Raw genomic sequence first — 898000 nt, forward strand, 5'->3', positions numbered from 1 at the left:
ATATAAAAACCCACTTCTAATCAAGTAAACACTTCAGACCACCGGATAAGACTATTATGTTTTTATCTTGTTTCCCATGTGGTCTCTCCCAAACAATGCAACAGCTATTGTCATCTAATCTAAGCTCTTCCTCCAAGTCAATTTGTGCACTTCCCTTATGACTGGCCTACTGAGGGCATTTGAGACCAGTGCCCTGTAATTTTTTTATCCCAGTTGCATTCACGGCTCCCACAAGTCCAGAAAATATTTATTTAAATTCATGAGTGAATGTAATGCTGTCCAAAACAATATTAATATGAATTGGAAACTCATATATACTTGTGATGGAGGGGAATCCTGTTCTCCCTTGCAGGACTTTGACTCTCCCCTTTTGTTCCTCTCTCTCTGCTCTGACTCTGCTGCTCCCTTATATGCCTGTTCCCTCACCCCCTTCTCATCATTCAAGAGCCAGTTTAGTGTAGTGGTTAGGAGTGCAGACTTCTAAGCTGGCTCGCCAGATTTGATTCCACACTCCCCCACAAGTAACCAGCTGGGTGGCCTTGGGCTCACCACAGCACTGATAAAGCTGTTCAGACTGAGCAGTAATAACATGGCTTTTCCAGCCCCACCTATCTCACAGGGTATCTGTTGTGGAGAGAGGAAAGAGAAGGCGGATGTAAGCCACTTTGAGACTCCTTCGGGTAGAGAAAAGTGGCATATAATAACCAACTCTTCTATATATATTTTTTTCTTTTTCCCTGTGCTCTTTGCACCTTTCCCCACCTGGCCTCCTCACTTGCTTGATATGTTCTTCATTCCCTTCTATTGCAGCTCCTGTGGTGTCCCCTTCCTTCCACCATTCTCTCCCTACTCCTGCTTTCCCCTCCAAAACCTATCTTCTTCCCTTCCATGGCACGGGAAGCCCCCTTCCTCAGCACTCTCTGCACATGTGCAGACATTTCTGTTACTTTTTTGGGTAAAAGAAAATTTGCAAAACTTCTGATATTTTTTCCAAACTTTTGAGTTTTCCCCAGGTTTTCAGAAACAGATACCTTAGTCCCTGTGATACATATGGTTGAACAAAGTTGGAGTCCAATGGTACTTTTAAGACTAACAATGTTTATTCAATGTATAAGCTTTTGTGTGCAAGCACACTTCTGACCACCAGCAAATGTGCTTGATATGCTACTTCCTGCTGACCATACCTGCCAGGGATTATCTATTGTGCTTCTCCAATTTTTTTCCATCCTTAAAACTTATTTTAAATTATAGTAAATACAATATTAGAATGCCTATAAACATAAAAATACACATGTAGGAAAAAGTGAGCAGGCACGAAAATCAAAATCTTTATTGGCTTCCAGACCCACATAGCTACACACTTGAAAATCTCTACGGTTGTTAGATATATTTACATCTTTTAATTGGCTGTGTGAAGGGTGAAAGGTCAAGAAAAATATTACACAACAAATATTGCTGTAACACTAAAGTGAAAGTGGCCAGGAATGAATTGTATGCTATGATAGCATGTAAAGAAGTGGTTTTTATTTAGCAGCTGTTCCTCTCTCATTTGTGTGTTTCCATCTAAAGCTTGATTTAATTCTGTTTTTAAAAAATTAAGTGAATTTTTTAAAAATAACATTTAGTTCTATGAAAAGAAAAGATGCAGTCAAGGTTCTTAAGCAAAATGCAATGTGTGTTCATTATTTTGAGAAGGGGAGAAAAGATGAAAATTAAAGCATCGCCAAAAGAATCTTTCCTTGGATGTTGTATATTGTGTAACCAAGATACAGAGTGAAATTCAGAATAGCCACATTTGTTCGCTCATAACAATATATCTTTCTTATTCTTCAGTTTTACAGTCCAAGAATTGTGATTCTGTCAATTATATTAGTGGAATCCAGATTCCTCTTGGACTGTACCTTTCCAGGCTTTGTATTTTCAGTAGTCCCTGCTCAAACAACCCCCAAAAACCTCCCTGCAAGTAACAAATTAGCCTAACAATCTCCCTGAGATACTAATTTTCTATGTGCACAGAACTGGATTTTTTAAAATAGTAAATGTTTGAATGTCTCAGGTTCCTATCTATGATGATAGTTTTCCAAGTACCTTTCTCCTGAGCTGATGACAAAATTGCCCTCTACTTTCAGTATGGTCTAGAAGAAGAAGAAGAAGAAGAAGAAGAAGAAGAAGAAGAAGAGTTGGTTCTTATATGCCGCTTTTCCCTACCCGAAGGAGGCTCAAAGCAGCTTACAGTCGCCTTCCCATTCCTCTCCCCACAACAGACACCCTGTGGGGTGGGTGAGGCTGAGAGAGCGCTGATATCACTGCCCGGTCAGAACAGTTTTATCAGTGCCATGGTGAGCCCAAGGTCACCCAGCTGGTTGCATGTGGGGGAGCGCAGAATCGAACCTGGCATGCCAGATTAGAAGTCCGCACTTCTAACCACTACACCAAACTGGCTCTACCACTTGTTTCAGCTGATTGCATAAATTTATTTATTTATTTAATTTATAATTTGACTTATAGCCCACCATTCCCTTTGCTGGCTCGTGGCGGGTAACAAAATTCCAAACCTCACAATAAAACCCCACAAAAACTATAAAACCACACACACTCACGCCGGCAGCAGAATAAAATACCGTCCCCCAACTCCGCACAACAGAGGGCATGTAATCGCCTCAGGGAGCTAATAGAGAGCAGCAGATGACCTCATAGGCTCGGCTAGGGGCCCAGATCCTAACTGCCCTGCCCTAGCCTCAACCAATAGCTCTAAAGGTTATCTCTGTGTTACTTTTGTATGTAGAAACCACTAGAAATAGATTCTTACTGGTGATGTGTGCCTGTTGCAGCCGTATTGTGTAGTGGCAGGTTTTGTTCTTCCACAATAGGTGGAACAAATTCAGCTGGCTAACTTATCTTTAGTTGGTTAGCATAATCAGTTGTTGCTGTGTCTGTCCTTGAGAAAAGGGGCTGTAAAATAAGGAAGACAGCATCTTTTATCAGATGAACTTTTGAAAGCGTAAAACAAACCTGCAGATGTTTGGGTTATGTTGCTCAAAATATGTCGGGTTTTAGTTGCTTATGAATAATGAATAATTGTTCCTACAGCCTTCTATGGATTGTGTGTGTAAATTACTTTGGTACTAGGCAGCCGCAAGGATCCCTAAATAATCTTTGTACAGATTTCATTTGGTGAAAATGTGGAAGTTTGAGTTGAATAGAGTCAAAGGAGGTATGTTGTACTCCAAACACGAAGACAAGTAAAACCAATGGACTCAAGTAACATTCCAACACATACGTGCTTTATTATTGTGGACCAAATTCAAATTGGAGGTGGAGAGTGGTAATTTTCTGTAGGGGAGAAACAGTCCAAGGGGAGAAAATGTTCACTAGCCCTTTGCTACTATGCTGGTCTTCCCTTTTTATCAATCAGCCCCAGCAGTTAGCTACATGGTATACATTTTTTTCAAAGTTGACCAAACCGGATCACAGCACAGCTTCTTAGACTAAGCTGGCTTATGTACAGAATGGTGGGTACTTGTTAATAAAAATATGCCAAGATAAGCTAATTGTGTGCCAGGAAAAGCTTAAATTCTAAGATGCCTGGTGCTTATTTTGCACAATTTATACTACTTCTGCTAGCACAAAAAAGTATGTGTTGAATCCCTGCTTTCAAGCCGCTGGAGACCCTGGGGAGTTCTTTAAGACCTTTACAATCTTAAGGTCTAGAAATAAAGGCAAACTAGATGATAGCCCGTGATACCAAAACTTGAAGAGCACCTACGCCTGAGACAATGAGATGGTCCGGATTGTGCATTTTGTATAGGAGGTAAAAGGTTCCTGGTCAAGGTTCCTCTGGTGTGGCTGAAAGGACTTATTCTTGAATGTACAGAGGTAATTCCATTATAATCTTGTTTAGTTCTTTCCTATTTTTGGTATCCCACCTTTTGTATTTGTTCATATCTGTTTGTAAATGTTATGTTTTATGTTTTAGAAGAATTCGATTCAGAGAGCCACTCCAGAAACTCTGTCCTTTCACAAGTTTTTCAGAATAAGATAAGACATTTTACACAAGTTTCTCTGCATCACTGATAATATTGCTGGAGGAATTCTTGTTATTAAGATTAGCAGCCTGCGTTTTGGGGTTTTTTAAACTTTAGCAACTGAGAGCAGTAGACAGTCTGCCTGTCTTTTCTTGTGGAAATTCTGCCAAGCAGATTGATTCCTTGTAGAAATATCCAGTTCAGATCAACTTCTGTGAGACGTAGCCTCACCTTGATCACCTTCTGTGTGAGACATGGCCCCTTTGGTATAATTTCCAGGTTTAGCTGTAGCTGTCCTCTTCAGGCCGCCTCCCTCATGGCAGCCTGAATAAGGTGAAGCTCTTTGCCCTCCTATCTGGCTCCAAGCCCTTAAGCTAAAAATAGTTTCCAATTAAGAAACAATGGCAATGAGTCCCATGGCCCACACACAAAAAGAAAAGATTAACATCTGATTGTGAAGTGAACTTTCATCGGCTATGTTGGGTGGGTGTCCAGCTCGGCTTTAAGCATCTTGAGGTAACTTTTTTTTTTTTTATCATCTTGGATTATAAAGTCCTTCCTCTCAGGAAGGCCTCTTTCCATTCTGTTTGCCTCACTGGGGTCAGATTTAATTGTTCAGACAAGCCTACACACCCAGATAATAGAGGTTTAGCTAACCCTCTCCTTCCTCTTTGTCCTCTTGGTTAAGAAAGAAAAAGAGACGAGATAACACACTTCAGAGGCTTGGAAGTGCAGAGCGATTACTTGCCGATAGCTTTCCCTGTTCTCTAACTGAAGCCTAGAAAGAGAGAGTAGAAGTTCACAAGCATAAACAGGAAAACCTGACATCACGCTCTCTCTCTCTCTCTCTGCTTGTGTGTGAGAGAGAGAGTGAGTGAGAGTGGGAGGAGTCTGTCTGTCTCTGTCTCTCTGCTCACCACTCACAGCTCATTGTGGTCATGAATTGACTGCTGAGTGCGCCGCGCAGCTCAAGCCAGAGAGCGGTGCCTCTGGAGTTGAAGGAGTGCATGTGAGAGGATTTTTAAAGCCTTTTTTTTAGGGAACCCATCATGCCCTTTCGCTGTAGCGTGGAGAAATCTAAGGATGAAACTGCTTTGGAGAGCATTAATGGTACTGAAAGCTTTCTTTTCTGAAAAGGTTTCTCTCAGGCGGGGAATCCCTGTTTGAGGATGGGATTTACTTTTGTAAGGGAAATAGATGAGCTGTATGTTTCTTCCCCACCCCTGCAAATTCTGCCTGAGAGAATATGTGCTTCTCCCCCACCCCACCCTCGCCCGCTTAATTGGGCTTTTTCCTACTGAATTACTGCTTTTAAAAACAATGCTGATCGGGAAAGGGATTGAGTTCTGTGTGCAGGCATGGTGTGGGAAGAGACTCTGCGAATAGCTGGCTGGATAAACTTTTAGATAAACTGGGGGTATTTTTCTCCCTGGATGTTTTTTTTTTTAAATGTGTGCTTTATTTGCTTTAGGAAATACCGTCTTGGAAGGGGGGCGGGTGGATTGAGCACAGGATTCAAAGAAAATTGCATAAGAGATTAGGATGGCTGTTTCCATGCAAGACTTCTGGCATTTGTAACTTTAAGTGGGGGTGAAAAACTCTGATGGAAATCTATGCGATTTTTCATGCTTTCATATTCTGAACTCTTTTTTTAAAAAACACAGACCTGTCATCTCCTTACAAATGAAGAGCTAGTATAATTTAAATGCCTGTTTGAATGTCATCTGCCTGCCTGCTAAATTCTTCATACGAAAGTGCAACTGGCTTCTGCAATTGCAACAGTAGAGATAATACTTGGGGGCGAATTTAAAGAGGGGAGGATTTCCTAAGGGAAAATGAACATTGTAAATAAAAAATGTGAAATATGTGAAAGTCCGGGAAAAACAATAAACTCACTGGAAACTCAGGGTGTCCGGATGCCACAGGAAAGGGCAGCTTGCCAAGAGTCTCTGCTTTGCCTCCATTGAAAAAAAGTTTCTCTGCCTTTTAGTGCAATTGTTATATTTGTACAGATCATCCAACAGTTTGCCTAGAATTTTCTGGGGGTGAGGATATTGCTGTTGTTTTTGTCACAGTTAGATATTTGACCGGTAAAGGGTGTTCTGCAATTCAAGATCTAGCCAAGTTTGTGGGAAGAGCAAATATATCTTAGCTGGATTCTTGCTTTTGCAAGCAGCACTGTCTTCTGGAGTGGTGGTTATTCTTGTAGTTATTATTATTAATGTAGCGTTTGTTTTCTTCCTTCTCTGGCAGGTTTCCATTGAGGACTGTGGAGAAGAGGTAGAGGAAGGAGCTATTTATCATGTCACCTTGAAAAAGGTGCAGATTGTACAGGCTGCCAGTAAAGGAGCAAGATGGCTAGAGGTGAGTTTTTTTTAAAAAAAATGCCAGATTGGCATCTTGTGCAAATTGCTTGGTGGACTTTGGTTGAAAGAGCTGAATTCCAAGGAAGAAAGTGGCTGAACTGTAAACTGTGCCAAAGGCTGGTTTTAACATTAAAATTCTTGCAGATCTTTTGTGCTTAGTTTATTCATCTCTTGTTCAAGATGTGAGACTTAAGGGGTTTTGGTTGGCTGTAATTAGTCTCCATTCCCTCCCATCAGGCCTATTGTGGCATATTTAAGGGATTTCTGATGCTTTTGCCTGTCTCTTTACAAAGAAGTGATAGAACACAGTCTTTGCAAGCAGAAGGTCCCAGGTTTTTTCCCTGAGTCAGGAGACTCAGTGGAGACCTTGGACCATCCAGTTACTTTCTCTCAGTCTAACCTATTACATGAGGTTGTTGCGATGAAGGAGAAAGGGAGAACCATATAACCTGTGGAGGTAGGGTGGGATAAAAATGTGATAGCTGCAGCCTAGGATAGCAGGATTATGGGGGAAATCATGCCTGCACTTCTAGTTGCCATTCAAAATGTACAATAGAATACTTGGGAGAACAGTGGTTTTGTCTCCATGTAAAGCAAATTCTTATGTTCCCATGTGTTGTGTTTGGCCCTGGGTAAGGCCCTACGGATTGCCATAAATTGCCTGTGACTTGACAGCACTTTCCATCACCAAATCTAGAACAGTGCCATTCAGACTCTTCCTTCCTTAGAGTGTTCCTTGCACAGTAATTTGATGCCTAGGAACTTCCAAAGAACCTTGTATGCTCCATGGGGTTCATAGTAAAAAATAATATACTACTAAAGAAGACTGGTACAGGTGGGGAAAATGTCCTTTCCAGGGAAGCTTGTTTGACTTCATTGATACGCTTGTTGAGAAATCTTCAATTAATTTTAAAGAAAGTCCTGAATTCCATGGAGCAGGTTTTGAAAGCCGGTATTCTAAAGGTTGAAGCTAGTTTTAAAGTATGCAAATACAGAAGGGGTAGCAAACTGGATGCTCCAAAATCCAGAGTATTGTATTCTTAACTGCACACTGTTCTGTGTTATCTTGTTTACGCTTCATTTATTGAGATTACTATCCACGTTGGGGTAATTAATGCTGTTAGAAACTAGTACAAGGATCCGTTAACACATCATGCCAGTTTGATGACAATAAGAAAAATAGCCATGTCTCAGCAGATCAAACAAACTTAAAAGGCTTAAATTTAGAACTGTTTCCATGTTTCAACTGTAAAAATGTAATTTTTTTACGAACAGCTGTCAATGCCTTTTCTGGTTTCACAATAATAACAATCCTTTGGGACTTCACTACCAAATACTTCATTCTTATTAATTTTTCCGAGAATTATGAATAGACTTACCCCTCATGACCATGTTCCTGTTTTCTAAGAAAACATTTTGCCTACTTGGAGATCTAATGCTCTTCCCACTAAGGCAACCTTGCTCAACATTTTTGCCATTGAGAACCCCCTGAAACAATTCTTCAGGCTCCAAGAAACCCCAGAAGTGGATGTTCACGCAGAATATTGTGCAGAAACATAATTGCATACACACTCATGCAGGGCCTCTCCCCTTCCCACCCCCTCCAGGCCCATCATTTGCCATTTTGGGAGGGGGGCAGGTCAACCATGGTCATATCACCCAATAAATGCTTAACAAATTTAAAAATATATTTAAAAATTAACTCTCACCCACTTGGGGAAACCCTTCTGGGGTCATCAAGAAACTCCAGGGTTTCATGAAACCCTGGTTGAGAAAGCCTGCACTAAGGTAACAGCATAACAATTATCTTGATTTTACTTTGAGTCCCAAATTCTTTCTATTTTAGTCTTTAATTAAAAAGAAAAAAAAGTGTTGGTACAGAAAAGTTTGTATTTGTATTTGTTTTTGGATTGGATATTGTATTCCTCTAGAGAAGTGATGTAAGGGTGCATCCTAGGTAAAGCTAATTTATTTATTTATACTCTGCTTTTCTCCACCACTGGAGATTACAGTAGTGTTCTCTCCTCCTCTTGCTTATTCTCAGAACAACAGATTTGTAAGGCAGGTTGAGAGAGACAGTGACTGGCCCAAGGAGCTTCCATGGCAGGATGGGGATTTGAATCTGACTCTCCAAGATACTAGTTTAACCACTACACCATACTGGTTCTTAGACTGGTCATTAGTTGAATAGGAAGCTTCTCCCTGAGCCTCCGGGGAAGGCGGTATATAAATTAAAATAAATAAACAAACGAATGAATGAATGAATGAATGAATGAATGAATGAATGAATGAATGTAAGCTGCCATGAGGTCTCCTGAAAAAAAAAGAGAGTAGATTTATGTGTATTTTTCCTTTTGTTCTTTCTGTTTTATATATGCACATTTTTACTTTTTGTTGTTACACAGTGGTTGCATTTCATCCCAGCCACAGGAAACACCTGGGTTCATTCCATGCTGTGCAGGACTTGGTCAGCTCCTTGTATTAAACAACAGCAATTCCATTGATGGTAGCAAGATACAAAAAAGAGAAGGTGATACACCAACGAGAAGCAGGGCTATTTAAAAAAATAATAACTATTACTCAGGATCTTTCGGTTGTCCTGATTTAGAATCCTGAAGCATTCAGATTTAATTAAGAACTCTGGATCTTTCAAAAGCTTGCCGACGCTAATCTTTGTTCTGGGGGGAGGGGGGCAATCTTTATCTCTCTTACATAATAGAATTAACAAGGCGGTGCCAGCATCCTGTGCCTTTTTTCAGCGTCACTGATAATTTCAGAAAAAATGAGGATCCACCTTGATAGAGTTGGTTACTATGGAATGATTGCTGCAGCCTTATGAAGACTCGGCACTGTACATGGTGGAAGGATGGTGTTACATCTCAATTCTCTAGTGGTGCCTCACCGCCTGAAACATGTCTTTGCACTTAATCTTTCTCCCCCTCCTAATTTTGAGAGTTAACAACCCAAACTGGTATGGTGTCTGCACACATAGACCTGGATCTTAAGTCTTACTTGCAGTTGTGCCCTTCTAAATCTGTGGCAGGGCTGTTCCTCTGCTACCCTCTTATTCTAGTTGTTTTCAGTCCCCTTGGAAGGAGGCTGGTCATCCATAGATGGAATCTCCAAGTGCCAGAGGAACTCAGTCTGCAGCAGAGGACTGTCTCTGCTACGGTAAAGAGTGCAGTTTGAACCGAAGCCTAGTCTAGGACCCACCCCAATGGGTCCTGTTTGGAAAAGAGATGTAAGGAGTGATCATCAGTAGGGTCCGGAAATGGGGCTGGCACAGTCACGGATCCCCATGGTGTATGTGTTTTCTGCAGCGCTATGTCTGAACATGGCTGGCATTGTGCTTTAGGGTGGGGATTACATTCAGTTTATATATAGTTATGGTTTTGTAGATAATGTCTTGCATTGAAAAGATGTTCCTTGCTATCAGTGTCCTCATATGCCCATCAGGTGGAATGCAGGGTTTCAGATAAATGAATTATTAATGATGGTGATAAATATTTAATTGCTGATGAGCCACTTTGAGGACCATATGGCACAAAGTCAGCTTGGAAATCCTAAAAATAAGGTTTTAAGAAGGTGCTTTTAAATTATCTATGTATCTTGGTTTTTCGCAATTATAAAATGCCCTTCACATAGAACATGAATTTGTGAATTCTTGTTTAGGAAGACATCCCAAGAAAAAGAAGTCCATGCATAGTCTTTAAATTATTGAGATTTAATTTAAACAGAATCTTTGTTGGGAGCTGCAGTGTTGGGAAGCATCATCCTTGGATGAGATAAGTGAACTTTGCCCTTCGTATAAATAGTACTGAGGAATTCTCCCTTTTCATGTTCTCAAGAAGTACACAGTGTTCTTCTCAACAGCGCAGATGATTTTCAAAGCTGCTTCCCTTTATGGGTGGCAGATTTCCCATCAATGCCTCCTGTTCGTAGTAAGAATGAGTGATAAAAATATATATTTGAATATTTTTCACAGATGGCAGCTTCTGCTAGGGCACAAGGCCACTGAAAAGGAAACTAAGTCCAGTAACTGGAATTCTTTTTTTAAAATTCATAGTTTTGAAACCTATATTTGGCAGAGTGAAGTCAGTTCTCTATAAGGACTTGTTCAGCACCAAGATATCCTTGAGGCAAATGGTCAGAATTAATTTCCATTTCATAGCAGTTCATTAACATTGTGAATAAGAAGGCATTGGCAATAGATGAGTCTAGTCTCACTAGGACCGTTTATGCAATGGGAACTTCACTGCCCGAGCTCCCATGCAGGAGCACAAATCAGGGGCGGATGAGGTGCACCAGGCCAAATGCCTCCCCCATGTGGGTGCAGGAAGAGGTGGGGCAACCTGCCACGACTAAAACTCTAACCTACAGCCCGGCATGAAACATCCAGTGCATAAACGGTCTAGCTGAATCTTTTCTAGTTCAGAGTGTTCGAGTTTCCTGGGTAAATAGTCAAAATCGTAATTCAGATGTTTATGTTTGGCTGGGCTTTGTCTGTCACTTCTAAATGGTAGTACCATAAACCTATCTTACAGATACTGAAGTGGGAGGTGAATCAGAGCAGGTTGGGACTCTTAGTTGGTTCTGTACAGTCAAGATGAGATCAGTTGTACTCCTTCCATCATTGCAGTGTGGCCTGGATTTCTCATTTCCATAGAAGGGAGCCCTTAGTCATGGAGCTTGTGATTGTGCAAGGTTGTAATTATGTCAGAGATGGAATCCCAGTCAGCCTTTACAAACTGATTTTGCTTTCTGTGGAAGGAGCTGTTTTCCCCCCAAAGGAATCTCAAACAGACAGTAAACGTTGAGGTTTCCCGTCTACTCTTGGAACTACCTTTCCCATCATAACAATGGTATCATAATCAGAGAGGAACAAAAACATGCAAAAGGAAAGGATGAAAGCAGTCTGGGAGATGGGTAGATGCTGAAAGATGCAGACAGGTTGTCAGTGCAAATACCTTTGTTTGACTGAAAGCAGTTCTGGTGCTGAGAAAAGTTTAGCTTGCAAGAATCTTTCATGGTGGCTTGTCCTAACAAAAAAAAAAGCCTGGTGGCAGCAGGATTCTTACAGTATATTTTGTTTTTAAAAACACATCTCCTTCTTCTGCTGGACAAAATATGCTAACTCTGACAACACAGAGACTACTGAAGGAAGTGGGTTCTTACTCTCTCCCCCAATCTTCCTCCTTAGGGAAATGTAGAAAACATGAGCCCACATCCCAGCATTATCAGTTCAGAACCAGTGGAGAGGAACAGATTAGGATAGTAGTGATGGAGCTAATGGTTTTCTGTCTTTCTCTGATGAGAAGCTGTTCTTCTGCTAGCTTGTCCTGCACTGGAAGAGCAAACAGACTCTGAGGAACTGAGTCAAATTTAATTGATGACAGGTGAAGTTCTTGACATATTGGGGAAATTAAAAACCAGTAATTTTCTGCAAACCAGTCAGTCCTAGAGGAGATCAGCCCAGACTGCTCCTTAGAAGGCTAGATCCTGAAGATGAAACTTAAATACTTTGGCCACCTGATGAGAAGGAAGGACTCCCTGGAGAAGAGCCTAATGCTGGGAGCGATCGAGGGCAAAAGAAGAAGGGGACGACAGAGAATGAGGTGGCTGGATGGAGTCACTGAAGCAGTCAGTGCGAAATTAAATGGACTCCGGGGAATGGTAGAGTACAGGATCATTGTCCGTGGGGTTACAATGGGTCAGACACGACTTTGCATCTAACAACAGCAGTTTTCTGCAAGGTCTTGGACACAGGAGGTTTTTTAGGATACTCAAATGTGAGATTATCAAGTTATGTGATTTGTCACTAGTAACAAATGTTACTCTGATTTTTAAAAAGGGCTCAGGAGAGGAACCAGAAACTTTAAGGCCTTTTAGCCTAATGATTGTCCTAGGAAAATGAGTGGAAATCAAAGACAGATTTTTTAGGCACATAGAATAACAAAACCTGGTGAAGGAAAATCGGCATGGCTGAGCAGTACAATGCTCAAATTTGCAGATGACACAAAGTATTCAGGAGAGGTTGACTTGTGAAGAGCCCCAGGAGGATCTTCATAAACCGAGTGGGCAATAATGTAGCAAATGATATGAAAATTGCCAATACTAAATATATAAAACTGCTCTATATAGATCTGTGGTGCCACTTTATTTGAAATATACTGTGTGCAGGTCTGGTCATCATCATATCTCAAAAAGGACACTACAGTGCTGAAAAAAGTACAGAGTAGGGCACCCAAGATAGGTCTAGGGGCACCTTTCCTATGACAAAAGGCTGAAGAGTCTGGGAATTCTCAGTTAACAGAGAGTTGACTGGGGGATTGACATGACAGAGGTTTTTAATGTTTTGTACAGAGAAAGAGAGATGACAAACAGAATTTTCCCCCTCTCCTAAAACACTAGAACTCTAGGGTATCCATTTAAGTTGATGGGCAGGAGGTGCAGATAACACAAGATGCTTGAAAATCATCTTAAAAGTGGAATTTGCTGCCAGAAAATATAGTGATGGCCACACTCTTAAAAGGGGGGTTAGAGAGTTTTGTGGGAGATAAGGTCTATCAGTGGTTACTAGCCATGGTGATTTAAAGGGAACCTCCACATTCAGAGGGGGGAAACCCAAAACAAATTAAGTACCTGTTACCTAAAAACATAAACATGCAGGCTAAATAATACTGTTAGTCAATTTGAAAATTAACAGATATTAACAAGGTATGAAAATACATTTACTTATTTGACAATAGATTCAAAACTGATACTGGCCCTTCCAATTACTTCCGTTATCATGAACAATCTGTATGATATCCAAACGTGACATATATTGACCCTGACTAGACACACTTCAACCCAATTGGCCTTTCTCAGTGATCAAGCTAATAACATTGCAGCAAGGCTACTGACCTAATAACATGATATTCATTCATCATAAACCGACCAGGGTATTTTAGCAACTACTCTCTATGAAAAACTACTCTAAGAAAAAGAATATTGATCATATAAACCTCATTCTGAAGAACTTTTCTGACCAAGTAAGAAAGGTACAGAATTAAGTATACCCGACCATGGCTGTGCTTTCTTAAGAATGAGGTTTATGAGTGTTCCACCATCAAAGGGTACACTTTTTGTAGCATTTATTGAGATTTAGAGAATCATTGTTATAAGGAACACCTTAGATGGGAAGGTAGAGAGAATCCCTTATGGCTACAGCGAGAAGCTGAAGGCACTAAGAGTTAGAATGTTAGAGGAGACAAAGAAAATATTAGTCCTGTTTGGCAGCAAACGACTACATTTATTATTCCTGTGGTTTTGGAGGGTCGCTGTGTGGGTGTGCAATCGAATAGCTGGGTTCGATTCCAGGGGCACCTTGGAGATGAACAAAACTTTCAGGGTATGAGCTTCCAAGAGTCAGATGACCAAAGGAGCTTTGACCCTCGAAAACTCATGCATTGAAAATCTTGTTTGTGCTCCTGGAGTCAAATCTAGATATGCCTATGGTGTGTTGCTGATACAATTAAACTTGTAACTTGTCACACTGCCAGTATTTGACATAAGCAAAAGGAGTGCTCTGGTGTTGACGGAAATGCTCCCAACATTTCAGAAGGAGAGGAGTTGTTTTTTATACCCTGCCTTCCACTGCCTGAAGGGAGTCTCAAAGTGGTTTACAATTGCCTTCCCTTCCTCTTCCCACAACAGACACCCTGTGAGGTAGGTGAGGCTGAGAGAACTCTGACAGGACTGCTCAGCCAGAATTGCACTATCAGGGCTGTGACAAGAACCAAGGTCAGCCACCTGGCTGCATGTGGAGGAGCGGGGAATCAAACCCTGCTTGCCAGATTAGAAGGCGCTGCTCTTAACCACTACACTATGCTGGCATGAGAACCAGGGTAGTACACTGTTGGAAGACATATTTCCCAAAGTAGCCTCTCATGACCCCCTGCCCTGCTTAATTGCGGTGTTTGTACATGGCTGCCTCGATTCAGGCCAGTGAGAACAACAACAAGATTTATCCCTTAGCAAGATTTGTCCCTTAGTACATTTATTTATTTTTTGTTTATTTTTTTTTGTAGACTTCCTGGACACAATAATTAAAACCTGCTAGGAGTTGACTCAGCCTTGCTGTGTGCTGAGACATGCAGTTTCTTAGAGAATGAAATTGACTTTCGGTTCCTGGCAGCTTCCCTCTGTGGCTACAGGAACTTGGAGTGACTAGTGCAGCGTGACACTTTTCTTGAAAGTAGGGGAAAGCCCCAATCCACAGATCATTTGTTGATTATAGTTGCCTGAGTTACGTGATACGCCATCCAATCACAACCTCCCCCCCACACAATATTTTAAATTTATGTTAAAGGGGGACAAAACCCTTCCCTTAGGGCAGGGGTATTCAACCTGTGGTCCTCCAGATGTTCATGCTTGAAAATGATCTTAAATTCTGGAGCTGTCTCTGTCTCCCCTCCCAAAATTCCTCTTTCTCTTCTCCATGCTCTCCCACTCTCACTGCAGGGCTTTATTTTTCACTCCTAGTAAATGACAGTCATTCACATATGCAAAAGAAAATAATGGGAAACACGCTGAGGGAAGGGCCATTTGGTTGGGGGTTAGGTCTATTCACTGACTCTGATATTGCTTCAGCCTACCCCAGGTTTTATTATTCGCATGAGGTGGCAGAATGTCAGTGTATAATACTGTGCTCATTTTAAATGTAACGGGGTGTCTCCGTTGAGTAATGAAAATCTTGACATCCTGAACTCTGTTGCCTCTTGGGTGAGAGAATATCTATGTAATGCTGAAAACAAATCTGGCTTATTTTGGCTTTTTGACATAGATGTTTTCTGTCTGTTCAGCATACTCCTTTGGCTTCAGAAAGTGTGCACAGAGAGATCTGTTCAAGTGGTCTCATTATGGTGAAGTCCCCCCTCCCCAAAAATAAATAAATAAAAAGACAACAAAACACTTTTGCATTCATGAAGTAACCCGCCTATGCATCTCCCCCAACCAATTCGAAGAAGGCTTCTTGACTGAGGTCATGTAACTTTACAGCCTGCCAAAAGCAAAAATGCTTGCAAGTTATAGTGTTCTCCATCTCCCCTAATAAATAAGAGCTGATACATAAATGCCAAATTCTTGAACTGTTGTTTTAGCCAAAAAGAGTGTTCTTAGTCATATTCTTTGTAAATATGTTTTTTGCTGCTTGCGATAGCTTCTTGTTTAATGTTGTAGAGGTTTGTGGTTCTTTCTCAGGAAATGTGGAACTCATTTTCTCCCATCATATAAAATGATCAGTTACTTCTGAGAGCAAACTCCATACTTATCTTCAGTGCTGGAGAGCAGATGCAAGCTAATTTACTGAAGCAAAGATTTTAAAAGGTCCCCCCCCTTTCCCCCCAGTTTTGTCTTAATTAACGAGGCTGAAATTTAGCTTTGTAATCTAGACATGAAGATTACATTTATTTATTGTACCTGATCAGTTGTAAATAAGCATTCTTCATAATCCCAGTTTGTTGTGCTATACACACAAATATAGTGCTTGTTTTTAGGATCCACTAAACCTTTGGCTATGATATCCTGTGGTAGGTTGTCTCTTTGGGGGTGGGATCTGTTTGGTTCAAGTTCCTCTTTTGATGTGCATAAGTATTGCATTAATAGGGCATGGCTCAGTACACAGGTACAGTGTGCACCATAGGTCAAGGCTTTGATCTTCTTGCTCCACATTTTTCCTGCTGAGATTTCCAAAATCAAACTGGAAACTAAGGGGGGCATGTGTTAATTCTAGCATTTATGTCTCTATGCTTGTCCCAAACTCTGCATCTTACTCCCATCAAAGTTGTCTGTCACTGGTGGTAGCCTATCTAGTAGGCATTGACACCCCTACCACTTCCTAAAAAACTACATATCAATTTTTGTTTGTTTGTGTTTGAATCACAGTGCAGTAGAAAACAGTGCGCCATTCACTTAACCAGACATTCTGCACCTGGGTTGATACTTTTATCTTCTGCCCCATGATCTCTTTTAGGACAATCCGAGTGGTCTGTGCATAAACCAAAATGTGCTGACATTCACAGCTGTGCAATGTCTTGTACTGAGTTGCAGCTAAAAGGAGCCATAGGGATGCATGTCATTGAACTTACTGGAGGTGGGGCTCACCAAATTGCCAGCCCATGTTCTGTAGTCCCAGGATGGAGCTAGATTCATGTCCATGGATACCAAAATCAAGCAACTAATTCATGCTTGTATGACTCCAATGATCACTCTGCAGTCAGAGTTCCACTTCCCTCTTGGTCCCATGCATCCTGGTGAATCAGTGACCCACAGTAAATCCCACAACATATCCATTGCTCTGGCATTTGTTGTCTCTGCTTTTGGAAGGAATGAAAGCTAAAATGTTTTCTGCTCATACCTTGGTGGTAATTTTGTGTCTGGCAACCTCTGGAATATCGCATTTGACCCACTACTTTATATGATTAGGAGATTTTTGTTTTGTTTTTTAGAATTTTGCTATTTCGTTTTTCTTCTGGATTATGAAGAATTGCCTCGTTCATGGCATGCTGAGCATGACAGCGTTCTTGGCTGTTGCGTGCAGCTGGAGTCACATAAGTTGGCCATGGGTTTCTGCTGGGATATTCGTACGGAAAATACTGAACACATGAATTATACTTGTCACTTTAGGTGGTATTCTGTATCCAAAGCCCACACCGAAAGGCTTGGAAATAACATCCTCTTCAGGGGTCTTAAAAAAGGGAGGCAAACGGGAAATGGATTTAGGTCCTAGATAAGAGTTCAATTTATGGCTGGGGTTTTGTGAAGATAGATCAGGGCTGCATCTTTAAAGGGACACGAGCGATAGAGACATGAAGTACTGAATGTGTGAAGCCACCCAGGGAATTCTGCTCCTGGAAGCAGCTTTTCAAAGTCTTTTCAAGTCCCAATATCTGAGATCCTTTAAACTGGAGATGTCAGGGACTGAATTTTGTGCATTTTTACCTTTCCCAGCCTCCCTCCCCCCCTCCGCAGTACTTTGGTATTTTGCCCACGCATTAAATAAATTGCACTTCCTTTACTTATGACTTCTAATCTAACATGCCTGGTGTTTTCCTGATTTTTTTTTTTTGTCTGAAAAACCAAAACTCATATTCCAAGAATTTGCTCGGTTTCCTGAACTCTCTTAACCTTGTGCATATCTGCTGACAGCGGGGTTCTTTACTGAAGAGAATTTTCTGTGTCAGGCAGTTCAGCCAAAGTCTAACATATAGGTCTCCCTTATATTGAGTCAGACCTTTGGTGAATTTAGCCCAAGATTGGACCGATGGCAGCAACCACCACCCCTCCACAAGACCTCAGGCTATCCCATCCCTGATATTTGAGACCCATTAACTAGGGCTTGAACCTACATGCAAAGCATATGCTCTGCCACTGAGCTATGACCCTTCTGGTGTTCTGCTTATCTTTATAGCCATGGAAGGTGCCCTTTGCTTTACCTTAGCCCAACCTCTGAATAACCTTCATAAATGTCTTTAGACGTAGCAGCTGGGCTTGAGCAGAGTGTTCTCCATGGGGGGGGGGTCTTACCAGTCCCTTATGCAGCAAAAGAATAACTTTCTTTTGACTAGTGCTCACTGCCTTCTTTTTGCACACTGCTAGATTGTGTTTGCATTATTTGGCCTGTGTGCTTCCCTGTGAAGCATTGTGCTGCAAGATTTAAAGAGATGGCAGGTCTCTCTCCATTCCTTACTGAAGCATTCAGTATAGTGTGTGACCTTCTGAAGGTAGCACTTTGTGTGTGTGTGTTTGTGTGTGTGTGTGCTCCCCTCCCCCAAACACCCTTTGGGGATCTCAGCATTTAAGTGCAAAAACCCATCTGTTGCCTTTTCTCCCAACTCACCAAAATGTGGTTGCCCTTTTGACTTTGATGACAGTTTTCTCAAATCAAAGGGAAACGTGGGAAATTGGGTAGTCGCCACCATGGTGTGAAAACATGCAAGGGTCCCACCTCTGTGTGAACAATGCCTTAAGTATCGCACTGGCCTGGGATAGGATTGTTCTTCCAAGCCTGAGTTTGCCAAACCTTTTTTGGTTCCAGCATGGCCTTGTGTATAAAACAATGTTTTGTATTTAATCGAACTGCTCTTTTGGCAGCAGGGGAGGAGGGGGAGCGGAAGTCAGAGTGTAGCATAAATAAATCTTTGTTGGTCTTAAAGGTGCTCCTGGACTCTGATTTTGCATCATATACATTCTGTATTATCTTCATCAGGAATTGCACATGTTCAAATAAATGCTGGTAGAGCCCAAGAACCTGTGGGAAGGGGTATGAGGTATATTTTATCAGGGTCTAAGATTCTGGGGGGGGGGGCTGTTATTATATGCCCATTAATAAGATATGATCTATTTTTGTAATGACTCACAAGATTGGGTTGAGATTTAGGGGACCGGTCTTGCTACGTATGTACTTGACCCGGAAAAATTACTCCTAGCAAAAATAAACAGCTTGTTCCCTATATAACCATTTGTTTTGATTGGTGTTAATGACTAACAGATTGCATAAACACTTTATGAAAGTCATGAACTGTTAGCTAGAGAAGTTCATGCAAGCTGATAAATTCTCCTTTCTGTGCTCAAATATCCTGGCCTGCTACCACGTCCAGTTTCTTTTTCTTTTACAAGTACTTAGGAGATTCTCTGAAGAAAGCAGCTATGTATACCCCTGATACATGCTTACCTTGTTTTGTGAACTGTAGTAAGAGCCCAGAGAGGGTTTGATAGTACAGGATACAACAAAATAGATATCTTTAATATATAATCTAAGAAACAGATATAGAAGATCCATGTCCATGTTACTTTTTGCGGTTTAGCAATAGTATAGCATTTCTGTTTCTCTGCCTTCCTGCGCCCCCAGCAAGAGATCTGCCCAGGGGAACACTATAGTATATGTGAGCTGTGGAACACTCAAATTTCAGCCATGGCAATTTCTGTCAACAAGGGAAATCCCAAAATATATTTAATAGGTAATGGAAGCAGCAGCTGCTAGATTTTTGCAGTTTCCCAGCTTGTGCTTTACGTCAGACTAGTGTTTCCCAAAGGGATAGATTCAAGTGGATAACACATGCTTGGGTGGAGAGGGATGGGCTGGCAACAAGTCTCTTTTAATTACTTCTTTTAACAACTGGGAAAGTGTCTGCCATTAATCACTAACCTCAACAGTTTTATTCCCTCAATTTTTTGTGAACTACAATTGAAGCCAAAGGACTGATTTGCTTTTCTAGCAAGGAATTACCATACTGCATGTTTAAGATGTTGTGGTGCTGTTTACTAATTTGCTACTAATTTACTTTCTCCTTATATCTGTACTCTTATGCATATGAAAGCTCACACCTTAAAGGCACCATTGGACTCAAATTTTGTTGTAGTGCTTCCCAAATATCTGATACTCTTGATTTTTTCCCCCGAATTAAAATTCAAGTCACTCTTTGCTCTTACAGATGAACAGGTTACGTTTTAGGGCAGGGATAGTCAAACTGCGGCCCTCCAGATGTCCATGGGCTACAATTCCCATGAGCCCTTGCCAGTGTTTGCTTCTGGAATTGTAGTCCATGGACATCTGGAGGGCCGCAGTTTTGACTACCCCAGTTTTAGGGTATGCAAGAACAGGAACTAACAGTGTCCAACACTTTCCAATATATCAGACAGATGGAATCACATTCTAGCTGTATCTGAAGAAGGGAGCAGTGACTCACAGAAGCTCACATCCTGCCACAAATGTGGCTAGTTTTTAAGGTGCTACTGACTCTTGCTCTTTTTCACTACCAACAATATACACAGGATCCAACGCTTTGTGTGTCCATGTGAGTCACTGATCTAGGAGTATATCTGAGCTAGTAATACCTGAGCTAGCTTTTCCTGTCTGTCCAAAGGTGACTCTTGCAGGCATGGACACAACGGGCAGGTTCTTCGGAGAGTGGATAATGCCGCTGTGTTTTTTGATTGATAAGGATTAGAACAATCTAATAATGCACGATTCAGAATCACCACAGAATATCCTGCCAAACTGGAAAACGGTTTGGTTGTATAGAAAGTTGGAATAACAGTACAAATGGTAGTTTCGTCTTTGGGTGGGTACTTGGGACTCATAAGCCTTTTATGTAATTTAATTCTCATGGCAAAATTGCAGAATTCTCAAACTGTTTTGGAATTGCTATATTAGTGTTCATGCAAAGAGACCAATGGTGAAATGGGGGAATAAACTGTAGAAAATAATGTTTTAATTGGACTGAATCGGCCCCTAAAGAAGAAATAATGCAAGGAAGCATTGTTAAAGGCTATCCCTTTGAAGACATTGTTTTTGCACAGTGTATAGTGCACTTAAAAATTAGAAATTGTCATGTTGGTCATTATAGTAGAATGACCCTAGACTTCTTTGGTGGTTTCCCATCCAAGTAATAATCAGAGTTGACACTGCTTAGGTTTCGAGATCTGATGAGATCTGGCCATGCACATGGCACCAAATTCCAGCTTAACCATTTTTTTCACTGGGCAGCTCTGGGTCAGTGCCTAACTTGCCTCAGATAGGGATGCTAGCCTCCAGGTAGGACTCAGGAATGCCCCACAATTACAGCTCAACTCCTGACTACAGAGATCAATTCCCCTAAAGATAACAGTTGCTTTGGAGAGTACTCTCTATAGCACTGTGTTCCCCATTGAAGTCCTTGTCCTCCTCAGGCTCCATCCCAAACATTTCACAACTTGGATCGGGCAATCGTATCCCATCTCCCATCCCCAACTCGTGGCCAACTCGTGGCAACCCTAGCCTCAGAACCTTGGGATGGAAATAAAATTGAACACCTTCATGTGAGCTTTTCTTAGCTATCTGGAGGAAGAGTGTGATGAAGTCCCGATGTAATAAAATCACATGTAGTTTTAGACTGGACTACCCTTGCTGAATCCAAGATCTGCTTGTTGACAAGTGGCAGTTAACTCTCCAGCCTTTGTGGGTACTTCATTGATATCCACACCCCCAATTACTTTTAAACACAAAACATTCGCTTGTAGTTTAGATTGCGATTTTTCTACCAACACATGTCAGAAAGGAGGGGGTGGGGGAATGTGGTTTCTGATACAAAAACATACTTTCTGGGAAACAGGAGCTGCAGAGTCAGCAGCTGGGATGAGATCAAGGGGCTGGCAGAGAATTTGAATCCACAGCTTTGTGCTACAGTGCCAAGACTGCTACCTATTGAACTGTAGTTGCATAAATGAGGTGTGGGCATTTGAAGCACTTCGTTTGAAAAATGTTGTTAAGTCTCTGGTCTTTCATCCCTTTTCCTGGTATAGAGGGTAGCCTTGCCATTAAGTATCACCTTCTTCTTTCTCTTGTGTATAATACAGCTGATTTTCCTTCCTTCATTTCTTTAAGGTTCCTCTTCTGGTCCCATTCTTGATACGCTTTATTTATAGAGATATGTCCGGCAGCTACCCTTTCCTTTCAGCAGCATAGCCAAGTGGTATCCTAAGCAGAGGTATGCTCTTCTAAGCCTATTTGTTTAAATGGATTTAAAAGGGTGTGACTCTGCCTGGGATAGTAGTGATATTATTTGTTAAAATATCATAATAATATCATATGTAACGAATGTGTGTCGCTAAGTACTGCACAATTTCCCCCGAAGATACTGATATTCAGACACTGAGGGAAAGCACCTGTCATCTCTTGCCCATAGGCTGGGAATCCCCAATATTTTTCTACATATACGTTGCTGAACTGGATTGAATTGGAACACAGTGATGAGAGCATTAATAGGTTTGTTGTGGTCCAGGCAGAAGACTCATCAGCAAGAGTACTATGGCGTATAATGGCTAATAGATCTCATAGTAGTATTAACGTGGTGAGAAAGTTAGTCTGAGTAAGCAAGGCTGGTGCAAGCTAACTCATGATCATACAAAAACTAGCTGGGACAACAGCAATGGAAAGTAGCAGCAGCAAAGGAATGGTATGAAATAGGCATATGTTAGTGGTGACTGTGTAGCACCATAGAGTATCATATTCCTAGAAGCATCAGAGGACAAGTTGCAACATCATATGCCAATCAAGGGTGCATTAAAGGGGGCATCAAGGCTCAAAACTAGGTGGTTACTTTGTATTTGAGTCACACCGCTGGCATCATTGTCATCTTTTTGAGAACAAAAAAGTGAGTTAGAAAAGGAAGAAAGAAGACAAAGTATTATCAGAAGTTGGATTCACATGGATACATTTTTCTACAGAGGCACTTTTCTTCAGTGGGAGAAAGGTGTTGCCAAAGAAAAAGGCTCTTTTCATTGGAGGAAACAGTCTCTGCTAGTGGAATGTATCCATGGGATCCAACCCTAGATCAGGAAGGAGAAGCGGGGAGAGACTGTGTGTAAAGAATTTTTTAAAAATTATAATATGTATCTTCTATTGCATCTCAGATTATAGACCTGGGGAAGCTGAAGCCATTGATGTAGTAGCCCTAGAGCATTTGAAGTATATCAAGGTAACCTGGGTTCAAACTCTTGCTCAGCCATGCATTTCTATTTATCCAACTACCTCATGGGGGATATTATAAAATGTGCTAATCCCAAATCCATTGATTATGTCCTTGAAGGAAGGAACAAGTCTGATATATACATGGAAATTTTTTGGTGGGAGGGACTCTGCTACCTAGGTAGTCCTCTGTAGAGGGAAAACTTAGAACTGGTTTTCTATTAGTGTCCCTGTTGGTTGAACTGGTGTTGAAATCAGTGAAATTAAAGACATATGTGGTCACTGAATAATTAAAGCAAATAATGTACTAGTCTTATTAATAGCAGTGTGGATGCCACTGAAGTCCTTCGTTTTATATTGTCTTAAACTGTAAATTGCTAGATTTTATTTATGTACTATTTAATTGTTGTACACTATTGAAACATAAATGCCCTTCAATTGAAAATCAGATCTATAGTGTTTTGAAAACCAATGTTTTCTGTTGAGTGTTTTAGATAAACCTTGGGTCAGTCTTCACTTTTGTTGTACCACACCATATGGAAAAGAATTTCTGCACACTTAATCAAGTCATGAGAAGTGAATTCTTCTGGCTGGAATTATACCTCTTTATTTAGAAAAACTGCATTGGCAACAGGGAGCTAGAACTGAAAGAAAACAGACTTCGGGTTGGATCGAACTAGGTTTTTCATTCAGTGTTGCCCAATTCTCCTCCTTTCCGCAAACCCCATTCCACATGGCTTTTGTTGCTCCAGGTCCCATGATCCCCCATCAAAACTTTTTTAACTGGTTAGAGGGAACGCTTACTCCTTTTTCACTGATGGAAAAGCTGGTTAAATCTAACCCTTTTGTTCCCAGATTCTTTTTCTTTATTATTAGTAGTTACCAAATCATCTAGTTGTCTTAGTAATTAGCAGCCAACAATATCAGTCAGCATTCCTGAGTTGGTACCCTTTGCTGTCCTAGCTGACCCTTTAGGCAGTATTCTTCCTTGGGCTGGAGATTCCTTCGGCCAAAGATGCCTTCCTCTAGCCTAACACAGCCTTCCCCCACTTTAAATGGTGGTTCTGTTGGAAAAAGAACCACTGAAATTGGAGGTAAGCACATACGGTTGAATGCAAACTTTGAGCTTTGCTTAGTGGAGCAGTAGGATGCAGTTCACTGGTGTGTGTGTGTGTGTGTGTGTGTGGAATTAATGCCGTGTACCATGATGGAAGAGCGCAGAGTGGTAAGGCAGCCAACATGCTGTCTGAAGCTCTGCCCACGAGGCTGGGAGTTTGATCCCAGCAGCTGGCTCTAGGTTGCCTTCCATCCTTCCGAGGTCGGTAAAATGAGTACCCAGCTTGCTGGGGGGGGGGGACGGTAATGACTGGGGAAGGCATTGGCAAACCACCCCGTATTGAGTCTGCCATGAAAACGCTAGAGGGCGTCACCCCAAGGGTCAGACATGACCCGGCGCTTGCACAGGGGATAACTTTTACCTTTACCTTTTACCATGATGGAGAAACGATCCAGTTGGTCAAGGTCATAAGTAGCTAGAGTGCATGTTTGGTCCTCAATTTCTCCTCAAATGCCCTTTTTTCTTTTCTTTCCTATGAATAAACATTTGCCACTCATTCCAACGAGGACAGAATTTCAAGACCTGACCTCTACCTCTGACATTGGTTAGCCTGGCTCCACTGAATAGGGAACTCAACAGAGAAAAGTAATGATTTTCCCCTGGTTCTGAAGACTATAACAGAGGAAGGGCAATAAGTTTTGAATGTTCCATCTTTTCTGCACCAATGCTTTGCTAGCTATTTAGTGTGGATTAGCAGCTAGCTGCTATTTTCTTCTTCCGCAGTTCCCGTCCTCTGGAGCTGGACAGACCTTACCCAAACTTTACATCAAGCTTTTGATGTATTTTCTGTAGAGTATACAGGCCATTTCCCCCTTGCTTTAAATTCCCAGTCTGAGTTTAATCTTCATAATAATCATGACAGGGTCACAGTCACTCCCAGTATCAAACTCTGGGAAAATGTACTTAGAAGGTATTTATGTTGGATTAGAAATGAAAGTTGGGATTCTCAAGCTTTTAAGAGGAGCCTCTTGAGTGCGGACCACACAGAAGTGCCTCAGGAACTAGCTGGAGCTACCCAGCTCTGCCTCACAGGAACAAAATGCAGGAAATATTTCCCTCCGTTTTCTTGTCTGGTAGAACTGCTCCTGTCAAGAGGGCTGGTTGAGACAGCTGCCTCTGGTGGAAGTCTTGGGCAAGAAATAAGCTGTTATTTCATTTTTGACCCACAAAAGGGGGTGAGGAAAATTTGGCTTTACCGTCTCAAGTACTGAAATGTTTTCGGCTGGCTGGCCCAGTTGAATGCTGTATCTTAACTGCCTTTAAGGTGGGAGGGGGAATTGCACTTTAGGGAAAGAAGGGGGCCAGCTGGAAGGAATTTGTGGCCTGCATACAATCTCTTAATTATGGCCAGAAGGATTCTTCTGATGTCTGCATTGGCTCCATCCTCCAGCATGCATGCCAACAGTGACAGAGTGGACCATTTCTCTTGATGCTTAGGGCTGGGTCTCTGCCCAAGCAACTGAGGCAAATGCATGGTTGATGCCCATCACTGCCTTTCAAACCTACAGAACCCCTAAGTCACTGCATTCTTGGCCCCCGCCAGTTGCATTGACTATTTTTGAAGATACACGCAAATTTACCAGAGTGCCTAATTTGGCCCTTACTACAGTCTGAGATGATACAATCTCTTAGTTTTGACATAACACTTATGGACTATAACTGGTGACCTCATGGAGTTTTCAAGGCAAGAGTCAGCGGAAGTAATTTGTCATTGCCTTCCTCTGCATAGTGTCCTTGAACTGGCTTGGTGATCTCCCATCCAAATAAAGGTTGCCAATTTCCAGGTGGTGGGTGGAGGTAGCCTGGGATTGCAGCTGATCTCCAGGCGACAGTGATTAGTTCCCTTGATGATGATGTATTGTTCTTAAATTTAAAATAAATGTTTATAATGTAAACTCTGGCTGAAGAATATACAGAAAATCTGTTGCGTGGCATTTCACCAGTTAAATGCATTGAATTAATTGGTCATTGTAATGTCAACTATAAATGAACAATGGCCTTGCTGAATATTTATTTCTCTGCAACAAAATCTATTTTGTCTACCCCTCACTTCCCCATCTCCTAAACTCAGAAAATAAACCTTCTTATCTATCTTCGTTTGTTTTGGATACAGTAGGTGTTTCCTGCTTTCTTTAAAAAAATGAAGTGTTGGTCTTACATTGCTTTGGACTGAAATCTCAAACCAGAGCTGTTTCTCCAGTCTTGCTAACCAAAGCTATGTAGATTTATGTTTTGCGCTTCTGTGATGCAATGAAATTGATTTGGGCTGCATCTTTTAAAGTCCAGCTTAAGTTCAAAGGCATTGTTTACTCTTTCAAGCATTGCTTTTTCTTCTTTTGTGGTCTGAATGAGTTTAACAGCTGTATCAGGTTCTTGGAGAGGTTGGAGAAAATGTTACAGCTTTCCTCAAGGGGGATTTTCAAACATTCCCAGCTCAAATTAGTAGTTAGATTATATTGGAAGGCTCTTCATTGTATACGAGAGCACTGGAGGTTTCAGACTTAATGTTTTACACATTTAACTTGTAGTAAATATGCCATGTTGGGCAATGGATCCCCCCAGGCCATGGTGAGGATCCTTCTCAGTCTTTTTAATTCTAGTTATGACTGCAGACAGTTGAGTACAAAACTACTGGCCTGTTGGATAGATCCTGGTCAGCTTCTTAAATTTCTTGGGTTTTGAATTCCCATTACTGGCTAGGTGACAACTGACCCCGCAAAGGAGCCATAAGTGGCACCAGGGGCAACAGTACAATATCATTTCCAGGGGAAAGTTGGAAGTGACATTATGCCATTGGCTCAATGGTGATGGGGCAGGTATTTTTCTCCTACCAACACTTCAGGTGTTGGCTGGAAGAGTGGTCTGCTGAGAGGAGGTCTTTCACCATAGTAGGACCCAGGAGCCCTGTCTTCATCATACATGTATACTGTTATTATACCTGTTTAAATATCATGAGTTCCCACAGAGATTCATGGGAACTTGTATCATGTCTTCCACTGGCAGGTGAAGACTATTTTTTTGTCTGGCATTCCCTTAGTGATCCCTCTTTCCTGTTTGTTTTGATTTGCTCTATTTTGTTGAATAGATAATAGAAACAAAAGATCTGGGTTTTAGTTGGTTTTATGATTCTTTTAAAAATGATTTTTTAATTATGTTGAATAATTTTATTTTTGCTATATATTCCTCTGATGCTTCCAATAGGGTTCAAATGTTTACTCAACCATGAAGCTCACTTGAAACACTGGACAGAGGGAAAGTTAAGATACAGCTATTTTGATAGGCCTGAATCAGCTGAATAGAGTTTGAGTCCAGTGTCACCTCTAAGACCAGCAGAGTTTAATTCAAGGTATAAGCTTTTGTGCACAAGCACACTTCTGCCCATCAACAAATGGTTTGAACTCAAACTTTTGTTAACTTCTGTAAGATGGAGCTCTTCCACCAGGTCTATGGTTGAGGCTGGTGAAGGGAGAAGATCTGCTGCAACCCCCCCCCCTTAGGAAGACATGCCACCTGCATCATGGCTTAGTTTTCTAATATTTAATGGGGATTTTGGATTTTATTAATGTGGGGTTTTAAATGTTGTAACTGGCCACAAGTCAGTTCCTCAAGAATGGCAGGTAAGAAATTTAAATATTACTACTACTACTACCACTACTAACTGTTGTATTTGTATGCTGCTTGAGGGCCTTGCACAAGATTCTGATAACCTCCTCAATCCCATCTAAGCTGTAAGTGCTAAATTAATTACGCATTTGAATTCTAGCTAAAACTTCCTGGAAATTAACCTCCCCCCACAAACACACCCTTTTTCTACCTATATGTTTGCCTGAGGAAATTCTGTTCCATTATATCTGAAGAAGCATGCTTGCACACAGAAGTTTATAACTTGAATAAAACTTTGTTGGTCTTAAAGGTGCCACTGGACTCAGACTTTGTTCAAATATTTTGATAAAGATCCTGTCTTCCTCTTTCTTGCCCAATCTGTGACATGCTGTGAAGAGGAGAGAATGATGTTGGCTACTCTGAGTTCTTTGAAGAAAGCATGGAATAGAAACTTAATAAACCAGTTAACACTTATTGATGTTCTCAAAGACAGTATGTTTCCTGTTCTTCCCCCTACTTGAAGCTTCAGGCAGCTGAGAAGCAAAGAGGAAGCAAACCTGCAAATCACAGGATAATGACAGTGACAGAAAGGGGTATGTTGGAGCTGTCAGTACAATTTACAGCTCTTGAGAAAGCTTTCCTTGTCAATTTTCCTTGTCAACGTCTGTGGCCGTGTGCTCATCCATGCAGAAGCCCCATTGAGATTATAAAAGGCTTCAATGCCTAACATCTGCTTTAAGAAAAAATCTGTGAAATCAGTGGCTATCTTAAGTTGCCTTCATGCTCTTTGATATATATATATTCAAATTCATTAGGTTGCAAAAGGACCCATGAATGGTGGCAACTTTTCTTCCATCGGATCTGAAGAAAGCTTGAGTTGGTAAAACATCAAAAGAAAGTGGAGAAAATGTCCCGTATGTTAGTTGTCCTATTTTACATATGGCTTCTTTCAGGCCCCAGATATAAATCACTGTAGCTATAAAATTCCTTTAGACATGATTTAGAAAAGGCTGTAAGGATGTCTTTTCTGTAGTGTAAGTAGACTGAGGTATGGAGGGAAATCAAAAGGAAAGAGTCTTCAAAATGAGTGGAGAGTCCAGGTTTTGGTAGAATATAAATGAACTCATAAAGCTCCTTTTGTTCTTGTCTTGGGAAGAACCGGCCCTTGGAAGCCTTATTAGATTTGTTACCATAGCCAGAAATGTGGAAAACTGGAACAAGAGTCCAAGCAGACAAGATAATATTGAGACAGCAGCCTTCCTCAAACGTGGGCATCCTGGTTATTAGGAATCCCACCAAGGGGCACAGGAACTTTTCCCTGCAGGATATTATTTTCTGAATCAAAAGACTTCCCATCAAACTGTAGTTTACATGGAATAAAATTCCAGAGTATGAGCTGCCCTAATGGAGAACAGATGACAATTAGGGGTGTGCATTCTTTTCCAAATGAATGAAGGAAAGAGAAAAGAACTGAAAAAAAGATACATTCATTCCATTCGTTTGGACAACAAAACCAATGGGGAAAGCAGCCAAAGAATGAATGCTGTTTTTAGACTGGTCGTTGTCATGGATAGATGATAGATTCCCAGCCCTGCTTCTCTTCTCCTGCTCCTCTCATCCTGCATCTTGATTTTTCCCTGCTTTTCTGCACTTTCACTACCTCCTCTCTTGCTCTAACAGCTTACACATAAACTGTGCTGCTGCTGTTTGCACCACCAGGTTCGGGGTGGGGGCAGTCAGACAGCCATGAGGGAGAAGGAAGATGGGGAGCTGGCATCATTCCCCAAGGGAATTTGTGAGAATCAATGAATGCAATGATAAGTAAAATAGAATGTTTTTAAAAGAAAAAGAAGGGAAAAGGAAACAAACGCTATACAACTCTAATGACACCAGTGAGATGGGAAAATATGGTCTTGTATTTATGATGTTCCCCTTTAATGCTAAAGGGAGTGAAATGGAATAAGGAGGGAACAGCGTACCTTGGTTTTTAATAATTTAAAATCCCAGTGCTCCTGCATTTATTTTCATTAAAATAATGGCAACGTAGAAGTTTTACTCTGCCGGAGTGGCTGCTTAATAGTGGGTCACAAAATTCTAGTAATGATAGAATTAACAGCAGTCGTAAGGGGCTGACTCAAGATAAATGGCACCAATGTAGGTGGGACATGCGTACTTTCCTGTCTAGTCAGCATGATAAGCACACTTTGCCTGTGCTCTTCCCCAAAAGATAAGAGGGAATCAGGAGTGGGAAAAGCATACTGCGGGTGGAGAAAAGTTTGTATGATCACAACGAAACCATGTTTTTGTGTGAATGCTACAAAAAGGCAGTGAAGCAGAAGTGGAAAACCTCCATGTGGAAGCAGCCTGAATCTGTTAAGAATTTCAAAACAGCTTGATCCCTCAAGAGTGCACAGTGGGTGATAAGGCCTGCTAAGTTCTCGACTGAAATATTCTGTTTCTGTTTATGGAATGTCATTGATATATCTCAGTATTTTTAAAGTACTTTCATCTGGTGTTGGGAGTGCTGATCTAGCAGGGAAGCTATTCGCTCACACTTAATAAATAACATCACCTCAGGTTTGTTTGACTGGGAAATGCAGGGAGGAAATTCAGATAATCCTGGCAGACACATGTTGCCAAATCTATATTTGCTCAAATAATGTGTCATTGGGGGATAGATAAGTATTTGCGAGAGAATTCCTGCAGTTGGGTAGGAAGGGACCATGCGAGGAAATGTGCCTGCCCACCTTGGATGGTAAGCAGCTCTCAGTGGGTCATGCTGCCAGGAACTTGGGTATAATCCTGGATGCTTCCTTCTCAATGGAAGCTCAGGTCACAATGGTAGCACAGCTTGCATTTTACCACCTTTGCCAAGCTAAACTCCTAACGCCCTACTTGGCCCCGGAATACCTAGCCACAGTGACAGTCGCCTCTAGACTGGACTTCTGCAACTCGTTCTACGTAGGCCTGTCCTTAGCCTTGATCCGGAAACTACAGCTGGTCCAAAACACAGCAGCCAGGTTCCTCACAGTAACACAGTGGAGGTCCCACATGAGGCCCATCCTCCACCAGCTGCAATGGCTACCAGTCAAATTCCGGATCAGGCTAAAGATTTAGGTAATCACCTTCAAGGCCATACGCGGTCAGGGCCCAGTGTATCTGAGGGACCGTCTTTCTGCCTATGCCCCTTAAAGAGCCTTGTGCTCTGTCACTGCCAACTGGCTGGTGATCCCTGGCTCAAAAGAAGCTCACTTGACCTCAGCCAGGGCCTGAGCCTTCTCTGTCCTCACCCCCACATTGTGAAATGAGCTCCCAGAGGAGATCAGGGCACTGACAGGACTAAAACAGTTCCACAGGGCCTGCAAAAGGGAGCTCTTCTGCCAGGCATTTGCTTGAGGTCAGCCGGAATCAGCAACAGCCACTGGGCCCCTGAACCTCCCTCTCAGGAATCCAGGTACCTGCACCTAAACTATGGGCCTGTTTGATTACTATCCTGTTAAACTGTTACCTTCTGTTATTGTTCTTATTGTTACCATTGTTGTGTTCTAGTTTATTGACACAGAAACTGTGTTCCATGTATAGTTCCGTACGTTCCATGTGAACCACTCTGAGCATCAGGGGAAGATAAATGTAATCAATAAAAACAGGCACCCAAAGGAAAAAAACATTTCAGGGCAGCTGTAGTAACTAATTTATGAGAAAAGCATGCTGCACAGAGTATGTGCAAGGCAAGGGCTTTCCCCAGTGATACTTCAACTGTTGGAATATACAAGATATGTAATATGCATAATTCAAAAATACATAAAGAACCTCCTGCAGGGGGCATCGGAGGAGATATGTATTTAGAATAGTTAGTTTAGGAACTTTCTGATATTTTTCAAATAATCCCCTCCAGTGTCCTGATTGGCTCTTTGAAGACTTCCTGCTCCTTGGAGCTTACTTCCTCCCTGCTTGCCTCCTCCACAGACAGAATGCTAGACTGTAATTCTCTCTTTTTTTATACTAAGCTATATTATTTCTCTCTTCATAAAACTATTTTATTCTTTTAAGCAGCCTGGTGCTCTGCTCATATTTTTGTTTTGTCTTTAATTTCTATTGTATAATAATGCTATATTGACTTATATTGTTTTATGAATCTATCTGTACTGTAAATGATGAAATTTTGAGAATGTCCTGAGCTGGTAACCCGGGCGGGTGGTAGGGATGGTTTATAAACCACATCATAAGTAAAAACAGATAAAAAATATTTGCATATTCAAAGTCTGCCAACAGAAACTGCTACATGTTGTGCTAACTCAATCAGCTTGAAGTGGCACTGCAATCACTTACTTTGATGAATGGCACATCCCATAGTGATCTGTGTTTAAATAAGTTGCAAAATACAAAAATGGAAGATAATGTTTTTAAAAAACAAAAACTTGCAGAGTTCCTGATATGGCCTCTTATGACCTTCATTAATATCATGTGCCCTTTAATGAGCTACCTGTGGAAAATTTCCTGTCAGGTTTTCTTGTAGGCGGACAGCTGGCTAGAAAGCAGGCCCAGAACTTCTCGCTTTTCAGGGATCTTGATCATGTCAGAAAAGAGATGGTCTTTGATTGAATCCAGATTGAGCTGTTTCCTGTTAGCGTGCTAACTCAGCCCTCAATGACTTATTCTGTAAGTCAGTGCTATTGACTGGTGGCCTGCCAAGTCTCTTTAAAGACTTCAAGGCGCAGAATGGCTGAAATAACAAGCGAAAAAAGAATACCTCAGATGTTCCTTAAAACGATTCCTAGCATGTAAGGGTGAATGGCTGATCATTGTGTTTTCTTTTGTATGTACACGCAGATAGAAAGACATTCTGAGTGGTTGCTGAAGTATCATGGAGCTCCAGAGGTGGGCCTGAATATGTTCTGGAACAGTGTTTTCCAACCTGTGAGGTTCCCCCCCCCCAAAAAAAAAAAAGTGGGTCGAAGCCTCTACAACTGGGTCATGGACCAGCCTTCCCTAATGGGCAGCCCTACTCTTTCCATTTCTCTCTTTTGTACCTTTGAAGCAAAGACCTGTTCCTGGAAACTGCATCTTCCACTTTTTTCATTGCCATACATGCCGATCAACTGCAACGTGTCCTGAGGTTCACTAGAGTGGCTGAGGATCTTGCAGAGAGTAATGGAGGAGGAGCAGGTGGGCAAAGGCTGGGATATAACCTGCATATGTGTATGTCAGAATGCCACTGGCTTGGGGTTCAGAGTGGGGGCTCCTGCAGTCTTTGTGTGATGTTTGTTGGTTTCTCAAAAAACATCTAGTTAGCCACTATGGAACATGGATTGCTGAACCAGATGGGTGCCAAAGTCATAGCTTGTCGAGGGCATAAAAAAAACAAACCTTGGACCAGCCCTGGGTGGGTCACCATGGAAAGTATATTTGGACAAGTATACCACCATACTGAAACGGTTGGAAGCCACTGTTCTGGAGGAGCTGTTGAACTTTGGTTTGAATGTTTAGGGTTAAACAGGCATGGTGGTAATTTTAACTGAATCATGTATTTTGAGGGGTTTTTTTGTGTGTTTTTATTTCTAACTTTTGCTAGGTCGTGTTAGTGGCAATACCTGTGCATGACCAGATTTATAGCAGATAATGCCTTCATACTGCCAGAGCTGTAGGGAAGGGTGGTATAAAAATCTAAATAAATAAATAAATTTTCACACACCGCTGCTAGTAACAAAGCAGGCTTTTCAGGCAGAGTTGTGGATTTCTCAAATTTAACTCAGCATGAGTTACCTTAGTATTTCTCTCTTCTACATTTGTTCCCACATTCTACATCTAACCGTGAACCTTAAAGCAGTCTACGAGTGGCAGTAACCAAATCTGTATGCATCCTCCTAAGGAATCATATGTCCTTCTGAGGCATAATTTAGCAGAAAGCTTTCAGATACAGATACAACAGTGGTCCCCAACCTTTTTATCACCGGGGACCGGTCAACGCTTGACAATATTACTGAGGCCCGGGGGGGGGGTAGTCTTTTGCCAAGGGACGTCGCCACCGCCTGAGCCCCTGCTCCGCTTGCTTTCCTGCCGGCGCCCCAGACTTCCTGCTGCCCACTGGGGGGCGCTGCCAGAAGCAGCTGCACAGTGCCACGCCAAGGGGGAGCCCCAGCCATGGCGGCCACTAGAGAGCACCAAAGGTGAGCTGACGGCAGAATGGTAGGGCAACCCCCGAGGCAGCAGCCAGGGAGGATGAGAAGGAACCGCGGCCCAGGACCAACTGATCCACAGACTGGTACCGGTCCCCGGACCGGGGGTTGGGGACCACTGCTCTACCAGATTGAGCACGCTGGATTCTGTGTGTCCTTAAAAGGGGGGGGGGGGTAGACATGAAGCTAATAAACTATTCAGATATAAAGGGAAGTGCACTTTAAGAAGACTTTTGCTGGCTTTGATTTGTACAAAGTGCATTTTAAGATGACTTTTGCCTGTCAAAACCAAATTCTGGCTTTGATTTGCACCGAGAGATGAATTAGCTGGACATATGCATAACAAATTGGAAACAGGAACAATCTAGATACGGACTAAATATGGCCTGTACAACATGTGATGACCCACCCCCACCACAAACTGAACGGGGTCCAGCAGAGGCTTAATCTCCTATTTTTATTTCTTGCTTGAGACTGCCCACAAAATTGGAGTGTTGTTAAGCACCTGGCAGGGCATACAACAAAAGGGCTGGTGGGCTGCTTTTTGTTTGTTAGGTCGTATTGTGCAAGCCTGGATAAAGCATATTTTTGGAAACGCAGAAGGGCATGTCTTCTTAATATAGCTTTGGTTTAAAATTAGTCGCAGAGTTTTTAGCAAGAGGATGGCAACAGCATTGTCTCATTGTTCTGGCAGGAAATCTGTGGATTGTTCCAAGCAGTCACCTGCCTGGAAGTCAAGATGTCCAATATTTTTTCTTGGAAAACCTCTAAGGGGAAGGAAGTTTGACAACCTGGACTTCTGGTTCCACAGCAGAAGCTAGAACTCTCCCCAAATCTATATTTAATTTCCTGCAATGTAAACTAGCTGCCTTGTGATCCTGTCATCAATAGACATGGGTTATTTCCTCACTTATTTTATATGGAATTGCCATAATTTGTTCATAATAGTTATTAATGGTAACAGTTTGCTTGGATCAGTACCATAGATCAGAATCACAGTACTGCAGATCATAACCATTTCTACCCCCAGTGTGCAATTTGCTTGCCAACCCTATCCCCTTCAACCTGTTTTGAGTGGCATTTTGGGCTGCAGGGGTGAGGACAGGAAAGTTAAGCTCTGCAGGCCGGAATCCTTCTATTCACTGAAACACTCCAGAATATTCAAACCATATCTTTTAAAAACTTTGTGATAATTAATTTTACGTTTGAATACTAATAAATAATAATAGCCCAAGGTCACCCAGCTGGCTGCATATGGAGGAGTAGGGAATCAAACTGGCTCTCTTACCACTACACCAAGCTGGCGCTCCATTATACCCATTGATGTCAGTTCTTTACCCAGCTTAACCTTGTCTAAGGTTCAATAAAATCAGAGTCCAGTGGCACCTTTAAGACCAACAAAGACTCTGATTTTATTGTGCTACTTCAGACCAACGCAGCTACCCATTTGAATCTATCCTTATGGAAGACACCACATTTAGCTGCTTGGAATGGAATTTGATCAACCTTACGAAGAAACTTGCACAGGTACTAATCTTTGTTGGTCTTAAAGGTGCTAATGGACTCTGATTTTATTGAACCTTAGACAAGGTTAAGCTAGCCTGTGCTATCCAGGTCAGGGTCTGCAATTGCATAGAGCAGGCTTTCTCAACCTTGATTTCTTGATGGCCCAGGAAGGGTTTCTCAAATGGGAGGGAGTTAATCATGTTTAATATTTTTAATTTTAAAATGTGTTAAACATTTATTGGGTTATATATTGGGTTATATATGGCCATGTCAACCTACCCACCCCACATCCCAAAATGTCCAACGATGCGTCTAGAGGGGGTGGGATGGAGAGGGGCCCCAGGAAGACATGTACACAGCTATGCTTCCTAACCATATTCTGCATGATCGTGCCACTTTTGAGGTGTTTTGAAGCCTGGTGAATGATTCAGGGGTTTTTCAATGGTAAAAAAGTTGAGAAAAGCTGGCACAGAGGAAATGAAATCAGGAAGTACTTGGTTTAAAGGTTAATTATACAGGTTAGGGAAATGATACTAATAGCTGACAAATAAGTAAGAATTTAAAAAAATCAGTAGGGGATCGATAATTTATGGAGACCCTCCCACCATTTCTTTAATCTATTTGAAGGATTTCACTGCTTCATGCATTCAGAAATAATTAACATAGAAATATACCCCTTGCAAGTAAAAATAAACAAAATAACCATGCATTTATAAGCTCATATTTTTTCTAGTTCCTCATGATTCCGTCATCCATTCATTAGCAATGCTGTTTCGCTGTTGTTCATTTAGAGAACTGAACTTAAAAATTAAAAACAAGAAACTTTAGCACCTCTAACCCCCCCACCCCTCAAATTTAGGAGCTCATGTTTTCTTTTATGGCAAACTCATGGTACTTTTATGAGTTTTAAAAAAGAAGAATCAACTTAAAACACTCATCAAAGATTAATAATCTATCAAGAGCAATATGCCTCAAGTCTGCAGCAAGAATTTATGAGATGTAAAATCTAAATGAATTTTCTGAGATGAAAAATCTAAATGAAAACATCTTTCTTATAAAATACATATGTATCTCCCTCTCCTGAAGTACCTGTGTCTGTGTGTGCATGGATGTACATGCGTGCACACATAGTTCCCAGCATACATCACTAAAATATGGAGGTCATGACAGGATGGGATCACTGATCAATGATTTGTTCTTATATAAAAATGAGAGCCAACCATTCATTTATGCGTGTGTGGGAGGATTCAGTGCAGTGAGCAAACGTTTACCCTACACTTCTGGCAGAAACAGGCCAACCTTTACCAAAGAACCTTTGATGAGCTTTCATGCACAAAGAGGGGCAATGCTCCATGGAAGGCTTCCAAGTGTGTGTAATAAAAGCCCATAGTTGCCATGTCTCCTTGCAAACATCATTTTGTTTTTCTGATGTATGATTCTCTTAAAATTTGCTGCCATTGTACAGAACTTGGGTTTTATGAGACATTTTATAATGGTGGTGGTGGTTTTAACAAATTGTCTTTCATGATATATGAAAAGGTCTGTGACCTGTAGATACCCTGGGGCAGGCTTTCTCAACCAGGGTTTTGTGAAACCCTGGGGTTTCCTGATGGCCCTTGAAGGGTTTCTCAAATGGGTGGGAATTACCTTTTTATATATTTTTAAAACTTGTTAAACATTTATTTGGTGATATGAAACCCCTGAAACATTCTTCAGACTTTGAGAAACCCCAGAAGTAGTGCGATCGTGCAGAATATGGTTGGGAAGCAGAGCTGTGTACATACCCACCTGGGGCCCCTCCTCTTTCCACCCCCTCCAGGCCCATCATTGGCCTCTGGGGGGGAAGGTCAATATGAATTAAAAAATTAAAAAATATATATTAAAAAAAATAACTCCCACCCATTCAGGAAACCTTTCCCGGGACATCAAGAAACTCTGCTCGAGAAAGCCTGTTATAGAGTGACAGGCAAGTTCAAGGGCTGTGTCTTGGAACAGTCATCCCTTTTGCACTCAGTTGGGCAAAAAAGAGTGTAAGTGCAAAATCTTAGTAACAAGAGAAGAGAGTTGAGGAAGGAGGCACAGCGAGTAGCGGCAACTTTGTGCTATAATTGCTGTGGGTGTGTCGCAGTTAGTGAGACAGAAGTAGATAATGCCAGGGTGGGAACCTCCCTACCAGCGGCTGATGTGATGCGTGAAAGCTATGCTCTCTCGACAGAGAAAGATCTGTACAATGTCGATACTTCACAGCAGCAGACCAAAGAAAACACAAAAAAAAAAAAAACGCCTGAATATCTTTCATTCCATCTTGATAGCGTAACAGAAACGAGAGAAGTATAATGAGGTCATTGAGCCCATCCTCAATTGAATTACTTTCCCCAGTATATTCACTTAAACCGCCTCACAGTCTAAATGCAAGTGATGTAAGCAGCGGAGCTCCTCCTGGGAGATCACTGATATCATATAGACTTCATAGCTGGAAAATGTAGCTCGACATTGTTTTCCCTTTGCATAATCCCTTACCGATAAAAGAGATGGACATGGGTGTATCCTATTCCAAATGGTATATATCTTGTAATTAAGGGTAACTTGATATAGTCAGAAATGGAGACTGCAAAAAAAAAAAATCACAGATGGATCATACCTCCCATACACACACTTCTGAATTATTATTCTCTCCCTTTTTTAGTTTTCGGCTTCCCACTTTCACACTCTGGGCTCTTTATCTCTGTGGTAACCACACTGCTGGAAAACTAAATTACATGGAGAGCTACCTTACCGAGGCTGGCCATTTGTGTCAGTGGCTGCCCACATGGTTTGGCCCATTGGTGTTAATACAAGATCAGCTTCTCTGTGAATTGGCATTCATTTTGACACTTGTTTTCTTTGTCACAATCATATAAATGCATATAGCCACATTGTCTCCTCCTATCTCTCATTCAAGCAGACACATTCATTGGTCATGACTCTAGGCCTACTGATGAAGAGGCCACTGGAACTACACTTGCCATTGCTGTTATTTCTCTGGAAATGCTCTTGCTATTATTATTATCTTGCTTTTATTTCTCTGAGGAAGCCATAGCTTCTCCTCTTGCTTATGTGGTCAGACTAGCTCATGGCTCTTACAATCCTGTTCTCTTATGAGGAGGTGGACGTGTTTTGTGGGATGCATGGCTCTGGATAACACAATTATGTGTTCTATCTGTCTGCCTTTTGACCATGGAGGAACCCCTGAAATATTTTTCAGGTTTTGAAGAACCCTGGAAGTGGTGACATGCCCCTTCAGAAAAATGGATTCAGAAATAAGATGCAGGAAACAGTCAATCGAGCATTTTCATTGGGATAAAAAAGACCAGGCCTGTGTAGAGCAACAGGAGAAGTGAGCTCCTGTGACATCTAGTCATGTCAGTGGCCCTTTGAACTTCTGATAAGGCCACTTAAAACCTGGGGAGTTCTTGTGTAACCCCAAGGTTCCCTGGAATCCTGGTTGGGAATCCCTGCATATTTCACAGCCTAAATGGAAAGAAAGTGTGTGAGAGAAGAAAGGGGTAGGGCAAACATCAGGGAAGCTTTCATCACTCGTCACCTAGAGCAGTGGTCCCCAACCTGCGGGCCGCGGCCCGGTGCCGGGCCGCAAAGGCCATGGCACCGGGCCGCGGCTCCCTCTCCCCGCCCCCCCCCCCAGCAGTAAAAAACTTCCCAGGCCGCAAGCTTGCGGCCCGGGAAGCTACTTACTGCGGGAGGCGGGGAGAGGGAATCAGGGCCGGGCCGCGCCCGTGCGGGCCACGCCCGCTCGGCCCGATCCGCGGGCGCGGCTCGTGGGCGCGGCCCGCGGGCGCGGCGTGGGCGCGGCTCGCGGGCGCGGCTCGGGTGCGGCCCGGGCGCGGCGTGGGCGTGGCTCGCGGGCGCGGCTCGGGTGCGGCCCGATCCGCGGGCGCGGCGTGGGCGCGGCTCGGGTGCGGCCCGATCCGCGGGCGTGGCCCGCGGTCCGCGGGGGCGCGGCCCGATGCCCTGCCGGTCCCCAGCCTCGGAAAGGTTGGGGACCACTGACCTAGAGGAGATTCTTAGTAGCCTTGGGTGACTAAGCAATTAAGCCTTATGCCTTGGCAGGTCAGTGGCATCACTCCCTTGCACATACATTGACCAGTTTCTTCACAAGTGCTTGTATCTGCTGAAATAGATTCATTTCCTACCTCCATGATAAAATATCAGCTTTATAAGGGTCTGCCTCAAACCCACTGTCCAGCCTGCTCGTTCCAATGAGCACTGCAACTTTTGCATCAGCATCTATGCAGGTTGAAATGATAAAAACAAGGTTAAGTAAAATTCTGTCTGCTGTGAACTAGGGAGAATCCTCATCCATGGTTCCTCTATATATTTGTGAAACAGCCTCGGGGGTGGAACGTGACCGGCTGTCCAAGTTGGAATAGGGCTTAAACAGAGTCTCTTTGCTCTCAGATACACCTCAGTGCCTGGAGCCAGCAGCAGGTAAGGGGAGAGGGCCCTGGGCAAAGGGTTGTGGTGGAGGGCCTGCTAACGAGGGCCTCTGGGCCTGCTAGGTTAGGCCTGCTAACGAGGGCCTCTTGGCCTGCTAGCCTGGCCCTGCTAATGAAGGTCTCTTCGCCAGCCTGGGCCTGCTAACGAGGGCCTCCCGGCCTGCTGACTACCTGCTAAGGAGTTCTGTCCCGGGCCAGCTCCTGTCCGTCCCTGCTGCGAGCTGCGGCCCAAAGCCACTTTAAGCTGCCTGGCCGGGGGCCAGGGGAGGAGAACCTTTCAAGGCCCATTCTTCGGAATGGGCTTTGAAGCTAGTACAATTAATAAATGTGCACTGCAGGGGCATCTCCATGGAACATTAATATGTTCAAGAGGTCTCACAGCTGACTAATTATTAGTTACCTTGATGTCTCAGGCTTGCTGGTCCTGTCCAGGAACTGAACAGTTCGTATCTGCTTTGCTTTACAGATAAGGGCAATGTTCCCTGAGTACTTTCAAGATCATCCTGTTTTAGACATATTTTGTATTAAGCCTATGTTGCCTGTGTTGCTTTTGGCTTCATCTTTCATATTCAGGCTTCGTTTCACTTTTGGCGGATATGTGGAGGAAGGTTCCTGACAGTCCTTGCTGAAGTCAAATGTTTATACTAGACTTTGAGCAGAATTAGATTCTGTAATCACGGGATCACTGCCAAGAATGAGACTTCTAAGTTTAGTTTCCCCTCATCTCCCCTGTTATATGAAGTAATGATTTGTGTGCTCTGACATAATCACATCATGTATTTCCCTATCCCTGTTCCATGTTGTTTTCTGTGTGGTAGGATGATTTATGGAGTAATATCCATACGATGCTGCCTTAGATTGATTCAGACCCTTGGTATCTCAAGGACAGTATTGTCTACTCTTGACTGGCACTGGCTTTCCAGGGTCTCAGGGTGAAGTCTCTCCAATCACCTGCTACTTGATTCATTTAACAAGAGCAAACATTAAGAGCAGGGTTTTGTGGTATCTTGGCAGCCCTGGAAAGGTTTCCCAGATGAGTTGTTTAGAATCTATTAAATGTTTATTGAATAATATTACCATGTATGGTCGTCGATCTGCACCCCCCCCCCAGTGGCCAATGATGGACCTAGAGGGGGGTAGGAAGGGGAGGGACCCCAGGTGGGCATGTACACAGTTATACTTCCCAACCATATTCTGCACAATCGTGCCACTTCTGGGGTTTCTCGAAGCCTGAAGAATGTTTCAGTGGTTTCTCACCAGTAAAAAAGTTGAGCAAGGTTGAACTAGAGATTCTGGGGATTAAACCTGGAACCTACTGCATGTACACCTGATGGTTTGTCACGCTCTCATACTGGCTCCTGCCTTCTCCAAAGGAAATTCTGTTGGTGGAGGAGGAAAGAACAGTTTGAACTGAATTGCTCCCATCCTGTTCCTGTTGCCCTCCAGAAGCAGAATATTTCTCTGTCGGGAGGTGTTCAGTGGGCTTCAGCATGGGAAGGGTGGTGGAAAAGTCCAACCGAGCCAACTTAATTCTGTTGGCATTATTCTGGATCCAACCTATGCCATGACATCTTTAATTATTATGTGTTTTGGGGGAGAGGAGTTGGAAGTAGATATGAAACTTCTGTTTTTGATAATGTTTTGTCCTTTATTGAGAACATTCAGGGTATTGATATTGTATTACACTAAAGTGTAAAATGAACAGATCTTCCATAATTTAATGGAAATTAAAGCTAAATTGTGACAAATGTATTTAATACCTTTGATGAGCCTGGAGCTGCTTTGAGAGGGTTCTTGGGGGATCTTCCTTGTAGGCATCTTAAGAAGGAACACCTGCTTCTATTCATCAGTAAAGTTGTGCCATGTGTCTTAAAACTGTCCTGGGTTGCAGTGTAATCTCGCTCTTACTGTTTGGGGAAATTAACCTCCCTCCTGTTTTTATTGCTCCTTACACAGGTTGATGATGACATACTACCACCAGAGCATACAGTCAGCCAGTACGAGACAATAAAGATCCGGACAATAAAAGCTGGTACCCTGGAGAAACTTGTGGAGAACATGCTTACAGCTTTTGGGGACAATGACTTTACCTACATCAGCATCTTTCTATCAACTTACAGGGCATTTGCCTCTACAAAAGAGGTACTGGATCTTCTCATTGACAGGTAAGCTGGAAATGAAAAGAAAGGAATTTGATGAGAACTGGAGGATGGGCTTAAGGATATATATTTGCAAGTGTGGTTTAAGAGGGGAAATTGTTTTTCTGAATGACTGTACCCTGCCATTCTACTGCCATAATTAGCATGTGTATTATTTTTGGCTTTTGTAGGCTCACTGTGCAAAGAGAATAGCACCTAGTTAGGAATTTAATATCCTCAGGATATTGGTTTATATTTTTTTAATTGAGATTTTTTTTCTCCTCGTGGTGGTAAAGGGTAGCATGGAAAAATGGCTGTGCTTTTGGGGTGAAGCTTTTGTGTCTATAACCTATTCCACATTTCTTGTACCCATGTCCCTTCTTTCAAAGCTTTGTAAGCTTTGTGTCCTCATGTTCCAACTCTGTGTCAAATTTTTATGCTTGAGAGAGTTATAGACCATGGTAAGATAAGGCTTACCAAGATAGGTCATCACCACAAGAATTTCTTGGGTCTTTTGGAACAATAAAATTGATGTAGTATTTTAAATCTACTGGGGGCCCCAGAACCCCCCCACACACACCCAATATGCCCATTAGATATATCATAAGGCAATCTGCCAAGCAGTAATTTATGTTAACTGGTTATATGGTTAACAGTTTAAATGTTTAATAATGTTGATTCAATTTACTGAGTTCAGTTTTTGGAAGTACTGTACCTCATATTATAATGGGAGAGGGGTATAAAAATGTAATAAATAAATAAATAATAAACAAACAAATAAATAAATAAGATTTCCATCAAAGTTTAGGAGGAGAAGGAGAGTCCAAATAAAGGATAATCTTCCACATTTGGTTTCCTGTTGAGGCTTCACCATACCCCTGAAAGTAACTACCCTAAATCACAGTGGCTTGGATCCTACACTTATGAAGGTGGCCGTCTGGTGCACAGTATTTCCAGTGGCCACTTGGTGCTTTTCGGCTCATTGAAAGATGCTGGCCTTACATACCAAAGGGGCATGCTTCAGAGACAGACTGCCCCTGCAGTGCAATGAAAGTGGATCCAAAGCTGAGGATCTAAACCAGGGGTAGTCAAACTGGCAGGGGCTCATGGGAATTGTAGTCCATGGACATCTGGAGGGCCGCAGTTTGACTACCCCTGATCTAAACCCTTATCATTGCTAGGCAAGCAGCTGGGAGAACACTCAAAGTTGTTCAATGGAGAGCAGAACAATGTGGTTTTGTCCTTACAAGATAGTACAAGAAGAAGGTCTGGCAAGGTCAACCAGGCAACCAAAGTTGGAAAGGTCCAGGGTAATAGGACTGCAAACCACATGGAATACGTAAGCCTGGGAATGGAAGAACATGAGAAGGGTTAACTCCAGAGTCCTTTTTCTTGCCCAGAGGTCTTAGGTAGGGGGAAAGAAGAAAGGCGTGTTCAGAGAAGCTGTATGAGAACCAGTGTGGTGCCGTGGCTGAAGTGTCAAATTATGCCTGGGAACATAATCCTGGATCCAACATGGAACTCACTGGATAATATTGGGTCCATCGCTCTTGTTCGTAGCCAAACCTATCTGGATAAATAAATAAAACAGAGGAGGGCATATCTACTTACACAATTTGAAGAGAGGAATAAAAATCTGACAGAAAGATCATTATGTCTCAAGAAAGGAGGAGTCATTTGGGCAGGATTGCTGTACTTAGTTCTATAAAAAATATTAAAATAGTTCTATAAAAATATTAAAAGTACAGAAATGCTGTACTTCAAGCTGGCTTTTTGGAGCCTCTACCCATACCCTTCCCCTAAGGAAAAAGGTTTTAAACTGGAACATTAAACAGTCAATGCCCCCTTCCCTCCCCTGTGTTGTTTTCCCCAACAGCACTACTGTTTGACTGTGTGGTGTTTTTCTTCTCCATTCTCCTGAATTCCCATGTATTAAAAATGCTTTTAGGGCCGAAGGTTCCCTTTTGATATTTGAACAATAAGAAGCTACTAGTACACATGTTGATTTGCGTCCACTAAGCAAACAGTCCATGAACGTAAATGTCAGCTCTAGCTTTTTAAAACAAAATGTAACAAAGTTCATGTATTAAATTTAACAGTGTATGCGTTTCCATATTTAATGCTGCAGGCATTGTATTTTTTGTCCTCATCCTTTTCTCAGTTAGGAATGTTTTGGAGTTAATTAGCAATTACTTATCTATAAAAAGAAAGATTTGGAGGCAGTAAACATGAGTAAATCCAGCTAAATATTTGCAGAAATAATTCAAAGAAAACGGCAATTTAATCCTGATTCCAGATTATTTCTTTAAAAAAATAATCTCACAATCATTTCTAGATTCTCAGAGGTACCAGCCCTACTAACAGAACCTCCATGCATGTCTTACACTATATTCCTGGAATAAAATGAACAGTCACTGTCTCTTACTGTTGTAACGTGGTAACTGTTGTTGGAGAGGGGCTGCAAGAATTTAGACTGTGAGGGCTTTTTCAGCATCTTGCCATACTAGATTTCCCTGGATATTTTGCAGGTAGCTGTCTCAAATGAAATGTTATAAAACCACTACAACATTGGCCTATAGCTAGGGACTGGGGCTCCTGATAACAGTTAAGCAGGGAGTTGTTTGGAAGAACAGCCTACAAACTAGGATTGCCAACTCAGGGGTTGCCAGGCCAACCAGCAGGATAGGAAATTGGGGGGGGGGGGCACAGGCATGTAATGCCTGCTACAGGCATGTAATGCTACACAGGCATGTAATGTCTTTGAAGTGACAGTCAGTGGTCCCCAACCTTTTTATCATTGGGGACCGGTCAACACTTGACAATTTTACTGAGGCCGGGGGGGGGGTAGTCTTTTGCCGAGGGATGTCGCCGCCGCCTGTGCCCCTGCTCCGCTTGCTTTCCCACCGGCACCCCTGACTTCCCGCTGCCCACTGAGGGGTGCTGCCAGCAGCGACTGTGCAGTGCCACGCCAAGGGGCCCCAGTCATGGTGGCCGCTGGAGAGCACCAAAGGTGAGCTGGCGGCAGAGTCACAGGCCAGCCCCCGAGGCAGCAGCTGGGGAGGAGGACAAGAAGGAGCCGTGGCCCAGTATCGACTGATCCACGGACTGGTCCCGGTCTCCAGACCGGGGGTTGCGGATCGCTGGTGACAGTGAATGGCTCTAAGTATCACTGGAAACTTTATTGTAAAAACATAGAATTTCCAGTGATTGCTTGAACTATTGTAAATCACTTCTTTTTTTTCCCTAGAAGAGATGTAGTGATGTAGCTGAAATTGCTGTTTTTTTTTTAATTGTTCTGCACTGTCTGGAATGGCCAGCTGTAGGCAGAAGGTGAATGTTTTTTGACTGACTGCCCCACAATACTTTACAGAGCCGGTGGCCTATCTATATATATATAAATTGCTTGATAAGAGTATAAGGAATCAACCACTGAAGAAAAATTGTGAAAACGGAGTATATCTAGAAACCGTTTTGGTTGGTCCTTAAAAAATTATTGATATATAAAATTATTGTACCAATTGCCTTGGAAAGGTTCTGTTTTTCTCTGTAGGCAGAAGGCCTGGCAGGTCTATTACCAACTCTGGATTGGGAAATTCCTAGGTTTTGGGGTGAAGCCTAGGAAGGATTTGAGGAAGTCGGCATGAAGAAAGCTGTATTCTACCCTTTTTGGCTTTCGGTTGCAACTCTGCAGCTTCTTGCTGACAAAAAGGAAAACTAGTCTGTTCATACAGTCTCTTTCTTTGCATCACCCATGTGAGTTCCTGTACGGTACTGTAATTCTAGAGTCAAAAAATGTTCATTTAAGAAACAGAAACTAAACTACCAATGCTTTTTAAAAAATCTATTTTAAAAATAAATCTATAACAGGTCACTGTTAAGAAATTTAGTTGCAAGTTGTGGTTTTCAGTTCCTTTTTGACGGGGATGCTCTTAGTTGCAAAGCAAACGGGAGGGATTTGCATTGCTGTCCTGACCTCCTTAGGCTGGTGGTGGGGAGAGAGCTGCTTTAGTCATGGCTGAGGCCGAGCCCTGGGGATGGCGAAGTGGAGGTTGTTTTGCAGCTGTTCATTGTTGTTCCTGCTCTGTTCTTTCACAAAGAACATCAGTTTGCAACTGTCAGACCAGGTCCTTTGTAAAACACCAGGCTATATGTTGTTTCATTCTCTTTAGTCAGGGACTTCAGGACTGTCAGTGGGCAGATGAAAAATAAACGCACTTTTCCTGTGACTTTTCCAGCACTCACATCCATTCAAGGGCTGTGATTTTACTGCTTTGGGGGCAATAAAAGGAACATTCTCACGGAGCCATTCTGTGAAAAGTTGATCAGTGGGCTTGTTTGGAGGGACTTTTTTACTGATTACAGTGAAGTGGTCTATTTACAATTGGGCTAGAGAGAGAGAGAGAGAGAGAGAGAGAGAGAGAGAGAGAGAGAGAGAGAGAGAGAGAGAGTTATCAGGTTTCTCCGGCCATTGGCAGGGGAAGGGGGGGGAGGGTTGTTGTATCCAGGAGGAGAAACTCCAGGTGATTTGGGGATGGGGCCTGGGGAGGACAGGGATCACAGAAAGGTACAGTGTCGTAGAGTCCACCAAGCATCCATTTTCTCCAGGGGAACTGGTTTATGCATTCTATAGATGAACCTTAAACCCACTCCCACCTGGAAGCCGCCATCCTTAGCTGGAAATGTATGATTGTAAGTAAAGCAGGCAGAGCTAATATATGCTATTCTGGTGAGGAGGTCACAGAGTGGTAAACCTGCCTCCTTTGACAAATGTTGTGCCCACATGATCGGACTGCTTTTTCTGTATTAGGTGATTTTTGTCTTACTAACTGTGCCTAGCAGCAGCGCTCTAAAATCTCAGGTAGCTTCTTTTAACTGGAGATACTAGGAATTTAATCTGTCACTTTCTGCTTGTAAAGAAGATACCCCATCACTGAGCCATGGACATTTATTTAAGCAGCCTTATGCTATGTCACACTCTTTGTCTGTATGGGTTACTCTCAGCCTGGGGAAAAAATCCAGCAATGTTGTGGAAAATCGTAATATATGCCAGTGGTCCCCAACCCGCGGCCCGCGGCCCGAAGGCCTTGGCGCCGGGCCGCGGCTCCTTCCCTCCCCCCCGAAGCAAGAAGCTCGCCAGGCCGCGAGATAATCGGCCGCCAAAGCGGCCAATTAGCTTGCGGCCCGGCAAGCTTCTTGTTTCAGGAGGGGAGGGAAGAGAAGCTTGCTGATTTGCTGGCGGCCCGGAGGGGCCGGGAGGGGGAGCCACGGCCGCCGGCATGGCGGCGGTGCAAATGTGCATGCGCAGACTGCCGCGCACGTGCGTTTGCACCCGGCGTCCGTGCATGTGCGTTTGCGCTGCAGCTGCCGCGCGTGCACGGGCCCCCGGGCCGCTCTCTACCCCCACTCCGGAGCAGCGGTCCGCAGTGGCCGAAAGCTTGCGGAACGCTGATATATGCAATAGTTAATGTCTTACCAAATCTGAACTTATTTTGCTGCTCTAAAACATAAAGTACTCAATGCTGTATTTATGGAAATTACAAGTATAAATGCCTTAGTACTTTACAAGCAAAACTGCAAATGTACCAGATATTTGGGAAAGATGCAAACTCCAGATGGGACCTGGTGATACCCTGCAATTACAGCTCATCTCCATACTACAGATATTAGTTCCCCTGGAGAAAATAGATACTTTGGAGGGTGGAGGCTATGGCACCGCACCCCACTGAGATCCCTGCCCTCCCCAGGCTACATCCCAAGATCTCTAGGAGTTTCCCAACTTGCCCCTATATCCCACTGATGGCCGGGGGGAACGGGACCTGGCAACCCTAGAACTACTGCATTCTATACTACTTAGAATTTATATAGTAATTTTTGCCATCTGGGGTACAGGAAAAAATAAAAATACCAAACAAATTGTATTGTAATGATATAAAAGGACATTATTTGGGCCAAACCACAGTTGCAGAGAGTCACAGTAGGTAGGATTACCCACATTTATGGGTATTTGGATATCAAGTTAAACTTTATAGCATTGAAAAACCTGATCTCTCTCATAACTTATCATGAAACACGCAGCATATTTATTGTTGCCAGAATTATTCATATTTAAACAGTGACCATCCTGGAATGTGTGCTGTATGTAGGTCTACAGTAAATTTAGGAATTATTGTTAATTAATACTATATATTGTCTTACATAATATTTTTTTATGCTAAACATTTTGAGGGAATAAGATCTTGTCTTTAAAAGGAAAAAAAAATTAGTGGGAGGTCCCCCTCCAGTGCTTTCCAAAATGTTCTAGATTTTCATTAGATAAGGGGGGGGGGAGCGCACCTGTGTTTTTTTGCTTTTAAAAAAGGTGCCAGTACTCATATATAAGAATCTGCCAATTTCCTGCCTCCCTTTCAAAATCTCTCTGGACTGTTGCTGAGTGGAGCATGACAGCACAAAAGCATGACAGCACTTGGGAGAGTCCTGAAAAAAAGATGGTGCTGGTACTTGCATAAGGTGACCAGATTTTAACATTGATAAAGCGGGACACCATTGATTGGGGGGGGTCTTGATTAAAAATTTGGTCTATATGGAGTGACAAAAAGTATCATAGAAGGCATAGAACGCAAAAATAGTATTGTAATATATATTTTTTAATTTCAACATTACAATTTGCCAGGTACCCCCAGATGTCCCTCCAAAAGTGGGACAATCTGGTCACCTTATCAGGTACCTTGTCACAAAAAAAGGCCTTGGGGGGAAAAAATCCTTGGGAAAGGAGTTTAGAGCTTGGTTTTCTAGGTAAGGTCTTCTATATCACCTACTACATGATCCTTTAACTGGAATGCCAGAGTTCATAGACAAAACAATAAGGAGAAACAAAGACAAATCCAAATATGTTAAAGGAAGAAGCAGCCTAGATGGCTTAGTGCAGGGTAGTCAACCTGTGGTCCTCCAGATGTCCATGGACTACAATTCCCATGAGCCCCTGCCAGCGTTTGGGAATTGTAGTCCATGGACATCTGGAGGACCACAGGTTGACTGCCTCTGGTTTAGTGGTTATTGGTGGTGGACTGTAATCTTGAGAACAGAGATCGATTCTCCATTCCTCCATGTGAAGCTTGTTGGGTGATCTTAGGCCAGTCACAGAGTTCTCTCAGCCCCATCTGCCTCACAAAGTGCCTGTTGTAGGGGGAGGAAGGGAGGGGATTGTAAGCTGCTTTGAAACTCCTTAGGGTACTGAAGACCAACTCTTTTTCTTCTAAATGTTAATAATAGAATTAGTAGTATGATTAATAGATTCCAGTTATTGTCTGGGAACACCATATAGGTCAGCAGATGCTCTACCAGTGAGCCACGAACCCACCCCAAAATCTCAGGTGTGCCTTGAATCCTTTCTGGTCCATGTGCTGGAATTGAACCAGCAACTTGGGGTATATCATGCAGTGTCTGTCCACTACACCTGATTAACATAATAGTTTCTGAATATACAACAATGAGTGAACATAATCATCAAGGGAAACAGCTGCATTTGTGACCACATAATGTTGTGGCAAACAAAGCTACTGTTCTGGTGGTCCAGTGGTTTGTGGTTGTCGGGGTTTCCTCCCCAAAATTAACTCTAAAAATAATTTTGTCTTAAAACCTTGTCACTGTCATTTCAGAATACTTGGAAGTGTATTGTTGATTTCTTATTGGTTTCACTGACCTATTCTGACCCTGGAGCCATTTTATTTCACTCCTAGAAGCTTAGCAATGCAGAATTTGAGTCAAATCTAGACAAACGTGAATGTTATTTATGGTAACCCTAAGGCTTTTGAAACAAAAGAGTGTCAAGTTAAAGGTCCCCTGCCTGCAGGAATACCATTCAAAAGGGATATGCAGGAGATATAATGCCATTAGTCTAGGAAGAACAATTGTGCCTTGAAGTAAGGTTTAAAAACCAAACCAGTTGGAGTGTTCCAATCTCAAGAGACCTTAACAATCAGAGTAAAAGGGCAAAAAGGAGAGAGAACAGATGAGACCTGGGTTTGACAAGAAGTAAAATACCACTAGAACCACAGCACAAAGAGATAAGGAGCCAGATGATGAAGAAATATTTAAGCCACCAAAAGTTTAACCTGAATTATGAGGGAAGAGGAAGCCAAGCAGGAAAAACACAGACAAAGAAACAAGAAAAACCAAGTGAGCTGCAGAATTAAAGCAGAGGGGAATGGCTGAAGGTAAGAAATAGGGAGGAGTTCAGATAGAACAGGGATTTCCAACCTGTCCGAACGTGGGAACTATCTTTAACCTCCCCACTTTTCACCATGCAGTCCATCGAGCTGCAAACTCATGATATCAAAGTCACATGATAGGAAGAAAAGGAGTTATGAGTTATGACCTCACCAGGAGGTTCTTCATGTGTAGAACACTGGAGAACCAACTGGAAAAGTGGCGTTGATAAGTAAAATCTTTTAGTCAACTTGTTTTATATAGTCAACTTGTTTTATATAGTTACTAGTGACAAAGCCCATTTGTAAAAATGGGCATGTAGAGGGTTGGGGAGAAGGCAGCGGGGGCGAGTGTGGCACAGGAAGGTCGATGGGCCTGGCTGGCTCCAGACCGGGTCCGGAGCTTGCAGCCTATCAAAGGGACAGCCTCGCCGCGGCACTGAGGCGTCTGAGAAGGAGGAGGAGGAGGAGAGTAGTAGTAGTAGTAGTAGTAGTAGTAGTAGTAGTAGTAGTAGTTGGTTCTTATATGCCGCTTTTCCCTACCCGAAGGAGGCTCAAAGCGGCTTACAGTCGCCTTCTCTTTCCTCTCCCCACATCAGTCACCCTGTGAGGTGGGTGAGGCTCAGAGAGCACTGATATCACTGCTCGGTCAGAACAGTTTTATCAGTGCCATGGCGAGCCCAAGGTCACCCAGCTGGTTGCATGTGGGGGAGCGCAGAATTGAACCCGGCATGCCAGAGAGCAAAGAGGCTAGAGTTCAGAAACAGAGGGAGGGAGCTGCAGGGGCAGGACCAATCAGGGGAAAGCTGGCTGCTCCCTAATTGGCCCTATTCTAACTTGGACAGCCGGACACGTCCCACCCCCCAGGCTGTTTCATAAATATTTAGAGGAGCAACAATAGATAAGGATATGCATTGCTTTAAAAAATGAGGCACACATTGACTCCAATGCCTTATTCAGTCACTAATACTGACAAGGTTTTTTCTATTAATTCCTTAAGAGTGAGTGGTGAGATAATTCCAGTGGCAAAGTCTTTTAACGCGACACTTAACTGTTAAAACAGAGATTGCCAGCAGAATAGCCTTGCACCTAAATGTTAAGTAACATTTAGTTGCAAGGCTATTCTGCTGGCAATCTCTGTAAACCAAACACTCTCTGTCTACCCTACCTGTATTACAGTGTCCTTCAAACACTGCAAAACATTTCCATGCCAGACTTCTTTTCTGTTTTCCATAGAAATCAGTTACATTTTCCCCAAGTTGACAAGTACCGTACTCATGAAGTCTGCAAACCTTTTTTTTTAATTCTATAAAACTGACTATTACTATTTCTGCAGCAATTGCAGTAGTAAAGTTTCCTTGACACTGTTTTTGAAATTGGCAGGGAAATGTAGGGTAATATTTATCTAGAAGATTTATTTAACTGCCTTTCAACCAACAAAACAAGTCCCTGGGGTGGTTTACAAGATTAGATTTTTTTAAAAAAAGACCCTATAACATAAATAGCATAAAGTCAAAAAAGGGATAATAGCAATTCTAAAATATCAGGAGCAAAATCATGTACAAGGGATAATGATATGGGGTACTCGCCCCTGTTCTGTTTGACATACATACCAATTGTAGAGCAAGCTTTGCACACATCCTGTACAGGAAGGCCAGCTGACCTCATTATAATTTTCTCCAGCTTTTATAATAAACAGTAGAATCCACAGGAAATCCCAGCACGTCACCACTTCTTCCTATCTCACAAATGGTATGAAATCAAAGGTTGAAAAGCTGTGAGATGATCTTCTTTGAAATCTTTGATATATTATGCGTTGCCTAGAGTTTTATTACCTGGAACATAGGACAAATGCCATTTATGACTCAGAGTTACAGATGTGGTTTTAGAGTATAAATCAGGGAAATGTCACAAAAACATGATGGAGCCCAGGAAACTAGAATGAATAGCAGAATGGCACTTTACACCTGTGATCATCTCAATGATCTTATATCCTTCAGGTATATTTTGATATGTAAATTGATGCAGATTTGATTAGTCAGTCATTGCAGTGCAATTCTAAACACACTAACACTGCTCTGGGCCCAGTGACTTTGATGAATGTAGAAGGATGTAATTCTAGTTAGCACTGTAGTGTAAATCAGCTGTGACTGCCTTAACTGGGAGAATGCCCACATTTATGAGTAATTTGTACTGTTTACAAAAGATAGGACTATAGAAATGTAAGTGCTCTTTTTCCAGTTTTCCAAAAAAGGGCCAGTACTCATATAAAATGTTGTGCAAATTTCCACCAATTCCCACCCATATGCCCCTTCCCGGACTTAGGAAAACTCAGGAAAAAGATGCCATCCCTTCATCACTGAAAAAGCTCCAAAGAGTAAAGCATGAAATACAGAAGTACTAGCATATAAATTAATATATTTGCAACCTTAATTAAGGTTCTGCATTGACTGAAAAATGATGTCAAGTTGTACTTGAGTATGCAATTTAATTTCTAATCATGCTGGATTGTGTTGGTATTAAAATTCATTCTAATTACGTAGATCAAAGTTTCACCTTTCGCTTTGGTTGTTAGTTTTGAAGTGCTTAATATTTCTTTTAAATTGACCCTGCCTGGAACCTTTGGAACAGAGTGAGCTAGTTCTTGTAAATATATGAAGAGGCACAACAACAGGAACTTTAGAAAGCATATTCATATTCCATATTTGGATAAAATATGAAAAGGCATTTTTCATATTACTGAGATGAACCTTGCATGTTTATTTATTATGAGTATTATGTTATTTCTGTTTTGCGTATTCAAGTCATCGTAGCACTTTTTGCTATGCATTACCCACTTCATAGTGCCTCTTGTGGCGCAGGGTGGTAAAGCAGCCGACATGCTGTCTGAAGCTCTGACCATGAGGCTGGGAGTTCGATCCCAGCAGCTGGCTCAAGGTTGACTCAGCCTACCATCCTTCAGTAAAATGAGTACCCAGCTTGCTGGGGGGTAAAACGGTAATGACTGGGGAAGGGAATGGCAAACCACCCTGTAATGAGTCTGCCAAGAAAATGCTAGAGGGCGTTACCCCAAGGGTCAGACATGACTCAGTGCTTGCACAGGGGATACCTTTACCTTTAACCCGCTTCACTTAATGGCACAAACTGGTCATGAGAAAGAACTTTATGTACATACATTACATTTCCAGGTTTGGGTTCCATTTTCTTCTCCGGTGCAAGAACCGTTGACAGTGATCTGAGGTAAACTGCCCTTGTGACAGCGAAGGCTGTGCACTGATTGACTGAAAGTTTCTAGAACATTCCAACAGTTCAGGGAACAAATCAGCTGGAATAGTTGCCCTCGGAATAGTGAGAGAAGGGAACGTTGTTAGGGCAGCTGATATTAAAGCATCACATATAACCCTAGAGTACTTTTATGAGGCAAGTTGAGAATTTGCTGGTCATGCTTCTAGGAAGTAGAGCAGCCCGTGGCAAAGCACTGGACTGGGAATATGAAGAAGGACTAGGTGAAAAGGCAGCTTGAGAAAAAGGAGAGGAGTGGTAGAGAGGAAAGAAGAGACTAAAGAAGAAGAAGAAGAAGAGTTGGTTCTTATATGCCGCTTTTCCCTACCCGAAGGAGGCTCAAAGCGGCTTACAGTCGCCTTCACATTCCTCTCCCCACAACAGACACCCTGTGGGGTGGGTGAGGCTGAGAGAGCCCTGATATCACTGCTCGGTCAGAACAATTTTATCAGTGCCGTGGGGAGCCCAAGGTCACCCAGCTGGATGCATGTGGGGGAGCGCAGAATCGAACCCGGCTCGCCAGATTAGAAGTCCGCACTCCTAACCACTACACCAAACTGGCTCTCTACACCAAACTGGCTAAAGAAAGAAGGTTCTGAAGAAACCTCACAGTGTAGAAGATAAAGAAGGGCCCTGAGGTATGACAGGCTGAAGCAAGGCAAGTTTGTTTGGAAAGGCAGGGAGATAGGCCACAACACAGGATGATTAAAGGAAATAGATCAAGTTGAGTGCTGGGCTGAAAGGCAGGCAACTGAGGAAAGAAACATTGCAGGATGGAGAAGTGAAGGAGAAAGCAGAACTGGGAGGAAGCATTGCGTAACATCCCAAAATAGGAAGAAGCCTGCACTATTGGCTGGAAAGAGACTGTTAATGAAGTTTGGTAATTTTAGCCTCTGATCTTCCATGCCCTCCCCACAATCAGGATTCAGCCACTAAGAACTATAGCCTGCAAGCCAATGCATATTTACTTGGGAGTAAGCCCAACTGTACTTACAGGTAAACAGGCACAAGATAGCACTAGCTGAATCCGGAAATGGAGGGAAATATGAGTGATATATTGAAAAACAGAAATATTTGCTTTTCTAAAAAACTTTTTAAAGGCAATAAGTATATTTGGAGAGGTAAATTGGTAAGAGTGCAACCTCTTCTGGGCTGGAGACTGTGAATCGTGAGGCCTAGGGGGTATCGACTATCAAGGTGTTGGCTGCTGTGCCTGTTATGAGTTGCACTGAAGAAGAATTCTGTCTGTGACAATCTGGTGGAATAAATGAGGGAACTTTTGTACATTGATGCCTTGGCATTCGCTGGCAGGAGCTCATGGGAATTGTAGTCCATGGATATCTGGAGGGCCGCAGTTTGACTACCCACTAAGCCAAGACTCCCCCCCCCCTTACTTTTCACCACTGTCTGAGTTGTACATCTTCCTGTTCCGTTTAGATATGGAAACCTGGAAACCTCAAACTGTGAAGCAGATGGGAGTCAGAATTCTGCTGAGACCAAAACAGTACTCAGGAAGTAAGTGTCGCTTTTCTCTGAACAGCAAAAAAAACCCAAACATTTTTTAAATCACAGCCTGGATTCAGTACTAAGAAAAGGATGTGGTCAGTTTTTCCATAGAAAATTATGCGCCAATCTGCTTAAGGTACAAAAAAGAGGTAGCAGCTTTCTCATAGCTGTACCAAAGCTCAGAGGAAGGAGTTGAATTCCATACAGGAGGCCGTGCAGAGGGATCGGGCTGATTAGATGAAAGATCATGGATATGAGCCAGTCAAAGTAAAGCTCAGTGGGTTTCTTTAAAAAAAATCTTTCTAATTAAAATATATGAGCTTTAAAAGTGCCTAAGGTCGGTTGGGTTTTTTTTTAACTTGTCTTTGTCTTATAAGCATAAGACATAAGGAAGTATAACTTAATTTATTTTGTATATTGTTTGCCACCCCCACCCCCCAATTAGGGCACATCCTGTTTCCTTTCCTTGAAATCTGGGCCTACAGCTCTTTCCCCTGCTCATTTGACAGAAATATCTATTAAATCCAATGTAGATTAACTAGTCTGTCTTGTATCTCCCCTCTGCTTCAGCTAGGCTGTCAGGCATTTTGAACTTTTAAAAGCAGAGCATTGGTGTTCATTTACTTGAAAATTCATTTGTTGCCCTATCTTCTGTAAGAAATAAAATACAACTTTTGTGAGTTTTAATTTCTTCGGTAAAGGGGGGGGGGAGTGGCCTAGTATCATTACAGGGGTTAGCTAATCATCTGTTGCTGTTAGGGTTACCAGCTATGGGTTGGGAAATACTTGGAGATTTGGGGGTGGAGCCTGAGGAAGGCAGAGTCTGGAAAGAGGAGGGGCTTCAATAGGGTTATAATCCTTTAGAGCAGAGGCCCCCAACCTTTTCCAGGCTGGGGACCGGTCTGCGGGAGGGGAGGAGAGGGAGGCCTGGGCGCCGGCGCACAGGGGCAAACGTGCATGCACAGAGTTGCCGCATCGGCACGTTTGCACCTTCCTCTCCCTCCCCATCGCTCCGGAGAGGGACACACAAATGCGCAGGCACGGCAGCTCCGTGCCTGCCCATTTGCCGGATCCTCCGTCTCTTCCCCCCTTCACAGTGCAGCGCTCACTATGCAGCAGAAAAGCAGCAGAAAAGTCGGGAGCGATTGTCCGACAAATCCGTAGGATTTCTCCAGATAAGAACAATTTTTTAGACAGTAAATGCAACATCATGAACCTCATTTCCCTCCCTACTGCTCCGTTGGCAATCCTACCTGGAATGTAGTGGAGACCATGGATACTGTTAGCCACACTATTGCTATAGCAAATGTGGTAAAGCAAATTGATGTGGTAAAGACCCTCAAAAATATTCACCTTCCCATCTATGTGACATGCAAATAGTGAAGTAGGAAAGCTGTTTCTTTATGTAGAAAACTAGAATTAAAGCCCGTTGTAGCTATAAATACAACAGATGGAGGGAGGGGGGAGTGAAAGAGAGAGTTAGAAAAGAGAGAAAAGAGAGTGATAGAAAGAAATATAGAGATGGAAAGAGAGAGAAAGACAGAGATGACAGAGAAGTTGTGTGGCAGGGGGAGATGGATGGAACCATAAATCTGGGAACCACGGAATGCATGCCGACTGTCATTGGCAACATTTCTTAATACTGTGAAGTGGTTTTTGAGTAGGGTTGCCAGTTCAGGGTATGAAAAAGCTGGAGAGTTCAGAGGCAAATCCTGGGAAAGAGGCAGCTTGGGAGATGAGGAACCTAAGTGGGGTAGAAGACCATTGAGTCTACCCTGCAAATCAGCCAGATTTCCCTCCCCCCAAGCCTGTACTAGTTGGGAGGGGCAGGGTGCAAATTCAAATATAAATATATAAAAATAAATAAGAGAATGGAACCTTGCAACCTGAAGATCAGTTGTGATTCCAGGAGGTCTCCAGGCACCACTAGGAAAGTGGCAACCCTATTTGAGAAACTTTGAAAAGTTGTTGTATCCCTCCCTATATAGACCCCAGTAGGGCCCCGTAGAGGCATAGCCCATGGTCACCTGGGCATAGGCACCTCTCCTCGGGACAATGGTGGATATTGGGGACCAGTGTGTCCTGGCATTATAGACTGCAGCTGGAGTAAGGGGAGGGATAAAGTTTATTTTACCCACGAGGACTTTTGTTGTTTCTGTTTTATGGGGTTTTATCCTTTTATTGCAAGCTGCCACAAGCCAGACTGGCTTTGGAGGTGGCAGTGAATAAATCCAATAAATCCATAAATAAATGTTGATTGGAGGGACTCTTACTGCTTCTAGACAAGGCTGGGCTCGGAGAGATAGAAGCTGTTCATCCTAGGAATCACATAAGAGCAGCAACCCTGCCTTTCGGGGGGGGGGGGCGAGTAGCTTCTCCCTGCCATAGACACTGCCCCTTCCCTGGAACAACGAGAAGGAAGACTTGCAGTAAGCGGGACAACTCCTCCTTACTACCCATTATGGCTGAAAGAATAAAAACATGGCAATGAATGAAACCTAGTATTCTCTTCAACTGAAAAGGCTTACAATCTTATTTCCTTGTCTTTAAAAAATAGCATGGCCTCCAGCACATTAGTAACCTTTTGGGGTCTTGGGAAAAATACTGTCTTGGCATCCTCACCATGTTGGACAGTCATGTTGGGCCGATTTTATTCCACTGTTTGGAATAAAATAGAGCTCTCACTATATTTTCCCTCTGCCCTTTTGTCATGAAGCACTTGTAGTGCACAAGATAATTTCAGCTATGTCAGATATGCCAAGGAAGCTTTGGCATAACGTGACGTTTAGATAAACTGGCAGAGCGCCAGAGTGGCCCTGGGCATGACTCCAGCCCTGAGGCATTGATTCTCTTCTGACTTTGGGCAAGTCACTTGACCTTTGCACTTTTTGGTCAACCCAGCTATAAAACAGAGCTAAACTGTTTTAGAGCCAGGGCTTTTCTCTCAAAACCCAGAATGGATTTGTTTTGCTTATTTTCATGGGAAATTACTTATTTCCCATAGGAACAGGGTGGCATGTGAGGTTGTTTGTTTGTTTTTAAACTCCATGGTGTTTTAAGTGTCAGATATGGTCCCTTATCTAAAGTTGTGCACAAAGAGAACCCTGTCCACGCACATTGCATGGCTGCTCGTGCCAAGTATTAATTAATTATACAGAAAATGTTTTTGCCACCCTTGTGATCTGTTCAAAGCAGCTCACAAGTAAAATAGAATAATGCAAATAACAGTAAACACATTACTGCCAGAAATTCCTCTCAAACACAGGCCTGTGTAAAACAGTTTGGTAGCCTGCCTCCTCCTCCTGCCTAGAACTTAGGGTTGCCAACCTCCAGGTGGTAGCTGGAAGAGTTCTGCTGTTACAACTGATCGGCAAGTAAAAGAGATCAGTTCACCCAGAGAACATGTGTACTATGGCAGGAGGACTCTATGGCATTATACCTAACTGAAATTCCTCTCCTCCCTAAACTCTGCCCTCCTTAGGCTTCACCCCAAAAATCCCCACAAGGAATTCCCTCTCAGAACCACTGTATGATGCTTACCCTCATCCAACCTGAAGGCTGTGATAGAACTGGCTGTCATCCCTCACTGCTGCTAAAACTCAGTGCTTGCAACTAAAGTGACAGTATATCCTTCCCCAGTTTACTGTTGTCTCTTTTTTCCGCCACTCTTTCTCTTAACCTCTCTGTAAAATGTTGATTGTAAGCCCCTTGGAGCACTGTACTTGAATGTATGCTTTATACAGAGTCAGAGTTCAGTATGGTTTATTCTGACTAGTGGTGGCTCTCTGAGGGCTAAGTAGAGGTATTTCACACTGGCTACTTCTTGATTCCTTTAAGTGGAGGTGACAGGGCTGGATCTTCTGCATGTCTACACCCAAGCCACCTGTGTGACACTACAAAGTGGCAGGCATGCTGACGACAACACGGATCAGTAAATAATTATGCAAGTAGCAAGGAGACAAAACTCAAGAAACAAAGCTTCAGAAGCAGTAATAATTGTGCAGAGTATATTCAAACCTACAAGAACAAAATTGCAGACTGCAGGATAGTTTTATAGAACTCTGTGTTTAAAATACTATTAATAATGTATTCTCCAGATCATAACATTTTTTTGTGGTGAGGATTATTTATTATTTTGTCTTCTTGTCTCCTGTTGGTATTATTATTCCTTTGGTGAAGTCCGGTGTCCTGTTTCAGGGCTGTATAAATAACTGCACCAAAGGAACGAACTGAAGAGATATGACCACTGAATGAATCTGGAATGAAGACTGGCTGAAGTTCTTTAAAGCTGGGGGAAACCCACATTGGGATGCTTTTCAAGTTTTGTTTTCTCTGTACGCAATCAACTTTTCATTCCACTAAAGGCTAAAATAACAAAAGGAACCAATGTGGCTGAAGTGAGGAGACAAAAGGGCCAAATGGCGGTAATTAAGAGACCTAGAAGATTGGGAAAGGTTATAAAAACAAGCCAAATTAGTTACACAATGGAAAACCAGGAGGAAAAAGGGAGTAATGATAACAAAGGCTGAGGCATAGCCAACTTAAAAGAAAACATCATGAAACAGTTAAAAGCCTGGCACCACAGGGACATAAAGGGGCTTCCAAGCTCAGTCAACATCAAGCCAAGTCAAGCCTGTGGGGAAACCACATACTGTATGGAGCCTTAATGTGCATTCCTACTCATATTTTTGTGTGGTGATAGCTTGTACTATGCATGTATAAAGTCCTAGATTCAGGCCTTAGCATCTGCAGGGAAGGTAGGGAGTCACAATGAAAGGAGATGTGCCAATACCACAACATCACCTTCAGTGCAAACCCGGAAATGATAGCTCCACATAGGTATAACACTCTAGGATTCAGCCCAAAGGCTATGGTTTTAGTAGAGTATTCTAGAGCAGCTGTGCCCAACCCCCAGTCCGTGACCGGTACCGGTCCGTGGATCAGTCGGTACCTTGCCCTCCTCCCCAGCTGCTGCCTCAGGGGCTTCCCTGCCACTCTGCCGCCGGCTCACCTTTAGTGCTCTCCAGTGGCCGCCATGGCTGGGGCTCCCACTCGGTGTGGCACTGCGCAGCTGCTATTGGCAGCGCCTCCCAGCAAGCTGCGGGAAGTCAGGGATGCCGTCGGGAAAGCAAGCAGAGCAGGGGCTCAGGCAGCGACAGCGACATCCCTTGGCAAAAGACTACCCCCCCCCCGGGGCCTTAGTAAAATTGTCAAGCGTTGACCGGTCCCCAGTGATAAAAAGGTTGGGGACCACTGTTCTAGAGCATTACACTGACATGGTGCCAACAGTTCCAGGTTTGTGCCAGAAATGTTATTAGAACATTGGTGCACAGCTGACTTCCCCCACTTATTTTGCTCTTGCTGGTCAACCAAACAACAGTGGTGCCTGGGGTGGAGAGTCTCCCATTATAGATCTGACAAGCCATCCACTACTATAACTGTTGCTATTCAGAATAGACAATGCAAGACAAGAGGGACCTTTAGCTTGGATCTAATAAAGGGTTTGCACGTTTGCTTTCTGCCATCCCCTCCTCCTTGCAACCTCTGGCTTCCTTCCCATGCTACTCCTGGGAGTGTCCCACCTATCACTCACCATGGCTCTAAAACATAGCCTGCGTTATGGAATCCTAAGCTTTCTCAACCAGGGTTTCATGAAACCCTGGGGCTTCTTGACAGCCCTAGAAGGATTTCCCGAATGAGTGAAAGTTAATGCAATGACATCAGTTTTCTCTTTGAGATTGTGGAAACCTCGTGTTTCTGGCCTGCCTGGAACAGGGAGTTACTTCTCAGGGGCATCAGACTTTAAAGCTGCTCCAAAGACTTGGCGGATTGACCAGTCTTTTCCAGGAAACGTCCCTCCCTAACACATTGATTAAAGTCTGCTGATAGGAGGTGAGTGGGCTATAAGCATTGCCTGCATAGCATGTCTTTAAAAGTCCCTTTGGGCAGGCATTATTTTGCAGATTTGGGCAGCTCTGAACTTTTCAAGTGCCATGGATGTGTACGTCAGGCAGACCCGCACATTCTGTATCCAGTCTTGTGGGCAGAGTTCTCAGTGGGGAATCCCACATTTTCCTGGCAGCCAACCGTGTGTGCAGCCAATGCTGGTACAGCACAGCACAGGCACGCAACTTCCTCATTTGCATGTTTCCCTGCAGTCACTTAGATTGGACAATGATCTTTAAGAGAATCGAAAGTGGTTTGCAAGAGGTAGTGGGGGATCAGCTTAGCAGTTTCATTTCCCATGGTGTACAAACACCCCCCCTCCATGCCTTTGATATGCACAGGGACGGGCTTTGCAAGGGAGAACCAATAGGCAGGTAGGATACTTTAACCATTTCCTTTCATCCAGTGGGTTTCTTTTGCCGAAGATTTGGGTGAGCATTCAAGAGTAAGACACCCCAGTTCACACAGAGTGCAGACTAAGCAAGTTAGGTATCACCTTTGCCCCCTGTGACTTAAGAGGGGTGTCTGGGAACAGGGAAGCTTGTCTGCTCTTTTCACTGAGGAAATGTCCAGGTCCAAAAAGAACCTTCATGTTGCACAATTGGGAAGCTGCTGTCCTGGTAGGATCCTGTGCTGTTAAAACGTCCCAAAGCATCTGACTACGGCTGCTGCTAATGGGAGAAAAGTGAGCCTAATGGCTCTTCTGTTCGATTCGGCAAGCGACAAATGCTTAAATATCTGGATCCAGAATTGTTGTCCCCTCCCCACACACAGGAGGGCCATGTGAGAAAGCACTGCCAGTAAGCAGGATCCCACCCCAACTGCTTCTGCACTTTAGAGCTTACTCATTAGCTTTCTTGCACTCATTATTAAACAATGCAGTTATTCCTGCAGTTGTTTCCTTGTCTTTATAGTCAAAGCTCTTTATCACATTGCAATTTAAAGAGATATAGAGAGACAATCGGGGAAGGGGGGGCTGCAGGTTTTATGGATGGAGCCTAGGGTGGGTTGGATTTGGGAAGTGGAGGGACCTTCTGAAATAAAGCCACAGGGTTCAACCAAAGTGGCCATTTTCTCCAGTGGAACTGTGTTGCCTGGAGATTGGTTGTAATTCGGGGGATCTCCAGGTCATGCCTTGAGACTGGCAACCCAGGTCGGTGGAAGGGGAGTTTGTTAGGGATGTTTTAGAGGGCATCATCATAACTAAGTATAAAACAGCAAAAGCCTAAATAATTGTAGCTGAATGTGCTTACCTTCAAGCAATTTATTTTAAAAAAATAAAGTGGTGTTTCAAATGTTTATTAGGAGGTGCAGTGCCTTGGCACTCATTGACAAGAGCAGGCAAAATATACAGGTCACATTCTTTACAGTTGCTCTGAAAGAAAGAAACCTTGCTGAGAATGCTGCAGCTTGTTTTCCCTGTTGTTTCCATAAAAGGGCAGAAACTTTCTTATTTTTTCTTTTTTTCAATATGAAAACTGAAAAATTCAGGGGAGGGCTGTTGAGTAGCTAGGAGTATAGCCAGACCTCTACAGTCTTGCCCTTTTGCTGTGGTCAGGGCCCTACCGTGCATGATGTACAATCTGGAATTCTGAAGGGAAACTTTTCTCTTACCCCCATTTCTGGCAAAGGTAGTTAGAATGTGATAAGATGAGCTCTGGAGTTGAGTCAGAGAGCAAAAGTTAAGCCACTCCTTCCAACACGTTGCCACTTAGGAATGCACATTCCCCATCCTTTTGCTAGGAACACTTTATGTGCCTTTTATTTAACTAGCGCTTTTCTGCCATCCTTTATGATGCTTATATCTTCAGGAGGAGAACTGTTGAGTTTAAAATATTTACAGCTACTGTGTTTGTATAGCTCTTAAAAAAAAACATCTCCTGTTCTAAGAATAGCAAGAACAGGCAGTCTTTCAGATTCAGTTATGCTTGCCTATCGTAAATGTGTACCTGCCTTTATTATTTAGATTTTGTTTTGCACAAGAAGGGATTAAAGCTTGTTTAAGAAACATCTTAGTCAAGCCTGCAGTTTATATCTAACATGAGATTCAGCCCTTAGATTAAAGAGAATAACTATGTAGGAATAAAGTATGGCAATATATTGTTAAAAGGATGCATGCAGCATCAATTGTGGCTCCTGTTTTAACTTTTTACATTGGAAAGAACATTTAAGGGGCCCTATATATATCTTGTGGCGCAGAGTGGTAAAGCAGCCATCTGAAAGCTTTGCCCATGAGGCTGGGAGTTTGATCCCAGCAGCCGGCTCAAGGTTCCCTGTTCCCTTCCATCCTTCTGGGGTTGGTAAAATGAGTACCCAGCTTGTTGGGGGGTAAATGGTAATGACTGGGGAAGGCACTGGCAAACCACCCCGTATTGAGTCTGCCATGAAAACGCTAGAGGGCGTCACCCCAAGGGTCAGACATGACTCGGTGCTTGCACAGGGGATACCATTACCTTTTACCTTTTATCTATATTATAGACAATGTATAAATTTTATCATGGTTTAGCTGTCATAGCTTTCCTCAGAGAATCTTAGGAATTGGTACTGAGAATAGTCATGAACACAAACTGGTTAAGAGCCAGAATTCATCATGAATTTGCCCAGGTTCATTGTACCTTCTCTGACCATTTCTTGGACTTTTGTCCAGTTCAGTTTTGGAATTCAGGCCATTTAAACTTAGCAGCTGAGCAGTGTGGTCTGCCCATCAGCTGTTAGGTTTAAACGGCTATGAGCCATTTAAACTGTCCATTTTGTTCCCTTCTTTCCAGTAATGAATGGCTGCACCCGCTATGCTGTTAGGCTAAAATGTCTGTGAGCAATTTCTGTGATAGATTTCATTTCATGCCGCTTTGAATTGTTCAGCCAGCCATTTTGGTGCATCTGCCCATCAACTCCAACTTCCAGGTGTTCATGTCATTCCAGCTTCCAAGTGAGGAAATATGTAATGGACCACTGAAATGGCATGGCTGTCTGCTGGCAGCTATTTCAGCACGCCATTTCATCCCCTCCCCCCAGCACTGTTTGTAAGGGGTGTATTTGTGCGTGAAGTGGAACCTAACATCTGATGGCTGGACCTGCCAAGCTGTTAGGTTTAAATGGCTAACAGCCATTTCAGTAGTTCATTTCAGCAATCCAAACTGGCCTTGTTTCAGGACTTTTGGTTCAGGAATACCCTAAACAATTTCCTGGTTTGTGCCCATCCTTGAGAATGTTGCTCTTGTACCTGTTACAGAATTAAGTTCCTAATGTTCTCTGCAGAATGGAAATGACCATTGAACAAGTTCCAATATGTCTCTGAATCCAATAGATATATTCCAATAGATCCAGAGCACATTTGGTCTTCTGTGTGACATGAGATAATCCACACCTGTACATTGAATTTGCAGGTACACAGAATACACATATGATGAGAGATACAAGTGTCATAAAAATTGTCACAAACAAAAAACAATTAACCAAAACTTCATCCAAAAAAATTGTCACACATTTTCAGCCACAAATAGAAAACTACCTTTCCCAGTATATTCATTTATCTATTAGCTAATAGAAATGTGATTCCTTGCTGGATTAACTAGAAGATCTGTGGCATTCCAAATATTTAAATCTTAATTCTTTGTATATTTAGCATTGAAATACAAGTAACATGATCAACAACAACTGTACCTGTTGATGCATAATCTTAAATAATATGTTTTTATGTAATTGCCATATCAAACTACAGATGTTGTCTGTTGGAATCTCACAAGTCAGTATTCTCTTGTTCAGGGGTAGTCAAACTGCGGTAGTCAAACTCATGAGCCCTTGCCAGCAAACGCTCAAGGGAATTGTAGTCCATGGACATCTGGAGGGCCACAGTTTGACTACCCCTGAAATAGACATTAAGAATGTATTAAGAACTTGCTGAGTGATCAATTATTGGTTTAATTCCCATGCTAGCTGGAGGTTGAGGCTCGCTGGAATATAGTGTGAGACTTGGTGATATTTCTAACTTTTCACAGTGGTTGTATGTTTCCCCCCCACACCAGTGCAATAGCCTCTATCTTAAGAGCATGGCTAGACCAGTGCTCTGAAGACTTCCAGGAGCCACCTGACTATTTTTGTTTGCGGAAACTTTTGGATTATCTGACGCGGACCATGCCAGGATCAGATCCCGAAAGAAAGGCACAGCACCTGTTGGAGCAGTTTCAGAAACAAGACTTGGGGAACGACAGTAAGTCTAGTATCTCCAGTTAGGACAGAAGGCAAGAGCCCAGTTCTTGAACTCAGATGCTGCATAGAATTGGACTGTTGCTATCCATAATTGTCCAGGATTGATTGAGTTAAATGGCATACTCTGTCACAGCGGATTGTGTACTGAATCATATGCTTGGCAGAACCAACCAGTTGTCTTTTTCTGCTCTTTTTTAGTAGGGTGAAAACCCAAATTGGACTGCCAAGTAACATGCTTAGTACTCCTCACTGCAAATTATGAACGCTGACATTTCTAAAACTCTGCTGTGCTTTGAAGTTGTTAGAATGACTGTTACCTTAATTGTTGTTATTAGTGGCTGGCAACTTGCAAGTCTTCAAAATAAACTCTGCGGTCTTCCCTAATTTGATCCCCCCCCCCTCCACTTTCCTGAGACCAAACTCTTTTTGGAATTGAGGCATTTATGTCATGAAAATGGTTCCTTAGCTGCTGTTGTGACAAAGGGAAATGTCTGTAGCTGTTTTTTCCTATCTCAGTGGCTGAGCTGCTGATATACAAGGACATCAGGGAAATTTACGTTTACCGGGTCAAAGAGCCACTGAACCAATTGTGAACAGTAGTGACACTGGAATGCTGTGTGCGTTGACAAGTCTGATAAACAGCCCTCCCCCCACCCCCAAAGACAGAACGTGTTTCCTTTGGGAATAATTAGCATAGCTAAAGCCTATTGGAACTGGTGTGAAATGAATCTCACAATATCCCCAGCCAGCTTTCGTGGAAAAACAGTAGGAAATAGACAGGAAGCGATAATGCCAGAGAGCAGAAGAATGCAATGAAAATCAGTGATTTTTTTTCCTATGTTAAACGTCACCTCCTTGAACATTCCAGAAATGATGAATGAATCAAACTTGTTGCCAAATTAATTTACTTTTTTTTAAAGCCTTGCTGCATTAAATGGTTTCTTTCATTAAAAAAAATATCTCAAATGCACAAGGATTGCTAATTTCTATCTACGTTCCTTTCTGGAGTTGTTTCTAGGTGAAAATGTAGATACTGAGTTCTATAATTCAATCTTCACAGGATGTGGGGCCTTTTTCACAGAATCTCCTAGGTACAGGAGCCTGGCCAAGGCAGAATCTGTATTTATTCCCTGCTGTTACGGATTAAAACCTTGAAATGAAAGATAATTTTGTGCCTGTTTCTATATCTGTTGGCTCTGTTCATGATATATTCATATCCCCCCCCACACACACACACACACATACTGGTGTGGTTTAACTAATTAAATTAACTGGTTTAACTAATTTCAAACTTTTAATTAATTAAATCAACTGGTTTAACTAAATGATGCTGTCAGTTCGGGCAGCATCACTCCAGCAGAAGCAGGGTTCTAAAGAGCTGCGAATCCTGTTCAGAAAGCCAGAGGGGCAGGGGTGTGTGTATCCTAGTGATGCAAGATGTTTTGGTACAGGAATCCCCAGTCTTTCTTCCTCTCTCCACCTTCAAAGATTCAGGCTTTCCATGAACATGTGATGTAAAACAATGGGACCTTGGAATGTGCTAATGTAGTATGGTGTGGTAAGAAGATTGTGCCTGTGTTTAAGAAGGAGGCAGGTCACAGGGTCCTTCTCACCTCAAGCTGGGTACCTTGCTGGCCTCCAGCTCTTGCATCTTTCACAGGCTGCAATGGATGTTATGTTTCAGTTTAGTATTCAGCTCAGTAGGACTTTCTGGCATTACAGGAAATTGATAAATGCACAGATATTTATTATTATTATTATTATTATTATTATTATTATTATTATTATTATTATTATTATTATTATTATTATTATATTTATTTCCCACCATTTCTCGTAGGCTCATGGCGGGTAACAATAGTCTTCATTCCATTAAAATACCCATTAAAAGTCTTTAAAACAATCCCAACATGGTGGAAAAAACGCTCATTGTTCCCACCCCCTGCTATCAGAGCGGCAGGGAAGAATGGGGAGGAGATTTAATGAAATGTCAGAAGATATATTTTTATCTGTCCTCACAATAGTCTTCTGTTTTGGTAGCTGGGATCCTTGACATGCTTTCCCTTGAGGAGATTGGTGGATCAGAGGAGAAACTAGAGCTCAGTGGATTGGAGGAAAAACTAGAGATTGTTGAATCAGAGGAAGAGTTCTCTATTTTCTCACAAGAACTTGTTGCAGAACAACTAACATATATGGATGCTGTAAGTATAGAATGCAGCTCAGATCATGGCTGAAATGAAGGTAACCAAGGTGATTAGGGGATTGTAGCACCTTTCCTGGGAGGACAGGATGGAGAACCCTGGACCTTTCAGTCTAGTTAAAGATAGGAAAGGGGAGACATGATTGAGGTTTATAAAATAATGCATAGGGTAGAGAAAGAGTAGAACGCAGGGGCACCCAATGAAATTTTTGGGAAATAGATTCTGGACATGCAGAATATGGTTGGGAATCATAGCTGTGTACTCACCCATCTAGGGCCTCTCCCCTTCCCACCCCCTCCAGGCCCATCATTGGGCATTTGGGGGGGGGGGTCGACATAGCCATATATGGTCATATCACCCAGTAAATGTTTCCACACACTTTAGGCAACAAATGGGATCAAAACTTCTGCAAAAATATTCAAGAAAACAGCAGTTTTGTAAAAAAAGTATGCTCGGTTCAGAAACCATATCAAAGTGACAGTTTGCACTAATCATAATTCAGAACCCAAATCATGTTTTTGACATCCTAATACAGGGGTAGTCAAACTGCGGCCCTCCAGATGTCCATGGACTACAATTCCCAGGAGTCCCTGCCAGCGTTCGCTGGCAGGGGCTCCTGGGAATTGTAGTCCATGGACATCTGGAGGGCCGCAGTTTGACTACCCCTGTCCTAATATATAGGTGTACAATGATTCAGAGTTATTTGTCTGCTTTCATTCTATACTCAGCCCTCCCATTGAGTAATGGCTATAACCATGGCTTGTCAGTTCAGATATCAGGCCAAACCAAGGCTTGAAAACCCACTTCACACCATAGCTTCTGATTCTGATTTGCTGCCCTGTTGTAAACCATCGTTCATTATTGCAGATTTTACATTAAACCACAGTTTAAATTGCTTTATTCTGGGTGGAAAGGATGGATTCTCATTTCCTTCTCTTCAACTGTACTATCCAGATAACATAGCAACACTCAATGTATGAGCAAACTCCATTCATGGATGTCCAACTGGGAGCATTAAAAGGTTTATAAAAATTGGGCTGGGTTTTTAATGCAAGCACGCTGCCAGAAGTCTGGCCTGCTAATGCAGGTTGTAAATATTTATCTGATTCCATATAAAGACAATTTGGCTGCTCTCCTCTCTACACTAAAAAACTCAGAATTACTAATGGGATTCCAGCTGTTGGGTTGTTCTTCATCTGATATTATCATGCTTCAGAAAGGAACCAGCTTGCCAAGAGATTCCTGGTTCAATAAGTAAACCACTTACCCAAGAATAGTGTAAACAAGATAAAAAATAACACCAAGGGTAGCATGCCAATAAAAGAGATAGTGTGTGGGGACAGCCACTCAGGACTCAACCTGTAGTGGTTGGCATAACAATGTCAAGAGCCATGACTTATCTGGAGTAAACTACTAAATGATAAATCTGTCCTTGTGTCAAAATGAAGTAAACCCTTCAGTTGTATATCAGTGTGCCTCAGCTGGGAGAATTTTTGGAAATCCCTGCACTTGACACAATGACAACATTTTAAAGCTTGCCTTTGGTTTTGGGAAGGAAGAGCCATTTTCATCTGAGGGATGCTGAAAACTTTGCTGAGTGGAGGGATAGGATACAGGCTAGTGCTTTCAGCAGGAATTTAGGTTGCTCTTTTCTGATGGCTTTTTTTTTGTCGGTGTTCTTCTAGATACTGTTTAAGAAAATGGTGGCACACCAATGTTTGGGCTGCATCTGGGCTCAAAGAGAAAAAGATGGAAAGAAGAACTTGGCCTCCACTATCAAAGCCACAATCAAACAATTTAATGCGGTCACAAACTGTGTAATATGTACGATCCTAAAAACACCACAGAAAGCAAGAACTATAGAGAAATGGATAGAAATTGGACATGTAAGCAGTCATTTTTAGGGATGGACGTAAACCTAAAAAGGTAGTTCAGGATTCATGGCGACCCATGGAGTGAACCCCAAACTGAGCCATACTGGCACAACTAGTCCAGCAAGTTTGGTTCCCTTGTAATTTGACATGGCCAGGAGAAAGGGGCAGGGATTGCTCTGGAAGGGATTTCCTTTATCCTTTGTCCTGGCCACAGCTCACCTCAGCTGTTGGGTTTAAATGGCTGCCAGCCACTTAACCCTTTGGCTTTGTTACCCGCCATTTGAAGGGGCTACAAAACATAGCTTGAGACAGCTAAGTGAGTGGAGAAAGACCAAAGTCCTGAACAGCTGAACCGGCCCAAGTTGGGCTGAATTTGGACTCATGAGCTGGTATGTGCTCATCCCTAGCCATTTTGTCCCATTTGATGCCTTCAACTTCCAAAGAAAGAGGATAATTACAAAATGGTGGTGGGAACTGCAGTTAAACATCAGCCAACTTACAGTGATGCCTTTGGGTTTCAAGGCAAGAGACAAACGGAAGTGGTTTCCCATTGCCCATGTCTGCAGAGCAATCCTGAAATTCCTCAGTGGCCTTCCATCCCGAGCAGTAACCATACTTAGATCCTAAAACCTAACAAGATTGGACTAACCAGGGCTATCCAGGTCAGCATAATCATGAAACACATAGTGGCAGTGGCTCCAGCGTAATTATTGTTGGCAGCCATTCTTTCACTAACCCTGGTTTTTACTCCTGGAATTTATGGTAGCTTGTTGTTGTTAAATACATTTCTGCCCCACAAGAAGCCCACATAGCAGTATTTATCTTCATAACAACACTGAGCCAGAAGAAACTGAACAATGTTGACTGATTGGCTTAAGGATGCTCAAGGAGCTTCCTGGCTGAGTTCATGTCTTCTGGATCCACAGTCGGTGTTAACCACAGCATTACAAGTGTCCACAGGGGAATTCTCCTGCACAAGCCCACTGCAATGAGGGTGTTCTCGAGCCATTGTTTTAAGCACTGTCTTTCAGAGCTGTAGCTATTCCTTTTCTGTCACAGCTTTCCTGAGACATGAGATTGGATCCTAGAGAAAAATAGTACTTACAGAAAGGGTAGTGCTTTTCAGTTCATTCCCTGTCCTCCTATAGACCTCCAGCTCCTTCTCATGTTGTGATGTGGGAGGATATATGAGGGGGCCATTTGGGACTGCAGAAAGAGATACATGCATTGAGGTTGTCCCAAGCACCCTGGTAAGAGGAGCTACAAACTGTATTTATGTGCAGATGAACAAACCTGGCTCAGAATCAAGGTGTTTCAGTCCCTGAAGTGGAAAATTCAAATGGTACTTCTCTTTTAAATACTGAAAGGATCATGGTCCGGTGGTAGAGCATCTTCTTTGCTTGCAGATGGTCCCAGATTCAATCCATGTACTTCCAGTAAAAAGAGCCAAGCAGTAGCTGATGTTAACAACCTCTGCTTGAGACCCTGGTGAGCCACTGTCAATCTGAGTAGATAATACTGATCTTGATGGACCAACAGGCAGCTCAGTATATTAATGAGGAAGGCTCACACTGCTGAAAGAAATCCTTCCCAGCATCAGGGGTTTACTGTGGGATGTGAGCCAGGTTCCTGTTATTTTTCATAAACTAAACCTAGTAACCAGTAAATATTAGTAGTGCAATCAAGTTCTAATTAAACTGCCCTGTTCTGCCAACCTCCCTGCTACTAGGGTCAGCATCAAGAGTAATTTCCTGTTTACATGAGTTAACTGGTTTTTCTCTTTCTGAGGCTGACACTTCTCCAAGCAACTTGGAAGCTATCAGAGCTCCTTCCCTTGGAGTTGGTGGGGGCAGAGTTTAGATACAGCAGCAGTGACATGTGTTTAAGTACACAAGCTTTAAATCCCTTCCGTTTGGCTTGAGAGACCCACCTCCTCTGGAAGTAGAAAAACTGACTCAAGACCATCAGTGCGAAAAAACAAGTATAAAATGCCAAAAATGCCTATATAACATGTTTTCAGACACAGGGTACGATAAGACGGAATTTCCCCCCTTCTCAAGCTCAGTATTTGTTCAGGTGTTTTTGAGCAGTAAGAATTTTTAGCAGCTGAGATGGTTTGTTGAATATTCGTATTTAACCCAACTTCTGTCTCTTAATAATTCCTTTTTTCAGGAATGCAGAATCCTGAAGAATTTTTCCTCTTTGAGGGCCATTATTTCAGCTCTGCAGTCCAATTCCATATATCGGTTAAAGAAGACGTGGGCATCCGTTGCAAAGTAAGAGTTTCCCCCCACGGCTCCTTTAAATGGGGGTTCGCATTTGCTGTACTGATTCTCTGAGGACTGTGTTCTGGGCCTGGGATCATAAGACCCCTTGGAGGGGAATGCTCAGACTCAGTTCCTCTATAGCGTTCTTTATTTTAAAAATTACCTGTTAGCTTTCTGTGTAAGTGGAGCATTTGGGGTGTCTTACAATTAAGGCTGCCAATTCCAGGTGGGTAAATTCCTGAAGATTTTGGGGTGGAGCCTGTGTAGATTGGGGAGGGCTTGCGGAGGGGAGGGACAACAGTGGGATATAATGCTATAGAGGCTGCCCTCCAAAGCAGCCATTTTCTCCAGGAGAACAGATCTCTGTAGTCTGGAAATCAGTCATATTTCAGGAGATCTCTGGGCCCCGCATGGTGGTTGGCATCCATATTTACAATATGTTGAAATATGTATAAGAAATATAAAGTCATATTAACTAGCAGTAGCACTAAAATTACAACTTGTAAAAACCACAGTGAGACAGAGAGGAGGAAAGCCATAGACACACATTTACACACCAAGTAGACAGGCCAGCATGTGTTTGATGCCTGTTGATGACAATGGAGAGGGAAAGCAAAACATACAGTGTAGCTAGCAAAAGCAGATCTCATTGCTCAGGGTATCAAGGAAGCCTGGAACATGGAGTTTCCCTTCATCCATCTGTTCCTCTAACTCAACCTTTCTCAACTTTTTTTACCAGTGAGAAACCCCTGAAACATTCTTCAGGCTTTGAGAAACCCCAGAAGTGGCATGACCGTGCAGAATAGGGTTAGAAACATAACTGTGTACATGCCCAGCCAGGGCCCCTCCCCTTCTCACATCCTCCAGGCCCATCATTGGCCATTGGGGGGGGAGGGTTGACATGACTACATATGGTCATATCACCCAATAAATATTAACAAATTAAAATATATAAAAAATTAACTCCTGCCCATTTGGGAAACCCTTCAAAGGCTGTCAAGAAACCCCAGGGTTTCCCGAAACCCTGACTGAGAAAAGCCTGCTCTAACTCCTTCCAAACTCCTGGAAGATCATTCCCAGAGTCACTGAACTTTCAGGGTGTTGGGCACTGGAGGGACAAGGGATTAAATTGCTCCTTCCCCTCTTCTGCACACACAGCACTACTTTTGGAGGGGATTTAATTCATCCCCTTATCTGTTTTCTTCCTCCAGACCCCTGCCCCTACACTCACATTACTATTTCTCCACACAAGTCCCGTGGTCCTAGGAAACGGTCTTTTCAAGGGTCAGAAGGGGCTGCAGAAAGAGAAGCACGAGGGAAAACTCAATGTGCCTTCCACGCACAGATGGTTGGATACAGGACAATGAATACCCCTCCCTGGACCACCAGTTCAACACTAACAGTTGCCTTGAATCCTGACAAAGAGCAGTAAGACCAAGTCTCCAGCCAGACAAATTAGCTGGCAGATTGTTGTAGTATGTCAGAGAATCTTGAATTCACTCCACTTCTCCGCTGTACAGGGACAGTATATTGATGTTTGAAGAACTGTCAGAAATTTTCTCAGAGCGTGACAACTATTTGACAAGCCGGAACTTGCTAATGAAGGTGAGAAACAGAACAGGTATCCGTGTTGCGCTGGTTCTTTACTTTTTAAACCTTAAGAGAACAATGCCTTCAGCTTTGCCCGTAAACGGTCTCCTGCAAGTTGGTGTCCTTCCCTTGAATGGAGGAAGAAGAATGTTCCGTCGAGTTGCAAGGGACTCACGGTGATCTCACCCGTGGGGCATTCCAGGCAAGAGATGAGCAGAGGTGGTTTGCCATTGCCTTCCTTTGTGCAGCAGCCCCAGTCTTCCTTGGTGGCCAGCCCTGCCAATCTTCAAGATCTAAAGAGGTTGGCCTAGCTGAGCTGTTGCTCTCACAAGTAAATAATGGTAGAAAACTGTCGAAACTGTCCATAAAACTGTACCACAGTGGCCCATGCCTTGTGTGAGCTGTATGTTTTTAACCCATGGGCCTTTTTCTTCTATCTGAACTTTTTCTGCTATTCTATTCTATTCTATTCTATTCTATTCTATTCTATTCTATTCTATTCTATTCTATTCTATTCTATTCATTCATTCATTCATTCATTCATTCATTCATTTATTTATTTATACTTTGATTTATCCCTGCCACTCCCCAAACCAGTACGGCTCATGGCAGTTTACAGTAAAATAATAAAATACAATATGACATAATAAAAATACAATATGACCCCCAATAATAACAATAACCAAGATAACCGGAAAACAATCTAAAAACCTACCCCCACCGTAAGCCATGCCCACCATCATTCTCAGGAGAGAGACTATGCCCAGATATCAAAGGCAGTGTCCTGCAGGGCCTATATAGGGAGAGACCCGATCTTCCTGGTCTGGCCTCAACCAAATGCCTGGGAGAAGAACTCCATCTTACAGGCCCTGCAGAACGATGACAGCTCCGTCAGGGCTCTCAGCTCTTCTGGGAGCTCATTCCACCAGGTCGGGGCCAGGAGCGAAAAGGTTTCCACTGGGCCTCCTGCATTTCTGCCCTGTCACCTGGCATCAACTAGCTGCTGTTTAGTTGCAAATTGTAAGGGGAGGGTGGGCTCCCATCTTTCTCATATCTGCTCTAACTCAAAAAATGTTAGGGGCAAGAAAGTTGGGTTTTGGGGGCGGTTATTTCACCCACAAATACTTTGGCCACCTCATGAGAAGGAAGGACTCCCTGGAGAAGAGCCTAATGCTGGGAGCGATCGAGGGCAAAAGAAGCAGGGGACGGCAGAGAATGAGGCAGCTGGATGGAGTCACTGAAGCAGTAGGTGCAAACTTAAATGGACTCCGGGGAATGGTAGAAGACAGGATGGCCTGGAGGATCATTGCCCATGGGGTCGCAATGGGTCGGACACGACTTCGCACCTAACAACAACAACAAAATTTCACCCACAAAATATCAATGGACAGACAGAGCTTACGCCCCAGTATCCGTCCTCATTGCCATCTTGGTTCTGTCAGGAAAATCCTAGCAACTCACAGCTGCAAAAGCAGGCAGGCTGCTGTTTTTATTGCTCTTGTTCCTTCTATTTTTTTAGAGTGCAGTCTGCCAAATAAATCCACCTGGTTTGTTAGCAGAAGTATCAGAACGGGCATCTGTTGTAAGAATCTAGTCCTGTGAAGGAACAGGGTTTTGTTTTCAGCAGCTTGCATTGCTCCATGGTCAGTTTGAGAATGAAGAGTGGTTGTTGATGGGATGAGGCCTCCATATAGTACATCACAGCATGGTCTGCTGGTAGATTTGGTTTGATGCCACTTTCTCTTCCAAGATCGTAACTGAGGTGCCAGATGGCCCTTCTCAGGGGACCATTTTTGGTCCAGGAACTCAATTGAAAGAAATACCCACATTTAAATGATAGGAAGAAAAAAAGCCAACAGGACATTGGATGCTGTCCAGTATTTCACCCATGGTGCCATGGCATGGACAGAACTTCATGCACTGACCTCATTGGTTATGGTACAGGTTCATGCCCTGGAGGACTACAAATGCTGAGAGAGCCAGAGATGATCACAGAGCAGACCTTCAAGGAAACTTAAGAGAGGTTCCAGTTTTGTGGGATGGGAAATACCTCAGCTATTGTGAAAGAAGAACATATTCCGAGAAAGGAGAAACCAGTCCCTTACAATGATCTACCTATATTCCGTCACAGTTATTAGACACTTGTGAAGGTGCGAGGATGCAGAGTTCTTATAAAGGGAGATTCACTGGTTAGGAACATGAAGAGATGGGTTTGAGACATGCTTGGCCTACCTGATGTTTGTGGACATCCCATGCTGAAAATAACACAGTATATGGGGGAGGATGAATCCATGGCAGTTCCAGCATTGTTGAAATGTGTAATCATATTTTGAGGGAGAATCAAGAAGGTCAGATCGTTTCAGAAGTTTAGATGTTACTTAAAACCACTGGAACCACAGAATACGATACACGCTACAGGTAAGAAAGTGTAAAAGATTCAACAGAATACCTGTGTGTGTGGTTAACTAGCAATAACAGTGCATCTATAGAAAGCAAGGAGGCTTTTATTAAATAACAAGAGTTGCCAAAAGAATAAACAATCATTTTCTTAAAAAAAAATCCATCAGAAGCTAAAAACCTGCTGGGGAGGCCATAAGATCTTTAGACCACAAAGGTGTGAAAGGAATAAAGAAGAATATGGAAATTGCAGAGATGCTAAATGAATGCTTTCAGCCCGCCTTCATTGTGGGGGGAAATGAAGAGAGACCCACGTCCAAACCATTGTTTTTTGTGGGAGGGTGCTTGAGTAGCTATGTCAGATTGCTGACCCCTGCAATTGTGGCTAAAAGCAGCCCAGTGAATAATGGCAAGAAGTTCATTACCCTGTGCCCAGAAGACCCACGAGTGTTGTGAAATATGGCTCCCATTCACAAAGTTGTTGGAAAAAGCAGTCTCTGAGGCCTGGGCTGCTGGAATGTTGAAACAAGCATTCTCATTTCCTGACTTGTCTCCTTGTTAGTCAGCAAACCAAAGAGATTAGTCATAAAACCCACGATTCAAGTGAATTAGAAAAACACCAGATCATTACATAATGGACAGGGGAACTGTTTGTTCACAACATGTATTTTAAGAGTGGAGGACAAATAGTCCATTAAATTCTCCCTCAAAACGAGCAAGTTTTACTCAGACATGCTTGGCTTCAGGGAAGTTCAGAGGTCGGCTGTACTCTTTAACTGGACCAGAAGTATTTTGTAAGCACTCTTGGCTTATGGCATGTTGGCACAGGTGGTCTCCACAAAGCCAGCATACACAAACACTCAAGCCATTAGCCCCCTTAAACAGGAATATGAGCCACATGTTTTCTGGACTGGAGAGATGGGTGTAGTTTGCAGTTTGTAGAGAAATTGTTTGGCAGGATGTTTAGTAAGATATCTTCTATTATTTGACCCTTTTCCCCAACCCATAGGAAGGAACTTCTAAATTTGCAGATCTGGGCAGCAGTGTGAAAGAGAACCAGAAGAGAACTCAGAGACGGCTTCAACTGCAAAAAGATATGGTGAGTTCTTAACTTTATCACTAAGGTAATCAGGAGATGAAGGAATTACACTCCCTATCAGAAGCTGCTGTTCTCTTCAAGCAGTATGAAAACCTAACAGATATCTACCATATGTCATCTCACGGTTTTAGAACACATACCTTGACCCAATGTAGACAATGAGATCCTGTTCCATAAGGAAACCCCCCTTCTGCTCAAGGAAAACACTTCTGTTAGTGTAATGGATCCATGGGATCTAGCCTGTAATATGATTAGCATTAGCCATGGTTAGTTGTCCTAAACATGGATCCAAGACTAGATGTTTAGAGGTCATCTACAGAGAAACACTGGGGGAAGGTGTTGGTCACCTCACCACAAGACTAAGGCCAGCCTTCCATGCCACAGAAGCCAGCTGTATTCGACACTGAACCTTTGGCATGCAAAGCAGATGTTCTACCACTGAGCTGGGGAGTGCTAGGAGAAGGCTCTCTATAATGTATGCTGAGCTCTGGCCATCTAGGGCTTTCAATGACCTGCACTTGGAATTATGTCCGGAAGCCAATAGATGACCATTTCAGACACACTGGCAAACCACCCCGTATTGAGTCTGCCATGAAAATGCTGGAGGGCGTCACCCCAAGGGTCAGACATGACTCGGTGCTTGCACAGGGGATACCTTTACCTTTAAGATGTCTTACCTCTTTGCACTCTGTTCCTTTGCAGGGCATAATGCAGGGCACCATTCCTTACCTTGGTACTTTTCTGACTGACTTGATGATGATTGACACAGCTCGGAAGGACTATGTTGAGGTAGGAGTCTGTCTCCTGAAGGGGAGTAATAGTAGTCTGAGCAGAATTCAAATGGTGCCACTGGACTTTTGGTTTAGTATTCTAAGCAGTCCTTGAACTTTTATTATATTCTCCTATTGCATTTTTACAGCCATTGGTGACCTGCCACCTCCCCTGCAAAAGAATCTCATAAATAGAAGCGAATGGAATTTTTAGTGGGGAATAAGGATTGCTACCAAATGTAGCCTTGACATAGTTTTTTTTTGAAAGAATGCCTCCAACTAGATTGCTTTCCCCAAACAAATACATGCTGTGTTTTTAACACTGCTCACGGGAGAGAAAGGGATTTAATTCACACTACTGGTATTTGAATTGTAAACCAACTTTCCAACTATGAAGGAGAATCAAGGCCTCATAGTGCAGGTCTGTTTTCACACTGGGAACTTTGCTGCCCTGAATCCCATGCGGGAGCACAAATCCAGAGCAGATGAGGTACACTGGACCAAATGCTCCCCTGTGCGGGAGCAGGAACAGATGGGGCAACCTGCTCTGGCTCAAACTCTGGCCTGCAGCCCGGCGTGAAACCTCCAGTGCGGAAACGGTTGAAACTATCCAGCCAGAGGGGACTGAATCTTTTAGAAGTTCAGTGCCAGGGCTTCCTATGAAAAAATTAGCACACAATCCAGTAAGTTTTACATGGGATGATCTAAACATGGGCTTAATTTCCATATGAGAATTTAGGAAGGAGTTCTGAACTTTGGCTGGATGGTGCCTTCAGTTAAGCCTGAACTGTTTGTGTGTGTCTCTTCCACTAATTATCAAAATACAAATTCATATGAATTTCACCTTCAAGAAGGAAAGGGCAATTTTGAATAACAGTGGAGGATGAAAGTGAGATTTACGGGCAAATAAAAGGATGAATGAATGCTGTTGTAGAAATCTGGTCCTGAAAGATTCATCCTTTCAACAGGTAAAGACAGGTTCTGTCCCCTGTCATTGTTTTGAATGGAAGCATGTCTGCCTTCCCTGTTACAGTAATATAACTGGAGTTGTATAAACATGTGGATTTTGAAGCTAATTTCTGTACTCTATTTTTTTTTTAAACAGGGAGGGCTAATCAATTTTGAGAAGAGAAGAGAGGTAAGCTTGTTGTCCCCACCCTGGGCTCACTGGCGTTTTAATGATTCACTGTTCATATTCTAGAGGGATTAGTTGCTTGGCTTTAGAAGGAAGCACAACTGTAGGTTCTAAAGACTCCCTGCTCAAATTGCAAGGCAGGCCTCACAAGACATGAGCTGCACCTGCAGAGCCTGCAACTTTTCCTGACCTAATCTTTGAATGCAATATGGGTGGCCGGGTTTTTCTCCTTCCAAGTGCATAGTGGTGCCATTCAAGTTGGAAGTTCAGGAACCAGCAGCAGTGGGTGGGCAGAGACAGGCTGTCATCTGTCATTGGATGTGTACAAAATAATGTAAAGGTGTGGTCTGTAAGATCGGATATTTAACAGGACCATAGCATCCTTGTCATTTTTGATTGGGAACTTAGAGTAAAGCCTTTATTTTTGGATGATTCCTGTAGTAAGTTGTAAGTCAGTTTTCACGGCGATTTCCTAAGACATGCCTGATACTTTTGCAAACTTAGGGAAGGGGGAGTGTTCTGAAGCTACGAAGACTTCAGATTGCCCTATTGTATGGCCTGCTGATGTGGGAGTCAAATGAGGAGAAGGAATACCTGTCTGGTCCATTAATTAAGTGAGAATGAAGGGTTCTCAGCCCCATTCCAAACTGGGCTATGTGTAGGTACACAACTGTAGGCGAATCTGTAGCGCAGTTTTTAACATCTGTCTGACACTGTTTCTGTGAACAAATCAGCATTTGGTTTTGTTTCCTAATGGAAGTTCTCTTATTTACTTTCTCAGGAGTTTGAAATACTTGCCCAGTTAAAGCTTTTACAGTCTTCCTGTAACAGCTATCGCATGACTTCAGACAGACGATTCATCCAGTGGTTCAGGAGACTGCGGCATTTAACGGAGGAGGAGAGGTGAAGTAACACTTTCCTAAAGTTGGAGTAGATATGCTTTTCCCCCCAAAGCACAGTCAGATATTATCACACATTGTATGAGATAATAGCAGAGGGGAGAATGTTTTTAGGATTCACTGGCAAAAGGACATGGAGTACAGTAATATCAATATCACCCAACATATTCTTCTGCCCTCAGACTGCTGTATTTCCTTCCATAGTTGCAGAATTGTATTTAGCCTTGACCACGGAATGGCCTCTCTTTTACAGCTATGCCTTTTCCTTGGAGATTGAAGGAGCTGCGGACACAACAAACACATCGCCAAAACATCAGAAGAGCATGGTGAAGCGGCTGAGTCTGTGAGTGTCACGTGTGTGGGTGTGTGGGGGGGTGGCTTTTAGGTGAACTGGCATGAGGGCACTCTCCCAAAGGGCACTACCGATAGCTGCAACCCAGAGAGTAAGTTTATTTCCTTGCCAAAGCAGAAGGCACATACAGTTCAAATTCACAGTTCTCCCTGTAAAAAACAAGTACCTCAGCCATTGCTGTAAACCAGTACCAAATGGCAGACCACTGATGGGAAGGATAAACAATGCAATCTATGTCCCTTACTCAAATTCTTATTCATTAGCTACGTTTAAAATTTATTCAATCTGAAAAAACCTAGGGACCATGGTTGTCACTCCTTTGACAGGTCACAGATTAGGCAAGCATGTGCTATGTTCAATCTGAAGTAGACATGTGCATCCAACTTTGGAGTTATTAGCCGAACCATGAACCCCTAGTTTGATTCGGGACCTGAATCACAAAAACCAAATCTAAACGAACAGAACCTGAAATTTACTGGGTTTTTTGTTGTTGTTTTGCTCATCCCTAACAAGGGTTACAACAGGGCTCCCGAACCATTTTGAGCTTGTGGGAGCACTGCATTTGAAAAATGCAAGGATATCACAGAAAAGGAACATGCCTTGTGAAGAAGGAAGGTACCTATTGGATTGTGTGCGGTGCCATACCTGCCCCTTCATTTGTTTTTCATCTGTTTTTTTGCAGGCTGTTTCAGGGATCTGAGCTACTTGCCAATAGCACCCCTACCAAAGAACAGCCCAAGTCTACTCTGAACGGGAGCCCTGGGGAAAGCATGGATTCCATCAGCTTGTCCTCTTGTGAGTCAAACCACTCTGAGTCTAAGGAGGTCTGCACCACCCCCACGAACACTCCCGATGAGCCTGACACTCCCGATAAACCTCAGAAGGAGGTATGTCATGGGTGGGCCTCTGGGAATATGTTGCTCAGTTTCTAGGAACAGAACTTGGGTGCCTGGTGGGGTTGGTTTGTGAGGGGTTTTTTTCAGGGTGGATTCTTGTATTTTCAACAGTTTGAGGTTCTTGTGTTTTACACAGCTTAAGGTTCTTGAGGGTTACAAAGTTTCAAATTATCAGGAGCTGCACTGGTTGGATTAACAATACGAGGGGAGATTTTTTGGTTCTACATTGTTTGTTTTTGTTTGTTTCCCACGTAGAAAACAATGTCAGACAGTGGGGGCCTCTTGGACCCCTTGGTTCCATTCTATGGGCCCCTGAAACTTCTGTGCTTGAAAAAACAGATAACTTCATCTTCGTGGCTTCAGTGCAGTCCCACATGGGGACTGCGATGTAGCAGGCCTACCACGGAGAGGAGCTAGCGAGCTATTTACAGTCATTTGACTCCCAGGAGTGGTACCCCTCCCCTCTTGAAGGAGGAGGATGACTTTTCCCGCCCAAAAGTCACGTGATGTAGGAGGGGCTAACACTCCTCCCTCAGTTCTTTTCTTGCCGCCTGTGAGAAAAGAAGCTACAGTGAGCTGCTTCGTGGGTTTACCTCAGATATACTCTGAGGTAAATTTTAGTCTTCAGATTATAAAAGTTTGAGGGAGATATTTCAACCTCCCTTGAAATATGGCGGTTTAAGAAATGTGCTGAATGTGGGGCTAAAATGGCCCAGAATGATGACCATTCTAAATGCTTATTGTGTTTGGGAGAAGGCCATATAACTGGTGCCTGTATGGCATGTAAAAAAATGACTCCCAAATCGAGGGATGGGAGAGCACAAAGATTAAAAGCTGCATTATATGAGAAGGCCATGGCTGCCCCTTCGAAAATGCCTGAGAGATCCAGGGCGGGGTCTGTGCAACCCAACACGCCTTCGGTGTCTTCTTTACCCCCCCTCAGATGATTGATCAAGGAGGTAAACAAGTTGAGGAAAGCGGCGTCTGAACCCCCTCCAAAGAAAGCTAAAAAGAAGACTCTGTCGGGAAAAGAGATCAGAAGGAGGATCATGGAGACCGAGAACCTCCTCGACGTCGGCAATCTCCGTCCCCGGAGCCTCGAGGTAATGAACGATCAATGTCAAAGTCAATGCCAGCACCACTGAAAGATCGAGGCCACCCTAGGCATTGAGGCGCCCGTCAGGTCGAGCCAGCAGGTCCATTGACGTCGACACAGTTGTCTCCAGTGATGCCATAAAGAGCAGTGTCCAATTCGCCTGATGACGTAGTGGAAGTGCCAGAGGATCCACCAAGGAAGAGGCGCTCATCATCGTGGGAGTCAGATGGGCATTCATCATCCTGGATGTCGGTGCCATTGCTGATCCCCTCCAATGTCAAGGACTGGCGTCAGAAACGTCGATATCGATCATTGTCACAGCTATCCATGGAACCGATGACGTTCAAAGTGGATGACCCTCGTCATCGGTACGACGTCGAAGAGTTGGAAGTCCACTCGGAACCAAGCATTATAGACAGAGACTCTGAGGGGGATTCTGACGTCCCTGCTGTATCCATGGCTGAGGATGTGGTGGGGGAACCCACCATACCATCACCCACTGATGATTTGCGCTTATATTCAGAACAATTAATAAGAATGGCGAAAGCCCTTAAGCTAGAATATCTTACGGTTGACCCACAACTTGATGACCCTATAATGGATATTCTACATATGCCAGGTTCTGGTCCTGTTTCCCTTCCATTCATTAAGGGAATTCAAAATGTTGTTTTTCCTTTATGGGAAACACCCGCTTCTGTTCCAGCTACCTCGAGAAAGCTTGAGGCTATGTATAAGGTGCAGGAAAAGGAGTGCATATATTTGTTCCGCCATCCAAAAGCAAATTCAATTATCCCGGCAGTTCTCCCATCTAGGGGACGGAGACCGGTGCATTCAGCGCCCCAGGATAAGGAAGGGAGAAAAATAGATTTTATAGGTAAGAAAGTATACTCATCCACAGCTATGGGGCTCAGAGTAGCCAATTATGAGGCAATTATGAGTAGGTATCATACCTCTCTGTGGGAACGTATGACTCCTTTACTGGATACTTTACCTGCAACTCATAAGTTGCAAGCCATGGCTATTATCAATGGAGCTTTGAGATTAACAAAATAGCAGCTAAATGCTGCGCGCCATCAAGCAGATTGTCATGCCAGAGCAATATCTTCTGCCATAGTGTTACGCAGATATGCATGGCTTAGATCCTCTACCCTCCAGAATGATACAAGGGCGTGGGTGGAAGACTTACTCTTTGAGGGGAAAAAGTTGTTCAGTGCTGAGACAGATGACACTTTACACACAATGAGGAAGTATACCCTGATGGCTAAAACCTTGGGTATTAATGCCGGAACAACTCAAAAACCCACTTATAATAGATATGGCCAATCTCAGCGTAGATACTCTGGTTACAAGCCATATAGGTATTCAGACCGTAGGCAGCCCTTACAAGCAGGTCCCTCTAGATCTTTCTCCAATAGAGGGAGGAGGCAATCGGGTGGTAGGACCCATGTGGAAGGTCTCACTCACAGGGGTTCCCAAGGGAATTCCACCACACAATGACTAGTATATTGGTTAGTATATTGACTAGTATATTGGTTAGCATTTCAAACCATGCATTTCAAACCATGACCTGCGAGACCCAGATTCAAAGCCCCACTGTGCCATGAAGGTCACTGAGTAACCTTGGGCCAGACATACATATTCAGCCTAACCTACTTTCAGGGTTACGTAAAGATAAAATGGAAGAGAGAAAAATAACATGAGCTGAACCACTGCTTGGGGATAGGTTGTTTGTGCATTATGATGTTTGGTGTTCCATAACCTCTAGTTCTTGGATTCTAGATATAATAAAGGTTGGATATTATATTGAGTTTATTTCTGATCCAGGATTCAACACCCCTACAGGAATGGGAGTACTTCCCTCTGAATTCCTGGATAGGGAAATTGATTCCTTAATTAAGAAAGGAGCAGTGTCTGACTTGGGGTACACCCCCTCATCTGGAGGTTTTTACTCAAGATGTTTTGCCATTGACAAGAAGGATGGTGGAAAATGCCCTATTCTTGACCTACACATGGTGAACAATTCAGTTAAAACTTCTAAATTTAGAATGTTGTCTATTCAAGATTTGCTGCCAGTATTGGCAAAAGGGGCATGGTATGCAACCTAAAGGATGCATATTTTCATTTTTCCATTCACGCTGCATGTCGGAAGTTTTTACGCTTTATTCATGATTCCAAGCATTTTGAGTATAATGTGTTACCATTTGGCTTGGCATCTGCACCCAGAGTTTTCGTTAAATGCACAGGTGCTGTAATAGCGCACTTGAGAGCCAAAGGATGTATGGTTTATCCATATTTGGATGATTGGTTGTTCGTGGGGGATTCTCCAGCCCACTTACACGACAACCTATGTATGGCCATAAATCTCTTGGAGGATTTGGGCTTTATAATTAATGTACAAAAATCTCAATTGATCCCCATCCACAACAATTGAGTTTATTGGCACAATTCTGGATTCGCAGAAGGCGATGGCTTTTCTCCCTTCGGAGAGGGCACAAAAAGTGATCAGATTGGTCCACTCTGTACTCAAAAATAGATTTCGATCCATTAAACATCTTCAGAGGCTTTTAGGACATCTGGCGTCAACTACACAAGTTACCCCATTTGCACAGCTCCACATGAGGCCTTTGCAGATGTGGTTTATTAGAGCTCATGATCCATTGAGGGATAGTCCTTGGAGGGAGTTGTCTGTCCTGAGATCCATATTTAAGTCTTTAAATTGGTGGTCTTCCCAGTCCAACCTAGTGGCGGGAGTTCCCTTTGGGGTGAGAGACCATGATGTCACTATCTGCACTGATGCATCCCTCCTAGGATGGGGGCCCATGCAGCGGGTCACGTAGTACAGGGCCGCTGGTCAAAATATGAGGCAGATTTGCATATCAACAAATCTGTTGGAATTGAGGGCGATTAAAAAAGCTCTCATTTCCTTTACAGATTTTCTGGAAGGCCGTCGGGTCCTCATAATGATAGACAATACCACGGCAAAGTTTATGTGAACAAACAAGGCGGCACATCCTCCTTAAGACTGTGCCAGAAAGCTGCAGAGATATGGCAATACGCTATTTGACATCACATGCAACTTCATGCCATTCACATCGCAGGCACATCAAACATACTTGCAGACACGCTCAGTCGTCTCTCTTTAGGTGATGTGGAATGGTCGATCCAAAGCCACTACTTCACTCCGGTTTTTCAGTGGTGGGGCTGGCCGGTCGTAGATTTATTTGCCACATCCCAAAACGCAAAATGCGAGAGCATCTGTACCAGGGCAGGTATAGGTCACAAATCACTTGGAGATGCATTCCAACTAAAGTGGTTTGGATGCCTTTTTTAGACTTTTCCTCCAGTAGGACTTCTGCAAAGGGTCATAGTAAAGTTAAGGGACGACAAGTCAGAGTGAATTCTGATAGCTCCTTTCTGGCCTCAGAGGACATGGTTTCCTCTTCTGTGGTCCCTGAGACAAGGAGTTCTCCTGCTTCCAGATGTACCGGACCTCCTCTCCCTAGGCCCCCACTTCCACCCAGATGTGCACAGGTTGCATTTGAAGGTATGGATGATACGTCCGAAATTGAATTAGGAACAAGAGTTTCGGATGTGCTCTTGGCTGCGCACAAACTGTCTACCAGACGTTCATATGGTTCGAAATGGACCAGATTTAGGAACTGGGCTTTAGAACATCAATTGAATCCATGTACGTGTTCTGTATATAAAGTTTTTGAGTACCTGTTGACTTTAAAAGATGCAGGTTTATCGGTGACTTCCATTAAAGTATATTTGGCAGCTATCTCGTCCAAGCATGATGTTATTGAAGGGAAGTCTTTGTTTGCTTATACCAAAGTTAAAAGTTTTATGAAAGGTTTGTTTAACATTCCCTCTGGCCCCTCCAATAGTGCCGCAATGGAGCCTATCCTTGGTATTGGCACATCTGATGCAAAAACCTTTCGAGCCGCTAGCATCTACTGATGTTCAATTTCTCTCTTATAAAACTGCTTTTCTAGTGGCGATTACGTCAGCTAGGCGAGTTGGAGAATTGGGGGCCCTTTTATGTGACCCCCCTTTTCTTCAATTTCCATCTGAACAGGGTAGTTCTACGCCCATCACTCTTGTTTTGCCCCAAAGTATTACGAAATTCCATTTATCGCAGGACATCTCCCTGCCAGTATTTTTTCCTAAACCTGTTTCCACTCAAGAGCGGGTCCTTCATACTTTAGATGTTAGGAGGGCACTCCTTTTTTATCTGGACAGGGTCAAGTCCTTTAAAATTGATAGGAACCTCTTTATATGTTTCAAAGGTCCTAACAAAGGAAAACATGCATCACCACAGATTATATCCAGGTGGGTGGTAACAGCAATAACAACAGCTTACAAAATAGCTAAAAGGGAATGCCCGTCACACATCAAGGCTCATTCCACTAGGGCTCAAGCCACATCTGCAGCTTTCTCAGCCGGTCTTCCACTACGAGATGTCTGCAGAGCAGCAACCTGGTCAGTCCCTTTGACTTTCATCAAGCATTATTCAATGGATATCGATGCTGGATCAGATGCAGCAGTGGGCAAAGCAGTGCTTCAGTCACTCTTCTGTTGATGTCGCCCACTCCCTCCTCCTTGGTGAGTGATCTTGCTATTCTCCCATGTGGGACTGCACTGAAGCCACGAAGATGAAAACAGGGTTGCACTATCCTGTAACTCATTTTCATCGAGTGGCTACTGTGCAGGCACACATCCCTCCCTCCTTCCCCACAGTGGGCGGTCTTAATAGCATGGATTAGCTCACAGCGGCAATTCAGGAGAACTGAGGGAGGAGTGTTAGCCCCTCCTACATCACGTGATTTTTGGATGGGAAAAGTCATCCTCCTCCTTCAAGAGGGGAGGGGTAACACTCCTGGGAGTCGAATGACTGTAAATAGCTCGCTAGCTCCTTTCCGTGGTAGGCCTGCTACATCGCAGTTCCCATGTGTGCCTGCATAGAAGCCACTCAATGAACATTGAGTAAGTGCAACCCTGTTTTGCGCTTTCTGTGACCTGATGGATTTTACGTACTGATGCATTGCCTTAGGTTCTTAAAAGGAAAGGTAGGACATTGAAGACCATTTCTGCATGGAGGGGCAAGACACAAGTGGCTTCCTGCTTGCAAACGCACGTTGGTAAATCTCGCATTTGCAGCCCTCCTCATGGGGAGACCACTCCCTCATTTTCTCTCTGCCCCATCTGCCCTCTCTGCTCACGATGAGGCCGCAAGGGAAAACAAGCCAAACTTCTCCCTCTGTTTCTTGGCTTGTCAATCACAGCAAGCCACCAATCAGAGCACAGCAGTTCTCTCATGGACTGAAACTTTCTCTCCACCCCCTGAAAGTAATTTTTTTTAGAAAGTCATTTCCGCATGGCTATCCCGTAATGCCACAATATAGATGCATTTTAAAATAAAAATCAACACTGTCATGTTGCTATTGAGAAATGCCAGAACAATACAACACCCCCCCCCCTTTTGGGGCTTCATATTTTTTTGGACTTTATTTCTGTCTGAATGGATTTTTGAGATGCTAAACATGGTCCCTGGAGCCCATAAAGACATTTTGTGTTAATGGTTGGCTTAAAAACAAGGTGCTCAGACCCCTGTATAATCGGGAGAAGGATGCCTGATCATTTGCTCCCCCTTTTCCAGCTCATTCCCCACCTCCAGAAAACAGGAAAGGGCTGTGTTTGCCTGCCTGATCCCAAAAAGACCGTGAACAATTTAAAGATTTTATTTGACCTTTGACAATGCAGCTTTGCGGACTGCGCCATTTAAAAAGAAACTCAGCAGGAAATGGAGAAGGGAGGGCAGGTGCAAGGGTGGGACAAAGCTGCCAAGACTATCGTGCATTTCCCCTTCCATACGGACTTATTCCTGGTTGCTCACCGATGAGACACATGATTAGTGATGTAAATCCAGTTTTAGCGATTTGGCGATTCCCGAAATCACAAGTTAAAAATGGCCAAAACTCCATCAAGCTACTGGACAGCCTTGGGATGCAGGCGACATCATGTGGAGGAGGCTCAAAAACCCACCAACATTTGAAGGCTGTCCAAGAACAGATTCCCAATGCAGAAATTGTCAAAGTTTTCCAATAAAAAAGCAGGAGATGGTCAGCATTTTCTGAAGAGGCCTTCAAACTTGTCGAATTAATGTGCTGCCTTCAGAGTAAATGTTTTTCTTAATTTGCGTTCTCCCCATGTAGCTCTCAAAGTCCTCCTCCTCTCATTCCTCTGAATCAAGCCACCCTGAGCCTGAGGATCTCTGCATCACCCCGGTTGATGCTTCCAGTGAGCCTGAGAAGGTATGTCACTGGCTCCTAGGAGCAGATGCTGCGATACAGATGCCTGTCTCCCTGGCAACACTTCCCAGCACCTGGCAAGCTTCCCTTCCCCCACCTCCCACCCACAGGGGACACCCTCTGCAATTACTGTTTGGTGAAGAAACTGCTCAAGGGTGCTTTCTCGTGTTCATGTGTTCAAGGGTTAAACACCGTTTTTAACAAATCCTGTGGATGATGCCTGCTGCGATCCCTGACTCCTCATCCTTGCTGAAAGGCAGCTCAAGTGTGTCTTAACTGAACGGCATGCTTGTTCATTCCCATTCACTCTCCCTCTGTGGCTTTCCTTGTGCCAAATGTTAGTTTGTAAACGCTTTGTGGAAAAGAACTGGGAAAAGAATTGTATATGTATATATTGCCACTGATGAAGAAGAGGTGTTTGAGAGGGATCCACAGGGACTTTGGCATGCTGTCACAAAATAGCATCTGAACCTTGGTCTTGGAAACAACATGAGTCTGCTGCCCTCTGCTGGCCAGTTCATTCACATGCAGGGCAGAAGATAGTTGTGGCCTCCCATGGATTCAAGAACTACTTACTACGACTGCATTCACCTAAAAGTTAGACAACCCTGAATGTAAGATCCCCCCCCCCAATTCATAGAAAGGTTATATACAAAGCATGTTTTATTGCTGGATATAAGTGAAACATGTATAAAATTTGGGTTTTTTATGGCATAACGAGAGAAAATATGACATGATCTAAATCCTAACATGTTTTGCCAAGTATGCAGCTCTCCTTCAGGGGAATGTTCAGGGGAATAGTCGTTGTAATGTTGCCTGTAGCTAAAAGCTCAATGACTACATCTGCTATAGAAGCAGTGATCATCCATCCTTCTGATGGCAGAGATGGGGGATTTCACATACAAATCTGGATCTTCTCCCATTGAACTGCTCTCCACCTCAGACCTGAAACACTGCTGGGAGTGTGTTGCATTAAAATCCTATAGATAGGCATATCTACAACCCCAAGATTCAGTGGCCCTGGGGAAAATACATCTTTACATTTCAACATAATAGAGGCCCTACTGCTTTTTGACTTGAATTTAAAAAGAAACTTTACATTTTTCAGCAAGGAAAATAATTCTGAACAGGTTTCTGTGGTTTCTCTGCGGCACCAAAGAACAAAAATATATACTTAGTTCGAGAAAACTAAGACCCATTTCAAAATTTTGAAATAGCCCTTTGTAAAACTAATTTTTAAAAAATTCCCAGCAAAAAGGGCCAGTTTTGAAGATACTTCACTTAATTTTTTAATATGCACAAAATATTCCACATGGAGTACAAAAATGGGGAAAGGATTCCCTCCCAGTGCTGTTTTGAACCTTATTTTTAAAATCTTCTATATTTATTTATTTATTTTATTTATTATATTTATTTACCACCCTCCCCGGTTGATGGAATTCTGAGGGGGGGCAGGGGCCTTTCAGTCGCTGTTGATTGCGTCTGGTCTCAACCAAATGCTGTATGGTTGCAGAGAACCTGACTTGGATCTGGGGAATTTAGATCCAACATGTTAAAAATAAATGTACCTAGTTTAGCCCGAAGTGTGGTGAAATACACTTCTGTTTCACAGGAACAAGTGAACAATCTCAAAGAATTGAGAGATGGTGTAGTCCCCTAAAATGGAGCCATGTTCTGGGCCCAAATATGTTTGCATACAGAATGTAAAATACATATACCCATGTCCAGGATTTCATTCCTAACTAGAGATGTACAGGAGTTTTTGTGACACCAAAGAACAGATCCCAAGAAATCCCAGAAATATTTTGGATTAATTGAAAATTTCAGGAGCTGGGGCTTGCAGGCACCCCGGTCTGTTACTCCCCACACTACCCTATCCCACCCCACCCATGTTTCTGTGTCTCACAGAGCCTGGCATCCATTTGCCATGCTGCTTTAGGTAGGATTCTGTCACTTTCAAGTGTTTTGTGGGCTTTAAAAAAGTTTGTTCTCAGGTGGAGTTGGTCTGTATCGGGTTCGCAAGTTGGTAGATTCTTGCATTTTCAGCAGTGTGAGATTCTTGTGTTTTACATAGTTCAAGATTCTTGAGTGTTGTTTCAAATTCCCAGGCACTACATTGGTTAGACAAGCAATATTAGGGGATATTCTCTGGTTTTGCATTTTTTGCATTTGTTTGTTTCATCCATAGAACATAATGGAGCTATTTGGACCCCCTTGGTCCAATTCTATGGGAACCTGACATTTCTGTGTTTGAAAGGACAGATTCTAGGAGCTGCTGCTTGTGTGATCTGATGGGTTTTACGTACTTTTTTTCTTATCTGATACTTTGTTAGTTGCTTTAAGTTCTTAGAAGAAAAGGTGGGATGGGCAGTATTGTCTAAAGCAGTCTTTCATAACCTTCAGAGTAACTGTTTTCCTCAATTTGCGTTCTCTCCATGTAGCTCTCAGAGTCCTCCTCCTCTCATTCCTGTGAATCAAGCCACCCTGAGCCTGAGGATCTCTGTGTCATCCCTGCTGATGCTGCCAATGAGCCTGAGAAGGTATGTCACAGGCTCCTAGAAGCAGATGTTGCGACACAATTCTGTGGGAACCTGACATTTCTGTGTTTGAAAGGACAGATATCTAGGAGCTGCTGCTTGTGTGATCTGATGGGTTTTACGTACTTTTTTTTCTTATCTGATACTTTGTTAGTTGCTTTAGGTTCTTAGAAGGAAAGGTGGGATGGGCAGTATTGTCTGAAGCAGTCTTTCATGTCAACCTTCAGAGTAACTGTTTTCCTTCATTTGCATTCTCTCCATGTAGCTCTCAAAGTCCTCCTCCTCTCTTGCCTGTGAGTCAAGCCACCCTGAGCCTGAGGATCTCTGCGTCACCCCGGTTGATGCTTCCAGTGAGCCCGAGAAGGTATGTCACAAGGTCCTAGGAGCAGATGCTGCGACACAGATGCCTGTCTCCCTGGCAACAGAGTTCTTTAGGTTCTTAGAAGGAAAGGTGGGATGGGCAGTATTGTCTGAAGCAGTCTTTCATGTCAACCTTCAGAGTAACTGTTTTTCTTAATTTGTGTTCTCCCCACGTAGTTCTCAGAGTCCTCCTCGCCTTGTTTTGTCTTCCATTCCACGGACATGTCTTCCTCAGTGTCGTCCATCGCCAGTCTTCTCTCATCACTGCCTCCACCAGCCAACAGTCCCGACATTCATCAGGGCTCCATCATTGTCACCTCCATTACCTCCATGGTTCTCCCTCCCGCTTACAACCAGCAGAATGAAGACAACTGCATTATCCACGTCAGCGTCGAAGACAGCAATGGGAACATGTACAAGAGCATCATGGTATGAAGCAGAATATTAGGGGGAGGCTTTTCACCTGAGGGTATTTCAATAAGGGAAATCTCCAGTAGTTTTGATTCATTGCATTGCCATAAAACTGCAAGGTGTATTATTGGATGGGGGACAATTGTTAAAAGGGACAAATACGATCCCATTATGTGGATGCATGGCTTCATCAATGATGCAGTAAATACTAACCCCCCCCCCATTGGAAGAAGAGTCTCTGTGGACTTTTGTTGGAGGGGGATTGGGAAAGCCACACTCTAAAAAGTCCATAGTAAGATAACCACATTTTTTGTACATCACCTTGAATACCTTTTTGATGGAAAGGTGATTACATAGAAATGATAATAATTAAAGCAGAAGAAAATGCTTGGCTTACCATCAGCCAGAAATGCATGGAAACACAAACCAGACAAGACCATGGGGAATTGTGAGACAAAAATCCCTTGGGACTTCTGATTACAAGCATAATGCCCCAATATCATCGTTGTAGAAAAATGAGAGCTTGGTTCAATGATCTTGCAATCCTAGGAGACAACAGAATAGAAAAAAAAAGAACAGGAGAAGATCATAAATACCAAGACCTAGGTATAGAGTTAGAGCACCTCTGGGAGAAGGTTACCATCATGCCATTGTGCAAGTTATTTTTGAAGCCCTTGGAGTAGTGCCTGGAAGCCTCAAGGAACACCTGGACATTCTGAGCACTGAGGAAATAGCATCAGTTCAACTCCAGAAGATAGTGTTATTTGGAACAGCAAAAATTATGTGAAAATACATCTGCAACCCTCAAGACCTTGGCTAGATCTCAAATAGCAGAATCATATCTACCAGTCACATCATCAGAAATTTTAAGAACAGTAAAAATTATCATACCTGAACAATGTCCAAAAAGTATAACAGATAATTTGTACTACATGGAAAGATATAGTGTTGTGGTTTTTAAAGGGACACACCCCACCCCACCCTGTAGCCATAAAAGAAGGGGTCTTCTGTGGGATATAGCCATGACCTTGTCTTTGCTTAGTCCGCATCACTTCACCAGAACAGTTTGCAAACAAGGGAAATGCCAAAGCCATGTCCTCCAAGTTTTCTGTTTCACTGGAGCCCTAAATAAAGCTGAAGATAAACTCAACATGCTGTGTCCTCAAACATGGATGAAGTTAAACCAACAGCCTGCAACTTTGGTGTCTCTCATCTTTAAAGATGATCAGTGAGATCCACATTAGAAAAGTTGGGGATGTCAATGGATCTAGTTGATGTCGCTGTCAGCCATTCAGTTGTATCCAACTCTTGGCGATTCTATGGCACAGCCACGCCACGATCCACAATCCCGCACTGCCTTCCTTAGCCATGTAATGTTCTGGCCAGAGTCCACCTCGATTGTGTGCAACCTAAAGTTAGTGAACAGGAGTTTCGTGATTTTGCCTACCAATGATATATCAGACTTTATGTACTGTAATATTTCCTTGTTTGTGGATCTAGTACTTAAACTAAATCTACAACAGGCCAAAAACATCTTAAGGCAAAGGGTGACAGTAAATAAAGTGTTCATTGTTGTTAAAGGCAGGCTAGATGTTAAGTCCCAGTGGCCAGCCCTCTCTCCTCGCCTGCCATTTAGGTCGCAGAAGGCAACTATGTTTTCTGGGATTTCCCTAAATCTGTTCAAGCCGAACAGGGAAATCCCAGTTCTTCTCCCTCCCCTGGGTCAATGTCCTTGCTCCAGTATAATGCCAAAATCTTTCAGCCTTTCTTATTGTATAGTTTAGTCATTACTGGTATAAGTAATTCACTGCTTGACAGACATTTCATTATGGATGAACATTGGCCTAAGAGAAAGATATTTCTCTTCTTTTCCATTGAAGGTCTATCAAAGTTGGGCTGTTACCTTCCTAAACAAAGTGTTTATTATTAGTATTCCATCTGAGATTTAATATCAAAGGGACAGCCGTTCTGGAACTCTGTACACTGATGCAAGATAGTGGATAATTAAAGCTTGCATGAAATTCAGGTTCAGAGAGTGAGACGAACTCTACAAAATTGTCTTTCCAGTTGACCAACCAAGACAAGACTCCAACTGTCATCCAGAGAGCGATGCTGAAACACAACCTGGAGTCTGACTCTGTGAAGGATTATGAGCTTGTGCAGGTCATCTCAGAGGACAAAGGTATGACAGACGAGGCTTTGGGGCTTCTCACCAAGAATCTGACTTTGTCCCAGAGACAGAGGATTCAGCTGGACAGGGAGTTCAGCCAGGGTGAATCTTCTCTGCTCTTTGAAGGTAGTTCTATGTGTACACTGGTCCTGCATCTGTTTAAAAGGACAGATTAATTTTCCTTCATTATGGAGGCAACCCCAATGGTGATTTCTGAGAATCATATATCACAAGAACTGGAGCATTTGCCATCACCCCAACCTACAGTTTGTAACTACACTGGGGACAATTTTCACAAGACGAGTTTGCAGGGTGGGGATCGTGAACCCAGTTGGTGCATAGTTATACTTTATTTGCATGCTCTCCTTTATTTGCATGCTCTCCGCACCGTTTTCACACCAGATCGGGACTGTGGTGGGCATGCAAAGGAAGCTTTAACCCATACTATTATCCCAAACCAAAACTGGAGATGTTTGACCCACTGCAGAAGGCTTCACCATGTGAGCACCATCTCTTGGAAGTATTGTTAATTGCCCTGAGACTGTTCCCAGAGAGGGAAGATCTACAAATCAAATCAATTAATCTTTAAACCACTCTTGAGGAGCGGTAGTAATAAAAGGGTAAGGGCAATGTGGGAGGAGAAAGGGCGGGCTCTGTCCGGGATAAAAACTTGGAAGGCCCAATCAGGAGCCGCGAAGCAGGGAGCAGGGATGCCGCGTCTTTGATGCGGCGGCCCTTCTCCTTTCCCGTCCCGGGTCCCTTCACGCTGCGGGTCCCTTCACGCAGACGCAGCAAGGCTGTTCCTTGGCCCAGCTGAAGGCCCCAGGTTGCAGCCGGGTGGCCGGCTCGCACAGCTGGCGATCGCACTCCCGCTCGCCTGGGGGGGGAGGAGATAGTTCCCGGGGGGGGGGGGAACCCTTCCCAGATGTCCTGCCAGTGCTGCCAGGGCAGCTGGGAACGGCTAGCGCCCACTGTATTCTTTTTACAGCGGGCTTAATAACTACTAAATCAATAAAACCAGTTGTCAGAAACAACATGCTGGATAACCTCATGTTTTTTATGTTTCCCCTCTCCGCAGAATTAGTCTTCCCAGACAGCGCAAATGTCTTTTACGCCATGAACAGCCAGGTGAACTTTGATTTCATCCTACGGAAGAAAAACTTGCTCAGCAGTGAGGTGAAACTGAGAAGTCGCTCGAACTTGACTCTTCCCAGGATCACCAATTGGGGGTGCTGGAGGAGAAGAAACAGCAAAATCACCCAGTGTGATGGGCCAACCGACACAAAAGAGATGGGGGTTTAAAGACATCGGTTAAGCAAGCACGTGTACATTTAGACACAGACAACATGGGACCGAGCAGGACGAAAAGAATAATAATTTAACAACCCTTGTCAATCTTATGCACCTTCACCTGTAAATAACATTGTCTGGGCTCCAGGGAGCCTGGCTTCTTCAGAACTTCCCACACAGTCCTGAGGACATAGATGTCCCAGGCTGCTCACACACAGGATACCCACCTGGAGGTGAGGCCAACAAGGTCCAAAGACTGGAGTGGCAGCCAAGTACCAGTCAGCCTGGTGAGAAACACCCCAGGGCGAACACGGAGCCAGAGGCTGAGAAGAAGCAGGAGCAGCAGACCCTGTCCTAGCAACCACAGTTCCAGCAGCAGAACTCAGGCCCGAAGAGCAGCAGTGCCCAGAAGTGTGCCGTGTGTATATGTACATACACTCTGTATATAGTTGTAGCATTACTTATATTTTTTATATTGATAAGCTTGTATATAGTTGTAGAATTAGTTGTAGAATAAGTGTCTTTTGGGAAATATATGTGCATACACTCTGTATATAGTTGTAGAATTACTTAGATTTCTTATATTGATAAGCTTGTAATGATAAGTGTCTTTTGGGAAGTATATGTACATACACTCTGTATATAGTTGTAGTATTACTTAGATTTTTTAAATTGATAAGCTTGTAATGATAAGAGTGTATTTTTAAATAAAAATGAGAATTATTAACTTTTGGGTAAAAGGAGACTTAAGACCACTGTATTTCCACCACTCCAAGAAGAGGCTGATCTCCATTTATTGGCACCTTAACACTTGCTGACATCAAAACAATGAAGTTTTATAAACCATCCAGTAGTAAGTGCCGTCCAGTCTTGCCATAACACCATCTTATCTTTTCCCTCTTAATAAATCCGTAAGGTGTGTTGGGGTGGGCTCAGTCCGTGATGGGGAGGGCCAACAATTGGTCCCTTGGCCCTAGACCGTCAAGCGGAGGGGCTAATTGGAAGGCGCAAAGCGCCTTCCTATTGGCCCCTTACCAGGACAGACCAAAATTCCATCCAGCCAGGGGCAATCTGGAGAAATGGCTGCCAGTCTGCTCCTGACCACCAAAGGGAGAGGAGGTCAGTAGGGCTGCCAAGGGGAGTGAGGCTTGGACAGGCTGTGCCAGCCCTTTTCGCCCCAAGGCTGTCCTAACTGTCAAGTCCAACTGTAAATTGCCTCAGAACCCTGACAGAGCTGGCAGGAGGCTGCAGAGTGCTCTCCCTCCCTCCCCCGCCCTCTTCAGGCCTGCTGCGAAGGAGCCTCTGACAGGCCCTGACTGAGGGGAGGGAGGCATTTTCCTTCAGAGAGCAACACAGGGGAGCCTGAGAGCATTCGTTTTGAGGGGGGGGGGACTTTTCCCTTCTGCCAAACAGTTGGCTGGCAGGGAGGCCACAGAAAAGCCCCTTCTCACTTAAAATAGTGCTCTGTTTGGGGGTTAGACACAGCCAAACCATGTGCCTTTCTTCTTTGCAACTCTATGCAGATCTGAGGCCACTTATTTATTATTCTGCAGACAAAACTGGTTCGTTTGTCTCCTGTTTTATCTGCACAACAACCCTGTGCAGTAGGCCTCAAGTTTTTCAATTCAACAACAACAACCTGTGTGGGAGGCCTTAAATGTTTCTTCTCTACCACAACCCTCTCCAAAGTAGCCCTTTCTGCCTGGGGAGCTGATCTTTATACTCTGCAGGTGAGCTGTAATTCCAGGAGCACTCCAGGCTCCACCTGAAGGTTGGCTACCAGTGGGTTGGAAATATTCCTGGAGGTTAGGAGGTGGGACTTCAAAATCATATAATGCCTCAGAGTCTAGCCTTCAAAGGAGCCATTTTTGCCTGCAGTTGGGAGGGAGTGGTGCAGGTGTGCCCCTCCTGGGCTATGGCCAGCCCTTACCAGCAACTGTTTGTATTCTGGACAGGCAGACCAGCGTCAGTCCTGTGAGTCTGCAAAGTGCAGGAAGATCTAAATAAATACTTACAGCCTGAAACTGTAAATAGTGAGAGGGAGAGGAAGGGAAGATTATTGGAAAATGCTTTGAGACACCTTAGGCCTGCTGGGTCACTGCGGCCCATTCCCAGTTCTCTCAGTTCTCTCACAGCCCCACATACCTCAGGTTGACTATTGTGGAGAGACAAATGGAAAAGGTATTTGTTAACCACTTTGAGACTCCTTTGGGTAGTAAGCAATAGGGTACAAAAATCCATTCTTCTAAGGAGCAACCATGAAAGAAGCATGTGGGCACATAACATTTTATCAACAGTGAAAAAATGGAAAAGAAGGAACAGGGTAGACACCTGTGTACTGTGACTACCCCATGTGTATTAGGGCAGAGGGGCATTTCGGTGTCTGTGGCCTAATTCCCACAAGAAGGGAAATGACGCAGAACTGGGGGGAATTGGTTGCCATGTAATCTTCCCCTAAGAAGAGACTCCAGTCCGATTTTCCCTTCACATATCAGAAGACATCGCTCTGGAAAGCTCATCTGTTACCACTATGCCACAATTCCCAAAGGTCAGTCCTCTCCCACACTCAATGAACATTCCACACCACAGGTTCTTGACACCCATATCTCCACACCCATGCCCCCATTTGCCACTAAGCCACCACAACCTCCCACACACATTCAAACCCATGCCCTTAGACTGGACAACTCCTCCCCTTCCTCTTCACACTGCCAAGCTCTAGAGCCCGTTGTATTTCTTGGATACAACGGGCTCTGCCCCTAGTTAAGTATAAAATAGGTACTCTCTAAACCCACCACAACTCATTCAGCTCCCCAAAAGTGTCCCCCCTGCTCCCCTGATACAGCATTTCAGGAACTGACTGTGTTGCAGCAGGAAATGGAGGCAGAACAGTTATTGTGTGTTGGTGAAAGTGCCTCTTTTTAAGGAGATGCTTTGTCTGGAACTATTTATTTATTTACTTACTTGCTTACTTATATTTAGAGTTATCCACACCACTCCTGAAACCAGTCAGGTTAAGAATATCCCTCAGGACCTCCTATCCATCCGTTGCCTGATTTAAGCAGCCACAACAGACAGGGATCCAGGTGGCAAGTGGTTGCCCTCACTAACCCCAGCAACTTGTCCACTTCAGTCAAAGAGAGCCATCTGAAACCATCAAACCACATCCCATGATGGCCACGGAGCTTCCAGTTCATGTTTTGTATCAAATGTGGGAGGAATGTCCTGGGGGAGTGACAAGACTTCTCTGCAAAACAGCTTTCTAATACCTCACCGCTCAATTTACTTCTATTTTGGCACCCTCCTTCAAGGGCAGTAAGAGATGTAATTATCCTAAATAATTGTGCCAAGCGAGATCTAGTGGACATGATTTTGGAGGCAAAAATTTACATTTCGCTACTTTCACTGCCATCTCATGCACCTTCATAAGTGCGCCATGTAGGACCTGCTTATCTTAGGAACCGCCTCTCCGAGTCTACCCCTGAGGAGCACTCTGCTCTGCTAGTGCTAACTTGCTGGTGATCCCCGGCCCCAGAGAAGTTTGCCTGACCTCAAGCATAGCCAGGGCCTTCATAGCCCTTGCTCCAACCTGGTGAAATGAGCTGCCGGCCAAAATCAAAGTTCTGAAGGGCCTGTAAAATGGCATTCTTCCACCAGGCATATAGTTGTGGCCAAGGCTAACACTAATTGACATCTGGATGCCCCCCTCCCACGCTGATATCACTGTCACCTCTCTGATTTTCCATCTAGGCCTGAGTGAAATTCTGATGCTTCTGTCCCCAGGTCTTAACTGTTGTGAGCCACTCAGAGAGGGGCGGCCTGGAAATTGACAACAACGACAACAACAATAAAAAAATACTTGAGGCCAACGGAGGTGAGACAGAGGCCCATGAATGGACTGTCATTCTCCTTCCCAAGATTTTAAAAAAATCCTTCTTTCTCAAAGAAAAAGTGTTCTCTCTCCAGGCTGAAAGGAAACTTGTGGTATTTTCAAAATACGGAAGTAATCAAAAATATCACTGGTAAATGCAAACCATCTGCTCCTTATGTCTTGCTAATATCTTTTTCCTATATGTATATTTGAGTACTGCATGAAATATTCTCCCTAGGCACAATGATCCCTACATTGCTTCCTGACCTCGAATGAAAGTATAGCACAAGGCAATTTCATTTGCCAGAAAATGCTTGTTTTAATCTAAACTCAAAAGTATATATAGAGGAATGAAGAAAGCCTTTCCTTACCCCACACCGTGTCCACAATCCACCTCAGCAGGAGTTACAAGCAACCCTTAGTAGTAAGTGCCCTGTCTTTGCCTTAAAATGGAGCTTTCTGGGGTGAAAGAGGGCATTGATTTTACACCTGTTTCTTTAGGCCCCTTAGTTATGTGATCAACAAGGGCGGGAGGGGGGATGTTATCAGTCCAACCCATCTGACTTCAAATTAAATCCAGAAAGGAAAGTGCTGCTTTAAAAAAGCATAGAGGAGGCCCAGGGAGCTTGCCAGATCACCCCTTCCTAGTGGAGAAAAAGAGGCATGATTCATTGTAGCCAGGAGATCCGCACACACTAGATAATGTGCTTTCAACTCACTTTCAAAATAGATTTTCCTGTTCTGCACAGGAAAATCCAACTGCAAAAGCACACTGAAAATGCATTATCCAGTGTGTGCAGAATGGGCCTAAGATTGTCTGGCAACCAGGCAAGAGATGTTCAGAGGTGGTTTGCCATTGGCTGCCCCTGTGTCACGACCCTGGTATTCCTTGGAGGTCACCCTTCCGGCTGTTAGCTGGGCCATCCCTGCTCAGCTTCTGAGATCGGGCATGCCTGGGCTATCCAAGCAAAAGCTATCAATGGGACAACTTGGCTGTTTGCTGGCTCATTATGTCACCCCCAACCATCTTCTTATGAGGCTTCTATAAGCAACCCCCCCCCCCCCCGGTTATCCTTTTAAGTTACCAGGGACTAATCCACAACCCCTCATTGTCAACCTACAGGTGGTGGTTGGAGATTTCCAGTTATTATGACTGGCGTTCAGTTCACCTGGAGAAAATGGCTGCTTTGGAAGATGGACTCTGTGGCATTATGCCAGTTGAAGACCCTCCCTCAACAACCCTCTCCCTCCTCAGGCTCCATCCCCCAAATCTCCAGGGATTTCCCAATCCAAAACTAGCAACCCTGGTCCTCACTAAAGTGGGGGAGGGTCATCTCCTGTTACACGGCAAGTTCAAAATACCCCCAGGATCAGCCTTAATTTGGAGGGGAAATCACACCAGGACAGGTTTGCTACTGTGTATTTTAATTCTTCATTGTGCTGAGAAAATGGAAAAACTGCTTGTAAACATGAACGCTGGGTTTTTAAATATGATCCAGTGAGCAGGAGAAAAGGGCTTTCTGCAGGTGTCTAACCTGACTTACCTGCTCTTGAACTAACATTCCTGCTCTTGTTGTCTTCCTGACCACACCACGCGCAAATTCACACGGCAGAGAAAACCATCTATTCCACTCCCTCAGCCCCAACTCTTCCTTTGGATCACCTCCCATTTCTGAGCTTGTGGAAGAAGCTTCTGTGCTTGGAAATAGGCCTGGGTGGTCCTTGGCCACGGGAGGACATTTTCAATGGGATTTTTTGAAACACAAACTGTATATGCTGCTTCTGAACGAGAAGTGGGAGGGGGGGAGGGCAGAACCAGCAAGAAACTTCAAGATACATTTTGAAAGAAAGAACCACTTTTAGACAGGGTTCCTGTCAGGTCTGGAGAACAACATGCCATCCCTTTAGTAGAGGCTTAATGTGTGGAAATGGGCAGCTGAAGCTTTTCATGACATGGAGACAAATTATGCCCCATCAAGCCTCTGTTAAAGGGTAGGGACTTTTTTCTCCAGGCCTCCTGACAACCCTTACCCTCGTGTTGTGGATGCATCCAAAATCCTCTGATATCCTCTGCTTACAGAGCCAGCTTGGTATGTGATTAAGAGCAGGGTCCTCTAATCTAGAGAGCCTTCCTCCTTTACAGGCAGGCAGCTGGGTGACCTTGGTCTAGTCACAGTTCTGTTGAGAGCTGTTCTCACAGAGCAGTTCTCTCAGAGCTCTCTCAGTTCCACCTCCCTCACAGGGCATCTGTTGAGGGAGAGGAAGGGAAAAGTGTTGGTAAGCTGCTTTGAGACTCCTTCGGGTAGTGAAAAGTGGGGTATAAAAACCAACTCTTCTTCTTCTAGTATTGGACAGACAAGGGTAACATGAGAATATGAAAGGATACACCTAGGATATCCCTTGGTAAGCCTGAAATTTAACAAATGTGGATAAAAAGACACCAAATCAGGATAAAGTTTAGGATTTGGGCAGACAACTAGAACCTTAACCATCATTGTATTACTTTCCCCCACATAAATCAAGACCTGAAACTGGCCGCTGTCTGAAGTAGAACCTTCTTCTAAATTTATTGCCCTTGCTTTCAAAGTGACTCCAGGACTGGCTTTCAAAGTGACTCCATGGCTCTTTTCCCCTCATAAAACACAGGAATCTCACACCAGGGGTTTCCCCTCAGTTTGGTTGTCGCAGCAGTCCTTTTCCCCACTGAGTTCCTCACGTTCCCCACCTCATCTATTTCCTTCCTGTAGGTTCTTGGTTGTTTCTCTGCACTTTCTCAACTCAAAGTGAATCATAGGTGGCGCTAAAGGGCATGGAGAAATGATGAGGAAGCGTTATCAAGACAGTAAATGGAAAACTCAGAGGTGAGGCAGCTCAGAGAAAAAACACTGCAAAACCTGAACTTCTGTATGAAAGGATCTCATTTATTTTGATTATCTGTTTTATTTAGTTTATCTGTGCCTATCTTTTCTCCTCCATTTTATACTCTCAACAACCCTGCAAGGTAGGGTAGGCTAAGAGAGTATAGCTGGCCCAAGGTCACCCAGCAAGCTTCCATGGTACTTAACACTGAACAAGTTTATATTTTATTGTTCACATTTAGCATTGCTGCTTAACAGGCTGTCTTCCATGGCCGTTTCACACATTTTGCAGAGGCGAGCTGGAGACTGCCATCAAGCCTCTTCTCCGGATCACTGTTCTTCCTCCTCTACACTCCTTGTACTACTTTTCTCCACACAAACCAAGACCTCCAGATGAGTTCTCCAGGACTGGCAGGGACTCTCTCCTCTACACTCACAACCTGGCTGTGAGAGTCACTACCTAGTTTTGGATCCTGACCAACAGTTTGAGAGCCACTTGCTTGGACGCGGGAGCAAGATGGCACACACTTTATGAGGCTGCAGGTCACGTTTTGGAACTTTTCAAAATGAAAAATACCCGTCAGTCTTTCTGCCTGCTAGGCTACCTTTCTGTTGGCAGGGAGGTTTTCCTTTCAGAGCAGCACAATCCATTCTGCCTCCTCAGGATCCCATCACCTCATTCTCCTGCCTGCATATTCCGGCCTCAGGTTGGATCAAAGTCCCTGCCTTAAAAGTCAGCAGATGGAATGCATAATAAGGGTGGACGGGGAGTGGTCTGGCCCAAGTTTCTGGGCAGAGAAAGGGTTAAGTAATTCTCTGTGGCAGCAGACAGGGCCGGAGGCTCCCAAGGCCTCACTGCAGCCAAAACAGGGCTCCTGGCAGAATTCAGTGCTCAATCAGGAAGAACTTATAATGATGGGAACTTTAGGTATTCAAAGACGGAGCAAATGTCTGCTAGATCCGGAAATTGTCTCTAGGGGGTCCCTTCACAAACGAACTAGCCTTGCACATCAAGGGAACCTGTGGAGAGGGAAGGGGGGGGAGTCAAGCTTACAGCCTGGACTCTCCACACCAGAAGAGCGTTAGCCTAATAATAGTTTAAAGTAATTAACAAAAACGGACTTGTTTTGCCATCAATGAAAGGACTGAAAACGGAAACCATTCTGGAAGAGTCCATGTGTAAATGAAAGATAACAGAGACTCTTAAACTTTCGATCTTTAATTAAGCCATTGGACAGATTCATCTTCGTGGCTTCTGTGCAGTCCCACATGGGTTCTGCGGAATCGCAGGCCTGCCACGGAGAGGAACTCGCAAGCTTTTATACATATAAAATTCTAGAAGCTCCCAAGAGTGCTCACCCCTCCCCTACAGAGGGTGACTTTCCCGCCCAAAGTCACATGATATGGGAGGGGTTAGCACTCTCCCCTCAGTTCTTTTTCTGCCGCCTCTGAGAGAGGACTGTTCAGCAAGCTGAAGAGAAATTTCACCTCAGATTCAGAAGGAAGGCGAATGACTCAGAATTCCGATATTATGGGCCACTGTTTTAAATATTTGCGGCCTTGTTTAAATAAGTAATTAAAATAATTTAAATAATTAAATAATTTAAAAAAGAGAGAGAGAGAGAGAGAGAGAGAGAATAAAGTGGGGTGAAATAGCCCCAAATGAAAAGCTGAGTCCTTCGCCTCTGTTCTGACAGGGGACAGTGCCTCAGCCTTGCTGCCAAACCACCCCGGAAGTCGAGGGGAGGAAGAGCAGTTTGTCTGGAAGTTCTCTGAGAGACAGCCTCGGCGCCTCAGACCTGCGAGGAGAGAGAGCGCAGGCGGCTGATTTATGGCCAACAGCCACCTCAGGTGTGCCCAGTGCCAGTCCCAGTGGTGCCTAATCGAAGGAGGAGTCTGCCCTGTCTAGGGCTGCAGCTACCCCACTGGTGAAGGAGAGCCCCAGCGGCTGATTTACGGCCAGCAGCCACAGTCGGTGTGCTCAGTGCCAGTCCCAGTGGTGTCTAATCGAAGGAGGAATCTGCCCTGTCTAGGGCCACATCTTGCCCACTGGTGAAGGAGAGCCCCAGCGGCTGATTTACGGCCAGCAGCCACAGTCGGTGTGCTCAGTGCCAGTCCCAGTGGTGTCTAATCGAAGGAGGAATCTGCCCTGTCTAGGGCCACGTCTTGCCCACTGGAGAAGGAGAGCCCCAGCGGCTGATTTATGGCCAGCAGCCACTGTCGGTGTGCTCAGGGCCAGTCCCAGTGGTGCCTAATCGAAGGAGGAATCTGCCCTGTCTAGGGCCACATCTTGCCCACTGGTGAAGGAGAGCCCCAGCGGCTGATTTATGGCCAGCAGCCACTGTCGGTGTGCTCAGTGCCAGTCTCAGTGGTGCTTAATTGGAGGAGGAATCTGCCCTCTCTAGGGCCACATCTAGCCCACTGATGAAGGAGAGAGAGCCCCAGTGGCTGATTTATGGCCAGCAGCCACTGCAGGTGAGCTCAGTGCCAGTTTCGGTGGTGCCTAATCGAAGGAGGAATCTGCCCTCTCCAGGGCCTCTCGTAGCCCACCGATGAAGGAGACAGAAGAAGTTTGGCATCGGCCTGTTTATCGTTCGCATTTAGAGGCGATTTGTCTCCTTGATGCCAGCAGGCACCATTTCCTTGATGTCAAGATCTGCTGCTGCTGGCTGATTCCCAAGGGCTGCCTGGCACTGAGAGTCCTTGATCACGTAAGTCATGACTCCATGTGATGATAAATGTCATAATTTGGTGCCAAGGGGTGCTGTGTTGACACACAACTCACCAATTTGTCAGCTCTCTGACAATGAGACCCTGAGCATGCTTGCCTCCATAGTATTGCCACCAAGCGCTGCTGCCAAGCATCAGCACCAATCGTCGTTGCCCAGCAGTGCCACTGAGCATCACTGCCAAATGTCACCACAGACTGTGGAGAAATCCAAAGGACAGGCAATGGTGCTCTCCCCCTGTCCCCAACTTTGAGTGTCAGCTCTGCAAGTAAGCTCTGCCCACATTCCCAACACCCAGGAAAGATTGGGAAAGAGATTGGACATGTGGTCCTAGGCTATATAGACGCCATTACCTGCTGCCACCACAAGTGAATCTTTGACACAGTTGCTGGCAAAGGATCTGAGATCATCTCAGAACTGATTATTATAAAAGCAAGGGTATTATAGCCTTCTGTCTACAGAGGCCCTGAGTAAACTTGCATTCACACCTGCATTAGCAGAAAAACAGGATGTTTAGACTCAGGAGGAAAGGCTGTTCTTATTTTGGATTGTTTTAAATTAGAGCCACCTCCATCATTTGGATGTACAACCAGCAATGATTAGATCTGTTTGTCACCTTCCTCCCTCCCCGCTTTTTAAAACTGAGGGAAGGAAAATATATTTTATGATGCATAAGGGATCCACTGGCATAGTGGCAGTACAACTCAAATGTGGAGAGTGGCAATTGAATGCTTCAGGAAAGGGGGCAAAAAGCCACAATACGGTAATGCCAGCCTATATTGTAATGCATCATCATTCTTGGCTAATCATTCCCCGTGGTTCCCTGAATAAGGTCTAAACCTGGGTTTTTTTCCTTTTGATGGTAAACATTTAGTGCTCAGACATATGAGATGCTTGGGCACATAAAGAAATTCATATTGACAGCCAAAATATTGGCAATGGTAAGCATGCAGGTTCCCATAGTCAGGATCTTCTTTTATCCTGATCAGATCTACCAACCAATCCCGCCCACTCAAATGCAGCTGTGCACCCCTCAAAATAGAGGGTAAGGGGATGCTACGAATGGAAATTCTGCTTAATCCCCAGGGAATCTGCAGCCCCAGCATTGGGGGTCCTTTGTATATTTTCTGGAAACTTATCCTATTGTTCCCATGTTTGGGAAACAGTGATGATAATAATAATCTTGTTTTTGTATTTGTATATTTATGATACAGAGCACTTGGTGTAGCCTCCGTTTGGCATCCACCATTCCTGATCGATGAAGTGGCAGCCATCCTTAGAGACAGTATTGCTGTATACCTGTGTATTTGTGTATAAATGTAAATAGATATATATAGATGCTGATATATATAGTGTGTGTGTATCCATCCTTCCGAGGTTGGTAAAATGAGTACCCAGCTTGCTGTGTGGTAAAACAGTAATGACTGGGGAAGGGAGTGGCAAACCACCCTGTGTTGTCTGTTGGGGGAACGCTGGATGGCATCACCCCAGGGGTCAGACATGACTCGGTGCTTGCACAGGGGATACCTTTACCTTTATGTATATAATAGTCCTAAAGAGTGTAGGTGAAACAGCTATCCTGTATGTTGGGTGACATACTAAGTACAGAGAGATTGAGGAGTTCACATGTCATGAACAAGAGTCTCCCTCATTGGTCAAGAAGCTTATGGTTTGCCATGATCACTCTTAAGGGCACTGGCTTCTTACATCCATTCCTGCATTTCTACATAATGCTTTTTATTATGTTTATAATGTGCTGCTTTTTGGTCTAGTGTCTGCAACTTGGTTATTCCCACCTTATATTGCAGCTATAGTGGCTCACATCAGCCTATATAGTTGCTATGTGTATCCCTATTTCAGTGACTGGATGGTCAGGCAGGTTCCCTTTTGTATTTTGAATCCAGTCTTCAGTGAGCCTTGGGCATGCTGTCCAACTTGTGGGTCTGCAGCATCTGTGCTCATTCCCTATTGAAATGTGGCATTTATGGATTTATTCCACAAAGTTTTTCCATTGAAAGGACTACTGAGGCTATCCCTCTGGAAAACAGATTTCCACCCCCTGGGGGGGGTGAAGAAAAAAACAAAAACAAAAACAAAAAAGTAGAATCTTTAAGGAACACCTTCGGTTGAAACTCACTATTTCCTTGACTCTCCTGAGGGCTCTGATATAGTGATCTTCCACTTTCTCCTCACAGTGACCCTGTGAGGTAGGATACGTTGAGAAAGAGTCACTCTGCAAATTTCCATGGCAGAGTGGGGATTTGAAGCAGGATCTCTAAGATCATAATCTTACACTCATCACATTGTATCTCTAGTAGAGGATACCTTGATATTGTGACTTTGAAATCCTCACAGATGCCTTGTTATATTACTGTGGAAAGCGTTGTACTATTATTGTCTGAGTACTGGGTCAGAACATCAATTTAGACTATTAATAAGACTCAAAATTCAGAGCTATTAATGTGTCTTTGATTCTTTGTTGTGCAGGATTCAAGAACAGCAGGTCCTGTTTGCCTACAGATGACTCCATGGCATAAACCTATATAAATTACTATGGTGGAAACAGGATACCTGAGATTATGTTACAGTGCTCAGGTTCTGTACAACATGTCTCTGTCATCTACATGATGGGAAACCTCAGTGTGCTTTGGTGCTAGCCTCAGCACATATACTGAATTGGATTGATACAGAGAAGATTAAGCAATGATTGCGGTCACATATGAGTGTCAATAATGGACACTCCAAACATAGTTCCTTTTTTGCTGCAAGAAGCAGTACAGGGTACTCATTTGCTGCTGGAATCAATGCATGTTGTGCTCTGGAGTATCAGCGGGTTCACAACCCACTGGGGAAACCTTTCCATTCTTCATTAACCTTCTACTTCCCTTGCAGGGTTCCTAGATATGGTATTTGAAAGTTCTAACTAGACAGTGTACACTGCATTTCTGAAGCAACCTGTAGACCAAGTGGAGTGTGTTTCCTACTGCGAAGATACAGGTTCATTGCCTGTCTGACAGAACCAGAATTCCTGCATAGAGACCTCCACCATCACCTAGTGGTCAGGCAATTCCAACTGATTGTTTGTCTGCTATTCCTGGCTGGGGGTTAATATTTAGGGTCTTGAGGGCGTGGGTGGTAAACCACAAACCCTCCTCTACTTGTTCTGTTGGTGTAGATGGAAATGTTTCCAGATCAGGATAGCAAGATGTTAGCAACTCACCCGTTAAAAGTGCATTTGTGAATCTGCCCTTTTCTTTGATTCATTGATTGACAGATTTATGTATTACAGTACATCCTTTTTGGATGGCCATGGATTCGGGCTGAAGATTGGAGGAAACGTCTACCTTATCTGATGGCCCTCTCTTCTCTAAGATTTCATCGAGATGAGCAGTATTAAAACCGAACATGGTTTTTCTTCCCCAAGTGATTTCTAAGTTACTCCTGACTTGACACCTGGTTCTGAAGCAGAGAGGGCTCTGTGTATGGGTCTTCTTGCCTGAATTGCCTCTAATAGACATCCATAGTGGAGTGACCTGATCAATGATCCACATTTGTCCACTACTATGTTATAGATGTCAACTCCTGGAGAGAGGTTCTGTGGGTAGAGTGGATTCAATCCATTTTCTGCTGTGTAAGCCCACACCCACCTCCAGGGTGCGTGATCTTGCTAGTCTCCCATGTGGGACTGCACAGAAGCCACGAAGATGAAAACAGGGTTGCACTTACCTGTAACTGTTGTTCATCGAGTGGTCTTCTGTGCAGTCACACAACCCTCCCTCCTTCCCCGCTGTGGGCCGCTGATAATGGATTGACTTGCCTGTTCCGGCGGCAGGAAGGAGAACTGAGGGGAGAGTGCTAACCCCTCCCATATCATGTGACTTTGGGCGGGAAAGTCACCCTCTGTAGGGGAGGGGTGAGCACTCTTGGGAGCTTCTAGAATTTTATATGTATAAAAGCTTGCGAGTTCCTCTCCGTGGCAGGCCTGCGATTCCGCAGAACCCATGTGTGACTGCACAGAAGACCACTCGATGAACAACAGTTACAGGTAAGTGCAACCCTGTTTTCCTTTCCTTTATTAGGTTTCTGGAATCGTCCATCTTCTTCCTGTTGCCTGGAGACTGGCGACCAATCAGCAGGATAGCTATGCATGAAAGCCATGTCCACGTACATGCACCCTCCCTGTTTTGAGGGACGCTCCCTTCTGGGGGGGAAAGCGCATGTGTTGACATTGCCTCACACTTAGGTGTTCTGCTCATGAGCTGGGGGGTCACAAGGAGGCAGGAAAAGGGCTCTCTCTCTCTCTGCCCAGCTGATATGCGGAGGGTTCCTAATCAGACCCTCGGTCTATTGAGCTCAACATTGTCTCCCTGCCTGGCAGTGACTCTCTCCAGCGTCTCAGGCAAAGGTCCTTTGTATTACCTAGCTCCTGCTTTTGAACTGGAGATGCTAAGGAATTGAACCCGGAATCTTCTGCTGCAGAGGCTCACAGCATTGAGAGCCAGCTTGGAGCAGTGGTTAAGAAGATGGCCTCTAATCCGGAGAACCAGGATTGAATCCCCACTCCTCCTCCATAGGCAGCCAGTGGGGTGACCTTGGGCCCATCACAGTTCTCTTAGGGCTGTTCTTGCAGAGCAGTTCTCTCAGAGCTCTCAGCCCCATCTCCCTCACGGGATGTCTGTTGTGGGGAGAAGAAGATAACGATGTTTGTAAGCTGCTTTGGGAATACAAAAACCAGCTCTTCTTCTACCACTGGGACAGCCCTTTTCTGTGAACAGCTGGAAAATGGTAGCTGAGTTTTCTTCTCCAACCACATCTCTACCCTCATTATTTCCTCAAGAAGTAGCATTTCTATTTGAAAAGGGCCACTGCATACACTTGCCTGCTCTGTGTAGCCTGAGCCCAGGACGGTGAGTGGTGAAGGCCATGACATGTCCCTGAACAAGGTGCTGCCCTTCAGTACCCTCAAATTGTCATCACGGATCATCATACCAGTGCCCCTTACAGACTCACTGTAAAGAAATGGACATGAGTGCTCTGGACATTTAAAATCACTGCCCCAAGACACTTGCTCGAGAGGGGCAGCATAAAAATTGGAGAAATAAATAAATAGATGCTAAATAAAATGTGCTATATAAAGCCCTGTGATGATTAATAAATTCAACTTCGGTCCATGTTTTTTGGAGTTTCAGGGGCAGCAGAAAAGTGATGTCATCTTTTTTCCAGCTGCAGCACATCTGTACCAAGAAGGGGAGGGAGAAGCCTTGGAGCGCAAACCCTAGCAAACACCCCCAACACAGGTGCTATGAATGCTTTAAAATAAGATGGATGGGGAAAATCTGCTAAAAGACCTAGACGCCCTTACAAAATTAAGTACTATTTGGTATCTAGGGGACAATTATGGAGTCAAGAACAAGGCTAGCAAATTCCTTCTGCTTCAGTTACTTGTCCGCAAATACAACCACCTAGACTTAATGAGGAGGAGAGGACAGATTCTTGAACTGGTCCATGGTCTCTCTGATGTCCCATTTTTTATTGCAAAAAAATGCATTTCCAACATCTTGCCAGTTCTCAAGGATTTGTAAAGCAGATGTTAAACCCTAATGCACCTTTCCCCCATTCCCGTCTTTAACGAATGTTCAGACTGGCTGGGGCTCCCTCATCTCAAATGCCTCTTCCTTTTTTTCCTCCACTGTTTATGGTCCACGTCTTCCGTATCGTCAGGAGGGTCGGGCATGACAAAACCGTCCGTCAGCTTGTAGTAGACTATTGTTGAATCCGATTCAACTATTGCCAGTGTGATGGACGCTGGGGCATTGGACGCTGTGTGTGTTCTCTTCATGATCTGCCTCATCCTGAAAGAAAATAAAAGAAAGATTCAGCTTTCATGCAACGTTTGTTTAAATTTCACCCAAAATCAACCTAATAAAGAGAACAAATGTGCACAAATGGTCTATATTTGAGATTTTATTCTACTCTGAGGTTCCTATTTGGGTCAATATTTTCTTTGTTCTAATTTGTAACAAATACATGTATTTTTGTTATATTTGATAATATTTATGCATTAAGTTGAGATATATATTGGGTCCCCGCATTCCAACATATTTGACCTTTTGGTTCTGAATTTGGTTCTGATTATCAGTTAGGAGGCAGGCTTTACTGCATTAGATGAGTGAGAAACTGCCTAATTCAGTGGTTCTCAACCTTGGGGTCAGGACCCCATTTGGGGTCGCCTGGCCACTTTCCTGGGTATGGAAGCGGGTGGTGGTGGTGGTGGTGGCGGAGGCAGGCAGAGGTGGCGGCCGGTGGCCAGCGGAGGTGGGTAGAGCCGGCACAGCCATGGCGATGACTGCCTCCATGCCGCCTCAATGGTTGTGTGCATGCGCACGCATGTCACCCGCACACACATGTTTCCAGCTGGCTCCTTCTCCAGTTGCCCAGCCTACCTGGAGGGTTGTGCTGGTGCCTGCTGAGAAATGCGCTGAAACACTTCGCTCAGCTCTTTCAGAGCTGGCAGGAAAGCAACCCCCTCCCCCCACAGGTCCAAAGTTGCCCCATCCCGCCTGACTCCGTCCGGCAAGCCCCGTGTGCTCTGCAGCAGGGCCACCGTGGAACCCCCCCATGGTTAAAAGAGGGGAGAAAGGAGAGAAGCGGCAAGCCGAGGGAGCAAGACGTAAGTCCAAGCCTGGCATGGAGCGGGACAGCAACGTGGATGCGGTGGCAGCAGCAATCCCCACCCCCAGGCAGGGACCTTGCCCCCCTTCAGTCACCTCCTGCGGGGGGGTTGCCCATGGGGGGGCGGTGGAAGCGCCTCTGCAGTGCAAAACTGGCAGCTCCTCCAGCTGGGTCCCTACTGGGCTTCGGCACCGAAGTTGGGGTCGCGGCAAAGAAAAGGTTGAGAACCACTGGCCTAATTGATCTGCATTTCAATCACTGCATCTTAACGATGATCAATCATGTTCGGAACCTCTATAGGCCAACAAATTGGAGAAAGCAGATCAGATTTAATGGAAATATGTCCTATTGCCCGGTGCAACGATTCTCCCTCCACAATCCTCTTGTGCTCCAATGTACACAGATAGGAGAACCGGCGTTGGGTACAGACAGGGTATAGGCAGAGAATCCTTGCAAGAGTTAATTTTCCCAGTGGAGACCAATTTAGTGAATGTGGCCCAGGGCAACAAAGATACTTCCTTCAAAACACAAATATTTATTTATTATATTTATATACCGCCCTCCCCGAGGCTCAGGGCGGTTTACAGAAAACAGGGAGGATAAAATTAACACATGGTAACAGGTCACAGTAACAGCAGTAATATTATAACAATAATAATTTAACATGATAATAACAATGATATATAAAATAGAAATTGTAAGAGCCTCAGCTCAACAGATATGCCATCTGGTTGCCACGTGGTTGTGAGGCTGTTCTTTAAGGGCACGCATCTCTGGAATTAAGACAGATCTGAACGAGAGAGCATTGCTGGGGCAAGCCGGTGGAATTCCCAGTCGACTCTGCTTCTGCACAAGTTATTTGTGGAGGGAACTGAGAGGAGGATCCGACTGTGAAGCTCTTCTTCAGTGATCACACAGAAGGCTTTGTGTGCAGCACATCTGCCGTGAATGGGTATATTGATAAACCCTGCGTCAAGCTGGTCTTGCAACGTACACATGCCAAGAGGCTTTTCTGCTTCAAAGAGCACTCCGGGACCCAAGGAAGGAAGCACCAGGGGGGGGGAAGGACAGAGAGGCAGGTACTCCCCCTCCCTGGGACCTGCATTGTTCACCCTTCTCTCCCCAGGGCTTTTGAGAGCCACCACAAGCCACCACAGGAGCATGATCACCAGCAGCATCCGGTTATAGGAAGAGTCTGATTGAGATTCCATTTTTTCAGTCATTTGGGTTCTCACTGAAGTGTAGAAAACAGACGGCAGTGCAAGAGATATCCCCCTCTGGAAGACCGTCTTCCGTACCAGACACCAAAAACATGTGAATGTTGAAATTATTTGCTTCCATGCAAAGCTGTCATATGAACAGGTTTATAATCCCAGACTAGCCACTCTGTGTCTGTAGGTCCAATGTGTACCACCCTCTTCCACAGGCAAAAAATAGGGATGTGGAAGACTGGGCAAACAGGACCTATGCACACAGGAATGCACACTGTGCACCTGCCCACAACAGATTGCTGATGAAGCGGCAATGGTAGGGGAGTTCACCCTCTCAGGAACCACTGCTGATCCTTCCGATCCAAGCCTAGGTCTTGCAAGTGCTGCACTCCTTCCAGTGGCAGGGAGGAAGCTCACAATAAGACGGTTCTTCCAGAGAAAAGAAAGAACTACCTGAGAACGGTGGGATCCATCCATCATGACATATCTCTGCTTCCAGTGGGCAGAGACACAGCTTGCTGCCATACCTACACCCCCTGCCCCCCTCATCCTGGGGACATGGCTGGAGGCCCTGCTGGTGTGGGGTGCCCTGCAAAGGGCCAAGCATGTTGGGGGTGGTTTCCTCTCCAGAGATGGTGATTCTTAAGAGGGAGGAAACAAACTAGAGGAGAAACAGCTTGGAAAGCGCCATCTCTTGAAAACTGAAGATCCAGCCTTCCTTCAGCCACCAGAGCTTCAAACTTTGCCAACTAGAGTGATAGGAGAAGGGACAGGGCCCCACCCCATGGCTTACACTTTTCAACTTCACCCAGCCCTAGAAAGCCAAATGATAAAAGACTGGTCTGCATATTCAGGTTTATCACTTGGGGAACATCCTTCTGCAGAATGTACCATTTCACAAAATAAGGGGGGGGGCTGCATATTTCCCCCCTCCCCAATACATGCAGCTGAACTAAACTCCTGTGTGTTGCATGTGTGTCTAAAGTGCCATCAAGTTGCAGCCAATTCATGGTGACCCCATATCCTTTTCAAGGCAAGAAACTATCTTATCTTCTTACAGACAGACATACAGATCTTTAGTATGTCATAGACCAGCATAACTTATCTACTTATTATTATAACTCCTTTTCATGGGAGGATCTGCGGCTCACGATGACAGAGCACTGCTTTTGTGTCCAGAACGACTGAGGTTCAGTCCTGGAATCTGCAGCTCAAAAGATCGGGAAAGATCCTGCTCTGTCTGAGACCCAGGAGAGGCGCTGATTTAAAGGAAAATATTAGACTAAGGTAAATGGATCAGTGATTGGACTTAAAGTAAAGTACAATTGTCTGTTTTAATTCTGTGCTGCTTTGATGTTGGCAAACACAGCTTAAACATAGCAAACCAAATTAAAAGACCTTTAAATGCTCTGCCCTCACTCCAAAAAAATCCTGCCATGTAGAAAGCTAGCATGTCAAGGAGATGGTCATCAGGACAAATGGCAGCTTGCCACAGACAGGACCACTGATCTAAGGGACATTCAAGCTTCCACTTGTGCTGTAAAGTCACAAGAAGGCTGTGATTTCTCTCAGTTCTGAAGACGAATCCAAATTCTTCACTTAGGGACTGGATTCTGCTTCAGGGAAGCAGGGCTGATGGCCAGAGCCGTGTACTTCATGATACGCAGAGGCCTTTCCTCAGCCACACAAGAGAACTGGCACCAGCGCTTCACTGAAGTCACTTGGCAGCTAGGAACCAAACTCAGCCTTGACAGGAATCACACACGGCGTATTTGCTCAATAGGAAAGGCTGGTCACAAACCGGACTTTCCATCAATGTGATTCATTCACCCCTTCCAAGAATGCATCTCTTTCACTCGGATGCCAAGGACAGAGCAAACAGCATTCCCACCGTACAGATTTATGGAAACATGACGTGAGCAGAAGATGCATACAGTATATAAGAACTCCAGGAAGAAAACTGCTTTCTACACACATTTGCAGGAGCCTTCCCGATGCCTAAGGGGGCAGGACGCCACGGTGGCTCAAAGGCCACTGACTGGGACCAACACAGATCTGGAAAGTATTGGAGCAGAGGTGGCGAGTGCAAGGGCAGATCCCAGCATTGTGTCTATTTCATGCATTACATCAGTAGGAAATGGGGAAGATCTTGCTAGTTGGCCAACAAGAACTCAGTAGAATTTGGTCAAGTTTATTTCTTCTCTGCCACAGTTAACGTGAAACTTGGTGTGTGTATTAACTGAGCCAAACGTGTTATCTCCTTTTGCATAAGAGGGAGGGGCCAGAAACTATGCATAAGAGGGAGGGGCCAGGGTCACTGGGAGGGGCCAGAAACTATGCAGACTGCTGAAGCCAGGCCCACAGCCCCTGGAAATCCCATCCACAACCCTTCTGGCTTCTGTAACTCACTACAAATACAAACAACTCTGAACATTCACCATCCTTGGTTGTGTTTGACTGCAAATTCAAAAGGAAATGCTCCATGTATAATTACTCACTTTTCATGGCTGAATGTTGCATGGACAGGAGTTGGCACCACCACTTGTAAATCCTCGGCCTCTCTCTCACGCCCACGAAGACATACCAGCTGGAATTCTGCTAGCCCAAAATAGGAGACCTCATGCCAGTTTCTAGCTGAGCAATATGTCAGAGACCGGACAAATATAACATGAACAAAAACAAAGAGCAATTCAGATATGCCAATTATGGACCCTGCACACAACAAACGAACTCAAATCTGATGTTACATATCTTCAGGGTCTCTGTCTTTGCTAATATACTTTTCTTTTTCCTCCAGAAAAAGCTCAGGGGCTGCTGGATTCTGTGTGCACAAACCACACCCAACACTGCAGAGGTTAAGCGGACCTGAGGGCAGGATCTCAATCCTCAACAGTTTAGAGGCTCAAGACGCATGTGCCTTTCCTTAGGACACGAGAAGAGCATTCTCGGCATTTTTCTTATTCCAGAACAAAGCATCTTAGCAGCCTATCTTTATTCCACAGACTGCCCTGGAAAAGGACCTTCATTAACTTACCTTCTAAGAGATCCAAGTATACTAAGAATGCGGCATAAACACGGCCGCTGTCAGCGACGTCCAATGACATCATCCTCGTGAGCTGGAACGCAGAAAAAAAAAACAAGCAATGCGTCTCTTGGAGGAAGTGTGGGGGAAATCACATTGCGGGCAATAAAACGCAAGCAGAACTCTATCCACAGCATATGGGAGTGTTTCCCGCGGACTCCAGGGACTTCTGGCAGAAACCCAAACAAAGCACAACATGCACAAATTCTTCTGAACAAGCAAAATGAAATACCCAGCCTGTTAAAGGATTTACTGAGAGATACAGCCTGTTAAAAGACTGATAGGTTGTTGGTTTTTGAGTCAGTAAAACTGTCCTCCAAAAGAAGCATTTTAGAGTCCCTGCGTATGTGGGGGGAGAACCAGTCCATAAAATTCATTGTTCAAGAATTGTTGTCAGTCTTTTGGAAAGAGTCCATTTCATTTCTTTCTTTGGAAAGGACCTGACTATAGGATGGGGGCGTGGGAAGCCCTACCCAGATCCTGACCTGGAATGGATGATTTCCAGCCAAGCGCTGAAGTCCATGCTGGAACCAGAATGGCAATGGGAGCTGTGGGTGGAATTGTGGTTTGAGGAGAAAACAGCCCCAAATACCAGAGGCAAAGGATGCTGCTCTGTTAACCAGACAATGGGTGATGGGCAGGATTCTGCCAAGTCTCTCCAATGTACCGCTGGCCAATAGCAATGGCTGATATTGCTAGACCTCCCCCCCCCCAATCCCTTCTGTGCCTCAGGGGAGCTCCTGTGCTTGAGCACACACTGGCAGAGATCCATCACTATGGTAAGTCTCTTGTGAAAGGTCTAGTTTAAGCCCTGAAGACCCCCCCCCCCCGGCACAGAGCCAGAATGCTAGAAATGACAAACTGCAATACTGCTAGGAATGAATATTGAGTTTCTCTTATGCCTGGCACAGAATAATGTGTTAGCTGCTTTATAGAGTTGGATACGTTGTGTGAATTGAGAATTAATTGCCAGAAAAGTTAAACACTTGAGTGGCAAAGTTAGTCTTTTATAGGCTCCACAAGCTAATATTTTTCCAGACTCCTGAGTGTTCGAATTATGCAACTGGCAAAAGAATTCCTCCTTAAAAAGCTTATTACAGTAAAAAAAAGAATCACATCAGCTCATGGAGTGAATGCCACATCCTGATAAAGATACGGGCACACGGCCCTGGTGCAGACAGAGGACTATTGTGGAGAGCTCTGCAGAACTTAAAAAGCTCACGCCCACCTACTCTGATAAGACATCAATGCATTTACCAGCTCTTTATCTGTTGGACACTTTCCTGAGAATGTTCTGGTTCGGCCTCACTTGGAGTACTGTGTTCAATTTTGGGCACCCCAGTTGAAGAGGGATGTTGACAAACTGGAACGTGTCCAGAGGAGGGCAACAAAGATAGTGAGGGGTTTGGAGACCAAAACATATGAAGAAAGGTTGGGGGAGCTTGGTCTGTTTAGCCTAGAGAGGAGACGACTGAGAGGGGATGTGATAACCATCTTCAAGTATTTAAATGGCTGCCATATAGAGGATGGAGCAGAATTGTTCACTATTGCCCCAGAGGGACAGATCAGAACGAATGGGATGAAATTAATTCAAAAGAAATTCCATCTAAACATCAGGAAGAAGTTCCTGACAGTTAGAGCTGTTTCTCAGTGGAACAGGCTTCCTCGGGAGGTGGTGGGTTCTCCATATTTGGAAACTTTTAAACAGAGGCTGGATAGCCATCTGATGGAGAGGCTGATTCTGTGAAGGCTCAAGGGGGTGGCAGGTTACCGTAGATGAGCGATAGGATTGTGAGTGTCCTGCATAGTGCAGGGGGTTGGACTAGATGACCCATGAGGTCCCTTCCAACTCTATGATTCTATGATTCTATGATTTGTGTCCTAAGCCAAAATTTTGCGCCATACTCAGTTGGCACAATCTTGTAAGATTAAGTACATTGTACATTTAATTATCATTGTGATTATTATTAATTTTATTTGTAGTCAGTACCTCTCTGGCAACAGCCTTAAGAGAATAGTTCTATTCATATATCACACAAAAATTAGTCATATTATGGTATTCATTTAGGGTTGTCAGAATCCCCTGGCCACTGGTGGGGGATGGGGCATGGCCCAGCTACCTCCCTCATAGTCTTCCACTGGAAGCCCAGTGGGTCTTCCTGACATAGCTTCCTGCAAACCGATTTAAATGAAATATGCTTCTGAGTAGATCTGTGTACTACTGATTTCCTTTAATTGCTATCTATTTGTCTGTCTGACTATATGTTACACACACAAACACACAGAGTTCTTGTTGTCTTATATTATTTCATCAAACTTTAGTTAAGCCCAGAGAGATTGCAGGTTACTCTCATAACTTTGATGATTTGTTTTATTTCTATTCATTGGACATTTCTACTCTGCCTTGCATCCAAGGTGGTGAACATCCAGTCATTAAAATGTCCACTGAAATATTTAAATTGTCTAGGGTTGCCAAGGCCCCCAGGCTACAGTGGGGGATGGAGGGGTTGGATTGCCAAATCTAGGTTCAACCAAATGCCTGGTGGAACAAGCTCCTGGAAGAGGTGAGGACTCTGACGGAGCTTTCAGAGTTCCACAGGGCCTCCAAGACAGAGCTCTTCCACCAGGCATTCGGTTGAGGCCAGGGCAAGGGAAACCAGAGGCCCCTCTCTGGCTTAGTGATGACAGCAGGGCCCCTTGAACATCTCCTCTGAGAGCATTGGGAGGCTGTTGAAGGCAGGTGGGGATGAGAGATGTTCACAGCTTGGGAGGAAATGGTTTTATGGGAGATTGTTTTGCTTTTTTATTGTGGAGGTTTTTAGCACTGTAACTCACTGAGAGCCAGCTTGCTAGGAGTGGCAAGTAATAAATCAAATAATAAAGAAAGAACGAAAAAGAAAAATAGGTTAGGATACTCCTGGAAAACTGGGGATGGAGCCTGGGGAGTACAGGGACCTCAGTGGGGTATGATGCCATAAAGTCCATCCTCTAAAGCAGCCATTTTCTCCAGGGGAACTGATCTCTGTAATCCTGAGATGAGTTGTAATTCTGGGAGATCCTGAGGTCCCACCTGGAGGCTAGCACTCTTAATACAATTTCAAGGAAAATATATAAACCTAAAAACATAATCAGGATCTATTAAATCAGTAGTATATACTTTTGTTCATCCTGAACCTACTGTTCATCAGAGTCATTGGATGCCTTTGAGTTCTAGTGTTTAGAGAAACTTCTTTGTCAACTTAGCACCCCATGCATCATCATACCACATACAATGTGCATGGTCCTTCCAAGGACATGCCAGCCCTCTGATTGGCCCTCACTGTGAGACATAGGGTGATGGCCCTCCCCCGTGAGGGCCAATCAGAGGGCTCCTGCATCATCCAAAGGCTTTTCCCCACTTCCCATGCCTGAGAAGGACCGTTTATGCACTGGGAACTTCACTTCCCCAGCTCCCGGGCAGGAGCACAAATAGGAGGTGGATGAGGTGCACCAGGCCAAATGTTCCCCTGTGTGGGGGCATGAATAGGTGGGGCAACTTGCCTTGACTAAAACTCCAGTCTGCAGCACAGCATGAAACCTCCAGTGCATAAACGGTCAAGGATAAGCCACTAGTAGGTGAGGCCAAAAGCTATTCACCACGACCCCAAGATCTTTCCCCCTCTCAGTCTTAGCAAGTTCAAACTTCATTATTCTGTACTTGAAGATGGGATTTTTTGCCCCAATGTGCATCACTTTACAACTTGCCAGACCACAGAGATAGTACTGAACTGAAAGTGAGCCAAGATGAGCTTCCATTACCATAAAAGATCAGGTTTTCACTTTGGGGAAGAAGGAAGGAGAGTTAAAGTCCAGATTGCTTGCAGAAGGGCATGAGATTACGTAGTTCAGAATGCCTTTTACCAATTTAGATCAGTACGCCAGCTGTAGCCACTGTTATCTATGCTATAAGAACATTTCAGAGGACTTTATGCACGGACTCTCTCTGCAACATCTTCAGGATATCCAGCTGGCTCAGAATATGGCAGCAGTTTGTTCACAAGGACTTGGCACAGACAAAACAATTTGCTGGTGATCAAAAACTTAACTGGCTTTCAGTTTGTTTCTCAGCTCCACTGCTGATATGGTCTTTTAAAACTCTAATGATCTGGGATGAAGGTCTCTGAAGGTCTACCTTTTCTCTTAAGAGCATATCCATCAGTCAAAATTACCAGGGGCCATCTCTAGGCATCCTTGCCTTCAAAAGTCAAGATGGAATCCCTTCATCAAAGTTTCGCACTATAGCTCACTTCAGATGTACAGTTTTGGTACACCAATCACTTGTAATGCTCCTTCTATGTGCAGTAATTTCATGAAAATAGGGGAACACGTACCTTTTTTCATGCATGTACAACTTTGCTACATGCAAATGCACACTCTGCATTCATGGTTGGGGCACTAAAACTGAACATCTGTAAAGAGATCATCTAGGATGGGGGTAGTCAACCTATGGTCCTCCAGATGTTCATGGACTACAATTCCCATGAGCCCCTGCCAGCATTTGTCCATGAACATTTGGAGGACCACAGGTTGACTATCCCTGATCTAGGAGCCTTTGATGCTTTTGCAGCTGTGTCTCCCTGCCCCCTCTAACGCTCACTGGTTTCATTGATTGTGTTTTATGGCTACTCTACAAATGCTCAGTGCTATTTAGCCACTTGCATTATTGTTCTTAGGTATCTAGTCTAAGACTAAGTTCACTCCAGGGCAGTACAGAAGCTGAGGACATTTTAGGGCTGGAAAACTACCACAGTTGAACAGCTTAACTTTGACTGAAAGGTTTGTTTGTTTGTTTGTGAAAGTAGAACTTTTTGCCATGTTAAGAAGAAAAGCGATTTGGGAGACAGTTTGTCAGTGTTGAGTTTTCAAACCACAGAAATTTCTCAGCAGCAGGTACAGCCAGGTAAACATAGATCCAAAACAGCAGTTTATAGATGAGAATTAATTTGCCTTGCTGTATAGCTGTTAATTTTGGTTTGTCAGAGCTTAATGACAAGGCTATTAGTCTCATCTGGACCATTATATTAATTGTTCAAAATTGTCAACATCACAGATGACCTGCATACATATATGAACTGCTCATAACAGAGCCTTTTCTCCCACTCTTAAATCTCCGATACCAAAGAAGTCCTAAACTGATTTCAGACTATGTTTTTAAAAAGCATGTATTTTGGCAGCCAAATGTTACTAGCCCAGAACTGGAAACTTGCTGAAAATATAAGCATCAAGGACTGGATAAATAACATCTCGTTTATAGCCACATTTTGAGTTTGAGTTATCCATCTGAAAGATGGAAGGCAACTTAAGCCATCACTTCTGACAACTTGGAAACACTTCCTTGGTTTTGGGCAGCTTAAACTGAATTTAAAAGTGTTTAGCTGTTGCATTCTTAATATGTGCCCTGATTTAAGAATTTTCTCTTCTTCATAGTTGTACAAATGTAATCATCATCCTCGGGAACTTGCATCTCCCCTCTCTATTATTAAGTGCTTTCTGGTTGAACTCAGTTCATAAAGTTAGTTGCCAAATGTACAGAGCTCAAACAGAAAGAAAATCATAGATGTATTTAGATCCTGCTACCTCCCCCATCTCCACTTCTAAGAGCCAGCTTGGTATAGTGGTTAGGAGTGCGGACTTCTAATCTGGAGAGTTGGTTTGATTCCCCTCTCCTCCTTCACATGCAGCCAGCTGGGTGACCGTGGGCTCACCAAAGAACTGATAAGGCTGTTCTGATCAGGAGTAATATCAGGGCTCTCTCAGCCCCACCTCCCTCACAGGGTGTCTGTTATAGGGAGAGGAAAGGGAAGGCGACTGTAAGCCGCTTTGAAACTCCTTCAGGTAGATAAAAGCGGCATATAAGAACCAACTCTTCTTTTTCTTCTAAGTCTAAGCTAAACCACCCCCACCGGTTTCACGTCTCCTCCCCTTCTCTTGGGGCAGCAGGAGATGGACACAGGCCCCAGGTGCGGGGAGCTGGGCGGGAACCCTGTGCTGGCCGCGGGGGCGGCGATTCCGGTTGCCCTGTTCTCTCACAGCCAAGCACGCTGCAGCCGAGAGAAGACGGCCCTGCACCTGCCACGGAATAAAGGCCCTGTCGTGGCCGAAGACTCTCGGGTACATCTAGGAGCGCTTTTTAATATTACAAAAATAAGGAGAAAGGCCGTCACTTTGCTCTCTTGCTCCAAGAGCGGCATAAAGGCGGCGCTGCCCTCTGCACATGCTCAGAGAGAGCCACCAGTACATTCTCCCTCCAGTAAAGGTCGGAGCATCACTTTCAGAGTCCTGCCCAACACTAAAGACGTCTGCGACGAGCCTCCGCCTTTCAACCTTTCCGAGGCGGGATCCCACCCCCAACTCCTCACCCCCACCCCGCTTTGCCCGGGGGCAGCAGGGGGTCCCTCCCCAGCACGCCCCCCTCACACCCACACTCACCGTCGGGTGCGCAGCCAGCCAGTCCTCTCGGGACGCCCACCGCCCAGGGATCGGGGCTTCCTGCTCCCGAGCAGACCCCTGCGAAGAGCCCCCCGCGAAGAGCCCCCGGCTCTCGGCATCCCCTGCCATTCCGCAGTCGCGTGCTCCGCGGCTTCGATCCGGCCGGCGCCTCAGCGTTTCTGGCTCGGCTCGAAACATGCGAGCAGCCTCTAAGGTTCCGCTCTCCCGGAGAGGCGCAGAAGTTTATGAAAGAATTTGTCAAGCGCTTGTTTTTGCTGCTAGAAATCTATGCATTTACCCCACATCCATCCCCAGCACATATACGCAAAGTCTTTATTAATCAAAACCAGCACTGCATTATTTGCTAAATCAAGAGGGTACGTTATATGGTGGCAGTGGCAGAAAACGACATCACAGTTCACTGAGTGCTTGCACTGGAAAGCTCACGCCTTGAATAAATCTTTGTTGGTCTTAAAGTTGCTACTGGACTCTGATTTTATTATGGTGACCCGGCAGGGCTTTCAAGGCAAGAGATGTTCAGAGGCAGATATATACCTAAGAATAAAAAATAAATAAAAATAAGACTATTTATAGACATAGACTTTTATTTTGGGCTGATCCTGCGTTGAGCAGGATGGCCCCTTCCAACTCTATGATTCTATTATTTACACTGGGACATTATATTGTGACGTGTGTGTGTGTGTATAAAATTATAGTTTCAAAAATAAAATTTATAATAATCAGCAAACAGTTATATCTGAATATTTTTTTTAAGCTAAAACATATTTTATTTTTTCAGTATAGCAGGAGGGAAGGGGGGGTGAGAAACAACAATGAGTGCTTTCCTTACCAGTCCCACCAATATACAAACCAATGCCTGGATTCTCCTCTCCCCCCTCGCCTCCCCCTTGGTTTTGACAAATCTTTGTAATCTGGGTTTGGTCACCTGGGGGTTGGGCATGCTTTTTCACTGGTCATGATCTGTAGAAATCTGCTCTAGGGTTAGTAAACCAACTAGAACAAGACATCTTGGATTCCACACCCTCAAATCACACACAGAAAACAGTCTTTCAGATTAGGAAAGCACCTGTTCCCCTAAACCTTCTTCTTTGGACTAGCAGTAGCAACTAGCAAGTAGAGGGTGGTTTTCACTGGCGGGACATTCAAGGACATTTTTAACCCTCCTTATTTCCAAGGAGCTATGGGAAGCATATCTAGGTCTTCCATCCTACATTTTATCCTCATAACAACCCTGTGAGGTAACTTAGATGGAGGGAGAGGCCAAAGGATTCACTGAGCTTTGTGGCGCAGAGAACATAAAGAAGAGCCCTGCTGGATCAGACCAATGGCCCATCTACTCCAGGATTGGTTGTTGTGGAGAGCCAACAAATCTGGAGAAGATAATATCCCTCAATTAAAGTTTGTGGCCTTCCCCCTTTTTGATGATCAGTGTTCCTCTGGGCATGGAAGAGTGGCTGATTTTTATTTTGGCAGCTATTGGAATAAATAATAATACCTGCAAAATTCTGGAAACTAAGCTGTTGTTTTTGGCATGGGAAGCAGGCAGGAGAAGAGCGTCGAATCCCAATTGTGTGTTCTGCAAGAACGTCTGGTTTCCGTTCTGTCTTGCCTTCCCCTTTTTCCCCATCAATAAGTACACCATTGATTTGTATATTAATAATAATCTTAGTGTGATATAGTTATAACATAGACTTCTTGGAGTGTACAAAGCATTTCACAATTTTTAAATTATTATTAAAACAACCCTCCAAAGTAGGGTCTGCATTCTTATCCCCCTGTTGTAGGCAGGTTGCTGAGGGACAGATATTTCCCTACCTGATAGAAGCCACGGCCTGAGCAGGCTGTAAATTATAGGAGGTCATTAATTCATAGGGTTGACATAAGTCAGAAGAAACTGGATGGCACTTACGTGCGTGCACACACACACATACACACACACAATAGAGCTGTTGACTCAATTCACATCTGCTCTAGTCCTAAGATTGTAGCCCTTTCCACAAAAATAATCCTATGAATGGACAACTCTGAAAAAAGCTCTTTTGGTGGCATGTGAAGGGGATTTTAAACATTTTTCCCAAATGCAACTGTCTTAGATGAATTTAAATTTCCCATCCTGTCCCATGAGTAGCTGTACTTTAAAAAAGTATTTTCCGCAGGTATTTTCCGCAACACAGTTATACGACCAAACAGTCATGGAACTTGCTGTACTTCAAGGGTGGCTTTTAGAGCCATATTTACTTGCAAGAAAAGTATTTGAAAGCAATGGGATTTAATTTCAGGACGTTCACCAGATCAGGCCATAAACCTTGGACTAGGTACGTCTGGCCTCTTTGGTCCTGGCCCCTACCTGGTGGAATGAGCTCCCAGAAGAGCTGAGGGCCCTGCCAGAGCTCTTCTGCCAGGCATTTGATTGGGGCCAATGAATCCAGTGATAATAGCACCTAGAACATTGCCTGGGCTCCCCTTCACATGGATGTCTCCCCTCCAGCTGAAATTAAATCAGAACTACCTTGAAAACTCTATGGACATTTCCAAAAGGCAAAACCTGGACAGTACCAAAGACCAACAAGGGCCATCAGCTAATTAATTTCCAATAGGTTTTAGTGTTAGGTTGATGTTGAAGTTGTTTTATTTCTTGTAGACAGATGATAGATGGATGGATGGAGATTAATATTGAGCATTTAGGTAGATAGCCCTGCCTTCCAGTGAAGGGGGTTTCCCAGCTCAGTCCCACACTTGTAGAGCAGAGATCCACAGTATTTCTCTTTGTCAAGAGAGCATATAAGTTTGCAGTGTCCTCCTGATCGGTTTCTTGTGCTGGGTGGACTGGCTGGAGGGCCGGTCCTGTGAGATTCCCCCCCTCCACACACACACAGAGGTAAAAAAAAAAAAAGAAGGAACCAAAATGAATGCTAGCACTGAGTTTGCATGTCATATATATAGGCGAACCAGACAAGGCCATTTCATGTTTCACAGAAGAAGTTTTTGAAAAGAATGACTCTTGGGGTGTTCTAGAATCTCGAAGCCAAAAGCCCCAAATGCACGTGGCAAAGTCTCGCCTCTTGATTTTATAATCGGAATTTTTATGGCAAAGGAATATCCAGAAGTATTCCTCCGACGAAGAGAACGTTGGCTCTCAAAAGCCGACACCTTGAAAGGTGCCAGCGGGACTCAAAGCGACCGGTCCCAAAGTATTCCGTCCACCGCCTGATCCAGCATTTCACCGCCTGCCTGTTCACGCGTTACAATGAACGCACCTTCACGCCCCCGAAAGCATTTGTGACGCGCCGTGGCAGTTTCCAGGCGGCGAAAGAGCCAAGCAAGAGGCTACTTGCATTTCCCACCGCGCGTCAACAGACCTGCTGCACTCAGGCCACGGGGACACACGGGGCAATCGGCCGGAAAGAAAACGCCCACCCCCCACCCCCGGGCGTTGCGACTTCCAATTTGTGGGAACTTTTTAAAAATGACAAAGTTGCGTTGAGGGAAGGCTGCGAGGGGCAGAGCGAGAAAGCGCACTCTGCCGTCTTCGAAAGGGAAGGCGAAGCGATGGGCGGCCCCTCCGCCTTTTTCGCGCCCAAGGACCGGCCCCCGGCTCCTCCCGCCCAGACGCGTGCAGGCGAGCCGCGCCGCACCGCCTCTCCGCCCGCGCTCCTTCCCTCGCCCGCTCGGCAGGTACGGCCGGAGCTCTCGGCGCCCCGACGGGAGTGTGGCCGCTGTGCGCCGACGGCATCGGGCCGGGGCTGCGGGGGACCATGGCCGCGGCGACCCTCGAGCTCCCTTCGGCGCCCGCCTCGGTGCGGCTGCTCCTGCTGCTCCACGTTGCCTCGACTCTCCTCTGGCTGCCGCGGGGCCGCTGCGCGGAGGAGGCGCCGGAGGAGCCGCTGCCGGAATCCGCCCTGCAGAAGCCCACCGTCTTCTTGGCCGTCCTCGCCAGGAACGCCGCCCGCGCCCTGCCCCACTTCCTCGGCTGCCTGGAGAGGCTGCGCTACCCCAAGGCCAGGATCGCCGTCTGGTGAGGGAGGGAGGGAGACCCCGGGGACGGGGGAAGGGGCTGGCCTGGGAGGCTTCCCGCCGGGGGCTCAGGAAGGACGCCGGGATGGAGGGATCCGGGCCTCGAAGCAGCGGGGGTGGGGGGGACCTGACTGGGTTGCCAACTGCCCCGGAGAGAGGTCTGCCCGCCTGGTCTGCCTTTAAGGTGAGCCTGGCCCACAGATTTGCACCGAAGGCAACTGCCTGCCGTGAGAGAGGCACAGGAGTAAGAGAAATGTTGGCAACCCCCAGTGGGGGGGGGGGGGAGCTGCCGGGGATTATCCGGGACCATCTAGGAAAGGGATGGGGGCAGGAGGGGTATGGGCTGGGGGGAACTCCAGGGAGCAAGAGAGGGAGGGAAGGAATATTCCATTTGGATAAGTCCAGGTAAACTCAGATGCACTTTGAACACAGAACAGCATCTGGCAATGTGGCCAAGCGCAGAGCAGGGCTGAAGGGTAACAGAAATCGCAGACCGGGTGGTCAGGTTATGATGGTGGAGAGGGAAGGGTGATGTTTTGCATTTGGCTGTGTCTTGGCTGCAAGGACCTGAGACCTTCCACGGCAGGGTACGCTGGGGCAAAGAAATCCAGTTGCAAGTGGGTTGGCAAGCTGGGGCCAAATGCACATGTCCATCTTTCCTGGCTTACAATACCTGGCTGGCCCCTAAAACAGCTATCTCTCTTTATTGCTGCAGACCTTTCCAGCAGGTGCTCTGATGAATAATTTTTTGTGTCTCCTGCAGAGTTCCTTATCTCTGGTTGAGGGGAAGATGTATAATGTGTCTGTATGTGCCTACTACTGAATCTGCTTTGCTGAGACACAGTTTAATGATTCAGAATATATTAAGCCCAGAGGAGGCTCTGTTGACTTTTGACAGCAGGCTCCAGTGGCATTTTTCCTCCTCCTGACCCTGCTATAGCTGTGGCCTGATTTTAAACAGGATGCTGGCTGGGGCAAAGGAACTCACCCATGTGACTTCATGCTTGCATGGTATCTCCTTTAGATTAGGCTGGAAGCTGTGCCATCTAGCTGCTTAGTGCACATTGAAGCTCCCCCACAGGCAGCTTGGGCTCACCACAACACTGATAAAGCTGTTCTGACAGAGCAGTGATATCAGGGCTCTCTCAGCCCCACCTCCCTCACAGGGTGTCTGTTGTAGGGAGAGGAAAGGGAAGGCGAATGTAAGCCGCTTTGAGATTCCTTCAGGTAGAGAAAAGCGGCACCTAAGAACCAACTCTCCTTCTTCAGTAATAGCAGGGCTCTCTCAGCCTCACTACCCTCACAGGGTGCCTGCTATAGGGAGAGGAAAGGGAAGGCGCGAATGTGAGCCGCTTTGGGACTCATTCGGGTAGAGGACAATGGCATATAAGAACTACTACTATGTCTCCTTCTCCTCCTCCTCCTGAAATGAGTGGAATGTGCCATGTCTGGAGGCTAATATTCAGGATTTACTACTCCCTTATAAAATCATGAAAAATTGCCCTACCTTGAAGAGGTATAAACAATAATTGTAGGCAAAGTGTTAGAAAAGCTCAATAGGAGCTTAGGCTAGGAAGAAGTGCTAAACATAGCAAAAAAGGCTTCTTCAGTTATATTTCAAGTAAGAAAAAGAGTAGGGACATGGTAGGAACACTGCAAGAAAAGCAGCATATAAGAACCAACTCTTCTTCTTCTTCTGCGAGGACAAGAAAGTGAAATTACAACAGTTGATGAGGAAAGGGCTATACTGCTTAACTCATGTTTTTTCTCAGTCTTCTCTTGTGAGGGAAATAATGCTCATGTGGCAAAAACGTAACACAACACAGGGGGTGGGAATGGTGGCCTAGGATCACTGTTGGAGGAGTCCACAAACACCTAGTTTCTTTAAATGAAACAAAGTCTTCTGGGCCAGATGAATTGCATCCAAGGGTACTTAAAAGAACTTGCAGACGTAATCTCTGAACCTCTGGCCATTATTTTTGACACTTCTTGGAGAACGGGTGGAACGGTTTCTCAGTGGGACAGGCTTCCTTGGGAGCTGGTGGGTTCTCCCATCTTTGGAAATTTATAAACAGAGGCTGGATAGCCATCTGATGGAGAGGCTGATTCTGTGAAGGTTCAAGGGGGTGGCAGGTTACAGTGGATGAGCAATAGGGTTGTGAGTGTCCTGCATAGTGCAGGGGGTTGGACTAGATGACCCATGAGATCCCTTCCACCTCTATGATTCTATGGAGCCGTCTGTTGCTATATCTTCACTTTTGTATTGGGTACATTTCCACTCGGGTACGTATAAGCCGAGGAGGGCTTTTTCAGTGTGAAAAAGGTGCTGAAAAACTAGGCTTATACGTGAGTATATAGGGTAATTTGATTCTTCAAGATATGCCGATTTTTCATGATTTTGTAAAGTTGTGGTAGTGATGCTTTTTTCGATTCAGCAGGTGAATGTTTTACAGAAACATAAAAGGCTGAGGGAAGCACAAAAGCTCGTTCATTAGAAGAAGACGATGGTTCATTAGATAGCTTCTGTCAATCAAGTACTGTAAGGATTTTTGCCCAGGGATCCTGCCGAATGAATGAATAACTGAAAGGCAGGGAATAAATCATTTTAAAAATAAATCTTTTGGTTCGGAAATAGGGATGCCAGCCTCCAGATGGGGCCTGGGGAATCCCCTGGAATTATACCTAGTCTCCAGGCAGCAAAGATCAGTTCCCCTGCAGAAAATAATTGTTTAGGAGGTAGACTGCAGAGTATTAGACCCCACTGAAATTTCTCCCCTCCCCAAACCCGCATTCTGCAGGCTTACCCCTCCCCCAAGTCTCCAGGTTTCTCCCAACCCAGAGCTGGCAACCCCATTTGGAAAGACCTTGTGAAATGTGTTGCTCTTATACTGGCTGGATGCAGGATTGCTGCTCTGTCCAAATTTTACTAGCCTGCCGGAATTTTATTTCTTGCCTGCTTGTCAGAACTGGGACAGGCAAAACCAAGAGAAAATCCGTCCAAGCAATTTCTGTTGGCATACTCACACATGGTCTTGTCTAGATTCAAATCTGATATCTAATGAGCTTTGACCTTTGGAATCTTATACCTTGGACATTTTTTTTTAATTCTAAGGTGCTCCTGGACTGTAATGTCGCTGTTCTATGGCAGACCAACATGGCTATTCCCTTTTTAAAAAATTGTGTTATCATGTATTTTCTTCTTTTTTCTGCTGGAGAATAAGGAAGGAGGGGTCCACTATGACCTCCAAAAAGGCTGTGCCAGGATCATGGGACCGACATGTACCAAAGCTGTGGAATGGAGAATGTGGTAGGAAGGAGGGAAATGGGGTGAAGCTGAACGCCTGAAACTCAACCCTTTCAAGATGGATTCCAAAGGGTAGCCATGTTGGTCTGAAGTAGCACAATAAAATCAAAGTCCAGTGGCACCTTTAAGACCAACAAAGATTTATTCAAGGCGTGAGCTTTCGAGTGCAAGCACTTTTCCTCAGACTAAGAATTTCCCTTTAGTGTTATTTCATTGGGTCTTCAAAGGGTGGAATTTTGCTTTGGATCAATGCAACTAGCTAGGATCTTTCTCTTAATTCTTGTCCACCTTTGCCTGTATTGGACTGGATTTCTTTTGGACCATAAACTAAACGATCCGTTAGAACAGGTACATCTATTTATTCTACAACTCTCCCTCTCTTCCAGGCGTTGTGATCAATCTCCTTCCGCCAGTCGGCCGACCGCAACAACGACCGCCTGCCCCTTCTTCTTTCCCCCTTCAGGACAGCGTCCTCCGGGTTTCACCAGCATCCTGTGGTTGGGCAGGAGGGGGATAGATCAGGAAGTGCATTTACCCAGCCTCCTTATAGATGGAGTCCCAGGTCACAAAGGGGGCCCAACAGGCATTTTTTCCTATCTACATCAAGCAAGGCTATTAGCGCCCTACCTGTCCTCTGAGCACCTGGTCACAGTGACCATGCAATAGTCATCTCCAGGCTTGACTTCTGTAACTCACTCTACGCTGGCCTACCCTTGTTGTTGACCTGGAAATTACAGCTGGTGCAGACTGCAGCTGCTAGGGTCCTCACTGGGACACCTTGGAGGACCCATATCCGGCCAGTGCTGAGGCAGCTGCACTGGCTACTGATTGTGGTCCAGATTAGGTTCAAGGTTTTGCTGTACACCTTCAAGGCCATCCACGATTTGGCCCCCACATATCTGAGGGACCACCTATCACCTCATACTCCCCGCAGAGCCTTGTGCTCAGCGGGTATGAATCTCTGCTGGTGGTCCCTGGCCCACAAGAAGTACACCCAGCCTCGACCAGGACCTGGGCCTTTTTGGTCCTGGCTCCAACCTGGTAGAACGAGCTCCTGGAAGAACTGAGGGCCCTGACGGAGCTTGTGTAGTCTGCAGGGGCTGCAAGATGGAGCTCTTTCACCAGGCATTTGGTTGAGGCTGGGTGGCAATAAGATCGAGGGCCCCTCCTCAATTTGGCCAGGACATCAGGCTCTTTTCCCATTGCATCTTTTCCCCTGAGTCATTGGGCAGGGGTGTTGTCGAACAGAGGGGTGGGGAGAAGGTTAATTGGTCATTGAATTTAGAATGATTTTAGTTGGGGTGGTTATATTTCATTGTGAGGTTTTTAATGTTGTGATAAATCCAATAATAATAATAATAATAATAATAATAATAATAATAATAATAATAATATACAGGCTGGTTGAATCCAACCTAATGTTGGTCCCTCCTGTTATATGCAATCCATGTGTGACATAATCCCCAGATTCTTCTACACTTCTGCCTGGTCTTTAGATGGGCAAGGAAGCAGTTTACTGACACAGAAAAGGGCTTTTAGTCCAGGGATACCAGTCTCCAGATGGGAACTAGGGATCCCCTGGAATGGCTGCTCATCTCCATATTGCTTAGGAGGGTGAACTCTGTGACATTGCACCCCACTAAGGTCCACGCTCTCCCCAAGTCTCCAGAAGTTTCCAAACCTGAATCTAGCAACCTTACCCCCCCTTCCTTGCCAATGACCAGATGGAACCTGGAAACCCTACTTTAGCCTGAAGGTTCAGAACTTCTGTAAACAAAAGGTGGCAGCCATATGTGGTCAACGCACTGAAAAGTAACTGCTGTGTTAGCTTCCAAGTAATTGTGAGACTATCAGTGGCTAAGTGTAATTCACAATAAGCAAATCCCTGAGGTAACTTGTGAAATGTGAGCATGAGTAATAACCAGTACAGGGTCAGTCTAGTTTGTTTTGTTTCCCTCCCTCTTACATTTGAACTCTATATAGGTGTTTACGTTTTTGCAAATATTATTCCAATGAAAATAATAATTGCAATCTAAAGCTTTTAGTTTATTCAAATGTAACTTTTAAATCACACTTCCCCCCCCCTCCCCATCTAACATTTCAGTTCTGAATGATTATTGTTATTGGGATAGACAGTTAGCATGGCGTATTTTTCATTTTTCGCTTAATAAAGATAAGTCAAAATAAACATGGTGCATCAGAAGTTCTGTTTAGGGCGTCTGAAAGCTTTCCAATTCAAAATTTTCCAGAAAGCCCACATCCCTTGGCTATAGCTCTACCCCTCTTTGTGGTGGTCTCTGTCCCTGCAAAGCAGCCCAAAGAAAGGTGTGAATAAGCCCCTTTTGGGGATACTGAATAGGACCGTTGGCCTGTTGCCCTTTTGACTAAAATTGTTGGTTACTGGGCCTTAGATATACGCCAGTGAAGCTTGCAATAGCAAAATATTATTGGCTAGAAAGATATTCTACGGATATATGCAGAGGGGTGAACACACTTCCTTTCAGTTGAATATGAATTATACATGGTCACAGCAACAGAAGCTGGTTGATAGAGTCTAAACAGAAAGGGCATTTATTTACTTAGGACGTTTAGAAAATATATGTCTGTCTTTGGAGGGAAATCATACTCATTAATCTTAGCAAATTTCGGAATCAGAGTCATCTTTTTAAACCCGTGTCCGTTCCAGAGAAAACTGGCATGAAGGTATTTGCCCAAAGTATTCCTTTCCATGCTGCCTACGATTTATCTACCTATGTCAATTCTGTGGGTCTCTCAGAGATGAACTGTTCCCTTCATTTAGGACACTGGTATGCCAGTAACGGTGCTATTGTATTTTTATCTATTTCAATCAGATTCTTATCTGATTCCTTCTTATATCTTTAACTCTGCTGACTTCTCCTCCCCTGCCTCTTAGGCTCAGAGAAGAAAGTGATTACAAGCCCTGTGCTGGAGCAGCAGCCATTTTGAGTACAAGCTGGCATAGTGTACCTACTCGTGTGCTCAAGCTATGAATAGAACAGAGGGTAGCAATGGCTTTCTTTCTGACAGTGATTTGGAAGTCCTAATCTCAGCAGAGGCTATAGTGCTATCAAATTAAGCGGGGAAAAACCGTTGCAGGACTGTCTTGACCTTGATTGTTAAAGTGTCTTCAACATAGACCAAAAAGTGTGTGGAAAAATGCCACACAGGAAAGGCAGCATTGGAGGATCAGCCCCTCTCCAATCAGCCGATTTCAAGTGGCAGCCATCTTAGGAGCCCATCTAATGGTCATGGAGGGCAACCAGTAACCTCCACAAGCCAAATGGGCATACAGTCAGGAGCCAGTGATTGTATTTCCCCCAAAGTTCATCAAGCTGGTAATGTAAATGCCCCCAGCAGCATTAGATCATAAAGAGACCATAGCCGTTAGATGATCAAGCTTCAGCAGGCTTTCTCAACCAAAGATTCATGAAACTCTGAAGTTTCTTGACAGCCCAGAAGGGTTTCCCGAATGGGTGGGATTTAATTTATTTTATGCATATTTTAAAAAATTGTTAAGCATTGATCAGGTGATATGACTATATATGGTGATGTCAACCCACCCATCAGTGGTCAGTGATGGTCCTGGAGGGGGTGGGAAGAGGAGGAACCCTGGGTGGGCATGATTCTGCATAGTTGTGTCACTTCTGGGGTTTCTTGAAGCCTGAATAATGTTTCGGGGGGGGGGGGGGTTAACAGTAAAAAAAAGCTGAGAAAGGCTGGGCTACAGTGTCAGACACAAAGCACAGACCCAGGGAAAATAATTTCCCAGGTTAAATCCAAATCAAGCGATTTTGCCATGTCTTGGACTTTAAAAATAATAATAATTTGTTTTCATTTCATTAGCTCTGGTTTGGTAGGAGCATTACTTAGCATTGATGTTGCTCCCTATTCAGCAGTCAGCTAAAGGTTAAATTTCATATCAATAAATGTGCGTGGATCTTTAGCCTCCCCTTTCCCCTGGTCACATGGGTTCCAACCACTGGTACTTCATAAGCCTTGCCAGCTTGGTGTGTTGGTTGGGAGCGCCAGCTTCTAATGTGGTGAGCCGGGTTTGATTCCCCGCTCCTCTACATGCAGCCAGCTGGGTGACTTTGGGCTTGCTGCAGCACTGATAAAGCTGTTCTGACCCCCCTCACAGGGTGTCTGTTGTGGGGAGAGGAAAGGGAAGGCAATTGTAAGCTGTTTTGAGACACTTTCTGGTAGAGAAAAGTAACATATATGAAACACCTCTCCTTCTTCTGGTCAAGTCATAGTACGTCGCAGGCAACCTGCCAAAGTGCAGTTCTCTTTCTGTATATTTGGGTATTAGGTAGAGAGACAGACCGACTTGTCGCAGTTACCCATTTTCTCATCTAGAAGCTGTTTGAAAGGGCAACCAAAACCAAACAAAATTTCTTTGGGCGCCGCTAGCTGTCTGAAGGTTAGGCAAGTACAGGACTTTGATAACTGTCTAAGATCAATATTTCTGAAGCAGAGTCTCCTAGACAGTGATAACCATCTATAGTACAGACATCAGTCTACCGCTGTTCGGGCCTACTATATTATGAGATGGAGCTTGTACTCCCACTCCTTGTTGCTGAAAGATAAATTGGGCAGCCTCCTTTTGTGGGAGAATATTTCAGGTTCAGGAGGAAGGAGGCCTGATCACGCTAGATCTTGGAAGCGAAACAGGGTCAGAACTTGGATGGGAGACCACCAAGGAAGACCCTGCAGAGTTAGGCTATGGCAAATCGCTTCCACTTCTCACTTGCCTGGAGAGCTCTTTGCTAGACTTGTCATAAGTCAGTTGTGATTTGATTTTATTGCTGTAATCAGCCTCTCTTTCATTTGTCACAGCTTTTCATTTGCACGGTTTAGTGCGGAGTTTGATAGTAGGCGCTCCTCCTTGGTCTGGCATTTCATTTGTGGACACTTTTACAATGGACCGTGTGACTCTTGAGCAGGAAATTCTTTTGGATAGTGAGAGGTGTTTTTGAATGCCTTTTCAAAGCAGGATCAGGTTTCTGAAACAACTTGGCTGTGGTCACTCTGTAGCTCACAGGGGAGTAATAATTGCCCTAATGCACTTGCTGAACATTTTTCCTGGAACAGGCAGCCCTCAGTTACTCATCTTGGCTGTTTTAGGTACTTTACCTCAACTTTCAATAATTTTATGAAACAAATCAAGGCTCATCAGAGGATTGTATTGGTTAGAAAGCAAGGTGTCAGGGGACATTCCTTTGAGAGCACTGGCTGGGGCTTCCTTAGTAGCATAAATGCAAGTGGCAGCTCTATCCATAACAAGTGACTCTCCCAATTAGCTGTTGTTTCAGACCTGGTGAGGTCATGGCTGTCTCCTTGGCAGACTCCATTTTTAGAGTCCTCCATGCAAAATAAAAGTATTGGCAATAACTCCTCTTTGCATAACTGAGCCTTAAAGGAGAGCTGCTTGGACAGGTCAAGAGGTGTTTCCATTGGTTTATTGGCCTCTCGATACGGTGGCTCCTTTTAGTCACTATGACTAGTAGCTGTTGATGGGCTTTGTCCTCCATGGATCTGTCTAATTCCCTTTTAAAGCCACCTGTGCTAGCAGCCATCACCACATCCATTGTCAGTGAACCCCACAATTATTTGTCTCAGACAGCTTGGTGTAGTGGTGAGGAGTGTGGATTTCTAATCTGGTGAGCCGAGTTTGATTCTCTGCTCCTCCCCCACATGCAGCCAGCTGGGTGACCTTGGGCTCACCACTGCACTGATAAAATTGTTCTGACCGGGCAGTGATATCAGCGCTCTCTCAGCCTCACCCCCCTCACAGAGTGTCTGTTGTGGGGAGAGGGAAGGGAAGGCGACTGTAAGCCACTTTGAGACTCCTTCAGGGAGAGAAAAGCGGCATATAAGAACCAAATCTTCTTCTTCTTCAGTGATATCAGGGCTCTCTCAGCCTCACCTCCCTCAGAGGGTGTCTGTTGTGGGGGGAGGAAAGGGAAGGCAACTGTAAGCTGCTTTGAGACTCCTGGTAGAGAAAAGCGGCATATAAGAACCAAATCTTCTTCTTCAGTGATATCAGCGCTCTCTCAGCCTCACCCACCTCACAGGGTGTCTGTTGTGGGGGGAGGAAAGGGAAGGCGACTGTAAGCCACTTTGAGACTCCTTCAGGGAGAGAAAAGCGGCATATATTATTATTATTATTATTATTATTATTATTATTATTATTATTATTATTATTATTATTATTATTATTATTATTATTATTATTATTATTATTATTTCGATTTATTTCCCGCCACTCCCAAATGGCTCGCGGCGGGTTACAATGTCTTAAAAAACCCATTAAAACTCCCATTAAAAGACTTTAAAATGTCACAACATGGCAGCACAATAATAAGATCCCCTTCCTACCCCCATTCCTAAAAAAGGGGGGGTGGAGAAGAAGGAGGTCAATGATGTTCAAGAAGCCCGGGGGAGAGCAGTCGATGTACCCCAGCAGCCCCAGCCTCAACCATAGACCTGGCGGAAGAGCTCCGTCTTGCAGGCCCTGCGGAACGTTAAAGGGTCCCGCAGGGCCCGCAGCTCACCCGGGAGCTCATTCCACCAGGTGGGGGCCAGGACTGAAAAGGCCCTGGCCCTGGTCGAGGCTAGGCGTGCTTCCCTAGGGCCGGGAACGATATAAGAACCAAATCTTCTTCTTCTTCAGTAATATCAGGGCTCTCTCAGCCTCACCTCCTTCACAGGGTGTCTGTTATGTCGAGAGGAAAGGGAAGGGGATTCTTCTCCTCCTTCTGCTTCTCCTCCTCCTCCTCTATGGTTAGTGGGGAAATTGGCCGTTTCAAAATGTACTGGGTTCCTGGCTCACCTGATCACAATACTAGGATGATTAACATCCATTTGCCTTCCTATGCTTTTCAGTGCATGTATGTTTTTTGATCTCAGCTGGCACGGTGCCAGATGGAAGACCAGCCAAGTCAATGCTAGCTAGCTAACTGATAGAGCACTTTTTGAAACTGAAGAGGTCATAGTCATTGCAAAAACCCACAAGCAGATTGCAGCTTGTGTTATTGGGGCATGTATTTTTATCTGTCCAGTGCATTTTTTATTTGCCCTTCCTCTAAGGAGCGCTTTGGGCAGTGAAAGTCTAGGAATCCCAACAACATGAAGCAATAGTTTAGTAGAAACTGAAAAGAGGAGAAGCGGGGGTTTCTGGTACGTCCCAGGAAGCTTAGCTGAGATTTGACTGGTCCGACTATGAAGTTTAGCTATGACAAATCACAGGTAGTCCTGCAGGGTATAGTATGAGGGCCATTCCGCACCGGGATCCATGTAGCAAATTGTTTGCTGAATGAAAAATCGCCATTTTAAATAGTGGAATTCGTTGTTATGCATACCTGCCTTTGTAGTGGAATCCAGTTGTGTTTCTATCGTTTCCCACAGGGTTCCGGTCTCAGCAAAAATCGCTAAAAAGGAAGCGCTATTGCTGAGCTGTGTCCCGCCCCTGGCCGTCAAGCACCAATGGGTGGCCGTTATCATGCTCCCAAACAGCCCCTTTCCCTTTAAGGAAGGCTTAAAAAAAAAAACACCCGTTGCAACGAATATGCGTTGATTCGTTGCAACGGAGAGACCCATCTAGGTAGCAGGTGGTGTTTGAGCTGCCATTTCATCGTTGCCACGCTCCCCCCGAGTGAACCCCCCCCCTCACGGGCGCGATTTTCGGCCGAAAACAGTGTGAAAAATAAAGTGAAAATAAACCAGCAAACGGGCCTCTGTGATGCTTGTGCTTGGTGACTTTAAACAGAGGGACTGCAGCCGGGGAAGCCTCACTGGGTAAATGAAGGCTTGCCGGTGCGTTGATCTCCGCTCGCTCGGAGAAAAAAAAATGGCGATCGCTTCGCCGGAAGATCAGAGGAGAGAGCCAGGGGGAGGGACTTTGCAGAAACCGCAACAATGGTAACGCACAGAACTTTCCCGCTAGTGTTGCAGATTGGTTGCAGGAGTGTAGCGCTTTCCGGAGGATGAATCCACTTTTGGGGATTTCCCTGAAAGCGCTACAATGAAGCGCTTTTTGCGGATCGGTTTCAGGAGTGTTGCAGATTGTCAACGACGTTGTGCATAACGGCAAAACTGTAGCAATTTCAATTAGTAACCATTGTGCTATTTTGGACGAATGCGGAACGGCCCTGAGTATTCCTACTCTGTAACAGCAGCAGCCGTGGAAGTGAAAAACTCCAGTAATGTGTGCCTGCACACTTTTCAATATATAATTATAAACATAAGAGTCACAATTCTGTGACTCTTGATTCTGTGAAGGCTTAAGGGGGTGGCAGGTTACAGTGGATGAGCGATAGGGTTGTGAGTGTGCTGCATAGTGCAGGGGGTTGGACTAGATGACCCATGAGGTCCCTTCCAACTGTATTATTCTATGATTCTATGAATTCTTATGCAAATTAATGGAGAATCTAAGGAGTTAGATTCTGTACAAGATTCACTATGGATGAGGAAAGAGATAATTCTGAAGCTAGTTCTTAGAACTCTTTCAGCCACTAGCAAGAAGACCGAATGTTGGTCTCGCACTCACTCCTCCCCCCGTGCCCCCCACAGCCATACTTCAAATGGGCTGCCAGTCATTTACTTTTTTAAAAATTGCCTCGTCCACATATAGCCATTTGTTGCTTTACAGCTTGAACAAATGTATGTATTTGCTTTTTAAGTGCTCTGAGAATTGGAGGGAAAGGTTATTATTGGGATGGCACAACAAAATCAGAGTCCAGTGGCACCTTTATGACCAACAAAGATTTATTCAAGGCGTGAGCTTTTGAGTGCAAGCACTCTTCCTCAGACTAGAACTATCATCTTTGTTGGTCTTAAAGGTGCTACCCATTTGAATCCTATTGGGATGGCATTTGCTGACCCTTTGGCACAATCCGCAGCAGACTTGTGCTACAAATTCATGAAACTGTTTTTCTCGAACCGAGTTGCAGAAATGACAAATACGTTTGCGATGAACACAGTAAAGACGCTTCCAGCTCATCCCCTGGCTCTGTAAATCAAATGTAATTTTGAGAAAGTGAAATTGAAGGTCAGCCATGCAAGATATATGAAGAAAAATATTTAAAAGTACATGAGAGTAAAGGGAATTGTGCGCATTTACTATTATTTAATATGTCTCTTATGTACGTAGGTTCATACAATAGAATTCATGTGTCTGGGCTTGTGGTTCCTTGGTCCTCAATTGTGATTCACTAAATAGAATGTTTCAAGCAGCCAATCAGCAGGTTTTGTTAGTAGCCAATTGTAAGGGTGCGTTAACAACCAATAGTGTGTGTAAATGAGAGTTGCCTGTAGCAGCTATGTATATAAAGTCTGTATATTCTCCTTGTTACTATGCAGTTTTCCTTTTTGTTAATAAAAGTTCTCTTCGTGTTAGAGCTGGTGTTTGTGTTCTGACTGAACCCACAGATTTAATAATGTCCATCTTGTTGGTCCCTCACCCCTAGGGATAAATTTCAAAATGAAGTTATTTGCCACACAAGCACTGACAGAAATAAATTTCCCTGCCATGGCAACTGATGAGGAGAATGTACCAGAAGGCCACCACAAATATTTTTATGCTGCCTTCTCCAAAAAAATTTAGGTGGATATGAATAAAATTAACAAGAGGTTATGCATCACGCAGCCGTGTTCAGAAAGATATTTCTTCTATAGTTCAGAAATGCAGAAATACCTGCCTTCTTTCATAGCAACCTGTCTGGACTTTTAAGAGCTAAGAATGATGCCTTCTTGCAGGAACCTGCAGTGTCTGAAGATTCACTTACATTAGACTTATGGGATAGCCTTCACAGCTGCTGCCCTTGGGCTGTAGAACTTTTTCCCTCCATTTTTTTTTATTTTGGAAGGGCCTTTGCATCTGCTTGACAGGTGATGCCTATGTTCTCCTTCTTTATATCTCTGTAATTTTACTGTGCTTATGCCAGTTTTTTTTAAGAGTCTCTGTAATTTCCTTTGGGTGCCCCTGATTGGAGGGGTAAGGGGAAAATTCTGGATGGACAGGAACGCAGCACAGAACTGACCTAAATAAAAATCTAAATACTTCACTCTTCTTGACACAGAACATTTGGGCAAAAAGTAGACTTATTGTCAAGTTTAGAAACAAACTTAGAAACCCAAAAGATTCTGGTAGTCAGGGATAAGGGCTTCTGTACTCCCACCCAGTCCCATATTGCCGTTCCTTTATATACCTCCTTTTTGTGCCATGTATCTTTCCCTCTTTCATTTATACCACTAATACTTTCTAGGGCTTTTTTTAATACTTTCTTTTCACAAGATGGAAATACTGTACCGTCCAGAATTTAAGTAGCATTTCCAGATTCCTCTGTGTTTCTGCTGTTTTGTAGCTCTGGAATATGAAAGCTTCACTGTTTCTTGACCCCTGGCAATATTGATAGCAACTTCACCTGTGTAAATAGGATTTGGGCATTCCTTAGTATTTGGCATACTGGTGAAGAGTTTTTGGATTCCATGTGCTTGTGTGTGAGGAAGCATCTTGCTAGAATTGAGATGTAGCAAGGAGAAACATAATGATCAATAGTCAAAGGATGAAATTTCAAGAGTGCTTGCTGTGCCACAGCTGAGGGTCAGCGCTTATGATCTATTTGTGACAAGGGAGTTGTGTGTCAGAGTTCCTTCCTGGCTGCAAACAGTTCCTATGGTGTGACACTCCCTAAGCAGGTGTCTTCAGAATCATTCTGCTCACTACACAAATTGAGCTGGTAGATTGAGGCCCGCTACTCTCAATATACTTTAGTGATGGTATGAGCAGTACCCACATGGCAAGTATGTGCATTCATCATTCCAGCACTGGACACTTTTAACGCTGATGTTCACGTACACCTGCGTTTTTGTTTGAAGACACAAATACTCATACCAAGTCCTGTGTGTTTCATTATGATTAGTTAGAGCAGTATCATCCTATTGCACAGCCCTGTGGATTACCACCCACTGTTGACAGGTATGTGGCTTTCTTTCTTTCCTCCCCTGCTTCCATGCTGACAAGAACTACTGCTCAGTGTTCCCAGAGCTTTGAAAATAAAGAGATGTTAATCGAAAACACATGAGGCAGAAAGGATGTTGCTTTGAACCCTCCAGAAAGAGAAGGGAATGGAAGGTTGTATAAGTGAGTTGCTGAGGGACTTATGACCAACTTATTTTTCCTACAGGTGAAGAGTAGTTTTGTTCTTTTCTCTTTAAAAATGGTCATGTGTTAGAAAAATATACAAATCTATAATTTGCTAGAAATTACGGGACACATAGGATTCCCTCTCAGCAAAACCTTCTTCACAGTGCAGTTGAGACAGGGCCCCCACACGCTATCTAAAGGAGTAGCAAACCAGTTTGGTAATTCTTCCTCCTCCTTGCAGGCTTCCCCCTCCCTTTCAGCTTTAGGGATAAACTGCAGTTTGTGTTCCCTCAAGCTGTAGTTTGGTAGTAACATGCCCTCTTGATTTTGGCACAACAGCCACATACAACCGAACTGCAAGTTTTGTGTGGTCCTCCTGATAGGTATGGTTGCTGTTTTATTTGAACAGGGCAAATACCTGTACAAACGGAAACCTAACCACACTGGACGTGACCAAGAGCTTCTGGCAGGTTTCTCTCAGAGCCCAAGTTGAAGAGAAGATTACCTTTGCTACCCCATTGGGGCCTGTAGTAGGTTGTAACCATGCCCTCTGGATTGCATGGAGTGACATGTCTACCTTTTAAATAATAAACACACAGATATCATCCCAACCCTGGCCCTCCTCTTCTCCGGCTCTCTCAGCCATGAAGACATGGATTCCAGCCCCTCAGCCATCCTAGTCTCCCTTCTCTGAACATGTCACCCCAGCTTGGGGAATAGGATCTGTGATGACTTAATTCCTACATAGTCTCATAGGCAATAACTTATCATGTATTTCTTCCACCTCAAAAGCACCTGAAAACATGATTTTTTTTTAAAAAGCCACAAAATTAAATAGTCACTACACATCCTTTGACATATCAGCAAAGTAGCTATTTTAAAGCTCTGGTATCAGAAAACAAATACATCCCAATAAAAATAGGAATTACTAATACTGAATACATTCCACTGTGCTGCTTACAATTGATATGGATCAGCCTGTAATCCCACTTTGTGCTCAATTCAGTATCTATTGAGCTGTGTGAATGGTATACTTAATCCTTTTTACACGTTTATACACCCCCTCCACCTCCATGCTTCAGGGTGCCAGAGAGAAATTCAGGGCTTATAAAAATACTTGTCTAAATACTAATGAGATGGGAAAGGAAAAAGCCAATTTTTACACCCTGCTTTTTTGCTTGACGGAGTTTCAAAGCAGCTTACAATCCCCTCCCCTTCCCCACAACAGACACCCTATGAAGTAGGTGAGGCTGAGAGAGCTCTGAAAGAACTGTAACTGGCCCAAGGTCACCCATCTTCCTGCATGTGGAGAAGTAGGGAATCAAACCTGGTTCTCCGGATTAGAGGCCCCCTCTTTTAACCATTACACTAAACTGGCTCGCAAATACAATAATGCTGTCCTGTTTCAAGCTTTTTAAAGAAAGTGTAAGTGGTGAATTGAATCATGGCTGAGGCAAACTGTGTCACCACATTCTACGGTTGTTTTTGTGAGAACTGAAGAGTGCTTCCTGTATGTGGCATATGTTACATATGTGTTATTGTATTGCTGCTATTCTCAATATTATTTTGCATTGTGAGCCTATGTAGTGCAGTAGCTACATGCACAATTTTTATTTCCTTGATACCGTATTTTGATTTTTGCATCTATTTAGTGCTGCTTACTTCTAATCCCAACACACAAAAAATAATACATATGCACACTAGGCTGCAAATAATCTGGTTCTAACATCCCCCCCTTTTCCATTTTAAAATGGTTGATGAAAGAGATTTGCCTAATAGTGGTTAATAAAAGTACACAGCATTGATCAGCAGTAGAAAATAGAAACATGTATAGACCATTCTGTTTTCCCAAACTGGGTTTATGTGGTTTATTTCTCAGCATAAATTGTGTGCCTTAAATTATGCTGCTGCCTTTCTTGACCCAATCTGTTAGTACATGATAGATAGGAGGCAGATTGCAGAGCTCAAACAGTGCACAAACTCACAACTCAGTGCATGCCAAGGTTTACCATACTGAATTCCCTGCTATTGGCCCATTCAGCAACTTTCTATTTAAACTCCCAGTTGGCAACCTTCCCACAAGCAGAGAGCTCCACCCATGGGGCAAGTAGACATGCCTAATGGCACATGTCAGGGGTTGAGGGTCAATCGACACATAACAGACACCATGTGACAGACACATGAATTATTGACGGACTTGGCCTGGGCACTCTGTGCTCAGAACCCTAATCTACAGGCCTGCCTGGGCTTGATTCAGATCGGACCATGGCACACAAGGGGGCAGGACTCCCCCTCCAATGCGGTTTTCCCAACCTGAAATGCCTCCAGGTGGCCTGCTTCTGGCTTTGTTGGGGAAACTGTGCATAGCCCTTAATACACTCAGACCTTCCCAACAGGCCAGCGAGCAGCTTCCTGAAGCTGTATCAAGTCAGGCTTAGGTCTATTCTCCTTGTATACAGAGAGTCCCAATCCAAGCTGTGCCTGCACCTGCGGGATTTAAATTTCCAAGAGAACCCCCAAACTACATCTGTTGCCAGTCCACTTGGACTTCTGGGACTGGTATCAGACAATTGGAATGCCTCATGCACTGGCTTAATAATGATTTCATTGTATGGTTCTACAACCAGGTACTTCCTCTCCTATCTCACATGCTTTTAAAACAAAGTTGTTCCTGCCCTTCGCCAGCTGTACAGTTCCAGAAGATCAGGGGTAGTCAAACTGTGGCCCTCCAGACGTCCATGGACTACAATTTGCATTTGCTGGCAGGGGCTCATGGGAATTGTAGTCCATGGACATCTGGAGGGCTGCAGTTTGACTACCCCTGCAGAAGATCATTACAATTTATGGAAGCCCCTACCCATCACAGGCTCACAGTGGCTGCCATTGCACACTACAGATCTGCTTCTGGCTAAGTTTCCCATTAGCTGCTTGTTTCTGCCAACTCCATCCCAACCTGTTTTCTGGCCATCAGTTTAATCTCCTCAGTCTCCTTCTTCCAGGCTTCTTTTGTTCAGTTTCCTGTCTTGACAAAGGTCCAATGTGGAGGTAAATTTGATACATTTTAGAAATCTCTTTGGGTCGTTTTAAAAAATTGCTCTCAATTCAGTTGGGACAGCTGGTTGGGGAGTGCTGCCAATACAGACTTTGGTCTATTTAAATCATTGGCTGACTGGCTGTAGTATTTCTCAAGAAGTTATCAACCTTTGTTATGGAAAAACTAAGTTCCTTGTATTGTTCCGTGTTCTATGTAAACTGCCCTGAGCCTCAGGGGAGGGCGGTATAGATATAAATAAATAAAATAAAGCAAGGAAAGGTCCACTGCTCAAGGTCTAAAGCGGCTACTGTGTGCTTATTTCTTTCATTTCTGGTATCCTGCTACTTGCCCTGTTTCCCTTGCTGCAGTGTTCCTAGTGTTCCTAGGCAGGCCCACAAATACACATCAAATGAAGAAGAGGAAGTTGGCACATAAAGAATAAGACAGCCAGCCTCAAATGTCTTGAAAACAGGTGCAGATTAATTGACTGGGGTGGGGGATGGCACCTGATTTTCAAGTAGCTGCTTAATATGAGAACCAGGAAGAGGTCAGCTTGGATTAATTCCAGCAAACAGTACTGCTTCGTATCTTGGACACTTGAGAGCAGCTTTGCCTCAGCTTTTAATTTGGAGAGGTGCGTAGAAAGAGTCTGTGCAAGTAGATCTCTGGACTCTGTGGCCAGAAGTCTAATTTCATTGCAGGGCCACTCCTTCATGCATACCTGTTCATTGTCGATGCTGCCATTCCACCCTTTCTTGAGTTTCCTTGGTTTGATGCCACTGAGTGCATTCACCAGATATATATTTGCCTTGGTCCCTTTCCCTTCTATACTAACTCGGGGAATTACAAGAAGCTGTCTGCAGGTTAAAAAGTAAAATGCTTCCTCTTGGGATAACGGGGAAAGGTGAGGTTGGGACATGAATATATTTTCTGTGTATGCCCACTGAAGTTGAGACCTGGCCTGAGTCTGCACCCACGTTTTTTTTCTGGCTCGGTCCTGCTGATTTCTGTTCAATTCAGACTCGATTCTTGCCAGAGATCTACAACAATTATTACCCCTGAATGGAAAGAGCATGTATCTTGGACACTTGAGAGCAGCTTTGCCTCTGCTTTTAATTTGTAATCTGCTCTAATCTTCATTCAAATAGACTCTTCTCCCTGGAAACTGGAAACACCTGATAGCTGAGACTTTTTTCTCCCCCCTCCCTTTGTATGATTGGTCTGTTGATTGGTCAATGCTGATTGGCTGCTTTCCAGCAGGAGCAGCCCCTTTAACCTCTGGTGGTTTTATTGCAGTGCTTCCCCCTTAAGTGAACTGATAAGCATTAATATCAGAAGTAAAGACTGAGCTGTCTTTACCTGGAGCTGTTTATTCCTTCATGGGCTTTGTGAGGGGGGAGAGGTACTCCCCACGGCCGCCTCTTTCTGGTCTTTTTTTAAAAAGCGAAGGGGATGTTTTACACTGGGATTTCTTTGTTTAAAAAACAACTGTGTGGGGGCACTTTGTCCCTTCTCTGAGTGTGCTGCACATGTTTGAGGGGGAAATGCTTGCAAAAAGTTGATGAATGTTCTGAATAAGACCATAGGCAGCCAGCTTTAACATAGCCAAGTTAGCTCAGTTAGTAAGCTATTTGCCTTGCAGCCACAACTTTATGAGTTGAATGAAGGCTGGCTGTGGGTCTTTCTTCCCCATGCAGGAATTTTTTTCATTTATTTACGTTTGAAAATCACATGTTTTAAAAATGGTGAATTTTTCTAGCTCTTCTCAGGCAGAGAAGCTGGGCTTGGGCAGAGTTCTGTAGGGCAAGGAGCTGCTAAAGAGAACCATACAAGTAACAGTCTGGAGTTCTAAACTAGCAGTTTAAACTAGGAGTTCTAAACTTACTTGACGCTCTCAGATTCCAGAGGACTGGATTTCAACAGAGGTTTGCTAAATAACCTTAACAGCTAATCATTCAACTTACAGCTCAAACAGATGCGGGACCTAAGCAACACCGAGTCCATTCCGGGTTTCTCTCTCTCGCACGTCTGTTAACCCAAAGATACTGACATAATATGGGAGCTAAGGGCAGCCATCCTTCCATAGGCTCCTTATGTCCAAGCACTGGAACATTCTCCGTTCTTAGCCATGATAGAATTATGAAGTCTTGTTTTCAAAAAGTTACACTACAGACTTACTGGCCATATAAAAGAAGTTGTAAACAGCCATATTTGCCCGTGCAAGAAAAAAAATCCCATGCAATGTCTTTATTTATAGATTCAAGTGGGTAGCCGAGTTGGTCTGAAGCAGCACAACAAAACAAAACCAGAGTCCAGTGGCACCTTTAAGACACCTTGAATAAATCTTTGTTGGTCTTAAAGGTGCCAGTGGACTCTGATTTTTTATATTATGTTTTGATTTCTAGATTTCTATAACCACCCCTCCTAGCACTGCCTGCTTGGAGTGATTTACAACATACTTAAGAATAGTTCCATAAACTCAATTAAGAATATTACATTGATCAGTAATCATAACATGCCATGATAGTTGGCCATTGTTGCTTTGTCCTATATAACCTTATTTTGCATTTTTTTATCACTCCCCAACCAAACGCTTGATGGAAGAGCTCTGTTTTACAAGCCCTTCAGAACTGCAAGAGCTCCTGCAGGGCCCACAGCTGTTCTTGAAGCTCAGTCCATCAGGCTGGGGCCAGGACCAAAAAGGAACTGGCACTGGCACTGGCCCTGGCCCTGGTTGAGGCCAAGTGTATGTTTCTGGGGCATGGGATTTGTATTCCCATTTAGGAGAATAGTCAGCTTGGCGGTCCCTCATGTACACCGGGCCCTGACTACAAATAGCCTTGAAGGTCAATACCAGAACCTGATCCAGAATTCAACTGGGAGCCAGTGCAGTTGCCTGAGTACAGGCTGGTGAGGACCTGTCCCACTGAATTCTGGACCATCTGCAGTTTCTGCATCAAGATCAAGGATAGACCTGTGTAGAGCAAACACTAATCTAGTCTGGAAGTGACCATCACTGTGGCTAGATGTTCCAGGGCCAGGTAGGGCGCTAGTAGCTTCATTTGGCGGAGATGGTAGAATGCCAGCTGAGCTACTCTAAGCGAACTGAGCATCCGTAGATAGGGAAGCATCAAAGATCACACCCAGATTCCTAGCAAATGGTGCAACTGTCAACAGTATACCATCCAGGCAGGGCAAGTGTATTTCCTCTCCTGGTACTGTTCCTCCCCAGCTACAGGACCTCCTTCGTGGAAGGGCTGAGTTTTAAGTGACTCTGCTTAACCCAAACTCTCACTGTTTCCAGGCAGCTGGCAAATGTTTCCAGGGGAGAATCTGTATGGTTATCCATCAGGAGATAGAGCTGGGTGTTATCAGCATATTGATGATACCCAAATCCCCCAGTTGGGCAAGAGGGCACATACAGATGTTCAATAAAATAGGAGACAGAACTGCTCCCTGCAGAACTCCACATGGGAGTTTGCAGCAACGTGATTGTTTATCCCCCTCCATCTTTTATTAGGAGCAACCTAATTATTACACAGATTGTAATCTTGTTTCTGGACCGTTGGATTTATACTACCCTAGCTGTCACAGCTTTCTATAAGGACTCTTGAGAGCTGTAGTTTTATAATGAGCTTGAGAGAATTCTGCTGGAATTCCTTAGGATTCGTCTTGTTCCATCATTTTGTTTCTTCACAGAGGCTTAGCAGATGACCCCAGGAGGCTCACAGTGAGGGCAAGAAAGCCTGAATACATGAAACTGTTTAATACTGAGTGAAACACTTGGTCAATCAGGACCACTATTGTTTTCTATTGAGCTCCACTATTGAGCTCCCCCTCACTGGCAGTCTTCAAGCAAAGGTTGGATACACACTTTTCTTGGATGCTTTAGGATGCTTAGGGCTGATCCTGCGTAGAGCAGGGGGTTGGACTAGATGGCCTGTATGGCCCCTACCAACTCTATGATTCTATGATTCTCTGACTGGCCGCTGCTTTCCAAGGTCTCAGGGTCTTTCACATCACCTGCTACCTGATCATTTTAACTGGAGATGCCAGTTAACATTGAGCTATGGGGGTAGGGGGGTCCCTTTAACTGTCCATCCTTCCCCCTGAATAAATGGTATTCAGTGGAGCATGTATAAAAAGTAATGTTCCATTTAACCATCCTAGTCAATGGCATTGGAATGCCCATCCCTTGTGAATGTGCCTGATCCCATTAAAGCAATCTAAGGAGTTGGCCTCTGCAAATTCCATGTCTGTTTGTGTGGAAATGTACTTCCATTTGTCTGTCTGCCACCGCACAGAAACGCAGTTTACTGGATGAGAGGAAATGATTTTTGTATGCATTTAAGTCTGTAGTGCCAATACACCCCACAAATCTCTACCAATTCTTTTTGCCTTTTTCCACATTCCCAATTTCCAGGTCACTCCTAAATGAGGAGTCGTCTGATATCTTCCAGACTGTTTACTTCTCTTCTCAACAGATTTTCTTTCTTGAACACATGACTGACCACTACAAATCTCTCAAGATTCTGTTTTTAAAGACTGTTTTCCCTCCATTTTATGCTTCGTAGCAGTAGTAATATTTAACATTTCTGCTCTTCTGCTGTCTAACTGTACTCCCGCAGATCTTTCTCAGCCATTTCATTAACCAAACAGGAGCATCTTTCATGACGGGAAAATGCAGAGTCATGCTTTGGAATGCAGATGGGTAAGAGAACGTACTGTGCCTTCTCCAGTCCGTAGGTAATTTTCCAGCAGCTGCATCACAGGAATAGAACTGACATCAGAATAGGAAAGAAGACTGACTGAATTTACTAATGATTATTTTCTCAGGTCTGTTATGCAATGCCCCTGAAGTTTTGCCATCTGTGATTTTAGGCATATTTAAAAATGGGTGTGTCTGTGTTGAAGCAAATGTGGAGGGGATTCCTTTCTGCCCTAAGGTTGCCCAAATGCTGCAATTTGTTTAAATGATTTACATTTTTCTGCAATTCTGCAGCTTCTACTGCTTTCTCTAGTATCTTATCCCTCTGTTACTGGCCAAAGAACACTTGTTAGATATTGAAAATCTCATTCAGAAAATGCTCTCAGATTTTTCAGGGGCTTGCTCACCATTTCTCTGCAAGTATAAGGGCAGGGTGGTTGCTTTGTTTTGAAGTCAGGCAGCTGAGATCTGTGATCTCTGCACTCTCTACCTTTCCTGTGCTGCCATGAAATTTCACCATCCTGCATTTTAACTGATACATGCCTTGCCTTTTAGCCCCAAAGAACTGACCATTTCCTGGATATTTTGGGTATAATGCTCTGAATTGATACTCTGATTGAGATTACTGTCCCAAACCAAATTCTGTTGCAGACCTTAGAAACAGGTTAAGATACTTGTCAGCAATAGCCTTCCAGTTTATATGAGCCTTCTCATCATGCGGTTTGTGGATTCTTTTTGTTCTTATTTTGAAAAAGGTTTAGATCACTGATTCCAAACTTGGGACCTGTGGGTTGCCCACTAGGGTCTTTCCTGATGCACACATGGCCCCTCCCTAAAACCAACATCCAGTCCTGGTTTTCCTTCATTTCATTGTAGTAGGAGGTGTTTCAGAAGAGCCTAGGAAGTATTACCATTGTATCTGTAGAGATTTGGGAATAGCTGTTTCCATCATAGATGCCCTCATGGAAACCATCTTATGATTGTTCCAGCCCACCCATGGCAATCATTTTAGTGTGGTGTCTAGTACCTGATCTTCATATTCCAGAAGTGCCCACAAGTTCAACAAGGCTGAGCTTTCTCTTAGGCATTCAGGCAGGGAAGCTTATTAAAGTTTGCAAAAGCAAATGTAGATAGCTGTGTTGGTCCGTGGCAAAACCCAAAAGTCATGCAAAAATGTATAATAAGAACCGCCAAATGACACAATCTCATGGGCAGGTTTTTGAATCTTTTGCATTCTGCAAGACTGTCTTGAAGAAGAAGAGTTGGTTCTTATATGCCACTTTTCTCTACCTGATGGAGGCTCAAAGTGGCTTACAATCGCCCTTTCCTCTCCCCACAACAGTCACCCTGTGAGGTGGGTGAAGCTGAGAGACCCCTGATATTACTGCTTGGTCAGAACAGTTTTATCAGTGCCGTGGTGAGCCCAAGGTCACCCAGCTGGCTGCATGTGGGGGAGTGTAGAATCGAACGCGGAGTGCCAGATTAGAAGTCCGCACTCCTAACACTACACCAAACTGGCTCTTGCTAGGTGCTGAAACATGCAAAATACAGGAACAGATCTTTCAGGCCTGGATCTTAAGACCTCTTGGTTAGTACCTTGTGTAGAATGTTTTAGCTGATTGCAGTAGCATATCAGATTGCATCCTTGGCAACAAGGAACAAAAAAAAAAAGGGAGCCACCCAGATGAAAACTTAACTACCACTAGTTAACTAGATGTCTCTGTGAGCTAAATTATTTGCAACTGAAACTTTTGGGGTTTCATTAGTAAATGTTGGGCATTAGCAAAAAAGTTTTCACTGGCTTTTTATGTCGTGGAAAGATAGCCATGGACTTCAGGACACATTGAACTGGGTCTGTAATGATGAAGAAAAAATATGTATAAAGCGAGTCAAAACATTCTTTAATTTATTTTGACAGTGCTCATGGTGTTCTAAATTGCTCTGATTTCAGAGGATGGCCAGAAACATAGGGTAATTTGCTTTGAAAGAAAGAAGCTTGAGGCTGTGAACGTTCATTGCAAAGCTGACTCTAACGGTGCAGAAGGTTTTCTGAAGATTTCCTGAAGCATATTTGGATTTAATAGGATTTTGCTATCTAGTTTACTATCAGTTGGTGCTCAGCCCTGTCTCTTAGAGTGAAACTGCTATTTTAAGGAACATAGCCACACGGTAGTGAATGCATGCTCCTCACCTCATGCTCCAAAGGAGTTCTTTAAACTGGGTCCACACAAGCAGCAGAATGTGACAGGAATGAGGCAGCAGAATCATGGCAATGGTATGTCACTTAAGACTTAAGTGGGAACTTTTCAGTGGGAATTTGAAGGCTGTTCTATATCAAACTAGTAATCAAGCCCGCTGCAGGGGAATGCAGCGGGCGCTAGGGCCTTACCGAAGTGGTCGGGGGCGGCGGCGGGCTGGTCGGCGGCGGGCTGGTCGCGGCGGCGGGCTGGTCGGCGGCTGCAAGCTTCTGTTGGCTGCGGACTGACGCGGCGAGAGGCGCTTCGCGCCTAAATTCCTGGTAAAGAACCTCCCTTTTGCAGGCCCTGCGAAATTGTGGGAGTTCGGGCAGGAAATGAGGAAAAGTTAGCTTACTTTTTTTAAATGAACAAGAATTTACCCTGTTCAGAAGGAAATAAGCAACTGAGATAAATATTAACAGTGAACAAAGGAGTTGTGAAATGTTAGGTTTTAACAGTACATTCCCACAGGGAAAGCAGCACTCATTCAGGCAGGTTTTTAACATAACACCACACTGCTGCACCTAATGCACATAGACTCTCAAAAGACCATCAAAACCCTGCTGGCCTACTGTGACACCTTAGTATGAGTTCTCCAGAAGGGAAGAACGGATATCTTCACAGACTTTGAGGTGCTGCTTCAAAACTTAACTGACTAAACCACCTCTGTCAGATTTTAACCTTTTGCGGTACTCCAGTCCTCCTGGCTAGTTCAGAACACTGCCCTTATTGCTACCTGTGCACATTGTGGTGATCTACCTGTCACATTATCTGAAACCTTTAACTGGAGATGCCAGGGATTGAACCTGGTGCCATCAACATATGAAGCTTATGCTTTACCACTCTGTCACAGCCTCTTCCCATTGTCCCCCCCCCTTTTTTAAAAAACTGTACTGGATAGTTTGCTACACCTCACTGTTTTTTAAGATAGAAATTTCAAAAATCATCATTATGCAGCTGCCTTGAGTGAGACCTGAAACTTGATTTGCAGGTCTTTTGTGATCCTTATTGAAATTTCGCTAGTGGCAACTACGTAAAATATGTCTCCTCATCTGTTGTGCAGTTGATCTGTTGATCCCCATCAATGTTTTTTGCAAGCAGTCGTGACTGTAAAAAGACATTTTCCTCATCAGTATTCCTCTGAATCCCTACTAGATGGTATTTCCTGACAGTGCACATACCGGAAACCTGATTGGCCATTCTGGAAAATGCCCTGTAGGGATTCATCTTCTTTACTGAATACTCATTATGTGCTTTACTTTCAAAAGGAGCTGGCACACCTGGGTGGAAAGGCAAAGTAGCATGCTCATCTTTAGGGTTGTAGCCTTGAAACAGGATATATTTGGACAGAGCTTTTCCATTTGGATAGCTTGGCTGTTCACGGTTAGACTTGGCTTGTAAACAACTGCGATACCTCTTGCAGAATTCCTGTTGTTGGGCACATTATAACCCTGCTCACGTGTTACAGTGAATACATTGACTTCTTGCCTGTATGAGGTGGTTTATCCTAGTAGCGCATGCAGGACGTGCTACGGTCCCAGTGGTTCCAGGGGCCCTGCGGTGATGTGCAGCTAGAGGGCCTTCACGCTGTGATTGTTAGGGGGGGATTCATACAGATGGAGCCAGCTTGGTGTAGTGGTTAGGAGTGTGGACTACCCATCTGGCAAGCCAGGTTCGATTCTGCACTCCCCCACAGGCAGCCATCTGGGTGACCTTGGGCTCGCCACAGCACTGATAAAACTGTTCTGACCAAGCAGTGATATCAGGGTTCTCTCAGCCTCACCCCCCTCATAGGGTGTCTGTTGTGGGGAGAGGAAAGGGAAGGCGAATGTAAGCCTGTACACAGGAATAAAGAGCCTGACTTCTAGTCAAGATCTTTGACTTGTAACGAAAGGGACTGTTGTTTTCTTTTAAAATTGGGTTTCCATTTGTGGCAGAAGTTGCACATCCCAATGAATAAGAAGGAAGAAATGACTCGCCTGTTTTCACTGTTGGTTCCTGGGAAGCCAAAACCATGTTATTTGGTTTGTATTAGGTCTGTTCTACTTTTTCCCTCAGTGCTGGCGTTTTGGAGAGCTGCTTGCTTGCTCAAAGCTTCTCCTGTTAGGGTTTTAGCCATGTTGGTACACAGAAATTTCAAGCCAGAAGTTGTCTAAAACCAATAATACTATAGTGATTTTATAAAATTGTGCAAGATTTCAACTCCACCACAACTCTTAATCTCTTCCTCAGGCTGGATGGTCAGGACAAAATAAAAATGGCCTGGGGAGGGGGAATCTAGCCCATGATGAAGAGTTGCCGACTTTATATCATGACTCAGTCATCCCCTCTCACCTTTTAATTTTGTTGTTGTTTAAAATATCCAGTCACGCAGTTACCCCAGTTTTATTTATCTATTACAATCCTTTTGCCATAGGTTTAATGTAGCTTCCAAGAAACAGCAAGTAGTTCAGGATTCGTTTGTGTGGAAGCAATAGTTACGCAGTATGGTCATTTCAGTATAATCCCCAGCAGGTTGCAAAACGGGCTGTACCACTTCTGACTGCAGGTAGGGAATCGTCTATATTAGTTCCCCACAGCATACAAACCATTATGTAGGAAAGAAAGCACACCAGGAAGCAGGCAGGGCTAGAAGCATGCTCCCTGATAGGCTATTTTCCTTGCGGGGGAGCTTGTTGCTTTTGCTTTGTTTCACCCAGGGGAGTATTCAAAGATGCCACACCCAGCCCAAATTGATATCAGTCTTTTCTTCAACTTCATCCTTCTGCCACCACATTCTACTGTTTGTGTGAACCTGAGATTTTCCATCTAGAGCCTTTCCCACAAAGAGTTACTCTTTCCAAGGGACTATTTATGTCTGCCTCAATCCTGTTTTGCTTCCTGCATTGCCTCTCCAGTGTGGGGGGGGGGCACACCAAGAAATTCGCCGTTCCTCCCCTTATCCCTCCCAGTCTACCTGAATGATGAAGTAATGAGCATTATGATGGGGGGAAAGGGGGGTTGTTTTTCACCCACTTCGCAGACCACAATGAAGCATTTAACACTGCAAAGCCACAGGGCACGGAGTGTGTTTTCCATGGGCCAGTACTTTTCCAACACGAGGGAAGATTAGCAAAATAGTCTGTCCTTCGCTCCCGTGATACAAAGTTTGCAGTAAAGAGACAGAAGCTCAAAGTAAGAATATAGAGAAGACAGTGTATGGAACTCCGTCTATGAGGAATTAACATGTTTGTTGAATATGCAACAGCCTGCTGTTTCAAGCGGGAGAAAGTGACACAAGTTTGCCAAACTGGAAGGTTTTCGTTCCTGCCATCTGGCTGCCATTTCATGGCATGAAGTCCAGCGGGCCTGTGGCTAAATCGCAATTGTCAGAGTGGTAACAGAAAATAATATTTCCTTTAAAATAAAGTTGCTGTAAATCTTGGTAATATTTTGCAAAGGACAGAGATCGTGGTGTGCATGTGTGAGGAGCAGTATGGCATCTTATCTGGGCAGCAAAGTCTGGCTGGAGGTTGCAAGAGAGGAAGAGAGAATTTATGTGTTTTATATACTGACTTTCAACCAAAGGTCTCCTTAGTGGCTTGGGATTCTCTGCCATGCATGGCCCAAAAATACCAGCCTGTGAACACTTGACATTATATCAGTACATCCTACATAATTTTTATCCATATCTTCCTGGAAACATGAATTTAGAGATCGTTTCAGGTGGGCAGCTGTGTTGATTTGGAGTAGAAAAGCAAGATTCCAGTCTAGCAGCACCTTCATGACCAAGATTTTTCAGGGTATGAGCTTTCAAAAGTCAACACTCCCTTTGTCGGTTGACGTACTTTGACTCTTGGGAGCTTACTCCCTGGAGAATCTTGTTGCTTCCTGAGGTGCTACTGGATTCGAATGAGGAATTCAGAGAGAAAATAATGCCTGGTTTGCTCAAAAGTTAGAAGCCTGGGGCTGACCTAATTCTATATTTGCATGACATATTTGAATATTTCATCGACATCCTAATGAGTCCCAGCCTTCACTGGCAGAGAAGTAGGGAGGGTACTTACTACTTCTGGGTCTGGGTCTGTAAACCATCTGCTTGTAAAGATCTGAGATTCTAAAAATGTTGCCACCGTGTCTGAAAAGAAAGGAAAAAACTGCCAAGTGCTGCATTCTTTTCATGTTGCCCTCAGGAGGTTATTGTCTATGCACTGTGCACGGACTGCCTTGCAAATATTCAGCAGGGGGACTCTCCTTGTGGTTCCTTTTTTGCGTTTTCACACAACAGTCAGAAAAGGCTGTGGATTTAGATTTTATGCATTTGATTAAACAAGAGCTCTGACTCACGAAAGTGTTTGCTGCCATAGATTTGGTTCATCTTTACTGGACTTGTGGTTTGTTTTTCTGCCATTTATTCTTTCATTGTGGTCAGTTGAGTGTGGAAGTTTGCCCTATTTTTGGCTGTTTAACAGAAGCTCAGCAGGAGTTCCTGCATAATACTGGTTTCCTGTACAGAAGCCCCTTTTGTTGGTGAGCTAAACACCGACTTTTATGCCTCCTAAAGAGCAGGAGGACAACAGTGCACCTAGCTGAATTGCCTTATTTATTTGAATTGCTTTGCTGGTGGCTAAACGTTCTTGTCATTCCTCTCTAAAGCAAGCAATTAATTTTCATTAGAAGCTGCTGAATCTGCCCCTCCTTTCCATTGCCCCCACCAACTTTTTAGACCTGCAGCTGAAAAAAAATGCATGCAAAGGAGCTTAAAATGACTGTGCCACATGGCCATAAATCAGTGGCAGAACTGATGTAGGCTGGAACAGTTTACTTTATGAAGCTGCTACATTACAAGCATCTCAGAATTCTTAAATTCTTGAATGAAATAATCACTTTTTCTGTACATATAGTTACACAAAGTGAACAGTTTTGAGACAGGCGCACATGGAGCACAGATGATTACTGATAAACAGTCCCTCCACCTTTCATTTCCCAATAGTGAAAGGACAGCAAACTGTGAACTGCTTTTTAAAGATACGTTTTTCCTCTGAATATAACACGATTAGCATTGCTTAGATGTGGATTCAACCTTCCTTGGAATAGAGAATGCTATAAATTTCTACTTAATGTGGCTGTGAAATCTCTTGCTGTATTCTGCTCCGTGCGTCCCATCTTTCAATTGCATTATTGGAACATCTCATTTCATCTTTAAATTTTTAACAATCATACATAGTTACATTGTGCTGATTCCATGTATACTCGATCTGCCTCCCTGGTGTAGCCCCTTTTGGGCTATGAGAAGCTGTTCAAGCTACAGCCACGTTTAAAACATGAGCCTTTGGGGAAAAAAATTGGAATGAATTGTCATCAAGGCAATCTGCAGGTCATTTTTCTGCCCTGACTTTCAGTACCGTCAATAGCTCAGTTTGGAGGTCATTAGGCTGAAGATGCAATGTCTCTAGTTTGATCCTGGGTTTGGGCACTAATTTTTCCTTCCCCCTTTCTGAGTTCTGCATTTGCACAAGAAGAGTACAAGTAATAACTGAGCAAATGGGCCAACCTTTTCCTCCATGCCCAGTGTGAAACTGACTGATAAGGAGAGACCAACCATGCTATTCCCCCAAACCCCTCAGTGTTGTGAGACTTTTTCTCACTGGTATGCAGAACACATACTCTGCAGTCCCAAAGAGAAAAATGGATTTTGAGAAAAGGTGCAGAGTGCAGGCACAAAATTAGAATTAAAGCCATACTGATATGAATTCAGTGATAATTAGAAGTAAGCTGGGCTATGATGTCATGTTTGCAGAAAATGTGAAATATATCAAATACTGGGAGTAAAAACTCCAAGAACGTTTCAAGTGACATCTGTGCATGCCCAGATGTGGGGGAAAAGAATTCCAGCTGACATCTTTTATTTCCTAGCAACCCATGATTCTGCACAAAATGTTTAAAGTGGGATGGGGAAAAACCGCAGAGTGTTTGGCCAATTGAGTGTGCTAGGGAAGACAGAGGAAATAGGTTAGGTGGTTTGTGGAGGGAAGAGGAAACAGGGTTGGTTGAGGAAGGTGGAACAAAACAGGCAATTGGGCAGGTGAGTGATTGGGGGAAGGCTAAGCATGTGGTTGGTGAAGGAAGGGTTAAAAGGAGCTCGAGCAAGGGGAGAAGAGGTGGGAACTGGTAGGGCGGGATGGGATTTCCTTTTCCCCACAGGTCCCTTGCAGGTGTCCCGTCCCCCCCCCCCCACACACACACTCTTTTGGAACCTTCTTTTGTCTGGTAGAGCAGTTCCCAAACTTTTTGGTATGGTGACTCATAAGTCCAAATTTTCTTGGTATGGTAATCCCCTAGATCAGTGGTTCTCAACCTTCCTAATGCCACGACTCTTTATTACAGTTCCTCATGTTGTAGTGGCCCCTAACCATAAAATTATGCAAGTGTTCTTCCACAGAAATTAAACCAAAACTGACCAATGGCATGAAGATCCATTGTTCATGATTGTATATGAATTGGTTTTTTCCCAGGGTTTCTCAGTTCACTTCTGCCTCTTGTCCCACCATGCTGATCTCACTCTTTTCTGCTGCTCCAGACAGACGAATGCTGTATCTCGATCTACCCCGCAAGGCTGTTGTGTTGATGGCGCCCCCTCCCCCAGCCAAGCTGCTTGCCCTGCTGCGACCCCCATGAAAGGGTTGTTTGACCCCTAAAGGGGTTCTGACCCCCAGGTTGAGAACCACTGCCCTAGATAGTATTGTTAGAGGATGCACAAATCAATAAAACTGCAAAAACCCAGAGCCTTCTTTCACTGGGGAATGCTGCTCTGGAATATTTTTTCTCACCCTTCCTCCAAGTGGCGTAGAGTGACTTATATGGTTTTTCCTTCCCTATTTTATCTTCAGACAACCTTGTGAGGTATATTAGGTTGAGAGAGTGTGACTGGCTCAAGGTCACCTTGTAATCCTCAGGTAAGGGTGAGGTTTTGAACTCTGGACTCCCAGATCCTGGTCCAAGACTTCCCCCCTGCATCAAATGGGATCTCCACCAGCAATTTTGCATTCTCTGCTTAATTAAAACCTGACTTTTCGGCTGTGATTCTAAGTAATCTGGAAGTTTGCACTTACACCTAAAGGATATCCAGTGATTGATATTGCTGGTGCCTACTGAGTATCAGTTTAGGAGGTTGTTGGAGGGACATACGTGCATATTTGGGATTCCAGATTTAGTTCCTGTCCAACAACAATGTATAGTAGCAATGACAGAGCCACGGTTGCCAGTCTGCACTGCTCCCTTTTGAAATTACTTTGAATATGAAGATGGTAATGCTATGGAAATTAATTGTTTTGTATATTAACTATTAATATTTTAGGGTAGCCACAGATCACAATGTCGACAACACAACGGGTATCCTGAAAGAGTGGTTGAAGAATGTACAAAAGATGTATCACTATGTGGAGTGGAGGCCAATGGATGACCCGCAGTAAGTAATGGAGCATGTGATGGACAATACATTTGAGCTCCTTCTCTGTTGGGGAATTTATTCTGCGGTACTCTGTTGCATATAGAAGAGAAGTGGGAGGGATTCAGCAGAAGGATACCTTCCCACTGCCTTTCAATAAGAGACATGGGTTTTTTTGGGGGGGAAGGGATTTTTTTCCTCTCTCTGCTGTTCCCTTCACTGCTGTATAGTTTTATGGATTCTTACTTTGGTAGGACTGGATTTGTCGCACAACACGGGGCTACTACTCAAAATGGCAGCCCTGTATCTTATATGCCGCTTTTCTCTACCCGAAGGAGACTCAAAGCAGCTTACAGTCGCCTTCCCTTTCCTCTCCCCACAACAGACACCTTGTGGGGTGGGTGAGGCTGAGAGAGCCCTGATCTTGCTGCTTGGCCAGAACATCTTTATCAGTGCCGTGGTGAGCCCAAGGTCACCCAGCTGGCAGCATGTGGGGGAGTGCAGAATCGAACCCGGCTTGCAAGATTAGAAGTCCTCACTCCTAACCACTACACCAAACTGTGACTGGAGCCTGTCCGGCCTGCCGGAAGATGACCCCTAAAACGAGGGACGGTAGGGCCCAAAGACTGAAGGCAGTGCTTTATGAGAGAGCCTTATTATGAACTGTCACAATACTGCTGTTTTCAGCGGCCTGTGTCAACCACCTATTTTGACCTCTAAGACAAGTTGTTCTAATTCCAGCGTTAAGCCGTCAAAGCTAGATGCGGCTGTCACAACATCTTGTATTCATAAATTGCACACATTAATATCTGTTTTGTCTTATACCACCTACTTCATGCAAGCTGTTTTCCATCTTGGGCTGTTTATTCCCTTCAACAAAGTTCCTTTTAATGCATAGCCTGGGCAGGAAGTGCAATGATGCCGCATGTCCTGGATACACACTCCCAAAATAAATCTGCGAGCGTTTTCTTTGCTCAGAGACCTCCTGCTCTTACTTTTTGGAGCACTTGAGGTGACTGAGTATATTTGCTTTTTCTTCTCCCTTAAAAAAATGTTGAAGTCAAAAAGGAAATATTAGTGGGCTGTCCAGCATGAACTAGAGCGCATAACGCTGCAAGGCTGTATTTTCTCTCAGTTTCTGCCTGTTGTTTATAGGTCTTATCCTGATGAGATTGGGCCCAAGCACTGGCCGAACTCCAGGTTCACCCATGTGATGAAACTGCGGCAGGCAGCTCTACGAACTGCCAGGGAAAAATGGTCTGACTACATCATGGTAAGAGTTTCAGGCTGCTGGCAAAAGAGGAAAAGGAAAACCGTCAGACTGAATATGACAACAACAAAAAAAAGCCTCTTCCTCTGAGATTTAAAAGGGGAAAATTGTGTGTGTGTCACTTTTACTGACGTTTTTCTCCATTGCTAAATGCTTTTGTAGACAGCCTTGACAATTTGGATGGAGATACCTTTGTTTTCGCTATCTCCAGAAATCTTCTTTCTTATAAGTTTGTCACTCTGTCTACATCTTTCTAATATTGGAAGAGAATAAAGATTACCTTCAATCAATCCTTTAACAGGATGGGGTATTTTTCCCCCTTTTGTTGGGAAAGCTTAGCTTCCACATAACTTTACTTTTTAAATGCCACATATTTCCCAATCTCATGCTGATTTCTTCTTCCTTTTCATCCTTCTCCTTTTCTGCTTAAAAAATCCAGGAACCCAGGAAGTTCATTTACTAAAATGTTGGGCATCTTTCCTTTTAAAAATAGTTTTCTTTTACTTGGTCATCTGTTCTACGGGGGGGGGGGGGTAGGATTGTGATGGGTGGGTAGCCAACAGGAAGAGTAGGTTTCCTTGAACTTGTTACATGAGAGAAGGTTGAACATCTGACCTGAATTGATTGCATGTGAGGCAGCAGTTGGCTTACCGCATAAAATCTGTTTGGGACCTACCATTTAGATACCTGTGCTCTATAATCTCTCCTTGTTCAAATACCTATGTATGAAGGGAATGGATTCTTCACTAGTCAGCTATCCACCAGTAAAGCACTGTGCTGCAGTGTTTGTATAGAATCATAGAGTTGGAAGGTACCTCCAGGGTCATCTAGTCCAACCCCCTCCATAATGCAGACACTCACAACTATCTGCCCGCCAACAGTGACCCTAATTTCATGCTCAAGTGATCCCCCCCACCAAAAATATCCAGAATCCAGCCTGGTGTTCCTAACCTACTAAATAGTGTTGCTTGTTGGTATGCACCTAAATGCAGATATAAAGTTGACCAATGTTTGCCTTGGCTGGAGTTCAGTGTAAACTTTGGTTAGCTTAATGCTGATAGATTTGTGATGGAAGTCTCTACTTACTTTTTCATTTTGCTGTATCCCAAGAGCTCAGGATGGGTAAGGCTCTTTTTTAAAAAGAGAGTATTTTAGACAGCCATCCTACAGTGGCAGTCAGCAGTTCCCTGGGTATGCAAGGAAGGGCTACAAGAGACGGACACTGACACATCCCTTCCTGTTCATAATCTTGTATGTGACAAAACTAATGCCCACCCTTAAATGACTTGAAGCAAAGCTTGGATATTGCTGTTGCCAGGAGGCCCAAGGGAGTTCTAGGGGGCTGTCTGAGTATAAGCTACCACTCTCTTTTCACATCCAGTAGTTAAGATCAAAAGAGAAAAGTGTTAGGCCCTTAAGTTGCTGGAAAGGCCTCCTGCCTCTAAACCTAGATGCAGGCTGTCTGTCTGGAATCACCGTCTTCTGAGGAAAATGCACTCCGATTCCTCTGGGGTAAATCCTCTTGATACTACCACAGCTATTCCAAGCTAGGCCCAAGCAGGGTTCAGCCGTAGCTTATTTTAAGCCCTTGTTCTCCAATGGCTCTGGCTTTGGACTATTTCAGTAGGCCTGGCAGAAAACATTTGGAGGTTTCTGCTCTTGTTTACGGAGTTAATAAGTACAGGGGTTCTATTCCAGTCTGGTGTTCCTAACCTACTAAATAGTGTTGCTTGTTGGTATGCGCCTAAATGCAGATATAAAGTTGACCAATGTTTGCCTTGGCTGGAGTTCAGTGTAAACTTTGGTTAGCTTAATGCTGATAGATTTGTGATGGAAGTCTCTACTTACTTTTTCATTTTGCTGTATCCCAAGAGCTCAGGATGGGTAAGGCTCTTTTTTTAAAAGAGAGTATTTTAGACAGCTGATCCCCTTAACCTGATTTGTCAGAATCTCACTTTATTTGGTTGGTTCCACTGTGAACTTCCATTTGCATTTGAATTCCTGCACAAATGGAAATCCACAGTAGCTACTTGCCCTGTCACATGCACCGTATCCCCATTTGTATTTCTACTTGCAGAACCAATTACTGGACCTTATAGTATATAGTAAGGAAATAAATATTTGTTTTAAATGAAAGCTCTTGCACAAGTGGAATTGTGCTAAGGTTTTTGTGCATCACTGGATCCAAGCCCATGTCTTCATCTTTTTTTCTAGTTCATAGATGCTGATAACTTCTTGACAAACCCAGAAGTGCTGAATCTGTTGATCGCGGAGAACAAGACCATTGTGGCACCGATGCTCGAATCACGCGCACTCTACTCAAACTTCTGGTGTGGAATGACTCCTCAGGCAAGCAGTGTTACTGTGTCATTCTTACTTGTGTGTACAGCACTGTCAATGTACTTGGGGCTTTCTATGTGAAGAGACAAAGGTAGGAAGGGCCCTGCTTAGGTTTGCTAACTCCCAGCTGGGAAATGCTTGGAGATTTTGGGGATGTAGCAGGGTTTGGGTCCAACTTCCATTATCTCTATGAGAACTGATCTTCATTACCTGGAGCAAATCTCCATCCACCACCTGGAGCATGGCAACTCTGGCCCTGCCTCAAGGAAGAGAGAGAGAGACAGCACTGAGAAAGGATAAAACAGGGGTAGTCAAACTGCGGCCCTCCAGATGTCCATGGACTACAATTCCCAGGAGCCCTTGCCAGCATTCACCAGCGAATGCTGGCAAGGGCTCCTGGGAATTGTAGTCCATGGACATCTGGAGGGCCGCAGTTTGACTACCCCTGGGATAAAACAAGGGTCAGTATATGACATTAAGAATCTGTTTTCATGTTCCTTGATGCAGGCTTCAGAGAATGGCCTGTGAGCACCTCCGACATGCCCATTTTCTCAAGGAGAAGTGATCTCTTTAGTTTGGAGATTAGCTGTAATACTAGGGGATCCCCAGGTCCCACCTGGAGGCTGGCACCCCTTTGTCAGCAGATTGTATGTGTGTGTAAATATAAAGAAAATCTACATAAGGAATAACATATTGCAGGATATTCCCTCTGGCTGCTCCTACTTTTGTTTATAGATAATCCCAGTGCTGTTACTTCCTTCTGTCTCGCCAATTCTCCCTTTTGGGGATAAATTGCTGATGAAAAGCATGAGAGCCCCAGGCAGTCAGAGCAGCGATGCTGCAGTGGTTTTTAGAAACAGGCAGTCAAAACTCCTTTGTGTCCAGACGGACGCATTTTTCAGTTGGTTGTTCCTACAGAAACATCCAGGTGTACATTTCCAACAAATAGGATAACTTACCAACCAGCCCACAATTTATGGGAAGCCAAAAAGCACATCAGGGCAACACAGTGCATGCTGACCTTTATTGAGAAGGCTTCATTTTCATGTGACTATTTTGGGTGACTCAGTATTTGGAACAAACTTTGGTGCTGCCTTGATCTGTGTCAGGCTGTTCCCTCATTCTGGCAGCAGGCAGCAAAATTGTGCCTTTCCAGGGTGGACCTCTTAAGCAGTTGTTTCCATCACTGAATGTTCTGGTGCCATGACTTACACAAAAATATTTGCCAGCATATGAGCCACAGAGAAACCCACAGTAGCTGAATGTTCACCAGGCATGGGGAGATGTAGAGATTTGGGTCTGTCTTCCCTTGCCCATGCATCTTCAAAAAACGCCCTATTTCTGAATTGGGTCTCTGGAGCAGGAATACCCAAAATCTTAGATCCACATGGAGGAATCTCATCCTTGATTTTAAAAAGCCCTGTTGGTCAGTTCCGGTTTAAACTGATTGGATCCAGCAATGACCCATTGGTCAATTACACTGTAAGCCTCAATCATGCCTTGGACCTCCAAATTGGTCCTTGGCAGGTCAACAGAACGTTGATCAGCCAAGATCCGCTTCTTTTTTTACAAAGATAGTATTTCACCTTCCTTGTTGCTTATCAAGTGTAAGAGTTGTAAGGGTGTGTCTTGTGCATGAGAGGGAGAGATGATTTTGCATTCCGTGCCTACTTGCAGATTGGATACTTCAAATTCTGGAGGTTTGTTGCTCATAGAAATGGATTGCATCTGAAGTTTTTGGTAGACAGTCCCTTCCATTTTAATAAGCCGCAAGTTGTTTTTGTTCTAGGGATACTACAAGAGAACACCAGATTACGTCCTGATCAGGGAATGGAAGAGGGTTGGCTGTTTTGCTGTTCCCATGGTCCACTCCACGTTTCTGATAGATCTGAGAAAAGAGGCCTCAGACCAGCTGATGTTTTATCCCCCACATAAGGACTATACGTGGACCTTTGATGACATCATTGTCTTTGCCTTCTCCAGTCGCCAAGCAGGTAGGCTTTGTGAAAACATCCATCGCAGAAAAACGTGGTAGATTGTATGCAGTATGCAAAGGCATGGAAGCCATGGTGATAGATGCATATTGCCTCTAACACACATGCACATAAATGAATATCCATGAATACTAAGTTGCCATGTAGTATTTATCCTGCCCTTTCCTGTGCAAAATGTAGTCAGGATCTTCTTGAACTGCTACACCAATTACCCTTTTGTCTGCTTTAAATCTTTAAATTGACACAGGGCACTCTACTGCAGTGAAAGAGCCATTCTACCTGCAAGGTGGCTGGCAGAGGCAATAGAATTGTTATCTCCACCACATTAGACTCCAGGTGGAAGGCCAGTCTTTTAAAAATGCTCTCTGAAGTGTTTCTTTTTGTTTTGGAAAAGTTTATAGTGAACTAGCAGTTACAGAATCACAGAATCATAGAGTTGGAAGGGGCCATACAGGCCATCTAGTCCAACCCCCTGCTCCCAAAGCATCCTAAAGCATCCAAGAAATGCTTTCGTTGCCCTAATCTGTGTATCCAAAGCTAGCCCACTCTGAGCAGGGTGAGTCCTAGTTAGTACTTGACTGGGAAACCTCCCAAAAAGGCCAGGGTTGCTATGCAGAGGCAGGCAATGGCAATCCTCCTCCGAATGTCCCATGCCTTGAAAATCCCATGGAGTGACTGTAAGTCCTCTGCAACTGGACAGTTCTTTCCACTGCCAGACAAGCAGTTAAGGAGAAGGTTGTGCTAATCTTTTGCCTCTGACGTGCTATTAAATTAAGGAGGACCTTGCACAGATATCTTGTCTTCACCTGCTCTTCTAAGACGTAAGATTGAGGTACAACTATTCTCGGTTAATCACCTCATTTCATGTAACATAAAAAAAGCTCTACGTGAATTCAGTGTGTTGCATGTGGAGTCCTATTCCTAAAGTTCTACTATCAAGACTGCATCATGCACCATCAATCATGGCTGACCATAACCCACCATATTGTGTCACTTTTTTGTGTGTGGGGGGAGGTTGCTGGTGGGAAGAGGACTGGCCTCACCCCACACACAGAAACAGATTTTTAAAAATAATTTAATTTATATCTTGCCATTCCCAGAAATTCTGGCTCATGGCAGTTTACAACATATGCATTTCCTGAATCACAACAGGAAACCAAGAAGTGTGTTTCATTCTACCTGTATGTTCATTCCCACACTCTCCATCAGAGTTTGGCATCATTTTTAATGTTGAGAAACTCCTGGAACATTGTTCAGGCTTCAAGAAACCCCCAAAGTGGCACAATCATGCTGGATATGGTTGGGAAGCATAGCTGCGTACATGCCCACCTGGGGCCCCTCCCCTTCCCACCCGCTCCAGGCCCATCATTGGCCATTCAGGCGGTGTGGGGGGGGTGGTTTGACCATATATGGTCATATCACTCAATAAATGTTAAACACATTTAAAAAATATATTAAACATTAATTAACTCCCACCCATTCAGGTAATCCTTCCGGGGTCATCAAGAAACCTCAGGGATTCATGAAACCTGGCTGAGAAAGCCTGCTCTACATCCTGACCTGAACATCAAAGCCATCTCTCATTAATGGTAGTCGTAGCAGTAGGCATCAGTACTTGCACCGCTCCATAAGGAGCTCCATGTCCCCATGGCTGGTTTGTTTTGAGTCACAAAATGCAGCAGAAATCTTTCCACCAACCTAAGCAGTCACCCTGCACCCATGGGCAAAGAACTTTCTTCAGTATATGAAGGTTGCTCGTGGCAATACTTGGTATTGATTAGTACAAACATGGCCCTCTGTGAAATGTCGGAAGCCATGTCATTTATGTAGAACTGGGCATGGGGTAATGTCCTGGACCTCGTCTTAAATCATGGTTTTGAAGCACCTCTGAGGAAAGCTAATTACGATGGAAATAGGGGGGATAAAAACATTACCCAGCACTGTTGGAGCAACTGCTTCGAATTGGCCCTGACAATTTTTTTTTTACAAGGCAAAACAGGTCAAAGTCTGGAGAATGAGGGAGGCGGATGTACAAGTTGATTAAATCATTGCCAATTCCATTAATGTCAGAATATCTTTTCATCCATTTCCCATAATGACACCTGACAATTGAACTGTGGTTTGGCAAAGGATTATAGTTAGCTGGAGCAGACGCACAAATGCCCTTTCCATAGTCAACTAAAAATACCAGGAGTGGTCTGCTATTTATAATCTGGGGCCTCCAACTCAGCTGGTCATGTCTGACTGGAACTTAATTTTGAACATCCAAGCTTAGATCTTTAAAAAAAAAATTAAATTAAAAATTGTGCTTCATATCAGATGACACCTTTGGAGTTTCTGCAGCTTTTTAGGGCTGTTTTGAGTTAACTGTGAATCTGATTTATGGCCAATTGCTATTTTCCCCATTGGCTCTGGCAGCCTCTGACTCAGTAGCCAAGGCCGGGAAGCAGAAAAGGGACCCATGACTGCAGAAGATAATCACATTTGCAGTCAGACCTCTGTTTAATGTTTTCACAGAGGCAAGTCAAGCTCCATCAGTCTCCCCCAGATCTTAGCTCAAGTACCTAAGTCAAAAGACATGCATTGGGATGCACTGAGGTGTAGCTAGAGTTTATTGCAGAGTGAGCTGTTCAAATTGCATTTCCTATACCCAGGAACATTTTCCAGTAGCAAACCTAGTGCTGAATTCATTGAGCAAAGTTTATTGGCAGCTGTTCTCTACTGTCAAGGGTTAATGCCTAACAGAGTCTGAGAATCTTTGAGTGACAGGCTGTTCACATAGAACTCTGTTGAGGAAGTGGCTAAGGAACTGACATTGTTGAAGAAGAGAATTAATCATTGACTGTGGACTGGGAAGGAGGCTAAGAGAGTGTGTGGATCAAGGAGGATTCTCATTCAAGCCAAAAAAGGGAAATAGGCTCTATTAGAGAAGTGATCCTTCTAGCGAAGAGGAGTGATCCCTGGGTTTTGAATAAAGAAGGATTTGGGGAGCTTGGTTTTATGCTCCTGCCCTCTAAAATTTACCTGTCAGTGAAACTCAAAAACTTATGCTTGACTGTTTAAGCAGAAGCTAACAAGAAAGCCTCTCTCTTTGAAGCTTTAAAGACCTTGTTGAATAGCAGAAAATACTTATTTGTTAACAACAAATGATCTGGTATTTGTGTGAATACAAATCTACATCAGTTTTATTCTGTTTGCCTCATACAACCTACACCTGATTTCATCTGACCTTTTTCTCCTCCCAATTGAATACGTTTTATTTTGATGTTCCAATTATGTCTGATGTGCCATTTTAAAAGCAGAATATAAGAAGGTGATTTTAGTCAGAGAACAAAGTCTTGATGAATTGTCTGATTTCAGCATAGGCTGAAGGTAGTTCTACACAGTTGAAAAAACTGAAGAAGATATTTTAGGAAAGTGATTTGGGTAGTGGCTTTTAGACTCAGGCTAAAGAAAAGGGGAGAAATCTAAGGAGCAAAGAAGGACTCTTGCCCAGTTAAAATGAGAAATTAGTTGAGGATTTCCTTGGACTGATGTGGAAAGAAACTTGATTTAGACATCTCAGGAATTAAAGGGAAACAGATATTTCTAAGGAAGTAAATTTGGGGCACTAAGAAGACACCAACAAAACCACTGGAGTTCAAAGGAATGCAAAAAAATACAGACATATTTTCTTAAGCACAGAAACAAGAGCCTCTCAGTGGCCCGTTATGCACGGCCGCCGAAACGGCGATTTCGGGTCACATGGAAAACGCGGAGGGGGAAGACGCGACGCATACCGGTTATACACGGGGCGGGGCGCGACGGCGGCAAAACCCAGAGTAACCGATTATGCACGCGCCGATCCGGGCGCCGCTTCTGGTTGCGCCCCGCTCACCCGGAAGCTGCGCTTTCTTCCGCGTTTCACTGACGCGGCTTTTTCGGCGGCATGCACTGAAGCTGCAGCCGGTTGCAGCCGGCTCCGTGCGTTATCCGTGATTTTAGTCGCCGCCATTCCACCCCGAATGTGCGCTAAAACCCCAATGCGTAATGGGTCAGTGTGAAGAATTCTAAAACTAAGTAAAAGCTTATATACATTGCTAAAGCCTGCAATTAAGATCTGCAAACTGTAAACTGTTTTTTACAACAAACTTTTATCTCATTCCATCTACCCTTTCCCTTTATGTTAAATAAAATATTTTGTTTTGTTGGATTTATGATCATCTCAGTGTCATTCTGAGAAGGTTTAAATAAAATGGGCTCTTATGCCTTCCCTTAAGGTACCAAGGCTGAGTTAAAGACATATTAACTGTAAGTGACAAGGTGGGACAGTCAGCTTTATTATTTTATAACAAAAAAAAACATGCTACAAGGGCACCTCAGTGAGTGAGAGAAAAATGTTTTATTTTTGGAGGGAAAAATTTACCTCAGTGTGAGAAAATGTGTAAGGGGCCTGTCATACCCACACAAACACCAGCTCTTTTTACAAATCAAAATCATGTGTTAGAGTTCTAAGACTGGAATGAATGCCAGTGTCACATCAAGGGTTGCCAATCTCCAGGTGCTGCCTGGAGACCTGCTATTTCAACTGATAGACAGCAGAGATTGGTTTCCCTAGAGAAAATGGCTGCTTTAGAGGGTGGATTCTATGACATTATACTCCATTGAGGTCCCTCCCCAAACCCTGCCTTCCCCAGGCTCCACTCCAGGTATTTCCCATCCCAGAATTGGCAACCCTAGTCCCATCACATGTTGTTTGGTCCTCAGTCCCTTACTAGGACATACAAGACCTGTAGGGGGGGAAATGTTTCTTAGCAACATTCTCTGCTTGCTCTTTAAGACAGAATGAGTCAAATGTGAGAGGGAACCCTAAGAGAAAAATAATGCTTTAACAAAGCAGTAAAGGTCCTTGTCCTTTAAAACCTTGTGTCTGCCTTGCTTGTATGGCTCCCTCCTCAGTGATCCATTGTGATTTGTTTGATTCTCTGGTTTGCTTCCCTTTAGCGGCACCCAAAAATTTCCCTGGTGCGTCAGAATCCCTCTCCTTTCCTCTTGTTTTTAAAAATCTAGATTGGCAGTTTGTGGGTAAAAAGCTATAGAGTGCCTAGTATACAGTGAGCCTGGCCTTGCCCCATGACCTCCAGCCCTGATATAAGCTCGGTAGGAGGGGACCTGCTGTTTCTTGCGTTGTACCAATTAGGACGGATTAACTGGCAGCGGCTCTGCCTCCCAGACCCAGCCCAAAACCCCTTCTAAAAGAGGTCACAGCCCATCTCCATGGCGACCACCCTTGCCTCATTAAGAGAGCCCACCTCACATTTCTGTCCTTCCCTCTCTTTGTCCCCAGGCATTCAGATGTACATTTGCAACAGGGAACATTATGGGTATGTCCCTGTGCCCCTGAAACCTCACCAGATGCTGGAGGAGGACACCGACAACCTTGTTCATGTGCTGATTGAGGCAATGAGTAAGTAGACGAATTTTGGGTCTATGCTTCATAACTTTGGAAGAAAAAATAGGTTCCCTTCAGACCCAGTGCTTAAAACATTCTCTGCTGCTCCATTTTATCTTCACAACATTAGGGTTTTTTCAGTATTTTTTAAAAATAGGCATTCATTATAATAATGTTATAATAATTTGTATATCAGGCTCTCTGAAAAGTCTCTAACCTTTTTCATTGTGCCTTTCCCCTTCTATCTGTACAATGAAAGAAGTCAGAGAGTTATTTTTAAGAGAAAACTAAGAAGGTAGAGAGCCTGATAATGTTACATCTCACGTTTCCCATTTAGGTTTTAAAGACAATAGGCTGTTTGACCAGAAAAATACAGCAATATAACAAAAAGCTATTGCAGCTCAATATTAATGAAAAACAATATTTGCAGACACTATATATTTGCACACATCTATCTAAAGTTATATAAAAATCCAGGGCCACTGACAAAATCATTAAATGATAGAAGAGCAAAGAGGCTTCTTATTCATATGAGGATAGAGAAATTTTCTTCTCACATCCAAATTAATTACTCAGAAGAAAAGAAATGCTCAATGGTTTCTACTGAAGACCTATCACAAACTTGCTATCCCTTTTGTTGCCCTGTAAATCATCCATATAAGGCAGCAAGTAGGCATTAATTCATTCTTGCATGGTAGCATGATGATACAGAGATAGTATGGTAACTGCTTTGATTAAAGTATGAATACCCAAAGTACATGGGCAAACATACACACCACTTCCTTTCCTGAAAACCGTGCCATTCTCCAACAGAAGCTGGCTAATAAGCAAACTATAAGCACCAGTCTTCCCTAAGGCCAGAAGAGAGTCACAATCAAAGTCACTGGATTGAATAATAATATTCGATTGCTAATTTTAAAACTGCCTTCAAAGACCCAATGCAGGGACAGGAACATAGAAAATGGCTGCCATCTGGGTAGGATTGGGAGAATCCAAACATTCCATCTACATGGCAGCCATCCAGAGTTTGCTCTCCTAAAATCTTTTAGTAAACAAGTTTTGTTTGTCAGTCCTGGGAAACTCAAGGTGGTGACATGGTTGAGGGGAAGCAGGAATCTAGGGCAAATAAACTCTGGAAACAGCCATTGCCTGTTAATTGTCTAAATTGTTGTGGGCTTGTAATTTGATAGCTGGTTAATATTTTAAAATTAACTATGGGATTTTCTCATCTTTGTGCGCCCTTCTGAGTTTTGGCACACTGGAATACTAATCAAGGGCATTAAATAAATATTATGATAATGTAGTACCTAACCTGAGTTTTTTCCATAGGCAGACATAGGATTGTATACATTATTGACTGATTCATTTTAAACAGGTTTCTAATCGTGGCGTGGGGAAAATAGGCGATATTTTTCTACTCTTCCCCCATAAACTCCCCACCACTTTCAAAGTACCCTTTAAAAATGACGCAGTTTTAAACTTAACCTAGGAGCAAGATCTGTTGAACCAATTGAAACCAATTGAAATTTATTTCTTACTTGAGCATATGTAGGAATCAGTCTACCAGCAAGTTGCCCCTTTGTTCCAAGCTGAATAGCTTCAAGGTTTCCTTTGTTAACAACTTAGTACAGTGGTTTGTTGTCTCTTTCAGTTGACCGTCCAGTTATTGAACCTTCAGACTACATCACAGTTCCTCCAAAGCACCCAGGCAAGATGGGATTTGATGAGGTAATCAAAGGGCACATGGCTTTGTGGGCCAACTTGTGGAGGGGTGTTGCTTTGTGGGAAAGCATACACTTTGCATGCTGAAGGTCCCAGGTTCAGTCCTTGATATTGCCTGTTAAAAGAATCAGGTAGTGGGTGACCTGACTCCCCCCCCCCCCCCAGAATCCTTGGCCAGATGTCTGGAAGCACTGACAAAATGGATCAAGCAGAGTCGCCTGAAGCTCAACCCTACAAAGACGGAGGTCCTGCGGTTGGGTAGGAAGGGACCATGGGAGGAAGCGCGTCTGGCCACCCTGGACAGTGTGCAGCTCTCACCAACACACTCCGCCAGGAACCTGGGCATGATTCTGGAAGCTTCCCTTACAATGGAAGCCCAGGTCACAAAGATAGTGCGGCTGGCATTCTACCACCGCCGCCAAGCCAAGCTACTAGCACCCTACCTGGACCCAGAACACGTAGCCACAGTGATCCATGCAACAGTCACCTCTAGGCTGGACTTCTGCAACTCACTCTACGCAGGCCTACCCTCATCCTTGATCCAGAAACTACAACTGGTACAGAATGCTGTGGCCAGGATTCTCACTAAAACATCATGGAGATCCCACATCCGGCCGGCACTCCAACAACTTGGCTGGCTCCCAGTTGAATTCCGGATTAAGCTTAAGGTTCTGGTAATCACCTTTAAGGCCATACGCAGTTTGGGCCCAGTGTATCTGAGAGACCGCCTTCCTGCCTATACCCCCAAAAGAGTCTTACGCTCCACCACCTCCAACTGGCTGTGGATCCCTGGCCCCAGAGAAGCGCGTCAGACCTCAACAAGGGCCAGAGCCTTCTCGGTCCTGGCCCCTAAATTTCACTAATTTTTGCAAATCCATTTTCCTTGCAGCTCCTTCTTGCAGTCTATTTTCACTGGGTGCACTGAGAGTAGTGACTTTCAAGGCAATGTGTTTTGCTCCCCTCTGCCCCAAACAAGGGGAAACCTGAAAATTATCCGTCATCTTCTCACATGACACTCCCCATTGTTTATATTTATATTGTAAATTCTGGTTTCTTTCTTTCTTCCTCTAGATTTTCATGATAAATCTGAAACGTCGCAAGGACAGGCGAGACCGAATGTTACGAACACTGTATGAGCAGGAAATTGCGGTCAAGCTTGTTGAAGCTGTGGATGGAAAGTGAGTTTTGAGTTGCTGCCCCTTGTGCACATGGAAGGTTTACATGCTGCTTGGCACAAAGATTTGCACTATTTTGACAGTCTAAATGAATTATTTTCATCACAGTGAATACCACGCCGTAATGGATCATGTCTTTGAGGGGCAGTTTTCATTTGGCATGTTTGGAAATGCTGATTTGGATGCACCGGTGCTTTCCACAGACAGAAAGGAATATTATCTGCATAGGGCACCTTCCTTGCCTGCCTGCTCCTGCTGCACCCCAAAATGCCCCTGAAATGCTACTCCCAAGTTTCATGCCCAAAAACAGCATAAGAGAGGACCGAATGTATCTTGTTCTTGCTGGGAAAGTAGGAAGGACCTACAGAAAAATGATGTGTAAGGGGTAATTGCCACAAAGGGCTTTTGCAATGGGAGAAGTCACACTGAGAAGTCACATTGGGGTTAATCACTGTATTACAGGTTTTGCCAATATACAGCCCAAGGCTTTTTCTCCCATGAGAAATGTTCAATCAAATTCTACTTGGTCAAATTCTGTGGATTTTTTAAAAATTATAAATTATTTCTATTTAAAAGATTAAAAGTGCACTGCATATCACAGAACTATTATTTCCGGAAAACATTAGGCTACTGTTTTATAATACAAAACAGAGGGGGGGATTCCCCTCCCCTAGAAGACAGCTTTTAAGAAGTGACGAAAGAATAAAAGACCCATATTATTACAATTTACATTTTGTAACTCAGTTATTTCAGTCTCATTCTCCATCTCATTTTACTGATCCATATAATCAGTATAGTCTAAGATAGGGCTCCATTTTCTTCAGAAGTCTGATGTTTGTCTTTTATGCATTTTTTTGCCATTGTTGCATATTTAGCCATTTTGCTTAACTAGTCCATAACATCTTTTTTCCATCTTGATGCATATAGAATCCTTGTAGCTGTTACCATATACTTAATGTTCACTATACATTCTAATATTATTTGCTACTATATTTAATAACAAAAAATTAGATCTAATACAAATTTAATTGTCAATATCTTTTGCATCTCATGAATCATAATCCAATATTTCCTTGCTTTTTGTCAAGTCTATCACATAATGATTAAATGATCCTGACAACATCTTTAATAGCAAAAAAAAATCCATCTTGCTTCCATTTCTGGACAGAATCTTGTGTGTTATTCAGTATCTGACTTATTTCTGTCTCATTCCCTAAAATTCTGTGAATTTCAGACAAGGCAGAAGCTACAAGGGAGAACCTCATGCATGTTTGTTACCCCATCCTGAATGTTTCTAAAGGACTGCTTTTGAATGCTGCCATGCATTCAAGTAGCACAATGTTGGTTAAAAAAAAATGCAAGGAGTTTTTAATGCTGCAGAGCAGCATTAAATACCGTAAATGATGTAGGTCACTGTGCTGATCTTTGGTTAAACTGTTCCATTCTCATGGTCTTGCAGAGCTCTGAATACAAGCCAACTCAAAGCCCTCAACATAGACATGCTTCCTGGTTACCGGGACCCTTACTCCTCGAGGGTACTGACCAGAGGGGAGATTGGCTGCTTCCTTAGCCACTACCATATATGGAAGGAGGTGATGTAACTTTCTGATTTTCTTGGCTGTCATTATGAGGTGCTTTGCCCATTCTCAGTCTGCCTGGAAGGACTGGTAGATTGAACTTGCTGAGGCTAAGGCTGTTGATGAATGCATGGGACTCCCTCTCCTGGAATGTCCCCACGTGACACTGCGCACCTCTTACACTGGAAGGCTGCTTGTGCCTTCCTGTGGTTGAGTGTGAACAGATGTCATCCACACGAAAGCCACCTGCATTATGAAATAGCTTTCCTGAGCACATTTATTCATAGGGTCACCATGGGCTGGAAGTGACACATACACACAATAAAAGGCAGAATTAATGGGTGTGTATGTATGTGTGTGTGTGTGTGGGGGGGGAACAGAGAGTTTTAACATGTTTTTTATTGATTAGTAAATCTGCATGATTTCCATATGCAGCTGCTGATGCAACAGTCAAGTGGAGAGGTGGAATATGGTTGCTTGATGACAAAGGGAGCTTTACTGTCTTGTGGGTTTCTAGAGTCCCACTGGACTTGAATCCATCTGCTCTTCTGCCGACCAACACAGCTGCCTTCTGATGCTATCTTTATTGTTTCTATTTTCAGTCCCTGGGAAGCTTAGTACTTTCCTCGTTTCAGATATGTTCTGTTTGAACATTAGAGACCAAATTGGACTTGGGCTTGCTTAGCATCTGGCTTGAATAGTTGTATAGGTGCCTGTTGACTTTAACGGCTTACAAACAGAATGAGATAAACTCTTAGAAGGCTGGCGTAGGAAAGGTTAATGGCTGAAGGAGTTCAGTAGCATCTCAGAGACTGACTACATCTGAAGGCCATGTGTTGGAGAGGAGAACTAGAGGTGTTTGGTTGGCTACTCTGGAGGTCTGGCTAGTAACACCATCCAGTTTGGTGTAGCGATTAAGAGCGGCAATCTCTAATCTGGAGAACCAGGTTTGATTTCCCCCTCCTCCTCCACATGCAGCCAGCTGGATAAATTTGGTCTAGTCACAGTTCTCTCAGAGCTCTGTCAGCCTCACCACCTTACTAGGTGTCTGTTGTAGGGTGAGGAATGGTAGGCAATTATAAGGTGCTTTGAGACTCCTTTAGTTAGTGAAAAGCGGGATAGGAAAAAACTCCCTATTTTTCTTCTCCTCTCATTCCCATGACAAGCTTTCATAAGCTTTTCTTACTTTCTCTGGTCACTCATCCATCAGCAACATATCTTTGTTCCGCTTTTCTGCTGTCAACCAATTAGAAAATGTCCAGCTGAACTGCTTTTTAGTTGATTATGCATTGATTAAAAATATGCCCCAACCTTTTTCCACTTTAAAAAAGTGCTCAGTGACATTGGTCATCCTAAACAGCCTTCAATTACTTTAATCAGTTTTATATCATATGATTAACCTTGAAATAGACTGCTTTCGGCATGCTCTCTGCCAGCTTTGCAATGGGTTTTGGGTGCTGAAAGTTATAGAGTCTCTTCCAGTGACTTTTCAAAGTGTTCCTCAAAGGTGGTGGACAGAGAGATGGAGAAGACCCTGGTCATTGAAGATGACGTGCGCTTTGAACATCAGTTCAAGAAGAAGCTCACAAAGCTGATGGACGACATCGAGAAAGCCCAGCTAGACTGGGAACTCATGTAAGTATGTTTTAGTCCTCCTGGCTGCTTTCCATGGTGGTTAAGAGTTGTCCGTGGGAGGAGGCTGGAGAAGGGGCTGACCAAAAGGCCATTGAATAAGTGCTGCAAATGATCTAAGTAGGGAGGTTTTGTTTATGTATGTTTGTGGGGCTGTTTATATAGGTGCCCCTCATTGAGATGGTTCCAGCATAGCTTCTGAATTTATGTATTTAGATTATTGATTCTGTCTTTCCATTTAAAACTATGGTGGCTTACAACAGTTTAAATTCTCCAAGAAACTAATTTGCCTGTCTGTGTGTGAGAGAAATAGAGAACAGAGGTTAATGGAGACAAGGTGGGAAACCACTTTTAAAAGGCTTTCTGGAATAGTTAACAAAAATTAATTGGCACAGGGAAGCCATCACATAAAACTGAAGGGGGTGGTTCCAGAATCTTGGGGCAACTGCCGAGAAGAAGGCCTCTTTGGGTGGGTCAGGGGATAGGCACACAGTGCAGAAGCAGAGCATGTTACTGTTGTGGTGTAAGGAGTCACGCTTCTTAAGTGGCGGGCATTGTGCCGTGAAGATGGCAGGAGGACCTAGTTTCTGTGATTTGGCCTATCAGGTTGATTCCATACCAGCTGCGCCACTCCAGGCTATCACTGGTGTATTGCTGCAGAGCTGCATGCCAAATGTGTTCCCTTAGCGTGTGACTTCTGGGGCCAGATCTGTGCCAGCCCCGGGAGGGGGTTGTCATATGGACACAGGGATTAGCCCCAGGTCCATATAGACACCACCCCCGCGCCTTGCAGTATTGGCCTCAGAGTAGCAAACAAAGAGTTTAAAACTGCCTTGTGACAGATGGATGGTGAAAGAGACAACAATTAAAATCAGAGACATGCTTCTGTCTTGCCTCTGCAAAAGTTTGCTTTTGTAAGACTCGGAATTTCCTATTGGCTCGTGTTTGAGCACGTGTCAGGACCTGGGCTTGTCTCTTGACTCATGCAGAAGAAAGCAAACCAGAATGGTGATCTGTGAAGAGAGGCAACAGGCAACCTCCCCTACAAGCAGGTGATTTTTCTGCATTGGGAATTTTTGAATCAGATCTGATTTGGAGCAGAATCCCCTATCACCAGTAGACAGATTTGAAGAAGACTAGTCCAGAACAGTGACTCATGCAAAGACAGAACACCTGGGCTCCACTTAGAGCAAGTTATTCAGTTGAGGAATGATTGAGCCAATCACATGTAGTGCAGCAATGCAGCAGAATTACATCCCCGCTCTCCAGCAGCATCTAATTGGAAGGAGACAAGACTATGACTGTTGAAATGTGCAGAGACCGAAGTGATTTATTTATTGCATCACGTATTTAGAAAATGACTGCCCATGACTACTTACCTGCCTACGTGGAAATACAACTCCTGAACATTTTGGAAGGTGAATTTTCTTGAGTTTTGAGTTTTCATGGCTCAGACTTTGTTCTATATTTAGTAGCAGACTGTCTTTCTGTGCCTACCTGTACATTTAATACACTTTGCCCTTTTCTTTATCTGACAGAAGCTTGTGTGGGTCGCTCTTTGGTTCTCCGCTAAGACACTGCTGAGGTTCACCTTGCTTGGGTTCCACAAAAGCTACAACTTTTAATCATTGTGATGTACATATGCAGTGTACTATAGAAAAAGGACATCCCTTACAGGGCAGAAATCTGTCTTTTGTTCTAGTTACATTGGCCGGAAACGGATGCAAGTGGAGCGTCCCGAGAAGGCCGTTCCCGGCGTCATGAACCTTGTGGAAGCCGATTATTCATACTGGACACTCGGCTATGCCATCTCTCTGCAGGGGGCTCAGAAATTGATTGATGCTCAGCCATTTGGCAAGATGTTGCCGGTCGATGAATTCCTGCCGGTCATGTACAATAAGCACCCAGTGTAAGTTGTTGGTCCTGTCTAGCTTGCCCGGTCATTGTTAGTGAGATTTGTGCCATTCCACATGGTGATGTGCCTCACAACAGCTGTCCACTAGGCCAGGGGTAGTCAACCTGTGGTCCTCCAGATGTTCATGGACTACAATTCCCATGAGCCCCTGCCAGCAAACACTGGCATGGGGCTCATGGGAATTGTAGTCCATGAACATCTGGAGGACCACAGGTTGACTACCCCTGCACTAGGCAACCAGAGCCTGTGATTTTAGGGCAGGGTAGAATGCCACCCCATCTCTTGCTCCCTTTTTATGAGACTGTTGCTGTGACAACTTCAGAAATGGCCTGCCAAATGGAGGGGAGGAGATTTTTTCAGGAATAGGAAACTGGAGTTAGACGAAAAATAGCATTCCTATCAAGTGGAATTATGACCATCATTAAAGAAACTCTACAGAGCTTTAACAAAAAGGCCTAGAGATGCAGAGAGCAATAGATGCTAGACAAGATGGTGGGCGAGCAGTGTGATCTTCCAGATGCCAATATCCAGATTTCTTTAATTATAAAAAATAATAACCCTGTCTGTTCTCAGGCACAGAGGAAAGTAACAACTTAATTCTTAGCATTAGAATTAAGTTTCAACTTTTTGGTGATTACTTTTAAAGCCCTGAGCAGTCTGGGACCTTAGTACCTTCAGGACTGCCGCCTCCTCTATGTCCCCCAAAGGAAATTAATATCTAGTGAGCAAAAGTTACTCAAGGTCCCCAGTCCCAAAGATGGCGAACTGTCCTCAACCTGGGCCACAGACTTTTCTGCCCTAGCCTGATGGAACATTTTCCCGGTGAGATCAGGGCCCTGAGGGACCTCAGACAGTTCCGCAGGGCTTGTAAGACAGAGATGTTTCACCAGGCTTAGGTTGGAGAGAAAACTAGAAATCTGGCCTCCCTGCCCAAAGCATCAGTCTGCAGCTAACCCTCTTATCATCCCGCTCATCAGAAAGAGGAGGCAGCTCTAGAGCAGCCTATTTTAATCTAATTTGTGAATTATTGATTGTAATGTTTATGTTGGATTATTGTTTATATATGTGTTGTTTCCTGAGCCCTCAGGGAAGGTTGGATTATAATTTAAACAACAACAACAATAATTATTATTGTTGTTGATGTTGTTTAAATTATTAAATTATACAGTTAATTATTATTATTACTTCCCATCTTTACAATGCTGCTGCTCCCCTCAGCAGCCAAATGTTTAAATATTTGAAGCAGGCACAGGTCATATAACCTGCAAAGCACAAGCCAGTGGAGCTGTTCCCTGTGGCCAGTGGCCTACAGGGATTTTGGCCTGCAGGAGGAGGTGGGCTGCTTGATATCCTCTGGAGACCACCTTGCAGATAGTTTCATGGGGATTTGTGTTGGCCTGCAGTAGCAGACCAAGAATTGAATCTAGTAGCTGCTTAAAGATCAGATTTCCAGTACATAAGTGTTCTAGAGTCCATCTTTTACTCTTAAAAGTTTTTATACCCTAGAAATGTTGCTAGTCTTCAGGGTGCTACGGGACTTGAACTTTGCAGATAAAATTTCTCAACATTTGTATCAGCTTAGACTTTACATTAACAGCGATAGGATCAGATGGTGCCAGGCCAGGTGCTGACATCCAGTTGTTTGGGATAAAGCGGATGTTTATTGGGCATCTCCAGGATCTCCAGGATGAAGCACGCTATGTAGATCCTTTCCAGTCTGGCATCAGGCCTGAACATGGGAATATAACAGCCTTGGTTGCCCTGTTGGATGACCTGCCCTGGGAGATGGATAGTGCAGCCCTCCTCATCCTCCTTCAGTGTCTTTGGATACCATCATCCACGGTATCCTTCTCATCCACGGTATTTCTTCTCTTTAGTGCCAAGTACATGGAGTACTATGAACCAAGAGACCTAAAAGCCTTCTCTGCAGAGCCTCTGCTGATCTATCCAACCCATTACACTGGGCAGCCAGGATACCTCAGTGACACAGAGACCTCCACCATCTGGGACAACGAGACTGTGGCCACAGACTGGGACAGAACGCTGTCTCGGAAATCACGGCAGCAGGGCCAGATCCACACACAGGCCCAGAACAAGGATGCCTTGCCGCCTCAGCCATCTCTTGATGCGTCGTCTGCAAGGGACGAACTATGACTGCTCCCTTGGCTGAGGACCTTCACGACAGCTGGACCTGTCTCCCTTTTTCCCCCCTTTGCCTAGAAGCTTCCAGAGATCTTATGATGCTGTTTTGAGTGACAGACAAATCACTTTGATAGGATGCATCTTGCGTTTTTTGTGAGGGAGATGCTGAACCTGAGTGAGTCAAGCTAGCAGACATCTGAGAAGTGTTGTATCAACGATAGGCCATCTCTGGTTTACAAGAGTCGTACCATAGAAACATCTGTTGAGCTGCTGGAGGACTCAACCAGACAGTGAGTTTAATGCGTACATAGGAAGATGGTGCCTTGAATGAACTACAGTTCTTTGTGTAAAATTACTGTATTTATAAAGATTAATATATACAGAGGCTAGGAGAAGTGCACAGGCCTTCCTTTGCCACTCTGCTGCTGCAGAACATGAATCGTTGCTGGTTTTCATTTTATTAATCACATGCTCTGAGATAAATAAAAGGGGAGGGGAGGGGAGGGTCAAGGGATCATTTTCAGGAGTCATGTTGCTTTCTGCTGCAGGCCTTACTGGGTCTGTATCCCGGACCTTCTTCTCAGCCTTCAGTGGTTCTAGTAGCTTGGCTCTCCTCTAGTAGAGCCATAGAATATGAAAAGTTACAAAGAATTTCTAATAGTGTCCCATTTGCAAAATGCTGCATAGTCCTCCTGCTTAATCCTTGTTATATCCCTCTCTAATCTTCTCCTGTTTTTCATTTTTAAGTACATGTAAACTGGTTATCTCATACTACCAGTCTCTCCCCTAATTTCATACTAATATTCTTTGGACTCTTAACAAAAATTTCTAGTCCAAAAGGAGAATGTGTGTCTAAAAAGAAATAGACGTTCTTTTTGAGCCTCCAAGGAAAAGCACAAGTGATTTGATGAGAATTGTAGCCATGAGTACAAGTGGAATGCGTTTGAACCTTTGATGGCCTGCTTTGACCTGGCTTGTGGAAGTGAAGAGCATTTGGCTGTCCCTCTTCCACTGTCCACCCACCCACCACGCAGTTGATGAACAAGCTTGTCTGTTTTGGAGATGAGCTGAAATAGCAGGTACATCCTCTGCAAGCCTTGTATTTTTTTCAAGTGCACCATAAATCAGGTGGACAGGTATTTCTAGGATCAGGTTTAGCTCATAGAGGTTTCAGAGACTTGGATAGAGAGATAATTTCTGACGCAAAATGTTAAATGAAGCAAGAATCTGTGTGCATTTTCTAAAAGAAACACCTGATGTAAATGCTGTACATGGGAATGTTGCTGTTTATCAGCTGGTCTGGTAATATATAGCAATGGGTGCAAATCAACTCATCTGTTTTGGTGCTTTGCTATGCTTTCACTTGAGGTTGGGAAGCAATGCAGGGAACTTTGTGCCCTGGGAGGATTATTTCATGCAGTACTCAAATATACTTCTATGAAAGATATTACTAAGTCATAAGGAACAGATGGTTTGGATTTAAGCAGTAATGTTTTTGATTACTTACTTTGAAAATACTATGCTTGTTTTTAACCTTCTGAGAGAACACTTTGGATTTTTCTTTCATATCACCTCTTAGCCATCTTCTCTCCAGGCTAAACAGGCCAAGCTCCTTCAACCTTTCCTCATACATCTTCATCTCCAAACCCCTCACCATTTTTGTTGCTCTTCTCTGGACACGCTCCAGTTTGTCTATATCCTTCAACTGTGGTGCCCAAAAGTGAACACAGTACTCCAAGTGAGGTCTAACCAGAGCAGAGTAAAGCTGTACCGTCACCTCCCATGATCTGGACACTGTACTCCTTTTGACACAGCCTCAAATCCCATTTGCCTTTTTAGCCACCGAGTCACACTGCTGACTCATGTTCAGTGTATGGTATACTAAGACCCCTAGATCCTTTTCACACATACGACTGCCAAGACAAGTCTTCTCCATCCTATAATGATGCATTTGATTTTTCCTACATAAATGCAAAACTTTACATTTTATCACTATTGAAATTCATTTCAGCCCAGTTTTCCAGAGTTGACCTCCAGATTATAGAGTTCTCCTGGAAACACAGTGCCCTTGGATGGTGCACTCCATAGCTTTCTACCCTCCTGAGCTCCCTGTCCTCCCAAAACTCCACCTATCAGAGGTTCCATGAATTTCCAGCCCTAGCTATTGGAAACCAAACTTTGGATCTTACAAACTACACCTATTTTATATTTAACTAGATAAAAAGCCCATTTTATTTCGAAATAAAATGGATGCTAGATGGCTTGGGGCAGGTCTGCGAGGCCGCAGAAGCGCTTCTCCTGTCCCCCCCCCCCCCTGGACTGGGAAAGGGTTCGGCGGGGCCGGGGTTTGAGTCTGGAAAGTGGGCCTACAGTCTGTCTCGCCTTCTTGCTCTTGAGGTGCCCGTGGATCGTGGGCTGCTCTGAGGCGGCTGGCCACGTGGCTCGGTGCGGCGGCGGGCCAGGCGCGGCAGTGGCAACGGAGCGGCTCAGTGGGCGTGTCCTGGGCCTTTGGCCGGCGCGCGATAGCTCCGGAGCGGGCGGCCATGCTGCGGCGGCAGGTTGCGGGTGCGAGGCATCGGCAGCCTGGTGAGTGGCGAAGCGTGTGGGAAGCGGGGAATCGTCGGCAGAAGGTTGCGCGTTAGCGGCAGCCTATCCCGGCTGCTGGAGCGGCCTCGCCGCATCTGCGACGTGGCGCAGCCGTTCCAGCGGCCGGGAGAAGGCAGAGCTGAGCTGCTGTGCGGGTGGAAAGGAGCAGGGCCACCGCGTCTTTGACGCGGCAGCCCTGCTCCTTTCCCCACATTGAGGCGGAGGCAATGGCGGCCAAGGAGGCAATAGCGCGCCTCCCCATTGCCTCCTTGGTCCAGGATTGACACTCGGAGAAGCGAATCAGGAGCTGCTTCGCGGCTCCTGATTCGCTCCTCCGAGTTTTTATCCTGGACAGAGCCCGCCCAAACTCCTCCCCACCAGCCCTTACCGCTTTATTTAGTCCGCGGCGGCGGTTTAAAGATGATGACAAGAATGGATAACATTTACTACAGAACGGTTTATAAAGACTTCATTGGTTTGATTTTGGCAAGTGTTAAATCAAGGTGCCACTAATTGGTATTATGAGCCTCCTGTTGGAATGGTGGGAATATAGTGGTCTTAAAAGAATGAAACTCCTTTTACCCAACAGTTAATAATTCTCACTTTTATTTTAAAAGACAGTCTTATCATTACAAGTTTATCAATATAAAAATCTAGATAATTCTACAGCTATATACAGAGAAGGGGAGAATCTAGAATTTACAAGGCAAATGTAAACTTTGGGGAGTGCATTGTGAGAAGATGATGGGTAATTTTCAGTTTCTCTTTTGTTTGGAGCAAAGGCTGTCCATTCCCATTGACCAAATTAATTAAAACAAGAAATAAATGGCACAGAAAGAAAAGACCCTATAATAATTGAACAAACCCCTACACATTTCTAGTGCAGCTTCATCGGGGGGAATATACTGTATTAAAAAATCTTTTGGATCCTCAACCACGTCCTTAGACAAAAAGGCTTAATTTTGGTGTCCTGAGGTTTGGTGGCAAGCTCACCCAATCTCTCAGAGCTGCAGAACTTCTCAACACCAACTTCAACGTGATGGGCTGGTGGGGGGGGGGGTAGCTAAGCATCAAAGCTTCCAATGAGGAGGGTGACTAGCCAAGGATTCCTCCCAGGATGGCCTTAATACAATGTCAGGAAGTGGCTATCAGGCCTAAAGCACCAGCTGCTATGGGTGGAAGCCCCATAAGCAGGAAGCCATGGTGACCGCATTGTACAGCTTGTTGAGAAAACACAGGACTATTTCACAGAGCATGTACAGCAAGCAATTCATAATAAGTTGTTAAAATTTAGAAAATTGAACCAGCATGTCCAGAGCTAGTGGCTGCAGCCTCACAATTTCCATTGGGGGGACTCCTTCCCCTACAGTGGCAGGGACTTACCCAGGGAGCCCAGGAGTGGCACACCCCACAGCGACTTTAAGTATTGGGTCGGGTACTTTTCAACATTTTTTCAGTGATCTGGATGGGGGGGGGGTAGGGATACTCCTCATTAAATTTTCAGATTACACCAAATTGGGAGAAGTAGTGAACACCCCAGAAGATAGAGTTAAACGAGATCTGAGCATGTTGGAAAAGTGGACAAATTAGAATAAGATGTACATCTGGGTCACAAAAATGAGAAGCATGTATACTGGATACACTTCTGGGTAGCAATATGTGTGAATGTGATCTTAGGGTACTTGTGGACTGTAAGCTAAATATGAGCAGAAAGTGTGATGCAGTGGTAAAGAATGCATTAGAGGCATCACATCAGTCTTGGAATGCATTAGAGGCATCACATCAGAATTACAAGATGTCATAGTCCCACTATATACCGCATTGGTCAGACCTCACCTAGAGTACTGTGTAGTTCTGGAGGCCTCACTTCAAAAAGGATGTGGACAAAATTGAGAGGGTTCAGAGGAGAACAATGAGAATGATCCGTAGCCTTGGGATCAAGCCCTATGAGGAAGGGTTGAAGGACCTGGAGAAGAAGAGGCTGAGAGGGGTCATGATTGCTGAAAGGTTCCTATTGGCAGCAGATAGGACCTGCAGTAATGTGTTTAAACCACATGGAGAACTATATCGGCTAGATACCAGAGAAAAAATTTCACAGAGTAGTTCAGCTGTGGAATCAACTGCCTAAGGAGATGGTGAGCCACCCCCTCCCCGACAGTCTTTGAACAGCAGCTGGACAGATACTTATCCTGTATGCTTTAGGCTGATCCTGCATTGAGCAGGAGGAGGTTGACTAGATATATGTCCTCTTCCAACTCTATGATTCTGTAACTGGTGCATAGCTTCACTCTCCCTTAAAGCTGCAAATCAATCAGAGGTTAGCAGTGTCAAGGGGATTGCATTATAACGAACCAATAAGAGTGGTGAAGAGGAGGCCATCCTGAACAGCTTCAGGACATGGAGGGGCCTCACTGAGCAATCTAAGCCAAGTGGGTGAGATGGTTTGTGAGGAGGAGAGAGGCCCAGGAGGCCAGCAAGTTTGCGTGGTTTGGGAGCAGTCCTTCTGTGTACTTGTGGGAGGTAGGGATGTCCCATTCTATATGCAGCACCCTGGGCGGGCTCAAGGATCCATGGGACTGGCAGCTGGAGTTTAGGAAAGAAGAGAACACTCAGAATGCAGCACCCGATTTCAAATGTGGACCAATTTAAGGGATCCAATCAGGAGGGGAGTAAGAGAAGGTAAGGGAGTGCAGAAGGATGAAAAGATCACTGAGATGAATACCAGCTGTCAGAACAGGACATGATGGCAGGCTGGTAAGGGTGAAAGTAACCTTTTCACTCCTAAACTCTGAGGCTAGAAAAGGAGATCGTTCAGGGAAGCCATGCAAGTTGGCAGAAGAGAAAATAAGCTCAGATGGACAGAGAGATCTTGGCACAGCACTAACATATATTACAGTTTCATAGAGTGTATATAGTACAATTCATCATTAGTTCATTAGTTCATCATTAGTTGCTAATATTTAGACAACTGCCAGCAAGGCAGCCATGGAGGGCCCCGTGAAGGTAACGAAGCTGAGTGAGTGACCTGAAGTGGCTTCTCAGAATGCACTAGAGCCACATAGGAGCCACATTGGGCCTGCGCACCCAGGTCATGAGCAGACCCCTGCTATGGACAGGGCCTTTCGGGGCACCCCTGACTGAGGCCCGAAATCCCCCAAGGCACACGGAGAGGGGAAGGGGCAGTCTAACCCAGAGAGCATCCAGGTAATCTCTTCCTGGCCAGGCACCAAGGCTCCAACATGATTGCCAAGCTCCTTCTTCCCAGGAGCATACAACCGGGGTATAGCGCATACATGACCACTCAAGAGGGGTCCACGGTCTTTTCAGCCAATATGAGGAGTCCCATTTAATGGCCAGGAAGTATCCCACAGCTGCAACTCTAGCCATATCCCTTTGCATCATGACCCCAGGAGCCAGGCAGAGGAGAAAAGCAGCATCTGCCAGGAGAGAGAGTCCCTTCACCAACATGGCTCTCGGTACCCCTTAAAATGCAAGGAGCCACAGCAGCACACAGGCACACAGAAACTCACTCAGAAGGTTCTGAGGAGGTCAAAGCACAGAAAACAGAATGAAAAGTGTGCATTACAAGTTTAGAGCCCAAAGCTTAGCAAACCAAGCCAGAAGGCTCAAATGGGGAGGAAGTAGATCATGGCACTAACAACCAGTAAGCAAATAAGTCTTCGCCTTCCCCATAAAGAGAAAAGGAACCTTCTAGGGGTGAATACAGAAAATCATAGCCTACTATGGCTGCCCAGAAAAGATCTAGTGGCAGCCCTTCATGGTACTATTCTCCTTCTTCTGATAGAGAATCCATTAACAGGGAAGGTGGGTTTCTTTCTGATGAGCAGGAGATAGAAGAAATGGAACTGCCTGAACAGTCTAAGTGGTTCTTCAAGGCAGAAGACTACAAATGCCTTCTATCTAGATCACTAGCAGCCTTAGACCTGAAGCAGTCCTTGTGAAGGAAAAACAGGCTTCATCAAACTAAGGCATTTCCAGCTCTTCAGCCCAAGGAACTCCTGACATCCATAGATCTGACAGAAGCATATCTACATGTGCCAATCCTCCCAAGCCATTGGTGATTTCCACATTTTTGTGTACAGGACAATCACTACCAGTTCAGAGCACTTCCATTTGGACTATTGACTGCCCTGAGGGTGTTTGCAAAGATACTTATAGCACCAGTGGTGCTCATAAGAAATCAAGCTATTCACATTCACCCTTGCTTATGACCTTCTTATAAGGTCATCATTAGAGGCAAAGACCAGAACAGATACCCAGGCAACCATAGACATGCCGCAAAGGTTTAGCTTCATCATCAACAATCAAAAGAGTTATCTGGTCCCTGTGCAGCCACTCTAATATCTTGGAGTTTTGATAGAACATCACAGCTCTTCATGACAAAAAAGCAGAAAGAAACAAGAAAATGGCTCCATTAGTAATAAGAAGCAAGTCAACTCAACTAATGTTACTGGCCAATCTAATAGGGCTGATCATTTGAATTTAAATACAACAAGTGTGGTGCAGATTGCATTTGTGACCTCTTCAGAACTTAAGACCTTATCAAAATCAAATACTGCACAAGTAAGCCAGATCCCTTTGGAATCCTCTGGAAGTAAAAAAGAAGCCTCATGATAGATCAAGGAGAAGAACCTGAAAAAAGGCCAGCCATTTAGAGTGACCAACAAACTACTGCTGTGAATAGACACTGGTGTCACAGGCCAGGGGGCAACACTGAACAAGTAGCAAGTGGTCTACTCCCTATAAACATCTTGGAGATGAGAGCAGTGTTTCCAGCTATGCTACATTCCAGAAGAATGGTAGACAGAACCCATCTATTAATTCAAGCAGACAACATAGACACCAAAACATAACATCAACAAACTGGGGGGCTCAAAGTCATCAGCCTTCACATGGAAGCAATGAAATTATTATGATGGGTAGAAAGGAACCTATTATAAATTCAAGTGGAATGTATACAGGGAAAGGACAATGTATTAGCAGACTCGTTAAACTGCCAGACCATATCAGAAGCAGAATGGCAATTGAAGGAAATATTCATGTGGATGACAGAGTCCCTCAACAACCAAACTCCAAGGTTCCTATCCAGATTTTACCACCCAGTAGCAGAAAACACAGATGTGCTAATGGCTCCTTGGCCCAGACAATTATGCCTTCCTACTTCTTCCAGTTTTACCAAAAATTTTAGAAAAATTAAGTAATAGTCATGGCACCAGACTGGCCAAGGTGTCCATAGTCTCAACATTGATTCAACGACTGATGCAGGAGCTACTTCATCTTCCCAAACTGCAGGGCCTATCAAGACAAGGACCAGTGTGGCATCCAAGACTGGAATGGCTGAAATTAACTGCTTGAAGGTTGAAAGGGGACAGCTGAGAAATATGAGATACAGCCAGGTGGCCAGAACCATCCTATCCTATAGAATGGACTGGACCATGGTTGACACAGCTCTGAAGGTAGGAACCTGCCTACTGAATGGGAGTAATAGTATTCTGAGCACAATTTAAAGGACTTCTGTTTTGTTTACCATTCCAAGCAGACATTGAGCTTTTATTATATTTCTTGCTGCATCTTTAAAAGCCATTAAGGACAAGGAATGATTGTTCAATTAATTAAGTGGGAATGATGAGATCTCAGCAGTTTTTTAACATCTGTCTGACACTGTTTCTGTAAGCAAATCTATATTTGGCTTTGTGTCCTAATGGATGTTCTCTTATTTACTTTTTCAGGACTTTGAAATAATCACTCAAATTAAGTTCTTCCAATCCTTTTGTAACACCTATTGCATAACCATACAAAAAATTCATCCAGTGGTTCATAAGACAGGAGAGGTGAGTTAACACTTTTCTACAGTTGGTGTAGTGTCCTACCATGAAGCTCCACAGCTCAGTTGGGAACCGCCCCCCAAAACCAATTCCATGGAGGCCCCCCACAGTGGGGAGACAATGCTGGGGAACCACCGAGGCCTCAAAGACCCCAAGAGAATGGCACAAGAGCTGGCCACTCCAGGAAGCTGTCAAAGCACTGAGAACTCACACCAATGAAGCACAACACTCAATGAGCAAGTTCAGGAAGATAGTCACAAGGGATGGGGATGGGGATTAGTGGCAGGAGAATGAGTCACTGATGGAAAAGGGGTGTATCCCATTGGGAGGGAACATGCCACGAGCAACCACTTCATCATGCCCATACTTACAGCTGTTCCCACAGGTGAGGGGAAGTAGGAACGGTTGGGGAACAAGGCAAAACCAAGAAGGAGTCATGACAGCTCAGGAATGGGGAAGGGAATGGTGTAAAGCTGCACAGGATGGGGAGAAAATAAAAGAGGGGGCTTGATGATGGCCCAGGGAGGAAGTGACCAGAGCGATTTGGTGAGAGAGCATGCTACAAAAAGCTGGTCTGGAGAAGGAGGAATCAGGGGGGCAGCCAATTCCCTCCCCTCCATTTCTGAGGACCCTTCCACCAAGGAGGCATCTCCCCCAGTGGGCACAGGAGGCATAATTTGGTGAAGAATTCAGGCACGTGCCTGGTCTTAAGGTGACCCCTGCTCCGACTGTCTTCTGGAAGAGTGGTAGGACTTGGCTCTGACATCCCACATTCACTCTGCCCAACAAGGTCCAAGAGTTGGGCCCAATGCTGAGTGCTAGTGGAACCAATGATACCTCCCCAATGTTGGAAACCAGAGGCATTGGCATGGTCGTGGCCAAATTTGGGCAAGGAATAGTGGAACATCAGGTGCATCTTATACATATGATAACTCAGTGGCAGTATGAGGCTCAGACTGCTATGATACATGATTTTAACCAAGCCATCAAGGCTATACGTGCCATCCTGGGTCCTGGAGGAAGTCATGAAGCCATACCAGGTGCTTTTAGTGGTCCATGAGGACGTCCCGTCTGGCCCTAGTTTTGTTAACAGCAAAGAGGACGACAGTAGAAAGAACAGTGGATATGGCACAACGGGCAAGAGAACAATGGTTTTTATTTTGGGGAGAGGCTTAGGCTGTTGTAAAAGATTTAAAAAAAGAAAAGCCACAGATTATGGGAAACAAAGAAGCCGTCCTAGATAGATTTAATACATTTTTTCCTCACATGTGGGGCTACTTTGAGAGGTTCTTATGGACAGAGATATACCTTTCACAGCAGCCCTCATGCAACAAGTGTGCAAGGTGCTGTAGCTGTGACAGATTTTACATATGTTCATCACCCCCAAACAGACTATGGTTGAATGGTTAAACCAAACAGTGAAGGAGAAAAATGATGAAAGGGCATTTTTGGATTTCAAACGGCTAAGAGTATAAAGAAAAAGAATGAAAACCCTCAAGTCCATAATGTCAGTGTTGCAGAAAGGTGACCTGTTTTGTGGCTTCAACAGATCTCTCTGAGGCTTACGTATATTACAGTTCTTCCCTTCAGCCTCCAGTCTGCTCCTTAGGTACCAAAGTTTTGGTTTTCCCTCGTACAACTGAGAACCCAGGGACTGTCATTTATTCCCTTATCTCTATGACATTTGTTTCAGATCACCCTCTCTGCCTCAAAGGATGGAAGGATGTTCAGAGGCCTGTTCTTTGTCTACTGAAACATGGTTTTATGATCAAAAATGAGGGAAGAAATTATTATCACCTCTCAATAATGGGGTTTGCGCATTTTGTAATGTAGGGTAGAGTCAGTGTGAACGAGAGATTGGTGGATATGAGGGGAAAATGGAGATCGGTGGATCCGAGGAAAAAACAGAGTGGTGGATCAGGAGAGTTCTCTATGTTCCCAGAAGACCTTGTAGTTGAACAGCTAATCTACATGCATGCTATAAGTTTAGAATACACCTCAGATCATGGCTTAAAGGAGGACAACCAAGATGATAAGGGAATAGGAACATCTTTCTTGTGAGGACAGATGGAAGAGCATGGAACTTTTCAGCCAAGAAAAAAAAAATATGGCAATGGGGAAACTTGTTTGATCCAGACAATCTGGATAATATTCTATTCTCTAGTCTAATGAAATGTGTGCTGCTATTAGTGAGGCACAAGCCTGTGCCAGCCTTTCTGTGCTGTGCTTGTGTTATGCTATACTGAGAACGAGACAAGTTTATCTTTATGGGCTATATAGACAGTTTGGTTGAATGACTAAACCAAACAGTGAAGGGGATGATTTGTACATGAGAAGTTGACAACCTAGGATCTGTACAGAGGTCTCTTAACGTTTGCCTTAAAGGAAACTCCAAATGCTCCATAGGCATTGCCCCATTTGAACTAGTTTTCAGTCATAAACTTCAGGGAATTTTGAGTTTAATGGAGGACCAGTGGGTAGCCGAGCTGTCACCTCAAGGATCCCCCCCTAAATAAGTCCATGGCCTCCAGAACCAACTAAATTTGGTTAGGGAAGATGCCTGCTGGAACCTGGAGCAGGCTCAAGATGACTAAAAGACTCAATATGATTGGGGGATCTGAGAAAGTGTGTTCACACCTGGAGGATGAAAAGGGGCCAGAGCCAGTTGGGCACAAGCGAAACACTGGCAACTAATTCACCATGTCCATACGCACACCAGTCCCTTGGGTGAATTTAGAACAAGCTGAAGGGCAGTGGGGACAGCTGGGAACCAGGGAAATCCAAGAAAGCAGCTCAGCAACTGGGGAATCATCCAGTGGGGGATGGGGATGGGGATGGAGCTGCAGAGAGTGGGAGGAATAAAAGAGGTTGCTTGATGAAGGTCCAGGGAAGAAGTAATCAGGGTACAGCCAACCCCTTTCTCTCCATTTCTGAGGGCTCTCAAGAAGCCCTCCACCAGGAACTGCAACAGCAGAAGGTATCACCTCCTCCAGTGGGCAAGGGAGTCACAACAGGCTCCCCCAATGTTTCCCCCCCACACCCCCCCAAAAAAAAACACAGTGGGCAAGTCAAATGGTATGGACAAGGGATGCCTGTGTGTTCCATTAATTAAGTGGGAAAACTGCTTAACCCTACACATAGCCCAATTTGGAATGGGGCTGAGAACCCATCATTGCTTTCTCAGGAGTTTGAAATAATCACTCAGATTAAGCTGTTACAATCCATGCCTTTAGGCAGAAAATTCATCCAGTGCCTCAAAAAGCAGTCTCATTTAACTGCCACAACAGGTTTTGAAAAAAATGATTATTCAATGTGACTCCTTAATTTTTAAACAATTCTTCAACTGGAAGCCAAGTGCCTACTGTGTTTTCCAGTTGTCACCCCAAATGTTCTTCTTCCCACAGACTACTGTAGAGAGAGCTTATTCTCCATCTCATGTTAGAACTCAGGGACAATCCACTGAAATTGTTGGGAAACAAGCTCAGGATCAACTTCTTTGTGTTCTTCAATGGATACTATCAAGTTTCAGAAAGGAACCAGCTAGCCAAGAGTTTCCAGATTTAATAGTAAATGGCTTACTGAAGGATAATGTAAACAATATGAAAAATAAAAAGGGGAAATAAATAACACCACGGGTGGCTTGCCAAAGAGAGAGACAATATGACCGATTATGGATGGGCTGAAATGCCTGAGCTGACAGCGACAGGGCTTTGGGAAAAATACTCGATTATGCTCAACGTCACTGCAGTCCCAGGTGCCACCGAGCCCAGGCCCTTGGAAGACCCGCATTAAGGAAATGCGGATTCTTCCACGTTCCTGGGTCTCCTGAGGGCTAGGTCGGGCTAGCCCTATGCATAATCAGAGGAGCCGAGCCTTTGGGCCCGGCTCCTTCCCCAACCTACAGGGATGCCTCTTGCCCCTGACAGCTCCGTGCAGTGGGGGCCCCATGCCCCCAATCCACCCCCCCCCCCCCGTCATGGCTGCTTTGAAGCGCTCCTGGCGCTTTTGGCCCCGTGTTGCGTGCGTGGGGCCGTTGCGCCAGGGCAGCCAGCGTGCGCCAGGGGAGCTCCTTTCCTGTGCATACATGGGGGATGGCGGGGCTTTTTGCCCTGCTGCAACAGCCTGGCGGCAGCCCGGCATAACTGCCACCGTGCATAATGTGTCTGTGTGGGGCAGCCACCTTAAAATCAAACAGTAGTGTTTGGCATTGAAATTCCTACTACTGAGGATTCAAGCTTCTAGTAAGGATTTCTCTGACAGCTGTGCAGGCAGCACAAAAGAGTTCAGACTGCATGCCTGATTGCGCCATGTGTGCCTATATCCCTAGAGAGTCATGACAATGATATTCTGTGGCTCAGTTTGTAGGGGAAGCATCATGACTTATTTGTAGTAAAATACTAAATGGGAAATCTGGCCTTGTGTCAGAATAAAGTGTGCTTTTCAGTTTTACATTAGTGTGCTTCAGCTGGGAGCATTTTTGAAATTACTTAAGTTTGACATATTGGCAACTTTTAAGCTTTTTTTTCAGAAGGAAGTGGCTATTTTGTCAGGAAAGAGCCACTTTCATATGAGGGATGCTGAAAGATTTGGTGAGTGGAGGGATAGGATATGGGCTAGAGCTCTCAACAGGGATTTACAGTTCTCTTGCTTGGGGGCCTTTTTTGGATCAGTGTTCTTATAGAAACTGTAAGAGAATGGTGCCACATCACTGTTTGGGCTGCATCTGGTCTTACAGAGAGAAGGAAGGGAACTTGGCCCCCACCATCAGAGCCACCATCACGCAATTCAATGCCGTGACAAATTGTGTCATCATTACCGTGCTTCATGGCAAGGAAATAAAAACACCACAGCGAGCCAAGATCATAGAGAAGTGGATCGATATTGCACATGTAAGCAGCCATCTTTAGGGATGGGCATAAACTTATGACAACACATGGACCGAATCCTGAACCAAGCTGGTCCAGCAAGTAGAGTTCCACCTTTCTTCATCCAGGAAGGGGCTTCATTTAATCTTTTGGTTTTGCTCCACTCCTAAGTGGCAAGGCTTTTGCATGATGGCCTTTTTTGGATCGGTGTTTTTATAGAAACTGTTTAAGAGAATGGTACCACATCACTGTTTGGGCTGCATCTGGTCTCACAGAGAGAAGGAAGGAAACTTGGTCCCCACCATCAGAGCCACCATCACGCAATTCAGTGCCGTAACATATTGTGTCATCTGTACTATCCTTCATGGCAAGGAACTAAAAACACCACAGCAAGCCAAGATCGTAGAGGAGTGGATCGATATTGCACACGTAAGCAGCCATCTTTAGGGTTATAAGGGCATAAACTTATAAAAGGGCTTGTGACAACACATGGACCGAATCCTGAACCAAGCTGGTCCAGCAAGTAGAGTTCCACCTTTCTTCATCCAGGAAGGAGCTTCATTTAATCTTTTGGTTTTGCTCCACTCCTAAGTGGCAAGGAGCACATCTAAGGGTAAAATGGCTAGCAGCAAAGAGGTATAATGCCACAGAAGCCACACTCTAAAACAGCCATTTTCTCCAGCAAAACTGATCTCTTTAGTCTGGAAATAACTGAATTTCAGAAGATCTTTTATTTCTTACTCCCTCAAATTACCATGTACCATCTATATAGTCACATTACTGTGACTATATAAGCTCTGAGAGAAAGACAGAGGGAGACTGAATGGAGAATGAGCATGCACTTAGTTATGTACACCTGGGCTGCCTTTCAGTAGAGGATGAGGAGTAATGGATTATGGCGGGCAACACCCACAGGATCTGTTAAAACTGGGGTTTAACCCTTGAACACATAAACAGAGGAAGGCATCCTTGAGCAATTATTTCACCAATCAGTAATTGCAGAGGGTGCCCCATGTATCCCAACTTGGGGCGGGGGAGGGGGGGTTTCCAGAGTGTACAGAAACACAGGCATCAGTTCCTAGAAATTAAGAACCAAGTTCCCATGTCATACCTTCTTCTCAGGCTCATTGGAAGCATTGGCAGGGATGATACAGCCATCCTCTGACTCAGGGTGGTTTGACTCAAAGGAACAAGAGGAGGAGGACTTTGAAAGCTATGCAGGAAGAATCATAGAATCATAGAGTTGGAAGGGGCCATACAGGCCATCTAGTCCAACCCCCTGCTCTACGCAGGATCAGCCCTAAGCATCCTAAAGCATCCAAGAAAAGTGTGCATCCAACCTTTGCTTGAAGACTGCCAGTGAGGGGGAATTCACCACCTCCTTAGACAGCCTATTCCACTGCTGAACTATTCTGACTGTGAAAAAAATTTTCCTGAGCAAGTGATGGACAGAACACAAATTAACAGTTAATATGAAGGCATTGGACAAGTTTGACATCAAAGCTTCTTCAGAAGATGCTGTCCATCACTTGCTCTTGTACGTGTCCCCATTGTTGTCTTCAATGCAGATGATGCAGGTCTTCATTCTTGTGGCAAAACCATGGAGGTAATGGAGATGACAGTGATGGAGCCCTGATGAATTTTAGATCTGTTGGCCTGTGGGGACGGGGATGAGAGAGGTTTGGCGATGGACAATACCTCTGACGAATATATGTCCGAGGAATAGAGGGAAGAACAAGACGACTCTGAGAGCTACATGGGGAGAACACAAATTAAGAAAAACAGTTACCCTGAAGGCAGTGAAGCGGCTCCTGATTGGGCCCTCCGAGTTTTTATCCCAGACAGGGCCCGCCCTTTCTCCTCCCACATTGCCCTTACCCTTTTATTCCTACCACTCCGCAGGAGTGGTTTACAGATGTAATTTATATAGGGCTAAATATCAGTCAAACGGACTTCTGAAGCTGTTTAGTGCACTAAAAGACCCTTTCCTTATATTCCCCCCATATGCATTTGTTTATTATTAAACATGAATGTTCCCATTGTTACTCTCATTACAACAGCGGAAACAAATAGGAACACTAACAACATTTGTCAGGATTTGTTATTCTGATAACTGACTGTCTGCTTTAGAGGGTTCAAACTTCACTCATTCAGAGAGAAGAGGAGAGGGTCAGGAAATAATTAAAGGGACAGGAAATCTTTCAAACCATCACAATCCAAATAAGTTTCGCAACAGAAGACTTATTTCAATAGACTTCTTTCATTCTACAGTGTTTCCGCCAAGGGAGGATTGTTCTATTCCCAGAGAGGCTGCATTCCGGGCTCTGACATTAGGCACATTTTATAGCTATTATATGACCTATAGAAGAATGTGCTAAGATCTGGGAAAGTATTGCTATTTAAGTAGTATGACATTTTCTCCTACACTTTAGTGCTAGTTCTAGTGCAACCCTGCCTATAAGTATGATGTCACCATCTTACAGAACACACAATAATACAGATACTGGGGACTGAACCAGGGACTTGTGCCTATAAACAGATGCTTCACCACTGAACCATGGCCTTTGGACCCTTTTGGGTCTCCTTTAGTGAGGGGTAGAACTCTCAGTCATGCTCTGTTCCACAACTATTTCCCATAGGATGCTATTGTATTATACATGCTGACTTCCTTGATTAAGCCAGCTGCTTTCTAAGGGTTAGAAATAATTAGCCTTCTCAGATTACCCTTCTCAGTGGGTAATTTTAGATTTGACAAAAGAAAGTTAGCGTCCTAATGGCCTAGATGCCAGCCTTCAGTTGATGACTACCTACAAATCAATGTAGAGGAAGAGGTAAAAAGCTTGCAGTCACTTATGCAGTCTGAACTGGAGAGGAGGAACTAGGCATACAACCTTAAGGGGAAGCTGCACAAGCTGCTCTTCCATAATCTGCTGCTTGCTCATTTTGCTTCCAATGTATAAATTCACACCGACATAAAGTTCAATGAAGCTACTTCCACAGAAAACGAAACTCTGCAACATTGCCATTGTACATATGTAGTAGTAGCAGTAGCAGTAGTAGTAGTAGTAGTAATACATGTAAATAATTTTTTAAAAATGTGTGCATGTAGGCAGGGTTATGACAACATTTAATAAATAAACATAGGTACAAGAGCAAACAAAAAAGAACCAGAGTGGTTCATACATGCTGAATGCTGAAATACTACATATTGATATTGCTGTACTTCATGTCCCTTTGTCAGTGAATCCTAAAAACATATCTACCCCAACTGCAGAAAAGCATTACCTAGCCTCCTTTTTCATTAAAAGAGGCTGCCTCCTGAACCACTGCATGAATTTTCTGTCTGAAGTCATGCAATAGCTGTTTCAGGAAGATTCCAAGAGCTTATCCTGAGCAATTGCTTCAAGCTCCTGAGAAAGTAAATAAGAATATTTCCATTAGGAAAGAAAACCAAATGTGGATTTGCTCACAAAGTGCAAGATAGATGCTAAAAACGGCACTATGGATTCACCTACAATTGTTTACCTACACATAGGCCAGTTTGGAATGGGGCTGAGAATCCATCATTCCCATTTAATGGACCTTACCATTTGTCTCTCCCACAAGCAGGCAATAAGAGGGTTTTTTTCTCTTCAGAACACTCCCCCTTCTCTAACCCAAAGGCATGTCCTAGGAAACTGCTGTGAAAGCTGACGTAAAGGGAGTCACTTATTACAGGAATCACTCTAAGTTCCTGTGAGGCAGTTAAATAACTGATCTTCTAAATCAGGGATCTTCTAAATTTGCTGGCAAAGGCTCATGGGAATTGTAGTCCATGAACATCTGGAGGACCACAGGTTGACTACCCCTGCTTTAAAGGTTCTCAGATTCTGTTAGGCGGTAACCCCTGACAGTCCATCACAACTGCCAATAAACCTTGTTCAATGAATTCAGCACTAGGTTTGTCATTGGGAAATGTCATTTGGTATAGGACTTGATACAACTGGTGTAGACCATTCTGCAATAAACACTGAATATACCTCAATGAATTCCCAATTCATGTCTTTTGATTTAGGTACTTGGGCTAAGATTGGGGGGTGGGGAGAGACAGTTGGAGCTTGCCTTGCCTCTGTAAAAACATTGTACCAAGGTCTTGTGCAGTCACCGGTCCCTCCTCTGGTTCTGGGCCTTGGTCATTGAGTCTGAGTCTGCCAAAGTCAATGAGGCCATAAGTGAGACACTCAGTAAAATCAACAGCAGTCCTAAAAAGTTGCATCCAATACGAAGCACAATTTAAATTCTTTTTTAAATAGTTAAATTCAAAATTAAGCTCTGCTCAGACATCACCAGCTGAGCCGGAGGCCCCAGTTTATTAATAGCAGACCCCTCCTGGTATTTTTAGTTGACTACGGAAAAGGCTGTTGTGTGTCTGCTCCATTATGAATTTCTCTCCGCAGGCAAACCAGCTGACTAATCTTTTGCCAAACTACAGTTCAACTGTCAGGTGTCATTATGGGAAACGGATGAAATGATATCCTGACATTAATGGATTTGGCAATGATTTAATCATTTACACATCCGCTTCCCTTATTCCCCTGCTTTGCCTTGTAAAAATAAATAATTCAGGGCCATTTCAAAGCAGTTGCTCCAACAGTGCTGGGTAAGGTTTTTATCCTCCATATTTGCATCATAATTTCCTAAGAGGTGCTTCAAAACCATGATTTAAGTCGAGGTCAAGGACATTACCCAATGCCCAGTTCTACATATATTATTATTATTTTATTTGTTTGTTTGTTTATTTTCCGCTACTGTCAGTCAAGCTGTCTCGCAGGTTGCATAATATATAATATACCTGATAGAATTACATTAAAACCTTAATCCCCCATTAAAACAATATCCTGGCAGCGGAAATATTCCCCTCCTCAAAGCGACAATTCCCTTCCCTGTGCTTCGGGGGGCAAATTATGGATGCTGACTCCATTGCAGATGGTTTAATCTAGAGGGGCCCATCATAGAATCATAGAGTTGGAAGGGGCCATACAGGCCATCTAGTCCAACCCCCTGCTCAACGCAGGATTAGCCCTAAGCATCCTAAAGCATCCAAGAAAAGTGTGTATCCAACCTTTGCTTGAAGACTTCCAGTGAGGGGGAGCTCACCACCTCCTTAGGCAGCCTATTCCACTGCTGAACTACTCTGACTGTGAAAAACTTTTTCCTGATATCTAGCCTATATCGTTGTACTTGAAGTTTAAACCCATTACTGCGTGTCCTCTCCTCTGCAGCCAGCAGAAACAGCATCCTGCCCTCCTCCAAGTGACAACCCCTCAAATACTTAAAGAGGGCCACCATGTCCCCTCTCAACCTCCTTTTCTCCAGGCTGAACATTCCCAAGTCCCTCAACCTATCCTCATAGGGCTTGGTCCCTTGGCCCCAGATCATCTTTGTCGCTCTCCTCTGTACCCTTTCAATTTTATCTACGTCCTTCTTGAAGTGAGGCCTCCAGAACTGCACACAGTACTCCAGGTGTGGTCTGACCAGTGCCGTATACAATGGGACTATGACATCTTGTGATTTTGATGTGATGCCTCTGTTGATACAGCCCAAAATGGCATTTGCCTTTTTTACCGCTGCATCACACTGCCTGCTCATGTTTAGTTTACAATCCACAAGTACCCCAAGGTCTCGTTCACACACAGTGCTACCTAGAAGCGTATCCCCCATCCAGTAGGCATGCTTTTCATTTTTCTGACCCAGATGCAGAACTTTACACTTATCTTTATTGAATTGCATCTTGTTCTCATTTGCCCATTTTTCCATTGTGTTCAGATCTCGTTGAACTCTGTCTCTATCTTCCGGAGTATTTGCCAGTCCTCCCAATTTGGTGTCATCTGCAAACTTGATGAGTAGTCCCTCCACCCCCTCATCTAGATCATTAATAAATATGTTAAAAAGTACCGGGCCGAGCACCGAGCCCTGAGGTACCCCGCTACTCACCTCTCTCCAGTCTGATGAAACACTACTCACCTCTCTCCAGTCTGATGAAACATCCTATCTCATGTGCCCTGGCCTCATCCAAAGACCTGGCGGAAGAGCTCTGTCTTACCAGCCCTGCGGAACACAGAAAGTTCTTGCAAGGCCCTCAACTCTTCCGGAAGCTCATTCCAGCAGGTCGAGGCCAGGACAGAAAAGGCCCTAAAAGAATTTGGGGGATCCAATCTGCAGATCAGTTTAGACCACGCTTTCTCAACCAGTGCTTCATGAAGCTCTGCAGTTTTGTGACAGCCCTGGAAGGGTTCCACAGATTGGGTGGGAGTTAATTATTTATATATTTTTAAAAATTAAAAATTATCAGGTGACATGACCATATATTACTGCAACCTGCCTTCTGGTGACATCACTTCCAGAAGTGTGGCAGGAAGGTATGGCCTGTGGATCATACACCAGCACATATTTTTGTGCAAGTCATGGTACCAGAACATTCAGTGGTAAAAAGGCAAAACTTTGGCGCTTGCTGCCAGGATGAGGGAACAGCAGCATCACCAAAGATCATTCGAAATACTGAGTTACACAAAATCGTCACATGCATATGAAGCTTTCCCATTAAAGGTGTGTTGCCCTGAGGCAGTTTTTTGGCCTCCCAAAAGTGGACCTGCTTTTGGGGATTGTACGCCTAGATCTTTCTGTAGGAACAATCAACTGATACATTTGTCTGTCCAGACACCAAGGGGCTGGGGCTGCTCCTGTTTCCAAAAATCCCCAGAAGGGAGAATCGATGGGACAGAAGGAAGTAACAGCACTGGGATTATCTATAAACAAAGCAGAAGTAGAAGCAGTTGGAGGGAAAATACTACAAGATGTTATTCCTTCTGTAGATTCTCTTTTTCATATTTAAACACACACAAAATCTGCTGACAAAGGGAGGCCAGCCTTCAGCAGCCTTCCCCTGGAGAAGATAGATGTGTTGGAGGATGAACTGAGTTCCCAGAATTCACCAGACTCCGCTCCCAAATCTCAGAAATATCCTAATTGCCCAACCTGGATGTGGCAACTGTTCTTTCATCCTCCACCAGTGGCTGGGGGGTGGGCTTGGCAGCCCTATACTGATTCTAGGATATGGGAAAGTGATGTTGAACTTGATGGACTATGAATTTTCAGTCATAAAGGTCATAGACTGAGTTTTCTGGCTGTGCAACAGGAACAGAAACGCTATCCATTTCATGGGTGGCTAAGGTAAGGACCAGATGAGATGTTTGTTAAGTGCAAGGCATATGAAATGCATTATAAACACATTATACTGGCTCAGATAATCAAGTCAGGATGGCATCAAAATTATTGTACAATAGCAACTGAAGAAACTGCCACCAGCTGATGGAAAGAAAAGAACTGATGCTATAAATGCCTGGAGAATGCAATATTCACATGAGTTTTATTTTTTTTCCTTATTGTTTTGCGCTTGTTTTAACCATTTCCCATAATTACATGCAAATTAAGGCCTGTCAGCTGACAGATGAACATAATCAGTCACCATCCCTTGGCTGCAAATGCCACATAAGTATTTTGGGGAAATGTAATGCTCCCTGATAGCATACTGCCGTGCAGTAGATGCTACTTGTTTTTAGGTGGATGAGGTGAATAACTAATGAAATAGAAACTCAGCTAAATCAAAGAGGCCTCCTGGCTTCATGATTCAAGAATGAATCTAGCTATGCTTCGTATTGGAGGGCGTGTACAAGCCACTCTGTGTTCCTGTTATATTTTGTGTCCCTCCTTGAGAAAGGCTCCAAGTCACTGAGCAGCCAGAGACCCACTTGCTACCTCAGTTGCTCACAGGCCATTCTCTGAAGCCTCCGGATTTCGATATGTGCAGTACTATTCTATCATGAACTACAGGACTCATGTTGTGCCTTCTGTTTAAAAACCACCAAGCAGTCTGGTGAGGGATTACTAGTGCCCCTTCTTAGTACTATGGTCTCAATCCTTATCAAACCTGAACACCCCCAAAAGTGTACTTCCTCATTGCAGCTAAATTACTCATTAAGGCAGGGCCGCCCAGCATGGTTCCATGGGCACTATGGTACTCGTTGATACCTTTTCTGGTGCCCACAAAGTATTGTTTAAAACTGGCCATGGCCTGGCAGGCCCAGCAAGGGTTTTGACTGGCCATCGCAGATTTGCCCAACTGAGCAGATATTTTTAAATGCTGCTTTGGCAATACCTGCTTCCACATAAGCAGGTAAGATGTGGCAGCCATTTTGTGGCTGTCTCTGCCTCCTGCAACAGCCATTTTTGTGGCTGCCATTTTGTCCCTGTGCCCTGTGTCAGAATTCCAAAGGGGCCCATGGGCTCATAACAGTTGGGGACGTGAAAACAGGTTCTTAATGTCACATACAGTCCCTTGTTTCATCCTTTGCTAGCTCTGTCTCTTTGGCTAGGGTTACCAACCTCCAGGTGGGTGGAGATCTGATCCAGGTGACATAGATCAGTTCTCATGGAGAAAATGGACATTGGACACAAACCCTGCCCCCCTCATGCTCCACCCCCCAAATCTCCAAGCATTTCCGAACCAGGAGTTGGCAATCCTAAGCAGGGCCCTTCCTACCACTGCCTGTTCACACAGAAAGGCCCAAGTACATTGATAGTAAGACAATTAAGAATGACACAGTAAAACTGCTTGCCTGAGGAGTCATTCCACACCAGAAGTAATTGGTTGCGCAAGTGGAATACAAATGGGGTCACAATGCATGTGACCAGGCAGACAGCTGTTGTGGATTTCCATTTGTGCAAGAATTCAAGCAGAAATGGAAGTTTCACAGTGGAATCCACCCAATAAAGTGAATTTTTTTTCTAATTGCGTTCTGGAGTGTCGAGAAAATATGCTTTTAAAAAAGCCTTACCCATCCTGAGCTCTTGGAATACAGCAAAAAAACAAGTGAGTAGAGACTTCTACCACAAATCTATCAGCATTAAGCTAACCAAAGTTTACACTGAACTCCAGCCAAGGCAAACATTGGTCAACTTTATATCTGCTTTTAGGTACATACCAACAAGCAACACTATTTAGTAGGTTAGGAACACCAGACTGGAATGGAACCCCTGTACTTATTAACTCCGTAAACAAGAGCAGAAACCTCCAAACATTTTCTGCCAGGCCCACAGCAACAGTCCAAGGCCGGAGCCATTGGAGAACAAGGGCTTAAAATAAGCTAGGGCTGAACCCTGCTTGGGCCTAGCTTGGAATAACAGTGGTAGCATCAAGAGGATTTACCCCAGAGGAATCGGAGTGCATTTTCCTCAGCAGACGGTAATCCCAGCCAGCCAGCCTGAGGCAGTAGGCCTTTCCAGCAACTTATGGGCCTAACACTTTTCTCTTTGGATTTTAACTACTGGATGTGAAGAGAGTGTTAGCTTGTACTCAGACAGCCCCCTAGAGCTCCCTTGGGCCTCCTGGCAACAGCAATATCCAAGCTTTGCCTCAAGTTATTTGAGGTGTTGATACCACCCATGAATATGAGAATGTGAGAAGGCATGGTAAACAGGTTTTCAAGTAAAATAAAACTATTTTTATATATACAGAAAGATGGCCAATGTTTTAGTAAATGAACTTCCCAGGTACCTGGATTTTTGTAAACAGAGAAGCAAAAGGAGGAGGATGAGACAAGAAATTGGGAAATACGTGGCATTTAAAAAGTGAAGGGACGTGGCAGCTAAGCTTACCTAATAGAAGGGGGAACTAAAGCTCCATCCTGTTAAAAAACTGATTGGAGGCAATTTTTATTCTCTTTCAATATTATAACTATATTATTATTATTATTATATTATTAATGCAAATCATTGGTGCACTTATTGACTAAGTGATGGAAAAAAGGAGAAGGGAACAAAGAACAGAAACCAGACATTCTTACAGAACACAAAATTGGAGTTCTACACTGCTCTTCCTGTGCCAGGATCCAGCAGGGCTTTGGTCCTCTTTATGCTCTTAGGTCTTCTCTGCCACAAAGCTCAGTCAGGCCCATTCAGCCCGGCAGCAGCTTGGTGTCCCACTGGGAAACAAAGCAGTGACGCAATACTTCCACCACACAGGAGGGCTGTGGGCTGTGCATTCCACACACTCCCACCCTTCTACAAAATAAAAATTAATGCCCTGGTGTGCCCCGTGGCACAGTGAACCGCTGTGAAGCAGACTGGGGCATTCTTTGGGCCACCATAGGGCAGGGAGGAGGCTCGGCTCTTCCCTGTCCACAAGCTTGTTGCAGGACAGGCCCTGTTGGGCCCCGCAGCAGCTAACAGAATGCAGATTCTCCCACATACCCATATATACATAAGACACAATAAAAGTGTAAACAAAAGCCTATGTCGAGGAATATTAAATTTATATTTTATTCTCAGGCATGTATCTAACTCTGCACAACTCTTGCCTGACAGAGCTACCACAGTTTGGCCTGCAAAATGGAGCTCTTCTGTAGGCGTTTGGTTGAGGCCCCTCCCATCCAGATATCTCACTTTATGGGGGTGCAACTGTAATGTTATTGTCAGTGAACATTCTGTGAAATAAACACTGCCTATGTTACTAAACTAAAGAGCCTGTTGATGCGGGTGAAGGAGGAGAGTGCAAAAGTTGGCTTGAAACTCAACATCAAGAAAACAAAGATCATGGCATCCGGCCCTCTCAATTCCTGGCAAATAGATGGGGAAGAAATGGAGATAGTGACAGATTTTATTTTCCTGGGCTCCAAGATCACTGCAGATGGAGACTGCAGCAAAGAAATTAAAAGACGCTTGCTCCTGGGGAGGAAAGCTATGGCAAATCTAGACAGCATCCTAAAAAGCAGAGACATCACCCTGCCAACAAAAGTGCGTTTAGTCAAGGCTATGGTATTCCCAGTTGCAATGTATGGCTGCGAAAGTTGGACCATAAGGAAGGCCGAGCGTCAAAGAATTGAGGCTTTTGAACTCTGGTGCTGGAGAAGACTCTTGCGAGTCCCTTGGACTGCAAGGCGAACAAACCGGTCAGTCCTAGAGGAGATCAGCCCTGACTGCTCTTTAGAAGGCCAGATCTTGAAGATGAAACTCAAATACTTTGGCCACCTCATGAGAAGGAAGGACTCCCTGGAGAAGAGCCTAATGCTGGGAGCGATCGAGGGCAAAAGAAGAAGGGGACGACAGAGAATGAGGTGGCTGGATGGAGTCACTGAAGCAGTAGGTGCAAACTTAAATGGACTCCGGGGAATGGTAGAGGACAGGAAGGCCTGGAGGATCATTGTCCATGGGGTCGCGATGGGTCGGACACGACTTCGCACATAACAACAACAACAATGTTATGTTATGAGTGTATTGACAATACCTCATTAATAGCAGTGTTATCGTACTATGATGCATTGTTCATGAAACTTATGTTCTTTGTAAACTGTCGTGAGGGAGAGTGGTATATAATTAAAAAAAATAAACAAATACATTAATTAATTTAACCCTAAAAGATCACCACAAGTTGGCTGGGACTTGACGTTGCTTTCCACCACCGACACAGAAGTGGTTTAAGGATTTGCAGGCCGTAGCTACAGAGCCAGTTTAAGGATTCACAAGGTCCGAGCAGAGTACAATTGCAACAGGACCAACCAGACTGGCGGTAGGGGGGGATCTCTACAGTGAAAAGGGGTGTCAATCTGACATCTGACTGGTCAAAGAGGGAAAATGGGGGAGGAGAAAGACTACAGTTCTGATGGGGGGGGGGCAACATTAAGCAACAGGCAGGGCCCCTGGAAGAAAGGGCTCTAGCACGTGCTATGTGGAGAAACTGGCCCGGCACTGACACCATATAATGTTGCCTCTGGATTTAGCAGAAAATGGAACGATAGTTTTGATTAAGAAGGAAGATTCCGTGGATGTGGATGTGTGCTGGGGGTGGATGTGGGGTAAATGCATAGGTTTCTAGGAGCAAAAACAAGCGCTTGGCTGAAACGTTTTAACATACTTTCGCGCCTCTCAGGGACAGCGGAACCTTGAAGGCTGCTCGCATGTTTCCAGCCGACGCAGAAACGCTGAGGCGCCGGCCGGATCGAAGCCGCGGGGCACGCGACTGCGGAATGGCAGGAGCTGCCGAGAGCCGGGGGCTCCTTGTGGGTGTCTGCTCGGGAGCAGGAGGCCCCGATCCCTGGGTGGTGGGCGTCCCGGGAGGATTGGCTGACTGCGCACCCGACGGTGGGTGTGGGTGGGGGGCCGTGCTATGGAGGGAGCCCCTGCTAAGCGGCGTGGAAATGGGGATCTCACCTCGGAGAAGTTGAAAGGCGTAGCCTTGTCGCAGACATCTTTAGTGTTGGGCAGGACTCTGAAAGTGATGCTCTGACCTTTGCTGGCGGGGGAATGTATTGGTGGCTCTCTCTGAGCATGTGCAGAGGGCAGCGCCGCCTTTATGCCGCTCTTGGCCTTTCTCCTTATTTTTGTAATATTAAAAAGCGCTCCTAGACGTACACGGGAGTCTTTGGCCACGACGGGGCCTTTATTCCGTGGCAGGTGCAGGGCCGTCTTCCCTCGGCTGCAGCGTGCTTGGCTGTGAGAGAACAGGGCAACCGGAATCGCCGCCCCTGCTGCCAGCACAGGGTTCCCGCCCAGCTCCCCGCACCTGGGGCCTGTGTCCATCTCCTGCTGCCCCAAGAGAAGGGGAGGAGACGTGAAACGGGTGGGGCTGGTTTAGCTTCCCGCTTTCACCTGCTCCTGATGCTTAGTGTGACTTAAAGAAGGAAAAAGAAACACAATGTGACTTTCCCAAATTGTGTGCATAGAAAAGTAGGTATTTAAGAGACAATGCTTAAATCAGGACACATTTTAAGAGTTCAACATCTTTAAATCCAATTGAAGCCGCCCAAAACCAAGGAAGTGTTTCCAAGTTGTCAGAAGTGATGGCTTAACCTGCCTTCCATTTTTCAGATGGATAACTTCACTCAAACTCAAAATGTGGCTATAGACCAAATGCTGTTAATCCAGTCCTTGATACTTAAATTATCTGCAGGTTTTCAGTTCCGGTCTGTTAACATTTTGCTGCCAAAATAAGTCATACTTGCATGTTAAACACAGTCTGAAATAAGTTTACGACTTCTTTGGTATTGGAGATTTAAGTGTGTGTGTGTGGGGGGAAGTTCTGTTATGAGTGATTCCTACAGGCAAGGCATCCCTTGATGTTGCAGAGCCAAATGATTGCTATACATGTCCAATTGAGACTGCTGGCTTCATAATTAAGCTCAGACAAATCAAAACTGGATGCTATGCAGCAGGAGAAGTTAATTTAATGCACATGCATACATTGTTTTATTGGATTTCTTTTGGGATGCCAGCCTCCAGATGGGACCTAGGGATCCCCAGGAATTTAGCTGATCTTCACACTATATATAAAGATCAGTTCCCCTGTATAAAATGGATGATTTGGAGGGAGGACTCTGACATTGTATCCCTCTGAGGTCCCTGTCCTCTCCAGGTTCCATCCCCAAATCTCCAGGAGTTTCCCCACCTGCATATGGCAACCCAATCCCTCCATCCCCCGCTGGTGACTGGGAGGGGGAGCCCTGGCAACCCTAAACTATATAAATATTTCAAATGACATTTTAATGATTGGATTTTAATTATCTGGCCTTGGGGACTCTGTTTGGATGCTGGGCAGTGTAGAGGTGTTAAATAATAAAATAAATAAATAATCATAGTTAGGAGAGGAGCCTGCAGTCAGAAAGTCTCTCTGCAACTAACTGTTTAATTAGTTAATCAATCTTTATTTTTCTAGCCTGTCCTTCCAATGCAGCTCAGGACGGATAAGCAATATTATAAAAGCAACAATCTGATTTCCCCAACAAATGTATACATACATGCATACACACACACACATATGAGAAAAGAGCAATCTAGCAGATCTATTCAGCAATATGCTCAATTTTATTTAATTAGGTTTATAGGAAAATTTCTGTCAGGAAGACCCGTGGGTGAGGTAGCTGGGCTGTGCCCCACCGACCCCTAACCCCCATTAGTCGCCATGGAATTCCAGCAATGATTTTTCTGTGCTATCTGAATAGAACCATTCTCTTAAATGCATGATACAATTAATCTTACAAGAGTCTGCCGATTGTGTATGGCGCGTCATAGGATGCAATGTCCTATGAAGTCTCAGGAAACGATCCAATTCTATGATTATAACAGATCAAGAGCTGGTAAACACCAGCTTGGTGTAGTGGCTAGGAGCTGGGTTTGATTCCCCACTCCTCTACATGCAACCAGCTGGGTGACCATGGGCTTGCCACAGCCCTGATAGAGCTGTTCAGACTGAGCAGTAGTATCCAGGCATTCTCAGCCTCACCTCCCTCACAGGGTGTCTGTTGTGGGGAGAGGAAAGAGAAAGCGATTGTAAGCCACTTTGAGACTCCTGATAGAGAAAAGTGGCATATAAGAACCTGCTCTTCTTCTTCAGTAATATCAGGGCTCTCTAAGCCTCACCTCCCTCACAGAGTATCTGTTGTGGGGAGAGAAAATGGAAGGCGATTGTAAGCTACTTTGAGACTTTGGTACAGAAAAGTGGCATATAAGAACCAACTCTTCTTTTAAATGCACTGATGTCTTATCAGAGTAGGTGGGCGTGAGCTTTTTAAGTTCTGCAGAGCTCTCCACAATAGTCCTCTGTCTGCACCAGGGCCGTGTGCCCATATCTTTATCAGGATGTGGCATTCACTCCATGAGCTGATGTGATTCTTTTTTTACTGTAATAACCCTCTTGAGGGATTCTTTTGCCAGTTGCATAATTCGAACACTCAGGAGTCTGGAAAAATATTAGCTTGTTGGAGCCTATAAAAGGCTAACTTTGCCACTCAAGTGTTTAACTTTTCTGGCTCTTAATTCTCAATTCACAGAATGTATCTGCCTCTATAAAGCAGCTAACACATTGTTCTGTGCCAGGCATAAGAGAAACTCAATATTCATTCCTAGCAGTATTGCAGTTTGTCATTTCTAGCATGCTGGCTCTGTGCAGGGAGGGGTCTTCAGGGCTGAAACTAGACCCTCACCAGAGACTTATCATAGTGATGGATCTCTGCCAGTGTGTGCTCAAGCACAGGAGCTCCCCTGAGGCACAGAAGGGATTTGGGGGGGGGGGAGGTCTAGCAATATCAGCCATTGCTATTGTCCAGCGGTACATTGGAGAGACTTGGCAGAATTATTGGCAGAATCCTGCCCATCACCCATTGTCTGGTTAACAGAGCAGCATCCTTTGCCTCTGGTATTTGGGGCTGTTTTCTCCTCAAACCACGATTCCACCCACAGCTCCCATCGCCATTCTGGTTCCAGCATGGACTTCAGCGCTTGGCTGGAAAACATCCATTCCAGGTCAGGATCTGGGTAGGGCTTCCCACGCCCCCATCCTATAGTCAGGTCCTCTCCAAACAAAGAAATGAAATGGACTCTTTCCAAAAGTCTGACAATAATTCTTGAACAATGAATTTTATGGACCGGTTCCCTCCCCCCCCTTACATATGCAGGGACTCTCTAAAATGCTTCTTTTGGAGGACGGTTTTACTGATTCAAAACCCAACAACCTATCAGTCAGTAAATCCTTTAACAGGCTCGGTATTTCATTTTTCTTGTTCAGAAGAATTTGTGCATGTTGCGCTTTATTTGGGTTTCTGCCAGAAGTCCCTGGAGTCCGCGGGAAACACTCCCATATGCTGTGGATAGAGTTCTGCTTGCGTTTTATTGCCCATAATGTGATTTCTCCCACACTTCCTCCAAGAGACGCATTGCTTGTTTTTTTTTTCTGCGCTCCAGCTCACGAGGATGATGTCATTGGACGTCGCTGACAGTGGCCGTGTTTATACCGCATTCTTAGTATACTTGGACCTCTTAGAAGGTAAGTTAATGAAGGTCCTTTTCCAGGGCAGTCTGTGGAATAAAGATAGGCGGCTAAAATGCTTCGTTCTGGAATAAGAAAAATGCCGAGAATGCCCTTCTCGTGCCCTAAGGAAAGGCACATGTGTCTTGAGCCTCTAAACTGCTGAGGATTGGGATCCTTAACCTCTGCAGTGTTGGGTGTGATTTGTGCACACAGAACCCAGCAGGGGGTTACACCCTGTTTAGTCCCTTGTGTGTCTGATGGGCCCTGGAGAAGGGCTGGCAAAGTCCTGATCTCCTGTGGTCTCTGCAGGTTCAGCCACACCTGTGGCGTCTTCTTGTTGGTTCCACTGGAGTATTGCAGGACCTGCACATCATTGAGAATCAGAGAAATGGGCTGCTAAAGAGAACGCCTCACAAAAATAGCTGTCATTAACCGGGCCACTCCTGGCTTCCTCTTATGCCTTAGAATCTATTTTTTTCTTTCATAAATCGATGGGATTTCTCAGACATATGAGCCCATGAATCTATCATGGACTTGGTAAAGTCAGTATATTGTCTACTCAGACTATCAGCTGCTCTCCCAGTAGAGGTCTGTCACATCCCCTACTGCCTTTTAACTGGAAACGCTGGTGACTGAGCCTGGGAGCATCTGCACCCTATGTGGATGCTCTGCCGCTGTGCCACAGCCCCTCCCCGTACACCATCTATGCACAGACAGCCATTCCAGCATCCCCACCTGCAGCTGAGATGTGTCATAAGTGACAATACTGGACTGCGGCTGGTAGAATCTGGCTTGAGTCTCTACTCCTAAGACATTGCTAGAGTGATCATGGGCTGGCCATTGCCTGTCATCCTAACCTAGAATCATAAGAGTTGGAGGGGGCCATACACACCATCTAGTCCATCTCCCTGCTTAATCCAGGATCAGCCTAAAGCATCCACAATTCTAACCTACTTTAGAAAGTTGTGAAGATGGAAGGGGATAGTGCAGAGCAGCCCCTGAGCTTTTTCTGGAGGAAAGAGAAAAGTGTATTAGCAAAGACAGACCCTGAAGATATGTAACATCAGATTTGAGTTCATTTGTTAAGAAGTTGTGTGCGGGGAGCTAGATCCATAATTGGCATATCTGAATTGCTCTTTATTTTTGTTCATGTTATATTTGTCTGACATATTGCTCAGCTAGAAACTGGGGTCTCTTATTTTGGGCTATCAGAATTCCAGCTGGTATGTCTTCGTGGGCGCGAGAGAGAAGCCGAAGATTTACAAGTGATGGTGCCAACTCCTGTCCACGCAACGTTCAGCCATGAAAAGTGAGTAATTATACATGGAGCACTTCCTTTTGAATTTGCAGCCAAACACAACAAAGCCATACGTGGCCCTGGACACTTGTATTTGTGAGCCCACCATGATGGTGTCGCTGATTGTAGGAGGTCTTTGACAGGTGCCAGCCTGAAAATGGGCAAAATCAACATCTGGCCTTTTCTGTTGTGGAGCAGCATTCCCATGGAGACGAGGAAGGTTCCCACTTCTGTGGCTTTCTGCAAAACAGAATTATACTACTTTCTGAATCTAGTATCAGCTTCATATCTGTCTGTCAGTTTATTTAAATATTTACATTACTCTTTTCTCCTAACAGGGACCAAAAGCACACCTACAACAATAAAAACCCATAGTACAAAAAACACAATAAAAGCAATAAAAAGCAAACAAACATAGGAATAAGGGCCTCAGCAGAACAGGGCCTCCTTCTCCTTCTATTTCGACAGATTGCCCTTGAAGTTTAATTTCTCCAGGCTTTGGCCTTCAGGATAAGAGAAGAAGAAGAGTTGGTTCTTTTATGCCACTTTTCTCTATCCAAAGGAGTCTCAAAACGGCTTACAGTCCCCTTCCCTTTCCTCTCCCCACAACAGACACCCTGTGAGGTGGGTGAGGCTGAGAGAACCCCAATATTACTGCTCGATCAGAACAGCTTTATCAGTGCTGTGGCGAACCCAAGGTCACCCAGCTGCATGTGAGGGAGCACAGAATTGAAACCGGCTTGCCAGATTAGAAATCTGCACTCCTAACCACTACACCAAGAGCTATGAAGGATCAGAACTCTTTGGCTTTTGCCTTTCAGTTCATGCCTCTGGGCATACCAAGTTTCACGTTAACTGTGGCAAAGAAGAAATAAACTTGACCAAATTCTACTGAGTTCTTGTTGGCCAACTAGCAAGATCTTCCCCATTTCCTACTGATGTAATGCATGAAATAGACACAATGCTGGGATCTGCCCTTGCACTCCCCACCTCTGCTCCAATACTTTCCAGATCTGTGTTGGTCCCAGTCAGTGGCCTTTGAGCCACCGTGGCGTCCTGCCCCCTTAGGCATCGGGAAGGCTCCTGCAAATGTGTGTAGAAAGCAGTTTTCTTCCTGGAGTTCTTATATAATGTATGCATCTTCTGCTCACGTCATGTTTCCATAAATCTGTACGGTGGGAATGCTGTTTGCTCTGTCCTTGGCATCCGAGTGAAAGAGATGCATTCTTGGAAGGGGTGAATGAATCACATTGATGGAAAGTCCGGTTTGTGACCAGCCTTTCCTATTGAGCAAATACGCCGTGTGTGATTCCTGTCAAGGCTGAGTTTGGTTCCTAGCTGCCAAGTGACTTCAGTGAAGCGCTGGTGCCAGTTCTCTTGTGTGGCTGAGGAAGGGCCTCTGCGTATCATGAAGTACACGGCTCTGGCCATCACCCCTGCTTCCCTGAAGCAGAATCCAGTCCTTTAGTGAAGAATTTGGATTCGTCTTTGTCGAGAACGACTAGTTTGGGCAGCGCAGGGGGTCTGGAGAAGGAGCGTGCGGACAGGAGCGGAAACCTAAGAAAGGGAGATACAGAGGAAGAGATCCCGACAGACCCTCTTTGGATACGAAACTTACATAAAGGGATGTGGGGAATCAGTTCGCCAGGGGTGGGGGAAACGGTAGCACAGGGGCAGTCAGTACCAGCGGGGAGAGCAAGGGAGAAACCCAGGGCGGGGCGGTGGCGGAGAGACGCGGAGTCCCGGAAGGGCGAGGTCCGCCGGAGAAGCCCAGAGGGTGGAGACAGGGGCTAGAGAGGCTACTTAAGGAAGCGTCAATGAGGAGACGGGGTTGGAGGTGTAGTGAAGGAACTACCCTGAACCCAGGAGCGGGAGAGAGAATACCGACTCCATTCTGAGACGCTGTTTCCTAACGATAAAGCCGTCTAGTCCCGGGTCTCCCTCACCGAACAACGTGGCGGACCCGAAGCGTGGCAAAGACCCGGCGGACCCTGACAGTCTTCAAAACTGAGAGAAATCACAGCCCTCTTGTGACTTTACAGTACAAGCTTGAATGTCCCTTACGTGGTGAAATCTTGTAAGTTTTGAGTGCATCCAAGCTATCTCAGCGTACTCCTGTCTGTGGCAAGCTGCCATTTGTCCTGATGACCATCTCCTTGACATGCTAGCTCTCTACATGGCAGGGTTTTTTTAAATGAGGGCAGAGCATTTAAAGGTCTTTTAATTTGGTTTGCTATGTATAAGCTGTATTTGCCAACATCAAAGCAGCACAGAATTAAAACAGACAATTGTACTTTACTTTAAGTCCAATCACTGATCCATTTACCTTAGTCTAATCTTTTCCTTTAAATCAGCGCCTCTCCTGGGTCTCAGACCCGATCTTTTGAGCTGCAGATTTCAGGACTGAACCTCAGTTGTTCTGGACACAAAAGCAGTGCTCTGTCATTGTGAGCCGCAGATCCTCCCATAAAATAAAAAGGAGTTATAATAATAAGTAGATAAGTTATGCTGGTCTATGACCTTACTAAAGATCTGCCTGTCTGTCTGTAAGAAGATAAGAAAACTCTATGGAGTCACCATGAATTGGCTGCAACTTGATGGCACTTTAGACACACATGCAACACACAGGAGTTTAGTGCAGCTGCATGTATTGGAGAGGGGGGAAATATGAAGCCCCCCCTTATTTTGTGAAATGGTACAATCTGCAGAAGTATGTTCCCCAAGTGATAAACCTGAATATGTACACCAGTCTTTTATAATAATAATAATAATAATAATAATAATAATAATAATAATAATAATAATAATAATAATAATAATAATAATAATAATAAACCTTTATTGGTATAAAACAATAAGAGGCAAATACAGCCAAACAGGGTAATATAATACTGTAAAATAGGCTAATATAAACTAAAACAGGGTAAAATAGGCTGATTTAAAACATCTTAGTTCTGGCTCGACAAACAACCATTAAAAATACAACTACACACGATGTGGTCTCTACAGACCAGTCTTTTATTGTTTGGCTTTCTAGGGCTGGGTGCAATTGAAAAGTGTAAGCCATGGGGTGGGGCCCTGTCCCTTCTCCTATCACTCTAGTTGGCAAAGTTTGAAGCTCTGGTGGCTGAAGGAAGGCTGGATCTTCAGTTTTCAAGAGATGGCGCTTTCCCGGCTGTCTCTCCTCTAGTTTGTTTCCTCCCTCTTAAGAATCGCTGTCTCTGGAGAGGAAACCACCCCCAAGGTGCTTGGCCCTTTGCAAGGCACCCCACACCTGCAGGGCCTCCAGCCACGTCCCCAGGGTGAGGGGGGCAGGGGGTGTAAGTATGGCAGCAAGCTGTGTCTCTGCCCTTTGGAAGCAGAGGTTTGTCATGATGGATGGATCCCACATTTCTCAGGTAGTTCTTTCTTTTCTCTGGAAGAATCATCTTATTGTGAGCTTCCTCCCTGCCACTGGAAGGAGTGCAGCACTTGCAAGACCTAGGCTTGGATCGGAAGGATCAGCAGTGGTTCCTGAGAGGGTGAACCCCCCTGCCATTGCCGCTTCATCAGCAATCTGTTGTGGGCAGGTGCACAGCGTGCATTCCTGTGTGCATAGGTCCTGTTTGCCCAGTCTTCCACATCACTCTTTTTTGCCTGTGGAAGAGGGTGGTACACATTGGACCTACAGGCACAGAGTGGCTAGTCTGGGATTATAAACCTGTTCATGCGACAGCTTTGCATGGAAGCAAATAATTTCAACATTCACATGTTTTTGGTGTCTGGTACAGAAGACGGTCTTCCAGAGGGGGATATCTCTTGCACTGCCGTCCGTTTTCTATACTTCAGTGAGAGCCCAAATGACTGAAAAAATGGAATCTCAATCAGACTCTTCCTATAACCGGATGCTGCTGGTGATTATGTTGGCTTGTGGTGGCTCTCAAAAGCCCTGGGGAAAGAAGGGTGAACAATGCAGGTCCCAGGGAGGGGGAGTACCTGCCTCTCTGTCCTCCCCCCCCCTGGTGCTTCCTTCTTTAGGTCCCGGAGTGCTCTTTGAAGCAGAAAAGCCTCTTGGCATGTGTACGTTGTAAGACCAGCTTGACGCAGGGTTTATCAATATACCCATTCACGGCAGATGTGCTGCACACAAAGCTTTCTGTGTGATCACTGAAGAAGAGCTTCACAGTCGGATCCTCCTGTCAGTTCCCTCCACAAATAACTTGTGCAGAAGCAGAGTCGACTGAGAATTCCACCAGCTTGCCCCAGCAATGCTCTCGTTCAGATCTGTCTTAATTCCAGAGATGCGTGCCCTTAAAGAACAGCCTCAAAACCATGTCCTGCTTAGAGTGGGTACGTGGCAACCAGGTGGCATATTTGTGTTTTGAAGGAAGTACCTTTGTTGCCCAGCATTAGGCTCTTCTCCAGGGAGTCCTTCCTTCTCATGAGGTGGCCAAAGTATTTGAGCTTCATCTTCAGGATCTGGCCTTCTAAGGAGCTGTCCGGGCTGATCTCCTCTAGGACTGATCGGTTTGTTCACCTTGCAGTCCAAGGAACTCGCAAGAGTCTTATCCAGCACCAGAGTTCAAAAGCCTCAATTCTTTGACGCTCAGCCTTCCTTATGGTCCAACTTTCACATTCATACATTGCAACTTGGAAGACCATAGCCTTGACTAGACACGCTTTTGTTGGCAGGGTGATGTCTATGTTTTTTAGGATGCTGTCTAGATTTGCCATAGCTTTCCTCCCAGGAGCAAGCGTCTTTTAATTTCTTTGCTGCAGTTTCCATCTGCAGTGATCTTGGAGCCCAGGAAAATAAAATCTGTCACTACCTCCATTTCTTCCCCATCTATTTGCCAGGAATTGAGAGGGCCGGATGCCATGATCTTCGTTTTCTTTATGTTGAGTTTCTGTCTAAACTTAAAGCATAATTACCAAATACCAAAAATATATGGGTTTTTTTTTACGTTAGATTAAATATATTCTAATTTCAGGCTATTCCACATTTAGCCTGATATTTGCCAAATAGTAGCCTGAAATTAGAATAAAATCATAGAGTTATCTCTAACATAGAACCTTTGTGACTGATCAAATGCATTTCTGCCAACTGGCCTTCTTCAGTGGCCCATCTATGGTCACCCAACAAGCTTCAACAGTACCCTGGGGATTTTAACCAAGGTCTCCCAGATGGTACTTCAGCAGCATTATACCACAGTGGAGCCACCAAACCTCCGGGTAGGGATTCCCTGCCCCTAAGTCCCACTGCCTATTTCTGCTCAGAATGACTGGGAGAAAAGTAAAAAAACAAAAACAGCAAGTGTCCAAGGGTAGGCCTAGGAATCACCAAAAGGTTTTACCATAGAGCTTCCAGCAATTTTTAGAGCTACCCTATGTCACTTTTGGGTTTGTTTTTTCAATTTTTTTAATTAGAAGTGATACCTGAGGGGCCACCTGTTGCCCTATGCCCCCCGCAGAGCTTTGCACTCTGTGGGTACCAACTTGCTGGTCATTCCTGGGCCCAGAGAAACCCGCCTGGCCTTGACTAGTGCCAGGGCCTTTTTGGTCCTGGCCTCCACCTGGTGGAACAAGCTCCCAGAAGAGCTGCGGGCCTTGCGGGAGCTTTTGGTGCTTTGCAGCCCCTGCAAGACAGAGTTTATGGATGAGGCCAGGGCAGAGAGAAGATCAGTTGTGGCCCCTCCTTATTAAGAAGTTGATATGACCACTTGAGCATCTCATGGTGTTCAGTTATGGCTCCCTCTTACCTCCCCTGTTGGGAATTGCAATGGTGGGAAGGGTAATTGACTTATGTTGTATTTTATGTCTTTTGTATTTAATTTTTTTAATGGGGTTTTATTGTCTGTGGACTGATATTGTAGCCTGCCGTGAGATGGCTTCCTGGGAGTGGCAGGAAATCAATCAAAATAATGAGGATGAGGATGATGAGGATGTAGTGCTGTATGCCACACTGTGGCCCCCATGGCCTCACCCAGCCACATGCTGCTAGACACTACTTGGCAGAACTACACCACAGTGGGTCTACCATTCCTTACAGTAACAGAGCTTTTTAAGACACAATGGCTTTTCCAGCTAATGATGAAAACTTGGTAAAACTACACCCCCCCCCCAAGTTGACAGACCAATTTGCCTTTGTTTAATAGCAGCAGTGTACATCTATTCTCTTTATTAGGTGGATTTTGGGTGAAATTTAAACAAAAGTTGCATGAACCCCAAACACAATTGGTTTTCTTTCAGGATGAGGCAGATCATGAAGAGAACACACACAGCGTCCGATGCCCCAGCGTCCATCACACTAGTCTACTACAAGCTGACGGACGGTTTTGTCATGCCCGACCCTCCTGACGATACGGAAGACGTGGACCATAAACAGTGGAGGAAAAAAAGGAAGAGGCATTTGAGATGAGGGAGCCCCAGCCAGTCTGAACATTCGTTATAGACGGAAATGTGGGAAAGGTGCATTAGGGTTTAACATCTGCTTTACAAATCCTTGAGAACTGGCAAGATGTTGGAAATGCATATTTTTGCAATAAAAAATGGGACGTCAGAGAGATTGCGGACCAGTTCAAGAATCTGTCCACTCCTCCTCATTAAGTCTAGGTGGTTGTATTTGCGGACAAGTAACTGAAGCAGAAGGAATTTGCTAGCCTTGTTCTTGACTCCATAATTGTCCCCTAGATACCAAACAGTACTTAATTTTGTAAAGGCGTCTAGGTCTTTTAGCAGATTTTCCCAATCCATCTTATTTTAAAGCATTCATAGCACCTGTGTTGGGGGTGTTTGCTAGGGTTTGCACTCCAAGGCTTCTCCCTCCCCTTCTTGGTACAGATGTGCTGCAGCTGGAAAAAAGATGACATCACTCTTCTGCTGCCCCTGAAACTCCAAAAAACATGGACCGAAGTTGAATTTATTAATCATCACAGGGCTTTATATAGCACATTTTATTTAGCATCTATTTATTTATTTCTCCAATTTTTATGCTGCCCCTCTCGAGCAAGTGTCTTGGGACAGTGATTTTAATTGTCCAGAGCACTCATGTCCATTTCTTTACAGTGAGTCTGTAAGGGGCACTGGTATGATGATCCGTGATGACGACTTGAGGGTACTGAAGGGCAGCACCTTGTTCAGGGACATGTCATGGCCTTCACCACTCACCGTCCTGGGCTCAGGCTACACAAAGCAGGCAAGTGGATGCAGTGGCCCTTTTCAAATAGGAATGCTACTTCTTGAGGAAATAATGAGGGTAAAGATGTGGTTGGAGAAGAAAACTCAGCTACCATTTTCCAGCTGTTCACAGAAAAGGGCTGTCCCAGTGGTAGAAGAAGAGCTGTTTTTTGTATTCCGCTCTTTTCACTACCCGAAGGAGTCCCACAGCAACTTACAAACACCGTTATCTTCCTCTCCCCACAACAGACATCTCGTGAGGGAGATGGGGCTGAGAGCTCTGAGAGACCTGCTCTGCAAGAACAGCCCTAAGAGAACTTTGATGGGCCCAAGGTCACCCCACTGGCTGCCTGTGGAGGAGGAGTGGGGATTCAATCCTGGTTCTCCGGATTAGAGGCCATCTTCTTAATCACTGCTCCAAGCTGGCTCTCAATGCTGTGAGCCTCTGCGGCACATGCAGAAGATTCCGGGTTCAATTCCTTAGCATCTCTAGTTCAAAAGGATGAGGAGGTAGGTGATACAAAAAGACCTTTGCCTGAGACGCTGGAGAGAGTCACTGCCAGGCAGGGAGACAATGTTGAGCTCAATAGACCGAGGGTCTGATTAGGAACCCTCCGCATATCAGCTGGGCAGACAGAGAGAGCCCTTTTCCTGCCTCCTTGTGACCCCCCAGCTCATGAGCAGAACACCTAAGCATGAGGCAATGTTGACACATGCTCTCTTCCCCCAGCTCCCTCCAGCTCTCCTCATCACAGGGAGGGTGCATGTATGTGGACGTGGATTTCATGCATAGCTATCATGCTGATTGGTTGCCATTCTCCAGGCTACACCTGGAGATCTCTCGCTCTTATAATTGACTAGTAATCAAGCCCACTGTAATCTAAATACAGTGGGCCCTAGACCAGGGAGCCCCCGGCAGTCGCGCAGAGCACGGCTGCTGGGGGCTCCCTTTGTGGGCGGCCGTCGGGCAGGGAGCCCCCGGCAGCGGCGCTCCGAACAGCTGCCGGGGGTTCCCTTTGTGGGTGGCCTTACACGTCGGAGGCGCTTCGCGCCTCTCCCCGTGTCAGGCCGCCGGGCAGGGAGCCCCCGGCGGCCGCGCTCTGCGCGGCCGCCGGGGGCTCCCTTGCCGGCAGCCTGATGCATCAGGCCGCCATGAAGGGAGGCTTGATGGCAATTTCCAGCTCACCTCCGCAAAATGTGTGAAACGGCCATGGAAGACAGCCTGTTATACAGCAATGCTAAATGTGAACAATAAAATATAAACTAGTTCAGTGTTAAGTACCATGGAAGCTTGCTGGTTGACCTTGGGCCAGCCATACTCTCTTAGCCTACCCTACCTTGCAGGGTTGTTGATAGTATAAAATGGAGGAGAAAAAAAAAGTCAGGGTACAGATAAACAAAATAAAACATAACAAAAATATGTGAGATCCTTTCATACAGAAGTTCAAATTTTGCATTATTTTGTCTTGCTGACGCTTCCTCATCATTTCTTCATGCTCTTTAGAGCCACCTGTGATCCAGTTTGAGTTGAGAAAGTGCAAAGAAACAACCAAGAATCTACAGGAAGGAAACGGATGAGGTGGGGAACGTGAGGAAACTCAATGGGGAAAAGGACTGTTGCGACAACCAAACTGAGGGGAAACCCCTGGTGTGAGATTCCTGTGTTTTATGAGGGGGAAAGACCCATAAAGTCACTTTGAAAGTGAGTCCTGAAAAGGGCAATACATTTAGAAAAAGGTTCTACTTCAGACAGTTCAGGTGTCAGCCATTTTTAGATCTTGATTTATGTGGGGGAAGGTAGTACAATGATGGTTAAGGTTCTAGTTGTCTGTCCAAATCCTAAACTTTATCCTGATTTGGTGTCTTTTTATCCACATTGTTAAATTTCAGGCTTACCGAGGGATACCCTAGGGGTATCCTTACATATTCTCATGTTACCCGTGTCTGTCCAACACTAGAAGAAGAAGAGCTGGTTTTTATACCCCACTTTTCACTACCCGAAGGAGTCTCAAAACAGCTTACCAACACCTTTCCCTTCCTGTCCCACAACAGATGCCCTGTGAGGGAGGTGGAACTGAGAGAGCTCTGAGAGAACTGCTCTGTGAGAACAGCTCTCAACAGAACTGTGACTAGACCAAGGTAACCCAGCTGCTTGCCTGTAAAGAAGGAAGGCTCTCTAGATTAGAGGCCTCTGCTCTTAATCACATATCAAAGCTGGCTCTAGAGGATATCAGAGGGTTTTGGATGCATCCACAACTTATGAGGTTTAGGGTAAAGGTTGTCAGGAGGCCTGACAACCCTTCCCTTTAACAGAGGCTTGATGGGGCCTAATTGATCTCCATGCCATGAAAAGCTTCAGCTGCCAATTTCCACACATTAAGCATCTACTAAAGGGATGGCATGTTGTTCTTCAGGCCTGACAGGTACCCTGTCTAAAAGTGGTTTGTTCTTTCAAAACGTATCTTGAAGTTTCTTGCTGGTTCTGCCCTACCCCCCCCCCCCACCCACTTCTCGTTCAGACGCAGCATATACAATTTGCGTTTCAAAAAACCCCATTGAAAATGTCCTCCAGTGGCCAAGGACCACCCAGGCCTATTTCCAAGCACAGAAGCTTCTTCTACAAGCTCAGAAATGGGAGGTGATCCAAAGGAAGAGTTGGGGCTGAGGGAGTGGAATAGATGGGGTGTTTCCACACAAGGACCAATGTTGCCAATTGGTTCCACAAAGCGGAAACGCTATTTTAAATAGTGAAATCTCGGTGTTACGCATACCTGCATTTGTAGTGGAATCCAGTAGCATTTCACTCATTCCCCACAGGTTTCCGGTCTCGCAGGAATCACTAGAAAGGAAGCGATTTTTTCTGTGCTTGGTCCCGCCCCTGGCCATTAATCAAACGAACAGCCAATGGGCGGTTGTTATCATGCTCCAGAAAAGCCCCTTTCCCTTTATGCACAGGTTTTAAAAAAAAGAAAACAGACATTGCAACGAATATGCATTGATAGCTGGCGTGTGAGCTGGTGATTCATCGTTACCATGCCCCCCCCCCGCACGGGCGCGATTTTTGGCTGAAAATAAAGGGAACTTGCAAACGGGGCTGTGTTGTGCTTGGGGACTTAGGGGAGCTTTGAAGCACTTCTGTGGAGGGACTGTAGCCGGAGAAGCCTTGCTGGTTTGTTGCTTTCCCCGCTCGCTCCGAGGAAAAAGAGAGCCAGGGGGAGGGACTTTGTTGGAACCGCAACAATGAGAACGCACAGATCTTTTTTGCTAGTGTTGCAGATTGTTCGCAAGAGTGTAGCGCTTTTTGGAGGGTGAATCCACTTTTCCCGATTTCCCTAGAAGCGCTACAATGAATCGCTTTTTGCGGAATTGTTGCAGGAGTGTTGCAAATTGTGTGTGACATCTTGCGGAACTGCAAGTTAGTAACGTTTACAATATGAAAGCCTTCTGCTACATTAAACTTGTGCGGAAAGGCCCATGGTTTTCTCTGCCATGTGAATTTGCGCATGGTGTGGCCAGGAAGACAATAAGAGCAGGAAAGTTAGTTCAAGAGAAGGTAAGTCAGGTTAGATACCGGCAGAAAGCCCTTTTCTCCTGCTCACTGGATCATATTTTAAAACCCAGCGTTCATGTTTAAAAGCAGTTTTTTCCATTTTCTCAGCACAATGAAGAATTAAAATACACAGTAGCAAACCTGTCCTGGTGTGATTTCCCCTCCAAATTAAGGCTGATCCTGGGGGTATTTTGAACTTGCCATGTAACAGGAGATGACCCTCACCCACTTTAGTGAGGACCAGGGTTGCTAGTTTTGGATTGGGAAATCCCTGGAGATTTGTGGGATGGAGCCTGAGGAGGGAAGGGTTTGTTGAGGGAGGGTCTTCAACTGGCATAATGCCACAGAGTCCACCTTCCAAAGCAGCCGTTTTCTCCAGGTGAACTGAACACCAGTCATAATAGCTGGAAATCTCCAACCACCTGTAGGTTGACAATGAGGGGTTGGGGATTAGTCCCTGGAAACTTAAAATGGTAACGGGGGGGGGGGGGGGGGTTGCTTATACTAGCCGCATAAGGAGATGGTTGGGGGTGGTATAAAGAAAGGTGCCCCTCCCCCTGCAGGAAACAGGCATGCTGTTCCTTTGATAGCTTCTACCTGGATAGCCCAGGCACGCCCGATCTCAGAAGCTGAGCAGGGTTAGCCCTGGGTCACAGTCGGAAGGGTGACCTCCAAGGAATACCAGGGTCATGACACAGGGGCAGCCAATGGCAAACCATCTCCAAACATCTCTTCCTGGCTACGATGAATCATGCCTCTTTTTCTCCACCAGGGAGGGATGGTCTAGCCAGCTCCCTGGGACTCCTCTATGCTTTTTAAAGAAGCACTTTCCCTTCTGGATTGAGAAAAGCTGTCCCTTTAATTTGAAGTCAGATGGGTTGGACTGATAACATCCCCTCTCCTTGGTCACTAAGGGGCCTAAAGAAACAGGTGTAAAAGCAATGCCCTCTTTTACCCCACAAAGTTCCATTTTAAGGCAAAGGCAGGGTACTTACTTCTAAGGGTTGCTTGTAATGCCAGCCCACTCCTGCTGAGGAGGTTCGGGGAAGCCTGGAAGAGGTCTGGGGTAAGGTAAGGAAAGGCTTCTTTCAATCTTCTATACATGCTCTTGATTTTAGACTGATATGAGTGTTTTTTGACCAGTGAAATTGCTTTCTTTCACTCCTCTGTTGCTTTAAAAATACAGCTTTGTGTTATAGGTGGCTAGGAGCCTGTTATTCAGGGAGGGAGGGTCTGCCAGCTCAGGTTTGGGTATGGCCTGGAGCTTTTTTGGAGGGATTGCTGAGGTTTCAGTGAGAAGGGACCTGATCTGTAACTTATAAAAGACCTAATGACCTTTGGGCCTCTCAATGACCTCTTGGGCCTTACAATTTAAGGGCCAATGAATGCTCCTGCCAGCGTTGTCCTGCTGCCTGAGTGGCCAGCCACCCTATGGATCATTTTGGCAAAATTCAAGCAATCAGACTGTAGCTAGGGGTCTGCCATAGGGCTCCATTTTACTTTCTGCCTACTGCTGCTTTAAAGTCTTCTTTGGTACTGGGAATCCGGGTGGATAGAGTGGTAAGAAATGGAACTTCAGTGTAGGCCTTATGGTGTAGGTTTTCTAATATCCATTAGCTTGTTTGAGTATAAAGCCAGGGGCTTCCTTTCATGGCATAATTTCCCTGGTGTGAAAGCGTGTTTAATTTGTGCACATGGCACTGATAATGAATATACATAACTTTGTGGGGTTCAGGTTTAAATTATCTTTTCCCATGAGAGAGTGTTTAAATTATTGCTTTTTAAAAAAAAGAAACTCCCCTGTGTTTCATCCACCTGTAATCTGAGTATTATGGATTCAGCTGTTAAATCAATGAAATAACTCTTCCACTGCACTCAGCTATAGTTTAGTGGCAGCTAAACTGGCCTTGTATAAACTGGAGAAAAGAGACTTGTTTGCATCTTCTTTTTAAATGAAGAATGCAGCACAATCTTAAACAGTGCTGATTTTATGCTTTTGTTGCCTATCTACAAATTATTGCATTTTCCTTGCTTGTTGTTTGGGAAATACTTGCTCTCTCTAATTGGCTGCAGATCTGCCACCTTGCGTTGTGTCTTTCATTTCCCCTTCTAGTTTGTTGGTTGCACAGAAATAGGTGACTTGAGGTGGGTGGCTGCTTCTTAAAGCTCCTACGAATTGCAATTCCAAGCCACTAAGACTATTTTATGCATGAAACGCTGTCATGACAAAAACACAAGGCATCTGCGAAAGGGCTGTGGGTGAATGGCAGAACATCTGCTTTGCCTGGGCTCAACCCCCAGCATTTCCCAATCAAAAGGATCAGGTAGTAGTTAATGTAAAAGACCTCCTGAGATCCTGAGAGCTGCTGCTGCTGTCTCAGGCCAAGGCTGTGGCTTGAGTTTCATGCATTCCTGAAACAGCAGAGATCTAAATGTGGTTTGTCTTATTAAGCCCTCTGGATCATGCCACCAATCATCTTTCACTCTCCCACCAGCCTGTTTTCTGCTGCTTGCACCAAAGCCCCCGGAGGAAAATGTCTCGTGGCCACCCTGCCAATGACAATGTTTGTGCCTGCTGAAGTGGCACAGTGGAAATCAGACATTGCCACTGGCAGGGAGGGCATAAGGATCAAGGACCCCCCGCCCCTCCAGGGAAACAGCTAGCCATAAGTGTACATGTGTGGGAATTAGTGTTTGTGGGAATGGAAACAAACCCATGGAGCTTGGCATGCCAACAACCCCCTCCCCACACACACATACACACCATCTGCCTCCCCTGCAAAAAAGCAGAGACGACCCGTCAGCCTAAGATGAATAAACAGAAAGAAATTTCCAAGCTGGCGATGGCAAAAAGCTTTATTCAGTTCCTAGGTATAAAACCTCGTTTTCGTATTTTACTTCCTCGGTAAATGTATTTCTTAATTGGGTTTTTTTCAGGGATACAAACAAAGTCACCCACTACCTAATTCTTATATATCCCTGGGAAAAAGGCCAAGGTGAATAGATCAATGGAGGCAGGAAGATGCTAACCAGGAACTCAGCCATGGGTATGGGGAGGAAGTGCATGCCTTGACCTCAGATTCTGGTCTGATCAGAAGACTATCCTGAATGGCCCCCTTGCCCTGTTAAGCCTTGATGGCTCCCTGGACCCTCCAGGTGTATAAGCAGCGCTGAGCCCTCACAGGAATGTCAATGAGAGTTATAAAAGGAGGTACATTCATGGAGCAACTTGGCTGTTTTTACCTCTAGATCTTTTCATCCTTTCTCACTCATCTGCTCTAGGAAGCCATGAGGTAGACAAATACCTTCAACAGAATCCCATCACAGTTTGTTTATTGTTCCTCTCCCGAATTAATGGACTATGCAATTTGTAATTATCTGTGTGCAGCTTCATTGGTGTCCCTGATCACTTAATTGCTGTCATTTGCTGCCCCTTCTGATCTGTCACTTAATTAATCAGCCATTCTCCTGTTCCAGGGGCGCTCCTTCTTCTTTCATCTTATCCAGAGGTATGTTTAGTCTGCTGGCGTAGCAGAAAGACGCGTTTAGCAGCTTGAGACACTGGAATGGCCAGTACTGTAAAATCCTGGCACTCAGGAATATACAAGGAGTCTTCTTAGGTAAAGAAGAGGAATTGGTTTTTATAACCCAGAACAAAGTTTGAGTCCAGTGGCACCTTTAAGACTAACAAAGTTTTATTCAAGTTACTAGCTTCAAAGCCTATTCCTAAGAACAGGCCTTGAAAGGGTCCCCTCCCCAGATCAAGTGGGGCAGGTGAGGGCTGGGCAGCTCGTTAGCAGGGCCAGAACTCCTTAGCAGTCAGCTAGTCAGCGCCTTAGCAGTCCTTAATGAGCAGTCATCAGGCCGGGAGGCTCTAGTCATCAGGCCCAGCCTAACAGGCCAAGAGACCCTTGTTAGCAAGCCCTTTACCATGATCCTTTGCCTAGAGCCTCTCCCCTTACCTGCTGCTGGCTCCAGGCACTGAGGCGTCTGAGAGCAAAGAGGCTAGAGTCCAGGGATGGAGGGAGGGAGCTGCAGGGGCAGGGCCAATCAGGGCAAAGCTGGCTGCACCCTGATTGGCCCTATTCCAGCTTGGACAGCCGGACACGTCCCACCCCCTAGGCTGTTTCATAAATATATAGAGGTACAACAATGGATAAGGAAGAGGAACAACAATGGATAAGGATAAACTTTTGTGTGCAAGTGCATTTCTTCAGATATAATGGAACAGCCAAACATATAGGTAGAGATAAGGTGGCGGTGGGGTAATTGGCAGGAAGGTTGAGCTAGAGTTCAGGTGCATAACTAACTGGGCAATTATAACAATGAATACACCCACATGCTCTTTCTCTACTCAAGTCCAGCCTTACAGTTACATGTAGTTTGGCCACATCGGATATGATAATCCAGTGTATCATCTCGAGATCCTAACACTGAATTTTGCTGCATATCTCATTGACAGTAATATAGCTTGAATAACTGGGAACAATGTCAACTAGGGGTCTGTTACCTTGTGGAATGTTGATTACTGTGTGGGTGCTACAACAAAACAGCTGCCACAGGCTATGGATGCAAACACAAAACTCGGGAAGGTTTAACAAAAATCCTTTTCTGCTGAAGGAGTTCCCCCTTGGGCTTTTCTGAAACACCCTGTACTCCAAGGAAGTACGTGCCTCTGCCAGCAACCTCCAGGGGCTTCTGGGAGTGGGGCATGACCAGCATCCCATTATGCAACATATCGACATTGCTTTCTGGCAGAGACCAGGAAGTGATGTCACTGTTGTGGCCATGCTGTAGGAATCCTACAAAGGTTCCTAGAGTATTGTCTAACATAACCTTTCTCAACTTTTTTACTGTTGAGAAACCTGTGAGACATTCTTCAGGCTTTGAGAAACTCCAGAAGTGATGTAATTGTGCAGAATACAATTGGGAAGCATTGCTGTGTCCACACCTATCTGGGGCCAATTCCCACCCACCCCAGGCCTAGCTGTGGCCATTTTGGGAGGGGGAGGCAAGTCAACATGATCATATATTGTTATATCACCCGATAAATGTTTAACATAAAAAAAAAATAACTTCTACCCATTCAGGAAACCCTTCCATCAAGAAACCCCAGGGTTTCCCAAAACTGGTTTAAAAAGCCTGGTTGAAAAGACCCAGGGGCTTTTCGCACGCCTTCAAAATCGCACAATGGTTGCCAATTGAAAACGCTACTGATTTGCCATTATGCACAACGTCGTTGACAATCTGCCACACACCTGAAACCGATCCGCAAAAAGCGCTTCCTTGTAGCGCTTTCAGGGAAATCCCCAAAAGTGGATTCACCCGCCGGAAAGCGCTACACTCCTGTAACCAATCTGCAACACTAGCGGGAAAGTTCTGTGCGTTACCATTGTTGTGGTTTCTACAAAGTCCCTCCCCCTGGCTCTCTCCTCTGATCTTCCGGCGAAGCGATCGCCATTTTTTTTTCTCCGAGCGAGCAGAGTTCAACCCACCAGCGAGCCTGTTTAGAGGCTTCCCCGGCTTCAGTCCCTCCCCAGAGCTGTTTAGTCACTAAGCACAAACAACAGAGAAGCCCGTTTGCTGATGTATTTTCCCTTTATTTTTTACACTGTTTTCGGCCGAAAATCGGGCCCGTGAGGGGGGGGGGATTTTTTTTTTCACTTGGGGGAGCGTGGCAACGATGAAACGACAGCTCAAACACACCTACCAGCTGATGGGTCTCTCCATTGCAACGAATCAACACATATTCGTTGCAATGGGTGTTTTTTTTTTTTAACTTTCTTAAAGGGAAAGGGGCTGTTTGGGAGCATGCTAACGGCTGCCCATTGGCTGCTTGACGGCCAGGGGTGGGACGAGCTCGGCAATAGCGCTTCCTTTCTAGCGATTTTTGCTGAGACCGGAAGCTTGTGGGAAACGATAGAAACGCAACTGGATTCCACTACAAAGTCAGGTATGCATAATGACGAATTGCACTATTTTAAATGGCAATTTTTCGTTCAGCAAACAATTTGCTACAAGGATCCCGGTGCGGAAAGCCCCCCACTTTTGGGTCTTTGGCTGGAAATTACAATGATACATCATGCGATTTAATTTAATTGAACTTGCATTCAAGATAAAACCACTTTGGCAAAAGTTTAGATTAAGATCCAGTCTGACTGGGGCAGTGTTGCAGTCCCTGTAAAAAGTAAACATCTTCAGCTTCTTTTTTAAATACAAAAATATTAATCGGTGGAACAGGCTTCCTCGGGAGGTGGTGGGCTCTCCATCTTCGGACATTTTTAAAGAGAGGCTGGATAGCCATCTGATGGAGAGGCTGGTTCTGTGAAGGTTCGGGGGGGGGGGCAGGTTACAGTGGATGAGCGATAAGGTTGTGAGTGTCCTGCATAGCTCAGGGGGTTGGACTAGAGGTCCCTTCCAACTCTATGATTCTATGTTGTCCCCCCCACCCCGTTTCCCCATATTGCTCTATTGAGTGGTAGTAGGGGGGAGGAGCACCAACAGATCCCCTGCCAGCAGCAGTAAGTGGCTCTGACAATCCTAGGAGGAAAGCCAAGCCAAGCTGTTTGCTTTAAGGAATAGAAACTATGGGGTAGCGACATATACTATGGGGAAGAAACCTATTATGTGTGAAAAGGATCTGGGGGGGATCTTAGTAGACCAAACACTGAACATGAGTCAGCAGTGTGACTTGATAGCTAAAAAGGCAAATGGGATTTGGGGTTGTATTAAAAGAAGTCTAGTGTCCAGATCACGCGAGGTCATGTTAACACTTTGCTCTGGTTCAGCCTCACTTGGAGGACTGTGTTCAGTATTGGGCACCACAATTGAAGAGGGATGTAGACAAACTGGAGAGTGTCCTAAGGAGGGCTACAAAGATGGTGAGGGGTTTAGAGAGCAAGTCATATGAGGAAAGGTAGTGGGAGCTTGGTCTGTTTAGCCTGGAGAGAAGACAACTGAGAGGTGATATGATCATCTTCAGATACTTGAAGGGTTGTCATATAAAAGAAAGAGCAGAGTTGTTTTCTGTTGCCCCAGTTGGTTGGACCACAACTAATGGGTTTAAATTAATTCAAAAGAATTGTTGGATAAACATTCAAAAGAAGTTTCTTACCATTAGAGCGGTTCCTCAGTGCAACAGCTTCCTTGGAAGGCGGTGAGTTCTCCTTCTTTGGAAGTTTTAAAGCAGAGCCTAGATAGTCATCTGACAGAAATGCTGATTTCATGAACTTCGATTGTACGTGGGTGGGCAGGAAGGGATGTTCTAGTGTTTCTTGTGGCCCTTTCTTGCGTACCCAGGGAATTGCTAATTGCCACTGTGGGATGGGAGGTGGATTTCCTCCAGGCCAGGTTGGATTCTTGAGATTTTTGGTGTGTGTGGGGATCATTTGGGCATGAAATGGGGTCACTGTGGGTAGGCAGGTAGTAGTGAGTTCCTGCATTGTGCAGGGGGTTGGACTAGATGACCCTGGAGGTCCCTTCCATCTCTATAATTATATTCTATATGGATATGAGGAAACCCACCAGTGGGCCCTATGGTGCACAATGTTGGGGGATCCTGGATGTAGAATCTTCAGATAATGCTGTTTCTGAGTGCAAGTGTGAGCAGTGACATAATTCTTCAGCCAATTTCTCAACAAGTTATCACTCATGTCTCGATTCTTGTACATTTTGTTAACAGAGTTTTGAGGAGAGAGTTGGTTTTTAGGTGCTTATTGGCTGGTTGCTGACCTGCAGCCACACATGGCCCAATAGCAGAGGGGGTTTCTTTGGGGCAGGGGGAGGTACTCAGAGCTATGATCCCACACTTTCAAAGTGCAGGTCCTTATGCATGAAGAACAAATTTGTTCCAAAGCTCATCCCTGTATTTGAGGTCAGGGATTTCGATACAATACACTAAGAGCAGAATACCCTTTAACAGGTTTTTCCAGGTGGATGTCCTCCTGCTTGGGATTAGAAGAAGTATTTCCAGGTTCAAAGGAGTAATTTCAGGATGGAACTGAGTCTTGGGTTTCTCTTTTTGAGAACTGAACCAGAGACTGATGCATGATGCACACACCAGAGGGCGCTTTTGCATCAGAGCTGACCAGTGTGCTACTTACAGAAGCTGTCAAGCATGATTCTCTTTTATTATTATACAGAAGTTTGCAATATGTAAAAAGGGGGAAAACACAAAACAAACATTAATATATCCAAGAAACACTGAACTTTTGGATCCTCTGCTCTAGATGACAGACGTGTCACTCCCCAGGATATGTTCCCTCCCATCACAACTTTACCACTAGAGAATTGGTGCATGGTTAAGTAGCCCCTGAGATTTCCTGGTTCCCTCAGATAAACTAATGAGAGCCTTTCAGCAAATGGTTGGGGATGCCAATGCTGACTATTAAATTTGATCTTGGTGACTCCAAGCTGAGATTCTGGCTGTCTTACTTCAGAGTTTCAAACTAGTTGTGTGCTAGGGATGATTTATTCAGAGGGAAAACTGACCTAGCCTTCATGTATTTAGCTTCATCTTTAATGCACTTTCATAACTCCGTTTTCATATTTTTTGCGTGCTGGAGCTGTGGTAACTGACTTCAGTTTGTTGGGCTAGACGAGGGATCCCCAACCTTTTCAAGCCTGCATGCAGCTTCTGACACATGGTAGTGGGCATAGGGACAAAATGGCTGCCTCAGGAAGTGGAGCCAACAACAAAATGGCCACCATTGGCGGTGGAGCTGACCACAAAATGTCAGGGAGTGAGGTTTTGCCTGACTGTAACTCTTCAACTTTTGAGGCTGAATCTCTGTTTAACAGGATGCCTTCTAAAATGAACACACATACAGAGTAATGCAGTGATGAAAGCCCTACCCACTTTCTTAAAACACTTGGCAGGTGTCAGCAAATGGGTTGATAGGTGTTATGATACCAATGGGCACCATTTTGGGGGATCCTTGTATTAGACCATATTGAGGGAGGGTCTTTGTGACTGATTACAATGGTGTTTTCATCTGTATACTTCACCCCAAAAGTAAAACACTGAATAATTAAAATGAATTTAAAACATATTCAAAATTTTAAAAAGCAGACGCTAAATATGGCATTAAAAATCAACCCCTTAATTTAAATCCTGGCTTAAAAATTATGCTTCTGCCAGTGCCTGAAAGGGAACTGTGTATGTACCAAGCAAACCTCAAGAGAAGAGTGTTCCACAGACAAGTTGGCAACACCAAGAAGCTTGTTGTCTCTGGTTGTTACCTGCCAGACACCTGAAGGCCATGAGACAGAGGACCTGGCTTGTGAGAAAGATCCTACTCAGTGGACTCGACATAATTGGAAGATGGGGCCTTTCAAGGACTCTGGCTTGGCCCTATGACATTTAGGACTTTAACAATAACAACCAATGCTTTGAATTGTGGCTGGAAACAAGTCGGCAGCCAGTACAGATCTTTCAGCACAGGGCTGATACGGTCACAGGATCTAACTCTGCTGCCACGTTCTGGATCAACCAAAGTTTCTGAGCCATTTTCAAAGGCAGCCCCATGTAGAGCACAAAGCCGTAATCTAAACTGGATGTGATCAGGGCGTCTCTCTGTCAGTCACCATGATCGGATCACACATATCAGCCACAACTACCAAAAGGTACTGCCTACCACAGAGGAGACCTGACTCCAGCCGCACCCTCGGACTACAAGCTTCCCTCTTCAGAGGAGCGCACAGGATGCCTCCACAGTCCCTGAACAGCTTCTCTACTGACCAGCAGCTCTCCTCAGTCTTGTTTGGAAGGAGTTCCACCCCATTACCTTCTCCAGGCACTGGTTCAGAACTTCCACAGGCCCACCTGGCTCAGCTGTTAAGGGAAAACACAGCCATCCATCTAGCCAGCCAGCTTTATTCCCACAGCAATCCCGGGAGGAAGGTCAAGCAACAAGACAGTGACCGGCTCAGTGTCACCCAATACATTTTGTGATAGAGACAGTGGAGATTTGAACTCCTGTTTCTCAGCATTAGAATATGCAAGTGTACATGGTTTAACCATATATCAAGAACATCCTACAAGGGAACAAAGAGGGAGATATCTAGTTAGAGCAGTAGTCGGAACCTGGGGGTCAGGACCCCTTTGGGGGGGGTCGAACAACCCTTTCACAGGGGTCGTGGCATGGCAAGCAGCTTGACTGGGGGGGGGGGGGAAGCGCCATCTACACAACAGCCTTGTGGGGTAGATTGAGATAGAGTGTTCATCTGTCTGGACCAGTGGAAAAGACGGAGATCAGCATGGTGGGACAAGAGGCAGAACTGAACTGAGAAACCCTGAAAAAAACCAATTGATATACAATCATGAACAATCGATCTTCACGCCATTGGTCAGTTTCGGTTTAATTTCTGTGAAAGAACACTTGCATTATTTTATGGTTGGGGGTCACCACAACATGAGGAACTTTATTAAAGGGTTGTGGCATTAGGAAGGTTGAGAACCACTCATTTAGATCAGGAACTTCCTGGTGTTTTTCAAATAATCTCCTGATTGGCTCAATTGGAGACTTCCTGCTCTTTTGAGCTCACTTCTTCCCTGATTGCCTCCAGATGAAGAACAGCACTTAGACTGTTAGGTCTCTCTTTCTCCTAACTCTTTACAAAGTTGTTTGTCTTCTCAATGAAGTTATTGATTCTTTAAGCAGCCAGTGCTCAGATCCTTTGCATATTTAAACTCTGTCAAGGCCCAAGACCTAGGCCAACACACTAACTGCTATGCAGCCCTAGCTTTTACTTCACTCACAGAATATGCCAAACAAGCCTACCTATTCCTCCAGTATCGTGTGTGCTGGATTCATCTTCCCAAAGAGATTTTTATTTTCTAAAAACCAGTTATTATTCTGTGGCGGGCCACCACTGAGATACAATGTGAAGGGTTTAGGATACTTGCCAAGCCCTCTACGTCTTTGTCACAAAAGATCCTTTCTTCCAGGGCACGGAATACTTCTGGGCTGTTTGCCTAAGGCTGATAATGAGGTGTCCTCTGAACGAAAAGCAGGAGCTGTGATCGATTGCCCCCCCATTACTTCCGGTCTTGACTCCCCCCACCCCTGCTTTCTGCTCTCTGAACAATCAGTTTCTGTGCTGGTGCTGCTGCATTGAAGGTGAAGCCTTGCAGACAGAGTCTCAAGCAGGCGCAATTAAAATGCTGTTTTGGGGTGTGTGTGTGAATGAGGTTGCTAAGCTTAGTCATTCGATTACCTCTCTAAACCATCAAGGGCACCGGGAGGTACAGTTTCATTGGCTTTAATCAAAGGGAAAGCCCTACATTCCTTAATGGTGTAAACCACTTTTGAACTGGCTGCTGCAAAGTCTGTGTATATTAGAGGGATTTGTCTCGTGTAATTGACAGCTGCATACTGGGGAAGATATTTCAAAAATGGAATCCAGGATTCTATCTCATTAAAGTGCCTCTGGCCAGTCTTGCAGTTATGGCAGTGCTGGGGGAGGGGAGTCTCCATCTCCCCTCCCCAATCTTTCAATACAGCCTGCAAAGAAAGTCTGTCTCCAAGCTAGATTCAAGTAGGGAGCTGTGTTGGTCTGGGACACTTTTAAGACCAACAAAATTGTATTCATGGTATTAGCTTCCTCACGTACAATGAAATGAGAGTTACCATTCCACAGATACAGGTAGAAAATGGACAGTAAATTAGCATAAAGCATAATGGGGGATGTTTAAAAGATTCCAGGACCAAACAGAAATAACAAAGTTTATAAGGTTACAATTTGTTTGGGCTTAATTTTAGGGGAAACATAGTGAAGGAAATAAATATGTCAAAGTTGGAGATTAATGGGCAGATGTATCCTTAATTGTGGAACATAGAGAGTAATTAACTGAGACCCTGCCATTACGCTCCATCTCTTCAAGCATGAAGGTAACTTTACAGCATCTTCTTCTTGAAGTAGTGATAGGCTGTGTAGAGTTATCTCCCGTTCCCAGAGCAGAGAAATATGCACCAGTCTACCATTCCATATTACATTGCATTCTACTATTCAATTCTACTATTCCAAATAAGATAAGGAGGGTTATTAGGAATGCAAATGTAAGGGCTGGATAAGGTTAACATATGTAGTGAGATAAGAAACCAATAACCCTATTGAGTCTTAGGGATTCCATTGTTTTGAAGGCTGTAATAACTTGCAACACAGTAATTTCCCTTTCTAGTCTGTTCTTGAAGTTCCTTTGTCATAAAACAGCTACTTGGAGGGCACCCAGTGAATGTCCTGGATGGTTGAATTGTTCTCCCACAGGTTTCTCAGTCTTGGAGTCAGATTTGTGTCCATTTATCCTTTGGTGGAAGGCTTGACCTGTTTGCCCTATGTAGAGACCAGAAGGGCATTGTTGGCATTTAATGGCATATAAAACGTTACATGATCATGTGAATAAACTTGAGATGGTATAGTTGATATTGTTACGTCCAGTGATTGTGTTATTGGAGTGTATGTGACAGCAAAGTGGGTGTCTACATTTACTGCAGGTACCAACACCAATGTTCAAATTAGATGTTGCATTTATTGTGGGTGATGAGTTGTTTGAGATTGAGGGGCTGTCTGTGTGCAAGAAAAGGTTTGCCCCCCAATACTTGTGAAAGAGAACTGTCATTATCCAGTAGAGGTTGTAAGTCACTAATGATATGTTGAACTGTTTCAAGTTGAGAGCTGTCAGTGACTTCTAATGGCATTCTGTTATTGTCTCTTTTGGACCTAACTTGCAACAGATTTTCTCTGGGTACCATTCCATCTTTGATAATCTGTTTCTTGTCTTCATCAGGTGGGTTCCTTAGTTCCAAAAAAGGTTTGTTGGCGATCTCTCAGGGGATCATCTCTGTCTGTAGGACTGGAAAGATGCAGTCATAGAGCCTGGCTGTATAAAAGGGATGGAAGCTGGAGATATGTAGGTATATTTATGGGTCAGTAGGTTTCCAGTAGAGCCTCTTGTGGCGCAGAGTGGTAAAGCAGCGACATGCTGTCTGAAGCTGTCTGTCCATGAGGCTGGGAGTTTGATCCCAGCAGCCAACTTAAGGTTGACTCAGCCTTCCATCCTTCTGAGGTCAGTAAAAATGAGTACCCAGTTTGCTGGGGGGTAAACGGTAAAGACTGGGGAAGGCACTGGCAAACCACCCCGTATTGAGTCTGCCATGAAAACGCTAGAGGGCGTCACCCCAAGGGTCAGACATGACCCAGTGCTTGCACAAGGGATACCTTTACCTTTAGGTTTCCATTATAAAGTGTTGTCTATGCATCCATTTTGTATTTTTGCAGTTGTGTCCAGAAAATGTATTTCTAGCATGGATTGGCTCATTGTCTGAGGACAGGGGAGATAACTCTATACAGCCAGTAGGCCCATTTCAAAGAAGATGCTGTAAAAATGCCTCCACACCTGAGAAGAGACAGATGGAGTATAATGGCAGGGCCTCAGTTAATTAGTGTACTTGTAGGGACAAGAGAGTCATGGTGGTGTAGAACTGGCTCCTCCCCATGCCCTTACTTAAAGCAAATCTTATCCTGACCTTTATCTTTTCTTCTTGTGTTTAAGGAGGAGGTGTATGGAAAGGAGAAAGTGGTGTGGAAGAGATAAAAGGACAATTCAGCAAAGGAAATGTGGCCTCACTATCAACAGACACCCACAATCCAGTGCACACCCATTAAGTTTAGAGCAAATACCATTTTTGACTTGCTTGTTCTCACTTATATTTGTTGAAGTTTACAGATGTACACCTGAAAGAGAATTAAAACCAAAATAGTATATATTTTTCTTGGCACAATGCAGCAACATGCCAATTTTGGGCAGACATGGGTAACCTTCTAAAAATAATTCACAACACAATCTCTAAAAGCTTGAGCACCATCTGGAGACATTTAGCGAAGAAGCAACTTGCTAATGTAGGAGGCTTCAAAAGATCAGTGCCCATGCAAAAAACAAAACAAATCCCCAAAACAAAAAATAACCCACCAAACACCAGCCTGATAAGATTTCAAAAAGTCTCATGTAGATTGTGACCTCTTGTTTAATATAAAAATTAATGAAAGTGGCCTCAATTTCTGAGATCTGGGAAAGGATTGGGATGAATATATTAGCTAACCAAGAGAAGTACTTTGAAACCCTATTGATTTCTATAGGATAGGGGTCCTCAGCCTTTTTGACCTTGTAGGCACCTTTGAATTCTGATACAGGGTGGTAGGCAGACTCACAAAAGAGCTGCCAAAGGAGGTGAAGCCAATCACAAAATCCCTGATGCAGGAGGCGGCATCAACTACAAGATGCCAGGAAACAAACATGTCAATAACCCATTATAACAATGGGTAAACCAGCATGTAAATTCATTATAACAATGTCTGTGATAGAATTGCCAACCTTGGTTGGGAAATACCTGAAGATTTTGGGGATGGATCCTGGGGAGGCCAAGGTTTGAGGAGGTCCTCAGCAGTGCAATGCCACAAAGCCCACCCTTCAGAGCAACCATTTTCACGAAGGGAAATGATCTCTATCGTCTAGAGATCAGGTGTAATTCCCGAAGATCTCCAGGCCCCAACTGGAGGCTGGCAACCCTACTTTGAAAATTGCCAGCTTTGGTTTTTAAAGTCTCTAATCTAGTCTGTTGTGCAGATATGAAAGGAAAGGCATATCTCTATAGCAGAAGAAACCTGAGACTTAGGTGTCTTAGACCACTATACAAAGAATCCTAAAAAGAAATCTAAAGAAATGTATTGTGGCATGATCCTGTAGCAATGCAGAACTGTAAGTTTAAAAAAAAAAACTGTGTTACAGTTGTGTCATGTCGCTGTGGCAACGCAGAGGTGTATTTTAAAAATTATTTTCGGGACTTGGGGGGGGCGGAATTTTGAGTCCCTAAAACCATCGCTGTGAAGGGATTGATAACCCGAGGAGTTGGGGGGAAACTTCAGGTTGTCCACACTTCCGGCTTCTCTTGTCGGGAGGCAAAGAGCTGTGATGAGATGGTGGGATAACACGGGAGGGGTCTCCTGTCAGGAAGCATGCAAACATGCAGTTTACAATCCCACGTTTGCAAACAGGAGGCAGCGCAAGTTTTACGCCTCCATGAGGAAATGGCGTAAGATTTTTAATTAAAAATGGCAATTACTTTGCTCTTGTTTGACCTCACTTGGATACTGTGTTCAGTTGTGGGCACCCCAGAGGGATGTAGACAAACTGGAGTGTGTCCAGAGGAGGGCAACAAAGGTGGTGAGGGGTTTGGAGACCGGCATATGAAGAAAGGTAGGGGGAGCTTGGTTTGTCTAGCCTGAAGAGGAGATGACTGAGAGGGGATTTGATAACCATTTTCAAGTATTTAAAAGGGTGCTATATAGAGGATGGAGCAGAGTTGTTCTCTCTTGCCCCGGAGGGACGGACCAGAACCAATGGGATGAATTTAATTCAAAAGAAATTCCATCTAAACATCCGGAAGAAGTTCCTGACAGTTAGAGCGGTTTCTCAGTGGAACAGGCTTCCTCGAGAGGTGGTGGGTTCTCCATCTTTGGAAATTTTTTAACAGAGGCTAGATAGCCATCTGACGGAGAGGCTGATTCTGTGAAGTCTCAAGGGGGTGACAGGATACAGTGGATGAGCGATTGGGGTGTGAGTGTCCTGCATTGTACAGGGCGTTGGACTAGATGACCCATGAGGTGCCTTCCAACTCTATTATTCTATGATTCTATAGTTATTGCTAGGCTTCTGGGCTGAGCAAATATTTGTATTATCAACCAATATTGGCTTTTTAACTAATTAATTGATTCCTTTTATTGAGGAAAGTAAACATTACCATTGCCTCAATGAAGGTGCCTTTTTAAGGAGATGCAAAGAAGCAGGGCGTAAATTAAGAAAAAAAAGGTATTGCTCATTGATAGAAAGAAAGGTGTTCCTTAATTTGTCTGAGGGGCTTTACGTACCGGGATCTTTGTAGCAAATTGGTCACTGAATGAAAAATCGCCATTTAAACTAGTGGAATTCGTCGTTATGCATACCTGCCTTTGTAGTGGAATCCAGTTGCGTTTTGTAGCGTTTCCCACAGGCTTCCGGTCTCGGCAGAAATCGCTAGAAAGGAAGCGCTATTGCCAAGCTCGTCCCGCCCCTGGCCGTCAAGCAGCCAATGGGCAGCTGTTAGCATGCTCCCAAACAGCCCCTTTCCCTTTAAGAAAGTTTTTTTTTTAAAACAGACCCATTGCAACGAATCTGTGTTAATTTGTTGCAATGGAGAGACCCATCCAGCTGCCTAGTGTGTTTGAGCTGTCGTTTGATCGTTGCCACGCTCCCTCCGAGTGAGAAAAAAAAAATCCCCCCTCCTCTCACGGGCCCGATTTTCGGCTGAATGAATGTGTAAAAAATAAAGGGAAAATACATCAGCAAACGGGCTTCTCTGTGTTTGTGCTTTAGTGACTCTGGGGAGGGACTGAAGCCGGGGAAGCCTCTAAACTGAAAGAGGCTCACTGGTGCGTTTATCCCCGCTCGCTCGGAGAAAAAAAAAATGGCGATCGCTTCGCCGGAAGATCAGAGAAGAGAGCCAGGGGGAGGGACTTTGTAGAAACCGCAACAATGTTAACGCACAGGTCTTTTTCGCTAGTGTTGCAGATTGGTTGCAGGAGTGTATCACTTTCCGGAGGGTGAATCCACTTTTGGGGATTTCCCTGAAAGCGCTACAAGGAAGCGCTTTTTGCAGATTGGTTTCAGGTGTGTGGCAGATTGTCGACGACGTTGTGCATAACAGCAAATCAGTAGCGTTTTCAATTGGCAACCATTGTGCTATTTTGAAGGCGTGCAAAAAGCCCCTGAATGTTCTCCTTTTAGGATCATGTGCTGCCTTTTTGACACTGACCTGAATGGCCCAGGCTAGCCTGATGTCACAGGATACTGGAAAACTAAGCAGGGTCAGCTCTGGTCAGTATTTGGCTGGGAGACACCAAGGACATTCAGAGTTGCTAAGCAGAGGCAGGCAATGGCAAATCACCTCTGTCCATCTCTTGTCCTGAAGATCTTTGGCATTGTGCCCCACTGGGCTCTGTGGAAACTGATCCCTGCAGCCTAGAGATGAGCAGTAATTTCAGGGGGATCCCCAGGTCCCAGCTGGAGGCTGACATCCCTACTATTCATGCAGCAGAGGCTGTAGAGCCGAGGCATTCCTACTGTCCATAGACAAGAATCCTTCCCAGGCTCTATCCACAAATCTCCAGGTGTTCCCCAGCCTGAATCTGACATCTCTCTTACCCCCTCCCCTCTCCAGCTGGTGTTTAGGGGGGGGGCTGGCAACCCTAATGGACAGACTTCAACAGGAGGATCAGTGCAAGGGAAAAAATGTTTCTTGGGGTAATCAGTCAATCAGGCCACCAAAGGTTAGGGAATATTAAAAGAAAAGAGACACAAAGGAAGCTCAGGAAGCAAGCAAGCATGCCCTCCAGGGCAACAGAAGAGGGACATGAGGGCTTATTTCTTACACTTTTAATTTATAACCCGGTAGCTTATCCTAAGTGTTGTCTAGACCAGGGGTCCACAACCTTTTTGAGCCTGCAGGCATCTTTGGAATTCTGACACAGTGTAGAAGGCACCACTATGGAATGGCTGCCACAAAATGGCTGCTGCAGGAGACAGAGCCAGCCACAAAATGGTCGCCGCCTTCAGTCACACAGTGAAGATCCTTGGGCTGTGGAGAGATTGCTGCTGGCCAAACAACATTTTTCATAACCTACACAGCTGTCAATAGCTTTGCTGGGGGAAAGGCCCACCTGCCCTTGCTCACTTTCTAAAAAACAGGTGCAGGTGTCAGAAAAGGGGCTGACAGGTGCCATGGCAACCATGGCAACGCGTTGGGGACCTTGGGAGAGACAGACACGAGGGCTAAGGGATAACAAGAACTAGATATTTAGGGTGATGGTCTGAATATTGAATTAGGTATTTCTTATGCAGGGCACCTTTCATTGTTTTGCCTTGCTCTGATGTCTTCCTGAAGGTCAGGCTCTTCACTGGCTTGTTTGTATGTTGAATATCTAGGAAGCGTGTTTAATTTCCTTCTGTTCAGGACCACTCACTGAAGTGGCCGGAATGAGGACCCCACGGCAGTGCACCTGCCTCTTCCCTAGTTGTCCGTGTCAGGCCCCATTTCTTCCAGCCTCCATCTTCCTCTCAGTTCTTGACCAGAGATTTCTTTGACTCTTGGATCTGGCATCTAAACTTGGAGACTGTTCTTGCAAGTGGGCAAGTTCAAACATTATTATCTGATGATACACCCACCAGAATGTATTTCTGGCCTCTTCTCCCAGCGCTGCATGCACAAGAACAGAATATAATATTGGCAAGAAGTGACAGACAGGAAGATTAAGGGAGCTGAGGCTTGTCTCAGTGGGGTTACGACAGGCTTAGTGAGAACAGTGGAACTGCAGATATCTTGGAGCAGATGCTAAATTGCTAATACAGATCTGAGGGGAAAGTCCCAAACCTGCAATTACAGCCCAAGTGGAGGTGGCTTAACAACTCATTACCCGTATTAAAATAATGTCAATGGGAAATGTTGTTCCTAAAAGCAGTTCTGCATCAATGCGAGACAAACAATCTAAAGATGCAAGTGTTTTTTAAAACAAGTCTTTTCTCAGCGGGAAAGAAAAAACACAGCTTCCTCTCCTGTACGTAAGGAATTCACATGGGCATTAAAGCAGTAACAATATTTTTTTCTTTTTTCCAAACAGCACCCAAAACATCTCCTCAAATCCATAAACTGGGGCATTGACCTATCAGGGGCAGGTAACAGGTAATAGCTCCCATCCCTGGGATATGAGGTCAACTAGAACAACATGGAAATCTATCCCTGCCAGGCTGCAGCTCAAATAGATTTGACTAGTCCAGGATGCCAAGTGTCAATCTAATTTGGTCTAGGATTGCCATGTCCCCCCTGGCCACTGGTGGGGGACAGAGGTAAGGGTTGCCAGATTCAGGTTGGGAACCCCTTGGAGTTTTGGAGATGGAGTCTGTTAGGAAACCAACAGGTAAGGGGGAAGCCGAGAGTGAGTGGAGGGAAAGGCAAATCTCTCTCTCTCTGTATTTTTGAGGAAGGGAGGGGGCCCTGACAAATTCACTCCAGAGAAGGTGTGTGTCCCACATAACCTCTGAGAGTCGGACTGTGAGGACAATTTTTTAAAAATACGCAGTTCCGTTCAAATGTATTAGAAGGCTGCTTTGTTTTCCTATAGTGAGATTATCTTCTCGATCTTTCTTCAGGACTAGTTCAGAGTATTCTGTAATTCCAAGAAAGGTGTACACCAGTCAGGCAGGGCTTTGGTGTACAAGCCCAGAACCTTGGCATTGTGGGCAGAGCTGGAATATGCAGAGAGAGTAGAACAAAAGGCTAACATAGTTTTTATTCAGAAGAGAAACAACTGGGGGGGGGGGTGGAGGGAGAGAGACCTACAGACTAACCAACTGTTGTCTGCAGTCATTCTCCTGTTCTTCAACAGTTCTGGAGGCAAGCTGGGAGGAAGTGAGCTCAGAGAAGCAGGAAGTCTCCAGTTGAGCCAATCAGGACACTGGAGGAGATAATTTGAAAATCCTCAGGACGTTCTGTTCCTATCTATGTGGAATATGCATCTCCTCCCACGCACCATGCAGGGCACCCTTTCTATTCTGCTCAGTTATGCACACTGCAGGTCTTGTATACTCCAACAGGCAAGTGGGGATGCTGGTCACTTTCCATGCTGCTGATAGCAGAGTGTGGCTGCCCCAAGCAGCCATTTGGGGGTTGTGGCTGGAAAACCAGCCCTGTCTTTCTTCTCTTCCATTGATCCGGTCTTCTGCTTCAGGATAGTAAGTTCAGTGTCAGTTCCAGGGAAAAGACATTTCACCCATCTTTTCCAATGAATAATTCAAGGTGAGAATTTGGAGACCGAGCTCTGTTTCTCCTATTAAACCTTACAGAGCAGCAACTTAGCATTTTGCAACCACACTCCCATCTTAAAGTGAATTGCTTGAATAAGACTGATTCCAACCAAGTAACAGATTGGATCGCACCATCCTTGAGTGGATGGAGGAGACTGAAGATGGAGGAGAGGGCTATTTTATAGCCTTACCCCTTGCTGCTACAGCTCCCTGACCGATATGGGACCCATCCCTCTTGGAGTCCTGAAGCAACGACATGGAGACTGTAGTTTGGTGAAAGCAAGCCTCCCATTCCCTCGGGACCTGTTTATTTATACATTCCTGCAGACCACCTGGTGAAAGCTCAGTGGCTCATTCTTGCTGCAACAAGGTGGAGACCCTGTGACCTGGTCAAGCAGGTAGCTCGTGTCTGATAGATGCCTTTTCCTAATATGGTTAGTTTCACCGCATGCTCTAAGGTTGGGGTCATCAACCCCCGGTCCGCAGCCTGCTATCGGGCCGCGAAGGCCTCGGTGACGGGCCGCCACGCCTGCCTCTCCCCCCTCCACAGCGAGAAGCTCACCAGGCCGCGAGAGAAGCGGCCGCTTCGCTCGCGGCTCGGCTAGCTTTTTGCTGTGAGGGGTGGGGAAGAGGCAGGCGCGGTTGCCGGCATGCCGGCAGGCACAAACACACATGTGCGGAGCTGTCACGCATGTGCGTTAGTGCCCTCTGGTGGTAAAAAGGTGCGTGTGCAGCAGCTCCTCGCATGCACATTTTCACCACCAGGTGGCGCTAACGCGCATGCGCGGTGCCCGGGCCGCCGGCTCTTCCCCACCCCTGGAGGCGGTCCTCAACCCTAAAAAGGTTGGGGATTGCTACTCTAAGGCATGCGGGGTCCTTATATGGCCAGATTATTAGGTGGTCTGTCGAGGGCAAAAGTGCAGTGTGGGCTCATCATTTCCTGGTATGGTTTGCCAGTCCCAGATAATGAGTTCAAAGTGCACCTACAGAGTCTCCTTTCCCAAAGTCAGATGGGAGTGCTGGGAGGACGGGCACATGGGAAAGATTTGTGGTTGTCAGCACGTTCCACTGACTAATTGCAGGATCAGTCTCATTCCATTTATGCTGCTTAAATTAAAATTCTTGACATTTTATATGTTTAATTTAGTTGAAGCCTCTGTGGACTGTTACCAACGGCGGGTCGACAGAAATAGTATAGAAAGCTTTTGTGATTTATCTTATAGCAATAGGTCTTGTGTAGGTGGAAAAGTTTGACTTTCATAACTGTCTGACAGACATTCAACAAGGAAATCTTTTTTGGTGTATGATGATAGAGCAATGGAAAGTTTCATCTGTTACATTCCATCTTTGTTATAGTGGTTTTTTTTAAAGTACATCATCGGTGTTGTTGGTGTTGAGTAAAGAGTTGGTTACTTGCAAGTCATTACTGAACCCACTATTTAATAGTAAGCATGCAGCACATGTTTAGTTGATTATTGACTGATCATTGAAATCCAATTTTAACTGCAGAAGGCAAATCTGAACCTGGTAGAGTTGAGAATTAAAAGCACATGCTTATTATTTTATTATTTTAGTCAGTCATGGATTTAGTACAGGGGTCCTCAACTTTTTCAAGCCTTTGGAATTCTGACACAGGGTGTTGGGCACCACAACAAAAATGGCTGGAACAGGGGGGGGAGCCAACTATAAAATGGCTGCTGCAGGGGCTGGAGCCAACTACAAAGTGTCAGGGAATGAAGCTGTGGATAATTTTAATAGTAACTCAGGCTGAATGCCTTTTAAAATGAACACACACAATAATGCAGTGAGGATCCTTGTGCTTTGGTGGCAGCTGTAACTGAAGTGACTTCTCCAGAGCCAATCAGAAGGCCTGCTGGGCAAAAGACTCCCTGGCCCCTCCCACTTTCCAAAAACACTTGGCAGGCACCGAGAAATGTGTTGGTGGGTGCTACGGCGCCCATGTACTCAGGAATTGTAACTGGAAAGGAAAATATTAAAGATGGCCTCTCCTAACATTGTATCACATTTACATCATCACAAAAAGGGCAGCTGTATTCATAACTATATACTCAAGAGCCTTTTGTAAAAAGTGTAAAAAAATTCCGGAAGGTACAATAACAATCAAAGTTGAGCATAGTTTCCTCCCACAGATTTCAAAGGCAGCTATACATCCTGTGAGATGAAACCAGCAAGACTGGAATACACTTAACATTTAACATGTTTCATTTCTTGTCTAATTTGCATTTCTCATTTCTTTCCCCACCAAATTCTGCCCTTCAAAGATATCACAACTTCCCAACAATACGAAGTCTATGGCAAGATGATAAATCAGGGAAGAAAAGGAAGTTATGGTTGTGTTTTTATCACATGCCTCATGTTCAGCTAGCTCACTTCAAGGGATATTACCCTTTATTCTTCCAAACCTTTTGGGATGACTATCCTCTCACTTTGACTGTTACTCAAATCAGTGTGCTAATGGGTTGCTATGACCAAAAATCCACTCCTCGTGACATTTCTTTTCTCTCCCTCTCTATTTTGGAACAAGCTCTGCAACATTACTGGGCCAATCTGTCACTAGCTGCTATATATAGTTTGGCTCACTGGGAATAACAACCATGTCTGGTTTTGTAAGTGGCATTTCATGCTAATGAGATAAAGCTATAACCAGCTTATAACAACATAAAATGCACAAAAAAAATCTATGATGTGCCACAATTGGGGGGAGGGGGGAGGCCAGCTTACTGTTTTTGTCTGTGTAAATGTAGCCTTCCTCAGAAATCTTTCTGAGACTGCTGATATATATGCAGGGAAAGTATAATACAACAGCTTGGCGTAGTGGTTAAGAGTGTCAGCCACTAATCTGGAGAACCTGGTTTGATTCTCCACTCCTCCACATGCAGTCAGCTGGATGACCTTGAGCCAGTCACAGTTCTATTAGAGCTCTCTCGATGCCACTTACCTCACAGGGTGTCTGTTGTGGGGAAGAGGAAGGGTAGGTGACTGTAAGTTCCTTTGAGACTCCTTAGGATAGAGAAAAATAGTATACAAAGGCCAGCTCTTCTTCTTCAGTGCAAGTTGAAGCAGAGTTACACCCTTCAAAGCCCACTAAAGACAATGCAAATACCCTATTCTAGATAATGCAAGTGTGCCTGAGCCAATGGGACGGGGCATATTCAAAGGACTTTCCCAATTAATTTTAAAAATTAGTATTTGAGAAACTAAGCAGAAGAAGTTGAAGAAAAACAAGGTAAGGGAGATGAGTTTGCTATAAACACTTTATGATTTTGGATGTGTAGCTGGAATACCAGGCCAGGCACAAAGGATTTAATTTGCTGAAAAGCAGCAGCTGCTTTCTAGTTGCTGGTGGTTTATTTTGAATATTTAAATGATTTTCTGTCCTCCTGGCATTTTGCTGCCACAGCCAAACAGGAGAATTTGGTGAAAACTTGGGTGGCAATTCTATAGTTGCTCACTGGCGAGTTGTTGATTGAGGTTTTAGTCAAACTGGTTCGATAACTTGGTATCACCAACACTCCCAATTAAAGAAAACACCAAGGGTAAGAAACCAAAAGATATTGTATTCGTCAGCTGAAGAATAAGCTCCCTGCAGGACAAGCAGTGATCCAAAAGCAGAGAGCACACAGGCTCTCTAAAACAGGGGTAGTCAACCTGTGGTCCTCCAGATGTTCCTGGACTATAATTCCCATGAGCCCCTGCCAGCAAATGTTGGCAGGGGCTCATGGGAATTGTAGTCCGGGAACATCTGGAGGACCACAGGTTGACTACCCCTGCTCTAAAACAAAGCGTGTATACTTCTGATCACAGTACAGTTGCATAGTCAGTTGTAACTGTTACATGATCCCTGTCGGGATCCCCTGGTCATGTCATGAGCAGATCTTGTGTTAATGTGGGGGTGCCGTGGGGGAGTAAAAATGGTGCTGGAGGGCATTGCTTTTATTATGTAAATGATTAAAAAGCCTTCCATTCGGTTACCAGTGATCAGTTCATTTAGCCTGAAACACTATGTTAGAATTTAGGATTCCTTGTTCTTTGCTTACTTAGATACATTTGAATCAGTAAGTCACATAATTTTCTCTGAATACAATGGCTATAAGAATTGTGACTCAGAATGCATGAAGCAAATGGGAAAGTGTTCTTGTTCTATACTGTTCTCAGCTGTACTGATAGGCACTTCTTGAGTCTCAGCAGAAACGCAGACTGCGACTCTCATGTGAGTTTGATTTCTGTTCAAAAAAGAGGTGAATTATAAAGCATATACGCCCAGCCATTTTGTATACGTTATTGTCACCCCAACAAAGTTACAAAAAACTGAATGTAAGCAAGATTAAGGTTTACAGTATGTTCGATAAAGCATATCTTTATTCACAAAATACATAAAACACTAATCTCTTGGGTCTGTACAACAAGGTATCGTTTAAAGATGCCAGCCTCCTGGTGGAACCTGGGGATTCCCCTGGAATTACAGCTCGTATCCAGATTGCAGAGATAAATCCCCCTGGAAAAAAATGGATGATCTGGAGAGTGGTCCCTGTGGCATTGCACCCCACTGATTTCCCTGTCTTCCTTAAGAATTGGGCAGTCCTACCCACCCACCCCAACCCCCAATGGTGGCCTGGCAGCTCTAGAACTATTAAAAATCAAAAGGAAGTAAATTCAATTCAGTTAATGGCCAAATGATTTTTTTATGAGCCAAGTCCTGCTTCTCCAGAACCAATGTGCTTTCCCTGCAACTGGTCAGCAGCAGCAGGGAATTCGATTTAATTTAAAAACACTGCAGAAGCTCCTTTTGGTTTGGAGGGAAAGAGGGATTTCTCCCCTTCTCCTTGCCACTTCCCCAAGCCCCATTATGGGCAGCCCCACAAGGGCCCCATCTGTCTTCTCCTGTCTGCCTGTGGGATAAATCTGGTTTGCAAACCGATTTTATTAGACTCCACCAAGTATTATTTGATGTGTGGTAAATGATTTGCCTACATATGTACTTTGAAGGAATAGAAAATTGCTTTCCAAAGTTCTCTCTGTGTGAAAGAAACTTTGCAATTCTTATATTACAAGATCTGAAATGAGGAGGCTATAATGGTCTAGCTTATTCCCAAGAACATGCTCTTGGCAGCTATTCAGGTCCTACCTCTATGTTTAATATTGACTGGCTGTCCACACAAAACCGTAGCAGAATCAGTCTGAACTGCTGCCTTGAAAATACAAGGGGTTGGATCCTATAGGCTAGCAGTGGTGACTGTTCCTCTTGCATCAGGGAAAAGCTCCTTGGGCTAGGATTTATGGGATCCAACCCAATGGCCCCAGGAATGGAAAAGCTAGATTCAAGCCCAGTAGCAACTTAGCCACCAACAAGATTTTTGGTGTATAAACTAGGGTTCCCAGGTATTCCCCTTTGGCCCCTGGTGCTGAATGGGGATAGAGTTTCCAGATTCAGTCTGGGAAACTCCTGGAGATTTGGGGATGGAGCCCGGGAAGGACAGGGACCTCAGTAGGGTAGAACACCATGGACTCCACCCTCCAAAGCAGCCATTCTCTCAAGGGGAACTGATCTCTGAAGTCTGGAGACAAGCTGTATTTCTGGAGGATCCCCAGCTCAGGGCTGGCATCCCTCGTATGAACTTTTAAGAGTCAAAGCTCATTTGTGCCCCTCCCAAATCTTGTTGGTCTCTAAGATGCTACTGCTGGACTCGAATTTAATTGTTTGACTTCGGACCAACATGGCTACTCACTGGAAGAAAGGGAAAGCTGCCATTCCTAAAACAAAAGATCCAGAGAAAACCACCACCTCTGCATCAAAATTCTGAGGGAACCGAGAACAGTATTTCCTTGCTGTGTGTTGGTATTCCAAGGGCAAACTGTTTGTTAGTTGCAGTGACTTTACAAGCTAAAAAGAATTATAAATATTATTCCATACCAGAAGAGGGGGAAGGGTCTGAAGCATTGGCCACATTCCTTCACAACATCTGTCACAGCTGCCTCAGGCTCATCTTAAGGACACAGCACATTAATAAAAGATTTTCCCTTTATGGGCATAGCTGAATCAATATTCTGCTCTGCAAAATCTGTTTTGGAGTGCCCTGTCAGGGCATCTGTGCTCCTTCAAGGTATGTTCTCACTATGCACCAAAGCCTATTTTCCCTTTGGCAGGTCATTTATTTCCCCTCTCTGAACAGTAACTAAGGATATATGTAGCCAAAAAGAAAAAGGGAGCTTTTTCTTTTAAAAGTCATGCTGCCCATGTGGCTATAATTGCTCAGAACCTGTCTACATTAAGGAGTGGTACTCAGATTATTTCAGCCAGGCTGAAAATCAGAATCAAAACCCCCACTGCTGTTTTTAGGAGCAGTTAACTTTTTCTGTTCTTTCATAGAGGCTTGCCTGCAAAGGTACCCTTCCATGAGTAGAAAGAATCTATGGCCCCTCCTGTAATCTTTAGCTCAGCCTTTCTCAATTTTTTTACCATTGGGAAACCCCTGAAACTTTCTTCAGCCTCTGAGAAACTCCAGAAGTGGCATAATTCTACAGAATATGGTTGGGAGGCATTGCTATATACATGCCCACCTGGGGCCCCTCCCCTTCCCACCCCCTGCAGGCCCATCATGGGCCCTTTGGGGGAGGTAGGTCAACATGACCATCTCAATCTCAACACTAAATAAAGCAGTAAGGGGTTCTGGGGCGGGATGTGTCCGGGAAGAGGAAGGGTCCGGATTGGACCCTTCCTCTGGACAGACAATCGGAGAAACCAATCGGCAGGCGCAAAGCGCCTGCCGATTGGTCCCTCCGATTCCCAGCCCCGAGCAACTGTGAGCCGCGCACAGTGCGGCTCCCAGTTGCTCCTTTGCCGGCGGCCCGATGCGTCAGGCTGCCGGCTGAGGCAGCACCTGGCAGCCGCGCTCTGCGCGACTGCCGGGGGCTGCCTGCCCTAGCGCCCGCTGCATTAGTTGCAGCGGGCTTGATTACTAGTATGTTTAATAAATTTTAAAATATATTAAAAATTAATGAACTCCCACCCATTCAGGAAACCCTTCCATGGCCCTGAAGAAATCCCAGGGTTACATGAAACCCTGGTTGAGAAAGCCTGACCTAGCTTTTCATGGATGCCCTTAGGTCAGAGTTTTATAGTGATGGATAACTGTTAGGCCACTTGATGGGACCTGGGCATCCCTGAGAATTACAGAGCATCTCCGTACTACAGAGAGCAGCTCCCCTGGAGAAAATGGATGTTCTGGAGTGTGGACTGAGGCCCTCCTTTCCTCATGCTCTATCCCCCAAACCTCAAGGGGCTTCCCAACCTGGAGCTGGTAACCCTACCCCCTACCCTTCGCCAGTGACTGGAGAGGACCTGGCAAACCCAATAACTAAACAGGGCCATATCGTGGCCTAGCATGAAACAGGAGAGGCCTAGAATTTTATTCAGTGAAACTGGAACTGCGATTGCTAAGCACGGTAGTTTAAAATACCCATTGGACTGAATATTGTATATTTGTCTTTAGATGGTCATAAATAAAAGAGCGATAACATTTTGTGTAATTGGTAGAATGGCTTGGATCTGGTTAACTTTTCTCCCTCTCCCTGCCCGTCTTTCAGCTTTTCTTTCCTGATGTGGGGAAGAGCTGAGTCATCTTTATGTCCGTCCTTTATTGTTAGCGAACCCAATAGATTTTTTGTCCTGCCCTAGGGCATTCCTAACTAGACTTGAAGTACCTAGTCACAAGAGGGCCTTCACTTTAGCATGCTGTAACATCCTCTCCTCAGTGGTAATAGAAGTAAGATATAGGAAAATACCTTATCTCGTAAGAAAATGCCCCTTTGGCTATGGACATATAGAAACAGTGGAACATGCACTCCTTCAATGCCAATATTATAATGGCATCTGTACTAGCTTCATTCTGCCACAGCTATGTAGATTTCCAGGGCGTTCAGGACAATTGTACGCTTTTATGCTGCTTATAGATACAAATAATGACGCAACTTATAGTGTTGCCAGGTTTTGTGCAGCAGCAATGAAAATTCACAATAGGCTGGTCTGTGCCAGAAGGAACTGGGGAGCTGTGTTGTCTTAGAGTAGTTTATTGTCTGTATACATTCTTACTGCATGTTTTATTTTGTATGATATTGTATTTTAGGATGTCTTAAATTCTGGTTTAACAGATGTATCACATCCTCTAATGCTGGTCTATGGCCGTAATAAAGGTCTGAGTCATCTTTATGACCTTTTTTTCTTTTTGCTTCCTTTCTCTCTGTTTCAAATCATTAGTTACATTCCTCTGCTCCTCTCCTGTATCCTACATAGCTATCATTTCTTTATCAATCCAAAGATTTCATGACTTCCCTCTCTTTTATATGGAAAAGCCAGCTTGAAAGCCAGTTTAGTATAGCGGTTAAGAGTGGCAGCCCCACTCCTACTCCACATACAGTCGTCTGGGTGATCTTGGTTCCCAGTTCTCTCAGAGCTCTCTCAGTGTCACCTACCTCACAGGGTGTCTGTTGTGGGGAGAGGAAGGGTAGATAATTGTAAGCCGCTTTGAGTGTCCTTCAGCCATTAAATAGGGCACAAAAATAGCTCTTATTCTTCTAACTAATTTAGTCCAGGAATATGAAAAAGAATCCATACACCTAGAAAAATAGAAGTCAAAGTAAGAGGATCTTTCCTAGCATCCTGTTTGACATATTAGTTTTTCATGTACTCCCCTGTTTATTATTATTTTTCACCTGAGGGAGCATTTAAACATGCAACACTGCCACCGCAATCTGTGGGTACAGTCTGGGAACACTTTGTGATCTTTTTATTTGGGTAGACTTAAATTCTGCCCTCTCATATCTTCTTGGTGTACAAAGCAATTAATATAATTTATGATTTGCAGGCGCCATGATCTGGGTTGCCGTGTTCGTGAGGTAAAGTCTAGGCTGTCATCTCCGTGAGACATCATGTACAGCTGAAGCACTGGGTACAAATAACAATTAAGACAGCCATCGCCCCAAGGGTAACAGTTCACGTTGCGTGAGAGAGCTGCAAGACTTGATAGGTCTGTGGAAGGGGGAAAGTTGCAACTGAGAACTTATCCGAATGGAAATGCGACTGAGATAGGCTGCCTAAGGAGGTGGTGAGCTCCCCCTCACTGGCAGTCTTCAAACAAAGGCTGGATACACACTTTTCTGGGATGCTTTAGGATGCTTAGGGCTGATCGTGCATTGAGCAGGGGGTTGGACTAGATGGCCTGTATGGCCCCTTCCAACTCTATGATTCTATGGTCAGAATGAGGGGAGAGGGGACAAGACCTGCTGACGACTTGCTTCTTGTCTCCAAACATTACTGCCTAACCCTAGAAGAACAACAGAACTTATATAATAACTTGGCAATTGAAATGCCACTGAGGTGAGTAGTACAGGTGATGGGATTTAAAAGAAAGCAAAGCCTTTTTATGGCGAGACAAAATGGATTGAATTGGCAAAGCAGAAGCAGGTTGTGGGCAAGTAGGTTTTTCCCATCTGGACACACTGACTTAGGGATGCCAGCCTCCAGGTGGGGCCTGGGGATTCCCCAAAACTCCAGCTCACCCCTGGAGAAAATGGGTGTTTTGGAAGGTGCACTGTGTGAAGTCCTTGTTCTCCCTGCAGAGAGAGAGCAGAGCACCAGGCTGCTTAAAGAATAAAATAGTTTTTATTCAGAAGGGAAACAACTATGTATAGAAGGAGAGAGATGGACCTAACCATCTAGCTAGCTGTAGTCTGCAATCATTATTCTGTTCAACCGTTCTGGAGGCAAGCAGGGAGGAAGTGTGCTCAAAAACCAGGAAGCCTCCTGTTGAGCCAATCAGGACACTGAAGGAGATAATTTCAAAATCACTGGGAAAGTTCCTATCCTATCTGTGCTAAATGTGCAACTCCTCTGATGCTCAATGCAGGACACCCTTCATATTGTGCTCAGTTATGCACACAGCAGATCTCACTCCCCTGGATCCATCCCCAAATCTTCAGGAGTTTTCCAAACTGGATCTGGCAACTCTATCTCTCCATCTCCTCCAGTGTCCAGGGGTGGGGGAGAACCTGGTGCCCTACCCAGCCAGTGTTGCCATCTTTATTAAAAATATTTTCTCCTGCTGTAGCTCCAAGTGGTGGCAGGAAACAAGGATGCCACTGGAAAGCCCCTTGCTATAGCAGGAGGCCTGGCACTATTGCACTAATGAAGTCCACGCTCCACTTCATTGGCTGCTGGTGGTGGTGAGTGGGAGGGAGAATGGTCATGTGATAATGCCGCATCACAGGGTCCCCCCCCATTTGCTAAAGAGGAAACGTGTGTTGGAATATCCACGTGTGTGTGTCTTCCCATAATTTATGTATTCATTTATTATATTTATATACTGCCCTCCCCGAAGGCTCAGGGCAGTTCACATAAAACAGAATATAAACCATACAGATAACTCAGATTAACAATAATGAATGAAGTGAGACGACAAGCAACATGGAACAGTAGAAAAATGTGGAAAACATTAAATTAAGTCGTACTGATAGCCCAGTGGGTTGGGCGGAGCTATGGTGGGTGCCGTAGGAGGGGGATCAGGAGGGGGGCCCTTGGGAAGTGGTGGTACAGGTTGACCGTAACCAAATGCCTGGTGGAGGAACTATGTATATAATATGTACTATGTATTTGTACTATGTATGTAATATGTACTATGGGCCTATGGGGCTGTTCCAGTACAGGGGGGAAGACGCTGCTTGATAAAGAAATGAGGCAGACATGGAAATGAAAATGCAGCTAACACGCCCAGTTTGACCTTCAGACCTTTTCTGTATTGCCAAGAGGCCAAGCGGTTCGAAGGCAATAAGAACTCTCTATAATGATGAGATATCAACAAGTCCCATGAATAAACAGCAAATAAATCAGAGAACAAACCTGTGCTGCTTAGCAGGATAGCCACAGCACCACGGTGTTCCAGTCCAAGGTCAGAGACGCAGTCCAAGGTCGGGGCAAGCAGGCTCAGGGCTGGGTTATCAGGAAATGAACCTTCTGTACAGCCTTTCTCCAGAAACTGTGCTTCAGGGTGTTTCCTGGTTACATTTGGACCCGAAATGATCGAGCGAAATTCCATGTGCCAAGGCTGACTCATGATGATACCTATGTCCCTTCTGCCACAGGAACCCCCCCCCCAAAAAAATGACAGCAGGCAGACTCCAGGTGTTGGCAGATGTGTTCAGGGCAGCTTAGCATTTGATTGATGGATGATTGAATGTTTAATTTGTATCCCACCCCTCACAGAGTCTTGGGCAGCTAACAAAGTAGGGTTTACAATAAAATCTCTAAATTAGACCTCTCTTGCTAGCTAAAATCTCTCACTGTTTGTGTAACCTGTGCCTGGCCCCCATGCATTCCTTTAACTTTATCAATAAACAAAAGTCTTACTTCTAAGTCACCATTTTCTTCCTTTCCTTCAGTCTACTTTTCCCCCCTCCTCCTCACTGGAATCCAAAATAGCCCCATCCAAGGTTGCTGGATCCGAGTTCTGAGAAGCAATGAGTGTCTGAACATTGCAAGCGTCATGCAAATTTGCTTTCTGATGGGTAGCTGTGTTGGTCTGAAATAACAGAATAAAGTGTGAGTCCCGTGGCACCTTTAAGACCAGCAAAGTTTTATTCAAAGTATGAGCTTTCGTGTGCACAAATACTTCTTCAGACAATGAAATGTAAATTACCAGACTACATCTACAAGGAGAGAGTAAATGAGCATTAAATTAGTAAACAGCATCATGAAAATATGCAACAAATGTGCAGTATAATGAAGATTTTTAGCAGATTCAAGAGCCTTGACCGCAACTAAAAGAGATCTCTTGGGTAGATATGGATGGGGCTAGTAACAGGTCTCTTTTAATTACTTTGCTCTGCAACTGGAAATGCATCTGCCATTAGTCACTGATCTTGACATTTTTATTCCCTCTACTATGTTTTTCGAACTGCTTGTTCCCAAAGGACTGATAACCTTATAAACTCAGCTTGTTATTCTAGCGAGGCTCTTGAATCTGCTAAACATCATTATACTGCACACTTGGATATTTTCATGGCACTGTTTATTAATTTACTGCTCATTGACTTTCTCCATATATATATAGTCTGAAGAAATGTGCATGCACATGAAAGCTCACATCTTAAATGGAGCTTTGTTGGTCTTAAAGGTGCTATTAGATTCAAACTGAGTTTGCTTTCAGCTTGGCAGAACAAGCAGCCGTGCTTATAGTTCATCCCTCTGCCAGGTTTTGGCTCCCCTGTGCACCTTTCCAGTGCTTCCCACAAGGTTGCCTGCTGCTCTTTTAAGGTACTGACGTCATCTGCCTGCTGTTGCACCTGCTTCCAAGCAGCTTCAAATAATAATCATGGAAGGCAGTCACTGCCTTCTCACATCCCTCTCATCGCTGCCTTCTGTCCCCTTTTCTCCTCCCGTCTCCCAGCATCTGCAGACATTTAGTTGCAGCACTGGGCTCTCCTTTTCTTCTGGCTCAGAATCCCATGCAGCCAGTGGAGTCAACTGACTCAGTATTTGAGCTACCAAAGCCCAGTCACTTGTGCCAGTGCTCTACACATCATCTGCATGCTTCCTTCCCCATAGATAGGGGCATTGCCTTCAAATCCTGCCAACTACACCGATTGTATTACTAAGAGGCAAAGAGGTTCTTCTCCAGTAAGGAAATTGGGAGCCATAAGCACACAACTTGTGAAGGAAAACAACAATGAGATATCAATAAGTCTCAAGAACAAAACAGAGACTATCCCCATGCCCCTTCTGCTGCCAGAAGCCTGCAGAACAGCAGCAGAGGGACTCCAGGTGTGAACCTTAGCTCAGGTTAAACTGCAGAACAGCACGAAGTACAGCAGCCAATACCTGGGGCCATTCTGCACAACGGGCAATGTTGCTAAATCTCTGCGCTGTTGAAAAGCGCTGCAATCAAAAGCGGCAGGTCTCAGTAACTCACACAGCCGTTCCTGCCGCAAAAAGGGCTCTCCCACCAGCACTGTTTTCGTTACCCACAAGTTTCCGGTCTCGCCGGAATCGCAACAAAAGAGGCGATATTTTTCTGCGCTGCTTCCCACCCCCAGCCGTCAATCAAACAGAACAGCCAATGAAATGTTGTGTTTGTGCTCCTGAAAAGCCCCTTACCCTTTAAAAACTGTTTTTTAAAAACCCCAAAACACCAGTAGCAATGAATATTTGTTCATTCGATGTCTCAAGACCTTTTTTGCTGGCATAGGAGCTGGCGCTTAATCGTTTACACACCCTTGAAGTTAAAAAAATATCCCCCCTCCCCCCGTGCAATTTCTGGGTGAAATTAAGGGCATTGTCGAACAGGGGGCTGTATAGCGCTTGGAAACTTTACAGACAATTGCTTTGGAGGGATTTCAGCCAAAGAAGCATTGCTTATTCGTTGTTTTTGCCAGTTTAAGGGGGGGGAAATGGTGATCGTGATGCCGGAAGCTTAGGTGCGAGAGCTTAGGGAGGGACATGCTTACTGCTGCTACATTGAGAACGCACATGTCTTTTTCGGATGTGTTGCAGGTTGGTCTCAAACGACTAGCAGCCTTTTTAGGGGGAATCCACTTTTGTGGATTCCCCGAAAAGCACTACAATGAAGCGATTTTTGCAGGAATGTTGCAGGAGTGTTGCAGATTGTGTACAGCATCGTGTGTAACATAAAAACAATAGCGTTACACAATGGTAAGATTTCAGCAACATTTGCTCTGTGTGGAATGGCCCCTTTAGTCTGCCTGCTGTCATTCTTTGAGTTCCAGCAGCAGAGGTGGCAGCAGCAGGGTGTCTGTTGTGGGGAGAGGAATGGGAAGGCGACTGTAAGCCGCTTTGAGCCTCCTTCGGGTAGGGAAAAGCGGCATATAAGAACCAACTCTTCTTCTTCTTCATATTCACTTTTTAATTATCTTTTTTTATTTTTGTGATTTGGACCAGCCTTTCTTTTGTTTCATCCATATCTCCTGGCTTAAGTTAAATCAGCCTTTCTCAACTTTTTTTACCACTGAGAACCCCCTGAAACATTCATCAGGCTTAGAGAAACCCCAGAAGTGGCGATATGATGCAGAATATGGTTGGAAGCATAGCAGTGTACACACCCTCCTGAGGCCCCTCCCCTTGCCACCCCCTCCAGGCCCATCATTGGCCATTTGTGTGGGGGAAAGAGATCAATATGACCATATATGGTCCTATCAACCAATAAATGTGTAACAAATATATATACCTGCCCTGAGCGTCCAGGAAGGGCGGGTTATAAAAATAAAGACTTGTCTCTTTGAAATCTTAATAGGGTTATTCCCATTCATAGAACAGAACTTCTCTGCTCTCCTCCCTTGCTGAATCCCAGTAGGCCCCCCTAATTTGTTCCAGGGGATCAGTGTACCCTCAGGAATTGCATGGAGGGAAAGGGAAGGGGATCTGCAATGACAGAGGAAATCAGTGAAAGCCTCTGCTTCCTCTTCTGCCAGTGGAAATACCCTTTCATGAGAGGAATTGCAGTGTTGGCTTACGGTTGCCTAAGATTGCCAAAAACAAAAACAAAAAGCCCAGTGAAATGTGAGGGGCTTTCCGCACCGGGATCCTTGTAGCAAATTGTTTGCTGAACGAAAAATCGCCATTTAAAATAGTGGAATTCATCATTATGCATACCTGACTTTGTAGTGGAATCCTGTTGCGTTTCCATCATTTCCCACAAGCTTCCGGTCTCAGCAAAAATCGCTAGAAAGGAAGCGCTATTGCCGAGCTCGTCCCGCCCCTGGCCGTCAAGCAGCCAATGGGCAGCCGTTAGCATGCTCCCAAACAGCCCCTTTCCTTTTAAGAAAGGTTTTTTTTTTTTTAAACGCACCCATTGCAACGAATATGTGTTGATTCGTTGCAACGGAGAGACCCATCCAGCTGGCAGGTGTGTTTGAGCTGTCGTTTCATCGTTACCACGCTCCCCCCAAGTGAAAAAAAAAATCCCCCCCCTCACGGGCCCGATTTTCGGCCGAAAACAGTGTAAAAAATAAAGGGAAAATACATCAGCAAACGGGCTTCTCTGTTGTTTGTGCTTAGTGACTGTAAAGAGCTTTGGGGAGGGACTGCAGCCAGGGAAGCCTCACTGGGTAAACGAAGTCTTGCTGGTGATTTGATCTCCGCTTGCTCGGAGAAAAAAAAATGGCGATCGCTTCGCCGGAAGATCAGAGGAGAGAGCCAGGGGGAGGGACTTTGTAGAAACCACAACAATGGTAACGCACAGAACTTTCCCGCTAGTGTTGCAGATTGGTTGCAGGAGTGTAGCGCTTTCCGGAGGGTGAATCCACTTTTGGGGATTTCCCTGAAAGCGCTACAAGGAAGCGCTTTTTGCGGATCGGTTTCAGGTGTGTGGCAGATTATCAACGACGTTGTGCATAATGGCAAAACTGTAGTGATTTCAATTGGCAACCATTGTGCGATTTTGAAGGAGTGCGGAAAGCCCCTGAGGCTTCCCCATCCCTAAGCTCTGCCCCCCAGCCTCGAATCAGTTTGTTGGCAGGGGGACAGCTGGGGAAAGAGAAAGTCCCACAGGAAGTGATGTCCTCACAACAGCAACATCCCGGCAACCCTCTGGTATTTGGGCAACACATCTTTGATGCTGGTTTTACCACAGAGTTTTTGTCCAAATACCAGAGCATCACCTGGATGATTATGTCACTTCCTGTGCAGTGCCAGTGATGAGGCCTGAGCCTTTTTCTTTCTGCAGTTATCCCCAGTCCCCTACCCATTGCCAAGAGCGAACTGGCAACCCTACATATATCCCAGTATGATTATTCAGCAATGCATTTGCATGTTTCTTACCAACCCAGCCATTCCATACATTAAGTCAAGTGGATCTATGTCCTAGGTTTGCTTGCCAAACAGAAAGTATGCTGCAGAATATAACCATGAGGCACAGCTGAGAAAATAGCCATAATAAATCTGATGAAAACATGCTGCATTTTTTACCCATTCAATTTTGATTGTATTCACAAATGGGCCTTTAGACCTTGATGCATCATGCCCCTTCCCCCACTGTAATATCTTGTCCTTACACTGCTAATACCTGGAATATATAATCCCAATATATTTCCTGTCTCGATTGCCCCTTCTTACTGTTTGAAGCTGTTTTCCTCGAATAATCCTTTATTTCCAATTATTCAGTTCACTTCTTCGATAATCTTTGACCGTGTATGAACAACATATACCGTTCAATACTGTCCTGTCTGCTAATCAAATCAGGTTCATTTTGAAGGGTTAAATCCTGTAATTATTTATACAAACTGTATATTAAAAGAATCAGACCCGTCCTTGTATTCCCCTCCAGGCATTCCTTTGTTTGGCTTTTCCTTGATTGATGGTAGCTTCATTTACCTTGATCTACTTTCCCTGGATAGAGCTATTATCCCCCTCTTGGAGATTCTGGATTCACTTACCCGTGAGAAAAGCTGTTTCTTATATCCCTGTCCTTTCATTCATTCTTTTTGTCTTTATCCAATTTTCTCTTCGGAAAGAATGTTTGTAGTGTAATGTTCTAGCTGCAGTACAGAGATGAGCAGAGTCTTATACTGCGAGATTCACAATTTAACATTCTGGTCATATTCTTGGAAGGAAACTGGTTTCAGGCCTCTCTTTAACACAATGAACACATCCGAATGGAGTGTGCCAGGGAAATCTTCTGTTCTCCTGCTATTCCATTCCTAAGTAAAACATTTCCAAGTTTGCATGTGTGTCTGTGTTTTATAATGCAATCGCCCAGGCCCCTTAAAAGAGCTTGCTTGTCAGTTTTGTGTGACTGTATGCAGCCGATGATTTATTTGCTGTGTGTCCGTATGAGAATCAATGGGCCCATTATCCCAGAATGGTGCTCTCTTCAGATGATAATTAAAGCTCTGGGAAGCAAAGACTGCATTAGGCACATGGAAGCCAGCGCATGCCCCCCAGTGAAAGGCTTGTGTTGGCGGAGCTGTCAAGAGTTGATGCTGCTGATAGGCCTTCTGGGAAATTTGCTGTCATTTCTGTTCAGAAGAGCTTGCCAGATTCTTTCTGTCGGTGCAGGGGCGAATCAGACATACACACGCACACGCAGCAAATAGATACCACCATCTATTCCTGAGACAGGGATGCTAATGCTAATGGCCATGAATGCCTATTCAGATTAAAATCTATTGCCAGAGAACAAGAGAGAGTTTGTTACCTCTGGCAGCTGACTAAGCAGAAAGCAGAATGCAAACTTTTACAAGTAAAATGCATTTTGACCTTGCAATACGCTTTGGACTATTACAGTTATGTCCTACAAACACTTTCCTGGAAGCAAGCCCCATTGAATAGACTTGAATTCCGCGTAGACCCGCTTAGGGTCGTTCTCTGTTAATCTGTCCAAAGTTTGTTAAACTTCTTCTGCACCTCAGTGTTGCTCCTGTTACCAGTGAGTTGAATCCCCAGCTGATGCTCTGACTTTGCAGCTCCCCTTCTGCACAAGGGCATTTACTCTGGGGAATGTTTTCTTGAATTCAAATCTGACCCTCCCTATGTTTCCCTCACTTCCTTTGAAAGTGGGTTGTGTGGCCGTGTCCTCAAATGCTACATCAGCAATGAAACCATCTTCCTCTTTCTTTGGTGCATGTAAACGGCCCAGAGCCGTATGGAAGGGCTGTATAAAAATATAAATAAATAAATAAAAATAATCCTTATCCATTGTTGTTCCTCTATATATTTATAGAGGGGGTGGGACGTGTCTGGCTGTCCAAGTTGGAATAGGGCCAATCAGGGTGCAGCCAGCTTTGCCCTGATTGGCCCTGGCCCTGCAGCTCCCACCCTCCATCCCTGGACTCTAGCCTCTTTGCTCTCAGACGCCTCGGTGCCTGGAGCCAGCAGCAGTTAAGGGGAGAGGCCCCAGGCAAAGGATCGTGGTAGAGGGCCTCCTAACAAGGGCATCTCGGCCTACTAGGCTGGGCCTGCTGGTGAGGGCCTCCCGGCCTGCTGACTGCTCATTAAGGACTGCTAAGGAGCTGTCTAGCTGACTGCTAAGGAGCTCTGTCCCATCCCTGCTAACGAGCTGCCTGGCCCCCACCCGCCCCACTTGATCTGGCTGCGAGCTGCTGCCCAAGGCCACCTTAAGCTGCCTGGCCAGGGGCCAGGAGAGGGGACCCTTTCAAGGCCTGTTCTTAGTAAAGGGCTTTGAAGCTATTAATAAATAAATCATAATATTAAAAACAACCTTCCTATAGCAGTGGTCCCCAACCTTTTTATCACCGGGGACTGGTCAATGCTTGACAATTTTACTGAGGCCCGGGGGGGGTAGTTTTTTGCCAAGGGACGTTGCTGCTGCCTGAGCCCCGGCGCCCCTGACTTCCTGCCGCCTGCTAGGAGGCACTGCCAGCAGCAGCTGTGCAGTGCCATGCCTCGGGGGAGTCCCAGCCATGGCAGCCACCGGAGAACACCAAAGGTGAGTCGGCCGCAGAGTGGCAGGGCAGCCCCTGAGGCAGCAGCTGGGGAGGAGGATGAGGAGGAGCCGCGGCCCAGTACCAAATGATCTACGGACCGGTACCGGTCTCCAGACCGGGGGTTGGGGACCACTGTCCTATAGAATCGCCGAGGGTCAGACGGACACAACTGAACGGATAACATCATCATCATTAAAAACAAACACCGGATGTATCGTAGGTGACAGCATGACTGCTGCCATGTCAAAGGTCCCCTGCTCCTCCTCAATCTCCAACTAAGGAAAGGGTCAGCAAAGATTCCCATAAAATCCTAATGAAAATAGTATTCTGTTTGAATAATCAAACTGGGTACACCAATTCGTAATAGTCTTATTCAATAATTATGAAGAATGCTAACTGTGTCATCATGTACTTCAACAAAGACGGAAGCACATTTTTATGCATATGCAGTAGGGTTATGACATAACATTGTTTTTACAGGGACTGGATATATCATGGGGAACAGCATGGTTGCCACCATTTTAAAGGTCCCCTGTTCCTTCTTAGTCACCAACTAACCAAATGGCTGGTGACTGTTGAACTGGATAAACCAGTTCATAACAGGGTTGTTCAATAATTATGAAGCATGCTAAACTAAATGTGTCTTCGTGTACTTCATGAGCAATAGAACCTCTTTTATTTTTAGGGGAGCATATGCAGTAATATTATTCCATTATAACATTGTAAAACAGAAAAGGAAACACACCAGAAGCTAAAGGGGAAGGTGGGGGAGTATGAAGAAGCCAAACAAGCGCATGGCTTCAAAACCCACCCACTGATCCCTACAGAAAGGGAAAGGAAAGGAACTTCATGAGCTAGCCATTGCATGGAGAAGGCTACATGAAACCTTGCTGCCTGTTTTGTTCCACCATTATAATATTGCTGTATTATAATTTAAAAAAATTATCATGTAATTGTTGGAAGTGAAAGACTTTGTGCTGTCTCCAACTTCAGACTTGGGGGGAAGGACTATGAGAGAGTTAGAAAGATAGATGAAGAAGAAGAGGAGTGGTTTTTATATCCTGCTTTTCCCTACCCGAAGGAGCCTCAAAGCGACTTACAATCGCATTCCCTTCCTCTCCCCACAGCAGGTACCCTTTGAGGTAGGTGGGGCTGAAAGAGCACTGAGAGAACTGCTCTGTTAGAACAGCATTATCCAGATTGTGACTAGCCCAAGGTCACCCAGCTGGTTGTCTGTGGAGTAGTGGGGAATCAAGATAGGCTCCTCAGATTAGAAGCCACCGCTCTTAACCCCTACACCAGCTGGTCCAGGATACAGAACATCCTTAGAATGCTATTCTAAGGGAGCTTGTGGCGTTCCACAGGGCCTGTAAGATGGAGTTCTTCTGCTAGGGATATAGTTGAGGTCAGTGCAGTCAGAAGATCAGATGACCCCCCCCCCAAAAAAAAAGAAGTACCACCATACTGGTGACCAGTAGATGCTGTCCCCCTTGACTTCTAGCTGGCAGTCGGCCGTGGTGGGGTGTGGGCTGATTTTATATATTGTTGTTTTAATGGGATTTTATTGGGGGTTTTATTATAATTGGACATCAGTTTTGTAATCCACCATGAGCCGCATGTTGAGAGTGGCAGGAGGTGGATGGATGGATGGATGGATGGATGGATGGATGGATGGATTGATAGATGGATATAGATAGATTAGATAGATAGATAGATAGATAGATAGATAGATAGATAGATAGATAGATAGATAGATAGATAGATAGATAGATAGATAGATAGATAGATATTCTTTAGGAATCTTCCTTCCTCCTGGCCTGGTACTCCTCTCTCACACACACTGCCAGATTTCCCCATGAGGGCAGGACACGGATTCCTGCATCTCTCTCCAACCTTGTGAGACTGACTAGATTAGAACACTGTCTTTCCACTATCCTATCTAGAAAAGGATTTCTTATAGTAGTGCAGATTAGTTTGCAAAGATAAAAGGAGTCTCTATTTGTTATTGTTCTTGCCTGCACTCACACAGGCCATATGGCTTCTGCTGTGCTGTAAGCCACTGAGCACTCTGCTAATTACTAGAAATATAGTCCGGTATTTCCTACAATAATGCAATCAGCATTACACTTCACAAAAAAAGGGGGAGGCACAACCTGTAGGGCTGGGAGGTAATGGGGGAGGGGGTTTGAACACATAATAATGTGGCACAAAAGTTCAAAACCAGGAATTCTTCACTGGAAAACTGCGAGTTCAGATCTGAAGGGGCGGGGAGAGTGGATCTGGCAAACACATGGTAATGGGCCATTACATTTAGTTATATTCCTGGGGAGGCCAAAAAGTGTGCAGAATATTTTTACAAACTTGCATTTGTGCGGAAATGGTCTTACCTAACCGAACTAGAAAAATTAGGCGAGAGAGCACTCTGGATGTACTTACTCTTGTCTCCCAATGGCCTTCCTGGTGAGATCAGGAATAATTTATGGGAGTTGCACATGCCTCCAACCTCACGTGTCTGGTCTTGGTCAGTTGGAGCTTGTGGAGGCAAGAGGAAGCCACGAGGGCTGTGGGGATGTGATGGAAGCAGGCAGGGGCAAGCTAGAGGCAACAAGACAATGGTGAGTAGGTAGAGATGACGGGATGGTCCTCTGGGCCAAATTAGACATGACAGTCACGGTTGCCAGAGGGGACTGACGTTACACAATAGTGTCAGGATCTGCTAGTATAGCAGCATTCTGCCATAATTTCAATGTTGCTCCTGCCTGGGAAGGATACATCCCCCCACCACAGAATTGTATGTATTTTAGATCAATATAGAGGTAAGGAAAAGAAAAAAAAGTGTTAAAGCAACAATCTAAATATCTATTAAATTATGCATCAACATATTTTAAGAAAAAGTCGCAGCACTCATAGATTTCTTCAGGACCATTTCTGCACGGAGGCGGACAATGCTCGTCACCTCCTGCTTGCAAATGTGCAATAGGAAATCATGCGTTTGCACTCTTTTTGATGGGAGACTCCTCCCACATTATCCCTCTGTCTCATTGCAGCTTTTCTCTTCCCGACAAGGTGGTGGAGAAGCCAGTAGGGTGGACAACCCACAGGTTTCCCCCCTGCTCCTTGGGTTGTCAATCAACACAACTCACCAATCCCTTCACGGTGGTTGTTTTGGAGACTCAAACTTCCATCCCCCTGAGTCCTGAAATTAATTTTAAGAAATACACTTGTGTGTTGCTTACAGGGACATGCTACAACAGTAAAAGAAGTTTAATATATATATACACTTCAGCGTTGTTACGCAATGACGCCACAATAATAAAACGTTTCCTTAGATCTCTTCTCGGGATTCTTTGTATAATGGTTTCTCTTTATGTTTCGGTAGATTTCTGATAGGCTGTTGTCAAACAACATGGCTACCCTTCTAAAACAATGGAAAAGTTATACTTTGCTTCTAGCTCTGATGAATGTTTGGGATTTGGCTGCCTTAACTATCATAGCCAAAATGTACAGTTCTAAACACACAATTGTATTTCAGTGTACGGGAAACTGCTTATGCAGTAAATTAAAAATGTGTGTGTGTGTACGTGTATGCTACATGCAGCCAGGATGGTTGATATGCTGCTTCTGTTCTTTAAGGTCATAGCTAAGGGATCAATGAGGGTAGGAGAGTGGTAAATTCAGGCAGCTAGCATTTCATTTTTAATGGCAGTTCTGTCCAGAAAGATTACTATTGATTAGAAGCACTCGGAAAGAGCCAATAACTCAACGTAGGGAGGCCAACTCTTCCTCCCCTGCTATTTATTGTAAGTTGGAAGAGGTTAAAAAATCACCCCCGTGAGCTGCAGCTACGGAAGGTGGGTTGGGTTTTAAGTTCCCACAGTACATTTGGGAAGAAACCCGTCAATGAAAGGGAAGAGGTGATGTGGTGAATCCAGAGCAGTTTGCTACCTGGTGGAAAGAGAGACCTTGCAATGATTCTGGGAGGGGTGATTGATTTCCTGGCAAGAAAAGGCTTGAAGGTGGCCCTGCTCACCTTTTCTTGATTAGTTTTCTCATTAGGATTACTAGCTGCCGAGAAACAACTGAAAACTGCCCCATTATTTGTTGTTTCTTGCATCCTCTCTGGGCCAGCTGCCAAGATTTTTTTTAAAAAGTAGAGCTGTAATTTTAGAGTGAAAGTCAGCACTAGAAACTTGGACAGTGTAGTCCCTATAAATGCATTAAGCATCTAGATTGCTCACCATAGCCCTACCTGGCCATTTCTCATGCTCCTTTCATTAGGGTTACCAACCCCAGCGGTGGTTGGAAATCTCCTGGGATTACAATTAATTTCCAGGCAACAGAGATCAGTTCAACTGAAGAAAATGGCCACTTTGGAAGATGGACTGTATAACATTATACCCTGTTGAAATACATCCCCTCACCAAACCCCATCTTCCTCAGCCTACCCCCCCTTCAAATTTCCAGGTATTTCCCAACCCAGAACTGACAACCTTACAGAATATAGTGGTATGGGTGTGGGTGTGCTTCCTCCGTAGCTAATACTGATAATGGCTAGGGTGGAATGCAGCTGATTAATGTGGTAACCACAACACTTATCCTGAGAGATCTGGGTTCAAATTGTCTTTCTGACATGAAGCTCACTAGGTGACCTTGGGCTATTCAGACTCTCTCAGCCTAAACTACCTCCCAGGGTTGTTGTAAGGTTAAAGGGGATAGTGGGCATTAAATTAAGGGTGGGCAGGAGCTTTCATCATCATAAGGACTCCAGAATTTGATGAGCTGAGAGCCAAGGTGATAACCGATACGCCGTAACTTGAAGATATTGGAAGTCTCACAATCACTGAAGAAGACAGGGAAAATGGGGAATTCAGTAACCCGGGAATCCATTCTGATTGTGTTCAAATGGCTACTAGAAGAATAAATGAATATTTGATTTGCCTGTGGAATTCCATTTTGAATCGCTTTTGGCATGTAGCCAGTCCCCAGGAAGGCCACAGTGCAGGTATGCATCCTTGTGCCTGTTCTTTCCCTGGGTGCAACAAGCTTTGTCTGTAGTATTAATAGAAGAACACATCACATAGCCTGGATTAAGCCTAGCTACTGTTGAAAGAAACATTAATGATATCTTCATTGAGGAAGTAACATTGCTTGCTGGCTAGGGGTGGGCGGGAATGTCATCAGGTTTAATGAAGGGAAACAAGCAATTGAGGCTTTTCATTAATTTATCATCACCTAAAATGCTTGTAGATCAAATTAATATTAAAGGATCATCTAGAGGGACCAGTTGGCAGTCCTTTGAGGAAGTGATGCAAAAGGGCCTTAAATAATTTAATATTATTTGGAAGTCTGCTTTACTGATCGGTGCATAAAACTAAAGCTATATTCCCCTCTGCACGTTTTCTGGCATTTTTTCCAGTAAATATTCTTGGGGCTGAATCTAAACAGCCCTTTAATTGGCTGAGTGGTAGAATATCTGCTTTGCATGCAGAAGTTCCCAGATTCAATCTGCAGCATTTCCAGTTAAAAAGGGTCAAGTGGTAAGTGAGATAGGTTAGGTCACACCCTTTCATATCATTTACTACATGAGAACAGTTGCCAGTGCCGAGTTTTAATAGACTAAGCATCTCACACAGCATTAAGGCAGATTCATGTGTTCGCCTCCCTTAAAATATCCAAATATTTGTATTAAAATCTGTACCATCCTGAACATAGGACTGGAGAATTAAGCAGGGATCCTGCTTCAGTGCAACCAATGCACAATGTCTGCAGTCACTGTTTGCAGCCACTGGTATTTGTGGCAGGAGAAAAAGTGGGGGGGATGGTGTCTGACCCGGAAGGTTATGCTTTGGGAATCTGTATGGCTTTTATCATAGAGATTTGGAAGAAATCTTAGAGTGGCCAGAATCATAGAATCATAGAGTTGGAAGGGGCCATACAGGCCATCTAGTCCAACCCCCTGCTCAACGCAGGATCAGCCCAAAGCATCCTAAAGCATCCAAGAAAAGTGTGTATCCAACCTTTGCTTGAAGACTGCCAGTGAGGGGGAGCTCACCACCTCCTTAGGCAGCCTATTCCACTGCTGAACTACTCTGACTGTGAAATTTTTTTTCCAGAAGTAACACTACTTCCAGGTCAGATGCAACCCTTCCCAGAAATCTACCAGGGGTTGTAGGAAAAGGCCACACAGAAAGACTTAATTCTTTAGGAATCAACAGGAACTCTCTGGTAAATTTCTAGAGAGGCATGAAGTCCCCTCTGGGTTTTTCCTGGAAGTGGTGTAATGTGACAAGCCCAATAGCACCTCCCTATGGTCTACCTCCCCAACTCCCACCTGTTCTCACCCACCAGCAACCCCCCCTCCCCTTAGAGGTGGGATTTGTCAAATCAGTAAGCAAGTGTCTTGACAGGAATAGGTACAAGAAGAATCACATGACACAGCCTCACCCATACAAAAATACTCAGGACTCTGATTTGCTCCTTTCCTCTGCTCAATAGCAGATGTTTTGGACATTTATTAATTGCAGTGATGTTCATCCTTTTTTGAAAAAAGATAAAGATGGGATTCAGGAGGCAGAGACAGGCACGATTCAGAAGTGCTTGCCGTGATAAGAGACCCAAAGGGGACATTCTATTTAGCAGATCGTACGTGTTTAGGGCCATCATATTTTCTGGCAGGCTAATCTCTTCTGTCATTTGGTTGGATTTTGGGCAGCTGAGTGATACGGCCCAACAGGAAAAGTGTCATGAAGCAGAATGGCTAGCCCACGATCGTCAAACAGATCATCCCACCCTTAACACCATTGTCTACCTTCATTATTACATTTTGACATGTGACAGGTGAATTTCCACATTTGTAAGCATGAGACTAAATAAGATTCATAGAGTTCAGCGTTTGCGGGATAGTGTGAGTGTCCACAGGGTCAGGTCTATGGCTCAGAGAAGAAGCCCAACATGGATTTTAAGGGAGAGACAGAAGAAGAAAGATGATCTTTCCCACACTGATCTGTTCTGTCACCGTGATTCAAGCCAAGGAGATTAGAAATATGGGCAGTGATTTATAGGAGAAGGAAAGCAGTGATGTCTCAGTGATACATTGTGCGCTTTGTAGGCAAAGAGTTGGATAGTGTGCAAGATCTCCACTGACTTAAAGAACTTAAAGAGGGCAGCATCCCTCACTGAGAGCCTCCTCAGGCTCCATTCTCAAATCTCCAGATATCATTTGCCAGATCTCCCAGTCTGCATCTGGCAACCCTATCCCCCCATCACCCACCAGTGGCCAAGGGGACCTTAATGCTACCAGCCTCCAAGTAGTGGCTGGAGATCTCCTGGGATGTCAATTGATCTCCAGGCAACAGCTTGCCGAGGCCCAGGTGAGCTGAGAGTACCTGTGACTCTGTTCCTAGGCCTGCAGGCTGGGCGTCTTACTAGAGGGCTCTCAGGACCAGGCAGCAACACCGACAGGCAGACAACCTGCCTCTTCTCTTCTTTGCTTTCAACCACGCGTTAAGTGTTATAGAGCTACATTAAGCACCCTTCTTTAGACATGTGACTGGCCCAGATTCCAAAGAGTGGCACAAGAGAGTGGTGAAGAGCAGCAGACTCTAACCTGGAGAACCGGGTTTGATTCCCTGCTCCTCCACTGGGTGACCTTGGGACAGTCACAGTTCTCTTAGAGCTGTTCTCACGGAGCAGTCCTGTCAGTGCCCTCTCAGCACCAACTAGAAGAAGAAGAAGAGTTGGTTCTTATATGCCGCTTTTCCCTACCCGAAGGAGGCTCAAAGCAGCTTACAGTCGCCTTTCCATTCCTCTCCCCACAACAGACACCCTGTGGGGTGGGTGAGACTGAGAGAGCCCTGATATCACTTCCCGGCCAGAACAGTTTTATCAGTGCTGTGGCGAGCCCAAGGTCACCCAGCTGGCTGCATGTGGGGGAGCGCAGAATCGAACCTGGCATGCCAGATTAGAAGTCCGCACTCCTAACCACTACACCAAACCTACCTCACAGGGTGCCTGTTGTGGAGAGAGGAAGGGAAGGGTGTTTGCAAGCCACTTGGGGACTCCTTCGGGTAGTGAAAAGCAGGCTATAAAAACACAGCTCTTCTACTGATTCACAATTCCACAGTGCAAAAAGCAAAAATCACACTTTCTCTTTTTTTTAGCGGACATCTCAGTATAAAGGGCTAGTGCCTTGAAGTCTAGATTGATAATCCTCAGTGCAAGAGCACGGCTTCAAAGCCATCTGTTTAAAGTTGGTACAAGATACAAGATGTCAGCTTTTGCTCATTTAGCACCTGGAATCGCAAACCTTTCGACAAGTTAATTCTGGTTACAGTCTATTTTTGTTGCTCAATTCCTCAGAGATTTGAGCTGCAATCGTGCTCAAAATTAATGGTGTCTAAATTGCTTTAGAATCAATGAGGTTGAAGTTACTGACTTGTACACAGGATTACATCCTACGGCATTAAATCAGGTTGAAGAAACTTGGACTGGCATGCACGTCTAGAAATAAATGTTCTTTGCCATATACCAGCGATTGCAGTTCTTATTTAAGAGAGCCAGCTTGGTGTAGTGGTTAGGAGTGCCAACTTCTAATCTGGCAAGCCAGGTTTGATTCCCCACTCCCCCGCATGGAGCCAGCTGGGTGACCTTGGACTCACCAAAGCACTGATAAAGCTATAGTGACGGAGAAGTAGCATCAGAGCTCTGTCAGCCTCACCTACCTCACAGGGTGTCTGTTGTGGGGAGAGGAAAGGGAAGGTGATTGTAAGACACTTTGAGACTCCTCCTGGTAGAGAAAAGTGGCATATAAGACCAACACTTATTCTTCTTCAGTAATATTAATCATGCACACCTCATAAGGTTAAAAAGTTGAAAACACAGACAAAGCCCATAGGCTAACCATTGAAATAATATGCACCATACAATGCTAGACCTAATAACAGTCGTACTTGCGGGACCGCCTTTTTCATTCAGTCCCCCAAAGCAGGGGTAGTCAACCTGTGGTCCTCCAGATGTTCATGGACTACAATTCCCATGAGCCCCTGCCAGCATTTGCTGGCAGGGGCTCATGGGAATTGTAGTCCACAAACATCTGGAGGACCACAGGTTGACTTCCCCTGCCCCAAAGAACATTAAATCCAGTGAGCAGAATCGTCTCAGGATCCCTGACCCCAAGGAGATCAAATTGGCCTCAACCAGGGATTGATTGACCCTGGTCCCAATCTGGTGGAATGCGATCAGGGCCCTACAGACCTTCATCTGTCCTGCAGGACTTTCTAAACTGAGCTGTTCTATCAGGCCTATGGTTGAGGCCTGAAGTAACATGGGAAACATTTGGCCTCTCTGTCCGACTCCACCAAGCTAAAACCTTTACTGAGAGCTTTTTGTATGATCCCCTTCCTCATATTTGTCATATGAGACACAGCATTATGGGCCATTTTTATATTTAATTATCTGTTTTAATTGTTAAATTTAATATTAATTAATTTACATTCTGTTTCTGTCTTTGACGGTTTACATGGCTACTATTGTAATCTGCCCTGAGTTTCCAAAGAGAGGGAGGAATATAAATTCAAATATCTTTAAACATCCCGCGGCGCCACGGGCGCCGCGGACTAAATAAAAGAGTAAGGGGTTGTGGGGAGGAGTTAGGGCGGGACCTGTCCAGGATAAAAACTCGGAGGGGTCCAATCAGGAGCCGCGAAGCGGCTCCTGATTGGGCCCCTCCGAGTGCCACTCGAGGTACAAGTGGCCAATTGGGAGGCGCGCATAGCGGGCCTCCCTATTGGCCACTTGGCCCACCCTGGACTGGCCGCCCACATCCACCATTTCCCCACTTGCCGCCGAGCTGGACACATCTCCAGCAGGACCAGCGCCTCCTCCTGTCGCCAGCGGGCCGCCTACGGCCGCCAGCAGCCCGCCTTGCCGCCGTCCCAACCGGCTTCTTCTCGCCCGCCGACACACTCGGCCGCCGCCCACCCGCCGCCGCTTTCACCTGCCCCAGTGGCCCTGATGCCAGCCGCGCCGCCACTAGAGGCGTGAAGCGCCTCCCAACGCCTCAGCCCGCCGCACAAGCCGCCACCGGCGCCCGAGGCCCGGGAGCCGCCCGGCAGCATCGCTCCCATCACCAGGGCTGGAATTGCGACCAGAAGCCGCCGGCGCCGCCCGACGCCTGGGAGCCGCCCAGCAGCCTTGCTCCCTTCACCAGCGCGGGAATCACCCCCAACAGCTGCCGCCGCCCGAGGCCCAGGAGCCGCCCAGCAGCCTCGCTCCCTTCGCCAGGCCAGGAATCGGCCCCAAAAGCCGCCGCTGCCAGAGGCCCAGGAGACGCCCGGCAGCCTCGCTCCCTTCACCAGGCCGGGAATCGGCCCCAGAAGCCGCCGCCGCCTGAGGCCCAGGAGCCGCCCAGCAGCCTTGCTCCCTTTGCCAGGCCAGCAATTGGCCCCAAAAGCCGCCGCCGCCGCCGGAGGCCCGGGAGACGCCCGGCAGCCTTGCTCCCTTCACCAGGCCAGGAATCACCCCCAGAAGCCGCCGCTGCCCGAGGCCCAGGAGCTGCCCAGCAGCCTCGCTCCCTTCGCCAGGCCAGCAATCGGCCCCAGAAGCCGCCGCCGCCTGAGGCCCGGGAGACGCCCGGCAGCCTTGCTCCCTTCACCAGCGCGGGAATCACCCCCAACAGCCGCCGCCGCCCGAGGCCCAGGAGCCGCCCAGCAGCCTCGCTCCCTTCGCCAGGCCAGCAATCGGCCCCAAAAGCCGCCACCGCCGCCGGAGGCCTGAGAGATGCCCGGCAGCCGCGGGGAGAAGCCCAACCAGCGCCACACCCTGAAACGACTCATCACCGACCTGGAGCAGCACCAGCTTGACGCCAGGCGCCCGGTGAGTGAGCTGGGGCCAGTAGCACTCTGCGCGGCTGCCAGGGGCTCCCTGCAGCGAGAGGGTAGCGCCCATTGTATTTAGACATACGATGGGCTTTTTTACTAGTACATATATAATGTATTAGTGTCCCACATTATATATGAATTTGGGCCATTCGAGGCAAATGTGAATGTCTGAAAAAACAGAGATTCACTAGGGAATATTAACAGACACCCTGGGGACTGCTAGCATCCTCCTTTGTCTGTCTCAAACATGGTGAAATAGCTACCTCCAATCTGACGCCTTTCACTGTTCACAGCAATCTTCTTCATCAGCTCTCTGAACGCATCCTTGGAGTGAAGCTGCCCTAACCAGCCCCTGCCAGTAGATGTCGCTGTGCTTTCAGCTAAGTGGCTGCAGGAGAAATAAGGGCACCAGAGCATTACAGGTAGCAAATTAAACAGCCAACCATCTTAAATCCAATCTCTTCTCCAGCCAGACGTCTGCTGTTGCAGAACTGCATCAGTGACTACATTGGCTGGTTATTGGATGAGTCTCTCTCGACAGCTTCGACTGAACCATAGAGCGAGAGAATATAGAGTCAGTTTTCAAGGGGCAATCACTTTATCCCCTTCACGCTGCTATTCTTGGGCGTCTAGGCCCCTTTCCTGAATGCCAGCTCCTTATATTTTCTTTACAAAAGGAAGTCTCCAGTAACGTCATAGAGGATAAGTCTATCAGGGACCATTAGCTACAACAGCTAAATGGAATTTAGCATTCCTCCGAATAACCGTTGCCCTGCATTTTGGTTTCCTTGAAGCAGGATGCTGGCCACTGCAGGAAACAGGAAGCTCAACTAGACCGCTAGTCTGGAGGTTTCTTATGTTCTCAGGGGAGGAACGAAAGGCCACAGCCACGTGCAACCTAGCTAAGGCACATGGTGTTTATTTATTTAGCTATTTCTCCTCCGGAAGAGCCTCTTGTGGCGCAGAGTGGTAAGGCAGCGATATGCTGTCTGAATCTGTCTGCCCATGAGGTTGGGAGTTCAATCCCAGCAGCCGGCTCAAGGTTGACTCAGCCTTCCATCCTTCCGAGGTCGGTAAAATGAGTACCCAGCTTGCTGGGGGGTAAATGGTGATGACTGGGGAAGGCACTGGCAAACCACCCCGTATTGAGTCTGCCAAGAAAACGCTGGAGGGCGTCACCCCAAGGGTCAGACATGACTCGGTGCTTGCACAGGGGATACCTTTACCTTTACCTTTACCTATTTCTCCTCCAGTTTTCTCCCCAGTGAATCTTCCAACATTGTTCTCCCCTTCCTCATTTTATCCTCCCAAGATCAGCCATGTGAGCTAGATGAGATTGGCACCAGGGGTAAGGTGACCAGATTGTCCCACTTTGGGAGGGACTTCTGGGGGCACCTGGCAAATTGTACTTATGTTGAAATTAAAAATATTTATATATTACAATACTATTTTTGTGTTCTATGCATTCTATGAAAAATTTTGTTGCTCCATATAGACCAAATTTTTTATCAAGAACATCCCCCCCCCCCGGTCAATGGTGTCCCGCTTTACCAGTGTTAAAATCTGGTCCCCTTAACCAGGGGGCAAAACGTGTATCTGAATCTAGGCCAAGCTGTGGCTCTCCAGATGTTCGTCAACTACAATTCCCACGATCCCCTGGCAGCACATTCTGGAGAAAATGGCTGATTTGAAGGGTGGAATCTATGCCATCGTACCTGACTGAGGTCCCTCCCCTCCCCACCACAGTGATTCTTACTAGATATACCCCCCATGTGCTGTTAAAAGGAGTTCCCTGAAGGTAATTCACTCTACCCAATGGAGGCATGTCCCCAGCAGGCAAACTCAGGGTTGCAGTCTTGTCTAGCATGGCCTGAAAGCATATCTTGACACTGATAGCTGCTGGGAAAGAGGAGAAAAATGGGAACATGTGTCAGAAGCCAGCTGTGGATGACTAGACAATGGGGTCATCCTTTCTGAGCTGAATCATTGTGGAAGAACCAGTAGGGCAAGGATTGCTGGAGAAGTTCAGCAGCAGCAGCAGCATCCCCGGCCATTCTGAATCAGCTGATGCCTTCATACTTGTGCCAATTTAATGCTGTTCTAGTATTTTGTTGTTGTTAGGTGCGAAGTTGTGTCTGACCCATCGCGACCCCATGGACAATGATCCTCCAGGGCTTCCTGTCCTCTACCATTCCCCGGAGTCCATTTAAGCTCCCACTGACTGCTTCAGTGACTCCATCCAGCCACCTCATTCTCTGTCGTCCCCTTCTTCTTTTGCCCTTGATCGCTCCCAGCATTAGGCTCTTCTCCAGGGAGTCCTTCCTTCTCATGAGGTGGCCAAAGTATTTGAGTTTCATCTTCAGGATCTGGCCTTCTAAGGAGCAGGCAGGGTTGATCTCTTCTAGGACTGAGCGGTTTGTTCGCCTTGCAGTCCAAGGGACTCTCAAGAGTCTTCTCCAGCACCAGAGTTCAAAAGCCTCAATTCTTTGATGCTCGGCCTTCCTTATAGTCCAACTTTCACAGCCATACATTGCAACTGGGAATACCATAGTCTTGACTAGACGCACTTTTGTTGGCAGGGTGATGATGTCTCTGCTTTTTAGGATGCAGTCTAGATTTGCCATAGCTTTCCTCTATATTGTCATTTTTAAGGAAGTCTCTAATATATTCTACTATAGCCCATTCATGGAGCAGAACTTCTCTGTCTTCTCCCAGTGTAGTTCTCACCTCTCAAATGCTCTCTGGGGTCCAGGGGCCATCCCTTGTTACAGTGCATTGCTTTTGAAGGCGGTGAAGAACATTCTCCCTTCTTTGCCAGGGAATGGGCCTTTCTGTCCACATAAATAGAGTGTAGGATACAAAAGTCAAGTTTTTAAAGGGCAACTTTTGTTTCTTTCCCGTCAACAAGAAAATAAAAGAAAAACAAGAGCAACAGGTTTGTCTGAGTCCCTCGGAGTCTGAGAGCCAGGTTGGTTTAGTAGTTAAGAGTGCTCGCCTCTAATCTGGAGGACAGGGTTTTATTCCCTACTCCTCCACATGCAGCCAGCTGGGTGACCTTGGGCCATCCACAGTTCTCTCAGAGCTTTCTCAGCCTCATCTGTCTAACAGGGTGTCTGTTGTAGGGAGAGGAGGGGTAAGCGATCATCAGCTGCTTTGAGACTCCTTTGGGCAGTGAAAAATTGGGTATAAAAATTCCATCTCTTCCTCTTTCTCTCTCTCTTGCGGATCACCCAGCAATACGATCACATATGCTAGAAGTGCCAGGGAAAGAACGCAGGGGAAGAAGAGAGACTTCATATGTGCCTGACGATCTTTCCTCCACAGTGAGCTAACTGCTTCCGTAAAGGGAACTGAGATGGAATTTGTAACAGCTGGTGTACATGCAGGTGCTCAAAGCAGGCTGCCCAGAAAAACAATCTGCGTAGCAACCCTAATTTAACCAAGCCATGACGACACCAGTTTAGAGCACCTCTGTCCAAATGATTTTAGCTACTTCTTAGTGGGCTTAACTAGTCTAGAGCTCTACGAAGAAACTTGGGAGCTGTAGTTCAGTTTCCCTTTGACTTCATTGGTTGCTGATACAGGAGCAGAACAATGCTGAGCTTTTCCCAGGTGATGTAGACAGGAAACCACAGGTCGGGGCAACAGCACATTCCCAAGCATGTCTAATTTGGGGACTTGTACTCTGATCTAAAGGCTAATCCTGTTTGGCATCGGTCTTGTCAGAGCCAATGCATCACACCCTGGTGCTTCACACCCTGGAAAGGGAAGGCAATGGTATGCTGCTTTGAGACTCCTTCAGGTAGAGAAAAGCGGCATATAAGAAGCAACTCTTCTTCAGTAATATCAGGGTTCTCTCAGCCTCACCAACCTCACAGGGTGTCTGTTGTGGGGAGAGGAAAGGGAAGGTGATTGTAAGCCACTTTGAGCCTCCTTCGGGTAGAGAAAAGCGGCATATAAGAACCAACTCTTCTTTTTCTACATCCCTCTTCAACTGGGGTGCCCAAAACTGAACACAGTACTCCAAGTGAGGCCGAACCAGAACAGAATAAAGTGGTACCTTCACCTCCCGTGTTCTGGACACGATACTCCGTTTGATACAGCTCAAAATCCCATTTGCCTTTTTAGCCACTGAGTTACACTGCTGACTCATGTTCAATGTATGGTCTGCTAAGACTCCTAGATGCTTTTCGCACATGCTACTGCCAAGACAAGCCTCCCGCATCCTATATTGGTGTATTTGGGTTTTCCTACCTCAATGCAGAACTTTACTTTTGTCCCACCTGGTTGGATGGACCCTAATTAACTATATGTAATTTGTTTAATACAACCATTGTCTTATATCCTACCCCTTGTCTGCACCAGATCACTCTTGTTTTGAGAAATTACCATTCTCAAACCAAAATGAATAAACTTATGCTCACAACAGTTCTGCAATCCTGTAGGTGGAGGAAGGAGAAAAGAGGTGAAATAGGAAATAGTTGTCAGATATTTTTCTTTATTTTCCTCTCATATCTGCCAATATGCTATTTTCATTCCAGAACTGCTCAGTTTTTACATGCATACAAAAATAGACTTGCGTATGAGAAACTGGGGGCAGGGCACATTCATAGAGGAAAAGGTGATGAACATTAAAGCCATTTCCCCTCTCGAACTGCTGATGCGGCTGATTGTCATGCTTTAAATAGCCCACTGTAGAAAAGGCAGGACCCGGCATTAGACCATCATCAGAAAACACAGCTTCATTTTCTGGATGGTTCCTGTGTAAAACTTCAGTTTGCATCAGTAATATTAACACTGCAACACAGTTGTTGTTGTTGTTGTTGTTGTTGTTTTAATGGCTCCACTTACAAGCCATTCGTTCTGCAAGGTGGGTGACTATCTTACCTGTTCAGAAGGAAGGCTGGGGCTGGGGTTCAGAGCTCACGACTGAAGGACCTCTGGCCAGAATGAAGCTTGCCCCTGCTTTTCCAAAGATCACCTGTTGTATTTCTGCAATGGCAAAAGGCACACAGATTCTCTGTTGGGGAAAAAGACAGCGACCTCTATCAACATTTCTAAAATCTCACAGTACAGGATGCCAGGAAGTGTCTCCCTTATTGTCAACAAAGTCTGTTTCTTTTGGTTGTAAGTGGCTTAAAAACAGGAATGCATTTTCTTACCCTGTTGTTGGAAAGCTTGTTCCTGCTTTCTCAAGTGTGACGTCTGCAGAGGCATCGGCATAGTAATGAATTGTCAGTGCATTAGCTGTCTGTGGAGCGTGATGGGGGGGGGGGAGAAACCCTAAATATTTTTCTTGTCTCGGCCTTTGAAATACGCAGTAGCCAAGACAGAATAGTCAGCCAGACTGTGGCTCAAGTGTAGGGATTCTCTTAGGCAGCCCTTGTGGTACGAAAGGAAAAGAATTTTGCGTCATCGGAATTTTCTGCTCTGTGTACAGGAGCCTTAGATAAGGAACAATGGGACCCACGGTTCAAAACTTCAAGTGAACCCTAATCTCCATTTGCATGAGTAAAAGGCATTTGATGATTTTATGAGCACTCTTGTTGCTTGAACAGTGGGCATGGGCGCCACATGCTAACCTTGGCCTGACAGCGTCACACTTTACTACCACTGGCTCTAAGTTCCTTTCTGTTTTGACAGATTGGCTTTTGAGAGAGCAGATTGTTTACCAGCTAACAACAAAGAATCCACATGTGGATAAGTGGCCTATTGCTAAACAAAATGACGGTGTTTGCTGACCATGGGACAGGCTTTCTTACCCTCATAAAAGAAGGCTGAGAAGTTGCAGCTAGGTTCCTTTTTTTTTTTAAGCATTGGATTAAATCAGACTGGCAGATCCTCAAGGCAGCCTTTGAACTCTGCATGCACACATCAAATATAAGATGCAAGAGTTTCCCTGTGGAATATTGGCTGATCTAGACCAGGGATCTTCAAGTCCTTGGGCACTTTGATAAAGGGTAGTGGGCACCAACACAAAGTGACTGCCACGTGGGCAGGATCCTTCACAAAATATTAGATGATTGAAACGTTAGCAGATTCAAGCCTCAGGAAACCTATCGGCAGGCCCCAAAGTGCCCTGGGGCACCCGGTTGGGGATTGCAGATCAAGCCCAAAATTGCTTCTTCCCTGACTGGCCACAGCTCTCCATGGTTTCGCTATCAATCAATGTGCCTTTCTCAGTCCTGCTGCTTTCTGTGTCGCTGTCAACTTAGAGGCACCTGGGAGATCTTAGACCTTCAGCATGGAAAACATGTGTCCAACAACTGAGCCTGTGGCCCTTCCCTAATCGCAGTGGAGGCAATCAAGATCTCAGTGATGGATTATGAGCGATCAGTAGTAACCTGAGGTTTAGGAACACCCTTGCCTATTGCAGAGCACAATCTGGAGCAGCTACTGACCCCATATTACATTTTAATCACCCTGCTATACCAAGAATCAGGATAAACTCAGTTTAGGCTTCCCTTTTAAGAGACGCATGCAAGATCATATCTGACAATTTAATCTGTAACCGTTTGTTAATACCAAGCCTGACGATTAGCAAAGGGTCAATTTTCTCTACCTTTTAAATGGATTGTATGAATGGAATCCCATATTACGGAGATGTGTGATGCAATCTTTAATCTGATGACCGTCGAAAGACTAGGTTTGGGGAAATAAACAACTTCCTGACCCAAGTTCAATGGCAAGTGAACATCTGGGACATTTCTGCAGTAGGAAAGCTAATAGGCTATAATAGCTTGTATAACGGCAGCTCTGTGGTTTGATTTAATTCATGGAGACTGTCTTTACTACAAGATTCTGATATTAGATGATACACACCTTTGGATAGGTGTAGTTATTCGAAATCAAACCATGCAAAAGGGCAACGATCTGATTCCATGTATGTGCAGATGTATGTAAGTTATAATTTTTGGGTCTGCAAAAATCACCTGTTGGGAGACATATTTCTTCATCACAGGAAGAGTCTTGACTTGGTACTACCTAATCTTATATGGAATCTCTCAATGAAAAAGAAGAAGAAGAAGAAGAAGAGTTGGTTCTTATATGCCACTTTTCTCTACCTGAAGGAGTCTCAAAGCGGCTTACAGTCGCCTTCCCTTTACTCTCCCCACAACAGATACCCTGCGAGGTAGGTGAGGCTGAGAGAGCCCCGATATTACTGCTCAGTCAGAACAGCTTAATTAGTGCTGTGGCAAGCCCAAGGTCACCCAGCTGGTTGCATGTGGGGGAGCGCGGAATCAAACCCGGCTTGCCAGATTAGAAGTCCACACTCCTAACCACTACACCAAGCAGAGCCTCCATTTTGAGACTGACCCTACCACTTATGGTAGCCAATTTTGTTGTGACGACCATTCGCCTAAAAGTGCCTGTGGGTTCAACAGGTTGAAGACCCCTGAAATAGTCTGTGATGACCTATGGCTTTAAGCCAGGCTTTCTCAACCAGGGTTTCAGGAAACCCTGAGGTTTCTTAATGACCCTGGAAGGGTTTCCTGAATTTGTAGGAGTTAATTAATTTTAAAATATATTTTGTAAAATTTGTTACACATGTATTGGTTGATATGACCATGCATGGTCATGTTGCACCCCCCCCAGTGGCCAATGATGAGCCTGGAGGGGGTGGGAAGGGGAGGGGCCCTGGGTGGGTGTGTCCACAGCTATGCTTCCCAACCATATTCTGCACATTCACACCACTTCTGGGGTTTCTCAAAGCCTGAAGAATGTTTCAGGGGTTTCTCAGTGGTAAAAATATTGAGAAAGGCTCAGCAAATGAATCCACTGTGGTGTGCTTCAAGATAACGTTCCTTGAAGGGCCATTTCACATCCACATACTGTAGTCACAGGGTTGAGTTGATATTTAATCCAACGTATGTACTCACTTATACATTTATTGCCACACTTGAGGAGACATCAGGTGACATGGACATTCTTCTGCCTGTGATGATGGTTGATTCACATACGCAAGCTGTCACTTGATGGATGCTGCAGCCCACAAATAATAAGCATACATGTGAGAACTGGCCTTTAGACTGACAAAGATGGATGGGAAGGGACGATACGCAAGCAATTTGACTGGGGAAAAATGTAATTAATGGATTGCTATCGCAGTAGAGAGCTCTGCTGAGCAGAGTTCAGAAACAGCAATGGAAATAGTTGCCCATGGCAGGCAGAGAATGAAATCTTTCCATCTGGAAGCTTTTACAGAAGAGCCAAGACTAGGATATGTTGGGTAACTTGCCTTAGAAAGGAAGCTGAATGTGGTGTAAGAATTCTAGATGGCAGCAGTTCAGACTGCAGAGTGGCAAAGTTATATTTCTAAAAAATAAACCAGAATTAGGAAGTTAGGGGAAACGATCTAGCATAACTCTTTCCCTAATGCAGGACTTTTCTGTCTTTCTACTGTGAGCTCTTTCTATGAAAAAGGTAGAGCAGCATGGTTTAATAACACAGCATTTACTTAGTTTGCAGAAGGTCCTAGGTTCAGTCTCAGGGAGTAGAGCAGACCAAGCTCGCTCTCCAGATATCTATGGACTACAATTCCCATGAGCCCCTACCAATACACACTCACTGGGACTCATGGGAATTGTAGTTCATGAACAACTAGAGAGCTACAGTTTGCCTGCTCCTGGGGTGTAGAATATATAAAAGACCTTGAGACCCTGGAGAACCAAGTGGCCTTGATAGACCAATCTGGCTCATCGTAAGTCATCTTCATGTGTTTGTGAAGAGACACTGCTATTATGAAAAAATAACCCTGCACGCACATACACCCCCCCCTCTCTCATAGTGGTGCAAATCCAGAGTTTTTCCACCTCGGGAACTCAAGTTACTCATCCAGAATAGGAACTTTGCAGTATGACTCTTTCCTGTGGTCATATAAAAAAATTCTGGACTGTGGCTCCTCTCCTATGCCAAATATTGCTCACTTGGTGACTAATGTTTAGGTGCTGGACAGAGGTTTTCCAAAATTACAACTAGTCTCCCCTGGAGATTTGTTCCCCTGGAGATAATAATTGCTTTGGAGGATGGACACTATGTTTAGACCAGGGCCTATTCTGCACACAATAGATAATGCACTTTCAATGCACTTTAGGAGTAGATTTTCCTGTTCCGCACAGGAAAATCCCGCTGCCAAAGCACATTGAAAATGCATTATCCTATGTGTGTGGAATAGGCCCAGGTTCCACCACATTTAATATGTTGTATATATGTTTCCTCTTCCCCCCAGCTGGAATGAGAAGAAGCCACATTGTAGATTCCTCTGACATGACACCCAGGGCCTCTGTCAGGGTGATATAGAAAAGTTAGAAACCTTCATTGTGTGTATAAGAAGAAGAAGAAGAAGAGTTGGTTCTTATATGCCACTTTTCCCTACCCGAAGGAGGCTCAAAGCGGCTTACAGTCGCCTTCCCATTCATCTCCCCACAACAGACACCCTGTGGGGTGGGTGAGGCTGAGAGAGCACTGATATCACTGCCCGGTCAGAACAGTTTTATCAGCGCCATGGCGAGCCCAAGGTCACCCAGCTGGTTGCATGTGGGGGAGCGCAGAATCGAACCTGGCATGCCAGATTACAAGTCCGCACTCCTAACCACTACACCAAACTGGCAAAGCCTTAAAGGGATGCCAGCAGCATGAAGAAAAAAGTCCCTTTCCCTTAACAGGAAGTTATTTACCAGGTGATGTCCTTTACCTTCATGCCTGTTGGATTCCGCACATTAAGATGCTCTTAAAAGGGAGAGACATTTTTTTCCAAGTTGCTGGTAACTTTAGGGTTTTTTTTTCCAGTACCTCTCTGATGCTCCCACTCAGAACTTTCTCTAGAAAATTTTTTGGCATGTCTGGATGAATGATTTTAACATGCTGACGGAAGGGCAACTGCCTGGACACATTCAATTCTGGTAACTCTGGCTGTTTTAAGAGCTACTGTTTAATATTTTAAAATAATTCATTGACTTTATTGTTATTATCTGCCTTTCTGGGCTTAAAAGTGGTTTTGTGAAGGCTTTAAAGGAAGAAGTTATTTGGAACAGCTGATAAATTTACAGGCTGCTTGATAGTTCTGTGTTTGTATTGGAGCAATCCTAAGCAGGGCTACTCAGAAGTAAGTCCCATTTCAAGTCCATGGGGCTTACTCCCCAGACAGTATTCTCCGTGTTACAGCCCTTGCCTGGGAATTTCGCCCGCTACGTTTAAACAAATGGAAACTACGGATAAACACCCACTTGGCGAGAAGCCTCCATTTGCTAGCGCTGGCAAAGTCGGTGGTATTTACGCAACACATAACCATCCATACTGGGCTGATTTGCTCTAATGCAACACTTACTCAAATTGTTCACAAGAGGCAAGCACTGCCACTGAATTATAGATGTCACCGCAAAGGGTCACTGTGTAAAAGCCATATTCCTGCTTCAGCTATGGGAAGCATAAACAGGAACAGCTCTGCCAAGCTGTTGGTTCTCTTGACTGTTTCCCCCAACTACTCGTTGACTTGTAAAATACATCTGTCGTTCTCTCTGTGGAGAGGACTGCTGCCGTCCAGAAAGGCTGGCGTTTGTGTATCTTGCAGGGAAGCACGAATGAGGATCTGGTTTAGCTTCCAGGCTACAGTGATGCAGTTGCTACGCTGCCCCCGGCTTGGTCAAAACTGGATTGAGAAGCAGAATTTGTTCTCGGGAACACCAAATATACTGCGTGTCATTTTATTTTACTTTACTTTTCGGCTCTCCTGTGTTCAAATGATCTTGAGGCTAAAGGAATAATACATGATTTACAAAAGGAAAAGACGTTAGGCAGAATTTTGGCAACCAGGTTGGTTGTGTTTGTGTCACTGTCTAGCATCAGACAGGGAATATTATCCACTGAATTTTATTAAACAAAACTGTTGAAAACAGTGAGATCCAGAGGTTCCTAAATGCAGTCAGAAGTATCGGTTTTACCCTGACTATCTGAATATGGAATATGACAAAATCTGCCCTGTAATGCTTCAGAGAGGGATGGCATTAAGGTGTGTGCCCTAACAAGGAGGGGGGCCATTAGGTGTCTCAAGGATCACAACATTCTGAGGAGGTAAAATACCCCCATATTGACTCGAGCAGCTTCTGTGAGAGCAAATCACTGTACTGTTGCCATCCAACTCCGTAAGACGATGCTGGGCTAGTGAAAGGGCTTTTCCCTTACCTAGCAAGAAGATATCTTCAGCTATAAACTCTAGTGCCTTAATTTAGCGTCTACTGTCTTCAACTTTCAAGAATAGTAAGCATCTTGTTTAAGGAAGTGTTGTTTTATTGGGTGTTGGGTGGTTAGCACAAGATATTGATGAGTGTAAAATGTGACACAGAAACACACAGTCTGAAGTTTGAGGAACCTGCAGTTTTCCCTGTTCCTTTGGTGGTATGAGTAAAAAAGCAATTGTGTGCAAGCTTCCCTGCAAGTAGTCCTATTGAACAGAGTGAGTCTTTCTTGCCCTCTCTTTTTTCTGTCTCCCCCCCCCCCTTTTTTTTCTTTCTCTCTGGGCATTTCCGCACATCATTAACAATAGCATTATGTCAGCTGAGTGGCATAATGCTACCTATAATCATGCCTCCCAGCCCCTCCTCACCTTTTTTGCTGTTTCGCTCTTCTCTGCCGCTATTTCTTGCTTCTCCCCCTCCACAAGTGCTGCTGGAAATGGCAGAAGAGAGCAACATGATTTATACGTGACTCTGTTACATCTGTCAATCAAGCCAGGCAGCCAATCCCCTTTCTCCATGCTTTAAAGAGCCCGTAATACCCACTATTAAAAAAAATAGTTCTCTGTTGAAACGCCTATGCATCTAATCATAGATTAGTGCTTCTTTATTGCCACTGTTTATGGAATCACAAGTCTTGCTTATTTTAAAATTAAATTTTGTTCCTGATTGTGGGGGGGGGGGGTAGAGAGATATGCTTTGTGCTACAACTTTGGGGAAAAAATTTTTTTGCCTTTGCCTACACAATTGAATGCCTATTCGTTGCTCCAGACAGTTCACTTAAAAAAACAAACAACTCCCATCCCTGGGAGAAGGGAGAGGAAGGCAGGTGAGAGGGTGGAAATTGGAGGTGGAAATAGTGCTTTTTCACCTCCATACATTTTTTTCCTGGTGGCCTGCTGGTTGCTCTCCAGTAGGTAGCACTACATATGTTGGTGAATCCACTTTTTGGGATTCACCAACTAGCACTTTAAAATGGAGGATGTAGCTGGCTGTTTACTGCTCAGACGCTGCATGTGGGCGATGTATATATATAATGACAACTAAATGTATATATATAATGATAACTATAATGACAACTAATGACAGAATATAATGACAACTAAAGGTAAGTATCTCATTGTTTTTAAAGGGTGCAGAAATCCCCTCTGTCTCTTCCTTTTCTTCTTCTGTCTTACATGCCTTGAGAATTCATTATGAATCTCAGGTAGGAATAAAAGGAAGAATTCAAGCCAGAGAGTACAGGCTAGACCACATTACAGAAGATGTCACAAGCCATCTCATAGCCTCAACAAGGAACTCACAGTGAGACTTATTTTTGAGTAAACACACTTGAGAGAGCACTGAATGGAATTGCAGCCTGAAACTAGCATTTGAAATAGATCAACCTTTTTCTTGGCTTGTTTTAAGTACTCTTAAGACCAAGGCGTGGCATCCATCACCCTTCTGATTTGTCTGTTTAAAGGTCATCAACTAGGCAGCACCCAGTTAAGACTACTCAGTTCCACCAAAGCAAATATAGCTTAAGCATGCAGAAGTGCGGCTTCAAAAGATTAATGGTTATGTATTAAACACCATCACAAGATCCAGTTGCACCTATTCTCCAGCTTCATAATGCAATCACCGATCTCCTTCTGAGAGAAGGGAAATTCTTGTGGCAAACGAACAATTTCACTACAGTGGAAACAAATGGCGGGGGGGGGGGGCTCATGCAGTGGTTAAGAGGGGCTGCTTCTACTCTGGCGAGCCAGGTTTGATTCCCTGCTCCTCCATAGGCAGGCAGCTGGGTGACCTAGTGATCATCACAGCCCTGGTAGTGCTATTCTTACAGAGCAGTCCTGTCAGAGCTCTCCCAAAGTTGCTTTGAGATTCATTCTGGTAGTGAAAAGTGGGGTATGAAATCAACTGTTCTTCTTTTACTGCTTCTATTGTACACCAATTTGCCCAAGTATTTGCATTGGCCAAATATGCATCCAGTGACCGAAGTAAAACTCAGAACCAAGGCTGGTTCTTGCCAGGGGATGGCAGTTTTTATTTATTACATTTATGCTCTGCTTATAGTGGCTTACAACGTCATCCCCCCTGCTTTACCCTTATAGCAGCCTTTCTCAACCTTTGCACCATTGAGAAACCCCTGAAACATTCTTCAGGCTTTGAGAAACCCCAAAAGTGGTGCAATTGTGTAGAACATGGTTGGGAAGTATAGCTGTGTACAGGCCCACCTGGGGTCCATCCCCTTCCCACCCCCTCCAGGCCCATCATTGCCCATTTTGGGTGGCATGGGTGAGTTGACATAACAGGGCTGTTAAGAAAACCTGGTTGAGAAAGCCTGCCTTATAGAAAAAAATCTGTGAAGTTAGTTTGAGAGAGATTTACTATAACAGCAAGCTTCTTGACAGATTGAGGATACAACCTCAGTCTTCCAGACATTGGTCTAAACCCTGTTATCCCTACACCCCTCTGACTAGCAACGAGGAGGGTACCAATGCACTGCATGAGGTTTGGCTGGATCCTAGCTGTCAGAGGAATAAGGTGGTGGTTGCCCTCCACCCACCTGGGGATGTGCTACCTTTAGCTCGTCTACGCTGAATCCTTAAGGGTTTTGCTATAGGGCAAGGATGACCAAACTGTGGCTCTCCAGGTATTCATGGACTTCAATTCCCATGAGCTCCTGCCAGCTGGAGGACATGTGGAGAGCCACGGTTTGCCACCCTGCTATAGAGGGCTTGGCATGGATCTGGCAACCCAGGCAGAGATGGGAAAGACTGTCTTCAGTTACTCTATTATAAGCATTCCAGTGTATATAATTTGTGCTTACTACATAATAGCAAAATGCCCAAAACTGTGACATATGGTGGGAGGGGGATGTGTAGAGCAGTTGTGTCTTGCAAGGAATATACCTTATACTGCACACCTGTAGAAACCCTTCTCAACAGTGGCTGGGAAACCCATTGTCAGGATCAACTCCCAGCGCTTGACAGACTCCAATTCATAATTCTGTCAAGAGTCTTGGATGTTATCCTGGATGCCTCCTGATTGATGGAGGCCCTGGTCACAAATGTTGCTTGCCAGGCATACCATCTTCAACAGGCGTGACAACTAGTACCTTGCCTGCTGGCACCTGACCCTGCTACTGTGACCCATGCAATAGTCACCTCCAGGCTAGACTACTGTAACTTGCTCTATGCAAACTACCCTTGAAATTGCTCTGGAAACCAACTGGTCCAGCATGCGGTAGCACAGGTCCTTACTGGGACACACTGGAGAACGCACATTTAACCTGAGCTCTCCTGACTGTACTGGCACCAGGTTTTGGTTTTGACCTTCAAAGCCCCTAATAGTCTGGGAATGTTGTGTCTACAGGACCGCCTCTCCAATTATGTCCCCCAAAGAACATCCAGATCAAGCCAACAAAATCTGCTTAGCATTCCCAGCCCCAAGGAAATCAAATTGGCCTCAACTAGGGTCAGGAGTACTTTGGCTCTTGCCCCCTCCTGGTGGAATGCTCTGAGACCAAGTCCTTGCAGACTGCAAATGGTTCTGCAGGGCAGAGCTATTCTGCCAGGCCTATGGTTGAGGCCGTGGAACATAACAACATCAGAAAGTTCTCTATGCATATCCAGAGCCACCTAACAAACTAATTTTATCTAAGGAATATATTTTACTCCTATTTCCTCTTCTGGATGAGAGGTGGCCGCGTTTTATAACTGCATTTGTAACTCTAACTGTATTTTAATAACTAAGACCTAGTGACTTTTAAATCTTATATTTGTAACTTAATTTGTATATTTTAGATGACCTGTCCTGAGCCTCCGGGGAAGAGTGAGCTAGAAATATAGCAAATAATAGTACAAAATTCCAATTAGAGCATTTATTTATTATTTCCAAAATAGGAATGAACACCATTGCATTAAAGAGTAGAAGCATCATTGGGTTGAGGGCTGAATGTGCCTGTAATGATCTCAGAGGCTCTTCCATGGTTTTGTCCGTTCCTGGCTATCCATAGTCAACCGGTGGTCCTCCAGGTGTTCATGGACTACAATTCCCATGAGCCCCTGCCAGCAAACACTGGCAGGGGCTCATGGGAATTGTAGTTCATGGACATCTGGAGGACCACAGGTTGACTACTCCTGCTATAGAATCTAAGGCAGGGGTAGTCAAACTGCGGCCCTCCAGATATCCATGGACTACAATTCCCAGGAGCCCTTGCCAGCATTCGCTGGCGAATGCTGGCAAGGGCTCCTGGGAATTGTAGTCCATGGACATCTGGAGGGCCGCAGTTTGACTACCCCTGATCTAAGGAATGCTTCCAAGTCCTGCTTCTGACTGCAGCACCACTCTGAGCTCCCTATCTTCTTCTTATTCTGGTGTGACAGAGAGAGAGAGAGAATTGCTTCTTCCTGTATAAGTTTTTGTGTGTTCTACACCTCTAGTTAATGCCTGTTTTTCATGTCTTCTAACATCGGGGTTACCGTATGCCACCCTAGGGCCTTCTCAACAGTTGCTGTAATACTCTGGAATGGGACGTTCGCGGTGCTGTCAGGATTTATTACATCCTCGGTAGCCTTCAGAGGCGCCTATAAAGTGCTTCAGGTGTGTAGCCGTGTTGTTCTGAAGCATCCAGTGGCACCTTTATGACTAAGTTTATTCAAGAAATCAGCTTTTGTGTGCATGTGCACTTCTTCAAGAAAAAAAGTGCTATTTTATCAGGTATTAAGTGCTGTTGTTCTGAGGGAACTTTAGTTGAGTTGGATTTAGCTTCTGAAGGCTGTGTGGAGGAGGAGGAGGAGGATGAAGCAGAGGAGGAGGAGGATCTTATATGTCACTTTTCCTTACCAGAAAGAGACTCCAATTGGCTTACAATTGCCTTCCCTTTCCTCTCCCCACAACAGACACCTGTTAGGTAGGAGAGGCTGAGAGAGCCCTGAGATTACTGAAGAAGAAGAGTTGGTTCTTATATGCCTCTTTTCTCTACCTGAAGGAGTATCAAAGCAGCTTACAGTCACCTTCCCTTTCCTCCCCCCACAACAGACACTCTGTGAGGGGGGTGAGGCTGAGAGAGCCCTGATATCACTGCTCAGTCAGAAGAGCTTTATCAGTGCTGTGGGGAGTCCAAGGTCACCCAGCTGGATGCATGTGGGGGAGTGCAGAATCGAACCCGGCATGCCAGATTAGAAGTCTACACTCCTAACCACTACACCAAGCTGACTGGGGTTTTAATTGTTGATCTGTGAACAAGTTGGGGCTCTATAATTGTAATTCTGCTTTATTGTGTTGTGTGCCCTGTCTTGGGCCCAGTTCTCTGGGCCCAAGACAGTGCACACAACACAATAAAGCAGAGTATCTACATAAAGTATCTACATAGAACATAGAGATATGTTTCCATGAATAAATAACTTGCATCCTGATGCATAGGATGTATGTGGAGTTCTTCCCAGATCCAGAGAGCTGCTTTAAATCTCATAAAGGCAAAAGTCCTCATGCCCTTCCTAAGGAAAACAAATGCCGACAGGACCCGCTTTGCTACATTGCAAAATAAAGATGAGAAATGAAGCTGCCAAGCAACTCCGGCTGCCTTAAGGATTTGCGACGGGTTGAAGGAACCACAAATGTGCCATCCATCCTCAAAATGATTTCCATGAATGAGGACGTCTGGCTTCCCAGGGCTTTAATAAGGGGCAGCCTGCCTTTAAATGAAATCCTGGTGGGAAGGCAGAAGTGGAGCAAGCCTTTAATTTTCTCCGTGTAGAACATGTTATTAGAGAATTGGACATGAGTGGCGATAGCTTTCAGTTATGAAAATAAAGCAACACTGGTCATCAATATATATTTCTCCTTTGTTTGGCTACCGGAGTACAATTAAGTTGAAAACTGGGATTCTTGCTGAAGCATCTCTTTGGCACTGAAGAGAGAGGAGAAAATAAACAAGGCTTGCAGAGCTGGGAATAGAATTTAAGCAACTCTGGGCCTCTTTTTAGATTTTTGAAAAAGCAGGGATAGGATTTTTGGTACCTGGGGCATGGATCCTCACCGATTGTGATGTTACTGTTCCCCTGCCCCTGCTTGCAAACTGGAGGCAGGAGGACTGTTCCCACTGGAAATGTTGCTGTTCAAAGTCTGGTGTCAACCGTACCAGAATTACATTTTTCTGTGGCCAAACAAGAGCTTAACTTTGCTCAGGATGGAATGGCTAGTGAGGAAGGCCTGTAGAAACAAAGAAAGACTGGGCTTTACTGTGCTGCTATCTAGGGCCTCTTGTGGCGCAGAGTGGTAAGGCAGCAGACATGCGGTCTGAAAGCTATGCCCATGAGGCTGGGAGTTCAATCCCAACAGCCGGCTCAAGTTTGACTAACCCCGCCATCCTTCTGAGGTCGGTAAAATGAGTACCCAGCTTGCTGGGGGGTAAACGGTAATGACTGGGGAAGGCACTGGCAAACCATTGAGTCTGCCATGAAAACGCTACAGGGCGTCACCCCAAGGGTCAGACATGACCCGGTGCTTGCACAGGGGATACCTTTACCTTTATCTAGCCTCCATGTTTGTGAGCCACTTTTTGGTCTGCTAGTCAAGTAGCAGAGTTTCTGGTCATTAGCACCTTTGAAGACTAGCTGAAGGAGTAGGACTGTGCCTAATCAAATCCTCTTTACTTGGGAAAGAATAGTTCCAGAGCAAAGATGTGGCTCTCTTGTTCTGGGATTCTTATGGGCAGAGTTGAAATATGCAAAGAGGTCCAAAGTACTGGCTTTTAAAAAGAATAAAATAGTTTTATTTAGAAGAGAAACAACTTTGTAAAGAAAGGAGAGATAGATCTCACTAATTCTCTAACTCAGCCTTTCTCAACTTTTTAACCGTTGGGAACCCCCTGATACATTCTCCAGGCTTTGAGAAACTCCAGAAGTGACAGGATCATGCAGAATATGGTTAGGAAGCATAGCTGTGTACTCACCTACCTGGGGCTCCTCCCCCTTCCCATCCCTTCCAGGCAAATCATTGGCCATTATGGGATGGGGCAGTAGGACAACATGACCATATATGGTATATCACCCGATAAATGTTTAACAAATTGAAAAAATATACAAAAATAAATTAACTACCACCCATTCAGGAAACTGTTTCAAGGCCATCAAGAAACCCCAGGGTTTCACAAAACTCTGTTCTAACTGTTGCTTTGCATTCATTATGTCTGTTGTCTTCACTCTATTCTGGAAGAAAGCAGGAAGGAAGTGGCGTAGAAGGAGCAGGAAGTCTCCAAATGAGCAAATCAGAATCCTGGAGGAGATTATTTGCATAATATCAGGAAGTTCCTATTTTACATATGCTAAACACGTCTTCTCTGATGCCCCTGTAGAATATTCTTCATATGCTCTTCAATCATTCACACTACACATCTTACATATTTAACCATTTTACTATAAACTGGGACCTCGTGGGTAAGATTAGATCTTACTGCATTAGCATTCCTGCCTTTGATCTATCTGGAGAAAGGAAAGGAACTCTCTATCCCTTTTGCTTCTCACCCTCTGAAAACATCAGGCCATTAGCTACTTATCATAGCCTATAAAAAGCTTACTGAACTTCCAACGACATGCTAGGGCTCTGATTGTCCCTCAGTAAGATCAGGAAGAAAATCCTAACATGCTGACATCAGCCAAAAATGACGTTCGCATGGTGGGGTTGTCGGGGTAGGTGATGTTCTGAATTTTGGGGAAAGCTGGGGTTTTAGGCTGATTTTTTTTTACTGTAGAGCAGGGGTAGTCAACCTGTGGTCCTCCAGATGTTCATGGACTACAATTCCCATGAGCCCCTGCCAGCAAACGCTGGCAGGGGCTCATGGGAATTGTAGTCCGTGAACATCTGGAGGACCACAGGTTGACTACCCCTGCTGTAGAGTATTCCCAAAAGTCTGAGTGTCGCCCCAGTCATCTCCATCATGTCGACCTCAGCCTGCTGGATGCTCTTCTGGGGTTGGGTAACTCCTGGAGAGTGCCCCCTCCCCCATATAGTGCCACAGTACCTGGCAACCTTGAGTTTAGCCCTTATTGAGTTTTAATCACCTCTTTTTAATCACCTGTTTTAATTGAAAATTTTCCTGGAGGACTTTGGGTGAGACTGGGTTAAAATACAAGAAAAAAATTAATCTGAGAGGGTTCAGTGTCACTTTGGAATATGGCCTGAGTAATGGTTCAGAGATTATTCGACACCTCCACAGCACCACACAATTGCCCAGTTAGTTAGCTGTGTTCTTCTTTCCTCAAAGGGCAAAACCTTTCCTGGGAGAGACCAGGAACTGAGATTTGCTCAGCCTGACAAACAGGAACAGTTGCCAATGGAGGAGATTAGGTGTTGGGATAAAAGGGTTTGCTGAGCCACGCTGTACAAAATGTTTCCAGCGAAAGCTGAAACCACAACAAAATCCACCTGGTTTTAAGTTTCGTTGAAATGGAAAGGCACAATACGGCTTTTAAAGGATTCAGTGAAAGGTCAGCACTCTTTCTGACAAATTTTGGAAACAACTTCACTGCTACTAGATAATTTAGCTTTCAGATTTTCTCACTTTCATACTGAAGGTAACACAATGCAGTCGGTTGGCAGGAGTTTGTTGCCTGACAGAACAAGGCTGTTTTTCACACAAAAGTACATCATCCGTCTATGGGACTCACTCTCACAAGATCTGAGGGTGGCCACTATTTTAGGGGTTCTACAATACTGAGAAGTCCCTGTTGGCGTTGGGTTCCAAGTGCGGACTTGGGTGGCAAGATGCGATACTGTATTGCAGGGGTAGTCAAACTGCGGCCCTCCAGATGTCCGTGGACTACAATTCCCAGGAGCCCCTGCCAGCATTCTCTGGCAGGGGCTCATGGGAATTGTAGTCCACTGACATCTGGAGGGCCGCAGTTTGACTACCCCTGCTGTATTGTTTAGGTGGCATCTCTGTAGTGTTATTCACAATTAAATAGGGTAACGTGGCTAGCAATATTGTGGTTGTATTGGTACAGGATGAGCCAAGTTCAGGATGCGCAACCTGACCAGTGTGGAAGCAGAGTAGAGCAAGATCTGATCACATGCTTGCAGCGTTGCCATGGAGAGGAGGCCCATGGCCTGCCTACCAGAAAACAGACCTACCATCTTCCTGGGTTGCCTTACCTACTGGGAGACAGCCTACAAACTAAGTCACTCCATTCCAACTGTTGAAACCCCATCCTTTTTACACAAGAAACATCTGCCATTGTTAAAGAGCTGATCCTATCTGACTGGCAGGGCTTGGTGTCCAAAGTGTGGTGGGGCAGACAGGGGTTGAGACTCTTGGGGCAAGCATGACATTAAGGGCCAACAGCCATGTATACTAAACTCATAATACTTTGTGCATACATTTCAACATTGTCTTTTTTTTTTTTTGCTTGAGAATTCAGCAACTTTGTACCGGTGAAGCTATAAGTTCTATGTCTGTCTAGAACATGGGACATATTTGCAGCCCTGCTCAAATGAGTAATATGCACAGATGCAGCTGATGAAGCTACTTGTTTTATGAAGTTAATTCCGCATCTGTGCAAATAAGGCAAGCTGATTCTACTGGGTCTTGTAAATCTGCATAAAGATCTGAGAGGGAAAGGGTTAAGAGAATTCTCTCTGTGGGGAATACTTGGCCTCTCCTTGGTTAGAAATTCAGCCTCTTTGGCTGTTTCTTGCGTTTCGTTTCCTCTTATATAGGACCTTCACTCTCTTACCTGACCTTGTAGCTGTAGCAAGTTAGCCTTTTTGAAGTTCATAAGTTCACAATAAGTTAAATGTCGTGTAAGTAAGACATGCTTGTATTTTTGTAAGTAAAATTTCTTTCTCTTTCTTACCATCGGAATCAGATCATCTTTGTAATTTGTTTGAACAGCATTTGCCTCTTAACCTGGAAACGTGGAGAATCGGAGATACTGTGAAAGTAAAGCTTCTGTGCTTCCAAAGCAATTGATTTGTTTACATTTAACCCAATTGTTTTGTCTTCTGGAGACAGCTTTCCCATAAAGCTCTATAATGCATTTACATGACCAATCAAAATTCATCCTGTCTTTTCACTCTTTTTTAAAACCGGGCAGCTCACAGACATATTCTGTTAGTTTACATCATTTGCCATTTCTGGACTTGATCTGGCATTTGGCACCCATCTCAAAAGAATGACCTGGGCAGTCAGTCCAAGGTTCTGTGACTATTAATATGTGGTGACAATTTACATAACCCAGTTTGTTCCCTCCCCCCATCCTTGAAACAGCTAGCAATAATGGAAACCTGATTCCTATGCCACTATTGCTTACCCGTTTCCAGCCAGTATAAGGGAAGGCACGAAATGCATGCTAGACCAGCCTTTCTCAACTTTTTTACCATTGAGAAACCCCTGAAACATTCTTCAGGCTTGAAGAAACCTGGAAGTGGTGCGATTGTGCAGAATATGGTTGGGAAGCATAACTGTGTACATGCCCACCTGGGGCCGCTCCCCATCCCCTCCGAGCCCATCATTAGCTATTGGGGGGGGGGTCAACATGATCATATATGGTCATATCACCTAAGATATTAATTAGTGCCCAGCCGTCAAGAAACCCCAGGTTTGAGAAAGCCTGTGCTGGAGAATGGCATTTGAATACTGTAGAAGAGCAGTGGGAAAGACCACCCTTTTTTCTTGTGACTGAGCCTGTATGGGTAGCTTTATACCGGAACAAATGTGATGATGGGGAGCCATGCTGTGTCCGTGTGGGGTGGGGGGAAGATTGATAATTCCTGTGAAAAATCAAGATTTTCTACCAAGTCCATCAAGTGACTGGGTTTCTAGTATCAGCAGCTTATTCCTAAAGGGGGAAAGAGAACTCCTAAAGACTAACGATGGTGCTTTCCACATCAGGACAATCTTGTGCGGCTGCCAGTACAGCGCAGCCACAACGGAGCTTCTGTACGTCAGATTTCCCTACCCCAGGGCCCTGGCAATTCCTCCCCCCCCCACACACACACACACACCATCCAGGATTTCCCAGTTATTTTTAAATTGGCAATGGGATTTTGTTATATTAACACGATTCCATTGCCAATGGCAGCCAGACAGGCTTTGGTGTGGTCATTCCCAAAACATTGCAGCAAAACAGGCTTGGGAAAGACCAATGAGGAACTGAGGAAACCCTGGGTCAAGAGGTGCTTGAATGCACATGAAGCAGGGGGAAAAACCCTTCTTGACAGCATTGAACCTGGGGGCAAAGGATGTGGAAACAGCCAATATTTCTTCCAGCATCCTGCGGATGTTCCTGAAAACAGTTCTGCTGTGAGGAGGAAGCCCAGGTAAAGCCAAACGTCCACATGGAAACGACCCCACTGTCCCTGGGAGCACAAAACTGCAAATTTTCTAAGTCTGGTCAGTTCTCAGCTGACCTCTGTTCTTCCTACAGCCTGTCTGGCATCTCTGGTCGTGGCTGGAGGGGAACAGTGACTCAGAGCTGAATATGTGCATTGCTAACATCAGAGAGCTCTGAGTTGGATGAAGTTGTTCTACAACGGGTCATTTATACATGCAATTTGCCAAGATACTGCTGTGGTCATAAAGTGAATGAACCAGTACATGTGAATGCTGCTGTTGACATGTGGCTAAGCCAGTGAGATTTCTCTGTATGTCATTTTCCCCAGTTACACTTCCTGGTGCAATAAGCTACAGTGGGCAGGTTAAAGGGATAGTGCAGCTCTTCTTTAATGTGAAAACAGAATAATTCATGTCTGGTTGCTATGTGTTAGTTCTGTCTTTCCTCTCTTGACAACATTACTTTCTAATATGGTCAGAATTAATTATATCCCTTTGCTAAGCACACGTGCTGTTGGTAATTCTTCTGTTTAAAGCTGCAATCAAAGTTGCAATTGAAGAATCAAGCGGTAATAATATCAGAGGATGTAAGACTGGCTCTTCTGGGTCAGATCAATCACTCCTTTAGTTTTCATGTCCTATGGCCACATTGGACAATGTGCATAGGGGAGGTTGGAATTATGCCACTTCTTGTGCTCTTTGATATGGGGGGTGGGGGGGTTGATTGGGGAATCTAAATTGTTTTATGTGACCTGCCATGAGTCCATAGAGAGTGCGGAATATAAAATGCATGCATGCATGCATGCATGCATGCATGCATGAATGAATGAATGAATGAATGAATGAATGAATGAATGAATGAATGAATGAATGAATGAATGAATATTCTGGAGGGCCTACGAACAGGGCACAGAGACCTGGTACACTGGGGTTTGCTGCTTTGGAATATGGTGGGTTCCCTATAAGCACCTCCATGAACCTGTCTAATTTGCTTTTAAAGCCATCTGTGCTTGTGGCCATAACTACATTCCCTGACAGTGAATCCCACAATTTAATCACTTGGTGAGTGAAGAAATACTCTCCTTTATCTTTTATGGATCTGTTGCCCATTGACTTCATAGGGTAGTTCCCAAGTTCTAGTATTATGGGAGGGAGCTCTAACTTATTTACATAATGTGGGGCTCTAATGGGTGCGCACAGTCCCCAAGGCCTGGTGGTGCCTTGGAAAACCATGTGCAGTGTGAGGCAGGCTGGTCAAACAGGTTCTTTTTCCTTCCCTCCTTTAAGGGGGCCTGGGCAGGAAAGAACGCCCCTTTTCTAGGACTGTTTTTGATTCCAAAACTATCCCTGGATAAATCCTTGTAAGTCAATCCCCTGTCAGTGTGTTGAGGTTGATTCCAGTGCAGACATGGACCGTTTATGCACTGGGCACTTCACTGCCCCAGCTCTCATGCAAGAGCACAAATTGGGGGCAGATGAGGTGCACTGGGCCAAATGCTCCCCCATGTGGGTGCAGGAAGAGGTGGGGCCACCTGCTATGACTAAAACTCCAGCCTGCAGCCTGGCATGAAACCTCCAGTGCATAAACGGTCATGCAGACAACAGAACTGTGACCATCTGCTTTAAGTATGTTTTGTGGCTAGTTTTACGGTCACATAGGAACTCTAAGGAATCCAGTGTTATAATAGGCTAATTTCCCCTTCCTTTTAAAAATAAGTGTTTTTGGCATGTTGGAGCAATCAAAATTAAGTTCTTTGACATTACAATGGTTTAAAGACAAAAGTTAAGAATATGCTCAATCCCCATTCTGCACACATTAGATTAGCGGTCCCCAATCCCCGGTCCGGAGACTGGGACCGGTCCGTAGATCAGTTGGTACCGGGCCGCGGCTCCTCCTTGTCCTCCTCCCTGGCTGCTGCCTCAGAGGCTGCCCTGCTACTCTGCCGCCGGCTCACCTTTGGTGCTCTCCAGCAGCTGCCATAGCTGGGGCTCCCCCTTGGCCTGGCACTGCGCAGCTGCTGCTGGTAGCGCCCCCCCCCAGCGGGCGGCGGGAAAAGGCAAAAAGCGTGCTTCAACCCAGCTGTAGAAATAGTGAGGCACACTGAACCCACAAGCGAGCAAACTGAGTAAGAAACAGATGTCTTTGCAACAGAGAATGTTAGGACAGTGGTCGAGAGGAGAGGAGTACTCCCCCCCCCCAGGCCTCAGTAAAATTGTCAAGCGTTGACTGGTCCCCAGTGATAAAAAGGTTGGGGACCGCTGCATTAGATAATGCACTCTCAATGCCATTTAGAAGTAGATTTTCCTGTTCCGTTCAGCTGCGAAAGCACATTGAAAGTGCATTATCTGATATGTGCAGAATGGGCCCTGGTTAGACAGTCTACAGAGCTCACTGCATTGTTGATGTGCCTGTAAATAATTGCCAGGCTGGGTGCTTTTTTTCTTCATTTGTTTGGGCAGTGATTTCTGATTATGGGAACAAGCGTGGTGTTACAGTGTCTGCATGCTGTGGTGCTCTGGAGAGTTTCTCCACGTGTTATCTGAGACCCTTGAAGTGGAGATGCCAAGGTTTTGATCTGGGACCTTATGCCTGCAGAGTAGCTGTTCTAACAATGAGCAAACTATTATTAACAAAATGTAAAATATTTATGGCCTGCTTTTCCAAGATACACTGGGTTCCAGCAGAATTAATCACAAGCATGTAAAATATCCCAGGGAGTGGGGGGCGGGAGAGGGTAATCTTTGTCATTTTCAATGCTGGGAAGCAAAATTCGATATCCCCCTGAGGTTATAAGGCAGTTGGCTGTCTTCTAAGAAACCTCAAAGCCCTTAGCAAAGAGCCAGCTTGGTGTAGTGATTAAGAGGGGAGACTTCTAATCTGGAGAACCGGGTTTGATTCCCCTTTCCTCCACATGCAGCCAGCAGGATGGCTTTGAGGCAATCACAGTTCTCTCAGAGCTCTCAGCCTCACCTACCTCACAGAGCATCTGTTGTGGGGAGAGGAAGGGTAGGCATCGATTGTAAGCCACTTTGAGACACATGAGCCCTGCTGGGTGACCTTGCAATAGTCACAGTTCTCTCAGAGCTCTCCCAGTATCAGCTATCTCACAGGGTGTCTGTTGTGGGGAGAGGAAGGGTAGGCAATGGTAAGCCTCTTTGAGACTCCTTCAAACCAGTTTTTCTTCTTCTTGGTAGGTCTTGAACTGCAAACCTTTGCAGGGGCTGTTCCCTATGCCTTCAGAGTTTACCAGGTCTGTCTTCCCAAGCAGGCACATTAGGGGCAGGTATCCAACCATGTGACCAGGAAGATGCACTATCCTTCCTCTTCCCAAGTTATATTGTCATCTTTTGAGAGCCAGTGTGGTATAGTGGTTAGGAGTGCGGACTGGGTTCGATTCTGCACTCACCCACATGCAGCCAGCTGGGTGACCTTGGGTTTGCCTTGTTTTGACCAAGCAGTAATATTAGGGCTCTCTCAGCCTCACCCACCCCACAGGATGTCTGTTGTAGGGAGAAGAAAGGGAAGGCGACTGTAAGCCGCTTTGAGCCTCCTTCGGGTAGAGAAAAGCGGCATATGAGAACCATATGTATATTAATGTAAGCCGCTTTGAGACTCCTTCAGGTAGAGAAAAGTAGCGTATAAGAACCAACTCTTCTTCTTCCTCCTCATTTCCTCATGTGTTTTCAGCTTCAATGTATCATCTGTTGAAGCAGAAAACACATTTGAGGCACTATTTAGATAACAATGGCCGCTGTGCATATTGGGAGGCGTGTAGGTGGTTCATGCTCCCAGTATGGGAGGGGAGGTTTGGGGGTGGAGCCTGAGGAAGACAGGGACCTCCGTAGAGTACAATGCCTGGAGATGTGGAGATGGAGCCTGTGGAGGTGGGGATTTGCCACAGAGTCTGCCCTCTAAGCCAGCGGTCCCCAACCTTCATCTGGTCGGGGACCGCCTCCGGGGGTGGGGGAGAGCCAGTGGCCCGGCTGCCGCAGTTGCTCAAAAAGGCGCACGTGTGGAACTGCCGCGCATGTGCGTTTTGGCCACCAGGTGGCGCTAACACGCATGCGCAGAGTTGCCGCGCATGCACGTTTTGGCCACCAGGGGGCGCAAACGCGCACGCCGGCTGCTGCGCCGGCTTCTTTCCCCCCCTCTCGCTGCAGGGGGGGGGGAGGCAGGCGTGGCCGCTGGCGGCCCGGTACGATGGCCTTTGCGGCCCAGTATCGGGCCGCGGACCGGGGGTTGGGGACCCCTGCTGTAAGCATCCATTTTCTTCAGGGGAACTGGTCTATTTGTTTGTTTATTTGTTTATTTGTTTGTTATATTTCTATATCGCCCTCCCCGAAGGCTCAGGGCGGTTTACAGTATGTCGTCTGGAGATTCCCCAGGTCCCACCTGGAGTCTGACATTCCTCCCTGGTACACACGGATACCCCCAGGCTTAAAAAAGGAAAAGGACTAAGCTGAATTAGGGATGCCAGGCCTCTGCCTGATACCCTGGTAGGATTTGAGGTAGGGATACTAGACCCTCTGGTCTGGGCAAGGGTCTCCCACTTTCAGGCCACATCTTTACCCCCCCCCGCCTCAAAAAAATAGGGAAGAATGCTGGAGATTAACCCCATGAGCCTACAAAACCCGGAAGTAATGTAGGCACATTTTTGGGGGGCACTCTGAGTTCTCGGCAAAACAAAGCCAGAGCATTGCTCCCCAATGTGCTGATGTCACTTCCGGGTTACGTATGCATGTCAGGTTAACTTTCGGGGTTCCTGCTTGCTTTTGGTAAGAGCACCACCACCAGCTGTTCCAATTGACCTGGCCACCCTAATTTGAGCAACACAAAAACAATGCTGAGAGTACACATTCAGGTGCAGTAATCAAATTACAATGTATTGTCAGACACACAAACTCCACAATCATCATGTATACAAATACTGGAACAAACAGAATAAACATTCTCACTTAACAGTTGGTGAGCGTCCCATATAAGGAATCAGCAATGTAGACAAGGAGCAATCTAAACTCCACAAATGCACTGAAGCACTTTGAAAATATTATGCTGTTTAAATATGAATCCATGTTTGGCTCTGTGCTTCTGGGTTTAAAAAATAGCACTAAGGTGCTGCGTTAAATCTACACTTGGCTTTGCAGCTAATTTGAGGATGGGGTGGGGGGCAGGCACACTGGCTGAAGGATGTTGAAGGGTGTGCCTGGGAAGGGTGCAGTTTATGGATGATGCTCTGGTGTTTACCACACAGGCTCCCACCTGCTATCCAACCACTGTCCCTGCTGTTGCTTGGCACAGTGATGGAGGGAAAGTAAGCCGGAAAAGCATCATTTTGTCAATGGTGCAATGTTACTTCTGGTGCAAACCTGAAAGAGACATCACTGCATTGGTGCAATACTCTAGGGTTTACCCCAAACTCTTATAATAAAGGACAGGGCTTTGGGGCGGGGATAGAATTCCACACTGACATAGTGACATCACTTGTGAGCTTGTGTTAGAAATAACATTGCACCATTTCCCCCCTTCCTGCCCCCTCCCTCTCCTGATGACCCTTTCATAAAGTTATAAGGAAATCCCTACAGACCCCTTTTCATCCTGTTCCTCAGCTGTTTGAGGGTTGGGGTTCCTGTGCTATAAGCATGCAAATGGCAAGTCTATTGGTACGAGATTGTTCTACAACTTCAGAGCAACCACCAGGAAGACCTCGTTCAACTGATGGCTTTATCTTATAGTCTGGTGCATGGAGGATATTTTTATTAATCAGTGTTTGGAGTCATATTTCCTCATTTTGAGACAGACTTCTATAGCTATTGTCATCAGCTATCTTTTTCTTTTCTTTTTAAATAGGGCTCCCTTGCACTCAGACTGGAACATAAGGTCACGATTCGGGCAAGAACATGGGTTAGTTGTCCATATTAGCTGCTCTTCAATTCTAAGTACAGATAAGCATCATCTAGACACTGGCAGGAGCACGAACCACATTTTTGCAATTCAGTTTGGTTTACGGTTCATGGCTGAACATTGGTTTGTAAACCGAATCGGTTTCTATCAGCTCGTAACCCTGCTTTCTGCTCCCCACTGCAGAAAGCATGATTTAAATGGCTCTGAGTCATTTAAACCATGGGGTGGGGAGCAGAAAGCAGGAGTTTAATTGGATTGGAGCCATTTACCCCCCTGAAAATTTGTGGAAGTTTGTGATGATTCTTCAGTTCATGAGCATCACTTTGCAAAACCAAGAACTGCCCCCAATACATGACGAACTTTAGTTCATGAGTCAGTTCTTGCCCATCCCTAAGCAGAATTATGATTCCAAAACACTGGGCTGGGCAGACTATGTTCCTCAGACATCCCCTTCCTCATCGACAGCTTTCTTCTTCTATAAAGGTCAGTCTCTGTGTTTCAGGGAAGCTGAAAACATCAGGAAGAAGGAGAAAAACTCCAAAAATATTTGCTGAGGGAAAAACGCAACCAGGAAGTGAGTCAGAGATCCTTCTAGAGACCAACATTTGTCACATTTCCAAAATGTCTAATTTGGCACTGAATTAGTTTGGGCACGAGCTGTAATTTGTTTCACCTACAATGGGGACTACTCAGGGTATTGTCTATTTTTAAATATAATAGGTACTTTGTATTGGTTGAGGAAATTCTCCCTCTTGTTATTTTATTTAAAACATTTCTGGGCTGGGCTGTCATTCTACCCAGCTGGGGTCCCCAAGGCGGTGAACATCGGAACATTAAAAACAAGGCAGTATTTAAAACCTTGGGGTACTTGTGGATTGTAAACTAAACATGAGCAGGCAGTGTGATGCAGCGGTAAAAAAGGCAAATGCCATTTTGGGCTGTATCAACAGAGGCATCACATCAAAATCACAAGATGTCATAGTCCCATTGTATACGGCACTGGTCAGACCACACCTGGAGTACTGTGTGCAGTTCTGGAGGCCTCACTTCAAGAAGGACGTAAATAAAATTGAAAGGGTACAGAGGAGAGCGACGAAGTTGATCTGGGGCCAAGGGACCAAGCCCTATGAAGATAGGTTGAGGGACTTGGGAATGTTCAGCCTGGAGAAAAGGAGGTTGAGAGGGGACATGATAGCCCTCTTTAAGTAATTGAAAGGTTGTCACGTGGAGGAGGGCAGGATGCTGTTTCTGTTGTCTGCAGAGGAGAGGACACGCAGTAATGGGTTTAAACTTCAAGTACAACGATATAGGCTAGATATCAGGAAAAAAATTTTCACAGTCAGAGTAGTTCAGCAGTGGAATAGGCTGCCTAAGGAGGTGGTGAGCTCCCCCTCACTGGCAGTCTTCAAGCAAAGGTTGGATACACACTTTTCTTGGATGCTTTAAGATGCTAGGGCTAATCCTGTGTTGAGCAGGGGGTTGGACTAGATGGCCTGTATGGCCCCTTCCAACTCTATGATTCTATGATTCTATGATTCTAAAACAAGGTATAGATATAAAATGTTTAAATTATTCATTGAAAAACATACAGACATACAAACACACATGACAACATAACCAGGGTGGAGGGCCAATAAGAGTTGGCTGGGGGGGGGGGCGGTACGCCAATCCAAACAAAAAAGCCTTTACTTGCTGGTAAAAGGCAGTGGTAGAGGGAGACATCTCCCTGGAGAACAAGTTCCAAAAGTTACCATCTCTCTTATTTTACTGTGCCGTACCTGGATAGCCCAGGCAAACCTGATTCTGTCAGATCTTACAAGCTAACCAGGGTCAGCCCTGGCTAAGGCTTGGAAGGATGACCTTCAAAAAATACTAGGGTCATGATTTGGGGGTAGTCAATGGCAGACTACCTCCAAACATCTCTTGCCTGGTAGACAGACAATTTTAGATTCTCCTGCTGCATTACAGACATTCCATATAATACATCTCTTATTTTATTGATCTTACTGTAAAATTTACTGATTTTACAGGAAAATATGTTCTGGTAGGTAAAGCTTGGTAGGTAAAGCTTATACAGGTTTGAACTAATTCTAAAATCGACTATAAGGAATTAGGCTTATGCCTCCATCTCTCTATACACTATAGTCCTGATCCCAGTTGGGGTCCCAAGTACCTGGGAATTAATTTTCTATATGCTGATTCCAGGCAAGACTCCGGGGGACAGGACCTGGTGTGAACAAGCAAATCTCAGTTCACCAAGCCCCCTTCCAGTGTTATTTGGCTGCATCTGATAGGTGACTTGCAAGTGAATGTGAACATTTGACATGTCTTGATAAAGGAAATTAGCCAAACCTGGCAGTAAATTCAAACTGCAAATGCTGAACCTTCAGCAAACTTTGTGGAATATTTACAGATATTCAGTTCTGTCAGGACCTGTCTGGAGCTGTGGATTGCTATGCCTAAATCCGAAAGCTCACTATCTCCCAAATTAGGTGGGCAGCCTCTTGATCTCTGCCACTTGACAGATAGCTGGGGGAAATGGAGCGAGGACGGAAATGCCATTCTGTGGTGCTGCAACATCCCTTCTGGCTATATAACCAGAAGTGATGTCATTATGTAAGGGAATACTTTAAGATTCCCCTGAAACACTATGGGATTATTTTTTACCATAAAGGTTTGGGGAAATCCTAGAGCGTCCCACTACACAGTGAAGTAACTTCCTGTTGCCAAGCTGGAACTGACATCACAGCATCATGGGCTACAATTTGGGCAATGTGTTGCAGAGACTGGGAATGAAACTGTGATTGCTGCAACAGGCAGATGATACTGCTATGTTGACTGAAGGTACAAGGTGAGACGGCAGATATTTATATCTGGACTGGCCAATCAGAGGCTTCATACTGAAAACAGGAGCCAATTATACGTAACCCTGATATAATCAACTCTAGGACTGCCATAGTTTTTGCCGTGCTGTAAGCATTCAAACTTTTTTTTTTAGTTCAGCAAAATGTGCTTTGATCCACTGTAATAATACATGTTCCCTCTAATGAGGAGTAACCATGTTAGTCTGTGGGAGTAGCAGCAGCAGCAGAACTACTCAAAGCAGCTTACAATCTCCTACCTTTCTTCTTCGCACACCCTGTGAGGTAGGTGGGGCTGAGAGAGCTCTGAGAACTGCGACTGGCCCAAGGACACCGAGCTGGCTGCATGTGGAGGAAAATTGGGGAATCATACCCAGTTCCCCAAATTAGAAACCACTGCTCTTAACCACTGCACTAAGATACCTACTGGCACTTTAGAGATTGGCAACATGTATAGCATTCCTTCTGCACATTTAAAAAAATACCATTGCTAATAAAGATATGCATATAAATTGTGTTCCAGGCTTGCATTATTTGGGAGAAAAGAATTTTGGCTTTGAGGAAACGTATGTCACACTTACCATATCTAAACTGTCAGGGTAATCCCTCCGGCAGCTTGGGTTAGTGGAAAAACCCAACCGGCGTGGTTTGGGCATCTTGCTGAACTGTTCTAGGCCATAAATAGAAATAGGAATGTTATGCAGGCCCCAAAGGAGTTGCAGAGAGACAGACTCCTTCTCTCAAGTATCGTAGGGTTAAAGGGGACATGAGGATTGCCATAAACTGCTGTTTTCTCAGTGATTTGAGTGAACGCCTCACTCTGACTTCCCTGCATTGCAAGCATCTTGCCATTTGTTTGTAGGGTATAGCCTACCAGCAGCTTTTCCCCAGGAGGAAAGGCTGTGCACCAGATAAAGGCTCTGCAATTCACTCAGCAGAATACAAAATTTTGGAGTTCAGGGTTATCAATTCCAGGTTGGGAAATCCCTGGATTTTGGGGGCTGGAGACTGGGAAGTACATGGTTTGAGGGGAGGAAGCTCAGCAGAGCATGTTACCATAGAGTCTGTCTTGCAAAGCTGCCATTTGCTCCCAGGGAACTGATCTTTGTAGTCTAGATACCTGTGCCCATTCCGCACACATAGGATAATGCAATTTCCATGTGTTTTTGTAGCTGGATTTTCCTGTGAAGAACAAGAAAATCGACTTCTAAAGTGCATTGAAAGTGCATTATCTAGTGTGTGCAGACAGGTTTATTTCCATGAGATCTCTCAGTTTTCCCTGGAGCTTAGCAGCCCTATCTGTGTAGGCACGTAATATAAGGAAGCCATTTAAAAGCTATAATTCAGGCTGTAATTTAATGTTCAGGTGGTGTTCATGAAGATTTTCCTTACCAGCCTTGGACTCAAGGTCCAATCCAAGTCAAAGGTTGCCAGGTTCCCCATGGAACCACTGTGGGATGGGAGGAAGGGTTGCCAGTATGGTTGCCAGGTCCTTCCTAACAACCAGCAAGGGATGGGGGGGGGGGACTTCCCAGTAGAAAGAAGCTGGCCTAGGCCATGTCACTGGTATTGCACAGGAAGTGGTGTCATCCTGCCAAAACCACTGGCATTTGGGCAATATCCCTATGGGAATACCAGTTACCACCACAGAGTTTTTGCCTAAATCTCAGATCACTGCTCAGAAGTCACTGACATGATGGCAGCCTAGGCCTTCTTCTTTCTACTGGTAAATCCCTTCCCTGACCAGCTGAGCAGTATCTAGGGAGCAGGCATGGCCACAGGGGAGCCCCCACCCCCACCAGGACTCTGGCAACTATAGCTGGCTGATCCAGGTTGAGAAACTCCAGGAGATTTGGAGATGGGGCGTAGGGAGAGCAGGGACTTCAGTGGGGTACAATGCCATAGTGTCCATGCTCCGAGGATGGCATTTTCTCCACGGAAACTGACCAGGAGATGAGCAATAGTTCCCCAGATCCCACCTGGAGGCTGGCATCCATTTCCCCAGATCACATCTGGAGGCTGGCATCTGTATCCCCGGCTTTTATCCATTCCCAAGGCTGCACAGTGTCTTCCTTTGCAGGTCTAGCTTCTCTTTACAATTAATGTAGCTCCTCCATAGAATGGCATCTTTATATTGTTCTGTTTTCTTATTCTGAAATGTTGCGTTTCTCCTGATACTCAGTGGCTCTTGTTGTTGTTGTTTAGAAGTTTGTCCCTTTCTGGAAGCTGCTTCAGTGAAGGGACAACAAATAGGAAAGCAAGAAAAAATGGTGGAGGAAGAAGAGAGGAAGGGCTTGTGAGAGAGAATCAAACTTTTAAACCTTGGTGTAAACTGAACAGAGCTTTTATTCCAACCCCAGATTGGTTCAGTCCCTGCCCTCTACACAGAATGCAATTTCCGTTTGGATTTAGGGCAATTTAAAATTTCCTTCTGCAGCAAGAAGGCTTGATCCGGAGTGACCCTACCTTTATGGTGCAATATCTTGGAGTGCTTTTAATGCTCAATATTTAAAGCCTGTTTTGAATCTGGGCTCTCCTCTGTGGTAGAGGACCCGTGATTGGCCACAGGTGATCATGTGACAAAGTTGCCTTAAAGGAGAAGCCCCTAATTTCTGTCGGTCCTGGATTTTTTCTCCCTTCTCTGCCTTTTTCAATCCTCAAGCGGCTCCCTGCTTGTCTCCTCTCCCCCCCCCTTCAAGAAAAGAAAGAAAGAGGCTTGGCTCCCCTCCCCTTTCTGAACTACCCTAACCACGTGCAGAAGACTTTCCTGTTTCAATGGGGAGGGGGGGGGAAGAGGACGATCCGAGTTCAAAGCGATCTGAATTCAACAGGATTGACAATGGAATAAACAAAGTAAGTGCAGACTCTGCCCTTGTGTCCCAGCTCTCCTTATTATCCCATGCGTCCTCCTTCCGGGAGCAAACCATAAAATGAGCTGTTGGTGAAGAGACATAGACATAGAAAACAGTGGCAGAGCCATAGAACAACAGAGTTCCAAACAGTGGCAGAGCCATAGAACAACAGAGTTCCTTTCTCTGAATGCACCATCTTAGCCACAGATCACCCTCTTCAGAAATCAAAGCAAGCTTTCCTTGAACCACATACATTGGAGGTAGTTAGCTGCCTACAGAGATGTTGGCCGTGCTGGACAGCTCTTGCAATCAGAGATTGCTTCTCAACACGGAATGTAAAGCTACTTCCCTGTAGTCTAATGTAATTGTGTCTCTTTTTCTGTCTTCCGTGTCTTGAAGCTTTATTGTCCAGCTCTTACCTCAGCCACAAACCCATTGGGATTTGGGCAAATCCTCAGTTAGCGACAAGCCTCAGTGGGCAGCTCTCAGCAAATCACTGTTTCTCCTTCAGAGGCCTGTGGCAAAATGAAAACGGGAGAATGCCACGTCGGCCACCGTGCACGCCTCTGAAAGAGGGCAGGAGACATATGTGCTGAAATAAATATATTTGCTCCCGCTGACTGATGTGACGTCGAAAGGTGGAAAGCGGGTACATTGTTGAGGATGTACGTTTGGCTGAGAGGGCTATAAATAGCTCGCTGGAGGAAAGTCTTGTCGGTTCCGTAGACTGAGCTACGTTTTGTCCGAGCCAAAATGAATTTTGTGATCTCCTCTTAGCACAGATCCTTGTGGGCATTCTTGAATAATTCAGCACCTACACTTCAGTAATGAGGAAAGGCTCCTGAAGAAACTGATTTTATGGTCAGCCTACTATTTGGCCCTACGTTTTTTTGGGGGGTCTGAAGGTGACAGCCAAGCAGAACCCAAAAGCATCAATTGAGAATGTGATTGGATTATTATTAGATCATCATTCCTTCCACTTCAACTCCAGATATTTAAAAAGGATTTGAATGTTCTTTTTTTCCCCTAAACTGTCAAGCAGCAAGATAAATAGCAGGCTTTCTCAAACAGGGTTTTGTGAAGGGTTTCCTGAATGGGAGATTATTGTTATTATTTTTACTTGTTAAACATTTATCAGGTAACAGAACCATATGTGGTCATGCCGTGCCCCCAATGGCCAATGATGGGCCTGGATAGGGTAGGAAGGGGAGGGTCCCCCCAAATATTCTGCTTGATGGCACCACTTCTGGGGTTTCTCAAATCCTGAAGAATATTTCAGGGGGTTCTTGAGGGTAAAAAAGTATAGGTAGGAATTTTCTATAAGTGTTTTTAAAGAGCGTGAACATTGCTTAATGCTTATCTTAGCATTTATGCTTTCCCTGCATAGTAAAGACAAGTGGGAGAGTTAAAATTCCAATGGTCTCTTGAACTCAGAATTCTTAAGCAACGGGTTCACGGAAACCAGGAAGGGACCATGCACACACGGAGTGTGTCCAAACAATCTGCAGCTTTCATATCCTATGTTAGCATCCAACAGCAGCCCAGCTCTCTGAGGATTTTCCATCCTGTTGTGACATAATGTCCCAGCTGCAGGCAGCTGAAATGTCAAAACCTCAGAAAACCTTCAGGATTCCTTTGGGGGGAAAATGGTCCTCAGAGGGTGTGGAGCGCTTGGGGCTTTAAAAGAAAATGTCCTTTTGTTCCCATAGTTAAAAAGCATTGCAGCTTTAACATGCACAAGAAAGAAGTGGGTGTGGAGATTCCAGTAACCATTTAAAAATGGATTCAGTTATCGAGGGAAATAGCTGAAGAACTGTCTACGTGGAGATTACCCCCTCCTCCTGCTTGTGTAGCAGAGCTTTGAAGAAGAAGAGTTGGTTTTTATACCCCTCCTTTCACTGCCCAAAGGAGTCTCAAAGCAGCTTATAGTCACCTTCCCTTCCTCTCCCCACAAGAGACACCCTGGGAGGTAGGTGAGGCTGAGAAAACTCTGAGAAAAACTGCTCTGTGAAAACAGCTCTATGAGAACTGTGACTGGCCCAAAGTCACCCAGCTGGCTGCATGTGGAGGAGCGGAGAATCAAAACTGGCTCACCAGATTAGAAGCTGCCTCTCTTAACCACTACCCCACACTGACTCTCTCTATACTAAACTGACTCTCTTTGGTTGAGACAGCTTGAATGAACATTTCCAGAGCAATGTGTTCATCCTAGGCTGATTCCATTGTGGATCCTGCTGAATTCAGATCAATTTGAACTCGGGTGTTCCTCTATTCTCCCCCCCCCCCATTGAAACAGAAAACTGTCTGCACGTAGTTAGGGAAGCTCAGAAGGGGGGGGGGCAAGTGCAGCAGGAACTTCTTTCTTTCTTTTCTTGAAAAGGCGGGGGGAGAGGATTGGAGACAGCATAGGAGGGAGAGAAAAAACAAGAGGCAAATCTCTGCTGAGAGAAGTTAGGGCTTCTGGAGCCTCTGCAGAGAAAAGTTAGGGCTTCCCCTTTAAGAGAAACCTTGCAGCTTGGGAACGATGAAGCCTTTGAACTGGCCAATCAGGGCTTTTCTACAGCATTGGAGGCTCCAGGCAGCTAGTTAGTTCAGGACAAGCAGAAAGCTGTATTGAGGGTTATATCCACTCCAGGATATTGCGGGGAAAGGTAAGGTCAACTCCGGATCAACCCTGCTTGTTGCAGAAGGAAAATTTAAATCGCCCAAAATCAAAATGGAAATCGCATTCAGTGTAGACTGCAGGGACTGAATCAACCTGGGATTGGAATAAAAGCTCTGTGCAGATTGAGCCCTAGTTTGGATTCCTGCAGAGAAGAACAGAACACTACTTTTCTGTAGCTACAAGGAATGCAACTAACCAAGACCCATTCTGACCATGGCCAGGTAACCTTGGAAGTAATTTCTAACCTGGATGTAATTCCCTCCAATTTGGAGCAGGAAACTAAATGGGCCAGAGCAGATTTTGGTTTTGGAGGAGGGGAGGTGGCAGTATAACGCCTCCAGCTACATTCTTTTTTAAATTTCCATGTCCACGCCATATTTTTTATCTTTAACAATTAACCTCTTGCAGCATGGGGAGACTGTTACATATACCTGGCCAAGATCTTCTCCGGACACAATAACTAGCCCACAAGATTGTTTCAATGCTTGAATGAACATTGCCAGCCTCCAGGTAAGGACTGGAGATCTAGGGCCATTCCACACCTAGAAAATGTAGTGAAAGGGTTCCCTCTTGCAGATGCTTTTATTTTTGACATTTTACACAACATTGTCAGCATCCAGTGTTCCATCAGCAAACCGGCAGCAATTACTCTGGCTAGCTCGACCTCCTGCAAGCTGGCATGCAGCCATCTCCGCTGCTCATGGGGCTGAGGGGGTGAGTTTTCTGGTGCCAGGCCTCCTGCGACTGGCCTGGTGCCACGGAACTGGGGGACTCAGCACTTGTGCCTGGTTATGTCTCTGGGTCCAGTTTGAGTCTACCTGCACTTTCTCAGCCTCTGAGCCTGGTCCTGCAGAGACTTTCAGAGGCTCAGGTTCTCATCCTGCAAGTGCAGCTTCAGGTTCCAGGATGGGCCCTGCATATACTCCGACTCTGTACCCGAAGAGTCCTCAGCTGTACCCAGCTGGGCCAAGACGCCTTGATCCATACATTAGAGCCGAGAGGAACAAGTGAGACGTGACATCATCGATATTTTTAGACACAGGTCTGTTATCGTTCTGTCTGGTTCTCCTCTGAATAGGTAAGGTCCTCTCGGCTGGCAGCTCGTGAGGAAAAAAAACTTTGCCTTCCCCCCTTCCTTGAGGGAAAGGCCGTTTCAAGGCAGCCTCGAACAGCATGGGTGTCTTTGTGACGGGAGGGCTGAAATGAAGCTGGTCGTAGCAAGAGGGAGGGTGAATTCTACCAGGCAATCACACCTTCCTTTCCAGGGAAAACATCCAACTTGGCTCTAGAATGCCTCCCTGCGAGCTGAAGATTGCGCGGAAGAAGAGACTCCCGAGCTCTGACGTACATCGTCTCTCACCCTCACAATGGGCCTGCTGTCAGGCCAGAAGAGAAGAAGCTTTCATGGCCTCATGGCCAAGGGTGGCCAAGCAGGTTTTGCAAGCCTCCGCAGATCTCTGCCTTGTTCACCTTCAGCTCTCTGAGAACAGCTGTCTCCCATCTGAGATCGCAAAGTGTTTCTAGAACAAATGCAAATGGGGCTAAATTTGGTTCACCTTTCGAGAGATCCTCATCTGGAGGTGGAAAACAAGAGCAAGCGGACAGATGAGTCAGTTGTGATTCGATTTGGGAGGCTTCCCTGACTGGAAGCTCTATTAAGCTGAGCTTTAAAAGCTTTGTGCTGATATCTGGGAGCAGGAGACGGGGAATACATCATGGCCTTGACAGGTGTTTGTAGTCAGATTTAGAATAATAGTTTTGCAAGAAGCTTCATTGCAGCACCCACCATTAATATTGTCCTTGGACTTTTGAATATGCCTCTTAACGGAGTGTTAACCTTTGGTCAAAGAGAGGGTAAATTTCATTAGCAATTGAGACCTCTCATGTCTGTCTTTCTTGTTTCATGATGTTTTTCGTTTATGTAGTCTGAGGGCCATTCCGCACGACTTCAATGTAGCAGAAGGCTTGCAAATTGTAAACACTACTAATTTGCAGTTCCACAAGACTTCGCACACAATATGCCACACTCCTGAAACAGTTCCACGAAAAGTGCTTTGTTGTAAGCGCTTAAAGGGAAATCGGGAAAAGTGGATTTACCCTCCAAAAAGCGCTACACTCTTGCAAACAATCTAGCGAAAAAGACCTGTGCGTTCCCATTGTTGCGGTTCCAACAAAGTCCCTCCCCCTGGCTCTCTCCTCCGAACTTCCGGCGAAGCGGTCGCCATTTTTTTTTTCTCGGAGCGAGCAGAAAGCAACGAACCAGCGAGCCTTCATTCACCCAGTGAGACTTCTCCGGCTACAGTCCCTCCACAGAAGTGCTTTAAAGCTCCCCTAAGTCCCCAAGCACAACACAGCCCCGTTTGCAAGTTTTTTTTCACTCGGAGGAGCGTGGTAACGATGATTCGCCAGCTCACACGCCACCTGCCAGCTAGATGGGTCTCTCTGTTGCAACGAATCAAGGCATATTCGTTGCAATGTGTGTGTGGTTTTTTTTTTTTTTACTTTGCTTAAAGGGAAAGGGGCTTTTCAGGAGCATGATAACAACCGCCCATTGGCTGTTTGTTTGATTGACGGCCAGGGGCGGGACCAAGCACAGAAAAAATCGCTTCCTTTCTAGCGATTTTTGCCAGACCAGAAACCTGTGGGAAACGAATGAAATGCTACTGGATTGCACTAAAAAAGCAGGTATGCGTAACGCCGAGATTGCACTTTTAAAAATAGTGTTTCCGCTTTGTGGGACCAATTGGCAACATTTGTCCTTGTACGGAAACACCCTGATTTTTCCCCCCAGCCAGGTGAATGGCATATTGGAAGCTCAAGAACATGAATACAGATTATTGCATATGCATAGTACCACCTGTCTGCATTTTAGAAAATACTGTGTGGAGGTTGTAGGAGTAATAATAAGGGTACAAATTAGCGATTGAGCTTTAGATTATATTTTTCAGGATATTTATAAGGAACTGTCAGAAAGGAAACTATTTTTGATAGGATTGGCATCAGCATAGCTGAAGAAGAAGAGCTGGTTTTTATACCCCACTTTTCACTACCCAAAGGAGTCTCAAAGCATCTTACAATCGCCTTCGCTTCTTCTCCCTCCCCTGTGAGGCTGAGAGAGCTCTGAAAAAAACTGCTCTATCAGAACTATGACTAGCCCAAGGTTACCCAGCTGGCTGCATGTGGAGGAGTAGGGAATCAAACCCAGTTCAAACCCAGATTAGAAGCCACTGCTCTTAACCACTCCACCAAGCTAGTAGGGCACCTGCCAGGGCCCAAAGCTTCTCGTGGGGCCACTGCCACGGAGCCCCCCCCCCCAGGACCTCCTCTACCAGCTGTCTGTACCACTGTTCCCAATGCCCTGAGTCATTGAGAAAGGGCACGTAGGTGGCACAAGCTGGTGGAAACTACATAAGCACTCCCAGCTGTATATTCTGGTGGCCAGGGAAAAGTCAGGGGAGAGGTGAAAGAAATGGAGCATGGGTGAGTGGGAGGACTGGCAAGGGGGAGATGGATGCACAGGACTGGGGTGAAAAGGAAGGCATGGGAGGCCTTGGGTAGGTGGGTAGGTGAGGTCCCTGGGCACTTTCGGCCCAGGGCCCCACAAACTTGGAACCAGCCCTGATTTTTGCCATAGATTTATAGCAAAGACAATGCTGGGAATCAAGTGCATTGTCAACAGGAAATAAAGAAGTGCCTTTTTTTGTACTCGCTTTTTGTGCTCAATGTCAAAGCAGCTTATAATCACCTACCCTTCCTCTCCTTACAACAGACACCCAGTGAAGTAGGTGAGGCTAAAACAGCTCTGAGAGTCACCCAAGGTTGCTACATGTGACTACATGTGGAGGAGTGAGGAATCAAACCCTGCTCCAGATTAGAGAACGCCACTCTTAACCTCTACACCAATCTGTCTGCCTGGTTGTTTAAGCCATGGTCAGTGGCTGCAAATGACCAGCAAGTAAAAGGAAATCTGGACTGAGGGCTAAACACCGTTTAATTTAGGATTGCCAGCCACCTGTGGGGGATAGGGGGTAGGGCTGCCAAATCCAGCTTGGGAAATCCCTGGGGAATTGGGGATGGAACCTGGGGGACCTCAGTGGAGTACAATGCCCTAGAGTCCTCCCTCCAAAGCATCCATTTTCTCCTGGGGAACAGATCTCTGTAGTCTGCAGATGAGCTGGGGATACCCAGGTCCAACCTGAAGGCTGACATCTGTACCCTCTTTGCACCAACCACCAGTCAGAGTGCCAAACTAACGTTAAAGTCACACTGAAATAAGTCTAGATAGCCAATCTTGTCCAGGGATGTCTGGATCTGTCCTGTCCCTCACCCCAAAGCTCAAGCACCTTGCCCAAAGAGAAATGTAGTTGGAATATCCCAGTACGGAAAGTTTCTTTAAATCTTTCCCAAATCTTAGGCTGCAATAACTGATCAAGTCATGGTCTGATATGGCCTAGTATAGTATCAGGATCAGAACTAGGGTTGCCAGTTCCTCATTGGGAAATTCCTGGAGAATTGGGGGGAATGGAACCTGGGGAGGGGGGTGACTTGTGAGTTATAATTTCATTTATTCCGCTTTCCAAAGCAGCCATTTTCTCCAGCGGAACTGATCTTTGTCCTCTGTAATCCCAGATCTCCAGCTACTACCTAGAGCAGGGGTAGTCAACCTGTGGTCCTTCAGATGTTCATGGACTACAATTCCCATGAGCCCCTGCCAGCATTTGCTGGCAGGGGCTCATGGGAAATGTAGTCCATGTACATCTGGAGGACCACAGGTTGACTACCCCTGACCTAGAGGTTTACAACAAAGATTACAGCATCCTAGTAACTGCACCTCCTACACAGCAGACGCAAAAAAGCATTTTTGTAAATTTATGAAGATACGTGTATACTAGAAATTATTAATATCTGTTTTTAGCTAGAGTGAAGACTTGGCTTTATTCAAACAAACAAAAATTTACAAAAACAACCAGCAATACAGTGGTGTAATAAATACACTTTCCTTATCTTCTATTTTAGTTTTCATTTCTGATCCAGTCCAGTGACCCTTTCTCCAAACCACCCATGCTCCTGTGTACTATTCTTTCGACTGTATATAGCTATAATATTCTTTTATCGTTTCTCTTTTTCCTTGCAGCTCCCTTGCTCCTCTGACATTAAAGGTCTTACATTGATTTGCACAGAAACAACAACAAAGCCCCCCCCCCACATCCTACACCAGGTAAATTAGCTTTCGGCTTGTGCGGCATCTGGATCAGCTTTGTGCCACTTTCCATTCATGCATACCAAGATAGATTCCTTTATTGTTCTGGTCTTTCAAAGCATATTTAATGAGTCTCCCAAGCTCTTCCTCCAGACTATTAATAGTCAAATAACAGCTTCGGGGGGGGGGGAGGAGGGAGAAGAAGACAATCTGACCAAAGTAAAGCATGTTTAAGTCTCAATGATTTCGGCAGGAGCAGTCAAAATATTTATTAGGCTTTTATTCTTTACCAGCAGTAAGAGATGCCTGTTTGTAAGCATGGGAAATGCAATAGAAAAGTAGAAGTGGCAGAGGGGGTATGTTTGTTTTGGTGTGTGGTAGGAAAGCCCCAATTGGGGTCCATCGTACAATTTCAGTAATGTCGAAAATGAAACGTCAGAATTTAAACTGTATGAATGTATGGAATGGGATCGTGGCATGTGTGTTGAGGGAGGGGGAGCATGTTACAAGTTTATCGTGTGCTCCAAAAAGTGTTGCTCATACCCTGCCTGAGAGATCTGTGATCAGAAGAAGAAAGCTGGGTTTTTGTACCCCACTTTTCACTACCCAGAGGAGTCTCAAAGCAGCTTACCCTTCCTCTCCCCACAAAAGATACGCTGTGAGGTCGGCAAGGCGGAGAAAGCTCTGAAAGAACTGTGATTGGCCCAAGGTCACCCAGTTGGCTGCCTGTGGAGGAGGAGTGTGGAATCAAACCCAGTTCTCCAGATTAGAGGCCACTGCACTTAACCACGACACCACGCTGGCTCTTGATTAGGATCTCCTGATTTCTTTCTAAAAGCTAAACGCATCCTCAGCCCTCTGGCCTGCTTCTATCCAGGATGTGGACACGGAGTTTGCATATCTAAATGCCCTTCTATGTGTTATAGGGGTGCCAGTCTCCAGGTGGGACCGGGGGGAACAGAGATCAGTTCCCCTGGAGAAAATGCCTGCTTTGGAGGGTGGACTCCATAGCATTATACCCCACTGAAGTCCCTCCCGGCCCCAAATCCCACCCACTCCCACAGCCTGCAGGTATTTCCTAACCCAGAGCTGGCAACCTTATTTGTGTACAAAACCCGTGTATTAGAAAGGCTAGTCACACTCATTTCCCAGTGTGCGGGATGGCTCCAGGTGGGTGGGGGCATCCAACCCCTCTCTCCCAAAGACCCTCACAGTGTAAAATGAAGCAGCCCAGCAATGATTTGCTTCTTAATCCTGCTGGCTCTTGACAGGCACCCAAGCAGCTGATACGGTTACGGCTGGACATTCCAAAACCCAGACTTGTCGAGCAGCGTCAATCCTCCAGCTGGCAATCTGCCATTGGCAGGGGTGAGGACAAGTTCAGGATTTCCCGGGGTGTAAAACTGGGTGATTAACATTTCCCTTGTCTAAATTGGCCTGTCATGTGAAGTCTCTACCTGATTTTCCTTTGAGCGTGAGCGCCTATCTGTGTGCTTGTTTCCTATGCAGCTTACCCTTAATGAGAAGCTTGAACGAGTGTCCAGAGCAGATAAGGGCTAATGAAAAGTAATTCCTAGGGTGTAAAAAACCACAGCTAACTAATTTCTTTCTCTTTTTTAAAAATAATGTTTTTGAAGTACAAAACAGACATCGCTTAGGACTGTGGTGTCTTTGAGAGGATGCAGAGATGACACCTCAAAGCGTTGTAGCGGTTAAAGAGCAGCAGGGTATAATCTGGAAAACTTGGTTTGATTCCCCACTCCTTTACACGCAGCCAGCTGGGTGACCTTGGGCTAGCCACAGTTCTCTTAGAGCTGTTCTCAAAGAGCCATTCTCTCAGAATTCTCTGAGCCTCACCTGTGTCCCAGGGGGTCTGTTTCGAGGATAGGATGAGAAAGGTGTTTGTAAGTCACTTTCGGGTAGAGGAAAACAGGGTATAAAAATCAGCTCTTCTTAATAGAATCATGGAGTTGGAAGGGATCTTCAGGGTCATCTAGTCCAATCCCCTCCACAATGCAGGACCCCCCCCCCCCCCGACTACCTGCCCCACCCACAGTGACCCCAATTCCATACCCAGATTATTCCCCCCTTAGAAAACCAGAATCCCTGGCCAGTCTGAAAATTTACCTCCTGACCCATTTCCCTGGGCATGCAAGAAAGGACCACAAGATATGCTCTTCTTCTTCTTCTTCTTCTTCTTCTTCTTCTTCTTCTTCTTCGATGATGGTGACTGACTTTTTCAGTACTGGGAGCTTCATCAACCACAGTCTCCAGCCCCATTTCATTTTCTGTCTTTCTGTTCCATACATGGTTGTCCCAAGAGATCCAGACAGTGTCTGCATTTGAGAATTCGTAAGCAGTCATTGACTAGTCTAGCTAGAATGATGTCAGAGTGTTGGACCAGAGTCTGGGTGATCTGGGTTCAAATGATGTTGGGCCCCTCTTGCGTCTAACTTAATTGCAAGAGTGGACTGTAGAAATAAAATAAGGGAGAGGGGAAATGACCTTGGAAGCTGCTGCTGGGTCCCCGTTGTGCACAAACGCAGGAAATAAATAAGACAGGATCATTAGTGTTTGATCTCAGAGATTTTTTTTTGTAAGTCTAGGCATTCAAAAATGTTGTGAATGGTAAACAGAGTAAAAACAATCTTCTTCAGGACAACTGGATCTTGCAAGTGATCACTACAGTGCATTGAAAGTGTATAATTCAGTGTGTGATCTGTGCAGCTAAAAAATAGCCTTGTATATCAGATTGGAACTACTTCTTTCAAGGGCCAATGCAGAATCTGGTGGGGTCTCAACTGGAAGTCTTGTAATCTGATCCAAAATATGTTTATTCAGATATTGTCCAACTTATTTAAGATACTTTTGATCCTGATAGTACTTCAGTCTACATCCATTGAACCAATGGACGTAGGCTGGAGTACACATTTCCTGTGTACTTATTAGGAGATCATAACAATTTTTAAGACAGCTAAAAAGAAGCTTTTGTCCCACTATCATTTTAGATCAAGTAGATTTCTCTGGGTTTTGAAACAATACAAAACATTGACAGAATCAAAGTCTAGATACAATTTGTTCCCAACTGCCTGTTGCTCTCTGGGAAAAAAACTGTGTGTGCCTGAGGGAGAAACAGTGAGATTCTGTCTTCACATGCTTTACACCAACCCTTTTCAACCTTTTGACCGTGGAGGACCCTATGAAATATTTCTCAGGCTTCCAGGAACCCCTGAAGTGGTGGCATGCCCCTTCAAAGAAGTGGGAGTAGAAATAAGATGTGGGACCCGGACAATCAATCAATCAGTCAATCAGTTAATCAATCACCATTTTTCAAAGAGACTAGGCCTGTAGAGCAATGGAGAAAAGGGCTACAAAGACGTCTAGTGATGTCAGGGGCCATACAAACTTCTGTGGAAGGCTATGTAACCCTGGGAGCTCTTGAGTAACCACATGGTTATCCAGAACTCTGGTTGAGAATCCCAGTTCTAAGGGTTTGAACCTATCAGTTTCTCTCTCTTATCTCACTTTCCCTCTAAATAATATTCATTTTACCTCCACATGGTGTTTCCCAGAAGGCAAGAGTATGCTCAGAGTTCATCATTCCATTGGAGGTGGTTCACCTGAGACCAACACATTCAATTCCTGAGATTGATGGTATAGGGAATTCTCTAAAGGAGAAATCCTGACAGATTAGGATTGCTACTCCTCCTCCCCGCCCCATCATCCATGACTGAAGGAGGATGGAGAACCCGGCAGGGGCTAGCTCTTTATGGGCGACTGTTTCTCCCTCCCTGGCCCAGGTTTCCATCATGCATGCCAGGTCCACTCTGTGCTCTGCAAAGTAGGTTTGCAGAGTAGAGGCTTTGTTGTGGATGGACCAGGCATTGCACAGCATCAGTGTCAGAGGCAGGTTATTCACCTTTGCCTCCACCCTAGTGACCCAAGAGATGGGGTGGAGGTTAGAAGGGGTCCAAGCATTACCATATCTCAAATTCCTTCTCTTGTCCAGCCTGATGAAATGTAATTACATTTCCATATTGCTTGATGATGTAGATCAGTGGTCCCCAACCTGTGGCTGTGGTGGTTGCGAAGGCCTTGGCACCGGGCCAAGCGAGCGAGAAACCCGCCCCCCGCAGCGAGAAACCAGGCCATGAGCAAATCGGCTGCCACAGTGGCTGATTAGCTTGTGGCCTGGCAAGCTTCTTGTGGCGGGGGGGGGGGAGAGGGAAGCACGGCCACTGGCACGCTGGCGGTGAAAACGTGCATGTGCGGCATGTCCACGCATGCACACATGTGCAGCAGGTCCTCGCATGCACGCATGTGTGCTTGCAGCCCCACTGGGCGCAAATGCACATGTGCAACGGTCCGTGCATCCACGTTTGTGCGGGGTTGCCACGCAAGTGCGGGGCCCAGATCGCCCTCCCCCACCTGTCTGCAACCCAAAAAAGGTTGCAGACCACTGATGTAGCCGTGCGCCATGCGCCGTGCGCGGCCAAAATGCACGTGCGCGGCACTTCTGCGCATGTGCACACGTGCGGAAGTGCCACACATGCGTGTTTTTGTCGCGCGTGCACAGCATGCGCGGCTGGGCAATCGCCCTCCCTGCTGCCGCCAGTCCGCAGCCTGTAAAAGGTTGCAGACCACCGCTCTAAAGTTGAGCCATTCCTCTTTACTGTAACATATGCCAATTGTCCCTGTATTTAAGTACCCATAAAGAACACTATCCCTATATTATTCCTAGTCTGCCTTTGGAAATGCTCTATTCAAGTGGGTAGTCGTGTTGGTCTGAAGCAGCACAACAAAACAAAACCAGTGTCCACCTTTAAGGTGCCACTGGACTCTGATTTTGTTTCGGAAATGCTGTCAATCTACCACAATCCGGATTACTACAACGTGCCATGAACACAAAACAAGAGCTCGAAATACATTCAGAGAGAACAATTCCGTTGTCTTTTTAAAACTGTGAATGTGCGTATATAATCTCCTAATTAAAATAAACTGAAATTTAATTTCCCAAGCATTTCTATGGTTTCCTGATATCCTAACACATGCTAAAGTGAGACCCAAAGACATTGATAGGCCTGCATTGAATGCCTTTTAAAATGGTTCCCTGTAAACTATATCCCTTTTCTATTTCACCTGGGTCTCTAGAATACAGATCTATGAATGCTGGACCAAAATAATCTTGGGCGCAAACGTCATGCACATAGACACACTCTGGCCGTGTTCTTGCTTCTCTTTGCTTCCCTGGTTCACTCCATATTTGCCTTGTAAACATTAGTGAATGCACTTGAATTGCAGTTATTTTACAAGTAAAGACAGATCCCATTGTTTAGTTAAACTTTATGCTGTTTTCTTAAGCAAAAGTGTCATGTTATTAACACATTCTGAAGACAAGCCTATGGCAGAATGTCTAATTTGTTTGAACACACACACACAAGGAAATGAAACTGTTTTATACTGAGTCAGACAATATGTCGATCAAGATCAGCATTGCCTACCCTGACTGGCAGCAGCGCTCCAGGCTTGTAGGCTGTGAAAGAGAGCCAGCTTGGTGTAGTGGTTAGGAGTGCGGACTTCTGATCTGGAGAGCAGGGTTGATTACCCATTCCTCCTCCACATGCAGCCAGTTGGGTGACCTTGGGCTCACCACAGCACTGATAAAGCTGTTCTGACTGAGCAGGAATATCAGGGCTCTTCAGCCTCACCTACCTCGCAGGGTGTCTGTTGTGGGGAGAGGAAAGGGAAGGTGATTGTAAGCCACTTTGAGACTCCTTCTAGAAGAGAAAAGCAGCATATAAGAACCAACTCTTCTTCGTTCTCAGTACCTGCTACCTGAGATTCTAGAAATATCAGGAAATTTGTCTGGGGTTTTCTGTTTTGAGGCCTTTATCATCACCTATACTGGTGGTCCCCAACCACCAGGCCACGGCCCGGTGCTGGGCCGCGAAGGCCCTGGCACCGGGCCGCAGCTCCTTCTCCCCGCTCCCCGCCCCCCACCCCGCAGTGAAAAACTTCCCAGGCTGCAAGCAAATCGGCTGCCAAAGCGGCCCATTAGCTTGCGGCCTGGCAAGCTTCTTTTTGCGGGTGGGGGGAGAGGGAAGTGCGGCCGCCAGTACAAATGCACATGTGCGGCAGGCACGCGCATGCGCGTTTGCGCCACGCGTGGCTGGAAACCCACATGCGCGGCACTTTCACACAAGTGTGTTTGCGGCCGCGCATGGCGCAAACACGCATGTGTAGATCTGCTGCACACGCGTGCATGCACGAAAGTGCAGTGCACGCGCATTTGTGGCTGTGCATGCGCGCTTGCGCATTGGCTGCCGTGCTTGCGCTTTTGACTAGCTGTGTGGGGTTCAACCTGGTATATTTTACATACAAATCAGATGCCATGCTACAAAGTCATGACCCTAACCCAAAACAAATGAATACGCTGCATAATAGGTAAATAATAATTTACCGGGGTATAAGGTGACCAGATTTTAACATTGGTTAAGTGGGACACCATTGACCGGAGGGTTCTTGATTAAAAATTTGGTCTATATGGAGCAACAAAAAGTTTCATAGAATGCATAGAATGCAAAAATAGTATTGTAATATATATTTTTTAATTTCAATGTAAGAACAATTTGCCAGGTACCCCCAGATGTCCCTCCAGAAGTGGGACAATCTGGTCACCTTAGTATACTGTAGTAGGGATCAATCCAGGTAATGATCCTTGCTGTGGACTGGAGGGGGGAATTGGGTGTATCCAGTACATACAGGTGTTCTTATTTTCATGATCTGTGAAATGAAAGACAGTATGAATATATGGGGCTAAGAAGAGCCCTGTTGGATCAGACCACTGGTACAGGTAGGCCAGCATCCTGGCTCACACATAGAAGCTGAGACCTTCCCCCGATGTTGCCTCCTGGGATTCACAGGTTTAATGCCTAAGAATGGAGCCACTGATACTCCATGAATCTAGTTTGGTGTAGTGGTTAAGAGCAGCAGCTTCTAATCTGGTGAGCTGGATTTGATTCCCCACTCTTCCACAAACAGCCAGCTGGGTGACCTTGTGCTAATCACAGTCATAATAGTGCTGTTCTCACAGAACAGTCCTGTCAGAGCTTTCTCAGCTGTACCTACTTTACAGGGTATCTTTTGTGGGGAGAGGAAGGGAAGGTGATTGTTAGCTGCTTTTTTGGGTAATGAAAAGCAGGGTATAAAACCAACTCTTCTTTTTGCCCTTGGCTTCTGAAAAGGTTGGAAGCTGTCTTAAAATCTAAGGCGATCTGTAAAAATTGGTCCCCTCAGCCTTGTGGGCCCTCCAAGGGCCTCTTAGCTCCAGCCTTCCTGACCCCTGGTCTCAGCCAGGCATTCTGGCTTCATATGTTTGTATTGTGAGGAAGTAAGGTGTAGTGAGGGAGCCAGTTTGGTGTAGTGGTTAGGAGTGTGGACTTCCAATCTGGCATGCTGGGTTCGATTCTGCGCTCCCCCACATGCATCCAGCTGGGTGACCTTGGGCTCACCACGGCACTGATAAAACTGTTCTGACCGAGCAGCCTCACCCACCCCACAAGGTGTCTGTTGTGGGGAGAGGAAAGGGAAGGCGACTGTAAGCCGCTTTGAGCCTCCTTCGGGTAGAGAAAAGCGGCATATAAGAACCAACTCTACTTCTTTTTCTTCTTTTTCTTCTTTTTCTTCTTTTTCTTCTTTTTCTTCTTTTTCTTCTTTTTCTTTTTCTTCTTCTTCTTCTTCTTCTTCTTCTTCTTCTTCTAAAAGAGGACAGTCTTTGGGGCATCTAAATGAGAAGGAGAAGAAAACCCTCATGCACTGTGTAGCTCTAATGGGATCATTAAGAATTCTCACCGAGAAGCCCATTTGGATCCCTTGATGTTAACAGACTGTATTGACAATGGTGTCTGCTGACGCAACATTTAACATCTAAGTATTTATCCACAGTGATTTGTTAGAGGGGGGAAAATCTTCAGATTCCCCCCGAGACCAACCCCACTTTCATTTTGAAAGAGAAGTGAAATTAATTTACTTGTCCTGTTCCCAATTAGATGTTTTGGAAAAACAAATTGCCCACAGTTCTGTTTCAAGCACGTATTTCACATTTGGTTCACATTCTTGGACTGTAGGATATGTCTGCTGAATTTAGGTCCCTGGAATGGTGCACAAGCATACTTGGTAAAAATAAACGAGCAAATCTAAGACCATGATAATTGCCTCAGCGGATCAAATCCACCGTTCACCTAGGTCAATACTATATTTCCGGTATTACCTATAGGAAGGTTATCAATAGAATGGTTGGGGGGTTGGAATCTATGCCTTATGAGGAGAGGTCGACAGAGTTGGGTACATGAAGTTTGGAGAAGGGAAAGGGGGGATAAGATAGATATGTTTAACTACGTAAAAGGAAGACATGTTGAAGAGGGGGCCAGCTTGTTTACTGCAGCTTTAGAGACTAGGAGCAATGGTAGATTCAAATGGGTAGCCGTGTTGGTCTAAAGTAGAACAATAAAATCAGAGTCCAGTAGCAACTTTAAGACCAACAAAGGTTTATTCAAGGCGTGAGCTTTCGAGTGCTTGCACTCCTAAGCTCACGCCCTGAATAAATCTTCATTGGTGCTTGCACTCGTAAGCTCTCACCCTGAATAAATCTTTGTTGGTCTTAAAGTTGCTACTGGACTCTGATTTTAGGAGCAATGGATTCAAATTACAGGAAGGGAGATGCCACTTAAATATTAGAATACATTTTCTGACAGTTCCTACCACATTGCTTGTACCCAGTATTGACTGTACTCCCTCTGAGTTACATATGTGGCAATCCAGATGAATCCCCAGCATTATGTGACATTTGGGGTTGAAATGCTCCAATTCTTTAGTTTTTTTCTCATAGGGAAAATGCTCCAACCTTCTGACTGTTCTTATCTGTACCTTCCACAGCTCTATCATTTTTAAATTATTTATTTGAAATGTTTTTAAGCTATCTCTTCAAGAATCTGCCCAGGGCGACTTTTTAGATGGGTTTTTAAATGGGCTTACCAGAATCACTCGCAGCATTCTAAATGTGGTTGCGGCATAAATTGATAAAAAGGCATTGTGATTAATTGGCTATCCCCCCCCCCCTTTTCTGTTTAGCCCAAGGACATTCGCAGGGCCATCCTAAGTAGAGCGACATTCTCCCAAGTCAATAGATTTAAGAAAGGTGTACCTGTGGTGTTTTTGCATGCACTAAACAATGCACTTTCAATGCGCTCTGTAATTGGATTTTGCTGTGTGAAATGGCAAAAGCAATGGGCAAACAGTGGCTAAAGTGGATTGAAACTGCATTATTTGGCAGGTGTGGAAGTGCCCTCTGAATATGTATCTATATTTTAAACGGTGTTTTGATTGCTGTCCTTCCCAGCAATGACCCACCTCGGTGGTCATCAACCCCCAGGCTGCGGCCCGGTACCGGGCTGTGAAGGCCACGGTACCGGACCACTGGCAGCCGCGCCTGCCTGCCCCCCCCCACAGCGATAAGGAAGGGAAGAGGCAGGCGTGGCCACTGGCACCCAGTGAGGCAAACGTGCATGCGCACAGTTGCTGCACATGCACGTTTGCGCCCCCTGGTGGAGAAAACGTGTGTGCGCGGAAACTGCGCGTGCGCGTATGCACGCATGAGCGGCACCCGGGTCGTCGGCTCTCCCCTCACCCCCGGAGGCAGTCCCTGACCTCAGAAATGTTGGGGACTGCTGACCCACCTGACAGGCAGGCGACAGCTTTGGGCTCAGTAGCAAAGGTCACCTGCGTGGAACAGAGTGGGACCAGGGACAGAACGGTGTGGCCAGTGTAGCCTCAGCAAAAGGGCAGGTTTGGCTACAGGGAGGCACTCGAGAAGCCTGAATGGAAGAACAAGGGCTCTCTGGGCCTAAGGCTGACTATAGAGAGCTGGTTGAGGAACTCGAAACAGGAAACAGGAGGGTGGGGCTTAGGTCCTAGACCAGGTGTGGTGTGTGGAGAATAAAAAGGGAGGAAGGGAAATGGAAGGGGGAGGGAGAAGGCACAGGAATGGAATACACAAGCCAGGCAGGGGGAGAAGAAGCCAGCTTACAGCATTGTGGCTCTTTTTCTGGCCACGGTGGTGTAACCCAAAGGTGAGTGAAATGAATTGTGCCTTCAGGTGCAAAAATTAACAAAACTACTTGTGAGTAATGAATGGTGAATGGGCTGATATTTTCAAGGTTCCATGGACCCTAAATACGTCATTCTCCTGCTTCCAGAAGTAACTGCAAGAGCCTAAATTTGGAGGAAAGGTGGCATATAAATGTTTGATATTAGATAGATAACTTAATTTTCTTCCGAATGGGAACTCTAAGCAGCTTTCTTCATTCTCCTTTCCTCCTGTCTATCCTCACAACAATCCTGTGAGGCAGGTTAGGCTGAGAGTATGTGACTAGCCCAAAGTCACCCAGCAAGCTCCCATGGCAGAGTGAGGATTTGCACCTGGGTCTCCCAAACCTAGCTGAATATCCTCCTGTTGATGATCCCCTGCTTCAAAGCTCTGGATGTTCTCATTCAGCAGCATGCTGTAATACATACTGAAAGCATTGGGGACAAACTCAAAGGCCTCCACGTGTTGTAACTTTTACAGAATGCAGCAACACACTCTCTCATTGCCGTACTGAGTGTTATTTGCAATTAAATTTCTGTTAGCTGGATTGTTTTAATTGAAGCAGGTTTCCTTGTCTTGAACTGTTCTCTCTGAACCTTCCCCTGACTGCAAAGTATCTCTATTTTAGAAGTGCAAAGAGTAAACACAGGGAGAACTCTGTTCGATCTATGTTCTGGCAACTGTTGGAATGAGAGATTAACCCTTTCTGTGTCCCCCACCCCCAATGCTGTTTTCCCAGCCTCAGTCACCACCACTGACCTGTGATTTGTCTCAGGGGAAACATACAAGTGTTATCAGGCTACTTGCATGTTTTTCCCCCTACACAGGACAGCAGTTCTGTGAGAGGGGTGATTGAGATCACAGAAATGGATAGGGAAGAAGGATTAACTTCCCTCCACCACAGTACATTTCTTATTCAAGTCAGACCTTTCCATGAAAAATAACCCCAGTTGTTCATGGGACCTCTGACATCACATCTAGCTTGATTCTATTGGTATTTCCACTGCAACTCTTCAAAGTACTGAAAGAAGCTGACCAGGCCATGCTAAGTTTTGTTAGCATGTTATCTGGAAAACACATAGAGCCCTGCCAAACCTGATTACCTGCTATGGCTCCTGCTGCAAGGGGAAGAGAGAGACAGAGACACACTGCAAATGACCCTTGCTACCTGCCTGCTGCAAGAGAGAGATCTGCGCCTGCTGGTGTCCCTTGGGTCCTAGCACCCATTGCGTTCCTGGTTGCAATGGGCTTTCTTGCTAGTATATATAAAAAACAATTTATTGTTGTACCTTGATATCCTGCATAAGGTTGTCCAGCTGAGCTGTTCTGATTGGTGAGGGGCCTTATTCATTTATTTATTATATTTTATTATGTTTTTATTTACCGTATTTGCCGGCGTATAAGACGGCTTTTTTCCTCTGAAAAACATGCCTCCAAGTGGGTGCTCTTATACGCCGGGTGCTCTTCTGGCGAGCGGCGGTGGGCGGCGAGCGGCGAGCGGCTCCCCCCCACTGGGTGAGCTGCGCCGGCGGGCGGCGAGCGGCGAGCGGCGGCGGGTGGCGGGGAACGGCGAGCGGCGGTGAGCGGCTCCCCCCCACTGGGTGAGCTGCGCCGGCGAGCGGCGAGCAGCGGCGGGTGGCGGGGAGCGGGGAGCGGGGAGCGGCGGCGAGCGGCGGCGAGCGGCTCCCCCCCACTGGGTGAGCAGCGCCGCGGGCGGCGGGCGGCGAGCGGCGAGCGGCGGCGGGCGGCGGCGAGCGGCGAGCGGCAGGCGGCGAGCGGCTCCCCCCCCCCACTGGGCTCACTCAATATTTTGAGTTGAAATGTTGGGGGGTCGTCTTATACGCCCAGTCGCCTTGTACGCCGACAAATACGGTATTTTATTTATTTCAGCATGGCCCTTATGATAGCTGGCTGTGATGTGATTGTGAAGCCAGATGTAGTGATTAAGAGTGGCAGCCTCTAATCTTGAGAACTAGGTTTGATTCCCCAGTCCTCCTCGACATGCAGCCAGCTGGGTGACCTTGAGCCAGTCACAGATCTCTCAGAACTCTCTCAGCCTCACCTAGCTCACAAGGTGTCTGTTGTGGGGAGAAGAAGAGTAGGCGATTGTAAGCTGCTTTGAGACTCATTTGCGTAGTGAAAAGCAGGGTACAAAAAAACAGCTCTTTTTGTCATCTTCACTTTACAGATAGTCTTACTGCTACCTGTACTGATTAACGTTGCTGTTTTTTCTTCTGTTTGTTTTGCTGTTTTTAATGGCTCCAGTCATTCTAAAAGTATTTCTGTTGAGAATATGGGGTAAATACTAAAGACTGGCTATGGTTCTGTAGGAAGGAGGGTTAATCTCCCATGCCATTTCCTATATGTAAATCTCAGACATCCATCTGTTATTTTTCCCTCTGTAATACCCATAGTAGTTACCTCGAAAAAAATAACATGTGGACAGAGACAGATTAAGGCATGCTGAGGCCCTAAACTATGTCAAGTTTAAGAAGGCTCATAGTATTACTTTAAAAAATTAGTATTTTTTAGAATTGTGCATAAATCCAGCTTTGCCTTGGGGAAAGGGTTAACACCCCCCCCCCTTAGTGACATGAGCTACAGCTGTTTTTCAATGAGATTTAAAGAGAAGAGAGCTTTGCTAACACATCTTTAACATTTTGTATATGGATGGTGACTTCATAAAAGGACGGGCTTGTGGGGCCCCAATTCAGCTTATTGACAAAATGGTTCATATTTGCTTCTGATCAGCTATAGACATTTGACTATCGAGATGTTTGAAGCCTTTCAACACCTTTGGGTCACATGTTCTGCTACCCCTAAATTCCATGCAACATGTCTTTCAGCAGACATAAAATGCTCTGTGCTTTATACCACATTCTGAAAGTTGACAAGGTTTTTTAAAAAAATCAAATGCTATGCTACTGGAGATTTTGAGACTATTAACAAATAATAGACTCTAATCTTATCCTGGCACATCTTTAGAACTGCTATCAAAACATTAACCTAATGAAAGCAAATTGCCTGGTTTTTTTTTCCTATTGTACTGTGGATGCATAGAACAGTATTATACTGCTACAGGATTATCTCATTTGAGATGGCCCCTTTTATGTCTCCAGCTATTATTGTAAAACAATAATTTACAATTTCTATGGCATTTGAAAAACTAAGCACTGTATGAAAATTTGAAAAGAAGGAAAGTCTTAATAAACTGAAATAAAGAAAGAATAGAAAGGAAAAAAAAGAGAGGAAAACCAAAGTCTGAAGAATCAAAACTTCATTGGGGCAGCTGCAGCCCCTTTGCTATTCGTCAGGGTTGACAGAGCGTGTGGCTTAGAGGGGTCACATGGCGGTACCTGGGCATTCCCATTGGTGGTGACGCAGGAAGGCAAGTTGGCTTATGTATTTCACCTTCAATGGCGTCATGAGGTGGCATAAAAAGATGGCTGCATTTATGATGGTGTCATGGTCTGAGGGAATTGCTTCCTGGACAAGGAGCAGAGGGTGGTGCATGATACCATCACCTCCAGGAAGGAATGTTTGTGTGGCATAATGGTGGCACTTTGAGGGCAGAGTGAAGGGTCCAGAAGGCATGATGAAGTTGCTTCCAGTGATGTCAGGGATGTGTGGCATAAATTATTTATTTATTTTATGTATATACTGCCCTCCCTGAAGGCTCAGGGTGGTTTACATCAAACGGGAACAGTACAATCAACTCAGTTTATACTGATGTGGTAACAACAATAACAATGACAACAAGATAGTGATAGTAATAAACATTGTAGAGCAAGGGTCCCCAACCCCCTGGCCGTGGACTGGTATCGGGGTGTGAAACCCTCGGAACCGGGCTTCGGTGGGGGGAAGGGAGGTGCCTCCCTCTCCCCCCCCTGCAGTGCGGCGTTCTCTGCGCCGGGAATGATTGGCCGCTTTGTCACCGATCGCTCTCGGCGCAGCGAGCACCACGCTGCAGGGGTAGGGCGGCGCGGGTGCCAGCACACTGGCAGGCGCAAACGTGCGGCTGCACATTTGGGCCTTCCAGCGCCCGCAACTCCCTCTCCCTCCCCCCCTGCAGCGTGGTGCTCGCTGCGCTGGAAGCGATCTGCGACAAAGCGGCCGATTGTTCCCGATGCAGAGAATGTTGCGCTGTGGGGGGGGGGAGAGGAAGGCGCAGGAGATATGCCATATGAAAGAGGAACTCACCTGCTACTAGTAGAAGGCAATGCCAAAGTGAGACGGACACATCTCCTTGAAAGAGGGTTTTCCAAACTTTTGCTGTCAAGTTTTGGCCCTTTCTTAGGTTGCTCTCCATCTAGCATGGCTCCTGAAGATGACTAGAGTGGACTAGTAAATTCATATGGGAGAAAGTGCTCCTTTATCCTCTGTCCATTGCTTGACAAAATTTCTAGCAAATATTAACACAGGAAGACATACAAGCAGGTTAGGACCCATCCCGCTTTTAGGCACTTGCTTTCAAGCTCCCGGTCTTCCTACTGTGACCAGATTATGCTGCATGAGACCATAGCATCACTAATAGCTTAGATCATGTAATATGGTGTGATAAACATTTCCCAAGGAATATTTTAAATTGCAGATCAGCTATATTGTAATGCTTGTAATTACCAAGGGCATAGCATACACAAGGCCAGGACATACAAAGAGAGTGTGTCCCTGCTAATTTGAAATCATTTAAATATTAGAGAGCTAGGTGCTGAAGCAATTGTTCCAGGAAGAAGGAAACCTACCTGCTATTCTTGGATCAGTAGCTTGGTATACCAGCAATAACAGAGCTCTGATTATGCTTCAGCAATTTAACATAGAAAGGCCACCTGAGTAGCTTGTTATCGTAAAAATATAGGAACATGGCATCTTTAGTTATAACGATACAGAGAAAGACTGGGAGATGGAACCTGCTTGTGTGATCCACCTACAGTTTCAGATTCAAAGTGACGCTCACCACCACCCTCCACCTTGTGGGATTTGGTATTATATGGGGACAAGACTATTAGAAATCTGCAGGATTTGAGCATCTCTTCTAGCCTTTTTTGTACAACACATAGGCCTCATTATCTGGAAGATTTACCCAGGCATGTGAACATTGGCACATTTGTGAAACAAAGGCATCCTGTAGAGGGCAAATAGTTTTACATTAAAGGCAACAATGAAAGTTCACTTCCATCTATCCGAATTTGTTTCATAAGAGGTGCCTCTACCTATTTCAAGTCGCAGCGTTCTTCACTGAGGTAATGGAGACCTGTGCATTCCCAATTGAAATTATCCTTTGTAGAAGCAAGAGAAAACACTTAGAGTCCTTTAGCATGCATCTTTGACTCCCTTTCTCCCAGGCCTTTGCTATCTTTTTTAAACCAGAGAGGCTGAGACCCTGTTTACCTCAGAAAGCATATCTGAGGGTGATAGGAACTGGGCTCAAAAATACACTCTGTGGGTTCATAGCCATTTTCCTTCTCACTGGGACCCTTTGGTTGTTAAAAATATGCATCTTTGGGGTCAAGTTCTCCATTCCTCATGATTATTTGGGCAGCAGTGGGGGACCAAGTACCTTTAAAGGATTGCCAGGCAAATTGGAGTTCAACTGTGTACCCTCCAGCCTTTCAGAAACATCTAAACTAATTATTTGACGTTGTCCATTCAAAATTTACTTCGGTCTGAAGCAGAGTGGGGCAAAACCAGGACTTTTAAATAGCTTTGTAGCTGTTTAATGGAGATTACCTGAAGCTTCTCATTATTAATTAAGAATGTATTTGTAATTAAAGTGTCTCTTCCACTATCCTTACTGATGTGCCTCTTTCAATATTATACATGGAGAATGCCTGTATGCTAATCATAATATATGCCCCTAAGGTAAAATGACTGGAAAATAAAAATATGATTATTATTAGTATTATGCCATGTAACTCAGAGCCATCATCGGTGATATATTTGAACCATGCTTGGAGGAAGAATTGTAAAAAACCCTCACAGCAATAAAAGATGTCTCCAAGCTGTAGAACAGGATAAATAATATGTCATAATGTATTTAAGCTAATGCTAATGCAAACAGTAGAATACAATGCAAAAACAGGTCAGGGGTAATATACTCCCTCAGGGGGTGGGCTGTCAACAAACAGCTCTGGCCAGATGACGGAGAGTTCATGGGACTGGAAGAGGACTTATCTGTCCTTTCCCCACAAATCACAATTTCTTTTAAATGCAATCTTCTAATGAAAATACACTTCTGATGATAACGCTTTCTCAGTCTTTCGTTGACTGGGAATTATTTCATATTTTCTGTCTTTCCCCCTTTGTTTTTCTTTGCTAGGTGATGTGTTCATACTCCACATTCACCCCCACCCCCATCCCCCCAAAAAAGAGGAAGGCTTCATGTTTTTAGTGCCTGGGCCATGGCCAGAGGCAACTCCGGCAACACAGCTGTGCCTCTGCCATTCGCCCGTTATTCAGGTCAGATCTGGCTTGCCAAGCAGGCAGAAGGCCTTTGTCTCATATCCCCCCCCCCCCACACTCTGTGGTGACAGAATCCATGCCTTTACACAGTCTGTTGTTTCTTGTGTGCGAAAGGGGGCAGAAACAGTTGCCCATTTCCTTTTTAAAATGCATTTTATTTTCTATTCCCCTCCCAAGAAAAAATGGGGGTGGTAATAGCCAATCTCTAGAGGGGTGATATGTGAATTTACTACATGAATAAACAAACATCCCATTTTCTATCCTCCTTTTCTGTCTTCCTGTCTCCTCTGCCCTTCTGTGCCAGGCATTCAGTTAACAACACAGGAGCAGCCTCATTGGGGTTAGATCCCTGAGACTACAGCCGTCCCTGTTTAACAAGAACAAAGGTTATTTTCTGATACCAGCCCCCTGGCCAAAACATTGTTTTTGCCTTCTACACAGCTCTTAGGGATGCCTTTTAAAAATGTCATTAGCATGCACATGAGCACCCTGCAGTTTGGATTTCAGCCTCCTCTGATGAGGAGTTACATATGGAATCTTTGTTGTGTGTGTGGGGGGGGGGGGGAGAATGCATCTGGAAACGAAATCTACTTGCATGCCAGTGAAGCACAGAAGTACACATGGGGATGGGAGGGTAGGGTTGCCAGATCCAGGCTGGGAAGCTTCTGGAGATTTAGGGATGAAGTCTAGGGAGGACAAGGACCTCAGTGGGGTACAATGCTACTGAGTCCCTGCGCCAAAGCATCCATTTTCTCCAGGGGAACTGATCTGTGTAGTCTGGGGGCAATTCCGTACCCGATAAATATAGTGAAATGCTTACCTTATGAAGATGACACATTTTTGGCATTTGGCAACCTTCCATGTCCATCCAGCAAACCTCAAGCAACATCTTCCATTTTAAAGTGCTAGTTGGGGAATCGCATAAAGTGGGTTCCCCAATCTAAAAAGCGTGAGCTACAGGACAGCAACCAACAGGCCACACCATTAAAAAATGTATGGAGGCGAAGAAGTGCTATCTATGCCTCCAATGTCTCACTCTTGCGCCCACCTTCCTCTCCCTTCTCCTGGAGACAGGTTTTTTTTTTTTTAGAGCAAACTGCCTGGAGCAACAAATAGGCATTCAATCGTGCACGCAAAGCCTAAAACAATTTCCCCCCAAAGTTGTCACACAAAATATGCCTCTCTAAAGTCCCTCCCCAAATCAGGAACAAGATTAATTTTTTAAAGATTCAAGACTATGATTAGATGTATAGGCATTTCAATGGAGACATTTTATTTTTTTAAAAAATTAGTGGGCATTGCGGGCCCTTTAAAACATTGCAAAAGGGGATTGGCTGCCTGGCTTGATTGACAGGTGGAAGGGAATCATGTGTAAAGCGGGTTGCTCTCTTCCGCCATTTCAAGCAGCACTTGCAGAGTATAAGAAGCGTGAAAAGGCAGCAGATGAAAGCGAGAGAGCCAGAAGGTGAGGAATGGCTAGAGGCGCAATAATTTTTAGCGCTATGCTATTTCACTGGCATAACACTATTTTTTTCAATATGCAGAAATACCCTGGAGATTTGCTGTAATTCTGTAGGATTTTCCAGGACTCTCCGGGAGGATGGAAAACCTACTTCTGTTCCCTCTTCTCCTGTAAACACTAGTTTCTGTTTCTCAAGTGTTGATGTTTCAGTTATTCTATAATAAGTACAACCAAGTCTTTTGTGAAAGTCCATTGAATAATTCTTCAGAGTTCTTCCCTGCACCCAGGAAACTTGCCAGTTTACTACTATCTGGCTTAAGAATAAGCTATTGCAGAAGAAATCAACACATTGTACAGTGGTAGCATGGCTTTTATTAAAACAATAAAATACCAGTGTGTAAACAAAAACAAGACAAGCCCCTACAAACAGTGAAAATGTGTCTTACAACTTGTCCCCCTCCCCCACGACTCCCACATAGCATGATTTCCCATCTCTGATGGTGGCTGGATTTTGATGTTTCACAAGTGGCAAGAGACCACATTTCCTGCCATGTGTTCCAATGTTTTTTTAAAAAATAATATATCTCTGTGCAAAGTTACTCCATTCTAACCCAGCAGAAATCAGTTTGCTTAGACCTGCATAGAGTTGCACTGTAAGGACCCAATGAAGCTTCCCTCTCTTAAAGATATATTTATCACCTTAACTGGAGGAACATGCACTATTTCACAGCAAGATTTAACAAGCAAGGAGGGATAAGGATTTAACTTTCAGGGGGTGGCCTTCACAACCCAAAGAATGCTATTAACATCATTCTGAGAGATCAGTCTAAAACAATCCATACATTTTTGACAACTTCTAACACCTCTGGAAGAGAAGCTCTCGTTAACCTGGCTTCCAATTCAGAAATGGGGAAGAGCTTTTATCAGCTAAGAATCTTGCAAAAGTATCATAGCAAATTTGAACTGATCACCTGAATGGTAGTGCTGGTAATGATTTAGGTGTTAATATCTCATGAACCACCTTGAATAATGGTTGTTGTTGTTAGGTGCGAAGTTGTGTCCGACCCATCGTGACCCCATGGACAATGACCCACCATGAATAATGGCACTTGCCAAGATTCAGCCGATGGCTTTCCTCGTCACCACCTCCTAGGCCTGCAAATGGCACGTTGACTCAGCAGTCGCCAACAATACTTTGGTAGTCTCCCAACTTGCCAAACTGGGAAACCAGGAGCAGTGACTCTAGTTGAAAGCAGGACCAAATACCAGAAAGCAGCTCCATTAACAATCCTGGACAGCTCTGCAGTCCAAGTAACCCCTGGAGTTTCAACAGAATAGTCACTGAAACTCTCAAACTACCATCAAGACCCCAGCATTCCAGAAACCAACTAGATCCATTGCCCATTAAAGATAGGGAGGAGGACACAAAACCAGCTACCTATGGCACTTGCAAAGATAGGAAATATGCGGTTAAATGGTCTGGGATTGGTATATCTACAGGACCGCCTTTTCCTTTATATCTCCCAAAGAGCATTAAGAGCATCAGAACAACATCTGTTCAGGATCCCCAGCTGAAAGCAAGTGAAATTGGCCTTAGCTTTTCCAGCCCTGGCCCAAGCCTGGTGGAAGGTTCTGCCTAAAGACATCAGGGCCCTGCAGGACCTTAATCAGTTCTGCAAGGACTACAAGATAGAGTTGTTCCACCAGATGAGCCAGCTTGGTGTAGTGGTTAGGAGTGTGGACTGCTAATCTGGCGAGCCGATTTGATTCCCCACTCCCCCACTCCTCGTCCACATGCAATCAGCTGGGTGACCTTGGGCTCACCACAGCACTGAGAAAGCTGTTCTGACCGAGCAGTGATATCAGGGCTCTCTCAGCCTCATCTCCCTCACAGGGTGGCTGTTGCAGGGAGATGGAAGGGAAGGCAATTGTAAGCCACTTTGAGACTCCTTAGGGTAGAGAAAAGCGGCACAGAATAACCAACTCTTCTTATGGTCAGGGTATGAATTAAACATCAAGAGGTGCTGGCCTCACTAATGGAAATTGAGGTCCATTCCGCACGACTTCAATGTTGCAAAAGACTTCCTCCTCCTCCTATATTTAAAGTCCATTTAGGTGTGGCCAAACTGGCTCTCCAGATGTCCATGGACTACAAGCCCCATGAGGCCTCAGCTGGGACATTTGACCAACAATTAAGAGGCTTTGATAGGGGTCAGGGAGCATAATCTATCTTGCTGTGGCCTGTTTATCTATGGGCAAATTATTTCTCAGTTTTGAATAGGTCAACCCAATGTCTTGAAGTTGTCATACCATGCATGGAGATCCTCCAGAGGCCCTTCTTCAGAATCTTCCAACAGATATTCCATGACATTATGAAAAGAGCAGTGTCCTTTCTGTGGACGGGGCTGCCAGGCTCCTATAAGCACATTTTTTAAATTAAAAAAAATGGAAACCTATGAAAAAGTTTTTGTTCTGCCAAGTATTGAATTAGTACTGCAGGGTTTTAAAAAGAAACATTTGCTGTTGCTCCTGCAAATATTTTGTAACTGTGTTTTATTATAATGTGGTAGATTTTTCACTTGTGTTAGATATAAATTGTAGGTCTTATTAGGATGATGTTTTAAATTGTGGGCTGCCTAGAAGCCAAATGGGTGGAACACAAACTTAGAAAATAATAAAACAAGAAGGGCAAATTCCAGCCACATTTAAGCTCAATTGAATCTCATTAATTTTAACATGCAAGGGTGTTTCCTCATGAATTCAGTATTTTGTTGGATTGTGGCTCTAATGTTCTCCTTCCTCCTTCCAAAACATTAATGATTTTGCTGTATTATATTGACCAAATTCAAGTTAACCACATGCTTATTGACACTCAGCAAATGTTATGATAGATTTTTCAACATTACATGTCCTTGACCTTTAGCACTGAAGTTCATTTCTGGGATCTTTATAAAGAAAAGTAGAGTTAGCAGTCCTTGAACTCAGAGGCAACCGTTGGAGATAGGTGGTTTATTCCACAGTCTCTGGCCCTTGTATTTAATGTAAATAGCACGCAAAACTGTGATTCTCTTTGAGCGCAAAGGCATCTTGATTTACAGTTTTGGCTGGGAGAGGGGGAGACAACATTAAAACTGTAATTAATCTCTCAGTTCATAGGATCAGTGTTACGAGCATCACTTTTGTGTGAAAAAAGTAAAGTGCTTAATGCTGGTAAGACCATTCTTAAGTTAAGGAAACAGAACAGCATTAATTCGTCTCCTTGTAAGAATGCCACTACAAGTGAAAATTACCTGACTCATGTTTACATGGTGTTTTTAAAAAGCATTTCATATTCAGGATCTTGCAACAATCCTGTAAATTGACTTGTTAAGGGAGTGATTTGCTTGGAGGCTGAATGAGTACATGATTGAGATACAATAGGATTCCTGAGACACTCTAGACCAGTGATCTGCAACCTTTTCTAGGCTGCGGACCGGCGGCGGCGGGGAGCGCGATCGCCCGCCTGTGCATGCCATGCATGCATGGGACTCCCCATGTGCGCACATGCGTGCATGCACGGCTGGGTCGCGCACACATTTGCACCATGCGTGGCCGCAGATGCGCATGCGTGGCAATCCCATGAGTGCCTCACGTGTGTGTTGCGGCCGCGCATGGTGCAAACACGCATGCGCGGCCTGACCACGCATGCAGAGTGCCACGAATGCGCATTTGCTGCCCTGCATGGCGCCAGTGCCAGGGCCTTCGCGGCCCTAGACCAAATAGCCTCTAAAGAGGTTCTCGCAGGTACAATTGTGCCTGCCAATATTTTTTCTGGCATTTGCCGAGTGGTTTTAGAAAATGGCCATGGACAGGTAGGGCCAATGCACAGCAGGGCTTCCTATTAGTATTGGGGATTTGATTGACTGTGCAAATTAAATGCTTTCAGCACAAGCCCCCACCATAATGTTATTTTATTATCTTTCTCTTCTTTTCCACTGCGTTTTTAAAAATTATTCTTCTCATCTCCTGCATTTGAGTTTTTGTGTGTATGTGTGTGTGTGCATGCACGTATCTATCTCCTGCGGTGGCCATTTTGTGGTCGGTTCTTCCTCCCACAGCAGACATGTTCTGGTTGCATGCCAAACAGCCTTCTTCACCATGGCGGTACATCTGAAAAAAAAAAACCAGGCTTCGAGGTATACCAGAAGTGATGTCAAGTGGTCATGCCTCTCTGCCATGACCCTAGAAGTGACATGTCACCCAGAAGTGACATCACCCAGATGGACCCATTGCTTCATGAGCAAGTTTTCTGTCACAAACGAGACACAACAGAATAGGATACCTGGGGTAGCTTTCACTGTAAAGATGGGCATTTTTGGAGTCACAGAACGTCCCTCCCACCACCATCTAAGGCCCGGAGCATGTGGAAGGCCCCTCTGCCACCCCAAGTTAAAACAAAAACAACCCCCCCCAAGATATTACCCACCAACACCCCCTTCCCCCAAATACATTGCCCACTTACCAACCCCAAGGAAGCACTTACCTCACTCATTTCCAGTTGCCATCAATTGCACAGGTCGATGAAGTTGTAGGGCTGGCAAACGTTTGAATGACCAGACTTGCTCCTTTTCCCACCATCACTGGCCACTGGGGTGGGGGACAGATAGACCTGCCCATTTAAGGGAGTTTATTTTTTTTTTAATAAAATAAATCCCAACACACTGTTGTGTAGCTCTGTTATACCAATGGCACCAAAGTGCTGCAGCAAACTGAGAATCCCTGGCCCAAGATGTATTAGAACTCCCAATGTCCCAGCAAGCTCAAAAAGGTTGGGGACCCCTGCCTTAGACTAAAAACAGTAATACAATTTTATTCCAGCAAAACCTTTCATGACTGACAGTGTCACAGTTTTCTAAGTCTATTGAAATTGCTGTTCTTAGAAGAAAGTAACAGTCTGCATAGGATTCCATAGCAATTTACAGAAGTCGTGAGAATAAGATGTATGATGTCAATCACCATGTTGCACTATTTAGAACCAACCTTGTTATTGCGATGTGCCAAACAACTGTATTAATTCCTTTATTGTATTGTGTACCCTTACTAGGAGCAGTATTTCAGCAATAGAGGGTGTTTATTAAGATGCCCATATTGGCAGTTTCATGTTCATCAATGGCCTAGAAACTCATTACTGCACAACTACATTCAGAAGTAAAATGTTCCAGGTCAATTAGTTTCACTGGGGCTCCAGAAGGGAATGTTCATGTCCCCCCCCCCCCCCTAGGTGCTGAGTGGGTGAAAAACCCCGTTCTGTGGCAGCTAAATTCTTGCTAGCAAATTGCGTAGCCTGAGGTTACAAAAATGATAAATGATTTCATGACTTCCACAACTACATTTATCTGCAGGCAGAACACGATCCCAATAAGTTGTAGCCACACAACAGTATTTCTTTAAACAGCAGATGAGTCAGCTTGCCAAAATTCGGGTTAATAAAAATTACATCTATGAGTTACCTAATTTAGCTCAGTAGGAATACCGCTTGGAATTCACAACAGTTACTTTTTTGATGGGAGGTACAGCTCAGTTCTAAGTATGTCTATTGAAACGTAAATTTACCAAGGCTTTGGCCTAGGCCAGGGTTTCATGAAACCCTGGGGGTTTCACGATGGCCTGGAAGGATTGCACCAATTGCGCGGGAGTTAATTAATTTTATATAATATTTAAAAAAAAACAAATACGGAGTGATATCTTCATATTGACTTGCCCCCCCAATGGCCACTGATGGGACTGGAGGGGGTGGGAAGGGAGGGGCCCTTGCTGGCCAAGACTTGTGGATTCAAGAGGTAAGTATTCTGATTTTAAGTTAACTGTGGGGGTGGGATGGGACACAGTGGCAGAGGCCTGACCCTGGAATTTCTGGTATTGGGGTTGACATGAGGGCAACAGAGTAGCCATGGCCCTGTTTCTATAGGCCCCCACTGCAGGCTCTCTTTTGTGAAGAGCAAACTAATAGACAGCACAGAGTGCAAGTATGGTTCTGTTAACAGGTCCTCTGAAAATATTTCTGTGTTGTCACTTCCTGTGCTATGGGAGTGGCTTGGTGATGTCACATCTGCTGTGAGTGTCTGGGTGATGTTACTTCTGGTTACATGTGACTTCTGTGGCAGGAAGGTATGGCCTGCTGACATTGCTTCTGTGGTTTCTGAACAGTAAAAAGGTTGAGAAAGTCTGGCCTAGGTAATTCCAAATAGCTCACCGTGTTAGTCTGGAGCAGCAAAACATTGTAAAGACCAAGAATGAATGAATGAATGAATGAATGAATGAATAAAAAAACAAATACATACATACAAAGCCAACTATATTAAAGTATGTATTCATATATGTATGTATATATAAAACGTGGGCACTACACTATATATATAGTGTATATATAGTGTAGGGAGAACTGAGTATCAAATAAGGTTGCCAGCTGCAGGCTGGCAAATACCTGTAGAATTTGGGGGTGAAAGTTGAGGAGAATGGGGTTTGGAGAGTTGAGGGACTTACTTCAATGAGTCCACCGTCCAAATCAATTGTCAACAGGGAAACTGATCTTGGTCTCCTGAAAATAAATACATTGTAATAGTGGAAGATATGCAGATGCTATTCAGAAACTGGTAACCCTAAACATGAATGGGGCCAATTTCCCTGCCATGGGGGAAAGTGGCAGGGTCAAAATAGGTTCCTGCTGTGAGGATATTCTTCTTTGGTTGGTGTTCTGATTAATTCTGATTAGGGAAAGTCCCACAAAATAAATTAAAATGTGTATTCATCAGCATGCGTTATGTGTCATTAAATTGCTTCCAACTTATGTTGAACCTATGGATTAATGAGCTCTAAAACATCTTATCATTAACAGTCTTGGTCAGGTCTGTATTGATATATATACGCACACAGTAAATCTTGAAAACATCCTTGAGAGGTGATTCTGTATTATCTATATGGCTTTTATGGAAATACTTGTGAAGTTCTGAGGTAATGTTTATGTTAAACTATAGCAGTCTCCTTTTGAGGTTTAGGTACATGGTTGAACATTGCATTCAAACACACGCTGTTGATCAGTTTAGGATCCAGCTCAGATACTTTCCCATCTCTTAAATGTTTGTTGGATACTACAACTATAATCCATTGTGTTTGTGTTATCCAGTTACTGTAATGTTTGTGGATTCCAAAGTAGATTTCAGAAGAACAAAGCATGGTTAAAGTAGTTTTATATCTAAAGAACAACTCCAACAGGTTTACACAAGCATGCTCACCTAACCAAACCACCTACTTGAACATGTGACTTTAGGGAAGGTCTTCAAACTAACACACTAGACTAATGTAAGGGAATGTCATAAAACTATAAGTTCTATCACAACAGTTACAATGTTCTTTTTGTAAAAATTGGTTATTACACAATGCATTTATAACAACCACAGAAGCCCCACCTGAGTGTGAGGCTTTATTGATCAAAGGCTGTTTTATACATTCGGCAGAATGGAGAATTAATTTTTTTTGTCGCCCATACCATCTTGCCCACAAAAGAACTTCCTGCACAAAGAAAATTAGCATGTTTGGGAAGTGATCAGCCATGCTTTTCCCACTGCAGTCTGAAACAGAATGTTCTAGACAAAACTCTACCACTTGGCTGTCAACTGCATAAACTGGAAATAAATTTGCCAAGCCCCCACCTGCTTTTACAGAGGGGTTGGGAGCGTAAGAGTGCCACAGCAAAGGAGCAGCTTGCAAAATGGCTGACGGCAGACTTGCTGAACATGAATGTGGGATATTCCTCAGAAGTGACACTTGAGAGGGCTGTCTGCGTAAGAGGTCCCTGTTCCTCTGGTGACATGATAAGAGAACAATGAAGGATAAGAACTTTTGAGTGTCTCACTAAACCCTACTGGGATGATGTTCTGTAGCATAGCTAGCATATGCGTTAATCTAAGCCGACATTAAAAGCCGAGGCAGAACACTATTAGCTCAGTTTGTGCCATAGCATTTATAAGTCCCAGCATAGGAATGTGGGACATAGATTCCGTGTTTCCAAATACAAATATGCATTACTTCTATATATGTATAGCTCTCTAGGGTGCTTCTGGAAATTGGATTTGTCTCTTACACTGTCCACAAACGTAAAATAAAATAAAAATCTTTGCAAGAAACTCTATCAGTGCCTGCTCTTGCAACAGAGGGCTAGAGGTGAGGCGACTGGCTCCAAAACCTTATAAAACTCTGAGCCAACCTACGCATTACACTTAATGAGATGGACAAGGGCCCGTTCTGGAAACACAGGGCAGGTGAAGAGGCTGCTGCAGCTTTCTCCCACACTGCTGGCAGTTATGGCAGAAGCCCAGGCTGCGTAGGAGAAGTTGACTTGTAATCCTTTTCCACATCAGCATCACTGAAACGGAAGCAAGACTGGTGTGAAATACAGTGTCATCCATTAATGGCATCCCTCGTGTGGACTGAGGAAGGAAGGAAGGAAGGAAGGAAGGAAGGAAGGAAGGAAGGAAGGAAGGAAGGAAGGAAGGAAGGAAGGGCTGGGCTGGGCTGGGCTGGGCTGGGCTGGGCTGGGCTGGGCTGGGCTGGGCTGGGCTGGGCTGGGCTGTTCAGCTTATGTGCCCATGGCCAATATCAGAATGGTGCCCCGTCACCAAAGGGAGTACAATTTTGGACTATACTATTTCTGAACTGGAGAGGGAAGCTAGTTTTTCTGAATGCTCCCCCTACAACCCTCTCTCTTCATCTTTAGTGAATGAACACAGCAGAGTCTGGGATTGCTTAGCTTCTCCCTGATGGGCTAGTTTGCTATTTGTAGCAAGGATTTAAATGACAAAAATCTGGATCCCAAGAGTGGCATGTGACGCATGCAAACAGCATACTGCTGCAGCCCATCGGGGTCTATTCCCCTGTGTGTGTGCATCATCAATCATTCGCCTAACACACTGCTGATGTCATTCGTACAGGCAGCCTTGGAGATTGTGGGGTCTTGGGCAAAAGTCCAGAATGGGGCCACAGAACTATTACTATCCATAAGCCCCCCCCCCCCCGACAGAGTAAATAAGGGGCAGTCCTCACCCCATGGAATGCAGGCAGGAGTTACTACTGCCTGAAGCTGGCTGCCTAAGCTCTGAATAAGGCAGGCCCAGATGAACTAGCTGTGAACAAGCTGCCCAAATCCCAAAGAGGGAGGCCACAATAGGCTTTTGCGAATAATTGGCCTGAGCCTTGAACAGGGTGGGAGTGACAGTAGTAGCCGGTTCCTTTTCTTTCACCTCTGTATTTGGGGGGCAGGTCCATAGGTGCCCCCCTTAGTACGGGGTAGCTACCCCTGTTGCCCATTGGCTAAGAACACGCCTACTCTTGACTTGAAAACTCTATGAGTTTTTCATTAGTTGGTAGGATAGCCAGCTTTGGGCTGGGAATTACCTGAAGACCTTGGGGGTGGAGCCAGGAGTGGGTGGGATTTGGGGCGGTGTTGAATAATGTGACAGAGTCCACCCTCCAAAGCAGCCATTTTGTCCAAGGGAACTGACTGGGGGATTGTTGTGGTTCTGCCGAGGACCGAGCTTGAGGTTTGAGGCAGCGTCAAAGCAGGCAGTGTAACTGACCAATGCGCTGCTAGATCCCATCTGCAGCATCCAGTCAGTTTGAACCAAAACTGACCAATAGGGGTCACTAGTAGGAAGATCCATTGTTTGCAATTGTGCATAAGTTGGGATTTTCCAAGGGTTTCTCGGTTCGGCTTGCCTCTTGTAACACCATGCTGAGATCCTAATAAAGAGCCGATTGAACGTCTGGCTTCCTTCAAACCCATGGATTTAATAGGGATCCTCAGAGGACTTGTATCCTGTTAGTTGGCCTGGCAGGCAGAGATTTCAGTGGGTGGTAGCAGAGGAAGGAGAAAAGATGGGCACCCTTGATCAGAGTGTGGGGTTCTAGAAGACCTGCTCATGTTTTTCACATTATCAGTCACTGGTTTCATTAGCTAACAGAACACAATTTTTTGCCTGACTTCTAAAGCTCCCTTTGAAGTATACCCCCGCCATATCCTGGAACTGCACATTTTATGCCTAGTTGGACATTATTATTTTTATATATATCTCATAAGCTTTGACCCCAGCTCACTTTTCACATCATCTACCTTGTGCTATTCCCTGAAATTTGCTACTGATTTATTTTCTCCTTATATCTGTACTCGTGATCCCTGTTCCACTGTCTGAGGAACTGTGCATGCACAGGAAAGCTCACACCTTGAATAAATCTTTGTTGGCCTTAAAGGTGCCCCAGGACTCAAATTTTGTCGTGCTCCTTCAGATCAACGAGGCTACCCACTTGAATCTATTCCCTGAAAGAGTGGTATCACGGCCCAGTCCTCACCCGTTCCGCTTCTGCCTGCTGCGCACCTACTAAGGTGACCAGATTGTCCCACTTTTGGAGGGACATCTGGGGGTACCTGGCAAGTTGTACTTATGTTGAAATTAATATATATATATATATATATATATATATATATATATATATATATATATATATATATATATATATATATATATATATATATATATATATATATATATATATATATATATATATATAACAATACTGGCTCCATTACAATACAGTATTACAATACTTAGGAGCCTCTTGTGGCGCAGAGTGGTAAGGCAGCAGATATGCTGTCTGAAGCTCTGCCCATAAAGCTCAGAGTTCAATCCCAGCAGCCGGCTCAAGGTCAATTCAGCCTTCCATCCTTCCGAGGTCGGTAAAATGAGTACCCAGCTTGCTGGGGGGTAAACGGTCATGACTGGGGAAGGCACTGGCAAACCACCCCGTATTGAGTCTGCCATGAAAATGCTGGAGGGCATCACCCCAAGGGTCAGACATGACCTGGTGCTTGCACAGGGGATACCTTTACCTTTATGCGTTCTATGAAAATTTTTGTTGCTCCATATAGACCAAATTTTTAATCAAGAACCCCTACCCCCACACCCACCCCGGTCAATGGTGTCCCACTTTACCAATGTTAAAATCTGGTCACCTTAACCTAGCCAGCTTAACCTCCAGCGCTGTCCTAAACAAGAGCTATGGCCCTGGCACAGCCGCCGAAGCCCACGGGCTTAAGGCGGGCGTGACTGTCGGGAGCGCGGCCTTCCTCCCCCGGGTGTATCCTCGGCGCGGGTCTCCTGCAGGGTGTCGCCCGGGGAGAGCCCACGCAGGGGGGCGGGGTGTTCCTGTCGCGGCGATATTTTTCCTCCCGCGGAGCTTCCCGCGCAAGACGGAAGAAGAGGAGGAGTTTTGTCGGGAGGCTTTAGGGCGCCGTCCTGACCGCGCGGAACTGGAAATCCGCCTCCCGCCCTGAAGGCTCCCGGGCTCACTCCTGAGAAGACGCGCCTAACATTGCGCGGGAGACGCTTCCAAGGCGAGGATGCGGCGGCGACCAGCCCGAAAGGCTCTCCTCTCGCCTTGCCTCCCTCCCTCCTTCCTAGTGCCGGCAGGACTCGGCCGTCCAAACGCCAGAGCGCGTCCCGCCCCTTCCTCGTCTCAGGCCCGCCTCTGACTCCCCGGAGAGGCCGCCCAGCGCCCGCCCGCCCGCTTCGCCTGCTCGCTTGTTTGGGCTGCTGTGAGGCTTGCCAGCCAGCCAGCCAGGCAGGCAGAAGGGGCAGCGCGCCGTGCCTCCGGCCCCCGCTCGCTCCCGCGGCCAGGTAGACTTCAGACAACCTCTGCCCGTTCGCCCGCCCGCTTTTCCTGCCTGCCTGCCTGCCTCCCCGCGCCAGGAGCTGCCCGAAAGCGAGCGGGGCTCTCGGAGACGCAGCGCAGCCAGCCAGCCAGCCACCCGGAGGGGGGGGGGGGCAGGCCGGACGGCGGTGGCTCCGGAGGTGAGTGTGTAGCCGGGGGTGGCCGCGAGGCTCCCCCTCCCTCGAAGGCCTGGCGAGCGCAGATGGAGGAGGATGAAGGCGGGGGGGGGGGGGAGACGCTCTTGTGCTGCAACTGCAGCTGCAGCAGCTGATGCCCGGGCAGGGGAGGACGGGGCAGGGATGCTGTGTCCTCGAGCCTCACGGAGGCCTGCATTGGGCTCGGCTCTTTGCAGGGGCGTCCCCTCCCCCCCCCTTGGGGGCTAAGTTTCCCGGGCTCTCCTCTTCCCTGCGGGGGGGGGGGGAGTGTGCGTTTGGCGTGCTTGCAGGTGAGCAGGGCCCTCGCGGGTCGCGCTCCCGCTTTGCGTCTCTCCCTTTCCGCCGCGCGTTGGATGCCGCTGACCTTTTCCAGCAGGCCGGCTCTTCAGCCGTTTGGGGCCTCTCTGCCGCCCCCCTCCCCTTTCCTCCCTGCCCGGCGGTATTGATGGCTCTTGCTGGGTCAGCCACAAAGCGGGAGGGCTGGCGGATGCCGATTGGGCTCCTGCGGTTGGCGAGAGCGCAGCTGCCGGGCTTGGCCCAGGGGGGCAGCGGGATAGAGGGCTTGGAGAGACCGGGCTTTGCTTGTTTCCTCTCGCCCTCGGCGCAGCGTTGTGCCCCGAGTGTGATGATGGGGGGGGGGGGGCGATGTGCTCCTGCATTTGGCACCCTGTCCCGAAACCTGAAATGAATTGGCCTCAGCCCAGTCATGGCAGGCTTGGCTGCGGTGCCAGGGGAGCAGCCTGGAACCACCAGCTGGAAATGCATCGCCTGTGCCGTGCTGTTTTGTGAAAAAAAGTAGACAATGCCAAGCATTTGGCTGGAGGTTTCCCTTTGGGAACGATGAACTGGCTGGAAGGAACTTCTGTAATCTCGCAACCCCGGCCTCCCGCCGCCCTTTCTGCAACGGCGAGTGCGTTTCCACACGCAGTGTTGTGCCAGAGAGACGGCCCGCTGTATACACCGCCGCTGCCTTAACTGTAGATGTCAGGCTGGGCTTGGGCAGATGCAAGGCTGGATGCACACTGCAAGGCGCCGTTTGGACTCTCCCTCCCTCCCAGAGAGGAGGAGGGCTTCCTGTTTGTTTACAGAGGGCGTTCAGCATCACCAGAAGTCTGACTTTCTTCGCGTCTTCTGTATTAATGGAGCGAGCGGTTTGTGCCTGCAGGCGTCCTCAGGAATACCTGGCAGTGCGTTCCTAAGCTTGGGAAGAGCAGGTTTGGGTTGTGCTGATTCGTGGCGTTGGAGGAAAAGCTGACGTGGTGTGTCTCTCAGGCCAGCTGTTGGGTGTGCGGTTTGTTTTTTTTTAAATAATAGAAGATTGGCTGTATCCGAAGATGGATCTGTTCCCTTGAGGCTGGCTTTACAGGCCCTGGGCCAGATGTACTCCTTTTGCTCAGTGTGTGGAAAGCTGCACTCCTCCCTACTCACCTCTGTGTGCTGGGCCAGCTACGAGATTGTAGAACTAGTTTACGGATGTGTTGTCATTCTGGGGTGACCCTAGTGCAGGGGTAGTCAAACTGCGGCCCTCCAGATGTCCATGGACTACAATTCCCATGAACCCCTGCCATGGACATCTGGAGGGCCGCAGTTTGACTACCCTGCCCTAGCGCAGTGGTATAAACAAGCCCTTACCGATTGGATGCCAGAATGAGAATGTTTGCTATTGACTCCGATTTCCCTTGGAATGCTGCGCTTTTTAGTAGAATCGGGTCACAGAGGCCACGGCAAATCATTGTGTGAGATAGTTACAGGCATGTATGAGCCAGTTCTACAAAGTTGGGAAAAAGGGGTCGATCACTTTGCCCCTGAGGTTTAGGCTCAAATCTTCCTCTACAAATGTTTGTCCTACTGTTTTTGAAACCTCTTAGCGAGCTGATTCTTCAGCCCCCCTTTGACAATTTGGCCTGGTGCTTTGCAGCCAGTTCAGTCACCTTCTTGTAACTTAGAAAGCATTTTTTAATTCTTATCCTTAATGATGGCTTAGGGCTTTCTGGGATCCCTTTATTTATTTTAAAACAGGCCTCATTCTTTCCCCCAATTGCTTCCTTTTTGTTAAGGCTAGCCATATCTTTAGAAAACAAATAAGAATTTTCCAGATAAGTGAAGAATAAACCAAGCTGACTGCCAAAATGGGAATAATTAAGACACAGTTTAGCATTAAGCAAAGTATGCTTATAAAACAGTAAACAAAAGAATTAAAACTGTTGCTAAGTAAATAAAGCAAGAATTCAGCACTAAGCACGTAGGCATAATCTAAATTTAGAAGGGGGAGAGGGCTTGACATTTCCAGCTAACTAGCAGTATTATAAACACAACAAACTTTTGAAGGTCCAACAATAATCAGAATTTTCATTAACAGAGATAAAATATGCTGACCAGTTTTCACTGAATTCATCAGACGATGATCATAACACAAGCCAAATGAGAAGTTAACTCATCCATCAGTGTTTCAATCTCCGTTGTCCTGTGACAGAATTCATCATGAAGTCTTCTGGTTGTTTTCCATTTCCTAGCAATTTCTAATTTTGTAGCAGAGAAGGCAATAGAATTTTTTTTTTAATTTCGTTCCTAATAACGATATACAAAGGGTTCTCTGTGGTTATCTGACTGATCTCCTCTGGGCTCTGGATCCAAAAAAAGCTGCTCATATACATAATTATATAACCAGCTTGTTTGGTGATACGTTGCCTGCAATTGACAGCTGCTGGGAGTAGTGAGGGGAAAAAGAGATAGAGGTGAACCTGTCGGATGTCTGTGCAGCAGCAGCATTTTTGTTGCAGCATTATTTTCGAGACAACATTGACAGAAACTGCTACAAAAACACTAGAACTGGTTTGTTAGAAAAATGTAGCCCCAAAAGGGAGGGGGAACCCTCCACATTTCATTACAGAGATCTTACTTTGTCGCCTGGAAGGTGACTCTTACTTGCTTTTGGCAACTGACCAGGAGATGTTTACTAGCCTGCTTTTGTAGGCAGTCTCAGATTTCCTTGCAGCCCTGCGAGGTTGTCATGATTGATATTTCATTGTAAACAAACCAGCTCACGGTCTTCAGCAATACCGAATGCTGCAAGCAAGCATCTAGATGTCTCTTCCTGCATGCATAACAGAGCTAACCATTAATACAAGCACAGTGTATATCTAAGTATTCCCCCCCACATCCCTGTAGTCGTAGATCCTTCTGCCCTGTCCTTGCAGCTGCTTGCATCAGAACTCCTGTACCGGACTGCGTATCTTTTAAAAAATATTTAACATCAACTCAGTTTTATAATGGTCTTATCAATAAACTTGACTCGTTCTTTCTTGGACTCTGCCTGTTTGAGGGCGTGCACCTTGGGAGGTGTTGCTAATTACTGTGATTAGTTTTTCTGCAAAGGGTTCCAGGCCTGGCTGAGCTGTCGGGAGCTGCGCTTCTGCTGCCGGCCTGGTAAGGAGGAAGACTGAAGCCCTGATATTGTTAGAAGTTGTAATTTACAGGTATGTCACCCTGTGACATGAAGATTATGACTTTTTGTTTTTCTGCCTCGCCATGACTTATTTGAAAAATCCACGTTATGTTCCTGGCTTAATAGCTGCAACAAAGCACAGCAGGGTGTGTGTGCGTTTATTGCGCAATAATGTTCAGTGGCTGAAAGCCATCCTTCCTCAGTGTGTGTCTTGCAACATACTCTGGAGCTGGGTACTTATTAGATGGCATTTGTTGCTGCGTGCCATCTTGCAACATTCATGAGTGCTGCAACAGAAGCAATGGGCCAGATGTGCTGAAACTTTCTTCTTGCTTTAGGTTCTGCAGAAGGTCGAGTCTGGAGAGAGTGGGGCTTTGCTGCAAACAAGGCAGATTTGAAGAAACATCTTCAAATCCGCCTTTCAGGCGAGGAGGGCCAGTTGGCAATGGAAACATCATGTACATCAGCTTCAGAGAAATAAACTTGGGTAATAGGTAAAAGTAAGAGGTATACAAGAAGCCTTTGGGCTGGGTGACTGAATCTTCCATCTCTTTGCACTTGCTAGAGAAATATTTCCTTTTGGCCTGTTATCTTTTCCACCTTCCCTTCTACTGGTCTTCCCCTTCTGTTGTAGAACCTGACTTGTATTCCTTTGCCTAACCCGGGGCTTCTGTTGTTGTAAGGAGTAGGAAAGAAAGAAAAGTACACTGGAACAGGACATCCAAAATGAGGCTTCTCAAACAACAGGAATAGCTAACAATCACTGTCATATGTCACCGAGCTGCTGGAGGGAATGGCTGAGATAACTTAACATATTGTATCATAATTGTTTCTGACTGAAGTAGCGTTATAGCCCTTCTGTTGCAGTGACATTGTGCTGACATTTCACCTATTGTTTTGTATTCAAGGGAGGCTTTGCCATTGTGTGTCAGAAGTGGAATCTGCAATCTGTGGGAGAGGTGACGTTCTGTAATGTCGTATTGACTTTGTCTGGTTGTGTGCCAGTAGTGCTTCCCACCAATGGCTACTTTGCGTAATTAAAGGTTGGTTGTAAAATTGGGACAGGGTTACACCAGCTTGCAGAAAACCCGCCAAAGTTTCGCAAACATGGCTGGTGGCACCTTGGGTGAAGATGAAAGCTTTAGTCACTGCAGCTATGAAGGGACAAGGTGTTTGCTTCACCTGCGCTTCTGACATTGTGTGATTATGCCTGAAGAGGATCCCTTCTGGCCAGCTTTTTATCACTGGGGACCGGTCAACGCTTGACAATTTTACTAAGGCCAAGGGGGGTAGTCTTTTGCCAAGGGACGTCGCCGCCGCCTGAGCCCCTGCTCCACTTGCTTTCCTGCCGGTGCCCCTGACTTCCTGCCGCCTACTGAGGGGCTATTGCCAGTCGCAGCTGCACAGTGCCACGCTGAGGGGGAGCCCCAGCCGTGGTGGCCACTGGAGAGCATCAAAGGTGAGACGGTGGCAGAGCGGCAGGGCAGCCCCCGAGGCAGCAGCCGGGGAGGAGGACGAGGGGAAGCTGCGGCCCGGTACCGACTTATCCACGGACCGACACCGGTCCCCGTACCGGTGGTTGGGGACAACTGCTATACACTATTGCTATGGTTAGGGATGTGAACTATATATCAAAAGCAGAACTCACTTGGCTTAAGAAAATTTCATTCCATGCTGATAAGATGGATGCTGTTGAGATATTCAAAGGTAAAAGAGAGAATGTTCTTAAATTATTTTGCTCCCCTCTATTTTAAAAATTTACCTACGGCTATAGACGTAGGTGACAATTACTCTTCTTCTACCGACCAGTGTTCTGACAGTTTTTGCATGACTGTAATAAAACAGTGCATCAAAAGATCTGTGTGAAAAGTTTAAGGAACTCTCATTAATGAATTATTAAAAATTATTATTGTTATTTAGGTTTACAGGCTGCCCCTCTTAAACCTGTCATCTTGGGATGGCGTACAGCATTGTTGATATAAAATAAATAAAACACAGAGTGAATAAAAAATCAGCTGCCTTCTTGTAGGCATAGATCTTTTCTTAATGAATGTCATGACATTATTTGCTAAAGCAGCTGAGAACCTCCCAGTAACCTACTAACATATAAAGTTGTTCTTGTGCTGAAGACCAGCTGATGTAATGGCATTGTATTTTAATGAGTTTTTAAAATATAGTTTAAGATGCTCCCATCTCATAAAGGAATTTGTATGTGTTTAATACAAATAAATAAAACTGAGCAGAAATTATACTATATCATACCAAGCACCTCTTCTGAAATGTGAAATGGCCCCCTGGACACTATGACCGTTTACGCGCTGGGAATTTCACTGCCCCAGCTCCCGTGCAGGAGAACAAATTGGGGGTGGATGAGGCACACCGGGCCAAATGCTCGCCTGTGTGGGTGCAGGAAGAGGTGGGATAACCTGCCACTACTAAAGCTCCAGCCTGCAGCCCAGCATGAAATCTCCAGTGCTTAAACAGCCAATGGGTTGCAAGCAACGAGCTGCAAGTACAGCAAAGAAGAGATGATTGGCACAAATGGGCTTCTGCTGGAAGAAAGCAGGAGCTGCATACAACTCAGTACTACGATTTGTCTTCAGAGCACATGCTGGATCAATTAAATTCTGTGGCGGATGTGTCAAACACACACCCCAATTATATTTTGGATGTATTCACTCTCTAAGCCCAGTTCCAAATCACAGTTGTCGCTAAGCAAATCCATGTTGGAGAGTGTCTCATAATATCCAAACTTTGAACCAAAGATCTTAGACACCAACTTGAACTGTGAAGAAAAACCACTATGATGTTAATTACAAACTTTGTTGGTATTTTGGGTCCCCCCCCCCCCCATCTCTAAAATATATTGGTTTGGATCCAGCGGTAATTTTAACTGATGAAATGGGATTTCAGTTGGTGCAGCAGAACTTCCTCATTTCTCCCTTTCTTCTGCAGCCCTGTGGGCCCCCTCATTTTGCTCCTGTGGGGCAGGGGACCCCCCCCCCAGCAGCAGTGTGCAGGGGAAGTTGATCTGCGCAGGGGAACTGGTAAAAGTGGCCCCCACAGCATCCAGACCATTTTCTGCAGGGAGATAAATGTTCTCCAGGGAAACCTGTGGTTTGTGGCAACCTACAGGCAGCTGTAAAATTTCACTTCACTGCTTCTCTGGATTATTTATACTTGCTGAGACGTAAAAGCAATCCATTAGTTTTTTGGTGTGTGTGTGTGGGGGGGGGGAGTGTTGGATGTCTCTCTAGGATTTTTTTGGGTGCAGAGAGAAACCCATAAATAGTAAGTGTCCATACTTTGGAAAGGTGGTATTTACTCATATTGGAGTGGTAGTGTTCCTAAACATTGCAGAGCTACTTTTCTGTTCATTCTGCCAAAATAATTGTAACAGGGGAATTTTATCCCAGAATATTGTAAAAAAAAAAAAAGCTCTAAGTGGTTATGCAACTTGATTTTGTGAGTAAGGATATTTTTTCTCCCAAATCTTGCTTAATACTTGGAGTTCCATACCAGAGACAGGAACATTCAGCCAAAGCTATAAAGACCATAGATGGATTTCAACATGCCAAAGGGCAACCTCAACAACTGTAATTCTTATTTCTTCTAGATATATATAATCTGTGCCTGTTAGAGGGCTAATGCAACACCTTGGGGATGGGAAGAAGAAACCACATAAGAGGCTTTGCGTTAAGAACCAAGAAATCTGTTGTTGATAGATCCCCCTTAATATAATCAGCTATACAATTTCTGAAATGCGTGCTTCTGATTAAGATTTGGCCCATTCAGCTAGGAGAATGATGGATTTCATCAAGTTTCTTTCAGCAAATGTCTCTTGCTGCGCTTTAACTTGGAAACGTCTGCTTTAAAATCTGTGTTGTGTTACTAAAAGACTATTCAGGTCTTGGGATGCATTATGTAATATTCAAACCATTGCATCCTTAAGAGCTGTCTATCTTCTAGTTCTGTACGGGTGATCTGGGCAGATCTCTTGAGGCAAGGATAATGTTATGGAAATTCTTGATGGTACAGTTTAAAAGCATGATTTTTGTATAAAAAACCCAGGGTGTTGAGAAACAGAGGGCTTTTCTGCACACCATAAATTTAGCATCATACTTACCCTCTGAAGACGCTTTATTCTGGCCACTCCGCATGATGTCGTCAACCTCCCACATCCAGCCAGCAAGCTGCTCGCTATATCTGCCATTTTAAAGCACATGTTGGTGAATCCCCAAAAGTGGATTCAACAACTTAAAAAGCACTATCCCCCAGAGGACAACCAGCAGGCCACCAGCACAAGAAATGTATGGAGGTGAAGAAGCGCTACCTCTGCCTCCGATGTCCCGCTCTCGCACCCACCTTCCTCTCCCTTCTTCCGTGGGACAGAAGTGCTTTTTAAAAATGGAGAACAGACTGGAGCAACGAATAGGCAGACAACCGTTCGGACGATGCCAGAAATAAAAGTATTTTTTTCCAAAGTTGTGACACAAAGCATGCCTCTCTGAAGCTCTGAAGCTCTCTGAGATGAATGTTTTAAAGTATCTAAAGACTTGTGATTTCATAAGGGGTGGTGTTCAAAAAGCACTATGTATCTATGATTCTATGCATAGGAGTTTAAATGGAGAAGTATGAATTTAAAATATTAGTGGGCATCATAGGATCTTTAAAACATGGAGAAAGGGGATTGGCTACATGGATTGATTGACAGGCGGAAGAGAGTTGGGTATAAAGCATGTTGCCCTCTTCTGCCATTTCCAGCAGCAGTTGTGGAGGGAGAGAAGCCCCAAAAGGCGGCATACAAGAGGGAGACAGCAAAAAGGTGAAGAGTGGCTGGGAGGCATGATAATATTTAACTCAATGCCATTCAGCTGGCATAACACTATTTTTACCAATGTGCGGAAATGCCCGGATTATTGTTGTCCTTTGTTTTTTGGTGCTTTATGGTCAATCACCCCTAAACAAAAAATTGCTTTCTTTAGGGATGGACAGTTTTCCTGATCTTAGAGCAAGGTCATTATTCAGTTCTGTCAAGGTAATAATAGTAATAATATAAGATAAGCATTGTTGAACACCACTTCTCACATTTATCACATCGCCACTATAAATTGCACCTTCAAATCTTCCCCACTTTGTAGCTTTTGGGAAGACAGCGCATGCTGCTGTCTGTATTCTTGGGTCCTAAGTGCTAGGCTGTATTCTCTAAGTGGGCATCTTGTCAAGCTGGAACATCCATTGGAAATTGCTGAAGGGGAAATAGTTTCACAGTGCACTGCTGTATTAGGTGGTTTACAGAGCCGTAATGTGCAGTGAACATCGTAAGTTCAAGAGATGTTAAATGTTTTACTTTCTTGGGCAAGGAACATGCCACAGTAGGGGAAAAATAGAAGTGGATTAACTTGCTTGAGGAAAATTTAATCGTCCGCGTCAGTAAAACAAACATGGATTGTTCCAGGAAGTATCACCAATTCATCTTTTTCCAATGCTTTTTAATTTTGATCCTGCATCAATCTAGTAGGGTAGATACCAGTGCAATATGAAAACAGTGAATTTGCTTATGTTAAAGGGACCTTATGGGTCATCTAGTCCAACCCCCTGCACTATGTAGGACACTCACAACCCTATCGCTCATCCACTGTAACCTGCCACCCCTTGAGCCTTCACAGAATCAGCCTCTCTGTCAGATGGCTATCCAGCCTCTGTTTAAAAATTTCCAAAGATGGAGAACCCACATTCCTATAGGCTGCCTTTGCCAGACTCTTGTATCTCAGTTTCTCTCCAGAGTGGACTGGAAACTGATTCTGGTCCAGTCCATCTTCGTTACAACAGCTCTGCAAGGGAGTGATTAGCCAAAGTAGATTTCCATGGCTAAGTGGGGATTCAGACCCTTGTCTGATACTGTCTGACTACTATGCTGGCTCTCCTTTATACTAGAACCTTGTGGAATAGGGAATATGGTCTTTACAATTTTATTCTGAGAAATAAGGTGCATGTGTATTTCCATTTCTCTTATTGAGGGCAAAGTTTCACTTTACTGGTGGTGCTGCTCCTTTATCTGAGGCTTGGCCAATGTTTGAAGCTACAAAAACTGGCTTCCAGATTTAACAGTCAGAACCATTTTTCTATAAAGCATTTTAGAAAGCATTCTAGCTAAAGTTTGTTCTGTTCCTTCCCACCAGGCTGCAACTGAGATACTTCACTCTTCCATTCCTACATGTTCTGAGCAGTTTGCAATATACACGATGTCCTCCTAAACTTCTATGGGGCTGTCTCCTCCCATATATTTCCCAAAAGAACTTAAGATCCGGACAGCAAAACTTGCTCAAGATCGCGGGCCCCAAAGATATCAAATTGCCCTCAACCAGGGCCAGAGCCTTTTCAGCCCTGGCCCCAGCATGGTGGACCACTCTTCCTAGCATGATCAAGGTCCTGTGAGACCTTGGATAGTTCCACAGGGCCTGTAAGTCACAGCTGTTCAGTCAGGCCTAAGATGGACGCCTAAAAGAGAGCTGAAATCCTGGCCTCCCTGTTCGAAACACCAGCCAAATTATATTTGAGCCCTAGCAGAATTATTTTAAGGGATCCATTATGTTTTAAATATATACTAAAGTATTATAATGATTGTTCTATTGTTTTTTAAATTGTTGTTACCCACCCTGAGCCCTAGGGGAAGGGCAGGCTATAAAGAAAATATTATTATTGTTGTTATTATAAATGTAACATTTGGATTTCTTTCATTAAATACTTTGATTTAAGACTTGGTTTTGAAGTAATAATAGTATTCACTAAGATCAGCTTTAGGAGTGATCTTTGTCCTCTGGCTGCAGTCTAGTGGGGGTTTTTTTTTAAGGGTTCTAGAGACAAAGGATCCTCTCTTTTTCCCATTTCTGATGAACCTGTTATGTTTCCATGAGGAAACACTTCTCTACGTCAAAACAGGGCTTCAGGCCTAAACAAGGAGCTCTCAGACAAATTGATAGTATAGAAGGAAAAGGCTTTTTCTTCCCCTTCTTCAGCCTCACATTCCTGAGTCAAATGTTGCTGTGATTCATTTTGCAGGCAAAAAGAAAAGAAAAAAAGGTTCCTACTAAAGGGCTTTGGAAACAAAATTATTAGTCTCTTCCAGAGCTGACTGCTTGGAAGGCTGTGGCATCATCACGGCTGCTGATGTCAGCGGGAAGTGAATCGGTTGTGCCCACTGCTAACAGCCAAGCACTTTCATGGTGACGCGTGGTGAAGACTGGTCTGAGACTCAAGGGGTGTACTGTACCTGAACTGCTTTGAAACTTCAGAGTCCTGTAAACATCATCAGGACTTCCAACTGTGAAAGGTTGGCTTGTTGTATTACAGGCAAAAGTTGTCAAAAAGTTGAAAGTGGTACAAAATATCCAATGGAAATGGGTCTCCCTTGGGGTATGAGGTGGGATATAAAGTAAATGAAAAATTGTACTCTGCTCATATGCAAACCTCCAGTCGCCATCTGATTCCTAGTTGAAGTGGGGGGTAAATATTGTTCAGTCGGTTGGTGCTTCCTTGTGAGGAGGTGTTCTGAAGAAAATTGCAAAGACGGCAGATTTGAAACATAAGACTTTTTACTGGTTTAGCGTTTGATGTGCTTCCCAATGATCTTTCTGCTAATCCTTGTGTTTTCTCCGTTCCTTCGATGGATCCATTCCCATTTTCAAATCCCCCACCCACCCTCCAGGTATCATCAGGTTGCCTTAATAACGTTTTGGAGGCAGTGGATAAGATCTTTAACCCAGGATGTGATCGTACAGATTATATTGTAGAATTTGCTTTTCTGGTGCCAATTAAGTGAAGGGTGGCATGATATCATCGGTACAGAGAACATACATTCAAATCCACACTCAGCCCTGAAAACTCTTTGAGATTGGAGCAGGGGGGAATTGCTGAGCTCCCCCACCCCCAAGGGCAGTGACTTTTGCTTTTCAAAAGCGCTCTTGTGGATGCACCACTAGGTTTGCTTCTTAAACAAAGTGTTGATTGAAAGTAGGTTTGCTGAGAAGCAGGGGGCGGGAGGGGGGAAGCATTACTTCCAACCCCGAGGAAGTTCTTGCCTGCTATTAGTCAGTGTCGGGCTTTTCTCAGTTCTTGTGCCAGGGTTACCAACAGCAGCATTCCTGGTAGTTGGGCTTAGTAAATTGGTCAAGTGAGCCACACAGATAAACTGTACTCCCCCCTCCCGAAGCCAGCATTAAATTAGGAGTCCCTGTGCTACTGAGTTAACCATTGCTGTCCCATCCACTCATCCAAAACTGCAAGCCTAGTTTGGAGAGTCCTGAATTTGTAGAGTTGTTCTTTATTGCGGTGGAGTACTGAGTAGTAAAAATGCAGAGGGAAGCAATTCTCTAAAAGGGTTTTTAAAAAAACATGAAAATGCTGTGGCTTGAGTTCAAGGGAAGCTTTAACTCAACATGGCTACTTGCTGCATTTCTGGCTTGTATGGCAAATTCCCTGTAGAACAGGGGTAGTCAACCGGTGCTCCTCCAGATGTTCATGGACTACAATTCCCATGAGCCCCGGCCAGCATTTGCTGGCAGGGGCTCATAGGAATTGTAGTCCATGGGCATCTGGAGGACCACAGGTTGACTACCCCTGCTGTAGAACACTGGGGGTTTCTAAATGGCCCTGGGAGGGTTTTGTTGATTGGGATGGAGTTAATTCATTTATATTTTAATTAAAAAAAATAATTGGGTGATATAAACGTACATGGTTGTCGACCTGCCCCACCTCCCCAAATGGCGAGTGATGGGTTTGGAGGGAGTGGAAAAAAAGAGGAGCCCCGGTCATAAAAATCCTTGCTGGCCAAGGCTTTTTGCATGTGGCAACAACTGGAGTCCAGAGAAGCAAGTACTCTCATTTTAACTTAGCTTCATTAGTCAGGGGGAGGGGATCAGAAGGTGACAGAGTGGTGGATGCCTTTCCAAGCCCAGCAGAGTAGGCCACCGGGCCGTTTTTGGAATAGGGAAGGCAGGGGATGACGGAGTGTATTGTCACATCCGGTGAGGATGTCTGGGTGATGTCACTTCTGGTGACGTGTGATTTCCAGGGCATGGCAGTGAGGTGTGACCTGCTGACATCATTTCCAAGGTTTCTCGAAGCCTGAAGAATGTTTCAGGGGTTCCTCAAAAACAAAACGGTTGAGAACGGCTGCTGTAGCATCTGTATCCCTGAATCAGGTACAGTAATTTCTCTTAGTTGGAAACAAGTTATCGCAACTTTGCTAGTATATAATGAAGTTCATGATGTTAGCCACCTTGGGCGCCAAGTGAGTGGCAGGATATCAATCAAATAAATAATAGTGGTAATAATAAAAATTACCACCATCAGAATGCTTATGAATCTTGGAACTAAAGTGTGTCTGGTGGTGGTGTAAAAATTCTATATATGAAAATGCATTTTCAGAGTTACAAAGGAAAAAGTAATTTTAAAAGTTAACATTTTATTAAGTTGGAGAAATTGCCTACTGCTGTAAGTTGCTTTCATTGGAACAATGATATTTCATAAGGCAGGGAAACACTAGAAATGATTCCACAGGACAAGAGGTGCCTACTGGAATAGATTGGTGATCTATGAAGCGGCCAGCCTCTTTCACTGAAGGGCCCAGGCATAGGCCAAGATAGGCTAAGGCCTTCCACTCAAATTGCCTCCTTGGAGGTTTATTGTGTCTGGATGTGGAGGTTCCTTTATTTATTTGTTTAAAGCATTTGTAAGTAACTTTTGATCGGTTTGTAAAAAAACAGCACATAAAAGTAAACTAGGGGGATTGATAAAAGATATACTGGTCAAAACAGAAAAGTCGTCTCCTGCTGGTAGAAGACAGTGATTTAGGGTGGTAGATGAATCTTTATGGGAAGAGAATTGTGTAAATTTGGTGCCATGAACAAGAAGACCCTTTCTTAGCCCCCCCCTCCCAATATAGCATCCAAGGGTACCAAAAGTAGGTTCCCTGAGGATTATTGTAATGGTTGAGTCATAATAATGGTCATTGATAGATCTGTCTTCCCTGGATTGCTTTGAGTCCTATAGTCTGTATAATTAGACCACTGGGCTCATTCAGAGAAACAATCACTTCTATGTTGTTGTTGTTGTTAGATTTATTTCCCGCCACTCCCTTGTGGCTTGTGGCGGGTTACAGCATCCTAAAATCCCCATTAAAACCCCATTAAAAGACAATAGTAGCATTACCAACATTACCAGCATGGCGAAGATCGGCAACTCAACTTCCCCCCTCCCACTACTGGCGGGTGGAGAGGAGGTCCTGATGATGTTTACTTTAGGTCCCAAATCCCGGGGGGGGGGGCGTTTCCTCCTTGTTTCGGCTCCAACTACTCTCCTTAACCTACGTTTCCTGTACAAGCCTTAGCAAAGTTATACTTTTCTCCAAGCAACTTGCTGGACAATTTTTTTTGTTTGTTTGTTTCAGACTCTTGGTAAACCCCATTGCTAGTCACTGGGTTGGCAGGGAAGCTACTGAATATACTTTGTAGAATTATTTTATAGTCTGTGGTATTAGGCCCACTGGACTACTGAGAGTAGTAAGGATTTGCTGCCTTCCTGTCAGTAGCTGGGCAGTCAGTCCATCATGGCTCCTCCTGCCTTGGTGATATGGCTTCAGCACAAGAGCACCTTGGAACATTTGCAGCATTTCTCGTTGCAGACTGTGTTTGACACGGAAGACATTGGGCAGGAAGATTTCTTGAAAGGCTGCCAAGCCACCAAAGAACAGGGCCTGTCTTGCAAACAGTGCAGCCGTGGGGAAACCAGGGGATACTGGGTATGCTGAATTGGTTTGCTAAGCATTTTAGTGATTTTATTCTTTATCATGATAGCATCTGCACATGCATGCACATGCACATGAAATATATGTCCAGCCCAAAAAAGAGACAGTGGAGGAATTGTTGAGTTTTTATGCTTTTTAGAGGCATTTTGTGTGTGGTTGATAAAAGAATTTTTTGGTAAGCTTTTCTTTCAGATGCAAGCCTTTAAAACGCTTTCCCTCCATAATTTTGATAAAAAACACTATGTGACCACATGGCAAATTTACCTCCCAAGGTTTAATGCAGATACAACTAGTCTTGTAAATAATTCACAAAAGCTGGTAGTGCGCGAAGAATTTCTCCAGCCCTTCTGCCCACACATGTATTAGCTATTTTTGGTACATCAAAGGCTTAAAAGATGGAATCGACCCTCTTCCTGCTTACGAAAGCTTTCCTGGAAGCAACTCTGGCTTGCCACAAGCAGTCTGGTAAGTAGCTATTTATAAGCCTGATAATAACTTTTATATTAAAATGTGGGAACCTCTTTCCTTTTGGGGTTAGCTTAGGGTTCTTTCAGATATTATCTTAGAGTTGTAGTGGAATAAGAGCCTCTGTGCATTTCCTCCCTGGAAAAAGGGTGGAGAAGAGATACTTAGTTTGTTATTTTGAGCTTCTGACATGTCTGGAATTGGAAAGGCTGTGGACAGCAAGTCTCCCAAGTCACTCAGGAAACCTTCAAAGTGACCTGACTGCTGACTCATTTGTCTTGACTACTTTACTTGAGCCATCTACGTATTTGTATTTCACTATCTTCAGCCTTTGCTGTACTGATTCCGGCACTTTTGTGTGAGATGCCAGACACGGAGGATCCTGTTCCAAAGCACGAAGTTGCATTAGGTGTGTTTGAGAACTCTTCCAGTATCGTGGTCCGAAAAATCCCTGTGGCTAAGGAGGAACCAGCATTATTTTTTAATTTTTTAAAATTTACCTATACCTATATTTATTGACTGCCACTCCTGGCACAGCCGGCTCATGGCGGTTTGCATCCATTTAAAACCCCACAGAAAACAATACCCAACCAAATTTAAAAAGATCCCAGATGGTGGAAAAACACTATTTACAGGATACTCCTTCATCCCCCCCCCCCTTGCCCACCCCATGCACAATTGTTGGCCCTACAGGCGGTAGCTTCCGAGAGTATCCAGGCCAACAGCTTTTCCATAGGCCCGTCTGAGGAGGGAACCGATCTTCCTGAGCAGGCCTCAACCAAAAGCCTGGTGGAAGAGCTCCATTTTACATCCCTATGGAACATTGGTCATTAGCACTTCATCTGCAGTGACCCTGATATGAGGTCTGTATCGTTACTTTGGTCAGGTTTTGGAATTGTGGCTATGCTTTGCATTCTCACCAATGAAGCACTGTGCCCCAGCTGTTTTGGTCTGCCTATGGGAAATGTTTTGACAATGAGCCCCTTATGTACTGGGGCAGTTGTTCTTTTCGGCCCAAGGGCCAAGAAGCCCTGCAACATCTACCTGTGAAGGCGATGGTATTGCCGGCAAACAAAAGGGTTGGGGGGCAGAGATCAGGGTTTTACTTGGCCAGGCATATTGGGAGCAAGCTGAGCCCCACTGGCGCTGCCAGCACTTTAGCGGCTTGGTTCAGTCCCTTGGAGAATTGGTAGTTTGCCAAGCAAAATGGTCTGGCATGCTACAGTTTGGGATGTGTGCCCAGGGTTTCCTACCCCTACGTGTGGATGGATAAATAAACAAATGCTGTGAAATATATGTGAGATTCTGCAACCAGGTCTCCCCCCCCCAGCTTGAATTACAAAGGTCTTGTGTATGAGTTTTCTTGTCTTGAAAGGCAAAGCAAAATTGTGCTGCCGCCCCCCGCCTTTGACTGTATTGGACCCTGTTTCTGCGTGTTGGTTGTTCCTGTTATAAGCAATCTGGTATGAATGGTTCTAGTGTGAATAGCAACTTTTATATGTATACCTTCAGCATACGGTGTTTTTAGTGCAAATATTTATTTTTAGAAGGTGTTCTGCTTTGGAGGAAAAGAGCTCCTTAGTCAACTGCTTTGTTTTCATTCAAGGTTATATTTACATTATTTTTAAGAAACTCATTTTTTTACAAAACAGTTTTCCTGTTCTCTGTGTTTTCCTTCATAGAGTGTGGAGAATTGTGTGTTGAAAGTTCTGGGGTTCTATTCCAGAGTTTGAAGAGCATAATAATCTTCCTGTAATTTGAACTCTGACATTTATGCCTGCAAACTTTAATAAGCAGAGTAATTAACGAAAGCTTCAGTTGATTGTTTGGCTAGGTCAAATATGTTTATTCTTTTTAAAAACACGTTCCTTGTGTTTTATTTTTTTCCATTTATTGTTTTTCATTTATTATTGTTTTTCAAAAAATGCTTTTGTTTGTATTTTCCTTTTTTGAATATTTTATTAATAAAAAACAAGGTTAATACAGATTACAGAGCAACAAATGAAAGATATAATATATATATAAGTATAGAGGAAAAATAGTAAAAGAAAAAAAGAAAAGAAAAATATCATGATGGAAAATGACATCCAGTGCTACTTATTATTTATTTATTTATTTATTTATTTATTTATTTATTTGATTTGTATGACCGCCGCTCTCGGAAACCGGCTCGCGGCGGTTCACAACGTTTTAATACAAATACAATATATTAACCATTAAAATTCCCCATTAAAACCCCATTAAAATAATGACTGAGTCACAATGATGGCGATTAAAAACTATTCCCGTACAGGTCCACTGGGTGAGCAGAAGGGAACGGATGGATAATTGGGCATAGGGTGGAACAATCTGGGGAACCAGGTCAGTCTAGTACTGGCCTCCCCCCTCCGGGGAGAGGGGTCCGATCTTAGCCCCGGGCCATCACCCGGCCTTAGACAAACGCCTGGCGGAAGAGCTCCGTTTTGCAGGCTCTGCGGAACTCAGAGAGCTCCGACAGGGCCCGCAGCTCTTCAGGGAGCTCGTTCCACCAGGTAGGGGCCAGGACCGAAAAGGCCCTGGCCCTTGTCGAGGCCAGGCGTGCCTCCCGGGGTCCTGGGATCACTTACAAAGAAAAAAATTCTTAACCTTTTCCCCAGTATATAAACTTTTGCTATATCATAATCTCTAATATAACAGATATCCTATAATACATAGAGCCATCCTTAATATTTGTAATCATATCGGGTTTTTTTCAATATAAGTTTTTCATAGCTTCCATTCTGAGTCAAAGTCTGAATATAAATAGTTAGTTTTGCAGAGCTAGCTAGCTCCATAACTTTACATTGCCATTCATGAAGAGTAGATATGTCTTCCGACTTCCTTTTTTTTTTTACCATATTTGCTAATTGGTGGTAATCTGCTGGTTTTCTGAGTAGACATTTGTCTTTGTAGTTAAGGCAGGTACAAGTCTGCTCAGAAGTAGGTTTCTCAATTTAAAAGGTTTTGAAGGGTGTAACTTGCTTCATATAGTGGTGTAAATTTATGTTTCTAGGCAGTTTTTCCTGAACTTTTAAACTGTTGTAAATTTTGCATGCTTTAACGTCTCTGTGTTGGAAGCTACCTTGGGCTGAAATCAGAAAGGCGTTGTGTTGGATCCAAACTAAAACTTCCACTCACAAGAGGGCACATGTCAGGGGGACAGAACTTTCCTGAGTCTTGCACTCAGCCTAATAATCCCACCAAAATAAACTGCCCTGAGCCTTCGGGGAGGGTGGTATATAAATCTAAATAAATAAATAAATAAATAAATAAATAAATAAATAAATAAATAAATAAATAAATAAATAAATAAATAAATAAATAATTAATAAAAATGCGGCCTGGAAGTGGGGGAGGGGGTCAGGGGGGAAATGACGAGGACAGGGAACCCTCAAGAATGACACAAAGGGCAAATTGGGCCTCTGTAGTAAGAAGGTGGAATAAGTAGAGATTTTGCTTCCCCTTCTACCTGTAGAAAATTTAGTCTGGATTCAACATTGTGAACTTCCAATGAAAAGCAGGAGAGCGTCCAGTCCTTCCACTCAAAGTAGGCAGTACTGACCTTCATGGTTATATGCTCTGACACAGTATGAGATGAATTAATGTGTATTGGCCTGCGTTTCATGGGAAGTTATACATTCTAACGGCTCTACTCATTAGCAATCAAGTCTAACTCGTCATCTAGGGTTGTCTCCTGTTCATGTTAGAGGGCTGGGTGAAAGAAGGCCTTCCCTTGTGGTTGCTTTTGTTGCCAATTTCATTTTGTACTTCTCTACATATTTTGAGTTTTGATAATATGCAAATTCGTGTGAACTTAACTGGTCAACTAAAAATCTTTAATTACTGAATAGCTGTTTTCATAGACTGTTGTCCTAGGCCTGAAACTGATGTAGGAAAATGCGTTCCCAAACACACTGATGCTGAAATTAAGTGCTACAGAGAGTGGCTGGCTGCTGCCAAAAACAGCAGCTGTGACTCATCTTCCCTCTTCCCCCTCCCATTCCCTGTTGGTTTAGTAAACCCAAAATGCATGATGTGACATCTCCGTGTTCTGAATTTTCTAGCCCTCTGCTTTAATTTCATTGGCTGCAGATTGCACGGATGGGGAAGCTCACAATCTGATGACATCAGTTTATGAGATATTATTCAGGAGAGGGGGAGATAGGCAGGGTAGAACTGTGGCTTATGAGTAGAGCATCTGCTTTGCATGAAGAAGAACTCGGGCTCAGTTCCTCAGCCTTGCTAGTTAAAGGGACCAGATACTAGGCAGTATGAAAGACCTACTTTCATATCACCTGCTGAGTCCCTGGAGAGTAGCTGCCGCTCAAACTGGACAGTACTGACCTTCATAGTCGTGTGCTCTGACGCAGTATGAGGTCTATTCATGTGTGTTGGCCTAGTTTTCATTGGGAGTTACGCAGTCTGCGTAATCTAATGCCTGTTTTGTTCTCCAGTCCAGAAAAGTAAAAACTTTCAAAACCTTGACTCACTAATACATCCGGTGTTAGATAAGCCAGGTCAAAATTATTGCAGTTTGGTTTTCCCTGACCCAATTACTTCATCTCTCTCTCCCCCCCCCCCCCTTCCAAGTTGTATTTCATGCTATTACTTTGCTTTGAAATCTGCCATGTAAGCTTTGGCTGTACCTATGAATGTGAAAAATTATTAGTCTTTTACAAATGAAGCGTTTCATAAGAAACTGTGTACAATTGCACCACATTGGATCGTTTTCCGTAAATGGTGTTCTCAGTGATGGAATCTCCAGAAAAGAAGCTCTTAAAGCTAAATTTCGCTCAGGGATAGGCATTTCATTGAACTGATTGCCGACTTCTGTGCATATGTAAGAACAAAAGCAAACAAGGAGGCTGAGACTGCATATGGGATTATAACACACTGGGAGCAGAGGTTCATTTTTACTTTAATGGCTTTATTATATTTTTTTATCAGACATGGAGGAAATGATATGTCACTCATTTGGAAAGCAAAGGAAGGCAGTGGTCCTTAATGAATTTGCTTTTACTATAAATTAAGCACAGTACCATTAATGTGTGTGGGGCTTTACAGAATAATAAACTACCCTCAGGAGTTTACATATAAAATTCGATGTAGGGGGGAAACAGTTGAGGGAAAGGAGGCAGAAGGTACAGAGGAAATATTATTCAGTCAGTTCTAGCAGTTTAAGGACCAAAACAAAGTTTTGGTTCAGTGGTACCTTTTAAGACCAACAAAGTTTTATTCAAAGTATAAGCTTTCATGTGTGTGCACACTTTGTCCAATATCAGAATAATAAACCAAAGGACAGTGTGCTCCCCTCAGGAACTTAAGTATAAAATTCGATGTAGGGGGAAAGCAACCAAGGGAGAGTATCTGAGGAGTGTGCATGCATGTGAAAGCTTATATGTTGAATAAAGCTTTGCTGGTCTTAAAGGAGCCACTGGACTCAAACGTCATTCTGCTGCTTCAGAGCAATACGGCTACACACCTGAATCTATGTTTAAGGGCCAAGTAAGGAAAAAACGTAATGTCTGTTTAAATCAGGTATTGCTTGGGAGAATTTTATTTATTTGTTTGTTTGTTTGTTTGTTTGTTTGTTTGTTTATTTATTTATTTATTTATCATACTTCTATACCGCCCTCCCCGGAGGCTCGGGGCGGTTTACATTATAACAGAGAACCATACATAAAACAGTCTGTAGAACATGTACATCAGTAACCAATAATTGCAACCAAACACAACACATTATAACAATAAACAATCATAATACAAACAGGTCCAGGGCTTGTTGATGGGATTCTGAGGGGGGTGGCTTATTGATTGAATTCTGAGGGGGGGGGTGGGGGGAGCAGGGGCCCTTGGTCGCTGTAGATTACATCTGGTCTCGGCCAAATGCCTGGTGGAGGAGCTCCTTTTTGCAGGCCCTGCGGAACTGTTTAAGCTCCGTCAGGGCCCTGATCTCCTCTGGGAGCTCGTTCCACCAGGTAGGGGCCAGAACAGAGAATGCTCTGGCCCTGGTCGAGACCAGACGGACTTCTTTAGGGCCAGGGATCCTTAGCTGATTGGAGGCAGTAGAGCGTAGAGCTCTTTTGGGGGCATAGGCGGGGAGGCGGTCCCTCAGGTACACTGGGCCCTGACCGCGTATGGCCTTGAAGGTAATTGCCAGAACCTTTAGTCTGAGATGAAAGGAGTGGCAAGAGGCTACTAGCAAGGCTAGTAGCACCCTACCTGCCCTTGGACACAGTTAGTTGGTTGGTTGGTTGGTTGGTTGGTTAGTTAGTACAGTCATAGACCAGTATAAGATGATGTGATAATCTGTTAAAACCAGAAAGTGACATCAGCAGCCACATTAACAGGCAGGCTTGAGGAGGACTGAGGGGGGAGAGACAGGAGGTGGTTTAAGGCAGAAGTAGGTGTACCAGCTCCACTCCCTGAGAGATTTCACTCATTCTCAGAAGAGGGGAGAGGGAGCAATAGAAGTGATCAGTTGTAGCCATGTGCATTAAGGGAGGAGAGGAAAGGCTACGGACCCCTGGCTGGGAATCCCTGGTCTAACTGCTGCTTGAAGACTCTCACCTCCTTAGGCAGCCTATTCCACTGCTGAACTACTCTGACTGTGAATTTTTTTTCTCTTGATATCTAGCCAGTACTGTTCTCCATGTAGTTTAAACCCATTACTGCGGGCACTATCCTCTGAAAGTATAATGTAGCACAATCAAAAGTCTAGCTCATCTAAAGGGCCAATAAATACCCAGGGGGTCAAGAAATGGAACCTGATTCAGCATCTCTCAAACACTGCAATCCTAAACAGAGTTGTACCTTTAGATAGATTTAGAAGTTTAATCTGCCTCTGATATTTTGCTGCTATTTGCAACAGTCTTTATAGAAGGATATTAAAATATCACACTTAGATCTGTGTTCTCTGCCCACGATGGCACCGTCAACTTGTGCTCAGCTGAACTAATTAGACCGAAATCACATATGTACTGCAGGGCAAACAAAGTTTTGAATGTGAATGTAAATCAACCTTGCTGCTTGGCTATCAATAAAAACTTAACACTGTTCAAAACTGCATGGTTTCATATGGTTATACTATGAGATGAAATTTTGTTTCTAAACTGTTTGTAACCTTTTATAGTATGTTTTGTGGTCCTTTCTGATCTACCCCTGTTCCTTGCCTACTGATGTTTATGTTCTTCTGTTATTTATATAACTAAAGAACAATTTAAAAAAAGAACGCCTGCTGTACAAATATGTACAAGTCATTGGGGGCACATTGTTTCCTTTTATGTTTAAAAATGACTGTTCTTCCGCAAATTGGGATGCCAGCTTCCAGGTGTGCTGTGGGGGTCTCCCGGAATCACACCTCATCTCCAGTCTACTAAGATTAATTCCTCTGGAGAAAATGGATGGTTTGGTGGATGGACTTTATGGCATTCTACCCCACTGTCCTCCCTAGCTTCCATCCCTAAATCTCCAGAAATTTCTCAGGTTGAATCTGGCAATTCTACCTGCCCACCCCCACTAATGGCCATGGTGGGGGAATCTGGTAACACTGAACTCAGAAGATGACTACTTCTTCCAGCTTCCAGAACCAAAAGGTACATCTTTCTTACCATCCACTTGGCAAGTGACAGCTTATAAACGTGTGCTCTTTATTAATCCTTGCATTTGTTTTTATTTTGAGAATCTAGCTTGAAATGCTGAATCATCAAATTCTTCTGGATTTTTTTTAACTGACCTCCTTAAGCTGTTAAAAAACACTTACACTTTATAAAAAGAACCCTGAGGACAGGTGGCATAATTGTTAGCCATAATTTGGATTCTCATTAAGTGACGTTAAACTATGGAATTTAAACTGTATTACAGAAATGAGGAGTGTTGCCTGAACCAGTTTGTTCACATGTATACCAGTTAAGGAATTATCTGCCTGTCTTGGAAGGCTCTATTGCACAAAACTCATCTTGTTGCTCATCTCCCTCATTTGTCATTTTCAGTTTGTTCTTCTTATAAAATGGGGGAAAACTCTATAGACTAAACAAGATTGAATTGTTAAAACAACTGTGCATTAATGTTGTAATTGTAGGCAGCAGAATCCCTTTGCTGAAGTCATTCAGTAAATATTAAGACACTGTTTAGTCTGATATTCTAGAGCATCCTGTGATCCACACAGAGGGAATAAATATAACGCTTATTCAAATGGGTTGCCTCCTCGAAGAGGCAGGCAGGTTTGGATTTTGTGTTTATCTTCCCCATAGCCTGTAAGCTGCATACCAAACTCTTCACTTGGCTGAACAGCTCTTGTGCTGGTTTGGGTCCTGACAGCAGGAAAATTTCCTTTCTATTGGATGTTCAAATAGACATCGAAGTCCTGTGATCCCAAGCTTTCCTGCTCGTATTGATCATTTGGACTCTCTACTTGGAAAAGCCAAATTATATTTGATGTATCATTTGAAATCTCTTGCTGGAGACACATGCTTCAGCTGTATGAAAATCAGTCCCAGTGCTTTTGATACAGTTTTCTCTGCTGCTTTGTACATTGTCTCCCCCACTCCCTTGATACTGCTTCACAAATACAAACATTTCTATTTTTATCATCTATTCTACAATATAGGAGATATCAGTGCTGTGGTGTGCAGAGAGAACTTGGTTTGTTTTGGATGTGTCATAGAGTTGGATCCCAGCCAGCTTTTTTATTCAGTCTCATCTAATCACCCTCCTTAATGCAACGCATTTCACATACCACTTTTGACGAGGCAAGCCCTATGATCCCCTGCAAAGAGGTTCTTTTCCTGCCTATTTTACCAGCAGAAAAGCTGGTTGAATCCAACTGATAACTTCCCCAAACCATCTCTACGGAATGGTTTGTGAGATTTATATCACACTTCTTCCTTCCTTGTTTTGTCTGACATCTTCTCAGTGAAGGTTATTGGCCCTCCTTCTAGTGCTGTTTGTATTTTAAATTGAATTTTATCATTTTAACTGTATTTTTAATTGTTTAAATGTTTTAGTACTTGTGTGTTTGTTGCCTCGTGGATGCTGATTGGGTGGAGGGGCATTTTAAAAACGTTTTAAAATAAGTAAAGAGTTCAAAATATACATATGGCTAGCCTGTTTTTCTCCTCATGACAATTGTATGAAGTAAATTAGGGAGAGAGAGAGTAACTGGCTCAAGGTCACTGTAGCAGAAGCCTAACTGGTTCCTTTCTCATTGACTGTTTATGCACTGGAGGTTTCATGCAGGTTGCCTCACCTCTTCCTGCACCCATGTGGGGGAGCATTTGGCCTGGTGTGCCTCATCTGCCCCCGATTTGTGCTCCTGAACAGGAGCTGGGGCAGTGAAGTTCCCAGTGCATAAACGGTCATTGAGGTGATACAGGTGATGGTTGCTTGCTGGTATCAGTAAACTGGCCCTGACTTGGATGGCCCAGGCTAGTCAGATCTCGGAAGATAAGCTTTGGTTGGTGCTTGAGAACACCAAGGAAGTCCAGGGTTGCCATGCAGAGGCCAACAATGGCTGATCTCTGAATGACTCTTGCCTTGAAAACCTCACAGTGTTGCCATAAGTCAGCTGTAACTCAACTGCACTTTCCATTACCACCATCAATAAATTGATACAGTTGTGTCAATGTGGATTTGTCATGTCGAATGTGTTTTGGGTGGGTGATTCAATGGGGTCAATAAGATAAGAATCTTGAGTATTCACCAGTAATATCAATCCAAGCTCTAATAGCAAGCAAATAAATCAAAAATGAAATAATCCCATAGGGAGCAGTCTTAAGATGAAATGAGCCCCATTTTATTCAGCGGAGCTTGCTCTCAGGGAATGGCTCTTAGGACTGTGGCCATTGTTTTTTTGAAGAATGGAGGACAATTAAGATGCTGAAAGATTTTCATCTAAACATCCTATAGGCAACAAAATGGGAATTTAAGTTTTGGCAATGGAATTGAAAGGGCTAAGATTAAAATGCAGTATCTCCTTTTCAGACGTCATGGAGGATAAATCTATCAGTGGCTTCTAATCATCGTGACTGAGGGGAACCTCCACATTCAGAGGCAATAAACCTCTGAGCCAGGAGACAGGATCATGGAAAGGTTTTCGACTCTATGACTGTTTATGCACTGTAGGTTTCATGCCGGGCTGCTGGCTGGAGTTTAGTCATGGCAGGTTGCCCCACCTCTTCCTGCATCCACATGGGGGAGCATTTGGCCCGGTGTGCCTCATCCGTCCCCGATTTGTGCTCCTGCACAGGAGCTAGGGCAGTGAAGTTCCCAGTGCATAAACAGTCTATGTCTTGTTGTTGACCACTGACAGGTAGTGGTTGGCTGGAGTGCTGGGGACTCTGGAGGCTTCTCTGCAGTCTCTCGGTCCTGTGCCTAGCTGGGGCCACCAGTGGCCTCTGCGCCACCTGCCTGCATGCCTCCTCCTGAGACCAAGGTCTATACTGCCAGGATGGCGTCTCCCCCCCAAAGCACTCCCATCCGACCCACAAGGTACATGGAGAGGGGCCTGCGATGGCTGCTAGGATGGTGGCAGTCCTAACTCCGGTTCCTGCCTTGCCATGACAGGAGGTGGCTGGGGGGGGCTCCTTCCTGACCGCTTTTAAAGCAGACTGAGCTATTAGTTTTAAATATATTCTAGTACAGTTCCTTGGAAATGAGTTCCATCAGATTCAATGGAACCAACGGTAGTCAGTAAATGCTTCCTCGTAGCATTACTTGTACAGCTTATATGCAATAACTAGCTACATTTTCCTTGACATTGACAGCAAAGGAGCGCAGAAACCTGGAGATTTCTTCCGAATGGATTATTTATTCAGCTTTTCTGAAAACACACATTCTAATTTAAATGCTGGGTAATAGTGTTTTCCTGACAGTAAGAAATGCACAAATACACCTGAAAGCATTGGGATGTGTCTCAGTTGTACCATATCTGGTTTGCATACAAAAAGGTCAAAGGCATCTTCATATGCTCATGTCATTTTGGGGTAGAATGTTCTATATTATTATTTAAATATAATGATAATTTTTTTTACTAATTATTATTTATTTTCTAACTGCTGGAATATGTCATCTATTCATTAATTTCTAGTGGCAAAATCTATTCCTCCTGTTTATTCTTCACAAATAGTCCCAGTCTTTGTCCTCACACCACCCTTCAAGGTTATTGTGGGAGTTTTCAGTTGTGGCATTTTGGAATGTTCTCAATCGCTGTCTCCTCTCCAAATAGTAAACTCTGCCCTGTTTTTTGTACAAGAAACAAAAGGTCATGTAAAACAATGGCAGGAAGGTTTTTACTTTCAAAATAGGTCAATTAAGTGTTTTCCAAAGGGGAAAGCGTTCATTAAGATTCTGAATCTCTAAACTGAGAGGTTTGTTTTTCTGTGATAGGATATTAAAGCATAGATTAAAAAGACTTAAGTATATATCCTCAGATTCATTCATGCTTTCTTACATGCTGTTTTTTTTTTTGTTTGCTCTTTCAGTCATGCAATACATGAGAGGAAATGAAGATTATCCCTTTAATCGGTTGAGCTAAGTTACTGGGACTATTAGTTATAGGTCATACACAGCATTTATTTTATATCCCTTCCCCCCCTTTAGTTCTTCTTGTCAGTGTTGCCAGAGAAACATTCTGAAGAGCTAATAAAATGGATTATATTTCAGATTTTAATCCTGATTTCTGTGTTTTCTCATAACCTTTAGCATTGCAAGACAAATCTGTTTATGCAGATTTTTTGGGGTGCGGGGTTAGTGGGGTTGAAGACCGCCGTGATTTTTTAGGAGTCTCTTTTTACTGTATGTATATGTGTGTCCTCATTTGTTTTAATGGGGCATTACTGGGGTTTTATATGGACAGATTGTGACCCACCATGAGCTGGTTCGGGAATGGTGGGTAATACGTTTAAACAATAAAGAAATAAATAATAAATACATAAATAACGAGACTGACATTTTGCTGTGGGCATTTAGAACCCATGAGACAATATACCAAAAGTACTGAAATGATAACCAAGCTAGGAGAATTCATTTTTTGTTCACTTAACTTTCCTTCGCCTTTCTTTGCTGCCTGAAATGCTGGCTCTTCAGCTATCACCGACTTAGTTGTTATATGCCTTGACCAAAAAAGTACTTCTGAAGAATAAAGAATAAAAATTTGGGGGGCACTGCTCTGTGTGTGTGTGTGTGTGTGTGTGTGTGTGAGAGAGAGAGAGAGAGAGAGAGAGAGAGAGAGAGAGTAATGCCTGGGTTCAGGTTGTAAATAACCACTTGTCTAGTTGCCCTTGGCAAGTAAACATTATCTTGAGGCAAGTAGGTTGAGAAGCTCTTGTAAACTGTAAAGAAGCTGGTTACTGTTTGCTGCTGATGAGTCACAGTTATGAACATTAGTGAGCATAGTTACGCATGCCAATTTTTGTTTTTAAAAAATGGACAGGTAGAGGCTTGAATCCAATGAGATTTTCTTGAAGTGTGGGACTTTCCCACTTCTCACTCACTCCCACTGCTGTCTGCTGAACCTCCCTGATTTGTTGCTGGAATGTTAATGGAACCCTCAGAAATAGCAAGGGTGGGGTCTTCAGTGGGAGGGGAGAATCGACAGAAAACATCATAGATAATCTCAAATCTTCAGAACTCCACAGTTGGTAGTGAGCCAGTGCCCTTATCTGCCTAATGCATTATATCTTTTTTAGATTACATGTTTTTCAGAGTTGGCTTTAACAGCTGTACCTAAAACCACCCCTGTTTTTAATAATTTGGCATATATATACATCAAGAGACCCACTTAGCATTGTTTCCCCCTCCCTGTCAAGGGGAAAGTAAATATATGTGTTGCTGCCCTAACATGGTGCTTTCAGCCAGCTTGTTGTAGTGGTTAGGAGTGCAGACTTCTGATCTGGCAAGCCAGGTTTGAATCCACGCTCCTCCACATGCGGCCAGCTGGGTGACCTTGGGCTCACCACAGCACTGATAAAGCTGTTCTGACCAAACAGTGATATCAGGGCTCTCTCAGCCTCACCCACCTCACAGGATGTCTGTTGTGGGGAGAGGAAAGGGAAGGCAATTGTAAGCTGCTTTGAGTTTCCTTCGGATAGGGAAAAGCGGCATATAAGAACCTACTCTTCTTCTTCAATGGTGTGGTATTGAGTGTTTTTTGAGCCTTGTCCTTAGTTGGTGTCACGGAGGATAGTTTCCCCATTGTACTAATTCAGGATGGAGGACTTCTGGGAGTAGTTTTGCCTGCTTTGAGGCTCAGATGATACTTCAATTTTGCCTGCAGGAGAGGCAGCTGTACAGTAAGTTTCCTCCTCACCATTTGCTAAATTATCATATAATATTTTTATTTATGTTATTTACAGTCCAACTTTCTCACTGGGACTTTAGGCTGATTATGAATCTGAGAAATGTGAAGGCTTCATACCACACCCCTCGATCACTGGAGACTTGGGTAAATGATTTCTCTTTCAGAGTAAGTGTGTTTCAGGCCTTGTTTTCCCCTCTTCCCCAGCAGAGCACACATTTTGGACGAATCAGAGCCAGAGCTAAGATATATAACACATGTAAAGCATGGGCAATAATTGGAGATGAAAGAATGATGCAGCTTTTCCTCTTAGCTTCTTGGTTTCCTTCCTTCTTCCCTTGCCACAGAATATTCAATTCCACCTGATGGCAAGAAACCTCAGTGACCCAAAATACCCCCATTAAAGAAACAAGCTGTTAATTAGCAGTCCCCTGTCCTTTTCTGTTTGGCAAGTGTTTAAGGGACATAAATTGCCAAGTTGCTTCTGAAGGAGGAAAAGCCCCTTCTTCATGGGGCAATTCCATTGGTAGTTTGACTACCCCTGCATTACTCCATGGAATTCTCAAAGAATTCAAACAGTTGGATATTGACCGAAGAGTGAAAAACAGATTCTTAAAAATTGGAACTGCAGTTCTGTAGCCACTGAATGGTGTCACTGTTCTATAGTAGCTTTTGTAGCAGACAGTATATATAGGTTTTCCCAAGCAGGAGGGCTTTTTCTTGTTTCTAGACATATCTAGTTGAGTGTCAAGTATTCAGTAGTTCTCCTTTCCACTGCTTTATCATGGAAGAAAAAGCACATGGGCTTGTTTTCTTTCACAAAATTATTGACTTTAATAACAATTAGCCTGAATATGGGAACTTTCAAAATGGTACCAATGGTGAGGACTAGCACACATGCACTGGATCTCAGTGCTCAAGGCCCATGGTTCCTCGCAACTTGTGACTTTGAGAATACCAGAACAGATAACCTTGAAATTATCTTATTGAATTTGCTAGCACAAGCTGTGGTGAAGGGCACTAACTTTTTTCAAAAGCTTTAGACAGATTCTTGGAGGACATATCTGTTAATAGATGTAGGTCATGACATCCCAGGCTCTCCTGATCTTGGAAGCTAAGGAGGGTCAGCCCCGGCTAGTGTTGGGATAGGAGACCTCCAAAGAATGTCAGGGTTGTGACATGGAGGCAGGCAGTGACAAAATACCTGGCCTTGAAAACCCTGTGGAGTCACCATAAGTCAGCTGTAGCTTGACAGCAGAAAAAAAATATATAAATTGAACCTCTTGTAGAGGAACTATAAATATAAAGCCGCCTTGAGCCTTCGGGGCGAGGAGGGATATAAATATAATAATAATAATAATAATAATAATAATAATAATAATAATAATAATAATAATAATAATAATAGGAAATACCATCACTGTGTTGCACTGGTTATGTGAGTGCTTAGAAACACCTAGCTTATCATTGGGGGAAATGAAATATTGGAATCAGTTCTTATGGAATACCCTGGTAGCTGTTTTGTAAACACTGGTCAATTAGAAATGAATAACGGAAGCCTCTCCAAAAGTAAGACTGTGCTCCCTTTTATTTATCTCATTTGGACTAGCCTTCCACTGCTTAAAGGAATCCTTCTTGCCTTTTACTGCTTACCTTTTACTGCTTCATTAACTTTTTAAATACCTATCTGTACCTTTCCTAACCTGTGGGATACATTTTATTTGCACTTCCAGTATTGTAGTTTTAAATAGTCTCCAAGCTTCCCAAAGGGATTTAACCCTCTTGATCTTTCCTTTCAGTTTCTTCACAAGCCCCTTCGTTTGAGAGAAGTTACCCCTTCCAAAGTTAAATGTGGTTATGCTGGTCTTTTTGGACAATTCACTATTTACATAAATGCCAAACCTAATAACATTATGGTCACTGTTCCCAGCTGGTACTGTTATCTTTACACCTGGTCCTAAGCATTTCGTAGGACCCCAGTGCAAGACTGCATCCTCCCTGGTACAATCTGGGACCATCTGCTGCACGACACTGCCGTGTACTCACACGTCATTGGGAGTACCTAGAAACCCAATTTCTTTCTCCTGACTTGAACACTTCTTGACCCCAACCATTGTGTGGGTAGTTAAAATCACTGATTTAAGACAGTCATTTTGTCTAGCTGCCTTCCTTAATTTTTTTGCTGTTTTTAAATCATCTTCTACCCTTCTAACCTCCTAGCTTCCTTTTGGACCCACTGTTTCCACCCATGGCATTCCTGTAAGTGAATCAATTTCTCTTAGAGTCTCAATTTTATGGGACTGTATATCCTCTCTGACCTACAGAGCCACTCCCTCTCTGATCCTTCCCTCCCTATTCTTCTGATATAATTCTTATCTAGGAATCACTGTATCCCACTTATTATCCTCATCAGTTTTTGAAATTCCCACAATGTCTAAGTTCTCCTCTGGTCCTAAGCATTCCAGCTCCCCCATTTTACCTTGGACAGTTCTAGCACTTGCATATAAACATCTATAATTCCCTGGACAGATTAGGCCTGCAGCCTCCTGGGCCTCTAAACTTTGTCAGGCAATCAGTATTGTTTGTTACCTTCTCAGTGGCCAGCCCTAACCCACTGAGCCAACCGTCTCTTGTCAGCTTTCTCCCAGGACTTAATTTTAAAAATGTTCTGCTGCTTTTTAATATCAAGTGCCAGCAGCTTGGTTCCTTCTTGGGACAAATGGAGGCTGCCTCTTTTGTACAGGTCCTGTCTGTTCCCCAGAACATCTGAGAGCCTAACAGTGAGTCTGTATGAACCAGTAATTGTCTAAATCTGTGACTGAAAATGTGTGGGAAGCCTCCCCAAGCTTTCTTCTCTTCTCCTTCAAGATTTGATGCCACTGGTGTTCTTTTATGCTATGGTGTTAGTAAAGTAAAATTGATTTTTACCCAGTGGCCTCTTGCTCACGAGCTTTTTTGGAGCACTTCCCAGTAATCAATTGGTCACTAATAGCTGCTGAGTTGGCCAGCACAGTCTATGTTGATTGACTTCCAGTACAATTGTTTAGCTGTCAGAGATGGGAAAGGCCGGGCTAGATCATATTTAACTAGTTCCATCATAGTACTTTTGAGTTTTTCTTGCTTTATTATTATATTTATTACTGTTATTATTATTTCGATTTTTATTTCCCACCACTCCCGAGACCGGCTCATGGTGGTTTACAATCGCCCACAATAAAAACCCTTATAAAACCCCATTAAAATTAAAAAGGGACTTAAAATTACAACACATAAAGAACATGGTGGTATAAATCCACAACACTCCCTCCCCCATAGATATCATCCAATAGGGAAATGGCAAGAGGAGAGCCATAAACCTTGCTGTAGGTGACCCTGGCGTACTGCTGCTTGGCACCGGGGGGGGGGCTGGTCAGATCTTCTACTCAGACCCTGGGCTCAACCATAGCCCTTGCGAAGAGCTCCGTTTTGCAGGGCCTGAACACAGAAAGCTCCCTCAGGGTCCGCAGCTTCTCTGGGAGCTCATTCCACCAAGTAGGGGCCACCAAGTTAAGTCTTCTTCCTAGGCAATATGGCCAGTGGTTTGGGAAATCATGCAAGCTTGATTGTAGAAGGTATTCATGTAATGGGCTGAACCTGGGAAGGCTGTTTAGCTTTCTTTTGGGGAAATAGTATATATATATTTGTTAAAGTTAAAACCAGTTAAGGTAATATGCATAGGATATTCCCTGTAGTTACAGACAGACGATGGAGGTATAAAGCAAAAAATTAACAAATTTGTAGATTCATGGAGGGAAAGTGATGTGACATAAAAAACATAGATTATAAAATCAGATTGCCGAGAGCTTAAAATACCCTAAACTAAAGTACTGTTAAACAATTCACCTCTTAAATAAAAGTCTGGCGAAAAGAAGCATTTTAGCTTGGTGCCTGATAGAATGCTAAGCAGGTGCTAGGCAAGCTTCAAGGGCCAAAGGGCATTCCACAAGTGGGGTGCCAATACTGGAAAGACCCTGTCTCTGGTTGCCACCCACATCATTTCCGAAGGAAAGGGCACAGAGAGCAGGGCTTGTGGGGCAGATCGTAAGCAGTTGGCTGGGCAATCATTCAAGTACCCTCGCCCCTAGCCATTTAGGGCTTTAAAGGTTAGAACTACCACTTTGAATTGTGCCTAGAAACAAATGGCCAGGCAGTGCAGATATTTCAGCACTGGAGTTAAATGATCCTGTTGTAGCTAGTGTATCACCCAAAGCTGACAATAAGCACCATGTGCCGTGGAGGAGATTTGGGCCTCTAGCTGCAGTACCCCCCAGCTTTGAACCCTTTCATTCAGGGTAGTACAATCACCTCCAGAACAAGCTTGGCTCCTCAGTCCTGTAGCAGCTTGTCAACTGGCCAGCAGTGTCTCAGACTCATCTGACTGTCAGTTTATTGGCCCTGTTCCATCCCATTTCTGCCTCCAGGCACCAGTTCAGAATTTCCATACACCCACTGGACTCCTCTGTTAAGGCAAAGTAGAGCTGGGTATCATCACATCATGGTGGTATCTTGCTCCAAATTCCTTAACAATGTCTCACAGTAGTTTTGAACAACTTGAGGGACCAGATGGAACCCTGCAGCAGTCCTACAGCTTTTGGAATTGGGAAGTCAAGTAAGAACAGAACCACCGAAACAAGGAATCTACCAACTCTCAGCTCAGTTAGCCTCTCCAGAAGGATACCATAGTTGACTGTGTGTGAGAGAGAATACTACACAACATGCAAAAAACCCACATACGTGACTGTTCATAGGTCTTCATGTCATACTTTATTTCTACTTTATTTTATTGTAATTTAATTGTATTTTATGGTTTTTATTGTCTACAAACCGCCGGGAGCCTTGCTAGTCCGAGAGCGGCAGTGAACAAATCAAATTAATAAAAAAATTAATATTCAGGTGATTGTGCTGTGAAGATTAAAGATCATGTGCTCCAGGTATAAGACAGATGTTTCAAAAGGGTGCCAGGTTTGCAAAAAGGTGTGTGTGCCTGTGGAAGAACTACACAGACACACACCCAAAGTCTTTGGGTGGCATTTTGGGTTCTGTAGTCATCCAAAGTGGTTGCCTAGACATTGTTCTTCACCCAAAAAAACACAAACCAACACTAGAGGTAATAGAAGATGAAAAGATGTGAGATCTGGCAGTGGTAAGAGGCAGGAGGAGATGAAAAGATGTGAGATCTGGCAGTGGATGGGGTAAGGGAGCAGGAGAAAATGGGGGGAAATGGTGGTTAGAAGAACATGGGAATCTTTCTCCAATCTAGGGTCTTTCCTAGTCAGAGTGAGGGTGGGGCTTCTTTCTTGCAATTCCATTCCGTGGATAGGCAATAGCTCTGTTTTGTTTGGCTGTGGAGAACTTTTCTGAGGGTGTACAAGCTTAGTTTGGAACTGAAATGAAAATGCAGAAATCTACAAGTATCCCACTGTTGGCTAATAGTGGCACGGTATAGCCTATTCTTTAGCATGTTGAACTGTAATTTTGGTATCTCTGCAGATTATTTGCTGAACTTTTCAGGCCATGAGTGTTGGTCAGAATTCAAATAATTGCCTCAGGACAAAATGCCACATTCAGTGGCCGTGTTCTGCCTTGCAGAAGTAGGAACACACACAAACACCCCTCCAGCAGTTGGTATAGCCAGTGTGATGTCTTCATACTGCAGCATGGTGATGTGTGTTGTTTGGAAACTCTTTAGCTTCTCCTTAAAATGCTCTTGAGGGTACTACTTTGGCCACAAACACGTTTGCATGGGAAGGGGAGGGGCTGCTGAGTAAAAATAATAATGTGTTATTTTACAGTTGTGTACTATAAGCAGTGATGTGTGTGTATACTGGGTCTAGCCAAACTGCAGAACGTAGCTGAATTCACCGGGAATTTATACTTCTCTCTATGTTCTATTTTGCCTTTCTAGCCCTAATGGTTTCAAAGATATACTTGAAAATGTATGGGCAATAACTGGTTAAAACTCACTCAACCAGCCCATGGCTTCTAAAATTTCTGATGGTCAGCCAGGGCAGATCTTCAGTGTCCTGCTTCTCACTGAAAGCAAGTGTATTATGCCTATAATAGAAATTGTAGCATAGCAACTAGTGAAATTCATGTAACACGGGTCTAGACTAGGGGTGGCCAAACTGTGGCCCCTAGGGCTCATGGGAATTGTAGTCCATGGACCTCTGGAGAGCCAGTTTGGCCACCCCTGGTCTAGAATTAAGTGTTCCTAGTAAGAAAACTTGTTGGTGAATTCTTGATAGACACATAGGGATCCCAATTTTCCTCCAAGGATTTCTAGGCAGTGTTCTACCTTGATGGGTGTAGAAGAGATTGTTGTTCATTTCCTTTCCTCCCTCCCTTTATTTTAAAATTCTCGTGTTTAAACCGCTGCCAGTAGCTTATAGTTGCTAAGCAACAAGTCCCCTGTCTCTCTCTCTCTCCTTGTTGCTATGGTGCCTCTCCTCTTCCTTCTATGTTGAGGCTGGCACAAAGCTGATTTTGGCCGTAGCGCAAACTGCAAAGAGCCTGTTGGTTCTCCTTGCATAACGATGCTAGACAGTGATTTGACCCTGCTCACCGTTAATCATAATGGGGTGTGTGCAGAAAAGCAGTATGTCATGAACAGATTTGCTAATTAAATAGAAAATGTCCCTCCCCTGCCTTTTGAGAAGCTGTTTAAGCAAAGCTTTTCTTCTGTATTTAAACCAGGACTAAAAGCTGAGGACCAATGAGTAGCACATTTTGTATTTTATGTGGACATTTTGAAGGGTTCTCTCCGTTGGTTGATGCCGGCCTGGTGAAGAAAGCTGCTATTTAGTTTGTCAGAAGGTTCGAGGGAGAAAAAAATTGAACTCTGATGCCATTGCTTTAGACATGATTGCTGTTTTGTTGCTTCTTTCCTGTCTACATTGACATGATTGACTTTAGACATGATTGCTGTTTTGTTGCTTCTTTCCTGTCTACATTAAGATTGTAACTGGAACTGGCAGACTGTGAGGCCCATACAAGAAAGTTTGCCTTTATTTACATCTAGTCCAGCAACCTGCTTCTGCTAGTCAGATGCCACACAGAATACCAAAAGCAACACCCATTGGCAACAGCCCTCAAATGCTGCCTGCTCCTTAGCCTCGGACAATCAGGGGCATATTTTGCCTCTGAAGCTTCCATTCAGTTGCTAAGGTTAATAGCCATCTGAGCACCTAGCCTACCTAAATGGGTCCAACCCCTTTTTGAATCAACATAGGTTTGTTACTTTCACCTGGTTTCATGGAAGTGTGTTCCCCAAGTCAACTTTCTGTGATTTGAAGTAATACTTCCCTTTGGCTGTATTGAATCTGCAGCCAGTCAGTTTTGTAGGGTGGCTCTGAGTTCTGGTTCCGTAGAGTTCTAGTGCGGTGGTCCCCAACCACCGGGCCGCGGCCCGGTGCCAGGCCGCGAAGGCCCTGGCACTGGGCCGCGGCTCTCCCCCGCCCCCCCCCGCAGTAAGAAACTTACCAGGCCGCAAGCTTGCGGACCGGCAAGCTTCTTACTGTGGGAGGGGGGAGAGGGAAACCGAAAACACGCATGCATGGCACAATCGCCCTCCTTGCTGACGCCGGTCCCCAGCCTGAAAAAGGTTGGGGACCACTGTTCTAGTGTAAGGTGACCAGGTTGTTCCACTTTTGGAGGGACATCTGGGGGCACCTGGCAAATTGTAGGTATGTTGAAATTAAAATATATATATTACAATACTATTTTTGCGTTCTATGCATTCTATGAAAATTTTTGTTGCTCCATATAGACCAAAATTGTAATCAAGAACCCCTCCCCCCCAGTCAATGGTGTCCCGCTTTACCAGTGTTAAAATCTGGTCACCTTATTCTAGTGTCATGGGAGAAGGAGAAAAGTTTCTCTGTTTATTCTCTGCACTCCTCCACATGCAGCCAGCTGGGTGATCTTGGGCTTGCCACAGCATTGATAGAGCTGTTCTGACCGAGCAGTAATATCAGGGCTCTCTCAGCCTCAACTCCCTCACAGGGTGTCTGTTGTGGGGAGAGGAAAGGGAAGGCAACTGTAAGCTGCTTTGAGATTCCTTCAGGAAAAGTGGCATATAAGAACCAACTCTTCTTTTTCTACTTCCTCTTCTTCCTCCTCCTCTTCTTCTTTTTCCTCCTCCTCTGTTACATCACCTCTCTGTTGCCTTTTCCCCTAACCTAAAATGCTCCACCAACTTTAACTGTGCCTTATAGGAAAAGCACTCCAATCTTATGATAGTTTAGTCTGCCCTTTATCCAGAACTATGTAGTATTTCCGATGTGGCCACACCAGGGGCTAATGTAAGGACTATGTTTAAAGCTGCCATTTTGAGTGAAGCTATAACAAGGAAGGACTTTCCAGCAGCCGTTTCTCTGCTTAAAATAGACTCCTTCCTCTACTGTATTTTACTTCTTTAAAGCACAATATACAGTTATTATTAGCATACGGCTACAAAGGCACTGGTTAGAAGAATACAGTTTATTTCTTGTCTTATTCATATATAAGCCCTAATTGGTCAGTTTAGTAAGCCACAAATGAATTGTCATTAGCCAATAAGTTCAATAGGATTTAATGGTGGTCTTTCAAATAAATACTTCTATAACAGTGTTTGTATTTCATAGCCTTGAATGGCGATATACTGTTGTACCAGTAAAGCTATTTTTCCTGAGCTGAAGGGCTGACGTGATGGTGGTAACCTCTATGGGGCACTAGGAGCATCAGAGTCAGAGTACCTTTATTGGCATAAGAATGGCAAAGCATAGAAACAAAAAATTTAAACAATTAAAGATATTCAGTATTATTGTTGCTGAAACTGAGGGTGGGCAACATCTTGAAACATAGAAACTTGCTGACAGCTTCATAGTGGGCTTGTGACTGAAGAAGCAAGTCCATTTCTATCTGCAAGGAATGTTTTCATTTAATATTTTGATTTTGTTGTTAGGTTGGAACCAGGAAGGCCCAGATGGAAAAATGGCCTATTTTGCATAGTTTCAAAAGGGCTGGTACTGTCTTAGTTTGCTGCTTAGTTTGCCTCCCTTCTTAGTTTGCTTATATATGCAGCAACACACAAACTCACAACATTTTGTGCAACTGTCTCCTCCCTCTCCTATATTGTAACTCAGGGAGTCATTTTGAAAATGAAGAAGCTGTAAAGTTCACTTTCTGAAATCCCAGGATTGGTTGTTCTTACATAGTATCTTGTGGAAATATTAGTGGGGTTACAATCCGTGTAATTAGAGCAAGCAGTTACTGCAGTTTTTCTCTGTCTCATTTCTACTTGCTTAGAAAGTCCAGCATGAAATTGGGATCGCTGTGGGTAGGCAGGTAGTTGTGAGTTCCTGCATTGTGCATATTCTATAAAATATTGTGATCTATCCCACCCAATGTGCCCTACATCATATTTTAAAATATTTTCATATGCATTGTGTATATATTTTCCCGTCTCAAAGCTATCTACTTGAAACAAGGACTTAACGTTCTCCTTTTTGAGGGTAGGATAATGTGATACTATTTTGGGCTCTCAAAAGTATAACACTGAAGTGGAATTTTTTTATAGTCTGGGTTAAGCCCTTGCTATTTAAACTGGCTTTCAGTAGGCTGTGCTAAACAACTGTCAGAAATTGCATAACTTGAATATCATAAAATTGTGCCATTGTTTATTTTGGTGTCTGTCCTTCCCGGGAAACACCTGGTGTTGTTTAAATGGAAGGACAGGGAAGTCAATTGTATCTTGATCCTTATCGGTTAAGCAGTAGGTTGACTCCTCCTGACCTCAACTTTCTCCTAGGACTTGTTTATTTTGCAGCATAAAACAGGGGTTCTAATACTGATGCACTATATTAATATATTAAAGGCATAACAATATGAGAATTATTTATATGAAAGCAAAGCCAGTTTCAAGTGGCTTCAAGAGATTCTTAATAAGCTCCTTTGTTCAGCTGCATGCATGATTCTGGAAAAGAATGCCTCAACATATAAAAAGAGGTTCAGATTTAATTTTGCATGTGCATTAATTTATTTATATCGCAATTCACTCTGCAGTTTGGACTTAAGGCAGATTTTAAAATATTGTTCTGCCTGAAAAGGTGAGAAAAGGAAAGTTAACCAAAGACTTTGTGGGGCAAAGTGAGAGCCAGCTTGGTGTAGTGGTTAGGAGTGCGGACTTCTAATCTGTCGAGCCGGGTGTGAATCTGCACTCCTCCACATGCAGCCATCTGGGTGGCCTTGGGCTCGCCACAGCACTGAGAAAACGGCTCTGATCGAGCAGGAATATCAGGGCTCTCTCAATCTCACCTACTTCACAGGGTGTCTGTTGTGGGAAAGGAAAGGGAAGGTGACTGTAAGCCGCTTTGAGCCAGTTTGGTGTAGTGGTTAGGAGTGCGGACTTCTAATCTGGCATGCCAGGTTCGATACTGCGCTCCCCCACATGCAACCAGCTGGGTGACCTTGGGCTCGCCACGGCGCTGATAAAACTGTTCTGACCGGGCAGTGATATCAGGGCTCTCTCAGCCTCACCCACCCCACAGGGTGTCTGTTGTGGGGAGAGGAATGGGAAGGCGACTGTAAGCTGCTTTGAGCCTCCTTCGGGTAGGGAAAAGCGGCATATAAGAACCAACCTTCTTCTTCTGGTAGAGAAAAGCGGCATATAACAACCAACTCTTCTTCTTCTTCATTTGAAGAGGGAGTAATGTGGCACTACATAGGTGTTCTACAAGGAATGCCAGGCATACAGAGTGACAAGGATAGATTCAAGTGGGTAGCCAGAATCAGAGTTCAATAGCATCTTTAAGACTAAAGGTGTGAGCTTTTGAGTGTATGCACTCTTCCTCAGACTATGAACTACCATCATGACAGTGGGAATATTCTGAGGAGGAGTGCATGCACTCGAAAGCTCACACTTTTAATACATTTTTGTTGGTCTTAAAAGGTGCTAATGGACTCTGATTTTTGAGCGACAAGGGTTACTCTGCAAAATGCATGCATTTTCTGGGAAGCGGAAGATGATAGAGGAATGTCAGACTGAGTAAATGAATTGGCTGTCATGTGCTCTGGCAAAACAGAACAGGCAAAGACCTGAATAGGTTGTTCCTTGGTTGATTGTAAAGTGGAGTAGACTCGTGCCAGAGAAGAAGAAGAGTTGGTTCTTATATGCTGCTCTTCTCTACTCGGAGGAGTCTCAAAGAGGCTTACAATCACCTTCCCTTCCTCTCCCCACAACAGACACCCTGTGAGGAAGGTGAGGCTGAGAGAGCCCTGATATTACTGCTCAGTCAGAACAGCTTTATCAGTGCTGTGGCAAGCCCAAGGTCACCCAGATGGTTGCATGTGGAGGAGCGCGGCATCAAACCCGACTCGCCAGATTAGAAGTCTGCACTCTTAACCACTACACCAAGCTGGCAGAAGATCTATGGCTTACTGGTCCAAGAAAGGTCCATGGCTTACTGGTAGAATCTGTGCTTTACCTGTCAAAGGTCTCACATTAAATTCCCAGCATCTTCAGTTAAAAGGTAGTAGATGATTGAAAAGATTCCACTAATACATGATGAGCAACTTCCTGCCAGAATAAACAATATGGACCTCAGTAGACCAATGACACCTGATTCCATATAAGGCAGCTTCATGTTCATGTGTACATGTCTGACGGGAGGGATGGCATTGATGGCATCTGAGGAGGAGATGGTCAAAAGGGATTGTGGTGATGATGCTCAGCCTTCTCTATATTCTCCCACATTGGGCTTTACTTTACGTTGATTTCTAGCCTCATATTCCAGTCTTAGCAGATGCATCAGTAATGGGAGTGCTGACGCAGACAATCTGCCAGTTCCTTTGCAGCATCTAGACCCGCCTACTAGTGCTTGTGACATCTTTGCAGATTGCAGTCTCTAAAGCTGGCATCTTCTGCCTCTTGAATTTTTTTTTTAAATTTATTTAGGAAATGCCTGCCTGACGTGTTCAGCAGCCTGGACTGACATGATCAGCCGCTCCTGCATCTCCTACGCCTTCACCGCGTGTTTTACTTTATATTTCGTAATTATACACAGCAGGATTACTGAAATTAAATATAACTAAATTTAAGCACCTTGGAAAATTTCTTCACCACAGAAGCCTGTCATTTTTGAATTGTGGATAGCAAACAGCATGCTTGTTAATAATTTACTACTTTAAAGGTTGAAGAAGAGTAATTAATATAAATTCATCCCAGAAACCATGCATATTTTTTTAAATAGGGACTCTAGACTTCTGAATGCTTTCTTATGTTGAATAGCTCCTTCTTCAAGTACAAGTACTATTCTGTTAGCATCTGCTTTGATATATAGAGTCTTAATTTTCTTTGCCAGATATCTGATAGATGTTGTCAAGGTGTCTAAATGTTAAAAGATGTGTAACCATTCTTTCTCAGAGCTTGTTAAGGAGACTTGTGTACATGTTGGATAATGCTCTTTCAATTTTAGAAGCAGATTTTTCGGTTCTGCCCAGGAAAATCCAGCTGCAAAAGCACACTGAAAGTGCATTATCCAATGTGTGCGGAATGGGCCCAGTAGTGTCAGCATCTCAATTGTGTTTCTTCTTGTTCAGCTTGGCAGTGGCTACCCTTGTACTGTCCTTGTACCCCCAATGATTGTTGTTATTTTTTCTAATGGAGAAACCCTTATCAGCCAGTGTCACATAGGTTGAATTGTCTGTTTTTGATGTCTCCTGGGATCTTATCTTGGCAGTGCTTTGTACTGAAATGAGTCATCTCTAAGAATGCTAATTATGGTATGTTTTAATTTAGGCCAACCATCGCTTTTTTGAGGAATTTAGCCCTGTGTTTAGCAGTATCTTCAGATAAATGACCAGACAGTGTGGGATGTTGGTGTGCAAAGAGAACACCTCCTCCCACATTAGTCGTTATCCTCCTGAAATGTTCATTAATCAGAGCCACTCACTCAGCGTTGAGCATTTCCAATTAATGTAATGGCTGCATTCAGATTTTGTGTGTCATTTGTCACTACATCTGGTCTCCTGGCATTTGGGAGATAGGCTGGTCTGGTCAGCTGTGATTATTGATTTGTAACAGATGCGTAGCATCTCAGGATAAAATGACCATTTTCAATGGGTCTTGCCTTGTAAAAAAATAATTCTACCCATAGAGCTTTCATGTAGCTGAGGAGTGAAGAGCTTGGGTTTCTGGACTGGTAAAGGTGTGTTTATGTATGCTGTTTTCCATCCTGAGGAAGATCTGTTTACTTGCCTGACTGCAGAAGAACACAAGAGTTGCCTACTTAGATCAGAAATAGGTCCATCTACTCCATTGTTCTATCTGGAGCAGCATCCAGACAAAAACCTCCAGACACATACAGGTAGGGCATAAAGGTAATGGCAGTTTTCTGCTTTTGCCCTGAGCATCTGATGCTCAGAGTTATAGTGCAGTACAAAATATAGCGGTTCCATGTAGATATTTAGCTTGTTTTAAAATATTTTTATGCTACCTTTCCCCTCCCACAAAGGAAAATTACCAATTATCAACAATAATAATGCAATTTAACAGCCTGTGACCCAAACATCAAAGAATTGTCTTCTGCATGAGCAACTCGAGATGTCAATGAAATGTTTTTATAACAGATTTGCTTTATGTTCCTTTCTAAAAATTCTTGGTATCTGCCCCCAGCCTACTCAAGTCAGCCATTTCACAAAGTTTGAAGCCCAACTGAAAAGGCCAGAGCTCTGGTTGAAGAGGCTCAAAAGATCCTAGGCAGCAGAATAGAAAGCAGAGACTGCTGCAAGGAACACAGTTAGCCTACGTGTCCCTACAGAGAAAGACAGAGATGATCTTACAGACATGCAGGGCTCAGGTTAGTTAGAGCTTTAAAATCATCAGCACTTGAACTGACCCTGGAACCAAGTAGTCAAGACACTGAAGTTGCTTTAGAACAGTTTTGATAAGCTGTCATTGGCTTAGCCCAGTCAAGAGATTATTTTTTTGCTGTCAAGTCACAGATGACTTATGGTGACCTTGTAGGATTTTCAAGGCAAGAGACATTCAGAGGTGGGTTGCCATTAAAAAAGTTGACAAAAGCAGTAAAAGGTAATGAAAATAATTCATAGAGGTAGCAGGACAAAGATATTATAGAAAAAGAGGGAAGTTCCCTGTTTGGGTGATTGACTCAGTTGTTGGTGTGAGTTGCATTCTGTTGCTGTGCAGAAAACCCACAGAGGTTTCCAGACTGAAGGGAAGAAGAGAGGACTCTGGAACAATGAAGCTGGACTTTCTGTTGCCAAAAGTGGAGGGAAAGGAGTTCCCCACACATCCCGGTATCCTAGTTGGTTCCAAGGAGAATGGAAGTTCATGGCAAATACCACTGGGCCATCTGCAAGATGAAGAGTCGAATCCCTGCAAAGGTTATGAAAGTTCTTTGCATGACTGGTTCAGTCACGTTCTCTCAGGGTAACCTACCTCTCTTACAGTTGTAAGAAGAATGTTGTAAGCTGCTTTGGGTCCTTATCGGGGAGAAAGGCGGGGTATAAATTAATTAATTAAATATAAGCAACCAGATTTACAGTGCCCCCCCTAAGCAGAGTTACACTTCTCTGTCATTGAAATCATTGGGCTTTGAAAGATGCGACTCCATTTAGGATAGTGCTGTTAATTTCTCATTGTGAGAAGGAAGGAAGGCGCGATGAGGCATCCATGCAGAAACATCCTGGCTTAATGTCAGCCTGTTGTCACATCTGAAAGCAGCTGATAAACTAAAGAGAAAAGGGGAAAATCTTTGTCAGCTTCTTTGCTCTCCTAATTTTCTGAATGGTAGACTTGGTTCCTTTAATGAATTTTACTGTCTGGCTAAATCTCATTTAGTTAACAAGCCAAAACAAAACAAAAACAAGGGAAAGGGAAAGCTTAGTCATTGTGCGATTTACTTATAAAACATAAAATGCCCAGGAGGATGCATTAAAAGGAAAACACACACATTGCACTCTCCCTAGGATTATGGCTGGAAACCCATGTGGCTTGGATGGAAATAATTCTACGTCTATAATTATATTGCTTTTCTTACAGAACAAATCCAAACTAAATTCTTCTGTTTGGTATGTTTATTTTGGCTAACTTCTGAAAAGGTACAATAAGATTATGTAGAGTACTGATTTTTGCTGTTATCCTGTGGGTCTTGCATGTCCCTGTAGGAGGTGTTGTCCCCCCCCTCCCAAACCATATTAAGTAGTGTTACATTGCATGAAGAAATCCTCAAGCAATTCATGTGAACTTCCTTTTGGGAGGGCAACTGCAGTCTGGGGCGGGGGCCAGCTGCTGCTTCCTGGCCCATTGTTCAGGTCAGGATTAAGTAAGCAGCAGATGAGCAAGGTGAGCAAAATGCTGGGTTTCTTCTTTCAGTGGCTTTTCATTTCATTTACCTTAGAGAGAAAACAAATGTTTGTGTCAGTATATGAACCGCTCCAGACAGGAGAGTCGTCAGTAAGGCCCATTGTGCACAGCCGCCGAAACGGCGATTTCGGGTCATGTGGAAAACGATGCACACACTATGCACACCGATGCGATGCACACCGGTTATGCACGGGACAGGGTGCGACGGCGGCAAAACCCAGAGTAACCGATTATGCACACTGTGATCCAGGCGACGCTTCTGGTTGCGCCCCGGTCACCCGGAAGCTGCGCTTTCTTCCGCATTTTGCAAATGCGGCTTTTTTGGCGGCATGCACCAAAGCTGCGGCTGGTTGCAGCTGGCACTGTGCGTTATCGGTGATTTTAGTTGCTGCCATTTCACCCTGAATGTGCGTTATTCCCCCCGTGCATAATGGGTCTAAAAGGCAGGACTAAAGTTGGAGATAATAGTGATTTCAGATGCTTGTTTGTTGCTTCTGCCTGAAAGCAGAAAACCTTTAAGTGGTGAAGTTTTGTTTCTGCTTTCCCGCCAGCCAGGACCTTTTATTTTTTGCATTTTAAAGTGTATTTTATAAGAAGAAATTTAATACTATTACAGTATTTTGTGTGTATAGCTGGTGACTTCGTTGTGACCCTGTTGTGAAATTTATTTTAGTGCTTAATAACATAAGCATGCTACTTCCAGTAAACTTATTTCTTTGTTGTCAATGTTCAAACTCTAAGAGTCACAAAGCTTATGTTTTCTAAAATCAGAATAGCCGAAACCCTGCTTTAAAAGAAATATACAGCTATAGACTTTTCTTTTTGCAGCAGTTAAACTCAATATCTATCCTAAATCTCCTTTGGCAATGGTCCCTTGGCAATTTGCAGCATAATGTAATTTTAAAAAGAGACTTGCCCATAACTACTGGTGTTCCCCTGCAGTGAGCTACTTGTTGAGGAATGTTGGGTGTGTTTTAGGGCACCCTCACTGTTCACACATGGGGAAGATGAGTCCTAACAGGCCTCCGACAATGACCTCAATATATGCCCTAGAATAGTGCTAAAAACCTATGCAGTGCAGAGGGGTTCTATGACACACCCTTAGGGTGTTCCTCAGGACCAGTCAGTGTGGAAGGTGTCCAGTAAAGATGGGAAGTTTGAAAACCTGCCAGCATAAGGTCTGCTCATTGTGCAATTTTGTTCCTAGAGCAGGCTTTCTCAACCACAGTTTCTGGACAGCTCTGGAGGGGCTTTGTGAATAGGTGGGAGTTAACATTTTATATATATACTAGTAGGAAGGCCCATTGCATCCAGGAATGCAATGGGCTCTAGCGGCGTACCTGGAGGTGGGAGGTTGGGCACGAGGTGGCCAGGGAGTAGGTCGGTGGCTGGGTGGGCGCAGCTCGACAAAGGGAGGTTGTAGACGGGCCGGTGAGGGTGCAAAGCTCGCTTTGCTGGGCAGGTGGCTGCAGAAGAGCGAGGCTGCTGCTGAGCGCAACATGGCAGCACACCGGCGCAACATAGCAGAGAGGTGGGAGGAGGCCCAAGTGGGCAGCAAAGTCAGTGCAGACAGGTAGCTGGCGAGAGCCACCTGGACAACACCCATGAGAGTGGACTGGGGAGAGCGCGGAGCAAGCGTGCAGCGGTGACATACTGGAGGCACGGGTGGTAGCCAGCGGCAGGTGGTCTTGCCAGAGTGGCTCTCATTGGTGTGGCAGCCGGGTGGCATGGCAGCCGGTGGGAAAGGGCCTTGGTGAGGAGGAGCGGGCGCTGCAGGTGGCCACTCCAGGGGTCATCCCAATCTGGAAGCGCCCAGCTTTGTTGGGCGCATCTGGATTGGCCCACTCGGTCAGCTCCTGGAGGCGGGCGCTCCAGGGGCCGGCCCAATCTGGATTGGCCTGCTGACCCGGACACCAGCCGGACAGGGTGGCCCTTTGTGACCTGGCCAGGGTCGCCTACATGGCTCTTTCCATAAGAGGCACTAATGGTAAGGATTTTAAAAATTTGTTAAGCATTTATTGGGTAATATGACCATGTATGGTCAAGATGCTCCTCCCCACCATGGCCAATGACGGGCCTGGAAGGGATGGGAAGGGAGGGGGCCCCAGGTGGACATGTACACGGCTATGCTTCCCCACCATGTTCTGCATAATGGTGCCACTTCTGGGGTTTTTGAAGCTTGAAGAATGTTTCAGGGATTTCTCAATGATAAAAAAATTGAGAAAGGCTGACCTAAAGGCTGCATTGAACTACTGTCATTTTTATCCTTTCCTGTTTTTTTCCCTTGTCATGATTGATGATTTGTAGTTTCTGAATAAAGTCTGTTATGTCTGTAATTATTTCCCCCCTCTCCCTGAATCACTGTATGTTGCATTTGTACTTTATACAGCAACAATAGATAAGTAAGAGAAGTTAAATGCTACATTGTTGGACATTTTTGTTCCTGGAAATGAGTTTCCATTGATTTTTTTCGCCCTAGTTTCTCTGGGTAGGGTGACTGTCCTTCAGCGATCCTTTGTGGAACGATGCTGTCTGCTTATGAAAGACTTAAGTTGCCAGCCTAGGATTGACAGCTTCTTTAAACGTAATTTACCACTTGTGCTTTTTTTCCTTTGTGATGCTTTTATGCTGCTGTCAGAAGCAGACTCTGCAAGGTAGCAACTGTAGATCATCATGGGCTTCCAAAGGTCACTTGAATAAATTGGGCTTTGTTTTTCTAAAGGTTTGTTTACCAGTTGGTATTTCACCCAATAACAAGTGATTAATCTCTGAAGTGGGTGAGGGGAATAAATTTATGACAACAAGGAACCCCAACCCATGGTACCTCCATATTTGCAATCATATTCGGCATGATCATTCAACTTCTGAGGTTTCTTGAAGCTTAAAGAATGTTTCAGTGGTTTCTCAAATGTAAAAAAGTTGAGAAAAGTTGACATAAAGGCTGGATTGAACTACTGTCATTTTTTAAAATTTCTTGTTTTTCCGCCCTTGTTAGGAACTTGGGTATGGTCTTTGACACCTCCCTTTCCATGGAGGAACAAGAAGTAGCAAGGCTGGTGTTTTTCCACCTTCGCCATACTAAACCATACTAAACTACTAGCATTCTACCTAGCCACATGATCCATATGATGCTCACCTCTAGAATATATTTCTGCAACTCACTCTACGCAGGCCTAACCTTACCCCTGCTCTAGAAACTCCAATTTATACAGACTGCAGCAGCCAGGGGCCTTACAGAAACACCCTGGTGAGCCCACATTCGGTCCACGTTCCAACAGCTGCACTGTCTACTGATTGAATTCTGGATCAGGCTTAAGGTCTTGGTAATCACCTTCAAGGCCATATACAGTCTGGGCCCTGTGTACTTATGCCCCACTCCCTGGAGAACACTACACTCCTCAAATTCCAACAAATTGGTGATCCCTCATCCCAAGGAGGCACATTTAGCCTAAAACAGAGCCAAGACTTTCTCATCCTGGCCCCCACCTGGTGGAACGAGCTCCCAGAAGAGATCAGGGCCCTGCCAGAACTGGAAGACATCTGTAGGGCCTGCAAGATGGAGCTCTTCCGCCTAGCCTTTGGTTTGGGCCAACGGAACAATACCAACTACCGTCAATGCCCAACAGACGGAATCATAGGGCAGCTCCCAGCCCTGTGTTGTAAAACAAAAACAGCACTCACAGTTGAGTAGTTAATGGTTAAGTTATGCAGTTTATGATTCAAAAATGTTACTGTATTCTAAGTGCTAAGTTCAACTGTATTGATGTATTCCTATCTTGTTATGTTAAATGTTATAGATATAACATTTGTTGCTGTTATTCATGTTGTGTTGTGAATTGTTACTTGATAGATAGTTGTGATGTTCTATTGAAATTTGTATAATGTTATAGATTGTTATAATGTTCCATGTAAATTTATGCAATGTTCCATGTAAACCGCCCAGAGCCATAAAGAAGGGACGGTATAAAAACCGAAAGAAATAAATAATAAATAAATAATAAAATTGTGTTTTCTGTAATTGTACCAGCATCGCAACAAACTGTGAGCTACAAAATTTTATTGTAAACCGTCCTGAGCCATAAGGGAGGGTAGTCTAGAAATGTAACAAAATAAAATAATTTTTTTATGTTGATTTTCTCAGGGTTGTAGCAATCCTGCCATAGGAGTAAGGTAATGAATAGCTGCTTTTATTTTGGTGTATACTAAAGGCTCTACCACACTAGAGCATTTACTTGGTACTAGGCCAATAACATACCATGTGATTTCAGTAAACTTTAGATAAAATAGGTTTCTTCTGTATGTTATCTTTAGTAGGTCTGACTAGCCACTGGTGTATTTGATTTAAACAAGTGGTGTCTGCAAATAAATGAGGGACAATGTTAGGGTGTGCTACGGTGGCTGTTCATATCACCCTACCCAATCCTTAAATTTTCCTACGAAATTTTGATGGTAGAAAACTGTTCCCTGAAGACAGAAACTTTCAGAGCCCGACAGCATAATAAAGCTTGTTTAGTGTACTTTTTCATACCTAGACTGTGACTCGTACTACAGTCATCTTTACTATTTCCTGAAAGGAGATAAAAATAGAGACGATGGGGTTTATTCACAAGCCGTAACAATGCATCATTATGTACAGGGCGTTCTTTTCTCCATTTCTCTGACTTCGATAGTACATTGGCCTACTTTATTTTTCTTTTGATTGTTCCGCCTCATTTTGGCCCCTTAGAACAGGCTGGGGTTTCTTGAGGACTCTGGAAGGGTTTCCCGAATGGTTGGGAGTTGTCATTTTTAATAGATGTTTTAAACATTTATCAGGTGATATATGGTCATGTTGACCCATCCACCCCTCCCAAAATGGCCAATGCTGGGTCAGGGGGGAGGGGCCCCGGGCAGGCTTGTACACAGCTATCCTTCCAAACCATATTCTGCAATTCTGGGGTTTCTTGAAGCTTGAAGAATGTTTCAGGGGGTTTTGAACTGTAAAAAAGTTCAGAAAGGCTGCCTTAGAAATTAGCAGTGTCTCCAGACTTCTTGTTGTAGCTTCTTGTAGCAGATTATTTTTGTAAAGGTTTATAGGTGGCTGGGTGTGCCTGTGTATTTGTACTCAGGGGCTGTGCCCCTTTTGCAGCTTTTCTTGCACGTGAGTTGGATTCTGGCAAGAGTTGGATTCTGGCAGTGAACAATTCACATGTGACCCTTCCTCCTCCCTGGACTCTTTTACTCCATTGTCTCCTATTGTAGATATGTGATCTCATTAGAAGAAAAACTATTAGCACGCACCATCTTCAGTGAACTTGATATAAAGAAGGGGAGTATTTTTCTCCAAATAGCTGACGTGATTGAATAGGTCACATTCAGCAATTTGATAAATTTGCTGAAAATATGGGGGGGGGAATCAGAAATTAGGATGGATTGTTTTGTGGAGGAAGTGGCAGCTATGCCGGCTTTGTGGAAGAACTCTGATGCCAGGTTACTCATGGAATACACAGCCATGAACAGCAGCGTACTAATTACTGATGTTAAATCAAGCCAAAATCTGACAAGCATGCTAGTGTATTTTTCGTCAATTTATCTGAATTTCTTTTTAAGTTTCAAGGCTACAGTGTTCTAGGGGGGTGTATTAAATAATTCTCTATCACATAGACGAGCATGAAAATAATACAAGCATAATCTAGAAGCATGGAAAGATAATATTGTCGTGCGATTCTCACCTTTCTAGGTTTTTAAAGAAACCTAAATCATTACTAAATAGTAGAAACGGGTTATTTTGGTGATATTTTAAAGATGCGTGGTTTTTATATTGCATATGCTTCCATAGAGTCTGCATTGTGTTACTTCAAATAGTACTACCCTCGACAGATGTTGGGCTATGGAGATGGTAGGCCATCTAGGTGGCAGTAGAATGGTGAAGCGGCAGGCTGGCAGTGCTTGGTGCTGCCACCAAACAGGAACACTGCTTAAGCCCGCAGGGTTGTGTAGTGGCTAAGATCTAGAGCAGTGGTCCCCAACCTTTTTGAGGCTGGAGAGGGCAATCGCCTGGCCTCGCATGCGCAGCTGCGCATGCGCATCGCGCCATGTGCGGCCAAAATCGTGCACGTGCTGCACTTCCGCACATGTGCAAAAGTGTTGTACACGCGCAATTCCGCCCGCGCATGGCGCATAAGCACGTGTGTGGCCCGGCCGTGCATGCACAATGCACTTGTGCGGCCCTGCTTTCCTCTCCCTTCCTCCCACAGTAAGATTCTTCCTGGGCCGCAAGCTTGCGGCCCGGGAAGTTTTTTACTGCGGGGGGGCGGGGAGAGGGAGCTGCGGCCCGGTGGTTGGGGACCACTAATCTAGAGAACAGGATCTGATTCCCTGCTCCTCCACATGAAGTCTGCTGGGTGACCTTGGTCCAGTCATAATTCTCTCAGAACTTCCTCTGCCCTATCTATTTAACAAGGTACCTTCTTGTGAAGACAGAAAGGGAAAAGCAATTGTAAACTGCTTTGAGACCCTTTAAAATAGAGAAAAGTGGGGTATGAAAACCTACTCTTCTTGTACTGGATTGTAATTGAAACATACTTGGCTTCATACAGGGAGCGACACCCCCTCACGTATGTAGGTCCTAGGCAGTGCAGAGGATTAACGAGTCAAGTATGAATGAATGAATGAATGAATGAATGAATGAATGAATGAATGAATGAATGAATGAATGAATGAATGAATGAATGAATGAATGAATGAATGAAAACTACCACCTTAAATTGAGGCCAGAAACAAGTAACAACTGAAGTAATTTCAGAGCGGGGCTAATATGCTCAAAATCAGAACAAAAGATTAGCTTCTTTAAGATATAAGATTTTGTGTGCATGCACGCTTCTTCAGATACCTTCAGGTATTTGGTATCTTTGAAAGCATACATGCACATAAAAGCTTATACCTTGAATACAACTTTGCTAGTCTTAAAGGTGCTCCTGGCCTCAAACTTTGTTCTGTTGCTTCAGACCCACATGACTACCCATCTGAATCAGCTTACAACAATAAAAAAACAAGCATCCACGGTTTGAAGTCTATTTGAAGTTATCTTTAAGAGCAGCCCTTAAAATGGAGTGCATTATGGCAGTCCATCCAAAAGGTTGTTGTATTGTGGATTGATGCAGCTACATCAATGGAGTTCCAATGAGATGACTGATGATCCAGATAAATTTGGCATAAAATACTGTAAGCAGCAATGCCAGATTTCTTCCCAGTCAACAAGATAGCCAACTCTTATATAGCCTTTGCAGGATATCCATCCATTTCTCCATTTAGTAAACCATTGCTGAAACACTAGCTGTATCAGTGAGCATTAACTCTGTCTTGTATTGATCCAGTTGACTTTTTCCCCATATCCAGAATCTCTGTTTCCAAACACTGATTCAGGATGCTATACCCATTTCTTGAGGCATAGTTATAAAAATACAGAACTGGGTGTAATCTGTGTATTGATGACACCCCATTCCAGAGCTCTGGACTTTCATTTCGCAACCAGACATCAATATTTAAAAAACATAAATAAAAGTGTATAGAATCATAAAGTTGGAAGGGATCTCCTGGGTCATCTAGTCCAACCCCCTGCACTATGCAGGACACTTGCATCCCTATTGCTCATGCACTGTAACCTGCCACCCCCTTGAACCTTCACAGAATCAGCCTCTACGTCAGATGGCTATCCAGCCTCTGTTTAAAAATTTCCAAATATGGAGAACCCACCCCTCCCGAGGTCAGTTTCCTATTCCTTCCTTCTCAGCAGAAACTCTTTTGTTAGACAAATAAAGGCCAAAACCAATGGAGAGCCATCCCTTTAGTATTTCTCTTTTATTAAACCAAATAGTGATGCTGTGTTGGTGGCGAATGTGTTCAGACACATCCAAAACTACTCCGCTCAATTCATTTTGCAAGGTTGGAAAAGTCCTCTTTTTCCAAGGAAGGCTACTTGAATGATTACCATTTTTCTTTTCATAAGTTTTGAGGAAATTTCCTCCTCTGATGGCATGTTCACTATTCTGGCATGAGTAATTCTCAGTTTCTCTTGGTATGACTTAATTAGCCAAGAAGGGCAGGGATCCAACTTGTAGGTGCTAGCTGCTTTCCTAGTTTTAAGAACCCCGTCTGCATCTGTCAGGAAGATCAGGCGGAAGCTGATCGAGTTCCAACAAGCAGATGCCTCTGGTACGTGATCTACCTTTTAACTTGATGTCAGCATTGCATCACATGTCAACTCATGATCTTGCAAAAGCATCACGTCAAACTCCTGAATTATTTTCAGCAAGACGATCAGACCTAGGAGTCAGTAAATCCCCAAACCACCTTGAATAACTGCGGGATGAGATCCGGTTGATGCTGTGACAGTGGAGGAGGAAAAAAGTTCCACCCCTTCATAGCCTGTGAGATGAGCTCTGTGGGATATTTGGTCTTATTTTACTTTTTTTTGCTAGTGATACCTGCAGCATCTCATAGTCTCTTTAATTTCACTCAATTCTCTGATAAAGCATAGGGCAGAACATCACCTAGATCAGGCTTTCTCGATCAGGGTTTTGTGAACCCCTGGGGTTTCTTGAAAGTACTGGAGGAGTTTCCCAAATGGGTGGAAGTTAGTTATTTTTTATATATTTAAAAAAAATTGTTAAACATTTATCAGGAGATATGTCACAGATAATCAAAACCTGTCACTTGCCTGTACAGAGAGGAAAGTATTTAACAGAGAAGTATACCCAGTAGTGTAGACTTGGTAAAAACTGCATGTCCAGTTGAATAGTGCCAGGGAACTCATCAGGCCATGTTTTGGTCAACCAAGCTAGATCCATACACGCTTGGAGAACTGAATCTTGGATCAGAGAAATCTTTATTCTTTGATAATCTTGCATTGCACAACATCAGAGTTGAATGAGATGGGTTAGAGATTCGTGGGGGGGCAAGCACTCATGTCTCCCTCTTATCTTCCCAAATCAGCCCCTTCCAACCTCATGCACCACTTTAATACTTGTAGTTCTTTCAGTGACCTTTGACCAATACATAAAATGGTGCAACCAGAAGATAAAATGTACTTTCAGAACCCAGACAACCTTACTTCCCCTGGGTTATACACACATCTCCACAATTCAAGTCTGCCCCCACTCCCCAAGTACCAATCAGAAGTGTACCAAGAACATAATTCCTTTTGACATGATCCTCCCATGTGAAGCTATCCTCCAGCAGCACCTCAGGGTGCTTTCTTGGTGGTAAGGTTGCAGTGGAAAGGGCTTCTAATGCCCAATCCTGTGGACTAGTGGTCTTCATGTTTCCAGTACTAGGTTCTGTTTTCCCCTCTGCCAGTAACCTGGTGCCCATCAAATAGTCATGCCCAAATGAAGGCAGTAAACATGATAAGAAGAGGGGGAACAGATAAGGGGCATAAAATACCCTGTTGTCGTGGAAGGTGACTGGGTTTGCAGTGATCAGAGACAATGCTGCATGCTGGCAGGGGATCATGGGAACTGTAGTCCATGGACATCTGGAGAGCCATATCCCTGGGGCAAAATGTTTGTAAAGGGCCATATAAAAACAGTTATATTGCTCAAAAGTCCCATTTGCTGAGAAGTCCTGAGTTTAATAAGTCTTAATTGTAAATCCTAAACACAGCTTTAAACTTTAAAGGTTTAATCATTAAACATCTTTAAGCTTCTTTTTTCCTGCTACTGTTAGTCCTACTACCCCTCTGGAGTTTGTGTACTGAAGAGTGGCGTGTTCTGTGTTCTTCTATTACTAGCTCGAGTATTTCTATGTTATTACTTTACACCAGCCCACCATACCCTTTTTGCAATTTGTTATTATTATATTACTATTCGATTATCTGCCCAGCTTCATCCAGGCAAGCAATTAGAATAACATTGCAGTGTGGTGATAAGTACTAGAAATCAAGCCATGTAAATGAAGGCAGCAGATTTCATCGTGGAGAGACTCATCATTTCAGGGTTATTAACACAAGTGTGTTGACACAGACATAAATTTGCAGGAGTGAAAATGGAAAAATTGGTGCTGATATTGCTGTTTCTCTGCACGACAGTGTAATGAACTGTTGCTGCGGATCGTACTTAAATGATGCACACAGGATGCCTTTCATATCAGTAGTTTGTGATGCTGCATGTGTTGACGTTGCAAAGGGGCATAATAGTATTGTTATGTATTTGAGGCCGGGAACCAGAATAGATATCTGTCCTTTAATTGGTTTTGTTGTGTAATGGTTTTTCGTTTAGAAGCCGACTGGATTCATTTCACATTCAGTTTATGGTTCTGATTAGTGATGTTGATCTGAATAATTTGTGGGTGGAAGTGGGGGATAGAACCAAGGATCTATGTCTGCAAATGCCATGCAATCATTTAATTTGGGGAACATTTTTCTGTTATCTTGGAGTCACTGTTGAGTTGAGAGTATAGAAAATAATTCCTTTACACAGCATTTGTAAGAGAAAGAAAGATGAGATTTTTTTTAGAGGAAATCTACTTTCTTCACAAATATTCATATTCCTCCCACCTTTTATGAAAAGACAGGATGTTTTTTTCATTCAGACTTATCTTATTACTAAATTCAAATTAGGTGTGGTAACTGAACTACAGGGGCTTTGTCATGCTTAAGAGGGTTTTTCTGCTCTCTTGTGGGTTTCCTGAACACTTATCTGGGTTGAAAATATTAGTAACGGTATTGTAGCATTGTTACAGCTTTTAATTTTGCTTCTGCCAGTGATTCACTCATGACTTGAATAGGGCTGTATGGGTAGCTAAGATTATACAATATTATGAGGCAGAAAGATGGATTCTCTGATTCTAGGGCCATAGAGATGGATACTGGACTTGGATTGAGGACACAGAGTTCAAATCTCTGTTCAGCCCTGAAGTTTACTCAAGGAGTGCTTGGGCCTGTTATTTCTCAGGCTTCCGGGTTCAATTCCAGATGTTTCCAGATAAAAGGATCAGCTAGTAGGTGAAAAGAAAGACTTCTCCCTGTGACCTGAGAGAGCAGTTGCCAGTCTGTGTAAATACCGACCTTGATGGACCAATGGACTGGGTAGATGTAAGGCAACTTCATATGGAGGAAGAAGAAGAAGAAGAGTTGGTTCTTATATGCTGCTTTTCTCTACACAAAGGAGTCTCAAAGCAGCTTACAGTCGCCTTCCTTTTCCTCTCTCCACAACAGACACCCTGTGAGGTAGGTGAGGCTGAGAGAGCCTTGATATTACTGCTCGGTCAGAACAGCTCTACCAGTGCTGTGGCAAGGCCAAAGTCACCCAGTTGGCTGTATGTAGAGGAGGAGCGGGGAATCAAACCCAGTTTACCAGATTAGAAGTCCGCATTCCTAACTACTACACCAAGCTGGTTGTACTCTACTATGAGATGAAATTGTGTGTGTATGTGTGTCTGAGATCCTGAGAGGAAGGAAAATGTGATAAGATGAATACCTGCAGCTTTATAATACTCCCATTCGTCCAGTATGAAAACTTCCCTGTGTTTCTCATAGGGCAGTACCAGTGGTCTTTCAGTGTCATTACATACTATAGGCTGATTCAAGAAATATAGCAAATTCTACTATCCCAGTCAGAGAATTCCCTTTTTAAGTACAAAGAACTTGTCTTTTCTGCTTTTGAACTAGGCAGAAACCACCATTTTCATCTGCTCCCAGCTGTTTTCTGGTACTTAAAGAACACCATGTCCTAATGAGAATCTGGAGAGTGGAAAAGGTTAGTGATGAATGCCTTTTAATTCCCTTTAATTTTCACATCATAGCACTGACATTGGAGATCTCCATTGAGTTTCAGTCATACGGCAAATTAAAAACAAAAAAGCTGCAACGAAATAACTAATAGAAAAACCAATTGACCTGCCTGTTTAAAGCACCCACAATGTAGCTTAATGTCTTTTGGTTCAACTTGTGTGTGTGTGTGTGTCGTGGCCCAGGTTGAAAGGACTTTAAATTCCTTGCTTTTTCTGGAAGTCAAAATAGAAGGGAGGTGCAGCTGCTTCTGTCCTGACCAGGAAAGCCCAGATTAGTCTGCTGTCAGCTCTGAGAAGCTAAACTAGGTTAGCTCTAGTTAGTACTTGCAAGGGAACCCACCAAGAAAGTACAGGATCAAGGCAGGCAATGGCAGACCCTCTCTGTTTGTCTCTTGAAAATACAGTGGGCTGCGATTTGAGAGCAGTTGTTAGTTGAACCCTGACAAGGGCTGTAGTGCTCCACCTGGGGCTTCCTGACCTAACCAGAAGATCTCTGTCTTAGTGGGATTTAACTTCATTCCACTCTGCTTGAGCCAATCTGTCACCAGCTGGTCAGTGTTCCTGGGAGTGTCTATGGGTGGCCATCCATTAACAGGAATAGCTGGGCATCATCCGCGTATTAGTGGCACCCTAGCTGGAAACTCTGGATTAACGGGGTGAGGGGGGAGATGTAGATGTTAAACAACATCAGGGAGAGAATTGCTCTATGTGGAACCCCACAAGTTAGGGCATACCACTGGGAGATGCACTCCCCACTGCCACCCTCTGCCCTTGACCATTTAGGATGGCACAATGGGCCAGTTAAGGACTGTGAGCAGGGCTTGTGGGAAGGGGCACTGACTGCTGGACTGCTACTGGAAACTGATAACACTAGACTGTTGCTTACATAATGCATTATTTGGATCTTCCAAATTCAAGACGCTCTTCCTCCTTGCTGTGTCCTCATCATCCTGCATTGCAGTCGTGTTCGAATGTTCTGTGTTCAATAAGCACTTTCCATGTTGAAGTTTGCACATGGATCATGGAACTCTCACGTTGCAAAGCATTCTGGGAGCTGTGGTGGGATGCTCGCCTTCAGCAGTGGTGATTCCAGGAAGGGACCAAAACAAGTGAGAAGTAAAGGTAGCCTGCCATTGTTTTCTTCTGCAGAGTCTGCCTTCATGGTTTCTCATCTATGTCTCGACCCAAGGTCTGGCCAAACTGGGTCATACCTTGTCCTCTTCCCTCTTGCACTGACTGTTACTCCCCAGAAATGGAGACAATGCATTACAACACACCCAACATTCCTTTGTGTAAGTGCATTACAGGAAGGGATCACTGGTGGCAGGTGAATTGCCTTTTTGACATTGCAGTCATTCCCTCTCCCAAGGTAGTTATAGAATCATAGAATCTTAGAGTTGGAAGGGACCTCCTGGGTCATCTAGTCCAACCCCCTGAGCAATGCAGGAACTCACAACTACTGGCCTACCCACAGTGACCCTAATTTCATGCCCAAATGATCCCCAACACCACCAGAATTCTCCAGAATCTAGCCTGGCCTGGAGGAAATTCACCTACCATTCCACAGCAGCAATTAGCAATTTCCTGGGTATGCAAGGAAGCGCCACAAGAGATAAACACTGGCACATCCCTTCCTGCCCACCCACTCACAATCTGCCTTCCTTAAAATCAGCATCTCATCTGCCTAAGTTCATAAAATCAGCATTTCCTGGGTATTGTTCTATAATTGAGGATTCAGTAGCTAAAGAAAAACTACAAATCTCAGGATACTTTCAGTGAAACCCTGACATTCAAATGGGGATAAAAACAGATTCAATTAATAGTGTAAAGAAGCTCTCTGCCATTATCACCTTTTTCTGAGGACAGCCCGGATTCCCTGCCAACAGAAAGATTACTGCTCTACATCATGAGGCTCAAGGACTAAATCAAGTACTACATCTTCTAGTTATGTCATGAGTTGTTAGAGTGTCCAGCCAGTATATCCAGAAGTGTTTCGTGCATCTGGCATACCAGGTTTACATGCTGTTTTTCTGCTGATAGGATTTGAGGAGTTGCAGTTAATTGCAACTGAAGGCTCTTGCAATATGTTGTTCCGTGTGTTTTTTTGAGATGGTTGATGTGGATTAATGAATAGGTTGTGTTATTGTGCGGCACTCAAGGCATTTGTTATCCATCTATTATATATCTGGAGTTACTATTACTATTACTATTACTATTACTATTACTATTACTATTACTATTACTATTACTATTACTATTACTATTACTATTACTATTACTATTAAGCTTGCCTGTCGTTCTGGTTCTGAAGATGACAGTTTTCCTAAAATGAGTAAATAGGATACAGTCTTTGGATTAACAACATGTTTACTCCCCTTCCTTCCTTCCTTCCTTCCTTCCTTCCTTCCTTCCTTCCTTCCTTCCTTCCTTCCTTCCTTCCTTCCTTCCTTCCTTCCTTCCTTCCTCCTTCCTTCCTTCCTTCCTTCCTTCCTTCCTTCCTTCCTTCGAAAGTGAGAAAAGCAGGCCTGCCAATTCCACTCCCCCCCCCACACAGCTGGCAGTTATCTGTAATCAAAATTGAAAAGTCAACTTATATTAGCAGGTAATACTCTATAATCTTGTTTGTCCAAGTGAATTATCCTCACCTTCTGCCTTTGGTTAGGTTAACGGTTGTATGCCATAGCCAATCTCCTCGGGATTGCAGAGGAACTGGATGATTTCAGCAGTTTTTAAAACGCTGTCTGCAGCGCAGTGGCCTGAGATCTAAGTGACGGGTAACTTTAACAAAGCAGCTTTGTGCAGATCCACTTAGATCCGTTTAATCATGCCTTGAATCTCCTTACAATTGTCACTGAGACGAGGGATTTCTTTTCCCCTTTCTAATGCCATTGGTTTGTAAATCTTTTAAAGTTAAACACATGTATGAGGAAACAAACTGCTGGATATGTTAAAGTGAGCAACTTGTGCATAACCTTGTGAATAATGGTAGCTTTGTCTTCCTTGATAAAATTTATTTGTTTATATTTCAACTTCTGTACCGCCACTCTCGGCAATAGCCGTCTCGTGGCGGTTCACAATATAACAATAAAATCACAGTAAAACCCATAAAAGCCACAGCAAACAGTTACAATAAATGACAGCGTAAAACTTCTTAATCCCAGCTCTGCCTTTCCAGCCTTAGGGCCAATACGAGTGGACCGATACAAGGCCTTCTTCCCTAGCCTCCCATGCTTGAGGACACCAAGGAAATAGCTATATAGAAGGGCAATCTGGTAAACCTGCAAGTGTAATTGCTGCGTAGTTCAAAAGAACCAGAGTGGTTTTTTTTGGTTTTGCTTTGTTCTTTGAGAGTGTGACACCTTCATTGAAGTAGGATTTAAGGCCTACGGAATATAACCTCAACTTTTTTCTTTGCCGTCAAGTTGCAGCTGACTTACGGTGACCTCATAGGGTTTTCAAGGCAAGAGACTGACAGAGGTGGATTGTCACCGCCTGCCTCTGCGTAGCAACCCTGGTATTCCTTGGTGGTCACCCATCCAAAGACTGGCCAGGGCTGACCCATCTTAGGCCCTGAGATCAAGACTAGCCTGGGCTATCCAAGTGAGGGCAATTTCAACATAGATGTCTTTGTACCTTGATTCAGAATGGTATATGCCAAGAGTTGCGCCTCCATATCGTTTTTGCTCTATTGAGGCATCTTTGCAATTAGGGGAGTACGGTATGCAAATGTAATAAATAAATAAACAAATAAGCAAATACATTTTAAAAACTCCTCCTTCGGGAGGTCTTTGTCCTTTATGGAGATCTCAATGAGCCAACTTGTTTGTACACATCTTCATGTGCCAACATGTCACGGGACCAGGGCTCAGAACAGGGGAGTAGAGGGCCTGAGGCAAAGGTCATTCAGGTGGCAGTCTGGTTTTCCAAGAAAGGGGCAAATTCTCAGGCAGACAATACCCCGTATCCAGAGAAAGAGTCTGTAGTAGGATGTGGCTGGGCAGATTAAGCTCATTCTGGTTGAATTGTCCATACTGAAGACGACAAGCCTGTGAGCCTTTAAAAGGCTTGAGGTGTCTTGATTGCCTCCAGGAGTCAGCGCTGAGTCTCAGTCAGGCCATGCCTGAAACTTTCGTGAAGATTGAAGCCCAGGTAGTGGTGTTGGGTTGTATGGGCTCAGGATCATTCCTTGTAACCTGCCCTGTGGTGCTTGGTATAAGGCGCTGGAAGAAGAGCCAATTTGAATCTCATATGGGTGACTTAACTCACTGTCATTAGCACAGTATAGGTTCACCACAATTTGATGTTAGATGGACATCATCAGTTAAGTCTACCGGGGGTTGTGCCAAAGTTTAGTGATCTTAAAAGCCAAGGTTTAGGGATCTGTGAGGTTGATGGGATCTTTGGGAATCGGAACTTACTGTATAACTGTTTGCACAACCAGCTCTCCTAGTAGGCAATCTTACTCTCCAAAGCTGAGTGATACACATTAGAAACAGCAAGGAGCCTTGCCTTTAAGAAACTAACAAATCCATTATGGTGCATTAGAAGAGATCTTGGAAAGCTTGCTACTAAAGGCATTGCAGTTTTCTTGCTGTTGTTTATATATTTCCATCCCCTGCCATTCAAGCCCTCTAAATGTTATGTTGTGGCTTCAGTCTGTCTTCTGAGAGGCTGCTGTGGAAGAATTTAGTGTGACTGTCCAGAGGCTTAGCTTGTAATTAGCCAGCAGCAGTTGCTTTTGTAGGACCAAGACCAATCTCTAAAGGGCTACGAGTGTTGCAGGAGATGCTCAAAATTGTCCTGCCTGAAAATATCCTGAGCATATATGCTGTGTTAGATTTTTTTTGCCTGGAGTTGGGATTACAGCCCATGGTAACGTGCATGGAAGTCATAAAGGTTGAATTAAACTTGCGTTTATCTTTTGCGTGTAGTTACAATTCATTGATTTTTTCACCTCCTCCTCAAAATCTGAAGAAAAAAACATAGTGGCCAAAGTAAAATAATCAGTTCTCCAATAACAAGTAAATGTATGGAATATAAAAGGTAACAGGGGAAGCCAATGTCATTATTTTCACGTGCAGCTTTTTGGGAAGGTGAAATAAATGGTTTTGTAATGTAGGCAAGATGGTTCTTGGCTTCTTTCCTCAAGATATTCCTCGCTGGACAGGCATGGGTTAATCGCCATTTTGCTCTTAGACATGCTGATTTTTTTTTGCCTTGTTTCTTCCATCAACAGGTAAAATAAAGAGGCTTGACAACAAAGCCAGAAGGTGGATCATTTCTAAAAGAGACCATGCGGGCACATCCGTAGAAATGGTTTGCGGCTCAGTCAAGCTGGAGCTAACCAAATGAAGCTATGGGCTGTGCATCAGCCAAGCATGTTTCTGCTGTTCAAAATGAAGAGGAAGCTCAGAAGGGAAAGAACTACCAGAACGGAGATGTATTTGGTGGTGAGTACCGTCATTTTTAATTTGTTCATTGGGGGTTCTTGACCATTCTGCTGCAGTTCACTGCTGTGTTGTCCGGTTATTTCCCTGCTTTAACCTGTTCTGGTTACTTACTGTGCAGAATCAGAGGTACACCAGCTGGTCTTGATGCAGGAATTTGTTGATGCTGAACAACTGCATCAAGGGCTAGCAACGATATCAAGAAATTTTAAGTGGTTTCTTCAGTACTGAATGCACAACATTGTTTTTCTCTTTCTTAGAGAATTTTCAGGCCCTCACCTGAACTTTTTTTTCATGTAACTTTAAAATGAAGAAAAGTAGGAAACTATGGAATTGTTTGGGTGTTATGCTTCATCTCTCCCTGTAGCCCTCCATTCTGGCCTGCTTGCATATAGATGCTTTTGTTCACATCTATCTGGCATAACTTCTGAATACTACTTCAGAGAAAGTAGTAGAAAATGATGGATACACCTTGTTTGGATACTTATTTTCATCTTGGATTTAAAAGGTTTGTATCCCACCTTCCTCTTGTGGCGCAGAGTGGAAAGGCAGCAGACATGCAGTCTGAAAGCTCTGCCCATGAGGCTGGGAGTTCAATCCCAGCAGCTGGCTCAAGGTTGACTCAGCCTTCCATCCTTCCGAGGTCGGTAAAATGAGCACCCAGCTTGCTGGGGGGTAAAACGGTAATGACTGGGGAAGGCACTGGCAAACCACCCCGTATTGAGTCTGCCATGAAAATGCTAGAGGGTGTCACCCCAAGGGTCAGACATGACCCAGTGCTTGCATAGGGTATACCTTTACCTTTACCTTTATCCCACCTTCCTTCCAAAATCGGATGGTCGAGGTGGCTTAACAAAAGCTTATAAAATCAGAACAGGCTACTTCTAAAACCAGTGTGAAACCAGCAATAAAAAAGTTAAAATAAAAATGTGAAGCCCAGCAGACAAGAACTGGCTGCAATGAAACTGTCTAACTGCTGGATGATATAGCTTGGACCATCAGTATGAAAGTTCAGGAACAGTAACTTTTAAACCATTGTAAAAAAAAACCCAAAAGTTTATAACTCCATTACATGCTAACATGCTCTACTGATCAGGTGATGCCTCTGTAATTTGCCAAAGATGCGTTTTTATTGGTTTTAGTGCCTAGAATATATATTGCTGAGCATTGATGGCAGTATAGCATTGGATAACCCAACTTCACCGTATCTCGGGAGAGCCCCCCCTCCCAAGGAGGTCCAAGGCTACTCTACAGAGGCAGTAATGTCAAACCACCTCTCCTCCTCTCTTGCCTAATGGGTTGCCATAGGTTGGCTGCAACTTGACAGCAATTACACACAAAGATTGGTGGTTATCAGGAACTGAGCAAGGATACACCACACATGCTCCTGATAGGTGAGCCAAAGGGCTCAAGAAGTTGGAGTGGAAGTAGCTAACGAAACTAAAGTCTGAGTCTTGCAGCTGACTAAGAAGTGGAGCCTTTGAGACCACCTAATGGAAGCTGTTTGCTGGAGAGGGGGCTGATCTGCTATATTGACATGCAACATATGTCTTGGTGCTCATCTTCTCCCCCATGCACGGGTTCTGTGTAGATATCATAGAAGGCCCATAAGTCTTCCATGATATCTCTTATCATAGAATCATAGAGTTGGAAGGGATCTCCTGGGTCAACTAGTCCAACCCCCTGCACTATGCAGGACACTCACATCCCAATCGCTCATCCACTGTAACCTGCCACCCCCTTGAGCCTTCACAGAATCAGCCTCTCCATCAGATGGCTATCTAGCCTCTGTTAAAAAATTTCCAAAGATGGAGAACCCACCACATCCCGAGGAAGCCTGTTCCACTGAGAAACTGCTGTCAGGAACTTCTTCCGGATGTTTAGACGGAATTTCTTTTGAATTAATGAAAAACAGCTGTTTTTTAAACCTTCTACTGTCTAGGATAGTAGCATGTGCAACAATATTCATTGGATTGTTGGTCATCAGCCAGTGTCTTGAATTCATGGGGGCCCCATCACTGCTTTTGAGGGGGAGTGGCAACATCATATAGAGAGAAACCTAATGTGGAAACCATGTTAAAGATAGGCACAAGATCTCAAAAGCTTGGAAGTCTATTGCTTTGGCTCCAGGGGTGTGATGATAAGCCTCAGGGAATCCCTCCCAATCCTCTGCAGGTGTGATTACAGCTGCAACTGAGAAAAGAAATCCGTAAGTGGGAGAAGGGGAGGGTGTTGTAAAAGTGCTGGGCTTGCCATGTGGTGATAGTTGCCATGGAGACCGATTTTTTTTCTTAAAGGCCAGCAGTTTTGTGTGCACCAGCTCATAGCTATTCTGAATAATTGTGTTCCAGGCACAGTATGTTTTCAAAATGAGGTTGCCTGTCGTAAAGTGTTCATGCATTCCTAGCACATAATAAGCCCTCCTGCGAAGGAGAATAAAATAAAACTATTCATCAGCTACGTTTAAAATATCAGCCTCTATCATGCCTAAGCAGTATTGTGAATAGTTATGAAAAGAAAACTGCTGTTCTAGTCTTGAAGTTGGTTATGTTTCTTGTTGTGGCGTATTTCTTGTGTGGAGCAGTGGTTAAGAGAGTTTGATTCCCCACTCCTGCACATGAAGCCTGCTGGGTGACCTTAGACCAGTCACAGTTCTCTCAGAATTCTCTCAGCCCCACCTCCCTCACAAGATGCCAGTTGTGGGGAGAGGAAGGGAAGGCAATTATAAGCCAACTTGACTGATTATGTATGGTGACAGTCGCAACGGGCCACCACCAGTTTTTTACAGCAGGACAGCATGCCCCATCGCTTCCCATGAACACGTGGGGGACAACATCCCCTTGTGCACACAGTCTGCCCTGGAGTTGTGCATGTGCACGTACAACTCCAGGGCTGGATGGTCCCGCCACGTATCACAGTGGAGGCAGGTGGGGAGCGGGTGTGAGGGTCCCATCAATCCCACCATGGGGGGTATATAAACACCCCACTTAGCTTCACGACACTGTGAAGCCAGGCCTCTGATGGCCACTGTGGCAAGAAAGAGAATGCGGAAAAATCAGCGTTCCCTTGCCACAGGCCATCAGAGGGCCTAAAGTGGGCCCAGCTGGCACTGATGTCGTGCATAAACGAGGATTAGCCCCGTTGTCATGCAGGTGCCAGCCTGCCCTTCCCTGCCCATGCATAATCAGTCTTCGAGATTCTTTAAAGTAGAGACAAGGCCAGGTATAAAAATCTACTCTTCTTATTCCTGTTAGGTGAAAAAAGTAAGGTTTCTCTTTTCGACATACAGCCCCTGCTGCAGACAAGGGAGTGGCAATATGTCAGCATATAGTTACTACATTGCATCCATCCCCCACAGCATCCCTTGAGCTGCTCTGACCTCATCCTGCAACAACTCATCCTCACTTTCAGCAGGCTGTTGACATCTAGCCATAAGGCGAGCACTCCTCTTTTTAGCTTGCAGCTGTGCTCTAAGCCTTCACCTTTACCTCTCTAATGGTGCAAGTGATCCTGGAGGGCTAGAAACAGGCAGCCGGCTTTTATCTGCTGGATCAGAGCTGGGGGGTAGAAGTGACTCTGTGCAAACCTTGGGCTGTAAATCTTGGCATGCTGCCACCTCCTTCTCCTGTATGTCAGCTTCTGCAGCCTTTGGCCTAGCTATGCTGGCCCATTCCTCCTCTGAGGAGTCCTTGCTATCGCTGAGTCCTGGATGGCCAATGATAGCACCACATCCAGACCAATGTTGAGTTTTGTTGGCAGTTTGTGAATCTGGGATGACAGTTGTTGCCCTCCCTTTTTTTTCTTTTCTGGTCTATGGGAAAAAGGTAGTGAAACAAGGGTGCAATTGTTCCTTCTGATAGAAATAATGAATGATTAAAGATTGTCGTTACCGGTGTCTCTGTTGCTACACTTGATGCGCATTGAAAGAGGCATCTGATAGAGAACAAATTGGATTCCTTTCCCCTTCTCAGGCATTAGTACTTTGCCACATATAAATGTCTCCGCTGATTTTTCTCCTACCCTTAAACTAGGGACAAATTGTTAAATGTGAGAACAATTGGTTTGTTAATTTAAATAGATCACATTACTGCTTGTATAGTTATTGGATCAGATCAGGTTTGATTTAGTGTCAGCAGTCAGAAATTCAAGAAACTTGTTTGAAGATTTAAAATGAATTCGCTTGTTCTTCTAGAGGCGTTGGAACAAAAACACAAACGGAAAGATCTTTTTAAATTTCTCCTTTGAGGTGCGGAACAAAAATACCAGTCTTTGGATGGCAAAACTAATAAGATTTTTTGTTTCATTGTGGGAAAATGCGTGATAAATTATTCTCAGCTAGGGGAATTTATTATTATCTGTTCTCAAGACTATCTGAAACATAGAAAACCTGTCAACATAGAGTTCTTTAAAAAGACTGGGAATACATCTCAAAAAATAAGATTTATACTGCAAAATATTTCTTCTTAGAAGAATTTTTTTTTGCCTAGGAAAGCAAATATTATTAAACTTCAGTGTTTATTTTTAATCAAGGGCAAATTTTCCAGGTTTATCTCCCCTATTTTTGGATCCACAAATCTTAAGACTTTCATCTGGCTAGACGCATGCTTAATAACTTCAGACATTTTTGAAAACAAATATGTATAAAACAGAGCATGTCTCTGTAAGTAATCGGAATCCCATCAGAGGCAGCATTTATCCCAAAGGACCAGCTAATCATCCGTAGGGGTTGAAGCCTACATGTGGCGCCGCTGATAATTTAGATGAGCAAGAACTCAGAATTAATTCTGAAACAATTCAAATTAACTTAGGCATTTCATAATGTTATATGGAAACAGCCACCTAACTGGTTCCAGGAACTGAGCCCTCCTAAAATGGCAAAAAAAAAATTGTTCAAAGATTTTTAGATGAATTTGCCATTCCTGCTGCTTAAAAAGAATACATGTAGTAGGTTGGTTTGCGTGCTTGTTGAGTTGTCTGATTTGGTTAAAAAACAACAGCGTCATTACTTAATGATTAAGTATTTCATTAATTCATGCCTGGGACCCTGACCTGGATGGCCAAGGCTTGCCTGATCTTGTTATATCTCAGCAGTTAAGCAAGATTGATCCTGTTTAGTGCTTGGATGGGCGACCACGAGAGAAGTAAGTCCCCCATTGCTTTGAAGAAGCAGACAATGGCAACCCACCTTTGCTCGCTGCTTGCCTTGGTAACCCCACAGGGTTGCTTTAAACCAGCTGTGACTTGATGCCACTTTCCACCTCCAATTATTTAATCCATTTTTAGTTAACAATACCCTTATGGCAGCTAGCCGAGACATTCTTTTTTGTCCTGTTGTAGACCGCTTATGCACTGGGCTGCAGGCTGGAGTCATGGCAGGTTGCCCCACCTCTTCCTGCACCCACATGGGGGAGCATTTGGCCCGGTGTACCTCATCCGCTCCCGATTTGTGCTCCTGCATGGGAGCTGGGGCAGTGAACTTCTCAGTGCGTAAATGGTCATAGTAAGAATTTACAGAGGTGTTGTTTACTGTCCTTCATTTGGGTAGACACCCCGGAATAGAGTGTCACGGAAAGGCAAAGAGGATGAGTCAGAATTCTTGCACATTAGATCTAGCCTTTTTTGTGCTCAATCATTACAAATTCTCCTCCTTAATACCAAATATATACCACACAGCTTTTGTTTATGCACAACTACTAGTATATTTTTTTTGATGGTCAAAGGAGGCCTTCTTCCTTTTCCATCTGTGAAAAAGCTTGGTGCATCCAAATCAGTGTATGTGTGGATGGAACGTTCATAAGAATCGGAGCTTATTTGAAGGCAGTCATGCAGAAATGAGAAATGCAGGATACGGTTTAAAACAGATTGTGTTTATACCCTGCTAATGGTTGGTCGATTTGGAGTTCTATGTTGCTGTATGCACCATATATCAAGAGAGATGGGCCTCATGGGAAGGTCTGTTTGTGTTCTCAAAGACAGTTCTATTTTTTTGTATTCATTCCAGAGAACTGCCTGTCCAAAAGGGGCGCATCTCACAATTAATTGAAAATTCATTGTGGTTTTTTGTGACCCTTCATTATTTGGAATGCTTTTGTCTTGGGAAGAACAACTCAGAGCTGTCTTTGTGTAAGAGCCAATTTTGTTCAACCAGTGTAGCCCCATGCCGTTTTAATTTACGCTACCTTGTGGTATAGATCCAGATCCACATAATGCAGAACTTGTCCTTCATGTGCGTGTGAAAGGGATTGAGGAAGTAGATGTATTCGTATGACCCTTGCCCCATGAGAAGAATATGTGGCAGTAAGCAGTGTGGGCACAATTGAGTCAGATAATTGAAACTTGGCTCAAGTCTTTGCCCTGCGTAAGGTTGGCAGTAAGTCATTCCCCATCCTTTGCAGTCCAGGGATAGGCAGAATCAAGGAGAGAGCCATGTATTGTGTCAGAGGAAAAAGTTCCATAATACAGAAGACATATTTCTGGAAATATACTTGAAACTGCTTTGCATTCGTTTGAAGCAACCCCTTCTGCTCTGTGTTATTTTCGTTGGCAGTTTTGAGTTTGATTCTAAAAATAGCTTTCAAAATGAGTTGTGGAAAAGGTTGAGATGAGGGCAACGGCATAAGGCTCCAACTGTTATTTGGTAACTTTTGCCGGAGTTTTTAGAAGACCTTGACAGAACTTATTTGAGAGACTGCTTTGAAACCATGGCTGGATTGTGTTTTCATATGTTTTTTTAAAATGAAAATAACTCTGCATTCACAGCAAATCTTAGAGTGTGGCATGTGTAAAACATTTCAAGAAGTGTGTGAGTTATTGAACTGTAGCATGGATGGATGGGCCTCCAGTATCTCTTAAGCCAAGAGCTTTGTCTTGAGACTTTCACCAACATAGAGAGCCCTTCAGTCCATGTGGCCCATCTGATAAGTTTGGGATATCCTGAGTCAGGATCCTGTTTAGGTAGGAAGGGGCTGTGGCTCAATGGAAGAGCCTCTGCTTTGCATGCAGAAGGTCCCAGGTTCAGTTCTCAGCATCTTCAGTTAAAAGGACCAATCAGTAGGTGATGTGAAAGACCTCTGAAGAGCCAGTCTGAGTAGACAATATTGACCTTGATGGAGTATGGGTCGGATTCAGTATAAGGCAGCTTCACATCTGTTTGCATGTATATAAACAAGATTCATGGAGTGAAATAACCGTATTGGTCAGTGCATCATGAGGGTTAAAACGGGTAGTAATCCCCCCCCCCATTTTATTTATTGAGGAGAAGGGGGAGTGGTTGGCCATATGCAACCACCCTTCCCCGAAAACAAGGCTTCTGTACCTTTTATTGGCACAAGAGGGAATTTCTGTAGTCATGACTTCTATCACCATGCCACAGCAAACTTCAAACAAAGCTTACCTTCACTCTGTAGGAGTGAAAAGCTTATGGTGTAAGTAAAATTATTAGGTAGCTACTAGCTTTGTGTGCAGACTCCCTCCTCCTCAGCATACAGTATATTTCCATTTAGCCAGTGGAGGAGTTCTGTGTATCTGAAAAGATCCAGTGTCGCAGGCTTTCACTCACAGAAACCGGTTGCAGTATTGCTTACCTTTTCTGTGTGTGTCACTGGCTGCCACTGTATCACTAGTAGAAGCTTTTTTTTAAAGTCCTTGGGGGGGAAAAGTTATATCTATTGAAGAAAAGTATGCAGATATTTTAAAGGCTTGACTCCATTCAGTTTGCATTAAAGCTTCTCTGTTTTCCTTTGAGAAGTGGCATTTGAAGTATTCATAATCATAATCTCTTTTAGGGTAAGTTTGATGAAAATACGGTAGTTGGATAACACAGCTGAGCTACTACCACTTAGGCAAAGATCAAGTGTGTAGTAACTCCTACAATATGGAAGCTTGACACCTGCAGCATGCTGTCTTGGCTTCTAACCAGATAAACATCTAAGTCCCAGTTCCCTTGTGTGATCCATGCCTGCACTGTAGGCACAGTGTAGGCCCCCAAGCCTGGTTAGAACTTGGATGGGAAATGGCTTTGGGATTCACCAACCACTCTGAGCTCCAGAGAGTAGGAATTAGGTTTTCCTTACCTGCATGCCCATCTGCTCTATAGCGCCCCCTACGTTTCCACTTAAAATTTTCCAAGCACCATTCTTTACAAGCACATCACGTATTTAAAGGAAGGTGTGACTTGCCTTCAAGATGTGCTGCATTGCTGAAAACAAGGAAGGTTTAGTAATTAACCAAGTACTAGGCACTCCCTTTTTTTTAGAAGCTTCAAGTTTGTTTTTTATTTAATGATTTAATGATTTCAAAGCAAACATCAACCCAGTCAACTCATAACTGAATATAATATCAAAATCTCTTGGATGGTTCATATGGCAGATAGTTCATAATCACATGCATGAATTCACTATGATAAGGACTTGGAAGTTGTATATTAAAACAAGTTGTTTTACGTTATTGGTATGACAAACAACAAGAATGCAAGAGATAATAGGCAAGATTGGGGGAAATGGATCAGCGCAACAGGCAAGTAGGCCTTGGGGCAGAAAACTGGACCTAGGAATTGCAGGCTTTGATCCAGTAAAGTCCAAAGCACAGCTGGTTCTTTTTACCCCTCAAACAGGACCTTGTGACCACCAGAGCTCCACCTCTTGAATGAAATTGCAGATAATGCAGGTAAGGGAATTAAATGGGAATTCACTCTGGTCAGGATATAGGCCCCGTGTCACTGTTCAGCTGCTTAGGAATGTTCTCCCTGACTTTCCAGTTTGGATTTCTGGGGAACGTGATGTTCCTGATTTAGTGTATCACATTCTAAATCTGCTGACCTTTCCTGGCACTCCGAATGCCTTCTCTCCCTCTCCAGCATGTTGTACTCTAGGCAGCATGGACTGGCAGAGCAGCGGGGGGGGGGGAGCTGCAGATGGGATGGGGGTCTGTGGACTGAAGAGAACGGGAAGGCTGCATGGAGGTAGGAACAGCTAACAGGAGAATTACGCTGTTTCACATGACGGGGGGGGGGAGTCTTCCGCCTTTGCCATGCCCTCGGTTGGCGGACTGTGGTTTTGTGTGCACGTTTGCTACTTGCGCAGCATGTGGGGAAGGGAAGTACTGTACTGTACTGTGTGGAGGGGGTAAAAGCGTGATTCACTATCGTGCTATTGCAGGCGGGAGGTGTCCTGCCATTTTGGCCACTGTGCAGAAAGGCACATGAAATCTGTTGCTTTGTGTGTTCTTATATGAATGCCCAGGTTTCTCTTGGTCAAATGTTCTAGACATCCATCTCATATATATATGGTACATTGTGTATAGTTAGTTCAATCTTGGCATCAGCCTCTTTTAGTCTAGTTCATTGCACAAGCCCTGGGACCTGAGAAGAGTGCCCCAGTGGGCCATGGCCAATAAAAAGGTTGAGAATGGCTGCTCTAGATTAATAAACAACTTTACCTTTGATCACCAGAGTGTTCTTGTATTCAGCTGTAGAAATAATAACAGAGCGAGTTGTGTGGCCTGCATGTTACTAAGTCAGGATGTATGTCAGGGGGAATAAGAGGGAGTGTGGAATGATAAACTCTAGTAAGCATTGTTTGCCAGTGACATTTTTTGCTCGAGGCTTTTATGACTATTTAGTATAATTCAACTTCCTTTTGCTTTTGATAAGTTTTGCATGAAGCAAAGTTAATCCCGTGCCACATCCCTTTGATTTTTGTTGTTACCTACTCCGTGAACGTCTAGAACGGAAATGCATTTTAATATGTGTAGCAGCTTGCACTGGTCTTTATTGGTGTTTAATAAATAATGAAGTAGCCCCCAAAGTCACATTCATTCAGCACTAATAAAGAGCAGCGCAAGCTGTGACACATTCTCTGTTGTGTTTCCATTCTAGACATGTGCAGGATGGCAGATCTTCCCTGCAGGCTGCTTGGAATTGGAGGTCATTACCCTGGCTGTTCACTTTTTTGCATTCTGAATGTGTTTATAATATTGGAAAATGCATATGGCTGTTAGGGATTTTTGTCTGCCTTGAATGGAACTGTGGTCTTTAATGCATTGCTATCAAAGGGATGTTGAGGTTTTTTGCCTGATCAAATATTATCTATTAGCTGAAGCCAAATATCACAGTGGTTTTTATTGTAGTATGCTATCATCTGATAGCAATTGCAAAAAGGATGGGGGACCCTTTGATTGTGTGTGTGTGTAAAGTGCTGTCAAGTTGCACTTGCCTTGCAAGAGTTAAGGTCATATGGGTACCCCTACTTTCTTCCCAGATAAAGGCTATATTGAAGTGGGTTCTTGGAAACAGTGTTGGTTTTCATTGTTCTCATTCTTAATGTGATGCTGTTAGAACCAACATTGTGTCTCTGTTGCCATCCCCCCCTTTTCCCCCAGTAATTGTTTCAGTAGTATATGCTGATATGCTCATTTATCACTGTGACCATTATTAATGAACAGTGTACTTCTTCATTATGTTGCCATGGTAGCTTTGTGTGGTGGAATTATCTGTTTCCTGATGGGAATCTTTTATTTGTTGTATTGTTACTTGAATTTTCTCTGTACAGATTAAAAAGGAACACACACATGCCCATGTATACACAAAATACAAACATGTTCTTGGTTCTTTCTGTCCTTCTGCTCCTACATACTTGATAGGCTGTTTGTCATTCTTGTCTGTTTTATGCCATTTTGAGAGATGCACTCTGTGCATACTGATCATGAATCTGGCTTTTCTCGCTATTCCGTCCTTTTATCTGTTGCGCCTCTTTGCCACTGTTCTGGGTGAATGCCATCGCACAGTCCACAAACTCTCCTTCCTTCCTAAATTGCTCCATAGTGCTACTCCTTCTGTGTAAAATGTTTCAGTCGTGATAGCTATCCTGTATGCCACCCAGCACTCAGAAAATACCTTTTAAATATGTTCTTTTAAAATGGATGGGTTATTTTTTCTTAGGATATGTTCCCCAAACATCATAATGTTTTAGTGCTTTGTTTTGTATAGGTCTTTAGAGAATTGAAAAGGCTCCTCATGTATTACCTTCATAAGGGATACACCAGCCCTGTATGGTTGATCACTGTTGTTCTTTGGATATGACAGATGGGGAGGAGAGGGGCCAGATTGAAAGGGATCTGCTTCTCCAAGGCCATTATTATTATTATTATTATTATTATTATTATTATTATTATTATTATTATTATTATTATTATTATTATTATTATTAATAATAATAATAATAATAATAATAATAATAATAATAATAATAATAAATGATAATATTGCCCTCCCAGATGGATCAGGGTCATGAACATCAAAGTTAAATGGAAAATACAAAAATATAATTTCTACTAAAAATTAATCCCATTAAAATTCCAACATTTTACTGATCATTAAAACATTTAAACCATAATGAACAGTTTTTCAGTACTTAATACCGACTCATTCCAGGTGTTCCCAAGTGGGCATTTCTGATGGAGGTTCTGGAGGGCCCAATAGATGTTATCCGTTCACTGGCCCCAACCTAAAGCTTGGCAGAAGAGTTCTGTTTTACGGGCCCCGTGGAACTGTGCTAGCTCTGACAGGGCCTGGAATTTCTCTGGAAGCTCATTCCACCAAGTGGGGGCCAGGAAACAAAACATCCTGACCCTGGTTGAGGCCAGATGTATTTCTTTGGGGCCAGGGGTCTCTAGCTAGTTGGAATAGGCTGAGCATAATGCTCTTCAAAGAGCTTCATATATATGATCTTGATTATCTTTACATCAGAACTGTATTGCTGACGGAGAGCTTGAGGCTAAATGGCTTGCTGAAAGGCAGAGCTAGATGATAATGCCAAACATGTCGCTGTTGATAACTTAACCAGTATTAACACAACTGTACGTGCCCTCCCAGCTCATTTCCTGAGGCTGGCCATTTGTAAAGATGGGCTAAATTGATCCTTGGTTTGATTCAGCAAGGCATTTCGATTGGATACAACAAATTAAGATTTAAGTAGCCAGTTTTCCATTCATATTAAGCTGAGAAAGTAAAAATTGTAGTGGTTCCACTAAGCTTCTGAAATAAATAAGACTGTATGGGATTTGATGCTACTCAATTACTTTGTTCTGGAATATAGCTTTGGTTAGTCTGAATTGTGAATAATAAGTTAAGATTCAGTTATGAAGATGGATGGTGAACATTTGTCAGTTTCAATATTTCCACATTAGACATGGTCTGAATACAGTGTTAAGAATGTATGTGGCTTCAAACAATATTTGAATAATAGGGTGCAAGTCCAAAATTGAATCTGATATCCAGCATATTCCTCAAATTGACTGGAAATAGGAGAAATTATTTTATTTCGTAATGGTATGGAGTTGTAGGAAACTGCATTCAAGTTATTGCTGGAGGTAGAACTGGAGCAATCCCAAAAAGGTAATTTGTTTGACTTTACAGAAAAGAAACTTTTCCAAAAGTTGGATTAATGAATACACATGTTACATAACAGCCAGGGCCACAATAATATGAATAGAGTAGAAAATATAGATGTAAAAATATATAGGTTGGTAGGTTGGTACCCCATGGAAAACCCATTGACAAGTCTTCTAGAAATTAAAACTTAACCAATGGGACATATGTAACAAAAATAAAATTGATGTGTTTTATTGTTAGACAGGAGGATGCTTACTTGTGTATATGTGTGTGCATATCTAGACCAGGGGTAGTCAAACTGCGACCCTCCAGCTGACCATCATTTTCATTCAAAAACGTCATACAAAACTCAAAACCACCGCAAAAGGGCGGGGGGGGGAGGTTTAAGTGGCACTCTGTGTTAGCACAGGTGCTCCTATCCACTTTAAGCACAGGTTGGCATGCACCACTACAAAATGGCTGCTGAGGGAAGCAAAGCCAACCACAAAATGTCAGGGAATGAGGGTATGCCGAAATCTAATAGTAACTATTCAATATTTCAGTCAGAAGCACTAATTAAAAGGATGCTTTTAAAAAATGAACATCTTGTTTACAAGTATTTTCTAGCATGTCCACAGTTTTCTTTCAGTTTTACAGTGAAGATACTTGTGCTGTGGTGGCACAGCCAATCAAAAAGTCCTGCTGGTCCAAAGTCTGCTTTGCATCTTGACATTTCTGTTGAGAGCCAGTTTGGTGTAGTGGTTAGGAGTCCGGACTTCTAATCTGGCAAGCTGGGTTCGATTCCGCACTCCCCCACATGCAGCCAGCTGGGTGACCTTGGGTTTGCCACGGCATTGATAAAAATCTTCGGACCGAGCAGTGATATCGAGGCTCTCTCAGCCTTACCCACCTCACAGGGTGTCTGTTGTGGGGAGAGGACAGGGAAGGCGACTGTAAGCCATTTGGAAGACTCCTTTGGGTAGAGAAAAGCAGCATATAAGAACCAACTCTTCTTCTTCATTGCTTGATGAGTCATCCATTGAACTTGCACTTCATCAATGCTACCATTCAGACAGAAACAATAGTCTAGTAAATATGTGAGGGACCGTTCTTGATATTGAAAGGCCTGAGCTCCTTCCCAAATAGGCTTTTATCCATGCTGTGATCCTGTTTAGATTCTTGTGTGGGGAGAGGGATGTGTGTGTGCCATAATTAGTCAGATCTTTCTCTTAACGGTGACAGTCAAATTACCTGGAAGACACTTTTGTTCGCTCAACAGGGTGCTAACATCTTTCAGTCTACGTCTCGGGAGTAATTCCTCATATTGACAATCTCCATTTAAAATGTATTTGTCCCCTTTGGTGTGACAAACTAATTTGTGTTGCTATAACAGAAATCTCTTGAACTTGTGTGATGATAGCAGTTGTTTAACGTTTCGGAGAAGGGGAGAAGTGCAGATGTAATGTAATTCTGGTTGTTGAGGGATTTGCCTGCAGGAGTGAGGGCTTTCTCTCTTTATTTGCAGATAGCTATTGCAGCTGCCCCACCCCATAAGAATTTGCCTGTGCTGTCTCCTCCTTTCATGCTACAGAGACACAGCCCCCACCACCCATCATATAAAAATAAGTTGCATGGTTTTGCCTGGCTGCGTGGGCCTTCTGGGTTGAATAGGGACCTCAGAATTTTGGCTTTCTCATTTCTCTACTTCACCCCCTCATCAGTGCCCCCTCCTTTAAAGGTTACTGATAAGTATATGGGAAACCTTTTGAATAAAGTACTGTGCAAAGGTTAAGCATAGTTGTCTTCATCAGAGAAAGAGAGCTTAGATTAACATAACCTCATCATCTCCATCCTCCAAACTCTAGAAAGACATTTGATACATGCTTGTTTTTATTTAGCTCTTGTATTGCAGGTAAATTTCCTAAGGGTTGTCGTAGTTGTATTTAGCTACATGTTTAAATTCAGGAATCCAAATAGTTCTCCTTTACATATTATTGTGTAGGAGCTCATGTCACATTTAACTCACATTTTTCAGACAAGCATTTGAAGTGCACACTTGTAAGACAACAACTGTAGACTCTCAACAATTGGAAGGGATCAATTCCCAGGATCACTGTGAATGGCAGAATCCTTGAATATCGACAAGGGGTGGTCCATGAGACTATAGAGGCCCCACCCTCTGATGACATGAGGCCCAGGGAAGGTCATGATATGTGAGATGCCTGCCTTAGATAGATGAGGCATTGCCATTGGGCTGGCTGGAAAGGTGGGCTAGTCACTACCGGCCATTGAACTGTGTGTTGTTTAGTGACAGCTGTCACTCTTCAAACAACTTGCACAGTGGTGGACACCACTGGACCGTGCTGAGTCACTTGTCTGGACCCAGTAGCTGTGCCAACTCCGAGTCAACTCGGCTAGGCCCAGCAGTAGGCCTGTCCCATACCAATTGCTTTAGTTGCAGTTATACATAGCCAGTATACTCATGCCCATTTCCATTCTCCAAACATTGGCTGAACTTGCAGAGGGGGGAAGAATCAGCATCAGTCTGTGTCACAGCTCACCCTTTTCCAGATTACTCCCTTTGATAGTTCTAGATATCCCTAAACTAACCTTTCTCAACTTCTTTACTATTGAGAAGCTCCTGAGATATTCTTCAAGCTTCAAGAATCTCCAGAAGGGGTGCAGTTGTAAGAAGCATTGCTGTGTACATGTCCACCTGGTGCTCCTCCCCTTCCCACCCTCTCCAGGCTCATAATTGGCCATTTGGGGAGGGGGTGGGTCAACATGGTTATATTAGCCAATAAACGTTTAACAATTTTTAAAAAATATATTTAAAAATTCAGTCCCACCCATTTAGGAGACTCTTCCAGGGTTGTCAGGAAACACCAGGGTTTCACAAAACCATGGTTGAGAAATCCAGACCTAAACTGAGGAAACCACCTCAACTTGCCTTACAGTCAGCTTGCCTCAGTAACTTATATGGATCTTCCCCTCCCACCCTGCTGCTGGCTCCAGCTTTTTGGAGAGTGTTTTGGTGTTGCGCAGAAGAGGTTTTCATGTGTATGTCAAATGTTTCTGTTGATAACAATTTGGGTGTGTCATGTATCCATTAAAATTATACCTTGAGGAGGAGTTCTTAAGGTTTTTGTAACAAAGTTATTTTTGGATAATTGATTCTAACTGAGAGCCAGCATAGTGTAGTGGTTAAGTGCGTGGAGGATTTAAATCTGGAGAACTGGGTTTGATTCTCAACTCCTCCACATGAAGCCTGCTGGGTGGCCTTGGGCCGGTCACAGTTCTCTCAGAACTCTTATCAACCCCACTTACCTTGCAAAGGTAAGTAGGTCAGTTTCTCTTCCTATTCCCACTTACCTTGCAAAGGTAAGTAGGAATAGGAAGAGAAAGTGATTGTTAGGTATTTTGAGACACCTTATGGTAGAATAAAACAGGGTATAAAACCCAACTCTTCTTCCCGAGAACTGTGGGCGCTCCAGAAGATAATAGTTTCCTTAGACAGCTGCCTTTCCTTATGAGACCTTCATGGGAGGGGGTAGTTATTCCTTGCTGTATCATGTTTTCATTTGCTCATCTCTCTAGGTTCTGTAAGTGCTCTTAATGTATGTACTTTTTTATTGATCCTCAGATGAGTATAGGATCAAACCTGTGGAAGAGGTCAAATACATGAAAAACGGGGGAGAAGATGATCAGAAAATAGCTGCCAGAAACCAGGAAAACTTGGTAAGTGTTCAAAGTTATCACATATTTAACAACTTGGCTGTGATGCAGTGTCTGTAATGAAATATGTAGTGCATGGGACACGAGGGTGCTGGAGAAGAGTATTCTTGAAAATGCCACCACTATTTATAGCTCGCAGGGAAAGTGCCCGGCAGTCTCTTCCTCTACTTGTCTGGATGAATTATCCCTGTTCTTGATACGGTGAAGTGGGCTCTGGTGGACTGGGCATTTGTATTCAGTGCCTTTGCAAGTTGTAATACAGTTTGGCTCATGATGAATGTGTTTGTGAGCAAAGGAGTTGTTAGCCACACAGAAATTTGCTGCCTTTTGAGAAGGAAACTACCTGTATTTAAGGAGATGACTGCCACTGTTTACTTTCTGCATTCCCAACCTGTGTTTTAAAGAGTGCAAAGATAGATAGTGCAAGATGTATGATTTACTTACTGCAGAGAATCCGCAGAAACCAGTGTTTAGTCATTGGTTTATAAATAAAGGTTAATTTCTTGTTTTTAGCTTTTCAGGTTGGGTTATCCTCCAATTTTGTACTTGTATATTACTGTGTCCTGTGTGCACCATCCGTTTTCAGGAAAGCAGGACGGGAACAGAGTTTACCTTTAGTTCTTCTTTAAAAGCAAGTTTTTAGACTTTATACTTTCAAAAACATGATTGCAAGTGTCTCAGAGGCCAGAGACATGAGTTAAATAGATTTCCAGAGACTGGGAATAGTCCTTGGGTAGAGCTATATAGTTTCTACATAGTAATATCAGGACTCTCTCAGCCTCTCCTATCTCACAGGGTATCTGTTGTGGGGAGAGGAAAGGGAAGACTCCTTCTGGTAGAGAAAAGCGGCATATAAGAACCAACGTTAAATTAATTAATTACATTTGTATGCCATCCTCCCCTAAGGCTCAGAGTGGTTAACATGAACGCAAACAGACCAGTACATCAAACTCAGTGATTATAATGAATGAAAAGTAAAACTAACAATAAACAGAGAAAATAACATTCTAACATAATGAACAATCTAACAGACCCATGGTTGGTCAGATCTCCCACATGGATTCAAGGGAGGGAGGTTCAGGAGGCTCTTCTTGCCCCTTCTCCAAATACGGAAAATCAGAGAAATTGTGCAAGTGTATTATTAATATGCATAATTTACAAATTCCACTTGCATTGATTCAGAATCTGGATTGCATAGGTAGAAGACTTACCCCACTGTTAAACGTACTCCTGCATAGCAGGGTTTTCCTTTGGATTTGATTTTCCTGGGTATTACATCTCAGGATGGATTTACATTACTGCCTTATAATGGTTTTGTGTCCTTGTCATTGCCTACCCTGAAACAATCTTGGGAACTGTAATTTGATAAAGATACTTAAAAACGTTCATTTCCATCCCCTTCTTGCAATAATGCTGTTTTCTGTAGTGTGAGGAAATGACAGGCAGACCAGTTAGTCCATCTGTGTTGTGGATATGACATTGCTCAGATTCTCAAGCAACAAAGTATTGAGAAACCTCTTTCTCTACTGAGAATCTGGATAGCTTCCTCCATTGGAGGAGACCGTATAAAGCTGGACCAATGGCCTGATATGGTACTGGACAACTTTGTGAATTATGCATTTCTGTCTTCACTGAACCGGCTGTCTTCACTGAACCGGCTGCATTTCTGTCTTCACTGAACTTGTTGTCTCTGGGAGAATATTTGCATGTTGCTGAGGATCTGGAGCCATATTTGACACAGATGCTTGAAAGGCCTTGCTTTAAGGAATCAACATTGTGGTGCACATTTTCTTTTGTTACCGAAGAGGCCAAGAAGAGGCCAGGTGGTCATGTATACAGCTGTACTTCTTAACCATATTCTGCACACTGGGTTTTCTTGAAGCCTGAAGAATGTTTCAGGGTTTTCTCAATGGTTAAAACAATTGAGAAAGGCTGGTCTAGAGCAGTGGTCCCCAACCTTTTTATCACCGGGGACCACTCAATACCGGGGATCACTCAACGCCTTTTACTGAGGCCCGGTGGGGGGGGGGGGTAGTTTACTCCTCTACTCTCAACCACTGCCCTAACACTCTCTGATCGCTATGGTAATGTTTAAACATCCCTTCAAAATAAGATACAGACACGCCACAACAATTAACATAAGGAACATTTTATTTTCATGGAAATTTTAACTCATGACAATGACAAATCAATGGGAACCCTGAGCTTGTTTGGGAGTGATGGGAGACAATGACACCCGAAGTGTGTTGTAAAGTGCCGGGGGTGGTGGTGAAGTAAAGGGCCGGGGGGGGAGAAGGCATCCTTCGGGGCCCACCTCCAATTAGTCGAAGGACCACATGTGGTCCACGATCCACAGGTTGGGGATCGTTAGTCTAGAGAAAGTGCTGTCATAATACCCACATATCTTATGAGCAGACATATACCATATTGTGCACATTGAGTTCCTCCTTGTGTGCAAGACTTTCTTTGTATGCTTGCTTCTGTTTCCTGGGTCTGGTATGCCTAGAGTCAGAGGAACACAATGGCAAACCACCTTTCAATGTCTCTTGCCTTGCTTCCAGACAATCCTAGAATCTCCTGACTAGACTTCACACATACCTTACAATAGATAAATAAATACTTTAAACTGGAGATGCTGGGGATTGAACATAGGACCTTTTGTGTGCTAACTAGTTGCTCTACCACTGAGTCCCCTAAGCTCTTTGGTTTTCCACTCGGGAAAAAGGGGAGTATAAATATCTCAAGAAGTAGACTTGGGATAAGTTGGCCCTAGTATGACAATCTGATAACTGGTTTGCATATATGTCTCCTGCTTTTCTAGAGCTGAATTGTGCATGTCTCCTCCCCTCAATACAACTTTCCAGGGGATTTTCTGTGAAAAATAGGAGGGACTGTGCCTTGGATCCCGATTTCTGCATTGTGGTGCCACAAAGTCATAGAGATTGTGATTTTTTAATAGTGCCATTCCTGGGCATGCATGTGGTTTAATACTGAATTATGGGGCACCATGCAAAGAAACCATGCAAACTCAGGAGGTCCATGCCTTCCATATTTATTTTTGGAAAAATTACTATTATATAGTTTTCTACATGCATGGCTAACTCAAAGCAGTTTATGTAAATAATGACCAAAATCAAAAGGGCCAACCAAATAACCCAAGGCAGTGTCCAAGTTCTCCAGTCCTCTGCTGCTGTCTTGGGCAGAGTCAGTCTTAAAATGTAGCTTTGTTCAGGCAAAGTGTTTCCCCAGAGCATCTCCTCCCTGCAGATGCTGCAGATTGAACCACAGAAGTTTAGCCAAGCGCTGCCAAACGTTCTTCCTCTGAGCCATGACCCTTCTCCAGGCCCTGCCCCCACTCCGAGTTATTCTGCTCGGTCCCCATGCAAGGCATCATGGTGCTTTCAGTTTTGGGTGCCTTTCACAATCCTTTGACTCCAACCCCCTTCCTTGTCAACAGAGCGCTCCACATGCTTCACTGCTGCCTGCGCTCAGTTGCCCTGTTCCTCATGTCATGGGGAACTTCCTTTCCTGCAAGTGGGGGGGGGGGAGCCATTCCTAGGATTGGAGGAAAGACACGGGTTCTGAGAAATTGAGGCTGGAGCAGGAGTTGAACTCAGGGCGGATGAGGCACCCCGTGCTCTGTGCTGCTGCCTTGCTGCCCTGGCCTCCTTCACCCTCCTCCCTCCCTCTCCCTCCCTCCCTCCCTTGTGATAAAACCTCAGCTCTTGGACTGCATCCTGTGACTCGCATGAAAAAGCCTAATGTGCCAGGATCCTCATCAGGTATCAAGGGAATTACTGGGAACTCTCCCGCTATTGCAGGAGACTCGGCATCCCTAGATTAGAACCCCTGCTGAAGCTCCCCCAACATACAGGTAAGAGATTACCGTAAATATGGAGTGAAGTTATAAAAACCATTAATTTCCACTTGTGAAAGAACTCCTTGTTTTAGCTTGACAACCGTGCATCATAATATCCTTTTTAACATTCATAACAGGACCGTTGTAATTGCAGCACTAATGGCATTTTCGTGTACAATGTTGCCTCTGAGAAAGGTAAAACGAGATTGATAGTCTGTTCACATCATTTGGCATTTGTCTTACCCAATGAGGCCATATTGGCTTGTTGTTTTGAGACTCCTTTGTATTATCCATACGGATTTGAGTTTTTGAAGGCTAAAACAATCGTATAAACCATCTATTTGATCGCTTCAATCAATAATTGGGCTTTATTTGGGCAATGAGCTAAGGATTAGGTTTTACATTTGATTCATTGTCTCTTAAAATTGAGCCTCTCTTCAGGCTTGAGCAATTAGGAGCTCCACAGTGAATACTGACTTGATATGTAGGCCGGGCTCAGGCATTTGGCCCTGTGGTAGCATTGTTCACGTGGCTGGGACCAGGACTAGGCCTCGGAGGCACGTACACCTTGCACCACATTAATGACATAATATGTGAGCCAGATGGTCACACATATCCCCAATGGGGATGGGAAGGGATAATTCAAAATGGGCAAAATGCCCACACAAAACGCAGTTCACACATGATGCCATTTGCTTGGTGTTCAGTTGGCAGTACTTCCAAGGCCTCTGTCTTCACCACGGGGAGTCTATTACTACAGATCTGAATATTTGAATTTGGGTTTTCTGTAGAATTTGGAGTGCCTTAAATATGTTCCATGCAAACAAATCTGGGCTTTCTTTGATTAAATACTAAATCTATTTTTATAGTCTGGAAAGAAAAAAGTGCTAGGAAAGTAAACGGGGTGGGTCTGTATACTGGAGACATGGGATGCTATCCCCTGATTTCTAGAAATACCAGACTTTAGAAATCCCTTGTATTTCATGGCATATTGTGAATTTGGTGATGTTCCCTTATTGTACTGTATGCTTCATCTTCCAACTTCTCATGCAGCCTCATTTTGGGATGGTCCCTGTACAGGCTGACTAAGGGATATTCTCTTTCTAGCTTTAAAATTCCAAAGAGGTGGTGGCCCACCCCTTTTAGGACCAGTGCTTGCATGGCATTCTCCCCTAACATGTCACATGTTCTGATGGCAGGTACCACCTTCCCTCACTTCTTATTTTGCAAGGATAGGAAGCTTTCTAGAATATTCTATTATTTTTTGTTGTCGTTGTCCTGGATAAGGAAGACCTGTTTTTGACCACCGAAGATTAATTTGCACTCCTTTGGGAATCAGTTTCACAAGAGGCAAGTTTGATCATAAGCCAGGTTATCTCTGTTTTGTTGTGCTTGTGGTCCTTGTCCTGGTGTCCAAGGCATTGTTGAAAAAAATGTCTTAAATGTAGAACAAAATGACATGAGCATGATATCTGTCTCCTGTGCTTAGGAGAGGCCCACAGTATTGGAGCTTGTTCATTTTGCCAGCTCTTTACCCTGAAGACTCACTCAGTCTGAAAGCTGCACTTCTGGGAAGTCCTCTTCAGTCCTTTCCAGGGTGGTTCTGAGTTCAGGCTCTACTGTCTTGGGTACTCTTCCCTTGACTTCCAACTATTGAGCACCTGTTCCAGTTGCACCCTTGAAGGCAATGGGCACTAGCCAGTGGCCTAGTGTGGATCTTGCCAGGGGAACTTCACACACACAAACATACATTTCATGCCAAAGTGTTCATCCCCAGACTATAAAGATCACCTCTGTAAAGGAAAAAGCAGCTTTGGAGGTTGGACTGTGAGGCACCATTTTGAGGTGCCACTTCCAGACTGCAAGCAATATTCCCAACCCAGGGTAATCAACCTCCAGGCGAGGGGGATCAGGAGAGCTCCTAAAATTAGAGCTCATTTGTAGACTATAGAAATAGCTCTATGGGAGAAATGGCTGCTTCTGAGGGGAAATTCTGAGGCATTTCACCCCACTGAGGTTTAGGTATGCCAGGCTCCAAGCAGGATCTGGGGAACCCCTGGAATTACAGGTCATCTCCAGGTTACAGAGCTGAATCCCCTGAAGAAAAGGGCTGCTTTGGAGGTTGGATTCTGAGGCGTTGGTCACCAGATGTCAGGCAGGTTCCTCAGATTGCCTTTTTTCCTATTAGTGGGACACCTCCACACTGAAGGCCAATTGCCTCCAGTTTTGAGTACATCATCACAGCCACAAACTGGGTTTTCGGGGAGAGATTAGTGAAGCAGCAATATCAGGAGGAGAGAAAATATTATTGTTTTTATTGTATTTTGTGTATTACTCTCCATCTTGTGCCCAGGAAAAATCAGGAGGTAAATAGGGAGAGGTGGGTTGTGGGTGGAGGGATTTAAGAAATTGGATGGGACATTGGAAAGAGAATGAAGAGGACATCTATTTCTTAACAAAATTAAGAGGATATATTTTTTAAAGTGTGATGGACATCTGTTTGTGAGTGGAGGCATCAGCTGCTTTTGACATACTCCATGGCCCATATGTCTAGAATTTCCATCATTTTCCCCCATGATGTTTGTGACAATCAAACTGACAGTGTTACTAATTATATTTCCCCATTTATTTAGCAGAAGGAATTGCTTGGGGCTTGATATTAGGGGGCAACAGAAGGGATTCCTTCACACCAGCTGTTTGCTATTTTTTGGACAGCAATCTAGCACCTTTTTTCTTTTTCTTTTACTGGATGCTGCATTCATCCAGGACCTGAAACAGCACAACAATGGATAGAATTTTTCAGGGCGTGTTGTTTCTGCACCACACAGCTATCTAGCCGCACAGCCAAGTACTTCTGTGGGCAACTGCAGTGCTTGACACTGATGCACATGGTAGATTCAGGTTGCATTTCTGCATAGGATCGGCACAGTTCACATCTTCAGAGAGCTAGCAGATGGACAACTTAGGCCAGCGTCTTTGTTTATTTTGTGCTTGGTTTAAAAATGGTCAGTGCAGGGACTGAAATAAACTCTGTAGCTGAGAATTTTGCAGTCACTGGAGCAAAAAGATAAAAACAATTGTTTTGAAGTTCACGTTCTAAACTAGTGGTTCTTAAATCCGTGGGGCCGGATTTCCTTCCTTCTTCTGGAGTCCGGATTAGGTGGGTGCACACATAAAGCTGCTGACCTCCAAGTGATGCCTGTAAATCTCCCAGAATTACTCCTGATCTCCAGACTACAGGGATTACTTCCTCTGGAGAAAATGGCTGGTTTGATAAGTAGACCATGTGGCATTATATCCTGCTGAGGAAGACCCTGCCCTTCCCAGGCTCCACCCCCTGACTCCAAACATCCTATGGAAGCACTGAGAAAGAGAAAGAAGAAGGCCCTGTGGAAGACAGAGATAGACTTTTCTGCCAGCAGCAAAAACTGCACCTGGTGCCCATGCTGCTGTGCTAATCTCCATTTTCGGTCACTTTCCTGGCAGTATAAGAGGTTTTGGCTATCACAGCTTCCCTTCCTCCTGCCTCATTCCCTAGTTGACTGGTTTTAGGGGAAAGAGTCTGACATGCCTTCTTCTTATGCCAGTTCACAGAACCTGCATATTGAGGCTACTGTGCTCATTCACCGAAGATGCAATTGCCAATAGACTGAGTGTCTTGGATGGCAGAAAGAACTTAGGAGCCCCAGGTTCAAGAAGGCTTTAAAGCAGGGGTAGTCAACCTGTGGTCCTCCAGATGTTCATGGCAGGGGCTCATGGGAATTGTAGTCCATGCACATCTGGAGGACCACAAGTTGACTGCCCCTGCTGTAAAGCACTGCTTTAGCCATAGGAATCAGATGCTGAGCACTTGTTTGACGGTGTTCTTAAGGTGGCTGTGGAACTAAAACCCATTCTAAAGCTTGCTGATTTCTTTGGGGAGATGAGCTGCTGCTTTTCTGTCATGTACCAAATAAAATTGAGTGCATTACTGGGGAGGAGTCTCAAGGCACTGGAAAAAAAGTCGGATGAGAAGATGAAGCCATTAATATTGGAGAAATGCTTGCAGCTGCTCTAAATGGCTGTTGAATGTTTGAGGCACTTAAAGTCAGAGAACAATGGGTTGGGTCCAGCAGAGAATTCTGCATACTGACTGTGACTTCCCGACATCGTCCCACCCCTTTAGAGAGTAGCCAAAAATAGTCTGGAAATGCTGCTCCTGGAGGAAAGGTGAACAGTGTGGGGAGGGGGAATTGGAGGTATGTCATGGGCAGTGGTGGGGTGGGAGATCACCCCTACGGCTTGCTAGCAGATCTCTATTAGCTACGAGAAGGTGCCACTGGGCTCTCTCCCCCATTCCTTTTCCCCGCCCACCTGCAGCGTGCACGGGACGTGCTGGGCCCACTTGGCCATGGGGAGAGCTGAGAGGAGGGAGGCAGAGACTGGATCTATTTAGCCAGGAGCCTGGACCAGAAACCTCCCTTTGTCTCATGGCTCCCAGCCCCTTCAACAGTTGCAAAAATCTGTAATTGTAATGCTTTCTTCCATCTTCATTTAGTCTGGACAATGGCTCCTTACCTTGATAAGGACAATGGCTCCTTACCTTGAGCCTTCAAGACTTTCCTATTATAATGTGCTCTACATGGATTTGCCCTTGAAATCAACTTGGAAAGTTCAGTGGGTACATAATGCTGCAGCTTGATTGTTATCAGGAGCTATGCAGGCTATACCTCTTAACGCCCATTTTGATGTCTATGGCTACCTCTTAGTTTTGGGGTTCAACTCAAGATGCTGTCTATTGCATCCAAAAAGCCCTACATGTCCCTGGTCCCTCATACTTGCAGGAACAAGAAGGGATTGGGTACACACATATGGGATGGAAGTTCATCAACAGAGCACCATTTGGTGCAGTGATGGTCTGTATTCTTGGGGCCTTTTCGCACAGGGATCTTTGTTGCAAATTGTTTGCGGAATGAAAAATCGCCATTTAAAATAGTGGAATTCGTCGTTATGCATACCTGCCTTTGTAGTGGAATCAGTTGCGTTTTTTAGCGTTTCCCACAGGCTTCCGGTCTCGGCAGAAATCGCTAGAAAGGAAGCGCTATTGCCAAGCTCGTCCCGCCCCTGGCCGTCAAGCAGCCAATGGGCAGCCGTTAGCATGCTCCCAAACAGCCCCTTTCCCTTTAAGAAAGGTTTTAAAAAAAAAAAAACGACCCATAGCAACGAATCTAGGTAGATTCGTTGCTACGGAGAGACCCATCCAGCTGCCTAATGTGAGCTGTCGTTTGATTGTATGATCGTTTGCACGCTGCCTCGAGTGATAAAAAAAAAATCCCCCCCCCCTCTCACGGGCCCGATTTTCGGCTGAATTTATTTGTAAAAAATAAAGGGACTTTATTTCAGCAAACGGGCTTTTCAGTGGTTTGTGCTTAGTGACTAAAGGTGAAGGACTGAAGCCAGGGAAGCCTCTAAACAGAAAGAGGCTCGCTGGTGCGTTTATCCCCGCTCGCTCGGAGAAAAAAAAATGGCGATCGCTTCGCCGGAAGTTTGGAGGAGAGAGCCAGGGGGAGGGACTTTGAAGAACCAGCAACAATGGTAACGCACAGGTCTTTAGCGCTACTGTTGCAGATTGGTTGCAGGAGTGTATCGCTATCCGGAGGGTGAATCCACTTTTCTGGATTCCCCTGAAAGCGCCACAACGAAGCGCTTTTTGCTGATTGGTTTCAGGATTGTTGCAGATTGTCTACGACGTCGTGGGTTATGGCAAATTAGTAGCGTTTCCAAATAGCAACCATTGTGCTACTTTGAAGCCGTGCGAAATGGCCCTTGGTGTTTGGAGGACAACAGTCCTTCTGGAGTTATGACTACACTGGTGGACTTCCTGGTGGCACCTGGGTTTTGGTCACTATGTGTTGAACTGGATAGGCCATTGGCCAGATCCAGCATGGCTTCTTTTATGTTTGTGTGTTCTTAGGGATCCCCAAGTGAAAGATGAAGAGCTGGCCCTTGAAGTTACAGTAAGAACTTGCTCTTCAAGGTCTCCAGTCTTTCATTTTCATGCTGATATAAGCAACCTCCCCCCCCCCCAAAAGTCTTATAAACATGTTTTACCACCTCCATATATCACAGTTGCTTTCTCAAACAGAACTGGGTAATGGGAAAAAAACATCTATTTGCTGCCAAATTATAGGTGGTGACACTTACAGGGAATCATTTGTGCTGCGAATGACGAGAGGGAATTCAGACTTCTGAATTTGTATAGATCCATTGTACAAGAAGGCTTAGTTCAAGGTAAATATTTTAACTTGTTCATCTTGTTAAAAGCAGAATCAATGAAGAGTAATTTCTGTCCCTCTGTGCATGCAAAGCAAACATGAACCGTCTGATACTTGCTGATGAGATGACTAATATTTAATCATGTCCGGAAGTCAGTCTGACATTAGAGAGGACATGCCTGGGTCCTACATGGACTTATCGGGGGCATTTCATATAACCCTGTCTAGCCTTCCCTGGCAGCCCCCATAGCTGCTTCTTGTTTTCTGCTTCTTTCTTGCCTTGCGATCCACCAGGCAACCTACCTTTATCTACCTTTACCTACCTTTACCTACCTTTATCCTTGTGGGCAGACCTCACTTGCCTATGTACTTCCCACTCCATACTATTTCTGCAACTCTGGGGCTTTCCTTAGGTTTGTTGAAAGATGTCGTGTCTATTCATGGCTTCAGTTTCTGCATTTAAGTCTCCACAGATGAGGCCATGTTGAAGATGAAATGTATTGACAATCGGGGGACTTGCAAGAGCTTGCGAGTGCAGCTCATTTCTCCTGCTGTGAAATCCCTCATAGCCTCTCTGTTTTTCCTGCTTCTCTCTCTTCTTCTCCCCCACCAAACAAACCTACCCTTTTCTGATTCTTTCTGCAACTTTATGTCCTTCAAATTTGTAGAAAGATATTTTGTCAGTGCATGATCCCAGTCTCTGCATTTAAGTGTCCACAGGTGTGCCCATGTTCAAAATTAGACCTACTGATGTTCTTGTTGTCAGCCATTCAGTCGAGTCCAACTCATAGTGATCCCATGGCTCAGCTGTCGCCACAATCTCCAATCCTGCAATGTCTCCCTCAGCCATGCAGTGTTCTGGCCAGTGTCCATTTTGATCATGTCTAACCACCGTGTTCTTTGTCGACCTGGTTTCTTTTTTCCACTGACCAATCCTAGCATAATTGGTTTCTCCATTGAGTTGGTTCATATGATACAGTGAAAGTAAGTGAGCCGGAGTGTTGTGATTTTGCCTGTCAGTGATATATCAGACTTTGCATTGTAGTATTTCCTTATTTGTGATTTTTGCTGTCCATGGAATCAGCAGAAGCCTTCTCCAACACCAGAGTTCAAATGAAGCGATTCTTGTCTGATTATTTTCATCGTCCAACTTTCACAGCCATAAGTGGTTATTGGAAATATGATCGATCTAACTAATCTATGTTTGGTAGTCAGGTTTATATCCTTGCTTTTCCATGTTCGATTCAAGCTCATTGCTGAGCAACTCAGAGCAATCCAACATTTTATTTCCATACTGCAATCATCACTCTCATCAATTTGTGATTCAAGAAAAATTAATTTTTGAATGCATTTGATCTCTTCGCCATCAATTGTTATTGTGCCATGTCTGTTTTTTGCAGTGGTCATTATTTTTGTCTTTTTAGTATTTCAGAAAAGGCCATATTTCTTGCTTACTTCATTGACCTTTGTGATCAGTTGTTCTGGGCCCTCCTTAGTTTCTGACAGGAGGGTAGTGTCATCATCATACCAAAGATTATTTATATTCCTTCCTCCAATCTTAATTCTGGTGTTTGACTCTTTGAGTTCAATCACTCTCATAATGATCTCAGCATACAAGTTCAGCATACAAGTTCAACGGATAATGGATTTCTATTTTCCTGACAGAACACTAGTTTCCGTTCCCCACCCCCGTTTTTGGTCGTCTCAGATTTTGATCACAACCAGTAATTTCAGTCTTATGCAAATTTTTCTGTAATAGCAAAGAAGGGGGAGAATAGATGTTCTTCATCCTTAGGCCTGTTTGGTAGGTATGCTGATTTGATGCAAGTCAGTTCTTGGCCTTATTGTCTAATTAGGCTGTGAGGTAAACTTATGGAAGATCAAAATGATGGCTGTCACCTGTAGTTGAGTGTTGTATCTGAAGAGGGATAGCTCCCAACAGACCAGTCTGAAAACACATTATAGTAAAATCATAGGAATTCCAGGAGAAAAATAAACACAGCGAGATATCCAGTTAAAACTTCCTTAATTAAAGTATTTCAGCAACAAAGTCTTCAGGAGAGGCTTTCTGCAAAAATCTTTCAGCCAGTGACTAAAAAGCATAAGTGAAAAGCCTGCCATGTGGCAGTAGGGATAGCTTTCATGACTGCAGGCACAACAGTTTGGAAAAGATTTTCCTGAAGGAAAGGAAGCAGAGCAAGACAGGCGTGTACCTGCGGGAGTAGGGAGAAGTGTTGGGCAGGAGGAAGCTACATATACACCGATCCATTTATGACATTAAAAGTCAATCTCAGAAATACCATTGTGTATCCACTGTGAATATATGACATCGAAATTCTTAAGAGGAGAATTTTGGGTAGCAAATTTATTGATTCCCCACGCCTCCACATGCAGCCATCTGGGTGACCTTGGGCCAGTCACTGTTCTCTTGGGGCTACTCTCACAAAGCACTTCTGCTAGAGCTATCTTAGTGCTACCTACCTCACAGGGTGTCTGTAGTGGGGGGGGGGAGGGAAAGCTGTTTTTAAGCTGCTTTGGGACTCCTTTGAGTAGTGAAAAGCGGGGTATGAAAAACCCATCTCTCTCTCTCTCTCTCTCTCTCTCTCTCTCTCTCTCTCTCTCTCTCTCTCTCTCTCTCTCTCTCTCTCTCTCTCTCTCTTTCCATCTGAAACAGTAAACATGGCATCTTGCTTTCTTGGAAATAGAATTTGAAACACAACAGCGGCCCGCAGCAGGTGGCGGGAAGTCAGGGGCATCAGCGGGAAAGCAAGTGGAGCAGGGGCTCAGGTTGCAGCGATGTCCCTCGGCAAAAGACTACCCCCCCCCCGGGCCTCAGTAAAATTTTCAAGCGTTGACCGGTCCCTGGTGATAAAAAGGTTGGGGACCACTGTTCTAAACTATGAAGTAGAACGTCTTTAGCAATATTTTGTGAGCTGCTTAACATTGCTCATTGGAGACCCACAATGAAAGAACAGTATCATGGCTACATCAAGAATTCAGTGACTATATAACATACCATGCACATTTTTAAAAGTCCTTCATAAAATACAGGGTTGGATCTTGCAGAGGATTTTCCTCAATGGAACAGTGAGTAATCAATTTTTCCTTTTTCCTGCTGACTTCTGAATTCCCCTTCGTACTGTTCCTGTGGCCCCCTGTCTCCCAGGAGCAGCACTAGTGGGGCCATTTTAGGTTATAGTGCAAAGGGGAGAAAAATAAGTGTCAGTTCACTGGTGGAAATATCTTCAGGAAATGGCTTCCAGAAGATCCAAGCTATAATCTAGTTTTGAGTCTCTGCATTGTGGAGATTTTGCTGATTTTCCACATTCATTGACTCCTAGTTTTGGGTATTCTATTGGAAGTTGTTTGGTGGTTATCATTTGAACAATCTCTAATAATGTGTGCAAAGGTGTCTACAAGTATGCAATATAGGTTTGTTCTGGTTTTACATGCATCGGGCCGCACCCGTACCCGCGGGCCATGCCCGCGCATCGGGCTGCGCCCGTGGCCTGGCCCTGATTCCCTCTCCCCGCCCTCCCGCAGTAAGAAGCTTCCCGGGCCGCAAGCTTGCGGCCTGGGAAGTTTTTTACTGCGGGGAGAGGGAGCTGCGGCCCGGCGCCATGGCCTTCGCGGCCCGGCACCTGGCCGCGGCCCGCAGGTTGGGGACCACTGCTGTATGGTATCGTGGTTAAGAGCAGGGGACTCTAATCTGGAAAACAGTGTTTGATTCCCCATTCTTCCACATGCAGCCTGTTGGGAGTCCTTGGGCCAGTCACAGTTCTCTCAGAATTCCCTCAGCCCCACTTATTTCACAAGGTGCCTGTTGGGGGCAGGGGGGAGGCAATTATAAACTGCTTTGAGACACCATAAGGTAGAGGGTATAAAATCCAGTTCTGCTTATTGTGTGGAGCTGTGGAAGGCATTTAGTTGTTTTTGATGATTTCACCTCAGAAAACCTTGTGACTGAAGGAGTCATCTTCCCCTCTGTGTGTGGATAAAGTGAGGCTAAGGAGGGTCAATTTGGTGTTTTATACATGACTAGAGCTAGATTTTGCTGTCATTTTGCCCTAAGCCATCTGCTCTGTCCTGAGGCGGTTCATTCTTTTTGCTCTTTTGTACTGATTGGTGCTCATTCCCCCCTCCCCCATTTCATTTCTTTCGTGCAGCTGGACTACCATCTCTTAGGGTTTTCATTTATTGTATGACATGTGTAGTGTAGCCAGGAGATCTGAGGATTGGCTTGCAGGCAGGCAAGGGACTCTTGGAGGTGGGTTGCCATTTCCTGCCTCTGAGTCATGCCCCGTACTGCTTCTTGAAAGAACTACCACCCCAATCCTTGATAGACTCCCATCCAAATATTAGCCAAGGTCTGTTCTCCTTAGCTTCTGAGATCAGACAGGATCAGGCCTGCCTTGGCTATCTGTGTCAGTGTTCTCTGGGGATGATTCATGCTTTGACTGTGCCTTCTGGCCTCCTATGACTGAGGGTTCAGTGAAGGGCACAATATCTTCTTGGTGTGCACTGGAACTGAAATTTTATCATCTGACCCAAAGTTTCCCAAGCGGGGATTATTGCTCTGCAGGGGAATCGGCCAGTGTGAAGCAGATTGTGGTTGTAGCTATTTCAAGAGCTGTTTATTTCTTGCTGCGCCTGTTTGTAGGTTTTGAAAGCTCTGAAAAGGCCGGTTCATTCAGTGAAAGCATTTTGAGTGTTAGTTGCTTCTGTGAAAGGTGCATTTTCCCTTGCTCTGTTTTTTTCCTTATGGGCAGTATCGATGTAGCTGCTAGGAATGTATTGTGTGGTGAAGCATGACCTTGATTGATACTTAGAATGTATAATCTTACTGGAGTAGAGGTTATATATCCTTCCGAAGTTAATGGGAGAGTCCAGTGGAGCAAATGGAGCTATTTCTCTTAATATTGAAGGGTGAATTCATTCCTCCTGAACTTCGAGGGTTGAGCCTGTTGCTTTCGGATGGGAGGGTCACCTAAACTAAATGGGTAAATGATGTTGCTCACCAAGAATAGGGGACATATGGTGCTTGTGGGGACTGGAAGCTATGAGGAAGCATTTCATGTTCTCTGAGAACACTAAATTCTTGTTAGCTTGATTTTGCCATCAATAAGCAATAATCTCAGTCTACTGTATGAATCAGATGTGTGGCTTGATAAAGGAAAGGAAGAAGGAGCAGACCGGGAACTACTCGCTATCTGATCTGGTCAGTTTTACTATTTGTACCGAAGTGGAGAGAAAATTTCTGGCTGAACTGGTCTCCTTTTCCCTTTGATGTCCCTATAACTGCTGAGAAGCTCTCTGAATATTGTTTTAGTTTAAGAATAACTCACTGACCTTCCTCCTCCCCCAAAGCAGAATAAATGAAGCTGAGAGAAACAGGGAGATATTGTTTGATTTTCCTTCTGCGCCTTAAGAAATATCCACCATCGGATCAAACACCTCCTTCATTATGTGCCTAGATTTGTTTGATTGATTGAAATTAAGGATCCATTTCACTGATTGGGTTAGTTCCCCAATTAGTTCAAAATACAAATTGAAATTGCTGTTTGGGGAGAGTAAATGTGTTAATGACAGCAAGATTTTTTTGTATTCTTAAAAAGCAGCAGTGTTTTGATACTTATCAGGAGAGTGGATAAACCAGGGAATTCTTCACGCACCTTTATGCGACTTAGATTTATTTTGTTGGCAGAGTGGAGGTAAGCTAGCACTGCTTTATGTTAGCTCTTTCCAGTTGCTTCTTGCAGCAAAATGAGAGTCCATTTTGCACTGGCTCTTGAAACAAAGATTAACTGAAAATAATATTTCAGTTTAAGATTCACTACAAATCTTTGCCAATAAAATCTTGAGCAGAGAGACTTTCTCATATGAATGCAGACTGTTGCACACCAACTCTCAATGCCTGTTATTAATCTTATTTCTCGTAATGGGAATTATAGGATATGGGTTCTGCATGTTTAAACAAGTCATTTGAAGCCAGCATGGTGTTGGGGGTTAAATAATGGCAGACTCTAATCTGGAGAACCAGGTTTGATTCCCCTTTCCTCCACATGTAGCCACCTGGGTGACTGTAAACAAGCAGTAGGTGATGTAGCCCTACGTGGAAAGACTGAGCTCCTTGGAAATATTCAGCCTGAAGAAGAGGAGGAGAAAATGTTCAGCCTGGAGAAAAGGAGAAGCATGTATACTGGATGGGAGATATACTTCTGGATAGCAGTGTGTGAACGAGATCTTGGGATGCTTGTGTGTAAGGCCTCCAGACATGATTTTGCATACTTTTACAGTCCCCTAGAACAGTGGTCCCCAACCTTTTTATCACCGGGGACCATTCAACGCTTGACAATTTTACTGAGGCCCGGTGGGGGGGTAGTTTACTCCTCTATTCTCAACCACTGCCCTAACACACTCTGATCGCTATGGTAATGTTTAAACATCCCTTCAAAATAAGATACAGACACGCCACAACAATGAACATAAGGAACATTTTATTTTCATGGAAATTTTAACTCATGACAATGACAAATCAATGGGAACCCTGAGCTTGTTTCTCTGCAACAAGATAGTCCCATCTGGGAGTGATGGGAGACAATGACACCCGAAGTGTGTTGTAAAGGGCCGGGAGGGATGAAGTAAAGGGCCAGGGTGGGGAGGAGAAGGCGTCCTTCGCAGCCCACCTCCAATTAGTCGACGGACCACCTGTGTTCTGCGGCCCACAGGTTGGGGATCGCTACCCTGGAAGTCTTACGGTCTTTCCACCAGAGGAATTCACCCCAGAAGACTTGCATTTTGTTTTTATCACAAATGTACTTTCTGTTTCCACATAGCTGCGATTGTTAGTGGCATGCAGCAAATACACATAGTTGCTTCTTGCAGCAAAATAAACATGTCCATGGAAGGCAGGAATATGAATGTGTCGGAGACAGGTGGGCCAAATGAGGGCCTGCAGTGGATCTTTACACCTGGATCAAAGCCCTGGTATTTAAGGGTATGTGCTCTTGGATAAAAAAGCTGCACAGAAGGGGAAAAAGAAAATGGATTCGGAAGAGATGGAGTATTTTCTGATATTTAGCAACATGCCTGAGGCTAGCTTTAGCACTGCTGATTATCCCCTAATCCTTTGTGATTCATTCATATGGTGTTCCAGATGTAAGTTGAATTCTTTTCCAGTAAAGCCAGCCCTTTGCTTTGTCAGGTACTTTGTTTTCTGCACTGCCCTCGTAAATATGAATTTCCATTTCCCTTCCAGTAGCAGCGTGTTTATTTTATTTGGTGCTTTTTGTTAAGGTGGTACTGGGGGAAAGTCCCATCAAGTCACAGTTGACAGATGGCAACCCCATAGGGTTTTCAAGGCAAGAAACACTGAGAGGTGGTTTGCCATTGCTTCCCTCCGTGTCATGACCCTGATCTTTCTTGGTCTCCCATCCAAATATTAACCTGGGCTGACCCTGCTTAACTTCCAAGATCTGTAAGTTTAGGTGGCATGTATAGCCCCTCCTGCAGGTGGGATATGCAGATGAGAACCTGGAGATTCCAGTGGTGTTTGCTGTCATATTAGGTTACTACCCATAAGAGGTTCGTGCATACAAGTGCAAATACATTTTTTTTTCTCATTTCCTTCGCACAAACTGTTTTCCTTTTCTGGCATTTTCAAGCCAAATCCCCAAACTCTATTTCAGAACTTTAGAGAGAATCTTGTTGGCTCTGTGACACACATATCTGTTTCCTGTAAGGTTTTCCTTCACACTGATGGAATTACTAAAGCCAGCACACTGTAATGGTTAAAGAGCAGTGGACTCTAATCTGGAGAACCTGGTTTGACTCCCCACTCTTCCACATGCAGCCAGGTGGTGGAGCCTTGGGCTAGTCACCATTCTTTTGGGGCTGTTCTTGTAGAGAAGTTCTGTTAGAATTTTCTCAGCTCTACCTACCTCACAGGGTGTCTGTTGTAGTGAAAGGAAAGGAAAGGTGTTTGTAAGCCGCTTTGGGACTCCTTTACTTCAGGTAGTAAAAAGTAGTGTATTAAAAAAAGTTCTATTCCTTCTCCTCCACCAGCAGCAACAGTAGGAGCATCAAGAGTTGGCAGAGAAGGCTTCCTCTTCCTCTCATGAAATGTTAGAACTCAGGGGCACCCTGGGAAAGTTAATGGGCACTAGATTCCATATGGGCAAAAGGAAGTACTACCTTACTCAACAAGCGATTGGAAGATGTTATCATGTCCACAGACATGAATGGCTTTGAATGGGGATTAGACACAGTCATGAGAAGAGGTCTATCAGTGGCTACTAGCTATGGTGAATAAAGGGAGTGCCCACATTTTGAGACAGTAAATCTCTGAATGGCAGTGCTAGGAGGCAACATCATGCCTAGATGGGCCATCAGTCTGGCCCAGCAAGGTTCTTCCTATATTCTCTTTACCTCTGACAGATACCCTTTGATTCTCTATCTGTACCAAGCATTTGGTTGCATATTGAATAAAAGTAGCCTTGCTAAGACCCCTTTTACATACATTTACAGTGTTGTGGGAGCCTCTTTCCCTTCTTCTGATTCTGAAAGGTGTGAGAGTAGTCACAATAGCAGACCCTGTCCACTGTTGCAAGTACTGGGTTATCTTGACCCTCCTGGGTTATCTTGACCTTCCTTCCTCTGTGGGGGGCTGCTCTGTTGTATTGTCTGTTTTAATGTATTTTTGTGTTTATTTTAATGGGGTTTTAATTGGACGTCTTGTAACCTGCCACAAGCCAGCTTTGGGAGTGGTAGGTAATAAATTATTAATAATAATAATAATAACAACAATAATAATACTCCATGAACAGGGCCTTAGGGCAAACCCAGCCTTCACCTGGTTTGTTGTATCACCTCATGAGAAAATGGCGCCTACATGGCTATGTTATTTCTATCTCAGTTGTGTTTGATAGCCTTATCTTATTACCAACCTAATGTTTAAACATCCTTGATATTCGATAGGGTGAGGTTATAGAGTACCCTGATACCATCATCACTATGACAGTAATTCAGGTTAGAAGGTGATAATACTTTCTTTTGGCCTTAGAAGCTGGAAAAATCAGTCATACTCTCTCCACACTCCTATGAAATGAAAAGTTTCATTTACTATCTTTTTTACTGTCTTTTACTGTCATAATCAGCCTAATGCAAATAATATATTTAAAAAATCCATCACCACGCTGGGTCAGCATACTGGCCATGTAGCTAATAGTGACTTCAGCTTTCTAGTAAGAGGGATATGGAGCCCCAGTCTATGGATACCAAGTTATTATTTCATCTTCATAGTATATTATTTTTGGTGAGAAATGTATTGAATGGAGTTTAGAAAACTAAAAGCCTGCAGAGAAAAGATGACTACAAAACAAAATAATTCCTGAATAATAGAGCATATTTCTTTGAAAAATACGTCCATGTAGTTTATATCTACTGAGTTGCAACCACAGAAAAAAAATTTGGTTGAACTAAACTTTTCTAAGGAAGCTCTTGAGTGTATTATATGCTGCATGTTGAAACATTTCCATGAAGAAACTAACTTTGGAGGGGGAGAATATTGGTTGGCTGATTTCCAGTTGCATCAAAGAACATTCAGTTGTCTCTTTCAAATCTCCCTATTCTCATTTTTGCCATTATCGTTGCTTTACACATTTGATTTTGATCACCCTAGGCGATTAATGAATGAAACCCACCCAGTGTCACCATTGAATTCATGCTAATGGATCAAATTCTGCCACCCTGTTCTAATTATCCCTTTCATGATGGTGTGTGGTTTTTTGGAGTATAACAGAAAAAAGTAGCTTTGCTGTAATTTATATGTTATGCTTCTTCATACTAAAGATCAACATGCCTTCAAACATTGAAGACACAAGAATGCTGACCAGGTGGTAGCCGGAACAAGATCGGCAATAATTCAAGCCGGGATGGTGGGGTCAGTTCTGAGAGGGGGGTGAGCAGGTGTCTCCTGCAGACATTTCACTGGCCTGTCTTAGTAGATGATTTGAATAACAAAACATAGCTTTTGTTGGGTAGCTCAAACAAGGAAAAGCAAAATTCATGTTTAAGCAGATTTGGTTTAATGTCTTCAAGTGGTGAGCAGCAAAGCATGTCAGAACTGGTGCACCATTAGCAAGAGAGCCCAGCTTTGCCTGAGGTTCTCACTTCTGGGAAAGTAGTATATAGAGCAGGGGTTTGCCCATTAGTTTTAATACCTGGGGATAAGAGCCAAGCATAAGAGCCATGCTGAATAAGGCCAAAGGGCCATCTCCTCCAGCGTGTATACAGTTGGCCAATCAGCTGCCTCAAGGAAGCCCACAAAGAGGAAGATTAGAGCAGATTAGATTTGACAGCAAGGTATCTGGGAATTAGTTTACCTGTGGTGTTTTTTTAATGTTAATGGCAGCTGGAGTGGGGCGTTTGGATTAGAGCCGTGGCATAGAGACTGGGTGTTCATTCTTTGTCCCCATCAAGAAATTGGAAAGGGGAAAAATACCTATTGTTACAAGCTGGTATATATAATAAAATTAGAGAAATTGGGAATGATAAAAGGAGAGAAATCATGATAATGGACAAAATCTCAGTGCAGCTTAAAAGTATAGTGAATTCTAATTGTATCTTTAATTTATTTTAAAATGGCTCCCGTTTTATATGTAGAATCAGTGAAATAATATGACGTAAGTCCATCTAGATTTAAGGCAATATCTTTACCCAAGGTAACATTCAGTCTGTGTGCAGATGACATACTCACTAGCTGATTGGCCCTCAGTGGGGGGATATGCCCCCAGTAGGGAAAGAACACTCCCCCACTGAGGGCCAATTGCAGATCTTCCCCACCCTCATCTTCTTCCTCCTCCTTACTGCTCCTTCTGGGCACTTGGTAGGAAGAAGAGCCCGCAGAAGGTAAGCCCGGGGAGGGGGGGGAGGCCAGTCACACTGGCACTGGTGGCCTAGCCCCTGTGGCTGGGCCACCATGATTCTAGGCCTGCTGGCCAGCAGAAAGTGGGGGAGGCTCTTGGCTGCCCTCTGCCACAGGCGCCATGGCAGCTCAGGCCCTGTAGCTGGGCTGCCCTACTCTCAGGCCTCTGGCCTTCCAGCACGTGGTGGAGGCCAGGTGGCCACTGCGCTCTGAGGGAGCCCTCCTCCCTGCCACCCCTTTCAAAGCCCATTTAAAAAACGGGCTTTGATGCCAGTGCGTTCTTGTGTGAGTTTGTGTGTGCATGCATACATGCATGCAAACATATTTACATATACTGTAAAACACGGGTAATTTTATTGCATATTTATTTATAATTTTTTTCATTCTGTATGATAATTTTTTCATTCTGTATGATAATACAGGGTACTGCAGACCTGAAGTCAGCCATTACATCTCACTTTACAGCTTGATGATGCTAAAGATACCTGTCTTTGTAAAAAAATAGGTCCTGTTTCTGTGTGACTGACTTCCATGGCAAAGTGGGGATTTGTACCTGAGGCTCCAGGACCCTGGTCCAGTACTCCTTCCACTGAATTACACTGGTTGTTCTCACTTACTCTCTCTGACAGCTGGCGACAAGAACAACAAGAGACTACCCTTGTTTTATGCCTGGTGTAGCCCTAACATTTTGTTCTTCCAGTAAAACATATCAGTCTTAGCCATGAATTTGTTTCCTAATTTTGTATACAACTACATAGTTCAGAGTTTTAAGATTAGCAAATTTGCTCTTTATCCTCCCCCTCCCCTTTTTGGTTTTGGTTTTCTTGTGAAGTTGTTTTTAAAGACTGTAATCCCCAGACGGCATGGAAGGTAAAAGAATTGTTAGTGTGCAGTGAGGAATAAATAAATTAAATAATTGAAGGCATGCTTGAGTTCCAAGTAAATGTCCACAGAAGTTGGCTGCTGCACGACTTCACAATTAATTGCTCTGGCTTCACTTCCTGCCAGTCAACCTCCACTGAGGACGCATAATAACGCTGTGTCATTCAAATCCTCCTAATGTGGAGAAAGAGGCAGCAGACCTGCCTGCTCCCTGAGGCGGCTTTCCATTGTGTCTCCGTATGAGTCACTGTTCTTGCCCTCTTCCAATCTGGACGTAAGCCCAAACAATGACTCCTGCAGACACAGGCTATTCTGTAGGCATCCTCCTCTCTTGGAGCCTCCTGACCCATGACTATTGCTGTCACATACCCTGCAACTCTCAAGGGCAAACTTTCCCAGGGATGGTAATGGGTGTTGGGAGGAGGGGAGAGCCAGGAAGACCCAGAGCCATCAGCGGTTTCCACGGATGGGTCATGAAATCTATCCCTATATGAGGGCTGGATTCGAGTCTCTTTGTCAGCTTTGACTCTTGAAAGCTTATACCCTGTCAATATTGTTGGTTTCTAAGATGCTACTGGACTTGAATCCAGTTCTTCTACTGCAGATTGACATAGCTACTGTCCTAAAATTCTGTGTTAGTTATTGTAGGAGTGACCAAACTGTGGTTCTCCAGATGTCCATGAACTACAATTCCCATGAGCCCTTGCACATGCTGGCAGGGGCTCATGGGAATTGCAGTCCATGGACACCTGAAGAGCCACAGATTGCCCCCACTGAGCTGTAGTGAAACCCACTGTGAAAGAGAATTGTGCTAAACATTCCTATCTTTGAAGGGAATTGTTGCGATTTTACTGATGTTATATAGTTCAGAAGTTTAAGCAGTTGCTTTACACATGAAAATAGCATAAGTAGATTTTTATATTTTGGGTTTTTTTTAATTTCAGAAAGACAGAAAATAGAAAAGAAAGAAAATTATACATATCAAATTAAGGATTGTTATTCATTTTGTTATATGACAAAAAGATTAATAAGCAGCAAGATTCTCCCATCTCCTCCTCATCTAATCTGAACAAAATTCTCCCCTTCTCCTCTTCTTCCTCACATAAATCTTAACAGTTAATATTTAACAAAAGTTTTACCACTATGTGTGCCACAATACTTTCCATTATTACACCTTATTCCACCAAATGTTTTATTACCTCTGCATAGCCATCTTAGCCTCAATTAAACTATAATCAAAATATTATTATACCATAATTCAAAACAATAGTTCATTATATGTCACATGTTAAGAAGGAAACAATAAAAATATAAATTCTTATTATTCAGCTTCCAATCCTTTGTGAAATTATATATATAGAATCATAGAGTCACAGAGTTGGAAGGGACCTCATGTGTCACCTAGTCCAACCCTCTGCACTATGCAGGACACTCACATCCCTATCACTCATCCACTGTAACCTGCCACGCCCTTGAGCCTTCAGCCTAATATAAATTGTTTCTCATTGCATGTTCAGCCACTATATTAGTCCATTATTCTAAGCTTGAACAACATTGTTTTTCCATTTTGTTGTATTTTGTTGTAGTTTTATTACTGTCCATAAGAATCCCAGTATGAAAAATCCAACTATGAATTCAACTGTAGTTCTGCTATGCAGACAGGCCTCTGGTGAAGGTTTCAATAAACCTTGATCAGCAGCATGAACCAATAGTTAGGACGTCTTTAGGGATTGCATCATCAGATTAGAAGCTCATTGGCTTTCAAAGCTTATCCTAATTATTGTTTCGTGCTGCTATTGAAGGGGCCTGTCGCTATAGCAGAACTACTGTTGGATCACAGTTCTAGTATACAGTAGATTGAGAGGAGTTCAAGTAGCGGTGTAAGAATAAGAATTAAAGATCTGTAGGGGGGACTTGGCTAGAGTTATTGCCAAATGTCTTCAAGTAAACTGTTTTGCTTATCCCTTCAGATGGGTAGCCAGATTGGTCTGAAGCAGCAAAATGAAGTTGGTACCTTTAAGTGGTACCTTTAAGACCAATAGAGTTGTATTCGACATATAAGCTCTGAAGAAGTGTGCATGTACATAAAAGCTGAGACCTCAAATAAAACTTGGTTGGTCTTAAAGGTGTAACTGGGCTCAAATTTCATTCCGAGCTTTGCTTACCATTTGTAGAACGGCTGCATATTGTAAAGAAGCTGCTGTTGTTGTTGTTGTTAGGTGTAAAGTCGTGTTGGGCCCATCACGACTCCATGGACAATGATCCTCCAGGCCTTTCTGTCCTGTACAGTAAATTAATTCTCCGAGTTCCGCAGGGCCTGCAAAACGCAGCTCTTCCGCCAGGCATTCGGTTGGGGCCAGGTGGGAGCCCCGAGGTATTTGACCGGGTCCCCCCCCTCCCCCTGGCTTCTGGTTGCGGTGTTAGACTATGCTGGGAACCCGATTCTTTCTTCCCAGCCAGACATATTCCATCTGGGCTGAGACCGATGCCTGAAGTATGGTAGAGACGTTTGTAGAATATGTTGTATTCCGCGATTTTGGATGCTATTAAGGGATTATTTTAAGGAGATGGTTTTAAGAGGATATTTTATTAGATATTCTGTGTATTTTGTATTTTTTTGTATTTTGTTTTGTGAACCGCCATGAGCCAGCTTTTTGGGAGCGGTGGTATACAAATTTAACAATAAATAAAAAATAAGAGAAATGTATTAAGTGCAAGATGCAATTCTGAAAACAGAGAGGAGACTTAATTGGAAAATAATTAGATTAATTTGACAGCTCCCAACCAAGTGGACAAAAGAAACCCAGAAACTTGTGAAGGAATTGTACCCTAAGTGAATCCACATTGACCTTGCCAAAATAGGAGGTGTTCCAGCTCTTTTTAGCAACCCCAGAATTACCTTGAATCACCAACTCACTTATGTGGTACTCCAGAAGGTTGTTTAGAACTCATTAACAGCTCAGTTTAGCACCATGTATTGGAGATGAATAAATACGACTTAAAACTTCCTGCGATGTAAGAGAATTAATTCATTACTGTTTGTAAATTCCCTAGAGACTGCTGAGGGAAAAACGTGCTAATGAAGTGTAAAGTGTTTGTGGAACGTAAACTGTTCATTCCTTGCTCTAAGAAATTCCCTCTGGGGGCCATGATCTGTTTTTGGATTTTTTTTTCTCCTCTGGAAGGAAACCAATTCAAGGACATCAATAATTTGGCCTCCCATCATCATCTATTATTCACTCAAAGCATCTGATAAATATTAAGTGCCTTTAAAAGATTTATTTGGTAGATGTGGCTTAAATGAAGCTTTCCTCCAAGCAAACAGTATTTATTTGTTTGTTTATTTATACCCCACTTTTTTCTGGTAGCACAGACTTATGTATATGCTTTTAAATCTAGAATAGGAGGGATATTCTGACTCCTTGACTCAGAACTGTTTGCAATTTCATTGTTTCTCCCTTTTTATACTTTTAAGGCCTTTTTTATACATTTTAGGTGAATAAAAGGCACACAAGATCTCAGTCTCACAAACATTAACCAGTCTGTTCCCTGTTTTTGCAATCAGTACGTTCTTTTGTCTCGCTGGTAATGGAAACCATAGTCTGGTGTCAGAGGAGTTTGTGAATTGTTTGTTTCTCCAGCATATAGAAAATAACCGTAAACCATATTTTAAAGTGTTCTTTGTGTTGCAGGAGAACTGAGATGCTCCAGGCAATAACAGTGCAACATCTAGTAAAATGAACAGACCAGACTCCATCAGTGCCTGAAGTGCCTCAATTACGAGGGCTGTCTTCTTAAAGCAAACAAACAAACAAAAAACCTTCATGCCGGTGGCAAATAATGAAGTGTGTTTTCTAGCAGTCCAGGGCAAAACGTGCATCCACTCATGTCACAGTGGTGCATATGGGCATCTGTGTGACGCCATCCACACTGTAAAAAAAAAAAAATCATTACCTTTCATGATTGCATTTGGAAGGGGGGATCGGGCTTTTTTGTTTAGAGCACTTTTTCACCCGCTGCGTTGATAGAAAGACGCTTGAACATTAGCAGCTCTGGTTATGTGCCTCTGTGTTTTGGTGCCTCCCATTTTGAAAAGCAACACGTGACTCATTTAGGAAATGGTAGAGCCCACAAGAGCCTCTTGTGGCGCAGAGTGGTAAGGCAGCCGCCTGAAAGCTTTGCTCATGAGGTTGGGAGTTCAATCCCAGCAGCCGGCTCAAGGTTGACTCACCCTTCCATCCTTCCGAGGTCGGTAAAATGAGTACCCAGCTTGCTGGGGGGTAAACGGTGGGGGTAAACGACTGGGGAAGGCACTGGCAAACCACCCCGTATTGAGTCTGCCATGAAAACGCTGGAGGGCGTCACCCCAAGGGTCAGACATGACTCGGTGCTTGCACAGGGGATACCTTTACCTTTACCTTTAGAGCCCACAAGATAATCCAAATTTATTCTCCTGCCACCAACACTTCTAAATGCCACTTTGTCATGGATTTACAGTGCAGTCGATGATCCCCAGCTGTTTTTGTGCTGCCTTGTAATTGTGGGAAATGAAGGATGAGGCCCCCTACATAACATGACTATGTTTCTGGTAGGATGGTAACTTAATTACCAGAACAAAATAATTATATGCGTAAAGTCTAAGGGAGGGAAGCAAGAATGGAATCTAATAAGACTAGAAGTCTATATTTAGATCATTCTGCTGACAGTTGTTTTCAGGTAATGCCACACTTCCAGGGAGGGCAATGGAAGAGTTTTGGTCAGACACACTCCAGTTGTATGATGCATTTCCTGTATCATCTGGGAAAGAAAGGGGGGTCAGAAATCAGTGCAATGGCACATGCTTTGCATGCAAAAAAGACCTGGCCTCGAACTCTGGGCCATCCGATACCTCTATGGAGACCAACACTGCTGCCAGTCCCTTTACTTGGCTGGCTGGACCATTAATCTGACTCCATCTAAGGTGACTTCATCTGTTCTTTAAACATACATCTTGAACAGTGACCTCTGTGAATGCCAAAGGGCACAACTTTCTCCCTTAAGCTCGCACAATGAGCGATGGCTGGCTACGGTTTTTCGGAACGAGCAAAATTCCCCGGTGTAACGTTTGCTGCCACAATAAGGATGCTACGTAAATTATTGATAATACTTTTATAGTTGTTGAAATATTTATAAGGTACACTTGATAGGCTTCTGCCCTTTTGAAAAGACAGTTGTGGTTTCTTCTGAATTGAACAGGGTTTTGGATGTTCGCCCTCCTCCATTGGCTTATCCCACTTAGTTATTCATAGGTGGGCACAGCTAAACTGTACCTATTGTTCATCATCGATCTTCGGTGCAGTCCCACATGGGGACTGCGCATGAGTAGGCCTGCTATCTGAAAGGTCTGTGCAGCTAAAAGCCTCCAGGAGGCGCTGCGCTCTGGAGGCAAAAGCTTGTTCCCGCCCAGGAAACACGTGGCCCCCACCCTCAGATCCCTCAGGAATGACTTCCCTGGGCTGCTGGGGTGGTAGTGGTTTCTGGGTTATAATGGCTCAAAAAGCAGCTTTCAGAAAATGCCCACATTGAGGAGCAAAGATGCCCAAAAGGAGTGAATATAACTTATGTCTTTTTTGTTTTGGTGAAGGACACAATGTCCTCACACGTAAGGCCTCCCAACCCTTCACCCCCAATGCTCAAGCAGATTCAGCGTCAAATCATAAGGCAGCATTGTGGGAGAATGCCCTCAAACCTTCAAACTGGCGCAGGAAAAATGATCCATGTTCAGATTCAAGACTATCGGCTCTGCCTCTCTGATCCATGTCATGTCATGTTGTGTCTGATCAGGGTCGTGCTTCTCACCGATTCATCACGCCTCTTTGGAGCCACCAGTCAAGAGGGCAAAGATCAAGCCCAAAGACAAAGAAAAATGCAAGTCTGCATCTTGGCATGCTCCAGCCCACACTCTAGAGCCTATTCCGTCTCTTCCAGAGAAAATCTTGGACTCTATCACCAGGTCCAAGATTCCCTCTGGTTTTTATCTCAGATGGGGAAGTAGAAACTGGGTCAAGTCCCACATGATTCAGATCCAGAGCAAATGGCAATAGCTCCATAGCCTCAATCTCAACCCTCTATGATGGCTGTCACACCCATCTTTTCTGGAGGAACAGCATAACATCTTTGTTCATTCCAGGGATGTGACTATATAGTCCTACCCTCATTGGGTGCCTTCTTATCCACCTTCACCAGTGGTGTCTCATAAGCCAGGGGTAGTCAACCTGTGGTCCTCCAGATGTTCATGGACTACAGTTCCCATGAGCCCCTGCCAGCAAACGCCATGATCCCCTGTGGCTGCAATAAAGGGAAGGGAGACTGCCAATGACTCTGCCCAATTTTATTTAACATCAGATCCAAGCCTGGATGGGAGGGTAGGCAAGCCACCTCTGAAATCTCCTATGGAAGACCTCCATATATTTGGGGAACAGATGATCTGTACGGCACAGTCCCTGGAGATAAAAGTATCACTTCTGAACACAAACTAAGGGACAAAATTCGGAGTAGTCTTTATTGCACTCCTAGTGTTAGAGAGTCAGGAGGACCTTACACACTATTTGTGACAAAAGCCCGCATCTCTTCAACTCATGTCTAAAAGAGTGGAAACATTTTTAAAAATTAAAAGCCCTTTAATTATTTAACAAATCATCCCCCATCGTCCTTGTTAGTGGCAGAGGAAATGCAGCCCAAAGGCCATTAGGCTTATCACTCTGCCCACACAGATAGAAAGGGACAGAAGTTTGACATATTAGGACAAAAATAATATTCTTCCTATACACTGGGGTTTAATATCTCCAACGATGAGGCCATCATGGCTGGCTAGCAGCTTTTCTTCTGGGAGAGATTATTGCCCTCCCTGGAGCTACTGCCTGAGGGCAAGCAGCCCCTTACGAAGGCCTTGGATACCAAGGCCATCAAACTCTTGAAACAACAGATTAATGCTGGTTGGCATTCCATAGATTCTGCCATAGCTAGTTCCATTGTACTCAGTTGTCACGTCTGGCTGAGGTCCACAGTGTTGCTTGTAGAGACCAAACTGAAGATTGAGGATTTTCCTTTTGAGGGCTCCTCTCTTTACTACCAAGTCTGTTGAGATGCTGTCCCTGATAAAGAAAACCAGGCAGCTAGGTCATTAGGGATAGCTCAACTTGGCCCATTCTAATTCAAGCAAAGGTCATTTGTCTGGCACCCTGACCAGAGGGATTACTGCTACGCTGACCCTCTGAGGCTACAGTATCCTACATCTAATCGTTTGACTCCCAACAGGGCTATCACATAAGCTTCTTTTAAGTGCAAGAGTTCCAGTAGATCTAGGTCGACATAACAACCTCCTTCTCTGGGAGAAGCAGCCCCATTCCAAAAACCCTTCTCCTGACTAAAAGTGGTTCCCAGTCTTGCCAGGTATGGTAACAGGCTAGCTCAGTTTTATTCTGCCTCGATGGCTATAATGCGTTTTATCCATAATGCCCTTGGCTATTTCTCAGCTATCCTGTGTAATCCGTCCATGCTGGTCCAAATGAACAATACAGGTACTATGTTTTATTGAAACAGGCAAGGAGGCACGGGGTCCAGGAACCTATGCCACGAGGTTGTGTAATATTATGGCATATTTTACCATATTAGTATTATATAGTACACTAACCAGCAAGGAATACAATGCCTCCACCACCCTAAAAAAAAAAAAAACCTCTCTAATCATTTGATTCTGTGGCTTCCCCCTGACCCTGCTATATCTCGATCACATCTAGGGGCCACCCTGGCCTAGTCCGTGGTGTTGAAGGTCAGTGCTTCCGTTCAAGCCATCGATATTCCTAAAAGCCTATTATTATGCTGGTTCCCTTTGGGTCTCATCATATCTGGTTCCTGATTGTTACAGAGGCCTCCTGAGCCCAGTATCCTCCCCCCCTTGCCCAAATAGTCAGACTTAATCAGTATCAGTCAGGTGTTTCATCAGGATTTACACAGCCTGGACCTTGGAGGTTTGGGACAGAGTCTCAATTTTCTCACAGGAAGTTAATGATGTACTCCTGAATTAGACCACACTAAATACTAGGAGGTCCTATTTGTATAAATGGAGAGAGTCTCTTCTGTGGCATAACGTAAGCAAATTTATCTGGGTGCTGCTTCGTTGCAAATTAGATTTGAATATCTATTGCACTTGAGAAAGAGAGGTTTGGCTTTTTCTTCCTTAAAAACCCACCTGGCTGCCATATCTTGTTACCTTAAGGGAGTTGATGGAAGATTGGTTTTCTCCTCACACTTGTCCAAAAGATTTCTTAAGGGATTATGTCATCTTTATCTGCCCTGGGACCCCTTGTTCCCCAATGCCCCCTTTCACTTATTTTGACACAATTGATGCATAAGCCCTTTGAACCCTTTGTCACATGCCCATTAACTGAACTCTCCATGAAATTCTCCTTTATAGTGGCTGTTACATCCACAAGAAAGTAAGTGAGTTAGCAGCTCTTCAGGAGGAATCCCCATTTTTGAAGATTTTCCGGAGAGGGTAATTGATCCAGGCTCAGGTTTCTCCCTTGCCTAGTCTTCACATTCCACCTATCCCAAGGTATTTTTTGCCAGTCTTTTTTCCTACACCAAGCTCTGAGAGTGAGCAATCTAACTCATACATTAGAAGGGTTTTTTTTAATTTTTACTTAAAAGAACCCTGGAGTTCTGCAGGGGGAGGAAACAGTTTTTATGTTTTGTCTGATCCTGATAAAGGGAAGAGAAGTTCCTCTCAAAATTTGTCCCAATGGGTTGTTTCTACCATTAGGGAATTTTATACTTTAGCCAGGTTGCTGTACCCTCTACACAATCATGCCCATTCTAGGAGAGCTATAGCTTCTTCAATGGGTTTCAATGAGAGCCAGTTTGGTGTATTGGTTAGGAGTGCGGACTTCTCATCTGGCATGCCGGGTTCGATTCTGCATTCCCCCACATGCAGCCAGCTGGGTGACCTTGGGCTCACCACGGCACTGATAAAACTGTTCTGGCCGGGCAGTGATATCAGGGCTCTCTCAGCTTCACCCACCCCACAGGGTGTCTGTTGTGGGGAGAGGAAAGGGAAGGCGACTGTAAGCCACTTTGAGCCTCCTTCAGATAGAGAAAAGCGGCATATAAGAACCAACTCTTCTTCTTTCTTCAGTGGAATCTTATTGATGGAGATCTGCTGGGCTGCTGGCTTTGTCAGCTGGCACAGGATTCAAACCTGGTTCTCCTAGACTCTAGTCCCGGGATGGCCAAACTGTGGCTCCCCAGATGTCTCTGCAAGGCAGGGGCTCATGGGAATTGTAGTCCATGGCCATCTGGAGAGCCACAGTTTGGTCACCCCTGCACTAGTCCAACACTCTTACTGTTATAATGTGTTTGCTGTGTGTGATGCAGCTGTGTTAGTGCTCCATTTTGCTTAAAGGCTACAGGTAGGATCATCTAATGTGAATCTGTACTGATTATCACATTTTCAGCTGTTGTTTCCAAAGTACCCTGGAGACAACTGTTGAAAGGCTTTCTGAAAATTCTGTGACTGAAATAAAATTTAGATAGTAGCTCTTTTTCCATTAAGTGCCTTTAGCACAGAGATATGATAAGATGTATAGGGTGATGCTTAGTAACACTAAAAATCTTTGCAAGTGCAAAAAGCTTCAGTGGGCCCAAACCTTTGTTTCCATAATGGTACGCTGACTGCAAAATAAAATAGAATTCCATATGGCTGGGGCTTCACACAAGTGTGTCATTTCAGTCTGCTTCCCACATGGGTTTATTCATGCTATCTCTGGAAGAAATGCCCATGCCAACACACAGTTATTGAGCCAGGCTGCCATGCTGGTTTAGGCACAGATGCTGGAAACCCATTCAAAGGTTCCTACATCCACATGACAACCTGACCGCACAGAAATTATTTTTGGCAGTAATCAGACGGCCATGAGAGCAGTTAAAAGCATCTCAAACAGAGGTCGGAAATGTCTAGTTCCTGGGCTGAATATATACACATATCTGTTCCAACTGCAATTGCCAGTCTCATGAGCAAAACTGTGTGTGTGTCTGTGTGAACAGAATTTGGGGCATTAGGCTTGGCAGGAAGTCATTTTGGGGACTAGAGCGTGGTGCCTTGGCCCGCCATGCACGGTTCCTTGATACAGAGCAGCCTCTCCAAACAAAAGTGACTGTGGACACATTTAATCTGAAATGTATATAATGTTCTTGGATTCTGCCCCTTTATTATTAATAGAATTATAAAAATGGGTAAAAGAGTGTGCCTGCATGGTTTATGTTCTGATATAACAGTACTTGGTAAAGTAACTTTCACAGTCTGTGTCACAGATTAATTTCCTGGTCACTCCTTACTGTTTAATACTACAAACTCACATGCAGGTGAATGAGGTAGCAGAGTCTGAAATCTATATATAGCTGTGCTTTTAAGAATCATTTTTAATTTGTCTCCCCAAATAAAAACTTCCTGGCATGTAGAAAGCAGGAAGCATAAGCTTGATCTTTTCTCACTGAGGTGCTAGTTTTCTGTGTACAGGGACTTTTTAATATGGGAAAGTGTTCAAAATTGTATTGTTTCACAGTGGTTTAGAAATGGTTCAGTCCATTCTGCAGCCCCATCACATCACATATGCAGATATAGCCTTAGCCAGATGCACAGAGATGTGAGGTAAAATTCCGTCACTTCATAACTCCACAACAAAAACAAAACAAACAAACTTCACGTTCGCTTGGTGCCTGGCCTAAACAGACTGATTTCAGGGTCAGAGCACAGAGAGAAAATCGTAACTTTTCTTTTCCATTGAGCCACAGCTGACTTATGGTTATCCCATCGGATTTTCAAGGCGAAAGACATTCAGAGGTGATTTGCCATTACCTGCCCCTGTGACACAACCCTGTTATTTCTTGGAGGTCTCCCATCCGAATACTTGCCAAGGCTGACATTGCTTAACTTCTGAGAACCAACGAGATCAGGCTAGTCTGCGCTGTCTAGATCAGGACCTTATAGTTGAGCTAAATCCTATCCAAAACCTTAACAGCAAAACTTTATAGCAAAGCCAAAACTGAAGATGCTGTGTCTGAATCTTCCAAGGTAAGCTGGATGCTTTAGGCCAGGGGTAGTCAAACTGCGGCCCTCCAGATGTCTATGGACTACAATTCCCATGAGCCCCTGCCAGCATTCGCTGGTAGGGGCTCATGGGAATTATAGTCCATGGACATCTGGAGGGCCACAGTTTGACTACCTCTGCTTTAGGCTGATCCTGCGTTGAGCAGGGGGTTGGACTAGGTGGCCTGTATGGCCCCTTCCAACTCTATGATTCTATGGTTCTGTCTACATTGGGAATTATTTGAAATGGAGCTCATCATCCCCGTTGAAATCTGTTTGCAGTGAGAAACACTGACAGCCCCTTAATTACGGCAGTGCCAGGGGCAGCTCCTGTACCAACAGCACCTGGCTGCAAAGTTTTTGCCTTCCGTTAATACCCTCAGATTCCCGGGGAGTATAGCTGCCCTGCTGAAGCAAGAAGATAATTAACCCGTCTAGCAAACATAATCACTTGGGCTTTGATGTTAGCTTGAGCTTGTCCACCAATAATCTTCAGATCACAGAGAGAATTGGTGTTTTTTTTTTTAACCAAAATGTCCAGAAATTATCATCGGTGGAATTATTGAATCAAATGGGCAAACAGAATATCCAAGCATGAAGTACAGGATTATATCTTCTCTTGACAGCAGCCTGTCTCCAGACTCGATTAAGCCTTCTTGACTTGCACTGTATCACGTTTAAAGAAATGTTTTAAAGCAGCACCCAAATTCTTAACCTGGCAGGTGCAAAAATAGGACTGTGAGTCACCCAAGGAAGCTGATTGGCAGTTATGCATAATTAACATATGGAAATCACTGCTACAAGAATGTTTTAAGAACCATCTAAGATGAGACAAATACATAAAATTTAGGCCTATCAGCCGTAGGACAAGAGCTTAAAAGTCTTGGCTGCGTTTTACGAATGTGTGTAGCAACATGAAAAAGTGCTTTGACCTTCAGCAGTCTTTTCGTGATTGCTTTGAAAGTGCACCTATGCAGGAAGCTCTGCTTTTATTCAAAATTGATTTTGCCATAGATTTCCTCATACACGTGTATCAGGTTTTGGGGTTTTTTTGTTTTTAATTGCCATTCTGCTTTTCCCCAGCATGAGCTTCAGGGTTTAGGATCAATCCATTTTCTTTTTCTTTTTTTAACCAGCATAAAATCTCAGTTAAAGAAATTAGTAGTTCAGCACTACCGTATGTTCTGATTGCTTTTTCCAAGCAGAGCATGCCATAGATATTTTTTATTTATTTAGATTTATTTATTTAGATTTATAGCGTAGTGATATAGTGATATAGCGTAGTGATGGAAACTTCTGCTTCCCTGTTTGTCACTTACTTAATCTCAGTAGTCCAGGGCAAAGTCTGCACTTACTTTGTTTATTCCATTTTCAATCCTGTTGAATTCATATCGATTTGAACTCGGGTCTTTCTCTCCCCCCCCCCATTGAAACAGGAAAGTGTTCTGCACGTGGTTAGGGGAATTCAGAAGGGGGGGAGCCAAGCCTCTTTCTTTCTTTTCTTGAAGGGGGGGAGAGGAGCCAAGCAGGGAGCCTCTTTCTTTTCTTGGAGGGCGGGAGAGGATCGAAGAAGGCAGAGGAGGGAGAAAAAAAATCCAAGACTGACAGAAGTTTCTCCTTTAAGGCAAGCTTGTCACATGGGCACCTTTGGCCAGTCAGGGCGTCTCTACCACGGAGGAGAGCCCAGATTCAAAACAGCCTGCTTTCTCTATCCGAATCTTAAAATATTGAGGTTTAAAAGCACTCTACAATATCGCACAATAAAGGTAGGGTCACTCCGGATCAATCCTTCTTGCTACAGAAGGAAAATTTAAATCACCCAAAATCAAAACAGAAATCGCATTCTGTGTAGACGGCAGGGACTGAATCGACCTGGGATTGGAATAAAAGCTCCATGCAGCTTACACCCAGGGCATGTACAAAAGGACCTCTGTTGATTATGTTAAGGAATGTGTCTTTTAAATACCTTTAAAAACAATCTTACAAGGGTAGGCCTGAGCTCTTGGATGCCCTCCCAAATAGCTCTTCTGATTTTTACCCAAAGCCATTTCTAATTGGAGTTTGAGGTAAAGTTGTCTATGGATAACAGAGAATGTCATTATATTGGGTGAGCTGCAAACTTTTTTTTTTTTTTGCTTGACATAAGGCAGTGCATTGTACTAAGTTTGAGTGAAATTGAAAAATATATAAATGGGAGAAGACATTTTGGTGAGATGGGATGTGTAGGGATGTGTGCAGTAATTTCACACGTCATTAAACTAGCTAAGTATGGGATGTAATCCTCAATGCTGGTCTATAATGTGTAAAACCAACTAAGTATGGAACACAATGTAGTCAGAATCATTCTAATTCTTTATGTCTCTGTGTGTATGCTTGTGGCAAATTTGGTGATATGCTGGCAAATTGTTTATAAGTTTTGCCTTCCCTTTGTTATGTTTTCCAAGTGTATTCCTGCTACCTATACATATACACCCCTTGTGCAGGAGAGTTTTGTTCCATAAACACAAAATTATCTAGAAAGAATAGAGTTTGAAATTGTTTTGGTCTTTTTGTGGCTGTTTTTGTTCATCTATGCTTGGAATTTTCCTGTCTCCTCATGGAGCTCCAAGTATTCTGTATTGGGCCAATTAATGGCTCTGTAAGACAGGTTAGACCAGTGATTCCCATACTTTTTTGGGCTACAGCTCCTTTGGTTCCATAAACTCATTCCCATTGCCCCCAACCTTATAAAAAGCATTTTTCAGAATAGCAATTTTCCCTTAGGTAAAGGTAAAGATATCCCCTGTGCAAGCACCGAGTCATATCTGACCCTTGGGGTGACGCCCTCTAGTGTTCTCATGGCAGACTCAATACAAGGTGGTTTGCCAGTGCCTTCCCCAGTCATTACCGTTTACCCCCCAGCAAGCTGGATATTCATTTTACCGACCTCGGAAGGATGGAAGGCTGAGTCAACCTTGAACCAGCTGCTGGGATTGAACTCCCAGCCTCATAGGCAGACCTTCAGACAGCATATCTGCTACATTACCACTCTGCGCCACAAGAGGCTCAAATTTTCCCTTAAAGGTAAAGGTATCCCCTGTGCAAGCACCAAGTCATGTCTGACCCTTGGGGTGACGCAGTCTAGCGTTTTCATGGCAGACTCAATACGGGGTGGTTTGCCAGTGCCTTCCCCAGTCATTACCGTTTACCCCCCAGCAAGCTGGGCACTCATTTTACCGACCTCGGAAGGATGGAAGGCTGAGTCAACCTTGAGCCGGCTGCTGGGATTGAACTCCCAGCCTCATGGGCAAAGCTTTCAGACGGCTGCCTTACCACTCTGCGCCACAAGAGGCTCTTAATTTTCCCTTAATGACTCCTAAATTCGTCATCTTAAAAGGATGTTTTTAATACAGCTTTTGAGAAATTGAGAATTCTTATATAACCTAGAAATATTAATATTGGGCAAAGCTCAACAAAATAAACACACAGCTAAAAAGTGCACTTCATAATCAACATGTTCCATAACAAAAAACCCCAGGAAGATAAATACCACGCTCAATACTGTTACGTTAAGGACCTACCAATAGAAACGTGAAAAATTACAGAGAGATGAAAAAAACATGCCGTGATGACAGTTTCTCAAAGCATGGGATACTGGTCTGACTAAAGCCCTGGTGGCAGATTTACTAAGTTTCTACCAGAAATTTGGACTGTTCAGAGGTGGATTCAAGTGGGTAGCCATGTTGGTCTGAAGCAGCACAACAAAACAAAATCAGAGTCCAGTAGCATGTTTAAGACCAACAAAGATTTATTCAAGGCATGAGCTTTTGAGTGCAAACACTCTTCCTCAGTGGTGGCTTGCACCACTTCCTTCCTCTCTCTAGTGACCCTGGACGTCCTTGGTGGGCTCCCATTGAAATACTAGCTGGGGCATAATTTTTGAGATCTGAGGAAATTGGGGTAGTCCGAGCCAGCCAGACAAGGGCTAGCAAGGGAATTTTCCATACTTAATCAAAATGCTTCTATCCCTACCTTTCCCCTGAAAACAGGGCCTGAGCCTTTTTTAGTTATTATGTCCATGTGGGCTGGAAGTCAGGGAATTGCATGTATTGTGCTACCAGCAGGGCTCCCAATAACACTTGTTATCCGAACAAGGGAACATTTGTTGCAAACATGGTTTGAGACTAGAAACTGGGGGAGGGGAGATTTGAGTTAACCGGCTGCTTTTAATTTGTTTACACTTTTTATGGGGAAAAGCTCCACATTTGGCATCTTCACAGATACAATATTCCTACTATGTTAGTAAAATATGATGACTACATAAGTAGAGTGACCTGCCAGCTTAACAACAGAGTCTCCCAAGTTTGGATTGGGTTCAGTTTTATTTTTGTTGTTAAGTTCTGCTGCTGCTGCCTGTTAATCCTGCTGAGTAACAGATGGAGAGTAAAACGGGGTTGTTCGCTATTTACTACTAGACAATGCAATTCAACCTGCTGATTAAATATAGATGGGTTTTCTACTACTACTACTTCTACTACTACTACTACTGAAGTCTTTCCTACAAGTGTATTGTTGATGACTCCTGACACAGTTCTCTCAGTGATACCTAGATATACCCAGGCTCAGTTTAGAGCAGTGGTTCTCCACTTGGAGGTCGGTACCCCTTTGGGGGTCAAACAACCCTTTCACAGGGGGCGCAGCTTGGCAAGCAGCTTGGCCGGGGGCACCATCCACATAACAGCCTTGCGGGGTAGATCGAGATAGAGCATTCATCTGTCTTGAGCAGCAGAAAAGAGCGAGATCCACATGGTGGGACAAGAGGCAGAACTGAACTGAGAAACCCCGAGGGAAAAAACAATTTATATACAGTCATGAACAATGGATCTTCACGCCATTGGTCAATTTCGGTTTAATTTCAGTGAAAGAACACTTGCATAATGTTATGGTTGGGGGTCACCCCAACATGAGGGACTGTATTAAAAGGTTGCAGCATTAGGAAGGTGGAGAACCACTGTGGTTGAAGCTATAGACTACATGAATTGCAATGACTTAAGAATGCTAGTTTGTTTTCATTTTCTATTCTTTCCTCCTGTTAGTATGGTACAGCAGCCTCTAAAAGAAGAGGCGCAGTTACAATCATGGTTTGGCAGTTCTTAGCCAGACACAGTAGGATAGAAGTGAAGATCTGAGTTGTAAACTCAGTTCACAGTTGTGTGTGTATATATCCTTGTTAATCCTGATAAGACAGAGGTATCAGCAGAAAGGCCGACCAGGGTCTTGTGATCTGTCCTTTCTTGGATGGGTTATGCTCCCCTTGAAAAGCCAGGTTCCTAACTTGGGAGTGCTGTTCAGCTACTGCAGGGACCTTCAAAAACCAGGTGGCTTTGGTAGTTCTTCCTGCTATCATTCCTAGTGATCCATGCCTTAGTTACACCTGGGTGGAAACTGCACGGAGCTTTTATTCCAATCCCAGGCCAATTCAGTCCCAGCTGTCTACACAGAATGCGATTTCTGTTTTGATTTTGGGCAATTTAAATTTTCCTTCTGCAACAAGGATTGATCCTCAGTTACCCTACCTTTACTTTGGATATATTAGAGTGCTTTTAATGCTCAATATTTTAAAAATCGAATTTGGAAAGCAGGCTGTTTTGAATCTGGGCTTTGCTCCATGGTAGAGAACCCCTGATTGACCAAAGCTGATCATGTGACAAGCTTGCCTTAAAGGAGAAGCCCCTAATTTCTCTCAACTTCTATCAGTCTTTGATTTTTTCTCCCTTTGCCTTCTTTGATCCTATCTCTCCCCCCCCCCCAAGAAAAGAGTCTCCCTGCTTGGCTCCTCTCCCCCCCCCACTTCAAGAAAAGAAAGAAAGAGGCTTGGCTCCCCCCCCCCTTCTGAACTACCCTAACCACGTGCAGAACACGTTCCTGTTTCAATGGGGGGGGGGAGAAAGACCCGAGTTCAAATCGATATGAATTCAACAGGATTGACAATGGAATAATAAACAAACTAAGTGCATACTCTGCCCTAGACTGGGCTTTTGCAAAAAGCTTATGGCATGGTAAATCTGTTTTGCTGGGAAAATTGGAAGGTGGTAGGAAAACAGGAAGACTCCGTTTGGGATGGATTGAGAGAATAAGGGAAACCTTGGTTCTGAACTAGACTGTTAACAATAAGATATTTTTAAGGCCATCAGTCATAGGGTCACCATAAGTCGGAACACACACACACAAATCTATTAGTTACTTAGATATAAGGTCCTGGGGGGGAGGCTTACTTTTCTTTCACATGGACCACCGCAGACTTTGCACAATCACAGTATAGCTTCTCCTTTCCAGTCTTATTAGTTCTTTTTCCTCTTCTTCCTCCACCCTTATTTGACAGCTGTATCTGCTTATCAGGTATATAAACAAGACAAAAAATATATCCAGAAATAAGTATGACAAAGCAAGATTAAAAATTGCCCTGGGGGAATCAAGGAAACTTGGCCGATGGGTTGTTCTCTTTATTTTGTCCCTCTGTATTGTACTTCTGAAGAATGGGTGGAAAAGTCTGGCAGAACTGATAGCTTTTGAACTAAAATCAGCCCCATAAAATCAGCTTGTGTGAATCCCCACCCCCACACCTTATTTTCAAGTGGTGTTTTTACATTCCTAGAAAGGTGTTAGGTACAAGCAGGGAAATGTATGATAATCACTGCAAAAATTAGCTTCTACTATTACTTTCAATAAGTTTTTTTTAACAATGCAGGCTTTTTTTGGGGGGGGGAGGGAGGACTGAATAGATGAAACATGGTTTGTTTCTATTTGAGGGAGTAAATCTGTTTGAAGACTGGATGACCAGTAAGGGCTCACATGATTTGATACTTACAGCCCAGCCTAGCATAACCCCTTGGCAGCCAAGTTTTCACTAAGCAAGAATGTAATTTTTTTTAAAGGAAACTTACAGTATTTTTGGTTGTGTGTGTCTGTATTCAAAAAAAGAGAAGGTTGCCTTGCATTTGCATATTACACTGATGTTCAGTTTAAAAAAATGTTGGGCTGTGTAACTCTTTGTAAGAGGGGGCCATCTTACATGAAGAGTTGCCTTACTTCTGAGTAAATATGGTACACCTATCTCCTCCAACTTGAAGAACAAAGTAGTATGCTTGAAAGCGATTCACATGTTACAAAGTACCCAGGTTGGGTCTGGGTTCCCAGGACAGAGTAACAGTCAGATGTGGGTTCTACTCTGCTACGGCATACCTAATAGCCAGTGTAGAAGAGTAGTTGGGTGTAGTTGGGTGACCTTGGGCTAGTCACAGTCCTGTTAGAGCTGTTCACACAGAGCAGTTTCTCTCAGATCTCTCTCAGCCCCAGCTACCTCACAGGGTGTCTGTTGTGGGGACAGAAAGGGAAGCTGCTTTGAGATTCCTTCGGGTAGGGGAAAGCGGGGGTATAAAAGCCAACTCTTCTTCTTATGTCTGCCATGGAACCTTGCCGGGTCACCTTGGATCAGTCATAAGCTTAAAGCCTAAGCTATCTCACCCAGTGGTTGTTGAAAGAAAATGTGGGAAGGGAGAATGATATAAGGCAGGGAGAATGTAAGAGAGAAAAGCACATCTGTTTGGATTGGGGCTGCTTCACAAAAGATCTTCTGTCTCCCCCTTTCACCATTTTCCCAACCTGAAACCGTCAGAGGGGAGCACTGTTTGGCTTATTGCGTAAAACCATGCGTGTGAACACGTAATCTGAATTGGGTACCCTGTACACACGTGCTCCTGACTGTTACGCAAGATGGAGATTCCAGTCACAAAGTTGTATTTTGTAATGTGTGAATCAACATTTACCGCCGAAGAGGGTTCAGACATCGTCCTGCTGCTACACTAGGAGGTGATGTATGTTATCTGCCTTTTCGTCACTGCGAGTGTAAAAGGCAGCTGAAAAGCCAGGTGTCTGAATGTAAAGGATTAAAGAAAAAAAATAGATTGCTATTTATAGTTGTGGAAGTTTTTCGTTTACTCTGTTTCGGTTCTTCGCCTGAATTATATTAGATCAGTACTCTGAGAGGTTTCCAAACTAAGTGTCCTGCAGGGTTTATAATTGTATGATTGGGGGCATCCCCTCTCCCTCTTGACCCAGTTTCCTCTCCCCTTTATTAGCTGTGTGCCAAATTGAGTCTTGCTGATTTTAATTAGCTTCTTTAGTAACAATTTTTCTATTACTTATCCTGTACTACTGCTACTACTACTTGTTGTTGTTGTTGTTGTAGTTGTTATTATTATGTGATTTATTCCCCGATACTCTCGAAGCCGGCTTGTGGAGAGTTACAATGGCGGGTTTACAGCTCTCAAACTCTGTTTTCCTTATCTAGCTATTTGCCTTGTGAGTTGTAGAGTCAATTCTCTCTCTGTGGAACCATCTGTATTTCTTGCGGGTCTGAGGAATGTAAGGCCGGAGACCGGGACCGGTCCATAGATCAGTCGGTATCGGGCTGCAGCTCCTCCTCATCCTCCACCCCGGCTGCTACCTCAGGGGCTGCCCTGCCACTCTGCCACCAGCTCGCCTTTGGCTGGGGCTCCCCCATGGCGTGGCACTGGGCAGCTGCTACTGGCAGTGCTACTGGCAGTGCCCCCCCAGCGGGCGATGGGAAGTCAGGGGCACCGGCGGGAAAGCAAGCGGAGCAGGGGCTCAGGTGGCAGCAGCGACGTCCCTCGGCAAAAGACTTCCCCTTCAGGACCTCAGTAAAATTGTCAAGCATTGACCGGTCCCCAGTAATAAAAAGGTTGGGGCCCACTTTTAAATCTCTGTGAAATGACAGAAGAGGCTAACTTGACTCCTTGCTTGAAGCTTCTGTGGTCTGCTTCACAGACCAACATTATAATGTTTTACTTTTCTTCAGTTTTATATCTGTACAATGTATATTTCTCAGTTACCATCTGATTTCAAATAAACGCCTTTCAAAAAGAAATGTCAACACTCTCTCTTCTCTTCCAGGAAAAAAGTGCCAGTTCACATGTAAGACTTAAGTCTAATAAAGAGCTTCCAGGACTAGTACATCAACCTAGAGCAAAGTAAGTATTTTTCCCCCCTTCGAATGAATATCTTTGTACCACAGTGTTTTGCTTGCTTTGCTGTGCTTTTCTTGTTTCTTCCAGAGCTTGCTGGCCATCCTGGCCTCTTTCATAAGCCTTGGATGCAATACGAGGTAAAGGGAGAACCCCTGTTCTTGTTAGGATTGTAAGCACAGACTAGGGCTTGTTAAACTTCTGCATAGCTTTGCATTCACCGTTTAATTCTGAAGTATTGCCTTAATTTCAAAAAACGCACGAAACCATGGTTGCTTGGTTAACCCGTGGCTGGGCACGATGTCTGAATTGACAAACTTGTGATGTGAAGTGGATTTGCAAACCACATTTTTGTATTAACTATGGTTTTGTGTGATGTCTTCATTGGGGGAAGCCTTGGGCCTAAAGATCAAAACTGTCTTCAGAAAATAAAACTCTGATTCATGATTCGCTTGTATGTTTCCAAGTTCAAACCAAGTTTGAGTTTTTGCATAACATCATTCGGGTATGACAACCGATTTGAATACTAATGGTGAGGTCTAGAACTGTTTGAAAAAATAACTTCAGGCCACAGACTCTTTCTGTCATGTGTGAAATGACTTTCTCTCCTACAGCTTCCATTCTGGGGCATGGGGAATGAAGGTCTTTGCAAGACTTATCACAACCACATTTGTTCTTTGCCATGAAATCCTTGCAAATTAAAGAGCAGGGATTCCCTTATTGTTGATGGCTTGTACATGTAATGCCTCTCTGGATAGATTCACATTTGAACAGCATCTCCCATAAACATGGTTTACTTGAACTTGCATTACTTTTCTGTTGTCTTTTCTGTTGCCTGTGTACATACCCCATTATTTACTGACCCATCAAAATTGTTCAGAAAAAGAGGGCACACAAACATATTTAAAAGTTCATCTGCCCAGTACTTTGTTACATGAGACATTTATAGCGTTAAAAAAAAGGGGGGGGTTGCTCACCAAAGACCAACAAGGCAGGATGGTTTCATTTGAAATCTTGACCAAGGACTTCTAAAGCTTACTGTTCTTTGTGTTGTAGTTTAAATAGTTATAAGAAAGGGAGCCTGTATAAGATATGTATTTACTGGGAATGTTGGTTTGGCCCATCCTGCAAGTGTTTCTGGAATCTCAGTCTCAGAGGGAAGTGGTTTAGCAAGTACCCACCAACCCTTCTTTCTCTATCTGTGAGCCTCAGGAGTCAGTGAGGGAGTCTTCTTGGCCCTTTCATGCTCAAGCTGATAGCCTCAGTTCCTATGAGACATCTGAGCATCTCCAGGCTTCTGCCCAACCCCCACCCCTCCCCATTACCATGGCAAGTAGCCCAGTTTCCTTTACAACTGGGCATCACTGGATATAGAACAGCTGCTAGGCAATGGATTCCCCTTCCACTTTGGTGTTCTGATTGAACATTCTGTTTTCAAAGGGTCGTGCCTCACCTACTTCTGCATAGTCAACCTGCATTGCACAGTCATCTCTCTGTTGGTGGGATATAAGCTGGGGCCATTTTCCCAGTTGAGCCTTGGACATGAGCAGGTTTCTTCAGTTCTATTGTTTTGTTATTCTGTAGTTCAACTATTCTGCTTTTGGTTGTCTTCTGGTTGTTTTGTGGCCAGAAAGAAGAGGCTTTGGAAGCTGATAGTAGATTTTGCACAAAACTTTTTTTTATCCCATAGATATTAAAATGGCTTTCTGGAAAGAACGTTATTTATTTTTTGTCATTTTGCCACATAAGCCCTACATAACAACTGTTATCTTCTGCAGCCTAAAACAAAGAAGCCCCTTCAAATCTAACTTCTCAGATGCCAAAATCAAATACTTATTTTTAATTCATTTTCACTGCTCAAAAAGCTAGTTTTGAAGTGGCTTCTGGTTTCTTTTGTGTTGTAAAAAAGCTCGGTTCCAATTTAAAAAGTAAATAGAACACCCTTCAAAATGCCCTTGTGAGCCAAAAAGCATATTTCTTCGGTTATTTTTAGAGCATACAAGGGTGCTTTTGTAGGGGTTTCTTTTTTGTGTGTATATACATATATTGCTGATTACATTTTTTTAAATCAGGAAGACCATAAAATCATGTGAACCCCCTTCCACTGCCTTACGTAATACAGCCTAAATATGTGTTTAATACCTCAGCAGGCATAAAGTCATGAGTATATGGCTTCCTGACCATCATCAAAATTGTGCAAGTGATGTGGTCTTCAACCAGCATTGTGAGGCCATCAACATATGTAATTCTCACATCTCAGTGGCGTTGTACTGCCCCTTCTGGGAAAGCCGTCATCCTCATGCCACTGCATACTCATGTGATAGCTGATCATGAGCTTATGCATTAAAAGGCAAAGGTTTCACAGGGGTAGGAACTTGGCACTTAACAATGACCTTATTGAAGGTGTTATTGTTTTCTAAGCTATAAAGTCCACTCCACTGTGGAAAGAACTTACTGCTTTACTTATTCTTTTATTGTAGCATTAGGACATTTGTTAACAAACATACTGCATTCAGAGTGTACTGTGGAAATTCCCATGTCATAAAACTTTGACAGCCAGGTGGGACAGTCTGCATGATGTGTTCATTCTAAACACAATTTATGTCATTCTGGGGTTTCCTTCTCGATTTTAAAACATCTTCATTTGATTTAGTTGAAAGGGGAACTATGGAGGGGCTGCAGGTAAAGTGCTTGTTGCGATTCTCTACTCGCAGCCACTAGGGAAGGAAGAAATAGCATGGGGCAGATTGAGGTAATGCATCATTACCACCACCACCACCCCAGCCCTCTAAAGCAGTGGTCCCCAACCCCCGGCCCGGAGACCAGTACTGGTCTGTGGATCAGTCGGTACTGGGCTGCAGCTCCTCCTCGTCCTTCTCCCCAGCACCTTTGGTGCTCTCCAGTGGCCGCCATGGCTGGGGATCCCCCTCAGCGTGGCACTAGGCAGCTGCTGCCAGCAGTGCCCCCAGCGGGCGGCGGGAAGTCAGGAGCGCTGGCGGGAAAGCAAGTGGAGCAGGGGCTCAGGTGGCGGCAGCAATGTCAAAAGACTACCTCCCCCCCCCCCCGGGCCTCAGTAAAATTGTCAAGCATTAACCGGTCCCCAGTGATAAAAAGGTTGGGGACCACTGCTCTAAAGGGCATTTTCCCAGCTCAGCTGTGCAAGATAGAGGGGCTTTCTGCATTCGTCCAAAATAGCACAATGGTTACTAATTGAAATCACCACAGTTTTGCCGTTATGCACAACGTTGTTGACAATCTGCCACACACCTGAAACCGATCCGCAAAAAGCGCTAGTTGTAGTGCTTTCAGGGAAATCCCAAAAAGTGGATTCACCCTCCAGAAAGCGCTACACTCCTGCAACCAATCTGCAACACTAGCGGGAAAGTTCTGTGCGTTACCATTGTTATGGTTTCTGCAAAGTCCCTCCCCCTGGCTCTCTCCTCTGATCTTCCGGCGAAGCGATCGCCATTTTTTTTTCTCCGAGCAAGCCGAGATCAACGCACCGGCGAGCCTTCGTTTAGCCAGCGAGGCTTCCCCGGCTGCAGTCCCTCTGTTTAAAGTCACTAAGCACAAGCAACACAAAAGCCCGTTTGCTGGTTTATTTTCCCTTTATTTTTCACACAGTTTGCGGCCGAAAATCGTGAGGGGGGGAGGATTTTTTTTTCATTCGGGGGGGAGCGTGGCAACGATTAAACGGCAGCTCAAACACCACCTGTTAGCTGGATGGGTCTCTCCGTAGCAACGAATCAACGCAGATTCGTTGCAACGGGTGTGTGTTGTTTTTTTAACTTCCTTAAAGGGAAAGGGGCTGTTTTGGAGCATGCTAACGGCCGCCCATTGGCTGCTTGACGGCCAGGGGCAGGATGAGCTAAGCAATAGCGCTTCCTGGCTAGCGATTTTTGCCGAGACGGGAAGCCTGTGGGAAACGATAGAAACGCAACTGGATTCCACTACAAAGGCAGGTGTGCATAATGACGAATTCCACTATTTTAAATGCGATTTTTCGTTCTGCAAACAATTTGCAACATGGATCCCAGTGCAGAATGGCCCAGAGCCTTACAACAAAGCTGAGAAAAAGACAGTGACAGGAAAGGCAGAATCCAAGCCACAGGAGAGCGGGCAAAGGTTGACACGCTTTGGCACACCTGTGATAGAAGAAATTAATGGAAGGGGGGCAGCAAGTGGAACAAAAAGTAGGCTGTGGACCTGGTTCTTGCCCCTTCCTTCCCCACACTGCCCTAGCAGGGGCACGTTTTCCCAGAACACTCAATCATAAATCAAGTCTAGCAGGAAGTTTCCAGTGCTTGAATGGTTTTGGTTTGTTTGGCCTTTTTTTTAATGAGTAGGCTAGAAGTCAAGACATGAAATGATTGATTACAAATAAAATTCGACATACAAAACAAGGATAGAGAAGGGAGCTTTTGTATAAAACTAATCTCAAGGTAAAATCAAAGGCAGAAAGCACAGATGAAAGAAGAACTGTTAATTTAAGAAAGCTCATAATTATTAGACTATTGCTATAGCTGGATAAATTAGAGATTAATGCACTTCCTGTCAACCTGAGTTGTCCATAGTGGTCCAATGCACCGATTCTGTTGATGGTGATGGATTCCTTTTCAAGAAACTAATATTATTATAATCATATTATTATTATTGTGATTTATTTCCCGCCACTCCCCGAAGGCTCGTGGCGGGTTACAGTGTCAGTTAAAACCCAAATATCCCATTAAAACTCCTGACATAAAACAATAAAATGCAGATATCAATATCAAAAACTATACAATAAAATAAGATATGGCAGAAACATCATCCCGTCCCTAGTAAACCCCAGCAATACCTCGGCAGGGGGAGGAGGTTGCAGATGGACTCGCAAACCCCCACTCCTATAGGGGGGCTATGATCTTCCTTTTCCATCTCTGCCAGGATAGGTAAGCACGCTTCCTGGTCCGTCCCCCTACCTTGCAACCACAAGACCTCCATCTTGGAGGGGTGTAGTTTCAGATGACTCTGCTCAAGCCATTCAGCAATGGCTTTCAAACATCTGGCAAATGGATCCGGGGGGAGTCCGGGTGGCCATCCATGAGGAGATAGAGCTGGGTGTCATCAGCATACTGGTAACAACCCAACCCGAAGCTCCGCACCAGTTGGGCCAGAGGGCGCATGAAGATGTTGAAAAGCATGGGGGAGGGAACCACGCCTTGGGGGACCCCAAAAGGGAGCTGATAGCTTTTGTGTGAGTTGTCTATTATGCTGCATATCTAGTGTTTCCATAAATGTTGGCATAGGATCAGTTTTAGCCAATAGTCAGATAAATCTGCCTTGATCTTTTTTTCCAAACTTGCAAAATTTGTGTGCTGCTTTTCTGCCCTTACAGGGGCAACCAAGGTGGCTAACAATTTTAAACATGCATAATCTAAACCAGGGGTAGTCAACCTGTGGTCCTCCAGATGTCCATGGACTACAATTCCCATGAGCCACTGCCAGTGTAGCACAGATGAGCCACTGCCAGTGTAGCACAAACATAAAAGCATCAATTAAAACATTGGTTAGTAAAAAGGGATCATTGAGAGAATGATTAATGAAACAAAAAAGTCTTCACCCACTGGTGAAAGATGGCAGCAGGAGTCAGAGAAGTCTCCATGGGGAGAGCGTTGCAGAGTTTTGGTGCCATGACTGAGAAGGCCCTCTCCCCAGTTGCCTTCCCCCTAATCTCAGAAGGCAGGGACACTTGAAACTGGGCCTCCAGTCCTTCAGGAAAGCTTGGAGTGTCCAGCCACCACCTGTTCAATTAACTTACTGAAGAATGGAACATTTGAGACTGGTTGATAATTATTAACATTTTCAGAGTCAAGGGTAGGCTGCTTTAGAAGGAGATACACCACAATTTATTTCAAGGCTGGGGCAACCACACCCTCTCCTTGGGAGAGCCAGCATGGTGTAGTGGTTAAAGAGTGGAAACCTCTAATCTGGAGAGCTGGGTTTGATTTCCTGTTCTTCTACATGCAGCCAGCTGGGTGACCTTGGGCTAGTCGCAGTTCTCTTAGAACTGTTCTTGAAGAGCAGTTGTCTTACTGCTCTCTCAGCCCCACCTATCTCACTGGGCTTCTGTGGTGGGTCATAGAAGCAGGGTGGTGTGTTTCAAACTTCCAAGGAACCTGTCCCTGAACTGATGAAACTGACAAGTATCCCAAAAAGATGGACAAGTCAGCAACCTGGCACCACCTGATCCTGTCCCTGCTAGCACAGAGTCCAAATCAGAACGGATGTGAGAGATTTCATTTGCAAAACACTGAACAAAAGAGGCCACAGTGGAACACTGAGCAGTCCACCTCGTCCTGCAGGGCAGATTGCATCAGGCAATCCCCTCGGAACAGATCCCCTGGCCTACACTGTGCAAACACAGCGGTGGCGGGAACGTACACCAAGAGCCAGCTGGTGTAGTGGTTAGGAGCCAGACTTCTAATCTGCCGAGCTGGGTTTGATTCCCCGCTCCACCACATACAGCAAGCTGGGTGACCTTGGGCTTGCCGCAGCACTGATAACGCTGTTCTGACCAAGGATTAATATCAGGTCTCTCTCAGCCTCATCTACCTCACAGGTTGTGGGGAGAGGAAAGTGGCATATAAGAACCAGTTCTTCTTCTTCAGTAATATCAGGGCACTCTCAGTCTCCCCTCCTTCACAGGGTGTCTGTTGTGGGAAGAGGAAAGGGAAGGCGGCTACTGTAAGCCACTTTGAGACTCCTTCGGGTGGAGAAAAGCGGCATATAAGAACCAACTCTTCTTCTTCTTCCTCTTCTTGTTGTTTCTTTGCCACCATCACTGCCACAGTGATGAGCTTTATAAAAAATGGGCTTTTGCCCATGTCTTATCCAATTTGTCTTCAGGCTTCATTCACTGTTGCTCTGCCTTTGTCTTTTATATTGCCTGCAGCCCCTCAACCAACCAAGGGGCTGCCTGGGCTCTAACTCTTGGGCGAGGACAGCTGGAAGTTCCTTGGTATACTGAAATCCAGAAGTGCCTGCCTCTCCAGCGAAAACTGGTTAATCTTCTGAAGGTAGATTAAGAACCATCTTTCCAGTGCCTAACTAACTTATCGACCTACATTTATAATCCATTAAAGAATTAATCTTTTCAGTATTCAAGCAGGCATTTTCGCTATCTTCAAAGTTGCAGGGATATCTGCCTCAGGCACTGCTGCACATGAGTCCCCATCCCATGACTAGGCCTGTTAGTCCTCAGTTGAGCATAACATTTATGTCGAGTTTTACGTATGTGAAATCCAACATGCCTCAAGTTCAAGCTGCCTCATCAGCACCCACCGTACAATTCGTGTTGGATTTTGATTCCACGTAAACCTCATGCCTGTTAATGGCTGTGCAGGACATTGTGATCTTGATCCTTTACCCATGCGTTGGAGAAAATTGTCTGAACCAGCCCCCAGTGGGAGCTTAACAGGCCGAGCGTAAAATGGTAGATCTGAAGTTATCCACACTGTTACTGAATGATCAAGTTGGACCTTGCTTGTAATTTTTCTTTTGCTGGGGAGAGATTGATTTCTGGCAGTTCCCCTTATCACAGCAGACCTCTTGTTCCCATTGTATACGGCACTGGTCAGACCACACCTGGAGTACTGTGTGCAGTTCTGGAGGCTTCACTTCAAGAAGGACGTAGATAAAATTGAAAGGGTACAGAGGAGAGCGACGAGGATGATCTGGGGCCAAGGGACCAAGCCCTATGAAGATAGGCTGAACTTGGGAATGTTCAGCCTGGAGAAAAGGAGGTTGAGAGGGGACATGATAGCCCTCTTTAAGTATTTGAAAGGTTGTCATTTGGAGGAGGGCAGGATGCTGCTCCCATTGGCTGCAGAGGAAAGGACATGCAGTAATGGGTTTAAACTACCCAAAGAACTATATAGTTGTACTTGTATCAGGAAAGGAATTTTCACAGTCAGAGTAGTTCAGCAGTGGAATAGGCTGCCTAAGGAGGTGGTGAGCTCCCCCTCACTGGCAGTCTTCAAGCAAAGGTTGGATACACACTTTTCTTGGATGCTTTAGGATGCTTAGGGCTGATCTTGCATTGAGCAGGGGGTTGGACTAGATGGCCTGTATGGCCCCTTCCAACTCTATGATTCTATGATTCCCCGTCATGTTTCTGGGATCTGCTGCCCCCCCCCAGATCTAACATTTGGGGGCATATTGGTCTGCAGTGGGAGGCGAGGTAGTGATGTCTCACTCTGCTGATTAAAATTCTTCCACGAGTAGAGGTTTTGGGCAGGATCCCAACCTTCAGCTGAAAGAGACCGCAATTGATCTTCTGTCAGCTAAACTTTTTTGAAGTAATACCACAAAGTGACTGACTGTATCCTTAGGGAGTTACTCAGTCTCTGCCCCCTGGCTATACAGGAAGCTGGGAAAAGAACCGAGTTATACAATTGGACTATTTTCCCCCTCAGAATAGTTGTTTGTATGCCTCGCTGTGCTGTGGAATAGATGTTGCCTCCGATCGACACTTTACATTCTGATTTAATAGCTATATTTATACTTGGACGTCGGCTGGCTTGTATCTCACAGGCCGTGCTAGTCTTGTGGGCAGCTCAGTTGGGGGTGGAAAGTACCATCAAGTTTGGGATAACCTGTAAGGTTTGCACAGCGTACAGAACTGGTTTGCCACTGCCTGCGACTGTGGACTTCCTTGGTAGTCTCCCATAGAATCATAGAGTTGGAAGGGACCTCCTGGGTCATCTTGTCTAACTCCCTGCACTATGCAGGACACTCACAACCCTATCGCTCATCCACTGTAACCTGCCACCCCCTTGACCACAGCCTCTCTGTCAGATGGCTTTCCAGCCTCTGTTTAAAAATTTCCAAAGATGGAGAACCCACCACCTCCTGAGGAAGCCTGTTCCACTGAGAAACCGCTCTAACTGTCAGAAACTTTTCCAGGATGTTTAGACGGAATTTCTTTTCAATTAATTTGATCCCATGCGAACCCTGTTTAGCTTCTGAGATCTGATGGCACTGACCTTGCCTGGGCTATCCAAGTCGGGGTGGGACAGAAGCCTACTTACTGTGTATATATTGGTCTGAATGTTGTTTCAAACACTCTGTAACCTAAAGGATTTATTTTACTCCGTTTGGCAAACGTTCATGTTCGTGCAAAGAGAGAATGCCAGTGTTGTTACATTTGTCTCCACAGCACAACTCAACTCTGTGATAAAAATCTAAATGCTGTCATGTCTGAGCCACTGCTGTTCCAGAAACCAAATGTACTGATAAGCTTTTGTACCAGTCTGATGTCACGGCTAGGGCAGTCATTCTCAGCCAGGGTTACCATAACCCCAAGTTACTCCAAAGCCCTGAAGCAGTTCCTCCAGTTAGAAGGGATCTCTCTCTCTCTCTCTCTCTCTGTATATATATGAACGGCCAATTTCCCCTTCCAGTTTCTTATATGTGGAAGAAGTGCCAGCCTATTCTACTGAGCTGACGGTAACAGATAAGCCAGCCAGAGCAAGCTGGGGGGACGGGGCCTGGGATCATGGCCAGAGGGGAGGGCAGTTGCCCAGCCAGTGATTAGGGCCTGGGAGGGAGGGGGCCAGCCCTGGTCTCACCACCATGTGGTAGAGGCAGGAGCACCACAATCCAAGGCATGAGTCTGGGCAGCCAGCAGGTGGGAGCTGGGAGGGAGGGGGAGCGGGTCCCGGCCTTGGCTCCACGGGTGGCGGCTGGCCACCAAGGGGGTGCAGGGAGGAGGGCCTGGGAGGGAGGGGGTTGCTGCGCTGCGAGACCTCGCTGCTGCCTGCCCCTCTGCCTGCATATGGAGGCCAGCCTGGGGAGGGGGGAGGGGAATGAGCCCCAGCTTTGGCGCTGTGAAGGGAGGTGAAACCCCCCCAGCAGCGTTCCCCCCTTGGCTCCAAGCAGTCCCATGTGACCTTGCAAGGCCTCGGTGGAGCCAGGTCTGGGGTGGGAGGCAGGAACACCCTGCTGGTGCTCCTCTTTGGCCCCAAGCAGCCCCGCCCCAGAGTTGCAAGGCCTTGGCAGAGCTGGCCCGCATGTGTGGGGGAGCTAAAGCCCATTGTATTTTTTTTTTGCAATTGGATTTTCTGCTAGTATGTGTGTACATATATTTTAACTAACCCAGGGAGGAGTCAGGAGGACACAATGGCTTTCTGTTCATCTGTCTGTCTGTGATGGCCTTGTTGAATCCGCACATAATGAAAAGGGAATAGGAAGGAAGAACTGAATCTGCTGCACTCTTCCATTGGCTTCTGCCATTTCCCCCCTTTTACAATTTCTTCTCAGAGCCCCGCTAGCAGAAAATGGTTGAGGGAAGGTTGTTGCAAGCAAAGAAATTCAGATATTCAACCAGAAGAGGACTGTTTCTAGTGCCAAAGAGTCAACCCTCCAAAACAGCCATTTTCTCCAGGGAAACTGTGGTGTGGAGATGAGCTATAATTCCAGGGGATCCCCAGGTTCCACCTGGAGGCTGGCATCCCTAGCCGTGAGCTATTACACCTGGATCCAGTGCAAGGACTATCCACAGCCTGTACGATTCCTTTCTCCCCAGCTCCCCTTTGCCCTGGCAGCCATTTCTGACCCTGGGGAAATATATTCTCAGGTCTTGCTAGAAGTGCCAACTTCCTGGTGGGACCTGGATATCTGCCAAAGATACAAGTGATATCCAAATCACAGAGACCATTTCCCCTGAGAAGAGTTGCTGCTTTCCACCGTGGAAGTTTTGCTCAGGCAAGGTACTGCACACTCAAAAATGAAACAAGCTTCTTATTCAACAAGTATTTTATTTTATTGGTGATGCCACGCACCCTGTAAGCTTCCAGGGGTACAGCAGGAAGTCTTGGCCAGTTGGCATTATTTATGAGCTTCCTTGAAGCCTGAAGAATATCTCAGGGGTTACTTCACAGACAAAAGGCTACAATATTGGACTGGGCTTGGGAGAGACTCCTTTTCAAATCTCCACTCAGTTATGAGGTTCACTGGTTGAGCTTGGGCCAGTCATGCATTTTCAACCTAGCCTACATCCCGGTGTTATTATGGGAGTGAGATTTAAGAGGGGGAAACTATGTATGTTTTTTTGAGCTCCTTGGAGGAAAATGGGATTTAAGAAGTAGCAACTAAATAAGATGTACTTTTTTTCTTAATTTTGTACTTTTGTTTTCCCAGCCTCACCTTGTTTAGTAAATAAAATTACTTAAATAGTTGGGGAGATATAGTAGTCAATAGCCTTGAGTATTGGGAGGTAATTAGCTTTACAAATGAGTTCTTAAACTTTTTTGAATGTTAGTCAACTGCAGGGATCGTCTTGTCTGATTTTCCTGAAAACTAAGAAGGAGGGGGAGGTTAGTTTTTATACCCTGTTTTTCACCACTTGAAGGAGTCTCAAAGCGACTTACAATCGCCTTCCCTTCCAATCCCCACAATGGACACCCTGTGAGATAGGCGGGGCTGAGAGAGCTCTGACAGAACTACTCCATGAAGACAGCCCTATCAGGGCTAAGATGAGCCCAGGGTCACCAAGCCGGCTACATGTGGAGGAGCGGGGAATCAAACGTAACCACTATACCAAGCTGGCTCTTTTTTATGTGTGCAAATGCCATTGTATTGGCATCTAGAGCCCAGACGAGGCAGAGCTGAACTTCAAATGCTGAATTCCAGCCACCTTGGACAGCATTATAGGGCAGACAGGCTGTCTGACAGTTTTGGCTGTCTCTCATGCTCTCTGCATGTCAAGCACACCGTCAGCAGCTACAAAATTAAATTGCTGCATCACCTTTTAGAAATGGCGTAACAGAACCATTTCTCTCCTGGTCGGCATATATCATGATCTAGGGGAGGTTAGGGACCGCATCGCTATGGCTGTCATTTTGCTGCCCCTGGCCGTCAAGTTGATGCCCCTTCTTGAAGAGTCCTTGCAGGCTTCTTAAACCACCTTTGCCTCTTCAAATTGTTGACTCCTTCCAGTTCAGTCCCTCATGATGGAAGGTTAGCACCCGGCAGAATTTTTAAAAGGCCAGCTGTGATCATGGAGAGGACTGGCTCGGGGCACAGACAAGCCTTGTTTGAACTAACCGTTTTCCACATGGAATTTATGAGGAGGAAGCTTCAGTATGTGACAGCAGTTACTCACATTCATCCCCCTTTTGCTTTGTCTCAGCTTCTCCCTTCTTTGCATTGGTTCCTCAGGGCAAGGATCATTCTCTCTCTCTCTCTCTCTCTCTCTCTCTCTCTCTCTCTCTCCCTCCCTCCCTCTCCCTCTCCCTCACACACACACACACACACACACACACACACACAAAAAGAAAATGTATACTGGTTGTACAGAAGTAATAAAAGAGTAATGTTGTATGAAACAGGCCTTAAAATCATTTAGCAAATTGGGTTTTTCTATCATTATTTCCCTGCCTCTGGTTTTTGTTGTTGTTTGGCTTACCATTTGAGAGCCAGTGTGGTGTGACACTTGGGGTGTCGCACTTGGATCTGAGAGACCCTAGGTATGAATCCTCACGCTGCCTCTGCCATGGAAGTTTGCCTTAGTCACTCTCTTAGCCTATGTCCTGCCCCACAGGGTTGTTGTTAGTATAAAATGTAGGAGTGGAGAACAATATAAGACACTTGGGGTCCGTGCTGGGAAGAAAGGCAGGATATAAATGCAGTCAATTATCTGGAAATAATATCTTCCTGTACAAATTTGCATCTTTAAATGAACTCACATCCCCACTTCTAGGATTGGACCTAAATAATCACATTGTGAGAGGCTGATTCAACAGTCAGTCATCTACTACAATAGTCTTCAATAAAATCAGAGTCCAGTGGCACCTTTAAGACAAAGATTTATTCAGGGCGTGAGCTTTTCGAGTGAAAGCGCTCTTCGTCAGACTATTTAGAGTGCTTGTACTCGAAAGCTCATGCCTTGCACTCGAAAGCTCACTGAGCAGGGGTGGCCATACTGTGGCCCTCCAGACTACAATTCCCATGATCCCCTACCAGCATGCATCTGGAGAGCCAAAGTTTATCCACCTCTGGTGCAGAAGGTCTGTTCCCTATGCTGAGTTGTGAAAGCTCTGAAATTTGGAACCTAGACAATCCATATTCCCTGCTCAGAAAGGCTTGCTGGATTTCGTGACATGCTTTCTATTTTCTATCTTTCATTTGTAACTGTGAGGCAAACTACATGATACGTTCTTTCACTTGCTTATATACTGGTTAGCACATGTTTCCCACAGACGCACAACATCTACAGGGAACTCCTTTTTTGGGGGGTGGGGGGGCAGAGTTTAAATATGCAAAAGTACAAAGCACTAGCTGCTTAAAGAAGAAATAGCTTTATTGAGAAATGAAACAACTTTGTAAAGAGAGAGAGAGGAGAGAAAGCCCTAACAGTCTTACTGTTCCTCTTCATTGGAAGGCAAACAACGAGGAAGTGTGCTCAAACAGGAGTCTCCACTTGAGCCAACCAGGACACAGGGGGAGATTATTTTAAAAATACCAGGTAGTTCCTGCTCTACATATGCTAACTGCATGTCTCCTCTGATGCTCCCTGTAGGATATTCTTTATATATTCTGTTCAATGATGCACAGTACAAATACTGCATATTCTAACACGGACTGTATGGGGAAAGAATTATTTCACTAATTTTGCTGTTCCACATAAAACAACAAATGCCACTGGGGTTTTTGAGGAAGTGGGATTTTTAAATCTGGTGGAATGAGCTCCCAGAAGAGCTGAGGGCCCTGCGGGAATTACCAGCATTCCGCAGGGCCTGTAAGACGGAGCTCTTCCGCCAGGCTTATAGCTGAGGCCGGGCAGTAAGAAGATCAGCCCCCCCCCCTCACAAACTGGCGGTAGAGAGTATCATCCCCCCTCCTGTAGTTGAGGATGTGGAGACCAAATGAGTAGATTAAGCCATCGTTGTTGCCACTATTGTAAATTTATTGGATCTTATTATTATTTTATGGTTTTAGGGGACGGGGTTATGTAAGCCGCCTCGAGCCTTCAGGAGGAGGCGGGGTATAAATACAATAATAATAATAATAATAATAATAATAATAATAAATGTTTTTTATGGTGGGGTTTCTAAACATTGTAACCTGCTTCGAACCAGCGAGTAACTGGGAGTGGTGGGCAATAAATTGAATAATAAAATAATAAATAAAAATCAGCAAAGAAACTATCTCCAATGCAGATTTCGTGCAAATAATCTGCTCAGGGGGGAGGCAGGAGTACTCCTTCCCTGTGGTGCCATTCTGAGCCCCTTTGGACTCTCCTTAAAAAAAACCCCAAAAACAAGCATATCCCTGCAGCTGTTGGGGGCTGCATGGAACATGGGTAACCTAGTATAGCTGAGTGAAATAACATATTGTGTTGTTTACTTCTGTAACCGTTTCCTCACTGGAGGCTTCATGCCAGGCTGCAGGCTAGAGTTTGAGTCAGGGCAGATTGCCCCGCCTTTTCCTGCTCCCGCACAGGGTAGCATTTGGCCCGGTGCACCTCGTCTGCCCTGGATTTGTGCTCCCACACGGGAGCCAGGGCAGCGAAGTTCCCAGTGCGGAAACAGTCTGTATCTCTCTTTTGTGTCATTTACATCAGGTATCAAGGAAAGGAATAGGAGCTGTGTTGGAAGCCTGTGGTCCACCGGGAACTCTGTAGCTGCTGCTGATGTCTTAGCAGGCACTTTCAATCATATCTGTAAAAAACAAGGACTAGAAACTTGCCTTTTTTTTTTCAAAGTCAATATTTTATGGAAGCTGAATTTTATGCCTGGTGCCCCATTCTGCCCTTTCTTTCTGTGCTCTGTATTGAATTACAGCAGCCTGTGCATCCCGAGTGGCATAAGAACGCACGTTTTTGAGTGGTACCTAATTTATTTGTTTTTTCCAAAGGCAGAAGGAAAAATTAGAGAGATGACATTGTGTGTTCATGATGCATGAAGGTGGGTGGGGAAAAAGCAGCATGCAGCCCTACAAAGTCTCTGTCATTTGGTACCTTGCTTCCCCTGATTCTCAAGTTCAGGTTTTCACATATTCCGGACAACCTTTAAAAACAAGTTTATTTTTTCCTGTGAATTTTATGACTAGTCCAGGGGTAGTCAGACTGCGGCCCTCCAGATGTCCATGGACTACAATTCCCATGAGCCCCTGGCAGGGGCTCATGGGAATTGTAGTCCATGGACATCTGGAGGGCCGCAGTTTGACTACCCCTGGACTAGGCCATGTAATAGCTTGCTCTCTCTCTCTCTCTTACATACTCACTCACACGCAGGTCCAGAACACACCCGCTCAGTTTTCTGTGTCCTCTGACTTTGTCAAAGCCTTTGACCTTAACTGTGTGTATTTGCCTCTTAAGCTCCCCTGGGGCAGCGTCTGTCATCTTGCCTCCCGTACCACACAAACGCACTGACAGCACTTTGCCAACAACTAATAATAGTATTTTCTTTTTCCAATCCTGCACACGACTGTGAAACACAGTCTCACTGACCTGGGCCCCACGGTATGCTGGAGTTAATGGGAGTAAATTATCTGACCTTCTGCCTTGAGAGAAGGGGAGGGGGGGAACGAGAGTAGGAAAACCTGGGAAATGTCAATGGGTACTGGAGATTTCGAATGAGCGTAATGTAAAGAGTTACTGTGCTGAATCTGAGCTCTACAGAAGGGCCTTTGAGGGTAAATTGCAGTAGCTTTGCTGTCTTGCTGATTTGTGCTACGGAAGCTTTGTAGACTCACTACATTTCTACACAGGCACATACATGTCTCTCCACCCGGCTCCTTCCTCATCCCAACAGAGTTTTAAGGGGGAAATTTTTTTTAGTCTTACCAGACTGCAGCCCTGTGATACCTAAGCCCCATTGCCTGCTGATTACCCGGGAAAGGACTGTTTTTCCTGGTACTTTCTCCTACTAAATCACAGTCCCTGTTTTGCCTTTGAGGGAGAGGCCTTTTTCAAAATACAGGTTATGGTTTCAACCTCCCACTAGCCAAGTTCCATCACTAAAGTTTTCTCTGTGTGAATATGCCTAGTCTCAGTTGCTCATGTTTATCTTTATTTATTAGATTTTTAAACTGCCATTCTCCGAAGACTCATGGCGGATTGCAATACAAAACAGCATAAAAAACCCATTCCATAAACAAAACAGAACATTAGCTAAAAAGATAAAAACAAGATTGACAAGATCCTCCCCCCCCCCATCCCCTCAGCTGTCTACACACACACACAGGGCGGGGTATGCTAGATGCTACCACATAGCCTGAGGAAGTGCCCCATTGTTCCTAAGAGCTCCATTTTACTGCGAAAGAGCTCCATTTTACAGGCCCTGTGGATCTCCGGTAACTCCGTCAGGGCCCTCAGCTCTCCCGGGAACTCACTCCACCATGTTGGGGTCAGAACCAAAAAGGCCTGGCCCAGGTTGAGACTTCCTTAGGGCCAGGGAATTCCAGGAGATTAGCACCCAGATAGCGGAGAGCCCTGCGGGGGCATAAAGAGGCAAGCGGTCCCTCAGATAGGCGGGGCCCAAGCCACAGATGGATGCCCATGAACACTAAATTCCACATGTTGTGGCTGGTGAGGTTTATTTTGAGTTCTCAACATATTACAAGCTGCTGTGGGCTTGGATGTTTCACTGGGGATAGATTAAAACTGCACTTGGATAGGTAAAAAGTATGGCTCAGAGGCCAATGAGCTTTGTAGCTGTGATAGCATCCAGGCTCCTTTTTTGTCTGCCAACACCACTGTCACCCCATGAATGTCCATTTTCCTTTCTCCGTGCTATCATATTCTTCTTCTTCCACTACCTACCATAAGAACAGCCCTGCTGGATCAGACCTTGCTGGGGTCCATCTAGTCCAGCATCTTGTCTAATGCAACAGCCACCACTTCCCCTGGACGGACAACAAAAGGGTAGAGAGGCTGAGGCCTTCCCCCAATGTTGACTCCTGGCTACGGGATTCAGGGGTTGACTGCCTCTGAACATGGAGGTTCGATTTAGTAATCATAGCTCTTAGCTGCTGGTTGACCTATCCTCCATGAATCTATCTAACCCCCTTCTAAAGCTGTCAGTTCCTGTGGCCATCACTAGATCCTCGGGCAGCGAATTCCACATCTTAATCATTTGCTGTGTAAAGAAGGGTTTCCTTTTGCCTGTCCTAAATCTCCTGCCCAGCAGCTTCATTGGATGCCGCCTGCATCAGTCTGTAGGCCTGAAGAAAAAAGATCCCTGCAGCTACCCCTGATCCCTTTTACATTGTTGAGAAGGAGTGGGGCAGAGTGAATGGAGGAAATGGGGCCAACTTTTCCTTCTTGGCCCTCCCCCATTTGTTAGTCTGGCTTTACTGCTGTCACTGCTCTCTATTCCAGCCTCTGAGCGGCACAAGTAACCGGAGAGTTTAGAGCTCCCTGTCAGGCCTGCTCCCATCTCCCATTTTGTTTCTTGCCCCGGTGAGTTCCTCTGGAAGGATGGGGGTGGTGAGAGACCTACAGCTGTATTCTCTCGGCCCGCCATGCATGTTTATTCAGCACTAAGTCTCATTGATTGCAACAAGAGCTTCGTGTCAAGGAAGAGTGAATAAGACTGCAACCTTACAGCGCAGCTCTGTGTATAGTGACTTAGAAATAGGTGTGCCTAGGATTGTAGCCAAATCCCATGCATATTTACTTAGATGCCGTGTTCATTGCCACTTACTCCCAAGAAAGTGAGCTTAGGATTATGGTTTCGGGACTACAAGGTTACTTACATGGGGAGGGTCATGGGCCTGTCAATTCTGACATACTCTTGTTGCTGGGTTGGTGCATCAGACCTAGGGGAGGAGATCTTGTTAATCACTGGATTCTTTGGCCAGCACTGCTGACAAAAAAAGCACCACTAGTCTGCAGAGGGGATTTTCTGCTCCCTTGTGTAAGTGGCAGCCCTAAAGCTAGGCACAAGTGCTGCAGGTATCTAAGGAGCAATACCCATTTGTAATACCTCTGAGCCTCTCAATGCACTGTTCTTCTTGTGTTTCAGCATGCACATCTCTGAAAGCCAACAGGAATTTTTCAGAATGCTGGATGAGAAAATCGAAAAGGTAAGAACGGTGTTGCAAATTTTTCCAGATTGACAGCTGTGGAACGCCAGCGATTGAGATACGTGAATCTCGGTGCCAAGAGAATTAAGAATCCGATGGGGTTATATTACTTGCACAGCGAGAGTTCTCGTTTATTTGCTCGTTTAAAACCATTAAGTCCTGTCTTTCTGCAGAATCAGCTTTCAAAATGGCTTCGCAAGTGTTAAAAGCAGTTGAACATAAGTCCGAAGCCCAACCTAAGAGCTGCACAAGGCTCCCTGGAAAAGGGCAGGAAAACATGAATCAGCAAAAACACATTTTCTGTTATTTTATGCATTATCTATAAAACAATCTTTGTCTATACCAGCCACAAAAAAACTCCTTTTAATGTGGAACCTAAACAAGATGATAAATTCAGAGGGGTTGCCGAGTTAGTCTGTGGCAGCAACAATAAGCAGGAATCTAATGACACAGCGCAAACTAACAGGGTTTTGTCCCATCATAAGCTTTTCGTGGCAGATGGCAGATGGATGCAGTGGGCATCCATCTTCACCATGCGGACGTGCGAATGAGATTATGAAAAAATATATATATACAGGGTCTGAGGTCCGTGAAACCCGGGAAAGACCAGGGTGAGATGTATTTGGAGTAAAAATTCAAGTGTAACCGAGAAAAGAATAGAGACTGTTCATAATAGCTCTATAGCAGTGATCCCCAAGCATTTTGAACCTGCAAGCACCTTTGGAATCCTGATTCAGAGTGGGCGGGTGCGGGGATAAGATGGCTGCCACAGACAGCTGCCAGTGCTGTGGCAGGCAGCAGATGCTGCCAAAGTAACCTTCTTAAAAATATGCACAGCCAAGCAGATTTTGTGGGCAAAAACAGCACATGATCCTCCCCACTTTCTAAAAACATGCAGAAGGCACCAGGAAAGGGTGAATCTCATTTCGTTGTTCGGACTTCGGCAGGTGGGTATTGAAACCTCTGGATAAATTCTAATTCATTAGTTTTAGGTTGTCTTTGAATGTTGTTGCTTTTTAAATCGGGGGTGGGGGGGGGAGAATGGTGACTTCTAAATCAGTTCCAGTATCCCAGGAGGTTGAAATATTTTCTCCCACGATTTTCTGAAAATTTCCAGTTTTAATGTCATTTACTAAAGTTAGTATTACGGAAATATCCCTGAGGGGGAGGGTGTTGTACAAACACGACATGGTGCTCACATTCCAGTTGCAGTCACCACCAGCTTAATTGGCAAAGGTTTCACACAAGGTATTCATCTTCATGGAATCAATTCAGTAAATATGAATTATTTCTGGTTTTAGAACAGGCTTTTTAAAAAATCTAGGGGCACAAGACATGGCGTTGATAGGCATGCCAGAGGGAGGCATTTGGGGAGAGCATTTTGTGTTTTAATTTTTGGCCAAAGGATTTCCACATTTTTAGGTAAGGGTCTTTACTTTTTATTTTATTTATCATTCAGTTTATACCCCGGCCTTCCTGGCATGCCGACTCCAAGGCTTGAAAGCCTTTTAATGCAAGGCGACAGCTTAGCAACTGAGCTGGAGGAGGGGGCTGCATGGGATTTGATAGCACGCAAAAATGGAGATGAATCTCTTTTCTAATGGAAGAGTAGCTTCTGTGCATTTTGCTCAGTGGGCATTCCGGTTCATTCTTACAGCTGCCACTGCAAATGTCTCTACTAATAATAAAACGTATTGGCTAAATAAAACATCAGAGCAGACTGTGTTTCATTTCATGGCTATCTTTGCAGTTGTAAAACCTGCCGAAGGATGTGTTAAAGGGAGTTTTCTGGTGACAGTGAAGGCTTAGGTGGTGATTGGCTGGGCTGTCCTGATGTCAGAGAAGCCTTGTCCAGGCAGAAGGATAGCAGCCTGCCAGTGGCTGAGCAGTTCTACAGCATGCAAAGGAGGATAGGAGAAGTTGTGGCTTGAAAGAGCAGGAAGTCTGGAAAGCTCATGCTTCTGTTCCAAAGGACTAAAGAGGAAGGAGAACTGTTTTTTGTACCTCACTTTTTACCACCCAAAGGAGTCTCAAAGTGGCGTACAATCGCCTACCCTTCCTCTCCCCACAGCAGGCACTTTGTGAGGCAGGTGAGGCTGAGAGAGCTCTGAGAGAACTGTGATTGGCCTAAGGTAACCCAACTGGCTGCATGTGGAGGAATGGGGAATCAAACCCAGTTCTCCAGATTAGAGGCCACTGCTCTTAACCGATGAGAGCCACAGGAAGAAGACTGAGATAGAGAAAAAACTGGCTAGACAACAGAATTATCCTTATAGCCAGCGGGTGCTAAGATGAAGAAATTCACACTTGGATTTGAACTAACCCACTTAGTTTTTTATTCCAGTCTTCCAGTCCTCACTGGATTTCAGATTCCACAATAATATCAAAGTTTTGATACGTGTCAGTGCAAAATTTATAGGCCATAGCTAATGCCATGATTGAGTAGAATAGCTTGCCTAAGACCACGGATTGCATAAGTTTTAAGCACCCTTTGCATTATGTTGCGTTATGGTCACACTCTTTAGGTGGCTGGCTCTGAATTGCATGTGTTGGCCTTCTTCCATTGCTGAAAGCCATAATTATCATTAATGCTGTTGGCAAACAGGGAAGATAGTTGGTTCAGTGTTTTGAAGACGTTGAAGGAAGCAAGAGAACTTGCAGTAGAATAAGTGAAATGGAGTTGCACACAAACTCAAAAGAGCCTAGGGGAAGGGGAAACATTCCACCTTTAACTGTGCACCCCAGCTAATTAAAATCTACCACCACCGATTAAAATTGGACCCCATTGATTAACTCCAGGTAAAATATTTGTTGAGATTGGTCTGTGACACAAGTGCATGCTATACGGAGCTTCTGGTTTTGCAGCAGTACTGTGTACCTGAGTGGGAAAGGACATTTCCCTTTGCAGTGTGAATAGCATCCCATAAAGTCAGAAAAAGAGAATGTTGACTTGTCCTAGAATTCTTTCAGGGCAAGAAAATGACAAGTTTATTGAGAGAAGGAATCCTGCTAGAGAGAGTGTGACCTTTTATATTCTCTGGGGAAGATGCAATCTTTGGTGGTTTCCAGGGCATCGGTTATGAATTCCTCCCAAGAGTCCGGAATTCTCTTACTTAGGGAAATGTTTCCATTTTATCTGTTGTGTGTCCAGATCTTTCTCTGTCCTTTATTTCAAAGCAGATATCAAATCACATCTGGTTTGCGTTTTATAAACCAGAATTGGCAGAGAGTGGTTTGCAGCTGAGCCTTCCCCCGTGCCTTATTTGAGGTGCTCCATCTCTTTCAGTTTAGTTCAAAGGGGGTTGTGTTGTTTTCCTCATTATTGTGTTTCTTTAAAAAAAAAAGAAAAACCTGCTGAGTGGGCTGAAACTGTTGATGAATCCGCAGTAACAATAAGTGGCATCGTTGCGACAAAACCATGAATCTAAACTCAGCGTTACCGACAGGTTGTTTCCATGGTAGAAATGCAAAAAGACTGTCTTGCAAGACTGGTGCGTAGAAGTGAAGTGCGCATCGGAATGAAAGACGAAGAGTAGAAGAAGAAGAGTTGGTTCTTATATGCCACTTTTCTCTACCCGAAGGAGTCCCAAAGCGGCTTACATTCACCTTCCCTTTCCTCTCCCTGCAACAGATACCCAGTGAGGTGGGTGAGGCTGAGAGAGCCCTGATATCACTGCTCGGTCAGAACAGCTTTATCAGTGCCGTGGCAAGCCCAAGGTCACCCAGCTGGCTGCATGTAGAGGAGGAGCTGGGAATCAAACCCGGCCATTTGCAGTGTTTGTGTCTGTTCTAAATGGAAGGCATAATCAAAACGAAGCAGGAGGACTCTTCCTACAAACAACAGAGGATACCACCAAGGAATAAAGGCCATAAGTACTTTTTGTGGATGATTCTTCCATAGCGTTCAGAGATCTGCTATAGTATTTCTGTAGAGAGGAAATGAGGATAATTAGATTCTGCGTGTGATGAAGAACTTTGTTCAGAAACACACAGGCTACTACCTTTGGGTAGTAAAAAGTGGAATCCAAAAACCAGCTCCCCCTTCTCTTGCTCAGTGGTTCAGAATAAACATCAGAAATACGAAATGCTGCTGAAGCTCCCTGGCTTGCGCCTTAACCAAGGTTTATACTCAGTTGCAACCTCTGTGTACCCCCACTCTTTTGGAGGGCAAGTGCAAAGGTGTAGTGAGCTTCCACAGAAGCTGTGAGAACACACACTGATTTAGGAGGATACCAGAGCATCGTTATAAGTTAACCCACTCAGCACCACAACGCCCAAATAGTCCAAATGGAGACACTTTTGTTGGCACAAAAATTTTGTTGGCACAAAAGTGGATTTTTAAAAAATTGGTGTTTCTCAGGTTGGAAAGGGAAAGCAGATGTAACATATCACTACTTGGATATGTTCACAGTATCCTCCTGACTCCAGTTGTTATGAAAAAGAAACCAATACAGAAATTTAACATATTGCAGTTTACCAATCCCAGTTTATTTAGTACATTGCATGTCCACAATCCTTGGTTCGGTTTCTCAAATCATGACATTAGTGTTTTCTTTTCTGCTACTGTCAGGTGTACCTGGCACTTTAGAATCCCTTGCCTTCTTCATCTTATGTGACAGAAGAATTTGGATCTAATATCCTGTCACAGACAGTGTTATTATCCTGGGCTTGATGTGCAACGGGGCCTTGCTATTAAGACATAATCCAAATTAAGTAACAGGACTATACAATGAGAAGGAAATGAAAGAAAGCCAAGTAATCAAGGAGAGTTTTATCCAAGGTTTATTTTATAGCTTAAAGGTTTATTTTAAATAGGACTCCCCAAAGCAGGGGGGAGAGAGAGAGAGAGAGAGAGAGAGAGAGAGAGTCACTAGGGAAGTGTCCCAGTGGAGAATGGAGACGATTATAATTGTGCCAATTATGTCTGAAAAATGAGTCCCAAGGGTCTATTGGAGAGGACTGGGTCAGAAGGACAAGTAATTAGCTTGACCCTAGAAATCAAGGCATAAATATTATCTTCAGAAACGGTAGGTCTGAGATACAGCACAGCCGTGAGAATAAAATATTGTGGATTCTCGGAGAGTCACCACAGGCAACAGTTCTCCTAACTGAATAAATCGGCCTCAGGATGCAGCTTTGTCTTTTTAAAGTTGAAGGGTAGATACAGCCCTCTCATGAAGCAAGGTTTGGGGTGCCGCTGTGGGTGGCAGACTGACAGACCAACCTGACCCATGGAGTAGAGTCCACAGAGAAGTTCTACAGCAGAATCCGTCTTCAGGCGCTTGAAATTCTACCTCATTTTACACAAGATAACTTTCTAAAGGATTAACATAGCAGGCTTGGGCCTCTGTCATCAAAACGTCTTGGGCCAGTCCCGCAGTAAGATCTTACAGGAAATGTGCCACGTGCAGCAATGGAAATAGAAAGCAAACCCATCTTCCATACAAAGTTTTGCTTCCCTGGTTGGCAACTAATTTTAACCCGGAGTGTAGTCTGCACGGGGCTTTTTACCCACTGTCAGCTCAAATAAATCCCTGCCGTCTATACTGAATTCGATTTCCACTTTGATTTTGGGCACTTTAAATTTTCCCTCTGCAACATCCATGATTGATTTGTGGTGACCCTACGTTTCCCCTGCGGTATCCAGAAGTGGATATAACCCTCAATATTTCAAAAAGCAGCATCAGTAAATGTCAAGATCTCTGCTTTTTGCGAATTAACTTGCTGCCTCATACCTCCAATGCCGTAGCAAAGCAGTCTTCCCTGATTGGCCAGGGTGTCAGTTCAAAGACTTCCTGGTTCCTGGTTGCAAGGTTTGTCTTCAAGTGACTGCGCTCCAGAAGCCCTAACTTCTCTTAGCAGAGATTTGCCTCTTGGATTTATTCCCCCTCCTCTGCTGTCTCCAATCCTCCCCCACCCCACCCCGTTCAAGAATAGAAAGAGACTCCTGCTGTGCTTGGCTCCCCTCCCCGCTCTAAGCTTTCCGAATCGAGTGCAGAACACTTTCTGTTTCAATGAGGGTTGGGGGGGGGGGTGGAATAGAGGAAGACACAAGTTTAAATTGATCTGAAATCAGCAGGATCCACAATGGAAAAAAAACAAAGTAAGCGCAGAATCAGTCCAGAGCTGTGTGTTCGAGTAAGCCAAGGGCATATGGGCTGTCAGCTGCTTCCCAATGCACCCCACAAACCCCAGAGCACAGGGCACTTGAACCCCCCACTTGTGGTGCATGAATAATGGCAGAGACTTGTCAGAACACTTTGATGAAGAATCTTATCTGTCACTGCCACATTTTGTGTCTTGGCTTGCAGCTCAAGTTCAGATAAAGAAGGACTCTGCCCAAGCATCTCTTGCTGCTCATGCTGCAGGAAAGGTGAATGAATATGCTTTTGTTTGGGTTCTGTCTTGGGGAAGAGTGGTTGTCGAGGTTGTATAATCCTGGACCGGAGGGGATTCCCCCTCCACTGGCTTCAAAATTTGCAGCAATTTTACATTTCTCTGTATGTAGCCAGCCTTGCTTGTGAGAGCTAAAGGAGTTAGTTTGGCACTGTTACTTTCAATGCACCAGGCCACCCATCTTCTTCTTTGCTTCTTTTGCATTCCTTCTAGAAATCAGGATCCATTGTTAAGTGATGAAATGGTAGAAGGTGCGGTGTTTCCTCAGGTACATACTTTTCTCCCCAAACATCGCCCCTTTGACTTTTCAGCTGCACAAAAGAGGCATTTTGTTGTAGAACTTCTGTATTCCTGAGGTGTGGGTTTGTTGATTAGCCTGTCATTTGAAAACAATTGCTCCTTCAATAATATTCTAAAATGCACATGATATCCTCATAGGAGCTTTGGAAGGACCACAGTCCTTAGCTAGTGAACCTGGAAGGAAGAGAGGATGTTCGGCTCAACGCTTGTACCTGTATTGAGGCACTTCTGCCCCAATCATTCCTTGGGTTTCAAGTAAAAATCTGTATTAATTTTTTCCCATTTAGAATTAAAAGCCCTGGATAAAGAGAAATATTTTGGCTTGGCACAAGGAGGTAGAAAAATAATGCCAAAACTTTTTTTTTTAAGAACTTAGCAAAACCGGAAAGACAATCCAGACAAACACTAACAGAAATATTCTGCTCTTGACATCTCAAAAATCAATGAGGATTGACTTTTTTAAATGTTTTAGTTGGCAGATTGTGGTTATACACATTTTCTAAATAAATAAAATCACCTTTTGTTTAAAATCGCCTGGGGGGAAGGGGGGATTCTATCCATTTTAGAAAGGTTAGAGTTTGACACTTGAACCCATGACAGCATGAAAATGTTTGTGGAATAGTATCAAGGAAATAAGTTTCCCAAAAATCTGACAAGATTTCTTACGTATCAAAGTGACAAATATCAAGGGTAATATTCATCTACATATCTGTCACATTATCTGAGATGCAAGTCATTCCTTCATATTACTTGTCTGCCATTTAAGGGTACATAAGAAACATATCCTGATTTGCTGGATGTAATCTGATTTGCAGTTAGGTCTGGCATAATTTGGGCATCATTTTTGTAGGTCTGGTCAGAGCTAAGCCATTGATGGCTCATCTTTTCCTTGCTCTGCAGTATTCCTGTTCTAAAATTCTTCTCAAATTTTTAACCCTGGAAAGTTAAGCTGTACTGATTTCAATTTTGCTTCTTTCTCTCTTTCTTTTTTCCAATTAATTAAAAGCTGAAGTGCTTAGGATTCTGGTGCTGCCCACACAAAATAACCAGGGAACTGATAAAAAGCAGAGCCTACAGCTAAGAACGGAGTTTAAAACCAAGGAATAGCAACTTCAGACAATATCCCTGTCATGGCACTTTGGGTTATGTAAATCAGTTAGGAGTGTATGGCTCACTGAGGGCTGAATGAAGACCTTCTGAGGCCCTACACAATGGTCAAGTCTGCACGGGACTTTATCCACTCCCAATCCCAATAAATCCCTCCCGTCTCCACTGAATTCGATTAACATTTTGATTTTGGGTGCTTTAAAATTTTTCCTCTGCAACATGCATGATTGATCCGCTGTGACCCTACCTTTCCCCTGCAATATCCAGGAGTGAATATAAGCTTTGAATCTAATGGTGAACATGGAAGTATCTGATAAATGTGTAGTATTTGGGGAGAGGCAGAAGCTTGGCCTAAACAGACATTGGCATAGTTGCCCTCCTGCCCACCATTGGGATGGGAAATGTATTCCAGAGGCTTTAATCCCTTCGGTATGGAAGTTACCAAGAGTTGGAAACTTAGACAACTTTAAGTAAGAGCCTGGTATCTGGAGGATTTTTCCTCTCTCTTCCTTGTTACCTTTCCTGGTGCCCACCAATTGCTTTTAGAAAATAGATGGGGATATGTAGATCTGGAGATCTAATGAATTGTTCAGATTGAAATAATTCCATTTCCATGGCAACTGTTGGTTTTATTTTCCAATGTGGGCCTCTGTCCCAGTGTGCTTGTTTTAATTACCCCTCTTCACCGCTTGCTTTTGGGCTTCCTTTGCATGGATGCCTGTGTTTGTTGCTCCGCCTCCTGTGGTAGCCATTTTGTGTCTGCACTTACTACCCCGACTTAGAATCTCAGAGGTGGTCATAGGCTCCAAAAGGTTGGCAACTCCTGGGTCAGAGCTTGTTACTTACGCCCTTTCTCTGAAACAAAAGTTAAAAACTTCTGAGAAAGCACATCGTTGTGACAGGTGTATGATGCCATGCTTCATTCAAATGTGGCATTATGTTAGCATCTTAATTCAAGTAATATGTTCATCCATGATCCTTTCCCCCCTTTCCTCTATGGTAGCTGCTTTCGGAGATTGGCTGTGCCAAAGAGTTGCTTGTCACGCTTCAGGAAGACGTGGGCTCAGTTCTTAGCTTTTGCGTGTGTGTGCGCATGCATGCCTGTTCTTATTCTCTACTCTCCCTTTTTTGAGAGTGCTCTTGCAGCCCACACAAAGTAATCAGACAGACAAGATGCTTAAAAAGTAGAGCAAGGGCTTAGGAAATTCCAAAGGGCAGGATTATTAAACCAGTTAAGAATCACAGACTCTGTGGCCCCTTTAAAAGTGACCCTAATATTTGGGTTGATGAAAAGGGCAGTGTTTCGGTTGATGAAAAGTCCCTCTTTCCCAAGTGTGCAGTTATATGTGTAGGGTTTGACTCTCAACCCTTTCTCTCCTTTCTCCTTAATTGCAACCAGCGGCCATTCACTGGAGAAAAGACTCCTAAGCCTGAAGACGTTTCCCAGCTGAACGTGCTCTGTTGCTTCTCGGGCCAAACGTGTAATTGGAAGAAAGGGGAAGGGAGAGGCTGGCAGCCAAGAGGAAGAATAAGAGGACCAGCACTGGTTCCTAGAAAATCTAGGAAGCTTCTCCAGCATGGCTACCCGAAGCAGAGTTACACCCTTCTAAGCCCACTGAAGTCAGTGAGAAGGGTGTAATTCTGTTTAGGACGGCTCTGGAAGTCTTCAGGGTTGTTGGGGTTTTTTAAGCATTCTTGAGGTTAGAACCCATGGACATGTTCTATGAACAATGGTGCCTTCCTCTGGTACAAGGTACCTTCCCTGGCAGAAGAGGGTCTTCCAGCGGCAGCCAATGCTGGCTGACAGTGCTATTAGTCCAAAGCACCCACAGCATCTAGCCCACAACAGTCTTAACTTTCATTCCTCTGATCAGTTCCCCAATAAGAAGCCCTTTCCACCTCTTGTGTATAGTGACTTGGATCCTATGAATTAGTTGTGTGCGTGCCAGATTGTGCTGCATAGCATGCTTCCTCTTCCTTTCGTGCAAGGGTTTGTCGGAAACCACTGGTTTTGCACAAATGGAATTTTTAGCAGCAGGGACCGTCTAGCGCAGGGGTAGTCAACTTGTGGTCCTCCAGATGTCCATGGACTACAATTCCCATGAGCCCCTGCCAGCAAATGCTCATGGGAATTGTAGTCCATGGACATCTGGAAGACCACAGGTTGACTACCCCTGCGCTAGCGCATGCATATTCATATGAAGTTGCCATATACTGGATCAATTGGTCCATCAGGTTCAATATGGGCTTTTCAGCCTAGCGGCGACTCTCCAAACTCCCAGGTAGAGGTCTTCCACATGATCTGTTTTCAGCTGGGAATTTAACCTGAGACCTTCTGCCTGCAAAACAGAGGCTCTTCCACTGAGCCACAAGATTCATTTAATCGCAGTGTACATGGAACTTATTCATAGGATTTGAGCGACTGAGATTAACACGGACCAAGTATTCCTATCCAAAGCATCTTATAAACTAACATGTGAATACTATAACCCCTCTGTTGTAAACATGACTCATGGTAATTCATTTATCCATTTAAAATATCCCTGTGAACTCAGCTAGTGTTCGTAAGATTTTTCAACGCCTGTAGTGTATGGTCCTGTCAACAGCAAGCCGAAGATTAATCTTTCTTTCTTATCACTCAATGATGCCACCTTCCATGGGAGGCGAGTGGTTTGTCTACAGTCCCAAGGGACTTGACAGCTGAGGCAAGATTCAAATGGGGGGCTTCCAGCTTATGCTGATACTCTTGCAAGGCAGAAATGAATCTAGCCCCTAATGCAGCACCCCTAGCATTAAGAAAGAGGGGGGCTTTCCAGAAACCTCTGGCTTTTCAGTTTCGCCAAGTGCTGTCGAAGTGATCCTCTCCAGTCGATACTCACGTGATCTTCTTTGACAAGTAACAATGGCATCTAGGGCACCAGGCCAAGAAGCTTCTGCAAACAGGAAAAGGGTTTGTTCTTTTCCCTTTCAGGCTGTCAGTGTGTGACAAAGAGGTGCCATAGGTATGAGCAGGCAGCAGGCTTGTAAAAATGTGTGAAGTGAGGTTCAAGGTTCTAGTTTTAACCTTCAAGGCCCTTTGCAGTCTGGGACCCACATATCTGAAGGACTGCCTTTTGCCCTATGACCCCCGCAGGGCCTTGTAATCTGCGGGTAGTAATTTGCTGGTGATTTGCCGGCTTATTTTCTAGTAGAAAATATTCGAGAACCAGTGTGGTATAGTGGTTAGTGTGGGATCTGGGAGACCTGGGTTTAAATCTCCACACATGCTATGGAGCTCACTGGATGACCTTGGGCCAGTCACATGATCTCAGCCTAACCTATCTCACAGGGTTTTTGTGAAGATAATATGGAGGAAAAGAGAATGAGATAAGCTACTTTGGCTTCCCATTAGGGATCAAGATGGGATCAAAATAAAACATATACCCATTTTGCAGATGGGCAGCCCCCGGGCTGGGGTGGGTGACCTTGTGTTAGTTAGAGTTCTCTTTGATGTGTAATTACAGACCAGTTCTCTAAGAGCTCTCTCAGCCCCATCTACCTCTCAGAGTGTCTGTTGTGAGTAGAAGAAGGGAAAGGTGTTTGTAAACCACTTTTAGACTCCTTTGGGGAGGAAAAAGCAGTTTATAAAAGCTCAGCTCTTCTTTCCTCCACAGACATTAATTGCATCCCTCTGCTGAGGGATTTAGAGTGAAGAGACATCTGAGAGTTTAAAGTCATGAAACTCCTGGGCATAATCCTATCACTTGACAATGGAGGGGCTTCTTTTTAAATGATTGTAAGTGATTTGACTCCTGTTGACTTCCCCTCATGGCCCGCCGTTGCTGAGCTAGAAGTAATTTTCATGATTAAGCAGTTATGTTCGGGGAAGGCTTCAAATCTGGAATCAGTGGCTGATAATTTGTTCAAAGCTAATCCAGCGGGTTGGACTACATTTTTAGCTTCAGGTTTCACTGAAATTAACCTTTTGGGGCAGATTCACTCCCATTTGGAAACACTCCATTATTATCCCCATCTTCAAGAAAAGTCCCAAATCAGATCTAGCAAACTACCACCCTCTTCTCTCATCAGTGGAAAAATTGTATATTTCATATACCTCAAATTAGAAGAATAGATCTATATCTCTAATAATATCCTTGGGTGGAAGCAAATTGGCGTTAAAAAGGGCTTTGTGCCACAAGATCATGATTTGAACTAAGACCATTTAGTTGAAAAATATACATCCCCATCAAGAAGTAAACTGTATGTCACATTCATAGATCTCACAAAAGCTTTTGACGCCATACCCAGGAGCAGATTGTGGAGAAAATTGGAATGTTTTGAATCTTTTCTCAGTTGAGAAAAGATTGCTCTGGCTAATAAAAAATCTTTATATATCTTTTGTGACTCAAGTTTACTTTGGAAAAAAGGAAAGTTTATGGAGTGCTTCCATCTTGATAGAGAAATGAAGCAAGGTTGTTTCTTAGCACCATTTCTTTTTAGAAGAAGAGGAAGAAGAAGAGTTGGTTCTTATATGCTCCTTTTCTCTACCAGAGGAAATCTCAAAGCGGCTTACAATCGCCTTCCCTTTCCTCTCCCCACAACAGACACCCTGTGAGGTAGGTGAGGCTAAGAGATCCCTGATATTACTGCTCGGTCAGAACAACCTTATCAGTGCTGTTGTGAGCCCAAGGTCACCCAGATGGCTGCATGTGGAAGAGGAGCGGGGAATCAAATCCGGCTCACCGGACTAGAAGTCTGTGCTCCTAACCACTACACCAAGCTGGCTCTCAGTGATCTTGCAGTTACTCTTTCTTCAATAGAATTCAATCCTCTGTACTTATCTTCAGAGACACTACCCCCACTCCTTGACGCTGATGATGCTATGCTTACATCCTGCACTCAGGTTGGACTGAGAAGACTTAGATCAGTGGTCCCCAACCTTTTTATCACCGGGGACTGGTCAACACTTGACAATTTTACTGAGGCCCTGGGGGGGGGTAGTCTTTTGCCGAGGGATGTCGCCACTGCCACCTGAGCCCCTACTCTGCATGCTTTCCTGCCGGCACCCCTGACTTTCTGCCATCCACTGGGGGGCGCTGCCAGCAGCAACTGCACAGTGCCCCGCCGAGGGGGAGCCCCAGCCATGGCGGTCGCTGTAGAGCACCAAAGGTTTGCTGGCGGCAGAGTGGTAGGGCAGCCCCCGAGGCAGCAGCCGGGGAGGAGGAGGAGGAGCCGTGGCCTGGTACCAACTGATCCACGAACCAGTACCGGTTCCTGGACCAGGTGTTGGGAACCGCTGGCTTAGATCATTTCTCAAAATATTGCAAATTTGAAGAACTTCAGATCCATCATACTCAATGGTTCAATGGTTATAGTCTTTTTCTAAAACCAAGAAATCTTTTCCTTTGGTCCGGAGAAATGAAGGTGCTCAATTAGAACAAGTTTCCAAGTTTTCACACCTAGGAGTGTTTTTTTTATTATAATTTTAACTGGCAAGTCCATTTTACAATTATAACAAACAAAATTTATAACAAACAAAATTGCTCCATGGCAGCAATCAAATGCTTCTTTTTCTGTAAGGGAGGTAAATAGATTCCAGGGGGTTTGCACGCATCCCTTTTGAAAAAATACTCCACATGAAACCTTGATGTGTATTCTTTGAGTAAGTGAGTATGTAGACCATTTTCTTGCCATTTTTGCAATGTATCACAGGAACCCCAAATATGTAGCTGATGTAGCTTTATAAGTTTAGAATTGGGCCAGAGAGCCAGCAAGGTATAGTGCCTAAGAACAGCAAAGCATAATCTAGAGAAATGGGTTTGAATCCCAGGATTTCCCTCTCCTATATATGGAGCTAGCTACCTTTCATGGATGGATGCACTATGGGGTTGTATCTTACTTACCAGTAGTAAGTAAACTTGTATGTAACTAAATTGTTCTCTTTTTCTTTTCTTTTTAAATATATAGCCTCGATTTTCCTCCTCTGTATATTAACTGGTTTCTCTTTTTTCTCCGAAGGGTCGCGATTACTGTTCAGAAGAAGAGGATATCACATAGTGCCAATTCTGCCGATCCGAAATGGAATGCTACTGCTGTGTAAATAGATTACAGTCCAGTCGAGATCTTTTTTTCAGAAGTCTTCTCAAGTGAACAGCACTATATAGCAAAACAAACAAACAGAAGATCATTTCCACATTGTATGCTCCATTCAGTGACAGTGTTTCTCAATGACCATACAATGAACATTGCTCAAGGAAAAGAAAAACACCTTGTACGGAACTGCATCTGCTGCTGCTGCTGCTGTTGCTGCTGCTAGTTGGAACTTGTTGCAGGTTTTTCCGTTTCCTGTGGTCCCCAGAAACACAGCAAATATTTGACATACAAGCTGAGAGAGACACTGTAGATTTCTCTTGGGCTGTTGGCCTGTTTTCTATTGACTGCGGTAGTGGTTAATATGAAAAACCTTCCATAACTGAGCAACTCAACCTTCCTATTCACCCTGTTTGTGAACACCCCCAACCAAACGGGGCCGTGGAGTTATTCTTATTACTGACAATATAGAGCTTTGGAGATGGGATGCTTTCGCCATGACAGACGTCGTTTCTGTGCTAGGAAAAAGTGATCAGTTAAAAAGCATGCACACAAGTCCTGGATATGGTGACGCAGGAGCAGAAATCTGTATTTTTTAAAAGAAGCAGTTTCTTTTACTAGGTATTTCAGTCAAGGAATAAGCTTGCAGTATTGGCTTTGCTGAACGCATTTGGAAGTTGTGATCGCAATCCGTTTGAATCCCTCAGTTTTTTTTTTCTAAGAAAAATAAACATTTTACTGTTTTTAGGTATTCTTGTCTTAAACCCATTCATACAGTCCAGTGTTTTAAGGATAACTGGGTAAAAAAAGGGGGGGAGGGAGACCAAAGCACCCCTTTGGAATTATAATTGGGAGAGGATGTTATTTTAAAGCCCCTGTGTACCTATTGGGGATGTCTGTAGAGTTTATTTTTCCACATTAAAAAAAAAAGACGGTAGTCTCTCTTCTCAAAGGCAGATGTAATATTTTTAACAAATATTGTCATGAGTAAAATAATCCTAAGGTTTAAAAGAAAAAGCACCTTTGCGTTTATTTTTGAAGAAGTCTGATGACAGATTCCTTTGTGTCTTAATTGTTTTATGGGGGAGTGTACCCATCAGAGAAGGGGGGGGAAACACACTTCCCTCTGGATTTTTAAAAAATCTTCCCATTGTCGTAAAAAAAAGCAAATACTCATTTTGATCACTGTAGAATTTATGCTCATAATTAAGACTCAGATTTTTTACAAGCTAATAATTGTTCACAGGAAGTCCTTCGTTTCCATAAGTTGAATTAAGGGACAATCAACTTGAATTAGAGGTACTCTGAGATATTCAGCTATTGCCTGCTCAATTCCAGAGGCTTACCCCAAGATACATCAGAACATGGGGCCACAGGTGTCATTGTGCCTTCTCTGCACTGATCCTCTGTCTGTTTTGGGCTGGAGGAACTGTCCTCTTCTGATGTCCCTGCCTTTCCACGTATCCAATTCCTCACTGGGCTATCAACTTGCTGGTTCAGAGAGCAACCTCAGTTTGTGTCACAGTTTGTGCCTTTGGATCACTGAGCCCTTTTGCCAACAATCTCTTCGGGGCAGTGGGAAGGCCTTTCGATTCTGAATTCTAGGGTGCATAAACTGCTGTAAAGCACAAAATAATTGCCTGCATACTCTAAGCTTTCAGAGGACCATCTGTGGGTTGTTTGTCCGATGAGTGATTTTGGTGCCTTCTAAAGGACAAGGTAACCACCACCCTGGCTTAAGATAAGAGCTCCCCATAAACCGTAAGAAATGATATACTCGGGAATCATACCATCCACACTCTCCCTTCTCATCCTTCATCCTCTCTGGATTCCCTTCCCCTTCTGTATTTAATTTGATTTTACCTTTTCAGTCTTTCTCTTATGTCTGTACATTCCTTCCTCTTCCTGTTATCTGGTTTATTCTATTATCCCAGTTTTCCCCTGGGCATTTATTTATGATTAACAAGAGAGTGGGTGGATTCGCCTTGTATTAGTCTCTGGAAAAGGAGGTAGAGGCCCCTGGGACAAGATGAAGTCTGAGCAGGTGCTAAGGGCAATCACCGCCACCCCTTTTCTCCTTTGGGAAACCAAGACCTTATCTCACAAATACCCACATTAAGAGAATCTTTGCATAGGTTAATCACTAATCACAAAACCCGGTAGGCACAGGAAGGGGTCAGGTTGGTTGCTTGGCTTTTCAGGTGTTGGTCATTGACAGATTTTGAATGGCAAGAATCTTTTGACTCAACCGTGAACATTCAAAAAGAATGGTTCCAAGGTAAGATAGTCTGCCCAAGAGAAAAGTTGCTATACTTCTCTTTATCTCCCCAGTGTTTCCAGGTCCCCCAGTCTGCCCATCATATTCTGAAGCTTGGAACGGCCTCTAGCCGCTTATAGAATCAGGAACACATCGTGCAGAAGACCTGAGGTTGGGTCTCTGAACATACTTTACATCAAAAAACAATTGTAGGATGGGATTCAGGTTAGAACCACGGCAGTAGGGCAAGGAGGGATTAACTCTTTCCTCAAAACAAGCCCTTCTGCCCTGCAGTTAGGCCCAGTAGCAAAAGAAGGTAGGTATAATAGCAGTCTTCTTTCTCTGCCAGGGCTAATTCCAGCCTGGGGTGCCAGATTTCTGTTGGGAAAACTGCACTGTCGGGATCACTCTCCCCAAATACTTCTTAGGTCCAGAATACCCATTGGGAGAGCCAGTAGCTGATCTGCAACACAATATGGGGTTTGGGCTGTTGACAATTTCTGCTACTTTCCTTCCATTCTTTCCCCCAGTCAAGAAGCTCTGATCCTGGAAGACAGAATGCATCCAGAGCCTTCCTCCTTGCTCAGTGCTCAGAGTCTGTGTTTGACTGTGGCTGTTGGGTGTGAGGAAAGCCAAAGAAACCATGTTTGCCATAGCAACTGCCCGCCTCCCTCCTTGAGAATCATGGTACCAATGTGTGGTCTGCCTTTGTAAGTAAGAGGAAAGAAAACACAGCTGTGCTGTGAGGCTGAAAGTGGTTACCTCCTTTTTTCCAGTATGGCACTCCCAGTTTAGCATGCTGTCATGTTGAAACCCTGCTGCTTTGGCCTCCTTTTTTAGCTTGGGAAAGTGACTCCTTGACATTGCGCCCAGGGGAGGCGAGAGAGGTGAAGGCGCCCCATCTTTCAACAGGTGCATAATGATTAAAAAAATACAAAATTCTAGCTCGTAGGAGTGAGCTGGTGGGTGGAAAATTATTTCCCAACATACAAATAAAAATAAGCAAAATTCAAATGTGGAAAAATCTCGTGTGATCTATCTCAGGGGTAGTCAACCTGTGGTCCTCCAGATGTCCATGGACTACAATTCCCATGAATTGCTGGCAGGGGCTCATGGGAATTGTAGTCCATGGACATCTGGAGGACCACAGGTTGACTATCCCTGATCTAACTGATACTGTTCAGGTTTGAACAGCAAGTTCCAATCTATTGCTGCTCTCTGTTTAATGCCCTCTCTTAGTTTTATGGGGGGAGAGACTGCCCCCAAAGTATAAAGATAACAAAATACGAAATGCTTCTAAGAAACATTCCATATGACATTTCCTGAATATCTGTATCTTATAGTTGTTTTTAGCTTACTGGATGCTACAGGGTTCCCTATGTCTTCAGAGTCCAATGTAGCCTGTTTTTCCCTCTAGAATTAAAATGGAAGCTACTGTTCCCTTATCTGGTGTTTGCTACGCTCACCATATCAAAACAAGGCTGCCACTTGTCAGAAATGATCATGTTTATCCTGTACAACTAAATCCGCAACTCAAGGAGTTCTCAGACAGGTGAGTTAGTCCCCTGAAACCCAAATGGCTATAGGCCTTCTCGTAAGAAAGGCATATTTAGTTATCTGATTTGACAAGTTGAATGACATGCAAAGTAAGGCTTCAAATGACGGGAGAAGGGAGTGTTTTGTGAAGAAGGTTTTCAAGATTTGTTTTCTTGCACCGTTGCCTCGGGTCAATCAGTTTTCTCAGACTTTTGGAACCATACAAAGAGACAAAGCAAATTTATTAAAATGGGATAAGTGTACACGCCACAAGGAGTGATCCCTCTTTCAAACTCTCTGGAACAAAACAGACATCTGTTTCCAGCTGTGGTTTCTAGGTGGAGTTAGTCCAGTGGTCACAAATGTGAAGAAATTTGGAATAATAAATTGCTTCTTGTTAGGTGTATCTCCACAGCAACCCCCCAAATATTGCATTTCTCATTCTACTATAAACACTCACGTTTGTAACTTTCTATTTACAGCTAAGTGGAGAAGTGCTTGGGTGGAAGGAAATGCATTGCCACATTCCATGGGAGAAAGGAAGGAAATGTTAGGAAGGGACCTTGGGAGGAATTAATGGCTATCAGGGGTGGATAATATGGAAACGTTCAAGACTGCATCAGTTTGCCAAAAAGCTTAAAGCAATTTTGTAAGATGGATAACTTATCATTATAAATACCAAGTTCCAAGCATAGCACTTTCCTTGGCTACGCGCTGAGGACATAGTTGGAACCCCCTTTCTGAACAAGCCGGTCACGGAACCACAATATTACCACTAAGTGTGAATAATTTATCATAGATGCTTTAGGCTGATCCTGCATTGAGCAGGGGGTTGGGCTACATGACCTGTAAGACCCCTTCCAACTCTATGATTCTATGAATTAAACATAATAACCAATAATGGTTTTATGCTGTATAACATTAAAATGAAAATGGGAATTGTTAATCATCAAAATCTCCACTCTTTTTGCAGCAGTTATCTGGGATAAACCAAAATGCAGTCTAAACAAATTATTTCTATAATTTTTATTCTTCTTGCCATGTCTAATTTTATAGTAATGTAATTCTTAAAATCTAAAAACCATACCGAACCTTAAGATTCCTACAGTTCTCCAGTCTTGTCTCCATAGAACATTATTATTATGAATGAAGCATCCTTTTTATGGCAGAGGAGGTAAAGAATATGTTTAGTTAATCGCGTCAGTAGTTGATGTTGCTGTAGAATAAGCAACGGAATTAATACATAATGCATGGTGGGGATTGCAATGCCAAAATAAAACCGGGGGGGGGGGAAGAGGGTGTCTTTCATGATTATTGTAGAATCCTATGAATCAAGTAAGATACCCTTTGTCCACTCACACAGAGTTCTGACCATTCTCTATGGCAAGCTTTCTCAACCAGAGTTGTGTGAAGCCCTCGGGTTTCTTGATGGCCCTGGAAGGGTTTCCAGAATGGGTGGGTGTTAATTAATTTTTAATATATTTGTTACATTTGTTTAACAATTATTGGGTGATATAACCGTATATGGTCATGTTGACTCACCCACTTCTCCCAAAATGGCCAGTGATTGGCCTGGAGGAGGTGGGAAGGGGAGAACGCCGGGTGGACACGTATGCAGTTATATATCCCAACCATATTCTGCCAAAAGTTGAGGAAGCCTGTTCTAAGCAGAACAGTCCGGGACCTTACACAACGCATGTGTTTGATGATTGAATTCTGGCCTCTCCTTCACTGTTTTGTTGTATTAACATATTTATATTTATATTTATTTTTAGAGCCTCTTGTGGCGCAGGGTGGTAAGGCAGCCAACGTGCTGTCTGAAGCTCTGACCATGAGGCTGGGAGTTCCATCCCAGCAGCCGGCTCGAGGTTGACTCAGCCTTCCATCCTTCCGAGGTCGGTAAAATGAGTACCCAGCTTGCTGGGGGTAAAATGGTAATGACTGGGGAAGGGAATGGCAAACCATGTACTGAGTCTGCCAAGAAAATGCTAGAGGGCATCACCCCAAGGATCATACATGATTCTATGCTTACACAGGGGACACCTTTACGTTTATAACATATTTATTTTGCTGTTGCTAATCCATGTCCCTCTTAGCTCACCTTGCCAGTTATCTTCCTTAGGTGAATTCCTGGGCATTGAGCCTGTGGAGGATTTTCTAAGCCTTGGGAACCAGCCTCAATAGTACTCACAGGCCACCCCACCTGGATTCATAGATTACACGGTACCTAGGTTGGGTTGAGAGTTTCCATCCTGTGAAACAGTTAGATGTGAATTATGAATCATTTTCGGTCCCTATGAGTGTACACAGTGCCTGGTTCAAATCCGGACCCTAGGCTATACATGGGTTTTCCCAATAAGCCATAGAGCTCCTTCTGCCCAGCTGTTTCACATCAGGAAAAAGGCACAGGGGGAAGGTTGAAACCCCTTCTCCGCATGTCCCATAGTCCTGATCGCGCAGGAATTTGAAGAAGAGAAGAGCTGGGTTTTTTCTACCCCACTTTTTACGAACTGAAGGAGTCTCAAAACAGCTTACAATTCCCTAACCTTCCTCTCCCCACAACAGGCACCTTGTGAGCTAGGTGAAGCTGAGAGAGTTTTGAGAGAACAGTGACTGGCCCAAGATCATTCAGCTGGCTGCATGTGGAGGAGGAGTGGGGAATCAAATCCATCTCTCCAGCTTAGAGGCTGCTGCTCCTAACCACTGCATCAAGCTGGCTCTTGAAGCTGATTCCAGCAGTCCAACTTCTCAGGATCTTCCCAGACAATCATTTTACATCATGGCTGTGCAATCACTAGATGTAATAAGAAACCTAGATGTCTTTTCACAAGATTTTGTCTTTTGTTGGGAAATCCCATTGTGCCTGCCCTTCAAGCCACATTTCCTAATTGTTGTGAAAGTGCTATTCTCAAGTCTCAAAGTTGGTTATACACTTGTCTTCCTTCTTCTGTGATGTGATGGATTGTAGTACCCCCATATCTTGATGCCTGAGGGGGACTGCTGCTCTAGCCTACCCTGAGTTGTATTGGAAGGGCGGGCTAGAAGAATAAATATTCACCCTGCCCAATGGTATGGCCACCCTTGCTGAGGTAGAAGAGACAAGGGAGGATGCAACCAATTAGAAAACAGCCTTATTATATGCAATCATCCTCTGCTAGCTTTGTAAAATCTTACACCTTGGAAGATGGAGCAGGAAACGAAGTAGCCATGGGACAAGCTGTGCTTTCCAGATCACTTGGAGTAAGAGTATTCTGTGTTCCGGGAAGAATAGTGTGCTGGGTTCTTATGTCTCGTGAAGGATTTTACCAAGGCCTGAAAGTTACAGGCAAGACATAAAATCATAGAGTCAGAAGTTCCCTCCAGGTCATCTACTCCATCCCCCTGCAGAATGCAGGAAATTCACAATGACTTGCCCACCCACAGTGATCCCAATTCCATGTCCAGATGATCCCCCCTTAAAATACCAGAATCCCTGCCCAGTCCGGCCTGGAGGAAATTTGCCTCCTGACCCCAAAGTGGGGATCCACATTTCCCTGTGCATGCAAGAAAGGGCCACAAGAGCCAAGCATGGACATACTCCCTTCTTCCTGGCCACTTACAATCTGCCTAAATTAACATAATCAAATTTCTATTTTTAATTCTTTAAAATACTCTCCAGGCATTCTTGCATCTTTCCCATCTATCCTGTAAAGGGGGGGTTTCTGTGGGGGTCTAGACAGGATTGTAGGCGCTCTCATGAGATGCATATTAATTGTCTTATGCTGAGTTAATCCTGTCCAATCCCACTGAAAATTAATGGGCTAAATTGAGTAACTTGACATAGGATTGCACTGTACATCTCACAAAAGACTGCATATCTGTGTTTCATTGCTTTTTTTTTTAGTGCCTCATAACTTTACCAAAATTATCAACACCCCCACTCCACAGCACCGCACACAGCTTTAGAGCAGAAGAATTATTGCTTTCAGGTGACATTGCTGGTACAAACACACACACCTTGTAAAGTTAGGAGGAGTTAGCCGTGTATAAAGGTTATCCTGAGAAGCGGTCACATGATGCTTCCCTTCCAGGTATGGTGAGAGCATTATGATTCATCCAAGGAAGAGGGGGGGAGACCCCTGCCAGACTTCTAAAAGGTTCTGGACTTATTATTCTCTCTTTGTAGATTTCGGATTGATACAGGCTCGAAACACATATCGCCACCCAGGGTGGGTGAGAAATAAAGGATTGGCAAAGGGATGGCCGGCAGAAGGAGGTAAACAATTATGTAACCCTGCCCCCTGTTGTGTAATGGATTGAGTCAGCTGAGCTTGGAGGGCAGCGGGTGAGCTTCCAGCTTACCTGGTCAGCAACTCGTCTAGGCTACCACACAATTGTCCCCCCTTTTTGGCCGCCCTCCACCAAGGCTTCGGACGCACACAAAGACATTTTTGTTACAGTTCCTCAGTGGACGAGAGATGCCTGCTTTAGTTTTACAAGACGGGCTGAATCAGAAGCCGTCATGATTATTTCGCGTGTGGCTGAGAGGTTGGGAGCTGCCAGCCCGTGATCTATTCTGTTTCAAGGCACTGTGAATAATCGATTCCCTTCTTTCTCTTTCCCACTCCCTGATGAAACAGAACACACGCCTTAGCAGGATCTCCCCTCCGTTTTCTCACTGATGGCTTATTTACTGACATTTTCCTGTGAAAGAGACAATTTCCACTCTTCTGATAGTTCCATACTATTGAAAACAATTCGGGTCTCGAAATTAACGGCTCTATTTCGTACTGAGAACGGGCTAATTGTGATGAAAAGGCTGCAGACTTTTCTTCTCTTCTTGAGGCCTGCAAGAGAAGGTGAAGACAAGTACCCCCACCAGTACAGGGGTTCTCAATCAAACAGTGTTTTGAGGCCTTTGATATGAGTATACCTGACAGAGAATTAGACATATGCTTAAATCTTTCCTAATGAAGTCCGTTAAGCCTAAAGCTGCTTAACTTTGTCCGTAATATGCAGTGTTTCACTGGTAAGATTGGAGAGATTCCAGCCCAAATACTCAGTTTTGTTCAGTCGTTTCAATTTTGGTGCTCCTGCCTCTGGCACAATCACAGTCCACTATGGGCAATCCTCTAAAATGCATATTTATCAAGTTTATCAATTTATCAAGTTGTGTGAACAGAACAATTTCCCCTTTTTCCACCTTTGCTACATGTATTTGGAAGCTTGGGTATTTACGATCGGTTACTGATTGTGGCCCAGATCAAGTTCAAGGTTTTGGAATTGACCTTCAAGACCATTTGCAGTCTGATCTGCAGGACCACCTACTTCCCTATGCCCCCCACAGAGATCATAGAATCATAGAATCATAGAATCATAGAGTTGGAAGGGGCCATACAGGCCATCTAGTCCAACCCCCTGCTCAACGCAGGATTAGCCCTAAGCATCCTAAAGCATCCTAAAGATCTTCGCTCTGCGGGTGCAAATTTGCAGTGATCTGGCCTCACAAACAAAAGGTAGTTAGAGGAACAAGTGTCCCAGTGGGGTACTTCCTCCTACTGCCATAACACCCAACGAGATGATTGGTAGTGGGTTCAAAGGTTTTTTTTTTCCATTTAACCCATATTTTAATATATGGAATTCCTTGTAACTTGGAGATAAGATTGCCCTCATCTGGAAAGGCTAGGCTAGCCTGATTTTGTTGACTCTCAGAAGCTATGTAGAGTCAGCCCTGATGAATATTTGGATGGGTGCCCATCAAGGGAGTCCAAGTCTGCTATGTAAACCACCTCCGTTAGTCTCTTGCCTTGAAAACCCTATGACAGGGGCTCATGGGAATTGTAGTCCATGGACCTCTGGAGAGCCACAGTTTGACCACACTTGGGATTTCCATGATTTGGCTGTGACTTGGGAGCCCTTTCTGCCAGCAGAGGTGGGTAATGACCAATAGCTTAAATGGGTTTATTGTTTAAGGCAGGGGTAGTCAAACTGCGGCCCTCCAGATGTCCATGGACTACAATTCCCAGGAGCCCCTGCCAGCAAATGCTAGCAGGGGCTCCTGGGAATTGTAGTCCATGGACATCTGGAGGGCCGCAGTTTGACTACCCCTGGTTTAAGGGTTGGACTGGTTCATTAGCAAGGCCACCAACGATCCTTTGCCGTGATATATTTAAATAAAACCTCTGACCACAGAGGGAGGATGAGCCTCTAGTGGTGCAGGGTGGTAAGGCAGCCAACATGCTGTGTGAAGCTCTAACTGCGAGGCTGGGAGTTCGATCCCAGCAGCCGGTGCTTGCACAGCGGGTTACCTTTACGTTTTATAGAGGTAGGATAGCTGTTAGCATGAAGACAACTTGGAGACGTTACCATGTCTGTGAGATTCCTGAAGCACCCAGGCGGATGCTCTCAAAAGCAAAATTCGGGTTTAACAGTACTTGGCGTTGGGCCACTTTAGGCTGTGAAGAGCCCAAATTAGTGCTTAGTCTTTATTGCCACCTATTGACAGCTTTTTGTAATGGCCCACTCCGTAGTGTCACAAAATAAAAATCAGAGCGGAGGCCCAGTGTTGGTTTAAAAGAGAACTGTTGGCTTCTTGAAATCACTAGACTCCAGAGGTATTTTGGCCTTTAAGCCACTCACTGAGTGGGACCAGAAAAAAAGCCCCCCTCTGTTTTGCCAGCAGATGCTGAATAGCTAATGCCAGAGAGCATTTATTTAGCCTCCTGCAATCTCTCTGTCCAATCGTAGTGTAATTGGCTGTGATCGAGGGTGTGTGTTTCTGTCCCGTCTTGTCGCAGCCAACGCGCGGCAATCCTGTTGGGTTTTCAAGGCAAGAGACTAACAGGTGGCTTGACATTGCCTGCCTCTGCACAGAGACCTTGGTGGAGACCTGGAGAAAAAGGCTGCTTTGGAAGGGGGACTTTCTGACATTATTATACCCCATGGAATACCCTCAGGGGGGCAAAAGTGCTGCCCCCCTGAGACTCCACTCCCCAAATCTCCTGGAATTTCCCAACCCAGAGCTGGCAACTCTCCTTTATAAGGTAAAGGTAAATGTATCCCCTGTGCAAGCACCAAGTCATGTCTGACCCTTGGGGTGACGCCCTCCAGCGTTTTCATGGCAGACTCAATACGGGGTGGTTTGCCAGTGCCTTCCCCAGTCATTACCGTTTACCCCCCAGCAAGCTGGGTGCTCATTTTACCGACCTCGGAAGGATGGAGGGCTGAGTCAACCTTGAGCCGGCTGCTGGGATCGAACTCCCAGCCTCATGGGCAGAGCTTCAGATAGCATGTTGGCTGCCTTACCACCCTGCGCCACAAGAGAGCAAATTTTGTTCTGACAGATCATCTTTGGGAAACATTTGCAGACTTTCTCATTGAAGCATGCATTGCCCGTTGATTTGGTAGTGTGTTTAGCCAGCAGAAGTAGAGGCAGTCTGGGAGTATTGCAGATACAGAGGCAGCATCTTTGGGCAATGGCCTTCAAACTTTTTAGTTCAAGTGAACTTCCCCTTTATCTCTCAATTCCCATGAGCCCCTGTCAGCAACTCACCCGGCATGCTCTTCCTGGCTGATCCTGGAGAAGCACTGGGAGGGGGGTATTTAGGGCTGCAGTTGGAGGAGGAGGAATTTTGCTCAGTCAGTGGAAATCCCTTCTCTAGGTTGGCATTTTGTGCAGGATCCAAACCATCAATGCCATCCCAAGCATTAGCTTGGGTGTGTGGGGAAAAAAAAGAATCTCCTTTCCTCCCAAATCTGAGAAATGTAGTTTATCTTTTTTTTAAAAACATGCTACCTCAGATTTTGATTCCGATACTAAAGAGCCACTCTTGTGGTTTCTGCACGCCTTCTCTCTCTCATTGGAAGCCCGCAATGCAAATTCAATTGCCCTTGTTTCTGAATTGAATTCTCCAGCCCTTTTGCTTCCGCCTCAGAAGTAGCAGTTTGTTGAATCTGATTTCTTTGATCCACTGTACTAGGCACTAAACACGACTTAATGCACAGATGACAAAGCTTGTATTAGCATAATGGCTAAATATTACAGATTTCTCCTGCGGGCTTTCTGAAAGATGCAGGAATAAAAAATGCATCACACCCTGGCACTCGAAAGCTCACGCCTTGAATCAATCTTTGTTGGTCTTAAAGGTGCTACTGCAGGGGCTCATGGGAATTGTAGTCCATGGACATCTGGAGGACCACAGGTTGACTACCCCTGTGCTACTGGACTCTGATTTTATTGGACCCTTTTCTTATGACATGCTATTCAAAACCATTGAAGGCCAGACGGTTGCCGAGAGGTTAAACGGCGAGGGTGAACCAGATAGGCGAATGCAGAATAAAATGGTCTCTTTCCATGCCGTCATGATAGGCCTTCTATTCATAGCTTCTTTGAATGAGTCATATGGAAATGCAGCTACTCAGTGTGTCACAGAGACCGGGTGCCCAAAATCCCAACTAAGCAGACCTGTATGCTGCTCTAACATCACGGTGGCTCTGAAGTCAGGGGCTCCCAGCTGAGACAACTCCAAGGCTTCCAAAATTTAAAAATGCTAGATTGATGTTGAGAAGACACTTGATCTCATTCAAGTTGTTGAGGAGTGGGTTACATTTACATGTGCCTTCAAGACATTTTTTTAAAAATTGGAAAGGGCAGAGCTTATTAACCTGTGGTCCATGGGCCTCCTGGGCTGGGCAGTTTATCCATGTAGCACATGTACTTCCAGGGGCCTGGCCCAGTGCCTTCCTCCCACGGATCTAGGCCGTTGCCTTTCTCCTCCCTGCCCCCTTTCCTTCTTTAAGGGCACTTACTTTTTCCCACTGTTGGTGGCCCCTTCATCCCCAGTCTGGCTGCTCCTGTTGCACTTGTCCTCTGCTCGTCCCCATGAATCCTTAAACTGGCTCTGGTGCTACAAGCCCTGTGAATCCTTAAACCACTCCTGCTCCAGGGGGTCCACATTCGGGATTCAGGGCGTGTGGGAAGTAGACACAAAAATGTCCCCCCCCCCTCTTTGATGTCCTTCTTGTTGCTTTGAAAGTAGTCAACAAAAATAACTTTAATGTCCAATTGTTAAATTATTAATTCTCCCTAAAAGCTAAAGAAGAGAAGCTGTTGTACTCGGGCTAGAGTTCCTGGAAAAGACAATAATGCTAGGAAAAGTTGAAGGCAGCGGGAAAAGAGGGAGATCCAACATGAGGTGGATTGACTCCATTAAGGAAGCCACGGAGGTCAGTCATTTGTAGGTTCCTACAAGTTTTATTAAAAAATTATTTGTTTATTTGTTTCTTGGATTTATATCCCACCTCTCATGACTTTTGTCGCCTCGAATTGGGAGAGACTTGCTGGCACTGAAAACACTTATTTCCTTAAATCAGGAGTAGTCAACCTGTGGTCCTCCAGATGTTCATGGACTATAATTCCCATGAGCCCCTGCCAGTGTTTGCTGGCAGGGGCTCCTGGGAATTGTAGTCCATGAACATCTGGAGGACCACAGGTTGACTACCCCTGCCTTAAATGATATTGTGGCCACAAGCTGCATCACACTGAAACAACCCTATATCATCCCGTTTTGCATTTCATTACTACAGCAAAAATGTTGCAACTCAGAACGTGATCCTGGTCCCGGTATCTAATAACAACATCTGAATTAGACTCTCTGAAGAAAGATAAAAACTGCTCTAAATATTTCTTCCTCAAATCCTCCTAAAAAAAACCAGAACTGCAGAACTTGTGCTATTGTCTCAGTATGACCACCCCCCACGCTCACATCTTCTATCCGAATAAGAAAGTCCTGCATAACGGCCCTCAGTAACCATTGACAGCCAGGTATATAGGCTAGCCAGCATCAATGCCCTTCTGTGTTGGGACATGGCATAGGAAAAATACATATTGTGAAATGAAATCAAAGGGGATTAGGCCATGAGTAGCTCCTGTGTTAGCAGTCGGACCCCTCCGCTCCGTGAGGGCAATTTATAAATAGAAAACCATAAACACTCTTCCTTCAATATAATTTCAGGGATTAAATGCAACACGCTGCCTGGCCTAAAATGACACGACATTGAATGTCAGCCAGCTCGTAAAGGCAAATACATTGTGTGGTCCAACAAGCCACAGGAATGGATCCCCGCCAGAGACACGTCTCCTGGGACAAGTCTGGACACAGTTTAGAATGTGTGGGAAACCCTGGTCATTTTGCTGCTGACTCCACGGACCTCTTCTGGTCTAGACCAGGGGTAGCCAACCTGTGGTCCTCCAGATGTTCATGGACTACAATTCCCATGAGCCCCTTCCAGCAAACAAGGAGAATGCTGGCAGGGGCTCATGGGAATTGTAGTCCATGAACATCTGGAGGACCACAGGTTGACTACCCCTGCCTTAAATTATATTGTGGCCACAAGCTGCATCACACTGGAGGACCACATCTGGAGGACCACAGGTTGACTACCCCTGGCCCAGATTGCTAAATTAGTGAGATCAGGACCCTCGATCCTAAGGAAAGAGCTCCTGTCTGCAGCTGGACAGGGGAGAGGAGATGGGGAGTCAACTCTAATGAATAGCCATCTTTTAATATTTTGGGGGATTTATGGGTTGTGTTGTTTTATTCTTTTCTTGTAAACTGCTGCGAGTCCTCAAGAGCAGTGCTATATGTTAAAATATAAATAAATATATATGGCCTTCCCCCAAAATAGTATCTGCCCTTTCCTCCTTTCCTTTCTTAGCCAGCTTTGCATGTGTTTCTCAGTGTGTCCTACCCCCATATTTTTGTTCTCCTTTATAAAACCTTTCCAGTCAAACATCCAACTGGTTTATTTTGAGTTTCTCCACTGTTGGAGATTCCAGTTACCCCCCTCTCACTATGTCTCCTTTAAGCAAGCTTCAAAGAAGGAATGGGTGGGTTTTGTTTCCTTCCCAAGTGCTTTTTCTAAAAAAAATGAACTCTAGGGGTGGGTGGGAGGTTCTGCATTAACTGTTTGAACAAAAAGGAGGGCTCCTTTCAGCCAGTGATCTCAAGCAGCAGATAAAGAATCTTTATTCCATTAAGGGAAATTTGGAGAGATCCTTGGCCCCTGCCAGTGTACTCCTTGAATATTTGTCCACCAACAAATAGGGGACTTTGTCTTTTAATACAGTAGGGTGTAGTTTAATTAAAACTGGGGCAATCCATAATTCTGGATAAACATTGTAATAATATTCTAATAACATATGGGTCAGGGGCATTTAAATATTCATATTCCTTATTCATATTTACTCCTGGCAATGAGGAGAAATGCTAATTCTGGAGAAAGTGAATTGGGCATTCTGGCCAGGGCTGGTTCTCCAGAACTTCCAAAGCCAAGTACTAACAAACAGCCTTCTCTAGTCTGAAACCATGATCATCCTTATCCATGGTTCCTCTTAATATCTGTGAAACTGCCCAGGGCAGTGGCCAAGGATCTCCCATAGAATCACGGCTCCAGACTCAAGAACTCAGTTCCCTTTGAGAAAACGGAGGCTTTCTAGGGGGAACTCTCTGGCGCTGAATGACAGCTTCAGATTAAGAGTTCCCTTTGAGAAAATAGATTTTCTGAAGAGAGAACTCTCTAGGACTGTCATTGGGGATGCCAATCTCTAGGTGGGAACTGGAGATGCCCTACCATTACAGCCTCAAGAGACCCGTTCCCTTTGAGAAGACGGATGTTTTGAAGGGAGAATTCTCTAGGACTGTAATTGGGGATGCCAATCTCTAGGTGGGAACTGGAGATCCCCTACCATTACAGCCTCAAGAGACCCGTTCCCTTTGAGAAGACGGATGTTTTGAAGGGAGAATTCTCTAGGACTGTAATTGGGGATGCCAATCTCTAGGTGGGAACTGGAGATGCCCTACCATTACAGCCTCAAGAGACCCGTTCCCTTTGAGAAAACGGATGTTTTGAAGGGAGAATTCTCTAGGACTGTAATTGGGGATGCCAATCTCCAGGTGGTAACTGGAGATCCTCCATCATTACAGCATCAGCCAAAAGAGATGAGTTCCCTTTCAGAAAACAGATGCTTTGAAGGGAGAACTCGCGTTTAGAGAGAAACCTATGGCACTGTAATTGGCGGTGCCAACCTCCAGTTTGGACCTGCAGATCACCTAGCATTACAGCTTCAGACGAGCAAGATCCGTTCCTCTAGAGAAAACAGATGCTTTTTAGGGAGAACCCGGTGGTGCTATAATTGGGGATGCAATTCTCCAGGTGGGAACTGGAGATGCACTAGAATTACTGCTCCAGACGAAAGACATCAATTCCCATTGAGAAAAATCTATGCTTTTTAGGGCGAACTCTCCGGCATTGTAATTGGGCATGCCAATCACCTAGAATTTCAGCTCCAGCCTAAAGAGATCACTTCCCCAAATGAAAGAAGATATTTTTAAGGGAGAACTCTCTGGCAGTGGAATTGGGACCCACCTCGAGACTGGCATGTCGAATCACACTGCCAGAGAGTTCTCCCTAAAAAACATTTCTTTTCTCAAAGGGAACTAATCTCTTCAGGCTGGAGCTGTTATGATAGGGGATCCCCAGGTCCAAACTGGAGATTGGCATCCAAAAATTCATTGCCACAGGGTTCACCCAAAAAACATCAGGTTTCTCTTGGCAAACTCTTGTCATATCAAATTACAGTCCTATAGAGTTCTCCTTTCAAAATATCTTCAGGTCCCACCTGAAGATCGGTATCCACAATTATCCCTAAAAAGCATCCGTTTTCTGAAGAAAAACTGATCTTGTTAGTCTGGAGTCGTAGTGCTAGGGGGGTCTTCAGGTCCCACCTGGAGATTGGCATCCCCAATAACATTACCAGATATTTCTACCTAAAAACATCTATTTTCACGAGGGGAACTGATTTTTTAAATCTCGAACTTTAATTCTCAACCTGGGGTCACGTCCCCCTGTGTGAGGTCCTTTGGCCTTCCCTGGGGGGTTGCGGCGGTGGCGGACTGTGTGTATGCGTGCTGACATGTGTGCACCTACGCGTCTGCGCATGTGTGTGCACATACAAGCCAAGTGTCCATGCCGCCGCCGCCCCACCCCTCATGTAGGGGTCACTGGGCGGCGGTGGTTGAGAACTGCTGCTCTAGGGGAATTGATCTCTTTAGGATAGAGCTGTAATTATAGGGGATCTGCAGATTGGTATGCCTGATTACAGTGTCAGAGTGAACTCCCTAAAAAGTATCCATTTTCTCAAGGGGAACTGATCTTGTTAATCTGGAGCTGTAATGCTAGGGGATCTTCAAGTCCCACCTAGTCTCCGCCTAGTCTGACGGAGAGTCCTTGAGATCCCCTGGAATTACCGCTCCCAACTAACGAGATCAGTTCCCCTAGGGAAAATGCAAGTTTTGAAGGGTGAATATATAAGCAAAAGTTGTGTTACTTTACTAATAGTTTACTAACAGGTTACTAATGGTTTACTAACAGGTTATTAACTATTCACTAACAAGATACGAGCAATTTACTAACAGGTTACTACCAGGTTACTAACAGGTTACTAGTATAACAGGAATAGCTTTTGTTTATATATTCCTCCTGTTATGATGGTCACTTCTTTGTCTGATGAAGAGTGCTTGCACACGAAATCTCACGGCTTGAATAAATCTTTGTTGGTCTTAAAGGCGCTACTGGACTCTGATTTTATTGTACCACTTTTAGGGGTTCTGGAACCTAAAGAATGTTTCAGGCATTTCTCAACAGCAAAATAAGTTGAGAAAGGCTGCCCTGGAGTGATGATTTTTTACTTCAGTCTTTATGCTTTTGTTTCCTTTTTGGAAAAAGACGAATTTTGAATACCAATTCTACCATCCTTATCCATAGTTCCTCTATACATTTGTGAAACAGCCTTAGGGTTGGTACATGTCTGGCTCTCCAAGTTAGAATAGGGACTATCAGGGTGCAACCTGTGGCCACCCTGTGGAACTGATCTTGTTAATCTGGAGCTGTAATGCTAGGGGATCTTCAAGTTCCATCTAGTCTCCAGGTGGGACCTGGAGATCCCCTGGAATTACCGCTCCAGACTAACAAGATCAGTTCCCCTAGAGAAAATGCAAGTTTTGAAGGGTGAACTCTCTGGTTCTGTAATTGGGGATGCCAATCTCTAGGTTGGGACTGGAGATCCCCTAGAATTACATTGTGCAACCCTGTCGTTGTGTCCTTCTGGTTGTTCCAGGGCAGGGGTGGCCAAACTGTGGCTCTCCAGGTGTCCATGGACTACATTTCCCATTAGCTCCTTCCAGCCTCTGCCATCAGTTAAGGAATGGTGGCCTCTAAACTGGAGTCTCTCAGCCCCACCTCTCTCACAGGGTGTCTGTTATGGGGAGATGAAGGACTTCCCTTCTTTCCAGCCCCGCCTGCTGGAAACCAACCCGACTGCCACTTACTAACAGGTTACTAACAGGTTACTAACAGGTTACTAATATGACACGATTAATTTTGCTTATATATTCCTACAGCTCCACCCTACAGAGATCAAAATTGGTGCTGTCCTTACAGCTCCCTCCCTCCCTCCGCGGACGCTAGCCACATTCCTCTCATTAGGCTGATGCTGTAATGATGGAGGATCCCCAGGTCCCACCTGGAGATTGGCATCCAGAATTCTCCTTAAAAAGCATCCGTTTTCTCAAGGGAAACTGATCTTGTTAGTCTAGAGTCATAATGCTAGAGGGTCTGCGGATCACACCTGAAGATTGGCATCCCCAATAACATTACCAGATATTTCTACCTAAAAACCATCTATTTTCTCGAGGGGAACTGATTTTTTAAATCTCAAACTGTAATTCTAGATCTCCAGTTCCCACCTGGAGATTGGCATCCCCAATTACAGTCCTGGAGAGTTCTCCCTTCAAAACATCCGTTTTCTCAAAAGGAACGGATCTCTTGGGACTGGAGCTGTAATGGTACTGGATCTCCAGTTTCTACCTGGAGATTGGCATCCACAATTAAATTACCAGATATTTTTACCTCAAAAGCATCTATATTCTTAAGAGGAACTTATTTCTTTAATTTCGAACTATAATTCTAGGGGTTCTTCAGGTCCCATCTGGAGATTGGCATCCCCAATTACAGTACGAATGAGTTCTCCCTTCAAATCATCCATTTTCTCAAAGGTAACTGATATCTCTAGGCTGAAGCTGTCATGATAATGGATCTCCAGGTCCCAGTGCCAGAGAGTTCTCTCTAGAATGAATGTCTTCTCTAGGGGAATTTATCTCTTTAGGCTATAGATGTAATTCTAGGGCAATGGTTCTCAGCCTTCCTAATGCCACGACCCTTTAATACAGTTCCTCATGTTGTGGTGACCCCCAACCATAAAATTATGCAAGTGTTCTTTCACAGACATTAAACCAAAACTGACCAATAGCATGAAGATCCATTGTTCATGATCGTATATAAATGTTTTTTTTTCAGAGGTGCTGCTGGAGGAGCTGGCAGCCAAGTGCAGGCGCCTTTATGAGGAGTGGCAACAGAGGCAGCGCCCCCCCTCCTCCCGGCCAAGCTGCTCACCCTCCAGCAAGCCCTGGGAAAGGGTCGTTCAATCCCCAAAGGGGTCAAGACCCCCAGGTTGAGAACCACTGTTCTAGGCCATCTCCAGGTCCCACCTGGAGATTGGCATTCCCAATTACAGTGCTAGAGAGTTCTCCCTAAAAAGTATGCGTTTTCTAAAGTGGAACTGATCTCATTAGCATGGAGCTGAAATGCTAGAGGTTCACCTGGAATTCTCCAGGTCCCACCTCCAGTTACAGTGACAGATAGTTCTACCTAAAAAGCATCCATTTTTTCTCAAGGGAATATGATCTTGTTAGTCTGGAGCTGTAATCTTGGGGGATATCCAGTTTCTCAAGGGAATTGAACTCTTCAGGCTAGAGCTGCAATTCTAGGGCATCTACAGGTCCCATCTGGAGATTGGCATGCCCAATTACCACCCCAGAGACTTCTCCCTAAAGCGCATCTGTTTTCTCAAGGGGAACTGATCTCGTTAGGCTGAAGCTGTAATTTTAGGGGCTCTCCAGTTCCCACCTGGAGATTGACATCCCCATTACAGTGCCACCAAGTTCACCCTAAAAAGCATCCGTTTTCTTTAGGGAACGGATCTCTTGGAGCTGTAATGTTAGTGGTTCCCCAGGTCCTACCTGGAATTCGGCAACCCCAATTACAGTGACACAGAGTTCTACCTAAAAAGCATCCATTTTCTCTAGGGAAACTGATCTTGTTAGTCTGAAGCTGTAATTTTAGGGAATCTCCCTTTCCCACCTGGAGATTGGCACCCCCAATTAGTGCCAGCTAGTTCTCCCTTCAAATCATGTTTTCTCTAGGGCAGCGGTTCTCAACCTGGGGTCGTGGCAAGAGCGGTGGCGGAGTATGTGCATGCGTGCTGACATGTGTGCACATGCACACCTCCGTGTCTGCGCATCTGTGAGCGCGCACAAGCAAGTGTCCATGCCGCCGATGCCCCACCCCTCACTGCGCGGTGGCGGTTGAGAACTGCTGTTCTAGGGGAACGCTGGCTGCACTCTGATTGGCCCTGCCCTCCCTGGACGCTAGCCCCATTCCTCTCGGACACGACAGAGAGAGATACATGAGCCCTCGTTCCCTCCTGCTGCAAGGTAGACAGAGAGAGATACAGAGAGAGCTGCCCCAAACTGCACACCAGCCCTCCTTCTCTTCTAATTACCGGCTATGCCTTCTGCTGGGAGGCACACCAAGAGAAGGCAGCGAGAAAGGCACACAGAGAGAGATCTGTACCTCCTGGTGTCCCCTGGGTCCTTGAGCTCATTGCATTCCTGCTTGCACTGGGCTTCCTTGCTAGTGGATACATAAAGGCAGAAACCCTTCAGGCAACTGAGCAACCACTCAAGTCAGCGTTATGACCAGAATATTTACACGTTTTATTAAATCTTTACAATCAGCAATTTATAATCAAGTACACAATTTTATATTCAAGGACTATGTACACTTTTTAACCCACACTTTTACATCACAGTACAGAGTTGCCCTTAGAATTATTGTACACACATAAAATCAACGGACGCTAAACCCCAACGACAGTAGTGTTACAGCACCCCTTATTACATTTTTCATAAATTACATCATAAGAAAATAGACAGCTGTAAGTCGGGCTGGTAAAAAGTCTTATAAAATCTGGATGTAATGGTATGCATTCACAGAATGTTTCCTCCATTGTCCTGCCCAGCTCTCCTTCCAAGCCTGCTATTTGTCTCCGAATCAGAGGAGGAATTCAGATAGAACAACAGAGAGATCCTGGCCAGAGACTAACCTGTTAATTAATGTGCCTGCTCCAACCATTCTTTCTCCATGGATGGGCCTCTCCTACCTGGTACAGGAATGCTTATCCGAAGGAGGGTTCCCACTGCGATATGAAGCTATTAACTCATGGGTATGTAACCTCTCTCCCCAAACCAGTTTGCAAATCCAGTTGATATAATGTAAACCTCTTTAATTGTCGTCATCAAAACGTGCTTATGGCTGTGATGAAGAACTTCAACTAAGATAACAAGAAGGGCAACCTATATCTGAGGTAGACCACGACCTTTCAGATTCTCCTCTCAAAGCATCCCTGGATCCACAAGCAAAACACAAGCCGGTAGGCAAATATTTAATGCCAAATGTCTAATACGGATTTGTGTAGGTTATGGACTATAAAGCAGGTAGTGCAAAATTCTTAATTTGTCTGTTGGAAGAACACCATCTCCGGCAACTGCTCTGCAAAGGTGGCTTGATCCTTTCCAAAATGCTTCGTGAAGATGTAAAAGGATCAGAGAATTGCCTTAACCAGATACACCAAGTAAGCAATTTTTATTGAAGGACAAGGAAAAAAAAAAAGAAATAGTGCCAGGATGGCGTGAGATGGCTTAGATTACGGTTAAATATTACAACTTTCACTAGTGGCCGTAGCCCTTTGACATGAAGGAGCCCCGTTTGTTTATTTACAAGTCTAATTCAAATATGCTGTGTTTTATAAGCTCAACCTCATTGCAGACACATGGCCAAAACACACACACATGCACACGCACACACACCCCTACCTCTACTCCTAGATCTGGGTCCAAATTAATAAAGGACACTTTAGAGAGAGGTCTCTACCCAAATTCCCTGAAGGAATCTCTCTCACCCTATAAAAAAATCAAGCATGAACTTAATTTTCTGCTGGATAATTCGCCAACAATGAATCTCCCAACCCTACCTTGTGTGCAAAAAAGAAGAAAACATTTGAGAAAAATTTAGAAGGACACTTATTCACTAGTCGTCCAGAAGTCACCAACATCTGTAGAAGGGCCTCGTCAAGCTGCCATGTTTGCTCTCAGAGAGGTGCCTGTAGGCTTTTAAAGTTATGTTCTGCACAGCCATTCCTTTCTAGGTTAGATCCTGTCTTTTATTACAAGGATGTATAACTGATAAACGTGTTTACCAGCAGAACAGGATGTCCTTCAGTCTGCAACACTGCCCCCACCCCCAAAGAACCACAAACATAAAGGCTAACACATACTAGTGTGCCCAAACATACACAACCTATGACACACACAAAGGGGAAGTAAAAGTCATCCTGCACCCCGGCCAATGGGTCCACTAGGGAAAGATAGCAGAGAAAAGATTTAGCCCTCTTCTCCAGAGCTGTCCAGTTTGCATTCTTCCATACCAATGTGTAGTTACCATTCACTTTTCAGGGAAAGTAAAGCACTACATTGGAAGATGCCATCATGGTCCTCCCAAACCGTCCCTCTCCTACCAAGAATCATGTCGTGGCAAGAAACTGATCCAATAGGTCCTCGCAGTAATAGAGGCCCTCCCTTTGCTTTGATCCCGCCTCTCAAGAGTGTTTAACTTCCCAGTAAACGTTAGCTATACATCAGGTAGCTGGGCTTCATAAAGCAGAACTCGCACATATTCGCTCAGCAGAAAAGCCGCTGGAAACTACCCAAAGGCAAACCACTTTGATTCGGATTCTAAACAGTGTGTGGCAAGAGATGAGATCCGTGTTAACGCCATTCGCTTTTCTGTCCTGGTGGGGAGTAGGGGGTTGTTACTGCTACAGTTGGGTTTTTAAAAGGGTCCTAATTTGGAGTGAGACTTTTGTGAAACATGATTGCTGTCCCACTGAAAGCTACTGCAATTCTAAAGGAATCGGAGACAAACTAGCCTGCCCTAGGATTCACACTGCACCATGGAGCCATGGCTTCCGGGGAAGGCTGCTGCTAAGATACTGGCCTTTGTGCTGGGGGTGGGGTGGGGGAGCGGACAACACATTATGTACAGTCGCAGGGAATGGTCTTGCTGCAAAGCGAAGTAAAGCAAAAAAAAAAAAAAAAAAAAGGCAAGCCAAGTGAAAGTCATTCTGTCCTAAGTACTAACCCATTTACTAAACCTTTCTGAAACTTAGCAAGGATGCTAATCGTGGCTGATTTTTAGCTTAGCATTCATCATGGTCATTCCAAAATCAGGCGGGGGGGGGGGGGGAGAAAGAGGCCCCATTACCCTGATTCAATTTTCAAAATTATCCGTGAATTTTCTTTCTTGCTAACAAAGCTTTGGTTTACAGGCTATCATGACTTGTCCTAGGAACTCCCTCCCCCCAAACACACACGGATGCCCCGCCAATCCAAGCTGTCTTGGTCATTTCTCAAAGTAACAAATGGAAGAAGTGATAAAACAGGTACTACAGCACACTCGCCATACATACTAAGTGGCACAGGGCAAACCGCAGCTGCCTGTTGCTCTGCCCTTGTAATTGAAAGGCACAACCACCTGAAGTCCCTTCGCCCAGGTATCCACAAAGGCTCTAATGGAGAGACAGTATTGACCCCTTGCAATGGCATCTGCCCAGCGGCCAGCCTGCGGCTCTCCTGTGCTGGGATGCCGTGCCCGTGACTCGCTGTTCCAGACCCGGTGGCCGCATTAATTCCATTGCATTCGTTCACTGCCTGCCTTCCGCAGCGAAGACAAGCTAACTGGCAGCAACCTGGAACCCAGGAGGAAACCAAATCATTCCCTGAATGAACCTCCTGCATTACAGCACCATGCAAAGGAACCCTGCAAAATGGGTCAATTGCACATTCCCATTAAAAAAAAAACAGGAAAAATTAAAAACAAAAAACAAATTAACACATGCTGGCTTTTGCCAATAAAAACCTGGTTGCTTATCACAATACTGAACAATCCTTTCATTTGTTGTTGTTTTTCCAGATATTAGGTCCCTACTGTCCTCCGGAGTACTGTTGAATAGTCCCGCAATAAAGTTATTTGAAGTTATAGCTCATCTTTTTCCATCATTTCAAAAGCTTCTATGTCTTCGTTCCAATCTGCTAATATTGATTCCATGGACTGGCCTTTAGTATCCCAAGTCTGGCTGGGACTGGAGTCTGATTCTGTCTTTGATTGTTCCTCGGGGTACTCCTCTTGTTCTGAAATTTGACTGCTAGTTGCTTCCTGGGGCTTGGGGACACAAGAATCCTGGTTTTCGAGAGAAAAACTGTTTTCACCTGACTCTGTAGGTGGACTCAAGCCACCTCCTCTTCCTTCTTCAGAAGAATGACTGTCCAAGTTCAGATCTGTGGCGATTTCTTCTGACCTCTGGTTATGGGAATCATTCTCAGAAGACTTCTGATCCAGGCTCTCCATTTCCAAATCTTAAAGAGAAAGGGGGGAACCACACATCATTTTCTCCCATCTTTTTAAAGTATCAAATAAAGCTGCCATCAATGAATTCCACACAGTGGCTTTGCACAGCTCCCAACAAAAATGTTTAGTAAACAGGTTTAGAAAGACACCATAATTTGGGAGGGGGTAAATGTTGCAAAGGAAATGAATACAAAACCCATGGCCTCTGTTCTATGCTTAGGGAAGGATCTAATGTCTGGGCAATTAGTGGGCCTGAATTTCTAAGCGTTGATATTCTTGTTTACACTGAGCATTTATATTTCCACAGAAACTTCAGCCTATGGTCAATCTACAGGCATTCTGTCAAGCAGAGCTGCCCAGTACCAGCTTTTATCTGTAAGCTGAGGCCAGCAGCTTTTAACCTTAACACGAGGAGCCTCTTGTGGCGCAGAGTGGTAAGGCAGCAGACATGCAGTCTGAAAGCTCTGCCCATGAGGCTGGGAGTTCCATCCCAGCAGCCGGCTCAAGGTTGACTCAGCCTTCCATCCTTCTGAGGTCTGTAAAAATGAGTACCCAGCTTGCTGGGGGGTAAATGGTAATGACTGGGGAAGGCACTGGCAAACCACCCCATATTGAGTCTGCCATGAAAATCCTAGAGGGCATCACCCCAAGGGTCAGACATAACCCAGTACTTGCACAGGGGATACCTTTACCTTTAGCAGCTTGGTAGTCTGCTGAGGAATGTCTGTGTATTACACAGGATCCTGAAGCATGCTCTGTCTAGGACAGGGATAGCGACTGGCACCTTCCCTACCCTGCACACATGCCAATAATGGCTCACCTGATGATTTCTCGTGGCTCTCCAGGCCGGATCCCTGCCCAAGTAGCTGAGGTACTGGCAGCCCTCCTGGGCCCCGTGGTAAAGGAGAACGACACACAGGCAGGCATTATGCCCGTCATTGCCTCCTAAACCTTCAGAACCACCAGCCAAGTCCTTGAAATGCTGCTTGGGTATGGCTTGCTGCAAGAGTCAAGGACAACTCTCATCCTCCATCCACTCCCACCCCAAGGACAGTGGCCCTTTCCCAGGTCAACAACGCTTAGACCAAAAAAGGTTGCCTACCCCGATCTGGGATCTAGCTACTCTCTTGCACAAACAGAGTGCACCTTCAAATTGCCCAACATACAAACTGTAGATGCAAACTGTGGAGTAAGAGGGGCAACTGTTTTAATGGGAAGTCTTTGGTCAACAGAAGCCTTGTGGCCCCTTCAGAAGCTAGCAAAAGTTTATTCCAGCATCAGCTTGATTGCATCTGAGGTACTCCATGAAAGCGAAAGTCTTGAATAAAGGTTTAGGCTTTTCAAGTTCCCAAGGACTCCCGTTTATTCTTTTGCTACAACGCCCCTTTGGAAGTACAGGGAGTAGGGTCGTGCGCTTCGGCACGGTTTGGCCACCTCGGTGATCACTGAAGCCTGAAGCAGCGCGTAGGAGGCCAGCGCCACAGTGCGGACACAAGGGGCAGCGGCACACCAGCCAGTGGCAGCACGCAGGTGCAGAGCTTTGCGCCTGCGTGTGGCCGCTGGCTGGCGCACCACCGCCCCTCCTCTCCATGCCAAAGCGCACAACCTTAACAGGGAGCCTACACAGTCCCCTACTCAACTCCTTGAGTAGCCTGAAAAAGCTTCCAAGGATCTCTGAAATGCACAGTTTAAAAACCTCTGCCGTACATACCTCTCCTGTGTAGTAACAGAACCTTGGGCTTAGGTTTCATTGCTAAGTTGATTGATCTGAATCCAAGTTCAGGTTTTTTTTTTTAAGGAAAACGTACCAGCATAAAGAGGACAGTATTAAAAAAATTCTTGGCAAAAGTGTATAGATCCATTTCATACTTACTGCTATCAATAATGTAGTTTGGAATCATTTTATCTTTAAATATAGTTGCTGATATTCCAACGGTAGCACAGGGAGAAGGGGAAAAAGCACATATGCATTTTACATCCATAAACCCACTAGCTTACATTGGTAATTAAATTAACAGTAGTTCTATGAGGAAATAACATTTTGAAAAGCTCTGGCAGACAGAGGCCATGTCCACCCAGGGGCAAGTCCCCGCATCAGCATTCTTAAGGAATCAAACAATGCAAAACTTTCCGCACAAAATTTCACCTTCCTGGAATTTCCTGCCCCCTTACCCCAGTTTGTGAACCCTCCCTTACAGCAGGGGTAGTCAATGCATTCGCTGGCAGGGGCTCATGGGAACTGTAGTCCATGGACATCTGGAGGACCACAGGTTGACTACCCCTGCCTTACAGCAATGCTTTTTTCCCCTTCAGGTCTTAACTCGCAGTTTTCCAGTGAGCAATTCCTGGATTCAGATTTGGCTTCCTGTCGCACTGACATTCTGTCTCGTGACTTACGTGCATTCACCCTGCCTATTGCCCCCACCCAAGTTGTCCCCGAGACGTCTGCCATTTTTTAAACAATATGGATTACGCTACAACACAATTTTTCCAATTAATATATAGTAGATGTTATAACATTGGGAGAAAATGGGCAGAGAATGAAGTTTTTGGTTGACGGGTAGGTTTGCTTCTTCATCCTCTCCCTGACCCCCTTCTCTTTCTTTACAATTCCTGGTGTGTTTTTTTTTGTTGTTGTTTACAATTTCACGATGTTATAACATTACTGTATATGCTGAAAAAAGGTTCTGTACATGACAATACTGCTCCTCCGACCCCCATGGAAACCCAAGAACATTTCTCCACTGCAATCCAGGCATTGGCTTACATAGCATGACCCCCTGGAAGGCCAGAGAAACTGGAGTCTGTGTGTGTGTGTGTGTGGGGGGGGGATAAATGCCCAACTTTCTGACACTCCCCGAAGCTAATCCCTGTGTTGCTGCTGGGACTTAGTAAGAACTAAGCATCGACATTTTGATCCACACCCCATCCTCTCACTCTGCAGGCTCCCCCATCAGTAACAAAGCCCCCAGCTTCCCCAGGGAGGGAGCGATAAGATCCTATTCCCTCCTCCTTTTCTCCTTCCTTCTGCTACCCGTTGGAATTTAGACAGTAAAGCTCACTGAACAATGACATGATATAACCTGCGACACAGTATATTCCTTACCCCTGTCCTTTGCTTTATCGGACAGCAGTACTTCTACCGCTTCGTATTCTTGGATGGCGTCAAGGATAATACTGCCTTCCTTGTGGAAGAGGAACAGCATGGGGATGGTGATGTCGTCCGTGTTCTTGCCATCTCCGGCCATTTGGAAGAGGGGGGCCGTGTCGCTGCTGCTGCCCTCGTTGTCGTCTGCTCAGCACACAGGAATCACAAGCAAGAGGACCGATTATTTATGCCACTGGCACCCACCAAATCCTGACTGGTCATTGTTCACCTCTGAAAAGCTGCAGCCTGAAGCAGCCGTTTTCTGTCTCTCTGTTCATGTTGGGCTGGGTGGATCCTGTTTTGACGGGTCCACAGAACCCAAGAAGAGCTCCTCAAAGGGCCATGGGCCCAAAAAATGTCAAGAATGGCTGACCTAAAGGACTGGTCTTAGTGCTACATTAAATCACGTCATACCAGCAATTTGATCCCCGGCCCCCAATATTAGAATTCAAATTATTTCCTTTTTAGACCAACAATAGTAGCACCGTTTGGAACACAGAACTACCGCTGTACCTTTGTGCCCTTAATAGAAAGCCTTGGGAGGGGAATCTGGGGGATCAGTACAACATGCACCATTAATTCATCTCGCTGAACAAGTAGGTGAAACATGTTCTGCCCACCTTCAGTACGAACATGAAACATTAATTCATCTCACTGAACAAGTAGGTGAAACATGTTTTCCCCACTTTTTAAAAAGAGCCCAAGGTGCAGTTAGTTGACAGCCTAGAATCCCTTTGTGGATACAGTTTATGAATCTGATAGCCTAGAACAAGTTTTCTGAGGAATCTGATAGCCTAGAACAAGGGTTTCTTGGCAACCCTGGGAGTGTTCCCCAAATGGGTGGGAGTTAATTTTTTAATGTAGTTTTAAAATTTGTTAACCATTTATTGGGTGATATGTCCATATATGGTCATGTCAACTTGTGTGCCCCCCCAATGGCCAATAATGGGCCTGGAGGGGATGGGAAGGGGAGGGGCCCTGGGTGGGCACATACACAGCTATGCTTCCCAACCTTATACCGAATGACCATGCCACTTCTGGGGTCCCTCGAAGCCTGAAGAATGCTCCAGGGGTTTCTCAACAGTAATGAAGTTGAGAAGGGCTGGCCTAGAATAATCATCCAATTGTGGTGGAGCTGAATCTGAAAGTGCGCCCACTCTCAAGACACAGCTCAAAGTTACTGTAATGTCCAGAGAAGCTCTAGCATTTAGATAATTCACTGGCCAGTGTCTAATGAACTGTGAAATCAACTCCTTAAGCTCTAGGGAGCTGATGTAACTAAGCTGCTGTTCATTAAAGAACATGGAAGCAGCATTAGTCACAGCTGTTTCCTGGAGCCAAAGGATCACCTGAAAGCCAAATCCTGGTGCCACAAAGTCAGTGCAGATAAACACTGAATGGAGTTTCACTGAATGGAGCCACTAAAAAAATGTCCTCTTGTCACTCAGGATGGAATAGGCTGCAGCATCTACCTGAGAATTCATTTTAAAACTGCTTGAGAGCGTGATTCATGCTTGGCTGACTTCAAAAGAGAACACTTGCAATCACTTCCTACAGTTTTCTGGATTGTTGTACTTGCCAATAACGATGCCGCCTATGGCCCCGGCTTTTTGGATGTGCCGAGCCTTTTCAGCAAACATGCACTGTCCTCTTTGCATCAAAGCAATTTTCTCCTTCAGGGCTTCAGGATTGGTGATCTCAGAGCATCCATTATAAGGTTTACTGACTGCAACAAATCCTCTTGTCTGTTGGGGAGACACAAGTATTCCATATACAGTTTTCAAGCTTCTAGACAGTTTGTCATTCTTCTCAGGGTATCACTGAAAGCAGCATGCCAGGAAAGGAGGAGGAGGAGGTTTTACACCCAAAGGAGTCTCAAAGCAGCTAGCAAACACCTTTCCCTTCCTCCCCCTGAGTGACCTTGAGCTAAGGGAGCGGTGACTAGCTCAAGGTCACCCAGCTGGCTGCATGTGGAGAAATGGGGAATCAAGCCCAGTGTGACTGACAATGCAAAATGTAATACAATTTGATTCAATTGTTGGAAAACTTCTCTGTTCAAAATACAGATGCAAATGGGTGAGGCCTGAGTTCTCCACGTGCTGCGGAAACCTCTTCCTTTTCCATCATCTAACGTCCACTAGTCCAGCAAGGGACTGTTTTATTGATGCAAACTGTGTATACATGTGCTATATGTTTAATCTCCCCGGCCAAATCTCAAAGTCTGGGCTGGGAAATGAAACACAATGAAAGACATCTTGCCAATCAGGTGCTCAGGAGGGGTCTGGACTGAGTCACACGCCATGCTCACCCCCCAACAGCCTTGGCACAGAATTTCAGCTTTTAAGGACTCTCTGTAGGATTATGGCCAAAACATGGATTATACACTTGCCCACAGCTATTACTTTTAATGGCCACTGTCTGCTATTGTATTTGCTTTAGCTGCTATGCTATGAACTCCCCCTCCTCTCCCCCTTTTAAACGCAGTGTCCCCCTTGGGACTTCTTTCCTGTCTAAGGCTAAACTCGCTTCATCGTAAAAACCCGACAAGGCAGGAAAAGTACAGCAGCGTTGAAGACGGGCAGGTAAGGCCTGTTTTCCTCCCATAGTTCTCCCCGAAGGAAGTTCACTGCACTGCAAATGATTTTAGACACAACGGCTCATTCGACAAACCACCCACCTACAGGAGCCTCAACTCAGCATTACGATAAGCAAACTCAAGAAAACAAGACGGTTTTAATACTGGTTGCCAAGGATTTCATTGTCATGCCTGCTCATCTCCACAAAAATGGGGTGCAGGGCCAAAACCTGGGAGGGAATAATTCTGACCCTACTTGAATTGGCTATCTCCAATCCACAGCCAACTAAAGGAATCAAAATGAACCAAGGACTCCATTAGTTTTGCATCTTCTTCCCTCACGTACCAGAAAGGATATATATAAAAGCAAGAAGGCCCGTTGGCGTTCGTTCCTTAAGGCAGGGGTAGTCAACCTGTGGTCCTCCAGATGTCCTCCAGACTACATTTCCCATGAGCCCCTGCCAGCAAACGCTGAAAATGCAAACGCTGGCAGGGGCTTGTGGGAATTGTAGTCTATGGACATCTGGAGGACCACAGGTTGACTACCCCTGCCTTAAGGTATGCATGAAAATAGTTCATGCAGAAATGTGATTCAATATCGCTTAGCCCTGGACCGGGATACCCAGCCAACCTGGGTGGCTGCAGGTTTCAAAGCTTCCTCCAGAGGGAGAAAAAATCACAGTTATTGCAAAGGTCTCTTTCGAGATTAAAGATGCTCCAAGGTGTGAGACAGGCCTCTCCAGCAAAGGAGGCAGATGTTAAATGCCTTTCTTCTCCTCCTCAACCTTCCCACTAGATTAGGGACTTGACTGCTTTCTGGCAGAGGACTAATCCACATCTCCTAAGCAAACGTTAATACAACTCTGCTCACCACCTCTTACAACAATTAGCAGTAGTATACTGCAGGGTGGGGTGAAGCAGGCTGTGGTACAGATAGTTTTCATTGCAAGCTAATCAATACGGTTTTCAATGAGAATCTTTGTGTTTTTAGACGTATCTTTTTTGGTGTAGTCCACTGAGTGTTTTTTGGCCTTGTTCTGTATGCCTAACCCCACAGCATGCAGATAAATAGTGAAGCGGCCACTGTTTATTGGTCCGGAGACAGTGAAGTTTCCTCTGGGCTCCTTGCCTTGAATCTGTTCACTCCCGAGTTAAGAGCGAGCCATTCCAAAGTTACTTTGAGAGATCAGCTGTCATCTTGATTCAGGGGCAGTTTTGTATCCCCACCCACCCAATTTAATTTAAATAATCTCTATTATCAAAAGAGTTTTCCATCATGATGGCAAAGTAACAGAGACAGACAGACTGTACGCACCCCTGATTTGTGTTTGGAAAGGTCCGTTCCAAATTGCGCAGGCCCAGCTGTCAACACCACTCTGCCAAAGAATGGGTGGGAAACAATCTGAACCGCACGGGGAGGTAGCTGCTGTTCTTTCTGCTGCTGACTGGACAGCTCAATCATTTCCTGCATGAACCGCAGGCCGTCTTCTGCATCGAGGGCGCTCGCCGCCTAACAAAAAAGCCAACCAAGCACTTTCTCATGTCTTCAAACAACCCAAGTGCAAGTTAACAGACCTTTTACCCACTTCACTTTAGTGCTGCTAACCAAATTTAACCACGGCTAAGACCCAAAAGTGTTTCAGACTAATTACTTCCTTTAAACAAATCCATCGGAAGCAGGGAGTATACAGAAGGTTAATTAAAATTGCCTGTTTCGTTATTTGCCTGTATTTCCCAAGTGTATCATGGTGAACCATTAGAATCTGAATGGAACCAGCTTTGCAATCTTACTGAAATGCTTTTGTTTGTCCCCAGAATATTCACACTTGACTGACCAGGAGAGAGAGAGTATCACTCCCCGTTGCCTGTTTTGTTTTGTAACATCCAGGCTTAGGTGGCATTATCTCACTTGCTTAGTATTCAAAGTAAACATCTGCAAATCAATGTCCTCCTACGCCCACCATGAAGAATTTTGGTGTTTTCATCTCTCTGCTTGTCCAAGATGAACGCCACACAACAAAAAGAGGGTCCTTACTTGGATAGCATGTTGCACCAGTTGGACTCTTCCATCCTTGAGGTGAATCAAGCTGACTCCCATCTTCTTCAGGATCTCCAAATGCTCAGGATTGCTGGCCATGAAATCCCTAGCTCTCAGCGGTGGCTTTGGTCCACTGCCCAAGCTCTCCTCCCTGCAAGAGAGGACACTGGTCATATTTTTAAACTATCAAATGACCGCGTATCACGTACCTGCGGGGTGGGCACAACTACAGCCATACATGCAGGGCCAACAGAAGCCATCAAAAGCTGAATGGGCGGATAAAAAGCATTGGATGCGCTCAGGCTGAAAATGCACTCTGGTGTGTTTCTCAGCATTCCTCCTAAACCATTCAAGTCTTGTTTTTTGACTGAAGTGGCACTCCCCACTGGATTGCCCAGGCATGTCAGAGGGCCAGATTTTGATTCTTCCTCACTGGATTCCATGTCATGCTTGCCTCCCCTCCCAACACAGCTCAAAACCACTTGGTCCATTCTATTGTCAATATTCTCTTTCATACACTTCCCCTCTTACTTCTGTACTGTGCCTCTCCCTAATTCCCAAGATATTCACTACCCAGCATTCTGGACCTGTTCAGGTTTCTTATGCTGCTCAGGTCTTGCCCAGAGCCTTGTGTCAGAGCTTTATCTTCAGCCTCACCACTGCCACAAACTCATTTTATTTTTGCCTCTATCCCACCAAATCCTCCCATTGCTTTAAGCATTCCTCTTTATTTATTCCACACAATGACGCCAGCTACTGTTCAGTCTTCAATCTCTTTACTTAGGCTAGATTTAAAAGGTGACACCACACACACACACAAAAGCTTACCCACGTGGCATTGCACGTGTAGTTCAGCTGGCTGCCATACCTATGTGTGAAACAACTAGCATCCATAACATGACCCACTGGCGCACCAGGTGTACAGTACATGGGCAACTATTAGACATGTATTTGTAAAAGGATGCTGGCCAGGTGGAATGCCGAACAGGTACATTTCTCTGACAAGCATGGCTGTATTTAATCAGACCTTAATTTTCGCCCCTGTCCCTTATGGTCAATCTCTCATTTCTACCATCTGGGCAAGTTCTTTGGAGTGGAGTCATCTCCCATATTACAATCATGCACAGCAGAAGTAATGCAGAAGCAGGAGGCGGGGAAAAGTTAAATGAACACACAGTCTTTTTCTTTCTTGAAACAGGCAACTGCTTTTAATAAACTCAAAGAAGGATCTCCTAGTTGGCTTCTTAAATCGATTTCTGCACAAGTCATTTTTGTTACCAGTGAGCAGAAGTCAGCCTCCTTTCTCGTGCAGGGCTAGCACAAACTTGCGTCGATAAAAAAAAAGAATGCAGTCAAGAGATGTATGCAAAAGCAAGCAAGCGGATCAAATCAACAAAATCAGCTCGCTGTACATTTCTTTTTAATCACACGCGCACGTGCACACATTCAGGGGTACAAAAGATATAGAATTAAACATCTTACGCTCGAGATACACCCCTAGGACAGCTCTTGTCTACCACATTTTTCAGAGGTTCCCTGATGTTCTGAGCATACATGGGGTCATTTGGAAACAGAATCTGGGTGTTGGGGCACGTCCAGTCAAAGTTACTATCATCCAGTTCAGTGTATTCTGTAGTCTACAAAGGAAAGAGGGCAGGTGGCATTTGTTCAAGGTCGTATTTTCTCGGCCAGAAGCCATCCCAACAGGCAAGCCTGAACAATTACACTCCAAGTACATGGATAAGCAGCTTAAGCACAAAAAGATAAAGTGCTCAGCCATTCATAAATAATGGCGCTTACCTGCACAAATTCATAAGCAACAAACAGCAAACTCTTTGGATAGCCACAGAAGTCTTTCTTCAAGATATAAGCTTTTCTGTGCCAAGCACACTTCCTTCAGCTATATCTGGAGAAGTGTGCATGCATGCTAAAGTTAACCCCTCGAATAAAGACTTTGGTGATCTTAAAAGTGCTGCTGGACTTGAACTTTGTTCTGCTGCTTCAGACCCACAGGGCTATCCCACCTGAACGTGTGTCCTCAGATGCATCCAAAAGATTCCATCAAGGGGAAGGGGAATCGCAGATGCTTGAAGCAACTCTCACCACAATAAGGCCATGGGGGTTTGATGATATGCCCTCCCTCCAACACACAACCAATGGCAGATGCTAGGCTCCCAATGCTTAGAATTGATTAAGGAGGTCGTTTTCTTGAACCATGTTGAAAAAACTCAAAGTACAAATGAATGAGCAAAGTGCAGCAGAAAAAGGAGTCAGGAAAAATGCCAGGGAAGGGGCTTGCCGTAGCCTACCCTGGATATACAACAACAGAATTCAGAGCACTCTGGGACTTCCGGACAGGGCTAGGTTGTGTATTCACACTGGGGTGCAGCCTACCCCCATCCCACCAAACCTCTAAGGAATCTATTTATTAAACTGTTTATACCACCCACTTCCTTCTGGCTCAAGCCTGGAGTGTGTGCTTTGCAAGACAACCCACTTAACCTGGAGGAAGGTTGGGTCCACCCTGTTTACGCATTACGGGAATCTGCTGCTCAGTTCAACATGTATCTGCCGTAATGTCTTTAGGTGCATTTTTCAAAACGTGGCTCTCTCACTATGCATGCTTGCCCTTCCGGGAGCTAGATTTCCACAGCATGTTTCGGTGATGGTGGTGGAGGGGGAGACGATGACTTGCAATTGTCTCAAGTATAATACAGAAGAAGCCGGCCCGCCCATCTCTTCCAGGCGGCACCTGTGTCTGAGTCCAAGTCATGTGCTAGAAATTCAAGGTGACAATTGCAATCTGTCACAATTTCCATTAAAGCTGTTTCCTGAACGTTCTGGGTCTGGTCCTTATCCAGCAACCATTGCCTATGGGCTCAACATACCCTTGTCCCTCTCTCATCCACCATCAGGAAGGTGACTTACTCAGGAGGGCAGGGTGAGGATTCAGGAAGCACCCTTGGCTTCCCATTCCTAATAACGGACCAGAGTGTTGTGGTGCCTGCAAGCATCCAAGATGTTGGGGGAGGGGGGAGATCTCTGGGCTGACCCTTTGGATTTCTGCAGCTGCAACTGCGCAGAAATGGATCCCACCCTCCGATTTTACCATCTTGCCCTTTAAACGTTAAAGAGATTTAAGTTTCGAAAGCGACACTTACGACGTTTTTTCTGGGGGCTGTTTGGTTTGTAGTAGACAGCCACAGAGGTAGCAAATGAGCCTCAGTAGTAAAGATATAGTTTTCTATATCAAAAGTCAGGTCTTCCTTATCGGCAAAGAGCAGGTATAAGTATTTAAACATCTCCGCCAAGAAGAAAGAGTCCATCCTAGGAAGAGAAGTAGGAACATATTCTGAATATCAACTCGGAAGCAACAGAGGGAGCAAAATTGCAGGAGGATACTTTTGAATGAACAAAGCACCAGAGTCAATGTCTGTGGAAGCTGGCGCAAAAGCTGAATTGACATGCACAAAACTCTGCTTCTGCTCTCAATATTTTTGCACTTTCTTGGGAAAAACAATCTACACTATAATTGCACCTTCAGAGACAGTTGTATAAAAAGCAATTTAATAAGAACTAAATTAAATTGCCTTGTTTAACCTGCATACTAAAAATTACGTTTAACTGTTGGGGAAAAAAAATCCATTCTGCATACTCCAGATTTCAACTGAGCTTTTGCAAATGAGACACTTTTCGATATCCGTTACCTGTCTTCATGACTTCCAGTACGGACATCCTTCATTGCAGCAAACCCGCAAGGTACTCGTGCATATTTATTTAAGTTCTCAATTAGGGTTTTTCCTACTTCCAAGTAGTAAGGATCTCCTGTAGCCTGTTTTTTTAAAGGCAAATATTCAGCATTTAATATGTAGTGTTAGTCCAGAATTAATCTATTACATTTACTTGCTAAAAAGTATTCTGATATTTGATGTGCTTTAAAAAGCATCTTTGATCTAAAGTCACACATCTCTAAATATATATATATTGTGTGTGTGTGTGTGTATATATATATATACACACACACACACACACACACACACACACATACTCTGAAGTGGAAGGAGCAACTCACTGCATCCAGCCTTCGTGAAAGATGACTGCACTGATGACAGCTTGGGGACCTACCTATCAGCAGGACTGCTTATCTGCTTATGGCCCCTGCAGGGCACTTTGCTCTGCGGGTATGAATCTGCTGGCTGTCCTGGGCCCTCGGGACACGCCTGGCCTCAACGAGGGTGAGGGCTTTTTCGGCTCTGGATCCAACCTTGTGGAATAAGCTCCTGAAAGAGCTACGGGCCCTGTCGGATTTGTCAGCTTTTTGCAGAGCCTGTAATATGGAGCTCTTCCACCAGGTGTATGGTTGAGGCCAAGGTGGAGTCCAAGTGTTTCAAATGGGGGACCCCCTTAGTGTTAGTGCTGGTTAGTTTGGCCCTCACTCCTAATGAGAGAGCTCATTTGACTGCATGCTGAACAGGGGGGTGGGAGTTTAGAACTCTGATGGTATCACCATCTTTTAAATGTTTAATATTAAGGGTTTTTTAGGGGTTTATTGTGTTTTATTGTTTTAGTGCAAACTGCTATGAGATTATTTGAGAGCAGCGGTATAGAAATTCAAAAATAAATAAATAGAGCCAAAGGACAGTGTCTTCAAATATCAGTGGAATAACTTCAGTACATTTAAACACAGCTGCACATTATAAACAAAGATTGGAAAAGATCCTGGAGATATTCCCAATGACAACAAGAACCCCAGAACCATCTATGCTAGGAAAGACCAAAAGTCTATCACTACAGCTGCAATATTTACATATATTCATAAGGGAGCCCCGTTGCTGCAATCTCTAATCATTCTTACTAGGGAGTCCCTTGATTTTAGTGGGCCTTACTTTTGGGTATATGCCACACTTAGGATTGCAATCTAGCAGTTCTGGCCTATGCAGAGCTGCTCCAGTTGCTTGCCTTCAGCCTCTGGTAATCAGATACTGATTCTGAATATGGCAGACAAATTTGCCTACCATGACAGCGAAGTCCCTTACAACCTTTTGACAAGCCATTTAATTTAGAGGCCATTACCAGCTCCTACTGCCTAATGAATTTCATACATTACATTCTGCAAAATTAGTAGTTTCTCCCAGTTCTCAACCTACTGCCGATTAAATTTTATTTCATTTGATGTGAAGCAATCAGAAATTAAAATGTTCACAGCATCACTTCCTGTAACTATGTATTAACTTTCAATTTCAGTCCTTTCCCCAACCATTTCTGGGATTGAATTTGAACCGAAAAGAATCCCCTTACTTTATACAAGAAGTAAGTGCTCTCTGCAAATTCCGGTCGTAAAGGATGCTGAGCCCAATGAACCCGGAAGTCTGTTGTGAAAGCCTGAAGATGACAAGGAGAAAGAAGTCTGCGGTTATTTTCAATCATGGATCATAGGCATAAACATTTTAGAGAGAAGTAACTGTTATTTTCATGTTGCAGACTGAGAACCGATGCTGAAAGTATCAGACTTGATCCATCAGCAGGTGGTAGTCACTGATCTCCCCCATGTTTTTCTCCCACTCCCATCCCATTCCACCCCAGTTACAATATGAAGCAGAGCTACCTTGACAGGAGAAAAGAGAAAACAGTTTTGTTACCTTTTCCCTTCCTAGTGGAGCCCCCTACCTTGCAGAGCTAGTGGTCCACACAGGTCCTGTAACTCCAGGAATAAACTTTCCTGGGGCTAAATGGGACTGCTGGGGGGGGGGGAATGTGGGAAAGAGCCAGTTTTACACTCGTGGCTCAGCTAGTCTAGGTTTTGATATTATGCCTCAGCCATGAAAATGTGTGTTCAGTTTGGTAAGAATCTTCATCCAAATCCCGAGAGACAATGCTTTCAAAGAGAATGATGAACTTTTAACACACGCCTACCTCAGGAAGGAAGTTATGCTTTTTTATTACTTGATACAGCATCTCGTGAGTTTCTATAGCTGGTCTAATGTCACCTTTCAGTACCTTGAGCCCAAAACAAGAAGAGGGGAAAAAAGGTTAACATTTGTCTTGGATCCATTCAAGATAATTTAGATACAAAAGTTTCCTGTCATTATACTTTCTCAAAAAGGAATGACAAGAGATGAGTAACTGGTTTAGCATATGAAGTTTCCAACACGTTTTGCTGTGTATGCTTTGTAAGGGAAAAATATAAAATCATAATATTTAATACAAATAATAAAGACCCCATAGCAAAAAAGGATAATTTTTACTATAGGGTCTTTATATTATTTGTATTATTAAATATAGGCCTGTGGTTTTATAAGCTGACACAGCCTACATGGCGAAATGGGACTTCATATAATAAACCAATGACTCATCACCTGGCATATTTTCCTTTTTGTTTCAAAGTATTGCTGGGTGCAGCCCAGTGTTTTCATTATGCTTTCTAAGTCACAACATGATCAACTCTTTGCCTTTCTCCATCAACCTCCAAATCCAAGTATTCTGACAGAAGAGAACAACAGAGCAAGCAAAAACTGAGGAAACCCTAGAAATGTCATCTGTGAATATTTATCTCCAAGGGTCCCCTGACAAAGTCAGCTGGACCAAGATCTATTTCTGCCAGTAGAATACACCAGCGAGACCATCTCCTCACACGCCATTTTAAAAGTAATATGCGTGGCATGTTTCTACAGATTTAAATTTTATAATGAGGGAATGGTCTTGAGGAGATGTTAAATGTCAAGGCCAACACCTTCAAGATCAATCGGCAACACAGAGCCACTGCTGTGAAATAAGCCAGTTGTGTTGGATGGCAGAGTAGATGTTCGTAAGCCTCCTCAAATTCCGTGAGGAAGGCAGGGGGCAAATGAATGTATTAAATAAAGAGAATGAATAAATATAAAAGTTATCATCCAGCACTTTATTAAAAGGATAAGGACAAATCCCAGAAATGTGAAGCAACTCTTTATGATGATTAAGAACACAAAGAGACATTAAAAGACTCAAATTCTTGGCTAGTCAATAAACTTCTAATTTGAACAATATAACTGGGAGGGGTGGCGGCGTTGTTTTGGGGTTTTTTGATTAAATTTTGGGGTTTTTTGATTAAATTATTTGGAAAGATTCATAATTTGGAAAGAAAGAGGAAGCACAGATCGGTTAATGTTTCGTTCAGATAAAAATGGAGGTGTTTAAGCTACTGCTCCGCTTGTGTGACTATTACCTAACATTAAATGTCCTATATGCTTTATAAAATAAGCCGCAATACGAAACAGGACAAGCATGCTATGAATAAATGTGGGTTTGAAGGGAAATTCAATCTCTCCCAATCTGCCAATGTTATCAGTGCCAATTCGGCAAAGCAAACACAACCAGTAGAGGGAGCAGAAGAGATTATTCTTCCCGGACACTCCCCAGTTTTCTGAGGCACAGTGTGTGTTTCTGATTCATTTGACTGAAATCCTCAACTGGCTCATTCTTCATTATGCATTTCATACAGCTACAGCATCCTAGACACTTCTAAGCTTCTAGTTTTATTCAGGCCGACGACCACATTAGAACGGCTGGCGAATGCATTGCAATTAAATGGCATGAAGAAAAAAGAAAAGCTTGAAAACTTCTGCAGATCAGGAAAGTCCTACCTGCAAACCTGGGAAAAATGCTAGCAGTGAATCCATCCAGGTCCGGGCATTGAGCATTGGTTTGTGTATGTGCACATCCAGCAGGAGTGGTGGCTGGCTAATGTATCTCATTATGGCATCGTAATGCTGGAGAGCAACAGATCCTTGTGAGCTTATCTTGCACACCAAATATATCTGCAAAGTTAGATCTATCCTGCCCCCTCCCCTAAATGCATGCACAGAATGCCACAGAAAAATAAGCTTCCCTGTACTGAAAGAGACCCAGCTTAACAGATCCTGGCTACATTCTGCTTCCCCTAAAACTTAGCTTTTAAAAACAGCTGTGCAAAACATCATACAAATTCATACAGATCAGGGACCTTTAGAATTCTGACGGTGGGCGCAGTTACAAATTGGCTGCCACAAAACACAGAGCCGGCTACAACTTGGCTGCCACTGCTTCCCTTCAGTCAGACAGTGAAAATTGTTTTCTCACTACGTAAAAAGTGGCTGGCCCACCTCTGTAGTAATATACCTCATCGGCCTTTGCCACAGTTACCAGCAGAGGCATTGGTGTGGGCTAACTGCAGCAATGGCAGGAAAGTGGAAACTCATTCTGAGGGGGTTTCTTTCTCTAGATCAGGGGTAGTCAAACTGCAGCCCTCCAGATGTCCATAGACTACAATTCCCATGAACCCCTGCCAGTGTTCGCTCATGGGAATTGTAGTCCATGGACATCTGGAGGGCCGCAGTTTGACCACCCCTGCTCTAGATTGTTCCACTGAAGACTTCTCACATTCCTCTTTTGTAGCCACCTCTGCCTGCTCCATGTCACACAAGCACAGTGATTTGCCCTCCCCGTTTACATTAGGCAAGATCTGAGCCATGCACTCATCACAAACCGATATTGATAACAGCAACAAATGGAATCAACCCCACTTAGCCTTTTAGCCCAGCTGTCGTTCATTGTTAACATTATTTCATGCTGAAATTTGTTCTCAGCTATTTTAAATGGCCACATGCACAGTTAAAGGAGGCAATGTGTTACTTGCAAGAACAGTTCTTTTCCTACACATGTAGCGAAATATGTCTGACGTAGCCAGAACACACAGATCCCACCAGGACATTAAAGATCAACGGCTCTATTCTGCCATAACCGTTTGTGGCCCCCTTTAGTGTTTTCATACCTGCTTCTGAAAGTGACACTATAAGGACGTAAGAACACTGCCGGATCAGACTAGTCCATCTAGTCCAGAATCCTGCCTCTCACAAGGGTCAGTTAACCCTGGAGGGGCACAGAGACCAGGGCACATATTGCCTTCTAGTACTGGCATCCAAAGGTTTGCTGAGTCCGATTAAAGAGGTCTCCTCAACATGCCACTAATGAACCTCTCATGTCTATCACTCCACCCACTGGCAGCCAATTCCACAACTACTCATTGAGCCAAGAAATACTTGCTTCTATCTTTCCTAAATCTATTGTTTGTAAACTCCATTGACACCCTTTCCATACCAGTGGCGCTGTGCCAGGCTGCCACCAGGTATTTCAATGGGGCAGTTTTCCCCGCTGCTTCCTGTGTCCCCATGGGGAACCGTTTTTGGCAGCGCACTCCATCTGCCATGGATTTCTGCCTCCCCACGAAGCAGTTGGGGTGGAAGGGTTCCGCAGTGTGTGTGTGTGTGTGGGGGGGAGCTTTTTCAGTTTGGGAATGTGGTAGCAATACTGCATTTCCTTTTAAAAAGTGGCCCAGGTGCCTTGGCGGGGCTGCGCAACACCATGGAGCCACTTGGGGCATTTTCTTTCCCTTCCATAACACTATAGTCGGCCCAGGGCAGGGGAGGAGCCAGGCTGCCCTGGCATAGGCTCCGTTGACGCGACAGGGCAATGGAGGGCCTGAATCTGGACAGGCCCAGACCAGCGCTGACATCATGTGGAAGCGGGAATTAGCCCTGCAACCAGATGAGCCCAGGTTTAATTCCCCATGCAAAAAGGCCTGGGTTCACCTAAATTATAGTATCATGGGAGCAATAGTGCTCTTTTCTCTTTTCTTTCTCCACCTGTGCTTCAGTCTGCAAAATATGCTGCTGACACCTGATTAACTGGCTACTCTAACACTGGCGTCCTATCATTTCATGCTGATGAGATCTAAAGAAAAATCTTCCGTGTAGGGAAGATAGTACATTATCCTTCAGCTGTCTAATAATAATAAGCAGAATGCCGAATGGAGGCATGGAAATGCATCTTAATTAGGGGAAGGGTAAAACTATCAGCAATCTCAGGTTCAACAACAATACACCCCTGAAGGTTGAAGAGAAACTGTTAACTAAGGCTTTAAACAACTCCTGGTATACTCATTAAATGCACAGCTGAACTCTATAGTCTCATATGACAATTAAAAAAAAAAGATTCCGGGTTAAAAAGTAGTATCTGTTCTACTCACTGTGTTAAATCTTTCGAGGAAACTGTCATCTCCAAGCAAGACATAGGCTTTTAATAAATACTCATAGTATGAATCTATTCCTGCTCCAACTCCACTATCTAAGAAGATTTTAAAAAATGCTGTTATACATTTTTAAAAAAGAATACAGCTGCAATTAGTTTTAATTACTAAGAAAGTCCCCCTTTTTTTTTTTTTTGGCAAAACAGTTACAAGAGTAGGTGAAGAGACAAAGCTCCTGGGGGGGAAAAGGTACACTGTGTGCAAGACTACCCTATACAGGCATACATTTTTGTTTTAAGCAAGTACCGTTCCTACCAGGAAGATTAGATTTATTTTAGTTCTGCCATGCCTCTCCTGGACTGCATGTACAATCCGCAGTGCAGTCTTTGACAACAGTCCAAACCTATGAAACTTGAGGAATATGTTCACCGAAACCAGGAGCAGGCCTGTTCTCAGTTCCCCAAAATGAGAGCCAGGTGGAGCCAGAGGTTGTCAAGTTGGAAAGCTTCCTACCTTTTCGGACCCAGTCACCGGTATGAATGTTGATGGTGACGCCTACCAAATTACTGCTGCGCTGCCTTTTCTCCCAAAGAAAATCTAGCGCCTTCCGGGCATATTCCTGCAGGGGGAAAAAAAAAATCAGCATCCTGTCTCCATTGAAATCTGAGGCTCTCAGATCCGTGGATCTGGGGAAGCTCAAGCACCCACAAGTTCACCGCATACCTGTTCAGTGGTTGCAAACAGGGAGCTGATGTGTACCTGAGGGACTGCCTTTCCCAGTATGACTCCAGAAGAATACTACAGTCTTCTAGTTCCAGCATGCTGGTGGTCCTTGGCCCAAAGGAAGCATGCTGGTGGTCCTTGGTCCTTGGCTGGCCTCAGCCAGAGGCAGGGCCTTCTTAGAATCAGTTGCCAGCAGAGACCCTGACAGAACTACTTAAGATCCACAAGTCCGCTAAAATGGCACTATTCCCTCAGGCTTATGGTTGAGGCCAGAACAAGTCATCAAAACCACATGGGCCTCCCCTCCTTTCCTCTCCAGAATATCCCACCACTCAACATAGAGCTGAGAAGCAGGACAATGGAGCATTATCAGGTGTCTGTTGATTTTAGTGTTTTTATTGTATTTTAACTTTTTCATGTTATAAACTGCCCCGAGCCTGTCTGCAGAGAGAAGTCTATAAATTGAATACATAATAATGACAACAATGATGATAATAGTAATTTCTTGGCTATTGATTCGACCATTCATCAACCTGTTTGCGGCTGTTCATCGCACGGTTTCACCGCATTCTTTGCAAACCGTGAAGTTCAGATTTTTTTCACACGCGCACTTGTCCACACAGCCAACTGAGTTCTGGAGAGCTGCATAAGTGCTCTCCAGGCAACTGCTTTGAAAAGGCAGGTTCACCCGTCACAAGCCATATACAGTCAGTCATAAAGAAATGCTGTGTCAGAATACAATCCTACTCTCGGGTGGGCCGTCTAAGGACTCCCCAGTGACACTTAATGTCTGCAGATCAATTCAAATCGGAAGCATTTTTGTGGGTCCGCAGCTTTGCAAAGTCCTGAGGCAAACCCACTTGGCAGGCATTCATGGCTGTTTGGTATGAGCTAAACTGGCTGGATGATTGGCTCACGTGTGATCGAAGCCTTCAAGCCAAGCAAGTGCCAATGTCAAGCACATCTGTTGTAAAGGTTCTCAACATCCCTACCCCAGAGGCAACCCATTTTTGTCCGAGTGGGTTGTGGGGCTCCAGGGAAGCAGCAGAGCTCTGGGCCAGCATCCTCCCAGAGGTGGGGAAAGAAGCGGGGCACCACGTCTCTTTACTTTTTCTTTACTTATCTGCAACCAGGTCCAAGCTGAGCACTGGCACGAACCGGCTGGCTCAGGCCCATCCCCACAGGAGCACAAGAAGGAGAAGGCCGGACCTTGGCTGTTAGTACAGCCCGCTTCCCAGGAGGGGTAATTTCCAGAGCAACTGAAGACACGATGCCTCCAAGCATGCTTAGAGGATATGGAACTGATGGAATATTTAGATTCAAGTGGGTAGCCGTGTTGGTCTGAAGCAGCACAACACAACAAAAAGTCTGAGAAAAAGTGCTTGCACTCGAAAGTTCATGCCTTGAATAAATCTTTGTTGGTTTTAAAGGTGCCACTGGACTCTGATTTTGTTTGACTGAATATTATCCATTACACAGTTCAAGCAACTGATATACCAAAAGAGAAATCAATCACATGCACACACACTATATTAGCAAAGTTTCAGGTTGCACAGATAACAGTCAGCACTTTCAGCAAACCTCAAATACTGATGCGCCTGTGAAGCGGCTGAGGGCAGCAAACTCCAAGATCAAGGTGCCCGCACAAGCTGTACATGTGTCGGTCTCGGTTCCTGTTCGGGCTTCTGGACTCCTTAGGCCAAATTTTAAGTTAACCTGTGGGTGGGAGGGAAGGAAGCAGTCAATGTCCATCTTTACTATCATCATGATGATGGTTTGGGTGAATCTGTTATCCAAGAGGAGAAATTGGGTGGGGAGAGAGGCTTCAGAAGAAAGGGAGATGCCCCTGAATCCTTGCAGGTTCCTCACTATACAACAGGCCTGGTCGGCACAGCATAACTGGGCCTGCATCACCCCGCACCATGCAATTCAGCCAGAGTGTTCCCAGGGAGGGGCTGCTACGGTGATGAAAGGAAAGAGAGCTGAAAGAGCGAGATATAAAGTTGGGAAGGAAGAAACAGGAAACTATGGGAACTTTCAGGGAAGGGAACAAGGAAACAGTGGGGGAAGGGGAAAGGAAATCCGCCCCCCACTCTGCAAGTCTCTGTGGGTCATTTAGTCACTAACAGCAAGCTAATGTCAACAGGACCACCCACAAAAAGCCAGGTTTTCTACTTCTTCTAGGACACGCCCTCACTCCAATCCTAACCAGCCTCTTAAGGATGGTTCTCCAGGAGGTAGTTGTATGTCAGTGAAAGGGAAAGAGAAAACTGGCCTCTCGGGCCCCAGCACAGCATTCTGGGAGGGTGTGAAGACAGTGCATCTCTAAGTCCAACTTAGGGTCAGTGGAGCAGGAAGCTAGCCATAGATACCCAGGGTTCAGCAGTCTTGCACTAGCATGCTACAGAGGGAAGTTTTCAGCTCTTTCCCTGCTCCTAGTCCCAACCTGCCATACTTACTCTTGGATATGGGAGACCGCTGGTGGTGTTAAAAGCCGGCAAGAGTTTGTAGCCCAGCTGCTTTGCCATGTGCAGAAGTTCCCCATTGTACCACTGCATGTCTTCACCTTTTTCCTTCAGCATGATTGCTACAGAGTGCCCACCGAGAAGCCCTCTAATGCAATAAAAGAGAAAATTTCAGGAATTACATTAAAGTTATGACAAAGCTGAGGATCGATGCAGATGTAAAGGTGGCCACTGTTGAGGTATCAGGGGCCTTCCCGTTTCAACTGAGGCTTAACGAGGGCTAGCAAGAGTTAGACACAACTCTGTACCATGGCAGAAGGGTGGGCTATTTCTGCTGAAGTTATAAGAAGGCAAGATATGATTTCCAGTGCTTGGGGCTTCAATGACAGCACAGAAAAATGGCCCCTTCTCATGATGTGGTCGACTGAGAATTATGTAGAACAGTGAACGCTCTGCAAAATCAATACATTTTTTCCTCTCAATAAAACCCTTTACCCAAGGGAAGATGCCCCTGAAGGTAAGATGTCAAAACATGGTTATACATGAAGGTGATTTTTTTATTTGAAAAAATGTACATATTTATATGCAAATATATGACAACCCCCTCTTTTCTTGACAACACACTTGGTTTTCCTAAAAGTACGTTTAACTATAAAATAGACCAACTGCGATATCTTTTTTTTCTGGCACAAACTTACCCAAGAACTCTTATGTTTGTTTCAAACACTGATACTACAACATCATTGTCCAAATTAACATCTCTGATCACTTTTTTAACAGCCTCTTCAAACTCCTTGGTTTTGTTCAATACCTGCAGTACAAATACACACGAGACACAAACACGGAGACAGACAGTAATGAGTCCCCCATCTGTAAAATTGATGCTGGGGAAATCATAGATCTCAAATCTTAATTGAGTCAAAACGCAATTATTTCAAATCACAGAGACAAGCATACGTATCATATTTGTCAGCGTGTAAGACAACCCCCCCAACATTTCCACTCAAAATATAGTGTTTGTTATATACCCGGCCCTGCATCTTCCTATGACAGGCACTAGTGTGCAAGTGCGCATGTGCGAGCTCCGCGTAGACAAGGGGCGGACCGGAGCGCCGCTGCTTCCTGCCGAGCAGAATGGGTCAGTCACACCGAAAAGGCTGGCACCCCTGTCTCGCTGCTGATGCTTGCTGCAGCCGCACTGGATATTGCGTGATACTGGATGGTATGTAGAATGAGGTGGGCGGGCATCGGGAAGCCACTATGGGCATCGGGCGGGCATCGAGAAGCCACTATGCGCAGCTATGTCTATCCCAAGGGAGATGCGTTTAGGACGACCCCCCCACTTGGAGGCATGTTTTTCAGGGGGGGGGGAAGTAGTCTTATATGGCAGCAAATACAGTAAATAGATTAGAGGTCACATGGTACAGCAGCACCCTGGAGGTGACTTCCAGCTCTATGATTCTATGCAAATGCTGGAGTAGATCTTTTAAAGTCTGGTAGGAAGTGTAGGCGGGTGACAGTCATGAGATCTTGAAAATCAAAAGAGAGGAATAATTTTTCATTAGATTTGCTAATCAGAACAATGTTCATTCTGTTTGAATACCTTCCACTGAGATCAACTGACTGAGCATTAAACTTTTCAGTGAACAAAACTGTTAGCAACAAGGCACACTGTCCAAATTCTGCAAGAAAAATTCTGTCAGTTTGCCATACGACTCTTCCTTCCATTGGGCACAAGCCTCATATGAAACCTCACATCCAAAGGAAAGCAGGAATTGTATGGAGCAGAATGAAAAGCAGAAGATAGGGCACTGGGAGCAAACCTCAGGAGGCCTTTTGGGAAGCAGAGTGACGTGCATGCATCTAAGTGCTTAGAGCTGGGAGACAGAGCCGTGAAGGATCACATGAAAGAGAATCCTGTCAACTCTTGCTTACGCCATGATTTCAGCATTTGACCCCACAGCGTTAATGAAACGGAAAGGACAATGGAATTATGAGCTGAAGCATCAAATATCACAACTTGTATCTGAGCTAACCAGCCAGCTTGATGTAGTGGTTAAGAGTGGCAGCCTCTACTCTAGAGCAGTGGTCCCCAACCTTTTTATCACCGGGGACCACTCAACGCCTTTTACTGAGGCCCGGTGGGGGGGTAGTTTACTCCTCTACTCTCAACCACTGCCCTAACGCTGTCTGATCGCTATGGTAATGTTTAAACATCCCTTCAAAATAAGATACAGACGTGCCACAACAATGAAGTGTGTTGTAAAGGGCTGGGGGGGATGAAGTAAAGGGCCGGGGAGGGGGGGAGAAGGCATCCTTCGGGGCCCACCTCCAATTAGTCGAAGGACCACATGTGGTCCGTCGCCCACAGGTTGGGGATCGCTACTCTAGAGAACCAAGGTTTGATTCCCCACTTCTCTACAATTTAAGAACCACACTAGTCTTCCTCTTCTGTCAGGAGGATTTTCTGTCCAGATGGACACTGAGTTCCCAACAATGGTACACATGGCACCCTGATGAGACATGCAGTGCCCCCCTCCCCGGGTCCTTTCAGGTTGGGAAACTGATTTGGGGGAGCACATATCTGAAAGCCAGACACCTCACAAGAAATGTGCAATGTATAGTTAAGCTGCAACACTGAGCACTTCCTGATGATTTCCTAACCTTCCACTTTAATGGACATGTAACGTTAGAATGTTCAAAGTTCTATCACATCAGGTTGCCCACAGTTCAGTCCAGAGCTGGCTTAAATAATTTGCATAAAGGCTGAGAGATTTGGAAATGCTCAGCCTGGAGAAGAGGAGCCTGAGAGGGGGCATGATTGTCTTTAAGTATTTGATAGGTTTTCTGTTGGCAGCAGAGGATACAGCCCGCGGTAACGGGTTTAATCTATGTGTGGAATGATACCAGCTAGAGATCAGGGAAAAACTTTCAGTCGGAGTAGTTCAGCATTGGTACTGACTGCCTGAGAAGGTGGTGAGCTCCCCATCACAGGCAGTCTTCTAACAGTGGCTGGACAGATGTTTCTCCTGGATGCTTTTGGCTGATCCTGTACTGAGCAGGGGTTGGACTAGATGGCCTGGATGACCCCTTCCAACTCAATGATTCTACAAAATACACTTTGACAGATCTAAGCATGCTAGGGCCTTCTCTCAGTGCAAGAAACACAGGCTCCAAGTGTAAACTGAAAACTACTTCCGTGACCAAGTTGGCATATTAAGAAAGGGGGGTACTGAGTTGAACAGGCTAAGGCAAGCATTTGATAAACCCATCATACAATTCCTTCCAGCTATTCAGCCAGCAACTCAGCTTGTTCACTATGTCGCTCACTACCCAACCCACTTTCAGTAGTTTGGCAATGCCACAAGATGGGTGGGCTTCATTGCAGAATGGATGAATGTCAAAAGCCAGCCATCTCGTTTGCCAGACTCTGCATGCATGGTGTCAACAGCTCCCACCAGGCACTCCCAGCTTGGCAAGGAGGGAAAGGGTGAGAAGGGAGGAAAAGTGAGGAGATCAAACCTAAATCAACAGGAGAGGAATGACACTCCAATTTTGCAGTGGGGTTTGCACAAAAATGTAGAGGATGAGCAGAGGAACAAGGCAGGTTGGGCTATACAGCAAGTAAGACTTGGATCTAGAATTAACTCCTGCTCTTGGAGAAACAAATTTTTTTGAAGCAGCAGCACAGATAAGCAATACGATACAAAAATTCTTCATTAAGAGTACCATAAATTATACTGAAACATTAAACAGTTCACAAATATAATTAAAAAAATGGAAGTCCAGGTTGAACCTACCACAAGAGTGTCCAATGTATCAATCAGGGTCAGGGAAAACCTAAGCAGGGCAAAACAAAGAGAATTAAAACCCAATATATTTTGACTGATTCCCTGAAATGTGAATCTCTTGAAATAGTGTGACACCTTCACAGTTTATTACTATTGACAGGAACACCAGTATTAATGAAGGGGCTGTGATCCCAAAAAGCCACATGTATGGATGTCCACAGAAGGGACATATGCTCAAAAAACCAAAGCTTTCTTTGTAGCTTTAGCAGCCAAAGAATCAAGGACGTATCTGAATTTCTTATGGCCTATTAATTGCAATTTTAAAAAGCATGTTCTGTAGAAAAAAGAAACATTTCCTCATTGGCTAGTACACATATTCTCGTTTCCCGACTCACTGATTTCAGCCACAGTTTGCTGGGCCATTAGGTGTGAGCAAATTTCTCTAACCGGTCCTAGAAAATAATTCATTTTAACATATCCCAAGCAATGCAACCGGATGCTTTTCACTGTGACAACACAACTGACCACCATTTATCTTGCATGGCACATAAGAGTTTTACATCAGGTGGGGATGAGGAAGCAACTGATCAAAACCTTCTACATAAGCCGTAGCCTACAGGAATAAATGACTGCAGGAACAAGGCCCCGGCTGACACATTCCCTCCATGATTACAAAGAAGAAAGACAAACCGTTCTAGGTTTCCTTGCTGGCTGAAGGGTCTAATACAGTGGTAGGCAAACTGTGGCCCTCCAGATGTCCATGGACTACAATTCCCATGAGCCCCTGCCAGCATTTGCTGGCAGGGGCTCATGGGAATTGTAGTCCATGGACATCTGGAGGGCCACAGTTTGCCTACCCCTGGTCTAATACCTGACAGAAGAGGTGCCATATGCCTGGGTCTTCCTTCCACGCCCAACTACGCGCATACCTTTACATGTTGGTATGTGCGTATGAGTTGCAGCTTATCTAATGCTATTTCAGAAACAACATCACCATCTCTTATTGGCTGTGGCTCTGCACTGTGAAGTTTAAACAGCAACTAGGGGGCTCCATCTTGCAAATGGCTTCACGGAGTTCTTTAGTTCAGCTGCCTGCAGTTAGCCAGCTTAATCTGTTGCCAAAACGGCAAATCAACATTCAGTAAGGCTTCCTTTCCCGGAGTGTTTGTTTCTCACAGCAGAGGATCTGAAGACTGGCTCTTTTCAAACCGGGTCTGCTAGACGCTGGAACATGTTCCTCCATTTCAAGGTTAATTCAACTGGCTTCCAGTGGTTATTTGTCCAGCATGTATACTGAGGGCAGCATGGATTCTAAGCACAGACCTACAGCACTAAATGCTGGGCGTGATAAAAAGTTTTGTTGGCTTCATAGAAAAATAATCATTGTAAAGCACTAACTTTCCCAAGGCATCATCCACATCCCCACGGCTTGGTTCTTGACCTCGGATTCTTCCACGGCAAGTTAAAGGCATGAGTTCATCAGCTGGATAGGCATGTTCCTAGTCATTGGTGGGGAAAAGGAACACAGGAGAACATAAACAAAAGGGGACACAGGGCGTATGCAGAGTTTTCTTTCACTGTGGAAATCCACTTCTGCGGGAAGCTACACCTCTGAATGTCCCACACACCTTCACGAGACCGAACATTCGTCTACTAGCCAAATGATGATAAAACTTTCCCAGATTGGAAGAGGGGGGAGACAGAGAGGAGCAACTAGACATCCAAATAATAAAGGGAAGCATCAGTTAGTGAAATGACACTGCAAGTGGATGTGATAACACTGGGGGGGGGGGGAGACACTCCTTATTGACATTAAGCCCAACTCTACTTCCGTGCCCTGCCTGCATACATTTCTCTCATGATTCCCACCCCTTCTATATACCTGCTCTTGTCGCTGGAGTTATTCAAAAGGAAGCTGCGAAACCTTCACAGCATCAAAACCCAGTCCCTCAAGGAGCACTAGAGAACTGCTTTACATAACACTAGCAAGCCTTACTTCTTGAAGTGAGTAGGCCTTAGTGAAGGCTGAAGGAAGTACAGCAGCATGCATAGAAACTTTTTTTTTTTGCTGTTAAGTCACAGCTGACTTCTGGCAATTCCGTAGGATTTTCAAGACAAGAGGCGCTCTGAGGTCGCTCACCATTGCCTCCCTCAGCATCATGACCCTAGGGCAGGGTTGGCCAAACTGTGGCTCTCCATATGTTCATGGCCAACAATTCCCAAGATTCCCTGGGAATCGCAGCCCATGGGCATCTGGAGAGCCAGTTTGGCCACCCCTGCCCTAGGAAGTCTCTCATCCAAATACAGACCAGGGTCAACCCTACTTAGCTTCTGAGATCTGGAAAGACTAGGCTACCCTGGACCCTCCAAGGTCAGGGCAATGCATACAACTACAAATGAATAATGCAAAATGCCCCAAGGAAGGCAAGTGGAAGACAAGTTAATCATGGATGGTTACTCCAGTTTAAGACCACATATTTCCATGGGCCTCAACTGGAGTAACTCTACTCAGGATGTTGCTGCAAGAATGGTTGCCTATTGCTTCCTGGGCAGGCTCAAGGTGTGGCTCAGTGGTAGAGCATCTGCTTGCCATGCAGAAGGACCCAGGACCGATCTGGGCATCTCCAGTTAAAAGTCACAAGTGATCTGAAATACTTCTGGCCTTGGAGATCCACAGACAACACTAACCTCAGTAGACAACACTAACCTCTAGTTATACAGCAACTTGCCATCTAACAAAAAAAAATTAATAATAGCAAGCTTTTAAAAATTAGCACTTCACAGCAGCCTGTAAATCTTAACCTCGAGTATCTTTTACAAGGGTCTAAGTTAAACAAGCACAGAGGCCGTCACGTGTTTATTTAATGGCCAGCATACGTGGCAAATAAATATCCTTTCACCCTTAAAGCTTCCAGGACATTCCTAGCATCCCGATAACCCAAACACTTCATGCCACGAACACAGAAAAGAAAGCCAGCTTCCGATCATCGACAATCATGCCTTTGTTCTACGTGTTAATCCCAGTTTACAAAGGAGGCTGATCTCACGATACAGGTTCCGTATTAAATGTCACAGGACAAAGAGTGGGGGAAGGATAAATGTAACCCAAATATTGAATTAAGAACAGAAGGTTAAAGAAATCCAAACGGAAGGGCCTAGTAATGCTCTCTCTCAATATATAACCAGTGTATGATCAAATATTGGAAAACACATGTGTTTATCCTAAATAAATTAAAAACACTTATAGGCCCAAACAATAGCCTCAAACTAGAAGGATAAACCTAAGCATATACATTTTGGCTGAACAGTCTTCTTCAGGGGTCAAGCATAGCATAGTAATTACACAATGGCTCCAGACACTGCAATATTAACACAGTAATTTCTAAACATTCGACCACTAATTCCATTAGTGGAATTAACGAATTTCTGTTTGTATCACAGTTCCCATCTGTAAAAATTGATCCCCTGGGTTATTACAAGAGAGCTATGTCATACTTTACACACCTGAAGTGCCATTTTTAAAAGTTACATCCCCCCACCCTTAAAAGAGTTAGTGTATATGGGAACTAAGCGTGCCCGAGAATTAAGTGTGCACAAGCTGTCTCAAGAGGCAGCTGTTTGCTTTGGGTGAGCAGGTGCAGATTTCATCAGAAAGTAAACACAAAAGCCCAGGAGTGAACACACTGACTAATACAAGGCTCATGGAAGATCGGTGTTTCCTCTGGGTTGGACCTCGGATCAGATCAAAGCACGGCTTGCACACACCACAGCTCAGAACCCAACAGACAAGGAAAACACAGCCAGAGCTGCTTGTCTGCTTCCATTCCTATATGCCTATTAATCCAGCCTCCGATTCCAAGATTCAAAGTGCAAACAGCGCAGCACCAATACTACCAGTTCAAATGCAGACTGCGCACTGGGTGTGCAAGCAGTTCAGGGACTGCCAACTGCCGTAATGATGGGTCTGCGAAGTCCGACATCAAGCCAAGTGGTAGTTAGCACGGACAACCTCAAACCACAGCCTCCTTAGTTCTGCTTTGCCCAATTGCAAAACTAGGGGTGGACAGTTCAAAGTGCAAGACATAGATTGTCAAGCCCTCTTCATGGAGTTTTTGCAAGGCACCTGAAGTGTGCCTCTAAGTACCGTATTTGCCGGCGTATAAGACGACTGGGCATATAAGACGACCCCCCAACATTTCCACTCAAAATATAGAGTTTGTTACATTACATTACAGTACTATGGGCCACTATGGGCAGCTATGTCTATGCCAACTGAAGTGCACCCGGCGTATAGGACGACCCCCCCACTTGGAGGCATGTTTTTCAGGGGGGGAAAGTAGTCTTATACGCCAGCAAATACTGTACATACAAAGGCACACGGTTATGCAGAAGCAAACCCCAGCAAACTCAAGGGAACTTCTTCCTGAATAAGAGTCCAAAGGGCTGCAGCCTCAGTGTCACCTGAAACCTTAATTTCCAGCCAGTTTGGAGAAGACAAGCCATTGCCACCTGATGAACTTCAGCAGTTCTTTAACAAGCAGCTCCTGTCACTTGTTGATTATTATGGGGTTCTGTGCACTTTTAAATTATTGTAATCTATATATCTAATAGCTATGTGTGGCTCAACTGTGGATACCTAAATCCATGGATTGGGGTCACACTGACAGAGCAGAGACTTCTCCAAACTAGGAGGAACTCCCAGGCTTACAGAAAAATCCTAAGCCTACTAAAATAAAAGGGGGGGGCAGGTTTACAAAAAAAAACACACAGAAATAGAGACAAGCTGACTGTGCAAGTGGAGAGAATTTTTCTCTGAATGCAGGGAGAAGCACAAGAAGGAAAAGACAAAACTGCCAGCAGCTACTGTTGCTTCCACGATGCCTTGGCCAAATTTCAGGCAGGCAAGGAAGAAAAGTCTTGGCTCACCCCACTGTAGGGGGTGAGTAAAGGTGAGTAAGTAGATGGTGTGGTTTGCCTCACCCATGGAGCAACAATGCAATTACAGCAGAACCCACTGCAGCTGCACTCCCCCCATCACAAAGCTCAGACAAGTGGAGGCGAAGTAAGAAAAAGAGCCACTGCTGCCTTCCACATGGATGCAATGGCACTAAATTTCTCTCTTCCCCATTTCTTGCCCATCACATGCTTTCAGCTGAAGCTACCCCACAGGGTTGTTGTGAGGTTAAAAAAAAGGACAAGAGCAGAATGACGGATGTCGCTTTTGTCCCCACTGTGCAGAAAGGCGAGGTATAAATGAAATAATTAATGTGGGTGAGAATGGGAGGCAGATAAAATGGCTGAGGACAGAATAAGGCAGAGAAAGGATAGAGTATATGGGGATTGCCATGAGGAGGCAGAAATAAATAATATGGGGAAAAGGATACAGGAGAAGTTATGTCTGTCCGTGTCCCCCACAATTCCTTAAGGGTTCCATACCATGCAAGTGGGCTTGGCCCAGTGGTTGGCACCACACACACCACACACCTGGGCCATAGTTTTCCTAGACAGAGGCTGCTGGGGGTGAGGGAAAGCTGGAGACAGGAGGACATAAAAAAGTAAATTGTCTGCTTGGTGGGAAGTACAGGAGAAAGCAGGAAAGGGAGATCTGCTATGAGGGCTTTCAGGGAAGGGAAAGATGAGATAGTGGGGGGAGGGAGACATGAGACAACCCCCCCCCCCCCAGTAAATACACTCTGAAAAATTTGAGCATGTTCAGAAGCTTGCAGTGAAACCCATAAACAAAGACCGATTCAATTGACTAAAAGCATTGCATGCAGGCAAACAGAAAGGTCACTTTAAAACACCAATGAAACTTGCTTCCAAGTAGTTATTGAGGAGCAGAATACATGATACCAAAGAACTAGCATAACATGCAGATACATCTCATTAATCACAATCTCTGCACAGTACACATCACATGAAAGTCTCCCAGAACGGTAGCTAAAACTACCGTTAACTATCAATTTAAGATTTGGAATGATCAGGTTTCTTACCATGTAATTACTATAGGCATGATCAAACATTTCCAGTACTTGACCCCTGTGAAAAATACAGAAAAAAGCAGTGTTATTGAGGGGCCAATTCAGATGATCTCTGTTAGATTTAAATAGAAGTTAATTAAGCTTAAGTACATATTTGAAAATCTACATCCAATGATCATTTGGCCAGTTAAACACATTAATGAAAGGCTACTAGTGAGAGTATGTGGTATTTCTGGATTTCAGAGAGAATCAATCAATACTGCCTACCACGACACAAACTGGCAAAGGAGGTCCAGGAAAATATAGAATATATTGATTCTTTAAGATCTGCTGGTTTTGAAACTGGAATTTCTTAAGACAAGTCAGCAATTGAGCAAATGACAGGTACCATATAGGAGACTCAGGCAGCATCGGAGACTTATGTACACACTCCAGATGCTAGGTGATAATGATTATGCATATTAAATTTATTTCCCGCCACTCCCAAGACCAGCTTGTGGCGGGTTACAATTGTCCTTAGCTAAAAGCCCCAATAAAAGCCCAATTAAAATACAGGATGTAACAGTACAACAAGATCCTCTTGTGGCGCAGGGTGGTAAGGCAACATACATGCTGTATGAAGCTCTGACCATGAGGCTGGTTCGATCCCAGCAGCCAGCTCAAGGTTGACTCAGCCTTCCATCCTTCAGAGGTTGGTAAAATGAGTATCCAGCTTGCTGGGGGGTAAACGGTAATCACTGGGGAAGGGAATGGCAAACCACCCTGTATTGAGTCTACCATGAAAACACTAGAGTCCCAAGGGTCAGACATGACTCGGTGCTTGCACAGGGGATACCTTCACCTTTAACAGAACAACAGCAGCACAGAAACATGGCAGTATTACACAATCATCCCTCTCCCCCCACAAAAAAAATCTAATCTGCAGCCATGACTGGTTGACCAGCCCAAGAGATTGCTTGGGGCACCAAATCATCAGGCAGCAGGTGTGGCTTGTGCCTGTTGTCACTGCCTAGCGCCAATAGAGACATTTTATGTGTTTGTGCCACTGCCAATGGAGCCAGCGAGTATGTACAGGAGCAGGTATGGCCACTTGTGATGGGGGGAAGGAATGACAATACACCTTACTGTACAATCCTCCTTGAGAACTCAGTGTGAAAGGCAATGTATACAGTAAATAAAAGTAAACTTTCCCAGAAATCTTCATTGCTTCAGAGGATGGCTATACCCAGGGAGAATGCCCCACTTTTTCTCTCACCCGCAGAAAGTTGAGCCTTAGCTTAATTTTGCCCCAGCTAGATACACTGAGAAATCATATTGTAGGTTAGGAGCGTGGAGTTCTAATCTGGTGAGCCGGGTTTGATTTCCTGCTCCCTCACATGCAGCCAGCTGGGTTACCTTGGGCGCGCCAGAGCACTGATAAAGCAGTTCTGACTGAGCAGGAATATCAGGACTCTCTCAGCCTCACCCACCTCACAGGGTGTCTGTTGTGGGGAGAGGAAGGGAAGATTATAAGCCGCTCTGAGACTCCTCCGGGTAGAGTAAAGCATCATATAAGAACCAACTCTTCTTTACTATCACATGTGATGAATAGATGGCTGAAGATTCCGCAGCACTTGGTCAAGACTGAAGGTGGGAAGGATGCCATATTGACTCCACCACACTTTAAACCTCCCTGAACTCTCATGGATGCCTTCGCCTTTGTTCCAATTTGTTTTCTTAACCAGAGGAGATCTCAAGGCATTCTATGGAACAAGTATGGAACAGCTCTGCTGCGGGAGTGATAACCTTGATGATATGACAACATAGTGCAGCTATTCTTCGCCTCTGGCATTCCCTTTATGTTACCTCAATCACTGCCCACATCTCTAAAGCTCCTTTTCAAAATTCAGGTGTGAGTTGTTGTTTTTTCACCCTAATAATGATTAAAGATATGTAAACGGCTCCACTTTAGTAATAGTAAAGGTAAAGGTGTCCCCTGTGCAAGCACCGAGTCATGCCTGACCCTTGGGGTGACGCCCTCCAGCGTTTTCATGGCAGATTCAGTACAGGGCGGTTTTGCCATTCCCTTCCCCAGTCATTACCGTTTACCCCCCCCCCCCAGCAAGCTGGGTACTCATTTTACCGATCTCGGAAGGATGGAAGGCTGAATCAACCTTGAGCCGGCTGCTGGGGTCGAACTTCCAGCCTCATGGTCAGAGCTTCAGACTAGTGATATAGCTGCAACATGACAACAAGTTCCTCGTTCTTATAATTCAGATCTACATAACTTCTCTATTCACACTTACACTGTGAACAAGAAAATTCAAAAACCAAGATCTAAACATGCTATTTAATTAAGAGGAATAATCTGAATCAGCCTACTGAATAAGGGACAACATTAGCTAGCTTCATCATGATTTATGTAACTTCCTCTTCAGGAACTGAAAGGGAGGCTGCACAAAATGAGCAATATTCTGATGGCGGGGCACTGTCAGAAATGTCCAAACACAAACAGCAAGCCAGCCAATGTGGCATAGGGGCAACCAGGCAGCCTACAGTTCTCACTCTAGGCTTCTGCCATCGAGTTACCAGATTGTGGAAGGGAGCAACTCAATGTGTGGACACAGTAGGTCAGGGGTAGTCAAACTGCGGCCCTCCAGATGTCCATGGACTACAATTCCCAGGAGCCCCCTGCCAGCGAATGCTGGCAGGGGGCTCCTGGGAATTGTAGTCCATGGACATCTGGAGGGCCGCAGTTTGACTACCCCTGCAGTAGGTGCAGATGCATCTTGAAATGGCAGGAACAAACATATGGGAAACCTCATCAGCTGCCTACACATTCCATAGCTGTTGTTTCTCATAACTGCATGCAGCACTGATCTAAATTCATAGTCAGTCACTCCACTTCTACCCCACCTGCAACAGGGTGAAAATATCGGTAGTGGTTAAGATGGAGAACTGGGTTGGATTTCCCACTCCTTCTCCACATGTAGCTAGCTGGGTGGCCTTTGGCCAGTCAGTTCTATCAAAGCTTTCTCAGCCCCACCTACCTCAAAAGGTGTCTGTGAGGAGAGAAAGGGAAGGTGACTGTAAGCCAGTTTGAGACTCCTTTGGGTAGAGCAAAGCAGGGGACAAAAACCAGTTTTCTTTTATTTTACATTATTTTATTATTTCTTGAATGTAAAGTATATCAAGCTTGAGATTTTTTTTAAATGACAGATATTATGGCTCATTATCTTTATACAGCTGTCACTGTATAAACATAAAAGGCTAAGGCCTAAGTGGGCTGAGATTGGGCGGGGCCAGGCAAGGGTCCAGTCAGAAGGCGCAAAGCGCCTTCCAATCGGGCCCTCGCCAGGACAGACCAGAGTTCAAGCCAGTCGGGATGTGCAAAGACAAAGTTCTGACAGGGCCAAAATTCTGACAAGGTCCACCCACCCAGGGGCAATCTGGAGACATTGCTGCCAGTCTGCCCCTGACCACCACAGGGCTGCCAAGGGGGATGAGAACAGAGGCTTGGATACGCCAGCCCTTTTCGCCCCAAGGCTGTCCTGTCATGTCCAACTGTAAATTGCCTCAGAGCCCTGACAGAGCTGGCAGGAGGCTGGAGAGTGCGCTCCCCCCCCCCTTAAGGGCTGCTGGGAAGGAGCATTTAACAGTCCCTGACTGAGGGGAGTAAGGTATTTCCAAGAGCAATGCAGGGGAGCTTGACGGCATGGGTGTGGGCATTCCTTTTTTTTGGGGGGGGGCTTTCCCCTTCTGCCAAACAGTTGGCTGACAGGAAGGTCACAGAAAAGCCCCTTCTCACTTAAAATACTGCTCTGGCCGGGGGTTAGACACAGCCAGGCCATGTGTATTTCCTTCTTTGCATCTCTCTGCAGATTAGAGGCCAACTGCACAGCGTTATTCTGCAAACAAAACCGGATGCTGCTGCAGAGGTTATTTTGTCTCCTGTTTCATCTGCACAACAGCCCTGTGCAGTAGGCCTCAAGTCTTTCAATTCAACAACAATCTGTGTGGAAAAGCCTTAAATGTTTCTTCTCCACCACAACCTGTCCAAAGTAGCCCTTTCTGCCTGGGGAGCTGATCTTTATACTCTGCAGATGAGCTGTAAATCCAGGAGCTCTCCAGGCCCCACCTGGATGTTGGCTACTCCTGGGTTGGAAATATTCCTGGAGGTTAGGAGGTGGGACTACAAAATCATATAATGCCTCAGAGTCTAGCCTTCAAAGGAGTCATTTTTGCCTGCAGTTGGGAGGGAGTGGTGCAGGTGTGTCCCTCCTGGGCTATGCCCTTAGTATAACATATATTGCTTCTCGAGTCCACAAATGGATATTGTACGAAATATTAGCCATGACAACTCTTGATGATGCAACACAAGGACCTCTCTTGTTCTATGCACAAGTTGTTGTTTTTAATTCCCAGCCAAACAATTTGTTCAGCAGTAAAAAAATCTTTTCTGTCTGGTAGCTAAATTTTTATTCTTTATGACAGCCAGGATTCTAACAAGAGCCTCTGCAACCGGCATTTATCCAGTCCCCAGTGATAGCAGAAATACTACAATTTCATGGGTACTCACAGCATGCCACCCAACACAGCAAATAAAAGTAGAACATGCCCCCACATACTTCCTTTGATCATTTGATTAAATCAATCACATATCCTTCTTTCCAGTACAGGGCTGTTAATAGGCACTGGAAACTAAAACAATGTTGACCACAAACAGTATACCAGTTTCAATGCAAAAGGTATGCAAAAGGTAATTTAATGCTGCTTTCAATTAATTACCCAGGTTACCGGCATGAAACATCATCTGCTATTATGTGTTTCCTCCTCACAGAAATATCTAACACAGAAGTTCACAACGTATAACATTTAAACTATTGACTCCTATCCAACAGCTCCTTCAACGAACACAAGAAGACTCCTTAATGAGCAAAATGGCATCTTGAAATACAACACTTTGTTCCCCCGTTGACAGTACCTCAACATAATTATATTTGGAACTATATTTTTCTGAATTGCCCAACGCCCGCACAGAAGGCAAGTTGCACTCCATGAACTTTAAACGTCATTTATCAAGAGGAAAAAGCATGCAAGTGCATAGATGCTATTTTCTAAGACATTACCACTACCATGCCTCCAAACATTACTAATCCTGTCACTGGTTTATCTCAAAGTAACTTAATGAAGCCTAATATTTCCCTGAACCATTACTGGCTCCACATTACCATTTTAAGCTAGTATATGGCACATATATTCAACAGTAAACACTGACTGTTATTTTCAGATGCAGCAGTTTTACATTTTCAGAAATATCTCATTTATTACATTTGTATATTATAATTGCATATTATATTATAATAGTATATTATACACTTCAGAATGATTAACATAAGACAAGCCAGTGACTTCTAAGTGCTTACCTAAATTTCTAGCTCACCCTGCTTTGGAAGTAAAAGGTCAGCAACATCTTTATGTCAACCATACAAGACACCTATTTAAAAACATGATGAAAGCTAAGAACTCTATTACCTAGAGTTGGTTGATTGTCAGCCATAACAAGCAGCTGAAAATGCTTTAATGCCTTTGACTGCTTTTACCCATTAGTGCATGGATAACTGTTGAAGAAGAAAAAGATGACAAAGAAGAGTAGATTTTTATACCCCGCTTTTCACTACCTGAAGGAGTCCCAAATCGGCTTACAAATACCTTCTCCAAACAACAGACACCATGTGGTGTCCTGTGAGGTAGGTGGGGCTGAGAGCTCTAAAAGAACTGCTCAGCAAGAACAGCTGTAATGGAACTTCAACTAGCCCATGGTCACTCAGCTGGCTGCATGTGGAGGAGTGGGGAAGCAAACCTGGTTCTCAAAATTTGAGTCCACTGCTCTTAGCCACTGGACCTCAATGGCTCAGTGAACCCCAGGCTTTTGAAGTTCTACCGATCTCTGTGTGTGCTCTGCTTTTTAACCTGGATCTCAGCACAGTAAACAAATTTGGACATGCCAGTCACCATAAAGGATGGGAACCGCTGCAGTATGATGCTACATCCCAGCTCCTGCTCACAGATGCTAACTTTAAAAACACAATGCTGGCAACTATATTGGGGACCCAAAGTGGCTTTTTGCATCATTCCCCTCCCCTCCATTTAATTATAATTACTATTTATTTGAATTGTATACTGCTCTAATCAGGAGACCTTCTGAGAGAAGGTTAGGCTTCCACAGTTGAATAAGGCAGTGGTCCCCAACCTTTTTATCACCGGGGACCACTCAACGCCTTTTACTGAGGCCCGGTGGGGGGGGGGGTAGTTTACTTCTCTACTCTCAACCACTGCCCTAGCGCTCTCTGATCGCTATGGTAATGTTTAAACATCCCTTCAAAATAAGATACAGACACGCCACAACAATGAAGTGTGTTGTAAAGGGCTGGGGGGGGATGAAGTAAAGGGCCGGGGGGGGGGGGGAAGAGAAGGCGTCCTTCAGGGCCCACCTCCAATTAGTCCAAGGACCACATGTGGTCTGCGGCCCACAGGTTGGGGATCGCTAGAATAAGGGATTCAAGCCCAGTTATCCAAAGGCTTAGCCCACATCTTTAACTACTATACCACACCAGCCATAAAACTGGACAACATTGATCCACTGACATCTACAGCACTACAGGAATCTAAACCAAACCTACCACTGATCATCTTCAAAGACATGCCAGACATGCCAACATCTTTGGTTCATATAACCTGATGACTGGGGAAGGCACTGGCAAACCACCCCGTATTGAGTCTGCCATGAAAACGCTAGAGGGCGTCACCCCAAGGGTCAGACATGATTAGGTGCTTGCACAGGGGATACCTTTACCTTTTAACCTGATTGAACACTTTCCCCTGGGGCACAATAAGCCACCTTTAAAACTCATCACCCAAACAAATAAGAGCATTAAGTGCAAATCACTCCCAAACAGATGTTCCGAAGATGAGAAGGAATTTTTGCATAAAGCCACAAAGGCTTTTTTGCATAAAGGCTTCCCCAGAACTGTTAACCGGTTATTTCTGAACTGATCGAATACGCAGGGCTCCCTTGACAACTCCTTATTGGACAGTAGCTGTTATTTTTAGTTCAGCTTCTACGTGGCTATATTTCCATTTTTAGATACTTGATCATATAAGTGACATCCACCACACCAAGCAAGGTGGCAGAAAGCTCAGCACCTGCTCCTATATCTTTAACCATCTCTTTCTATTTTGAAGTTCTCCTGTAAGACATATATAGGTCACATAAAAGTCATATTTAGGATGTCGCCTATTTTGTTTCACAGTGAATTATTTCTCAATTAACACATACTGAGCATGACACACAAATGATGAAACAGGCATTCCATTTGCTACTTCAGCTGACACGTGTAATATCCCAGAGAGCTGCATTAAGGGGGAGGGGAATTCCTGTAATCAGAAGTATCACAAGCCAATATCACCAGTTAACTCAGAAAACACCAGGCCTCCCGTTAACCTACCAAAAACAAACTGGATGTAGAGTCAGGGGGAGATAGGGCTGCCAAACCCAGGTTAGGAAACACCTGGAGATTTGGGGATGGAACCTGGGGAGGACAGTGAGGTACTATGCAACAGAATCCCCCCCCCCAAAGCGTCCTTTTCCTTCAGGGGAACTAGTCTCTGTAGCCTGGCAGAGGGGCTGCAATTCCAGGGGCTCCCCAGGTCCCACCTGGAGGCTGGCATCCCCAGGGGAAGATCAGGCCTAAAGCCCCGCGAAACCCTTTGACCCCTGGCTGGCCTCAATTGTCCTCGGGCTGAAAAGGCGGCTAAGCCCACTCCTTGGAGAGAAAGGAACCAGGGGGGCCCAGACAGCCCCGACCTCCCGCTTACCCGAGGCGGCGCTTCTCCTCCCTGCTCATGGCCTGCGAGGCCGGGGCCGCCACCAGCACCGAGGAAGCGGAGAGCAGGCCCAGAGCCAGCAACTTCCAGCCCGCCCAACGGCCTGCTGGCGAGTCGCCGCTCCTTCCCTCCCCAACGGCTGCTGCTCCGCTCATGGCGGTAGCGACTCCGCTAGGCCCGGCTCGGTCCCATCCCTCCGAGGACAGCCGCGCCGCTTCCGCGACCTGTGAAGGGACCGGCCGTCCTCCTCTCTCGCCCCGTCGTTCTTCCCTTTCTCTCCGCCGTAGCCAAGGAAACACAGATCCACCCGTCTAGCGGCTTCCGGGTTTCCCTTCCGGTCACGTGGCAGGCGAGAGGCGCAGGAGCCACTCAGAAGGAAGGACTCGTGCCACCTGATGAGACGTCATACGCTCCCAGATCCAAGGGAGACGTGGAACGGGCGCGCCCACTCGCGCGTGCGCACAACGGGTAAAAAAACCCATAACGGGACGTGGCCTCCAAGTGTCACAAACTCGCGCTTTTCCGTGCTGAGTCCAGCGGCGCCTTTAAGACCAGCAGTTTTATTCAAGGTGTGAGGTTTCCTGCGCATGCGCACTACTTCAGACAATGAAAACTCTAGACTACGTGTCTAAGGAGAGAGTTCTCAGTATGCTGCAAATGTAGTCTGGTGATTTTCTATTTCATTGTCTGAAATAGTGTGCACGCGCAGGCCATCCTTGAATAAATCTTTTTTTGACTGAAATGTGCCCCTGGGTGTTGCCTGAGAAAAGTAGGGAATTGTGGGCATATGATGCCATGAAATCCATCCTCTAAAGCTGCCGGTTCCTTCCAGAGGAGCTAATGTAGATCTGTGGTAATTGTGTAATTTCTGGCCACATCTGGAGGTTGGCAACTAAGCTTAACTTCTCAGGTCACTCTGAGGCTGATTGGTAAAAAATAAACCCCCAACAAAGCATTTTGACCAAACCTTCCCAGCTTATTTGCATGGGGAACGCCATTTGTCATGAATTTAGCCATCAGGATAAGGAACTGGCTGGAAAAAAATCTATATGGTCCTGAAAGCTACCGCTGGAGATGTACGTGTAGCTCATATGGCCAAGTTAAACTTACCACAGGGAGACACTTAACCCCGATTCCAGATGCATAGCATGAATATGGTTTGACTTGAATGTACAATACAAATTCTGAAAACAGTATGATGATATTCCTTGAGTTATGAATCATATTTAGTAAAGCTCAAAGCTATTTTTGTCAAACTGTGACCATCAACAGAGTTAGATTTGGGTCTGTGCAAAGTATCTTATCCAGCACAAACTCAGAAGGAATTAAGTATATGAATCTTGGATGCATTTACTGTGGTCTGGCAGTGACTTCCATAAAGCTGTAAGCCATTATAGGAATAATTTCCAAACAAAATGTATTTCACGCAAAAATGCCCCAACCATTCCTGAATATATTTATTAAGATGCGATGTATGAACCATTACGTTTGTCCCGTGATACTATCAAAGCAACCCAGCACTCATTTTCCCAATAAAGTTATTTGAAGAAGAGTTGGTTTTTATATCCCACTTTTCACGACCTGAATGAGTCTCAAAGTGGCTTACCAACCCTGTTTCCTTTCTCTCCCCACAACAGACACCCTGTGAGGTAGGTCGGGCCGAGAGAGCTCTGACAGAACTGCTCTGAGAACAGCTCTAATAGGACTATGACTAGCTCAAGGTCATCCAGTTGGCTACACCAAGCTGGCTCTTGAGAAGGCACCAATTATTTAGTCCTCAAATAAACGCGTGTGTAAATTCACAGGTAGTCCCAGACTCATCACAAAAAGCTGTCATTTTGAACATGTGAAGTAGCCCAAACATAGTGTAATTCCCATCCATAAACATGGACATTTTTACAACATGACCTTTCTAGAAATAAAATGATCAGGAAGCATTTCCCATAACTACTACCACATAAACTTCTAAAAACATAAGTAACATGATAATATTTTATTTTGGCACAAGCAACTAAGAACTGCAAAGTACATTATATTGTATTTCACAATTTCTCTGTTGGTGGTAAATCGCATTAAATATGTACATATAAAGTATACTAAATAATACCTTGAACATACTGTTTGGGGGAGAAACACTGTTTTTGGAAATAACAAAACTGGGGGAAAACCTGATTATATTTCTTAGTCAAAATTCTCAGAAAACGTAAGAATGAAAAGTTTTTAAAAATCCTAACCATACTTGGAAGCATGAAGTGGATTCACAACTAAAAGCCATGGGGCCTGTTTCCATATAAACATGGTTAAGATTAGGTTAGGAACTTTCTTCAAAGGCAGAACGACTCCTAAGAATAGTGGAGCTGACGATCATGAAGATAAAGTTTTCCTCTTCCTCGTGGCATAAACATTTTACCTCTTATCCTGACTTGACTACATGATTTCTCTCTCCATCAACCAATGATACTTATGCACATGGGGATTTCCCATGTGCACATTGTCCCATCAGCAATCACAAAATAAGTTGTGCTAGATGTTATGGAAAACATGAAAGGAAATGATGTCATGCTGATGTTTTTCAGCCATTACTTTGCATAATGTATAGTCCCAACCCATCCAGCTTTGGATCTTCGGACTGTTTGGCTCCTCCTACTGTTACATTAACTTAGGGCAGGGGTAGTCAAACTGCAGCCCTCCAGATGTCCATGGACTACAATTCCCATGAGCCCCTGCCGGAATTCACTGGCAGGGGCTCATGGGAATTGTAGTCCATGGACATCTGGAGGGCCACAGTTTGATTACCCCGACTTAGGGGATGCAATTCTTTTCCTATTAATTCTAAGCAGCAGGGAAAGATATCTAAACATAGTATCTGAGGAAGTGTGCATGCACACGAACGCTCGTACCTTGAATAAAACTTTGCTGCTCATAACGGTGCCACTGGACAAAAACTTTGTTCTGCTGGTTCAGACCAACACTGCTACACACCTAAATCTATGTTATATTGAGTAGTCATGGGAAATAAACGTTTCCATCTGTAAAGATCTTTGTTACAGCAGCACCTTACTTATTTAGAAAGCTAAAGAGAAGCATTTTGAAGGGGCTTCTACAGACGTCAATCCTTCAGATTTCAAAACCAAGCAAAACATAATTAGTTAAATTTATCTTGGTATTCATTGCCTAAATAAACATTGTTAAGGATTTTCAAGTTTTAGCGTACACTTTTTTTCCTCCAGGTAGTTGGCAACCTGTATAGGGTTGTGCAGAGTGTATTAATTTTCACTGCTCTTCAGCCAAGAGGCAGTAAGCTGGGGGGCCTCTGGCTGGAGCATAAAAGGTCAGAGTTTGGGCACAGAGAATTCCTTGAGCGTTGGTCACTCATGAAGTCACCTTATACCGAATCAACCATGGGTCCATCAAGGTCAGTACTGTCTTCGTAGATTGGCAGTGCTTCTCAAGGGTCACAGGCACCGGTCTTTCATATCACCTACTGCCTGATCCTTCAAAAGTGGAGATATAATCAGGGCCTAAACCTGGGACTTTCTGCATGCAAAGCAGAGGCTCATCCATGAGCCATAGCCCAGGCCCTATTACCTGGAGAAAATATACCGTGTTCTTTTAATATAGGTTTAATCAAGATGTCATTTAACAGATGATGCTAGTTAGCTCCTTTGCCCCAAAATGCCTGTCCTCTGGACACATGAAGAAGCAGGACATCTTCCTCCAAGTCTCTTGGCAAACTTAGCTGGTCATGGGAACACTAAGAGCTGAAAAAGACTGGCCAGGGTTTATGGTTGGGGGGGGGGGGGAGACATCATCTGGGCATGGAATTGGAGTCACGGTGGGTGGGCAGGTAGTTGTGAATTCCCTGCATTCTGCAAGGTGTTGGACTAGATGACCTTGGAGATCCCTTCCATGATTCTAAGAGGACTGTGGAAGAAATAGTAAAGAAAAAAAACACATCTGTGGTTTGATAGTGAGACTGAGAAGAAGGTATCAGATGGGGGGGGGAAAAGAAAGAGACAGACTGGTGTAGTGGCTAGGCGCAGCAGATTCTAATCTGGAGAACCAGATTTGATTCCCCACTCCTCCACATGCAGTCAGCCGGCTGACCCTGGGCTAGTCACAGTTCTCTTAGAATTGTTCTCTGAGAGATCTCTCAGCATGCAGGATAAGGTGGACCAGAATGTGGGAACTGGGTGATATGTGAAGAGGCTATTGTACGAGAAATGGGCAGGCCAGCCCTGCCTAATGACCAATGATTTGTGTTCTGACTATAGAGTAATGAATGATGAATTTTACGTGAAAGACCCACATGTAGAGACTGTATAACCAAAAGGTGATTAATGCATGCTTGGGAAATTAATTACCATATTGATCTAAAAGCGGATGCCATCTTATTTTGGGTGGGTAATAGGACTGGGGAAACCCGCTCTGACTATTCAGGCACTTTTAAATAAGGTTGTAACAAAAAAGGAGGGGAGCAGGATCAGACTACTCCGCTGTCAAAATATCAGCCAAAGCTCTTAAATACAGACGCTAGCTACCAAAGGTCAAAACTGTATACATAGTTATGCTGCACCAAGAGTCAATAAGCAAATTTCTCTTGCGCCCCCCACCCCCCGATTATTTGCTTCTAGCAAATCCTATACATTATATTATCCCTTAATTGCAACTGATTTCATCCTAGTTCTGACCATCATTACAAGCTTCATCCATCTGCTTGGTCCAGCACTTCAAAAAGACACAGTGAATATTTACAGGGTACATTTAAGGGACTCGAAGGACTGTTTCAAGAAATGTCAAAGGCTTTAAAACTTTCTGTGAACATCAGTGGCTTGTGCCTGTCTCTGGTGACAATAACGAATTTGCAGTGGCCTGATCTCAAGCTGTTAGAATAAATGAAGCAATAACTGATGGTGCAGAGATGATTCAAACAATCAAACTTTTCAAAATACAAGAGCTCTCAAATAGGAATTGATAGCAGGAATAAATCTCTCCATCCCAACTTGAAAGGGAGTTTGATCATAAGGATCCAGGTCTTGCCCTTCTGAGTTAACCCCATTTCTTCATTCTTCTGACTGCAATTCAGGACAATGGTCTCCAGCACTTTCCTGCATGCCCATTTCTCCTTCTGCAACATCTGCACTCTGCAGGGATACACTGGCAGGCATTGAATCATCCCGCTCAGCCAAGGTGAAGCTTTGGGACTGGGTGTCCACTGAGACCTCCACAATGTTATCCTTATTCTCTTTTATTTCCGGATAAATTTGCAGACCAGTTGACTCTACTCCTAAATCTGCAATATTCAAAATAGGAGGCTCTTGTGTTTCAATGGAACAGATAGTAGAAATCTGAGAATCCACTTCAGGTGGGTCAGAATGAAGAAGGGAAAGTCCAGATACTTCATTTCCAGTATGGGTCCCTAATTGCGGACTGTCGTCCACTGAAGCACTATGAAGGGTACAAAATCCCTCCTCCACCTGCTCAGTCTGTCCTCTTTCAACATGTTGTTCCACTTGTGGCTTCTCGTCGACCGGGGTAAAGTGAGTAGGGGAAAGATCTAGTCCACTCTGGTCAGACTGTCTACCTTCCACATGTTGCTTTGCTTGAGACGGGTCATTAGCCCGACCACTGTCCACATCAGTATACCAGATGCTTGACGGTGTCTCCAAGTCAGCCTTTGAAGCCTGACAAACATCTAGTTCCTCAGAGACATCTGGAGAATCTGCTTCAGTCCTGTGGCTTCCTTCTCCAGTGGTGCTTATTACATTTAGATCACCTGATTCAACAGTGGGTGAAAGAGAGAGGCTTGTTACTGTTAAACTACTTGCTTCTACACCGGGCACTTTAGGAGACTCCTGCATCTCATACGTTTGACACTCATCTGCAATCATTTTGACTTCCTTGTCCCTTTCTTCTACAGATTCCTGTGCCTTTGAAATTCCACATTCATGCACACTTTCTTTGTTCTCAGGTGGTTCATCTGCTGGCAATTCAACAGTCAGTGTCAGCAAGTTTCTTATTTCATTCACGCTATCAGGAACTGGTGCCTTTTCCTCTTCCCTTGGGACCTCATTTTCTGTTTTTGAGCTTCCACTGAAATTTGTTTCTTGAACATCAGGAAGCTGTGGACTTACTGTTTCCTCAGAGGGGGATCCCTGCTTGCCACTGAGATCCGAAATCATCCGTTCTTCCTTCTCTTCTGCAGGAAGGCTAGATACCTTTGGAGAAATTCCTTCTTCATTGTCCAGTGCCTTTGCAGCCTCCTGAGTGACTTCAGGCACAAACACTTCATTACTCTGAATGTCAGCATGGGGTACCTCTGCCAAGTTAGTGGATGGTTTCCTAGCTGGGCTGGCCTGAGCAGATCCTGAAGGAGTTTTGAGGTCACTCAGACTGGATACACTTTCAGAAGGAAGGTTTGTTTCCTCAAAGAGGTTGTGTTTCTTCAAGTGGGCAGCCTCTTTTATCACTAAAACAGAAGAAGGGCCAAAAAATAGTGAGAGATTCAACCATGGGGATGTAACAAAGGATGTGGGGGAGGGATGATGTATAATGTTCTCAGAAATTCTGGTGGGCCGTTCCCAGATGGGCTACTCTCTTCTCTGGCGTCTGTAGCTAATCCATATTAGATTTAGCAGACCTTGGTTTCTGGCATAAACCTTAAGGAAAACTGTGATAGGGAAGGGATTGGATGGAGAAAAAAAACCCCGCCCCTAGATTTTGTTAACAAATGCAAGTCAAATATGTAGGTGGTATCAGGAATTGGACTGAGTGAGGGTAGAGGGCATAGCTGGGTGGAAGGGAGTTTTTGGCATCTTGATCTGCCTCAAACCCCACCTTGAAAAAAAATTAAATGCATTGGAATTTTTTTTCTTGAACTAGTATACTGAAGACACATTGAAACTGATGTTCATATTCATGATCTTTCAGCCTAACCAAATACTCCCAATAACTGGGGAAATTCAAATTTGGATCTAAATTTTGTTTCTCATCTATTTGTAACCGGTTAGATGTGATTTATTTTCTCACTTGCAGCCCAGGGTCAGAACAATGGCGGTTAAATGCTTCATAGAATTAAGTTTGATTTCTTCTCCCGAGAGAAGGGACTAGAAATACCATCATCCAAGCAATGGCCATTCTACTACCAGAGGCAACAGAGCACTTATATCCTCCCTTCTCGGCTGTTGGAAAAGTCAGACTTCTCATCCTGGGAGGAAGGGTGCATTTACTGGAATTGTGCATTTACTGCACAATTTTTGTTGTTGTTAGGTGCGAAGTCGTGTCCGACCCATCGCGACCCCATGGACAATGATCCTCCAGGGCTTCCGGTCCTCTACCATTCCCCAGAGTCCATTTAAGTTTCCACCAACTGCTTACTGCACAATAGAGTGCGATATATTTTGGAGAATTTTGGAGAAGGAAGAAGCAGTGAAATAGTATCTTTTAAATTTTGGCAGCTGCTTTGAGAACTGTGCACCTGTAAAACAGGGTATCCAATAAGTATATCAGAAGCAAATTTACCTTTTAGGGTTTCCACAAGCAGACTTTCCAGTAAAATCTCTTCGTAGACATTTTCAACTTGTATCACGCTGGTATGATCGGAAAAGATGTACTGTTCGTATTTCTGAAGCTCCTAGACAACAAGAGACAACAAAAGAATAAGTGAGCCTGATCTCATCAAATCTCAGACGCTAAGCAGAATCGGCCCTGGCTAGGATTTGGATGGGAGACCTCCAAGGAACACGCAGAGGCAGGCATTGGCAAACCACCTCTGAAGTCCCCTGCCTTGAAAACGCTACGGGGTCACTGTAATTCCACTATGATCTCATGACACTTTCCGCCACCACCGAAAAGGGAAAAGAGCTCAGAGGCTTCCCTTGAGAAACTGCATCCCAGAATGCCTGGAGCGCCACCTATAGGAAAGGAGCACGGCCGGGGATTTTGAAGACTGCATAACATAGAGTGGCAGCATACTTGACTGTAGCCCCTACCATCAATGGTCCTTAATTTTAGCAGTCTTTTGAACTACCATTGGGGGAAACCTTTCCTCTCCTTTTGACTCCCCTTCAGCTCAGCAACCTACCGGTTTGCAAGCTGAGGCCAACGTCCGCTGCAGCGTAGGCAAAGAGATCTGGATCAAGGCATCTTGAAATATCTTCTTCCGGACAGTGCTGCTGTCATAGTCATATTGCTGTCGACGAAAAACAAAATCAAGGCATAAAGTCAGCCGTGAAAAAGCTGAAACGGCTGCAGCGTCTTGCCAGTTCCCAAGGGACAGAAGCACTACTGGAGTTGCTCCCTTGGCTCTAGAGACCTCTGGGAATGAGGACTTTTGCAAAACGTCTGTTATCAGAAATAGGTGGGCCCAGGCCCCAAACCTTTCCGCCTTTACTCAGCTATATTTATGCCAGACCGAAACTTGACACATATCCTTGAAAGAGAAACAAACAAATTCTATGTACCTGGAACTGAGAACCGCACTGTGTAGTATTTATACACTCCAAAAAAAGAGATGAGTTTCTACTCTCTTTTGATACAGGAGGCACCACATGCAAATGCATGGAAATGACATTTCAGTGGGCACTTTTTGCTGAAGGAAAGCAGATACAGGAAGGACCCAGTCAGAGTGAAGGAGCACTTGAATACAGGCTTCCAAACTATTAGAACACCACTACCTGCAACCCCAGTAAGGTGCATAACGTAGTGTGAATGGGCAGCTTTTTTCCCTGAAGAAACATGGTTGAACCCATTAGGCCAGTGGTTCTCAACCTGGGGGTCACAGCAGGGCAAGCAGCTTGGCTGGGGGGCACCATTTACACAACAGCCTTGCGGGGTAGATCAAGATAGAGCATTAATCTGACTGGAGCAGCGGAAAAGAGCGAGATCGGCATGGTGGGACAAGAGGCAGAACTGAACTGAGAAACCCCAGGAAAAAAAAACAATTTATATACAATCACGAACAATGGTCAGTTTGAGTCCAATTTCTGTGAAAGAACACTAGCATAATTTTATGGTTGGGGGTCACCACAACATGAGGAACTGTATTAAAGGGTTGTGGTATTAGGAAGGTTGAGAACCACTGCATTAGGTGCAAAGAAGCAACAGGTGGGGGATGAGATACTTAGTTCTTTTCCTGCCAGCTGTTTTCATGTCTTCAAATCAAATCCACTTCATAAAGCTGCTTTCCCTCGCCTTTCCCTGTCTGAGATCCAGTAGAAGCAATGAGTTTGAGATTGCAATTAAAAAAGAAAAGCAGTCGACAGGGAAAGGGGTTCAGCACGTCACCACCTGAAACACATGCATATGCATGGCTGACCAGCTCATAGTGAGCCCAATCCACAGGATTTGAGAAAAAGCTGCCGTTAAGCCTCTGTTATATACATTTGTGTGAGAATATATAACAATGGTCTAATGACACAGAAGTCTTATCAAGCAACAGTCCTGAAGTTTCCTTCCAATGACTCAAGGTGTGTGCAGAGATACCTTTAAATGGTAGCTCCCCCCACCCCTCCATGGACTTGCCCATTTCAGTGAACACTGGTATCTGTCTTGCAGATTGCCTTTTTATTTTCATATGTTCATTTGTCACTTTTTTTAAAAAGGGGAAATGTATCTTAGAAGAGCACCGTAACTGCTTTGGAGAAGGAGGGGAGATGAACCGTCATACTCAATGTGCCAGTTACCGAACACACTGTGCAAAGTTGACTTCCAGCAATCAATTCTCTCATTACTGTGTACGGAAGATGATTCATTCCAGTTATCTACAAACATCTTATGCCTATAACATATTCATTGACTTCAATGACATGGAATTGACAACAGAAATGGAAACTGCCCCCTAGAGCAGGGGTAGTCAACCTGTAGTCCTCCAGATGTTCATGGACTACAATTCCCATGAGCCCCTGTCAGTGTTTGCTGGCAGGAGCTCATGATAACTGTAGTCCATGAACATCTGGAGGACCACAGGTTGACTACCCCTGCCCTAGAGTCTTCCAACTCCTAGTAGGTTTATCAAGGAGCAAGTTGCATTCAAGCAAGTAACCAGGCAACGATACTTATGTTGAATCAGAACAAAGTTAGAATCCTAGAGTTGGAAGTGGCCATACAGGCCATCTAGTCCAGTCCCCTGCTCAGTGCAGGATCAGCCTAAAGCATCCATGAGGTACAGTGTCTCTTGGGTATAGTATCTGAAGAAGTGTGTTTGCACATGAAAGTTTATACCTCGGATAAACCTTTGTCGGTCTTAAATATGCCCCTGATCTTGAACTTTGTTCTGCTGCTTCAGACTAAAATGAATCTAACTTATGTCACGTGTTTGGAGAAGCTAGATTTATTCTACCATATCAAGAGGTAGTTTTAAAAGTACGGCTAGCTCCTTTGAAGATCATACTGTGCAGCAGAACTTTCTTGATAGCTGCTGGCATGCACATAAAGCAAGGCAGTGAAAAACTTTCAGTTCAGATCTCACAGGAATTATTTTTAATTTGTACAGGCTATGCCCGTTAAGGCTATCAGATTAGAATGTTCCATTCAGATGAGTGACCCTGGCAGACCCTTATCCTGACATGCACAGAATGTCTACCACGGAGTGTCAGATGCGAAGGAGGAGGGCAGAACTCCTGTGCCGTGAAGTGCTTGTACAAAAAGAAACACTGCAGCCTGTGAGGTGCAATGGGGTTGCACCTGCTTGAATTCCTCTCACCTACACAACTAGGACAACTATACGAGCTCTGCTGTCATCTTTTGCATCAAAGCTGCAATTGCTGTAACATGTTTGCAGAATCAAGCACCCCAAAATAATAAATCTAAACAAGTTCATGTGTGCACAAGTGTGCATGGGAGAGGAACATCTTTGTGCCAGCATGGTGTAGTGGTTAAAGAGTGGTGAACTCTGATCTGAAGGACTGGGTGTGATTCCCCACTCCTCCACATGCAGACAGCTGGGTGATCTTGGGCTAGTCACAGTCCTCTTAGAACTATTCTCGCAAAGCAGTTCTCTTAGAGCTCTCTCATTTCTACCTAACTCACAGGGTGTCTGTTCTGGGATGAGGAAAGGAAAGGGGTTTGTAAGTTGCTTCGGGGACTGAAAAGAGGGATATTAAAAAACACCTCTTCTTATTTTAAGTGGACATTACAAACCATTGCGAAGCACAGGCAGAAAATGACATACCTTTAGGACGCGAAGTTTGACTTTTTCGATGGCTGTTGCCATTTTATCTTTTTGATGGCCTAAGTTGAGCAGCTGCTCAAAGGTGTATACTGCATTTTCCATAAGCTAGGAAGGAAATATTGAAAAAATAGACATCACATTTATAGACACCCATACCAGCTGGAATCATAACATCCTTTAAACTTACTAATGTACAAATAACAAAAGTACATATACTTAAAAGGCAACAGGTAGTTTGTGAAAAGGTTTGATAGGAATTCCCAAGGTTAAAACCAGGAACATCATGTATGAGTGGGGATCTATCCTCATGACTATCTGTACTCAACTCAGGCCTTTTTTATGTACCAAGGAAATGTGCAACATCAGCTCTGCAATTAGCAATCAAATGGAGCCTTGGGATTAATTAATAAATACTAGTGGCTTGACACCTAAGAATGAGACCATGATGTGGGACAGAGTACCTGCTTGGCATGTATAAGGTCCCAGGGTCAATCCTCAGCATCTCTGGTTGATGTAAAAGATCAGAGCAGCTGCCAGTCAGAGTAGGCAACAGTGACATTGACAGACCAAGGATCTGACTAAGCAGGAAGCAGCCTAGTTATGGGGCATGGACCATCTGCATTCTGTGTAGAAGATCCCAGGTCCCATCTCCAGTTCAAAACAGAAGGTAATAGGTGAAGTTTGACCACTGACCCTGGGGAGCCTGGGTAAACGGGCCCTGTGGGAATTGTCAGCTCTCTATAGGACCCGTAAGATGGAGCTCTTCTGTCGGGTTTATAGTTTAGGCCAGTGCAGGAAGATCTAATGGGCTCCCCCCTTAGGATGTGTCTTAAATGACATAGCCCAGGAGCAAGTGTACCAGTATGGGGAGGCTGAGATTTTTACCATTGTGTGTTCTTAAGTGATTGTTTCTGGAATGTTTTATTGTTATTTTAATGGATTTTATTGTTACGGGGTTTTATCAATTGTTACCTGCCACAAGTCGGTTACTGGGAGTGGCAGGATACAAATTTAATTAATTAAGCTGATTTTGAAAGACTAGTGGTTCACCTCCGAACATAGCAAACGAAGACCTGTTGATCCCATGAAGTCATCAACTGAAGAGAAGGACCAACAGGAGCAGCCTTCTCATGGATCCGACTCTGAATAAGGCAGCTTTGTGTGTTCGTGCATCCATGCCTGGTTAACACTTTCTGTGTGCTGCATTTCCTAATTCAGCAATTAAACTAATCTCAGGAGCTCTGAATCTTAGAACATATCCTCTAAGTCTGGAATTTGGTAGGGCTGCTCACAGTGCAAGTTTTGCCCCTAACTGGATCAACAGGATTCAGACTTGGGAGGAGAGTGGGGGGGTTTGTAAAGAGATTGAGATTTCCATGTGAATTGCCTAGCAACCTAAACATGTGTTGAATTTTTCAACAGATCAGGATGCATCTAGACTGCCACTATGTAAGTGACTGGTAGTGCCATCCCAGGCAGAGTCACAATCACCTAAGCCCACTGAAGTCAATAGACTTGGAAGGATGTAACTGTGCTTAAGATGGAACTAAAAGTCATCAAAGGAACAGCCAGAACTAGTAGCATGAACCTACACCAAAACATTTGTTCAGAGGATCAAATGAGATTTTTCAACTCCATCTATCCATCCATCCATCCATCCATCCATCCATCCATCCATCCATCCATCCATCCATCCATCCTTTATCATCTGCCCACCCACCCACCCACACACGTACAAGAGCAAATAATTTGGGGCCAAACAAGAGGCTACACAGAGTTTGCATTACCTTCTCTCTGCTTATTAAAAAACCCAGCCCCAACCCAAAACAGCTTGAGCAGAAGAAGAGTGGGTGTGGATTGACTGCTTACTTAACCCTCTATTTTTCAGCTCAACACTGCCCAATCAGAAGCCTCCTTCTCCTGAAAGAGGCTGCCGATTGTCTCTTGTAAGGAGAAAAAGTAGCTGGGGGATGGGGTGCTTTGAAGCATAATAATACCCTAATGAGGCAACATTAAGCAACCTCCCCTCCCCATCACCTTCCTGCCATAAAGTAACGACCTTCTGAAGCTGCTTATGGGTTTCAAAGCACAAAAATGGATGAAGAGCAGTATTTATTTAGACATGCGGCTATTCTGAATTCCAGTGAAGACCAGACCTGGGCTAATAGACTACATGTACCTCCTGCATGTGGTTTTGTGTCCGCTGAATAATCAGGTCAATATGGTAGAATCTGAAGCGGCTCTTGAGATCCTGAAGGTGCTCTTGCAGGAGGTCCACCTTCAGATAGCAAGGCTCCATTTTCACAGAGTTGTATGGGAGACTCATCAGCAGATCCACGTTCTAGAAGAAAGATGGGTTGGTGAAGAAGAGGGGCTTGTATTAAAACCTCACATGGCCTGAAGCACATTAACTGCAAGGCAGATCCTAGGCTTGGGGAACTGGTTGAAAATGCCGACCTGTTTGGAGCATTTTCGGGTGTCTCGGGACGTATACAATTTGGGTTTGACCTTGAAACCGAGTGGCTTGAGACCACCAGTAGAGGGTGGGAATCATGGCTGGGGACTGGTTTGGATGATGAAAACAGGCTGCTGTTCCAGGGCAGATATTTTTGCTGGCAGGTTAGCCGATGTAGAGAAAGCCTTTTCCAAAAGATGTCTTCTAGCTGGGAGACCCCGTCAGCCCTGACTTCTGGGGTAAACTGCTGGCAGATTCTACATGCTGGTATGTAATGGCTCTCAAACTGCAGACAAACGTAGCGCTCATCAGTTCTTGTAGAATCTTGTAGTATTGCAGGAAAATTGCCTCCAATGTCTCCAGCTGGGAGAGGCTCTTCCTGCTCTGTTACCAGGAGAGCTAGAAAATCTTCCGAGGCTGGCCTGAGTGCCTGTGCAGTTCCCACATGGGACTGCACAGAACAATGGCTATAGGGGGCTACTGTTCAGAAAATGCAGGGGAAATTGCCACGTGGATGCTCCGCCAATGAAAACTACAATGAAAGAGAATGAGCCATACAAAGCAGCTAGGCAACATCATTCATGTGCTCAGTCACATCATGCACAAACATCTAGGAAAGATGTTATTGACCAAAACAGACTCTGTCTGCCAGCATGGTGTAGAGCAGTGGACCCCAACCCCCGGTCCGGGAACCGGGACCTGTCCGTGGCTCAGTCGGTACCGGGCCACAGCTCCTTCTCGTTCTCCTCCCCAGCTGCTGCCTCGGGAGCTGTCCTGCCACTCTGCCGCTGGCTCACCTTTGGTGGTCTCTAGCAGCCACCATGGCTGGGGCTCCCCCTTGGTGTGGCACTGCACAGCTGCTACTGGCAGCGCCCCCCCCCCCCCAGCGGGCGGCGGGAAGTCAGGGGCGCTGACAGGAAAGCAAGTGGAGCAGGGGCTCAGGCGGCGGTGACATTTCTTGGCAAAAGACTACTCCCCCAGGCCTCAGTAAAATTGTCAAGTGTTGACCGGTCCCCAGTGATGAAAAGGTTGGGGACCACTGGTGTAGGGGTTAAGAGTGGCGGTCTCTAATCTGGAGAACTGGGTTTGATTCCTCAATCCTCTGCAACCAACTGGGTGACTTGGGGCTAGTCTCAGTCCTGATGAAGCTGTTTCCACAGAGCAATTTGCTGAGAGGTCTCTCAGCCACACCTACCTTGCAGGGTGTCTGTTGTGGGGAGAGGAAGGAAAGATGTTTGTAAACTGCTTTGGGACTCCTTTGAGTAGTGAAAAGTGGAATATAAAAAAACAGCTCTTCCTCATCTTCTAAATACATAACAAACCACACAGCCATCTCACCTCTTTCAGCTTTGTGTTATCATTCGTTGCGTGGAACTCCTGGCTGATCTCGTTGACTTCCTTTTCAAAAAGCAGACGGACTTCGCTAAACCCGGAGCTCACTGGACCCATGAGTTCCTCTAGTATGGAAGCTAGAAAGGGCTGGATGTTTTCACTACAGCATTTCCGGACAGGGTCGGCTACACTCTCTGCAGATCAAACAGATATGCATTAGATCATGAAGAGGGAAGATACTCTACCATTACTCTAAGAAACAGCATTCCAAGGTGGGGGTATGTAAAAAAAAGTAGGGCTATGCAAACACAGGCTGGCTCAGTTTTCAAGGGCTCCTACTGGGATAAAGTGAAATAAAGGCAATTTGACCCAGAGGTGAGGCCCTTGCCCTCATTCTAGACCAGTGGTCCTCAACCTTGGGATCCTGACCTCCTTTGGGGTTGCCTGGCCCATTCCCACAGGGTCACCATGTTGGTGATCGCAGCGGCAGTGGCAGCCTGCGGCGGCAGCCACAAGCAGCAGACGGCGGTGGAGGCAGGCAGCGGCGAGCGGTGGTGGTGGCCAGCAGTGGCAGAGCCATGGCACTGGCCGCCTCCGCATTGTTGTGCACCTACATGCACGCCCACATGCACCTGTGCAGGCCGCACGCGCGTGCACACATGCCGTCCCCACCACCGCCACAGATGGGGTTGCAGCATGAAGCTGGCTGAGAATCGCTGTTCTAGAATTTGGAGTCACCAATTGGAGACACGCTGAATGCTTAGACCAGTGATTCTCAACCTTCCTAATGCCGTGAGCCTTTAATACAGTCCCTCATATTGTGGTAACCCCAACCATAAAATTATGCAAGTGTTCTTTCATAGAAATTAAATCGAAACTGACCAATGGCGTGAAGATCCATTGTTCACATTTAATATAGTATACAATATAATCAATAATACAATAGCTACTACAAGCTTTACAATGTACAATTTATTTTAATGGCTGAACTTTTCAGTGGTTTTTAGGCAATAGTTTGTAGGCCAGTAAGATGGTTCTATTTATTGGGACTGAGTGAAAATATAAAAGCTCTTTGTTTTTTAACAAAAGCTATCTTCACTGGAGTACTTTTAAAAAGGCCACTGAAATGCATAAAATGGTCTGACATAATGGTGGTATCAATTTAGATGCCTCTTCACATGGCAATAGCAGTGCATATAAATGAGTAACAGGTTAGGTCTTTCAAAATGACTTTGATTACTTTGGCTAGCATAAGAGTTTTGGACAGCACTCAAACACAGGTATGTGAAATGTGGTAAATTAATTATGGGTGAACCTTACTCAAATGAAAAATGGGAAGGAAAGATAAAAATATTTTTATACTTTAAACATTTTTTTTAAGAGTGGCTCCATTACAGTGTACAATTCCTAAATTCTTTAAGCTTGTAAAAGTTAACGGACTGCATTGAACACTATTCTGGAGCAGTCTAATTTGCTTTAACATCTATTTTGCAATAGGGAAATATTTTCAAGCATGTCATGTGGTGGTCTGAAAAATCCAAACAATACATATTAATATATACAGCATCACTCAGTACCTGCTAAAATGAATGTGACAGTTACAGGATCTAGCATCTTGCACTACAAACCCTTTTTCTTTTTTAAAAAAGTGACCAATAAAGGCAAAAGCTGGAGTCTTAAAATAACCAATCTACTTTCAACTGACTTTTAAAGCATCTTTTATAGGAAATAAATAGTGAAAGCAATTGTTCCACCAAACCTCAGTTTTGGACTGGCTGGCTGGACTATACAGGCTTAGTTAACTACACCGGTTGTATTTTTAAAGGGATGTGGTCTCTGTAAATGTAAAGCTGTGAAAACACCGTACAGGGGGGGGGGGAATCTGGTACACAAATAATTAGAAGGGAACACACACAACTCCAAACTTAGATGTAAAAGAAAAAAATTGCAAGATAGAAAAAAAACCAGGAACCGTGACACAACATCAAAATAAAGTAACTGTGATAGCAGAAAGCTATCCATTGTTCATGATTGTATATAAATTGTTTTTTCCCCCAGGGTTTCTCAGTTCAATTATGCCTCTTGTCCCACCATGCTGATCTCGCTCTTTTCCGCTGCTCTATCAGACAAACGCTCTATATTGATCTACCCCGCAAGGCTGTTGTGTGGATGGTGCCCCTCCCCTGACCAAGCTGCTTGCCCTTCTGTGACCCCTGTGAAAGGGGCGTTTGACCCCCAAAGGGGTCCCACCCCCCAGGTTGAGAACCACTGGCTTAGAAGGATTCACACTAATGAGCCATAACATCACAATGTCTTTGTTCAAACTGATTTTTTAATGAGAAAAGAGTGGTTTTGATAACTGCAACATTTTTTATTTGCATGTACTGATGTTCCTATAAGAACAGCCTAACAAATGTAATTATTGAAAGCTTTCTGGAGAAATGGAAATAGCAAAACTAATGTAGCATAACTTGTTAATTCAGTATGGAATTTTGTTATGCAAGATAATTATCTTGATTTTTTTCATTGGAAGTGAAAAGAAGCTAAAAACCAAAACAGAATTTGTTATGTTTCTCACATACATTTGTTATATATGTTACTTCTACAGAACATATTATGGTAGGACAGGCCAAGACAATGGTTGTAGTACTGCTCAACTCCCATTGATTTTTATTGGATTTAAATTAGCCTACAGAACTGTTGCCATCTTGTATCCTTATTTATCTAATCTCCTATTTGGTGTCGCTATTTTTTTAAGGTATTTCAGGTAGTACAGGAGGCTGGAACAGGAGACAGGACAGTTCCTTTTCAATTAGCACAGCTCTGCTCACCCTAAATAGGATCCACCCCTCATATATTAAATGTACCTTTTATTTTCCCAGCTAAAAAATTCTTGGAGTTTACAATCTGGTCCACATCTGAGCGAATCGTTCCTTCAAGCCCCTTGGTAGCCTCTCTGCATTCCTCTTTCAGGATACGTAATCCTTCTGCAACTTCCTCCTGGACCAGCCGGTAGGTGTCTTCTACGATCTATAATGATACAAAACAGGGATTCAACCCATGACTAACTGAATATGCAAGCATGCTTTTTTGACAAACAAAATTACTGCCACTGTAGATGACTTTGGTAGAACCTAGCAGTTTGATTGATGGCAGGAGTATATACCAAATCACCACACTTTTTTCCCTCTGTCCCATTTGACTGAGTTGGGGCTGAAAGGGACAGTTTTGAATACAGACACAGAAGGGGAGTCTTGAATTTTGCAATTTGCTGACAAGAAACAGTCCTGGGGATATGTCTGGGTATGCCTGCACCTTTAAGGAACTGCTCCTGTTTCAATACTGGTATTGCTTGTCAGTCTGCATGCCTGCTTATTTCCCACTGCTCAGTGTACAGCTGTAAAGAGCTTATTATTACAAACAAATAAAACACACACCCCATCATAAACCTTTACTGTTCTCAGTCTATAAAAATCTGCCCTACATCTTCCTATGAAACGGGGGAAGGGGGCACACAAAATAGTACTTACCCCAAACCACGCCCTCTTTCTGTCATTCCTCTTCCCTTTCATTTTTGGAAGCAGCATGCTTTGGATGCTAGGTAAGAGCTCCTCCATCACAAGGTTGCTGAGAATCTACAAGGGGACAAAGTAATTTTCCTCTCAGGTCCAGAAAGGTACACCTGAACACTGTTTTATTTGACCAAACAAAACATTCCTATGTGATGCATGATCAGTAATGAGCATTTCCATCACACCCATCATCGGCTGACATAGCAACAATCAGTTTATTCTGTATTAGCTTGTATCCTATGAAGTGCTATCTAAATTCTACCCATATTACTCTCACCAATTGTTTAAGCTTTAGAAAAGGATTCCTGAGGTGGCAGAACCCAGGTGAATCCTTAGCTTCTGTGAAAAGCAGGAAAGGGATGAAATTGCCCATTCCGCTCTTGTTTTTAAGTGGAACTGAGAAATGCAGGGGAAATCCTAATTCCATTGGGGACCTGTAGGACACAAGCCTTTTATTTTATTTCAGAGATTTTCCCAGCTCTCAAGGCAGCAAAACAATAAAACACCAATTAACAAAGCCAGTTGTGACATGAAGTCAGCAGCAAAGCACTACTAAGAACAGAAATGAAAATATTATCAAGTTTATCAGATAATGAACATGCATGTGTACATCAGCAATATGTCACTGATAAATAGTTCAAGTTAACCTGATGCTACAGGCATTTGCAACCTGAAGGTTGCATTCAGATCTTAAAGCATCTGAAAAAACTTCCAGTATGGCAGTAATGGCTGTGACAAAACTCTGCACAAAGTGTATTTCCACCCCAAATCTAAATTTCCAGTATGACAGATCAGAGTTGTAACATGTGCCACATTACTGCATTTCTTGTGGAAAGGGATGGGAAGTACATGAGAGAACTAGCAAAGCTCTGTGTGGAGCAGGTAATCTTTAACTGACCCGGCCAGCAAACAAGCATGGATTTTGCAGCTTCTAAAGAAGCTGTTTTTTTATACACTACTTTTCACTACCCAAAGGAGTTCCAAAGTAGCTTACAAACACAATTCCTTTCCTCTCCCAACAACAGACACCCTGTGAGGTAGGTGGAGCTGAGAGAGCTTGAACTCCTTTGTTAGAAGAACTCTATCGGGATTGTGACTAGCCCAAGGTCACCCAGCAGGCTGCATGTGAAGGAGTGGGGAATCAAATCCAGTTCTCCAGATTCAAATCCGCCATTCTTTAACTACTGCACTGCATTCCACATACTATTGTGTACAGTGGATAAGTGTTCTTGAAAAGCAACTTGCTGCCTTCTATAGATCTTCCTGTGTCATATACAGCCATTGGGAGGTGTTGAGTTCAAGGAATAATGGCAAGGCCCAACAAACATCCCTAGGACCCTTAGTGAACTGTAAGCATCCATATAATTTCTAAGAATCTGCTACAAAGCACAGATATACAGGGGTTCCTCAGCAGTCCATGGAGAACTCACCCATACTGGGGAGAGGGAGCAATGGAAGCAGCCATTTCCATAGCTTGTGGCTGAGTTCTGCAGAGCGGGAAAGCTGCGAACCCCCTCTGGAGCTCCCTGGTCCCCTGGTTGGGAATCACTGACTTAAACCATGGCAAACTACTCTGGAGCACTGCTTAAAAATTATACTGCATACATATGATAAGAACCTGCTTCAGTTACATTGCTACGCAAATAATGAGATTAATCTATGGTCCATTATTATAGCTATTATAGAGGAATAAAGGCTATGGAACCTGCCAGTCAGCTAATGAGACATCGTAGGATGGCCAGGTCAATGGGAAAATCTGCAAAAGTTTCATATTATACTTTTATTAGTATCAAAACACATTTTAAAAATGGGCTTTGAAAGGAGCGGCAGACAGGAGGGCGTGAGAGGGTGACTGCGGCTTCCTTTGGCCACTTAGTGGGCTAAAGGGAGTAGAAAGCTCCCTCCCCGGCGGCGGGGCTGCCGCAGGAGGCTCCCTTTGGCCCGGCAAGCACTCTCACCGCCTCTCTCCTCGTGGGCGACAATGGAGGCCACAGCCACAAGGCTTCTAGCAGGCTAGGAGGGAGGGCCAATCAGGGTGGACCTGGACAGACTGGGCCCTGGACAGTGTCCTCCCAAGAGACTGTTTCCCCAATATATAAGGGAGTGAAATAGTGTTAAGGATCCTTAATCCCAAGATGTGTCATATCACTTTTGGGATGTTGGATTCTACAAGGCACCTCGTACCATCCCTGGATCCAAAACACAGTTTGGTTATGGGATCAGAAGATTGGCATCCAAAGCCCTACAAGAAAACATTCTGGCTACATCAGTGATCTGATGGCGAAATACCAAAAAAGAAACTACCACTGATGAAATCACTTTGGCATTCTGATATTTCTTGCATTAGAAACAGCAAAAGTTAGCACTTACATAGTGCCTTTCAAGATTTCAAGAATGCTACCCATAATGTTATCTCAGTGGCCCTTATAAAAACACGCTGGATCCTGTTCCATTGTGCATCTGCTCCATTGTGAAGATGCTTTCCTCTGATGAAGTCTTCCACTCATGCAGGATGTATATCGGAAGAAGGTTTCTTCCATTAAAGGTCCTCCACTTGGAAAATCCATGAGATCAACCCTTTTCTAAAGTAGGCCAAAGGCCACCCTTTAGAGGAAATAATGTAAGGGATGAGAACTAAACCCAAAGTAGCATCAACACATATGGCTCTCATGATGTGTCTGAATGTACAGGTCAGCTCTTGCAAGGAACAGTGTTCTTTTTTTTAAAGCAACCTTTAATTCTTTTACCAATCCATATATCAGTTGAGCTAAACAGAAAGTTAAACACCATACATTTATAATAAGAACTTAAAGCCCTCTATTAGAAAATGTTATAAATAATTTTGATTATCCATGAATCATACTAACATGCAAAATTAGTGAAGCAACATATTTTTAATGGCTGGGAAAAAGAGTGAAAGGAGGGGATAATAATAATTGTTAATGCTGGTTAGCAATTGTACAGCATTTACAAGTGTTCATAGGGCTTCGCACGCAATATACTTTTGCAATTTCTCCCAGCCCTTCCCCATCATTACTCTTTGATGTCCACCAGAACTATGCAGGTTACAACATAAAAACTGAATCAAGGACAGTACCTGAATTTCATTGCCAGTTACCATCTCCCAAGTCCCGTAATGGCCTTTCTCCTGACGGAAAAACTGGATGGCTTCTAAAAATGCTTGCGCTTCAAATAAGGTTTCCTTGAAAAAATCTGTAAGAAACAATGACCAGTTGGCTCAGATGAATGGATGCTGCTATTCCTCTGAGAACAGCATTTAATTTGATTCCATTTGAGATTTCTAACTCAATGATTAGACAGTGTGATCATTCTTTCATGATTGCGAATGCAATGGACCAGAGATCCAGAATCAATAAAAGGCAGGGGAGAACAGAGAAAACTCCATCATTGGTAACGATTGGAGAATCAGACAGTAATATACCAGCTAAACAGTATAACATTGTTCCAGGGTAGGTACCACGCGATATGTGTTTAATGCAGCAATCAACATGCAAGACTATTAATGCAATCTACTTTTCTGGAAGCATAAGAAATTGCAAAATTAGTTTTGGCCACCAGGAGGCCAGTCGGTGGAAGCTTCCCATCTGTGCTTGGGTTTGGCCAGATGAAGATACTGATGCTGTAATTACTGCACTGGTGGGGCTATGAGTCACCTGGTTTCAAGTTTAACAGCTGCACTCATCCCTGACCAGAAAGGGACACAACGCGCAGCTACACCATTGCCATTCAGACAGAATGAAGAGGTAACCACAAGTCAGTGGGTGTAGGGCTGCTCTCACATCAGTATGTTTTTGAAACTAAGGATTTGTTTCTCCCTCCTTATGCTTATGTTTCTTATGTCCGACTCAGTGACAGGAGAAGGAAGCAGTATCGAATTTTGGATAATGAATGTCACAAAGGAGTCAGTGCTCAAACTTGTACCTCTAAAAAAACAAGGCTTCTAGATGTCCACATCCACCCTCTTACACTACTAATATACTTCCCCTCTGCTCCACCCACTCAAGCCTTTCTTATCAACCATGACAGCTAAGTGGAACCTCCATGTTGAGGGCCAAGTCTAAACATCAAGTGATAGGTTTAAACGCAGGGGTATGTTGCTGCCCTAGGTAGTGGTACTGTTTCTAAAGTTACCGAGAATAATCTAGCTGGCCACTGCTAGAAACAAACTGCTAGGCAAGGTGGAACAAGTAAGTTGCTCTTGACCAAAAACTTTATACATGTAAAAGGTAAGAGGGTCTGAAGCTCTGACATATGATGCTACATTCATTTTATAGTAGACAATTCTGCGAGGCAGACACAATTGGGACAATTCCAGAAATACAAGACGAGATACCAGTGGAGTTGAGCCCCGAATATCAACTCTCTAAATTAATTTCCAACTGTCCCCACATGTTCACTTTCCAAACCCAGAAGTCCCAAGTAATTCCAAAATCCCTGTAAATTCACTCTATTGCAAGTATTATCTATCCCCCCAAATTAATTTTCCCTTCAGCTTCGCTCCTCCAAAGCTACCTTCACCCAAGTCAACGAGGCAGCCTTCCAGGCTCTCACACCACCAGACCTCCCACTAATATCATCTCTACTCTCCTGCTTTGAGACACAGGTGAGAATAACCACATTTGTATGATGCTGTTTATTTTTGTGGACTTCACAACCCCATAATACAGTAACGTTTCCATTAAAAGACTATACAAGGTGGAAAGTGATTAATGAGTTTTGTATGGTAAAGCAGCAGGTCAAATTCACGGACAGCTACAGCAGTCACAGATGTGAAGGGGGCTCTTGATGTACTTCTTAACATTATTTCAATGGAAGAAGAAGAAAAAGAACAAGAACAGAAAGTAGAGGTGAGGCTGAGAGAGCCCTGCTCGATCAGAAGAGCTTTATCAGTGCTGTGGCGAGCCCCAGGTTACCCACGTGGAAGAACAAGGAATCAAACTTGGCTTGCCAGATTAGAAGTCCACACTTCTAACCACTCCACCAATTTGGAAGGGTACAATCACGTGCATTGTCCCTGTTCCAAATTCTGGGCATTTATTTGATAGTCAGAACAGAACTTATGTATGAATGACTGTACCTATACCACAGGTAAAGCGTGTTGAACCATCCTGACCTTGCCATGTTAAGAAGAATTTCATAGTTTTCTAAGCCCACTGATTCAATGGACTTAGAAGGGTGTAACTTTGTTTAGAACGGCACTGTTATCCTGGTCTTTTATAGTTATAACAGTGGCCAGTCATGTACCCCTTGGAAATTTGTTAGCTGAATGTGAATGCTGGGTTCATAAGATGGAATTATCAGTGTGTGTAAGTCTACCAAAACCCTGAAGGCTTTGAAATGTCTCACCTACTATCAAAGTTACTTTGCACCTGAAGATTCTATGCATTTAAGTTTTAGGTTCAGGATCTCATCAAGAGATCAGATTCTTCCGAAATGGTTGATTATGTGATGCCTATGAATAATAGTTTTTATAGAGGATATAATTTATTTGAATTTTATTCACTGTTTATTGGACAGCAAAGCAGATTTTTAAACTGTTTATTTTTTATTTTAAAGTGAACAAAATGGAAGTAAAACAAATACAAAGTTCTAAAATACAAATCACGAAACTACCATAAAAACATCAGTCATACAAGCTTGAAATTCATTTCTTATTCTAGATTGAAAGGGATTCCATGTTTCATATTTATCAGATGTCTGGCCAAATTGCAGACAAGTTAGTTTACTAAATTAATTTGGCAAATTTCTCTAACCAATCCACCTCCTTCGGGGTTATGTTCTTCGACTGAGATGTGGTTCATTAGTCGTTTTTCAGGTCATACTTCAAAAATATGAGGAATGCTCAGATCATTTGTCTACCCAAAGGCTATTTTCCCTCCCAAAAGGCCAAAGTCGAAACAGCCTGAACTGTTTGGACTGAAATGTTTAGAGGCACATAGCAACCCGACACAAAATATCTAGCACAGAAACAGTTCTCAGTCTGTCAGATCGTGTCTCTTTGAGTAATTAAAATGAATAAAGGCATTGAGAATACCCATTACTACATTGCTGAAGATTTCTGAGATACTGGAAAAAAACAGTCAATACAACACTGCAAGAAGCATTGGCTTATGTAACTTGCTCTTCACCAACCAAAAGCCTTTCCTATCAACATGGAATGTGAATACTCATTTTAGTCTAATTTTGTTTTCCATCACTTCTGCAGCTGGGAAAGATCTATGTTTATTGAACTGAGAAGTTCCTAAGAGGCATTCTACAATTTTTTCTTTAGCTGAATCCAATAACTACTTGCTACCTAAGTTCATGAGGTAACTTAGTTTGTTCTGAAGCACATCACGGTTACATATTGATTCATGCCACTGTGACTCACTTTTTGGTAGAACAGAATTAGTTTGACATATAGCTAGCAATAGAAAAGAAAACTGTTACGTAGGGTATCTTCTGAAACCACAGTGTGTTGCTTATTGAACTACAAAGTCCATCCGTACAATACAATACTAAGCAGAGACTTTTCGAAGCCCGCAGACTTGAATTTTGCTTAGAAATGCACTGTAAATGACACAGTGAATGTTTCTCCTAATGAAATATCACTGTATCTAATTCCCAAGATGGTCCCACTGAGAGGATCACAAAATCCAAATGTGACCAGCCAGTGATACAAGAGAGCTTACAGTGATACAAAGGAACCTATGCTATGGCATGCAAAATCTGCTGAAGATCCCCAGCACTAGGGAAGTAAAGCGGGCCTCAACAAGAGCCAGGGCTTTCCCTGAGGAGATCAGGGCCTGTGGGACCTATGACAGTTCTACAGGGACTGTGAGATGGAGTTGCTCCACTGGACCTATGGTTGAGGCCCAAAAATCCAACAGCGAACTGGCCTCCCTAGCATTTATTATACATCTGTAATGCTGAAACTAATTTAAATATCTGATTTAGCACGTTCTCCCCACTCCCCCCCCAACCGTTAAGGAAGAAGGACCACTCTGGAGCAGTATAGTATAAGCAATAAGTAACGGGAATTTTAACTTTTTATTATGTTTAGTCTCCTGTATTTTATTATGGAATATTTTAATTGCTTTGAATCTGTAATATTTTACTATGATGTAAATTGCTCTCAGCTCTGTGCAATAAATAAAATAAATAAAATGTTAAAGGTTTTTAAAAAAATTAATTTGATGCAGCAGATGTTTCTCCAAACCTGTGGCAAGGCTTTTTTTAGAAAAGAGAAAAAAGAAGAGGGATTACTAAAACAGAATTGAAAAAGTGATGTGTACCCCTGTGCAGACATTACAACTGAACAAAAATTTAAAAGCCATCTGAGGTCTTTCCAGACTACATCACAATCACGGTCGGTATTATAAACTCCACACGACATCTCAGGGTACAGACCTTTTTAAAAAATAAAAGGCTCAGGGGGATAGGCCAAGGAGGGGAGACAATGCAACTGAAAAGATGGGGGAGAGAAACTATAGGATGAGAAGGTTGGGGGAAAGATTCCCCTTCTTGTAATGTTCTAATAGATATACTTTGCCTGATGATCCTACTTTCACATTCTGTTTTATTTAACTTGTATATTGACTGATACTATGTTCACATTAATAATAATAATAATAATAATAAACACATTACCTGCCACTCCCAAGAGGCTCGTGGAGGGTTACAGAAGTCCAGTTAAAACCCCATTAAACCCCATTAAAATGGACAATCATCAACACAATAACAGCGTAGCAACAACAACATGGCGGAACCCCCAATCCCTCCCCCATCATACTTCAAGAGGGAGGAGGGAGGAGAGACAAAAATCTCAGGTGGCATTTAACATCAGGGGGACCCCGACTGATTTTCCTTCACTGCCCCAGCCTCAACCACAGACCTGGTAGAAGAGCTTTGTTTTACAGGCCCTGTGGTATGCTGGAAGGTCCTGCAGGGCCCGAAGCTCACTCCCCTAGGTTGGGGCCAGGGCCTTCTCGGTTGAGACTAGGTGTGCTTCTTTGGGGCTGGAAGATGGTCACAGTACTAATTGCGGCCACAAGCTGGCAGGCCCAGGAGTGGCGGTCTAGAAATGGAATCTTTAACCCCTCCTAGCGGAGCGGAAGAAATAAAACAGTAAGGGCCCCGAGGGCAGGCCTTGTCCGGGATGAGGAAGGGTGCCGATAGGCCCTTTCCCCTGGACTGACAAGCGGAGGGCCCAAGTGGAAGGCGCAAAGCCCGATTTGCAGAAAAGCTCCCCCCGATCTGCAGAAAAGCTCCCCAGGCCCTGGGGAAGCTGATCCGCGGCTCCGCGATGGGGGGGGAGGCAAAAGATGGGGGGGAGGCAAAACGCTCCCCAGGCCCCTAGCGCCCGCTGAATTTTTGTTTCAGCCGGCTTTACTACTAGTAATAAATAAAAACCGATGGTTGATTTGTGAGTAAGCATTTGTTCTATGTAGATTGGGAAACTGAGGTCTGATACCAGTGTTTGGTTGTAAAATATCCCTTTGCAAAGACAGTCCAGCTCCTCTGGATTTGTCCATGCATACACATGAATCTGCACCTGATTCGGTTACTCAGCGCTTGATGACTCACAACCCAATATATGAACTGACTCCCTTTTGTCATCTCAGGAACATATTTGAGAGACAGAATGAATCAACTAAAAGAAAACTGACTCCATGGCAAAGCATGGCATTTGGGGCAATGTTAAAATTCTTCCTGCATTGCTTGATCTACAGCAATTTGGTTACACATGCAAGTCACCCCTTCAGGCATCTGCTGAATTGCTCACATGCAGAGTAGCGCATGACAGATATTTTTTGTGAGAATAAGCATGGGAAGGCCATGCAGGTGAAGGGGCATTTGACCTCAATCTTAAATTTACTGATCTGCACCTGGTGACCTGTGCTGACAATCGATATGCCCCTTCATAATTATTTCTGTAGACACCCTTGAACATGGAAATACTCCATGCAAGAGAGAATACCTATATCAGGCTTTATTAAGCAGGGTTTTGTGAAACCTGGGGATTTCTTGATGGCCCGGGAAGGGTTTCCTGAATGGGTGAGAGTTAATATTTTATATATCGAGTGATATGGCTAAATATAGTCATGCCAAATACCTGGGAGTTTGATTTCAGTGGCACCTTTAATACCAACAAAGGTTTGCTTTGGGTATGAGCTTCGGTGTGCATCTACACTTCTTCAGATACATGCCATGAAAGCTTATGAGAATATAATTTTGTTGATATTAGAAAGAGAAGAGTTAGTTTTTATACCCTGGATTTCACTGCCTGAAGGAGACTCAAAGTGGCATACAATCACCTTCCCTTCTTATCCCCCCCTCAGACACCCTGTGAAGTATGTGAGGTTGAGGGAGCTCTAACAGGACTGCTTGGTCAGAACACCACTATCAGGGCTATGACAAGCCCTAGGTCACCCAACTGGCTGCATATGGAAGAGCAGAGCATCAAACTCAGCTCACCGGATTAGAAGCCGCTGCTCTTAACCACTACATCATGCTGCCACTTAAAGGTGCCACTGGACTTTGTTCTGTAGCTTCAGACCAACTTAGTTACCCGCTTGAATCCAGATGAGCCTGGTTCAACTACACTCCAGGTTTCCCAAGGGAGTTACCATGTCAAACAAAATGATCCGATACGGCATACATGACAGGGAATTGCCTAACCCTACTTATAATATACTAGCTTGAAAGCCCGTTCAGTTTTAAGCCACACGCTTCATAGAAGTTGACCACACTTTACTTATTGACAATCTTGTACCCGGAAACATTAAATGTTTAAATAGAAAACAATACTAGTTGAGGATATAGTTGTTGGACTATGCTAAAAAAAATTCCAACTTTTTAAAAAACTGCAGAAAAACCTGCATTGACCTAAACTAAGTCTCTAATTTACTGAAACGGCAGCTTTGTTATTCAACATCTGATTTTAGTTTGAAAGCCCAGAAAGCTCTGAGTAAGAGCTGATCTTTGGCGAGTTGGACTATAAATGCGGCGCTTCAGTGACTACTCTTTATTGTAATAAGAGCTGAATTGGTGAAGAATACAAAGCGGCTTCCTTCAACAGATCATGTGGTTGACGATCTGCTAACCGCCAACAGAAACTAGATGAGGTCACTTCCAAACAGGATACAGGACTGCAATCATGTGCAGTATTTATAGCAACCCCAAACTTGCAAGCTTCAAGTACAAACTTGAACATCTACAAAAGCTGGGGCTCAGATCCTAGCTGCACCCACTCGACTACAAGGAGAATATCAACAGGGTCACTCCAGCTGCAGCCATCTTGTAGTTTCCTCTGGAAGCTGGCGAAAAGGGGGTCATTTTTTGCTCCAGAGAAAAGCATAAAAGTACAGGAGTCCCACAAGTTGAGCTCCAACACTGTATGAGAGTTCCCTCCAAAGGTTCTCTCCCTTTCCTTGCATTTTGGTTGTTATGGGTTATGTTTTGGTTTTCTCTCTTGTTCTTTGTCTTAACTTTTTTGGTGGTGGGGGAATTGTGGCAGAACCTTGGGGGGGGGGGAGTGAGCAGTACATCTTGCCCACATCCCCCAGTTTGGGGACTCCCTTACGGGATCTTGGGGTGGAGTCAATTCAGTGGCATGCCCAGTTCAGGAACTATCGGCAGGACTCTCATCATGGGAGGTGGCAGGGAACCACCCAGTGCCAGCACCCACATGGATCCCAGGGATTGCTGCTCCACAGTTTCATTCCCAGCAGGTAGGCAGGCAGGTGGGTGTAACTGGGCAGCAGTCAGGTTGCCCAATTGTGAATCCACCGCCCTGCTGTGTCAATGCTCCTGCTATGCAGTCAATAAGTACATATACAGGTTGTCTGTCTCCTTCATTCATTGCCTATACCCTTTCTATGCCCCTGGGCTCTCAGCTGACACCACGGCCATGTGAAACGTGACCAGCATGGTTAAGAATGGTGGCTTCTAATCTGGTGAGCCATGTTTGATTGCCCACTCTTCTACATGCAGCCAGCTGGGTGACCTTGGGCTCGTCACAGCCTTGATAGTGCTGTCCTGACCAAGCAGTCCCATCAGAAGCTCTCTCAGCCTCACCTCTCTCACAGGGTGTCTGTGGTGGGGAGACAAGGGGAAGGCAACTGTAAGTTGCTTTTGAGACTCCTTTGGGCAGTGAAACCCGGTGTCTAAAAACCAACTCTTCTATCTATCAAGAGAAGTTTTCAGGTATCAGCATCGCCTACCATTTCAGACTCGCATCAGCCACAGATTCTAAGAAATTGGTCTTGTAAAGGTCGCAACAAGATGAGGTTTCTTGCAATGTCATACATGTTGATTCTGTGGGTTTCCATTCCGAACTAGTATCTTAGGATTGGAACATTGTTATTGTTTTATTAGGATAATAGCCTGGTGTTTGTTTATGTATTATTTAAAAGACTGATTGATTGGGAAGCTAGTGAAAGCTACTAAGGGTTTTCCCTTCATAATGCCACATATACCCACACCTTTATTCTCCATTAGTTTTGCATCTATTGTTAAGTTCTTTCTTTCCCCAAAAAGAGGACAGCTTAACTACATACATCCCATTTTGTTCAACAACTGTCCTACCCCACAGCTCTCTCCTATTCACTCTTCAATTAAACATTCAAAAACAACATGTGGGAAATCAGTTCACAAAATAAAATGTGATTAAAAAAAAAAGAATAAACAAGGATAAAGAATGGGACATAAATCCAGAGGCATTAGAGATGGAAAAGACTTAGATAATCATACTTTGTACTTGGCTCTGGACTCTGGAGCAATGGGCAGGAATTCAGCTATGAATGCAGCCTGCCAAGAGCAATGTGAATTGCTGCAAATAGAAGTCAAGCAAAGTGAAGCCACACGGCAAGTTTTGAGTCACCAAAGACCTACAGTGTACCAGGAAAAGGTGATCCATACAATTACTGGTCTAGCGTAGGCCAAAAAAGGATTGAATTTCGCACAGATGACTATACAAGATGAATAATGGATTATAAAACCATCAGAAAGACTGACTTTCCCTTAAGAATGCACCAGAGGAAACTGAGTTCACCTGGCCATTTTTCAGAGTATATTTACTGCAGTTTATAGATTCAAGATTCTCTGAGGTATCCAGCACACGTATGTTCCTCCCCAAACAGTGTTTTCTCCATATGAAGATTTAATGTATCTTATGGTGAGCCACAATTTATAAGAATTGGGGGAATTTGCCTTGCTCACAAAGAAGCATATTTGGGTTCTCTTTGAGCAGAGCAAGTTATCCCAAATTATGGGTTGAGGCTATCAGAAAACATTCCAGTGAGGCCTAAGCCACAGGCCCTGTGGTCACTAGGCTAGATTTGGGCCTTGTGGTGGCTACTGATGCCTTGAATTGGCTCATGATTATCTCTGGCAAGACTAGAGGAATGAGCCACAGCTGAAGTAAATATCTGTCAAATGTTCCAAAACTTTCCCCATATCCCAGTTTTGCCATTTAAATTTTGCAAATAGTATTCAAATGTTGGATTTCAAGCGTGAAACAAGAAAAACAGTATCTTGGAGGGAGAGGAAGGGAAGGCAATTGTGAGACAGTTTGAGACCCCTTAAGATAGAGTAAAGTGTGATAAAAAAAACCCTATTCTTCTTAACTAAGACAAAGGTAGGTTTGGAAGGAAAACTTGGTTTAGTGTGATAGGCAGAAAACCAGCTGGTTAGGCGTGGAACTGCCACGGCTTTAAAAGGTGGCCAAACTGTGGCTCTCCAGATGTCCAACATGCTGACAGGGGCTCATGTAGTCTATGGACATCTGGAGAACCATTGTTTGGCCACCCTTGCCCCAGAGGCTTGGGAGAAGGAAGGAAGATCTTCAGACTGCACTGGAAAGGACTATGCGGGGAGGGGTCTCAGCTGAGCCTGTAGCTAAAGGACCCTTGCAAGGATCCAGCCTCGGGGAGCAAACTGGGACAGTCTGGCAACACCAGAAGTTATTTAAGGCCTAAGAGGGGTCAAAGTTTTATCCGCTTCTCTTGATGGTAGGCAGCTATCTTAACTATCCCGAATCCACAGCACTTGTGAAAACTGAAAGCCAGTGTAGTTTTGCACTGATGCCCCCACTTTGAGAAATTTTCATGACACACGAAGAGTGCTGCAGGACTAAATTCCTTATCTTGGCTGATTAATTTCAGTGATCCATTGTAAGCGCCTACCTCTTAAAGAAGCAGAATGGACGTCTTCAAGGGGAAGACCTGCGTTTCCATTTTAGCATGGAACACCCATACAACTTACAGAAAATGTGAGTTGGCCACTAAGAATGGCAGAGTTGTGGTCAAGCATGCAAACGTTGTCTGCTTCCCAAATCCAGATATAATAGCAAGACTACAAGTGCAGCCCACTAGTACTTACCATGGTTTAAGTGTCTGATGCAGTCATTCAATATTGTGCTGAACTGCTTTTGAGCCTCACGATCCGGAAAGCAGAAATAAGTATGTCTGAGGAAAGGCTGCCACAGATAGACAGGAAACTCTTTTGGAAGGGTGACAAATGCCTGGGAATTCTCCTTTTCACTGGAAGCTTAAAAAAAGAATCAAGTTATTTGAAAAACGTGAAAGGTTCTGGAGTTCCACGCAGCTGAACCATTATTTATGCACTGATAAACTAAATTTTATTACTTATATATATACATCATATATATAAGTCTAAGTAATTCTTCTTTCAGCTTTCCACTTAAGTGTATTACTCTGATTTAAGATCTGTTTTTAAAAATGAAACAATAAGCATCAACTTGGCCAAGACAATCAAATGAGTCCCAGAGTATTCCATAACTGGAAGTGGCCACAGGTGAGACACACTCCCTTGTTTCTTCTTCCCAAAGATGCTCACGATATGCAGAACTGGGCAAACAGGATTTAGGGGGGGGGGTGAGACTCAGCAATGTGGGGTAAGTTCAAAAAGGAATGTTGGAAAAGGTCGCACCAGACAGCCTGGTTTAAACCAGAGCCCAGCAGACCCCAAGATAATCCTGCAAGGAGTTCGCTCTTCACAAGATCAGCTGTTGGGTGGGTTCTCTTGGGCTGCCCAGTTGGAACCCTGCAGCCCAGCAGACACCAGTCTGATTCTGACAACAATCCAATCTGCCCTAGCAGCTGTTTGGCAGGGTCTCCTGGACTGCTGGGTCCAAATCGGCTGCCCAACAGATCTTCAGATCCTGAGGGTCTGAGCAGGGAGGGAGGGCATGTTCCCCCCTTCAGATCCTGCTGACAGCTTCTCCTCTTGAGCGCTTCACTGTGCCCAGCAGCATAAACTTCAGGGCAGCTGGGTCTGAGTGGGGAGGGTAACATGTCTTCGGGCCCCACTCAGATCCTGGGACACCAAAGCATTTACATGGATCGTGGGCCTTTAAATGCCTTGAACTCAGATCTCATTCCAAGCTATACTTTGGAGTGAACTCTGATGCCAAGGCATTTAAAGGGAACTTTGTCCCTTTGAATGCCCCAAAACAAAAAATATTCGTCTTCCTCGAATATTTCCCGAATCCCAATAGTATACCAGGGATTCAGAATTATCAGCAAGTACTGATATTTATGGGGACTGATATACCTGAACCCAAAAAGACTGACATTTTTTTTGCCTAGCTAGCAGTTCCAGGATTCCTTTCTGACCACTTAGATATATCAGCTGTCCTAACAATATGAGAAATAGATTGAATACTTCAATGATTGCTATTGTATCTATCAGTCCTGATCCTCCAAAATAGATCATCTGTACATCAGGGGAAGTAGAGGATCACACTTGATATATGATATAGGTACATTAGTCTTATTTCTCCTCCATTTTGACTCCTCCTATAAAACACCCTCGGTTATCACATCAGACCAACAATATTGCAGCCCCAGAAGTCACCCTGGAGGCCAAAAGAGATATCACCTCTGGGGGGGAAAGGCTGCAAGGAAATTTAAAAAAGCAGGGACCCATTTTTCACAGATGCACTGTAAGAGGATGTAAATCCTTTCTTTTTCCTGTGGATTTTTCATGCCACCTCTGTCAAGTCAAAGATGTATTTTCCTAAACACATCAGATAATACAAAATGTACAGCACTTCTCAAAAATGGTTAAGATGGTTAAGAGAATTATCCGAAGCTGTTGCCTCCAGAACCAATTCATTCCTATGGCCTAGCAATGTTCAAACACAAGAAAAAACACTGAAGGCATAACATTCCCCCTGGGTTTTGCTGTGTCTTACCATTGGGGTCTGGAAAATGCTTATCAGATAGAGAGTTATACTCTTCCTCTGTTGTCAGTACTTTGCCCCCGACAGGGAGAATGCAGCTTTTAGCACTAAGGCCCTTCTGGAAAGCCTGGGATGGAAGGAGAAAAATGAAATGGTAGAAAAATAGCTTCGTCTAAGTACAGGAAATATCTCCAGTTCAGTCTACAAAGTAGTGATTGTCTGTTGTACATTCAGAATCAATCTCAGATATGGCACAAAAACTTTGGAACTTTCTCCGAAGGGAGAGTCACCTGTCTCCCTCAACTGGCTTCTTCTGCTAGCAGGTGAAGACTTTGTTGTTTCATTTGGCATATCCCCAATAACTATTGGTGGCCTTCCTCCCTGGCTCTGGTGTTTACGTTTTTATTGAATTAATTTATATTGTTGTTTTTCATTGTTTTAACATGTTAATTGTTTTTCATTGCTGTCTTGGGGACTCTGATCAGGTGGGAAGTTGGCACAAAATATTTTAAAGAAATATATATAATAAATAAAATGCCATTGCCACTGCTGCTGAAGAAGGCACTAGTCTCCAATGTAGAATAAGACAGACGCATACGCCTAAACGTCAGACGTAGTTAACTAGAGATTTACCTCTTTATTCTCAAAACTCTCCACAGCATAATTGTTCTTAATCACGATGTATCTGTCTTTCCATTTCTTCAAGTCTTCAACAAAATATAACACTTCTCCTTCATAAAAGACCACAGTGGATTCTGCCGGAGGCTGTGGAAACCAGTTAGGAAAAGAATGCGTGAAAATAGAACGGACTTATTGGGAGCTTTCCCGGGGTTTAATTTGTAAAAAGAGAGGCACAGAGCCTCAAAACATGCCCAGAAGATGTCCTGTGAAATGGAAGGCATGGCCTTGAAGGGTGGCTGTTCAGAATCTGGCACCTCTCGCCCAATCAATGAGAAACATGCTGAAGGCCGGCTGTCTATGGGTTCTCATGCCTGATGCTACACAAAGCTTGCTTTTAATGGCACTTCCCATAATTTGATCACCCGTGAATGTTTTACTCAAGTGTCTTTTGGAGTGAGAACATTTAAGAATCTAACAAATAAGCCAAATGCCTTCTTCACAAGCTCAATGTACCCCTCATCTTTGTTATTAAGGCCAGAGAAGACTGATAGAGAGGATGCATCATTAGAATTCCCCACAAGTTTGGTTGCTTACAAAAATTAAATCAGCTGAGGAGGAGCAAAGCCAATGAGGGCAAAAGCAATGGGTGAAGAGTAAGACTAACCTCTCTTTACCCCCATGCCATTTATCTGGTTTAAGCCTAGTTTTACATTTTTCTGACAGGACAAATACCTGACGATACATTACAGATTTAATCAAGTTTCAAAGCTTGTTATTATCATTACAATCCACACCATACAAAATTCTAAGGACACTAGTTGTCTGAGAAGCTTGGTATCCCACAAGAAAATAATTTTCGGCACTCTCACAAAAGTACATGTTTCCAGAGGCCATTGGGGGACATTGGGACCATTAAATTTCTTTCGAGCAGGTTTAAAATGTATTGTATAGATACAGCTGTTCTGACCTGGTTGGTCCAAGATAGCCTGATCTCATCAGATATTGGAAATTAAGCCCTGGTTAGTGCCTGGATGGGAGAACACCAGGAAGGGCAGGGCAAAGCACCTCTGTTTGTCTCTTGCCTTAAAGCCCCTTGAAGTTATACACTGGCTGTGACTTGGTGGTGCTTCCTACCCCTATGGGTGGAGCCACTGGGCTGGATTCTAAGGTGTTGCTCTGCAAATCAGCCACTGGCACTGAAGGGAACAGCAATTTCCCCTGATACCCTCTTTCCTAATGTTGACCCCCTTACTTTGCCCCGGCCCGTTCTTAAGAGAGACACATGCAAAGCAGAATTCCACCAGGCTCAGTGGGCTACAGCAGTGGGAGGCAAGGAAGTCCCATTCCCAGGTGGTACTCAAGAGTCATGCTACAATATCATTTACCTTCGTTTTTAAGAACTGGGACTGCAGGTCTCTGTTTTGTTCCAGCTCATTCTGGATGTGCTTACAAAAGGACACGGCATACTGGCGTCTGTAATGCGGACTGAAGTTCTTGATCACGGCTTCTGTCTTTCCTGAAATGGCAATTGTAAAAGTGTGTCGTTACATTTTGTTTTTATTTCTTTCAGGCTTCACAGCTACGAAGTTTTCAAAACTGTTTTTTATTAACTAGTTCTGCAAGAGAACTGAATAGCTGCACACATCTCATGATGCTGGGAGGTAACTGTCTAGTATTCTGCAGACAGGGCAAATCAGGTCTCCTCAAGGGGTACCAGACCCGCAGCTGTGTGAAGGGTTACACCCACTTGGACCATGATCTGGTCCAGTTGATGGAGCACTGGCTGTTAGTCTGGCACAGCTTCTTCACTTGGCTATCGGCGAGGAACTTGGGCATGATTCTGGATGCCTCTCTGTCTATGGAGACCCAGGTTACAGGAGTAGCCCACGTGGCGTTTTTCCATCTGCGCCCGGTGAGGCTAATGGGTTTTATGTGGGGACACTAATACTAATACTAATACTAATACTAATACTAATACTAATACTAATACTAATACTATCTTGGCACAAGCTCACTGCCTCCATGGCCCCTGCTAGTTGAAAGCAGATTCTGGTGGGCTTGTGGACAGGCTCCTGGGCCAGCTTCTGGTTGCCTCAGGTTCTGCAATCCATGTGACTCAGGTTCTGAGGCAACAGAGGGAAGGTCTGCTGGAGGTGCTCCAACTGTGGCAATTTATCTAGCTCTTCCTCTGAGAATTCTGAGTCGGATTCCAGAGTCAACTCAGTAGGGTCATAGCGGTAATGAAGTTCCTACTTGACCCCTGCTACAACAACAGTATTTCCAGGACCCATGGAGAAAGAATAGCCTTTATTCTCTCTGACATTGTAGCACTGCTCTGTGCCCTTTTGTGAAAAGCATAAGATAGGATCTCTTATCTCCTAAATAAATCTCCCATTACACCATTTTAAGAGTTGACATGATGTAAAGTCTAAAAGACTGAAAGACAAACTGTGTGTTACAAACAAATGCACATAACGAAGCCCTGAAAGAACTCTCTATCTCCATACGAAAAAGTAGCTTTAGGAGGCTGAGGTTTTAAATGCAAAAATAGGTGAGATAACAGGATTGTTTCATTCTTTGCCTGATAGTCATTTTCCTACTCAGATTCTTCCCATCAGATGCATCTGTGCAAGACTGTATTTCCTGGCATAAGGTCACAAATGTTGTTATCACCCATGAGAGAAAAGCAACTAGAGTGTTATTCTGAGTGATAAAATGACCAGTCAGGAAAGGTGCAAGGATGCTCTTTCAATCTTAAATCTTTCAGCACTGGATTTTTGTGCAACCAACTGAGGATCACCCAGATGTGATAAACTTCCATTTGCTATGGTGATGTTAAATTGTTAATATTAGGGGGCTTGATAGCAACTGCTCACCAACTTCTAGTTCTCAGGAATCTGAATCCAAAATCTTAATGATATAACTTCCTTTGGAGTTCTGTTGCCCTTTACATTTCTCACTGCATGGCTATGCACATACCGCTAATCCTTTCCACAGATTTTTCTAAAGAGCAATTGGCCCTTTACGTATGGGAAATATGAGTTATCGGTTATGAAAAGGCATTACTACATCTGGCTGTTGTTTACAACTTCTCCTTCCTTCCAGCTGTTCTGGATCCTTAAATCATTTCCATTGTTTTCTTTTCTCATTTCTGAGGAGAATTCACCTCCTTGCTGTCTACAGCAGAGCAAATCCAAAAATTCTCAGGGCATTCATAGTGTGTTCTGCATCTCACTTCCCCTATCTGTAGTTCACATTTGTATGGAAATATTTCCCATCTGATCCCAGTTGCATGCTATTCCTATGGCAACCTCAGTGTTCCAGCACATGGGAAAACAATATTACATAATGCTTGAATGCATTTTCACCATCTAGACTTTCATGATTAGCTCTTAAAGGTTTCTCTATTATCAGTCCTTACGTTAACAAGGGACCTTTCACTTAAAATGTATTTTGCTTGGCCCCAATGGACAATATTCTTGACTTGGACAAGGTGCAATTGACGAGACACAAAAAAAATGTCAGCATTCCTTGTATAAAACACATCCCCAGTGATGTTGAGTCTCAGGTCCATGTTTTATATCCTCCCTTCCCTGAAATTCAGAGTTATGAGGAGTTATGGTGTCTTGGTAATGATATGTTTGTTTACAGATGTCAAAGCAAGAACATAAGCCAGCAAATTTAGTCTCAAGGCAACATCAGTTTGACATGCTGAAACCCTGAATTAGCTCCACAGCCAGATTCAAATAGACTCCTTCAGTTCGACTTCTTTGCATGTATTTGGATGGACAAAACAAAAACAAAAACCAGCCTCCTGACACACAGCTGGGGGGGGGGCTTTAGACAGAGAACAGTCAAGTTGTCCATAAGGAAATACCACCACCTACCAAGTTATACAAAAACCTCTGGAAAAGACCTTGTGTACAAGAGAGCAATGCCAGTAAGCCAGGAGCTCTTTCAAAAATCTATTCAAACCTTCTAAGCAACTGTTTTTTATTGCCCCAGATATTACTTTACTTCTCCCAAAGACTGTGAACAAAAATATCTTTCCCTTCATGTGTGTGAAAAAAGACTTTTAAATTCCTTTATCAGTGAGAACAGAACTGGATGTAAAGCCCATCAAGAGTTTGGCAAAGTGATATAGCTTTCCATGTGAATATATACAGTTTGGGAATGTTACTAATACCCTTAGTCTCCCCTCCCCCCCCCATTTGAAAGAACTTGAGAACTGATACTCCCCATTTAGCCTATTTCCAAATTTAGAATTGATTCTTTGGCGTGTAAGCGAAAGTTGTTTTAGATGAAGCTCAGCCAAATTTTTCTATTAGTTTCCTTGGCTAGACTGCTTGGTCCAGCCTGGGGAGGGAAGCAAGCACAGACGGGAGCCAGAGAATGCATTGCCATCTCTGGGAGAGAACCTTGCCAAATCTACAGCAATTGTTTCCCAAATGTGTCCATCTCCAGAGAACTCTTTCCCCCTTGACTATTCTTGCCAAGGGATCTCCTACATATTCTGCCGTAGAATTTCCTGCGCTAACAGAGGAGCTATGCAACTAGTTTTTAGACCTACTTTCAAAGCAGCATCTACATTGCCTCAAATACTTTTTAGCTGGAAAAATAACCTACAATAAAATTATTAAGTCTGCGGGTTCAGTGATCACAGACTCCAAGTCTTCAAAACAGCTCTTTTTATTTAGCAACTCCAGCAACAGACTACAACTACTGAACGGAGAGAAACAGGCAAACACATGCACTTTTATACCTTTCAGGCAGCCAGCTGCTGCCTCTGATTGGCTCTAAGCAGAGCAATCTGATTGGCCCCTAAGAGGAGCGATCCGATTGGCCCTCAGCACAGCGATCCGATTGGCCCCTAAGTGGAGCAATTAGATTGGCCGTAAGCAGAGCAATCGTATTGGCTCTGGCAGAGTGATCAGGTTCCTTGATTGGTTAGTTCCTTGAAGAAGAAGAAGAAGAAGAAGAAGAAGAAGAAGAAGAAGAAGAAGAAGAAGAAGAAGAAGAAGAGTTGGTTCTTATATGCCACTTTTCCCTACCCGAAGGAGGCTCAAAGCGGCTTACAGTCGCCTTCCCATTCCTCTCCAGACAAAAAACACCCTGTGAGGTGGGTGGCTAGCAGAGAACCCTCATTTCCATCTGTGTCCAAATGCCCACAGACATAACAAAAATTAATGTATCAATACACACAACAGATAATTCCTGTTAAGCCTCACTATCATCCAACTTAAGCACACAACCTAGAAAGCACCCAGCACTCTATACACTGCAGCTGATCGGTAACAATCAACAAATCCCCCTCCCCCATTCCCTGACACACATGACACTACTGTCTCTCGTGTATTTGCAGGCAAGGAGAACGGAGGGTGCATCACTACGGTGTATCTTTAATATATATCAGGAGGAAAAGGGGTGATAACTACTTAAACCGTAGACGAAGAGGGGACAAATTTGTTTACTGCAGCTTCAGCGACTAGGCCTAGGAGCAATGGGTTCAAATTGTGGGAAAGAAGGTTCCACTTAAATATTAGAAAGCATTTTCTGGTGGTGGGGGTTGTTCGTAGAGGCAACATGCTGCCTCGGATGGTGGTGGAGTCTCCGTTGTTTTTAGGAGAGTGGATGATTGCCTGTCAGGTGTGATTTTTAAGTTCCTGAGAAGGTGGGAGTCTGTACTGGCTGGCCCTTTGTGGTTTCTTCCAGCTCCGTTTGGTTTCAATGATACTAGAGAGGAAAGGAAGAGTCCTGTAAGATTTGGTTTCCTTTCAATCGATTTTTTCCCCCTTTGCTTAACGGCTAGTTAGGTGATTCAGTACTCTTAAATCACAGCAGAATTCTGCACTGAGTCACCCCCTCCTCCCTTGTTGACTCACAAGGGCATCATGGAATGCAAGTTCTAATTTATCTTGCATGTAGTCTCTTCATTCCTTCAGTTTCTCGTACACGCTAGATTGCAAGCTCTCTAGAGTGAGGAATGCCCCCACACCAGTGAGAATCACTGCATCATCCTAGAGAGAGAACTCAAGCGCCAGCTGCTATGAGATACTGGCCGGTTTTGTGACTGCTGTTCACCCAAATTGCTAGAAATGAAATTTTCCTGCATTTCTAATTAAAAAAAAAAATGAGCAGCAGAATTCTGGTCCTCCATTCCCAACACGGACAACAAGGCAATGGCTAGAAATGTGGCAGGAAAGCAGGATGTTATCTTTATGGGGAGTCAAAGTGTTCTAAGATCTACTGAACAAAATCTGCTCAAGGCCCCCAGCCCCAAAGAGATAAGATTGGCCAGGTTGAACACCCCTCTGAATGAGATCAAAGCCCTGCAGTACCTTGAACGGTTCTGCAGAGTTTGTAAAACAGAGCTTTTCCCACCTGACCTATTGCTGAGGCCCAAAACAACATCAAAATTATGCTGGCCTCCCTGCCATAGCCAATTTTTTAAAATATACAGTACTAATATTTATTAATCAAGTTAAAAACTCAAGGCTTATAGCATAGCCTGAAATAAAACCAGAATACATAAAATACAATAAATACCAGAATGCAGCATACTTTGGATGAAAGTTGGCTCCTAACTACAAGACACTAACTGGACACCTCTTGACCAGGGCCTGCTTTTGAAATATTAGAGGCCTCTAATAGTTTTAATAGTTGCAATATATGGCTGTGAAAGTTGGACCATAAGGAAGGCCGAGCGTCAAAGAATTGAGGCTTTTGAACTCTGGTGCTGGAGAAGACTCTTGCGAGTCCCTTGGACTGCAAGGCAAACAAACTTGTCAGTCCTAGAGGAGATCAGCCCTGCCTGCTCCTTAGAAGGCCAGATCCTGAAGATGAAACTCAAATACTTTGGCCACCTCATGAGAAGGAAGGGCTCCCTGGAGAAGAGCCTAATGCTGGGAGCGATTGAGGGCAAAAGAAGAAGGGGACGACAGAGAATGAGGTGGCTGGATGGAGTCCCTGAAGCAGTAGGTGCAAGCTTAAATGGACTCCGGGGAATGGTAGAGGACAGGAAGGCCTGGAGGATCATTGTCCATGGGGTCGCAATGAGTCAGACACGACTTCGCAACTAACAACAACAAAATTATTAGCAATTACTGCCACACAGCATTTCTCTTTGTTTCCCATAGTGTTCTGAGTATATGTTTTTATGTAAACGAGTCAACCGACTATAGCAATTCTTGTATTTATTGTCTTTTATGTATGCTGGTTTTATTTGATGCCTGACCATTGATAAAAGCAGTGACGCCAAAATGCATCTGGTCAGTGGAGGCTGACATGTATAAATTGATTTTATTGAGGCTGTGCTGTAAGCCTTGAGTTTTTAACTTCATTAATAAATATTAGTACTATAGTTTAAAGATTGTGTTCTACCCTACATATGCTTAAGTTCCTTTCCCTTATTTTGACCTTTTTAGGTTATTGACTTTTGTTTTGGCCAGGATATTTTCTCCTTTTTGTTTTGGACTCCCTGACAAAGCCCCAAATTATATGTCAAGTGGCGTCCTTGACCTCCCCTCTCCTCCTTTTCCAACAATAAGGAGCTGACCTGGGAACGCTGTTTTAGATTTTAATTATTTAAATTAGTACTTTCCATATTGTATCTGTATATTATTTTACATATGTATTTTACAATGATGTAATCCACCCCAAGTCTTAGGAGATGGGACGGAAAATAAATACAATGATAAACAAACAAAACATGGCAGTCATATTTGGTTTGGGATTCAGAGACGTTTTCATTTAGTGCAATAAAATCAGAGTCCAGTAGCACCTTTAAGACCAACAAAGATTTAATCAAGGTGTGAGCTTTCGAGTGCAAGCACCCTTCGTCTGACGAAGGGTGCTTGCACTCGAAAGCTCACGCCTTGATTAAATCTTTGTTGGTCTTAAAGATGCTACTGGACTCTGATTTTGTTGTGCTACTTCAGACCAACACGGCTACTCATTTGAATCTTTCATTTTGTGCAACACTCAAGTCAGAACTATATGCTAGCTTCAAAGAGGCTTGAGGGCAAGAAACTGATATTGCGGGTGGATGCTCAGGGACAAACTCTGCCCGCCTAAAGTTACTATTTACAGGTCAAGAGCTCCAGTCTTCCAGCTCAGACTGGCTTCACTGGAATTCTGCTTTTGGGTTTTATGGAGGGAAGGCAGCACGGGGATAGCCTGACTTCATCATATCTCAGAAGCTAAGCAAGGTCAGTATTTGGAGGGAAGACTTTGCTGAACAAGGTAAAGGCAAACCACTTTTTTGTTGCTTGCCTTGAAATCCCCTCTGGGGTCTGTTAGACTTAGTCTCTTAGCAAGACCAGCCACAGTCTGTCAGTCAAAGAGTTAAACTGTTTGTTTACACTTGTTGCTAGTGGGGACAGGCAGAGTGGGTCAAGTGGTCTGTTTAGATATGCAGATTTGTTTAGGAGCCATTACTTAGCTCTTGTTTGTTATGTCCACAGGTTTAGCAGGAAGAGGAGAATTCTCCTTCCTTCCTTTGTTTGAGAAGAGCTCTGCTTTAGGCAGATAGGTAGATCCATCCTGAATCTTCACCATGTGACAGCTAAGGTGTAGAGCTCCTGTATGAGCTAAGGAACCTTTTTCTTGTTTTGTCTTCCAGTTTCCCCTATCCTGTCTAGCTAGTAAAATTGTCTTTTTATATACAGTATAACTGCCTTGTGTGGTCTCATCATTTATATATTAACTCTGCTATTTTTATAACATAAACTAACAATTACACAAACGGGGTCGCCATAAGTCGGCTGTGACATGACAATACTTTGTGCACACAGAAAGCCCTCAACCAATAGAGGCACATGTGTATTTTAAGAAGTCTTATACTGGGGAACCTCCTGGCAATTTCTGCTTCTACGTCTACATTTCCATTTTGACAGAGCGGGCCAAGAAGTCAACATAACATCATCTCCAGATGGATTCTTCCCACCTGAATTCCGCTTAACAAATCAGCCCAGGCAGATTTCCTCCTTTCCATTATCGATTCCTTATGTGCACAGGGCTCCCTTGGCTTGGCCCATCTGCACTTCCTTGTCCAATGGAAGACAGATTGGCAGTCTGCTTGCCAAATAATGAGAATTGCACACAAAGGAGGCGCTTGTATAAATATATTTCCAGAGTAATAACAATAGCACAGTCTCAGCTGGAGCAAGAGGAGATGATAAACACCAGCAGATTTGGCTCTACTGTGACCCTTTCCTAAGCCAAAGCATTATGACTGGAGCCAGTAAAGTGACCCAAAATTTAACCCTTCCTGGAGAGAAAGGAACTAAGGCTTGGGTTTTGCGTGCATGTTGTCAGAGAGCAGTTGAACATGCAACTCCAAAACCAGTGGCTTGCAGCAAACAAGTACAAGGTGCCAAACTGTTTCTGCTTAGTGTATAATTTCCATCTAAGAAGATCAGGGAAAGGGCCGTCATCCAGGGGTGGAGCAGAAGTTTCCAAACATGAACTGATTAAAGTTAAAGGATTTCGGGTAAGAGGCCAGGGAAAGCTCTTGGCTAGCTGGTGCCTGATAGAGTGAACGTAATTGCCCAGTCAGATTGTAAGTACATCATGTAATATTATGTCCACTGGATCTGCCAACAGCTATCAAACTAGTGAAATCTATTTTAAGGGGGGAAAGAGCTGCCTCGGCACTGGATCAGGCTGAGATTCTTGAGTTAACACTGCGTGGTGAGGCCGTGTAAACCGACAGGCAGCAATAGGAGAAACAGAGCTGTTAGGATATTGGTGCAAGAGGCACATTTCAAAATCCTCTTGCCATGCAGATGTATTTCCTCCCCACCTTCACATTCATGAGGAGCTCTATTTTCAGAGAATTTTACTTTCACTGCACAAAAGATGTTGGCACCAGACCAGCTTGACTCATCTTAAATTTCCTTCCCCTTTACTCAGGGGCACACAGCTCCACTGGTCAGAGAAGGGGGGGGGGGGGAGACTTGTGACTATGTTGCCACAACAGTGTTTCTAAAAAGTGGGGCATGTGATACCCTGACACAAGGAAAAGCTAACCACTCGACAACAGTCGAATCGAAAAGACCTTTTGGGCCTTCAGAGCTGCCACTAATTTGAACAATGCAGTGGCATCTGGGGATATTGTTCCCTATTCTGTAAGCCAGAAAAAGGTATGGGAGGGGGCTAAATGATCAGCCATCATTATTTACGTTCTCTGGTTTACTTCAACAATTTTACACACACACCCTATGCAGGCTTTTCTTTTAAAAATATCAAGACTCTTCAGCCCTGCTAACTGCTAATTCTGTTCTAGTCAACTGCATAGAGAATTCACATTTGGAAGATTTATGAGAGGATTCACAACTTTTTACCTCACAAAAAGATATGCGCCTGGGTTTTTTTTTTAATGTTTATTTTGTACGGTTTTTCACTGTGCTTCATTTCAATTTTTCTTCCTGGGTTCAAACTACACATCACAGTTCTAAATGAGGCGAATCTGTTCTGCAACTTTTATTTCATAGCCGCCAGGCCTAGGGGTGAGCTGAGCTAAATAACAAATATAGCAAATATTGGGCCTCCCCCTGGCCCCCTCTGCCCTCCTTTCCTCCCCTGTCCCTTCCCAATAGGCTAACACCTTGCTGGCTACAACTGATCTCAATAATTAAGACTGATGATGCAATTCTTAACCTGGCTTTATCTATGTGGATCATTGTTTTATTGAGTTTTTAGACTATGTAAACCACCCCAAGATGGGCAACCAAGAGGGGGAGTAAATCAATCAATCAATCAATCAGTCAATCAATAAAATCTACCTACCTACCAACCTGATCCAGACACATAGGAGCTGCTAGAAACTAAATTCTCAAGCACCATAGGAGCTAATTTAGATCAGGAGCATGATGTCAGGGGAAGAAGAGGCTGCAGCCTGCTCCTTTTTCCCCACACCCAAGCAGCACACTGGTGTATCATTTACCAGGGGGGCTGTACATGTATTGTCACATCTAGTTTGAATGTTAACTCAGGGTCTGTTTCGAAAATAGAACAGAACTTGGTAATATGATGAACACTCGTGATATTTTTTATTCTCAGGAGTAGGTCTCATTAGAAAAATGTTTGGTGACCCCTGTTTCAAGCTGATAACTTGAGACAACCCTTGCAAGGATCTTTTCAATTCTCTCTCCCTTCAAAAGGCAATTAATTTGGGATTATTATATTGTAATCCTATTCTTCCTTTATGTCGCTCAAGGCAGTGTAACTAACATGCCTATCCTCTTACCATTTAATCTTCACAATAACTTTACCTCAGGGAAATGAGGCAGAGAAAGCAAGAGACTCAGAGAGCTTCATCACTATGTGGGGGATCTGAACCCAGCTCTTAGTCCATATCTGACATCTGATCCACTACACCAGACCTAATTACATATTTTACTTTGCTTCCTTGAGTCTTTAGTAATTCTGGCATTCACACTTTCTGAAATCCCAAGGTAAATGCATTTGTAAAAATCAGGACCCGAAATTCTAAGGACTGTAGAGAAAATCAAATCCATGCCTGCCTGGAAACAATTTATGAAGCCTGGAAGAAGGAGAAAGAAAAGAGAGAACATTTATCTGCCTGGACCTTCAGCAGTGTTCCAAATCAGGCTTAAATACAACAATCACAAGCTCAAAATGATCTTGGCTGTACGAGTTCAGAGAATTTGAATTACCACATCCCTAAATGTATGGATATCTAATAGCCTACTCTTTCTGCTTCTGTAAAAAGAGAAAACCCTCAGGACATCTTGGGAATCCCACTCGGTAGAGGATCCTAGGCTGAGGCAAGTTCTAAATGTTTTAACATGACAGAGAGGAGGACTCACCCACCATATTTTGTTATGCTGCAACTGCTAAGGCTAGTAATACTGGAGAAAAACATACCTTTATCAAGTTTCAGAGGGTAACCATGTTCGTCTGCAGCAGAATAGCCAAATTTGGCACCAGTAGCACCTCAGAGACCAAGAAGAGTTTCAGGGTATAAGCTTTCAAGAATCAATACTCCCTGAAGTGAGCACTGATTCTTGAAAGCTTATATCACCCAAATCTTTTTGGTCTCCAAGGTGTTCCTGGACTCAAATATACCCATATATTTAGCATTAAAATGGGATGGCTTGCATCAGATCTGTCACTTAATGACACCTTCCTGGTGGACCTAACTCCCAGTTGAAACTTGGGTCCTGACAGAACTACTTCAGTTCCGCAGGGCCTACAAGACAGCACTTTTCCACCAGACATTTGGTTGAGGCCAGAACGAACTACTGCCAACGAACTACTGCCAACAGAATCTACGGGCTCATCTCCGTATTTCCCCCACTGAACTAGAATTACAACACCACCATGCCCTCCAGGCAGACCACAAAACATCTACAAGTGCAATGGAGCACTGAACAGGCTGGGAGGTGGCGGTATACAAAACCAATAATAAATGATTATACTATAAATGCCTATGACTTGCATAGGAAAACAGGCCATCACGCATTTATAACATGACAGAGATAATTTTCGTATCTGCTCACCTCAAAAGCAAATCCAGCTTTTCAAAGGAGTCATTTCTTCTGTTCAGTTTTCTGACATGAAGAGTTCAGTAATCAAGAGAAACCAAATTTATACAAACAGGTGTGAATCCCCTGACCTGGATAGCCCAGGCTAGCCTGATCTTGTCAGATCTTGAAACTAAGCAGGGTCAGCCCTGGTTAATATCTGAATGGGAGACCTCCACAGAATACTAGGGTCAGCCTGCTATGTAGAGACAGGCAAGGCCAAACAACCTCTTCATACCTCTTGCCTCAAAACCCTATGGAGTCACCAGAAAATTGGCTGCAGCGATAGGAAAAAAAAGTGTGAATCAATCCTGAAATAATCTCCCAGAAAAACTATGAAGAATTAAAACATGATACAAATTCCAGTGGGGTAGCCATGTGACAGTTCAATCCTAACCAGAAGCTATATCCTTCTAAATCCATAGAAGGGGGTTAACTGCAGCTTGAGACGTCACCAATAGACTTCAAGGGTCAAAGATTCTCCATTGGTAAAACCTACTAAAAATGGGATGTTTTTACAGAAGCTCTCTAGGTTCTGGAATATGGCACATTACAATTGTCATTTATTAATGAACATTAGAATTGCTGTCTGTGGTAGGCGGAGAAAATGCTGAGAAAATCAAATATACTGAAGAAATTTGTGTATTTGGACTCTAATCAATGTCAGACTGCATCTGTCATCATAAGCTTTTGGTGTCCCTTCAGCACACACACTGAAAATCTAATGTTTCATGAACTATACAGGGGTAGTCAACCTGTGGTCCTCCAGATGTCTATGGACTACAATTCCCATGATCCCCTGCCAGCACACGCTGGCAGGGGCTCATGGGAATTGTAGTCCATAGACATCTGGAGGACCACAGGTTGACTACCCCTGAACTAAAAGACAGAACAAACTGATCCTTACTTCAGGCTCTTTCAGTATGCTCAGCAAGCAATTCAGAGTTGGCAAAACTGAACGTGAATGAAGCACCAGAGCACATAAAATGCTAAACTCTGTAACTTCAGGATTAGAGCTCAGAGTAACAGAAGACCCCCCTCATCTGGGGGTCATAGGGAATGAAATTTTGTGCATTTTTCTTGTCCTTAAACAAATATTTTTAGAATGTTTCACAGAAGCTTCAGAAAAAAAATATAATTAGAGTTCGCTTTTCCAATTTATAGTTCCAAAATTCTAGCTATTTCTTTAATATTACAAAACATACCATAGGGGGAATATTTCTAGTCCCCATAATGATACAGTTTTAGACTTTTAGCCTTCCACAGTTATTGTAACAGGAAAGCCCTCTTAGCCAGCAGCTGGAAAAGTCATAATCATATTCTCGAAAGGAAATTGTATTGGTTTTACATATGACTCCATTCTCATTTTTCCAAGTAAATTAAAAATGCTTATTACAGACCCTGAAGTTCACATCCTTGAGTCTCGAAAGTTTTCAGCCAAAACTTCCAACAGAGCAAAAGTCTGGATCCAGATCTATATTTTGGATGGAGTACTCGATCTAGGATCGTTTTCGTTTATATATTTTTATAGAAATGGGAGCCAAAACGCAGAGAACAAGAGGTCTGAAACTGAAATGACAAATGAAGGCACAGCCAGAGCTTACTCAAGGACATGTCCAAAGGCTGTGATGCTCCCTGTGGGATTTCTCTGTTCAATGTCCCTCTGCAAAGTCACAAAATGTATCTGAGATTCTCATTTTCAAAGGCAAACTAGAGAAAATGGTGGCAAAATCAAGTCCCTATGAAGCAGATCAATAGGGGCAAGTCAAAGCAGTCTAAGTAGATGCACCACACTGATCCTTTCTTCCAAAACTGTTTCTTAATAGTCATTTATCTTTTAGCAGCACTATTTTTTTTTAGTAAAGAAAGGTTTCACTGGCTTCACCCAACACAATGGCATCTGATAATTCTCTTGGGGAACAATTACACATTAAACACATTTTTACATCTTGTTCTAGATTGCTATGCATTCTTTCTTATCAGTGATTCACATTTGTGGCCCATCTATGTGACGAAGTAAGATCAGTTTGAACTTTTTATGGCTCCCTTCAAAAAAGGTTTTGTCTGCAGTGGTGCAGCTAAGTTATTATAGGCACTAAACCTAATGGTCTGGCAGGGAGCCCTGGTAGTGTATATTTGAAATGCACAGTGTGGACATTTAGCAAGCCTGCCTCATTCCATCCCACCTTCTTCATCTAGTGCAGCCCAAGTCTATGTCTATTCCACAGGGCCTGCAACATGGAGCTGTTCTGCCAGGCCTATAGTTGAGGCCTAGAAATAACATCAACAATTCAAGCCTCCCTGTCTACAATCCTCCGGGAAATGATCAGCCCCCTCAGTTAAGTTCTAATTCTGGGATAGGAGGCGGCTTTTAAATGAATTTAAATCCTAAATTTAAATTATATTTTTGATTTAAAGTTTTAATCTCTGGTCTGTTTAATAATAACTTATTTGTATTTTAACACTAATGTTATCTACCCTCGGCCGCCAAGGGGAGGCATACAAGTAATACAATTATAAAGAAATGTCCCTTGCTGGACCATTTCCCCCAAGTCCATGAATAAACTCAACTTGGGATGAAAACATCTCCAGGAACATTTAGAGGGGGGAACGAGTAGCTGGGGGAGGTTAAACACCACCCCCTCCATTCCTACCAATGCTCTCTGCCAACACTCTGCCTCCAATGCCCCACTCTTGCAAACTTAAGTGCATTCACTAAAATCCTGCTTGTCAGGCTCCATCAGGGTGTAGCTGAATTCTGAAGCAGTTGTTCCATCCAGCATCCCCTTTTGGCAAGGCTTAACCCAGAAGAGCCTCAGAACAGAGCTTTCTCTGAACCCTTCTCTCACTCCAGCCAGCTGTCTTTCCCCTGAATTCTCAGGACAGCTCTGGCCCTTTCTCCCAGGAATCACTCTTTAAAGGGCTCCCTGGAGGCGGGACATCTCCAGATTCACCCACTCCCGGTACCCCACAGGCAGGATCCATCAGAGTGACAAGGTTCCAGACCATTGGGCTGCCTATCAGGATTTCTAGCCTTCCTGGCTTCCTCCAAAGGACTGTATCCTCATCCCATGCCAGCCTAAGCAAGTTACCATCACCTGCTCCTTACCCTTTCTTTCTCAAGGAGCATTCCTAGGTTCAAAGGCCCAGGAGATGCTGGCAGCCTAACCATTTATTTCCTGCCTCTCCTGTGGTCCTTGCCAGGCTTTTGAGGCCTGTTGTCAGCCAGTTACCTATCCCCCTTCTGATCAAACCTCCAAGTGAGCAACCTATTTGCTGCTGTTGTGCTTCCCTTGTGGCCCCTGTATTGTGTATGTGGTGCAGCAGAGATTGTGAGCTTGGATCCTAGCACTAGCATCAGGAAACAGTAATTACCACTGGATAGCTTGCAGGATCCAGCCTGCTATTGGGCATTGTAATTATCCAATCAGGGGGCTCCACGTAGGCGGGAACCTCTGAACTGTATATAAGTTTGGGTGGTGGGTTGCTGTTTTAGCTCAGTTGTGTGCGATCTGATGTTTTGACACGTGAGCAACTGTGCACCTTACTGAGCCCACTACTCAAGACCCTGACCGCTCCAGCTGGCTTGCTACTTTCTTCCCAAGCTTGCATGATTCCTTCATTGTCAGTGATCTGGGCAACCAAGTTCCCCTTTCCCCCAGGGTTAGTTCTCACAGCACAGCTCACAGGCTGTAAAGGGTGTGAAGGTGTTACCCTCAGATCAGAACATTTAACTATTTGGGTCCCTGCTTGGGCCAGTCACAGTTCTCTCAGAGCTCTCTCACTGACCTCACAGGGTATCTGTTGTGAGAACGGGAAGGGTAGGCAAAAAAAAAAAAAGCTCTTCTTTTTTATTATAGCCAATCCAGCTACAAAGGGCTGGATTTGGTGCACTTTAAAAAGCTGTGTATCCTATTATCTGGGCAATGTCCAGCCCTTATAAAATGCCTCCCCCCACCCCCATTCAACAGATTTTACATTAATGAAACTAACATTTGCTAGAGTTGAATCTTACAGGAAAAGCAGAATATTTCAGTTGACCACATTTCCTGTTGCTAAAACATAAGGCATGCAAAGGGGAAAGAAAGGGGGAGGTAAACGTTTAATAACTTTTAAGCTGCAAGCATCTAAAGTAACAGCCTCACGTTTTTACACATGCAGATGTTTTGGACCTGTTTGTTTACATTCAGGAACCTGTATGTATCCATACCCAACCTGAAAGATGAATCATTGTCAGTTTGATGCAAAATATTGTTGAGCAACATCACAGCTTCCCTAGGCAACCAGTAACACCAACCAAACAAAATGTACACTTATGGGCTCAATTCCATATTTCACATGTAATAAAAGCCCTGATTTATCATCACAAGAACAAATATGTGTGTGTGGGGGGGTGCCCCCCCCCCGGTCAGGCACCTCTTGGTAATTGAAGATTTTACCTTTCACAACAAATCATGGTTTGTTGCTCGATCACAAATTATGGCTGGCTTTGTTGCCTGCATGTCAGTATTTCAAGCCAGGTTTTGTGACAGCTGAAATCCTATTTTGCAAGACAGATAATATGTGGCTCAGACTGGGAAGAAGCTAGGATTTTTGTTGAAGAAAGCAGGAGTTTTAAATTATCAAGCCAAGTGCAAGAGCTGGAGGGAAAGGAAAGGAGGGCGTACGCCTCAGAATTCCCCCTAGGAATGTCCCTAAGAGGATGGTTTGTTTTTGTGTGTAAAGCACCCCAATATCCAAGGTTAGTATGCATGCTTCTGCAGGTGGATTCTCCTGTGAGAAACAGAAAAAATCTGCTTCTAAAGTACATTGAAAGTGTGTTATCCAATGTGTGCGGAATGGAGACCGAGGCTGAAATCCCTATTCTGCCATGAAAATTCCCTGGGTGTTAAAGAACCAGTTACTCTTTCTCATCCCAACAAGCTTGTTGTGAAGATAAAATGGAGGAGAGGAGAATGGTGTTGTAAGCCATTGTGGGTCCCTATTGAGGAGAAGGAGGAGGAGACTAATATATGCTGCTTTTCTCTACGTGAAGGAGTCTCAAAGCGGCTTACATTTGCCTTCCCTTTCCTCTCCTCACAACAGACACCCTATGAGAGAGCCCTGATATTAATGAAGAAGAAGAAGAGTTGGTTCTTATATGCCGCTTTTCTCTACCTGAGGGAGGCTTACAGTCGCCTTCCCTTTCTTCTCCCCACAACAGACACCCTGTGAGGGAGGTGAGGCTGAGAGAGCCCTGATATTCCTGCTCGGACAGAACAGTTTTATCAGTGCTGTAGCAAGCCCAAGGTCACCCAGTTAGCTGCATGTGGGAGAGCGCAGAATCAAACCCGGCTCACCAGATTAGAAGTCTGCACTCTTAACCACTACACCAAACTGGCTCTCTTAGTGGGCTTAGCAACCACTGTTTTCTTTGAGTAAAGCATATCTTCCTGATGAGCCACATTCTGTGTCCCTGTTCACAGTCTTTGTGAGCTGCCATTCACACAAAGATGTGCACAGACTAGTGAAGCCAGACACACATGTGAACAGCTCTCTTCTCTCACACCCAACTCCCTTTTTGCTATTCCCTAGTCACTGTTTCAAAACTGTGCTCCATCTGGGACTGTGGCAATTTTTCTTTGGCATTTTGTGACAAGGCAAAATATGTCATGTCCTGAAACCTACTGAAATGCAAAGGACGTCAGTGCAGAGATGAAGGCAGGTCACAGTTTCCAAATTGTTCTTAGCACAGTGGGTATCAACAAGTGGGTACACGCTGCTTTCTAAAGATCAGATCCAAGTGGGTAGCCATGTTGGTCTGAATCGGTCTTCAAGGAAGGCATTGAGCCAAGTGGAGTGGAACTCCATCAAGCTCACAAAGAAACTTGCACAGATGCAGAATGATATTTCCTTTCTCTCAAACTCTGTTCTTATAAGCCAGCTAATATTAGTTGCCAGGCAGAGAAGGGTTACTTAGTGATTTAAATTGTTAGGATCAATTAATAAAGTATGTATTTATGTATTTGTAGTTATAATAGGTTGTAAACTTCCTTGAGCTCTACAGGAGAGGCAATTTAAAACAAATAAACAAATAAACATAATAATAATATCTGGACGCTATTAAATAGTGGGTTCAATAATGACTCGAAGACAATCTTTTCCAAAACAACCAGCTCCTTTACTAAACACCAACAGCTGAACACAGATCATCAAACACCACGAACTTATATACATTTTGGAGGTTCCCGCCAAGGTCTGTGATTGGCCCTAAGCAGAGGCTTCCGATAGATCCATTAAATTGTCCAATGGCAGCATGCTAAGAAATAGTCTTTATGAGTCTTTGATGGCTCAGAGCTCCCAGTCTCTAATAGTCCGCATACACGACAGAGCCCTCACTCATAACTGTCCAACGAGGTGTTATAGCTGCATCTGGCCTGTACTGTTTCAGGATCTAAGTGGTCTTGAGTGGTCTTCCATGTAAACATTTTAAATTCTGAACATGGAAAAGTAGGGACTGAGTATGATGTACCAGTTTTCTATGTACATTCCACCAGGGGAGTGCCCATCTGCAGACCTGCCCAGACCCAAGTATTCCTCCTCAGCACTAGCTTATGAGAACCAGGCCTTAGCTGCTAGCTAAGCATAGTTTTACAGTCCTGCTTTCAGTAGTCATGAACCTTGCTGGCTCAAGCATATTTATAAAAGTAGCATATGTTAAAGTAATTCAGATTCTTTAGCAAGAAAAGCTGACTTCTGCAACAAGGATGCATTATGCTTGGTAAGCATCTTTGCTTGTATTTACTTTAAAAAATCATTCATTCTGTTTTTTGGTAGCCATGCAACAATGTGCGAGGAACTGAAACACATCCACAATCTTGTTTAGGCCCCAATGTGTGTTCTAAGATGTTACTAGGCATTGCCCACATGTCTTCCGTACCTTCAGGACTGGAAACTTTTAAAAATAGAAAGCAGAGCTTCTCAGAATGCTGGATACCACCTTCCACAGCTGTGCCGAATAATTGTAGTCTGCACAGCCTTGGTTTCATGATATCTTCCTTTCCCCCCTACTCCATTTTATTGGACCCTGTACAGAATTCAGTGTTATGCTTCAGTTTCTTTGCTGTCTACAGACCATTCCACACACATTGGGTAATGCACTTCCAATGTGCTTTTGCAGCTGGATCTTCCTGTGTGGGACAGGAAAATCTACTTCTAAAGCGCATTATCCAATGTGTGCATAATGGGCCTAGTAAGGACTCACTTGAGAAGGAAAGACTCCCTGGAGAAGAGCCTAATGCTGGGAGTGATCGAGGGCAAAAGAAGAAGGGGACGACAGAGAATGAGGTGGATGGATGGAGTCACTGAAGCAGTAGGTGCAAACTTAAAAGGACTCCAGGGAATGGTAGAGGACAGGAAGGCCTGGAGGATCATTGTCCATGGGGTCGCGATGGGTCGGACACGACTTCGCACATAACAATAACAAGGACTCACTGCTATCACACATGGCTGATAGTCAGAAGCAGTGATAGCAGTTTAATTTCTGAGTTTTACATAATTTAGTCATAAAACGAAAGCAAGGAGCTTCACATTAGGAAATATTATCAGGATGTCTCCTTTTGTTGACCAAGTTTTTTTTAAATTCTTCTGAATGAGAGTCCTGATTAAATAGCCTCTTTTAAATATATGGTCAAATCAACAGATTGACATCAGCAGATAAAAAGACCTAACAAATAAAATTTCTCATTGATATTTACACACAGTTCCAAAGAAAACAGTTGCCATGACTGTTATGGAATAGGCAATAGAATACATAATTTCGCATAAGGGGTTTAAGAAAAGAAAAAAAATTGTTTTATACTCCGCTTTTCACTGCCCAAGGGAGTCACAAAGCAGCTTACAATAGCCTTGCCTTCCCTCTCCACAACAAACACCCTCTGAGAGAGGTGAAGCTGAGAGAGCATTGACAGGACTGCTTGGTCAGAACAGCTTTATCAGGACTGTGATGAGCCCAAGATCATTTAGCTACATTTAGTTGTTTATTACTCACCTTGCTACTACAGCAGATCCGGAGGGGAGGCACACAAATATTCTTCAAAATTAATAATACCTATCGATTAGACAGTACTATCCTAACCCCGCCCGTGGCGCCGCGGGCGCCGTGGACTAAATAAAGCCGTAAGGGCTTAGAGGGAGGAGTTAGGGCGGGCTCTGTCCAGGATGAGGAAGGGTGCCGATTGGCCCCTTCCTCCGGACAGACCATCGGTGGGGCCAACTGGCAGGCGCGAAGTGCCTGCCGATTGGCCTCTCCGATTCCCGCCCTGCCGACAAGGGAGCAACTGCGAGCCGCACGTAGCGCGGCTCGCAGTTGCTCCCTTGCCGGCGGCCTGACACGTCGGAGGCGCAAAGCGCCTCTCGACGCGTCAGGCCGCCGGCAAGGGAGCCCCCGCCAGCGCCCGCTGTATTGTAACTACAGCGGGTTTGATTACTAGTTTATTATATTTATATACTGAAGGCTTAGGACGGTTTACATAAAACATAGAAAACAATACAAGAAACAATCCATGCTGTAGCCATAAGGACCAAGGATGCTCAGTCACTAGTTGGTATGACTAGCATCCTGCTCACCAGTCACAGAAGCAGAACAGATAATTCACTAATTTGCATGATAACACTGCTTTCACATAGCCGCTGTCTCCCTACCATACTTCCACCACCCAAACTGCCTCCAGTTGTTATAAAGTAGTGTTAAGAAATCCCTTTGAGATCTCTGAGTAGTCACTTACTACTAAGATGTTTCTGTATGTCTTCAATGTCTACCCACGGGATCTAACAAATTTTGCAATTTGTTCTTTTTTCTGTTAAAAATGTGAAAAGAAAAAAAATACAGAACAAAAAAGAAGAAAAGATATTTACAGTGACATTTAAGCCGCACCTCTTTCTTCAAGCCTCAGAAACAAAAATGTAATAAATTAATCTTTCAAAACGGCAACGGCCTGCACATTGCAACACGGCAATCACTGCCTTCCTTGCTCACTGTGTAAAACATTGAAGTAGAATGAAGGAACAGATTGAGACATTTCTAGTGCAACCATCATACCAAGGAAGAGAGGAATGTGTCAAGCAAGTGTCTGTTTAAAAAACGTTGCAAGTGAGATCTGCAAGAGTAGTTGGGTGTTCAGTATCGCCATTAGCACAGGAAGAGTTTTAAGCCTTCAAAAGCTTGGTAAGGGAGAACTTCAAAAAGTGATGCAACTTCCCCATCAGGGACAGTCCCAAACCCACTTTTGGTTGATAGCCTGCCAAAGGGTCTTGTATAAACCTCACTCTGTATGTCGACCGAATTATGAGTCTTGAGGAGACCCTCCACAAGATCAAGTAGCAGATTACAAGTGTTGCCACTCCCTCATAAGAAACCGCTATGAATAAATTGTTTCTTTCCTGCGTTGTAGAATCATAGCACTACAACAGATGTGATTTCATAAACAGGAAGAACTAGCATTTGTGAAATCACTGGACAGATTATTCTTAAGGACATTCACCGAGAGGCCCAACTGAACCCTCGGGGCTGGTCCCCAGTATGCTTCATCCCATTAACACCACCTTGATTATGTCCTTCAGAGCTCAACTACATAGTTTTGGTTTCTTCCTTGAAGCAGCTCCCAGGACTATTTTATCAAGGAAAATGGAGGGGACAGTGAAAGGGGGGAAGGGAATGGGAATTTTAACCCTTTCATCCCCTGCTGTTTTCTCGCTTGCAACGGCCATTGCTGAGCAGCTTTTAATCCTGCTAGGGGAAATTACACGTGTTTTTATTGTTTTCTCTAGAGGGGGTGCAAATGGCAAGTAAATGGAAGGAGGAAAGGATTAAAGTTTAATTCCCCCACACTGCTCCCCTCCTTGGTAAAGCCCTCCAAAAAAGAATACAAACAGATGTCCTGCCAGTTTGCCACTTGCGTACCTCACCTAAACAAGAGTCAGGAAAGGACGCCTAAGAGAAAATTTCACATGGAATGGGGAAGAAGAGCTATATTTTTGTACTCTACTTTTTTACTACCTGAAGAAGTCTCAAAGTGTCTTTGAGGAATAAATATCTAAACAAAACACAAAATCTTAGTGAGGATAACTCCCAATCATATAAAATCCAGTAGCACCTTTAAGACCAACAAAGATTTATTCAAGGCGTGAGCTTTCGAGTGCAAGCACTCTTCGTCAGACTAAGAACTGACCATCATAACAGTAAGAATATATAAGCAAAAGTTAATCCTGTTAAATTAGTAAACTGTGTCACAGATCCAAACACAGACTATAGACTGTATTGTGCTAATTAGGAACTAATGGAGATCATCAGCAAAAAATTGACCTAGATTAAAGAGATCAAATACCCTGAAATAGTCCTGCACATATCGAGGTAAGCTGTGAAAAACTACACAAAAAGACTAGCGCTCAGAATTAGTCAACTGTGAAATTTGTTTTGAGTAATTACAACTGACATTCTTAAAGAACTATGTAAGACTTGCCACCCTGGCCAAATATAAGCAGCTTAAAACCAGAGGATTATAACTCTAAACTGAATTTAGCTGAAAAACCACAATTACTTATTGCTTCAGGTCGCATTCTCATGCTCTTTACAGAGGGCCTCTTCCCAACTTTGGATATATCTTTGTCTGACTTATCTATGATATTTTCATTTCCCCCCTTTCCTCCCTGGAGCACAGCAACATACACATTTATCCTATTCTCTCTTTTATCTTCACAACAACTCTGTGAGATAGCTTAGTCCAAGAAAGAATGGCTGGCCTAAGGTCACCCACCAAGCTTACACAGCTGCATGGGGATTTGACCTCAAGTCTGCCCCCCACCCACATTCTTATTTCAGCCACTCTATCCCATTAAGTATCGATAGTGTGACCACTTCAGTACTCCATGCTTCTGACTAAAAACAATTAGGCACTCCATTTGTGGCAAGTGGCCTTGATACACTGCTGATGTGGCTTCCGTCCACACCATACCAAGAGTATTTGAAGAATCACAAGAGATAATTAGAAAGTCTTCACAATGAGGTCTATCAAGTGAATTTCACCATCAGCATCTTCTGAACCATTAAAACTGTTCATTGCTTAGCTCTTCTCATGTACATGAGAGAAAACTTATTAGGATGAGAGTTTTCTTACATAATTTGGACTTTCTAGTCTTATACACACTGGTTGGACCCAACCAGCATTTTCACTGATAGGAAAGGGCCCCCCAAAGAGTACTATGGCGTTGATGGCACCTGCATAGAGAAAGACAGTATTGAATGTGGGCTGTAGTAACAAGGAGAACTGAATGAGACTGAGCGAATAAGCTGGATGAATCCAACCCATTCTAAGGAAGGAAGTTCAGCTGACCCTGACTGGACATTTCCACAGATTGGGTTGAAGCTCAGGGTGTAAACTGAAGCAGACAAGCACACTTACTGGATTTCATTGGCAGTCCCTTCATATAACTATACTCCACAGTCATAAGGTTCAAATGGTCGTCTTGTATTATATGCAGAGTTCATGTCCTATTTTGTAAGTAGACAAAGCTCAATACACCAAATTGAGAGTAGTGTGTGATTATTCTGATGCACATGTAGAACTTCAACATGCGAAGGCGATTCCGTTCCCCAGAATAGGTGGGACTGCTAAGCATTTGCAAATTTTTATTCCAAGTTCTTGTCACCTGTGTACAGCCTTGAGTATCAGGAGAAAGACGGGGGAAACTATTTAAATGCACAAAAGAAGCAGAGCTGCAGCTGAGAGAGCTCGATAGCTACATGGCAGCCTGACTACTCATAACAAACCAGTAGACCAGGGATATTTTCCAAGAATATATAACTGACTCCACAAGCTCTTTGGCAAATATGGATGCAATTGTGGCAAAATATTGATGGGATTTAAGCCAGGAATAGACATCTTGTGGCTTTTGGGGCTGTATCGCTCCCAAGAAACAATTTTGTATGCCTTTGTGAAGTCCTACTCAATTTTAATCAAGGCAAGGCAATAACATTGTTTGCAGTTTCAATTGTAAGAGAAATGTTGTTTTCTAAGTCTTCGTGCCAGCGTGAAAGAGTGAATTCACAATCTAATGTTACCTTCTCTATCTTGAGTTTTGCACACAACACCCTAGTCATACCCAGGCATAACTGACCCATAACTCTGACATTCTTAAGGCCACCTGGTACTGCCCACATTATGTGGCCTTATCACTCATGAGAGGTTGAATAAGAAAGCTCCAGTGCTGAGGCTGGAGCCTAGCCTACTCAGCAAGCTAGAAAGGTGTGTTCTCTGGCCAACCCATTTCAGTGACAGTAAACTGTGCTCATGAGCAGCCATTCATTAACACAGGAAGCCCCACTCAACAGCAATCTGAAGCCATGCAGAGTCTTGCACAACGAATGGCCCATTTGAAGATTATGACAATTCTATTCTGCTCAGGAAGCAAACTGCTCCACTCAGTAGGGGGAGAATTAGAGGGAACACTAGCTGTGAACATTATGAGCATTCTGTAGTTGCTTGGACAAGGAACAGCACCTTCTGCCTGCAACTGACCTCAAGTGGTTTAACTCAACTCATAGGCTTACTCCTGCAATTGAACAAATGGTCTTAGGGTGAATTCAGATACCACTATCCTTAGGTCCCGCCAAGCTGTAGCATGGGGCTGAGTTGGGTGACAAAGAAGACCCCTGGCCATTAATGTGGTGTCTGGACAACAAGACAGCCCCAGAAGATAGACATTTAACAATCTCTAATCTCAATGCTAAAACCCTAATTTGATTTGATGAGGTTGCCTAAAAACACAGACCAGCCCTCCCGCCTACTAAAACTTGGAGCAAAAATTAACAGAAAGGTGTACTGCAAACCCTAATAACCCCCTCATATATGAGGGGTATGGCCCTAAACTCAGAGTAGCCCATGATGGGAAACAAGGGAGGGATGTGTGCCTGCAGGGTTGGATCCAGACAGATCAGACATGGGTGAGACACTTATGTTGAGGGAAGGCTTTGCTGATCAATTCTGATGGCAGATGGAGACACAGGAGTCTGGAGACATAGGAGACACTATGCAGTCTGTTGCCAAGTATTCTGAGAGTCAAATTGATTCCATGGAGGAAGCCAGGGAGCATACTGAGATTCCTATGGGAAACTAGATAAGGACTGGGTGGAATAATGTTCCACTGGGCCTTTAGATCTCTCTGGATCAGCACCATCTAAAGGAACCAAAACCTCAAATACTTCATTCTCTGAGAATTGAGTGAACATCTTCCGTTTCAATATAGGTTCCATCCAAGTGGTGATTGCATCAAAAGGGAGACAGTGATTAGCGCTGAGAGGAAGAGGAGCCTCACGGAGAGGCAGGAAATGCCTGTGAGTGGGGCAACGTGTTTCTCCTTTTTCTGTTTAATGAGTGGCTTTGACACTGCGCTGAAACTCTAACAGGATTTAGACAAATTCCTGGATAACGGATCCAATGGAGCGCAACTTCAGGAGTTTGAGCCACTTTTCAAGAGTGGCTTTATTCACCAGAAGGGGTTAGAGCCCCCACCCCTGAGCCTCTTCCCACAGGGCAACCTTTAATCTTTGGACCCTGATCTACCTGCCCTTTGGCATAAACTGCTGGCAGAATCCACAGGCTGCTGTACTGTGCGACTCACCCAGGCGTAGTAAGCATGATGCATGATCATCGGATTCAGCACTTTGGTGCCACGGTCTGCACATTTTTTCCCCTCAAGAAAAAAACACTATCCAAGAAAAAGTCCCCAGAAGAGGAGGACTTGCAACACAGAACTCTCTCACACAGATCTTCTCCTTATAGCAGCAAAGAGAAGCCTGAAGGAAGATTGCTCCCTCTCTCCATTCACCTGGGAAAACCAGCTCTGCAAGGGAGGGGAAGGGCTGTCACAGCTTCGAACTTTCTAAAGCTTTGCAGAGTTGTCTATGCAGTGTGTGTGCACAATATGTTTGATTGGCTGGAGGTATGAGGTGACAACAAGCATAGCTGTCTTGTCAAAGCCCTCAAGAGGAGGAAAAGTCAGAGGAAGACAAGCCCAAAGCCAGTAGATTAAAGTAATCAGGCAGGGCAAAGGTCCAAAGGTCTGGTCCAAGGTGAGACATTCCAAGTGTCAGGCAAAGCAGCAGGAGTCCAGCAAGACAGGAGTCAGGCAGGTTAAGTGGCAGCAAGCACTCTGCACGTAGTTCTCCATGCAAACACTAGCTTTCATCCTGAGAAGACTTATCCATCTCATGCAGGTGGCGACAAGCCAGCAACCATGCACTGTGCCTTTTAGTCTGCAGCTCACTTCTCAGATGCTGCCTGCATTGTTCTGTAGGAGTCTCTGGTGAGCTGACAGAGGGGGATCTTCAGCTGGTCACAGGCTGGAAAGGCCAGAGCAAGCTGTAAGGCTGAGGAGCTTCTCCATGTATCTCCAGCTGTGAGTCATAAGCAGCTTGCCTTTCCATCTCATCCTGCTGGGAATCTGCATGGGATGAGCTCTTGTTGCTCAGCTCTCCTTCTGAGGAGTCCCCACTGGCCTGAGGCTGGCCCATGATGTCCAGTCCCATGTGTGCTTGCACAGAAGCCTCAATGACAATTACATTGTTGTACTACCCTAACTTTTGTCTGTTTGGTGTTAGCACCCATTCAATATTATGAGCACTCCTAATTCGAACCTACCTGTACACCGCCCGTGGCGTCGCGGGCGCCACGGACTAAATAAAGGAGTAAGGCGTTCTGGGGCGGGATGTGTCCGGGATGAGGAAGGGTCCGGATTGGACCCTTCCTCATGACAATCGGAGGGACCAATCGGCAGGCGTTTTGTGCCTGCCGATTGGTCCCTCTGATTCCCAGCCCCAGCAACTGCGAGCCGCGTGCAGCACGGCTCGCAGTTGCTCCCGGCCTGACATGGCGAGAGGCGCTTCGTGCCTCTCGCCATGTCAGGCCGCCTCCTGAGGGAGCCCCCGGCAGTCGCGCAGAGCGCAGCTGCCAGGGGCTCCCTGCCCGGCGGCCTGACGCGGCGAGAGGCGCTTTGCGCCTCTCGCCACGTCAGGCCGCCGCTCCAGCAAGCCGGCTTCTCTTTTTAAAGAGAAGCCTCCCTGCCCAGCTTCTCCTTTTAAAACTGGATGGCTGCTCCGACCGCCGGGAGGCGGCAGAAGATGGCTACCCTTGCCGGGGGGGGGGGGCCTGCAGCCTTCTCCCGCACGCTGCGGACGCCTCGCCCGGACAAGCCCCGAAGACGTCCGCTCCCACTCCCGCGGAGCTGCCACAAGGTCAGTCTAGCGCCCATTTTATTACGAAATAAAATGGGCTTTTTTGCTAGTATTTAATAAAGCAAAGTATATGATCATAAATCTGTATGATCATTTTGGCATAATAGCTTCCCTTAGATCCTCTAACTCTACGCTGTGTTCCTTCTATGTGCTGCCTTATTTAGAAAGATAAGTTTGACTGCCCCTGTCATAAATTAACCACCGCACGCAGCTCATGAAGAGAGAATTAATTTTTTGTAATCCCCCTTTCAAATTTCATCCTATACCCACTCTACTGAAAATTCTTACTTAAGGCAGCCTTAAACTAAATGCAAACAGTGCCATCCTAAGCAGAGTCATACCCTTCTAAAGTCATTGAAGTCAGTGTGTTTAGAAAGGTACAACTCTCTTTAGGATTACACTGTAAATTTCTTTATAAAAAACTATGGACAAATAATCTGCAACAAGAAGGATGATATGGTTCAAGTTCAGCAAAGGAAGGTAACAGAGAATAAAGCAGATCAATCCTCACAACTTCTTGCAAGAGAGTTCGGGTGCAAGCCTCAAACAGTTATCAGAAACTGTCTCCAAAGCAACAGACTACCCAAACATTTTATCTGCTGTTACAATTTATGGTTATGTGGTTTCAAGTGCTTAACCCACAATACAGTATAGACCCTTCCTGCAGGGCAGTGATAAAAAGGATGCACTTCCAAATATGAGCGTGACACATAAAAGTGCTCCTCTTTAGAAATTAGATTCAGTAAGTTACCCATTTGTAGAATAGGGTATTTTACAAAAAGGAAAGTCCTCAGTATTACTCATTATCAAAACACCCCTTAACATGATGGCAGAGATGTGAGTGGAGGAAGGTGCTTTCTTGCAAAAAACCATGAAATGTTCTTGGCCATCTCCTGTGTTTGCATGCAAACGTACTGACGTTCAGCTCCCTAAATATCTCAGAAAATGAGATCACTCAGCCAGTGTGAAGGAAGATGACATGTATGACATCTCCTCCAACTGCACTGTTTTACCTTCCACAGTGAGGCTGTGGTTCAGTAGAATCATAGAATTATAGTTGGAAGGGACCTCCTGGGTCATCTAGTCTAACCCCCTGCACTATGCAGGACACTCACAACAGAAGAACTTCTGTTTTCCTAGGAGAAGGTCTCTGGAAAAGAAGCAGGCTGAGGGGGATGTAGACAAACCTCTTCCTGAGATGATGGAGAACTGCTTCCAGTTAGAATAGACCGTATTGACATTCATAGACCAACGGTCTGACTCGTAGAAGGCCGCTTCCCTCCTGTGTTGATCTGAGTGGTAACCAATCACTTAAATTGGGGAAAGGGTTACATCCAGGATCACTATTGGGGTGAGGGCAAAACACCCCCCTCCCAATGATTGCCGTGATCTCAGCTTGGCTCTCTCTGCCCTGCAACTCCCGCATTCACTTACAGGTTTGTCACCTGCCAAGAGGAAAAAATATCCTAGCCCAGTAGTAGTAGTACAAGAAGAATAAGGAGGCAGAAGAGGTTGGGTTTCATACCCCGTTTTCCACTACCTGAAATAATCTCAATGCGGCTTACAATCACCTTCCCTTCCTCTCCTTACAACAGACACCCTATGAGGTAGATGGGGTTGAGAGAACTCAGAGAGAACTGTGACAGACCCAAGGTCACCCAGCTGGCTGCATATGGAGGAATGCGGGATCAAACCCAGTTCTCCTGATTAGAGTCTGCTGCTCTTAACCACTGCACCACACTGGCTCTCACCTTTAGGAAAGGCTTAATGGGATGTTATTTACCAGATGATTTTATTTACCATCTGCCTCCATACAATAAGTCTCTATTAAAGAATTTTTGCTCTGGGCCTGTAAGCCCCCATTCACTAAGCTTTGTCCTGGGTTCTGTTTCTGGGCTACCCAAATGTACCAACAGAATGTGAGGGAATCTCAAAAGCTGACTTTTATAAATAAAAGACCTGCAATGTATCACTAATACATGTGCCATTTTTGAGAGTCAATGTGGAGTACCAGTCAGAGCCACATCTTTGGAACTGGGACACAGGATGTTGGATGCAACCACCATAAAGTTGCTGCAGAAGATGGAGCCAACCATAGAATGGCTGCCACAGGAGACTGGACCAACCACAAAATGTCAGGGAGTAAGGTTAAACTCTAACAGTAACTCTTCAACGTTTCAGGCAGAACATCTGTTTAACAGGATGTCTTTTAAAATGAATGTATGGTTTAAAAGTATTTTCTCCTATATATACAGATTACAAAGAAGAAGAGTTGGTTCTTATATACTGCTTTTCTCTACCCAGAGGAGTCTCAAAGGGGCTTACATTTGCCTTCCCTTTCCTCTCCCCACAACAGAAACCCTGTGAGGTGGGTGAGGCTGAGAGAGCCCTGATATTACTGCACTGTCAGAACAGCTTCATCAGTGCCAAAGGCAAGCCAAAGGTCACCCAGCTGGCTGCATGTGGAGCAGCAAGGAATCAAACCCGGCTCACCAGATTAGAAGTTGGCCCTCCTAATCACTGCACGGTGAAGTTTGTCGCGCTGTGATGGCAGCCAATCATAACTCAAGTGACCAATTAGAAGCTCTGCTGGAGAAAAGCTTTACTTGGTCCCACCCACTTTCTAAAAACACTCAGTGAGCACCAGAAAAGATGTCAGGGGGCATCATTTTGGGGACTCCAGGTTAGAGTGTCTGACCAGAACTTGGGGCATCTAGACTTGAATCCCCACTCTGCCATGGAAACTTGGTTGCTGGCCAGTCACTGTCTTTCAGCCTAACCTACCTCAAACTGTTTGGATAATTAAGAACACTGATGCTGAGATTTACTGTACTGCAGAAATGGTCCCAGGGAGTTGTTATGAAGGGTAAAATGGAGAAAGGAAGAACGCTGTAAACCCAGAAAAAATGGGTTATAAATAAATCGTTTATTGGGTAAGCACGAGACCCACACTCTGAAAGTCTTAAAATCTAATCTTTAAAAAAATCTCACAGTCCAAAAGGAGGAAGGAAGGAGGAAGGTTTGCACAAGTACTGTGAGTCAATGCAATTGCATGAACAATTCTGGCAGTGTTCTGGAACTGCGTGCAGGATGAGGAAGTTTTTGTGGAAATAAGATTTTGACACCAAGACAAAACCCCACCTGCCCTTCAACCAAGTTCAAAGGCCAGCAGACAGGCAGAGCAGACTGAAAGGGAACTCCAAGCAAGGGACTAGTAGAGTGAAAGCAGGAGTCGAAGCCAAAGGTTTAGCAAAAATCGCTTGGCAGGGGATGACCCGGGGGAGATGTGCAGATAAACATGACTTTCAGATTGGATGCGAAAGTAAAAACTGGGCTTGCACTCACATATTTGCAGCTCTAAGTCATGCTGCCCTTTTCTGTTCTTGCTTTGCTTACGTATAACGGGAGCTGGACGAAACGAAGGCCCAAAATCTCAGAGATTTCAGTCTGGTCTGCCCTGCCTGAAAGCCAAGATGCTCAGGAAGGATTCTTTGTTAAACGTTTCTGCTTTTCTGGTTGAAAGAGTATAGCCATGACAGAGTGAGGTAGAGAAAAGCAGCATTTTAAAAGATGTTTAGAGCCTTAGACTTTTGCTATCTGAGACTTAAGGAAGATTCACGTAACTGAACTTTTCACTTCCTGACAAAACTTTATTTTAAGGCCAAGTTACAGATTCATGTAAGGACTCGGGCCCAGGTTCCCGAATGGGCTCAGAATGTCACTGCAGGGGAAGGAATGGTTTGTCACACCACACACCTACCAGCCATTTTCTCATGTGCAAAGCACGCTGGGAAGGCAGCCATTTTGCTGCTCTATATAGAGCAGTGGTCCCCAACCTGCGGGCCGCGGCCCGGTGCTGGGCCGCGAAGGCCATGGCGCCGGGCCGCGGCTCCCTCTCCCCGCCCCCCCCCCGCAGTAAAAAACTTCCCAGGCTGCAAGCTTGCGGCCCGGGAAGCTTCTTACTGCGGGAGGGCGGGGAGAGGGAATCAGGGCCGGGCCGCGCATCGTGCGGGCGTGGCCTGCGGGCGCGGCCCGATGTGCGGGCGCGGCCCGCGGGGGTGCGGCGCGGGCGCAGCCTGATGTGCGGGCGTGGCCCACACGGGCGTGGCGCGGGCGCGGCCCAATGCATGGGCGCGGCCCGATGCACAGCTGCGGCCCGCGGCCGCGGCCGGTCCGTGCAGGTGCGGCCCGATGCCCTGCCGGTCCCCAGCCTCGGAATGGTTGGGGACCACTGATATAGAGCATTCTGTGCATGTAGAGCAGCAAAAATAGGGGGAAAGACTTCCCGTAGAACAGTCTTAGAGTAGGAGGCAGGGGGGATGCAGCTGAACTCATTTGGGCTCTCTTGTTTTTTAAAAAAGCCATGTCCTATAGCAGGGGTAGTCAACCTGCAGTCCTCCAGATGTCCATGGACTACAATTCCCATGAGCACCAGCTGAGGAATGCCAGTTTGGATCAGAGCCATGATCTGGGAAGAAAGGACTGTTTAACATTTCCTCAGTTGATGCCAGTAGATGTCAGCCCTCCAATCTACTATGAACTCTAGTCGAGGCTATTGATCTTTGAGAAGAAGCAGGGTCAGCCCTGGTTAGTACTTAGATAAGTGACCACCAGGGAAATCCATGGCTGCTTTGCAGATGCAGACAATGGGAAGCCATCTCCATTCCTCTCTTGCCTTGAAAACCTTACAGGGTCAAAAGAAGAAGAACAGGAAGGAAAAAGAGGAGCTGGTTTTATATACCGTATTTGCTGGCGTATAAGACGACTGGCCGTATAAGACGACCCCCCAACATTTCCACTCAAACTATAGAGTTTGTTACATTACATTACAGTACTGAAGTGCACCTGGCATATAGGATGACCCCCCCCCCCACTTGGAAGCATGTTTTTCAGGGGGAAAAAGTAGTCTTATACGCCAGCAAATACTGTATATACTCCACTTTTAACTACCTGAAGGCACCCTAAAGGGGTTTACAAACTCCTTTCCTTTACTCTGTGGAGTAGGCAGAGCCAAGAGAACTCTGAGAGAACTACTCTGCCAGAACAGCCCTAAAAGTACTGTGACTGGCCCCAGGTCACCCAGATGGATGCATGTAGAGGGGTGGGGAATCCAACCCAGTTCTCCAGATTAGAGTCTCTTGCTCTTAACCACTACACCATGCTAAATCAACTGTGATTTGACAGCACTTTCCAACACCACCAGAAGAAAAATATTGGTATAATATAGGTGGGAAACTGGCCTTTTGCTTTGTTTTGTAGAGTAAACAGTGTCTATTGTGAATACGGTGTATAGGGACTTTCCATAATCTAATCCCATAACAAGCCCTCACACAAATTAAGGATCAAGCAGTTACATGCGAAAGAACATGTTCTCCACTGAGACCCCAGTTCAAAGGAACGTTTATGCCAAATTAACTCCCACTGATTCTGAATGCAAACCGATGTCCATCCCTAAATGCCTCACTGAATTCGTAAAGCAACTTCTGAGCAAACAAGCTGGCTATCAGGCAGCTAGTTCTCCAGAATTGCTGGCTACCTCTCCCTGCAATAATACAATGCTTGAATTACCTGAAATACCTGATCTTACAAACTGCAGACATTTATGTGGAACCACAAGCACACTGCATGGCTCAGTCCAAGTCATTGACATTTCCTTCAACCAGTTCGACAAGGATCGGCTTTGTAAGCTGGCCAGCATGATGCAATGTAGAGCCTTTTCCTCAGGGCAAGATAACCCTCTGCTTCTATCATCTTGATTTTAGGCTGTGCAACTTCCCCACTCAAAAAAAACAAAAACAAAAAACACAACCCCCCCCCCCTTTGTCATTTCATTATTCAGAAAGTGCATCCTTCTTCTCCCATCTGTTATTCGTTTGGGGGGGGGGGGTTTCCTGTCAAGTCTAAGCTAACTTATGGCGACCCCGTAAAGTTTTCAAGGCAAGGGGCATTTAGAGGTACCCATCTCTTTTAAAATCTCTATGTCTTCCACAGCAAACACTAGATCTTCTCAGAAGTACAAAAGTTTCAAAGCACCAGATGCCATCTCTGGGTAACCGTCTAGCAGTCTGGAAGAGGATACCCTGAATATAACTGAAGCTTAGAGCCAGCGTGGTTTAGTGGTTAAGAGTGGCGGCAGCTAGTCTGGAGAGCCAGGTTTTATTCCCCGCTTCTCCACATGCAGCCAGCTGGGTGACCTTGGTCTAGTCACAGCCCTGATAGTTCTGTTCTGACCGAGCAGTCCTATCAGAGCTCCCTCAGCCTCACCCACCTGACAGGGTGTCTGTTGTAGGGAGAGGAAGGAAAGGTGATCGTAAACTACTTTGAGACTCCTTCAAGCAGTGAAAAGAGGGGTAAAAAAACACTTCTTAATACTTGCTATTTTTGTAGATTATATATCTCACTGCTACCATCTTTACTTATTGCCCAAGTCCCAGTGATACTCATTTCATTATTTATTTCTTCACCTTTCTCAATGAGACTCAAGAAAGACTACAGAATTATTTTGAAAAATGGACTAAAGGCCCGTGAAATATAAACAACAAGCAGAGCAACAAACCTGGATTACACTCCTAGAGAAAAATGAAAGAAACAAACAGGAAATGCAACCAAGAAACAGACACTCTAGTTAATTCAAGAAACAACATTCCACGTGAGTCTCATCTGTTTCCATATTTCCTGGTACTTAAACTCATAAAGGAGGGAAGGCAGCACAGCATAGTTCCTTCTCAGATCTCAGGAGCTAAGCAGGGTCGGTACTTGAACGGGAGATCACCAAAAAACGGTTCTGCAGAGGAAGGCAACGGCAGGTCACCTCTGCCTGTTTCTTCCCCAGAAGGGCCCCTGCAGGGGTGCCATAAATCAGTTACAATTTGTTGGAGCTTGGAAAAGGCTTCTGCAGATTTCAATGACAGCAAAAGTCACAAAAGGAAACACTAGAGCGCATAAAGCCTGATAGATCACTGGAAGGCAAAACCACGAAACTCCGGCTCACTTACTTCGGCCATATCATGTGATCCAGCTCGATGGAGAGAGCCATTATGATAGGATTGGTCAGTGGAAAAAGGAAAACAGGCTGGCAAAGAACACGGTGGTTAGACACAATCAAAATGGACGCTGGATGGAACATTACACAACTAAAAGGAGCAGTGCAAGATCAAAAGATGTGGCAACAGCCAAGAGTTGGACACGACTCGATGGCTAACATCAACATCATGTACATATCCTCAGCATCATAGCAGGGCAATTCTAAACACAGTTTACAATCACAACACTGAATTACACTATTAATTGGGAATAATTAAAGGGGGGGGATGGGAAGTGCATTCCAGCAACAGATATTACAGTTCATTCAATAAGCAACAATTCCTCAAGTCATGAGCTTTGTCCCCATTACCATTTTTTCCCCAGTTAAACTCTTAACAGAGAGAAGGTAGCATGGGCCAGCTCAGGCTTAGCACATATTAGCTGCTAAGCGAAGTTACATCCTTCTAAGTCTCACTGGGCTAAGTCCCAGTCCTAAAAAGATTATGTCTTTCTTAGCCTAGTGCAGGGATAGGCAAACTGTGGCCCTCCAGATGTCCATGGACTACAATTCCCCTGAGCCCCTGCCAGCAAATGCTGACAGGGGCTCATGGGAATTGTAGTCCATGGACATCTGGAGGGCCACAGTTTGCCTACCCCTGGCCTAGTGGGACTTAGAAGGGTGTAACTCTGCTTAGAGGTCCACTAACTGATGAAACACTCCCCTCTACCCCTGGGAATGCCAGAGTTTGGTTCTTGGCTGAGGAATAAAAACAGACGTCAGATTCAAGATTTGGCCCTTCACTAGCTATCCTCCATCACAAAGCAGGATGCAGGACATGACAGAAAAGACAGAGGTAAGGGCTCTTCATAGAGGGAATATGCTACCTCAGAGAGTGATGAAGCCTCCTACATTGGATGTTTTTAGGAAGAGACTGGACGAGCACCTTTCAGGAGTGCTTGTGGGTGAATACAAAGGAGCTAAGGAAGGGCAACACAGAACTTAAAGCAAAAACTTACATCATGCTTTTAGGAACAGGGCTACCTGAACTCTAAGAAAGGCTGTAGGCAAAGATAATGTTTCCAAGATAATTATCTCAAGATAATTTTACTTGCACATGGTAAAAAGTCTCCCATTAATTTAATAACATGGGTTGGCAAATATTAACTACAAGTTAAGCATCTGTACATCCCAGATTTCATTTGCAAAGATTTGGGTAGCAAGCCTATGCAGGTTGACTCAAAGGTAAGCATGTTATTCAATGGGGCTTACTTCCAGGAAAGTGTTCCTAGTTTACAGTGTTCCTAGTTTCCTAGTTCAAGTATTTGGAAGTGCAGCCTAAGTAAAGTCACACCATTCTAAATCCATCCAAGTCCATGTGGATTTAAGTGTGTGACTGCAGCCTGGGACCGTACTGTAAATTTTCAGTTCAAAATCAATGGGATTGGAAATGTTTTATCAGTGGCCGGATCATGCCCTGTAAGTTTAGGCCAATGGAACTTCAACCTTTTAATGATATATCACTGCTAAGAATTATACTGAGTGTACTCCTTTAGACAGCTGCGTATAGATTGCAGAATTGAACTTTTCCCTTGCAAATATTGTCCCAGCTTGGTATTTGAAGCAGCTCTTTCCTCCCTCGTCTGCAAGGGAGAAATAAGGCTTGACCCCTTATTTGAGCAGTCGCCTGGGTGTGGGGAGGTGTGCATACAGTGTAAATAGGAGATAAGGAAGGACAGTGAAGAATTTGAGAAGAATTTGGGTAAGTGCTTGCAAACACAGAGTCATATATCCATCCTGTATGTATGTCTCTGCTCAGGACAGGACTGGGCATATGGCATCATCATTTTATACTCGTCAAGTAAAATGCAGAATATGGCACTGGATGCAAAAACCAGTTTCCTGCAAATTGCAGGTTCTGTTCTTCACCTTCAAAAGCAAATTCCTCACCCTTAGGCCTGAAAACGAAATCTCAAAAATCAATGAAACATCTACTTTCCAGCAGTCAAAGGCAGGGTTTTTTAAATTAGTTTTTTTAATGCATTTGCTTGTTTATTAATTAATTAATTACATTTGTATACCACCCTCCCCTACAGCTCAGGGTGGTTAACATAGAACTAAAAAGAACAATACACTGAACTCAGTGATTACAATGAATGAAACGTAACAGTAATAATAACAATAAACAGAGAAATAATATTGTAACATAGTCAATAATCTAACAGGCCCATGGTTGGTCATATCTGTTGCATGGGTCCAAGAGAAGGAGGTTCAGGGGCCCATGTGGTTGGTCTGCTGCTGTGAGCATCTTGCCCACTTCAGTCACCCCCTGCGTAGCAGAACCTACCTGTTGTCACTGCGTTTCCCAGGGGGACTCCTTTCAGCAGGACACCTGTCTCCCCCCCCCCCCCGCGCAGTGCTGGAGATGATCTGGTGCTGAAATGTCTCTGAAGCAACGTACCAGCGGCAGCCCAGAATTGCTCCGCTGGTGCAGAATTGACCTAATTCAGGCTGCAGTTGCTCTTTCTGCAGAATCTGGATTACCAGGGGGCTGTTTAGTTTGATTTTTTTTTAAATTAAAATAACTCAAAGCCCTGACCTGTACACAAGAAGAAGACAGGTCTTCAGCACGTTTAACAGAGGGAAAATTGTGGCAGTTGCCATTTGACTCACTCATGCAGGATGAAAGGGACCTACATGGCACAAAGGTTGGAGTGACATTCAAGACACACTTTGACACACTAGACTGACCGAGCAGGTGGAAAGCATGTGGAAAGCTAGCAATTAAAATCCTCATGCGGCACATTTCTTTGAATCTCTCTGGCTCTTTCCCCCTCTGCCTTGTAATGTTTAACTAAATACAGTGCACGGTAATGTCATTGCGCTGTGCATTGACCCTCTCTGGCTTCGCAGCACTGACTCTCAGCTTCATATGGTCCCTGGCAAATATATCCCTGTGTCCCCAGAGGGCCAGACAACTGCTTTCAAAAATTCAAACCTTGGAGTCAGGAAGCTGCTTTTTATTGTTATGAGAAAAGTGAGGGGAGGGAGATGTGGAGGGATAGGCAGCTCCGTGAGCTTTGCCACCCTTAGACTGATAGGAAGAATCCAAAGATCCAGTAGGATGGTGCAGCTGGACTGAAACCTGGTTCCCATACGCAAGCTCTCTCTCTCTCTACAACGTTATTGTGTCTTTAGCAAGGGTGGCAGACTTTATTTGCTGGGCTGAATTATGAAATAGAATTGATCAGAAGTACAATAGAAAGAATCCTATTTTTATTGTCCTCAGTGATCTTAGATCTTGGCAATGGAAAATAATCCTATGAGGGAGAGCCAGCTTGGTGTAGTGCAGGGGTAGTCAAACTGCGGCCCTCCAGATGTCCATGGACTACAATTCCCAGGAGCCCCTGCCAGCGTTTGCTGGCAGGGGCTCCTGGGAATTGTAGTCCATGGACATCTGGAGGGCCGCAGTTTGACTACCCCTGGTGTAGTGTTTAGGAGCGGTGGCTTCTAATCTGGCAAGCCAGGTCTGATTCTGGATTCCTCCACGTGCAACCAGCTGGGTGATCTTGGGCTCATCACAGCATTGATAAAGCTGTTCTGACCAAGCAGTAATATCAGGAATCTCTCAGCCTCACTGAAAGGGAAGGCGACTGTAAGCCACTTTGAGACTCCTGGTAGAGAAATGCAGCATTTAAGAACCAACTCTTTTCTTCTTCTTCTTCTTCTTCTTCTTCTTTCAAATCCAGAGTCAGCAGCATTATTAGAATATGAATAATCTGGTTGATCTTCTTTTGTTGATAATAATACTGTGAGAATATTATCAGGCTGGCCCTAATACAAGGTATTATATGGATTTTGTTTTCTGTTCTGAATTCTTAATGGGCCAATACAGTTTTTCACCAGAGAAAAAGAGTGATTTCACCAAAATTTCACCAGAGAAAGAGAGTGATTTGTCCCAGGGAGCAGCCTGAGGAAATGGCTGCATTTAGACCTATCCAGTTTGACTACAGTTGACTGTACCTTGTGCACCATCTTAAATTTATCTCAAACATCACAATGTGAAGCCTATCAATTGTTTCCTTCTGTAGTCAGCCTTCATGGAGATCTGTGCTCCTCACTTGGGTTTTGTGTGACGTTTGGACTTTCCTGGCCTTTGTTTCTCCAATGAAATGACTCTCCACCACTGTTTACTTTATCTTGCCAGTAACACAAGCAGCAAAAAAACAGGCCTGCTGGCATCTCACACCAAATCTACCACAGCTAGGTTTCACTGCCATCATTTGAAACATCTGCTCCCCTGTTCTCCCCACCCCCTCCTTTTTTCTTTTTGTAGTTACATCCAAATTGATGAAGAGTTTGGGTGAGTTCAACATCTTGCAATCTTCCCCGACTAAACAATATCAGGATGGGGCACCAGATCTCCAAAGCTAAGCTACAGCCAGATCTCCAAAGCTAAGCAGGGTCGGTACATGGAAGGGAGACCACCAAAGAAGCCTTTTCAGAGGCAGGCAATAGCAAACCACTGCCGCTTAATCATGTGCCTTGAAAACAGCTATGAGGTGGCCATAAATTGGCTGAATTTACCCACAGAAAAGATAACTGAAGGACAGGTCCCATACGAAATCCCTGCCTCACCATTATCAGACTCCAGGAGCCAAGAAGCCTAGGATATCACCACACCAGCATAATGTCATGAAAGCTCCCAATCTCAGAGGTTAAGCAGGGTGGTATCTGAATGGGGAGCCATCAAAGAACATGAGGGGTGTGCCAAGCAGAGGCCGGCAATACAAACCACTTCTGAACATCTCTTGCCTTGAAAACCCTACAGAAGGCTTTCTCAACCAGGGTTTCATGAATAAGCGGAATTAATTATGTTTAATGTATTTGTTAAACATTTATCAGGTGATATGACCAGATATGATCATGTTGACCTAAACTGCCCCTCCCAAAATGGCCAATGATGGGCCTGGAGGGGGTGGGGAGGGAAGGAGTCCCAGGTGGGTGGGTGCACAGCTCTGCTTCCCAACCACTTTCTGCACAATCGTGCCACTTCTGGGGTTTCTCGAAGCCTGATGAATGTTTCCCAACTGTAAAAAAAAGTTGAGAAAGGCTGCCCTACAGAGTTGCCATAAGTCAGGTGTCCCTTGACAGCAAAAAAAAAAAAAAACCCTCTCTCTATGAGCAATAGGGTTGTGAGTGTCCTGCATAGTGAAGGGGGTTGGACTAGATGACCCAGGAGGTTCCTTCCAACTCCTATGGTTCTATGATTCTTAAAGTAAGAGGGCAGCAACCATGCAGGTGACGTGAAGGCTACCCGGCAGAGCCAACCAACCAAACTATCCCCAACCAACAGCAACAATCCATGCGGAAGGCCAGAACACTGGTCCAACGGAAAACATAACAGAAGTAAAAAAGCCTGAAGCAGGGACTGTGGCAGCTACAGCAGGAGCTCAGCTGGCTGCAATGAAGATGCAATTGTATCTGAGGAAGTGTGCATGCATATGAAAGCTTACACCTTGATTAAAAATCTGTTGGTCTTAAAGTACCCCTGGAATCTAAATTTCTTCTTATCCTTTAGGCCAACATTCCAACCCAGCCTTTTCCAACCATTTGACTGTGGAGGAGCCCCTGAAATAAATGTTCAGGCTTCAAGGACCCCCAAAAGTGATGTCAGCCAGCCATGCCTCCCTGCCTCATCTCCAGGAAGTGGCATAACTACCTGTACCTTTTGCCCTTCTTTCATTCCATCCCCCCACCTTTACTACTACTACGGTGGCTTTGCCTCATGTAGGCTGGAAAGAAGGGCAGGAGCTGAGAAGACAGCCTGGACCACCCCACACACGCCATGCTACAACTGACTCTCACTCCCTTTGGATTTTACACCCACGGCCTACCCATCAAGCCCTCCGGACAGGTGAGTATTTTCCTAGCATGGGGCCAAATCCATTTAGGCAAAAGGGGAAAGGCTGTGGACCCCCAGGATCCACAGGCCCCTGGTCGGGAATCCCTGTTCCAATCACTACTCAACCCTGGCGTACTCCCTTCCATGTCCAGAAATCAGGCAGGCACGCCTGCAGAATGCCCTGTATTGACAAAGGCTCACCTTGTTCACAGTCTGACTTGGGCTTCCTTCTGGAATGCTGATTAGGACATATCTAATGAGGAAATCTGTTTGCTGGAGGCTGTTAAAACTGAGATTATTAAGCTGCACTGGTGTCCTCTGCTTTTTTTGCCGTATAGTTGAAGCCGACTTATTTTATTTATTTATTATTTAGACTTAGACCCACCACTCCCGAACTGGCTCATGGAGGGTTACAATCCGTCCATATAAAACCCCAGTAAAAACCCCATTAGAACAATTCCGGGCATACATACAATAAAACAGATTCCTGAGTACCATGGTGGTCTTCAACCCACTAACCCCCCCCCCAAAAAAAAAATCTATGTAGAGGGGTGGGAAGAGGGAGCATGGATGACAATGCTAAATGCTGACCCTCTTAGCTGCACCAGCCTCAACCATTAACCTGGCAGAAGAGTTCTGTTTTGCAGGCCCTGCAGAACACCAAAAGCTCCCGCAATGACTCTACGGCAGGGGTAGTCAACCTGTGGTCCTCCAGATGTCCATGGACTACAATTCCCATGAGCCCCTGCCAGCTGGGAATTGTAGTCCATGGACATCTGGAGAACCACAGGTTGACTACCTCTGCTCTACGGGATTTTCAGGGCAAGACATGTTCAGAGGTGGTTTGCCATTGCAAACTGTGGACTTCTTTCCGGTGGCCTCCTGCCCAAACTCCAACCAAGGCCGTCCACGCTCAGCTTCCGAGAACTGGCGAGATTGGACTATGGGGCCCACTTGATGTCGTTTCAGCTCACTTCACTGGCGCTTCCTTGCGTGATTTTAATGGTCGCCCAGTTGTTGCCAAAATATGTCTGTGGACTAGAATGGCAGCATGTAAAACAAATTAATTTTCAAGGCATTGTTGCTGTTTTAAAAACTCTCCTTTGGGTCTTATGTGTCACTGGGAAAGTGTGTCAAAGTTAAGGAGCAGTCAGCTCTGCTCACTCAAGGAGACAAGAAGCAATGACTCCTTCCCAGAGATGATGATAGCAGGTAAGCACTGCATCCACCACCAAAGGTCAGAATTCCCCACCAGCCTCTTCTTGGATCCCGGCCGCAGATGCCACAATCCCAGCATGGTGTGGGAGGTTAAAGATTCCCCACTCCTCCACATGCAGCCAGATCGGTGACCTTGAACCAGTCACAGTTCCTGAAAAGAAGTTCTGTAGGGGCTCTCTGTTAGAGCAGTTCTGTTAGAGTTCTCTCGGCCCTACCTACTTCACAGGGAAGGGTGCTTGTGAGCTGCTTTGGGAAGCCTTCAGATAGTCAAAAGCATGGTGTAAAAAAATAGTTCTTCCGCTGTTGCTTTCTTTCCATTGTATAAACTGTAGCTGGCCAGAAGCATTTTTCCTCATCTTCTCTTTCTCCCAGGTGCACACTTCAGATTCCAGGGTACAGCTCCCTCCACTCCCCAAGCTAAACCAAAGGCACTGTAAGTCGATTCGGAGCTAAACATTGCCGTAGCTTCTAAGTCTGGGGTGCCAGTCTCCAGGCGGGACCTGGGGATGCCTTGGAATTACAGCTCATCTCCAGGCGACAGAGATCAGTTCCCTGGGAGAAAATGGCTGCTTGGGAGGGTGGGCTCCATAACATTAGTGGAGATTGAGGTTCCTCCCTGCCCCAAATCTCCCCCACTCCACGCATCAGTTTCTTGGCAACTTCATAGCATTATACTAAACCCCTCCCTGCCCCAACTCCCGCCCACTCCCGGCTCCACCCCCAAAGTCTGCAGGTATTTCTCAACCCAGACCTGGCAACCCTATCCAAAGGCACGCAAGGGATGCCGCTGGTTGGTTCCCGCGGTGTCTGTAGCCATCGGCACCCAAATAGCCCTGCAGGCCGACCCTTTCCCTCGGAGTCCCGCTCAGCGCGACGAGGCTCGCTCGCAAGAAGTTTGGCCGGGGGCTGCGCAGCGCGGAAGCGCATCGGGCTTGCCGCCTGAATTGGCCCGGCCGCCCCCAGTCTTGCCCTGCGCCTCCACGCGTCCGACGGTCAGACGAAGCCGTTGAGTGGACCGGGAGGCGGGGAGGGAAGAGGAGAGAACCTACGTCGCCGTCTAAGAAACAAAACCCGCAAAGAGTCCGAATTCTCTCATTCGGTTATGAGACGCTTCTATTCTACGAGCAGCTCCGAAAGGCGCGTCGGATGCGCTCTCCCGCCAGCCGAATGCCAGGCAGGCATCGCCCTGGTGCGCAAGCCGTAGCGCTACGCCGCACATGCCCTGCCCTGCCCAAGCCCACCCCCTGTGAAAAGTGGAGACACTTGCGGATGCTTCACGCCAACTGTGGCCGGCCTCCCGCGCGTGGAAAGGCGCCTCCGCCACGCTTTTGCGCTCGGAAGGCAGGCTGGGCAAAGTCCCCCCTCCGGCCCCGCTCCGACCCCTACCTCGGATGTAGGTGCACTTGCTCTCGTCCAGCAAACTCGAGCCTGAGCCGCCCATGGCGAAGCTGCAGGAAGGCGCGCCGGGGACCGTGCCTGCCTTCCCCGAGGGAGCTGCTCCTTCGCGCTGCCACACACGCCGCTCCGCCGCCGCCGCCTCTCCCCCCTGCGCGCGTCTCTTGCCGGCGGCGGCCCGAGAGCGAAACTTCCTCCCCCCCCCCCCAAGGGCGCCGCCTTCCGAGGCGCCGCCTCCCCCGCTCGCCCTGGCAGCTAGCGAGAGCGGCGGGAAGGGTCGCGGCCGCTGGAACGGCCGGAGACAAGCCCTCGTCCCCTCTGTGGTTGGTTGGTTTTCAGTGGGTTGGCCCGGGGGGCACGGGAGAGGGCTTTCGCAGGGTTGCCAGCTCCCGACTGGGAAACGCCTGGAGATCTGGGGAGGGTACAGTCAATGCCATAGAGGCCCCCTTTCCAATGTGGCCATTTTCTCCAGGGGAATGGATCAATGGAAATCCCGGGAGATCTCCTGCCGCCCCCTGGAGGTTGGCAAGCCTGCCACACACCCTTTTCCTTCCACCTGAATAAGTCATCAAATCAAATAATAAATAAACCTTGTTGGACAACAGTGCGACTCCACTTTACCTCCACCAGTGTCCATTAGAAAGGTGTGTGGAGTTTTCTTTTTTAAGAAGCAGCAGCTATTAAGAAGAATTAAGAAGAGCAGCTATTGTTTTTATGCCCCACTTTTCACTTACCTGAAGGAGTCCCAAAGTGGCTTATAACCCCCTTTCCCTTCCTTTCCCCACTACAGACCTCCTGTGAGGTAGGTGAAGGTCAGAGAGCTCTAAGAGCACTGCTCTGCCCAAACTGCACTGAGAGAACTGTGACTGGTCCAAAGTCACCCAGCTGGCTGCATTTTTACATTGCTCTGTCATTGCCCCATCAAAATCCACTTTTCCCTTTGACTGATACATTTGCATCCCATCTTCAACCCATCGCCATCAGCAACACAAAAAGACAAAATGTTTTGGGGTTTTTTCCAGCTAAATCCATTGCCCCATCCCTGATTATGGATGCTCCTGGAAAAGCATCCCAAAAGTAAGAAACAGGGCCCTCACATACTCCAGTAAAGATTTTCCCCATCAGGATTTCTTGAACCAGCCCTCACACTTAGAAAATGTTTTAAGATTATGCGTTTTCCTGAAATGGTTAGGAATCCTGCTTACTACTAGAGCAGCTAAGTCCTGGATTTAAAGCTACTCTCTACAACGTTACATCTGAGCAGCTACCACTCTTTGTTAATCACGTATTTTAAGTTATCCCCAAGACCCCAAAGCCTTATTACTGTAAGGAAATAATCAGAACACTGAATTTCAAAAGCATGGCTTTGGGCTAAGTCTGAATAGCAGGTCTGTGGTTATTCTGGCTATTTATTTAGTGCATGGTGTGTGTGTAATGTAACCAGGAGATCCTAGGACTGTCTGAAAGCCGGGCAAGAGACGTTCGGAGGTGGTTTGCCATTGGCTGCCCTGGTGTCCCTTGGAAGTCTCCCATCTAGAGACTAACCAGGGCTGACCCTGCTTAGCTTCTGAGATCTGACTTGCCTAGGCTATTCCTTTTGCAGATATGCCTCATCCACCTTCCATTCTGCCTTCTCCCTCTCCAGAGCTCTCCCAGCCATCATTTCCTCCAGCCTTAACTCCTGCAAGTACTTTCCTGGGCGCCCTTCCCTAATTCAGCCACGCTCCGCTACATCCATTCTAGAACTACTTGCAGTGCCACCCAGTGATCGAATGGTGTTACAACTATCCCCGCATCTGCCTTTTTTCTTGAAAGATGTACTCAAGTACAGTAGATGGAATCTGCCAAGTCTTTTCCCCCATCAAGTGATATATTAATTCTGTCTCTAGGCTACTGGTGGTCAGTTCACATGACACCAAGTCGTCCGGTCACCCACGGGACTGACAATGCTCATACACAGAGAGATACAATCTGCAGCAGGCAAGGAAATGTTGGCAGAATTTGACTATGCAAGAGAAGAGAAGTGAAGCAACAGGCTGCTTAAAAGAATAAAACAGTTTTATTCGGAAGAGAAACAACTTTGTGCAGAAAGGAGAGAGAGGGAGACTTAACTCACTGTTCTAACCGTGGTCTGCAGTCATTATGTCTATTCAACTGATGTTCTAATGGCAAGCAGCGAGGAAGTGAGCTCAAAAGAACAGGAAGTTGCCCACTGAACCAATCAGGACACTGGAGGAGATAATTAGAAAAATACTAGGAAATTCTTGATCTAACTTTGCTAAATACATAGATGTCCCCTCTTTATATTCTGCTCAATCACGCACACTGCAGATCTTGCACATTCCAACAGAAAAGAGGGTTTCAGCTTTTCTCTTCCTGTTTTCACCACCCAAAAAAGCCCCTACTGACCCCTGGGAAAACTCATATGTACTGATGTGCAAGGTTTTCCCTTCAGGCTGGGAAAATAGTACTTGGGGAAAGGGTTAAGCCTTGTCTTCCCATGCACTGCCATCTCAATCCAAACTGGGCCCCCTTATGCCTTGGAATTGAGTTCCAAGCACAGAACCCACCGGCCATCTCTCTCAACCACCTACATAGGGAACATAAGGATTTTTTATACATGTGAAGTGGCCCAAAATTGTTTTCAACTGCAGACAGGTTCATAATCACTTTTAGTTTTGTCATTGGAATTATTTTCGGGTCACAACAGTTCAGAAGAGGAACAAGTGTTCTGGTTTATTTTTCCTGAGCTGTATCCAACAACTATTTGGGCCTACAGTTTAAGAGATCAATATGTTTGTTTGTTTACAACAAGCACAAAGTCATTCATTCATTCATTCATTCATTCATTCATTCATTCAATACATTGCCCTCCCTAGCGGCTCAGGGTGGCATACAACGGTGGTTCATTATGCAACAAAAAACACAGACATTCAAACACATCACAATATTAAAAGCTTCACACATCTCAGTGCAACCTTACAATATCAGATGTAAACTACCTGTAGTAATTCTCCGTAGGGGTTATCCAGGAGATGCCCATTGATTTTACTGGGTCACTGTTGATCATTTCATCCTCATATTTTCTTCATAGACTCTATTGCTCTCTCCCACCCACCTTCCATGTGTTTGAAGATAGTAAGGGCTATTAGTAATCTGGTTATAAGGCATCTGCAGTGTTTGCAATTCTGCCTCTGTGAATTGAGTTGCATGGTCAGTCACAAGTTCATCTAGGACACCAAAGCAAGCAAAGGTGTTCTTCAATTGTACAACAATCCTACCATGGGTGATGTGGGAGCAAAGAGGAGTATCTCAATATTCCCAGAGTAATAGCTCACAACAACCTATGTCCTATTTAGCTGTTAGACTTTGCCAAGATACAGTAGGGTGATAGTGTGCAATCCTTCCATTGTGCCGATCCTATTCCCCAAGAGTCACAGGATATGTTCTTGATATCATTCTCAGTGTCAACCCACCATATGTCTACTTGGCTCACTCATGGCATTTAGTGAGACTTGGACAACCCTGTTGGACCACAAATGGTCTCTTCTAAGATTGTCACATGACAATATGACCCCCTCTTTGTTATTAAGAGATTGGCCGCTGATGCCCCCAAAAAAACCATGGGAGGCGGGACTGGCTGCCAGTGCCTCCAAAATAAACATGAACAGTATGACGTGAAACCAATCCTCAGTATTCCCGTTCGGAGACTGTGGGGAGAGCCAGGTACAAATTCGATGTCAACTTCCAGAGACAAATATGAAGGAAATCTGGAGAATACAAACAATGGTGGAAAACCCCACACATTTGAAAGAGGAATGTTCTAGACGGAGGCTGGCATTACCTGGGTTTTTCTTGGGGGGAGGACTACTAGGTGTCACAGTGTCATACACAATAATGCTATGATATCACTTTTAGTCGTGTCACCAGCTGGCTGCATCTGGAAGACTGAGGAATCAAACGCAGTTCTCCAGATCAGAGCCTGTCACTCTTAACCCACTATACCACGCTTGTTTTTACAAAGGAACAGGTTTGTAATCTATAATTATTGCATGTGCAGGAAGGTTTGTAATCTATATTTATTGTATGTGCAGGATGTGTGAATAGACACCCTGGCAGCCTTGGCTTGTTCTCCAACAATCTTGGCTTGTTCTTCACCCACCATAGCTGCAAACTGAAGGAGCTGGTGTCAGCACTTGTCCATGTAAGGTAGAATTCTAGGGCATTTCCACATATTAGTAAAAATAGCATCATGCCTAAAGAATGGCAAAAGCAATATTATATCACACCTGCCCAGCCCTTCTCACCTTTTTGCCTTTAGTGGTTAAGAGTGGCGGCTTCTAATCTGGAGAGCCAGGTTTGATTCAGCACTCCCCCACATGCAGCCAGCTGGGTGACCTTGGACTCACCACGGTGCTGATAAAACTGTTCGGACCGAGCAGTGATATCAGGGCTCTCTCAGCCTCACCCACCTCACAGGGTGTCTGTTGGGGGGAGAGGAAAGAGAAGGCGACTGTAAGCTGCTTTGAAACTTTGAAACTCCTTCAAGTAGAGAAAAGCAGTGTATAAGAACCAACTCTTCTTCTTCTGTAGGCTCCAAACAAATCACCATTTAGACTTTTTAATCAAACACTATAATCATCTTTCATCACTAAACATAATAAAGCTCAAGTTGACAGCTCAATCCCTACCTGATTGGCCTTCCCTGGGGGGGGGGTGTCAACAATAGAGAGGGTCCAATCAGTTCAAATTGCACTTTGCCAATGAGGGCCTATCAACTCAAATTGCTTGCAGACAATTCATTCCCTCCCAATAGGAGATAGGAGATGGCCCTCAGCCAGGAATGACCCCGTCCTGGTAGTTTAGCTGCAATCAGGAGGGAGCCCTAATCACATAGGGCTTGATAAGAGGGTCAGCTCTCCACCTCTAACTTCCTGCTGGTTTCAAAAGTTTGCTGGGTGGAAGAAGGGGCAGCATCAGAGCATGCCCTGCTGCCAGTATGTTGTCCTGGCCACTTTCAACTCAGAGGACATGGGAGGGGAGCGAGCTGCCTTCTGGAGGGGAGGCCTGTGGAAGACCCAGAAACGCCCACTTGCTGGCTGTCTGGGACCCAGGGTGGCCATGAAAAGCCTCTACCCTGGGAATGTTTACTCATCAGTAAGTCATGCCCCTCGGTCAGGAATGCTCCGCCCTTTTAGTTTAGCCCCAATCAGGAGGCAGCACTCAGCCAGGAAGGGCTTAATAAGGAGTCTGCTCTCCGTCTCCAACTTCCTGCCAGTTTCAGAAGTTTGCTGGGTAGAAGAGGAGCTGGCCTCAAAGCATGCCCTGCTGCCAGTAAGTTGCCCTGGCATCCTGGCCTCTTTCAACTCAGAAGATGGCTGGGGCAACCTCTGTGTGCCTTCTGGATGTGGGGGGTTACAGGAGGCCCAGAAATGGTCCACTGCTTGACCCTCTGGGACCCATGACAGCCAGGAAAAGCCTCTGCCCTGGGACTGTTTACTCAGGAGCAAGTCATGTGAAGTTTGCAATTTGCAATCTGAGAAGGGAGGAACGATTTGGGGGTAGCCATCACAGGCAATTGCAGCGGGGAAAATAATGCTGATGAGGGTGGAAGATGTAGACTTTCCCTTTCCATATGGATACCACCTTGGCCTTGCTGCAATCTTTCCAAGGCCATCACAACAAAGCAAATCTGAGGCCAATGGCATGGAAGATGGGGAAACTGTAGATGGGGCACAGAAGCACCATGAGACCATGGAGACATGTGGAAGGGGAGACACTGTTTCACAGTAGCAATGTCTCAGTAGCTCCTTCCCAATAGAAGAGTTGGTTTTTATACCCTGCTTTTCACTGCCCAAGGGAGTCTCAGAGTGGCTTATAATCCCTTCCTCTCCCGACAACAGACACCAAGATAGTTCTAAGAGAAACTGCTTTGTAGAACAGCTTTTAACAGGACCGTGTCTGGACCAAGCTTACCCAGCATGTGGTGAAGCAGGGAATGAAATGCAATTTGCCACATTAGAAGCTGCTGCTCATAACCACTACACCAAGCTGTACAAATTGCCATTGCCTTAAAGAGATGTGACTAGAACACAGACAGGAGAAGCTGTTTCAGGAGAATTGTCTCTTTTGACTTGCTTATTGACTTATGGGATTCTTTCCCTTTAAATTTGGATCTTCTGGCCAATGGCTTCTCAGATCAGTCAAAGGAGGGAGACAGGTATTTCCTACATTGAGAGGTGATTTTGTAGTTAATAAGGTTTGCAATTATAGAAGGGAAGAATGCTTTTGTATTGTATTATCTGTTTGTGTAGTGAGAAGTGCTACACAGCCCCATCCACCATCCACCATCCCCCATCCCCATCCCAAGCAGCCCTTTCCTCCAGGGGAACTGATCTTTGCAGTCTGGAGAGGAGCTGTCCTTCCAGGGGATCCCTAAGTCCCCGTTAGAGACTGGCATCCCTGAACCTCCCTGGGGCACAGTGACACAGAGGCTTCCCCACCTCCCAGGGGAACTGACCTCTGCAGTCTGGAGAGGAGCTTTAATTATGGGGGTTCTCCAGGTCTCATCTGGAGGCTGACATCCCTGAGCAGTGGCAAGGATGCCAGGCCCCAACTGGAGCTCCCACTTCTGGGGTTTCTTGAAGCCTGAAGAATGTTTCAGGGTGTTTTCAATGGTAAAAAAAGGTGAGAAAAACTGACATGCTGGCAGTAATTGATAAACCCTCTGTAAGTTATTTGCCAACCAAAGTTTTCATGTTTGCAACATACAACTGTTTTTTTATTTACTTTGATGATATTGAACTGAACTAAAGAACGTACAGACTGAATGTTTTCAGTACTTCAAGCAAATTTTGCTATCAATTAAAAAATTTCATTTAAGGAAGAAACTGTGACAAGTTTATCAATTATTTGATGTTATTATTATTAGCAATTGAACTCTGGTGCTGGAGGAGACTCTTACGAGTCCCTTGGACTGCAAGGCGAACAAACTGGTCAGTCCTAGAGGAGATCAGCCCTGACTGCTCCTTAGAAGGCCAGATCCTGAAGATGAAACTCAAATACTTTGGCCACCTCATGAGAAGGAAGGACTCCCTGGAGAAGAGCCCCATGCTGGGAACGATTGAGGGCAAAAGAAGAAGGGGACGACAGAGAATGAGGTGGCTGGATGGAGTCACTGAAGCAGTCGGTGTGAGCTTATATGGACTCCGGGGAATGGTAGAGGACAGGAAGGCCTGGAGGATCATTGTCCATGGGGTTGTGATAGGTCAGACACGACTTCGCAACTAACAACAACAAAATTATTAGCAATTACTGCCACACAGCATTTCTCTTTGTTTCCCACCTGGAGCCTGGCATCCCTGCATCTCCATGGGATACAAAGCCAGAGAGATCCACCTCCCAAGTAGTCCTTTTCTACAGGGGGACTGATCTCTGTTGCCTGGAAATGACCTGCCATTCCAGCAAATCCCCAGGTTCCAACTGGAGATTGGCATCCCACATTGCCACAGAGTTCACCCCTCTCAAGCAGCCCTTTCATCTCCAAGAGCCTGGAGATGAGTTGTCATTGCAGAGCCCTATAGTCTCTATAGTCTACAGATGACCTTCAATTCCAGATTGACACCTGGGGGTTGGTAATCCCTAGGTTAGGAATGTTCCTTGAGGTCTGGAGGTGGGGTCTCAAGTGTCTGAAGATACAGAAGTAGTAAAGACTGCCCACCAGCCCCATAGGACCCAGCTTCTGACCTCTATGTGCGTTCGTTCGTTCCTTCCCTCCCATGATTTACATTTTTGCCATGTAGCCAGCCCCCAGGAAGACCACAATACAGGTATGCATCCTAGTGCCCATTGTTTCCCTGGGTGCAACGGGCTTTGCCTCTAGTATAGTAATATAAAGAAACCATTCCAAAGTGATACAGTGCAATTATTAAAGAACAAGCCAAGATTGCCAGGGTGTCTGTTCACACATCCCACAAAAATGATTTTAAATGGTTCATAGCAAGGGAGTGAGACTGGGAACACCTTTTTTACCAATTGAAGATAAGCCAATTTATCAATTTACCAATTGAAGATAAGCTGAACTGAGCTCCTCTGTTACAGATAGGGATGCCAGGCCCCAGGTGAGACTTGGGGATCCCCTGGAATTATAGCTCGTCTCCAGATGACAGAGATCAGGTCCCCTGGAGAAAATGACTTATTTGGAGGGTGGACTCTATAGCATTAGTGGAGACTGAGGTTCCTCCCTGCCCCAAATCTCACTCACTCCAGGCATCAGTTCCTGTGATAACTTGAGCAGGTGGACTCTGGCATTAAACCTGCTGAGTTCTCACCCTTCCAAAATCTTGCCCCCTCTCCAGACTCCATCCTCCCCATTTCTCCAGATACAGTTTTATTAAGGTTTAATAGCTAAAAAGCCATATACCTATAAATAACCCCCCATACACAGTAAAACAGGTGTTTGGTACCCAGTGGACAAATCTCCAAATATTTCCCAGCTCAGATTTGGCAACCTTATTGTCAGAATGTTAAAAAAAAATCCTTGCTGATTTTGTTTAAAGTCTCATTTCCTCTGTTGCATTTCCTTGGACCCTCATATCTGCAAGACCATCTCTCCCCTATGCCATTCCATCACGGCTTTGCTCATTGGAGCTGGATCTTCTCCAGGTGCCCAGCAGCAAATGGGCAAAAGCAACAACTGCCCATATACATGTCTTCTCTTGTGGTCCCCACTCTGTGGGACAGCTTGACTTGAGGTCAGGAAGGTTCCCACTCTCCTAACTTCTCTCAAAACTATGCAAAACTGAGTTATTAAAGAAGGCTTTTCTACATAGGCAATAATTAGCACTGTACAAAAGGTGTTGTAAAATCACTTGGATAAATTATTGAGTACTGTGGCATGTACTGCCATATATATAGTTCAGCAGTGGAATAGGCTGCCTAAGGAGGTGGTGAGCTCCCCCTCACTGGCAGTCTTCAAGCAAAGGTTGGATACACACTTTTCTTGGATGCTTTAGGATGATTAGGGCTAATCCTGCGTTGAGCAGGGGGTTGGACTAGATGGCCTGTATGGCCCCTTCCAACTCTATGATTCTATGCTGTATAGTTTGCTGTCAGTTGGATCCTCCTGGGTAATTCTGTATCATTTGATGTGTCATGATAACACACTCTGCTTCAGTTATGTTTTTAGACTTTCCGGTTGGCTCTCCAACCTAAATCCTATTCCATTGAACATCTCATTTTGTTGATCGTGAGACAGGTGAGACTATAAACACCATCAGTAACTAACTAAATCTTTGGCAGCAGATAGTCATCAGGGCACTCTTTACTTCTACGCCCACCTGCTTTCAAAAGGATGGGTCTGTGGGTGCCTTTTCACCTGCCCTTCAGAAACCCATTTTCCTACCTTCCAAGACAAACAGATCCAACCCCTCCAAAATGCCAACCTCCCTGAGGAGCATCACCTGTCTTGTCTGGATTCAGCTTTCTTTGTAACAATTTTGTGCCGAAGGAAATATTCTGGAAAATGTTTCTTAACCAGTCTGCTGTCTGGCATACATCATTTTTGGAACAAAAGAGGACTTCGTTTACTGACATCCCCTCAGCAGCCTGCTTGCCAGCTTCCTTGACTGTTCCCTACCTTGAGGTCGGCAAGCTGCCTCTTACCCCTTCCGCACTCGATGGCTAATGCGCTTTAGAAGCGGATTTTTCCCGCTTCACACAGGGAAAGGGGGCTGCAAGCGCACCCGGGAAGCGCATTCTCCAGCCCGTGCGCTCTCTTCCACCTAAGCCCTCAAAGCGAAGCGCGAAAGCGAGCGCCGGAGCCTGCCTGAAGGCGCGCTAGAAGCCAAACCAGCCGGACGTCGCCTGTGAAGCGAAACGCCGAAGGAGCCGCCGCCGGTGGGCAGAGCCTCGCTGAACGGCCGCCCCTCACAGCCTCTGGGCCTCGGCGGCCATGAATAAAACAACTCCCTCCGCTCTCTGTTTTTTCCCGGCGTCCACTGCGGCGGAGACGGCTGTCTGCCGCTCGCCATATTGGGCTGCTTACCCGGGGGGGAGGGGGGCTGAGGCAGCCGCGGTCCACTCGCCTCAGCCCTGGCTGCGGGAAGGGGCGACGGCGGTGGCGGCGGCAACAACAACAACAACGACGACGACGGGCCCGAGAGCCGAGCCGGGGGAAGGGAGCGGGCGAGCCACCGAGAGGCAGCGAGCAACGGGGCCGGTGAGTGGGGAGGCGGCGGTCCCTGCTGCTGCTGCTGCTGCTGCTGCTGCTGCTGCTGCTGCTCCAGGCTCGGCTCGCTCAGCTGTTGTGTGGGTAGAGGCGGGGGTGGGTCTCCAAGGGGGAGGCTCCCTCGGTGGCGCCGCGGAGGGTGGCCAGAGCCCCCTGCAAGAAACCTAGACGTGGGGAGGGCCGCTGGCGCCTTTACCCTCGAGTAAGCGCGCGGGGTGGGGATCGGGGATGCCCGGTCCAGGTCGGCCCCGCTTCCCCCTTCGCTTCCCTCCCCGCCCGCGCGGCTCCTTCCCGTGGAAAGGGAGGCGTGGGGACGGGGTCTCCCTCCATCGCTGCCCCCGTCGGCTGTCAGGAGCGGCTCCTCCGGCCTGGAGAGAAGCGGGAGGGGGGCGTCGCCGCCGCCCCCTCCGAAGTCAGGTTGTCCCTTGGGCCACCCTCTGCCGAGTTATCCCCGGCTCAAGCCTGAAAGGAAAAGCGGTGCTTTCGTGGATGTAGAGCGCCTGATATTCTGGCCCACATGCTATTTGACTGTGTTAAATTCTCGAAATATCGCCAGCCCCTCTCGGACGCTTTCAGGATTTGTAAACTGGGTGCCAGTGAGAAACTCGCTGTCAGCCAGGTGTTGAACGAGGAGAATTCAACCCCTGTTGTGAGGACAGCTAAGTTTCTGTTAGAAGTTTCCAGAGACCAAATAATTCAGAGATGTTGTTGATTGAAAAGCTGGTGCTCTGTATATTGTATCTCTGTGTATATGCCACTGTTTTACTATTGAATCTAGTGATGATACCCATAAAGGTGTTTTGATTTGATCCCAGTTCAAGCCTCTTATCATCAGTGGGTTTAGACCAGAGTAGCAAACTCTGCAAGGGACTGCTCTGCTAATGCACCAGCGGTTTTTATTCAGTTTCTTTGGTTGCATTCATATGGAAACACACACAAGTGTGTGCCAGCTAGCTGTTGTGGGAGTTGTTTGATTGAGTTTGCAGATAGTGTGGTGTATGTGTCGGTGGGTGGATTACTAGGGGAGGCAGATGCATTTTATTATGGCTAGAGTGGAAAATGTATTCCTGTTGGCTACTGATCTGCTCTGTGAATCTCGTGAGCCGAAGGATGTAGCCTGTGGCGTACCTGTTTGGAGGGGGGTGGTTAGAGTTCTGGTTGCTAGCATGGCAATAGCATGAGCTGGAATGCAGTGACAGCTTAAAGACTAACTCAGTTTTAATGCAAGTCTGTGCTTTCATGGAGTAGAGTCCACTTCATATGCGTTTCCGTGTATCTGTCTTGTTCCTCTTCATGCTTTGCTAGACTAGATGCTAATATTTGAGCTGTGGCAGGATGCATAAAAGGATATCTATGAAAAGCTCTCTAGAACAGGAGGGGTTCATGGCGTTGCGGCTTTTGACATGAGGCTGACGACTTTTATGTTTTTTGTGTGGTCATGCTGGAACAGTAAACTGGTTGCCAGAATGTCCCAGTTTATGGTAGTATCCTATTAGGTTCCACTTTGCTCTTTGTTTTTTAAGTGACCATAATTAGTGTTTTGTATACATGCCCTTTTCCACCTTTTGGCCATGGAGGTACTGCTGAAATATTGACCAGGCTTTGAGGTACAAGGAAGTGATGTCACTTGGCCATGCCTCCCAGCCACGCCCCCTAGAAGTGAGAGAAGCCTCTATAGGCAAAGGTTTAAATGGCCACCTCGGAAGTGAGAAGAGCCTTGAGCGACAAAGGCTTAAATGGCTGGGGCCCCTTCCTTTCCCACCCCCCAGGCCCATCATTGGCAACTTTGTGCGTGTGGGGGGACAATTTGATATAGTGAAATTCTCAATGGGTTTCCACATAGTCCTATTTGTGACTTGATATTTGTATGGCATTTAGTGACCTGTGGGGGTACTTCCTGATATGAATGCTTTTGAAACACCTCAGAAAAACCATATCACTTCTTTCCAAATTGTTGATTAAGGTGGCAGTGGAGACTGAACAGCACTGACCTTGTTTCAAGAAGGGTAGGATATAAACATAATAAAAGTTAAGGCTCACTACACGCATTACGTGCACATATAGTCTACATGCAGTAATTAACTATGGTTTCCACAAGTATGAATTGCCGCTTTCTCCTTCAAAAGATGCGACATTGGGGGCTTGATCCTGAAAGACAAGAGTGCAACTGGTACATGTCCATAATAATAACACCTGACATGCATGGTCATCTTGGGAATCGGTCTCTGAATTAACAGTAACGTTACATGAAATGACCTGAAGACAAAGCAATTATTTCATCTCCAGGCACCTAAGTAGAAGGACTGAAAACTGAGAGGATCACAATGTATCTGCTTCTAGAAAAGAAATTGAAGAAAGGGAACAAAATCCATGTGAACACCCCAGTATTTGTCTCCCCCCCTTTACTCTATTGCTGGCATTTGCACAGAAACAGGCATGTCTGTCTGCATTGGGCGTTCTTAATCTCAATACCAGAGGCATCCAGTCAACATGAATCATGTGGCACCAAAACTCATATAGGGCCTGCTGCTGTAGCTATGTTCCTGGGGGTCAAAGGTTCCAATCCTACCCTCTCTTTAATTAGGTTCTGTCCATAATCCAATGGCACTATTATGAAAGGTGGCCCTATCAGCAGCCATTAGAAGCCCTAACAAAACATCCTATCAGCAGACATTAGATGCCCTAACAAAACTCCTATGTTCGGAGGTGTTATGTCTCGAAGCACCAGATGCTGTGAGGAATGGGGAAGGGTTGTTGCTTTCAGGCTGTGCTTGAAAACTGACAGGAGGCGGTGGGGGACAGAGTAATGATCCCAGTTCTTAGGTGAGATTATTGTCTGCTCAGCAGCCCTGCTTGGCTAAGAGATAGTGATTTACCCAGGGCTGTTTGCTGAATGTCATGGCTGAGTGGTCAGTGAGGATTTGAAACTGGGGTTTCTAGTTCTGTGTCCTTACACCCCATTGGCTCTTGCATCTCCCTGAGTGTCTCGCTGGCAATTTTGAGAAAGCTGGCTCCGAAGGACCAGTAATGTAGAAAAGAATGTTATATTCATTGGACTTTCAGGTGTTGAAACTTGTTACAGTGCACACTTGTACAGAGGCATTACATTTCCCCCCTCTATACCCCTCTCATCAGCTGCAACATTGTATACTACAGCTGGAAAAGTTCATTTCCTGTCTCCTACTCCAAAGCCTTCAAGGAATTGGTCAAACCATGTGAGACTGCAAATGGTCTTACATTTCCCTGCACTGGTTGCAGCCAAGATTCTAGTTGTGGGAAAAATTGATTCTAAAGCATACAAGATTATTTTTGGCTAAGCTTTAGATCAGATGTTTGCATAACTGAATTCACAGACCTGTTCAGCGGCGTATGTTTATAAAAACTTAGTAATCTCATATTTATACATCAAAAATACAAGTAATTATCCTGCTTATGTATTTTAAACTCTAATACTTGTTGAATGAATAGTTTTTTTGTCACACAAAAGAACATATAACACATGTTTTTAGAAGGTAAACTACCTCCTGTAGGTGGTCTGAAGACAGCAAGGGGAGTATGTTGAATCCTTTGTATATATTTCTTTAATGGTGTGCTAAGGTGCTAAGCAGGATCAGCCCTGGTCAGTCTTTGGACAGGAGGCCACCAGGGAATACCAGGGCTGTGATGGGGAGACAGGGGATGGCAAACTGTCTTTGAACATCTCTCCCCTTGGAAATCCTACAGGGTCTCCAGAAGTCAACTGTGACTTGACGTCAAAAAGGGGGGAAAAAGGCTTGTTTCTTATGCTAGTCTTTACTCAAATTCCCATTGGAGATTTTTTTCAAAACCAAATTTCAAAGTGAATTTTGACGCTTCCAAGTAACTTAGAGGAAAGGCAAAGTAATGTAAGAGCACTATAATTGTGGGGAGTCTGCTTGTCCATAGACTGTCCACACCAGATTTACCCTAAAGAAAAATCTGAAGCTGAATTTGGAACATCTTGCAGCATGGTGTACCTGTTGGAGTGTTAAAAGTACAGCCGGGAACAACAAGGTTCACATCCCTGCCATTAATCTCACTGAGTGACCTTCTCTCAGTCTTGTGAGAATAAAATTGGGGGGAGAAGACCACCATGTATGCCAGGTGGGATCAAATTTCAAAGGATGGGATCAAAAACCAATAAATACTTGGTGGAATTGCAATTATACATTTTTCAAATCCTAGGTTTATACATGCTTCTAGGTTTAATCTCTATATACCAATGATAACTTGCTAGCTGCTCTGTGCATTAAAGGCTGTGAAATGTCAGTTATGTTTTTAGCTTGTCTTCGGTATCTCTGGTAGGGAGAGAAAGCAATGATATTTTTGGTCACGTTGGTTGTTGCTAGTGCCTCCTTTTTAAAAGCTGCAGTACATTGAATAGGAAACAAAGACTATGGTATCTCTGAGATTTTATTTTGGAGGCTTTATTTTCCTGTTGTTGCAAGATACAGTAAGCATTTTTTGCTTGGATCACTATGGAATTTCACTGCATTTGATGCATGTCTGCAGTGCTTATATACTAGAAGAGTACTACTCTTATATTAGTATAAAACAGGGCTGTCCAAACTGTGGCTCTCCAGATGTCCACAGGGACTTATGGTAACTATAGTCCATGGACATCTGGAGAGCCACAGTCTGGCCATCCTAAAGATGGTTGAATGCTGGCAGCTGATTTCTCAGTGGCTCTTTACTCTGCACTGGTAGAGAATTTTCCTTCCTGTGGCTCTAGCATGAGAGGATGACTTCTTGTGTCCCACCCTGGATATTCTTTCTGTTCATAGCCTCCCCAAGAGCATGCCTTGACAGTTTCTATTCTCTCTGCATCTTCGTGCTTCTTCTTGTAAACTTCCCCGGTTATTGGCTTTCTCTCCGTCTCCTCCCCCATAATTTGCCACACGGAGAAGGATTCTGAGTTTGGTTTCAAGACATATCTGACAAAGTGAGCAGTGAGTCATGAAATCTCATATTGAAATATAGTTAGTCTTTTGTGGTGCTACTGGATTTTTTTGGGTTGCATTTTGATTGGATCCTTACCTCCTTGTGCTGTTTGCAGAGCCTCTTGTCTGATGTATCCTTATATGAATATATCTGGCTCTTCATTCTTCTCTTTCCCCCAAGCAACAGAATATGTGCACCAAAGCCTTTCTGATGGCTGTTACATAAGAAGTCCAGAGTTACACTCCTTTTTAAAATAATAAAATGCCAGTTCCTGTGTTGGCTTCATTGCAGTGGCAGGGAGTAATCAGAAAAGACACAAAGAGGCACTAACATTTTACAAGCTGTTCTCTCCCTTAAAATATGGAAAACCAACACAACTATGGAAATGCCTCCAAATGCCTCCCCCGTTTTTTCCCTTTTAAAAAGAACCCATAAGGGCTTAAAATGCCATCATTGGAGTAGAAAGGCCTCCTGCCTCCCCCCTCCAAAAAATGTTTTCCCTGTGCAGAAACAGTGGTGGATGGGGGTCCCCTGTGTTTGCTACTCCACATGGAGTAGTCTGTGCATGCAACAGAACAGAAGCATGCAGCACTGTTTCTATATAGGAAAATGTCTTGAGGGTGGGGCTAGGAGTCTCTCCCCCCCACACAGTGATGGCATTCTGAGCCCATTTGGACTCTCTGTCTTTGAAAAGCCATTCCCTGTAGTTGCTGTGTGGTTCACTGTGCCCAACTGATTGAGAAAACCCATGTCTTCAGTGGCGCTTGTGGATTAGAATGTGTGCTGGGGAGCCACCCACAGAGGGGTGTATAAAATGAGTGCCTAAACTGGAAGCAATCTGAGGGATGTAGTCAGTGCACTAGTCTTTTCTTGTGCTTGTTCTTTCTTCCTTTGCAGTCATCCTGCACTACTGTGGCAGTAATTACTAGAGCTGGGTTATTTAAATAAAGTGCAATGAATGATTCAGCCATGTGGAATCTACTCTCTCCCTGCTCTCTCTCCCCCCCCCCCCCGTCCCTATCCCCGTCATACCACAGCAAAGTGGACAAATAGTGCCTGAATCCACCCTAGTCTGCTGCTTGAGGGGAAAGCCCTATGCGTATAACCTATTTAAATTTAACCTGATTTTGATATTTCGTTCTTTTTGTTTGGTCTTTTAAAGCTATGTCTCAGGCTGTGCAGACAAATGGGACACAGCCATTAAGCAAGACGTGGGAGCTCAGCTTGTATGAACTTCAGAGAACACCTCAGGTAAACCTTCATTTAAGTTACAGGGGATGCAGCATGGTTGTGAGTGTGATTATTTTTTTTTTACCCTACCTGGGAATTGTTTAACCTCTAATGTGTAGTCTAAAATGGTGGAACAAAACTCAAATCTCAGGTACTAACCTCAAGAAATAAGAAACTCAGGTGGGTTTCCAAGAAGAAATGTTCTTTACTTTGTAACGCTTAAAAATAACATCCTAGCCAAGGATAAGTTGCTGTTGCCTGAGAGCTCTGTTTCTCATCCTTAGGAAGCAATAACGGATGGCTTGGAAATAGTGGTGTCACCCCGAAGCCTCCACAGTGAGCTGATGTGTCCCATTTGTTTGGATATGTTGAAAAACACCATGACTACGAAGGAATGTCTCCATCGCTTCTGTGCTGATTGTATCATCACAGCCCTCAGGAGTGGGTAAGAAAAACATTACATATGGAATCTGGACTAGGAACAACTCCTGCGCAGCACCTTTGTGATTCTAGCTATCCTGTTAAAGGAAATTCACTTTATTCTGCCCCACCCTTCAGAGTTGTCCTTCTTTTAAAATGTTGTTTGGAGCCTGGAGGAGAGGGGAGAGTTTTCGTTTGTGCATTTGTTACTGTGTGTCTACCCCGGTCCTCCATTTTATTCTCACAGCAAATTTGGAGAAGGATCTCCAAAGAGAAGTTGATGGACCCAAAGTTTGCTTAGGTCTCTCTGGTCCAAGTCTAATGCTATCCAATGTGCTTTTTCAAAAAAGCATTTGGAACATTCAGTGGCAACTGGGGAGAAGGGAGCCACAAGGAATTCCTCCCTTTTCCCTTCCCTCACCTACCAGGGCTTGGGCTGGACTTTGAACCTCCTTCCATCTGTTGCCCCCACTGCTGCTCGCTGTATCTTGAATCCCAACTTTTAGTATGTGTGATCATAGCATGAAGCAGAGATACCTCTGACTGCACTCAATTTATTGTCAGCCCAAAACATCCCAGGTTGCCTTATTTCACAAAGCTTTTAAGGCAATGGTGCAGGTAGTGAACTCTTAATTCATAAAGCATGGAATGAAGGCTATATGTGTAGAACTAGTTTTCACCTTTTCCACCCTTCTACCTTTAGAAACAAGGAATGCCCTACGTGTCGTAAAAAGCTTGTTTCGAAAAGGTCGTTGAGACCCGACCCAAACTTTGATGCCCTCATCAGTAAAATCTATCCAAGTCGTGATGAATATGAGGCTCACCAGGAGAGAGTTCTAGCGAGGATCAGCAAGCACAATAACCAGCAAGCTCTGAGCCACAGCATTGAGGAGGGCCTGAAAATTCAAGCATTGAACAGGTAGGATCTGAACCACTGAAGCTACAACTGGGAAAGGACTATGGCTCAGCAATGAAGCACATGCTTTGCAAGAAAAGGTTTCCAATTTCAGTCCCTGCCTTTTCCAATTATAAAGAATCTGGGAGCAGGGCTGGGAGAGACTTGTGCCTTGAGTGCCCAGAGTGTTTTGCTAGTATTGGCTAAAATGATGCTGACGTGATAGAAGGGCTTCTTCATGAGTTTATTAACTTGGAGGTGCATGAAAGGTAAAGCTTGAATAAGTTTTGGCACATTTCCCTCTGTAACTGGAAAACGTCAAGCCGTGTAAATCTACAGCTCCATGCCATAAGTAGCATTGTATCAGTGTACCCAACACCACCTACAGGCCACAAGTGCACATTTTGTGCATTCAGTGGTATGTGTGTGTGTATGCAAAAATATTGTGCAGTATTTAACCACTTGTGAATTGGACTTTGTCAGAAAAGGAATGGTGTTACTTTGTACAGTAGGTTTCAGCACAGCACATGTGATGTGCTTCTTATTGAGTGGGAATATTTCCCACGTCTCTCTTGAAGGTTTGTCCTTATAGAGTTCTGGCACTATCCTTTCTATAAGTGATCAGCACCCCAATGAAAGGAAGAAGACCAGTTTCTTCCTGCATCCCTCATTAATTGAGAAATGTCTCTATTCCCTTAAACAACTTGGAAATTATCATGCTGAGTCCCTTCCTCAATGGAGATTAGGTAGTGTAGAACAGTATATTAGAAATGGTTGCACCACAGATGCATAGAAAAACACGTTTTACTTGCTTCACTGACTTTCACAAATCTTACCTGAAGAAGCTGTTGTTTTCTGTTAAAGCACAACTCTAGCAGGCTTGGTCTATAGATTTCACCATCTCTCTTGACTGGGGTTCACACATTCATGCATTTCCATGTAGGGGACTCTATTATCATGCTGCTAATCGTATCTCTCATAATCGTATCTCCATATAAGATCTTGTGAGAAGACCCTGTGGTTTCTCATCAATGCTGGCCGTTTTATCTATTCTTGAACTGATCTGTCTGTATTTTATCTAGATTTCTTTTAAAAAGCTGAACAGCTTAGATGCCTGTCAGACAGCTTGCGCATCACTTGCTCATTAAGATTCTTGAATGGCTGTTCTGTGTAGACTGCAATGACTAGCACTCTATTTGAGCTCTATGAACCTTATACTAAACTTTGGTTCTATGGGACAGACACTGTTCTGCTGACACTAAAAGGGTAGATATAGGCTAAGTCAGCCACTCAATGGAGCCCTCTCATGCATGCCTTTTGTCTACATGGGTCATATGATTTCTCCCCGGCATATTCCTTTTGGGGCCAAAAGGGGCCCCTCTCCCTTCTTTTGCCACTGGCAAAGCTGGTAGGATTCAACCCTGCATCTCTTACTGTAACAATATTGATTAACTATAAGAATTTAAGATTGACTCATGCATCTCTATAAGCTAGTCTTAAGACACTGCAAAAATAACTGGTTGACAAGCTTAGGTAATTTCCTGAACCTGTTCTGTATGTTCCTTAAGACTACAGAGAGGCAAGAAGCAACAGATAGAGAACGGTAGTGGCGCAGAGGACAACGGAGACAGTTCACACTGTAGCAACGCTTCAACTCACAGCAATCAGGAAGCAGGGCCAAGTAACAAAAGGACCAAAACATCGGATGATTCTGGGCTAGAACTGGACAATAACAATACGGCAGTTGCTATAGACCCAGTACTGGATGGTGCAAGTGAAATAGAACTCGTTTTCAGACCACATCCTACCCTCATGGAAAACGATGACAGTGCGCAGACAAGGTAAGCGGGAGCAGTTATCCCGAGTTTAGAAACTACATTGTAAATGGTGGCATGCCAGGCTTTTTGAATTTTCCCCCCCATATTGTGTGTTTTGTTAAACGCTTAAAGTGCTGGTTTGCTCCTCATCACGTGTAGCTTGGATTTGCTTGTGAACCTTTAGCAATGAAGGCAGAACAACTAGAATCAAGACAAGATGGATATAATGCTGCTTTTGAGGGACTAGATCCTCTTCTTGTGGATGGAGTGGAGCTGGCATTTACATAATTTGGGCGTGCTCGTGGACTCTGCCTTACTGTTTGAAAATCAGGTTGTACTGATCAAGAGTGCTTTCTGTCTGCCTCACTCAGTTCCCCAGTGCTCTCCTTCCTTAGATATACGAAATTGACCCGGCTATGCTAATCCATGTTTTTGCAAGCCTGAGTTGGATTATTGTAATTATCCAATATAGGATTACCCTTGAAGACAACTGGAAAACTACAGCTGGTTCAGATTGTGGCAGCCTGATCATGGTTAGAAACGAACTGATGGGACAAAACTTGCCCTCCTTATCCAACTGCATTGGCTGCCAGTTTATTTCCAAGTCCAGTTCCAGGCATTTAAAGCTGGCCTAGCACTCGTATAGCTAACAGATGGTCTCTTCCTGTATGGCCCAGTGTGCCAGCTGCAGGCTGCCAACTGTTTCATCACTAAGGGTAGCCTGCATGGAATCTGCCAGAGCCCATGCTTTTTTCATCATAGCTCCCACCCTGTGGAGTAGGTTCCCTGAGGAGGTAAAGTGGGCGCTATGCCTAGAGGGTTTAATGAGCACTGCAGATCTCTTTCGCCAGAGCTTTTAATGGGGCACAGGCTATAGACCTTGGGGGGCCAATATTGTATACCTTATTTGTAAGTCACCTCCAGCCTTCGGGAAAGATGGGATATAAGTAACTGCAACTTTTATATAGCTACATATTTACTTCTGTTTCAGATATATAAAGACCTCTGGCAACGCCACAGTTGATCACTTATCCAAGTACCTTGCTGTGAGACTGGCCTTGGAAGAACTCCGGAGTAAAGGAGAGTCTAATCAGATGAATCTTGAAACGGCGAGCGAGAAGCAGTACACAATATACATTGCTACAGCCAACGGCCAGTTCACTGTGAGTAATTGGTTAAGCTAGAAATCTAATTGGGACAGAATGAAGTACCACAGCTTTGAGACACACTGGCACTGCACCTCATCCGGTGGCTAACTTAACATGTTTTTTTGTAAACTGAAATAAAATTGAAGGTAGCATGGTGTAGAGCAGGGGTAGTCAAACTGCGGCCCTCCAGATGCCCATGGACTACAATTCCCAGGAGCCCCTGCCAGCATTCACTGGCAGGGGGCTCATGGGAATTGTAGTCCATGGACATCTGGAGGGCCGCAGTTTGACTGCCCCTGGTGTAGAGGTTAAAGAGCGGCGGCCTCTAATGTGGAGAACTGAGCTTGATTCCCCACACCTCCATACACTGCTAACTGGGTGACTTTGGGCTGCTCACAGTTCTCCTTGAATTGTTCTCACATCAGTTCTCTTAGAGCTCCCAGCCCCACCTACCTCACAGGATGCTTGTTGTGGGGAGAGGAAGGGAAGGCGAATATAAACCGCTTTGGGACTCCTTTGAGTAGTGATAATTCGAGTCTAAAAAAGTTCTTTAAACTCAAACGTGTTTGTGCCCAGGCAATTGATCAGGGCCTTGGGTGAAGAGAAGATCCAGGTTGAGCTCTCTGCTCAGATAGCAAGCAGTGCAAAGTCTCCATTTCTAAGCTTGTCTTAGCTCGCAGGGTTGTTGGGAGATTCAAGTGCAGTTCTGAACCTGCTGGAGGAAAGTCAAAATGCAGGTGCCAGATATCATATCTGGCTTTCTAACTCATCTGTGACCTTCATGGAATGTTCATACACTCAGCTTCCAGAAAGTGAGATCTGTGCTAGAAAGGCCAGTTTTCTGTATAACATCTAGCACTTTTTATATGGGACAAAGTAGGCAGCTTAATATTTCTATTTCTCTGTGTTGGCTTCCTGTAGCAGTTCACAAGTGCTTTGGCCATCTTTAGTGAGGAACTAAGTGACCATAATGGCTGTTTTGTGTATGTGTAAATCAGCCTGTCCTGAAACAGATTAATTTAGTGAAGTCCTTAAAAATGGATGCAAGACCACTTACTTAGACCTAACAAAATGACACAACTGTGCAGACTCTCTCTTGCTGAAGAGATTGGCAGACTTGAGAAGTACTGGAGCACAGAGAACTGTTAGCCAGCATTGGCCTTATGAGAAGAAGGCTAGAAACAATGATAGCCTGTGTGAATATAAAATCAATAGTTAATCATAATGTTTCTCTAACACTGAAACACATGGGAAAAGTGGGTATCACATGGACTTTATGTCTGGATTTCACTTGGTATAGGATGGGAACTTGGAACTTGAAGCCTTCTGACTCTGCATACTTCTAACTTTGATTTTTGCAACTGTTTTTTGTTGTTGTTTTTGGAGGGGAGACATTAAAAAGACACCTAGTCTTCGAAAAATCCCTGGGTAGATACAACCTGAAAGCTGTTTTAAAACATCGGGTGTCCATCTGCATTCAAGCACTCAGTGTTTCTGACTTTGAAGTTCTAGGTATCTGCTGTGCAGAATCAGAAGTAATCCAAGACATTTCATTTGGGCTGGTATTGAGCCCAAATAGGCTAGAAGTCTGTTTCTTTTATGTATTCTGGATTGGATTTTTTTTAAAAAACATCACCCAGATACGTAGCTTCTTTTAATAGCCTGTCCCAAGTGAATGGATAACTGACTGCTGAGCTATTGTGCTCCTCCATACTAAACTATCAAGAATAGCCTTATAAACACATTGCAGTATTGTGTGGGAAGCTAGTAAAGCACCCTCTCTCTATGTGAACCAACTTTTCACTTTGGCGGGGGGGGGTTGACAGCTGGTTTGTATTAGCCTGTTTATAGACTGAACGTGACTAAACGCTGTCTTTTAAATGCTGTTTACAATGTGCTGTGTCCATGCTTTGTTTCTCTGGCTTTGATTCAGTATTTGATTCAGTTTCAGATGTCATAATCTTCTGTTTTTGGTTTTGGCACGACTTTAGGTGCTAAATGGCTCTTTTTCCTTGGAGCTGGTCAGCGAAAAGTACTGGAAAGTGAATAAGCCTATGGAACTCTACTACGCGCCAACGAAGGAACACAAATAAGCTGGACAAATGCTTTGAGTTGGAACTGTATTTGCTTTTATAGCTCTGGCTTACTTTTAAGTGAAACACCCTCCTTTGCATCATGGACAACTGCTGAGAGAGACCTGGGTCGCTTGGTGAATATTCTTTACAATTAGACAGTATTTGTGTGGTATTTATGTCTTTTGCTCCCCCAGAGAACTGAACAGTCTGTACATTCCATTGTTGCTATCAAATATGTTTTTTTTAATTTGGTGGGTTTTTGTTTCATATGTATGATACTAGAAGAAGCAAGATGTATCTTTGGGGTATCCTGCCGGTTGGCTTCGGAGTGGCAGGGTTCAGCCAGAGCTTTGATAAGTATTGGCAAGAGGCAGTAAGGAGGGTTATGTCATATGGCTAGAATCAGTTTGCTAGTAACTAAGTACATGTAATGCTGAAAAAGAGAAAGGAAAACAGCACCCACACATTGCCCAAGAGAGTTGTCTGTTACCCCTTCCAGTAGTAAATAAATGAGGGGTTCTCATGCAATGCTGGCTGTATTCCCAGAGGGGGAGCTAGCATTTGGAAAAGGTGTGTACCTCCTACCTGAGTGCAAAATTCCCTCTTGCCACCCATCTGAACCCTAAAGTTACCCTGTAAAGTCTGGGTTGATGTATTACTTAACGATAATGAAAGAGTGATAGGTACACTTGACCTAGGTGACTATGCAGGATAAGGCAGTGCATGTTTCTGAATCTGGCTCTCACTTAATAGGGAGCTAGTGTAAGGTCTACATTTGTCCTCTTAGGGGTTCAGGAAAACAATTCCTGCTGCTAGCTTGGGAAGCCTCAGGATGAAGCAGCTAACAAAATGAAAGCAAAATGAGCACATGTTTTATCTTTCTAAAGCCCACTCATGGTACTCTTAATGGAAGAAGTAATAGTTTTGATGTTTCCCCAATCTTTCTTTACCCATATTAGCAAACTTCTGGCACTTAATGGAAAAGTATTGATGACAAAGCGCTTAGATGGCTTTTAGTCTGTAACTGGTTCAGAAGTCTGAATTCAGCATTTGGCTGTTGTGTTGAGGCTTAGACTGTTGAAGCAGTCATGTATTTCAGCCATAGCTGATTGTCCACATGTACTGAGTCACAATTCTGGAAGGCTAATGACGGAACAAGGCTTCTTTACTGAAACATTTCTTTTTTTAGCGTGACACCTGGCTCTCTGCTTCTGGAAATTAAGGAGAGAGATTAGTCCTCTTCTTCATTATCGACATGTGAACATTGAGACCATGCTTTCCCTTAACCTGGCTCTACATTATTTAGGGGGAGACAGATGTTTTCTTGTCCTGCAAGAAGAGAGAACTCAGTTGTTCCAGTACTTCTTATTTTTAAAACCTCCTCAATATTGAGTATTCCTAAATTATGCTAGCAGTTTGTGCCATGAAAACTAGAAGACAGGGGTGGGGAGGGAGGGTATACCATGTCTGTTTGATTTTTGTTGAGTACTTTTGGTGTAATGTACAACTTATATAGCTTGCTAGTGCATGTCCACTAAATATAATCTGGTTTCTTTTTGTGAAAAATGCTTTTGTATGAGCAAACATCAGCTGCAGCAGAACCATAAATTTGCATTGTGATTTTTATCTTAAGGTTTAGGCCTGTACGCAGGATAGTGTCTGTAAAATTTGGAAAGTTTATTTACCTAAGGTGTGTATTGTTCCCAACTGAAAAGTATGGGAGAATGTGAATTTTTACTTAACATGTTACAGTGAATTTTCTGAATATTTATATTTACTTTAAATACATAAAGTAGTTGTTTTAATCGAAAAGACCCCTAGCTGCTGTGTGCCTCATTACAGCTTTGAGAACACCTTGTAGCTGTCTTCATGCCGTATTTGGGAAGGTGGGCATTTTGCAATAGAATTTCAGATTTATAGCACTGATGCTGAAACGGTGAAGAGGGAACACAGAGCATGTTAATAAGGAGGGGGGTGCCAGGGAGGGATTAGATCCTGATGCACGTACTGAACCCCCCCCCCCAAAGTACGGAGACCTGCATAAAAGATGATCTCTTAGCGCCATTATCCAAATGTGACATGAGAAGAATGGAGCTCAGAGGGGTCTTGCTGGTTTCACCTGTGTGCTCTAAGACAGTGGTCCCCAACCTTTTTATCACCGGGAACTGGTCAACACTTGACAATTTTACTGAGGCTGGAGGGGGGGGTAGTTTTTTGCTGAGGGACGTCACCGCCTGAGCCCCTACTGGTGCCAATGACTTCCCGCTGCCCGCTGGGGGGTGCTGCCAGCAGTAGCTGTGCAGTGCCATGCTGAGGGGAAGCCCCAGCCATGGTGGCCGCCGGAGAACACCAAAGGTGAGCCAGCGGCAGAGTGGCAGGGCAGCCCCCGAGGCAGCAGCCGGGGAGGAGGACGAGGAGGAGCCGTGGTCCGGTAACGACTGATCCAGGGACCGGGACCGGTCCCCGGACCGGGGGTTGTGGGCAGCTGGTCTAAAAGGGTTAAAGGTCCTGTTCTATGCCATTTCTAATGGCAATCAGTATGTACATCATTGCACACAAGGATTTTTAACTGTGGAAGAGACTGATGGATCTAACAAGGAATATAGGTCTAGAAAGGGGCAGACCCAGTTCACAAGAGACTTAAGATATCCAATAGGAATATGATCTGGAAATAAAATACTCTTGAGCTGAAACAGGCACTGTACCATTCTACTTCAGAGTAAGAAATATGTCAAGAGCGACTGCATACTAATTTCTATCCACATCAACATTTGTAAGCTTTCATCCTGCTAATTTTTATTTGATATAATATTTCTACTAAGTAGAAATAGCACAATTTTTCTGCTAAAATCCATCACACAGCACTGAAGATGTCTTTGAATATCTGATCTTTCAGTACACCAGCAGAGCACCCCCATTATTTAGAAAGAACAGAAGTTATTGATGCTGTGTTTGAAGAAACACCAGTACTGCAGAATATATTGAGCAGAAAAATGGTCAATACTGCTTCATACTTTGTCTAATGGAAGCAGAGCATGGAGCCTGTTGCGGTATTAAAAATGAAAGGAAGCTCATTTCATTGTGTGGTTATATACACCAAGACAAATTTGAGTAGTTGGTCTTGCTACCCCCAGCAGTTGTTTCTTAGGAGAGACTTGTTGAGTTGCTACTATGTGTTCTACTTGGAAATCCCAAAATAATATTAGCGAGGTTTCTGCCATTCTCCAGCTCTTAATAAGTCAACCCTCAACAAAAGAGAGAACATTTTACTAAGTTGTAGTCATAACAAAAGTACTTGGTATCACAGCTCCCTGCTAGTGCATCTTAAGCAGTATTATACATTGGGATAAAAAGTTTCAAAGACAGGGGAGGTTCAGGATAGCTGTGGAATGCAATAACTGAAGGGAGAACAAGCATTAAAATTAAATAACTTAAAACTGAACTCCAATCTCAGGAGAGCAGAGGAGCGGCTGTTGTTGTAAAACGATTCTGTAACACTTAAAAGTAGGTCAGTTGGTCACACTGTCTCTAGAGATCACTGGCTCAGTTGGACTTCTTGAAATGAATCTTCATGTCATTTTACATGCTTTCTTCTGGGAAGTCACCTTCAGCTCCTGCCTGGGAATCCTCCAAAGCCTGCACAGAGCCTTCCGATTGTCCTCCTATGTAAGTGGGTGTGCTGTACTTCACAAGAATAGATTTCAACTGTGCCAGGGGGGCATCGGTACGAACGCCCATGGGGTCAAAATGAGTTCGACTTACTCGATACCCAGCTTCAGAGAGGTAATGCAAAAACTTATTTAACCTAGAGGGGGAGTATAAAATAAATGGAGGATGGATTAATAGTTGGAATATATGGATGGCTGCTGTCCTGGAGTGAAGTGGATAGGGAGGGTCCCGCAAGAATCAGTCTTGGGACTGGTGCTATTGAATGGTTCATACGTGATCTGGATTGGTGGTAAGAAGTGGAGTGACAAAGTGTGCAGAGGATACCGAATTATTCATGATAGTGAAAACCAAGGGAGACTGTGGTGAGCTACAGGAAGTCCTCTCTAAACTGGGTAAGTAGGCAACAAGATGGCCAGTTCAGCATAGATATCTGTAACATGGTGCACAAAGCAAAAATCCTAACAAAATCAGGGATGGGCACAAGCCAAACCACAAAGTGCTGCTCGGAGGCGGCATCAGGAGAAAGGCTAGGCCTCTGTGCCCTGCAAGCTGACCTTCAGAGCAAAGGGTTGACTATGATGTGAAACAGAATGCTGGGCTAGAGGGATCCCTGGTCTTATCTGGTGGGCCTATTTTACATTCTTATACCTCCTTCCCGTTCAGTCTTAGTTGTACTTTTAAAACAGGTTACTTACTTTGGCATATTCATTCCTTTAATACTGTGTCTATGGATATTATAATAAAAGGCAGGATGTTCAGCGTTACTCTCGAGCCTTTGTCGTTTTGCTCCTTCTTGGCTCATTTCATTACTCTTTCTTTTTCCTGAAACACGGGAAAGGTGAAAAGATGTTAACAGCAGCACAGAAGAACCTTTGAAAATACGGATAACTTGGACTGTGTGGGCCCAGCTTTACTTTCAGACACAAAATCTTTGAATCGTATGCTTTTAGAACTAATTTGTTACTGAGAAAGACTGCGTGCTGTCCTTGTGGCCACCTCAGCTAGCCACCAATGGCTACCTACCGTGTACAGTATAGTAATCTGCTGCAGCATCTGGTGTCTTAATAAACACTCCGCCCTCTTCTAAAATACAAGAAAATCAGAATGAGTTTGGGTCTGTGTGGGAAAAGAAGTTCCTTTGAAACAATGCTGACATGAAAAGAGAAATGAGCATAACTTAAACTAAGCACTTTTACTACAGAAAGGCTAGGACTCCACAACCATTTCAGCAGCTGCCAGTGCTTACTCACCATGCATTAGTTCTTTCATGCAGGTGCTGCTTACAGAAATATTAATTATGTCCATCTAGGGGGGGGGGGCTCCTGTATTTCTCATAAGCCTTCACACACTTGTCCGAATTGTGTGCTACACGTCACCATTATCCACAAGGTACTCAGATTATGGGCCACAGACTGTTACTATCTGCATGATGCTTTGTGGGTATAGCTAGAGATTGCTTGTGTATTGTTCTAGCATTTGGCAAGAAGCCAGTGTTTTGGGAGAGATCATTAATATGAGTACACAGAAGTTCTTAACAGCATGAAATGTTGACGGGAGCTGATCCTTTGCTTGAGTCTTGCAACAAGGAGTGTTTGGTCTAATGCCAAGATCATGCCTGCCAATGACACCAACTGAGCTTCAGAAGAAGGCATAATGTGACATTTTCTCGCAAATAAGACGACGTGTAGAAGCAGTGACTTATGCTGAGGGACACATTCTTTTGGTCACGTGTGCTCAAAACTGGTGGTGTAACTACATCACTACTATGGTCATACATATTGTGTCCTTCTCCACAAAACATTAGGTCAGCATGAATGTCTGTGAACGCATGTGGATTGTATTCCGTGGAATCTGGAGGGCCGCAGTTTGACTACCCTGTCCTAAGGAAACAGAGAAGGGACAAGCTGGTAGAGTAGTGGACAGAGGTCCAATTTATTAAGCAGCAAACAGGCCCTTTCACACTCATGGTGTCTTTCTACAGAAGTGCTCAAAATGGAGAAACTGACTCCTTTTACTGAAAGGTGATAACCACAGCCACCCCGGAGGATTAGCAAACAATCTCTTGCTTTGTCAGGAAACCGGACTGGGGTGCAGGCACTTAAGTAAGAACATCAGACTTGCTGAGTAATAGCAACAAAATCTATGGTGACAAGGCTGAAAAACTCCACAATTTGAAGCTTATGAGCCTCCAGCCAATTAACTAGATACCGTGCATAATTTTGGAACATTCACATTTATTACTGGAGTTTGTATGCAAAAGTCTGTTGCTGTTAATTAAGCCATTGCTTCACAAAGCTTTTAACAGAAAGGGTTTTGAAAAACTTTGCACCTTCTCACCTTGTCTGTTGTTGCTAATGGGGCCGTGTATGGAAAACTGCTTGTGAGTTGTGCACTCTGCTTCACAGATGAGCGTTTTCAGAAGGGTCTGGATGTCATCCAAACCTAACCGAATTGCTTCAAACAACATTCTTCTGAGAAATCCAGTATTAAAGAGGGATCCTGACCTGAAAAACAACAACTTAAGGCTTTAGAAAACTATACTGAAAAACTAAAGCCACTGGACAGTCTATATTCAACAAAAAAGCAGATGTTCTTCAACTGGAAACTGATAATGAGCTGAGAAGATAAGTTTTAGTTGCTCAAATAATGCAGGCTTTCTCAGCCAGGGTTTCATGAAACCCTTGGGTTTCTTGACAACCCTGGAAGGGTTTCCTGAACAGGTGGGGGTTAATTATTTTTTATATTTGTTAAATATTTATTGAGTGATATGGCTACGTCAACCGATCCACCCTTCCCAAAATGGCCAATGATGGGCCTAGGAGGGGGTGAAGAGGAGCCCCAGGTAGGCGTGTACACAACAATGCTTCCCAACTGTATTCTACATGATTGCACCACTTCTGGGGTTTCGCAAAGGCTGAAGTATTATTATTTATTAGATTTCTTATTGCCGCTCTCAGAAACGACTCGTGGTGGGTTACAATAGAATAAAATCCCAATACATAAAACCCCAGAAAAACCAAATAACAACTTGCTTTGGCAACGAGAAAAAAAATAAAACTCCTTAACCTCCCATGCCCCCCCCCCTCCATCAGCGCTTCAGAGCCCCAGTTCTCAGGGATGCTGATAGTTCTTGGTTGTGGAGGGGCCCTTGTGATCTCCCACACCCTGGTCTCAACCAAGGACCTGACAGAAGAGCTCTGTTATACAGGCCCTGATGAATCGTGAAAGCTCCTGCAGGGCTCTTAGCTCATCAGGGAGTTCATTCCACCAGATTGTGGCCAGGAGTGGAAAGGATTGTTTACTATCCTGCATTTTCAAGCAGGAGGCCACATGCGTTTTACCCCTCTGTGTGGAAACAAATAATCACCATCTAAAAAATGACTGGCCTCCCTGTTCAAATATATCTCTGCAAACGACACCCAGCACTAGTTTCATCCCCCCCGCCCCTTCTGTCCTTTTTAACAGATGCAGTACTAAGAAGCTAGTTTCAAATGAATGTAATTTAGTTTTAAATATAACAAAGAAAAAAGGGAGTCCGGGGGCACCTTTAAGACCAATAAAGATTTATTTAAGGCATGAGCATTCGAGTGCAAGCACTCTTCCTCAGACTAAGCACTCGAGTGCTTGCACTCGAAAGCTCACGCCTTGAATAAATCTTTTTTGGTCTTAAAGGTTCCACTGGACTCTGTTTTTTTGTTGTTGTGCTGCTTCAGACCAACACGGCTGCCCACTTGAACCTAGTTTTAAATATGTTTGCTTTAAGCTCATATAATTTTAAAACCCGTAATGTGTCCTGAGCCTCTGGGGAAGGTTGGACTAAAATTCTATAAGCAAGCAAGTAAAATAAACTGCACGCCATGTGGCTGGGTGGTACTTCTGTGGACATTAACTAAGCCATCACAGCCAGAAGACTTTAGATACTCTTAGTAGTGTGGGACATGCCCGTTCCTGGAGCAACTATCAGCACTATGGTAAACAAATGCATCTCTAAAACAGGGTCCTTAATCATGGTCAAATAGGTGCCTTGTTGATTTCCTCTTTGTTAGCACTGTTCGACAGTTGCAACACTAGGTGAAGAAAGAGCTGTTTGTGCCTCCCCAGCTGAAGAGGGATCCAGTGACCTTCCATAACCTTTTTAGCATCTCACTTCCCTTTGACAGCTACCAGAGTAGCTTTAGCGATGCCCGCCTGAAAACTGAGAAACTTGACGTACCACAGAGGACCAAGTTCCACTGCCGTCTTCCCCGTCATACTACTGTGGCAGTCGCAAGGGAGCTGTCGATATGGATTCTCTGGAGGGAGGTGGGGGAAAGAAAATGCATTAGTGTGCATTTTAGGTGCAAACACATGAGGCTTGTTTTCAAAAAATCATGACTCTAATGCAATATTCTAAGTAAAGAAACAATTATCAAGTGTGCTTGAAGCAATGGCCTGCAGGAGGCATTGTTAAGTGTGGCCTCAGTCAGAATGTGATGCCACGGGGGGGGGGGGGGGGAGGCGCTCTTTTACAATCTAGTGGAAGGCCATTTTGGAACAGCCAAACTGTGGGAAGCTGGTTGTCTGGATTAGAATTTGAAATTTTATCTAAACAATTTTATTTAAACTTTTTATCATTTAAACAACAGAGCAATGATAAAACACAAAATAGAAATAAATATAATAAAATGGGAGGGAGGAAACAATCCCTTATCCATAAAACGAGGTTGGTTGGATTAATTTTCTCTTCAGTACACCTCACAAAAGTTCAGTAAAGTACACAGAGAGGCGACTCCCTATCCTAGGAGGGTAATGTGGTTCAGTGGATAGACTTGTGTGGGAGCTCTGGATTCCTGCTCAGCATAGACAGACATCCATTGTCGAATCACAATGCTCTTGCAAGAATACAATGGTGTGGGTGGGTGTGAGGGGGGAGGGAAGGGGGCTGCTGACCTGAGCATCTTGAAGGAAGAACAGGATAAAACGATAACGGCATTTTGTAAGGCAACCCACAATATTAGCACAGAGATTAAACTTTTCTAATGAAAACAACAAAACCAACGCAGACGCTGTGATAGTTCTGTTTTCATCAACTGAATCTCACTGGTATCACCCCTTAAACTGTGTGCATACAAAAACAGTTGGTTACCTTCTATCATGTTGCCCTCTTTCTTAAATACCCTCTCTTCACACCACTGACAGTGGAGGAGGTATCGAATTTTCTTGACAGTGTCATCTGCAGGAGAGGGTCCTCTAAGTACCCTCACCTCCACAAGAACAAAATGTTCTAGGGCCACGGCAAACAAAACTTCAATGCCTTTGTTGCATCGTGCAGCAGCCCTGCAAAAAAAAAAAAAAAGGACACGCTATTGCTTAGGAAACTGAAACTGAACTTCTCCTTCCTAGATATCTTGCTTTGTTCACAGGTCTAGCTATCCATGAAAGGACCTAGACAATGCGTCTGGTTCTGAATGTTGGTAGTGACTGTGAAGGTTGTGCTGTGACAGCTAACCAATTTCCTTACATGACTTTCTATACATCCTACTTTTACATCAATAAACTGTGTGACCCACACCACCCCCTTAGTAAGTTTTGAGTACTCTGCGTGTATGTGCGCGTAAGCTGAGGCCGACTGATGGCAACCCCACAGAACTTTCAAGGCATATGATTAAGCAGAGGTGATTTCCACTGCCTTCCCCTGTAAAGTCTTCCTTAGTGGTCACTTATCCAAGCACAAACCCTCTTTTAGCTTCTGAGATCTGACAGACCAGGCCTTGACCTTAGCCCCTGCTGAGCTGATAAATCTGTGTTAGGGCTGTTTGATTTCAGATTGGAGGTGGGGTATGCAAAGAATGAAATATATAAAATTCCTCAATGTTGAAAACTAGGTGTCAGGAAGAAAGGACTCAACCTTGCCTTCTTGCCAGCTGTTCAGGTGGTTAGCTTTGGTTCCACTACATAAAATTATACACTGATAAGAATGCTACAATACGAGACAAGCAGACACATTTTACAAGCTGCGCATGCCTTCCCATGTGGTCCAAAATGGAGAGAGATGGCAGCAGTGGGAAGGGCTGAACTGAGAACCAACACAGAGGACAAAAAGGAGGTCTGATGAACTTAGTCCCAGCAGCCCCCTACTGTCTCAGATATGCAGCTGTGGGAAGCCTGGCTCAATTCTGTCTGGAAGAAGTGCTAACAAGCAGGGAGGGGCAAATAATATTAAAAAAAACTCAACTCAGTACCTCTTTACTATCAGGAGCAAGTGGTTTTCTGTACTGTCCAATTAAACTCTCCCAGGTGCTTGTGCTGTTGTTCTCCAGGCCTGCAGGACTTGTAACCCATCAAGCTGAACACAACGTACCAACCATGTTCACTATCCACCAGGGGCTCAATCCCATTTCATACCTGTTGATGACCAATAAAAGGACTGCAGGGTACCTGGCATACCCCAGTACATGGCTGCTGACCACTATTCAGCTTTGTGGGCCACGCTGGGAAGTCCTGATCAGAACTGTCTCATTAGCTTTTATAGCAGGTACCTTTCCAGCTAATTACTGAAGCCCGCTGGAAAGGAAGATGCAATTTTCTGCTGTCTCTACCAAGAGGGAATTCCTTTAGGGTGGAAATGCTGCTTCCGACTTGTACTAGAGAGTGAGACAGTTGTCCTTCAGAAATTGTACGCGTACCTTGCAACAGTGGCGACTACCATGCGAGCTGCCAGTTCCTTGTAATACTCCGTCCTCACAATGTTGCAGCCATAGTGGCGCTGAGCCACATGGTGAGCCTTGGCATATAGAGAGCTGATATCCGTTGACGTCACTGACACGATACCAAGGTTTCTCACATTTCTGAAAGCTGCATCGAGATAGTTCACTGAGGAACCAAAGGGGTCCAGATGTCTGTTGGGTAGAGTAGGCAAGAGCACAAGAACATGCATGAAAAACCATACATTAAGATTTAGGTAAAGGTATCCCCTGTGCAAGCACTGAGTCATGTCCGACCCTTGGGGTGACGCCCTCTAGCGTTTTCATGGCAGACTCAATACAAGGTGGTTTGCCAGTGCCTTCCTCAGTCATTACCGTTTACCCCCCAGCAGCAAGCTGGGTCCTCATTTTACCGACCTTGGAAGGATGGAAGGCTGAGTCAACCTTGAGTCGGCTACTGGGATCGAACTCCCAGCCTCATGGGCAGAGCTTCAGACAGCATGTCGGCTGCCTTACCACTCTGCGCCACAAGAGGCTCCTACACTAAAGATTTACAGCACACTTATTCCTGTGAACAAAAGTTAACCTCACTGGGGAGGGAGCTCTACAAACTGCAAGTGGCAGCAGGTGTTTCAAACCTCCCCCTTCCCTCAACAGCCCATTGTGATACCGCCAGCTCATAGTTGGAGGATTTTTGTGGACAAAATATCATGCCTGTGGGGGATGAAGGGAGAAGAGGGAATTAGGCACATGAACCCCTCTCCTCCCTGAAAGACCACCTTACTGCCCTACAGCATTTTGTTTGTACGGTCGAAACCACCGATTTCAACAGACCTAATTTCCAAGTTAGTATCCTTAGAGATGTACACATCTGAGCATACCTGTACTCTTGTCTGAAATCTAATAAAAGATGGGTATTTAGGTCATATAGGGACAGTACCTATTTGTTTCCTTTCTCTGGGGTCCCTTTTGCACACCAAAAACAAGGCACATTTCCAAATAAGTTTGCAAGCTTGTATCTGCAGAAGGAATGCACAAGGAACTTTCCACAGCTAAATATAGCTTCCGTTGTTGTTCTGTAGTTCTTGGAACGTAATGACTATAGTTTTCCCTGTTCTGCTGATCTTATAGTTACCATTATAATATGCTCCAGCTGGAGCTGCGTTTGACAACCTCCTGAGTTTCAGAATGTCACAACTGGGTTATTAAGCTGGGTCACCCGGTACTGAATGTATGTTGCAGGATCTGCAATCATTTCCAGTTTGATTCTAGATCTAAGTGCCGGTTTCCCCCTCTAAATTTTTGAAGTGATCTGCATCCAGGCTACCGGGAGATCTCTTCCCTCCTGCAGGAATCAGAACATTCACTGAGATCCTCCTTGGAAGCTTTTCTCTGGGGGGACCTCCCAGCTCAGGCTAGGGAGGGAAATCTAGAGATCGGTTGATTTAAATTACTTCTATCTTGCCTAGAAGTCTCCACCTGCTAGCAATGACAGAGGGAGACAGATGAATCTTCCTAGGGATGGAATTCTGTAGCTTCAGTGCTACGGCCCAGAAGGCCCTGTCTCTGGTTGCCACCTGTTTAATCTCAGAGATGAGAGCACCCAAAGCAGTGCCTTCAAATATGACCGAAGTGGCTGGATAGGTTCCTATAAGAGTACGTAGTCTTCAAAGTATGCTGGTCCTAGCCCCGTAGGGCTTTAAAAATCAATACCATCATCCTGAACTGGTCCTGGAAGCAAATTGAGATCCACTGTAGGCAGAATAAGACTGGAATTAAATGGTCCCTACAACTCATTTCACTCAACCTCTGGCTGCAGCATTCCGTACCAACCATAACTTCCAGACAGTTTTCAAGGGGAAGCCCCATGTACAGCACATTGCAATAATCCACATTAGGGGTTACCAGGGCATGCACCACTGTGACAAGATCTTTCCTAGCCAGGAAGGGCTGTCACTGTCTCACTTGTTAAAGCTGGTGAAAGGAGCCCTGGTCACGGCTGTCGCTTGTTTAACCAGTAAGGAGGCCTAGGTACAGCAGCACCCCACACTAAAAATCTGCCTTTTTAGTTGGGGTACAACTCCATTCAGGATAGGAGATATGGCATCTCCTGGGTCAAACCTCCCCACTCACTAGTAACAGCTCCATTTTGTCAGGACTTCAGTTTATTAACCCTCATCTCTATGGCTTGTATATTCTCTGTCCATCTCCCACAGCCAGTCTTCCACCAGGGCAATCAAGGCCCATTTCAGTCCCTTAACTAGGCCCGAATCCCGATTGGAAAGGATTCAAACAATCTGTGTCATTCCATAATCCATGAAATTACCTGGCCGCTACTCATTCAATCAGTGGTACATTTGAGATTGGATAGGTGATTCAACTCTCCTGGGTCCAAAACAGGTCTCTTCAGGACTGGATGCACCCCTGCCTGCTTCAAGGCAGGGGTGAGCACCCTCTTACTCAGGTAAGCATGTACTGTCTCCTGGACCCTGTCTGCTAGCCTTCCTGGACCTAGTCTGTTAGCCTTCCTTCTGGCAGACTGAAACAGCCATGAGGGCAAGGGTTGTACAAGCAGGTGGTAGGTCTTAAACATCCAAGAATGCTGTCCTAGACTGAATAAACTGGATGCATCAGCACTGTGGGACCAACCAGTCCTGTTACTGCTGGTGTAGAATCCAACTCCTAAGTGATGCAAGAGATTTATCCCCAAATGGGCTTAGTAGAATTATTGCAGCAGGTGGCAGAGCAGTCCTCCACCTTCTGCAGGCTAGAACCCAACAGGTACCTGACCGCCTAGAAGAGTTCTGCAGGTTTTTAGTGTGCCAGTGCAAAGGAAGCAGCATAAAACACTTCTTCAATTAGCTCTGGTCCATCTGTCAACTCCTTTGAACAAGCCAATCTTTTCAAAGGGACGTAAATAATTTGAAATAAACAAAGATTGCCAGTTAATTTGTGCAAAATCGCTATGACGGTGTGGCGACATGCTCCTACAATAGCCAGTTCATTCATTTATTCCATTTTATACCCTTTTCCAGTAGCTGAATATTCCATTAAACGTAATGTTTTGTCACTGCCAAGACATCAGTGTTGCCTTTGCAAAAGTATTGCAATTTTGGATCTTCCACACTGAGCAGTACTTCCCATTAGGATCTGAGAAGCTTCATGGAAGGAAATTGCTGACAGGAGAGGCAACTTACATAAAATCAAATGCTCTCAAGTACATGATGACATTGGCATCCATTTGTGTCACCTCAATGGTAGGAACGTTTTCCTCCCCTTCTTCTGTTGTTTCGTCACAGTCATCGTCCTCTTTCCTGCAGGTCACCACCTTCATCTTATTTAAATGACAGTTCTCCTGTATCATCGTGACGGAATTCTTATTATAATCATTAATTGTGACCTTTACAGAGTTTCCAAGATGCTTTGCCCACTGTAATCCCATTATACCTAGAAGGCAAAAGACATGCAACGGTACAGTTAAACATAAGCAATATGGTAAAGCAATTGCTCCTTTTTTCTTTCTTTAAATGTTTAAAGGCTAGCAGACAGGGTCCAGTACATGCCTACCTAAATAAGAGGGTGCTCACGCCTGCCTTGAAGCCCTGAGCCATATGCAAAGGCAGTATGAAAATCGAATGAATGAATAAAATAAACTGATTTCCAGAGAAATAGACTCACCTCCTCAGTACATGCAATGAAAAACAAATTCTTCTAGCTTCTAAGTACATGCTCTGAACTGAGGTTGCTCCCTCTAAGGCTGGAAAATATTCAGATATTTGCTCCCCATGTGGCTGCCAAGAGCAACAGGACTTTTACAAATCCTATGCCAAGTATCTATCTATTTCCATTATCAGTATCTCCTTTGCTGGCACATGACAGCATGTGACTAGAGTCTATTTTTTTACAATCTATTTTTGCAAAGAATACTTAGTGACTCCAAGCCCAGAATGAGATTCTACCGGTGGCTCCAAATGCATCCAGACACTCCAAAGGCTTCCGCTCCTCGGCTAAAACAGCTAAAGCGCAGACTACCAATTGCCTGAAAGAAGAGAAAAAGAATCCTGATGAAAAGGGGTTGTACAAATGCGCCTTTGGAAGGTATTCCTGCTTGACTTTGAACGGCATTTTCTAAAGAGAGTTCACGGGAGAACATCAAAAAAAGTTTTTCCTCCCTGTAGTTATCATTATTACTGTCGTGTTAAATTAGTAAATTATCCGATTGAGGTTTTCGATAGAAAAAAACTTCCATTACTACTCATGTGGAAACAAACACAGGGCACAGAGTACTGGATCCGGTATGAATTCTTCTGATGGCAGGAGGACTCCTCACTTAGCAGAAAGGGAACACTGGATCCAGCACACACTGGCCCATTAGGACCCACTGATCAGGGCCAAGGGGACAATGCCCCCCAAACTCAGGCTACCCCCCTCCCCATCTCCTTACTGTCCTTATCAGACAGTCCAGGGAGTGACAGGTTGCTGGCTAAATCAGTCTCTGTCTTGCCTTTTAGCTGAACACTGCAGGCAAACAAATTCTTCCCTATAGTGGCAGAGAGTTTTCTCAAGCCAGGTCAATCCATACCAATACATTAATTCACTGGGAAGTTTCCAAATGCCTGACTGATCAGGATGTCCATAAAAAGTCATTTATCGTATTTATTTATACTTAAATTTCTATACTGCCCCTCCCAGCTCTGCTGGATCAGGGTGGTTTATAATGTAATTAAATATGGATCCACAGACAGTTAAAAGAATTAAAACATAATTAAAACATTACATTGATTAATGCTCATCGATCATACCCTGCTGGTGTTATTCACCACCGTTAATTAACCAGTACAATCTACTTTCCAATTCAGGGGGAGAGCTTATGGAGTTTCTGGAGGAGGGCTCATTCCCTTTTATTCTCTTGACTGTTCATTCAAGGGCCCCAAATGCCTGGTGGAAGAGCTCCGTTTTACAGGTCCTTTGGAACTATGAGAGCTCCGGCAAGGCCCACAGCTCTTCTGGGATGTTGTTCCACCAGGTTGTGGCCAGGACCAAGAAGACCCTGCTTGAGGCCAAGCATATGTCTCTCAGCCCAGGGATTACTGGCCTGTTTGCACTGGCAGAGCAGAGTGCTATTTGGGGGATAAAGTCATTAGGTGGGACCTCAGGTACACCAGGCCCAGACCACATATCGCCTTGAAGGTCATTTTCCCTAGAATAATCCTCTAAAACACAATATTGCTTACCTGTTCAGCTTCATTTTGGGATTAAAATAGGAATCCGTTTTCTGTGGTGTAGTGTAGTTAGGAAGGACCTGTACATCTGTGTCTGCTTCTTTCAGAACTTCATGTGTAGATCTCGGAACATGGGCTAAAAATATTTTTCAGAATGGGAGAACACTGTTAAGCAGACTGTGTGTGAACATTTTCTATCATGTTCTAGCAGCCCCCAATATCATTAGATCTTTGGCTATGGCTCCCCAGAATATGGCAATCATCAAAAAAGGAAACTCCGTAGTCAATAAAGAGACTGTTAACCACGTTTGCAAAATTAGATATATACTAGGCTCGTTTTTGCTGAGAAACTGCCATGCTGCTTGAAATGTTATTTTGATTCAAACCTTCAAGCAAATTCTTCTGAACCAGGTGTTTGTATATGGGGGTGGGGGGGGGGGAGAAGGAATAAGCCACTGAGCTTTTGAAGGTATTTCAGATCATTATTAGATATTGACAAAGACTTAAAAAACCTATTTTGCATCCTGGAGATTAGTTTGAGTCCTACAAGAAAAAAAAAGGGATAATAATTTAGCAATAGGGCAGGAAACTGGCTGTGAAATAAGATCCATGCATGACATTTCTCCTTCCATGAAAGCCAAATTTTAAGGCACAAGCTACATGCCTTGGCGTTTTGGTTGTTTTTCGCTGTCTTTATATTTATTTGGACTAGATGGCTTGTATGGCCCCTTCCAACTCTATGATTTATTTTATTTATAGTTGGATTTGTATGACAGCCCCTCCCAGCAAGATGGCTCGGGACAGTTTACAACTTTACTTAAAACATATGATAAAAACGAATATAAAACTAAATAAGACAGTTACAGTACAAATTCTGTTATGACTCCAAAGCTACAGCTATTGCCGTAAGATGCTGCTCCCAATTCCGGGGGAGGGCTCTTGTAGTAGGGGGCCAAACTCGATGATGTTCTACTATTCATTCATTGTCCCCAAACAAGTGCCTTGAAGAAGAGCTCTGTCTTGCAGGCCTTCGGAACTGAGCAAGCTCCCGAATGGCCTGAAGCTCTTCCAGGAGCTCATTCCACCAGGTGGGAGCCAGGACCGAGAAGGCCCCAGTTGAGGCAAACATACATCTCGAGGGGCAGGGATCACCAGCCAGTTTGTATTGGCAGAGTGAAGTGTTCTTGGGGGGGGGTATAGTCAGTTAGGCGGCTCCTCAGGTACACTGGGCTCAGGCTGTTGATGGCCTTAAACGTTAGAAGCAAAACCTTGAACCTGATCCAGAATTCAACCGGGAGCCAATGCAGCTGTCTGAGGATGTGCTTGATATGGGCTCGCTATGGTATTCTGGCGAGAACCCTAGCCACTGCATTTTTGGACCCCTTGAAGTCTCTGGGCCAGGGACAAGGGCAGCTCCACATAGAGTGAGTTGTAGTTATCCAGCCTGGAGGTGAGCATCGCTGGATCACTGTGGCTAGATGCTTTGGGGACAGATAGAGTCCTAGTAGTTTCCTTTGGCGAAGATGGTATAACACCAGCTGCGCTACTCTGGTGACCTGTAACTCTATAGACAAGGAAGCATTGAAGATCACACCCAAGTTCCTAGCGGATTGTGCAGTCGGAAGCGGTACCCTATCTAGGGTTGGCAAATGTGCTTCCTCTTCTGGCCCTTTCCCACCCAGCCACAGGACCTCTATCTTTGAGGGGTTGACTTTCAGACGACTCTGCTTGATCCAAGCCGTCACTGCTTTTTGCATGTACTACTGTACAAATAATAGAATAAGCTACTTCATTATGCACAGCTCTCAAACAGAATCATTCAGCTATGTGAGACAAAGGAGGTGAATAAAGAAAGATCTGCCAAAATACGTTATCTTTTAATGATAATGGAGGCTATGGAATGGCCTTTAAAATGGCTTCAAATTTGGTGACTTAGACAGGATGATATATTCCACAAGCACTAACTGTATCACATATTCTATCTATACCAAGCAAGGAATACAATGCAAGAGCATCATAAAGTCACAGGGATACGTAAATACCTACCAGAGCTATACCTTGATTCAGTTTCTCCTTTATTAACATGGCGTTTAACGTGCCCTACCATATCAGTCCTTCGGGCAATGGTTGCTGAGCAGATAATGCAGTGGTAATGGGCTCTCATCTTTAGGGATATCTACAGCACAGAGTGCAGAGTTAAAGAGTATCAGAAAAGCTGTTCAGTATTAAGATCAGGCAATAATAATTAACCATTGCATACATCTACCATCAAGAATACAATATCTTCATTAGTAGAAAGGTCTAATGAAACGTTTTGTTATTCTAGTGCTGAGGTTTTAACTTGTTCCCTCCATTAAGATAAAGTGTCCTACACTCTGTACTAAAGTTCCTATTCTTCTAAGTTAGGGTTTCTAAGCCAGGTTTTCATGAATGAGTGGGAGTTAATTAATTCTTATGTATTTTTTACATTTGCTAAACATTTAATCAGGGGATATGACCATCTATGGTCTTGTTGACCCAACCCATCCTTCCCAAAGTGTCCAATGATGGGCCTGGAAGCGGTGGGAAGGGGAGGGGCCCCAGGTGGACGTATACACAGCTATGCTTCCCAACCATATTTTGCATGATTGTGCCACTTCTGGGGTTTCGCAAAGCCTGAAGAATGTTTCAGGTGTTTCTCAACGGTAAAAAAATATGAGAAAAGCTCTTCGAAGTCTTGCTGGACTACTGTTCTGTGTGTATTTACTGTTTAGAAGCGACTAAAAGTTTCATATTGCGTCCTCCCCTGTATTAATGAGTTTGAGATGCACACTAAAACTGTGCTGAAAGAATTCTGCTAGTTCGTGGTTTGTCTGGGCATTCAATATGTTGGTTATTGACTGTCCATGGACATCTGAAGAGTCACAGTTTGGCCACCCCTAGTTGAGTCCTGTGAGCTCACTAACGATTCAGCATTCTGGAATGACTGGCTCATGGTAGAATGAAGGGAAGTAGAATTGTCTTTCTTCATGTTTCTCCATTTAAATGTATATGGTGAAAAGCAAGTACCTTGACTCCTAATCTTTTTCTGCCAACCTGTTATAGACTTTTAAACAACTGAATAAAAATATATTGTCCACAATTCCCAATATGCTGTTATTATACCATTTCATAAGGACATGATTTTAGTCAGGACAGAAGTATAATGGCCAAGCAGGTAACGCATTTAATTAATATGCAAAGTGCAGGGTAAATTTAAGTCGGTATATACCGTATTCTATGAAAACTTTTTCAAAAGTATTTTTAGTCCTATAGAATGTAAATAATCTGTATGAATGACAAATAATAAGATGGGCACACTATCATCCCTCTAAACTGCCCCAAAATAAGGGCAACATGCAGGTATAAATATGATTAAGGATTAAGGTTGTATGTACTCAGCATTTCCCTTCCTCCCTCAATTCCATAAGTAAGAATGGATGGGAAAAAGGGAAAGAAAGTAGAGTTTTTAGTTTCTGGATTAATTAATGATTTCTTACAGTTGCCTCAGAATACAGCTGGCGGAAGAGACCAGTTTAATTATATAAATAAACTATTAATAAGGGAAGGCCAATTTAATGATATAACCTCATACTGAAACACACAGCTCAGAATTGGTTGCTGCTCCATTCAAAGTGCTGATCTTCTCCTTGGAAGTCCTCAGCACTATGGTTGTGCGATTCAGCATCTGAAGTGGCCGTTCCCACCCGGAGCAGCCAATCCGCACTGCGTGGGGGGGATGGCAAGATCGGGTGCTGACGTACCAGTCGGCGCACACACGCAGGTGCAGAACTCTGCGCCTGCACGTGTGTGCTGACCGGTGTAACGGAATCCATGCCTGCCCTCCCCCCCCCCCACGCAGCGCTGGCTGCTTCGGGTGGGAACGGCCGCTTCGGATGCCAAATCGCACAACTCTACTCAGCACTATTGGGACCAGTGTATGCTAAGTACCATCTTCTCCTACATAAACCTGATTTGTAAATTTTGATTCTTGTTGGGGTTTAATTGTGACATATAGCAGACAGTGCTTTTTTGGTGACAGGCCAAGATTATGGAAGTCTTTGCCTGAGAAGGTTTGAATTAATAGAGCTCTTTTCAGACAGCTTTTGGAGCTGATCAGTTCTTTTCCTGACCTGTGGCATTTTATACTGCTGATCGTTCATTAGTTCCCATTGTTAGGCTTTGGTATGGTTTGTTGCTTTCCCCAGTCACTGGTTTTACTTATTTATTTATTACTTTTATTCATTATACTTATAGGCTGCCACTCTTGACCTGTCAAGCTCGTGGTGGCTAATGACAGATAAAATGTACAATACATAAAAATCCATACAAATTCCAATCCCACAACAAGCTAAAACCCCCACCCTACTTCCCCCAATCTGCCTCCACTGATGATGTTACCAGTGGGAGACAGTAGAGGAGGGGCAGAATCTTGTGTCTGCCTGGCCTCAACCAAATGCCTGGTGGAAGAGCTCCGTCTTACAGGCCCTACAAAACTGACTCAGTCCCAATAGGGCACTTAGCTCTTCTGGCAGCTTATTCTACCAGGCAGAGGTCAGGGCCAAAACCTCACATGGGCAAGGGATCACCAACCTATGTAAACCCATAGAACGAAGAGCGCTGTATGGAGACAGACAGTCCCTCAAGTACACTGAGCCCTGTTTTTGTATATGATGTGTTATTGCAAGTTCCTTTGTGAATCTGTCAGGCCATAACTGAACTGTTCTTAATTATCCCAAGCTTCTGTAAAAAATGAGCATTTGTATAACTACAGGTGTAGTACCTGGTCTCCAGGAACATTTGGTTTCACGGGACGACAAGGTAAGTAACAAATGCACATTCTGTAGCCTGGAATGTAGAAAGGGCTTGGTCACTTCAGAATGATATATGACAGACAGAAAGTTCTGTGCTGCCTGGGCCTTCATTTTAACCCAGCTGCAGGCAGAAAAACATCTTAACACTGATCAGGTTTACTGGTCAAGTTAAACTTCAGTTTATAATAAGCTACCCAACAGTGGTGGGTTTTGGCTTGAAACGAAGCACGAACCAAGTAATGAAAAGCTGAGACATTAACTTTACTTTAAACCACTGTGTCATTACACTATCTATAATGGTATTTCATCCATCTTTACCTTCAAATTCAACAGATGCTTTCCAGTGGAGATTCCGAAGGTGGCGATGGAGCTTATGATCATAACAAGGTTTATATTTGTCTTCAGGGCAAAGAGGACAAGGTTTCTTGACATCTGGTAATGTAAATGAGACCAGAATAAGAAGAGATGCAGTGATTCTGATAAGCACCCATTTCATAGGTTGTTGCCCTTCTCATGTGCTTTGCAAGGTGAACTTGGACACCAGGGGTTTTCTAGACAATCACATTTGCTTTTCAAGCAAACGGTTCAAGAACTAAGTTTGATGGATCAAAACAAACAACTCAGCACCCTTGTGACGAGATTAGATTACGAAGGAATTGAGAGCTGCTGTGGACTATTTTACTTCAGTCTCAGATTGGGGCCAGTTTTATTTATACAGTATCTCAGCTGCTAAATTTTACTTCCTTTGCAAGGTAAGTAAGTTTTGCTAAATCTAAGCTTGGCTATGCCAGGAATCAGGTGTGTGTGTGTGGGGAGGGGGGTATGATGCCCAATCTCTCATCTCCTCCCTCCATAGAAGCATGCAGCGCTGATGTCATTGCCAGTTACTTTCTTCTCCCAGCAGGAAGAGCTCAAACGTATCTATGGGCTTGCAGATGGCAGAAAGGATAAAGGCATCAGGCCCCCACAAAGTTGCATGAAACTATATGGGTTTTCCCCCCTGAATTGTTATATATAATACTGTTATTTACTAGCACTTAACCAGTCGCTGTTCCATGCCTACAGACTCCTAATGAGAGCTCATACCCCCCAATAACCTGCATGGCCCCTTTCTGGCTTGCAGATTAAGGTCAATGATGCTATTCAGTAAACAGGATGTGCTGCTTTGCTGTGGTCATTAAGCTATAATAAAATAAAGGGTTTTTTTATTTTTATCCCGCCCTTCCAATGCTCAGGGAGGGCAACAACATCAAAACAAATACAAAAGTTAAAATTTCAAAACATTATAATGTATGTCCCCGGCTAAAATCCCAACAGGGGAGGTTATGGCTGAAACTGATCTTCCACATCCCTTCTCCCTTCCTCTCCTAGCGGTGAGGTCAACCATATATGGTAGATATTATGCCTAGCGCTTCTGGGATTTTTCTGGAAAAGGTGCTCTTCTAAGAGTCCAGCACCACACTCATTCTCTCTCAGCCATACCTTTCGCTTTGTTGGAGCTAGCTTAAATACCTGCCACAGGAGGGTTTGCGTGCTGGTACATGGTTGAGATTAGGCCTCCTTCCTTCCGGAAAACAGTTGCGATTATTTCACTGTGCTTCAGGCCAGCCAGTTTCTCTAGATCAGCAAGTGTTCTTTGAATTGAAATGTGTTTCTCTAGAAAAAAAACACAGTATAATTTTTCCCCCAAATTACTTTTTTTTTTGTTATGTAGCAGCTTATAAGCAAGTATTACTTCTTCAACAGCTTTGCAGCAACTAGAAGCTCCATAGCCTACATCTTTGCATTGTTCAGCATATGAGACATTCTCCACATAGCCCTGGCCTGTCATTTACTTATAGCACCTCTGGCTGATGTTGCAATGTCTGTTTTGCATTAAACAAACCAAAACTAAACTGTGCAGCTTTGTCTGAAGAACTTGAGCAAAAGAGGTCTCTCAACAAAGACTTTTCCTGCAGCAATTCTAAGAACACTCTCCTGGAAGTAAGCTCCACTGAACAAAAGACTTTGTTTGAGTAGACCTGCTTAGGATTGCTCCCAAAGAGCATCAGTGCCATATTGTTTTGTAAAATCAAGACCCATCATCCTTTTTTTGTAAAATTAATACCCCTCTCCTGATTCTTCCTTCCCAAGTGCAAGGTTTAATCTTATTATTTCCCATAGTTTTAAGTTATCTCTTAACTTCCCTTCAAAGGGATAATTTTCATAATAAGCAAAAAATAACAGACGTTTGAGTATTTTTAAAAAGAAAAGCAGTTCACGCATAGTAAAATCAAACATGAACCTATGTTTGTAGAATTGAAAACATTTGGTCTGAACATCTTACTTTAAAGGATGAATCAGTCACCGTTTACAGGGTTGTATTCTCAGTACTGAGTGTATGAGAGCTATTAATTAATGGTACATTAATTTATCAATGTTTTGCCTGTAAAACTCTGGTAGAGGACTTTTAAGAATGGATAAAGAAACTGGCATTTCAGACATTTTTTAATATTGTCTACTAGAAAACACCGTCCGGAGGAAAAAGAAATAAGTACACAGTTTGATTCATTTGTATTTGTGAAAGTATGTTAAAGGAATGTAATCTTACAACCAGATCCCTAAAAATATCCCTAACGCACCACAAAGATTTGTGCATTGGGCTAGCAAACCTCTGGGTGATTCAGATGATGCATCCAGTGGGTTGCTGTTAGGTTCCTTTCTCATTTCTTGTTCTGTTTCTTCCTCTTTCATTTGTATTCCTTTCTCAGTCATTTCTACACCATGCCGGTCCATTTCCATTTCTGTGGATACACCTAGGGAAAGATTAAAAACACTTAGCATGCATTTTAATGAGGTGCATTAGTATTAGACCTGGATTACTGTGATGTTGAATGGTTTGCCTTGGATTCGAACTGAGATCATTCTGTAATTTTGAGGATTATATCCCAAGACTATTTTCCCTACTCTCTTATTGATTATGAAGGCTACTCCATTTCTTCTGCGAGATTCTTGTTCACAGTAGTATACCTGATGGTCATCTGAATTAAATTCACCCATTCCTGTCCATTTTGTTGTGCTACTGCAGACCAACATGGCTACCCACTGGAATCTGTAATAAGTCATTCTAGTTCTATGTATTTTGGTGGCATTAAACATGTTCCATACAGTATTATCATAACAGTTAATACTAACATGACTTTAAGATAAATAAGTTTACAAATGGTTTCTAAGATAATGAATAATTCGTTAACAACTGGATTGTGTACAGAATTGTTCATATTTGCATCACACACATTATTTTTAAATGATGTTATCATTCAGAGAGTGGATATTCTGCACACGTTCAGGGAACTCAGGACAGATTTATTTTCAGAAGCTGTTGCTTTTCTATTGCAGGAGCAAGAAAGACAGTTTGGGCACATTCCAGTTAACTCTATTCGCCAGTCCTTTTTTAAAATGTAGATGTTGGACCTTTTTACAAAAGAAATACTCTGCCTGTTCAGAGACACTGTTCCACAAACTCAACTAAAAATCCTAACCTCCTCAACTGAGAAGTCTTTCTGCATATGCTCAGAGGCACTCAGCTTGAGGTATTATTATTTAATTTATAGCCTGCTACTCCTAGACTAGCTGGCTCCTGGTGGGTTACATGGTAAAATACAGCACAATAAAACCCCCAGCAAAACAATATAAACATCATCCCTCCCCTGTGGCAAAAAACTAACCTCCCCCTCCCTGCTTAATGGAGAAGGCAGTAGCTTTCTGTTACAGATGTCTCAGGAAGGGGCCTCAACCAAAGAGTATCAAAACTATTCACCAAAAAATTGACAATCCTAATATGCCCAGCTAGCTGGCTCATATAAAACCATAGCAATTTTGCTCACAAGTAAAATCTGTGGCCATATTGTAAATGTGGAAGAAAAAGAATATGCTTGAAAATGTACCACCAACCATCGTTCTCACAGTAGAGGAGAAAGAGTGGGGGAGATTTCCCTCACAAACCTATTCTGGGGCAGCTCCATATAATGAATTGTCTCCATGTGACAGGGAGACCAAATTAATTAAAGCATCCCTCCACCACTCATTTATTCTCTCCCAAAACAGAAACGCTCCAGAATTAGCGTCTGTCAAAAGGAGGTTGCCCATTGCTTCTCGACAAGCCACACGATTCTCACTCCCCTAATCATGACAGGTGCCCAAATTACTTGGCGTCTTCGCTAAAACGAGAGGCCAGACATGAAGTTTTTCCCACAACCTAACAGTAAACTTTTTTTTTCGGGTGTAAAGTCTGCCTCCAATTTTAACACCCCCCCCCCCAAAAAAAGGTGTGTGGAGGTGATTAAATTCTTCCCCCAAACCAACAGGATTAGGAGGAGGGCCGGGACAGATACCGACCCCGGCCAAGCCCCGATCTCACACACTGGACCCCTCCTGAATCCCCTCCCGACGGTCCTTACTGAGCTCATCCGTCTCCTCTTCCTCCTCCTCCTCTTCCTCCTCCTCCTCTTCTTCCTCCTCTTCCACGCGCCCGTCCTCCCGGGACAGCAGCAGCAAGCCCTCTTTCTCGGCCGCCATCTTCCGTACAGGTAAACGAAAAACGGGCGAAAGGAAAGAAGAATCCCCGCCGGGGGAAAAAAGTGCGCCGCTGCAGCGAACCCGCCTCTCAGGAGACGCCTACCCGGCTCTCGTCGCGCAATGCAGGCGTGAAGCTGCCGTCCGTGGCCCCGCCACAGGAAGTTTCAAAACTACATTACCCGAGATGCCACGAGAGAGACCTTCGCCCCTATACCCAGAATGCAGCGCGAAGGGGCCAGCTCGGGCTCCTTGAGGGAGACGCTCAGAAGAAAATGTCTTCTCCCAGAATGCTCCGCGGCAAGGTGCGCGCCCTAATAAAAAAGACCGTTACGGAAAGAGACGTGGAATCTGTCAAAGTTGGAGCCCGGTAGTTTTGTTCAAGGTTTAAGCTCTCTGGTGCGAGCCCGCTTCTGAGCCTGCAGAAATAGGACGGGATCCAAATTCAAGTATCATAATAATTATGTAAAGCAGCTGCCACAACCAAGAGACGGATATCGTTCTAAGCCGTACAGGGGTGACCAAACTGTGGTTCTCCCGATGTCCATGGACTACAGTTCCCATGAGCGCCTGACAGCATGCATGCTGTTAGGGGCTCATGGGAATTGTAGTCCATGCACATCGGGAGAGCCACCGTTTGGCCACTCCTACTGCGAATGGGGTGGGGAAACTTGGCTAAAGGGCTGTGTTATTTAAGAACTACAGTCCCCAGCATTCGCTGGGGCAATAAACCCGCCCAGAAGGGTCTGGAGTAAAGATCTGGCTTTTGCGGGGGGCTGTATGGACTGGGGAAGGTGCCGCGCAGGAGAAGGTCAGTGGCGAGGTTTTGCTTGGTTTTTTTCTTCTTTTTGCCTGGTTGGGGGAAGATTGGCATGTGTGTGTGAGAGAGACGGCGCTCGGGTTGTTCTGTTGTGCCTCCTTCCAGGAAAGTGCTTCGGAGGGGAGTTTTTAAAACTTTGTAAAGCGGGGTCTCTATTAGGAACTTGGACGGACCCCCGCACTGAGAAAGGAGACAGGATCTCCTGGCTGGGTCGTCAGCAAGAACCGACACGGTGCAGTCCTGTGCTCAGTAAATCCAGCCCACGGAAATCAATGAGGTTAGGCTGGAATCGCTCATAGGACTGTGACTGGATACTGTTTCGGGTGCTCGCAGTGCCGAGGAGCGAGAAACAATCTTATCTCTTACAATGAAATTGTTACAACGTGGGCTTTATTGGAGAGGCGCTGCCGCCCCACTCGTTCCAGTAGCTCGGAATGACGGCAATGCCGTAACAGCGATGACTCATACCAAAATAGATACAAATGGGTAGCCGTGTTGGTCTGAAGTAGCACAATAAAATCAGAGTCCAGTAGCACCTTTAAGACCAACAAAGATTTATTCAGGGCGTGAGCTTTGGAGTGCACGTAATCTTTGTCAGAAGAAATCGGAAACCCAGTGTAACCAAAAGGTCAATGAAGAGCTCTCCTAAACAGTTTCCTTCTTACACCGTTTCCTGGAGGGATGGAGTCGCATGCCTCTCTAGCAAGCAAAGGGAGAGTGGTGCTTTTTCTGAAAATGCCCTTTGCCTTCCCGACCTTAACACCTTCTCAGATACAGGATGGATAGAGCAGATCATTGTGGGAGAAAGGAGGTGATGACAGGGGTCTTGGGCTTTTGTGGGCTGCAGCCCAATTTGCCAGTTTCCTGAAATTTTGTTCCGTTTGCCAGTAAGCGGTCAAAGGGAAGAAGTGGGAAGTGTCCCATGTTACAGGTGCTATTACTGTAGTAGAGAGCGCAGTGGAAAGCAAAACAAGCTGAACATATGGATGTATATAAACAATCATTCAGATGTGTAGCCATGTTGGTCTGAAACAACAGAACAAAGTTGGAGGCCAGTGGCACCTTTAAGACCAACAAGGATTAATTCTGGATATAAGCTTTAATATGCATGCACACTTCTTCAGGTATGCTGAAACCGTTTTCCTCAGGCCTTACATATAGGTAGAGGGGGAGGTATTTGCCAGCATGGGCTAGTTAGAGTTAAAATGCACAAGAAACTGGGCATTAAATATAGCTGAGATTGGATTATTTTTGGCTTTTCCATGGAGAAGCAACGGAGAGGCAGCAAAACAGAAGTCAGAACAGAATGAATTAAGGCAAAACATTCCAGTTATGTCCCTCTCCTAAGGCAAAACAAATAAGACATAAGAGGACAGGGGACATAACTCCGCACAGCCAGACATCCCACTTCAAGGAAGAGGTTGCTGTGGGGATGCCTCCATGCTTGGAGGGAAATGGATGGAGCACAGTGGCAGGATCTCAGTTAATTACTTTGTGTTCCACAATTGGGGATGTATCTGTCCATTAGTGTCCAGTCTTGACATTTATTTCTTTTACTACGTTCCCCTCCCCCCAGAGTTGAACCCAAACAAACAATAATTTCATACACTTAGCTTCCTATTCCTGTATTATCCTTGAATCTGCAAGGCCCGGATAGCAAAGAAGGTAACAATAGGGGTATTGTAAAAGGTGGCCGCTGCCCCCCCCCCCAAAAGGCAAGGAACCTTCAGTGCAAACCAAGTATCTTTTTAAACCTTTTGACCCTAGATGACCTCCTGAAATAATTTTTCAGATTTCATGGAGTCCCAGAAGTGATGTCAGATGGCCATGCCCCCTGCCACACCTCTAGCAGTGACATCACTACCTGCACCCTTAGCCCCCATTTCTCCCCCCCCCCACTGCCTTCACTACTACTATTGTGGCTCTGCCTCACGTAGGCCAGAAAGAAGAGTAAGAATTGAAAATACAGACATCTGTTTGGGAATCTCTGATCTAATATAACCTTTTGACTGTGGAGGCGCTCCTGAAATAATTTCCAGGTGTTGAGGAGCTCTGGAAGTGAAATCATCTGGCCATGCTTCCCCCTACACTCTTGGAAGTTGTCACCAGAAGTGATATCACCACCCATGTAAACAAGCAGGCTTGAGAAGGACTTGGAGAGAGGGGGAGAGACAGGAGGCCGCTTAATCTTTGGGGTAATGTCTTTGGAGTGAGTTTGCTGGGGTTCAACTGCTTGGTTCCTGACACTAAGATCTAAAGGCAGATTACATAGCAGTTTAGCCCCTGAATATTTACTAATATTTACTAATTCTGTAGCACTGATAGTTTTAGGCTCAAATGGGTAGCCCTGTTGGTCTGAAGTAGCAGAACAAAGTTTGAGTCCAGTGGCATCTTTAAGACCAGCTAAGTTTTATTCAGGGTGTAGGCTTTCATGTGCATGCACACTTCCTCAGATGCAATGAAATGGGAGTTAACAGTTCATATAGGTAGTGAGCAGTAGATAATATACAGATTAATGAAAATATTTAACAGATTCCACAATCAAACAGGGATAACAAGCTTCATTTAAAAAGTTACCATTTGTTTGGTGCAGTTCCAGGTTAAAACATGGTAAAGAAAATAATTCAAAATGAGAGTGTTACACGCAGATGTAGCTTTCATTATGGTATGCTGAGAGCAATTAGATGAGATCCTGCCCTTGTGCTCCATTCATCTCCTCTGAACAATGGAGGGATCTCTACAGCATCTTCTTGGAAGTGAGGCAGTTGGTGGCACAAAGCCATCTCTGTTTCCAGATTAGAGGAGGACATATCAATTTACTTTACAATCCTGATCTATTATTTCAAAAAAGAGATGAACTAAAGAGGACATATGACCCTTCTGAAGGATTATTGAAAATACAGATGTAAGGGTTGAATGAGGTTATGTACTAAGATAAGAAACCAATATCTCTGTTGAGTCCTGGAATTCCATTGTTCTGAGTGTTGTAATAACTTGCAACTCAGCAATTTCCCTTTCCACTCTGTTCTTGAAGTTCCTTTGTACTGACAGCTACTTTGAGGCCTTGTAATTTTTGATGTCAGATTTATGTTAATCTATTCTTTGGCTATTAGAGTTCATGCCTATATAGGTGCCAGTTTTGGGATAGTGTTCTGTTAATTGAATTCTTCAAACAGATGTCCAAAGGCTGGATGTATAACAATATTCTTGCTACTTGTATTTCCGTATTCCTACCATTCCTTCATTGTGTATTTCTTGACTTAATAATGATTTTAAATGTTAGTTCACTGATTCTGCTATCACTACAAATATTGCAAATGGACCTCAGATTGAACTTGACTTTTCTGTTTTGTCTCCATTGAAAAGTGCATGTGTCTGTGTGTGGGGGGGGGGGGAGGGGGAATTGTATTTGCATTTATATTTCTTTAATTTTTAAAAGAGTTTTGTTGCATGCTGACAAAGCAGCTGCCCTCTTAATAGGCTGACATACTGGCATTAGGAGGAGAAATCTTGCTTCTTTCACATATCAAAAAACTGGCCCTTAATTATGATTTTTAAAAAAATAAGCAGCAGTTCTGAAATCTTACTGTTGTGGGTCAGGCAGAACTCAAATTGAGAAGGGGCTTCCTCTCACTATAAGGGGCAGCAGTCTGATTTACATATCATTAATTGTGGAGTAAATGAGAGGAGTAAAGCTTGTCTGAGTATAGTGCTATGATTCCCTGCTCCTCCCCTACATGCAACCAGCTGGGTGACCTTGGGCTCACCAAAGCACTGACAAAGCTGTTCTGACCAAGCAGTGATATTAGGGCTCTCTCAGCCTCACCCACCTCACAGGGTGTCTGTTGTGGGGAGAGGAAAGTTAAGGCGACTGTAATCCGCTTTGAGATTCCTTCATGTAGAGAAAAGCGGCATATAAGAACCAGCTCTTCTTCTTTTCTTCTTAAGAAGCATGAACCCATGAGGGCTCACGGGGAGGGGAAAATCCCCCTCCCTTGCAGGTTGAGTATGCCTCCTCCCCATATTGCCACTGGTTCTGACTATACTTTCGTCCGCCTCCAAGAAACCTTTTAGGTTGCTGTAGCAACCCAATCTGCCTTTTTTTGTTCATGTATGCACATCCGAAGCCTTAGTTGGTGGCTGTGTAAAGTGCCATTCGATCATGGCTGACTTATGACTACCCCATAGGATTTTCCAGGGAGGACTTGAACAGAGGCAGATTGCCACTAATAATAATAGCGAATCATATTTTTGTGCAAACATCTAGCTGGCAGTGTAAAAATGATCCCACCCAGCCCATGACCCAGGAGGAAATCTACATGCCTTGAAAGAGTTTTTTTGGTCTTCCCCCCATCCCTCCCTTCCAGTCTTCTTACTGTGGTTGCTACCACCACTAATGTTCTTTGTATTTCTCTACCTATGGACTGAGGCACTGGTTGAGGCACAGGCAGGAGCTCTATGCATGCATGTATACTGCTTCAGACACATGCCTTCCTCTGTGGCCAGCTTAATTGTCTGTAGCCCAGTCAAGAATTTCTGGTCTTTTGTGTGGATGAATAGCCAGATACCCTGGGTACGATCAAAGATGGAGATCTTTGAAAGAAAGATACCCTTACATATTGAAATACCTTCTCTTTACCCTAGAGCACAAGGACACTGGAAGATTATATCAAAACACTACTGAATGTTGGGTGTATGTATTAAGTGCCATCAAATTCCTTTTGACCTATGGCGATCCTGCCTATTTGTCTTCATAAAGGAAACTCCTTGTAGCCTGAAATTTGAAATATTTATGCTTCCATTTCCAAAGCAACTATATTTTCTTTGCAATCAGTATTAGTTAAGTATTAATTAAGGGATCCTGGATCTCTTTATCATAACAGGCAGAATCCTAAAGGACCCAAGGCTAATTGGATTTGGCTGATTTTTCACCCCCAAAACGAACTGGTTCTATGAGATGTAAGAATGAAAGCACATAAGTAACTTTAATAATGATGCCAAGACAGTAGATTTAAATATGAGTTCTATTTCATGTAACGAGAAGTTGTTTTGCATTTGGCTGGTATTGTTTAGACAATAGTCTTTGAAAATAATGATTATGTGTCTTGGAAGTAATGTCCTTTCATTGTTTTAGATTCTGAAGCGTTAGCATGTCCCAAAAGGACAACAGGAAATCCAGCAAAAAGTGTGACTCTTCAGACAGCAGGGTAAGAAAGTATGAATGCTAAGAAAATGGGTCTCTGAACGTGTTCAGAGCCACAATGTAGAAATATTGCTAGCTGCTGAGGATAGGTTGGGATGATCTCATCCCATCACAAGTAGAGGTAGTAGCAACAATAATTTTTAAAATGCATTTTTGCCAGGAGAAGTCCTACCCAGGAGAAGTCCAATACTTTTTGAATATTAATAATTCCTCTTTTTTGGCACATTGCAAGAGGAGTCTTGGCAATTAGCGTTGTCAAGTCCAGATTAAAGGTCGGGCCATCCTACTCCTCCCCTTCTTGTGAAGTCATTTCCTCCTACCAAAATTCCATTTCCATCTCATGTCACTTTCCCCTTCCTTCTATACCACTTCATATTGCTTGTAAGCATTGGCATGTACATGTTCTTATGTCACAGTAACCTTTTCATCCTAAATATTTGTGCTGGTATAGCCAATTACATTCCATTCAGCTTTAAGAACAAAACCTTCTTGGAGTCCTCCTTGAGGTGCTTGTCAATGCTAAAGAGAAAACTCCATTTAGAACAGTGGTCCCCAACCTTTTTATCACCGGGGACCACTCAACGCTTGACAATTTTACTGAGGCCCGGTGGGGTGGGGGTAGTTTACTCCTTTACTCTCAACCACTGCCCTAATGCTCTCTGATCGCTATGGTAATGTTTAAACATCCATTCAAAATAAGATACAGACACACGACAACAATGAACATAAGGAACATTTTATTTTCATGGAAATTTTAATTCATGACAATGACAAATCAATGGGAACCCTGAGCTTGTTTCTCTGCAACGAGATAGTCCCATCTGGGAGTGATGGGAGACAATGACACCCGAAGTGTGTTGTAAAGGGCCAGGGAGGGGGATGAAGTAAAGGGCCGGGGGGGGGGGGGGGAGAAGGCATCCTTCGCGGCCCACCTCCAATTAGTAGATGGACCACATGTGGTCTGCGGCCCACAGGTTCGGGATTGCTAATTTAGAATTCCCACTGGAGAGCAATTCCATCCCTTTCCCAATCAGTTCCATGCCTTTCCCAATCCCTAATTTGTCTCTGGTCTTTAGCATCATGACAGGCAACAGTCATTTTCTCCTAGTCTCCAGAGCCAGCTTGGTGTAGTGGTTAAGAGTGGCAGCCAAAAATCTGGAGAACGGGGTTTGATTCACCACTACTCTATAGAACTGCTGGGTGACTGTGGGCTAGTTGCAGTTCTCTCAGAGTTTTCTCAGCCTCACCTACCCACAGGGTTCTGTTGTGTGGAGAGGAAGGGAAGGTGACCGTAAGCCACTTTGAAAATCTTTTGGTTAAGAAAATGCAGGGTGCAAAAACCTCCTCCTCTTCCTGCTGCACCTTACAGTCCTACTCTTTATGGTTTGTCTACCCAGGAGAAGTCCTAGAGCATCTACTCTCTGCAGCCACGCTAGGACTGCTACTTCTCTTAGACTCTGTCTCTTCTTTCCAAACCGCCATTTCCTAGAGGGGAACTGATTTCTGTAGTCTGGAGATCAATTGTAATTTCAGGAGAATTCCAGGTTCCAACTTGGGGTTGGTAACCCTACTGGGAATCAACCGCATGCAGCTATGCACTTAATGTTTTGTTCCTGTGATAATCTAGTCACTTTCTTGCCTGTGGTAAGAGTTGCCTTTGGGCAGCAACACCTGGAAGCTTTTATAAATTTGGTATTTTCCCCCACTTTTGGCCATTGGTACTCTATAGAGGTAATTGTTTTTTGTGTGAAACTAGTAAATGTAGAATTTGTGATGCTTTGTTCTTCTTAGGAGTTAGGGGTATTGTGCTCTGCTTTTATGTTATAATTTTAAAACATTTCTTTTTGTGTGTGTTTTAGCATTCCAAGACATCCAGTGACAGGAGTTTGGGCCATTCCAGCTCATTTTCTTCAGAAAGTGTTACAAAAGTGAGCTCTTGGGTATTGTTGAATGAAAAAGTTTAAAATATGTATTTTGTCTCTTTGCTTTAAAAAGTTAAAAGCTGTTAGAGCAATGCACTAGAGATGTCTGCCTGATTGTGAAGAACATTTATTTGCGCCTGCTGATTTTAATTAGTGAAAATTGCTCTGACGGCATGCTTTGTTTAATTTAAATGCTGAAATTCAAGTTGAAACCTGCATGCATAGTGATGTAGTCTGTCAATACCACTGATTCACTGTGATTCCCCCTTTTATTCTAAATATTTAATTACTAATGCCTGAATTAATAAAGCTTACCAAATATGCTGGTGCAAATCTGAGGATTGCCAAGGCATAGATGCACCATTTGTACAATGCAGCTGGCTAAGTAGAGCGTGTAGCACCAATTCTGAAACAACAGGCTCAAAAAAACGGTTTGAGAGTTAAATTCACAATGATTTTGGCTGCCCTGGCTCTTTTCAATTGAAACAATGAGGCACATTCCTCTTGTCTCTGGGCTTTGGATGTTTCTGATGCATTGTCTCCCTTTGATCTGGCCTCTGTGGCCATATAATTTCAGTCATGTAATTTGCTTTTGTTTTGTTCCCAGTAGAAATTTTCTTTATGGTGCTCTGTCCTTGTTGGTCCTAAAATGTCCTGCAGCTTAGAATCTTTCCTGTTAAAAGCTGAAATGCCACAGTATTATTTCTTTCTTTGATTTGTAGGCTGGCCTCCCAGCAAAGTCTTGCACTGGTCAAGTGGAACGGCAGCAGGAAGCAGTGGTTGCCAATGGGAGGTCTCCTGCCATAGTGGGAGAGCTGGCAACCATCCTGTAGAATATTTTAAATGAATAGCTGTTCCTCCACTGAGATGCATTGATTGTGGAGGATTGGAGTGCTCCTGCATATTTATTATGAGTCCTTGTTGTTCTCTTTCAGAAATACAAAGGGGCAGAAGTCAGTAAATCTAATGCCAAAGAACAGCTCTGTGGTCAAAGGTAAACTGTTATTTGCAATAAACTCTAAAATGTTACTGTGTAGTTTATTCTTTGTAGCTGAGACCACGATTTTTTGACAGTCCTGGAAGGGTTTTCTGAATGGGTGGGAGTTAATTAGTTTTGTATATATTTTTTAAATTTTGGCAAAGTTTTTTCAGTTATGACCATATATGGTCATTTTGATCACCCCCTCCCCAAATGGCCAATGATGGACCTGGAGGGGATGGGAAGGGGAGGGGTCATGGGTGGGCATGTATATAGCAATGCTTCCCAACCATATTCTGCATGGTTGTGCCGCTTCTGGGTTTCTTGAAGCCTGAAGAATGTTTCGGGGGGTTCTCAATGGTAAAAAGCTGGTTTAGACATTAATTAATGCATTCCATATAGTTAAAGATTAGAGTTCAGTTAGTGATTAGAGTATATTAATTGCCTGGCATTAATCCAATTAACTTACTCACAGCATCTAAAGAAAGCTTCTCCACTATTCTCCTGGCATGGGAGAACAGCAGGGGACCTTAACTTTCTTTTCCCTTTTGGGTACAGGATGAGGAGAATCAAACTGGCTGCTGGCTTTCTTGTCCAGAGGCAGAGTGATGACTTGTGCTTTTAAATCGTAAACATAAATTTCTTTCTCTATGTGTGACCATTTTTGTTAGTCTGTAAAATCTGAACTCAGGCTACTTTTCATAAAAAAGCCTTTCTCAACCATGTACTGTGTCTGAAGGAAATTGTAGAGTTGTCTTCCCATCTTTCCTCAGACACATTGAAGGGTGCCAGATTTGCCTACATCTGTTTGGAAACCCCAACACTGAGGGACGGACAATCAAGAATACCCTTCCTCTTCACAAGGGCATGTAGATGGTTTGTCTTGTGCCCTACGTCAGGAGTAGTCAACCTGTGGTCCTCCAGATGTTCATGGACTACAATTCCCATGAGCTCCTGCCAGCAAACGCTGGCAGGGGCTCATGAGAATTGTAGTCCGTGAACATCTGGAGGACCACGGGTTGACTACCCCTGCCCTACGTCACTGGGGCTTGCTTCTCCACACGGGGAGTGAGATCTACCTGGTCCCGTCTTGGCAAGAGAGGAAGCGGATTGGGGTTCTTCCTGTTTGCTGCAGTATGCCTCTTAATGTGGCTGCAGCAGCAGGTACTTTTAACCCTTAAGGTTGACCACTCTAGGGCTGCATCTTGGAGCTGGGGGGCTTTTGGAGGAAGCTGTTAGGGCCGAATTTCTGCAGCCTCTAACCTATGGGCAGAACTTGTTGCAAGCATACATGTTTTTCTTCTCTCAGTAGGGATGGTGAACTCTTAATTATTAGTTTAAAAACTTTTTAAACCTAATATTTAATGTCCATTTTTATGCATTTTAATCTGTCTGTAAACCGCCCTGGGCCTCCAAAGAAGGGCAGGATATAAATGGGGAAAAAAAACTTAAAATAAATAAACGGAGAGTCTGTCACCTCCCCCTTCAAAGAAAATCCCCATTTTATTTGTTTGTTGGATTTATTCCCCACCGCTGTCAGCGAGCTGTCTTGCAGCGGGCTACATGAATAAAAGATAAAATCCTCACATAAAAAGTTAAAATATTCCAACCTCCCATTACCAAACCAGAAAACGGCAGCGAAAGAATAAAATGCCAACCTCCTCCCCAGGCAGAGTAGTTCAGCAGTGGAATCAGCTGCCTAAGGAGGTGGTGAGCTCCCCCTCACTATCAGTCTTCAAACAGTGGTTGGACAGATACTTATCCTGAATGCTTTACGATGATCCTGCAATGAGTAGGGGGTGGGACTAGATTGTCTGTACGGCCCTTCCAATTCTATTCAATTCTCAATAAATCTATTTATTCTTTAACCACGTGGTGTGGAGAAGCCAATTACTGTTAGAGAGGTTTTTAGAGGTTTTTGTATTGTAACTGCAGTGCACCTTCTGGTGCTTGGTTCTGTTTCCTAGAGTTGGTCTTTTGGCCCATGGTCCTGGCTTTGGGTCCTGTTTCTGTGAAGGTTGAAGCCCATAGCTCTAGGGAGCATTCTACTGCAGCCCTGAGCTGCTGAGCAGGGGGAAATCCTCTCAGCTGTTAATCCCTTTCCCTTCATACCTTATAGGCTGCCCTCTTATAACTGAACTTTTAAAAATCTGTGTTTTGTTCCTTGAGAAACGGCCTTTTGACCAAAATTTCAACTCTCACAAGTTTCTTTGTAATAACTCCTTTCTGTGACAGGTTTGACGCTAGTGCTGGATGCACCAAAACGAAAAGAAGCCATGATCTCAAAGATCTGGAAAAACAGGCTTCGGAAGGAACCAACAGCGCTAGCTTTATTCCGTTGCCCATGGAGAAGCGGGACAAGATCACTTTGCATTTTAAAACCAAGGCTAAAGTTGTGGGTGGCGGAAGAAGCAATAAGGACACTACGGCAGCTTTACCTAGCAGTAGAGACTCTGGATCAAACGCCTGCCGTGAATCTGATGCTCAAAGAAGGGGAAAGCAGTTGGAGGACTTGAAGGTCCTAAAGAGCTGGGAGAAGCACAAAAAGAAGGCCAGAATGGAACGCGCCAAACTAAAAGAAACCATAGTGAAGCATGTGCTAGAGCAGTATGAGGAAACCGCCCTTCCTACCCGGTGCTCCTCCCACCATAAGAAAAAGCCTTCCAATTTTAGTACCATTAGCAGACTGCCGAAACCATTCAAAAAGCCATCTCCCGCTTTTGACGATTCTTCGAGTAGGAAGACGTTCACGCAAGCAGGCAGAGAAGAACCTCTGAAAACAGCCAAGCACGCTTCACCTGAGCTACCCAGAAAAAGTGGCAAGGAGATTCCGCGCATTCCTTTGGCTGAACGGACGAAAGGCTGGAAGTGCCATGAGCTGAAGGGACAGCATTGTCTTGAACCTGTGGATCAGACCCGTAGTGCAGGGTCACCCAGAAAAAACAGGGAGGAAAAAGTCCTGCATATCCATCAGGTAAGATTAAATACAAAAATGAAACCAAGAGCTGAAATAGCCAAGCCTCCTTCGCTGGCTCACTGTAATGAACCACATAAAGTCAAGTCTTTCATTGATACGGTACTTGCAGTATCTTTGTTTGACCATGTCTAAATCCATCTTCTGAGCATGCAATAGAATATGTACATATATCCAGTTATCTAATTTTACAATTTTTGTTGACTTGTTCCATGTATCCCCTATGACGTTGTATGTAAACTGCCCTGAGCCATACGGAAGGGCGGTATAGAAATCAAATCAAATATTGTAAGCTGGCAAGTCTGCCTAGGTCTCTGACCAACCTCTATATATATATATATATATATATATATATATATATATATATATATATATATATATATATATATATATATATATATATATATATATATATATATATATATATATATATATATATATATATATATATATATATATATATATATATATATATATATATATATATATATATATATATATATATATATATATATATATATATATATATATATATATATATATATATATATATATATATATATATATATATATATATAAAATAAAACATTTATCATGATATGTCCATATATGGTCATGTTAACCTGCTCCAACCCAAAACTGACCAAAGATGGGCCTGGAGGGAGGTGGGAAGGGAAGAGGCCCCGGCCAAACAAATCCCTGCTGGCCTGGTGATGTCACATCTGGTGGAAGTGTTTGGTGATGTCATTTATGGTGACATGTGACTTCCATGGGCATGGAGAAAAGTGTGCCCTGCTGACATCACTTCTAGGGTTTCTTGAAGCCTGAAGAATGTTTCAGGGGTTTCTTAACGGTAAAAATGTTCAGAAAAGCTGCTATATTGTAACGTTTTTGGTGGGACATCAATGTATTTATTGATACCATACTTTTCTGTTCAAAAACAAAGCTACCGGACATCAAGCATCCTAATGAAATAAAATCCTCATCCTGTTGTTTCTTTTACAGAACACCAGCAGTCTGCATCACCCTTGCCTAGCTGAGCCTACTGAGCCTACCAACACAGACCAAGAGGTTAGAGGCTACGTAAATTTATTAGTCTTATACGTCTGCATTCTGCTGCAGAGTTTTAGTCACACAGGTGCCAGCCTTGCCTTTTCCAGTCACATGCATGCATGAAGCTTGTATTGAAGCAGCCTATAGGTTTATCAAGGTATTGTCTACTCAGCCAGGCAGTATCTCAGCAGGGACTCAGGTAGAGGTTTTCACATTATTACTGCCTTAAAAAGGATTGCTTCCTGATCCTTTTAACTGGTGAATTGAATCTGTGACCTTCTGCATGTAGAACAGCTGCTCTCATGCATGCGGATTCCCCATTGCTCCTCATTGGCTCTGCAACTTCTTGTCTCATACAGAAATCTAGTATCAGCACCATGTATCTGTGACTGTAGCCACAGTTAGCTTGCTCCCGTTCATCAAGTATTCTTCCACCTAGGATTGAGAGTTCCAGGTTGGGCAATTCCTGAAGATCTGAGGATGGGGTCTGGATGGGGCAGGGTTTGGGGAGGGGAGGGATCCACCCTCCAAAGCTGCCATTTTCTCCAGGGTAGTCTAGAGATCAGTTGATTCCAAGAGATCTCCAGGTCCTATCTGAAAGTTGACAATCCTAGATCTTCAGCAGAAATCACCTCCAGCAATTATAAGTACCATTGGGGTTGCATAGGTGGGGCTGGTACAAGTATAAGGATCACTTAAACATATTTTCCCCCTGTACCTCACATAAATGCTTAATTTGATTGAAGTCTGGACATCACAGATAGGAATGGGGAGGGGCAGCCTGTGATCCCATGTCCTACTCAAAATCACTTACTCATGCTTGGTAGTTCTCTCCCTTCTGTCCCTTCTCTCTTCCTCCCATCCCCAGTTATTCCTGCACCAGTTCTGAGTTTGGAAAGCAGGAAGAAGATGGCAGGAAGAGCACAGAGAGCTTCTTCCTTCTGTAAATAAGATTACTTTATTTTTTAATTATATTAGATTTAAAGTATAGGAGGAAATAGAGAAAGGAAACATACAAAAACAATAATTGAAGTCTGCCATTGTACAGTCTTCAATATTCTCTTATCTGTTACAAAATAAGATTGCTTTCTGGGGGCCAAAGGTTGTGACTGTGGATAAGCTTGTTACCTGTTTGAGTCTAAAAATGCACTGGAGCAGGATCACTTCTTTTGGCCTGAATGGGTCAAAATATGCACATGGTTTGTCTGTATTACATCAATATTGCTGTCCCCACAGATGCAGATAGTCGAAGACTTGCATGCCGCTCGTGTTGACAAGAAGATAGCTTTGCCTGTGGTGGAGTCTTGCGGAGAGTTGACCAGCATGGAGATAGATCTTCCAGATGAGGACGCCAACAAGTCTTCTAGTAAGCTTACTTGGGGAGAGTATTTTCTGGCTTCCTCCCTAGGAACAGAGGGGTAAACAAGAAATCCAAATTGTCAAATTTCTCTTTACTGTGCCGCTTGTTCTTGTAACAGGGAAACTCTTGGATATGAATACTTTGATTGTGATTGACACGAATATACTGATCAGCCATCTAGACCTCATCAAATCTTTGAAGAATATGGATATCCCAGGTGTGTGGATTTAGCTGCATAGCTGAAACAGATGGAGAATATATGTATCTGGAAAATTAAGCAAGGAGCTGTTTTGTTTTGTTTTATTTGCATGGATATGGAAGTCCCCCTGAATTAATAGTCTGGGGAATGGCAGAGCTCACTCAACCACCAGCTCCAGGGAATTCAGCAAGTGCCTTTGGCGGTCAGTACACCAAACAGAGGGCCAAACTTTCCACTGAGTTCCGTACCATGCCCGCATACTCTATTCCTGGGATTGTTGGGGCCAGGAGTGCCTTAAAGGAAAAGCATTCCCAGACTCCGTTTTGCACCTTCTCTAGCAGACAAAGCATCTTTAATTGCTGTGCAACATAATTTGAAACCATTGCCTTTTCCGGTAGGCTACCTTTCTGGTTCTTGAACAGACAAGGCTGGATTGCATGGCTCCACCCCCATTGTGTTTGCCTGCAACTGAGGCTCAAATTAAACCTTAATGGAGGAGCTGAGAAATCTGTCTTCTGCATCTTTGGTGCTGTGTTTCTCATTCTCATTAGAAGAGGCATCCAGGGAGAAGAAGCAGCTTTTTCACACTACCACAGTCTGTGGCTGGTGGGGGTTCAGAGAGGGTCTTTTATCTGGGTACTAGGGCAGCCGCCTCCAGCACTTTCGTCATGTGGGAGATGTTTAGACTCTCTGCTGACATTTTAGCCCTACATTTTCCTGAAGAGATTGTCATGTTACAAACTAAAATAACTTATTTAAACAGAAATAAAAAAGGGTGAAGTTAGTGTCCAGGTAAGGCTTTGTGCCCACTAATCGCCCCATAGCTCCGTGGTACTTGAAAAGGTTGAAATATTTTGTGTTCTTCAATTAGGAGGTTCAGTATAGTGACTGGACAACCCTTGTTCTGTGGCCTCATTTTGCACATGGGGAACTACAAAACTCTCTTGCAAAACACTGGCTTTTAAACAGAATTTGAATGCAGTGGCACCTTTAAGACCGACAAAGCTTTATTCAAGGTGTAAGCTTTTATGTGCACCCATGCTTCCTCAAGAACAATGAAACAGGAATTACCAGTCCATATCTATAGGTAGAGGGTAAATTAGTAAACAGCATAATGAAGATGTTGAACAGATCCAGGGACCAAACAGGAATAACAAGCTTACCATCTAAGGTTACCATTTGTTTGGATTCTATTCCGGTGGTCGGGGAGGGAACATAGTGAGGGAAATAAATGGGCAGATGCATCCTAAACTCAAATTACTCTAGGCATATTAGTGGAAGATGCATCTGCCCATTTGTCCCCAATTTTGACAGATTTATTTACTTCATCCTCTACCTCAGGCTTCCTCAACCAGGGTTTTGTGAATGGGTGGGCGTTAATTAATTTTGTATATATATATTTAATTTATTAAACATTTATCAGGTGATATGACCATATATAGTCATGTTAACCTGACCCTCTCCCATGGCCAATGGAAGAGCCCCAGGTGAGCATGTACCCAGCTATGCTTCCCAGCAACATTCTGCATGATTGTGCCACTTCTAGGGTTTCTTGAAGCCTGAAGAATATTTCATGGGTTACTCAATGGTAAAAGAAGTTGAGAAAGACTGCTCTACCTATAAGTATGAACTGCCACAACTCAAATTCTGTTCTACTGCTTCAAACACGGCTACCCACTTGAAACAAGCTTTTAAAAGCATGTTCTGATGAGTGCATTTGATACATTCTTAAAACAGCTTTCCTTTTAACTTGTGAAGAGGAAAAAAATGAATGAACGTATTTACTAATATTTGGCATTCTTTGTTCTAATATAACTTGTTAATCAGACAGGATAGTAGACATGCAGAGATTTGAAGAACATCAAATAGTGCCTGCAATATCTGTATTTAAATGAACGTATTAGAAAAGGTAGTTATTTAAAAACATTCAAAGCAGGCGGCTGCTTTATAGCGGAGTCAGTTTTTCCTATAAACACCAGTACAGTATTTAGAAGAACAACTGTACATTTATTAGGGAGAAAACTGTATTTGTCTTTTGTTTCAGGCATTGGCAAATTTGGGCTTGTCATCCCCTGGGTGGTCTTGCAGGAACTAGACAATTTAAAGAAAGGAAGAATATTGGCAAATGTTGCTCAAAAAGCAATCCCTGCTGTACACTTCATCCACATGTGTCTGAAAGACCCAAATTCGAAGCTGTGGGGACAATCTGTGCAGCTTGCTTCTCAACAAACATGTAAGCAGACATAAAGGTGGGGGGTTCTGTTAAATCTGCAGCGTAGCCTGGCTAAAATTATTATTTTTAATTATTACTTTTATTAATTATTTTTTTAATGCTGCCCTTCCCTGAAGGCTCAGGGCAGCTTACAAGGTTTTGAATATGGCGTCTCCGTAATACTACAAGGGACAGAATTCAGGGACAGAATATTGATTTTTTTCTAGAGGGCTTAATAGATAGTTCTATGTTAAGCATCCAGCTACTTGAATATACCAATCTATTTTTGTTGAATCTTCAGACGGTTTCAGCATGGAGAACAACGATGATCGTGTGTTGCAGTGCTGCCTACAGTACCAGAAACTCTACCCTCAAGCTGAAGTTGTATTACTGACGTAAGTCCTGTGGGAATTACACTTTCCCCCCCTAATTCAGAGAGCTGTTTCCAGATAGAGAAAAGTAGTTCTTCCTAATCACATACATCCCTTTCAGGAATATGTATGTGATGTAAGTCAGGGATCATGAAAGAAACTTAATAAGGTCTAAGCTGTTCCAGAAGAGGAAGAAGGAAGAAGAAGAGTTGGTTCTTATATGCCGCTTTTCTCTACCTGAAGCGGCTTACAGTCACCTTCCCTTTTCTCTCCCCACAACAGACACCCTGTGAGGGAGGTGGGACTGAGAGAGCCCTGATATTACTGCTCGGTAACAGTTTTATCAGCGCCTTGGTGAGCCCAAGGTCACCCAGCTGACTGCATGTGGGGGAGTGCAGAATCAAACCCGGCATGCAAGATGTCATAGTCCCATTGTATACGGCACTGGTCAGACCACACCTGGAGTACTGTGTGCAGTTCTGGAGCCTTCACTTCAAGAAGGACGTAGATAAAATTTAAAGGGTACAGAGGAGAGCAATGAAGATGATCTGGGGCCAAGGGACCAAGCCCTATGAAGATAGGTTGAGGGACTTGGGAATGTTCAGCCTGGAGAAAAGGAGGTTGAGAGGGGACATGATAGCCCTCTTTAAGTATTTGAAAGGTTGTCACTTGGAGGAGGGCAGGATGCTGTTTCTGTTGGCTGCAGAGGAGAGGACACGCAGTAATGGGTTTAAACTACAAGTACAACAATATAGGCTAGATATCAGGAAAAAAATTTTTCACAGAGTAGTTCAGCAGTGGAATAGGCTGCCTAAGGAGGTGGTGAGCTCCCCCTCACTGGCAGTCTTCAAGAAAAGGTTGGATACACACTTTTCTTGGATGCTTTAGGATGCTTAGGGCTGATCCTGCATTGGGCAGGGGGTTGGACTAGATGGCCTGTATGGCCCCTTCCAACTCTATGATTCTATGATTCTATGATTAAATGTCCGCACTCCTACCACTACACCAAACTGGCTCTCCTGCCACTACACCAAACTGGCTCTCCTGCCTGCCTTGCTGAGTTCTGGAGACCCATTGTGGCTACTGAAGAATGAAGCTCCCTTTTGAAATGCTTGTCTGAAAAGCCGGTGGTATCTTTCGGACTCTTGGGCAGTCTTTCTGCGAGTTGAGGGAGCCATGTGTTCCTTAACTGGAGACACTTTATTTAGATGCAAAAAGCGAGCATTTTTAAATGTGTAAGAAGGACACAAAGCAGTTGGTGCTTGGCTCTGCATAGTTATTTTTCACATGAAAAACAGAAGGTTCCACCCGTTTAGAAAATACAACAAAAGTTGCAACAACAGAAAGGAAGAAAATAACCAATTGGTTTTAAACTATACATAGTCTCAAAACCCAATGAATCTCACCAGTAAAGAATGTCATTTTCAAATAAAACATTTGTTAAAGATACAGACGACAGAAGACATATTCAGCAAGGCAGTCTTCAACCAAAAGGTCTTCACTAGTGCTTCCCACATGTTACATCAAAATATGCATACATAGAGTTTAAAAGTATGAACCTTAGTGAGGATAAAAATATGATGGCAATTAAATCAACACGTGTCATGATTCAGTTACTTTCTTTACATGCTGCCGATCTCCAACAGAAATGCAAAGTGTCTTACATCTTCTCTCCACTCCTGTTTTATCCTCATAACAATCCAATGATGTAGATTAAGCTGAGAGTGTGTAAAACTAACAAATGCTCAAAATATGATATAATGAAGATCCAAGCAGTTTCTGTGAGCAAGGCAGTTAAATATAATCCTGCCATGTAAAAATAAATGGCCTTTACCCAGCTGTAAGTCCATTATGAAAATGCTGGAGGGCGTCACCCCAAGGGTCAGAAATGACTCGGTGCTTGCACAGGGGATACCTTTACCTTTAAGTCCATTATAAAGCATATAGAATATAATCTAAACCAGTATCAGGAAGTGGCTTTTATTTTAACTTGTGGAATGAGCTTCCAGAGAACATAAGGGCCCTAACGGAAACTAGCACAGTTCCATAGAGCCTGTAAGATGGAGTTCTTCCACTGGGTTTATGGATTTTATTTATAAAAATAAAATGTTTTTGGAATAGAATTTAGGACTCTGCGTCTTTGGTAAATCTTAATAGGTAGTAAAGGAAGTATGTGATTCGTGCACATCCCCTCTCTGTCTCTTGCAGAGAAATGTGTATGATGTAAAGAACATGGATTTGTCAACGGCAACACATGCTGATTCTGCTTTAAATGGCTTCATGTACAGAGCGAGTGGTAGACTTTGGCTCACATCTGCCCCAAGTTGAAATGCAACAATGCTGCCTTCCTTCCCGTTCCGAGAACCCAAAACAAAAGCAGATTTCTTTCCACAGGGATGATAAAAACTTGTGCAATAAAGCCCTGGTGAGTGAAGTAAAGGCCCTTAGAAAAGCAGAGCTGGTCATTGCACTCCGGAACTTGGCTGTAAATAGCGCCGCTTGCAGCACTTCGTTGCCATCAGGAAAAGGTTAGTTTTTCTAAAATCTGACCTAATATTTTCATTTTAGTGGGGGGTAAGGTCTGTATCAGAGGAAGATTTCTGTCCACCCACTAAAGCTTCATTGTTTCCTACAGTGCTATTAATTCTACCAGATGTCAAAACAGAATTTGTAGACTTTGCTGACATAAAGTGGAGGTTGTTTTGAAATGTTCCTGCGTTCTTTCCAAGCTCTCCTCCTGCAAGCTTCTGTAAGCTCTTCAGGCAGCCTTTCTCAAACTTCTTGTCATTCAGAAACCCCTGAAACATTCCTCAGGCTTCGCAAAACCCCAGAAGTGGCACAATCATGCAGAATATAGTTGAGAAGCATAGCTGTGTACATGCCCAACTGGGGCCCAACTGGGGCCACTTCCCTTCCCGCGCCCTCCTGGCCCATCATTGGTCATTTTGGAAGGGGGAAGCAGCTCCACATGACCGTATATGTTCAATCACCCAATAAATGTGTAAACATATATATAATGTTGAGAAAACTCTTCTTATGGACTTGAATGTGTCAGGATCAGTTTTAGACAGACAGAGCGAATTTTTTCTCCCAGACAACGGGAATTTCTACAGATAATTGTGAAATATGAAAGAGAATCTTTAAAGGAAACCAGCACTGATGGCAGCATAGTTACAGCCAAAGACTGTGAATGGAATGGAATAATTCATTTCCTTACCTGAAGTGTGAACAAAATCATCTGAATGTATAATATTAATTGTACTTGCTTAACAGATGCAGAGCCCAAGAACCTTAGGGAGAAGTCTACCGATCCTCTTCCCAGCATTATTTGTGACCTTGAAAAAAGCTTAGGAGAAGTCTTGTCATCTATATTACAAACAGAAATGAAGATTGCTTATGGAGACCTATGGACAGAGGTGACAGTCTTTTAGTGTGCAGACAAAAAGAAACATGATTAAAAATGAAACTATAATGTTACAGATATGACTGTCATAATTTAGCCATAGATGACTGTTAAAAAGTATATGTTTGTGTGTATGTGTGTGTATATATATATATGTGTGTGTGTATACACACACACACACATATACATACACCTGTACATATATACTGTATATATATATATACAGTCACTCTCATCAGTTCTAGCAAAATAGGGCAAGTCGCAAGCATCTACTTGAATCCAGAAAGTTAAATCTAGGATATTTGAAATTTAATGTGAGTTCATGCTCAATGTCAGACCGTAGTTCATTGTTAGATGACTGAGACTTAGGATCATGCTTTCCCCCTTCCATTGTGTACACTCTCTGACTATCTCATGGAGGACTGTAGTCTACCATTACAGCTGGCAAAGTCTACATAGTGTTTGCTTTCTAAAGCACATTTAAAAAAAAATGTTTGAAGTTGGTTATCAGTTGGCTCCCACTACCTGGGTTCAGTAGACCTGCTTGAGGGAGAGGAGTTACACGTATTGCTTCTGGCTGAGCTCCCATGAAAAGGAAATCTCTCAAAAGTAGGGAATCTCTCATGCTGTTAAAAGTGCTAAAATGTAAGAGCTGATCAGCCATTTTAATCAAGATTGACCTTTTCACCAAGACTGTGCTGCAAAATGAAGTAGGCCCACTGCAAAAAAAGTTCCTTTGTCTTGTTCTCTGTCTAAAAACTGCAGTAAGAAAAACTGAATCCAACAACCCACATAGCACAAAATAGAATGAAAAAGATTGTAAAATAATAATAATAATAGTAATTATTATTAATTTCATCATCATCATCAATTTTATGCTGCCCTTACCTGTCCGGCTCAGAGCAGCATATAGCAAGTTTAAAACAATTAATACATTTATAATGGATTAGTAATTAAACATTAATTAAAAGCAATTTTCAAACAGTCTCTTCTATTTCTATATAAACCCTTATGGGGAGAGGGGCAACCCAATGTTGTGGAGTTTAGTGGGGTGGATGGATTCTTGGGTAGGCCAGTATTACAGATGTTACTTTTCTGGCCTCAACCCTATGCCTGGTGTAACCGCTCAGTCTTACAGGCCCTGTGGACTGTTTTAAATCCTGTAGGGCCCTGATGTACTTTATTGTGGATAATTTAAACAGGCTATTGGGAATAATCCTTAGTTTCACTTGTCAGAGTCCTGCTCCTCCCCGTTATTAGCAAACCTGTGCTCTAGCCACTGGGAATCATATTTAAGTACCCTGCCAAGCTGCTTAGATTTCAGCATGTGTCACCCACAACACTCTCAAGCTATATCAAGCCAACTCTATCAAGCTTTAAATTAAAGCTGAGATTCTCAGGAAGCTGAATTCTGCATTTAGTGTCACATTCTGGTCACATTCTGGTCTTTTTCTTTTGTTCTCAAGGAATTGTGGCTCTGACATATTTCTTGGTACAGGGTACTTATATCCTGTGTGCCTGTAACTTCTTATCAATAAATTGTGAATGAGGGTAAAAGCTTTGAGCATCGTTTTGTGGGGAGAGAGGTGGGTATCTGGGTTGTATTCTGCTGGTTTTAAATTGTAAAGTTTTGATTGTGACTCGTGAGCCACCTTGAGCCATGAGGAAAGTCTGGATTTAAATATTTTAATAAATAAAAATGAGATACAAGTATTTCTTTGATCCCTCTGGGATTTCAGGTCATGGGCAAAATTGGATGCTTCGATTACCTATTCCAGAAACATTTTGGGGATAGTATAAAACAGGTCTCCATGATGGAATTTCTGTTGGAAGAAGAGGCGTCTACGCTGCTTAGTATTCCATTCCTGAAAAGAGCATCCTTAATTATATTGACTAGAGATGAGGTTTTGGATTGTTTTGGTATGCAAAGAGTTTCTCCTCTGTGAGACTGGAGGAGATAATCATTGGCACCTTATTAACAGGTAGGGGTATGCGTTTGGTATAAACCAAGCTGGAAAAGTACTCATGAGATACCTTACCAATATTTTTCAGAATATAGATGAGAGAATCTGATTAGCTACTGGAATAGCTGAGCCCAAATAAAACCGATTTTTTCTGGCTTTTATTTGGGTATATTCAGCAATACCATAGATCAGCTTGGACACGGGAGCTGAGAGCTTGGTGCAGCCTTGGCTTGGGCTGACTCCTCTTGCAGCTCAGTTTAAACCAGCCAGCTCAAGAATCGCTGGAACAGCAAGAGCTAAGAGCTTCCAGCGGGGTCTGCGTGCAGTGGGGAGAGACCTCTCTGTGACATGCTATTCCTGGGGCCAGTCTCTCCTGCAGCACAGTTTAACCCCTACAGGAGAACCAATCCAGCCCCTAGGCTAGGCTGGGTTTTTTACATCAGTTTCTTCTTGAAAAATTTGGGATTTCCAAAAAATCCCAGATCCAAATAACTGACAAGTATTAGAGTTTTCAGAAATCCTGGAAAATGTTTGGGTCCAACAGACCCAAACCAAAAAATGCTGATTTCCTCCCACACACACACATTTCTAGTAACAGGGTTGTGACATAATATCTGACTCAGTGCTAGAAACTCAAATCTTATCACCCCGTTTTAATTTCTTCTTTTTCTAGTTAGTGTATCGTACGCCTCCATGGACATTAGCAGACCTGCTGTTGTGCTACAAGAAACACTGGATAGCTGTTTTTGGACAGATCATACCGAGAAGCTTTCTTTCAACCATTGAATATCTATCAGCACATCTCTGTAAAGGTAGGAATGTTTGCATTGACTTGTGAGGATGCTCTGTATCTTATACAGAAAAGCCTGAATCAAAAGACATGTTTTAAATGTTTATCTAAATTTTATTTACGGTGGCTTACCCACCTAGGATACTCAGAACTTTGGTGCTGTGAGGGAGCTATTCATCTCCAGGAATTCCCAGCAACCAAACACCTCCCCCCCAACCCCCCCCCCCCCAAGTTACTCTGCAAAGGTGATAAAACTGGTTTCAAACTAGTTACAAGCTTGTAGAGTAGACATTTTTGAATGAAAGTTGGAGGTGGTCTTGGGAAATGCACTCCTGATACAGAGGGGTATTGTGACAAGACCCAGGGTTCTCATGACTCCCTCAGGCCTTGTTTGAAGTGATTTGATCCCCCTGTTCCTTTTCTGGAACCCTGGGATAAAACCCCTCTTTGATAATGTACGAACGTAAGTTACAGCAGTATTAGTTTGGTGCAGTGTGACATTCCTGATCGCCCAATTCCCAATGGTGGGAACCGGCCTTCCTGGTAAAAGGACTCCTGGAGGTGCACGGGTGGGTGTGCAAACATTCTCCCCCATTCCTTTATCATTTTATAGGGCCAAAATCAAACCAGAGATACCCGTCAGCTGAATAGCCAAAGAAATTGGCAAGCTGATGATGGCTAATGAGTTCAATATTTATCCTTCCATAAACCAGAGCCAAAATGAGCCCTGGGCATAGAACACTAGTTTTCAACACCAAAGTCTTCCTCAGTGACTCTTTGATACGTCTAGGTCAAACTCAGAGATATTTTCTATTTTTCAAAAAGACATATAACTCTTTTGCGCTATCACCTGGACCAAACAGTTTCATCGATCTTTGGAAACAGGGATCAAGTGGCTTACAGCCTACAAATGGACAACTGCCCCTTTGGCCAATTGAAGCTGTTCGCTAGCATGATCCCCTCCCCCAACATTTCTCAAGGCTTCTGGAATAAGAGTAAGGTTCTCCCCTCCCAACTGAGAATACTTAAGCGGTTCACTTTGTTATGCAGATGATAACACTGTTTGGCTTGAGCAGTTGTTATACATCATGTTTAGATAGTGCAAATGGAAAAGGGACTATTGCCTTGGGATTCTATAACAGAGCAAATGGTGACACTTAAACTTTCAGATAGATTGATATAGTGAAGGCACTTTCTCATGACAGGAATCTACTGATGCTTCAACGATTCTGCAGGTGCCACCTGTACATTGCATGCCTGACATAAAGATTGAGCTTCTCATCCTACCTGTTGCTTCTGGAGATTGTGGGAGCTGCATGGATTAACAGTCATGCAGGTTTTAGGGGGCTGCAGAGAGGAGGGGAAGTAAACTTACCCTGTTCTGCCTCTCCATTCATATTTGAGAGGGCTCAAAGGAGAGTGATGGGGATGATCTGAGGCCTGGGGACCAAGCCCTATGGGGAAAGGTTAAGGGAATTGGGAGTACTCGGCCTGGAGAAGAGGAGGCTGAGAGGAGACATGATTGCTCTCTTTAAGGATTTATTTTAAGTATCTGAAAGGTTCTTACTTAGAGGATAGGGAAAGGTTTCTGTTGGCAGCAGAGGATAGGACCCACAATGGGTTTAAACTACATGTAGAATGGTATTGACTAGATATCAGGAAAATATTTTCACAGTCAGAGCTGTTCAGCAGTGGAATAGGCTGCCTAAGGAAATGGTGAGCTCCCCCTCCCTGGCAATCTTCAAGCAACTGCTGGACAGATACCTATCATGGATGCTTTAGGCTTACCGTGCATTGAGCAAGGGGTTGGACTAGATGGCCCTTCCAACTCTATAATTTGATAATAAATCAAAGGATTGACCCCTGGTTGAGGTTCAGTGTTCTGTCTACTGCATCACTCTAGATATTCATCATCATACCTTGTGCTTTGTGCTTCCTGCTGTTTGATTCAGCCCAGTAGCCTGAGTCCTTGAGATGGTTCAGCGTTCTGAAATGTGAACTGTGCCTTCAATACAGCAGTTAAAACCTTAGCCCGAGAGCTGGCCTCACTACTAGGTTCCCTAGATTTCCTGGCACAGTGTGCTGCTGGTATCAGCAGCCAGGAAAAGAACTTCTCCCCTCTTATCTTGGTACATATTTGTCTGGTGCTCAAGAATGAAAGGGCATAACAGAAGGAACTCATATTGGATGGCTTATCAGGTTCCTCAGACAAGCAATTCAAAGGCCCACCTCCCCCCAAAATGGTTGTGGCTAGTAGGTCATAAAAGTGGGAGGTTAAGCCCAGGATCTCTATGAGATTTGCGAAGTTATTAGATTGGGGTCCCCAATCTCTGTTGATTTTATGTCTGGAGTTTTGGGAAAGGGAAGTGGACACTGCCACAAAATGGCTGCCATGGTGCGTTGGGGCCAGTCAGAATGTTGGAAAGTTGAAAGCCAATCATGGAGGAAGCAGCAGCTGTGAATTGGTGCCCTCTGCATACCCAAAAGTGGTTCATCTAAAGAACATTTTATACCACCATGGTGGAGGAAGGCCAGGGTTGGCTCTTTGGTTCAGGGGGGCTGGACGGGGGGAGATGCATTGTCAAAGAAACAAAAAGGCACCAGGAAATTAATTGGCAATGCTAAGTTGGGAATCAGTGTTTAATAACAAAGCAGAGTAAGTGTCTTACTTTTGTATTGCTACTCTTGAGGTGGTGGTTAAAGGTGTAAGTAATCTGAGAATTGCTTTGTGGTTATATTTGCTTTTCACTGCCTGTTTACCAGTCCTTTCTTGTCTTTGGTGACCCTCTCAGCTGAGAAGGCCAGTCACACGACAGCCAAACAGGTGCTTCAAGAAACCCAAATGCTTTTGCAGATGTTCAGCTCCAGGTCGAACTATGACGGTGCTCTCCCACAGGCTGTTGCTTCAGTGAATAAACTGTGTGAGACCCTCGAGAAGGTTAGAGATGCTTTTGACTTAAGTTCAAGTCATACCCAACAGCAAACTATTTCCATGTCTAACTGCGAGGCTTGTGCATGCCTGCTTCTCCTACCTGAGATCCCCTCTTGAGCTTCCTGTAATGCAGCAGTATCATTGGCATGCAAGCAAGCGTTTGCTGTTGCAGCCGTACCGGTACAGCCTGATTTGGATGGTACAGGACACTGTAGTTTGCCAGTAAAAGCAGCGGCATGGAAGGGAAACTAAATAACAGGATGGTTTGGCAATAAGCCGAGCTTCACCTAGAAGGAAGCCAAGCAAGCTGTTGGCTGTGGCAGCATGATCTGCTGCCAGCCACTTCAGGCTGATGGGTTGAACAAAAGCCGGTTGGTCACACTGATTGCATTGCTATGAAAAGCTGCTTGGCTGCTGCCCCATGCGCTCCTGGATAGGGCATTTTTAGCTTCGGCTTACAGTGAAATTCTTGCCAGGTTCCCATCCTTTATGGAATATGTGGCGTTTGCAGGAGTCTCTCCTTCTTTACACCCCCCCCCCCAAGGTCTGGGGTGGAAGTTATTTTATCTTAAACCTCTGTTTTTTTCATACACACCCAGATGCTTTGTGACTTTTTAAAAGCAACAGCAGTAAACCTTTAATGAGCAAAATATAAGAAGGTGCTTGGAGGTATGTAGTTCCTTTTAAAACTCCATCTCTTTCAAGTAGCTACTGAGTGTAAATGTGTTAACTTTGTGGCATGTGTGTGATATTTTAAGTATTCAGGAAAGCACATGCTGTAGCAGCTGCTTCATAATCATCACTATAAATAAATACCCATCTTCCTCCCCCCTCCTTGACTAGCAAAAGTTCATCAAAGCATTACATATTTTTTAAAGGATGAACTATTCTTGGCATGCAAGTCTTGGGTGGAACCTTTTCTTTTTAAGCTTTAACTTTGGACTTCTCTGCTATTAATTTTGCCATGGCGCTATTGTTAATCTCTTTAGACCTAATACATTTACCGCTTGCTTGCTCGTTCCTCTTCACCCCCCCCCCCCAAATTCAGACAGGTACTGGGCAGAATTCTTCAGAAGCTTCCTATGAAAAAATGGAAGATATGAGTTTAACTCAGCACACTGAGGCAAGAACCGAGTCACTACCGGCAGTGCCGTTGCCTCAAGGAAAAAGACACCAAGAAATCTGGTCTATCCTTGAAAGTGTCTGGAACACAATGAACCTATACAGGTAATAACTTTTTTTTTTCTCCCAAGGGCCAGGGACCAGGTTTTTGCTAAGATTACCTTTAGTTAGATTACAGCAAGACACACCTTTTGTGCTCCTCCCCACACTTTCCGCAGGTCACTATTGAAGAGGTAAGCTGCTTATGGCAGACACCTATTTGTTCAATTTCTTTTGTTATGCTTTTGTCTAAGGTGCCATATGCACCAGTAGTGCTCTGTAAACAGCAATTCTGCATGGAGTAACACCACCAACAGACTGGAAATATTTTCACGTCATTGCTCTGTGCAAGAATCCACACATACGCTTAAATAGGATGGCACTGAAGGGTTTTCTGTTTGGGTCTCACAACTTACAGTCTGAAAGATCTCAGAATCTGCCATTACCCTATGGTTGAAGCCATTTTAATGAAAAATATATGAAGGGCAAGGCCTGATACCTCCAAAGGGTGTTACCACCCACTCCACCAGATCTGGGACAATATCCATGACCTTTTCCACTGAGGCTCTGGCAGAAGACATCCACAGAGTTGTAAGATGATCCACTTTTTATACCTGTGTGAGACATTAGGAACCAGTTAAAATTGGCAGAAGCTTCATCTGGTAGAAGGATACGCAACCTAGTGGTAGAACAGAATAATAAGACTGAGAGACTTGGGAATGTTCAGCCTGGAGAAGAGAAGGTTGAGAAGGGACATGATCGTTGTCATTAAGTATTTGAAAGATTGTCACCTGGAGGAGGGCAGGGAACGGTTCCTGTTGGCAGCAGAGGTCAGGATCTGCAGTAATGGGTATAAAATACATGTAGAATGATACTGGCTGGTAATGGGGAAAATTTTTTCACAGAGTGATTCAGCAGTGGCATAAGCTGCCTAAGGAGGTGGTGAGCTCCCTTTCATCAGCAGTCTTTAAGCAGCAACTGGACAGATACTTATGGATGCTTTAGGCTGATCCTGCATTGAGCAGCAGGTTGGACTAGATGGTCTGTATGGTCCCTTCCCAGTCTACGATTCTATTAAAAATGAGGATTTCATCCAGGTTGTAGCTTGGGCATATAACCTATTTGGGTCACTCCCCCCACTGAAGGAGAATAAAATATTGGAGCTTACATTAAGGCTTCTTCTCAGTGGGGCGAAGTTATCAACATCCCACTGCAAAGTGATAATAATAAAATCTAGTCAGATGCAAAATCTGTTATGGAGCTGGGCTATACTAAGACTGGAGGGTCAACCTTGTTCTGAGACAATACACTTGACACAGATTTGCATAGCCCTGCCAGGAGTGAGAGGAGGCATGACATAATCAGTTTGGGTGACTTCTCCCAACTGAAGAGAAGAAACCTTCAGGTGAGCTCTAATGTTTCATTCACTAGAACGTTAACGAGAGCTGAACCTGGGTAGTCAAGCAGGCCATTGTCAGCAAATGAAAATAAGCTTATCTCTCTTTCCTTCCCTGCCTTTGGCTTTATGTCTGTATGTCGTATGTACTTGCTTCTTTGAAATCAGTCTCACCCGTTTCCCTTCCTTAGGCTCGAAGTTTTCCAGAAGCTGGATCTCAGTGCAATAGATACTGCTCAGTACCAAACATCGTTCAAAGAGGCTTTCTTAGGCCTGCAGGAATTAATGTCAGCTGTGAATGAAATCCTTTCAGGAATCCAGCAGTAAGTGCATGTGTGTGAACAGGGCTCCATAGAATGTGTGCCTGCTGGACCCAACAGACTGCTTGTGCTGTCTGTTGTGCTGATGTGTTAATTCCAGGCACTGGAAATATCAGTTGTCCTTCTGTTACGACCTGTTGGCTTGCAGCTATATTCTTTTCAGTGCATGTCCTTCACTTCACAGTGATGTACTTCTGAAAGCAGGAAGTTGTGATGTGCCTGAGGCTAATGCTTTGTTTCAAAGATGAACAGATGCCTTCTAAAACAGATCCTGTTGGTAGCAGTTACTAGATCAGCACAGTTTTACTTTGGGTTTTTGGGCCGTTTGGTGGTGTGATTGGCCCAGCTTGAATTAAAAAGTTGCTTCAGAACGGATCCGACGTTTCAAGGTCCCAAAGCTCTCCTAAGAATGTGAAAAGCCTGCCAGCTTTAGCAGGGAGCAGCTTATGAGGCTCTAGTGCCAATAGGAGTCTGAGACAATTGGAAAGGAGGCGGGCACTCCAAAGGGATATGGGAAAGCCAGGGATGAGGACTGGATCCCTCTCTGGGTATCTGTTGGGTTTCAAAATGGCAGCAGTAGCACTTAACATGAGGCAGCGTAGAGATGTAATGTGTAAAAGGAAAATTGTCCGGAAACTTGGAGATGTTGGAAATAACATATTGGTTGGTAGACTGGACAAGTGAGCTTGTTATCCTTAAAAGATGAAACAAAAGAGTCCTTTAAAACTAACAATTTATTGACAGAGTAAGCTTTCATCAACCTGAGCTCATCTTCCACAGATCTGATTCATGAAAGGTTATGCTGGAATATATTTCCCTCATCTTTGAAGTTGGTTTTTATACCCTGCTTTTCACTGCCTGAAGGAGTTTCAAAGCAGCTTACAATTGCCTTCCTTTTCTGTGGTGGATCCCCCCCCCCCCCATTTTAAATCTGTTTTTGAGTTATGTTTACCTATGCAGTTCTTCTTAAAAGGCTCCTGTTCCTGTACATGGGTTCTGTTCCACAGTCATGGGAGGTGTTTTTTGAATCTGAGGGAAGAGGATGGCAGTTGGAAGCCAGGCCTTGTGAGGAAAGGACAGCTGTGTCTTGAGTGAGGGGACAAAATGGTAAATCTTCCTGGGCTGAGGAGGAAAAGGGAAATAAAGGGTTCAGGAGCTGGGTTCAAGGGAGAACAGGCTGGTTGTTTTCTTTCTCTGAGGTAAATGGTCACAATGGTTTCTCTGCCCATTCATGTTACCCCCCTTTTATGCTGAGAGCTCTTTTTATTGTTTAATAAATTAGCTGTTGTTGTTGTTGTTTTCTAGTGCTTCTGTTACTTTGTTTAGGGACTGAATCAAGAAAGTATCAGTTCCAGGAAGTCAGTACAAACCATACCATTAGCCCAAAGGAAAAATAATACGCACACACACACATGCGCACACACACACAACCATGTATATTTTTCCATGAGTAGGTAGATTCCTCCTGGTTAAAAGAGGTCTTACTGTTGGCAGCAACCAGGGGATCACAAGATAAGAGGAAGTGTGAAGGCCTAAGAGTGGCAACCAGTGGGCTATACCCACCTCTAATTCACCTCACTGACACCCCGTGAGGTAGGTGAAGCTTAGAAAGCTTCTAACAGGGCTGCTCGATCAGAACAGCTCTATCAGGACTGTGACCCCATCTGGCTGCATATGGGGGAGTGGAGAATCCAACGGGTCGCCAGATACAAAACCGCCACTCTTAACCGTGACACCAAGCTGGCTCCCCCTGTATTCCTCTTTGATTTTGCTGGATAATGACTAACCTGGTTGCCCACATGGAATTATCCTTTTTAAAGGCTTGTTCCCTTATAAATTAATGGTACATAAATGTATGCTGCCATCTACTGGCAATTCAGCAGAAAATATCATAGTGTGGCTTGTCTCTTCTGAGCGGTCTGTCCCTTAATTGAAATAAAAATAGGCTTTATGCTGGACTGTGCAATTTAGGCATAGAAAGCTTTGAGCAGACTTTTGAAAAAATGGTTCCCTCCATTGCCTGCTGTTTACTGATACCCAAAATGCATGCACATTTGCATATCATGTATAAATTGGGTCTATTTGCACTCCCCCCCCCGAAGCTTGTCATTTTTGTACAATTTAGAATATTTGAATGAATGAATTACTTATGATCAACAACAAGAACAAAATGAGAATGTTTTGCAAGTCAGATGATGCATCAAAAATAGTTTTATGGGTAAAACTGAAGTTCATAAGGGCGTGACAAATACCTTTGTATGGCAAGAAACACATCTTCCTGGGCTATTAACAGAGCTTTAGTTGGAATATTTGGGATATTTGGGAATTCCTGCTTCCTGAATCAGGAAAAAAGATTGTTTTATCCAGTTGAAGTTAGTAAAGTATGCTCACAAAAAGAGCTAAGGGCTATGACATTGGAGATGACATACAATTTGGGTTCCGTGTGCATGTTGAAAGCCTACCTATAATGCTTCTGTCAGTGCCTACTTTGACACAGTTCCATTGGAGTAGTTTTTAGTGTACATTCTATTGGATACAGCTGTGATAAGACCCAGAAGTAAAGGAAAAAAGAAATGCAGAAAAAGAGAAGTAAAAAAGAAAGAAAAGAATAATGAATACAAAGTTGGTTTGTATCCATGCAGATCCCAACCCATAAAGGGTTAATACCAGGCAGGGTCAGTGTATTGGAGTCAGATTGGAGCCAGTCTGAAAGGAGACTCACAGGAGTCAGTCAAAGGAGAGACACTCAAGCAGGAGAACTTGAGGGAAAAATCTGGATTAGAGTGGAGAACAGTTGTGCTCTTAAGTATAGCTCTGAAGAACAAATAAGGGGTGGGCTGAAAAGTTGTTTTGGGGGAAGAAATCCAAACTCTGAGTCTTCTGGAGGAAGAAGCCTTCCCAGCCCAGGTTCTAAGAGAACTGAGCAACTGAATTCAGGGGAGCTCTGAAGGGAACCTTGGCATTTAAGAACCAAGGAAATTCAGGCTAAGAAAGAGAGAAAGAGAAATGTAAGGACCATTCTCTAGCCTTGAAGGAAACTTTATTCAGCTGAGGGGATTGCTTCAAGGCTGAGAGGGGAATAAAAGCACAACTCTGTTTGTTACAAAGTCTGCTTCACAATAATCTATTGAAACTGCATTTACTTAAGAACATCTATTTAATAAAGTTAAGTTTCTTATTGTTATTCTTTAAAGTCCGTGATCTAACCTCTGAGGTTAAAACTGTATGCCTAAAACAGAAAGGGGGCATGAGACTAGGTGGGACAATTTGAGATCTATTTAAAATAGAACACACTACCAGGTTGACCAGCAAGAACAAGAGAAAAGAAGATTAGGGAACTTCCATATTGTTAAAGAAGACAAAGTTATGTGTCTTTACTTCCCTTCCCCCTTTCATGATATTTGGGGCCAAAAAGGATGTTGTAACAATTGCAACTATTCCAACAGAAAAACTAGCATGTAAAAGTTCCGCAGCATTACCTGGGTTCTCTTCTTTATCACCTCACATATATAAAGTTCTCTGTAGTTTGAGTGGAAATCACCTCAGATTATCTTCTCTATTACCTCACATATATAAAGTTCTCAATGGTTTGAGTGGAAATAGCCTCAGATTATCACATGTTTAAAGCGGCTCAAGGCATGCTTTGGGGAAGTGTCAAACACAAGCATGAATTTTGCCATCAGGCCTTACCGCCATTAACTGTGGTTAACTTAAGTTGGCAATGTGATTAGCTACATTTTAGAATGATAAATAGCTACTACTACTGTATGCTTATATCTCTTCTTTCTTCATCCATGGAACTTAAGGCAGCACATGTAGGTTCCCATCCAGGCAAAAAGACCATAGACTTGCCTAGCTTCAGTCATGTTAACGGCATTGTGTGTTTTCAGACCATACCTGGGGCCAACTAGGGTTTTTCCTTAAGTCAGGATCTGGTTGGCCCCAACAACAGATAATGGAGGTGGCAACATAACATGGATGGGTAGAGGGTTTTGCACTCTAGAAGGGGGAGGCTGGAGAGAATATATATGACCTTGGTTAAGCACTTTGGTATTACTCTATCAGCACTGCCCAAGGGAATCCTGATGGTGAAAATTCTTAGGACTCAACCTCACAGACACTGGTCTGGGCTTCCTTATACATTTTGGAATCCTTACTGAATCAAACCATTCTGAAGACAGGGGTTCAGGGCTGCAAGCTGAAGTGTTACTTCAGTGTTCATGCAGGATGTTAAGACACCAAGCCATGGTTAATGCTAGCTAGAGGAGAGTAATAATGTCATTGCTGGATTTTTTAAAAATGCAAACATCTTTGTGCTTGGAGCCTATTAAAAAATCTAAGGGGGAAATGTATTTCCCCCTTCCCTAGGTAAAGGTAAAGGTATCCCCTGTGCAAGCACCGGGTCATGTCTGACCTTGAGGTGGCGCCCTCTAGCATTTTCATGGCAGACTCAATACGGGGTGGTTTTCCAGTGCCTTCCCCAGTCATTACTGTTTACCCCCCAGCAAGCTGGGTACTCATTTTACTGACCTTGGAAGGATGGAAGCCTGAGTCAACCTTGAACCGGCTGCTGGGATTGAACTCCCAGCCTCATGGGCAGAGCTTTCAGACTGCATGTCTGCTGCCTTACCACTCTGCGCCACAAGAGGTTCCCCCTTCCCTACAAAAGTGCTAACTTTTCTAGTTCTTTCTTTTTATTGTTTAATAAATTGTTTAATAAATTTATTGTTTAATAAATAATTCCTTTATTATTCTAGTAACATCAGTCTTAATATTAATGGTAATACGAATTCTTTGAATATTCATGTAAAATACTTTTAATGAGTGACCATTTTTCTCTTTTTCTTTCTTTCAGAATTTTGATGCCAGACAGTAGCTTTCAGGATGTCTGGACTCTATATAACTTCTTAGCTAAAAACAAGGTGGGTTAGTCAAAATATTTAGCTGGCATGATTGTTATTCTATATGTGCATGCTGGGAGGAGGAGAAGAATCAGAATGTTTCCAGACTGCTCAGGAGTTTGAAATGTGGAACAGATACTTTGACTGTGAGAGACTTCCCCAAAACTTGAGGTTTCTGTTGGTCTTTTGTGGAAAAGGGAACATGAAAGCAAGCTCCCCAAACATCTGGGGGTGGTCACACAAGCTAGAAAACTGAAAACTTCCTCACTATGTTAATCTAGCTGCACATCAGTCACTAAGATCTGATTGGTTCAGGCTCAAGAAAAGTAAGCATCCTTTTTGAGTCTGATTAAGGGAATTAAGTTGTTCTATAGTTATGAGATGAGCCTCTTGTGGCACAGAGTGGTAAGGCAGCAGACATGCAGTCTGAAGCTCTGCCCATGAGGCTGGGAGTTCAGTCTCATCAGCTGGCTCATGGTTGACTCAGCCTTCCATCCTTCCGAGGTCGGTAAAATAAGTACCCAGCTTGCTGGGGGGTAAACGGTAATGACTGGGGAAGGCACTGGCAAACCACCCCGTATTGAGTCTGCCATGAAAACGCTAGAGGGCGTCACCCCAAGGGTCAGACATGGCCTGGTGCTTGCACAGGGGATACCTTTACCTTTACCTTTTATAGTTATGAGATCTACAATGATATCTCTTCTCCCCAGAAAGCTCCTCAACTGTTTTATAACCTCATATTTAGTATTCAAAAGGAGCATCTGGCCTTTAAATGGACAGATAGTCATGCTGATCTAATTCCTCTGAAGAATTAAATTTTGACTGGGAAATTTCTTTGCAGCATCCACAAGTGTTTTCTTTTGAGAAAAACATTTCCTTTTGAGGCAAAACAGGTGGCTGTGGGGGAGTTACAGTTAACTGTTCCCAGCTGTTTCTCTTCTCCCAAATGTAACACTGTTTGAGTCAACCTACTCATCTCCTCCTTTAATTCATTTAAAGTAAAGAATATTAAGGAGACCACTCTCGCAGTCAGTTCTGTAGGTTCTTTTACAGCATCCTGGCTATTATCAACTTATATATATTTAATGCTTGGGATTTTTTATCCATTTCCTTGGATCCGCTTTGTGTCTATCTATCCGTCTGTGTTTCCACAGCATAATTTTCAGGTAAAGAGACCAACAAGGCATAGCAGTTTGAAGTTGGAACAGCATATTCCCTTTGGTTTGTGAATCAAAGTAGTCAACAATTGACTAAATCCCCCATTGCTTACTAGCTGGCAGATATTCCATATCCTTATCTTCCCTCTGGCATTTTTTCTGCCCAATTTAGTTACTAAGCAGCTGCTGACCAAAAACTGTTCTATCTTGCCCAGCATTGGTAAAATATTAGTGATAAAACAATTAGAGGGAGCTTATAGGGAGAATTAAGAGAAACCAACTTGTGGAGCATTTTTCGGGTTCCTTCCTCTCTCCTTGCACAGCCGCATGGCTGGTTTAGGTGGAATCCTCTGCTGAAGGAGGATTCAAGCATCTTTTAAGATCCGCTGACAAGGCTTCATGGTATTGCCACAATAGAGATCGCCATGGGACAAAATGTTGGCTTGTGGGCATTGTGTATCCACTTTACACTTGAATCTCTCTTGGGAGGGATTTCCAGGAAAAGCTAGGAAGAATGTCTCTCTCCATGTATGGACTGACAGAACATTTGCCCTGCTTTTCAATCTGAAGATTTCCAAGGCAGCTGGATATATGCTGGAACTGAACTTGCTAGTGTTTCTGTTGAAGTGTTTTATAATTTAAAGCAGCGGTTCTCAACCTTTTTCGTGCCGCAACCCCAACTTTGGCAGCATTGGCGTGCGTGGTTGCACAGGCGCACAACAATCAAGGCGGCCAGTGCCATGGCAGCAGCACCACTGCTGCCTGCCACTGCCACCCCAGCAGTCAGCAACGGAGCGACCCCGCAGAAGGGGCCAAGCGCCCCCAAATGTGGTCGTGACCCCAAGGTTTAGAACCACTGATCTAAAGTGTTGTTTTCAATTGATCAAATGGTTGATAGGGTGAAAAGGTGGCATCTTAAATGAAAGAATATAACCATTACATCTAGTCCATTGTATAGCCAGTTATACTTGTTGGCTGGCAACTCCATCTTCCTCTTCTAGGCTTCCAGAGAGAGTTCTGTTGAGCAATTGGTTTCATTAGCTATCAGGTTCTCCACTTTTCTTGCACTTATCAGGGCCACCAAAGTGGCTAACATTAAAAAGAAACATAATAAAATATATTTTTTAAAACATTAAAACAAAGCTAAAATGCATAATTAAAACTAAACTACACATACAAAACATACAAACAAAAATTAAAATAGGGAGGGAAGGGGGGATTGTTACCACAGGATGTGTTTAAAGCTGCTAGTAGCTTAGATAGCTTTAAAGGAGGGTAGAACCGATTTGTGGAGGACAGGTCCATCTGTCATTGTTGGTCAATGTGAGTTTCTGTGTTTGGAGGCTAACACTTCTGGATGCCAGCGGCTTTGGTCTCTGTGCCCTCCTGTGGGCCCACTGAGGCAGCAAGGTGGCAAAAGGAATGCTGAACCAGATGGACCATCAGGGCTCCTCTTAACATTTTTCTTTTTGGTTTAAGATTTGTTAGTTGATCACAGCAGGGAGAAATACCATTCTTTCAAAGTGGTTTGTGAGAAACATAATGAAGAAATCATTTGCAGGAGACAATAGTTAACAGTTGGCAGGCCTAGCACATACATGTGTGAAGCGATTGCAGCCTTGCATATTGGGTCTGGATACTTTCAGTCAGTCAGTCACCTGCTGCTCATGGCAGCTTACAACAACTCAAAAATTACAATACTAGAATCATAGAATCATAGGGTTGGAAGGGGCCATACAGGCCATCTAGTCCAACCCCCTGCTCAACACAGGATCAGCCCAAAGCATCCTAAAGCATTAAAACCAACATTAAAACCTTGAAATAAGCCAATGCTATATATTATCATGTGGCAATCCTCATTTCAACAAAAAACATCTCCGAAGTAGTCCTAGTCTTTTTTTTCTTTTTCTTTTTAACTGAGTCTGTCCTACTGAACAATGCCGGGCATCTAAGACAGTGAATCTTTCCAAGCATTTCAATGTTTTTCCCCCTCCCTCCTTAGATAAACGCTAGCATAACATTCAGTGCTGAAGAATTCTATGACTGTGTTTCCCAGGGGACGTACAGGTAACATTTTTAAAGCATCTAGAACTGCTCTTCTCTTTATTACTTAAACCTTTTTGAAGTAGCAGCTCAGTGATCTCTGCGTGTGCGTGACTGTGTGTGCATGCATGCACAAAGGGCCTTACCTTGCCCTTGCCCTATGAAGTATGTGTACTCACTAGAATAAATGAACCAAATTTCCTGTGATCCCAGAGTGTTTTTTCAAGTTAAAAAAAAAAAATTGAAACATAGGCTGTGTCGGACCTTGTTTGTTATCTTGCCATTAAGCAGTTAATTAGTCTTCCAGTCTTTGAAGTAGGTTATAATTAAGTTGGGGACACGTTAAATATTCATGGCTTTGTGCAGCGTGGGAGTTTCTTGAGATGATTTGAGAGGGAGTCTATGAGGCTGTGTTGTCAAACATTCTGATTGCTTTCCAAGTTCAGGATTTGTATTGGCACCAGTCACAATGTTCTGTCGCTAGTGCTTTCACTGCAGCTGCTCTGGGGTGGGCGGTGGGGGGAACACCATTGGGATATTAAGTTCTGAAATGCAGATTTTCATTACCATTGAAATCTGACCAGAAGATGTATGCATCAGGGGACTGAGAATGCTTATTCGCTGAACCATTTGTTCTCTAGCTGTGTCTCTTCCCTGTATATTTTAGCCTACGTTATGAGAAAGTTATCATACCACTGGACAGTCAGTGTGGTGTAGTGTTCAATGTATGACTAGGATCTAAGAGATCCAGGTGTGGATGCTGACTGCCATGGAAGCTCCTGTGTGGCCAGTCGCATGCTCTCTTAGCCTAACCCCCACCCCAGTTTGTCATGACAATAGAATGGGGGCGAGGAGAATGCTGTAAGCCAGCGGACCGCTGTGGAGTTGTGGGCGGAGAGGGCGGCCTGGGGGCCCGCGCACGCGCGGCAGCCCCAGCACAAACGCGGACTGCCGCGCATGCGCGTTTGCGCCGCAGCCATGCCGGCGGGCCACGGCTTCCCCTCCCGGCCCCTCTGGGCCGCGAGCAAATCGGCCACTTTGCTCACGGCCTGGCGAGCTTCTCGCTTCGGGGGGGGGGGAGAAGGAGCCGCGGCCCAGCGCCGGGCTGCGGCCTGCGGGTTGGGGACCACTGCTGTAAGCCACCTTGGCCCCCATTGTGGGGAAGAGTGAAGCATACATGAATCAAATAGAATCTGAACTGTTTCTTCTCAGAATTCAGTCAAAGCAGATGGCAGCAATGTTTACTTTGAAGGAGATGCACTAATCCCTCGGCCTGCACAGCCAGCCAGAGTGATATAGTAACTAGAATATCAGACTAAGACTCGTGTGCTCATATCTCCAAACGTAGGACAATTGGGCCAGTGAACCACCCCGAGGCGGAAATCCTGAAAGGGGCGATATATCAATTTAATAATATATAAAAATTAAAAAATGAAGTCTGAGAGCTGACCATCCTTGCAGGGTTCCTGTGAAGATAAAACACAACAGAGGTGAATAATGTATGTTGGCCTGAGCTCCTTGAAGGAAGGGTGCTATAAAAATGTGATGGAGTCGTACTATAAAGTGGAGTCCTTTACTTTTTAATTCCAAGTATGTCAGGACAGTTGCACTTACCTTGTGGGGAGGGAATAGCATTTTGTACATGCTCAAAGGACTTCCTTATATGCTACTACCTAATTTAATAAGAGGGTGGTGTTAAGTGAATGTCTGAAAGAGGTGTAGGATTCTGAAGAGTTATGTACTAACTAACCACTGTCTCTTATCGGTGCCTTAAAAAGTTGCCATGGCTTTATCTTCATTTACAGTAAAGCCATGGTAAGCACAGAGGCTGGTCCAAGGTATATTGTATGCTATTTTGATTATTTCAGAGGGTAGCTGTGTTTGGTCCTTAGCAGAATGGCTTGATCTGAATTTACTAGCACCTTAGAGACCAGCTTTGACTGTTGAAATTTGATCCCCTGAAATCTTGTTGGTCACAAAGATGCTACTCAACTAGAATCTAGTTATTTGGATTATGATGATTAAGCTTATGTAATAACAGACTTATTTTTGAGAGTCATTTGAACAACAGCAATAACATGTCAAATCTTGAAAAGCACCCTTTTCCTTTCCCTCCCCAATTTTCCTTTTTTCATTCTTTCCAGGGAACGGTTGTCAATTGGTTGCAGCCAACTAGTTCAGCTAGAACACGCTATTAAACAGTTCTACGAATCTGTTGGTATGGAAGCCAAAACCAGAGGATGGCTGTGATTCTGCAATTACCTGAAGCTTATGAAGGAATGGTGTTTTTTCTCTGTTAGTCTTAAACTGCAGACTTATGCATAGTGCTTTGGGAATAAATCCAGTTGAATTGAGATTTATTCTTCTGAGTAAACATGCATAGGATTATAGTCCCTGTCTTTAGGGGGGAAATGCATTTATTTTTTTTACAGTGATTTCTGCCTGACTTACAAATGCAGCTGTAACTGATTTGCCAGGGAAAACCTATTTTCAGTGAATAGATGCAAGTGGGAAAAGCTGCTGTTTTTTGCACCTTTTAAAACAATATTAAAAGGGTATTTTTTGCTATTTATATATAAAATTCACTACTATTTAACTTTTTAAATTTGTACCCTACACTGATCTGTACAAAGTAAAGTTTCTTGTGATGCAAGTTCATGAGTTGAGCCAAACTTTACTTTGTTAAATCTCCATTGATCACAATGGAAAAATTAAGCATGTGCCAGTTTAAAAAATTCTTAACTGTGGCTGAATTCCTGTCCTCAAAATATCCAATACTCTGGATACCTTTATTTGCATAACTTTGCTTCCTCTGTGTGTATAGCATGTCATGTCACTGGTTTTGAAAAATCTTTACATTCTACTGTACTCAAAATGAATGTTGCGTTTCCTGTTCTTCGTGTGCAGGTCACATGGCTGTTCTCTCAATTTGAGCTGAAATGTGTGTGTGTGTGTAGGGGGGGAGAATTAAATCACATACAAGATACCTACATAATTATTTAGTATTTATGTGTCTGTAAAGTCTGGATTAAAACTGGCCTATTCTCTTCTATCTAAGATACCCTTTTTAGCCACTGCTGTATTCAAGCCACCCAATTAAGTTATTTATTTGACTAGCAGTTATTTTCAGTGTCTTTAAAATACTTTGTAATTTGAACCAGTCTTCCAATAAACTGCAGTTCTCTGCTGAACTGTCTTCTTGCCAAATAAGATTTATGATACCTTGAAAGCCAGCACTGTGTCACTGTGAAGGTAAAATTGAGGGCTACGTTACCAGATATGAATTCTAGAGGCTGGCATACCTAGTGTGCCACTCTGAAGGAGAAAATGTCTCAGCCAAGAAACCAAATGAATGTTGAGGAGGGTGGAGGTGACTTCCCTTTTCCCTCACACCTGTTATCAGCCCATGAAGGGGTCATGGGAGGAAAAAAAACACCCCTTGGAGGTTTCAGAAACAGCCTCTTCACTGGGCCTTCTGCTCAGTCCTGCCACTTCCATGGACAATACAGATGAGAACTGGTAGTGGGAGGGATGCTGAAAAACTGCCTTATTTACTTGCAAAAAAGATGACGTCTCCTAAAAGTGCTCTCTCTCTCTCTCTATGTATGTATGTGCGTGTGTGTATATGTAAATGTATATATCTATGTATATCTGTCTGTCTATCTATCTCCCCTCTTCTTTTGGTATCTCTTGGGCAAAACCTAGTCTTGTATACATTTACTGTGGGTTTTGTGGATTCCACAGTAGATCGATTTGTATTGCTAGGATCGATTTATTGACTTTGTTTATATTTTGAGTAAAAAAATAATGTAATTAATTGGGTTTGTTGGCATCATTTGTAAAGCTTACATCTAAAGTCCCTAGTGTTATTTTACAGCACACACAACCCAGCCTGACAAAGTAACAAATGAGTTTGCCAGCTCCCATCTATAACTTATTGTAGGAGGCTTCTCTTATTTTTGCTTGGGGGTGAGAATATCTCACTAGAGCAGGGGTAGTCAAACTGCGGTCCTCCAGATGTCCGTGGACTACAATTCCCAGGAGGGGCTCCTGGGAATTGTAGTCCACGGACATCTGGAGGGCCGCAGTTTGACTACCCTGAGATATTGCAAAGCACTAGAGCAGGGGTAGTCAAACTGTGGCCCTCCAGATGTCCGTGGACTACAATTCCCAGGAGCCCCTGCCAGCGAATGCTGGCAGGGGCTGCTGGGAATTGTAGTCCACGGACATCTGGAGGGCCGCAGTTTGACTACCCCTGCACTAGAGATTTAAAGGGTCTGATTTATAGCTGGCTTAGCTTTTTCATCAGCTCATATGGATCATGTGGCTTATATATGGAAGGAGTATAGTAATGGTAGAAAACATGGCTCCCAGGACAAGACAATTCTTAAGCTCATCAACAAATTAAGGGAATCTTCTTGAAAAATAAATGCCTTGGAAAATACAGGCTGTTTTCTGCCAAGAACCATACTGGTTGAAGTGGGTCCCCATTCTGCCATAAAAATTCAGCGGGTGACTTTGAGCCAGTAATTTTCTCCCAATCTGGTGGCAATGGGCAGCTAGCAGAACAGTGGACATCTGACCTTTTGTTCTGCTGGGTTTCCTAGTGTTGTGGTGGATCCTGTGAAGTATCTTAGCCAGGCTTCCAAGCTTCCTTGGAGACTGTGCTAGAACCAAAAAACTCTCCCTCACCAAAGATTATTGCCAACACTGTTCTTCCTCTGTTTCATATTTGTTTTTCCACACCTATCAATAAAAGTAGTAAATGAGTCATCTATAACTCTGTGACAACTAACTCAAGTCATTTTCTGCACACCTGGGGAGCTGTGGTGGCCTGTTCCCATCTGAGCTGGAAATCCAGGCTTTCTCCTGATGGGGCCGGGAGACACTGGCTGTGCCAACCTTGGAGCTGGCAGCATTCCCAGCTGTAGTTATCAGACCTGGTGGGATGCCAGAGTCTAAGCAGTACCCAGAGGAGAGTTGATACATAGTCCACAAGTCAAAAGGTAAGCAGCATGGCAGAACACAGTCCAAGAGATCAGCACAGGGGGCACAGAGTCAAGGTCACTGTCCATCTGGAGTCAGGCATGGTCAGATCATCAGGCTGGGCAGATTTACAGATGTGGACAAAGAAACAGTTCCAGTTGTTTCACCCAGAGTGAGCCCTGTGCCTCAGCCTCAAATAGGCATGGGCAGCAGATGAGGAAAGCTTCTGCAAAGCCTTACACAGGGGTTGGCAGTCTTTCAGCCCTTATCCTATGAGGAATCGGATGCATCCTCCAGTGTCTGGTTACAACTAGCAGCCAGCTGGGCATTTCTCCTGCAACTTAGGTCTTTGCCTTTGTTGCTCCAGAAGCTCCCCTCTGCACCAGGCTTCCCGACTGATGCTTGGATGAGGCTCTTTTGCCCCATCACCAGCCTCCACCAGTCCTGCAAATAGGTAGGAACTTTGGCTTATGGGTGGCTTGATTTTGATGCCTGTAATTTGCCCAGGTGCTACCAGTTTATTCACATTAGGACAGACATTAGGACAAAAATGGCTGGTTATGCATTAGTCCCACAGGGCCTACAAAATGGCACTCTTCTGCTGGTTTATGGATTAGGTAATGGCTGTCTAGTAATGATACAGGTCTCCCATCTTCTCCTTGGCTCCCCTCCCCTTCTTTTACATCAGTGGTTCTCAACCTTCCTAATGCCGTGACCCTTTAATTTGTTGTTGTTAGTTGTGAAATCGTGTTCACACATCGCGACCCCATGGACAATGATCCTCCAGGCCTTCCTGTCCTCTACCATTCCCCGGAGTCCATTTAAGCTCACACCGACTGCTTCAGTGACTCCATCCAGCCACCTCATTCTTTGTTGTCCCTTTCATTTGCCCTCAAGTGCTCACAGCATTTGGCTCTTCTCCAGGGAGTCCTTCTCATGAGGTGATCCTTTATTACCATAAAATTATGCAAGTGTTTTCTCAGAAAATTAAACAAACATGATTGTACATAGTTTTTTCCCCCCTGGGGTTTCTCAGTTCAGTTCTGCCTCTTGTCCCACCATGCCCATCTCACTCTTTTCTAGATGAACGCTCTATCTCAATCTACCTCACAAGACTGTTGTATGGATGATGTCCTCCCTGCCAAACTACTTGCCCTGCCCTCTGAAAGGACTGTTTGACTCTCAAAGGGGTCCCAACCCCCAGGTTGAGAATCAGTTTTAGATCCTCAGAGTTTAATTAGCCTGGCAGAAGGTATTTGGGGGTGGGGGAGAGGTATCGGTTTTATCTGTATATTTATTATAAACCAGTGGTCCCCAACCTTTTTATCACCGGGGACCGGTCAACACTTGACAATTTTACTGAGACCCCAGGGGGGGGGAATAGTCTTTTGCCGAGGGACGTCGCCACCGCCGCCTGAGACCCTGCTTCACTTGCTTTCCTGCTGGTGCCCATGACTTCCCACTGCGGGGTGCTGCCAGCAGCAGCTGCGCAGTGCCATGCTGAAGGGGAACCCCAGACCGGGGGTTGGGGACCACTGTTATAAACCACTCCAAGCCCACTTGGGAGAAGAGCAGTATATAAACTAGGGGTTTTTCAGGGTCATCTAGTCCACCCCCCAACAGAGTACAGGAAATTCACATCTACCAGCCTACCCAGAGACCCCAATTCCATGCCCAGATGCCCCTCCCCCCCCCCACAAAAAAAAAAAAACATCCCTAGCCAGTGCCTGGAATCCTGTTGCTAGATAAACAGGCAGCTAGAGAAAGGGGGAAATCTCAGTCCTTGGTTCAAAAGCAGTACTGGTCAGTGAGGTTTCCCAGGCATAGTCGGGAGTCTGCTTTATACTGGTTCTTTAAGGAACTGAGTAGTAGAGTGGTCCTTAAAAGCTATCAGAGCCTTATTAGTTTGTATTTATCTTGCAGCTTCAGAGGATATGTGAGGACAGCGATGGTGCTTTGCAGGCTTAGGCCCATTGCCTTTGAGGGGGATGACTAATTAAGATGATCCTCCCCCCTGCCAAGCTTGTTTATGGTTTTCGTTCTCTAAGCATTTCTTTGGGAAGGTGGGCCTCAGCCACTCCACTTGATGAATACTTCCTTGAATTTTCCTTTCTGAGGTAAAACTGTTTAACAAAAATGCAGCTATGCCTGTGAGTCTTGCAGGACCTCCTGGTGAACTTGAGATTTATCTGTTATGGACAAGAAGCAGGTAACTTATTAAAATCTTGTAGGATGTTTTGCTCACCCTAGCTCCTCCTCCTTATCAAAGTATACATGTGCCTGTTTAGATGATGTCATTAAAATCATGAGGCAATTGCTAATGAAAACATAGTGGACTTAGATCCAGCAATCCATCAGGGGAAAGCATTTAATTCCTGCATGTCCCTCCCTTGGCAATCACTTCCAGCCCTGGAAAGGTTTCTTTCTGGGGGTGAGGGACCTATACATGGACTGAGGCTGAAGAGACTGCTCTAGAAGGAAATATGGTTTTACATTTTTTCCACCCAACAGCATGTGGTTAATAGTCCAAAACAAGTCCCACAACCCCATGAATAAGTTTCACCAGGCTCAGAAACTACTCAGAGGAAGCAAACACTGTAAAGATCTGAAGCATTAGTGGGCTACAGCGCACTGAATCCAACGCAGTAGATAACTAAGTTTAGAAATTGTGAAATGTGGTAGTGATACAATAAGTTTCACCATTTTAGAATCAGGCAGTGCAAATGAACCTGTAACTGCAGCTTGAAGATTAATGCTTATAGGACTGCACAAGACCTCTAAAAGGTTAAACGGAGATGGCTCCTGGTCTCTTTGAAACGTACAAGGTAGTATTCTCCAATTTCATTGAGCAGTTACACTGTGGGCACAGCTCTGAATTTTTGAAGCCGAGTTCTCTGAAACATAGGGCAAAAAACTGTTCAAGGTTTGATACCAAGATGGGCTAGGTGGAGGGAGCCAGTGTATCCAGAGGAGGCAAATTGCTCTTTGCTCATATTGGCAAAAGTTCCTTTGCCAAACTTATGAATTCTCACTAGTGGGGGAAGCAGGAGAGCCTCTGCTATATTTATACAGGTACATGGTCAATATAAGCAATTCCCACTTTGCATATTCACAGAGGCTTTTAGTCATAAGGAAGTAAATGTTATGAGTTAGGAGAAACACCTTGTGCTGTTTCTACTTCTCTAGAGCAGTGGTCCCCAACATTTTTATCACCGGGGACCGGTCAGCACTTGACAATTTTACTGAGGCCCGGTGGAGGTTGGGGTAGCAAGGCACAGCAAGCAGCAGCTGCGCAGTGCAATGCTGAGGGGGAGCCCCAGCCATGGCGGCTACTGGAGAGCACCAAAGGTGAGCCGGTGGCAGAGCAGCCCCCGAGAAGGAGGACGAGGAGGAGCTGCGGCCCGGTACCGACTGATTCACGGACCGGTCCCCGGACTGGAGGTTGGGGACCACTGCTCTAAAGTATCATGAGAGGCTTTATCTCCCCGAAAATTGCTTGCCTGGAAGTCTTTTCTGAGAAAATTCAAAGGAGGGAAAGGGCTCCTTCCTCCTTCAAACAGACTTAACATTCAAGTTTCAAATTCAGTATGTTGGGGGGATCATTTTGTATACCATGTGCTTCTGTGTACAGAAAGAAAACTAAGTTGCAAATAAAAGACTGGGGACATTACTTAACAATGTGCAAGTGACAATAATGTATGTAGAAGAAAGTTTTACTTCCATTTCTCGTCATTCTACCAACAACAAATGTAACAGGGATAGGGATTTATCATATACCATGTAGTTTACAGAACAGGGAACAGCTTTTACATTCTCCAGCCTGCCACTTCATCTGTAACTGTATGGGTACATAAGTGAATAGAGAAAAGAAAGCACAAATTCCTAGAGATGTGCAGGGCAGCACGACAAACTTCCTATGGAAGACAACAAATTCTATACCAAATATAAAAACAATTGTGGCTATGTAGTATTCCAGAAAATTCTTTAATATCATGTAGTACCTGATTCAGGAAAGAAATGCAAATGGTGTAGCAAAGCCTGTGGTAAAGTATTTCTTTACACCTTAGAGTGTGTCTAAGATAATGCAAAACACAATTGCTAACTTGGCACCCAGAAAGATGTGCAGGATTACAGAACAGTTATCCTAACTCATTAGGATAAAAAAAGGGGGAAAATACAAACAGCCATTTTTAAACAAGTGAAAGCATAATTGTATTAACACATTTTCAACTTGCGGTAGAAAGATACAAACTTATCCAACAAGATTTCAGATAGGTACCTTTGCTAACACACCACACAGTTTGCAGCTTTAAGTGTTATTTTTAGTAGTTGTAACAAAAACAACCATACAGAAAACCACTCTATAGGTACTGGATTTCAGAACCAGATTTTTCTTCACTTGCATTACAGCTATGTTCAAAAATTCTACTCAATCTGTTGAAAATCAACATTGTATACTATTCATACAACATTACAACAAAGAAAACTCAGAAGCTCTCACACAGTGGAAAATTAAGTCTCACTCCTGTCTATAAACGTTGAGATTGTCTCTTTGCTTTAATCTATTTTTCTTCAATCTCATTTCAATTCTGGATATCATAGTCTGAATCTACACATATAAAAAGTTATAAAAGGCAGTCAAATTGGCAGGTGTGACAGCTTTTTAATAAAGCCATTTATCTATTTAAATAAGGCTTGTTAGATTGTTCCAGTTACTGAAGATAAAAACCCAAACAAGGCCTAAGAAGCAATTGGTCACATTAAAGACTACTACCTTTCCTGCACCAGAAACAAGGTCTAATGTAGAAGTATTTACGTGTGCAAATTGGCAAAACAAACATTGGGGAAGCTCCTGCAACAATATGCCACCACTTTTAATTCTCGGGATTACCAACTTCCAGAGTCTAACAAAGTCTAATACACAAAACACCCTTCATGTATTCTAAACAAAAGTATGTACAGCATGTTAATAGTATGCAATATGCAAAAGCTTTGTGTTGCTGACGGCAACGTTTTAAACCCTCCCCACCCCTATTCACATGTGTACCTCTACTAAAACAATTACATCACTAAGCCTGTTAGTTTTAAGGAGTTAGTTAGAATTTGTAAATCTTTGTGTATGGGCTCCATTCATTTGATTCTGGATTGTAGACTTCAACAGTGTTCAGGAACTCATTGCCGTCAAATCCTCCCACTGCATAAATAGTGTTGGCCACAGTTGCAAAACCTGCATTGCTTCTTGGAACGGTCATACTGCCCATCATCTTCCACTCGTTCTTAGCGGGATCATACATCTCCACACAGCTGACAGCACGTGAACCGTCAAAGCCACCACCAACAAAGAGTTTTCCTAGGAAGTAAAAGGGAGTGAATGTTTAGCAAATTGGCCTTTTACGGCCTGTGTCTGCGGTTATGTACTCAAGTTTCCTAGGATACAGCATGGTGGAAGATTCATTTACATTTCCCATTTCAGAGACTTCATTACAGAACTTTTAACTTGATGGTATTTCACAGAAGTGCAATATTCCTAAAAATTTTCTACTTCTTTCAGATGTCTCCAAATGCAGGTAGCGGGCCAGGTGTTTTTCCACCTTCGCCAGGCCCGACTATTAGCGCCCTACCTGTCCCCCAAACACTTAGCCACAGTGATCCATGCAACGGTCACCTCCAGAATAGATTTCTGTAACTCGCTCTATGCGGGCCTTCCCTTGTCCTTGATCCGGAAACTTCAGCTAGTGCAAAACGCAGCTGCTAGGGTCCTCACTGGCACATCTTGGAGGGCCCACATCCAGCCAGTGCTGAGGCAGCTGCACTGGTTGCCAATTGCTGCCCGGATTCGGTTCAAGGTTCTGGTTCTAACCTTCAATGCTTTACGCGCGTTGGGACCCACATACCTGAGGGACCGCCTATCGCCCTATGCCCCTCGCAGGGCCTTGCGCTCTGCGGGTGAAAACCTGTTGGTCGTTCCCGGCCCAAGGAAGCACGCCTGGCCTCGACCAGGGCCAGGGCCTTTTCGGTCCTGGCCCCGACCTGTTGGAATGAGCTCCCGGGAGAGCTGCGGGCCCTGCGGGATCTTTCAACATTCCGCAGGGCCTGCAAGACGGAGCTCTTCCGCCAGGTTTATGGTTGAGGCCGGGGCTGATAATAGATCTATGCCTCCCCCGGGGACTCGGGTTCTGGACCCGAAGCAAAACATCATCAGGACCTCCTCTCCACCTGCTAGTAGTGGGAGGGAGGGAGGGGGGGGGGAGTTGAGCTGCCATTCTTGCCATGCGGGCAATATTGGCAATGTTATTATTGTTTTATGGGGTTTTAATGGGGATTTGTGATATTGTTACCCGCCACGAGCCGCAAGGGAGTGGCGGGCTATAAATCTAATAATAATAATAATAATAATAATAATAATAATAATAATAATAATAATAATAATAATAATAATAATTTCATGCTCAGAATCATAAAGGCCACGAGAGATAGGAACTGACACAATCCCTTCTGCCCACATACCCACAATCTGTTTAAATTCACAAATTCAGGCTACCTAGCCTCTGCTTGAAAATTCCCAAAGAAGGAGAACCCACCACCTCCTGAGGAAGCCCGTTCCACTGAGGAATTGGTGTGTCAGGAACTTCTTGCAGATATTTAGCTGAAAAGTCTTTTGAATTAATTTCAACCCTCTGGGGGGGCACAGAAAATGACTCTATTTGGCATTCTTTCAAGTACTTGAAAATGGTCATATAAGGGTTGTGCGCAGGCAGAGGCATCCAAATCGGCCATTGCAGGCTGACCCAGCCAGCACTGCGCCACGAGGGTTGGGGAAAGGGAGCCGGCGCCTGCATGTGTGCGCCGAGTTAGACACCGGTGCCCGCGCCTCCCCTGGAGCATGGCACTGGCTGCAAACTCAACCTTTTCTCATACAACTTGTTCTCCAAACACCTCACATTTTGTTGCCCTCCTCTTGACATGATCTAGTTTGTCTACATCCTTCTTCATTTGTGCTGCCCAAAAGTCTAAGTACTCTAAGTAAGGTTTAACCAGGGCAGAGTAAAGTGGTACCACCACCCCACATGATCTGGACACTATACTCCTTTTGATACAGCCCAAAATCCCATTTGCCTTTTTAGCCACCAAGGCACACTGCTGATTCATGTTCAACTAGTTTCAAAGCCCCTTTATAAAAAGGGGTTTTGAAAGGGGAGAAGGCGTCAGACCGGCAGGGAGGGAACCCCCAGCAGCCGCACTTCGCGCGACTGCTGGGGGTTCCCTCGGGCGTCAGTCCGGGAGCAACTGCGAGCCGCGCGCAGCGCGGCTCGCAGTTGCTCAGGCTGGGAATCGGAGGGACCAATTGGCAGGCGCTTTGCGCCTGCCGATTGGTCCCTCCGATTGTCTGTCGTGAGGAAGGGTCCAACCCCACCTCTAGGGGGCTTAACGAATTATATAGTCCGTGGCGCCCGTGGCGCCATGGGCTGTTTAAAGATGTGTGGTCTACTAAGACTCCTGGATCCTCCTTCATACCTAGGCTCACTCCTACACACCACCTTTCCCAGCACAACTTCAACTGCAATCAGTGGAAAAAGCCTGCAAGTTTTCAGAGACATCAGCCTCCATTTCTCCCTATCAAGCTTCCTTCCTGTGTCTCACTAGAGAAGTGACTCACTGTCAGAAGACTGAGCACTTCAATCACTCATTTTCGACCCAGTTACAACCAAGCTGGGGATGGAGAGACAATACAAAGAAAAAATAAATCTACAACCTGATTCACACATGGTAGTAGGCTTCCAGATTTAAAATATCCGTTTGTATTAAGAATTCCACGCAATTAAAAAGCTGTAATGGGGAGAAGTGTTTTACACCTCTTTCTGTGTGCTGGTTTTCTAATTGTGGGGACTTAATACGGGGGAGCCTCTTGTGGCGCAGAGTGGTAAGGCAGCCATCTGAAAGCTTTGCCCATAAGGCTGGGAGTTCAATCCCAGCAGCCGGCTCAAGGTTGACTCAGCCTTCCATCCTTCCGAGGTCGGTAAAATGAGTACCCAGCTTGCTGGGGGGTAAACGGTCATGACTGGGGAAGGCACTGGCAAACCACCCCGTATTGAGTCTGCCATGAAAACGCTATAGGGCGTCACCCCAAGGGTCAGACATGACTCGGTGCTTGCACAGGGGATACCTTTACCTTTACCTTTAATACGAGGGAGCATTCCAAAATGTGATCTTCTACCTATTCTCATACATACATAGACCAGGCTAAACAGAAGTAACATGCAAATCCCATTACTCTGATAGCCTATAGATTTGTATTAAAAGGCTCAATTGCATTCTATAAATTCAACTTTAGTGGATTTCTGTTTCAATGAACAGAGAGAATATTTAACAGTTGAATTCAGATGTCACAAACCAGTTTATCAGAGGCTGGAAGGAACTTGGGTGTCTTACTGAGCTCACATGCTTTCTTCCTTACCTCCCCTCATACACATTGCACAACTGAAGGCTTTCTGGATTCAGAAGCCATAAATCAAGCTCAAATTCACCATTACATCTGAATGCAAGTGCCTAGGCGAAGTGCAGCCTGTTTCCATGCACAGGGAAGATTCTAACAAGGAATAGTTGGTAGAATCCTAGTTTGTAGGAAGGAAAAAACCTCCTGTTTAGTCAACATTCTGTCACAAAACAGGAGTTGAAAAGTGGCCAGAGATTTGAAAGCCCAGGGAAAAAATGAAAATATTGGGGGTGAAGGAGGTCTTTCCCAAATACTTTTAAAAATGTTTCTCATGGAAAACTGTGGGAACACTGGGGGAAAAATCTCTCTATGAAATATTTTCTCTTTTAAAATAGTCCTGCCCAGTATGAAGCTCTCACCTCTCAAATGGCAAAAATTAATGCTATACTTGTCCAGCAGTTCGTTACTATTTCTAACATATGGGACATAATTTCAATTTTTGTTACAGAAAATATATTTTATACTTTTACATTCCATAAATATGCCAGATATAAACCTGTACTTTGCTAAGCTACTAATGATGGAAGTCAAGATTGTTAAATCAGTACAATTAGATTAAGTTTGATCATAAAGTTTCCTGAGGTTTCAACATTTCTGAAAAAAATATATATAAAGATAAAGGTATCCTCCTGTGCAAGCACTGGGTCATGTCTGACCCTTGGGGTGACGCCCTCTAGCATTTTCATGGCAGACTTAATACGGGGTGGTTTGCCAGTGCCTTCCCCAGTCATTACCGTTTACCTCCCAGCAAGCTGGGTACTCATTTTACCGACCTCGGAAGGATGGAAGGCTGAGTCAACCTCAAGCCCTCTGCTGGGATTGAACTCCCAGCCTCACGATCAGAGCTTCAGACTGCATGTCTGCTGCCTTACCACTCTGCGCCACAAGAGGCTCTTAATGTATATATATATATATATATAGCAGCATTTAAATTGTAAATTGCAATAACCATTGAATGCACCTTATAACCAAAGGACTGTATCAGTAACATAAGGGGCACCTGCACTACCCCTTGTAACACATGATCAGACACAGCCCATTCAAGCACCATTATGCTATCAAAGGACAAGGACAGGAATTCTCAAATTGTGACTGATCTGAAGATAGCTACAGACACCACAATAAAATCATATCTTCCCCTGGCTTACCATCAAGTACAGCAACTCCAGCTCCACGCCTAGCCACATTCATAGATGCTACTATAGTCCAGGTATTGTTTTCTGGATTGTAGCGCTCCACACTATTGAGGCAGTTCCAAGATTCTGCTCCCCCAATGATGTACAAATATCCACCAAGTTCACAGACAGCAGACTGATGTCTACCTGTTAAATCAAACATAGAATCTTAAAATTAAAAGCCTAAACAATGCCCCATAGCTTTTTTAAAACAGCTGTGTTAGTCCCAAATCAATTCCACAAAAAGTGCTTTAAAAATACAATAATAAGGCATGTTGGGAGAAGATAACCATCACAGCCACAAATATGTGTTGAGGTAAATGTGTGTAAACCTCTCTCCCCATACTGTTTCCCTGGAACAGCCCCAGGAAACCACTATTTGCCTAACTGAGGCAAAGATATATTCGCAATAACTCCCAGCAACTTGCCTGGCTCTTGGCCTTCTGACAGAAGTTCAGAATGGTAAGAGTCAGCAAATTAAGAATAATATATTCAAGGTAACTAATTTTCTGGGCAACAAAAGAAGTTGAACCCATTGAGACACTATTCTCTAATTACTACATAGTTCTTAAACCATTCAGGCCATCACCATCTTATGGACTTACGAATGTTAAGTGAAGCACAGCTTGTCCATGATTTTGTTACAGGATCGAAGACATCACAGTTTTTCAATCCCTTCTGACCGTAAGGATCTGAACCACCAACAATATACAGCTTTCCATTCAGAGCACATACTCCTGTTTAGGCATAGGGAAAGCAATAAGCAATCCACATTCATTGTTTGAATACTTAAGAGACAATAAGCTTCACAGGGATTTGTAAACTCTACCTGCATTGCAACGGTTGGTTCTCAGTTCAGGAATGGGAGTCCAGTCATCTATCTCTGGATCATACATTTCTCCACAGCTCAAGTCATCTGATTGGCCATTTGACCCACCAACAACATACAGATGCCCCTAAGTTGGGGGGGAAATGCAAGTACTATAAGAGCTAAACACTGAATTTTGCAGATGAAATAAGTATGCATGAAATCTGATCAACTTTATCAGTTAACAATCAGTGCTGTGAAAACCTCTGAAAGTTAAGTTATTATAAGCATAGAGCTACTATGGACCTGAATGTCTGATCTAGAAGTCTCCAGACAATAGGACTCACTCCATTAGTCACTGAGAGTCACATTTACGGTTACCAGCAACCAAAGAGAGCCAGCTTGGTGTAAAAGCCAGCTTGATGTAGTGGTTAAGAGCATTTGGGTTTGATTCCCCACTCCTCCACATGCAGCTATCTAGGTGACTGAGCAACAATTCAAAGGGCTCTCTCAGCCTCACCTACCTCACAGGGTGTCTGTGGTGGGAACAGGAAGGATAGGTAAGCTGCTTTGAGACTCCCTCCTTCAGGTAGTAAAAAGCAGCTCCTCTTCTTCAAAAAAGCCACACAACTGCTGCATACCCTGTGTGCTGCCACAAGTACATACTATAACACATAGCTATTAATACTCAAAAACTTTTTCTTTTTAATATACTGAAGTAGCTCTGTGCACACATGGTTGTTGAACCATCACTGCTGAACCATATCTGACCCTTGTATATCTGGAGCGAAGGAGAAAGGAGAGTAGCCCCTCACTTCCTATGGTCAGTTCCCTTTTTTGGGCAGCTGCTGTGGTAACTTTACTCTCTCTTCCCTACAGTTTGTTCTATTTCTAGCAGCAGCCCCTATACTGAAGTATAGAGGCTCCAGACAAGAAACTTTACTTCCATCCTTGCAAGAAGACTCACAACTCAGGGAGGCTTATAAGTTTACATATCCTCTAGTCCAGTGGTGGCAAACGTATGGCATGTGTGTCAGAGGCCCTCTCTGTGGGCACATGAACCATCACCCCTGCACAGAGTTTGCTGAATCAGCCTGCACGAGGTCTGGCTTCCCAGCACCCAGAGGATGGGGAGGACCTCTTCCCACGTGTTCCTTGTCCTGGGGAGTGATTGGCTGGCTTGGGTCGCTGAGCTAGGCTGGAGTCTGCAAGCATAGTCAGGAGCGGGAAGGCTGCACCGAATGGAGTCCAGGGAGAGCAGAGCTAGGGCATACCCCGCCAGAAAAACCACACACCACCACATGCCTGGCCTTGCTGATTCCCCTGAATGGAGTGAAGATGAAGAAGGAAGGGAAAGGTATGGAAAAAAGTGGCGGGTGGGCAGAGAGAACAAAACCTAAAAATAAATTGCTCAACAACAAAGGGCAGGATTCAGGTTAAATTGCCGTGTTGGCACTTCGCGATAATTACTTAAGAGGGTTTTGTGCTGCAGTCTGGCAACTCTGTCTCTAAAAGGTTCCCCATCATTGCTCTAGTCCCAAGGGCAGCTGTTTCACGGTGGGAACCATTTGCCAACCTCAAGCTCTAATAGCTACTGATCTTGGTCAATTTCCTAGAACACGGGATGTCACATTGGGGCTGTAGAGAAAAGTTGGCTTTATACCTGGATTTTCACTACTAACACATAAGAGGCAGGATGCTACTGGGCAAGAGAGTGTCTCTTCACTCTAACACATACCATTAGAACAGCCATCTGGAACCGAGCTCTTGGTGTCCTCATGGGTGCAATGAAAGTCCAGCAATCCTTCTGGGGATCATAGCATTCCACCGTGCGCAGGCATTCTTCTCTGTTGTAACCTCCTAATAGTAAAATGACATGTGCAAGATGTAGTTCAATACGGAGCAGATTCTGCTAACCTAATTTCTCAAAGGCCCAAATAATGTTTTATCACCAGAAATGTGGAGCCACCACTTACCTGCAGCTATGAGCTTTCTGTTCAGGTCAGCTGTCCCCAAACCAGACCGAGCATACTGCATAGGAGACATGGACTTCTCTACAAGGTCACCTGGTTGAATCTCAAAACTCAAGCTTTTTAGCAATCGTGGTGTGCTGGTTGGAGAACTCTGAGGACTGTTACGCCCATGAAGGAAAATCACACAAAACACACCATCCAGAACAGCAAGACACAGGTAGGTGTTATCTGGAGAACACGAATGAGACAGTATTCAAGGTCAAGCTTCAAACATGCTTCTTTCTACTAAAATTGTACCTCTCCCACTAGACAGTAACAGCCAAATTTGTTTCCAACAAGTCAGGGCAAAGATTTTACAAATGAAGTACATTTAACAAACTAAAGATAAGCTGTTCTCTCCCTCTACTTCCATATGTTTAATACAGGTGTCAATGATGGGTCTAGGGAAAACAGCATTCAACCAAAATTCTGCTTACTTGAAGTCTTCTCTGAGGCAACAATTTTCCACTCGTGTTTAGGACTCTGCACAGCAGCATTTGGAGAAAGACTTCCAGAAGAACTGCTACTTATCTGCTTGAGATCATTCTCACGTGGTGGTTTTTTCTGCAAAATCAAAAGGCAGCTACAGAAACCTAGCCAGGGAGCACACCTTGATCTGCCTTTACGTGTCAGGAATAAGCCACAGAATTAAGGGAAAAAAGATATCCATTTCTGTTCAGCCCCAGTTATGGCACATCCATGTAACATGGTGAATAAACCTTTTAGCAGCATGATGCTCTAGAGCAGGGATAGTCAACCTGCGGTCCTCCAGATGTTCATGGACTACAATTCCCATGAGCCCCTGCCAGCAAACGCGAGGAGAACGCTGGCAGGGGCTCATAGGAATTATAGCCCATGGACATCTGGAGGACCACAGCTTGACTACCCCTGCTCTAGAGCACTACTTATACACAAAATAATTTCCTCAGTATTCCACTTAATTTCTTTACCTCTCATTACTCCCTAGCTTCTTAAACTAATGACTGACTTTGAAGACTCCTTATACTTGCTACTGGTGAAAGAGGCAAACCCTCACACTACTTTGAAGTATAGCTGTGAACAGTGAACCGTCCTCACTACAATGGGGTCAAGCGTGCACAACTGTGCCTGCACGTACCTGAAGATCAGAATTCATGATTTCAACACCTTTATTCAAAGAGGTGATGTGTATCTTTTGTTTAAATGCTTGCATAAATGAATGCAATCCTGTATCGGCCAAAATCCCTTGCTAAGCTGTTCCTAAAACTTCACAATAGACAGCATTTACTAAAAAGTAAAGCTAAGTACTGTCCATATTCAAGAAACAAATCTATCTAGCAAAATATATTGTGCATTATTTAGTCTGCAAAATAAGAAACATACTGCAAATGTTGGTTTCTTTTAAAAAACACTAAACTTTAAGTCTATTTCAACCTTATAGACCAGTGGTCTGCAACCTATATTAAGCTACGGACCGGTGGCGGGGGAGGGCGATCCTGCTGCTGCGCATGCGCGGCACTTTCGCTCGTGCATGGCAGGTGTGTGCATGCGTGTTTGCGCCATGCGCGGCCACAAACACGCATGCATGAAAGTGCTGCACATGCGCGTACCTGCCACACATGCGTGTTTGCGCTGGCGGCCGCACTTCCCTCTCCCCCCCTGCAAAAAGAAGCTTGCCGGGCCGCAAGCTAATCGGCCTCTTTGGCGGCCGATTTACTTGAAGCCTGGGAAGCTTCTCACTGCGGGGGAGGGGGGCGGGGAGAGTAAGCCACGGCCCCGTAGTTGGGGACCACTGTTATAGACCATTTGTAGCATATCTAAGGATGGCAATTGCTTATCTTCAAAATATCTACATCTTAGTTAACTGCTATGTATATGGGGTATTCAGTTGACTGACTTCCAAGTAAGAGATCCCAGTAAACACTTCAGCTTTTCAAGTCAAAAAAGGCTCACACCACTAAATAGCAGTTAAGTTTTACTTGCTGCTAGGGATGTGTACTTGGACATATCCAATCCAAACATATATCTGGAAAAAACCTAATTGGCCATTTTTGGGTATATCTGGATCCAAACACACATCAATGGTAAACCTGATCCAACTACATATTGGAGCTGGAGGTTTAGACTTTACAACTCTCCAAGGCAGCTTGTTTCCCCCCCCCCCTTCTTTGTAGATTTCCCAGGCAACAGGAAGGAGTGAAGGAGGCAGTTGTCACAGGCAAATGCACACATTCAAAGAACCAATGTTAGTGTGTTCCTGTGTCCTATGGGTCTTAAATTTGTTCTGCTGGGATCTCTCATTTCACATTGGTTCTGTCAGGCTTGTGCCGCCACACTGGCTCTCGGTTCTGCTGAATTCTATGGACTGACACTGGATTGGCAGCCTGCAAGCCTCAAAGGGAAGTGGAAGGAGGAGGGGGTGGTCAGGGCTCACGGGATGGAAGGCGATTGGCTGGCTGCTGGTTGGAAGAGGAGGCACTCAGGGGCGGGACAGCCACTAGGAGCGGGTGTTAAGCGCTGAGTGGCACTTAAGCCATGAGACTAGCTTCTCCTCCAAGGCCTTACCAGAACAGATTGTTCTCCTACCCCTCCTCCAACCATCCGCTTGACTCCTGTGAATAAGCAAGACGGTTTTAACTCTTAAGGCACAGGAATGGATAGAAGAGAATATTGGCCTAACCAGAACTTACAGGGTTGTTGTGAGGACAAAATATCAGTGGCTTTGAGCTCTTTTGGACTTGCTGGTCCTCCTTGCATGGGAGGCATTTCACCAGTTGTTGATGCAGTATGCTAAAATGTGTTTTTCTATTGGCTTTTGCCTTGGGGAAAGCATGTAGATTTCCCCTTAATGGGAAGGAATGGAGGATGGTTTGGGCACCTTGTTTGGGGTCTATGGAACTGGCCCCTTTGTAAGCAAAACTTGAGGGTATTTCAGAGGGACAGACACTACTAGCTCCTCTGAACTTTGGTGCCATTAGCTTTAAAACAGCCCTTCCACTTCACCCCCCCCCAAAAAAAAAAATCCCCATGTGGAATAAGGGAGCCAAGTAATTATCAGAATGCTGGAAGTGGGAACCCCAAATCCAAATACTAAAGTAGTATTTGGAACTGGATAACCAGGAATACTGATATTTTTCAGCTCCCTGATATCCAGATCCCCTAAATACTTTAATTTTTTGAGGTGCACATACCTGGTCCCTACAACAACTATAAAACCCTTTCTCTCCATATCTTATATGTTCCTGAGTCAACACCAATACACATTGAAACTTGAGTATGAACATCATGCAAACTACTACATTTTCAAGTTTCCCATTTTTCTCAGTTCTTCTATAATTGTTACTGAAAACGGTATGTTACTTTTGAAGCCCAACACAGCAGCAACAGTGGGAATGACTACATCCTTAAAGTGAACATCTTTCATGAAGTTACCAGTGCATAGCACTACAGCATTCAGTTCCTTCTACTGCTTCCTACAGGAACAGTAACTCATCCAAGATATAGAACTACTCTCAAAATGAGAAATTTGCTCTGCTCACATTCAGCTTGTGCCTTACACTAGTTTTCCAGGAGACCTCTAGAGTTATGTTAAGATGCCCTCCTAGTCACATATACTGAGTAAACTATTTCCACAGGCTGCATTATATCTTGAAGCACTAAATGCAAAAGCTTCTACATTACTCCTTATCCCCCTCCATTTTCTTAGATTATTTTTGTAGCCTATTGGTTTGGTATGTTATTCACTATGCAAAATATTGTTCTCCAATCACTAGCCTTCTGCTAGCTCAAGCCACATATTCAACACCAATTAGTTTTATTAAGCTATAGCTCAAACTAAGAGGCCACATAAGCCATCTATATCAGCTATTTCCCTAACACTTCACTGTCTCTTCCCTATTCCTATAGTACACAACTTTTTAGTTGTGCCTTGCTCCTCTCTCCAATTTTACCTGAGGTTACCTCAGACTGTGTGCAATTTGTACCTGCACAAACTGAATGTGGTCATCATCACTGCCATACACCTCAGCCTGTCCATCTAGTAGATTTCCATCAAGCAGCTTGTGATCAGCTGAGTAGTACAGCGTTTGAACCTGCAAAACAACAGAACACCCATGTGGCTACTGTCTCCATAGCTACTTAACTACTGGCACATAGTACACAGACTCCACAAGGTTTCTGACATCGTTCAGGTAGTCTTCTCACAATCTAGCAGAATGGCAACATTAAAAAGGAAAGTTGTTTTCATGATGATAGGTCTTCCAAATATCAGATGATGGATCCTTGCCTTCTCACCTCAAAAGAAATCTTCAGGTTCCATGCTTTCAGTTTTCCCAATACAGTAACATAAAGGTATGAGACAAGTACAATGTAAATTATCAAGCAGAATAAACTATACAGGGTAACAAACTCAAAACAAGATTTTTGTTATTGCCTAAAAACAAATTTCTTATTTGCACAATACAACATTTTCCTTTGTCCAATTATATTATGTAAATAAAACAAAAGTAGATTTATGAGGGGGGTCCTATAAGCCCTTCATAAAAATCTGTTAAATGATATATGAAATGTATCATTACTGCAATTGGAAGTTTGACCACTCCCCTGTGATTCTAAGAACAGTATACAAGAACGGGAGAATATGTGAGATAGCAAACAGAAGTGTTACTTACACATCAGTGTAAGTACAGAAGTTACTGCCTTGAGAACCTTGGCTATGAGTGTGAAATAAAAAAGTGTAATAGAAGTGTTAAATGAGAGTGAGATGTATCTAATTTGTCATAGTGGGAAAGGTATCAGTTAAATTTATCTTAAGAGCTTGAATTGTAGACCACCATTGCAATTATTTAAATGCTGGTATTTCAATTTAATACCAACAAGCTGCAGAACTTGGACTTATCAGTAAGGCCATTTTATACACAACACTTTTTCAAAAGTAAAGATATCCTGTAAAGAAGTAAACACCATTAAACATCATCATCGTTCTCTGCCCACAGCGGATTTTCTTAGGAGAACTGGGGCAGGACTGCTGCTTCTTTACGTGTCATTACACTTGAAGTTTCTTCTATGTTCTTCAGCCTTGGGTATCCTAGTTTTGTTAATAAACCTATGGGGAGATAAATCAATGGGGAGGAACAGCCATTAGAACCTTTTACCTACTTTGCTCTTTAAGCAAAATCCTGTAAAGGAATGCATTAAGAACATATAGCCTTAGAACCACCGCCCCATTTCTTTCAAAATTGTATGCTATATATACAGTGAATAACAAAAAGGGAGATCAGAAGAGCAGACTTAACAATTCAGGTAGTAGCTCACCTGGAACCCCCCTAGTTTCTCAGGTTAGGGACACCTATAGTAAAATTTAAATTCTTCATTTTTAAAAAAGAAAAAAGAAAAGGGATCAACCTTAATTTCAGAGAAAAAAAACCTTAGTGATGGACTAACTAAATCACATTTTCTTTAGACTAACCTCTTCCATAAGATCTTCTAGACTGTCTCCATTCTCCCAAATGCTGCGCTGCACCCAGTTGATTACCTTTGTGTACAGTTTGCCATTGCTGGGCAGGTTAACATTGTCTTCAAGCATGACCTCCAGCTGGAATTAAAAACAAAATAAATCAAGATAAGGCAAAATCTTTTTATATATAAGATAAGATACATGATATCCTCTCACATTCTAACCAAGAACTAGTACCCAGGATGGGGCTAAACAGACAGGAGCAATGCGAACAGGAGGCTAGAACTCCTCCAATCACAGCAACTGCCCCCCCCCCCCAGTATGGGAAGGCAGATTAGTTCTCAAAAGTATTCTTGATTACACCCGTTTACCTTCGCCAGGTTGGGTGGCTTGGAGCAATTTGAATAATAAAATGCCGCAATCAGGACAAGATACACCCTTCACTGCTTACACTGTGTAAGCTTATACTGGGGTACTTACAATACCCACAGGGGAGGTTCCCTCATCATAATGACATGCTAGTTCTAGATAAAGGACAAAGATCAGTAACTATGATAAATAGAACAAATTACTAGTCCATAGGCACATTTAAAAAGAACAAAGTTTTAACTTCAGGCATCTATTCAAAATATACAAACCCTGGTTTTATGACTTTTTAAACAATATTTAATGTTGTATTGAAAGTTTCCAGGAATTATTAATGTGTTTAAATTGCATTTATGTCACGAAGAGGGAGGGGATAATGCTGACCTTTAAACGTGGCAGTTTCAGAAATTCTTCTTGTTCAGAGATAGGCAACAAATGCTCCTGAATGTAACCATCAATTTTGTTCAGTAATCGTGAATCACCCATGTTGCTTGCAAAGTTTCGATACGAGATGCAGCTTTCAACACTCATTTTGGAGAGCAAATAATCCCCACAAACCTTTAAAAAGGGCATTAAAATTATGTCTTGATTTTAAGTGGATGCTCCCTACACTAAGAGCATGCTTTCTATTTATATTAATGGGCTATAAAATGTGCATCTGCTGCTGCATTCAAGACAATCTACATTTTACACATTATCACATTTCCCCAATTTAAAAAAACCCTTGTATGTTGATGAGGCTCTTCTACAATCATGAATCTCTAAAATAATCAGCAAGACACCATTTTATTAATGTTCTTAAATTAAAAGCTACAGTGTGCATTTGTCATAAAAAAGCAAAAAAAAAAAATCTGAATACTGGACCAATATTTTTTTCCGGTATTACTTAAGCCAAATACAGACTCTGATTGGCTACCAGAATAGCTGAGCCTGAATAAAGCTGATTATTATTGTTGTTGTTTTGCTTTTATTTTGGTATATTCAGCCATAATAGAGATCGGCTGGGGCAGTAAGAACATTGAGTTCCCAGTAAGGTCTGCATGTGGTAGTGAGAGACCTCCCCTCTACATACTCTTGGTTATTGATGGCACAGTTAAGTTGGGAAACAATATAGTTCCAAATTCATGTCAGAAAAACAGTTTTGGAAATCTACAAATCTTTCACTCAAGTATATTTAATCTTTAGTTGAACGCATCTATTTTTTAAAAGTTCTATTCCTCAATTTTTGTTTCTAGAGACCAGTTCACACAATGCAATACTTTCTGTTGCAATTACAGCAAATGTATTTTTCTGATTGACAGCTCAAATCCCATATTTATTCATGTGAGTTCATGCAGAAGTGTTTACACAGACCTAAATGCCATTGTAAGAACTTGTCCAAAGCATTATGAAGTCCATACAGTATTCTCGATTAATCTGTTGAAATTGCCTTAAGGTGCACTTGTATAAGGAACATTTTCTAATCATCACAGATTATCTACAGAAAGCACACACCCAAATCTGATAGATATATCATTGACATGCCTATTCAGATCTTCTTCCAGCATGTAATCAACACTTAGATGCTCATTTAAGAAGACAACTTTTTCTCAAGTCATATACAAGGATAGCCGCCTTTTTAGGACTTTGAAATTATACCTGCTTAACTCTCTCCATTTTCAGCTTCTTTGCTGCAGAGTATACATCTTTCACCAGTTCTCTGTCAGCTTTCAATCTGTTAAAGGTAACATAATTATGTTTAGAATTTTCTGAGCAGAGATTAGGATATCAAATCAGATATATATTATATACATAAAATTATCACTTACTGAGCAGTATAGGCATAATTTAACACAACTTCTACAGCTTCTGGATTAAGATCGTCAAACTTCACATGGGAAACTCCATGAGAGTCGCTGTCATTATTGAAGATTTCAAACAGATAAGGACTGCAGCAAGCGAGTACTGCTCTGTGAGCCAGCATCTCATGTCCACACACCTTTATAAAAGTAAAACATATTTAAAAAGCAAGTCAGTGCATTATGAAATAATAAAGTTATTTACTGACTGATAAAATAAACTGGTTTCCTTTAATTTATGCCAGTGAAAATTAAGCACTTTTAAATTTCACTTGTTTGAACAAGACAGCTAAAATATGCTTACAGCTCTATCAGTAAAATCAGCTACAATCAAAGAGTGTATAGATTTGATTGGATCATGTGATTAAGAAACCAAGATTAATATTAAGGATTCTATCTAACGGTTTGGGGAATCTCAGAATGCACATGTGGAACTGAGGCATCAGCCAGCACTGGATGGGGCTGCACTCCAAATAAAACAGGTTTGCAACACTACCTCTAGCCAATTTTGAATGGTTCATCAGTCATACACTTGTCTGGAAAAGCATGTTTGGTCATTTTAGGCTTATATCCAAATCAAATTTTAAGTGAGGCTGCACAACTCACAATGCTGCCTTTAAAGTCCCAAATAGTTGGGAATTAGATAAATGTTTTCCCAGACCTTGGACATGAATACTTTTTTTCCCTTGGTTCCCACTCTCTGCTAATTGTAACTTTTTAAATTGGGATTTGGTTGTTGCTCTGATATCATTTTACTGCCCAATATCTCAAGAACAATATTATAAAGCAGCACAGAAATATTTTTAAACAGCTAAATATGGAAATGCATCAGACTATTAGGACTTTATGCTACATTCAGCTGGAGATTGTGTACGTAATATAATCACTTTGTACATTAAAGCAAATGCTGGCAGGGGCTCATGGGAACTGTAGTCCATGGACATCTGGAAGACCACAGGCTGACTACCCCTGCATTAAAGGATAATTTCTGGAACAAGTGCATATTCTGTAGTCCCACAGTAGACTGTTCCAGTGTACTGAAAGCCTCAAAACACAAACACCCACTCATTACCTGGAGTTTAACATCACAGAACTGGCCACTTTTGCGCAAAGCATTTAGCTTGGCAACGGATGACTCAATGAAGTTTTCATCTTCAAACATCAAATAGCCATTAGGAATCATCTTGCTGTTTCTGTAGCTGAAAAGGGGGGAAATTATAATATTTAATACTATCAAATGCAACCCCACTTTGATTTAATTCTATGAAATGTATAAATTGTTGCTTATATTTTATGCTTAGTCAGGTACAATCCATCCAGGTTTGAGCACACTGTCAGCGGAGGAATTGCCTCCTTCACATTTTGGGTAAGCCTCCCATATCCCCCCTCATGTAGCCTGAGATGAAAGAAAATATGTAATACGCACATAGATGTTCTACTTTTGCATGTGAACTTCACTACGACAGATTATGCTTCATTTATATTTGGCTTATGATCAGCCACTTCTTTAGGAAAACAAACACTGCATCCAAGCTAACAGCAAATTCCTAGTGCTCTTCAATTAGAATCCTACATGTGGCTGTCATAACACAGCCCTATGACAACTGCATGCACAGCACTTTCTCTTCTAGCCTTCAGTAATCCACTAGCCATAGTAATACTAGCCTTACTGCCAACTGCGATTTAAATACAGGGTCACGCTGTGGAAGCTGAGCATGAGACCTTCTTTCTTCTAGCCTTGCAGCTTATGGCGCTGCAAATTTAAATACTCAAGTCTTAGCAATGTGTTCTTTCTGCAGTGTAGCATTATTAGTTAGTACCCTGATGATGCTTCCTCCTCTTCAACTTAAGAAACAGGCAATTACCCCTTTAGAACAAATGTCCTCAAAGGATGGAATGTTTGTGTGTGTGGGGGGGGGGGCAAGTGCTCTCTAATTTATTTATATATTCTGGATTCTTTGTGGAGTATTTTACAAATGAACTAGTCACATTTTTAAATACAACAGCTCGCATAAAAATGAACATACTTTTGCTACGAGTTGGCTATTATTTAAATCTGCTCAATCAAATTATTATTTTATAATCAAACAAACCAGACAATTATACAGCAGAATTTATAAAAACCTGAGCAAAAGCCTACCCTCTTAATTATTCAAGTGTTGACTAATTTAAAGACCACCAAGTCTCAAGAACTAATATTGACATAAATAAAAACTTACCAACTAAATATATGCAGTAATTTTGTAACCTGAAGACTGTAAATATTCCAATAATGCTGCTGTGTTAATAGAGAACGTCAATTTATGTTCCTTCTTTGTGAACAAGAGCTTGGAAAAATGCAGAGATATTTGTCTTCTAAATGGACGACTCCAAAACTATCAGGCTTCAAAACGATGTAATAAAATCCTTAAAAGCTATAGACATGAACTTCTTCTGTGATAGTCAAGCATCATAACCTGTGACAGAACACAAATTAAGTGAAGGAAATTAGAAGCTTTGCCTTTCTATAACTTTAAAACTTTACACCATTCCAACAGTGCATAATAGCAAAACAAACCAATGAAAGGAATGTAAGCCTCATTGTCTAACAATAAGAGGGGGAGGGGGATTTTCAACCATAACATAGGTGTAGTCTGCACAGGGCTTTACCCAGTCCCAGTCCGAATAAATCCTTGTTGTCTACACTTAATTCAATTTCCAGTGGTGGCATGCAACCAGGCACCCACATGCAGAACTCTGCGCCTGCGTGTGCTGACTGGTGCGCCAGCACCCCCCACCCGGTGTTGGCTGCTTCAGGCATAAACGGCCACTTTGGTGGCCAAAACTCACAATCCTAGTTCTGACTCCCAAATGCAGCTTTGAGATAGATTGCAGTGCTTTCATTCTGAATGTATAGGCTTAATGCTCATATGCAAATTCAAGAACAATTTAAATGAAACATACTTGTGCTATAGCAGTAATTCACAACTGCATTTTATGATGTGGACAAGGTAATCTATTGATAACATATACCCAAAACAGTGCAATCAGAGCACAATATCACCAGGATAGATGCCGCCTTAGTACTGCCATAAACGCAGTAATCCTATCCATGTTACAAGAGTTGGTTCTTATATGCCGCTTTTCCCTACCCGAAGGAGGCTCAAAGCGGCTTACAGTCGCCTTCCCATTCCTCTCCCCACAACAGACACCCTGTGGGGTGGGTGAGGCTGAGAGAGCCCTGATATTCCTGCTCGGTCAGAACAGCTTTATCAGTGCCGTGGCGAGCTCAAGGTCACCCAGCTGGTTACGTGTGGGGGAGTGCAGAATCGAACCTGGCATGCCAGATTAGAAGTCCGCACTCCTAACCACTACACCAAACTGGCTCTCAAGCATTGGCAATGCATTCCTAGTCAGTTAAATTCAGTGCTTTTTGACTGAGGTCATTCTCCACAGGACTGCATGGACAGTTGTAATATAAACGATAACTGAAATTCCACCAAAGGTAACCAAGCAAACTTTGACAGCACTCAATTTAAACAAAGTTTGCACTGTAGTACTTGTTGGACTGAGTCTGCTTTGAGAGAAGAAATATTTCAAAGCTCTTAACCCACTAACACTTATCAACACAAATACTGGCTAACTTTTTCAGTATTTCAGAAGCAGACTGCAAAACAAGGCAAATTAATTCCAATCGCGTTAGATTTTAGTTGAATAGTGACTTAAAGACCAACAAGATTTTTGGAGTATAAGCTTTCAAGAGTCAAAGGTCTCTTTGTCACATCTGATGGAGGAAGCTTTTACCCTGGAAAGCTTACACCCACAAAAAGTTGTTGGTCTCCAGGATGCTACTCAAATCCAAGTGTTCTACTGCAGACCAACAGGGTTACCCTCTGAAGAAAATTCCAATTACATTTGAAAGCTTGTCTTCACAGAGCTGGGCTGGCTAACTTGATGCTATTTATTTCCTACATTTTAAAAGACATTCCCTATGGGGCTGTGATAATTTCCAATATTTTGGGCCAAATCATTTTTACTATAGGATACAAATGTGTGATCAAGTTACAACCCTTGAAAGGAACAGCACTTTTCAAGAAACCTGGTATGGTCAAGGCTATAATCAGACACCTTAATGTTCACACTCTTCCTCTTTCATTTGTGAACAGAGCAGAGATTAAAGACTTTCCAGTTATGGAACTCTTCACCCAACTATAATTTATTGTAATATCCAAATTCCAATGCTTTAACAAATTGGGGGGCGGGAGTCTCTGTATATAAATCAGGATTCTAAAGTTGAATGAAGAAGAAGAAGAGTTGGTTCCTATATGCCGCTTTTCCCTACCCGAAGGAGGCTCAAAGTGGCTTACAGTCGCCTTCCCATTCCTCTCAAGTCAATCTTTGAGCAAAAAACAAACCCCAATGAAATGTGGTTAGATTTAAAAACATGCACTTCCATTATTTAAGTTTAAGAAAGAATAATATGCAATGGATGTCCTCCACTTAACCACTCCAATAGAATTTAATTCTTTTACAAGGATATCAATGGGGCCATTTTACCAGGTTTCTCCACAACATTACTTTCATTACCTGTCAGTTACACATCAGACTGGTGATTACAATATCTGTTCCAGCATGAAAGATAAGACAAAAGGTTGCGATTTGACTTGCACAGACAATACTGTAGCTTTTAATTACATCTTTAAAATTGCCAAGCTGACATTTATTTGGGACAATGTGATTGTAATGTGATGTTAGTAATATGTTATATAATTTGCCACTAATTTATCCTTTTCTATATATCTACAGGAGCCTCTTGTGGCGCAGAGTGGTAAGCAGCAGAAATGCTGTCTGAAGTGATGTCCATGAGGTTGGGAGTTCGATCTCAGCAGCTGGCTCAAGGTTGACTCAGCCTTCCATCCTTCCAAGGTCGGTAAATGAGTACCCAGCTTGCTGGGTGGTAAAACGGTAATGACTGGGGTAGGCACTGGCAAACCACCCCGTATTTAGTCTGCCATGAAAACACTGGAGGGCGTCATCCCAAGGGTCAGACATGACTCAGTGCTTGCACAGGGGATATATATCTTTTATATATCTGTACTCTCATGATTCTCGTTCCATTTGGTCTGAGGAAGTGTGCCTGCACACGAAAGCTCATGCCTTGAATGCATTTTTGTTGGTCTTAAAGGTGCTACTGGGCTCAATTTTTGTTATGTCAGAACATAATCTGTGATTACTTTAGTTTGTGATTCTGTAGTTTTTGTGCTGAGGCAGCTGCAGGGAGCAGTGTGACTCAAAACATGATGGTTTGTAAATTCAAATAGTACAATAAATGCAAAGTATAAATTGTTAACAAACCAGCTACAAGCCTAATTTGTTGGACCTTCTGCATTCAGACTTTGCAATGAACCAGGATTTGGATCACACAATGATTTAAAAGCCAGTTTCTTGGAATCCAAATGCAGCCAGAAAGGTCACTTTGCCAAGAACAAACAGCACTTGTACACCAAAGCTGTGGTTGGTGTAATGACCTCAAAGCAGCCATTAGGGATGCTTTATCATTGCTGATGATACAAACATTGTACCTTGAGGCCTCTTAGAGTGACCTTTGTATACTATTAATATCTTAACATCTACAATCTTGCTTCATCCAGCACTCAAGCTTGCACCTTTTTATATGTTGCAAAATAACCTAACTTTTTATTCTCAAACCTGTTACTAGTAATCTCCATCCATAGTGGGACTGAGTGTGTGATTGCCTTTGTATTTAACAGATGTATTTGCATCAATACTATTAAGGTGTTTTTTTCAGTGGGGAGATGGTGCGGTGTGTTTGGTTCTGAAGACAGATTATCAATTAAAGACTTGTTGCTTTTACTTTTAACACCCTCATACTCCATAATATAGCGCAACTATTTTATTATTTTATTATTATTATTATATTTATATTTATACCCCGCCTCCCCCCGAAGGCTCGAGGCGGCTTACATAACCCCGTCCCCTAAAACCATAAAATGACAATAAAAACCGATAATTTACAGTAATGGCAACAGCAATGGCGTAATCTACTCATTTGCTCTCCGCATCCTCAACTACGGAGGGGGGGTGACGCTCTCTACTGCCAGTTTGTGACATTTTAAAAACTAATTAAGTACTTAACTAAAAATTGTTATCTTAGTCCAGTTTCCACAGCCCACAATAATACAGTGCTACACAAATGCCTTTCACTTGAAATCCAAGATAACCAGTCCTGCTTATCAAGTTTACACAACTTCTTGATTTCCCTGTAATTTATTTCTCGGGGTTCCCCAATATTTCCAAATTAAGTCTCCCCCAGGAAACCCAAAAGACTACAAATAATTACTGATGAAGGAACCTCCACCAGGGCCCCTCTCTTTCTCACTAGCTCAAGTAGACCACCTATCACCATTTCTCTCTTTCAAGAAAATCCATCTTTACCATATTCCATACCTTCTCAACTTTACCCTTGAAAATAAAATTTCAAAGAAAAAAAATCACCTTAAGATTTTATTTTGTTTGCTTACAGAACACTTTTGACCCTGAATGGGTTGGGCTGACTTTTTTAAAAAATAGGTATTTTCCTTTTCAAGTCTACTCGACCTGAAAAAGCCCAGATCCAAATATCATACCAGTATTGGTTCTGGGTTTTCTTTTAATGCTGATTTTATTTCCAGGCCCAAACCAAAAAGTACGTTTTCTTAAACACCCCTAATCACCACCTTCAACAACTTTCCAAAAAAAGAGAAAATAATAATATTGCCATTACCTCAGTGCCGTATAAGCATGTAACACGTCACTTAACCAGAATTTGTTCACAGGAAGTTTGTTGCTGTTTCTGCTTATATAGCTCCATTAGGAGCCAGCTACTTTTTCTTTCCAGTGATCAAAATGTTTTAGAGGTATAAAAATGTGAACGGTACTACGGACTATCAAAGAAAAGAACAGGAAAACATCTTACTCCGATACAGTATTACCACTGTACGCTTAGGGATGCAAAGCAAGGTGACAGATATTTGTTTACTCAGTATTTTATTTCAATATATATATATATATATATATATATATACACACAGAGAGATTTCCTGTCTTGAGACAAAACAAAAAACAAAATACGTGGAAGGCCAGGCTCTCTAGGGTACTGCACCTCTCTCCTACCTACACATATATTCTTGCTTTATAATCACCTCTTGGTTGGCTAACGTAGCTTGTCTTCCACCCAACTCTGTCTCCAGCAACAGCAAACATATTGGAGCAGACGCTGTTCAATTCCACACACTTGGCAATAGAACATGGAAATGTGGTGAGGGAACAAAGAACCTCAGTGGCAAAGGGAATAGGAAAATCTACTTAAAACGCATGTCTGTAATTATTTGCCCCTGCTTCCCAGCAACTCTGACATCACATGTATTTGCCAATTCTTTTTTTCCCCATCAGAAAAGTCTACTTCTTCACCCTCAGACAAAGAGAGACAGAGCTTCTTCAAAGCTTTGCAAAGTCAACCTTTTCAGAACAGGCTACAATAAAGGCCATAGAAACTATACTCTCATCCTTTCAGCTTTCAGTCAGTGAGGATCCCTGGTTCAGTTTTAGGATGACAGCTTTCAGCCAACCCTAGCTACTTTAAGGGTGAAGGAAACTAACATTCCATTCATGCACAGAAAAATTCATCTGCCTATAATTTTGTTGTCACAGTAGTCAATTACAAATGGAACATAAACATCTGTTTCTAAAACAGTAGAGAAGCAGAGTTCAAAATCCCAAAGGCTCCACCAGGAGTCTTGCACAGCCTAACTCCACAGGGAATGCAAATCCCTTGCTTCTCAGCCGAGATCAACAAAAAGAACTATATCTAGTGCAAGAATTTATGACACTCAGAATATTTGCACCCACTTTTGTGTCTTTCAAAGATTAAATACAAAAGTAACAAACATGGAACAGGGCAACACCCACCCACGCAAAAAATTAGGGCATACTGGACTTGCCAGGATTGCTGCCACATAGACACATTTTTATTGCCAAGAAAGCACTGCACACCTGAGCTCAGAAGAAAGAGCATGACTCTGACGTACTTGACTAGTACAAGGGTGCTATGTTACACAGCAAGGCTGTCAAAATCATTTAGGAAAGAAGGAAACAAATCCTCCTTCTCCTACACCAGAGCTTCCTCACTGAATTTCAAGGTCAGTATCAGGGTGTTTCATGTCACCTACTACTGGATCCCTTTAACTGGAAAGGCTGAACCTGGAATCTTTTGCAAGGGAAGCAAATGTTTTACCACTAAACCACAGCCTCATGCGCACATACGCACACACCCCTCCCCTCCGAAAGATGTTTCTGAGCCACAGTTTCACAAGCTCCTTATCAGCATTTTATTTAGGAGCATTTAACAAACGGAAATGTTTTTAACTTTTAATTTCGTATGAGGTTTAATGGTGTTACCCACTCCGAGCAACACAAAAGGGCACGACAATAATTTTAAAAATAATCTTAAAAATTATTATAGCATTATTAGGACCTCCTTGAGGAACAGCATTCAGCGAGCACATTTCGTGCCTGCAAACAGACGCGACGGCTGAAATTTCACCTCCTGGCCAAGCGTCCTAAACACTCCCGCCCCTCCTAGGCATCGTTGCAGTTTTGCCCCCCTTATATCTCGTCCCCCCTCCCCACACAACCCCCCAACCTCTCTCGGGCGATATTTATCCCGCCAGGAAACCCAATCCGCCGAGCTGCCAGCCTTTCCCATTAGAGAACACGCGCTCCCCCTGAAGCAGAGGCATCGCGGAGCTCGGGGATCCGGGGGCTTCTTCCCGCCTTCTTCTTCCTACCTGGTGTCTCTCAACGCAGACGATGCCGCTCATATTGGGAGCCTCCAGGCTGTTGAGGGGGGAGAGAGGCTGCCTCTTCAAGGGCGTGGGGAGCGCCGTGGTACTCGAAGCGGGGCTGGTCACCAACGCAGGAAGGGAGGCCAAGGAGAAAGGGAAGGGGGAAGAGGAAAGGGGATAAAGGACAAATATATATATATATGTTATAATATATATAAAAGGGACGGTGGGCGGCGACGGCTGCAACAAGAGATGGCGGCTTCCCCAGCGGCTCAGGTCGCTCCGGCGAGACGGGCCTCCGGCGTGCGCGCGCCCGCGGGGAGAAAGGCGCGAAGGGGCCCCAATAGAGGCCGGCAGGCGAGACAGGGAGGGAGGCGAGCGAGGCAGAAAGAAAGGTAAGGAGCGCACGCGGCTGCAGGCGACCCGCCTTCTGCAGAGCCTCCGACTGCGGCGGTTGGCGAGACCGGTAAAAGTGCGCCGGGCCACGCCCCCGTCGCCGAGCCTCGCGGGGCCTTTTCACAGGCAGTAACGTTCCGCGCCGCCTCGCGATGAGATTGCTGTTCGGAACGCGCAGGGAGGAGACAGACAGGAACAGGCTGGCCGCGGGGGGAAGAAAGGAATCACTCCGCACGCCGGAGGGGGGAAAGGAGTTCGTCCTCGCCTCAGCGCGGAAATTCCCAGGCTGCTGCTTTCCTCATTCACCTCCCCCCCCCTCATTTGTTCGCTGCAGAATGGGTCAGTGGAAGCTGCTGGGGCTCTCGTCGTTTCGACTGAGAATTTAGTTATATTCCCTTTCTGGGGAAGATTTCCACCCCACCCACCATTTTTGAAAACCATGCGTTTAGTAGGAAAACGAAGACGGTGTTGCCTGTAGTTGTTGTGTGTCCCCCCCCCTTTCCCCTCCCCCCGCCATTGATTTGTAGCCTGTATAGTTACACCCTCCAGCGGATCGGGATACCAGCCTCCAGGTGGGATTTGGGCACCCCCTGGAATTATAACTGAGCCCCCGGGGAGGGCGGTATATAAATATAATTAATAAATAAATCACCAGACTAAAGAGATAAGTCCCCCTGGAGAAAATGGCCGCTTTGGAGGGTGGATCCTGTGGCATTGTACCCCTAAGCTCCCATCTTCCAATATCCAGGAGTTTCTCAAGCTGAATCTAGCATTCCTGCCTCTCCATCCCCTGCTGGTGGCCAGGTGGGGAATGGAAGTAATGGAGACAAATATAACTACCCTCATTTATATCTGTGTACCATTTGTGAAACTGATGCTGCAGGTTTATTCAGCTATAAAGTCATGTGCTGCAATTCGCTTCCAAGCCTTTGTACCGAGAATCAATACATTTTATTTGGGAGCAAACCCTGTTATTGCTGAGTCAACACTGAAGTGTGTTGCTTTACGGGGCGGGTGTGCCACATGCAACCTTCAAAGCAACCTTGCCATGGCCAGAAGTTTAAACCCTACTGAGTTTAGCAGTGGGTGAAGCTGCATAGTCCATGTCCAAACCCAACACCCAAACAAGACATTCCCTTTCCTCTTCATAAGAGCAGGCCCTGGTAATCCTGTGTACAGAAGTACACTTTCCATTGGAACCAACTGCACTTATCAATAACTTGAGAAGACTGCTGCAAATGCTGCATTCTGTAGGTGTTTGTCTTTCCATCCCTCCTCTAAGCATTAAGCAACAGACTGACAAATGAGAGTCACCTCTCACCTTCAGACCTGGTAGCTTCAGCTCTGGCTCCCAGAAAACTGGGAAACAACTGTTCTGTTACCTGGCAGCTGAATGTGGGTCAGTTCAATGTACTATTTTCTGGGACAGATTTTGTTTGATATTTGCGTGCCATGTGGCTAGAGATGGAAAGACGCCAGTAGCTGTTTTGTTTGTATTTTCTCTGCCAATAACAATCCTCACTCATTAGAAACTAAAGTCTTACATAATTTCACAGGTTCTGCATAAATCAAGCAGCAATGTGAGAGAGCTGCCAGACCAAGGTATGTAACCAAATCAAACATATCCATCTGTTTCACTTTGAATGGTAAAATGTCTTATACAAATGGTAAAACATCTTAAAATCTGTAGTTATGATTTTGATAATTCAACAGTATGGTGGTTAACAAAACCCATTCTTCATAATTTTGCTTATTATTCTAGGCATTTGAACATGGTATATTCTGTTTCTCTCCTACCCAGTTCCCGTGTTCTGAGGGTGAAAACTGATTTTTTCTAACTTGGCTAAAGGTTATCTGTGCTTTACTGCATGCTTTCTTTTTTTACATCTCCCCAGTCAATATTAGTGATAAGCTAGGACTAAAAAATAAAAACATTATTATTATTATTATTATTATTATTATTATTATTATTATTATTTGCTTTTTTCATCAAAATCAGAAATTGTATAATAAAATTCCAGGACTTTCTTAAGCAAGTCATTACTTCATAGTTATCTTCAGATGAGTTTGCCTTCTCCTGTAATATATCTCCCACACCCTGTGTACGTCACAATGTTTAGATTACTGGCTACACCTCACCTGATGCATTTTTCTTTTTCCACCACCTTTTTCCTAATCTGCTGTTCTTTTGAAGTTTCAAAGAGATTCATCTAGCACCTTGAAATCAAATAGTGTAGTAGGCGTGGCAGGGTAGCAAAAAGGAAGAAACTTAGTGCTAGGCGGTGGTTAGTAATTTCAGGATGGTGCTTGCATGAGCAATACTTTAAACACTGGTTTCTCCTTCAGCATAATACTTGGGGCAATAGTTTATAAAATAAACAGCTGGCAGAATTTGGTTGCTCATCCAGATTAAAGAGGTGTGTGAAAGACATCATGACCAATTGTGGCCACAGGACTTAGTAGTCATTCAACCATTGGGGAATGGTAAAGGGTTTAACTCTCTGCCTACCACCCTTTCTTCAAAACAGACTGCTGGATGATTTGGTCACATATTTTGTTTGGTGGATACATATTCTGTTCTTTGTTTTCATTTTTACCTGTTGCTGTATATAAAACCAACATTATGCTTTTAAAAGGCTATATGACTTTCTAAAACTTGAATTTATACTAAAATATAAATAGGGTTGCTTGATTATAGACTTGCATTTTTAAGCATTTGTGCTACTTTTAGCTGTCACTGGGAAAATATTCCACATTAGAAGAAGAAGAAGAGTTGGTTCTTATATGCCGCTTTTCCCTACCCGAAGGAGGATCAAAGCGGCTTACAGTCGCCTTCCCATTCCTCTCCCCACAACAGACACCCTGTGGGGGTGGGTGAGGCTGAGAGAGCCCTGATATCACTGCTCGGTCAGAACAGTTTTATCAGTGCCATGGCAAGCCCAAGGTCACCCAGCTGGCTGCATGTGGGGGAGCGCAGAATCGAACCCGGCATGCCAGATTAGAAGTCCGCACTCCTAACCACTACACCAAACCACTACACCAAAGTCATATTTCTAGCTGCAGAAGATATTTCAGGGCTACTAGATGAAGATTTCCTGCAACATTTACTGTTTTGTTAATTGTACAACATAATTCCTAATTGGCAAAACAATTTCTTTTATAATGGATTTCCAAATCCAGAACTGTGGAGGGCTTTCCAGTATGCATAAAAGGTAAATTATTATCATTATTAGTGCATTTATATTCTGCAGTTCCCAGCACAGCTGGCTCATGGTAGACCACAATGTTTCAATGGGTGCAGTTTTTCTGGTTGTAATATTGTTATAAAGAAGAAACTCCCATCTGCCAAAAGAATATCTTCTGTACATCTAGGAGCTTTGTTAACAGGCCTACTACATGTAGGTTAAACTGCAGCAGCAACAGGTGCTTGCCCCCCCTTTAAAGTCAAACATATTAGTACAACCACCTATCTGCCTTTTTTTGTTGTTGTGATAGGTTGCACAAAATGCAGACTTATCAAATAAAAAATTAAATGTGCAGTCTGAAGAACAGTATACAAATTCAAGATTAACCCACTATTTTCACTTACTAAAATATAATAACTTTAGTCGGAATGAGTCATGTGTTAGACTGGGTGACTGCCCTTTTTCACCATTGACAAACTGGAAAGCACATCTGCAGTTATAGCATGCCCTGACCTGGGTAGCCCAGCCTAGCCTGATCTTGTTAAATCTCAGAAGCAGAGCACAGTTAACTGTGGTTACAATTTGGGTGGGAGACCACGCATGAAATTCAGGTCCACTTTTCAGGCAATGGCAAACCACTTCTGAATGTGTCTTGCCCTGAAAACCCTATAGGTCAACATAAGTTGGCAGTGACTTGACTTGATGGTACTTTACACACTCAAGAGTTGTATCGTATACATTTTCAGCATAATGCTGTAAAAGGGCATCACTCAGTTGTAATCTTAACAGCTTCACGCCTAAACATAGGTTCTTGTAGGAAAGCCACACTGAATTCAGTGGCACTTCCAAGTAAATACATGATTAGGATTAGGCTGGTAAAAATATCAAACTTTTAAAAAAGTCACATGTGGTAGTTCAACTGAGCCAGTTCCTAGAATTAACAGGCTGCAACCTTCAGATAACAGATGTCTGTTATTGTTAGATTATGGAAAGTATTTTGATGGTAGCTGGTCAGTAAAAGAGTCCTAGTAATTAAAGGCCAAAAGCATGTCAGAGAAACTAGATAATTTACATTATTAACCCGAGAATATTCTGTCATTTAGGCAACTGTCTCTCTGTAAAAGCATTCTATGCTTGTTCTGTGTTTCTGGGGAACCATTCACAGGGGGATAAGCGGTTAAAATCATGTGTGATCTGAAATATTTCATGTTACATATTATTTATTTAGAAAATTTCTCTGCCATCTTTCCAAAGAACCCACCTAAGGCAGCTTACAAAATAAATCATATCATAATCTTAACCATTGGCCCTTATATAATTGTAAAAGGGCCATGTAGGCAACCCTGTCTGGCCTGCTTAACACCCACTCAGGGCAGCTGTCCCACCCTTGAGTGCTGCCTCCTCTAACCGGCTTGCCTGTCTGTCCAGCAGCCAGCAATCACCTTCTGTCCCCCACCCTTGACCACCCCCTCTTCCTTCCACTTCCCTCTGAGGCTCAGAGTCTGCAGATCCCTGCTGCCTGAGAGCTGCCCCTGCCAGTGAGTTCGCTAGCAGCTGCCTGCAGCCTTTCTAGATCCTGGGAGGAGGGAGAGGCTGACCACAGAATTCTTCCACACACACCCCAACCTAGCGTCCCTTGTATTCCTGAATGCTATGGCCTTGACCCCTAGTCTAGAATAAAACTTTGCTGGTCTTAAAGGTGCCACTGGACTCAAATTTTGTCCTGCTGTTTCAGACCAGCATGGCCACCCACCTGAATCTATTTCTATGGGTTAATTTTCATGCAGTAAAAACAGCGTGGAAGCCACATCCATTGATGTGGTTCCATGCCCATCAGTCAGTTATATGAGCATCAGTCAATCATATGAGCTCTCCTGATTGTCTTCCTCTCATTTGTGCTTATCATTCGTGCTTATCTATATATCTTGTTTCTAGTATTCCCAAATATAAAGCAGAAGTCTGAGATTGCATCATTGGGAAGTGACTCTCCCGCCTTTGTGGATAAATTTGAATAAGGCATGTACCAGCTTGGAGTGATAAGGATATTACTTTACTACCTGTAGCTTGATTTTCCCATTCAGTTTCTGAGCTAGAAAAAAATGCTCAAGTAATCTCTGGGAACCCATCATATATAAATACCTTTACCCTACAGTTTCCCTTGGGCAAAACAATCTTCAAAACTATACTGTTGTGAATCCACTGTAAATAGAAACTATATGTGAACTGCACTCACAGTAGTTCAATATATCCTAGCACGCTTTAAATCTACGTAACATTGATCTTACACTTCTGTGCTTGGGACAATAAAATGAACTATTAAAATAGGTAACATACCTGTCACCTTTCTTAGCCGCTACAGCTATTAAATTACTTAATATGACGAGGGAGACTGAGTATCAACTGTAGTTGCAGAGAGTGGTGCTTATCTTTATATTTTTCAATTTTGTGAGGAATTGTTACAAAATATATTTGTCCAGGGTCATGTTGGAATATGCAAAATCTGTAGTGTATATAGAGGGTCATCAGCCCCCGGGCTGCGGCCCGATACTGGCGGGCGCAAATGCACATGCGTGAAGCTGCTACATAAACGCACATGCACGGAGCTGCCGCACATGTGCGTTTGCATTTGATTTTTAAAAGCCCAGAAAAATTCTTCTTGTGATGGGGGTGGGAATGTTGACCACTGGCGGTTGAGGCAAGAAAGGTGCAAGAAACCTTCTGTGTGGGCACTCTGTTACTGCCAAGAATGCCTCTGCTGTTTTAAAAAGATGTGACATTCATCACTAATTGCTGTAGATCCAAGGTTTGTTATGAAAGTCATCATTTTCTGAGCCTGATTTTTACTTCAGAAAATAAATTTACTACGTTAGTGCTTCAGAAAATAAATTTATTTTTCATATCAAAGCTTGAGACATCTGTCCATCAAAGCAATAAAATAATCTCTGAGCACAAATACTTCAAATGATATTTTGAAGCCAGAAGATAGCCTCAACAGGATTTGGGGCAGCAATTCTATTTTCTTAATACTTTTCAATATCTTGTTTCCCATATCTTGAAAGCATAACTATAATACTGTCTTCTTTAGATGGAAAGTTTATTTGGCTTATTTTCATAAATTTAAAACAGTATAGCAAAACAGAATAAAATTTAAAGTAACTATTAAAAATTAAGTTGACATGAGTGTAATGATTTCTCTAGCCTTCTTAGTAATCCTTTGCAGACTTTTAAGACAGTGATTCCCAAACTGGGGTTGAGACTTAAAAGTGGGTCATGACTGTCTTGCAGGAGGAAGGAGGTAAGCAGGTTTAGCTGGTAGAAAAGGTTTAATGGCAAATTTGGGGTTGTCTCTGCCCGAATTGTGAAATGATCTTAAAGGAGAACCTGTCACCCAGTAATATAAATGCACTAGCTACTAAAGATATGAGATTATTGTCTTTAAATTGAGGTAGAGGAAAATAGAACATAATTGCTTTGCAAGTGCATCCTGAAAGTTGTTTACAAGCGTGTACCACTTCAAAAAGTTGGGAAACCACTGCTATAAAGTTATTACAATAATTAATTCATTTTAAACTGTCCTTCCCAGAGGCTCGTGGTGATTTACAGTGTAGGAATATATATATATATATAATGAATAACGTAGCAATAATGTGCTGGAGCGGCTGTATTAGTTGTATTAGTTGTGCATTTTATATGCTTTAAATATGAATGTGTGAATGCGTAGGGAGGCCGGGTTCATTGGGGGATTTATAGGCCTCAACCATAGGCCTATTACCCTTATGACATAGGCCTATTACCTTATGACAAAGATAAGATAATGAGGCTATACTCAGATATTACAACCAGATCTAATTAAGCTAAGCAGCAGCCTCACTGAGAACGAGGAGCGGAAAATAAATCCAAGCGGCAAATCTCTGTTTAGAGAAGTGTGGGCTTCTAGAGCACAGTCACTTTAAAACAGATCCCAAAATGAGGGCAAAAATAAGTCTTGGAACCCGGCAGTATTTTAACTGATGCCCTGACCAATCAATGACAGACTGCTTTGCTATGTCAGCGTTGGAGGTGCCAGGGAGGAAATTAACCCAACAAAATACAGAGATCTACACCTACTACTGGGGGCTCTCAAAGCAGGTTCCACAAATGTAGCCACTTATATCCGCTCCTGGATATCTTGGGGGAAAGCTAGTGTCACCGTGGAGCAATCATAAAAGTTGCAGAAGGAAAATTTAAAGCGCTAAATATCAGAATGGAAACCAAATAACGTGTAGATGACTTTTGTTAAATCAGGGTCACAGGGAATAAAAATCCCAGTTCAGAGTCACTCCTGGAGTGTTACTACCCATGTCCAGTTTGAAAAACCCTAGTTTTGTTTGAAATAGTGTAAGCACTCAGTTTACGTCCTGCAAATCAGGATTTTAAACCATGGTTGAATCCAGGTATAGAATCTAGTTTTTGAGCAGTAAACAGCTCTTTCAGCTAGGGGCCTGGCATTTGTATATCACAATGAATAGCACTATGCTTCAAACCAGAAATCTGTAATTCTATGCAAGGAGGGAGGCAAGTTTGCCAAGTTTACACACACCTTGATGGATCTTATGATGGTGTCTAAATATAGTCTGAAAGAGTAGTTTGCCCAAAGAAGCCTTGCTGACTTCACGACAAAGTTTGAACCACAAATTCTTAGTTCAGAAGACTAGTCTCTCAGCCATTATGCTACTGTAATTGAGATCCTAATGTCTGCATTGCATCTTGTCTTTCATTCTATTTAGGTTTATGGTGCATACACATTTGTATTTGCTTTCTGTTGCTTCTTGGACTCTTACATTAGACGTGCATTCTGTAGTTATCAGACCCCCTTAAAATTTTTGCTTTGTGCTGAGATTCCCCTCCCCCTTTTGTTTACAGAGGACAAAGTCCCGGAAGGTCAGTAAAGCTGGAACCGGAGCTAGGAGTGGTGGAACTGGTGGTGGGTGTAGGAAATGCAGCTTCCTCCACCTGCTAGGCTTTTACAGATCCCCTCTCATTTTAAATAATTTTAGTCTATTCTGTATTCATGTTAGTTCCTAGTTTAGATATTAATGTTTTTCTTTATAGATCTGTTAGATAAAACTTAACAACTTACATATTTGAAGCAGTAGAATAGACGAGTTTGCAAGTATAAAAAAATTAGAAGGGCATTTGAGGCTCCAGGCAGCAAAGCCAAGGTCAGAAGACTTCAGGATTTCCTTGTTTTTATAGCACAGCAAGTTATGCCAGGGAAATATTAGCTTTCCAAACTTACACAGCCTTCAACATAATACTAGCGGAACTGTATCCATTATTTATGTTATTTTTCTATTTATCTTATTGAGAAAATTTTGTGCTGACTTTCTGTTCAATGAACACTGAAGGTGAAGTGGTTTGAAAATGGTGGAAAACATAAATACAGTAGCAGTTAATTTATCTCAGACATTTTTGCTGCAAACATGGAAATTACTTCATGCTGGTAGCTTTTTACAGAATCCCGTTTCTAATGAGGCTGTCATCCCCCCCCCCCCACACACACACACACCAGGTGGCTTGTAAAACTTTGTTATGTCAAGCCTTTGAAAGGCTGAAGTGGTAGTTTCATTTTGGATACTACTTGGGCTGGCCATATTTTTATTGTGCAATTTGATTGATGGTGATTTGCATGTATATCGTTATTTTATGGTTGGATTTAATATTAACATTGTTTTTATGGCTTTATGTGGTTGGCTGGTTCGAAGACTATGTAGAAGAAAAGGATTTTCCCCGTTATGAAGTTTTTAGGCTTGAATCCCATTAAGATAATGTTTGGAGCACTTCCTTTGAAGAAGACAAGTGGCAAGGTTAATTGGCCGAATTGGCAGTCTGAGGAAGAGTCATTAAAATGGACTTTTTATCCTGAATACCATCTTTGTACTTTTATTATTTGGATACCATTCCTTATCTACATTGCAACACCCAAGTATTTTGTCAGAAGAACTCTAAGGAGTCATTTGTTTTATTACAATTATGATAATGTGGTTCAGAGAATGTTTCCCAACTCTAACATATTATGTGGCATGACTACAACTAATATAAATCATTTGTATTTGGCCAACATAGTATGTTTTTTTGTTTTTGTGAGTGATGGTTTGAAAGCTTTGGCAGGTGGGGGTGAGTTTTATTTATTTATTATTCATATTTTTATTTCTTTAACGCTCCCTCTTGAATGAGTTGTCTCTGGGCATTGTACAACAATAACGATCAGCAAATATTTTGTTTATAAATTGCCAATAAAATTGTAAAATCATTTAAACACAACGATCAGATGAACTCCAACACACGTGGAAGTTTTGATCACCTGCAGTGAAATCATTGTCTTTACCACTTTCTCAGTACATGTTGCATTCCATGGAAAGTCTAAGTACACAACTTTGTTTTTGTCTAGTGCCGTCTAACAAGCAGGGTTAGAAGCTTAATAGACAAAGAACAAAGATGCCACTCTCAGCCTCTGATGAGCAAGCAGCATAAACTAGAGGGTGAGTAGGTGGCAAGTCTGAGTGACTGTGTGAAAGGACATATTTGTGATTTTCATTCCAGTTCCTGTCTATGACCACCCGAGCTAGTTGTGGCTATTACGTTTGTCTGGAGTAATGCAGACCATCACTTATTGCACAGATACCCTGCTTTTTCTCCAGGAAGTTCAGAGCAACTTAAACATGGTCTTGCATGCAGCCAACAGGCCAGACATATTTCATTTTAGCAATAAGTCTTCAGATCACTCTCCAGGCCTTGAGTGAATCCATGTTTTTAGTGGATAGTGTTATGATCTGTGCTTTGATTCCTTTCTGCCAGTCAAAGTCCCTTTAAGACCTCAGTCCTGGAAAGGAGAGTGGATTGGAAGTTTACCCTAGTTCTCTTCCTTTCCTTCAGCTGGCTCCCCCATTGCCTGGACCCAAGACCAGTCCGCCTTCATCAGCCAGGCAAAAAAGGGAGCAGGTCATTATTACAGCTTCATGTTTGCCAGAGTAGAATTTCCAATTTACAGCTTAAATCCTTAGCCAATATACCTCATTAGTCTCTCTATCCTAATATGTAATATGATTAAGAATCCATGCATGCACACACATAAAAAGGGGAGGGGGTGAGAAACCACAGTAAAGAGTCAGGCCATTATTTTGTGCGTCCCACTTAAATTTTATGAACAGACAAGGATTTATCAAGACAGCAATTGGCAGACCTGATATCAGTGTGTGGTGAACACATTTTCGTTTCAGTTTTTAGGTTGATATGAACAGTACTGATAACATGTTTGTATGGGGCACTGAAAAGTCAAAGAGGCCACAATATAGAGACAATGTAAGGGTATTTTCAATAATGTACTGTTGCAATATTTCTTTCACATGTCTTCTTCTGGGAGCTCGTGCTAGCATATATGAGGTCATCCATTTCACCCGTACAATAACCTAGGAAAGAGGATTAGAATGAGATACCCAGATACACTCAGTGAGCTTCATGGCTGAGCAAGAATTCAAACCCATGTTTCTGCAGCTCAGGTCTTGTCGTCAAGGGCTGAGGGATGAGGTTGAGCTGCTTGTCATTCAACTAGGTGACAGTGGTCTGACCATAGTGAAAACCCTGTTGACTGCTTAGACAAAGGCAAACAGTACAGACACTGCTGGGAGAACCAAGGTGAATAGTAGAGTGGCGACCTCTAATTTGGAGAACCAGGTTTGATTCCCCCGCTCTTCCACATGCAGCCAGCTTGGTGACTTTGGCCCAGTCACAGTTTTCAAAGCTTTCCCAGCCCCACCTTCCTCATAGGGTGTCTGTTTTTATACCCTGCTTTTCACTGCCTGAAGAAGTCTCAAAAAGGCTTACAAATACATTTCCCTTCCTCTTCCCACAACAGCCACCCTCTGAGGTAGGTGAGGCTGAGAGAGCTCAATCAGAACAACACTATTAGGGCTGGGACTAGCCCAAGGTCATCCAGCTGACTGCATGTAAAGGAATGGGAAATCAAATCCAGTTTGCCAGATTAGAAGCCGCCACTTCTAACCACTACACCACACTGGCTCCATGTTGTTATAGAGAGAGGAAGGGAAGGCAATCATAAGCCACTCTGATACTCCTTTTAGTAAAAAGTGGAGTTTAAACACCAACTCTTCTTATTTATTGACAAGGATCGAGATGGCAATTTTGGGATTAAATCTCAAAAGAAAGGGGCAAATAGGCAAGTTTGAGGCCAGATCTATTAACCAATTAGCTGTCCAGCTGTAGGAGAAAGTTTATTCTACATTCAGTGAGTCACAAGTTCTATAACAGAGCCACTATTCAGTTGCTGTAGATAATACTAGTTTCAGTCTCTAACCACGTTTAAGAAAGATCAGGTTTGTGCTTTGGGATTGTGCTGTCACTCCCTACCCCAACCTTTTTTCTCTAGCACTTGAATTTCTCCTTCAGCATCCAATTGCCTTTCAGAGGGGCAGGCATGTTGGAGGGAACCATAGCAGCAATCAGTTTGGGGCTGCCTCCAGCAAGAGGAGCCCACAGTCTAAAGGGTAGTTGTCCTGGTATATGGCTGAATGGTTTAACTTTGGTAGAGACTGAGTCCCTCGTTGGAGCCCTGTCTCTGAGGATGGCCAGACCTGATATTGTTTAGTCTGACTCTTGGGAAAGAGCACGCTGGTGTAGGTGGAATATTGTATGTTTGTGTAAAGGATCCGACCAGGTGCTTAGGCAATAAAAGCCTGTTTGGTACCATAAATGGAATTCAAATCATAGCTTGTAGCCATAAGCAATTTAATTGCCTCAGCTAGACTTCTCCTGTGACTGTCTGGAGATCTGTGCTGCTGAATGAGTCTTGATAAGCAACTTATACATGAATAAATCTTCTTTGGTACTTTTATACTATTCCTGCCTCAGTGACCTCTGTGTCCTTCTTGCTCACAAAAGAGCAAGAAGGCAGCAAACCCTTAGCCTTTATGTCTGTTGCCCCTTTATAACTGAGGAGAAAGTTTTATTAAATGGTAAACACAGAACAAGACACACCTATTTCTCTCTCTCTCTTCTTAAAGATAATTTAAAAATTATTTGCTTGTAACTTTCAAACATTACATACATAATTTCTGAAATCAAACAGTCCACTCTAATTCAGCAGTTTTAAAATTAATGTAATTAATGATTCTTAACCAATTGGTGCTTATCTCTTCAAAATTTTTGTTGCTTTGGAATGATGTAGGTTTAATTGTAGGGTAAGACTCCTTCATCTTTGTGAACCACACCCTGACTTCAGAGATATTCTTTGATTTCAAGTGTTGTGCAAATGCCAAATGTGCAGTTATAAATTAAAGGTTATAATTTGTTATTTCTTTGGATTTGTCATAATAATTTGTGGTTTTATATTTGTCTACCTAAACCAGACTTCCTTTACCAGGGTCTTATGAAACCCTGGGGTTTCTTCGCAGGCCCTGGAAGAGTTTCCTGAATGGGTGGGAGTTAATTAATTAATGATTGATTATAAATAAAAATTAGTTAAATATTTACTGGATGATATGACCATATATGGTCATGTCAGCCTGCCTCCTCCCCAATGGCCAATGATGGGCCTGGAGGGGATAGGAAGGGGAGAGGCCCTGTGTGGGCATGTACACAGCTATGTTTCCCAACCATATTCTGCACAAGCACACCACTTCTGGGATTTCACGAAGCCTGAAGAATGGTTCATGGGTTTCTAAGTGCTTAAAAAGTTGAGAAAGACTGACCTAGACCCAAAGCTCAACAAAATAGCAACTTTCCTCCATAATAGTGCATCTCTTTGACAAAACTACCACATGTGGATGAAAATGGCTAACTCTACATGGCAGTACATACATTCAGCAGTACAAGAATTATACATTTTTGCAACCAATTTTGGGATGAACTAATCTGGTTAATTATTTTATGTAGGTTATTCTCTAAAGTTCAGACAAACTGAGAATGTTGACCCTGAAGACAATGCAAACCGCCCTGAGCCTTCGGGGAGGACGGTATATAAATATCTGTAACTTTAACGGATTAAATAAAACGCTAAGGGCTCCTGGGGAGGAGTTAGGGTGGGACCAGTCCGGGATAAAAACTCGGAGGGGACCAATCAGGAGCCGCGAAGCGGCTCCTGATTGGGCCCCTCTGAGTGCCACTCAGGGCCAAGTGGCCAATTGGGAGGCGCGCATAGCGCGCCTCCCTATTGGTCACTTGGCCTGCCTTGTGGTCACTTGGCCTGCCTTGCAGCTCGCCCAGATCATTCGCCGCTGCAAAAGGAGCAGGGCCGCCACGTCAAAGACGCGGCGGCCCTGCTCCTTTCGCGGCGGCGGAGCATCACCCTTGCCTACGGAGAGGCCTCCCGTGAAATGAGTGCGGCCGCCGCAGAGCCTCCCCACAGACCTCCTCCCCATGGAGTCCTTCAGGCCACCGCGTTGCCAGACGCCGCCCAGCACCACCACGACACTGACCTGACGCTCTGGGTAAGTCTACCCACCCCAAAAAACCCCCGGGCCCCCTTACCACCCCGATCGGTTACGCTCACCACTCTCCAACGCCATCCGTTCGTGTCGCCGCCCCGCTGCCCCAGCGTCCGTTTGCGCCGATCCCTCTGCCGACCGACCACTCGCTCCCATTTACCCGGCCAACAGACTCCCGGTTTGCGACATGGACGCGGACGGGCCACGCGACCCGCCCGGCCGCTGACTCCACCTCACACTGAACCACGCATGCGTGGAGACCTGCACATGAGTGGTTCCTTTCCCCATGGCCTCCCCCGTGCTCCGCCCTGCGCTCACAGCAGGCATGCGCCGACTGCGCCGCATGCCTGGTCCCATCCCCGTCACGGCTCTCCACCCACCCCCACTGACTTCCGCGGCCCCAGCCGCCCAAGGATGCAATACCAGCCGTCCGAGGACGTGAGCGCCACGCCGTCGCCCGCACTTCCATGCCGCGCCCGCCAAAGATGCCCAGCCGGAGCACCCCAACTGCCGCAGCCAGCGCTCCAGGCCTGTGCGCCCGCCGCCGTTATGGCGGTGTGCACAACCACCCTGCCCTGCTTAGTGCAGCCGTCGCCCTGCCACCCGCCCAGCCCCCCTGCCCGTGCCGCTGCCACCGACCGCGGGGGACGCCACCCAGAGCCAGCGAGTCTCGCACACGGGAGTCTGGCCGCGGGATACGGCGGGAGGTATCCAAAGGCCCCAGCCGCTGCGGAGCCGCCCAAGCCCAGGCAGACAGCCATACAAACCCCCAGCCTAAAAGAGCTAGCGCCCGCTGTATTTACAACACAGCGGGCTTAATTTCTAGTAATAAATAAATCTGTACACCGCCCGTGGTGCCGCGGGCGCCACGGACTAAATAAAACTGTAAGCCCTCCTGGGGCGGGATGTGTCCGGGATGAGGAAGGGTCCGGATTGTACCCTTCCTCATGACAGACAATCGGAGGGACCAATCGGCAGGCGCAAAGCGCCTGCCGATTGGTCCCTCTGATTCCCAGCCCCAGCAAATGTGAGCCGCGCGCAGCGCGGCTCGCACTTGCTCCCGGCCTGACGCGGTGAGAGGCGCTTTGCGCCTCTCGCCGCGTCAGGCCGCCACCGCTGCAGTACCGCCGGCAACTCCTACCGAGATCCCACCTGAGATGCGGCGGTGGCGGCGACGCGATCGACGATGGCGCCATGACTGTTGGCGCTGGAAGAGCCACCATCACCGGAGGAAGCGGCGCGCAATCCCAGGCGGCGCCCGCCCAGCAAACAGCGGAGCCTGGGCCGCGATCGGCGCAGGGACCATGCTTCGCCGCGCCGCCAAGCCGCAGCAGCAGCAGCAGCAACTCGCCCGCCAGTGCCACGGGCCGCCGAGGAGCCGCTGCACGCCGAGGAACAGCCGGCAGGAGCCGCGGAGGTGCGCGCCAAGGAGCTCAACCCGCCCAACCCGCAGCCCAACCCGCCGAGGAGCCTTCGAGGAGCCGCCGCCCTCTTTCAGGTAGCCTTCCGTCCCTCACTCTCGCCCCTGCCTGCTAGAGCCCATTGTATTCTTTATACAATGGGCTTTTTTACTAGTAAATAAATAAATAAGTTCCCCAACTTCTGTAAAAGGTTTATTTAAAAGAGCTTGGTCCCCCAAAACCTTAAGAAACCATTTAGATTCCCTCAGCCTGACACAGTGATATCTATAACTCACCACCCCTATTTTATCTTTGCAACAATCCAGTCAGGCTGGGGAGTTTTTGACCAGCCCAAAATCACCAGTGATAGTGCAAATTTAAATTAGGTTCCTAGTCTGGCACTCTAACCATTGTACAGCAGGGAACCCCAATGGGAACCATGGCACTCACCAACACCTTTCCTGGCACCTGCCAGATGATTTTTGTTCCTTCGTTCCTTCGTGCCTTTAGATTTATGATTCTCTGGGGCCAGGTCAGGCTTTTGACCAGAAAGCCTTGTGATTGGCCATTGGGGATATGATTGAATGCAGATTTTTTAAAATGTTGCTTTGGAATCAGCTGCCACTACAGCGCAAGGTTCTTTGCTGTGTGATTGATGGTAAGCTGTGGCAGCCATTTTGTGGCCACACCTACCATGCTGTGTTAGCATTCCAAAGGCTCAGTTCCACAGAACTCCACAGGCTCAAAAGGATTATAGATCACTGCCTCACAGCATACCACTGGCATTATAGTATAGCTGGGCTGGTGTAAATCCATTACCTCAATGTAACAATTTGCATTTCACCCGTACATTTCCCTATTTTGTATTTATTACTTGAAGCATCCAAAGAAAATGTTAGTTAATGACCTGATTAATATGAAATTTATTGAAGCATTTATTGCCTTTTCTGTGTTTATAGGAATGTAAGAATGCACCTGTCAAATTGCAGGCTATGGCTTTATGAAATCTAAAATTTGTTAACTCCCCAGCTTTCCTATTCTGTACTTAAAGAGGAGATGCCAAAGGACTACTTTTTCCTTTTCCAATTACACTCTGACCAATTATAATGTAATCAAACAATAATACACTCTGTCTCCCAGACCCACTAACAAGCAGGAAATGAAGCACTAAGAAAATATTAATTCAGAAACAAGAGGTGGAAACAAAAAATCTATAGTTATACTGATTGAAAGGAAAAAATCTAAAAACAAACTACATTTTACTATGCATGATCCACCATAGCAAAGAATACTTATCAGAGAAAGTGCTTTTCCACTTAGGACAAAAAGCCTGGCAAAAGGATTGCATGGAGTTTTTTCCTCTTCCCAATTAATCCTAAAGTGATATAACCCTTTGCTCAAATGCATACAATACAACTTATCCTGGCCAAATTATTAAAAACAACCCCCAACATTTTCTAAAGCACAGTGAGGCTGCCAGGTCATTCAAAAACCAGGCTTAAAGATGGACACTGCTCATACCTGCAGGCACCAAAGGGCACATTTTATATCACACCAAAACCTTTTCTAGCTACCTTTTCCAGTAGGGTTATGCTGAACGTATACAAGACAATAAACAGAAGTTTGTGATCTCTGACTCAAAAAAGCTCATCATTATTAAACATAATTAAACATAATAAAGCTCAATTTAACAATTCACACACTATCTGATTGGCTGCCCCTGGGGGTGTGCCACCAATAGAGAGAGAGAGAGAGAGCATTTTATCAATGAGGACCAATCAGTTCAAATTGCACTCTGCCAAACTGCATGCAGACAATTTACTCCCTACCTCATTGGCTCCCTCAGAAATATTCCCTCAGTAGTTTACCTGCAATCAGGAGGGACCTCATGGCCAGAAGAGCTAATAAGAGATCAGATCTCCATGTCCATCAGATCAGATCTCCATGTCCATCTTCGTACACGCACAGCCCTCCCCCGAGTATGCACATTGCAGCCGCGCATGACACAAACACGCATGCGCGGCCCTGCTTCCCTCTCCTCCCCCCCCCCCACAAAAAGAAGCTTGCCGGGCTGCAAGCTAATCGGCCGCTTTTGCGGCCGATTTGCTTGCGGCCTGGGAATTTTCTTACTGGGAGTGGGGTGGGGAGCCGCGGCCCAGTGCCAGGGCCTTCGTGGCCTGGTACTGGGCTGCGGCCCCATGGTTGGGGACCACCGTCCTAGAGGATTGAAGTATTCTCCTACAGATTACTTAGTCTTGATGTCCGATTTGTGTCCATTAATCCTTTGGTATAGCATTAGACACATGCTAATATCATTCATTTCTGGCATGTTATAACTTATGCTGTTTGTTAAGTTGCTGCTATTCACAGTTCTTACCTTTATCAAATCTTAGCTATATCAAATCTTGACTTCAATTGGCCCTTCCTGGTAATACCCTCCTCATCTTCTATCCACATTTAATGGTGGGTGACTTCTATCAACGTATCTGAAGAGATGTGCATGCACACAATAGCTTTTATCCAGAATAAAACATTTTTTGTCTTGAAGGTGCCACTGGACTCAAACTTTGCTTTGAAATAAATGTTGTTAGTCATTAAGGTAGCTCTTGTTTTGCTACAATAGATCTCTACCCCTCTGCAATCCTATACATAGTTATATAGAAGTAATGATTCTCCCACTTTGGAGTTGAGCAAATTGGCTCGGTACCTTAGATGCAAAAAAGGTGAGTGCTTTCCCAAATCATCTGTCGCAATAAAGTTGTAAAATTCCCTCCTCATGCTATCACTGTTTTTGGAATGAGCAAGCTTTGAACCTATTTGTTTCTATCTCCAGTTTAACACTTAGCTGGATCCATCCATTCCTTGCACTGTCACTGCAAGAGACTGCAAATTGCTTCTGCAGTTTTCAGGACTGACTCCTGGGTTGTGATCCACCAGCTGGGAAATGCCTATTTAATGTTTATTATCAAGAATTAAGGTTTATAAACCTAAGTCTTAACTGTCCAGGTACAAAAAAGTTATTTCTGAAAATTCTCTTTTAAATGTGAGAAGTAGTATCAAGGTTATTTTCTGTGTGTGTGTGTGGGGGGGGGACCCTTACTTTGACCGTTTATACACTGGGAACTTCACTGCTTCACCCCCCTGTAAGGAGCACAGATCGGGGGCTGATGAGGTGCACCAGGCCAAATGCTCCCCCATGTGGGTGCAGGAAGAGGTGGGGCAACTTGCCACGACTAAAACTCCAGCCTGCAGCCCAGCATGAAACCTCCAGTGCATAAACGGTCTTTGTGGGCCACCTTTGATTGAGCTCTGAAGTCACAATTGAAGTTGCATCAAGGAAGGACTTGGCATAACCTCATCACAAGCTGTTTCTAGTCCACAAGTAATAAACATTGGTTCATCTGCTGGTTTCCTGGCTTTTTATAAATATACTAGAAAATAAGCCCGCTGTAGTATAAATACAGCGGGCACTAGCTGTTAGTCCTGGCCCCCCCCCCGCGCTGTGGCCTACTGTGGGTGCCGCCGCGGCCAATCGTGGTTCCGCCGCCAGCGCCAATCGCGGGCCTGCAGCTGCCGATCGCGGCTCCTCCGCCCCCGCTGATCGTGCTGCCTCCGCCAATCTTGGGGCCAGCACCGCCGCCGGCGATCGTGGCTCGGCTGCCGGTACGGATTGCGGGCCCACCGCCGCCAATTGTGGCTTCTCCGCCGCCCCCGGCGATCGCTCCGCCACCGATCTTGGGCCCGCCGCTGCTGATCGCAGCCCCTCCACTGCCACCACCGATCGCGGCGCAGCCGCCGGCACTGCTGCTGGCGCTGCCGCCGCTGCCGGCTCTGTGGCTTCCGTCAGGCTCTTGAGCTGCCGCGGTGGATGGTGGTGCTGCTGCTGTGGTGCCGCTGCTGTTGCTGCCGGTGCCGGCGGCTATGCCGGTGCCGCTACTGCCACTGCTGGCGGCTCCGCCGCCGCCGCTGCTGCCGCAACCGGCTCCGCCACCGCTGCCAGGAAGGCAAGGCAAGTAATGGCGGCGGGCGGCTGAATGTGAGGACAGTGGAAGGAGGGCGGATCGGGAGGCGCGATTAGTTAGTCCGCACTATGTGCGGCTCGCAATTGGTCCCTTGCCACCGTACTGACAATCGAAGGACCGAATTGGCAGGCGCTTTGCGGCTGCCAATTGGCCCCTTCGATTGTCAGTCCGGGGGAAGGGGCCTATTGGCACCCTTCCTCATCCCAGACAGGGCTGCCCTCAGGGCCCTTACTGCTTTATTTAATCCGCTCCGCTAGGAGCGGTTAAAGATAATTTAAAAAATAGCTTTCCTGTTGAACATTCCTTCAGAAAGACAAAATTAGGTAGAAGTGGTAGGATTTCGGTGGAGGCCCGAGCAGGAGTTGTTGAGAGAGAACTTAGTGTTCAAATCATGCTAAGATATTTGTGTGAGAAATCTTGAATTCTGAACATACTGTCAGAGTGCAGATCAAACAGTCTACTACACAATGGGGCCCTGAACAGATGGAGGGAGAGGTTTTTCTACAAACCTGGAGAAAACTGAAAAAGTAGTGTCAATTAAAGAAAAAGTTGACAGAGATCTTGTGAGATCATGGTTGACGATACAATCCAGCATTTTAACAACAGTGAGCTCATATGGGAGGAGGGGGGGGAGAGAAAGTAGCAACAATACTGTGAGACATGTGGCAATCAATGGCAGAGTAAAGGGGGGAGGAGGAGGAGGCAGGAATGACACAGGGATGGAAAAAGAAGAGCAAGAAGAGAAGTAGCAGGGTGGGAAGTAGAAGCACTGGGGAGAAGGGCAGATGGCAAAGGTGATTAGTCTGCTTTGTGTAATTGCCCTCTGATGTTAGAGAACAGCAACTGCTTCTACAGTTCGAGTTGAACTAGTTTGTGGACATCTTTGGGCAAGCCAAAAAACTCTGCAGTAGGGTTGGGTACTTTGGCGTCCAAAGCGGCTGTTCATGCTTGAAGCAGCCAGCACTATGGGGGCATGGGCATTGGTGCGCCAGTGGGCGCACACATGCCAGTGCCAATGCCCTCCCCCGCGGTGCAGCGGTGGTTGCTTCAGGCGCAAATGGCTGCTTTGGACGCCGAAGCCACCCAACCCTACTCTGCAGCATTTTGTGGTGGATCTCCCAACTGTCTGTAATTACAAAGCTCCACTTACTTGATTGACTAAGAGTGCTATATTCATGTAATTTTATTTGAACATCTTATTTGAACATTTTCTAAGCAGAAGGTGGCTTAAAGCAATAACAACTATAATTGCAACTGAAACACAATGAAAAATGAAACATATTTAAACCCGTATCAAAACTTCAACAATATTCCTCAGAGATAGTAAGGCATAATTGAAAGTCACTGGACAAATACCTTCTGGTAAAAGTGGGCCTTATACTTCTTCTACAGCCTAAGAGCAATTGCAATAAAAGCTTCTTTGTCTTACTAACGAGGATCCAGGAGGATCTCCACAGAATTAGTGAATGGGTGTGGCAAATGAAATTCATGTTAGTGTACAGTAATGTACAATGGAACAACAAAATCCCAGCTTTAAGGGTCTGCTATTGGAGTTTGAACTTGCAGAGACTGAAAAGGAAGTGGATTTGGAGTTTGTAGTAGATAGTTCAATGAAAATGTCAGCTCAGTGTACTACATTAGTGAAAAAGGCAAACTCTATGCTGGGGATTGTTAGGAAAGGAATTGAAAAGCATCCCATATTTTAATGGCCCTGTATAGATATATTGTGCAGCCTTATTTGGAATGCACTGTAGTTCTGGTCACCATATCTCAAAAAGGACATTGCAGAGTTGGAAAAGGGAAACCAGATGATTAAGGGTTTGGAGCACCATTCCTATGAGGAAAGGATGAAGAGTCTGGGACTTCCCATTTAGAAAATAGTTGACTAAGAGGGGGAGGGGGGCATGGCAGTGGTTTATAAAATGTTATATGGAGTAGAGAGAATGGACAGAGAGAACATTTTCTCCCCCACCCAAAATAATAGAAATCAAGGGCATCTAATGAAATTGATTGACAGGTGATTCAGGACAGCAAAAGGAAATACCTCTTTTCAACAAAGAATGATTTCTCATTTCTGCCAAAGAATGTAGTGAATAGCCTCAAGCATAGATAACTTTAAAAAAGGGATTAGACAGATTCATGGAAGACTAGCTATGGTAAATAAAGGAAATCTCCAAAGACAAGAAATCTCTGAATACTAGTGCTAAGAGGCAGCATTAGAGGAAGACTGCATGGACTAATCATCTGATCCGTTCCTGTCATAAAATGTACTCTTTGATCAGACTTCCCACCATGCAAAATAATAAGGATGTCAAGCAAATTGATGCACTGTGGTATCCAATTATATGTCAAATGAAGGCAGATGGAATATAAACTCATTTTGCCTTGCTTTGTTATACTTTGACATTAAAAGAGCGAGAGAAAGATTTTGTCAGTGGTGGTTTTGATTATCTTATTGTGAGTTATCTTACTAGTATATTTTGAAGTTAGTTTCAGTTTTTGTGCTAATTTTAATTCTTGATCATCATCCTTTATGAAGGTTCTCTGCAGACTTTTCAGTATCTAATATATGTTGCTTATGCCGCCACATATCACTATAAAATGTATTTATTTACTGTGGGGTTTATATTCCACCCTGTCTTTGGAAACTCAACTGGTGCTCCCAACAATTTCAATACAACTCCCTCCCCCCCCACACACACACTGAATTGTGCCACTCTTTAGTTTTCAATATTTCAGTGAGAGCTCTTGAATTTTATTACAGGTCTCTTAATTTCATGTCTTTAGACAGATATCTGGAGGAGAATATAATCTGACTGTGAGTGCACTTGAAATGACATATTGAAGCTCTGCTTTCATTGGTTCCCCAAACATGAATTAGCTTCAAAGTGTTGTCTTCATGTTGGAAGTGCACTGTAAAAAGCTATTTCTGCTTTGACAGCAACTTCACAAGAAAAAAAATACTTGTGCACTCCTTTAGGAACTGGGCATGATCCAGCCCCAAATATGCAAATATCTGTTCCACCAACATCTGCATTATCGTGCGCTTAATTATTTTCCATCGTACAGATATGTGACCATCCTGCTGCAAAAGTGGCAAATTGCACAGAAGCATTTATCCTCTATTTTCTCTTAGGAGAAAATGAAGAGGGCAGTCTGCTGGCCAGGCTGACTTTGCCAAGAGAAAAATTCCTCATCATACTGTACCTTATCTAGGAAGCAGAATTTTTGTAGGGTTTCTCAGAACTTTTGGCTCTCTCTCTCTCTCTTGTATTATTTTTATTATATGCTAGTTTTCTTTTCCATCCCCCTTCCCCTAAGAAAGGTTTTGATCAGGCATTCATGAAAAGACATCCTTTCAAAGAATGTTTTCTGTTTATTGTTATTATTGCTGTTGCCTTTCATTTGTTATGACCACTGAGTTTGATGTGCTGTTGTTATGTTTCATGTGAATTGCCCTGAGCCTTAGGGGAGGATGGTATATAAATGTAATAAATAAACAAATAAATAAATAAACAAAATGACTGAACCATGTCAGATTTTTCCTGAGAATAGAGAGTCCGGCCCACTGTGAAAACCTGCTTCCTCTGCAACTGGAAAGGGATGTGTCTCTCGGGGAATACTGATAAGTTAAAAAAAAACAGTGACCATACAGGTCCATCCACGCCCAAACAGGTGCACAGGAAAGAACAAGGCACAATGGAACAAATGGTGGGCCACAGAGAAACAGAACTCTCATGCCCACTTCCTTTGCTGAAATCAGTTCTGTAGGGGGTGGATGAGACCCTTGACTTTCCATGGTCATGGAAAACCTTGTGACTAATCTATTGGTCATGGAAATCCTTGTGATATATATATATATATTCAAGCAATATATATATATTCAAGCAATAGTGCCTCTTCTCTCTTTTCAATATTTTATTGCGGGGGGCAGTTTATTCTTTTGTAGTGCTAAAAATCATGGTGAGGTAGGTTTAAATGCTTCTGCACATTTATTAAGAACCCACACGAAGGCATCTTAATCTATTACAGCAGTAATTCTCTATTCAGATCACTGCAGGAAGTTCATATGGTAGCCTTATGGGCAGAGGTATTTACAGTACCTTTCACCCTCAGAATATTTGTGGGAGTACTTGGTGTAGTCTACCCTTACCAAGACAATATCTAGATTTGATTCTTCCATTACAGGAAGCAGAGTGAACACGAGGGCAACAATCCAATAAGAGAGAGTAGTGCTTCAGAGTCAACATGAATAAAAACACTCTATAGCTGCTAGAGTTTTAAAATGTGGGTGGCACATGAAGCAGTTTGCTTCAGTCCAAGAAAAGCCCCTGTGATGTTTTTGAGGAGTAAGGAAGGGGGAAACGGCTTGCTTACTCACTGGTTTCAGTCCTAAAGTCAAACTACCTTGGATGCTATACCAATGAGACTTGAAAGAGCCTGAAGCTTCTTGCTGCAGTTCTTCCTCCTTTTGTGCACTAAGGTCTAATTACCTAGTTGTAATGACCTCTTAATTAGTCTGCGGGTTTGGCAGACACAGACTTCTTGTTCTTCGAAAACACAGCTCTCTATTCAATCCAAACACAAAGCAAACACTGAACAAACAACTGGGCAAAACATGGATTTACATACAGTTTGGGGAACCCGTCAAGAGCCCCGATTGGCCCTTAAGGTAACCTTCCAATTGGGCCATAAAGTCCAAGATTTAGAGTCTCTGATTTTACAACATCTTTGGTCCCTTTACAACTACCATTTGCATGGTGGTTCAAGCTAGCACCGAAATGTTCACCTCTGAACCAGTAAAAAGGTGGTCTGCAATTGTTCTGCAATCCAGGAGTACAAACAGAATCCTGGCTTGCAGGATGTGCATAAACCATAGTTTGTCAGTTTTAATGGAGTAGCAAAGTACCATTTGCTGTAAACTCAGAAACAATTCATTGGATTGTTTTGTGTGTGCATAATGGAAAGAGCAAATCATGGTTTCTTCAAGGCTTACTCTTTGAGAGCCAGTTTGATGTAGTGGTAAAGAATGGTGATCCCCCACTCCACATGAAGCCAGCTGAGAGTCCTTGGGCTTGTTACAGTTTTCTTAGAGCTTCTCTCACACAGCAGTTCCTTTGGGTCTCTCTCAGCCCCACCTCCCTCACAGGGTGTCTGTGTGGGGAAAGGAAGGGAAAGGCGTATCTAAGCTGCTTTGGGACTGCTTCAGGTAGTGAAAAGCAGAGGATAGAAAACCAGCTCCTTCTGTTTCTTTTAGTTACAAGCCATTGTGTGGTATTGTCTTGAACTTGAGTCTGCAACTCTTCTTGTGGAGCAGTATACCTTGGATTTGGGATGAATGTATCTGCTGTGCTAATTCCCCCAATTCAAGATGTGACATTATCTCTCTGTTTCTAATACTGGGTCCAAGAAAATAGGGGATAAACTTTCTCTCACTTTTTGGCTGTCAACTTGTTATAAGGGGACTCTGAGAAGCCTATCACCATGTCCCACTGGTTCTAGGGACACCTGTGGGCTTTCTTAAGGTCTCCTTGCCTATCAGATGATGATAGAGGGGGATTTACTGTTTCCTTGGCCTCAGCTAGCCCCTCACATCCCTTGTAATTTCCTCCAACCTGTCAATCACATTTGTATCCCACCTCCTTTCTCCAATGAGCACAACAACCTGTAGGAAGCCTCATAGATAATACCACAGGCCATCCTTAAAACAGCATGGTTTAGGGATTAAGAGCAATAGACTCTAATCTGGTGAATTGGTTTTGATTTCCTGCTCCTCCACATGAAGTATGCTGGGTGACCTTGAGCAGTCACCGTTCTTCACAACTCTCTGAGCCCCACCTATCTCACAAATTGTGTGTTATAGGAAGAGAAAGGGAAGGTTTTGAGACTCCTTAGAGCAGAGAAAAGAGTGGCAGTGGTATAAAAACCAACTCTTCTTCATATTATTATGTTTCTGAGGGATTTCAACTCAGGTCTCCCCAAGACTGTCCGCCACACCATTTTGTCATTTTAGGTTTTGCTTTTCCAAGGTGTCTGTTTTGTTTTACTATTGCTGTCCAATGTGGCTTTTCATTAGCTTGTGTGATTGCATTGTTATTGATTGTGAGCTATCTTGAATGCACCTGTCAAATGTACAGTTCAACAAGTAAAAATATATGAATGCATAACAGAATCTAATCTCTAATTATGCCTTTTAAAGTTTGCCGTGTTGCTGCTAAACAAATACCAGTAACCATTTTTGTCCAGACTGGTCTATGCCATTGACGGTCTTGCAAATGCCATATTTGAGATGCCTTGTTAACAGGGCTAGAATAAAGTCAGAAGTCAGCTATTTCCCTTCTCTCAAGATTCCCCACACACATCCTCCCTACATAATCCAAATTATAATTAACTTCTCATAGAGAATGGAAGCAAAGTTCTCCCAAATCCACCCTAGCGTGGTTGAGCACTCTTTCTGTTGGTAAAAATTTCCATGGGACCAGGCTCCAGGAAATAAACATTGACTTACAGGGAAATTTAAACCACTCTGGAAAAAATAAAAGCAAGGCATCCGGAAAGTATGAAAATAAATTCATTCAAGTTTCAGCTAGCATTTGGATATGAAAGCTTCTCCTTTTCTTTCTGCAACCGGCGTGGCATCCTGTCTTAATATTTAATTAAAGCATGCTTTTGTTGATCCCTACCAGGATCACAAAGTGTTTTCAAGTTTATTTTTAATTCCATTGATGCTGTGTCCTGAGATGAAGAAGATATAATGAAATCGTAAGTCTGCTGAAGAGGAAACTGTATGATGCACAGCTGAAACTTATAAGCAGAAGTTTCATGGGATGGCTTATTTTTTCCTGTAACGAGTGTGTTGATCAACAGAGTACACGATTGAGTATTAGAAAGTATGAAAATTCCCTTACATGAAATGCACTATTTTTCCAAACTAGCCTTTTCTCCGACAAAACACCGCAGGGGCTGCACCACAAAAAACAAGAATCCAACCAGTGCAGGAAGCAAGTTATTACTGGATGGTGCTTAGTCCCTCACTCTACTGAGCCTTTTAACCATCCAACCAGATTTCTTCAGGCCTATTTTCTCTCATTTGTTTCTTCTTATCTCATCCGAATACTTCAAGCAGGACCATCAGACAGCAATAACAGCAATGCTGAAAACGCATATCCTCCATATATTAAAGATTCAAGTTCAGGAGCGCCTTAAATGCCAACAAGATTTCCAGGGTATTGGCTTTTGAATGTCAAAGCTCCCTTAGGTATCCGAGGAAGGAAGATTTGACTCAAAAGCTTATATCCTGGCAAAATGGTAGGTCTGCATGGTGCTACCGGACTTGTGTCTTGCTCTTATTCTGCAGATGAACACAGTCCTCCACCTGAAATGATCCATATTTTAAAGTGTCCAAAAGTCCTTGCAGATGCACTGTTTCAGTCCTTCTGGTTATGGTCCTGCATATCAGACAAGTGTTGTCCCCAGGGAAGGCTAGAAGTGACAGAGAAGCAGCTTGCCTAAAATAAAACTTGCCTTGTAGCCCCTCAAAGGCTAGGAAGCTTTGATGGACTAGAGTAGGGATGGCCAAACTGTGGCTCTCCAGATGTCCCAGGACTACAATTCTCATGAGCCCCCACTTCCAGGGGCTCATGGGAATTATAGTCCAGGGACATCTGGAGAGCCACAATTTGGGCACCCCTGGACTAGAGCTTACTCTAATCCTCACAAGGCTGACTACAGTTGCCAACTCTGAGTTGAAAAATTCCTGGAGATTCATAGGCTGGGTTGAACCTGGGGATGGTGGAGCTTGGAAGGAGGGACCTCAGCCGAATATAATGTTACCCTAAAAAAAATTAAAAAAAAACAATTTTTGGCAAGGGAACTGATCTCTGTGGTCTGGAAGCTTTCTGGGCCCCACCTGGATGTTGAAGAAATGAACAAGAAGACTGAATAGTGTAAGTTGAAAATAATATATATTTTACCATATTGCAGTAATAATGAATAAAATACAAAATATACAATATAATACAATAAAAAACGTTAATATTGAATAATATTGAATTGTCTATTTTGTATTTCATTCATTATTATTGCAATATGGTAGAAAAATATTATTTACTTTGTCGTTGTAGAATAGTCCTGAAGAAGACTGAAACAATTCGAAACTGATCATTACCGGGAATTGCTTGATTGTTATATTTTTGGACTTCTGTGTTGCATGATGTGTTGCTTCATTGAACTGTTGCCCATTTTTACACTTCCTAAATTAAGGGAGTTTCTTATGTTTCTTTTGATTAAGATTCACATTAGTGACCTCAAACGGTTTTTCCCAACTGGAGGTTGACAAACCTAAGACAGACTTGCTCATAGGAACTACAAACCCCCCCAGTAAGTATCTGGGACTATTAGCTGGTAGACCCAGGTTCACACCCCAAAATTAATATTGCAGTCTTCAACCAAATCCATTCACAATACAGGGAAAGAAAACCTTGTATATTCAAGGACAATGCAAATATATACAAGAATATTGATGGACAATCAACTGTTTTGATAATTAAAACAAAAATAAAGATAAAACCAGTCAATGGAATTTTAAAAAATCCTATTGCTCCTGATGTAAGGTGCCTCATGCGGCTCAGGTTTGAATCCCAACTCATGACTTGGAAGTTTGCCAGGTTGACCTTGGGCCAGTCACATAGATTAACCTACCTTGAATGGTTGTGGTGAGTTAATTTGAGGAAGAAGGGAATGATATAAGGTGCTTTGGGGCCTCACAGGGGAGAAAGGAACAGTCTAGACACATGAAACAATCATGTAGTTTTCACTGTATGTGAGAAAATGAGAGAGACAACTAGAGATGCCAGAGGACCCCTAGAATTATAATTTAATTCCAGACTGAAGAGAACAGTTCCTCTGGAGAAAATGGCAGTTTGGAGGGTGAACTCCATAGCATTATACTCCACAGAGGTTCCTCCCTGTCTCAAATCCTGCCCTTGCCCAGCTCCATCCCCAAAATCCCTAGGAGTTTCCCAACCCAGAGTTGGCAACCCTAGTGACATCTCAGCCGTACAAGGAGCCATGAAACCCATCCCGCTCCTCCCCCCACTTCCCGGTCTGTCCTTCTCCCCTGCATTAAGTCTCCTGTTTCCCCTCCCTACTTTGGCAAGCTTGTCTTTGGATATAACCTTCCCTACCAGACCCACACACTCAGATGTCTCCTTAACTTAAACTGACATCTGATTTTTCTTGTGTTTATTTTTAGTACAGGATTGTTGGACCACACACACAGGCTTAACATTTTGGCATCAGCGGCCGTCTTTGTATAAGCCGACGACGTTGCCATGTTTGCTAAGCCCTGACAAGCTATGGAGAAAGAAGTCACCCAATAGAAAACAAATAGGGACGTTTGACAGTCAAAGTTATTCTCTGTTTTTTAAGGTGTCAGCTAATGGACAAGGCTTGGCTGAAAGCTGGTGAAGAATCGCGTAAGCTGCCAGCAAGTTGGTTTGCAGCTTCTGTGGAGACCTTAGTGCTAAAAGAGGCTGCAATTCTGCTGCTGGGAAGCATTCGGTTTTCAAATGAAGGGCTTGCGCTTTTGCATCATTGCTGTATTTGTCTTTATTTATTTGATTCCTAGACCACCCCATCCCCATGGGCTTCGAACCAGAAGACTTCCTTTTCCATTCCATGGAACAGGAGACAGTTTTAGCAGACTGGGGTCATTTATTGTGTGTTTTCCTGTTCTATATGATGAATTGTCATTTAAATTGTTAGAATTTTTATTTTAAACTTATAACACTGTGTAATCGTACTGTATTCTGAATTATGTAAATTGCCGTGAGACTATAGGGAAGAGTGGTATATAAATAAAGTTATAATACAGTGAAAATCAGTCCTCCTCCCTCTCTACTTTTAACTACCTTCCCCTTTGCCAGGCTAACCAGACTGGGTATGATCTCAAATAAAGGAAAGGAGCCAAGGGGATGGAGGGAGGCCCGTATAATTTCTGGACAGTTATGGCCACAACCAAAAGCCTGGCGGAAGAGTGCCATTTTGCAGGGCCTGCAGAGCTTTGACAGCTTTCTCTTTATTCATCGCTCCATCAACATACGTGGGCCTTTATGGAATAACTAATGCAAGGTCAAACTCGACAAAAAGTAGGGCGCTGCTGCCTAACAGCATGCAGGATAAAGTAAATTTTGGCAGTAGCAAGACAGTAGAGAAGGGAGGAAGAAGCAGGGTAAACAAGGAAAGTGTGTGGCTCTAGGTGGCTCCATATCAAGCCATAGGTGAGGGTGTCAGACCTGATTTGGGAGGGTGGAGTCTGGGGAGGGAGGGGCTTAGGGAGGGGAGGGACCACAGCAGGATACAATTCCATAAAGTCCACATTCCAAAGCAGCCACGATCTCTGTAGCCTAACTATCAATTAGGGTTGCCTGGTCCCTGCTGGCCCCTGGCTGGGAATGAAGGGGTAGGGTGGCTAGATCCAAGTTGGGAAACTCTTGGGGATTTGGGAGTGGAGCCTGGAAGAGGCAGAGACTTCAGTGGGGTACAATACCATAGAATACACACTCCCAAACATTCATTTTCTAGGGGAAAACTGATCCCTTTAGTCTGGAGATGAGCTGCAATTCTGGGGGATCCCCGGGCCCCACCTGGAGGTCGGCATCCCTATGGCAGACTCATTAATGGAGTGGCTCTGTGACTGATGCCACCCTCCCAGTGGGACCTGAGTCCCCGAATCTTCAGGAGTTTCTCCACCTGGATTTGCCAATCCTACCTGCCCCACCTCCTATCGGTGGCCAGGGGGTGCTAGCAAGCCTAGCAGCTGAATCTAAAAGCAGAGACGAGGGATGGTGTTTTAAGAGGGAATAACAGACAGAGTGGGTGTACGCAGCAGGGGATCTTTGGACAGCTGAGGGTGGTGTTCATATTACCAATGTTCTGCATGAGATTACAATTGTTACAAGAAGTATATATTTTTTTATGGCTCTGACAGTCAGGCTCTGTGTGCTGACCTGGGGCCCAATGGGATGTTTCCCCTCGCCAAACAATCTGTAGTGGCATGAGATGTCAAACTGTCATTTTAGTTTCAGTTCTTTCTCTTCCTCTTCTGAAGGTGAATGTTCATGTTTGGGAACCAGTGTTTTAGAGGAACATAGCTTTTTGTGTGGTTGGTTCATAAAAAACTGGACTGAAGGTACAAAGCAAGCCCTGTCCTTCATCACAGTATTTATGAAGCAACTTAGGGTTTTTGCAAACAGGCATAGATGTCCAGAACTTCTTGGACTGAACAGCGTTATACTATTTGTGACTCACTTATGGGCACAAGATGCTGCGCTGATAAACACAATAGCTACATTCTGTACTTTAAGGCTGCTATTGATACCACTTTTTGATTACGGCTTTTTGATCCCTACCATTTATTTATCCGGCAGAAACCAATACTCAGCTGCTACTGGACTGTACCATTTCAGGATATAGCAGAAAGTGAGTGCAAAAGGTATGTGCATTCAGACAACAAAACATGATCCATCTCAAATTACTGCTATAGTTTCATGAGTTTGGTGACAATAATTTGCAAGAAAGCCAGCTTGATGTAGTGGTTATTTATTTATTTATTATTTGCATTTCTAGACTGCCCCTATCAAACCTGTCATATCGGGGTAGTTTACAACATTCATAAAATACAATTAAACAGTTAAAAAGTTAAGAGTTGGGGCTTCTAATCTGGTGAGTCAGATTTGATTCCCTAGTCCTTCACATGCAGCCAGTGGGTGACCTTGGGCTAGTTGCAGTCCTGGTAGAGCTGTTCACACAGAGCAGTTTTTCTCAGATCTCTCTCAGACCCATCTACCTCACAGGGTGTCTGTTGTGAGGATAAAAAGGGAAGGCAATTGTATGCCGCTTTGAGACTCTTTCGGGCAGTGAAAAGAGGGATATAAAACCCAACTTTTCTTCCAATATTCAGGAACAATCTGAAATGTTCCACCCTGATCGTTATTCTTGCTATATGGGTTCGATATCCCCAACAGCAGCAAGGGGCAGAAAAAATCAACAGATACGTACCTAAAATCAGATCAGTTTACCAAACAAGATTGTCTCCATTGGCATGGTTGTGCACTCTCCACCCACAATCGTTAAGTGGGCCTTTCTGATTCATTTATTTATGTATATGTGTTTTAGGAGAAACTAGAGATCAAATTACAATTAAGGAATGACTGAAGCAGTCACACATTAGTTGACATTAAGGAGGTGGACAGAGTGTGCATGCGTTTACAGAATACCTACCAATTGAAGATATTCCCAACAGAATACTTTATTGGTCAGGCAATATTTTCTGTGCCCCTCGTTATTGGTCCCTTTTGCCCAGTGTCCTTCTGCCCCATGCTCTGGTGAGCTTCTTTCTGCCTAGGGTCCTCTCATTCCCCCTTGTTGTGCACCTCCACAAACCATCAGTATGACTCATTGTAGTCATTTTGAAAACTGTCACAAGAGCGGTGCCGTTCCCCTGTCTATTGATATGCAGCTCCTGCCCCAGCATCCTGAAGCATAAAACAAAAACGTTCATCAATTGCAAAATCTCACAGAGAGGCCGACAAGTTATGTAAATCAAAGCCTTATGAAATGGCTGGGGAATGTTAGATCGTAATAATTTAATAAGCAAGAAATGGAACAAAGACGTATACAGGGTGTCCACACGAAACCTTTAAAACTTTGAATAAGAACAGCTTCCAAATGGGGACAAATAACCCAACACTATTTTTCATACGGTAAAAACCCCCCAAAACCCAGAAAGTTTATTACAGCAAATTCATAACTGTGTGTGTTCTGGGGCTCTGAAAAACCTCAGGTTGTGTGAGAAATGGAACGTGACAGATAGGGCCCCAGAGTCACTACCTCTCTACTTTAAGGTGACCAGAATGTGGCAGTGGCAGGGCAGCGGCGCAGCATAGTGGTGTGGCGGCCTCCCTCCCTCCTGGGCTCACCGTCGCCTCCCACGCACCTCTCCTGCAAGTTCGTCTTGTGAGCCTGCGCGGTGTCGGCACAGGTCAGGTGAGGGCCAAGGACGAGCCTCTGCCTGGCATGCCTATGCAGGCCAGCCACAGGGCCAGCCAGGGCAGAGCGCTGCTGCTGGCCATCCTGCTGGCTGAGGGGCAGGGAGGGAGGGGGCTCCAGCTGGCGGGACTTTAAAGGACCCATGCGGGACCCGGGATGATGACCTGGAAAGCGTCCCGCAGGAGTCGGGACGGATGGGCAGCTTACTCTGCTTCCCTCCCTCTTTGGAACTGAGCAGGAACCAGCCCCTGTATCCTGTGCAAGATGGAAGGGACCCACCATTGCTTCCAGAAGCCAGATGCACAAGCCCAAGATGGGAAAGGTGCGAATAGCAGCAGCAACGTGTTCTTCTGTGTTTCCTCCCTTTAAAAAAATTAGGCGGGTCTGTGAGCAGTCAGGATACCCCAGGCGAGCTACCTTTGTTGACCATTGGCTAAGACCACCCCTGCTTGTAGCAGTTGCAGAAGGAACAAAAGGAACAGGAGAGGAATGTCCAGGAACAGCCATGACTTCCTGGTCTTCTACTCACTGAATGCAAATAAAGGCATCTCCTCTGTTTTATATTCTGGCAATCAGACTCCTACACAAAGAGACTAATGGAGCAAACCCCTTTCTGTGGCCTATTTGGGGGTGGACCAGTTGCTGTATTTATGGAGGCCACTCTGATCTGCATCCTAGTGTTCTCTAGTGTATTTTGCTATGCAAAGTGGTTGAACACCAGGGTTCTCAAGTTATAAGGCTGTGTTAGTTCATTAACTAACAAGAGCCCAAGAAGCAGGAATCCTGGCATGAAAATAACATGTCTGTGAACTGACGTATGATCACTCCCCATTTCCTTGAGAAGCCAGAGAATGGTATGAAATCTCCAAGAAGAACTATAAGATTCTTATAAATAAAACTACTTATTTATATAAGTCATTTGTAACCTGCTTTTCTTCCCAAGGGGCCACAAAGCGGCTTACATCATTCTTCTTTCCTCCATTGTTATCTTCACAACAATTCTATGAGGTAAGTAAGGCTAAGAGAGTGTGATTGGCCCACAGTCACCCTGCAGGCTCCATGGCTTTAGTGAGGATTTGAACCTGGGTCTTCCTAATACTGGTCTGAGACTCTTAAACACTACATCATGCTGGTGTTCATGTACCAACTCTTGAAAATAACCTCTCCCCTGAAAAAGTGAAACTGTGGATGAATTTTTTCTTCACACTGTGGTTAACATTTGGTAGTTCCACAAGTATGGGGGGGTGTCAGTCTAGTTCCTTGGTGCCCACTAGCCAACCCAGATGTTTTGTCTTTGAAGCAAAATAATCTTTTATAAGATATATATAAGAGAGCCTCTTGTGGCGCAGAGTGGTTAGTGGCAGAAATGCTGTCTGAAGCTGTCTGTCCATGAGGTTGGGAGTTCGATCCCAGCAGCCGGCTCAAGGTTGACTCAACCTTCCATCCTTCCAAGGTCAGTAAAATGAGTACCCAGCTTGCTGGGGGATAAAACGGTAATGACCGGGGAGGGCACTGGCAAGGCCACCCTGTACTGAGTCTGCCATGAAAACGCTGGAGGGCGTCACCCCAAGGGTCAGACATGACTCGGTGCTTGCACAGGGGATACCTTTTCCTTTACCTTTACTTAAGATATATATGTGAAAGAAACCAGGAGGAAAAATGGTGTTTCCTGTTTGGGGGGGGGGGGCGGATCTGACAAGCTTCAAAGGGGAATAACTGTTAGTGTCATATGTACCCCGCCTACCTACTTACTCACACAGCAAGAGAAACAAAATATTTATCCAGAAATGCTACTAAGTGAATTAAGTAACATGCTGTTAAAACATTTGGCCTGATAAAGAGCAACAGAGATCAGGAAGAAACCATTAATTTCTCACCCACTCAATTGTGTTTAAAACATCAAGAATCTTGTGTGCATAAACCACACAGGACAGCCCACATCATAATGTTTTCCTTTAAAAAAATTACAAACATATCCTGAAAGAGAGGAACATCTTGTACTTGGGTAGTTGTCCACATTTAAATCTGTCTTGAAACAGCCAGTTATCTTGGGAAGTTATATAAATATATTTATATTTATATTTATATTTATATTTATATTTATATTTATATTTATATTTATATTTATATTTATATTTATATTTATATTTATATTTATATTTATTATATTTATATAACATATATAACATATATAACATATATAACATATATAACATATAACGAAAAGATAATATAAAGAAAACATAGAAAATATCCCTCCATTAATTTTTTTGAAAATCTGCCAACAGGGTATAATAAAAATAACTTCTATTGTGATACATTTATATTCAACATTTTCATTTATTAACTGCTTCCCATTGCGATGCATTTATATACAGCATTTTGGTCTGCTTCTCATTCTAGATTTGTCTCCTGCTTTCATACATATAATACCCACTCCATCTCTCCTCAGATTTCATAACTAATCTATTTCTCAAGCAAGTTGCTAGTTTCACCAGTACTGCAAAATCAGTACTGCATACTTTTGACAGGCAGTTTGAAAATTAACTTCTGACACAAATACATGGGATTTTTTTATTTTGAAGAAGGACTATCAGTGATAAATCCCACCATTGGTGCTTCTACATTAAAGCAGTGGTCCCCAACCTTTATGAGGCTGGGGACCAGCAGGGCATTGGGCTGCGCCCGCGGGGACCACGGCCGCACGGGCCACGCCCACGTGGCGGGCCGCACCCACGGATCGGGCCGCACCCGCAGGCGCGGCCTGCACGGGCCCGGCCCGGCCCTGATTCCTTCTCCCCGCCCTCTCGCAGTAAGAAGCTTCCCGGGCCGCAAGCTTGCGGCCTGGGAAGTTTTTTACTGCAGGGGGGGGGGGCGGGGAGAGGGAGCCGCGGCCCGGCGCCATGGCCTTTGTGGCCTGGCACCGGGCCGCGGCCCGCAGGTTGGGGACCACTGCATTAAAGGATACAGAGCCTGAAGTATCACAGTCAGACATGATTTGTAGCTGCTCCTCTATTTGTTTGCATGTGCTGCATTATTTAAAAGGCGGCCAACCTCCAGCTGGTATCTTGAGATTTCCTGGGATTACCACTGATCTCTAGGAGAAAATGGCCACTCTGAAAGGTGGGCTCTATGGTATTATACCCCATTGAAATCCCTCCCCTACCCAAACTCCACCCTCCTCAAGCTCCACCCCTAAATCTCCAAGTATTTTCCAACCCAAAGGTAGCAACCCTACCTCTTCAGTTCATGATTGTGATGTGTGTGGAGAAAGGGCTTCTTCAGTCTCCTCACCCCAGCACGATTTTCCTGACTTTAAACATTCTGGGCATGGTAATTTAGGGACTGGGTGCCCTCCTCTGATACTAAGCTTTAGGCTGATCCTGCATTGAGCAGGAGGTTGGATTAGATGGCCTGCATGGCCTTTTCCAACTCCATGATTCTATGATTTGATCCCTGCCCCTCCTTCTTATTGAAACGGATTGATTCTAGTGTATTTCAGAAGAGCTTGGCACTGGGGAGTAATGTATAATGTGTCAGCATCTAAAGTGACTCTTGGTTGGCAGCAGATTTTAATAAAACGAGATTGTGCAACTGGAAAGAGTCAAATATTACTTCTTCACTGCAAGCAGACTTACACAACTGACTTTACATGTTTGATTATGTCACTGGCGTCATTTCTGTGCTTTGAAACCAGTGAGGCGTCTGTCTTCTGCACGCTGCCCTGACTCAGTGCCTGTCCTTACCTGATCCTACTTGGCTGGGCCTTGCCTTTTGTTCGGCAGATCCGGCCTACCCCCCCCCCCGCCCTGTTTCCTGCTCCACCTGCTCCAGCTGCTTTCTTAGAACTGACCTTTGTCTTGGCTATGTCTATCTCGAGCATACACCTGTCAGGATTTGTTTTAAATGTAAATGACATTACATAACCAGAGATGTAAATCAGAAAGAATACAGTCAGTACTGCTGAAGAACTGCAAGAATACGTTTGGCCACGCCTAAGCAATTTTCTGGTGAAAGGTGTGGCACATTATCCCACAAGTGACATCAGGTCAGGTGGTGCCCTCAGTGCAGAGATAGTGAATGGGAAAAGACATGATGAGTCATCGCGGAGCAATACCGTTCTGTCTTATATGCTGGTAGAAGTTGGGCAGGGTTCACTGTAGGAAGCTCAGTGACTAATGCAACTTTCTCCTCAGTTGATTGACAAGCAGTAACATGACACCTGAGAGAAGCCCTGACCGTCTTAAGTCCCCTGTCCCTAAATGAGATCTCAGCCCACTCAGAAATTCCTGAGACCAGCAAATTATTACACCTCCAGGAGTCCTTGATTGGCTTGGTGCTTTGGGAGGAGCTACTGTGGTCCCTCATAACGCAGCTACTTGGACACTTTCCACATTATTATCTTCTGTTGTGCTGCTCTTCTACTATAAGACTGAAGCACAATTACTGTATTCAGTGAGGTCCTACTTTGCACTATTCCCTTTTATAGTCCTGAAGTGCCAGTCTCCATTAAAAAAAAACAAAGGCAGGTGGGATGTTACTGACCCCTTTTGGGTTTTTCACCGGACAATTTAGCTGCCTGTCAGCTTTCCTTCAGCCAGTACTCTCAGAAGAGAATTACTACAACAGGGAATCTCCCTTTCCTTTCATTACAGTTTGTGAATATGTAAAGCTGTGGGAAAGTTGCCTCAAATTTTTCAGGGTGTTTTTTTCTTTTTTTTTCTTGCTGCTTCATTCAATGCTCCCTTTTCTGATAAAGGGAACTTTAACTCTCAAAAGCCCATCCCCAAATCTCTGAGGTCTTTAAGGTGCTACTGCATACAAATCTGGCTGTTCTATTGAACACCAACATGGCTGCCTCCTAGTGCATTTCTAGGTGCTTCAGGAAAACACATCTTCTTGATCTATCACTCAGTGTAGGCCAACAGAAATGAAAATTCCAAGCAAGCACATACAAGGAAAACCAAAACAACTTTCCTCTTCAATGGTACCACCAGCCCAGTAACCAATTTCTGATCTCATTTACTCTTTGCAGCTCTTGTCATTTTATAACTGATGTTCTCTTTCATTGTTCTATCCCAGCAGAAAACAAACTCCTGTTCCTATCCTTTTCATGCTAAGTGAGCCTGCATGTGTCAATGGTTAGAGTGCTGGATCTGGAGCATCCCGGTTTGGATCACCACTCTGCCATGGAAGCTCATGGGATGACCTTGGCGCCTCACTCACTCACTCTCTCACTCTCTTACCTACCTACCAGCATTATTGTTTTGAGGAGGAAATGGTGTTCGAAAGCCACTTCAGAATCCTAGCAGGGATAAAAGTATGGTGTAAGAGGACCAGCTTGGTATAGTGGTTAAGAGCGGTGGCTTCTAATCTAGCAATCCGAGTTTGATTCCCTGCTCCTCCCTACATGCAACCAGCTGGGTGACCTTGGCCCTGTTCTGACCAAGCAGTCCTGCCAAGGCTTTCTCAGCCCCACCTACCCCACAGGGTGTCTGTTGTGGGGCGAAGAAGGGAAGTTGATTGTAAACTGCTTTGAGACTCCATCAGGCAGTGAAAAGCGGGGTATAAAACCCAACTCTTCATGTAAATAAATAAAGAGAACTGGCCTGTTTTGCTGCCCTACTGGTAGGCTCTTTACCATCACATTTTAGAATGAGTGGTGTAAGACAGGGGTAGTCAACCTGTGGTCCTCCAGATGTTCATGGACTACAATTCCCACGATCCACTGCCAGCAAACACTGGCAGGGGCTCATGGGAATTGTAGTCCATGAACATCTGGAGGACCACAGGTTGACTACCCCTGGTGTAAGACACAAGAAAGAGGCCTGTTTGATCAGATTCAGGGTTGAAACAGATGGGGTAAAGATCACAAATCTCTGATGGTAAACCGTGCATCTACACAGTTACATTTTGGACTAATGCTGTTTAGATAGGTCAGAGGGAATTTAAGCCTTTAATCTCTGCTCAATTCTCCCACAGTTCTATTAGCATTTTAAATGGGGGGATGCATATTTCTAAAGGCTGCTTTACCTCTCTGGCCTTGATTCCTCTTTTTGTGTGTTGCCCATTGCACATTATGTGAGCCTTTGACATATTTGTGCCTTAGCACATGCCGTCTAGGGCTGAGTATTATTTCTGGCTACTTGATATTCCCATGCCTAGTTTCAGTGCGTTAATTATTTTCCTTGGTAAGCTATCTATGATTCTCCCTTCAAAGGCTGTGGGAAAGTCTTATCCTTTAGGCTGTTGTGGGTTTACTGGGCTGTGTAGCCGTGGTCTGGCAGTTTTAGTCCCTGATGTTTCACCAGCCACCGTGGCTTGCATTATCAGAGCTAGGACATGGCAAGATGGGAATCCCCCTCTGCCACTTTGGCATAGAGGCTCACTTTGTCATGGGGAGAGTCCCATCTTGCCATGTCCTAGCTCTGATGATGTAAGCCACAGTGACTGGGGAATGCCAGGACTAATATTACCAGACCATTGCAACATAGCCACACAACAGCCAGACAGATGTAACTCCAGCAAGTTGACTCCAGCTGTCATCCATTTGTTAAATATACACTATTTGTCACTTGCATCCTTGCTCACCTGAAATATATTTCACTAAGTTCCATGTAAAACTTTAGCCAGTGGCTCCCCTAGATTAGGAGTGAGAGGCAGTAGAAAGATGTTTTTCTTTTTTATGCTCAAGCCATACTAGTGTATGTTTTGGCTGAACTGGAAAATGGTCTATATTCACAGGTTATATTCATAACAAAGTTTGAGTCCAGTGGGATCTTTAAGACCAACAAAGTGTAAGCTTTCATGTGCACACTCTGTTTCACTGCTGCATCCCAACAGGACTGAAAACAGCTTTATTTTTTTCCAATTTGCTATCAAAAGAACAGACTAGCTTACATCTTGAATAAAACTTTGTTGGTCTTAAAGGTGCCACTGGACTCAAACTTCGTTCTGCTGTTTCAGCCCAACATTACTACCCAGATGAATCTATTTTCATGGAAGGCTCCAGTATGGATGCCAGTTTCCAGGGCTGATTCTGCACTTTTTTTCCCCGCACTCAATCGGGAAAGTTCAGAGTGGGAGGGGAGCCAAGTGCAGCAAGGAGGGAGGGAATAAATCCAAGAGGCAAATCTCTGCTGAGAGAAGTTAGGGCTTCTGGAGTGCAGTCACTTTAAGACAAGCCTTACAACTGGGAACCAGGAAGTCTTTGAACTGATGCCCTGGCCAATGAGGGAAGACTGCCTTGCTACAGCGTTGGAGGCATGAGGCAGGAAGTTAATTTGCAAAAAGCAGAGATCTGCACATTTACTGGTGCTGATTTTTTTAATATCAAGGGCATCGCGGGGGAAAGGTAGGGTCACTCTGGATGAATCATGCATGTTGCAGAGGGATAATTTAAAGTGTCCAAAATCAAAGTGGAAATTGAATTCTGTGTAGAAGGCAGGGATTTATTTGAGCTTGCAGTGGTAAAAAGCCCCGTGCAGGTGAGACTTGGGGATTTCCTGGAATTATAGCTCATCTCCAGACTAAAGGAATCAATTCCCCTGAAGAAAAGGGCTGCTTTGGATGTTGGACTCCATAGCAGTATACTTTAGGTTCCCCCTCCCCAGTCCCGGCTTCACCCCAAAGTCTCTAGGTATTTCCCAACCCAGAGCTGGCCACCCTAGTCACCAGAATACATTCATGCTTGTCACTTTGATTGTTCACGATTGACAGATTTATTGCCTTTTCTAATCCTGTTTTAAATTTAGCTAAATTGATGGTGGTGAATCCCATTGCTAATTCCAGGCTAACTGAAGAAGACTTAATTTACTTGTGCCTGTCTTAACCCAGTAGCCAACCACAGTGCCCTCCTAAGTGGAGTTGCACCCATTAAAGTCCCTTGAAGTCAGGGGCACAGGAGTGCATGATTTTGCTTAGGATGGCACAGTCAGTTTGTTGCATGCCTTTGAGTCTTGGTCTTGTAAGGAAAGGATCTCTTTCTGTACCAATTTGTCATGCTTCCCCCTTTAATTCTTTTCCTGCTAAATGTTAACAATTGTTGAGTCCGTGCAAAGATATCAGATGCTCAGTGTATGTTTGGGAGCCTGTGGCCTATTCATTGTTACCATTTAACATCGCTTTGGATAAAATCAATATAAAAATGCACTGTTGTGTATGTGGATCTGCTGAGTATTGAGCTTGAGGTCCAAGGTAGGATCCAAGCAGACACGTGACCTGGTGAAATGAGCTCTCAGAAGAGCTAAGGGCCCTGATGGAGCTATCTAGGTTCAGCAGGGCCTGTAAGATGGAGCTCTTCTGCCAGGCATTTGATTGAGGCTGGGGGGGGGGGCAGTGGGGGAGAATCTTTGAAGTTACAAACTGGAGGTCCTGCCCTATACTAAGCATTCCATGCCGAACGTGGAAGACCAGAACCCAGAGTTTACATCATCTAGGATCATGGCATCAGTTCATAGGTTGGCATAGCTGAGTTGGTTTTGAGGAATATTTGGCGAGTTTGCACCACCATTTTTATAACTCATATCGATATTGTGAACAATGCTATTTTAATGTATTAATGGGATTTTTTATGGTTACCATGTTTTATCAACCTATTTTGGAAGCCACTTCGAAATGACATTGTCGAGAGAGGAGGGGTATAAATCTAAAAATAAATAAATAATAAATAACCTCTACCCTTTAATTACTTGGTGAGGAAACTGTTCTTTCGTGGCTCTAAAGCAGTGGTCCCCAACCCCCGGTCCAGGGACTGTTCCCGGTCCGGAGATCAGTCGATACCAGGCTGCGGCTCCTCCTCATCCTCCTCCCTGGCTGCTGCCTCAGGGGCTGCCCTACCACTGTGCCGCTGGCTCACCTTTGGTGCTCTCCGGTGGCCATCATGGCTGGGGCTCCCCCTCAGCGTGGCACTGCGCAGCTGCTGCTGCTCTCAGCGCCCTCCAGTGGGTGGCGGGAAGTCAGGGTGCCGGCGGGAAAGCAAGTGGAGCAGGAGCTCAGGCAGCAGCGGTGACATCCCTTGGCAAAAGATTACCCCCACCCCGGGCCTCCGTAAAATTATGTCAAGCGTTGACGGTCCCCGGTGATAACAAGGTTAGGGACCACTGCTCTACAGCAGTGGTCCCCAACCTGCGGGCCGCGGCCCGGCGCCGGGCCACAAAGGCCATGGCGCCGGGCCGCAGCTCCCTCTCCCCGCCCCTCCCCTCCGCAGTAAAAAACTTCCCAGGCCCGCAAGCTTGCGGCCCGGGAAGCTACTTACTGCGGGGAGGGCGGGGAGAGGGAATCAGGGCCGGGCCGCGCCCGTGCAGGCCGCGCCCGCGCGGCCCGATCCGCGGGCGTGGCTCGCGGGCGCGGCTCGATCAGCGGGTGCAGCCCGATCCGCGGGCGTGGCTCGCGGGCGCGGCTCGATCAGCGGGTGCAGCCCGATGCGTGGGCGTGGCCCGCGCGGGTGGTCCCCGCGGGCGCGGCCCGATGCCCTGCCGGTCCCCAGCCTAATAAAGGTTGGGGACCACTGCTCTACAGCACAAAGCACATGGACTGCTTGTTTCCAAGAAAAACTAAAAAAAAAAAACCCAGAAAAGAATGCTTTCCAGGATACAGTGCATAACTTACTGCAGTGTCACTTCCCATTTAAGTCAACCTAATTTAGGAGCCTTAGGCAGCATATAGCATATTTTACTTGCGTATGTTGAAACATGAATTGCCAGATGGAAAATAGGCTGATTTTTACTACGATATACACAGTTGGAAGGAATGGGCTGTAAAATATGTGGGTTCATAGGAAGAACGGCAGGCTACGGGGCAAACAAACAGCTCTTTATTAGTGATCTCAGCGGTGAATATATGTTGTAGCAGGAGACAAGAACGAGGAACCCTTCAGGAACCCTCAATTTATATACACAAAACAGACAATAGGTCTCCCTGCCCATGCATGCAACTGGCCAGATTAGCATTGATTGGTTTAAACTGACGGGCAAGATTAGCATTGATTGATTGAAACTGATTGGTCAGTCACATGTCTGCTTGGATCCTACCTCGAACCTCAAGCTCAGTACTCCGCAGATCCACATACACAACAGGGTGTTTTTGTATTGAGTTTATAAAAAAAATAGGCAAAAAACAAAACAAAAACGTTATCAGTATTTTTCAGTTATTCATTGAACCAGATATAGATCTTAGTATTTTTTCAGCTATCAGAGGTAGCTGAGTCACAAATCCCCTGAAAATTGCAAGCCCTTTAACCATGGAGTTCATTCATAGCTGGTACAAAGCATTTAAAGAGACTGCATTCCTTTTAAGTTTCTTTTCCTCTCCGTTCCATTGTAACCAGCAGAGAATGGGAGCACCTTCTTTGGGGACCCATAGCACTGGATCCACTGGTCCAATCTTTTTGAAACCGGGGAAGCTTTATGTGGAGAGACACCAGCTTCTATGCTGAAAATTCAGTGCCGCCAGATACCCCCAATTGATTCTCCATTATATCAGATGGGGAACATTAACTATAATGGTTCCCATAGGGTGTATGGAGTCAGAAAAAAAATCGGGATTTCCATAAAATCCCAAATACAAATACCATGCTGATATTGGGATTTGAAAATATTGAAAAATACTGATATTTTAGGTGATGAATATACCTGCACATAAATTTACCTTAATCAGAATGAATCTGCCCCGTTCCTTAGATAAGATCAACATGATTGCTCATATCCTTCTGGAATACCCTTTGCATACTAACCTCGGGAAGCATTACATCATGCCGTGTTTGTAGGTTCATGCTGATAAATATTCTTATGACCTAATTAGATACCTACTTGCTGTCAGGGATCCAAAAAGAACTCTAGCAGTTGCAGTTTCCCCCCTTTTGTCTATTGGTTATATACTCGCTTATATATACTATATACTTGCTTATAAGCCTAGTTTTTCAGCACCTTTTTCACACCGAAAAGCACTCCTCAGCTTATACGTGGGTATATACACTAAATGAAATAAAAGCCTGCCCCAGCCAGCGAATCGTTGCATTGCCTTTTACAAGTATGTACTGCAAGCTGAGCTTTCTCTGACTTGTGTTTCTTTTAAAAGTTGATTTTTACAGTTATTTCTTTCAGTGTTTTGTTCCGGGGTGGCACTGCAGCTGTAGAGTTGTCCATTCTCCCAGTTTGGTAGCTGTTGTACTTGTAGTAGGTTGCCAACTTTGGGTACTGTTGATCTGCTCTGGTTTGCTGGCCTGGGGGGCACTGTTTGGTTCTCCTGCCAGAGCTCTTCTCACAGAGCAGTTCTATCAGAGCTCTCTCAGGGTGTCTGGCATCAAGAAAGGAAGGGAAGGCAATTATAAGCCATTTTGAGACTCCTTTGGTTAGTGAAAAGCGGGGTACAAAAGCCAGCAGCTATTCATCCTCTTGACTTTTCTGTATTTGTTGGGGGAGAGGCTGGATAGGAAAGCCTGTGATGATGGAGCATTTCCCACCCTCGGCTTATATGCGACTCAATAAGGTTGCCCAGATTTTGTGGTAAAATTGGGTGCTTCGGCTTATATGCAGGCCAGCTTATATGCGAGTATCTGCGGTAATTCTGTCTCCTTACCCCTTACATTCAAGCTTAGCTGATTCTAGAAACATGAGGCAGCTCATTAGAGCACTTTCTATGTATTCTGGCCTGACCAGAAGTAGACAAAACGTTTTCATGGTCTGTTTTAACCCTCAGGCTGTATCCTTAGTAGATGATGGTGGGGAGGAGGGGTAGCTTTTTTTTCATCTCAACACAAATCACATGGGGCCCTGGGTTTGTGTTATGAGAGCAAGGTGCTGAGAAAATATTTTTCAAAAGGCATGTTTAATATATGGTGAGTAGATACTATAAGGCTAGGAAGAAACTGTGTAAGAGAGAAAGCTACAAAAGATTCAAAATACAGAGCACAGAGCAGCAAAATATTTATTCAAGGCAATTTCTTCTGCATATACAGTCATTTGAATGTCTGTCTCATCTTTTGACACGGAAAGCTTTCCCACCTATTTATTTTTATCCTCAGAGCTCTGAAGGTTTATTACCATCTTGGGATAGTAGGTGAATTCCTTCCAGGCCAGGCTGAATTCTGGAGTTTTTTTTTTTTTGCAGGAAGGATTGCTTGAGCATGATATTGAGGTCACTGTGGGTAGGCAGGAAGTTGTGAGTTTCTGCATTGAACAGGTTGTTAGACTAGATGACCCTGGAGGTACCTTCCAACTCTGTGATTCTATGATTCCATACTAGGTTAGCTCAGTGCATTTCAAATATCACATAAAATGGGCATTTGTCTACTTATAGCTAGAGTTACCAAAAGGCTTAATGGCTGTTGTTTTCCCAGGTGATGCTATTTCCTCTTGTGCTACAAAAAGCTTCAACTGCCCATTTTCACAAATTAATTATCTGTTTTAAAGATGGGATTTCCCCCCTCTAGGCCAGTTGGCAACCCTTCTTGCAGTTTCTGTACAGAGTTCACTCCCATGTTCACAAAAGCAATAACAATGGGAAGAAAGCTTTTCAGATTCTGGTCTTAAGCACACAATGCCTTTAGACTGATCATATATGATTCAGTGTTTTGTAGTGGTTAGAGTGGCAGGCTAGGATGTGAGAGACCCAGTTTCAAACTCTAACATGCAAGATCCCCAGCTGACCTTGGGCCAGGCACCCCAGCTGACCTTGGGCCTAGCAGGGTGGTTGTGAGCGTAAGAGGAGGAGTGGGAAACAATGTTAGCTACTTTAGATTTCAGTTCTACCGTCCAAAATACAAGCAGCTTTATACTTCATTTATTTATGTTCCAAAAGTGCCTGAGTTGTTTACCCTTATATCAGCCTTTCTCAATTTCTTCACTGTTGACAAACACCTGAAATGTTCTTCAGGCTTTGAGAAACCCCGTAAGTGGTATGATTGTGCAGAAAATAGTTGGGAAGCATAACTATGTACATGCCCACCTGGGACCCCCCCCTTCCCACCCTCCCCAGGACCATCATTAGTTATTTTAGAAGGAGGCGGGCCAACATGACCATATATGGCCATGTCATAAATATTAATTAACTCTCCCATTTAGGAAACCCTTACAGGGCTGGGCTGTCAAGATACCCAAGGTTTCACAAAAATCGGTTGAAAAAGCCTGCCTTACATGATACTGAGGATTCCTCCTAAACTATAACAATTCACTTAACCCTCCCATTGTAGTTTTTATCGTTTCTTACCATGCAAGAGGCTCTAACACACAACTGGGATCAGGGACTAGCAACCATGAGGAAGAGCAATGACTTCTGCCTCCTCCTTACTTTCTGGTCACCTCCTTCTGCTTTGCCTCGAAATGCAGACAGGTCAAGGGTTTGCCCAAGGGAAGAGTAATGCTAATTATAAATCTCCCTCCCAACCCCAATCTGGGCCCGGACCCAGTGGATCCACTGTCACAGGCCATCTCAGGACTGCCCTAGGAACACACCGATCCTTTACATGGCACAAGCTGAGATGTGCTAACAGTGTAGAACCGAAGGAAACGCATTCATGCGCATTGAAGAGCAGGGCAGGAAAAGGCTGGCAGGTGAATGCAAACATACCATAAGCAACGTTAGCCCAACCTGCACCAGAGTCAAGTAAGGTAACCCAGCAGGAAGAACGCCTTCAGTGTACTACTTGGCACCATGCTTTGGTTGCACAAGGGACATGGTATAAGACATTTACGTTGTTCGCTATCAGATTACACTCTCAAAAAGAAACTGCTACCCAGGGCAGCAGCAATGCTTTTTTCCTCCCAAAGGACTCTACAGAGGGGGTTATGAATTCCAGGGGATTTCAGCAGCATCAGACTGTTGATGCTTAGCCAAAGACAACTATAGGGATTTGAGTCAATCTGTTTATATCCTCCTTAGTTAGACTAAAGCCATCTGGTGGAAAGAGCAGTAGGATTTCACTAAGAGGAAATGTTGTCTGGGGTAGCAAAGTGGCAAACATAACTCTCTTTACTCTCATGGGAGGTCTCCAAATTTAAGTACAGTAGGAAGCCATGAGAGTAAAATGTTTATAATTCTGCATTTTAGAATAATCTCTAACAGGTTTAGGGTCATGCCACATAGACATCCATCTCATAACAACAGTGGTAGTGACTTTTATATATGAATAAATCATCACAGATTCACCAGGCACAGAATTCCTGTAGAGCTTTACAACATTTCAGATACAAGGGCTTCCAAGTAGACATACAGCTGCAGATGATGAAAACGTAGCTGATGCACCTGTATGAATGAACTGCCTGTGGCATCCTTTTAGTTCAGAATGTCATTCCCTGTCATTGTATTCAGTAGCGTGGTGACTGACGCAGGAGCAAACAGTTCTCCACAAAGCAGGCAATGCTGCAGTATAGCACCCTCAACTAGGGGAGCAACATAGACAGTATAATTGTAAACTGAGTTATAAGTTTCCAAGGGCCAAACTAGACAAATAGATGCCATTTTAGAGTGGTGCGTGGAGGGACCTAGTGAATGTATCCCTCCTTGCATTTTTTCAACTGCTGAAACTGCCCTGTTTTGGCACTTGAAAAAGCATTGGGTAGGGGGGAACAAGATCACCTGGCCCCACCATGCTCTGGCCCTGATGGATGATGATAACTTTGTTCCATTGAACTCTCAGTTCTGAACAGCTGTACGATGAGCCACAACACTTGAGAGAAATTTGGATGTGGCTAGAGTGACAATTTTCATATGTCTCTCAGAAGCCATGTCACCCTAGCAGGAGGTGATGCAGAGGACAAACCTTCAAGTGGGATAATCAGCTCATTTCTGTATCCTGAATGGATACTGCAGGACTGTCTCTTCTAGCACGTCCGCCAAAGAGCATTAAGATCTAGCAGTCAGAACTTGCTCAGGGTCCCTAGTTCCAAAGAGGTGAAACTGGTCTCAACCAGGGCCAGGATCATTTCAGCCTTGGCTCCAGCCAGGTAGAATGCTCTTCCTAGTGAGATCAAGGCCCAGGGGTAAGGTGATCAGGCATCCCAATATTTGTGGGACACTCACAAATTCCCCGGATAAGTCTCGTGACATTTTTGTAAAATCCCGCTTTTGAAGCAGCTGAGCCAGAAAGTGGGGCCGGAGCCTGGTGTCCCTTACCTGACAGCCTTGGAGCCCCTGCTGCTCGTCTGCTGCCCCAGGACACATCTTCTGGCTGAAATTTCGCTTCTCCAGGTATTTCCCCAGAGCTGTCAACTCTCGGGAAGCCTCTCTAAGGGTTAAAGCAAGCAAGTGTGCAGTGCTGGAGCGGCCCAGGAAAGCCAGTTCCTGGCTCCGCCCAGCGGCTCCCCTTCCTCTCCCCCACCTCCCCCGAGTGGCAGATCCACTTCCTGAGCAGCTCCAGTGGCAGATGAGGGGAGGGAGGGTAAGGCTGGCGAGGACCCCACCACCCAAAGCAAACAAAGGGGCGGGAGCGCTGAGCGAGTGGGAACTGCAGGTTGCCTTCGCTGCCTCAGCATGGCCACGGTTGCCCTCCCTCCTACCTTTCCTCATCCGCCACCAGAGCCGCTCTGGAAGCTTGTGAGGAACATCCGTGCGCAGCCAGAGGGGCTGAGGGGCAAAGCGGGCGGCGTCCTTCCAGGCAAGGGGGCAGGCGGGCGGGCAGGCAGGCAGGACGTTACATTGCGGGTGGGGGGGGTGCGGGCACAGACATGCGTGTCCCGCTTTACTATACTTACCATCTGGTCACCTTACCTTGGGGGACCTATAAGAGCTTTCAGGTCTATGGTTGAGGCATAGAAATAACATCAAGAAGCTTGCTTGAAGGGCCACCCCTAAACAATCTAAGAACATATTTGGTCTCCCTCATCTTATAAAGAAGCAGCAGCCTGAAGATTGAATAAATAAATGGGATTGATTTTAATTGTAATTATGAATTTTAGTTTTAAGATCTGTTCAACAAATGTATATTTTAATTTTTTTCATGAGCTGCCTTGATCCTCTGGGAAAGGACTGGGTATGAATGTAAAAACAAATAAATAAATTTATAATTTCTATTTTTCCACTGCTACATGGGCATAACCTTCTGAGTCTGATTGCTTTATGTTGCTGGTAATTGCTGAGGGCTGAGGCCAATACATTTAGACATCTATGGGTTAAAATGCCTCTACATTTTGGAACAGCTCTATTTTTCATATCATCTGGCATCTTTTGGGGAGGTGGAATTCCAACCGCATCTGAAGAGCAGGTACATCTGGACCCCAGAGTGGTGCTTAAATAATGGAGATTCTCAATGAATTCTTTCACTGTATTGAAAAGTTCTTTGATGTCCGTGTAACAGATCATGTCCAGAGAGATCTTGTGTTAATGTAGTTTGGAGTCTAGCAATTTGTCCCAGGTGGTATAGGATTTATCCTGCCTTACCAAGATGCAGGAGTCCCTCAGAGGAAGTCGCTCTTAAAGCTTTAAACTTCTATTTGAGAGGTCTAATCCAAGGTTGAGCTTCAAGGAATTGGGCATGATCAAGGCTGTGCTTGTGTGGATTTTTTTTTTTTTAAATGGCTGAATTCCACTTTAAAATTGTGTTGGTATCTGCAGGCTAGATCTGTGGACATTGTAATGTCTAATTTGGCCCTGAGTTCATTGATGTTAGTAGACTCAAAAAGGTGTAACTCTGTTGCATTTAGCTGATTAAGCAGATTAAGTGATTGTAAAACTGTTGGTCAATTAATTAGGTGACATCCCAGCCACAACCCTAAAATTATATTCTTATTGTCCATATTAATGGATAAACCCCCTTCAAGGATCGCTGCCTTGTTGTGGCAAGGGGGCTTGCGTAGTTCAGTGAAGCTATGAGCTATACCGTGCAGGGCCACCCAAGACGGACAGGTCATAGCTGAGAGCTCTGACAAAAGGTGATCCACTGGAGAAGGAAATGGCAAACCACTCCAGTATCTTTGCCATGAAAACTCTATGGACAGTTCCAATAGGCATAACGATATGACGCTGGAAGATGAGCCCCTCAGGTCGGAAGGTGTCCAATATGCTACTGGGGAGGAGCAGACGGCTAGTACGAGTAGCGCCAGAATGAATGAAGCGGCTGGGCCAAAGCCGAAAGGACGCTCAGTTGTGGAAGTAACTGGTGGCGAAAAGACAGTCCGATGCTGTAAAGATTTTTATTCCATAGGAACCTGGAACGTCAGATCCATGAATCAAGGCAAGCTAGACGTGGTTAAACAAGAAATGAGAAGACTGAACATCGACATTTTAGGAATCAGTGAACTAAAATGGACAGGAATGGGTGAATTTAATTCAGATGACCATCAGGTATACTACTGTGGACAAGAATCTCGCAGAAGAAATGGAGTAGCCTTCATAATCAATAAGAGAGTAGGAAAAGCAGTCTTGGGATACAATCCCCAAAATGACAGAATGATCTCAGTTCGAATCCAAGGCAAACCATTCAACATCACAGTGATCCAGGTCTACGCCCCAACCACTGCTGCTGAAGAGGATGAAGTTGATCAGTTCTATGAAGCCCTACAACACCTTCTAGAAGCAACGCCCAAAAATGATGTGCTTATCATCATGGGGGATTGGAATGCTAAAGTAGGAAGCCAAAAGATAACCGGGATAACAGGCAAGTTTGGCCTTGGAATACAAAATGAAGCAGGGCACAGGCTGGTAGAATTTTGTCAAGAGAATACAATGGTCATAGCAAACACTCTTTTCCAGCAACCCAAGAGACGACTCTACACATGGACATCACCAGACGGTCAACACAGAAATCAGATTGACTATGTGCTCTGCAGCCAAAGATGGAAAAGTTCTATCCAGTCAATAAAAACAAGACCAGGAGCTGATTGTGGTTCAGATCATGAGCTTCTTGTTGCAAAATTTAGGCTTAAATTGAAGAAAGTAGGGAAAAGCACTAGGCCACTCAGGTATGAACTAAATCATATCCCCGACGAATACACAGTGGAGGTGACAAATAGATTTAAGGAATTAGATCTGATAGACAGAGTGCCTGAAGAACTATGGACGGAGGTTCACAACATTGTACAAGAGGTAGCAACTAAAACCATCCCAAAGAAAAAGAAATGCAAGAAATCAAAATGGCTGTCTGAGGAAGCTTTACAAATAGCTAAGGAGAGAAGGGAAGTGAAAGGCAAGGGAGAAAGAGAAAGATACACCCAATTGAATGCAGAATTCCAGAGAAAAGCTAGAAGAGATAAGAATGCCTTCTTAAATGAACAGTGCAAACAAATAGAAGAAAACAATAGAATGGGGAGGACCAGAGATCTTTTCAAGAAAATTGGAGATATGAAGAGAACGTTTCATGCAAAGATGGGTATGATAAGGGACCAAAATGGTAGGGACCTCACAGAAGCAGAAGAGATTAAACAAAGGTGGCAAAATTATACAGAAGAACTATACAAGAGCGAGCTTAACATCCCTGATGACCACAATGGGGTAGTTACTGACCTGGAGCCAGACATCCTGGAATGTGAAGTCAAATGGGCCTTAGGAAGTCTGAGCAACAATAAAGCTAGTGGTAGTGACAGCATTCCAGTTGAACTATTCAAAATCTTAAAGGACGATGCAGTAAAAGTGCTACACTCAATATGCCAGCAAATTTGGAAAACTCAACAATGGCCACAGGATTGGAAAAGGTCAGTTTACATTCCAATCCCAAAGAAGGGCAATGCCAAAGAATGTTCAAACTACCGCACCATTGCACTAATTTCTCATGCTAGCAAAGTTATGCTCAAAATCCTACAAACTAGGCTCCAGCAATATGTGGACCGAGAACTTCCAGAAGTACAGGCAGGATTTCGAAGAGGCAGAGGAACTAGAGATCAAATTGCCAACATACGCTGGATCATGGAGAAAGCTAGGGAGTACCAGAAGAACGTCTACTTCTGCTTCATTGACTATGCTAAAGCCTTTGATTGTGTGGAGCACAACAAATTGTGGCAAGTTCTTAAAGAGATGGGAATACCAGAGCATCTTATTTGTCTCTTGAGAAATTTATATGCAGGTCAAGAAGCAACAGTGAGAACTGAACATGGAATCACTGACTGGTTCAAAATTGAGAAAGGAGTTCGGCAAGGCTGTATACTGTCGCCTTGCCTATTTAACTTGTATGCAGAGCACATCGTGAGAAATGCGGGATTAGAGGAGTCACAAATTGGGATCAAGATTGCAGGGAGAAATATCAACAACCTCAGATATGCAGATGATACCACTCTAATGGCAGAAAGTGAAGAGGAACTAAAGAGCCTGTTGATGCGGGTGAAGGAGGAGAGTGCAAAAGTTGGCTTGAAACTCAACATCAAGAAAACAAAGATCATGGCATCCGGCCCTCTCAATTCTTGGCAAATAGAAGGGGAAGAAATGGAGATAGTGACAGATTTTATTTTCCTTGGCTCCAAGATCACTGCAGATGGGGACTGCAGCAAAGAAATTAAAAGACGCTTGCTCCTGGGGAGGAAAGCTATGGCAAATCTAGACAGCATCCTAAAAAGCAGAGACATCACCCTGCCAACAAAAGTGCGTTTGGTCAAGGCTATGGTCTTCCCAGTTGCAATGTATGGCTGCGAAAGTTGGACCATAAGGAAGGCCGAGCGTCAAAGAATTGAGGCTTTTGAACTCTGGTGCTGGAGAAGACTCTTGCGAGTCCCTTGGACTGCAAGGCGAACAAACCGGTCAGTCCTAGAGGAGATCAGCCCTGACTGCTCTTTAGAAGGCCAGATCCTGAAGATGAAACTCAAATATTTTGGCCACCTCATGAGAAGGAAGGACTCCCTGGAGAAGAGCCTAATGCTGGGAGCGATCGAGGGCAAAAGAAGAAGGGGACGACAGAGAATGAGGTGGCTGGATGGAGTCACTGAAGCAGTAGGTGCAAACTTAAATGGACTCCGGGGAATGGTAGAGGACAGGAAGGCCTGGAGGATCATTGTCCATGGGGTCGCGATGGGTCGGACACGACTTCGCACATAACGACAACAACAATGGATAAAAGAGAGCTACCAGTCCTTGGTTCCCCATTCAGGCACTAATAGTGCAATGCTAAACGCCAAGCCCAATGATTTCCGTGGGCTGAGATCAGGGTAACTCTGCATTCAGTTTACTGATATAATTGGCTGTTTAGAGCAGGGGTAGTCAACCTGTGGTCCTCCAGATGTTCATGGACTACAATTCCCATGAGCCCCTGCCAGCAAACACTGGCAGGGGCTCATGGGAATTGTAATCCATTGACATCTGGAGGATCACAGGTTGACAACCCCTGCCTTAGAGACCTAGAGGACTGCCCAAAGCAGGGATGGCCTGTGGTTCAGTTTGTTAGGCAAAATATGTTCCAGAGAGAAGAGTAGTCCTTTGAAAAATGGAAGTTCACCATCCCTAAGATAGTGACAGGATGCTAGACAGTACAAAACTTTATCCTATTCACAGTTTGCCCTTGGTTGTTCAGTTTCAGTCTTCCTCAGAAGCTAAGCATTATAGCTGAACATGGAGGGAACACTTCCTTATGTTTGGCTAGTGAATTTTTGTTGTGGAACACATCTTCTGGCCAGAGTGGAAGCCGCACAGCTAGCTGAAACTGCAGCACCTCCCCACAGGCCTCTGGGGGCCAGGGCAAAGGCCATGTTGCTCCTGGAGGCCGGGCCACTGCCCTCCAGGAGCCAGGCTGCAGGCTGTGATGCAGGCACTGCCCTCCAGGCTGGAAGAGACTGGGGCCCTCCTGAAAGAACAAGTAAGCAGGGAGGGGGGATGACTCTCTGTGTGCATGTTTGTGTGTGTGTCTTGGGTGGAGTGACCAGGGAGTAGGTTAGGGAAGTGAGAGGGGAGGGGGATGTGGGGAGGGAAAGGGTCTGCATGTGCGTTGTATGTGTGCATGTTTGTAAGAGAGAGGAGGGGGGGATGGATCAAAGCATTCTGGAGCAGGTATGTGTTCCACATAGCTGTGAGAGCCTGGTTGTTAATAGTTTATTTTTTCCTCCCTCTGCAGCATGTGAGCTGTCTCATATGCAGAGTTCAGATGAAATACAGTTATGTAGTGATGCAATAACACTTCAGGGCTGAGTTCTCTGGGAAACTTATTCTACTCATTTTTATCTCATATACTTTTCCTACAGAACTTGTTAGGGCCCATGAGCAGAGTGGGAGTTTGCTAGTAAACCACTCCTGGGACAACATTGACGGCATCTCATTAACAAAGCATCACTTGGCTATGGATAGAAGTGTACCAAATAATGCCAGTTTCACCCAGGAAGCTGACCCAGCCATGTTTGCCCTTACGCATCAAACATAATGTATTCTCTAGCTGGATGCCACCAAGAGAACTCTGATGCAGAGCAACAGTATTGTTTCTATGAGGGGCCTCTTGCACTGCCTTTCCTTCACCTTATGTCAATAAGGCTTATTGATGGGATAATGGCACCTGGGAACTGTTGTTTTCTTTGATAAGCATGAAGTACTTTCCCCACACTTGTGGTCATTCTTTCCTTTAATTCATTTCCATAACAGCCATATCCTTTCCTTAATGCCCAGAGAATCAAACACCTGGACATGTTTTCTGATCACTCTTTTCTGTTCATTTGAGAAACCAAAGGCAATCATTCCTGTTGGCCCTGACCTGGGAACAATAAACAGCTTTTGTCCAGCAATGACAGAGCTTTCCCTAGTCTACATTTTTTTTTGCCTTACACTGGTAAATACATTAACTACTTTATTTTAGGGGCTATCTTTCCTATACATAGCTGGAGATCTCGCTTGTTATCCCTCTTGCTCAGAAGTAGGGTTGGCTGCTTTGTACCTCCCCACCTGTGCTGTGGCGCTGGCTGCTTCAGATGCGAACAGTTGTTTTGGATGCTGAAGTGCCCAACCCTATCAGAAGTCTCCTAGAATTCCGCCATCCAATATTCAGGAGACAAGGGTTTTTTTGGTAACAAACTGATTGTCCTTATCTTACAGCAATCATGAGGGCATTTGTTTCTTAGACTAGGTCTGTACATACAACCAGTTTATTGTATCGTATTTCAATAACAGTACTAGCAAGCTAGATTCTAACAACAGTTGTTAAAGGACTTTACAACACTGGAAAGGGGAAAAAAAGGAACAGGCAATGGGTTTAGCAGATAATATTGCCAGTATTTGGGGGTAAGGACAACAATAAGGTCAAGAGTCCACCTGAAACATGAGGTTTGGAATCTGGAGACTTTATGTAAGTCAGCAGCAAACTGAGGGTAGAGAGAAAAATAGAGGTTACCCTATCAGAGAAAATCCATACCTGCTTCTGGAATGTTGATCACAAAAGCAGATAACAAATTAGCAAGTTGGTGTGCATCTACAGCTAACAGGATATCTTGATGAATGGAAATCCTGGTACAATGGCAAATTCTGATTCTGTATAATTACAAAATCTGTAACCCTTTCATTTTCCAGGAATTAGATGAGATCACAGAACAGTTGGAGAAGGACTTCTCTATACTAAATGTTTTGATATATGGCTGTATACCAGCCTTGTTGATTGCATTAGCAAAGGTCATCCACTGGGACAATGTTCCTCTGAAGAGGAGCTTCTAAATAATCCTATAGTGAGATGTATATTCAGAAGGCTCAAAGGGGGCTCACCTGGAAACATCTACAGGCTCTTGGCTTTCAAATTTTTTAAGACCAATAGAAAAACCCTTGGATTTAGGGGAACCATGCAGGAGGTTCATGTCAGGAATACTTGGACAATTTCCACACGGAGGGGTAAAACGCTTCCTGCTTGCAAATGTGAAATGGAAAATCGTGCGTTTGCAGCTCTCCTCATGGGGAGACCCCTCCCGTGTTTTTCCTCTGTCCCTTTGCGGCTTTTTGACCCCTAACAAGGCTGAAAGGGAAAACAAGCCGAACTTCTCCCCAAATACAGCATAGGAGTTCTCTCGTGGACTGAAACTTTCTCCCCCCAAGCCCTGAAATTATGTTTTTATTTAAAAAGGCACTTCCACATTACTATATGGTAATGCCACAACACAAATGCATTTTTAAATTAAAAATCAACACTGCCACAATACTATGGAGAAACACCAGAATGATATAGCATTCCCCCTTTTCGGGATTCATGGTTTTCTGGTCTTTATTTCTGTCTGCGTGGATTTCTGAGATGCTGAACATCATCCCTGGAGCCCGAAAAGATGGTTGGCTTAAAAATTAGTTGCTCAGACCCCTGTATGATCAGAAGGCTTCTGGATCACCTGCCCCACTTTCGCAGCTCATTCCCCACCTCCAGAAAATAGAAAAGGGCCTGATCCCCAAAAGACCTGCCTGATCTCAAAAAGACCACGGACACTTTAAAGCAGTGGTCCCCAACCTGCGGGCTGCGGCCCGGTGCCGGGCCGCGAAGGCCATGGCGCCGGGCCGCGGCTCCCTCTCCCCGCCCCCCCGCGCAGTAAAAAACTTACCAGGCCGCAAGCTTGCGGCCCGGGAAGCTTCTTACTGCGGGAGGGCGGGGAGAGGGAATCAGGGCCGGGCCGCGCGGCCCGATGCGCGGGCATGGCCCACGGGCGCGGCCCGATGCCCTGCCGGTCCCCAGCCTCAGAAAGGTTGGGAACCACTGCTTTAAAGAAGATTTTATTTTACTTTTGACAATGCAGCTTTGCGGACCGTGCCATTAAAAAACAATTACTCAGAGCAGGAAATGGAGAGGGGAGGGCGTGTGTGAGGGCGGGACAAAGCTGCCAAGACCATCACACCTTAAATAGGAATTTAAGCCTATCACCTGTCCAGACTATTCAGACTTTAAGAGCAAAGAATAGCAGCCACAAAGAAAGCCAAATAGACTTAGATCTCTCCCTAAACACAAGTGAAGGGAGACCAGTAACTCCTGACTCAATGCCAGCTTTAGAATCCACCTTCTGTTCAGCAATGGAGGTGAGTGTGAGGAAACCAGACCCATTTAAAGGCCCGGAAATGGAAAAAAAAAATAAACCGAGGGGGTCAAGAGATGAACTTGAAGCAAATCCTCAAGGAAAGAGAATAGAAAGACCCATGGCATCATCACAGCCAACAGATCACAGAGAAGATTTTGAGTTGGACTCACGAATAATTCTTAGTACTTTGCTGAGCCAAAGACAAAACAACCAATCCAATACTAAATCTCTGGCCCAGGAATTTTCAGAATTAGCAAATAAAACACCACACGTTGCATCCAGGGAACTTTATAAGATGATTGAAGAAAAGAAGCTGTTGTTAGATTCTTCACCTTCCACCTCATCCCATAATATGCCAAAGACTAATGCAAACGTGAAAGGAAAATCTCCACAAGCAAAATCTCTCCAGGGAGATCATAAGACCCCAGAAGGGGAGGAGCCCACTCAGACCAACTCTGATCCTTCTCCCCAGTGGACGCAACCTGAAGAACCAGCGGCAAGAAATGATTGACTATTTGGAGACCATTCCCATCCTAGACTTCGGATAGCATCCTGGAACATCGCTGGATGGAAAAACAAATCCGGAGACTCTGATTTTGCGGAATTCTTAACCTCCTTTGATTGTATTCTCCTCCAGGAAACTTGGTTTCAAGAAAAAATTCATCTCAAGGGATTTACATCATTTAACTTACCAGCCTATAAAAATGAGCCCAAGGGACGTTTCAAAGCGGGCATTTCCACCTTGCTGAAGATTGACTCTGTTGCTAACCCTTCTATTTTAGGCTGCTGCCAAAATTTAGCTATGGCCATCCTATTGCACTGGAATAATTCCTCACTAATAATAATCAATGTTTACCTCCCTCCTGCCCAGAATTATTTGACTCTCAACCAAAACTGGGCCAAATTTTCTAATTTTATATTTTCAATATATAAGGACCACTCCTCAGCACAATTCATTATTTTAGGAGATTTTAATGCTCGAATTGGCACTAATAATAATGATATCTTTGCAAGGTTGGGGTTTGGGGAAGATGATGAGGACTTACTACCCTCCATTTGGCCTTTGAGGAACTCAAAGGACAGTGTCGTTAATGAGGCAGGGATCAAATTAACTGAATTCTGTATAGAGCACAATTTTCTGATATTAAATGGTCAAAGCAAGTTTCCCACATCTGCAGATTTCACATTCGCGTCCCCTCGAGGACAGAGTGTGATTGATTACGGCTTATGCACTTTTAACTGCTTCCAAAATATTTCTTCTTTCTCCATAGAGTCACGTACTGAGAGTGACCACCTTCCACTGACTCTAAACTGGGATCATACTGGGATAGATGTTTGCAGTCCCAGTGTATCTCTACCAGCAGTTCCCACTGAATCTTGTTTGAAACGGATTAGATGGTCCGCTAAGATGGAGAAAGAGATCACATCTCTTTTGGAATCTGAAAGAATGATAGAACTTCGGGAGACTTTAATTAACTCAAGCTCACCTATGACTGCTGTAGAGCTGTACTCTCAGATAGTTGACCTTTGCGGCCTTAAAGCACAACCAGTCTGTAACAAAGGCAGCAATTCCTCCTGGTTCGACCAAGAATGTCATATCTCAAAAAAAACCCTGAGAGAGCTATTTAGACAGGCCCAATCGTCAGAGGATCAGACTATTATCCACAGTTACTTTGAACAAAAAAAACAGTATAATTGTCTTATCCGAGAGAAAAAACGGCTTTACTCTCACGATAATTGGGCCCGCCTATTTGACATTGTTAAATCCAAAAATTCCAAAGCATTCTGGTCAGCTGTAAGAGGACCCTTGAGGGGGAAGACTGATAATTTAGAACTTATTATTGCCCCCCAAGTTTGGGTTGATCATTTTTCTGCTCTATTTAATGTCCCAGCAGCTCCAGAAAATCTGCTGAATGACTCCATCCCAACTAATGTCCCTAGATGGTCCCCAGTTTTGCCTGACGAAGTAGAGGAACTAATTCTGAGCCTTAAGATAGGCAAAGCCCCAGGCCAGGATGCCCTTTCAGCTGAACTTCTAAAAAACAACCCTAAATGGTGGGCTCCTCCCTTGGCCAACTTATTTACCTTAATTGACTTACATGGGATTGTCCCAAGTTCTTGGTTGAATTCAATCATTATTCCCATGTTTAAAAAGGGTGACCATAATGACCCTAATAATTTTAGACCTATTAGTTTATTATCAATTATAGGTAAGATTTATGCAAAACATCTCGAACGGCGCCTAACTGATTGGGCTCGCTCTCAAAGAATTATAGGTCCTGAACAGATTGGTTTCTTGCAGGGTAACTCTACTATAGATCATTGTTTAACTCTTTCATGCCTGGCCGAGAAATATACGTCCCAAAATGGTAAGAGGCTATACACAGCTTTTATAGATCTTAAAAGTGCCTTTGATAAGATAGATAGGGATATGCTCTGGAATAAATTGCGATCAATGGGTATGGAACCGAGACTTGTGTTTCTCATCCAAAAACTTTATGTGTCCACCTCCTGCCAAGTCCGGTATTCTTCAAAGGGAGACTTAACCTCCAAGATTCCAATGACCATTGGAGTTAAGCAAGGCTGTATTCTGGCCCCCTTGTTGTTCAATTTATTCATTAATGATTTAGCGTTAAAACTGGAACCAATTAATGGTCATCCCCCAAAACTTGGTTCCCAGCATATTCCTTTGTTGTTGTATGCCGACGATACTACAATACTCTCATATACAAGGGTTGGCTTACAACGATACTTATCCACCTTTTACCAATATTGCCAAGATAATAAGTTAGTAATTAACTATGGTAAAACAAAAGTTTTGGTTTTCTCTAAGAGCTGGCATGCAATGACTTGGTCTATTGGAGGCACTTCAATAGAACAAGTCAAAACATTTAAGTATCTAGGTGTTACCTTCCAGTATAACCAGAAATGGAGCTCCCACTGCCAACGAGCTATCAATCTGGCCAAATCCTCATCTTCTTTGATAAAACAGTTCTTTTTCTCTGTGAAAGGTAACCAATTTATCCCTGCAGCAATTAAAATTTTTAATGCCAAAGTAATGTCCCAGCTCCTGTTTGGATGCCCCTTATGGGTTCCTGCCTTTAATAAATCTATTGAGGGTGTTCAATCTGCTTTCTATAGGCAAATTGCAGGGGTTCCCAACTGTGTCTCCTACCATGCCATTTGCGCAGAATTTGGCCAAATTAGGGTAGAGACAAGGGCCTGGATAGCTACTTTTAAATTTTGGGTCAGACTGTTTTTTAGAATAGAAACTGGCAGCCTTTTAACTTGTCTAAAAAGTGACCCTCTTAAATTTCAATGGTTCCAGGCTATTGAACAAAAATTAGTCTCCATTGGCATTGATCTGAACTCCCTTCTACCTCTGGAAGAAAAATGTATCTTCCGGATTATTAAACAGAGAATTTTAGACCATGAGCAGCAGGAACTCATACCTACCCAGCCTCGAGTCTGCTCACCAGCATTCTTTGGCATCATTATGCAGAGAAATATTATGCCTTCATATTTGCATCTCCTTGATGTCCCACCCCTGAGAAGAGCTTTTCTCCTCGCACGAATGAATGCTTTCCCCTCAAAAGTCTTAGAGGGAAGATTCCACCATATCCCATACCATGCGAGACTCTGTCCGTGTGGTTCTGGTTGCCCTGACTCTGTCTCACACATTTTGTTAGACTGCCCCTTATATGAGCAGTGTCGGGATGACAGCTTTGTTGCCTTGCTGGGAAACAAGCCTTCTGTAAGTAAATCGATGACCTTGCAATTTCTGCTCTCTGACAAAGACCCAGAGATAACCATTTTAGTTGCCAGAGTTTTAACTAAGATGCTTTTATAATATGCTGCCTACCTTGTATTTTATCTCTTATAGTTTATTTAATCATTTTAAGATCTGTTTGGTCATGTAACCCCATTTTATTATTTTGTTGAAATTTTAAACCGTATTTTTATATGTCTTATACTTTTTACGCCAATAAAAGGTTACTGACTGACTGACTGGCCTTTCCCCCTCCGTATGGGTTTATCCCTGGTTGCTCACCAATGGGATGTACGAATTAGGGATGTAAATCCAATTTTGGCGATTACCGAAATTGTGAGTTAAAAATGGTCAAAACTCAATCTAGCTACTGGATAGCTTTGGGATGCAGACGGCGTCATGTGGAGGGGACACTAAAACTCGCCAATTATCGAAGGCTCTCCAGGAACAGATTCCTTGTGGAGTCCCTGACATCATCGAGGACAGAGATTATCATGGTCCTTGTCTAGGATCCCCAGTGTCAGGAAATGGAAGACAAGTCTGTCTACTAGTGAACCTACACTGCCAAATTCAATCTGTTCCCAGGCTACCACCACCACTGAAGATGGCATCCATTAAAATCAGGAACATCTATAGATTAAGACTTCTTCCATGAGATGTGCTGAATGGTTCACCCCTATGAAATGTGCTAAATCCTACATAAAATGTTCCCAGGGGGGTTGGACCCAGATATAAAAAGGCCAAAGCCAATGTTCTCAGTTTCTCTTGAACATGTGAGTGGATAACTTCCCTCATCCAGATACTGTATATTTGGGGCTTCATAAGTGTTTTCTTGTTCCCTTTATTAAAGTTTCTAGTTGTTTCCTGCCTGAAACTGCCTCTTTTGTCTCAACTCCATGTCAGAACTGGTTGGGTCAGAACAGGAGGAAATGAATAGCTTTGTTTCCATACCAAACATGCACCTTTAACACCCATCAATTATTTCAGTCTACGCCTGCTCATTTGAAGATTGTTGTGGACTGGAATCTCTGGTTACCTTGCAACCACAAGCAACCACTTAGCTGCTAGGCCTTACGTAGCAGGATACCTCAGTGGGCAGCATAGACAGAGATCAAAGTATATTTCTTTGCTTCTGATGTAAGATTATGGAGTCTGAAGTCATGAATGTAGGCAGACTAACATTTTATGTGAAAACTTTAAGTTTTATGCAGGCTTAACATGTCAACAAAAAGGAAAGAGCCTATAGATCAGCTAAAATGTATCAAGAGGGATTCAGGAGGTACAAGAAGAATGGGCAGATATAAAAACTAAAGCTAAAGGGGCTGCATGCACTCATGACTATGTTGTGTGGTGACAATTTTGTCAAGCTAGAGAGATGTCTGTGTGTGAAGTCCAAATGGGACTGTGGCCTGGAGTGCCTTCCATTCAAGAAACAATAGGGATATTCAATTTAAGCAGAGTGACACTTTACTGAAGAAGATATGAGAGTTTTTTTTTACCTCAGGTGCCGCAGGAGTCTCAAAGTGGCTTACAATTGCCTACTTTTCTTCTCCCCACAACAGACTCCCTGTGAGGTAGGTGAAGCTGAGAGAGCTCTGAGAGAACTCTGACTGGCCCGAGGGCACCCAACTGGCTGCAGGTGGAGAAATGAGGAATCAAACCTGGTTCTCCAGATTAGAGGCCACCACACAAAGCTTGCAATAAGAAGTGACCACAGCCAAAGAGGCCTACCCAAAAATGATTACTTTCTCTAGCATGCTTTTGGTTATATAATCTCTACATGTGAGTCTTCCTTATTGAGAGCCAGTTTGGTGTAGTGGTTAGGAGTGCGGACTTCTAATCTGGCATGCCGGGTTCAATTCTGCGCTCCCCCACATGCAGCCAGCTGGGTGACCTTGGGCTCACCACAGCACTGATAAAACTGTTCTGACCGGGCAGTGATATCAGGGCTCTCTCAGCCTCACCCACCCCACAGGGTGTCTGTTGTGGGGAGAGGAATGGGAAGGCGACTGTAAGCCGCTTTGAGCCTCTTTCAGGTAGGGAAAAGCGGCATATAAGAACCAACACTTCTTCTTCTTCTTCTAAAAAATAAACTTATCACACTATAGTCAGAAAACAAATCATTGGTCACTAAGCAGGGCTTAGTGCTCTGACTTCTGGCCTTCTTTGCTTCTGCCTCTCCTCCCTTCCACACTCCAGCTAGGAGTTGTCTTATACATCTGTGATTCCAAGAGCTGGTGAGTGGCCCCTTCAGTACTCTCTTAGAAGGAGATCTTATGGCATTCCCTTTCTCACATCTTCCTCCAGCCAAGTTCCCCTTCCTATGGCTGCCATTTTACTTCTCATGATTGAAGCGTGGCTGGCAAGCAGTGATGTGTATGTGCACCCTGCATATAATTTGAAGCCAACTTAATGACATATCCTCTGTTCCACGTGGAAGGCTGCCCTCATTCACTCTTTCTGCTTGCCCTTTTTTTGGAAAGGGCAATTCCCCCAATTTTTAAAATTAAAACATTTTAGCAGGCGTATATTTAAACTTCAAGGAACTGTGTTTATTAAGAGATAAATCTCATAGTATTCAGTATACATAGGATTGCAACTCTACCATCTGGTGGGCCAGATTCACAATACATTTTTAAAATTTTTTCCTAGCCTGTGTATATTAGAGCCCAGTGCTTTTGAAAACTAGTGGATAAGAGGGGCAGGGGGAGGGGGGTCTCTTCTCTTCTTTGCCATGGTCGAATTGAACATCCCCAGCTAACAGCAACTAGAGTGTAGTGGATTTAATTGGAAAGGGAGGAGTTAGGCCCCTAAAATTATACTACTTGTATTTTTATGTATTCAAGGATAACATTGAAACTCTGCAACTGTTGCTCTGCTTTTAAAAAAACCCTGTAAGATGTCTGAAAAAGGAAGTTCTGTTTCAAAGAAATTAAAAATTGCAGATGAGCACCCTGTCTTTAATGACAAATAGACTGCTGAGTACTTCTTTATTTTAAACAAGGATAAAACAGTTTTCCTGATAAGTCTTGAAACTGTCTCTGTATTAAAGGAGTACAATATTAAAAGGAGAGGTGTGAGTGAGGAGAGAGATAAATTCTCTTAAAAAATCAGTGTTTATGCACCAAAATAGTTTTAGAAAGCATGTTGAGGGCCAGCTAGCCTGTTGCTAAATGTATTGCTGAGAGTGGTAGATCATTCTGTGATGGTGAATTTGTTAAAAAGTGCATGGTTAAATTAATGGAGGAAATGTGCCCTGAGAAGGTATCTTGTGTTAGTTGTGTAAGTTTATCTGCATCTACAATCACCAGGCATGTTGAAGAACTAGGAGAAGAGTTTCATATGTCACTGGTTGTCAAGACAAAATGTTTTGATTTTTTTTTCTTTGGCATTAGATGAGAGCAATGACATTATAGACACTGCTCAACTACTAAGTGGATATATTTCAACTTCAGTAATACAGAAGAGTTGTGTGCACTGAAGAGTTTGAAAGGCATCACAACTGCAGAAAACATATTCTTGAAGGTGTATAAATCAGCAGAATATTTCAGAATCCATTTGAAGTAGCACTAGAAGATGCAAGTAACTTTTTCAGGTGGAACTAATTGATTTACAAGCCAGTGATCATCTCAGAGGCATTTACAAAGAAAATAATCTGTTAGATTTTTATTCTGTTCTACCTGATATACTTATCAACCTAAAGAAATTTGCTGCAGGCATGTTCACAGTCTTTGGCACCACATACATATGTGAACAAACCTTTTCCAAGATGAAAATTGTTAAATTGAAATGTAAGTCAAGGCTTACAGATGAACATTTATATGACATCTTAAGAGTGTCATAAACCTTGACTTGGACATCAATGCCTTGGCTAACAGAAAACAGCCACAAAAATCACACTGACTAGATAAGCATGTGTAGCTAAATAAAAAGATTCCACAGTAAAATACTGTTACAAAATGGATTGCATTAAAGTTAATATTCCTTCATTTAGTTTTGAATGTTTACTTTTGATCTAAATAAGTAGGTTAATAATTTTGTTACATTTTGGTTTAAGATGTGGCCCTCTTTAGGCATTGGCCACGCTAATGCAGCCCTCATGTGCCAAAATGTTGGGGACCCTGTTCTAGATCATTGTTGAGTTGCTGATACTCTTCCCTTACTCTTTGACAATATGTTGACTTCCCGAAGGACTTTGTCTTCTGTTAGCCGAGAACTTGATGGGATGATGGGTAATGCATGACTGCTTGCCTGAAACAACAGCTCTGAATCTCTGTCTCTTCTGATAAGACTTCATTTTACAAAACACACACGGTGATGTCACTGTGTGGCAAATTTCCTGGCAGCCTGAAGCAGCATCGAGTAAAGTGACCAGGAGAAGAGAAATTCACAGTGCAGTGATATCATTTCATCTATAGGTCACCACAGAGGGATAGTGAAGGAGACAGAAGACTGCTCTTTTTCGTGGCAGCCATCCATTTTGTGTCATATTTAATTCAAGCCCCATTTAACTAGCTGATCCACTGAAGTATTTTGAGGCATCTTCATTTACAAGTAACCTCCTATTCTTATGACTTCACCCATGCGATCAAATAATGATTGGATACAGCTGTTAATTCCTTCTTTGCCCTCCTCATTTTGAGCCTAAGGCCATGGTTTGCCAGTCTGAGGACATGTCTTGTCTAGTGAATTATCCCTGAGAGAACAGCTGGTGTCTAGCTGACAGGATGAGTAATACATATGACTCATCAGGTTGAATCCCACTGTGGAGCTGCTAGACCAAAAATAAAAAGGACTGGAAAGATGAAACAACAAAGTAATATTGAAGGGAAAAGCCGCAAGTAGGCGCATGGAATAATGATACCACTTCACTGCTTGAGATTGAAAAAAACAGCGACTGCTCATTTCCCCTTCAGTGCCTCTTCTGGCAGCCACTGGGAAATATAACAAACTATCTCACACAACTCATCCCTTTTCCATGCAGGGAGCATCAAAATAGGAGAGGCTGTATAGTATCCATGATGAAGAACAGTTGATCTTTATACTTCTCTTTTCACTGCCCGAAGGAGTCTCAAAGCGGTTTATAATCACCGTCCCTTCCTCTCCCCACAACAGAGGTAGATGAGGTTGAGAGAGCTCTGACAGGACTGCTTAGTTGGAAGAGCACTATCAGGACTGTGATGAACCCAAGGTCACCCAGCTGGCTATATGTGGAGGACCAGGGAATGAAACCCGGCTTGCCAAATAAGAAGCTGCTGCTCTTAACCACTACACCATGATGGCTCTCATTCCCAGGAGCCCAATGGAAAGTAAAGACCCCCTCATCTACTGTGTTTTGTAGAGGGGAAATGTTTCCTTTTGACAGGAATTTCCCCAGGAATGGAGGAAACAGTGTTGCCTCCTTTCTTTTCAGAATCCCTTTGTGAAATGAGAATGTTGTTTGTGCAGAAGGCTTTGTCACCCATTCCCCTGGCTGGGGAGCAAGGTAGGCCAGCAGCCAAACTGAGGGGAAATTAATCTGGTGCTTTCAAGAGGAGGTCTTAGTCATTGGGGGGGCCTGGCCAAAAGTCCAGGGTGGGCCTCCAAAATAATTGCCCCTCTGCCAGGTCCAAAAAGAGATGTCCCTCACCCTGTGCAAGGTGGATAGGAGCCCCAACTGCTACCAGTAGCCAACTGCACAAGCTGGAATGTCTACTGCAAGCTATGGTAGGAGCCTGCTTTATTTTCCTCCTGTTCCTTGAAGGGACGGGGCTGTGTGGTTGAAACTTTTTGTGAGGCTGCCCTGCTGTCCATTCGTGAAGACCATCCCTAATATTTCTGTGAATGAAGTGGTTCAGCTTCTATTCCCTCAATGAGAGGATGGGATTCTGTACCTTCCAGGTCACCGAACATTCTGTTTTTAAAGGGATGAGTTACACCAATTCCCAAGCACATTTTCAATAATTATTTAGGTGTAGACTGCTCATATTTCTGAAATTAAAAATTCTTCATTGGCTGCCTGCTTGCTTCCTGCCTCAATTAATTGGTTACTGTGGGTTGTATTACTTATTGATGCCAGTTATTTATTATTGGATTTGAATGTGGTTATTTAAGTTTCAGCAGCTTGTGATAGTTTGAGGCAGTGATTCCCAACCTGAGGGCTGGGGACCCCTGGGGGTCCCTGGCGGGTATGCAGGGGGGTTGCGGATGAGTCACTCCCCCAACTTACTTGTGAGGGAACCTCCCCAGGATTGTCCAGCTGCCAGACTCCCCCACCCTGTTCTGTTTGGCCCTTCAGTGGCCAAGCCTCCTTCCCTCCCCGCCTTGCTTGGCTTCTAGAAAGTGGTGGCTGGGCTTAACCCTTTCAAAGCTGCAGGTAAAGGAGGAGCCCCGTCCCAGCATTCCTGCCAGGCATAGCACCAAGACCTGGGCGGAGGGAACGGATTGCTCCAGCTGGGCTCTGTCCTCCCTCCAGGGCAGCTCCAGGATACGGTTCCCCACAAATCACTCTGCATGGGGGTCCCTTCCTGCCTGTTTGGCCTTCTTCACAAAAGGCCCAGGGAGGGAGGTGGGAGAAGGAGGCAAATTAATGCTTTGAAGTGTTCCAATGGGACATTTTAAAGATTGCAGGGAAAACAGCTGTGCCTGCCTCCCCTTCCCTCTCCCTCAGGCTGCCTTCCCTGTGCAAGGGCTCCTGATGGCCCGTGGGATTTGGCCGCTGTGTGACACAGAGTGGTGTACTGGATGGACCACTGACCTGACCCAACATGGCATCTTTTCATCTCTTATGACTGGAGCAGTGATACCGTTTTTCTTGGTGCAGAAAAGCAAAAGAGATTCAATACATAGAGGCTGTGAAGTAAACCCAAGCAAAGTCAAATATTTAGGACTATCTGTTCCACTTATTGTTTCTGGTAAGGTCTTGGAGGAGGAGCGTGCCTCATGGCTTAAGTGCCACTCAGTGCTTAACACCCACTCAGGATGGCTGTCCCGCCCATGAGTGCTGCCTCTTCCAACCAGCTTGCCTATCTGTCCAAGGGGCCAGCCAATCATCTTCTGTCTCCCCCCCCTGACCCCCCCTCTTCCTTTCACTTCCCTCTGAGGCTTGGAGGCTGCAGATTCCTGCCACGTGAGAGCTGTGCCTGCCATTGAATTCCCTAACAGCTGCCTGCAGCCTTTCCAGGTCCTAGGCATGGGGGAGGCCATCTGTAGAGTTCTTTCACCCCACCCCCCTAATCTAGTGCCCCTTGTATTCCTGAATTCAATGAGCTTGGCCCCTAGTATTTAAATAAGGACCAACTACAAAGAAACCTGGCAAAAGATAAAGATAAATTATTGGAACTGAACCTTTTGTGGTCAGCAAGGTTAGCGACAAGATGAATGTACTTCCTTGGTTGAACTTTTTATCCCAAACAATTCCAATAGAACTTAATAAGAAGACTTTATTAACCTGGCAAAGTCATATTAATACATTTACATAGAACAATAAAAGATGTTGAATTGCTTTCAAATATTGCAAGATGATAAAAAAAGAGGTGAACTGTGAATTCCTAATATTATACTCTGTTACCACGTGGCAGTTCTGACTTGGATTATGCATTGGTTAAAAAGCCTGGGAAAAGATTGGTTAAATTCTAACAAAGAGACTCAGCAGTGTGGCTACATAGACTATTGTGGCCATGCAAGAAGAACACTGATCAAAAAAGAGGCTGGCAACACATTTGGAGAAAGAGTTTAATGAAGATTTGGGCTAAATATAAAGAATATAAGTCCCAGTATCGCCCCACTGAAAATAATTATTCCAAGGAGGTCAAAAGATAGGACTGTGGAACTTTTTCACATCCAAGACCTAGCTGACAAACAAAGGAAAATGAAAAGCTGGCAAAAACTGCAACAAGAGGAGAAAAATGACTAATTGGCTTGAATGCATGTAATGGGCATCAATGGTGAAAGAAGATCTAAAAGACTTTAATGCAAAGCTAAGAGAGCAAACTGACTTTGAAAAACTGATCATGCAAGATAAGAATTTTTAAACTTCTGCTTACCTATGAAACAGACAGAACAAGTGAAAAATGCATGGTAAAGTGGATGCAGAATTTTGGAGAATCTATTGTCATGGAAGAGTAGGAATATTTGTGCTGTAAAGCTGCAAAACTCACAAAATGTCAGGCCTTACAGGAAAGTTGATATAAAATATTTTTAGGTGGTATTTGGACATCCAGATTATGTTAACACGGGGCTCTGTAGAGGCAGTGATATAAAAACCAATGCCAGTACTGGTAGATTCAGAGAACGCTCCAGGGTTATAAATGCTTATAAATCCAGTACTGTGATATAATGTGAATGTCATATAAGAGATCCTGAATTTCTGTGACCGATATAGTCCACCCAACAGCTGCAAAACTGTGCCCCTTAGCATAATGTAAGCCCCGTTTAACTTGGGTCAAACTTACTTCCAAGGTAACAGGTATACGATTAGATTGCCTGTGAATATTGTTTATGTAAGAGATTTTTGTTTGCTTTGCAGAAATTACATAACTACCTTTGTACAGCGTATCTTTTCAAACCTCTTTATCAAAAGAAAACCCAGGACCTCATGTCCTGAGCATAATTACCACCTTTTTCTGCACGTAATTGAACTATACAACATACATAGATTATTGTGTCATCTTCATGCCTCTGTTCTCTTCATTAGCTTATAATTGCCTGGTAACTTTTATGTTAGATTTTCCTTTTAATTGAACTGTTTGGGGGGCATCTTTGACCTGTGTTTCCTGCTGTGTGAGCAGAATGGTAACTGAAGGTTTGCAAGCAAAAGAAACCAGGTTGAGGGTTTAAAAAATAGTAATAAATTTGAGTAAACTAGCTTTGTTCTAATGATAACATTCTAAATTGGATGGCAAGCTTGCCTTCTTGCTGTTGGAAAGAAGGATTATAGAAGAAAACCAAAAAGGAGATGGCATTACAAAACAAAAAGCAACAAACCTAACCAACAAGTTGTTAGGATCCGAAAAGTTAGTGGTCCACAGAATATAAGTAATAAAATTATATTAACATTTACTGTGCACAGCTTTAAAAGTTACAAAGTTAAAAACAAAGACAAAGCCCATAGGCTAATCACTGAAATAACATCATAAGCTTCTGTGCATGTATTTGCTTTCCATGCCCCATCAGAGCTGCTACTGTAAGAGCATGTGAGTATTAGCTGGCTTTTTTCAGTCATTTTCTTGTTGGAATATATCCTCCTTGAAGTTCCAGATAAGGAAATGAAATTCAGTATGCTTGCTCAGAACACAGTTCTCCATCTCTCATAAGAAGGGGGGAGAGAGGAGGGATGAAGTTGGATTTTTAAAATATATTAATCTATTCTCACTGTCAGATTGTGTTGTGGTTTTAATGTTTTATCTTGTGGGGATATATTTTATGCTGTAACCTGCCGCGAGACAACTTTATTTATTTTATTTATTTCACATTTATATACCGTATTTGCCGGCGTATAAGACGGCCTTTTTCCTCTCAAAAACATGCCTCCACGTGGGGGGGCCGTCTTATACGCCGGGTGCACTTCAGTCTGGATGCGGCGGGCGGCGGGCGGCGGGCGGCGGGCGGCGGGCGGCTCCCCCCCCCGTCACTGAGCTCACGGCGGCGGCGAGCGGCGGCGAGCGGCTCCCCCCCACTGGGCGAGCAGCGGCGGTGAGCAGCGGCGGCGGTAGATCCCCCCCCCACTGGGCGAGCGGCGGCGGCGAGCAGCGGCGGCGGTAGATCCCCCCCCACTGGGCGAGCGGCGGCGGCGGTACCTCCCCCCCCACTGGGCGAGCGGCGGCGGCGAGCGGCTCCCCCCCACTGGGCTCACTCCATATTTTGAGTGAAAATGTTGGGGGGTCGTCTTATACGCCCGGTCACCTTATACGCCGGCAAATACGGTACTTGCTTGATAGTGGCGTGTAATAAATTGAAGAAATAAATAAATAAAGAATCAAGAGAGAAGAACTGGGTTTTTTTTGTACCCCGTGTTTTACTACCTGAAGGGGTCTCAAAGCAGCTTAGAAGAAGAAGAAGAAGAAGAAGAAGAAGAAGAAGAAGAAGAGTTGGTTCTTATATGCTGCTTTTCTCTACCCAAAGGAGTCTCAAAGTGGCGTATATTTGCCTTCCCTTTCCCTACAACAGACACCCTGCGAGGTAGGTGAGGCTGAGAGAACCCTGATATTACTGCTTGGTCAGAACAGCTTTCTCAGTGCTCTGGCAAGCCCAAGGTCACCCAGTTGGCTGCATGTGGGGGAGCACGGAATCAAATCTGGCTCGCCAGATTAGTCCGCACTCCTAACCACCACACCAAGCTGGCTCTTACAATCAATTTCCCTTCTGTCCCTACTACAGATACCATGTGGGGGTAGGTGAGGCTGAGAAACCTCTGATACTTGCAGATCAACTCAAAGAGAACTGTTTCCAGTCCAAGGTCACCCAGCTAGCTGCATGTGGAGAAGTGGGGAATCAAACTTGGCTCTGCAGATTAGAGGCCACTACTCTGAACTACTACATTAAGGTGACAATAGCCTACCCTTCCTCTTCCACAACAGAAACTCCATGAGGTAGTTAGGCTGAGAGAGCTCTGAGAGAGCTGTGAGAAGTCCAAGATCCCCCAGCTGGCTGCATGTGGAACAGCAGGGAATCAAACTGCGTTCTCTAGATTAGAGGCTGCCACTTTTAACCACTACACCAAGCTGGTTCTCCCATCTCACACATCTCAATCTCAAATAAAATAATAAATAAGCAATCTCACACTGATTTTCCAAGCTCTGGGGGTGGTGGTTTAAACAGTTGACATGAGCTATCTGCCTTAATGAATGAGATATCATAAAGACAGTGTTCATGTTCAGAACGTTACCAGCTCTGCCAGTAATTACCAGCTGTGGCAAACTGTCCCTTGAAAGCAAGCAGAGTTCTTGCTTGAGGGATAGGTCCAAATGGCATAACTTCATGTATACAGCTGGCTGATCAAACTAATCGCATGGAAATTAGTGTATTCCTACCAGTAGGGGTACCATTTGAAGCTGCACTGCTGGATATCATGGGGAAATCAGTTGCTATGTTTTGTCTCATATACTATATTGGCTCGCCTCTCCTGGGGTTTATTGCAGCTTTTGCTCCGTGAACTGCTAAGGTGACTTGTCTAAGTATAATACAATTAAAAAGTTTCCTATAGTACTCCTTTGCTACTGGCTTTTCTCCTTAGAGGTGCCTTTTAATGAGGGGGGAGTTGTGCTTGGCATATGTTAGTTGTGGTACAGTCCTATATTAGCAGTAATCTGAAATGACCAAATGACAGACCTCCTTTTGTCCTCTGTAACATTGTGACATAAAAAAAAAACACCACTGTGCCCACAGTTATCAATTAGATAAGGCAGAGCCACGAGGGAAACTGGAGAAATACAAAGGACAGTCTAATCCTGTGTATGGCGAGTCAGGTGACAGGTTGGTTGCACTTTACTGTTAGGGATGCTCATCCACAGATGGGGCCTGAGGATCTCCTGGAATTATAGCTCATCTCCAAGCTAAAGAGATCCGTTCCCCTGGAGAAAAACGGCAGCTTGGGAGGGTGGGCTCCATAGCATTGTACTTCACTCCCTCCCCGCCTCCAATCCTGCCCACTCCTGCCCTTACCCCCAAGTATTTTCCAACCCAGAGCTGGCAACCCATAGTTGCAGTCTTGTAAAACCCATTGAATTCCCTGGAACTTGCTTCTGAGCAAATATGAATAGATTAGGGTATAATTAGTGGAAGGTTGCCAACTGATAAGTAAAAAAAATCCTGTGAATTTATCAACAGTTTGCTGTGCCATAATCAGCAAGTTAAGTTTGTCATTGGATGAGGATAAAAGTTATGTTCTGCTGATGTTAGCACAGAGCAAGTGAGTTTAAAGCCATCAGCAGAAAACCAGGGAACTTTATTTAACATGCATTTTCTGTCTTCCTTGTTCATGGCTCCTAGGATGGTTTAGGTCATTGAAGCGTTTTTTGGTCAAAGCTTCTGAGATCTTTTCTATTGGTGTAGCTGGCCCATCTTCGAGATCCAGCTTCGTGTTGTGATTAAGAGCCTCAGCCTCTAATCTGGAGAACTGGGTTGGATTCCCCTCTCCTACATGTGCAGCCAGCTGGGTGACCTTGGGCTACTCAGCGGTCCATTCGAGCTCTTATTTCAGAGCAGTTCTCTTAGAGCACTCTCAGGCCTACATATCTCCAAGAGCATCTGTTGTGGGGAGATGGTGTTTGTAAGCTGCCTTGAGACTCCTCCAGATAGTAAAAAGTGGGGTGCAAAACCCCAGTTTTCTTCTCTTCGGTTCTTCAGGTGATAAAACCCACACTAATTAAATTGCAAGGTGGGAGATTCAGATTTATTATTATTGCCATAGACCAGTCATAGATAAATTTTAAAACCACCATCATAGCCATCAGCTAGTAACAGACAATTTATGAGGTCTGACACATTCATCACAACATAATTGAACTGAATAAATCATATAGAATGATTTAAAATACAATAAAAATGTATAAATAGCTATGGTCTACTTAGTAAAATTCTCCACCCTCCATCTCATTTGGAATAATTAGTAAGGAAATGATATGCAGGGGTGCAAAGGTTTTGCCGCCTGTCTCGTCGTGCAAGGACCTTTGTGTCATGATAATTTATCTGTGCAGAGCTTGTCTGAACAGCCTGATCATTTTCATAAGTGGGGGAGGGGCAAGAAACTTCTCTCTCTGTGTTGTAGATGAGACGAGGACAGAAGTGTTCCAAATGTGCAGCCTCTCTTGTTGCAAGGGGGAAGAATTGAAAGCGAAATGGCAGAAATCTAAAACTGCTGCTAAGAGTCATTGTAAGATTCTGACTCTCACATACGTTCTGTCAAATTATTTTTCAAAAGGAATCATAGCACATTTTATTTATTTATTTATTTGCATCACGTATGTCCCACGTTGCTCCTCCTGGGTCCCGCATGTTTTTGAAAGGTTTAAAAAAATTGTTCCCTCCTACAACTCCTGTAATCCCTCAATGGAGTTTGTCACTTGTTCTTTCTATGCTGACTCATAAACCATTTGAACCATTGGCAACTACGGACTTGTCGTTTCTATCCTACAAGGTCATATTTTTGACTGCTATTACTTCTGCTCGTCGAGTAGGGGAGTTAGCGGCATTATCAATGGAGCCTCCCTTCCTACAACTATATAAGGACAAAGTATTGCTACACCCTAGCCTCAATTTTTTGCCCAAGGTCGTGTCGAAGTTCCACTTAGGCCAATCAATCATACTTCCAACCTTCTTTCCAGATCCAACTTCACAGTTTGAGAGACATATGCACATATTAGACGTGAGGCGAGCAATTCTTTTTTATTTGGATAGAACGCAACATTTCAGAACTGATAAGTCGCTTTTTGTGTGCTTTAAGGGGATTAATAAAGGTAAAAGGGCATCTGCTCAAACACTTTCCATATGGGTGGTGCAGGTGATCCAGCATGCTTACAGATTATCACAGTGTGACTGTCCCTTCAAAGTATCTGCCCATTCGACCAGAGCCCAAGCGACCTCGGCAGCATTCGCAGCTGGACTTCCAATGTCCGATATCTGCAGGGCGGCTACGTGGACAACACCGGGGACTTTTGTGTCACTATTCCCTGGACGTTGACACCACAACTGATGCTACGGTGGGAAGGGCAGGGTTGCAATCAATACTGCACGCATAGCCCACCCCATCTCCACGGTGAGTGATCTTGCTAGTCTCCCATGTGGGACTGCACAGAACCCACGAAGATGAAAACAGGGTTGCACTTACCTGTAACTGTTGTTCATCGAGTGGTGGTCTGTGCAGTCACACAACCCTCCCTCCATCCCCGCTGGGCCGCGTAGTATTGATTGTTAAGCGGCAAAAGGGAAGGACTGAGGGAAGAGTGCTGGCTCCTCCCACATCATGTGACTTTGGGCGGGAAAGTCACTCTGTGAGGGGAGGGGCTGGCACTCTTGGGAGTCTTTTTGAGCTTATGTTGGCTGGTTATATCCGAAGCAGGCCTGCGATTCCGCAGAACCCATGTGTGACTGCACAGAACACCACTCGATGAACAACAGTTACAGTTAAGTGCAACCCTGTTTTTTCCGGATCTTAGTCTCACTCCACCACACCAGCTCTCAGTCCTTCAGGTTATTTTTTATAAATGTTCAGTTGTGAGTATGACTTAAAACTCTGCTTCTGAGTTAAGAATAACATTGGTATATGGTAGAGAGGAATTGGAAAAGTCCTTAGTTGGCCTTGATTCCTGTATTCTCTTGCAATATGGCCTTCCTGGCTATGCCCTTAGCAAATTCAGGTAGGTAAGCATCAAAGGTGATAGCTCACAATTAATTCTCTTCTTCAAACCCCTGAAACTTTGTTATCTCTTATGCTTTGCTTCCTGAAAGTGAAAGGTATATCTTGTTGTTTTTGCAGGAATTCATCAGCATGTCGCTGAAGTGACATCTGAATCATGGGTGTCATTTACACCATAGCAAGTTCTGCAGAATCCCTGTTGCTGGCACATCCTGGTCATCTGCTATGGACTGGGTGAGTGTATAGATTTGTGAACTGTTAAGAGCATTCATGGCTGAAATCAACTGGTTGTTGTGGGTTTTATGTATTTTGTGGCCACACTCTGGTAGTTTTACTTCCTGATGGTTTTCCAGAAACAGTAGCTGGCCACTTGGGAGGTAAGACACCATACGATGGAAATCTCTCTATGCCATAGTGTGGAGTTTGTGAACAGTTGCTGGGCATTTTATTTACTTCTCAGTGTGTGTTTGTGTCTGTGTCATGTATCACATTCCTGTCTTATCTGTGAGTCTTCCAGGGGATGGACTGGAAATAGCAAGTGCTTTTCATGTGTCTAGGTGAAGTTCATTAGCAAGTCTATTAGGAAGTGTTTTCCCTGTGTTTGGGTGGAGTTTGTTAGAAAATCCATTCATCAAGGTCTTGCGTGTTTTATCTGATGATCTGTTGCAAGGTGTTTTAGACTCCCATGGTGTTTTAATTCTGCTGTTTTTTTAGGGCAGGTAGCCATGTTTTATTGGTTTTCAATTTTTTGTTTTTTGTTGAAACTATAAATTTGTCATTGAATTATATAGATTTGTCACTGGATACCATCAAGGGTTTGGTCATCTGATTACTAGAATGGGTATATCACTATGGTTTTGCCTGAAGTAATGTTTAAAGGGTGTGACAAAGAACTTTTGTGTTCCTTTAATAACTCCATGCACCAGTTGTCTGGGGTGTAAGTACTCTGTTGAGATATATGACTATGACTGAATAAACACAAAATAATTTCTAGAGTTTGTTTTCTTCCCAGTATATGCAAGACAGTGAGAAGCAGGTGCTGAAAATAAAGAGTTTTTGGCAAAATCTCTCTCTCTCATGGCTGAGTTATGCATCTTTATACAGCTTTTGCTGTATTCATATTTGGCTAAGGGCTAAGTGTGTGGAGAGTGGGCAGGGCCCCTCACCAGGACAGACAGCAGTTTTAGCCAATCAGGTGAGGGCACAATCTAGGCCCTCACTAGCACAGGCCAAAAAGGCTTCTAGGTCCTCAGCAGGACAGGCCACAAAGGCTTCTAGGCTGTCACTAGGACAGGCTTTGATGCCCTCACCGGGCCAGAAAGCCACAGGGAAGCGGCAGGACACTGTGAGTAAAAATTGAGGCCTTCCCCTTGGGCCTAGAAGCACACCTTGGGCCTAGAAGTAAGCCTTCCCCTCGGGCTTAGAAGCACATGGGAGGGGGGGGGGGCTTTCAAAGCCCATTCTCACAAATGGGCTTTGAATCTAGTTTAAAAATAATAATATAAAATAAGATATGTAGCCAGGTAGGTATAATGATAATGCAAACAAATGTTAATATCTAAGTTTTCAATCCACTCAATTGCTGCTGGGGAGAGTACAAAGAGTGCCATCACATCCAAAATCTGCACCAAAATCACATTTGGCTGCACCAAAATCACATTCAGGACCTGGTATTTTGTCCCATTTACACAACTGCCAAAGCCTGTTCATATTCTATTAGCTATCTCCACTCAAGTCAAATCCTGTGGGCTTCTCTTTGGGGTTTTATCAAGTTAATAGAAGCAACGCCCATTGTACCCAGGAATACAATGGGCGCTAGCATGCACTCTTGCAATATGGCCTTCCTGGGTGCTGCTCCTGCTCCCCACTCAAACTTGATATCCAGCGTGGTATAATGGTTAAAGAATGGCCTCTAATCTCGAGAGCCAGGTTTGATTCCCCCACTCCTCCTCCATGTGCAGCCAGCTGGGTTGTCAGCCTCCAGGTGGGGCCTTGAGATCTTTAGGAATAAGAACAGATCTCCAGGCATCAGTTCCCCTGAGAAATCAGCTGCTTTGGAGGATGACTGGCCTGCCTCCCACCTCCCCCCACTGTTTGCAGACCGGGAGGGTTGGGAACTGACATACAGCCAGGTGAGCAGTTTGGTTGCAAGTCCTCAGGCTGCAGTGGAGCAGACTCGTCCCTCCCCCTCACTGCTCTCTGGATGCAAGAATGTTTGCAGATTGTATTTAAATGGTGGCGGCACACTATGGATGCCCTTCACCTTGTCCGTAGTTGGGCGGACTCCTGCGGTGTCGATGAGGAACCTGAGGAACTCCACCACAGGGACAACATTTTTCCCATTTCACCTTTAAACTGGCCATGCTGAAATGGTGCAGGACCTCTCAGATATGGTCAGTGAGCTCAGGGACTGTGTTCCACATCAGTAAAACATCATCAAAATAGGAATTACCCCCAAAATTCCCTTGAGGAAATCTTCCATCAGGTTCTGGAAGATTCCTGGTGCCACACTGACACCGAATTGCAGGCACTTGACTTGAAATGTCCCCCGATGGGTGACAGTTGTTTGGACCTCAGCCACAGCATCATCCTGCCTGGCCTTAAGCTGGATGGCCGCCACCTGGGTGTTAAGAGCCAGGAAAATTGGTGGGCCAGTGTAGTGGCTCAGTACGTTTTCAAAAATGGCAGAAAACTTCTAAGGATGTGGACTTGAGCCAATCGATCCCGCTGATGGTGATCCCCAGTGGCACAACCCAATCCAGATTGAGGAAATTGGTACATCCCCCTTCAACAATAACTGTTGGTAAACAGCTGGAAAGATTCATAAAACAAACATTCCTCATGTGCCTTATTGGAATTAGTCTCCCCTGGTAGTCCTTGACTGTGTAGTCCAAGAGACAGAGTTGGGGGGGGGGGGGGCGCCATTTGGGCATAGGTGCTTGAGGGTCGCACTCAAAATGATTGAGAGTAATGACTCAGTGTCCAGTTCCATGGAAGAGGGAGTCCCCTCAGTGCTGACCAACAGATGAATCTTCTTCTTGGGGCCATTCTGTGTGGAATGAGTGGAGACCGTGTGGGTGCTGTTGGTCTCTAAACGATATTGGTGGATGGCAAGCTGACACTGTGCAGTTGAAGCTTCTTTTTCTTTTTTGTAGTGATCACTGTCAACGCCCTTGAAAGGGCACATGCTCCATAAGTTGCAGATGAGTCGTGGCAGCTGGCTGTGAACTGTACTTTTGGGCATTTGCCCCTTCTTGCTACAGGCTCGGCAAATGGTGTTGCCGAATTTTCATGCTCTCTGATCATGCTGGCCCCCACAGCTGCCACATGGCCCCATTGGGGTTGCTTAAAGATGGTGTGGATGAGCAGTGGCGTGGTCCACTTCAGCCTTGTCTTCCTCGTTCAGCAATAGGTCAGTACTGGAGGACGGGTACCAATGGTCTCCAGTGATTCAGCAGTGGTTTGTCCCTCCTTGGTGACAGGGCTCTGCTCTGGTGATTCAGCTGGCAGCTTGTTCCTCATGGCAGCAGGGCCCTGCTGCAGTGATTCAGCAGCTGTAGGTGATCGCTTGCCAGGATACCGTGCCTAGCATTGTGATCCCACCTTCGTCACCAGTGTAAACTATGTGGGTTCTCAAGGAAGAATGCCAGGTTACTAGGCTAACAAACAGCTCTTTATTGATCTCAGCAGTGAGTACATGTTGAAGGAAGCAACAAGACTGACCCCCCCCCCCGAATGACCTCAACTTATATACATTTGAACAACGATAGAATCTCCCGCAGCCGAGGGGCACTTGATTAATTTAAAAGGATTGGCTGCTTCTGAGGCTGCTAGAATTCTATCTCAGACCTCAAGCTCAGTCCTAAGCAGATTCACATGCACAACAGTGGGGAAAAGCACTCGCCCACCAGTCACTAGCCTGTGACCTGGTTTAGGTTTTGCCAGATGGACTTCACACACACAAACATGCATGTCATCTCAAAATGCTCATATTTAGACTATAAAGATCAGCTCTGCAGGGGAAAAGGGCTTATTTGGAGGGGCATATCAGCTTCTCTTTTAAATTTACTGAATGCTCATGGATGCTGCAAATGAAGTGGCTTCAAACTGGCTGTATAAGAATTGAGATGGATTAATTTACTTTCCTTTGTGGGGTTGTCCCAGTTGGCATGGGGTGAAGGTGATCTCTGCCAACCGCTGAAGAGTGAAAAAGGAAATGGCAGCCAAGATCTCCACTTGTCTGGGATTATTGGACCACTTGTTTCCTTAAGAAAGATGGTTTATGCAGTTGGACTGTTTAGTAGTTGGACCTGGTAAAAAGGGATTGGTCCTTTGTCTGAATTATGGCTAGTGTTATACATTCCAAAGGATATCAAATCAATATACTCTGCTAGTTCTCAGATCCCAAATTCTCCATAAATTATGTAAATACACATAATTTTTGCATAATTCATTCTGATTCTATTAGTCACAGGGGAGGGAGCTATGAAGGGTGTTGAACCCCATACTGTCGAAATTTTTATTCTGAATCCTGCCTTTTCAGATGTCATCAGGCATTATTCATATACTTTGACATATATCTACATGATAAATAGGGCTAGAAACATTTTTAAATGAAAGCTGAAATTCTCAGGACTTTAAATTCTACAACAGTTACAGTCTTTGCTATCAGGGAACCACATGTCTAATTATAGGGATTTTCCCCCTTTGTTGGCTTATGTTGTTGGACCTCTCCATGTAAGTGTAGCTTTTTTTTTAAAGTTCCAGAAATAGACCATCTCAGTGTTTTGCAGGGGTGGCCAAACTGTGGCTCTCCAGATGTCCATGGACTACAATTACCACAAGCCCATGGCAGTAGCATGCTGGCAGGGCCTCATGGTAATTGTAGTTCACAGACATCTGGAGAGCCACAGTTTGGCCACCCCTGGACAGTGTCTTTGCCTTGACGAAGAATGATGCTGGTTGACGAAGAATGATGCTGGTTTAAGGAAATGCCGATCTGTGGTGTTACAATAGTCCCTTTCCACCCAGTCTGGTTTCCCTGTTGCCCTGTTCTTACTATTCCTTAAAAGAGTGCCTGCTTTTAGTATCTTCCCAGGGCTAGTACAAGGTATTTTGTCACTTCAAGCAAGGTTAACCCTTCATCTTCTGGACCTAGCTGGGTGCAGTACCGGCCAAGGTGCAGCACCGGCTAAGGAACTTCTAATACTGCTGATTGCTGGAAGCCCTGTGGTCAGAACTCTCCACACTGTGTTGCCCCAAGCTGCTGCCTAGACTGTTTGGCACGAGGACCATCGCCTTCTGCTATTTATGACTAGCCTGAAGGAATTTCATCCCTTGCTAGGACATCTGCTGTCAAGTTTTACTACAAAAAGCTAGGCTCATCCCATGTTCTACATAATGCTGACTCAACAGGGCCAGTCCTGCCTCAACCTATAAATAAACAAACAAACAAACAAATAAATATTTTTATATCCTGCCCTTCCAATACAGCAGGTGAAAACAATCAATGAAAAACATAAAATCTTCCTCTGACTTACCTCAATCTAACTAAACCAACAGGCAAGGGGAGGAAGTCCAGAGGTTCCGGATCGGATCTTCCCTCAATTTATGGAAGCATTTCCTCTTCGTCTTTTCAGGCCCCAACCATAGGTCTGGTGGAATAGGTCAGTTTTGCATGCCCTGTAGAACTGGTTAAGGTCCCTCTGGACCCTGTTTTCGGGGGGGGGGGGAAGAGAGTTCTACCAAGCCACATCATTTGGACTTATCCAGAGAGCCAAATTTGTGTTAAATCAAAGGTTAATAACTGTATGCCAAAGGACCAGTCTTTGTCAGCAGCACCCCCTATATGATGAGTCCCCACAGTTCCAGATAACAGTCACATTTCATGGTCTGCAACAAATCATATCCAGATCCAAATCCCTTTGCAATCTGGGGTAATGGAAAATAATTTCATTCTCTGCCCACAAAAGTATGTGACGTTGTTAGGCTACGGTCTACAGCTCCACATACAGTCATAGACATTTCAGCAAATTGCTGAACCATCTCCTTAGCAGTCCTGGGAGTTGGCCATGTCCCTGCATTAGATACCAAACAAACTGGAGGCAAGGTTATACTTCAACTTGTTTTGAAGAGCACCCACACCCCGCCCCTTTCAGTAGAGCCAAGATTTCATCAGATATTGGCAATATACCCCTGGCAGGCTGAAGTGAGTATAAGAAGGATTGTTCCCCCCTTATTTATGAGCTGCCTGGAAATTTCTGAAAGTGTGATGAGATATTGTGGGGTGGGGTTGAAGCTCTGCAATTCAGCTGGATGGACTCAGATGGACCATACAGCTAGCTGAACAAAAAGCCTAATTACCACAAGCTTGGTTTTATGTTTTGTTTTTTTTGCACCCAAGGGAGAAGTATTGCAAGCTCCAAGGGTTGCTATGGAAGCAGAAGCAGTTAGATTTTAAGTACCCAAGTGAATCAGAGGTGAACCCTGGCATTCCTCAGCTTTTTGTAAACCACTCTGTATTTTTCCATTTGCTGTGGGCAAACGGAAGCTGTTTAGATCTGCATGTCATATTAACGGATGTTTGTAAATTGCTTCTTGCTGTGAGAGTCTAGAGGGTTGCTCTAAGCCAAACAAGGTAATTTTAAACAGGTTATAAAAACCTTTTTCCTCCAAGCCTTAATGTGGAAACCCTCAGTTGAAATTTAGACTGTATGTTAATGTCTCAGTTCTGACACAATGCAAATCTAAGGCCATTTCCGCATGGAGGGGTAAAACGAAAGTGACTTCCTGCTGGCAAATGCGGCATGGTAAATCTCACATTTGCAGCCCTCCTACTGCATTTTCCCTCTGACCTGTCAAGGCTTTTTGCCTCCTGAGGCTGCAAGGGAATATAAGCCGAACTTCTATTGTGCTGACTGGGTGAGGTGATTGCTGGGTGATTGCTGGGAGGATTAAAAGGGGCTGCTCCTCGCCAGAGGCAGAGCTCAGACAACTGAGAGCATGTGGAGAGAGCTACTGGGGAGTGTTGCTGCTGACCAGTACTTGCACTGCCTAGAAATTACAATGGACCTCTAGGCCACTCATCCCATCATCTGCAGTGAGTGTGCCTTCCTCCCAGAAGACAAGATGGAATACATCTGCTCCAAGTGTAAACTGGTAAGACTTTTGGAGGAAAGGATTAGGGGATTAGAAGACAGCATTATTACTCTGACCCAAAGTAAGGAAGGGGAGGAGTGCATAGACCAGAGCCATGCAACTTGGAATAAAGAGGATAAGGAGATTGACCTCACTACGGAGCCTCTGCAGACAGTTCGGAAAAAGACTCAACGGCGTAGAGCGAGGCGGTTCTCGGGGCCTTTGGAGCTCCAGAATAGATTTCAGGCCCTTGCAGAGGAGGTGCAAGGGTCAATGAGGGAAGAGGTCCCAAAACAAAGTCTAAGACAAAGGGAAGAGGCCATGGAGATAGAAGGAAATGGAGTTGAGAAGAAAAAAAAAAGGAGAGTACTGGTAATTGGAGACTCCCTGCTAAGAGGAATGGATTGCCATGTGGCTGGGCCTGACCCCCTAACCCGAGAGGTGTGTTGCTTGCCAGGGGTGAAAATTAAAGACGTTTCAGAACAGCTGCCCAAACTCCTCAAATCTACGGATCGCTACCCATTTGTGATGGTCCATGTGGGAACGAATGACATGTCCCTGAATACAATCGCTCCTATTAAAAAAGACTATCAAGATCTGGGGAGGAAGCTCAAGCAAATGGGGGCACAAGTGGTATTCTCTTCAATCTTGCCTGTCAAGGGAAGAGGAATGCGTCGGGAGAGGAAGATAATGGAGGTGAATCAGTGGCTGCGTAGTTGGTGCCGGCAGGAGAGATTTGGTTTCTGGGACCATGGGATAGGCTTTCTTGAGGAAGGCCTACTAGCACCTGATGGACTGCACTTATCGAAGCTGGGGAAGAATGTGTTTGGCAGGAACCTGGGGAGATTCATCAGGAGAGCTTTAAACTGAAGCCACAAGGGGAAGGAGACGATCAACATAGGGAGTGTAAGGAAGGAGAACGATCGGGGGCAGCCCAACCGGCAAGGCCAGCTCATAGGGAACCAAAAGTCAAAGGATTCAGATGTCTTTATACTAACGCCCGAAACATGGGCAATAAGAAGGAAGAGCTGGAACTTCTCATGCTGATGGAAAGGTATGATCTAGTAGGCATCACGGAAACTTGGTGGAATGATTCTCATGACTGGAATGTAATGGTGGATGGATAAAACAGAATAGATCGAAGAGGTGGAGGAGTGGCACTGTATGTGAGGAAAGGGCTTACCTGTCAGGAAATTCTAGTGAAGGAGAGCATATCTACAGTGGAAAGCATCTGGGTGAAAATAAGTGAGGGGAAAACAAACAGTGTGGTGGTTGGTGTCTGCCACCGACCGCCTGACCAACGAGAGGATGTGGATGCTGCACTTTGTGAGCAGCTTGAGAAAATATCCAAGCGGCAGGACCTTGTCATCATGGGTGACTTCAATTTCCCAGGTGTGTGCTGGGAAACAAACTCTGCCAAGCGTCCTCAGTCATGCAAGTTTCTGACCTGCCTGGCTGACAATTTAATTTATCAAATGGTAGATGAACCTACAAGAGGTTCAGCCATACTGGGCTTAATACTGACCAACAGGCAAGAGTTGGTGGATGAGGTAAAGGAAGTGGGGACCCTAGGGGGAAGTGACCATGTCCTCATAGAATTCCTTTTGAGATAGGGAGCCAAGGAAGCTTGTAGCCAGATGCGGATGTTGGATTTTCGTAGGGCAAACTTTAATAAACTCAGAGACATGATGAGTGTCATACCATGGATGAGAATGCTGGAAGGGAAGGGAGCATGTAAAGGGTGGGCGCTACTCAAACAAGAGCTATTGCATGCCCAATCAATGACTATCCCAGAAAGACAAAAACACTGCAGGAGCTCTAAGAAGCCTATTTGGATGAACAGAGAACTTCAAGAGGAACTAAGAAAGAAAAGGAAAATGTTCAGGAAATGGAGGGAAGGACAGAGCTCTAAAGAAGAGTACCTACAGGTTACTAGGCACTGTAGATCAATCATCAGAAAGGCCAAAGCTGAGAGTGAGCTAAGATTGGCCAGGGAAGCCCATTGTAACAAGAAAAGATTTTTCAGTTATGTGAGGAGCAAACATAAAGTAAAGGAGGCAATAGGCCCACTGTTGGGTGCGGATGGACAAACTCTAACGGGAGATGCAGAGAAAGCAGAAAGGCTTAGTGCCTATTTTACATCTGTTTTTTCCCATATGTCAAAGGGTTTAGGCACATCTAGAGATGGCAGTAGCCAAAGGATAGTGTCTGGGTGGCAGGTTAACATGGATAGAGAGGTTGTCGAGAGGCATTTAGCTGCACTGGATGAGTTCAAATCCCCTGGGCCGGATGAAATGCACCCGAGAGTGCTCAAAGAACTTTCCAGAGAACTTGCACAGCCCTTGTCCATCATCTTCGGAACCTCTTTAAGGACTGGAGATGTCCCGGAGGACTGGAAGAGAGCAAATGTTATTCCGATCTTCAAAAAAGGGAGGAAGGATGACCCGGGAAACTACAGACCAGTGAGTCTGACCGCTGTTGTGGGGAAGATAATGGAGCAGATATTAAAGGGAGCGATCTGCAAACATCTGGAGGACAGTTTGGTGATCCAAGGAAGTCAGCATGGATTTGTCTCCAACAGGTCCTGCCAGACCAACCTGGTTTCCTTTTTTGACCAAGTAACAGGTTTGCTGGATCGTGGAAATTCGGTTGATGTCATTTACTTGGATTTTAGTAAAGCTTTTGACAAGGTTCCCCATGATGTTCTGATGGATAAGTTGAAGGACTGCAATCTGGATTTTCAGATAGTTAAGTGGATAGAGAATTGGTTAGAGAACCGTACTCAAAGAGTTGTTGTCAATGGTGTTTCATCAGACTGGAGAGAGGTGAGTAGCGGGGTACCTCAGGGCTCGGTGCTTGGCCCAGTACTTTTTAACATATTTATTAATGATCTAGATGAGGGAGTGGAGGGACTACTCATCAAGTTTGCAGATTACACAAAATTTGGAGGACTGGCAAATACTCCGGAAGATAGAGACAGAGTTCAACGAGATCTGAACACAATGGAAAAATGGGCAAATGAGAACAAGATGCAATTTAATAAAGATAAGTGTAAAGTTCTGCATCTGGGTCAGAAAAATGAAAAGCATGCCTACTGGATGGGGGATACGGTACTAGGTAACACTGTGTGTGAACGAGACCTTGGGGTACTTGTGGATTGTAAATTAAACATGAGCAGGCAGTGTGATGCAGCGGTAAAAAAGGCAAATGCCATTTTGGGCTGTATCAACAGGGGCATCACATCAAAATCACAAGATGTCATAGTCCCATTGTACACGGCACTGGTCAGACCACACCTGGAGTACTGTGTACAGCTCTGGAGGCCTCACTTCAAGAAGGACGTAGATAAAATTGAAAGGGTACAGAGAAGAGCGACGAAGATGATCTGGGGCCAAGGGACCAAGCCCTATGAAGATAGGTTGAGGGACTTGGGAATGTTCAGCCTGGAGAAAAGGAGGTTGAGAGGGGACATGATAGCCCTCTTTAAGTATTTGAAAGATTGTCACTTGAAGGAAGGCAGGATGCTGTTTCTGTTGGCTGCAGAGGAGAGGACACGCAGTAATGGGTTTAAACTTCAAGTACAACGATATAGGCTAGATATCAGGAAAAAAAATTTCACAGTCAGAGTAGTTCAGCAGTGGAATAGGCTGCCTAAGGAGGTGGTGAACTCCCCCTCAGTGGCAGTCTTCAAGCAAAGGTTGGATACACATTTTTCTTGGATGCTTTAGGATACTTAGGACTGATCCTGCATTGAGCAGGGGGTTGGACTAGATGGCCTGTATGGCCCCTTCCAACTCTATGATTCTATTCTCCCTCCGCTCCTTGGTTTGTCAATCAAAGCAAGCCACCAATCATAGCACAGTAGTTCTCTCCTGGACTGAAACTTTCTCCCCCTCCCAGCCCCCAAATTAATTTTTTAAATTAAAAAAGCACCTTCACGTTCCTATGCGGTAATGCCACAACAGAGATGCATCTTTAATAAAATCAATACTGCCCCATTGCTATGGAGAAACCCCAGAACGATACAGCACCCCCCCCCCCTTTTGGGGATTTTTATTTTTTTGTACTTTATTTCTGTCTGGGTGGATTTCTGAGACCCTGCACATTGTCCCTGGAGCCCAAGAAGACATTTTGTGCTAATGGTAGGCTTAAAAACAAAGGTCACACATGGCTGAATGACTGGGAGAAAGCTGCTCGATCACCTGCCCCCCCTTCCCCAGCTCACTCCCTACATCCAGAAAACAAAAACAGGGCTGTGTTTTGCCTGCCTGTTCCAAGGAAGACCGTTCCCAAGAAGACCTTTAAAAAAGATTTTATTTCACCTTGCATAATATAGATTTGTGGTCCCGCTGCAACACGGACTGCACCATTTAAAAAAAAATTAATTCCTATCCATTTGGGAAAGCCTTCTAGAGCCATCAAGTTGCCCTCGGATTTCATGAAAACCTGGTTGAGAAAACCTGGCGTAGAGGAAGAAAACTAGACTTTAACTTCAGAGTGAATGAAGAATATAAAGCCACTCTTTTTCTACATCTCAAAAACCATTGCAGGTGGGGAGAAAAAGCTGCCAACATTCTTTACTAACCCCATTTATCCCCCAAAGTTCTGAATACACCCAAGATTTGTGGATGATCTCCCATAGGTTGGGGGTTTTAGTCTCAGTTAAGAAGAATTTATTTAGACCAAGGATCTCAAATCTTTTTGAGCCTTCAGACCCCTTTGAAACTCTGACACTGTGTGGTGAGCACAAAATGGCTGCTACTGGAGGCGGAGCCAGCTCTAAATTGGCTGCCACAGCTTAGTTTTCCTTAAATAGTGAAGATCCTTGAGTAATGGTGACTAAAAAAATCCTGCACAGCTAATCAAATCACCAGTGGCCAAAAGCCCCATCTACTTGCTAAAAATACTTGGTGGGCACCAGCAAAGGGACCATGTTGTGCGTTCCCTGGTCTAGAGATCATTCTTCTCTAGTAATCACCAGAAACTCTATGATAAAACCAGCAGGAAGAAAGGGTTGATGGCAGGAAGTTTCCTTCAAAGTGAAAGATCTAGCAACCCTAGCACAGGGAGTCCTTTATTTGACTAGTTGATTTGGCAGCCGCGTAGGATATCCAGGTGTCAGTTTTCTAGAGGGCTTTGGCTAACTTGCTTAACTTTGAATCGGTTGTTGGCAGCCCTCTTAGACAAAGGTTAAACAGAGAATTTTTGTTCCTGTGCTAAAGGGGGGGCTCTATTAATAAATAAACTGAATTGTGACTGGACTTTAAACATGCCAGAGGAGGTCAACAATAAAGCTCTAGATTATTTGCTTTTGTCACGTCGGCCAGTATTTTATATACGTACACGTCTTGAGCCAGATAAGACATTGAAACTAATTGCGCAAAACAGGCTTGGAAACCTTATCGGAATCTCCTTCTTAAGGAAGGTTGACTGGATTTGTACAGCAAGAAATCGAAAACAAATTAGGCAGAGATGGCGTATCTTCAGGACCGCAACTAGATCATGTTGGCAGAGTTTGAATATTTAGAGAGTGCAGAGAACCAGGCTGCTTAAAGAATAAAATAGTTTTATTCATGAAGAGAAACAGCTATGAACAGAAAGAGAGAGATGGAGACCTAACTAGCTAGCTGTAGTCATCCTTCTGTTGTTCTACTGGTCTGGAGGAGAGCAAAGAGGAAGTGTGCTCAAAAAGCAGGAAGTCTCCTGTTGAGCCAATCAGGACACTGCAGAAGATAATTTGAAAACCATCGGGAAGTTCCTATCCTATCTATGCTAAATATACATCTCCTCCGATGCCCCCTGCAGGACACCCTTTATATTCTGCTCAATTATGCACACTACAGGCCTCGCATAGTCTAACACAGTGGTCCCCAACCTTTTTATCACCGGGGACCGGTCAACGCTTGACAATTTTATTGAGGCCCGGGGGGGGGGGGTAGTCTTTTGCCGAGGGATGCCGCCTGAGGCCCTGCTCCACTTGCTTTCCCGCTGGTGCCCCTGACTTCCTGCCACCCACTGGGGGGTGCTGCCAGCAGCAGCTGCGCAGTGCCATGCCAAGGAGGAGCCCCAGCCATGGCGGCCGCTGGAGAGCACCAAAGGTGAGCCGGTGGCAGAGTGGCAGGGCAGCCCCTGAGGCAGCATCCAGGGAGGAGGACGAGGAGGAGCTGCGGCCCGGTACTGACTGATCCACGGACCGGTACCAGTCCCTGGACCGGGGGTTGGGGACCACTGGTCTAACAGATCAGACCCCTACCTGCCAGTTGTCTTTGCTAGAGTCCTGTCCCCTATTTGCCTATGCCATGAAAACAACTCCTAGAAAAATAGCCAAGCGGCTGCAGCTGCCAGTCATCCAAAATGTCTTGGAAATAAGGCTTTTTTGGGGCAAGTGGGGCAACCAACACAGGGAAAGAATCTTGAACAAATCTGACTAAAATTAGACTGCAATCCTAAAACAATTTTCCTGGGTGTAAGCCCTGTTGAATACGTTTGGACTTACTTCTGACTTGATAGGAAAGCTCTTTTAGATCGTGCATTTATATTACCTTAATTCATATTTTATGACGTTCCTGATTATGATTATGAGTGCTATTCAGGATAGGATCTGTAGAAAAATAAATCTAGCTCAGTTTTTTCCCAGTTGTCTTCTAAACTCACCTGTTTTTATGGATTACTATAGAGAGATGTCACTATTGCAGCTGAGGAATTTTTCTTTTAATGTGTATTGCTCTGCATAAATCTCTGGTCTGGGTGTGAGTTTTGAAGGCTGACTGAAGAAGAGACCGTCTTAGAACAATGAATCATGCAGAGACGTGGCAGTGAGCCTCCTCTGGGGAGCTGGTATTTTGGACTCACGCAGGAGGTATCAATAAGTAATTGATTTCATTCTTATGGCATCTCATGGCATGCCGATTTGCCTCAGTTCACAGGGGCAGACAGACAGGTCTACTCTACAGCATACACAAGTGATCAAATCAGCATTAGAAATCGTTGCTTCAAAACTGCTCAAAGCTTGCCATTGCACTTTTTAAAAATGTGCATATTGGAAGCAGATTGCAATAAACAATTTTTATAGTGACATTTGATCTGCCCATATGGGAGACTGCATTCTCAAATCCTGGCTGGCTTGTTTGCGTTCCTGTACCTCAGGAAAGTACTACCAGTAATTGCATCTTTGTCGGAAGTCCTCACTTGTTGATGTTGCTTCTTGTGTTGTCCTTGTCGAAGGAACAAATTGTCCAAGTTCTCACGGGACTTAAAGTGGTTCGATGTTTGTATCCATTCTGAAGAAAATGAAATCTGTGTCTAAACATCCAGCTCCACAGTTATATTCATAACAGTGCAAGCTTTTTCTCAAAGCAAATGTTTCCTTTGTTATGTTGATACGGATGTGTTTTCCTGCCAGAAGTGAAAATGTTTTGCTTCGGTAATACTTTTTTTGTTCTAGAAGAGAGCAAGTCTTGAGACATTTCTGTTTCCACCTGTTGCACAGAGTCTGGGTGGGAATTCTGCCTCTAGGGCTTCAGCATGAAACAGAACTGGTGTTTCTCATAGAGGCAGTAGTGGCATGACTCTGACTTAGAGGGATGGTTTAAGAACTGGGAGGTCCAGGTTTGAAAGCCTTACTCTGCTAGGTAAGATTGTCAACCTCCAGGTGGGACCTGGAATTCTAATTGCTCTCTAGACTACAGAGACCAGTTCCTCTAGAGAAAATGGCTGCTTTAGCTGATGGACTAGGTCCCTTTCCTCTCTAAACACTGCCCTCTCCAGGCTCTCCGTACTGTCATGGAAGTTCACTGAGCAATCTTGGGCCAGTCACTCTCTCTCGGTATGACATACCTCACAGGGTTGTTGTTATGAGACTAGAGCATACAGCTTGCCAAATCCAGGTTGGGAAATTTCTGGAGATCTAAGGGTGCATCCAGGAGAGGATGTGGTTTGGGGAACGGAAGGACATCAGTGAGAAGAGGGAAGAGCTGGGGTTTTTGTACTCTACTTTTCACTACCAGAAGGCGACTTAAAGTGGCTTATAGTTGCCTACCCTTCCTCTCCACATAACAGACACTCTTGCACTCCTTATCTTCACAGCTATCTTAATTTTCCCCCACCACACATCGCAGATGAATGTTAGTCATTAAGGAAACAAGCAGATTATGCAGTCTACACAGGGAAAGCATGGAATGTCTGTGGATCATAACTCAATGAGAGATCACAAGCTTGATTTATTTAGAAAGAAGAAAGAAAGAGTTTTTTTTAAACTCTACTTTTCACTACCCAAAGGAATCTCAAAGTGGCTTATAATTGCTTCTCCTTCTTCTCTCCACAACAGACACCCTGTGAGGTAGGTAGGGCAGAGAAAGCTTAGAGAAAACTGTGACTGGCCCAAGGTAACTCAGTTGGCTACCTGTGGAGGAGGAGTGGGGAATCATACCCAGTTCTCCAGACTAGAGGCCGCTGCTCTTACCTGCTATACCCAGCTGGTTCTCAGTAGTGTATAATGCCATAGAGTCCACCTTCCAGAGCAGCCATTTTCTCCAGGGGAACTGGATTCTGTTTTCTGGGAACCCAGGAGATCTCCAGGCAGCACCTGGAAGTTGGCAGCCCTAAATTGAGGAATGCTGTATTACTCCTGGAAATTACGGTGCTTTTCTGTTCCCAAGGTTAATAGCAGCGCCCTGCATCCAAATCAGAGCCATTTTTGATACTGAGCAATCACAGGCCTTATGCCATTTTTTTCTGCTTATTACATTGCCTGATGTCACTTTTTGGAAACCAGTGGAGTCATTTTGCACATTTCAAATGCCAGCCATCATGGCACGAAGCCACGGCTCCATTTACCCTGGTACAATGTTCCTAAATGTGGGCTGGGTGGGAATGGGCCAGCATCCTTAATGCTCAATTCCACTGCCACGTTAATCATGTCAGCGTTCTGTCAGCTTGCACTTATATTGGTGTGAGCCAACACCTGGATTATGCATGATGTTGTTTTTGCAATAGCCCATCTGTGAATTCAGAGCTGCCTATGATTAAGGGTTAGTAGGTGAGAGAAATGTTAGAAAGCCATGGCTGATAAGCCTAACAACTAGTGCTCAGCCTTAACAACTAAGAGAGCCAGCATATTAGGCAGCATATTAGGCAACTATTTATCAACTGCCCTCAGTCAAATGTTTTACACAAATAGCAGTAAAATGAGCTACATCCAAAGGGTTTACACAGAGGTCAGTAAATCTTTCCTCTTCCATTGCACAGCACTTGGACCAGTATTTACCTTTTTTTTGTTTATAAAGCAAACCTGCTACCCAGTCAGTGCTGAAGAGTGAAAAGCTACCCACAATCCACATGACTCAAGGATACTATGTAAGCCTGACATGCCACCACACAAATATTTTCATTGAGAGAGATGTAAATAAAATTCTGACTAATAATTATCACTGAAGATCATGTCTCAGAACTATGTCAACAAAGCATTTTTTTAAATTTTCTGTTTAGGAGCATGAAATGGTGGTTAGTCTCAGCTTCTTTGAAGCTAGCATCTTTCAAATATATTCTATTCTACTTTAAAATAGATTTTCAGTCAGCCTTGCTAACATCCTGTATAGTGGTAGTGGGTATATTTTCCTGACTGGAATATAGAAGACTTTGTGTGTGTGTGTGTGTTTGTGTGTGTGTGTGTGTGTGAGAGAGAGAGAGATTACACACTGATAGTTGGGTAGCCAACTTCCAGTTGGGGCCTGGAGATCTTCTAGAATTACAACTGTTTGGTTGCCATTGGGTATCCAGTTGTTTTTACATCATTGTTACCTGCCTTAGATCCTGGAAAAACGACTGGTATAGAAATAAAAGTAACAGTTAATGTAGTGGCTTCTAATCTGGTGTGCCAGGTTTGATTCCTTGCTCCTCTACATACAGACAGCTGGGTGACCTTGGGCTAGTCACAGTCTTTTCAGAACTGTTAGGGCTCTGTAAGCCCCCACCTACCTCACAGGGTGGCTGTCGTACGGAGGGAGGAGAAGGCAATTGTAAGTTGCTTTGAGACTCTTTCAGGTAGTGAAAAGCGGGGTATAAAAACCAACTCTTCTTTCTAAATAAATCAAGCTTGTGATCTCTCATTGAATTATGAACCATAGACATTCACTGCTTTCCCTATTTAGACTGCATAATCTGCTTGTTTCCTTAATGATTAACATTCAACTGCTATGTGTGATTTGAAAAGACAATTAAGATAGCTGTGAAGATAAGGAATGCTATTCCTTTACTTCCATTACATATACCCTTATAACCATTTGCTTTATCAATCAGTTCATGTTATAGTCCTTTAGACTTTTTGAATACAAATGCCACATATGATTAATTTTGATCGGAACAGAGCTGTATGTGTACCATATTTCAACTACTTTTGCAGTATATATAAATCTAAAATCCTTGCAGTTTAACAGGCTAAGATATTAATTGGGAAGAATTTCTTGCACAGGTAATATCCCTGGCTTTAAAAGTCCTATAAATTCTTTTAGCAGTCTTCTGCAAGTTGGGTTTCTGCACTAACAATGGCAGTAATTGATTTATTACATCAGATGATTTAAGAGAAAACGAAGATAGCATGGTGTGTTTCTAATCCGGCTGGAAGAATTTGTTATATACCCCTTCTGATTAAATGGTCCAAAATGCTTGAGAAGATTGAATTTAGATCATTATCTCTTTGGTACGGTCAGCTTATTAATTATTGTTGTGTGATGACAATGATACCTAGATTAGAATGTAATCAAACAAACCTCTTTTAAAGGAGAGAAATGGTATCCTCTTACAGTAGGGATGAATCACTAGAAGCAATCCTTAATGAATGGATAACATAAAAGTTACACAGTCTAATTAGAATAAACATGGGTGCATCTTGAAGACATCCTGAACTAGGTTAATGGAATCATGCAAAGGCTTTTGCTACATGAGTAATCCTTACGCTTGCCATTCATGCTGTTGACGTCAGTGGAACTGCTTGCTGGAGAAGGGATTAGTTGCATGAAGAGAGGCTGCTGACCTTTTTGGCCTTAATCTGTTACTTCTGTTACCTTCTCTATCCTCACTCTACCTTATCTAAAAGTAGGAGGTGGCATATTAAGATGACAACAAACTGCCATAATAATAATATATGATACCTATCTAGAGAGTATATCCCATGTATAATCTCAGTTATCCTTACAAGTTGCCCTGTGAAGTATATTATTATCATTATCCCCATATTGCAGATTTGGGGAAAGAGGGTTAAAAAGGAGAGATTAGCTTCCATCCAAATGAATTCATAATTCACATGTGGTTTGAACAGAGATTTTCTTGCCTCACACACGTATCCATTATACTACCTCCAGCTTTTACTGTAGGTTATAGCATTCTTTGTAAAAGAGTATACATGGATTTGAAAAGCTATATCCAAATTGAACGTATCTGCATTTAGATGGAGGAATTAGAGGATGAGTTAGTTTTTATACCCACTTTTCTTTACCAGAAGGAGTCTCAAAGCAGCTTACTGGGAATTGCCTTCCCTTCCTCTTCCCACAACAGGAACCCTGTGAGGTAGGTGGAGATGAGAGCTCTGATATTACTGCTCTATGAAAACAGCACTATCAGGGTTGTAACAAGCCCAAGGTCACCCAGCTGGCTGCATGTGGAAGAGTGGGGAATAAAACCCAGTTTGCCGGAATAGAAGACACTGCTTTTAATCACTACACCAAGCTGGCTCTTGAGAGAGGTGAGTAACTATGGGACTTCTGCCTATGTGTACCAGGTTATTCCCTTCAGAAACTCAGTCCATAACCAGTCCATAATAGCTGGAAAGTTATTTTATTAAGAATAATTTAAACACAAATTACAAACGCTCAAGCACTTGAAACATAGATACAAGAAAGTAAGGAAAAGCAGGGTTGAATGGGAATAGCTTTGAGGAAGTGAGGGAAGATATAGTTACCATCAAAACATGGAGAAAAAGTCTGCAGATTCAACAAAAATGACCAGCATCTAGGAGAAGGAAAGGAATAGTCCAGATGCAAGCATGTGATGTATGCAAGATACACAACGAACACACACTCACAGATTGGTGCTAGGTGTTCTACTTTTATGGGAAAATTGTAACATCAAAGTATGGCATGATAGCCCCTAAAACAATGTACCTCATGTGATTACTTGTGTATGATAAAGAAACTGGAAGGCATGTGATAGGTTTGTCTGGAATGAGGACAAAACCCAGGATGGAACTTTGGAAGGTCAATGATTATTCTACCAAGATAGAACTAAAGATATTAGTGGGTCTTGACAACCATCCCCACCTTCAGGATGGGAGATTGTTAAAGTGGGGTAGGCTGTTAGTGATTGCTAATTGAATTATGTGGGTGTGAGGGGAAGGAGATATTGAGACTACTAGCACCTTTTTGGAGACTCTGTTGTCTCAGTGATATGCATCAGCCTCTGCAGTCTCACTAACAGAGTTCAGGTAGGACTCACTACAGAGTTCAGGTAGGACTTGGAGACCTGACATCTGGCTAGCTTCTATATTTTCTGCTTGGGAGCAGAAGGTGTGCCTTTTGTGTCTGGATGCATTTGCCATCTATTCCAAAATTAATTTCTGCCATATAGTGTGCTGCAAATTAGTATTTGGGATGTTATGGAAGGGTGTTTATGCTGTCTGTAAACTATCCCTCAAAGCGAGCAGTGGTCTGGCTACTAACAAAGCAGTAATAGAAAAGGTTATGGATAGCCTGTTTCTAATAGCTGTATCACCTATCTAATCGTAAATTTATAACTCAAAACTGGGCTTTACTAATATAAGGCAGGCCAGTGTCATAGTTTGTATGTTTTGTTCAGAGGGCAATGCTGCAAAGGCACAATCTGTTTCTTAAGAACTGTTTGTTCTTACTTTGATGTAGTGTTTCCAAAACTTTTTGAACTAATGCCACTATGTGAAGGGGTTGGAAAATTGGGGCTGATAATTACCTGTTCCAAGTATGCAAGTGGGATTCCTATGTTATAACTTTGCCCTGCCCTTGCCAAATGATGCTTGCAACTTGAACACGCTACAAGTTTGTTTAACTGGTATGTCTGAGGGCTTTTCCACACACGATAAATATAATGAAATGCTTACCTAATGTAGGTGTTATATTCCGGCCACTCCGCATGATGTCACCCACATCCAGTGTCTGGCCCACTGACAGCTTGCTACATCTTCCATTTTAAAGCGCAAGATGGGGAATCATATAAAGTGGATTCACCAACCTAAAAAGTGTTAGCTACCAGAGAGCACATAGCAGGCAACCAGCAGAAGGAAGGTATGGAGGCTCAAACGCACTAAAGTCTCCTGTTTCGTCCCTTCCTTGCACCCTCCGCCCTCTCCCTTGTTCCTGGGGATGGGAATTTCTTTTTTTAAAATGGCGACGTGCTAGAGCAGTGAATAGGTGGACACGTGTGCAGGTGATGTCAGAAATAAACATTTTTTTCATTGTTGCAACACAAGGTGTGCGTCTCAAAAATCCCCCCCCCAAAAAATAAGGGGTGGCTTTCAAAAAGCACTATGCATCTATGATTCCATGCATAGGCATTGCAATGTAGAAGTATGAATTAAAAAAAACAATAGTGGGCATCGCGGGACCATTAAACTGTGTCAAAATATGGAGGAAGGCGATTAGTTGCCTGAATTGATTGACAGGCGGAAGCAAGTCATGTATAAGGCACATTGCTCTCTTCCGCCATTTCCACCAGCAAATGTGGAGGGTGAGATGTGCAGAAAGGCAGCAGACAAAGACGAGACAACAAAAAGGTGAGGAGGGGCTGGCCTAACACTATTTTTACTGATGTGCGGAAATGCCCTTGGTTTTCCCAATGATTTGTCAAGCCGTTTTATTCCACAAGTTTTATGTAGAGAATGTGTGATGAATTCAGAATCATGCTTAAATCTAGAATTGCCAGCTCTGTGTTGGGAAATGCCTGGAGACTTAGGTGGTGAAGCCAGGAGTGGGTGGGATTTGGAGAAGAGTGGGACCTCAATGGAGTGTAATGTTATGGAGTCCTCCCTCCAAAGCAGCCATATTCTCTTGGGAAACTGATTTATTTAGTCTGAAGATGAACTATAATTCCAGGGGATCCCCAGGTCTCACCTGGAGACTGGTATCCATATGTATATCCCATTTTCAGGAACTTTTTGTGCACTTTGCAAACACATTCTTATCCCACTGCTATTCTTTTTTAGTTCCGTATCAGTTTGTGCTCTTTATTTTTGCCCTTGGTGTCCATGATGCCATTTGCCTACACTGCTGATATTCTGATTGGAACCTTTGTGATTTTCTAAAATATGTGCATCTGTGAAATTATCACATCAAATAAAAGACTCCAACAGAATCACATGAATCTTTACAGTCTGTAGAGTTTGATGGAAGACAAATCCAAACACAAAGAGAAGGCAACAAGGAAGAAAAGGGTACCATTTGGTCCAGAAGGGGCCAACAAGAAGCTGGGCATCCATATGTGTATCAGCTTCAGATATCTATGAATAATATAGAATCTTAATGGGTCTTCTGTGTGTTTCATGCATGGGTTTGTTATTAAGGTTCTGTGCAGTGATTGTAGCAGCTAGTGATTCCAGAAGCAACTATAGATACCAACAGAGAACCCTTTCCAACATTAGGTGCTGTAGCCTGCCCAATTTCCCGCTTGTTGTTCCTCCAGCGGTGTATTTATTTATAATTATATTTATTATCCCCCCTATCTTATTATCCCCACCCTATCTCTGGGTGGATTACAATACATGTGAAGACATACTACAAAGATATAGATTTAAAATAAATACATTAAATATTAAAACTGGGATTAAACTAGTTGCCTGCTCTTCTGTATTGGGAAAGAGGGGAATCATAAGATGGCCATCTGATTTTGTCAGGGGATTCTGACAGGGAAGCCAACCGATCAGATTATATTTTTGGCGGAGAACGACTGAAGATGGCGCCGTACTAGCTGGGCTTCTGTCCGGCTCTTAAGCCATGCTGAGGGTCAGGAGCAACCGCACCTGGCAGACCTGAGCAGATACGCAAATCTTGCTCGCCGGTCGCCCCAGGAACCGGGAACGACATCCTGAGGGTCCTACAGATCCGTGGAGACTGAGTTCTCCAGATCGCCGCGGCATGTGCTCAAGGTCATGATGGCGCCCTTGTCGTAAATAACTTTCTAAGCCTGAAACGACCAGCTGACTCTACATTCTTCCCAGATCATCTTTTACCAGACTGACAGGAGCCGAAGTCTACAACAGTAAAGACTGTGAGTTTTCTGGCTTTTCCTTTTCTTTCCCCACAAGCTCTTCCCCCCCCCTCCTCAACCAATTTACAAGTGAATTCTTTCATCAAGTGGGAGGCTCCCAGCTAATTATACTCACTATCAAACAAAGAGAGAGCTTAAAGAAAAGAGAGACTTTAAAGTTTTGTTGGAGAGAGTTCAATGGGGGACGCTGACTTGATACGGAGAGCGACAAACTGATAAGTTTGGATCGCTCGTGCTCCCGCGAGACCTCACAAGACTTTCTGTTTATAGTTTGTGACTGCCTAGAACTATGGAAAAATTAACTAAGGCACAGCTTTTCCATCTGTTATGCGAAGGGAACTCAAAGATACTGAAAGCAGTCAATAAGGTGGAAAAGGAAATCCGAAAGACTAAGAAAGAGCTTTTAGACAGAACCGACAGTTTGGAAAAAACAGCGGATGAAAACACAACTCAGCCAATAATACTTCAAACGAGAATTCAATGTCTGGAAGTTAATCAACAGGAGGGGGAGAGAGCTAGGGACGTAAAAATCAAAAGCACCTTGGAAGAACTTGGGAAAACAGATTTAAGGAAGGAAAGCACCGAAAACCTGGAAGTCTATTTAGAGCAAGAAGTTATTTGGATCAACAAAATAAATAGAGTCTATTCAAAGGCGACAGCACGCAGGAAGCTATCAGGAGATATCTCTGTGCGACCAGAGGAAGAGATCCGGATTGATAAAGTATACAGAGCCCACTTAAAGGTGACTGCAAGCAAGAATCAAGCAAGAGCCTTCTTTGCCCTGACAGAAGGACAACCAGAAATACTCTATGTAGGAATCATCAGGCGTTACTATGGAAAAAAATTCAATTTCATTTTCTGCGACCACCTGAAGGATGTGATGAACAGTGGAGCATTCTCCTGGTTTCCTGTGGGAAAGACAGCAACAGTAACTTTTAGGTCAGGACCAATGTATGAAGGGAACTGACTTTATATTATCTAAGACAATAATAGAATATATTCTTATAATAGATTATACTCTCGTATGTATCAACAATTACTCTGCTAAGAAAGATGGTAATAACTTCTAGATCAGGATCAATATGTGATGGGAACTGAATATGTATGCCAATATGTATGCTAAAAGAGGATGGCAAACTATACTTCATACCTGAGCCTTCGGGGAGGGCGGTATATAAATCTAAATAAATAAAAATAAATAAATGTATTAACAAGTCAGCAGCAGTAACTCTTAGGTCAGGGCCAATATATGAAGGGGACCGACCTTATATCACTTAAGATAATAATAGAATATATTCTTATAACAGATCATACTCTCATATGTATTAACAATCATTTCGCTAAGAAAGATGGTAAAAACTTCTAGATTAGGATTAATATGTGATGGGAACTGAATATGTATGTTAAAAGAGGATGGCAAACCATATCAGCTGGTCGCTTTTTTTCTCTTTTACTTTTCTGTAAATGCTTCATATAATAATAAATAATAAAATTATTAAAAAAAAAAAGATTATATTTTTGGCCTCAACCAATGGCCTGTCGTACAAGCCCTGTGAAATTTTCTAAGATCTCACAGGGCTGTGTTCTCAGTTGGTAGGGCATTCTATCAAGCCAGGGCCAGGGTCAAAAAGGCCCTGGCTGGGGCCAGTGTGTTCACTTTGAGCCCAGGGAACCTAAGCAGATTCTGTTGGCTAGATCTTAAAGCTCTCTAGGTGATATAGAGGGACAACTCCCTCCTGGAGTAGTAGAGGCATCCTTTTATTTTCTGCTGCTTGGATTCAGAAATGAAGTGCAGCCAACAAGCAACTGCAGCGGCTGCTAGAACTTCTTATAAGCTGCTGCATGGAACAGTTTTATTTATTGATTTGTTTCTTGTGGAATTAAAAGCGGCTTACAATATATATGAAATGATGATTAAGAACACAGCAAAAGCAATATGAAGAAAACAACAATCATGAGAACATGTAAAAAGGCACAATTTAAATTGCATGTAGAATGGCAGAGTGACTTGGATGCACCTTTGGGGGCTTTAATTATCTCTGTTATGAGTCAGTTATTTGGTTTTTAAGGGGATTTCATTGTGGGCATTATATATTGTTACCTGCCACGAGCCACTGTGTGGGAGTGTGTGGCAGGCTACAAATTGAACAAATGAACGAATGAATAAATAAATAATCTGAGTCAACATTCCCAGCAATGTATGACTTCTGCCATGAAATCATTTGCAGGTGACTGCGAAATAGAGATGCCTTGGTGTGTTTCTGTTTGATGTCTTCCCCTCCCTTCTCAAAGTTCCTGCTGTACATGTTATTACCCGCAATGGATTTACAGTCAAGGATCACCGTTCCTGGGCTTACCTTTTACTCTTGTGATGATCTTATGGAATGTTTTGCTGCAGGCAGTCTGTTATACCATCAGCAAATAGTTATGGCATTAGACCACGCTGAGGTCCTAACCCCTCCCCCCCACCTCCCCAAACTGAACCCTCCCTAGACATCACCTCCAAAATTTCCAGATATTTATGGTGTGGAGCTGGTAACCATACTTGCCACCATGCCTTACAAAGTCTTCTGTTTTGTCACTGAGCACAATAGTCCAATCAATTCAAGCAGATTCTCACAGTGAGGGAACTGGTTTTTAGAGGAAAAACATGGATAGCTAATTAATTTTTAGTGGGAGGCCAACTCTCTATGGAGGTTGGCTGGCAAGTAGTTCTGAAGGAAAGGGAATTTGGTGTATATTTTGTGTACAAAGGCTCAATGGTTGTTCAGTGAGTAGAATCAGGGAGCAGGCCAAAGAGAGAAGAGAAACATTGTTAGAGGTCTGCCAGTTCTGGGTTCCAGCAGCTAGCAGGCAGCCTGAATGCTCAACAGGAAGAGGAAACTGCAGGGAGTACAGGCTGGGATATTAATACCACAGGCAAAAGCCATCTTGATTCTAAGAGGCGGGTGGTGCAAGATGGCCAGTCCTACCCTACTGCTTTTTATAAGTCTCTAAAGTGGTTATTTCTCAGAGTTTACCAATCTCTGGGTAGACCATATCTGACCACCTTGCTAGAGTAGTTTTTTAGATTGATGCCCACTATGATAGACAGCAGAAGCAATCAGGAGAAAATTTGGGATGGAGGCCAAGGCAGCCACTAGTTCTTCCAACCTCTTTCAAGTCTTATTATGGAAAGAGACCACTATGGAGCATGCAAAGCTTTCCACATGCACATTAGAAAAGGCTGAGGAGGTAGCCAAGGAAGACATGCCCTCTGCCTGGATGTGGTAGGAAAAGAGAGGAGGAGGAAGGGATGGGTAACAGTTAGCCTCTTCCCCTCCAATGGGGTAAAAGGCCTATCAGAGGTGTGATGGGTGCAAATGAGGGGGGATTGTTAGAAGATGTCCACAAAGTTTTAAAGTTAAAAACACTTGTTTTCACTTGGCTAAGTATGAGAGGTGTGCTGCTCTGAGATCTGCTGGACTCCCTCAGTCTTGGATGCTCAATATTGTATTTTCAGGCTTCTTGCTAGTATTAGAATACACAGTGTGTGGTGTTCAGATAGGAAGTGAAGACAACCATGCAGGGGGGAGCAAGAAGACAATTGGATAGGAAAGTGGGGTCAGCATCTTCTTGCCTTTTAAGTGTAATTAAGTGTAATCTGTCTCCAGATTGCTCTCTTAGGGCAATTTCCTGCTTCTTCTCAGAAGTTCCACGCTTAGTTTTGCTCCCCCCCCCCCCGCTGGGACACTATCTCTATCAAGTATATTCGTTCTTAAATAAATATTGGCACTTTAATCAGGTTGTGTACCGCTGTTAATTACTCTGCCAATACTAATTTTCCACTCTGGTCCAGGTACTTGTCACCTCACAAAAATGGTGACAGGGCCAACCCATGTATTATAGCACCACTAGGCAGTTACCCAGCATGGGTATCAGAATTCCAGCAATCCCAGTCTCCGTTCTGCAACTGCCTTTGTGAAAGGTGCTTCCTGTCCCTGTTTTTTCAGCGCATATTTACGTCAATATGCACCAACATTAATCTGCGTTGGAAATAGAGCCAAACAATCGGGGAGGGGGAGCAATATTTTTGTCCAGATGAACTGATTTGGAGCATGATAGCACGTGAAGGGAGATTATTGAAACTAAAAATGGGAATGCACAACGGTCCAGTAATAGCCAGGTCATTGTGACATGCAGCAAATTCCTGCTGGATGCTCAAAACAGCTGATCACTGATAAAAGGGAGCATTGTAATTAGCAGATAGGTGCAGTTATTTAGCCACGGCTGCTTTTTGGGGTGCTGACGTGGGAGTCCTTTCAGCCAAAGCTCACAAGATTTAGAGGAATCAAAGCTGTGCCAGAGGCCTTTCAAAATCCAGAACTATGCCAGTGCATCTATTATATATGACAGAATAATTATACTGCCAACAAAATACACAAGTGCCTTTTATATTTTGGCTGCAGGGGCTCTGGCCGCATTTGGTCCAGTGCACATTGATGGGTTCCTCTGACATGCAAAGAGCTCTGCCTTCATGGAAAGGGGAGGGGTGCCCGGACAGCAAAATGACATTGACTTGTCTTCACTTTACATCTATTCAGAGTGTGGATGCTGGAGAATTTGGCCCAGTTCCGGGCCTTCTAAGCCCTGAGGAGGGTAGCTGGTATCCGCAGTCTCTAGGAGTCTAGTAATTAATGCTTTACATTTTAAACTTGGTCTCCAAAAGGCCGAGTTTCTCTGCAGGAAGTCATGTGACACCTCCATCCCCCCACCCCCCAAACATCCTTTCCTACTGAATGCAAGGAAACCCAAGAGTGTGCACCTGCACATTCACATCTGGCGATGTTGCTTATTTATGTTTCTTAGAAAATGTGCATGCTGCCTCTCCAGACCTTTTGGACCAGTACAGCATTGTTATGTGCAGCCCACTTCCCCAAGTGATGTGACTTTCTAGTGCCAGCTAGCATTGGCTGTCTTTGGAGCAAAATGCAACAGAAGCCAAGAAGCGCACAGGTGGAGGGAAATAGACACTTGTGCAGGGTAGACCACTGCAATCAGATCCCAGAGGGAAGGAGCCTGCATTCCCATGGAAATCCCAAGCCCACTCCAAGCATAGTGCTCCTGCTTCTCCTTCTTTGTCCATTTCACCCATGGCACATCCTTTTTAATTCATATACACATTTACCCATTCACATCAGCCTTGGGGGAGCTATCTCCTCCAATCCCTGATGGCTGCTTGAATGTTGACATTCATTGAGCGGGTAACCAGAATTCTTTAAAAAGTTTGCCTTACCTACTGTTGTGTCAGGATAGATTCGGCTGTGGTGATCTAAACTCCTTATAGTATGAATGGGCTCTAAAGTCTGGTACTTAGAAACTCGCACAGTGTCTGTTGACAGTAACAGACCCATAGTTCCTTCTCATGGTCAGCCTGGTTCGTTGTCTGCCAGCATTGCATGTTAAAACTATTAGGGCACAATAAGAATGGGGAGTGGCATCTGGATTCCTGTTGACAGTAATGTGTTGTGTATGGGTGACATCCAACTTGTGATGTGTGTCTGGGTGCAGATGTGTCATCTATTATTTATGAAATATATAGGTAAAGGTAAAGGTATCCCCTGTGCAAGCAGCGGGTCATGTCTGACCCTTGGGGTGACGCCCTCTAGCGTTTTCATGGCAGACTCAATATGGGGTGGTTTGCCAGTGCCTTCCCCAGTCATTACTGTTTACCCCCCAGCAAGCTGGGTACTCATTTTACCGACCTCAGAAGGATGGAAGGCTGAGTCAACCTTGAGCCAGCTGCTGGGATCGAACTCCCAGCCTCATGGGCAGAGCGTTCAGACTGCATGACTGCTGCCTTACCACTCTGTGCCAAATGTATAGACCACCCCTATCTGCGGACAGGCTCAGGGTGGCATACAACATTAAGATCCTAGATAAAATACAACAAAACCAGTAAAGAGATAGATAAATTTTAATACTCCATTGTCCCGCTTCTCAGACATAGGTCCTGCATAACTTGCAACGGGGTGTGTGGATAAACACCCTCATTCAGGTTCTTCCCTGAGTCCAGTGGTGGTGACCCGCAACCAGCCTGGATATGTTCATGTGCCTGTTTTCTTCCAGTTCTTCCAGGATTCTTTTAGGTCTATACTAATCTGTATTGGTCTCCTGTCTTCTATTTCAAGTGCCTGAAAACTAGGGCTGCAAAGGCTGGGTTGGGAAGTACCTGGAGTCTTTGGAGGTGGAGCTGGGAGTGGGCTGGGTTTTAGGCAGAGAGGGACCCTCCAAAGCAGCTATCTTCTGCAGGGGAACTGCTCTCTGTTGTCTGGAGATGAGCTGTAGAACTGGGGGGAGGGGGGTCTAGAATGGCTGCACTTTATATGGAATGGCTACACATGATATAAATCCTAGATTTAACACAAAACAGTAGTTATCATAGAATTATGAATTTCCTTCTAAGTAATTGACTTGGTGATAAAATTATTTTTAGGCATACTGGAGTATACTTAGGTGACTCTTCCCATCCCATACCAATCAAAGATTTTGTTTGATTAAGATTATGCTTTTTTGCAGAGGAGGAAGTTAAAGGAAGGCTTGACAGTTTTATATATCTTCTCCAACTGTTATTCTGCATTTTAATCTGTGGAATGAATGACTGTGACTCACTCAAGGCCTTTCTGTCAGTCTACAAGTCAACAAAGCACTAAGAGGCATCCTACGCTTCCTTTGTTCAAATAATAATTTCAGAGCTCCCCCACCTTTTTATAATGGATTGCTCTTATGAATGAGACCTGTGGCTTTTAAATGTTTCTGCTTAACCAAGGCTGTACTAAAAAGTTTTGGATGTTCATCTCCTTTCTGGAGATTTTGGGCACTGAGGGCCATTCTGCACGACTTCAATGTAGCAGAAGGCTTGCAAATTGTAAACGCTACTAATTTGCTGTTCCGCAAGACATCGCACACAATCTGCCACACTCCTGAAACAGTCCCGCAAAAAGCGATTTGTTGTAGCGCTTAAAGGGAAATTGGGAAAAGTGGATTCACCCTCCGAAAAGCGCTACACTCTTGCAAACAATCTGCAACACTAGCGAAAAAGACCTGTGTGTTCCCATTGTTGCGGTTCCAGCAAAGTCCCTCCCCCTGGCTCTTTCCTCTGAACTTCCGGCAAAGCGATCGCCATTTTTTTTTTCTCGGAGCGAGCAGATCCGAACCGGCAAGCCTTCATTCACCCAGCGAGGCTGCTCCGGCTACAGTCCCTCCGCAGAAGTGCTTTAAAGCTCCCCTAAGTCCCCAAGCACAACACAACCCCGTTTGCAAGTTCCCTTTATTTTCGGCCGAAAATCGCGCCCATGCGGGGGGGGATTTTTCTTTTCACTCGGGGGAACGTGGCAACGATGAATCGCCAGCTCACACGCCAGCTTTCAGCTAGATGGGTCTCTCTGTTGCAATGAATTAACGCATATTCGTTGCAACATGTGTGTGTGTGTGTGTGTGTGTGTGTGTGTATTTTAACTTTTCTTAAAGGGAAAGGGGCTTTCCCGGAGCATGATAACAACCGCCCATTGGCTGTTCGTTTGACTGATGGCCAGGGGCGGGAAAAAGCACAAGAAAAATCGCTTCCTGTCTAGCGATTTTTGCAAGACCGGAAACCTGTGGGAAACGAATGAACCGCTACTGGATTCCACTAAAAAAGCAGGTATGCGTAACGCCGAGATTGCATTTTTAAAAATAACGTTTCCGCTTTGCGGGACCAATTGGCAACATTGGTCCTTGTGCGGAAAGGCCCTGAGAGTTGTACTCCACTGCTCCAGTTTGACAATAGTGGTGTCTTCCTCTGGTGTAAGGAACATTCCTTCAACACAAGCAGGGTGTCCAGGGCCTGACATAAATGCTACTGTCCATAGAATAGAATGTCCTACTTAGGGACATTTCATTGCCACAGCTGGTGATGTTCATTGCAATGCATTAACACTTTTTTCGCAACCAAAAAATAATCCTAAGAAAATGCAAACCAGGCTATGTTCAAAGATGATGGCATAGGGTTGCCAACCTCCAGGTGACACCCAGGGACCTCCCACTTTTATGTCTGACCTCCATATAAAACAAGATCAGTTCCCTTGGAGAAAATAGCTGGTTTGGAGGGTGGACTCTATGGCATTATATCCTGATGAGGCCTCTCCCTGTCCTGAATCCTGCCCACTTCCGGCTCCACACCCAAAGTCTCCAGGTATTTCCCAATTCAGAGCTGGCAACCGTACATACAACAAGCAAAGTCTTCAGCATTGTGTGGTTTTGTGGGGTTGGGGGATGAAGCAAGTAGTCATCTTTGTGAGAAGACTGACACAAAGGGAAAAAAACGGTTTCTTTTAAGAGACGATTGATTGTTCTCCCTTTCCTCAAACTCCAGTTAGCCTCTGGTTTTCTATACTCCAACAGTAAGAGTCTGGAGGCATAACCACAATTGAGATCAGCCTGAAAAGGTTGATAAAGTACGATATAACTTCAAGCAGCATTGATCTCCCCCAGATAGTGTTGCCACCTGCAGGTCAGGCCTAGAGATCTCCCAGACAGATCTCCTGGGGAAAATGGCTCCTTTGGAGGTCCCTCCCCTCCCAAACCCCGGCCTCCTCAGGCTTTATCCCTCAAATCAAAAGGAGTTTCCCAACCCATAGTTGGCAACCTTACTCCCAGAACCCTTTATTTTTAGGAACTGTACTTTAGCCTCCTACCCCTGGAAGTTATGGTAGTTTAAGGACTTTAGATATAGATGCCAGTCCCCAAGTCCCACTAGAATTGTAGCTCATCTCCAGGCAACTGAGATCACTTCATGTGGAGAAAATGGCTGCTTTGGATGGTGGAATCCATAGCATTATACTCCACCATGGTCCTCCACCCAAAATCCCACCCTCTCCTAGCTCCATCTCCAGAGTCTCCAGGTATTTCTTACCCCAGAGCTGGCAACCCTAACTTCAGATTAAAATCAAATGGAAGATGCCTCAGGGCACATATGAATGGTTTCTGGATCACATGGCTGGCTGAATGGCATGATGTGAGAAGAAAGGAAGTCCCTCCCATGAGGAATTCATGAACTGGATTCCACCAGAGTTCAGAGAGCAGTCTGTACAATCTGGTATGTGCTGGTCTAAGCAGCCTTCTAGGCAGCCGTACTTCCCTCCACATTTCCATCGTTCAGCAAAAGCGGGTGTGGGAGGGGAGAAAGAATTTGTGAGGAGGAAAAAAGATGCCTGTGGCCATGCCATGTTTAATCCTATAAATCCAAAACTTGGCATTGGTGTGTTGTTACATAGCACTTCAATTGTCTTCCTTCTGCCAGTGGAATTAGACAATTGCTAGTTCTTAAAAACAAATTTTCCTTTCAGATGCCACTGTGAGCTCAGCTTTGTCATCCACTGCGTTTTTTACATTGCTGTCCTTTTATCTCTGTGAACTAAAGCAGTTTTTCTTTAGTAATCATTATCATTAAACTTTCAGATATCAGCCAGGTATTGACCTGGGGTGGTTTCTATTGGGCATCATATTAATAACCTGATGGTTGATTCTTTAGGAGATTGGGGTTGGAAACTAAAACATAAACTAAGCCATAAAGGTTGGACTTTTCACAGGTAATGTTCCACATTCCACTATGCCCCTATAAGCATGCACATCTGATTGCTGGACCTCTGTTCTGTTGAGAGTCAGCATGATGTAGTGGTAGAGAGCGGCGGACTCTAACCTGGAGAGACAGGTTTGTTTATTTATTTATATGTTGCCTTCCCCTTGCGGCTTAGGGTAGTTTACAAAGAACGTGAAAACTATAGGAATTTCCGTCTCCTGGGCCTCTTCTGCATGATGGATAAGCTGATGAAAATGTATTTGGCTCAGTGCAGAATACCTCCTGCCAGCAATTGCAGGATAGTAAATTGTGCTTTTTTACCCCTCCACAATGAAAAGCCTTCCCGCCTTTTTCTGCTACCGTGTGTCGACTTTCTCCCTCCTCACTAGCGTGGGAAAAGGCACAAGAGAGAGCAACATGCTCTTTACTCACCACTCTTGGCCCTTCCCACCCCCTCTAGGTACATCACTGGCCATTCTGGGAGAAGTCATATCACCCATTAAATGTTTAACAAACTTAAAAAATATATAAAACATATCCATTCATCCATCCATCCATCTCTAACCTGCCCCTCTCCAAAACTGGTAGCTCCTCCAAAACTGGTAGCTCCTACCCATAGGAAACCCTTCCAGGGTTGTCAAGAAACTCCGTGGTTTCATGAAATCCTGGTTGAGAAAACCTGCTCTAGGATCTACCAGTTATTACTCATCACTGTATTGTTTTAGCAGTATAATAACTGCATAACATGGATCCAATCTGCATAATATGGATCTAATGCAACAGATTGGATCCATGCAACTTGAATAAAATACGACAACTTTTAAGGATTCATGAATCCTTTATTGTTACATTGTTCTGTTTGCCGCTTATGCCGCAGTGCTTTTTCTTATACTGTTGTAACTAATTCCTGTGGATGCCTGTATCTGTTTGCTTAACTCTGCCTGGGAACCAGTGGTCATATAGTCTTCAACTTTTTTCATTCAGGTTATCAAGGGAAGGACAGTCCTTAGACATGAGGAACACCTCTTGGTAACAGGCAGAGACATCCAATAGACAATCACTGGGCCTTCCCAAATTCCCCTTGACCTAAAATATACACCTGTTTGGAGCCCCTTTGTGTTGGTGTGATCTTAAAGCATTCCTTTATGCAGTCATTGAGGTATCGGAAGGACTTTGTTAGAATGGAAAACGATGAGCTTGTAGTGCTGATCCTTTCATTTTGCACTGCAGCCATAAATATGACTGTAGTATTGGATCTTGTCTGTCATGAATCATGCTGCACTTCCTATAGCTTCCATTCTCATCACTTCCTTAAAGTGATGCAATTGATTGATTTCCTCTCTGGCCAACAGCTATACTAATGTTGCCAACATTCTGAAAAGAAGGCACAGTCATAGTTTAGGCCTAGGGCCAAACTAGACGAGGCATTTGGAGATTGATGAATGGAGCACGCTGTTATTGGGAAAACAGTAGTGATGGGGAAAGGGAGGTTCACATCAGGGCCACAGCTTGAAATTAAGGGATTGCTTTACTGGCCTCAGTTATCCCACTTTGCCCCTGAGGCTGCTGTTTGTCCCACTGGGGAAGACACTTCTGTGTTTTCTCCAAATACCACCAGTAGATGCCAGTCTCCAGCTGGGACCTGGGACCAGGTTGCCAGGTCCAGTGGACCAGCCAGTGGGGGTGAAATTACCAAGAGCAGGAAATGAATAAGCTGAAAATAAGCATGACATGCCTACATCAGCTGGAAGTGATGCAGGCACACTGGGACTGATGCTCTAGTTTGTGGGCGAAACCTCTATGGCTGAATTAGCTTGCTACCATAGAGTTTGGCCCTAAAACAAGAATGCCTCCCGATGTCACTGATGTGCCTATGCCACTTGCAGGTGACACAGGCATATCATTTATTTCTGGTTTCTTGCCTGACTGGGGAGATAATTCCCTCCTGCTTCCTGATACCCCTGAAAAGGAGATAGGGATTCCAAACTGGGGCCCATTCAAGCACAAATGGGATAATGCACTCATTGTGCTTTTACAGCTGGATTTTCCTGTGCGGAACAGGGAAATCTACTTCTAAAGTACACTGAAAGTGCATTATCTAACGTGTGCAGAATGGGCCTGTGTGATTTCCTCCCCCCCCCCCCCCACACACACACACTAACTGGGGACTGGCAACACTAACCTGGGCGCCCACCAGAATTTCAGTTCATCTCCAAACTACAGAGATCAGTTCCCCAGGAGAAGAGTAGACACGGTAGCATTGTATACCACTGAGGTTCCTGTCCTTCCCAAGCTCCATCCCCAAATCTCCAAGAGTTTCCCAATCTGGATCTGGAAACATGAAGTACATGTAACTGTATTAATTTGTGGGTGGCAATACTGAACTGGACCGACAGCTCCTTTTTGTATCTCTCAAAGTATCTCTCAAAGTTCCTTCTGAAAACGTACACTAGTTTGGGGTTATATACTTTAAAGCTCTACCCCTTCACTTCTTTTCCCTTGATCCTAGAAGTTTATCAACCTGTTTGCTGATCACTCCCCCCGCCCCCAAATACTTTCCCATTTTCTGATCTTCTTTGAAGTTTTGCTTCTGCCTTCCTGATTCCCTTTTGCTTCAAAGGACAGGCCATGTCTCTTCTTGAGGGAAACACAGTCAAAGCAGTCTGCTTTTTAATGCAAGTTCCGTCTTCGGGTCAAACTTAATGACACCACTTCCCCACACTCAAGAACTGGCAGGTTAAATATACTCAGTGATGAGGCACCCCTTTTGGAAAAACAGGAGTAAATTAGCAGCTATTTGTGTGAAGTAAAGAGTGCTGGACTAAACAAAAAGATCAGTGAAATAGGAAAGAAACAGCAATTTATTTCATGCATATTTCTCCAACAAATATGGGTATTTAAAAAAATCTTTGCCCTTGAAGCTAACAAATTAACTTTCTTCTGGATTTTTCCTACTTGTGGCAGGCCCTGGCGGTGCTTTTATTGCTGTAACAGCTTCTGGCAGAGTACGTGTCTTTAGTTTCCTCTACAATGTAAACATCACCACAGGCCAAGGACAGCTGGCCATTTTCCAATGGAAGAATACCAGTTTTGCATGAGGACCGGTAGCCTGGTTTTATTTTTAATGTTGTTTGCTTTTGTTGCTGAACACCTGAAGTCTTTTGATCAATGTACCAGGCATTTTTGTAGAGGAATGTCATAAACAGAAAAACAGACCACTGCCCCAAGGAGCCCACAAATCGCATTTCAGCTAAGGTTGCCACCTCTGGGTGGCAGCTGAAAATTCCCTAGGATTACAGCTGATATAAATCAGTTTGGAAGGTGGACTCTGTGGCATTCATACTCCATTGGAGTCTGTCCCCTCTTCAAACGCTGCCCTTCACTGACTCTGCCACCCAAATCTCCAGGTATTTTCCAACCTGGAGCTGCCAACTCTAATTTCAACAGTGGGTAAGGGAAAGGGGGGAAGGCCCAGGCTACGGATGAATTAGAGCAAATGGTACTCTTTCAGTTACAGCTGGAGATGAGGACTAAGGGATAGATCAAGGCATGGAAACAATGAGATGAAGGATTTACTAGTTAATTGCTTACAGTTTTTAAAGTTTCAGTACTCTAGGTACAGATTCCATCTATCACCAAATGCTTTTCCTCTCTCCCTTCTAGGGTTGCTAGCTCTGGGTTGGGAAATACATAGAGACTGAGGGGGGTGGGATTTGGGATGGGGAAGGACATCATCATTATTAAACATTATAAAGTTGCAGTTACGTGCAGCCAACTTACTCATTATTTGATTGGTCCAGGGGGACTGCTGCCAGTAGGGAAATACCACTCTGCCAGGGAGGGCCAATCAGTTCAAACTGCATTCTGCCAATTAGGGCCAAGCAGTGCAAATTGCACTCTGTCAGTCAGGGCTAATCAGCTCAAATTGCATGCAGACAACTCAATCTCTGCCTGATTGGCACTCCATGGGAGTGTGCAGCCTATAGGAAGAGAACACTTTGCCAATGAGAGCCAATCAGTTCAAACTGCAATCTGTCAATAATGGCCAGTCAGTTAAAATTGCATGCAGACAACTCAATCCCTATCTGATTGGCCCTCCCTCCCTGGGAGTGTACATCCAATAGGGAGAGATTACTGCCAATGAGGCCCAGTAAATTTAAATTGCATGCAGCTAATGCAATTCCTATCTGATTGGCCCTTCCTGGGGGTGTGCCACCAGTAGGGAGAGAGCACCTATAGGGAGAGGGCCAATTGTGGGCATCTATCCTTTTCCTGCTGCTTTCTGGGTGGTAGAAGTGCTGGCCTCTCTGAAAGGCCCTGCTGCTGATAAGTTGTTTCATTCTCAACCTCTTCCTATCCTCCATCTCCAGGTAAGGGAGAGAAGCCAGCTGCTTCTTTTGCTTCTTGTGTTGGTCTCAGCTCTTTGCAAGGGAGGCAGAGGTAATCAGTATTTCAAAAACAAAATACCAAGGGACAGACAGAATGCAATGAATGTCTTAACTCAGTCCAGTAAGTCAAGGGTTCCATCAGGCAGTCCATGGACATCAGCAGAAGGAGCAGATCAGAAGTTGTGCTCACAACTCAGGCCTTCTAGCTTCAAATTAATATAGGCTGTCAGTAGCCTCTCAGTCTTCTGCAGCCAGCAACTGTCTTGCTAACATAGTTTGGTGCCTTTCAAGCTGGAGCTCTCTTCCAGCACATAGCTGGAATTGCTTAATTGGCTCAGGTCAGCCAGGTGGGCTGACAAGGCAGGAAGCTGCAGCTGGAGGCTGGGCAGAGGAATGAGGAGCTCCTGCAACAACTTTGGAATATAAGCCCTTTTTTGTCTGCAGTTCCATTCCTCGTAACAGTTATATCGTAACAGTTTCAGAAGGTGGGTTGGGTGGGACCATATTCCTGCTGTTCTCCTTCCCCTCCTCTGATTCTGTCCTTCCCAGGTTCCACCTCAGATCTCCAGGAATTTCTTAACCCAGGGTTGGCAACCCTTCCCCAAAAGTCTCCCTCTTTGGGCAGCTAGAAAAGCCTTCTCCTGCTTGCTCCTGGCCATGGGATTTTCCATTGCTTACCTCTCTCTCTTTGTCATTGGTCTTTTTCTCCAGCGGGGATCCAAGGTGACATTTGCAAATGACTTTTACAAAGAACTGATATATTTTTCACAGACTAAAATATGGCTACTGAACAACTGAAAAAAGTATAGGCAATAAAGTGTTTTGAATTTGCAGCATTCCTAACACCAGGAAAGAGGTGTGTGGGACACAAGGTGTGTAGTCTGGGAGCCAAGGGGAGAGAAGCTCAAAGTTTAGGAACCACGTCTGAACCAGCCCAGCTCTCCAGAGGTTTTTCACATCAGCTACTGCCTGCTCCTTTTCACTTGGGATCGAACCTTCTACATGATAAGCAAAGGCTCTGCTACTGAGCTGTAGCCCCTCCCCAACAGTTAGGGGGCCAGGTGTACCTCCTGGGGCACATGTTCCATAATTGGGGGGCTGCCACTGAAAACAGCCTCTTATGTGCCCACAAGATGATTGGTGGAACAGTCAGGGGGGGGGCTCTCTCTGTGATCTTAATTTGCAGACAGGAAAATAAGGGAGAAGATGGTCCTTCAGTTACTGTCCAATATCTCCCCTGAGATGCAGATAATCTTTTTATAATTTTGCTAAAGTTTCAAACAGCTAAAAAACTATTCCAAGAATGTAGTGGGAGACTATTACTTATCATATTGCTATCAGTCCATCGTATCACAGTGTGTCTATTGCAGAGGTACTATCCTTTCTGTGGTTTAGCCCTAGATTTCCTCAGGAGTAGCTACTGAAACTTGTAAAATCACTTTATGTAGAAACAATGGATTGGCTCTCGCTGTCCAAGGCTAGCCCAGTCTTGTCAGATCTTGGAAGCTAAGCAGAGTCGGCCCTGGCCAGTATCTCAGAGATCACCAACGGATACCAGAGTTGCTGCCACACAGGCGGGCAATGGCAAGCTACCTCTGAAAGTCTCTTGCCTTGAAACTCCTGGGGTCACCATATGTCAGTTGTGACTCAACAGAGGAAGAAGGAAGAACTCAGAAGGCCAAATGCCTGCAAGGGAGGAAGGAGATACTGGTCTTATGATACTGTTTCCTGCACAAGAGCCAGTGTGCTGCAGTGGTTAAGAGCGACAGACTTTAATCTGGAGAACCGGGTTTGGTTCCCTATTCCTCCACATGCAGCCAGCTGTAGGGTGACCTTGGGCTAGTCACAGGTCTCTTAGAGCTGTTCTCGCAGAGCACTTCTGGTAGAGTCCTCTCATCCCCACCTGCTGAGGGGAGAGGGAGGGAAAGGTGTTTGTAAGCTGCTTGGGGCTTTCTGCAGGTAGTGAAAATGGAGAGGGGGGAATAAAATCCAGCTTTTCTTAAAAAGCAAATGGCTGCAAATGGGATTTTCCAAGTATGTGTGGCATGACCTGGATTGCCCAGCCTAGCTCTATCTAATCAAATCTTGGATGCTAAACAAGAACAGCCCTGGGTCACTGTGTAGGGACAGACAACAGTTAAGCATCTCTGAACGCCTCTTGCCTTGAAAACTCTTCGGGGTTGCCGTAAGCCAGCTGCAGCTTGCTGGACAAAAAAAAAGTTATGTAGAGAGAGCAGGCTGTAGACTTGTTCCTCATAGAACCCAATCAGAACTGTCCTCTTTTCCCACCCAGTCACTGCTGTGCTAGGGAAGCTGCTGTCTTGCTGTTGAGGCCTCATTAACTGAAATGCACGCCCGTACTATTTTCCTCAGAAAGAAGGTTTTGTATGAAGGGACCATTTTAGAGCAGCAGAGACAGCGGTTTGAATGGGGTGCTTACACTTTGGCTGGCTGCTGCTTTTCTTCTCCAACTTGTCCCTCCTGACTACTTGTCCCTCTTGACTGGCGACTTCTAATTCAGCGAGCCGGGTTTGATTCTCTGTCGCTCCACATGTAGCCTGCTGTGTGACCTTGGGCTCGTCACAGCCCTGATATTACTGTTCTCCCAGATAAATAATATCAGGGCTCTTTCAGCCCCACCTACCTCACAGGGAGTATGTTGTGGGGAGAGGAAGGTAAGGCGATTGGAAGCAGCTTGAAGACTCCTAGTACATACATACATAAAACTTTATTGTTTCCAGCCATAGGCCATTACAATGCAATCAATATATCAGTTGATATAAAAACAGTAAAAGAATTAGAACAATACATGCGGTAATCCATAGATAATAAAAAAAATAAGAATTCAGGTTTCTAGCTCTCTGGTGGCATAAGATTGGCTCGAATTTTCCTTGCGGCTAATGCAAATAGTGAAACATTATAACTAATTAGGGGGTTGGTATCTGATAATAAAAAGACTATTGTGTCCAAATTCATAGGGAAGTTCTGGCCACTCAAACATCTCTCAATATATTTGGTTCTTGGCTCCAAGTATAGTGGGCAATCCAAAACATAATGATAAAGGTCTTCAACAGCAGGTTCTCCACAAATACATAGGCGAAGGGCAAAAGGTACACCAGAAAAACAGCCTGAGAGTAGGGCTGATGGCGTAACTTGAAAGTGTAAATGAGCAAACGCCATTCGAAGTTTTTGTACAGAAATGGTAGACTCCTAGTAGAGAAAAGTGCTGTATAAAAAACAACTCTTCTTCTCAAGCCTGCCTTTAGAATAGGATTGTGTGCTGCTGCGTCTGAATCAGCTGCTCCAGGCCGCCGCAGCCAGTACCTCACCGCAGGGGGGGAGGGTGTGTGGCCACACACCTTTCCCCCTGCGGTGAGGTACTGGCTGCGGCAGCCTGGAGCGGCCGATTCAGAGGCAGCCACACACAGCCCTACTTTAGAACTCTACGAGAGGCGGAGGACTAGTTGGGCCTACGTGGAACAGAGAGGTGGCTGGCAAGTTAAGTGCTATACACCTACCACAGAGGGATGACCTGAGGTGAAATGTCTTTCTGCATAGGAGTATTCTTTTCCTTACATTTTCCCCCAGGCCTTCCTCCAGAAGTTCAAGGCACTGTACATTATCCTCCCTTCTTCCCTTCCATCCTCAGAACAGCTCTGTGAGGTAGGCTAAGATGAGAAAGAGTGGACCAGCCAACGTCGCCCAGCAAGGAAGAGCAGGGATTTTAAACTGGATCACCCAAAGGCATCCTGTATTTATCAGCTCCTTTGTCACTTGATGAATGAAGGTGTTCCCCCTACCTGAAGTACCAGATTATGCTGGCGGTGTGTGTTTCTTGGTGATATAACTGAGGCCTGGAGAATTAGCAGCATGCCCAGGCAGCATTTGCTGCAAGCTTGAAGAACCGTGGGTTGTTGTTGGTGGTTTGTTTGGGTTTTTTTGCTTCACTGGAGGAGCCCTGGCAAAGAACTGGTTTAACAGAACATAACAAGTACATTGTCTGTCTGTCTAACTCCTTGAGTTTGCATCTCTGAATGATGGATCACAGCCAACTTCAGCAAAACAAAAGATCACCCTGTGCCCTTTTTTACACATAAAGGGGGGGGGATTCTCCTTCTGCAAGAGCCTTGTTTTCTTCAAAGCAGGAAATAATTTACCAGGAGATATTTACTCACTGTTCTTTGCAGTTATCCAGGAAGTGACCGTTTGGCTTCCTTTTTTTGTTGAATGGTGGGAATGACTGGGAAGCCACTATCGGCCAGCCAGCCAGTTTTGTCCCAGGAGAAAATTACTGTGGTCCATACATCCATCACAGCCCACCAGATTCTCTTCCCCAGCATTTTGCTTCAGACAGTCATATATCCTCCCCTCCAACTTCTAGCTATGGCCCTTGTATTTCATTTTTAGAAATTCCTGTGGTCAGGTTGCCAGGTCTCCCCTGGTCATCTGCAGGGGATGGTGGGACAGGATGGCCAGATCCAGGTTGGGAAGCTCCTAGAGTTCTGAGGGGGATGTGCCACTTTTCTCCCAGCCACAACAAGCTGAGGCCAGGGGAAAGGAATTCCTTTCCCCAGCAACCCCCCTTCTCCTGGTACTGGTGAGCCATGGCTGGGAGAAAGACAGTCCCTTCCATGGCTGACAGGGGAACTGAACTCAGTGGACCAACTTGGTTGAGGTGGGGGCCCTTTTAGCTCGGTTTGGGGTTCAGTTCGTGGGTTACCCTGAATTCTCTATTTGCCCTCTTTCACTCAGTCCCAGGTTTCCTTCCTGCACTGCCAATTTCCCAGCCTATTAGTGCCTTGTCAGAGGTAAGGCTGGAGGCAGTGACCAGCCTCCCTGTGGGAAAGCATCTCACAAACATGTGCTGGCACTTGCATGCTATTCGGCTGCAGGATCTTTTAGAAAGCCGGCCCAGCTATGATGTTGTTAGATCTTGCTGATGGAGGGGGAACTGCACAGACATGCAAGCAGCCCAACTGAGTCATACCTGAAAAGGATTCTCAGGGATCCTTGGCCTTCAGAGAGGGCTGTGAAGTGTAACTTTGCCTGATCTTGTTGTTGTGGAATCAGTGTGGGATTGCCAACGTCCAGGTGGGGACCTGTAGAGCTGGAATTATAATTTCTCTACAACCATCAGTTCCTAGGGGTTCAACTCTCATTTAACAGATTCTTTACCCAGTTTATAACACCTTGCTGCACCTTAATAAAGGCCACTGTAATCACAAGTGATCTGTCTCCTGGGGAATCCTCCAAACCTTTAAGCAGAGTCTGGCAGGCCCTAATTCTAAAGTAAGACATTCACTATGTTGACAATACTGGTGGTTAATTTTTGATGATGCACTAGGAACTCAGGGATGGCCAAACTGTGGCTCTCCGAGATATAAATGGACTACAATTACCATGGGCTACAATTACCAACACCATACTGGCAGGGACTCATGGTAATTGTTGTCCATGGACATCTGGAGAGCCACAGCTTGGCCACCCTTGCACTAGGTAAAGAGTCAGTGGGAGCCAGAATGGTGCTGTTAATGAATCCTATAAGCACGGTATTATCCCAGGTTATTTTTTTCTGCAGCTGAGGACTCTTACTGTGGAAATGTGTAACACATCCCATGTGTGGAGCTGTGGGACTAGAATGGACAATTTGCTTTATGAATATGGACAGAAAAGAGAAGAATCACCAGAACTTGTTGGCAAAGCTTGTTGAGAGGTTGGGGTTCCTGGAATGCTGGAGGAATAGAAATAGTGCTTCCTCTGTGAGGTTGCTTGATCCCCTGTACATTTGTAAATGAACTGTCTCAGACAACCCCCCCCAAAAAAACATTTCACTGCTACTTCCTCATAAGGAAGCTGAACTTGTGAGGGGCTGCTCCTGGCATTTCCTTCTAGCTGTTTGGAGAAGTGGGGCATGCAAGATGAATATTTTCTTCAGGACTGCCTTCCTAAAGGTGGGCCAGAGTTATTTTCATGCACAAGAAAAGCATTTTGCAAACCAAGACTTCATCAGCGCACATAACTGTGTGTGTGCTCGTGCTTGTATTTTTTTCTGTGTCCAGGCAAAGTTTTTGTAAAAGGCTCTAAGTAGCACATGCAACCCTTGCAGAAAGCACTGCGAGGCAAATTCCCTCTCAGGCCTGCTTGTGTTTGTCCTTGGCTCATGTTTAAGACACCTGATGCCTACAGGAAGAAATAAATACGTCAATTGGTGTACAGTTTATGCAAGCCAGAACCGTAACCTTCCTGCTTCCCTGCATCCCAGCTCATGAGATAAGTTTCTCCAAGCTTGCAAACAAAGGGATCTCATAGTACTTTCATTACAAGTACCAATACTAGTCCTACTGACACAAAATAAATTATATTTTAAGGCATTTTACAGTAATAACTTAGGAGCTCACATCCCATGATTCCTCCCTTTCCTTCACCTCATAGTAACACATCTTTCATTCATAATTAGTGCATTATATCCTGGCAAGCTAGCCATTGATGTCTGGACAAGTTTTCTAGAACCTCAGAGCCGTCCTTGGAGTTGGATGACATGGCTTTCATTGGCTTGGGTCTTAAGCAACATGAGTAGATGTAGGGGTAGGACCTGGGGTTCCTCTGGCATTAAAAGACATCTCCGGGCTAAAGAGATCAGTTCCCATGAAGAAAATGTCTGCTTTGGAGGATGGACCACATAGCATTATTATACTCCACTGAGGTCCCTCCTTACTCCAAATCCCACCCACTCCTGGCTGCAACCCCAAAGTCTCCAGGTATTTCCTAACCCAGAGCTGGCAACCCTAAGTAGATGTGTGCTGCGTAAACAACATGAGGGGCAAGCTTCTGGCCCCCACTGCATTTTAATTCAAACCTTCAAAACTGTGCCCCTGCAAAGTATAGGGTTCTCAGGAACACCATGCAGTTGAAGTATTCCTCCTGCAGTGAGAGGAGGAATTGGCCACAGTCACCCCAAGTAGACGTAGCCAGCACAGATGAAACATAAACACCACAGGGAGGTTAGGATACAAGCCATTATATTGAATTATTAAATCTGGAGTGGGAAAATAGGTTACTGATCCCTAATGATAATTAAGGTGGCAAATTAAGTCGCAGCTGACTTACGGCAACTCTTGGTGGGGTTTTTTGCACTTTAGAGACCAAAAAGATTTTCAGGGGATACATTTTCCAGCATCTAAGATCCCCTTGTCATAAACAAAATTCAGGATTGCTTGAGGAAACAGTCTGTTAAGCACATGTACTCTCACAAAGATAAAAATATTACTAAAAGTTAATATTCATCCCTGACCATTTAATGTTTGGCAGGAGCACAGGATGACTACAACCATGTACCTGGGAGGAGACTTCATTGGTTCCCTTAGGAGTGAACAGAAGAAGCTGAGGACCCTTCTTGGGAAAATTTGTGTCACATCCCGTGTATGGAATTGTGGGACTGGAGTGAACAGTTTGCTGTTTGGATACCGACAGAAGAGAGAGAATCAACAGAGCTTGTTGGCAAAGCTTGGCAAGAGGTTTGGGGCTCCTGGAATGCTGGAGGAATAGAAATAGTGCTTCCTCTGTGAGGTTGCTTGATCTCCATCTGGTCATCCTGTACATTTGTAAATGAACTGTCTCAGACAAAAAAACAAAACACTTCAGTGCTACTTCCTCTTAAAGAAGCTGAACCTGTGAGAGACTGCCCCTGGTATTTCCTTCTAGCTGTTTGGAGAAGTTGGGCATGCTTTTCAGTGCACAAAGGAATCTCAAAGTGGCTTAAAATCGCCTTCCTTTCCTCTCCTCACAACAGACACCCTGTGAGGTAGGTGAGGCTGGCAGAGTTCTGGCCAAGGTCACCCAGCTGGCTGCATGTGGAGAAGCAGGGAATCAAACCCGGCTTGCCAGACTAGATGCCGCTGCTCTTAACCACTACTCTCCATTGGTGTAGACATTCAGAGATGGTTTGCCATTGGCTGCCTCCATGTAGAAACCCCAGTTTTCCTTTGTGGACTTTCACCAAATACTAATCAGTATTTGCGCTGTTTAACTTTTGAGAACTGATCAGATCAGGCTAGCCTGGAATATCCTGATCAGGACAATATACATTATAGTTCCCTCTTATCAGCTGTGGTGGTCAGTTTTCAGAATGGGTACAGCATACAAAGCATTATGTTTCTGCAGAACCATGTGCCCTCCTTCTCTGTTTGTAGAACTTGCTTTCAATCTCCAAAGCCCTTTCCCTCTCATATTTTGAAACCGAAGACAAGTCAGTATCAGCATCTGGCCAAAAACAAATGGTCCTCTGGTTATGAATAGGGCTCCCAAATCATGAACAATCTATAAAAGACATGGAGTGAGCAGGTGACCATCCAATTCACCCAAGCAAACAGTTTTGCGGGTATTTGGATAGCAACCAGTGTTTATAAATTCATTGTATATAAATTGCTCAGGGAATAGGAAGGTGGTACATCATTGTTTTCATTATCATAAATCTGTACATAATCTTCACAGGTGTAGTTTTTCTCACCTCCTCACCTCCTCCATGGACGATATTCAATGTGTGCTCTTATACATACGGTGTCTGTCACTTCTTCATAAACACCTCATTTCTAGGTCATCTAACTTTGTCAAAGAATATAATACCCATTGTCATCTAAGGATATAATACTGATTAGCTTAGTAGTTCCAAATTGTGTGATGGCTAGTATGCTGTGAGCGAGGTAAATAATGCAATTGCATAGTTACAAGGATCATGTGAACCCAGTGAACTGTCCAATGAGGAGGTTTCCTCCTGCATCTCTGCATGAGTTATTGTTATGGCCTTGCGTGTCAAGCAGCCTCTTCTTGGAGTAGGTCATTCAGGATCATCCCTATCTCATGAACCAGCCAGGTCCAGCAGAACCTAGTGACACAGATGACTCCTCTAAGGAAGAGGCAGCCAGCAAACCTGACCCAAACCAATAACAGAGACGCTGCAGGCGGAGTCAGTCTCTGAGGGAACTAGACATGGATCCACAGCCAGGTACCACTATAATGGCCCCATACCACCCTCAACCCTGAGTTGGGAACAGCAACCCATCTGCCAGCCAGTTCACCTCCCCTATCACCAAAGCCTCTGGAACAGCATAGAAGGAGGAATAGGAGGCAGCTTCAAGACAGAAGTCACAGTGCCAGGTTGGAAGCACAGCAGTGGCTACACATCAGCAATGGCGATGAGGGATTACAGGAGCAGGGCTGAGATGGCTGACAGATGCTTAGCATGATGCACTAAGCAAGGGAGAGGCTTCATGGAAGCAACTTGTTTGTTATTGACCTTGCAGCCCTTGCTCTGGACTGATTTCCCCGCAGCTGACCTTATCTTGTATCTTAGACACTTTGCTTTTGGATTACCCTTTGGCCTTGAAGCTGTAAGTTATGTCTAACCGGTATCTGACCCTTGGGACTGCATTCTGATAAACTCCCGATGTTGAGAAACTCCCTCTGTCTGCTGCAGTCTGCAATCAGGACAGTGTGATTAGATCAGCCAGCAGAGTTACCTGCTTTGAGTGGAGGCTGTGTTTTTTGCCTCCTTCCAGTCAGCAAACAATCTTAGAAGGGCCAGTTCACCCACTAGGGTTGCCAGCTCTGGGTTGGGAAACACCAGGAGACTTTGAGGGTGGAGCTGGGAGTGGGCAGGCTCTGGGACCTCAGTGGAGTATAATGCTATAGTCCAATCTCCAAAGCAGCCATTTTCTCCAGGGCAATTAATCTCTTTAGTCTGGAGATAAACTATAATTCCAGAGGTCAGCTAAGTGACAGATATGATTACTAGGGGTAATCCACAGCAGCTTCCCAACCATCAGTGGCATTAGTGACTGGCATTGTCTCCTAGGGCTGTATGGCCACTGGCATGGTCTAAGCTTTGGCTAATCCTGGACCAAAGTAATGACAACATAGAGGTGAAGAGTCTTCATTACTTGTCAAAATATCTCTGCTGGTGACATACAGCAATATAGGCTGTTCTGTGGGGTGATGGTTTCCTGTTCTTTTAAAAAACATTTTGGGAAAATGTGTGCATCAGCAATCAGAAATTAGGGGAACAGTGGGCTAGCTGAACTGGCAAGCAGTGCTATTTCGTGAATGCTTGTTTTAACAGGCATTTGGGGTTTATCAGCTTATTTGAAAGGGAAGCAGTAACCACTTCTAATCAATGAGTGGCACGAGCAGCACGGTAATGTTGTACAATACGCTTTTTTCTTGCGGTAAGATGGGCTTTGTGAGGAACGCAGGAGCTTTATGGATTTAGTTGCCTTTATGAGCAGCAATGTGGGTCACCTGACAAAGCAGCGGCAACAAAAGGAAGCTTGCGAGGGAATTATTAAAAACTGAACAATGGAGTTGCATGTGTCATAGATTCAGCTACGCAGTAGATTTCACGCTCTCAAGTCTTAGCAGACTGTGTTGCATAAGAAATGCACCCCGTTCATATACGCGGCCAATTAGCTATTCGTACATATATATGGTCCCAGGGATGTGTGAAGCAAAATTCAAAGCTGATTTGCGGTGCTGCTTAACTCCTTAGCGCTTGCAGAAAAAAATGTGGGATGGAAAAATTTCTCTAATTGAATTCATGGAGGACGTTGATGAGTGGAGGATGTGCATAGAAATTAGCCATTGCACACATTCATCAGACATCATTGGGAAGGTGTACTAAAGAACAGTGGATTTAGCACATCATCTAGGTGTGTTTGTGTAAACTTTGGAATGGAAATTTCAGACTCATCCAGCCTCAGTTTGCTTCAGGGCTGAGCAAGGAAAGGCCTTAATCCTCCAAACTGCGCTCTGTGTTGTTATTTGAAGTTGGGCTCTGTGCTTTTGTGCTCACATTTGAAAGGGGAAAACGTGCTTTAAAAGGACATATCTTCTCTCCTTTCATAATGCTAATAACAAAGTAGAGCTTTGTTCCAAATAAGGACACTGAGTGGTTTGTTGAACACAGTAGGACTGCCAGGTCTCTTGCTTCAGCTGGATACCTCCTGTTGGCAGTCCCATTTCCCCTCTCCTGCCTAGTAGGGCAGAGTGTGTGTGTGTGTGTGGGGGGGGGGGTATGCATCTGACACTCATTGTCACTTCCATTGTGAAACCAGAAGTGTTATCACTGAATCAGACCAACACTGTAGCATTGTCCCAAAACTGTGATCATAGAGCAGGGGTTCCCAATATTTTGACACATAGGGTCCACATTAGCGTGGCCAGTGCCTAAAGAGGGCTAAAGAGAGTCAGCTTAGTGTAGTGGTTAGGAGTGCGGACTTCTAATCTGGTGAGCTGAGCTTGAGTCTGCGCTCCCCCACGTGCAACCAGCTGGGTGACCTTGGGCTCGCCACAGCACTGATAACGCTGTTCTGACTGAGCAGTAATATCAGGGCTCTCTTAGCCTCACCTACCTCACAGGGTGTCTGTTGTGGTGAGAGGAAAGGGAAGGCGACTGTAAGCCATTTTGAGACTCCTTCAGGTAGACAAAAGCGCCATATAAGAACCAACTCTTCTTCTCTTTCTTCACCTTCACCTTCACATCTTAAACCATAATGTAACAAAATTATTAACCTACTTATTTAGATCAAAACATTCAAAGCTAAATGAAGAAATGTTAACTTTAATGCAATCCATTTTGGAATAATATTTTACAGTAGAATCCTTTTATTGAGCTACACATGCTTACCTAGTCAGTGTGATTTTTGTGTTTTTTTCCTGCTAGCCAAGGTATTGATGTCCAAGTCCAGGTTTGTGACAGACAATCTTAAAATGTCATGTAAATGTTCATCTGTAAGCCTTGACCTACACTTCAATTTCACAATTTTCATATTGGAAAAGGTTTGTTCACAGATGTACTGTGGTGCCAAAGACTGTGAAGATGCCTGCAGAAAATTTCTTTAGGTTGATAAATCTAACACATTATTTTCTTTGTAAATGTCTCTGAGATGATTACTGGCTTACAAATCTATTAGTTCCATCTGAAAAAAGTTACTTCCATCTTCTGGTGCTATGTCAAATGAATCCTGAAATATTCTTATTTCCTTTCTAAGCTTATGGCAATAAGTGAATCTGTTCTGAAATTCCACCTGCAATAGGGTCAGTGCTTTGATCATAGAATCATAGAGTTGGAAGGGGCCATACAGGCCATCTAGTCCAACCCCCTGCTCAACGCAGGATCAGCCCTAAGCATCCTAAAGCATCCAAGAAAAGTGTGTATCCAACCTTTGCTTGAAGACTGCCAGTGAGGGGGAGCTCACCACCTCCTTAGGCAGCCTATTCCACTTCTGAACTACTCTGACTGTGAAAATTTTTTTCCTGATATCTAGCCTATATCGTTGTACTTGAAGTTTAAACCCATTACTGCGTGTCCTCTCCTCTGCAGCCAACAGAAACAGCATCCTGCTGTTGATATTTCTTTCAACATTGAATTGTAAATTCCCATCCTTCTCAAACTTTAGTCCATTACGGCATGAGAAGTTTGAAAGTTACCTTCACTAACTTGCTTCACAAAAATATTTAGTTTTGCTTCAAAAACTTTCAATTCAGTATACATGTCATAGACAAATTATGCATGGGCTAGAACACCCGAGATGGCGGCAACAGGGCTTTGGGGGAAAATCCCTGATTATGCTTGACGTCACCGCCATCCCAGGCGCTGTTGAGCCCTGACCCGACCCAAGCCCTCAGAAGGCCTGCATTAAGGAAACATGGATTCTTCCATGTTTCCTGGTTTGCCATGGGCTCAGGCGAGGGCTAGGTCAGGCTAGGTCAGGCTAGCCCAGTGCATAATGGGAGAAGCCAGGCCTTTCGGCCTGGGTCCTCCCCTGACCTCCGGCATTCCTGCAGGGGTGCCTTTTGCCCCTGTCAGCTCTGCAGCTTCGCAGAGCTGACGGGAGTCCCCTCACCATGGTGGGAGACCAGCATGCTCCCCACCATCGTGCAGTGGGGGGCCCATGCCCCCACTTCTTCCCCACTACCCACGTGCAAGGGGCCATTGCGTTGGGGCAGCCAGTGTGCACTGGGGGAACCCCTCCCCTGTGCGCACATAGGGAACAGCAGGGCTTTTTGCATAATAAGTCAGGCACAAGCTTTCCTTTCTCCTGCAACGTTAGATTCAATGTGTTCAGATGCTCTGTGATTAAGAAAGCCAAATTAAAAATCCATTCAAGGTCAGAAAGTGCTTCTTGACTTTTTCCATTCTCCTTAAGACATCAATTTCATGATGAAGACTGAAAACATGTTTGAGGACTTTGCCTCTGTTAAGCCATCTGACTTCTGGATGGTACAATACATCCCCATATTCTGCATCTATCTCTGAGAGAGAATTTTGAAACTGACAATGAGCAAGGCCATGATGCCTGATGTGATTAATGCTGGATACAACAATATGCATCACGTTTTCCCCCTGAATAATCTTAGTACACATGGCTTGCTGATGTATGATGCAGTGAAATTGCACAGGAAGTGTACCATTTAATTTCAATATCTCTTCATTGATTTTTACAACTACACCAGTTTTACTTCCCACCTTATTTCTTGCACCATCCATTGTGATGCTTTTCAATTTATCCCAAGTCAGCCCAAGATTTTCTGCTGATTTACATACCTTCAAGAATATGTTTTCTTCAGTTGTGGTTCCTTTCAAACTCTGCAGTGCACATAAGTCTTCTGTAATTCTGAAGTTGGAATCTATCTCCCTGATAAAAATTAGTAGTTGAGCAGTGTCAGTAATGTCATAACTGTCATCTAATGCCAAAGAAAAAAATCAAAACTTTTTGCCTTGACAACCAGTGACATATGAAGCTCTTCTCCTTGTTCTTCAACACGCCTGGTGATTGTAGATGCAGATAAACTGACACAACTAACACAAGATACCTTCTCAGGGCACATGTCCTCCATCACTTTAACCATGCACTTCTTAATACATTCACCATCAGAGAATGGTCTACCACTCTCAGCAATACATTTAGCAATTAGATAGTTGGCCCTCACAGTAGACAGGTTCTCTTCAACATGCTTTCTGAAATTATTTTGCTGCAAAAACATTGATTTTTAAGAGAGTATCTTGTTCACTCTCACCTCTCCTTTATATATTGAATAGCTCTTGTGACAGGATTCAAAGTGTCTTTTAATATTGTACTCCTTTAGTACTGAGACAGTTTTAAGATATATCAGGCAAATTGCTTTATCCTTGTTTAAAATAAAGAAGTACTCAGAAGTCCATTTGTCATTATAGACACGGTGCTCATCTGCCATTTTTTCTTTCTTTGAAACAGAACTTCTTTTTTCAGACATCTTACATGGGTAATAAAAATATGAGTAGTATAATTTTAGAGGCTTAATTCTTCCCTTTCCCATTAAATCCACTCCACTTTAGCTGCTATTAGCTGGGGATTTTCAATTCAACCATGACAAAGAAGAGAAGAGACTCCTGTCTCTCCTATCCACTCCAATTCTCAGAAGCACTGGGCTATATACATAGACCAGGAACAATTTTTTTTTAATGGATTGTGAATCTGGCCTACCAGATGGTTGAGTTGCAATGCTAAGTACATTTAATACTATGAGATTTATTGCTTAATAAACACAGTACATTGAAGTTTAAATATACACCTGCTGATCCATTTTAATTTTAATACATTAAAAATTGCCCCCCCCCCCACAAAAGGGCAAGTAGACAGAAAAAGTTAATGAGGGCAGCCTTCCACCTGGAACAGAGGATATGACATTAAGTTGGCTTCAGAGTATATGCAGGGTGCACATACACATCGGTGTTTGCCAGCCACGCTTCAATCATGAGAAGTAAAATGGCAGCCAGAGGGAGGGGAACTTAGCTGGAAGAAGTTGTGAGAAGGGGAATGCCATAAACTTCCCTGCTAAGAGAGCACTCAAGGGGCCACTCACTGGCTCCTGCAATCACAGATGTATAAGAAGACTTCTAGCTGGAGTGAGGAAGGGAGGAGAGGCAGAAGCAAGGAAGGCCAGAAGTCAGAGCAACCATCTCTTGTTGTGGAAGGAAAAATGCTTTTGCTTTCAACAGCAACCTTACCAGTAACTTTGGAAGCCACTTGCTTTGATGGGTGGGGCTTCTAGAAATGTGGGGCTTCTAGAAATTATGCAAAACATTTGGGATCCTTTTTATTTTTTGCAAAAGTACAAGGCATTTTTGCTGTCTATTCCCTGCCTTTTTTTTTTTTGCAAAAGTAGACCTGGCATCTCCTGAACCCATTCACACAGTGACTTTACCTTCCCTATATACATACATAGCTTCAACATGGTAATTCTTGGAGAGGGGGAGTTAAAAAGCTGAGTGGTATGGGTGCCTGAGCTTTGCTGGCTAGCAAAGCACTTAGATTGACCAAAATGCTTTTATGGAGGATATAAGAACAAGAGGGCTGACAGAAGGAACCATCCAGAGCCAAACAAACAATGTTTCTATTGTCTTTTTTGCAAGAAAGTGACAGGATGAACAGCAGTAGATGGGACTGCTTGACGCAGGCAGGAAGAACAGTATAGGTCTACGGGGAAATGCCTGGATGGTGATAGCAGCAGAAAAGCAGGTTGGAGGGCCACACAGAAAGAGATCGGGGCCGCATGCAGCACACAAACCTTGGGTTGGGGACCCCTGATGTAAGACATGCATAGAGATTCTGTTATCAGGGCTGGTACTTCTGAGAATCTAGAAATTATTGTGAGATAATTAAAAAAAAGAAATAATCTGGAATCAGGATTAAATTACTGTTTTCCTTGAATTATTTCTGCAAATATTTAGCTGGATTTACTCGTGTTGGAGATCCCTGTCATAGAGCATTGCCCTGACATGATGTCACGTGTGAAATTGATATACTTTTTTGAAAGTACCCCCCCCCCCCAAAAAAAAAAGATCAAACCTCCTCTGGGTTGCCAACACTAGGCAGGCAACCCTAGTTGAAACATGGAACCTCTTCTCCTTTTCTCATCCTGGTCCTAGAGCAAATTGAGACCTCACATTTGCAATTCAGATTTTCTGAATGAATCCAGACAAAACGACCTTCAGCTCATCTGATTGAGTCTGAAACAGCACTCTGCAGTTTGAAAGGTGAGAGACTGAATGAAAAAGTGAGGCTGGTGAGTGTGTCTGCCTGAAGCTAACTGAAACTGGAGGTGCAACCTCTTGTGTGTGCTAGCAGGGTTATTGTCTTTGCAATGTTAGGCAACCAAGCGCTGAGCAATCAAATGCCAAATTTGCATGTGAGAGCTAGCCTTTGGAGAACTTGACTGTGTAGTTGTAAAATGAAGAATCATTGTACACTGAACAAACTGTAGAAAGCCTTGCCTTCTTCCTGAGCTTGTGTGGCACAAGTTCTGGCTGTTCCAGTTAGAGAACCCACAGGGCACATTTACAGGGCACACCCAGCTTCTCAAGTTTGTAGCAAAGCAGAAAGTACATTATATGCCAGGCCAGATGGAAGTTTTTTTTTTCTGTACCACAAATTACATCCTGTTCATTTCTCTACTGTGACGATCCCAGTACAGAAAGAGGACTTACCTTGAGCAAAACTGGCACAAAAGGACTTTAAAACAGATAATGTGGAATTCTTCAAGATCGATTTCTGTATTTTAAATTGGTTAATTCCTTCCTTAGGTGAACTACTACATGAAATGGTGTCAGGAACCAATGCACTTCTACTTTGGTACCAATCAGCACATGCAAACACATGGGGGAAATCAGTCCAGTGTTCTGGATGCCCTTTTATTTATAAGCATTTTTTTAATTTAAAAGGATAAAGTAAAGACAAGAAATAAAATGAGTTTATTATAAATGTGTAAACTCATAGCATCTATTTATTTATTTATTTATTTATTTATTTATTTATTTATTTATTTATTTATTTATTATTGTCTCTATATACAGCCCTCCCCTGAGGCTCAGGGCAGTTTTACTATACACTGTATAACATATTTAAAAAGAGACATGAAAAAAGCAAAGAGTTCCCTGCTCCTCCACATGCAGCCATCTGGGTGATCTTGGGCTAGTCACAGTCCTGATAGAGCTGTTGTCACAGAGTAGTCCTGCCAAAGCTCTTTCAGCCTCACCTTCCTCACAGAATATCCAATTGGCTGCACGTGGAGGAGAGGGGAATCAATTTTAAATAAGTATTTTCCTTTTCACAATATATGGCCATAGTACTTGTTATTCTACATTATTTTAAACTGGCAAATGTGGATTTAACCAAATGGTGACGGGTTGAAAGGCAGATGATTAATCAAGTAGAAAGTTCCTGAGTCAGATGTCACAGCCCTAATGCAAAACATGGAAAATGCCAAATCCAGCTTCCACTTTCTTGCCAAGAACTACCTCTGATTTATGTTCTTTAACTCACCTCCATTTGAAAACAAGAAAAGCAGGCACATCAAGGTCTAATCAGGGGTGGATTTATTCACCAATAAAACTTAAAGCTACAAGTCAGCAAAGACTGATTAGAGACTGATGTTTGTTCAGCTCAGGAATATCTGTGCAAGCAAATCATGATGGAAAATCTAAATCATGACCAATTACTATGTAAGTACCCTAAGATTTTTTTAACCATCAAGAAAATTGATTTGGCGAGTAGATTCAGTATATGTGTGTGTCTATATATATATATATTATACATACATATACATATATATATATTACATACAGCCAAGAAGACTGACTTATTGGAAATGTCCATATATTATAGTGTCAGGATTATGTATGGATGCAGAATGTCTAGGAGCTGTGCTGGAGCTTTGTTTCCTGTGCTGCTGTCTTCCATTGGAAAGATGTCCTGAGTAGCAGTAGCTTAACAAGCTCTGTGCTTTGCTCTGTGCCTTCCTGTTGCTCTTCCCTGTGTCAGGTGCCTTATCCTTTCCCCCTGGACCTCCCCCTCCTGGAAGGAGGTGGTTTCCTCACTTCTGTGCGTAATTTCCTCCCCTTGGGTGCCGCTTACTATATGTTGGTTTTCTGTTGGAAGTGTGAATTTGCTTCTCTCCCTGCGACTTTAAAATAGTGTTTGTGTAGCCTAACTCGGGCCATCCAGCCAACTTTCCCAGCCCTCTTGTCTCTAGATTGTGCACCCAGCTAGGATCAAATGTTCTTTCATGGGAAAGGTCTTCCCACATCTTGGGAAGGGCAGAGGGTGGTGGTCCTGTGCCTATATTACCACAACTTGAACCCAGAGCTTTATCGCAGACAATTCTTCTGTTCCATGGGTTACTTTTGGGGAAGTGATGTCCTGTATGTCTCTTATTCAGTAAAGTAACTTTGGTTAATTATCTGAGCCTTGGTATTTGCCATGATAGGGGATGGAAGGGGACTTTGCAGCAGTGCACGCCTAGGGCCATAACACCCTGCCCTGTTAACAAATAGACAAGGATTCTGATATTTTTACATGCATCTTCTTACAAGCTGCAAGACCTTGTGTACTCTTGCAAAGATATGTATGAAAATTCAAGGTGGCCTGATGGAGCACCAGCTTGGGTCATCCAGGGGGACTCTGAGTGTGACTGGTGAACACTAGGCAAGAATGAGAACTGGAAGAGTTTCCATTCCTGTTGTTATCACCTGGCGGAAAGGAAAAGGCTGAGCTTTTTTCCTACAGCTGCAGAAAAAGGAGTATGGCTTCAGACATACTTAAGTGATGAGAAATAGAGGATACCATTGGGAACCTTCACTTGTACTTGGAGAAAAGAAAATTGCTTGGGAAGATTGTAGGCACACTCCTCCAAAATCACTTTTTTTTTTAATGAAGAGGAAGATTGGGTTTTAGTACCCCACTTTTCACTACTTGAAGAAGTCCCAAAGTGGTTGAGGGAGGGGAAATAATTTTTAAAAACCCTTTGACAACGGTGTGATGTCATATCTGGGAAGAAACCTGAAAATGATGTCACACCTTTCTAGGAATCACTGGAGACTTTATGGTAAAACCACAGAGTTTTCAGAAATTCCTAAAGAAGAATAGCATCACTTCCAGGGAAAGTCGGGAAGTGCCCTCCCACCTGCCACTGATTTGCTGGGCCATGCTTGGCAACCCTAGCCAACAGCTCACCAGGAAATTCCCCCATGGTTGTAATGGCCTGATTGTTCTTGTCCTTGGGTTTCCTATTTTACTGGCTTTTCTGAAAGAAACTGAATACCATCCTGTACATTCCCTCTCGCTAAACTGAGAGAGCACGATGAAGGGATTGTTTGTGGGCTGTGCATTAAAGTAAATAAATCAAAATTGCAAGCCAAGAAAAATCCCATGCTCAAAACAAGTTACAGTAACCCTAACTTTGACTTGCTTTTTTTCTGAGGCAAAAAACACACAGAACAGCTCCCTGTTTCTCACACACAGCAGGCCCGCAGCCTGCATAGTAGACAAATTGTGGATCGGAGGAAATGGATTCCTCCAAAGGCCTTTGCACTTCGGCTTGCTTAGCATTCTCCTGTCATGCAAGCGAAGTAAAAATAATCCGCCGTGCTTGACGCAAGCGATAAGGACATGCCACAGGGCAGGAAATAAACAGAATGGATGTCTGTGGCATGTCAATACAATAACCAGTCATCCTGGTAAGCAGTGACCTTTTAAATTTAAACCTGACATTGGGGATGAGAAGGGTTTTGAGTACCTCTTGAGCAGGCTAAAAACAGGAATCAGATGTGCAATATGGAAAAGCAGTGCTAGACAGCCCTCTCTTTCGCCTCAGAAGACAGAGGGGCATATCAAAAGGGCTATCCCAAATTATCCTCAACACAACCTGGTGAGGTAGGTCACTGGTTTTTGTGTATGACAGCCATCAGCCACCTCCTTAACGATGGGGTTGAATCCTATTTGTTGGTAACACTTTGTGCAAGGCAGCCTTTCTCAACATTTTTATGGCTGAGAAACCCCTGAACCATTCTTCAGGCTTCAAGAAACCCCGGAAGTGGCACGATCATGAAGACTATGCTAAACAAGCTCCTCCCCTTCCCACCCACCCCTCCAGGCCCATCATTGTCAATTTTGGGAGGGGGCCAGGTTGACATGACTGTATGTGGTTAATATCACCTGATAAATGTTTAACAATTGTACAAAAATATTAACATTAATTAACCCCCACCCATTCAGGAAACCCCAGGGGTTCAGGAAACCCAGGTTGAGAAAGCCTGGTATAAGGGCTTGTGGGAGAAATTGAGGCTCTAGGATTGGAGTTTCACCTTAGGGTGGACTGAGCAATAAAGTGGAGAGAAAGGGCTGCTCCAAACACCCGCTTTCCCCACCCCAATTTCTAAATGCCTGCTGAGATTTGGAGATTGCTCCTTGTGCAATGTTATAGCCCCAGTTACGAATTGCTGCTTTAGCATGTATCTGGATGCATATAAATCAAACAGTGGATCTCTGAGGAAATATACTGACCACATTGTTCCCAGAGGTTGCCAGTTTGCTCCAGGGCTACACGTTCAGGGAAAACTGGTTTTGCCCCTTTGCCGCAGAAGTTATGCGAAGAGCCAATGGACGTCAAAGACCCTCCTCCCCTTTCCTTGGAGCAGTTTTGAAACCCCTTTAAACCAACTCCCCTCCCTTTCCAAACATTCCAAATAAAGCAAGGAATCAAACATTTCAAGGAAGAAAAGTCCTTAAAGAATTAAAATAGGGAATAGGTGAAGCAGCAGGGCTCTTGATGAAAATCAGTCTTCAGAAATCACTGAGAATGTCTGTGGAATGCATTGTGAAAGCGGGTGGGAAGGCAGTTAGCGGTCTGGGTGGAAAAAAGCCAGTGGCAAGCGCTGTTTTAACAGTACATCTTGCCTTCACTCTGTAACTGATCTGAGATAATATATACTCATATAAATAGTCTACTAATGGTTATGTGAATATCTGACAGATCTTGTACCATACTGTGTAATTAGATAAAAGAATCTCATCTAAAGCAAATTACCTGGCTGTGTTGGGATTTACGCAGACTAGAACTGCAATCCTGTGTGCGCTGGTGGGAGGGCGAGTCCCATGGATCTCAGTCTGACGTACTTCTAGATAAACCAACACAGCATTGGATTGCACCTGCAGGAGAAGTACAGCCCTGGTTTTCTATGAGCAGAAAAAAATGTTTGCTAGTCTGGCTATGCATACAGAATTTTCCTCTATTCCCAAAGCACTTCTGGGTTCTTTATTAATCTAGTAGTGTACATTTTTGTATTATTATTATTATTATTATTATTATTATTATTATTATTATTATTATTATTATTATTATTATTATTATTATTATTATTATTATTGCCTGCCATTCCCAAGACCGGCTCATGGCAGGTTACACATTTCCAATAAAACCCCCATTAAAAACCCCATTAAAAGAGACAACAAAATCACAATAAAAGCAGAAACTACGTTGTTGTTGTTGTTGTTGTTGTTGTTAGGATTTATTACCCACCACTCTCGGCCAAGCTGGTTCGTGGCGGGTTACAAAGTAAAAATAATCCAATTCCCTAAAACCCCTAATTTCCCTTAAACCCTGCGATTAAAATATAACTACCAGAAAGAAGAAGAGCCTCTTGTGGCGCAGAGTGGTAAGGCAGCCGTCTGAAAGCTCTGCCCATGAGGCTGGGAGTTCAATCCCAGCAGCCGGCTCAAGGTTGACTCAGCCTTCCATCCTTCCAAGGTCGGTAAAATGAGTACCCAGCTTGTTGGGGGGTAAATGGTAATGACTGGGGAAGGCACTGGCAAACCACCCCGTATTGAGTCTGCCAAGAAAACGCTAGAGGGCGTCACCCCAAGGGTCAGACATGACCTGGTGCTTGCACAGGGGATACCTTTACCTTTTTACCAGAAAGAAATAGGCAGCAACCAAAGCATCACCAACCACCTGCTGGGAACCAGGGGAGCGGCTGACCACCACAGGTGCCACATGGTGGTATACTCCTCCTTGGGGGGGGGGGCGTAGATCTTCTCTTCACCCTGGCCTCAGCCATAGACCCGGTGGAAGAGCTCCATTTTCAGGGTTCTGCAGAAAGTTGGAAGCTCCCGCAGGGCCTACAGCTCCTCCGGGAGCTCATTCCACCAGGTAGGGGCCAGGACCGAAATGGCCCTGGCCCTACTTGAGGCCAGGCGAGCCTCTTTGGGGCCAGGAATGACCAATAAGTTGGAACCTGCAGAGCGTAAGACCCTACGGGGAGCATAGGGTGACAGGCAGTCTCGCATATATGTGAGTCCCAGACCGCGTAAGGCCTTGAAGGTTAATACTGAAACCTTGAATCTTATCCAGGCTGCGACTCACAACCAATGCAGCTGCCTCAGCACAGGCTGGATATGGGACTTCCAAGGTGTTCCTGTGAGGACCCCAGCAGCTGCGTTCTGCACCAATTGCAATTTCCTGGTCAGAGACGAGGGCAGACCAGCGTAGAGCGAGTTACAGAAGACAATCTTGGAGGTGACCGTCGCATGGATCACCATGGCCAGGTGCTTGGAGGACAGATAGGGTGCTAGTAGTCTCGCCTGGCGAAGATGGAAAAATGCCTTCTTGACCTATGCCTCGGTGGAAAGTGAGACATCCATGGTCACACCCAGATTCCTGGCCTGGGGCGCCGTGGTCAGTTGTGTCCTTGCCAGGGTGGGCAAACATGGTGGTAATACCTTCCATGACCTGCACCCCCCCCCTCCATAACTCTGGGGGAAGAAAAGAGGTTCAAGATGACAACTGATTGCTGCATAACACCAGAAGGGGGGGCACCGCTCTTCCTCACTGCCCCCGACCTCAACCATAGACCTGGCAGAAGAGCTCCATTTTGCAGGCTCTGCAGAATGCCGAAAGCTCCCGCAGGGCCCACAACTCACCTGGGAGCTAATTGCTAGCATTTTAGTTTTGCATATTCAGAAGCAAAGCTGTTGACTGTGTGGATCATGAAAAGTTATCGTTAGTTTTGGATTTTAGTGCATCAAGATGGAAAAAAGAATCCTCACCAGGACTTACAGAGTAGTCAAGTCAAATGATGGAGTATGAATCCAAAACTTACATACCTGATGCAAAACAGATCAATATCAGATTTTAATAGGAAATGGAATCTAATGTAGACTATATTGATTACTAAAATGGGATGGAAAGAAATCATTGATTTGTATGATATATATGTTAATGATGGAAATATAAACTCTGGATGAAAAAACAATAAGAACTTCCAGAAATATATTTAAGACATACTGTGATATATCAGCGTAATATTGATAGTTCTGTAAATGAAACATGTAGTGTCTTTTTCTTTCCTATGTAATGTCTTTCTGTTTTTGGAGCCAGTTTGGTGTACTAACCACTAACCACTCCTGTGCGGACTTCTAATGTGGCACGCCAGGTTCGATTCTGCACTCCCCCACATGCAGCCAGCTGGGTGACCTTGGGGTCACCACGGCTCTGATAAAACTGTTCTGACTGAGCAGTGATATCAGGGCTCTCAGCCTCACCCATCTCACAGGGTGTCTGTTGTGGGGAGAGGAAAGGGAAGGTGACTATAAGCCACTTTGAGTCTCTTTCGGGTAGAGGAAAGCGGCTATAAGAATCAACTCTTTTTCTCTTCTTCTAAATAAAATCTGTACACAGATAAAGCTATGATTGGTTGGCAAAGAAACGGCTGTGTCATAACATCTGATTGTTTTATGTGCAACCTGTACTCTGGGCCAGTGGTCCCCAACCTTTTTATCACCGGGGACCACTCAACGCCAGGGACCACTCACCGGGGACCACTCAACGCCTTTTACTGAGGCTCGGGGGGGGGGGTAGTTTACTCCTCTTCTCTCAACCACTGCCCTAGCGCTCTCTGATCGCCATGTTAATGTTTAAACATCCCTTCAAAATAAGATACAGACACGCCACAACAATGAAGTGTGTTGTAAAGGGCTGGGGAGGATGAAGTAAAGGGCCGGGGGGGGGGGGAGGGCATCCTTCGGGGCCCACCTCCAATTAGTCGAAGGACCACATGTGGTCCGCAGCCCACAGGTTGGGGATCGCTACTCTGGGAAAACAGCTACTGTTAGGGCAGAATATAGAGAAACAGAATGGTTTCCAATTGGCAAAGGTTCCAAATGACAAGGATATATTTTATTTTCCTGTCTCTTCAATCTGTGCAGAAGAACATACCATACGGAAAGATGGATTCCATTGGGAGACAGGTGGAGTGAAAAGGTTGAAAGGAACATTGGCCATTCAAGATGCATACATGACACTATTTTACTGGCAGAAAATAGGGAAAACTTGAAACAACTACTGAGGAAGGTTAAAGCAGGAAGACAAAAGTAATGACTGCTGGGGAATTACACAATTTCTGATGACGAAGAGACTGAAATGGTTCAAGTTTTTCTATTCGTTGCTTCATCCTCAACCAAAAGGGAGACTGCAACCAAGAAATAAGAAAGGAAATGAGACTGAGTAGCTATTTAGAAGCTAGAAAAGTGTCGTAAGTGTAGTGCTGTGTAAGTGGTGACCAAGATGAACAAGAAGAGCTGAGTTCTTTAATACCCCACTTTTCACTCCCCAAAGGAGTCACAAAAGCGGCTTACAAAGACCTTCACCTTCTTCTCCCCACAAGAAGATCAAGATAATTCCTACCATAATATTCCCCATTATTATGTACAGGTGTGGAAGTTGGACAATGGAGAGAGCTGACAGGAAGAAAGTTGAATGGTATTGTGGAGGCCAGTTTGATGGATACCATGGACTTCCCAAAAGACAAATAAGTGGGTTCCAGATCAAATCAAGCTCAAACTCTCTCTAGGAGCTAAAATGATGATACTGAGGGGGATTGTATTTTGGTCACATTATGAGAAGACAACTCATGGGAAAAGACAATAATGGAAGGAAAAGAAGAAGACCCAACAGGAGATAGATTCAAGTGGGTAGCCGTGTTGGTCTGAAGTAGCATAATAAGAATTGAGTTCAATGGCACCTTTAAGACCAACAAAGATTTATTCAAGGCGTGGGCTTTTTGTGCAGGCACACATCCTCAACAAAATGGGACAAGAACCATGAGAGTGCAGATATATAGAAAAGGATAAATTAGTGGCAAATTAGGAAACTGTGTCATAGTATCCAAATTATGTCATATTATAAGGTAAAGGTATCCCCTGTGCAAGCACCGAGTCATGTCTGACCCTTGGGGTGACGCCCTCCAGCATTTTCATGGCAGACTCAATACGGGGTGGTTTGCCAGTGCCTTCCCCAATCATTACCGTTTTACCCCCCACAAGCTGGGTACTCATTTTACCGACCTCGGAAGGATGGAAGTCTGAGTCAACCTTGAGCCGGCTGCTGGGATTGAACTCCCAGCCTCATGAGCAAAGCTTTCAGCCTGCATGTCTGCTGCCTTACCACTCTGCGCCACAAGAGGCCATATTATGCCATATGATAATTCTTTGCTAAAACAGCTAATCAGTCCTTTTGAGTTCAGTTGTAGTTCTCAAAAAATGTTGGAGAAATAAAACTGTCCATGTTAGTAATTAATGGCAGACACTTTTCCAGTTATGAAAAGAAATAAGTAAAAGAGACTGCTTGCTACCCCATCAGTCTCCACCCCAAGCCTCGAAGCATCCCTGCAAGTGACAAGCTGTACTGACAAGTTATCTTGTCCTAAGAACAGAGAATTAGATTCAGAATTACATGACATATTACTAACATATTACTAAAAATCCAAATAAATTAATAAATTAATAACACCACATTACAGTCACATTGTCACAAATAAAATAAAAAGGGAATTGTAAGAGTTGAATGCGGATAGCATGCATAGTAAGATAAAAAAACCCTATGTCCTTGTTGAGAGCAAAGTATATCAATGGCATACTCAACAGGAGATGGTCCCTGTTATCTGGAGATTAGTTGCAATTCCAGGAGATCTCCAGGCCTCATATGGTGATTGACAACCCTAGACCAATAGAGTGTTGCCCCCTACGTACAGCCATCCCATACTGGTCCTTGCAACCTTTAAGTGGAGGAGTAGATGGCTAGGCTAAAGAAATGTTAGGAACAGGGTGCCTAGGTGGTTGCATAGGTCCCAAGTTTTAAGGGGGTACCAGATTAGATGGGAGTGAATTTAGTTCTCTGTTTTTTTAAATCAATATGTTATTTCTGATTTTTCTTACTGTTCTAAATATGCAAGAAGGTTGCCTATCTCCAGTTCCGATCCAGAGTTCTACCAGAAATACATCTGATTCTCAGACTTAGAGGGATCAGTTTCCCTGGGGAACATGGCAGATTCAGAGGGTAGGCTCTGTGGCATTGCAGCCCTGGTGAACTGGCCCCTCCCCAAACTTCGCGTTTTCATACACCACTGTTCACTACCCAAAGGAGACTCAAAGCACCTTATAATCACTTTCCCTTCCTCTCCTCGCAACAGATACCCCATTAGGTATGGGGCCCAGAGAGCTCTAAGAGGACTGCCATGTGAGAATAACTCTAAGAGAACTGTGACTAGTCATAGAATCATAGAATCATAGAGTTGGAAGGGGCCATACAGGCCATCTAGTCCAACCCCCTGCTCAACGCAGGATTAGCCCTAAGCATCCTAAAGCATCCAAGAAAAGTGTGTATCCAACCTTTGCTTGAAGACTTCCAGTGAGGGGGAGCTCACCACCTCCTTAGGCAGTCTATTCCACTGCTGAAATACTCTGACTGTGAAAAACTTTTTCCTGATATCTAGCCTATATCGTTGTACTTGAAGTTTAAACCCATTACTGCGTGTCCTCTCCTCTGCAGTCAGCAGAAACAGCATCCTGCCCTCCTCCAAGTGACAACCTTTCAAATACTTAAAGAGGGCTATCATGTCCCCTTTCAACCTCCTTTTCTCCATGCTGAACATTCCCAAGTCCCTCAACCTATCTTCATAGGGCTTGGTCCCTTGGCCCCAGATCATCTTCGTTGCTCTCCTCTGTACCCTTTCAATTTTATCTACGTCCTTCTTGAAGTGAGGCCTCCAGAACTGCACACAGTACTCCAGGTGTGGTCTGACCAGTGCCGTATACAATGGTCACTCAGATGGCTGCATGTGGAGGAGTGGGGAATCAAACCTGGTTCTCCTGATTAGAGGCTGCCACTCTTAACCACTACAGCAGAAAGAGAGGACAAAGGCCTTATGTTCTTTATCACAATAGTCACAGGCCTTCAGCAAAAAAAGTTCAGCTTTTTCAGGATAAACATTCTTTGATTTCCACCCAGTTTTCTTCAATTGCACAAGTCCTTCATTCAGCTTCTAAGCCATTGGTCTGTGGGTCCGTCCTTTCTGATTTACGTAGCTATGCGTTTGATTGTCAGCACAATCCCTGCATTCGGAAATCAGAGGGTTAGAAGCAAGTCTCCTTCAAACATTAATCTGTGCATGTAGCACCATCTGGTGGCCTCCCAGTGCTGATTTATATACGTCAAGAGACCCTAATGACAAAGAGTTTGAATTGATTGAGATTATAGGTTTTGTATCTTGCACGATTTTTTAAAAAGCCACGTATCTATAATCTGCTTGTATTACCCTGCAGTTTATAAATTTGCAGTGAAACACCGCGAAGTATCATTTTGATCTGGCCACTTCAGAGCCAGACTGGGGCTGTGTGCTGCCATAACCAATTCTGACCTTGGATGGGAGAGACGTATGCTGGAAGTTAGGGATGCCAGCCTCCAGATGGGACTTGGTGATCTCCTGGAATTACAGCTCATCTCCAGACTGCATGAGATCAGTTCCCCATGAGAGAATGGATATTTTGGAGGGTGTACCGTTTGCCACTGTACCCTACTGAGGTTTCTGTCTTCCACAGCCTTCATTCACAAATCTCCAGGAGTTTCCCAACCTGGATCTGGCAACCCTACACACACACAACCCCCCCCCCCCAAATCCGCACTGGTGGCAACCCTGAGAGAGGGGAAGGATTGGACTCCGGGTCCCTGCTGTCCTTTGTTGGAACAGGGGGCTTAAACTAATCTCTGGAACCAAAAGTACAGGAGGTGGAAGGTAATGCTCAATTGCTCAGGTAAAAAAACCCAGTAAACCAGGCTCCTGGTATTTGTATCTGTACCACAAGATTTATACTGCAGGGAACAACATTGCACACCCTCATTCCTTTCTGTGTCTGAAAGTGCACTGTGGCTATAGTACCCAGAATCCTAGCAAGCCCAGTAGGTGAAATATCCATCCTAATTCCAGTTCATAGCAAAGAGTAGAATCTCAATCATGGATATGGGTCTGTATTGTTCCTGTGCTGAAATAACTGCATTGGATGCTGGTCAGTGAACACATGAGGTTGCCTTCTGTTGGGTCTGTCAAGGCCAGTATTGTCTGCTGAGACTAGCGGCATCTCTCTGTTATCTCTGGAGCAGAATTGGTCTTTCCCATCAACTGCTGCCTGATCCTTTAACTGGAGATGACGGGGATTGAACTGTGGACCTTTGGCAGGCAAAGCAGATACTCTACCTCAAGGCCACAGTCCCATCCAACAGCCAAAGTCTGTTTCAGACTCCAGTTCAAGGTGCTGGCTTTGAACCAGTGGTCTTGATCCTGCTTGTCCTAAGGAGCTTTTTCTGTACAAATCTTCCCAAATACGTATTGACCTATGACTGTGTCCTCCAGTACAAAATTACAGTGGAGAACTTGCAGTACTCACTGTTCTGCAGCAGAAGAGGATTGCCCATCTGGAAAAATTAAGGTCATAATTTTTTGGGTGGTAGATCCATTCCACTCCAGTAGCTTACCCAAATGGGTACTGAGAGTACCTCCATTTGACATGTAAAATGATTTTTTCTCCCATCGAGGGCACTGAACAGAGTGTAAAATGTCTGCCTATGTTTTTCATGTGTGTATTACTTTTACCTCATGTTTTCTGAAACAAAATTATTATATTGTTTCTATGCATCTGCAGCTTGTTGGTTTATTGGCTGCTTAGAATCTGAGGAGATAAAATGGGATAATTTGTTTTATTTATTTGGATTTTTATACCGCCCATTCTTTACGGCTCGGGGCGGTTTACATGGAACATTATAACAATCTATAACATTATACAGTTTTCAATAGAACATCACAACAATCTATCGGTAACAATTACAACACAACATGAATAACAACAACGCTGGGGAAGTCAAATTGTTCAGTCATGGCAGGGTGTCTGAGGGGGGGACCAGCAGATGTCCCGAGTTGGTCGGCCTCAAGCGAATGCCTGGTGGAGGAGCTCCCTTTTGCCAGCCCTGCAGAACTGTGGGAGTTCCAGCAGGGCTCTGATTTCCTCAGAGAGCTCGTTCTACCAGGTGGGGGCCAGGACCGAAAGGGATAAGAAATTATATTGCTAGGACTGCAGAACATGAGGAACTAATTCATACTTGTGAATCTTGCTTCAAATGGTATGCATTTGCAATGAGATCTTGACTAAAAACTACCTATTGTGGGCAATTCAGGCTACCGTCTGGCTTGATCCACATGGCAGGAGCTCTAAACATCAGAGTGTTAACGCTGGACATCTTTAATACTTAATAGTTTAATTTGAAGACAATTTGCCTCCATTAGTATATCATGTTGTACATATAGAGCATATATAATGTTGTACACTGCCCAGAACTGACCACCAGGATATGTAGTATAGAAATCTAACTAACAAACATACAGACAAACCAAGTTGTCAACCTCCAATTCCTTTCCTTGCATTTCTTTTTTGTGGGTAGGGTTTGTTGTCTGGCACTTGTATTGTTTCTTCATTCTTCCCCACATCTCTTCCCCTAAACTCCCATGGCAATTCAGTCTTGTAAACATCTGAAAATAATGGAATTATATAATTGGCTTGACAATCATGGAAACTTGACATGTCCAGTATTTCCATTTGGCGTGCTTCATCATTATTCAATAAACATTATTATGAATTGTCGTATCCAGTTCAACCATCATAAACAGAATGCTATTTTCATTAGGATTTGGTGGAACCTTCAATGGCCATTTTCTTAGCTGGAGTCTAAGGAGGAACAGGGGACCTTTCAAATGACAGCAGCCATGCTGTTTCCTACAATACATCTAGTATTTCTTACAGTGTTATTTTGTAAAATTACTGTGCATCCACCCAAAAAGTAGGTTCACCAATGAAGAACATGTTGACACATTTAGCATGCTTCACAATTATTTATTAACACTGATGCCAATTTGACAATTGCGGGCCATTTTCTTAGTTGGCAACTAAGGAGGAGCAAGGGACCTACTGATACATCCAACATTATTTTTACGATGTTATAATGTTACTGCACATGCACACACAAAAACGAATTGGTTCTATCACTGACAAAATACGTGAAGAGACAGTCCCTTTTCAAAGGAACTGTGGAACACAAGGGAAAGTTGGATCCGACTTCAAGACCCCTCCCCCATAAGCTCCCTTTTGCCAAAGGGGTGCTGCAAAGTCAGAACATCACCTGGGCCCATTATGCACGGGGGGATAGCGCACATTCGGGGTGGAATGGCGGCGACGAAAATCACCGATAACGCACAGAGCCGGCTACAACCGGCTGCAGATTCGGTGCATGCTGCCGAAAAAACCGTGTTAGCGAAACGCGGAAGAAAGCGCAGCTTCCGGGTGACCGGGGTGCAACTGGAAGCGGCGCCGGGGTCGGCGCGTGCATAATCAGTTACTCTAGGTTTTGCCGCCGTTGCGTTCCGTCCCGTCCCGTGCATAAGTGGTTTGCTTTGCTTCTTCCCCCTCCGTGTTTTCCATGTGACCCGAAATCGCCGTTTCGGCAGCCGTGCATAATGGGCCCTGGGAATAAAACTTTACAGGACATAATGGCCACGCTGAGGTGTGGAGAAGGTGACAATATGAGACAGATTGACTCAATAAAGGCAGCCTGTAAGACAAGAGCAAGACTGATAGAAGTTTTGGAGGTCCTTAATTCACATGAGTGACAAAAGCTGGACATGACTTGACAGCGCATCATACGCACACAAAGACCTCTTTGTCAGGGAAGTTAAACTGGGTTTCTAGCAGAGCCTTTTATAAGAAATGTCTCACCGTGGTTACCCCTGCCCCCCACAGCACCTCTGTGAATAGCATGACTTGTTTCAGCGGACGAAAAAGGCTGTAAACAACATAGTAGAATAGAATCGGCAAATAGTTGTGGCAAAGCCTTTGTCTATGCAGAATGCGGCACCTGGAAAAAGGAAAGAAAGCAACCTGTGTTTTGTTTTAACTACCAGGATCCAAATGTGACTGTTTTTGCTCCGAGGAATAATCTCGTTCTTAAAAGCATGTCTGTATAAGGACATGTAATGGAAATAACAGAGAAATCCAGGATCTGTATCTCTTTCTTCTGTCAGGAAAGGGAAGGAGATTTTTAATTTATCATATTCAGAATTTGTTGCTTTGTTGCTTAAGACAGAAAATACAAATTGCTACAGTGGTAATAATGGAATAGTAAACTAAATAATTAATTGTTTGCTTCTCTATAAAGTTAACTTATGTCTCCTGACATAGATGTAGAGTTGGCAGCTCTGGGTTGAGAAATACCTGGAGACTTTGGGGGTGCAGTTGGGAGTGGGCAGGGTTTGAAGTAGGGAGGGGCCTCAATGAAGTATAATCCACCCTCCAAGGCAGCCATTTTTCCCTAGGGAATTGATCTCTGTCATCTGGAGATGAGTTATTTTTTCAGGGGATCCCCAGGTCCTAGCTGGGGACTGCTACCCCTACTCAAATGGGCCACTTTATCTTCCTAATTAATGGTAAAACTAACACTGATCTTACTTACAAAGATTGTATGTTCCACCTGCCTTTTTGGTGACAGATGAAAAAGAGTGGACATTAGGTGGGAAATTAGGCTGTTGGCCAAAAAACATTCAAACAAACAATGGAGGTACCTGATGACAATGCAAGAAGTCATAGATTTTACAGGGAGGGCCTCCAACCACTTGGTCAGTGCATCCACAACAATGAAGAATGTCTGGCCTTGGAATGGGCCTGCAAAATCCATGTGCAGCTGGGACCACGGTGGCTGGGCCGCCTCCCATGGGTGAACTGGGCTGCAGGGCATGATAGTTGGCACAGCTCACACTCTGCACACATACATCCACTTCAGTATCCAGGTTCGGCCACCACACATATCTTCTCCCCAGCATTTTCATGCGGACCATTCCTGGGCTGTGCACATGGAGTTTGTTGCAAAATGGAGCTCTCCCAGCAGGTTTATGGTTGAGACCGGGGCAGCGAGGAAGATCTGATTGGGGCTTTTCCAGTGCTAGGCAGCATTTAGGCCATGTGTTATCCATGTCCCCCTCTTCCCACTCCCTTTATTAGATGTTTTACTAGGAGGATGGGAGATTGAGCAATGCCGCCAAGTTTGTTCGGGGTTTTTTGTTGTATGATTTCTTATGTCCTTGTATTGTTTTAATGGGGTTTTATTCGGGTTTTAGCATGGACAACTTGTAACCCATTACTAGTCGGTCTCGGGAGTGGCAGGAAATAATTTTTAATAATAATAATAATTCTGTATGTCAGGTATATGATCTACCACTGAGCCATAGCATTCCCCCAGTTTTTTCATGGGTGGGAAGACTGTGTAGGAGAAAGACTGAAGTTTCTTCTCTCCATACACTGGAGTGTCTATCCAAACACTGGACATGCACTTGGGAAAGTAGTTCTCAGCAGGAAGTACACAGCTGTTGCGTAACAGGCTGTTAGATACCCAAGTCAGAGAATGTAGGCATGACATGTCAAAAACTCTTAAGATGAACATTGGCCTACAGAATACTCTATGGGTAGATATCAAGTGAATTGATGCAGGGAGGGAATTCCATAGAAAACGCACTGTATCAGAGATGCTTTCCAATGGCCTTCTTCCTCACTTCAGAAGATTAGACTGAACAGAAACTCTGATATTATCTGAATAGCTGTGCAAATTTGTATGCGAACAGGAAGTCGTGATGCCAAGAGAGTACTTTGAATAGTGCCCATAAATACATTGGAAGCCTATTATGTTCTGGGTATGTTTAGTGTAAATAATTCTGGCACTTGGAGCACATGGACTTGAACTTAGAAAAACTTAACGAGGGGCCTAATTCTACCGGTGATGAAACAGAGCCACCCCTCTCCCACAGGCAAGCATCACAGAGACAAAAAGAGGCTTTGGGAATTCATTGAAAACAAAGTAAGCATATGCAAAAATCTCAGGTTAAGGTTTTAGGTCTTCAACCAAAAAAACCTCTGCATTGTACTTAGGTGTCCAATTGTGGTTGTCTCTTGGGAGGATTGAGCCTGCAGGAAACCCTCAAAGAGGCTGATGTGTGATTGACAGATCTGAAATTGGGTGGAGGAAACCAGACACAAGACTTGTAATGTGTTGTTTAGTCCTCTTGTGCACCCTGATCCCACCTTGATGATGATGATGATGATGATCCATGTACATGAATTACATGAAAACTGATTCCAGGCACAAAACTTGGAAGGCACATTTGATTGAAAGTCCTTGGGGATGACCTGTATAGTGTAATGTATAGTAAGGCCATTCAGACTTTAAAGGCCTTACACAGCCAAGGCTTTGCCTATCTAAGAGACTGCCTCTCCCTATATATTCCCCAAAGAATATTGTGTTCAGCAAATCTCTGGCCCCAGAGTGATTTGGCTGGCCTCAACTAGAGCCAGGGCCTTTTCAGCCCTGGCTCCTACCTAGAGGAATGAACTGCCAGTGGAGATCCAGGCCTTGACTAGACCTTGACCTCAAAGTTCCACTGGACCTATAAAATGGTACTCTTCTGCCAGGCCTATGGTTGAGGTCAGGCCAATTTATAAGCACTATGGGCCTCCCTCCTCTCTTTTCTATGTTCCTCTCCTCCCCCTATATGAGGTTCCCAGTATAGGGGATCTTTTTGACCACCACTGTGACAACTGAATTTGGCAGCTAGATTGCGGTGGCTATGAAACAAATAGTATTATAGCATGTTTTTAAAGTTTTATAGCTTTAAATGTAAATTATTGTTGGAACCTGCCCCAAGCCTGTCACTGGGAAGGGGCAGTACATTAAATTATAAATAAATAAATGAAATAGATGCCAGATAAAATTGTTTGTACTATCCCCAGCATTTGGTAAATGGTAAGCTCCCCCACTCATTATTATGTTTGTTTGGTGTTTCTTTTTCTGTGTGATTAATGTTGTTGAGCTTTTTTGTCGGTTATGCCCATTGCTTCTACTGTCTCCTTTGCTTTGCAACTATTTTGTGAGCTGGTGGCATAGAAATGGTCCTGATTATTTTTTTTAACGGATTCCATGAAAGGATCTGGAAGGTGAAGAAAGGGTGAAGTGAACCCTTCTTCTGTCTGCCAGTAATTCCTCTTTTGCACATTAGCAAAAGAAGAAGAACACAAGTTTCAGAACCATGGCATAGATCCAAACATGCAGTTCCTCTGATCAAATAGCAATATCATTTGTGGAAGTGAGGTTTTTCGTTGATTCACCCCTCCCACAGGAGACATGTGTGCCCTTTTTGGTCTGGGGGAGCCTCAAACACACACAAACAAAATTGATGGGGTCTCAATGGGCTGCCATAGGAGGAGGAATGGGAAAAACTATGGTCCCATTTGTTGTTCTCATAAGAGGCTGTCCTGTCTGAGGACACACCTGGGTTTTGCAGTCAAATTCTCTGCTTTGAACCTCCTCACAGTGGGGCTGGGCTTGGTACAGCGGGTCACAGGTTGAGCTGTTCTGGTTTGTCTTCTGCCAGGATGAAGCTACACGTAGGCTTGCTCAATAGAAGGGACGTAATTGATTTGTATGAAGCATCTGTACAAGCAGACAAATCCAGCTGCACGGATTAATGTAATCACCTGTCACATCCCTGTATGAGTAAGACTTGTATGGCCTTGATCTTCTGTAGGCACAAAAAGAACAGTAATTTGTAGCAACATTTCCCAGCCCCTTGCTGTGCTTATATCAGGGACCATCGATGTTCAGGTTTGTCAGTCAGATGGCTTAAAGGTTTGGGGGACTGGCCTGAATGACTGCAAAAGGAAGCTGGGGGTAGGGGTGGGAGGGCAAAACCTGTCTGTCTGTCTTGAGATTTATATTCTGCTCTGTCTTTGGAAACTTATGGTGGATTACTTGTACAATACACTGAATCCCTGTATAAAACCCGCAAGATTAATAACAAAACCACTTCTATATTACATTAAAATCTTACATATTAAAATAATAAAACATGAAGTCTTAAAACTGGCTGTGGTGCTTTCTCTAATGAGCATGGGAAGTGGGGATAATTCAGGAGCTGAAGTGTGGGTTTTTCATCCTGGCGGGGTCGGACTGAGAGGCCTACAGTGTTAGGTGTTACTTCTGGCTCCAACCGTAGGCCTGGCGAAACAGCACTGTCTTACAAGCCCCGTGGAACTGTTGAAGTTCCTGCGGGGCTCTGATCTCATTCGGCAGAGCGTTCCATTTCGTAGAATGATGTAGTCCAGGTGGAAGGCTGTTTTTTTTTGTGATGATTAAATGGAGATGACACTGCTGTTCAATAGCTGTCATCAGTTCTCCTAATTGTTCAGACCGGCCTGGTAGCCTGATTCACAAGGTTTTATAGGGACCTAGGAGCACTGCCTGACCTGCTCTGATCTACTGATGCTGTCTTAACTGATGAGGGTTTTCCCTACCTGGATCAGGGCAGGAGCCCATGTCCCTCTCCGACTGGCTGCCTACTGGCCACAGGTGAATCCAAGTGCAGCAGCACCAGCAGCTGGACATCTGGGG

General features: G+C 44.3%; 12 protein-coding genes and 2 long non-coding RNA genes across 35 annotated transcripts; 7 read left to right on the plus strand and 7 right to left on the minus strand.

The window, feature by feature from the left end:
• The first annotated feature begins 4941 nt into the window (after nucleotides 1-4941).
• On the plus strand, nucleotides 4942-95455 carry RGL1 (ral guanine nucleotide dissociation stimulator like 1). Of its 3 annotated transcripts, none has more exons than XM_077332629.1 (21): nucleotides 4942-5135; nucleotides 6279-6389; nucleotides 41732-41940; nucleotides 54837-54914; nucleotides 64850-65061; nucleotides 67101-67261; nucleotides 68947-69147; nucleotides 71308-71411; nucleotides 72923-73007; nucleotides 76399-76488; nucleotides 77191-77277; nucleotides 78364-78396; nucleotides 79175-79296; nucleotides 79546-79635; nucleotides 80327-80531; nucleotides 87852-87950; nucleotides 90389-90487; nucleotides 90750-90848; nucleotides 91022-91273; nucleotides 93323-93437; nucleotides 94504-95455. In XM_077332629.1, exons 1-21 carry the CDS (start codon nucleotides 5109-5111, stop codon nucleotides 94725-94727), a joined length of 2703 nt encoding a protein of 900 aa, XP_077188744.1. In that variant the 5' UTR covers nucleotides 4942-5108; the 3' UTR covers nucleotides 94728-95455. The 3 variants fall into 3 exon arrangements, with proteins under 3 accessions (XP_077188744.1, XP_077188745.1, XP_077188746.1); XM_077332630.1 differs by having other exon boundaries at nucleotides 64877-65061; XM_077332631.1 differs by lacking the exon at nucleotides 54837-54914 and having other exon boundaries at nucleotides 64877-65061.
• A 14208-nt stretch (nucleotides 95456-109663) lies between these two features.
• On the minus strand, nucleotides 109664-121821 carry TSEN15 (tRNA splicing endonuclease subunit 15). Its single transcript, XM_077332632.1, has 4 exons — nucleotides 121607-121821; nucleotides 115091-115172; nucleotides 114555-114690; nucleotides 109664-110025 (listed from the first exon to the last, which is right to left on the minus strand). Exons 1-4 carry the CDS (start codon nucleotides 121802-121804, stop codon nucleotides 109830-109832), a joined length of 612 nt encoding a protein of 203 aa, XP_077188747.1. The 5' UTR covers nucleotides 121805-121821; the 3' UTR covers nucleotides 109664-109829.
• Nucleotides 121822-124863: 3042 nt separating this feature from the next.
• COLGALT2 (collagen beta(1-O)galactosyltransferase 2) lies at nucleotides 124864-180253 on the plus strand. 2 transcript variants are annotated; one of them, XM_077332633.1, is made up of 12 exons: nucleotides 124864-125642; nucleotides 157428-157538; nucleotides 158673-158790; nucleotides 161002-161136; nucleotides 162917-163121; nucleotides 168448-168567; nucleotides 170204-170280; nucleotides 171346-171452; nucleotides 172909-173041; nucleotides 174534-174661; nucleotides 176361-176567; nucleotides 178451-180253. In XM_077332633.1, the coding sequence occupies exons 1-12, from the start codon at nucleotides 125383-125385 to the stop codon at nucleotides 178725-178727; spliced, it is 1878 nt and encodes a 625-aa protein (XP_077188748.1). In that variant the 5' UTR covers nucleotides 124864-125382; the 3' UTR covers nucleotides 178728-180253. The 2 variants fall into 2 exon arrangements, with proteins under 2 accessions (XP_077188748.1, XP_077188749.1); XM_077332634.1 differs by lacking the exon at nucleotides 124864-125642 and adding an exon at nucleotides 147793-147857.
• LOC143835268 (uncharacterized) lies at nucleotides 129129-170574 on the minus strand. 3 transcript variants are annotated; one of them, XR_013230055.1, is made up of 3 exons: nucleotides 170091-170574; nucleotides 150244-150397; nucleotides 129129-129437 (listed from the first exon to the last, which is right to left on the minus strand). XR_013230055.1 is itself a non-coding variant. In XM_077332641.1 (3 exons), the coding sequence occupies exons 1-3, from the start codon at nucleotides 170096-170098 to the stop codon at nucleotides 147836-147838; spliced, it is 234 nt and encodes a 77-aa protein (XP_077188756.1). In that variant the 5' UTR covers nucleotides 170099-170574. The 3 variants fall into 3 exon arrangements, 2 of the variants coding, with proteins under 2 accessions (XP_077188756.1, XP_077188755.1); XM_077332641.1 differs by lacking the exon at nucleotides 129129-129437 and adding an exon at nucleotides 147836-147907; XM_077332640.1 differs by lacking the exons at nucleotides 129129-129437; nucleotides 170091-170574 and adding exons at nucleotides 147836-147907; nucleotides 158350-158633.
• Nucleotides 180254-196106: 15853 nt separating the features above from the next.
• LOC143835269 (uncharacterized) lies at nucleotides 196107-204375 on the minus strand. The gene is made up of 3 exons (XR_013230056.1): nucleotides 204256-204375; nucleotides 198016-198099; nucleotides 196107-196199 (listed from the first exon to the last, which is right to left on the minus strand). It is a non-coding gene; the product is annotated as an uncharacterized LOC143835269 (long non-coding RNA).
• LOC143835266 (tRNA-splicing endonuclease subunit Sen15-like) lies at nucleotides 200874-215688 on the plus strand. Of its 5 annotated transcripts, none has more exons than XM_077332639.1 (4): nucleotides 200874-200920; nucleotides 207781-207862; nucleotides 209060-209156; nucleotides 215373-215688. In XM_077332639.1, exons 2-4 carry the CDS (start codon nucleotides 207790-207792, stop codon nucleotides 215539-215541), a joined length of 339 nt encoding a protein of 112 aa, XP_077188754.1. In that variant the 5' UTR covers nucleotides 200874-200920; nucleotides 207781-207789; the 3' UTR covers nucleotides 215542-215688. The 5 variants fall into 5 exon arrangements, with proteins under 5 accessions (XP_077188754.1, XP_077188753.1, XP_077188750.1 ...); XM_077332638.1 differs by lacking the exon at nucleotides 200874-200920 and adding an exon at nucleotides 201273-201292; XM_077332635.1 differs by lacking the exon at nucleotides 200874-200920 and adding an exon at nucleotides 203903-204104.
• A 5088-nt stretch (nucleotides 215689-220776) lies between these two features.
• Nucleotides 220777-492773, plus strand: C4H1orf21 (chromosome 4 C1orf21 homolog). Of its 6 annotated transcripts, none has more exons than XM_077332646.1 (6): nucleotides 220777-220920; nucleotides 401516-401729; nucleotides 417737-417831; nucleotides 459825-459901; nucleotides 477904-477964; nucleotides 491765-492773. In XM_077332646.1, the coding sequence occupies exons 2-6, from the start codon at nucleotides 401636-401638 to the stop codon at nucleotides 491801-491803; spliced, it is 366 nt and encodes a 121-aa protein (XP_077188761.1). In that variant the 5' UTR covers nucleotides 220777-220920; nucleotides 401516-401635; the 3' UTR covers nucleotides 491804-492773. The 6 variants fall into 6 exon arrangements, with proteins under 6 accessions (XP_077188761.1, XP_077188762.1, XP_077188759.1 ...); XM_077332647.1 differs by lacking the exon at nucleotides 220777-220920 and adding an exon at nucleotides 321226-321246; XM_077332644.1 differs by lacking the exon at nucleotides 220777-220920 and adding an exon at nucleotides 340516-340889.
• A 19703-nt stretch (nucleotides 492774-512476) lies between these two features.
• EDEM3 (ER degradation enhancing alpha-mannosidase like protein 3) lies at nucleotides 512477-555220 on the minus strand. Of its 2 annotated transcripts, XM_077332648.1 has the most exons (21): nucleotides 554866-555220; nucleotides 547021-547066; nucleotides 542426-542526; nucleotides 541037-541076; nucleotides 537935-538047; nucleotides 537231-537384; nucleotides 536353-536487; nucleotides 534562-534667; nucleotides 534049-534146; nucleotides 531629-531754; nucleotides 529923-530006; nucleotides 529308-529391; nucleotides 527717-527841; nucleotides 527171-527336; nucleotides 525492-525646; nucleotides 524007-524160; nucleotides 523287-523481; nucleotides 520976-521141; nucleotides 519355-519540; nucleotides 518122-518169; nucleotides 512477-516256 (listed from the first exon to the last, which is right to left on the minus strand). In XM_077332648.1, the coding sequence occupies exons 1-21, from the start codon at nucleotides 555027-555029 to the stop codon at nucleotides 515877-515879; spliced, it is 2826 nt and encodes a 941-aa protein (XP_077188763.1). In that variant the 5' UTR covers nucleotides 555030-555220; the 3' UTR covers nucleotides 512477-515876. The 2 variants fall into 2 exon arrangements, with proteins under 2 accessions (XP_077188763.1, XP_077188764.1); XM_077332649.1 differs by lacking the exon at nucleotides 518122-518169 and having other exon boundaries at nucleotides 554866-555218.
• A 1632-nt stretch (nucleotides 555221-556852) lies between these two features.
• Nucleotides 556853-632774, minus strand: NIBAN1 (niban apoptosis regulator 1). Its single transcript, XM_077332650.1, has 14 exons — nucleotides 632579-632774; nucleotides 590618-590748; nucleotides 589245-589376; nucleotides 588624-588738; nucleotides 586787-586954; nucleotides 576501-576616; nucleotides 573362-573466; nucleotides 572699-572861; nucleotides 569838-570025; nucleotides 568224-568385; nucleotides 566045-566149; nucleotides 562958-563065; nucleotides 562396-562507; nucleotides 556853-561343 (listed from the first exon to the last, which is right to left on the minus strand). Exons 1-14 carry the CDS (start codon nucleotides 632631-632633, stop codon nucleotides 559938-559940), a joined length of 3066 nt encoding a protein of 1021 aa, XP_077188765.1. The 5' UTR covers nucleotides 632634-632774; the 3' UTR covers nucleotides 556853-559937.
• Nucleotides 632775-642571: 9797 nt separating this feature from the next.
• RNF2 (ring finger protein 2) lies at nucleotides 642572-657171 on the plus strand. Its single transcript, XM_077332658.1, has 7 exons — nucleotides 642572-642806; nucleotides 648937-649025; nucleotides 649289-649449; nucleotides 650128-650343; nucleotides 651888-652160; nucleotides 653128-653299; nucleotides 655276-657171. The coding sequence occupies exons 2-7, from the start codon at nucleotides 648939-648941 to the stop codon at nucleotides 655375-655377; spliced, it is 1011 nt and encodes a 336-aa protein (XP_077188773.1). The 5' UTR covers nucleotides 642572-642806; nucleotides 648937-648938; the 3' UTR covers nucleotides 655378-657171.
• Nucleotides 657172-658610: 1439 nt separating this feature from the next.
• TRMT1L (tRNA methyltransferase 1L) lies at nucleotides 658611-680684 on the minus strand. 3 transcript variants are annotated; one of them, XM_077332656.1, is made up of 16 exons: nucleotides 680205-680684; nucleotides 678417-678560; nucleotides 677278-677421; nucleotides 676084-676197; nucleotides 675735-675799; nucleotides 672980-673109; nucleotides 670946-671069; nucleotides 669671-669750; nucleotides 668909-669158; nucleotides 665694-665906; nucleotides 664154-664344; nucleotides 663242-663320; nucleotides 661366-661532; nucleotides 660052-660111; nucleotides 659724-659850; nucleotides 658611-659164 (listed from the first exon to the last, which is right to left on the minus strand). In XM_077332656.1, exons 1-16 carry the CDS (start codon nucleotides 680320-680322, stop codon nucleotides 658939-658941), a joined length of 2232 nt encoding a protein of 743 aa, XP_077188771.1. In that variant the 5' UTR covers nucleotides 680323-680684; the 3' UTR covers nucleotides 658611-658938. The 3 variants fall into 3 exon arrangements, with proteins under 3 accessions (XP_077188771.1, XP_077188770.1, XP_077188772.1); XM_077332655.1 differs by having other exon boundaries at nucleotides 678387-678560; XM_077332657.1 differs by having other exon boundaries at nucleotides 678387-678560; nucleotides 680426-680612.
• Nucleotides 680594-720670, plus strand: SWT1 (SWT1 RNA endoribonuclease homolog). 5 transcript variants are annotated; one of them, XR_013230059.1, is made up of 20 exons: nucleotides 680848-681130; nucleotides 686274-686346; nucleotides 688202-688270; nucleotides 689200-689258; nucleotides 691479-692217; nucleotides 693223-693288; nucleotides 694507-694636; nucleotides 694749-694847; nucleotides 696874-697062; nucleotides 697343-697436; nucleotides 699807-699940; nucleotides 700686-700828; nucleotides 703453-703591; nucleotides 706362-706507; nucleotides 707550-707728; nucleotides 709250-709381; nucleotides 714234-714300; nucleotides 717439-717503; nucleotides 718828-718969; nucleotides 719624-720670. XR_013230059.1 is itself a non-coding variant. In XM_077332652.1 (19 exons), exons 2-19 carry the CDS (start codon nucleotides 686290-686292, stop codon nucleotides 719727-719729), a joined length of 2613 nt encoding a protein of 870 aa, XP_077188767.1. In that variant the 5' UTR covers nucleotides 680594-680624; nucleotides 686274-686289; the 3' UTR covers nucleotides 719730-720670. The 5 variants fall into 5 exon arrangements, 4 of the variants coding, with proteins under 4 accessions (XP_077188767.1, XP_077188769.1, XP_077188768.1 ...); XM_077332652.1 differs by lacking the exons at nucleotides 680848-681130; nucleotides 718828-718969 and adding an exon at nucleotides 680594-680624; XM_077332651.1 differs by lacking the exon at nucleotides 718828-718969 and having other exon boundaries at nucleotides 680985-681130.
• A 5760-nt stretch (nucleotides 720671-726430) lies between these two features.
• On the minus strand, nucleotides 726431-751879 carry IVNS1ABP (influenza virus NS1A binding protein). Its single transcript, XM_077332661.1, has 15 exons — nucleotides 751418-751879; nucleotides 744812-745048; nucleotides 743665-743791; nucleotides 742563-742732; nucleotides 742393-742468; nucleotides 741139-741312; nucleotides 740401-740526; nucleotides 738917-739024; nucleotides 735392-735518; nucleotides 734919-735143; nucleotides 734681-734802; nucleotides 732964-733090; nucleotides 732740-732871; nucleotides 732108-732281; nucleotides 726431-727815 (listed from the first exon to the last, which is right to left on the minus strand). Exons 3-15 carry the CDS (start codon nucleotides 743773-743775, stop codon nucleotides 727562-727564), a joined length of 1926 nt encoding a protein of 641 aa, XP_077188776.1. The 5' UTR covers nucleotides 743776-743791; nucleotides 744812-745048; nucleotides 751418-751879; the 3' UTR covers nucleotides 726431-727561.
• Nucleotides 751880-751923: 44 nt separating this feature from the next.
• On the plus strand, nucleotides 751924-877444 carry LOC143835281 (uncharacterized). The gene is made up of 5 exons (XR_013230061.1): nucleotides 751924-752149; nucleotides 753367-753412; nucleotides 782328-782392; nucleotides 826040-826153; nucleotides 869636-877444. It is a non-coding gene; the product is annotated as an uncharacterized LOC143835281 (long non-coding RNA).
• The last annotated feature ends 20556 nt before the right edge of the window (nucleotides 877445-898000 follow it).

This window comes from Paroedura picta, chromosome 4 (assembly GCF_049243985.1).
Source record: "Paroedura picta isolate Pp20150507F chromosome 4, Ppicta_v3.0, whole genome shotgun sequence".
In the NCBI taxonomy this organism is placed as follows: Eukaryota; Metazoa; Chordata; class Lepidosauria; order Squamata; family Gekkonidae; genus Paroedura; species Paroedura picta.

What these genes read in the sequence shown, in the direction of transcription:
- C4H1orf21 (XM_077332646.1), top strand. Translation starts at nt 401,636, where the DNA reads ATGGGCTGTGCATCAGCCAAGCATGTTTCTGCTGTTCAAAATGAAGAG. An exon ending in CCAGAAACCAGGAAAACTTG is followed by an intron (nt 417,832 to 459,824) that starts GTAAGTGTTCAA and finishes CTTCTCTTCCAG; the next exon opens with GAAAAAAGTGCCAGTTCACA. An exon ending in TGGATGAGAAAATCGAAAAG is followed by an intron (nt 477,965 to 491,764) that starts GTAAGAACGGTG and finishes TTTTCTCCGAAG; the next exon opens with GGTCGCGATTACTGTTCAGA.
- LOC143835266 (XM_077332635.1), top strand. Translation starts at nt 204,003, where the DNA reads ATGTTTCCAGCCGACGCAGAAACGCTGAGGCGCCGGCCGGATCGAAGC. An exon ending in ATACTTGGACCTCTTAGAAG is followed by an intron (nt 207,863 to 209,059) that starts GTAAGTTAATGA and finishes TTGGGCTATCAG; the next exon opens with AATTCCAGCTGGTATGTCTT. An exon ending in GCAACGTTCAGCCATGAAAA is followed by an intron (nt 209,157 to 215,372) that starts GTGAGTAATTAT and finishes GTTTTCTTTCAG; the next exon opens with GATGAGGCAGATCATGAAGA.
- IVNS1ABP (XM_077332661.1), bottom strand. Translation starts at nt 743,775, where the DNA reads ATGATTCCTAATGGCTATTTGATGTTTGAAGATGAAAACTTCATTGAG. An exon ending in TCCAGATGGCTGTTCTAATG is followed by an intron (nt 733,091 to 734,680) that starts GTATGTGTTAGA and finishes CCCCCAACTTAG; the next exon opens with GGGCATCTGTATGTTGTTGG. An exon ending in CTGTGCTTCACTTAACATTC is followed by an intron (nt 732,282 to 732,739) that starts GTAAGTCCATAA and finishes TTGATTTAACAG; the next exon opens with GTAGACATCAGTCTGCTGTC.
- RGL1 (XM_077332629.1), top strand. Translation starts at nt 5,109, where the DNA reads ATGAAACTGCTTTGGAGAGCATTAATG. An exon ending in CTCGGAAGGACTATGTTGAG is followed by an intron (nt 77,278 to 78,363) that starts GTAGGAGTCTGT and finishes TTTTTTAAACAG; the next exon opens with GGAGGGCTAATCAATTTTGA. An exon ending in CATTTAACGGAGGAGGAGAG is followed by an intron (nt 79,297 to 79,545) that starts GTGAAGTAACAC and finishes TCTCTTTTACAG; the next exon opens with CTATGCCTTTTCCTTGGAGA.
- NIBAN1 (XM_077332650.1), bottom strand. Translation starts at nt 632,633, where the DNA reads ATGGGCGGCTCAGGCTCGAGTTTGCTGGACGAGAGCAAGTGCACCTAC. An exon ending in ATAACACAAAGCTGAAAGAG is followed by an intron (nt 568,386 to 569,837) that starts GTGAGATGGCTG and finishes TCTTTCTTCTAG; the next exon opens with AACGTGGATCTGCTGATGAG. An exon ending in TGGCCTCAGCTTGCAAACCG is followed by an intron (nt 562,508 to 562,957) that starts GTAGGTTGCTGA and finishes CTTGTTGTCTAG; the next exon opens with GAGCTTCAGAAATACGAACA.
- EDEM3 (XM_077332648.1), bottom strand. Translation starts at nt 555,029, where the DNA reads ATGAGCGGAGCAGCAGCCGTTGGGGAGGGAAGGAGCGGCGACTCGCCA. An exon ending in TTTCCAAACACAAATCAGGG is followed by an intron (nt 521,142 to 523,286) that starts GTGCGTACAGTC and finishes TCTCCCCAACAG; the next exon opens with ACAAGAGGATTTGTTGCAGT. An exon ending in AAACTACATTATTGATAGCA is followed by an intron (nt 516,257 to 518,121) that starts GTAAGTATGAAA and finishes TTTCTCTTTAAG; the next exon opens with ATTTGGAAATGGAGAGCCTG.
- LOC143835268 (XM_077332640.1), bottom strand. Translation starts at nt 158,444, where the DNA reads ATGCGGCATCATTGCACTTCCTGCCCAGGCTATGCATTAAAAGGAACT. An exon ending in TGGAAAACAGCTTGCATGAA is followed by an intron (nt 150,398 to 158,349) that starts GTAGGTGGTATA and finishes ACAATTTCGCAG; the next exon opens with GGCCTGCAAAAGGGAGGTTC. An exon ending in CGCCGCCCCCGACCACTTCG is followed by an intron (nt 147,908 to 150,243) that starts GTAAGGCCCTAG and finishes CCTGTGATGCAG; the next exon opens with CTGCTGGAAAATTACCTACG.
- SWT1 (XM_077332652.1), top strand. Translation starts at nt 686,290, where the DNA reads ATGTCCCAAAAGGACAACAGGAAATCCAGCAAAAAGTGTGACTCTTCA. An exon ending in TTCGTTGCCATCAGGAAAAG is followed by an intron (nt 699,941 to 700,685) that starts GTTAGTTTTTCT and finishes CTTGCTTAACAG; the next exon opens with ATGCAGAGCCCAAGAACCTT. An exon ending in ATCAGCACATCTCTGTAAAG is followed by an intron (nt 703,592 to 706,361) that starts GTAGGAATGTTT and finishes TGACCCTCTCAG; the next exon opens with CTGAGAAGGCCAGTCACACG.
- TSEN15 (XM_077332632.1), bottom strand. Translation starts at nt 121,804, where the DNA reads ATGTTTCGAGCCGAGCCAGAAACGCTGAGGCGCCGGCCGGATCGAAGC. An exon ending in GGCTGGCTGCGCACCCGACG is followed by an intron (nt 115,173 to 121,606) that starts GTGAGTGTGGGT and finishes TCTGCGTTCCAG; the next exon opens with CTCACGAGGATGATGTCATT. An exon ending in ATACTTGGATCTCTTAGAAG is followed by an intron (nt 114,691 to 115,090) that starts GTAAGTTAATGA and finishes CATATTGCTCAG; the next exon opens with CTAGAAACTGGCATGAGGTC.
- TRMT1L (XM_077332655.1), bottom strand. Translation starts at nt 680,322, where the DNA reads ATGGCGGCCGAGAAAGAGGGCTTGCTGCTGCTGTCCCGGGAGGACGGG. An exon ending in CAAATGTTCCTGGAGACCAG is followed by an intron (nt 673,110 to 675,734) that starts GTACTACACCTG and finishes TCTGTGCTGTAG; the next exon opens with ATATCCCTAAAGATGAGAGC. An exon ending in CCCAAAATGAAGCTGAACAG is followed by an intron (nt 669,751 to 670,945) that starts GTAAGCAATATT and finishes CTCTTCTTTCAG; the next exon opens with GCAATTGGTAGTCTGCGCTT.
- RNF2 (XM_077332658.1), top strand. Translation starts at nt 648,939, where the DNA reads ATGTCTCAGGCTGTGCAGACAAATGGGACACAGCCATTAAGCAAGACG. An exon ending in AAAATTCAAGCATTGAACAG is followed by an intron (nt 650,344 to 651,887) that starts GTAGGATCTGAA and finishes ATGTTCCTTAAG; the next exon opens with ACTACAGAGAGGCAAGAAGC. An exon ending in GATGACAGTGCGCAGACAAG is followed by an intron (nt 652,161 to 653,127) that starts GTAAGCGGGAGC and finishes CTTCTGTTTCAG; the next exon opens with ATATATAAAGACCTCTGGCA.
- COLGALT2 (XM_077332633.1), top strand. Translation starts at nt 125,383, where the DNA reads ATGGCCGCGGCGACCCTCGAGCTCCCTTCGGCGCCCGCCTCGGTGCGG. An exon ending in CTTCTCCAGTCGCCAAGCAG is followed by an intron (nt 163,122 to 168,447) that starts GTAGGCTTTGTG and finishes CTTTGTCCCCAG; the next exon opens with GCATTCAGATGTACATTTGC. An exon ending in TGTGCTGATTGAGGCAATGA is followed by an intron (nt 168,568 to 170,203) that starts GTAAGTAGACGA and finishes TGTCTCTTTCAG; the next exon opens with TTGACCGTCCAGTTATTGAA.